Genomic DNA, 1,148,749 nt, shown 5'->3' with positions numbered 1-1,148,749 from the left:
CAAATAATCTCTCTCACTAGGTCTCATCCCAAACCTACCATTGCCATGGTGACATCACTTCTGGGAAGAATGGCTGGGGCTCTTTCTCAGTCTCCTTTTCCCTGATGTCTGGAGGAGCTAGGTCCTGACAGTGCCATGCTTTTTAACCAGTACCTGTTGGGACAAAGCCATAGCTTCTCCATCTAAATATCTGGAGGCTGCTGGTGCACAGCCAGCCCTAGAATGTCTCTCATCAGCCCACAGTCCACTGCTGATGTCTCCTTGTATTTCCTTCTAGTCTTTTTTTCCTCTTGCGTACTTGCATTTTATAGCATCCAGATCATACTCTGTATATGTTTTGCATTCTGCCTTTTTTAGTTCACATGACATCATATTATTGGAAATTTGTCAAAGACTTGATTTTTGATAGGCCACTGATATTCTATCACGTATCATTCACTGGTTGTCCCACAAATATTTGCGTGCATACACCGTGTCAGGTGTTGTGTGACTTGTACAAGCAGCTGAGTGTAGAACAAATGTGTGAGTCAATGAACGCCCGGCAAGGAGCATTTTCTATACTGCTCAGAGGTGCTAGTTGCCGACTTCCAGGTTCACAGCTCTACCGGGTAAATGAACTTGCCTACGTGAGAAGAAGGAGCACCCATGTGTTTTAGGTGGCTGATGGTATGACCATGTTTTAAATGCCCCCACTTTGGAATGTTACCTGGCAGAAGCAAAGCAGAGTCTTTGGGCCAGTACTTGTCAGAGGCATCCTCTTCATGAGCTGCTTCTTTGCTTTTTTTTTTTTCCCACTTATTTTTTCAACAGGTAATATGTTCACATGGTTTTAAAACTCCAGACAAAAAAATTAATATACACAATGAAAAGGCTGCTTCCCATCTCTTCCTGCTCTGCCAGGAACCCACCTCTGGTAACTGCTTTTTATTATTTTTGTGTGTATTATTCTAGAGTTTCTTTATGCAAATACAAGTAACATGCTTAGTTTTCTTTCCCAACCCAAAAAGGTAGCCTACAATTTATATGCTTTTGCACCTTACTTTTTGCTCTTAAAAAGTATTTCTCAGACCTATTTCCATATAAAGATTTAAAAAAAATTATTCCTATAGCCCTATTACTCCTACATAGCAGTCGACTGTGTGATTAACCATGTCTCCATTAGTGGACATTTAAGTTTGCTATTCAGTTTGTCATCTTAAACAAGGCTGCATTGACCAACCTCGGGCATATTTTATTTTACACACGTAATTGCTGGGTAAGGGGTAAATGCATTTCTAACTTTTGAAATACGTGGCTTAATTACTTTCCATGGGGGTTGTGCCCATATACATTCCTACCAGCAACCTTCGTGACCCCACCTTGGGGTCAAGGATGATTGCTTATGGAGTCAACAAGCTGAGCATCTGTTCTATACCAGATCCTATGCTAAAGTACTGCCTTGCAAAGAAGAAGATGCTATTGGAACCTGTGTTTGAGTGGAAAGAGAAACCTACTGGACAACCAAGTCAACATGTGACAAAGCACTGTAACATGGCACGGGAAGTGCTGCGTAAATGTGGACCAAGGGCTAATTTATTCCACAAGGAAATCTTCAAGGAGGCAACAATTAAGCTGGGCCCTAAGAGACAAGCAAGTTGCCAAGGGGGAGAGAGATGTTTGAGATGGAGAGGAGCATGTCTGGAAGACGACTCCAAGAACCATGGAGAGAGGGCAAGGATGCAACAGGAGGCACTGACACGGAGGGGGGGCAAGCCAATACCAGAGAGAGATTTTGCTGATGACTCTTCATCCTGAGAGACTCGAATAGTCTTTATGGCTTTGTTTGTGGCAGCTACGGGGTAACATCTTCTCCCCCCACTCTATTCCTCTGGACTCCAACGTACTACGATCCATTTCACACCTGGGGCATCATTTGATGCCTAAACTCAGACCTCACAATAGCTCCCATGTAGGCCAGTTATGATGCAAGAAGAGTGTGTGACTGTCCCTTGGGTCCCCCTAAACTGTCTCCAGGTGCTGATGCCTCCCATCCTAGCCTATTGCCAGAGTATGATCAGAGAAGGGGAGAGTGGCTGTCAGAAGATTGGAAAACAGAGGACTAGAGAGTCAAGGGCCCAAGAAAAGACGACTACAGGGGGGAAGTCAAGTAAGAATGGAAGGCCAGTCAGAATGTTCAGTATAAGTGACTCCTTTCAGGATAAAGGCTCCCTGTGCTGCCGAGGGCATCTATGTCCCCCTTCACCGTTGGGGTGAGTGTAGCCTGCGCTTCTGGCCCATTCCTTCCCACCCAGGTCAGAACACGGCTAAGGGGAAGAGCCCAGCCTGTGGCTGCAGAAACACTGGTCACAGGGACCCAATCCTGACTAATGCAGAGTCACCCTTTGTGAGATTTCTTGCTCCAAAAGGGAAAAAGAGAAAGACCCTTCTTGAGTTCTGATACACCTGCCTCTCTGCCTTCTAGGATATGGACCAAATTCTACAAATCAGACCCTCGCATTGCCCTTGGGAAATACTCCCCCTTGGAAAAAGAGATCCTTGTAAGTGTCCTGAATTTATACACAGGGAGGCCCCCCCTGGAGGTCAGGCTAGGGGAACCAAGAGGTTCAACCCCCCCCACCCCACCCCCGCCCCCACAATAGAGATGTAAGTTTCCAAACAGTTGGCTTGAGTTGGTTTGAGTCAGCTGGTGGCGTCCACACTTGCATAACGAAACACTACCTTATTTTGAAGTCCCAAGTAGGACTGTAAATACAAGTGATAAAAAGTGATGGAAGCTGCTTTTTCTTGAGCCCTTATGTGGCACTAGTTGCTTTTATATACGAAGTCTTATGGAGGCCTCACCTTGGCTCTTTCAGGTCAGTAAAATTCTTTTAAATTCGTAGTAGATAACATGGAGAGTCAGGATTTGAACCCAGGCTCATCTGACCTCAAAGATCTGCCCTCTTAGAGTTCTCCTGTGTCACTGCAGTGCCTCCACTGCTGCTGTGGTGCGAGTTCGATCCTTGGCCCGGGAACTTCCTCACGCCCTGGACAAGGCCAAAAAAAGATCGGCCCTCTTTCTCACTACACAGGGGCTCGGGCGCACTCAGCAAAGGAGGGTGAAGGTGCCACTCTTTCCTTCTTCCTGTGGGTGCCCCCTGCTCCCGTCCCACTGAGATTTTACCAGTCTCCTTCCTCTTGTCAGCGTCTAGGTGGCGTTCACACCATAGCAGCCAGAAGGTTTCTGACTTACAAGCAAGAGGAAGAACGGAAAATGGTCAAGGAACTGCAGCTGCTGTCTTCAGACTACAAACGGGCGGTGGAATATAAAAAACAACATTCCCTTCCCTGTGGGCCCCTAGAAAAAATTTGGACGGCAAAGGTGGTCGTGCCCCCGGAGGAGTTCCAAATGCCACAACGAGAGAGGCTGAACATCAGCAGGCACGTGGAACGGATGCACTTTGCCCGGGCCCTGGGGAATAAGCAGCATTTACCTGCCATCAAAAGGCTTCAGAGCTCTTTGCTCCTGTCTGGAGGGGGCCTGGCCCCCACAGCCACAGACAAGGCGGGGGAGGGTAAGGATGGCGAGGGTGTGGATCACTGCAATGATGCCCATCCAGGGGAGAGAGAGGAAGCGGCGAGCAAAGCCACCAAGAGACAGGAGATAAAGATGGATGTAACGTTCAAGTCAGAAGAACCCAAAAGATGTATCATGTACCATCCAAATGCTCTAAAACCATTCTTTCCCACAAAGAAAGTAGAAAGGTCCATCACTGGCTTAACAAACAGAAGTCTTTGGAACCTGGCCGAATTCCCCGGAGATCTCATGCTGATGAGTCAGAATTTTATATCACGAGGAGTCCACGCCAGTGATGTGCCAAAGGCCAACCGCCTGGAAGGAGACAGCGCCTGGAAAGAGGACACGCGGAGAGCTGCTTCCCATCTGTATTAAAGTTTTATTTATTCCCCATGGTAACCACGTGTCCTGGTCCTCGTTACTCCTGCAGCTCTGCCCTGCATGGCTTCCTTCCTTGTCGCCTTACAGGACCCGATCTCCAGAGCATCCTCAAGGTAAGACGTAGCTGCTGAGGTTGCCTGGTTTTAGGCAAGACACGGCTCTCAGGTTCTCACCTCCTGCCCCTCAACAGCCTGGCTTCCCAGGACTCAGGCTCCTCCTTTTCACCTGCTCCCATGCGGCCTGTGCTGCTTACCTACTTCTGTGAAGCAAATCACCTCCAAACCTAGGGACTGACACCAACAATCCTTGGTTTAGTTGATAAGCAGTTTCGGCTGGTCTCATCTGGGTTTCTCATGGGACTGCGGTCAAGTGTGCGTCGTTTAGCTGGCCCTCCTTTCGGGAGTTGACAGCTATTAGCTGGGTCAGTGGGAGGGTTGGGTCCCATGTTTCCTTCCTCCAGCAGCTCCAGCAGGCCAGCCCAGGCTTGGTCACAGGGCCACGGCAGGAGCCGAGAGAGTACGTGAATGTTTGCAAGACTCAGAACTAGCACACCAATTGCTTGGCCACAGTCTGTTGGCTGTCGCAAGACACATGGTGGGTGCAGATGCCAGGGTGGGTGCATGGGCTTCTTCTCTTGATGGGAGGAGGTGCAAAGTCTTTCTGCAAAGGCACATGAACTCAGGGAGGCAGGGACGGTCAGGACCGTGACGGCAGTCAGTCTAGCACAGAGTCCCTGCAGCTGGAGCTGGGAGCAGCCCGTAGCCCAGATGGGGGGTGGAGGTAGGGACACAGCTCAGGAAGGAGACTGCCCAGGCCTAAAGGCTAGGAGTCTGCTCCATGCTCCCCGCTTCTTGCCTGGGCCTGCAGCTTCTGCCGTGGAAGGCAGGGCCAGCCAATTCCCGGCCTCATCTACGCTGCCTTCCTCTTCCATGCAGCCCAGCGACTTACACCCTCCTCATGCAGTCAAGTGCAGGCCAAGGGCACGCCAGGCTGTAGCGGGCACAATTCCTTTGGGAATGTCATGGCCGTTATTGCTATTCCCATGAAAGCCTTGCCTTCATCCCTGGGGGCCTGAGAGCTGGATGGCTTTGGATAAGGTATTTACTCTCCCAAGTCTCGGTCCATTCATCTGCAAAATGCTAATTTAATAGTAACTGGCCCTCTGGGTTCTGGAGGATAATCCATAGTCCAGGGCTCAGGGCCCCCGCCCAGGGAGGCTTTCCACCATGTTACCCGCCACTGGCACAGCTTCTGATACTCATTTCATTTACCCAACCAGATGACATTTCCTTCCTCAGGAAGTAGAAATCAACAGAATGCTCTAGAATCTCTCCACTAAGCTTAACCAGGACATTGGCAGTCCGGCTCCAGTTACCCTTTCCGGGTCTTTAGGGGGTATTGGTCTTTGAGGCACAGGGGAAGTCTCCCCACACTGGGGTGTCAGCAAGTTCAAGCTTTGCCCGAAAGCAGGCTTCAAGCGCAGAATCCAAAACATCCCCATCACTTTATGGGGTGTCTCTGGAAGGACCCTCATCTGCAGTCAACTCCTCTGCTGAGATTCCCGGGTCCAGCCTTCAACACAGAGAACATGGGACATTAAGGAGTTCAGGACCCATCACCCCCAAATATGCCACCTTTGCATAGTGATGATTTGAACTGAAGACGCTTGAGGAACAGCAGGTGCAGGAAGGGCTCTGATGGACCCACTGCTCCCTACAAGCTGCCCACGGACTTGCCCAGGAGAACGGCCCTCCCTGTACCAGGGGGAGAGGCAGGTCCTCAGCCCAGGAGCCTGGGATGGAGGCTGACAGGGAATTGAGATCACACACTGATGGCCCGAACCTGCCCTTCCCCTGGGCACGCCCACGGCTCCTGTCACCACCCATGCTGGACTGTCCCCTAGCCCAAAACTTTTGTGTCATCCTTTCTTCACAAATGTATAATTTCTTTGTCTAAAAAGCATAAAGATTTCTACTGTGGTCTCTTTTCCAGGTCTTCATTATTTACGAAGGCCCTCATGTACATGTAAAAAAAAAAAATTAAGAAAGTGTGTGCATTCTTTTCCTGCCAATCTGTCTTATTAGTTCTTATGCCCTTACAGAGAATAGTCCTAAGAGGGTAGAGGAGAATTTCTCCTTCCCTACATCGCAAGAGCATCTAACAAAACATTTCAGGCTTAAGAGAAACACTCACCTTGGCGGCGGTGGCACTTCAGCTTTGAAAATGAATGCTTTTTGCATTTGCATAAGATTGAAAACTTTCAAAGAACTTTCATGTTCTGTCATTCTTCACAACAACCCTGTTGGGTGCTTTAGTCAACAGCAGAGATTCAGAGAGGTTGAGTAACTTGGGCAATATCACACAGCACTTTCCACTTTCTGGAGCAAGTGGGGAGTCTGAGGAGTATCTGTGGGGAGGAGATCAGATTTCAGGGGCTGTTTCTATATAACGCCCAGCCTCAATCTTGAGTCTGCTGCCAGGTCCTGCTCAAATATGCACTAAAGCTCCTTTTAAGAGAAAACCTACATCTTTTCTCAGTCCCTCGGAGATGTGAATCTTACCATGTATTTGATATGCAAATATTGTAAGAAATAAATAAAACACTGCCCATAATCATAAGACTGAGGAAAATGTTTTTTAAAAAGAGGCTTCAAACAAAGAAAACCAAACTGCTATAAAAGCTCCTTTGCCTAAATTCTAGTTCATACCCTCTATAAGATTACTTGTCAAGGGCAGATACAAATCTTAAAATCTTCTCCGCAAATAATGGTAAAAAAGCTTTAGTCACCTGATCAGGTAAGCGTACCTTATTCCACCTGCTGGAAATTCAATATAGAGTTAATTATTCTATTATATACTAGTAAGTTTTTTTGCTATTGTAAGTGACAAATGGTGAACGTTTTCAGAAGAAAACTTTAAGGTCTCTGTTTGCATTTATTTGCATGTTAATAAATAGACATGGATTTATGCTGTATATACATCTAGATGGTATTGCCAAAATGAATTTGTAAAAAAAATTCTATTTCATGGGCTTGAAAAAGAGTAAGCACTCATATAAATTAAGACTAGTCAAACTTATATAATCTTTATTATATATTTATGAGTATAAAATTATAAAATCAACCTAAGAACAAAATATAAAATAAAATTAATTTCTTAATGCATGTTACACACAGAAGAAGAGAAAGAGAAAAAAAGCCATATGTTTACCTTTTTAGGTGCTTCGTTGCTACGATAGTTGATGCTTGCCTAACATATATGTTACAAAGTTTGTCAGCAAGAAAAATAACTTAGGATGATGGCTATCTTTACCTAAGTTCTCATGAAATTTTGTGAGTAGTTTAAATGTAATTAAGAGCCAGTGAACTAAATAAATGTGAGATAAAAGTTTATAAATGATCTTTCAACAGTGATTATGTTATATAAAATGTGTCATTTAAAATAGCTTTCAAGGAGATCCCACAATGGCTCAGCAGAAACGAATCTGATTAGCATCCATGAGGACACAGGTTCGATTCCTGGCCTCGCTCAGTGGGTTAAGGACCCAGCGTTGCCATGAGCTGTGATGAAGGCCGGCAGCTGCAGCTCCGATTCGACCCCTAGACTGGGAACGTCCATATGCTGCGGGGGGCAGTCCTAAAAAGCAAAATAAATAAATAAAACTAAATAGCTTTCAACATCTTTTTGGTAACGATTTGAAATCTTACAGTTATTTTAAGTTAAATGGTGAAACTTCTTTGGCTATCTAGATAATTCCCAAATATGATAAAGTATGCAAACCTTAATTACTGAACATTAAATTTTCCTACTTTGGGCTTCCCATTGCAGAGGAATGAATGATGTTTGGGTTTCTCAGTGAGCATTTTAGGAGAAACGTACACTTCTAGAAATTATGACATAGTATATTCATAAATTTGCCCATTTGTAGAATGCCGGTGTGACAGACTCATAATAGTTTACCTCCTAGTTTTTATTAAAAATTAAGGTTTCTAAGAGTTAAGAAGTCTAATTACTATACGTTGTTTAAACTACCTGAAATTTGGATTTCCCATCGTGGCTCAGTGGTTGACGAATCCGACTAGGAACCCTGATGTTGCAGGTTTGATCCCTGGCCCTGCTCAGTGGGTTAAGGATCTGGCGTTGCCATGAGCTATGGTGTAGGTCGCAGACTCGGCTCGGATCCTAAGCTGCTGTGGCTGTGGTGTCGGCCAAGGGCTACAGCTCCGATTAGACCCCTAGCCTGGGAATCTCCATATGCCGTGGGAGCAGCACTAGAAAAGGCAAAAAAAAAAAAAAAAAAAAAAAAAAAGGCAAACAAAACAAAACAAACCAAAAAACTACCTGAAATAATAAGGGAGGCAACTCTGTGTTAAGGGAAAGTAGGATTGTTTTTGGTAAGAAAAGGTGTAAGATATGGAGATGCATTTTTGTTGAGGGGGAAAAAAAAGTAATTTCTTTTCCTGAAGTAAAATAACCGTTTTTCTAGAAGGAGAAAGAGGAGAATAAAGGACAAACTGAATGGATATACATGATGGAGAGCGAGCGGTGTCAGGCAGAGAGACTGACTTGATGGTGAAGCCGGCCTAAATTAAATGAATTTATTATAAAGCTTTTAAAATTGATCTTTAAGTTCAAAAGTACTCTGATGCAAAACTAGAACTGTCTTGTCTCTATTAAAAGGACAAAGTTTCTTTCGACAATTGTTCTCTTGATAAGAGATTATGAAAGATATTGTTTACCTTTTGGGTAAGCTACCTAGAAAGCAAGAATTTTTGTGTCTTATCTAACTAATTTTTGTGTGTCATGTTGCTTTATGGAGTCTTTGATGCCTTGAGAAAACCGAGTCTTCTCTATTAAAAGAGCTAACATCTTTATGACTATGTTTTTGCTTTTGCCTTTGAAATTTTTTTCACTTTAGTTAAATAGGTAAATGAGTATTATCTCACAGTGTCCTATAACCCCATTTAAAAATTTTTTTTTTTATTTTTTATTTTTTTTGTCTTTTTGCCATTTCTAGGGCCGCTCCCGTGGCACAGGGAGGATCCCAGGCTAGGGGTCGAATCAGAGCTGTAGCTACCGGCCTACACCAGAGCCACAGCAAAGTGGGATCTGAGCCACATCTGCAACCTACACCACAGCTCACGTCAACGCCAGATCCTTAACCCACTGAACAGGGCCAGCGATCGAACCCGCAACCTCATGGTTCTTAGTCAGATTCGTTAACCACTGCACCATGACGGGAATTCTCCCATTTGGTATTTTTGACAAACTTTCCCCCAAATCAAGTTTGAAGTGGTGTTTTTGATTTTGAACTTTTGGCTTTTCCAGGGGACCCTGGAAAACCCCAAAGAATTTGTTCTCTCGCCTTAGAAAAGAGGGAGAGGACATTAATTAGGCTTATTTTATATTTTAAATTACATGGGAAGCTTTGGCAGATAAGAAACGATGTTTAACCTTTTAATGTTATATTTACATGGATATATATATAAATTTCTAGAAATTGGTGACATTCCTAGAGATCTGATCTGTGCTGGTATAAAGTTGTCAGTCATAATTCTAGTTATTTCTTAAAATGTTGTATGTTATAAAAATAGCCAAACTTTCTTGTTAACTGCATGATAATGAACTCTCAGCATATCCTTAGCCATGGCCATTTTTAAGTCTTTTGTCATTTATAGGCAATTATTGCTTTACTCTGATGATTATGCAAAATTGCGTCATTTTCAAAGATTCATGGAAAGGACTGACAAGTACAGGTTTCGATGACTTTAAGATCACATCACTGAGCTGCATACGCATGTCCAGAACTCCAAGGGAAAAGTGGATTCATAAAGTTGCTAACAAGAGATCAGCACGAATGAATTACCTGAAACTGAATAAACTGATAAGGATGGTTATGGGTTTTGCCTTAAAATATTGCTGGTTCTTTAATGGTTTGTTTTCCAGATTTAAGGAGATAATTTTTCTCTATTCTCTTAAGTTATTCATGACCTTCTGAAATTGGGTAAAATGTACCTTTGTGAAACAATTCCTTTTTTCCCCTACTTGATACCTTCAGATTTGGAAACCCCTAGTGAGGTTCTTATCATCATGGCTCTTATAATTGTTTCCATAAATTCAGCAAGTGTCAGATCTCCTTAGAACAGAGCGCAATTTGAAACATTGATGAATTACCAAGGTTTCGCTTGGACTGTCATATTAGAGAATATGCATACAGTCAGATATGACCAGACAGGCGTCTAAGGGACTGAGGCTGATTTTATGGAGCCAATAAATCCCTTTGGAAAAAATGGCTTGGTAGTTTTCTTACAGAGTTCGCAGTAAGGAAGGTCACATCTGGGCAGGCCCAGGAACCTCTGGATATCTTGTGAACCTTGAGAAAAGAGAAACTAACCCAGATCTGTGTCACACGTGCTGTTGTGTGGGCCTCTCAGAATGTTCTTCAGCATTCCAGGAGACATTCAAACTGCAAATCAGGAAAACCCGTCAGAGTGTCACCGCCTGTACACACGCCATCTGAAAATACGTTGAGCCCAACATCGAGCACGCTTCTTGATTGACAGTCGTCTGAGTTCATAGTTTGTTCTAACCATGAACTTTTGTTTTTCTTTTGTTTCCATGGAAACGGCCAGGCCCGAGAGGCTGGTTCAAGGGGTTATGAGACAACTTGCTAACTCAGTCTCTGGATTGTGAATCTCTTGGGAGAAGTTTCAGATGGGGAATGCTGGGGTTCCGGACATGCCACCCCCAAATACAGCACCTGGTGTATTAAATATCTTAAGCTCAAGGAGTCTGGGAAAATGGAAGAAAACAGGAAGCTCATTCAAAATGCTCCCAGCTGACCCTTCTTCCCTAAAACTGGATGTAAAACTCCCATGTAAACGGTACTAGGAGGGAGGAGGACATTCCTATCACCAGAGATGGATTTGGGGTGGAGAAATCTATGCAAACTTTGTTAAACTAAGCTTTGACTTCAAAAGCAAACTTATGGTTATCAAAGGGGAAAGGTTGGGGGATAAATTAGGAGTTTGGGAGTAAAGTATACACACTACTGCATATAAAACAGATAATCAACAAAGCCCTCCCGTACAGCACAGGGAACTCTACTCGATACTCTGTAATAACCATTATGGGGAAAGAATCTGAAAAAGAATGGATATGTGTATATGTCTAACTGACTCACTTTGTTGTACACCTGCAACTAACACAATATTGTAAATCAACTATATTCTAATATAAAATAAAAATTAAATTATGATCACCCTTATCTTCCCAACTATATTCTAATATAAAATAAAAATTAAACTACGATCACCCTTACAAGCCTGAGTTCAAACCTCTTTGTCTTGTCAATGCTTCACAAATCTACTATTTCTTCGTCTAAATTGTATAAAAGCTTCCTATTTTAGTAATTCCCTTAGTCTTTATTCTCTTATGAAGGCTCCCAGGTAGAAATTCAATAAAATGTATATGCTTTTGTCCTATTCATTTGTCTTAGTTTAATTTTTAGATCTATTCATGGATTCTAAGAAGGTTAAAGGAAATTTTTCTTCCCCTATAATATGCATGTTTGCTACCTTAGTGTTTCATCAAAATCTCCAAAAGCTGGCAAAGATGTCAGAAAATACAACCTGATAAATACAGAGAATACTCAGAGGGAAATATGTAAAACCTAATGGGAATGCTTGGAAACTTGCTTGGAAGTTTGGCTTGGAAACACTCATCCTAAAGGTTTACATAAAATGATACTTCCTGACTTAACCTTTAACTCCTGACTGGTTTTTGAAAAATCACTGGATTACGTAACCTTAAACTTTTTCAACTGGATTTCAAAACTCGCTGTGTATACTGTTAGAACAATGGCTTCCATACTGCTACCTTAAGCTACAATTTCACAGGCACATTGAATAAAAGAGACTCAGTATCAGTTTGAATAACTGTTGCTCATCTTTGGTACAAACTCAGAATTCTTCATATGAAACAAACCCAGCAAGTTCAAAAGTCTTGATCTCCAGAGAAAATATCCAAATTCCTGTATAGATTAAACAGTGCTCTGGTTTCACCTGTCCTGTTCTTTTGTATTCTGTGGTAATTGTCACCTGAAAGATTAAGCCCAAAAGATTTAAAATCCACAAAAGTATCCTGATGCATCTGTGAATGCTCACTCCACTCCCATTAGGTTCATTACTCGCCATTTGCGAAGTGCTCTCACCAGTGAAGTGTCTAGCTTTTAGCTTCTAAGCCATACATTTCCCTGAGGTCCTTTCCATCACAGCTCTTGACAACTCAACTCATCCCCCATATCAGGGGTTATTTTTTAGCAATTTTGAAATAGAGGATATATGACATTTTCTCTTGCTTAGAGGGGAAAATGTGCCATTTAAACCTGAAATACTATTGCTTTTAAAGAGACATATGGAACTCTTGGTTTCAAAATCACGGCGGCATTCAAGAGCTTGAAATATAAGGGGGTGGGGCGGGTGTTCGTTAATTCTGTTTCCATCCTAATGAGTACCAGGTTTATAAGCATCAAACGATAACTTGAGGACCTTAGAAACTAGTCCTCCAATAGCTGAAGAAGAAGTAAATCTCGGACGCGTTCTCCGCTTACTCCTCCATCCCTGCGGGGTGTGGAGGAGGAAAACATTCCCCCTTCTCCTTTCTAGGTTCTGTGCCTGCTCTAAGAATTAAGTTGACTTATGACAGGGCAACCCCTGGGGGGGGGGGGACACAAGTATAATTATGTATGCACTTACGGAGCCCCGTGAAGACGTGAGCTCTAAAAGTGGCCCGATGATTGGGATTTCTATATATACTACCCGGAACGAAGGAAAAGGATAGGAATTTGGAGCTTGCAGGTGAAGAGAAGGCTATTCAAAGGAAAGCGAGAAGAAGAAATGTTTGGGAAACAAGTTTACTTCCTGCCCTTCCGGGCAGAGAAATCAGCTGAAAAAAAAAAGAAAAAAGTGTTAGCTGTACAGACTCTTTCTAATGTATGTTTCCTTGGTGAGTGTAGATTTCCCTCATAGCGGGTACTTCTACTCTGTTCGGAGCTTCTCCTGCATCTGCAGTTTCTCAGAAATTATCAGCTCAAAATAATCCTTATGCCAAAGGGGCATATATGGGGGTGGCATATTCTGCTACTGTCAGCTGGAGACTGGCACTTGGCATCTGCCTCTGCAAGGATTGACTCCTGCAGCTGCTGACCTTCACTGCCCCCTGAAAGGAGCTCAGAGTGGAGACCAGGAGTGAGGTGCTCTGTACTCTGGGAAAACTGGTGAAACAGGTCTTCGGAAAGTTAGTATTTTCAGGAGATTTTTTTGAGCCCAATTCTTGCATCCCGCATAGCTAGAAAGACACTAAAATCCTTCATGGTGACATCTGCTCCTCGTGACTAGCAGTGTTCTTCAGGAGGCTAGTGGCAACCTTCTGCAAACTGCTTGACTGCACAACCTTCCCCTTCACCAAAATCACATACATACGGACTCTCTCCCTACCCCCACCTCTTTGGAGACGTTTCTCGAGCTCTCAGAAAGGCCACCTCCTGGGCCATAGTCCTCATTTTGCCCCAAGTAAAATTTAACTACAATCTCACATTGTGCTTTTTTTCCCCCTGTCAACAATAGCATTTCTGATTTTGAATTATTCTTGCATAATCAGGAGAAATCCTATATTTTCATGAATATTTTTAAACTGCTAAATGGAATTTCCTAAAATTCTGTTGTATTCTGTTTTATTGTATGTTTGTGTCTTGAGTTCATAAATTAATTTCCTGCCTGTACTGTCCTTATCCATCATCATATCAGATTATAGTTACATCAGATTTTTCTAAACTTGTTAAATGAGCTGGTAGACTTTTCACCTTTTCTAAGATATTATAAATAAGATAAGGGTTATTGAAGAGTTTAGGCTTTTTTAATTAACTAACTGAAAGAAGGGCCTTTTGGGGTAGAAAACTTTTGATTATTTACCCCATTTTAAAATTATTATTTGTTTGTTAATATTTTTATTTCTTCCCAGACCAACTATAATAATGTATATTTTCTTAAATACAATCTATTTTTTCCAATGTTTTACATTCTGTAATAACAGTTGTTTATAAAAATATCATCTGTAATTCTTGTTCATAATATAGGGTCCCCATGCTTCACACCACTTTTTGTTTCTAATCAGTCTTGCTAGAATTTTTTTCTTTTTTTTTTGTCTTTTGTCTTTTTAGGGCCGCACCTGCGGCATATGGAGGTTCCCAGGCTAGGGGTCAAATGCTGCTGGCCTACACCACAGCCATGGCAATGCCAGATCCGAGCCATGTCTGCGACCTACACCACAGCTCATGGCAATGCTGAATCCTTAACTGACGGAGGGAGACCAGGGGTCAAACCTGCAACTTCATCGTTCCTAGTCGGATTGGTTTCTGCTGCGCCATGACGGGAACTCCAATTTTTTTTTTTTTTTTTTTTAACCAGCTCAAAAAATAAAACAGATTTGGTTTTGTTGCTGTCCCCAGTTCTATTTCCTTAGACTTACTTAACTAAAAGATTAATGCAACTCACTTTTCACTTTTATGTTTTAAATAATGTACTTTAAGTTTTTATATTTACCTTTAAGTTCCAGGCTAACAAAGTTTATATGAACTACTGTCATCATCATTATAAGCTAAATATTTAATAATTTATATTACCATTTCCTTCCCTCTCAAGCAGTAGTTTGGAGTTCATTTTTAAGTTTATAAATAATTTAATGCTTTTTATTTATTCTTTACTATTTAATGGCATTGCAGTTGTAAACATGGTCTATATGCCATTTGTTTTTAGAAATTGATGGATTTTTAAAATATTCTATGACATGATTAATTTTTGTGAATATTCAATGTGTCCTTGAAAGGATAGTTTATGACTGCCAGGGTGCAAGTCCGACATTCATCTTTTAGATCAAAAGTTGAAAGATTTACGGTCACACTTTGGGGTAAAATCACCCACCACGTTCATTTCTTCTACTACTGTCAGGTTTTGATTTGCGGTTGTGTTAAGTATTCAATTTGTGATTGTTGTACGTTCTTGGTGGGCTTTTATTTTACTATTTTTACTAATGATTCTGTTCTTATTGCTGACTGGTGCTCCCGTTAAATACCACACACCACCGCTCACGCCGACCAGAAAGGGAGGAAGCCTCTAAGAGGCCTTGGCCGAACCCTCCACGGGGCCCCACGTGCTCAGATGCCTCCAGTGGGATCCCCTCCTGGGAGAAGCGTCTGGGTCCTGGGAGGGTTGCTTTGGAAAGTGACCTGGGTGAGGAGACGCCTTGGCAGTGCCCTCAGGCCCTGATGCACAGGCCCTGGTGAAGCTCAGTGGACAGGGCTGGGGCTGGGCCTGCTCTGGGCCCTGCCAGGGGCAAGCGCCCAGCGGGTCTGGGCAGGGGGCGGGGCCTCGGCGAGGGGCGGGGCCTCGGCGAGGGGCGGGGCTGCAGCACAGAGACCTGGCCCCTCATTACTCTGCCTGAGCCCAGGCCCCGCGCCTCTCCTGCCCTCGCTACCACCCCGAAGTCTGCCGCCTCTCAGCCTGGGGGCAGGAGTGGGGGGGTCTCTGGCCTGAGGTGACCTCCAAGTGACCGTCCCCTTTCCCTGAGCTCTGCACTTCCTCGGGGACCAAGAGCCTGTCCTGTCCGTGGTCTGGACCCAAGATCAGCGTGTGCGCCAACCGGACAGGAACGTCTGTGCCACAGACTCTCCAGAGGCCACAGCCCCAGACCGAAGGAGGGAGGCGCGGGGGCCTCCACGGCCCTGGGCAAGCGGGGGGCCCGACGGCCACTGCTCAGAGCACGGGGGAGGCCGGGCCCGCTGCCGGCTGAGCTGGGTCTTTGTCCTGAGCTGGAGGAGAGGACAGACGGACAGGTGGAGACAGTTGCCCAGCAGCCTCCACCTGCAGGCCCTGGGGGCTTCCTGGGCGAGGAGGCTGTGAGGGGCCAGACCCTGGACCCACACCAACCTGCCTCCCCCGTGACGGCCTCGGTCCACGGGGCGCGGGGGCCAAGTTGGGCACATGGCTTTCCTGCTGCCTGTCCTCTCTGGAGGTGATGAGGGTGGCCTGTGGGCCCTGGGGTGGCCCCAAGCTGGGGGTGTGGCTGAGACCCTGAGATGTTGGGAGCTTCCCTGGGAAACAGGACAGACACCTCCCTACAGAGACGTGCAGTGACTCTGGACTGTCCCCTCCCCCACAGGGCCTCCTGTGAGGTGGGGGAAGGGAGCAGGCTCGGTGGAGGGTCAGGAAGTGCAGGAAGCAGGGGCCTTTCAATGGGCTGGATAATATCTCCTGGCATCATCTGAGGAGCTGGGTTGGCCCAGTCACCTTCACTTTCCGGTTGGGGGCGGTAGTGAGGGCTCCACCAGCAGGAGAAATGGGAATGGGATGGTATCTCCTGGGGACCGGTCCCTGGAGGCTGAGAGTCACAGGACCCAGTTCTAACAGGATGTCCGTCTTGGGAAGAGATTCCTGGAAGGGAGGCTAGTGCTGCTCTGCCTTCTTGGGGAAGTGGGGGGGGGGCTCTAGCTCACAGAGGGGAGAAGGCATTTGGGGGTTGTCTGCCCATTTCAGGAGGACAGGCTGGAAATTGCAAACGGGCTGCATCGGTAAAGCCATAGCCACTGAGCCCGCCCTGGGGCCAGGCTTTGTGGGAATGGAGATCAGGCAGAGGAGGCTCAAGCCTGCCCTGGACTTGTTCTCAGCTTGTCACTGGGTCTGTGATGTGCCCAACTCCTTCCTGTAACACGAGGAAGCAGAGCGACCTCATCCTTGGAGGTAAAGGCTGCTGAAGCTGGGTAGGTTTGGCTTGAGGGGGCAAAGTTTGTCTTTATCCCTAATCTTAGGGTTTTATGTAATCAGGGCTGTGACTTCCGTTGACAGAAGACACCGCGGCAGGAGAAAAGCATGCACACCTCTTTAATGCAAGTTTTACATGACATGGGAGACTTCATAAAAAAGGAAAACCCCCAAAACCTGCTTGCTTTCAGATGAGGTTCAACAAAGAGAGGCAGTTGTGCAAAAGTGAGCACACTCTGGGGAGGAGAAGTGAAAATTACTTTAGCAGGGTTTGTGTACAAAATTCTCTGGGTCTCCACTCCTGGTCCCGATGGTAAGAATGTTGCATCATACCAGCACGGAAGAGACAGGTTTCAATGTCATTTTCATCTCCTGCTTTTAAGAACAAGAAAGAAGGTCAGACTGTCATTCTTGAATGTATGGTTTTCAATCTCCTTTAATTCCAAATAATCAATATGCCAGAGCTGCATATTTTGAGGTGGCATGTTCTAAACTCCCTCGGACAAAAGCTGAAAACAAGTTCAAGACTAAAAGGGCTTGGTTGTTCTAGAATTTAAGTAGTTTTCAAGCCTTAGAACCACTGGGAGCTTTTGATTGTCCTGGTGAAGGTGGTGGCTTTTCAGCCACTTCAATAAACCCCACTTTGATGTCATGTGAAAAGGTTGCAGTGAACTCCCCCTGGGAGACTCCCCCTGGCATTGCACACACAGTCATTTGGAGAACACAGGGAAAAAGCAAACACTTGTATTGGTTCTAACAGAGGAGCAGTGTCTTCAAGGTCCAGAAACGTTGATGAAACACAGATGACTGGTGGGATGAAGCTTTGGAACCAAGTGGGAGCTGGGAGCCTCCGCATCTCCCACTAATAGGATGGGCTGGAGGGCCAGCAGCCGGCCAACCCCTGGGAACTGAAGTGCATGGACTCAGCCATTGACCACCAGCCAGGGAGGCTGATGAAAATCTTGTGCTGGACCTGGGGCCACCGCTGTGGGAGGCGGAAGACACAAACAGCCCAGGGGCTCCAGAGACTCTGATTAGATCGAGGCTAGATCTGCCCTTTCTCCAGTGTCTCTGCAGGAGGGTCATTTGGTTCCTGGCTCTGGGGACGGGGAATCAGCCACGTGGAGGTGAGGGTAAAACAATAGAGACACAGAGAGGAGAAGTGTGGGGGTGGAGGATGGGGACGGGGCTGGGGGAGGGGAGAAAGAGAGATACAGAAAGTCATAAAAACATCCCACTCCAAATGGACCTGTGGAACCAAATTACAAGACAGGGAAGTAACAAAATGCTAGGCACTTTGGCCATCAAAGTCAACAGTTGGCACAGAAATTCACTCTAGCTTTCGTTTGGGGAATTTTTTTTTTTTTTTAACGGCCACACCCATGACTTATGGAAGTTCCCAGGTCAGGGACTGAGTCTGAGCTACAGCTGCAGACCTGAGCCACAGCTGCAGCAACACTGGATCCTTTAAATTACTGTGCTGGACTGGACAACCCATGCCTCCGCAGTGACTGGAGCGGCTGCAGTTGAAGTCTTTTTTTTTTTTTTTTTTGTCTTCTGTTGTTAGGACTGCACCTGCAGCATATGGAAGTTCCCAGGCTAGGGGTCCAATTGGAGCTGAAGCCGCCGGCCTACACCACAGCCACAGCAATGACAGATACGAGCCACGTCTGTGACATACACCACAGCTCACAGCAATGCTGGATCCTTAACCCAGTGAGCAAGGCAGGTGTCCTCTTGGATGCTAGTCAGGTTTGTTAACCGCTGAGCAATGATGGAAACTCCTGAAGTTGGAGTCTTAACCCAAAGTGCCACAGCAGGAACTCTGGGGAATTTTTTTTTTAATCAAGGTTAATTTTGCTTAACATAAAATGAACACTTTAAAGTGCTTTTCAGGGGGACTCGTGCACCCACCACCTCCATCCGGTACATTTTCATCAACCCTAAATGAAGCCCTGTGCTGTGCCATCAATTGTCGGGGAATATGCCCCTGACCCAGTTATTTTTCCATGACCTGCGTGGAACCGGCCACAACTGAAAGAAAAAAGAGAGGAGACTTGAGTCCTGTGCTCAGAAGCCCAAGCGCCAAATAGGCTTTGAGGCTGTTCTTTTATCGAGACTCTTCCAAGCGTTCCGTGTCCTGTAGCCCCGCACCCAGTTATGGGGTAAACAGATATGATCAAACAGAAATAGCTACAGCTTATATGCTGCAGGGCTTGTAACAGTCACCAGGCCCTCATATGCAAGACGTTCTGATCAAAGGTCTTTTTTGTAAACCAGCAAAGCAAGGTCAGTTTCCTGTTTTCCCCCAGTACAATCAATCTCTGCAAGAGCCTTGATGGCATTCCGCCAAGCCCCAAGTCCATTCTTCATCTATAGGCGGCGTTCCGCCAGAGTTCATATGATTCTAAACCTACGCTATTTTTCTACATCCTTTCCCACATGTCACCCTTTTTTTTTTGTTTGTTTGTTTTGGAGGTATTCTCTTCTTTTTTGTGGCTGCAAATGACAAGATGAAAAATAGGATCTTGACTATCTGGCAGGGGATTAATGCGAGCCTTCTGCAGAGACAAAGGAATAGAAAAAAACAGTAATACACATCCTCCAATCAATATCCAGGATTTTAAGGGGAGTGTTTGTAGAGAGCCAAAGGGGTTGGATGATATCCAATCCATTCAGGATCGACCCCAATCTTTTTTGGCCTGATGTTGGGCCTTTAACTGTCGTTTATGGAGAAGAACATCTAAGGATTCTAGTCTGCAGATAAACTGGGGTGGAAACTGCCCCTAAGATGGGCTTGGATCCCATGAAAGACTATGGTTATATCCAAGAGCCGTCATACAGACATGAGAGAAACGGGGATCACCCTGCAGTTTCATCTGATGTATAGTGGCTTGTCCCTGGTCAAGGAACTCCACAGCATTTTCGAATGCATCCAAGCGACTTCATGCTTGTCTGTCAATGTTACTTTGAGTGAAAAGTTCCTTGGTCGTATTAGCCATGAATTGGTCTGAACGGTGCATGGTAGTGACTGAGTGATGCAATCTAATTCCTGTGGAGATTGCTGAGGCCGTAAGAGTCACAGCAGCCCAAATACCTAAAATTAGTGCTCCTATAAAACCCCGTTTGTTTGTTTTTATCCAACCATTTATAATTTGTCAGTTAAGTCCAATGCCAGAGGGAGGTACGTTAGGTTCAGAGCTATTTACGGGTAACCATGAGTAAGGTCTCTGGCAGAGGGCAAGCAAGCAAGACTCAGAAGAAGGTTCTTATACCCAATACAGGCAAAAAATGTCCCCCTAGAAACTGTGACTTTATACTTACCTGTGGTATAGCTGGAGGACAGAATAGGAGAAGTGGTTTCACAAAAGACATAAGGAGAAGGCGTCCACACCATGGTGGTTGACGTTATATTATTAACCAGTTGCATCTGATCAAGGGAACCCGCGGGAAATAAGTAAGGGGTTCCAATTCAAACCCCATCTCCACAATTTTTCATGCCAAACAACTGGGTGTTATTAGTCACATAAGTTATTATAGGACCGGATAGACCATTGTCTCTCTAAGGAATTGTTTCATTTTTAGCTTGAAGGAAGGGTATCTGAGAGTGGCTTACATAGCCATCTGAGTGTCCGTGAGGCCCTCGGGCTATAAACACATGATGTCTATTTCAATGGTTAAATTGTCAATCCCTTGTACAGGCGCCCAATGTATTTTATTCCATTGGTTCAAGAAGCTGTTTTTTGAGGCACAAAGTGGGTGTTCATGAGGGGACATGGGGATATTTTCTTTATTAAAGATATGAAAAGCCGTGACCCTGATAAAGGTGACGTTAGCTCGTTGTCTTTTTTTCCTTGAAGTGGAGATACATTAATACAGTGGAAGCACATTAATACACCAATTATTATTTGTAGGGGAAGTTTGATTTGTTAAACATGTCGGTGGGTCGTGAGATTCCCATTCTAAAAGAGAGGATCTATCACTAACTGCCATCCAATGTTCACTATCTTTGACATAAGGTGGGTCGGGATTTCGTCCTCCCATGAGGTGGGAGGCATTGTTACTGAATGGGACGTCCAGAGCATTCCAAGTAATAGGGTCAAATATAGGAGAATTAGTTACGAACGCTCAATAGGTATATTGGGCATCAACTGTTAAGGGAAGAAGCACCCACCGTAATGTTTTTAGTTCCTCTGTGTTAAAGTTAATGATGTATTTTCCCAAGTTAATGGGCAACGGCAGCTCTCCAGCCTCAAACCTGCCTGTTGAGTTAGGCACTTAATGCTTCCGCAGGTGATATCAGGGCCAGGCGGGTGGTGGGCACTGTGCCTTGTTTACCCGTAGATGGATCGGCAAGCGATGGTGCCAGGTGCATGTCAGCCGTCTGCGTCGTCATCTCCTCCGGGCGGACTGGAGGCCCTGGTGGTTTCTCCCAATCCATGGGAAGGTTTTACCGCTTTGGCCGGACCCCACTGAGGATCTGTAGGAGCAAGAGCACAGGCGTACCCTCTGCCCCAAGTAAGGAGGCTCACAGGCCCTTCCCAAGGGCCGCCTTCTGGATTTTTATATAGTACTTTTGGATTAATCTTAAAAGAATTACTAGAGGCAAGTCTACTAGCCAGGGATGAATAATGATCATCCAAATTTTAAAAATTATAGGTATAGAGAGCTATATTGACTTGTACTTCTGGGGGTGGAATAGCCCACCATATCTGACTCCCCCCCCCCACCTTTTTTTGGTCTTTTTGCTATTTCTTTGGGCCGCTCCCATGGCATATGGAGGTTCCCAGGCTAGGGGTTGAATTGGAGCTGTAGCTTCCAGCCTATGCCAGAGCCACAGCAATGCGGGATCCGAGCCGCATCTGCAACCTACACCACAGCTCACAGCAACGCCGGATCGTTAACCCACTGAGCAAGGGCAGGGACTGAACTCGCAACCTCATGGTTCCTAGTCAGATTCGTTAACCACTGCGCCACGACGGGAACTCCCCATTTTTGTTTTTTAATGAGGGTTTTGAGTGTAAGATGGGCATATTTAATAGTAGCTTGACCAGTAGGATTGTATGGGAGTCCGGTTTTATGCTGAATTCCCTAAGTGTGGCAGATTTTTTTAATGTATGACTGGTATAAGCCGGACCATTATCTGTTTTTATTTCTTGAGGCTCACCCCAGGTTGCAAAGGCGCCCAGTAAATGTTGTATAGCAGCTTTGGAGGTTTCTTTAGAATGTACAGAAGCAAAGATAACCTTAGAATAGGTATCAATGGAGACATGTAAGAATCACTTGTTACCAAACTCTGGAACATGAGTTGTATCTGTTTGCCAGAGGGCATTAGGTTGTAATCCCCTAGGATTGGTGCCAGGGCTGTGAGAAACAGGAGCCTGAAACTGACAGTCAGGACATGCCCCGACAACTTGTTTAGCTAGTTGTGATGAAATAGTAAACCTTGTTGAAGAGATCTCCAGTTTTCATGGAAAAAGGAAGGTGACTATCCAGCCTCCCTTGCAAGGAAACAAGAGACGGGGGAGGGGGGGGGCTCAGTCCTTTCGTTTCCTTCATAGAACCATCCCGGCAGGGAGGTATGTGAGTGAATCTGAGTCAGATACAGAGGCTGGGTCTGGGTATTAACTAAAGCATAAACAGTAGAAAGAAGGAAGGCAAATCTCTTATCACTAGGTAACTTTAGTATTGCTGTAGGAATTTGGTGAGTAAGGTTTGCTGTATACTGAGAACCGCTAATAATATTAAGTGGCTCAGGAAACATTTGCAAAGCCTTAATAATGGCCATTCCAAGTGCTGTGTAGAGCCCACATCCTGCCCTCTGATGGAATGACATTCATTGTTAAAATACCAGGTGTAGCCATACATACATTTTTTTCCGGATGCATCAATGAAGACATATTGGCCCTTTTCGATTGGGGTTTTCTGTAGGACTGGCAGATGAATCATCTCAATCTCACTCTGTAGTTTTAACATAGGGTCTTTTGGGCAAATGATCAGAAACTTGCCCTATATAGTCAGCTAAGGCTGTTTGTATTTCCAGAGACTGTTGTAACTTTCCTTCAAACGTCTTCTGACGTACCTGTAAATAAATGATTTCAAAATCTTCCCCGTCTCACTCTAAAAGTCTTTTTTGCCCTTTTAAAATAAGTTCTGAAATATTGGTAATCATGGGCGTAAGCGTACAGCTTTTTGTCAAAGGCAAAAACAACCATTCCATTTTTAGGATTCGAGCAGGCATAATTGGTGCCATTAAAGCTATGGGCAAAATCAAAGGTTGAAAGGGCATCTGTGCAAACCTCCCGTCACATGAGCATTCTTGCAACTTCTGATTAATTTTGTGGTAATTCCAATAGTGATTTATCATCTAACCTTCTGGGAGCATTGAGGTCGTTTTCATTTCCCTTTAAGAGGGTAGTTAGGTGTTGAATTTGATTATTGGTAATACGTAGCACTGGACGCACCCAACTGATGGTACCTAGTAAACATTGTGCATCATTTAAAGTTTTTACTTCAGCCTTTATTTGAAGTATCTGTGGTTTAATAGTTTGAGCCAACATTGTTTGTCCCAAATATTTCCGGGGGAGGGGGATGCTTTTTGGACCTTCTCGGGGGCAACACGGAAGCCATAGTCATGAAGTCTGGTGGGTAAGACAGTCATTACACGGTCCAATTCTTTAGAATCAGGATGCGCAAACAGAATATCATCCCTATAATGACAGATTTGAGTGGAAGGAAAAGAATCTCTAATGGGCTTTACAGCCTGGTGTACAAAAGGCTGACAGATGGTGGGGCTGTTTAACTTCCTTGTGGCTGTACTTTCCAGCGATATCGAACCTCAGGCTGTGCTAAGTTTACAGCAGGGATAGTCAAAGCAAAATTTCCTTTATCTGATTTTGCTAGTGGGATAGTGAAGAAAGAGTCTTTGAGGTCTATAATTAGGACATTTCGATCTGACGGGATCATAGAAGGGAAAGGGTTCCTGTCTGGGCAGGTCCCATAGGCTCAGTCACGGTGTTAATTGCTCATGTCATATTCTCCATTTTCCTGATCTCTTAGGTATACAGAAGACAGAATTCCAAGGGCTGTTACTGGGCTCGATATGTCCTGCTTCCAATTGTCCCCAGACCACCTTCTTTAGCTGTTTAAGTTTTTCCCCTTTTAATGGCCACTGTTCCACCCGTACGTACTGGTTTTAATGTTTTCCATCTAAGAGCCGAGCGGGTGTTGGTGGGGGGGGGGGCGGGATTGGAACAGTGGCAACGTCAAGAGCGAGCCCCGGGGTAAATTACCCACTTCAGTGATAATGACGTTTCAATGTGGGAACATCAGCTCTAGCATCACTGTGGGGACCGACGATGGGAAAGGGGGCGCGGGGTGTGTAGGAAATCCCTGCACCCCCCTCCCAATGTGGCTGTGAACCTGAAACTGCCCCAAAAATACCCTTTAAAAAAGAGAGTAAGGAGACTGCTTTCTTCAAAAACAAGTCTTTAATCCATTCATCCATTGGTTCTTTGATTCAATTGGTAATTATTGTTGCCGAAAACCCGGACTTAGTAATCAAAAATTTCATCTCAAAGACGATAGTTCCAGCCAGTTTAACAAGGAAATATCACTGCCTTCAATAGCCTTTAACTTATTCAAGATATCTCAGAGGAAGTGGAAAGGCTATCCAACTCTTTTCACAAACTGAGAATCATCTGGAGTAAGCATAATCTCCTACAGGTCATGGGCAGGAACAGTACAGGAAAGAAAACTTTGGGCAATCTAACTTATGAACATGGATGCAGGCATAAGATAAAACAGAATAGAGCACAATTTTAGAAACTAAATTTAGTAGTGTTAAAAATATTCCTAAGGAGTTCCTGTTGCGGCTTAGCAGGTTAAGAACTTGACATAGTCTCTGGGAGGATGTGGGTTCGATCCCTGGCCTTGCTCAGAGGGTAAGGGATCTGGCGTTGCCCTGTGCTGTGGTGTAGGTCACAGATGCGGCTTAGATCCTGCATTGCTGTGGCTGTGGCGTAAGCCGGCAGCTACAGCTCCAATTCCACCCCTGGCCTGGGAGCTTCCAGATGCCGCAGGTGAGGCTGAAAAAAAAAAAAAATTCCTAAAAAGTAAGAATTCATCCCTAGAGCATAAAAATAATTTAAAAAGTCCAATTAGGAGTAACTTGCAACATTAAAAGAATAAAATTAAAGTTTATAACATGTTAACAGATTCGAAACAAATTTAACATGTTAGGTAAAACTCTCAGACACCAGTCCTTGACAGGGGCAAGCTTTATACCATAAAGTGCAACTAGGAAAACCATCCAGCAAAGCATCTTCTTACCTATCAGACTTCAGAAGGACTCCATGAAAGTTAAGAAGAGCAAGACTGTCACCTTGAGTCATTTTTGCTTGTATTCTGCATATAAAGAAGAGCTGGAATTGCTCTGCTCAGCTTAGGGGGCTTGACGAGAACATAGACTGTTCTTTTTTAGGACTCTCTAAGGAACCTTAGAGACGCTTTCTGTCCTGGGATTCCTGGCCCTGGAAGGGGGGATGTTTGTGCTGCAGTCACTCAAACCCCCACAAACACCTTAAACCAGGAGCACAGGGAGGACTCCTGGGGCGGGAAGGGGGGCTTCGGGGTGGCATCGCCCTGGGGCTCTGCACTGGCAGCCCCGCCTGCTTCTGGCTCCGCCTCCCTGGGGGGCTTCCCATCAGGTGGGGGACCTGGGGGCACACCCCTCCCCCTCCCCTGCAGCCACACCTCCCCTGTCCCTTCCCAGCCCATGGGGGGACACGCCCATTCCTGCAGTGTCACCCACCAGGACAGGAGCCTCTGGGGGCAACCACCCCTCCACCACCACGGAGGCCCCTTCCCAGAGCTGGGTCTGGGCTCAGCGTCTCCAAGTCCCAGGGGACACGCAGGGGGAGGAGCGCCTGGGAAAATGGCGGGTCTCTGGCAACGAGGAGGGTCCTGGCTGGGGGGCAGCTCCCAACATGCCCAGCAGACCCTGTGCCCCTTCCCTGAGCCCCAAGCCCGGGCTGGAGGCAGAGGATGCTGTCCATGGGCCGATCTAGACAGAGGGCGGCTAGCAGGTTGTGATGGGGTGGAGGGCGCTGGGGGGCCTGGGAGCCAGGACAGGGCCCCCCCAGCTGTCACGGAGAAGGAGAGGAGAGCCCTGCAGGGGGCACCACAGGGTAGGGGCTCAGGAGGGGACCAGGCTGGTTTGGGGCCCTCAGAAACCAGCTGGGACACTTGGGGACAAAGATCTGAGGGACACAACTGCTCTAAAGCTGCTGTTAACCCAGACATTTCCTCAGGAGGGTGTGGTGACTTCAGGACCCTCAGACGTTGGTTCCCGAGTGGCCCCTGGAAAAGGGACTGTCCTTTCTGTTTGTCCCCAGGCAGCCCCCCCCACCTGGACGCTGCTGGGGGGACAGCAGGCCCGACACACTGGAGCTGAAGGCAGGCTCCTTGGGGGGGGGGTGAGATGAGGAGCTGCCTCCCCCGTGGTCCCCGCCTCTGCTCCATCCGGGCATTTACGTCCACGGGGAGCTCCCGTGTCCTTTCCCCAGACCAGGGCAGGGGGTGTTCTGAGGGCAGGGACTGTGAGGGACATCTGGGAAGATCAGGAAAGGGAGTCTGGATGGAGGAGAACGGGGTGGCATTATTGATTTTATTGTAGCAATAATCAGGGGGCTCAAGGGCCGAAGTGGAATTGACCTTGAGAAGGAGGACACGTCCCAAGCGGCCTCCCCTGCGGTCATCAGGCAGGAGGCCTGAGGGAGCAGGTGGCTGAGGGCGGCCTCCCTGGTTCTGCAGGAGGTGCGAGGCTGATCTACCCTGGGGACCTGAGGGCCCCTGTAAGAGAGAAGTGGGAGGGAGAGGACAGGAAGTCCTCCCCTGTCCCTTAGAGAAAGGTGAGTGATGGACGTGTAATAGAAAATTGGATTCCCAGGAGTCCTAGCAGTTAAGGATTTGGTATTGTCACTGCTATGGCTTGGGATCGATCCCTGGCCCAGGAACTTGTGCATGCTACAGGCACAGCCAAAAAAAAAAGTAATAGAGAGCTGGCCAAAAATATGGCTAAATCAGTATTTCACAAAAAAGCAGCAGTTGAACTAGATGCATAAGAAAGGAGATGAAGTCCACTGGCAACAGGAGAAATACGTATTTTAAAAATATATATTATTTTGAAGCTTTCTATTCAGCAAGGCATTTGGAAAGACTGGTAAAATTCAGAGTCGTTTAATGTCGCACAATGGGCTCTCTCGCCTCCTGGCTGGCGTGTAGGTGGTGACGGTCCTTGGAGGCCGTTGGTGGCCGTGGCTTTTCATGGATGAATGTCTTCCATCCTAGAGACAGACCGTGATTTATTTATCCCTTCAGCAGAGGATGGACCTTTGGGTGCTTCTCCTCTCTTTCCTTTTGGAGTAATTCTGCTCTGAATATTCACGGAAATTTCCCGTGTGGACCTAAGTCTTCATTTCCTTGGGGAAACACCTGGTGGAAAGCTGGGCCACATGGAAAATCCTGAGAAAGGGGCTGAGAACCGGCTCAACTGTCTTGCACTGGCAGGTCTGCTGGGTTCTTGTAACTGGGGAGCTCTCAGGGACAGAGCCATGTGGTCTCAGTATAATTAGGGAAGAAGTGGCGACACCTGCACACGTGTCATCCTTGTGGACACGCCCACACACAGGGGTGTGCACTGCAGCTGCCCCGCCAGTGCCGACGCACACCTGGAGCAGACTGGGGGCTCTTTGTGTGGCTTTGCCCTGAGGGACATGGGACAGCTCTTAGAGAGACCGGGCAGCTGGGAGCTCAGACCTCGTCCTGATTCAGCCACTGTTACCCTGTGACGCTGGGCAAGTGCCTTGGTGTCTGTGGGTCTTCTTAGTTCCTGTCCTGTCCAAGGTGTTGTGAGGCTCATGTGGGTTCATGGAGCTGAAAGTGCAGTAGCTTAACCCCAGGCAGGGCGGCTCCCCAACAGGAGGTCCTGGTGCTTGTGGCCAATCTGTTACCCTTCATCCAGGATGACAGAAAGGGGACAAGAAGAGAAGAAAGCAGGCGTCGTATCCCAGTCTAGGTGGGGAAAGACCCAGTGAGAAAGGCCAGGGTGCTGAGCATGCACCCCTCCCTCTGAGCAAGCCAAGGCCCCCAGCACCTCAGCCCCTGCAGCCCTGCTGGCCTGGGCCCCAGGGGGAGGGAGGAGATCAGGTTGCAGCGGCTGGGCTATATAGCCCCAGCCTCCAGGGCCAGGCTCACTGCTGAGGCTGGGGCCAGGCTGCTGAGATGAAGCTGGGCAGCGCCATCCCCTGGGCCTTGCTGCTCAGTACAGGTGAGGCGGGCCCCGCCCTTGCTCCTGGCCCCTCTCTGCTTCCTCTGCAGCTCAGGGGGTCTGTGCAGGGTGCTTGGTGCAGACCCAGAAGCTCTGGGGGTGACAGTCTGCAAGGCACGCCCCTCCAACAAGACACCTGCCTCACGCTGAGTGGGGAGGAGGGGGCCAACGGCCTGGCCATGACCCTGGGTTTGGAAACCCTTTCTGGGCCCCCTGTCCTTGGGTTCCCCTGGGCTCCCTGCCCTCCCTGCCCCCTCCCTCCTGCCTTAGCACAAGTCCCAGGATGCCCTGGGGGGCAGCCAGGGCTCAGCCCCGACCTGGATGAGGAGGTGAAGCAGAGGGGCTTGGGCTTTGGGGTGTTCTCAGCGGGGTGACTGTGTGGGTGCTGGAGGGGGGACCCTGGCTTGACCTGAGGGCAGAGGGCATCCGAGGGGGAAGCGGGGCCCTGGAGAAGCCCCCTGCAGGTGGAGGTGCTCTGCCTCTGCCCTAGGATGAGACTTGGCAGCAAGACATGCTGAGGAATGAAGAGTGGGAAGCAGCAGCTCCCAGCAGGGGCTGAGGCTGTGCTGACAGGGACAGTCCCTCCCCTGCAGGGGACTGGACGCTGGGACTGCCCGGACCCCCCAGGGAGACCCGCTCTGATTGTGGATGCTGGGAGGGGCACGGGCGCCCATTCTTCAGGGAAGCGTCTGTCTGCGGCTCCCTGCTGCTCTCTGTGCAGTTCTGTCCCCCTCATCCTCTGCCCCCTTTTCTGCTCAGGCGCCTCTTCTCATCTGTCCTCACTCTCCTCCCTCCTCCCCCTCCCCTGCTCACCTTTGCCCTTTGCACTCAGCTCAGGGGCTGCCCCCTCCCCAGGCTCTCCTCCTCCTCCTTGTTCGCCCCCCTCCCCAGGCACAGGACTGTGGGTGATGACAGGAGCCATGGGGGCCAAGGGGAAGGGCAGGTGTGAGCTCAGGTCCCTGTCGGCCTCCATTCCAGGCTCCTGGGCTGAGGACCTGCCTCTCTTCCATGTTCAGGTGGAGCTGTTCTGGGTTTTGGGCAGCTTTTATGGAGAATCAGGTCCATCAGGGCCCTTCCCGCATCTGCTGTTTCTCAAGTGCCTTCAGTTCAAGTCATCGGTTTGCCAGAGTGTTATATTCGGGGTGACACGTCCCAAACTCACGCAAGGGGCTGCATGCTTTCTATGTTTTGAAGCCTGGACCTGAGAATCTCACTGGGGAGATGTGGGCCCATCGAGAGATACCCTGTGAAGTGATGGGATGTTTCTGTTCTGCAATTGAGACCTGCTGTAAGGCCAACCTTGATTTACGTTTTTGAGAGCAGACGTGGTAGACACCCCAATGTGGGGAGGTTTCCTTGGTGCTCCCTGATGCAATGCACCTTACGTTCCAGGAGGGGCAGCTGGAGATGGACTGTCAGTGTCCTGGTTAATGTTTATGCTCTTTTGTTTTAAATGGCATATGGAAGCATATGGAAGTTCCCAGGCTAGGGGTTGAATTGGACGTGCAGCTGCCAGCCTATGCCACAGCCACAGCCACGCCAGATCTGTGCCCACTTGTCACCTCAGAAGCACAAGCCACCGTGCAGGGAGCCCTCACAAGCTGTGTGATTGCCATCACGACACTTGATCCTTGCACCCAACCTGGGTCCATGACAAAGCGAAATTCCCACGCATTCAGAGGCCTCGTGGAGTTGAAAATTTTATTCAGAGTTTTTATTGTAATCAGTTGAAAATTTTATTTGGAGTTTTTATTGTAATCTCAAATTCATCATTGGTCTCAAAGAATAGGCAAGAAATGTTCAGGTTCTTTAAGGGCGACCAATCGTCTTGGTTTATGGGAGAAAAGACCATGGGTGCTGAGACCAGGAAATTCCCCGGGCTTATGGGACAAGTCCGTCCCCCTCCTGAGAGCTGACTTTTCTGACTGTGGCTCCAGAGAGGGCAGGTTACGGTTCCACTGAGTGGGGCTGGACTAGCAAGGAGACCACAGCTGAAGGAGTGCGATTTGGAGGCTGAGCCCCAGACCCTCTGCCCGCCCTTCGCCTGTGAGACCAGGACGGTCCCCGGGATGAGGACAGTGACGCCTCTCCCCTTGCTCAGACCATGCCGGGCGCGCGGGTCCGGTTCCCCGTTTCCGTCTCTAACTGCCCGCTGTCGTGATGTTTTTCTGTTTTGGTGTCTTTCAGCCACACTGGTTTCAACTGCACAGAATAAAGGTAAATGCAGAAAATATGATGTCCCCACGTCCCCTCCTCACACAGAGATGTGCTCGGAGCTGGAACACACACGGCTGCTCCACAAGGGAATCCAATGTACCAGGAACCCGTTTGGCCAAAAGACCGTGGTTTTCCCCACCTAACGGTCTGCTTTGGACTAACCATCCCTAAGCCCACCTCCCCAGGCCTCTGAAGACCCCGACCTGCCCCCCTCCCGAGCCAGCAGCAGCTCAGAGGGAAAGGAGAAGGAGCCTGGTCTCCGCAGTGCAGGCGTCACAGGGGAGGGGGCCCCCCAAGTGGCTGGACTCAGGAGGCCGAGGGGCGGCACCAAGTTCAGGGTCAGAAATGGGACTTTGAGGGAGAGGACAGGGGTCATGGTGAGGGGTCGGGGCAGAGGGCGGGGGCGTCTCCTGTCGGGGCAGGAGGAGGCAGAGTGGGGGTGCATCTGGGGTCCCAGGTCCAGGCCTGGCTGAGCCCCTCAGCGCCTGAGCTCCGCAGGGGCCCCAGGCCTGGGGCAGTGCCCTCTGTCTCCTCACTCCCAGATGTGAGCTGGGGCATCGCTGAGCAGGCGCTGCAGCCCCTCTGTGCAGGTCCCCACAGCGAGTGGGGCTCAGGCTCTGAGAGGTCAGGCTCCTTTGGGGCCAGAGACCCGCTTCCTGCTCTTTCTCAAGCTGCAGATGGACGGGCCCTTCAGGGGGCCGGGCTGAGGGCTCTGTCTCCATGGGCTCACCTCCCGTTGGAGACACTGTTGATGACAATGAATGGTTTGCTGCAGACGTGTTTAATTTCTTTTTACAGATGTCAGAGCAAACGTAGTCATGGGTATGAGGCCATTCGAAATTGTAAAAGGCTAAAACAAAACCAATCTTTTTGGGTCATCAAACTTGGATGATGGCCGTTGGTTGTAATAAGGGGACTGGGGCAGGGCCCAGGGATGGCACAGCCCCTGGTGGCCTGGTGCTGCTTCTGGGCCCCTGGGATCCTTTCTTGTGTTGTAGGTTCTGATGACTGCGGGGGCTTCCTCAAAAACTATTCCGGCTGGATCTCCTACTATAAGGCGCTGACGACGAACTGTGTCTGGACCATCGAGATGAAACCCGGGCACAAAATTATACTGCAAATCCTTCCTCTCAAGTGAGTGCTCAGGGTGTGAGTCTCCTTGGCTGATGTTGTCGTTTTACGGGAAGGGGTCGCCCTTGGCCTCCTCCGGTTCACCCTGAACCATCCCGCACTCTCATCCACACACATCCTGACTCCCTTCCTCTCCCCCTGGACACCCTTCAATGGCTCTGCCCTGGATAAAGTTTGCTCTCCTTACATGGACCTCCCAGCCCTCAGGACACCCCTGGATCCCCCTCCCTTCTCACCTCTTCCCCTCCCCCACCCTCTCTGAGCTGAGCCATCGCACCCTGAGCTGGGGACCCAGCACCCTGTGGGGCAGCTCTGAGCCTTTGCTCCCACGGTCCCCTCGGCCCAGAATCATCCCCCACCTCTTCCGGACTCACCTGCCTGCTGCTTAGAGGCCTCATGTCCTGTTTCATGATTTTACTCAAGGACATACCTGATACCCCTTTTCTGACTCCGTCCACAGGAGGACAGATCTGTCTCTGATGTGTCCCCATCCCTGACCCCATGCCAAACCTGGGGTGGAATTCACAGCATCATATCACTCCTGCCCATGTCTGAGTTTGTGTCTATGAGAAAGGGAGACTTAACTTTGGGGGTAAAGGAATATTTTTTAAACTATTGTGTATGAATGAGTGAAAGAATAGATGAACAACCGAAAGAATAAATGAATGATTAAAAGAGCAAATGAAATGATACGGCCACCGAAGGCCTTTCCAATGTAGCAATAGCTCCAGCATGTCTGCAGCAGGTTAGTCTTCACAGATTTTAACGCGGGAGCCACATTTCCATCAATGGCAGACCGAGTGACACACAGCTCACAGCAGTGGCTCTGATGAGCGATCTTATCTTGTGACTGAGACCCTTCCCCTCCAGGCCTTCCACAGGGCAGGACCCCCACCAGGCTCAGGGGCTGCTCGGCAGCATGAGGACAACTAGAGATGCTGCCTCACAGCAGGGCTGAGACCGTCTCCCCAGACCACATCAGGGGGAGGGGGTCAGGCATTTCCTGCATCACCATTTCTAGAAGGGGCAGAGCGATGGGTTATTCTGAAAACGTCCCCTTATTGTCCAGTGGACTTTTGCAAAGACTGATTTTGGATCTGACCATCCTTGGCTCCAAGGAAGGAATCAGTCTGTCCCAGAGCAAAGTGGCATAAAGTCTGCCAAGTGTGTGTCCTGGTGAGACGTCCCTGCCATGTCCTGCTTTAGCCCAGAGAGGCCCGGGCCCCTCCTGTGTGGGGGACACGCTGGTGGCTAAGTGAGGATGACAGGCTGGGGTCAGGTCTGAGGGGCAGGAGACAGAGACGGGAGGCCTGGGCAGGAGGGTGACAATCCACGTGCACTTGGCCCAAGCACGTGGAGGTGGACGCCCCTCTCGCCTCTGCTGGTCCTGGAGGCCAAGCTGGGGGGCTGGGCCCCATGTATCGGGATGCAGGAGGGGAACCAGCAGTGGTGTCACATGTCATGTCTGAGGCCCCACCTGACACAGTGGCTGTTGCCCAAGGAAACGCTCCATGGGGTGGGCTGTGTCGTGACACTCAAGTGGCCTGAGGGACAGTGACTCCTGATCCCAGCGTCCTGCGTGGGCTTCCCTGAGCCATAAGTGGGGCTGCCCAGGGGATGTGGGAGTCCCCTGCAGCCCAGGTGGAGGCAAGTCCTCAGGGGGAGGTGGGAGGGTCCTGGGCGACTGTCCCCTCTTCCGAAGGCTGACTCTCCTTCTCTGGAGGCACCAGGCCTGGAAGGTCTGCTGAGCAGAGGGGTGTGACTGTGTCGAGTCCCAGGAGGGGGCGGCTGCCTGCAGGAGGGACCAGGATCCCAAACGCTGATGCTGCCTTTCCCTCTGCCCACCAGCCTCACCTGCGGGAAGGAGTATCTAGAAGTCCGAGACCAACGGGCAGGACCTGATAACTTTTTGAAGGTTTGTGGAGGCACAACTTTTGTCTATCAGTCTTCTTCCAACGTTGCGACTGTTAAGTACTCCAGAGACTCCCACCACCCAGCCTCCTCCTTCAATGTCTATTTCTACGGCATCCCACAAGGTAGGGCGTGACGGGGAGGGTGGGCCTGCTGGTTCGAGGCTGTGTGGGGGTCGGGCTGGTGGCTTTTACATGCATGTTGAAATAAGACTGATTCAAAGGCTTCCTTGACCACAGCTGGGCGAGGGAGAGTCAGCGTGACCAGTGAGTCTCTGCAGAAACACTGCCCAGTCCCAGCCCAGCATTGCTACCTCCACAGTGTTTTAAGTTGGAAAGACTTGAAATAAAAAAACTCTTACAATAACATGTATATAAAAAATATTTCCCAAATTTTACTTTGCATCTCCCTAATGTGGCATCGTCATCTCAAATATAAAATTGCCCTTTCTTGATCATATTAGAGACTCGGAGGCCTTTGTGGTGTATTTATTTGAAATGTGTAGTACATATAGCATACACCATACTTTGTGGTGTATTTATTTGAAATGTGTAATACATATAACAAAGTGTATATATTTAACAGATATGTATGGCATAGCAGACCACGTATGACGTATACTATAGGAAATGTAGGTTATGTCTGCTCTATATGTGTCCTAGGATGATCCAGACACAGTCCCTCAAAATTGGTTTCCCTTCTCATCAATGACTAGCAGAACTTTCCCCCCAATAATTGGAAGAAAATGCTTGTTGAATTGAATTCCCTAAGCTCTAGTTAAGCTGCTCTCCTTGCCACAGGAGCCAAAGCTTAGACTCGTGTCTGAGGGTGGACAAGCATTACAGAGGAAAGCCATCTTTCCTGAAGACTCTTCTGGAATCAGCAGGCCACGAGGACCAGCGTTTCCTGGTCACTTGTCTGATCGCAGCTGCCCATCCTGTCCTGTCTCCTCCATCTTTCCAGCTAGGCTTTTCCCTGCAAAGGGAAATTTCTCACTCCTGAGCTTTTAGATAACTTGCCAGTCTTGTGGTTGGGTCATTCTATTTATTGCTATAATCGTTTTGAATAAAGTCTCTTTACCTGAGTGTGGCTTTGTTTTGTTCAGTTCGAAAGTCCTCCTTTCATAGGCCGGAGCCTTCGGCAACACAGGGCATGGTTGCAACCCCTTTATAAGCCGAGATCTTTATAATCAGAGGGCTTCTTATTGTCTGAGGGCTGTCTTGGGATAGGACTGCTGCCCAGTGACTATTTCACTCACCTGCACAAGAACAACTTCTACAGAAACAGAAATGAGATGTCGACCAGGCTTTTGCAAAAGTTTGTGGGCAGGTGTTTGATGATAAAGAATATCGGGGCGTTCCCATTGTGGTGCAGTGGAAAGGAACCCAACTAGTATCCATGAAGATGTGGGTTTGATCCCTGGCCTCACTCAGTGGATCAAGGATCTAGTGTTGCTGTGGCTGTGGTGTAGGCTGGCAGCTGGAGCTCCAATTAGACCCTTAGCCTCGGAACTTCCGTATGCCACAGGCGTAGCCCTAAAAAAAAAAAAAAAAAAAAAAAAGGAAAGAATATTAGGTGAGGATGCATTCAATTTCTTCCGATTCCTACCAGCCACTTATAAATTACGCTACATCAGAATTTCTTACAAAGTTCTGAAAAGAGAGAAATATAAAACCCATGTTATTTTTGGGATCATCAGCCTCTGCTGATACTGCATTTTCTCAGACCAGAAATTAGGAGGATGAAAAACCATAGTGGCCCCTGAATGGCACAGCCCTTTAGGCCTGGAACTGCCTGCATGTCCTTGTCTTCTGTTCAGCGAGGAGGGGAACACGGGGGTCTCGTCACAGACTTTGGGGCAGGGCCATCACCTCCCTTGGGGACGGCACTCCCTGTGTCTGGACCTTCCAGATAAGGACAGCTCTGAATGTCACGCTGGGATCTTTTTTCCTCCAGGGCATTCTAGGGAGGTGGAGTTTCTTGGCTTATGCTGTAGATTCTAGAAAAGATCCCATTTTGGTTTCCTCCAGTTCACTCTGCACCACAACCAATTCCATTTTCTTTGTTTTTTTTCTTTTTACAGCCATGCCTACAGCAACAGAAGCTCCCAGGCTAAGGGTCTGATTGGAGCTGCAACTGCCAGCCTACGCCGCAGCCACAGCAATGCCAGATCTGAGCCGCATCTGTAACCTACAACACAGCTCACAGCAACGCTGGATCTAACTCACTGAGCGAGGCCAGGGATTGAACCTGCATCCTCATGGATACTAGTCAGGTTCTTAACACGCTGAGCCACAATGGGAACTCCCTCCAATTCCATTTTCACTTCCCTTTGAAAGCCCCTCAATGGATCCCACCTTCAGGATACAGTTTACCCACCTGGCATCGTTTTATAAAATCTCTCCCCCACCCCCTCCAGCCTTCCCTCCCTTCTAACCTCTTCTCCCCTCTGCCCCCTCTCAGTGCTGAGCCACCACACACTGAGTTTGGGACACAGCAGACTGCTGGGCAGGTTCGTGCCTTTGCTCACCCTGTCCCCTCTGCCAGGAAGTCATCCTTCCAACATTTCCAGACTCAGCTGCCCAGGGCTTGGGGTCCCCATCAGGGCATCAGGTTGAGCTGAAGGGCCAACTCCACCTCCCCATTCTCCCGACTCTCGGTGGACCAGCCTCTGTCCTTCCGCCTCTTCACTTGCCTCATGTAAATCTCTATGTGGTTTTTTTGTTTTGTTTTGTTTTGTTTTGTTTTTTGTCTTTTTTTGCTATTTCTTGGGCCGCTCCCGCGGCATATGGAGGTTCCCAGGCTAGGGGTTGAATCGGAGCTGCAGCCACCAGCCTACGCCAGAGCCACAGCAATGCTGGATCGTTAACCCACTGAGCAAGGGCAGGGACCGAACCCGCAACCTCATGGTTCCTAGTCAGATTCGTTAACCACTGCGCCACGACGGGAACTCCTCTATGTGGTTTAAGTACAGTATCATCTGCTTGTTTATTCCGTGGGCGCCATGGTGGGACTCTAAGCTTTAGGATCCTAATTATTATTATTATTATTATTATTATTTGCTTTTTAGGGCTGCACCCATGGCATATGGAGGTCCCAGACAGCCGCGAGCCTACACCACAGCCACAGCAATGCCAGATCCGAGCCATGTCTGCAACCTACACCACAGCTCACGGCAACAGAGGATCCTTAACCCACTGAGCGAGGCCAGGGATTGAACCTGCGTCCTCATGGATGCTGGTCAGATTCATTTCTGCTGAGCCATGACAGGAACTCCCAGGCACCCTTTCTTATCTGCGTCTGTACAGCTGTCCATTTGGCAGTCTAGTGCTGGGCTCTGTCTGCACCAGCTCAAAATATAAAGAGACATTATTCACTCAGATACGTTCTCTCCTGGTAACTTTTTTCTGGGCTGCACCCTCAGCATGTGGAGGTTCCTAGACCAGGGATCGAACCTGTGCTGCAGTTGTGTCCTGAGCCACAAGCTCACAAGGGCAGCAATGCCAGATCTTTAACTTGCTGCACCACATGGGAACTTCCTCTCCTGGTAACTCTGACTGACTACACCCCCTTTGGATCTGTGGGGTGACCAAAAGTCACAGAGAGCCTTGAGCCCAGCTTTGGCCGTATCTCTTTCTTGATACTTTTTAGTTTCTTTCTTTCAATTGGAGACACTAAACAATCTTCTTTCGTTTAAATCAACATTTGGATTCTTCTCCAACCTTAAGATGCAGGCAGTCAGCCAAGACGAAATTCATGCATCTCTGGGCTTTTCAAGATCTACCTTGTCCATTCTCCTAAATTCTACTCTGGTTTAGACCCCCAGATAACCCTGGGAATATTCACTAGGTATGACTTTTGGTGTTTGAATATGATGAAAAGTTAACTCAAACATCCTAGGTACAGAGAATTTGTTGGCTCATATAACTGCGAAGTCCAAGAGTGATCAGGCTTCAGGCACAGTTAGATTCAGGTGCCCTAAGATTGTCCTCAGACTCTGACTGTCTCTACTTGTCCTGCCTCTGCTTCCTTAAGGGTTTTGCCTTCACTCTTAGGCAGGTCCCGTCCCCAGGCTCAGAAAGACAGCATCCTTCGGCCCCAGACCACTCCCCTACCCCCTTAGACAGTGCAGGTGAAGCAGGCAGCTTTTCCTGGAATTGTGGCAGAAAAGCCGGGGAGGATTCTGATTGGCCTTGCTGAGAACATGTGCCCCTCCCACAGAAGTAACCACTGTGTCTGGGGCCTGATTGGCTAGTGCTGATGTCACGCCCACACTCCTGGTCCAGGGAAGACACAGGGGCTGGAGGTGGAACATTGTCCTTGCTCTGGCCATTTCTGAATGCAAGCGGCAAGTTTAACTCTTGTCAATTCAGGAGAAGGCATTTTGTATGTACTGCAGGGCTGACATGACCATTGTTAAGAGTAGGTCCATAAACAAGGAAATCCTCCTTCTGCCTTCCAGAGCTTTCTTCCTCCACTTTCAACTTAGGGTCATCAAACATTGAGACTTTTTTCCTCCTCCAGCATCCATTTCAAAGGCAAATTTGGGGGGGACGGTACCCGCAAGAGATGCGGCATTGGTAAAGTGGTAACTCAGAAATTGACCAGGAAGAATGCATATCATGACTTAAAAATTACCTGGGAAACAATGATCATTTTGAAAATGTTCACGTATCCTTTGTCTCCATCTTCCCCTCGGTGTTCTGGAGATCCTCGAAGAAATAGACTCTTGAAGTCTATTCTTTTAAGAGTCACTCATCTCATGTACATATAACAAAGGGCAGATGGTTAGTTGTTTAGTTAAAACAAAAGTCCTCTCCGGAGCAGGGGAGATATGAAGGCGGAGGGTGTGGAAGCTCCCTGTTGGCTGTGGGTGGGCGCGGGGGGGATGGGGGCAGCCTGGGTGTGCTGGGTGTGCGGGTGGCGGGGGTGCTGGGTATGTGTATGCCTCCGTGGCATAGACAGCCAGGCCAGGGGATAACAAACCCATGCCTATGGTTCTGGTGGAAAAATGTGATCATAGTTGATGGGTGCCATCGATCTAGAAAGAAAATTAAGTGACTTTAGGATATTACGAGATGCAGTTTTAATTCCATGCTTATGAGTTTGATGGAAAAATTAATTCCTTTTTCTTAACCACAGGACATCTCGAATCCTTACCTCTTCCCATTTACCCTGTGACTGGCCAAATGAGCTGGAGAACAGAGCTGTTCCCAACGCACTTGGCAGATATTTTTGCTTTGCCATAAAGATCATTTTGGGGCCCACTCTCAGTGTGAAAAGTCCTTTAACAGACAAACATTTGTAGGAGTTGTTCTTTGCTGTGTTAGTAACACTATGCTCCATGGAGTGACTTAGAGTTATTTTCATCTGCTGTGACGAGAAGAGAAACCCTTTTCCCCCACAGGCTCTCTGACCTGGGAATGACATCAGGCAACAGCAGGAGACCAGAGGGGCCCTCCAGCCAGAGCTGAGGAGCAGCCATGGTCCTGGGGACTCAGCTGGTCACCGAAACAAATCCCCGAGTCCTCAGAGGGGAACCACGCCCCAGCAGGAGTCTGCCTGTCTCCTAATTCTAGAACCCGAGAGGGTGGAAGTCCAGAGAGGAATCGGGCTCAGCGGTTCTGCACCCACTCACCTGGGATAGTAGAACTGATGTGTGCAGCTGCAAGAAAGAAGAAACAGGATCAGCCTCAGTGCCCGGGATGTGTGGCCACAAACAGGACGGGTTCCTGGGAGAGATGCTGAGGGCCCGTCCCCTCCGTGGCCTGAGCAGGGCATCCTGGGAGTGGTCCAGGGGAGCTGAAGAGCAAACGTCAACCCCAGAGAGTAGTTTCCAGACAAGAAAGTTTGGGGGATTGAGTTGGTAAATCCTTGATGTCATCACACCCTGTCTATTTCCAGGGGCCCCTGAGGAGGGTGCTGGAGTGACCCACGAAATTCAGGGACACCAACGGCTGTGGGTGCTGCCGGGTTTCAGGGAAGCTCAGGGTGCCAAGAGTCAGAAGGAGGGGCCCTTTCCTGGAGAAAACCATGCACGGCAATGGAGGCCCAATGTCCTGGAGCCAAGCTGAGCAGATGACACCAGGTCTTCCGTGGGCACAGTTACAGGAGGGCAGCCACTGCGGACACAGATCCACAGGGCTTGTGCCCTGAACACCTCCCCTCATCCAGGAAATCTGTCCTTCACTGTGATAGAACCAGGCGTTTCCTGGGTGGATGCGGCACAGCCCCAGCCCAGCCTCCTGCACACTCCACCGGCTTCCCGCGGATCCCACTGTGGTCGCACACGGTGCAGGACCTCCACTGCCCCGGCCTCTGGTTTCTTCCATTCACAAACCCAGGACTCCGGGCACTCTGCTGCTGGTGGCCGGTTCCAGGCCTAAAGGAGCTGAGCCCTTCAGGGGCCACCACGGTTTGGGATCCTCCTGTTTCCTGGTCTGATACAATGCAACAGCACGAGAGGCTGATGCTCCCAGAAATAATGTGAGCTGTATGTTTTATTCTTTTCAGAACTTTTGAAGAAATTCCGATGTGGTATAATTTAGAGTTGGCTGGTGGGAATCAGAAGAAAAATTGAACACATCCTCACCTAATATTCTTTATCATCAACCACACGGCCATAAACTTTAAGCAAAAAGCTGAGCCAATACCCATTTCTGTGTTTGTGGAGGTTTGTCTCATGCAAGAGAGGGAAAAAGTAAATCGGCAGCACTCCTGTCTCAAGACAGGCCTCCGACAATGAGAATCCCTCTGATGATAAGACCTTCAGGATATAGAGGGACTTCAACCACTCTCTGTGATGCTTGAGGCGCCAACGCAGGAAATGAGGATTTTCAAACTAAGACAAATCCAGCTTCAGCTAAAGAGACTTTATTCCAAAAGATGACAGCAATAAGTAAATGATCCGAGCATAAGATTGGCACGTATTTAAAGCTCAGAAGAAGAAATGTTCCCTAGCAGGGAAGACAGGAAAGGCTGGGAAATCTGGAGTGGGAGGGACCAGACGAGCAGCTGCGATTAGGTAGGTGGCCAGGAGATGGCGCTCCTCGTGGTCACGGATTCTGGAGGGGTCTTGGTGGAAGATCACGCTCATCAGCAATGCTGGTCCACGTTTAGGCAGGAGGCAAAGGTCACTAACCTGTGAGAGAGAGAGCAGTTTAAGTAGAGTTTGGTTAAGTCAGTGTAACAAGCAATTTCTTCCATTTGACAAGTGGGGGAAGATTCCAGGTAATCATTAATGAAAGAAAAAACAATTTGGGGGATTGTTGCTGGTTTTCTCTAGGTTACATGTATGTACATATATACATATATAATTGTAGGCATAAATATTTACTAGCAAATATAAACATCCTATAGTATACTCTAGACATACATTCTACAATATTTCTTTACACCTACATATTTGCTACAATCTAATATGTAAGATACACACACACACACACACAAACACACACACATTTTGTATACTATTTGCACTACATATGTTAAATAAATACACGGGAAAATGCCAAAGGGATTTGAATAAGACCAAGAAAGGGAGTTCCCGTTGTGGCGCAGTGGTTAACGAATCCGACTAGGAACCATGAGGTCGCGGGTTCGGTTCCTGCCCTTGCTCAGTGGGTTAACGATCCAGCGTTGCCGTGAGCTGTGGTGTAGGTCGCAGATGCGGCTCGGATCCCGCGTTGCTGTGGCTCTGGCGTAGGCCAGTGGCTACAGCTCCGATTCAACCCCTAGTCTGGGAACCTCCATATGCCGCGGAAGCGGCCCAAGAGATAGCAACAACAACAACAACAAAAAGACAAAAAAATAAAAAAAATAAAAAATGAATAAGACCAAGAAGGGAAATATTATATTTGAGGAAATTGCCAGATTATCAAAGTGAAAAATAAAATTTGTAAAAGAATTTTCATGGCAAGTCTTCCCAACCCCAAATCTGGGAGGCAGAAATGCTGGGATAGAACGGGTGTCTGTCTCAGAAGAAGCTTGCTGGTCACACTGACTCGTGCTCACTCAGGGATAGTCAAGTAGCACTTTGATTCAACATTGTTTTAACCTCCTGTAAACACTCACACGTCCAACTTGCCACAAAGCCATGCGGGGCCAGGGAAGAGCATCTCATCAGGGTCCTGTCCCCTCCAACCTACCTTGTGAGTCACGAAGGAAAATGATCTCATAGGGAGAGGCTGGGTGGCCAGAATCTCTCTTGTACTTGACCGTCATGCCTGAAGAACCGCGATTGAGGATACTTAAACCTTCACAAAATTTCCCCAAACTCTTAGATCCTGGGGCTCCCTCTAGGATTTCCACGTACTCCTTCCCACAGGTGAGGCTGGTGGGAGAGGGAAAGGCAGCATCAGCATTTGGGATCCTGGTCCCTCCTGCAGGCAGCCGCCCCCTCCTGGGACTTGACACAGTCACACCCCTCTGCTCAGCAGACCTTCCAGGCCTGGTGCCTCCAGAGAAGGAGAGTCAGCCTTTGGAAGAGGGGACAGTCGCCCAGGACCCTCCCGCCTCCCCCTGAGGACTTGCCTCCACCTGGGCTTGCAGGGGACACCCACATCCCCTGGGCAGCCCCACTTATGGCTCAGGGAAGCCCACGCAGGACGCTGGGATCGGGAGTCACTGTCCCTCAGGCCACTTGAGTGTCACAACACAGCCCACCCCATGGAGCATTTCCTTGGGCAGCAGCCACTGTGTCAGGTGAGGCCCACACATGACAAGGGACATTCACTGCTTATTCCTCCCTGCATCCTGGGCACATGGGGCCCAGCCCCCCAGCTTGGCCTCCAGGACCAGCAGAGGCGAGAGGGGCGTCCACCTCCACGTCCTTGGGCCAAGTGCACGTGGATTGTCACCCTCCTGCTCAGGCCTCCTGTCTCTGTCTCCTGCCCCTCAGACCTGACCCCAGCCTGTCATCCTCACTTAGCCACCAGCGTGTCCCCCACACAGGAGGGGCCCGGGCCTCTCTGGGCTAAAGCAGGACACGGCAGGGACGTCTCACCAGGACACACACTTGGCAGACTTTATGCCACTTTGCTCTGGGACAGACTGATTCCTTCCTTGGAGCCAAGGATGGTCAGATCCAAAATCAGTCTTTGCAAAAGTCCGCTGGACAATAAGAGGAAGTTTTCAGAATAAACCGTCCCTCTGCCCCTTCTAGAAATGGTGATGCAGGAAATGCCTGACCCCCTCCCCCTGATGTGGTCTGGGGAGACGGTCTCAGCCCTGCTGTGAGGCAGCATCTCTAGTTGTCCTCATGCTGCCGAGCAGCCCCTGAGCCTGGTGGGGGTCCTGCCCTGTGGAAGGTCTGGAGGGGAAGGGTCTCAGTCACAAGATAAGATCGCTCATCAGAGTGAGCTATGAGCTGTGTGTCACTCGGTCTGCCATTGATGGAAATGTGGCTCCAGTGTTAACATCAATGAAGAATAACCTGCTCTAGAAATCCTCTAAATTGTTGGTACATTTGCAAAGGATTTAATTGGTCTTATCATTTCATTCATTCTTTCTACCATTTATTCATTCTTTCATTTATTCGTTCAGGTATTAGCTAAAAAATTAGTCCCAATTTCTTGTAGGTACAAACTCAGACATGGGCCAGAGTGATATTTTGCTATAAATTCCACCCACAGTTTGGCATGGGGTCAGGGATGGGGGATAAATCAGAGAAAGAGCTCTCCTCCTGTGGACAGAGTCAGAAAAGGGGTGTTGGGTGTGATGGAAAAATTCATTCTCCATCAAAATCATGAAACACAAAATGAGGCCCTGAGCAGCAAGCAGGTGAGTCTGGAAGAGGTGGGGGATGATTTCAGGTCGAGGGGAGCAAAGCCTCAGAGCTGCGCCACAGGGTGCTGGGTCCCCAGCTCAGGGTGTGATGGCTCAGCTCAGAGAGGGTGGGGAAGGGGAAGAGGTGAGAAGGGAGGGGGGGTCCAGGGGTGTCATGAGGGGCTGGGAAGGCCCATGTAAGGAGAGCAAACTTTATCCAGCAGGCAGGGGCCCCTGAAGGGTGTTCAGGGGGAGTGGAAGGGAGTCAGGATATATGTGGATGTGGGTGCTGGGTGAACTGGAGGAGGCCAGGAGGGGCACTTCCCCATAAAACTACAACATCGGCAAAGAAAACTCACATCCTGAGGACTCACTTGAGAGTGGGTATCGACACAAGAAGTTTATATTTCGGGTCCACCTGGAGAGTCCAGACACATTCAGTTTTGGGCCCCTTATAGGTGAAGATTGTCCCATAGTCATCTGTGAGGCGGCCACCACAGGCATGATAGTCTGCAACAGAAGAAAAGATTTCAGCCTCCAGGAGCAACAGAGGCCTCGGGGGGCTCTGCCATCTATGGCCCCACAAAACTGTCAATGGCCCTACCTTCCCGACCCCACAATTACCACCCAACATCCACCATCTACGTCTGATGACCCACAAAAATGTGGTTTTTATGTTTTATTCTTTTAAGAATTTTAAAGGAATCTTCATTACTACAATTTGTTCTGACATCATCTGGAAATAGAAGAATGTAACACCTCATCAGAAAATATTTTTTACCAAGAGATGATCAAAATAGCAGATGCCTCAGTGATATTTAGGATCAAACAAGTTCATGTTTTTGCCTAGATTGGAAATCATGAGGTAAATCAATCAAGTTATTAAAAAGTCTCCCAAATGATGAGGCAGCATTTCCCACTGGACCAGCCTCCCCTGCCGCAGTCACTCCCTCTCCCTTGAGACTCTCATTTCTGACACTGAACATGCTGCTGCCCCAGCCCTCTGGGCTCTAGCCATTTGGAAGGGACTCCCTCCCCCTGTGACACCTGCTCTGTGGAGAGGTGGCCCTTCTCCCTGCCTAGTGAGGCTGTGCAGGCAGAAGGGCAGGGCAGGCTCCCTGGGCTGTGGAGGAGGGAAGGGGGCTGTGGAGGAGGGGGTCCGGGAGGAACATGGTGAAGGTCATGAGAACTCAGAGGAGAGGGGACTCTAGGGATGCTTAAGACTGAAGCATAGGGTCAAGTTCAGAAATGCCAAATTCTTTTGACCAAAAGAGTAAAATGATACATGCTTTTCCAGGAGAGGCATTTGAACTTCAACCCCCAAAGCACATCTCCTTGTGAGAAGGGGGAAATGGTGAATAATTTTGTCTGCACTTACCCAAGCCCCATCCTGTTGAAATCAGTGTGGCTGAAAAGACATCAACACAGAAAAGAGAAATGAAAAGATGAAGTTCCTGGTAGGTCAGGGCTTTAGTACAGACGATGCCCACACTAGGAAGAGGGGATGGGTTTCAAGGGTTGGTGCTGAGCACAGGGAGCAGAGAACACAGCCGTCCTCACCCTGGGAAAAACCTGGTCACACAGGGAGGGCAGAAGAAAGGTCTGGGCTCGTCCTTCAGAGACAGCACTTGTTCAGCTGCTTTTTCATCCTTTCTCCACTTCCACTTAGTCTCACATTCCCACTCTGGAGCCCGGTCAGAAGTCAGCTCTGAGGAGGATGACCCGCTCATCCCCGTTTTCCCAAGAATTTCCTAGTCTGAGCATCCTAAGATCCTCTCCTGAGAAACCTCTCAGCCCTGGCCTGACCAAGACGTTTCATTACCCTAATTAATGTGCACTTTTCTTGTCAATTATTTTTTAGGTCCACGATCAACTTGCTGTTAGACTGAATGAACTGAATAAAGCTTTCAACTGAGGAGAAAGGAATCATCTCATTTATGGAGTTTCACTGTATCAGGGACCTGAGCTCTGTGCTGTTTCAGGGGCCCTGGTGGCAATCACATTGCCTCGTGCCCTTGATGTGTCCTGTGGCTTATCCACATGATGTGGTGAGTGGACACAGCACTGCTCAGGATTCGGATGGCGCTGGGTCTCCGTTCCCTGGGCATGAGAGCTGGGTGGTTTTAGACAGATATTTACTCTCCTAAGCCTTAGTCCATTCACCTGCAAGATGGGAATTTAGCAGTAACTGGTTCCTTGGTTTCCAGATGATAATCCACCTCTCTGTGCCTCCGAGCCCAGCCCGTCCGCTCCAGCTGCCATGTCAACCTTCTCTGACGTTCCTCTCCTTTCACAACTAGATACTTAATTCCTCCGTAAAAACAAATCCACAAATGCTCTGGAAACTCTTTGACTGTAAGTGACAGCCAGGACCCTAAGAATCCACCTCCAGCTGCCCTTCCTGGACCCTGAGGTGGTACTGGATCCTAGTGGGGAGTGGGCACCAAGGAAACCTCCCCAAGCTGGGGTGTCCATCACGTCTGCTGTGGGCAACACACGTCAAGATTTGCCTTAATGCAGGACTCAAGCAGAGACTCCTCAATCTCCCCATCACTTCAAGTGATGTCTCTGGAAGGACCCACTTTTTTCTTTTTTTTCTTTTTAGGGCCATACCCACAGCACATGGAGGTTCCCAGGCTAGGGGTTGAATCGGAGCTATAGCTGCAGGCCTACACCACAGACACAGCAACACCAGATTCGAGCCGCATCTGTGACCTACATACACTGCAGCTCATGGCAATGCCGGATCCTGGGATCAGAGCCAGGGATCAAACCCACAACCTCATAGATCCTAGTCGGGTTCATTAACCACTGAGCCATGAAGGGAACTCCGCAGGAGATTTATATTTCTGAGGACTCTCCCAGTCGTGTCTCTCCTCACACCAGCCCCAGGGAGCTAATGAGAGCTAGAATGAGCTAGAACAGAGGGGCAGAGAGTCGGGGGACTGTGTCAGGTCACAGCACTTACTCTTTCCGGGGGGCAGTAAGCCAGTCTCTCCTATGTTTCAGTCAGCTGCCTTTTTGTTTGCTGACTTCATCAGAAAGAAAGAGGATTTTTTTCATACCTCCAACCAAGGTCTCAGGGTGGCCATGGTCTGTGGTTTGGTGGCTGCACGGTTGTAGTGACTGGACCAAAGCCTTCAAATGCTATCTGGGAGGGACAGGTGACCGCCCTCCCCGCTGAATCATAACCTTATCCAAGGGATGGCAGGCAGAAATGGATAATGGTTTTGAAAGAATCCTGGCAGGAGTGGTGAGGAGACCAAAGGTCAATAACAGAGAGAACAGAGGAGTGAGGACAGGATAAAACGAGGGGCTGGAGGAAGAAGGGGAGAGGATGAGGGGGGACAGAACTGCACAGAGAGCAGCAGGGAGCCGCAGACAGATGCTTCCCTGAAGAATGGGCACCCGCGCCCCTCCCAGCATCCACAATCAGAGCGGGTCTCCCTGGGGGGGGGTCCGGGCAGTCCCAGCGCCCAGCCCCCTGCAGGGGAGGGGCTGTCCCTGTCAGCACAGCCTCAGCCCCTGCTGGGAGCTGCTGCTTCCTGCTCTTCATTCCTCAGCATGTCTTGCTGCCAAGTCTCATCCTAGGGCAGAGGCAGAGCACCTCCAGCTGCCAGGGGCTTCTCCAGGGCCCCACTTCCCCCTCGGATGCCCTCTGCCCTCAGGTCAAGCCAGGGTCCCCCCTCCAGCACCCACACAGTCACCCCACTGAGAACACTCCAAAGCCCAAGCCCCTCTGCTTCACCTCCTCATCCAGGTCGGGGCTGAGCCCTGGCTGCCCCCCAGGGCATCCTGGGACTTGTGCTAAGGCAGGAGGGAGGGGGCAGGGACGGCAGGGAGCCCAGGGGAACCCAAGGACACAGGGGCCCAGAAAGGGTTTCCAAACCCAGGGTCATGGCCAGGCCGTTGGCCCCCTCCTCCCCACTCAGCATGAGGCAGGTGTCTTGTTGGAGGGGCGTGCCTTGCAGACTGTCACCCCCAGAGCTTCTGGGTCTGCACCAAGCACCTTGCACAGACCCCCTGAGCTGCAGAGGAAGCAGAGAGGGGCCAGGAGCAAGGGCGGGGCCCGCCTCACCTGTACTGAACAGCAAGGCCCAGGGGATGGCGCTGCCCAGCTTCATCTCAGCAGCCTGGCCCCAGCCTCAGCAGTGAGCCTGGCCCTGGAGGCTGGGGCTATATAGCCCAGCCGCTGCAACCTGATCTCCTCCCTCCCCCTGGGGCCCAGGCCAGCAGGGCTGCAGGGGCTGAGGTGCTGGGGGCCTTGGCTTGCTCAGAGGGAGGGGTGCCTGCTCAGCACCCTGGCCTTTCTCAGACCCTCTCTGGGTCTTTCCCCACCTAGACTGGGATACGACGCCTGCTTTCTTCTCTTCTTGTCCCCTTTCTGTCATCCTGGATGAAGGGTAACAGATTGGCCACAAGCACCAGGACCTCCTGTTGGGGAGCCGCCCTGCCTGGGGTTAAGTTACTGCACTTTCACCTCCGTGAACCTGCATGAGTCTCACCCCACCCTGGACAGGACAGGAACTGAGACCCACAGAGACCAAGGCACTTGCCCAGAGTCACAGGGTGACAGTGGTAGAACCAGGACAGGGTCTGAGCTCCTGACTGCCCGGTCTCAGAGCTGTCCCATGTCCCTCAGGGCAAAGTCACACGAAGAGCCCCTAGTCTGCTCCAGGTGTGGGTCAGCACCCGTGGGGCAGCTGCAGTGCACACCACCTGTGTGTGGGCGTGTCCACAAGGACGTTAGGTGTGCAGGTGTTTCTATATGTTGTATATTTAAGATACCAAGACCACATGGCTCAGTCCAGTGAGAGCATCCCAGTTTTGACAACCCAGCAGACCTGCAAGTGCAAGACAGTTTAGCAGGTTCTCCGCACATTTCACATGATTTTCCACATGGCTCAGCTTTCACTCCATATTTATTTACCCAAGGAAATGAAAATGTATGACCACATAGAAAATTTTCCGTGACTATTCATAGCAGCATTATTCATAAGAGAAAAAGAACAGGAAAGACTCAAATGTCCAGCCACTGATGAAGGGGTAACTAACACCTGGTCTGTCTATAGAACGGAAGTCATCCTGCCATAAAAAGCCATGGCCACCCAACTGCCTTCAAGGACTGTCACCACCAGCACACCAACCAGGAGAGCCCATTCTGCTGACATTAAACAACTCTGAAGTTTTCCAAATCTTCCAAAACTCCTTCTGAGCCCAATGTGCTAAAAGTAGTATGTGTCTGGCTTATTTGCAGCATCCAAGAATTCTTGTAATGACGAATTTCTGTCACTAACCAGCTTCTCCAAGGCTAACCCTTTTCCAGGCTTCCAACAGTATGAATGAGCCCTGTCCGTTTGGGACTCTAGATGCATGAAAGCTTCAAGGATGTCCTTCTTTATGTCTGGCTTCTTTCCTTCAATATGAAGTTTCTGAGATTCGTTAATGCTGTTTTTGTGTAGCACATGGGTTTTCACTGTTGGATAGTATTCTTTGTTTTTGCTTTTTAGGCCTGCAATTGCAGCATATGGAGGTTCCCAGGCTAGGTGTCAAATCAGAGCTACGGCTGCCTGCCTACATCACAGCCGCAGCAATGAAGGATCTGAGTTGAGTCTGCGACCTACACCACAGCTCACAGCAACGCCGGATCCTTAACCCACTGAGCAAGGCCCAGGACTGAACCCTCATCCTCATGGTTCCTAGTCGGATTTGTTTCCTCTGCGCCACAGCAGGAACTCCTGATTAGTACTCCTGTAGGTCGATGTACAACAATTTCTTTCCCACCATTTTTCTCTGGGTAGAAATTTAGGTAGTTCCAGGATTCTGCTCAGCGGTGCTGCTCTAAGAATTCTCCTACTTTTCTTTGAGGGATCAGATAAAAACATTTATACTTCTAGTGAGAAGTAGAATTCCTTTTATCGGTTTTCCAAACTGATTATACCCATTTGCATGCCCAGCATTGACATATAATAATCGGCATTTAAATTTTATATTTTAATATTGAATTATATGCTTAAATCTCTACTTTCATATAATCCACTTATTTTTAGTATGGTCACATACATATTTTGACTTATTTCTACACTTTTATAAGGTTTTTCTTGCATCTTCTCATTAAATTTTTTTTGTCCTCTTCGTGCTTCCTCTTTACTTGATACAGTGTTCTGATTTGCCATATTTTGCTCTAATGATTTGGAGATAATTGTACATTTTTAGTGATTACTTTAGTAATTTAAAAAATACTACTAAAATTAGTTTTTACCTAATAAAATGTACATTTATTTTACACTTAAAGGATCAAACACACAAGAGTCAAAATCCACAGAATTTAACAGCTGTTCCTTGAATAACCCCCATCTTGCTACAATGAATAGATTTTTAAAATAGATCGTTTAACCCAACAGAAGTGTTCTTTGGGCAGTCAATGTTTAATTAAAATGTTTTCTCAATTTTTATGCTCACCATTCTTATATTTTCTTTGTCTTTCCCTCTTAGTTTTTCCTCCTCCTGAACTGTTTCTCAGTGTTTTAGTGAAGCTGGTGGGTGGTAGCACATTTTGTCTTTGGTTATCTTACTTAGGTTGGATTTGCAGTTCTAGTGTTCTGGTTACTTTTTCTTGTCCTTTGAAGATATTGTTTCATTGTGTTCTGACTCCTGTTATCACTCCTGAGAAGCTGTTTGTTTAGCTACCATTTCCTTGAATATAATATGTACTTTTCATCTGCCCTTTTTAAAGATATGCTGCGGTACATGTATTAGGACCTTTGGTTTTATTTACCCTACACTGTCCTGTTGTGGTCTCTGCATGTGGGTGGAAAAAAAAAAAATTCCGGATTCAAAGCAAAGTGTAGAAAAGGCAAGTTTATTGAGGCAAGAGACACTTAACACAGTGGGCCGACTTCCTGACATCAGGGAGAGCCAACCCTAGGCTCATGGTCATGTCTGTTTTTATAGCCCAAAGGTAAAGGAGTGCCAGGAGTGGTCTTGCCATACACCTGTTGACCTGCTGATTGGTTGGAAGGATGGGGGCTTCTGATACGCTTGCTGGCTGGGGAAGGATGGGGTCCTGGGATACACTTGGTTCGTTGGGGGCGTATGTTGCCCCAGTAGGGCAGGGTAAGGAGTGGGCCGCATACCTTTCCTAGTAGGGGGCAGGAAGGAGTAGGCCAAGTTGCTGGGGTGGGGAGGTCCTTAGGGACATTGTAACAATTACAGTGAGACAGGTGGAATGATAAGTGTCTGGTAATTCTTATCTTGGCTGGAGGCTTTTTGAGTTTTATCTCCTTAGAGAAGCCTTGAAGTCCCACATTTCCTCCTTAGGGCATCTTGATTGTGAGGATTCATAATTTCCATTTGTTCTAGAAAATCTTGCCAAAACTCGTCAAATATTTCTTGCCTGCATTTCATCCCCTTCGTCTTTGTGTGTGTCTATAATTTTGATGTCTTTATAGAATTTTGATCTAGCCTACGTCTCTTTCATTAAAAAAATTTCTTTATATTTGACTGTAACACTATAATAACCCCCCAAATTTCCCATAAATCATTAATTTGATCTTGGATTGTGTAGCTGAGAGTGTATCCCATGAATTTCAGTTTTACTTCAATTATTATACTTTTCATTTCCAACCTTTCTAAATGATAAATTTTTTCATATTCACCTGCTCTATTTCTGACGTGTCGCAATTAATTTTTTTCTCTTAAAATAAAAGTGACAGCTCATTTGTCCTTCTTACCCATCCTTTCCTTCTCTTTTCCTGCTGGTGGGCAGGAGTCAGATACAGAGGGTAAGGGGTGACAGGAAGGGGTCCCACAGAGGCCCCTCAGCATTGCATCCGTCAGTGCCTGGGGACACAGAGTGCTGAAGGAGAACGGAGCAGTGAGGCCTGGAGGCAGCACACCTGCTGGCTCAAGTTCATGGGACAATGAGGTGGGACTGTGATGGCAGCTGAAGGAGCTGGCATTGTCAGGAGACTGTTGCATTGAGCAAATTAGTAACTTGAGTAAGCAAATATGTTGCTATTTGGGAACCTAAGATATTTTTAAAAATGAATGGGGAAATGACAGAAAGAACTAAAATATTTGAATTAAAATTGAAATTAACATGTTATCATAGTGATATGTGTGCACACATATGTATGTATGTATGTATGTGAAGATACAAATATACATATGTGTATTTCCCAGCTCCGCCCACTGAGAGGACTTAGAAGCAATGATCCCAGTAGCAATGAGCACACCAAGCCCCACAATTTGATTTCTGAAAAGCACACCCTACTTCAAGGAACCAAGACTCCTTGGAGAGACGGCTCATCCCAAGGGCTGTGGCAGGGGGAGTATAAGATGACCTTGGACATCTTCTTGCACCAGAAAAGAAGGAAATACACAAAGAGGGATGGGAACGTGTTAAAAGGACTCAGGAACCACCTGGAAGGAGCCCTCATGGTCAAATATGATACAAACTGACTATCAGAATATGTAATGATAATAATGGAGCACAGCTATTGACTAGAATAGCTATCAATAACTTCCTAGTAATATTAAATAGGAAATTAATACAAACAAGTAAGATAGCAGAAAGATGACACTCGCCCTTAGAGGAAAAGTCCACCAAATAACTGTGGAAGAAATCAATCAAATAAAAAAGTCACCATTTCATAACCATCTTAGTTGTCTAGGATTTCAGACAACCTGTTGTCTGAATTCAGGTAGGAGTTGTCAGTAGGAGCCAGAGTTAGTGAAAGAGAGGCAAATAGAAAAAGCATCATAACAAAATCTCAAAATATCTTCCCACAAAATGCTATTCAACTACAAAGGGAAAGATGCCCCCCCAACCCCCCGCCAGAGACACAGACTCTGTCAACGTGAGCAGGCAATGAAGGTTAAGGTCACCATGGGTGGGCTGGTTTGACATCAGGTGCCCCTGGTGTGAGGCACAGAAGGAGCAGAGCGTCGGTCCTGTGATCACCTGGCTAAGAAACAGCAGACCAACCTGGACGGAGAGACATTCTAGAGACGTCAGGTCCCACCCTGCTGAAAACTACCAAGGACATGGCAGGCAGAGAAAGACTAGGGAAGCTTTCAGGTTGCAAGATACTTAAGTAAGATACATGAGAGCTAAATGCTCTGTGTGTTTCTGAGTGGCTCTTTTGGACCAAAAATGCAAGGGACCTTCAGGGGACTATTGGTAACATCCTAGTGGACTCTGTGGCCTGGACAGGAGGGTCTTAGGAGAGCTGATTTCTGAATTGGCGACGATGCAGAAAGATATCATTGTTCCGCCTTATTCAGGAGACATGGGTCACCTTGTCTCCAGCTCCCTCTCAAATGGTCCAGAAAATTACTCATGACAAGAGGAATAAGCAGAGACAGAGACGGTGGTGGAGCAAATGCAGTGAGTTGTTAATTAGGAGGATCTCTTTAGGGCGACAGTTCTTTGTGTGATTCTCACAACTTCTTGTGGGTTTGAAAGTATTTCACAATAAATTATTTTTTAGAAAATAACAAATTATGCCTTCAATGATTCCATGAGTCGCCTTCAAGATACTTCTTACAGTCTTTTCAGGAATGTTCTTCAAAATTAACCTGGAGTGACAAGGTGAATGCATAGAGATGGAAGCCGAGTGGGGGCCGCAAGGCAAGAGAGGACCGTTGATGGGCCCAGGGCTTCATTTAGGGCTGATGAAAATGCCCTGGAAGCAGATGGAGGTGAAGGATGCACAGTGTTGTGATTATACAAAATTCCACTGAAATGCATTTTAAAATGGTTCATTTTACGTTGTGTAAATTTCACCTCCTTAAAAAAATTTCCCCTGAAAAAATAACCCGGAGTGCATCTCTGCACCAATTGTTGATTCTGAGGGCCACAGTGCCTAGCATTTTGCTACCTCTGTGTTGTAACTGGGTTTCACAGATCCATTTGGAGTGGGATGTTTTTGCCTCTCTGTGTCTGTCTCCTCTCCCCTAGTCCTATCCCCCCTCCCCTAGGCCTGTCCTCATCCTCCGCCCTCAGGCTCTCATCTCTTGGTCTTAATGGTTTTACAGCTACCTCCACGTGGCTGATTCCCAGGCTCAGAGCCAGGAACCAAATGACCCTCCTGCAGAGACACTGGAGAAAGGGCAGATCTAGCCTCCATCTAATCAGAGACTCTGGAGCCCCTGGGCTGTGTGTGTCTTCCGCCTCCCACAGCGGTGGCCCCAGGTCCAGCACAAGATTTTCATCAGCCTCCCCTGGCTGGTGGTCATTGGTTGGGTCCATGCACTTCAGGCCCGGTCTGCTTAGCCAGCGTGTCCTGTCAGTGGGGAGACAGGAAGGCTCCCAACTCACACTTGACCCCTGAGCTTTAACACACTGGCATCTCTGGGTCATTGTTTCTGGAAATACTGCTTTCCTGTTTGAACCTATGTGAGCTTTTTGCTTTTCTCTTGTGTTATCCACATGCTTATGTGTTGAATGCTAGGAGGATTCTCCCAGAAGGAGCTCACTGCAGCCTCTTCACCCAAACTCAAAGGAGTGTTTCTCAAACTGGCTGAAAAGCCACCACCTTTCTCAGGCCAACCAAGAGCTCCTGAGCAGTTCTGAGGTTTGAAAGTTATTTATATTCTAAAACAATAAGACTTTTTCTTTCTTTTTGGTCTTTTTAGGGCTGCACCAGCCCCAGTCTAGGGTTCAGATTGAAGCAGCTGCCGGCCTACACCACAGCCACAGCAACACAAGACCTGAGCCGCATCTTCAACCTACACTGTAGCTCACGGCAGCACCAGATCATTAACTCACTGAGCAAGGCCAGGGATTGAACTTGCGTCCTTATGGATGCTAGTCAGGTTCATTACTGCTGAGCCACAATGGGAACTCCACCTAAGCCATTTTTAAATCTTGAATCTGTTGCACTCATTCAGAACATATCACCTCAGTATGATGCTCAGTCCTATTGACTATTTTGAATTAAAGGAGATTGAGAAAGAGTCAACCCGAGAATAACACCCTGACCTTCCTTTTTTTCTTAAAAGCAAGGAGCGAAAATGCCTTTGAAACCGTCTTCTCTATGCCAGCAGGAAAGAACATTCTTATTGTCAGGACCGAGTGGAGGCCCAGAGAAATCTGTTCACAGAGATCTTGATAAAATAATTCTCTTCTCCTCCCCACAGAGTGTACTCCCTGTTCCACTAATGCCTTTCTTTGTTGAACCTCATCTGCCATTAAGTAGGTTTTTTGGCTTTTCATTCCTTATAAAGTCCCCCACATGGAAGAGTGAGCATGAGTGGAGCAACCCAGCTCCTCAAATGGTGCTAGAAGATATTACCAACTCCACCCGAATACACACACACACACACACACACACACACACACACACACCCTCAGGAAGGCCCATATGCTTCTGGAGCCCTGGGTTTTGATCCAGTCCTGAGTGAATCCTCAGTTCTTCTCATCCATCTGTTCTTTGCCCCTAGAGACCAAATTCAGAAAAATGACCAAGACACACACCTGAGCCGAGGGTGGTCTCCAAAGTCCTGTGTCTGGGGGATGAAGGCAGGCAGGACCCACCTTGGATGCTGCTCTTTGGCCTGGTTTCCCGCCTCCATCTCCATCCTGTCTGCTGCATCTGGTGGTTGTCATGGGAACCTCCACACCAGCTCCCCTCCACCCCTGCTGCTCCACCTCTAGGGTGACCAGCCCTCCCTGTTTGCTGGGGACAGAGGGGCTCTCAGGGAACTAGACAGGAGCACTAAACCGAGAAGGTCCCAGGAATGATGAGCGGTCCCCCCTTGAACAAGGGCGGTCTAAATGGGGATCCAGTGGTCAAAGCAGAGGGGACAGAGGGTTTATTGGTCAGCTGGCCAACCCTATGCAGCAGGGTCAGCCACGTCCCCCGGCGACCTAGCAAGAGATGCTGTCACAAAGGTTTGAAAGGCCGCAGCTTCCTGCACTTCCTGACCCTCCACTGAGCCTGCTCCCCTCCCCCAGCCCCAGGGGAGGGGGCTGTCCAGAGTCACTGAGCAGTCTCTGTAGGGAGGCGTCTGTTCTGTTTCCCAAGGGAGCTCCTGCAACTTCACTGTCTCAGCCATACCCCCAGCTTGAGGCCACCCCAGGGCCCCCAGGCCACCCTCAGCCCTCCTGTAACCAAGCAGGAGGACCCTGTGAGGCCTTCCTACAGTGGACGCCTGCTCATGTCCCGCACCTGCCTGTTTATCTGTAGAAAATCTCCTGTCAAATAACCCATTTAATCAGAGAAGTGAAAAAAAATAGAGAAAAAAGAAAGCAGTAAAAATTATACAGCCATTCAGGTGTTCCCACTGTGGCGCAGTGGAAACGAATCTAATATCTATGAGGATGTGGGTTTGATCCCTGGCATCACTCAGTGGGTTAAGGATCCAGCGTTGCCATGAGCTGTGGTGTGGGTTGCAGACTCAGCTCGGATCCTGCATTGTTGTGGCTGTGGGGTATGCTGGCAGCTGTAGCTTTGATGCGACCCCTAGCCTGAGAACTTCCACTTGCCATGGGTGCAGTCCTAAAAAGCAAAAAGCAAAACAAAACAAAAAAAACCAAAAAAAAAAAAAAAAAAAAACCCAAAGCAATTCAGCCTTTCAACAAAGTCAAGGACCTTTAGTTAGCTCTTCTTCAGACTATAGGTAATATTCTCAGCTGTGTTGGTGCTGTTTGGCAGGTGCTGAAACCCCACTGGCGGAAGAAGGCAACTGGGTGCTGCCCACAGGCACGTAGACCCCAGACCGTTGGAACCAGAAGGTTGATAACGCTGACTCCCAGTGACCTCAGAGCCCACCCGTCAGAAGAATGTCCCTGAGCTGAGCCCTCCCTGCTCCTCAAACTCTGTGAGACTCCTCACCACCTGCTCCAAAGGCGGGGGCACAGTCCTTGAGACACTAGGCCGCCTGTCCGTCTGTTCCCCTCTTTGTCTGGCAATTAAAGCTATTTTTTCTGTTTCCTCCAACTCTGTCTCCACGTTTCTCTTTGGCATCGTGTCTCAGAGGCGGCTGAGATTTTGGCAGCTCTCCTTCAGCCACCCCTTCCAGAGAGGACCGGCAGCAGGAAGGCCATGTGCCCAACTTGGCCCCCGCGCCCCGTGGACCGAGGCCGTCACAGGGGAGGCAGGTTGGTGTGGGTCCAGGGTCTGGCCCCTCACAGCCTCCTCGCCCAGGAAGCCCCCAGGGCCTGCAGGTAGAGGCTGCTGGGCAACTGTCTCCGCCTGTCCGTCTGTCCTCTCCTCCAGCTCGGGGCAAAGACCCAGCTCAGCCGGCAGCCGGGCCCGGCCTCCCCTGTGCTCTGAGCAGCGGCTGCCGAGCCCCCCGCTTGCCCAGGGCCGTGGAGGCCCCCGCGCCTCCCTCCTTCGGTCTGGGGCTGGGGCCTCTGGAGAGTCTGTGGCACAGATGTTCCTGTCCGGTTGGCGCACACGCTGATCTTGGGTCCAGACCACGGACAGGACAGGCTCTTGGTCCCCGAGGAAGTGCAGAGCTCAGGGAAAGGGGACGGTCACTTGGAGGTCACCTCAGGCCAGAAACCCCCCCACTCCTGCCCCCAGGCTGAGAGGCGGCAGACTTCGGGGTGGTAGCGAGGGCAGGAGAGGCACGGGGCCTGGGCTCAGGCAGAGTAATGAGGAGCCAGGTCTCTGTGCCACAGCCCCGCCCCCTGCCCTGACCCTGCCCGGCGCTGCCCCTCTCAGGGCCCAGGGCAGACCCAGCCCCAGCCCTGCCCACTGGGTTTCACCAGGGCCTGCGCTTGAGGGCCTAAGGGTGCTGCCAAGGCATCTCCTCACCCAGGTCACTTTCCAAAACAGCCCTCCCGGGACCCAGATGCTTTTCCCAGGAGGGGATCCCACTGAGGCATCTGAGCACGTGGAGCCCCCTGGAGGGTTCGGCCAAGGCCTTTTAGAGGCTTCCTCCCTTTCTGGTCGGCGTGAGCGGCGGTGTGTGGTATTTAACAGTGGCTCTGAGGAGGAGCTGGGGGAGCCCTGGTCTGTAGCATGAAATGCACGGTGGAAATACTCCCACTTTGGCCGGTTTTATGGTCTCGGTGTGACATCACTGAACTGGAGCTGGGAAGAGATATCCTGTTGCCCAGCAGTGTGTAGAGTTTATACCGGCAGCTATAACAAAGGTAAGTCACACGGGACAAATATGATAGCAACATGATGCTGAAATATTAGGCAGTGATGAGATCAAATATTGTCTTCGTTCAAAATGAAATGGACTTGAATGTAAACTTGTGCAATTAAATTTCTGAAAAAGGCTGTGTATAACAGTAGGCTTGTAAAATTTCTGAAAATGTGTCCGATCACCGCGGTGGGCTCCCTGAGCTGCGCTCTTCCCTCCAGCTGGCACACACATAGGCCGCCTCTCCACGTGCACACAGACTGATACCTCGTGTTCCAGCCAAAATCAAATGAGGAGAGACTCTGATGTCGAACTCATGGCCTCTAGTCCAAATGACCACAAGCGAGGCTGTCCCTGATTAGCCAGCCAGCTTGAAAGCTCCCTGGTGCCATGAAACCTTTCCAGCAGTCAGCCCCCATCTTGGGCAGAACCTTGCCAGGCCACACTAGGTCTGAGGGGCAGGACCCAAAGGGCTACTGGGTGTCACCTCAGGCAGGAGTGGTGTTAGGTTTGCCAAGGGAGGACCACCCAAAGCCAAGCTGGTGAAGCAAGAGCGATTTATGAAGGCATCAGACGGGGACGGGCTGAGCTCAAGATGGCACCAGCCCAACTGTGAGAGATGCCAGGCTTACAAAGGACCGGCGGTTGGAGTTTATGGCTGGAACTTGTGGCAGGAACCATGAAGGAGGGGGAGGGGAGGGTCAGGGGAGGGGTAGGGGGTCGAGTCCCATGACAGAGGGCAGTGAATCCTGGCAGGTGGTTAATCTCTGCAGGCAGATGTTTTCCAGAGGCCATTGTTTCTTTCCTTTTTTTTTTTTTTTTTGGTCTTTTTGCCTTTTCTAGGGCCGCTCCCGCGGCATATGGATGTTCCCGGGCTAGGGGTTGAATCGGAGCTGCAGCCACCGGCCTACGCCAGAGCCACAGCAACGCAGGATCCGAGCTGTGTCTGCAACCTATACCACAGCTCACGGCAAGGCCGGATCCTTAACCCACTGAGCAAGGCCGGGGACCGAACCCGCAACCTCATGGTTCCTAGTCAGATTCGCTAACCACTGCGCCATGACGGGAACTCCTAGGCCATTGTTTCTTGATGCTCAGCTTGAGCCTCCACATTCCGGGAAAGGGTATAGATTTTGTGCCGGGTTGTACCCGCATCCGCAGCAGGTCTCCAAGCTGAACGGCCACATGCGGGGGTGGGGGGGGTCTGTCTCCATCCTCCTGGGAACCTATCAGGTGGTGTCCAGGGTGAAAAGACAGCTACCGCCCTGCTGTTGTCTGAGGTCGGAATACGGTTCTGTCTCCTTAAAGCCAGGGAGGGAGAGCAATGACAGGCTTCGGCAGAACATCTCCACTGCAGGGAAAAACGCATAGAGCAGCTTCTGAAAACAGACAGTGACAGGCACCCACGGGGAGCAGAGCCACGTGATCCTCAACAGGAAAGCGGCGGGAAGTCAGAGCCACAGCACCTGTGACGCCGGCACGTGGAGGGTTTGGGCGGCAGGAGTGGGCGTGAGGGAGACGATGGTGCCTTGGGAGGGGCTGGGAGGCAGGATCTGTCACCAGGAGCGGACAGGACACACCTCAAGGCAGGTTCCCAGACCCTGCCTCTCTGTCTCCGGGCCGCTGGACAGAGGTCTAAGGGTGTCAGCCTTTCTGCTAAGCGGATGAGCCGAGGGGTGGTGAGCTCTGAGCAAGTGGTCAAGGTGGAGGGAGGTGGGGGTGCAGCAGGGGTCCCACGAGGCCCAGCAGGCTGGAGATGTCACCTCCATTCCTCCTCTAACAGCTGGGCATCGGCACGGGTCCCACACCCTGCACAGCTGCACACAGGGCGTCAGATGCAGGAAGGCGGGTAAACTCTGAGTGAGGCCAGGTCTCCCTGGGGTCACAAAGCCTTGGGACCAGGACAGAGGATGAGCAGACCTGGCACTGGGGGCAGCAGGCTGGCCCCCACCATGGCTCTGATGTTCCCTAACCAGATCTTGCCTGTGTTCTGTGCTGTCTCTTCTCTCTGACTTCCGTTTCCATCGCTGTCGGGGTTGCGGGAGGGGATCCCCGAGTCCCCAGCCATCAGGGCTGGCATTCCCAGGCACGACGGACATGCCCTGATGCTCAGAGCCACTCCGCAGTGTCTTCTCCCTGGCCCGGTGCTACCACAGGCACAGGTCAAGGCAGTGCAGTTAGTCAAAAGGAGGGTCCTGGGGGAGTGTCATTGTTTTATTTTAGGGCTGCACCCAAGGCATATGGAGGTTCCCAGGCTAGGGGTCAAATCGGAGCTGTAGCTGCCGGCCTACACCACAGCCACAGCAACACGGGATCTGAGCCGCATCTGCAACCTACACATCTCAGGGCAATGCTGGATCCTTAACCCGCTGAGCAAGGCCAGGGATTGAACCTGCATCCTCATGGATGCCAGGCAGATCTGTTAACCACTGAGCCACGATGGGAACTCCTAGGGAATGTCATTTTAAGATAGTCCTTTGGAATTTCAATAGAGTAGCTATTCCAAAAGGAAAGTGTATATTTGCAGATACCTTGGAGCAGGAGACACTGTTTTTTCCTTCCTCCCGGGGACTCCAGAGCTGGGAGCCTCTGCGCACCATGCGCCCTTCCCTGCATCACATCTTAGAGATCAGAGGCTGGCCGCTGGCAGCACAGCTGCGCCTCCCCAGTGCGAAGGCTGCTACGGCCAAGACCATGACCAGGAAGACGCCAGCAGAGATGGTGGCACTGTGGTAGCTCCCCTGGGTGCTGGCCTCCTCCACAAGGTCAACCGCTGGCTGGTCTGGGAAGGAGAGGAAGGTCAGGATCAGAATGAGCCCAGCAGAGGAGGAAAGGGGGGTCCCCAGGCAGGTGACAGCACCCAGAGCTGGCTGTCTGGGGGGAGGGGAAGAAGGAAGGGCGAGGGAGGGCCTTTCAGGAAACTGAGGCCAGACTCCACGGGGCAGCTGATGTCAGGGTCTTGTTGGCCAGCAGGGCTGGGAAGCATTGTGGGCAGAAGGGCAGAGCTGGGCATGGAGAGGTCAGGGGGTCAGATGTGGCTGCAGGCTCCTGATGACAGGAGGGAGCGAGTTGGGGCCCTGACCCCATTTGGGAAAAGGCCACCAGAGTCCCAGCAAGAAGGACACAGGCCTTAAGCTCCTGCAGTGGTGCTGGGAAGAGGGGGGGGAGGAGGGTTCCCACAGGCTCTTTGCCCGTCCCCCACCCCGCCTGCCTGCTCTCTGCAGCTCCAGCCCCCATGGGGCACCATGCAGGTGACTGGTCTCTGCCCTGGTCCCTCCCACTGGACTGGACGCTGCTAGGGGGCAGCAATCGGGTTCTGTTTGGTTGTTTCCTGGCACAAGGCAGGCTTCGGTAGGTACATGGACTAAGCGTTGGGAAGAGCTGAGATTCCGCTGGACACAGGGACTCTTCCAGGAAATGTGACCCGCGGGTCACTTGCCATCCCCCCTTTTCTCTTCCAGAGCTTTCTTCCTTCCCTAGCAACTGAGATTTTTGTCAAACACTGAGAATTTTTTCAGCAGCAAAGGTGAGAGAGACAACGCCCAGAGGCTCAGTCAGTTGTAAATTGGTAACTCAAAACCATGATTCCTAGTGAACTTACCCATTTATCATATTGCCCATCTTCCTCTGAAGCCCTGGCGTTATCCCAAGAAATCAGAGTCTTGAAGTTTATTTTTTTTAAGAATCATGTATGCCTTTCACATGTAAGAAGGGGAAGATGATCTTATTTAGAACAAAAGCCCCTACCGGGCAGGAAAGGATGAGACTGAGGGTGTGTGGGCTCCGTGGAGGCTTGGGTGGGACAGGAGTGAGATGTGGTGGGGCAGCCTGGGGGGGGTTGTGCGGGCAGGTTGAGGGGGGCTCTGCATTTGTAGGCATCTGCTGCACAAACACCCAGGCCTGGGAATAAGAAACCCCTGCCCTGTGTTTCAGGTGGAAAAATGTGACACATACCCTCTGTGGTTGGAGTTGGTCAGTGGCACCAATGTATTAAAAAAGAAGCATTTTTAGGATATTACATGATCATTTTAAAATTCCAAGGTCATCAGTTTGATGTTGAAAGTAAATCCTTTTCCTCACTGCAGGACTTCTCAGAGCCTTGACCATTCCTACTTACACTATAACTGGCTAAACGGGCTAGTTCTCAACATGTTTGTCACCAGATATTGCCTCTGTGCCATAAAGATCATTTTGGGGATTGTTCTCAATGTGAAAGATTCTTTAATAAACAAACCTTTGTAGAAGTGTTACCTGATTGTCTTTCTAATACGGTCGCAGTTCTCCATGGAACAACTGAAATAGTTATTTTTATCCAAAATGACCAGAGGAACAAATCTTTTTCTTCTGCATTCTCTCTGAAGGACAGTGACAGCAGGAGGTGGCAGGAGACCAAAGGGTAGATTGAGTTAACTTTTCGTCCATTCAAATACAAAGGTCTTTAAAAAAAATTATTAATTAATTAATTTATTACAAAGTCTTATCTAGTGAACATGCCTAGAGTTATCTGTGGTTTCTTGCTCCAGAGCAGGTTTAGGGGATGGACACAGTAGATTCTGAAAAGCCCAGACATGTATGAATATCATTCATGCTGACTGCCTGAATTAACAAAACTTAAGTTTCGAGGAGAATCCAAATGGTGATTTATTTTATTTTATTTATTTATTTTTTTGTCTTTTTAGGGCCACACTCACAGCACATGGCGGTTCCCAGGCTAGGGGTCAAACTGGAGCTACAGCGGCCAGCCTACACCACAGCCACAGTAACGCAAGATCCGAGCCTCATCTCTGACCTACACCACAGCTCACGGCAGTGCCAGATCCTTAACCGACTGAGTGAGGCCAGGGATCAAACCCGCGTCCTCATGGATGCTGGTCAGATTCGTTTCTCTTAAGCCAAGACTGGAACTCCCCAAATGGAGATTTAGGTAAAAGAAGGTTTTTAGTCTCTTCAGTTGAAGGAAAGGAACCAAAAGATGTTATGAAGAAGATAAAGCCAAAGCTGGGATTGAAGACTGTGGATTTTGGCCAACCCTACAGATTCAAAGGGGTGTGAATCAAAGTTACCAGGAAAGGCTCAACCTGAGTGAAATCTCTTTCTTTACATTCAAGCTGGTATCGCCAGCTCCACCACTAGATTGCTGAATGGACAGTCGTATGGACTCAACTTAGGAAGCATACCTCAAGAACAGAAATGTAGATCGATGGAACAGAATACGAAGCCCAGAAATGAACCCATGCACCTATGTCAGTCTACAACAAAGGAAGCAAGAATATATGATGGAGAAAAGACAGTCTCTTCAATAAGAGGTGCCTGGAAAACTGGACAGCTAGCTACTTGCAAAAGAATGAAATTAGAACATTCCTTAACACCATTCAAAAAATAAACTCAAAATGGATTAAAAATCTGAATAGATGTAAGATCAGATACTATAAAACTCCTAGAGGAAAACACAAGTAGAACCCTCTTTGATATAAATCACGGCAATATCTTTTTGGATCCACCTCCTGGAGTAATGAAAAAAATAAATGGAACTCAATTAAATTTAAAATCTTTTGCACAGCAAAGGAAACCATAAATAAAATGAAAAGAAAACTCACAGAATGGGAGAAAATGTTTGCAAGTGAAGCAACCAGCAAGGGATTAATCTCTAAAATATACAAAGAGCTCATGCAGCTCAATATTAAAAAAAAAAAAAAAGACAACCCCATCAAAAAAGGGGCAGAAGATTAGATAGACATGTCTCCAAAGAAGACATGTAGATGGCCAAAAAGTGCATGAAAAGGTGCTCAACTTTGCTAATTATTAGAGAAATGTAAATCAAAACTAGAATGAGATACCACCTCATACCAGTCAGAATGGCCATCATCAAAAGCTCTATAAACAATAAATACTTGAGAGGGTGTGGAGAACAGGAACCCTCCTACACTGTTGGTGGGAATATAAATTGGTACAACCACTATGGAGAATAGCACGGAGGCACCTTAAAAAACTAAAAATAGAACTACCATATGATCAAGCAGACCCACTCCTGGGCATATATCTGGAGAAAACCTTGAAAAGGTACATGCACCCCAATATTCATTGTAGCACTATTCACAATCATCAAGACATGGAAGCAACCTAAGTGTCCATCAACAGAGGAAAGGATAAAGAAGATGTGATACATATACAATGGAATATTACTCAGCCATAAAAAGAATAAAGTAATGCTATTTGCAGCAACATGGATGGACTTAGAGATGATCATACTAAGTGAAATAAGTCAGACAGAGAAAGACAAATAGCACATGATATTAGTTATGTGGAATCTAAAAAAGCGATAGAAATGAACTTACTTACACAACAGAAAGAGATTCACAGACTTCAAAAAACAAACTTGTGGTTACCAAAGAGGAAAGGTGGGGAGAGGGATAAGTCAAGAGTTTGGATTAACATATACCGACTACTATAAAAAATAGTCAAAAAAGACTTGCTGCATAGCACAGGGAACTCTAATTAATATTCTATGATACCGTATATCAGAAAAGAATCTGAAAAAGGATGGATATATGTACAACTGAATCACGTGCTTCACACTTGAAAATACCACGACATTGTAAATCAACTCTACTCCAATATAAAATAAAAATTAGGAGTTCCTGTAGTGGCACAGTGGAAATGAATCAGACTAGGAACCATGAGGTTGTAGGTTCAATACCTGGCCTCGCTCAGTGGGTTAAGGATCTGGCATTGCTGTGGCTGTGGTGTAGGCTGGCAGCTACAGCTCTGATTCGACCCCTAGCCTGGGAACCTCCATATGCCGTGAGTGCAGCCCTAAGACAAAAGACCAAAAAAAAAAAATTAAATTAAAATGTTAAATTTTAATTTAAACGAAGACTGAGTAAATTACAATATATGTTTTTAAAAGGGTGGGGGAATGCTTGGGGCAGCTCTAGGAAGTCAGCGTTTCGGTCCCTTGTTCCCCTGCAGAAAGCCAATGCCAAGGATATACTGTCCAAGGCCCTGTGAGATTTAATTGATGTCTGGATAAGAAGCCCCTACAGGGCGTGGACATTGCCCACAGGAGAATAAGCCATGTGTCCAGAAAGGACTGCAGAAAAAGTGCATGGACAGGTTCTCTTACGGGGGAAAGGGCAGGAGAGAAGGGACATTCTGAGAAAGGATGCTGGAGACTCACCTGGCCAGACTGTGGGCTGGGGTGGGGCATCTGTGAGAAGGAGAAGGAAGCTTAGACCCAAAGCACAGATGTGTCCAAGTAGAATCAAAGCTGAAGCAACTCTGAAAATTGACCCTGGGCTGATGTTTTTCACGGACCCTCTGAGGGGTCTTAGCAGATGCATTGTGATCCCCCAACCCATGACATAACAGGGGACTCCCTGCAGGTCTCATGACTATGACCTGCGTCAGTGTGGCTGAGGGCTTTCCTTTCGTATGAGTGAAAGCCACAGCCTTTCCTGGGACAGGTCGGAGGCCATCGCCCTGGAGGTGTGAAGATTCTGGGGTGTGCATGGCTGCCTGAAATCTCCCTCTGGGACTGTGCTCCAGGCAGCCATGCCCTTGCAGGCTCACCAGCCTTCCATTTATCACCTACCTGCCATTCCTCCATCCTTTCCCTGCTCCCTCCTGCTGATCAAGGTACTTCCTGGTGAACTGTTTACCATGAATTGTTTTCTCTAGGTAGATGCCAGGGGGGACCCATGCAACACACCCATTGAGGCTGGTGCTGTATTTACCATGACATCCCTGAAAAGTGCTGCCCATGAGAAGGAGGACCCAGGAAAAACTGGTGAATGGTTGAGATGGATGAATGTTCCTGCAGAAAAGAAAATTTTCTATTGTTCTGTCCTCAGAATCAAGTCCCTCCTGATATGAGCATGTAGCTGCCACTCCTTGGCTTCTGCCTAGTGCTGCCCTGGCAGGTGGGCGGAGGCTCCAGCAGCCAAGCTCGTCCTCCAAGACCAGGGCCAGAGGCACACGTGGTGTCCATTCCGTCGAGGGTGAGACAAGGAGCCGGTAGCCTTCTCCTCGTCCTAGGGAGGTCCCTCCACTTCTCTCTCTGGCCCTCAGGGCCCCTCTGCTCTTAACCCCCGATTTCCCTCCTTCATCCTCGCTTGGCCACAGCCGTTTCCTGCTCATAGGAGGCAGGATAGAGGCTCTATGGGACACAGTGAGAAATGGGGATGCATCCAGCAGGAACCCACACACCAGGACCTGCTGTACTAGGTTTACTATCAGCCAGCCTGAGCCTCCTCAGAGGCAAGGACAGCAAGAGCCGGGAAGCTTTAATTACGGCAAAAGGCCACTGCAGGGACATTTTCAGAGCAGTCCATCCTCTGAACCCTTAAGAAATTATATAACCTATGGGAAATGCCTGGCTGCTTCTACCTCAGGCTCCTCTGCTTGTTTCCCAGTCTTGATTCTTGACCACACTGTTTTTTCAAGTGTATAGAAGCGAAGCTGAGTAGAGAGTCTAAACCCTGTTTTTGTGGCAGCCATGAGCGAGGTCACACCATCCTAGGGCACAGCTGAGTTACTTTGTATAGATTTCCCCCTCCAAGAAGGTCTGGAGGAACAGGAGACCCTAATTCTAGAAATTATACCATCCACTTTTGTGGGCTTTGTTTGAGTTAGCCTAGAAGGGAAGGAAATGGGACTCCCTGGTGAACATGGCTGATGACTGGGGAGAAATGCAATATCTTTTAGGAACATTGGAAATACATCTGTGGTCCTGATGCTCATTCACTCACTCATTCCTTTAAGAATGACAAGCTGGACCCTAAAGTTAGAGCCCCACAAGCGTATTCCCCTCTCAATTAATAAACACATGATACCACAAAGCAAAACCACCTAGAGATTTACGTGAGGTACGTGATGGGGCAAGTGGAGGCACCTGTGTACCTGGCAGGTGTCAGGAGGATATAAAGGAAGAGGTAGCCCTCAATCTGAACCATGTTATGCTAACACGAGAGTCCTCACTGTGGCCAGGGGAGTCTGGAAGGGTAGGTTCCTGGCAGAAGGGACACTGTGGACAAAGGCTTGGAGCTGCCCGGTGGCCTTCTGTGTCCAAAACCCAGTGCGTGATGGCTCAGCACTGAGAGGGAGTGGAGCCGGGAGGGAAGAAGGGAGGAAAGGCTAGAGAGGGAGCGGTTTTATAAAATGTCACTAAGTGGGTAAACTGTATCCTGAAGGCCAGTCCATTGATGGGCTTTCAAAAGGAAGGGCAGATGGAGTCTGACTTTGTTGAGATGCCTGAGCTGGTGGTAGAGGGTGAAGAGGAGGAGACCAAGATGGAATCTTTCCTAGAATCTACATCTTCAGGAAAAAAAAAACAACCCACCTGCAGAGAACTCACTTGAGGAAAGGTGATCCCAGCGTGACTTTCTGCCTTGGCCTCATCAGGATGGTCCAGACATTGGAACTGTTGCTCCTGAGGGAGGTGATGCCCCCCTGCCCCAAGTCTCTGAAGAGACCCCCAGACCCCCGTCTCTCCAAAGAGAACACAATGACGGGAGGCAGGTCAGGGTCTCCTCGGTCTTGTGGGGGTGTGTCATTCAGGCGAACACAATGCTTTTCATCCTCCCAACCCCCCCTGTCTCTAATAAAATGCAACCCCATCAAAAAGTCTGCAAACAATAAATGCTGGAGAGGGTGCAGAGAAAAGGGAACCCCATTACACTCTTGGTGGGAATGTAAACTGGTGCAACCACAGTGAAAATCAGTATGGCGATTCCTCAGAAGACTAAAAATAGAATTACCATTTGATCCAGCAATCCCACTCCTAGGGATTTATCCAGAGAAAACCATGACTTGAAAAGATACATGCACTCCAGTGTTCATTGCAGCACTGTATACAATAGCCAAGGCATGGAACAATCTAAATGTCCATCAACAGAGGAGTGGATAAAGAAGATGTGGTACATATACACAATGGAATATTACTCAGCCATTAACAGGAACGAAATAATGGCATTTGCAGTAACAGGGATGGATCTAGAAATTAACATGCTAAGTGAAGTTAGTCAGACAGTGAGACACCAACGTCATACGCTGTCACTTACATGTATAATCGAAAAAAAGGACACGACGAACTTTGCAGAACAGACGTTGACTCACGGACTTTGAAAAACTTATAGGTTGGGGGGATGGGCTGCGGGTTTGGGAGGAAATGCTATGAAATTGGGTTGTGATGATCATTGTGCAACTATAAATGAGATAAAATTCACTGCGTTAAAAAAACGCAACCCGGAGAAACTGATGATTCCACAAATAACATGGGCTTTGTGTTTTACTCTTTTCAGAACCTCTAATGTGACCATAATGTGATATAATTTGTAATTGGCTCATGGGAATCAGAGGAAACTGAACACATCTCAGCAGATATGCTTTATCGTCCACCACACGGCCAGAAGCTTTAGCGGAAAGATGGGCCAACATCTCTGGTGTGTGTGTGTGTGTGTGTGTGTGTGTGTGTGTGTGTGTGTGTGTGTGTGTAGAGGTTTTCCTTGGGCAGGTGAGGGAAAGAGTAAATAGGCAGCATCTCTGCCCCAAGAGGGGCCTCAAATAAGTGAGACGCCCTCTGACTCTGGAGACCTTCGGAGGGGTTTCAACCACTCTCACTGATGCCTGAGCCTCCAACACTGTGAAATGAGGATTTTCAAAGTAAGCAAGTAAGTAAATAAATAAAACAACAAAAAACACAGGCTCAGATAAAGAGGCTTTATTCAAAATGATTACAGCAATATGAAATGATCTGGCAAGAATCAGAAGCTCAGGAAGAAGAAAATTTCCTTTGCATAGAAGAGACAGGATGCTGCAGGAAAAGCAGGATGGGAGAGCAGGTGTGATCAGACAGGTGACCTGGAGATGTCTCTCCTCGTGGTCAGTTGATTCCAGAAGAGTCTTTAAGGAAGGTTGTTTTCACTTGCTTGTCCACTCTTAGGCAGGAGGCTAATATTCGGATCCTGTGGTGAGGAGAGCAGCTTAACTAGAGTTAAGTCCCTTTAACAAGCATTTTCTTCCACTTTATAAGTGGGGAAAGGTTCAGCTAACATTAATAATATAAAAGAAATAATTTTGAGGGACTGTGTCTGCTTTGGCCCAGGTAATATACAGAGACACACAAACACACAAATACATATGCATGTATACACATGTATGTAGATTTGTGTGCATAAATATCTATATAACAAACTTCACATACACTTCCTATATATATATATATATGGTATATATACACATTCTGCTACATCTGTATATATCTGCTGTATATCCACATAGCTACAAAATATATACATTTTGTATACTAGACTCTGTGTTTTGCAACACTAAATAATTACATAAAGAATGTCTAAGATTTTATAATAAGATCAAAAAAAGGAAATTTTATATTTGGCAGGAATAGGGGACATAAGATGGAAAAGAAAAATTGTAAAAGTATTTTCCTAGCGTGTCTTCCCCACTCCAAGATCTGGGAAGCAGAGATGCTGGGGTAGAACTGGTGTCTGTTTCTGCCGAGGCTCACGGGTCACATGGACGTCCCCACCCAGGGACGATCAACCTTATTTCACATCATATAGGCAGCCGCACACCCAGCTCCCACACAGCCATGCAGGGACAGGGGAGGGGGCCACAAAAGGGGCCCTCCAATTCTACCTACCTGGTGAACTACCATAGAAATATATTAGAAATGGAGACGAGGAGTTGCCAGAAATTCTGTTGTACTTGATAGTCATCGTATTGGCCGTAGACAAAAAGACAATCGCTGCACCTGCACACAGCTTTCCATAGCTAGGGCCCGACAGCAAGCCATCAAAGACTTCCACGTACTCCTTCCCGCAGGCGAGGCTGGTGGGCAGAGGGAAAGGCAGCATCAGCGTTTGGGTTCCTGGTCCCTCCTGCAGGCAGCTGCCCCCTCCTGGGACTCGACACAGTCACACCCCTCTGCTCAGCAGACCTTCCAGGCCTGGTGCCTCCAGAGAAGGAGAGTCAGCCTTTGGAAGAGGGGACAGTCGCCCAGGACCCTCCCGCCTCCCCCTGAGGACTTGCCTCCACCTGGGCTTGCAGGGGACTCCCACATCCCCTGGGCAGCCCCACTTATGGCTCAGGGAAGCCCACGCAGGACACTGGGATCGAGAGTCACTGTCCCTCAGGCCACTTGAGTGTCACAACACAGCCCACCCCGTGGAGCGTTTCCTTGGGAAACAGCCACTGTGTCAGGTGGGGCCTCAGACATGACATGTGACACCACTGCTGGTTCCCCCCTGCATCCTGGGTACATGGGGACCAGCCCCCCAGCTTGGCCTCCAGGACCAGCAGAGGCGAGAGGGGCGTCCACCTCCACGTCCTTGGGCCAAGTGCACGTGGATTGTCACCCTCCTGCTCAGGCCTCCCGTCTCTCTCTCCTGCCCCTCAGACCTGACCCCAGCCTGTCATCCTCACTTAGCCACCAGCGTGTCCCCCACACAGGAGGGGCCTGGGCCTCTCTGGGCTAAAGCAGGACACGGCAGGGATGTCTCACCAGGTCACACTCTTGGCAGACTTTGTGCCACTTTGCTCTGGGACAGACTGATTCCTTCCTTGGAGCCAAGGATGGTCAGATCCAAAATCAGTCTTTGCAAAAGTCAAGGCACCAAAAAAAGAGGGGCAAATTTTCAGAATAACCCATCGCTTTGCCCCTTCTAGAAATGGTGATGCAGGAAATGCCTGACCCCCTCCCCCTGATGTGGTCTGGGGAGACGGTGTCAGCCCTGCTGTGAGGCAGCATCTCTAGTTGTCCTCATGCTGCCGAGCAGCCCCTGAGCCTGGTGGGGGTCCTGCCCTGTGGAAGGTCTGGAGGGGAAGGGTCTCAGTCACAAGATAAGATCACTCATCAGAGCCACTGCTGTGAGCTGTGTGTCACTCGGTCTGCCATTGATGGAAATGCGGCTCCCGCGTTAAAATCTGTGAAGACTAATCTGCTATAGAAATGCTGGAGGAGTTCCTGTCATGGCTCAGTGGTCAACGAATCCGACTAGGAACCATGAGGTTGCAGGTTTGATCCCTGGCCTTGCTCAGTGGGTTAAGGATCTGGCGATGCCGTGAGCTGTGGTGTGGGTTGCAGACACAGCTTGGATCTGGTGTTGCTGTGGCTGTGGCTACAGCTCCAATTCGACCCCTAGCCTGGGAACCTCCATATGCTGTGGGAGTGGCCCTAGAAAAGGCAAAAAGACAAAAAAAAAAAAAAAAAAGGAAGGAAGGAAGGAAGGAAGAAAGAAAGAAAGAAAGAAATGCTGGAACTATTGCTATCATGGAAAGTCCTTCTGTGGCCGTATCATTTCATTCACTCTTTTTTTCAATCCCTGGCCTGGGAACTCCCGTGTGTGCACGTGGAGCCAAAAAAATTAATATATACATACATACGTTAATTAATTATGGCAATATGGTATTGCCATATGGACTTTGCGATCTGGATTCACATGTATGTATGTGTACATATGTATCATTCACTCTTTCAACCACTTACTGTTCTTTCTGTCATTCATTCACTCATTAGTTAGAAAAATCGACCCCATTCTGGGAGAGTCAGAGACATGGGCAGGAGAGTATGCTGTGAATTCCACCCAGAGTTTGGCATGGGGTCATGAATGGGGACAAATCAGAGAGATCTGTCCTGTGGACAGAGTCAGAAACGGGGTATCAAGGAATTCCCACTGTGGCTCAGGGGTGACAAACCCCACTAGTATCCATGAGGACACAGGTTCGATCCCTGGCCTCGCTCAGTGTGTTAAGGAACAGGGGTTGCTGTGAGCTGTGGTGTAGGTCACAGATGCGGCTCAGACCCCATGGTGCTGTCACCTGGGAACTTCCACATGCTGCAAGTATGGCCTCAAAAAAGACCAACCAAAACATTAGAAGAAATGGGGTATCAGGTGTGATGGAAATATTTATCCTTGAGTGAAATCCTGAAATAGGAAATGAGGCCCTGAGCAGCTGGCAGGTGAGTCTGGAAGAGGTGGGGGATGATTCCAGGCCGAGGGGACCGTGGGAGCAAAGGCTCGGAGCTGCCCCACAGGGTGCTGGATCCTCAGCTCAGTGTGATGGCTCAGCTCAGGGGGTGGGTACAGAAGGAAAGGGTGATCCAGCGGTTTCATGAAAGGACGTGAAGGTCCATTTAAGAGGCGGGGGGCCATTGAAAGTTAGCAGGAGTCAGGATGTGTTTGGAGGTGTGTACTGGAAGCTTCAGAGGTGAACTGGAGATGGTGAAAAGGGACCCCTTCCCACAAAACTACAACCTCAGCCAAGAGAACTCACGTCCTGAGCACTCACTTGAGATACGGTATTGCCATTCGGACTTTCTGATCAGGTTTCATCAGGATGGTCCAGGTGCACAGATTCTTCTGCCTGTCAGTGTTGGAGATGCTTCCCGATGTGTCCTTGATGACGCGCCCACATTCATCAGGGCCTAAGACAGCAGAAGGCGTCAGGTGCGAGAAGCAGCACCAGGCGCATGAGAGACGGAGCTATCCGTGGGCCCTGCACCGTGAGTAATCTTGCTAAGTTCCCTATTTGCTCCATCACAACCCAGCAGCCATGGTCCAGGCGTGAGGAAGCACCAAAAGGCGGTTTGTATGATTTACTCTTTCAGAGATTTTAAAGGGACTCATACTCATCACTACAATTTATTTGCACAAGTGAAAAAAAGTAACACCTCTTCACCAAATCAATATCTATCATCAACAGTGTCTCCAATGGGAGGTGAGCCCATGGAGACAGAGCCCTCAGCCTGGCCCCCTGCAGGGCATCCTCCTGCAGCCTGAGAAAGAGCAGGAAGCGAGTCTCCTGCCTCAAAGGACCCTGACCTCTCAGAGCCGGAGCCCCACTCACTGTGGGGACCTGCACGGAGGGGCTGCAGCGCCTGCTCAGCGATGCCCCAGCTCACATCTGGGAGTGAGGAGACAGAGGGCACTGCCCCAGGCCTGGGGTCCCTGTGGAGCTCAGGCGCTGAGGGGCTCAGCCAGGCCTGGACCTGGGACCCCAGGTGCACCCCCACTCTGCCTCCTCCTGCCCCGACAGGAGACGCCCCCGCCCTCTGCCCCGACCCCTCACCATGACCCCTGTCCTCTCCCTCGAGGTCCCATTTCTGACCCTGAATGTGGTGCCGCCCCTCGGCCTCCTGAGTCCAGCCACTTGGGGGGCTCCCTCCCCCGTGACGCCTGCGCTGTGGAGACCAGGCTCCTTCTCCTTTCCCTCTGAGCTGCTGCTGGCTCGGGAGGGGGGCAGGTCGGGGTCTTCAGAGGCCTGGGGAGGTGGGCTTAGGGATGGTTAAGACCGAAGCAGACTGCTAGGTGGGGAAAACCACGGTCTTTTGGCCAAACGGGTTCCTGGTACATTGGATTCCCTTGTGGAGCAGCCGTGTGTGTTCCAGCTCCGAGCACATCTCTGTGTGAGGAGGGGACGTGGGGACGTAGCATTGTCAGCACTTACCATTGATCCGTGCAGTTGAAACCAGTGTGGCTGAAAGACACCAAAACAGAAAAACACCATGACAGCGGGCAGTTACAGACAAGTCAGATCAGAGAATGCAAAATGCACACCGCTGTGCAGAGGAGCTGAGCGCCAGGGATGGGGCTGAGCAGGAGGAGCCGTCACTGTCCTCATCCCGGGGACCGGCCTGGTCTCACAGGGGAAGGGTGGGCAGGGGGTCTTCCAAGACTCGCTCGTTCAGCTTGACGTCCTTGTTTCTCCAGTTCTTCCCAGTTTAAGGCTACCTTCCCTCTTGGAGCCAGAGTTGGAAAAGTCAGTGTTCTGGAAGGGACTGACTCATCCGCTTAGTCTAGGAACTTCTGGTCCCAGCACCAAAGGACCCTTTTCCCTAGAAACCTCAGACCTGGTCAAACCGTGAGTGTGGGTCAACACACTATGACCCAAATATTTCTTGTACATTCTCTAATAAGACCAGTGATGAATCTGAAGTTGGAGAAAACACATTGAAAAAAATTTTGAACTGATAAGAAATGAACCATCCTAATTTACAGAAGTTTTACTCTCTCAGGGACCTGGGTTAGGCGCTAAGGTCCAGGACTGTGAGCTCAATCACGCAGCCTCTAAGGGCTGACCTGCCCTGTGGCTTGTGTCCATGACATGACAAATGGGCACAGCCGAGCTCCGAGGCAGGTGGCCCTGGGACCTGTGGGCATGAGAGCTGGATGGCTCTACGTGAGTTTCCTCTTCCACAGCTTCAATCCCTTTATGTATAAAAGGGAAATAACACCACTAGCGAGAACAGTAGCAGCAAATGTTTCTTCGGGTTCTGGAGGATAATCCACACACCCAGGGCTCAGTGCCCAGCCCCGGGAGGCTCTCCACCACATTTGCCCGCCACTGGCAACTTTTCTTTTTTTTAGGCCTGCACCCATGGCATATGGGATTTACTGGGCTAGGGGATGAGTTGGAGCTGCAGCTGCCAGCCTATGCCACAGCCACAGTGACTTGAACCCACAACCTCATGGATGCTAGTCTGGTTCCTAACCTGCTGTGACACAACGGGAACTCCCACTGTCAATTTTTAAGATATTCTGTTTATTTCACAAACTAGATGATATTTCTTTCCTCAGTAAATAGAAATCCACAAATGCTCTGGAAACTATTTGACCACAAATGTCAACCACGACACTGGGAAACCATCTCCAGCTGCCCTTCCTGGACCCTGAGGTGGTGTCAGATTGGGGGGGTTGGGGGTGCCCACAAAAGAAACCACCCACACTGTCATATCCTCCATGTCCTCCAGCAGATCTAAATCAAGGTTCACCTGAAAGCGGGCTTCAAGTTCAAACCCTAAAACCTCGCCATTGCTTCAAGTGACATTTCTGGACCAGTGCCTCATCTGCAATGAACTCCTCGTGTCTAAATTTTAGGTCCAGGCCAGAAACACAGAGAACATGTTTCCCTTGAGAAGTTCAGGACATGTCCCCCCAAAATGTAGCACCTTTGCATAGTGATGATTTGAACTGAAGGTGCTTGAGGAATAGCAGGTGCAGGAAGGACTCTGATGGACCCACTGCTCCCTACAAGCTGCCCACAGACTTGCCCAGGAGAACGGCCCACCCTGTACCAGGGGGAGAGGCAGGTCCTCAGCCCACGAGCCTGGAATGGAGGCCGACAGGGACCTGAGCTCACACACTGACAGCCCGAACCTGCCCTTCCCCTCGGCCGCCCACGACTCCTGTCACCACCCACAGTCCTCTGCCTGAGGGGGGAGGACAGGGACAGGGAGGAGGAGGAGAGCCTGGGGAGGGGGCAGCCCCTGAGCTGAGTGCAAAGGGCAAAGGTGAGCGGGGGAGGGGGAGGAGGGAGGAGAGTGAGGACAGATGAGAAGAGGCGCCTGAGCAGAAAAGGGGGCAGAGGATGAGGGGGACAACTGCACAGAGAGCAGCAGGGAGCCGCAGACAGACGCTTCCCTGAAGAATGGGCACCCGTGCCCCTCCCAGCATCCACAATCAGAGCGGGTCTCCCTGGGGGGGTCCAGGCGGTCCCAGCGCCCAGCCCCCTGCAGGGGAGGGACTGTCCCTGTCAGCACAGCCTCAGCCCCTGCTGGGAGCTGCTGCTTCCCACTCCTCATTCCTCAGCATGTCTTGCTGCCAAGTCTCATCCTTGGGCAGAGGCAGAGCATGTCCACCTGTGGGGGGCTTCTCCAGGGCCCCGCTTCCCCCTCGGATGCCCCTGGCCCTCAGGTCAAGCCAGGGACCCCCTCCAGCACCCACACAGTCACCCCGCTGAGAACACCCCAAAGCCCAAGCCCCTCTGCTTCACTTCCTCATCCAGGTCTGGGCTGAGCCCTGGCTGCCCCCCAGGGCATCTTGGGACTTGTGCTAAGGCAGGAGGGAGGGGGCAGGGAGGGCAGGGAGCCCAGGGGAACCCAAGGACAGGGGGCCCAGAAAGGGTTTCCAAACCCAGGGTCATGGCCAGGCCGTTGGCCCCCTCCTCCCCACTCAGCATGAGGCAGGTGTCTTGTTGGAAGGGTGTGCCTTGCAGACTGTCACCCCCAGAGCTTCTGGGTCTGCACCAAGCACCCTGCACAGACCCCCTGAGCTGCAGAGGAAGCAGAGAGGGGCCAGGAGCAAGGGCGGGGCCCGCCTCACCTGTACTGAGCAGCAAGGCCCAGGGGATGGCGCTGCCCAGCTTCATCTCAGCAGCCTGGCCCTAGCCTCAGCAGTGAGCCTGGCCCTGGAGGCTGGGGCTATATAGCCCAGCCGCTGCAACCTGATCTCCTCCCTCCCCCTGGGGCCCAGGCCAGCAGGGCTGCAGGGGCTGAGGTGCTGGGGGCCTTGGCTTGCTCAGAGGGAGGGGTGCCTGCTCGTCACCCTGGCCTTTCTAGGACCTTCTCTTTTTTTTTTTCTCTCTCTTTTTTTTCCAGCTGCACCTGCGGCTCATGGAAGTTCCCAGGCTAGGGGTTTAATCAGAGCTACAGCTGCCAGCCTACGGCACAGCCATGGCAACACCGGATCTGAGCCACATCAATAACCTACCCCACAGCTTGTTGCAACACCAGATCCTTAACTCACTGAGCGAGGCCAGGGATCGAACCCTCATCCTTACAGACACTATGTTGGGTTCTTAACCCTCCCGAGCCGTGATATGAATTCCAGTTTCTTCTTTTCCTTTCTGCATTCCCTGGTCCTTGATGAAGGGTGACAGAATAATCACCGATGACGTGGAACTCCTGATGGGGAGCCCTCCTGCCTGGGGTTAGGCTACTTTCATCTCCATGAACGTGTATGAGTCTCACAACCCCTTCCAGGAAAGTGGAACGGAGAGCGGGAGACCAAGGAATGTGCCCAGAGTCACAGGGTGACAGTGTAGGAAGCAGGACGAGGTCTGAGCTCCTGGCTGCCTGGTGTCTCTGAGATCCATCCTGTGTCACTCAGGACAAAGTCACATAAAGAGCCCCCAGTCTGCTCCATGCGTGGGTCAGCAGTGGCAGGGCAGTGGCAGCGCACACCCCTGTGTGTGGGTGTGTCCACAAGGATGCCAGGTGTGTACTTGTCTCTATATATTGTATATTCTGATTCCAAGACCATGGGATTCAGTCCAAGGGCAGTGTCCTTGTTATAATAACTCAGCAGAAGGCCCCGTAGAAGACATATGTGCATTTTCTCAACTGGTTCCAAAGAGTATCCATATGGCTCAGATTTCTAGTAGGTGTTTACCCAGGTAAATAAAAATGTACATCCACACGGGAAGTTGTGCATAAATATTCACAGCAGCAGTACTCATAAGATCCAAACACTTTAAAAACACACATTTCCAACCACTGATGAATGGATAATTAAAACAAAGTCTGTCCATGCAATGGAAATCATTCGGCCATAAAAAGAAATGGCAGCCCAACTACCTACCAGGAACTGCCTACCAAGCAGAGGCCCCAAAACATATTCATACCCATTTTCCTGAAATTAAGGAATTCTATATTTTACTGAATTTACAAATTTCCTTACTGATAAATATGTAAGCTCTAATACCTAACTTTTAAAATGTGTATTTTCCCAGTTGCCAGGGGTCTTGCCTCTTTTTGTTTTTAGTCCAGATGAAGCTCTTTTTGAAATTCATGTTCGAGCATATTTTGGTTGATTTTCTATTACACTTACGTCACTCACCTTTCTCTAAGGCACAGGGGAGGACTTTCTGTCCTCTCCCTCCCACTTCTCTCTTACAGGGGCCCTCAGGTCCCCAGGGTAGAGCAGCCTCTCACCTCCTGCAGAACCAGGGAGGCCGCCCTCAGCCACCTGCTCCCTCAGGCCTCCTGCCTGATGACCGCAGGGGAGGCCGCTTGGGAGGTGTCCTCCTTCTCAAGGTCAATTCCACTTCGGCCCTTGAGCCCCCTGATTATTGCTACAATAAAATCAATAATGCCACCCCATTCTCCTCCATCCAGACTCCCTTTCCTGACCTTCCCAGATGCCCCTCACACTCCCTGCCCTCAGAACACCCCCTGCCCTGGTCTGGGGAGAGGACACGGGAGCTCCCCGTGGACGTAAATGCCCGGATGGAGCAGAGGCGGGGACCACGGGGGGAGGCAGCTCCTCATCTCACCCCCCCAGCCCAAGGAGCCTGCCTTCAGCTCCAGTGTGTCAGGGCCGCTGTCCCCCCAGCAGCGTCCAGGTGGGGAAGCGGGGGCTGCCTGGGGAGAAACCGAAAGGACAGTCCCTTTTCCAGGGGCCACTCGGGAATCAACGTCTGAGGGTCCTGAAGTCACCACACCCTCCTGAGGAAATGTCTGGGTTAACAGCAGCTTTAGAGCAGTTGTGTCCCTCAGATCTTTGTCCCCAAGTGTCCCAGCTGGTTTCTGAGGGCCCCAAACCAGCCTGGTCCCTTCCAGAGCCCCTCCTCTGTGGCGCCCCCTGCAGGGCTCTCCTCTCCTTCTCCGTGACAGCTGGGGGGGGCCCCGTCCTGGCCCCCAGGCCCCCCAGCGCCCTCCACCCCATCACAACCTGCCAGCTGCCCTCTGTCTAGACCGCCCGTGGACAGCATCCTCTGCCTCCAGCCCGGGCTTGGGGCTCAGGGAAGAGGCGCAGGGTCTGTGGGGCAGTTGGGAGCTGCCCCCCAGCCAGGACCCTCCTCGTTGCCAGAGACCCGCCATTTTCCCAGGCGCTCCTCCCCCTGCGTGTCCCCTGGGCCTTGGAGACGCTGAGCCCAGACCCAGCTCTGGGAAGGGGCCTCCGTGGTGGTGGAGGGGTGGTTGCCGCAGGAGGCTCCTGTCCTGGTGGGTGACACTGTAGGAATGGGCGTGTCCCCCCCATGGGCTGGGAAGGGACAGGGGAGGTGTGGCTGCAGGGGAGGGGGAGTGCTGTGCCCCCAGGTCCCCCACCTGATGGGAAGCCCCCCAGGGAGGCGGATCCAGAAGCAGGCGGGGCTGCCAGTGCAGAGTCCCTGGGCGATGCCACCCCGAAACCCCCCTTCCCGCCCCAGGAGTCCTCCCTGTGCTCCTGGTTTAAGGTGTTTGTGGGGGTTTGAGTGACTGCAGCACAAACATCCCCCCTTCCAGGGCCAGGAATCCCAGGACAGAAAGTGCTTCTAAGTTGCTAAAGAACAAGAAGAGTCTATTTTGTGTTCCAGCTCCACAAGCTGAGGGGACCTGCTACAGCTTTGCTTTTCTGTGGAGAAAGGGCTAAATGGCCAAAGCCTCCAATACCAGTGTTTACGACTGGTGATAGCCATTCGGTCCTGCTCTTGACATCAACGGATCGCTTCTGAAATCTCAACAGGAAAGATGTTTTGCTGGAGTATTTTTAATAGTTGAGTTTATGACATTAAACTTGTTTCCTCCCATGACCAGTGTCAAAGAGTTTGTTTACATCATCAACAGCAATTCAGTCGGGTTCAATCGAATCTTTTTTGTATCCTTTGAGATGTTAATATGAATTTCAGTGCTTATTCTATCAATCTGAGAAATTGCTTTAATAGATTTTCTGATTTTTGATTTATCTTTTCATCCTTAGTATAAATTCTTACTTTTTAAGAATATTTTTATACTACCAAATTCTGTTACAAAGTTCTGTCCTATTCTATTTTTTTTTTAATTTTTTCTTTTTAGGGCATAATGCATTTCCCAGGGCTAGGGGTCAAATCAGAGTTGCACCTGCCAGCCTACATCACAGCCACAGCAGTACTGGATCTGAGCCTCATCTGTGACCTACACTGTAGCTTGTGGCAACTCTCGATCCTTAACCCACTGAGCAAGGCCAGGGATCAAACCCACATCCTCATGGATATTAATCAAGTTCTTAACGCACCGAGCCACATTGGGAACTTCCTACTCTATCTGATCTTATTGTACATCTATATTCATAAACTAGATTGCCAAACATTTCTTTCCTGTACTGTTCTTGCCCAGTACTCATATCAGATTTTACTTATAGCAGATTATTCTAAATTTGTAAAATGAGTTGGGTGGCCTTTTTCCTTCTACTAAGATATTTTGAATAAGATAACAATGATTGAAGGCAGTGGTATTTCCTTGTAAAATTGTCTGGAACTATGGTCTTTTGGACCAGAAAACTTTTTTTTTTTTTTTCATTCTCTGGATCCGTGTCAGGGCATCTGTCAGCCTATTTTAATTTTAAGATCACTGTATTACCTTTTTTTCCTCTCCAGTTTTATCATAATAAAATTGGCATGCAGGACTGTTTTTATTTAAGGGGTACAGCAGAATGATTTTCCCTACATACATCATGAAATGACTCTCACAATAAGTTTGGTGAATACCCCTCAACTCATATAGATAACTAAATTAAAGACATAGGAACAATTTTTTTAAACTTATATTTATTTTAAAACTGGGAGTTTGAACCTTTGGACTTCCTTCATCCAATTCACCCTCCCCACACCCACTGCCTTTGGTAAACTTTAATCTGATTTATTTTTCAATGCGTTTGTTTGCGAGGCATAGCTAATGTATGATAAATGTAAGTTTCAGGTGTACAGCATAGCGATTCACAATTTTAAAGGGTGTATTTCATATGGAGTTATTATAAAATGTTGAGTATAGCCCCACGTTGTACTATATATCCTTGTAGCTTATGTATTTATGCATAACAGTTTCCACCCCCTAATCCATTACCCTTATCATGCTCTTTCCCCCTTTTCTCACCTCACTGGTAACCACTATTTTATTCTCTATCTCTGAGTCTGTTTCTTTCTTATTATGTACATTGGTTACTTTTATTCTTTTTTTTTTTTTTTTTTTTTTTGTCTTTTGTTGTTGTTGTTATTGTTGTTGTTGTTGCTATTTCTCGGGCCACTCCCGCGGCATTATTGTTGTTGCTATTTCTTGGGCCGCTCCCGCGGCATATGGAGGTTCCCAGGCTAGGGGTTGAATCGGAGCTGTAGCCACCGGCCTACGCCAGAGCCACAGCAACGCGGGATCCGAGCCGCGTCTGCAACCTACACCACAGCTCACGGCAACGCCGGATCGTTAACCCACTGAGCAAGGGCAGGGACCGAACCCGCAACCTCATGGTTCCTAGTCGGATTCGTTAACCACTGCGCCACGACGGGAACTCCGGTTACTTTTATTCTTGATTCTGCATTTAGAGATATCATAAACTATCTGTCTTTTTCTGTCTGACTTATTTCACTTAGCAGAATAATCTACAAGTCCATTTGTGTTGCTGCAAGTGACAAAAGTTCATTCTTTTTTATGACTGAGTAGTATTCCATTCATAGCTTCTTTAGCTACTCACCCGTTGAGGGACACTTAGTTTGCTTCCATATCTTGGCAATTATAAATAATGCTTCAATGAACATTGTACTGAATGTATCTTTGCCTTTAGTTTTTTGTAGGTTTAGGCAGAGTGATATACATACCCAGGAGTGGAATTGTTGAATTATTTAGTAGTTCTCTTTTTAGTTTCTTGAGAAATAGTTATACTGTTCCCCATAATGGCTGCCCCAATTTACATTCCCACCAACTGTATACGAGGATTTCCTTTTTTCTATATTCTTGTCAGCATTTGTTATTTGTTGTCTTTTTGCTGATAGTCATTCTGACAGGTGTGATGTGACATCTCTTGGGGGTTTTATTTGCATTTCTCCAATGATTAATGATGTTGAGCATCTTTTCCTTTGCCTGGTGGCAATCTGTGTGTCTTTGAAAAAATATCTATTCAGGTCTTCTGCCCACTTTTAAATCAGGTGGTTTGTTTTTTGATACGGAGTTGAATAAGTTGTTTATATATTTTAATTTTTCATTATTTTTGTCTTTTTAGGGCCACATCCATGGCTTATGGAAGCTCCCAGGCTATGGATCGAATCAGAGCTATAGCTGCTGGCCTAGCTTCTGCATGCTATAGGTGCAGCCAAAAAACAAACAAACAAAAACCCCAAATTAATATACAGAAATATGTTGCACTCATATACACTAACAACAAACTATCAGGGAAATTAAGAAAACAATCCTATTCACAATCATATTGAAAAGAATAAAATACCTAAGAATAAACCTCAAGTGGTAAAAGTCCTGTACTCAGAAAACGATGAGGCACTAATGAAAGAAACTGAAGACAACACAAATAGGTGGAAAAATATACCATGTTCATGGATTGGAAGCTCCTGAGCCAGGGATCAAACCCACAACACAGCAGCAACCCAAGTCATAGCAGTGACAATGCCAGATCCTTCACCAGCTGAGCCACCAGGGAACTCCTGTACATTAATTTTGTACCCTGAAACTTTACTAAATTCATTGATGAGTTCTAGTGTTACTTGGATGGAGTCTTTAGATTTTCTATGCACACTATGATGTCATCTAGAAAGAATGACAGTTTTACTTTTTCCCTTCCAATTTCGTTTCCTTTTTTTTTTTTTTTTTTTTTTTTTTTTTTTTTGTCTTTTTGCCATTTCTTAGGCTGCTCCCGTGGCATATGGAGTTTCCCAGGCTAGGGGTTGAATTGGAGCTGTAGCTGCTGGCCTACACCAGAGCCACAGCAATGCGGGATCCGAGTTGAGTCTGTAATCCACACTACAGCTCATGGCAATGCCAGATCCTTAACCCACTGAGCAAGGTCAGGGATCGAACCCGCAACCTCATGGTTCCTAGTCAGATTTGTTAACCACTGTGTCATAATGGGAACTCCAATTTGGTTTCCTTTTATGTATGTTTCTTGTCTGATTGGTGTGGCTAGGAATTCTAATACTACATTGAATAAAAGTGGTGACAGTGGGCATCCTTGCCTTGTTTCTGATCTTAGAGGAAACACTTTCTGCTTTCCACCCTTGAGTATGATGGGCTTCTCACATATGACCTTTATTATGTTGGGGTATGTTCCCTTTATACCCACTTTGTTGAGATTTATATTTCTTTATAAAACAGGAATTATGGTTATTAATTCCATTTTTTAGGCAAACAATAAATACTTGTTGGATCAAAGAATTAATGAATAGATAAAACATTTTTAAAGAAGTCTGTCTCATTACCCTTGTTTTAATGAGACTTTAAAAGAATATTTTCAGCTGCACAGTAAACTTGAGAGAGAGGTGCAAAGATTTTTCACATGCCCCATGCCTCACAAATGAACAGCCCCCTGTATTATCATCATCACTCACCAGAATGGAAAAAGTGTTACAATTGCTGAATCAAAATTGAAACATCATAATCATCTGAAGTCCATAGTTTAAAAAGGGTTCATTCTTGATATTGAACAACTAAGGGTTTGGACAAAAGTATAATGATATATACCCATCATTATAATATTATATTTTACAGAATATTTTCATGGGACGAAAAATCCTCCATGCTCCACATACTCATCACTACCCCTCCACTGATGAACACTACTGATTGTTTTAGCAACTACTCTTATTTTTTTTTTTTTTTTTTAGGGCTGAACCCACAGCATATGGAAGCTCCCAGGCTAGGGGTTGAATTAGAGCTACAGCTGCCAACCTACAACACAGACACAGCAACACAGGATCTGAGCTGTCTGTTCCTTATACCATAGCTCACAGCAACGCCAGATCCTTAACCTACTGAGCGAGGCCAGGGATGGAACCCTCATCCTCATGGATCCTAGTTGGGTTTGTTAACAGCTGTCTTAATGTCTTCAGTTTTAGTTTTTTCAGAATATCGAATACTTGAATCCATAGATGTGCTTTCAAAGGGAAGTGAAAATGGAATTTGGATTGTGTTTAGGTGCTTGTGCTGGATGGCAGAGGATGAAGTAGAAGAGATCAAGATAGACTCTTTCCTAGAATCTACACCGTAAGCAAAGAAAACCCACCTCCTGAGAACTCGTTTGAGAAAACAAAATCCCATTATGACTCTCTGAGTTGTTCTCATCAGGATAGTTCAGACACTTGTAATGTTGTTCTACAGGGAGTTGGTGGCCCTGCCCAAAAGTTTGCGAAGAGACCCTCAAACCTTCAGATCTCCAAAGGAAATAAGAGGGCATACAGTTGAGGGTATCTTCAGCTTTGGGGGTTGTGCTATTCAGAAGGATGCTATGTACGAATGTCATGTACTGCATGAGTCTGATGACCCCACAAATAATGTGGGCTTTACTTTTATTCTTTTCATAACTTTTAAGGAGACCCCAGTGTAGTAAAATCTACTGTTGGCTAGTGGGAATCAGAGGAAATTTAACACATCATCACCTAATGTCTTTTATCATCCGCCACATGGCCAGAAAGTTTAGCAGAAAGCCAGGATAGCATCCCCTTTCTGTGTGGGTAGAAGTTTTTCTTGTGAAGGCGAGAAAAATAGGCAAGCCTCAAACAAATGAGAATCCCTCTTATTTTAAAGACCTTCAGAATGGGTTCCAACCACTCTTACTGATGCCTGAGGATCCAACTTGTCCAATTTAAACTAAAAAAACAAAAACAAAAACACAACCAACAAACAAACTCAGGCTCAGGTAAAGAGCCTTTATTCAAAATGTTTATAGCAGTTAGCAGAATGATCAAACCACGAGACTGGCAACATCAAAAGCTCACGAGTAAGAAATTTACTCTTGCAGGGAAGAGACAGAAGACTGGAGAGGTTGGGGTGGGAGTATTGACGGAGTGACCAGACAGATGACCAGGAGATGTCTCTTCTCATGGTCAGTTGATTCTGGAAGTCTTCAAAGAAGATTGTTCTCATTTGCAATGATTGTCCACCCCTAGGTGTGAGGCAAAGATCACTAATCTGTCAGATGGAGAGCAATTTAAGTAGATTTTGGTTAAGTCAATTTAACAAGCATTTTCTTTGAATTAATAAGTTGGGGGAGAATTCAGCTATCACTAGATATAAAAGACACAATTTTGAGGCACTGTGTCTGGTTTTCCCTGGGTTATATATTTAGAGTGTATATCGCATAATACATTAATATATTAATATTATGTAGTATATTATAATATATAAATTATAATTAATATTAATATTTGTATAATGAACATAATGTACATTTCATATAGTATGCCACATAGGTACCTTCTCCCATAACCATGTATCTTTTTTACTTATCAACATCTGCAATATATATACATATCTGCTAAATATACATTTAGTATAGCATACTATGTGCATTGCACATTTTAAATATATACACTAAAATATCAAAGGTTTTGCTATAAGATCAAGAAAGGGAAATATTATATTGGGGGAAATCTGAGACACTATCAATGGAAAAATAAAATTTGTTAAAGAATTCTCATATCTGGTCTTCCCAATCCCAAGATCGGGGAGACAGAGATGCTGCGATAGAACTGGTGTCTGTTTCTGCAGAGGCTCACTGATCGCACGGACGTCCCCACCCAGGGATGGCCAATCTTATCTAAATTTTTTTTTTTTTTTTTTTTTGTCTTTTGTCTCTCTCTTTTTTGTTGTTGTTGTTGTTGTTGTTGCTATTTCTTGGGCCGCTCCCGCGGCATATGGAGGTTCCCAGGCTAGGGGCTGAATCGGAGCTGTAGCCACCGACCTACACCAGAGCCACAGCAACGCGGGATCCGAGCTGCGTCTGCAACCTACACCACAGCTCACGGCAACGCCAGATCGTTAACCCACTGAGCAAGGGCAGGGTCCGAACCCGCAACCTCATGGTTCCTAGTCGGATTCGTTAACCACTGCGCCACGACGGAACTCCGCCAATCTTATCTAACATCATGTAGGCAGCCTCACACCCAGCTCCCACACAGCCATGCACCAACTGGAGAAGGTGCATGAGCAGGCATCCTGCCCCCGACACATACCTTATGAATCCCCATAGTAATATATGTCAAAAGAAGATGCCGAGTGGCCAGCCGTTCTGCTGTACTTGATGCTCAAGGCATTGGAAGAAGATTGATAGGTGAGGCCTATACCTGAACAGAGCTTCCCATAATTACCAGCACCTGGCAGTCCATCTTGGACTTCCACGTACTCCTTCCCGCAGGCGAGGCTGGTGGGCAGAGGGAAAGGCAGCATCAGCGTTTGGGATCCTGGTCCCTCCGGCAGGCAGCCGCCCCCTCCTGGGACTCGACACAGTCACACCCCTCTGCTCAGCAGACCTTCCAGGCCTGGTGCCTCCAGAGAAGGAGAGTCAGCCTTCGGAAGAGGGGACAGTCGCCCAGGACCCTCCCGCCTCCCCCTGAGGACTTGCCTCCACCTGGGCTGCAGGGGACTCCCACATCCCCTGGGCAGCCCCACTTATGGCTCAGGGAAGCCCACGCAGGACGCTGGGATCAGGAGTCACTGTCCCTCAGGCCACTTGAGTGTCACGACACAGCCCACCCTGTGGACTGTTTCCTTGGGTAACAGCCACTGTGTCAGGAGGGGCCTCAGACATGGCATGTGACACCACTGCTGGCTCCCCTCCTGCATCCCGATACATGGGGCCCAGCCCCCCAGCTTGGCCTCCAGGACCAGCAGAGGCGAGAGGGGCGTCCACCTCCACGTCCTTGGGCCAAGTGCACGTGGATTGTCACCCTCCTGCTCAGGCTTCCCGTCTCTGTCTCCTGCCCCTCAGACCTGACCCCAGCCTGTCATCCTCACTTAGCCACCAGCGTGTCCCCCACACAGGAGGGGCCTGGGCCTTTCTGGGCTAAAACAGGACACGGCAGGGACGTCTCACCAGGACACACACTTGGCTGACTTTATGCCACTTTGCTCTGGGACAGACTGATTCCTTCCTTGGAGCCAAGGATGGTCAGATCCAAAATCAGTCTTTGCAAAAGTCCACTGGACAATAAGGGGAAGTTTTCAGAATAACCCATCGCTCTGCCCCTTCTAGAAATGGTGATGCAGGAAATGCCTGACCCCCTCCCCCTGATGTGGTCTGGGGAGACGGTCTCAGCCCTGCTGTGAGGCAGCATCTCTAGTTGTCCTCATGCTGCCGAGCAGCCCCAGAGCCTGGTGGGGGTCCTCACCCTATGTCTGGAGGGGCAGGGGTCCTGAGTTACAAGGTAACCTGACCCAGCTCAGCCACCACTGTCACCTATGTCACTTGGTCTGAAATTGATGGAAATGAAGCTTCCATGTCAAAATCTATGAAAACAAACCTAGTATAGAAACTGTGACTTATTGCTGCATTGGTAATTCCTCTAAGACCTTTATATTTCATTCACTCTTTCAACTGTTTATTTATTCTTCATTCATTAGTTTTTTTTTTAAGTCGCCCATTCCAGGAAAGGCAGACCAAGACTTGGCAGGAATAATATAATGCTGTGAATTCCACCCCAAGTTTGGCATGGGGTCAGGGATGGGGACACATCAGAGACAGATCTGTCCTCCTGTGGACGGAGTCAGAAAAGGGGTATCGGGTATGTCCTTGAGTAAAATCATGAAACAGGACATGAGGCCTCTAAGCAGCAGGCAGGTGAGTCCGGAAGAGGTGGGGGATGATTCCAGGCCGAGGGGACCGTGGGAGTAAAGGCTCGGAGCTGCCCCACAGGGTGCTGGGTCCCCAGCTCAGGGTGCGATGGCTCAGCTCAGAGAGGGTGGGGGAGGGGAAGAGGTGAGAAGGGAGGGGGATCCAGGGGTGTCCTGAGGGCTGGGAGGTCCATGTAAGGAGAGCAAACTTTATCCAGGGCAGAGCCATTGAAGGGTGTCCAGGGGAGAGGAAGGGAGTCAGGATGTGTGTGGATGAGTGGGCGGGATGGTTCAGGGTGAACCGGAGGAGGCCAAGGGCGACCCCTTCCCTTAAAATGACAGCATCAGCCAAGGAGACTCACACCCTGAGCACTCACTTGAGATACGGTATTGCCACAAAAACTCTGCTGCCCGGTTTTGCCAGGATGGTCCAGATGCAATCAGTTTTCGGCCCTTCATAAGTGGAGATCCTTCCAGAGAGGTCTCTGAGGACACCCCCACATTTATGAGGCCCTGCAACAGGAGAGAGGATTCAGGTGCCCAGAAGCAGCACCCGGCCCCTGGGGAGGCTGCGCCATCCCTGAGCCCTGCAGCCCTGTGGATTGTCCTTTCTCCACATCCCCCAGTCACAACCCAGCATCCATCCTCCAAGTCTAATGATGCACAACAACACGGTTTTAACGTTTTACTCTTTTCAGAATCTTAGAGGGGGGCGTTCTGTTCATGGCTCAGAGGTTAAAAAACCTGACTAGGATCCATGAGGATGTGGGTTCGATCCCTGGCCTCAGGGGGTTAAGGATCCAGTGTTGCCATGAGCTATGGTGCAGGCTGCAGACGTGGCTTGGATCCCTCATTGCCGTGGCTGTGGTGTAGGCTGACAGCTGTAGCTCCGATTTGACCCCTAGCCTGGGACCCTCCATATGCCGCAGGTGCGGCCCTAAAAAAAAAAATTGTAGAGAAAAATACCCATTAGTACTATTTCTTTTGACCACTGAAAATAGAAGAATTTATTGCTTCTTCAGCAAACCATTCATTGTCATTGACAGTGTCTCCAACGGGAGGTGAGCCCATGGAGACAGAGCCCTCAGCCTGGCCCCCTGCAGGGCATCCTCCTGCAGCCTGAGAAAGAGCAGGAAGTGGGTCTCCAGCCCCAAAGGACCCTAACCCCTCAGAGCCTGAGCCCCACTCGCTGTGGGGACCTGCACGGAGGGGCTGCAGCGCCTGCTCAGCGATGCCCCAGCTCACATCTGGGAGTGAGGAGACAGAGGGCACTGCCCCAGGCCTGGGGCCCCTGCGGAGCTCAGGCGCTGAGGGGCTCAGCCAGGCCTGGACCTGGGACCCCAGATGCACCCCCACTCTGCCTCCTCCTGCCCCGACAGGAGACGCCCCCGCCCTCTGCCCTGACCCCTCACCATGACCCCTGTCCTCTCCCTCGAGGTCCCATTTCTGACCCTGAACTTGATGCCGCCCCTCGGCCTCCTGAGTCCAGCCACTTGGGGGGCTCCCTCCCCCGTGACGCCTGCGCTGCGGAGACCAGGCTCCTTCTCCTTTCCCTCTGAGCTGCTGCTGGCTCGGGAGGGGGGCAGGTCGGGGTCTTCAGAGGCCTGGGGAGGTGGGCTTAGGGATAGTTAAGACCGAAGCAGACTGTTAGGTGGGGAAAACCACGGTCTTTTGGCCAAACGGGTTCCCGGTACATTGGATTCCCTTGTGGAGCAGCCGTGTGTGTTCCAGCTCCGAGCACATCTCTGTGTGAGGAGGGGACGTGGGGACATCATATTTTCTGCATTTACCTTTATTCTGTGCAGTTGAAACCAGTGTAGCTGAAAGACACCAAAACAGAAAAACATCACGACAGCGGGCAGTTAGAGACGGAAACTGCACACCCCGGGGAACAGGACCCGCGCGCCCGGCATGGTCTGAGCAAGGGGAGAGGCGTCACTGTCCTCATCCCGAGGACCGTCCTGGTCTCACAGGCGAAGGGCGGGCAGCGGGTCTGGGGCTCAGCCTCCAAATCGCACTCCTTCAGCTGTGGTCTCCTTGCTAGTCCAGCCCCACTCAACCATAACCTGCCCTCTCTGGAGCCACAGTCAGAAAAGTCAGCTCTCAGGAGGGGGACGGACTTGTCCCATAAGCCCGGGAAATTTCCTGGTCTCACACCCTTGGTGTTTTCTCCCATAAACCAAGACGATTGGTCGCCCTTAAAGAACCTGAACATTTCTTGCCTATTCTTTGAGACCAATGATGAATTTGAGATTACAATAAAAACTCCAAATAAAATTTTCAACTGATTACAATAAAAACTCTGAATAAAATTTTCAACTCCACGAGGCCTCTGAATGCGTGGGAATTTCGCTTTGTCATGGACCCAAGTTGGGTGCAAGGATCAAGTGTCGTGACGGCAATCACACAGCTTGTGAGGGCTCCCTGCACGGTGGCTTGTGCTTCTGAGGTGACAAGTGGGCACAGATCTGGCGTGGCTGTGGCTGTGGCGTAGGCTGGCAGCTGCAGGTCCAATTCGACCCCTAGCCTGGGAACTTCCATATGTTTCCATATGCCATTTAAAACAAAAGAGCATAAACATTAACCAGGACACTGACAGTCCATCTCCAGCTGCCCCTCCTGGAACGTAAGGTGCATTGCATCAGGGAGCACCAAGGAAACCTCCCCACATTGGGGTGTCTACCACGTCTGCTCTCAAAAACGTAAATCAAGGTTGGCCTTACAGCAGGTCTCAATTGCAGAACAGAAACATCCCATCACTTCACAGGGTGTCTCTCGATGGGCCCACATCTCCCCAGTGAGATTCTCAGGTCCAGGCTTCAAAACATAGAAAGCATGCAGCCCCTTGTGTGAGTTTGGGACGTGTGACCCCGAATATAACACTCTGGCAAACTGATGACTTGAACTGAAGGCACTTGAGAAACAGCAGATGCGGGAAGGGCCCTGATGGACCTGATTCTCCATAAAAGCTGCCCAAAACCCAGAACAGCTCCACCTGAACATGGAAGAGAGGCAGGTCCTCAGCCCAGGAGCCTGGGTCCTGAGCTCACACCTGCCCTTCCCCTTGGCCCCCATGACTCCTGTCATCACCCACAGTCCTGTGCCTGGGGAGGGGGGCGAACAAGGAGGAGGAGGAGAGCCTGGGGAGGGGGCAGCCCCTGAGCTGAGTGCAAAGGGCAAAGGTGAGAGGTGGAGGGGGAGGAGGGAGGAGAGTGAGGACAGATGAGAAGAGGCACCTGAGCAGAAAAGGGGGCAGAGGATGAGGGGGGACAGAACTGCACAGAGAGCAGCAGGGAGCCGCAGACAGACGCTTCCCTGAAGAATGGGCGCCCGTGCCCCTCCCAGCATCCACCATCAGAGCGGGTCTCCCTGGGGGGGTCTGGGCAGTCCCAGCGCCCAGCCCCCTGCAGGGGAGGGGCTGTCCCTGTCAGCACAGCCTCAGCCCCTGCTGGGAGCTGCTGCTTCCTGCTCTTCATTCCTCAGCATGTCTTGCTGCCAAGTCTCATCCTAGGGCAGAGGCAGAGCACCTCCACCTGCGGGGGGCTTCTCCAGGGCCCCACTTCCCCCTCGGATGCCCCCTGCCCTCAGGTCAAGCCAGGGTCCCCCCTCCAGCACCCACACAGTCACCCTGCTGAGACACCCCAAAGCCCAAGCCCCTCTGCTTCACCTCCTCATCCAGGTCGGGGCTGAGCCCTGGCTGCCCCCCAGGGCATCCTGGGACTTGTGCTAAGGCAGGAGGGAGGGGGCAGGGAGGGCAGGGAACCCAGGGAGGGCAGGGAGGGCAAGGACAGGGGGCCCAGAAAGGGTTTCCAAACCCAGGGTCATGGCCAGGCTCTTGGCCCCCTCCTCCCCGCCCAGCATGAGGCAGGTGTCTTGTTGGAGGGGCGTGCCTTGCAGACTGTCACCCCCAGAGCTTCTGGGTCTGCACCAAGCACCCTGCACAGACCCCCTGAGCTGCAGAGGAAGCAGAGAGGGGCCAGGAGCAAGGGCGGGGCCCGCCTCACCTGTACTGAGCAGCAAGGCCCAGGGGATGGCGCTGCCCAGCTTCATCTCAGCAGCCTGGCCCCAGCCTCAGCAGTGAGCCTGGCCCTGGAGGCTGGGGCTATATAGCCCAGCCGCTGCAACCTGATCTCCTCCCTCCCCCTGGGGCCCAGGCCAGCAGGGCTGCAGGGGCTGAGGCGCTGGGGGCCTTGGCTTGCTCAGAGGGAGGGGTGCCTGCTCAGCACCCTGGCCTTTCTCACTGGGTCCTTCCCCATCTAGACTGGGACACAAGGCCTGCTTTCTTCTCTTCTTGTCCCCTTTCTGTCATCCTGGATGAAGGGTAACAGATTGGCCACAAGCACCAGGACCTCCTGTTGGGGAGCTGCCCTGCCTGGGGTTAAGCTACTGCACTTTCACCTCCGTGAACCTGCATGAGTCTCACACCACCCTGGACAGGACAGGAACTAAGAAGGCCCATAGAGACCAAGGCACTTGCCCAGCATCACAGGGTAACAGTGGCTGAATCAGGACGAGGTCTGAGCTCCCAGCTGCCCGGTCTCTCTAATAGCTGTCCCATGTCCCTCAGGGCAAAGCCACACAAAGAACCCCCAGTCTGCTCCAGGTGTGGGTCGGCACTGGCGGGGCAGCTGCAGTGCACACCCCTGTGTGTGGGCGTGTCCACAAGGATGACACGTGTGCAGGTGTCGCCACTTCTTCCCTATTTATACTGAGACCACATGGCTCTGTCCCTGAGAGCTCCCCAGTTACAAGAACCCAGCAGACCTGCCAGTGCAAGACAGTTGAGCCGGTTCTCAGCACCTTTCTCAGGATTTTCCATGTGGCCCGGCTTTCCACCAGGTGTTTCCCCAAGGAAATGAAGACTTAGGTCCACACGGGAAATTCCCGTGAATATTCAGAGCAGAATTACTCCAGAAGGAAAGAGAGGAGAAGCACCCAAAGGTCCATCCACCGCTGAAGGGATAAATAAATCACGGTCTGCCTCTAGGATGGAAGACATTCATCCATGAAAAGCCACGGCCACCAACGGCCTCCAAGGACCGTCACCACCTACACGCCACCACCTACACGAGAGAGCCCATTGTGCGACATTAAACGACTCTGAATTTTACCAGTCTTTCCAAATGCCTTGCTGAGTAGAAAGCTTCAAAATAATATATATATATTTTAAATACGTATTTCTCCTGTTGCCAGTGGACCTCATCTCCTTTCTTATGCATCTAGTTCAACTGCTGCTTTTTTGTGAAATACTGATTTAGCCATATTTTTGGCCAGCTCTCTATTACTTTTTTTTTTGGCTGTGCCTGTAGCATGCACAAGTTCCTGGGCCAGGGCTCAAGCCCAAGCCATAGCAGTGACAATACCAAATCCTTAACTGCTAGGACACCCGAGAAGCCAATTTTCTATTACACGTCCATCACTCACCTTTCTCTAAGGGACAGGGGAGGACTTCCTGTCCTCTCCCTCCCACTTCTCTCTTACAGGGGCCCTCAGGTCCCCTGCGTGGAGCCCCGTCCCACCTCCTGCAGAACCAGGGAGGCCGCCCTCAGCCACCTGCTCCCTCAGGCCTCCTGCCTGATGACCGCAGGGGAGGCCGCTTGGGACATGTCCTCCTTCTCAAGGTCAATTCCACTTCGGCCCTTGAGCCCCCTGATTATTGCTACAATAAAATCAATAATGCCACCCTGTTCTCCTCCATCCAGACTCCCTTTCCTGACCTTCCCAGATGCCCCTCACAGTCCCTGCCCTCAGAACACCCCCTGCCCTGGTCTGGGGAGAGGACACGGGAGCTCCCCGTGGACGTAAATGCCCGGATGGAGCAGAGGCGGGGACCACAGGGGGAGGCAGCTCCTCCTCTCACCCCCCAGCCCAAGGAGCCTGCCTTCAGCTCTAGCGTGTCAGGCCCGCTGTCCCCCCAGAAGCGTCCAGGTGGGGAGGGGGGCTGCCTGGGGACAAACAGAAAGGACAGTCCCTTTTCTAGGGGCCACTCGGGAACCAACGTCTGAGGGTCCTGAAGTCACCACACCCTCCTGAGGAAGTGTCTGGGTTAACAGCAGCTTTAGAGCATTTGTGTCCCTCAGATCTTTGTCCCCAAGTGTCCCAGCTGGTTTCTGAGGGCCCCAAACCAGCCTGGTCCCCTCCCGAGCCCTTCCCCTGTGGCACCCCCTGCAGGGCTCTCCTCGCCTTCTCCTGACAGCTGGGGAGGCTCAATCCTGGCTCCCAGGCCCCCAAGCGCCCTCCACCCCATCACAACCTGCCAGCCGCCCTCTGTCTAGACCAGCCCCTGCCTCCATCCCAGGGTTGGGGCTCAGGGAAGGGGTACAGGGTCTGCTGGGCATGTTGGGAGCTGCCCCCCAGCCAGGACCCTCCTCGTTGCCAGAGACCCGCCATTTTCCCAGGCGCTCCTCCCCCTGCGTGTCCCCTGGGCCTTGGAGATGCTGAGCCCAGACCCAGCTCTGGGAAGGGGCCTCCGTGGTGGTGGAGGGGTGGTTGCTGCAGGAGGCTCCTGTCCTGGTGGGTGACACTGCAGGAATGGGCGTGTCCCCCCATGGGCTGGTAAGGGACAGGGGAGGTGTGGCTGCAAGGGAGGGGGAGGGCTGTGCCCCCAGGTCCCCCACCTGATGGGACGCCCCCCCAGGGAGGCGGAGCCAGAGGCAGGCGGGGCTGCCAGTGCAGAGCCCCTGGGCAATGCCACCCCGAAGCCCCCCTTCCCGCCCCAGGAGTCCTCCCTGTGCTCCTGGTTTAAGGTGTTTGTGGGGGTTTGAGTGACTGCAGCACAAACATCCCCCCTTCCAGGGCCAGGAATCCCAGGACAGAAAGGGTCTCTAAGGTTCCTCCGGGAGTCTTATTAGAACAAAAACGGTCTTCTCTTCAAGCTCCCAAGATGGAGCATCCGTGCCAGCTCTGCTTTTCTTGCGGAGGAAAGGCGACAATGTCCAAAGTCTCCAATCCAACATATACTGAATATATTGACAGCCATTCTGCTTAATGGAATTTAAAATTTAACTTAAAATGCCTTCTGAAGTCTCCATTCTAAATGAGATGTTTGGCTGGGTGTTCTTCGAAGTTGTGCTTTATGAAATGAAACTTGTTTCCTTCAGGGTCTAGGGTCCAGGAGATTTTTTTTTTTTTTTGCATCATTAATGCCTTTTGCATTTTGTTGGATTTGTTTGTGCATCCACTGAGGTGTTATGAATTTCAGGGTTCATTCTCTTAATGTGAAAAATTACTTTTAATAGATTTTCTGATTTTGAATCACCTTGGCAATCTTAGGATAATCCCTAAGATTTTTATAGGATATTTTTATACTACTAAATTCACTTTCCTAAAGTTCTACTCTCTTCTATTGTACTGGATCTTATTTTGCATCTCTATTCATAAATGAGGTTGCCTAAGCTTTCTTTCCTGTACTGTCCTTGCCCATTATGCATATCAGATTATACTCACATCAGATTATTCTACATTTACAAAATGAGTTGGGTGGCCTTTTTCCTCCCACCAAGATATTTTGAATCAGATTATGATAATCACAGGCAGTGCTATTTCCTTGTAAGCCTGTCTGGCACCATGGCTTTGGAGCAGAAAACTTTTTTACTCTCGATACGTTTGGGGACACCTGTTATCATATTTTACTATAAGATCACTGTATTCCCTTTTCTCCTCCAGTTCTACTGAGATATGATTGGCACACAGGACTGTATAAATTGAAGGGGTACCGCCTAATGATTTTCCTTACATACGTCATGAAATGCCTATCACCATAAGTTTAATAAACATCAATAAGTAAAGAGATAGGAAATTTTTTTCTTCCTTGTGAAGAGCGTTCTTGGGATTTATCCCCTCAACAGCTTTCCTGTGTAACCTACAGTAGTGTTAATTACACTTATCGTGTTGTACTCTAGATCATATTTACTTTAAAACTGGGAGTTTGTGTATTTGGACTCCCTTTACCCAATTCCCCCTCCCCACATCCTCTGCCTCTGGTGACTATTAATCTGATTTCTTTTTCTTTTCTTTTTTTCCCCCTTTTTAGGGCCACACCTGAGACATATCGAAGTTCCCAGGCTAGGGGTTGAATCGGAGCTATAGCTGCCGGCCTACACCACAGCCACAGCAACACAGGATCTGAGCTGCGTCTCCGACCTACACTGCAGCTCATGGCAACACTGGATCGCTGACCCACTGAGCAAGGCCAGGGATCCAACCCTCGTCCTCATGGATACCAGTCAGGTTCATTTCCGCTCTGCCACAGTGGGAGCTCTGTGATTTCTTTCTCAATGCGTTTGTTTGTGTTCAAAGTATAATTGACTTACAGCACTAGGTTAGTTCCTGGTACACATGACAGTGATTCAATATTTCTACACATTTGAAAATGATCACCAAGTGAGCCTAGTTGCATCCACACCATAGAAAGATGTTGCTTAGTTATTGACTAAGTCTGTACACTCTGAATTTCATCCCCTGACTCATTTATGTAGTGACTGCAAGTTTGTATCTCTTAATCTCCCTGGCTTATTTCTCCCCGCCCCCCCGCCGCCTGCCTCTCTTCTGGCAACCACCTGTTGTTCTCTGTACCTGTCTGTAGCCCTGGGTCTGTTTTTTTATGTTGTTCATTTGTCTTATTTTTAGATTACACATGTAAGCAAAATCAAACACTGTTTGTCTTCTCTGTCTGCCTTATTTCCCTTAGCATAATACCCTCTAGGTGCATCCGTGTTGTTGAAATTGACAAGATTTCATTCTTTTTTTAAGATTGGGGTGTAGTTGATATTCAATACTATATAAGTTTCAGGGGTGCAGCGTCGTGATTCAGAAACTTCAAGGTTGTATTTCCTTTGGAGTTATTAGGAAATGTTGCGTGTACCCCCCCGTGTGGTACTATATATTCTTGTAGCTTATTTATTTATGCATAGTAGTTTGTGCCTCTTAATCCATCACCACTATCGTGCCCCTCCCCCTTCTCTCTCCTCACTGGTAACCACTTCTTTGTTCTCTATTATCTGTGAGTCTGGTTCTTTCTTGTGATGTACACGAGTTGGTTTTATTTTGTAGATTCCACCTATAAGTCATATCATCCAGTATTTGTCGTCTTCAGACTTATTTCACTTAGCAGAATACCCTACAAGTCTATCCATATTGCTGTAAATGACAAAAGTTCATTCTTTACATGGTTGAGTAGTATTCCACTGTGCATGTATACCTACATACATCTATGTATATATAAACATATATATCACATCTTGGATTTTATTTGTTTATCTGTTGAGGGACACTTAGTTTGCTTCCATATCTCGGCAGTTGTAAAGAAGGTTGCTGTGAACATTGGACTGCATGTTTCTTTTCCTTTAGTTTTTGTGGGTTTGGGGGATATAATTGTTGGATTATCTGGTAGTTCTCTTTGGTTTTTGAGACTTGTTCTTACCATTTCCCATAATGGCTGCATCAGTCTATATTCCCACCAACTATGTACGAGGGTTTCCTTTTCCCTACCTTCTCGCCACTGGTTTTGAAATTTTTGAGTCTGTTTCTGTTTTGGGACTAAGTTCTTTTGTATAATTTTCATTAGATTCCATGCACTAGTGATATCAAAAGACAAAAGTTCATTCTTTTTAATGGCCAAATAATATTCCATTGTATATATGTACCACATCTTCTTTATCCATACATCTGTCAATGGACTTGTCTTGACCTCCATGTCTTGGCTATTGTAAATAGTGTGGCAATGAACACTGAGGTGTATGTATCTTTTAAAATTATGGTTTTCTCTGGATAGAATGCTCAGGAGTGGGATTGCTTGATCATATGCCAGTTCTATATTTAGTTTAAAATTTTTTTATTAAAGTATAACGTATTTACAACATTGTGCCAATTTCTTCTGTACAGCAGAGACTCGGTTATGCATATGTATGCATATGTATATTTTGTGCATGTATGTGAAATCAATCTAGCCGGAAGAGTAGCTTGCTTTATTAATTCTTCTCATTTCCCAGAATAAGTACAGCAATTGAATATCAGTTAAGGGCTACTCATAAATCTGATTGAATTTTATTTTCTGAATAGAAATTAAAATAAATTAGGTATAGTTGATCTACAGTGTTGAGTTCATTTCTGTTGCACAGTATAGTGACCCAGTACATATATATAAACATACACACACACACACTCACACACACACACACACATATTCTGTTTCTCGTATTATCTTCCAGCATGGTCTATCCCAAGAGACTGGAAAGAGTTCCCTGTGCTGTACAGTAGGACCTCATTGCTTATCCACTCTAATTGTAATAGTTTGCATCTACTAAACCCATTTCCTGCATCAGTTGGCTGAGGGCTTCTCGGAGGTATGAAAGCCACCTCCCCTCCTGGGACAGCTCAGACGTCCTCATACCAATGTGGCCCAGGACCAGAGGCCAGTCATGCTCAGCAGATGGTCTGTGAAAGCCTCACCATCTCCCTGGAGATGTGAGGACTCTGGCGTGTACATGGCTGCCTGGAGTGTCTCCTGGGACTGTGCTTCAGGCAGCCGTGCCCTCGCAGGCTCACCAGCCTCCTGTTTATCACCTACCGCCATCCCTCCATCTTTCCCTGCTCCCTACTGATCAAGGTGCTTCCTGGTGAACTGTTTACCATGAATTGTTTTCTCTAGGTAGATGCCAGGGGGGACCCGCATAACTCGCCCATCGAGACTAGAGGAGCTGTATTTGCCAACCACATCCCTAAAAGGAGCTGCCCACATGACGGAAAATTCAGGTAAAATTGAGGAGTGGGAAAGATGAATGGATCTTTCTGCAGGAAAAACAAACAAACAAAAAACATACCCTTTGTTTTGTCCTCAGAAACAAGATGCTTCTTCTTTTTCCACCCCCCCCCCACCCTGGAAAATGAACTTGTTTTTATTAATGAATGACATTCTGAATCTTTTTGCTTTAGGTACATATAAAAAATGAAATGAAAGACCATATATTTTTAGGTGATCCATATGGCTTTAATGAAAATATTCTAGACTTACATCTGTAAGATAGTTAACATCTACCCAGAAATGAATTGAACCCATAATATTAAAGAATTAAAGTACCGCCTGTGGAGTACATGGTTTCATCTGAATTAATTTAAATTACTGAAATGTATTTGAGGGCAAAGATACAATGACTTGTTTTCTCACTGGTGAATAAAACAAGAAAAAAACTCTGGAGTTCCGGTTGTGGCTCAGCGGGTTAAGAACCAGACTAGTATCCATGAGAATGTGGGTTCAATCTGTGCTCTTGCTCAATGGGTTAGGATCTGGCATTGCCAGTGGCAGCGTAGGTCACAGATGTGGCTTGTATCTGCTGATGCCGTGGCTATGGTGTAGGCCGGCAGCTGCAGCTCTGATTCTACCCCTAGCCTGGGAACTTCCATATGCGGCTGGTATGCCGAAAGAAAGAAAGAAAGAAAGAAAGAAAGAAAGAAAGAAAGAAAGAAAGAAAGAAAGAAAGAAAGAAAGAAAGAAAGAAAGAAAGAAAGAAAGGAAGGAAGCAAGGAAGGAAGGAAAGGAAGGCAGGCAGGCAGGAAGGAAGGAAGGAAGGAAGGAAGCAAGGAAGGAAGGAAAGAAAGAAAGAAAGAAAGAAAGAAAGAAAGAAAGAAAGAAAGAAAGAAAGAAAGGAAAGAAAGAAAGAAAAGAAAGAAAGAAAAATTCTGCTTAGAGATTTACTGCAGAGATTTCCTGGGAAATAGACCATCCATGGTGGTAAGCATTATTATTTATATAATTTGTTCAGGACAACCAGTTATGATAGAGTGTCCAGTTTCCCTTGGTGAATTGTCTATTTTATTTTCTTTTTAAAAATTATATATATAGGAGTTCCCGTTGTGGCGCAGTGGTTAACGAATCCAACTAGGAACCATGAGGTTGAGGGTTCGGTCCCTGCCCTTTCCCAGTGGGTTAACGATCCGGCCGTGGGCTGTGGGGTAGGTTGCAGATGCGGCTCAGATCCCGCGTTGCTGTGGCTCTGGCGTAGGCCAGCGGCTACAGCTCCGATTAGACCCCTAGCCTGGGAACCTCCATATGCCGCGGAAGCGGCCCAAAGAAATAGCAAAAAGACCAAAAAAAAAAATTATATATATATATATTTCTTTATTAAAGTGTAGTTGATTTACAATGTTTTGCCAATTTCTGCTGTACAGCAAAGTGACCCAGTCATCCATAGTATACATTCCTTTTCTCAGATCATCCCCCATCATGTTCCATCCTAAGAGACTGGACCTACTTCCCTTTGCTGTTCTATCCTAAGAGCTACCCGTGAGAATGTAGCTGCTGCTCCTTGGTTTCTGCTGCTCCTCCCCTGGCAGATGGGTGGGAAGACAGGTACATGGCTCCAGCAGCCAAGCTCGTCCTCCAAGACCAGGGCCAGAGGCACACGTGGTGTCCGTCTCCGTCGAGGGTGAGACAAGGAGCTGGTAGCCTTCTCCTCGTCCTGGGGAGGTCCCTCCACTTCTCTCTCTGGCCCTCAGAGCCCCTCTGCTCTTAACCCCTGATCTCCCTCCTTCATCCGCACTTGGCCACAAGCTGTTTCCTGCTAATGGGAGTGAGCCAGCCATTGAGGATACATCCAACAGGAACACACTTATGGTGACTTTTCTGTACAAGTTTTGCTGTTGATCCCACCTGAGCCTTCTCAGAGGCAAGGATGGGAAGACCCAAGCATCTTTGGAAAGGGAAAGGGCCAATGCAGAGAAATTTGCAGAAGAGTCCGTCCACCTGAACTCTCCGGAAATCACGTAACACACAGGAAGTGCCCAGCGCCTTCAACCTCAGCCTCTTCTTCTGTGTTTCACAATCTTGATTCTTGCCCTTACTGTCTTTTTTAAGTTTACACTGGCAAAGTCTGCACTGAGAGTCTAAATCCTGTTTTTGCGGCTGCCTTCTGTAAGGTGGGGGTACATCCGAGTCACTTAGTGTAGGTCCTGACCCCATGGTACTTCTGGAGGGACAGGGCCCCTGGGCACACAGATGGCATCATCATTCTCAGCATTTGCTATGGGCTGTGTTTGGCTAAACCTGCAGTTGACGGAAATGTGACTCCCGTGTTAACATCTGCCAAGACTGGGAGAGCCGTCCAGGACCTTGCCGGAGCACTGAAAAATGCATCTGTATCCCTGCATCCATTCACTTATTCATTCATTAAAGAAGTACAACTTGGAGTTCCTGCTGTGGCTCAGTAGGTTAAGAACCCAACTAGTATATGTGAAGATGTGGGTTCAGTCCCTGGCCTCGCTCAGTGGGTTAAGGATCCAGCGTTGTCGTGAGCTGTGGTGTAGGCCAGTAGCTATAGCTCCGATTCGACCCCTAGCCTGGGAACTTCCATGTGCTGCAAATGTGGCCGTAAAAAACAGAAAAAAAAAAAAAAGAAGAATTACAACTAGGATCCCAAAGCTTAGAGTATCATCAAGCAGATGATAGATGATACTGTACTTAACCCACCTAGAGATTTACACGAGGCAAGTGAAGAGGCGGAAGGACAGAGGCTGGTCCACCGAGAGTCGGGAGGATGGGGAGGTGGAGTCGGCCCTTCAGCTCAACCTGATGCCCTGATGGGGACCCCAAGCCCTGGGCAGCTGAGTCTGGAAGTGTTGGAAGGATGACTTCCTGGCAGAGGGGACAGGGTGAGCAAAGGCACGAACCTGCCCAGCAGTCTGCTGTGTCCCAAACTCAGTGTGTGGTGGCTCAGCACTGAGAGGGGGCAGAGGGGAGAAGAGGTTAGAAGGGGAGGGGGGAGGCTGGGTTTGGGGGGGAGATTTTATAAAATGATGCCAAGTGGGTAAATTGTATCCTGAAGGTGGGATCCATTGAGGGGCTTTCAACAGGAAGGGCAGATGGAGTCCGACAGTGTTGCGATGCCTGGGCTGGTGGTGGAGGGTGAACTGGAGACCAAGAAGGAATCTTTCCTAGAGTCTGCAACCATATTAGCAAAGAAAACCCACCTCCAGAGAACTCACTTGAGGAAAAGAAATCCCACTGTGACTTCCTGCTTTGGCCTCTTTGGGGTGGTCCAGACACAGGTCGTGTTGTTCCCAGCCCAGGATTTTGTGAAGAGGCCACTACAGTACCAGACTCTCCAAACTTTAAAAAAGAACATGGAGACAGCTGAGGTCAATTCCAGTCCTGTGGGGGCTGTGCCATTCGTGAAGCCGGTGTCATTTTGATCCTTTTACCTCTCAATCTGATGATATGCAACAGTGAAAACCTGAGTCTGATGACTCCACAAACACTGTGGGCTTAATGTTTTGCTCTTTTTTTTTTTTTTTTTTTTTTTAGGGCTGCCCCTGCATCACATCGAAACTCCCAGACTAGGGTTGAATTAGAGCTTCTGCTGCTGGCCACAGCCACAGCAACATAGGATCTGAGCTGCATCTGTGACCTACACCACTGCTCATGGTAACACTGGATCCTCAACCCACTGAGCAGGGCCAGGGATTAAATTGCATCTTCTTGGATACTAGTTGGTTTTGTTACCGCTGAGGAATGACAGGAACTCCTATGTTTTACCCTTTCCAGAACTTTTTAAGATACACTGATGTAGTATAATTTATGGTTGGATGATGGGAATCAGAAGAAATAGAACATATCTCAACAAATTTTTTTTTTTTTTTTTTTTTTTTTTTTTTGCGCTTTAAGGCTTCACCTGCAGCATACGGAGGTTCCCAGGCTAGGAGTCTACTTGGAGCTACAGCTGTCAGCCTACACCACAGCTACAGCAACGCTGGATCCTTAACCCACTGAGTCAGGCCAGGGATCAAACCCTCAACCTCATGGTTCCTAGTTGGATTCGTTTCTGCTGTGCCACATGGGAACTCCTCAACAAATACTCTTTAGCACCAACCACGTTGCCGGAAAGTTTAGCATGAAACCAGGTCAACGTCTCCTTTCTGTGTCTGTAGAGGGATTTTTTGGGCAGGTGAGAGAAATAGTAAATAGACAGCCCTCCTGTGTCAACATAGACCCCAGACAATGAGACTCCCTCTGATTGTAAAAACCTTCAGAAGGGGTTTCACCTGCTCGCTGTGATGCCTGAGGCTCCAGCACAGTGGCATGAGAATTTTCCAATGAAAGATAAAGAAATCCAGACTCAGCAAAAGACACTTTATTCAAAATGATTATAGCCATAAGTAGAATGATCCAACCAGAAGATTGGCAAGGATCTAAAGCTCAGATGTAAAATGTAGCCCTTTGCAGGGAAGAGATGGGAAGCTGGGAAGGATGGAGGAGACAGACAGGGACGAGAGGATGTGATCAGACAGGTGACTGGATGTCTGTCCTTGTGGCCAGCTGATTCTGGAAGAGTCTTCAAGGGATGTTTTTCTCTGTAGCAATGATTGTCTGCCGTTCAAAGTAAGGAAAAGGTAAGGGGCCTGTGGGGAGGAGAGAAGCTTAACTGGAGTTTTGTTCGGCCAATTAAATAAGCATTTTCTTCCAATTGATAAATGAGGGATAAGTTCAGCTACTCATTGGTGAGAGAAAGAAACAATTTTAAGGGCCTGTGTCTGGTTTGCCCTAATATATATAGAGAGAGATATATAGATATGTAGCTATATGTATAAATATTTATATACTGAACATTTATATACATTTCATGTAGTAAAGTACATATCTATTCTATTATACCTACCTGATACATATATGTACATTCTGCATAGCATGCTATGTATAATACCCATTTAAATAAATACCCTACATATATATACACAATGCAATACTACTCAGCCATAAAAAAGAATGACATAATGCCATTTGCAGCAACATGGATGGAGCTAGAGAATCTCATCCTGAGTGAAATGAGCCAGAAAGGCAAAGACAAATACCATATGATATCACTTATAACTGGAATCTAATATCCAGCACAAATGAACATCTCCTCAGAAAAGAAAATCATGGACTTGGAGATGAGACTTGTGGCTGCCTGATGGGAGGGAGAGGGAGTGGGAGGGATCGGGAGCTTGGGCTTATCAGACACAACCTAGAATAGATTTACAAGGAGATCCTGCTGAATAGCATTGAGAACTATGTCTAGATACTCATGTTGCAACAGAAGAAAGGCTGGGGGGAAAATGTAATTGTAATGTATACATGTAAGGATAACCTGACCCCCTTGCTGTACAGGGGGAAAATAAAAAATAAATAAATAAATAAATACCCTACAAAAAATGAAGGGATCATAATAAAATGGAGAGAAAGATTTTGCATTTTGAGAGTGTATGCCAAACAAGCGACCTTCTCAAAGAATTTTTAATATATGTCTCCCCAGCCACAAGATCGGGAGATGCAGAGAGGATGAGATAAAACAGCTGTATGTATTTGGAGAGACAGGGTCATCCTGAAATCTCTCATTCCTCCCAACCCAGGGACCCTCACCCTTATTTCAGGGTCAGGGGCACAGCCTCATGCCCATCCCCCACACAGCCAGGCAGGAACAGGGGAGGGCCCACGATCTGGTCCCGATGCCCGGCCACTTACCTTCTGGATCAGCATAGTAATATATGTGGAAGGGAGAGGCACGCTGGCCTGATGTCCTGAGGTACTTGATGGTGGCGATGTTGGAAGAAGATCGAAACACAAGACTTATGCCTCCGCAAATCTTCCCAATGATCTCAGATCCTGGGGGTCCATCGAGGAGTTCCACGTACTCCTTCCCGCAGCTGAGGCTGGTGGGAGAGGGAAAGGCAGCATCAGCATTTGGGATCCTGGTCCCTCCTGCAGGCAGCCGCCCCCTCCTGGGACTCGACACAGTCACACCCCTCTGCTCAGCAGACCTTCCAGGCCTGGTGCCTCCAGAGAAGGAGAGTCAGCCTTCGGAAGAGGGGACAGTCGCCCAGGACCCTCCCGCCTCCCCCTGAGGACTTGCCTCCACCTGGGCTTGCAGGGGACTCCCACATCCCCTGGGCAGCCCCACTTATGGCTCAGGGAAGCCCACGCAGGACGCTGGGATCGGGAGTCACTGTCCCTCAGGCCACTTGAGTGTCACAACACAGCCCACCCCATGGAGCGTTTCCTTGGGTAACAGCCACTGTGTCAGGTGAGGCCCACACATGACAAGGGACATTCTCTGCTTATTCCTCCCTGCATCCTGGGCACATGGGGCCCAGCCCCCCAGCTTGGCCTCCAGGACCAGCAGAGGCGAGAGGGGCGTCCACCTCCACGTCCTTGGGCCAAGTGCACGTGGATTGTCACCCTCCTGCTCAGGCCTCCCGTCTCTGTCTCCTGCCCCTCAGCCCTGACCCCAGCCTGTCATCCTCACTTAGCCACCAGCGTGTCCCCCACACAGGAGGGGCCCGGGCCTCTCTGGGCTAAAGCAGGACACGGCAGGGACGTCTCACCAGGACACACACTTGGCAGACTTTATGCCACTTTGCTCTGGGACAGACTGATTCCTTCCTTGGAGCCAAGGACAGACAGATCCAAAATCAGTCTTTGCAAAAGTCCACTGGACAATAAGAGGAAGTTTTCAGAATAAACCGTCCCTCTGCCCCTTCTAGAAATGGTGACCTCATGGGTGTGGTCTGGGGAGACGGTCTCAGCCCTGCTGTGAGGCAGCATCTCTAGTTGTCCTCATGCTGCCGAGCAGCCCCTGAGCCTGGTGGGGGTCCTGCCGTGTGGAAGGGCTGGACGGGCAGGACCCTCAGTCACAGATAAGATCGCCCGACTCCGCTGCCACCGTGGCCAGTGTCAGTCACGCTGCGGTGAGTAGAAATGCACCTCCCAAGTTAAAATCTATGCAGACCAACCTGCTGTAGAGACGTTGTAACTATGGCTGCTCTGGCAAGACCTTCTGTGGCCGTATCATTTCATTCACTCTTTGAACCCGTTATCCACGCTTTCATTTATTCCTTCACTTAACAGTTAAGAAAACAGACCCACTTTCTCTTAGGTACAAACTCAGACATGGGCAGGAGTGATATGATGCTGTGAATTCCACCCCAGGTTTGGCATGGGGTCAGGGATGGGGACACATCAGAGACAGATCTGTCCTCCTGTGCACGGAGTCAGAAAAGGGGTATCGGGTGTGATGGAAAGTTCAGTCCTCAGGTGCAGTCATGAAACAGGAAATGAGGCCTCTAAGCAGCAGGCAGGTGAGTCCGGAAGAGGTGGGGGATGATTCCAGGCCGAGGGTGCGATGACTCAGCTCAGAGAGGGTGGGGGAGGGGAAGAGGTGAGAAGGGAGCGGGGGGATCCAGGGGTGTCATGAGGGCTGGGAAGTCCATGTAAGGAGAGCAAACTTTATCCAGCGGGCAGAGCCATTGAAGGGTGTCCAGGGGGAGAGGAAGGGAGTCAGGATGTGTGTGGATGAGTGTGAGCCACCCCTTCCCGTAAAACAACAACATCAGCCAAGGAGACTCACACCCTGAGCACTCACTTGAGAGGCGGTATTGCCAGAACAACATGGAAGTGTGGTTTCACCTTGATCGTCCAGACACAGTCCTTTTGGGGCCCATCAGAGTTGAAAATCTTCCCAGGAGGGTCTCTGAGGACCCCGCCACAGGAACGAGACCCTGCAAGAGAAGAGAGGATGCTTGGAGCCCAGAAAGAGCGCAGGCCCTGGGGGCTGTGCCATCCCCTGCACCCTCATTGACTGTTATAACTTCCTAGTTCCTGAAACCACAGGTGAACATCCAGGATCAAAGCCTGATAACTCATAAAAAGATGTGTTTTTTGTTTGTTTCAGTATTTTAAAAAAAATTAACAGCCCCATACCCATCATGACCATTTATTCTGACCACTGTGACAGGAAATTCAACACGTCTTCAGGAAACCATTCATTGACTCAACAATGTCCTGGATCAGAGGTGAGCCTATGGAGACAGAGCCCTCAGCCCGGCCCCCTGCAGGGCATCCTCCTGCAGCCTGAGAAAGAGCAGGAAGCGGGTCTCCAGCCCCAAAGGACCCTGACCTCTCAGAGCCTGAGCCCCACTCGCTGTGGGGACCTGCACGGAGGGGCTGCAGCGCCTGCTCAGCGATGCCCCAGCTCACATCTGGGAGTGAGGAGACAGAGGGCACTGCCCCAGGCCTGGGGCCCCTGCGGAGCTCAGGCGCTGAGGGGCTCAGCCAGGTCTGGACCTGGGACCCCAGATGCACCCCCACTCTGCCTCCTCCTGCCCCAACAGGAGACGCCCCCGCCCTCTGCCCTGACCCCTCACCATGACCCCTGTCCTCTCCCTCGAGGTCCCATTTCTGACCCTGAATGTGGTGCCGCCCCTCGGCCTCCTGAGTCCAGCCACTTGGGGGGCTCCCTCCCCCGTGACGCCTGCGCTGTGGAGACCAGGCTCCTTCTCCTTTCCCTCTGAGCTGCTGCTGGCTCGGGAGGGGGGCAGGTCGGGGTCTTCAGAGGCCTGGGGAAGTGGGCTTAGGGATGGTTAAGACCGAAGCAGACTGTTAGGTGGGGAAAACCACGGTCTTTTGGCCAAATGGGTTCCTGGTACATTGGATTCCCTTGTGGAGCAGCCGTGTGTGTTCCAGCTCCGAGCACATCTCTGTGTGAGGAGGGGACGTGGGGACGTAACGTTGTCAGCACTTACTTCTGTTCCATGCACCTGAAACCAGTGTGGCTGAAAGACACCAAAACAGAAAAACACCATGACAACAGGCAGTTACCGACGGGTCAGATCAGAGAATGCAAAATGCACACCGCTGTGCAAGGACCCGAGCGCCAGGGATGGGGCTGAGCAGGAGGAGCCGTCACTGTCCTCATCCCGGGGACCGGCCTGGTCTCACAGGGGAAGGGCGGGCAGGGGGTCTGGGCCTCGGCTGGCAGAGACCCGCTCATTCAGCTGTGGTCTCCTCATCTCACGTTTCCTTCAATGGAACCTCGATGGATGTTCCTTCTCTGGAGCCACAGTCAGAAAAGTCAGCTCAGGAGGGTGACCGACTTGTCCCATGAGCCCGGGAATTTCCTGGTCTCAGCACCCGTGGTCTCCTCTCCCAAAATCCCAGACGGCTGGTTGCCCTCAAAGAACCTATTTCTTGTGTATTCTTTGAGACCAACGAAGAATTGAGGTTGGCGTAAACACCTTGAATTTGCAGCTGAGGAGGCATGGAACCATCTGAGTGTGTGGAAGGGTCACTGTATCATGGACGTGCGTTAGGTGCTTGGATCAAGGTCATGACTGCCTCACATGGCCTACGAGGGCTCCCTGCACTGTGGCCTGTGTTGACAGGTGGGCAGAGATGCCCCTGGGTCACAACCCTGCGGGCATGAGAGCTGGATGGCTTTGGAAAATTTATTTACTTTCCCTAAGCCTCAGTCCATTCATCTGTAAAATGGGAATTTAGTAGTAACTGGCTCCTTGGGTTCCAGGTAAGAATCCACACGTACACGGCTCAGTGCCCAGCCTGGTGGGGACTCTCCACTCAGTTACTGGCCATTGTGAAATTTTAAGACATTCATTTTATGTCATAAACTGGGTGACATTTCTTTCTTTTTAGGGCCACACCCATGGCCTATGGAGGTTCCCAGGTTAGGGGTCGAAGCAGAGTTACAGCTGCTGACCTACACCGTAGCCACAGAAATGCAGGATCTGAGCTGTGTCTATGACCTACACCACGGCTCACGGCAACGCCGGATCCTTAACCCACTGAGCAAGGCCAGGGATTGAACTCAAGTCCTCATGGATACTAGTCAGATTCATTACCTGTGAGCCACGCCGGGAACTCCCTGGATGATATTTCTTTCCTCAGTAAATTAGGAATCAACAAATGCCCTGAAAACAATTCTATATCTTTCAACCACAGCAGTGGGAGCCCATCTCCAGCTGTCCCTCCTGGGCCCTGAGGCTGCACTGGTCCTTTGGGAACGAAAAAATACATCTCCTCGTAACCGCGGTGTCCATTAAATCTGCTTGCAAATTATGAATCAAGGTTTTACGGTAAGCAGGCCTCTAGGGCAGAATCCAAAACTTCCCTGTCACTTTAGAAGGCATCTCTGGATGGACCCTCATCTACAGTGAACTCCTCTGCCGAGACCCCTAGGACCAGGCTTCAAAACAGAGAAAACAGGGCTGCTTGAATGGGTACAGGGCACCACACTCCAAATATGCCACCTTTGCGTACTGATGATTTGAACTGAAGACGCTTGAGGAACAGCAGGCGCAGGAAGAGCTCTGATGGACCCACTGCTCCCTACAAGCTACCCACAGACTTGCCCAGGAGATCAGCCCTCCCTGTACCAGGGGGAGAGGCAGGTCCTCAGCCCAGGAGCCTGGGATGGAGGCCGACAGGGACCTGAGCTCACACCTGCCCTTCCCCTTGGCCCTCATGGCTCCTGTCACCACCCACAGTCCTCTGCCTGAGAGGAGAGGACAGGGACAGGGAGGAGGAGGACAGCCTGGGAAGGAGGCAGCCCCTGAGCTGAGTGCAAAGGGCAAAGGTGAGCGGGGCGGGGTGGGGGGGAGTGAGGACAGATGAGAAGAGGCGCCTGAGCAGAAAAGGGGGCAGAGGATGAGGGGGGACAGAACTGCACAGAGAGCAGCAGGGAGCCGCAGACAGACGCTTCCCTGAAGAATGGGCACCCGTGCCCCTCCCAGCATCCACAATCAGAGCGGGTCTCCCTGGGGGGGTCCGGGCAGTCCCAGTGCCCAGCCCCCTGCAGGGGAGGGACTGTCCCTGTCAGCACAGCCTCAGCCCCTGCTGGGAGCTGCTGCTTCCTGCTCTTCATTCCTCAGCATGTCTTGCTGCCAAGTCTCATCCTAGGGCAGAGGCAGAGCACCTCCAGCTGCCAGGGGCTTCTCCAGGGCCCCACTTCCCCCTCGGATGCCCTCTGCCCTCAGGTCAAGCCAGGGTCCCCCCTCCAGCACCCACACAGTCACCCCACTGAGAACACCCCAAAGCCCAAGCCCCTCTGCTTCACCTCCTCATCCAGGTCGGGGCTGAGCCCTGGCTGCCCCCCAGGGCATCCTGGGACTTGTGCTAAGGCAGGAGGGAGGGGGCAGGGAGGAAAGGGAGGCAAGGACAGGGGGCCTAGAAAGGGTTTCCAAACCCAGGGTCATGGCCAGGCTGTTGGCCCCCTCCTCCCCACTCAGCATGAGGCAGGCGTCTTGTTGGAGGGGCGTGCCTTGCAGACTGTCACCCCCAGAGCTTCTGGGTCTGCACCAAGCACCTTGCACAGACCCCCTGAGCTGCAGAGGAAGCAGAGAGGGGCCAGGAGCAAGGGCGGGGCCCGCCTCACCTGTACTGAGCAGCAAGGCCCAGAGGATGGCGCTGCCCAGCTTCATCTCAGCAGCCTGGCCCCAGCCTCAGCAGTGAGCCTGGCCCTGGAGGCTGGGGCTATATAGCCCAGCCGCTGCAACCTGATCTCCTCCCTCCCCCTGGGGCCCAGGCCAGCAGGGCTGCAGGGGCTGAGGCGCTGGGGGCCTTGGCTTGCTCAGAGGGAGGGGTGCCTGCTCAGCACCCTGGCCTTTCTCAGACCCTCTCTGGGTCCTTCCCCACCTAGACTGGGATATGACGCCTGCTTTCTTCTCTTCTTGTCCCCTTTTTGTCATCCCGGATTAAGGGTGACAAGCTGATCACCGATGATAGGTGTTTGGGGAGCCACCCTGCCTGGGGTTAAGCTACTGCACTTTCAGCTCCATGAACCCACATGAGCCTCACAACACCTTGGACAGGACAGGAACTAAGAAGACCCACAGAGACCAAGGCACTTGCCCAGCGTCACAGGGTGACCGTAGCTGAATCAGGACGAGGTCTGAGCTCCCAGGCTGCCTGGTCTCTCTAAGAGCTGTCCCATGTCCCTCAGGGCAAAGCCACACAAAGAGCCCCCAGTCTGCTCCAGGTGTGGGTCGGCACTGGCGGGGCAGCTGCAGTGCACACCCCTGTGTGTGGGTGTGTCCACAAGGGCGACACGTGTGCACGGCCGAATTTCTCTGTATTTATGATGCCGAGACCACAGGGCTGAGTCTACTGAGAATCACAGTCATGGGAACCCAGCAGATGCCCCTGTGGACGACAACCTGTCAGGGTCTCAACAGCTCATACAAGGGTCTCCAGGGGGCCCAGGGTTTCACTGGATATTTACTCGAGGAAATGAAAATATATGTCCACGCATAAAACAGTTCATGACTATTTACAGCTGCATTAGTCATAAGAGACGGAGCCTGGAAACAACCCAAATGTCCATCCGCTGAAGAAGGAAGTCATCAAGCCAGGAGAAGCAGGGGCCCCCCGACTGGCTTCTAAGGAGCATCACCACCTACACACCAGCCAGGAGACTTGCCAGTCCACTTGCCTGAAATCTAAACAACTCTGGATTTTGCCAACTCTTTCCGGATTTCTTGCTGATCAAAAATTCTATACATAGCAACAAGTTTTACTTGGAGAAGAGACTTGTGGCTGCCTGATGGGAGGGGGAGGGAGTGGGAGGGATCGGGAGCTTGGGCTTATCAGACACAACTTAGAATAGATTTACAAGGAGATCCTGCTGAATAGCATTGAGAACTTTGTCTAGATACTCATGTTGCAACAGAACAAAGGGTGGGGGAAAAATTGTAATTGCAATGTATACATGTAAGGATAACCTGACCCCCTTGCTGTACAGTGGGAAAATAAAAAAAAATTAAAAAAAATAAAATAAAATTTTGTATTTCTCCAATTGGTAGGAGACTTGGCCTCTTTTTCTGTTTCTAGTTCAAGGGCAGGTCTTTTGTGAAATACCTGTTCATCCATATCTCTGGGCCAATTTTTCGCTCATCTGTCTCTTAGGGACAGGGGAGGACTTCCTGTCCTCTCCCTCCTACTTCTCTCTTACAGGGGCCCTCAGGTCCCCAGCGTGGAGCCCTGTCCCACTTCCTGCAGAACCAGGGAGGCTGCCCTCAGCCACCTGCTCCCTCAGGCCTCCTGCCTGATGAATGAAGGAGGAAGCAAATTAGGAAGTTTCTCCCTCTCAAAATAACAGAGCTAATCTGCTTCCGTGCTTGAGTGCCCTGGTTGTTTCTACTATAAATGCAATAATTCCTCCCAGATTCTTCGCTCCAGACTCTCTTTCCTGGTCTCCCCAGATGCCCCTCACAGTCTCTGCCCTCAGAATACCCCCTGCCCTGGTCTGGGGAGAGGACACAGGAGCTCCCCGTGGACATAAATGCCCGGATGGAGCAGAGGCGGGGACCACGGCGGGGGGAGGCAGCTCCTCATCTCACCCCCCAGCCCAAGGAGCCTGCCTTCAGCTCCAGCGTGTCAGGCCCGCTGTCCCCCCAGCAGCGTCCAGGTGGGGAAGCGGGGGCTGCCTGGGGACAAACAGAAAGGACAGTCCCTTTTCCAGGGGCCACTCGGGAACCAACGTCTGAGGGTCCTGAAGTCACCACACCCTCCTGAGGAAGTGTCTGGGTTAAGAGCAGCTTTAGAGCATTTGTGTCCCTCAGATCTTTGTCCCCAAGTGTCCCAGCTGGTTTCTGAGGGCCCAGAACCAGCCTGGTCCCCTCCCGAGCCCTTCCCCTGTGGCGCCCCCTGCAGGGCTCTCCTCGCCTTCTCCTGACAGCTGGGGAGGCTCCGTCCTGGCTCTCAGGCCCCCCAGCGCCCTCCACCCCGTCACAACCTGCCAGCTGCCCTCTGTCTAGACCGGCCGGGCTTGGGGCTCAGGGAAGAGGCGCAGGGTCCACTGAGCATATGGTAGTGCTGTATTTATTTTTTAAAGGAATTCCTATATTCCTTCCCACAGTGGCTGTGCCAACTTTCATTCCTACCCGCAGTATAGGAGGGTTCCTTTTTCTCTACTCCCTCCAGCATTTATTATTTGCAAGCTTTTTAATACGGCCATTTTATCTAAAGTGAGGGGATATAGCTCACTGTAGTTTTAATATATATTCCTCTAATAATTTGTGATATGGAGCATCCATTCACGTGCCTGTTGGCCATCCGTATGTCTGCTTTAGAGAAATGTCTATTGAGGTCTTCTGCCCATTTTTTGATGGGGTTGTTTTTTCCTTGATATTAAGCTATCTAGCTCCTCACACTGTCTTGATTACTGTGTCCTCATAGTAAATTTTGAACTCAGGTTGTGTTGGGCTTCCAATTTTGTCCTCTTGCAATATTTTCTGGTCTCTTTGGAGTCATTTGTCTCCACATAAAAAGTTTTCCAAAAAGATGAGAAAAAAAAAAAAAAAAGGAGTTCCTGCTGTGGCTTGGCAGGTCAAGCAGCTGACATAGTTCTGTGACGTAGAGTCTTTGCAGATGTGGGTTTAATCCGTGACCTTGCTCAGTGGCTAAGGATCCAGCATTGCTTCAAGCTGTGGCATAGGTTGCAGATGCTGCTCAGATCCTGTGTTCCTGCGGCTGAGTGTGGGCCGGCAGCTGCAGCTCTGATTCAAACCCTGACCCGGGAACTTCCATATGCCAAAGGTATAACCCTAAAAAGAAAAGAAAAAAAAAAGTTTTCAATCAGCTTTTCCATACCCACAAAATAACTTCTGGGATTCTGAATGGAATTGCATAAAATTTAGGGATCGATTTGGGAAGAATGAAGTCTTGACAACTTGGGGTCTTATTGTCCATGAACATGGAGTATCTCCCTTCACTCAGCTGTCTTTAACTTCACTCAACAGACCTTTGTAGTTTTTCTCATTGTGTCACATTTTTGTTTGATTAAAACCTAAACATTTCATTTGGTGCTAATGTAAATTATATATTTTTTTTCAAATTTGGCTTGTTCATTATTAATCTATGGGCAAGCAATTGACTCATATATTAACCTTTTTATTCAGCAGCCTTGCTATAGCCATTATTACTTTCAGGAGTTTTTTCCTTTTGAACAATTCTTTCATGTTCTCTAAGAGATGATCATGTCATCTGTGAACAGAGTTTATTTCTTCCTCACCAATCGGAATACTTTTATTTTTCTTCCCTTGTTGCATATCAGAAGCAAAGCTTTCCAGGATGATGTTGCGAAGGAGTGGTGGGAAGGAAGATACTTGGCCTGAACCTGACATTCATGGGACAGATTTGTGTTTCTCATCAATAAGTATGATGTCAGCTATGGGGTTTTTACACATACTTTTCATCAGCTTGAGGAGGTTTCTCTCCACTCCTTTTTTACTCTTGAGTATTTTTAAGGAATGAGTGTGGAATTTGTTTTTCAAGCATGTATTTTTTTTTTTTTTCACCTTTCTGGAGTGGTGGATTACAATCATTGACTTTTGAATATCCTATCAGGCTTGCGTCCCCATAATAAATCCCACATGACTGTGTGTATAATCGTCTTTAACACATGGTTGGATTCAATGTACTTTTAGTGAAGGATTCTTGTCTATACTAGTTTGAAATTATTTCAAAATAAATTATGTTTTGGATATCAGTAGTTAGGTCTTCAATGATACCATCGATCACCTTCAGGATTCCTATTACCGTCTTTGCTGGAGTACTCTTAAAAATTAATCTGGAGTGACTAGGTGACCCTTAGAGGCAGAAACAGATTGGTGGTTGCAAGAGTCTCGGGGTGGAAGGGAAAGACAGGACCATTGATGGGCCCAGGGCTTCATTTAGGGCTCATGGAAATGCACTGGAACCAGATCGAGGGGTGGGCACACAGCATCTGCCCACCAAATTCCCCCGAAGTACACTTTAAAGTGTTCCTTTTATGTTAGGTAATTTCACTTCCTTTTAAAAAGATTCCACCAACAAACTAATCCAGAGTGAACTGCTGCTCCAGGCGTGGATTTTGATGGCCAACATGCCTAGCATTTTGTTAATTTCTTGGGTTGTAACTGGGTTTCACAGGTCCATTTGGAGTGGGATGTTTCTGACCCCCTGTGTCTCTCTGTCTCCCCTCCCGCAGCCCCGTCCCCATCCTCCACCCCCACACTGTCCTTTCCTGGTGTTATTGATTTTACAGTCCCCTCCACGTGCCTGTTTCCTGGGCCGAAAGCCCAGACCCAACTGAACCTCCTGCAGAGATAATGAAGAAAGGGCAGATCTAATTGGAGATATAGTCAGAGATCCCGGAGCCCTGGACTGTGTCTATCTTCCGCCTCCCACAGTGGTGGCCCCAGATCCAGCACAAAATTTTCACCAGCCTCCCTTGGCTGGTGGCCATTGGGTGGGTCCATGTGCTTCAGTCCCCTGGGGTTTGCTGGCTGCTGGCTCTTCCAACACATCCTATCAGGAGAGACACAGGGCTCCCCACCCCCACTCGACCCCAGAGCGTCACCCCACTGGCCATTTGTGTGTCATCAGTTTTTCCAGATCTTGGAAACAGTGCTCTTCTATTTAAAACCATGTGAACTTTTGCTTCTTTCCTATGTTATCCGCATAGGTATGGGTTGAATTTCAGGGAGGTTTTTACCCAAAGTCAAAGGAATGTTTCTCAAAGTGGCTGGAAAGGCACCTCCTTAAAACTCACAGTCGAGAACAGTAAGGACTTGAAATCACTGCCCGGCACCAGGTCAACCAAAGGGGCTCTTGATTCAGTTGTTTCAAAACCAAGTAGATTTCAAACAACTGAATCAATTTAAAATCAGTTTGAACCTATTTTCATGTTTACCCTGAAGGAATTCAGATCATGCCACCCCAAAGTACGTTTTGCATATTGACTATTTTGATTTAAAAACATTTGAAAAAAGGCAAATCCAAAAAAACCCCAGCAATACACACACACACACACACACACACACACACACACACACACACCACTCTCTCTCTCTGACCTTTCCTTTTCTTAAAAGCAGGAGATAAGCTGCCACTGAAATGCATCCTCGCTGAACCAGGAGAAAATAACATTCTTATCATCAGGACATAAAGTTGAGTTCAGAGAAGTCTATGCAAAGAGATCTTGATGAAATAATTCGAATTATCTTCTATCCCCCACATCATATGATTACTTTTCCACAATTGCCTCTCTTTGTTGAACCGCACGTAAAGGAAAGAGGTTTCCCATTTTTTTGTGGGGGGCGGGGTGGCTCATTTCTTATGAAGTCTCCCACATCATGTAAAATTTCCATTAAAGAAGTCTGTAAGCATTCCTCCTATTGAGGTGTCTTCTGTCAACGGAAGTCACAGCCCTGATTACATAAAACCCTAAGATTAGGGATAAAGACAAACTTTGCCCCCCTCAAGCCAAACCTACTCGGCTTCAGCAGCCTTTACCTCCAAGGATGAGGTCGCTCTGCTTCCTCGTGTTACAGGAAGGAGTCGGGCACATCACAGACCCAGTGACAAGCTGAGAACAAGTCCAGGGACCAGGCTTGAGCCTCCTCTGCCTGATCTCCATTCCCACAAAGCCTGGCCCCAGGGCGGGCTCAGTGGCTATGGCTTTACTGATGCAGCCCGTTTGCAATTTCCAGCCTGTCCTCCTGAAATGGGCAGACAACCCCCAAATGCCTTCTCCCCTCTGTGAGCTAGAGCCCCCCCCCCTTCCCCAAGAAGGCAGAGCAGCACTAGCCTCCTTTCCAGGAATCTCTTCCCAAAATGGACATCCTGTTAGAACTGGGTCCTGTGACTCCCAGGCTCCAGGGGCAGGTCCCATTCCCATTTCTCCTGCTGGTGGAGCCCTCAGTACTGGGAAGTGAAGGTGACTAGGCCAACCCAGCTCCTCAGATGCTGCCAGGAGACATTATCCAGCCCACCCAGGGACACCCCCCAACCCCACGCACACACAAACACCCCACAGGAACCCTGGGTTTTGATCCAGTCCTGAGTGAATCCTCAGTTCTTCTCATCCATCTGTTCTTTGCCCCTAGAGACCAAATTCAGAAAAATGACCAAGACACACACCTGAGCCGAGGGTGGTCTCCAAAGTCCTGTGTCTGGGGGATGAAGGCAGGCAGGACCCACCTTGGATGCTGCTCTTTGGCCTGGTTTCCCGCCTCCATCTCCATCCTGTCTGCTGCATCTGGTGGTTGTCATGGGAACCTCCACACCAGCTCCCCTCGACCCCTGCTGCCCCACCTCTAGGGTGACCAGCCCTCCCTGTTTGCTGGGGACAGAGGGGCTCTCAGGACATGGGACAGCTTCACTAAACCAAGAAGGTCTCAGGATGTTCTAACCCAAGAAAGAACATGATGGAAGATGGCATGAAAAAAAAATATGCCTATAATACATATGTACATCTATAGCTGAGTTGCTTTGCTGTACAGCGGAAATTGAAGGAACATTGTAAATAAAAATGCTACACTGTAATAAAAAATAGAATAAAAGAATATGGTGGTGCCAGTGGCGGTGTGAACTGTGAGTTGGCCGAGTTCCAGGAATTATTCAAGGTGATAAGGACAATTGATGACAGACGGTACGTGAATTAAACACCACAGTTCCAACCGCTTCCTTTGCGGGGAAACGTGATGCCAGCCAAACCCGTAAACAGCTTTATGAGTCTCTGATGGAGGCTCATGCCAGTAGGGACAGAGTCATGAAAACCTGTAGAGCTCAGACCTCAGGAGTTCCCGTCGTGGCTCAGTGGTTAATGAATCCAATTATGAACCATGAGGTTGCAGGTTCGATCCCTGGCCTCGCTCAATTGGGTTAAGAATCCAGCGTTGCCGTGAGCTGTGGTGTAGGTTGCAGACACGGCCCGGATCCCTCGTTGCTGTGGCTCTGGCATAGGCCGGTGGCTACGGCTCTGATTTGACCCCTAGCCTGGAAACATCCATATGCCACGGAGCAGCCCGAGAAAATGGCAAAAAGACCAAAAAAAAAAAAAAAAATGACTTTGAGAAGAGAGAGAGAAGGTGGATGCTTTTACATGATTAAAGCAACTTAGAAAAGAACAGACCAACTTGAAATGGAAGCAGTCAGAACTGAGTGTTGAGGAAGTGGCAGATGACGTGAGCTGGAAGGTATTTAACGAAAGCTGCCAAATTCACTTCAGCCGCCAAAGAACAAAAACAAAGAGTTTTTTTAAGAAAAGGACTGGTCATCTCATGAGCATGACAGACATCAGCATGGTGGGCTTCCTGGAAGATTTCTGAGCCAAAAGTCCAGGACCTTTTATTGATTTCAGCCCCACTTAGCCAAGATCTCCAAGGATAAATAATTCTGATAATTATGGAGAAATCTGCTGCTATTTTATACGGATTCTGTACAAAAAAAAAAAAATGTTTTGTAACTATTCAAATAGTTTTCCGGAGGAAAAAAAAATAGGAAAAAAGAAGGTCCCAGGAAAATAAAGATGAGCGGTCCCCCCCTTGAACAAGGGCGGTCTAAATGGGGATCCAGTGGTCAAAGCAGAGGGGACAGAGGGTTTATTGGTCAGCTGGCCAACCCCATGCAGCAGGGTCAGCCACGTCCCCTGGCGACCTAGCAGGAGATGCTGTCACAAAGGTTTGAAAGGCCGCAGCTTCCTGCACTTCCTGACCCTCCGCTGAGCCTGCTCCCCTCCCCCAGCCCCAGGGGAGGGGGCTGTCCAGAGTCACTGAGCAGTCTCTGTAGGGAGGTGTCTGTTCTGTTTCCCAGGGGAGCTCCTGCAACTTCACTGTCTCAGCCACACTCCCAGCTTGAGGCCACCCCAGGGCCCCCAGGCCACCCTCAGCCACCTCTTCCATAGAGGACAGTTAGCAGGAAGGCCATGCAGCCAACTAGGCCCCCGCACTCTGTGGACAGAGGCCGTCATGGGCTCACAGGGGAGGCAGGTTGGTGTGGCTCGGGGGTCTGGCCCCTTATAGCCTCCTCGCCCAGGAAGCCCCAACGGGCTGCGCGTGGAGGCTGCTGGGCAACTGTCTCTGCCCGTCTGTCCTCGGCTCCCTTTACCGTCTCCTCAAGCTCAGGGGAAAGACCAAGCTCAGCCCAGTGGTGGCATTCAGCCTCCCCTGTCCTCGGAGCAACAGCTGCCGAGCACCCCGCTTGCCCAGGACCGTGGAGGCCCCTGTGTCTGACTTCTCTCTCATCTCTGGCAAATTCACTGCCTCCTAGGAAACCACCCCATCCCTCCATTTCTTCTGAGCTTCTGGGGTCCCTAGTAATTCCAATTCTCCCTGGAGACCAAGAGCAAACCAGAATTTTGGTGGCCCTGTCCAGTGCACCCGAGATCTAGGCCCTAGGAGTCAGCTCTCTTCCCTGACACCCCGAAGTTCTGGATGAGCTGACAAAAACTGAAAGATACACAGGATCATGGAGAAATGCACGCAATCATCTGTTTCGTCTTATTTTACTGTATTTTATTTTGTTTTATTTGTGTTTTTACAGCCACACTCATGGCATATGGAAATTCCCAGCCTAGAGGTCTAATCGGAGCTGCAGCTGCCCGCAGTCCCAGCAACGCCAGATCTGAGCCGCGTCTGCAACCTGCACCACAGCTCACGCCAACGCCGGATCCTTAACCCACTGGGTGAGGACAGGGATCGAACCTGCATCCTCACAGAGACTTCATCATGTTCTTAACCCGCTGAAACTGCAATGGGAACACCAATTTCTTTTTTTTTTCTTTTTTTTTTTTTTTTTTTTGTCTTTTGTCTTTTGTTGTTGTTGTTGTTGTTGCTATTTCTTGGGCCGCTCCCGCGGCATATGGAGGTTCCCAGGCTAGGGGTTGAATCGGAGCTGTAGCCACCAGCCTACGCCAGAGCCACAGCAACGCGGGATCCGAGCCGCGTCTGCAACCTACACCACAGCTCACGGCAACGCCGGATCGTTAACCCACTGAGCAAGGGCAGGGACCGAACCCGCAACCTCATGGTTCCTAGTCGGATTCATTAACCACTGCGCCACGACGGGAACTCCGGAACACCAATTTCTGATGCGGTTAGCATTCAGGTCTTTCTCTAGTCTTCCCCTTGCATTTCCTGCTTTGGGCAGAACCAAAACATGCCGCTAACCAAGGAGGACACCTTACCTATTCGGCAGAAGATTTTGGAAGCTACAGGACACCCCGCCCTGGCCCCCCAGGCTTTCTTCTTCCTTGAGAGCGTTCACCCTATCTGTCTGCCTAATTTGAAGAGATCCCGGGCTCAGGTGACACACTGGAAACAGTGACCAAGCCCACACGTGCTTTCAAAAAAGTTCTTTATTCAGCTGGTCCTGTAATAAGCAAAGACTAAGATATACACGACAGGCCCCGGAAGCCCATAAAAGATCAGAAAGTAAGTTCTAACCAGAAAAGTGCTGCTGCCTCTAGTGTGGCTCATGGCTGCAGGCAGGATTTCAGGTTCTGGTACCTGCTGGCCTGGCGTTTTGTCCCAGCACCAAGGCGGTGTTTCTGGGAAAACCTACTCCCGTCCTTCTCACCCACCCCCACCATGCACCTGGGCCAGAGGAAGCGAGTGGGGTGCTCTGGGTGCCCAGCTCTGGACCCTGGTTTCTTCCTTCCTCCGGGGGCTCCGGAGCTCGGGGACCTCTGAGCACCGTGCGCCCTTCCCTGCATCATGTCTTAGAGATCAGAGGCTGGCCGTCGGCAGCACGGCCGCGCCTCCCCAGGGTGAAGGCTGCCACGGCCAAGACCACGACGAGAAAGATCCCAGCAGAGATAGCAGCACCGTCGTAGCTCCCCTGGGCGCTGGCCTTCTCCTCCAGGTCAACCGCCGGCTGGTCTGGGAAGGAAAGGAAAGTCAGAATCAGAATGAGCCCGCTGAGTTCCTGCTGCGGCTCAGTGGTAATGAACCCAGCTAGGATCCATGAGGATGTGGGCTCCCTCCCTGGCCTTCCTCAGTGGGTTAAGGATCTGGCGTTGCCATGAGCTGTGGTGTAGGTCACAGATGCAACTCCGTTCTGGTGTTGCTGTGGCTGTGGTGTAGGCCAGCAGCTGCAGGTCAGATTTGACCCCTAGCCTGGGAACTGCTATACACTGCAGGTGCAGCCCTTAAGAAAAAAAAAAAAAAAAAAAAAAAAGAATGAGCCCAGCAGGGGAGGAAGGGGGGTCCCCAGGCAGGCAACAGCACCCAGAGCTGGCTGTCTGGGGGGAGGGGAAGAAGGAAGGGCGAGGGAGGGCCTTTCAGGAAACTGAGGCCAGACCCCACGGGGCAGCTGATGTCAGGGTCTTGTTGGCCAGCGGGGCTGGGAAGCATTGTGGGCAAGAGGGCAGAGCTGGGCTTGGGGAGGTCAGGGGGTCAGATGTGGCTGCAGGCTCCTGATGACAGGAGGGAGCGAGTTGGGGCCCTGAGCCCATTTGGGAAAAGGCCACCAGAGTCCCAGCAAGAAGGACACAGGCCTTAAGCTCCTGCAGTGGTGCTGGGAAGAGGGAGGAGAGGAGGGTTCCCACAGGCCCTTTGCCCGTCCCCCACCCCGCCTGCCTGCTCTCTGCAGCTCCAGCCCCCATGGGGGACCATGCAGGTGACTGGTGTCTGCCCTGGTCCCTCCCACTGGACTGGACGCTGCTACGGGGCAGGGATTTTGATCCATTTAGTCTCCCGGCACAAAAGAGGCCTTCAAAAGATGCGTGGAATGTTGAATACATGATAGGAGCGTCTAGAAGCAGCCAGATGTGGGGAGGGCCTGAATATGGGCCCCGAAGAAGCTCTTTTGTGGGCAGAGAGTCCTGTGACTGCATGCAGGAGGGTTTGTGACAACGACTGTGGCCCCATGCCTGCCCTGTCACCAAGCCACCACATTGGTTGACCTGGCCCGGCGTGGGTCAGAAACCGTGGGGAGCCCTCTGCAACTGCTCCTCCACACCCACGTCAGAACAGCCAGGCAGGAAATCTGCTCTCCATTCCAGACGAGGGACGTGAAATGGCTTTTCCAATGTCAACCCCTGGAAACAGCCAGAATAAGCCAGGCTGCCTGGATCCACCCAGACCCTGATTGCCCTCCCCCAGGGCTATAGCTGGCCCTCATCACGCGTATTAATCTGACAATTAATGTTAATATTGGTGACAATAGGGGAGTTCCCGTCGTGGCGCAGTGGTTAACGAATCCGACTAGGAACCATGAGGTTGCGGGTTCGGTCCCTGCCCTTGCTCAGTGGGTTAACGATCCGGCGTTGCCGTGAGCTGTGGTGTAGGTTGCAGACGCGGCTCGGATCCCGCGTTGCTGTGGCTCTGGCGTAGGCTGGTGGCTACAGCTCCGATTCAACTCCTAGCCTGGGAACCTCCATATGCCGCGGGAGCGGCCCAAGAAATAGCAACAACAACAACAACAAAAGACAAAAGACAAAAAAAAAAAAAAAAAAAATTGGTGACAATAATGACAGTAACAAAAATCATTGTTCTCTGTAGCCTGTGACTTGTGCCAGGTAGGGACCAAAGCAGTGTCACTAACCGTATTTTATGTCACCCTCTCAACATTCCTAAGAGGTAAGTACTAGCATGTTATTTACAGATGAGCTGTGTGAGGTTGGTATCTTCAGAACGTGGGGGATAAAAGTGTCAGGAGCATCTGTCCCAGGTTGGAACTGTCTTTTTCTTTTCTTTTCTTTTCTTTTCTTTTCTTTTTTTTTTTTTCCGTCTTCTTAGGGCTGAACCCCTGGCATATGGAGGTTCCCAGGCTCTGGGTCACATCGAGGCTACAGCTGCCAGCCTACACCACAGCTCACGGCAACACCGGTCCTTAACCTACAGAGCAGGGCCAGGGATCGAACCTGCATCCTCATGGATACAAGTTGGGTTTGCTACGGCTGAGCCACGAGGGGAACTCCAGGTTGGAACTATCTTGATCAAAGCCCCTGCGGGCCTCCCCTATAGACCAGACATCCTTGGGAGAAGCTGGGAACCTGGTCTAGTTCAACTCTGAATCTCACAGCACAGCACAGGGTGTCTGGCTTGCAGTAGGTACCCAACTGGAGGGGAGACCAGACACCCCTCTACAGAAGCATCCCAAGTTCCCATGGTTCCCATGCTGGGCCTGGGCAAGCGGTGGTGGGGGGTGGCGGTCACCTACCCAGGCTCCTCTTCTCAGCGTGCAGGGTCTGCAGCTGGATGGGTCCCAGGACAACATCCACCTTCTCCTGGTAGGAGCCCACGTCCCTCTTGGACCTCACCACGCAGCCTCTGCGGCAGCGGGAGGAGGAGTCGAACGCCCTGCACACGACCATCTTACACTGCAGGTACACGGAGGGGAAGCGGCTCAGGAAGTGGAAGGAACTGAACTTGAAGCGGACGATGCGGGGCGACGGCTGAGAGTAGGACTGGTAGGTTTCGTCCTTCACACACCTGGAAGGCGAGAAGAGTGGCCATCAGTGAGGCTCACTGGCACCACGTGTTTGCACCCCGGAGGTGCTGGCCTGGACCCCGCAGCCCCACCTTGGGACCCCCCTGCTGCCTCTCGCCTGCCTACCTTCGGAGTGTGGAATTTAACCCCCAAGCCCCAACTGCCAGCTGAGCCCTCACCCTGTCGGTGTCACTTCTATGTGAGCCAACTGTGACCGAGCTGCCAAGGTCAAATTATAAAAGCAAAGACGTGGTGTAGACACCAATGGACAGAGATGAAAGACAGGAGCTAGAGTTGCTTGTGCTGATGTCCTAGGACCCCTGTACCAGCTCGGAAGAGGCAACCCCCCTTCACCAGAGTCCGCTCAGGTCACCAAGGAGGACTATGGTGGGGCAGCCCATCCTGGGCGCCCCCGGCCTCACCTCTGCATCTTGAACTTGGTTGGAACCAGGGACAATATTCAGGGCAACATTCCCTGTAGACCACCTGCTGGGCAGGCTCTTTGCCTGGGGCCCCATCTACTCATTCAGTCCTCCCAGCAGGCTGTGAGATGGGCTTCGCTATGCTCATCTGATGGCTGAAGAAAGTGGCTCTGAGCGGTGCCATCGCTGGCACAGAGTGATGCAGCTGGTATGCAGCAGAGCTGGCATCTCAATGTTAATCTGTTTCAAGGTCAATGTTTTCCCCACTACATGCATGACTTTAATATTAAGGCTTGCCTGGACTTCAGTCACCTGGTCTAACTTCACTCCACAGCCACCCTGAGCCACCTTCACTCTCCCGACACCCAGAGATGATACCCTGACCGGTCAAGCCTGAGCCCCTGGGAGCACGAGCCGCCCTCCTTGAGCTCTGGGCGGGTCGTGCGTGAGTTATCAGGTAAAGATTGACGTACACTCCGTGAGGACCCTCCTTACCCGCTCCGGATGAGGTCGTAAGTCAAAGTTGTAAAGTCATTGGGATATGGCGATGCCACACAGGTGTCCACAAATAAGGCCAGGGAGGCGTTGGCATGGAGGAGCTCAGCCTGAAGGTACAGATTCTGGTTCAGGTCCACGTAGTATGGGCTGCTCCTCACGGGATATAAGAACGAAGAGGACGTAAAAAAGGAAATGTTGACGTCGAAGTTGCCATACTGCACGTTCTGGACCTCGAGGGTGTCGTTAGCAATGTACACGGTGTTAACCCAGGTGTTCTGGAGCATTCTGCAGCTGACGTACATGTTGAGGTCCTTCTTCCTCTTGATGATGCCACTTGAGACAGCCGCTCTGAGGGAGTTGGAATAGGTGATGGTGTCATTGTCCACCTGGGAGAGGCAGGCAGGAGAACAGCGTCAGGCACACGTCACCTGCTAAGGGGACCTCCTGGCTGTTTCCGGCTAGAATGAGAGAGGAGTCATGCCCCGAGATTTCAAAACCCTCCCAGAACCACCCAGAGAGGGCACATGCCTGTCGACATGGCTGCCCTTGCCTGGGAGGCACGTGTTTCACTAGTAACATCCCTCCTTTCACACATGCCCTTCCCTCTGCCACAGGATGCCCCGTGATGGGGACCACGGTGAGAGCCAAGGGTTGGCACCTCCAGGGAGCCGCTGCTCATGGAAAGATGGGTGTGTTGGGTGACCCCTACACCTGCTAAAGGACTAAGCTGAGTTTGAACTCTATGGCTCAGGGTCCTCCTGGCTTGTTCTGTTTCATTCTCACTGTTGCCAGTGAGGCAGTTATGTGAGAGGGGCTGATGGGATCAGCTTTCACTGGGCTCTCTGCATGGCTCAGTGTCTATCTGAAGCTGCCAGAGTGAAAAATGACAGAGATCCAGGGTTATAGCTGCTGTAGGTCTCTGTCTTCCGGGGCAAGAACTCCCCCAGAGGCTCATATGGACACCTAGGGGAGATATACCCATGTGGGGGCACTTCCCATCATGCTTTGCTTCTCTGCTCCCCAAACTACAGGACACTTTCCCACTGTGTCTTTCGCCAAGCAGCAAACTCAGAAGAATGTGGGTCTCTCATGCCATTGAATGTGCCCACCGTCTTGTAAGAGTGACCCTTCCAAGGAGTCTTGGCACCTGGTGGTCTGTGAGCATGTCAAGGAGGATGCTCACAGGATGGGTTAGGGTCAGGCAAGGATGTCTAAGCATCTCTCTTTTCCCAGGGCCTGGTGCGGTGTTAACGACCGCTCAGTAGCATCAATAAAGATCCATGGAAAGAAGAAAGTGTCCAGGGACAGGATCCCAACAAAAGCAGTGTCATGATGAAGGATGGGGCCAGGGACAGCCAGCCCAAATGGCCAAAAAAACACAGGTGAGCAACTGTCCCATGGTCATATGATCATCTGGCCTCAGGTGAGGGGAGCCCAGGAGCAGCATCACCAGGTGGAGACTAGGGGGACCTCTTTCCCTCCCAGATGCTCTGATGGTCACAAAGCAAACTTCTCTCCAGGTAGGAGTTCCCACCAGCCCCGGGGGACTTTGTAAACACAAGTCCCAAAATAACGCCACAGTGGCCCAAATAGACATCTTAAAACGTCAGAGAGCCTTGCCCTATTTTACAAAAAAGAATAGAAAGTTTGTCATTTAGCCATGTAAATGCTGTCAGGAGCAAAAGTTATTCCTGGCCATTTGGGAGATTAGACACATTCCCTTTTGAAGCTGGTGCTCGTAAAATATAAATCTGATTATTCTTTAGGACAAAATGCGTTGGAGGGGCTTTCATTTCAGGTCTTCAGTTGCAGAACTCATCTCTGAGTTTGCCCCTTCCAGAAAGGGGCAAAGGACTTGAAGAGGAAAGTTATCAAGTACGTTAACGTGGTTTTGTCGCCCCAGGACCCTTGCCTCTTCTCTGAGGGCTGTTTCCCTTTTCTCCTGTTAGAGGGAGACCCTGGCCTGCAGGGGGCGCCAGAGCCACACTTTGAATTTGGGTCTGGAGAAGGCCCTAGAACAGGCTCTAGGTCTTCCATCTCTTTATGGGAATATACACTGATGCCTTTATAGTTTCTTTCTTTTCTTTTCTTTCTTTCTCCCTTTCTTTCTTTCTTCCTTTCTTTCTTCCTTTCTCTCTTTCTTCCTTTCTTTCTTTTTGGGCTGCACCACCTATGGCACATGGAAGTTCCCAGGCTAGGGGTCACATCAGAGTTGCAGCTGCCTGCCTACACCACAGCCACAGCAATGCCAGATCCAAGCCGTGTCTGTGACCTACACCGCAGCTCATAACAACACGGGATCCTTTAACCCACTGAGCAAGGCCAGGATCGAACCCACATCCTCATGGATACTAGCTGGGTTCGTTATAGCTGAGCCACAACAGGAACTCCTATAATTTCTAAAAAGAAAAAAAATGGAGGACTTTATATTTGAGTGCCAGTGGTTATCGAAATAAACCATATAAATGTTATCATCTTGTTCCTCCTTCAAGACGAGCTGAGGTGGCTTCTGTTTAACTCTGTGCATTTACATGAAAGTTTTTTGAATCCACACTTGACTGCAGTTGCCAGGGCCAAGGTGGATTCTGAATGCCTTTCAAACAATGGACACGGAATGCAGGCTTATTTCTTGATCATGAGAAGCAGTTCTGATTTTAAATTAAAATTCATTATGGGAGGTCTGCTCTGTGCGGAAGGCACTCAGGGTGGAATGGCAGTAGGGTAGACACGTCAACTGCTGTCCCCGAGGGACTTGGACTCTCCACCTCCACCTTGCGTCCTTCTCCTGTGATGGGGAGATCTCTCGTCTATTCAGCCACAAGGGCCAACGTTGGTCAGACACCTGCTAAACGGGCTGCCTGGAGGATTTGCAGAAAGCTCCGGCCTTTGAATCTGGGCTCTGCTGTTCCTGATCACGTGGCCCTGGGCAAGTGGCATAAACCCTGTAAGCCTCCATTTCCCCGTGAGGAAATGGGAACAAGTCTTATGGGCTTCTTAGTTCAGTGCCTGGTACACATATTAGCCATTAATAATCTGATTACAAAGGCTTAGGCGCCACACCAGGGCACTGGGAGTTGCAAAGATGAATGGAACACTGGTCGACCCCGGAGGCATGGTTTGGTGGGAAGACAGTCATTTACATAAGCAGAGAAGCAAGAATAAGCACGTGCTGCCCACCACCAGCCAAGTTAGACGATCAGGGTTGGCTGGTGGCTTTGGAGCCACTAGTGCAGATGAAGCAACATGAATGGGACAGATCAGATGTTAGAGTCTCCAGGCTGCACATTTAGAACCAGAATGGGTGGTCACTTTTGATAGCCTGACAAACTCGTGACAAACCAGAATCCCACACGACTGATTTATAGGGCAAAATACCAAAGCCAGTTCCACTAGATTGTTTGCATGGCGCAACCTTCTCCTCGTGTAAGCCTCCCTGGCCCATTCAGCCCATCTCAGAAAGAGATCTGGTGTCTGAAGTGACTCTGGTGACCCCAATGCCAACTGCAGACCCTCAGGCCCAGGCACCCACCCACGGCTGACAAGCCATCTGGTTAGTGTCCTCATCCTCTCCCACTGTTTTTTGTGACTTGACAGAGAGTGAATAGCATCCTTGAGGGCCCAGCTTGGCACACGGCAAATGCTCAGGATGTTTTTAATGAGTGACGAACCCTTTGATTGTGTCCGTCTCACACTTCGTACATGTTTGAGCATCTTGTGCCATATATTCACCGCGGTCCTAAACCTAATAAAAGTATTTGCATTGTGGAGTTCCCGTTGTGGCTCCGTGGGTAAAGGACCCGACATAGTGTCTTTGAGGATGTGGGGTTGATCCTTGACTTTGCTCTCTGGGTTAAGGATACAGCAGCTGCAGCTTGGATTCAACCCCTAGCAGGAGAATTTCCATATGCTACAAGTGTGGCAGTAAAAAGAAAAAAAAAAAGTGTTTGCACTGTGTATTTCCACAGACAAAAATCTTAAAGTGATGACTTTAGAGTCATCAGAAATTCAGAACCTAGAGTGGAGAGTTTAAAATAAATCTACAATTCTTCGAGTAATAAAAAAAAAAAAAAACCAGTAAAAGAAATCTACATAAAAGCAAATGCAACCACTGTGAGTGAACCATTCCGTGGGGTTTGATGGAAATCAGGGAGATGTGGCCATAAGAAACTCACCATGGCCATTAACCCAAACCGCTCTATTTTCTGCCCCTTGGTAGGCAACACCCCCTTGCCCGGTCCGCTGGGTCTCAGATGTCTCCATTCCCAGAAACGGAATCACAGGTTAGGTAACCTCGCGGGTCTGGCTTTCACTCAGCCTAACCCTTTCTGAGAGTCTCAGAGTCTGGCATCGGCCCTGCCACTTCCTGGCGAAGTGGCCTTGGGCAACGTGCCTGACCCCGCGAAGCCCAGGGTCCCTCTTTTTCAAGTGGGCTGATGCTGACGGAGACCCGTACCATCTTAGCGGGGATCTGAGGAGTCTGATACAGACGGATCTCAGGGTCTGCCACTTGTTTTTGTGGCCACGCCCACGGCATATGGAAGTTTCCAGGCTAGGGGGTGAATCAGCGCTACAGCTGCCAGCCTACGCTGCAGCCAACGCAACACCAGATCCAGGCTGCATCTGCAACCGACACCTCAGCTTGCAGCCACACCAGATCCTTGGCCCACCAAGTGAGGCCCAGGAGGGAACCCGTGTCCTCACAACAGAGACAACGTAGGGAAACACAACAGGAAGTCCTCAGTGTTGGATGCTTGTAGGGTGACAAGATCAAGGCAGTTCCCAGGACACAGGGCTTTTCCATGCTAAAATCTGCAAAGTCCCAGGCCAGCCAAGACAGTCGGTCACCCTAGGTGGTAGCTGCAGAGGCTGATTTCCTGCAGAGGCTAATAAAGCTTAAGGTTCAGGGGCCCCTGTGCACAGGTTCTTTGAAGGCTTAGAAATGCATTGGCTCAGCCCTGTGTTTCTATAAGATTTCTGAAAGTAAGATATGTTTGCATTCTTTCCATGAATGAGGCACCGCTTCTCTCACTCAGCCCAACCCCAACCTGCATAAGCTCCAGGCCCTTTGAAACCCTGAGCTGCCCTGGGAGCTGCTATTGTTCCTGCCGACACGATGGCAGCCTGCCAGCCACCCTCTCTGCCCGGCGATGCTAGGAAAACTCCCTGCTGACCTTTCTTCCTTCTCTTTGCGTGTGGCTGCAGCTACGTCATGGCACCAAGGAACAGATTTATGACCTCACCCTGAATGCGTTCTGGTTATGCCCTAGTCATGTCTTCTGGGTCCCCAGAATCCAAAGCACAGCACTCATCACAGTAAGAAAGCTGGCTTCAGGGGAGCTGGGGGGCGGGGGAGGGAGTCCAGGCTTACCCGCTGGATGGTGCCACAGCTGGAGTAGGGAATCGTGAATGTCACCTGGGTAGACGTAATCTGGGGCTGACACTGGTAGCTCCACTCCCAGCCGGGAATGACAAGGTCCCTGGCGGAGTAGCCCAGGGATTGGAGGTAGCTCGTGCTGACGCTGGCTTGCATGTGATTCTGCAGGCAATGCAGCCCTGGGGGCCGGGGGAGACAGTGCAGTCAGTCTGGGTCCCCTGAACCCACATAAAGGCACAGAGATCCAGGTGGACGGTCTGCCTCCAGACACAGCCAATGCCACTCCTGGTGCCCTGTGGCTCAAGGCAGTCTCATGAGAGTCCTTCGAGGGCACAGGGACTTAGGGTTCCTCTGATGGAGAAACGGAGGCAGGATGCGAAATGCACTAGGTGCCTGGCCAATTACACTTGGGTTGAAATGTGGGATCTTGTGAAATCTACCTCCTTAGCTCTGGAGGCCCTTCAGCCCCAGGGCAGGTCCGAGCCTAAAATCCTGACTGCAAAGGACAGCTAGCCCAACACCTTGCCCTGCCCCGGCCCAGCTGTAAATCAGTCCATCTAACAGCTCAGCTGGAAGTGGCTGAGACCAGCTTGGTTCATCATCAGGGAGCAACAGAAAGTGCTAGGTCTCAGGACAGAGTCACAGCATCCTACACTCTGGGACGGTCACCAGGCCTCAGGTGGTCCCCTCTGCCCTTGGCACTGACATCTCACTCTCTGCTGAAAGCATCCTGCCCCATCTACTTCATCTCTGCTGTCCACAGAAAGGCCAATATGCCACCCATCGGCCACTTCTGGGCAGCTAGAGTCCCAAGATCCACTTCCTCTTGACCCCTTCCTGCACCAGCTCAAGCCTGGGTGACCTGACAAGGTGGCTCTCGTTTCTCATCTCGCAGCCACAGGATGGCTGCACAGAAGGCTCTGAGAAGCACCCCAGCGCTGATGACTTACGGGTGCTCCCAGAGGAAGGACTGGAGTAGTAGTTAGCCCGGAACCCTGCCCTCGTGACACTGACGTCGCTGATGAAGCGAATGGACATGAAGTTGGACGAGGAGGTGAAGGAGCCACTTGCCCCATTGCAGACCCGGGCAAGCAGCGGGGAGCTGCGGTAGGGGCCGTCAAACACCTCAATGTAATCGAAGTTACAGCCGCTTTCAAGCCTGCAGAAATGGAGCACAGTTTGGCGTTACTTTTAACCAGAATTTGGTGCCGGGGGTCAGAATCACGGTGAGAGGGGGGGTCCCACCTCTAAGCCAGAAACACCAACAAATTTAATCACTGAAAATAATAGATTTTCCTTTTTTTTACTGAAGTATAGATGCTATATAATATTATACATTCCAGGGGTACAATATGGTGAGTCACAATTTGTACAGGCTATATTCCATTTGCAGTTATTCTGGAATATTGGCTATACTCCCTGTGCTGTACAATTTAACCTTTTAGCTTATTTTGTACATAATAGTTCGCACCTCGTAATCCTCTGTCCTGTCCCCACTCCTCCCTTCCCTCTCCCCACTGGTAACCACTAGTTTGTTAGGTTTTTTTTAGGGTCACACCCATGGCATATGGAGGTTCCCTGGCTGGGGGTTGAATTGGAGTTATAGCCGCCAGCCTACACCACAGCTCACAGCAACACCAGATCCTTAACTCACTGAGCAAGGCCAAGGATCGAACCTGCATCCTTGGGGTTACGAGTCAGATTCGTTTCCACTGAGCCACGACGGCAACTCCTGTTAGATTTTCTTTTTTTTTTTTTTTTTTTTTTTATTATTTTCCCACTGTACAGCAAGGGGGTCAGGTTATCCTTACATTTATACATTACAATTACATTTTTCCCCCCACCCTTTGTTCTGTTGCAACATGAGTATCTAGACAAAGTTCTCAATGCTATTCAGCAGGATCTCCTTGTAAATCTATTCTAAGTTGTGTCTGATAAGCCCAAGCTCCCGATCCCTCCCACTCCCTCCCCCTCCCATCAGGCAGCCCCAAGTCTCTTCTCCAAGTCCATGATTTTCTTTTCTGAGGAGATGTTCATTTGTGCTGGATAGATTTTCTCAAATTGGGCAGAGGTTTATCTTCCCATGACCTCGGTACATGGGTCTGAGTCCTGCTTCTTGGGGTCACACATTTGACACCTGCTGCCCCTCCCCTGACAGCCTTCTGTATCATGTAAGACTCAGACTTTTTCTTTGATTAAAAAGACCCCAGTTTTCCATAGAATTTTTTAAAATCCATGAACGCATAGTGATAGGAATAAATAATTGAATAAATAAATACTGGGCAAGTTGGAGAACTCCTCTGACGCTTAGGTTTCTTATTTACGTGGGTGAAACCCCCCAACCCATGGATACTGAGGAGAGTTGTCGTGAGGCTCAAAGGGTATAACACATGGGAAATGCTTCATAAAATGTCACAAATGGTGGTGGTTGATTAAGATGCCGGCTCAGAACCAATCATGGTCAACCTTCCTCCATAAAAATTCCTGAGCTTTAAACACCGTCTCCCCCCAAATCCAAAGTGAACTGTAACAATGAAGAGATCAAAGGCAAATATCACATGATGTCACTTACATGTGGAATCTAATAAAGAAAGATATAAGAAGACCTTATTTACAAAACAGAAAGCGACTCGAAGATTTTGAACCCAAATTTAGGGTTCCCAAAGGGGAAATGTCAGGAATGTCAGGGGCAGGGACAAATGAGCAGGCTGGGATTACAGAGACGCACTACTATATGTAAATAGATAACCAGCAAGGACCTTCTGTACAGCACAGGGAACTCGACTCAACACTGCGATAACCTACATGGGAAAAGAATCTGAAAAGGGATGGATACATGTGTAGGTATAACTGATTCGCTTTGTTGTATACTTGACACTAACACAATGCTGTAAGTCAACTATACTCCAATAAACTTTTTTTAAAAAATGTAAAGCATTAAAAATTAAAAAACAGGAGTTCCCACTGTGGTACAGTTGGTTACGAATCCAACTGCAGGAAGTTCCTGTTGTGACTCAGTAGAAATGACCCCGACTAGCATCCATGAGGATGCAGGTTCAATCCCTGGGCTCACTCAGTGGGTTAAGCTTTTGGGGTTGGCTGTGAGCTGTGGTGTAGGTTGCAGGTTTGGCTCAGATCTGGTGCTGCTGTGGCTGCGGCATATGCTGGTAGCTGCAGCTCCAATTCGACCCCTAGCCTGGGAACTTCCATATGCCGCACCTGCAGGCAACAAACAAACAAACAAACAAACAAACAAAAAACAACACCCCACTTCAACTGCAGCAGCTCGGGTCGCTGTGGATGTGTGGGTTCAATTCCTGGCCAGACATAGTGGGTTAAAGGATCCGGCGTTGCCACAGCTGCAGCTTGGATTCAATCCATGGCCCCAGGAACCATATGCCCCGGGTGAGCCAGAAATAAATAAATAATATTGTATCTTTTGCAAAAACCCAAGTGAATTTCCAAGGCAGAGACTCCCAAAGCCCCTGCAACTGAAAATCAAGAGGGAAAACTCTTTTGTTCAGTGACAGAGCTCTTAGAGAAGAAGTTATGGGGCCCTTTCCCCAGGATGCTAGGAAATACTGGTGCCTCGGCGTGGTCACCCACCTCCTTGCAGGTTTGCTAATGTCTCCTCTGCTTAAAACCACGATTCCCATCTCCAATGGTGAGAAACAGACAAAACCACTGCAAGAGTGATTTCTCCTCCTCGGCCTGACCCCCCAGAACTCATCCAAAGAAGAGGGAGCAGAGAGAAAGGGGTTCAGAAAAACAGGCGTGGCTGTTAACAGGATTCTTTGTGTTACTATTACTCCTAACAATAACCTCTCCTATCGGATAACGTTTTCATGCATTTTCATGTATTTCTGTCTTGTGACCTCCTCAGGAACCAGCGAGGGGAGGAAAGCAGGGATGTTGTCCTCCTCTGTTGAGGCTCGGGAGAGCTAAGAGGCTGCTCGTGGTCATGCAGCAAATTAGCGATGAAGCTGCATCTTTAAACCAGGGCTCTGGTGCTGGTCCCACGTCCATGACCGCCTCTGTGCTCGGTCAAAAATTGAACCCAGAAGAAAAAACATCGAGGGGGCAAACAAGCTGTCCCGAGGTGTTAGGTACCCTTTTTCCGCTTCCAAGTGTCCGGAGTCCCCCACACACTTACTGGACGTCTCTGAAGACCACGGTCACCCGATAGTTGTTCTGAACTTCGATGTCCCACACGCAGTTGGCGTTGTTCGGGTAGTTCCCAGGGTAGAAGGGGCTGTTAAAGCCCCCCGCCGCCTGGGACAGGAAGCCTCCACAGGAATAATTTGCTGTTGGGACAAAGTGGGAATGCTGAGGGGCCGTGGCGCCCGCTGCACAGTCATCTGGGGGAGACCTTTTTAACAATCCCCAAGACAGAAACCCAGCAGCAAGTGCCTAGCCCAGGACTGTCCCCTGAGGGTCAGCGGGGAGCCCCTCCAGGGAGGCTGTGCTCAGGGGCGTCCTCTCAGCATCCTCATCATCCCTCCCCGGTGTCGCGGTCACAGAGGAGAAGGGACTGGGGGTGGTCAGGGAGCTCAGAACTTACTGGCGGGAGGGGTGGTGGTGAAAGCAGGAACTGTGGACAAAGAGAAAAGATAAATGGTCAGTTTTCTGGCATCTTTGGCACAACCGTCGAGGGCTTGCTGGCTCGGTGTTGGAAAGGTGTCAGCCCGGGGTCCACAGCGCCGTGCTGCCCACAAGCCTTGCCCTCGGGGAGCTCACAGCCGAGAGGAGAGGACGGAAAGGAACGACTCCCAGCGTGGCAGGATGGGCTGTGATGGAGCAAAGCCCAGGAAGTGGCGGGAGCCTGGAGCTTTGGCGCCTGACCCAGACTGAGCAGGGATAGGAAAGCAATCACGGATGTGAGGCCAACAGGCAGGAAGGGGTCCCAGGCGGAGGGGACAGCATGTGCAGAGGGACCTAGGTGTGAGGGTATCTGGCACATGTGGGGAACCTCGGCGTGGATGGAGTAGGGAGAGGCGAGATGGCGGGAACCAGACAGACCACAGCAGGGGGTCACGGACAGGCCGAGAGGGTGTCCTGAGCGGTGAGGGTCTATGCCCGAAGGGCCTGAGCTATCAGTCCCCATGAGACTGGGACAGGTTGGCATTTCCCAAAGATGCGCCTAGTTGCACTGGGGAGAGGGGATGGGAGTGCAGGCTGCCGGAAGCTGCTGCTGCAGGAAGCCAGGTTGGGGCGGGGGAGGGCGAGGGGCAATCTGGCGGGGGGGGGGGGGGGGGGGCGGGGGGATGCGCAGCAGAGGTTCAGAGGCTGGCAGTCAGGAGCTTTGGGGGTCCTGCCCCGAGCTCAGCTGTGAAGCAGGCTCCTTCCAGCCCATGCGGACCAGGGTCTAGTGTCCCTGGGGAGGGGCAGGATCTATGCAGGGGATGACCTCGCCTAGGGACTGACCAGAGATCTGAATCTTAGGCTTGTCAGGATACTAACAAAGAGGAGCCTAGAGAGAGGCCCAGCCTCAGAGGATGCCACGGGCCAGGAAAGGCAGGAGGGGCAAACTCTTGGGAGAGTGAGTGATGTGGCTGCAGCCCAAGGGCCAGCAGCAGAGAGGGGCAGCCGAGTGGTGAGACAGAAACCACAACCATGGGCAATTACAAGGTGTCGTTTGGTAGGTTCCTAAAAAGGGACAGAAGGGACACATCGGTCACCAGAGCGTGGCTGGAAATCAGCGAGTGCATCCTTGGTCCCCTGAGTTCCGGCTATGAAGGCCTGTGATCCCGGGATGAGGCCTAAGGGCCACCCCCGATCCCTGCCCCGTCGTTACTTGGGGGTCATTAGCGTCACAGCTAAGGTTGTAACCCCATCATTTCCTCAACCCTTCCTACGTGCCCAGGGTGTGCAAGCATTATCCGTTTAATTCTCCAACCACCATTGGAAGCAGGTTCTATGGTGATGATCTCTTGATAAACAAGGAAACTGAAGCTTAGAGAGATTAACTCATTGATGAAAGTCATAAGCAAATGGGAGAGTGAAACCAGGCTGACCTCAGAACCACCAGAGATAAAATGGGCCCTGCATGGTCTCCTGGAGTGGACAGGACGAGGGGACAAGACTGACAGGCTGCCTGCCTCCCCTTCCCCCCCGCCCCCACCCCCCACCTCCCCACCCCCCGCCACCGGACCTGAGCCACGAATACCATCCGCTGCTGGCCTCCAGCTTCCACCAGCAGCAGGGCAGAGGTGAAAGGGCCTTCCATGAGTGATATCATGCGATACCTGAGCAAATGACTCCAGCATCTTCACTGTGGCCACAGTTATGGGAGAACCAGCCTCGGTTCCGGCACTGCCAGAGAGTGGATTCCGTCCCCGAGCACGCCACGTCATCCAAGGTGATGGGGCCAGAGCCGGGGCCGAAATAAGCGTTTCCTGGGGCCGACACTGCATTTCCACACCCCAGCTGTCTGCAGACCACTTGGGCATCCTGGATGTCCCAGCCATCATCACAAACAGTTCCCCATCGGCCACCTTGGTAAATTTCCACACGCCCAGCACATGAGGGGTAGGAGGAGTTCGAGTTGACCAATCTCAAGCTGGCGTCTGAAAGACACATGCCACTGAAGGTGATGGCCCTGTCCCCAAAAAACCCCAAAGGCTGACTAACCCACGGGCCCTTCCTTATCCCCAGAGTCACCAAATGGCACTGATTATGGTACAAACAGCCACATGAATGGCTTAGAAGGGGCTCCAGACCCCCTCATCCTGAGATGGGGAGATGAGTTACCAGGTACCCCAGGACATCGGTGGCAAACCCAAGGCCGGGGGGTGTCCCCCCCCCACAACTTGCTGCCTTGGATTATGGTCCACTGCGAGATAAGGGGAAGGGGTAACGCATCCCCAAAGCCCTTCTTTGATTTCACGGGGACCACGATGCATGCAGAAGAGAGCGCTGCATAAATACACTGAGCCTCAAAGGTCAGGTCTGGTTTTCACTCACCTCTTCTTAAAATTTTTTTTTTCTTTTTACAGCCACACCTGTGGCATACAGAAGTTCCCTGGCTAGGAGCTGAGTTGGAGCTGTGGCTTCCAGCCTACACCACAATCACAGCAATGCCAGATCTGAGCTGCACCTGTGAATTACTCTGCAGCTTGCAGCAACGCCAGATCCCTAACCCACCAAATGAGGACAGGAATCAAACCTATATCCTCTCAGACACTGTGTCAGGTTCTTAACTTGCTTAACCACAATGGGAGCTCCCTAAAAATTTATTTTATTGAATATAATTGATTTACTATGTTGTATTAATTTCTGCTGTATAGCTGAGTGATTCAAGTATACTTATAGACATTATTTTTCCTATTCTTTTCCATTAAGGTTTATCACAGGATATTGAATATAGTTCCCTGTGCTACAGTAGGACTTGTTTATCCAAGCCAATACATAATAGTTTGCATCTGCTAATCCCAATCTCCCAATTTGTCCCTCTCCCATCTCACCTCCCCCTTAGCAACCGCAAGTCTGTTCTCTCTGTCTTGCACTCACCTCTTGGAAAAGAGTTATACCAAGCAGAAAAGCCAGGTTTTTGGACACTGCCATCACTCCGAAATCGAACTGTCATTCGGTTGTAAGAAGATGTGAATATCTGGCTGGTGTGATTACAAATTTTCCCCAGCGAAGTATTGCTACCCGGTGATTCATCAAAGATTTCAATGTAATCATAAATGCAATTAATGTGCACCTCCAACCTGTATGAGAAAACAGATTCATGTCCACATCAGAATTTCTGCTGCTCAGGTATTTTATAGATATTTTGGACTTTATGAGTGATGCTATTGAATCTAAGTTTTTTTTTCTTGCTCTTCCTCAATCAGATCAAAGAACTTCTCAATATTGCCTGAGCTCCCTGGTAGAGATCAGAGCAACCTAAAATGTAGTCCATGGCCCATGAGAGTGAAAAGCCTGCCAGCCCAGGACACAACCTAAACCCCAGGTGTGCTGTGGAGGCTGCATCCAGGTCTCCTGGTGTCCTGGGTGTTACTTACTGTAGATTGTTGAAGCCCAGGTTTATGCGATAGCCGGAGTTCACCTCTATTTCCCAGACACAGTTGGCATTGTTGGGGTACAATCCAGGGTAGGATGGACTGGAAAATGTCCCACTGGCACTGGTCAAGAAGCCACCACAAGGTGAAGAGGGACCTAGAGAGGAGAGATGAGGGCCATCTCCATTGTGGCCGGGTCTTCAGATATGCTGAGACCAGCACTTGTCTTCTGGGTGAGAGTCCTTGGATTTTATCCTCTGTGCTTTCAAGAGGAGTCAGCTTTTCTTTGCACAAGTGCCCTCGCTTAGATCTGGTCCCACCTTAGAGACCTTGGTCTCAGTTTCCATGCCTGCATTGAGCCTAGAAGAGCTATTCTCTGGCAAGAGGGGATTCGCTTCAGGAGTTCCCATTGTGGCTCAGCAGGTTAAGAGCCCGACTAGTATCCTTGAGGATGTGGGTTAGATCCCTGGCCTCACTCAGTGGGTTAAGGATCCGGTGTTGCTGTGACCTGTGGTGTAGGTCATTCCCACGGGCAGTGTATGAGTGTTCTGATTTCTCCATGTCCTCGTCAACACTTATTATTACCTGATTTTTGATTCTAGCCAAGCTACTGGGTGTGAAGTGGTATCTCTTTGTGGTTTTGGTTTGCATTTCCCAAATGACGATGGCTAATGATGGTGGGCATATGTTTATGGGCTTTTGGCCCATTCGTTGACTATCTTCTGTGGAGAAATATCTACTCAGAGCCTTTAGTCATTTTTAGCTGGGTTCTGTGACTGTTTATTATTGGGTTCTGTGACTGTTTATTATTGTGACTGTTTATTATTGACTTTGTATGTTCTAGGAGCTCCTGCTACAGTGAAGTGGGTAAAGATTCCACCTGTGGCAGCTCAGGTACCTGCAGAGGTGCAGGTTCAATCCACAGCCTGGCACAGTGAGTTAAAAGATCCAGCATTGCCACAGGCATAGGTCCCAGCTGTGGCTTGGATTCAATCCCTAGCCTGGGAGATTCCATATGCTGCGGATGCGGACATTAAAAAAAAAAAAAAAAAGGTCTTCATACGTTCGACGCAAGTCTCTTGTGAGATGTGTAATTTGCAATTTTTTTTCTCTCCTTCTGAGAAAAAGCAGTGTTTTATAACGATAATTCGGCCTGTCAAATATGCCCACTTGGAAGTTTTATTTCTGTAGTAGGAAATGATAAAAGATAAGGCCAAAGCTTTAGAGACAAGAATATGCACTACAGATTTCTAAAAATATAATAGACATGTATAAAATAAAAATATTATTGATGGAATTATCTAAGTATATAAAATGTAATTAGAAAAATGAGAACAAGTGAGACAGAAGACCAACGACGCAATATTCGGCCAAGTATGCAAACAAAATAAAATGTTCTTTGATATTTAAGCAAAGAGAGAAGAATTTGGTTAAGGGCCAAAAAAAAAAAATTTGTGGAACTTTATAAAAAGAGGGAATTGGGAATACTGTAACTTTTCTGAGCCACACAGAGATTCATAAAGGATATTCTTTTTGGAGTTCCCGTTGTGACGTAGCAGAAATGAATCCAACTAGGAACCATGAGGTTGCTGGTTCAATACCTGGACTTGATCAGTGGGTTAAGGATCCAGCATTGCTGTGAGCTGCAGTGTAGGTCGAAGATGCGGCTCGGATCTGATGGTGCTGTGGCTGTGGTGTAGGCAGGCAGCTATAGCTCCGATCGGACCCCCAGCCTAGGAACCTCCATGTGCTGCAGGTGCAGCCCTAAAAAGTGGGGGAAAAAGGATATTCTTTTCAGCTCTAATACATCATCAGACATTGTGAACAACAACAACAAAAAAATTAATGGCAGGAAAAAATATCTCAGAAGGCATTATTTCTTTTATCCTACAAATAGTAATTATTTGCCTAGATCATGGTATATCCATACAGTCGAAAACTATGCAGCCATTAAACTTGGCGGTGTAGAAATAATTTCAGTGCCATAAAATGCTAACTTTAAGGCCATCCACAAAAGTATTTATTGTCTATGCCAGTGAAAAAGGATGTTATAAAATAAGGTGTAAAACACACTGGACTTTGTGTGCCTGTATGTGGAAATGGAATATACATCAGAATGCTAACATTAGTTATATATTCATCCATCCACTCATTGCCCACTTCTTTCTCCAAACATTTATGGAGTACCAGACACAACGCTAGATAATTAAGGATGCAATGACGAAAATGGAAGACGTGATTTCTGCTCTTGGAAAATGAAGAGTTTGGAAAAAAAAAAAAAAAAAAAAAAAAAAAAAAAAAAAAAAAAGTGTGACCCTTGGCAAACATACTTCTGGTTGTGTAATTGACCAGCTGAAAACATTTCAGCCGCCACCCCTGCCCTTAGGATAAAGCCAGGAGTTTTAACCTGCCCACAAAGCTCTGAATGATCTGGCCCTCCCTCGCCCAGCTCCCTGACAATCCCTTCTGCTGCCACCTGCCACTCATTCAAAAAGTCAGCTTCCTTCCCACCTCGATCTTGAAGGCATTCCTTCCGGCTGGCAGGCATTTCACCAAATGAACAAACCTGCTTCTCCTGTAAGCCTCAGCAAAAGCGTCTCTTCCAAAGGACTTCTCTTAATCCCTTGAGCAAGTAAAGTCTCTGCTAAAGTGCCCCCTTTGCACAGTGAACTTTCCCTGGGAAGCACCTGCCACAACTGTGATGACAGCAGCAATACAGGCTTAAATACTTAATACCTGCGTGAGTAGATTATATCGCCTTTTCATCATTCTGTAATTTACAACCATTCTTGATGGTGATATAACCATCTGTACAGCAAAGATGCTAAAATACTCCATCCAAAATACGAGGTTGTGTTTCTTAAGTACATTCTATGCACCCCCGCTATAGTAAATTTAGTCTAGTAAATCTATTTCTGCCTTAAAACTATTGAGAAAGTATGCAAAGTTTATTTATAAAAATATTCGTCCTCACAGGGTCCTTTATTTAAAATGATAGTAAGAGAAGACGTGATGACAAGGAAAAGTAGCCATAACTTCTTTTCTTTTTGTTTTTTTCTCCTGCTCGGGTCACACCCGCGGCATAAGGAAGATCCCAGGCTAGGGGTCAAGTCGGAGCTACAGCTGCCAGCCTACACCACAGCCCCAGCAACGCCAGAGCCGAGCCGTGTCTGTGACCTACACCACGGCTCAGGGCAACACCGGCTCCTTAACCCACCAAGCAAGGCTAGGGATCGAACCCGTGTCCTCATGGATACTAGTCGCATTTGTGACCACTGAGCCTCGATGTGAAGTCCAGCCATAACTTTTCTTAAGAACAGTGGAACCATAGCCATATCATGAGATAAAGAATTATGGGTAAGAGCATATGATGATTTGTGAAATCATCCATTTCTTCTTTGTCCCCCTTCTTCCTCTCAAAGCTTTGGAGATACTCTAAAAAGTAAAAGCCACAAAATCTATGCTTTTAGGAATCTCTCCTCTCATTTACATATAAAAAGGGCAGGTGATCTTCCTAGTTAAAACGAAAGTCATCTCCGGAGCAGGGGAGATATGAAGGCGGAGGGTGTGGAAGCTCCATGTCAGCTGTGGGTTGCAGGCCAGGGGGGGATAGGGAGGGGCAGCCTGGGCAGGTCGTGTGTGCAGGTGGGGGGTGGGGGTGGGGGCTGGGCATGTGTAGGCATCTGTGGCAGACAGCCAGGCCAGGGGATAATTCAGGTGGAAAAATGGGTACTTACTTGCTGCGGTTGTAGTTGTTGGGTGCCACCAAGCTAGAAAGAAAAGAAAGTGATTTTAGGATACTGTTGGGTAAAACATTTTTAATTCTATGACCATCACGTGGATGGAGAAAGCAAATCCTTTGCCTTACTGCAGGACTTCTCAGAGCCTTGACCATCCTAATTTACACAGTGACTGGTCAAACGGGCGGGGAGGACATAGTACTTCCCAATGTAGTGCACACCGGATATTTGTGTTGTGGGGGCAGCTCCATGCGTAGGTCTCATGCCCTGACCAGACCTTGTCGTCCAGGACAATCGGCCCTGAGCCCTGACCAAACTGGGCACTTCCTGGAGCCGATTCGGCCCGGCCACAGCCCAGCTGCCTGCAGACCCCGCTGGCGTCACTGGTGTCCCAGCTGTCGTCACACAGGTGCCCCACGAGCCTTAGTACAGCACTTCCACATGGCCCTGACACCTGTCGCCTCCATTCACCAGCCTCAGGGCCAAACCCGATTCACTTCCTTGAAAGAGACAGGAAATTGCCTTCTGCTGTGTCTCCTGAAGGACGAGGGCCTGAGGGCTGCGTGAGAGTCAGAACTCGCCCAGGAAAGACTCTGAGTTCTAGGTAATGTTCCCCATCGAGGGCACTTGACGGAAGGAAGCCGGTTCATCATCACTATCTCCAAGGAGTTGCCATGTGGGGGGGGGGGGCTGATCCGTGCAGGTTCTCTGACTGCTGCCCCACCACAGCCCCAAACGAAGAGCCCAACCCAGCCTTGGGAGGTAAGAGGGGACGGGGCAGCCCCCAGCCTGCCTCCACAGTGACCGCTTGATGGACTTGAGCCCCTACAGCAGGGCACCACCAGAGACAGCCTCCCGGCCCCCGCCAAGGAGCCCCCTTCGGCTGCCCGCCCCTCCCCCAGCCCCTGCCTCATCAGGCCTGACGTTGTTCTGAAGGCTCCCGTTCCCCTGAGCACGCCCTCGTGCCACTGTCAAGCCCTAGCTTAGCCCGAATCGAAAACAAACCCCGGACCCGCTGAATGTCAGCAGAGCACGTGGCGATGCCTGGGGAGAAGGTGCCTGGTGCCAGCAGGCTGCTCAGAGTCCTTCTAGGACTTGTCCCCTGAAGGACAGGGACAGACTCCTTCTCCTGCTGGGACATCGACTTGGGGATGGCCCCCGCTCCATGGCAGCAAACAAGCTGAGCGGGAAGCCCAAACACATAAGCACGTAGAGATAAGAGACGTGCAGAGGGGGACAGAAAGCCTTGCAAGCTCTGGATCCAGCTCTGCCTGAAGACAGGCCCACCACTCAACATCCTGGCTCTGGAAGACAGTGCATCCCCCTCTGGCTTAAGAGAGTTTCAGGGGGATCCTGCCACTTGCCAACACAGCCATCCTGACAAACGCAGTCTCTAACGGGTAGGTGATGCTTAGCCGTGTGCTGATGCATCTGCTTGTTCTGCTCGGAGGAGGGAACTTGCCACAGTGAATGAGGTGGGGAACACAGCAGCCTGACCCCAGACTTAGAAAGTGCACCCAGGCCTGTTGATTAAATTTGAACACTGTCGGTTTGGCAGGGTCCCAGTGATACTTACTTTGGGAAGGAGTCGTTGTGTACCACCAATCTGGAGGGGAAACAAAGCAACGTTAGAAAGAAAGTGGGTAGGGATTTCCAGTCATGGCTCAGCGGAAATGAATCTGACTAGCATCCACTAGTACATGGGTTCGATCCCTGGCCTTGCTCCGTGGGTTAGGAATCCAGCCTTGCTGTGAGCTGTGGTGTAGGTCACAGACTCGGCTCGGATCTGATGTTGCTGTGGCTGTTGCTCAGGTCAGTGACTACAGCTCCGATTTGACCCCTAGCCTGGGGATTTCCATATGCCAAGCATGCGGCCCTAAAAGGACAAAAAAAAAAAAAAAAAAAAAAAAAGAAAGAAAGAAAAGAAAAAGAAAAAAAGGTTAGAATCAAGATTGGTCTAGCGACTGTCATTAGGATCATGGCTAATGGGTTTGAGAAGCTTCTCTACATGGGGGAGAAAGAGACCATTTCTGAGACCTTTTAGTGAGCCCAAATCAAGCCATCAAATGCCCACCACGTGGCCTTGAAGCAGTACAATCCACAAACAACAACAGTCCCCATGCTCTAGCGGCAGAGGGTTTTTTTGGTAAAATCATCCCTTAGACTCTGCCTGAGGAATATGACATGAAAAATCTCTGTTCGATCCTCACGCGTTCCTCTTGGTCCAGGCAATATGTTCAGGCAGAAATTACCCCAGGACACAGCTCCCCACCAGCCAGCCCTTTGAGGGAACAATGCCCTCAAGTCACTGGCCCAGACAGAGGATCCACCTGTTACGGTTCATCCACAGTCTCTAGAGTGACCAGGGTGGGTTCTGAGAGGTGGAAAGCTCAACAGGCCCCTCTGGGAGCTCCTGGTTGGGCTGTGGAGGTGAGTGGGGACAGAGGGGACACCCAAGAGTCAAAGGCACCTGGACTCACCTGGAATGACCGTGGACGAGCGCTGGGCATCTGTGAGAGACAGAAGGCGGATCAGACACATCGCACAGAAGGGGCACAACCGGGCCAAAGGGGACGACGCTGAGCAGGTAAGATGCTCAGTCCGTGCTTGTCCCCTGCCCTGGAGCGGGGACCTCTGCCACCCACAGGCCTCCAAAGAGGCTCCTGGGAGGGGTCCAGGCAGAGCAGCATCCCTTATTTCCATGTCATGGTGATTAGCTCTGCATCTAAATGAACAAGGTGACACTGAAACCAAGCCACAGATTTTATGGGTCCACTGGCAGCAAGAGAGAGGAGCCCAGCTCCAGCCCAAAATCCCACGTGGGAGCTGTCAGGCCCAACCAGAGCTTATGACAAGATGTGTGTGACAAGCCCCTGTGCACAGCAGACCTGGTGACCAGACAGGGCATCTCAGGGCTCTGGAGGGGCTACGGTCCAGGACTCGGGATCCAACACCTGGGCCACCTGCGGTCCTGGCCCACGTGCCTCTGGTCAGAGACCTCCTTACAGAGCTTTCCTCTTTATCTCAGCCTGGCCTTGTCACAGGGGGGAATAAAGCCTTGATTGTCGCTTCCACTTTGGATCGTTCTAATTCACCATCTCCCCCCCACCACCCAGTAGCTGAACACAAGCTAATGCTGAATCTGAAAAAATTTTAAGAAGGAGAAAGTTAGGAAGTGCTTTGAGAGAAATCAGATTGTAAGAAGGAAACCAGGCCCCCAGAGAAGAACCCCCGCCCCCAGACTTGATACTAACCTGAGCAGATGACACCAGCGTCTTCATGATGCCCACAGTTGTGCGTGTTCCAGCCACTGTGGGGGCAGCTCCACAAGTAGGTCTCATGCCCTGAGCATCGCAGGTCATCCAGGAGAATCGGCCCTGAGCCCTGACCAAACCGGGCACTTCCTGGGGCCGATACGGCCCAGCCACAGCCCAGCTGCCTGCAGACCACGTTGGCATCGTTGGTGTCCCAGCTGTCATCACACACGGTGCCCCAGGAGCCTTGGTACAGGACCTCCACTCGGCCCTGACACCTGTCACCTCCATTCACCAGCCTCAGGGCCAAATCCCATTCGGTCCCTAGGGGGCAGCACAAGAACACAGCCTCATGTCTCCTGAGGTCACAGGCCTCAGGCAGGCTCAGACTTAGGGGACTCCCTGTTGGCCACATTTCCCTGGGCAGGGAGTCATCCTTTTCAAGATTTATTTATTTATTTGTTGGGTTTCCAGGGCCACACCCACAGCATAGGGAGGTTCCCAGGTTAGGGCTTGAATTGGAGCTACAGCTGCTGACCTACACCACAGCCACAGCAATGCAGGATCTGAGCCGCACCTGTGACCTACACCACAGCTCACGGCAACGCCAGATCCTTAACCCACTGAGCAAGGCCAGGGATTGAACCCACATCCTCATGGATACTAGGCAGGTCTGTTCCCACTGAGCCATGACACGATCTCCCAGGAATTCACCTTTGTACATGCCCAGGAGTTCATTTTCCCCACAGGGAAAAGAAGAGAGATTCCTCTTCGGCCCAAGTTAGGCTGCTCAAATGAGATGCAGACACAGCCCGTCACCCCAAAAGGAGGTGAGCAGGAGGCAACCCCGGCCTCCCCAGGACACATCCAGGCTGGGGCGCCATAGCTGCAGGTGAAGGCCAAGCCCAACCCCTGTTTGGCAGCTTGGGAACTCCTGGTGGCTCTCGCTGGGTTTCGGCTGAGTCCCTGGAGATGACGGGACGGGGCAGACAGGACAGTTCAGGTATTTCCACCCCCTCCCCAGGACAGCCGTCCACTGCCTGAGTGACCCAGGAGCTCCCGGCAGGATTGAGAGGACTCCAGGGAGCTCCCGCAGTGGCACAGTGGAAACAGATCCAACTAGTATGCACGAGGATGTGGGTTGATCCCTGGTCTCGCTCAGAGGGTTATGGATCCTGCATTGCTGTGAGCTGCAGTGTAGGTCGAAGTTGCGGCTTAGCTCTGATGGTGCTGTGTAGGCAGGCAGCTATAGCTCCAATTGGACGCCCAGCCTAGGAACCTCCATGTGCTGCAGGTGCAGCCCTAAAAAGTGGGGGAAAAAAGGATATTCTTTTCAGCTCTAATACATCATCAGACATTGTGAACAACAGCAAAAAAAATTAATGACAAGAAAAAATATCATCAGAAGGAATTATTTCTTTTATCCTACAAATAGTAATTACTTGCCTAGATCATGGTATATCCATACAGTCGAAAACTATGCAGCCATTAAACTTGGCGGTGTAGAAATAATTTCAGTGCCATAAAATGCTAACTTTAAGGCCATCCACAAAAGTATTTATTGTCTATGCCAGTGAAAAAGGATGTTATTAAATAAGGTGTAAAACATACTGGGTGGGGGAAAAACTGTAATTGTAATGCATACATGTAAGGATAAACTGACCCCCTTGCTGTACAGTGGGAAAATAAAAAAAAAAAAAAAATACTGGACTTTGTGTGCCTGTATGTGGAAATGGAATATACATCAGAATGCTAACATTAGTTATATATTCATCCATCCATTCATTGCCCACTTCTTTCTCCAAACATTTATGGAGTACCAGACACAACGCTAGATAATTAAGGATGCAATGACGAAAATGGAAGACGTGATTTCTGCTCTTGGAAAATGAAGAGTTTGGCAAAAAAAAAAAAAAAAAAAAAAAAGTGTGACCCTTGGCAAACATACTTCTGGTTGTGTAATTGCCCAGCTGAAAACATTTCAACCGCCACCCCTGCCCTTAGGATAAAGCCAGGAGTTTTAACCTGCCCACAAAGCTCTGAATGATCTGGCCCTCCCTCGCCCAGCTCCCTGACAATCCCTTCTGCTGCCACCTGCCACTCATTCAAAAAGTCAGCTTCCTTCCCACCTCGATCTTGAAGGCATTCCTTCCGGCTGGCAGGCATTTCACCAAATGAACAAACCTGCTTCTCCTGTAAGCCTCAGCAAAAGCGTCTCTTCCAAAGGACTTCTCTTAATCCCTTGAGCAAGTAAAGTCTCTGCTAAAGTGCCCCCTTTGCACAGCGAACTTTCCCTGGGAAGCACCTGCCACAACTGTGATGACAGCAGCAATACAGGTTTAAATACTTAATACCTGCGTGAGTAGATTATATCGCCTTTTCATCATTCTGTAATTTACAACCATTCTTGATGGCGATATAACCATCCGTACAGCAAAGATGGTAAAATACTCCATCCAAAATAAGAGGTTGTGTTTCTTAAGTACTTTCTATGCACCCCCGCTATAGTAAATTTAGTCTAGTAAATCTATTTCTGCCTTAAAACTATTGAGAAAGTATGCAAAGTTTATTTATAAAAATATTCGTCCTCATAGGGTCCTTTATTTAAAATGATAGTAAGAGAAGACGTGATGACAAGGAAAAGTAGCCATAACTTCTTTTCTTTTTGTTTTTTTCTCCTGCTCGGGTCACACCCGCGGCACATGGAAGTTCCCAGGCTAGGGGTCAAGTCGGAGCTACAGCTGCCAACCTACACCACAGCCCCAGCAACGCCAGAGCCGAGCCGTGTCTGTGACCTACACCACGGCTCAGGGCAACACCGGCTCCTTAACCCACCAAGCAAGGCTAGGGATCGAACCCGTGTCCTCATGGATACTAGTCGCATTTGTGACCACTGAGCCTCGATGTGAAGTCCAGCCATAACTTTTCTTAAGAACAGTGGAACCATAGCCATATCATGAGATAAAGAATTATGGGTAAGAGCATATGATGATTTGTGAAATCATCCATTTCTTCTTTGTCCCCCTTCTTCCTCTCAAAGCTTTGGAGATACTCTAAAAAGTAAAAGCCACAAAATCTATGCTTTTAGGAATCTCTCCTCTCATTTACATATAAAAAGGGCAGGTGATCTTCCTAGTTAAAACGAAAGTCATCTCCGGAGCAGGGGAGATATGAAGGCGGAGGGTGTGGAAGCTCCATGTCAGCTGTGGGTTGCAGGCCAGGGGGGGATAGGGAGGGGCAGCCTGGGCAGGTCGTGTGTGCAGGTGGGGGGTGGGGGTGGGGGCTGGGCATGTGTAGGCATCTGTGGCAGACAGCCAGGCCAGGGGATAATTCAGGTGGAAAAATGGGTACTTACTTGCTGCGGTTGTAGTTGTTGGGTGCCACCAAGCTAGAAAGAAAAGAAAGTGATTTTAGGATACTGTTGGGTAAAACATTTTTAATTCTATGACCATCACGTGGATGGAGAAAGCAAATCCTTTGCCTTACTGCAGGACTTCTCAGAGCCTTGACCATCCTAATTTACACAGTGACTGGTCAAACGGGCGGGGAGGACATAGTACTTCCCAATGTAGTGCACACCGGATATTTGTACTGTGCCATAAAGTTCCCTTTGGACTTGCTCTCCACGTGATGGATTCTTTTACAGACAAATATCAGCATGAGGGCTAACTGGCCATGCTTCCGGCATAGTCACCATTCTCTGCGGGATGACTTGGACTGTTCCTTTCATCAGAAATGATCCCAGGATAAACCTTGTCCCCCACAGGCTCTCTGACCTGGGAATGACATCAGGCAACAGCAGGAGACCAGAGGGGCCCTCCAGCCAGAGCTGAGGAGCAGCCATGGTCCTGGGGACTCAGCTGGTCACCGAAACAAATCCCCGAGTCCTCAGAGGGGAACCACGCCCCAGCAGGAGTCTGCCTGTCTCCTAATTCTAGAACCCGAGAGGGTGGAAGTCCAGAGAGGAATCGGGCTCAGCGGTTCTGCACCCACTCACCTGGGATAGTAGATCTGATGTGTGCAGCTGCAAGAAAGAGGAAACAGGATCAGCCTCAGTGCCCAGGATGTGTGGCCACAAACGGGACGGGTTCCTGAGAGAGATGCTGAGGGCCCGTCCCCTCCGTGGCCTGAGCAGGGCATCCTGGGAGTGGTCCAGGGGAGCTGAAGAGCAAACGTCAACCCCAGAGAGTAGTTTCCAGACAAGAAAGTTTGGGGGATCGAGTTGATAAATCCTTAGTGTCCATTACACCTTGTCTATTTCAACGGGCCACCAGGGACACCAACTGCTGTGGGTGCTGCTCTCAGGGAAACAGCCCATCTTTCAGGGAAGCTCAGGGTGCCAAGAGCCAGAAAGAGGGGCCCTTTCCTGGAGAAAAACATGTGCTAAAGCAGAGTCACAATTTCTTGGAAGCCAACCTGAGCATGTCACACCAGCATCCTCGTGATGCCCACAGTTGTGCAAGTTCCAGCCATTGTGGGGGCAGCTCCACGCATAGGTCTCATTCCCTGACCAGGCCTCGTGGTCCAGGACAATCAGCCCTGAGCCCTGACCAAACTGGGCACCTCCTGGAGCCGATATGGCCCGGCCACAGCCCAGCTGCCTGCAGACCCCACTGGTGTCCCAGCTGTCGTCACACACGTGCCCCACGAGCCTTAGTACAGCACTTCTACATGGCCCTGACACCTGTCGCCTCCATTCACCAGGGCCAAACCCGATACACTTCCTTGAAAGATACAGGAAATTGCCTTCTGCTGTGTCTCCTGAAGGAAGAGGGCCTGAGGGCTGCGTGAGAGTCAGAACTCGCCCAGGAAAGACTCTGAGTTCTAGGTAATGTTCCCCATCGAGGGCACTTGACGGAATGAAGCCGGTTCATCATCACTATCTCCAAGGAGTTGCCATGTGGGGGGAGGCTGATCCGTGCAGGTTCTCTGACTGCTGCCCCACCACAGCCCCAAATGAAGAGCCCAACCCAGCCTTGGGAGGTAAGAGGGGACGGGGCAGCCCCCAGCCTTCCTCCACAGTGACCGCTTGATGGACTTGAGCCCCTACAGCAGGGCACCACCAGAGACAGCCTCCCGGCCCCCGCCAAGGAGCCCCCTTCGGCTGCCCGCCCCTCCCCCAGCCCCTGCCTCATCAGGCCTGACGTTGTTCTGAAGGCTCCCGTTCCCCTGAGCACGCCCTCGTGCCACTGTCAAGCCCTAGCTTAGCCCGAATCGAAAACAAACCCCGGACCCGCTGAATGTCAGCAGAGCACGTGGCGATGCCTGGGGAGAAGGTGCCTGGTGCCAGCAGGCTGCTCAGAGTCCTTCTAGGACTTGTCCCCTGAAGGACAGGGACAGACTCCTTCTCCTGCTGGGACATCGACTTGGGGATGGCCCCCGCTCCATGGCAGCAAACAAGCTGAGCGGGAAGCCCAAACACATAAGCACGTAGAGATAAGAGACGTGCAGAGGGGGACAGAAAGCCTTGCAAGCTCTGGATCCAGCTCTGCCTGAAGACAGGCCCACCACTCAACATCCTGGCTCTGGAAGACAGTGCATCCCCCTCTGGCTTAAGAGAGTTTCAGGGGGATCCTGCCACTTGCCAACACAGCCATCCTGACAAACGCAGTCTCTAACGGGTAGGTGATGCTTAGCCGTGTGCTGATGCATCTGCTTGTTCTGCTCGGAGGAGGGAACTTGCCACAGTGAATGAGGTGGGGAACACAGCAGCCTGACCCCAGACTTAGAAAGTGCACCCAGGCCTGTTGATTAAATTTGAACACTGTCGGTTTGGCAGGGTCCCAGTGATACTTACTTTGGGAAGGAGTCGTTGTGTACCACCAATCTGGAGGGGAAACAAAGCAACGTTAGAAAGAAAGTGGGTAGGGATTTCCAGTCATGGCTCAGCGGAAATGAATCTGACTAGCATCCACTAGTACATGGGTTCGATCCCTGGCCTTGCTCCGTGGGTTAGGAATCCAGCCTTGCTGTGAGCTGTGGTGTAGGTCACAGACTCGGCTCGGATCTGATGTTGCTGTGGCTGTTGCTCAGGTCAGTGACTACAGCTCCGATTTGACCCCTAGCCTGGGGATTTCCATATGCCAAGCATGCGGCCCTAAAAGGACAAAAAAAAAAAAAAAAAAAAAAAAGAAAGAAAGAAAAGAAAAAGAAAAAAAGGTTAGAATCAAGATTGGTCTAGCGACTGTCATTAGGATCATGGCTAATGGGTTTGAGAAGCTTCTCTACATGGGGGAGAAAGAGACCATTTCTGAGACCTTTTAGTGAGCCCAAATCAAGCCATCAAATGCCCACCACGTGGCCTTGAAGCAGTACAATCCACAAACAACAACAGTCCCCATGCTCTAGCGGCAGAGGGTTTTTTTGGTAAAATCATCCCTTAGACTCTGCCTGAGGAATATGACATGAAAAATCTCTGTTCGATCCTCACGCGTTCCTCTTGGTCCAGGCAATATGTTCAGGCAGAAATTACCCCAGGACACAGCTCCCCACCAGCCAGCCCTTTGAGGGAACAATGCCCTCAAGTCACTGGCCCAGACAGAGGATCCACCTGTTACGGTTCATCCACAGTCTCTAGAGTGACCAGGGTGGGTTCTGAGAGGTGGAAAGCTCAACAGGCCCCTCTGGGAGCTCCTGGTTGGGCTGTGGAGGTGAGTGGGGACAGAGGGGACACCCAAGAGTCAAAGGCACCTGGACTCACCTGGAATGACCGTGGACGAGCGCTGGGCATCTGTGAGAGACAGAAGGCGGATCAGACACATCGCACAGAAGGGGCACAACCGGGCCAAAGGGGACGACGCTGAGCAGGTAAGATGCTCAGTCCGTGCTTGTCCCCTGCCCTGGAGCGGGGACCTCTGCCACCCACAGGCCTCCAAAGAGGCTCCTGGGAGGGGTCCAGGCAGAGCAGCATCCCTTATTTCCATGTCATGGTGATTAGCTCTGCATCTAAATGAACAAGGTGACACTGAAACCAAGCCACAGATTTTATGGGTCCACTGGCAGCAAGAGAGAGGAGCCCAGCTCCAGCCCAAAATCCCACGTGGGAGCTGTCAGGCCCAACCAGAGCTTATGACAAGATGTGTGTGACAAGCCCCTGTGCACAGCAGACCTGGTGACCAGACAGGGCATCTCAGGGCTCTGGAGGGGCTACGGTCCAGGACTCGGGATCCAACACCTGGGCCACCTGCGGTCCTGGCCCACGTGCCTCTGGTCAGAGACCTCCTTACAGAGCTTTCCTCTTTATCTCAGCCTGGCCTTGTCACAGGGGGGAATAAAGCCTTGATTGTCGCTTCCACTTTGGATCGTTCTAATTCACCATCTCCCCCCCACCACCCAGTAGCTGAACACAAGCTAATGCTGAATCTGAAAAAATTTTAAGAAGGAGAAAGTTAGGAAGTGCTTTGAGAGAAATCAGATTGTAAGAAGGAAACCAGGCCCCCAGAGAAGAACCCCCGCCCCCAGACTTGATACTAACCTGAGCAGATGACACCAGCGTCTTCATGATGCCCACAGTTGTGCGTGTTCCAGCCACTGTGGGGGCAGCTCCACAAGTAGGTCTCATGCCCTGAGCATCGCAGGTCATCCAGGAGAATCGGCCCTGAGCCCTGACCAAACCGGGCACTTCCTGGGGCCGATACGGCCCAGCCACAGCCCAGCTGCCTGCAGACCACGTTGGCATCGTTGGTGTCCCAGCTGTCATCACACACGGTGCCCCAGGAGCCTTGGTACAGGACCTCCACTCGGCCCTGACACCTGTCACCTCCATTCACCAGCCTCAGGGCCAAATCCCATTCGGTCCCTAGGGGGCAGCACAAGAACACAGCCTCATGTCTCCTGAGGTCACAGGCCTCAGGCAGGCTCAGACTTAGGGGACTCCCTGTTGGCCACATTTCCCTGGGCAGGGAGTCATCCTTTTCAAGATTTATTTATTTATTTGTTGGGTTTCCAGGGCCACACCCACAGCATAGGGAGGTTCCCAGGTTAGGGCTTGAATTGGAGCTACAGCTGCTGACCTACACCACAGCCACAGCAATGCAGGATCTGAGCCGCACCTGTGACCTACACCACAGCTCACGGCAACGCCAGATCCTTAACCCACTGAGCAAGGCCAGGGATTGAACCCACATCCTCATGGATACTAGGCAGGTCTGTTCCCACTGAGCCATGACACGATCTCCCAGGAATTCACCTTTGTACATGCCCAGGAGTTCATTTTCCCCACAGGGAAAAGAAGAGAGATTCCTCTTCGGCCCAAGTTAGGCTGCTCAAATGAGATGCAGACACAGCCCGTCACCCCAAAAGGAGGTGAGCAGGAGGCAACCCCGGCCTCCCCAGGACACATCCAGGCTGGGGCGCCATAGCTGCAGGTGAAGGCCAAGCCCAACCCCTGTTTGGCAGCTTGGGAACTCCTGGTGGCTCTCGCTGGGTTTCGGCTGAGTCCCTGGAGATGACGGGACGGGGCAGACAGGACAGTTCAGGTATTTCCACCCCCTCCCCAGGACAGCCGTCCACTGCCTGAGTGACCCAGGAGCTCCCGGCAGGATTGAGAGGACTCCAGGGAGCTCCCGCAGTGGCACAGTGGAAACAGATCCAACTAGTATGCACGAGGATGTGGGTTGATCCCTGGTCTCGCTCAGAGGGTTATGGATCCTGCATTGCTGTGAGCTGCAGTGTAGGTCGAAGTTGCGGCTTAGCTCTGATGGTGCTGTGTAGGCAGGCAGCTATAGCTCCAATTGGACGCCCAGCCTAGGAACCTCCATGTGCTGCAGGTGCAGCCCTAAAAAGTGGGGGAAAAAAGGATATTCTTTTCAGCTCTAATACATCATCAGACATTGTGAACAACAGCAAAAAAAATTAATGACAAGAAAAAATATCATCAGAAGGAATTATTTCTTTTATCCTACAAATAGTAATTACTTGCCTAGATCATGGTATATCCATACAGTCGAAAACTATGCAGCCATTAAACTTGGCGGTGTAGAAATAATTTCAGTGCCATAAAATGCTAACTTTAAGGCCATCCACAAAAGTATTTATTGTCTATGCCAGTGAAAAAGGATGTTATTAAATAAGGTGTAAAACATACTGGGTGGGGGAAAAACTGTAATTGTAATGCATACATGTAAGGATAAACTGACCCCCTTGCTGTACAGTGGGAAAATAAAAAAAAAAAAAAAATACTGGACTTTGTGTGCCTGTATGTGGAAATGGAATATACATCAGAATGCTAACATTAGTTATATATTCATCCATCCATTCATTGCCCACTTCTTTCTCCAAACATTTATGGAGTACCAGACACAACGCTAGATAATTAAGGATGCAATGACGAAAATGGAAGACGTGATTTCTGCTCTTGGAAAATGAAGAGTTTGGCAAAAAAAAAAAAAAAAAAAAAAAAGTGTGACCCTTGGCAAACATACTTCTGGTTGTGTAATTGCCCAGCTGAAAACATTTCAACCGCCACCCCTGCCCTTAGGATAAAGCCAGGAGTTTTAACCTGCCCACAAAGCTCTGAATGATCTGGCCCTCCCTCGCCCAGCTCCCTGACAATCCCTTCTGCTGCCACCTGCCACTCATTCAAAAAGTCAGCTTCCTTCCCACCTCGATCTTGAAGGCATTCCTTCCGGCTGGCAGGCATTTCACCAAATGAACAAACCTGCTTCTCCTGTAAGCCTCAGCAAAAGCGTCTCTTCCAAAGGACTTCTCTTAATCCCTTGAGCAAGTAAAGTCTCTGCTAAAGTGCCCCCTTTGCACAGCGAACTTTCCCTGGGAAGCACCTGCCACAACTGTGATGACAGCAGCAATACAGGTTTAAATACTTAATACCTGCGTGAGTAGATTATATCGCCTTTTCATCATTCTGTAATTTACAACCATTCTTGATGGCGATATAACCATCCGTACAGCAAAGATGGTAAAATACTCCATCCAAAATAAGAGGTTGTGTTTCTTAAGTACTTTCTATGCACCCCCGCTATAGTAAATTTAGTCTAGTAAATCTATTTCTGCCTTAAAACTATTGAGAAAGTATGCAAAGTTTATTTATAAAAATATTCGTCCTCATAGGGTCCTTTATTTAAAATGATAGTAAGAGAAGACGTGATGACAAGGAAAAGTAGCCATAACTTCTTTTCTTTTTGTTTTTTTCTCCTGCTCGGGTCACACCCGCGGCACATGGAAGTTCCCAGGCTAGGGGTCAAGTCGGAGCTACAGCTGCCAACCTACACCACAGCCCCAGCAACGCCAGAGCCGAGCCGTGTCTGTGACCTACACCACGGCTCAGGGCAACACCGGCTCCTTAACCCACCAAGCAAGGCTAGGGATCGAACCCGTGTCCTCATGGATACTAGTCGCATTTGTGACCACTGAGCCTCGATGTGAAGTCCAGCCATAACTTTTCTTAAGAACAGTGGAACCATAGCCATATCATGAGATAAAGAATTATGGGTAAGAGCATATGATGATTTGTGAAATCATCCATTTCTTCTTTGTCCCCCTTCTTCCTCTCAAAGCTTTGGAGATACTCTAAAAAGTAAAAGCCACAAAATCTATGCTTTTAGGAATCTCTCCTCTCATTTACATATAAAAAGGGCAGGTGATCTTCCTAGTTAAAACGAAAGTCATCTCCGGAGCAGGGGAGATATGAAGGCGGAGGGTGTGGAAGCTCCATGTCAGCTGTGGGTTGCAGGCCAGGGGGGGATAGGGAGGGGCAGCCTGGGCAGGTCGTGTGTGCAGGTGGGGGGTGGGGGTGGGGGCTGGGCATGTGTAGGCATCTGTGGCAGACAGCCAGGCCAGGGGATAATTCAGGTGGAAAAATGGGTACTTACTTGCTGCGGTTGTAGTTGTTGGGTGCCACCAAGCTAGAAAGAAAAGAAAGTGATTTTAGGATACTGTTGGGTAAAACATTTTTAATTCTATGACCATCACGTGGATGGAGAAAGCAAATCCTTTGCCTTACTGCAGGACTTCTCAGAGCCTTGACCATCCTAATTTACACAGTGACTGGTCAAACGGGCGGGGAGGACATAGTACTTCCCAATGTAGTGCACACCGGATATTTGTACTGTGCCATAAAGTTCCCTTTGGACTTGCTCTCCACGTGATGGATTCTTTTACAGACAAATATCAGCATGAGGGCTAACTGGCCATGCTTCCGGCATAGTCACCATTCTCTGCGGGATGACTTGGACTGTTCCTTTCATCAGAAATGATCCCAGGATAAACCTTGTCCCCCACAGGCTCTCTGACCTGGGAATGACATCAGGCAACAGCAGGAGACCAGAGGGGCCCTCCAGCCAGAGCTGAGGAGCAGCCATGGTCCTGGGGACTCAGCTGGTCACCGAAACAAATCCCCGAGTCCTCAGAGGGGAACCACGCCCCAGCAGGAGTCTGCCTGTCTCCTAATTCTAGAACCCGAGAGGGTGGAAGTCCAGAGAGGAATCGGGCTCAGCGGTTCTGCACCCACTCACCTGGGATAGTAGATCTGATGTGTGCAGCTGCAAGAAAGAGGAAACAGGATCAGCCTCAGTGCCCAGGATGTGTGGCCACAAACGGGACGGGTTCCTGAGAGAGATGCTGAGGGCCCGTCCCCTCCGTGGCCTGAGCAGGGCATCCTGGGAGTGGTCCAGGGGAGCTGAAGAGCAAACGTCAACCCCAGAGAGTAGTTTCCAGACAAGAAAGTTTGGGGGATCGAGTTGATAAATCCTTAGTGTCCATTACACCTTGTCTATTTCAACGGGCCACCAGGGACACCAACTGCTGTGGGTGCTGCTCTCAGGGAAACAGCCCATCTTTCAGGGAAGCTCAGGGTGCCAAGAGCCAGAAAGAGGGGCCCTTTCCTGGAGAAAAACATGTGCTAAAGCAGAGTCACAATTTCTTGGAAGCCAACCTGAGCATGTCACACCAGCATCCTCGTGATGCCCACAGTTGTGCAAGTTCCAGCCATTGTGGGGGCAGCTCCACGCATAGGTCTCATTCCCTGACCAGGCCTCGTGGTCCAGGACAATCAGCCCTGAGCCCTGACCAAACTGGGCACCTCCTGGAGCCGATATGGCCCGGCCACAGCCCAGCTGCCTGCAGACCCCACTGGTGTCCCAGCTGTCGTCACACACGTGCCCCACGAGCCTTAGTACAGCACTTCTACATGGCCCTGACACCTGTCGCCTCCATTCACCAGGGCCAAACCCGATACACTTCCTTGAAAGATACAGGAAATTGCCTTCTGCTGTGTCTCCTGAAGGAAGAGGGCCTGAGGGCTGCGTGAGAGTCAGAACTCGCCCAGGAAAGACTCTGAGTTCTAGGTAATGTTCCCCATCGAGGGCACTTGACGGAATGAAGCCGGTTCATCATCACTATCTCCAAGGAGTTGCCATGTGGGGGGAGGCTGATCCGTGCAGGTTCTCTGACTGCTGCCCCACCACAGCCCCAAATGAAGAGCCCAACCCAGCCTTGGGAGGTAAGAGGGGACGGGGCAGCCCCCAGCCTTCCTCCACAGTGACCGCTTGATGGACTTGAGCCCCTACAGCAGGGCACCACCAGAGACAGCCTCCCGGCCCCCGCCAAGGAGCCCCCTTCGGCTGCCCGCCCCTCCCCCAGCCCCTGCCTCATCAGGCCTGACGTTGTTCTGAAGGCTCCCGTTCCCCTGAGCACGCCCTCGTGCCACTGTCAAGCCCTAGCTTAGCCCGAATCGAAAACAAACCCCGGACCCGCTGAATGTCAGCAGAGCACGTGGCGATGCCTGGGGAGAAGGTGCCTGGTGCCAGCAGGCTGCTCAGAGTCCTTCTAGGACTTGTCCCCTGAAGGACAGGGACAGACTCCTTCTCCTGCTGGGACATCGACTTGGGGATGGCCCCCGCTCCATGGCAGCAAACAAGCTGAGCGGGAAGCCCAAACACATAAGCACGTAGAGATAAGAGACGTGCAGAGGGGGACAGAAAGCCTTGCAAGCTCTGGATCCAGCTCTGCCTGAAGACAGGCCCACCACTCAACATCCTGGCTCTGGAAGACAGTGCATCCCCCTCTGGCTTAAGAGAGTTTCAGGGGGATCCTGCCACTTGCCAACACAGCCATCCTGACAAACGCAGTCTCTAATGGGTAGGTGATGCTTAGCCGTGTGCTGATGCATCTGCTTGTTCTGCTCGGAGGAGGGAACTTGCCACAGTGAATGAGGTGGGGAACACAGCAGCCTGACCCCAGACTTAGAAAGTGCACCCAGGCCTGTTGATTAAATTTGAACACTGTCGGTTTGGCAGGGTCCCAGTGATACTTACTTTGGGAACGAGTCGTTGTGTACCACCAATCTGGAGGGGAAACAAAGCAGCATTAGAAAGAAGGTGGGCAGAATCCAGGTTGGTCTAGTGACCTGTAATTGGTACCACAGCCTGGAGGGGTATTGACTTAGGCCTGACAACGTCCCCATGTCAGGAAGCAAGCTGGGTGTGAAGCCCACAGACATAAGAAACTGGAGGTGAGACGTGCAGGAGGACAAAAGGTATTGGAATTTCTAGATCCAACTGGACCTGAAGACCAACCTACCAATCAATCTCTTCTATGTAAGCCTTTGCATCCTCCCAGCCTGCCCAAATTAAGACAATATGAGCTGGGATCCCACCACCGGCAAACAAAGGCATTCTGAGCATTACATCCCCATAACGTATGGGTGACGGTAGCCATAATTCCTGCAAGTGGAGGAAATATGCCACATTGAATGGAGGTGGTGAACACAGAGGCTTCCACCGAGACTTAGAAATTATATTCACGGAGTTCCCATTGTGGTGCAGTAGAAACAAATCCCACTTGTAACCCTGAGGTTGCAGGTTCGATCCCTGGCCCGGCTCAGCGGGTTAAGGATCTGGCGTTGCCGTGAGCTATGGCGTAGGTCACAGACGTGACTTGGATCCCGCATTGCTGTGGCTGTTGTGTAGGCCCGCAGCTATAGCTCTGATTAGACCCCTAGCCTGGGGACCTCCACATGCTGCGGGTGCAGCCCTAAGAAAGAAAAGACCAAAAAAAGAAATACAGAAAGACAGAAAGATGAACGGAAGGAAGGGAGAAGGTGGGGAGGGAGTTCCCATTATGGTGCTGCAGAAACAAATCTGACTAGTATCCATGAGGACACAGGTTCAATCCCTGGCCCCACTCAGTGGGTGAGGGATCCAGCGTTGCCATGAGTTATGGTGTAGGTCACAGACTTGGCTTGGATCCTGTGCTTCTGTGGCTGTGGTGTAGGCTGGCAGCTGCAACTCTGATGGGACCACCAGCCTGGGAACTTTCATGCCATGGGTGTGGCCAAAAGAGAAAGACAGAAAGAAGGAAGGAAGGGAGGGAGGAAGGAGGTGGGTAGAATCCAGGTTGGTCTAGTGACCTGGAGCTGAGATCAAGGACAGTGGGGTCTGAGATGCTTCCCGGCCTGGGGGAGAAAGAGGCCTTTTCTGAGAGCTTGCTGTGAGCTCAATCCTGCCCTCAAATGTGCACACATGGCACTGAGGGGGTACCGTCCCCAGAGCAATCCCCGTGCCCTCCTGACGGAGTGCTCCCGGTAAAAGCATCCCGTAGACTCTGCCTGCGGAACATGACATGGAAGAGCTGTAGTCTCCCCTCACACAGAATTCTGGTTCCAGACAATATTTTCAAGCGCGATGACCCCAAGACAAAGCACTTTGTCACCAAGCCCTCTGAGGGAACAATGTGTGTCCACACTGTCCTTAAATCACAGAGCCTGACAGAGGATCCAGGGGTTATGGCTCATCTGGAGCCGTCTACATGCTCCAGAGTGACCACGGCGGGTACTGAGAGGGAAGCTCCACACGCCCCTCCTGGAGCTCCTGGTTGGGGCTGTGGAGGTGAGTGGGGACAGAGGGGACACCCAAGAGTCAAAGGCACCTGGACTCACCTGGAATGACCGTGGACGAGCGCTGGGCACCTGTGAGAGACAGAAGGCAGATCAGACACATCGCACAGAAGGGGCACAAATGGGCCAAAGGGGACGACGCTGAGCAGGTGAGATGCTCAGTCCGTGCTTGTCCCCTGCCCTGGAGGGGGGACCTCTGCCACCCACAGGCCTCCATAGAGGCTCCTGGGAGGGGTCCAGGTGGATTTCCAACCAGTACTTCCAGTGTCAGCTGATGAGCTCTGTGTCTAGACGACAGCGTTGATGCCCAGCCAGTGCAGCCACAGCTTTTATGGGTTCACAGAGGCAGTAAGACTGCAGAGCCCACCTTCAGACCTAAATCTCATGTGTGAGCTGATGAACAAAGCTGTGCCTGACAAGCCCCACAGGGGCCACTGCCCTGCGCACAGCAGACCTGGTGACCAGACAGGGCATCTCAGGGCTCTGGAGGGGCTACGGTCCAGGACTCGGGATCCAACACCTGGGCCACCTGCGGTCCTGGCCCACGTGCCTCTGGTCAGAGACCTCCTTACAGAGCTTTCCTCTTTATCTCAGCCTGGCCCTGTCTGTCACAGGGGGGAATAAAGCCTTGATTGTCGCTTTTAGAGGTGACCTCTGTTCTCATTCACCACCATCATGCTGGCAGCTTGACAAAAGCTCCTATTAACTTAGGAAAATTGGTGATTTTAAGGAAAGGAGACACGTAGAAAAATTTGAAGAGGATCACAATATAAGAAGGAAACCAGGCCCCCAGAGAGGAACCCCCGCCCCCAGACTTCATACTAACCTGAGCAGATGACACCAGCGTCCTCCTGGTGTCCACAGTTGTGTGTTTTCCAGCCACTGTGGGGGCAGCTCCACAAGTAGGTCTCATGCCCTGAGCAGCGCAGGTCATCCAGGAGAATCGGCCCTAAGCCCTGACCAAACCGGGCACTTCCTGGGGCCGATACGGCCCAGCCACAGCCCAGCTGCCTGCAGACCACGTTGGCATCGTTGGTGTCCCAGCTGTCATCACACACGGTGCCCCAGGAGCCTTGGTACAGGATTTCCACTCGGCCCTGACACCTGTCACCTCCATTCACCAGCCTCAGGGCCAAATCCCATTCGGTCCCTAGGGGGCAGCACAAGAACGCAGCCTCATGTCTCCTGAGGTCACAGGCCTCAGGCAGGCTCAGACTTAGGGGACTCCCTGTTGACCATAGTGTCTAGGCAGGGATTCACCTTTGAACATGGCCATGAGTTAATCTGTATCACCGAGAAAGGGAAGAGGTTTTTCCTCCCCAAGCCCAGGCTGTCAGAAGCTCAGCTGTTCTCGCTGTACCTCCCAGCTCTCCTATAGGAAGTGCTGGGGGGTTCACAGGACCCCCAGTACCCACAGGCTAAAGGGTCGTGTTTCCTCTGCAGCAGATACACATCAAAGTGACCTGATGTGGCCCCGGAAGGGGAACATGGAGTCCCCTGTCCCAACAGGTTTGCACCTGCCCCCCCAGGTTCCGCAGGCAGAGACCCGGGCCCCTGGCCCTACCAGAGCCAACGTACACTGGTGAGGACCACACGGGCAGGCTCTAAGCTTGGACAATAGGACCCTCTTGGAGACAGAACACCAAGCTCCACCTTGGAGCACCCCTTGCCCATTGGCGCCTCCCCAACTTGAGTCAAGGCCCGTGGAAGAGATACATGTTCAGGCCTGAAGCTTGGTTCAGAGCCCCACCCTGGAGAGCTGAGCGCCCCCCTCTCTTACACCTGCTGCACCCCTTGTGGATCAGAGACGATCCTCTGGGTACAGCAGGGTCATGAGCCCACAGGGACCCCTCATAACAAACGTTACCTTCTGCTGCGATTGTGGTTAAGGGTTCCTCCGTGTGAAACGAAGAAGCTGCAGAGTGGGGAGAAGAAGAGGTCACTGGACATGGGTCCTCCTTAGGGAAGGGGTGACCCCCTGCCTCTTGGCTCTGAAACAGGAGATGGAGATCTGGAAGCCCTGCCCCAGTCCCAAGGCTGTCTTCCTTGTGAGGCAGAGTCCATCTCTCTGCCACTCTGCCAGCCCTCAAGTCAATGTTGGAGGCCACCAGGGATGTTCTTGGTTCCTGCCAGCATCCTCCCGCCTCTTCTGCTTCCACCGTCTCCATCCAAAAAAAAATCACCCCATTGATGAACAACCCAAATCTCTTCACAAGGTTAAACTCCAAATGCCGACTGCCTATTGGCTCAAAGGAATGACCAATATCTCCCATCACTGAGACATTCCTGAAGGGTGGCCCCAACTAGGAGGAAAGGAAGGCTCCAAGCTGCTTGGCCAAATACTGAAATAAACCGGCTCCAAAGTGAGTGCCTGGACCGACACGCTCTCTTGGGGAACGTGTTCTCCTGTGGTGGTTGGAATATCATGGCTCCATCCTGGGCTCAGTGACGTGTATGCATACAGTGGTCCACATCGTAAATGCCAGATGTTGCTCTAAAGATGGGCAGATTGACTCCCTTTGGGGGTATCCTTCGAGGTTTGCTTGTGGATTAAAGGACCCCTTGGTGCTAGAACACCCACCAGCCCTCTGCGAACAACAGAGAAATGTCGGGATTTGCTAGGTTGGGTTGGGGAGAAGTCCTCTTCTGCACTGAAAGCGTAAACATCCTTCGTTTGGCATTTAATCCCCCATAAAGAGGATATGTTGGATACTCCTCAGTTTGATTTTGGTATAGATTTAAGTTTTAAAGGCTGGAAGTCCCCGATCCTTCCCTGCATTTAAAGCGCAGAGGAGGTACCACTTAGGAAGTTATGTGATCACCCTGGGCTGAGGACGGTCGTGATGCTGCTTGAGGGGTGGTGTGCCCGGGGTGACTGCATCAGCAAGCTCTGGAGGGCTGAGACTGAAACTCCCCCCGCCGCAAACTTTAGGACTTCAGCCAAGTGGCTTACCCTCTCTGAACCTCCATTTCTCTCTGTGTGAGAAAGGAGAGTAATACCCACCCCAACATCAAAGAAGATACACCTTAGAGGAGAGACAGCAGGTAAACTGCCAAGTGTTACGTATATGTGATACTGAGGAGCACAGGAGCCCCTGTCCTCAGAGTGACACAGGTGACAGTGCCAGTGATGGTGGCACGACCTGAGCCCCCAACTCCAGCATTCTCCCTGTGGCCACATTCATGGTCCTATCACCCGCTGTGGGAGCAGCTTGACAGAGGGCTCCTGTCCCAAGCAGCACACGGTGCCCAGGAGAATGTTCCCTGAGCCCTGATGGAAGGGACCCCCACCCAGGAGCAACACTGAATGGCCACAGCTGAGCTCCAGACAAATGACATCTGCATCCCAGGTGTCCCGGGTGCCATCACACTTGGTGCCCCAGCAGCCATGGAACAGGTGCTCTACCGGCCCTGACACCCGTCACCTCCATTCACCGGCCTCAGGACCACCTTGCATTGACACCGTGGAAAGCCCCCCATCCCTCTTTCTGCTCACCCCCCACCCCCGGCTCTCATTACCCAGCACGCCCTGCCCGCCTGTCCCCTCTGACCCCTGTCCCCTCTCCTCGAGCAATGTTTCTCCTCCCTTGGGACTTTACACATCACAGCTCCCCCAGGCACCGTCTTAGCTCTCCTCTCTTGCCCACCTGAAGGACCTCATGTAATCTGAGAGCTTTCCAGGAAGAGGACCCCCAAAACCCCTCTCTGATCCTGGACAGCCCCAATCCCAGACCGACATGTTCAGGGCCTCCTGGGTTCCCATCGTCATCCCACACTCAACACCGGCTCTTTCTTCCGTTGGAATCAAGCGTCATCACGGTCCACCGCGCTGTGTAGGAGATGGGGGGGGGCAGTTGACTCTTCGTGCTCCCCGCCTCTTACGTCCAATATCACCCAAGTGGTCTTTTCTTTTTACTGCGCTGCAGTTTTGCCAGGTGAGACCTTCCTTCTCCTGAACCTGGCCGGGGTCCCCCACTCAGCTCCCTCCTCCTCCTTTCTCGAATCCAGCCGCACCCGCTGATGAAAGCAGTGTGCATGGAGTGCTTATGCCAAGCCAGTTCCTGTGCTGAGATGCTTCGTCTGTCTCCCCGAGATCGTCTCAAGTTTTTTTGGGTTTTTGTTGTTGTTGTTGTTGTTTATTTGTTTGTTTGTTTTAGAGCTGCACCTGCAGTATATGGATGCTCCCAGGCTAGGGGTTGAATCTGAGCTACAGCTGCCAGCCTACACCACAGCCACAGCAACACAGGATCTGAGCCGTGTCTGCAACCTACACCAGAGCTCACGGCAATGCTGGATCTTTCACCCTCCGAGCAAGGCCTGGGATTGAATCTGTGTCCTCATGGATACTAGTCAGATTCGTTTCCACTGAGCCACGGCGGGAACTCCCTGACTCAAGTCTTATCTTCATAGAGTACAGGTATGTTCAGTCACTTTCCTGTTCAAAATGCCTCAGTGTCTTCTCCATTCCCACCAGTTCAAGATGGGCTTGTCCAAGAATGGGCCTCAACCTACCTTTTGAGCCCCCTGTGAGGGGCTTCGAGAGCCTTGATTCCCACCATGAAGCTGACCATGACCAGAGAGTCAGTGGCACCAGGCTCCTGCCTGGCATGATCCTGCTACATCACCCACACAGATAACACAAGGAAAACAGGCAGCAGGTTCTGAGGGATCCAGCCCAGCCTGCTGACCGCCCAGCATCCTGACAGCAGGAGCCTCGTCAGTGGTTAGTCTGAGATCATGAGAATGTTTGGTCAAGGAGTGACCAGAGAGTTGGAATGCGATGGGAGAGAAGGGCACAGGTGGCGTCTATGGTTGTTGTCAGGAGCGGGCTCAGGGAGCGGGAGGGAAGACCAGTCCGACCGTCTGGGGGGTGTTTCCAAGGTGCATTCTGGGCTTCCTTAGCCCTTCCTGCTGCCTCCCGTCCCTCCTGTAAGCGGTCCCTGCCAAAGAGATCTCAGGCTCCCAGCCTCAGTCTGCCCCCTACTGGGGGTCAGTCACCAAAAATCTGCTCCTCAAGTGCCTCCCAGGCCACTTCTGGACTCCCAGGGCACACTCTGAAAGGACAACACAGCCAAGACCCAATGGGGGGGTCGGCTGTCCTAAGTGAGCACGCAAAGGGTGCATACTCTCACCGCAGAGAAGGAAAGATAAGACTTTTAGTAAAAATTGTCAACAGAGGCAAAGGCATCTGTTCCGGGTTCAAATCTCTGCCCGGCCACGTACCCCCCATGTGACCCCAGACATAGAACTTGGCGATTGGCCTATCTGCGCCGAAGTTTCCCATCTGCACAAGGGGCGTAATAATGCAACTTACCTCAAAGTGTTGTTGGGAAGATTTCACAATAACAGCACTACTTACCATGTGCATTAGTCGAGCACTTATTATGGGCCACTAGCATTTTAAATGCTTTTTAAATTTATTAACTCATTTCATATGTGAAAATAATCTTGCCCAGGGTACAAAGCAAGGGCTTGGAAGATGTTAACTATCTTTCATATAACTGGCATTAATGGTGAGAAGAGGCACTGATTTTTTTTTTTTCATCTTTCTCTCCTGACACCGAGTTGAAGCTGATCTCATCCAATGAAGGACCAAGAGGCAGAGAGAAGAAGGAAGAAGAATGACAGAGGGGATTGGCTGAGTGCGTGTCGGGGACATGCTCAGGTCTCTGCACCCCTCGACCCCTCCCTCTCCATCCCTGCGTTAAAGGACAAGTGCTTGGTCTGTGGCCAAGACGGCACTCAGCCTCCAGCAGCCAACAGCAGCTACCCAGCCAGTGAGCAAAACCACGGGAAGACAGGAAAAAAAAAAACCCTATCTTATCATTGTCTGTAGTCTGTGGAATCCACTGGTCTAGAAAGAAACCAAATTCATTTTAGGCAATTCCATTCTTGGTAAATGATGGGCAGTCACAGAAACTGGCTTGAGGTTCACCTTGCAATCCTGCCAGGGGGCGCTGTGGTTCCATCTTGGGTTTATATGTTCTTGCTGAAAGTGGGGTTTTGCTCTAGAAGTTTAACGCAAGTAGGTTGGAAGTAATTTTAGATATAATAAAATTGCATGTCTCTTTACTAGGCTCCTAATGCTAGTTATAATTGCAGGATGTAATCTAAACTGGTTGTTAAACTGGTCGTCAAGAAATCTGGGCGGTGGATGAATCCACCCCCCAGTCTGAAATTTGAGGAAAGTCAGCACTGGGAATGGCCACTGGGGGGCCCCCTAAATAAGGAAATACTTTGGTGTCAGCGCTCCTGTTCCCTACGATGTGTATCCTGAGAAATTTCCACTGTACCTTGAAGAAAACTGAAATTTAGAGAACCTGGAATTTTATCATCAGTGAGGCCTTACTCCATGCCCTCCTCGCTTCAGGTCAACCCTCAGCGTACCCTCATAGTCCTTTAAACTCAATTTTGGTTTTTTTGTGGGGTTTTTTGGTGGGTTTTTTTTGTCTTTAGAGCCATACCCAAGACATACGGAAATTTCCAGGCGAAGGATCCAATCAGAGCTGTGGCTGCTGGCCTGCACCACAACCACAGCAACGCCAGATCCAAGTTGCATCTGTGACCTATGATGCCACAGCTCATGGCAACACTGGATCCTTAACCCACTGAGCAGGGCCAGGGATCAAACCTGAGCCCTCATAAATACTGAATACTAGTTGGATTTGCTACTGCTGAGACACAATGGGAATTCCTCAATTTTAGTTTTTGAGTTACTTTTTTGAGAAGATCAACTGTATTTGTGAGGATGGATGTTTCACGACATATGTTTCTAGAGGTCTTCCAAAGCACAAAAAGAATATTTATTCATTTTAAAAATAGAATAATTGTAGCCAGTTAGCTTGGTTAGAGAGTAGTCTACTACTAATAAAAAAAAATAGAATAAAACTTCTTCTATCTTATAGGCACTTTATGGATTCATTGGATCCTTTTATAAATCTAAGATGTATTATGGACTCTTCAGTGATCTAATTTTTCCCATATCTTCAAATGTTTTGGTATTTCCTCATTCAAAGGATTAGTTCACCACTGCTCATCAATTATTAACAATTATTTGTAACAGATATATAATTTAAAAAATGGAAGAATGGCAGAATTGCCTAAAAGGAAGATGAAATAGTGAAATAAATTTTCTCTCCCACTTACAGACCAGGACACTGAGGCACAAACATCAGAACAGTAGCCCAGGCGTTCCCGTCGTGGCTCGGTGGAAACAAATCTGACTACCATCCATGAGGATGTATGTTCGATCCTTGGCCTCCATCACTGGGTTAAAGGATCTGGTGTTGCTGTGAGCTGTGGTGTAGGTTGCAGACACAGCTTGGATCTGGCGTTGCTGTGGCTCTGGTGTAGGCCAGCAGCTACAGCTCCGAATTGACTCCTAGCCTGGGAACCTCCGTCTGCTGTGGGTGCAGCCCTTAAAAGCCAAAAACAAGCAAAAAGGTACCCCAAGGACACACAGATTCCATCTTCTGTCCATGTTTTTTTTCTCACCTTTTTTGGGGGGTGGGGGCATACCTGTGGCATACAGAAGTTCCCAAGCCAGAGATCGAACCGTGCCACAGCAGTGACTCAGACACAGCCTTGACAACACCGGATCCCTAACCTGCCGAGCCGCCAGGGAACTCCACTGTCCATGCTTTTGGCTGTCATCCAGTGCTGCCTTTTGTCACAGCCACTGCCTGCCATCAACTCACTTTGTGTGGTTCTTGCAAGGACAGCGGTCTGTGCTAACCCACTTTCCATAAACCAACCCAAACTGAGTTTTCAATGGGAAGTGACCCAGGAGACATGACCACTGTTTTTCCGTTGATTTTGCAGCACGATGCTAGCCTAAGCAACTTTTGATAAGAAGATCATTGTGGCTTTCCTCTGTCACAAGCATCCAGCTTATTTCACCCTCTCAGGTACAGTCTTTTCTGCCATGCAGACTGCATTCGTCTCAGTGGGGTTTAAAGATTTTTGTAGATGGGAGCCTTGTCTGAGCCCTCTTCATGGGGTCTCACTGTTCCTAAGCAAATGGCCAGCCTAAAGGTATGGTACAGAGGGACAGGGTGCCACCAAGCGGAGATGGTGTCAGATGGCTCATTTCTTGTTTGTTTTGTTTTTCGGGAGGGGTGGCTCCGTGCCTGCAGCAGACAGAAGTTCTGGGGACATGGGTTCCGTCCGTCATGGCTCAGCGGTAGCAAACCCGACTAGTTGGATCCTGGCCTTCCTCAGTGGGTTCAAGGATCTGGGGTTGCCATGTGCTGTGGTGTGGGTCGCAGACATGGCTCTAATCCTGTGTTGCTGTGGCTGTGGTGGAGGCCGGCAGCTGCAGCTCCGATTCAACCCCTAGCCTGGGAATTTCCATATGATGCAGGTGCGGCCCTAAAAAAAGGACAAAAAAAAAAAAAAAAAAAAAAAACCAAAAAACCACAGAAGTTCCCAGGCCAGGAATCAAGCCCTGGTCACAGCAGCAACCTGAGCTGCTGCAGTGACAATGCTGGATCCTTACTGTGCCACAAGGGAGCTCCAAGACTGCTCATTTTTAATGCGTCGGTTTAAGACGTGACCAAGGATGAGCATCCCAGAGATTTTCCCGTGGATACAGCTCTGCCTGCACCACCCCCAAGCCGATTTAGACAAGGACTTCGAAGGCAAATAAGAACCGAGTCTGACTGCAGCGGCCGCCCTCTCTGCTCTTTCCCTGCTTGTCCCAAAAGACAGACCGTGTTCTATCGCCAAAGGCAGGGGACATTTCCAAACTTTGTTGATCAGAAGGTTTTTTTCTCTAGAACTTCAGAAAGTGTGGGGAATGGGACCCAGGGGCCCTGTGCTGGCTAGATGCCGTGTTAGGATGGCTGACCTGGGGGGCGTGGGTAGCTGCAGTCAGTGGAAGTCTGTACCACCCCCCTCAAGGTCCTGACAACTGCAACTGTGGAAAACAGAAAAACTCTTCCTTCTGCTTCTGGCTGGCTGGTTCCTACCCCAGCCCTGGCCTCCATTCACCTGTGACTTTCTCAGGGCTCCTCTCACTGATGGCTTGGTCACATCTCCGCTGCCACAGACCTCTTATACGGCTGTAATTGTAACTGTGTGCTCAGCTGATTAATGCCTTTCTCGCCATTAATCCCTAAGTTCCTGAAGGCAGGAATCATATTCCCCTGAAGCAACAGAAAGCCCCCACTGGAGCTTCTCCTATTTAGGAGGATCCTAGTAGGACTGCTTCTTGCCAAATGAGGTGGCACAGATATCGAGGCCATTTTGAAAGATGTTTGAAGGTTCAATGCTAGTAACACACCTATGGAAAAGTCTCTGCATCAACAACTCTGACTTAGGATGTAGCCAACAACCATTTGGGAAAATACCAAAAATCTAAATTTACTTGGCATCAAGCAAAATATAGACATTAAGAAAAATAAGTTTAAAAAAAAGGTAGCACTTAAAATATACACACATAGCTTCTGTCCTTGCTTTGGAATTTCTTGGCAAAGTCATCTTTCCATAATTACACTGCAAACATGAAAACTTGAGTCCTGGACCCGGCAGCATGGTTGCTCAAGGTGTGGTCTGTAGACTATCTTTATTTTAAGTTATATAAAAATGTAGATTCCTGGAATTCCCACTGAGGCACAGCAAGTTAAGAACCCAGCATTGTCTCTGAGATGGCATGGGTTCCATATGTAGCCTGGCACAGTAGGTTAAGGATCTGGCATTGCCACAGCTGTGGTGTAGGTTGCAGCTGCAGCTCAGATTTGATCCCTGGCCTGAGAACTTCCATATGCCATGGGTTCAGCCGAAAAAGAAATAAAAAAGCAGATTCTTGAGCCCCAACCCAGACCCTCTAAATCCAAGCCGGGAGCAGGGAGGTTAATTCCAAAGACCTGACTTCAATCAAATACGCTAGTTGATTCTGATGTGCCCTGAAGTTTGAAGCAAAGGCAAAATACTACTTTAGAAGAACCTAACTGTAGTACCACATGGTCTACTTCATGCTGTGGCTGAAAGAAGATTCTGTTGCCTTGTATTTCCATTAAGGACACAAACCATATTCGTATGCAGCCCTCATACCATTCATTAAAGTCCAGTGAGGCAGGGCTTGTTTGTAAGATATAAATGTCTGCATAGAATGAAAAATAAATTTTAAACCAAACACAGGATATTGTTTTCAAATCACTTACCATGTGTTCCAGGAAGATCCGATTCAGAAACTGTAAAGGAGTAAAAGAAAAATCAGCACATATGTTTCATACACAGGGGCCCTAATTAAGAGAGCCACCTCTGAGCCATTGTTTTTCTTAGAGTTGACTCTGAAGTCAAGACATAATAACTGCAGGTAGATCTACATCAACAAGTCTGGAATCTGCTTTTGAAATGTCATGCAAATTAATACAGATTTCTTGAGGCTCTAGTGTGTGCAATGAGAGACCTAGGCTCGCTTCCAAGACAGCCATATTCATTAAAAAAGAATGAAATAAGGTGCAGCAATGTGGGTGGACCTGAGATTATCATACCCAGTGAAGTAAGTCAGACAGAGAAAGACAAATATCCTGTGATATCACGTATGTGTGGAATCTAAAATATGACACAAATGATCTTATCTGCAAGAGAAACAGACTCGCAGACAAAGAGAAGAGACTTGTGGTTGAGGGCAGGGGTGGGGCGTAGAGGGATGGATTTGGGCTTTGAGATTAGCCGATGCAAACTATCATATCCACAGTGGATAACCAACACGGTGCTACAATACAGCACAGGCAACTATACTCAATATCCTGTGACAAACCTTAATGGAAAAAACAGGAAAGATAGTGTATATACCTGTGTGTAACTGAATCACTTTGCTGGACAGCAGAAATTAACACCACATTGTAAATAAAGTATGCTTCAATAAAATACGTTTTAAAAATAAATACAATGGCTACATCCCTGCATCCCGAGGTCTACCCTGTGACTTCTCTTCTCCTCCCTCACACACAGCCGAGGGGGCTGAGTTTTAAAGCTTCATCGTAACAGATGACTTTGAACATTTTCTAACCCGGGGGCCTTGGGTCATATTCAAGAGGTTTGCACGTGTCATCTCACAATCCTCACACAATCCCGTGGGGAAGCTGAGGCTGGGGAAGGGGACCCACATCAATGGACCAGAAGGTGATGGGGGCGGGATTTGTGCCCAGACTCTTGGGCTTGATCACTTCACTAGTCTGCCTCCCAGAATATATATTTTCAGTACTTGTATTCTTTGGCCCAAATCATGGTCTGTGCTTTTGCTCAGGCAGGTGCACTCCTGCACACGCAGAATGCCAATTATCGAGGAATTAGTGCACGGAAGCTGTTATCATTTAAAGCACTGGCTGAGTCAGGGACAGTCCTTGTTCCCCCAAGACTTGTTAACAATTCTAGAAAAGAAGAGAAACGTGATTTTGTCCAGCGAGACTCAGCTAGATGCTGCTGTCCCCAGTCTCCCCCGCTGCCCTGTTGTCTATAATCCCTGCTGGACACCCAGCGGGGCAGCCTCAGAGGCAGAGGTCTTAGGAAAGAGGGGTGGCTGGACAGAGACTTGCACGTGCCTGCCTCTTGGTCAGGACAGAAACTCGCGAGGAAAGGGCTAAGAGTCCCAGTGGACCCCATCGGAGGAGGTCTTTCCCGTCCTACATCTAAAAGCCAGCAGGAATCTCTGCAGCAGTCCCTCCCGAGTCCCTGAGGGTGGCCTTGAGTCCCACCATCACCCCACGGCAGAGTTTATCAGAGTTACCAGAGTTGATTGTCTGCGTCTCCCAGAAAGCAGTTTCTGTGATTTGTGTTCGGTCTTCAGTGGTCGATTCTGTTTGCGTTGTTGAAGATACTAAGAAAAATAGCCCAATGAGCGCTCTTCTGAAAACGTTAAAATCTGAACACCCCACCGCCAACCCCCACCGGTTCATTCAAGCAGAGGAAGGGGCTGCTTTGGAGGGTAGCTGGACCCGCCACTCATTAATTGATTCACTGGGAATACAGCCGGGTCTGACCACAAGGGGCACTGCGCCAAAATTCAGGGAGAAAGATGGGACCCTGCGTAGAGGGGGAGGCTCAGGGCTCTGGAGCCCGCAGGCTACTGAGGTGTGGTTGACCAGATACTTAAAGTGCACCTCCTGGTGATTCGAGATGCATACGCAATGTGGAAAGACCCTCTCCCATCTAGTTAATTCACGCATCCCTCACCTCATCTATTTATCTTTCCTTAATGTCTGTATTTTGCTTAACGTCAAGTACAGTAAGGTTTTTAAGGTTTTCCCAAATGGTTGTTGGCTACATCCTAAGTCTGACTTGTTGACGTAAAGACGTTCCCATAAGTGTCCCCAAAGGGACTGTGTCCATGGTATTTAAAAAGAGCAGCTAGATTTAGCCAGGCTGGGGAGGGGTGGGTGAGAATAAGATTGCCTTCCAGGTAGAGGGAACAGCATGAGCACAGTCACCATGACAAGAGGTGGCCTTACTGCAGTGCCCTGTGAAGGGGGCAGAACAGGTAGCTCTGTACTATGAGCTATCCTGCCGCAAGGGATCCTGCAAAACGAGCAGAACTAAAACCACGAGGTGGAAAAGAGCAGGGAGCATGTGGGAACCGAAACCCAGGTGGGTGTTGTCAGGCAGGTGTGAAGATGTCAAGATGCTGGGAAGGACAGGCGGGGCAGTGGGGTCCGGGGTGCCAGGGCTGCGGCAGCACTTGGACTCAGGCCCGGGCACCGCCTTGCACTTTCTCCCTGTTCCGTAAAATTCCACACCTGCCCTGGACTGAGTTACGTAACTGCCCAGTAGGGAGTTTGCGCAATAAAGACAGGTGGCAGCGAAGAGAGCTGGCGAGGGAGTAGTGAGACCTCTGTGTGGTCTATGTCAATGAGAACAGAAGTGCCTCCCCCGGCCAAATGTCACCCAATTAAAGACATCTCACCGTGACTAAAAGTCCCATTAGATTTCCTCCTTTTTAAGGCATTAATCATTGCCAACCCCCCGATAAACCGTGGAAAGGGATGTACGAGCATTAACAATTTACGAGGAATTAGTTTGTTAGCAGTTACTCCTTTCTTATTTTGCAAAACATTAGCCTTAAAGAACTGGAACCAAGGAAATGAAATTAAAAAATTCTTTTGCTGGTGGAGTTCCCATCATGGCTCAGTGGTTAATGAACCCAGCTAGTATCCATGAGGAGGCAGGTTTGATCCCTGGCCTTGATCAGTGGGTTAAGGATCCCAAGTTGCTGTGAGCTGTGGTATAAGTCCCAGACGAGGCTCAGAGCTGGTGTTGCTGTGGCTGTGGTATAGGCTGGCACCTCAGCTCCGATTTGACCCCGAGCCTGGAAACTTCCATATTCCCCGGGTATGGACCTAAAAAAAAAAAATCTTTTGGTGGGAACCCTCTCTTCTTTTATTGAGAATGTAAATTGGTGCAGCCACTATGGAAAACAGTATGAAGAAGGTTCCTCAAAAAATTAAAAATAAAGTTGCCGTATGATCCTGCAATCCCACTCCTGAGCATATATTTGGACAAAACTATAATTTGAAAAGATACATGCATCCCTATGTTCCTAGCAGCACTATTCACCATCACCAGGACATGGAAACAACCTAAATGCCCATGGACAGATGAATGGATAAAGAAGATGTGGTACCTACATACAGTGGAATATTACTCAGCCATAAAAAGAATGAGATAATGCCATTTGTAGCAACATGGATGGACCTAGAGATTATCACACTAAGTGAAGTAAGTCAAAAAGAGAAAGACAAATCCCATATGATATCACTTATATGTGAAATCTAAAATATGACACAAATGAGCTTACCTATGGACCAGAAACAGACCAGAGACATAGAGAACAAACTTGTGGTTGCCAAGCTGCTTGGGGCGGGGGTGGTAAGGATAACTTATATATACATAAAAATGGGTAAACAACAAAGTCCTACTGTACAGCATAGGGAACTATGCTAATGTCCTATAATAAGCCATAATGGAAAAGTATCTGAAAAAAGAATATATATTAATCTACTTTCAGAGCTGCCCCTGTGAAGACTTGGGGCTCTGGAAGTTATTCGAAAATTAGGATACTTTTTCCCTGTCTTCTGAAACTAATGCATGTAGCAAAACGTGACACTAGGAAAAAAGTTGGGGGTGGGGAGGTCACGGATGTGGAAAGAAGAAGGAAGAAATAAATGAAGGATGAGAAAGAGAGAGGGAGAAAGGGAAGGAGGAAGAGAGATGGAAACACAGGTAAATAGAAGAGACAGAGAAAAGTAGAGAGAACCAGATAGGGAGATAATAGACTGGCCAATCATCCTGTTTGCCTAGCATCTCAGTATAATGACAGGGAGATTCAATGGTCTCATTGATTTGCCCAGGGCTCTTTCTTGTACCTTTTATCACTTGACACTCTAAGAACACAAAGAAATACTTAAGTAACTAAGCTTCAAGTCATTTCTCTAAAGCAGTGACAGACACAAACTTGGAATCGTAATAATCTTATCTGTGCTCAGCTGCTTGATTGGATTTTACTGGGCAAATATTATCAAGCCCAGACACGCCTGCAGAAAAGAAGGCCCATTCTGAGCATTTGCAGGGCAATCGTGTCTGCCAATTTTCATGCTGAACCAATGGTGACAGAGTTTTAGGGCCTCTTAATAAAACACAACTTTAATTTTAAGAAATTTCCTAAGACCCATCAATAATGTCCTTACTTGAGCGACTCCCTGAAAACCTTGACAGAATGACAGACTCTTTCTAGCTACAACCACTGCATTTCTCAGCCAGAAACCAAACAAAACCTACTTCCCACTTAGGATTATCAGTAAAGACCTTCCTCCCCCTTGAAACAAAACTCCCCTTGGGACAGAAAAAAATCTAGCGCCAAGAAACAAATAGATACAATTTGCCATGTTTCGGACTTGCAACCATGAAATGAACAAATGTAAAAATTAGGTATCATACCTGTGGTTAGAACTTGACTCAATAAAAGACATATTTCAAGGATGACTGCGGAGGTCCCCATTTTGCTGGGTTCTCAATTTGAATGAAATGCCTTGACATTTATAGGTTCTCAGCTAAAAGGGGGCGTGTCTTCCCCCGGTAGTGGATTTCTATTGCTGCCATAAATCAATATAAAGGAAGTGAAGGACTTTTCTAACAATCAGTGGCTAATCTGTGGGAACAACTTAGGTGTGTTCAATTGATTGTCATATGAACGGACTGGCTATTCCCCAGCTGCAAAAGCACTGACATTAGCCATGCAATTTCCAACTTCCTTCTAGGTGAACCTGGAAGACTCTGAGGCGCTCCCTGAATATAGGCTGCATTTGAACCTTGGAGAATGTGGATGGATTTGTGGGACATCTGCTCCAAGGTTCAGGGCCGAGCAGGATGTGGGCTGCTGAGCAAATACAGGGCAGGATGCCAAGGGGGATAGCATGTCTTCAGGATAATTTGTCCTGGCAGGAGCCCCTGGCCTTGGAGACTCAAGGAGGGCATTGGTGCAGACATTGCTGGAGAGGAAAGACATGCGGTGTATCCATGATGGACCAGCCTGGCACCAGCTCTGGCCCCCTTCTTGTGGCTCTCACAATAATTCTCAGCCCAGGAGCTGAGAAATGTGTCACCACAATCTGGACCACCTCCCATCATGTCAGGATTTGATTTCTTTTTTTCTTTTCTTTCTTTCCTTTTTTTTTTTTTTTTTAGGGCCATATCTGTGGCATGTGGAAGTTCCCAGGTTAGAGGTCTAATTGGAGTTATAGTGTGGTATAAGCTGCTGGCCTATACCACAGCAATGGCAATGCCAGATCCAAGCTGTGTCTGAGACCTACAGCACAGTGCACGGCAATGCTGGATCCTTAACCCACTGAGCAAGGCTGTGGATTGAATCCTAGTCCTCATGGATACTAGTCAGGTTCATTACTGCTGAGCCACAACGGGAACTCCCCTGGATTTCTTTTTTAATCCTATCATTTTTCCTGTCATCCCCCAAGTTCCTCTTCTCCCCTTGATGAGAATAGGCACATTTCTGTGGGATAGCTGCATTGTTTATCATTTTCCTAATGTCAACCCAATAGCTGATGAGTATCAAGTGACAAGAGAACCAGGGTACACCTCTGCTAGGGAGTGCCTAAGGCCAGCCAGCACATTGGACTCCTCTTAAGCGGGTCGTGCTTGTTTGGATCCTGAAGTGCTGGGCTGAGAATGACTGTGAAGTGCTGACTTTGGGATCATCCAAAAAAAAAAAAAAAAAGAGTGCTGTGCTCGATTAGTAATGCCTGCCCTGAGCACAGCAAAGGAAAACAGAGGTAGGAGTACAAACTATTCATGAGGGAGGAGGGGTAAAAACATCCCTTCCCCCTGCAGCCTAAGCACACCACCTGGTCTTAGAGATAGACCTGCATGGTGACACATGGGGTGAGTATTAATTACCACAAGGGGTGAGTATTAATACAAGGTGCTGTGGGAAAATACAGGGGAAAAAACAAAACAAAACTGCAAATCAGCTGGCAGAGGCAGTTTCTCGAGGAGGTATGACTTGAAATATAAGCAGGAATCTTTCAGCAACCAAGCGTGGGAAGACCAGCTGAGGAGCAGAGGTGACCTCCCCGGGACTGTGTGAGGATGTGGGGGGTGCGGGGGATCCTGCCAGGGGAGTGGAGAGGGAGCCCCAAGCACAGCTCAGCTCAGACCAGAGAGCACAGCACGCTTCCTCGTTTTTGTCATTGTGGTGCTTCCATCCTTTCCCCCCTGCGGTTGGCAGTAAAGATCCTAACACAACAAGGGCCTGTGAGCTCTTTGTCCAGATGATGTACCAGGAAGAGGGAAGCAGAGGGAATCGACCTGGCTTTTCAAAGCCAGCTGGAGAGGCGTCCCAGGTGATGGGAGGTGTCAGCGGAGCAGAAAGGAGGTGGGGCTCCTGGACATGCAGGAGGAACACAAAGGGACTGCAGGCCACCTGCCACCACCATGTGGGCCCTTCATCACCAGGACCAGTCCGCCACCCCCCAAACCCTGTCCCCAGGCCCTTTGTGTCCTATGACCCTTCATCCAACCCCGTCCAGAGTGCTCTCTATCTTAGGTACAGAGGAGGGTTCTGGAGTCCCTCTGTGGCTCAGTGGGTTAAGGACCTGGCATTGTCACTGCTGCTACTTGGGTTGCTGCTGTGCTGCTGTCCTGGAAACTTCTACATGTTGTGAGCACAGCCCCCAAAAAAATGAGCGTTTCTGGGAGACCCACCCTTCCAGCAGCATCTGCTCCCTCTCACAGGCCCCACCCTTCCCCTGCCCACTGGCTAGAAGCATCTGCGTCAACAGCATGTCTGGCTGGAGGACCAGACAGAGCTCCATGTCCTAAGAAACACTGCCATGAAGAACAATGGGAAGAGGAGGTCCTGTCGTGGCACAGCGGCAACGAATCCGACTAGGAATCATGAGGTTGTGGGTTCAATGCAGCTTGGATCCTGCGTTGCTATGGCTGTGGCGTAGGCTGGTGGCTACAGCTCCAATTCGACCCCTAGCTTGGGAATCTCCATATGTCATGGATGCAGCCCTTAAAAAAAAAAAGCAAAAAAAAAAAAAAAAGAACAGGAAGAAAGAAAATGTCATAAAACTCTGAGACCCAGTCCCCAGACCCCATTTCTCAAAGACCTTCCCCAGGTGATTATGATCCTGATGACCACCTGTTCCTGCAAACCTCAGAAGGGGGAGCCATGCACTTGACCTCAGCCTGGGAGTCATGGCCTTCACAAGGAAGAAAGTTCTACAGGGGTCACACATGGCTTTTTTTTTTGGCCGCACCTGCAGCATGTGGAAGATCCTGGGCTAGGGATCAGGGATCGAACCCTTACCACAGCAGCAACCCAAGCCACTGCAGTGACAATGCCAGGTCCTTAACCCACTGGGCTGCAAGGGAACTCCATATATGGCTTTTTTTTTTTTTTTTTTTTTTTTTAAGAAGCAGAACCTTTTCCTAAATTGTAATTCACAAGGAAGCGCCAGATCTTAACAGGTCGGTAGAACCATTCTGACTGTGTCGGGGAAGTCCCTGCCAGCTCAGCCCCTGTCTCCTCCTTTCTGTCCTCGCCACCAGCCCCTGTCCCCCTAGAGGGCAGCCTGTGACAGAGTTGGGAATTTTCTGATGGAGACCAGCCCCTCCCTTTGGAGGACCAGGAACTGGAGCCACAGCAAGGCTTCTCGGGTTGCCAGGGGCTCTGCTCTGATGCTGAGCTGGGGCCCCAGTTGGACACCCCTGAGCAGGCACCTGCCCTCAAGGTGGATTATCTAAGCCCTTTTGTTGCCAGAGGTTGGCTCTACACCCTGCCTGCCACCCCGGCCCCTCCCACCTCTGTGAGGTCTCTGATCTCTGAGCCCAGGAGCCCTGTGACCTGGGACAGACCTGGTTGGAAAGTGCGGGGAGATGTGGCCTCTCAGGCATCGCTCTCTGCATCCAAGCCCTGGGAAGTCTGTGTAACCATGGCTTCCCTTCAGGTGTCAGGTTGACCCCTAAAATCTAATTGTACCGTGTACCGTCTCTGAGTAGCCTGACATAATTGTGAGCCATTGTTACCACTGTAACAACCCTTTGGGCCCTATGTATGTGATACAATGTTGCAGTGTCACTCAGCTTTGTCCTTCCCACAAGGTTTCAAGGGACCCTGCCCCACTCCAGCTCCACCGTGTTTGAGGGCGGGCTGAGCCTGGTCCTTTCCCGCTGCTCCTCTGCAATTGCAGAGCCGCCAGCAGAACAGGTGCTCAGCAGAACAGGTGCTCAGCTGGCACTGGCTGTTGAAGGTGGGCATCAAGAGCACCCCCTCCCCCGCTCCCCATGGTCACTAATAGGCTTGAGCTGGTGACACGGAGGTCCAGAGAGAGGAAGTGATACACAGATCCTGCCCATGTCCGGGGAAGGAGAAGCTGCCTCCCATCAGAAGGATGGAGATTTATAAAAACCAGTGGGAAACAGAAATGAAGAATTGTTGATGCTAGTGATCATTAAACTGTGACGAAATGAGAAAAAAAAAAAAAAAGATGGAGAGCAAGAGGGCCGATAAAGCTCCCTGCTCCTCAGGGTGCAGCCCAAGTGCAGAATCTTCCAGCAACGACCACAGCCCTCTGATGATCCTTGACAACAATCAGCTCATCACCTTCTTTTTTTTTTTATATTTATTTATTTTTTATTTTCCCACTGTACAGCAAGGGGATCAAGTTATCCTTACAGGTATACATTACAATTACATTTTTCCCCACCCTTTGTTCTGTTGCAACAGGAGTATCTAGACATAGTTCTCAATGCTACTCAGCAGGATCTCGTTGTAAATCTATTCTAAGTTGTGTCTGATAAGCCCAAGCTCCCAATCCCTCCCACTCCCTCCCCCTCCCACCAGGTAGCTACAAGTCTTTTCTCCAAGTCCATGATTTTCTTTTCTGAGGAGATGTTCATTTGTGCTGGATATTAGATTCCAGTTATAAGTGATACCATATGGTATTTGTCTTTGTCTTTCTAGCTCATTTCACTCAGGATGAGAGTCTCTAGTTCCATCCATGTTGCTGCAAATGGCGTTATGTCATCCTTTTTTATGGCTGAGTAGTATTCCATTGTGTATATATACCACCTCTTCCGAATCCAATTCTCTGTCGATGGACATTTGGGTTGTTTCCATGTCCTGGCTATTGTGAATAGTGCTGCAATGAACATGTGGGTGCATGTGTCTCTTTTAAGTAGAGTTTTGTCCCGATATATGCCCAAGAGTGGGATTGTGGGGTCATATGGAAGTTCTATGTATCGATTTCTAAGGTATCTACAAACTATTCTCCATAGTGGCTGTACCAGTTTACATTCCCACCAGCAGTGCAGGAGGGTTCCCTTTTCTCCACAGCCCCTCCAGCACTTGTTATTTGTGGATTTATTAATGATGGCCATTCTGACTGGTGTGAGGTGGTATCTCATGGTAGTTCTGATTTGCATTTCTCTTATAATCAACGATGTTGAGCATTTTTTCATGTGTTTGCTGGCCATCTGTATATCTTCCTTGGAGAAATGTCTATTCAGGTCTTTTGCCCATTTTTCCATTGATTGATTGGCTTTTTTGCTGTTGGGTTGTATAAGTTGTTTATATAGTCTAGAGATTAAGCCCTTGTCGGTTGCATCATTTGAAACTATTTTCTCCCATTCTGAAAGTTGTCTTTTTGTTTTCTTTTTGGTTTCAGCTCATCACCTTCTTATCTTCCTCCAAATCTCGCTCACCGTGGTTTATGAGGCCCCACTTGACCAGCACCTGTTGTCTCTCTCCCCAGCGCCCCCTGGCCATCTTCCAACCCCAGGGCCTTTGTACTTGCTGGTTCCTCTGTCTGGAACACTTTTCTTGCAGAAATCTGTGAATCCACCCTCTCTTCTCCTTCAGATCTTTCCTGATGTATTATTTCCCTGGGGCAGACTCTCCTGACCACACCTCCCCAGGACCCCAGCCCCTCCCTGGCTTTACCCCCTAAGCAGCCCTTCTCACAGCACCTGGCCTCCTTATAGTTTACTCTTTTACTCTTGCACCTGCCTGCCCACTAAAACACAAGCTCCGTGAAACAGGGATTTGTGTCTGTTTTGTTTACTGCCCTAGCCCCAGAATCTAGAACAATACTTCACACAGAGTAGATGCTCCAGAAATATTTGCGGCATGAGTTGACTAAATGAGGGTAAGCAGATCTGAAAGAGGAGGGCCAGAACTCATTACACAGATTGTCCAAGTGAGGTCGGCATTAACTGAACCCCAATGACTTGCTAAGGATTAAGTTATCCACTCATCTCTTCAGTCAGCAAATACGGACTGAGTACCTGCAATATTCTAGGCCTTGCTCTTAGGTAATAAGGCTGAAGTCCAAAACCAGATAAGCGTGACCCCTGCCCTCATGGGCTTTATAATTAGTGCAAGGCAGACAATGGGCAAGAGGTAACCACTTACGAGAAGCATTTCAGATCCAGATAAGAATTATGAAGGAAATGAAGGTGATAAAATAGCAAATCTCTGTGGTGGGGAGGGCTATTTGGAGAAGGTGGTCAGAATCTTACACTAGCTCAATAACTCCTTTGGCGATTCCTTATCTGAGGCTCAGAGAAGTTAGGTTAACTTACCGAAAGTCACACAGCTAGGAAGCAGCAGAGCTAGAACTTGAACTGAATTCTAATTCCAAATCCTGGTATTTTCCCACCAGACCCCAAAATCTTCCTCTTTCTCCCAAACAACTGTTCTCATCCAAATGGCGGACTGTGACGTGCCCTCCACAAAGGATGCCTGGCTGTGCCGAAACAGCAAAGGATTGTAGGCTCTGAGGTCATCAGAATAAGCACCAAATTTTTGGACCTATGCCCTGTGAAAGACGCTAAAGGGAGAGTATTTTCAAAGTCATCACTAGGGAGTTCCCGCTGTGACTTAGTGGGTTAAGAACCCAATATCTTGTTCATGAGGATGCATGTTCAATCCCTGGCCTCGTTCCGTGGGTGAAGGATCTGTCATTGCCGCAAGCTGCAGTGTAGGTCACAGAGGCAGCTCTGATCCAGTGTGGCTATGGTGTGGGCCAGCAGCTGCAGCTCCAATTCAACCCCTAGCTCGGGAACTTCCACATGCCATGGGTGCGGCCATTAAAAAAAAAAAGATGGAGTTCCCATCGTGGCGCAGTGGTTAATGAATCCGACAAGGAACCACGAGGTTGCGGGTTCGACCCCTGGCCTCGCTTCGTGGGTTAAGGATCTGGCGTTGCCATGAGCTGTGGTGTAGGTCACAGACACAGCTCAGAAGATGCGTTGCTGTGAGCTGTGGTGTGGGCCGGTGACTACAGCTCCTATTTGACCCCTAGCCTGGGAACCTCCATTTGCCGTGGGTGCAGCCCTAGAAAAGACAAAAAAAAAAAAAAAAAAAAAGTGAACACTAGGTCTAGACCAGCACATTTGGAAGTGGTAGAGACAGCTTGCAGTGCCCAGTTGGCTCACAGCAGAGGGGAAATCACAGACCAGAGCTGTGCCCATCTCCCCAGAGTTCTTTACTCCTTAACGCTTTCCTGTTAAGGCGCCTAAGCTGAGTGAAGCCCAGCGCTGCCTCTCCAAGGCGATTACTGCCGCTGAACAGGGGACCCTGGAGAGTGGAGGTCCAATGACAAAGTGAAGGAAGCCCAGGGCAGAGGGGACAGTGGGGATGGCTGTTTCAGGCAGAGCCTCCCATGGGACGGCAGCATCATGGAGCGTTCGCCTTTTCAAGTTCAATTCGCCCCAGTGCGATCAGATTCTTGGAAGTCCAGTTGACACCAATTGTGCTCGCCAGACACTCACTGGCGAGCCAGGAGACCAATTCATTCCTTTACAATAGGAGTATACTTTGACTAAAGAATGATTCTGCTTGAAAGATCAAATTATACACTGATAGTTTGCTTGGGGAACAAAGAATGAGAACAGGGAAACTGAACAGTGTCCAAAAGAAACTCATATCAAGATAATGGAGCCTGTCATTACCCCTTCTTGGGAGGCATCTGCATAAAGAACTGTTTGGGGTTCCCCTAAATGCTTGACTTCTTGACTCCCTCCCAAATTCCAGACGTGGGCCCTGATAAGAAAGAGCCACAGGAGCCTCGGATAGACCACCTCCTGCCAGAGCACGGGTGAACTTGGGCCACAGCCAGGTTGGTTCATTTCATAGTTCTTCACGTTCAATTCAGTTGCCTCAGACGGGTGGCATTTGACAGTCTTTGTTAAATTAAGGGACCAGAGCTCAATTACTCTAGGAGATGTCTCATGGTCCAAAGAGGCTGATGGGGCGTTCCTGTTGTGGCACAGCGGAAACGAATGGGTCCTAGTATCCATGAGGATGTGGGTTCAATCCCTGGCCTCACTCAAGCATCTCTGTGAGCTGGGATGTAGGTCACAAACTCAACTCAGTTCCTGTGTTGAGATTCAATGTTGCCGTGAGCTGTGGTGTAGGTCACAGATGCGGCTCGGATCCTGTGTTGCTGTGGCTGTGGTGTAAGCCGATGGCTATAGCTCCGATTCACCCCCTAGCCTGGGAACCTCCTAAAAAGAAAACACACACACACACACACACACACACACACACACAGATCCTGTCTCTCCTGCCAAAAGCCACCAGGAGCGATCCAGGGTGTTCCATGGAAGACGGAGCCCTCTGAGCAGGGATCAGGTATCCCGTTGCCCCAGGATAGTCTTGCCTGCTTCTTACTTCCTATCCTAGGGCTGTGGCTGCAGGAACATCCTACACTTACCCCGTGTCCTGGTGCAGATGAGATGGTGTGGTCACCCCACCATCACCACCACCCACCCCCACACACACACACAGCAGGCCCCTCCAGCCTGGCTGGCCTTCCTGCCTGTCTCAGCCGCACCACGATGCCTTTCCCCTTGGAGTCTGGAACTCTCTGCCCACCGCCTTCTCTCCTCTTCAGTAAGGAGTCTGGGCCTGTTGAGTCTGTGAAACACTGAAGCAGAAGAGGCATCACAGCAGGCAGGTGACACTGTGAGAAATGATCCCCATTCAAACCCAGGCCGACCATCCCCAGGGCTGTGGATCTTCCCACGGCTCTGCGGCCCAGGACTGGAGAAAACACGAGGGGAGCCCAGCTCTTAGCAAAGCCGGCAGGGCCCCCCTCCGGCCTCTGGGAAGCCATCAGGCCCAAGGCACCTCCCTCGGTCTTGGAGATGTCACCTCCACCCAGCCTCTCATTCTGATTCTCAGTGGCTTTGAACAGCAATCAAAGTGGACCAAGCAGAGGGGCCCATCTCCCAAAAGCAAAACTTTAATTAAAAAAGGAGGGTCTAGGAGTTCCCATCATGGTTCAGTGGAAACCAACCTGACTAGCATCCATGAGGACACAGGTTTGATCCCTGGCCTTGCTCAGTGGATTAAGGACCTGGCATTGCCATGAGCAGATGCGGCTCCGATCCCGAGTTGCTGTGACTGTGGTATAGGCCTGAAGCTATAGCTCCAATTCCACCCTTAGCCTGGGAACCCCCATATGCCGTGGGTGTGGCCCTAAAAAGACAAAATAAATAAATAAATAAATATTACAAAGGTGGGTCTGGTTGTTCCCGTTGTGGTTTAGCGGGATAAGAAACTGTCTAGTATTCATGAGGTTGCAGGTTCAATCCCTGGGCTCGCTCAGTGGGTTAAGGATCTGGCCTTGCTGTGAGCTGTGGTGTAGGTTGCAGACCCAGCTTGGATCCTGCATGGCTGTGGCTGTGGTGTTGGCCTGAGGCTGTAGTTCTGATTCCACCCCTAGCCTGGAAAATTCCATATGCAGCAGGTGTGGCCCTAAATAAAAAATTAATTAATTAATTTAAAAAAAACAAAAACGGGGGTCATCTGTGGCCCCACATGCTGTGGTCCCAAAGTGAGCTCAGGCAGCAGGTGTGGCCCCTCGGCTCCAGAGAGCTGGTTCACATCGGCTTTGAGGCAGTGGTTCAGATCTACTGCTTTGTTCATCAACAACCACTAAAGTCAGTCTTTGTGGGGGCCTTGACAGGTGGTGTTGAAAATCACAGCATGTACTATAACTCAGAGGAAATTGGAACAAAAAAAGAGTCTTAAATGGGTACAGAGCACTGACAGGCACTAACCATCTAGCCAAACCAAAGAAAACAGAGATGCATAAAGAGCAGCTGGGCCATAATGGAGTGCTTACGCATGGCCAGCAAAGAAGGAGACGTGATCGGTGGCCCCCCCCAAAGCTATCACGGATGCTCAGACTAGTTCCTTGAGTAAGAAGGGCTTTGTTCATAGTTCCTTCTTCCTTGTTACAGAACAAGACCCAGAGAACCAGTGCACGTGTGTGTGTGTGCGTGTGTGTGTCCTGCACACACACATTGGCTTTATCCTCCTGGAGATGGCTGACCCAACATTTGGGTGGATTTCATTGAATGAACACGCTTTTTCTGTAGCCTTTGATCAAGCTGAGAATTTAGCCCCTGGGAATCCAGTAGGGAGGTGCGCTCAGGCCAAGAGTGCCAGGTTGGCTCTTCTCCAAGGTTGGGGCGGTAGAGCTGCGTGCCCTCTGCCACCTCTGGGGTCACTGCCAAGGCACTGGTGGCTTGGACTCCACAGAGGGGGTCCCTGGGAAGCAAGCCAGGGCTTAACCCTTTCTTCCCGCCGAAGGTTCCAGGGCACGGGGAGGGCTTTGCCCCTTTCTCACTCAGCTGGAGAGACTTATTCGGAATTCTCTCCCTTTCTCCATGGCTGCCTCATACAATCTCAGAAAACTGGATTAATCCCTCTTGCCTCCTTCCATGAAGCCTTTTCTTTCCACACCCATGACATGGGCCCCTCTCACTCTCAGTCTTCCACTAGCTCACACACCACGTTGGCCTGGACCCTAATTATTCCGTGCGCCACTGTCTTGAGTGCTCCTTGTGAAATCAGGGACCACAGCTTCCACTCCACCAGCGCGGCACACCCAGCAAGCTCCCCAATAGCAGCTGAGGGTGAATTGCTCTCACGCTCTCAGCACTCTATTCTTGACCACAAAGCCTCATGTGTATTCTTCAGGTGAGCCTGAGCCCACTCCACAGATGAAGAACACTGAGGCTCACAGAGGTGAAGCACTTCTCCCACAATCATGGTTAATAAGTGAGCAGAGTCAGGAGAGCTCAGGACACAAACCCATGACTAGCTGACTCAGATCTTTTAAGCCCCCCAGGAAACTCACTGCTCTTGGCTGAGACTCCCTGGTGGCATGTGATGATCCTCTCATAGATGGTACAATCTCATAGACTGCCATGCTGCAAAACAAACTGATGCAATTTTTGAAACCACATACAGTGCCACAGCAAAGAAAGAAACGTCTAATAAGACCATGAGAAAAATAACTAATGGCAGTCTAGGAAAACAGAGCCCGGGTAAAATTTCAACACAAAATTGAGAAATACCATAAAGCCCTCCGCTAGAGGACTTCAGATGCTAGAGATCAACTGGAATTGTGGCTCTAAGCTTCCCAGCAGCCAAAGCAAAGAAGGAAACAAGATCAGTGTAAGATTTGGCCCATCTATTGTTCTTAGAGGCACTACTTTTCTTGTTCTCAAGGCCTGAAAAAAAAGTCTCCCAAAAGGCCTCATGGACTGAGTACGTGGGTGAAGGACAGCAGCTTTCATGTCATACGCCCCCATCCCTGGGGTGCTATGAGTGATGAAGCAGAGGGTGAGGGTCTTGGCTCTGCTCCAGCAGAATAGCTCCCCTTTTCTGAGTAACTCTCAGAATGCTGTGGTGGCCTACAGAGCCCAGAGATAAGCAGATCCTACATTTCAATTCATGGCCAGCAGAAATTCTGACTTAACTTTATTAAAATCTTCCATCTTGTGTTTTCCTAGCACCCAGAACTCCCAGGAGACTTTCACTTTTCCATGCAATCAGCCATACAAGCATCTCATATAAGAAGTCCCACATCTGGATCCCCAGCCCTTTCTCCTCTTCCTCTTCCTCACTGCTAGAGGCTCTGGGTCGGGTTTTCAAGCCTCGCCTGGGCTTTAAAAAACCTCTAAGGAGGTAGTTTTTCTTCTAACATTGTTCTCTTCTCAAGAGTTCTTCTGTAGTGGGATCGACTGGGAGTTTGGAGTTAGTGGATACAAACTCTTGCATTTGGAGTGGAAAAGCAATGAGATCCTGCTGTACAGCACAGGGAACTATATATCTAGTCACTTGTGATGGAACATGATGGAGGATAATGTGAGAAACAGACTGAGTCATTTTTCTGTACCACAGAAATTGACAGAACATTGTAAATGGACTGTAATAGAAAAAATTCAAACCCTAAAAAAAAGAATTCTGCAGACTTTGCTATACACTTGAAGTTAACAGAGTATCATAAGTCAACTATACTCCAATAAAGTTTTTAAAATCCACTGATAGAGGAATGGATAAAGATGTGGTACATATACATAATGGAATAGTACTCAGTCATGAAAAGGAATGAAATAATGGCATTGGCAGCATCATGGATGTACCTAGAAATTATTGTGCTAAGTGAAGTTAATCAGTCAGTGAGACACAAATGTCATATGCTATCACCAAAATGTGATATCTAAAGAAAGGATAGGGTGAACTTATTTGCAAAACAGAAACAGACACAGACTTTGAAAAACTTGAGGTTTCCAAAAGAGACAGGTTGTGGGGGAGGGATGGGTGGGGTTTGGGATGGAATGTTTTAAAATTAGGTTGTGATGATGGTTGTACAACTATAAATATAACATTCATTGAAAAATTAAAATTTAAAAAAATTTTAAATAAAAAAATAAAAATAATTATGCTGTAGAGCTCTTTTCTCTTCTCAGGGAAAAATGTGACAACATATACAGGGAAAGAAAGGGTGTGTCCTCCACATAAAACACAAAATGTTCTTGGCTACAGTAGGACATAGATCTCCTATATCTTGCCCTTGGATTTAATAACTGTGTTAAGATGGGAAGAAGGAAGAAACTCATAAATTTTCTCAGCCGAGAAAATTTCCAGTGTCCGAAATGTTGAAAATAAAACCAAAAACTCATGTGTTTGATTGATTAACAACATTATTTGGTTGGAGAGGATTTTTTTTTCCTTTTTTTAATGGGACAGCTCATTTTCTCAAAATTTTTTCTTTCACTTTTTAAAGTTTGATTGAGGTAGAGTTGACTTCCAATGTTGGGATGTTTTCTGCTGTGCAGCAAAGTGACTCCATTATACACATATACACACATCCATTCTTTTTTTTTTTCTTCTTTTTGGGGCCTCCCCTGAGGCATATGGAGGTACCCAGGTTAGGGGTCGAATCTGAGCTGCAGCTGCCAGCCTGTGCCACAGCCACAGCAATACGAGATCCAATCTGCTTCTGTGCTCTACGTCACAGCCTGAGGCAATGCGGGATCCTTAACCCACTGAGCAAGGGCAGGGATCAAACCCTCATTCTCATGGATACCAGTCGGGTTCTCAACCTGCTGGGCCACAACAGGAATTCCGCACACGTCCATTCTTTTTCATAGTCTTTTCCCATATGGGTTATTACAGAATATTGAGTAGAGTTCCCTGTGTTTTCTAAGATTTCTAAGATTTTCTAAGATTTCTTCCCGATACAAAAAAGAAAATTTAAAGTCATCTACTCAACACACACAAAAGTTCTGTATCTTCCCCAAGTCACCTGACCCTCTCCCTAGTCAAAGGTCTCCCCCCCTTCATCCGCTACCTCCTTACCTGTTTCTAATGGAACTTAGAACCTTACAGTAACTTGATAACCATGGCCTCTCCAGTAGCAGATTGAAAAGAAAGCTTCCAGATGAGATAAGAGAGCCAGATTTTTTTTTTTTTTTTTTTTTTTTGAAATTGGCTTCCTGGTTGAATCAGAAATCACCTTGCTTCCATTGCCCTGTGGCCCAAAGGTGAGAAGGGCCCTCCCTGGGGTTGGAGAGACAATATAACTGTGTTCTCCAAGCCCTCCTGGAAGCTGTCCTCATTGAGCTGTAGAAACTTACACAGAGCAAGGACATATTAAAAGTCCTTTTGGTTTTTCAGCAGAGCGACATGCAGTGGCTGGCTGATGAGGTTGCTCTAGACCGATTCCAAAATCAGAGGTCGCCAAGCTGTGCTGGGCATTGGTTTAAAATACAGATGCCTGGGAATTCCTGCCATGGTGCGACAGAATTGGCAGCATCTCTGGAGTGCCGGAATGCAGGTTCAATTCCCGGCCCCGTGCAGTGGATTAAGGATCTGGTGTTCTTGCAGCTGTGACTCAGCTCTGATCCCTTGCCTGGGAATTCTATATGCTGAGGGGCAGCCAAAAAAGAAAAAAAAATGCAGATGCCTGGGTCCCCCACCCCTGAGATTCTGATAGGCTAAGTTTGGTGTTGGATCTGGAGATCTTTCTGCTTAGATCTTCCAGGTATTTTGTTTCTTTCATTTGGTTTTGGTTTTGTGCCTGAGCCACAGCAGTGACAATGCCAGGTCCTTAACACACTGAGCCATCAGGGAGCTCCTTTCCAGGTAGCATTGATGAACAACCGGGAACTGAGAGAGGCTGGTTCTGAGCATGGCTGCCTGGCTGGCAACATGGAAGGAAACTCACATTGTGGCAGCAGCAGAAAGATTCATTAGGGAAAAGCAGAAAGTGGTATGGAGTACCAGGCAGTGGTTTCAAACAGCTTAGAGGAGTTCCCGTCATGGTGCAGAGGAAACGAATCCAACTAGGAACCATGAGGTTGCGGGTTCGATCCCTGGCCTCGCTCAGTGGGTTAAGGATCCAGAGTTACCTTGAGTTGTGGTGTAGGTCACAGATGTGGCTTGGATCCCACGTTGCTGTGGCTGTGGTGTAGGCCGGCAGCTGTAGCTCCATTTAGATCCTTAGCCTGGGAACCTCTATATGTTGTGGCTGCGGCCGTAGAAAGCAAAAAAAACAAAAAAACCAAACCAAACAAACAACTAACAGAAGACTCTGCATTTAATTCAGTAGAAGATGGGGAGACTTGGTAGGGTTATTTTTTTTAATTAAACTTTATTTATTAGAGTATAGTTGAGAATAGTGATGAGAGATGTATTTTTTATTTTTTATTATTTTTTATTATTTTTTTATCTTTTTAGAGCTGAACCCAAAGCATATGGAGGTTCCCAGGCTAGGGATTGAATCAGAGCTGCAGCTGCCGGCCTACACCACAGCCACAGCAACACGGGATCTGAGCCGTGTCTGCAATCTACACCACAGCTCATGGCAACACCAAATCCTTGAACCCACTGAGGAAGGCCAGGGATCCAACCCACATCTTCGTGGATACCAGTTGGGTTCATTACCACTGAGCCACAACGGGAACTCCCAGAAGTACCATTTTTAGATGTTACAAAATAATAAAATGAATGGCTTCCTATCATAACACAGACTCCCATGTATTCCCAAAGGCTTTATGAGTCTCAAAATAGCCGCAGGAAGGATCCTTATTATACTTTCTTTATAAAATAGAACTGTTCTGGAAACTTTATGAGCAACGTTTTGTGAACAGAACCCACTGTATGAAAACTGAGGAAAATGGCATTAAAGGAATCCATAAGATCCCACTTGCACATTGAAAAATCTTTGGCTAGTCATTGGTGGAGGGGGCGTAAATCAGGTTTCCGTAGCATCGAGATGCTCAAAGTTTTCGTTTACTTTTTTTTTTTTTTTTTTTTTTGTCTTTTTGTCTTTTTAGGGCCGTACCAGCAGCACATGGACGTTTCCAGGCTGGGGTCAAATCAGAGCTGTAGCCACCGGCCTATAGCACAGCAATGTGGGATCCGAGCTGTGTCTGTGACCTACCCCACAGCTCACGGCAACACCTGACCCTTAACCACTGAGTGAGGCCAGGGATCGAACCCATATCCTCATGGGTGTTAGTCAGGTTCATTAACCACTGAGCCACAATGGGAACTCCCTGTTTACTTTTTTGCTTTGTTGTTGTTGTCTTTTCAGGGCCATACCTGCAGTATATGGAAGGCCCCAGGCTAGGGGTCAAAACAGAGCTGCTGGCCTCTGCCACAGCCACAGCCACACCAAATCAGAGTCGTGTCACTGACCTACACCATAGCTCACAGCAATGCCGGATCTTTAACCCACTGAGTGAGACCAGGGATCAAACCTGCAACTTCATGGATACTAGTCAGATTTACAACCCACTGAGTCACAATGGGAACTCCTAGTTTACTTTTTCAGATTAGTCGAACTGTTCTTTCTGTTTGGGCTGAGAAATAAAACTTTTTGTTATTAGTAAATGAGAGTTGCAACATTTATTTCAGGTTCTCTCTTGTTTTTCTGTTTTTCCTTTTTGCCATACCTATGGCATCTGGAAGTTCCTGGGCCAGGGATCAAACCTGTGCCACAGCAGCAACCAGATCCACAGCAGTGAAAGCACAGGAGCCTTAACCCCCTAGGCCATCGGAAGTCCCAGAAATGGAAATTAAAGAGGCAGATCAGTTGCCCTTATAACAGGGGAACAGAGGAGCCCTGTCTTAAACCCACCGCACAGCACGGCTCCCTTCAAAAGTTATCAAGACCCCTTTCCTCCTCTGCTTGGAAACTGTCCACCTGCAGTTACAGGTCGCTTTAAGTCACAGAGCCCAGAGCTGGCAAGGACCACAGTGACCAGCCACATCCAATCCTCCTCCCATTTCACAGATGAGGAAACAGAGCTTCAGGGGGGTCCAACCACACCCCCAAATTCAAAGAAGTGGGTCCAGCCCCTCCTGCCTCCCCCTGGTCACCCTACCTCTGAGAAGCCCTGTCCCCCCCCAAAGGGGCTGCTGCAGGCCCAGCCAAGCAGCTTGTCCTCCAGAGCTCTCAGCTGGGGAACAATTGTGACAGGAAGGACAGGGCGCACAAGGCCACCGCGGGGAAAGGGGGCATGTCAGGCAGCTTCCAAGCAGGGCAGGTGCCATCCCCAGGTGAGTGTGTTCCAGAAGGACCAAGCCAACCCTATCGGCAAGAATCCACGGGCCCCCCACCGCACCCGGAAGTCCCAGGACAAGGGGCAGGTTATCTGAAGGCTCTTTGTGTGGCAGGGACTGGGCGAAGGTTGCACAGAAATGGGGGGCAGCTTCCTGCTTCTGTTGCCAGCTCAGATTGCCCAACACCCCTCTGTCACCTCCGCTCCTACACCCTGCACTGTCAGCGCCTGCAGCCCGTCCTGCCAGCTTATAGGGCCTCAGTCTTCTTGAGTTTCTTCCTGTTCACTCTCCTTTTTTTTTTTTTTTTGCTTTTTATGGCCATACCTGCAGCATATGGAGGTTCCCAGGCTAGGGGTCAAATCAGAGCTGTAGCCGCCGGCCTACACCACAGCCACAGCAAGGTCAGATCCGAGCCACATCTGCGACCTACACCACAGCTCACAGCAACAACAGATCCTTAACCCACTGAGCGAGGCCAGGGATTGAACGCGCATCCTCAGAGAGACAGTATTGGGTTCTTAACCCGCTGAGCCACAACGGGAAGGCCTCCCTTTCTTTTCGACTTGCTTTTCCGGGGCTAAAGCAGCCAGTCTCCCATCCTCCTCTATGTTTGCTTCCTTGAGGCCCTTCATCCTCACTCTCTCACCAGCTCACTCCACTCAGAATTCAAGCTGGATCCTGCCAAAGAGCCAGGCCTGGGGCCGCCCCCACCCCACCGGTCTCTGCCCGTCTCTGTCCTGATTGCTTTGCTGTTGGCCTGTGCCTGGAACAGGAATCCCTCCCCGAGTGTCTCCTTCATGGCCTTCCTACACCAGCCCCACTGGGTTTGTCTTTGCCTTGGGCTGTGTCCACAGTGATGCACCCACCCATCTAGCGCCCCAGGCTTCGGGTGAGGCCTCTGATAAGGCATCTGGCCAGGGCTTGCTGGCTGCGCCTTGTTCATCCCAAACACATATTTGTAATATCTGGGGACCTTTGGACAAGAAGGAACTTACTAAGAAACCAACTTCTCCACTCCACAATCTTCAGGTTAGAACACCTCTTTGAACCACCCCCAGATGGTGAAACAGTTTGAAAGACAATCAAAAAATGGGGCGCCACGATGCCTAGCCACCCTACTTCAGGACAAATAAAGCACAAAAGTCATGAGAATAAGAGTTGTTAAACACTGCCCAAAATAAGGAAGTGTCCCTTTGTCCCAGCACGACTAGGGCACAGTTGCCTCCGTCTTCCTCCAAGACCTACAGAAACAGGAATGGGCTGGAATGGCCTGTGTTCAGGCTTCTCTGCCTCTTTACCCTTGGCCCGAATCAGCACATGTGGACAGGTGGGCAGGCACAAAGAACAGAAAAGATATTCTAGAGGAAGCCAGCTATTAAATTAAACCTGTCATTCAGAAATTTTGTTCTTTTTTAAATTTTATTATAGTTGATCTACAATTGAATTTTTTCAATACTCCTTTTGAGTATTATAAATAATGACTTTTCTCACGTCCATATGTTATATGAATTTACCGCCTACCATCTGGAATATTTCATGGTTCCTTTCCGTGTTCTAAGGGGACCACTTCTGTGGACTTCAAAACATAACTGTTTTGTCATTTCATCTTTTCTGATTTCATAAACTTTTCTCCAGTCTCATTCTGGCTTCTTCTTTCTCTTCCAAAGCTTCTTCCTTTGTCTCTCTTCTGATGGTGGCATAACGGTGGGCGAGAGCATTGTCACGTCCTGGCACATCCAGTCCCACTCTTCCTTGAAAGGCACTGATTACAATCCCAAAAGTCCTTTTTCAGGTCTTCACAGAAAATAAGAAACAATTGGTACCTTAAGCATAAAGGAGATTTTCCTCCCTAAATGCAATGCATTCCACGAAGTCCCCGCGTCCGTTCTTGCTCGTACAGCCTCCCAGAGTTTCTTGCACTATCTTCTGTCCCCTTTCCCGAGGAGCCAGAACCATTCCACCATTTGCCTTTTGAGGAGTTCTGCTGTTTTCTTCATTCTCTTCCAATGTGGTGTATAAGAATTGAGCCGTCACAGTGTCTGTAACAAGAAAGGATGAGCCCTCATTTTTCTGTTCCAATTCAAAAAAATCAGGGAAGGACTCTGATTGGCCTAATTTAGGTCTGATGCTCACCCCTGAGCCAATCAGCAAAGGCAAGTGGCTGAGGTCTCTAAGGACATGGCAACGCCCACTCGGCTGGACGAAGCAGTTTCCAGAAGCAAAAGGAAAAAATTAAAAGAATTGAAGAGGCAGTTCCCATTACGGCTCAGCAGGTTGAGAAACCGACAAGTCTCCATGAGAATGCAGATTCAATCCCTGGCCTTGCTCAGTGGGTTAAGGATCTGGCTTTGCTGTGAGCTGTGGTGTATGTAAATCGCAAACTCGGCTTGGATCCTGCATTGCTGTGGCTGTGGTGTAGGCCAACAGCTGCAGCTCCAATTCAACCCCTAGCCTGGGAACTTCCATACGCCACAGGTGTGGTTTAAAAAAAAAAAAAAAAAAAAAAGAAGAAGAACTGAAGAAAAAATACTCAAAACAATAGACACCCACAATAAAGTATCTGTAAATCTGCATGTAGGTGTGGGAGCCGTGATAAGGCCACTGCCTGAAGATCTGTTTACACTTAATAAGTTCGTAGAACTGAAGTTATCAAAATGCCAAAAGCTATTATACTAAGATGGTAAATGGTAGGTACTGAATACCTTTTTCTTTTTTTTAAGGGCCACACCTGAGACGTATGGAGTTTCCCAGGCTAGGGGTCAAATCAGAGCTATACCTGCTGGCCTACGCCAGAGCCACGGCAATGCAGCATCCGAGCTGCATCTGTGACCTACACCACAGCTCACGGCAACGCCGGATCCTCAACCCACTGAGCAAGGCCAAGGATCAAATCTGCAACCTCATGGTTCCTAGTCGGATTCGTTTCCGCTGTGCCACGACGGGAACTCTGATACTGAGTCTTTATATTTCTCCAGAAAAAGTTAGAATGAAGTATAAAGTTTGGAAATTTAAGGAAAAGAGTTAAAAATTTTAAATGCAGAATGCATAGCTTCCACATCAGCAAACGAGAAGGGGAATATGAACAAACTTCAGTCTGATTGAAGGCGGGATGGGAAAAAATTCAAACAAAAAGGATGCTAAGCACAAAATACTTTTTTTAATGTTTAAAATAAGTTCAAACATACAAAAAATCACCATAAATGTAAATGGATTATGCCTACTTTTTGAAAGAAACCAACTATGCCAACTCTTCATTTGTAATTTTTTTTAATGGCCACACCAGCAGCATCTGGAAGTTCCCAGGCCAGGGACTGAATCCAAGCCACAGCTGTGACCCGCACCACAGTTATGGCAAAACTGCATCCTTTAACCCACGGTGCCCAGCTGGGAGTCAAACCCGCACCTCTGTAAGGATCTGAGCCACTACAATCAGATTCTTAACCTACTAGGCCACAGAGGGAACTCCATATTTATTTTTTTTAAGTCAAGCTATAGCCTATCTGTAAAAGTCATGCCTAAAACAAAGTGACGTAGAAATATAGGGAAAAAATATACTGCATAAGCACTAAACAACAGCTTACATAGTGATATTAATTTGCAGTAAAATGTGATAAAACTTATAGCAAAATCATTAATATAGATAAAGAAGTATGTTACATGGTAATAAAAAAGTTCCATCAAAATCTGATTGCATCTACCAAAATAATCAAAGCATAATAAGCCAAAACGAACACTCTTGTAAGTAGAAAATAAAAAACCACAATCGCAGTGGGAGATCTTAGGTTTTTCTCAAACACTTGCAGATCAAGCATGTATAACATTATGAGAATACGGAAGAGGAGTCCCTTCGTGGCATAGAGGTTAAGGATTCAACATTGTCACTGCTGTGGCTCAGATTCAATCCCCGGCCCAGGAACTTCCACATGCCGTGGCCACAGCCAGAAAAAAAAGAATATAGAAGAATTGTAAATAAAAAGAAGCTATCGGAATTCCCATTGTGGCTCAGCAGGTTAAGAACCCAACTAGTATCCATGAGGATGCAGGTTTAATCCCCATCCTTGCTCAGTAGGCTAAGGATCTGGTGTTGGAGCAAATTGCATTGTCAGATCTGGTGTTGCTGTGGTTCTGGGGTAGGCCAGTGGCTACACCTTCCATTCGACTCCTAAACTGGGAACTTCCTTATGCCACAAGTACAGGCCTAAAAAGACAAAAAATAAAATAAGATAAAATAAATTTTTAAAAAGGAAACTAGTAGTCACAAAACCCTGATTAAAATCCAATCGCTAACACAATTTTAGGTAAATCATAAAAGGCGAAAGTTTTCATGATGTTATTCTCAGTGTCCTTTCTCTTATCAGCCCGAAAATAATCTGAGGAAATAGCATGATTGAAAAATGATGACTCTTGAAAAACGATTATTTAATCATTAACCTAATACAAGACATTTATAAAACTTGCCAAAGGGTGACCATTGCCTAAAAACAAGAACAAAGCAATTTTGACTTTTTATCCTTCCATGGGTTTGGGAAAATCGTGTCAAGCTAAGAGGTATCTCCATGGCCTCTGCCTATTGGCCAGTGGCCTGGTCACCATTCAGGAACACTGTCCAGGACAGTTTGGCAGGAACTTGAAGAATAAAAGACCAGCAAGAACACTGAAGATTACAACAGAATGTCCACGCTGCCTGTGATAGCCTCCACGGTTCATGTGATGTCCCTAGGCTGGTCTTTACCAGTTATCTCTGTTTGATCCAGAACATTCGTTGCCGTGACCGTATCCTCTTATATACACACATCCACATCTCTCCCTGACTCAACAGTACACCAAGCCTCTTAACTTTTCTGGGAGAGAGCTACCTCACATCAAAGGCCCTGCTTAGCTCAAAGAGCATAGGATCAATACCACCATAAAAAATTAGATCTTTTACTATAACAAAAATACACATTAAGTGTTTATCCCACACTGATCCAAGAGTTTAGAACACGTTGAGTTTCCACAGCAAAAATATTTGAGAACCACAGTTCTAGAGTCTTATTATCCTTATAGCCTAAATGGTTTCTTTTATAACATTTTGCTTTCAGGGAGTTCCCATGGTGGCTCAGTGGAAACAAACACAGCTGGGATCCATGAGGATACAGGTTCAATCCCTTGCCCTGCTCAGTGGGTTAAGGCTACCGTGTTGCTGAGAGGTGTGGTGTAGGTCACAGACACAGCTCAGATCTGGTGTCGCTGTGACTGTGATTTAGACCTGCTGCTGCAGCTCCGATTCAACCCCTAGCCTGGAAATTTCCATATGCCACACTTGCAACCCTTTAAAAATAAAATAAATACATAAATAAACAAACGTAACATTTTGCTTTCATTTAAGTCAGTTCCTGGAAGGGAAAAAAATGAATAATTAACCTGCACGGTGCATTCAATGAGAATTTATAGATTGCCGGCTCCACATCAGCTCCTGGGACAGGTGTTGTGATTCAAAATAAGAATGGAGGAGTTCCCGTTGTGGCGCAGTGGTTAACGAATCTGACTAGGAACCATGAGGTTGCAGGTTCGATCCCTGGCCTTGCCCAGTGGGTTAAGGATCCGGCATTGCTGTGAGCTGTGGTGTGGGTCGCGGACCCGGCTTGGATCTGGGGTTGCTGTGGCTGTGGCGTAGGCCGGCAACTACAGCTCGGATTAGACCCCCTAGCCTGGGAACCTCCGTATGCCGTGGGAACGGCCCTGCAAAAGGCAAAAAGACAAAAAAAAAAAAAAAAGAGAGAGAGAGAGAGAATGGAGTTCCCTTGTGGCCTAGTGGGCTAAGTATCTGGCCTTGTCACTGCTATGGTGTGGGTTTGATCCCTGGCCTGGAAACTTCTGCATGCCATGGGTTTGGTGCAAAAAAAAAAAAAAAAAAAAAAAAAGAAGAAGAATACAAGGTCCCTGCTTTTAAAGAGCTTCTGATGCAATGAGGAGAACTATAAAACAGTAACAATACAGTGTGATAAGGTAACCAAGAAGGTTCTAGGGCCCCAAGGAGAGGCTTCTGGCTGGAGGGATTGGCACAGAGCAAGAGCATTAGTCACAAAGGTGGTGTTTGAGCCAAGCCAGCAAGAAAAGCAGGCAGTAGGGAGGCAGAGGAAGGGAGGGCGGGTGGGGAGGGCTTTCTAGACAAGAGGATTAGCATGTGCAAGGCCACCGAGGGAAGAGAAGCACAGGCACCCTGGGAGACTCGCCAAGGGCACATGGGATAGAGGAGGTGTGGGTGAGAGATGGGCCTTCAGAAGGAAGCAGAAGCCTGATGGGGGCAGCCTGTGTGCACACCTGACAGGAGACAATGCATACTGGGCTCTAGAAGGAGGCTTGGCCTCATCTCTACAACAATTTCTCATGGTTCTGGAAGCCTGTAATAACCACTTCTTGGCTTTACCTTCTTTGGGCTTGAATCAATTCTTCAGCCTGTTGACCTGTTTCCTGCTGCCATCAGACAGGTCTAGAAGCTTCCAATGCCCCTTGTCTATAGGACCAACTTCCAAGTTTGATATTCAAGGCCCTCCATTGCCTCCACCCAATCTACCTGCCTCTGCACACTCTTTCCTCTCCCGGCCAACTCGTGCTCTGGCACCAGGCCTTCCTTTTCGTCTCCTCTTTTCATTTGCTTACAGCAGCCTGCTCTCCTGCTCCCTTCCCCATCCTCTGAGACCCATCTCAAGCTTTGGTGGAGCCTGAGAAAAAAATCAGCCTGCTAACAGGCATTGCCTGTATGACATCTGCCATTGTCAAATTTCTTATGAGTTTACTTCGCATCTCTTGAGCTAAACGGTAAACTCCTGGAGGCCAGGAATGTGCTCATAAAGACATATTCTCTGTTTCAAAACGTGGACCTGAATTTCCCGTTGTGGCTCAACAGACTAAGAACCCAGCATAGTATCTGCGAAGATGTGGGCTCAGTCCCTGGCCTTGCTCAGTGGGTTAAGGATCCGGCATTGCTGCGAGCTGCAGCACAGTTTTGTAAATGCAGCTTGGCTCCCACATTGTTGTGGCTGTGGTGCAGGCCTACAGCTGCAGCTCCGATTCCACCCCTAGCCCGGAAACATCCACATGCAGCAGGTGTGACCCTAAAAAATAAAAAAATTAAAACACACAAATAAACAAATAAAACCAGAAAGTGGATGGGGTTAACATGGGTCAGAACTCGAATTGTGCTCTATTTTTGTTAAAAGGGAGATTCACATTTAGGGAATATTAAAAATCCAGCACCTAACGGAGACGACAGAGTTCAGGGGAGGGACAAGGACGCGTGTTCTCACTGTGAGATTCAGACTGTTTCCTAGAAGTTCCTGCACAGCCAAGATTATCACTTGGCCACCAGTCTTGTTGGCAAATGCTGATATCCATAAAGGTTTGGATGGCTAAACAGCGAGATATGGCAAATATTTACCACTGAAAGTGGTCATTTATGAGGGGGATTTCCCCTTTTACCATATAGACTTTGGCATTGTTGGAATTTAACACACAAACACAAAATGTAATCATAATAATAAACAGCTATTTAAAGTGGGGTTTTTGGAGTTTCCGTCGTGGCTCAGTGGTTAATGAATCCGACTATGAATCATGAGGTTGCGGGTTCAATCCCTGGCCTTGCTCAGTGGGTAATGGATCCAGTGTTGCCGTGAGCTGTGGTGTAGGTCGAAGACATGGCTCGGATAATGCGTTTCTGTGGCTGTGGCGTAGGCTGGCAGCTACAGGTCCCATTAGACCCCTAGCCTGGGAACCTCCATATGCCTTGGGAGCAGCTCCAGAAAAGGCAAAAAGACAATAAAGTAAAATAAAATAAAATAAAAATAAAGTGGGTTTTTTGTTTGTTTGTTTGTTTGTTTTTAGTGCAAAGTGACTAGGAAGCTTATAAAAAACAATATCCTAGTTGGATGTTGTTTTCTTGGCCAAGAAATCAACAATGAATTAATCATGGCCTTAACAAATAGTAGGAAAGCCAGCCATAAAAAAAGAATGAAATAATTCCATTTGCAGCAACATGGATGCAACTAGAGATTCTCATATTAAGTGAAGTAAGTCAGAAAGAGAAAGACAAATACCATAATGATATCACTTATATATGGAATCTAAAATATGGCGCAAATGAACCCATCTAAAGAACAGAAGCAGGAGTTGTTTCCTCAGCAGTTAGCGATCCCAACTAGGATCCATGAGGATGCGGATTCGATCTCTGGCCTTGCTCGGTGGGTTAAGGACCCAGTGTTTCCATGAGCTGTGGTGTAGGTCTCAGACCCAGCTTGGATCTGGCATTGCTGTGGCTGTGGCTGTGGCTGTGGCTCCGGCCGGCAGCTGTAGCTCCAATTCCACCCCTAGCCTGAGACCTTCCATATGCTGCGGGTGAGGCCCTAAAAATCAACAAAACAAACAAAAGACAGAAATAGACTCACAGACATAGAGAACAGACTTGTGGTTGCCAAGGGGGAGGTGGGAGGGAGCAGGATGGACTGGGAGTTTAGGGTTAGTAGATGCAAGCTGTTGCATTTCGAATGGCTCAGCAATGAAGTCCTACTGTGTAGCACAGGGAACAATATCCAATCGCTTGTGATGGATATGATGGAAAATATTACGAAAAAATTTATATATATGGCTCGGTCACTTTGCTGTACAGCAGAAATTGGAACAACATTGCAAATCAACGATACTTAATTTTTTTTAAAAAAATGAAATAAACCCCAAATGCTAGAAAAGCAAAGTTGATCCTTATAACCCTGAAGGAAGCATTTCTTTTAGCATTAACGGTGTCAGACCTGTTGGAATTTATAAGGACTTTGAGGAAGATGTGCTGGATGACTCGATGCTCTATATAAACCTATAGTTTTTCTCTCAATGCATTTTTCTACTGCAAAGAGAATGTTCAAAACTAGTCTGTGGACCATAGGTCCTGCAAACCGACCTAAGCACTTGTACTGATAGGTGGCAGAGTTTCTGCCCAGAACAGCAGTTTGAGAATCAGGAATCATGATGTACTCCACAAAGGTTTATTCCGTCTACTGTGTGCCAGGCATGGCACAGGGAGCAAAGAACACAGGGGCTCTGCCTTCCAGAGGCTTCCAGCCCAGAGGAAGAACACAAAGGAGCAAAGGTGTAGACAAACAGGGGAAAGCATTCTCCCCTTTATTCATTTCTATTTTATCTGAGTCTATTATGAGCAGAGGCTCAACATGCAGGAAGCAGAGCGGTGAGTTCCTGCTCTGCAGTCAAGGTCACTCACTCTGCACCCAACCTGCCCTGGAAGACTAGACAGCGGTGACGGTGGTAAGCTCTACTAGGCTCCATGCACTGTGCCTGGGATCTTGGCGGCATTATCTCAGTTATCCTCCCATAGCTTATGAGACAAGTACCGATGTTATCTCACACCCACTTTACAGATGAGGACACTGAGGCTTGGGAAAGTTAAGTAAGTAGCTTGTTATCACAAATCATAAATGACAGTGCTTGGATTCAATCCCAGGTCTACCTGCTTAACTACTACCTCATATTTGCTCTTCCTATCAGCAGAAGCACTTGCTAGCTCCTTGGGAACCAAAGAGCCCTATGATTACAGAGAGCCTCTAGCTGTTCTCTCTGTTAAAATCAAGTCCAAAGCCTGGTACCAGAAGGGCCCAAAGGTGCCTCCAGCAAAATCTAATTTTTTACAAAAGGGAGTGGTTCCCTTGCGGCACAGCAGGGTAGGGACCCAGCACTGTCACTGTGGCAGCTTGGGTTACTGCTGTAGCACGGGTTCAATCTCTGGGCCAGGTACTTCCACATGTCACAGGCACAGCCCAGGAAAAAAAAAAAAAAGAACCAGACAGGTTTCTAAGACCTCATAATACTCAGAGCTCTGACGCTGGTGCATTCATATTTCAAAGAGCCATTGTGCATCCTAATTACAGGTAAACAGGTGGACATAATAGTCTCTGTTGACTCTTCTCAGGTCTAGTCGTTTAGTTATGGCCTCTGCTCAAGGGCGGAAAATTTCCCCACCCCCTTGTCATGATCCAAAGCTTATAATTCAACTCAATTGAACCCTAATCTAATGTAGCACCTACTACTTACAAGTCAATAGGGCCGCCCAGGCACATGTGGGCGGGTGCCTGGGAAGGTGGTCACGAAGGGGAATAAGACATTTCCTATGTCACCCTGCCCTATTGCAAGCAGGGTGTGTTGCCACTGCCCCATAATCCCCGTATTATTAATTTCCTTTGAGCCCATGATTCCTGGCAAGACAGAAGGATGGAGGGAGCCATTTGATGTAATCAATAGCGTCCTAAACATGAGGCACAAAGCCTAGTTCTCAGTGGTTTATGGAATCAGATTGAAGAACGATGACAAGATAAAGAGCACCGCTGTCACCCCCCACTTAACAAGGACCAACATGGGGTGGGCATGTCATACGCAGGGTCTCAGATCACCACAGCTATTCTAGGAGGAAAGTTCTACTGGCCCCTTTCGGAGCTGAAATAAAGTGGAGAAAATTGCCCAGTGGCACAACAGTTGTACTACATGGCTGATCAAGAGCTTCACCTCAATTCTGTTTGCCTCCAGAACCCTTCACAACTCCTCTTGTAAACCTTTGGCTGTAATGGAAATAGACTCTGGTTTATCTGTTTCATGTACTTGGTCTTCCAAGAAGCATATTCCAAAAGGTAATTTTTAAAATTTATTATTATAATTATTAGTTTTCCTTTTTTTTTCAGGGCCACACCCTTGGCATATGGAGGTTCCCAGGCTAGGGGTCAAATAGGAGCTGCACCTCCAGGCCAAAGCCACAGCCACAGCAGCGTGGAAACCGAGCTGTGTCTGTGATCTACACTACAGCTCCCAGCAATGCCAGATCTTTAAGCCACTGAGCGAGGCCAAGGAACCTGCATCCTCAAGGATATGAGTCAGGTTCTTTGCCACTGAGCCACAACGGGAACTCCAAAAAAAGGGAATTTTGAATGCACAATGTAATTCTAGATTTGAGCACTATGCAACATGGATCTGTGATCTAAGAAGAGTTAAGGGCTGTGCGAAATCAAATTCATATTTTATGGCAAGACAAGAAAAAATTAAACATAAAAATTCTTCTCTGCCCTTTGGCTTCCTCTCTTCCTCTGTTGCCAAAACTTGGCCTCTGTCTGCTGGTGCCAAATACAAACACAGAGACAGGGTTTTGGGTGAGGGAGAAAAAGACAGCTTTATTTGCCAGGCAAAGGAGGCCACAGCAGGCTAATGCCTTAAAGACTGTGTCCCTCTTTGGGAGAGATTAGGAGGTGGTTTTATAGTTCAGGGAGTAGAAAATAGGGCCTCAGATAAGGATCAGGGTAGAGGCAAGCTTGCATTGTTTCTCGAAGCTGGTGTTTAGTGGCCCTCCTTTTTTAGAGACTGGTTCTAGTGGTCCTCCTTTTTTCCAGATGAAGAATCAACTTCATCAAGTTTTCCATTTATTGGAGGTTTTAGTTCTGCAGAGAGGCTCAAAGATATTGTTACGTATATTCCTGGAGGAGGAACCAGGATCCTGCCCTAAGTCTGCGCTACGGTCTCTTGACGGCTCCTCCCTGGTCTCTGCATCCCCTCCCTTCCCTGTTGAGCAACTGCCCTTTAGAGCATGGAAGGCCATGGAGGCTGAAACTCCTTCCCTAAAAACAAGAAATGGGGGACACAGAAAGGCTCGTGCCCAGGAGCCCCACCCGGCCCTGCTTGCTTTCGCCTCCACTGTGCGTTGTGTACCTGCATTATGCACCACCCAGACCTCCTCATCAGCGGGAATACCTGCTCAACTGTAAGGAGCCGCATTCTCCCAGCACCAGCAAGACAGCTCCTTAGGAGATAACAGTCCTTCTTTTTTTTTTTTTGTCTTTTGTCTTTTTGTTGTTGTTGTTGTTGCTATTTCTTGGGCCGCTCCCGCGGCATATGGAGGTTCCCAGGCTAGGGGTCCAATCGGAGCTGTAGCCACCGGCCTACGCCAGAGCCACAGCAACACGGGATCCGAGCCGGGTCTGCAACCTACACCACAGCTCACGGCAACGCTGGATCGTTAACCCTCTGAGCAAGGGCAGGGACCGAACCCGCAACCTCATGGTTCCTAGTCGGATTCGTTAACCACTGCGCCACAACGGGAACTCCAAGTCCTTCTTGATCTTGTAAGGGGTACCTGGCCCACCAGATGATGCTTAGATCCGGATTATGTAAATTGTCAATATGTGATTGGATGTACAGCTCTCTGTATCAAAAACTTACATAACTGGGCCTTGACGTCTAACTGGTGAAACAGTTCTCAGAGTTTTCTAAGAGGCTATTCCCAGGTTATAATCTTCAAATTTGGCTCGAATACAATTTTCCTTTTCTTTCTTACATCGACTGGTTAATTTTGCATCGACAGCTCCATGCTGAGCTGCCTTTTCAACAGCCTTTTAAAGAAGTCTACCATTCAGTTTCCCATTCACTATATCATAAGCAATGCACATCTGGTACCCTAAGCCCAGAGCTAGTGCTCAAGACGCTCAGGAGCCGCCTAAAATTAGCTAATCAAACTGATTTCCTTTGCATGAAAATAAGCACAAGATAGCATATCAGCCTCCCAACGTCCAGTGTAGGGACATTATCCAGTGTGTTCATCTTTATTTTATTTTGGCCGCACCCACGGCCTGAGGAAGCTCCCAGGCCAGGCATTGAACCTGCGCCGCAGTTGCAACCTGCACCACAGGTGATCTTTAACCTGCTGCACCACAAGGGAACTTCCCAGTGGGTTCACCTTTATACCACCAGTAATCATTTACTGTGTGTCGTCACAGTATAATTATGCCAGAAATGCGCAGTGCAAAAATTACCTGCCAGAAAGACGAGTTTTCATTGCTCCGGTAAATACCAAATTGCTGATATTTAGGTTATCAATTAGATTGTGGGGAAGCACCATATGTCCCAAGAATGACTTTATTATTCTGAATCACTTTGATTCCCCAAAGTTTTCCAGGCAAAGTCCAGCATCCTCTGTCTTTTAAACATCAGGCTCCTAAGAGGATACTTGCTATCAGGCCCTGAAGTAGTATATCGACGACATAATGAGTTAACAGAGTACTAAGTGTTCTTTTAGGGAATCTGACGTATGCTAGATATACCATAAAACACTTAGCTGTGTTACTCCTAATAATTATTAATAGAGGGCAATTAAGAGGTATCTTTTATTCAGACTGTTCTGTACTCTAGAGAAATCGAAGAAGAAAATCAATCATAAGAATTAATTAGTCCAGCCCAGGTGTACTAAAGCCCCAAGCTTCCTGTTAATAATGTTCCTAAAACTGCTAAGGTTGTTAATATTTTGAAAAGTGTTTTTGTCTAATAGACAGAAAACTCAAACTTCCTCAAAACTTACGTAACATCGGAATCAAGGAGTCGTGGCGGGGGGGAGGGATCTTAATATTTGCTCAGGTAATTCTGATACAGTGATCTTAGAGATTGCACCTTAAAGGGATGCAGACGAACATCTGGATACGGGCCCATCCCCTCCCCTGGCAGGATGCCCATTAGCCTGCCCATCATCAATGCCCTGGGGCTGACCCACCCCCAGGGTGAGGAACAGCGATGCTAATAGTTCGGTTCTGGTGCTTTGCTATTTTTTTCAGAGGCAAAGGCTAAGGTCTAAGGATAGAGGCCAGTTTAACTTCCGGGAAAGTGGCTAATTTGTTTAACTAGTAAGGCAAAGGTGGCGATAAGTGATTATAAATCACTGAGGCAGTTTCCCAAGCCTCTTCTCTTTCCAGAAACTCCCAGCCCCTTGGCCTCTAGCCTTGGCCTAACCCCTCCCTCCAGGCTCTCACCAATCCTCCTCTCCCTCCATCTCCTGGGCTCCAAGGCCTCCTCTCCCACCTTCTTGTCCTGTGGAGTTAAGGTGAAAGAAATGTTTTTCTTTGCCGTTCCTTTAAAAACCACAGATGCCTATTTTAATTTCATTTAAAAACGTGGACTCAGTTTATTTGCATTTTCTTCTGTACATTGTTTTCTTTGTATGATGGGGACCCTCAGTCACTAGCTCATTGCTGATCACCACCCCTCCCCCATTTTTTTTTTTTTTTTTTCTTTTTAGGGCCGAACATGCAGCATATGGAAGTTTCCAGGCTAGGGGTGGAATCAGAGCTGCAGCTGCCAGCCTACACCATAGACACAGCAATGCGGGATTCGGGCCTCATCTGTAACCTACACCACACCTCATGGCAATGCCAGATCCTTAAGCCACTGAGCAGTGCCAGGGATCGGACACCCATTCTCATGAATCCTAGTCAGGTTGCTAACCGCTGAGCCGCAAGGAAAACTCCTGCTGCTCACCTCTTTTGTGCCAGGTTTTGAACCAGGACCTCTAAAAATACAAAGATAGACAAAAAAAAAAAAAAAAAAAAAGAGTTCCCGTTGTGGCACAGTGGTTAATGAATCTGACTAGGAACCATGAGGTTGCAGGTTCGATCCCTGGCCTTGCTCAGTGGGTTAAGGATCTGGCATTGCCATGAGCTGTGGTGTAGGTTGAAGGCTCGGCTCAGATCCTGAGCTGCTGTGGCTCTGGCATAGCGGGGTGGCTACAGCTCCAATCAGACCCCTAGCATGGGAACCTCCATATACTGTGGGTGCAGCCCTAGAAAAGATGCAAAGATGAAAAATAAATAAATAAAAATACAAAGATTTTAGATGTGGTTTTCCTGAGGGCAGGGATGTATTTTACCCAGGACTGCATCACTTTCCACGGAAATAGAGCAAGTGCTCAAAACACAGATACTGAATTAAGCTGGTTCAGGCTTTAGAAACTTACACCCTGGCTAGGGCGGTGGATAGAAGTGCTGGGGGAAAAAATCATGATACAGACTGGAATTCATTTTCCATTGCTTGATAACAAATCACCACAAACTGGGAAGTTTAAAACAACACACGTTTATTTTCTCATGGTTCTGGAGGGCAGAAGTACAAAATGGGTCTTATGGGCTAAAATCAAGGTTCTAGCTGGGCTGCATTCCTCTTAGAGGCTCTAGGGGAGAACCCACTTCCGACTTTTTTTGGCAGTGGGTGGTGAAGGAGAGAAGAGTGGCTTTATTGCTTTGCCAGGCAAAGGGGGACATAGCGGGCTCACGCCTCCGCAAACTGGCCTCCATTTCTGCCTTTTCTAATGTCTAGACACCCCATATTCCTTGGTTCACGGTCTCCTCCTCTGTCCTCAAAGAGCATCCCTCCACCTCTGCTTCTGTAGTCACATCTGCTTTCTCCCCTTCTGGGCCTCCTGCCCCCCTCTTATAACGACACTTGTGATGACCCTGGGCCCACTCAGGTAGCCTGCAATAATCTCCGAAGTTCGAGATCTTTTATTTAATCACAACTGCAAAGTCCCTTCCGCCACATAAGGAGATAAATTCACAGGGGATTAGGACGTGGTCCTGCGGGGCGGGGGCAGAGGGTTTTATCCAATCTACCTCGGACATGCACAGACCTAGGCATCCAACAAAGACGGTTAGGGGTGGGGGCCCTGCCCAATAGGGGTTGGCTTTTTATTAGAAAAGGCTTCACACAATGGAGGATATAGCCAATGTTTTATGAGAACTATAAATGGAGTATAACCTTTAAAAATCATGAATCACTATATTGTACTCCTGTACCTTATATAATATTGTACAGCAACTATACTTCAATTCTGAAAAAGGAAAAAACCCAACTTTCTAGGCAAGCAAGGAAGGGTAGGTCCAGGTGGTGGTAAGAGCATGAGTTTTGGAGTCAAGCAAACCCGAAGCCTCAGCTTCCTCCTGCGCAGGTCAGTGTGACATCTAGTCCCCTGGATTATGGGAGGATTAAATGAGATAACACATGTAAAGTGCCTGGCAACGTGGTGAGTGTGCCAGGTCACTAATATGTAGGACCAGGAAGGAGGATTTGGGAAACACTGGAGTTGATGTCCACCTTAACTGCTCACTACAGACTATCTCCCTCAAGGCCCAAAGGACGCAGCAAAAGAGAAATTGTCAGTGAAAAATGTAGCATCCTAAGAGTGACCAAGAAAACATCAGTGCCACTCTCCTTCCCAGCGTTTATAAGTTCAACATCGGATCGCCTGCCAAATCATTCGGCTACTTCTGTCCAGAATAAAAAGAAGTGGTCAAACCAGAGGAGATGCCCTTGGCTCCAATCAGGAAACTGTTTCCATAGCAACCCAGCACCACTGCTGGAGCTGGCAGTGGCCATCTTGGGCTGTGGCTGAGATGCTAGCACCCATTACCAGGAAAATGCACCCTCCTTGGGTTTCTTTCAGATACTGTGAGACAGATAAGTCCGATGGGGACAATGGGTGATGATTCCAGTGATGTGTGGCTGAGTGGTTTCTCCTTTACACTGACCCCTTCTGACCATCTATCAGTTTGCTTCTGCATGATCTAGCCTATTCACAGATCTTGTCAAGGCCTGATGAAGAGTAGCCTTTCAGGCGTTCCCATTGTGGCTCAGTGGTAACACACCCGACTAGGATGCATGAGGATGCAGGTTCGATCCCTGGCCTCGTTCAGTAGGTTAAGGATCCAGTGTTGCTGCAAGCTGTGGCATAGGTCACAGATGCAGCTCGGATCCCTCACTGCTGCAGCTATGGCGTAGGTCTCAGCTATAGCTCCAATTTGACCCCTAGCCCGGGGACTTCCATGTGCTACAGGTGCAGCCCTAAAAAGACCAAATAAAAAGGGGGGGTGAGGGAAACTGGAAATCAGAGGCAACACCTTGTGAAAAGCTGAGAAAACTCAAGCCAGGTGCATCCTCAAGCCTTCAGCTCTTTAGAGTCATCCAGACCTCTGAGGCTTAAATATAAAAGGCCAGCATCCCATGCCACCTACTGAGGGCATTAACGCAGTCCCCATGGTTTCTGTAACTCACACTGGAAACCACCACTGGTTTCCTCTTCCTGTACCCACTGAGATCAGTGGCTGGTCTCACCATGGTTTTACCATCTCAGTTTTTTGCTCCTCTCCGCCAAGCATTGACCTAAAGTTTCTTCAACAAATCTTGACCCATGTTTGGGAACAATGGAAGGCGTTTACAGAAGAAGGAGAACTTCTAGTATAAAGACCTCTCTCGGCTCCCCCACTGACAGGAATGGAGTAGGGCAGTTACACAGGTTGCTGTGCCAGTCCCAATAAAGGACCATAAATAGAGAGGGAAACCTAGGGGACTTTGGGAGATCACTGTAAGTAAAATAATTGCTCAAGAAAGCCATCAGAACAAGGCAGGCTTGCTTGACCAGTGAAGGTGCAGAGATACGCCTCTGGTCATTGGGTGGGAGATGGGGGGAGGGGCCTGCATTCAGGTTCAGACCAAGGGCGGGAGTTTAAGGACCACCCTTCTGCTGACTTGATTAAGCACCATGACAATCCTAGTTTGACCTTATAGGGTCGAACACTCTCTTACTGGGTACCAAGGAGGAGCTACAACTCCAAGAAGGAGGAAGAGGCAGTCTTCTCCTATCCCCACTCCCGTTGGATTATAAAACTGTAGCCCCCCTAATCCTTGGGACAGAGCTTCCTTGCCCACCAACTTGTATCTCTCACAAGTGCTTTATCTTAACAAATCTATTTCTTTTTTTTTTTAAGGTAGGATTTATATTTATTTATTTAGTCTTTTTAGGGCTGCACCCATGGCCTATGGAGGTTCCCAGGCTAGGGGTTGAATCAGAGCTATAGCCTCCAGCCTACACAAGAGCCATGGCAATATGGGATCCAAGCGGTATCTGTGACTTACACCACATCTCATGGCAACACTGGATCCTTAGCCTATTGAGTGAGACCAGGATTGAACCCACATCCTCATGGATCCTAGTTAGATTTGTTTCCATGGAGCCATGACAGGAATTCCAATAAATCTATTTCTTGCCTATCACTCTGTCTCTCACTGAATTCCTTCTGGGTGGAGGCAGGAAGAACATGAACCTCAGTGAGTCCAGACAACGGGTGAGTGATTCTAGCTTAAAAACTGTGGGTTCAAGTCCCAGTCTGGGTTCTGGCTGGGTTCAAGTCCTAGGTGCTGTCAGTTTCACCACCATCAGGAATTTCCCACTGGCTCCTGTCATGATCTAAACCTTTTCACCCCTCCACTCTCCATTTTTCTAGGCTTGTTAACCTCTCTTTTAGGGCTGCCCAGAAAAAAATCCAAATCCCTCACATTCTCTTCGCTAAAGCTGTTCAGCCACGTCCTCCTGCCTTCTGCTCTAGATCAGGAGTTTCGCTGGAGCCAGAGCCTTCCAAAGTCTCCCCCAAACATAGAACCATCTGCTGTGAAGTGCGAGAGGCCATTTCCCAGGGCTGCACGGTAGGTGCAGGCAGCTCTAGATTCAAACAGCAGTGTCTCCTCTTCTGGCCAGAGCTGTAGAACCGCATTCACTGAGTGGCCTTAAAGAGCATGTGCCCACACCAGTGAGCCAGCACGATGCTGCCTTCAATGTGAAGGGTGCTCCTGGAAGAAGAGGATTGTGTGTCTCACAGACCCTGGAGTCAAAAAAACCCTGCCATCAACTCCTCTTACTAGCTGAGCATCTGGGACAAGCCAGTTAGTGAGGAAAACTTCACTTTGCTCACCTCTAAAAACGGGCCGATAACACTCAAGCTGCAGAGTGTTATAAGGACCAAATATGAGGAGTTCCCTTGTGGCCTAGTGGTTAAGGATCCGTGTTGTTACTGCTGGGGTGAGAGTTCAATCCCTGGCCTGGGAATTTTTGTCACTGAGGGTGCAGCCAAAAAGTTTTAAAAGGACTGAATACGAGAGACAACACCCCTTTTTCTTTTTTTTTAAATTGAAGTAGAGTTGATGTATAAAGTTACAAGCGCACGATATAGTGAGTCACAATTTTTAAAGTTTATACTCCATTTATAATTGCTATAAAATATTGGCTCTATTCCCATAACACAGGAATATATACAGCCAATATATCTCTGCACCTTATTTAATTTACATACAGTCGTTTGTTCCTCCTAACCTCCTACCCCTGGACTGCTCCTCCCTGCCCCTCCCTACTGGTAACATTTGTTCTCTAGATCTGTGAGGTTTTTGTTATAGTCAGCAGTTTGTTTGTTTTTTAAGATTCCACATGTAAGTGATATCTTTCAGTATTTGTCTAACTTACTTCAGTTAGCATAGTGCCCTCCAAGTTGATTCACGTTGCTGCAAATGGCAACATTTCTTTCCTTTTTATGGCTGAGTAGTATTCCATCTTCCTTCTCCATTTATCTGTTGATAGACCCTTAGGTTGTTTCCATATATTGGTGATTGTAAATAATGTTGCTGTGAACATTGATGTGCATATATCTCTTTGAATGAAGATTTTCATTTTGGGGGAATAAATACCCAGGAGTGGAATGGTTGGATCATACAGCAGTTCCATTTTCAGTATTTGGAGAAACCTCCACAATGTCTGCACCAATTTACATCTTCATCACCAGTGTGTGAGAGTTCCCCTTTGTCCACATCCTAGCCAGCACTGAGAGGAAACACACTTCTATCTTCAGCAAACAAAGCCATTTATTTTGTGTGTGTGTATCTTTTTAAGGCCACCCCCGAGGCATGTGGTTTCCAGGCTAGGGGTCCAATGGGAGTAGTAGCCACCGGCCTAAGCCAAAGCCACGGCAATGCAGGATCCAAGCCATGTCTTTGACCTACACCACAGCTCACGGCAATGCCAGATCCTTAACCCACTGAGAGAGGCCAGGGATTGAACCCAAGTCCTCATGGATACTAGTCAGGTTCGTTAACGGCTGAGCCATGACAGGAACTCCAAACAAAGCCATTCTTGTCATTAGCATCACTACTTGGCAAAAACTCTTTAATCCATTTTTATTTGCTTACAGCCACATCTGCAGCACACAGACGTTCCTAGGCTAGAGGATGAACTGGAGCTGCAGCTGCTGGCCCACACCACAGCCACAGCAACACCAGATCCGAGCCATTCCAAGACCTACGCCATGGCTTGCAGCAAGCCAGATCCTTAACCCTCTGAGCAAGTCCAGGGATGGAACCCACATCTTCATGGATACTAGTTGGGTTCTTAATCTGCTGAGCCACAACGGGAACTCCTTTAATGCATTTTTTAAAATTTCATCTTCTCAAAACTCTACAAGAGAGGTGGACATAAGATTCATTAGCTCCACTAACGTGCACACGTGCGTGCACACACACACGAGCACACACACACACACACAGAATTAAAGGTTCCCCTGGCCAAGCTGCCCTAGCTAATAAATGGCTGAGCTTGGACCAGAACCAAGGTGCCCCACGTCCTCCCCAGCAGAGCAGCTCCTTGGCATGGCTTAGAATCCAAAGCCTCCAAGCTGACACACTGGGTGGCCAGAGGTGGGATGGGAGGGGAGTGGACTTCCTTCTTAGGTTAACTCGATTTTTTCCAGCAACTGGGTGTGGCTGATATGGACACTGACCCAGACCTCAGCACATTCCTGGGAGCCTTGGGCTGCACAGTTCTGGCCGCATCAACGGCAAGAACAGTTACAAGCACACAGGTGCTTCCCATTGAGGGGCCGCTTTTCTTCTCTCTGGACCAGATGAAGTGGTGGAACAGGGTCCCTAACAAAGTCCAGATTGAGCCTTTTCACGGGGAGTTTCCCCTTTGCTCCTATGTTTTACCGGTTCCAGTGTTGTGCCCCACTGCCTTCCAAGGCAAGCCTAGGAGTAAACACACAGTATGACAGTGCACATTCAAGGGCTCCGGGATAGAGGCCACGGGGAGAGGGGACAAGGGAGCAGAGGTGGCTTGGCCCGCGGGGCCCATGGCCGGTTCTGGCAGTAGAGTGGGCTTGGCTCCCTGTTTGCTTGAATCAAGTCTGGTGGTTGCAAGAAACAGAAAGTAAGTGGGAGGAGCTCACGCACAGAGGGGGTTTCATTACGCAGCCAGGCTGTCGCGAGGTCTCCAAGTCCAGGCTACAGAGGCTCCCAGGAGGGGATGAGAAACAGGGCTCAGCTGCACGGAACCCCCTTCTCCCCTCATCTCTGCTCGGTCCGAGCGCTCCCACTCGCCTTTTGCTTCATTCCATCTTTCCTCTCACTCCTTGGATTCTCTCGGCTTCACAAGGAAAACTGGCTGCCGGCAACTCTCTCATTTGCATCTGTTCCTGTAAAGAGACCCACAACTTTAACCTAGAATCTTTTTTTTTTTTTTTTCCCTGTCTTTTTAGAGCCACACTTGTGACATATGGAGGTTTCCAGGCTAGGGGTCTAAACAGATCTGTAGCCGCCGGCCTACACCACAGTCACAGCGACACGGGACCCAAGCCGCATCTTCGACCTACACCACAGCTCACGGCGAGGCGGGAACCTTAACCCACTGAGTGAGACCAGGGATCGAACCTGTGTCCTCATGGATACTAGTCAGGTTTGTTTCCTCTGAGCTACGATGGGAACTCCCAGAATCTCTTAATTCCAACCTAAAAGCAAATAAATTGGAAACCGTGCTCGACACTGCGTTTATACAGCAATTTATCTAAGGCTGAAGCCACTACATCAAAAAGTGGCTGTCCACAGCAAAGGACAGCAGAGGGCTGGGGACGGGGGTGGGGGTGTGGAAACCATCACCACGTCTCAGAGCTCCCAGGGCCCTGGTCCCCTCCCTGTGCCGGGAGGCAGGAAATGGCTTTAGAAATTAAACAGTGGAGGCCCAGTGCACCGTTTATGCAAACTGGGTGAAGAGATGGTTCCAAAAAAGTTGTGAATGGGGAGAGGGCACCGAGCAGAAAAACCAAGAGATGTTCAGTGCACAGCTGTTTGTGTTTAAGGCAAAAAGCCTCCACAGAGGGTAGCCCATACTCGTTTCTGCCACACGCTGTAGCCCCAAACATTTCAGCAGGAACTCAGCCCAACCAGGAATCTATCATCAAAGATGCGAAACAGGAACACGTTCAGAGAATGACCTGGATGGTCAGGGGAAGGGCGAATGCATGCTAGTAAGGCTGCCTTTCTTTCTTAGACTGTGGATGCTTAGCCTAGAGAATGAAAGACAGGAATAAGGATGAGCATAGCTGCCCTTAATTGTGCAGTGGCGGGGCAGGGGGGGGTGTTCCAGGGTGCCCTAGCAGGTTTAGGATCTGACACTGGCACTACTGTGTCTCTGGATACTGCCGTGGCGCAGGTTCGGTCCTTGGAGCAGAAACTTCCACATGCCATGGGTGCAGCCAAAAAGAAAAAAAAAAAGTGCAGCATTCGGGGGTTCACCCAGGGGTTGGATGGCTTGTACGACCCTTGCCGGCAAAACTGGGGCAAAAAAGTAGAATTTGCCAGGACACAGATTTCTGGTCCAATATAAGATTGAGCTGCCTTTGGGGACAGGAAGGAAGGGACAACCTGTGGTGGTAACTCGTGAAGGAAGTTAGGTTAGATTCCCTCCAGTCTTGGAGGGGAGCCCCCCAGCGCTGACCCCGTTCATGGGGCCACTAGCTCTCCTTTCATTAGGCCACTTGGAAAGGCTGCTGTCGCTGAACGTTGGATACCAGACACAGTGTGTCCTGCAACAGGACTCACCCTGGGGGCTGGAAGACCACTCCCTGTAGGTCTTAAGGAGACTGTGGCCAGGGGCCAGGGGAGACGTCTGTACATGGGCCCCTCACATGGGCTCCACAGGTAGGCGAAAAGTATAATGATCCCCACTTTACAGATCTAGACACCGAACCTCATCACTATAAAGATCCATCAGTCAGGAAATAGAACAATTAATCACAGCCTTATTCATATGATGGAGTACTATGATGGAGATATGGGAAAGATATCTGTATCCCAACAGGATACATCTCAAAAAAACAAAGTTGTATAAAAACAAAGTTACAAGAAAATACCCACCATAATATTGTTTATAAAATTCTTAAAGTCCATAAAACAATACATATTGCCCCTAGATATGTATGCAATATATAAGTGTATGAAAAAGTGACACACCACATTAATAACAGCAGTCGCCTGTGAGGTGAAGGAACAGGAAGAATGGGATTGGTGAAGGTGAAGTTCAGATATATGTGTAGGGCATTTCCTTTTTATGTGTAAAGAAGGAAATATAGGGAGTTCCGGCTGTGGCTCAGTGGGAACAAACCCGCCTGGTGTTCCTGAGGATGCCAGTCTGGTCCCTGGCCTCGCTCAGTGGGTTAAGGATCCTGCACTGCTGTGAGCTGTAGTGTAGGCTGCAGATGCGACTTGGATCTGGCTTGGCTGTGGCTGTGGCTGTGGCCAGCAGCTGCAGCTCTGATTCAACTCCTAGGCTGGGAACTTCCACCTGCTGCAGGCACAGCCCCCCATCCCACCCCCCAAAAAAGCAAATGTAGCAAAGTGGGAGCAACTGTTAAATCTGGTTTGATGGAAGACAGGTGTTTGCTGTAGCGCAAGACAGAGACAGGAGCCAAGTGAGGCCCCAAGAGACTAAATAGTGTCCAACCTCACCTGGGACGCTGGCTGAAATGCCCTTTCTGGGCAGCGGGTGGATTCTGACCTAGTTTGGCTCAGCTCCTGCCTCTGTCTCTCGCTGGATTGGAGCCGTCATGCTTGATGGCCCCCAGTCCCCCGTCTCCATCCTGTTCCTGGTCTGGACCCCCAGCAGCCTCAACCTTTAATAACAGGGAAGGCTCAAGAGGTCCCAAGGGTGACTCACTTGCTCAGTGTCCCTGCAAAGAGTGAGTGACTCACAGCAGAGCCTGAGAAAACAGGAGCGACGGGAGAGGCCTGGAGGCCTGGGGGTGTGGGAACCCAGGAGGGCAGAAAAGCTGTAAGTAAACATTCTTGGCCTGAAAATGTGCCACCCTAGAGGGAACCATTTATCATCTTGGTTCCCAGCATCTCATGCCAGGGGGAAGTGGGCCCCGCATGAAGTGGAAACAGATCGATCTTCCAGGCAGGGCCTGTTGGCCCGCAGGTTCCCAGGCGGGTCTGTGGGGTCAGGAATCCCTGGTGGAGCAGTCCTCAGGCCGGGGGTGTCCCTCTGAATAAGGACACCCCAGTTTACTCCAGATCACAGCCCAGGGCCACGGGGCACGCGAAGTCCTGCCCATCTTCCAAACCAGGAGAGATGCCGGCCAAGTAAAGAGAACCATGAACAGAGACGATAAATACGGCAGGAGAGGAAACCAGCTACTCCAAGATCAGAGAGGTGCTCCCGGTGGTGCTCCTGGCCCTTAGTTCTTCAACAGTCCCCAGCTTCAAAGTGCAGGAAACCAGAGGCCGCAGGAGGCTTCCTGTTGGCCGGGCAGGACACTGCCGATGGCTGAGCGTGTGGCAGACCTTTCTCTACAGCTGATCATTTTTCTCATCATTCCTCATTTCCTACTCCTCACCCCGCTGGAGAGGCCGTGCATACAGTCCTGGAGGGCATAAGGTTTGGGGGCTTGTGTTCTGGTGGAAGAAGCAGACCATCAAGAAGCAAACAAGTAAATGAGATTGGGGCGTGTGTGTGTGTGTGTGTGTGTGTGTGTGTGTGTGTGTGCACGTGCATACGCACGCACGCACGCATGTGTACCCAGGAAAGAAGGGAACTGCTGTGGCAGTAGCACAGAAGGGAACTGGGAGAGGCAGGGGGCACAGGGATGCCCCCCTCTGGTTGGCACCGCTGCGCATGTCATGGCTGGTAGAAGCCACCTGCAGGCTGGCAGGCTGGTCCTCTCCGTCGCTTCCCCCAGGCACCCCTTCTCCTCCCCAGCCAGGGCTCTGACACCTTCCTGGACTTTCCTGAGGTCAGTTCACCCCCTAGTGGACACCCCTACTCCATCATCCCAACCGCTACTCTTTTTCTTTCTTTTTCTTTCTTTCTTTCTTTCTTTTTTTTTGCTTTTTAGGGCTGCAACCATAGGATATGGAAATTCCCAGGCTAGGGGTCTAATTGGAGCTACAGCTGCCGGTCTACACCACAGTCACAGCCACAGCCACGCAATGTGGGATCTGAACTGAGTCTGCGAACTACACCACAGCTCACAGCAATGCCAGATCCTTAACCCATTGATGGAGGCCAGGGATCGAACCTGCATCCTCATGGATACTAGTCAGATTTGTTTCTGCTGAGCCATGACAGAACACCCAGCCGCTATTTTGAATGAAATTGCTCCTCCTCTCCCAGCCCAGTAATGAATCTCCTGAGTATTTTGGAGCTCGGATGTGATGTGCCTGCTTCTTGGGTAGGGAGAAGGAGGTTATAAAACAAACCAGTAGGAGGAGGGGGGCCCTGTGTGAGCAGGGACCAGGTGGTCCCAGACCTAGCAGCCTAAGAGGGGACGTGGCGGGGGTATTCACGGAGGGGAGAGAGCACGTCAGCCAGGCAGGGGCCCTGGAGCAGGTGGACAATGCAAGAGGCCAAGAGGGACAGCCCAAGAGCCCAGGAGCGGGGTGGCAGTGGCTTTGTGGGGTAGAGTCCACTTCGGCCACCGACAGCTTTCTGAATGCTGCGTGGGCACTGAGGGACTTTGGCAGAAGGATAGGTCACTGCCAGAGGAGAAGGGTCTGCACCCAGAGTGTAGAAACACACACAGAGGCACCCCACCTGGAGCACCTCAGAGGCCCCCCCACCCCCGACCCCCTCTCCAGCCCAAGGCACAGCACCCCCCAGGCTTCATTCATCACGAGCAGGTTTTCTTCCATCAGAACCTTGTTTCTGCCAGGGAAAGGGCTGGCTGCGAAGCGCTGGCAGGACAGGGTGCAAGGAACGGGGCTCGGAGCTCCGTGGGGTCGGTTTGGTCCAGCAGTCAGGCTCCCAACAGTTGAGATAGGGGCTTTCGTTTTTATTTCAGGGTGAGCTCTGCAGGTTGGGGCTGTCACTTTTATTTCAGGGTGAGCTCTGCGGGCTTGAACCTGCTGGCGAATCTTCCTCTGGAGGCTCTCAAAAGCACCTCCTCTCCCTTGTGCCCAGAACATCTGTTTGGATCTGCAATCTGGGCCCGAGGAAGCAGCACGGGCCCACTGCTGGAGGCCACGGTGGGTGAGCAGAATCTGAAGTCATTTTCTGGGTCAGGCAGGTGCTTCCTTTGGCTCTAGGGCTTGACTGTTCAGATGTTTGTTTTAAAATTTTAATTAATAGACTTTTTTTTTTCCTGTTTTTGGCCACACCCGTACCCTCAGCATATGTAAGTTCCTGAGCCAAGGGATCGAATCTGAGCCACATCTGCCACCGACGCCATCGGCAGCAATGCCAGATCTTAACCCACTGCACCACAGCAGGAACTCCTTACTAAACTATTTTTGAGAGCAATTTAAGGTTCACAGCAAAATTGAGCAGAAAATAGAATTCCCATAGAGACTCGCCCCAACCCCAGCCCACGGCCTCCCACACTCTCAACACCGCACACCGTGGGTCATTTGTTACAACTGGCGAATCTACATCAACGCACCGTTACCCACCCAGAGCTCACCATTCGCCTTAGGGTTCACTCTGTTGTTCATTCTGTGGCTTTGGACAAATCCAGGTTGTCCATCATCACAGTATCATACAGAATAGTTTTGTTTGTTTGTTTGTTTGTTTGTTTGTTGTCTTTTTAGGGCCACACCTGCAACATATGGAAGTTCCCAGGCTAGAGGTTCAATTGGACCTGTAGCTGCCAGCCTACACCACAGCCACAGCAACTCGGGATCTGAACTGGGTCTGCAACCTACACCATAGCTCACAGCAACACCGGATCCTTAACCCACTGAGTGAGGCCAGAGATCGAACCCACATCCTCATGGATACTAGTTGGGTTCGTTAACCACTGAGCCACAGTGGGAACGCTTCATGCAGAATTGTTTCATTGCCATAAAAATCCTCTGTGCTTCAGCCACTGATTTTTTTTTACTATCTCCATTGTTTCGCCTTTCCCAAAAAGTCATATATTTGGAATCATACAGGAGGTGGCCTTTACAAATTGACTTCTTTCACTTAATAATAAACTTTTAAAGTTCCTTCAAGTCTTTTCATTTTTTTTTCTTTTTTGGCCACACCACAGCACAGGGAATTCCCGGGCCAGAGATCAGATCCGAGCCACAACTGTGACTTAAGCCGCAGCTACAGCAATGCTGGATTCTAAACCCACTGTGTCAGGCTGGGGATAGAACCTGCATCCTAGTGCTCCCAAGATGCCACTGATCCCATTGTGCCATAGAGGGAACTCCCTTTTCATGGTTTGATAGCTCATTTCTTTTGACCACTGGGTAATATTGCACTGCATGGATGTGTCACAGCTTATCCGTTCAACAACCAAAGACCAGCTTGGTTGCCTCCAAGTCTTAGCAAAATTATGAATAAAACTGCTGAAACCTCCATGTGCAGGTTTTTGGGTGGACACCGTTTTTGTTTCCAGATGCTTTTATTTTTACTTTTTGAGGCCTTTCAGCTTGAAGTAGTTTTTGTGGATGAGAAAACCGTGCTGACAAATGTTTACCCCTGGATGTAGGCTCCCCTAAATCCAGGATGGGGCATGGGCTTGGGACTCCAGGCCACTAAGCCACCCAGGTCGAGGCCACTAATGCCATCAGAAGGATATGCTGGGGCCTCTGGGGTGAGAACTAGTGCACGGATTCTGGAGGCAAAGAACCAGTTTCCCGCCCTCTCCTCCGACCGTCGTGTGTCATTGGACAAGGAACGCTGCCCCCATGAGCTTCAATTTCCTCCTCTAAAAAGAGGGTCAGCAAGGTTGACCAAGGTGCCATCAAATTCCCTTAGCACAGTTCGGGCCCAGAACAGGTGCTGGATGAAGGGTCTGAGGAATGGTGCATGACCAACCATCAAAGGACAACTGATCTGACAAGCCCCCGACTCAGCTGCCCGATCTTAACAGAACATTCTCTCCACCCCCCATCCACTTCGATCTACTCGGCTTAATACAGGAGTGCGGCTCAGGCTCTTTCAGAGCCACTCCACTTTTCCCAATTTCAGTCATCTTAGGTCAGTGCAGTTCATTTACGAGGGAAAGGACAAGAATGAGAAGCCAGAAAACAGCTAAAAATGTTGAGGATTCTTTTCCTTTTCGTGCCTGCAGCATATGGAGATTCCCAGACTAGGGATCGAATCGGAGTTGTAGCTGCCGGCCTCACTGCAGCCACAGCAACACCAGATCTGAGCTGATTCTGCAACCTACACCTCAGCTCACGGCAAGGCGGGATCCTCAACCCGCTGAGCGAGGCCAGGGATTGAACCAGCCTCCTCATGCATACTAGTCTGGTTCTTAACCCACTGAGCCACAACGGGAACTCCAAAAAATGTTGAGGAGTCTTGATTGTCGGGATTTCTGGTGAAGTTTGTGGTCGACGTAGTGACGTCTTGCTCTTCCTTCCTGGAGGTGTCTAGGACGTGGTCTTGGGCTCCGCATCGGTGCAGGGCCTTTGATGATGAAGCACCGTGCTTACTTATCCTGGGTGTCGTTTCTGACTTTATGTTCCAGCTCTAATGACCCATCAGAAGCCAGCACAACGGAAAAACACTAAGCCGATGAGCAGGTAGGAGTTAATGCCTGGAAATCTGTAAATAAATATGAGGCAGGTGGCAAAGCCTCCTTGCCTGCCCACTTGTATCTCTCACAAGTGTCCTATCTTAATAAATCTATTTCTTGCCTAAAAAATAAAATAAAAAATAAAAAAATACATGTGAGGCAGGCATGCTTCAGGCTCTCTCTTACTGCCCACAGCATTTACTGCCCTTTCTGCCGGGTCGGTGGGGGGGTTGCGGGGGAGGGAGGCGATGCCCATGAATCCATGTGAACTTTTCCAGTTTTGCAAAGTCATTCTCACAAAACAACCACTAAGCTCCTTACTGCTTCAGAGATGGGCCAAGTGAAAGTTATACCACACTGGAAACGTGGGTCTTCCCAGGTTACACATGTCCCTGGGCAGCCTCAGCCGAGGGGGATGACAGCCTAGCGGGAGGAGAGAGGGCTTGAAGCCAGACACCTAGGTTCCAACGCATCAGCTTTGCCTTCCTTCTTGCTGGGTGACGCCAGCCGGTTACTTAACTGCTCTGGGCCTCCCTGTCCTCATCAGTAAAGTGGGGGATGCTCCAGGGGTGGTGGACAGGAGAAGATGAGGAGAAAGAGGGTCCGGCAATTCATGTACCAACGTTCAACTGACCCAGTGAAGCACACTGAACAGAAAACTATTTCCGTAAAGAGTCTGAGCCACATTTCATTTGAATTTTTTTTAACAATTACACATGTGTTCGTGTTAATTTCATTTGCTGTCTGCTGATTCTTGGCAGGCACCTCACTGAGGCAATCACCTTTTAAAGGTCTAAATAAAACATCTGCCTAATGGCAGGAAAGCCTCCGTTTTCTGTATGCTCCACCCTCATTCTGATGGAAGCACCCAGAGGACCAGGGCCTCTGGGCGGGAGCTGGCAGGGACGGCTGATCAGCCCAGTTGGGCCCCAGAAGCAGAGCACAGATGGAGTGCAAAACCAGGCCCAGGGACCCGCCAAGGCCATGGTGCTTCTTTTTTTTTTTTTTTTTTTTTTTTTTTTTTTTGCTTTTTAGAGCTGCACTCGTGGCATGTGGAGGTTCCCAGACTCGGGGTCTCATCAGAGCTACAGCTGCCAGCCTTCGCCAGAGCCACAGCAACGCAGGATCCGAACAGCCTCTGCGACCTACACACAGCTCACGGCAACGCTGGATCCTTGACCCACTGTGCGAGGCTGGGGATCGAACCCGCAACCTCATGGTTCCTAGTTGGATTCACTTCTGCTGCACCACGATGGGAACTCCGGCCATGGTACTTCTGATGTGTGCTTTCAACACATGGGCATTATTCGATTCTAGAAGTGGCCCTGTGCTTGGCAGCAGATTGCTTCCGGTGAGCTGTAGCTGAGGGCATCCTGAGATGGGGGAGAGGGGAACATTCTCAGAAGTGCAACCAACAACACTTGTTTCAAAACAGGGATGGCTCTCTAAGCCAGCATCCTGAGGGTTCTCTCAGATCCAGGTGGCACACAGTCGCATCTCAGGAGCCAATTCTGGTGACAGTTCTTTGGAACGGCATGGGGTCCCTGCAGGAGAGTGGGGCAGTGGCATGTGGCTGGAAGATGGCCCGGGGAGAGAGCTGCAGGAGGCACCAGGCAGGCAGGCAGTGGGTAGAGGAGGCTATGACCCAGAGGAGCGGGGCAGCACGGCTGAGAGGGCAGCGGTGACAGCAGGCACCCGCTGCAGCCCGCCTGTCAGTGACAGCCTCAGAATGGCTGGGAGTGGAGGCCCAGACCTCAGTTCTTTCTCTTTTGGCCGCACCTGAGGCAGGTGGAATTTCCCAGGCTGGGGATTGAACCCTCGCCACAGCAGTAATCAGAGCCACAGCAGTGACCAGGCTGGACCCTTAACCCATGGAGCCACCAAGGAGCTCCCAGTTCTCTGTCAAAACACCTTTGCACTGAGTCTTACATTGTGCTGGGCCCGGAGCTCCAGGCAGTCCTTGCTGATTGATCAGTGTTGGCAGGACCCAGTAGCAATCTATTTGGCATCCTGGCACAAAGCTACTCTGGTGCTGTTATGCCCCAAACATGTCATGACCTCACCCATAACCACCTTCAGAGAAGGCAGCTTTCACAGGAACCTGGAAGCTGAACTGGCCCATTTGCCCAGACACAGGCTCCCATCCGTACAACCTCGGGGCCCTGGCTCCAACTTCAGTGTCGTTTACCTAAATGGGTCCAGCCCTCTTGGCGGCCAATCGGAGCACTCCATCCAAGTCTCAGGCCTGACTAAAGCGTTAACCAGGTGGAGACAAGCCAGGAGTCAGTTCTCATAAACACACACTGCCAGGAGTTCCTGGCGTGGCGCAGCGGAAAAAAATCCAACTAGTATCCATGAGGACGCAGGTTCAATTCCTGGCTTCTCTTGGTGGGTTAAGGATCTGGTGTTGCCGTGTGCTGTGGTGCAGACGCAGCTCGGATCCCATGTGGCTGTGGCTGTGGCATAGGCCAGCAGCTGTACTTCCTACTCGACCCCTAGCCTGGGAACTTCCACAGGCCACATGGGTGCAGCCCTTAAAAAAAAAAAAATTAACCCCCCCCAAAAAAAAACACTGCCCTTCACCATGCCCATTTGCATTCTTTGCATTCTTGCAAATTTGCAACTGGAGAAATAAAGCCAGAAAAGAGCAGAATATTGTAGAGAGCTGCCAGCACGACACCTACTGAGCTGCGCCCAGAAGGCAGAGCAAAGGGTCCCCTCCATTCCGTGCTCAGAGCCTCTCCTGGCCAGAGCATCGCTTGAGACATCTCAGGGCCTCGGCATGGTCAGGAGATGCAAGCGTGCTGGCGAAACACAGCCCCAGGACTGGCAGTGTCCCTCAGAGTTTCACAAAAGCTGGAAGCAGCAGACTGGAGCCAAGGGAGCCGAGACTGTAAGACTGGGTGAGCAGAGAGGGCTTTGCGGGAAGCAGAGAAGAGGCGCAGCCACTGATCCACCAGCTGGAGGGGCTGTGGAGGGATCCGAAAAGGCCAGGAGAAGCCACAAACTGACCAGGGGGTTAAGTCCGCAGGCCCCCAGGATCACCTTCTCGCAGTGGAGATGAACCCAGGTGAGACAGAGATGGAGGGACCAGCAGCCTTGGTCCTAAGAAGGTACAGAGGAGTCGATGGCACTGTACCAAAGCCCTGGCCTCAGAAGCCTGGGCTTAAATCCTAGCTCACTTATTAGCTCTGTTACTTGAGCAAGATGCCTAATCTCTGAGTGGCCACTTCTTCAACCTGTCAAAGGGGTAAACGTTGTGGCCACCCCAGGGCTTATCGGAGAACTGAACTGCCAGCTAATAAAAGTAAGAAGCTCAGCACACAGCAAACACCCAGCAGATGTCAGCTACTGCGTCACTGAGGACCAGAAGAGTGGCGGGCTAATGACAACCAAAACAGTAACAGCTGTATTAACTTAGTGGCACATGCCATCGGGATTAACCTTCCAACCCAGTGCAAGGGGACATTATTATCATTCTGCAATATACACAAGAGGAAACTGAGGCTCAAAAATAGTTAACATATATGTTGCTAGTATTTATTGAGTGCTCACCATATGCCATGTATTAGCTCATTTAATCCCCACAACAGTCATGAGAAGTAGGTACTGTTATCTCCATATTAGAGATGGGAAAGAGGCACAGAGTGGTTAAGTAACTATTTAAAGGTCACACAGGAGTTCCCATTGTGGCTCAGCAGTAACAAATGCAACTAGCATCCATGAGGATATAGGTTCGATCCCTGGCCTCATTCAGGGGGTTAAGGATCTGGCATTGCCATAAGCTGTGGTATAGGTTGCAGACGTGGCTCAGATCCTGCCTTGCTGTGGGCAGAGGTGAAAAAGCAAATAATAGAATAATAATAACAATAATAATAAAGTTCGCACAGCCAGTAAGACGCAGACAATAGTGAACCCAGGTCCACCTAGCCCTCAAATCCATGCTCTTTTTTTTCTTTTCTTTTTTTTTTTTTTTTTTTTTTTTTTTTTTTTGTGTGTGTGTGTGTGTGTGTGTGTGTTTTTAGGGCTGCACCCACAGCATATGGAGGTTCCCAGACTAGGGGTCAAATAGGAGCTGTAGCCACCAGCCTACGCCACAGCCACAGCAATGTGGGATCTGCGACCTACACCACAGCTCATGGCAACGCCAGAACCTTAACCCACTGAACGAGGCCAGGGATTGAACCTGCATCCTCATGGATGCTGGTAGGTTTGTTAACCACTGAGCCACGACGGGAACTCCAAGCCACGCACTTTCAAGTCAGCTCAGCTTCCCAGGGTTTCTTCATCTGTTTGCTTTTTACTTTTTAGGGCCATACCTGCAGCATATGGAAGTTCCCAGGCTAGGGGTCCCATTAGAGCTACAGCTGCCAGCCTATACCACAGCCGTAGCAATGCCAGATCCGAGCTGTCTGTGACCTACACCACAGCTCATGGCAACACTGGATCCTTAACCCACTGAGTGAGGCCAAGGATCGAACCCTCGTCCTCATGTATGACTAGTTTTGTTTGCTACCACTGAGCCACAACAGGAACTGCAGCCTCCCAGGTTTTAAGGCTCATTCCCGTTGCAAAGACCTCTGTCATGGCTCAAAGCAGGAAGAAGAAACATCTGTCCTGAGAGGTCCTGTGAAAGCTTAAAGGATGCATGGGGGTGCTGGGTAAGCAGCCCCCCTTCCCCCCAGCCCCCAGCACCCCAGCCCCAGGACACAGGGTCCCACAGGTTAGTGCAGCTATATCCACACACATTGTACCAAACTGTCCTCTCCGCAGCCCTGTGTGTCACCACATATGCAGGGAAAACTTCGACCCCACCCAGCCCCGGGGGGGTGTTGCTGAGTGTTTATAGAGAACTCAGGCCTGTCTGTCACCAGGCTGACTCCTTCCAGAGGAACCACCTGTGATCTCCTGAGCAGAGGACAGGTGGTGGCAAGATGGGCTGGGGCCAGGCTGGCTCTGCCCTCAGTGCCACCCAGCACATCCTCCCCGCTGGGACAGCGCCTCAGCCCCGGGGACCACCAAAGGGGCAGGCCCCTGGGTGAAACATCTCAGGACGAAGCCTTGAAGCCGAGGGCCACTCTGAGTCACCACCTTTAAAGAGGAGAGAGGGGACGCAAAACCCAGGCCAGGAGGGAAAGAATTGCTGTCTCCTTCCTGACTCTACAAGGTCATTGAAGCCGAGAGCAAAGAAAGGGACATGCCAGCTTCAACAGAACCCGAGCTGCCCAGCTGCCGAGGGTACTGAGAACTGGCTACTGGCGAGGGCTTGGCCTTGCTGCTCCTCCGTCTCCCTTAGGCCTTTGGCTCTCCCCAGCCTCCCCAGTTTCAGGCTGACCTTTGAGATCTAGCGGTGGAGGAAGGATGAATGAAGCTCTTGGTCTGCAGAACTGACTCTATATCCTGTCCAGGGCCCCCCTTTTGACTGCTGACACTGAGAAAGCCCTCAGCCTCCTCCGCGCTGTGCGCTCCCCCACAAACCCTGGACCTGTGCAAACTCCAAGTTAAAAGTGCTGCAAACATCTTCTTGGGTCCAGCTTCCCAAACTCCTAGATATCAGGGAGCTAGAGAGGCCCACAGCTATTTAAGATTCTAACCCTTCAAGGACACATCCAGGGGAGCCCTGCTTCAACTCCCCCAAGGCTTAAGGTCTAGTTCTAATTCAGACCCCAAGACAACCAGAATCGGCTTCGGCCTGTACTTGAAGACTTAGGACTGTTTGGGGCTCACGTCCTAGTCTCCTGAACCATCTTTCTCAACCAAAACTCTGAGGTCCCGCTCTGCACTCACCCCTGCACACTTAGCCCAGTGCCTTGCCTGGCCCAGAGCCAAGGTCCAGAAAATCTTTGCTGATTGCATGATACGTGGGGGTCTCTTTAGTTTGAAAAGCTCCAGTTTCCAGTGCAAGTGTGCTCAAGGCCTGTTTCATGAAGCTGGGGGCGGACCAGCACAGTGCTCCCAGGCCTGTCGAATCCCCGGGAGGACTCTGAAAGAACAGGTGGGATCCAAGCTCCACCCGCGTGGACCATATGGTTTAATGAGGAGCCCACCGACACGACAATCAATTCCAAGATACTGCAACCGGTTGTTCCCAGGAAAGAAGGACACCAGAGAGAAAAGTATGAAGAAGTATTTTAATAGCTCAAACTCCAAGTCATGGTGCTCCCCAGTCCTGAAGAGGTTCCTAAAAGAGGCAACCTTGGCCATCTTGGGAGCCAGCGTTCCGCCCTCCCTTGGGTCTCGGCATCGCCCTCCTCTGGGTGCGGACTCGAAGGAAAGCATAAGCACGCCTGGTACCATTCTGGCTCCCACGGGACCTTCCTCTTATCTATGCTTTACAGCAACAGCCTTAGCTGGACTAGGATGATGACTCAGTTAAAGGAGGAGACAGATGTCGACTGTCCGAGCCGGAACAGTCCAAGCTGGCGGGAGAAAGCACACTGCATACATAGGATACAGAAGGGCGGGCTCTGCCTGCGCATCTACAACCTTACACTCGCTTTGCCTGCGGACTATCGAGAAGGAGTCGATCGGCCAGAGGGTTTGTGCTGAACAAGCAACAAGGCGGTCCAAAGTCTTGCGCTTCCGGAGCCACCAGCCCAGAGGCATCACGCATCGTCCCCTGGAGAGTCTCTGAGAGAAACATGAAGTCCAGCTCATGCCTCTGCCTACGGGTCGATTTCTTCGGGAATCACGGTGACCATGACGTCTTCATTGCCCCTGCGGACCACCATGTTCAGGGTGCTTTCCTTCTTAATGACGTCGCTGACGTCGTTGGCGGAGACCACCGACTGGCCGTTGATGCTGATGATGACATCATTTTCCTTGAGCCCACCGCTGCAACACAAAGGGAAAGGCAGTTGTCAGGGTCCCAGGCCTCCCGCGCTAACTGCCCTGAAAAGTGATCAACGTCCCATTGACAGAGGCACAGTTTAGAACCTAAGAGCCCAGAGCAAACAGGGTGGGGTGGTGGTTATCTTACGTGAGAATGGCTTGAACCACCAATGGGTTGCCTTATTTCCCTTTGAGGTGTTTTGGGGGGTTTTTATGGGGAGGGGCTGCACCCACAGCATATAGAGGTTCCCAGGCAAGGGGGAGAATCGGCGGGGTAGTGGTTGGACTACGCCACAGCCACAGCCACAGCCACGCCAGATCCAAGCTGCATCTGCAACCTACACCACAGCTCACGGCAATGCCGGATCCTCAACCCACTGAGCAAGGCCAGGGATCGAACCTGCATCCTCATGGATACTAGTGAGATTCGTTTCCACTGCGCCACGATGGGAACTCCTTCCTTTTGAGGTTTTTAGGCCAAACCATCAATCAAGTCTACTGCAGAAAAGCCTAGCAGCACTTGTATAATCTTATCACAGACTGACCCTGAAGGGCATGAGAATGTAACATCCACCATCTACCATGACCTTGGCCAAACTGCTTGTGAGGAGTGTCACAACTCAGAGAGCAGCTCCTACAAGGATGGCTGATGGGTCTACCGTTGAGACCCTTGCTTTGAGACATTTTGCTGTAACTTTAGCTCTTCTGTGTGACACTGTCCAATAAGCTGTTATTGTCTTGAATGGTTTACCCCGGGGGCTGGCAAACCTGTTCTATAAATGGCCAGATAGGAAATATTTTAGGCTTTTGCAGGCCAGGTGGTCTCGGTCACAACAACCCAACTCTGCCACTGCAGTTCAGAAGTCACCATGGACAACATGTCATCTACTGGGCATGGCCTTGGTCCAGTAAAATTTCATTTATGTAACACTGAAACTTGAATTTCATATCGTTTTCACATGTTCTAAGACACTGTTCTTTTTAAAACTTTTTCAATCGTTTAGAAATGCAAAATCGATCCTTAGCCCAAAAGTAGACAGCAGGGTAGATTTGGCCCCCAGGAAACAGTTTGCTGGCCCTTCTCTGGTCTAGCACTTCTCTCTGGATATTTGTTGATAAAGGTAACAAACCCTAATTGTTAATTGTACTACTTTTTTCTTCCTTCCTTTCTGTCTGTCTGTCTTCCTTCCTTCCTTCCACTTCCCCATGGCATTTGGAGTTCCCAGGTCAGGGATCAAGCTGGAGCTGTGACCTACACCACAGCTTCAGCAACACTGGATCCATAACCCACGGCACCAGACCAGGGATTGAACCCATGTCCCTGCCACTGCAGAGACACCACTGATCCCATTGTGCCACAGCAGGAACTCCTGGGCTGCTTCTTTTATTTTACTTTGATGTTCCCTAGGTTATTTTTCTAGAGATGTGGACAAGTACGGCCTGAGCAATAACAACATAATTAGATACAGCTTCAGGATGAGATGTATCCAGCAGCCCAGAATGGGACCGTTGCCCAAGGTCTCAGGGACAATGCTCCTTAAACCCTCTTTCCCCAAGCAGACCTGTCCTAGAGACTCACAAGTCTAATATTGCTCTGTCCATCTGATACCCCTCCGGAAGAGGACTTTTGAAGACAGGAACCACCCTTTTGCTGATGAGTCCTGAGCTGAACCAGGTGGGAAGATCTGATTGGCAGGACTGGCTAAGGATGTCTGACCATTTTGTCAAGGGGCCCTCACCATCACCTGAGCTGATGTGAAAACAACAGCCCCTGCCTCCCCACCCTGCTACCTCCAGGAAACACAAGGATATTAGGAAATAATTTTAACTCACGCTTCTGCAGGGGTATCAGGAATTACTTCAATGATATACGCTCCTGAAATCACATCTGGGAAGTCTCGGTGGCGATCCTTCAGCTCTTTGGCTTTGCTGCTCGGGAGAAAGAGCACCCGTGTTAACACTGCTGCTGAGACGGGGCACCCAGCTCGTTTCTCCTCCTGCCCCTGATTCTAACACCAAACTCCTCCAGGGGTTTCGATCCTTCTTGGAATTGCCTGCTCACTAGAGTGATGTATAAGAGCAAGGGAAGTGTTTTATCCTTATTATTATTTAATTGGTAGTGGCTCCCACTTAAGGGATCAGGACAATACAGCAATGGGTCTCTTTGGGAGGCCCAGCTCTGTCACTTTTTTTTTTTTTTTTGGTCTTTTTGCTATTTCTTTGGGCCACTCCCGCGGCATATGGAGGTTCCCAGGGCTAGGGGTCGAATTGGAGCTGTAGCCGCCGGCCTACCCCAGAGCCACAGCAACACAGGATCCAAGCCACGTCTGCGACCTACACCACAGCTCACGGCAATGCCGGATCCTTAACCCGCTGAGCAAGGCCAGGGATCGAACCCGCAACCTCATGGTTCCTAGTTGGATTCATTAACCACTGAACCACGATGGGAACTCCTGTCACTTTTTTTTTAATGACCGTACCCAGAGCATATGGAAGTTCCTGGGCCAGGGAGTCTGCCGTTTTTTAACTGTATGACCTTAGGCAGTTGCTAAACTTCTCTGTGCCTTAGTTTTCTCACCTGTGAAACCAGGGATAATGACACGGGATGGTTGTCCTGAGGATCAAGATGAGGTCATCTAGGTAGAGCACCTGACCCAGTGCTCAGCACTGAGCAAGCAGGTGATAAGTAGCAGGTAGCATCACTGTGGGCAGTGGCCACGGCCACCACCCTTCATCCAAGTGCTGACATGTATTAAATCACTCAGTGCTCCCTCCGCACCAACATGCCTGCACTGTTATCCTCATCCTGGCCAGGAGGGAACTGAGGCCCTTGGGGGTCATGTCACCTCAAGGTCACAAGCCAGGAGGTAGCAGAGCTGGGATGAAAACCCAGGAAGCTGGACCCCAGGGCCTATCTCCCTTCACCACGCCTCCACCTCTCAGAGGTTCAAGCGAGACTACTTATTAGAGACATGCAAAGCAAAACTGCAATTGCAGCAACATAGATTGCAATCTCATAACTGTCAGAATGGGCATCATTAATAAGTCTACAAATAAGAAATGCTGGAGAGGGTGTAGAGAAAAGGGAACCCTCCTACACTGTTGGTGAGAATTAAATTGGTACAACCACTACGGAAAGCAATGTGGAGGTACCTCAGAAAACTAAATACGGAACTACCATATGATCCAGCAGTCCCACTGCTGGGCATATATCCAGACAAAACTTTCATTCAAAAAGATACATGCACCCCGATGTTCACTGAAGCACTATTCACAAGAGGCAGACATGGAAACAACCTAAATGTTCATTGACAGATGAATGGATTAAGGTGTCGTACATATACACAACGGAATACTACTCAGCCATAAAAAAGAACAAAATAAAACCATTTGCAGCAACATGGATACAACTAGAGATTCTCATACTAAGTGAAGTAAGTCAGAAAAAGACAAATACCATGTGATATCACTTATATCTGGAATATAATATATGGCACAAATAAATCTATCTACAGAAAAGAAACAAACTCATGGACTTGGAGAACAGACTTGTGGTTGCCAAGGGGACAGGGAGGAAGTAGGAGGTACTGGAAGTTTGGGGTTAGTAGATGCAAACTATTGCATTTGGAATGGGTGGGCAATGAGATCCTGCTCTATAGCACAGGGAGCAATAGCCAATCACTTGTGATGGAATGTGATGGAAGATAATGTGAGAAAAAAGAATGTATATATATGTATAACTGGGTCCTTTTACTGTAAGCAGAAATTCACAGAACATTGTAAATTGGAAAAAAAAAAAAAAAAAAACACATTTCAGTTTTGGCAAACCAGCTAAGAAAGGCACCACTATTCATTAATATGTGTCTACACTAGAGTCATCTGTTCACCATTAATTGATAGCTAATTACCCAGGATAATCAATATGTTAATTAATATGTTAACATGTGTATTAATATGTTAATATCTACATTAACATGTTGATATCTGTATTAATATGTTGATATCTGCATTAATATGTTAATATCTGTATTAATATGTTAATATCTGTATTAATATTTTCTGCTCTTTGCCCACTTTACCCACAGCAGTTTCAACCAGGCCCTTAGGTACCCAGACGCCTACAATTATACCAGATTTTTTTCATCGAGGTTAAAAACACCAGTAAGTTATGAGCCTGGCAGCCACATACCACGACTTCCAGCAGCTCGGGAAAACAAGCCCATCAGTCATGCTGGCCTGGCTGGCATGCCAGGAGCCCCAGCCCACAGGCGGCAGAGCTAAGGCAAGGCAGCGCTCTGGGTGGGGGAAGGTGCGTGGGGCCCTCCTGGAATGCGGGTTTCAACAGAGCAAGTGGTGAAAAGAAGACAGGAGGGAGAGAGCAACACCCCTGCTCCTGGACCTGTCTTCAAAGAAGAGCAGAACCTTCCAGAAGGAAGAACCTGCTCAGAGCCCCCAAACAAACATGAAGGATAAAACAAGAGGCCAAGGCTAACAGGCCCTCCCCTCCTTCCTAGCGCTACCTAACTTTAAGCAGAAACCGAGCTGTCTTGAGCCAGAGTAAGGCTTCCCTTTCAGAGGTGCCTGTAGATCAGGGGGTTTTGGTAGTTTGTTTGTTTCTTTTTATTCTATTTTTTAAGCTTTATTGAAGCACAGTTGATTTACAAGGTTGTGACAATTTCTGCTGTACAACAGTGATTCAGTTATACATATAAACACATCCATCTTCTTTCAGATTCTTTGCCCACATAGATTACCACAGAATGCTGGGTAGAGTTCTCTGTGCTATTCAGGTGTTATCTTATTTATTTATTTACTTGCTTTTTAGGGATTAGTAGATGCAAACTATTGCATTTGGAATAAGGCGGTTCCCAGGCTAGGGGGCCAATTGGAGCTACAGCTGCCGGCCTACACCACAGCCACAGCAACGCAGGATCCTTAACCCACTGAGTTGGGCCAGGGATCGAACCCGCGTCCTCGTGGATGCTAGTCGGGTTTGTCGCCCACTGAGCCGCAACGGGAACTCCTCATCAGGTTTGTTTTAGACTTAAGGACCCAGACATACACGGATGTCCTGTACGCACCTGGACGTGAGTGACATCATTCGGATGCCAATATACTTCTTCTTGGTGATGGCTTTGCCTGGTGTGACAACAGAAGGATAACAGAAGGTCAGCCCCGTTGGTGGCTGTGTCGGGGACACCAGGAGCCATGGGTTCAATCCCCTAGTTTTAGCGTAAACTCAGGGCCAGAGGAGGATGTACTCTGGTTGTGGTTCAAAACTTGACTGGGGCCCCCATCTGCCCCCTCCCTCCTCCAGCTAGAAGCTAAACATCCCACCTGCAAGGGACCCTGTTGAGCCTTAAACCCCCAGCCTGACCTTGAGGTGATGGGTCAATAAACATTTGTGGAATGAATGAGCTTGCTGAATCTCAGTTTTTTCATCAGTAAAATGGGATATAATTCCCAGATACTCAGGCAAAGGAATTAAATGAGAGAATGAAAAAATGGAGTGAAATGCTGTACAGAAGTCACCTAGGATCGTGCCTGGTACGTATGAGATGTTCACGATCAGAGGCCAAGAAAGACTCAGACATCCACACCCTCGTAGCAGGGGCTGAACCGCATGCATTCCTCAACATGCAGGGCTGTGTTTTCCCTGCCCCGCGTCCCCAAGGGGCAGCCAAGCCCCAAGCCTAAATCTCCCAACAGCTCCCTGGGTCTTGCTTTACCCTTGGCTTGTCGGTCGTGGGATTCCGTTAGGAACTTTTTAATCTTGTCGGATGGAATTGCAAAGGAGATTCCAGCTGTCACTTTCAGAGTATTAATGCCTATCACTTCACCGTCCTGAAAAGCAAGATGGAGACAGCTTACTGAATCCGTGAAGCTTCCCCAAAAGAGAATGGAGAATGTGCATGGGAATGAAGCCTTGGAGCTTCTTCAGAGAATGAGTGGGGTCGGGGGGGAAGCTGGAGAGAGGGGGTTCCTGGGTCACAGAGAGAGAGGCCTCACCTGCGAAGCAAAGCCGAGCTCAGCAGAAAGAATGGACACCCTCTCCAGACTCGGATCTCAGCACAGCATCAGATAGACAGTGTGTGTGCATGTGTGTGTGTGTGTGTGTGTGTGTGTGCGCGCACCTGTGCGTATGGCCAAGCCAATGGCATATGGAAATTCCCAGGCCAGGGATTGGACCCGCACCACTGCAGTGACCCAGGCCACTGCAGTGACAATGCCAGATCCTTAACCTGCTGTGCCACAAGGGGACTCCCAGGTAGTTTTTGGTTTTGTCATTTTTTTCTTTTTACAGCTGCACCTGTGGCACATGGAGGGTCCCAGGCCAGGGGTCCGATCAGAGCTGCAGCTGTCGGCCTATATCACAGCCATGGCAACACAGGATCCAAGCCATGAGCTGTGTCTGCAACCCACACTGCAGCTTGCGGCAACACCGGATCCTTAACCCACCGAGTGAGGTCAGGGATCGAACCCACATCCTCATGGACACTATGTCAGGTTCTAAAGCCACTGAGCCATGACGGGAATGCCCCAGACAGTTTTAAAATGCACCTTTGCTCTTGGACAGGGAATATGTTTCCAAAAACCCCAAAGTCCTTGAGGTGCTTGTCCACACCCTTCTGCTTCTCCTGTTTCCAAGGATCTTAGGATTCCTCTGCTGATGCTGGGAGGAAAACGACCTGAGCACTTGGACTCGCTTGTCACCAGGGAAAAAAAGTCTCATCTCCGAGCAGCCTCAGGGCCACTGCAGGGGGCTAAGTGGGGGCAGAGGGCCCACGACGGCATCTCATTTCCTCTGCTGGTCACAGATGAGCTTTATATCACAGGGGAAGCCTGTCTACAGGGCGTGCTTGATTCAAGATAGATTCACAGTTTGAGAAGAGGCCACACCATAGGAAATAATCCCAGGCCCGCCTCATGCCACCCAACCATTACTCTGCACACTATTTTTTTTTTCTGCCTTTTTTTTTTTTTTAGGGCCGCACCTGCAGCATATGGAAGTTCCCAGGCTAGGGGTTGAATTGGAGCTGCAGCTGCCGGTCTATAGTATATCGACAGCAATGAGGGATCCAAGTCTCATTCTCGACCTATACCACAGCTCACAGCAACGCCAAATCCCTGACCCATTAAGCAAGGCCATGGATCGAACCCGCATCTTCATGGATACTAGTCAGATTCATTTTCTCTGCGCCACAATGGGAGCTCCCTCTTCTGCATACTATGTTAAAGGACTGTTGCATTTGGGGTTAGAAGGGAAAACTGCCAGGAGAGAATAAGTCACTCCTTGCACACTTCCCACAGCACCAAGAATTCAGCTCTGACTCCGAGGGATCCTGGGCTTTGCTAAACACGGCCCCCATTTCATCATCTGTAAATGACAGGGTAGCTGACCCTGGCCTGCCCCTGGCTCTCACAGTCTGATTTTGAGGAGGAAATTTTTTTTTTTTTAAAGTTTACAGAATACTGAGCATGTAATTCAGGATCTTTCTCTTTATTTTTATTTCGGGGGTGGGGGGGACGCAGCTGCAGCACAGAATCCAAGCTGCATCTGCAAGCTACGCTGTAGCTTGAATCAACACGGGATCCTTACCTCACTGAGCAAGGCCAGGGATCATACCCATATCCTCGTGGATCCTAGTTGGGTTTGTTACCACTGAGCCACAACGGGAACTCCCTGACCGTCTGATTCGAAGGCTTCCCTTTTTATGCTCACGTATTCAAATATAAACTTAGCTGTCATCTCTGAGAGGGGTAACTCCTCGCCCCAGCCAGGTCTTAGGGGAGGGCCTGTGGCCAAGACAAAGACTGTGGATGAGCCAAGCCAGCTCCTTGGGCGGCCTGGGGACAGGCCAGAACTGCTGACACCTTCGAAATAAAGACCTGCTCCTTTCGCTGCTCCTGGACTGGACCTGAATTCCAATGCATTTACTCCCAACTCTCAAACACAGACATGTCGGCTGGCGTGACATTTCCAACCCAAGCTCCAGCCTGCCTTACTCTTTCCAGAAAAGATAAGAAGGGTGATTTGCAACGTACAGCACAGTCACAGATTTCACTTTAAAAGGATTCGATAAGGTGCTTTGGCAAGTTCCTGTCTGAAAAGAAACCAAAAGGGCAGGGGGGAGAAAAAGCATGTATATAGAGATTTAAAAGGTCTTACCAGGTTTACTAATGGGCCTCCGGAATTTCCATACTGAAATTAAGCAGAAATTATAAGGTTATGCGTTTATGTCATTACATGGTCCAATCTACTTCCTTGCCTGGCGGGTTCCTGAGTGCAAGTTCTTTCCTGAGATTTGTTCCTGTCAACCTAATATTTTGCTGCACAAAAAGGACCCTAACAATGTTCAGATTTTTTTTTTTTTTTGGTCTTTTTAGGGCTGCACCCACGGCATATAGAGGTTCCCAGGCTAGGGGTCAAATTGGAGCTGCAGCCGGTGCCCTAAGCCAGAGCCACAGCAATACTGGACCCTTTACCCACTGAGCGAGGCCAGGGATTGAACCTGCGTCCTCATGGATACTAGTCAGATTCACCTCCACTGAGCCATGATGGGAACTCCAATATTCAGAAATTTTTAGATGTGCCCTTAATGGGATCGCTCCCTAACTTTGCTCTGAAGCCCAGAGGCCAGCTCTGAACCCCCTAAAACAACCACCACATCTTCTTTCTCTTGGCAACAGGCTGGCTGCCCATCTGCGCCAGGATCACAGCATTTTAAATCCACAACATACCCCCAACCTCTGTGACCCCAACTTTGCTGCTGGGGCTGGAAACCCACATCGTGTGTGCTGTTTCCATGACTTCACACCAGATCACGAGAGAAAGTTTGGGAATAAAACCGAGCAGAGCCAGCAAGTGCACAAAACACGCTGTGCTGCTTCTTTATGACACAGATGTGGGGGGAAATGCTTTCTCGAGACGTCAATCCTATGGGGACACAGCTGAAGTGGAAAAATGTGACTTGAAAAAGATTCCATGGATGAGACTGTGTGGGATAAACCCTGACCTCATTAGACACTGAATGGCAGGGGCGGGGGGCTGCTGCACAGACTGCTCCCCAAGGCCGTGCAGATGCCTCTGGGGGCTAGAGACCCTGTGCCAGGGTGAGCGACCCTCTGGCCACAAGCTGCACAAACGGCTCCAGCAAGGGGCAGCTGAGCATTGAGGGGGAGGATAGAGAACGCCTCCAGGCTGCAGACTTGGGCAAATCTCAAGGGGCTGTCACAGGAGTCCCTGGAGATGGCCGGCAGGCTGAAGACCGGCCCTCTGCATCGTCTGCTTTACAAGTTCAGAGGGAACCCCCTGGAAGCCACCTCCCTGACCCCGGGATGCTGACCCAACCCCTGGTTCCTCAGTCCAGCCTGGCTTTCCAAAATCTCCCCCCGACCCCCTCGGACCCCAGCAGGGGCAGCAGACGGGCTCACGTTGATGATGGCGTCTGTCTGGATATAGTCCATGTCCGAGTTCCGCAGCCCCAGCTCTTTGCCGCCGCGCTGGGTGGTGCTGACGATGCCGGTGGTGACTGTGTTTTGAAGGGAAAACGGGCTTCCGATGGCGACCACGAACTCCCCCGGCCGCAGCTCGGAGGAGCGGCCAAGCAGTAGCACGGGCAGCTTTCCCTGGAAACACAAGGTTGGCGTTGCCACGTTTGGGGAAGTCAGCAGAAGGGATCGACGCAGAGATGGCGAGGATGCCAAGCAGCGGGGGCCACTCATGTTCACCAGGTCGTGCAGGAAACCGAGTCAGGCCGAGCATCCCTTCCCGGCCAAGGAGGGACGTCCCTCCCGCCCGAGATAACCCAGGCGGCGTAAGCCGTTGCGGGTCAAGGGAGCACGGAAGCCGCCGGCCAGGGAGGATGTGGGAAGGAAAGCGGAGGCCAACTCGGGGTCTCAGCACATCTCGAAGCTCTCAGCCCTGAATTACTCTAAAGCCTTGAGACCAGGAGACCCAGGGGGACAGATTTAGAGGGGGGGGCAAGCCTGACGGCAGTGGTCTCAAAAAGACAAGCTGCAGGCAAGGATCCCGAGCTCACACCCCCCTGGGTGGAGGGGAAAGAGGGGCTTCGCCCCCACCAGGGTCAGCAGTCCCCCCCACCCCCCTGGCCCAGCCCAGGAGAATCGGGAGCTTTGCAGGTTTGAAGCTGCCCTGACTCAGTTCTGTGCATCTCTGCTACGCCCGTGCAGTCCTAGGGGAGGGGCGTGGATGGGGTTCAGGGCCACAAGGCATCCAGGACCCCGAGATGCCAAGACCCAAGAGGTGGGCTCTCTCCTTGCCTGGAAAGGTCTTCCATCAACCACCTCTGCCCCCGGGGCCAGAGCCAGCTGGTTCACCCAGCAAGGCCTGACTCAGCCCAGGGCCCTGGGAAGGCTGGGCAGAGTCAGGAGCCCCAGACCACTCTTCAAACCAAGACTGGACAAATTAAAGCCAGCTCGCGTCACCAGGGCTGAGGAGAGCTGGGCTTCCGTACGGGAAGGCTCTCGGCTCGCCTCCCTCCCTTCCTCCCCGGAGCCAAGCCTGCCTCCACGTTCCTTTCGCCTTTGTTTCCTGAGTCAAAACGAGCAGCTGCTTCAGACAGTGTGGACCAGCCTGGAAGGCCAAGACCTAGCCCAGGTTTCGTGCTAATTGCAGTGGCAGAGGACTCGTGTTTGCCCACCTCGAAAAAGAAGGAAAGGGGAAAGGGGCCGGGGGTTACTTGAGCATCTCCTGCGCCAGGGATGGAGCAGACACCAGCTGATGAGATGGAGGGATCACTGTGCCCACTTAACAGATGAAGAAACTGAGGTTCAAGCAACGGGGTGACCTGCCGCCACCAGGGATTTAAACCGGCAACCTCGAACCCAGACTCTCCACCACTACAAGGTACCGAGCCACAAAGTCCCCCTCTGACCCCAAATCAGAAAGACACCAATCAGGTACTTGCTGGGTGAGAAAACTCATGGAAGAAGAAGGGATCTGAAGAAAGCCTCAAAGACATAAAACTTGAAGGGGTCGCGATGGGAGGAGTGCCCCTTGGGTCATGATACTGAGAGGCCTAGGCAAGCTCCACGGTCAAGAGCACAGACCTGGGGCCAGGCGACCTGATTAGATCTGGTCTGAGCTCAGCCTCTCTAGTCCTCAGTGTTCGCATTTGAAAGACAGGCATAACGTAGCACACTTATCTCATTGGTTTGTAGTGAAACTGAAACGACTTAAGATCTAAACTGCTCTTTTCGAGTTCCCGTCATGGCACTGCAGAAATGAATCTGACTGGGAACCATGAGGTTGCAGGTTCGATCCCTGGCCTCACTCAGAGGGTTAAGGATCCAGCATTGCCGTGAGCTGTGGTGTAGGTCACAGACGTGGCTAGGATCTGGCGTGGCTGTGGCTGTGGTGTAGTCCAGCAGCTACAGCTCTGATTAGACCCCCAGCCTGGGAACCTCCATGTGCTACAGGTGCAGCCCTAAAAAAAAAAGACAAAAAGTTAAACTGCTCTTTGGTGCCTGGCTCGGTTGAGCATCACACGAGTGGGAGCTGTAGGCATCCGACGTGTCAGTTAGTGTTATTAATCCTGGGGTCTGTGCAGACTCAGCGGGGGAAACCCCACCAACTGAACTCCCACCAAGTAGTCGTGTCACCCAGCCCTCCTCCCAGGAGAAGGCTGGTGGCGCGGGTCTGCCGTGACAGTGACCCTTTGCCCTTGGGGATGCCAGAGGCTGGAGGGCATGGTACAGCTCTGGGGGTGGGGGGCAGGCCTGTAGTCCCCACTCCCGGAGCTCATCCAGAAGCACGCCAGTGAGCTCAGCATGGCCTGTTTACCCTGGGCCGGTGCCAGCCGCCCCTGCCAGGAATGACTTCATCCAACAGCCACAGCGGGTGGGTGGGCAGGAGTCAGGGCTGGTGACGTGTGCAGGGCCACCCCGGGGGAGGCCTGTCAGGGACACTGCCATTCGTTCAGGGCCCAGGAACGGCTTTCAGGGCTGGGCTGGAGGGCTGAGCAAGGAGAAAGAGCGGTGAAGGCTCTTGGGCTGGGTCTGCCACGCTGCCCAAGATTACAGCTGCTTCTCACCAACTTCAAGGCAGAGGTCAAGTTCAAACACAGAAAGGTGGGCCCAGCCCACCTCAGCTCAGCCCCGAGCTGGACACCACATCAGAAGGTTATGTGGCAGGACGCAGCGTGGGGGTCTTAATTAGCACTGACTCATCCTGCCACCCGCCCCAACCCGGGTCTCAGGGTTTTAGAAGGCAGAGGGGCCTAAAAATGGCACTCCCTGAGCGCTTCTCTCTTCCAAGCCTGAGCTCAGGAACCGAGGCAACCGCTCTTGGTCAAACATCTCACAGATTCTGAGGATGGTCCTAAAACGGCAGTAAGCCCCCTTACCTACCAAGGGGGATTCTTAGAAGATGAAGCTTGAATTGCTGTGAAAGGAATGACCTTCGACCTCCCAGGTAACAAAGCACTTTCATGACCACCCAGACCGTTGGGGCACATTTCCGCCCATTTTACAGATGTAGAAACTGAGACTCAGAGGGGCAGTGACTCCTCATGGCTCCTGAGCAGCCTGGCTTAACAAGAGGAGAGGCTTTTCACCTCTCTGACCGGCGCTCCTTGGGTTAACCTCAAATTGTCATTGTAAGCAGGAATCTTTGCAAGGGAAGGGACCTGGGGCAGAGAGATGTGGGCCAGGCCAGATTTATGGGCCTTCATGGGGTCAATATGCCTTTGGCCCCTGCTCCCCACAGGTGCCGGGCAGCCCCACCGGCTTCAAGGTCTCCTGTCTGTTCCAGATACAATCGGGGCTCATTCTCAGCCTCCCTCCTCACCTTGGGCCGGTCTGCTCGGCGCAGCTTTACCTCTGCTGGCCAAATTCCTACTCGGTAATTGAGCATTTTATTCCATAGCTGTCTAGACACACGCTCCATGGGGGGACCTGGGGGAGATGAAATGCAGATACGGCTGGAAGCGCCAAGGCACGCCTCAGCCTTGACCTGCGGATGGGAACACCGGGGCCGCCGGTTCCTGGTTTAACCCCATGCTGCTGTCCGCAGGCTGGTTTCCGAGTCACCCACATCAAAGCCAGCTCCTGGCTCCTGGCTGCAGACGCTCTGTCTGAGCCTCCCTCTGAAGCAGCCCCAGCCACAGGCCATCCTGCAGAGGCCAGCCCCTCTCCTAACAGCCACTTGTCACATCTCACCATCTCACCGGAGCCTCCCAGCCCGCCTAGCACTACAAGCGCAGACATCCACCCCTCCGCTCGGCAGATGGGGGGGTGGTGAGGCGGGGAAAGGGGAGAAGAGGGGTGGCAGCTCCCTTTCCTGGCATCGATTCCCAACCCCTGGGGGAGGGGAGAGGTAAATGCAATTCAGGGACCTGCAAACAGCGAGGGGAGAGCACTTCTGGCAAAAACTCCACCCAGAGGCTGTGGGTCAGAGCTGAGAAGGCGCCTCAGGTCCCACCAGGAGAGCCTGTATGGAGCCCGCCTTGGCCCTGCGGTTCTGTGGCCCGTGGTGGGCCTCCATCGGAATCCACCAAAGCTTAGGAGCAAACTGTCCCTTTGACACTGGTGATGTGCTTCCAGGACAAGGGGCATCCAAAGTGAGTCCATCACGCTGCTCGGTCTCAAAGTCACGCTCTTGCTCAAGAGACGGAAGGGTCCAGGAGACCAGAGGGAAGTCTAGGCTGAAACACACACCAGCCGCCGTCTGAAAGGGACACATCTGTGCTAGATGCTGGTCTCACAGCACAGCCGACAAGAGGGACTGGAAAGGAACACACAGGAGTTCCCGTCGTGGCGCAGCAGAAACGAATCGGACTAGGAACCATGAGGTTGCAGGTTCGATCCCTGACCTCGCTCAGTGGGTTAACGATCCAGCGTTGCTGTGGGTTGTGGTGTAGGTCAAAGACGCGGCTCGGATCTGGAGTTGCTGTGGCTGTGGTGTAGGCAGGCAGCTGTAGCTCTGATGAGACCCCTATCCTGGGAACCTCCATATGCCGTGGGTGTGGCCCTAAAAAGCAAAAAAAAAAAAAAAAAAGAAAAGAAAGAAAGAAAGAAAAGAAAAGAAAAAAAGAAAAAGAAAAAGAAAAAGAAAAGGAAAGGAAAGGAATACACAGAGCCTGACCCCCGGTCACTGGCCGTGCCACCCAGGTTGACGGAGGGTGTCGGAAGACCTGCGTGTAGACTCCAGACAGGCCGTGTCCATGTTAAATCACTAACTACCGGCCGTAGGCAGGATCCTAATTGTGCGGTAGACGTACTTCTGAAACCTGGAAGAGGCTGGTGCCCAGCGTGATCAAAGAAGGCTCTTCACATTCGTTTAGATTACACCAACCAACCAACCAGCGGCAGGCCTGGCAGCACAACTCCCATGAAACACTGTCTACAGGAAAAGAACTTTCTCAACAAGCATTCACTGCAGGCCTGGCACAGGAAACACAAAAGATCAATGAAAGCACCCGTGCCCTCTAGGCTTACTGCTGACGGGCAGGGCTGCACAGAGCCAGCTGGACACACAGCAGTTAAAAGAGATAAAACCCCTCTCCCTCCCAAAAAGCAGCTCAGCTTCAAATCTTCCATAAGGGTTACATATAGAGCAACACTAAAAATTATTTGGAATGGAGTTCCCGTCGTGGCTCAGCGGAAACAAATCTGACTAGTATTCATGAGGAAGCAGGTTCCATCCCTGGCCTCACTCAGTGAGTTAAGGATCCAGCATTGCCATGAGCTGTGGTGTAGGTCACAGATGCGGCTCGGATCCTGTGTTGCTGTGGCTGTGGCTGTGGCCGGCAGCTGTAGCTCTGATTCGACCCCTGGCCTGGGAACCTCCAAATCTTCAAATATGCCATGGGAGCGGCCCTAAAAAGACCGAAAAAACAAACAAAAAAAAAAAACAAAAAAGATTTGGATGTACCAATTATGGCTTTTTTTTTTTTTTTTTCCAGCTTCAGGTCACAGAAAACCCAACGCAAAATGGAGTAAACCTGCACCTGTCTACGGGCGGGGTGGGGGCAGGGCTGATCACTTTAAGGACAGACAGTGTCAAGAAGAGGCTCCTTCCTGCCTTCCATCTGATCAGCAGCAGCCTGTTCTCACGGTCACAAAGGGGCCACCTCCATTCCAGGCATGACAGAAAGATGTGACAATGTGGAACCAACAGGATCTTTCTCCCTCGTGTGTCTCTTCCAGAAGGGCCCAGCACATTCTTCCTCCTGGGTCCTCGGCCACCATCTGGTCATAAGGTTACCCTCACCCCCCCTCTGGCGAGGGGATGGCGGCCTCAGCCCTCAGGAGGTGCCTGGGTTAGGAATGGGGTGGGGGCAGGAGCGGACCTAAGACAACCTCAGGGCTGTGCCAGACGGGAGGAGGTGGAGGGCTGCATGGGCCACCGTCAGAGGCCACCGAAGCTTAGGGGAAATGGCTCTTTGTACAGTGGCGATCCTGACAGGTGTCTGCAGAGGGCTACACACGCCTATTCCTTCCTGCAGGCTTTGGGGCGGGGCCGGGGGGGCAGGGATGGGGTCAAGAGGAGGCGTCGGTGGGACTTCAAGGCCTCTCCAATGAGATCAACGGGAACAGCCTCTGGACGTGATAAAAATGACCAGACTGTCATGGCCCCTTCCGTCCCACCGAGACTGCTGCAGAGTTCTCAGGCCTTCTGAGCACCCTGGCCTCCTCCTTCCTGCCTCTCACTAGGAAGGCCCATGGCCTGCTCCTCACCCCACCCCTAGGGGGGCAATATACACCCCAACCAACCAGCCAGTGTATCCTGGGCTTTAAGAACAGACGTGCCTGCGTGCTCGGGCTGGCCTGCCCTGGCTATTAGAAGGTCATCTGGCTGCACCAGCAGCATCATTCTCTCTCTCTTTTTTTTAACAGCATCTCTCTCTCTCTCTTGTAAAGTTGTATTGCAGCACAGTTAACTTACAAGGGTGTTGTCATTTCTGCTGCACAACAAAGTGACCCAGTTATACGTATACACACGTCCATTCTCTCAGATTCTTTTCCCACATAGATGGTCAGAGAATACTGGGTAGAGGTCTCGGTGCTGTAACAGCAGGTCCCCTTGTCCAGTCGTTCCACACACCTCCGTGTACACATGCCAACCCCAAACCACCAGTCCGTCCCTCCCTCCCCCTCCCCACCTGTCCCCTTTGGTAACCATAAATTTTTCAAAGTCTGTGAGTCCGTTTCTGCTCTGCAAATAAGTTCATTTGAATCCACTTTTTTTGAGATCCCACATATAGGTGCTATCACAGGATGTTTGTCTTTCATTGTCTAACTTCACTAAGTATGAGAGTTTCTAGGTCCATCCATGTTCCTGCAAATACCATTATTTCATTCTCTTTTTTTAGCTGAGTAACATTCCACTGTAAATATGTGCCATATCTCCTTTATCCATTCCTCTGCGGCATTTAGGATGCTTCCACATCTTGGCTATTGTAAATAGTGCTGCAATGAACATTGGGGTGCATGTATCTTTTTAAATTATGGTTTTTGCTGGATAGATGCCCAGGGGTGGGATTGCTGGATCACACGGAAGTTCTAGTTTCAGTTTTTTGAGGAAGCTCCATACTGTTTTCTGTAATGGTTGCACCAATGTACATTCCCACCAACAGTGTAAGAAGGTTCCCTTTTCTCCACACCCTCTCCAGCATTTATCATTTGTAAACTTTTGTTTGTGTCGTTGTTTGTTTTTAGGGCTGCACCCACGGCATATGGAAGTTCCCAGGCCAGGGGTCGAATCAGAGCTACAGCTGCCAGCCTATACCACAGCCACAGCAATGTGGGATCCAAGCTGCATCTGTGACCTACACCATAGCTCATGGCAGTGCCAGACCTGAGCCATGTCTGTGACCTATGCTACAGCTCACAGCAACACCGGATCCTTAACCCACTCAGAGGGTCCAGGAATTGAACCCAAGTAGTTGGGTTCATTACCACTGGGCCACAACAGGAACTCCTATTTGTAGACTTTTTGATGATGGCCATTCTGGCTGGTGTTAGCAAAATCTCTTATCTCAATAAACTCTTCTTTCTCTTCACCTCACTATGCTGGAAATTCTTTTTCTAACCTGAGCCCACGGACCACAACAATGTCTTCTTCAAGGAAAGCAACAGTCAAAATTTCCACAGCAGGCAGCACAAGATACAAGTGGTCTGAGCAAAGCCCCGCCAGTGTAGACAAACCCCCTTATTCACGTGCCCTGTATGTCCTGTGCTCTATCACAAGTGCACCGTCAGTCCCTAGCCACTCCTCAGGCAGACGGGACAGGTGCCATGCCCGTTCTGCTCATGCAGGGACTGATGGTCCCAAAGCTGGTGACAATGGGGCCAGGACCCCAGACGTTCTCACCAGGTAACTCTGCCCACCATCCAGGTGCCCAGGGGGCACGGCCAGCCATTGGAAGAGAGCTGCTCTGTGCCAGCTTCCCACATGGCAGGAGACGGGAGCAGAGCTGACCTCCAACAGGGCCACGGGGGAGTGGATGGGAAATCGGGAGAGGCCAGCTAGAGGAGGCCAAGTTCACGGTGCTCTGGGTGAGGGCCTGGCCCAGGTGCTTCTCCCAGTGGCAGCCTGAATTACCCTCAGACCAGCCCAGGCTGGGGGCATCGGAAGCAGACTGTGAGGCAGTCCCTGCTCCAGGGGCTCTCTGTGGGGTTGGGGCTCCCCCTGAAGGGTCATTGCAACGGCCAATTCCCCGGGAAGAAAAGGCCTGTGCTCAGTAAGGCCTCAGATGGATGCCTTGCTTCTGGCTTATTCTCTGGTGTCAACAAAGAGTGCTACAGAAGTAACAACATAGACAACACACACACACACACACACACACACACACACACACACACTGCTACCTCGGCCCCCATGACGTGGGGGTGCCCAGTCCCAGAGAGCATGACATCTGTATTAACTCACTCTGTCCTTGGGCCACTGGACAGACTTCTCTGGGTCTCAGTTTCACCACTTCTAAAATAAGGGTGTTGAGTGAGTTCCCGGCGTGGCTCAGCAGTTAATGAACCCAACTAGCATCCATGAGGACGTGGGTTCGAACCCTGGCCTCAATCAGTGGGTTAAGGATCCAGCATTGCCGGGAGCTGCAGTGTAGAACACAGATGAGGCTCAGATCTGGTGTTGCTGTGGCTGGGGTGTAGGCCGACAGCTACAGCTCCAATTAAACCCTTAGCCTGGGAACCTCCATATGCCGTGGGTGTGGCCCTAAAAAGACAGGAAAAAAAAAAAAAAAAGGAGTTGACCATGATGGAAGATAATATATGAAAGGAAAGGTACATATATATATGACCGGGTTGCTTTGCTGTAGAGCAGAAACGGACACAACAACGTAAATCAACGACACTTCAGTAAACAAAAAAAATTTTGAAAGTTAAGCAATGTCGGAAAAAAAAAAAAAAAGGAAAAAAGAAAGAAAGAAAATAAGGAAGCGGAAGTCAAGCCCGGTGATGTCCAAGGCCATCCAGCTCCGACACTTAGGGATCTTTCCAGAAGACCTGGTAGATTTTCAAAAAGTCTATAACCAGAAAATGATTAAGTTGGCAAGATGAAAACAGGCACCAGAGCCCTTAATAAATCTCTTTTCGTACGACTCCCCTACGAGGTCAGATGATCCCGGCAAACTCTCACAGCCGAGAGAGGAAAGGGGATTCCTGGAATTCTCCAGACGCTGGCTCAGCCAGCAATCATCCAGTGAGGACCTAAAAACAAGGAGCTATCAAGCTTTCAGCTCCGGCCACCCTGGGTTTTGCCTAAAAGCCCTTGAGGGCTCCTCTCATTGCAACCTCATTCCCTGAAGCTTGGAGAGAAGGGCAATAAAATGAACCAATAAAATGAAAAGAAAAACTGGCAACTTTTTTTTAACCTCATGACGCAAGTCAACTACTTCTTTCCCTCCCTTGCAAAGTATAAAGTGCTCCTGTTACCCAAATATTTGTGTTGCTGAATCTGCAGAAGCCGCTGTATCCGCCAGCTGCCCAGCACCCGCGTTTTCAAGGGGCTGGGGCTTGCAGGCTGGGCCTGGGTGTCGGGTGAAGTTTGCTTCAAAGGCGAACGCTACAGCAACTGGCTGAGACTCAGCTAAGTGATTCACTGTGTCTTCTGGAAACAGTTATGCTAACCTTTCATTTTCTTTAAAAAATATGCAATTGGGGAAACACTACGTCCCCCATACACAGCAAGAAGCAATGCCATTGAACTTGCCCACTGCCTGGGGAACAACAAACTAGACCGCAGAGGGGTTCGGGGAGGACTTGAGCATCGAGCACTTGCCTGGGAGACAGGGATCCAGCCCCAGGAAGGAGGGAAGCGAGTCCAGGAGGGGCTGAGGGAGGAAAGGTGGGCAGATTGGTGGACCCAGAGGAACCTGGCATCAACCACACCATCTGCAGGGCCCAGGACCAAATGGTAGACTCCTCCTTCAGAAAGGGCATAAAAAGTGCCATTAGGAATTCCTGCTGTGGTGCATCAGGTTAGGAGTCCAACTACAGGAGTTCCTGTGGTGGCTCAGCGGTTAACAAACCCACCTAGTATCCATGAGGATGCAGGTTTGATCCCTGGCCTTGCTCAGTGGGTTAAGGATCCGGCGTTGCCGTGAGCTGTGGTGTGGGTTGCAGATGCAGCTCAGATCTGGTGTTGCTGTGGCTGTAGTGTAGGCCGGCAGCTTTAGCTCCGAATCGACCCCTAGCCTGGGAACCTCCATATGCCACAGGTGTGGCCCTGACTACAGAGGCTGACTACAGCAGCTCGGGTCTCTGCAGAGGTTCAGGTTCAATTCCCAGTCGGGCACAGTGGGTTAAAGGAGCCAGCGTTGCTGCATCTGCAGCATAGGTCACGACTGTGGCTTGAATTCAATCCCTGGCCCAGGACTTTCCATATGTGGCAGGTGCAGCCATAAAATAAAAAATAAATTTTAAAGAAAGTGCCCTTAAAATACTAAAATGTAAAGTGTTTCCTTTTCTTTCATGTTCTCTCTCTCGATGTGCCCCCAGGTTTCTTTCTTTTTTTTTTTTTTTTTTTTTGTCTTTTTGTCTTTTGTTGTTGTTGTTGTCGTTGTTGCTATCTCTTGGGCCGCTTCCGCGGCATATGGAGGTTCCCAGGCTAGGGGTCGAATCGGAGCTGTAGCCACCGGCCTACACCAGAGCCACAGCAACGCAGGATCCAAGCCACGTCTGCAACCTACACCACAGCTCACGGCAACGCCGGATCGTTAACCCACTGAGCAAGGGCAGGGACCGAACCTGCGACCTCATGGTTCCTAGTCGGATTCGTTAACCACTGTGCCACGACGGGAACTCCTGCCCCCAGGTTTCTATTTGCTGCTGAGTGATGTGCTCCCTGGGATGAGGAGATGTGTCCTCGGGGGAGCACGGGCCCAGGGGCCTCAGACGCGGTGCTCTGCTCACCAGCCTCTGGATAGTCCCCTGCTGACCCGGGGCAGGGAGATCGAGCCCAGCACCTCCCCATCCCCAGGGTCCACTGCCCCAACCCACAGGCGACGGACAACCCCCAAGAGCAGGGCAACAGCCTCCAGCAGCAGAATGCACTAGGTGCCTGGACGGGAAGGAAAGCCTCGGCCCCACCTCTGCACAGGCGGGGTTAGCCACCATTCTCTGCCCGGGATGCTATGGGGCGCGTGCACCTGACTCTGACTCTCTGCGCGTCTGCACTTTCAGGCAGAAGGAAGGCGGCCATGATCATGTGGAGCCCGGGGTCCCAGGGGTCAGGAAGGAAGGAAGCCAAGACCCTATCCTGGGAAGGCAGCAGGAGGAGAACCCTGTGGGCCCGAGAGGCCAAGCCCCGGCACACACTCCACCGTCTCACCAAACCCACAAAACACAAATTCAAAGATAAAATTGAAACCGAGACCTCAGGAGTTCCCATCGTGGCTCAGAGGAAACGAATCCAACGAGCACCCATGAGGACACAGGTTGGATCCCTGGCCTCCCTCAGTGGGTTAAGGATCCGGCATTGCCATGAGCTGTGGTGTGGGTTGCAGATATGGCTTGGATTTGGCGTTGCTGTGGTTGTAGTGTAGGCTGGTGGCTACACCTCCAATTCGCCCCCTAGCCTGGGGAATCTCCATGGGTGGTGAGTGTGGCCCTAAAAAGACAAAAATAAATAATAAACAAATAATAAAATAAAATAAAATGGACACCTCAGAGCACTAACCCCTCAAGCATGGAGCCTGTGAGTGCACAGGTCATGTGCCCATAAAGCAGCCACGCCAGAAAAAGAGGTGACAGACCAAGAATGAGACGCTTGGGATTCAGATTAGAGGTGGGGGAGGTTTTCAGTGATGACAAGGTCAAGGGTACATCAAGGGATGGGGGTGGGCAATGAGCAGGTGAGCCCAGAGGCCGCGCTGGGAAGGACCTGCTACATGACACGGAGGCAGTACGTGTGGGAAGAACGGGGGTGGTCAAGTCACCACCATCCGTGTCCCCAAAGTGACATATTATAGCTGCCCTCCAGCAGGGGAGGAGGGGAACGGGGGGGAACGAGGGGGAGGGTGGCTGGGGTGGGGGCGGGGAGGTTCAGATGGGAGAAATAAGAGAAGTGGGGGAGACGGAAGGAAAGAGGAAAAGAACAGGGGATGGCCACGCAAAAACAAAAGAGGGAAAGAACGAACGAAACCGCCCTCCTCCTCCTCCCCTCACTGTTTATGAACCATCGCCACAATATTTAGTCTCCCGAAAGCTGCATCAAGAAGCTCTGGCATTTCAAATAGTCAAAAACAGCAAGAGTAAGTCTTGCGGTGTAAACGACAAAACGTCAACAGTTCTACAGGGGAGCCCCATGGCCAGGGACTATATATATTCTGGGGCATCGAGAGAAGGAAACGGATCGTCTCATCCGTCTCATCGGGCGTAGGGAACGCATCCCCATCCGTCAGCCCCTCCACTTTTAATCCCTCCCCTCTTCTCTGGTGACGTCAAGTTGGCCACTGCTGCCACAACACGGGTTGGCCACCCAATATTATGAAAATCAATGGATGTGAAAGTGAACACATGAATAAACAAACCAGATCTTAAAAGATGCATCAGGATTTAAAAATTGGGTTTAGTCCAATATTTGGGGTGAGCCAAGGCCAGGCATTTACGTCTGGATAACTGATGCTGGATGCAGCCTGGTTTTTAGGCGTCTATCACGTTGCAGGCTCCGGGCTCAGGTGGACAAAGGCGCAACCCTTGCCCACCTTCCCTGCTGGGAGCAGGCGTGGTCTCAACTCTGGTTGGTTCCGTGCACAACACACAGCAGCCACTTGCTAGCTGCCGAACTGAATTAAAGACACAGTGGCTCCTTATCTGCTACTATTTAGAGCTTGTATGGTCCTATATGCAGGGAAATTGACCAGGATATAACACTCTTGTAAAAAAATTTTTTTAATTCTTTTTTTTTTTCCTTTTTACAGCCACACCTGCAGCATATGGAAGTTCCCAGGCTAGGGGTCGAATCCGAGCTGCAGCAACAGGGCACAGCCACAGCCACAGCAAAGTGGGATCTGAGCCACATTTATGACCTACACCGTAGCTTATGGTAATGCCAGATCATTAACCCACTGAGCAAGGCCAGGGATCAAGCCTGCATCCCCACGGACACTATGTAGTGTTCTTAACCTGCTAAGTCACAACAGGAACTCCTATTTTTTTTAATCCTTAAAGACATATAAACTCCTCTACATGAGGCTCATTACAATAAGTTAACTTGTATATTCATGACATAAAATGGTGGCATAGAAAATATTCTAACCACAGGGCCAAGGGTTTCTAGGAGCTGCCTGGTAGCCAAAGCAGAGAGGGACATACCATGAAACATATGTTCTTATTAGCAGATTCTGGTGCCTTACTTAACAAAAGGGACTTCTTGATTAGCACATTTATCAGACTATGAGTCCTCAGTTCATCAGAATGTCTTATTTCTGCCCTGCCATAGAAAGCAGTCTAGATGGTTCTAGGAAGCCACTCTGGGAAATAGCCTCCACTCTGCCATGACCGAGAGGTCACCAGCTCATTACAAACCCCTTGCACTTCTAGACTCTCAGGAGACTGACCTCATAAAAAGTTGGAGCTTTCCAGAGTTAGACCAGGAATCCCAAAGAACAATAAGAGACGCAGACAACAGGCAGAGGAACTATCCAGAAGCATCAGCTCGTGTTCTGGAGGGGGCTCTCCTAAACTCACTGGGAAATACGTCTGCACGTGGTCCAAAGGCAAGGTCTCAGGCAAGGCAGAGAAGGAAAACTAAGCAGCTCTCGTGGCCCCCACTCTCCCCCTTGGCTGGCTCTATCTATCCTTCATGTCTCAGCTTGGATGTTACCTCCTCGTTAAGCCTCTCTGTCTTCACTACCTTCAGACAACTTCACAGCCCCGGGGCCTTCCACCGCGTCCTCCCTCTGTTTCTTCTTTGTACCTATTACCCCAGTCTAGCTTACCTGTCCCTGCACCACATGTGAGCTCCGCGGCTTTTGCCCATTGCTGGCACATCCTCAGAACCTAACACAGTGCTTGGCCCAAGAGATGCTCAATAAATATGTATAGACTCTATGAGTGAATAAAGAATAACTGAAAGAATGGACCAACTAGACCTTAAGAGATCATTAGGACTTTTAAAATTGGATAATAATGTGCAAAACATCTTTGGACTCACAAAATTCTTCTCTATTGATATAACTGAGAAATGGGTCAGAACTAAGGCCTCTCTCTGTTTAATCAGGCAAGACCGAAGCATCTTCTCCAGCAAAGAAACACAGTCTCCCCAAGAATAAGAGCAAATGAGATCAGCTGCTCTGTCCTTTTCCCCTGAGGTCGCCCGAGTCTTTTTTTTTTTTTTTTTTTTTGTCTTTTGTCTTTTTCGGGCCACACCTACAGCATCTGGAGGTTCCCAGGCTAGGGGTCTAATTGGAGCTACAGCTGCCAGCCTATACCACAGCCACAGCAACGCAGGATCCGAGCCACAACTGCGACCTACATCACAGCTCATAGCAACACCGGATCCTTAACCCACTGAGTGAGGCCAGGGAGCCAACCCGCAACCTCATGGTTCCTAGTTGGATTCGTTTCTGCTGTGCCACAACGGGAACTCCCTCACGCGAGTCTTAAAAGCACATTTTGTTCCAAGCACACTGGGCTCCTCTAGAACAACGTGCTAATCATCTTCCGCTGGAGCTGGCAAAGCTCTTTCTCTGAAAGGCCACAAAGTAAGTGCTTTCAGTTTCACAGGCCACGGGGTCTCCAATCCAGCTACTCAACTCTGCTGCTGTGGAGCAAAAGCAGCCACAGACTCCACAAAAGCAAATGGGCACGCTGTGTTTCAATAAAACTTTATTTACACAAACAGCTGGAGGGCCGGATTTGGACTGTAGGCCACAGCTGGCCAACCCCTGGGTCCCTAGACCCTGCTCCACACTCACTGAACTGGCACACGGCATCCACGCCTGCCCTCCCCACTCAGCAAAAGGGACAGGAGACATTCACCTACAAATTCAGTCCCAACAACCTGGGAGTCACTTGGTCAGAACCAAAAATCAGAGTCTTAGTCCAATCCCCTGAAGAGAGAACGCCAACAATGGGGGGGGGGGGGGAAAAAGCATTACCATATTAAGAGAAAAACATAGCCAAAGAATTTCCTTAACAATCAACTAAGTTCTTGAAATGGATCCAGAGAACACACAAGGGCTCGGTTTTGATAGTTTGGGGAACTGAAATATTTTCACATTCCACAAGAAGCTGCACTCTGAACAATAAGCAGCCACGTCCCTGTTAGCCTCTGGACCAAGGCCAGTCCAGAGCAAAAAGCTGCTTCCACTTCAGCGTCTGGCTTGACCTCACCTCATGAAATATGGATTCACCTCCCCCTAAAAATGGTAAAAATCCATACGGTAACAGGAGCCTTGTAGCCCCAATAAGGTCTGTGGCCTCTTCAGCCAATGCCACGCGGGCCTTTGAGCTCAGGGAGAGAGAGAGAGGAGAGACCACAAAACAACCAGGACAGAGGCAGTGGGGAAAAGAATTCAAAATGGAAAAACACAGAAACACAATACGAGGGTAACTATGGTACTGGAAGCCACATTCCAGGCTCCCGCCAACGTTACCAGGATGAGGGACGGGCCGCAGAAGATGCAGAGCTGGTCCAGCACGGGCTCGGCCTTATCTGATTCACTCTGGGACAAGCTCGGGCGGCTGAGTCAGCGCCTTCTGACAATCAGGTTGTCTGAGGAGAACTGGCTGCAGGCACGGGGGGCATGAGTCATGCTTGGTACATGCCACCCCTCCCTCGCCACCATCCCCAGGCCGCCTGGACCCTCCTTGCTCAGAGAAGTCGGGGCAGGCCAGGTTCCGAGGGGCCGGCCTGCAGAGACCAGGGCCGCCTCGACAGCTCCTGGGGCTCGTGCATGGAGGGCCCCTCGCCCCCAGAGGGACCCCAGTTCTGAACTTGATGACAGGTGGCGTCAGCTTTTCTGGCCTCTGCAGCCAGCTCAGCGGTGAGAGGACCCTCTGCCAACGAAGCACCCCCAGGCCCAGGGGTCTCACACTTCAGCCACTTCAAACAGGGCCATAGGTGGCATCTGGCTCAGAGCTGCCCAGGGCCGGATGCAGGCCTGGAGGTGAGGCTGAAAAACCACCTCGCCAGCCTCCCCGAGGCTGCTTCCAAATATTCCCCTAGTTGCTGGCGTCAGGGAAACGCACCCACAGGTAACTGCACCACCTCCCAGGGCTTTGAGCTCCCAATGAGCACAGAGCTACAGGCCCCGGCAAAGCCACCCACACTTCAGGCAACCCCTGGGATCCAACAAGCATTGGCCTCAGAGTCTGGGGAGCCGGGAGTGCTGCTCTGTCACCAGCCTGCCACGTGGTCACCTCCTTGTCTGGAAGGTGGGGCTCAGCTCGCAGCAGGAGCCCCAGGGCCCTCCTGCTCCCCCAGCCCACAGGCCTTGCCTCCTTCTGAGCAGAGGGCTCTGCGTGCACACTCAGGGCACTGTCGCTGGGCACCTACTACATGACAAGTGAGCAAGACAGGTGTGCCCCTCACACGGCAGCAGCAGGGGGAAACTTAAACCCAGAAGTCAATATGACAACTGTAAGCTATGATGAGGATGGGAGGAAGGGAACATGAAAGGAATGCGATCACCTCTGGGGCTCTGTGTCCCTGGAATGACGGGGGTGGACTGGGACAAGGGGCAAGAAGGGCTGTCTGGGGCAGAATTTATCCAGAGGCCGGGAAGATCCTCTACGGAGGCGCTGGAAGGGGACACCCGCCTCCGGCCCCGGGAGGCAAGGCAAGGCCCCAGGAGAAGAGCCCCCCTTTGTAGGAGCTGGCAGCAGACAGCAGGGCAAGCAGCGTGGGGGAGGGATGGGGGATCAAAGAGAATGGGAGAGCGGGGTGCCCATCAGGCTGGGTGGGCCTTCAAGGCCCTAGTAAGGAGTTTAGGCTCTCTCTGTAAGAACAGGGGGAAACAGGGTTTATACAGGGCACACAGGACACGATCCAAACATTGCAATCATCAAACACAAGACATATGCCTTCCTCCCGCCTGTTTCCCGAGCAACACAGCTGGACGAACAGCTGGGACAAAAGTAACTGTCCTTTCCCATCTTCCGCAATACATCCCCCGTCTTGCACTCTGGCCGAAAGAAACAAATATTCTCAAATATTCACTCTCTTTCCTCTCTCCCTCTCTCTCCCCCATCCTCCCTGAACGACTCAGCAAAAAAAAAAAAAAAAAAAAAAAGCAGCATAGACAAAATGCTGCCTTTGGATAAAATGTTGAAATGTTCTACCAACACGGCCCGCGTCATGTTAAGCACATTTGGAAACGGTTTTTATCTGAGGCTGAACTAGTTTGCCCTCAAAGCTGCTTTCTATTAAACTGTTTGTCTGCACGCTGTCCTTCCTTCCTGCAGCTGGCATTCCCCCCCGGGTGATCACTGGCCCCGGCCGAGGCCCGAGGCAAGGCGAGCTGCACATCCGAGGGCAGAAGCACAGAAAGCGATGCCCAGCCCGGCTGCGGTTAGAGGCGATGGGCGTGCGCGGGGCCAGCCTGTGCTCCAGCTTGGTGGGGGCAGCAGACCAGGAAGGGACGGCCGCTCCTCCTTCCAGAGGTTCTCCCAGCTCCAGACTCCGCAGGGAACGTAAGCGCACATGTGTCTGCTCAGCAGTGAGAAGAAAAGCGTTCTTTGGTTACAAGCCCAGAAACGTCTCTGGCACCTTCAAGCCGAGGGAGGTGGACTGAAAATGGGCGGGGGTGGGGGGCTTGAAGGATGGAAGGGAAAGGAGACGGATCCGGCTCAGAAGAGGAGGAACGCAGACAGCGCTGGGGTCTCGGCGGCCGGGGTGGCAGGGCTTCCGCCATGTAGTTTTTCTGCAGGTGGCATCCAGCGGCAGCTCCAAGCGGAGGATGTGCTTGGTCTGGTGGGTGCCGTGTCCCCCTCCTGACCCAGGGGGTGGGGTGCTAGGACCGAGCTCCCCCTCAGACTGTCCAACGGGGGAGAAATGGACCCAGAAGGCCATGCTGGCCGCTGCTCCCAGGAAGAAAGGGGAGGGGTGGGGGACAAGCGGGCAGTGACAACAGACATCCGTGGCCATTTCCATTCATGAAAAGGAGCAGGAATAGCCCGCTCAGGAAGGAGGTTAGCTGTTGGTAAGAGAGGACCTTTCAAGAGAAATCTTGGGGCTGGGGGCGGAAATGGGCCCAGACAGAGGCCACTAACTTAACCACTGAGGCTGTGTATGTGGGGACAGTCACACCAGTGTCACGGGGTCATCAGGAAGTGTTCCTGGGGAGTGGGGGCGCTGGGCCACGACCTCACATGACACGTGCCATTTGGACCGATTTCCCTCCTCCAGCCCAACCGTGTTCGGTTCTGTTCTGCTTCCACTGAGATTTCTTTCCTGTTCTGTTTCTTGTTCCTGAGGTGACAGTGCCAGGCCAGCCCGCCCCCTCCCCCCAGTTATAACATCGTGTGCTGGACAAATCTGTATTCATCGAGGGTGAAATTTCAGGCTTCTTCCAAAACTGAGCCTCATTCCAAGCCAGTCTCCGCCCCCTGTGCCTAAATACTCAATCATCAAACTAAGGGAACAACATGGAAAGAGCTGGAAGCGATGGTTTCCCTCTCCGCCCTTCCAACTCCTATCAGCAAAAAAAAGCAGTTTAGTCAGTGGAAACCAGTCTCTTGTGTGGGTGTCTGCAATTTAATATCCTTTCATTTCCGATTCCATTTTGAAAAGCCACATTAGTTCAACTTTAAATTTTCAAGCTCCCTTTTCTTGGGCTAGAAACGCATCTCAAATAGCAAGTTGCTGGCAGAAGGGCGAGCCTCCCGGGAACAGCGAGAGCCGGGTCAGGAACACCCTGCAAGGCTGGGCCTGTTGAAAGGGTTCTCGTCCTGCCTGGACATGCCAGGGGACAGGAGATACACTCTCCACCTTGGCTTAAAATCGGAAAAGAATATCTCCCGGGCAGGGCAGTCACACGGGAGGCACCCACCTGTGCCAAATAATGAAATTACTCCCTGGGAGCAGTGTCCGGCCGAGCACCCTGCCTGCAGAGAGCCCCCTGGGCTGGCCGGCTGCCGAGGGCTCTGAGGAGCTGACAAGTCCCGAGGGTGGCCACAGGATGTGCTATTCTGGCCGGCCTCCTTCCGGTGAGACTAACCACATCCTAGACACCTTCCGAGCAGCCTAAACCGGGGTGCGCCAGCCTCCCCGGGGGCTATTTAAAGTCAAGTCATCCCCTTACACCAAAAGGCCAGGCTGCAACCCTCCCAAAATGCCCACGGGCTTGGGGAGCCTGGCTGGCTTGGGAGGCTGTCACTGCCCCATGGCATCGCTGTGTGACCTCAGACAGGTTACTTAAGCTCTCTGGAGCCCCGTTTATTCCTATGCAAAATAGGCGTGCTACAGCTATCTCGCAGATTAGAGGACAATTATGAATGAAGGCAAAGCCTGGTCCAGCTTTGGAGCTTATCAATACAAGTTATTATGCTCATATTGTGGCTGATAAACACATTTGGAAAGATTAGCTGCTACAGAAATTCCACAGTAGCCTAACAGAAATAATATGCAATTGTAACATCGGTAAAGGCCAATTACCTACACTGGGCACAGAGTCTGTTTCTGTCCCGATAAACAACACAGACAAAGACAGCCTACGTCCTACGATGCGGGTCTGGCTTCACAGCCTGCATCCAAGTCAAACGTACAGAGAGCTGGTTAAGAAGACCCCTCCTGGCTCCCAGCCCATGCTTTTTTCCTGGGCCAGCCGCAAAGTTCCAACCTAACCTGATTCCTCCTTCAGATGACAAGGTCATGGAGAAACCAGAAAGCACAATCCCACTGGGCACCTCCCGCAGAGTCAACCAAACCTCTGCAACCCATGTACCAGCAGCTGGGGACTCTTGATGGCCTCAGAAAAATCAGATTTAATTTCAGATGTTAATATGAATATGCTAAACATATTAACAGAGCAAAAGCGACCGCCGGGAGAATATTGCAGCAGGAAGCACACCGTTTCCCAAACTGAGCTTTTTAAGTCTCAGTTTCGGGGAGAGGGAGGATTTCCTTGGACACTCAATCATTGTAGTTTGGGGAACACAGCCCCTTTGTGGGAGAGTCATATGCACGTTAGCATATCAAAAGCTCTGAGAAGTTCTACGAGGGAGAAACCCATTAGCTTTGGGTTTTGTTTTGCTTTGTTTGATGGTCCAGGCACATGGAAGTGCCAGGGCCAGGGATTGAACCTGAGCTGCAGCTGCAGCAACACTTGATCATGGAATCTACTGCACCCGGCTGGGGATCAAACCCTCGCCTCCACTGTGACCCGAGCCACGACAGCCAGATTCTTAACCCACTGCGTCCTGGCGGGAACTCCCCATTAACTTTGTTTTATGCCAAGGTTTCCAAAACTTTTTCAAGTGTGGAGTATTGTTTTAAAACACATCTCTTTTTTTTGTTTTGTTTTGTTTTGTTTTTCTTTTTGTTCTACCCAGTTACATGAAGGGTTTCTTGCTCTTTCGGGAGCTTTAAGGTCTGAACGCTGGCTTAAGGCCAGTGTTCAGTAGATGTTCTGTGCAAATGGTTCTACATGTAGATGGATTTTTTTTTTTTGTCTTTTTGCCTTTTCTAGGGCCACTTCCGCAGCATATGGAGGTTCCCAGGCTAGGGGTCGAATCAGAGCTGCAGCTGCCGGCCTAAGCTATAGCCACAGCAACTCAGGATCTGAGCCAAGTCTGCAACCTACACCACAGCTCACGGCAACACCGGATCCTCAACCCACTGAGCGAGGCCAGGGATCAAACCCACAACCTCATGGTTCCTAGTCGGATGTGTTAACCACTGAGCCGTGACGGGAACTCCTAGATGGATTTTTTGTTTTGATGTGTTTGTGGGAGAAGGTGAGCCAACGTCTCACTCTTCTGCCATCTTGATCCCACCTCCCAAAATACATCTAGTAACTCTGCAAAAACCCAATATGGGAGACGTGGTTTGTTTTCAGAGCAGCTATTTCCATGCTAATTGTGGCTAACTTCAAAATCCAGTAAATTCTCTTTACATGGTGAGTGCACAAATGAACAAAACTCTGTAGCAACAATTGCCTCGAGGACAGGAATGAAAGCAAAACTGCTTTCCTACTAAATTCTTGATCAACCCATTGCTTTCTTTTATGAAAATTTAAAACACTATTAGGCACAAATGAAACCACCTACAGAAAAGAAACAAACTCGCAGACGTGGAGAACAGGCTTGTGGTGGCCAAGGGGGATGTGGAGGGAGTGGGTGGACTGGGAGTCTGGGGTTAACAGACGCAAACTATGGCATCTGGAGTGGATGAGCAATGAGGTCCTGCTGTAGAGCACAGAGAACTAAATCTAGTCACCTGTGATGGAACATGATGGAGGATAATGTGAGAAAAAGAATGTACACACACACACACGTACACACGACTGGGTGAACTGCTGTACAACAGAAATTGACAGAGCATTATAAATCAACTGTGATAGAAAAAATAAAAATCTTAAAAATAAATAAGTAAAAGACGACGGTCCAAACTCTGATCTCAGAGCCTGCTTGTTAAAGAAGCTTCCATGCGCTCCCTCCCCTCCCCCAGCCCAGGCCACCCTCAGCCTCTCCCAAATGCTCGCCTTTGGTCCAGACTTGACTGGTTCGGTCCCACTTTACAATCTCAGGAAATCGGGGAGTTCCAGTGCCTTCGGACCTCTCCTGGTTTGGCCACATGTTAGCCAAGGCACCTGAGAACTTGGCTCCGCAGGTGGGAACACCCTTACCTGATGGTCAATTTTGATAAGCGCGATGTCTGCCTTCTCATCCACATCTTTGATTTTGGCTTCATAGGTGGCGCCGTTCTTCAGCTCGACTTTGACCCGGTGCTTGTTGGTCACCACGTGGGCATTTGTCACAATCAGTCCATCTTCGGACACGATAAACCCAGACCCACTGGCCACCGGTACTTCCCTCTTAGAAAAAGGAAGCCTAGAACCAAAAGGAGTAGCCCGTTAACACCGTAACATCAGTACTTTGACACTTTGATGGACTAGTTCTGTAACAGTAACATACCTCTAGCAATTGTTACTTTTACATTTGGGGTTTATTTAAGTTAAAAAAAAAAAAAAATGGGACAGCAGTTCCTATCATGGCTCAGTGGTAACAAATCCGACTAGTATCCATGAGGACGCAGGTTCAATCCCTGGCCTTGCTCAGTGGGTTAAGGATCCAGCATGAGCTGTGGTGTAGGTTGCAGGAGCAGCTCAGATCTGGCTTTGTTGTGGATGTGGTGTAGGCCAGCAGCTGCAGCTCTGATTCGACCCCTAGCCTGGATACCTCCATATGCCATGGGTGTGGCCCTAAAAAGACACACACACACACACACAAAGGGACACTAGGCTGACTTTTATATGCATCCAAAAATTCCACTTGGAAAATACTTCTAAGGAATCTCTTCAGAACCAGAGGTTCTTCAAAAATCTAGAAGGGTCAAGAGTATAGATTTAAATAGAGTCAAACAGGAGAACATCCCAGGGGAGAAAGGTTTATCTTCCTATTGAACTATATTCCGTGACACTTTCAAGTGTGGACAACAGCTCTGACGTTTTGCTAATGGCAGTGTTTTGGTGGGAGTTTCCGAGGCTGTTGAAAAAAGCAAGGCCCTCTTTACTTGCGAAACAGTTCGATGTGAACCACAGCAGGAGCGATTTTCTCCACCACGTCGGCAATAAAGTTGTATTTGTGGCGCAAACTGTTGGGATCTTCTTGCCCTGAGAACAGAAACAAAGACAAGATGCTTAACGATGCTGGGCTCTGCGCTGTGCTCATTTGGAGCAAAGGTCTGGGTCAGAGGAGCCAAGAAACCTGAAGGGGATGGTGAGGACAAGACCCCAGACCTAGGCTGAGTTGCAAAGCTCCTTCCAGCTTTTGAGGAAATAGCTCTTCAGGTAAGACAGCAAAATCCACCCAAGGGGACCACTGTGCTTGGCTTCCTTGCTCTCGATAGTTTCACGGGAAGAGATGTTGAGCCAGAGATACCAGCAAATACCCAGGCATCCTACCAGGGATTCTGAACAGTTGGTCCCCCAAGGGTCACCTGGCCATGACAGCATCCGCTGCCTGTGTCCCTCCCTCCCCAGCTCCTGCAGCACCAAGGCTGCCCTTCTTGGCACACAGCCACCATGGTGGGCAGGAGGCTGAGGCTGTTTTTGACGAGATGCCCATCAGATGTTTTAGATCTCAAAGGCTATTATGAAAAAGCATTAAGGCAAAGGCGCCGAGCCTGTCATTCCCACTGTCTGTCCCCTCGGCAGTTTTCCAGCACACCTTAGCCATGCACTCCATCCCCCAGCCCCAGGGACATCCCGGGTCAAAAGGCATAAGAGATGCCTTGATACTGCTGGGAAAAAAAAAAAAAAAAAAAAACAGAAAAATCCAATGATCAATTCTCTCTATAAATATGCACTCTCATTAGGGACCCCCTAAAGGGCAAGCATTTGCAAAGCTGCTTTCAGACAAAGCCATCACAGCTTGCTCCCAGCCAGGCGAAAAGGTAGCTGCCACCAGCCCCATGCACACACTGGTGACAGCTGACTCAGAAATGAGCTCCTGGAGACTTGGGGTCCAGGAGCCCCCAGCTGGCCCGCAGGTGGCAAAGGCAGCCTGTGTCTCCTCCTCTGACCTCAGACCCCTGCCTCCTGCTGACAGCCCTGAACTGCAGAGGGGCTCAGGCCATGTGCAGCCAGGAACCCCCACTGCCCTCCCTTCTCCTTCTCTCTGCCCAGGCCCCTCGGTCCAGCTCAGGGATGCACATGGCAGCTCTGTCAGCCCCGCAGCCACTGGGGCCAAGCAGAAACTCACAGGCAGCCTTCAGAAACCTTCAGAGCCATCTGACAGTGCAATCTTAGACCTCATGCATCCCAAAGCGTTAAATTGGGGCTGGTATTGTGTGTCTTTTTTTTCTATGAGATTTTGGTAGTGATTCACTTTTAGCATATTTTATGGAAGTGTTGACCCAGGATGGCTTGGAAATGAAAGGAAGAGAAACCTGATCCTTCACCACGGACGAAGGTCTGACAAGCAGGGGTCTACCTGCTCACAGCTCACGAGGCAGGATGCACAGGAGCCTGAAGTTTCAAAGGAAACCAGCGGCCTGCAACGCTGGCCCCTCACCAACCAGAGGGCCTGTGCACCCTGCCCCCAGCACACACACACCTGCCACACCTGCGCCCACACCCTCACACATACACTCACACACACTCTCACACTCATGAGCATGCACACACATCCACACACTCACAGGTACACATACACAAACACATCCATACACACACACAGACTCTGACTCTCGAAGAACCACACATACACACACACACAATCTACACTCACATACACACGTGCATACACACTTCTCTGTGCGAGGGGCACGGCCATTCCCCAGGCTCTGGGCTGTGAAAACTGTGACATCCTCAAGTCCCCTGCAGCTCTCAGAGCTGCACACCAGTGGCACCCCAGCATGGGCACAGATGGGGCCATGTGTTTGTCCCCACCAGGGACCTTGGCTCTCCAGCTCAGCACCCCTGGGCACAGGGACCGTCCGGGGACCAGCCTGTCACAAGCTTTCCTTCTTGGAAGTGAGAGACTGTCAAGGAACAAAGGCCCCCTCTCTGTCCCAGCTACCAGGCTCTGAGCTGCTTTATATTTCAGGGTTGGGATCTGCTCTCTTTGGCACAGCTTGATTCTTCTAAGGCGCAGAAAAAGATCTGCAACTACTAGGCAACATGAACTAATTCCACAAACAGAAATTTTTACAGTTTCTGCTTTCAGAACCCTTTCCTACTGTACCACAAGAAAACCCTTCCTTACGGCACCCTTCCAGGAGAGAAGGAAAATCAGATGCTGTTCCCTTGTTGTGTTTAGGGAAACTGAGGCTCACAGAGTATAAACGACTTCCCCGTAGACAATAAACCTTCTTCACAGAGCACATAAATAACAGAAAAACCTGGGAGTTCCCGCTGTGGCTCAGCAAGTTCCAAACACGACGAGTATCCATGAGGACGTGGGTTCGATCTCTGGCCTTGCTCAGTGGGTTAAGGATATGGCGTTGCCGTGAGCTATGGTGTAGGCCACAGACATGGCCCAGATCCTGCGTTGCTGTGGCTGTGGTGTAGGCCGGCAGCTGCAGCTCCGATTTGACCCCTAGCCTGGGAACCTCCATAGGCCACAGGTGCAGCCTTGAAAAAAAAAAAAAAAGAAAAAAACCTGAGCAAATCCACTTTTCCAATTGAGCAGTGCCCCATGCATATCTGTTGTTCTCCCAGGATTCCAGGTAGTTGTGGGTATTTGACTAGTGTGTCTCCCTGCGTTCGCCAGCAGGAGATATAAATACGAGATGGAAGCGCTCCCTCCCAGCACAGAACCTGGCAAACATCTCCCAGAGACGCTGTAAACAAATACATGTGGGCCTCCTCAGGCCAGCTCCCTGGGAAAGGCCAAAAAGAGACTGAACTCCTCCACGGCCAGCCACCCCCAGGCAAGTGTGGAGTCTCTGAGGCCCTCCCAAGAAGGATGATAACTAGAGTGTGGTCACTCAAAAATCATTCAGTCGCTTCATCTTTCTACTTCCCACCCGGGCGTGGGAGAATCTGCCCATGGGGGTGAAGATGCGCACGGGTTTCTTCCAGCTAAAGTGAGAAGCACCTGCTTTCTCACCCACACGGGAGAAAGTGGTTCCAGGGTCTGTCCACCTGGGACAGCAACGTGGGAGAGCAGGGACGACACTGGCCTGGTCACTAGCAGGTCTCGGTCCCACCCAGAGCCTCCTGGGTGGCCTCCATTTCCCCGTCTGTAAAATGGGGCCAGCCACCTCTCGAAGGAGCTGGGAGGTCTATTCCGGCTCCAATGTTCTCAGACATAAACGCTGTCTCTCCCTCTCACTCCAACATGCTGAGCAAGATGGAAGACCTTGTGGAATGTGGGATTTGGGCACAGAAATCTCCTAATTCTGCAGATGAGTAAACCAAATGGAGGAGCCGTGGGAGCACAGACCTTATGGACAAGCCCAGCGGACAAGCCTTAATTGTGCAGCGGAGAAGAAAAAGCATCAGCATCACTGGTGGATCAGTGTCAGTGGGAGAATCCAATAGAGCGGAAACGACTGAACTGAAAGAACATCGACGAACAGTTCCAAGATGGGAAAAAGGTCAAGCCAAAGAAGCATCTGTCTTCTCCAAGCATGATTTCAGAATGAGACTAAAAGTGTCCCTAAGAGTAGCTTGGCTCAGCGCTAGGGTCCTGCTCCTGCTAAAAGTCTGCCATCAAACCAGGGGAGGCTGCTCCCCCAGGGGGAGAATTCCAGAGACAGACCCTGGCTGGCTCTGGCACAACGCACTCTCTGAATGATACAGGCAGATGATGGAAGGATAGGGCATCCAGGCTGCTCAGCACAGGGAGAAGGGGTAAGAGCACAGGCTCTGGTCTCAGAAGGATCAGAGTGTGACACTCGGCATGGGACTTACTTGCCGTGTGACCTTAGGTATGTCACCTAACTCCTCCAAGTCTTAACCCCTTGTCCATAAAACATGAGGATGATAACACCTACTTCCATGCAGGTTTGATGCAGATTTTATGAGCTACTGTATATGATGAAGTGCTTGGCCAAGCCATGGCATGCATACCTTTTAAAAACTCTTTTTTTAAAAAGGAAGTGGTGGAGGTGCTGCTCCGTAGGCAGCTCTGGACAGATGTGAGCACCACAGACCTTGGAGACACAGCAGAAGAGCAAAGGAAGACATGGAAGCATCTAGAGAACCACTCTCCCCATATTGGCAAATTTGTGTACATCGTGGAGGCTCCCCCTGACAGGGCCATTGTGGCCACCAGTGCAGAGGCAGAGATCAAGGGGAAGCTGTGTGGCAAGCCGGTTTTTCTGGCCTTGACATGTACCTCTGTTCCCAGCTTACAAGAGCACCCTACAGCCAGTACAGAGGGAGACGGGGAGCTGGGTCAGCAGGATATTTTCGCCTGAACCAAAGCCCAGCTGCACTCTCAAATTCCCAACCTGCACCAGAAAAAGATAAATATAACTCCCTCTACAAAGTGAGGGCCTTGCTTAGTTAGGCCAGAATGGATGTGGCAGAGCTGAATGAGGATGGGAAGTCTTAAGCAGGGTCAAGGCCAGGCCCTTCTAGCTGCTCCACGATTGGACAGGAAGCTAGAATTGGCTGGTATTCAGTAATGACCTGCTATTTACAGAAAGCTGGCAATTCAGAATTTGAAAAGTGAAAGTAAGGTATTTTCTACATTCCTGATGAATGAAAGAAGAGAAAAGACAAAAATGACCAATCGTACGTAATCAAAGACGGAGCATCACTACAGATCCTACAGACACTAAAAGTATGATAAGGAAATTTTATGAACAAATTTATTCACATAAATTCTATAATTTAGACAAAATGCATAGAGTTCTTTCAAAGACATAATTTATCAAAGCTCATACAAGAAGATACTGATAACCTGAATAATCCCATATCTATTAAATTGTATTTCTAACTAAAAACCTTTCCACAAAGAAAATGTAAAGCCCATATGGTTTCACTGATGAATTCTACCAAACATTTAGGAAGGAAACAATACTAACACTTCATAAACTTTCTCCAAAAATAGAAGATGGGAAATACTGCTTAACTTTTTTTTTTCCCCTGTCTTTTTAGGGCTATACCCATGGCATATGGAGGTACCCAGGCTAGGGGTAAAATTAGAGTCATAGCCTCCAGCCTACGCCATAGCCACAGCAATGCCAGATCCAAGCCACATCTATAACCCATGCCATGGCTTGCGGCAATGCCAGATCCTTTTAACTGAGAAGGGCCAGGGATCGAACCCCCCTCCTCATGGACACTAGTCGGGTCTTTAACCCACTGAGCCACAGTGGGAACTCCTGCCTAACTTATTTTATGACTTTGATATATTATTATCCTAATATAAAAGCCAGAAAAAGACACTATAAGAAAATTATAGTCTAACATCCAGCATGAATATAGACTAAATATCTTAAGATTTTTTTCAGCAAATAAAATTTAGCAATATAGTAAAAAGAATTATGACCAGGTGGGGTTTATCTCAGGAAAGGATAAATAAGGTGGGTGTAACATCTGAAAACACCGTGTGAATGAACCAAAAAAGAAAACCTAAATAATCATTATACAACTACAGATGTGATAAATTCACTGAGTAATAGAAATAATAATAATAAATCATCTCAATAGATGCAAACAGATTTGACATGTTATTCAAATTCCATACCTCCATTCATGATAAAAACAAAAACAAAAACAAAAACACTCAGCAAACTAGAAATAGAAGAGAATGTCCTCAACTGGATAAAAGGAATCAACAAAAAACCTAAAACCAACATTATGCTTAATGGTAAAAGATTAAATGTTTTCCCTCTAAAAACGGGCACAAGGCAAGGACATCTCTTCTTACCACTTTTGTTCCATATTTTATTGAAATCCTAGGCAGGATGATTGAGCTAGAAGAAGAAATTTAAAGGCATAGAGATTGGAAAGGAGAACTAAAACTGTCTTTATCTGTAGATGACATAAGGATCCACAAAGAAAACCAATCTATAAAAATACTACCTAAACTAGGTGCGTTTATCAACATCATAGGCTAACAGGTCAATAGGCACAATCACATGTCTTCCTACATATTAGCAGTAAACAATTAGAAACTGAAATTTTTAAAAACCTAAGTTAGAACACTATCAAAAATATCAACTACTTAGGAAAATAGTTAACAAAATGCAGATAAGACATACACTGAAAGCTACGAAACACTGCTAAAATAAATTAAATCTGAGTAAATGGGGAAAGTCATCCTACATGTGGGTCAGAAGTCTCCCTATTACTAAGCTGCTAATCTTCCCCAAATTAACCTACAAATTCAACACACTCCGATGAAAATCCCAGCAGTTTTTGCAGAAATTGCTAAGCTATCTCTAAAACCTATGTGGAAAGCAAAGAACACAGGCTATCAAAATAATTCTCAGGAAGAGAAAACTGAATGACATACTACGTGATTTTACTTTAAACAAAAAGTCTGAATAACTGGGATTAGTAGAATGAGTCACAACATTTTACAAAGACAGACCTTTCCACTTACCTAATAAATATTTATCATTACTGATTTTTAACATAACAAATGACCCCTGAAGAGTAGCCGACATCTCCTATAATTTTATGAGGTTTTAAACTGCCAGATTCTTATCCAAAGATAGTAAATGATTCATCTTTCCTCTTTATAAACTACTACTCATGCACAAAGCTCCACAAATGTCTCCCCCTTGGAACCCATCATCCCTAGAGTTTTACAGAAAACGCTTCTTAACTACTTTCAACAACTTCCTTAGAGGAGGAAAGAGACACACGCGGTGCGGATGTTTCAATGATTATTATCAAAATCAGAACAGCAGACACTTCCATTATTAAGTGTTCACTGAAGAGAGCCAGGCACAGAGTACTTCACACACCATATCACATTAAAGAAAATCTGCTGCAGTAAAAATTTAAATCAGCGGGAGACTATGAATCAAAGAATAAGCATTTATCTGATTTCCTCCAAAAGATTTTGCACGAACTTGCACATGTGCTTTAAAGACATCAAAATGTGTGTTTCTTTCGTCTTTAAGGCAAACGTGTCAGATAAAGATGAGACATGAGGCAGGAAGAAGAAAAAAATCTTTCCCCTCCTAAAGTCAAGGTTCTCAAGGGCTGTCCCAGCCGCCCCAGAGCATCTGAGCAAACTCACAAGATATTTCAAGTTTTCTGGAGAAACACAGAGATAGTTGATCTCTATCGGACGCCTTGAGAACCAGCTCCAGGGGGTTCGAAGCTTCAAAATCAGATGGCACTACATTCTTTCAGTGATTCCAAGTGCTTGTGAATGTGGGTTTCTGATGGTTGCTATGATTAAAAGCAAGTACCCACTATTCACAGTAGCCAAGACATGGAAACAGCCTACATGTCCATGGATAGATGAATGGATTAAGAAGACGTGGTACATATATACAATGGAACACTATTCAGCCATGAAAAAGAACAAAATAATGCCATTGACAGCAATGTGGATGCAAAGAGAGATTCTCTACTACATCAAGTAAGTCAGAAAGAGAAAGACAAATACCATATGATATCGCTTATATGTGGAATCAAAAATATGGCAGAAATGAACCTATCTGAAGAAAAGAAACAGACTCACAGATATAGAGAACAGACCTGTGGTTGCCAAGCAGGAGGGGGAGAATGTGGGATGGACTGGGAGTTGGGGATGGTAGATGCAAACTATTACATTTGCAATGGATAAGCAAGGAGGTCCTGCTTACAGCACAGGGAACTAGATCTAGGCTTTTGGGATAGACCATGATGGAAGCTAATATAAGAAAGGGAATGTGTATATATGTTTGACTGGGTCACTTTGCTGTATTACAGAAATTGGCACAGCGCTGTAAATCAACTATACTTTAATTTTTTTTAAAAAAAGCAAGTACCATACAAAACTCAATGTTGAACTGGAGATGGGGTGGCAGTGTCCAATCTGATCCCAAGATCTAAGAGGCTATATGGCTCCCAACAGGCGCACAAAGCCCAGTTGTAAGGAACTACAGTTATTGAATAATAAAGTTAAAAATATCAATTTTTTTGTCAACTGACTACTATGTCACAAAGATACAAATACTTATTATGTGGTTGGGCCCCAACTACTTCATAAATGAAATTGTCACCTCCTTCTTTTGGCCGAGGGGATGCCATGAACAATTACCGAGATACCAAGGGTTCCACAAACCAGGAAAGTTTGGGAACCTCAGCCAGATCCCTCCTGGGTTCTCTCCAGGGGATAATCCTGAGTCCCAGTACAGCTGCAATAATTCGAAGCAGAAATGGATTTGACAAGGCTTCGGCCTAGAGCCCACATTCGCCCTGCAAGGGCCCTAGCAAAGCATTCGGTTGTCAAATGCTTTGGGGGAATTTACAGAAATAAACCATTTAAACTGCAGGTGGTCGAGGCCATTGTCTCCTTCCCTCTGTCTCAGGTCTCTGTCCTGTCAAAGTGCGGTGGGCACGTGGGGACAGTAAAACTGGGGGATCACGTTCTTTGGGTTTATAATTACGTACTTTCATGTGCTTCGAAGTCACTCCTGTGTCTGGTTATCTATGCTGGTGCAGAAATGGTTTCCAAGGACTCTGTTATTGCCACGCTGCTAGCTCCCCTGCTGTAGGCCAGAGGTTGTACAGAGGAGGGTGACCTAGCCTGGAAGCATGTGGGTAGCGGAGAAAAATGCCAGAGGAAAGACTCAATAATAACCCTAGTGGTAGCACTACTGCTACTAACAACAACAACGATGGTAAATAATTCTGTTCCCTCCAGAAGAAACATTATACTTTATGTCACGTAAAAAGGTCATCAAAGCATCTCTAGCCAAAAAATATGGAGAGAGGATTTTATTTATTCATTTATTCTGCTTTTTAGGGCTGCATCCACAGCATATAGAAGTTCCAGGGCCAGGTGTCAAATTGCAGCTGCAGCTGCCAGCCACAGCCACAGCCACAGCAAAGCTCCATCTGCAACCTACTTATGTCGCAGCTCACAGCAACGCTGGATCTTCAACCCACTGACCGAAGCCAGGGATCAAACCCGCATCTGCACAGACGCTCTGTCAGGTTCTTAACCTGCTGAACCACAACCGGAACTCCAAGAGAGTATTTTAAAGGTGAAGGGGGATCTGGTAGTAACTGACAACATCCACCATTTTTCTGGGTTTTGTGAAGGTTGTAGGACTTGCTCACTTTTAAAATTTTTAAGTTGTGGCAGTTTGTTCTTTCAATCTAAATAAGGAATCCTTTCCCTGCCTAGTGCTGCATTCTTTATTCTGAATTATTTTTCTTAAAGAAGGGGCCCCAGGGAGTTCCCGTCGTGGCTCAGTGGTTAACGAATCCGACTAGGAACTATGAGGTTGCGGGTTCGATCCCTGGCCTTGCTCAGTGGGTTAACGATCCGGCGTTACCGTGAGCTGTGGTGCAGGTCGCAGACGTGGCTCCAATCCCGAGTTGCTGTGGCTCTGGCGTAGGCTGGTGGCTACAGCTCAAATTCGACCCCTAGCCTGGGAACCTCCATATGCCGCAGCAGAGGCCCAAGAAATGGCAAAAAGACAAAAAAAAAAAAAAAAAAAGAAGAAGAAGAAGAAGGGGCCCCAAATTGTGCAAAGGTTCAGATCCCATAAAAACCGGACCCGCAAGGGAAGAGGTGGGAGTGCCAGTTCCTGCCCAGAGAGCAGGCATGGGTCCCCCCTCTCGGCTCCCTGACCCTCTAGAGCACGTGGCTGGCTCGCAGTGTAAAGGGCCAGCAGGACACAGGAGCCACACCTGTAGGACACGCGGCCTCTGCTGGCCAGGACTCTCAGCCTCTGACAAGTCCCCGTGGCCAGCGTGGGATGCATCCACTTCAGAAGGACCAAGGGTGCCCTCCGGGGTGGCCCCTGCTCCACACTAGTCTGCAGCTGCCTGGCTCCAGTCAACGCAGAATTGGATCCTGATGCTCTGCCCCTCGCCCCCGACCCCCGTCCTTTCTCCATGCTGCAATGCCCACCTCCTCCCGCCCCGGCAGGGCAACTCGGGTTCACAGACCCAGAGTGTCTGGGAGAGACAGGAAGGCCAAGTTCAACTCCAACCCCAGCACATGCCTTGCAGGGTCAACGGGGCTGGGACACTCTGAGTGAGACACTCCCAAAAAACAGTCAACCTCACGCCTGTCTTGAGGCCACGCTCTCGGCCCTGCACCCAGCCTCGCAGGTGCATCTGAGCATCCCCAAGAGGCCTCTCCCATGCTGCTGAAACTTCGAAGAAGGCCACTTCTGCATTCTCATTCAGAATTCTAAATCAACAGGTCTGGGCTGTTGTCTTCCCTGATAGTGGCCACTTAGGGTGCATGAACTAACTTCCCAAGGGACCCCCATGCCCATCCCTGTCTCTTGGCTCAGCCACTCCCTCCATTATGTGGCCTTGGGTCCCCAACGCCATTGCCCAAGACGCCTAAGGCTCACTCTCCCCTCTCAGAAACCTCTCACCGGGCCTCCAAAATTACCACGCTCCTCCCCACCTTCTTGCATTCATACCCATTTTCCTTCCTGCCTGGAGTACTCGTTCCTACAGCCTAGAGCTAGTCAAATCCCACCCAAGCTCAATTTTTGCAATGAACTAGTAACACCAACAAGAATAATAGTAGACATTTATTAAGCACCTATTCTGTATCAAGCACAACGCTAGGCACCAAGTACACATTACTCTCTACTTATTCCCTCAAGCCTGCAGGGTGGATCTTACCCCCAGGCCACAGAGAGACAGAGAAACAAAGGATCAGAGAAACAAAGAATCAGAGAAATCAAGAGCGTTGCTCAAAGCCTCAGAGCTGGCGAGTGGCAGGGGCTGGAGGCCGACCCCATCTGTCTGGCTCTGCAGCTGGAGCTCTTTGCTCTGCATCCTTGGCTTTGCTTCCAGGTCCAGCCCTTTCACCCAGCCTCCAGGCCCCTGTGGCCCCCCGCAGTTGTGGGAACACCCTCCCCACTTCCAGGCCTGAGAGCTCAGAGCCAGGGTTCAGGATTAATAACCCAACCTTCGCTTCCAGCAAGAACAATGGCGCTTTCCAAATCCTCAATCGAGTTGATAAGTCGAGCTAATTTGGAAAACAGAACCCAGTGTATTCGAGGGAAAAGAAATGAATCCTCCTTTATTCAACGGGAACAGCATGTTCCCGAAATTCAAATCAGTTGCAGGAGCAGATTGATCCCATCACTGGCATTTTAATGCACTGTCCTAATTCAGGGCCCGCTAGATAATGAGCAGAGCCCAGTGCAAAATAAAAAAGGGGTGGTCCCTTGTCCCCAAATTATTAAGACTAACAAGACGGTCACAGCAGAGCCTTAAACCAGGTGCGGGGTCCTCACCCATGAAGCTGGCCCTGCCTGCATTTCAAGTTCATCTGATTTAAAATCCAGAGTGCACACGAAGCCCTGAGAGGCATCACACTTGCTCAGGATCAGATGGAGACGCTTTTAAAGTCCCTCCCGGCTCCACAGAGAAAGGGAAGAATTCACTTCTGATTTTTTTACCTAATTTCTTCAACTTATTTTTCTTTTTTTAAGGTCACACGTGCAGCATATGGAAGGTCCCAGGCTAGCGGTCAAATCGGAGCTGCAGCTGCCAGCCTTCACCACAGCCACAGCAATGCCAGATGCTTAATCCACTGAGCAAGGCCAGGGATCAAACCCGCGTCCTCATGGATACTAGTCAGGTTCGCAACCCACTGAGCTACAACGGGAGATTCGATTTCTTCAACTTTATTTTTGTTTTTTTTTTTTAATTTATATATATATATTTTTTTAATTTTTTTGTCTTTTGTCTTTTTAGGGCTGTACCTATAGCACATGGAGGTTCCCAGCCTAGGGGTCTAATCGGAGCTACAGATGCTGGCCTATGCCACAGCCGCAGCAATGCCAGATTCGAGCCACATTTGCAACCTACACCACAGCTCGCAGCAACGCCAGATCCTTAACCCACCGAGTGAGGCCAGGGATCGAATCCAAAACCTCATGGTTCCTAGTCAGATTCATTTCCACTGCACCATGATGGGAATTCCAATTTCTTCAACTTTAAATGCCAGCAAAGACATCATACTTAAAAAAATACTAATCATACTGTAGCCCAGTCCTGACACTTACTTACCAGGAGGCAGGGGAAAGGACATAATGTGAAGAAAACGAATTCAGCCAAAATGATGGCTGGAATGGTCCAGGGTCTGCTAGCCAAGGGACTGTGCCAGGTCGGATGGGCAGCCGCCCCCCTGCATGGCCTGCCCTCCTACACTTGCCCCAGTCCCCGGACTCTTCTAGTCCAGCCCTTCTCTTCCCTCTGTTGTGCGGACCTGGGCATAGGTGACAAAAGAAATAAAATTCTAGGAGGTCCCATCATGGCTCAGCAGTAACACACCTGACTAGTATCCATGAGGATGTGGGTTCAATCCCTGGCCTCGCTCAGTGGGTTAAGGATCTGGCACTGCTGTGAGCTATGGTGTAGACTGCAGAAGCGGCTCGTAACTTGACCTGTTGTGGCTGTGGTGTAGGCTGGCAGCTACAGCTCCGATTTGACTCCTAGCCAGGGAACTTCCATTTGCCATGGGTAGGGCCCTAAAAAGCGAAAAAGAAAAAGAAAGAAAGTTAGTTCTTTAGAAGATAAGGGCACAAAGACACTGGACAGAGGCTGGAAAGGAAAGCCAGTGGAAAACAGGTGCCTGTTTCCATCCGAAGGACCGGGGAAAGTAATTACCCCCAGAAGCCAGCTTGCACCCACCACTGCTCTAAAACTCAAAATCCTGCCCCCAAACCTTGGGAAATTTCTCTGGGCCACCAGCAGACACAGCCAGCTAGTCTCCCGCAGGCTCAGAAACTGTAAATAAAGGCGCAAACACAGGAGGCTCGCAGGTGGGTGTCATGAAAATTTAAAATAGCCTTGGGAACAGCCACAACACCCCAGGCAGGTGCTCCCACATGAGGTCCAGCCTCTGGCATCCCATCCTCCAAGTATCAGCCTAGATTCCGGCCTAGAATCCAGGGACGCCTCAGAACGCACTGCCGCGGGGGTGTACCTGGAGGCTGTCTTCCTCATCTTTAGATGGCCCCAGGGTCATACCTGAAGTTTTGTTTTTTTTTTTTTTTTTTTTTTTTTGGTCCCTAGTATGGCTAGATTAAGAGTAACTACAGGAGTTCTTGTTGTGGCTCAGCAGGTTAAGAACCCAACTAGTATCCATGAGGACACAGGTTCCATCCCTGGCCTCCCTCAGTGGGTTAAGGATCCGATGTTGCTGTGAGCTGTTCTGTAGGTCGCAGATGCTGCTCAGATGCCATGTTGCTATGACTGTGGTGTAGGCCGGCAGCTACAGCTCCCATTCGACCCCTAGCCTGGGAACCTTCATATGTTGCGAGTGCAACCCTAAAAAAAAAAAAAAGGAAATAGAGTAACTACAAGGAGGCAACTTGCTTGGTAAATACATCCGGGCCCAAAGCCAAAGGAGCGCCCTGTCCCAGGAGGAAATCATTACACTCCAGGCGCATCATCTACACGGGCCCAGGGACCTGCTCTCACCCGTTCTGTTCTGCTCAGCGCCTTCGCAAAAAGGCCAAGTGAAGCCTGGCAAGCCTGGGGGGCACCACACTGCCCTGAGCCAAAGATCCCCACATGTCTGATGGGGTGGGAAGGTAAAAACAGGGAGACAAAACAGAGCAGAGAGAATGAGGAGGCTGCAGGCCAAGGCCAGCTGATGTGAGCACTGGCAACAGCCAGCTACTGGCACCTCGGAAAGAGAGAAGCTGGAAGCCTGAGCTTTATACTGAATGTGCCGCGCTGCTCCCACACCCGGACTTTTTTTGTTTTGTTTTGTTTCTTGGTTTCCTTTTTCTTTCTTTTTTTTTGGGGGGGGGGCCACGCCTTCAGCATATGGAAACTCCCAGGCTAGGAGTCAAATCAGAGCTGCAGCTGCCAGCCTACATCACAGCCACAGCAACACCAGATCTGAGCGGCATCTGCAACCTACACCACAGCTCACGGCAAGGCCACATCCTTAGGATCCAACCTGCATCCTCATGGATACGAGTTGGGTTCATTACCAGGGAACAACGACAGGAACTCCACGCCTCGGGACTTTTGACGGCAGGATTGGAATGTGGCCTCTACAACTCTGGCCAAGCTCGGGCACCGGAGGCCCAAGCCCGACACCTGACCCAGGTGTGCAGGTGCGTGGAGACAGGACCAGGAGGCAGGGGGTTAACTAACCTGACACCACCCTGGCCGGGAGCGGGGCTGGTACCCATCCAGGGAGGGCACACGGGGGATGCTTTTTCACTAAGAAAAGCCTTCTTTGTGGGGCTGCATGATGAATTCAAGAATCACCTTGCGAGGCGCAGGAGGAGAAGGCCAGACCAGCCGAGGGAGAAAGCAGCAAGCAGGCTGCAGGTACAGGAGCCAGGACAGCAGAGAAGCACAGAAGGCTTCCTCCTCTTCCACTGAACTCTGACTACTCTCTCCCTGAGGATCAGGAGAGAAATCAATTTAAATGGGTTCCTAATGGGTAATGACACATAAAGGGCAAAAGGGATGGGGCCTCCTTTTTTTTTTTGCAGGAACAGTTGCCTGGGGGAGGAAAAAAAAAAAAAAAGCGGCATAACCCAGTGAATGAAGCAAAGATGTCCTGCAAGACTCATTTTCTCCATGTTTTCAGTTGAGTGACGGCATCCTGTCTGTCCCACCCCATTAAATGCCAAGGAACTTGTCGGCTGCGGCTCCAGCCCAGAGTCTGGCCCAGGGCTGGTCTGGAGCGTGGAGGCAGCAGAAACAGAAGCAAGACCTTGCACATTCCAGGAAACCAGACCCCCATTCTAATCAGTGCTGCGGCTGCAAATTCCAGGGCCGAGGGGCCCGCGCAACCAGACTTCTCTGAACCCTGCAGAGAAAACGCACGGGAAGGAGAGAGGGGCATCACTGTGGCTTCTCACTGACTGGGGTCAAAGAGCCACCTGCGAGGCCTGAACATCATCCGGGCCACCACCTGCGAACCTAAGAGAGAACCAAATGGAAAAGACACAGCTCTGGAATCAAGCCTCCCGCACCCAAAGGCCCTCAGCCCTGTTCTTGTTCAAAGAAACGGAATTCATAGAGAGCAGTTGTTACTTTAAAAACAAACAAACAAACAAACAAAAAAGATTCATCATTGCTTGATGGACCACTACGCTCTCCGTCTTTTGCAGAGAAACAAAGAAAGAAAGTTCAGGAAAGTTACGTGTGACCCATTTCTTTGCTCCTAGTGAATAAAGGAGGAAGAAGGGGTGGAGCCTGGCCTCAATTTCCAGCCCACACTGGCACTTGCAAGCGCGGGCAGCCCCTGGCTTTCCGGCACAGTCTCCCAGACGGCCCGGAGTGGGAAAAGTGCGCCCGTCGCCAGACCTCAGACGGCAAGCCCATCCCCCACGTCCGTGTGCCCTGAGCCAGGCCCCGCTGGCAGAGGCTGGGCCAAGGCTGCTGGAAAAGACTCGGGCAGGTGAAGTAAAGGGAGAGAAAGGCGTCTGAGCCAGTCTCTCTGGATGACAAGCAGCTTCCAGGGGGCGCCGGGCCAGCTGGCTATCAGTCATCAGCACCCCCGCAGCTTCAACTTTACTGGTAAAAGTTGCCTTTTCCAGAAAAATGTGTCTCTGTTTAAAGGTGCCTGTCATGGATCATCCCTTTTCAGGCTCACTGGCCAAAAAAAAAGTCCTCGCTTGCACACCCATGGTGACTGCTTGCGTTTACTGGGCACTACTGCCTGTGTCTCTTCTGACCCATTTTATGTATGAGCAACGAAAAAAAAAAAAAAAAAGTTTCCAATCAATGCCGCCACGGTGTCTTTTTTCAGAAGTCTCCTGAACGCCCAACATGATGTGTCTATTATTATCTTTGGGGAAACAGCTGACTGCTCGGCTCACAAACGCACGGCTAACTTTCCTCTTGATAAGCATCTGGCTCCGGTCTTGACCGCCCAGATTTCTCAGCTGGGTTCTCTTCCTGCTCCAGCTCCTCCGGGCTGTTGCATCTGCAGTGGCCGGGGCCGCTCGGGCTCCCGAATCCACCAGCTGCACGCAGCGGGCTGGGAGATGACGGTTCTCTCTGTTAAGGAGCTGGGGACACATGCCGCTGTCCTCAGCCGCCCTCCGCAGCCTTTGGTGGAGGACAGCGGGCCCGGGGGCTTGGGGTAGGAAGGAAGCGGGAGGGATGGATGGTGAGCCGAGACCCTCCGTCCAGGGAGGCGATGCAACCCCGGTCCGTGTTGGACGGGCACTTTCCTCGAGGTGTGAGAAGGAGAATAAGGGGAATTTGCAAAACGGAGACCAAAGTCAGAAAGAATCTTTGGCTCAAGTGAGAAGTGAAAAGTGGGCCTTAAGACCCAAGACAAACCACTTCCCCTCCTTGGGCCTCAGTTACTTCATCAGCAAGACGAGGGGGTAGGCGCGACCACTTCCGGCATCCTTTCCAGCTGCCCCCAAAGAAATGCATATGATCTAATAAATCTGAAAAGTGCATTTCCTGATCTCTGGCATTCAGTATGTAATTCCCATCCATATAGAATATTCCTATTTTCAATGCTGGCTTCCTGAGCCCTGAGCTCCAGTTTCTTCTGAGAGAACAAGTCAGGGCCACCTCAGCCATCTAGACTTTCAGAGTGACTTTCACGGGGGGCATTGGCTTCCCCATCAGGAAGGGAAGGTAAAAGTCTGGCCTTCCTAGGTTCATACAACAGAAGGTGATTCGGTCATAAAACAGAATGCAGCACAGACTCACGCTGCAACGTGGATGAACCTTGAAAACGCTGTGCTCCGTGAAAGAAGCTGAGTCTCAAAGGACCGCAAATGTATGATTCCATTTATATGAAATGTCCAGAATAGGGAAAGCCATACAGACAGAGAGCAGATGAGCGGTTGCCCAGGGCAGAAGGGAAGTGATGGGGTGACTGCTAATGGGTACGGGGCTTCTTTTGGGAGTGATAAGATTATTCCAGAGTTACACAGTGGTGACAGCTGCACTACTCTGTAAATATATAAAAACTCTGTCCTGTATGCTTTAAAAGGGTAGATTCTATGGTACGTGAATTGTTTCCAATAGCACTGCATAAAAAAAGTCACTGTTTCTTTTTGCTTCTTGAATGCAGCTACCAGAAAACTGTACTTTATACGTGTGGCTCATGTTATAGTTCCGGCCATGCGTAACCAAACATTTGAATAAACATACTGTTCGCTTTTCCAAACAAACACAGTCTGGCCTCCTCCCGCATCCTGGACGGAGCTGGCATCTGGAAGGCTGGGCAGCCAAGGACTCAGATTCTCTGCCACAGCCTGGCTGGTGACCTTGGGCTGGCACAATGCCCCCCAGTTGGTCCCAGCCCCTCACTGAAAACACAAGTATTGGACCAGAGGACCTGACAACCCACCCAATACCCTTTTTTTTGTAATTTTTTTTCTGCCTTTTTTTTTTTTTTTTTTTTTTTTTTTAGGGCTGCATGTGCAGCATATGGAATTTCCCAGGTTGGGGTCGAATCAGAGCTACCGCTGCCGGCCACAGCCACAGCCACAGCCACACAAGGTCCTTAACCCACTGAGCAAGGCCAGGGATCGAACCCGCATTCTCATGGATACTAGTCAGGTTCGTTACCACTGAGCTATGACAGGAACCCCCAAAACCAAAATTTAAAAGTCCCCATTTTGCCACAAATGTTGGTCATCTCCTCCAAGCAGTCAACCCGGGAATAAAAGTCACTTAAAGACAGACCAGGTAATTTACGGACTGAGCAGAGTGATCAGTTTGGTACCATGCTATTCCATTTATCCTGAAGGATTTCTTTGGAGAGGATTTCATCTTGGTTGCCCCAGCTTCCAGTGACTCCGGGGGTGAATAATTCTATAGTTGATGACAATGAATTTCCAGAGTTCAACCCCCTGGAAAATCATTTGGCAACATATACCAAGGACCATAAAAGCCCTTATCTTTCCATTATTACACTTCTCAGTATCTCTCCCCAAAAATCACCCTAGATAGAGAATAACCAAGAACACAGAAATGTCTGTTTCCACACTGACTGCAGGAGCAATCGTGGCCCAAAGGGACACAAGGAGGGGACGCGTTAACCCCATGGTGATAATGTCAGGACAGAAACGATGAAGCTGCTGAAATGAGGGTGGGAGCCTGGATCTTTTTTCTTCTTTTATTTTCGATGCGATTAAAGCATATTGATGCCTTTCAAAAACCAGGATCGTGCGATCGCATCAAATGTATGAATGCAGTGCCCAGGATTTCTAAACAGTGCGGGGAAAGTAAAAAGAGCCTTTATGCTAAGAGAGGAAAATCTTAGAATATTCATCCCAAAGAAAATCAACCCACAGCTTAGAAGACATTGAAGGATCTCAGCCCTGATTGAACTGGCGAGTCCACCGGGATATTTACACTGATTTTTTTTTTCCCTTTTAGCAAAAGCACTGTAATTATGGTTCAAGGGCATTAATATCTGCTCAGTGTCCTGAGAGGAGAAGTCAGTCATTATATGGATAGCTTTTTGATCATCTTCCAACCCAAGGAGATTATTTTTGGCGGGGATGAGGGAAGTTTTCTTTAGCATCATTTTGTAATGGGCGACTAAATGAAAGCACCCGCTGTTCCTCTGCCTCACGGGACAGTCACGTGCGTGGACCCCTGCCTCTCCCCACGACCTCCCGTTCCAGTGGGAAGGTGCCACCAAGGAGGGAAGGGCTCGAGGGCTCTACTTTGGGCCTCGGGATGGAGTCCACACTGGCCCACTACCCTCCTGCCCTGATGAACTAAGTGGCTTGTGAGAGTCGTGTTCCCTTTGGGTGCCTCTCTGGAAAATGAACAGTTGGGCTACGGGACTTGCGAGACCCTTCCACACTCAGATGGCATGCTCTGAGATTCTGTCCACAAGCCAATTGGTGGCTTTGGCCAGTCGACAGGTCTCAGCAGGGAAGGAGGGGTCCTGGTCCATGAGATCCCCGAAAACATGAAAATGGGGCACTGATGTGGTTAGAGACGGGTTACGGAAGGTGAAGCCACGGAGAGCTTTCCCAGAGGATGGAGGACTACGTGTGCTCCAAGGGCAGAGCCTGGGACGAGAGGTCACAGAACCCCCGCAGACAAAGAGGGCAGTGCACTGGGTCCTTTCTAGACGGTCTCAAGTTCTTGCCCTTCCTCCCATACCTTCCATAATAGAAATCTGCTGTTATCGGATTCCTCCTCCTGGGTTTTTTCCAATGAGGGCTGCGCCATACTGGGTGACATTTTCAGAGCCAAAAATGCCAAATTGGTGGAGAAAGATCAAACTAGGATCTCAGAAACCTCAACTCAAGCCATTTCTTGATCAGCTGTTCAAGAGAAACTCCGCCTGAAACCTCGAATGCCGACCACAGGCTCCCTGGTAAGGAGCATGAGGTCTCTGTGATGCAGGCACAAGAGGTGACAGTGTGGTCTGCATAATGGTTGCGGGGCCGGTGTTTTGAACCAAGGCGTTCTGCCCTTGGAGATGATGGGAGTGAACTCCGCCTTTAGCTTCCCTGGAACAGAAGGTCACCTTGCCCAAGAGCTACCACGTCTCAGTGGGACAAGGGAACAGGTCCAGAGGAGACCCACGTCTTTTTTTTTTTTTTTTTTTTTTTGGTCTTTTTGCCTTTATTTGAGCCTCTCCTGCGGCATATGGAGGTTCCCAGGCTAGGGGTTTTATTGGAGAGCTGCAGCTGCCGGCCACAGTCACAGCCACACCAGATCCGAGCCACGTCTGCAACCCACACCACAGCTCATGGCAACGCCAGATCCTTAACCCACTGAGCAAGGCCAGGGATCGAACCTGCAACCTCATGGTTCCTAGTCAGATTCGTTCACCACTGCGCCATGACGGGAACTCCAGGAGACCCATGTCTTGACACCCAGGAAGCATATTACGTTCTCCATCCTTCTGCCTCCACTGTTCGGTGCTGGTTCTACCGGAAGTCCTGAAAGAGTCGGCAACTGCCAAGTTGAGGTCCAAATTCCTTGCCACTCTCAGTTGACAAACTACCTTCACACTCATTATCTCCTCTGACCTCACAGTTTGCTTCTGAGATCTCCGGGGCAGCAGCATTATCCCCTTGCTGCAGATGCAGAAACTGAGGCTGAATGGAGTTAGTAACTAAAAAGTCCAAGGGTGGCTAGAACCCAGGTTCTCTAACTCTAGGAGGCCATAAAGGGGACGGCCATTCAGGGTTCTAGAAGAGACTCCAGGGACCTCACAACCACCTTTCAGGAACTTACAGACCAAGCAGACAGAAAATCAGTAAGAGCTGAACCGAACAGCAATATCAATCCACTAGACCTAATGGAGGTTTATAAACCACTCCATCCAACAACAGCAGAAGACTCTGCTGATCTCATGGAACATTCACCAAGAGAGAGGCCTCATTCTTGACCAGAAAATACATCCTAACAAATTTAAAAGAGCAAAAATCCTACAAAGCATGTTCTTAGACCACCCTGAAACTAAGCTAGAAATCAATTACAGAAGGCGAGCTGGAAACCAGGCAAGTGTCTGGAGATTAAACAACATGCTTCTAAGTAACACTTGAGTCAAAGAAATCTCAAGAGTCGACTGGGAGTGAGGCAGACTTGGGTTCAAATCCTGACCTGCCCTCCTTCTGCTGGGAGGCCTGGAAAATTACCATTCAATTTCCGGGAGCCTCATCTCTTCGTTGGCTAGAGGATGGGATAACAGCCCCACCTGCCTGGGTGGTGATGAGGGGAGCACAAAGTGAGCCCAACACACAACGAACACAGGACCCAACTCCCAGGAACACCCAGGGGTGGTAGCTTTCAGGTCATTGTTCTACCCAGTGCTGTCTGCCACCACCTGGCTGTCCTGGGGAATACTGTCCCCTGCCCCCACCCCCACCCCCAGGCTATCTCACTCTCTGCCAAGGGAAAGCAGATGTGACTCCTGCCTAGCTGGGCCTTCCCTCCTCTGTGTCCAGTTGGCAGCTGTCTGCCTGGGCAACCCTAACTGGCAGAAGGCTCTGTCCATCCATCCCCACCAAGTGGTGACTGCCACTCGGAATACTGGCACCAAACGGAGGGCTCTCCTAGTCATGGGGTGTGAGATGACTCAACGGCTGGAGGAGCCAGTAAAATCTCGCCCGAGACGATGGGAAAGGGACTCTACGGCAATTTCGCCAAAGTCTGAGAAGAGAAAAAAAAAAAAAAAAAAAAAACAGCTCATCAGGCAGACAGGCTTACCGTCTTCTTCTGGAGATACGATTGCACAACTAGTGAAAAAGATGTTTCCTGAGGTTTGAAAATATTGCACAAGGCTCTGACTCATTAAGACGGGGCTTATTCAAATTTGAAAGTTATCGAAAATTCCAGCCGCAACCATATGTCCTCTAAAACCATCATGTGGCCCAAAGAGATGTGATTATCTCCCGGTGAGGGGCCAGCTGCTGTCACATGACACTGTGGGGGCGTGTTCTTAGGGAGTGCCCTGACTTGACAATTTGTCCTAGGAATCTAAAATAATAGGGTATCTGCAGACTCCCAGACTTTTTTTTCCCCTTAATTCCTTGGAAGGAACTCCCCAAAGCATGGGAACCCAACTAAGCGTCGTTCAGGAAGGTCTGGGGACTTCTAGTGTCCTCTGAGTGTCACAAACTCTAGGAAGGGTTACTAAGATGACATGTGTAAAACCCCAGGTGTTCCAGACACGGCTCTTCATCCAAGAGAAGTCAGACGTTTCCTGGATGACACAGACAACGACGGGAGGTTTCAGAGGGTGACAGGCAAGGGGGCGAGGAGTCCCTCTGCCCCGAGAACCTTTTCTAACATACGTATTGGCCGACCCCGAGTCAGCCCCCAGGACACAAGGGGCTGCATCAGCCCCCTTCTCTGTGGCGCCTTCTTTAACTCAGCCACCCACCTTGTCCCCACCGTCACAGCACGTCCCCACCGGGCTGACTCCTTCTTAGATGTCTTGATGCTGCTGCTGCTGATGCCGATAGAGGACATGGATCCAATGCTAGCAATGCACCCAGCACCCTTCTAAGCTCTAAATTCATATAATTCGGTCCTTCCATCGTTCAGCAATCCCGTGATGTACGTATGTACGCACCATATGATTTAACGGATGAGAAAACTGAGATTCAGAGAGTTTAAGGCACACACGAGAAGTCAAACAGTTAGAAAGTGGTGATCAAACTCCTTGAGCAGGTGTGACCTGACCTCCTTCAAACTCCTTGAGATCATGGGCTATCCAGCTTCATTCCCCTCCCACTCCCTCTATCTAGGCTTCCGAGCACATAGTAGGTGACCAATAAATGCTGCGAATGAACTTAGAACTCGTGTCGCGAATTCCCAAAGCTGAATTCTATGCCCTCCCGGCAGCGACAGACAAGCCGGTTCAATGGGACCCTTTCGGGAAAGCATTCGGAAGGGTTACCCTTCTCAGGTTCTCTGTGATGTTAACTTTCTTTCTTTTCTTTTAATGGCAGAGAAGATGGGGAAGGAAGGACACACAGCTCAGGAGAGATCTCACCTCGCTCAGGAGGACACATGCGCCCTCGGAGCCCCTGTGAGGGCCACCAGGCTCAATGAAGCCCATCTCTAGGGCCTGGGCGTGTCCCCTGAGTGGTCATCTGGGGACTCCAGCAGGTGGCCCAAAACTGCAGTTCAGGGTAATCAGGTCTGAGATGGGCCACCGGCATTCAATGCCAGCCTTGCCTTAAACCATCAGAGAGTTAGGAAAAAAATAACTCTTAGAGGAAGTTCCTGTTGCGGCACAAAGGAACCGAATCCAACCAGTATTCATGAGGATGCAGATCCCTGACCTTGCTCAGTGGGTTAAGAATCCGGCATTGCCATGAGCTGTGGTGTAGATCACAGACTCAGCTTGGATCTCACATGGCTGTGGCTGTGGCTGTGGCCGGCAGCTGTAGCTCCGATTCGACCCCTAGCCTGGGAACTTCCACATGCTGCGGGTGCAGCCCTAAAAAGCGAAAAAAGAAAAAGAAAAGAAAAAAGTCTTAGAGAAGCCAGTCCAGACTGTAAGACAAGGATGAGGCGACCACAATTCTTCAGAGACTACTTGTCTTACAGGCATCACAGACGGTTCCAGCCAGGGGAGCCCTCGGGGATCACCCTCCCTGCTGAGGCTCCGAGAGGTCGGGGGCCGGTCACCTGGTCCGGTGACAGCCTAGCAAGAGTCAGAGCCAGTCCCAGCCTGCCGGTCCCTCCACTCCAGCGAACCTTCCAAGGAAGCTTCACCCACTGCCAAGCTTGATTTCTTCGTCAAATTAAGCCTGACCAGGGCTATTTATTCCCTTGAAATATAAGCTCATGGAAAGTCTGATTTCTCAATCCAAGGCACAGATCTGTGTCCAGGATCACACAGCTCCAAGTGGACTCAGAATCCAGCCCCGAGGTGCCGAGGCTGCCGGCCGTCTGACCACAGTTAGCTCATGGGTCCTCCATCATCACTTCCTGAATGTGGTTATTTTAAGCGCTAATGCAACCTATTTACGGCTCCTCAGGATGGAATGAAGTTATCCAAACGCTTGGCCTCTATACGCTTGGCTCTCTAGTTTTATGAAACCTTACTATTTCAACTCTTGAGCAAAACCAACAGAGAATAAAAGAAAATAACCAACCAGAGAGGGCAAAGCCTTATCCACTGCTGAAAAGACAGCTAAGCTGGTGCTGGTTCCGGACCAGGAAGGCAGGGCCGGACTCCTCCTCCAGAAGCCCTGCCTTGTCGGGCCTGGGGTGAGATCAGGACAGGGAGTTGCTGGACTTGGGGACCTCTGGGCTTGGGGCTGCGTTTTGAGGGGGGCTTTCCTGGAGTGTGTATTAGGAGGAGAAACGGACCAGGCTTCTGACGCCTGGGGCGTCTTTTTCAGGCCCCTTTCCTGGCTTCTGTCCACTTGTTCGCAAGGCTGTGCAGTGCTATACATCCTGGCCGGTCTTCTGCACTGTCTGGGAATCCAGAGAGACTTCCCCTCCCCAAGAGCAGTTTGGGGCCTGGGGCTCTGGTTTGGAGGCATCTTAATCACAGCCCCTTCTGCTTTTCTTCTGCTTTTCATCAGGAAGGGCTGCCCTGATGAAAACTGGGGGCCACCACGGCTTCCGACCCCCAGGCCTGGGGAGTGAGAGCTGTGGCGTGCCCTAGGTTTCATCTCAAGGCCATGGCCATCTGGAGCACTGTTTATTCCAGCTCTTAACTTCGGCTTAGCTGGGGTTGGCTTATAATCTCGGTTTCTCTGTCAACGGCACTGCATGGTGATTGCAAATGGGATGTGGACCAGATGCTCGGGTTCAAGTCCTGGGCAAGGTATCGCTCTGTGACTCTGTCCCCCAGCTGTAACCCCAGGAGGATTACAGCACATCCCTCCTAGGACAGCGAGGACAAGCGAACAGGTTAGCACACGCCTGGCTCAGAACAAGCACCAAAGATACATTAGCCCTTATTACCAATTATTCTTTGCGATTCCTTTCTTTTTTGTAATCTCCTGACCAGAATCTTTTTTGCTTTAAACTAATTGAAACCACGCCTGGTCAAAGATGACAGCTCTCTGTTCCCTGGTACAATTTTATACTTGCCTATCCAAACCCTGATGCAGCACTGATTTCTGAAATGGATGCTTTGACTTCATTTCCAGAACCAAGATTAGAGACCCTCTCTGAAGTTTCTATAAAAGAGCTTCTATAGATAAAAGTGCTTTCTTTTGAACGGTGACCCTTCCGCCATCCAAAGAGCCACGGTGACCTGCAGGCGCGGCTCACCCGCGCGTCCTACCTCCCTCCCCATCGATCTCCAATCCACACAAACCCTCCTGGGGATCTCAAGCATCGTGAAGCCGCTCCTGTCTCGGAAGCCCCTTCCCCACATCCTCGTACTGCTCGCCCCAACTCCAGGCCTCTGGTCCAGCAGCACATCCTCCAGAAGGCCTCCTGTGGCCACTTCAGCTAAAACAGGGCTCGCGCCAAGCCTCTTAGCCAGAGCTGCAGCCAGGTCACTGGGTTTAGCAATGACATCGGTGACCTGCTCGTGGGCAGGGCTTCCCCTAAACGAAGGCTGGGCTCCCAGGCTCCCCGTCCTCAGAGGTACCCCCAGAAAGACAAGGGTGGAGGGTTGATGGGGGAGAGGACTGCAAAAGCAAAGCCTTCCGCTGAGGACAGGCCACGTGGCCATGACTGTCCAGAGCCTCTTGTTTTTTCATTCATTTGTCTATTCATTCATCACTCCCCCCACACCTGCCTCCTATGTGCCAGGTGCACGTGCACGCACACACATACACAACACACACACACACACACACACACACACAGTGCCAGACACACCGCAGAGGTGAGTCCTTTTGCACAAAGAGGAACAGAGGAGAACAGCTTTGCACCCTCTCCGTCTCTCCCTCCTTTCCAGGCTGCCAAGCTCATCCTTCTGTGGCCACACCCCCCCATCCCCAGCCTCCCGGCTCTCCCAGGAGCCTGCTGCGGGCCTGAGGGCCCCTGGGAGAGGACCTGCTTCCCTCCAGTATTAATGACTCTGCCAACTCTGAAGCTTGCTAAGTGACTCCACCTCACTGGCAGTAAATTAGGTACTTGAAGCGTGCCAGTTACTCTGGACCCCGCAGCGAGACCACAAACACTAAGCGCTGGCTTGTTTTTGACAAAAACATGCATGTGCTTTTCTAAAATCATCCCCTCACACCCAGACTATTGCATTAGCCCGAACTCCGCGCCCTGGTGTGTTCTGTTAGGTGCATCCTACTCGGGCTTTTTTTTTTTTTTTTTTTTTTGAATTGCCCTGGTTCAAGAGCATCTGAGTACACAGCAGCCCGGCCCATCCTCTTTGGCCCTGGGACTCTGTGCCACTAGTCTAGGTCACTTCTGATGCCTTCCCCAAATGTCCCCAGCCACACCGATCTATTCACCACCTCCCAGACAAGACTTCGATCCGCCTGCCTCCTACTCGACCTCGGGCGCACTTGGGGCCCTCCAGAAACTTCCTTCACCCTGCCTGACCTCTCTTTCCCAGCTCAGGGTTAAGCACCGGGCTGCTTCTGAGTAAGGTTGTCTGGGTTCAAATTCTAGCTACATGGCCCTGGGTAAGAAATTTAACCCCAGTCCCCCCACCTATAAATCAGGAATGGCAGCAAAGGCTCCCTCCTCTTCGAAGGCCAAGTGTGGTCACAAGAGTGACATGCCTGGCACAAGGACTCAATTCATGTGTGTTGTCAGGCCCACCCCTTGGACTCCACAGGTTCAATTCTGCCTGGAATAATTCTCCTCCACGTGCTAACCAGGCTGTTTCCTGAGGGCCAAGGCTGGCTCCCTGCTCCCGTGTTGGTCGGATCCGCAGTTTCTGTTTGACCTACACTGCTCTGGCACCTTCCTCTCTGTGTTGGCCAAAGTGCGCCAGGCCCCAGGGCTGGACCATATTCCTACAAAGAAAACCAAGACCGGCCCCTCTCACTGGGCTCCCCCCTCCCTTTCCATGCACTGTCAGTAGTGAGGAGGCAGCCAGTGGCTGCGGCCAAGTGCACTGCCAAGCAGGGCTGGCCCGTCCCTATACCGCTGGATTGGCCGCAGCTGAACTCCGTATTGTTTTTCCACATGGTCTCTGGGACTGAAGACGAGAAGCATCCCTCTGGAAGCTCCCGCCGTTGGCTCCACCCTTCGCCCCAACACCACTACCTCCCCTGCCAGGACCAGACTTGTTGATACAGAAAAGATGTTTAAGGAGAGAGAGGGGGACACTTCCTCATCCCTAACATGCCCCCCCCCCGCATTCCTTCCTCGGCATTTTCCGTCATCTGCTTATTCAAAAGGAGCCACTTTCATTTTTGTACGGCTGGCTCCAATCATGGGAAGCAAGGCAGGCAGTGCTGCTGCTGCAACGCCTGCTGTACTAAACCCGTGTCCGGCCAGGGGGTCTCCTGGGGAAACAGGGGTGCCGGACAAGCAACAACGCCCCTTTCAAATAAAAAGTTAAAAGTTTCCACGACAGTATCCATAATAAAAATGAATGCATGGTTAATTTTAAAGGGCGAGCGGAACGCGGGCAGAAGCCAAAAAGGAAGGGAAAGAAGCCACAGAACCTAGTCCTTGTGGCCCCAAACTTTTCAACTTTATATCCACATTCCTGCCTTGTTTGTCCCCGAACCCTGACGCGGTGTGCCTTCCCGCGGGGATCCAGCAGCGGGCCTTTCCTGGAGCGATACCCCATCACCCTGGCTCCTGGCTTCCGGACACAGCGCGTCCGGGACCCGCTGCGCGAGGAACTGACCCAGGCTGGGCGCAAAGCTCGGTTCCGAGGGATCCCGCGCAATTCTGTCACCCCGAGGGCCGGTGCCCGCCTCCCCCAGCCAGTGGGTGCCCGGAAGAGCCCGCAACACTTCGCCGCCCCCGGCCTGGCCCTTCCGTTCCGCCGGAGCGGGTCGGGACCCGGCGAGACTGGGGAGCTCCCCAGAGCGCAGATACCTTGGCCGCAGGCGCCGCGCTGCAAGACGATGACCGGCGGCTGGTGCAGCCTCTCGGAACGGCGGCTGGCAGCGCGCAGCTGGCACAGGTTGGCGTAGGTGTTGGCGTCGCTGCCGCACACCGGCTCGTTGCTGGCGCACACGCAGAGGCCGGCCTGCGCGCGCCGCCGCACCGTGGCCGAGGCGGGCACCCCGAAGGGCACCACGCACTGCAGCCCCTCGCCGCACGGGCCCTCCTGCAGGCCGCACTCGGCCCCCTCGGGCGCGCCACACACCTCGCAGCAGCCGCACGCGTCGCGGACGCGGCCGCCCTCGCAGTGTCCCGGCGGCGGGGCGCAGCGCGCCGGCTCGCACCGCTCCGGACACCCGGCGGCGCCAGGCGCCGAGCGGCCCGCCCGGGGCGGCAGCGCCGAGCCGGGCGCCGCGAGCAGCAGCAGCAGCAGCAGCGGGAGGAACGAGGCGCGCGGGGGCTGCATGGCGGCTCGTACGGCGGCGGCGGCGGCGGCGGCGGGCTGGGCGAGGGCCGGAGAGCAGTGCCGGGGAGAGCGCGGGAGGGACTCCGGGCGAGCGGGTGCGAGTGCGCGCGGCCGCGCGGCCCAGCCCATTGGCCTCGCAGCGGTGACGAGCCGCCTTGGGGACGGGCACGGCGCCCGGGAGGGGGGCCGGCCGGATGGCGGGAGGGCGGGCGGGCGGCTGGACCGGGGACCGCCCGCGGCGGGGGCTGGGCAGGCGCGCCCGGGCACGGCGGGGCTCGTGGGCGCGGGCGGGGCGGCGTGCGGATGGGTCCGCCCGCTCGCGGGGCTCGGTTTCCCGGTCTCCGCTTCCCACGGATCCGCCTGTCTCGGCTTCCCTCACCGCGGCTGGCGACCTTAAAACCAAAAAGAGGCTCCGCACCGGAGAACCTGCTGGGGCCCCGCGCCCGAGCGCCAGGGAAAGTTCCTGCAAATTGCCAAGTTGGGGACCCGCCCCCGCCGCGGGAGGGGCCGTCGCCCAGACCCCCCCCCGGGCGGCGGTGGCACCGCTGGCCCTGGTCACGCGCTCCAGAGGAGGAGGATGGGTACCTCTCTGGAACTGACCCCCGTGCTGGGCACGCGCGACCATGACCGTGGACCCTGTGTGCAAAGAAGGCGGGGCCCGCGGGGCTGGCAGAGAGCCAGCGCTGACCCACGGTTAAGTGAAAAAAGCAAAGAGCAGAAGTAATTAGAATATAGCCATGGGAATCAAATTCTTTTAAAAAGTTGTTATGGGTGAGATGTGTGCTTGTACATGCACAGAACAGCTCCGGAAGGAGACGGGAGAAGCTTCTAACACCAGGGATTGGATAGGGAAGGGGGAGTTTGGGGTGGGAAAGGGGGCGTTGTACTGTTTGAATTTTTCACCGCGGGCATGATTATCTCAAAACATTGTTAAGTAGAAGAGCTCGCCATTGATCTCCCACTCGAGAGTCTTGGGTGCATCATTTTAGACAGACGCCAGTCTAGGTGCCGCCAGGAGGAGCGGGAGCGACCCTGGAGGTGGGTCCCTGAGCCCTGGCCGTGCCAGGCCGGTGGGCGGCGGCCACTGAACCAACGCGTAGCAGATGGGCAAAGCTTGAGCCTGAGGACCTGGCAGGAGGCAGGCTCACACAGTCCTGGGCCCGGATGGGGCAGAAACTCCCAAAAGTCTTTTGGGCTGGCCGCTGGGCTGAGATGACCATCCTGGGGAGGGGAGGGGACCCTGGAGGTCGATCGACTTTTGACTATTCTTCTGCATGTGGGTTGTTCCCTTGTGCACGCAGTACTTTTCCAACGAAAACAATTTAAAAGTAATATCCAAATAGGTATAATCCCCACCCACCCCAAGTCACCTCCTAAATGTGAGGCATGTCAGTGTCTTAAGTACCAGAGGGGTCCCTAGGACCGAAGGCCTGGAAGCAGGAGGCGCAGCATCCTGGGGCCTGAAGAAGACCCATCCTCCACCCAACAGCCAAGTGGCCAGACTGCAGGGTGAACTCACTGTTTCAAAACAAAAAATTGGGAGTTCCCATCGTAGCGCAGTGGTTAACAAATCCGACTAGGAACCATGAGGTTGCGGATTCAATCCCTGGCCTTGCTCAGTGGGTTAAGGATCTGGCGTTGCCGTGAGCTGTGGTGTAGGTTGCAGATGTGGCTCGGATCCCACATTGCTGTGGCTCTGGCATAGGCCGGTGGTTACAGCTCGGATTCGACCCCTAGCCTGGGAACCTCCATATGCCGCGGGAGTGGCTCAAGAAAAGGCAAAAAAAAAAAAAAAAAAAAAAAAAAAATGGAGTTGCCGCTGTGGCTCAGTGGGTTAAGAACCCAACTAGTATTCAGGAGGATGTGGGTTCAATCCCTGGCCTCACTCAGTAGGTTAAGATCTGGCGCTGCCACAAGCTGTGGCGCAGGTCACAGATGTAACTCAGATCTGGTGTTGCTGTGGCTGTGGTATGGGCCAGCAGCTGCAGCTCCAGTTTGTCCCCTAGCCGGGGAACTTCCATATGCCACAGGTTTGGCCCTAAAAAGACAAACATTCGGAAGGACACGATAAATGAGGTGAAATGTGGCATCGTGGGCCCTTCATTGAGCTTCCCTTTGTCTTAACGCCTCCATAGCTGGAAATAGTGTTTTCAATCTGAAAGGTTTACTCTTTCTCTCTTTTATTTCTCTCCCCTCTGATGCCATTTATAAAGACAGTTTCTTTTATTTTTTATTTATTTATTTTTTGTCTTTTTGCCATTTTCTTGGGCCACTCCCACAGCATATGGAAGTTCCCAGGCTAGGGGTCGAATCAGAGCTGCAGCCGCTGGCCTATACCACAGCTCACGGCAATACCAGATCCTTAACCCACTGAGCAAGGCCAGGGATCGAACCCACAACCTCATGGTTCCTAGTCGGATTCGTTAACCACTGAGCCACGACGGGAACTCCTAAAGACAGTTTCTTAAAAGATGCGTTTTTTTTGACTACCTCTTGAAAAAATACCTCATGAAAAGTCATTTCTTTCTCACTACAGATTCATAGAGAGACTATTTCCAGAGAAAAGGGGGCAGCTCTGAAGCCACCCAGGTGAGTTCCCGGCCATCCTCTCTGAAGCCCACATTTACAGCATGCAAGCTTTTAATTTTGAACAAAGTCAGGTCTATTCATGAATAATGAACAATGAAGCACCATGGCTGCCAGAGCCTGGGTTAGGAAACGAGGCTTCTGAAGTGGAGCAGAGCAGCCAGGTCTGCGCTTCCCAGAAGGAGAAAGCTCTCCTGCCTGGGGCCACCCAGGTGCATGAAGGACCCAGGATGGTTGGGGTCTCCTGCTGCCTTTCCTGATCCACAGGACCAGAAACTAAGGAGCTGGAGGAATATCATGAACTTGGAGAACAGATGTGTGGTTGCCAGGGGGGAGGGGGAGGGGAGGGAGGGGGAGGGACTGGGAATCTGGGGTTAATAGATGCAGACTGTTGCCTTCGGGCTGGGTAAGCAATGAGACCCTGCTGTATAGCACTGGGAACTGTATGTAGTCACTTGTGATGGAGCCTGATGATGTGAGAAAAAAGAACATATATATGTATGTGTGACTGGGTCACCTTGCTGTAGAGTAGAAAATTGACAGAACACTGTAAACCAGCTATAATGGAGAAAAATAAAAATCATTAAAAAAAAGGAAAAATTTCAGTGGCTGCCATGTGTTGACACTCTGCTGGCCACTGGAGATGTGGTGCTAAGTAACGGAACTCCCAGGAGCTCAACGTTTAGAATTTTCTGCAGGGATGGAAAGGTTGTGTACTTTTTTTTTTTTTTTTTTCCCTTGCTTTTTAAGGCTGCATCCATGGCATGTGGAGGTTCCCAGGCTAGGGGTTGAATCCAAGCTACAGCTGCCAGCCCACACCACAGCCACACGGGATCCAAGCCGTGTCTGTGACCTACAACCACAGCTCATGGCGATGCGGATCCCCAACCCACTAAGCGGGGCCAGGGATCGAACCTGCAACCTCATGGTCCCTAGTTGGATTCTTTTCCGCTGTGCCACAATGGGAACTCCCAGGTTGCGTGTTTGTGCTGCCCAAGGCAGTAGCCACCAACTGCATGTGGCTGCTGAGCATTTGCAAGGTGGCAAGTGCAAGGGAGAAACTGGATTTCATTTTTCTTTCATTCCTCTAAGTGTAAGTAGCCACACGATTGGCCCTTTAAAGGTGTGGGACATAAGTGCCTTATGCTGGAGAGAGGGGAGATCAGAAACAGCAGGGAGATTGAAGGGAATTCCATGAGGGGGAAATTGGGGCGTTAAGAAGGTGCTGACTGAGCTCCATCTTGGGGGCCGGGGAAGATTTCACCAGGCCGGCAGGAGGGGGAAGCACATTGGGGGGGGCAATAGTACGGAGCCCCCTAGTTGGGGAAATCCCACTGTGGCCACAGAGAGGAAAGGGGTCCCCACGGGCAGGAGGGCAGCTGGAGGGGAGGCCAGGTTGTGAAGGGTTTCAACTGTCCTCCCGAAGAATTTGGACTTAACTGATGCCAAGAGGTTCCTAGGCTTTTAAAGACATGTGCTTTGGCAGAACTGCCTGGTTGCAGTAGGGATGGAAGATTGAAAAAAGCAGATTCGGTAACAGACATATTTATCTATTTCTGTTTTTTTTTTTTTTTTTCTTTTGGGGCCATACCCACTGCATAGGGAAATTCCTGGGCCAGGGATAGAATCCGAACTGCCACTGCAACCTATGCCACAGCTGTGGCAACAGCAGATCCTTAACTCACTGTGCCACAGAGGGAACTCCCCAGACCCATTTATTTATTTATTTCATCTTTTTAAAGCCGCACCTGCAGCATATGGAATTTCCCAGGCTAGGGGTCCCATCAGAGCTGCAGCTGCCAGAGCCGCAGCCAGAGCAACACGAGAGCCAAGCCACGTCTGCGACCTATGCTATAGCTCACAGCAACACTGGATCCTTAACCCACTGACCAAGGCCAGGGATCAAACCCATGTCCTCATGGATACTGGTCGGTTTTGTTACCACTTAGCCACAATGGAAACTCCCCAGACATGTTTAAATGTATATACATTCTTAGATTTTCGGTGAAGGAGCACTTTGAATTACATTAAAGACACAGCATGGCCCAATAGGATAGACAGAGATTCCATTAGCTTTGTGACGCCTAATTCATTTCGGCCCTGATCCCTTCAATGCAAACCCCTCCTTCAAAAACAGAGCACATGGTAAAGATGTTTCACATATTTTTGAGAACTTCCGAAGTGCTTCAAGAATAACGGCATTTCAGAGTTCCCATGGTGGCGCAGCAGAAATGAATCCGACTAGGAACCATGAGGTTGCGGGTTCGATCCCTGGCCTTGCTCAGTGGGTCAAGGATCTGGCGTTACCGTGAGCTGTGGTATAGGTTCCAGACACGGCTTGGATCTGGTGTTGCTGTGGCTGTGGTGTAGGCTGGCAGCTGTAGCTTGGATTCAACCCCTAGTCTGGGAACCTCTATATGCCGTGAGTGCAGCCCTAAAAAGCAAAAAAAAATAAAATAAAATAAAATAAAATAAAATAAAATAAAAAGGAATATTGCTGATTCTAATATCAAATCATAAAACATTCATGTTTATTAAATAAAGAAGGACCCCTTAAAAAACAATCCCAGGCCTGGCTGCTCTTCTGTGGAGAAACTTCAGGATCTACAGATCTTTCATTCGTTTAGACTCACCTGTCTCCTAAATTTGTTGCAGAAAACCAACAGCCCATGTTTTGCACTCATTGGCTCTTTGCAATATATTTGCTTTAGAAAATTAACAGTGCTTGGCGCATGACCAATTTTTTCCACTCTCAATGACCAAATATCGGTCAGATTCAAGTTCAAATACATCCACAGGCAGCCACCAGAGGGTAATTAATGAGTGACAGCTTGTCAATTTTCTGTAATTCAGGAACAGCATGAAAAGCTGGACAAGGTCACAGAGAGAACATGCTGCCTTTTAGGCACGATTGTTTTTGTTTGACTTTTATTTATTTATGTATTTATTTATTTATTTTGGAGGGGAGGAAGGGAACAAGCATTTCTCAAGCACCAGCCAATTCCCAATAGTTTAAATATCCAAGCCTGACAACAACCCTGTAATGTAGGTGTTTATGAGCATAACCTTGTTTTTTAAATAAGGAAACTGAGGTTCCGAAAAATCCAGCAAATCATCCTGCTCGTATGTGTTGGAGGCAAGCTGCGGTACCCAGGTCATCTGTCCCCTCCCTGCTGTGGGTGATTAACTCTTCCTGGCCCTGTTGGAAAAAGCTTCGCAGAGGAAGTGATATTTCAAAGAAGACACGAGAAGTATGTCTCAAGGCACAGAGCTATGACAAGTTTGTTGAAAGAGCAGTGAGGAGCCCATTTTGTTTAGGCGGGGAAGAAAGAAGGAGAGGAAGGGAGATTGGGGCGAGCCTGTGAAAGTTCCCAGGCCCTGCTGAAGAGTTTGGATGGATCAACACAAAATAGCACCACATCATAGAAAACAAATCAGAACGCACGCCCTGTTGGTGGGGGGCTGATGATATCATCTTTAGGTAGAGAAGGCAGCATCCTGCTGCCCCCTTAACTTAGTCACAAAGTATACCCTGGAAAATATAATTCAGAAATCAGTCGGAAAAAAACACTTATTGGAAAAAAAAAAAAAAAAAACCTGCCTTCGGGAAAAGGTATTTTTGTTTTTCTAAGAAAAGTTTTTTTAACATTTAAGAGCTTTTCAAAAGTGTAGTTTTTAAACTGTGGGGCGGGGGGGAGTCGGAGGAAGCGCTTGCCACATGAGAAGTTTCCCAGGCCAGAGATGGAACTCAAGCCACAACAGTGACTACACCAGATCCTTAACTGATGGCCACCAGGGAACTCAAAATATTTTTATTGATATATTTATTTGGACCTCAGATGCAGAGGATGGAGTAAATCATACTTTTAATACTTTCCCATTCAAGGCCCCCTCTTGTTTTATGTATCCATTGATTCTCTTTTATTCACAGATCCATCTCTCTACCTCCATCCCACTGTCATTCTTTTTTTCCTCTCTTGATTTTGTTTTTCTCTTTTGGCCACCTCATGGCATAAGGGATCGGATCTGAGCCGCAGTTGCTACCAAAGCCACAGTTGCAGCAACACCAGATCCTTAACCCACTGTTTCAGCCAGGGATTGAACCTGCGTCCCAGCACTCCCAAGACACCATCAATCCCGCTGCGCCATCACAGGAACTTCTCTCTCTCTTTTTAAGGCCACTTCGGTGGCATATGGAAGTTCCCAGGCTAAGGGTCTAATTAGAGCGGCAGTTGCCAGCCTATGCCACAGCCACAGATCCAAGCCACGTCTGTGCAACTACACCGCAGCTCACAGCAACACCAGACTGAGCGAGGCCAAGGATTGAACCCATGTCCTTATGGACACTAGGTCAGGTTCTTAACCTGCTGAGCCTTAATGGGAACACTCCACTGTCATTCTGATGGTTCAGTTTGTATCTGTTTGTTTGCATGCATTGCTGCAGATGGGTGTTGTCTTGTATGCATGCGTTTTTACTGAGGTGTTATTGACATTAGTTTTGGGTGTGCAACACAATGATTCTGTATTTGTCTATATTACGAATTGATCACCACGGTCAGCCCCATTAACACCTGTCTATCATCATGGATGGTTACAACATTTTTTTCTTGTGACAAACTTTTAAGACCTTTTAAGGAGTTCCCGTTGCAGCTCAGCCATAACAAATCCAACCAGTATCCATGAGGATGCAGGTTCGATCCCTGGCCTCACCCAGTGGGTCAGGGATCTGGCATTGCCATGAGCTGTGGTGTAGGTTGCAGATGAGGCTTGGATCCAGTGTTGCTGTGGCTGTGGTGTAGGCCGCCAGCTGCAGCTCTGATTCGACCCCTCACTTGGGAACCTCTGTAATAACTCTAGCCACCACGCTGTAGGTTATAGCCCCAGAACTTATATATCTTATAGCTGGAAGATTGTACATGTTGACTCTTTTCACCCATACATGACCCCCCTTCACCTATACGTGGACAAGGTCACATGTAGAACATGCTGTCTTTTGGGCAAGATTGTTCAACTTTGACTCAAGGACATTATGAGCCAGGGTTTTGAAGATGCTTGTAAAAAGACTTTTAAACAGGGAGGGGGGCTTCGACCTTTGAGTTATCTCACCATCTAGTTATGTAGGCACCAAAGTACCCACAAAGTGCCAAAGTTCTAGAAGCACTAAAAAACATTTCCTGGGAGTTCGCTTCGTGGCTCAGTGGAAGCAAATCTGATGAGCACCCATGAGGACACAGGTTCGATCCCTGGTCTCACTCAGTGGGTTAAGGATCCAGCATTGCCATGAGCTGTGGTGTAGGTCACAGATGTAGCTCGGATCTGGCATTGCTGAGGCTGTGGTGCAGGCCGGCAGCTACAGCTCCCGATGTGACCCCTAGCCTGGGAACCTCCATTTGCCCCGGTGTGGTCCTAAAAAGAAAAAAGAAAAAAAATTCCTAAGTTTATCTATCAATGGTATCTCTAAGGTGATGGGAAGTCAAAGTTTAAACCAACTTGACCCAAAAGGGCCAGCTTCTTTCCTACAAATTGTTTCCTTACATATACTGCCGAGTGGTTCTTTTTTAAATTGATTTTTGGGGGTTTTTTAATCCTTAAACTCTGACCCATGTGCTCTGTGAAGCTGTGAGAACATAAAAGAAATATGCAGCTTTCCACACGTCTGCTCTAAAAACCTGAACCAGAAGTCACTGAGGTCTCTGCCTGCATCAGTCTAAACCCAAACACCTCCAGCAGCTCTAGGAGCCGCCCCGATGGCCTTCTAGGAGTCTCACTCAGTCCACCTCCCACGTGGTCCATCTGCCTGTTTCCTTTATCTGGCACATAGTATGTGCATGAGAAATATTTGTCGGCGTTCTTGATTAACCTGCTGTAGAGAATGTGTGCTTTGAATTACTCAAACCTAAGAAGGACTGGTCTTGCCTGGATCTCCCTGTGGCCACCGCTTCTAGCCCAGGGGGTCTCAGATCTCTGTGTGCATGAGAAGCACCTAGAGGGCTGGTGAAAACTCAGATGGTTGGCATGCCCACTGTGGTACTGTGGGTTAAGGATCTGACCGCAGTGTCTTGACTCACTGCAGAGGTGCAGATTCAATCCCCCAGACCTGCGCAGTGGGTTAAAGGATCCACTGTTGCTGCAGCTGTGGGGTAGGTTGCAGCTGTGGCTCAGATTCTGCCCCTGGCCCGGGAACTCCCTTAAGCTGGGGGTGTGGCCATAAAATTGGGCGGGGGGGTGAGTCAAACGGCCCGGCTCCACCCCGTGAGTGGCTGCTGTGCTAGATCTTAAACACCATAGGGAAGAGCAGCGCACAGACCACTGCTCCCATTTATGGAGGAACTTGAGCTTCCTCTAGGGGTGGGGTTTTAATCAGGAATGGGATGTTATCAGAATTGTGTGTTAGAAAGATCCCTAGGACCGGGGTGGAAGCTGCTCTGAGGGAGGGCGGCGCAGAAGGAGGAGGTTCTGGTGGGACAGAAGAGAACTGGTTATTAGAGGTGGGCTAGGGTTTTAGCAGCTGAAATCACAACGACGTGCAACAAAGAAACAGTTTGCACCTTGCCTGTGACCAGCTTCTCTCCTCGCCATCCAAACGGCAAGCACAGACTCTCCAAGGAGGAAAGGAAAGGCACACATCCGAAGAGGCAGAGCAGACTCACTGTCCCGGGCCCTCAGGAGCCCTGCCTCTCCCCTCGTGCACCTGCCACCAAAACTCAGCCTCCTTGCGCCCAGCCCTGAATAGAAACGCCGAGACAGAGTTTCGAGTGAAGCAGAAAAGAGTAGCTTGATTGCTTTGCCAGGCAAAGGGGGCCACAGCAGACTAGTGCCCTCAACACTGTGTGTCCCCCCAGAGAGGGGTAGTGAGGAGTCCTAGTGTTCAAGGAGCAGGGCGTGGTCAGCTCGTGGTCATTCTTCTGATTGGCTTGTGGTGAGGTCATCAGGAGCCAGCATCAGCGACCTTCTGGCTCCAACCCATCTGGGGTCTCTGGGATGGAGGGCAGCATACAGTTCATTTCTTCCACGTGGAAGGGGTTTCAGTATCTGCAAAACAGCTCAAAGGACCTGGCTCAGAATGTTATCTATAGTCCTTGGGGAGGAACTAAAAGTCCTTGACTTTATTGAATGGCTAAACGATTATTTTGTCTTGCTTGACTGCTCCCTTTTCTTTCTGCATTGTCTCACTTCTCAAATTGTTTATTCCCTTTCTTTTTCTTTCTTTCTTTTTTGGCGCCTCGTGGCGTATGGAGGTTCCCGGGCCAGGGATCAGATCCCAGCCCCAGCGGTGACCTGCAGCTGTGGGTCGCAGGATCCTTTAACCCACTGTGCTGACTTGGGGATCGAACCTGCATCCTCATGCTCCAGCGACGCTACAGATCCTGTTGCATCACAGCGGAAACTCCCATGAGTTTAGTCTTTGTCTGCAGGTTTTCGACAGACAAAAGGCAGGCGGAGGACATGGGTAGGGGTCTGTTCGGGATCTCCTCCTTAGCTACAGCCAGTCCTGGATAAAGAATGTGCTGCGGGTGTGATGCGACGACAAAGCTGCTGCCCCTCTGGTTCATCTCAGGAGAGGCATCTTTTTCCAAGTCACGTGAAGTTGCCCCAGAGAATGGGGCATCCTGAAAATTCTGCCCTAAATCGCTAGTGACCTCGGGAAGAGCATTCTCCTTCCTGGCTGGAGGGGTCCTCCTCAGTGAAAGGAGGTGGCAGAGGTCCCTGGAGCTTTTTTAAAATGCTGGTACCCAGGGATTTGGCAAACCTTGAATATTCAGTAACCCATAGTATTGAGTCAGTACTGATTTTCAGATTTGGATCATTTTACTATGGCTGCATGAGAGAAAGTTACTTTTGGTTTTGTTTGGTTTGGCTTTAAGAAAATACACACTGGAGTTCCCATTGTGGCTCAGCAATAGCGAACCCAACTATTATCCATGAGGATGCAGGTTCCATCCCTGGCCTCGCCCAGCGGGTTAAAGATCTGGCGTCGCCGTGAGCTGTGGTGTAGGCCGTCGACGAGGCTCGGATCCTGCATTGCTGTGGCTGTGGTGTAGGCTGGCAGCTGTAGCTCCAATTTGACCCCTAGCCTGGGAATTTTGGATGCCGTGAGTGAGGCCCTAGAAAGACAAAGAAAAAAGAAAATATTTATAGGTAAATATTTATAGGTATAGAAAGTATTTATAGGTAAAGCTTTCATGTCTGCAATTTATTCTTAAATGTTTCAGAGATGGAGCATGATAAGCATGTGTGGTGAACACTTGGGAGAACTGGGCTAAGGGCAAATGAGTGTTTTGTACTATTTTTGCAACTTTTCTCTAACCTAAAATTATTTCAAAGTAAAAAAATTTTCCAGAAAAAAAAAGTCACCAATAAGCACCTGAAAACATTCTTAAGAGTTCCTGCTGTGGCATAGTGGGTTTAAGAATCCAGCTGCAGTGGCTGGGGTTGAAGCTGCGGCTCAGATTCCATCTCTGGCCCAAGCATTTCTGCATGTCGGGGGCGCGGCTATTTAAAAAAAAAAAGAAAAGATCCTCAACGTTGTTAGCCATCAACAAATCCACACGAGAGACACCACTTCACCTTCCCTAAGCCAGGTGACAACAGATGGCCAGGCTGTGGAGAAACGGGAAGCCTCCCACACAGCTGGTGGGAATGGAAAATGGAGCGACCGCTTTGAAAAGCCAATAACTGTGCTAGGTGTACACCCAAGAGAAGCCAGAGCCTATAACCGCACAGAAACTTGTACACACACCATTCATAGCAGCATGACTCATAACAGCCAAAAAGTGCAATAGCCCCAGTATCCAAATGATGGGCCAGAGTCGTGAAATAGAACATCATTCAGCCACAACAGAGGCTGAAATACTGACACCTGCTGCAGCAGTTAGAGCATGGTCCTTGTGAAACTTCAGAAGATCTGTCTTGGGATTTTCTGATGATGACTTGCCCCAAGGGGAGGCAGCCTCTCACGAAAGACTATCTATTATATCTCTCCATTCATGAGAGCGGTCTAGAACAGGAAACTCTATAGAGACAGCAAGTAGATTCGTTGGAGCTTAGGGCCTTGGTGGGATGAGGGGCTAGAGAGGTCATAGCTCAGGTGTACAGGGTTTCTTTTTGAAAATATTTAGGAATTGACTGTGCGGATGCTTGCATACATATCTGTGAAGATGCCCCAAACCACTGAATGATGGTGAATTGTGTGGTATTCGAATTTATCTCAATAAAACTCTTTTCAAAAAACCCTCTAGGGGATGTGACCGGATGCAACCGAGCATCCCCCAGGGCTAGTGTTCAGGGCCCCAGAGACTTCAGGGAGCAGCTGGGCTGAGACCCACAGGCCATCCCTCTGTACTGACGTTATGGGAACACACGTCTAAACCGCCCGGCGACTCTCTAACCAGGGCAGTGTCCTTAGAGACCCCACATTCGGAATTCCATTTGTCTCATTCACCGCCCTTACTTCACCAGCCAAACTGTGTTCCGATGGGCCACCCCATGCCACCCCAAGTCCCCATCTCCTGCAGGCTGGGAGCTGCCTGGAAGGGGCCGCCAGCCAGCGCCAGCCACACAGCAGACAGTGGCCTCGTGCCGGCTGAGTGAGACAGACGCTTGCTCGCAGCAGAAGCCAGGCATTGCGTTGATGTCATACATTTTCGTCTTGATTTTCATTTACTTTTTTTCCCCTTAAAAACTTGGTTCCATTTTTTGATGTGACCTCCAGCTGTCACTCCGGAGAGGGCAATGGCGTAACACCAGCAGCGCATTATCCGAGATGAGTCACCGCCAAGGTACTTTTCCACTGGGCCCGCAGCCACAGCCCTTCTCTCCATCCTTCCTTAGCCTCGCCTCGCACTGCGGGGACCGGCGCCTCTCTCTCCCGCTGGACTCCGCGTTGCGCAGACCGTCTCTTGGTTCAAACCTCGCCCAGTGCCTACTACCCAGTAATTAAACTCCCTACTCCTGTGAAAAAAAAAAGAATAACCCCCCACTTTTATTTTTTTATTTATTTATTTTTTGAATGATTTTATTTTTTACAGGGCGAACCCCCACTGTGAGAAGTCAGACTTGAAAGCTGAGTCTCCTGCGGTTTATACCAGCCTTCTTGCCCCCAAGACTGGCAGCTTGATAGGAGGGGAGGGAGAAATAAAAAAGAACCCTCAGCTTCAGGAAGACGGAGCCCAACCACTGCGATCATTCAGAGGGATTTCAGGAAATCCTCGCTAACAGCCCAGTTTCCCCGGTTTGTGATTCAAGAGGAAACAGAAGAACAACCCTGGGGGTTCTTATACACTGAAGGCGAAGGGCAGGATACAAAACTGCGCCTGCTGGTTGCTCCTGATTGTTTGAGAAAATGACTGTCAGACCCGAACCTGGATGGAACAAAGCCAGAGCGTTAATGGGGGTTCGTTCTGGGTGGAGGGGTGACGGTGATGGATGATAGTTTCTGTTGCTTTTTACCTTCTGCGCTAACCATTAATACTAGGGGAGAGAGGTAATTCAAAATGAAGGAAGGAAATGTCTAGAAAGCCACGGCCCCTTTGTGGGGCTGGGGGTGGGGGCAACCTCCCTGGGCAAGCTCTCCTTGAAGTAGAGGCCCGCTCTCTGAGTACCCACTCCCACCCCTGGCCGTGCTCCTACCTGGGGTCACTCACTGTCCCTCAGGCACTTTAAATCCACCTTGTCCCACCTCCAAGCTCAGCGTCTGCTCCACGAATGACTGGTCCCCCACCCCCACCCCCCACTCACTGGGCCTACGGTAGAGTGTGTACAGAGTGCCTAGCCCGGGAGTTCCCGTCGTGGCTCAGTGGTTAAGGAACCCAACTAGCATCCATGAGGACTTGGGTTCGATCCTTGGCCTCGATCAGCAGGTTAAGGATCCGGCGTTGCTGTGGCTGCAGTGTAGGCCAGTGGCCACATCTCCGATTCAACCCCTAGCCTGGGAACCTCCATGTGCCTTGGGTGTGGCCCTAAAAAAGATTAAAAAAAAAAAAAAAGTGCTTAGCCCAGAATGAGTATAAAAAGAGTAGATTCTTCCAAATCTATATTTTCTGACACTTTTTATTTTATTTTATTTTATTTTGGGCATATGGAAGTTCCCAGGCTAGAGGTCGAATCAGACCTGCAGCTGCCTGCCTATGCTACCACCACGGCAACTCCACATCCGAGCCACGTCTGTGACCTACACACCTCATGGCAACGCCAGATCCTTTACCCACTGAGCAGGGCCAGGGATCAGACCCACAGCCTAAGGATCCTAGTCAGTTTCTTAACCTGCTGAGCTACAATAGGAACTCCTATTTTCTGACATTTTTAAATGAAGATGGGAGATCCCCCCATGGCTCAGTGGTAACGAACCCAACTAGGATCCATGAGGATGCGGGTTCCATCCCTGGCCTCCTTCAGTGGGTTGGGGATCCAGTGTTGCTGTGAGCTGTAGTGTAGTTTGCACATGTGGCTTGGGTCCTGTGTTGCTACGGCTGTGGTGTAGGCCAGCAGCTGTAGCTCTGATTTGACCCCTCGCCTGGGAACTTGATCACCACATGCCACAAGTATGGTCCTAAAAATCAAAAAATAAAATAAAAAGTAGAGGAACTCCCATTGCGCCACAGTGGAAATGAATCCGACTAATATTCATGAGGATGTGGGTTCGATCCCTGGCCTTGCTCAATGGGTCAGGGATCTGACGTTGCTGTGACCTGCTGTGTAGGTCACAGATGTGGCTCAGATCCTGCGTTGCTATGGCTGTAGTGTAGGCCAGCAGCTGTAGCTCTAGTTTGACCCTTAGACTGGGAACTTCCATATGCTGCAAGTTTCCTAAAAAAGCAAAAAATAAATAAACAATTTAAATAAATAAATAAACAATTTAAATAAATAAATAATAAAATGAAGATGCTTTTCTACGTTTTTAATCCACCAGGATTAAATCCATCTATCCATTTAAATAAAAAAAAACTTGAAGTCTTTCGATAAGATCTTTTGATATCTGGACATGGCTTATCCACTCCCTTTCTGTTTCACTGTTCTCATCCCTAAGGGCCAGCAGCCTGTGTCCCAGCACAAGGAAAGAGCCTTGCAAACTCTAGAGAGGTGGCAACTCCCAGGCTACCTTTGAAGATGGTGTTTAGGCATCACAACCTGATTTGACAGTCATCAGGACAGCTGGGTATTGGCCTATGGACGAAAATATAGACCAATGGAACAGCAAGGAGCCCAGATTAGACACAGACAGTCACCTGGTTTCACAAAGGCATAACTGCAATTAGAGTCTTTTCAGTAAATGGTGTTGAATCAACTGGCTGTTCATATGGGGGGAAAAAATGAACCTAGATCCCATAAAGACATCAAATATAATTAATTCAAAGTGGATCATAGACTTAAATGTGAAAATACAACTCAAAAATAAAGACAAGAGAGTTCCTGTCGTGGTGCAGTGGAAACGAATCCGACTAGAAATCATGAGGTTTCGGGTTCTATCCCTGGCCTCCCTCAGTGGGTTAAGGATCCGGCATTGCCGTGAGCTGTGGTGTAGGTCACAGACGTGGCTCAGATCTGGCGTTGCTGTGGCTGTGGCGAAGGCTGGCAGCTACAGCTCTGATTCGACTCCTAGCCTGGAAACTTCCATATGCTGTGGGTGCAGCCCTAGAAAAAACAAGGAAAAAAAAAAAAAAAAAGGAAGACAAGGTATTAAAAAAAATTCAGTCCAAAGATTTCATAAAAGAAAATATACAAATGGCCTTGATGTTGGGAAAAAACATATTGAAATAACAATGAGACATACCCACAAGAATGGCTAGTCTTTAAAAGACTAAGAACCCCAAGGCAGGCAGAATTCTAAGTTGACCTCCAAGCTTTCCACCCAAGCCTCAAATAATCCTCTCCCCTGGATTGTGGGCCAGGACATGGATGTGGTGGATGACACTTACATTATATGCTAAAGTTACATTATATGCGAAAATGGAGGGATTTTGCAGGTGTGATTAAGGCCACTAATCAGTGTAACCTTGAGCTAGTCAAAAGGAGAGTATCCCCAGGTGGCCTGACCCAATCAGGTGAGGGGCACAGGACTGCCCTGAGCTGAGAGCTTTTCCTGCTGGCTTTGAAGAATCACCTGCCGTGAGTTCTGCTGCTGCATGCAAATGAATTGTCAACAACAATGTGAGTTCAGAAAGGACCCCAAGCTCTCACGACCTCCCCACCCCCACCTCTACCCCCACCTCTTCCCCCACCTTCTATCTACAAATCATCTGTGCCCGTGGTGGAGCAGAAACTAGAATATCAGTTTTCCCTGAGAACAGACACCTTGTCTGTCCATCTGTTTGTTTCCCAGCGCTTTGCCCAGAGATGGGCCCTTTGCAAGAACTCAGCACATTTTAAATGAACTTCCTGAGACAACGCTCCTTGAAGCTAGAATCCAAATAACCCCCAAAGCCAAGAGGTTTGGAGACACCCCATGCTCTTATTACCCCTTTCTACTCATGGAAGTGTTGCTGTATGTGTCTCTTTCAAGTGGAACGTAGGATCTATGAATGGCAATGTTCTCATCTCAACTGAAAAAAAAAATCCTCTGTTACCAGAGGTATTTTGCCATTTTGCTGGTACTTCTACAGGACAGACTGCACAGTTCAAGTTTTCACTGCCCTCCCTGTAGAAGGATTATGTTAGGTGGAATGAGGTACACTTGCTGACATTTGATCATTTCTGACATAATAAAATGGCAATCACCTAAGTCCCCACCCCTTTGAGATCAGGCTGGATCATGCTGTTTTCTCTGGCCAGTTAAACATGAGCTTTAGTAGCAAGTGTCGCTTCTGGGCAAAGTTTTAGGAGTGGTTGCTTGGTTGGCAAGCATATATTTTCCCTCTGACTACCATCTTCCTGATAGAGGCTGCTTGATCAGCTCGGGTCCCAGGGTAAAAATGCAGGAACAGAGCTATAGTCAACCCACGAAGGACACGCAGCGTAGCTGATCAATAAACCTGATGGTTATAAACCTGCGGAGATTTTTGTTGCTGCCCGCTAACCTGGCACATTCTATCAGAGCTGTCCTCCTTTAGTCAGTCTTGTAATAGAGGTGACTTCCGTGTGTCTGCCTCACTGACGTCTTATGCCCCAGAGTCCAAGAAATGGTCTCGTTCATAGGAAGCCCTGGAAAAATACTGATGGGATTTAATTAAGCAGAGTATTTCTTCTGCTGGAAATACGAAACTGGCTGAGCACCACCAAAGACCTATTGCAGCATTTATTCATGCCAGTTCTCCATTTAAGCCTAAGGATAAGAATCAATTATGAGTCAAGCTGAATTATGTCAGCAAAAACTCCTTTAACGCTGGAATGGAGTTGTTTCCAGAATCGGCATGAAATCCAGTTTTCAGCACGTGTGCCAGCTTCTCTTCTTGAGGGTCTCCTGTGGCTCTAAACAGAAGGAGGAGACACCTCCCTCCTCCAGCCTTGACACCAAACCCAAGGCAGGAGGCAGCTGGAGTCGTCAGGACTGGATCACGTAGGACCTTCAGAGACCAAATGGCTGTTGTCCTAAGAACAACGGGAAACTGTCAAAGGTTTTTACTCAGGAGACAGCCGATCTGATATTGTAAATGTTGTGAGAATAGACTGTCTCTCTACAGTCTTTTTTTTTTTTTTTTTTTTTTCTTTTTAGGGCCGCACCCACAGCATATGGAAGTTCCCAGTCCAGGGGTCGAATCAGGGCTACAGCTGCCAGCCTACACCACAGCCACAGCAATGGCAATGCAGTGTCCTAGCCGCGTCTGCAAGCTACACCACAGCTCATGGCAACACTGGATCCTTAACCCACTGAGCGTGGCCAGGGATCGAACCTGCGTCCTCATGGGCACTAGTCAGATTCGTTTCTGCTGAGCCACAGTGGGAACGCCTCTATAGTCTTGCAGAGAGACAAGAGTAGAAACAGGGAACAGGGCTGGAAGAAAAATGTTCTCAGACATCACAAATTACCAATATTGACAAAAGAAAAAAATCTTCAACTGGTTTCTACAGGGAAAACAAAGAAATATTTGTTGAAACGAACAAACAAAAATCACCTCTGGAAAAATTCTTAAGGCCAGATGGTTTCATGGTTGAATTCTTTGAAATTTTAAACAAACAGATAATTTCATGTTTTTAAACTGATGTAGAATGTGGGAAAAAAAATGAAAACCTTCCCAGGTCATTTCACAAAGCAAGCACGTGCCAATATTAAAACCTGTGAAAGGTAGCATCTCTTCTCCACCTGCAAAAAATATATAATTTAGGGGCACAGGTATGGAACTACTAAATGTAAGCAAACCAATTTTGTACTGCATTAAAGAATTTGAAAAAGAGTGAAAGACTTGTATAGCATTGAGAATCTAGTCACTTTTGATGGAGCACGATGGAGGACAATATGAGAAAAAGAACGTATATATGCATGTGTGATTGGGTCACTTTGCTGTACAGTAGAAAATTGACAGAACACTGCAAAGCAGCTATAATGGAAAAAATAAAAAATCATTTAAAAAAAAATTGTGGAGTTCCTATTGTGGCTCAGAGGTACAAACCTAACTAGTATCCATGAGGATACAGGTTCGATCCCCAGACTTGCTCAGTGGGTCAGGGATCTGGTGTTGCCATGAGCTGTGGTGTAGGTCGCAGATGCAGCTCAAATCCCACATTGCTGTGGCTGTGGTGTGGGCCAGCAGCTACAGCTCTGATTCGACCCCTAGCCTGGGAACTTCCATGTGCCTTGGGTACAGCCCTAAAAAGACAAAAAAAAAAAAAAAAAAAGGAAAAAAAAAAAAGGAGAAGAATTGTACTAATACAATTTATCACATTATCTCAATAAATCCCCACATCCCCAAAAGAACTTAGTACAATTTCATATCCATTTCTGAGAGGAAATCATTTTTTCAATCTTTTCTTTTTGGTGTGTGTGTCTTTTTAGCACCGCACCTGCGGCATACGGAGGTTCCCAGGCTAGAGGTCTAATTGGAGCTGTAGCTGCCGGCCTGCACTACAGCCACAGCAACTCAGGATCTGAGCCGCATCTACAACCTACACCACAGCTTAGGGCAAAGCCAGATCCTTAACCCACTGAGTGAGGCCCAGGATCGAACCTGCCTCCTCACAGATCTAGTTAGGTCTGCAACCTGCTGAGCCACAATGGGAATTATTCCAATTTTTAAAAAGTAGGATAGTTTGAAATTCCAAAATAAAGACTTGGGAGTACAGAAATTGACTATGATATTAAAATGTGTCATTAACCACAGTTACATGGCATGATGCTGGCATAGGAATACCGTAGTCACCGTGTAGGAAGTTGAGAAATGGACTCCAGTGTAAGTGATCACTGCCTGAGTGCTATAACCTGAATGTCTACGGCCCCCCAAAAATCACGTCTGGAAACCTAACCCACAAGGTGATGGGGGTAGGAGGTGCCTTTGTGAGCTGATAAGGACTTGAGGGTTCCACGCTCACCCCAGAGAGCTCCCCTGCCCCCGTCCCATGTTAGGACAGAGCAAGAAGACAGCCATCTGTGAACCAGGAAGCGAGTTCTCACTAGACACGGAAACAGCTTCATCTTGGACCCCCTTCCCAGCCTCAGAACGCTGAGGAATAAATCTCTGGTGTTTATAAGCCACCCAGTGTCCTGTGCTAAGACACTGGCCAATGTCTTATTGCCAACCAGTGGGAAGACATAGATTTGTCAATGCTAAGAGCACAGAGAAAATGGGAGGAATTCCTGTGCTGGGGTATTGAAGACATTGGTCCAGTCGTACTCCGTGTCCCTCGTAGCACCTCCCTGTGACAGACCCTTCTGAATATTCAATGCCAAGGAAGTTCTCTGGCTCCAAACATGTGCCATGCTTCCTTCCGTCAGATGACAGAGACTGAGAGAACTCAACGTTGCTTTCTTCCATCGCCAGGAGGCTGTGTTAAATGTGTTTACGTGTAGTAAGCAAATTTCCTAGATTCCCGAAAACATTCTGTCTCTGTAGAAGATATCAAATAAAGAAGACGTTTTATTCCCATCGGAGTGTTAGCGCTCAAACAGGGGGATATCCACAGCCTTTCTCAGCGGGGTTCCTGCGCACGGATGGTGACATGGGGGATTATTTTCTCAGCTCCCTAAGGAGAAGCCCAGGAGAGAATTCTTCGTGTGCACTGGGTGCTTTAAGACAGTGGATCTCAAACTTTATGGCACCAGAATCACCTAGGACTCAGATGGTCCCATCCCCTGACATTCTGGCTTAGTAGCCCTGGGGAGGGGCCTAATAACTTGCACATCTAACAGGTTCTCAGATAATGTTGATGCTTCCAGCCACAGGACCAACGTTGACAGCCATGAGGTGGTTATGAGCGCCCTGAAATTCAATGTAAGATTGAACAAGAAGAGTTCGAAAGGGGCCCTGAGCCTCCCAGAGCTGTGGCTGCTATGAAACCCTAGCTTTCTCGTGGTGCTGGGACAGAGTAGCCGTCACTACCAGGCTCTGTTGAAATTTTATTCCCATCTTATTTCCTTCTCTTTGGGACCAAACTAATCAACAAACAGCTAGACTGGGACAAGTTTCCACTTTCTAATCTATTTCAAATTTTGAAGCCATTGGCTCTTTTTTTTTTTTTTTTTTGCGTTTGGGGGCTACACCCGCGGCATATGGAGGTTCCCAGGCTAGGGGTCCAGTCGAAACTGCAGCCACCAGCCTACACCATAGCCATAGCAATGCAGGATCTGAGCTGCACCTGCTACCTATACCACAGTTCACAGCAACACTGGATCCTTAACCCACTGAGCAAGGCCAGGGATCAAACCTGTGTCCTCATGAACACCAGTCAGATTCATTTCTGCTGAGCCACGATGGGAACTCCCTGAAGCCACCGGCTTTAAAAAAAAAAAAAAAAAAAAAAAAAAAGACTGCAGCAGTAAGAGAAAAAGCTATTGAGTTAGCCCAGAGTTTAAGAACAAAAGCTTCAATTGAATTTCAGTTCCAATTAACTGAATTGAATGTTGGCACAGGAAGGGAGAGGCAGTTGGGTATTTTGGGGCCATCGTGATTTGCGTTGTGGGGAAGATGAGAAAGCCCAACATCTCAAGGAGAAAGTTGCATCTTAGTGAGACTTGAAGGATGAGTGGAATCAAACAGCACAGGGGATCAGGAAAGTGGCATTCAGGCAGAACACCAAGAAGGACAGGGAGGTGACAAAATCTGGGGACAAAGAATGGTTCATGGGAACAGGAGAGCAGGACACACAAGCAGCGCTGTGTGAGAAGATGGACACGGAAGGGCCTGCACAGAAGCTAAGGAGTTTGAACGCTGAGGGAGAGTGTTCTCAGATGGGGGGAACCCAGACTCGTTCTCCCAGGATCACTGGCTCTTTATGAGAAGTTGTACATGCCACACCTGAATTTTAATTTTTAGAGGACCCACACCCTCAATTTAGATGGCCTCTAGATACCTAAATGCCCCCACTTTATTCTGGGGTCCATGTCTGTCACCACCTTGGTGCCAAGGAAAAATCAGATGATATCACAACTAGCTGTGTAAACAAAGTGAGTTCTCACATGTGGAGGTAAAGGCAAAGTGAGCTCTTACCATGTATATTTTGCTCAGCTCATGCGAGTACATGTGAAAACTAAGAATGTATAATTTCCTAGGAATGTAATCTATTAAAACTGATGCTGGAAACGATAGAAAACCCAAGTGCATCAATTTCCGTAGAGGAAACGAGGCCGTTGTCAGAGGCACTCCCACCAAAGGAGTCCAAAGGTACACACAGATCAAACATAGATATAAATGCACACATCCTGACCAAATGGTATTTATTCCAGAAATGTAATGATAGTTAAATATTAGAAAATGGATTAATTTTTTTTGGTCTTTTTAGGGCCACCCCCACGGCATATGGAGGTTCCCAGGCTAGGAGTTGAATCGGAGCTGTAGCCACCAGCCTACACCACAGCCACTGCAACACCTGATCTGAGCTGCGTCTGTGACCTACACCAGAGCTCACAGCAACGCCGGATCCTTAACCCACTGAGGCAGGCCAGGGATCAAACCTGTGTCTTCATGGATAGTAGTCGGATTCATTTCCACTGAGCCACGATGGGAACTCTGGAAATGGATTAATATTATTCACAAGTTAATTAATCTTAGGAGGGAAACAAGATTATTTTTATAGATATTGAAGATATTTGATAAAATTCAACTACCATTCTTCATTTTTTAAAAAAACTCAGTAAAACATGAATAGTTGAATACTTTTTGGGGGGGGCTGGGACCAAGGCATATGGAAGTTCTGGGGCGAGGGACTGAAACCAAACCATGGCAGTCGGATCCTTAAGCCACTGGCCACCAGGGAACTCCTGGAAACTTCTTCACTTGGTAGCGTATTCCCATCTCAGCCCCAAAGCCCGTACCATGCCCTTCAATGGGAACCACTAGAAGCCTTTTCGCCAAAGTCAGGAGCACAGCGAAAACGACTGTAACCTAACACTCTGAAGCACAGCCACAAAGCTCAGGTGGGCTCAGTGCTGCGGGGACATTCTCTGCTTCCCCAGCCCATTCCTTCTTTGTAATCCGAGACATGTCCTTCTCTCTCCTCAAACGTCTACACCGCCTTCCCATCTAGCTCACCCTTGAGGATTCTGGTCCTCACTTGCTGAGACTGAGGACTCAGGCTCCCAGCGACTCTTCCCTCCACGTGCCCCCACTAACCTGGGAGTGCACCCACTTTCAAGCCCTCCTACCATCGATGCCCTGGTGTAAAGCCACGTCCTCTACCTGTGCTAGATCCCACCTCCATCTCCTCAAGGACCTGCTTCCAACAATTCTCCCCATCTCGCCCCATTATCAATCCTCCTTTTGCTATTGGGTCATCCCATCAACAAAATGCCACTACAGGAGTTCCCACAATGGCTCAGCAGGTTGAGAACCTGACACAGTGCCTGTGAGGACGCAGGTTCAATCCCTGGCCTTGCTCAGTGGGTTAAGGATCTGCTGTTGCTGTGAGCTGCAGCGTAGGTCACAGATGCAACTTGGATCCCGTGTTGCTGTGGCTGTGGTGTGGACAGCAGCTACAGCTCCAGTTCAACCCCTGGTCAGGGAACCTTTCACATGTCGAAGGAGAAGCCATAAGAAGAAAAAACAACAACAACCACTATTTCTTCTATCTTAAAAAAACAACAAAAATCTCGACTTCGCTTTTGCTATCAGCATCCATCCCATTTCTCTGCTCCTGTCACAGCAAGACTCCTCAGGATAGTTCTGTTTGGTCAACTCCACCAAAACCACCCCTACTGATTACCGGTGGCCTCGGCATTGCCAAGCCCAAGGGTCACTTCTCAGCCTGCCTCTCACTGGACCTGTGAAGGTCATTTGACACGTGCTCCCCTCCTCCTTGACTCACTTTCCTCCCTTGGCTTCCAAGACACGCAGTCAATATCCCATTGATTTGTAGCCACACCCTCTCATTCCCACGGCTCTTAACGTTGGAATTCTCCTGCCGCTCCCTGGCCCTCTTTTGTTCACCTCTCTGAACCAGGCTCGTGGCTTTAAATCATACTCAGTATGTTGAAAATGCCCCAATTTTTATCTCCAATAAAGATTTCTCTCCATTCCAAGTGTATATAACCAACTGCCTTCCTGACATTTCTACGGGTATCTAACAGTCATCTCAAACCATCACATGCAATCCTGCAATCACATCTCCCCTCAAACTGTTCTATGCGCAACCTTTGTCACCTCCGTTCACGGGCTCTCTGTTCTTCAGGTTGTCCAGGCCAAAAGACTAACCAGTATCTTTTTGTTGTTTCTCTTTTCTTTTTTAGCCACATTCATGGCTCTCAGAAGTCCCCAGGCCAGGGATTGAACCTGGGCCACAGCAGCGAGCCAAGTTGCGCTGGCGACTGAGCCAGAGCCTCAACCCACTGAGCCACGAAAGAACTCCCTAAGCCATTATCTTTCAAGGGCCACTTCCTTTCATTCACCACGTCTAGTCCATTGGGAAATCTGCCACTTTCAAAATGCGGTCGGACAAAAGGAGAGTGAGAAGAAAGAATAACAGACGTGATACCGTGGACCAAGACAAGGAGGATGGCGGCATATGCGAAGGTCACAAAGGAACAGGTGTCACTCGGACCAAAGGCCTCTACTCGGAAACAAGAAGGTTCCACGGGGAATAGATTACGTTTACCTTGTGAAAGTACGAAGGCCAGGCCGCAATGAACTCTGATGTGGTGAAGTTCCTCAGTCCTGGAACGCTCCCCACATTCTCCCAGCCAGGCACGCTCTCCTCCATCTCCCGCCCTGACTCCCACCCATGCTGCAGAAAACCAGTGTGAGCGGTAAAGGTACCAGAGTTTGGAAGGGAGAAAGAGGCAATGAACCTTCAAGAGAACATTTTAAATTTTATGCACCGATTTGGATGCTTCGAATTCCAGATCGACATTTCCAAATGTACCGCCATGGCGCAGAGTTTTCACCTATAAATGCCCTTTTCTCTCCTGGGATCTCCCCAAGTCTCCTCCATCACAGTGCTTTTCCTATTACCCAGCATTCAGGGACCATCCCAGCTTCTGAACGCCTCGTTTTCCATGACTGATTTTTACCACATAGCACACTTTATATTTCCTCCGGCAAATTCCCTGTGGGCGGCTTCATTGTCTGAGGTCTCCTATGCCCTGCATATTGTACACTGAAGACACCAGTTTGACCCAAGACTCCATCAGAAGGTCAAACGTTTCTTCTCATGGAAAAACACCCCCCTCTTAACCCTACACTCAGTGACTGAACCAGTTTCTACAACTCCCTCCGGTTCAAGGATTTGGCATCCTAAGGCTGTTTTATTTTACAATCCTTACTCTGGTAACCTTATTAATTCATGTATCAGGGTTTAAAATTTCTATGATTAGGATATTTACCTACTATTGATTCTCAAATGTTAAATTTAAATGTGTATATAAAGAAATCTGTCATTTAAAACATGGTGGCTCTGAAAACTATTTAAAAATCTGTTGAATGAAAATTCAACCCATTTAATAATCTGCAGATAGTATCATATAAATGAAGAGTAGTTTTCAAGACTGTTACTGGGGGAGCAATAATACCATAACAGTGAAGAGCCCAGACCTTGTAATAAAATACTGGATTTTTAAACCCAATGTGATGTTAAGCCAGTGACTTTTATTTCTAAACCTATAAAATGGGAGGCAAATGTGATTATAAAAGAGCCACAATGAGAGATCCTTGTCCTTTTTTTTTTTTTTCTGTCTTTTTGCTATTTCTTTGGGCCGCTCCCACGGCAGATGGAGGTTCCCAGGCTAGGGGTCGAATCAGAGCTGTAGCCACCGGCCTACACCAGAACCACAGCAACACGGGATCCGAGCCGTGTCTGCAACCTACACCACAGCTCATGGCAACGCTGGATCGTTAACCCACTGAGCAAGGGCAGGGATCGAACCTGCGACCTCATGGTTCCTAGTCGGATTCGTTAACCACTGTGCCACGACGGGAATTCCAAGAGATCCTTGTGATGATGGAGTTGTTGTTTCTTGACTATAATCAGTGTCAATATCCTGGTTACATTATTTTACTGTAGTTTTTCAATGTTATCATTGGGTAAAACTGAGCAAAGCTTATATGAGAGCCCTGTATTATTTCTTACATTATTTGTAAGAAGTAATGATTTCTACAATTATCTCCCAACTAAGTTTAAAGAAGTCATTCACAAGTGTAGATTTAAATTTCATGTTAATTTTCAAACTATCCTAGGCAATGATGTATGTTCTCTAATTTTCTGAGTGAAACAATGACACTCCTCATTACTTTCAATTTAGCAACCATGTAACCAGAAGGTGGCGCTATTACCACATGAATAAACCACAGCAAGGCACTACTCACCGCTGGGTCACGTCCTAAAAACAGACCACCAGGATTCTATCAATAAAAACTGTACATGCTAACCCCAAATCAGCAATATTTTCAATGCATGTCTTATGTGAAATTTGAAAAAATACTCTTTTTGCAAGTCATTAAAAAATAACTACCTACACATAATCAATTCTGGGTCTGCTTAACTGAGAAGTTAATGGAAAATGCAGACTCATCTACCTCTCTCTTCATGTCCTATGTGGACTGTCAAACCCTTTCAATGATAAGGAAGATTCTTACCAAATCTGGTACTGAGCTATTATGTCACTCCATTTTTATACAAATATTTCCCACTATACCAAAGTCTTAGAACTTCTGATAAAGACACAACCACCACTTGAACGGAGAAAAGGATCTCTTTTTGTATGTGTGAAAACAACAAAGTTTAGAACTTTCTCATTTTGGCTTTTTAAAAAATAAAAACATTTAAAATACTTCTCAGGGCAAGAAAATTAAGTTGCACCAGTTAATAAAAATTACCAAGACCAATATTCTTTATCCAGTTCCATTATTGATGGATGCTAGACACACAGCAGATGTGGACTTGTTACTAATATGTGGTTTGCAAGAAGCAGCCCCTAACACCTGGCGGTGCGTTTTTCTGAGCGCACATCAACAGCCATCTGGGGATGAGCCTGTCCTCTGCACTCATCCTTATCTGCCGGTGTCACACCAAGCTGACCACTAACCAAGCACGGCAAAAGCAGCACAGAGAATTCAAACTATGCTCAGAAGCCAGCCTAATTTTGCTTTTCAGAAGATGCTCCTGAATTAAGCAAAATAAGCTTTTTTCCCAAAAAGACTCATTTTTCCTTGTGCAATTACATATCAAGCTACAGCCTTTCAAAGGTTACCAAATAATTAGTCTGTCCTTAAATATGTAAATTCAATTAACCACCTTTTATACTAGTTCTATTTACTTGTAGCCACAAGAGCTGAGCCAGATCAAATGAAAAATAAGTTACAATTAATTCTGAGCAGTTTATTCTCAAGTCATTATTACAGTTTTTAACAGTTGGACACACATAAAGATATCAGACGTAAACACTGGGAAGTACACACACATATTCCCATTCTGAAAGGAGACATGTTATATATACAGGAGGAAAAACGCAGCAAATATTAAGGTCTTCAAAGTAATTTCTGACAATCCAGATGCGACATATTTACAAGAAAAGTATAAGTTTTAAAATAATTAAATAATTTTCATAGAATTATAAAAGTATTGAGATAAATATTAGGAGACCCTGACAATCGCAAGAACATTTTCCTACGCTACTAAATACAAGGGTAGTTCTATAAAAAGTTCCAAAATAGAGCTAATATTTTGCCACTATGAAATATATCAAATACCAATACCAAAATATTAAAACGAACATGCAACATGGAAGCTGTACCAACAAAAACAGCATTAGGTTCCCAAATACTGCCAACTGTCCACGGTGTGTTCATGAAAAAGAAGCTAAGAGTTTGCTGAAAGTGTGATAACTACTTCAAACCTTTCATTCTATCATTCTATTTTCAAATGCAGCTGCAAAAAAGAAACGATCTACGTATAAGTTTTTAAAATATTAGCTTATGAACGAAAATGTTGAGTGGTGCATTCTTTATGCACCCGGATTTTTAAACTGATGTTATAATTCTGGTGTAAGAGATAGTAACCTCGGGACCCCACCACCCTAGTAAGAAATCTCTTTTCCAAAGAAGTCATCTTAGAAAATGAAGAGCAGAAATGGTGACATGTACGAATTCAAAACAAGACAGTACTTGCAATATGGCAAAACAGCATACAAATAGCAGCATGTGAAATTCAAGACTATTTTCTTAAAGCAAATGTTTAAGACTGAACCGTTAAAAACAGTACTTGGTCAAACTGGTCTGTTACTCAACACCCGAAACTAATGATTTTTTTCGAGAGGCGCTCACATCTGTGACAGCCCATGATTAAAGGTCTACTCAGATCTGTGTGCTAAAACAGATATATTGCACAGACAGGAGAATGACAACATTCTGGTCTAAAACAAAATGGTTTCTTATTTAATATGTTAAACTATGCTACTGAAAATTAATTTCATCCCAACTGTTTAAAACCAATCACATGCAGGCCTTCTGAGCACATTCATCTCAAAACATTCCTCGACAAGATGGAAAACACAGGCACTTGAATATAGGGTATTAGTGACAAAAAGCAAAGGCTATGATCACAGGACTAAGGGCTGCATGTCTTTACATATAAACTTGAGGTCGTTCGCTGATCCACGTACAGAAATAAGACCTATTTACAAAACTTTGACAAGCAAATCAGATCTTCCAGAAATTTCATACCAAATAATTTTCACTGAATAAAGCGATGACGTCTGCCAGGTCTTGATTAAGCTTTTACAAACCAATGTCTGAGACACGACTGTTTGATTTCTCATTTCCCCCCTTCCTCCACCCCAGTACAACCCACAACCCTAACAGTCCAATAACATCCCCTATGCAAAACCTACCACTCACCTGGGATCCACAGCATCAAAAATGGTGACCATTTCAAAACTGTCCACACCGCAGTATAAATTTTACAGCACCCAGACGCGTCATGAGTTTTAGGTATATTTGCCTGGCAATATTTCATTCAATAATATTAACCAGCACGAATGTGTAAAGATTGAACATTTAATAGGAAATCACAGTAGCATTTTTAAAACAACCAAAATAATTAATAAGCCTTGTTAATGGTTTAAACTGTGGAACACTGAAGTTGTCAAATTCACTAGGAAAAGAGGTTGCACACACGTTTTTACCACCCCAGTGAGAACAAAGCTGCTGACAGCTGATGCTGAGACACTTAAGGTTTCTTTCTTTCTTTCAAGAAGTTACATTTCGTTTGGCTACGTCCTAGATTCTTGGTTTACCAGCTTAGAAAGAGTGCGTCTACGAGGCTATATGCATGGAAACCCTCTCCCCTTTGTCATCTTTGGCTAGAAGCCTCGTGCAAGGACACTGAGGGCTAAACGGGGGGTCAGGCTTCGGGTGCCTCCCTCACACGTCACTGACTGGAAGGCTAGCGTCATCCAAGTCCACGGGGTCACAGTCTGGTTCCTGAGGGCCGTCTTTACGCTGAGGTTTTAGCAGAGCTTGTTCAGTCACTTTGGGAGCTGGTTCTCTTGGAGAGACAGTCTGGACCTTGAAGTTCCCTGGCTTGACCTTGGCAAGAGATTCGTAAAATCCTCGCTTCTCCACGGTAAAGCTTGAGACCAAAGAGTTGCTGCGAGCGGCTGTGGAATGTGAGGCGGCTGCGTAGGCCGGGCGGCCAGCGCGTTTGGGTTCGGAAGGACAGCCGGAAGGCTCCTGCAAAGAGGAGGGCAGGTCAGACACGGCTGGGCACTGGGGACAAGGTCAGTCACTCAGTGTGAGACTTTATCCTCTGAAAAACAAACAGAACAAAACACACACACACACACACACACACACACACACACAGAGCAGAAGCATGAGCCATGCAGCAGACGTGTGCAAGTTCTAGCCCAAAGCAATGCATTTTTAGGAGTGAGTTTAGAGCAATGACAGCCAACAACCATTTCCGCTAAGAAACCAGCTCTGTCACCAACGCCAAATGTGTCAGCTCTGACACTCTGAAGACACAGTCAGCCTCAACAGGAAAGCCGTGTTCCAATTGCAACTCAACTGTTTTAACTGCGGGCCTACCAGCTTCGCCATTTTATTTCAGTCTATTCTCACTAACACTAGGAATTATTCCACATATTCTAGAAAGACTAAAAAATGAAAATGCAGAATATAAAAATTAAAGGTCCTTCTTTCTTTAATGAGCAGAACGCAACATTTTTCAAACCTATTGTTTTGCCTGGCAGCCTCACAAATTTAGCTTTTGCTTCCCTGAATTTTACTGCCACAAATAACAGCAGTCTTTTCACTTCGTACTGAATTATTTGTTTTTGCGTATGGCATACGTTCATATGGCTTGAGATTTTAAAGGTAGCAAAGGGTACATATTTAAGCATTTATTAAAGCTGTGGTAAAATTACTGCGAATTTTAACTTCAATATGCTTCTAATGAAATCAAATCTGAAGATAATCTTAAACACGACCCTTCCAAATGCATTGCCATATAGTTCCTAGTATACCGTGTGCATTTGTGACATTAGTAGCTTTGAGAAAAAAAAAAAAGTGCTACAATCACCGAAACACCACAGATTCCCATTAGCTAGCCAAGTTTCACCTGAGGTGTGAGACGCCGTGCATGCAGTCTATCCAATGCATACGCAGGCATGAGTCTGCACACAGTGTTACCATAAAGGTGCACTTCGAGTGGTATAGTACAAAAAATCACAAAGTACATAAACTACAGAAATTGAAACTCCCGTGGCCATCAATAATTTAGTTTCCGAAGATAGATACGACCTTCTCATTTGGTAAAGTTCTACTTTCTTCATTATTGATCTTTTTTAAAGCTGCATATCCAACCTGATGACGGCAGTGAGAGGGTGTGCGTTAGTGCTGACAAAGTCAGTTACGGTCACTGCAGAAGGCAGTCTGGTTAACTCAACTTTCTAGAATCAGTGGTCAGTAGTGAGTAAGTCCGGGCCCTCTAGTAAGAAGGCACGTCTGCGTGAGAGCCCACATACGTGCTGCATTCCCCAGCTCTTGGCGTATACCTCTGTATACAAGGGTTCGACAGCCTTCTGGCCTGCCGCATCTGGAACACAGTGCAAAGCTAGGATTAGAGTCAACCTATACTGGGGAGGGGGAGGAAAAGAAAGTTCTGCTGATAGTTACAGGTGGACAGTCCAACTTGCCCCCACCACAAAGCACGAAACACAAACGCCCTTCTCCAACTTTTCCTCTTCCCGACAGACATTGTTTTTGCAGAGAGTCTCATACTTGACTGCTGAAAAGGGCACATAACACACAGGCAGTTACCAAATGAACCCCTACGAAAATACTGTAAGAGAGTCCCAAAACGATGTAGGAAAAACCACTTGAAAAATGAGAAAAAATGGATTTGTATTTACTGATCTATAGCTATTTCTAACAAGAAACTATTAAAAGACAATATTACTGCAACACTGGAAAATACCTAAAGTGCAGAATGTCTAGCATTGACCATGAGTCCAGATAATAAAGGCTTTCATGCTACATATTAAACTACCTACTGCAGATGCATGGGCTGTGCTTCAAGGCACCGAAAAGTTTTTCATTTCTTGGTAGAATTTGTATTTTCAGATCAGAGATCAGTGACCAAAGTATTCTAAAGCCAGATCTTACTTATTCCTATGACATAACTTTACATGATAAACTTAAAAAGTAAAAATATTCTTCTTACTATCTGAGAATGTTCAGCTGTTTTAATTTTATTATTATACTACCACAAAGACAATTAAGAGAGTAAAAAGCAGCTTCTTAAATTAACCTAGTAAAAAAAATGAGAATGAAAACATGAAGTGGAAAACACCAGCTGAGAATACTAGATTATATTCAAGGTTCGAGCTGCTCAACTCTTTTACGGAACTATGAAGGAAAGCCTAAATTGAAATTATAGGAAGTAAAAAGGAAATTGAGACCGTGACAAAGCTGTGTAATGCTACAACTAAAGGTAACCTTTCGTGATCAGGCCAAATACCCTCCTAAAAATTGGTAAAATTATACCAAATCTGGACCTACTGACAAGTAAGAACTCCTAAAACAAAACAAGGAGATGTTCATTCTTTAGTTGCCCTGCTTGTGCATTTAAGACAATACAATGCACAGGAAGTTACGTATACAGAACACTACAGGAAGCATTAAATTAGAAACGCATTATTTTTTTTTGCAAGTCCAATTGGTATGAAAGTCAACATGCAGATAAATCTCAAAACAGAAAGAAACCAAAAGGATTAGGGGGAGAGGAAGAAAAATAACTTGACAGGATCAGGGGTCCCAAGGGAGTATCACCCCAGAGAGGAGGGAACATACAGAGGAAGCGGATCTGCCGGGCCCCCGCTGTGCTACGATGGCGCCAGAGACGGCTTTAATCCAGCTGTGCATCTCTTCCGGGCTATCGGCCTGAGGGAAGGAAGGAGCCATTCAGTCAGGTGTTCCGCAAAATTGGCTCCTGTCTATAAAACCTGTGTATTCATTTTGGTAATTAATAATGTCAACAATAAAATCATTCCAATGCAACGACTGCCCCAAAATTTTAGAAACCACTTTTTTTAAACCAGGTTTTGCTGGGTAAGTTATTACATAGAGATGTAAGCCAGGCATTTAGTGTTTTAAGATGAGACACATTGAAAAGTCTCAATATGAATAATTCTAGAGAGAAAACAAGGAGGGGAAGAAGTCAGAGCAAGATCTTCTCATTTTGCTCTCCTCCTGCTATACTGTCTGAATTTTCAAGAAGAATCTCTCTGTAATTGTGCAGTTCTAAAACCATTTTCACATCATCATTTTTCTAAAAACCATTTCTAAGAGTACCCTACCCCTAAAAGAGGTACTGGTAGTCACTTTCCAAAGCCTCATCTTCCTTGATAGGACCAGGGCTCCCATGTACATTAAAAACCTCTCTCTGACTTTCATCCGATGAAGGCCCGCAGAGGGGTGGAGAGGTACTGCTCTTCGCTTCTAGATTCTAGAATCTAGAAGTTTAAAAAAGTTAAAGATACAAGTAACACTTCTGAGTTAACGACAGTAACGAGAAATTCTTAAAAGGAAAAACTCAAAGGAGGCAAAGGTAGGGTATACTTTCAGTGATTCACCGCAAACAGGAGCACCGGTCTAGAAATCAATTTGGCAAAATAAGGTTCATGCTCAGATAGTTATTCTCACTCTAGAAACATCATAAAGTAGGAAAATCAGGCAAATTTGTGCACAAAGTGTTCACCACCACATTACTTTATCACAGTAAATGTATAAAAACTGTATCACTGAGTGATCAGTAAGAGTGCAGCAGAGAACAGCTTAATTGTGAAACATTCATGCATGAGAATATGATTCTAAAAGGTGTTCAGAGAATTTTTAATGTCATGGGAAAAAAATGACTATGGTAAACGAAAAGGATATATATACCACAATACTTCATATGCTCCTGCCTGTCATAAACAGACATGTCCTCACGAAGGAAAAAAACGGCTGCCTGAATGTGGAGTTTGTTTAATAAAATACAACATTTGTCTTCCTATTTTTCTGTATTTTCTAAATTTTCTGCAATAAGCATATGTAAGAACTTTCATAAAACAAATGTTCTTTTAAATAATTTATCTAAACAAATCAATCTGGTAAGTAAAAAATGTATTTTAAACTTAAATACAGGATACCTACCTATCATTCCTGAAATTATAAGATCTACTGCATACTTTTTTTTTTTAATACTGAATTATTTATTTTTATTTAATTTTTCTGGCTGTAGCATACGGAATTCCTGGGCCAGGGGTCCAATCTGCCACAGCAGCTACCAGAGCTGCTGCACTGATAATGCTGGATCCTTAACCCACCGCACCACCGCACCACAAAGTAACTCCTACTGGGTACTTTTATTATGGACATTTGGGCCTCCCTTTTTGTAAAATTACCAAACAGTGATATAATTTAAATTCCCTTCCTCCCAATAACAATTATTCAACAAATTTCCAGCAAAGAATATCCTTATTTGCTGAACATATATATGACCTGCCAATTATCTTTATATGATTTTTATTAATTACATTTGTATTATTTGTCATATTTTTTGCTTATTTTTATGAGCAACACATTTATTTGTGTTCATTTTACCTCTAAAATGACTAATTTCTTGTTAGGAGGATCTATAATCGCCAAAGTAGTATCTTACCTGCACATAGAAAGTTCGAGACGATGTTACAATTTCAAAGAGGTTGTCCCTCATCATTATGTCACTGTTGACAAAAAAATTTTCCAGTTGTATTTAAACAGCAGTTGTTTGACAGTTTTTCTTTCACTTGTTTGCCCAGTATCAAATATGCATCAATAAGAAAAAAATGAGGAGTTCCCATCGTGGCTCAGTGGTTAATGAATCTGCCTAGGAACCATGAGGTTGCGGGTTCAATCCCTGGCCTTGCTCAGTGGGTTAAGGATCCGCCGTGAGCTGTGATGTAGGCTGCAGATGCGGCTCGGATCCCGCGCTGCTGTGGCTGTGGTGTAGGCTGGTGGCTACAGCTCCAATTCGACCCCTAGCCTGGGAACCTCCATATGCTGCAGGAGCAGCCCAAGAAATGGCAAAAAGACAAAAAAAAAAAAAAAAAAAAAAAGAGTATAATATTGACTTAATTGAAAAATACCAAGTTATCATTTTTCTATTTATTTTTCATTACATTTTACCTATTTTATAGTTATATGTATTTTTAGAAAGGCTCATAAAAACTTTAAAATCCAAAGTTCCCAACTGTGAAGCAATAAGTTTGCTCAAGGAAACAATAGAGTTAACATGTTTTCTCATAAAGCTCTATTCTGCAACAGTCTTGAAATACTAAACAGAAGCTGTTCATTAAATTTTGTCCTTTATATTAATAAGCTTAAGAACTGTTTCTAAATTTTTCGTTTTCAAACCAAAAAAAACCCCCAATACTTTAATCTGAAGGTTTTGAGTGTTTTAGCATAGCCCCCACAAAAAGTTAAAAATAACACTAGCAATAATACAGAAAAATGTAAAAAAAACTGGTGTGCCTGTGAGGACACCAATTAAACTAAGGCACTCCTGTGTATTAATACATTGTGCCGGGCACCCAGTCAGAGGTGGCACTTACCTTTGCTTACATTCTTGGACTTTATGAACCTCTTTAAGCGGTATTACGCGGAGAGGTTCCTTTTCCTGTCAAAAAAGGCAAAAAAACAGATTCATGACATATATCCTTAAAAATTATTTTTAAGCATTAGTTGTCTTATTTGGAAATCTCTGAGAAAATCATGCTTCTTTCCTGAAACACATCTAAGACTTAAGTCTACCTTCTTGAACGATCTGGCATTAGAGGAGCTCAAATACCGTGACCTTTTTACACAACGTGATCTGAAGCAAGGAGATGGGCATATAACCCATATTCACATTACTTACGTCCTAAATGACAGGGTAGCTTATTAAACGGCATTAACCACTGGACTGGACTTTTTCCTCAGTGAACCCCAATGCACTCAGGAAGCGGAGCGCTTCCTCTTTTAGATGCTCTATTAATGTGGACGGTACCAGAGCAGTGAATACCCAGCTTGAGTTAAATTTGTCATTTTAAGAATGTAACTTTTGTATAAATACATTATTTTAACAAGTACAATTTATGAAACACTTACTAAGTGCCAGGACATCTGCTAGGTTTTAAATATGCTATCTCACTTTTCACAACCCTAGAATACGTGCACTATTATTCACCTGAGGAAACTGAGGATTAGACTTATTTAGGTAAGCACCTTACCTAAGACTACGGACCAGATATAAGATTCAAATATAAGACATAACTAGTTCCTAATAGCATAATATTTGTCCTAAACATTTTATGAAACACTGCATACTGTATTTCACTGAATAAGACACCATGAGTTTCAGACATACTATCACTTTATATGTAGCACTAAGAAAACAATTAAACCATGGCTGAACACTTTCAAAGATCACAAATCTTTTTTTAAAGTTTTACAAAATAGCTCATTTTAAGATAACTGCAGACCAGAGAAGACTTAGAAAAAGTGTACAAAGAATTTCTGTATACCTTGCACCCTGTTTCCCAAGATACTACTATTTTGCATTTGCTAGATTACTGTTTATGTAATATGGCAATATGGTGTCTATATGTGTATTTTTTCCTGTAGTGTTTGAAGGCGAGTTACAGATATGATACTACTAAATACTTCAGTGTATATTCTTAAAACAAGTGTGTTCTCTTATATAACCACACTGTAATTATGAAACCCAGAAACCCCACATCTGACGCAATACTGTTATCTAGTCTAGAGACCACGTTCGGGTATCATTAACTGCCCACGAGGGTCCTGCACAGCAGAAGAAAAACTGTACTTTCTGATCCAAGGTTCAATCTGGGATCATAATTCATCTTCTGTCTCCATGTAGTCACCTCTACCGTGGAACAGTTCTTCAGTCTTCCTTCCTCTTTTATGACCTTTAGGGTTTTAAACAGTCCAGGCCAGTAATTGTGTAGAATGCCCTTAATCTGGGCTTATCTGATGATAATCGTGTTTAGATTCGGGTTATAGTTTGGCAGGAAACCACAGATGTGACGTTCTTCCCAGCCCATCACCCACAGGGGCACTGACAGTGGTTCGTCCTATCACTCGTGTATTAACTCTCATTTCGTGCTTCAGGCCATGTTTGCCGGTAACCATAAAATTACTTCTCCCCTTTATCATTATTAGGTATCTTGTGGGGACACACCGGGAGCTTGCGTAATACCCAGTTTCTCATAATCATCCTGCCCACAAGTTTTACCAAACATTGAGGATTCTTGCCTGAAACCATCATTACTACAGTGGCTGACAGATGGTGCTTTTTCTAACCCCATCAATTCATCTACCTACAGGAGCTGGGACTTCAAGGAAATGTTTTCCCTCTCCATTTAATTACTCATGACTCATTTTGCTCTATGGGTTATAATCCCTTACTATCATTTATTTTCTTGCTCAAACTGTCTGGGTTTGGGGCACAGGGAGCCCCTTCAAGCTGACTTCTGCATGCTTTTGGCATGTCCCCGTCATATTCTGAGCCACTTCCTTATTTTCTGTCATAACTACATGTTCTAGATGGGCTCAGCCTGTACCTTTCCTGGCCCGACTCTGAAATCAGCCATTTCTCCAAGGGGCCCTGGTTCCTTTTGTCAGAGAACAGCATTTACAGTTGCTTTTGGGAGAGATTTGCCCATCTCTCCACTCAACTTTCTCATGACAGACGGCAAGTATTACTTCTGCTAAGTTTTAATTTGAGCTTCCCTAATTATGAATGACGTTGCTTATCTTTTCATATTTTTAGGACCACTTTAATTTCTTCGAATTGAATTATCTATTCATGTCTTTTGCTCATTCTTTTTTTCTTTTTCGTCTTTTTAGGGCTGTACCCGAGGCCTCTGGAGGTGTCCAGGCTAGGGGTCAAATCAGAGCCATAGCTGCCAGCCTACACCAGAGCCACAGCAACACGGGATCCAAGTCACGTCTGCGACCTACACCACAGCTCACGGCAACACCGGATCCTTAACCCACTGAGCGAGGCGAGGGATCAAACCTGTGTTTGATCAGATTCATTTCTGCTAAGCCACAAAGGGAACTCCTGCTCATCTTCTTTTACCAGATCTTTTCCCACTGATTTCCTCTTTTTAACTCTAAACCAACCACAAACTTAGGAAATAAGAACTCATTTTCCTGGGCCATTTTAGAGTGAGCTGCTAACCTGGTCTGTACTGCTAACCTGAATATTTTAATGTGTATTTCCTACAAAGACATCTATCTTCTTCTTATACTATCACAGTAAAATCACCAACATCAGGAAAGTGCCCCTCCCCCATGTCTTTTATTAAAGCAAAAGAATTTGGTCCAGAATCACAAACTGCATTTACTTGTCATATCTCTTTGCTGTCCTTCAGTTATTCTTTCCATGGCTTCGTATTCGTGACTCTACTGAAGATTACAGGGCAGTTATTTCATAGAATGTCCCTCATCTGGGTGTGCCCCGTTCCTTCTCATAATCAGATTCAGGTTATGCATCTTTGGCAAGAACCTCAGAGTGATGCTGCCTTCTTCTCAAAGTGTCCTAACAGGTGGTAAATGATTTTAATCATCTCATCACTAAAGAAGGTCACGTTAATCATTGGATACACCGACTAAAGTGGTACCTGCCAGGCATCTTTACTGAAACGTTACTCTTTCCGTCTTTGTTCATATGTATTTTGTAGATAGGTACTCTGAAGTTATATAATCTCTCATTCGTCATTATATATATTCATTCACTCATTCACATGAATATGGGCTCATGGATTCCTCTTTTACTCAATGGGCAACAACGTGTTACCCTCCTCACTTATTCTAAGGCTCAAGGGGAGCATTTTCAGGTTGGATTTTGAGTCCTTCTAACGTGTCCTCATCATTCTGTGAGCACCTCCTTGCTTTCTGACACAAGACATTCCAGGCTCATTTTAGATTTATTTTTCCTGTCCCCACTTGGGGATCTTTCCTTGGAAAAAGGTAGTTTTCTTCAGTACACAGCGCCAGGGGGTACAGTATATGCATGTAGATGTATGTAAACACAGGAGTACATTTACATTTGTACGTATTTCTACATCCCCTGTACATTTTAAAAGTTCACACTTACACATCCAATTCTAATCTAATACAGAACTTTTCTTCTTTTCCGTATTTGTTACTTCATCTTGTTACTGAGAAGCTCAGCTTCTATTACCCATAACAGAGTTCCTTATTTTATCAGTAAGCACATATGTAATCATTATCCTATCTCGGCTAGCACCCCACCTCCCCCCAGTGTGGATACCTCCTCTCCCTGCTCCATGCTGGGCCCCCCGACCCAAGAGGACTCTCTGTTCTGCTGGGCTCTGACTGCCCACACCGGCTGCTGGCGCCTCCTGCCCCTGCCCACTACCATGGTCACCACCTGCACTGATCTGCCTCACCTAAACAACTTGGCTCTGAATTGTCTGGAACGGATGGGAGGGAAAGAGAATGAGAAAAGATCCTCTCAATTTTGAAGGTTCTTTATATATTAGGGATATTAATGTTTTATCTGTGATGTATATTGCAAATAGTTTCTCCAGTTTTTCAGCTGTTGTGCTTCAATCTTTTACACCTACTGGAAAAAAAAACTTTGAAATTCTTATCTTTTAGAGAAACACACAAAAATATTCATGGAAGAAACGATATTCCTAGGATCTGCTTCAAAAGAGGAATGGGGAAGTAGGTGGTGGTACAGAAGAAACAAAACTAGCCATGTGCTGGTAATTATGAGATCTGGTGATGGCTACGCAGGGGTTCAGATCACCATGCTGTCTGCTTGCTTTATGTTCAAACTATCCCATCCTCAAAAGGATCTGAAAAAGAGCCCTTTTATTCTTTAAACATCAATGTTTAACATATACTATCCTTGAATATGTGTAAAAATATGTAAACTTAAGGTTTTAAAAAACTTCACATTCAGATCCCAATTCACATCTGACTAGGAGTTGCTGCCAAGGTCAGTGCTTTCTACTCCACACCACTCTCTGGGCCAAAGAGAGTACTGGTGATGTAGCATTTCTTAAGAATGTTCCATTGTGGAGTTCCTGTTGTGGTTCAGTGGTTAACGAATCCGATTAAGAACCATGAGGTTGTGGGTTCGATTCCTGACCTTGCTCAGTGGATTAAGGATCCGGCATTGCTGTGAGCTGTGGTGTAGGTCGCAGACAAGGCTCAGATCCTGCGTTGCAGTGGCTCTGGCGTAGGCCGGCGGCTATAGCTCCATTTAGACCCCTAGCCTGGGAACCTCCGCTGCGGGAGCAGCTCTAAAAAAGGCAAAAAGACAAAAAAAAAAAAAAAAAAAAAGAATGTTGCATTGTGTGCCTGAGATTTTCTTCCAAGCTGCCAGCACCTTTCCTGCAGGTTTGGACACTGGTGTCTTCTGGGTCTTACCCAAAGGGGCTGTGCATGTGCAAGTAATGACAGCTAAGCACAGCTGCCACCTGACTGCCTCACCTGCAGCAACTCTAAGACACGGTGAAGTTTCCAAATTGTTAAAATGCAGGGCGGGGGGGGGGGTGCATCTCAGTAATTGATAAAGATCAATAATTCTAAATATATTTAAAGTGTTCAGCTTTATCTGCGTTTGCACTTAACATACTCTGAAATACACATAATATAATTTCCAAAGTTCAAGTATTCTTTTATCTCAAATTTTATAGCATCATGTCTACATGCAAATTTTTATGATAATTTCTATCTCATTAAAATTACTGTGGGTGACATGGGTACATGTCTATTTCTCTGGCAAAACTTCTGAAGGCCAGAACGTGGCTGGCTGGCTTCTTTATTCGCAGTTCCCAGTGCACCAGGGCCATGGAGAGCTCAGTGACTGTCTGGTGCATGGATGACTCTTCTCAAGAGTACTGGCATTAATTGAAAGCAATGAATCAACCTACCAACCAAGCACAAGTGTAGCCTCTAAGATGCCAAGGCTGGGACTTTTTGAACCAAGTAATTAACCACTTCCAGTTGAGGGTCTTAGAATTTGAAGTCTAAGAAAAGGTCCCGTGCTGAAATGACTATTCTTGCTAAGCTATGCCATGTTTTTAGTCATTCAAAACATTTACTAATTATTTTCTAAGAACCAGGCGCTGTGTTCATATAAGGGAACAAAAGAGAACCTTTGCTCTCAAGAAGCTCATGTAGTTAACTGGTAAAGACAAGTACCCAAAACACACAATGACAAAACCCAGTGGGAAGTATTACGATAGCCGTAGGCATAGAGCACCACATGGATAAAGAGAAGGGATTAAACCTAGAGTCCAAAAGCTTTTCCAGAACAGACACCAGAGATGAATCTTAAAATACTGCCTTTCTAGTCTCAAGTGCTCTGTTGTCCAACAGAGTAGCCACTAGTTATGAGTAACTATTTGAATTCAAATTATCAAATGTTAAATTTCAAAATTAAATACCATCGGGTTCCTCAGTCACACCAGCCAAATTTCCAGGGCTCGACGGCCACGTGTTACCAGCGGGTACAGAACATGTCCACCAGTGCAGAACGTCTGGCTGGACAGTGCTGTTCTGATACCTTCACTCAACTAAAGTATACGGTTCCCCCCTCAAATGCCCCATAAAAACAAAGAAAAGACAGGACAGACAGACATGAAGAACTGCATTCAACTTATTCAACAATCTACTGCAGAACTCAGGTCACGTGACAAGAGTATTTTAAATGAGGGTGTGACTCAAACACGTGAAAGAGGGAACTTGGATCTTTGATTCCACCTTCAGACAGGACAAAACCTCCTAAATGAAGAAACTTGAAAGTCTCACAAATAGGAAAAGAAAACGCTGGGAGGGCAGGAAAGAGAAGGCAGAAATACAGAGGGTCAAAGGCTGACTTTCACGAACTGAATTCTTTCTACCATCCTCTCCAGCGCCCCTTCGGAGGAAATGCGAAGACTGAGGAGTCCTCATATTTTTAATTCTTCCAGGCCAGAATGCCTCTGAAGAGAAGAGCGTTTTATTTAAGATGTTCTTCACAAAAATAACATTAACCAAAGCATCACAACAAAATCAACTGAATTGTATGTACCTCTCAAAACTGGAATTTAATCATTTAAAAAACAGAAAACAGGACAAGAAATTATATAATCACCATAGTGTAATATTTATAAAACATTTTTGGAGTTCCCATTGTGGCTCAGTGGGTTAAGAAACTGACTAGTATCAGTTAGGACGCAGGCTCAATCCTGGCCTCGCTCAGTGGATTAAGGATCAGGCATTGCCACAAGCTGTGGCATAGGCTGCGGATGTGGCTCAGATCTGGCGTTGCTGTGGCTGTGGTGCAGGCTGGCAGCTGTAGCCCTGATTTGACCCCTAGCCCAGGAACTATCAGGGTATGGCCCTAAAAAGATAAAATAATAAATAAAAAAAAATTTTTTTTAATTTTTAAGCAACATTTATGACACAGCAACATACCAGTTCAGATTTGAAGTAGCCTATTGTGTTTTCATCCAATTGAAAATATCTTCTCTTCCAGTTTTTCATCTATTAGAGATGAACACAGACATAAGACTTCTGTTTCTAAAAGTGTCAAATGTTAATAACCACTCAGTTATTCTAATATGAACCCACAATCAGAAACGTCAAGCACTGGAAAACGTCATTACCCTCCCTCAGTGAGGAGACAGAGGACACTTCGTCTCTCTGGCTACTCAGGCCTTGAACTCCCAATTCAACTTTGGTGGTGGCTGGCTTTCAGAAAGTTCTTGTTTTATGATTTTATAACATGGTCTTATATTTTCTGATGCTCTAAACGTTAACAATAAAATAAAATAAAAACACTTCCCCCTCATCTCTATCCCCCTGCTTACAAAGTAAATGCTATCAAGGGTTCAAGAGCTGAGTTCCTGCTGTGGCTCAGGATCAGCAGCATCTCTGTGGTGCCAGGATGAAGTTCTGGCACAGTGGGTGAAAGAATCCGGTGTGGCCACAGCTGTGGTGTAGGTAGCAACTGCAGCTCAGATCTATCTGATCCCTGGCCCAGGAACTCCATATGCTGTGGGGTGGACAAAAAAAAAAAGTGGGAGATGTGGAGGGGGGGGCTAGTTCAAGAGCAAGGACAGGAAATATTAAACCACATCAAGCTTCTTTGTCTGTAAAATGCATGAATCCTTCTACAGGTACTTTATAATACTACCAAGTAGTAAGAAACGTCTCCTTAAAAGCCTTAATTAACACACAGCCTAATGAGAATACTGACTTTACCCACAGACATGCTAGAATGAAAAACCTTCAGCCCTCAAGCTCACCTCCCTTAGCCTAAAGAGGGTCAGACAATTTGGGCTGAAAGAACTCTCCTTTGGCTGACCTAGGCTAATAAGAGTTGCCAGAAGTGACGTGAAGTCAACTAGAACTGCCAGGAGACATTTAAGTATTTCTTCACTCACAGAAATTTTTTTAAATTTTATTTTCAAATTTGAAGCTTATTTTCTCATCCAAGTCTATGGATTTAGGAGTTCCTGTCATGGCTCAGCAGTAATGAACCCAACTAGGATTCATGAGGACGCAGGTTCAATCCCTGGCCTCGCTCAGTGGGTTAAGGATGTGGCGTTGCCGTGAGTTGTGGTGTAGGTCGAAGACATGGCTTGGATCCTGCAGTTGCTGTGGCTGTGATGTAGGCTGGCAGGTGTAGCTATGATTCGACCCCTAGCCTGGGGACTTCCATGTGCCACAAGAGTGGCCACAAAAGAAAAAAAAAAAAATTATAGATTTAGTTCCGATTTTAGAAAGGTACTTTGGAAACTTAAAAATCCTGGGAAATGTACCTGCTCTTCTCACAATTCCCAACCATGGATCTGGCCGTGTGAGGCCATCTGGGCCAACAGCTCTTAGCAAGGACCAGGTGCTGTTCTATGAGCTCTCTTACATCTTTCAAAAAACCCCTGGATGGTAGGTTTTATAATGTGATTTTCCTTAAAAAGAAACCAAGAGCCTGAGAGTTAGGCAGCCCCAGGTCTCAGCCCTTTCAACTGGGGTCAGCCCAGCACCACATAAGTCAGTGATCCTCCTACACCCTGCTCCCCAGGCCCCGGCTTTCCTGCCATCTCCGCACCAGAGCTCCCCTTCCCTGAGCCACTCCCAAGTGGGGAGAAAGCAAGAGAAATACTTTCTGAAATAAACTTAAATGGTCAGAAAGACCCATTTAAAAGGTTAGCGGTAATAAGCACAGCCCAAGAAAATAACAGCAGTGAGTTCTGAACATAGAATAAACAAACCCCTAGTCTATCTCCTGACCAGAGACTGGTCAGCAGGCTGGTCCTTCACTCAACAATTTGTTTGCGAATATGTACTCATTTTTCATTGTTTTGCATATTTTATGCAGCTACTCACCACTGCTCCTTGTTTTACACAATATCCAGCTTTGATAACTGCACTATCCGGGGGCGGTTTCGGAGGAAAGTAAGGAAGATGGCTTTGGGACCGTTTCAGATTATTTCTGTCAATACTTTCACCACATTCATTTACGTCTTCTTTCTAAAATGAAGGAAAGAAATTCAACTCTTGCTTGTTTAGCTTTAAAGCATACGTGTAGTTCATATTGTTATCCTGGTAGAAAATTTTAAAATCTTAGTTCACTTAGAAACACAGATTTTGAAATAAAGAGTTTTCTAATTAATTTGAGATACTTAATCATAACTTTTAATATCATCAATTAAACCACAGATGTCTATTTCTCTTTTTCTGCAAAAGTCCCGCCACCTGTACTTTTATGATTTTTATTTTTCCATTAGAGTTGATTTACCGTGTTGCCAACTTTTACTGTACAAAGTGACCCAGATTACCCTCCATCACGTTCCATCACAAGTGACTAGCTATAGTTCCCTGTGCTATTCAGCGGGATCTCATGGCTTATTATTATTATTATTATTTTTTTTTTTTTGGTGGGGGGTGATAGATGGGGGGGCTTAACTTTTTAGCTTGAAGTAATTTAAAAGATTCCTAGCTAACTGCAAAGAAAAAAACATAAAAACCAAAAACAGGAGTTCCCATCATGGCACAGTGGACACAAATTCAACTACAAAACATGAGGTTGCAGGTTTGATCCCTGGCCTTGCTCAGTGGGTTAAGGACCCAGCATTGCCATGAGCTGTGGTGTAGGCCGAAGATGCGGCTCGGATCCCATGTTACTGTGGCTGTGGTGCAGCCTGGCAACTGTAGCCCCAACTGGACCCCTAGGCTGGGAACCTCCATGTGCCGCAGATGCGGCCCTAAAAAACAAACAAAACAACAACAACAACAACAAAACAATGTGCAGGAAGTCCTATGTACCCTTCAACCAGTTTTCCCCAACAGGGAAACTATAATACACATTATCAAAATGGACACTGATACATTTCAAAAACCATATTCGCATTTTAGCAGTTTTACGTGCATTCACTTGTCTCTGCGTATGTATTGTTCTATGCATTTTATCACCAGCGTTGTGTAACACCACCTCAACCAAGTACAGAAGTGTGTACCGTAAGGCTCCCCTGAGCTATATCCATAGACAGAGTCTCCATCCCCAATTCCTTGGCAGGCACTAATTTCTTCTCCATCTTTTATTGTTTTGACATTTAAAGGATTGAATATAAATAGAATCATAAATTGGGCTTTTTTTTTTACTCCGCATTATTCGCTGGGGATTCATCCAAGTTGGTCCTTGTACCAATAGCTGGACCCTTCTCATTGGGAGTAGTCTTCAAGGTTTGGATGCATCACTGCCTATTTAACCACTTACCCATTAAAAGGCTCTTCAGCTGTTGCCAGTTTTCGGCCATCAGGAATAAAGCTGCTGTGAACATTCATGTACAGGTTTTCATGTGAACATAGCAGTCTTCATTTCTCTAGGATAAACGCCTAGGAGTGTAAATGCTAGCTAGGTTGTGTACTGACTGCAAGTTTACTTTTATAAAAAAACTACCAAACTCTTTTCAGAGTGGCTGTACTACTTTGCATTCCCATCAGCAGTATATGAGTGCTTCAACGTCTCGTCTTCGTCAGCATTTGTGTTATCATTATTTTTAGCTGAGTCACTCTGATAGGTACTCTGTGGTCTTCATCTGCATTTCTCTACTACCTAATGATAGTGGATATCCTTTCTAGCACTTATGTGCTTTTATCTTTCGGTGAAATCTCTGTTCATGAATTTTGCCCATTCTCTCTCTCTTTTTTCGTCTCTTGCTTTTTAGGGCTGCACTCGTGGCATACGGAAGTTCCCAGGCTAGGAGCTGAATGGGAGCTACAGCTGCGGGCTCATGCCACTGCCACAGCAATGCAGGATCCAAGCTGCGTCTTCGACCTACACCACAGCTCACAGCAATGCCAGATCCTTAACCCGCTGAGTGAGGGGAGGGATCGAACCCACATCCTCATGGATCCTAGCCGGGTTTGTTAACCTCTGGGCCTCGAAGGGAACTCCAATTTTGCCCATTTTCTAATTGGACTGTTTGGTATTTAACTGTTGATTTCTGATAGTTCTTTATATATTCTAGATATAAGTGCTTTACTGAATATGTAGTTTGCAAATATTTTCTCCCAGTGTGGAGTTTTTCTTTTCATCCTCTTCACAGGGTCTTTCACAGAGCAAACATTTTTAATTTTGACAAGGTTCAATTTATCAACATTTCCTTTTACAGACTATGCTTTTGGTGTCAAGTCTAAAAATTATTTGCCTAGTCCCAGATCCTGAAGACTCTCATTTGCTCTTTCCTGTAAGTTTTTCAGTTTTAATTTTTTTTGACAGTTAAGTCCAATGCTTTTGAAAAACTAACTATACTAGGTTTTCATGTTTCCAAAGCATTAGCTTGTTGTTTATTTATAACATACAACACATGTTGTTCTACAAATCAACCAAAAGTATGTTTTTAAGAAATTTAACAGAAAAACTTTAACAGAAAAACTAAGTACTCAAGTCATATCACAAGGAATTTTCAATCTGTCCTACATTTAAACAGGTCAATGCACAAATTATGTACTTAACTTTGTAATCTTAGCACTTAATGATAACCCAACAGTGAATGAATAAATTAATTATGCAAATGAGATCTGTCATTTTCTTGATAATATACTATATAAATGCTTTTATAATGAATGAATACACTTTAAATAAACTATATTGTAAAATGATAAAGGAATACAATTCTTTGAGGTCTTTTTAATATGGCACTTGCTAATGATCCATAGGACCTACTGAATAATCTACACAAAAATTAAAATGCAAATCTTAATTCTATACCAAATTAAAACAGCCACTGATACAAACTACTACAATATCTTAATACTGCAATAGACAAATTGTCTTACCTCTTCTATCAACACAAGACATAATATAGGTGAAGCAGCTTGGTCTTGCTATAATATATCTTAACCAGAAGTCTTACAAATGAAAATCATTTACTTTTTTAAAAAAGTAAACTAAACACACACACGCGCTCACATAAAATCCTAGTTTATTTTTTTACCAACTTTAGTGAAAAACGTAACTTCCCACTAGAACAGGTAATTTTTGCCCTTTCATACATATATCCTCTGACTAGCATAAAGAAAGTACTCAATAATTAACAAGTCTTTTAAGTCTAAAAAGGCACATAATAAAAAATGTTTACTGGAAATACTAATTAATTACCTTAAAATTCTTAGTTTCTCAACTGCTGGTATTTAATTTGCATTATAAACACATTCACTCCATAGCAACACAAGAAATTTAATAAGCTCATACAGAAGTTTTAATGTCATCAAAAAATTTAAGGTAAACATATTTTCCATGATACCCAAAATAAGAATTAAGTTAGCACATCAGTACTTTTGGGACAGAACTGAATGGAAATTTCAGTCTTCTGTTTAGTTCATCTAGGCCAGGTTGTAAAAAAAAACAGGTTTAAAGAGTTATGCATCGTAATCCCCGTTGTGACGCAGTGGAAACAAATCCGACTAGGAACCATGAGGTTGCGGGTTTGATCCCTGGCCTCCACTCAGTGGGTTAAGGATCCAGTGTTGCCATGAGCTGTGATGTAGGTCACAGATGTAGCTCGGATCCTGCACTGGCCGTGGTGCGGGCTGGCAGCTGTAGCTCCGATTAGACCCCTAGTCTGGGAACCTCCACATGCCACAAATGTGGCCTTAAAAAGCAAAAAAAAAAAAAAAAAGAATTATGCATCTTTTGTTCTAGTATTTGGTCTTTGACCCTGGTTCCTGACTCGGAGCTCCTAAGCCCCTTGGAATTTCCTGGGTGATAGCAGTGTCCTTTGATCTAATGAGATGCCTCTTGGTGAGCTCCTGGATGGGGACTAGTTACCAGAAAGACCAAGCCATGATTAAAGATTTGGGATTTTTTTCAGCCCCATCCCCTACTCTCCAGAGAGAGGAGAGGGGCTGGAAATAGTTAATGACCAATCATGTCTATGTGATGAAGCCTCCATAGAAATCCCCCATTATCTGGTTCTCAGAGAGCTTCTGGGCAGTTGAACTCATGGAGGTTCTGGGAGAGCACCAGCCAGAGAAGGCACAAGAGCTCCACAGCCCTTCCCAGACACCCTGCCCTACATACCTCTTCCAGCTGGATGTTCATCTGTATCCTTTATCAGATCCTTTTACAATAAACAGGTATACAATAACTAAATTGTTTTTTGAGTTCTCTGAGCTGCTTTAGCAAATTAACTGGGCCCAAGAAGGGGCTACAAGAACCTCCAATTTATAGCCCATCAGTCAGAGGCACAGGTAACAACCTGGACTTCCTGGGACGGGCTTCTGAAGGGGGTGGAGGTGTTACAGGCTTCAAGCCCCCTTCCAGCCCCCTTCAAGGAGATGAAACCCCAGAGCCTCTGGCCATGTCTCATTGTAATGCCCCTTCCCCCACCTTGACCAGCCTGGGTTGCTCACTCTCTGCTAGAGAAGGAGTGTTGCCCATTCCTCACCCGGCCACCAGATAACCTGCTGCCCATGCAAATAAGGTCTCCCACCCAAGACCAATCAGAAGGTCAAACTGGGTCCCCACTCAGGTCCACTGTGGGGTATAGACTCCTATAGAGTGAGCCGGGCCCTCTTTGCAACGAGCACATACGCGAGTCCTCCCTGTCCCTCTCTGAAAATGTGCTTCCACTTTTACAAATGTGTAAAACGTCAGCCGCTGTTCCCCTGCTTTGCTACTGAGGAAACGGATGCAGCAGAGGGGCGGTCTCGTGGGACCTAGATGGATGGTGTCAGAGAAACTGTCAGACACCCCACTGGTGTCGCCGGATCTCTTGGGTGGGGAAAAGAACCACTCGTGTCAGGAGTGGCCTCGTGTCAGGAGTGTTGTGAGCGCGGCAGTGTGCGAGTAAAGGAGAAGCCCAGGAGGAGGAGTGGGATTTTCCTACTTGCGCTGTTTGTAAAAGAAAGAGGAAGGGAAAAGAACTCCGTGCAAGAACAGAAAGTTTGTAATTTAGGTAAATTCATGGCAAAACTACTACACAGTCATTAAAAATGATGGGAAATAATTTTTGATGACTTGGAAAATGTTTGAGACGTAAAGGAAAAAAGCTGTTTACAAAGTATCCTCACTTCTAGGGGCAAAAGTACACAGAAAAAAGGCTCAGAAGGAAACATGAAAGTGTTAAACATTGTTTATCTATGTTTTCCAAATTTTTTACAATAAAAACATACTTTTGAAATAAGAAATACATATTTTTTTAAATTAATTGAGTACGGTATTCATTCAGTAAAGATGTACTGTCTTACTCTTGATAACAATACAAAAATCAATACGCGGTGTTGGTTAAACTGTCACCCACCAGACTGAATGTATTACCTGAGTTGGGGTGATGATGGGCACACCACCAACAATGTCAGTTCTGTAAGACACTTGCTTCTTCCCACATTCGCCCTGGCGACTTGGGTTGTCAGAATGAGGCTGTGAGTCTGACTGCTTTGGTACCTAAAATAATAAGTCAGTGAATCATTTTACAACAAGCATTACATAGGAGACCCTCTTTTATCACAGAATTTCCAACTGATCATCAATTTATATATAATTGGCACATATAAAAATTATTTTTAGTGCATATATATACACATTTTAAGTTCTTGTACTAATTTTTTCTTTTACAGTATGACTTTATGAGACTGCCACCATTCACTGAGTGCTTACTTGGGCAGGAACTATTTCAGATATTTTCCCATTTAATCCTCCTATAAACCCTATGCACAGGAGTAGTAGTTTCGCCACTAACGCAGTAAGAACACAGGCTCGGTGGGGAACCCAGGTTTAGATCCTGGCTGTGCCACGTTCTAGCTAAGTTTCTGGAATTCTCTTCCACACTCAACCACTATACTACACCCTAGATTGTCAGAGCACCTGACACTGTATTACAGTTCGGTGCTGTTATCATTCTCTCTCCTCCATTCCTGCCCATGATTTTACAGCATCCCTGAGGACAGGGGATCCTGTCTCTTTAGATCCCTTTACATGCTTCCCTCTCAGCTTTCTCCCCAGGCCTTAGGCCAACCCTCCACCCTCTCAGCCATATTTATACTACCAGCATAAATACCAGTCGTGGGCAGAAACAGAGAGAGAGTGAGAAATAGGAAAGACACAGATGAGCAATGAATCCTAGAGGGGAAAGACTCCCGAAACCTTCTAAGAGTTTTTCCTGAGAGACTGCACATTTTGGAGTGTTTTTTAAAGGCAATATGATAATGCACAGCGTGTGACCTGACAAGATTCACATAAATACGTAAGAGTGAAAGGGCTACAAAGGACACTGGACTCAGAAACAATTTGCTAAGAGAGCCCCCAGTGTTTTCTAATGAACAGCATTATGTATTTCAATTATTTTGACAGAGAAAATGTGGCCAAGTTATCCTTATGAAGAGAAAACAGCATTAAAAGAATGGGAAATGACAGAAAATTATCCAGTCAACTGTATTAACTAAAATGTGCTGCTAAAAGGTGACCCATATGAAAAGTGGCTCTTCCTTCTTTCAAGTTGAGAGTTTAGTCATACATCAGAATTCCCTAAAAACTACCATTAATATCACCCTTAAAATATACTGAAATTTATATTCCTTTATTTTTCTTCTAGATATGACAGCATATTAAAAATCCTTGCCTATGCTGTAAAACCTACTGCTTTTCATTTGTCCTTATAAAAAAATGCTAAATATAGCATAATTCCAATGTCAGAGCTCATTAACTTAGAATTGCATTTTACAATAATAATTATCTAAATTGTACTTACCGTATTCCCAAAGAACAAGAAAAATATTAGCAAGATACCCATGAATACAGCAACTCCTTTAAAAACTCTGAGTGAAAAGTTAGTCTAAAATCTGTCCTTAAACATATTTTCGGGACCAAAAAACCCAATCAATCAGGCAACTGTTTAATGAGGATCAGAAAAGTGACCTCACTAGACAGAGGGCAAATGTCAAAGGCATCGCACATGCTTGGTTTCAATGGCTACTGCCTTCTTTCCCTCTCCTCTGCTTGCCAGTCCTTTTTTATTGTGACTGCCTTTGTTATGAGAGATTTGAATGTATTTTTAGCAGGCATTTACCTGCACATGATCCTAACAGTAGGAACCCTTTTTTTTTTTTTTTTTTTTTTTTTGGCTGCACCCACAGCACGTGGAAGTTCCCTGGCCAGTGATCGAACCCGACGAGCCACAGCAATGACCTGAGCTGCCGCAGGGACAGCACTGCATCCTTAACCCACTGAACCACAAGGGAAAGCCAGGAAATTCTAACAGTAGAAAAAGAAAAGATAAAAATGACTAGAGAAGAGATGAACAAAAGCAGAATACCGACAGGGCTTGATGACTGAAAGCTACAATGTTCAAACACAAACTCCCGGGTGTTACAACCTTTCTGAGGCTCTGCCTGCAGGGTGAAACACAGAGGGCAGGGCCTCAGACTTCGGGGCACAGATCCCATCTTAGCTTATTCTATCTACTTGCACTCAGCTGCCAATTAAAAAATAAAAATAAAAAGTGGAATTTTGGCCACAATTTCAAAACACTAATTTTCAGATTAAAATCTAATACTGATTTGTAAATTAAAATCTACAGTGGGAAAAGATACTATTTTAAAAAATAGTAGGTTTCTGTTTAGGAAGAAGTCACACACAACATGAATATTCCTTAATAATCAATAGAGGACCAGATGCTATACTTACAGTTATTAATATAAGTGAATAATTGGTTGAAAGTGTACTTTAAATTTTGATTTTCCAAACTCTAGTCATCAACATTCCTTTCAGGGTAGGATTTTCTCCACTACTGCCCTTTCTTTTTTAATACGGGGGACTTTTTTTTCCAATGGCAGTTACCAATACACATTCACACAGACTTCATAAAAATAAGGAAAGCCACAGACTAGGGTGTCAGATGAGGTCCATTAAGATGGCAAGGTACTATAATTAGTAAGTAGATAAATAATCACCATTCCCTTACCCACTACCCTATAATCACCTCTATTCTGAAACCATTTACTCCCCAAACCTAATTTTGGATTTCCAAAAATTTTAAGTTTATATATTACATTGTATTTAGCAGACTACAAAATTACATAGTTCACCAAAATGTCATCTGGAGTGACTGACTTCACAGAAAGGTAAATTTGAAGATCTCAAAGAAATCTACATGGAAATCACCAGCAATTTCCAGAGGAAAATTTACTTAAATGAATCTTAATTAATATTTAATACACTTAAATGTGTAAAGTGCATAAGAAATGAAAACTGCTAAGATTTTTTTTTTTTTAAAGAATAAAGAATAAAATTAAAATGTATGGCGTTCCAGCACAGAGAAAACGAATCTGACCAGGATCCATGAGGATGCAGGTTTGATCCCTGGCCTGGATTAGTGGGTTAAGGATCTGGCATTGCTGTGAGCTGCGGTGGAGGTCACAGATGAGGCTTGGATCTGGTGTTGCTGTGGCTGTGGCCAGCAACTGTAGCTCCAATTAGACCCCTAGCCTGGGAACCTCCCTATGTCGGGAGTGTGCCCCTAAAAAAAAAAAAAAAAAAAAAAAAAAAAAAAAAAATTTAAATTAAATTAAAATGTATCTTATTAAAGCATAGGAAATTCTTTCCTTGCTATCCTGAGTTAATGTGTATCTACATAAAGTTGATTTTAATAAGTGCTATCAATTCTGTATTTGTTTTAATATAGTTATAATCACTCTGTTGACAAGCTAAGGATTTCTATAGCTTATGTGTTTATATTTCCTAAATGTAAACTATAAAAAATGAATACCATTGGATTTATCTTATACTATAAAAATTTCAACATGTAAAGGCTGCAAGACCACAAAAGCTATTTAAAAGCCCATGTACTCTGAGTCATTACCCAAACCCTAATTGGTTTCTCTTGCTTTCCAATAAATTTACAAGTGCCATTTGTATAACATGGTTTCATATCATTAATAAACTAGATAAAGCAATTCAAGAACAACCAAAATGGTAAAAAAACGCCTGAGACCATTCATTACTTTTTCTCTTAAAGTACTAAGAAACCAGTGCTGTTTATTTTTACAAATTGTAAAAAAAAAAAAAAAAAGAATTCATTAAGTCACCACATATTGTCTTTCTAAAGAAATTTTCCAAGTAGGGAATATTTATTAAGCATTAAAAACAATCAGTTAAACCTTTCAAGAATACGTACTTCTGAATCAGTTTAAAAAAATCTCTTTCCTGAAACTGCACAAACCTAAAATAACTTCTGCTTCATGTACAGATCAGATGCAGTGCGTGGGTGTTTTCTGTCATGTGGTAACAAGCTGTTCTGGTGCAAGACAAGAAAATCAACTCTGAGAACAGCTTGACTTATATTAACTCTTTATTGTGTTGTGATATAAAGATGGAATAATTCATTTTAAATGGAAATGAACATATGCTGACTCTTGAGGCATATGTTTTTAAAGACTAAGCTGTGTAAGGTCAGTGAATAGCCTCATTTCAGTAAGAGCACAAACCTCATGCAGGACCTCCTTCCCGATGCTCCCAGGCGGGTCGGCTGCCTTTTCCCCGCTGGGTGTAAAGAGGAGACAGGAAGGAACGGTCGTCAGGGACAGTTCCTGTCTCCCTGCTCGTGGAAGCTCTCTGAGAAGTCTGCTTTCTGCTTTAGGGGAGGAAGGAGGGAGGCTCTGTTCTTCAGGAAGCAGTGAGGCGCTGGGCTCCAGAGTCAAGCAGACGGCTCGCAGCTCCCCAGCTCCCCAACCATCAAACCCATCATCAACGTCACTCAATCCTAAACCTCACTTTTCCCAGACACTTTGGGTAACGCCTTCAGTGCAAGGCCCTGGCACACTGTAAAGAATCAATACATCTTAATGTTCATCAGAACACCGAGAAGCCCAGGCTGGAAGCGGGAGGCTGCAGCCCTGAAAAGGAAGGAGCACAGGCACAGCGAGCCCAGGGACCTGGAGGGACAAGAGCAGGGCCAAGAAGTCTCGAGCTGAGACGAACGCCCCGAGGACCAGGTGGGCAGGACCCTCTGGCTGCCACAGCTCTTCAGATCAGTCCCTTCGCCTGGGCGTCACTTCTGAGCCCTTCGGCCCCCTTGTCCTGCTCCTGTCATTAACTCCTACCCTATGTGACACCGGTCCCAGCCCCAGTATGGAGGACAGAAAGGATACCTGTCCTATTCCCTGGGTAGGGGCGGGGCAGGAAGCCTCTTAATCGGCCCTGGCAGGGAACGAGGAGCAGGGGAGAGAACTCTACATGGATTTTCCCCTAAAAACAGTCCTGTAAAATCTACAGTCATATACACCCTTAGTAGGTACACACTGGGTTAAAAAAAGCATTGATCCACTGACTCTATGGGCCAAGAATGATACTATGTACCAGAAAATAGAGTCACATTACAATCCGCCTTTTTTACAAAGTTTAAGTTTTGGACAAACTGTTGGAAAGCTGAAGACATTCAGTAGGTTTTCAAAATGTAAAGATCACCTCCAGACATTACGTATTTTCACACAATAAATACAAATACTTACTGTAATTTTTATAGCTTTGTTCAACACATTGACCCATTCTACTAGGTCCTGCTGATCATTGGCTTGTAGGAAGTACTTCCTCATCCCTGCATTCATAACTGTTGAGAGAAAAAACAAACTACAACACATGAAATTTTACACCTGTTACCTCTAAATCTACGTCTACAGCAGCTGAAAATCCTTGCTAGGTTCAGTATCATGACTTTTGAATCTGACAAAAGGTTAGACCATCTATCCTACTGCTTTTATCACTCAATAACATAGGTAAAACTCTGATTTATTATTGTTATTATTATTATTATTTTTAGGGCTGCACCTGCAGCATATGGCGGTTCCCAGATAGGGGTCTAATCGGAGCTACAGCAGCCAGCTACAGCAGCCAGCCTACACCACAGCCACAGCAAAGCTGGATCCGAGGCATGTTTGTGACCTATACCACAGCTCGCGACAACACCAGATCCCCAACCCACTGATGGAGGCCAGAGGTCGAACCCACAACTTCATGGTGCCTAGTCGGATTCATTTCCACTGTGCCAAGATGGGAACTCCTAAAACTCTTATTTTTAAAGGTCATGTTTTTCATTAAATGTGGAAATACCACAATATATTTAGCCAATGCCCTAATGAACATTCAGGCTGTAATTCTTGAAGTTACTGTAAAATATCCCAATGAAACATCATGAACATACTTGGGCTAGCATTTGCACAGGATAAATTTTTGAACATATGCTTGCTGGGTCAAAGAAGATGCACACTTAATATTTTTATAGATATTAGCAAACTGTCTTCCTCAAAGGCTGAATCCATTTACATAATTACCAATAGCGTACACAAAAGCCTACTGTGTCTAACATTCCTCACCAGTACCTTTTGTTCTCAGCCCCAAGGCTCTGTGACACTGGGGCTGGGAGTCTGCAGACAATATTCCCTAGACCCCCCTTGCCAGCTTGGGCCGTGCTCTGCCCGTGGGAGGTACTGCCAGGGGGTGAGGGAGGTGGGGGCAGGGGACGCCTGCTCTGGCTGGTCTCCCTCTGCAGCAGCAACACACAGCCAGCACGGCTGCAGGCCCTTGGGCTGCTCTGACACCAGCCCTGCAGGCCCCTCAGAACCAACCGCCAGCTCCACGGTGGCCCCGCCTCCAAAGTCCTGGCTTCTGGTAATACCATCTCTGGCCTTTCCTTTGGCCAGCCCTGGGCGTGGTAGCTGCTTCACGCAGTTTCTGATTTCTGGGTTACTGTGCCATTCCCTTTGCGCTCCTTCAGCCTTTTGACGTTTGGGTAACCAGCTCCCTGTAACAAATTCGCCGGGTCTGAGATGCCAAGTGTGGTGTGTCTTCCTGACCAGACCCTGACTGACGCAGCACTGACAACCTAACCGGTGAAAAATTCTACCTGGTTTACATCTGAATTTCTCTGATAACTGAGACAAATTAGTTAACCGTGCTTCTTGGCCATCTGCATTTATGAGGTCTGTTTATTTTCTTTACCCATATTTCTCCTGAGTGTTCATTTATTTTTTACTGATTTATAAAAGTTTTTATTTTAATCCTTTCTGATCCCCTTCAGGTACTGTTCCCGGTCTGCCATTTGTCTTTTCATTTAGTTCATGATGTCTTTGATCAAACAGAAATAATTCTATCAGTCTTTTTCTTTTATTTTTATGACTCTTTCACATCATATTTACAAAGTCTCCCCAATTCAAGATTATAAAAATACAATTTTTATTTTTCCAGCCCTTACGCATTTTCTTCTATGTTTATAATCTTAATACATTTGGAGCTGTTCTATGCCATCTGATTTATATATACCCCTTTAGAGACTACCTATCTCTATAAAAGAAAGCACACTTAAATACATAGGTGTTGACAAACTACCATAGTCAATTTTTTAATTAAAGCTTATTAATTAAATATCACACGGTTTATTTTTTTAAAACAAACATTATTCTAGGAGCTAAGGCATCTGAACAGCTATAGTGCAGCAATCTTTGAAATCTACAACTTCCAAGAATTTCCATCAAAATTTTAAAATAATAGTCTAACACTCAGTTGGATGTGACTAAGAGAAGGGGGAAATGAAAACCCTCAAGGGAAAAAAGGGTTATTTCTCAAACATACAAGATTCTGAAATTGAGACTGAGACCAAGACACGAAAACAGAGCTTCCTTGAATTGATATGAGAGTCCTACCCTTGCGAATTGCTATAAAACAACTAGTCTGGAGCTAAAGAAATTTAACACACTCCAAGTCCATTCTTTTATACCTTATTGGAGACTCAAAAAATATAAAATATCATAAATACAAATTAAGATAAATCAGTAACTCACTAGGCTATTACATGTCAATATATAGCTTTCATTTTTAATTTCTAACGATCAGTAAGGCATCCTTTCATAATCTTTTTCCAGGTTGAAACTAAGCTCTCCTCATAATGGCTCTTTCTCCTGTATGCTGTTCTGGGTACCTGCCTAGAACATCTGAAGAGTTTAAAAAATCTAAGCACTTACTAACACAAAACACATGCTATACAGTAAGTACTCAATCCACATATTTTTGAATAAATAACATTTATATAAGAATCTCTTTTAAGGCTACTCAGAAGGATCTCCTTGTAAATCTATTCTAAGTTGTGTCTGATAATCCCAAGCTCCCGATCCCTCCCACTCCCTGAAAATAAAATAAAAAAAATAAAAAATAAAAAATAAAGGATCTCTTTTAAGGGAAAGAAGAGAGGCAAATATACCTCTAAAGGGACTCTGCACACTGTGCAGACTGGATAAACACAGCACAAGCTGCAAGGATTGTTTCATGGCAGGAAGAAGCACAGTGATATGACAGGGGTGGGCATCAGAGCCTGGACTGAGCCAGACCTGACTAGCTCCTGCATACCTGTAAACCGTATTTAATCTCCGAGTCCCATTTTCCTCAACCACGAGAGGGAATGTCACTCATTCCTTCCCTGAGGGCGAGGGCGATAGTGTAAAGAAACTAGCACAGAGCATGGTCAGACGAGATAGTCTGTTCACCATCTTTATCGTCTCACTATCATCGCCTGGAGATTTCCCAGGGTGGAAGCGCGGTGGAACGTGTAAAACGCATGACTGGAAGCGGATATTAGCCATGTTGGGGGAACGTGGACAGGGAAAGGAAGAAAACAAACTTTGAACAGTAATCACTGTATAAAACCTGTATGTTTCCATGCTTTTAAAGCAAGGGTTTCATTGTATATGATGAATGCAGAGCAGAGGCTTGTGTGCTTAAGGAACCTTTTCACTTGAACACCTTCTTATTTCATTTCAAATCTTTACTATCAAAGTGAATTATCACAACTGGATAAAACGTGAAGCATAAACAACAGCTTGACTCCAAACAAAAATCATTTCACAACCTAGGATCAAGTGGTTATGGTTCAAATATAGCTATGTATCAAAACAGTTATGAGACATTTTATCGTATTTCTTTGCCAAGTTTCTCCCGTTTTTATTCCCTCCATTCTTTTCCCTGTCAATTTTCTTATTTCTCTCCTATTATCTTTGTTCTATTTCTAGCTTTCTTTGACTTTTTCTTCTGAGTTTTGCATTGTCCATGTTCCTTTTCCTATTTGATAGGTCTTCTCCTCACAGGTCATGTAATCCTTGGCTGTGCATTCATATTTAAAACAAGATACTAAAATGACTGGAAGCTCCCTTAAACATACATAGGTTTCTGACTGGTGGACTTCCCTGCACAGCAAGCTCCTCTGGTAGAAATGCCCAGGTGTCAGTGCCCAGGGCTCTCTGTCCTGGGGTGCTCAGGTTCTTGCCCCACCTCCACCTGGCTGCCGATGCTCTGGGGCTGGACATGGGCAAGGGCTGCATTCAGGGTACAGCCGTTTATTTAATTCTCCCATTTTCTGTTCCGGGCCTCATCTCCACCCTTCTCTGGAACAGTGTCCCCAGGCACAAAGCCTCGCTGATTCTATTTCTGGAGATGCTACACATGCCATTCCTTGCTGGGATGGGGGGAGGGCGGCTGCCTGTCTGGGCCGGATGAGGTCGGAACTAGAGATTGTTTCTACATGGACGTTCACACAAAGTCCCTGTTTTCTGTTACTTCCCCAGCCAGACAGGATCCAGCACCTAGTCTCTCCAGAGGTGGAGTGGGGGCAGGACACAGAAAGGGGTGGCTCTGTCCTGGCCTCTTCTCCTCTGCTAAGTCAGTTACTCTTCCTCCATCCGCTTTCCATCCTTACACACTGTGGATTACAGACAGCTGCTCATTTCAGCAAAGATGGCTTGAGTGTTTCTTGTAGGTGTAGGCTGCAGATGTGGCTCCTGTCCCCTGTTTGGGGACAGTGTGAGAGGAAATCGGAAAGACCTTATATTGCCATTCTGAACGGAAGCTGGAGCTCCCTTTTAGAAGCCAGTGCCTCTCTCTGAAGGCAGGTTATGAACCTTTACTCTCTCTAGTAGCAGAGGACTCAGAAACTACCAGCAGACCAATAAACAACTCATCTTACTCTTTGATTTCAACTAAAATCATTCATTCTAAACATCCCATAACCGAATGTCAAATCTTAAGCTGTGTATTATTAGACCTCCAAACTGTACATTTCAGATTTTACATTGAAGACTTGGCAAGAGTATGTGTACGGTACATGCTAAAATACAAAGTTCTCTGTCACTTGACCTGCCCCCAGCTGTTTTTCACTCACTACTTCTGAGGCATTTTCCTATTTAGCAACCAAAAAATAAACATGTGGAATAAATACATGATACTAAATACATTTCTATTAGTCTCTCAGTGGTGATAAAGTCATTACAGAGGATTCTCTGAATAGCTATTTCATCCTGCTCACATCCTACTTTCTTACTGGATATAAATGATTGCCATCAGGGGCTACCCCGAACATAGCGCCTACAGAAGACACTCACCCTTTTCAAGCAAAAGAAAACAAAGAAATGTAACATCAATTCTACCTCAAGAAGCATTTTTTTTACTTTAGTGCAAAACAATCCCTTTTGATGTCAGCTGGAAATTCCTAATTTTTGTCTCTTTCATCACTAATGTCCATTAACAAACTCTCTGAGAGTAGATCAATTCTCCCAGCTTCAACTACACCCTCTATTTTAACAGTTTCTAAATTTCTCCATTCTTTGTCTTTTTTTTTTTTTTTTTTTTTTAGAGCTGCACCCAGAGCATGTGGAGGTTCTCAGGATAGGGGTCTAATTGGAGCTGCAACTGCCAGCCTGTGCCACAGCCATAGCAACACCAGATCTGAGCCACATCTGCAACCTACACCACTGCTCGAGGCAACGCTGAATCCTTAACCCACTGAGCGAGGCCAGGGATCAAACCCACAACCTCATGGTTCCTAGCCAGATTTGTTTTCCACTAAGCCACAAAGGGAGCTCCTTCTTTTGTGATTCCTGAAGAGACTGCACACCCCTTTATCTACTACCCAAGATACATGAGATGATAATTACCTGGTATTGCATCTGTGAGACAACCAGCCTGGGAGATTCTTAAGGACAGGAACTGCCTCTTATCACTCTCACAGCCCCAGTGCCAAGCGCGGAGCACCTATACTAGACATTCCTTACATGCTTCTGAACGGGTTAGCAAATACCTTCAACCACCCCTGCCCTCAAACTGTAAACTTCTCATTACCCACAAGCTGCCAACTCAATTCCTTCCATTACTTCTTCAGTATCAAGTAATATCAGGTAGAAAGCGTGATACTGATCTCACTGGATACGATCACTCTAAATGCCCAGATGACGACACACAGGCAGAGAGGGAGGAGGCTGCAACTGGGATGGGACACGGAAACGAGGCTTCGGCGAGGGGGGAGCAGTTTCATTTCTTCCCTAGATGGTAGTTTCAAGGGAATTTGCCTTAGAATAATTCATTAACCCACAGGATTATGTTGTATGGTTTTCTGTGACTGTGTTCTCTTATAATACAATGTAATTTTATTAGTCTAACGTGAAATAACGAATATATAAAAAAATATGGCTACTCACCAAAACAGAACTCAGCCTTTGGCCTTAGCTTAGTTGCATCGCTAACCTAACAAGAAAGAGAGATGAATCACTCATTTCTTCATATGCGACCACAACCAACCGTAAACTCTGTGAACTTCCACATGTGTGACATCCCCATAATCATACACGTTTAACACACAGATCTAAAATTAAACTTTAAGGCGACTGAAAAAGAACCGTAAATTAAATTCAAGATACGGGTCCCCAACTGCATGATGTTTAAAACAAATGATACTTTCATGTTTTCTTTGAACAAAATTGTTTCTTCGTCAAAGGAAGTGTAAAGAAACTGAACATAAACCATTAGGCTTTATGTCACACATATAAATATTTTTGGTTTAGCATAATTTTCAAAATATCCTCAATGAATACTCCACAGAAACTAAGAATTCTTCTCAAATTGCATTTCTAAATTTGCTGTGAACTGCAAAGGGAAATGGTGACAGGAGAAAACTGTATATTTCATAAAGTCCGAAAACCCAGAAGGCATTAACCTGCAGTGAGGAAATCAAAATGGCACTGGATCCCCACTTGTACAGTAAACTACCCTGCGATTATGGGCCCCCCCCCCCTTTCCTAAATGCAGCATGCGGATGGTTCCGTTTAGAAGGTGAAGCAACTAGTTGCACCAGGTTGCTGCTGGCCCTTTACACAAAGCAGCTCACTGGGAAGCCCATTCATGGCTATTACCAGTCCACTGCCCAGTGGTAGAACTTAAAATTGCGGCATCTGTTTTGTACCTTCAGAAGGAATTCTAAGTCTGGGATTCCTGACTGATCTCATCTACAAATTCAGAGCTCTGAGTCACAATGAAATGTGTTCCAGGAATAAATTCTGGGGAAAAAAAAGTGGCACGTCTGAAGTGGAGCACAAGCTGTACAATTCAAACTTCAGTAAGCGATGGGACAGCGATGAAATGTACTGGAACCACATCGAGGTTATATTTTTCAAAGGAAGCAATGGAAGAAGGGAAAGCAGCTGCCAGTCAGTGTGCCTGCTTTACTGAGTCAACACCTTAATTTTAAAAAAGCCTCCCATTTTTCAAAAGACCAGGCAACAAGCAATTGAAAAGATTCAGGCACATGGGCAATTTCTACCTCAACTGCATCTCACTTCATCAAGAGTCAAAAGTCCTTGGCAGCATTATTTATGTTACAGCTACACATATACTGCAGGCAATGACATAAACGAGGAGGGTCTAACATTGGAATTCTACGCTTCCTAATAAGAATCTCTAAATTTAAGCTGCCAGCTACCCTGAAGTACTATTAAATGTCTTAAATTGACAGAACAATGGAGGGACACTTGAACAATATTTGTTCTTTGCAAATTTACATAATACGGCTTTAACATAAAATGGTTCCCTTTCAATACATAACTTTTTTATGGTCAAAAAATTGTTTTTTTTTTTTTTTTGGTCAATGAGAGTGAATAGCTCTATTGTGATACTGATAACAAAGCTTTTTATTTATCAAAATATCTATCTGGTACACACAGGCACACTTACACAAACGGGCCTTCTCTTGAAGATCTTTGCTAACAAATCCCAACGTATGCGTACACATATCACTTAATCATACTGCGTTGCTACTTTTCATATTTCATCTTAAGTCATCATCAAGCTTATTACTTTTTGGTAAAACACACCAAAAAAAACCCCATAAAGCTAGTTCCTCAGCATCTCTCTCAGTTCCCAAAACACTAATAAAAAGAAAAAGAAAAAAAAAAAAAGCCACCTAATACCAAAAATCTAAATTTCTGAAAAGAAAAATAGTACTACAAAAATTCCAAAAAAATTAACAAACTGGAAAACAAATTAGTACAGACAAAATATGGAAAAATCATTCCTTCATCGTGAAGATGTTTATTTTCCTCAAAGTAAAACATAAAGAAGCAAAAAGTCAAACTAATGAGATTAAAAATTAGTTTAAATAAATACATACAGACTTAGAAAAATCTTCTCCAGATTTCCCAAAGACAGACCTGTCATCCGATATCTCCCCTTCTGACAGTCATATACCTCACTGTAAAAGTTAACGCTAAATTTTGCAATTTGCCACATCTCGTAAGTTAACTCCATATTCTTCCTGATTTTAACAAAAAACTTCCTAAACATAGTAATCAGGTACTATTTTCAGCATGATATGAACCAGAACATCGTCTTAAATGACAAAGAGAGGAGACTACTCCTTTTATTTACACTCTCATTCAAAGGGATTTTAATGCATGCAAGCATGTAAGACAACACAGAAAGACTACCTTTGAAATGTAGGTAAGTTTAATGGCTCCAACGCGTGATGATCCAGAAGGCAGGTTCTGTAAACAAATGATTAACATATAACAAACATCCAACATTACAAATTTATCTCATATAATAACAACCTATACACTCTACATAAAGTTAAGAAATTAAATTTTTTGTTGTTGTTGTTTTTTCTGCCTTTTCTAGGGCTGCACCTGCGGCATATGGAGATTCCCAGGCTACAGGTCGAATCGGAGCTGCAGCTGCCAGCCTGCACCACAGCCACAACAACTCGGGAGAGCCGCGTCTGCAACCTACACCACAGCAACGCCGGACCCTTAACCCACTGAGCAAGGCCAGGGATCAAACCTGCAATCTCATGGTTCCTAGTCGGATTCATTAACCACTGAGCCATGACAGGTACTCCAAGAAATTAAATTTTTTAATGTTACATATTACAAGTAAACTTTTTGGTTCACATATTTACTATGTCTGAAATCAAGCTGACAACATGAGTAAAAAAAACTGAACTCTAGGAGGTCCCGTCCTGGTGCTGTGGAAACGAATCTGACTAGGAACCATGAGGTTGAGGGTTCCATCCCTGGCTTCGCTCAGTGAGTTAAGGATCCGGAGTTGCCATGAGCTGTGGTGTAGGTAGCAGACCCAGCTCAGAACTGGCATTGCTGTGGCTGTGGTGTAGGCCGGCAGCTGTAGCTCTGATTCGACCCCTAGTCTGGGAACCTCCATATGCTGCAGGTACGGCCCTAAAAAGCAAAACAACAAAAACTGAACTCTATGCTGTTTCACCATGATGCACTCTATAACCAAAAGAATATTTTGTTATCATTGTATCTAAACTGTTCTTTTCCACGAGCCTAATAAACCATAAACAAGATCATATTTTGCTTTGAAAAGGAATGGGAAAAAATATTTAGAGACATTAAGCAAATACAATTTTAAGAAATTTCAAAAGTACACATTACTTTGTTTTATTAAAATTTTTAATCAAATATATCTTTAAAAAGATTAGCTCCCCCCTATTTAAATTACTTTAGTATTTATTATGCCATTACTAATCTACATTGATACCATTTTTTTAAAAAGATTAATACTTTTAAAATCATATGCAAGAAACGTATACATTGGCATGCTCCTAAAAAATATTTTTACTCTTCCTTAAACAAGTTTGGGATGTGATTAGTGTCTTAAAAGAGCTAAGGGTAAAGAATTAAGAAGAGGGAGAATCATTTCTGGTTGAAGCTATTAGTAGGAAAGACTCTGCGAAAGAATGAAAGGCATTTAAGCTGGGCTTTAAGATTATGAAACACTAAGAGCAGAAGAGAGAACATTTCTGGCAGAGAAAACAGATGAGCCACAGCAAGCAGAGAAGGATGTCCAGATGCTCTGTACTGAAACAGGAAAGCGGCTGTTGGGCTACAACATAGGCACAAATGGGGCTGAAGCAGGTAACAGTGGTTTGGGAACGTGCACTAAGAACCTAATTATAGAGGATCTGAATAAGAAATAAAGTAGCAAGGAATTTACACTGTTAAGAATTGGAAACCAGAGTTCCTGTCGTGGCTCAGCGGTTAACTAATCTGACAAGGAACCATGAGGTTGCAGGTTCAATCCCTGGCCTTGTTCAGTGGGTTACAGATCTGGCGTGGCTGTGGCTGTGGTGTAGGCCTGCAGCTGCAGCTCTGATTAGACCCATAGCCTGTGAACCTCCATATGCCTCAGGTGCAGCCCTCAAAAAGACAAAAAAAAAAAAAAAAAAAAAAAAAACCAGAAAGAAAAAAAATAAGAATTAGAAACCATTAATGAAGGCTTGTAAGTAGTTCCGTAATCAAAAATGTGTTTTAATTAATGTCTTGTAATATAATAAACTGGATGGGCTATAAAGGGAGAAGACGGGAGGTGGAAAAACCAGAAAAAAGAATCTGGAAAAAAGTAATAAACATAGATCAGAAGATTTCAAAAGTAAAAGGAAAAAAATCCTGATTTTGAAAGTTTCCTCTGCTATAGATTAAGAATCAACCATTTAACTTATTTTACAATAATGCACATTAAACAAAACTCCATGGGCTTGTTCTCATGAACCATTAGGAGAAATCCTTCTCAAACCTCCTATAAGCTTAATGGAAACAGTTAATTATACAGAAGCCTAGACATTTAAAAGACTTGGAGTTCCCGTCGTGGCTCAGTGGTTAACAAATCCGACTAGGAACCATGAGGTTGCGGGCTCGATCCCTGGCCTCGCTCAGTGGGTTAAGGATCTGGCGTTGCCGTGAGCTGTGGTGTAGGTTGCAGATGCGGCTCGGATCTGGTGTTGCTGTGGCTCTGGCATAGGCCGGTGGCTACAGCTCCAATTCAACCCCTAGCCTAGGAACCTCTATAGGCCACGGGAGCGGGCCAAGAAATGGCAAAAAGACAAAAAAAAAAACCTGCATTATGTGCTGTTTTAAACTATACACTATGTACAAGCTTCCAAATAAAATATGTATATAAAACTATAAATTTTTAATGTATAATTTTAAATGGTTGTGTTATTATACAAAATGTTTAAAAGTTTTTTTCCCTTTAACCTTGGGTAAGGAAATGAAATGTTCACATATCCTCAGGATCCCCTAACCACTACCAAAGAGATTTTTTTTCCCAAACACTGCTACCCTTCCATTCAAAATCATTATTTTTAAGTCCTCCATAAGTCTATTACTTTAACCAGGTGAACACAGCTCTGATCTCTGTGTGAGAAAGAGAAATGAGCAACTATGTCATGACTGCATGGCATAAAGGGTCACAGATTAAATACTGGCAAAGTATAAGGAAATGTAAGTAGCTAGGAGATTAAAGATGTTCAAAATACCTAGTTTCTACAGTCTGGGATGAAACTGCTCCCAAGTCCAACCAGACAAAAAACGTGGGTTTCAAAATCTGTTACTTGACAATGAACAAGAAATAATAAACCAATATGACATTTAAGATATAAAGGGAAATAACCTTTTGTTCTCATGAGTTCCTGTACTCACTCTACCAGGATACTTTTTTCAAGTTTCTCCAAATTCATTTCCTAATAAAGCTACTTGATTATTTAATTATTCATCATTACACTGTCAACAACACACAGAAAGGCCCAAACTGATCCCTAGTAACACAGTGGAATGGATTCTTAAACCACCAGTTAGTGGTAAAGAAAGGAGTGAGCAGAGGAAGTATGGTTCCCTAAGGACAGATCAGCCAAACGAATTCTCTTCCATTATCAGGGTGATTATGAGCAGTTAAAGTGGTACAGCACGCAACAGAAGCAACTGGACTGAATCATACGAAACAGTCCTTTTTTAGCGTATTAAAATGGGGGGATGTTGGTAATTGCATGTGGTTCAACCACAGTAATCTTTAGCAAGACATTTTACTCAAGTTTTCATGATGAGGTATGGCTTGATTAATACATTTAAAGTGACACAAAGCTGGTCACTGATGGCTAATACACTGGATGGCAGAATCTATAAGAGTTACCAGTTGGAATTAAGAACTAAAATTAAGAAGCCAATAAAAAAATGGATTTAAAATTCTATACTGGAGTTCCCGTCGTGGCGCAGTGGTTAACGACTCTGACTAGGAACCATGAGCTTGAGGGTTCGGTCCCTGCCCTTGCTCAGTGGGTTAACAATCTGGCGTTGCCGTGAGCTGCGGTGTAGGTTGCAGACGCGGCTCGGATCCTGCATTGCTGTGGCTCTGGCGTAGGCCGGTGACTACAGCTCAAATTCGACCCCTAGCCTGAGAACCTCCATATGCCGCAGGAGCGGCCCAAGAAATGGCAAAAAGACAAAAAAAATAAATAAAATAAAATTCTATACCACATAAAGAAAAAAAATTAATGTGCTAATTATACCACAGAAATCTGGCTTTCAAAGAGTTCATGTGAAAAAGACCTAGCTGAGTACAAACTTTAACACATAACCTCTCTGCTACAGCCAAAGTGAAAAAAAAAAAGAAACATTTCCTGGGAGTTCCCGTCCTGGCTCAGCGGAAACGAATCTAACTAGCATCCATGAGGACACAGGTTCGATCCCCTGCCTTGCTCAGTGGGTTAAGGATCTGGCATTGCTGTGGTGTAGGTTGCAGATGCGGCTCAGATCCTACACTGCTGTGGCTGTGATGTAGGCTGCTGGCTACAGTTTCGACTGGACCCCTAGCCTGGGAACCTCCATATGCCTTGAGTGCAGCCCTGAAAGACAAAAAAACGAAAAAGAAGAAGAAGAAAGTCTCATACAAAATCAGCACTCAACTAATACCCTGAATTAAAATAAAAATTCTCCAAAATTTGCAAGGCTGCAAGTGGATAAAGGACTAAACTTTCAGAGAATTGGAGGGCAAAAGTAGATCAATGAGATGATACAAGGAACTAGGTTTTCACTCACAGAACAAAAAACAAAACTGTCTCAAATATAATAAACACTTTTGGGTACCGTGTAGTTCAAACAACAGTGAAGAACAGAGACAGATGCACTTCTTGCGTTAAGGAAGAGGTTGAATTAATACTACGGTCCCTTACAACTTAAATTCTATATAAACAAATAAAAATACATTAGCACATATGTACTTTGTCTAATCTAAAATCAGTATAGGGGAATGAATACTGGACTCATTGTAGGGGACCTGGTTCCTGCTCTGTGGAGCAGAACGGAACCTCCTCCCAGTTCCTGCTCTTCCTGAACTTTCTGCTCCCCTCCGCACAAGTTGTCCTCTAGACCCGGTCAGCTCACAAGCTTGCCACGGACTCAGCTCTTGCTTTGCACACGCATCCTTGCAACATACACCTCAATCTAAATCAAGAGTTTCACGGGTAGAGAAAGTTTAAAACTACTCAAGAGATGACCTCTAATCCAAGGCCTCTCACAGATCTTAAAACTGGGATTCTAATTTTTAATTTTAGACATTTACCCCCAATAATTTGCAAGGCAACAATGAAACCAAATTCATGCATGGGTGACATTCAAGTCTGACCTTACAAGGTGAAAGGACTACACAGGTGCAAGAGGGTCAACTCATTTAAGTAGTCTATTTACCAAAAGCTAATAGTCTCTTTCCTAGAAACAGCATCTTAAATCTCAATGATTTAAAATTTTTCTACCAGAGACAGAGATGTCTCTCCCAAGGAAGGGAAAAATATAAATTCATGCATACATTTTTGTCAAATAAACCTAGTTTCATCTTCTGAAATTCAAATAAGACAGTACGAGTTGAGGGTACAGAGCAAGGAGAACACAGCTAAGAGAAATAAATCTAAACATATACTGTTTAAATAGACAAATCCCAACACCTGTAAAGTATATCAAATACTTTAATAATTAAAATTCTTATGCACTTTTAAAGAGGTAACTCTTTGGATTTTACAAACCTGTGGATTATCCATGTACCATACAAAGCTATCTTCTCTGGTATCCAGTATGAAATACCTCCGAAGAAATTTCCCACTGTTTTCATTTTCTTCAATGTCTAGAAAACCACAAATGCGATTCTGACGATCCACATAAGGCATTTCTGAGCTTGAACATTACACTGTAAAATAAAAACATTAACAGTAAGTACTTCTCCGTGGACTTCAAGCATAAAATGTGCTATGGTATGGTTTATTCAACAAAGGGCCTACTTTCCAACATTAGGTGGGGGCTGGGTGATGGGAATACGTAAAAGCATGGGCAAAAATCGCTTGAAATTAAGCTTATTATGAGTGGTTACTAAATGCAACTGCAGGCCTTGATGGGGACAGAGGAGAGCTATTCATCTCAGCTGGATAATTTACTTACTTTTTTCACTGTGAGTAGGCGATATCACCCCCATTTCATAGATAAGAAATTTAATGCTGAGAAAGGGAAGTGACTTTCCAAGATCTGTGAACTAGTAGGTAATGACTCAAAACATGAACCGAGACACTTGGACTCTAGAGCTTGTATCTTAAACTTTACAGCTTCCTGTCTCTCTAAAACCCTTTGAATTATGAAAACCAAAATGAATAAAAATAAAGTGAACATCATGAAAAGAGAGAGAAGCAGGTATTATGTGCCTCTTAATGGAAGCCACAAACATCACCAATGAAGTGCATATAACAAAACAACAACAACAAAAAGTTTCATCTCAATCTGATCAAGTCTCTGGATTTTCCTAAGTCCAACTTCCAATTCACTGGAAAGAACACAGAGGAACATATTACACTGGACTACAGATATTCAATCAGCAAAAGTAGACTGCAAAACAGCAGTTTCTTCAGCAAATAAATTACTACAGAGAAAAAAAGGAGAGAGAAGTTGCAGATTAAATGATACTTCAGAGACATAACACGTTCTGATACTTAAAGACTGAAATTTTTGCTGTATTGATTAAAGTTAAAAACCATGACGGGTAAAAACAGTGTTTCCATCCATTTTTCTCTAAAAACCATAGATATGTGGCAAATCCACAGACTGTTCCTTTTCTGGTACCTCTATAGCCAGCACCAACATCTTTTGGCAGGTTGAGTTTATTTATGTAACTGACTCTTCTTTTTTTTTTTGCCTTACTTGTAGCATGTGGAAGTTCTCCCGGGCCATGGATTGAACCCAAGCCACAGCAGTGACAACACCAAATCCTTAACCACTAGGCCACCAGGGAACTCCTAGTTCTTCATTTAACTCATAGTGAAAATTCAAAGAGAATACACCCTGATATTTATCTAAATCGCCATTCTGTATTCAGCTAGAAAAATAATGAAACACATTAAAAAGTTTTAAACAAAACTATGCATTTTGGGGTTATTACAAATCTGGCACATGGAGATAATTTTTTTTTTTTATTTTTAGGGCTGCACCTGCAGCATATGAAAGTTCCCAGGCTAGGAGTCGATGAGAGCTGCAGCTGCCAGCCTACACGACAGCCACAGCAACACCAGATACCAGCCACAGCATCTGCAGCCTACGCCACAGCTGGCAACAATGCCAGATCCTTAACCCACTGAGCAAGGGCAGGGACTAAACTCATACCCTTGTGGATACTAGTCAGGTTCTTAATCTGCTAAGCCACAACAGGAACTCTCCCCTCTTTTTCTGTTTTTTTTGGAGACAATTTTTTAATGAACTTATGACCCAAAGTTTTTTAAAAGTTCTAAAGTATTATCAAAACTTGAAAAAAGAATATATTATACTAATGCACACTATAGGTAAAAACTATCAACTTGTGTGGTTCTGCCACGACAAAAGGCATAACCAAAGGAATAGAACTGAGAGCCCAGAAACAAATTATGTATCTATAGCTAACAGATTTTTTTTTTTTTTTTTCTATTTTAGGCATAGGGAGGTTCCCAGGCTAGGGGTCGAATTGGAGCTGTAGCCGCCAGCCTACGCCACAGCCACACAGGATCCGCATCTGCAGCCTACACCACAGCAATGCCGGCCAGATTGCTGGCCCACTGAGCGCAGCCAGGGATGGAACCCGCATCCTCATGGATTCTATTTGGGTTTGTTAACTGCTGAGTCACAAAGGGAACTTCCATCTATGGCTAACTGATTTGCATCAAGGGGAGAGAAAAGCCTCTTTAGCAAATGGTGCTGGGACAGCTGGATCTCTACATGTTAAAGAGCTGGACCCCATCTTATACCATATACCAAAAAAAAAAAAAAAAACTCAAAATGAATTAATCAAAATATAAGAGCTAAAATTATAAAACTTTAAGAAATCAAAGAGGAAACTCTTCATGATCTTGGATTTGGCAATGAATTCTTAGATATGACATCAAAAGGACAAACAACAAAAGAAAAAAAAAATAAGCCAACCCGGACTTCATAAAAATTAAAAACTCTTTTGCATCAAAGGACATCAAGAAAATGAAATCACAACTTACAGAGTGGGAGTAAATATTTGCAGATCAGGGTCTACTATCCAGAAGATACAAATATGACTCTTTCAACTCAACAACAAAAAAAAAGAACCCAATTAAAAAGTGGACAAAGGACTTAAAAAGACATTTCTCTTAAGATAAATAAATAGCCAAACACAACACAAAAAGATGCACAGCATTATTTCTCATTAGAAAAATGTAAACCAAAATCACAATGAGCTACTACTTCACAACCACTAGGATGGATATAACTGAGAGGAAAATAAGCAGTATTGGCAAGGATGTGGAGAAATGGGGAGCCCTCCTACATTTCTCGTGGGAATGTAAAATGGTACAAGAGCTGTGTACAAGTCTGGTAATTCTTCAAAAGTTAAAACACAGAATTACCATATGACTCAGTATTTCCACTCCTAAGTATATACTCAAAAGAACTAAAAACAGGTACGCAAACACTACATGAATGTTCACAGCAGCATTATTCAAGGTAGCCAAAAAGTGTAAACAACCCGTATGTCCATCAACAGGTCAAAATATATACACACAATGGAATATTTTCCAGACATAGAAAAGAATGAAGCACTGATACAATATATCAAAATTCCAGAATATTTTAAAAAAATTGAAAAGGTGATTCTATTATACATATAGAAATGCAAATGACTTTGAAAAGCTAAATCTATTTCCCAAAAAACAGACTTAACATTACCTGATTTCAAGATTACAATAGAGCCACGGAAATAAAGATGGTATAGGACTGTGAAAAGATAGATCAATGGAACACAACAGCATCCAGAAACAGATACATACACATCCTGTCAACTGATTTTCAGCAAAGATGTCAAGGCAACTCGAAATGCAGTCTTTCAAAACATGGTGCTGGAACAATTAGCTATCCATGTGGGAAAAAATTAACTTGAAATGAATCGGAAACTTAATGTACAATTAAGCTTCTTAAAATATATACATACACATGCACAAATGAATGAAGGTCTTCATGACCCTGGGAGCAGACAGAGATTTCCTAGATAAGACACAAAGAACCTAAACCATAGAATGATTGATATAATGGACTTAATCAAAATTTAAAACTGCTCTTAAGAAGAAAATCCCCCCCAAAAAAACAAAAATATCAAATGCTGGCAAGGATTTGAAACAAATCAATACCCTATCATTGCTGTGGGGGAATGCAAAATGGCACAGCACTTGGGAAGACAGTTTGGCAGTTCCTTAGAAAGTTAAACATGCCCTTAACGACATGACCCAGCAATCCCACTCTTAAGTATTAATCCAAGTGAACTGAAAACTAAGTTTACACAAAACCTACATGTAAATGTTTAAAGCAACATTAGTCATAACCGGAAAAAAAGTGGAAACAACCCAAATGTCTTTTAACTGGTAAAGAAAGAAACTGTAGTACACCCAAGGTGATGGAATACTGCTTAGCAAGATAAAGAAACAAAGTATTGGAGGGTTCCCCCCCACCCCATCATGGCTCAGAGGTTAAGAAATCCGACTAGGAACTATGAGGTTTCGGGTTCGATCTCTGGCCTTGCTCAGTGGGTTAAGGATCCGGTATGGCTGTGGCTGTTGCGTAGTCTGGTAGCTACAGCTCCAATTCGACCCCTAGCCTGAGAACCTCCATATGCTGCGGGAGCAGCCCTAGAAAAGGCAAAAAGACAAAAAAAAAAAAAAAAAAAAAAAAAGAAAGAAAGAAACAAAGAAACAAACTATTGATACACACAATATGGGAAATGTCAAATATGTTTTGCAAAGTTAAGAAGCCAAACCAAAAGGCTATAGGGACAGAGAACACATTAGATCAGTGAGTGCAGTGACTTCAAAGGGTTACAGATCAGTGAGAGGAGGCGACTTCAAAGGGTAATTCACAGAGTAATGGAACTACTCCATATCTTGATTCTGGTAGGATACACACCTATGCACTTATCAAAAATAGGCTGACACACCACAGAGTGAAGTGTACCAATTACAAATTAAAAAACAAACTACAGCGACAGAAAACAGATCAGAGTTGCTAGGGCTTGTGATAGGCCTAACAATGATAGAATAGGAGAGAAATTTTTTTGGCAACATAGCTGTTGCATATCTTGATTATGGTAGAGCTTATATAATTGCATGCATCCATCAAAACTCAGAGACTCAAGCGTTCCCGTTGTGGCTCAGCAGTTAATGAACCCAACTAGCATCCATGAGGACACAGGCCTGGCCTTGCTCAGTGGGTTAACAATCCAGCATTGCTGTGAGCTGCAGTGTAGGTCACAGACACGGCTCGGATCCTGAGTTGCTGTGGCTGTGGTGTAGGCCGGCAGCTATAGCTCCAACTAGACAGCTGTAGCTCCCAGCCTGGGAACCTCCATAGGCGGTGGGTACGGCCCCTAAAAGACAAAACAAAAAACAAAAAAACTTCCAGGGGAGTTCCCGTCGTGGCGCAGTGGTTAACGAATCCGACTAGGAACCATGAGGTCGAGGGTTCGGTCCCTGCCCTTGCTCAGTGGGTTAACGATCCGGCGTTGCCGTGAGCTGTGGTGTAGGTTGCAGACGCGGCTCGGATCCCGAGTTGCTGTGGCTCTGGCGTAGGCCGGTGGCTACAGCTCCGATTGGACCCCTAGCCTGGGAACCTCCATATGCCACGGGAGCGGCCCAAGAAATAGCAACAATAACAACAACAACAACAACAACAAAAAGACAAAAGACAAAAAAAAAAAAAAAAAAAAAAAAACTTCCAGAATCATATGCTAAAAGGGTAAAATTTACTGTAGGTTAATTTATACCTCAATAATGCTGATTAAAAAAAAAAAGAAGATGCCACATACACTCAACAGAATGGCTAAAATTAAAAACAAGCTGACAACACCAAATGTTGTCAAAGATGTGGTACATCCAGAATTTATGTATTGTTGATGGGAACGTACAATCACTATGGGAAAAGTTTTGGCAATAAAATCAAACATACACTTACCCTATGAACCAGTCATTCCACTCCTAAATATTTACTCAACAGAACCGAAATGCAAAGAAGACTTTACAAATATTTACTGCACCTTATTCATAATAGTCTCAAACTAGAAATAACTCAAATGGCATCAAAAGGTAAACAGATAAATAAAATGTATATTTATACTACAGAATAGCATTCTACAATATAAAAGAACTACTACTACATGCAACAACATGGTCAAAATTCATCATATTGTAAACTCTTTTAAGTTTACTGCATATAATTTAAACCCCCAAAAGATTTAAAATTCCAGCAGCAATAAAAAAATCCAATGTTGGAATTCCCGTTGTGCCTCAGTGGTAATGAGCCCAACTAGCATCCATGAGGATGCAGGTTCAACCCCTGTCCTCACTCAGGGGGTTAAGGATCTGGTGATTCCACGAGGTGTGGTGTAGGTCACAGACGTGGCTCGGATCCTGAGTTGCTGTAGCGTAGCCCAGCAGCTGCAGCTCCAATTTGACCCCTAGCCGGGGAACTTCCGTATGCTGCATGTATGACCCTAAAAAGCAAAAAAAAAAAAAAAAAATCTATTGCTAAATTTGACTACAAATAATCAGGCTAAGTAGGTGGTCAAATCAGGGCTGAGGCTGCCAGCCACAGCCACAGCCAGAGCAACATGGGATCCGAGCCACCTCTTGGACCTACATCACAACTCACAGCAACGCCAGATCCCTAACCCACTGAGGGAGGCCTGGGATCCAACCTGCATCCTCATGGATACTAGTCAGGTCTGTAACCTGCTAAGCTGCAATGGGAACTCCCTTGACTACAAATAACTTAAAAAAAGATTCTGAATGGCAAATCCTGATCAGCAAGTCAAAACCAGTAGAAAATGCTTGCAGCTTCTCCCCAACATTTAAAGAGTCTGCAAAAAATGCCAAGGGAAATATATTAAAGTTCAAAAGAAAAATGGACCAAACACATGAACAGACATATTACAGAAAAAGACACAAAAATGACCCTTAAACAGATGAAGAGATGCTCAACTTCACTCATAATAAGAAAATCCCATACAGAGATAGTACTGCTCCCAAAACCACAAAAAAAAAGGCTTTCAAACAAGACTTCATGTGCCTCCTTGTGGAAGAATTTACACCATCTACAAAACATTTATTTAAATTAAAAAAAAAAGTGTGAAAATACCTGAATCTGACCAAGCTTCTAGATCCAATTACCGATTTACAGAGAAGACAGAGGAAGAACATGTTAAACTACATCACAGAGACTCAAAGGGCAAAATCCAAACTATAAATTTCTCACGGAGTTCCCGTCATGGCTCAGTGGTTAACCAATCTGACTAGGAACCATGAGGTTGCGGTTCGATCCCTGGCCTTGCTCAGTGGATTAAGGATCCGGTGTTGCCGTGAGCTGTGGTGTGAGTGGCAGACTCGGCTTGGATCCCGTATGGCTGTGGCTCTGGCGTAGGCCGAGTGGCTACAGCTCCGATTCGACCCCTGGCCTGGGAACCTCCATATGCTGTGGGAGTGGCTCAAGAAAACACAAAAAGACAAAAAAAAAAAAAAAAAAAATTCTCAGGACAAACAATATGGTTTCTTAAAAAATAAATTCCAAAGGAGTAGAGGGAAAGGAACCGGAGGAAGAACCTATAAATTAAAAGACTTGAAAAGACACAATCACAACATGTGGACCTTATTTAAGTCTAGTTAACAACAACTCTGATTTATCTCAGGAGTCTGGAAATCTGAATACTGCCTCATGACAGATACATATTTTGAGTGTGGAGATGCTACTGTGGTTATGTTACCAAGAAAATAAATCCTCATCATTTAGAGACACTTAACTGATACAGAGATAAAATGTTATCTGCAATAATCAAGAAGGAGGGGATGGCCTGGGGTGACAGTTGTTGGGACTAAATATGGGTACTGTACTTATACAATACTACCTACTTTTGTGGATGTTTCTATGTCTTCAAAATAGAAAAGTTCCCCCAAAAAAACCCTGTACTACAGAGAGATACCACTTCTCACCTACAGAGTTGGCAAAAAAAACCAGAGGTTTGACAGTATACTATTTCGGTCAGGCTGTCATAGGGACTTCATATATTACTGGTGGGAATGAAGAATGTTATAACCCTCTTGAGGCACCACCTAACAAAACGACATATGCATTTATCCTATGACCCAGCAATTCTACTATATATTGTAATTCTGAAACTATTTTATGTATATGATAGTACTTTAGGTGCATGATAGGACATTGTGAATCTACTGATGCTGTGATTATATTTAAACTAAAAGCAACAAAATGATTTTAGTTATTAAAACCCAGATTTTCACAGTAAGAGAAAAGATGCACAAATACAAAAGGAAACATTTTATACAATGCATGCAAATTAAAGACAGTATGAATCGGAGTTCCTGTTGTGGCTCAGAGAATTACAAACTCATCTAATATCCATGAGGACGCGGGTTTGATCCCTGGCCTTGCTCAGTGGGTTAAGGATCTGGCAGCTGAAGCTCTGATTTGACCCCTAGCCTGGGAACTTCCATATGTGGCCAGTGCAGCCCTAAAAAGACCAAATAACAAAATAAAATAAAATAAAGAACCATTGTTTTAAGGCAATTAATAAAAGCAAAAGCAAAGCTCTTAGACATACAGGCTTCTCCTCCATACCCTCAGCCTGTCCCAATCTCCCTGGTGCTTACTCATCTGGGCACTGGACTCCTACTACACTAGACAAGCTCCCCCACAAGGTGTTTTAACTCAAATGCCGTTTTCTCTGTGAAGTCTTCTTGACACCCTATCTAAAACTGCAAATGCTCCAAACTGTCCTGCCACTTCCCATCTTCATCCCCTGCTTCATTCTTCTCCTTAGCATTTATTGCTAATAAACAATATCATTCACTCATTTATTTCTTGACTCTTTCCCCACACTGGAATATAGGCTCCATGAGAGCAGGGATTTTTTTTTTTTTCTATTTACTACCGCTTCTCCAATGCCTAAAACAGTAGCTGGAACTATTTGTTGAATGAAATATTAAGAAATCCATAATCATTGCATCAAATATTAATGCTTAAGTCTCCAAACAGAAGGTTGCCTTTTCCTCATCTGATGAGAAATCATTTAGCAGATTTAACTGACCGGTTTGTTTAGAGGCTGGAAGGAAAAGAGTCCAATATTATATTTCTGTTTGGATTTATATTTTTAATAAAGCTATTATGAGATAAGGACAGAAAACTATATTATTAAAACCTCCACAAAATCCATCCTTCAGCTGTTCCTGTGCTCTAAGTGATCATTAGATCATACAAAAATTCATAAATTAACATACACAGTTAACACTTCATCAGTCAGGAACTATGAAATAAGTCAAAAAAATAGCAAAAATCAGGAAGAAACAGAAAATAAAAAATTAAATTCTGCACAGTGAGACCTCATGAGACCCAAAGGACATGAGTATCTTCTGTTGATTAGATGCTGACTAGTTGACTGGTCTTGTCCCAAAATTGGACACACACAAAGGTGAGGATATACAGACATCAATGAGCAAACACCCGTGGAGTCTAGCACCAACCCCGCTGCCTGCCACCACACACATGCACCCCTCAGGGCTCTAGCACCCTCACCAATGCCTCGCTGTCATTCCACTCTATGCAAGCAGCTGACAGAAGAGGGTAGAACTGAGAAGTGTTCGGGGAGGACCCAGGGAGAAGGGGATAGTCACCCAAGCAGGGGGTGGGGGGCACAGCCAAGACACTCACCAAGATCAGACCAGGAGGTCTGAGAACTGGAGATCTCATTCTCCAGTTCAGTGTCTGTTTATGAAGCAGGAGTGACTGACATTGCGCCTGTTTGAGCAGGGGGACAAAGAGCATTGATGAGAAATGGCAAGGCACAGAAAGGGGGCAGACTTAAGCAGCATGCATGCCACCATCTGGCACCAAAAGGAAGTTTCCAGTGGGTTACGTGGAAATTACAGACAGTAAGTGGACTTGAGCTATACTGCTGTTATCAAAAAATCTGGCTGCAGAGAGAAACCTGCCTCACCCCCAAATACTCAAAGGGACCAATGGGGAGACGACAGGACAGGAACAAGGTGGGAGTGTAGGCTGGCAAAGGTTAACCCACAGCCAATTTCACACCCAGACTGTGCAATGGGGCGTCTCCCTGCAAGATCTCACCGTGAATTCCAGTTTGAAAGCCTACCAGTAGACAGAACAGCTGGCCATTATTAGTCAAGAGAGGGCTTTAATAACACCAGGTAAGAAATACTTTTCTTCTAGAGTCCCTGTCATGGTGCAGTGGAAAAGAATCCCACTAGGAACCATGAGGTTTCGGGTTCACCGGATCTCCGGCCTGGCTCAGTGGGATAAGGATCTGGCATTGCCATGAGCTGTGGTATAGGCCAGATCCTACATTGCTGTGGCTGGGGTGTAAGCCAACAGCTGTAGCTCCAATTCGACCCCTAGCCTGGGAACCTCCACATGCCACAGGTGTGGCCCCCAAAAAAAGAAATACTTTTCCTCTGACTACTCTCTGTCCAAACAGATCCCCAAAGAGGGAAGCGATCGAGGCGTCCAGGGAGCATATCACAATCCCTCCCTACTCCAAGTATTTCGGGGAATAAGTGGCCAGATACTGGGGTAAAGGAGGAAAGGAGCTTTAGCAGAAGATTAAAGGTTTAAACTTAAATTGAATTATGTTTTTTAGGGCCATACCCTCGGCATATGAAAGTTTTCAGGCTAGAAGTCAACAGGAGCTGTAGCCACCGGCCTACATACACCACTGCCACAGCAACACCAGATCTGGCAGTTCACAGCAACGCCGGATCCTTAACCCATTGAGTGAGGCCAGGGATCGAACCCAACCGAATCCTCATGGATACTAATTGGGTTTGTTACTGCTGAGCCACAGGAGAACTCCTTAAATAGATTATACTGGAGCTTTTAATAGCTGTAAATGATAGGAAAGCTACCATTTGCCCATGAAGTCATGAGGTAACAGGGAGAGGGAAGATCCTACAAAGCACAGTTGAAAGCAGTCAGTGCTGAAAAATATAACGTCTTCTGTTTGTCCTCACCAAACTCAGACTGCTCACTAACTTGACGACATAAGGAACAGCATTATCGCCGTACTGAACCTGACATGCAAATTCCCGGGGGGATTTACTGTACCCAGTGAGAAGCTACATAAGAAGTCCTTTGAGATTGCTTCCAATTTTAAGTGCCTGTGACTCTCCTTTCTTCAAGAAGTTGTTAAATTGAATCCAGATTTCAATGGTTAAACTATTAAAGGCTAGGCTGCCTAAAGGAGTAAAACCACAACTTTTTGAAGAATGAAACTATTGGATTGTTAAGTCTGATAATGGTTCCACGTAGGGAAAAATATTTGATTTCAATGTTTTTAAGACTCTAAAAAGTGTTTTAAAAAATCCTAAATGACCTTTTCTTTTACATTCAATAGAAACTACAGTTCAAAGAATGCTTATGATATATCCTCAAAATACAATCTTCCTAATTCAAAGCAATTCAACTAATCAAAGGTTTATCAAAATAAACAGGAAACACATGTTTGCTTAAATATCTTCTAGGAATTACAAACTCACATGTTCTTCATCACACAGCAGCTACTGGGGAAAAATATTACTGAGTTCAAAAGGTTTAATGTTATTCATTAAGCATAACAAAATCCTACTGCCGTAACAAATGCCAACAGGAATTTTCATTTTTAAATTAGAAAAAAAAAAAACATACTTTTATGTTTCTAAAAATGAGTAAGCATTATAGACAAACATCTAAAGGTACCGAAAATTTCTGCCCTAGGAACTCCTTCCTGATACCAGTTCAATAAATTCCAGAATGCCTGGAACTTAAAAATGGTCAAAAGAATTAAAACTAGATTTTAATATTTATCTCCTACTAAAGCTATTATATTGTATCATTGCATATTGAAATAAGAGGAGAATCTGGAGTTCCCACCATGGCACAGGGGTTAAAGATGCAACGCTGTCTTTGAAGTGGCACAGTTCAATCCCTGGCCCTGCAGAGTGGGTTAAGGATCTGGTGTTGCTGCAGGTGTGGCACAGGGCATCTGTGGCATAGGTTACAGCTGTGGCTTGGAGCCCTGGCCCAGGAACTTACAAATGCCATGGATGCAGCCAAAAAAAAAAAAAAAGAGAGAGAGAGAGAGGAGAATCATCTTGAAATTTAAAATCAAAATTATATTTTTTTAGTCTTTTTGCCTTTTCTAGGGCCACTCTCACGGCATATGGAGGTTCCCAGGCTAGGGGTCCAGTTGGAGCTGCAGCTGCCGGCCTACGCCGGAGCCACAGCTGCCTACGCGAGAGCCACAGCAACTGAAGATCTGAGCCGTGTCTGCAACCTACACCACAGCAACGCCAGATCCTTAACCCACTGACCAAGGTCAGAGACCGAACCTCCAACCTCACGGTTTCTAGTCGGGTTCGTTAACCACTGAGCCACGACAGGAACTCCAAATCAAATTTTAATATTATCAAAAGTAAAATGCTCAGGAGTTCCTATCATGGCTCAGCAGAAATGAATCTGACTAGTATCCATGAGGATGCAAGTTCAATCCCTGGCCTCAATTAGTGGGTCCGGGATCTGGTGTTGCCATGAGTTGTGGTGTAGGTCACAGACTCGGCTATATTCTGGCGTTGCCGTGGCTGTGGTGTAGACCAGCAGCTGTAGCTCTGATTGGACTCCTAGCCTGGGAACTTCCAAACGTCTCGGTTAGGCCCTAAAAAGCAAAAACAAACAAACAAACAAAAAGTAAAATGCCCAAGTATGTGAACAAGGAATATTTGTACACTACCTCAGCTCACAACTGAGACAGTTGCTGCTGAAGAATTTGAGATTTTCTGTCTAGTAAAGGCAGAGTGTAACTACTGTCACATCTGAATAATTACTACATTTTATTCAGAAAACTATTTATCTTCTTCACTCTTAAATGACAGTTGTTCAAACAAGAACAAGAATGATTATTTAACATCAAGCAGTCTTTCAATGTCAAAGCCTGACTTAAATTATGCTAATAAATTACTTCGTGGGTTTCATCCAGAAGTAACTATGCGTTTTGCACTAGGGCGTCAAGAACTTTCAGTCTTGTCTTTTTTTTTTTTTTTTTTTTTTTTAAGCTGCATTAAACATTTTTAGAGAAAAAGCCCTATAAAAAAATAAAATGTTTCCATCTTTCCCAAGTATTTTCCTAGGAGTCTTCAATATCATCATATCCCATATATTAACAACCAACATGGAATACTGCCCACAGTGACTTTTTAAAGAAAGTAATTCAATGCTATTCTTAATGTCCTTAAACAATTCTAAAAAGGTCCTTCCGGCTTATGAATTCATGGCAATTTCCTAACAATTGTATACTTATCCTGTTTTACTGTCTCTCCTAGTCTATGACAAACTCAAATTTACACACCACCTCTTTCCTTTTGTGCTACATTGCTAAAACCCAGAGGAAAAAAGAAAAGATACAAATCTGCTACTTCCCCCTCCTTCCCCAAAGCAACAATAAAAACACTAGTTAACAAGATAAAGTGAAGTAGGAAGCAGTTTCAATACATATAAATCACATCTTCTCAACGTCACAAAAGTAATCTCCTGCTTACTTCAAAGGACAAATTAACAGCCATATCCTCTGATCCAGGGATATGCTTCAAGAGAATCCTATCAATGGGTACAGTTGGGTTTATAGCACCATAAAATAAACCAACTACTAACTCAAATTCTGCTAAGCTTAAATAGTCTTGTTTAAATATATAAGTATCATAAAATGTGCTCTCCCCTGGGAAAAAATGACTCGAGGTAAGGAATATTTAAATGAACGCTATTTAGGGAAATATTTTTTTGCCCAACATGAAAATTTCGGTTACGAGAATAAGCAGTTTAGTCAGCATGAATCTTACTATTTTTTAATAATAGCCCAAGTTCTTTCGTGAAGAAAAATATACTTTTACAGAATGATTTTTTTCAAGTTTTTCTCTGAATCATAAAAAGCTTACCCAAATTTTGCTGCAACGTGTTTCAATGGCATTAACCAGAGAAAGTATGTGAGCTGAGTGCTTGAAGGAAAATAGAGCAGATTGATCAGTAGTTGGAAGATAAAAGACAATGGTAAAAACCGCATAGTGCACTATTGGTTCCAGTCATTAAGCACACAGGAAGTAAGATTTTCTAGTTAGAAAACTAATTCACAAAGGGCGATGACTTCGTCAAAGCAAAGAAAATCTTATCAAAACAGACAACCATCAATCGTAAAATAAGAAAACAAGTACTAGGATCGGAAGGTGAAACAGGAGAGGAAAATGGCACAAATTGCCTGGCTGTATCTTCTATAACCTGCACTAGCACCTGCCCCCAAACAGTGATGGAGTTTCACTATTTAGGTGCCCAGCCGAGGGCAACTGCTCTGCTTCGGGGCACAGCACAACTACAATTCTACCAAAAGCAGTAAACACTACTTTCATTATGACCACACTTTCCCCTCCGATGGTCTATCCAGGAGGGTCAATAGAAAGCATCTGAAATAAACCACAAACCACTCAAGACTGTCCCAAAGCGGTGCGACTGGCAGCTGGCCTCTAAGCTTAAACACCTGGGTTCCGGTTGCCTCCCCGGTGCTACCTGAGTGACCCTGGATAAGTCACTTCCAGCTGTCGCACTGGTCATCTGCATAATTAAGGTGCGAGGGGAAAGCACTAACACTGCAGGATGCTAAGGCGCAGGGCGGAGTCGACTTGACTCGGTGAGTCCTAAAATGAAAGCGCATGAAAATAATAAAAAACGATGCCCAAGGCAGCTGAGCCCCGGTGGGCACAGCCCTGAAGTCGAGCCACTCCGACAGGCGTCGCCTGCCGGGAATCCCCGGACAGCTGGCCGGCGCGGGCGTCCAGGGGGAGGGCGCGACCGCACTTTTTAGCAGAACCACCGGCTAGCTCCCCGGCGACGGCGACCGCCGCCGGGCTCCCCACCCTCCTCGGCCGGACGCCGCCGAGGGCCGAGGTCAGGACAACAATAAAGGAAGGAGCCGCGAGAAGACGACGCCGCCGGGAGCAGGCGCGCGCAGGTGAGCCGGCCCCGCGGCCTCGCCCAGGTGCAGCCGCAAGGGCGGACCCGTGAGCAGAGGAGCCGCGGGGGCCGGGACTCCGCGCCGCCCGCCGCCCGCCGCCCGCCGCCCGCCGCCCCGCACTCACCAGTGCCCGCCAGCCCCTCGAGCCTCCCAGCTCGCTTCAGCGGGCGCCGCGCTCTCGGAGCCCGGCCCGGCTCACCCCGCCCCGGCGCCGCGGAGGTCCTCACGCACAACTTCCCAGCGGCCCTGGACCTGCAGCACCCGCGCCGCCGCGGCCCGGGGTCCCACAGGCAGTGAGAAGCCGGGAGCGGCGCCCACGACGGCCCGCCTGCGCACTGCGCACGCGTGCCCGCGCCGCCTCAGCCCCCAGACGGCGGCCGAGATTCCGGAGCAGGCACTCCCAGCCCGCGGAGACTACAAGTCCCGACACGCCCCGCGCAGGTCCTGGAGGCGTGGTGGGCCGGGTTCCGGGCGTCTTTCCTGGTTCCAAGGGAGGAGACCCCGGACGCCTCGGGGAGGACCGCGCACGGGGCTCTGGGCCCTTGCGCTGCGGTGCATCCTGGGATTCGTAGTTTTTCAGGACGACCAGGCTTGGCTCGAGGGTGGAATTCAGGATTGTCTTATGTCACCGCCTAGAACTTCCAGGCACAGGGATCTTTAAAAATAAGTTTCATTCTTTTGCAGATAATTAGTTTGCAAGCTGTCCCATAATCAGTCCAGGAGGTATAAATTCACAGGCTATTGTGCGACCTGGGGAAAAAAAGCTTTACAACTCTTCACCCCAATTTTTTGCTCCTAACAATTTCTTTCTCTCTAGAACTGTAGATCCACTTCCTATTTAATAGGACAGGAGGCTTAGAGAAACTTAAAGGGTGGTTTAGTAGAAATTCGATTAGTCCAAAGGCTGGAACGTAAATATGTGTTGTCATAAATATTTATTCGTAAATATTTCAAGTGTTTGTTGAGCGCCTACCATGTCAAGTCCAGACTTGGTATACACTTGAGAACAAGTGTCATGGAGCCTGCAGTCTGTAGGAGGAGCTAGTCCTTAAAAAGCAAGATAAAATACATTGAGAGTTCCCCTTGTGGCTCAGCAGTAATGAACCCAACTAGTATCCATGAAAATGCCAGTTCCCTCTGTGGCCCCGCTCGGTGGGTTAAGTATCTGGCGTTACAGTGAGCTGCGGTGTAGGTCCGATTTGGAATTGATGTGGCTGTGGCTCCAATTCCAATCCTGGGAACTTCCATGTGCCTCAAGTGCAGCCTGGGTCAGAGGGTGTTTGGGGTGGAGGAAGAAAAGAAAAACAAAAAAGGATAAAGATAAATACATATGTTAATGGTTAATGCCTTGGAGAAACAAAACAAGTTAAAGAGACAGTGTAAGGAGGGGCTCATTAAAAAGGATAGTCAAGAGTTCCTTGTGGCTCAGTGGTTAAGGAATCCAACTAGGAACCAGGAGGTTTCGGATTCCATACCTGGCCTCCGTATGCTGCGGGTGCAGCCCTGGAAGAGACAAAGTCCAAAAAAAAAAAAAAAAAAAAGAAGAAGAAGAAGAATGGTCAGGGAAAGCTCTCAGGGGAAATGAATTTTGAGCTGAATCCTAAAAAAAAAAAACAGAATTATTCAGACATGCAAAGAGCTGGGAAAGGATTATATGCCACGCCTGTCATGGTGCATGGCACACACCAGGTTCTCAATAAATATTTGTTTCATTTGAGTCCTTCTTCCTTTCCTTCCCCCACACAGCCTTAGATCACATCCTTCCCCCTTCGAAATCTTTATCAACACCCTTCAGAACATCCTTCCTATGTGAAGATGTGCAGGAGACAAACCAATGTCCAGCCATGGACAAGCTGTATATGTACAGCTGCTAGGACAGAAAACACGAGGCAAATGCTGCCCAGGCTGGTGACATGGCTGAAACTGAGACGACTTAACCCCATCTTTATTTGTGAACTGGGTTAAAAGTTCTCATCACCAGAGTTCCCGTTGTGGTTCAATGGTTAACGAATCCGACTAGGAACCCTGGCCTTGCTCAGTGGATTAAGGATCCGGCGTTGCCGTGAGCTGTGGAGTAGGTCACAGACGGAGCTCAGATCCAGCGTTGCTGTGGCATAGGCCGGCAGCTACAGCTCCGATTAGACCCCTAGCCTGGGAACCTCCATATGCCGGGGGTATGGCCCTAGAAAAAGGCAAAAAGACAAAAAAAAAAAAAAAAAGTCTCATCACCAAGGCTGACCTCCTGACTCACTTCTGTTTATGAGGCAGAAAATCGGATTTAGAGTTTGCCATTTTGAGATCCTAAAGGAAACTTAGATATTATCTCATTCCAAACAGAAGCAAAGTGAAAAACAGCCCTAGACCTATCTGTGGGCACTGACCTGTGACATTAGGCAGAGGGGGCATGTTGCCTTTCTGATGCCCAGTGACCTCACCTGCTCCCCTTACAGAATATTCTCAGGATCTGATAAGTTGATGGCGAGGAAAAAGCTCTCCAGACTGCAGAGAATGCTTCCCCTCCACACCCCCACCCCCGGCTCTTTCAGCTGCTCTTCAACATTTCAACATTTCCAAGGAGATTGTTTTCTTATCTTTTGAAAAACCTTAGCAGTGTGGCCGTGCTGACACCTGTCTTCCCGAGGCCTCATTTCCTCATTTTTACAATGGTTGAAAGGATTTGGCCCATCATAGTTTATAAACTGGCCAGAGCTGTTTCCTTTTGCTCACACAGTGGGTTTTATTTTTAACCGAATGTGTGGCTAACATTTAAAAATAGGAGATTTCAGGAGTTCTCTTGTGATGCAGTGTTGTCACTGCAGAGGCTCTGGTCGCTGCTGTGGTGTAGGTTCGATTCCTGGCCTGGGAACTTCCATGTGTCACAGACAAAGCCAAAAAAAAAAAAAAGAAAAAAAATTTTAAATAGGGAGATTCGAGGAGTTCTGTTGTAGCTCATCTATAACGAACCCGACTAGTATCTATGAGGACGTGGGTTCGATCCCTGGCCTTGCTCAGTGGGTTAAGTATCCGGCATTGCTGCAAGCTGCGACATATGTTGCAGACATGGCTCAGATCCTGAGTTGCTGCAGTTCCTATTCAACCCCTAGCTTGGGAACTTCCATATGCCTTGGGTGTGGCCCTGAAAATAAAATAAATTAATTTTTAAAAAGGGAGATTTTAAATAAAAATCCAGATGTCACCTGCTTAATCTCTCTAGGCATTTGAACTTGTCTTCCCTGGCTAGAGAGTCTAGAAGGGTCTCCAGCTCCAGAATCCTAGAAAATTCTAGATGAGATATTTGGGACATATGTAACTTAAAAATATATATATATATTCCTTGTTTATCTGAAATTCAAATTCAAACTTAATGTCTTGCATTTGATCTGAAAACCCACATGCAGCGATCAGACCACTGATGCAGAGACTCTCACTCCCTCCAGAGAGAGGGAGACTTTCTCCTGAGAGTTATTACCACGTGACAGGATTGACTGAGTGGTTTTAAATTATTCCTTTGCTCTTTTTTCCTAACAAGCCCCAAACGTTGTTTGACATCTGGAGTCACATTTATAGACAACGAGGAAAGCCAGAGTAATGGCTCAATTTGCCCAAAGACACACAGCAAGCGCTACTTCAAGGTTGCAGTATAACCAGAACCTGTTAGCACCCTGCTGTGTAGAAGGCTCAGGATCAGCCAATAAACACGATGACAGAAAACAAAACAAAAACCACAACCTAAAACAAAACAAAACAAACAAAACCCCCCAAATCACTTCGCTTTTCCTCCAGCCTTTTTTTTTTTTTTTTTTTGGATGGAGAGATTTATTATATAACAGTGCTTTCAGTGTTATTAAAAAAAAAAGTATGTGGAATATTCCCTTGTTGAAATTGCAGTCTGGGAGCAAACCAAGAACATTCAGGACCCACAGACGGTGCTGAGGAATGCTGGAATATTCCATGGATACTTGTCATCTGAAGAAAAGGGAGAGGAGGAGTCTGAATTCAAGAATCTGCATGTTACCTTTAAAGCATCTTTGTCGTCATCATCTTCCTGCCTTGTATGTGTAATGCACTTGGATGTTTTTAGCAAAAATATTTATGGATGGGGTTCCCGAGGTAGGTCAGTGGTAACAAACCCAACTAGTATTCAGGAGGATGTGGGTTCGATCCCTGGCCTTGCTCAGTGGGTTAAGGATCCAGCATTGCCTTGAGCAGTGGTTTAGGTCACAGACCAGACGCAGCTTGGATCCCGAGTTGCCATGGCTATGACATAGACTGGCAGGTGCAGCTCCAATTTGACCCCTAGCCTGGGAACCTCCATGTGCCGTGGGTGCGGCCCTAAAAAAACAAAACAACAACAGAGATATTTATTGAGCCCCTTGTATATGCTTCCATGCTGTGCCCTGGATCCTCCAGACAGGCACTAGCCCCTTTGAAAACACAAAATAGAGCCATGAAGAGAAATCCGGAGACTGATCCCAAGTCACACAGAAAGGGACTGAGCACTTGTCCCGTTCCAACGTTTGACTTTACTTCCCCTCACAGGCACTTCCTAGCTCCTTCCCTGCTTTATCTTTTTCTGCTTTTTTTTTTTTTTTTTCTCTCCTTAGCAAGGATCACACTCCCACGCTATATGTTTTACTTATTTATCTTGTTTATTCTCTTCATGTCACACTAAAATGCAACATCCACACCGACAGGGATTTTATCTGTTTTGTCCCTCACTGTATCCTCAGAACAGAAGCGTTTGTTGAAAACAGAAACAGACTCACAGACTTTGAAAGCAAACCTATGGTTACCAAACAGGAAGGGTGGGGGTGGGGGGGGGGAGGGACAAGGGGTTTGGGAATGGCAAAGGCACATTTTGGGTTTGTCTGTTTGTTTTTGTCTTTTGTCTTTTTAGGGCCACATCCTCGGCATATGAAAGTTCCCAGGTTAGGGGTCAAATCAGACCTCTAGCTGCCAGCCTACAGCACAGCCACAGCAACACCAGATCCTTAACCCACTGAGCGAGGCCAGGGATCGAACTCGTATCCTCATGAATCCTAGTCGGGTTCGTTAACCACTGAGCCACGAAGGGAGCTCCAACATTTTGTATATGAAATGGACGATAAGCGGGGAGCACAGGGAGATCTATTCAGTGTTCTCTGAAAACCTATATGGGAATAGATATGTGTATATTATGACTCAATCATTTGCTGTATAGCAGAAATTAACACAACCTTATAAATCAACTATACTTCAATAAAATTACATTTTTTAAAAGAGAAATATTTGTTGAATGATGAATGCCCCCAGCCCCCTTTATGGACAGAGTCAGAATCAGAAGTCAATGGAAGGAGCAATTCCAGAAGTAAACTCCGGTTTTTACTAGAAATCAGAGAGAACAAGAATCAAACAAACACTCTCTGAACCCAGCTTTGTTCCTTTCTTATCCCCTCTAGAAACTGGGTAGCAGAGAGGTAAACACAGCTCTTCCTTAGTTTTCAGTGTAGAAATGGAACCCGTACCCAAAGGGAGTCGGTGGGGTTGCTTTTGTGGCTGGGGATTAGAAGACTGGCCCTCCTGGCTTCCCAAGTACCTGGCCTCAGCCAAGCCAAGAGAAGGGCGATTCTCAGTCATCACACGGGAGGGGCAGGATTAGGTGACTGGCCCAGAGTACAGAGCTGGTGACTGAGTCTCCTCCTGGAGCTAATTCTTGGATCCCAGGGCTGGAACACAATCCTCCTTCAGCAGGAAGCCCAAGGGACTGTCCCTATGTCATGCTTACAGAGGAGCAAGAACAGGATTTCCAAACAGGTCAGTGACCAACCCCAATTCCAGGCCTACAGAGGAAACATACTGAGGGTCAGAGGGGATGATTTTGCCACCAAGATTTTTAGAGAGCAGGACCAGGTCTTTCCTGCCTTGGGCCAGTCAAGCAGCAAAGAAGGGAACCTGGCACTGGATACAGCCTGATGCCACAGAAGACCTAAAGGTCCCCAACAACCCTGTGATCTCTGTGGTCCGGTGAGGTTCCAGCCCCAGTTAGGTCATCTATTAATTAACCCGACCACATGTGACAGGACTGGGATTCTGGCAAGCCCCGCAATTGTGGGGGACACCATGCCTGCTAGTATCCAAATGTGAAAACTCTTGCCCCCTTGTGGCATGAAAACATGAAAAGGAAGATTTTCCTGAAGCCAAGGTGCTTGTCCTGGTCCAGAGCTGGGTAGCTAATTGCCACACTAAAGCAGCGGACATTCTAGAAGGTGAAGGGCTCTTTCCAGATAAAGCTGGAGGAGGATCTGGGATACAAGTCTGTGGGCTGTGGATCCCTGCAGCTCAGACCCCTGCACCTCCCAGGGGTGACTCTAATGCTTGCCAAGCCCTTCAAGTCAAAGGCCACTGGTTTCTTTTCTTTTTTTTTTTTTTTTTTTGCTTTTTTAGGGCTGCAGCTGCAGCATATGGAGGTTCCCAGGCTAGGGGTCTAATCAGAGCTACAGCTGCTGGCCTACACCACAGCCACAGCAACAAGGGATCCGAGCCCCATCTGCGACCTACACCTCAGCTCACGGCAACATCAGATCCTTAACCCACTGAGCAAGGCCAGGGATCGAACCCACATCCCCACGGATCCTCGTCAGGTTCGTTAACCACTGAGCCACAAAGGGAACTCTAGGCCACTGGTTTCTGTTATCCATCTTGCCATTTGTCACAAGTTTGTTTATGTTCAACAAGAACCAGTGCCTCAAGTGTCAGGAAGGCTGGCTGTGTGCCATGCTGAGACCCCCCAGGGAAAGGAAGCAGAAGGCATGGCTCCACCAGTTGACCCTCTGGACTCCAGGAAAGGCAAACAAAAAGCATGGTCTCTGGAGTCCATCTGAGCTGACTAACAATGACCTTGGGCTTCTTACCTTATTTCTCTGAACCTCAACATTTCTTCATCTATAAATTGGCCTTGATATTAATTCCACAGCCTCATCAGAAGTCTTCAATGGACTAATGCATGTATATGCCTGGAATATATTAAAGGCTCCATCAGTATTATCTTGTTTGGCCTAATTCCTCAACCCACCTGAGCAGGTTCACACATTCATTGCCTCTCATCTGGGCAATGGGTAGATTCTAGAAATATCTCACCCGCTGCAGACCTCACACACATCCTGGTGATAGATGTACCCATTGTGGGGGTTTCTGTCGTGGCTCAGCAGTAATCTGACTAGTATCCATGAGGACAGGGGTTCGATCCCTAGCCTCACTCAGTGGGTTAAGGATCCGGCGTTGCCCAAGAGCTGTGGTATAGGTTGCAGACACAGCTCGGACCTGGTGTTGCTGTGGCTGTGGTGTAGGCCGGTGGCTGTAGTTCCAATTAGACCCCTAGCCTGGGAATCTTCATATGCCACAAGTGCAGCCCTAAAAAAAGAAAAAAAAAAAAAAAAGTCTTGAACCTCAGAGGGCAGGGCCCTGTGGACATGGGGTTGAAATAAGAAGGGCCTGATTTAGAAGCACCCAGGATGCCAGTCTTGGGGGACGTGGTGGCTAATTTTATGTTCCCACCTGACTGGGTTAAGGGAGCCCAGATAGCCAGTAAAATATTATTTCTGGATGTGTCTCTGAGGGTGTCTTTGGAAGAGTTCAATGTTTGAATCCATAGATTAAGTAAAGGTCTCCCTGCCCCATGCGGCTGGCCACCACCCAATCTGATCGAGGCCAAAATAAACGAAAAGGTGGGCGGGGGGGGTGGAGCCAGTTCACTGTCTCTATGTGGAGACGTCCAGCTTCTCCTGCCCTCCAATACTGACCCCTGATTCTCAGGCCTCAGGACTCAGACTGAATTACACCAGTGGCTTTCCTGGTCCTCCAGGTTGTAGAGCACAGATAATGGGACTTCTCAGCCTCCATAACTACATAAGACATTTCCTGTAATAAAACACCTCCCTTACCTATTCCTATCTAGCTACGTACCCATCTTTCCATCTATCTATCTATCTACCCATCTGTCTCTCTTCTATGTGTCTGTTTCTCTGGAGATCTCTAACTAACACAGTGGGATTTGCATTTGCCTTCCCAAGTGCACCCCCCTCCCCCCCACCCCACTCCCTTCTGCTGGCCACACACACACACACACACACACACACACACAAATACATAAATAAATTGACCCGGGTAGATTAGAGCAGTATTGCAATGGCTTTTTCACCGATTTCTTTTTCTTTTCTTTCTTTCTTTTTTTTAATCTCAGGGCTGCACTTGCAGCATATGGAAGTTCCCAGGCTAGGGGTCCAATTGGAGCTGTAGCTATAGCCTACATCACAGCCACGCCTGATCCCAGCCGTGTCCGCGACCTACACCACATCTCACGGCAACACAGGATCCATAACCCACTGAGCGGGGCCAGGGATCAAACCTGGGTCCTCATGGATACCAGTCAGGTTCATTACCGCTGAACCACCAAGGGAACTCCTTCTTCACTGTTTTCAATCATCTCCACTCCTTCAAAAACATCTCACTTTCACCCAAAAGCTGGAAGGTACACCCCCAACCTCCCCCCCCCACCCCTCCCCCATTGAAAGACTTAATAGCAGGGCAGCTCTAAAAATAACTTGCCTTCCTCGACCCCCTGGCATGTAAATACATCTTTGTTCCAGGCTGGCATTTAATAACTGTACTTTATGGTGAAACAAAAGCTGTAATCAGAGCCCAACAATGGAAGCTGCAGTCAGCCCTGAACAATACTCAGAATTCCCATGGTGAACCCCCCATCCGCAGCTGTGAGAACCAGAAGTCTCAAGCATGAATTCCATTCACAATTATTCGCCTGGTCCACTGTGGCTTCACATCACGGCCTTCCTGCCTCATCAGTGGGGCTTTCGAGAAGCTGAAAAGGGTTTCCAAGCCTGGGCCCTTGCCGAGAGCAGCCCGTGCAGGTGTGCACACGGGGACTGGCTCTGAGAAGTCTTATTAGAGTCACGTGGTGACAGGGCCAGACTGCCCTGAGGCTGGGCGCTTCAGCAGCCATCTCTGCACCAGCAATTCACGCAAGATTTCCTTCAGACAAAAGAGAGCTTTGCACTGATTTTCTTCTCAAGCCCTGCAGCCTGTGCATTCCAGGATAAGCCCAGCAGCTGCTTCTGCTGCCGGGTTCAAGTCCTAGAACCTCAGAGAGAGAGTCTTTAAGAGGGACTGCTCGGTGGGGCTCAGCCTTGCAGCATGTTAGCATCACTGGGACTGCTTTTAAAAAAAATTTCAGGAGCTCCCATTGTGACTCAGTGGGTTAATAACCTGACTAGCATCCATGAGGATGCAGGTTTGATCCCTGGCCTCACTCAGATGGTTAAGGATCCGGCGTTGCCATGAGCTGTGGTGTAGGTCACAGATGAGGCTCAGATCTCACATTGCTGGGCCTGTGATGTAGGCCGTCAGCTACAGCTCCAATTTGACTCCTAGCCTGGGAACTTCCAAATGCTGCGGGTGCAACCCTAAAAAGAATAAATAAATAAATAAAAATTGTTTTAAAAAGTTCTTAGGACAAGACCCCACTCCAGACAAATCAAATCGGAATCTCTGGATGAGGAATTGACATTGGTATTCTTTCTTTCTTTCTTTCTTTCTTTCTTTCTTTCTTTCTTTCTTTCTTTCTTTCTTTCTTTCTTTCTTTCTTTCCTTCTCTCTCTCTCTCTCTCTCTCTCTCTCTCTCTCTCTCTCTTTCTTTTTTGTCTTTTTAGGGCTGCACCCAGGCTAGGGGTCAAATCAGAGCTGCGGCTGTTGGCCTACACCACAGCCACAGCAACACCAGATCTGAGCCGCATCTGCAACCTACACCACAGCAATATCAGATCCTTAACCCCCTGAGTGAGGCCAGGGATCGAACCCGCATCCTCGTGAATACTAGTTGGATTCCTTACCACTGAGCCACAACAAGAACTCCTCTTTTGTTCTGTTTTGAAGTATAACTTAGGTATAGTGTTATGGGCTGAATGTGTCCCCCCAAAATTATACATTGGTGACTCCACCCCCAGTGTGACTCTATCTGGAGACAGGGCTTTTACACAGGAAACTAAGGTTAAATGAGGTCATAAGGACAGGGCCCTGGTCCAATAGCATCAGTGTCCATATCAAAAAAAAAAAAAAAAAGACACCAGAGAGCTCACCTCCCCAATATATGCAAAGATTCCACGCCAAGATGGCCACCTGCACCTCAGGTAAGAGCCTCCGCCAGGAACAGAATCAGCCAGGACCTTGATCGTGGACTTCCAGCCTCCAGAACGGTGAGAAATAAACTTCTGTTTCAGCCACCCAGTCCATGGCATTTTGTTATAGCAGCCCAAGCTGATTAAGACACATAAAGTCTACAACCCTTTAAGTACAAAGGCCCATAAACTGTATAACCATCACCCAGATCAAGATACATTTCTAGTATCCCAAAAGCCTTCCTATGCCAGCCAGAGGTAACCACTGTTCAATTTCTATCACCATAGATTCGTGTGGCCTGTTCTTGAACCTCGTGTAATTGTAATGACACCCTCTGTGGGGTACGCTTGGGGGTCGACCTTCTTTTACTCGATCTTGTGTTTGTGAGATGAATTGATGTCATCGTGTGTTGCAACAGTTTGAATGTTACATTTTATGAATACAGCACCGCCTACCTACTCTGCTATAGATGGACATCTTGGTTGTTCCTCCTCTTTCTTTTTCCATGTTGCTTCCTCTGTTCAGAATGGCGTTTCCCTCCAGCCCCATCCCACCCTCTGATCTGTCACAAATAAAACCTGTCTAGGCAGAGAGGCAAGAACGGAGACCCCAGGCAAATCTCACTGTCTCTAAGAATCTTCTACTGGGAGTTCCTGTTGTGCCTCACTTGGTTCAGAACCCAACTAGCAGCCATGAGGATGTGAGTTTGACCCCTGGCTTTACTCAGCGGGTTGAGGATCCCGCACTGCCACAAGCTGCAGTGGAGGTCCCAGACGTGGCTCAGATGCCATGTTGCTGTGGCTGTGGTGTAGACAGGCAGCTGCAGCTAAGATTCGACCTCTAGCCCAGGAATTTCCATATGCCGTGGATGTGGCTCTAAAAAGACAAGGAGGAAAAAAAAAAAACACCTTTCTGACCTTTCAGGGAGAAATAGCCTACTGCTCCCCAGTTTGAAATTATAGTGGCGTCTCTGCCAAGGGACTGTGATCTCCTCAAGGGCAGGGACCATGTCTTAATCATCTCTACAGGAGTTCCTGTCGTGGCTCAGTGGTTAACAAACCCAACTAGTATCCATGAGGATGCAGGTTCGATCCCTGGCCTCGCTCAGTGGGTTAAGGATCCAGTGTTGCCGTGAGCCTAGGTGTAGGTCGCAGATTTGGCTTGCATCCTGAGTTGCTGTGGCTGTGGTGTAGGCCAGCAGCTACGGCTCCAATTAGACCCTTAGCTTGGGAACCTCCATATGCTGTGGGTATGGCCCTAAAAAGACACATACGCACAAAAATCATCTCTGCAGCCTCAGCCCCTACCACAGTGCCTGCCCTGGAGATAGGAGAGGCCAAGAAATAATGGCTGGTTTCTAGCAGGCAGGCCCCCTGCCAGGGGCAGATCTGGCTTTGGGAAGGAAGGCCAGCAGAAACTATGAAGTTTCCGGGCCCAGAAAGGACACCTTACAGGAAGTCCAGTGGGATAGACTGGACATGTGAGCTGTGGGGGGCTCACCCCAGGGACCAGCCCCAGGTATCACTCCCAGGCCCCAGGCTTAGCTCTGGCTGCTGAGCCCCTTGTAGGACCTGTGGAGAAGGCTTCAGGAGCCTGGAAGAATGGGCCCTTCTGCAGGGTATCAGTGGGCCCAGCCAGGGGGCTGCTGAGTCCTGGCACGGCCCAGGACTCTGTTTTAGGTCCTGCCACATGGCCCTGATCCCTCAGCCTTGCCACCCCCTTCCAGTGAGGGCATCTGGAGTTACCTAGGAAGCTGGGTTAGAGGGGCTGGGTTAGTGGGATTCACTGGATTTCCTGCTACGGGATTCCTTTTTCTGATTTCTCCCTCATCCTTCACTTATGTCATTTAAATAAGGCCATCGACAAAGTTCTCAATCCAGTGTGGCAACCCAACAGCGCAACCTAGAAAGCTCAGTCTCGGAGTTCCCGTTGTGGCTCAGCGGGTTAAGAACCTGACATAGTATCTGTCAGGATGCAAATTCGATCACTGGCATCGCTCAGTAGGTTAAGAATCCGGTGTTGCCGCAAATTGTGGTATAGGTCGCAGATGCAGCTCAGATCCAGTGTTGCTATGGCTGTGGTGTAGGCCAGCGGCTACAGTTCAGATTCAGCCCCTAGGCTGGGAACCTCCATATGTTGCAGGTGTGGCCGTAAAAAGAAAAAGGGTGAGAGAAAGAAAGGAAAGAAAGGAAGGCAGGAAGGAGGGAGGAGGGAGGGAGGACAGAAAGAAGGAAGGAAGGAAAGAAAGACCAGTCTCCGAATTAACAGCCAGCCATCAATGCATGCTTTTAGTCATTGAAAGATAATCAACGTTGTTTAGAAAATCTGTTTCCACAAAGGCCTCAACAATCACATCTCTGGGATGTAAGCTTTTTGACCTACAATGCTGTCGTAAAGGGATGCTCTTGGTGTCAGACAGACCTGGGTTCAAATCTACCACTTGCGGGCAGTGCAACTAAACCATTCAATTGTGTGTTCTGCGCTTCGGTTTCCTCATCAGCCAAACCATCCCTCTGCTGCACAGTGGCTGTGAGGACAGGCTTAGTGCACAGCAGGTGCTCATGATGGTACCCACCTGGCTAGGGAAAAAGGCCCAAGCCCTCCCCTCCCCAGCCCCATTCCTGGGTTTATCATCTTTATCTCCTAACAACAAACAGGCTTTGCTCTGGAAGCTCTCCTGGTTATCCTGAAATGCCCTCCCCCATTTCATTCTGCTGCCCACATGCCAGACTGTTTGTTTTGGATGCAGGAGGCCTGCCAGGGAGCATCGGGCCTGCCCATGCGGTTCCTTGAAACAAAAGTTGCCTTCTGAGTCATGGCTGCCGGAAGCCGGCACGTCCAACCACCTACACAGGCCTGCCAGAGGTAGGATGCCCTGTAGGCAGCACTGCTGGGGGGTGGGGTGGGTGCTCAGGCAGAGTGACAGGGACAGGGGTGGGGGGAGGTCTGGAGCCAAGGACATGGTATAGGCTTTATCTTGGGGGATACAGAGAAAGCATTGGAAGCCGGAAGCTTTTACATGAGAAAAGGACAAACTCAGGTGTGCAGGTGAGAAAAGTCCTCTGAACTCTTTGGTGAGTCTTTGTGGAAGGGAAGGCCCCACATCTATTCCAGCATCTTCTCCCTCCTTTGCCCAGGGCAGGTCTTCTGCTCAAGCCAACCCCCTACACAGACACGGCACCTCTGCTCCACTGGAGCACTCTCCACCTGGCACGGCTTTGTCCTTGGAGGCCTGGCTTGGTTCTTTCTCCTCCAGAAATCCTTCCCTGCCCCCAGCACCTGTCCATAGCCCCCTTCCCAGAACCCAGGGTTCTTTCCCACACACCCAGTGACCAGAGCCACTCAGCACTTGCTGCCCGGCATGGCTGGTTCCTGAAGCACATGATGCGTGGAAAGAACAAAACCCCCGCAGTCAGAAAAATCCAAGTGTGAGTTCAGTTTCTGTCCTTAGCAACTTGTCATCTTCAGCCTCTCGTTCAACCTCTCTGAGCCACACTGTGCTCACTTGCGCAATAGGACGACACGACGCCTCTCCCAGGACCCGGGTGAGTATCGAGAGACTGTGAAAGTGCTCGGCAAACAGTGACGTTAAACAAAAAGTAGAAAAGGCACGGGCTGTGGAGTCAGGGAGACCCGGGGAGGAACCCTGGCTCCGTCTCGCACTGGTTGACTGTCTCTAGGCAGGTTATGCAGCGGCTCTGGGCTTGCCTTCCTCGTCTGCAGGTGGGGAGCTTAGGGCTTGCCTCCGGGATTAGGGCGAAGATTAAACGTGTTAAGTGGCCGGCACCCTGCCTGGCACATGGCAGACTGACAATGGGTGTTAGTGCCTTGTCCTCCTCACTGCCGAACAACAGTGCTTTGAACACAGTGCCTATGCGTCTGTGGATTGCGGCTGGTTTAGTGACTGACCCACCAAATAAAGGGATGGATGGATGGATGAGTGGACTAGCAGACAAATGTCTAACTGAATAAATGAACAAATCAATGAGCGGATGATCAGAGAGCTCACTAAGATTAAGGAGCAAACGCATGCCTGAATGAATGAACAAGTGGACTGAGTACAGGGCTAAGCGAGTGACTGGGAGGGACACGGCAGTAAATGACGGTTCTCCTTTGGCCCAGAGGCCCACGCTTCCCCCCCCCACCTCCGCCCCCCGCCTTTGTTACCTTGAAGCCTCTCTCTGAGTGGCAGATGCATGCCCCTGCCAGGTAACCAGGGTAACCAGGTTCCTGAAGAAAGCAGCATTTGGCTCCTTGGAAATCCCATCTAAGCCCTATCCTGGTGACAAGGACAAATGCTCTGGGGCTACACCGACTAGAGAAAGTGCCCTCTCTGAGCAGCCAGCGGGCAAGCTCAAGCCAGGTGCTCTCCCAGCTCAGGCCAGGGCTTTGTCCTGGGGGGGTCACAACCTCCTGCTAAGGATGTAGGGGAATCACGTGTTTCCCTAGAGAAGATGCAGCTGGCACAAGCAAGCTAGGGAAGTGGCTTAGAATCCCGAGAAGCGGGATCTGGAGGGAGGTGGGGCCTGGCCCCCGTCCTGCCGATTGTGAGCTTGTGGGTCCAGAGACGGCTCTGTCTGTCACAGCATCACCCTTGGGGCAAAGAACAAAGAGCCATCTGCAAAGGCACCCTGCCTGAGGAGCCCTTCACAGGGCCAGCCTCTTATCACCACACTCTCTGGGCAGCCAGGCAGTGCTTGCCTCTCTGTCAACCCCATTGTAGATAAAGAGCCCCAGAGAGAATAAAAGAATTGCCCAGGGCACAAGAGTTAAGCAGCCGAGAATGAAAACACCCCAAATCTCTCGACACCTTCACCCTTCCCTGCAGACTCTTAGTATAAAGCTGAGACCCACTTTCAGTTAAATTAAGGGTCTCACTAACATCTTGCAAAAATCGGTCAGGTCTGCTAGCTGGCGGGTTACTTAATTGCCTCCTTCTCCTCTTTTTGCATGTCTGTCCCCTTTCGCCTTTTACCACTTCTTTAAGGCAATGAGAAAACGGGCTTTGACATCTCCTCTTCTGTTAACAGACACACAGACCAGGGAGGCAAATGCAAATTACCATGTGGGCCAGACCCTGTTTTAGGTCCAGTTTTAGACTCTGATTTTGTTTGCCTGTTTTTAATTTAATTTAATATTTTATTTTATTTTATTTTTTGTCTTTTTAGAGCCACACCAGCAGCATATGGTAGTTCCCAGGTTAGGGGTCGAACCAGAACTGTAGCTGCTGGTCTACACCACCGCCGCAGCAACATGGGATCCAAGCCACATCTTTGGCTTACACCGCAGCTCATGGCAATGCTGGACCCTTTAAGCCACTGAGCGAGGCCAAGGATTGAACCCTCGAACCCACATCCTCATGATTACTAGTCGGGTTTGTTACTACTGAGCCAGGATGGGAACTCCTAGCCCCTATCTTGCATGTTGTCTTATTCGGAACTTGCAACAGTCCCTTTAGGTATTTCTCCCATTTTACAGATAAGGAACCGGAGCTCGCACATGCAGGCAGTGAAGAGCTGGGACTTGAGGCCTTGTATTTCCTGCTACACCAACCATGTCTATTTTAACGGACATAAAAGAGTGCTGAGCTTACTGGAAACACACACACACGTCCCAGTTTATGTTCATATAATAATCCTGCATGCAAAAATTCCCCAATGGGAAAATCAAAACAGCTCATCAAAACCAAGAATGAGGATCGGGAGCTTGGGCTTATCAGACACAACTTAGAATAGATTTACAAGGAGATCCTGCTGAGTAGCATTGAGAACTTTGTCTAGATACTCATGTTGCAACAGAACAAAGGGTGGGGGAAAAAAATGTAATTGTAATGCATACATGTAAGGATAACTTGATCCCCTTGCTGTACAGTGAGAAAATAAAATAAATAAATAAATACGTTATCCTTCCCATAAAGCTAGACCATAAATTGAAAAAAAAAAAAAAGCCCAAGAATGATGCCAGTGAACTGCAAGTATTTATCTAATTTACTTGCATGAAACGGGACCTCCTAGGAAGTATTAAGTGTTGGTGATAGCACTGTTTAGCACATTGGGGCTTGAAAAATATGATGGTATTACTATTGCTATTATTAGAATATTTAATATCTTTTTTTGTTTTGTTTTGCTTTTTAGAGCCACACCTGCAGCATATGGAAGTTCCCAGGCTAAGGGTCGAATTGGAGCTACAGCAGCCAGCCTATGCCATAGCTATAGCAACGCTGGATCCAAGCTACATCTGTGACCTACACCATAGCTCATGGCAAAGCTGGATCCTTAGCCCACTGAGCAAGGCCAGGGATCCAACCTGCAACCTCATGGTTATGGGTCAGATTTGTTTCCACTGCGCCACGACGAGAACTCTTGGAATATTTAATATCCACCTGTCCATAGAAACAGCAGGATCTCTATGGTCTGTTTTCTATTTGGAGTTAAAATGAGATTTCCAGCTTAGATGAGAATTTTAAATTAACGGAGCTAAGAGGCCTTCTCAAGGGCACGGTGCAGAGCAGTGAGGGGAGTGAGGAGGTTAATTGCCCAGGCCTCTGATCTACCATCTATGCTGCTGTCCCCAGCTCCTCAGAGAGGCTGTCACCCCAAGGAAGGAGGCAAATATCCTTCCCGGGGCTAAAGCCCTGAACCTCAAATCCAGCCAGTAATCCAAGTATGTGCCACCACCACTCCTAAGGCCGAATTTTTCCTTTTTCCCCTCCTGTTCCAAGCATCCATCAGGGCCCTATAACTTTTAAATTAAAAATAACTCACATAGGAATTCCCGTCCTGGTGCAGAGGAAACAAATCCAACTAGGAACCATGAGGTTTTAGGTTGGATCCCTAGCCTTGCTCAGTGGGTTAAGGATCCAGTGTTGCCGTGAGCTGTGGTGTAGGTTGCAGATGCGGCTTGGATCTGGTGTGGCTGTGGCTGTGGCTGGCAGCTGTAGCTCTGATTAGACACCTAGCCTGGGAACCTCCGTGTGCCGCGAGTGTGGCCCTAAAAAGCAAAAAACAAAACAAAACAAAACCAAAAAAAAAACAAAAAAACCTCACATAAGAGTTCCTGTTGTGGCTCAATGGGTTAAGAACCCAACGCAGTGTCCGTGAGGATGCAGATTTGATCCCTGGCCTCACTCAGTTGGTTGAGGATTCAGTGTTGCCACAGCTGTAGGATAGTTTGCAGATGAGACTCCAATTCAACCCCTAACCTGGAAACTCCCTTAGGCCACAAGTGTGGCCTTAAAAAGAAAGAAAAAACAAAAAAACTTACAAAATACATAGAATATAGAGAAGAAAGTGAAAATCACCCTCAAATGCCTCCTTTCAGTCAAAGTCACTCAAAAATTTGGTGAACATCCTTTTAGATCCCTCTCTATGTAAATACTTCCCCTGTAGACAAAGCAAAGTGCTTTTACAAATTATATTTACTCTATTTCCTTCTTTTTTTTTTGTTTCTTAGGGGGCCACCCGTGCCCTATGGAGGTTCCTGGGCTAGGGGTCGAATCTGAGCTGCAGCTGATGGCCTACACCACAGCCATGGCAACACCAGATCTGAGCCACATCTGCCACCTACACCACAGCTGGTGGCAACGCTGGATCCTTAACTCACTGAGCCAGGCCAGGGATTGGACCTGTATCCTCAAGGATACTAGTTGGGGTCATTACTGCTGAGCCACAATGGGAAGTCCTAGATTCTTTTTTAAAAGACTTTTTATTTCGAAATAATTATGGATTCATAAGAAGTTGCAAAGATAATACAAGGAGGCCCCCTGTACCCTTCACCCAGTTTTCCCCACTGGGTACATCTCACACAATTAATATCAAACCCAGGAAACTGACATTGGTACAATATGTGTGTGTACCTTTATGATGTTTTGTTGTACTGGCAGATTCCTATACTTACCCCCAAAATCAAGATACAGGAGTGCTCCCTCACTGCAGCAGTAGCCCAGGGCCACACCTTTGTAATAAAATCTACTCCCCCATCCCGACATCCTCAGCCCCTGACAACCACTAATTTGTTCTCCATCTCTATAATTTTGACATTTTGAAAATGATGCATAAATGGAAGCGTACGGCTATAGACTGAATGTTCAGGTCCCCCTCCCCCAAATCTACATGGTAGAATCCTAACCCCTGGCGTTCCCGTTGTGGCGCAGCAGTAGCGAATGTAAGAGCCATGAGGTTGCAGGTTCGATCCCTGGCCTTGCTTAGTGGGTTGAGGATCTTGCGTTGCCGTGAGCTGTGGTGTAGGTCGCAGACGTGGTGGCTCAGATCCTGTGTTGCTGTGGCTCTGGTGTAGGCCTGCAGCTACAGCTCTGATTAGACCCCTAGCCTGGGAACTTCCATATGCCGGGGGTGCAGGCTTAAAAAGCAAAAAAAAAAAAAAAAAAATCCTGACGCCCAATGTGATGCAATTTGGAGGGTGGGCCTTTGGGAGTGATTAGGTCAGGAGGACAGAGCCCTCATGGATGAGATTAGTGCCCTCATAAAGAGGCCTGAGAGCACCCCCTTGTTTTTCTACCACGTGAGGATGCAACAGGATTTCGGCCGCTGGGAGGAAGGCCATCCCTGACCATGGTGGCACCCCCATCTTGGATTTCCAGCCTCCAAAACGGTGACAAATATGTTTTTGTTGTTTATAAGTTACTCAGTCTCTGGCATTTTGCTCTAGCAGCCCGAATGGGTTAAGGCACATACAGTAGGTGACCTTTTGAGATTGACCTTGAGGTCCATTTAAGTGGCTGTGTGTCGATTGTTCACTCCTTTTGGTTACTGAGCAGCCTTCCACGGCATGGACACACCACGGTGGGTTTGATCATTCACCGAGTGAAGGACTTTTTGGCTGTTTCCACCTGGAGCTATTATGGTTAAAAAATCTTGTATGGATTTTTGTGAGGATAGAATCTTCATTTATCTGTGTTAAATGCCCCGGAATGAAATCAGTGTGTCATACGGTAATTATATGTTTAGTTTTGGTTTAAAAAAAAAAAAAAGCTGCAAAACCCTTTTCCAGATTTTGCACTTGCACCAGTAATGTATGTGACCCAGTTCCTCCATAGCATAACCAGTGTTGGGTATCCTCATTAAAAAAAAAAAATTGGGGAGTTCCCATTGTGGCGCAGTGGTTAACAAATCCGACTAGGAACCATGAGGTTGTGGGTTCGATCCCTGGCCTTACTCAGTGGGTTAAGGATCTGGCATTGCCGTGAGCTGTGGTGTAGGTCAAAAACGTGGCTTGGATCCCATGTTGCTGTGGCTCTGGTGTAGGCCGGCGGCTATGGCTCTGATTAGACCCCTAGCCTGGGAACCTCCTTATGCTGCAGGAGCAGCCCAAGAAATGGCAAAAAGACAAAAAAAAAAAAAAAAAAAAAAAAAAAAAGGCAATTCTAAGTGTGTAATGATATCCAAGATTCCTTATGAAACTGAACAGGGCTCTGTGGAGCTCCTGGGCACAAGCCTTTCTGTGTCTCCCATTTCTTGTTTTTTGGAAATAAGCTTCAGCCTCCATGGCCTTCCCTGAGCTCCAAAGAGCAGGTTCCAACCCACTGCTCATCAGGGAAGGGAGGGGTTGCAGAGACCAAGAGACAATAGTGCAGCCTGGGGGCAGGGTCCTGGGCCCTCCTCTAGAAATACTCATAACACTATCTGTGAGTCCTTCTGCAGAACTAAAACCCCCACAGATGACAATAAGAGAGGAGGACCACCAGAACCAGTCCTGGGGCCCTAAACACCAACCAACCTTGAAGAAGAATGAAAGCTTGCACCGGCCCTGATCTGTGGCCCTGTTTTCTACTCCCCAGCTATAAAACCACTTCCTAATCTTCCCCAGGGCACACAGTCTTTAGGGCATTAGCCTGCTGTGGCTCCTTGGCCTGGCAAAGCAACAGAGCTATTTTTCCTCCTTCGCCCCAAACTCTGTCTCTGTGTTTCTATTTGGCACCAGTGGACAGAGGTCGAGTTTTGGCACCATTCACTTTGTCATTTCTTTGGGCTTGGAGAACGTCTTGAGTCATTCTTCTAGAATATGTCTACAAGCAACACATCTTAATCTCCCTTCATCTGAGAATGTCTTGATTTCCCTTTCAACCTGAAGGATATTTTCCCTGGATACGGAATTCCAAGTTGGTGGATTTTAGCTTTCCACACTTGAAAAAAGTGCTGTGCCACTTCCTTCTGGCTTCCATGGTTTTTGATGGAAAAATCTGCACTAATTCAAATGCCTTTTTTTTTTCTTTCTTTTATTTGCCCCCCTAAGTGATGCATCATTTCTCTCTGGCTGCTTTAAAATGTTTCACTTTTGGGAGTTCCCACTGTGGCACAGAGGAAACGAATCCGACTAGTAACCATGAGGTTGGGGGTTTGATTCCTGGTCTCAGGGTTGAGGATCTGGCATTGCTGTGAGCTGCAGTGTAGGTCGCAGATGCAGCTCAGATCCTGGATTGCTGTGACTGTGGTGGAGGCCAGCAGCTGCAGCTCTGATTCAACCCCTAGCCTGGGAACCTCCATATGCTGCAACTGTGGCCCTAAAAAGCAAAATAAATGAATAAATACCCATGCCACAGCTGCGACCCAAGCCACAGCAGTGACAATGCCAGATCCTTAGCCCTCTGTGCCACCTTGGAACTCCTAGTCTAATTTTTAAAATGTGAGATATTATGCACAAAGAACTTTCAGATAAGTAATTCTCTGTACCTTTAGGGACCTGAGTTAATCATAGTTATTTTAAATTCTCATTTTGTTATGACATTCAGTGTTTATCAGCATTCTCTAGTGATAAATAACAGGAGGAAGTTTATTCCTGCCTCTAACCCAAAGTCCTTTTGTTTTTGGTGTTTTTAGGGCTGTGTCTACAGTATATGGAGGTTCCCAGGCTAGGGGTTGAATTGGAGCTACAGCCACTGGCCTACACCGCAGCCACAGCAATGCCAGATCCGAGCTGTGTCTGCAACCTACATCACAGCTCACAGCAACCCTGGATCCTTAACCTACTCAGTGAGGCCAGGGATTGAACCCACATCCTCATGAATACAGTTGTGTTCATTACCACTGAGCCACGATAAGAAATCCCAAAAGAACAGATGTCTAATGGTGGGATCCTAGGCAGATGGACAGGCCTGTGGTCAGATAATTAGGCCAAGGGCTTTTTTCTGAGGTTTTATCACACGGTCACTACAAACTCTGTCCAGACATAATTCTCCCTCAAGGTCAGCACTTTCCATTTTTCTTTGGACAATTACGTGCTCTATTGGCTTTTCATTCAGCAAGAGAGGGCAAAAAGACCCTTTAATTTACCAGGAATGCTTTTTAAATGCATCCGCCAACTCAAGCCTATCAGAAAGATAATGGTTTTCCACTCTCAAAATGATGAAGTAAATTTCAGTCAAGATGAACTTAAACGTTATTCGTGGGCCGTAGATTTTTTAAAAATTAATTTCATCAATCACGAGTCAGCCATTACCTTCCACGGCTCCAGACTGTTCTTACAATCTGAGAGGGTATCTCCTGTCTTGTTCAAAGCCAGCTTCAAAGGCAGTTTTCAGTGGAGTGGCAAAAGGAGGACCTTTTGCTCCAGGAGGGCCATGGCCAAGAGCCCTGGAGTCCAACAGTCCCCTGCTAGTCCTGGTTCTGCTGATGCTTGGCTGTGTGACTTAGAGACTGTTTCTTAACCTCTTTGTGCCTCCTTCCCTTATTTGTAAAGAGAAGTTAAAGAGGTGGAGTTCCTGTCATGGCTCAGATGTAACAAACCCAACTAGTATCCATGAAGACTTGGGTTCGATCCCTGGCCTCCCTCAGTGGGTTAAGGATCCGGCATTGCTGTGAGTTGTGGTGTAGGCCAGCAGCTTCACCTCCAATTCAACCCCTAGCCTGGGAACTTCCATAAGCCGTAGGTGCAGCCACCCCCCAAAAAAGAAAAAGTAAGAAAGAAAGAGAAAGAAAGAAGGAAAGAGAAAGAAAGAAAGAAAAGGAAAAAGAAAGAAAGAAAGAAAGAAAGAAAGAAAGAAAGAAAGAAAGAAAGAAAGAAAGAAAGAAAGAAAAAAAGAAAGAAAGAAAGAAAGAAAGAAAGGAAGAAAGAAAGGAAGAAAGAAAGAAAGGAAGAAAGAAAGAAAAAGAAAGAAAAAGGGAGAAAGAAAGAAAATTTTCTGGAAGCTTGCAGGGTTATTTAAAGATTAAATGAAATGACGTATGTGGGTCAGTTTTCAAGGGATCTGTCACATAGTAAACTCAATGAATCTTAGTTATTGTTATTATTCTGATACAAAGGCAACATCATTTTTATTTTGCTGTTACTAGGTCCCATGGTATCTCCCTCCATCCTTTATCCCTTCAGGTTCAGCTACTCCCTCCCCCATGTCCCAGCTGTGGTTGGGTTGCCACAAGGGCAGGAGAACCAGGAAATGCTCCCAGTTGCAGGCAGTAGGCAGGGCAGCTGGAAGATGGGCTTTGGGCCCTGCCTGTGGGCTGAGCAGATGTCCAGCATGTCCTGGTCCACGTGCTTGGAGCTCAGTGGCAGGTGCTCCCTCAATCCCACAGGCACCCAGTGAAGTTCAGGGCCCTCAGCTCAGAGCTTCCGGAGGAGAATCCTCCAATTCCAAGCTTTTCAAACCACTCAGTACATCAATTCCCAGCAAAGACCAAAGGTGATATGCTGGAATCCATGAAAAATACACAATCAATGTGGCCACCTTCCCAGAACACTGATGACTCTTGAAAGCTGGGGGGACAAACATGATAGTTATTAAAACAAAGGTGCAAAGACGATAGCCTGGAGGGCAGAATGGTTGTAACTTTTTTTTTTTTTTTTTTTTTTTGTCTTTCTTTTTTGTTGTTGTTGTTGTTGCTATTTCTTGGGCCGCTCCCGCGGCATATGGAGGTTCCCAGGCTAGGGGTTGAATCGGAGCTGTAGCCACTGGCCTACGCCAGAGCCACAGCAACGAGGGATCCGAGCCGCGTCTGCAACCTACACCACAGCTCACGGCAACGCCAGATCGTTAACCCACTGAGCAAGGGCAGGGATCGAACCCGCAACCTCATGGTTCCTAGTCGGATTCGTTAACCACTGCGCCACGCCATTCACGACAACTCCAGAATGGTTGTAACTTTTGAAGATATAACCTGGAGAATTTTAACAACACTGCACATAGAGGACAGGTTCAGATCATGCCGCGGCCATGGCCTCTTGCCTATACCCAGGTGAGGTCCAGAGGCAGGGCTCTCCTCCATGCCAGCAGGCCAATTCCAGGTCAAGGAGGGACCAGATGGCTTTGGATGGGCTGGACCTCATCACAGCCAGCTAAAGCCATCCTGCCTCTGGAGCAAATCTCGCTAAAGCACATCCAAGCCTTGGTGGGCAGGGTGGTTCTAGAGATAGGAGAACATGAAGAGCCAGGTAACAGCATGATCTTCCTACAGCGCATGCCCACAGCATCCCCTTGGCCATCAGGGCCTCTACTTTCCCTGCTGAGCAGTAGCTGGGGTCATGGGTACAGTGCTGATTCTGAAAAGTAGAAGCTCAGTTCTGAGTTCAAGATCGGCTACACCCCAGCCATGGAATAATTCCCTTCACCTAGGCCCTGGATTTTCTTACAAGTGACACGGACATGGCTATAGCAACCTCCTGGGTGTGACTGTGAGATCAAACAAGATGCTCATACATTCTTAGTCATTTACGGATCTGGGTCTCTACCTAGTGAGGCGCATGCATGGAAAAGAGGACGAAGAGCTCCCATCGTGGCTCAGCAGAAACGAACCTGACTAGCATCCATGGGGATGCAGGTTTGATTCCTGGCCTTGTTCAATGGGTTAAGGATCTGGCATTGAGCTGTGGTGTAGGTCACAGATGAGGCTCAGATGTGGTGTTGCTGTGGCTGTAGCATAGGCCAGTGGCTACAGCTCCAATTCGACCCCTAGTCTTCCATATGTCACAGGTGCAGTCCTAAAAAGACAAAAGAAAGAAAGAAAAGAAGAGGACGAGGTTAAGGTGAGTGGCCACTAAACCACCCCCCATCCTCTCCTGCAGAGGAGGTTTGTCCATTCCTCACTCCCTGGAGCCCTAACCAGCCACCCGACTGTCCCCTGGCAGTGGGCACACGCAGTGTCTGGAAACAGGCACTGAACCTCCTGTGCAGTCTAGAGTCAATCATTCTGGCAGTCCCAACACTGGACTCCTTATGGTGGAAAAGGCGACGGGTAGGACGGTCCAGAGTCATGGTGTCTGGAGGTCACTGTAGCAAAAAAACTCATAGAAGGAGCCCCAGAAAGTGTCCAGTCTGTCCTTGATCTCAGGTGCCACATGTTCCAAGGGATGTGCAGGTGTCAGATATCCCAGGGATTCTCCAATGTATGCAATTCCCCTGACCTCTGACCTGGGCACAGGTAGCCACTCCCTGGCTGGGAGACCCACCCCCACCCCTGGCCCCCTCCTCTTTGCCCCTTGTCTGGTCCTGTGTCTCTCTGGCTCTATCTCTCCCTCTCTCTCCCAGGTCCTGCCTCCAGAGATGGTCACCCCCTGCTCTACTGGATTCTGGGCTGCAGGGCCTGGGTGGGGGGCTGGGGACCCTCCCAAAGAGCTGCACTCAGGGTAGGATGCTTAACTTTCAGACCCCAGCCCCCCACACCCCACCCCCGTGAAGCTTTGGCAAACAGATCTCCTAGGCTTCATTATGGAAAAGGAGTCGTGTCTCCTTCTTGGCCTCAGGTCATGTAACAATAAGGCTCCACTTCTCTTGACTTGCAGCTACATTTCAATGTGTATTCTTATTCAACACTTATTTAGCGAGTACCAGGCATTCTTCCAGGTACCAGGGACCCAGTTCTAGCTCTAACATCACTGTTTCCTCCTTCCTTCTTTTCTTCTTTTTAGGGCTGCACAGGCAGCATGTGGAAGTTCCCAGGCAAGGGGTCCAATCAGAGCCACAGCAACGCCGGATCCTCAACCCACTGAGCAAGGCCAGGGGTCAAACTCACGACCTCATGGATACTAGTCCTGTCTGTTAACCACTGAGCCACGATGGGAGCTCCCTTTCCTTTTTTCCTTTCTTTTTTCTTTTTCTTTCTGTCTTTTTTTTTTTTTTTTTTTTTTTTAAGGCCAAACCTGCGGCATATGGAAGTTTCCAAACCAGGGGTCAAATTGGAGCTGTAGTTGCCAGCCTAGGACACAGCCACAGCAACACCAGATCCAAGCTGCATCTAAGACCTATGCAGCTCACTGCATCGCTGGATCCTTAACCCTCTGAGCGGGGCCAGGGATCAAACCCATGTCCTCATGCATACTAGTCCGGTTTGTTACTGCTGAGCCACCATGGGAACTCCCCACATTTATTAATCACCTTCAGTGGCATATGTACAGAAACTGGGAGTCAGCATTTAGAAATGAGTGTGGCATTTTGAAGTTGTTGGACATAGAGACACGTGGCATTGAGGTTGTATTTTGTCTTTGTTTTTCCAGGCATTCATTGTTCCCCGTGTTTTCTAGAAGTGTCAATCTGATGTGGACTGGGGAAGAAATAGAACTGGTTCCCACTGCAGGCAAGCATGGCCCCTGAAGCTCTCCGGGAGGCTCTCCGGGAAGGTTTGAGATTTTGGGGGCTGGTTTCCACTTCCAGAAGGCCATGACCTTTCATAAACAAAGGGGTTCTCCCGCTCACTCCCCTCTCCCAGCCCTCTCTACAAGTTTTGAAATTCTAGAATCACTCAGGACATCTTGTTCCAAGAAAGGGGTTCAGAGGCAAACTCACAGTGATGCTAAGACCCTTTGGGGAGATCTTCCTGAATACGGAGTGGCCAGGAGGGACGTTCCAGAGTCTTTGCCATTGACCAGAGGAGCCAGGCTTGAGAAGGGAGACCAGGCCAGGCGGTGGTGAGGACGGAAGATGCCATCTGAGACAATGTTTCCGAACAAGGCGGAGGAGGAGGAGGAGGCGGGAAGAGAAGGATCCCGAAGGAGACATGCTTGCCTCTCCCACGCCAGTCCTTCCAGCCCCCTCAGGGAGGAGTCAACCCCCTGTAACGCGGCAGGAGAACCAGGTCAACTCTTCCCAACCTTCCCACTGACCCCAGCTCAGGCCTTCCTGATGGAAAATCCTTCATGGACTTCCTGTGCCTTTTCCACGTGGCTGGAGATTTTCAGCCCAGTGAGCAGCGGATTTCCATGTGCAGCATTGGTGCAGCAGGAAAAAGTTGTGAGAGAGGGATGGGGCAGAGTGGGCCTGGAGGGCTTCAGGAAGACTGCCCTGAGCTGCCACCTGATAAGCAGAGGCCAGCTGTGTGAGGATCCGGGGAGGAATGTTCCAGGCAGAGGACAGAGAGTGCCAGGGCTCAGAGCGGGAAGGGACTCAATGTCCAAGCAGTAGGAAGAAGCGTAGTGAGGTGGGGCGGGCGGGGAGCAGGTGAGGGCATGACTGGAAGTTCATCAGGCTGGCAAAGGTGGGTCCCACAGGATGGCGACGCTCAAGGCTAGGAGTTTAGATCGCAGTCATCATGTTCAATGAGGGATGCCGGAAAAAATATAGGACGCCTAGTTAAATTTGAATTTCAGATAAGTTTTTGGTTTTTTGCTTTTTAGGGCCACACCCGTGGCATATGGAGGCTCCCAGGCTAGGGGTCCAATCAGAGCTGCAGCTGCCGGCCTATGCCACAGCCACAGCAACGTAGGATCCAAGCCGAGTCTGTGACCTACACCACAGCTCATGGCAATTCCGGATCCTTAACCCACTGAGTGAGGCCAGGGATTGAACCTGAAACCTCATGGTTCCTAGTCGGATTCCTTTCTGCTGTGCCACAATGGGAACTCCTATTTTTTTTTTTTTGTCTTTTTAGGGTTGCCCCTGTGGCATACGAAGTTCCAGGGCTATGGGTCGAATCAGAGCTGCAGATGCCGGCCCATGCCATAGCCACAGCAACTCTGGATCAGAGCCATATCTGTGACCTACACTGAAGCTCACAGCAATGCCAGATCCTTAACCCACTGAGCGAGGCCAGGGATCGAACCCACGTCTTCATGCATACTAGTCAGGTTCATAACCTGCTGAGCCACAACAGGAACTCCCTCAGATAAGTTTTATACTCACTCATGTGTTATCTGGAATCCGAATTTCACTGGAGCCCTGTATTTTTATTTGTCAAATGTATTTCTAATCCTCCTGGAAAGGCAGTGGAGGGTTTTAAAGCAATGGAATGACAAGCTGCTCCAGTTTACAGCCTGTTTGGGTTGTGTGGCCTCCCGTGTGGGTGCTGGGGTGTAATGGGGCAGGAGAGTGGGAATTGCAGATCAGGAGGGAGAAGAGGCTGCTTGACCAGGCTGGTAGCCGAGGAACACGGCCAGGTGGGAGAGTGGACGCTCACAAGGAAGAGGCCCGAAATCCACCCTCTCTGGGTTTGTTGACTGAGCAGTTGAGCACAAGGGATCCCAACCCTTGGTCAAGCCCTTGGGTCACAGGGCACCCTTTCCATCGGCTGCAGCGCTGCTGAGTTAACAGAACCCTCCAAGACACCTGGAGCGTGAGAAACCTGGTGACATCCAGCATCTCCTTGGGCCACTGTGGTTGACGATTCTCCAGGTGGACTCAGAATGCCTATGGCCAAGAGGAGGAGGCGTTCCAGTGCAAAACCATGTTACGAAATAAAAGGTGTGGTCGCACACGGGCAGGGAGTGGAGGCGTGGCCATGAACCAGGTCAGCGGATCTTCCGGGGACAGGTGTCCCAAAGAGAGCCTTTGGTGGGTGACAGGCTGGGCAGTGGCCTGAGGGTCCCAAGGCCTCATCAGCAGGCGGGCACCATCATACATAGTCCAAATGCCAGTAGATGTGCTCACTGCAGTATTTCTTTGGGAGAGAGTCAGGGGAACTTTATGTTTTTGGCACAAACCTCTTAATGATGCCTGCAGCCTGCAAGGCCCCAACAGGTACGTTTCTCCACTGTCACCTGGACAGCAGCCCAGGCTGAGGTTGAGGTCAGCCAGTGGTCTTGAGAGGCAGACTTGGCGGTGCCAGAGCATGCCAGGCAGTGTCTCCTGGGCTGCAGCCGTGCCATGTTGCATAAAGAAATGGGGCAAACGCGCCCTACTCCGCCTTGCCTTGTCACTGGGCCCCAAGCAGCCCAGCTTGTCCCCATGAGGCTGTCAGAGTCCCTTGGAGCAGTCTCTGCAGCTTTCTCCAGAGCCTCTCCCCACCAATCCGGGCCTCAAATCTGGTGACAGGCAGGGTCAGGCAGCAGACGTGCTTGCGCCACACAACCGCTCACAGCCCTCCGCGGAGGCACTGTCCCCTCCCGCAAAGAAGCTCATGGAAATAGACACCTGAAGGCTGCCATCCTGCCAGCGTATCAGACACACGCACCACCTCTGGCCTCACCTGCTCCGGGGTCATTACAGCAAATCCTTCCTTCGCGGGGGACTTCACACTGATACGTCATCTTGTACCCGCTTCCTATAGCTGCCATGACAAATCAACACAATCTTAGTGGCCTAAAACAACACATGTTTATCCTCTGAGGGTTCTGGTGGCCAGTGTCTCTGGGGTAAAGTCAAGGTGTCGGCAGGCTGGGTCCTGCTGAGGGCACGAGGGAAGAACCCGTCCCTTAGCTCTGCCTGGCTTCTAGAGTCTGCTGGCTCTGCCTGGCCCGGGGCCCCCTCGCTCTAGTCTCTGCCTCCATAGTCTCTTCACCTTCTGCTCTAAGATCTGCTGCCTCCCTCTCACTTTTTTTTTTTGGCCAAGTAACATGGATGTTCTGGGGCCAGGGATCGACCCTGCGCCACAGCAGGGATAACACTGGATCCTTAACCCACAGAGCCACAGGGAAATCCCTGCTGCCTCCCTCTTCTAGCTTATACCCTCTGGATAAGGTATATGTCAGGCCCACCTGGTTAATCCAGAATACCCTTCCTAGTTCAAAATCTTTAATCATAGCCGCAAAGTCCCTTTTGCCATAGGATGTGACATCAGACCCTGGGGATTAGAACATGATTCTTTTTATTTTATTTTATTTGTTTTGTCTTTTTAGGGCTGCACCCATGGCATATGGAGGTTTCCAGGCTAAGCGACCAATCAGCTGTAGCCATCGGCCTACACCACAGCCACAGCAACACCAGATCCGAGCCATGTCTGCCACCTACACCACAGCTCACAGCAATGCCAGATCCTTTAGCCTATTGAGTGAAGCCAGGGATCGAACCTGTGTCCTCATGGATGCTAGTCAGATTCATTTTCGCTGAGCCATGATGGGAATTCCAGAACATGGATATCTTTGGGGCTGTTATTCTGCCTGCCTCACACTCGCATTCGTCATCTTATCTTGTCTCCTCAGTGACTCTGGGGGCATAAAAAAACTAAGGCTCAGGAAGTTTGGGCAATTTGCTCAAAGTCACACAGCTAGAAAGTTGTAAGGAGGGGGAAGTAGAATCCAGGTCTGTGGGATTCTAGCCGAACTTAATGGATGATAGAGTCTCGTAAGAGGAGAACTAGGCACCTGCAATGTTACAAAGGTCTTGGGTTTTTCCGTCTATGATTTCTGCTCTTCCATGTGCCCAGGCAGGCTTTTATGCTACATCTTTTCTTCCAAAGGTTGAAAGGCGCGTATCTGTCCGAGCACAGGGTGAGCACCTGCAGCTTGTCCCAGTTCAGGGAGTGACCCACATTCAAAGGTCAAGCTCAGCCAGCCACCTCTGGGTCTCCAGCCTTCCTGACTGTTCCAGGGTTGATCGCATGCATGCTCGCATGTGGTTTGGTAAATGATTTTCTCAATTAACCCATAAGTTAGTAAGCTTCCTGTTCCTTAAGGGGATGGCCCAGACTCTAGGGACCTTCAGCCTCGAGAAGGAGCCAGGAGAAGAGGAAAGAAGGGGGGCTCATCTCTTGGGTACCAAACCAGAGGAAGAAAGACTCTGGAACAATACTATTTTGTTTTGGGTGAGGCACTAAAAATTGAACATTTAGTGGCTGTTGGAGGAGGGACAGCAAGCCTTAGTCACTCCCTGGGTATCTCAGGGTACATACAAACGCAGTGGCACCTGCCTTCCATGAAAGTGGAAGGCCACAGTGAGACACTGGGTGACTCATGCAGAGCTTGAAGGGGAAGCCAAGCAGTTGGCTGTGCTGCTCAGCGATGCGGAGATAAAGAGAAGCCAGTCACTGTGTTCAGGCCTCACTGAGCCCCCACCGGTGCTCTGGGGGGACACAGGACAGCCCTCTTGCTGTCTTCTCCCTCCTCATCCCCCGCACCCACGGAGCCTAGGTTCCTGCTGGTTTCTCATGATGCTGCGCCCGAATGGTCCCTCTCCTGAAGGGAGTCCAGGAGCAAACCAGGCCCCTTTGTCTGGATGAGAAATGGGTCAGAGGAGGGTGTCACCGGCTGGCCAAGAAACCAGGAAATCCTGTTCAGTGAGATAAAGGGTGAAGCTACCCTTGTTTAACGTCACATCAGCTCTGAGAATGGACCAGCCTGCCTCTCAAATGTGGCTGGCGGGAAGTGACAGGGGCACAGAGAAGCAGGCAGGCTCATCACTGCTGGTGGGAAGAAAAGTTGTCACGAATGCAGAGTATGCAGTATTCTATCGAATTTCAGCTGCCGGATCTCTAAGATCATGCTGATGTTTTGCGCTATAAACAATGTTGCAAGGAACACCTCTGCAACTAAATCATTGTCTCTTTTCTGGATTTTGTTTTCATCAGTAGAAATGCTTAAAGGGAATTTGGTTTTTGTTTGTTTGTTTTTAGGGCCCCACCTGCAGCCTATGGACGTTCCAGGCTAGGGGTCGAATCGAAGCTACAGCTGCCGGCCTACACCACAGCCACAGCAACACCAGAATCTGAGCTGTGTCTGCGACCTACACCACAGCTCATGGCAACGGTGGATCCTTAACCCACTGAGCGAGGCCAGGGATCAAACCTGCGTCCTTGCCTCGCGGATGCTAGTCAAGTTCATTTCCGCTGGGCAGATTTGTTTAATCTAAAGGGTATGTATTTCAGTATTATTGCTGCGTAATAAGCCACCCCCAAACTTAGTGGCTTAAAACAACAATTAATTATGTCTCATGATTCTGAGGGTTGCATGGAGAGTCCTTCTCAGCGGGATCCCGTCTGAGGCTATGCGAATGGCTGTGTTCCCCTGGAGGGGCGTCTGGGCTGGAAGGTTCCAGGTGGCCTCACTCACATGTCTGGCTGAAGCCTTGATTCTCCCCCATGTGGCCTCTCAGCCTCTAGCAGGGCTACCCATGGTGTGGTCCTTGGGCTCCCAGAGGACAAGGGTGGAGGCCGGAAGCAGCTTTGGTCCAGACTCTTGAACTCACGTGATGTAACTTCTGCCACATTCTACTGGCCAAAGCAAAGCTGTGAGTCAATCCACATTTAAGAGGATGATGAAGAAATAGATTCCATCTTTTTTTTTTTTTTTTTTTTTTTTGCTTTTTACGGCCTCATCTGCAGCATATGAAAGTTCCCAGACTGGGGGTCTAATCAGAGCTACAGCTGCCAGCCTATGCCAGAGCCATGGCAATGCCAGATCCAAACCGCATCTGTGACTTATGCTGCAGCTCATGGCAATGCCGGAGCCTTAACCCACTGAGCAAGGCCCGCATCCCCATGGATACTAATCGGGTTCCTTACAGCTGAGCCACAACGGGAACTCCAAAATTTACATTTTTAAACAATCATTCTGAAAGATATGTGGCAAAAAGGAGCAGAAGGTTGGGCAGAGTGGGAACAAGGCTTAACCCTGAAGAGGTTTTGTGGGGACCTGGGGAATGAGGAAGGGGCTTGGGCAGGAGAGACAGCCATGGAGATGGTGCCAGACAGACAGACTGGGAGAGATGGAGCTCAGCCCCCACTCTGCCCAATGGGAATGACCATCCCTTAACTGCCTACATGAATGTTGGCTGAGCTGCCAGGTCCACGGGGGACCTGCCAGGGGATGACTGTGGGTGTCAGGGGACAGAACGCGCCTGTGCTATCACATATTTGTGCATTCTTCCAGAAGTGGTTGCCCCAGTTTGTTTAAAAATAAATATTCCCAAAGGACGTTGGCTAGTGGCCATATATACATGGGTACTGCCTTTCTGAGGACAATTTGGAACATTTTAGAAAAGGACTTAGGATGTAAACTACTATGGTAGATCATTATAATAACAGCCCCACTGAATCCCACCTCCCTGTGTCTGTGCCCCTTGGCCTTGCTCTTCCACCTATCAAGAGAGGAGGTCTAGGAGTTCCCGCTGTGGCACAGTAGGTTAAGAAACCCACTGTAGCAGTTCGAATCACTGTGGCCTAAAAAGACCAAAAATAAATAAATAAAGATGCTAATCAAAACATAAATTTCATTTGCAAATCCTTCCGAGGTCTGAGCCATCATGGCTCCAGCTACTTATGCTCCCCTGGCTGTGGCCACCTGGCCTTCCTTGACTTCTAAAGACACCAGCTCCCCTGCATGTGTCCTCATCTGGGCTGAATCTTCTCCTGAACCCCCAACTTTTCCTTTTTTCAGAAAGAGGTCTACTGAGATACAATTCGTGTCTCAAACAATGCATCCATTCAAGTGTCCAGTTCAATGGTTTTTAGTATATAGTTTTGTAACCATCACCATTAGTCAATTGAGAACATTTTCATCACCTCAAACGGAAACCCTGTACCCTTCTTCTGTCCCCTGAATCTCTCCCCAGAGACCAACTGGTTTCTTTCACTTAGCATCATGTTTTCGGAGTTCCCTTCATGGCTCAGCAGTTAACGAACCCAACTAGGATCCATGAGGATGCGGGTTCAATCCCTGGCCTCACTCAGTGGGTTAAGGATCCAATGTTGCTGTGAGCTGTGGTGTAGGTTGAAGACGCGGCTCGGATCCCACGTTGCTGTGGCTCTGGCATAAGCTGGAGGATGCAGCTCCAATTTGACCCAGGAACCTCCATATACCTTGAGTGTGGCTGTAAAAAGCAAAAAAACCCACAAATATACACACACACACAAAGGCATCATGTTTTCAGGGTTCATCCACATTATAGCATGCATTGTATGTACAGCGAAATAATATTCCACCATAAGAATTTACCACATTTGTTAATCCATTCACCAGCTGATAGACATTTGGGTCTTTTTTGGCTACTGTGAATAATGAACATCTGTGCACAAGTTTTTTTTGTTTTTTTTTTGTTTGTTTGTTTGTTTTTTTGCTTTTTTTAGGGCCACACCTGCAGCATACGGAGGTTCCCAGACCAGGGGTCTAATGGGAGCTACGGCTGCCAGCCTGTGCCACAGCCACAGCAATGCAGGATCCGAGCCACGTCTGTGACCTATACCACAGCTCACGGCAATGATGGATCCTTAACCCACCGAGCAAGGCCAGGGATTGAACCCTTAACCTCATGGTTCCTAATAGGATTTGCTTCTGCTGCGCCACGACAGGAACTCCTGTGCACACATTTCTGTGTGAATATATGTTTTTATTTCTCTCAGGTATGTACTTGGTAGAATTGTTGGATCATACAGCAACTCTGTGTCTAATCATCTGAGAAACAGCCAGACTGTTTTCACAGGTGGCTGCCCTGTTTCACATTGTCACCGGCGACATATGAGAGTTCTGATTCCTCTACCCAAATCCATTTCAACTCACTCATACTTCAGGTCTCAGCCTAGGAGTTACTTCCATGTGAAGGGCCCTCCCTGGGCCCTTCCACCCCATCCTGGGGGCTAGGTCAACTTCTTTGCTTTAGGCTTTCAGAGAACTGGACTTCCTTTCTCCAGGTGCTCAGGTACTGGTTGATGCAATGATTCCATCAACACTCACCTCTCCCCAAACCGAAGGCTTCATGAGGGCACAGACTGTGTTGTTCACCTTGAAACCCTAACCCAAGGCTGGCCCGTGGCAATAGCCCGAGAGAAAGCTGCAGAATGAACGAATGAGTCAGGGCTGAAGCACAAAGGGCACATGACTCATTCAAAGTCACCAAGTGGAGCGACAGGAGCCCTTTGACCTATTCCACTCTGACCAGTATGGTAGCCACCAGCCCTACGTGGCCACTGAACACGTGAAATGTGTCAGTGCAGGCAGAAGGACTGGGGTAATATCAGTATTATCTCAACACAGAGCAGTGTTCTGCTTAGATGTCAATCTTCACCCCCACCAGCCAGATCTGCCAGACCAATGTGGCCGTGGGACAGACGAAGCGAGCTGGGAAGAGCTTTGAAATCGCCTGCGACGAAATCAAGGTCACTGACTGGCGGAGCGACGTGGAAAAAGAACTTGGTGAAGTTGGATGCATCCTACGTCATCCTTCTGTGTGCAAACGGGGCTGGGCTTTCCCCACCCCGTTCCGAGGGCCAATGCTTCCCCCAGCAGCTCGGCAGGCCCCGAGGCATCCCCTTCTCACTCTAGGCTTATTTATTTTTTATTTTATTGTTTTGCTTTTTAGGGCCATACCCATGGCATATGGAGGTTCCCAGGCTAAGGGTCTAATCAGAGCTACAGCTGCCAGCCTACACCACAGCCACAGAATGCCAGATCTGAGTCTCGTCTGTGACCTACACCACAGGTCATGGCAATGTGGGATCCTTAACCCACTGAACGAGGCCAGGGATCGAACCCGCAACCTCATGGTTCCTAGTCGGACTTGTCTCTGCTGCGCCACAATGGGAACTCCCCCTTCTCACCCTAGGCTTAAAAGAGCAAAAGTGTCCTCTCTCTTCAGATGCTCTAGTCTCTAGGATGCAACACCCTCTAAATTAGAAGAGAGCGGGGGAAAAAGCACATCTCGCTCTTTCTAATTCATTCTCATCCTGATGAGCTTATGGGAAAATAAGTTTACTTCTTCCCCAGGTCCTTCTCCTGGTCAAGGGCACAACTTTTCCCTTCATTTCTTCTCCTGAGACTCAGTGGTGGCAGCTGGAAAGGTCTACCAAGAGCACCTAGCTTGACTTTTTCACTTGGCATAAAGGGAAGCGGGTCCAGAGGAGAAGAAGGGCTTGCCCAAGATCACAGAGTATCCACCTTTTTTTTTTTTTTTTTAAGAAATATTTATTTATTTATTTACTAGGGCCGCACGCATGGTATTTGAAAGTTCCCAGACTAGGGGTCAAATTGGAGCTGCAGCTGCTGGCCTACACCCCAGCCATAGCAACACCAGATCCAATCCAAGTCTGCGACCTACACCACAGCTCACGGCAATGCCAGATCCTTAACCCACTGAGTGGGGCCAGGGATCGAATCCGAGCCCTCATGGATACTAGTAGAATTAGTTACCACTGAGCCACGATGGGAAATGCAAGATGAGCTTTTTTTTTTTTAGGTTGCAAATTTCTGCCACTGAAATTCTGGGTCCCAGGATGAGAATATGAGAAAAAGAATGTGCGTATATATGTATACACATAAAACTGGATCACTTTGCTGTACAGCAGAAATTGACGGAAATCAACTATAATTTAAAAAACTTTTTAAAATTGTGTCCCACTTTTGAGACAGCCCTCGCCCCCTGGTGGACAGGGGCAGACTATGCATTACAGTGAATGGTCCAGTCATAAGAAGGAGTCTCATTTAAGGTTTCTATTTCATATTATAGGAAATTTGATTTTAAAAATAAAACCAGCCAGTGTGGTTTTTTGTAGCTCCATAATCGGAGCTGTAGCTGCTGGCCTACGCCACAGCCACAGCAAGGCCAGATCCTTAACCTACTGAGCAAGGCAAGGGATTGAACCTGCGTCCTCATGGAGAACTAGTCGGATTCTTTTCCACTGAGCCACGACAGGAACTCGTGAGGTTTGCTGTTTTGGTTATATTTGTTTTCATCCAGGAAGGAAGACGGGGGGGAGGTGTGTGGGGGGGGGTACAGTGGGGAACTCTGCTGTGGGGAATGACATTTTCGGATTGGAGTCATTTCTGGATGTGATCCCACATCTCCTGCATCAGAACCTCCAGAAAGTATAGGATTAAAGTGCAAGTTCCTGGGTGTTTCCTTGGCTGCAGAATCAGCCTTCACAGACGGGGGGCCAAGGATCCTTCTGTAGCAACAACGAGGCGATTCTGGTGCAGATTCAATCTAAGAACTGGGGACCTGAAGATAAGCCTGCTTACAGCTGGGATTTTTGGTGCTTTTTAGGGCTGCACCCACGGCATATGGAGGTTCCCAGGCTAGGGGTCCAATGGGAGCTACAGCGGCCGGCCTACACCAGAGCCACACCAATGCCAGATCCGAGCCACATTTGCGACCTACACCACAGCTCACGGTAATGTCAGATCCTTAACCCACTGAGCAAGGACAGGGATCGAACCTGCGTCCTCCTGGATGCTAGGCAGATTCGTTAACCGCTGCACCACAATGGGAACTCCTGCTTACAGCTGTTTTACCTTCACCTGTGAACTGTTCTCAGAAATTCTCCACCTGCAAAAGCACTGCCCAGACACCAAGGCCCATTTACTTGCCACCTCCCCCGTGAGACCACCCTTACCAAGTCCCAACAGCCCCATGGGAATCCCACGTGATAGCACCCCACCCAGCATGGCCCAGATGCTCCGCACAGGTGTGTCCATAGGCGTTTTTTTGTTTTTGTTTTTGTTTTTAATTTTTGAAAGCATAGTTGAGGAGTTCCCGTCATGGCGCAGCGGAAACGCATCTGACTAGGAACCATGAGGTTGCGGGTTCAATCCCTGGCCTCGTTCATTGGGTTAAGGATCCGGTGTTGCCGTGAGCTGTGGTATAGGTCACAGACACAGCTCAGATCTGGCGTTGCTGTGGCTGGAGTAGGCCAGCAGCTGTACCTCCGATTAGACCCCTAGCCGGGGAACTTCCATATGCCGCGTGCAGCCCTAAAAAGACAAAAGACAAATAAATAAATAAATAAAAGTATAGTTGATTTACAATGTTCTTTCAATTCCTGCTGCACAGCAAAGTGACCCAGTCATACATACATATTTTTTTTTCTCACATTATCTTCCATCATGGTCAATCACAAGTGATTAAAGAGTTCCCTGTGCTGTACAGAAGGAGCTCACTGCTTATCTGGTAAATGTGAGAGTTTGCATCTACTAAACCCAAACTCCCATCCATCCCAATCCTCTCCCCCCGCCCAACCACCGCCCTTGTAGTAGATATTCAATGAATGCTTGAATTAAGCACCTTAAAACCTTTCACCTCTTCTCGGTAGGCTGTGGAGAGAAACAGCAACAGGGAGCGCTGCGGCCAGGCCTGAGGTGGCCCCTGGCTCTGCCACTCTGAGTGAGGAATCTTGGATGCATACATGCTTTATCTCTGAGGCTCAGCTGCCCAATTTACTGATGTGGCAAATGCACCTGCCTCATGGGGTGGGGATTCAGTGAGCGGATGGGCATCAAGGATAAGCATCTTCTAACCAGAACTGTCACTCCAGCTCGCTGGGCCTGATTCCCCCTACAGAGCGAGGAGGCAAAAGTGACATCAAAGGGTCCCTGTTGCTGATGCCCAAGTCTGTCTGCCTCCTGTGCTTCTAGTCGCTGGCCCTGGAGGCAGGGGATGCAGCCCAGCCCTTCAGGCCCTTACCCCACCTTTTGGGGGGTTACCTTTCTCCTACATCCCTGGCTTCTGGACCCTCACAGTACTGCTGGTCACCTTACAGAGGCGTTTTTGGGATTGCTCTTCTACAAGTTTCTCCAGAGCCTGACATTGCACATTCCAAATAGCTGAGCTGGCCACGTTTTACCTAGAAAGGGGGCGATCATTCATGTTTCAGCAATGCTTCCAAACAGCCTCTTCTCCCTTGGAGGTCTGCAGACTTGCTTTTCAGAAGTCTAGTTCTTATCTCGCCTGTCCTCCCCTAGGACTGGGGTAAAATGCCACAGGGCTGCTCTTGCTCCAGAGCCAGTACTGTCAAGCCCCACCCCGAATCTCCCTGGGGGCTGGCTCACCAAGGGAGGAGCCCACAGCCCCGAGAGGGAGAGGGAGGCGGAGGCGGAGGGGCTGGCTTCTGCCCTTTTCATAAACAGGGAGGCCTTGTCACGGAGGGAAGCAACAACTGACTGTTCCAAATTAGCACGATTAGTTTGGAGGCGAGGCAAATTCAGCATCACCTCCTTCTCCCAATGCTGTGCTCCTCTGTTAGAGAAACCATCCCATGCAACTCTTAAGAGAGAGAAAAAAATCAGGTGTGGCGTTCCCACTGTGGCTCAGCGGTAAAGAAGCCAGCGAGTACTCAGGAGGACTCGGGTTCGATCCCTGGCCTCGATCAGTGGGTTAAAGATCCGGTGTCGCTGTGAGCTGTGGTGTAGGTCGCAGACACAGGGGTCAAATCGGAGCTACAGCTTCTGGCCTGCACCACAGCCACAGCCATGCCAGATCCAAGCCACACCTGCAACCTACACCACAGCTCATGGCAATGCCGGATCCTTAACCCACTGAGTGAGGCCAGGGATCGAACCCACATCCTCATGGTTCCTAGTTGGATTCATTTCTGTTGCGTCACAATGGGAGTTCCCCTTTAGCACTGATTGTGATGTTTTAAGATAGTCCACTAAAATATTATGTATCTGAATTAAAGGGTATTTTGACACGAGGAGAGTGTCTCGCTTGCCTCCCCCAGCCCCACCCTTGCAGGAGTGGGAAGAATCACTGAGACTTGCTTTGCCAACAATGTACTCCCTCAGGTCACAGCTACCAGATCCTCAAAACCCTTTATATCAGTGTCTGGAGAGCACAAACTACTCCAGGGATTTTTTTTTTTTTTTTTTTTTTTGTCTTTTTGCTATTTCTTTGGGCCACTCCCGTGGCATATGGAGGTTCCCAGGCTAGGGGTTGAATCGGAGCTGTAGCCCCCAGCCTAAGCCAGAGCCACAGCAATGCGGGATCCGAGCCGCGTCTGCAACCTACACCACAGCTCACGGCAACGCCGGATCGTTAACCCACTGAGCAAGGGCAGGGACCGAACCCGCAACCTCATGGTTCCTAGTCGGATTCGTTAACCACTGCACCACGACGGGAACTTCTACTTCAGGGATTTTAAACAGAATAAATACAATACAGGGCACTGATCATGAAACCCAGCAGGACCCTGCATGGCTTCTGGGCACAAGCTTTTCTGTGTCTCCCATTTCTTGTTTTTTGGAAATAAGCTTCAGCCTCCAAGGCCTTCCCTGAGCTCCAAAGAGCAGGTTCCAACCCACTGCTCATCAGGGAAGGGAGGGGTTGCAGAGACCAAGAGACAATAGTGCAGCCTGGGGGCAGGGTCCTGGGCCCTCCTCTAGAAATACACATAACACTATCTGTGAGTCCTTCTGCAGAACTAAAACCCCCACAGATGACAATAAGAGAGGAGGACCACCAGAACCAGTCCTGGGGCCCTAAACACCAACCAACCTTGAAGAAGAATGAAAGCTTGCACCGGCCCTGATCTGTGGCCCTGTTTTCTACTCCCAGCTATAAAACCACTTCCTAATCTCCCCCAGGGCACACAGTCTTTAGGGCATTAGCCTGCTGTGGCTCCTTTGCCTGGCAAAGCAACAGAGCTATTTTTCCTCCTTCGCCCCAAACTCTGTCTCTGTGTTTCTATTTGGCACCAGTGGACAGAGGTCGAGTTTCGGTAACAATCACACAGATGAAGGAAGATCTGAGAAGGCAGAAGAGAATGAGCAACCTGGAGATCAGCAACCAAGGAAGTCTCCACCCTCCTGGAGCTGGAGGGACACACAGACTAAGCAGTGTCACCAGAAGCAGAAGCAGGGTCGTTTGATGGGCCTGGAACCACGGCTGGAGGCGGCCTGGTAGGGGCTGGGATGACAGAGCGGAGCTGGAGCCATGAAGGAGACACAGGCACTATTGGAAAGTGTCCTCCGCAGGTGAGAGGGTGAGGAGCCCCCGGGTCCTCCAAGCTCCAGTCACCACTAACTGTTGGTTGGACCTGGCCAGATGCAGGACAGGGGCGAGGACAGACCCAGCTCCCAGGTCCTTTGCCCAATTCTTCCACCGCCTCCCCTTGCCACCTTCCCACCAGCCTCTCTCCCTGCCAGGTCACTCCACCCAGTGTCTGGGTCCTCTGATGGGAAGGAGACTCCCTTGGCCCATCTAGTCATTAGACTAAATTCACCCACCTGTTGTCTACACAGCATTAGCGATGCTCCATCATTTTCCAAAGACATTGGGTTACATGCTGGGGCAGACACACCCTAAGGTGACCCCTTGTAAAATCCTCTCCCCTGGAGTGTGGGTGGAACATGTGACTTACTGCTAGCCCCTGGAGAACGTGGTCAAGGTGATGGGATGTCACTCCCAAGATTACATCAATCAAGGCTCTGTCTTAGAACTACCGTGAGAGAGACTCTCCCATTGGACTTGAAGGTCAAAAAGCTGTGCTCTGACATGTTTATAGAGAGCTCTGCAAGGCAGGGAACTGCAGGGGCCTCTAGGACCTGAGGAGCCTTCTCCCAACAGCCAGTAATCAGGCAGGCCCTCAGTCATACAACTGCAAGGAAATGAGACGTGGGTTCTCCCCACTCATGTCCTCAGATGAGAACACAGCCCAGTCACCAATAGACTGTAGACTTGACCCTGAGCAGGGGACCCAGCAAAGCTGTCTGGACTCCTGATCCATGACATCTGTGAAATAATATACATGTGTTGTTTTAAGCCACTAAATGTGTGGTAGTTTGTTACACTGCAGTAGAAAACTGAGACACACACACACACAAACCCTAAAAAAAACAAAAATGGGGAGTTCATGGCTCAGTGGTAACGAACCTGACTACTATCCCCAAGAAAGTGGGTTTGATCCCTGGCTTGGCTCAATGGGTTAACAATCCGGTGTTGTCATGGGCTGTGATGTAAGTCACAGATGTGGCTCAGATCTGGCATTGCTGTGGCTATGGTGTAGACTGGCAACCACAGCTCTGATTCAACCCCTAGCCTGGGAACTTCCATATGCTGCAGGTTCAGCCCTAAGAAGGAAGAAAAGAAAAGAAAAGAAAACTGATCTACAAAGTGGGAATAAGACTCTCTTACCCTTCTTTTTCCAAACAATAGAGTTCCATTTAAAAAGGTGGAACAGGAGTTCCCATTGTGGCTCATGGGGTTAAGAATCTGACTGGTATCCATGAGGATGCAAGGTTCAATGCCTGGCCTTGCTCAGTGGGTTAAGGATTCAGCTTTGCCATGATCTGTTGTAGACCGAAGATGGGGCTCAGATCTGGCATTGCTGCACCTGTGGTGTAGGCCAGCAGCTATAGCTCCGATTTGACCCCTAGCCTGGGAACCTCCATATGCTGTGGGAGTGGCCATAAAAAGACAAAAAAATAAATAGATAAAACAAAACAAAATAATAAAAAACAGAAAGGTGGGGCAGTAAATAAGAGAAGTCCCCTTCACAGTTTGGTTTATAATTGCTTTGCTTCCCTTCCTACCTCTTGTTCTCGCTCAGCCAAAACTACCAGGGACCACGGCCAGGTGTGCTGTTCAGTGCAGGAGGCAGAAAAGGGGAGCCTCGCTGCTCTCAGCTGGAGTTTGGTGTTAACTGCTGGTGGTCCCCTGGGGTGCTCCCGAGAGTGCAATAAGTAAGGGCTGGACTCAGGGTGCTTGGGGGTCAACAATGGCAAATTGACTCTGACACCTTCCACCCTCACATGATTCAAATGTGAATGTTATGCTCTGAATGTGTCTCTGCAGAATTCACATGCTGAATCCTAACCCCCAAAGGTACCATCACCAGGAAGTGGAGGCTTTGGGGGCGATTCGGTCACAAGAGCAGGGCACTCACAAATGGGATTAGTGCTCTTACGAAAACAAGCTCCAGAAAGCTTCCTGGCCTCTTCCACCTTCTGAGGACACAGGGAGAAGACGGCTGTCCGTGAACTGGAAAGCAGGCTCTCACCAGACACCACAGAATCCTGAGCTGGGACTTCCAGCCCCCAGAACTGAAATAAATTTCTTCTCTACATAGAAGCCCCCCGGCCTGTGGTGTTTTGTTAGAGCATCCGACACAGGCTGCGACAGTGGGCAGACGTTCCAACGACATCACCACGAACTCAGAGCTGAATACTTGAGCGGTCCCTTTAAGGTCATTTTATTTCCTTTTATGTGAACCAGTTGAAGAAAGAAAATCCCATAGATGCCTCTGAAAACAGTTAAGCTAATGAGAAGACGAATGTAAAACTTGCATAGATGGGGATGCCCACAGTTTGGATTTTCAAGGCCTAAAAGACAAAACAAAACAGAGCACATGGCACATTTAGGATAAACACCATTTCCTTCCACACCTGGAAAGCGGAAGGCCTAACGGTTGTGTACAGTTCTGGTTCTCACCTCTGGCTGCACATTAAGAACCATCTAGGGAAGGTTTTTTTGATTTGGGGGTTTTATGGGGTTTTTTTTTTTTTTTTGTCTTTTCTTTTTTAGGATCGTATCTGCAGCACATGGAGGTTCCCAGGCTAGGGCTTGAATCAGAGCTATAGCTTCCAGCCTACACCACAGCCATAGCAACCCCAGATCTGAGCCACATCTATGACCTAGACCACAGCTCACGGCAACAGTGGATCCCTAACCCACTGAGCGAGGCCAGGGATTGAACCCGTCTCCTCATGGTTACTAGTCAGATTTGTTTTCTCTGAGCCACGATGGAAACTCCAGGAACCATTTAGGGAAGGTTTTTTAAAATAAACTTGAAAAAAAAAAAAAAAGTGTAACTTAAATACAATAGAGCGCGCAGATCTTACAGCTTGAAGAATTTTCACAAATAGGCCTCCTTCATGACCAGCCACTCTGATCTTGACAGAGCATACTTCATGTACATGTGAAATCTCCTTCCTGGCCCCTCCGGGTCACAATCCCAGCTTCTGCCCACCCCCACCTCCACAAGGGAACTGCTGTTCTCATTTCGTAGAGATTAACTCGAGAAGCTGTAAAAATACTGACACCTTGGTCCCACCACAGTCTGTCTGACCTCATCTGGGTGGTGCTCTGGCCTGGGGACTTTGCAAAGGGCCAGGTGATTCTGGTGTGTCGTTTTGAAAACCACGCATGGGTTTAAGGTCAGGTCGCATTCCCTGCAGGGCAGCAAGGGCTCAACCTCACAGCCCAAAGAGCTCCTCCCAGCACTACAGACAGGCTCCCTGGCAATTTCTGGATCGCAGCTGTTAGGGGCCAGGCCAGGCACTGAATCTGCCAGGATGCTAGGGTGGTTCATGGAGGCAGATGACCTCAGTTCTCCTTGATGAGCCAGGGGCAGGTGGGCTGGGCCACGGATTTTGGCTGAAGTGACAAGTGATATCCAGGCAACAGTGGAAGTGGTGACAGCAAATACCCTTCACCAGACATCCCTCCTCCCCAAGAAAGTACCCTTCGATATTTATCTTTTTTTTTTTTTTTCTCTCTCCACCCTGCAGCATATGGAAGTTCCCTGGCCAGGGATCAGATGTGAGCCGAAGTTGCAACCTAAGCAGCAGCTGTGGCAACACCAGATCCTTAACCCACTGTTCTGGGCCAGGGAACCTGCATCCCAGCACTCCCAAGCCGCCACCAATCCTGTTGCGCCATAGTGGGAACTCCCCCTTTCATGTTTATAAGATGGATCTGGTGTGACCCAAATCAGGTGTGCCCAGATTTCATTCTAGGAGGTTTCTCTTTACCATTATTTGGAGCTGTGATCATCCTTAAGAAACTGAGCAAACTTCCCCTGGAAAATCCCTGGAGATGTAAAGCCAGTGATGCCCAAAAAAGTGCAGAGGAGAGAAGAAGTGAAAAAGAAATCAAAGAGAAAAGACAAAGCACTCACATGGCTTTTGCAGGATGGCTTGGCCAACCCAAATTTTTGTGTGATCTGGTTCGTCCTGAACTCCTGCCACTTGCTGTCCACCAGGGTCTGGGCTCTGATCTCGTACGTCACCAAGCGCTCTGCCCTCAGGCTGATGGGGCTGTGCTCACAGACCGAGGCGGGGAATTCCAGGTCGGTGTGCCTTATTCTCTGCAAGGAGGGTGACCCACCTTAGGTGGAACCAAGACCGAGGTGACCCGGAGTTAGCGCGAGCTGGTTCCTGCCATATCCATCATCCTCGCTGATGTGTGCAGAGAGCAAGCACTTCCTCATGGCCCCATTTCCTGAGCCTAGCTGCTGCTGAGCCAGTTGGCATTTGAACCCTCACCATGAACAAGCCACTGGCCCACTGACTGGAGTTTGGCCAGCCCGGGTAAACACCACGGAGTCAAGCTGTATTGAATTGGAAGGGCTTCACATCACTTTGCCAGAATTTAAAAACCAACATAGTATTCACATGAGCATTTTGACTACTGTTGTTCCAAAATTCACCTCTTGCATCCAGTAAAATCCATTATGTAGGGAAATGCCTGAGTCACTGAAGACCAAGAATTGGCCCAAGGAAGAGCCATGATTTGCTCTAGGACACATAATGAAGCAGTGGCCAAGCTGGGATAAAAACCCACGTTTCTCATTCATGCATGAATTCACTTATCCATTCGTGATAGAAACATACCGCCCCTATGTTCCTGGCTCTGTGATTGGCAGTGGTAATAAAAAGATTAATAAGATACAGTGTATCAAGGAACTTAAAGTTCAGGAGACTTATAATCGAATCCTATTTTGGAACATAGGGGTCCACCATCAGAGACGTCACTGTCATCATCACCATCATCATCTGGGCCCTGTTCCAAGCTCTTTGCACAATTTAGCACATTTAATACTCGCAACAACCGGCAGGGGTGGGGGGTACGTCCTCTTACCTTCTCTGTCTTAAAGGTCAGAAAAGTGGACATAGGGAGGTTCCTGGGCTCCCCAAGATCATATGGCTCACTCGGCAGTTTGATTCACACTCCACTCTACTCTTCTGCCTCTCCTAAAAGTCCAGCAGGGAGCATGGAGCTGAAGCCAGCCACACTCCTAACTCCTCCAGAGTCCTGTCTGCAGTTCTGTTTTGCCACCCTAAACAACACCATTCCCACTCCCTTTATAGGCATACCTGTTACCTCCACCAAGGAACAGCCATCTGGACAGCATCACCAGACATGTACAAAGTGAAGATGAACTGAGAGCCAAGTGTGGTTTCAGAAGATTAGCATTTAACCCTGGCTTTACCAGTAAAGGCCATATGAACATGAAGACACCCAACTTTGAGATCCTCATCTCTCTATATATATATTTTGGCTGCACCCATGGCATGCAGAAGTTCCCAAGCCAGGGATCGAACTCAAGCCACAGCAGTGACCCAAGGTGCTGCAGTGACAATGCCAGATCCTTAACCCACTGCACCACAAGGGAACTCCAAGATCCACATCTATTGAATGGGTTAACTACAGCAACATCAAAACATTGGTGCAAATAGCATATGCCATCCTGTCCATGAGCGTGATTAGTCCCAGGCTTACAACACATTCCAAATTAATGGGTAATTCGTGTTTAATGAACTATTATTAATTCATATGAATTGACTCTGAATCTCCAAGGCTGTTTCAGAGACATACCTTTCCTGTGCTCTGTCCTTCTTACCTGCATGTGGAAACTATACGAGGTCGTATCGTGTTTGATTCCCTTTATCTCAAAGAAGAATCCATATATGGCAATCGTCTTTGAGTGTGTTGTATACTCCTAAATTGGGAAAGATAGGAACCAAAGTGATGGGGAAAAAAATCCTCAGGATTCACAGGCAAGAGGACAAAGCCTAAACAATTCTAGTTCCAACCACTAAAGTGACTAATTTGTGATTTAAAACACAGGAGCAATTTCAGCCTAGGAGGCAAAAGAAATGACAGATTGTAGTGACTTCACAAATCCTTACAGATTTAGCACTTGGTGGCAATACTATTTGCCCCTTCTTGGGGAGAAGAATGAGTTAGGCATGTTCTTAGATGACTCTGAATCTGCAGACCTTTGAAACAAAGCTTTTCGCTCCAATCCGATGTGACTAGGAGACCCTCCATGCTCACAGTATTGCAGAGTGTCCCGGTGACTGCAGTGTGCAGTCCATCAACTTGGGCAGGTCTCTGAACCCAGCCCCTCTAGGCCTGACCCAAAGGGGAGTCTCCGAAGATAGATTCAGGGCCCCAAACCCTTAAAACACAAGTTCTTTTGAGATCACTACCAGGATGGCTTTAGTTGGAAGAGAGCAGCAATTTCTTGGAGGATGGTTCCTATTAAAAGAGCCAAGACCCAGCGCAGTTGCCAGCCCCTCAGGCTCTCCTGGCGACTGAGCACCCCGACGACTTAAGCCTGAGCTCCCTGACCCACTGCTGCTTTGATTCGGGGCTGCATCAGAATAGCTGCTTAGATGGTCGCCCTCACAGCCTTAAACATGGACTCGAAGTGGAATCTCTTCGTGAGTAGTTGGCAGCCCTCTCTATTTGTGGGAAAGAGGATGACCAATTCAATCCAGCTTGCTCCAGCCTTGGCTGGTTTTAGAGCAGAAAATCCTGCATCTGCAAGGAAACGCCTCTCACCTTGGAAAATTGGGACAGTTGGTTATTCTTGTGGCAAATCTCGGACATGCATGGAAAGTTACTGAATGACCTCTCCCTGTGAATTTTACTTCCAAGGGGGTTGCCAGGGTGCCCCAGAGACTCCTACAATGTCCTCTTCTGCCATGGCCTTCCTACCAGAGGTAAGAAGTGACCGTGGCCATTGTACAAAGGTCCTTAACCAAGCACAGGATGGGGCGGTTCCTCCCCTTGCTCAGGCCCAGTGGTCAGTACCTGGTTAAAGAGCAGCCCGAACCTCACCGCCTGGGTGGTAAAATCTCTCACGTGGGCCATGTCGCCCCCACTCTCCAGCTGAAAGGAAAACACACACCACTTACCAGCAACCCCCTCTGTGCCCTAAAGTGTTCTGTCTCTGGAGCTACACTCATCCATGAATCCAGCCCACAGTATTTACTGAAAACCTACCAGCCGGGTACCATGCTCAATGCTTTCAGAGGAAGCAAAGATGAGGACGAGAAAAATGCCCCAGTGTCTCACTGGGGAAATAAAGTGTGTACATCAGTAGCCTGATCAGGAGGCAGAGGATGATCAGGGCTAGAAAGTCCAGAGAAATTACGGCCCCACATGGCTGGCTCCACGTTAGGGCTGCAGCCCAGAGGAGCTGATTTCAGGAGGATGATGTTGGCAGCAGGGGGTAAAAGGAAGGAGGCAGGCAAGGCCAGAAGGACATGAAGAGGGAGATGGGGGGTTTCCTGAGGGGTCCAGCCCCAGCCCCGGGACAGCCCCCCTCCACCCCCCATCTCCCCACCCAGCCTCGCCCCTGCTCTGTCAGAGCACGCTTCTGAGTCAGGTCCCTGAGAAACCCAGTTCCACGGAGTGGTTATCTACTGCGCAGGGCGCACTGAGCCCTGTGGTCTGCACATTACAATAGGTATTTGTTGAGCCAAATTGAATTTTAACTAGTGACTCATAAATCTTCAGAACTCAAACACTGCTCCACTTCATTTCTGAATGACTGGAAACACATAAGAAGCACAAGAGTTTGCATAGACAACTCACAAAGGGAGAAATGCCACATGGAAAAATATTCACATTTACTGGTAATAAAAATGCGTGATGAAAGTTGAGATGCTGCTGTTCACTTCGCAATTAGCACCAAGGGACCTGAAGGAAACTGCTCTATGATGCTGAGCTGGCACAAAGTAAGACACCTTACTCGTTTGTCGCTGAGGGAAGAGTAATTTGGGCCCGATTGTCCTAATAGGTATCAAGAATAAAAGCACACAGTCCTTTGGGGGCCAGTATTTTCACTTTCAAGAGTCTCCTATAAGAAAATAATTCTAAGAAGAATAAAGTAAACCATTACATGCAAAGGCATTCACCACACAGTCTATTTATAACAATTGACAGTTAGAAACACTATGACTTTTCTACAGTAAAGGAAAAGCCAAGGAGCATTGATTGCAGCATATCCTCTTGGTGGAAGACTCTGCTGCCATTAAAAATGGTGATAAGACACTATTCATAAAACAGATAACCCACAAGGATCTACTGTAGAGCACAGAGAACTATACACAGCGTTTTGTAATAACCTATAATGGAAAAAAATCTGAAAAAGAATATATATACACGTACAGGTGCTGTACACTTGAAACCAACACAACTTTGTAAATCAACTATACTTCAATTTTCTAAAATGGTTAAGAAGCACATTTCATTAAGTGTAGTTTTTAAAAAAGACTGGAAGGCCAGAGAATGCAATAAGATGTTAGCACTGGAAGTTTCTGGATCATGGGTCTGAGGCTATGTGTTTTCTTTCAATTTCTCTGCATTTTGAATTTTTTTTTCTTTTTTTTCTTTTTCTTTTTTCTTTTTAGGGCTGCACGTGTGGCAGATGGAAGTTCCCAGGGGTCAGATCAGAGCTGCAGCTGCCGGCCTATACCACAGTTCACGGCAATGCTGGATCCTTTAACTCGCTGATCGAGGCCAGGATTGAACCTGCATCCTCATGGATATTAGTGGGTTCATTATCGCTGAGCCACGAGGGGAACTCCTGCATTTTGAAAATTTTCAATAATAGGTACATGACGTTTGTGTCTGTGAGGAGACTCTAGTGGGAGGGCTGTGGGAGTGGCTAAGGCTGTGGGTGTGGCCAATGGTCCCCCACTCTCCAGGTCAGCAGGGCAGGTGCTCTGAACACCTGGGCTCAAGGTGGGGCCTCCTTGTCCCCTCCCCATGGGGCACACTGCACTTCTGCTGCGCAGGATCCAGATACTCAAAGGCCCAGAGGTTTCAAATGCAAAACACATCTCCAGAAAGAGCAAAGTCAGAAAGGCCATAAATCTCCGTAACTATTTCCTTGCTGAGCTGGCAACTCACCGCGTGGTAATGGCTGGCTGTAACCCGGACCAGCCAGGATTCAGGGAAGAAGTTAATGTGCCTTAGCTCCTCCAGATGCTTGCCTGGAAGCACAAAGGGAACATTCTTACAGATTTATTCATAACAGAGCCTCATTTACAGAGGGGAAAAGGAGGAAGTCAGGAGCTAAGGACTGGAGGGCCGCCCCAGCCCCCAGAAGCAGACCATGGGGGGAACCTAAGTGGGGACATCCCAGACCACTTTCCCCCATAACCCCACCCCCTGCCCCCGCCACAATCCTGCCCAAGGAGGGAGGGTTGAGATCTGACACTCAGGGTCTTTGGTCAACACTATCTGGGCCCCATCAACCGTCTGTGGGTTTTCCAGCCACTCATTCTACCTGGAGAACTGGAAACCGGTGTTGAAAAGTTCTCAAATGTCCTTTCAGATGCAAAGATCTCACTGGGCTGCCCTTACCAGAGCCTCAAGAGTTCCCTCCCTTTCCAAGGCCTGCCATGGGCCCGGAGTGTGCGGCTGAGAAGATGCTCAAGCAGGAGCACAGACCCACAGTTTTCTCCCAAACTGCCCAGCGAGGGACCTAGAGAGGATGCCTGAGGGGCGAGGCCCATGCCGAGGGCAGGGACACAGCGTCGGGCACGGGGTTCTCTGTGTGCACCTGCACGGCCTGTTGGCCCCTTCCGTCCTCATCATGTCGCACAGAAGCTCTGATTACCCCCATTTTACAGATGAGGACCCTGAGACCGGGCAGTTAAGTGACCTCCCCAGAGTCACACATCTTGGAAGTGGCAAAGCCAGATCTCGAGTGATTCCTTTGGAAATATCTAGTGGGGCTTCCCTGGGAGTGGCTTGTCGGGGTGAGGTCCCCAAGAGCCTCCCTGGACTGGCACCCACGGGCCGGGGCTCACCTTTGATGATGCCGTGCAGACGCAGGCAAAGGAAGAGCGGCGTCAAGGTCTGTCCTACGTCCTGTTCCAGAAAGGAGCACGTCTTGGGGAAGCTTAGCAGAGGTGTGACGAGAAAAAAAAAGGCCTTCAGAAAACTCCTTTCTGGAATTGGTCAGGGCTCGTGAGTCATGTCAAGAGACTAGCAGTTCCCCCAGCCAGGGGGAGACGGAACCGGGTTCCCTCTGGATGGGTGATGAGTACGGAAGCAGAGGGCGGTGCCCCCGAGGCTGTGACACAAAGGGTTATATTCCCCTCGCCACCTACCACACAGTAGGTGCCTGATAAATACCATGGGGCAGCTCCTGTTGTGGCTCAGCGAGTTAAGAGCCAGAGACAGTATCTGAGAGGATGGGGTTCAATCTCTGGCTCCGATCAGTGGGTTGAGGATCCAGCGTTGCCACAGATTGCAGCAAGGTTGCAGATGCGGCTGGGATCCAGTGTTGCCGTGGCTGTGGTGTAGGCCTGCAGCTGCAGCTCTGATTCGACCTTTAGCCTGGGAACCTCCATATGCCACAGGTGTGAAAAAGACAATGGGAACGCATGGGACTGATCAGAGGGTTTCCAGATACATTTTCTCAAGGGGCGAACAGGACAAGTATCACCGACTCCATTTTATTTTATTTATTTACTTATTTTTATCTTCTTGCCTTTTCTAGGGCCGCTCCCACAGTATATGGAGATCCCTAGGCTAGGGGTCTAATTGGAACCATAGCCACCAGCCTACACCAGAGCCACAGCAAAGCCAGATCCGAGCCGCATCTGCAACCAACACCACAGCTCACAGCAACACCAGATCCTCAACCCACTGAGCAAGGCCAGGGATCGAACCCACAACCTCATGGTTCCTAGTCAGATTCGTTAACCACTGCGCCACGACGGGAACTCCCGACTCCATTTTATAGATGAAAAACCAATGCCTCAGCCAGGACTGGAACTCTTGGCTTCTGATTCCTCCTCCACACACGCTGCCCTTTGAATATGCGGCTAGTGTAGCCGCGTCCTAAGCACTTCTAGGGAGAGTTAAAAGGAAAGTCGGATGAGTGGTTAACTGGTTTTAGCGGCTTGTGCCAGGGTCAGATGTGTGACAGTGCTAATATGAAACTCCAGTTAATTTCCACACAGGGCCGAGGTCAGGGCTGGGTTAAGATCAGATTCCCCTTGAGAAGACACGTACCCACAGACACACATCCACCACTCCTGTTTTGAAACCACTGGCTTCATAAAAGGGTCACTTTGGACAAATGGGGACCACGGGGGATGATTTTTCCAAATCCCCTTGGAAATGCAAAGTCATTCCCTTAAGGCAGATCCTGTCTGGGACCAGCCAAGGGCACTCTGAGAATATTTTTCCATGAATCAAGACTGATGTCCCCAACACACCCTGTCCCAGCCACACTGCCCGCGCCACTGGCCCCGTGTCCGGCCTCTGCTGGGGGTCCTGCCAACCTGCCTGGGGGCCTCATGCTTTCAAAGATCTGGGAATTCCTGGGACTCTCAACTGCTCCTAATGTCTTCTTTCCACAAGAGAAGTTTGGGGGTGCCAAGGTGCTGTGAGGGGGGGGAAGGGGTGAGAAGACAGAGGAGTTAAATCAAATTCAATGATTATTAGAATCCACTGGGGGCGTTCTCGTTGTGGCTCAGTGGTTAGTGAACCCAACTAGTATCCATGAGGATGAGGGTTTGACCCCCGGCCTTGCTCAGTGGGTTAAGAATCCCACGTTGCCATGAGCTGTGGTGTGGGTCGCAGATGTGGCTCAGATCTGGCGTGGCTGTGGCGTAGGCCAGCAGCTGCAGCTCCAATTTGACCCCTAGCCTGGGAACTTCCATATGCTACAGGTGCAGCCCTAAAAAAACACCAAAAGCAAGCAAGCAAGCAAGCAAGAAAAGAAAGAAAGAAAGAAAGAGACAGAGAGAGAGAGAGAGGAAAGGAAAGAAAGAAAGAAAGAAAGAAAGAAAGAAAGAAAGAAAGAAAGAAAGAAAGAAAGAAAGAAAGAAAGAAAGAAAGAAAGAAAGAAAGAAAAGAATCCACTGGGGGCCTGTCTCTGGGAGTGGATGGACCAGGCATAACTAGAGGAAGGCTGATAGGTCCAGGAGTGCTCGGCTACCGATCCTGGAACCAGCCCTCCATTGCCCCGGCAGGCAGAGCTGGGCTAGTGTGGGTTGTGCCAGTGCCCTGAGAATAAATGTATATGTTAGCTGGACAAATACACCCCCTTGCCCCCTTTCCCTGAACTCAGCACTGCCCACTTCCCTGCCTCTCTCTCCCCACTGAAGGAGGTGCAAGTGAGATGGCATCATGGCGGGAGCAGGTGTTCAGGAGGGAAGAGGGGCGGGGCTGGGCCAGTGCCCCCAGCTGAGCCCAGGGCTTTGGTGACTGAGCCCACACTCTCAGCACAGGCTCCCACAGCCCCAAGCAGCCCCTGCGAAGTGAACACTTGCTGGAGGTGCAGGTTAATACAGGTTCAGCCCAGAAAGGAAGGACCTGCCAGAGGATGTCCCCTCTGGCTCAGAAACCCCCAGGCACCAACTCACACCTTTAAGGAAAGGATGCTGGGAGAGCAGAAAGGACCCAAGGCCACTGACTCTCCCTGTGAGAGGCCCCCAGACCTGACCATCAGGTGGGACCTCTCCAGACAGACCTCCTTGTCCCCCAGAAAGGATTCTGAAAGAGATTTGTGGGGGTTTTGCTTTTTGTTTTTTGGGGTTTGTTTTTTGGGTTTTGTTTTTTTGTGGTTTTTTTTTTTTTTGTTTGGTTTGGTTTTTTTGGCTAAGCCTCTGGCATCAGAGGTTCTGGGTCCAGGGACTGAACTCAAGCCACAGCAGTGACAACACCAGGTCTTTAACCCACTGAGCCACCAGGGGACTCCTGGAAGAGCTTTGTTGAGACAGGTGACTGGACTTTCTGGTTCCTTTGGTCACAAATGGCACTGATGGTGACTGACTTGGACAGGGAACCAGTCAGCTCATCTACTGTCCAACCACGCTTTGGGTCCCTGAGCTTGGGCCCTGGAGTCAGGCAGACCAGGTTCCAGTCCTGGGCCAGCCGGCCATCAGCCATGTGACCAAGCCTGTCCAAGTTTCCCTCTCCTTCTCTGTCGGGGGGGTCAACAGCCACATGTGTTTCCCTGTGTAGTTGGGAGAAGGAAACTGGTGACAGTGCTTATGAGGGGCTGGGCACAGCTGCTGGTTCCCAGGGGTGCTCTGTGCCTCATGGTTACCGCCATGGTCCCCTTGTCTCCCTGAAAGCCACCTGGAGTCTCCAGTCCAATGCATCATCATGTCCTTTTTTTTTTTTTTTTTTTTTTTTTTTTTTTTTTTTTGTCTTTTTGCCTTTTTAGACAGCATATGGAAATTCCCAGGCCAGGGGTTGAATTGGAGCTGTAGCCGCTGGCCTACGCCACAGCCACAGCAACACCAGATCTGAGCTGTGTCTGCGACCTACACCACAGCTCATGGCAACACTGGATCCTTAACCCACTGAGCAAGGCCAGGGATCGAACCTGCGTCCTCATGGATGCTAGTGGGGTTCGTTAACCGCTGAGCCATAACAGGAACTCCTACGACCATGTTCTTGGTGGCCTTATTTATCCTTGCCACCCTTTAAGTCGCCCAAGCCATGGGCCACCTCAAAGGAAGCAAACAGTGGGGACCCACCCCTTGAACCAACTGGTGTCCCCTGTCCCTAGAGCCGGCTGGGGGTGGGTCTCCACAGAGCCAACACTCTGCCCAGGCCTCCTGAGAACAGCTCAGCAGCCTAGTGCACTACCACCTAACCCGACTCAACCCCGCCATCTGGGGGGCGGCATCTGTGCCTCTCTGGGCCCAGGATGCTCGCCCTCACCTGAGGTCAGACAAACCGGAGGAAGTTGGCTGCTACGTCGGGGAGCTCTTTGCATGGCTTTCGATGGAATCAGAGGCTGGCATGGGTCCCCCTGGCACTGAGCTCCATCTGTGCAAAGATCTCTTTGGGTTTAGCACTGACTTTTCTGGCACAATCTTCCAGCCATGGGTTCTGCCTCCTAAAGTTCATCAAGAAACCCCTGGGACATGACCCCCTCGGGGAGGTTCTTGATACTGAAAGATGCACCCACACTGGCTCTAGGTGCTGCTCTCAAAGCCTTGGGGACAAATCCCTCAGGAGCGCTGAAAGGCAGTGCCCAGGACAAAGCTTCCATCTGACCGGCACAGACTGTAATTTTAGAGCTGCCGTTGGCCATGACCTTCTCCCTGCCCCCATCCTGTCATCTGTTGGAGTCATTTACCCTTTTAGACTCAGCACCCCAGGAGCCCAGCACTTCAGAGTTTAGCCTTAAAATGCACACTCTACAATTCTGGCATCTGCTATGACGTGGATGATGCTTTCAAGACATCATGCTGAGTGAAATAAGCCAGATGCCAAAGGAAAAATACTGTAGGATCCCACTTAGGCGAGGTTCCTAGAACAGCCAAATTCACAGAGAGGGAGGTAGAGTGGCAGCTGTGGGGGGGAGCGAGGAAAGGGGATTTAGTCTTTAATTGGTATGAGTTTCAGTGTGAGAAGATGAGCAATTTCTGGAGCTGGATGGTGGTGATGAGTGTACAACAACGTGAATAGGCTTAATGCCACTGAGCTGTGCACATAAAAATGGTGAGACGGCCAGCTTTATATGTGTTCTACCACAATAAGAAAGAATGAGGGTTAAAAATTACTTGGTGTCTATGAAAAATATTCGAGATAATATTTCACAGGTGGGGGTCCCGGCGTGGTTCCGCAGTTATGAACCCAATTGGTATCCTTGAGGATGTGGATTCGATCCCTGGCCTTGCTTAGTGGGTTAAGGATCCAGCATCGCTGTGAGCTGTGGTGTAGGTCACAGATGCAGCTTGGATCTGGTGTTTTGTGGCTGTGGCGTGGGCCGGCAGCTACAGCTCCAATTTGACCCCTAGCCTGGGAACCTCCATGTGCCCCAGGAGCTGCCCTAAAAAGACAGAATATATATATATTCTGAAGTTCGGAAAAAAATTACACACCCGGGTGCAAGCGCATATGGTGAGAAGGGAACACGGCCTTTTTCAAAACCCAACTCAGTGTGGAAGACCTGGATGCTTCTCAAACCCAAGAAGCAGGAAATGGTTCTCATGGCTCCTGACATCAAAGTGAGGCAAGGAAACAATTCTGAATGTCGCCGCCACCACCATCCCCTACCAACTGTCACCGCCATTCAGGATCTCCCGCCAAGTGCTGTGCTGGACCTTTGGTTTGAGTCAGAATGAACCTACATCAGCCCCAATGAGGGGGTGTTGTTAGCCTCCACGCAGGAAGGTCAGGTGTTCGCCCAAAGTCTTGCAGCCGCTTAACGGCAGGGGTGGGACTCAGACTCAGGGCTGCACCTTCTAACACACACCTCATTTACTGAAAGTCTTGTTTGTCTCAGCTTCCTAGGCTGTAAACTTTGTGAACTTGGGGATTTGTCTTACAGGGCCTGGCTCTCAAATGGCTTGCAACATGTTACGTGAATTAACTGGATGAATGAACTGTCCCTGACAACTCACCAGCCTTAATCCTACCATCCCACCCTTCCACTCCCCCAGAATGTGCCTTCTAGGAATGCAGCTCCAGCTCAAGTGCAGGCACGCACACATTGCATGCACAGACCAGGCTATTCTAAGCCAGTTTTCCTGTGCTCACAGGGTCCTGTCTGTTGTTGCCACACTTATTTGTCAAGCCAAGTCCTACTGGTCATTTGTTGAGACCCAGGGCGATATCATCTTGACTCTGGAGAAGAAAAGGACCCTGACCTTTGCCCAAAGGCAGAACTGGAACTCGAAAATCTGTCTAATGCTGACTTAACTGCCTTTTGCACATCCTGCATCCAGATACGGCACATTCCTTGTGCTCCTCTAAAGTCTCCACTCTCAGTGTTGCAGAAGACATTTCAAGGCACCCCATTTGGCTAAGAAAGCCAGGCAGCCACATACCGGAAGTGCAAAGGTAGCAAGGAGTAGGCATCAATCACAATTAGGGACCTTGAAAAGAAGTGAGAGTCAGCTTCTTGGAAGCCAAGCTAAAGGGACAGGAGCAGTGCTGGTGAGAACCAGAGAAGAAATGAAAAAAGCAAGAAACACAAAAGTCAGGTCATGAGAAATGCATCCTGGCCTGAAATGCATCACCCTCCCTGCACAGCGCTTGGTGGAGAGATGCTAAGAGAAAATAATTTGATTGCCCTCATGTCCATGACTCACGGAATATTTCAAAGTGAATGTTCTGGTAAAGAGATCAGAGTCATCACGCCAGGGGTGCCCAGTTTCATGATGACTCTGTGGTGCTATCTGCAAATGCCATCTATTAATCACAAGCGACTCAGAGCCTCTGCCCGCCCTGGCATCCAGCATCACAGGGCATTTCCTTCAAAACACCCACAGGCTGTGGTGCAGGGGTCCAGGGCATGGCTGGGTGGCTTTCCTTAGGGGCTCTTGTCGCACGGTAGGTGGGAAGGTAGTGCTGGCTTTGTCAGGCCACCGTGCACCCCCACAGCCAGCACATGCTCAGGTTCTCTGGAATCTGTCCACTGAGCAGGTGAGATCCTGGGAGGCTTCCTGGAGGAGTGCCTCTGCCAGCTCCATAAAGGCTGGGTCAGATTTGGACGGGGCACAGGAGGGAGGAGACGCCGCCGCCACAGCAGTCAGGGAAATCTAATAGCTGGGATCGTGTGGAAATTGGCTTTACTGACTGCTTTGAATGACCTCCTTCTGGTGAGGTTGCTGGAATCATCCTTGCAGTGTCTGAGAGGGACCCATTTAGCAATTAATAAATCTGCTCAGGACCAGGATTACAGGTCCATCAATGACTTGCCCTTAACCCTGAGATATCAAAGTAAAAGCATGAGTCAGAAGATTTAGGAGCCCCAGGTCCAGCCAGCTCTACCACCACTTTGCAAAACGAGCCAGAGTAAAGCCCCTCACCCTCCCTGGCCACCCAACCCTGGACGGATTTTTATAGACACTCTATTGAATGAAAGGATCTAGACATTAAAAAGTCTACTCTAGGAGTTCTCGTTGTGGCTCGGCAGTCACGAACCCGACTTGTATCCGTGCAGATGCAGGTTCGATCCCTGGTCTCGGTCATTGGGTTAAGGATCCGGCATTGCCGTGAGCTATGATGCAGGTCGCAGATGCGGCTCAGATCTGATGTTGCTGTAGCTGTGATGTAGGCTGGCAGGTGCAGATCCGATTCAGCCTCTAGCCTGGGAACTTCCGTATGTCACGGGTGTGGGCCTAAAAAAAAAGTTTCTATTTACATAAAATTCAAAAGCATCCAAGACATCTCCATGGTGAAAGTGGCCAGGATACTGCTCACCTTGACATGGGACAGGTTCTGACCGAGGTAAGGCACGGTGGGGGGGCCAGTCAAGTTCTGTTTCTTGGTCTGGGTGGGTGCTGGCTACACAAGCCTGTGCTCTTTGTGACAATTCATTGAGCTGTTCACTTAAGGTCTGTGCACTTTGCTGTATGTATTTTTTGTTCTGATGAAACATGTACCTAAAAAAAAGTGGAAACTGTGCCTGTCTCTGACTCCTCTCCAAATGACGAGTTTTCAGACCTCTCAGACTGCTAACTGGAATGAAACGATAACTTTTCCTCCATGGACAAATGAAGGCAATGGTTTTGCTCACATTTTTTGTTTGTTTGTTTTTCCTACAAGGAAATGTTAAATTTAATTCTGGAGAGCCTGTTTGTTTTTCTAAATTAACCACTGCCAGGAAAACGGGCTGCGGGTGCCTAAGTGTGTGTGTGCGTGTGCATGTGTACACACATACGTATTCACTTCTTATACCGATTTAGACAGCAATGAAAATAAGCTTGAAGATGGGTTTTTGTTTGTTTGTTTTGTCTTTTTTTAGGGCTGCACTTGTGGCATATGGACCTTTTTCCAGGCTAGGGGTCGAATCAGAGCTGCAGCTGCCAGCCTTTACCGCAGCCACAGCAACGTAGGAGCAGAGCCACATCTGCAACCTACATCACAGCTTGAGGCAACACTGGATCGAATTCTCATCCTCATGGATACTAATTGGATTCTTAACCCCTGAGCCACAGGAACTCCCAGATGTTCTTAAACATTGGTTGAGGCAGAGAAATTGCCTCTTTAACTTTCCATTGGTATCCCTGGCATAGAGGACCAGTTCAATAACTATTTGTTGAATGAATTAAAAAAAAAAAATGAATAAAAGAACACAGAATAGAGAGCTCCCCCTGTGGTGCAGTGGATTAACTGCAGCGGCTCCAGTCTCAGAAGAGTTTTGGGTTCGATGCCCAGGCCTGTGCAGTGGGTTAAAGGATCTTGCTCCAGCTCTGGCTCGGATTCAGTTCCTGGTCCAGGAACTTCCATATGCTGGGGGAATGGCCATAAAAATGTAAAAAAATAGAATGGTAGAAAAGGCTTGGATATGTGTCTTTATTTGCAGGTATAGTGGTGGTGAAGGAGTTAACTATTCAAGTGCCTTCACTCCGAGTTTGTCCTGCGGATGCTGATAAGACAGGTGGGAAAAGGAGCATCTGGTCTATTTCACTCAATTACTGCTCCAAACCCTCCCTTTTCGGGGGGAGGGGACTCCCTCTGCATGTGGAAGTTCCTGGGCCAGGGATGGAAACTATGCCACAGCTGCAACCCGAGCCACAGCAGTAGCAATGCTGGATTCTTAACCCACTGCGCCACCAGGGGACTCCTAAGCCCTTATTTGTGGCACACTGGGCTAGCCAAGGTCACACCCAGAGTGGCAGCTCAGCCTCATTCCCGGTAAGTCTAATATTTAGGGCTCTCGTCCCCCTGCTGCCACATTACAAAAGCACAGTCCTATTTTGGAGGTGCCCATGTTGCGATGGTCCACTCTGCCATGTTGCGATGGTCCACTCTGACCTCCGTCCCCCAACCTGGGAGATACGTTAGAAGTCACTCTGTCATTGAAGTCACTTCATCAATAGATACAACTTTTAAGAGTTGGAGCAAATAGCCAACTTCCTTGCTTCCCAGCGACTGCCTGTCTGCCCACTTTTTAATGCTCCTGGCACGCCGCTGTCGACAGCCATGGAAACTTCCTTGATTAGCTCTTCCTTCTGTCCTCACTGAACTGTGAAGCTCAGCTCCCGTGGTGACTCAATTCTGGCCCAGGCTGACCATGACTTCCACCGCTGGAGCAGGGGTGCCTTCTTGCCGCCCAGGCTCCCACACCAGCCGCTCAGAGGCTCAGCCCTGGGGATCCTCAGGGAGAAATGGCCAACACAGAGCACGGGCACCACTGCTGCCCACTCCCACATCCAGGATAGACAGCCCCAGCCTATGGAGGCATTAAGCCTTAGAACGCTTCCTAGTCTAGTCCACCCAACAGGCTTGTTCTCTGAATTTGGCACCCCCAAAGTAAGACCCACTGCTCTGGGGGGAACCAAGTTCTGTAAGAATGTGTGATGTAATCTCATCATTCAATAAGCTATTACACGCTCAGCACAGTGCCTTCATTGAATAAGCCACTATATGCTAAGCTGGGGGTGCAATAATCGATTGCAGAGCCTTCCTTTTTTCTTTTTGCTATTTTAGGGCCACCCTCACAGCATATGGAAGTTCCCAGGCTAGGAGTTGAATCAGAGCTGTAGCTGCCAGCCTACATCACAGCCACAGCAATGTGGGATCCGAGCCACGTCTGTGACCTATACCACAGCTCACGGCAACACTGGATCCTTAACCCACTGAGCAAGGCCAGGGATGGAACCCGCATCCTCATGGATCCTAGCTGGGTTTGTTAACCACTGAGCCATGAAGGGAACTCCTGCAGACCCTTTCTGGAAGCCGCTCATGATGTACAGAACCCAGGCGCCCTCCAAGGTGTTCATAAGGAACTGGTTGGTGAGGCTCCACCTCGGATGGATTGAGAAGAGGACGGCTGGGGTGGGGGGAGCAGAAGCAACTACTGCTAATCCCTCAGCGAAGGAGTCTGGGGACTCAGGGGGCAGGAATTTGACAGGTGGAGGCTGTTGACTGGGAAGCATCTTACAGGTATCACCATTCTTGGGCAGGAGAATGGGCTGGGATGGGAGAAGGAGCAACCACCATCCTAAAAATGGGCCATGGTCCTCAAAGTTGGGGGTGGACCTGGGTGACCAAGGTCGGGGGAGAGCATCTGAAGTCCAGACTGCCTCCTATCTTCTCCCAAGGGGACACCAAGCTTGCTGAGGGAGGGACAGGAGGGGAGGGGACTAGGGAGGCTGGCCGGACTCACTCCAGCACTGCAGGCAGAGAACATGGCTGGGGTGGCGGCGGGCGGGGGGTGTGTGTGTGTGGAAATAACACCCCAGTTTTCAGGTTGGAACAGCAAGACAAGTTAGAGATACACAAACGGTTTCCAACAAGGAAAACCATGCAGGCTCAGGGGGCTTGGGGAAAGGCACGTGGGCAAGGCTGAGGTTTGGGGTCAAAATGGAATTAATGCAGACTCGGAAGGAAAGGAGACCCACCCATGGGTGGGAAGAGCCTTTGAGGCCCCAGCCCAGGAAGGCCCAGGAAACCCCAGTTTCAGGGGAAGGGGTCACACGCCTTACTTCTCTCACCCCCACTTGCTTCTCGCACATTAAAAACACAGATCAAATGAATCACTCACATTCTCGCTCATTTCCTATCTCCCTGTTCTAGACGTTTCCAGTATGAGGGCTAACCTGGTGCTAAATAGCGACGTTTCCTGGTGTGCATGACTCACGGGAAAAAGTGTCTCTTGGGCTATTAAAAGAGTAGGGGAGGGTGGATTTACGACATTTGGGTTCAAAGCAAATTATATAGAAACTAAGCAAGAACATATCATTCGGGCGCTGAGTACTGCTTTCCCCAAATAACGAGACAGGAAAAATGGGCTCTTGAGTTGACAGGGTGCACAGATGTTCCAGAAAAGGATTAAATGCTTCAGAACAATGCAAATAAAACTTGGCTTAAGCAGGCCCATCTGCGGATGAATATGTGGAAGATGTGTTTATCCGCTAAACTCACTTGTACAAAAGAAATGGAGTCTCTCAACTTCCTCGAACACGCCTTATCCGGCTGAGGTGGCGAAGAGGACGTAAACCTGAAAACGGAGGTAACACTTCCGGTCTAGGACAGGTCCTCGAGGACCACGTGGCACTGCTGGACTACAGAGCCACCGCACTGGCAGCCAGCTTGAATGATGTGAGTGCATTTACAAAGCTTTAATTGAGGCTAATGAAACACACTACGGAGCCTACAAACTACTGCTTTCACTCTCACCCCAACCCCGGCCCCCTGCCTGGTGCTGCCAGAGCTGACACAGCTGATGGGGTTGAACAGATAAAAACACTGCTGATGGGGCTGAACAGACAGAAAACACAGGCAGAGGAGGACCCAGGGAGGGGAAGAAGATGCACTACAAGGCGGATTTAGACCTCAGAGGACAGCATGGCAGTGCCTTAAAAAACTAAATATAGAGCTACCATATGATCCTGCAATCCCACTCTTGAGCACACATCCAGAGAAAACAATAATTCGAAAAGATACATGCACCCCAAGGTTCACTGCAGCACTGTTTACAATAGCCAAGACACGAAAGCAACCTAAATGTCCATTGACAGAGGAAAGAATAAAGAAGGTGTGGTGCATACATACAATGGAATATTACACAGCCATTAAAAAGGATGAAATAATGCCATTTACAGCAACATGGATGGACCGAGAAATTATCATACTAAGGGAAATAAGTCAGACAGAGAAAAACAAGTATCATGTGAGATCACTAATATGTGGAATCCAATAAAAAATGATACAAAAGAACTTACAAAACAGGAAAGACTCCAAGACTTTGAAACTGAACTTATGATTACCAAAGGGGAAATATGCATGGGCCAGGGACAAACTAGGGGTTTGGGATTAACGTACACACACTACTGCATATAAAATAGGTAAGTACCAAGGACCTACTGTATAGCACAGGGAAATCTACTCAATATTTTATAATAACCTCTACAGGAAAAGAATCTGAAAAGGAATGGCTATGTGTATATGTATAACTGATTCACTTTGTTGTACCCGTTAAACTAACACAATATTGTAAGGCAACTATACTTCAATAAAATGTTTTTTTTTTTTTAGGGCCCCACTCACGGCATATGGAGGTTCCCAGGCAAGGGGCTGAATCAAAGCTACAGCTGCAGCTGCCAGCCTATAGCGAGGCCAGATCTGAGCTATATCTGCGACCTACACCACAGCTCACGGCAACACCGGATCCCTGGCCAACTAAGCAAGGTCAGGGATCGAACCACGTCCTCATGGATCCTAGTCATATTCGTTTCCACTGAGCCAAGACGGGAATTCCTCCAATAAAATTTTTAAAAAATTAAAATTAAAAAAAAGAATTAATTAGATAACAACAACACTGAACCTAGAGGCACCCACCTTGAGAACTTTCTAAACACCCTGCCCCAGGAACCACTACTGAGCCAGCGGCAGCAGGCGCAAGAGAGACATTCTATCTGTGGTTCTAGGAATGGGCAGCAAAGCATCGTGGGATTCAGCAGGTCTGGATTCAAGTCCCACTCCATCCATTATCACTTGCATGGTCTCTGACAAGCTAGTTCGTCTCTACCTCAGTTTTCCCATCTGAAAATGGGAATAATAAAACCAGCCCCCAAGTACTATGCAGATTAAATGAGGTTACAAAGAGAAAGTACCTGTCAGAATTACTGCATTTGGTATACCAAACATAAGTAAATGGTGCCCATTATTATACTGTAATTGTTAATTTTCACTTAAATTTGAGATATACACCTTTTAGAACTTATAAATTTAGAGGGTATAAAAGACTGGATTAATGCCATGAAACCTTTGTACAGTTAAATGCTTTTTGTCAAAAAAAATTCAGAATGTTATATGCTACCAAGTGAAATATAAATAAGAATGATCCAGAATGATTTAGGTACATTTTAAGTATGATTTTTTTTTTTTTTTTTTTTTTGGTTTTTAGGGCCGTACTCACAGCATATGGAGGTTCCCAGGCTAGGAGTCAAATCAGAGCTACAGCTGCCGGCCTACACCACAGCCACAGCAATGCCAGATCCGAGCCACATCTGTGACCTACACCACACACAGCTCACGGCAACACTGGATCCCTGACCCACTGAGCGAGGCCAGGGATTGAACCTGAGTCCGCATGGATACTAGCCAGATTTATTTCTGCTGCACCACAACGGGAACTCCTAAATATGAATTTTTTTTTTTTTTTTTGTCTTTTTGCCTTTTTTTGAGCCACTCCCGTGGCATATGGAGATTCCCAGGCTAGGGGTCGAATTGGAGCTGTAGCCGCCGGCCTACCCCAGAGCCACAGTAACATGGGATCCGAGCCATGTCTGCAACTGACACCACAGCTCACAGCAACACCGGATCCTTAACCCACTGAGCAAGGCCAGGGACCGAACCCAAAACCTCATGGTTCCTAGTCGGATTCGTTAACCACTGAGCCACGACAGGAACTCCCTAAGTATGAAATTTTTAAGGTCAGTACAGTATGGTCATTTTCCTGAATAAAAAGAGTATCTTTTGCATCATGTCTTTCACCAGAACCAGAAGCTCATGACTATCTCACCTATCGATTCACGTTTTCAGATTTTTTTTTTTTTTTTTTTTGTCTTTTCTAGGGCCGTACCTGTGGCATATGGAGGTTCCCAGGCTAGGGGTTCAACTGGAGCCATTGCCACTGGCCTACGCCAGAACCACAGCAATGCCAGATCCGAGCCACATCTGCATTGCCACCTACACCACAGCTCACGGCAACGCTGGATCCTTAACCCACTGAGCAAGGCCAGGGACTGAACCTGCAACCTCATGGTTCCTAGTCGGATTCGTTAACCACTGAGCCACGACGGGAACTCCGTTTTCAGATAATCTGGGGGTTCAAAGTTATCCATAATCTTAGGCCCCATGAAGAAAACTGCATTCTAGGCACTCTGAATAATGTCATGAAAAATAATATCACTGATGCTTTCCCCATGATACAAGCCAAAATACAGTGTATGTACAATTTATCAATCAACACTAAGTTACATTACCTGCTGAAAAATGCCACCATGGTTTCATACGCCGGAATGGTCTGTGTTTTGTTGTTCATTTGCAAGTAGACCCACAAAAGTAGTGTTTTCAGAAGGTGAAACTCACTAAAAGTAAACAACCTGGCCAAAATGAAAGATTGAGAAGAAATTTTAGGAAGAGACCAAAAACAAACAAACAAACAAACAAACAAACAAAAAAAAACAAAAAAAAACCCACACAGTGTAGAAGAAAATGAACAGTTAAAAGTGAGTTTAGGAAGGAGGCCACACCCCCTGGAGCTGGTAGGTAGCGTCACACAGAGACACCAAGTGCCCTGCTCAAGGTCCCACAGCTGTAAATGGCAGGGCTGGGACTTGACCCTCAGCAGCCCGTCACCCCTAGAGCTTTGCTTCCCCGGCCTGCTGTGCTGCCCTAAAACAACAGCCATCATCTGATGAGTTCCTACTGTGAGACAAGCTGTTTCCATACATTCTTTTTTTATTACTATTATTTTTTAGGGCCGCATCTGCAGCATATGGAGGTTCCTAGGCTAGGGGTCCAAATGGAGCTGAAGCCGCTGGCTAACACCACAGCCACAGCTACGTCAGATCCGATCTGCATCTGCAACCTACACCACAGCTCATAGCAACACTGGATGCTTAACCCACTGAGTGAGACCAGGGATCGAACCTGCAACCTCATGGATGCTAGTCAGATTCACTTCTGCTGAGCCATGATGGGAACTCCTTCCATATGTTCTTTTACTTAATTCCACATAGAAACCCCGTGGGATATATTTCTTACTTTTATAGATGTGGAAATTGAGACCGATCCTATGTTTAAAACTTTAATATCTATTCATCTTGGGTTTCTTGCATTCATTTTCATTGTAAAATATTGCACTAAAATTTACTTTATCTTCCTTTTTTTCTTTTTAGGGCTGTACCTGCGGCATACGGAAGTTCCCAGGTGAGGAGTCAAATCAGAGTTGCAGCTGCCTGCCTATGCCACAGCCATAGCAACACCAGATCAAAGCCATGCCTGCAACCTACAACACAGCTCCCAGCAACACTGGATCCTTAACCCAGTGAGCAAGGCCAGGGATCGAACCCGCATCCTCATGGATATTAGTTGGGTTCATTACCACTGAACCACAATGGGAACTCCAACAGGAGCTCCAAAATATACTTTACCTTGATGACTGCGGTTTGGGGTGGCCCCTTAACTTCCGCACCTGAGGTCAGTGCCTTATTGGTCACATTCCATTCCCGGCCCTGACTGAGGGCTGAAACGTGAATAACTTATCCAAAGTCACACAATTCCAAGGTCAAACCTGGGCAGGGGTCAGTTCTGCCCCAAACTGGCTGTAGAAGCTCCTGCAGCCAGCTTACCAGCCAGGCAGCCTCAACTCCCTCATCTGTAAAATAGTGATTAGAGCAGTGAGGATACAGGCGAAGGCTCTGTGAGCTGACACGCCCTATGAGCTTCCTACTGCTCGTAATGCAGTAACAAATCCATACACCGAGTGGCTTAAAACAACACAACGTTTTTATTTTAGAATTCCAGGAGTCTTAAGGACAAAATGGATCTCACCCGGCTAAGATCAAGGTGTGGGCAGGGCGGTGCTCCTTCCTGAGGCCCTAGGGAGAACTGTTCCTTTGCCTTTTCCGCTTCTAGAGGCCACTGACTTCCCTTGGCTTGTGGCCTCTTCCTTCATCTTTTTTTTTTTTTTTTTTTTTTTTTTAGGGCTGCACCTGCAGCATATGCAAGTTACTAGGCTAGAGGTCAAATCGGAGCTACAGCCACTGGCCTACACTACAGCCACATCAGTGGGGAATCAAGCAGAGTCTGTGACCTACACCACAGCTCACGGCAACGCTGGATCCTTAACCCACTGAGCAAGGCCAGGAATTGAACCCACACCTCACCGACACTACAAGAGGTTCTTAACCTGCTGAGCCACAGTGGGAACTCTCTCTTCCTTCTTCTTCAAGCCAGCAGCACTGCATCCTCAAACCTCCCTCTGGTGCTGACTTTCTTCCTCTCTCTTCCACCTCGAAGGATCCTTCGACTACTCTGGGCTCACCGGATAATTCAGGATAACCTTCTCATCTCAGGGTCATTCCGTGAGCAACCGCTGGTCCATCTGAAAACTTAATTCCCCTTTGCCATGCAACCTAACGTCCTCACAGGTCCCGGGGGTTGGGATGTGGATAAGGAGGCACCATTACTGAGCTGACCACACAGGTGGCTCAGCCCGGTGCCCAGACACAGTAAAGGGCTGAGGGGAGGGCAGCTCTGACTCCTCAGTGGAAGGGCCGGGTCCTGGCCCCAGAGCCTGCACTGTGCCTGCAGCAGCAGGAGGCCTCTCAAGAACCAAGGGCTGAGGAGGGAGGTCAGCTCCGGAAAGGACGTCTCCCAAACTGCTCCTCTCACAGCCCCCGGCAGCTTGTTATCTAAGGAGTCTTGAGCCCATTGGTGTTTTCTGTCTCTGACCATGGAGATGCAATTGGCATCAAACTAGATCATAGCCACGTCACCCACCACTTTCGTGGTCCTGGTGGGCGGAAGCCAAGCTAAATAGCGACTCTAAAGGGCAATGGGAGTGTCAGCCACCTCTCTCGCTATTTCGGGGCAGTCTCACTCCTCTTGTTTGTTTGTAGGCACCTACAGATGCATGGGCTTTGGCTCTGGCCAGACAGGACCAGATGTGTCACAGTCTGGGCCATGATGGTGAGGCCAGAGGGGAGATGTCACTCAGTAGGATGTCCCCACCGAGAACTCTGCTGGGCTGGGGAGCCACGTGACTTCTGATGCAGAACCCCCTCTTGAGGTCCCCAAGCCTAGAAGGTGCTTTGGGATCCTACTAAAGAGGGGCTAGCATGGAGCTCCTGCTGTGGCTCAGCAGGTTGAAGGATCCAGCTAGGATCCGGGAGGAGGTAGGTTCAATCCGAGGCCTCACTCAGTGGGTTAAGGATCCAGCATTGCCGCAAGCTGCAGCACAGGTCACATAGGTGCCTTGGATCCAGTGTTGCTGTGGCTGTGGTGTAGGCCAGCAGCTGCAGCTCTAATTCGACCCCCTAGTCTGGAAATCTTCCAGGAGTGGCCCCCAAAAGGAAAAAAGTGGGGGGCGGGAGTAGCAGCAACACGATGGAGGAGCAACTGGGTGCTCCGTGAATAAAGACCCGGTTTTACCTTTATGATGAAGGGTAACTGCTGAAATAAAGCCCTCTGTCTTTAGGCCAAGTGTCTGTACCCTAAAGTGTTAGTTCCTTCAACAAATAACCATGCTGGGCAGTTCCCATCGTGGCTTAGTGGAAACAAATCTGACTAGCATCCACGAGGACACAGATTCAATCCCTGGCTTCGCTCAGTGGGTTAAGGATCGGGCATTGCCGTGAGCTGTGGTATAGGTCGCAGATGCAGCTCAGATCCAGTGTTGCTGTGGCTGTGGTATAGGCTGGTAGCTGTAGTTCCGATTTGACCCCTAGCCTGGGAACCTCCGTATGCCTTGGGCGTGGCCCTAAAAAGCAAAAAAAAAAAAAAGAAAAGAAAAGAAAAAAAGAAATAGCCTCTAAGGACATTTGAACATATTTTCATTTACCTAAGAGCTCTGATGACTTTAATTAAGATGCAACTCACAGAGATCACAAACTTTTTTTTTTTGTCTTTTCTAGGGCTGCTTCCCATGGCACATGGAGGTTCCCAGGCTAGGGGTCTAATCGGAGCTGTAGACACTGGCCTATACCACAGCCACAGCAACGCGGGATCCGAGCTGAGTCTGTGACATATATCACAGCTCACGGCAACGCCAGATCCTTAACCCACTGAGCAAGGCCAGGGGTCGAACCCGCAACCTTATGGTTCCTAGTCAGATTCGTTAACCACTTCGCCATGACGGGAACTCCAGAGGTCACAAACTTCCCTCTCACATCAGGGAACATCTGGGCTGTTCTACATGTGTCAACTCCGGCTGGCTAGTAGCCACTGGGATGTAACTGGTATAAAAACTGCCTCTAACCAGACATTGTCCTCTTTTTTTTTTTTTTTTGAGAAAAGTATATATAATAATAAAGGTCTCCTTTTGAATATAGAGCAAAGAGAAAACCATGCCCAAGGGAACAAGAAAATAAGAACAAAGATGCCCATTGCAGCCCTGACTGTCATAGCAAAACTGAAGCAAAGCAAAACGAAAGGCCACTGGGAAGGGAATGAAAGTACTGCTGTCTATTCATGCAATGGAGCCCTGCACAATAATCAAAATTACAAATGCTAATTAGGTACATAAATGCCAACATGGAGAGCGCACAGCACGTGACATTAGTCAGTCATGTAAGTTTCAGGACCTCACGATCACCCCATCTCACAGTCGGAACATTTACTTGAAATTGAAACCTCTGCAAAACTGCAAAAGCATATCGTGCATCATTTACGGACATACGTCTATGTAGTAAGAATGTAATATAGTCTCATGATTGGATTCATACAAATCCACGTCAGTAGCCTGGCTGACTTTAGGGAGGGAGGGAGGCTGGGAGCAGGGAAGGAGAAGAGAGCTGGAGGGGCGGACACACAGGTGACGTCTGCTTTATTGGTAATGTTTTATTTAACTTATGACAGAAGGACACCATCTGTTCATTGGAGAGGCGGGTCCAACTGTGTTTAGGATTATCCTCCCACCTTTGTAATTTTTTTTACAATAATAAAAAAAAATATGACCATTAGGAGTTCCCATCGTGGTGTAGCAGAAATGAATCTGACAAGGATCCATGAGGACGCAGGTTCAATCCCTGGCCTTGCGCTCAGTGGGTTGAGGCTGCAGCATTGCTGTGAGCTGTGGTCTAGGTCCCAGACGAGGTTCAGATCCCATGTTGCTGTGGCTGGGGTGTAGGCCAGCAGCTGTAGCTCTGATTTGACCCCTAGCCTGGGAACCTCCATATGCCGCAGGTGCGGCCCTAAGAAGACAAGAAAAAAAAAAAAAAGAAAAAGAAAAAAAAAAGGACCATCAATGTCCTTATTGATCTTGACATCAATAAGGACGAAGAAGGCCTGGAGCAGGGCACACCAGTGGGCTGGGGGTGACCACAGGCGTTTCAGCTCTCATGCTGCATGGGGGGAGCAATCCTTTCGTGCCCTGTAATCTCCATTCCGTGGGTGACACCACTAGCAGCACCTCTCTGGGTGGCTGTCGGAGAGAGACCTGAAAACCCACTCGCTGTGTCCTGTTAAAAGTGCTTCAGAGAGCTGGCAGGCACTGTGGTTATGAGTCAGAGAAGCACTCACTGCAGGAACTACCCCATTCAGAGAGATGCCCAATGGGAAAGCTGGGGGACAGGTGTGCCACAGGGGACATGGTGGCTTTTCTTTGGGCATTCCTGAGCTCTCAAGACTCCTTGGCTCACAGCTAGGAAATCGGGGCAGGGGACACCTGCCCCCTGGTGGCAGGCAGTCTTCTGTGCAGAAAGAACTAGAGAGTCCTCTGATGCTTCCACCCTCCTAAGTTGACAAGGAGCTTGGCTTCCAGAAAAAGAGAACTCGGACTGAAGCTTTCATTATATTAGAGTGAGTAAAACAGGGCCGCAGAGTGGTGACCTCTAAGAAGGAAATTAACGGAAAACCAGAGGCCCAGGAGGTCAGGAAAACTGTATTTTACCGCAGATTGTTTACAAGATGGAAAGAAAAGCCAAAGGAAGATGAGGTCAAAGGGAGCTCGGCGGGAGAAGGTGAATGGCCTTGAAGTTGAAGCTTCGGCTGAGATGGATGTTGTTCCAGCAAGGCTTAGTGATCCAAACACCACAACCACTAGCCAGGGATGGGCCACCGTCTACACTAAGTGAGGCCCAGGGACTCTCCATCCCTGACCTTGGGTTGACCTTTCCACAGAGCGGCTCAGGGGCCCTGTGACTTCCCGGGACAACCCAGTTGTCACTGAATTCTGGTTGCTGGGAAACTTGGCTTCTGTTACGTTTGAGAAGATGGTGCAGCAATAAGCTTGAACCTTGGCACCTGGAACCCAGCCCTGCCTTTTACTGTCCCTCTTATCTTAGGGACAATAATTGTGCCTACCGCACAGAGTTGTGGGGATTGAAAGAGACACTGCACCCAGCACAGCCCGCACCCCGAGGTGCTTGGCAGAAGTCAACTCGCCCTGAGGGGCATTTTTTTTTTTCTTCATTTTTGGTGGCCCTGAGGCATATGGAGCTCCCGGGCCAGGGATCAGATCCAAGCCACACTTGTGATCCACGCCACAGCTGCAGCAAAGCCAGGTCCCTAACCCAGTGTGCCAGGTTGGGCATTGAACCCATGTCCCAGTGCTCCCAAGATGCGGCCAATCCCATTGTGCCACAGCGGGAGCTCCCCAAGGTCCATTCTTAAGCAGGTGTGGTCTGTGGTGCCAGGCCCACCAGCCAGCCAGTGTGCCGTGATGAGAAGCCCCAGCCTGGTAAATTCTAGCACTCTCCCGGGGCACCAGGTGTGGCCCAAGGCGCCTCCTCCTGCGCCCTCTGTTTCCCACCTCCCTCTGGCTTTCAAACAGGTGGCCCCTGGACGTCCACTAGGCGAGAAGACAAGACATGAGCACAAAGTCCGAGAGCGTGGGCCTGGTCCCTCCAGGGCACATGAGCTGATGGCAAGCCCAAGGCTTCCCTCCTCCTCCAGGACGGCCCTGGACTGGGCAGACAGCTCCCCGGGAGGGGCCGGAGTGGCAGGACCCAGTTTCCGCATCAGTCATGTCTCCCCAACCTGTGAGTCTAGACGCTTCCCACGTCATGCTCTTGGCCTCTTTTCCTGCCCAGCCAGCGTTTTCTAGGGCCTATTCCATCACTAACGGTCTGGCTGTGTTCAGACGTCTTTTCCCTTTCTTGGGTAAATGCTACCAGGGCGAGACAGCTCAGTCTTTCCAAGGGAGGGACAGTGTTATGAAAAGTCTGAGTGATGCCGTGTTTATCTTTTCTTCAAGGGTTGCATCACCCTTGCTCTGTAGAGGGCGGGGGGGGGGGGGCGCACACATACACGTGGGAGAGCCATGGGGAGCAGGGCAGGGCAAAACGACCCCAGGAGCCCACCCAGGACCTGGAGCTGCTCTCGACATCTCAGAGAGTACAGAACCCAGAATGCTGTGCTACTAGCCTCATTTCTCCGTAAGTCTGAGGGCACGCTTCTGAGTAAATTCAAACCAATGGGAGGACAAATCTTTCCAGGTCCAATTTCTTTTTTTTTTTTTTTAACCCCTTTTTACAGCCGCACCAGCAGCATATGAAAGTTCCTGGGTTAGGGGTCAAATCAGAGCTGCAGCTGCAGCTCTACACCACAGCCGAGATCCGAGCTACAACACCAGATCCGAGCCACATCTGTGACCTATGCTGCAGCTGGGGCAACACTGGATCCTTAACCTACTGAGCGAGGCCAGGGATCGAACGCACATCCTCATGGATACTGGACAGGCTCGTAACCCACTGGGCCACAACGGGGACTCCCCAGGTCTAATTTCTGAAAGCAGAATGCTTTCCACCACACGTGCATGAGGAAATGTTTATTTTCTAATATACCGTTACAATTTTTAGTAAAATTTTGTCTTCGTTTTTAAAATTCACCCCAAGGGAATATCATCGTAGTAAGTTGGCAGTGGGCATAAAAACCCTTTTCAAGAATCCTCCAAAGACATGATAATTAAATGCAACGTGTCATCCTAAACTGGAGGCTGCATTAGAGGAAAAAAGCTGCTTTAAAGCAGTGTTGAGTCAATGACGTTAAGATAGTCTTACATCAGTGTTAAATTTCCTGAAGTTGTTAACTGCATTTTGATTATATTAGAAAAAAATTCCTCCTGGAGTTCCCATCGTGGCTCAGTGGTTGACGAATCTGACTAGGAACCATGAGGTTGCGGGTTCGATCCCTGGCCTCACTTGGTGGGTTGGGGATCTGGTGTTGCCGTGGGCTGTGGCTGTGGCGTAGGCTGGCGGCTACAGCTCCGGTTAGACCCCTGGCCTGGGAGCCTCCATGTGCCGCGGGAGTGGCCCTGGAAAAGGCAAAAAGAAAAAAAGAAAGAAAAATTCCTCCTGTGTCATTTGGAAATAAACATTGAAGCGTTTAGAAGGGAACATGATGCACACAACTGCCCTTCAAAGGGTTAAAAAACCATGTGTTAATTACACACACAAATGCAAATGATAAAGCAACCAGGGCAGAGACTGGACAAAGCAGGGTAAAGGGTATTGAGATAGGGTTATCTGATTTGTTTGAAATTATTCTCAAATAAAATACTTTTGAAAAATCCTGGTAAAAGTCAAGTCCTTCCGACTTAGTAAATTTCCTTGTAGGAAGCTGGGAAAATAAGAAGATAAATGTACATTGAAGGATGTCACCAAGGTGCTCTTTATAGCCGTGAAACACTGGAAATACCCTAAAAGGCCAGGCCCTGATGGGAGGCTAAGAAAGGTCCCACAGTCGCTGTGCAGATAAGACGGAGGAGCCAGGAGTTCCCTAGGGGCCTAGTGAGTTAAAGACCGGCGTTGTCACTGCTGTGACTTGGTCACTGCTATGGTGCAGGTTCTATCCCTGGCCTGCAAACTTCGGTGGGAACAGCACCCCCCCCACCCCCGCCCCCACCCCCAGAAGCCAGATCAGCAAAGGCAAATCAGAGAGCAGAGTCGGATCAGCAGAGCCCTGGTTCTCGAGATGTGACTGGAAGGGGGTCCAGAGCAGACCAAGGCCTTGAGTGAGACATCCCTGCGCCGATGCCAGCTGGTGCCCAAGCAGAGGCCCCCAGAGACTTCGGGAAGTAGAATCGAGCACAGGTTGGGGGAGGTCAAGGTGGTGTCTGGAAGGAAGGCCAGGAGCCCTGGGGGCGGGCAGGTTTAAAGGGCTGGAGCACCAAGAGTTGGGTTTTAGCTTTGACTGTCAGAACAGCTGGGTGTCCGTGCCTAGAGCTGCTCGGAAGAGGACCAGGGCTGGAGATAGAAAATTTACAGGGAGGGTTTTTCCTTTTTCTGCTTTTCCCTGGTGTCCAAATTTTGCACAATGAATGTGTATTAATGTTGACAGATTTTTTTTTTTCTTTTTTAATGGGCTGCATTTGTGGCATATGGAGATTCCCAGGCTAGGGGTCGAATCGGAGCTACAGCTGCCGGCCCACACCACAGCCACCGCAGCATGGGATCTGAGCCATGTCTGTGACCTACACCACAGCTCAACGACAGATCCTTAACCCACTGAGGGAGGCCAGGGATCGAACCTGCAACCTCATGGTTCCTAGTTGGATTCGTTTCGGCTGCGCCACAAAAGGGAACTCCCCAATGTTGACAGAATTTTTTAAAAATTACTTAGGCAAGTAATTCATCACCAGGTGGGTCATGAGACAGCGGGCACCCAGAGGGTCCCTCCCCCGATGAACAGCGCCCCTCCCCCTATCCGAGCACAGTGCCCACGTTGCCGCCCCTCCTGTGGCGGGGCAGTCCAGACGGGGGAGTTTGGGATGCAGGAGGCTGCACACCGGGCGTGTCCAGGAGAGGTGTGGGTGCGGCCCTGCCAGAACACCTCCCACCACCCACCAGCCCTGCCCCGCCCCAGAAACACCCTGGGAGCCAGCTCTGACCTGGGGGACCTCAGCACTTTGTGGAGCAGCTCCTGTGGGACTTTCCGGAGGTGGATCTGTGTCCCCATCAAAGGGACCAAGTTCATCTCCATCCACTTCTCGCAGCCGGTGGTGAGCAGCTCTTCCTTGTACTGAGAAGGCACGGAAAGCCCATTGAGAAAGGAATCCCTGGACTCCTAGCGCCCTCTGCTGGGCTGCGACGGTGCTACAAGCGTGCTCTTGGGTGTGCAGAGCTGCCGCCCAGCTCAAAACCTCTTCGTTAAAACACGCAAACTGCAGCTGACAATGTTTGTTTTCCGAGTGTTTGCCAAGCTCAAGGCACTGCTCTAGGCTAGTTCAAATCCATCCTAGTCTATGAGATCAGTTCTTTTATTTTTTTCTTTTTAGGGCGGCACCTGCAGTTGCCAAGCTAGGGGCGGACATCAGAGCCACAGCTGCAGGCCTATGCCACAGCCACAGAAACATAGGATCGGACCTGCATCTGCAAATCACACCGCAGTTTGTGGCAAGGCCGGGTCTTTTACCTACTGGGCAAGGCCAGGGATCAAACCTGCATCCTCAGGGGTACTAGCTGGGCTCTTAACCCGCTGAGCCACAACAGGAACACCTCAGTTCGTTATTATTCCCATTTTACTGATGGAAAAACTGAGGCTCCAAGATTCCTGCTCTTGCCTGTGGCCACACAACTAGTTAAGTGGTCTGATCACAGGGCTTGCACACCGAAATCTCTAGACTGAGCTCTGTGACTGATCACAGAAGCTCCCCACTTTGAGGCTCAATTCTCTCCTCTGATAAGGAGAAAGTTCAATTGCTTCATGTATTGCCAACACTGACACACCGACGGGGCCAATGTGGGACAAATTTCACTCAACTCCACCAAGAATGTCCTGGAAGGTTGTCTGCTGTTTTGGGGAGAAAGCTTGCATATCCCCTCCTCCCCAAGTTAAAGCTTTTATACTTTATTTTGGATGTTAACATATTCTTTTTTTTTTTTTTTTGGTTGCCCTGAGGCACATGGAGTTCCTGGACCAGGGATCAGATCCAAGCCGCAGTTGTGACCTGTGATCTCACAGCTGCAGCAATGCCTGATCCCTAACCCACCGTGACAGGCTAGGGATGGAAACCTGCATCCCGGGGCTCCAGAGACACCACCAAGCCTATCGTGCCACAGCGGGAACTCCTTATTCTCTTTAAAAATAAAATGATTTCTGAAAAATTGTTCATTTGGCAAAATAACACGTGGGCACACTTAGGTTGGTGCCACCCAACAGGTTTGGGGGAGTGGGGCCTGGTACGTGAAATCCCAGAATCCGGAGGCTCTTGGGTGGGGGGGTGCCTCAGAGGCTACCTGCTTTGTCTGGGCTGTTCTCACCCTGCAGCCGGCCAGGTAGAAGTTCTTGATGGTGCCTGGAGTGAGCTCACTCGTCATCATGGCCACACACCTGCAGAGAGAGAACCGCTGTTTCTGGAGGCCGCCAGGCTGCTTTCAGAGAAGCGGGCAGCCCGGGGTTGGGGTGGGGGGTTCATTCAATTCCCTTCGACAGAAGGGAAAGGAAGAGACCTTTGTTTTAGGGATGTGGAGCTGTGGCTGGAGGACAAGACCAGCAAGACCTGTTGCAAACAGCCCCGGGTGGAGGGCATCCCCAGATTAAATGCTTCAGAAGGAAACAAAGCAGCCTTGACACCAGGGAGAAGTGTTACAGTTCGGAGATTATGCACCCCAAGGAGCCCTACGGGGTTTTAATTTTAGAGTGGATCAGGAGTTCCCGTTGTGGCTCAGTTGGGTTTTGAACCCCACTGACATCCATGAGGATGCATGTTCGATCCCTGGCCTCGCTCAGCAGATTGAGGATCTGGCATTGACATGAGCTTTGGTGTAGGTCACAGATGCAGCTTACATCCCACGCTGCTGTGGCTGGCTGCTGCAGTTCCGATTGGACCCCTAGCCTAGGAACTCCCATACGCCACAGGTGTGGCCCTAAAAAGAAAAAAAAAAAAAAGGAGTGGATTCAAAGAGCAAATTTCAGGAGTTTCTGTTGTGGCTCAGCAGGATAAGAACCCGACATAGTGTCTACAAGGATACAGGTTTGATCCCTCTCCCTCGCTCAGTGGGTTAAGGATCCAGCGTTGGCACAAGCTTTGGCATAGGTTGAAGATGTGGTTCAGGTCCACTGTTGCTGTGACTGTGTCGTAGGTCTCAGCTGCAGCTCCGATTCAATCCCCTGGCCTGGGAACGTCTATATGCTGCAGGCGTGGCAGTCAAAAGAAAAAACAAAACAAAAAAACAAAGAGCAAATTTCTGATGAAAATCTCAGTCCCTTTCATGACTAGGCCCTGTTGACTTAGTTTGCTTATTCATCAAGGATCTGTTCACTGAGCTATGTGCCAGGCTCCCTGCGAGGCCCTTGAGATACAAAGGACAAAGCTGATGGACCCGTGGGGCCAATGCACATTAAGTAAGCATGTAGAAAGCTAACCACATTATTGCAGCTGCACTGAAGTTTAAAAATTAAAGAACATGTTGCCATAGGAATGCAAAAAAGGGGGAACCTAGCCTAGTGGGGGAAGGACCAGAAAAGTGACATTTGAAAACCTGAAGGAGGAGGCTTGGCCAGGCCAGGAGCTGGGAGACCAGCATTGCCAGAGAGGGAAACAGCCTGTGCAAAGGCCCTGAGGCAGAAACAGGTGCCGAACTTTGAACATCAAGGAGCTCCCCGCTGCACTGCGGGTAGGGGGAGTAAGTCTCAAGAGATGAGCCGGGCTAGACAGAGCATGTGGTGGGGTGGATAGGCCGTGTGGATGGTGGGGTCATGGAGTTTCAGTGACATACCTGTCACAGCTGCTATGTCTCTCTTCAGCATAATTTTCTGAAGGCATATTAACTTCATCAAACAGGGCACCAGAGAATAGCTACTGGGCTCTCATACGAAGCCCTTGAACTCAACTGTGATCCTAAATTCAGTAGAGATACATGTTGCCCTTGGACAAAGGCTTAAAGGATATCCAGGAAGTCTTGCACATGTTCTAAAATGTATTCTTCAATCAGCAGAGAGTTGGGGAGCTCATTACCACCAAGAATCACACCCCTGAAAAATAGCTTTAACTAAGTTGCACATCAGTGTGAAGACTTGGCCAGTATCAAGAAAGAACATAATTTTATCTTACATTGTATTTACACTACGGATATAGTTGAGGACATTGGTCATAGCAGCACTCAGTGTCATCTGATGAAGATAAGCAGGATTTTATTACTAAGAGTAGCTGTGCTTTTCCAAAGCCATCTTTTAAAAACTCCATGTTACTGATCAGGTTTCCCTTTTCATATGAGCTGCTAGGGAGCTCCAAACCAAAAGTATGGTCCCCTTAGGGAGTGTAGACTATGTTATGCAATTCCAGCCTCTCTATCCTTGTTTTCCTTTTTCTTTTTTTTAAATAATTTTGTGTCCTGTTATTTTATGTAATCTTTCAAGCCACCAAAAACTGTTACTGGAACAAGCTAAGAAATAATGAATGGAAAACATCATGTCATGATCGAGGCACGTTACCCCCTTAGATCCTACGACTGTCCCTTCACCACGGTGAGACTGATCACTATAAGGAGTTGTCCTGAGTATTGGAAAAATCTGTGCTGGGGAAAGACGAGACTCTGCTGTCATTGCTCAGGCAGGTTGGCAGGTGAGATTGCGAGTCCCATCAATTCTACATCCTCACCGTCTCCTAGACGACCTGCCCCCGCCCCCACCCCCACCCCCTTGTCTCTCACCTGAGCCTCTGCAGGTCTCCCTGCCCCCATCAGTCTCCCGCATCCCCAGTGCCTCCTTCACGGTGCATCCTGAAGGTCTCATTCAAAAACAGAGAGGCCCTGGGCACTCTCCCCTCCCAAAGTTCAGGCTCTCTGCTGACAGAACCAGATGGGACCTGCTCACATGGCCCTTGAGGTCGGCATGACCTGGGCTCACCCTAACCCCCCCCACTCGCCCTTCTTTCATCTTTCCACACCCCTCCCCCACTCCAGCCACATTGGGTTTTGGGGGGCCAAGCATGTTCCAGTTGCTATGCTCTCTTCTGCCCCAAGTCCCCTTTCCTCCCACCCTTGGACAACTGGAATCCTTCCAGGCTCAGCACAAGTGCCACCTCCTCTTGGAAGTCTCCCGGATTGCTTCTCCTCACATGCCCCCTTTGATTTGATCTCCTGACCTTTTTCTGCCTGGTACGTCTGCCTCCTCCCACCACTGTCCCCCCACCCCTGGCACAAATGCACACCCTCAGCGCCTGCTCTGTGCTGGCCTCTGTGGCTCGTTCTGGAAATGTACGCATGTAAATCTCCTTTGCTCCTGACCTGGCTGTGAGCCGGGCTCACAGATCAGCAAGGCGGAAACCAAGGGAGAAAGGGGCTGTGTGGGAGGCTCAGGTGGCACTGCTCACCAGGCACAGTGTCCTTTAGCTGCTGGCTTTTGCTGTAGAGATGCGTGGGCAGAATGAGCTGGGTCGGGGAAGCTGGGATGCAGAAATCAGGGCCCACCCCCCTGGGCTCAAGGAGAGTGGGGGCAGGGTTCCACCTCCGGAAAATCTAATTGGCACCAGGCAGTTGCCCACAGATGGAGTTCAGCCCTGCATGGAGGTGAGGAAATGCCCTTCCAGCATCCATGAGCCTGGAGGGACCCAAGACATTCATAGGGAGGTCGTGGGTGGGTGTGTGTGTGTGTCTGTGTGTGCGTGCAGGCAACAACCATGATCGCAGTGTGTGTGTGTCTGTGTCTGTGTGTGTCTGTGTGTGCGTGCAGGCAACAATCACAGCCGTGCCAAAGCAGACACTGTGTTGTGTGATTCTAACAAAGCCACATGCCCTTGCTTCATCCCCTAAAGACGGTGGCCTCAGGTCTGCATGAGTCAGACTCAGGCAACTGGGTGACGTTGCCCTGACTGGGAGCTCAGCGGAGATGACCTTTGGGATCTCGTCCAGCACCTTGATTTGTGATGCCAACAGAGTGACCTGGGGCATTTCTGTTTACACACACACACACACACTCTAAGGCTTGCGCGGCCACACCCCTGCCAACCACCCCATCAGCCTCTCAAAGGCAGGTGAGACCCAGCCCAGCTGTGTCACAGGCCCATCTGGCTCAGACCTAGGATTCCAGCCCCACCGTAATTATCTGTAGAATCTGGGGCCCAGCCCATCAGCCCCAGGCCAGCGCAGGATTGCTCAGCAGCAGAATGATGGGTTTGACTCAGTAGCCAAGGCCCTTCCGCCTGGGCATTTCAAACAAGGTACGGAGGAGGAAGCTATTTGTGGCCCCACCCGAGATAAGCCAGGGCTGGGGTTCTGGAAGGAAGACCCGGCTTGGTGTCTCAGCCTTGGGGAGGGCAGCCCAGGCTCACAGACAGAAGGTGGCTGAAGGCCCCGCTCCAAGAGGGAAGGTGGCCTTCCAGCTTTGGGGTCAGAGATACCTGCCTGCACAACCCAGGAAACAGCCACTCAGAAATGCATGCACACAGGAGCTGTGACTTAGTAGCAGTGATGTGTCACAGGGCTGAAGGCAGGTGATACACACAACGGAAGGGGAGGGGGGAATCCCAGGGAAACCCAGACTCCCCCCGACCACCGCCTTCAGGGTCAAGGCCAGAATTCCTTAGTTCTCCCCAAGACTTTACATGACCTGTGACCACTGGCTTCCCATCTCCCACAGCTCCCGACCCCACGGCCTGGCCAGGCCCACATGCTGGAGTGTCTTTTCTTTTTTTTTTTTTTTTTTTTTTTTTTTTGTTGTTGTTGTTGTTGTTGCTATTTCTTGGGCCGCTCCCGCGGCATATGGAGGTTCCCAGGCTAGGGGTTGAATCGGAGCTGTAGCCACCGGCCTACGCCAGAGCCACAGCAATGCGGGATCCGAGCCGCGTCTGCAACCTACACCACAGCTCACGGCAACGCCGGATCGTTAACCCACTGAGCATAGGGCAGGGATCGAACCCGCAACCTCATGGTTCCTAGTCGGATTCGTTAACCACTGCGCCACGACGGGAACTCCTGGAGTGCCTTTTCATGCTGGAGTGTTGGGCAGGAAGCTTTAGAGGACAGGGACCCTGCCCATCTGGTCCCTTCTGTCTCCCTGGTGTCCTGGAGAAGCCCATGAAGTCATTCTCGAAGGAACAGACACATGAATGAAGGTGTGACTGACTCCAAGCCAACTCCATCTGACCCAGTGCCACTGAAGGGAGGGGGTGCGGGATGGGTCAGGACCATGAACGAGCAGGTGACATCACTGCCCCCCCTGAGCAAAGAGGAATAGGAAGTGCTAGGGGTGCAGGTTCCGGGGCCCCTCGGTCCCCTTAAGACCTGGCTGCTCTATCCGGAAGTTGTGTGGCCTTGGGCAGGTTACCTACCTCTCAAGCCTCCTTTTCCTCATCTGTGACTGTAATATCCTGCCTCCTAGGGCCACAGGGAGAATAAAATGAGGGTCCTGCAAAGAGCTGAGGTCAGTGTCTCTCCATGGCAGACACTCCATTTCAAAGCCTTCATGCCCATACCCCCTTACCCAGTCCTGGAGGAGGCAGGACAAATGTAATGAGACACATTTCACAGCTCAGACCACTGAGGGATATGGAGACAAAGGAGCAGCTGGCAGCAGGGCTGAGCACCGGCCCCATGGCTACATCCTGGGTTCCCTTTGGCTCTGCAGAAAAAGTCTAATGAAAACTGGGAGCCTCCGAGAATTTCAGCTGCATTTCCCCTGCGGCATGGCTGCAGGCAGAAACGCTGAGGTGTCTGGCACTCCCTCCCATTTCAGCATCCACAGAGCCTCCATGGCCCCAGGTAACCCCTGTCAGGATAAGGAAGTCGCCACATTTGATGCCAATCCGCTGTCAATGTCTCCTAGTTTGCCCTGCATGGGTCCCCCAGAGACCCCACCCTCCCCAGGCTGCGGCGAGGTCTGAATGCCCAAGAGGAAGGCTGTCCCCAAAGCCAGTGGTCAGACTGATGGGCAGACTTTGACTTTGTATTTTTCTCCCTTCTGAAAGATCTACAATGACCATGTGTAACATGCATAAAAAAATTAAAATGTTGTTTACAAGAGAAAACAAGTCTTGGTCTGAAGTGAGTGGGTGCTGACCACGCTGTGGCAAGTCAGCTGGTGTTTGAACCGCCAGTTTATGCGCAGGCGCACTACACCAGAAAGACCTTTTTTTTTTTTTTTCCCTTAAATCCAAAAATGAACCCAGGTGAAATTGTCAAGCAAGCACAATTTGAGCACTATTGGGAAGTCACTCTGCACACCCGCGAAATTCCTCCCAGGCATAGAAATCCCCGCACGTGCATTTTATATCTATGAGTCAAGAGCTAGCGGTTAAAATGAGCGTGTTGCTGGAGAGACGGCCCAGTTGGTGAGCTTACAACGCACTAGTGTTCATTACGGTCTCAGTTATTATTATATTACCGCAGACTCGAAGCGGTCCCTGGAGCAAAGAAACCCCCAGCCGCCTAGCCAAAGTAAGAGGGATGTTCCATGACATGGACCCTGTCCGGGGCGGACCTCGCCACGGTTCCTTACCTTTGAAACAGGCTGCGGAACTGGAGAATGTGGGCGGCAGCCAGCACGCCCAGGACCTCCTCCATGCTGATCTTCACCTCGGGGATGTAGAGGTTCTTCAGGGCGGTGGCGAAGGCTGTGGAGAGAGCATCCGAGAGCGAGTCATCAGCCGGGGGTTCTACAGCCCCGCATCCCCCACGCGCAGGCGCCCTGCCTGCTGGGTGAGGGTGCCCGAGCGGAGGTGGGGCTGGGGCAGGGAGGCAGTAGACAAAACGCCCCGCTCTGACCTGGGCGCAGACGCTGCCCTAGCTCCCAGCCCCCTCAAAGGAGCTGAGGATGAAGCTAAAGAAAACGAAGCTCCTGTGAAGGAATCTTCCCGCGAGCCGGTCCAGGGCTTCTGTCCTAACCTGGGGTCCTTGGCCTGTGCAGGGAGGTGGCTGCCCCCAGATGCGCACAGTGCTGTGTGCACGGGGATGCGTTTCATTTTCTCCGGAGATGACATACTTCCAGCAGATTTTCCTCAGAATCTGGGGTCTTGCAAAAGGTTAAGGACTCCCGGGAAGAGCTAGGATAATGTGATGGTCTCTGGCTAGAGACAGATGGACGCAGCTCATTCCAAGTTCTACCTGATTCCAAACAACGCCATAGTGCGCGTCCTATGCGCTCTGAGGACCCCAGGGTTTAAAGTGGATAATTTCCTGACGGCACCTAACGGCACACTAGATTAACACCAAACTCACTTTCTAGGTGGCCAGGATGGGATGGAGAGCCGAGCCCAAGGGCGCCCCCTGGGGGAGGCCACCGCTGCTGGCAGCCAACCGGGGCGGGGCCGCGGCCGGAAGGGGCGGGTCAGCGCATGACCTGAGAGTTTCCCTGAAGTGTGTGGCCTCTTCCACTTCTGCATCCCTCTTGTGTCTTTCCAAGGACTAGCATGTCTCTTTAGCAGAATTCCCAGCTTCCTTCCTCTCTTCTCTCGCTGCCCCGCTATTTTTGGTGTTGTTGTTGTTGTTGTTGTTGTTGTTTTTGCCTTTTCTAGGGCCGCTCCCGCGGCATATGGAGGTTCCCAGGCTAGGGGTCTAATTAGAGCTGTAGCCACCGGCCTACGCCAGAGCCACAGCAACCTGGGATCCGAGCCACGTCTGCGACCTACACCACAGCTCACGGCAATGCCGGATCGTTCACCCACTGGGCAAGGGCAGGGATCGAACCTGCAACCTCATGGTTCCTAGTCGGATTTGTTAACCACTGCACCACGACAGGAACTCCTGCCCGGCTATTTTTAACAAGGAGGCAGTGAACACTGTGTACCTCTAGTTTGTGGTGTTTTGCGGGTTTGTTTCTATTCGAATCAGGAAGGGCCATTTGTTCAAAGACACACTCAGAAATACAAGGACAGGTAAGTGTAGTTACCAGCTTTGGTGACCAGAGCGTCATAGATCTTCAAGGAAATGCTTATCTTCTTCACGGGGTGTTGTTCTTTGACCTTCCCACGCAGTTGAGCTAGTGAAGGAAATGGGACAAGGAGGCACAGATGTGACAGCCACAGTGACAGGTGCAAGAGACAGTGTGAGGCTCCATGACCACTGGCACAACCTCGATCTTGGCATGTATCGTGCTATAATTTGTTTATTTTTGTTTGCTTGTTTGTTTTGCAGATGCAGTTTTGAAATGATTATTTTAAATAATGGTTGAAAGACTCAAAAGAAGTTGCAAAAATCGTACGGAGAGTTCCCGTGTGCCCTTCTGCCGGCCTCCCTGAACGATCTGAACACAGCCACCGTGGCTGTCCAAGCTGGGACGCCGATGCCCACACTGCGTTTTAACTATTGATTACCGGCCCCTCCCCCACCGCCTCCGTCCCCTCTTTGGAGGGCTGGGGGTGGGCCTCTATCTCTGCACCCTGAGCCCCTAGCTCAGACCTGGCACCGGGTAGGAGCACAGCCCCGTCTGCTGAAGGATGAGAGGAACTCAGGCGACCTCCCAGTGCCTCCTCAGACTTTGCCCCAGAGATCTCCCAGCAGAGGACCCCTGCCACCAAGGCTTCTAGGAGGAAGGGAATCACCGGCAGCCTCCCCATCCACGCAGTTAGTCTGAAATGTCTTGCAACATGCAGGTCTCCACGCCCTTGGCACAAAGCCAGAGCTCCTCCGGTGGCCCCGAGATCCTCCCACTGGCCTTCAGGTCAGCAGACCCTAAACCTACCTCCTCGTGGTTTGTTCCCCAGGAGATTTGTGGGGCTCCCTCCCTTCCCCATCAGCGACCCGTCTGATCCTCTATTATATAAGTAGCTCCCCACCCAAACGTTCCCCCAAACTGGCTTTATTTTGCCTCCTGGACTAACCAACCTGCTGTTAACACTGGTTACCATCCACTGGGCAGGCACCTCGGGTGGTGAACCTGCCACTCCGGCCCCCGACCCCGGCACAGTCTTGCACACCCCGATGTGCAGTAAGTACTGGCTGAATATGGATGGGATGAATGGGCTCCAGGGCCAGAATCCCAAGCCTAGTGAACTCAAGGTGCCAGGTAATGAAAAGTGACATGAGTCAGGAACCCGGAAGTATAGCACCTTCTGCAGTTACAGAGAAGGCGGGAAAAGGAGACTGAAGATCCGTGTTCCTCAGGCAAGCAGGGCCGTGGAGCCCCCCCTTGCCACGCACACGGCCCCCCACTCTGTTCAGGCTTTCATTCCGACCATTTATGGAGACCCTACTAAGCGCCAGGCTCCGTTCCTGCTTCTGGAGCATTTTTCTGTCCTAGGTCTCTGCCTAGCCTCCCACTGCCGGCTCCATTCTGTCACTCCCCCATCGCCCCAGGGGACAGTAAACAAGAGGACGCACATGAGCGGCTGACACAGCAGGCATTCCGGCAGCACAGTTGGGATCACTGTGTGTCACGCTAGCTATTTCTCATGCTTCGTCATCATCTCGGGTGGGCGCGTCCCCACCCCACCCCCAGCATTAAGTTCCTAGCCCAAGGCCTGGCTCAAGTTAAGGGCTGACCACTCACTGAAGGAAGAAAGGAATATTACCAGCTAGGCCATTGCCAGCGGAAGGTAGCTTTTATAAGTAAAACTTCACAATCTGATAGGAAGGTGATAATTTGAGCATATGTTTCTGAGGTTCCCCTCAAAGCCAAGTGCTTTGTTTTTGGTAAAAGAGGGCCAATTCCTCCCTGGTTTTTCTCAAGGAGAATAACTGTGTGCTGCTCAGGACAGCCGAGCCTGGACTCGGAGGAATGAACTTGAGCCTCTGGGACAGCCTCGTGTGGCCAGCACAGGGTGCCTCAAGCTGGGCTGCATCTCGCCAGAGCCCACCACCCCAGGAAACGTTCTCTGCTGCCAACTCCGGGACGGCAGCGCTGATGTTCTCAAGAACACAGAAGAAGGAACGGGAAACCATCATTGAGGGCATGTGAAGGGCTGTGACTGTACCCACTGAAAATCTTTTCTTTTGTCTTTTTAGGGCCGCACCCTCGGCATATGGAGTCCCTGAATCGGAGCTGTAACCACCGGCCTACGCCACAGCCAGAGCAACTCGGGTTCCAAGTCACATTTGTGACCTACACTACAGCTCAGGGCAACGCTGGATCCTTAACCCACTGAGTGAGGCCAGGGATCGAACCTGCAACCTCATGGTTTCTAGTTGGATTCGTTTCAGCTGCGCCATGACAGGAACTGTGCCCACTGAAAATCTTGGAGTCCTGGGGCCTGATGCAGTTGGTGGTGCTTGCAGGGAGACCGTGGGAAGTTGTGACAGTCCGGGCTCTGAGGTTTCATCTCTGCACCTGCCCTGATGTCCCCCAATCAGGCCCCACTGCCAGCAGTTATCTTAGTAGGGCCAAATCTTTTTTTTTTTTTTTTGTCTTTTTGCCTTTTCTAGGGCTGCTTTCTGCAGCATATGGAGATTCCCCGGCTAGGGGTCGAATCGGAGTTGTTGCTGCCAGCCACAGCCACAGCCACAGCAACGCCAGATCTGAGCCTCGTCTGCGACCTACACCACAGCTCATGGCAACGCCAGATCCCCAACCCACTGAGCAAGGCCGGGGATGGAACCCGCCACCTCATGGTTCCTAGTCGGTCTCGTTAACCACTGCGCCACAACGGGAACTCCATAGGGCCAAATCTTTTAAGGGAGACCATCCAGTCTAGACGTGTTAGTGACATTAACGATAACTCCACTTTTCCCTTCCAGATTCTCTTGATTTTCAATATACCCACTGGACCTCCATGGCCTCCCCTTGGTTCCCTAGGGAGAGTTCTGACCTGAGCACAGGGAACATGGGAGAAAGAGCTTGGTCCCACCCGTGGGGAGCCTGGGACAAACGCTCAGAAAGAGCCAAGAGGATCATGAGTAAGTGCGAAGCTCGTTAAGATCCCACGGGGTGGCTGCAACCTGCTCCCAGCTCCCAGCTCGGCCGGGAAGGGCTGAGTCAGAGGCTCTGTGGCGGGAAGATTCCGGCAGGCAGCCAGGCCCTCCCTCAGGCTCAGGGCAGGGCAGTGACTGGGGGCTCCGGCAGCCTCCCTGGCTCTGGAATATCAGGGCTGTGTGGCCACATCCTGGAAATGCAATCCCATCCTGATTGGCAGGCTGGCTGCTCTGGAGGCCTTGAATTTTCCACGGCACCTGCTTATGAGCTGTCAGGTCAGGGAAGGAGGGAAGAAAATCTATTACCCGGGAAAATGTTGGCAAGGCCTCAGGACAGGAGCTTATGGGACCGATAAGGAGGGGACTGCGGATTATTAGGATTTAAAAAGGAGAAAAAGAGAGAAGTGACCTCAATCCCTTGGGGTATGAGGCAGGGTTAGGAAGAAAAAAAGGAAAGGAAAAGAAAAAATAAAATTGATGTATGCTTGGGAATTTCCAACCAGCATACTTAGGGCCAAACAAGCCACAGATGTGAGAACTATGCCTTCTTTCTAGAAAGCCCATCGGAAGATTCAAAACAACCGGCTTTCTCATCTCAGAGAAATAAGGAGACACAGGGAACTGTATCCAGTTTCTTGGCTAGACCATGATGGAAGATAATATAAGCAAGGAATGGGGCCATATTTGTACATATATAGGAATCTGGGTGTGTATATATACATTCGTACATTCATAAATATTATATATATAAACATATATAAAAATAAATTGATATATGCTATGTATGACCGGGTCACTTTGCTGTACAGCAGAAATGGGCATTACACTGTAAATCAACTATAATTTTTTTAAAAAAAGTAAGGGCATTCCCATCATGGCGCAGAGGAAACAAATCCAACTAGGAACCATGAGGTTGCGGGTTCCATCCCTGGCCCTGCTCAGTGGGTGAAGGATCCGGCGTGGCCGTGAGCTGTGGTGTAGGTCGCAGATGCGGCTCGGATCTGATGTTGCAGTGGCTCTGGTGTAGGCCGGCGGCTACAGTTCTGATTTGATCCCTAGCGCGGGAACCTACATATGCCACAGGTGCGGCCCTTGAAAGACAAAGGACAAAAATAAATAAATAAATACAATTTAAAAAATAAAAATTTTTTTAAAAAGTGAGGAGAGCCTGCTTCATAGCTGCTGGATAACACCTGGCCACTATGAGAATTTACTGAGTGCTCACTATGCGCCAGGCTTTCTTCCTAAACTTCATGCCTATCACCTCCTCTGCAGCAAAACACAGTAAGACCCATTATCCCCATCTTACAGCCGAGGAGACTGCAGTTAAATCCTGTGTTGAGGTCACACCGTGTGGCTTGCCCTTCACTGCCAGACTGTCCTTGGACCCCAAACATAACCAAACGCCGAGCTGCGGTATTTGTAACCAGAGGGCCCCTGAGGCTCCCACTCTGGGTGAGAACGTACCTTGCAGAAGCCTCTTCAGCTCCTGCTCGGGGTCGAGGTTACCCCGGGCCAGGGCCATCAGGTAAAGTTTGGTCAAGGTCTCAGACTGAAAAAGCTGGGGCTGATGGAGTTCCCATTTGAAGCCAAGGCACTCGAGAATCACATCTGAGGAGAGGAAGCCACGCTGAGCAAAGGATTTCCCGACACCCCGACCTGGGATGCTTCCACCCGCTCTCCTGCATCCTCTCTGTCAGGTCCCGTTATTGGGCAGACGTGTGGGCAGGCGACTTAGGCCTTTCAGGAACGATGTGACAAAGGTGACAGTGTCAGCTCCGGGGAGCTTACTGGCTCCCAGGGGGATACAATGGGCAGGCTTGCGAGATGACTTAGAAAAGATAAATATCCACAAGAGCTGCCAACCAGCAGAGGCACATAGCAGCCCTCCATCCCGCTTGGGGACTGACAAGGCATCGTGGGGAAGGGGTGCTGGTTGGGACACCCTTGGGGGGGCCTCCTCTGGCCTCCCCTACTCATGTGCCTCCGTCTCAGCACGGCCCATAGTTGGGGCCAGATAATTCTCTCTGTGTAGCGGTGTGGGGTCCTGTCACTGTAGGATGTTCAGCGGCATCCCTGGCCTCTGCCCCCCTGCCCCGACGCCAGTGGCACGGGCCCCACCCCAGAGTCATGGGAAAAATGCCTCCAGACATTGCCCAACGTCCCATGAGGAGCACAACTGTACTGGGCTGTTAGTGCCTAATTAGTACCCACTTGGAAGGCATCAGCATCCTACAGAAAGGCCAGGAAGCAGAGGGCCTCTGATCCCCAGGGAGGAGAGTTCTGTCAGCATCCCTGTCCTCAGGGAATGGGGGTCATCAGAAAGCCCAGCTCATAGGCATCAAGTGGGATTCCCACACAAAGAAGGCTCTTTGCAAACTGTAAAGGGCTTTATGGGGGGCGGGGGGCATCTCACCCAGGGATGGCACAGCTGATTTAAAAAAGCAAAGACGAAGACAACTTGGGGAGTTCCTGCTGCGGTGCAGTGACTGCAGCCGCTGGGGTAGCTGGTCAGGCATCTGTTCGATCCCTGCCCGGTGCAGAGGGTTAAAGATCAGGCATTGCCACAGCTGTGGCTCGGATTCAGTCTCTGGCCCGGGAACTTGCATATGCCAATGGTATGGCCATTAACAAAATAAAAAAAGGAGTTCCCATTGTGGCGCAGTGGAAACGAATCCGACTAGGAACCATGAGGTTTCGGATTGGATCCCTGGCCTCGCTCAGTGGGTTAAGGATCCGGCAGTGCTGTGAGCTGTGGTGTAGGTTGCAGACTCGGCTCAGATCCCGCGTTGCTGTGTCTCTGGCGTAGGCCAGAGGCTGCAGCTCTGATTAGACCCCTAGCCTGGGAACCTCCATAGGCCGTGGGAGCGGCCCTAAAAAGACAAAAGACAAAAAAAAAAAAAAAATCAAAAACAAAAACAACAACAACAAAACAAACAAACAAAAAAACCCACAATGACTTGGCCAGGAAGGCAGACGGAGGATCCAAGAATGCCGGGCAGCTGAGACACAAGGGGCTGTGGGTGAGGGCTCTGCAGGCCGGCCTCCCGCGTTAGCACGGGGCTGAGGGGAAGGGAATCAAGCTCAGGGTGATCCCCCAAACCCCCAAATCCCAGTGCCAGACAGGACCTTGAGGTTCACTCGCCCCATCCGTGTGTTTCTTGGCTTTGCCTGCGGTCCTGACTGTGTGCCCTCGGGAGCCAGTTTTCTCCTGTTGCTACTATTGTTACTCCCCAATTTTATGCTCTCGTTTGGCGCTGGGGGTTCAGAACCTGAGTTTTCATCTCAAATCTTGGGTCACCTCAGTTGACAATCGTGCTGGGCCAGATTAGAAGGAATTTTGCCCCGTAAAGGTGATTTGAGGCAGGAGCAGAACTGCGGCCACCGTTTGCCCTCCCTTCCCCCACATCGGCATTCAGGATGGCAGTGCAGGGCAGACATCACAACCAATCCCAGAACCCTTGCTCCTGCACCTGCAGGCATCCTCATTCTAATTCTCCCCTCCCCTCCACCCCACCATCAACCAGAGTCAACAGGAGAGAAAAAAATCGATTAGCCTCCCCTGGGGAAGGAGGCTGGCTCTGACCTCAGGCAGCCACACTGTGGGGTGGAGTTTATCTATAAAGGCTCCATCAAGGAGTTCCTGTCGTGGCTCACCAGGGTAAGAACCATTTAGCATCCATGAGGATGCAGGTTTGATCCCTGGCCTCACTCTGTAGGTTAAGGATCTGGCATTCCCGTGAGCTGTGGTGTAGGTCACAGGTGTGGCTCAGATCTGGCATTGCTGTGGCTGTGGTGTAGGCTGACAGCTAAAGCTCTGATTCCACCCTTAGCCTGGGAACGTCCATATTTCACATGTGTGGCCCTAAAGAGAAAAAAAAAAAAAAAAAAAAAAAAAAAAAAGCTCCATCAAGGAGCTGACCTGTCCAGGCTACTCATGGGGCTCAGTGAGCCTTTCCCAGCGGGACTGAGCGGGTCTGATCCTTGATCCCACTGCAGATAAGCATTCTTGGAGAAAAGCAGATATGGACATTCGAGTCACGACTGAGTAGAGCCTAGAGGGACGCAGAACAGCTGCCTCAGGCTCGATGGGCTTCGCTTAGTCTTCTAATCCAAAGCCTATTTATTTACATTGTCAGGTTTGTATACATCGTGGCTATTAGCTTATGAAAATGTGTTTGCCGAGCCTGGTCTCATTCACTGTGCCTTTGAGAGAGATAGGCACCAATGACACAGGCAGTGGGCAGGAACAGAAACTTGCAGACTAGTGACCGGGCCATTGACTTCCCTCCACAAGGACCATAAGACACCCCTGAAGTCAACAATATTCTGACTGAACCCCCCCCCGGTGACAACAACTTACCTGCCTCCCCACTTTGGATGGTTTCACTCTTCAAATTCTTTGGGAAATTTTTCTGAAATTGTGAAATGCATAACCTCAAGAAAAAACACAAACAACAAATCCAGGCATTAATACGGACCTTCTTCTGTAACAGCAACTTGTATTAGTGCAGTGTAAGCCTTGCTAAAGCATCCATGAATCAATCTTATCCTATTCCTCCCTTGGGAACACTTTCCTTAGGTCTCCATGTGTCTGCCAATTTGACAAACTGTAAGGTCTGTCTGATGACCAGCTCAAAATGTTAACTCCTGTTTCCAGCTTTTTGGGTAGATCTTAGCAAGGGGGTATTTGGGGCTGCATCTGGCTGCCTGAATGACACCTCTTTGGGTGCGTGTCTAAATCAACATCTAGCGTATAATAGGTACTCAATAAACACCTGCTGGAGAAAGAGAGGGCTCTGGGTATGTCTGGAAGTCAACTCAGCAATGCTTCTGTTTAAGGTCATGCCTGCCCCAGTCTCAAGGGGTCCATAAACTAAACTCAGAATCAACCCTGAACCGAACCTGATCCTCTGCCAAGAAATGGCACCACCAGCCTCCAGGTGCCCAGGCCAGCATCCTGAATGCTGTCACATCAGATCCCTTGCTCAGGTCTGATGAGATGTCTTTTGGATCCATCCCTCTCTGCTTATGTGAATCCTTGACCTCATGGCTATGACCTCTGTCCAAACCACCATTCTCTCTGCCATCACTGCCGGTCTCCCAGCCTCCAGCGAGGGCCCCTTGGATGCATATCCCTCACTGCAGCCTGTGGAACCATCAGAAATGCAAGTCTGGTCCTTCCTCTCTCCTGCGGAACGTCCTCCGGGGTCTCCCCAGGACTCCTGGGCAGAAAGAGCAGCCTCCTCTCGTGGTTAACGAGCCCCGGCTTATCTCTGCAGGCTCATCCCTTCTCGACAGCCTGAACCCTCCTGGACACACAGCTCCCTTAGTCCAAAGTGCTCTCCTCCTCACCTTTTCACTCGATCAGCTCCTCCTCCTTCCAGAAAGCTTCGTTGTGTTTCCCTCCCTGCTGCCCACCCTGGGCTTACCCCATTAACGCTCCTTCCACAGGGTCTTCTGGTGGCCGTTTACTCAAGCACCCTCTGCACTAGGCTCTGCATCCCACAAGGAGACATGTTTAGGTACCACTGCAACCCCCAAGTGCAGCCTTTGTGCGTGTGCCCCATCAACATCAATGGTTCAATGATGACAAAGATACGATGCTTTCCCATAAACACTGCACTCATCCTGATGAGCAAGGAAGTGAAACCAAGTTGGAGTCACATTTGCACAACTTGAAGATGGTCATCCCAAGAAAGCCAACCAGCCAAGGGACACTTGACCACATCCAGCCAGTGTCACCTTTGCCATATGCTATTTTCCAGTGATGCCGGAAGGCTTTAGGGGCCAGCATGTGTGCAGGAGGGCTTGGGCGGGGGAGCGTGTGTCCAGAATAATATTGACCACAGGCTCTTCTTTCCAAGCACAGATGGTGGCTACAAGTGACTCAGCCTTGGGAAGCCAGTGGGAGCTGGAGTTGTTTACCCAACAGGAACAGTGGACCTGACCCAAGCCAGACCAGTCCCCCTGATGACTTGGGTCACACATCTGGGAAGAGCTGCCCAAGGTCAGGAGTTCAGACTGTGATCTCAAAATGGAGCAACAGACTTTGGAAACTATGGGGCAATGGTCAAAAACTCAACGACCCTCCCAAACATCTCTGTCATCGGTGAGGGCAGGAGATGCCAGGCAACCACACCGCCTTTTCCTGGTGTCTTGGCTGCTTGCCAAGACATACCATTTCTCATGCAGGCTCTGCCGCTCCCAAAAGCTGAGGTTTGTTTTAGGACCAGTGGAGAAGTTCATGGAACACAGGGCACCTGTGGGTTGTGCTCTTCGGTCTTTGGGACTAAATGGCCCGGGGCGGAGTGGGGATGGCAGGAACCCACCGTTAGTCTGGGGTTCACTCCCATGATGGAGAAACAGCACGAGAAAGGGGGAAATGCCCTGTTTCTCATGGACAGGTGGGCTTCCTGCCGGGGACCATCCAAAGGGCTTTTGACTCGATACCTTCGACATGCAAAACTCCAATCTCATTTACTGGGAAGGTCCTGCAGACCTTGGGCTCCAGGCCGGGTCTCAGTGCTTTCCTCTGTACGAGGGAAATGAGAGCCACGTGGCAGCCACCGGGGGAAATAAAACACATGCCTGGGACACCTGGGCCTGAGCAAACCAGTTAACGTTGGCTCTGCATCAGGGATCCTGGGCCTCTGGTCCCAGCTGTCCCAGAACCGCCCTCTGATAAAGATTTAGGGGGCCCTTCTTTACACCCTTACCTTTTAGCATGACCTCCTCCCACCCTCACGGTGGACTTGGCATTGAAGTTAGAATGGGGGGAAACATGGGGCGGGGTCACCCTTTCCCAGTGCCCAAGCCCCCTACAGTCTCAGTGGGAGTGGTTCTTCCTGAGCCTCACCCCCCATCCCATCCTGGATCTCAGGGTTCAGATCTTAGCTGTGTCCACACAAGCCAAAGGCCCCCAGGGACACTGCGTGACACGTGCTAATTGGGTGTTTACATGCCAGGCACTGTTCTAAGCTCCCAACAGGAATGACGTCATATAATTCTCAAGGCAACCCTGCTAGACAGCACCCCCAATTTGCAGAGAAGGAGACACAGGCACGAAAAGATTAGGTTGTTTGGGAGGAGGGTAGCATTTCCTTATCTCTCAGGGCCCTTCTCCCCACATTCCACACCCTCGTCTCAGTGGAAGGAAGCGTGACAGGGACCAGGAACCTGAGGCTTCTGGGTAGCATCTCTGAGTTATGGAGCCAAAAGCTCACTGCGTCATGGAAACCCAAAGACACAACCAGAAATACTGGCCAGCTGGGCAGAACCCAGGGCATAGACCTTTGAGAGGCACAATTACACATCTGCAATAAATGGGAAGCTGGGAGCTAGTTTAACTCCACCACCAGTGACCCTTAAGGAACTGGCAAAATAGAGTGGTCCAGCTCTTGTCAAAGCCAACAGCGCCCCCAAGTGGGAGAAATAAGAATAACAGCATCAACAGCAAGAGTGGGCTTGCTGGTCCTGGCTGCACAGAGAGCTGTGGGGAGCTCTGGGCACAGGTGTATGTACATGTCGCAGGTACAATTCCAGCCCCCACCCCCCATCAACCTTGTTATCTGAAAGTTTCTTGATGTCTGAAAGTTTCTTGATGTCTGAAAGTACAGAAGATTTACCAGAAGTCCTTTGTTACCCAAATTAAATAAAACCTTGGAGCTCCAGTTGTGACACAGTGGAAACTAATCTGACTAGTTTCCATGAGCATACGGGTTCAATCCCTGGCCTCGCTCAGTGGGCCCGGGGATCCGTTGTTGCCGTGAGCTATGGTGTAGGTCTCAGATGTGGCTCAGATCCCACGCTGCTGTGGCTGTGGCGTAGGCTGACAGCTGTAGCTCCAATTCCGCCCCCTAGCCTGGAAACTTCCGTATGCCATGGGTGCAGCCCTAAAAAGCAAAAATAAATAAATAAATAAATAAGCTATTAAAAAAAATGAAACAAAGCCTTTATCATGCTTTCTAAGTTCATGTTTCTCACAATCCCATGAAATGAATCTCAAGGGTGAAAATAAAGGAAATAAAAATTTGCACTTATTAAAGAAAATTGGTTTCTCCCATACTGTGGTAGACTGAACCCATGGCCCCAATTATATACACACATTCGCACACACACACACACACACACACACACACACACACAGATCCACGGCCACACCTTTTGCTATAGGATTCCAAAGCATCTCCTGACAAAAAGACGAGCTGTGTATTTCCTGCCCCCTGACTTTGAGTTTGGCATGTGACTTGCCTTGGCTGATGGGATGTTAGCAGACATGATGTGGGTGAAGGTTTGAAAAGCACATGTGCAACTGGATTTGCCCTCTTGCCCTCGGCTGTCACCACGAGAACATGCCCAGGCTGGTCCAGGGTCTCAGGAGGGGGACGCAAGGCTTGGGGAGCAGATGAACTGCCCAGATGACCCAAGCCTGAGTCGACTGACCACTGGTACAGGAGTGATCAACCTGCCCTCAGCCTGCCTCCTGACCCTCAGCTTCCCAGCATCACCAAGAAGAGAGGCAGATTTGTAAAGCTGCTCATGGAAAGAGTGCCCACACCTGTCCCTGCATCTGCTGCGTTGGAGGCAAGGTGATCTGGAGAAGATGCTAAGAGGCTGAGTTGGGTATTGAGTCGTTGGCTGGCAGAGTGCGTGGTTGACACTCTGCAAAATGAAACTACCAGGATCCATAACTAAAACTGCTGATGAGGGAGTTCCCATCGTGGCACAGCAGAAACGAATCCAACTGGGAACCATGAGGTTGCAGGTTCCATCCCTGGCCTTGCTCAGTGGGCTAAGGATCTGATGTTGCCATGAGCGGTGGTGTAGGTTGCAAACACAGTTCAGATCCCACATTGCTGTGGCTGTGGTGTAGGCTCGCAGCTGCAGCTCCAGTTCAACCCCTAGCCTGGGAACCTCCAAATGTCGCGAGTGCAGTCCTAAAAAAAATAAAAAATAAAAGATAAAAACAAACAAACAAACAAAAAACCTGCTGATCAGGCTATAAAGATAATAGCTCCATTTATTGAGTATCTACTATTTGCCAGCAACAGCACTAATCATTTAATCTGATTTAATCTTTGGAGTGACCCTTCAAGGGAGGTGCTATTTTTACCATGTCACATGAAACGGAGGCTCAGAGAGATTAAGCCAGTGGCTTAAGTTCACAGAGCGAGTGATTGGAGGAGAGGCCTGTCAGACAGAGTGCTTTGCATAGTCCTAAAGCCCAGCACAACAGCCATCAGCCCCAGGCCACCACCCCAGCTTAGTTCAGCAACTACACCAACCAAGTCCTGAAGTCTCTACCTGCTGCCCAGCCACCCTCCTCAGGTTTCTGGATCAATTTGCCTATATTCCCAGGCCCAGCTCCAGTGCCTGCTGCCCAGCCTAGCCCCGGTGCTAAGGAACGCAATGAACATTGGCAAGAACTCTAAGTCTTCAGGACTCTAACCAAACAAAATCTAAAATAAATTCAAAATTGCTTAAGGCTCTGAGTAGCCAATGTCAAAAATAACCCTCGGGGGCGGGGGGGAGATTGAAAGAGTTCCCCTTGTGGCACAGCGGAAACAAATCCGACTCGTGTCCTTGAGGACACAGGTTCAATTCCCAGCCTAGATCGGTGGGTTAAGGATCTGGCATTGCTGTGAGCTGTGGTGTAGGTTGCAGCATTGGCTCGGATCCCGTGTGGCTGTGGCTGTGGCGTAGGCTGGCAGCTATAGCTCTGATTGGACCCCTAGCCTGGGAACTTCTATATGCATCGGGTGTAGCCCTAAAAAGCAAAAAGAAAAGAAAGAAAGAAAGAAAAAGAATAAAAAAAACCCACGGTGCTCAAATTTTTTCTAAGCTGGGGTCGTCAGGGAATTTAGAGCCCAAATCTGGCTGGGTTTGGGTTTATTCACATGTGTAATATTGCTGTCTGTGGGGTAGGAGGCAGTGGAGCAGAAAGAAGATGTGGCTACTCGTTCAGCAAATGTAGAGCCAAGAGCTTTTCTGTGCCTGGTGCTGCTCAGGGCACAGCCCTTGCTCAGGAAGATGGACCTGAGTGCTCACAGGCAGGTGCTGCTGCCAGCCCAGGGAAGCCGTGACATCCAGGCAGGTCCAAAGGGCCGGATGTGAAGTGCTCCTTCTGCAGTGGGGTCCGGCTCTGCATCCCCAGGAGAGGCAAGAAAGAACTCGTAACCTGGAGAAGTGATGCTCTAAGCCAGCCATACTTTGAGGGTGAGTGGGTCCCCCCTTCTCCCCTCGCTGGGTAGACACGCGCATTTGCGGGAGGGGGTTTAAACCTTGAGGTGCACCATCTCACTGTGTCAACAAATCAGTTGATAAATTTAGAATTCTATTAGGGCCCCAAATTCCCAATACAAAGGGAAAAATCCAGAAAAAAACATTCTCAATCCCTCTGGACATTTATCACCTCCCAAAGACTTCTCAGAGGAAGTTGTCACCCTGACCCTGACCCTGTCTGTCCCAAAGGGGTAGTCCTCAAAAGGCATCCCTCCTTGCAAATGCCTGGGACAACCCGTCTGCCCAATCAGAGTGGCCCGACCTCGGGGCCCTTCCCGGCAGAGCAGCTCACCCGGATGGGCGTCCTGACCGGGGGCCTTGATTGCCCTACCTGTCTGGATGCTTCAGAACTTCATCAAAGTCTGTGTTGACAGCCTTGCACATCTGGGAACGCGCCAGCAAGTCCCCCGAGAAAGGCTCTTGGGGGAAACGCCACCGGTTGGTTGAGCCAACAATCTGGCGTTCCAGCCGAGGTTTGTGCTGCTTGGGAAGCCAAGAAAGAGAGAGCATCTTTTTAAAATGGCTCTTAAATACCAGGTTTGCCAAATTGTACAGCAGAAGGGAAATCAGGAGAAATTTTAAAAGGCTGGTTAATTTTGAAATATGGCCAGTATGTCTCTAGAGCATCTTCTCAAGGCAAATACCTATATTCAGGAGATGGAAGAGATGGAGGGCTTCAAGCCACAAAACAGTGTGGACTTCCGCATCTAGGAAGGGGCACTGGAGGGGAAAGATCAGGGAGAAAGACTGTTTCTCTGCAGGCAGCTCTAAAGAACCCACAAGCAGATGCCGAGTTGAGCTTCGGGAAACTGAAAAGTGGCCTTCCCATCATGGCCCAGCGGTAACGGATCTGACTGGGATCCATGCGGGTGCACGCTGGATCCCTGGCCTTGCTCAGCGGGTGAAAGATCCGGCATTGCTGTGAGCTGTGGTGTAGGTCGCAAATGAGGCTCCGATCCTATGTTGCTGTGGCTGTGGTGTAGGCTGGCGGCTGCAGCTCTGATTTGACCCCTAGCCTGGGAACTTCCATATACCGCAGGTGTGGCCCTAAAAAGCCAAAAGAAGAAGAGGAAGAAGAAGGAGGCGGTGGAGAGGAAGAGGAAGAGGAAGGAGGAGGAAGAGGAAGAAGAAGAAGAGGAAGAGGAATTTGAAACGTGCTTATCCCAACATGTGATTCAGAAAGCTATCAAACTGAGGTCATTTGGGACAGCGACTGCCTCTTTTTCAACTATGGTAAAATACGCAAAACATAAAACTCACCCTTTTATCCATTTTATCGTGTACAATTAGTGGCACTTAGTACATTTACGACCTTGCATGGCCGTTGTAACCCTCTGTCTCAGAACATTTTCATCACCCCAAAAGGAAACCCTGTACCCATGAAACCATCGCTTCCAATTTCCCTGCCGCCTCTTTCTGGAAACCACTTATCTGTGTTTTGTCTCTATGGAGTTGCCTATTCTGGATGTTTTATGTAAATTGACTTAGGCAATAGAGGGCTTTCATGTCTGGTTTCTTTCATTTTGCATAATGTTTTTAAGATTCATCCATGTTGTAGCACGTGTCGGAATTTCATTCTTTCCATGGCTGAAAAGAATATATAGATAGACGAGACCACATTTTCTTTATCCATCCATCAGCTGATAAATACTTGGGTGGCTACAATTTTTTGGCTGCTGTGAATAGTGACGCTATGAACATTCTTGTCAAGTTTCCATCTAAATACCTGTTTTAAATTATTTAGGTATAAACCTAGGCCAGGAAGCACTGGTTTACTGGGCAGGGACTTTTCCTTAGACATTTTCTTGAGATCCTGGGCTTCAGCACTTTCCTTAAGGAAACATCCAGTATGGATGTAAACCTCAGATGTGGGTGGTTCAAGGAAACCTGGCCAAGAAAAGTGCACCGTGAGAGACCCATAGGAATGGGGTTGACAGATCCTGAGCCACGCTAGTCACTGGCAGGGTGGCTGGGAGACCAGGGGCCACGTGGTGGAGTTTCTGTGTTCAAATCTTGTTTTCACCACGAACCAGTTGTGTGACCTTGGGTAGAGCATTCAACCTTTTGAGCCTATTGGTCCTTAAATGTAAGATGGAAATAACTGCAGTGATGGTGAAAATGAGGATGAAGATAGGGATGAAGATGAGGATGAGGATGAGGATAAAATGATAAAGTTCGGGAACCATCACTTAGTATAGTCTCTGGAATATAGTGGGTGATTGAAAGCCATGGACTCCGAATCTAGGTACTGCCCTGCCAAAGTGTGATGCAAGAACGAGGGGCCCTGACAGCAGGGCTTCAGGACACTCCTGCCAGCAGAGTCAGCCAGTGAAGCTGGAGGTTCTCAGGGGCGTAGGACCCATCCCCCTGGGGAAACCCATCAGTACAACAGTCACCGGGTGCTTCTGCCCCTCCCCCTTGCCTGCCCTCCTGTGATTCTGACTTACTGGATTCAGCATTTTCATGAAGGACGGTGGAGATTACACAAGGGGGAAGAAGCACCTGGAAATTGAAGGAGGTACATTTTAAAACTTCAAAATATTTCCAAAGGGTCTCGTCAAAAGATTATGGAAGAATTTGGCCCAAAGAATCTATCCTTTGCCACAAAAGTAATAATGAGTAAGTGTGGATTTCAAATCAGGTGAAAACCTAATGTTTAAAAGCACATTAGGAGTTCCCGTGGTGGCACAGTGGTTAACGAATCCGACTAGGAACCATGAGGTTGCGGGTTCGGTCCCTGCCCTTGCTCAGTGGATTAACGATCCGGCGTTGCCGTGAGCTGTGGTGTAGGTTGCAGACGCGGCTCGGATCCCGCGTTGCTGTGGCTCTGGCGTAGGCCGGTGGCTACAGCTCCGACTCAGCCCCTAGCCTGGGAACCTCCATATGCCGCAGGAGCGGCCCAAGAAATAGCAACAACAACAACAACAAAAAAAAAAAAAGACAAAAGACAAAAAAAGAAAAAAAAAAAAAAAAAAAAAAGCACATTAGTAGAAAGACATTCTCTGCCATTGTGCTGGGAAAAATGGCTCAAATAAAGAAAAACTCATGATTCTCAAATGAAGCAATAACCCACAATTCTCTAGTTCTCCACGAATTTACCAAGGTGATAGGAACCAAAAGAGCCAATAGACAGCCTGATCATATATTTTGTCATTCCAATCAGGAAACTAAAAGGTGTGACATTAATAATTAGGCCTGGGAGCTCCCTTGTGATGCAGTGGGTTAAGGATCTGGCATTGTCACGGCAGCAGTCCAGGTTGCTGCTGTGGCAAAGGTTCAATCCCTGGCCCGGGAACTTCCACATGCTATGGGTATGGCCAAAAAAAGAATTAGGCCTAGAGAGCAGGTGTCAGTCAGGGCTGTCCTGGAGCACAGGGCACTTATGTCACCTTAGCTTTGAGGCCATGAAAGGGGACAGGACTTTCCAGGTGTCTCTGATTATATTTAGGGCAGCTTGGTTGCAAGCCTCAGAAAGTAACTTAATGGAATGTCAGAAAATGATGGAGTTTGAGGGAGGTGGGGTTTACTGGAAGGATGGTGAGGAAAGGAGGGCACTTTCGGAATCAAAGGGAAAACTGGAGAACTCTCTTCGGGGAAGGCCAGGAAGCAGCTCAGGGACTCAGGTGCAAACACCAGTGTCACCTCGTGCCTGCCCAGGCCGAAGCAGGACCACTTCGCACCAGCTTGAGAGACAGAGGATGGGGTTTGCTCTGTGGTACCCAAGCTCCTGCTTGATGCCCAGGAGCCTTGCTAGCTGACTTGACATCCAGGGCTAGCTCAATGGCCTGGACGTGTTATTTTTTCTTTTTTTCAATCATACCAGGGAAAATGTCCCTTGAAGCGTTTCCAGGGTCTGTTCTTGGGTCACTCTGAGTGGTGGGAGCTATGTGTGATGGTGACCTCAGCTCCCAGGTCCTTCTTGTTTCCCAGCCCAGACCCCCTGAAGCCCCTCTGTGCCAACTGATTGGATGGAACCAGGTCCAGGCAGTGCCTGTCACTAGGGGGTGCCCTCTGTATCTCTCATGGATGCGATTACCAGCTGTACTTGAGTCAGAAGCTCCGCTGCCCACCTCAGGTGAGCTTATGGGGGGAGCTGGAGGAACAGAGGCGCCCTCATTACATGGGTCTTTGACTTACAGGAGAGTTGGGGGCTCCTCGCCTTCAGAGGCTGAATCCTCAGAGCGCTCGTGACATGGGGGGCTCGCTTGTTTCTGTGGCCAGGTCCTCCTCTGTGGTTTCCTCAGGGCTTTGTGGTCACCATGGCAACATCAGGGAAGGTTCTGAGCACTTCCTGTTCTGGGCTCAGTCTGAGCATAGGCTGGGGGCTTGGGGAGGGATGGGGTCTGACAGAGACCACCTGGGGTGCCGTGCACCTCCTCTGGGCCTCCCTCCTCAGGGGAACAGTGCTGTTCCTGTTTCCATGAAGCCCTGTGCTTCCTTACAGCATCTGGGGTAACTGGGCCTCAGAGAGAATCAACCCTCAAATCCTCCAGCCTCATCTGTAAAATCAGATGGGACTAGAAGTTTCTTCAGTCCCTCCCAGCCTTGGCCTTCTGGGGTGCTCCTTTTCCAGAAATGTTTAGACAAACATCCACATAAAATCTGGAGTGTCTGATGTTATAGAAAACTATGCCTGATGACCTGTTTTGCTGGCAGCTGATTTTTAAGCTACTGTCTCTGGGAACTAAGAATTGTCTAAGTTGGGGACAGAGCCAAGAGCCTTCATTCTGGGGACCAAGGTGGAATCTGGCAGTGTCCTCAGTGATGTGGTCTGCACAGCCTGTGAAAGAGGGAGGTGGGACACCTCTCTCACGCCCATGGAACCCTGCCCATCGAAGCCCTGGACCTCCACCCCAGGGCTCTCACGGAATCTCAGCCACAGGACTAGGGGCCTGGAGTCAGTGCTGCTCATTAAGACCTGAGGGCCTTCACACGCAGCCTCTCTTCTTTTCTTCTTTTTAGGGCTGCACCTGTAGCATATGGAGGCTCCCAGGCTAGGCGTCGAATCGGAGCTACAGCCGCCAGCCTACACCACAGCCACAGCAATGCCAGATCCAAGCTGCGTCTGCGACCTACACCACAGCTCAAGGCAATGTCAGATCCTTAACCCACTGAGCGAGGCCAGGGATGGAACCTATGTCCTCATGGATACTAGTTGGACCCGTTTCTGCTGCGCCACAACGGGAACTCCCCACAGCCTCTCCTGAGTCACGTAAACTATGAAGTAAAATAGGAAAGTAGCTACGCTGCCTACTGGTAATTGTGTGCTGGAAGCTATAAAACACTCCATGCATGGGAGGCAGCCCCGATGTACCTTCTTCCTTCCCCTCAGACCTAGGATTCCACTCTCCTGACACCCACATTGTGCTTGGCAGAGTGGTTGCTTACTGTGGGGGTCCTATGAAGCCTCGCATATCCCCGTGTCCCCTCAGAGCCCAGCACCAAACTCAGCCCTGGGGACGAGCTCAACAAACATCTTGACCCGAATCATTGGATGTACCAGTCCCTACCCACCACTCGGCCTTTGCACTCGAATGAGCACTGCATGGGTGTGTTTGTGTGTTTCTGTTTCTGTGTAGTCACGGTCCCATCTCAGCAGAAGTCTGTGCGCAAATGGGCAGATTTGCTCCCTCTTTGTTGCTCCCTCCCACCCAGCTGTGCCTGAAACGTAAAGCCTCGTGTAATATCTCAGTTAAAAAGTTTGAGTCATGTTGTCCTGGGCCCTGTGGCCATCCCACCCGCTCCATTATGGGCCACCTCTGGGGATGCGCTCAGGTCCCACATGGGCACAGAAAGCAATCCCTTGGGCGCCCTCTAGTGTCCATTCTAGGAAAGCATCCCAGAATGGCACACTCACCTCTGTCCATAAGCAGGATCCCTGGCCCCAACTGGGTCCATCTCTTCCCTGAGGGTCTGAGCTCAGGGATCCAGGGCCTTCAGCCTACCCCAAATCCCTCTATACAAACATCCCCCCGCCCCGTAAAGCCTGGGAGCTTAACTATTAGCCAAAGTCAAAGACAAACAGAAATAAACGGAAATAACCTCCAGCATGCTTCCCTAAAGCCCTTTCCTGGTCTATTGAGCTGAGATTGCACTAACCCAGCCCCATGGGCCCATACAAGTCAGAAACCCCAAGAACCTTGAGCAGCTCAGATGCCAACCCTCACTGAGCACAGCTCTCAGAACCACCTTGTACCACATCTCCTGAGACACAGTTGCAGGACTCTAGCGATGGTGACGCAGACGCAGGATTTCTGTGTGATGTCCATCTTCTTCTTGAACATTCCAGGGCTGAGTACCCATTTCAGCCACGCGACCTGGTCCCTCCCTGCGCTGGAGGACGTGGGAAAGAGCACCTGATTTTGACCCTGGTTCCAGCACTAACTAGCTGGACATGAGCTCCGCTTCCCTCCATGCAAAGTGTAGACTCAGAGGCCCTGGGGCCTGGCAGTTCGGAACATCTAGATCTCAGAGCCTGAGTGTTGGCTCTAAAGTCTCTGGTTCCAAAAGAACCAGGGCTCTGACACTGTGTGTGTGCGCAGGGGGAGGCCCTGCAGGTATCAGGGGTGTCTGGCTCCCAAGGTGTGGGGGGGCTGTCTGTGCACCCCGGGCCAGGCCACTGATGGGGGCCAGGGCACTGCCTCTAGACCAAGCTCCCAAGAGAGGTGGGGGCTTCACTACGGAGAAGCAAGGGGGTGGTCTCAGCAATGAGAAAGGACAGCTGGATCGGGTCAGACCCTGGCCACCGACCTGCTGTGGTTTATTCCCAACATACATGAAAACTAATTTCATAACTATTTTTTAAAAGTCATTTGTGAGCTGCCCTTAAAAATCATCTTTTGTGCCCAAGCACCTCGCTTTTGGTGCTTTAAACTCTGTCCTGGCTGCTCTCTCATCTTTTGATATGACCGCATTCCATCTCTTCTTACCCATCACTCTGCCTCTCCCTGAACTTCTGTGCTGAGACACAAAGAACCTGAACTTCAGTAAGTCCTGAGACCAAGGGTGCACTTTTAATTAAAAAACAATGGTTCAAATCTCCCCCATCAAATACATACATACACACACATACACACGCACTACCCTTGTGAGGCTCACAGTATCTGGGGTCGTGGGTCAGTGAGCGGCAGGAACACACAGGCAAGGCAACCTGTTGACCCCGGAGAGACTGTCCCTCCGCCGCTGGACAATTACTAGAGATGGTAAAGGATGTGCCTACAAGAGGGCCCTTCATATGGAAAACAGCCCATCCAGAGCCCAGACCCCAACTATCTCTCACTTTCAGGGCCACTGGCCCTCTGCCCTAACCACCCCAGGCCAGGGACCAGAAAGCCCCTCTGCCCAGAGTCTGCTGAAACTGTTAGGGAACAATTGACTGAAACGGCCCACCTTGGTCAGGCATAGACACTTGCATGAGTTGTCTCACAGCAGGAGGCCCTGATCGGGTGCTGCCCCGAAGACCAACCCGGAGGATTTGGGAGGGGCCAACAGGAGGGAGGAGACGACCAGCCTCCCAGGATCCTTCCTGGCTGAGAGGTGCAAGCGCCACCAAGAAGGACCCTGGGCCGAGGGACAGGCTGAGCAAGACGACTGGCCAGAGACAACCTGGAAATTCACCCCATCCCCATAAAACCTGAGGCTTGAGCCACCTGGCAGAGCAGTTCTCCTGGGTTCCCTCACCTGCTACTCTCTGCCCAGGCACCCCTTCCCAATAAGGTCTTTGGCTTTGTCAGCCTGTGTGTCTCCCTGGACAATTCATTTCCCAGTGTGAGAAAAGAGCCCATTCCCCGGCCCAGGACAGGTCCCCCTTCCTGCGACAACATGATTCAAAACAGTCCATCCTAAGCCTGTTCATCCTGCCTCAGCAGTTCCTTCCCCTGGAAACCACAGTAAAGGCACATGCATGCACTTTCCCCTTTCTCCTTCTGCCCCATGATTAGCCCTGGTGCTGCCCATGTGCCCTGCTCCCCTCTCCTTGGTGTTGAATATACGGAGTTTTGTAACCAAAGGCAGGCAGGAGGAACGAAAGATGAGTTAATACAAGAAAACGAGGTCTCTCGTTAAGAAACGGAGCGCTTTTCAATGTATAGGAAGATGCAAGGTCTGGGCTCACTGAAATCTTTCCTCGGATGTGCAGCCCAGGTGTCTGGGCCAGTATCCTGTGTTTTCCACGCTGAGTTTTCTCTGGGTGCACTGTCAGGGAGGGGCTGCAAATCCGATGGCTGCTAGATGGCAGGTATTCTTTATTTCCTTCCTGAGTTCCCACAGGGCTCCCCAGCTTAGAGGTGGCTGCAGTCACTGAGGACCGTGACAGCCTTTGTTTGCTGATACGGTCAGCAATATTTTATTTCTCATTGAGATCTGTGAGGAACAAACGATGGTTTCAGGGACACTCATCTCCTGATTGTTGTGGTCTCTGCGCGCGGGTGGAAAAAGAATTTTCCAGATTTAAAGCAAGGTGTAGAAAAGACAAGTTCCTTGAGGCAAGAGGCACTGTTAACACAGTGGGCGGACTTCCTGATCATTAGGGAGAGCCGACTCTGGGTGTGTGGTCATGTCTGTTTTTATAGCCCAGAGACAAAGGAGTGCGAGGCGTGGTCTTGCCAAACACCTGTTGACCTGCTGATTGGTTGGAGAAGGATGGGGTCTTTGGATAGACTTGCTGATTGGTTGGAGAAGGATGGGGTTTTTGGATAGACTTGCTGGTTGGATGGGGGTGTACGTTGCCCCTAGAGGGTGGGGTAAGGAGGGGGCCACATACCTTTTCTAGTCGGGGGCAGGAAGGAGTAGGCCCGGTGGATCAAGAAGAGGTGGGATGAAAAGGGTCTGGCAATTCTTATCTCGGCCGGAGGCTTTTTGAGTTTTATCTCCTTGGAGAAGCCTTGAAGTCCCATGCTGATCAGTTGGCCTCACCCTACCTGAATGATAATAAGACCTACATTTAAAAATACTGACCCTGGGAGTTCCCACGGTGGCCCACTGGGTTAAGAACCTGACATAGTCTCTGTGAAGATGAGGGTTTGATCCCTGGCCTTGCTCAGTGGGTTAAGTATCTGGTGTTGCCACAAGCTGTGGCATAGGCCTGAAGCTGCAGCTCTGATTTGATCCCTAGCCTGGGAATTTCCATATACCACAGGTGAGGCCCTATAAAGGAAAAAATAAAAAACAACAAAAAAAAACTGACCCAATCCTGGGACTTCAGGGAGGGTTCATTGACACCTGAGGAGTAGAACTTAGCTAAGGGACATGATGATGGGGCAGGGGTGTGTCCCAGCTAGAGGGAACAGCATTGCTAGGCTGGAGTGGAGAACACCCAGGCAGTCTGATTGCAAGACAGGGTGTGAAAGGGGCCAGGAAGCCAGAAGGGGAGTGAGGACCCAGGGACCAAATCTCCCACGGCTTGTGGGGGCAAGCAATCTGGGGTTTGTCTAGTCTTATCCCTTTTGATCTCCCAGTTGCTTTCCCAGCTCCTAATAAACCCTCCAAGACAGATTCTTTTGCAAATTCGTCAGATTCTGTCATTGCTGTTCCAGCTCAGAGAACCTAGAAGCCTGGCCGGATGCCACCAGTCTGGGGAGGTGCCGAGGGTCTACTGACCACAGCAGGAAACACGAAGGCCAGGAAGAGCAAAGCCACTCACCTCTGCCTAACGATGTACAAGGGGCAGCCCCACTACTGTTCCCATCCACTGGACAAAGATCAGTGTTTTCAGAGTCTGGAAAAACAATAGTGGAGCCAGCTCAGACTCAAGGCACAGCAACCATTCAGTTGAATTAAAGAACAGACGTGGGGTTGTTCCGGCTGTGGCTCAGCAGCTTACGAACTGAACCCAACTAGGATCCATGAGGATGCGGGTTCTATCCTTGGTCATACTCACTGGGTTAAGGATCCGACATTGCTGTGAGCTGTGGTGTAGCTTGCAGATGTGGCTTGGATCCTGTGTTGCCCTGGCTGTGGCGCAGGCCAGCATTTGCAGCTCTGATTCGATTTCTAGTCTGGGAAATTCCATATGCTGCAGGTGCGGCTCTAAAAAAAAAAAAAAAGAAAGAAAGAAAGAAAGAAAGAAAGAAAGAAAGAAAGAAAGAAAAGAAAAGAGGAATGGACATGGGTAGCCTGCAGGCGCCAGAGCGCATTCTCTGTCCTGGACCTTCGCTCCCACCACCCTCTGCTCTGCCCGCCTCCAGAAGGAGGAAAGGACCCTGCAATCACTTAAGACCCGGGATTCAATCTCCTGGAGAAGTGACTCAGCCAAGTCTATGCGGTTTTCACCTCTTTGAGCCTCTATTTCTTCCTTATAAAATTGAAATAAAAATAGCTCCCATTCCCCAGACTATTTCAAGTATCAAATGACCTAGAACGTGCGGACCCGAGGGGAACACCCCGCCCGCATGGGTGTGCGCGCGTAAAAGCCCTTCCTCCTGCCCATGCACCCTGCGCATGCGCACGCCCCCCCCACATCGGAACACCGCCCGCCTTGTTCAATTTTTCAGGTAGGATGTCCTGGAAAGCACGGAGAGTTTACTAAGGGCCTGGCATCCCACCAGGGCCAAGGACTACGTGATGGAGCCCGTCAGCCCTCCCTCTGGGCCTATCACCTCCAACAGGGAGCAAAGCCCTGCTTCCCTGAGCCCTTCCCCAGATGCACCTGTCCCACGAAGAGCATCAGTCACTTCTCTCTCCCAGAATCAGGAACCCGTTTTTCAGAGTTTGTAGTTGGCAGCGGGTGTGGCAGCGCGAGAGAAAGAGCTGGTCGTCTTCACGGAGCAAGTTGGGGCTGCTTTAAGAGTCCACGAAGAACCTTCCCTTCTGGTCCCTGACTGCTGAAGAGCGAGGCTAGTCCCGGCTTGACCAGCGGCGTTTCTGTCTGGCTACAGCGTTAACGTGGAGGAGAAGTATTGAAGAACTCACTGTAAGGTAAGAATGTTTAAAAACTCGTAGCATTTTGGAGATGGGATTAGGATGGCGGAACAGGACTGGAGTTCAACTTCCCTCCTAAAAACAACAAAATTCACAACTAAAGGCTGAGCACTCTTCACCCAAATGGACCGGAAACCTTCAAAAAGATACCCTACTCCAGAAGACAAAGAGGAGGCCACATCAAGAGGTAGGAGGGGGCGATTGCGCGATATAAACAACCCCATACCTCCCGGTGGGACGCCCCACAGACTGGAAATGAACTGGTTCACAGACTCACAGGAGTGAGAGTTCTGAGCCCCACATCAAACCCTCACGTGCGGGGATCTGGCACTGGGAGAGAGAGCCCCGGAGCATCTGGCATTGAAGGCCAGTGGGGCTTCTGCGCAGGAGCTCCACGGGACTGGGGGAGACGGAGACCCCATTCTTAAAAGGCGCACATGGACTGTCACGTGCACTGGGTCCCAGGGCAGAGCGAGGTCTCCATAGGAATCTGGGTCAAACCTGACTGCAGTTCTTGGAGGACGTCCTGGGAAAACAGGGCTGAATGTGGCTTGTGAGGGAGGGACATTGAAGGCAAAGCTCTTGGGAATATTCAGCAGCTGCCTTTCTCTGGAGGGGACCATTTTGGGAAAATCTGGCTCCACCCATCAGTCAGCCTGAGAAGCCCCAGGGCAAACAACAATCCAGGTGGGATCACACCCTCGCCCCTCAGTAAACAGGCTCCCTAAAGACCCCTCAGGCACACAGCGGGGCCTCATCCAGAGATTAAGCCCCACCCACCAAAGGAATTAGATTCAGCTCCACCTACCAGTGGGCAGGCATCAGCCCCTCCCATCGGGAAGCCTATAGCAAGCCCCCCATACCGACTTCAGCCACAAGGGGGGCAGACACCAGAAGTAAGAGAGGCTACAACCCTATTATCTGTAAAAAGGTCACCACACCAAAAACCTATAAAAATGAAAAGACAGAGAACGATAACTCAGATGAGGGAGAAAGGAAAAACCCCAGAAAATCAGCTAAGCGATGAGGAGATTCTCAGCCTCCAGGAAAAAGACTTTAGACTGTTGATGCTGAAGATGATGCAAGACACTGGAAATAAGCTGGAGGCAACAATGGATGACTTACACGAAACACTGAGCAAAGAGATACAAGATATCAAACTTAAACAAGAAGAGATGCAGAATCAGGAACCCGGATTGGGGGGTGTCCACGGGGAAGCCTCGTGGCATGGTTTTGGGCCCCCACAGATCTCACACCTGAGGGGCGGAGCTCCCGGAAACGTGCCCGCCCCCTCACCGGTAACCCTGCCCTCTTTTCTCTCTCTCCCTGCAGACCCCCGCCTCACAAGGTAATCTTTCTATCTCACTAAAGCCACCTGTAACTCGAGAGCCCCAAAGAAAGGCTGAACAAAAAGGAAAACTGATGCTAGAAGCTCAAGACGTCGGCTGAGTGGGCAAACGGAAGTTCTGAGAGAGGCTGAGATCTCGAAGTTATGATGCCAGGAAGTCAGGTGCTGTTTCTCGTGCTCTGCCCACTAAGCAAAGCCCAGCAGTTTAAATACTAGTCCTCAGTAGCCACCGCCTGGCTGGATATTTGCAAGCATGTATACAGTGAGTGTAGGAGGAAAGCGGCTGATCTCAGCCCACCGGGGACCCGGAGGCCGGGCATTCCACACTGTGGCCCCGTCAGCAGGTATCGTGAGGTGGTCAAGCGGGCCGGTGGGCCTGAGGCCCAGCTTGGAGCCAGTGCTTTCCACACTAGGCTGGCTGACAGGCGGAGAGGGAGAGTAACCCAGGGGACAGATCCTCCACCCCAAAGGGATATACTGAGGGTGTGTGTGTGTGTGTGTTGTGGGTGTGGTGGGTGTGTATACAGGGGAGGAAGGTTTAGTTTGCTATAATCTCAGTGGAAGGCTATTAGTAATGGGCTTTCCAGACTTTAAAAATGTGTATAATCTTTGAGGAGAAAGACAGCGTGACGCCGGGGAGCTGCCTGGTATTCCCACTGGGCCTTGCTGTTGAATAGTTTCCCAGAACCTCAGACCAGCCGCCCTGTGCTGGACCAAGAAACAAACAAGACCACTCGGTAATCATGTCCGAACATGGACAGAACCAGAACATTATCTGAACTACAAAAAGAACCCAGTATACTTCTATCCTGGCCGTTTTTATGAGCAACTACTTCTTTACCAGTTGTGGCTTTATCTCAGCCAGTCTTCTTTCCTTCCAGTAAGGTTTATTGAGATGCCCAGCCCAAGATTTGTCTCTTCCCTGACAGAAACCAATACCCAGCAAAGTCCTGCTTCCTTAAGCCTCTTCCCCACATTCTCCTGACCCAAGTTCAAATCCTATGCCTTGTACTTGCAGGCCTCCCAAGACCTGTTTACTGCGATGGTCCACAGCGCACCCTGGTGGGCATCCTTCCTCACTGCAACTAGCTATAAACATTTAACCGCGGTATGTTCCTGGTGGCTTTTGGCTGGAGTAGTGAAAACACTCACCTAAGATCATCTACTTGAGAATTTTTTTTTTTTTTGTCTTTTTGACCTTTTAGGGCCATACCTGCGGCATATGGGGGTTCCCAGGCTAGGGGTCCAATCGGAGCTGTTGCCTCCAGCCTACACCAGAGCCACAACAACGCCAGATCCGAGCCACATCTGTGATCTACACCACAGCCCTCGGCAACGCCAGATCCTTTAAACCACTGAGCGAGGCCAGGGATCGAACCCGAAACCTCATGGTTCCTAGTCGGATTCGTTTCCACTGCTCCGTGACAGGAACTCCCTCCCACTTTAGGAATTTAGCCTAAGGAAAGACTCACGTTCATAAGCAGGTGCTTAAGGGAACTCACTGCAGCATGTTTACATAAAGATAGCAAGATACTGGACACAGTATAAATATCCATCAGTGGGCACTTGGTTAAAAACCTTTGGTTCTGTGGAAGACATGCAGCCATTCAAAAGGCTGACAACTATATTTATTGATATGAGTTACCATAACACGATAGCCACATTATAGTATTAGGTGAAAAAAAGGTTCACAAAACACTGGGTAAGGGCACTGCAGATGGCTGTGTCAGTGTAGCGCCACATACCTGCAAATAATCTGCTTTAATAAAAAGTATTTCATACACTGAGGGAAAAAAAGCATGGAAAAATAAACATAAAGCCATTATAGGTAGCTTTTTTTTTTTTTTGATTTGGGGATAGTGAGAGTTTTTTCTTACCTGCATTCTGCATTTTTAGCAATGGAAATGTTTTACTTAAGTTTTTTTTTTTTTTTTTTTTGCTTTTGAGGGCTACACCTGAGGCATATGGAAGTTCCCAGGCTAGGGCTTGAATCAGAGCTGCAGCTGGTGGCCTACACCACAGCTCACAGAAGCACCGGATCCTTAACCCACTGAATGAGGCCAGGGATGGAACCCGAGTCCTCATGGATACTAGTCTGGTTCATTACCACTGAGCCACAATGGGAGCTCCACTTAAGTAAAGCTTTTGAGAAATAGGAGGGGGATTATTCTGAGAAGGGGGCCAAGGTCAGAATCTGGGGTGGGCTTGGAGGGGCTGTGGTCCAGACAAGGGAGCGTGTGGGTGAGAGGGGGTGCAGCTGAGCCCTTGGAAGGGTAACCAGGAGGCTGGACCAAGAGGAGGTTGCAGGGCGGTGGGAGGGGACAGAGCCCCACCCTGGTTAGGGTCCCTGTCCCGTGTCCCATGAGGGTGGCAGTGGAAGTAGAGGCTGGGGTTTTCTCCCAGAAAGGCAGGCTGCATCCTTCTCTCCTTGGGCTGCCTGGAGCCGCTGAGCTCCATCCACCTCTTATGTTAAAGAGACCCTCCCACCCCTCCTGTTCTCCCCCAGTTGAGGCTGCCCAGGGCCTGCCTTGCTGGGGGTGGGCGTGGTTCTGTGGGAGGGGACAGCTCACAGCCACCGTGCCTGGGCAGGAAGAGGGGCATTCGAGCTGAAGGCCATCAGGGGCTTGGGTCTGCTTTCAAGCTGGTGTCCCCCACCACACATGTCCCCCACAAAAGATACATCCACATCCCAACTGCCACTCCCTGTGGATGTGACCTTATTCAGTAATAGGGTATTTGGAGTTCCTGCTGTGGCTCAGTGGGTTAAGGATCCAGCATTATCTCTGGTGGCTCAGGTCGCCGCAGAGGCTCTTGTTCGATCCCCGGCCTGGCGCCGTGGGTTAGGGATCTGGTGTTGCCGCAGCTGTGGCATAGGTCACAGCTGTGGCTCAGATTCGGTCCCTGGCCAAGGACTGCTGGTCATGGCCAGGTGCTGGGAGAGGCATGGAACAGGTTCTGAGAGCCTCCAGAGGCAGCACCCCCAACCCCCAACTTTCCATCAGGACTTCTGGCCTCCAGCACTGTGAGACGATGAGTATCTGTTGTTTAAGCTGCTAAGTTTGTGGTGATTTGTTACAGCCAATCTGGGAAACACCTCCCCAGCCACTCACTGCCCCATATACCCACCCTTCCACCTGGGTTCTCCGGGAAAGTCAGGAGCAATGAAGGAATCTAATTGCAGCCATGTCCCTAGTTTAATCTCCAAAGTGGCCCAATTACCTGTCACCCACTGTGAATTGCCCACCTGTTCCTAGTCCTTTGGAGAGGGAAGGGCAACATTTCAGGGTTGACCTGCACAGCCCAAAGGAATGAACAGGAAGAGTGACACCCTGCTCCTTTGAGCCAATAAAGGGCAATCGATTTTGCCCCTTTTAGCCAAAGAGAACTGGTAAAAACAAAAGCTAAGCCGATTCAATACGCTCACTTAATTATTTAAGGAGTGAGTCAATAAATTTCTCAATTGCTCCATCTTACACACACAGCCACGATAACCAAGGAAATGTTATTTAAATCTGTGGACTGAAAAGGGAGCCCGGACAGAGAAGAGGGCAAGGCCAAATCTGATAGAATTTAACAAAGGCAAGAAAAGACTCAACCCTTCCCAGAAAATAAATCAGAGCCACGCTTATTGCCAAGATCCAAAGAAAAAAATTTATTTACAATAGAGAATTTTATTTGAAACATGCATTTTCTTTTCTTTTTTTTTTTAAACAAATCAGCAAATGCGGATCAAGTTTACACTCCTTAAGGCAAGAGTTCCTTTGCAAGCTGTACATGATCATAGTAAATCCAAAAGCGCTCACCCTGGAAACTCATGTACAAAGGGCAAGGCCAAGGTCAGCGATTTGTCTTTTATTAGCGAATCAGACAATCTCCCTGATACAGGAACTCTGAGGTCAACTTGCTATGAATTATACTAGGAAAATGCAAACCAATAGCAAGAAATTCTGATCGTCTCCTTAGTACTGCATACAATCAAATCAACTTTATTTAGAAAGGAAATACAGTAGTGCATACGAAAAAGTGAAAACAGAATCTGCCCACGTCACCGGAGGGGACAGCAGTGTGCCGACGGTCATATTGCACGCAACGGTCAAGTCCAAACATTTGGTTCAAAGTTAGCTTTTCCCCATTTTGGCAATCAGTTCATCGCAAATCTTGGTGAGTTCTTCTATCTCTTTATTCTGCAAGTGAAGACAAAAAAAAAGAGGCTGCTAAAACCTCCTGCTTGTTTGAAATCAAGCCAATCGGAATGGTCATTGGACTTTTTAGGAGCACGGGGTCCTCTGAGTGGCTTGGTTATTGAAAACAGTGAGAAAAATGACCTGGGGCCACACAATCTGTACATCCTAGCTCCAGCTGTGTGACCTTAGGCACGTTACACAACCTCTCTGAGCCCTGACTTCCTTCTCCCTTGGGTGTGGATGCTAACATCCCTCTCCCTGAGAATTAGATGAGTTAAGAAATGTAAAGGTCCCCAGCACAGTGACCAGCATCCGGTAAAGGCTTAACGGATACGGCTTCTCTTCCATTTATCTGCCTCCAAGGACATGCGCACAAAAGGATGGGCTGGGCTTTTTTGAGAAATGCCACCAGAGGGGTTAGGCCTTCCCCCTTGGATGGGTTCCCTAGCATCATTCAGAGGATGCCAAGTGGGGGTGCTGTGGAGACAAGGGCTGTGGAGAGAGGCGGGGCAGGTGCAAGGCGTTTTCAGGTGCCCCTCAGGCTACACCTTGCAGGTCCTGTGAAGCTCCGTCAAGAGGAACCAACCCTGTGCTCATCTCATCCCGAAGCAGGGATCTGCCCACACTCTCCAGTCTCCAGGAAGAGGGCTCCAATGGGGTGACGCCTCCACGTGGACAGCGGTGGCATTGCATGGGGATAGCTGCAAGGCCTGGTGCTGATGTGCTCAACAGCCCGTTCTGAAGGGCCCTCCCCAAGGGGCTAGATCTTTCCAATATCCCAGGAACATCCTGCAGCCAGCTTTTCCTTGAGGTCCCCATGGCAGTCAAGTCTCGATCACAAGCCTGTTCCCTGAGGCTGTATTGAGGCCCTTCCCGGAAACCTTGGAGCCTCCTGAGCCGCAATCCAGCCTAGGGCCATGTGGCCTGTGTTTCCAGGCTGGGCTCCAGGTGATACTCGTCCCTGGGCCTGTGCTTGGGAGGCATCCGGCCTCCTGAGCGGAAGAGAGGTTCGGTCCTGGCTGTGGCCCTGCTGCCAGCCCCGCTGGGAGGGCCCCGCCTGGCACATCTCCTCGGCCGATCTCCTGTCTAGGGTTTACAGCTCTTGGAGGCACTGAAATGCCTGCTGGAAAATGGGGCTCTGCCGGGACCAGCCACTACTGCTGAAATTACTACGACTGCCCCGCTGGGGTGACTCTTCATCTTACTGGAGTGCATTCCACGTACCCATCACCAGGCAGACCCAGCCCAAGCCCTGTGGTCTCACTCACTTCTTGGCCACAGACCCTTAACCGAGGCCATTATTATTATTATTATTATTATTTGCTTTTTAGGGCTGCACCCACGGCATATGGATGTTCCCAGGCTAAAGGTGGAATCGGAGGTGCAGCTGCTGGCCTGCACCACAGCCACAGCAACACCCGGCTCCTTAAACCACTGAGCGGGGCCAGGGATCGAACCCACATCCTCATGGATGCTGATCAGATTTGTTTCCGCTGTGCCATGACAGGAACTCCCGGGAGCCGTTACGGACTGGACCCCCTTACTCTTCGGTGAGAGAACTGAGGTTAAACATTGCGCGTAAGGTCACACGGCTGGTTAGGCGTGACACATCTGGAATGCAAATTCAGATCTGCCTCTGGCTCCCGTACAGTTGAGACTCAACGTGCAGGGACTGTGACTGAAAGGCACTCGCAGACCCACTAGCTATGGATTCTTGGAGGTTCTCCAAGCTCCATCCTGACAGCATCAGGACACCACCTGGAAACCGCCCCATCGCGGGGCTCAGCTCCCTGGGCGAAAGGCCCAGCTCACTTCACCGAGTGATGCCCGCCTTCACCTAACCGCTACCCTGGGGCAGTCCTGCTTCTCAGTCTCCTGAAAACAGATACCATCCCCTTCACGTGGCTTAAAGCTCTTTACGGGAGACTCGGGTGATCGCCGCAGGAGAGGGGCTGTCCCCAGGGCCGCTGGGCTCTCTGACAGCCACGCTGGGAATCCTAAGGCTCAGTAAATCAACCAGAGTGAGGCTGTACATCTGCAAACACACCCAGGGAGGGGCCTGCCTGGCACACGCTGCCTGGTCCCCATTCATGCAGCATCAGAGCCCCGGACTCCTGGGGCTTCTCGTGTGGACACCAAGGGAGACAGTGTGGAGAGTGGACCACGGGCTCCAAGGGACATGAAGAAACCCAGGGACAAGCCGAGGGACCTTGGAAGGCTCCCCACCACCCACAGAAATAAGGACACCTGGGGGCCTTCTGACCCTGGCACTGCCCACATTCTGCACCAGCTGCCCAGGGAGTTGGGGGCGTTGCCGGATGGGTGGGTACCATCCACTCGCCAGGAAGCTCGCTGGATGCAGGGGTTAGAGTATATGCCTGGCACACTGTAGGTGCTGAGTAAATATTTGACAAATGAAGAAACGTCAAAAAGAAATGAAAGACGGCAAAAACACCCCCCCATCCCACCCCAGCAGGCAGCAATTCCAGGAAAGGCAGAAACGAGGCCAGCCTCAGAGGGAGAATGAGGCCACGCCCAAGAAGCATGAACTTGACAGGGAGTGTGCTGATGTGCAGGTTGTCCCAGAGCTGCCGTGGGCGCAGGGAAGCCCAGCCTCTGAGCATGTGGCCAGCACCGCCCCCCCATCCCCGTACCTCGCACACTTGGATGCAGCCGCCTGGGCCTCTTACCTTCTGCTCCAGCGTTCTTTCCAGAGCATCCACTCGCAGCTGCTCCTTCCGCAGACTGGCCTGGTAGGCAGCTTGCTCCTGCTGGGCCTTGCCTCGGACCTGGGCGATCTCGGCGTTGGCCCTGCAGGCCGGGGGGAGGGGGAGGGGGTTCAGAAATGATCACCCTTTGCCTGTAGGTGCCTCCCGCCTTCCTCCTCCCAACTCGGCAGGGCGAACCAAGCCTCCGGCTCCAGCTGCCTGAAACAGGGGCCGGAGCACAGGAGCCATGGGAACGGCCATCCCTGTGATACTGAGGTGCTCTGGGCGGGAACCCTGGAAATTATAACACACATCCCTGACTTATCAAAACGTGCATGCAGAGTGCATGCTGACTTTGAACGATTGCAAAATGCACTTGGACTCATCCACCCCGCCCAAGCCAATGCTGGGGCTGCCAAGCAGCCCTTGGGGGCAGACCCTGCGTGGCAGTACCTGTCCAGCTTCTCCTCTGCATGCACCTTCAGGGCCTGGTACCTCTGCTCCTCCTTCTTCACCCGGGACAGGTACTCCTGTGCACATTTCTTCAGCACCTCTTCATTCTGACACGACAAAGGCCAGGGGTCAAGGCCACAGAAGAAATGCCAAGGAGCGCTGGGAACCCCACGAACTCGCAGATGCAGATGTAACCGCGGACGGCTGAGTCCAAGCCCCCAGGGGTTGGGGGTTGCCCCAGCTGGGGGGCACAGCCTTCCATCCAGAACCCCCCACATCTCTGCCGACCCGCTCCCACCCCCCGCCCTGCCCCAGGCGCATCCCTCCTGCTCCGGCCCCGAACACCAACACACCTTTCGGAAACCCTCCAGGACCTCCTTCATCTTCTCGTATCTCCTGAAGAGATCGGCCAGAGACTTCTCCACTGAGTTCAGGTCGGCCAGGGCTTGTTCCTTCTCCAGGACCAGCTGCTGGACCGTCTGGTGGGAGACTGACTTCTCCCTCTGTTCATCCTCTGGCAGGAGACACAAGGAACAAAGGGATGGGGCCCAGGGGATCCCGACCTGGTCTATGGGGCCAGCTGAGGCCTCAGATGCAACTTGGCCTGACCAGGGGGCCATCCCAGACCTTGGCTTGTTGTCAGGATGGACACTTCCCCGGAGCCCACCCAGCCTCTGCCTCTAAAGGAACAAAATCCACAGCCTAAGCATCCCAGACCTGAGCCCGGGCATCATCAGATGTCAGAAATTAACCAGTCTTCTTTAACCTTGACGCCACCCCTTAAACATCTATCTTGGAGACCCTGGTGTTTCTTCTTGGTTGGTGCCACACACAGACTGATCCATAGGTGAAAATCCATCACTACGGAATTTTGTGTTGGGCAAGACTGAAAGATGCTGTAGATTGAGCTGTGAGGGGCTGGCCTTCCTAGTGTTATCAAGCTAAAGAAAACAGTCACTGAAAAAGAAGGAAGTTTCACCATCCTTAAAATATCCCATGAGCCCAAAGGCCACATAACTGTCGCCCTGAAATTCTGCTCCACACAAAAAACGAACCCTTCCTTTGATGGGGCAGGTGTCTTAACTCCTAAGAAAATGGAGCTATTTCTGTCAAAGTGACTTTCTCAGTGAGGCACGAAAGAATTAAATTCTGGTCCAGTTTGGACTGACTGATCCAGGTGAAGGGACCGCTCTGTCCCCAAGCCCCCCCCTCTAGGCCATCACAAGCTAATATGAGCCTTTCAAAGCCCCCCACATTGATGGGCAAGGCTTTCACGGACCACTCTGCAGAAAAGCCCCTCGCCTCTCTCTGTTCTGCACATTAAGCCATCGTTGGTCTGGGTAGGCAAGGAGCCACTTGTTCAGATCTTTCTGGTACTTTGCTGACAGCAGAGAGGGAGAACGCCCCCCCACCCCCGCTTGGAGCTCCTGTCCTTCCTTGACTCCAGGTCACCTGGGCAGGCGGGAGGATGGGTGGCACAGCCTTGAGGAGAGCAGCGGCCGGTGTGCCCTGGGCTTGCCCGAGTCGGGCGCTGGGCTGACAGTTCTCTCCTTTCAGTGCTCCTAAGCCAGTGCCTGGCAGCCAGGCTGAGCTTCCAGAAGTCCAAACCGCGTCACCACACCCCAGCGGCCTCCCCCGGCCCGGCAATAAAGTCCAAACTCCTGCCCCACACACTCTGCTCTCTGCCCCCCCAGGCCTCAGGGCTCAGCACTGCGGTGCCTTCCTCAGCGAGGCCTTTCCTGCACCCAGGGGTGGGGTGCAGGGAATCGCCTCCTCTCTGCTCCCTCCCCGCAGTGGCCACTCCTTATTGTTATATGAGGGGTGTGTGTGTGTGTGTGTGTGTGTGTGTGTGTGCACGCGCGCGCACGTGTGCACAGAGAAGGCACGCTCCATGGGGGTGAGGCCCCGAGTCTTTGTCCACTGCCGTGTGTCCCAGGCCCAGGACAGTGTCTGGTTCACAGGACACCTCCACACTGGGGACGCAGCAGAGCCAGAACCAGACCCGAACCCAAGCCATGCTCACAACCGCATCTCCACCTGGGCCTCTTAGTAACAGACCTGGAAGGACACGGCTCCCTTAAACGTGGGGGGCTGTGGCTTTGGGTTCTTTTTCCTTCCACGGGCACCTTTCTGGGTCCTGACATCAGGGACACTCTTGTGTATGGGAAGGAGGCAAGCGTGCCTAACAGGGGCCACATCCTGCTTTCGGCTCCAGCCCTGACATAAACTTGCTCGAGAAGTCTGCATGCGAGGTCCCAGGGCTTCATTTCCAAAATGAGGGGCTTCTCACACGTCCGTGCACATCCTGATCAGCTGGGGGTGAGTTCAAACAGACGGCTGCACCCACCAGTGGGGTCTGCTCCCCTCGGTCTGGGGTGGGGCCGAGGATCTGAGTCTGTGACAAGTTCCCCAGTGATGCCGAGGCGGCTGGCTCAGGGACCCCATTTGGAGAACCACAGGCCTGGAAGATGCCTGAGGTCCCCCAAGCCTGCCTCTCAGAGCTCCTGCCACCAGGGTAGAGGTGAAGCCCCAGGCGCCAGAGTCTGACAGCCCAGCATCCAGTCCTGGCTGGTACTCCCCAGCTCTCTGGCCCTGGGCAGAGTCTTTAAGCTCTGGCCTCCACACTTGAAACAGGGGAATCTCAGTATTTATCTGATGACTTTCTTTTTTCTTTGTTGGCCGCCCCAAGGCACATAGAGTTCCCCAGCCAGGGATCAGATCTGAGCTGCAGGTGTGAGCTAAGCTGCCACTGTGGCAACGCCAGATCCTTAACCCACCATGCCAGGCTGGGGATCGAACCTGCGTCCCAGCGCTCCCAAGGGGCTGCCAATCCCGTTGTGCCACAGCAGGAACTCCACATCTCACGACATTTGGAGGGAGGTTAAATATAAAGCCCTCGACACAGTGAGAACTTGGTATCGGTGACCCGTCATCCACAGCATCACTGCCTCCCACGAACCAGTACAAGGTCAAGTCACAGGGACCCGTGACGGGGGAGCTTTTCAACACAGGGTGAGAACAGAGCCGCCAGCTCTCTGCTCGTTACCTCTCGACTCCTAAACAGAAAGGGTGTTTCAAAGTTCCACCGGGGACCAAACGCCTCTTTTTATTCTTTGCATTTGAGCTGCTTCCTTAGTTCTCAGCAAAGTGAACAATGCACACTCTGGGCTGGTTTCAGGCCACGTATACATTTCACTTTGGCTTTTGGCGAAGGAGCCATTTATCAAACGGAGTCCATCTGATTTCCTGGATCTGAGACGAAGGCTGCCTCAAGGCTTTCCTTCCCGCCCCCTCCCCCGCCATAACCCTTGTAAAAATTGAATTTCCCAGTTCCCAGGAGGCTAAGGAGGAGAGACTGCTTCACACACACCTTTTTATACATTTCAAATGCTATTAAGTTCTTGGAGTCAGGAAATCAGCTCAAAACCCAGGATGCTCTAGACACAACAATAAAACAATGGCCCTCGAGACTTTCTGGCTTTTTCAGGCAAAACACTATTAAACCATGTGGGGAATGCAGCCAATACACAAAAGCCAAAGTAACCAAAATAGAAACACAAACAAATAGGGGTGCAATGGGCGGGTGTCAAATTAGGTGAAAAAGCATTTACTTACCAGGCTTGCCTGTTTGTTTTGCAAGCAAAGGGCAAGAAGCAACAGAAAATGGAAGCAAAACAGAGAATCAGGGCAGTTGTTAGAAAAGCAGAAAAAAAATCAGTCGCAACAACCTGGAATGCAGAAAGCACAGAAATCCCTTTTTGTTCCGAACTCTGAATAGTCAGTATCTGAACTTAATGAAACATAGTCTCTTTAGGAATGTGACATGAATGGACAATGATGGCAGGACAGATGTCACGCTGGCGTGGAGCAGGGGCGAAGGTTAAACGGAAGCCCGGGAGCCAGACGGGAGCCAGGAAGGGCGAGTGCAGGGGATGGAAATTGGTTTTGACTTCAAAATGCTAGTCCTTTCCCTCTGGGCCCTGAACTGCCAAGCTCTCTGGGCCCGTGTTGTCCCCCCTTCCACGAGGGATGCTGGGTAGGTGAGTGGGAAAGAAGAAAGATCCAGAATCCAGATGAGACATATGGGTGTTGTTTCCTGCCCAGAAAGGTGGGCCCCACCCCGGGCAATGGCGAGTTCCAGCCGTGCCACAGCCTCAGACCCTCCTCTGCAAGGGAGGACCCTGACATTGACAGTGGCCCTACCTGGCGACCTGCCACAGTGACTGACTGATGACACCCACCAACGCGTCACCCCTCGGATGAGAACAGCTCTGGGGACGGAGGGTGAAGAAGACAGTGAGGGCGGACGGGGAGGGCAGAACGAGGGGCGGACACACAGAGTGGCATTGCTGGGGTGACAGTGCTGCTTCCAGCCGGGGGTGCTGGGGGGCCCCAGGAGTGACCTGGAGAGCACTCAAACACCCCGCACAGGAAGCTGCCCAACGGGGGCGGCTGCACAGCTCCTGAAGAGAAGGACCCTCGGGCCAAACACACCAGGTCTGGGGGTGGCGTGGGGTGGGGGCAGGGAATGGAGAGGTGAGTGTGGCCTTGATTCCTGGAGTCAGGGATCCACGCCCTCCTCAGCTGTTGTACAGACTGTCACCCGCAAATATGCAGCAAAGAAGGCGGCAGGGTCGAATACTCTTCTGTTAGCCCAAGGACAGGCCACTTATGTCACTAGAGTGCTGAGGAGTTCCCGCTGTGGCGCAGCGGTAATGAACCTGACTAGTATCCATGAGGACGCGAGTTTGATCCCTGGCCTCACTCAGTGGATTACGGATCCGGCGTTGCCGTGAGCTGTGGTGTAGGCTGGCAGCTATAGCTCTGATTCGACCCCCAGCCAGGGAACCTCCATGTGCTGCAGAAGCAGCCCTAAGATTAAAAAAAAAAAAAAAAAAATTGTTGGCTAAGCAAAAATATCTGGTGGCTCTGAGCAGCCTTCTGACAGGGCTCATGTCCTTTCAACAATGGCCTAAACATCGTCACCAAGAGGCAAAACAGAACTGTTTGACTCCGAGGTCCAACAGGATGTTTCCAGATGAGCCGTGTACATCTGAAGGATGACTTCACGTCCCAAGACTCCAGGAGGCTGAAAGGTTGCGCTCAGCTTGCCAGACACTCCATGTTGGAAGATACAAATCCTGCCTTCTTTTTTTTTTAGGGCCACACCTGAGGCATATGGAGGTTCCCAGGCTGGGGGGTCTAATCAGAACTGTAGCCGCTGGCCTACACCACAGCCACAGCAACGCAGGATCCAAGCTGTGTCTGCGACCTACACCACAGCTCGCGGCCACGCTGGATCCTTAACCCACTGAGCAGGGCCAGGGATCAAACCTGCAACCTCATGGTTCCTAGTCGGATTCGTTTCTGCTGCGCCACGACGGGAACTCCCCCCAAATCCTGCCTCTGACCACCTTTCTCAGCAGTTTTAGTTCCAAGAGTTTTGTTTTCTCTCTCATCCATATGTACTCGATTCTCACACCAATTTCACGAAGAGGTTTCCTGTGATAAAATGCACACATGAGGCTGATCCTCAGAAACAGCCCAATGGGCTTCCCCCTGAGCTCTGGGAGAAATGACTTTTATCATAATAAACCACAATGAAAGCTTCTGTGAATGGAAAGCACTCAATGCTTGGCTTCTGCACTGTTCCCAAGGCTGCCATCCTCTTTATCGTGGGGCAAAAGCTGCAGGTGCGGTGTGACTCATAACCAAACGTCTAAGATGATGAGGGGTCCCCTGCTAAAACAGCAGCAAGTTTGGACCCAGCAATTGTGGTTTGCAGGGAGCATATGCACTTTGCAATTAAAAAAAATAAAAATAAAAATAATAAACTGGGACCTAAGCAAAGAGATAAACGAAAACTCCACACCTCAGCCCTAGAGTCATAGCATCATTTTTGAATAGTGACCATTAGTGAACAGACTTGGGCTTAGAACTTCTGCAAGGTCTTTTCTCATTATTAAAAAGAAAAGAAAAGGAGTTCCCGTCGTGGCGCAGTGGTTAACGAATCCGACTAGGAACCATGAGGTTGCAGGTTCGGTCCCTGCCCCTGCTCAGTGGGTTAACGATCCGGCGTTGCCGTGAGCTGTGGTGTAGGCTGCAGACGTGGCTCGGATCCCGCGTTGCTGTGGCTGTGGCATAGGCCGGTGGCTACAGCTCCGATTGGACCCCTAGCCTGGGAACCTCCATATGCCTTGGGAACGGCCCAAGAAATGGCAAAAAGACAAAAAAAAAAAAAAAAAGACCCAGGTGTTTATGACTTGAAACTTGAGACCTTCTTTTACTGCAGCCAAAGCGATGGTCAGTACTGGCTGCCAGAGATGCGCTGTTAAGACGCATTCCGAGGCGGGGTCCAAGCTTGGGGAGAACGCGTGGTGCTGTGATCAGTTAAGAGGGGCGGGCGGCTGGACTGCCACGTGCTCTGCTATCTGTGCCCTTATACGCTTATTTGAAGGCTGAGTGGTATATTTTTTTTGCTTGCCTCTAAACTAAATCAGGGTTTAGAGATTTGATTTTAGAGATCCAATTCTCTCCCAGGAGCAAAAAAGCCCCCAAACATCCTGGGAACCAACTCAAATCTCCTCGCCAGGGGGTGGGCCACCCTGGCTGGAGTGAACAGTGGCCCTGGGGACGGCCTCGGCCCCCTACAGGCAGGAATAATTCAGGTGAAGGGACACACGAGCAGGTGTTTGCAGGAGGTCCCCAGCCGCACGGCCCTGGGCCAGAGCCAGATTCGGGGATGTCCTGGTCCTTCCCTACAGGGTTGCATCCTCCAGGAGGGGCCTGAGAGGAACACACTCCGAGTCTCTACCTTCCAAGCCCACCCCGTGGTGTAGAAGCGACACCCACCTATCATTTGGGCGATGGTCTTCTCATACTCGGCCACTATTTTCCTGTAAGAGAAGGGAAAATGAGTTGGAACGATGGTAACAGAATGGCTTTTATTTTATTTTATTTTTTATTTATTTATTTTACTTCTTTGCTTTTTAGGGCCACACCTGCAGCATAGAAGTTCCAGGTTAGGGGTCAAATCTGAGCTGCAGCTGCTGGCCTACGCCACAGCCACAGCAACACCCTATCCAAGCCGTGTCTGCAACCTACACCACAGCTCACAGCAATGCCGGATCCTTAGAACCCACTGAGCCAGGCCAGGGGTCGAACCCACATCCTCATGGATACTAGTCGGGCTCATTACCACTGAGCCACAACAGGAACTCCAACACAATGGTTTTTAACTTCACATGCGAGGCCCCCAGTGCAGGACGTGAACAGACTGACCATAGTCCAGGAGGACAAGCCTGTGTCACAGGTGGCTCCCACCTCGAGGGCTCACTCCCCTCCAACCTCAGCCCAGCCACCTGGGCCTGATCTTTCTTATCAAACTTACCTCTTTTCCGGGCCATCTCGTGAACACAGTGGGTCAATAAGATCACATGATTTCCTGTCTGCTCTACGCTTTCTCGCCTCTATGACCTTGACTTCTCCCCTCTATTTTCACCAAATAGAAAATGTGTCCAATTCAAGGGCTACCTCCTCCAGGAAGCCTAGCCTGATTTCTCTTTAGAACTCCATAAGATCTTATCTGAATCTTCTTCCAAAACAAACATCAATCCATTCCATAGCTGGGTGGCAGCTTTCGGAAGGACTGGGAGACCGGGGGCCTGAAGCTGCCCAGCTGTGCTGTGTTTTCATCTCATTCTCACAATGACCCTAAGAAGTGGTGTCCTGGTGTGTTACACAAGGTCATTCAGGAACCTTCCCAGAATCCCAGGGCTACAACGTGGCAGAGCAGGACTCAAACCAAGGCATCAACTCTGGAGCCTTTGGCCATAATCCTTAGGCTCCACCTCCTCCAGGCCCTGTGATGCACCCCATCTTACAGAGGAGGAGAAGCCAGGTGCAGAGTTAAGTAAGAGGCTCAGAAGCAGCCGGGAAGCAAAGCCTGATTTCTACCTGGTCTGGCTCCAGAGGCCAGCAGGCCTGACGTTTAGGCCACCAGACACTAGTGCCACCGTGCCAGCTGGTGACACCTGAAACCCTACCATAGCAGGCAGCACTCGCCGGAGCCCCCCCAGCCAAAAGCACAGCGTTCGGCACACAACAGGTATGTACCATGTGGTACCTGTCATACTTCCATGACGATATGCAGCAAATTAGAATAAATCATTCAAGGGAAATTTGGGAGACACCCGAAATGTTTATCCACTGAGTGAAATTAATTATGTTAGACCCTTCCAAGGACTGTTGAACAGTAAGGTCGAGATGTATAAAAATCTGTCCAAGTTACGCAAAGTTAAAAAGAGTGTTGGATAATGTACATTTCCACATTCCCATTTTGAAGAAATGGAAAATTCTTGGAAAAATTACCAGAAATGTACCTCTCAGTCAGCTGAGAGGTGTGGAACCAGAGGCTGAATAGGAGATTTGTCTTCCTTAGTGTTTGTTTTTTTGGGGGGCCACACTCAAGGCACATGGAGGTTCCCAGGCTAGGGGTCGTATTGGAGCTGTAGCTGCCGGCCTCCACCACAGCCACAGCAATGAAGGATCTGAGTTGAGTCTGCGACCTACACCTCAGCTCACAGCAACATCAGATCCTTAACTCACTGGGCAGGGCCAGGGGTCAAACCTGCATCCTCATGGATACTAGTTGGGTTCGTTAACCACTGAGCCACAAACGGGAACTCCTTGTTTTTCTTTGTATACACACACACACACACACACACACACACGCTGGGTTCGTTAACCACTGAGCCACAAACGGGAACTCCGTGTTTTTCTTTGTACATATACACGTTTATTTGATTACATTAACTCATGCACATGTTCTGGTTTTTTTGATGTTTGTTTTTCTTGCCACATCTGCAGCATGCAGAAGTTCCTGGGCCAGAGACTGAACCTGAACCACAGCAGTGACATCAGATCCTTAACCCACTGAGCCACCAGGGAACTCCCAATTTTTAGAAATTGTTGGTGTTTTATATATATGTAATTTTTTTTCCTTTTTAAGGCTGCACCTTTGGCACATGGAAGTTCCCAAGCTAGGCGTCAAATTGGAGCTGCAGCTGCCAGCCTACACTACAGCCACAGCAACGCCAGATCCGAGCCATAGCTTGCGGAAACACGAGATCCTTAACCCACCGAAGCCAGGGATCAAACCCACATCTTCACGGATACTATGTTGGGTTCTTAACCTTCTGAGCCACAGGGGAACTCCACACATGGTATTTTGATAGTAGTAATACACCAGGAATACTTTTGTGACAATATGAGCCTTGTGAAATAAAGGAAAGCTTTCATATAGGACACTGTCCATGAGCCACAGCAGCTCCAGTGATCATGAAACCACAGGTAGGCATCCCCCAGGTACCAGGAAACCCGAGCATCCCAACTCACCTCATTTCCATCACTTCCCGTCTGCTTTCTTCATATTTATCTTTCCACTCTGAGACCTCTCTCTCCTTGGTTATGATCTAGTATCAGGGAGAAGAAAAGGAAGGCGTTGGCCCCAGAGGAGGGAATTCAGATCTGAGCAATTCACGGGCCAAGACAAGGAGACACTGAATAAAAATGGAATTAAAACTTGCTATGTTTATAAATAACTGTACTGAGAGCATGTCCCCAAGCATGAGACAGAAAGAAGCCAAAGATCAGGCTTGCACAATGCCCACGGAGAGCCACTAAAAGGCGTGTGCTTTTTTTGCTGTAAATCAGACCAGGTCAATCAAAGATTGTCAAACAATAGTGTCCAAGATCACAAGCCTGTTGGCACCCCCAGCCCCCCAACCGGCCACAGAGGAAACATCTATGTCCAAAGTTGCTGGCTTTGTGGGCTGTGGGTACATATATTATTTATTTATTTATTTATTGCCATTTTGGGCAGGGGGGTGCTGCACTTGCGACATATGGAGATTCCCAGGCTAGGGGCCAAACCAGAGCTGTAGCTGCTAGCCTATGCCACAGCCACAGCCACGCGGGCTCCTTAACCCACTGAGAGAGGCAGGGATCGTACCCACATCTTCATGGATACGAGTCAGGTTCTTAACCTGCAGAGCCACAATGGGAACTCCCTGTGGGTACATGTATTTATTTACAACCAGAGCTTTTCCCGGGGCACCCAGGCTGATCTTGCCTTCGCCAAGCCACACATCGGCCGCAGTACCTCTGCCCTGGCGATCTGGAGTGCAGAGTCCAGATCCGGCGTCTGGAACAGAAGGCCCGCAGGTTTCTCCACCTCGGCCGACCCGATGCGGGAGTACAAGGCTGTTTTGGAGATGGAGACATCTGTTGGGTGAGTAGCTTCTCTCTGTGGAATGGTGTTTCAGTTTTAAAAAGTTAACATCCAGCCTGTGACAGAGTGCACTGCATCCATCCTCTCATGAATGGGTCAGTTGTATGGTTTTGAAACAGAGAACGTCAAAAAGTATGAGAAAACGCTGAGACTAACGAATGGGGGACATGCTGGATGCGCTCTAGGGACACCTGTCATTTGGCACCTGCAGAGGCGGACAAAAGGGCTAATGGCTGCCTCCCCCTCCGCCCCCCACGCCCAGTCCCTGGAGTCAAGCATGTCTGGTGCCCGTTTATCACTGCCGTGTATCAGACACAGAGGCATTTAGGCACAGCCCAGAAGAACCAAGGTCATCCTCCAGCAGGCTCCGCTTTCAAAATAAAAGCCCAAGGGTGAACGGTATTGAATTCTACTCTAAGTTTGGCTGGTTTTGAATAACCACAGATCTGATCATTTTTTAAAGACTGTCCACATTTCAATTCAGGGGGCATTTGTTTAGCTCCATTCGAAAGGATATGATTCACGCAAAGCTTGAGCCAACGGTAGCTGTCAACCAACACCACCTTCAACGAGCTAGTTTCTGGATGCTGAAAGCTAAGAGTTAGGCTGGAGAGACAGTGTCAAAGGAAAAACTGAAGCCTACATCACTGACAATGATCCACGTTTGCTGATAAGACCCTAGACAAGCGGTGTGATTCCCCGCCCCCCACGACGGATGCTGGACAGTCACCAGCCTCCTGGGAGGGAGGCCAGGTCTGTGCTTACTGACACAAATGCTTGGCAATTTCCAACACACTCAAAATGCAGTGTTAGGAGCGTCGGCAACCGGCACAGCGGGGTTGTCAATCTAGTTCTACTGCAAAAGAAACGCCAAACCAATCACACCCTCCGTCCTATTCATTAACCTCCTGGCCCATCGTGGGTGCCAAGGCCACCCTCCACCCTGCTTACGAGGGTCTCATTCGATGTGAAGTACCGGGGGTCTAACAGGTGGAGGGCAGCTGATTCTTCCCTGTGAAATGTATGAGAAACAGAGCCATGAACACAACCCTGAGGTACAGAAGAGAGAGAGAGATTTGCAAAAAGAACAGTGAGGACTTATCTTGTAAATGGAAGCAGATGAGGTTCAAGGACCAACAGCAACTGGGAAGGGGGTGCATTTGAAGGTGCTTGAGCAGTATTTCTCTCTTCATTCAGGGAACAGCACTTACCCTGCTACAGCCTCACAGAAGGAGCTTGGGAGAGCTTAGGTGCAAGTTTAATGGATAGGACTGGAGGTGACCTTGTTAGATCAGTTAGCGGTGCACATGCACAATGAACTAAGTGGTTTATGGTGTCTGGGAACAAGCATCTGCTGGGTGTGTTTCGCTGCCCCTGCCTGGCCTTGATGTTGGGACCAGAATGGCTGCTGCTGCTCCAAAGGGAGCGCGGCGCCAGTTCAACCAGAGAGGCCCCGGGGACATGCCCAGCTGTCCAATGGGATGATGTGATCGTTCAGCCTTGGGTTGTAAAGAGGCCTCTGTTATAGGATGTTTGAGCAGAACACAAGTTAAAGCCCTCAGGAGCAGACAGGCTGACTTTCCAGGAGAAAGCTGCCACCAGATCAGCGTGCTGAGCCTTCCCCATGCAGGGGTTAATCTCTGCTGTCTGAAATGTTCTCAAGTTTCTACTTGTCAAACAGGAACCTTCTGAGAAAGTAAATGGAACATGACACCAAGACTCAGTATTTACATTTATGGAGAAAGTTCAAAACACAAACTTGAAGAGGAGCTGTACAAAACCTGTTTCTCTAGCTTAAACAATGTGTTCTTTGAAAAAAAAAAAAAATCAGAATAAAATTTCAAAATGGAAAGAACCTTAGACACCATCTAACTCATGCTGATCCCTCTGATGACGAAAGAACTGAGGATCTAGGATTTGGCCAAAAGGTTCTCCAGAGAGAGATTTAAATTCTGACTCAAAATAAATCAGCTCTCTGCAGTTCTGGCTGTGGCACAGCAGGAAAAGGATCCGGTGTTGTCTCTGCAGTGGCTTGGGTTCGATTCCCCAGCCTGGCACAGTGAGTTAAGGATCTGGCAGTGCCACAGCTGCAGCTGTGGCTGGGATTCGATCCCTGGCTTAGGATCTTCCATATGCCAGAGGTGCGGCCAAAAAAATAATCCAGCTCTCTGATGTATAAGAGAAAATGAACTAAAATTACCTTTATCGGCGTTCCTATCGTGGCTCAGCGGTTAACAAACCCGACTAGCGTCCATGAGGACACAGGTTCGATCCCTGGCCTTGCTCCGTGGGTTAAGAGATCTTCTAGCATTGCCGTGAGCTGTGGTGTAGGTCGCAGATGCGGCTCAGATCCCTCATTGCTGTGACTGTGGCGTCGGCCAGCAGCTACAGCTCTGAATGGACCCCTAGCCTGGGAAGCTCCACGTGCCGTGCTGTGGATGCAGCCCTAAAAGACGAAAAGACAAAAAAATTAAAAATAAAGCTACCTTTATCATACTGGGCAGAAAGCATGATCAATGAAGGAATTAATGATCTTCAAGCTGCCTAAAGTCCTTTGTAAAACAAGGAAGGAGTTGAAAAACAAAACAAAACACAACAATGACCTAAGTAAATGCAAGCGGTTCCTACCAGCTACAGAGATTCACTAGCCTGGAGTTTCCAATAAAGAAGCCTGATGACTTCAGAAGCCATTTCAATTACTCCCCACATATCGGACATGTTAAGTTGTTTTCTCTTACAACCAAGAATTGCTTTAAACGGAAATTAATAGGGTTGTCTCTTGCTGATATTTTAAGATCAGGCTGAGATCGAAGCTTTATTTCTCTCACATCATCTCCCACTTGCTACTTTAGAGGAGCCCCAAAGCCACGAGAATCACAGATTAAAATGTGAAATGACCATGACTCAGACAGGACAGGCCTCTGGAACCAGCTTCTACCCCTTCAATCCACTCCTTCAAATCTTGGCTCCTTTGAGGATCCCTAGGCCATTGTCACCCCGGTCAGACTTGCAGACCTCATAACCTGGAGTCCTTCTGGCCCTGCAGCCAAGGGCTGGTGGTCCTGTCATCACCCAGTCTCACAGTCCTCTTGCGGCCAAGCCCCTGTTGCCAGACCTCAGCGGAAGCTGCCATGTCTGGTACCAAGGCAGGATCACGGTCCTTGGAAAGCCGGGCCAAGGTCATGGAGCACGGACACTTGCTGGTGTGCCTGGTGGGGATGTCGGTGCCACATGGGGCCAGGCCAGACAGAGAGTAGGTTCATCCCCGTGCCGCCTCCAGGCAGGTCTCAAGTTCAGGACGGCAGACCAGAGGGACTATTCCACTCCCACAAGGGGGCGCCACCAGCAACAACCGGCCACTCCTTCCCACTGGGTCAAGGCAGAGCCTCAGCCCTCAACACAAGCTACAGGGGATGACCACACCTCAAAGCCGGCACATCAGCTGAAAGCCAGGTGCCTGCCCTCTGTCACTGCTCTTCAGAGGGTTCCTGTGGGATCCAGTCATCATGTGGTGGAGTGTCTTGGGTAGGTGGCTTCTGGAAGCAGCCCAAGAGAGGAACCTCTGATGTCAGGCTGCTCATTCACTAGACAGGTTGCCCCAAACCTGACTCCTTCTCCCACTGATGCCGAGACAAGGCCGGCATCTGCCTTTCTGGGCCAAGCCTCTTGGAGGAATCAGACACTGAGGCTTAATACTCTTTCTTTCCCCGTGGAGCCTGTTTTCCAGGACTCCCCCTGCTTGCCTTTTGTATTATCCTTGTTCCAAAGTTAGGCAGACACATCCATCATTCTTTATGTAAGATCCTCTTGCCCAGAAAGGCCAGTGGCTTTAGGGACCACAACCAGTACGTGTTATACACACACATGGAATCGATCCCTGGGCCCTGCAGCCCCTGGAAAGCCCTAGAGATGGGACGCTTAGGTTCTATCCATCCCGGTTTAGTGGTGAGTTCAGGGCAGCTGCACCGCACAGCCAGTGGCCTGGACAGACCCTCCCCCCAGGAGGACGCAAGTGAGCTCAGATCTACCAGAAGCGCGTGGAAGGAAAGCGATAAGGAGTCTGACCCTCCAGTCCCTGTGGGGCTGCCCTCATTTCTAATCTTTTGTTTCTGAACAAATGCCTTGAATGTAGACAAGGCACAATTGTAGTGGTTTAAAAAAAAAAAATTTGGCCACACCCACGGCACGTGGAAATTCCCGGGCCAGGGATTGAACCCAGGCCACAGCAGTGACAAAGCTGGATCCTTAACCTGCTGCACCATAAGGGAACTCCAAAATTTTAGTAGGGCTTTTTTTTTTTTTTTTTGCTTTTTAGGGCCCACAACCATGGCATATGGAAGTTTCCAGGCTGGGGGTGGAATTGAAGCTATAGCTGCTGGCCTATGCCAAGTCACAGCAACGCCAGATCCAAGATGTGTCTGTGACCTACACCACAGCTCACAGCAACGCCAGATCTGTAACCCACTGATCAAGGCCAGGGACTAAACCTTCGTCCTCATGGATACTAGTCGGGCTGGTTACTGCTGAAGCACAATGGGAACTCCCGCTAACGTTTTCTGATGAATGAGACAGAGGAAACCGCACTGCAGTCCCTGGAAAGCTGGCTCCACAGTCTCAAGGGAAATACTGGAGCTGCTCGAAGGAGGGACCAGGAATCACCCCCACTCCATTTCGTATGCTTGTCACCCCCTCAGTACAAGGGTTTTTTTTTTCCATTCTGAGTGATTTCATCTTGTGTTAGCAACAGTTTAAGATCACGCTGCCAGAAAAGACTGGGCCAGTCACCTGCAGCTGAAATACACGGGCAGAGAAAGAGCGAACCGGATATACGGCTGCTGTTTGCTTTCTATGCATCAGCAGTTTCCAGGGCGCTAAGGGGCAACGAAGTCTCCCACGGAAACCTAACTGGGTTTGGGTAAGTGGACCGCCCAGGGCTCGGGGGCTACACTTTCCACGGGCCAAGGTCACGAGATAACACACTTCTTAACAAAAGCAGTGCAAGTTCCTACAGTAGAGAAAAATGTTTCTCATCTTCCAAGATACTTCTATCTCTATAGCATATTTCTTCTGACACGTCCTTCTGGAATAATACAGAGAAAGCGGGGCTGTCTCTCCAAACCATACTCAGAAGATTCATGCGACAGGATTTTCTAAATCAAAGTCAGGACACACAGTCTCAGAACAGGCTGTAACTGACTGGATGTCAACTGCTGGACGTGGCTGGGGAGGGAGGTAGGGGGCCAGACAGTCCTGAATGTTTATCATCAATGGGAACGACTTAGAACAGGCTCGAGTCTGCCTCAGACTTCTGGAGAAGAATAAAGCTTATTGATAGGGGCCAAACACGAAGCCATCCATTCCGTGTTTAAGCCACAGCCGAAGGATAGCAAAAAATACATACCTAATGGGGACAGATTCCTCACTGCTTAATACTTTCTAAAAGCCTCATTTTCACAGAAATTAAACCCAAGTTTCTGGGCTGGCCACAAGAATAAGGACATCAGAGACCTGGTTGACATGCTTGTCCTTGCCCAGTGTTCCCAGTCTGAACGTCCATGGTGACTCCCTTTTCTCACTGAGAAGTGTCTTGGAAGGGGGTCCCCCTTTGGCTCCAGAGAAACCAAACTGGGGTGAGGGGGGACCTCAAGGCCAAAGCTGGTACCAGGGACCAGGGATGGGGGGAAGCATTGGCCCCTCCACCAAGTGAGCTGTTGCTTGAGATGGACGAGCAACAGGGGGCTCCCACTTGGCGATTCAGGCAGGCCTTGGGCTGGTTCTGAGGCTCCGTTTTCCCCATCTGTAAAATGGGACGGAGGAGAGATCCCAGGAGCATCTATCGCATCAGCCCCCAGCAGCTTCTGCTGATGCACGCTTCTGTGTGCGCTGCGGCACCCCCCATGCCACCTCTAGTCTCACAGCAACCTGTGAACTTGCTGCATCAGCCTCCTGCCCCAGATGGAGAAACTGGGGCTCAGAGAGGCTCCCCAACTCGTTCAACCCCACAGAGCACCATGGGGCCCAGTCTCAGTCTGACGGCCCAGGTTTGCTGGGCTGCCAACTGGGGGTGGGGCATCGGGGAGGGAAGGGGGGGCTCCTCCAAGGCCACGCCCACCACCAGCCCTGGGGCTGGTCTGAACATCCCTGGATTGTGTGCCGTTTTGCTCATCATCAGGCACTCATTCCAATTGTTAAGAAAAATTAGCCTAAACCTGGAGGCCAGGCAAAACAACCTCCCCAGGTCCTGTCAACATCGCACTCAGAGAAGGGGTGGCAGACTGTGGAGTGTGGGCCAAATGGCCTGTTGCCCTTTTCTGTAAAAAGGGTTTTATTGGAACCCGCCACACCCACTCATCCACGGGGGTCCACCGGTGCCTTGCCAGAGCTGTGGTGCCGGAGCTGAGCAGTTGTTACAGCGAACAGACAGATGCCCGCGAAGTCAGAAATATTTACTCTCTCCCCTTCCAGAAAAAGAGGGCTTTTCTGCAATCCTTTTGATCCTGGCCTGAGGGTCATCAGACACCTGAGCTTCCTAAGGGGGGGGAATAGGCCTTGTTTTCACCTCCTCACTATTGATTAGGGTCCCGTCCCGATACATTTAGATAGGAAATTAAAGAAAACAGAAAAGCTGCCAATTATTCTTAATCAGTAGAAAAGCAAATGATGTCTGTAGGAAGAAAAAAGAACCTCAAAGGTTATGACTGAGCTGTCCTGTTTCACTAGTACTCAGCCAGTTTTATATCAAACCTGCAGTTTTACAGAGTTCCCGTCGTGGCTCAGTGGTTAACGAATCCGATCAGGAACCATGAGGTTGCAGGTTCGATCCCTGGCCTTGCTCAGTGGGTTGAGGATCTAGCGTTGCCATGAGCTGTGGTGTAGGTTGCAGACGAGGCTCGGTTTCCGCGTTGCTGGGGCTGTGGTGTAGGCCGGTGGCTACAACTCTGATTCGACCCCTAGCCTGGGAACCTCCATATGCCTCGGGAGCGGCCGAAGAAATGGCAAAAAGACAAAACAAAAGAAAAAACTTGCAGTTTTTAGTTGAGCTTCCTTACCCACCCACCAGACACCGGTTTCTATTCTTTTCCTCCATTTGATCTGCTTTGCTGTCCTGCTGGTTCCTTCACTATTGTCTGACACCTAAGACATGTGTTCGGGGTGTATTTATGCACGATTGACGCTTTTAGCTTTTTGGAAAATCATCCTTTGTCAAACACCTGCCTGGCCTTGGTTAGCAAAGAAGCTTCTGGGCCACACGACATTCTCAAGAGGCGGCACACACAGCAGCAGCAGCAGCAGCAGCAAACCGGTACCTTGGTGTCCTGGCAGCTACGGGAAGCCAGGGCGATCTGCCTGGCCAGCTTCAGGGCTTCTATCCGCATGATGGCAAACTCTAACTCCTCCTGCCGGAGGGGTGGGGAATGAGGGAACGGCGGGGACACGCACCGAGACAGGACGGAGATGTTTCCCACACCCAGAAACGAATGGGCCATGTGAATGCATCATGACAAGTACTTGGGAAAACACACACGCCGGCTTTCTTTCACAACGAACACCTCAGCAGATCATGAAATAAGTGTTTAATTTCCTTTTTTTTTTTTTTTTTTTAAATTCACCCTTCGGAATGTCTGCCAGGAAGTCCTATGCCATCAGACATGAAACGAGTTTTAGAAGGGAGTCACAATGTGTAATGCCCTGTTTCCTTTGGATGCTCTCCTTGGGTCTCGTTCATGTGGAAGGTGGCCAACGATTTGCATCTCTCAAAAGACTGTCAGCAATCTCTCCAGGCTGGCTCTGAACCCAGTCGAGAGGCTTTCAAATTAAGCTGTCACATGGAAAGCACCGAGTCTAGAGAATTGTTTTGGTTCCAGATGTATGCAAGACCTGAGTCCAGATGTTACCTCCATGGGAGTCTGAGGTAGCTCCGTATATATAAATAGCTTGGCCCGATGGTGAGCTAATACCCTTGATTCCATGAATAAATCACAAAAACTGCTTTGGGGGGCCATCGCAACTTCTGAAAAATGACTGGGCCCAATCTCCAAACCGAAATACTAACGGTTTGTTCCATACATAACGACACAATTTATATCGTTTTGGCGGCCTGGGTCAAGAACACCACATCAATCAGCCCTTGAGGGGAAGCTATTCCATCTGGAACATTCCCGGCACTGCTTCAATAAATCCTGTCTCCTCGCATTTTGGAGGTCGGAGGTTCATTCTCTACTGAGGTTTGGACAAACTCCCAAAGGTCACACATGGGCTACAAACCTGAAGTTTCTGAGCAAATACTGGGGGGTTCTTTTCTGCTAAGTCGGGTTCCAGATAGTCAAGCGCACCACAGAGAGAGGCCGGATGAGCCAGCCTGCTGAGGAGGGCATCAGCAGAGGCAAAGGAGCCCTCGGGAGCTGTCTGAAGACCAGCAGAAGAGGACACAGAGGAAAGATAGAGGAGAGCAGAGTGACATTGGTTCCAAGCAAGGACCACACATCCAGGGGCTGGACATTCCCGCCTTAAGGCTACAGACAGTAGCGGTTAGGTGCCAACGCGTCCCTTATCATCTGGTCTGACTCCCACGTGCTGCCCATGCGCATCTGGAGACTGGCAGGCCCGCCCCCCCTCCCCCAAAGCACAGCCTGGGGTGCCCTCCCCACCCCCAGCCCCCTCACTCAGGAACCGGCTGCTGGGAGGAAAGTAAGCCTTCGCTTATTTACTTGAAAATCTCAGCGGGTGGGAGACAAGCCAGGTGACGGGGTCTCCAAACAGAACTCATCAAGGAAATACCTTCCAGGGTCAACAACGAAACCAAGGCTTGGGGAAAGGTCACTTTCTCAATAAGGGAAAGATGATCTCAAGCAAACAAAAAGGTGTCTCCTGATAGATCAGAAAGCCTTCAAAATCAGAAGCCAACTTTGCAGAAGGTGAATCAAGCACGAGTCCTGCACAGTATGGACTTGAGAGACGGTCTGAGTCCTGTCTGGTCTCTCTTTCTGCTCGCTAAGATTTTTCCAGTGTCCAACTGCCAGACGGGCAGTAGGGGCTCAACAAATATTTGATGCATGAGATAGGTGAATGTTTACTAGTCTGGAACAACAAAGCGACAGGCTAAATCAACGGCCTCCAGCCCTCTTGGGGATTGCCAGGAGGGAGGGGGGAAAAAAAAGTAAAAATAAAATTCAGCTAGAAAGAGGGCCTGTTTTAGATGCATGGGGGTTGGGGGTGAGGCCTTCGGCTCAGGTGTATTTGCTCCGCAAGCTCCACAGCGGTCGGGGTGGTGGGGGGGGAGAAGTCTAAGTTCTGGTCTATAAACAGGAGGAACTGCCTGTCACCAAGGCCCAGGAGAACCAACTGCCCCTCAAAAGGATGGCCCCTACTTTACCAAACTCTGCCCTTTGCCACAGAGAACGGAGAAGCCAGGCGCAGCTTAAAGCAACAGTTCAGCCCTTAGGGGCTAGAAGTGGAAAATGGATAATCCCGAAGGCACAGAAAGCCTGCCGGTGAGGACTGCAAAACCGCATTGGTGAGGACAGATTTTTTTCTCATCGTTATGGGGGGGTCTCCTAGGCTGGCTTCTATGGCCGGGACAGGGTGGGGTCCCACCCGGGTGCCCGGTGAGTGTTGCTCTGTAGGCCTGGCCTTCGGGGTGAGGGGACCCGGCTGGCCTGGGGCTCACCCGCAGTGATCTCGGGGCCCCTCCGACCCCACTTACAATTTCAATCACTTCTGACGCGGTGCCCAAGGCCATGGCCTCCAGCTCTTTCTGGGAGGATTTCTCTGGCACCTGCAAGTGTGGCTCCTGGTTGGGGGCCAGCCCTCGTGTGACGGGATGCTGGATCTTAGCCCCGGCGTTCACAAGAGCTTCCGTCTCCTCGAAACTTGAGCTGAGGAAGCAAAGAGCATCGTTAAAGTGTGTGTTGGAAATCCCACTGAAATGAGCCAATGTGCCGCTGCTAACATCCCAAGGGATCCTGGACTTCCAGGGTTATTATACTCCCCGAGGGAAACGGGCAGGTCCTGGGTGGAGGGAGGACCAGCCCCCGCCGCCGCCGAAGGCCTGCTGACAAGGGATGGCCAGAAGGGCAGATGCCATTGGCTGAGGGCACGAGCTCTGGTGCTGAGCAGACTGCCAGTCCCTTGGCTGCGCACCCTAGGTAAGAGGTGGTACTGTAACTCCAGGAAGATCAAGGGAGATGCCGCCTGCACATAAAGCACTTGATACACTGCCTGTCTCAAGGCGCCATTATTGCTGCTGAAATATCGTCACCTCACTCCCAGTCTCCTGGGAAGATTCTGGAGCAAGTGTGGAAAGACAGAGCAAGAGCTTTCCCTCCTGCTCAGTGAAAAAGGCAGGTAGGAGGGACAAGAAGGTTCCCATCTTAGCGGGACACCCCACCCTCATCCAGCTCAGAACAGCTCCCAACAGGACCCTGATGGATGCTTATATTCACATCTGGTTTTCTGTTCTGCTTTGGTTTTTTTATGGCCACACATGCAGCATATGGAAGTTCCCAGGCTAGGGGTGGAATTGGAGCTGCAGCTACTGGCCTACGCCACAGCCAAAGCAACCTGGGTTCTGAGCCACATCTGCGACCTATGCCGCAGCTTACAGCGAAATCAGATCCATAACCCACTGAGCAAGGCCATGGATTGATGGCTCCCACATCCTCACAGACACTATGTCGGGTTCTTAACCTGCTGAGCCACAGTGGGAACGCCCTTCACATCTGTATTAATAAAAAATGTTTATCAGGCACTTCATTTGTGCCAGGCCCCCCAGTGACAAGAGCCTTCCTTACAGCATCTCAATTTAATCCTCCCAATGGCTTTTTAGACAGGTATGTTTATCCCCATGGCAACCAGGGGGATGCCTGAAGACTGCGAGCCTCGATTCATCTTCCTAAAATCCCTGCAGCATTGACGTGACGATGACTCACTTAATACGTGAGTTTACTGCAGCCCAGTTGGGTCGAGTAACCTGCACCAGGTCAAACCATCCGTAAGGTCCAGAAGTGGGATCCAGGTCCTGAATGCCATGCGGGCTACCTCCCATGGGACATATCACCAAATCAAGTGGTGTGTGTGATGGGAGGTGAAAGGAGGGGCTCACACCTGCAGCTCTAAAGGATTTCACCTTAGTCCAAAGGGCAGCCAGGGACAAACCCACCACGTCTGCGTCCGTTCCACCGAGAGAGATGGACATGCGAGCCGCCCGAGTGTGTGCAAAGGACCTGGGGTCAGGGGAGCAGTGCAGGTGCTGCAAGGCCTGGGGAACCTCCGCCTGGGGAAGCCGTACCCTGAACACGGCGTCGGGGACTCCGACATCCGGACGGGGGGAGACTTGACCGGGCTCTCCTCAGAAGTATCGAACATAAGGTACAAGGCCTGCTTCTTCGGGGCCGCATCATCCTGCTGCAGGGATCAAAGTCACACGTCAGCTGGGCCACAGTGGCCCCAACATGTTACAGAGATGAAAACCAGAGCACTCTTCCATGGGGACCGAAAACTCATGATAACTTCACTTTTCTCCAGCCACCGGAAGAGAAGAAAAAGCAGTGCTGGCCGCGGGGTGGGGGGAGAGGAAGGAGAGAGAACGTGTGGCCATGTGCAGCTAGGAACGCTTGGGGGGAGAAGGACCGTGATGCTGAGTGTGCTACCCACTGCTCAGCCCCTCGGCATTCGCTGGCCATCTTCTCGGGATGGGCACCTACACTGGCCATGGAGAAGAACCAGAGGGGTACGGAAGACCCCCTTGCCTATGGTTGAATGGGGAGGCGAGCATGAGGGCCCAGTGTGCTGACCTACAGCACACCGTGGTGTAGAAGCGGCAACCCCACGTCCATGAGCCATGAGAGAAAGATGGCTAAGAGTAACGCATCGGGGCTGCTGAGTGTCACACAAGCCCTCCTGGGCATCTCCATGCCTCTGAAGGCATCGCTGGACAGCAGCACAGAGCAAGAGGTCACACTCAGAACCAGATGCCCCGGCAGCAGCACCTATTAAGCCAGGGAAACAGATGCCCATCAAAAGAGAGATGGGGGCAAGGCTTATTGCCTAAACGGACATTCTTCAGTTCTATAAAGCAATTAATCTGAAGAAAACAGATAACAGTATACCTTAAAAACAAACAAACCCCTCCCTCCACTTTTTTAAAAGAAATCTCTCACTAGTTCTTTCTCATTCTAGGGAAGTAATTCAGCAGAAAGTCTAACTGCATCTTATCATTTTATCCCTGGAAATGGCATCTCAAGTGGACTGACACAAACCTCAAACCCCACCTCCCACCCCCCTAAGCCGCAGTTCACCAAACTGACCCCCCCAAAAGAAAAGAAAAGAAAAGAAAACAGGGCGGGGAAAGCAAATCCCCTGCTGCCTGGAGGCATAAGAACTTACAGGTAAGGAAGAACCAATTTTCTCCATATATTCGATTTCATAGGAGTTTCTGTAATCCAACTCTGCAAACAAACAAACAAACAAACAAAAAGATGGCTTAGTGCCTGAGAATAAAATGGAAAGATTTGGGCTGGGCATGGTGGGGCCCAGAATAAGCTTGACGCTTTTGAGACTGTCCACTGACTGAGATTTCTGATACAGTCCGAAGGGGAGGCTCAACCCAGCTATTTCCGGACAACTGGTAAACCTCTTACTGCAAAGGGGCTCCTGCCATTTGGGAGTCTGAAACAGTTCCAAGGAATTCAACGTCCTGACCAGGCCCAGATCTGAGGGGAAAGATCTGAGCATTCTGCACTTAGTTTTCAAATCAGATAGAGTGTGTCCACTTTGTTGGTTTTCTCTGTGACGCTCTGGCAATAATGTGAATCTTCCCACGTCCTGATGATATTTGGGAGCTGGGTCCACAGCTGCCCATCCAGCGGTCAGCAGCAAGGGAAGAAGGACAGTGTTGCTAAGAGCTGTGCAGGTCACCTGGCACAGCTCCCAAACTGCTGCCAGTGCCAACGGGGCTGGTCCAAATAAAAATTTCAGAAGCAAAGACTCTTGGCAGTTCCCATCGTGGCTTAGCGGTTAATGAATCTGACTAGCATCCATGAGGATGAAGGTTCAATCCCTGCCCTCACTCAGTGGGTTAAGGATCCCGTGTTGCCATGAGCTGTGGTGTAGGCTGGCGGCTACAGCTCTGATTGGACCCCTAGCCTGGGAACCTCCATATGCCGTGGGTGTAGCCCTAGAGAGACAAAAAAGACAAAAAAAAAAAAAAAAACCCAAAAAAAAGGCAGCAAAGACTATTAAAGTCTAGCAATTTAGTTGGAGAAATGCCCTATTTCAAATTGCCTGGAGACTTTAGGCCGCCAAGAAAACGCCAGGCACGCTCACTGAAGACTAGATACGCCACTCACTGCCTGCCTCAGGCTCCGCAGACGGTTCCCATGGAAACCGAGCTCTGCCACTGCACTGCACCCTGTGCAGTGAATGGATTCTGAGCACCTAGTGTGCCTTAGACTGTGCTCAGCGGATACAGTGGTGAACCAGGTAGAAGGGGACTCTATCCTCGCAGAAGCCCCGATTCGCAGCTATTAGATGGCACCTTTCCACTTAAAAATAAGGAGTTCCTGTCGTGGCTCAGCAGTTAACAAACCCAACTAGGATCCATGAGGAAGGACATGGGTTCCATTCCTGGCCTTCCTCAGTGGGTTATGGATCTGGCATTGCCGTGACCTGTGGTGTAGGCCCGCAGCTACAGCTCCCATTCAACCTCTCGCCTGAGAACCTCCCTATGCTGCAGGTGTGGCCCTAAAAAGACAAAAATAAATACATACACAAATAAATAAACCAAGAGGTGACACATGACCCATGCAGAAAACAGCTCTTGACGGGTGTCATTGGCAATCCCCGAAGCCTGATGCCTTCATTTTTTTCTTTTGGTAAAAAATAAATATAGGCATTCCCATTGTGGCTCAGCAGGTTAAGGATCCAGCGTTGTCTCTGTGAGGGTATGGGTTCAATCCCTGGCCTTGCTCAGTGGGTTAAGGATCTGGCCTTGCCACAAGCTGTGGCTTAGGCCTCAGGTGCAGCTCTGATGCGACCCCCTGGCCTGGGAACATCCAAATGCCCCAGGCATGGCCATAAAAAAAAGTAAAAGAATAAAAAATAAAAGAAATATAAATAGTAATTCTATGGTTTAAAACCCCTCATCCCGGGAGTTCCCGTCATGGCGCAGTGGTTAACGAATCCAACTAGGAACCATGAGGTTGCGGGTTCGATCCCTGCCCTTGCTCAGTGGGTTAAGGATCCAGCGTTGCCATGAGCTGTGGTGTAGGTGGCAGACGCGGCTTGGATCCCTCGTTCCTGTGGCCCTGGCATAGGCTGGTGGTTACAGCTCCGATTCGACCCCTAGCCTGGGAACCTCCCATATGCCGCGGGAGCGGCCCAAGAAATGGCAAAAAGACAAAAAAAAAAAAAAAAAAACCCTCATCCCTTCATATTCATCATCATATTCAAGAGAAGGAATCACTTTTAAAAATGATCCTCTAACATGAGCTTTAAAAGGAGACATTTCCCTGAAGAATTTCTCAAAACCTGCAAGCGTGTGTGGCGGCGGATGAATAAACTCCAGCTCTTAAACTGTGGACAGCTTTTCAAGAGTCTCTGCATCTCGGAGATGAAGCAAATGCATCTTTCTGGCAGGCATGACCTGCTCATGGGAATGGGGCTGGTTTTGTGGATTAATTGCCAGAAAGACCTCATGCGTCCTGAAGGCCCTGATTTGTCCGTCACTTGGGAAGAATGGAGACTAAGCCGAACCACATGCTGGCAGGAGCTCAGTGTGTGTAACCCTGTGAGCTTGTCCCCGGGGGTCTGCCTCAACTGAAGACGCAGAAGCAATTGTTTATTAAGACTGACTACCTTTCAAAGCAGGAGACAGCAAAGGACAAAGTGATTTCTAGAGAATTTTCCAGGTGTAGGACCCCAGGACTAGTATTTTCTTGTTCTACTAAAGACTGTCTTAAGTTGAGAAGATAACAAGAAATCAGCTGCTTCCTCCTCCAAAGTCTCACTACTATTGCCAAGACATGATTTAACCCTCAATTATTAAACAGAAAGCCCCTGGGACGCCCTACAATAGCACAGAGCACCCAGGAGAAAGTGAAGAAGCCAGGGGCCACCAGGGATGGTTGATTTTTCCGGGATGTGTGGCCCCAGGTCAGCGCCAGCTCTAGTTCCAGCTCACCTCGGCGAGGGGCGCTTCTGGGAATCAGAGCTCGTTTCCTGGCAGCAGATCTGGGTGAGTTTCAGGTCCGTGAGCTCACGTGTCTGCCTTCTTGCCTCCCTGCCAAGAAGGTCTCAGATATTCTGCGAAAACACCTGACTGAACTTGGTTCCCCAAATCTCACTCATCTGCCTTAAATTCTGGGCCTCGGAGGATGGGCTGGGAGCGCGAGCCTGGCCCAACTTTAATCCCATTTTTGCACCACGCCACAGGCAGCTGGCAGGCCAGGAAGGGTAATGCCAGTTCCACCAAGTGGCACGACATCTTCACCACTGAGAGAAGAGGCTGCTCGCCAAAGCATGTGTGATGCTCTGAGCTGAAGAGGCCTGAAGTTATTTCTAACGCGTCCCGTCATTCTGAGGGCTGCTCTTGGTAATTATTTCCTACCAGGGCAATGCGCTGGGCGAGGGCTGGACTGCTCTTCCCATCTGACTCTGGCTGCTGGAGCTTTGCTGGGGGACTGGAAGGAGGCCTGGTCAGAAGGATGCAACTGAGGCCAGATCATCATGCCCAGGACCAGGGAAGCCAGCTCCCTGACCTCTCCAGGCCCATCGCCACTTACCCATCAAATGGAAACCCGAGTGCATACCCCTTGCAGGATAAAATGGATTGATGTAGTTTAGATCAAAGACAACTGGTTAGGCAAAGGGGAGGGCCTGTGACCAGGTCTATTACTACCCGTTGCTAATGTTTCTGCAACTTTTAACGTAAGTGATGACAGCCTTTTGGAAGGGGATAGAGACATGACTCCAACTGCCCTGAGTGGCTCCTCTGTGTGTCTGGAGTGTGACAGCAATGGTGCCGTCACGGATGAACCGGTCAGGCTCCTGGGAAAGACACCTTTGCCTCAGGCGGGCAGATGTGGCTGTGTGTAAGGGAAAAGGGGGAAGTAGGTGACCAGCCAAGGGCCATCCGGACCTGTGAATCGAAAACACTACTCATGGGGTCTCTCAGACCAGAACTCAGACTCTTCTCCCAGTGGTTGCTAAACTTTTTTTTTTTTTAGGGCCACACTTGTGGCTATAAATAAGTTTCGGAGCAAGGGGTCGAATTGGAGCTACAGCTGCCAGCCTATGCCACAGCCACAGCAATGCCAGATCCGAGCCACATCTGCGACTTACACCACAGCTCACGGCAACGCCGGATCCTGAACCCACGGAGCGAGGCCAGGGATCGAACCCGTATCTCATGGATACTAGTCGGGTTCTTAATCCACTGAGCCACAACGGGAACTCCATTCCTAAACTATTCATCCCTGAGGACCACCTGGACTGTTTTCTCTCACGGCATCATGTTTCGAAAGATTCCTCTACAGCATGGCATCTGCAAGTGTTCACAGAAAAATGTTCATAACTGCCCATCTGTGATTTTAATCAGTGAGAGATTATCCATCACCATGGCAAGCTGATGTTATCACAGCCCCCAAAGATGCAATTTTAATTAGCTGGGCATCTATCTAAACTGGGTCCAGGAGTTCCCTTGTGGCACAGGGGGTTAAGGATCCAGTATTGTCACTGCAGCAGCTCGGGTCAATGCGATGGAGCGGGTTCAATGCCTGGCCTGGGAAATTCCACATGCCGCAGGTGTGGCCAAGAATAAAAAGTAAAAAAATAAAATAAAATAAACTAGGCCCATTCAGGTTTTTTGAAACCTTAAAGACAACCTGAATCTCTTATGGACCCAGGTAAGGAAGCATCCATCAGTTCCACACCCTCATTCTACACGAGAGGAAAGGAAGCCTGTTTGACACATCAAGAGCGTGGCGGGAAAGCAGAGGCCCGTTCCAGTCAGGCAGACCGGGTCCTACAGGGTTAGTCCCTCGACACTCAGCAAATCTTAGCAGCTCAAAGCCTCTGCTCTCTTGCTCATGTATGGGGAAGGGCAGAAATCCACTATCTAGAGCTGGGAGGATGAAATGAGGTCACGTATATAAAAGATGCGGCACGGCTGCTCCAGCCACCGCAGCCCCTCCTCATTAGCGTGACTTGGAGAATTCCTACTGCAGCGAATACGTGCTCACATGGCAATTATTTGGCCATGTCGTTGCCCCATGATCTGTGACTTCAGGGTCAGAACATTTCAGTCACAGCGGCAGCCCTGGCCGGGTTCTTTCGGGGGAGCACATCTGCATCCCCACCAGATGTGTGTCTGGTGTGGCTGGAAATGACCTCATTAACAGGAAAGACGAGCTGAGAGCAGGGCTCCGCATCCAGTTTCTTTCCACATCTGGTTGCTGGAGGGAGCCAGGTATGTTACCGAGGTGAATGCAAGGCCACTGCTCTCGAAACTGCAGTTGTTTTCTGAGTCGCACAGACAATGGATTTCTCAGCGCCTGCCAGCTGTTAACTACAGTTGGGATTCCCGAATCTTCACTTCTTTTCTAAGGAGGCAGGGTTAATAGAATTTTGGTCTACACCAACAGATTTACCTGTTTGTAGACTTTTTGCAGAAAACAAACCATTCTCAAATATGTCACTGAGCTAGTGAGTGCTCTGTTTTAGTTCAAAATTAAAGTGGAAGAATAGACGTTACCACTGAATTAGGCACCTATTTAGCTTAAAAGGTATTATTAGCATCTTTCTATTGTCTATGAAAATAGTGCATGGACTTACTCGGTTCCTGATGGTACCACCACGTACATACACCCCAAACATCCACCTTTTGATCCCTCTCTACAGTGGCAAGCCCACGTTGGTATCTAGGCATTTCCATGACATTTAAAGGCTTCTTATCAAGCCTCAAGAGATGGGAACCAGCGGGAAACCACGGGAGCCATCAAAATGGCCAGGTCCCTGCTTGTCCTCAAGCGTTTCCTGGTTGTTTCCGGGATGTCAACACACCCCACCCTCCTCCCCTACACAAGCAGTGACTGTTGCAAAGATCAAACTGGGCCCTTTCCCTAGCCTTCTGTTTTCTTTTCCTCACAAACGTCTTTAGCCCCTACCGTGTTCATGGTGCTGTGGAGAAAACGAAGGGTGCTTAGGGGACATTGTTGTTGGGGTTTTTTTTTTTTTTTTGCTTTTTTTGAGCCATATGGGATTTCCCAGGCTAGGGGCTGAATCGGAGCGACTGGCCTATGTTACAGCCACAGCAATGCCAGATCCGAGCCACATCTGAGACCTGCACTGCAGCTCACAGCAACACCGGATCCTTAACCCACTAAGTGAGGCCGGGGATTGAACCCGCATCCTCACGGATACTAGTTGGGTTTGTAACCCACTGAGCCACAACGGGAACTCCATCAGGTGGCATTCTTGGCTTCAAAAAACACACAGTCTAGTAGGGAAGCAGGAGATGCCTGCACATCATCATTGCTGCGTCAAGCAACCTCGCAGCGGGTCCAGACCAGGCCCTGATGTCAGGCAGCACAGGGGACACGTCCAGGGGCAGGCCGGGTGGGGGGAGGGGCAGGACAAGCCTGAGAGACGGGGAAGCAGGGGCCATTCCCGCCCGCAGAAGCCACTGCAGAGGAGCTGCAGAGGAGTCACCCAGGAAAGGGACTCCATCCGGTGGGGTTCATGGCCGTGGCAGGTGTGCACAGAGGAATGGGGGGACTGAAAAAAAGCTGAGGCCAGGTCCCCTGGAACGAGGCTGGAGTGAGAACATCACTGTTAAACTTCCAAACACCCAGCCTGAGGGCCAACCAGGCAGCTAACTAAAGGCTCCATTTATGCAAAAAACACATTGCTCAGAAGTCCAAGCACACATAATCTGGACTGTCTTTTCATCATCAAACTACAGAAAGGCAGTGTACTAACATAAACATCCAGAATCCCCCCCAAAACGTGAATGGTTATGGGCAGAAAAGCAAGCCACCGAGAAGCCTGATGACAGAAGAGCCTTCAGAGGAAGTAATCCGAGTTATCATTTAAAAATTTCCTCGGTGACACCCCTGCTCCGCCTACATGGGGGCAGGAGGCTGTTTGCTGGAGATCATGGCTCCTTATTAGCAACAGAGACGTGGAGAGGAGGTTTCCGTGTACAACTGTTAGCAGACTGATTTCGAGTCAGTTTTGAAACTTGATGGAAACCAAGATCTTGGGCAGGGAAACTTGGAACCCTCAGGACAGCCCTGGGTGCTGGGAGGATGGCCGAGCACAGGCTCAGCAGCCCCACGTGGTGGTGGGTGGAGAAAAGGCCCCTCAGGGTTAGGAAGGCAAGGGACCACGGCACCTGGAAATGGCTTAACCCCTCCTGGGCAAGGCTCTAGCTGCTAACTTAAGATACAGGAATTTTTCGGGCAAAAGGATCAGGCAGAAAGCTCAGTGGGTAGCCTGGCGGCGGCTGGCGGGGGAAGCAGTGAGGTGTCGGGGGTTGGGGACTCTGGTCTAGGGCTGGAGCAGACGGTGTGGTCACTTTGTGGAAACTACCCTGGGGGTGATGAAGAGTAGGAGCTCCAGACCAGCCCCCACCCCCACCAGCAGGCTGACCTACCCTGAGCATTTGACCCAAAACCCCCACGGGACAGAAGCCATACAGCCAAGAAGGTGCAAAGCTGGGATGCGCTCAGGATGGAGAATTAGAGGGCGCTGGGCTGGCTCTTAGCAGGCACCTTGGGGTCACAGCACAGCTGGGTTCAAGCCTCAGGTTGTTTTAGAACACAGCCCGAGCTCAAGGTGCACGGGGAGACGGCAGCCGAGGGCACGGTTACCTGGCAGAGAAGTTTCTTTCCTGGGCTTTGGCTCCCTAGGGGCAGAGGTCTCCAAGGCAGGGTGGGGGTCCGGCTGGGCACCGAGCTGCTTACCCTCCGTGGGTGAATTGAATTTGGTCTCGCTGACGAAGGTGGACAGGTCCGAGGGCTGTGGGAAGTCCTGTTTGTCGGCCTCCAGATCCACTGTCATGCACGCCCACTTCTGGCTGGTCACCGCCAGCTTCTCCTCGTCGGTTGCATGGACCACAGCGGAGATCACGGGCGGTGTTTCCGGCGTGGCCGCTGGGGTGGGGTCCTACCAGGAGAAGGCAAGCAGTGTCTTCCCTCACCCAGTCTCTCTGCCCACCCACAGTCTGGGCCCCACAAACCAGGACAGGTTCCTCCCTGTCAAACTCTTCTGCTCAAAACAGTCCCGAGGAGGAGTTCCCTGGTGGCTCAGAGGGTTAAGGATCAGGTGTTGTCACTGCGGTGGAGGGCCTTTGATTTCTGGCCCAGGAACTTCTGCATGCGTGGGTGCAGCTCACCCCCCGCCCCAAAGAAAAGTCTCAAGAACGCAAATTCATTCCTCTATGAGTTTTCTTCTTTTATTTTTTTTTTTTTTTGTCTTTTTGCTATTTCTTGGGCCGCTCCCGCAGCATATGGAGGTTCCCAGGGTAGGGGTCGAATCAGAGCTGTAGCCACCGGCCTTCACCAGAGCCACAGCAACGCGGGATCCGAGCCGCATCTGCAACCTATGCCACAGCTCACGGCAACGCCAGATCCTTAACCCACTGAGCAAGGCCAGGGATAGAACCTACAACCTCATGGTTCCTAGTCGGATTTGTTAACCACTGCGCCATGAAGGGACCTCCATGAATTATTTTTTCTGATTGCCTATGTCAGGGGATGATGACCATGGGTTTACAAAATAATAATCAGGATTTTGTGCCTTGGTTATCTGAGTGAATGACATTCTCTCTCATTCACTTTGTAAAAAATAAGGAAACTTTTACAATGGGCACTTTTATCTTGGCAACTATAGTGTTGTGCCCACACAGTGCTCCAGGGCCTGCACGTAAATATCATCTGTCACTCGACCATCTGCATGCCTGTCAGGGGAGGTAGAGAAAGGGCCGTGCAGCTGAGCAGAACAGGAGCCCAGAAATGTGACAGCAGAGGTGGCACTGGACCCAAGACCACTCTCTACAGCCCCGCCCCGACCAGGGTGGGCTGGTTGGGGCTGGACGGGCGCAGATGCGGGACTTGGGAGGTTTCCTTGTTTTATGCCCTTGAACAGCCTGGCACACTCACGTGAAGATGCCCTTCCTTGGTCTGTAAACAGGGTAGAAGAAATGGCATTTATTTGCTGGAAGAACTAGTAAGCGGGAGACAGGGACGCCTATGAAGAAAAGAGCCCAGGCCTGCATGTCTTTAGAGGATGGAGTCCCTTTACCCCCCCATCCTGATGTGGGTCACTCGATCCAATGCCCTTGACACTGGGCATTGGATCTCAATAGCCCTCCCCACTCGATATTCACGTAAGTTCTCAGCAGGTTCACTGGCCAGAATGGACCCTTCGAATTCAATTCAGTTCAGGTCCCATAGAATCCAACTAACACTTTTTCTGAATATCTGCCAACTCCTGGGACATACTCCAATGGACCCCAAGGGGAGGGACCAAAACAAGGTCTTGAAAACACCGAGGGACCCTCGACATAGGAGGCAAGGAGGGTGTTAGGAACATGGCCGTGATAAGCAAACAAGAAAGCGCTGTTGACTAGTGAGGAATAAAACACATCAGCCTAAACTCCCCAGGTGCCACAAAATCATTAATACCAAAGGGAACATTATACCTGAGAAGGTGGATCAGAGAGAGGAGACCGTTTTGGCGACTTTTTCACCCTAAATGTGTCACTGGAAACAAAATGGAAAATGTAAACACAACAGACAGAGGTACAGAACATTCCAGAACATTCCTGAGCCGCCTGAGGCCCAGAGGGTCTGATTGGGAAGCGTCAGGCCCAGACCACCCTCCAGTCTACACCACTCCAACATCACCTGAAAGACGTCCATACTGACAACTCGTTCTGGCTTTTTGACAGGTTATTATTGTTGCCCCCCAGGAAAAGACTCATCAAGCTGGAAATCTTTGAGGAGATCATTTTGGAGAGCTGACCCAGAAAGTGAAGCTAAATTTACCCTGATGTTCTTATTTTTAAAAAGTAGATTCTGGTGAGCAGATTAACAGACCCGGTTTCATCCAGGAAGGTCTGAACCAGCGAAGGTGGAGGAGGGGATCTGAGTTCAGGACACCAATTAACAGGATCCGATTTATGGAAGACCAAGCCGACAGAGCCCTCAAATGAATGAGGGCGCCGTGCAGAAATAAGGGAAGTTCTGGGTCTCCTGGGAGACCTGGCAGGTGCCCTTCAACTCTCAGAAACTCTGAGCTTCTCGGATTCCCACACCTCTGAACTTCGGGGTGGGATTCTGTCTCAAGGATGGGCGAGGTGAGGTCATTTGTATTTTAAATTATTTAAAAAAATAATAAATTTATCATCTTAAACACTTTTAAGTGCACAGCTCAGTAGAAGAAAAGGACATTCACATTATTGTGCAACCAAATCTCCAGGACACTCTTTTGGAGATAAGATGATTTTTTTTAAAAAAAAAGCCTTTTCCTAACCACTTCTAACAACTCTGGTCTCCCTGCATTTCTTCTTTCTCCTTCATAGAAATAATTGGGGAGGCGGGGGTGGTGGGGGGAGGGGAGGACAGGACACAGGCAAAGGAACCATCAGCTCAGACTTCCGAAGGGGTTGGAAGGAAGGGATTGTTGGGCACAGACTGGGTGGTCAGGGGTCCTTTCCACAAGCAGAGTGGAGGCTTCTTCACCTGCAGGGCAGCCCCTGCCCCCGGCTCTCAGGCCCCTCTGTGGTACTGTTCTGCCTGCAGTAAAGCCAGGGCTGGGGATGGGTCCCCTCACCTGAGATACCCCCCACCCCACCCCCACCCCGCTCTAAATGCCAACTGGTTGGACAGAGCAATTTGGCACCAAGTTCCTCCTTGTGCTCTCTTGGATGAAACGCTCCAACAATGGAATTCAGTCATGAGAGAAATACTATAAATGGTTATTGACAGCATTCACGGCATTTGCCATACGAACAATACAAACATAGCTTGAAGCATATATTTATTCATGCATATATATACCACATGGGATTTTATAGTCACTCAATAGCTCTAAAATACAAGAGAAATCCCTTGGAAATCCCATCTCAGAAGAGAGCCTGAGATGCTCCATTCTACCCCCGGGGCCGCTGGACGCCTGGGACCAGGGCAGCTTCCCCTGGGAGGATGGTGGGGGGGAAGGTGCCTGTGCTCCGCCCTGGGGAGCAGCCCAGAGGATCCCTCCCGGCCGGGGAGGCAGAGCGGTAGAGACACAGAGGTGGCCCACTCTGCTGCTTGTTTCCAGGGACAAGGTGACCCACGGGTGGCATGCTGATACCCAGCCCGGTCCCGCTGACCCCGGGGCAGCCTGGCGATGGCTCTCACAAGCCGTGCGCTCCACTCCCAGCTGACCCTGCATTTCAGGGAGCTCCTGGCAGGTCTCAGTTGGATACTGCCTAAACGTTTCTGCTTCACGTGTAGCAAGAACAAGCAAGAGCAGGTGCTGCCTGTGGCTGGTTGGATGGTTATTTTAACATGAAGCAGCAATACTTTGAAAGCCAATCGCCCACTCACCCCATTTAAAAGGAAAGAATGGAATGAGAGGGTTTTTTTTTTTAAATGTATGGGTTTCAGATGAAGACATCAATATGCAAGGCGGGGAGAGGGGTGGGTTCCATCCCCAACAAGCAGGCAGATGTTAGATAATCACATTTTCACAGCCAAGCAGTTCCCCTTATGCTCATCTCTATGAAACAGACCAATAACCTCTGCTCCTGGGAAGCCCATGCCCCATCATTGCCAGGCCTGCCACAGAAATATGGAAGCAGCAGCCATGGAAAGAAAATGAAAAGAGGTGGGAAGCAAAAACAAAGGCAGGAAAAAGCACGGTGGGCATAAAAGACAGATCCATTAAATTTACTTACAACAGAGAACATACAGACATCACATCTTCAACCATCCTAAGACAAGAAGACAAAGAAAAAGAGAGACAGACAGAAGGAACTGACAAAAAAGATACATCTGCAGACAACTGGTTATTAATGGGTTAGGATACAGCAGCCATCCACGCGAGGTTCTGCTTGTGCGTGTGGGCACCGTCCCAACTTTTTGGAGAGGGGCTGTTCCAGAAAGCCTTCCTCTCTTGGTTCCAATTATCCCATAAAGTGTTGGTGCCCAAAAAGCTTTGTCACCCCAGTGTAGGACTCCAAGCCACCCGCTCTAGAAGTAAGACCTAGAGATGGGCTAGCTTCCCTGAGCTCGGTTACCTATGGAAAGAGAAAAGAACAGGACCAAGCCATCTGTGGGCAAGGGGGAGGTGGGGGCTCCAAGTTGGCTCTCATTCCAAATAGGAGAGAAAAGGCTTTGTGGTTTGTGCATTTCAGACTTCTCTTGTTTGAGGCTTTAAATAAAGTTTCCAATACAGGTTCTCTGGAATCTTTTTTTTCTTTTTTTTTTTTTTTTTTTTTTGGTCTTTTGTCTTTTGAGGGCCGCACCCGCAGCGCGGCATATGGAGGTTCCCAGGTTAGGGATCAAATCGGAGCTGCAGCTGCTGGCCTACGCCACAGCCACAGCAATGCCAGACCCGAGCCATGTCTGCGACCTACACGACACCTCACAGCAATGCTGGGTCCTTAACCCACTGAGCAAGGCCAGGGATTGAACTTGCAACCTCGTGATTCCTAGTCGGATTCGTTTCCACTGCTCCACAACGGGAACTCCGGTTCTCTGGAATCTTTAGGAAGGGCCTGTTTGGACAGCCAGTCTAAGAAAAACCCACATTTTTGGCCAGCACTGCCTCCCACCCACCCCAGACGGGGCCAGTGTGCTCCAAGGCCAAAGCCTGCTTAGAGACCCTTTTCTCAGGAAGCCTCGGGTTCTCCTCACATGTTCAAGGCTCGGGGTGGCCCAGAATGAGAGGTAACTAAGTCACCCTATCTTGATTGGTGCCAAGCCGACTGGGAGGGGCCGACAGCCATGGTGTCTGCCCTGCTACGCTGCCTGGTCTCCTTGGCCTTGTCAAATTATTGACAATACTTCACATGAAAGCGAGGAGAAAGGCTTCAAGCAACAAACCACACTACGCTTGGACCAAAGTCCCGAGGACGGACCTGCGGCATCCAAGTGGAGGCTAGGATGAATTCCAGAGGCATGGACACCTAATGTTAATTGCAAGCTACTTGGCAAGTGTTTGGATAACAGACCCAATAATTCATGGCCTCCTGGGGATTCTGGGTACTGCTTCTCCCTTTCAAGTTCCACTGATCTTTTCTGGACCTACAGGGATCGTGGACTTTCGTCTATGAAGATGACAAGACAGAGAAGGGGAGACAAATAGGGGTGTTTAGTGGGGAGCAGAGAGGGGCTCAGGCCAGACCTCTCTTGCAGGTTTCTCGAGCCTGCTGTGTTTGCCTCCTGGGCTAATGCCTCATGAATGGGCAAAAACAAATGCTATAAATTGTAACAATATTTTAAAGGGACGCTCTCCTAGGTTCCAGGTCCTTTCGAAAAGCAATTTACACGTTAAACAGAAGAAACTAAGTCACCAACAGGGAGGCGGAGCAGGCCCCCACTGGGCGGTTCCCCTTCCACGGGTGTCCCACACACGCCTGAAGTTATACGTCAGGTCTTCAGCTGTGCGGAAAGCTTTAGACCACTGACCAATGAAAGCAAAAAGTCGACAACTCTAGATCCCAAGGGCTGCATGGACGGGAGATGCCACCACTATGGGCGCAGAGAGGACGGACCACAGGTATCCTCGGCAAACATGGGGGGACTGCGGCAGACGGGGGAGGGGATGGGGCAGCCCAGGTTCACCCAGGCACCTGAGCATCGATCGCGGCCAACGGACAGCCCCGCCTCCGATCTTACCACCTGCACCCCTGAACTTACGTCTTGAGGGGCGTCTTCTTCTTCTTGGCGGGCTTGTTCAGCCCATCCCCATCCGCTCCACTGGCTTCGACAGCACTGGCTGGGATCTCAAAGGAGGCTGGGGATTTAGAAGGTGAGCTGGGGGTCTTAGAGCAGGCCTGAAAGGGGTCAATGGAGTCATCACAGGCATCAGGGTCAAAGCTGTAAGAGTGCTGGGCAAGTTTGGGAGACTCCTGCATTTTGGAGGTGGAAGAAAAGGGGTTAAAATTGGGGTCATCCCACTTGTCAATATCAAAGGTGTAGGTACCTTTCGCAAGAGGGATGTCACTGGGGTCGGCAGGGGATCTGGTAGGCGAGGCAGGAGTGTTGTCAAGTTTTTCCGGCGTTTTTTTCATCTTTGGCCTCCTTAGGGGCATTTTGGCAACTGGCTTTTTGCCTATCTTTTTGGTGGGAGGGGGGTTTTCCTGCTGGGGGTCCCAACTACTCTTGTCCTCAGAATAGTCAAACTCCAGCCTCACCGAGAGGCCTTTGGCTGGGGGGTCCTCCTGCTCCCCACTCTCTGATGGGGTCACCTCCGCTGCCTCGGGGGCCGTGGCCGGAGGCAAGGTTTTCCTTCCGACGGGGGGTGAGTTCTGCACTCTGCCACCCCCAGAAGCTGGGGGGATGGCCCCTTCTGCTCCCTCAGAGTCCAGAGGGCAGGCAGCCTTGGGGACAGCAGCAGATTCCAGGCGTGTCTCCTCTGATGAGGCTGGTGCAGCACCTTCCGCCTTGGCTGCCTCCGTTTTTGTCTCAGATGTTCGAGTCTCCTCGCTGGCAATGTGAGTCTCTTCGGCTGGCTCTGGCTGTGTTTCTTTCACGGGGGGCGTTTCGGGGGGTTTCTTCGTGGTCTGTTTCTTTTTTAAGGAAGGTGGCCTCGGTTTCTTAGTTCGCTTAAGGGTGCTAGAAGCACTGCTCGAACCCGTGCTATACGCCTCTGGGGCCGGGGCCGCGGCCTCGGGGTTGCCGGGGCAAGAAGCACCATCAAAGTCACTGGCCTGCAGGCTGAGAGACCGGGACAAGGTGGACTTCGAGGGGGGGACGGAGTCCGTGGACTTCCTCCGAGAGGTGGCTTTGCAGTCCTGATGCTTCGGGTCTGAGGAGCGAGGCTCCAGGGCCTGAAAGTCGTCCACCAGCTCGATGTTGTCGAAGTCCAGGTTGTAGGTCCCGCTGCTGGCTATCGGCTTGTCCTCATCGAAGACGGCGGAGAAGGAGTGGGACGGGGGACGAAAAGGGCTCCCTTGCACGGAGCTGCCGGGGGGGCCATCGGGGACGGGGACCGTCTCAGCACCGCACCCTGGGGAAACGGAGACAAGGCCGTCACTGAAGGGCATGGGACATTTCTGAGTCTCTCCTCTCCTTTCAGACCATCACCTCCTATTAACAGAGCCCCAGGCCACCGCCTCACCCCCACCCTGGGGGCATGCTGCTGGGGACAAACCCTGCTCTCACCGGCTGGCCCGCACAGGCTGACCCTCAGCGCCCCCATCTGGCAAACGGGAGCAATAAGGGCTGTTTAAGAAGGTGCTCAATGGAGTTCCCATCATGGCGCAGTGGTTAACAAATCCGACTAGGAACCTCGAGGTTGTGGGTTCGATCCCTGGCCTCCCTCAGTGGGTTAAGGATCCGGCATTGCCGTGACCTGTGATTTAGGTCATAAATGTGGCTTGGACCCTACGTTGCTGTGGCTGTGGTGTAGGCTGGCAGCTGCAGCTCCGATTCAACCCCTAGCCTGGGAACCTCCATATGCCACAGGAGCAGCCCTAGAAATGGAAAAAAGCAAAAAATAAATAAATAAATAAATAAATAAAAGGAGCTCAAATCCTCCTGTCACACGTTTACCAAGTGCCTGATCAAGACCATGCACCACCCTGGGCTCTGGGGATTGTACGATGAACAAAATAGAAATCCCTGTGGGTTAATCCACAAGGATTCGGGTTAGATCCCTAGTCTCACTCAGTAGGTTAAGGATCCCGCGTTGCCACAAGCTGTGGTATAGGTCACAGATAGGGCTCAGATTCAGTGTTGCTGTGGCTGTGGTGTAGGTCAGCAGCTGCAGCTCTGATGTGACCCCAGCCCAGAAACTTCCATATGCCTCAGGTGCAGCCTTAAAAAGCAAAAAGCAAAAACAAAAACAATGAACAAAAAGACAAAGCCTTGCCCTCCTAAAAGTTACATTCTTCAGGAAGAAGACAGTCAAGAAACAATAAACAAATAAAATGGACAGACTGTCAGATGGCAGTAAGTGCTATGGAGAAAATAAAGCCAGAGGAGGAGTGTTGCAATTTTGAGATAAGGTAGTTGGGCAAAGGCATTTACGCCAAGGCGTGAACCAGGAGGATGTCTGAGGGGAAGCATCCTCGGCAAAAGGAACAGCAAGTGCAAAGGCCCTGGGGCAGACACATGCCTGATGTGTCGCACAACTACCAGAGGCCAGCGGGGCGAAAGTAGGGGAGAGGAGCAGGAAGAAAGGAAGACAGAGAAATAACGCGAGGGAGCCTTCGATAAAAACTAGCGGCTACCACCACCCAGCCTACTCTTGATGATTCAGGGCCTTGATGTGGAGGCCGCCAGGGAACTGCAACAAGACTGGGCTGGCCCGTCCGCCACCTGCCCCACCTCCAGGCATCCCCTATAATCTCTGCCTCCAACCCAACTGCATGCTCCTCCTCTTCTTAAGCTTCCCCCTCATCCATTCACTCTCCATTTTTAGCAGCTTCCTCTCAACTTCTCCTTCCTTCAGCCACTGCCAGCCAAGGAGGCCGCTCCTTATTGTAAACTATGATGCGGATGCCAGTCCAGAGATGCACCATCATCTCACGACCCCACTGCTCCACAGGGGTGCAGGGGGGCGGCCAGCCTGGCCTTGGCCTGGCTACTCTGGGCTCAGCCTGCACCAGGTGGCGCCCTGCAGGCATTTCTGGCTTCACAGTTGTCCTGGGCAGTCAAGGTGCCAAGAAACGATTGGCCAGAAGACTAAGTAAGACAAAGGGGGTGGGGTGGGGGTGGTAGGGAATGGTGCAGAGTGGTCTGCAGAAGAAGGAACAAAAGAGCTGGCACGTCTATGACTTGGGAAGGTGTTCCCAAAGCGTGTGTCACGGACAGGAGTTATGGTACCCACCCCACCCCCGCCGGTGGAGTTGCCAGACAAAATATGGGATGTCCAGTTAGATTTGAATTTCAGATAAATGAATACATTTTTTCATATGAATGTGTCCCATGTCCCAATCATTCATTGTTTATCTGAGATTCTAATTTAACTGGGTGCCCTGTTTTTTTTTTTGTTTTTTTTTTTTTCTTTTTAGGGCTGCACCTGTGGCATATGAAAGTTCCCAGGCTAAGGGGGAATCAGAGCTGGAGCTGATAGCCTACACCAGAACCACAGCCAACACCAAATCTGAGCCACATCTGTGACCTACACTGCAGCTCACTGCCATGCTGGATCCTTAACGCACAGAGCGAGGCCAGGGATCACACCCGCATCCTCATGGATACTAGTTGGGTTCTTGACCCACTGAGCCACAACAGGAACTCCCAGTGCCCTGTATTTTTGTTTGCTAAAGCTGGAAGCCCCAATCACCTCATTCCAACAAACAGACAAGGTTTGGGAAATGCCCACTTAGTGGCTACCACCACCCAGCCTACTCTTGACGATTCAGAGTCTTGACGTGGATGGAGGCTGCCAGGGAACTGCAACAGGACTGGGCCGTCTTCCTGTCGATTTTCTCACCACTGCACACCCCGAGGTGGTGGGTACTTGGCCGAGGACCCCACAAGACGAAGTGCTGCCCAGGAGACGACAACAGAAGGAAACTTCCAGCCTCCCAGGTCCAGGAACTGGTCTGATGGATTTTGTTTTCCCCAGACTTGTCACACTTTCTCTTGCAGGCTGAATAAATGCCTCTGGAATGGAGATCACCTTCTGGGAACATTTCTATTTGCCCGCCATGGTTTCAAACCTTCCCTTCTCTTCTGCATCCAAAGCCACTACAGGCCCTGATTGGAGCAGGTGTCCCAAAAGACAGAGCACTGGCTTGAAGGTTCTTCACCCTTCCCACCAAAGGATCTCTCCATGTCTCCTGCTTTATCCCCATCTCAAAAGAAGGGGTCCCTTCTCTTCTTTCTAGAATCAGCTTCCTCCTTACTTCCTGTAGGGACCGGCACCCACAGGCATCTCATCGTCCCATCACCAGCTGCCTCCTCTCCCTACCCTGGACACAAAGTACAGAGGGCTCAGAAGGACCAGGGGACGCAGAGGACCAGGAGACCAGAGTGCCTTGCAGGGGACAGAAGGAGCCTCAGCCCATCCCATCATTTGCAAAGCAAGGCCCACAACTGCCAACCTGCTTTCTCTCAGGCTACTGCGCAGGCCCCAGCAGCCTGAGAAAGGAAGCCTTCTGAGGCCCCTCAGATGTCAGGAGTTCTCCCCAAATCGTGCCACGGTTAGCAGATTCTCAGCTTAACCAGCTGCTCGCTCTTGTCCCCAGAAGAAAAGCTCTCTGCTTCCTGTGGCTCTCCTCTTTAGCACTGACATACCCTCATTAAATCATCCTGGACCAGGAAACCTCATCTTTCGGCAGGTATTCCTAGCATCAGCACTGCGGCCACCTCATGCTGGTTGGTTCTTTGCAGTGGGGTTGGGGGACGCATCCTGTTCACTGTAGGGTGTTCAGCAGGATCCTTGGCGTCTGCCAGCCAGGTGCCATTAGCACCCCCTCCCCCCGTTGTGACAACCAAAAATGGGTCTAAAAGTTGCCAAATGCTCCCCAAGGGGGCACAACCATCCCAGGTTGAGAACCACTGTCTTACTGTCTGGTGACAAGAGCAGGGCTGGGAGGGCCCTTCAATGCTCATCAGAGGCACCCTGAAACCAAGAAATGGGTCCCTGCCACATGCAGGCCTTGATTTCCCAAAGCAAGTGTGGCCCGACAGGATTCCTAGTTCCCCATTGCATTTCTAAATGCCCACATGCCCATCTGCACGCAGGCAATACTCATTCATTCCACAAACACGGGGGCTTCCCGTATGTCAGCCACTGGGGGGCCCCGCTGTGGACACAGCGGTAAGGAAGGACGTGACCCCCGCTGGATCCACCCGGGTGAACATCTCCTCTGCCTCGTGCACCCCAACCGTGTAGACCCAGGCAACGTCTGCTCTGGAGACCAACGCCTCGTCCTGGCTTCAGCTTCTCGGTCAATCTGAGGACAAAATCAGCATCCTTGGTTCGTGATATGCGAAGGCTCATTTGGTGGCTCCTCGCTGGATCTGGCAGCTCAGGCCACCAGAACAAAGTCCACAGACTGAAGGGCTTAAACAACCGCTGCTTCCTTCCGCCCTGCTGTAGAGGCTGACGTCCAAGGTCAGGGTGTCCACAGACTGGGATTCTCCTTGACCCGCCCACGGCCGTCCTCCCGCTGGGCCCTCACGTCGCCTCCCCTCCCCGTGTGAGCTCATTCCTGAGGTGTCCTCTTCTTCCAGGGACACCAGCTCTAACGAGTCACTGCCCTGCCACCTCATTTAACCTGAGTCACTTGCTTAAAGGTCCCGTCCTCCAGTGCAGTCCCCCTGAGGCAAGGGCAGGGCTTCAACACAGGAACGTGAAGAACAGAACGCAGCTCTTAACTTCGGGGCCAAGCCATGAAAATCTCCAAGCTAAGGATAAAAAGAACTGTGTATGGAAACAAGGGGAAGTTCCAAGGAAAGGGAGCAAGCCATTAGGGGCAACTGATGTCACTCAACTGTCCCACCGCCATCTTCAAAGGCCACATCACTTAGCCTTGCTGACTGTTTATCGCTGGAGCACTCAGCACTAGCTGGGTGGTGCTTCTCTCCCCCGGGCCTCCACCCCGATCAGCTCACCCTGGGCAGGGATCCACGGGCCCGGAGGCCTAATGGTGCCAAGACAAGGCACCCCCGCCCTCAGACTCTCAGCATCATGCAAGACACTCGGGGTGAATGGTCTTGTACACGGGGAGCCTAGCTCTACATGTCCCGCTCATCCAAATAACAGTCGACTGCCATGAGTAAGAATCTTCTGGAAAAGGCCTCCATTCCACAGAGGCTAATGAGCTATAAATGGAGCATTCCTCAGGCGTCATGTGGCCCTTTGCCAGCAGCTGTGGGCAGCCCAGGGCAAGTTCACAAACGCAACGTTTTCCAAACGTGCCTCTCCTCAGACACACCTGAGACACTCACTGAAACTCGACTCCCGGCTCCTCCCTGGGGAAGCAGGTCAGCAGGACCGGGATGGGGGGCATCGGGATCAAGGAAGCCCTGTTTACAGCGGGGGAACCCACACAGGTGGCTCCGTGAGCAGGGAAGTCAGGACCTGGCTGGTTCATTTCAGTGGCTTCCCGTTTGTCCTTTTTTTAGGGCCGCGCCTGCGGCATATGGAGGTTCCCAGGCTAGGGGTCAAACAGGAACTGCAGTTGCCAGCCTACACCACAGCCACAGCCATGCAGGATCTGAGCCATGTCTGCAACCTGTACCACAGCTCATGGCAACGTCGGATCCCGGACCCACTGAGCGAAGCCAGGGATCGAACCCGTGTCCTCATGGGTACTAGTCGAATTCGTTTCCACTGAGCCACAAAGGGAACTCCCTTCACTGGCTTCCTATCAGGACGCAGTCTAGTTCCTAAAACTTCCAGGGTCCATGTTCTCATATGCGGCCACAGGTACGGTTTGGAGGATAAGCGTGGATGACCTAGACTGGTCTCTGCGGTCAGCTCTGATTGCTTATGGACACGCAGAGGTATCAGGGCCCGTGGAAGTGACAGGTGCATGCAGTCCCTGTGTGCCCCTCCCTGCTGTGGTCACTAAACCTAGAGAGGCAGGCACCCCATGGAAAGCTGGCATTTCTCCCAGGCCCAGAGGGCTTTCAGACTCTCCCGAGGACCCCCTACCCCGACCCCGGGGAGCGGGGAGGATCTGTGCCCACTGCTTCCTGGATGTCTGCTCTGATCCTCTTCCTCCGGTTTCCAAAGGCTGCGGAGGCACAGCCCTGCTGGAGGCATGGTGGGTCAAGACAATTACTGAGCAGGTGACTCTGGAGACGGAGAAATTCTCTAGGAAAGCCAGGCTGTATCCACCCAAGCTGGACGCTGAGGACAGTCAAGACCTTCCAGGGAGGTCCTTAAGGAGCAAACATGGGTCCAGAGGCTCAGGGCCTTGCCAGGTTCTCGGTGCCCACCCAAGGTGCTCAGGGCCACCCCTGGCAGGTTATTCAACTCCTCAGATCCTCAGCTGTAAATCGGATGTGAGGATGCCATGGGAGGAGCATGTAAGCACCCAGCCCGAGGCACAGCAGTGTCAGGAAGTTGCAAGAGTGGGCCCCAACTCTTGCACATGCCCCTGTGCCCCCATCTCTGTGCCTCTGCCCCCGGCTGGACAAGGCTCTCTCCTGGCCGGGCTCTCAGATGCCTGGCCCATTCGGGAGGCTTCCTGCTATCTGCAGGGGGGCAGCCCTGCACAGTGACCTCAGAGGAGCTGAAAGCAGGTGACATCGTGTAGGGAGACAGGGTCCTAGGAGGTTCTGCGGAGAAGAGAAGCCCTTGGGTACAGTGAGCTTCTTTCTGGGTCAGCCTGCGGCCAGTGGTCCACACACGGCCATCTGGAGCACAACCAGAGCCTCTGCAAGGCCGCGCTTCCCCTGGGGCAGGGACGACAGGTCCAGGGCAAGCAGGGTGCAGGCAGCTCCGGGTTCTCCAAGGCCCCCCCACAGGCCTTTCCCGTGCTGGGCATCTTTCCGGAAAGAACGTGCAAACACGCTTCCCCATGGGGCACCACGTCCAGAGGGAGGGAGACTGTGGGAAGCCACCCAGCCCTGTCCCCATAGACAGGCTCTCTGTGCTGACAACCCCGTGGTGACTCTTCTGCTTAGAACCACTGGCTCACCTCAAATGCAGAGAATAACCTGGTCTCCAAATGGAAGGGAGTCAAGAGGGGGGGAGTTCTGATCCCAGAGCCCCTCGGTTGCTTGGAGACCAAGGGCAAGGTCAGAAGCCCTGCCCCTCCCTGGGAAGCAGGTGACGACATGCCCCGTGCAGGTGGCTGTGAGCACTGGCCTCCTTCCCTCACTTGAGTCAGAGATGAAACCCACAAAAAACCCAGCACAGGCCTGGCACACAGCAGACGCTAAACAGAGCTACTATTTAATTATGTGACATTTAATTATGTCTGTCGGTGGCCAGTTTTGAGTTCTAATAATGCAGCCATTGTACAGCAGCCAAGCATCCTGATCACAGGCCCGTAAAAACCAGAGAGGGAACGATCTCAGACGACTCACAGGTCACCGTTTTCATATTACAGGTAAGAAAACAGGCCCACGGAGTTCCTGTTGTGGCGCAGCAGAAACGAACCCGACTAGTATCCATGAGGATGTGGGTTCGATCCCTGGCCTCGCTCAGTGGGTTGGGGATCCTGTGTTACCATGTGCTGTGGTGTAGGTCGCAGACAAGGCTCAGATCCTGCATGGCTGTGGCTGTGGCATAGGCCGACAGCTGTAGCTCCAATTGGATCCCAGCCTGGGAACCTCCATATGCCGCAAGTGCGGTCCTGAAAAGCAAAAAAAAAAAAAAAAAAAAAAGAAAGAAAGAAAACTGGGCCCAGATGAGGGGTGGACGTAAGGCGACCAGAGCACAACCATGCTGACGGGACCCAACGTGAGGTGGTTGATTATCTTGCAAAACATAAGCTTCCAGGATGAAAACACGCGTCTCTATTCACAGCCGAAGATCTCGTCTATTACCTCCTGTGGTTCTTTCGGCGCATGCAGCAACATGCCAGGCGCTTTGCAGAGGAAAACCAAACCATGGCTGTTCCTCCCCTTCTCTCCGGAGGCTCCCAGAAGGATGCTTCCCCCAGCGCCTCGGCAGCAAGCACAGCCGCCTCCTCCATCTGGGCCATGGCCATGCTGCCCACAGAGGGGAAGGAACACGCCGACGTTTCCAGAGATTGCGGCAAATCGAATGGATCTTTGTCCAGCGCCGGCTGCGAGGGGGCTTCCGGCAGATGCAATCGCAACCGTTAAGTGTCCTGATTATATAATCCGCATCCACTGAGCTTCACTGTAGTTTTCCAAGGAGGAGAAGAATAAAGTCAGACTCCAACGGGTGTAATCAAAAGTTTCTGGGGCCAGGACTCGTGGCAATTCACGGCTCCAACCCATTCCGGTGGGGTTCTCTCTTAATCTTCCATGATGTTATTCTGTCAGAATCAGCCGTCTAAGCAAGAGGCGGGGGTTGTGTGTGTGTTCGTGCGTGTGCATGTGCGTTAAGAATAGAGATTGCTCTTTCGCTTTGTTGAAAAAGAAGTCGGGCAGAAGGAACAAAACAGGCGGAAGAGAAAGAGCAGAGGTGGTGCACCATCCCCAGAAGGCATCAGGGTGTGTGAGTGGAGATGGCTGAGGACACAAGGACGCAAGGACCATTCTCCCAACACTTTGTGGTGTTTGGGGATGGACCAGACACGGTCACATGCCTTCACTGTTCTTCTGAAGTCTTTTCTAAAGTATCCCACACTTGTATAGGTGTGAACTTATTATACCCACTGAACAGGATCATTTATTCTTTTTTTTTTTTTTTTTTTTTGGTCTTTTTATCTTTTCTAGGGCCGCACCTGCGGCATATGGAGATTCCCAGGCTAGGGGTTGAATCAGAGCTGCAGCTGCCGGCCTACACCGCAGCCACAGCAACACGGGATCCGAGTCGCGTCTGCGACCTACACCACAGCTCACGGCAATGCCAGATCCCCAACCCACTGAGCGAGGCCAGGGATCAAACCCACAACCTCATGGTTCCTAGTCAGATTCGTTAACCACTGAGCCACGATGGGAACTCCCATTTATTCTTAATTACATGTTTGACCTATAGATTAAAATGCATTTGTCATCCCGCCATTGCCCATTAAAGCCTCAGGTCCATTTTTTTACGATAGTATAGGAAATGAAAATTTTACATGCTTCATTATATGAAAGAAAGTAGGGGTGCAAAGGACTCTTTGAGGCATGCAAACGGCCCTTCCTGCTACTTGAAATCAAATAAATTCCAGTCATTTCCCTCTCAGAGCTCAGCACCTGGACTAGCTGTGCAGAATCAGGCACTACTAACTGCCAAGGTGGGAGAATGGGAAAGCTGCATTCAGGAATTCCCACTGCGGCTCAGCAGAAATGAACCCAACTAGTATCCATGAGGGCTTGGGTTCGATCTCTGGCTTCGATCAGTGGGTCAGGGATCTGGCACTGCCATGAGCTGTGGTGTAGGTGACAGACGCAGCTCAGATCTGACATTGCTGTGGCTGTGGCTACAGCTCTGATTCAACCCCTTGCCTGGGAACTTCCATGTGCTGAGGGTGCAGCCCTAAAAAGCAAAAAAAAAAAAAAAAAAAGAAGCTGCATTCATCAGACACCAACAAAGGTGTCTCTCCCTCTCCCCTAGCATCACGGAGCATATGTGCTTGGGAACCAAGCCCCAACAGTCAGCCTGAAGCCAGAGCAGGTAGAAAGAATTCTACTCAAGGTCAAAAATGTTTTTTATTTTACGGTTCAGCTGACCCATGGAGGCCAGGCTGCCGGCTGCTCCTTCTTCTCTTCCCAACCTGCAGCTCTCACCTGGGGGATCACCCACCTGTAAGCCCCAGACCCATCCTTGGCTCCTCCTCGGCTGGAAAGTGCAAACATGGGCACCGTCGGCCTTGAGAAAATGGGCCAGAAGGGGACTGGGTGAGACGTACCACCTGACCCCTTGCCTGGCCTGGGGGGCCCCTTCTGGGACCAGGGTTCCCTGGACAGCCTGTGGAGCCATGTTGGCACCATCTGGGCCCCTGACCCATTTGTGAGGCCATTTTTGGCAATTCCCATCTCCTTTCAGGCCCCAGGTTAAACTCTGCTGCTCGAGGTGGTGTAATTGGAGGACCCACACAGAGGGCACCAGCCAGGTGAGCGGGCTGGAGGCTGGGGCTTGAGATCTGTCCCACCCCAACCCCCCAGCTCCAGGAATCATCGCATCTGAAAGGTACACAAAGGTTTGTGTTTTAAGTCACTAAGGGAAAAAGGATGTGGAAAAGTGATGAGAAATCAGACAATGTGAAGTTAACAAGGTATTAACACGTCACCCCAGCATGGATTCAGCTGTCTGTCACTTTCCCTTCTCCCCCATTTACGAAGCATTACCCCCGAGCCCTGGTGGGCAATGTTCTTTAATAAAAATGCAGGTTCACACGGGCGATCCAGAACCACTGCTTTTCTGGTGGTAAAGGGCCTAATATTAGAATCCATGATTACACCAGAAAAGTCCAAGAGCCACTGCCCCACTCAAACCTGGTTCAGGGTGTCAGATGGAAGGCAGCCGGAGTTGAATGCATGGCCTCCCCAGAGGCTCCCACCTCACCCCACACCTAAACTTCTACAAAGCAAATGAATACTAATCCACCCTAAGTTTTCACCACATCATCAAAGCCCAGAGCCAAGAGGCCCCAGCAGCTGGAACGCCAGTGCCAGCCCCCGGGGGTGGAGGTGCCCTCCTCCAGCTGGGCCCCCAGAGGAGCCACCGTGAGTCTCCGTGGGGCTCAGCCAAAGGGCCGCTCCCAGGCCTCCCCCAGGGGCTCCTGACCCTCGGTTACCTGGTTCTTCCGGGGGAGGCTGTGCGCTGACCTCAGGTTCTGGAACAACTTCAGGGGGTGGCGGGGGTGGGGCAGGTGGCGCTTTGACGGGGGTGGTCGACTCCGGGGTCTCAAATGCTTCTTCAGAGTCAGAGCTCCTGACAGAGAGAGACGGCAGAAAAGCACAGGTTAGACAGGAGCCCGGGCTGCGTCTGCTCCGAGGGGCCAAGGCTGGGGGCCAGGGCACGGCCTAATGAGCCCTCTGGGGACCTGTGGAATCAGGCTCACCGCCCAATTAAACTGTTCGAAGCCAGCCGCCAGGGAAGTCATCTCTCAGTGTGATTCCCAGGAGTGAATCCCATTATCACCAGCTTTGTGCCCAAATGATAGATTCTTTGAACTCGGCTCTATTCGAAATACATTATTTCTGGCCCTTGTGGCAAATACAAACAGTGGAATCTTTTGATCAACTCTGGCATGCAGTATTTGGCATCAGTTCAGTCAGACTGATACGGACGTGTTTCTAGGGACACTTTTCGATGCTGGGGTTCCAACACCCACATAGGATCCCCCTCCATGAAACTAAATCTCATCTGGCCTCTCCCCTCCCCACCCCATCATTCTCTCCCACTGCCCTTCCTTGCCAGCTCAAGATAACTTATTATAGATTTATTCACTTTTTCATCATGTCATTTATCTTCCTCCACTATTGAGCTGCAAAGGCCAAGAGGACAGCTGTTTTGTTTTGCTGTGGTTTTTGTCTATCCCTGCATCCCGAGCCTACACCAGGGGGCAGGGAATAAACATCTGTTAAGTGGATGAAGGGCAAGTCAGCTGGAGGCTGTGTCAGACCAAAACGCAAAGCACAGCCAGCTGATCCCAACGGTGTGAAAATGGCCCTCGCTGGTCTGCAGCAGAGTCTGCTCTCAAGGAAGTTTCTCCACCCAGAGAAACCAGTAACAAGCAGTACTCACCCAGGAACAAGCAGAAGCCGCCCACCAAACTAAAGCTTTATCCTAGGCTCAGAAAAACCCATAGCAGACAGCCCTCCTCCATCACCCTGCTTCCACTGGGGACTCAGCTGCAAGCCAGAAAGGATGAGGTCCCTGAATCGCTGAGCCAGGCCTGCATCCCGAGGCTGGAGGGTAGGGTCCACAGTGCCCCCCGCCGCCCCGACCTCACTCTGAGGATGTCAGTGCCAAAGAAGCAGTAGCATCACCTGGACAGCTTCCCATCTCAGGATATTTTAAAGAGACCCAAATGCCATTTATTTATTCATAACAAGGAAGATAATTATCAAGAAGTGGGTGGACACTTGGGATGGCCGCTGGCATCAGCAACCTAGCGGGCTATTTGGCAGAAGATGTATAATTGGAAGGTGACGCATCAGGTGTGCAGGGAATGTGAAATGCTCAAAGCGCTGAGCCCCCACGAGGGTCAAAGGACCAGCATGCTCCGCAGAAGTCAGCCTCTTCTAAAGACCGTCTGGCAGCCAGCAGAGAGCACCAGGACCAACCCATCCCTCCGCAGTCAGCCATTCAGTGAGTTTCCCTTCAGAAAATTGACATCGATGTTTGTTCACAATGTGTTTGTCAGAGATGCACTTTATTATCGGAGTCAAAGATCCCCTGCCCCCATTCTTCCAAGGGTTCTGATCCCTCCAACCAGCCCAAACACCCTCCAGGAACAAAGAGATGAAAAGGGCAGCTTTTGATGAGACCCAGGGAGCCGAAGCCTGCATACTCTCAAGTTTCACAAGTAAAGACTTAATTCATGCAAACACAACAGGGGTCATACTGACTTTCACAAACACACATAAATATTAGAAGACTTTTAGCGTTCATCTAGGGGAAGAATTGCAGACCCGCGCCTGGACAACAACAGATCTAAGTGCCTGAAGTTTTTGCAGAGCCTGCTAACTGGTATGAAAAAAACAAGGGCGTTCTACCTCCCAGCATCAAAGAGGAACAAGAGTTTGAATCCACCCAGTGGGCCCTGGGTGTCCCCCTAGCCCCCAGCCCTGCAGGCATCAGGGCCATGAAGAGGAGATACACAACTTGCCTCTCTCCTAAGTTCCCTTGAAGGACCTGCAGGCTGGAGTCCCCACTGCCGGTCACCGCTGTCCACATCCACCGGGCCCATTCCACCGGGGGCCACGTCCACCAGGAGGCAAAAGCCATCTCCGCTGAAGAACTGCTTCTGTCACCTGAATTCCCACCCCTTTGTCCCCCGCCAGTCTCTCCAGGATCTGAATCTCTTTAAGATGTCACGAAAAAGTTAGCTGCACCACCCGCCATGGATGCCATGAGCTTCTCCAGCGTCCAGCAGAGACATGGAGGAAAAAACTCCAGGCTCTTCCGGCAGCTTCTGCATCCCCGGGGCCCCGGCAATGTGTATGTAGCTTCAGAGTACAAAGGGCCCCTGATCCTTCCCAAGAGCACAAGCAAGCCACAGGGAGGGCCGGACGCTGGTGGATTCAAGCTGCTGAATTCCAATGAGGTCTCCCCGGCTTGCAGCTGCCTAGCCTGCACACCTGCTCAGAAGCGACCACCATTCACCACGGCCCTGTGTGGGGAAGGCGAGGGTACACCAAGCCCCTCCGTGGTTCCCTGCCTAGTTGACTAGGAACTATTTCTGCATCAAAACACCAGAGGCTACCAGGGACCCCTACAATGGCATTCACTTCCGGCACTGCTGGCGTTGTTTTCATATTTTCACACCCTCCCCCAGGAGCCGAGAGCAAGTTAATTAGAGGAGGCGGATGGCAGCTTTTTTAATTAGCTCTTTTTTCCCCATTCAGTGTCTCAGGGGGCTCAAAACCTTCCCAAGAGCAGGGATTTCTGCAGTCCACCCACAAAGAGCCTGGACATAAAGAAAAAGCAACATTTCAGAGTCCCAGTGCACAAAAAGCAGTTCCCAGTGGTTGTTCGATTTTTTTTTTTTTCTCCTAAAAGAAATTAAAGAACCAGAAATTATTCTGGTAAGGTGCCACGTGCTTCTGAAATGAAAAAGCCACTAATTTAATTTGCCAAAAAGGTATATCAGAAAGAGAAATGTGCCTTTACAGACTGCTAAAACGTCTCTAAATTATAGGGAAATATACTTACCTAGCATATGCTAGGTTCTCCATATAAATAACTATGTAAATACAGGCAGATACAATAAGACATTTGCATTTCTACAGTGTAACGATATACCTCTTAATGGCCAGGCATGAAACATAATGATTTTATTTCCCAGCATGAAAAGCATTCTAATAGATTCATGTGCTGAACTTTTTGCTCAGTGTCAAGCACTGGACTAGGCCATTTGTTTATTTCTCTATAATCTACAAAAATATTCTGCTGCTGGAGAGCAGGCCCATTTTACAGATGACAGAGCTATGGCTTAGAGAGGCAAAGTACCTTGCCTCAGGCCACCTACGGAATAAGCTAGGGAAGGCAGGATTCAAATCTCCAACGACCTGCCTCTAAAACCTGCACTCCTCTTACTACAGCAGTGGCTTCCAAACCTTTTTAGCAGCAGAACCATTTTTCCAAATGAATCTTACATGAAATTCCTATGCTTAGAGAAAAGTAGTACTTGGCTTATTTTTTAAGCTCAACTTATAATATCATCCTATTATAAAGTCTATCATTAAGAACAATTAAGCTAAAAAAATTTTTAAAAAGAACAATTAAGCTATTTTATTTTTTTGCTTTTTAGGGCCGCACATGTAGCATATGGAAGTTCTCAGGCTAGAGGTCAAATCAGAGCTACAGCTGCCGGCCTACGCCACAGCCACAGCCACACAGGATCCGAGCCTCATCTGAGATCTACACCACAGCTCACGGCAATGCTGGATCCTTAACCCACTGAGTGAGGCCAGAGATCGAACCCACATTCTCAAGGATACTAAGTCGGGTTCGCAAACCGCTGAGCCCCAATGGCAACTCCAACACTTAAAGCTATTTTATGAACTTGAAAATGTGTCACTGGGGGCCGGGGATGCCTGTTGATTTCGCTCCTGGTTGCACCTTATTAGGAAAAGTCCTAATACATACTAAGAGTAATTACAAATGGCACCTGTTTTTAACAGTTTGTCCTATGATCGTGAGACATTCCTTAATAAGACAGGCAGGGCAGGAGAGCTACCTAACCGGGCAAAAGCAAATTAATCTCTCAGCACAGGACCATATGCTGATGGTGTACAGAGAGGAAAAGACGGCAACGTGCAACCACGTGCGGAGACGGACTGTGCTGGCTCCTGAAACCTGGCTCTGCCAAGCTCCTCTGTGTGCTGGTAAAGATTCAAACTATTTTTTCAAATACTTGCTCAGATTTTGGAGAATCTCTATAGAGCGCTAAAGCCCCACGGAGCACAGTCTGCAAACATCTCCTCCACACAAGGAGGAATCCAGTCCCTCCAGAGAGGATACACTGTGTCAAAACGGAGTTGTTTTATGAAAACTGCTCCCAAAATAAGACAGCCAGCCAGCAAAATGTAGAACCCCAACGCCAATAACCTCTATGCTGGGTTTGGTTTAAATAGGTTTGTGTTTTACTTCTATAAACCACACCAATGAAGTAGCATCAGGTCAGCACCCACATACAAATACATAATATAATGATAATAAATATAGCAAAGTTGGTATAATGCATAAACTATAGTAAAGTCACCGTAATTAATGTAATGTATACATACATACAACTGTACACAAATATGTGTGTGAATGTGTGTTTATCTATAAATGAAACATCGCAATCTTTTATCTTTTTTTTCTTTTTAGGGCCAAACCTGCGGCATATGGAAGTTCCCGGGCTAGTGGTCGAATCGGAGCTGCAGCTGCAACCGATGCCGCAGCCACAGCAACACCAGATCCGAGCCACATCTTCGACCCACAGGGAAGCTTGCCTCAATGCCAGATCCCCAACCCACTGAGTGAGGCCAGGGATCAAACCCACATCCTCAGGGATACTAGCTGGGTTCTTAACCTGCTGAGCCGCGACGGGAACTCCCATTGGAATCTTTTAATAAAGAAGAACTATACATGCAGTTTCCCGGCATATCATTCAATGGTTACATTTTGCTTCAGTTTGACTAGAGATATTTCAAAGGCTTGGGAGAACAAATTTCAGGACCCGAGACTCTTCCAACTTTGAAGCCGGAAGAAAATGTAAACACTATTTCCAACTTTTATAGCATCTTTTTAAACAGGTGAGGAACCCAAGGCCCGGAGAGCTGAAGTGCTTCTCCAGGCCACTGGCCCATTCGTGGCAGAGCCACATATGGGCGCTTCATAGAACCAGGCTTGCCTTCACGAAACATAACCTCCAAATAAGGGCGGTGTTTTGTTTTTTTTTTTTCCTACATACGATCCCCTTCCCAGCCTGGAAACCTAAAGTCATCTACACGTCAAGGTTATCTGATTATCAAGCCCACAGTTTGGGCTTAGCAGTGCTGAGGGAGGGGACACTCTCACACGCGGATCTATTTCTAGAGCAATTCCTCGGAATTCCGGTGTGCGGTTCCCCCCTGAGAAAATGATCTAGGGACAGAGGTTCTCACCACCACCCCCCAAGAGTGAAAGGACACAGCGCAGGCAGAGGGAAGGGGTTTCCCACGACACGAGCCCCGGCCCCTGCTCTCCTCGTGGAGGGACCACCTGAGCAGGAGGTGTAAGTGCCCTCTTCCCCGTCGCTGCCCTTGAAGACAAACCCAGCGAAAGGCAGAGCCCTGGCCTAAAGCCCCAGGTCAGGCAGGAGGACGTGCATCCTACACGCCAGATGACCAACTGCGCTCTCCAAGACCAAGGAAGACCTTCCAGAAATGAACTGAGCTCGCGGCAGATCAGATGGTCTCATTCATCTTGGCATCTCATGTAAAGAGTCTGATGGATTTGTGAGTGAGCAGATATTTTTGAAACTGCTGTGCACTAAATTCTATTCATCAGAATATTCCACTGTGACAGGCTTGTCAAGAAAAGCTGTCTCTGCCCCAACACGCCCGCGCGCGCATGTGCGCGCGCACGCACGCGTACACACACACACACACATTCTCGCCTGCCTAAAACAACTTGGCCAGACAGGTCATATTCTCGGGCTGATTGAAAAGGGTCTTTTCCTTTTTTTGCCCATCCTGGGTATAGAAAAAGGATTTGCTCAGCGACATCACTCCTCAAAATCTTGGTAAACAGGGAAGGTGATTTTGACACAAGCAAAGGCTGAGATGCCTCTTGGACTGTCAGGTGCCTGAGGAGCCTGGGGTCAGGGGCTGTCTTCTGTGGATACAAAGCCAGCTCGGGCAAGCCAGGCTGCGAGGATCTTCCAGCCTGACACTCAAGGGAACGTCGAGGCGAATGATGACTCACCTGTCCCAGGATTCCTGGTACCTAGCGTCTGTTGGGTTACAAGTCAGGTCTCATTTTCAGATTCAAGTTGCTTTCACTTGGTGGCTACACTGAAATGTCAGCGGAGCTCATAGGGGCACTGGCCATCAACACACTGGCTGCCTCTGAGGCAGGCTGCAGCCCAGTGAAAAAAGTACAATGGGAAATACGAAGAGTCCGCACAGATGGAGGTGTCCCGCACACCTGATGACAGCCAGCTGTACCCTGATTATAGTTGCAAGAAATAGGAACCGACTCGCTAACTCCAACAAGAATGGACTTTAGAGAAAGGCTATGGTGGCTAAGGAGCATCCAGTGGGCCACCTGGGGTCGTGTGCCCATCTTTTAGCTAGAAGAGGGTAGGGAAGCCTAGGAAACAAGCAGCCCATCCAGACCCCATGGGACGGGGAGTACAGAACGTCCTCCAAAGAAATCAGAAAATGGTTCGCAGTCCACAGGCACCTGTTACACTGTAACTATGTCACGCACTATAACTGGGTGGCTCCAGGCAAGCCACTTGACCTCCCCGGCCCTCGGATTGTTTGTCCACTAAGTAGACATGGTAACTATAAGGCTACTGCTTCCTCCTTATTACCGCAGCTCTGATTCTGCCCTTGGCTTCCAAGCATTAGACATTTGGGGAAATGTGATTTGTTAGCAAGTTCAGGCTTCTGTTTTATTTGGTCAAAGCGACCACGTTGGGCCTGAAAGACAATCTGGAGGCAACACACGGCATGGGACAGCTGTCCTGCTGGGTGGCGTTGGACACGCATACACCCAGGAGAATGGGGACACTCTCAGAGTCACACCGAGCTGGACTTCGTCCTTCCCTCGAGGTGCACACAACCCTCGTTCTCTAGGGATAGGGTGAAGGTTTGGTGTGTGCACATACGGGTGTGCATGCGTGTGCTCAATGAAACACCCCCCCCCCACGCAGTTTTGAAACAGACTTAACTGCAATGACATCAGGTGCTTATGAGCAAAAGAGAAGTGACTCACTGCAAGTAAAGAATCAAACAAAATGGGCTCTGGGTTCATGATTCCACAGATTGGTCACTGGCTTGGGTGACCCCTTCCTGGAGAAAGACCAGGCTGAATCAGGTCTCAGGAGAAATAAAGAAAGAAGGGACTCGATGGCCCTTTTATTCCCTTGCCTTCATGCACTGATAACTCCAAACTCTCACTTTTTTAGCCTAACTCCCTGCTTGAGTAACTTAAATTGGAATCTTTCAACTCAGATCCTTAAAAATTTAACTGCACATGAGATATTCATGGATGCTAGCAAAAAAAAAAGCATTTATAAAGACTAAGTCAGAATTCCCACAGTGGTGCAGTGGGTTAAGGATCTGGCATTGTCTCTGCAGCAGCAAGGGTTCGATCCCCAGCCTGGCACAGTGGGTTAAGGAGCGTTGCTGTGAGCTGTGGTGTAGGTCACAGCATTGCTTCAGCTGTGGATCAAAGCTGAGGCTCGGATTTGATTCCTGGCCTAGGGAACTTCCATATGCCATGGAAGGGGGGAACCAAAAAACAAAAACAAAAACAAACTCTAAGTTATTAAAGAAATTTAAAAAACAACAACCCCCCCAAAAAAAACAAGGGGAGCACAAAAAAACAAGGGGAGCACAAATCCGACTAGGAATCATAAGGTTGAAGATTCAATCCCTGGCCTTGCTCAGTGGGTTAAGGAGTGTTGCTGTGAGCTGTGGTGTAGGTCACAGACACGGCTTGGATCTGGTGTTGCTGTGGCTGTGGTGTAGGCTGGCAGCTGTAGCTCCAATCTGGACCCCTAGCCTGGGAACCTCCATATGCTGCGGGTGTGGCCCTAAAAAAAAAAAAAAAACCCTCAGAAAAGGATGAAAAAAATGCAAAAATGTACTAATGTTTGGTCAACCACTAGGGGTTTTTTTCTAGCACCTGGCAAGTAACAGACCCTCCTTCTGAACCACATGCTATTAGGGAGTGTGGGTGAGTTTGCAAGTACAGTCAGGGGAGCTCCAAGTGACAAGCTGAAAAAAGCAAATTAAGTACTATAGTATGAGCTTATTCAGAGAACAATAATTATATATAAACATAAACAAATACACATAAACACATACGTATATTTACATCCACATGTATGCCTCTGTAGAGACGGTCCAGGACACACGGAATGAAACACAGCTAGGATCTGATTAGCTGGATTATGTCCAGAGTGACACAGTATAGGGAAGGAGCCGGAGAGGAGTTTGGAAAAAGCAGAGTGGCGGCTAGAATGCAACCAACCCCCTCTGCACACACAGTCCAAGGCAGACACACTCACAGGGGGCCAGCCTCCTCCAGGCACCACCTGCAGGAGTCAGTGGGGCCACCACAGGTGCTCTCAGAGCCAGCGAGACGCATCCACCCTGCATCCAAGGGTCATACTCAATGAGCATTCTTATTTCAAGGTGGTTTTCCAGGCAGGTACCTGGGTACCAGGATGGGGGTGCCCCAACAGGGGGCTGTGAAGCCCAAGCTGCTCACCTTGGCTGACATTTTACAATTCGTACCTCAGAGTTTCCTCATCCAGCCTCTCATGTGACCCTCACAACAGGTAAGGCACACAGATTTCACTCCAGGACAACTGCGGCTTGAGCTGTCAGGCACCTGGGCAGCTGAGTCAGCTAGATCAGCTCTCCACTCTCAAGAAGCTTGTGTCGTCCTCCTGGGTCCCCAGGGTGAGAACCCAGGGCCAGGGGGCTCAGAGAATTGCTGAGGCTCAGGACCAAGACCAGAGCATGTGTCTCTGTCTCTCATCTATCCTCTGAGTCCCACCAGCTCCTGAATGTTGACAGCTGGGCTCCTCATTTGCATATCAGTCTCTAGTACTTTTGGATGCTGTCAATTTCCCCAGCATCCTTACCACCAGGGCAATACATCAAATTCAGTTTCTGCATCTGGAGTTTCTCTATCTGCATCCACGACCACCTGCCTGGAGAGCAGCCAGCCAGGCCAGCCTGGGTCTCCCGCCTCTGCCCTCCTCGTTCCCCCTCCCCTTTCTTCTGGCCGCCCCTTAACCCACTCCCTCCCAGCGGGAGTAAGTGCTCTGGCCATGGCATCCCCACCACAGCAGTGGGAGGTTCTTGGAGCCTACATGGAGTGACAAGGGGAGGCAATGGGCCCCCCCAGGCCAAGGGGGTCAGGAAAGTGGCCTCTGCCAGAGGTCAGGTCAGCCCCTGAAATCTTACCCTCACTGATTCACATCCTGGGCCAAGGGCAGTATCATCACGGGGGGCAGGGGGACGACTGAAGCACGGGTGCCTCAGAGCTGATTCTTTCAAAGAGGCCACCAGATTTCCACACAGTGGAGAGCAAGGGTGGCTCTGGCCTTGGAATCCTGGCTCCTAAGTTCTTTAGATCCAAAGTGTCCTCACTTAAGCATCTGTCTGTTCTGCGTGTCAGTCTCTATTTGCCACCCCCGCTGGTGTGCATGCGGGTGTGTGTGTGTGAGCACACATGCCCAAGTGCATCCCCTGTTTCTCTCTTTGCTTGTCCATCTCCCTGACCTCTCCCCTCTCTAGTCAAAATGAGAAAAGACACAATGGAGGCTGCCCTGCTAACTTGATTTCTGCACTTTCCATCAATAATTAAAGCTCATGCATTTTGACTTTATAGTTCCTCATTTATAATTTTAACCTTTAAAGTGGTCCTTGGGAGTTCCCACTGCAGCACAGTGGAAACTAATCCAACTAGGAACCATGAGGTTGCGGGTTCGATTCCTGGCCTTGCTTAGTGGGTTAAAGATCCAGTGTTGCCGTGAGCTGTGGTGTAGGTCGGCGGCTGCAGCTCCAATTGGACCCCTAGCCTAAGAACTTCCATGTGCTGCAGGTGCGGCCCTAAAAAGACAAAAAATTAAAAAATAAAGTGGTCCTTTAAGGTTTTGTGAATTATTATTAACAGCAATTGGAGAACAGACTTGAGGGCTCTTACAGCATCAGGCATTAACATCTCAATACCCATCTCTTATAATGTTTCACTCAATAAAAATATATTACTGAGTCATGCTGAGAAGTCACTGTTTTTTTTTTTTTTTGTCATTTCTTCACTTTTAATCATTAGTACTTGGCCACAAGAAGTCACTGTTCTTAACAAATACATGTACCTCTTACATGTTGATTTCAACCAGCTTGCTAAATCCTGAAAATCCCAGAAAGCATGGTGAGTTCCTTGTGAGAGCCAAGAGGCTTGGGTTATTAATCGAGCCCAGGAAACTGCAGTTTCTTGTTTGTAGAAAAAGACTTTAGTCTCCTTCCCTGAGTTCCAACGAGCAGACTCAAGCAGTTACTAATTAGGGAATGACGGAACGCAGAAACAAAGGAAAAACAGTCAAGAAACAATAGTTCAGTAATAAAACAGAGTCCAAGACCTTCTTCAAGGTATATCCAGAATAATCGGACACATCTTGGAGTTGTTCTGCAGCAAATAAGACCCTCACCCAGTGGAAGATGGCGACTTCACATTGACCACAAGCACGAAGACTCAGACTGGTTAGAACCAGGAGGTTGATAATTAAGATCCCCAAAACCTCATCCTGTTACCTCACTATCAACCAATCAAACAATGTCCACAAGGAGTTCCTGTTGTGGCTCAGTGGTGAATGAATCTGACCAGGAACCATGAGGACACAGGTTCGATCCCTGGCCTCACTCAGTGGGTTAAGGATCCGGCATTGTTGTGGTGTAGGTTGCAGACGCGGCTCGGATCCCGAGTTGCTGTGGCTGTGGTGTAGGCCGGCAGCTACAGCTCCGATTAGACCCCTTGCCTGGGAACCTCCATATGCTGCAGATGCAGCCCTAGAAAAGACAAAAAAAAAAAAAAAAAAAAAAAAAAAGAATGTCCACAAGCTGATCAGGCACTCTGCAGCCCTTCCCCTGCATACTGCCTTTAAAAACCCTTTCCCAAAAGCCATTGAGGAGTTCAGGTCTTTGGAGCAGAAGCTGACCACTCTCCATGCTTGGCACCCTGCAAATAAACGCCATACCTTCCTTCACCACAACCTAGTGCAAGCAGATTGGTTTTGCTGCAAAGCTGGTGAGCAAACTCAAGTTCAGTTCAGAAACAACACCCTCCTACTAAGAACTTGAACTGACTTAAGAGCAAGGCCTCTGGAGACCCTGAGGCTTTGATGCCTGAGAACGTGCTTCCAGGCTGGGTTTAGTTTTGCTGTATTTCACTTATCTGTACCACTAGGTCCCACAGCTTCTCCCTGCTAACTGGAAACCTCTTTCCCAACTCTGCTAAATGAACAACAATTTTTGGTCCACTGTGGGTTTCAATTAGCCTCAATTATGATGCTGCACAAAGAAATAAGAAATACAAACCTAGACTGGGTCTGGGGTGGCCAGAATACTTTCATTTTAAAAGTCTGACATTTAGAAAGTTTTAAAAACTTGTTTTCTACCATGGCCTGCAAACTGTGCTTCTGTAGGATAAAGGAGAACTTAAATCTTTTGTCCCTTTCTTTCCCATTTTTTTATATGATCAAAAGGAAAAGAACAGCTTGTAAACAGCATGCCAGTTGCAGAGAATAAGTATTGTTCAACGCCTTGAAAATGTGCTTTTCCCTTAAGGCACTGGCGGCTTCAGTGTATTATCACGCCCTTCTCTCATACATAATGCAGCGACGTCAACCCTGGCTCTGACCCATTTATTAAAAATCTGAACTGAGAAAATCTAAATGAAAGCACTCTTTGTGTATGTATAATATGAGAATTTATGAATCTGGCCGTTTTGTAAAGGAGCACAGCACAACACTCACCAAATATAAAAATGAGCATCAAGAGATCTGGTTCCAAAATACATGCTCAGCCACCTGTGGGGTGAGCAACTCAGGACAGTTTCTGTCTTTTCTCTTTTAGGGCCGCACCCGAAGCATATGGAGGTTCCGCTGCTGGCCTGCATCACAGCCACAGCAACGCTGGATCCTTAACCCACTGAGCAAGGCCAGGAATCGAACCCGCAACCTCATGGTTCCTAGTCAGATTCACTTCCACTGCGCCAAGATGGGAACTCCCTCAGGACAGTTTCTGTAACATCCCTAGGCCTCGGTTTCCTCCTCTGTGCAGAGTGGGGAGATGTGGGTAAGAGGGGTTGCTCTGAGAAGTGAGTTTATACCTGGAAAGTGCCATGCACAATGCCAGGCAGCTAGAAGGCATTTATTTTCTCCAGTCCTAAAGAGTGCTAAAAATTCTACAACCAGGATTATTGCATTCTTCACCTCAACATAATCAGAGAAACATTAAGCATTGTAACCTCCTCTTGAAAGAGCCCGTGTAGTCAGGGGACAGCTGTCCCACCGATTCCTGAGTTTAGAGAGCGATGAGAAGAGTGTGACCTACCACCGCCCCCGCCCCCAGACACTACTGCTAAAATGGCTGTGGGTGAGGAACTATAAAATTAAGCTATACACATCACTCAAATATTTACTGAATTAATTCGCAGCCACCCAGAGAAATTGCAAAAAGCCAAGTATAAGTGCCAACAGCATTTGTTCCAAGCTCTGGGATGCACTTGGAGTTTCTCTCTCTTGAGTTCTCTAGAAGGAAGGCTTCTCAAAGACAGACATGAAGGAGGAAGGAACCAGCCGAACACAGAGTTGGGGAAGGAAGGTTCCAGGCAGATGAGGAGCACTGAGTAAGAGGGAGCTTGCCAAGTACAAGGAATGGGCATAAAGCCCCCCGGGCAGAGCAGGGCTAGCAAGAGGAGGAAGTCTCCTTAAGTAGAAAGTCAGCGGAAGCTTCTACTTGGGACAAGGACTCACCCAGATTTATGTTTTTATTTTTTCAACTTAAATTTTTTTTTTTCTTTTTGGCCTCGTCTGCCAACAAGCAGAAGTTCCTGGGCCAGAGACTGAACCCACGCCATAGCTGTGACCTGAGCTGCAGCAGCGACAATGCAACATCCGTGACCTGCTGAGCCACAAGGGAATTCCTGGTCTATGTTTTTATTTCGGTTTGGTCTTTTCTTTTTCTTTTTTATGGTCTGACCTGTGATACAGGGAAGTTCCCAGATCAGGGGTCAAATAGGAACTGCAGCTGCAGGTTTACACCACAGCCATGGCAACACCAGATCCAGGTCGCATTTGTGACCTATGTCACAGCTTGCTGAAATGCCAGATCCTAACATACTGAGCAAGGCCATGGATCGAACCTACATCCTCACAGAGAAAATGTCAGGTCCTTAACCCACTGAGCCATAAGGGAACTCCAGGTTTATGTTTTTAAAAGGTGATTCTGGATGCTTGGAGAAGAGCAGCAGGGGCAGGAATTGGGGCGGGGGGCAGGGAGTGGAGATGATCAGATCACCAAGGAGATACTGGCATCTAGAAGAAAGAAGATGAGGCTCAGATTGGACAGGCATGGACTGAGGGGGTGAGAAGTGGCCAGATTTGAGGTACACAAGCAAGGTCAAGGAGTCCACAGCCAGGGGTGGGGCTGAGATTCCAAGAGCGCTTTCAGAAAGTTTGGGCTAAATATAAGCATTTATTTTTACATGTATGAGAATTGATACAAGGAAGAAAACAGTTTTTCTTGACTTCAAGAGACTCTGAATCATCTTTTACACTGCTTGCTTTAACAATAACAAAAACATCGGAGTCATTATCACTGGTTAAATATGACAAGGCTGCTAAGTAACCTCAGATTTCAATTATGCCTAACAAAGCTCCAACAAACGGATACAATTTCCCAAACAGGCAACTGTCTCAAGGTTAAAAGATCTGTGACAATACCCCAATTGGGCAAGTAAGTTAGAACGAAAAGGACAAATACCACATGATACCACTTATAGCGGAATCTAAAAAAACGATACAAATGAACATACATTCGAAACAGAAACAGACTCACAGACCTAGAGAACAGACTTGTGGTTGCCAAGGGTGCTGGAGGGTGGAGGGTGGAGGGTAGGGGGTGGGGGTGGAAGGATTGCAAATGTGGGATTAGCAGATGCAAACTAGTATATACAGGATGGATAAACAAGGTCCCAGCTGTGTAACCCAGGAACTATATTCCATATCCTGTGATAAACCAGAAGGGAAGAGAATCTGAAAAAGAACATATATGTATAACTGAGTCACTTCGCTATACAGCAGAAATGAACACAACACTATAAATCAACTACACTCACTAAAATGTTACAAAAAATAAATAAATAACCCAATTGGGTTAAAATAGACTCTCAGAGCTGAACTTCTGGTCAATAAACAACTCAATTTTGTAATAAAAGGAACAGAACACAGCACAAATCTGACCACAGTCACCTGGCTAATTTATTCATCCCGCCTTCAAGCCCAGAGACTTCTAAGTGTGCTCTGCCTCTTCTCTATTATTTTTAGGGCAAGATGTTAAAGGCCAGCTTCGTGCTTTGTTTCTCAAACTGCCTGCATCAAAGGCTCAAAGTTTTCCATTATTCCAAGGTTCCTGCTATTTAAAAGTCATGCTTCCGGTTTCAGCTGGAAGTCTTAAAATAAATTAAGTTAAATAACTAGGGACTTTGGGGTTAATAAATGCAAACTATTGGCTTTGGAAAGGATAAGCAATGGGATCCGGCTGTGTAGCACTGGGAACTATGTCTGATCACTTGTGATGGAGCATGATAATGTGAGAAAATAGAATGTGTACATGTATGTGTCTGGGTCACCATGCTGTACAGTAGAAAACTGACAGAACAGGAGTCCCCATCGTGGTGCAACGGAAATGAATCCGACTAGGAACCATGAGGTTGTGGGTTCCATCCCTGGCCTCACTCAGTGGATTAAGGATCCGGCGTTGCCATGAGCTGTGGTGTAGGTCGCAGACACAGCTTGGATCTGGCGTGACTGTGGCTGTGGCTGTAGCCAGCAGCAGTAGCTCTGATTGGACCCCTAGCCTGGGAGCCTCCACATGCTTCGGGTGTGGCCTTAAAAAGCAAAAAAAAAAAAAAAGAGAGAGAGAGAGAGAAAAGAAAAGAAAATTGACAGAACACTGTAAACCAGCTATAATGGAAAAAAATAAAAATCATTATAAAAAAATAATTAGGGACTTAACTCTTCTTTATCTGCTGCAAGACTACGGATGGATTGAGCATGAGAAATAAAGAAAGAATCAGGGATTTCATTCCCGTTTTGGCTGACAAAACTGGAGGAAGCATGAATGGAGAATCTGACACATTTTGTCCAAAACTAAGATGGGAAAGCCCTGACTCTTGACATTTCCACACCGCAGTGCTTCCTTCAAAAGCCAGCACCGGAGGGTCTCATTTGCTTGGCTCAGGTGATAATGATGCGCATGACCACTGAGAAAAGGGGCCAGCTCGACGTCAGACTCCTGGACGGAAACCCACCAACCGAATCCTCATTCCGCTGCCTCCAAATGCAAGTCCATAGGAATCTTTACAACAAAAACCTCAGGGACGGAAAAAGAGCATTTCCGCCAAAAACTGCAAAAAGACTCAGATATGGAAAAATAACGAGACACTTCCAAAGCACCATTTCAAGACAGAGGCCTCCTAACCTTCAATGTCCCCCTAAGATGCTATTTTCACCACAGGCCTTGGAAGCAATGCCTCAGCACGAGCAGGAAGGAGAAAGGGAGGGGGAGGATATGTGTCACTCAGAACAAGGGACGCCTCGGGTACAAACACTCGACCGTGGCCTTGTTTGTCCCAGGGATGCCCAGAAGCCAGCTCACCTGTCCCAGTCTCTGCGCCGTGGATTCTTCCAGGCCCCAGACCAGAGAAGATATATAGACTCGCTTCCTGTCACATGGCTACATGGTCAAAGCAGAACTTGGGGACCTCTCAAAGGCGCGGAACAGTGACCCATCATTTCTGTACCCCCACAAACACTGAGTTCAGTTGGGGTAGGCCGGGTGCGGCTGCTGCATCACCTTGGCTCCCTGCCCCTCATGTGTAGCCATCACTCTGCCACTCTGGTCCCCTCTATCTTACAACTGCTCCAATGTCATGGATTTTCATCCTCAGGTTCATTTCACCAAGAAAAGGTTACATCTGGGTATGGGGGAGACATTTCCCAGGGTCCCCGAGATTTGGGCAATCCATACCATCTCCAGGAAAGCCTGTGCCCCATCACCCCCAAACCTCTGAGCATTTTCACCACCAAGGTAGGCATTTAGGCCCTGACTTTTGGGAAGGGGGGGGGTCACATGTGGAGAGGCAGGAGAAAATCAGTATCCAGGAAATGAATAATATCATGTCAGTTGTATCACAGCATACATGATGAGCACAGAACGGGAAATATAATATGCCAACCCAGGAGAGTGGGCACAGAGAGCGGACCAGCAGGGCTCAGGAGCCCCCTTCGGAGCAGGCTGGTTCTGGGGTTTAGCACCTTCTTTTCCACTTCACAGGCACTAAGGGCTTTTCTTGTAATAAACAGTGTAGCTGGGCGCTTGCTACTAACGTATCCTCCTACACGACCTGTGGGAACGTCGGCGTTTTCTCCCATAGACTGCATAGAACTTCTGCTCTATTCAAACAAAAAGCCAGGAACACTTCGGGTATCGATTCTTCACATATGTTCTCTTTCTTTTTTTTGTCTTTTCGCCTTTTCTAGGGCCACACCCACGGCATATGGAGGTTCCCAAGCGAGGGGTCGAATCAGAGCTGTAGCCACCGGCCTACGCCAGAGCCACAGCAACGCCAGATCCGAGCTGCATCTGCAACTTACACCACAGCTCATGGCAACGCTGGATCCTTAACCCACTGAGTGAGCCCAGGGATCGAACCCGCAACCTCATGGTTCCTAGTCGGATTTGTTAACCACTGAGCCACGATGGGAACTCCTATGTTCTCTTTCTTATGTGCAGAATTCTTCTACAACAGAGCGGGATGGGGTGTTAACCCCATTTCATGGATATCATAACGGAGGCTCTGAAAGCCGATGATCCCGAGGGCAGACTGAGCCTGCAATGCCTCATGTGTGTGTATATATATATTCTTTTTCAGATTCTTCTCCATTGCAGGTTATTACAAGATATTGAATATAGTTCCCTGTGCCATACAGTAGGTTCTTGTTGGTTATCCATTTTATATTTAATACTGTGTACATGTTAACCCCAACTCTTTTTTTTTTTCATTTTATTGTTTTAGGTCCGCACCCGCAGCATATGGAGGTTCTCAGGCCAGGGGTCGAATGGAAGCTTCAGCTGCTGGCCTACACCACAGCCACAGCAACACAGGATCCCAACCAAGTCTGCGACCTACACCACACACAGCTCACGGCAATGCGGATCCTTAACCCACTGAGCGAGGCCAGGGATCAAACCTGTGTCCTCACGGTCAGATTCATTGCTACTGAGCCACGACAGGAAGGAACACCCTAAGCACAAACTCTTAATGTATCTCTCCCCCTCCCCCTTTTTCTTTAGGTCAGTTTGAAGGTTTGGCTTTTCTTTTCTTTTCTTTGTCTTTGTCTTTTTAGGGCTGCACCTACAGCACATGGAGGTTCCCAGGCCAGGGGTCAAATCAGAGCTGCAGGTACTGGCCTACACCATAGCCACAGCAACGCCAGATCTGAGGCACATCTGTGACCTATGCTGCACCTTGCAGCAATGCCAAATCCTTGACCCACTGAGGGAAGCCAGGAATCGAACCCAAATCCTCGCGGAGACAACATCGGGTTCTTAACCCACTGAGCCACAACAGGAACTTCTGAAGTTTTGCTTTTTCATCTGCCAGCAAAGTTGTCGAGCTGAGGCCACAGGCAAAGCCCTTTAAAGGAAGAGACACACTCTGAATACCAAAGGGTCCAGCTGGACCCTTGCACCCCCTCCCCTGCAGCGGCCTCTCGCACACCCTGGGGGCACTTCCGCCTTTTCCTTCTCCCCCGGGAGCAGGGTTCCTTGGAGACACCAATGCGGAGAGGGAAGAGCTCGCATCCCCAGCTGTGTGCCCTCCAGGGGAGCATCCTCAAGGCCAATCTTTCTCCCCTGGAGCATTAAAGGAAATGAACAGTCACAGGATCCTCTCCAAACAAACTTGGGCTGGGAAATTCCACGCAAGACCTACATGGGCGCAGATGTTTTCCCTAAAGTCAAGCCAGCCTCTCCTGCCTTCTTCCTGGAGGGAAAATACTTCCAGACAGTGCCTTTAAAGCAGAACAATGAACAATTAGCAAGTTCCACTGGGGCCCTGATGAACCGGCAAAGAAGAGTAACTCTCAGAAGCTGGAGGCCCCTTTGATCCAGACTGAGGTCCCAGAGACCCAGATCTGAGCCCCATTAAAATATTGTGCGGGGGGGGGGGGCACCTGCAGAAAGCACACAACTGCCTGGGTGGCATCCAGATTGGCAAATCTCAGGGCGATTTGCTCCCCCAGCAACAACACAGAGATGCTTAATAAATGCCAAGCTTCAACCAAGACGAATTTCAGCCACCCCCACTCCCCAAGACAGGAAACACCCGCTTCCCTTGGAAAGTGACTTCTAGAACATCCCTAAGATGATGAAAAGAATCAGAAGAAAAAAAAAAATGTTTTTTTAAAGGCCCTTTAGGGCAGAGACCTAAGCTAAGACTCAAGGAAGGGCCTGGACTAAGAAGGGCCTTGTCAGTCTTTTTTTTTTTTTTCTTTTTAGCTGCCCTGCGGCATATAGAGTTCTCAGGCCAGGGATCAATCCGAGCTGCAGGCTGCAGCAAAACCAGATCCTTCAACCCACTAGGCCGGGCCGGGAATCGAACCTTGTCCTGGTGCTGCCGAGACGCCGCCGATCCCGTTGCGCCACAGCAGGAGCTCCTTGTCAGTCATCTTCATCCCCAAATAGACTATCCACTACATTTCCTCACTGGGGAGAGAAAATGCCATGTAAGCTGTTTATGTCTCTGCCCTGGGAGGACACCTCTGACTGAAGCTTTACCAAATGACACAGTGTATCTAAATATATTTTTTAGCAAATTGAAAGTTAAAGGGAAAAGATTAAAATGACGACCTGACACAGTTTGAGTAATGACCAGCAGGACAGGTCTGGGTGCTATTTCACAACTGATGTGCTCCTGGGATTTCCAACGAACTTTCTGTTAAGAGAAAGCCCTCGGGAACATCCAAAATCCTGATGTTTGCAGCTCTAAAACTCTCAGACGCTGGAGCTCCACAAACACCTTGAAGGAAATGAAGCTGGGATGCTGACGGCAAACTGGGCCCAGCCATCAGCCCCCTAAGGCCATAGAGCTGCTAGGATCTGCCTCTTAGCAGGACTGGAGCAAACCTTGGGCAGAAGGGCTGCCCGCCCCCACCCCCGCCTCCACCCCACCATCGCCGGCCCAGAGCCAGTAGCTGCTGCTGCTTCCATTTAAGGAGAAAGCGGAGGAAACAGTGAAAGCTGCAAATGCAGAGGAAACAGCCCTTCTAAATAAGGAGGGCGGGCAGGTACAAAACCCGCAGGAAGTCCACCTCTTCAACAGGTAATTTACTGCACAGCCAGGAGATGCATTGTGCAGAAAGAAGGCCCACCTTCCGGGCCCCAGGAGCCAGGAGAGGGCTAAGAACGAGAGAACAAAGGTAATTTGCTGCTCACAGCACTGCCCCAGCCTCCCCCTAAGCCTCCGCACTGCCAGCCCACCGCCTTATCTACCCAGCAAGGAGCAGCTTCCTCGGCCAAGGAGATGCAGGTGGGGAGGAGAGACCAGCTAAGCGATGGAGAGGCAGCCTCGGGCGCACAGAAATTTAGGGGAAAAAAAAAAAAGATGTCTCAGAGGAGCAAACTCTCCAGGAGGGGAGGGAGGGGGCTGCTGTGCCTGAGAAGGGGAGGGGCTCCAACAGTTACCTGGGCAACCTGCAGCTTGCAATGCATTCTGGGACACGCGGAAGGAGCAGTTGGGCAGGGACCTGCTTCCTTTAACCCAGGGCACCCGCAGGATCCTGCGCTGCCACACGGTGGCGACAGGCAGGCCAAGCTCTGAACTGGCTGTGGGTCAAGTCCCACAGAACCTTAATGCCAGGGGTCCAGCCAAGCCTCTCCCTGCCCCTCCAAGTCCTCGACTGCCAGGCCTCTCAGTACAACTCGGTGTGGAGCAGATATGCCTAGGATTCTTTTTGCTAGTAATTCATCCATTCACGCATGCATTCATTCAATGAAGTATTTGCTGAGCACCTAGCATGTGCCAGGCCCTGTGCTAGGCATGGGGGACATGGGCATAAACAAGCAGAACGTCTTCTTACAGCTCACACTGCAATGAGAACAGTTAAAGAGACAAAGCAAATAACTATACACGTCGTATTGAGCTTTCTGAAGAATTCAAACAAAAGAATGATAATGCGGAGCTTGCCATGCACGGCTATTTTTATTTAAATTAAATACAATTAAAGATTCAGTTTCATGGAGTTCCTGTCGTGGCGCAGTGGTTAACGAATCCGACTAGGAACCATAAGATTGTGGGTTTGGTCCCTGGCCTTGCTCAGTGGGTTAACGATCCGGCGTTGCTGTGAGCTGTGGTGTAGGTTGCAGGTGCGGCTCGGATCCCGCGTTGCTGTGGCTCTGGCGTAGGCCGGTGGCTACAGCTCCGATTAGGCCCCTAGCCTGGGAACCTCCATATGCTGTGGGAGCGGCCCCAGAAATAGCAAAAAGAAAAAAAAAAGAGAGAGAGATTCAGTTTCTTGGTGTTCCTGCTGTGATGCAGTGGGTTAGGAATCCTACTGCAGCGGCTCAAGACTCCTACTGCAGCGGCTGGAGACACTGCGCAGGCACAGGTTCGATCCCTGGCCCAGCGCAGGGGGTTAAAAGGATCTGGCGTAGCCATAGCTGCAGCTCAGATTCAGTCCCTGGCCTGGGAACTTCCATATGCCAAGGGTCTGGCCATTTAAAAAAAGAAAAGAAAAAAAAGATTTTCAGTTTATCAAATGTACTACCCACATTTAGAGTGCTCAACAGCCAGGTGTGGCTAGTGGCTATCCTATGGGACAATGTGGATTATATGAACTTTCCATCATCAAGATTCTACTGGACAGCACTGGAGAGTAAAGGCAGGAAAACCTGCTGTGAATCGAAGCTGGAGAAGCAGCCGGCCATGCCAGCCTGGAGCAGAAGGCCTTCTGGGCAGCTTACAGCATGTGCCAAGGCTCTGAGGCACATGGGCACTGTCTGTTCAAAGAACACAAGTGACCAGTGTGCCCGTAGGCTCTGACAGGGCATTTGGATTTTAGACTAAAAGCAATGGAACGCAGACATTGGAAAGAACCATAATCTGAACTGTTTCAGGAAGAAGGGAGACGAAGGAAAAGGCGAAGGCAAAACCTGACTATCGGGTTTCTAGTCGGAGCAGCTGGGGGGTAGGGCGCCATGTGCTCACATGGGGAGCTGGGGTGGGGACTGGCTTCCTTTATATGTTTTTTGGGGGTTTGATTGTTTGTTTGTTTTTGAAATAAGCAAGGTCATCAGTTCCATTTTGGACACATTAAGCCTGGGTGCTCCATGAGAAACCCAAGAGGAAAAACAAAGTCAGCAGCTGGATATGTGGTTCTCAGATGAGAGGGATGAAGATAAATCGGAGCATTCTCCATACATAATAGTAATTAAATCCATGGTCAGGTGTCTTAGAGAAAAATAAACAAAGAAGGTGGCCAGGCCAAAGACTTGAGGACCCTTGCGTGGATAAATGGCCATGAGATTGTGAGGGGAGGGGACACGGGTCCAAGGCCTGTAGGATCAGGTGCCAGCAAAGTACAACTCACTCCCTGTTTTTGTAACTCGAATCTCACTGGGACACTGATAGGCTCAACCACTGTCTACCGCTGCTCTCACTCTCACAGCAACGTTGAGTTGTTGCAACAGAGACGGTACAGCCTACAAAGCCTAATGGGTTTACTATCTGACCCTTTGTAAAAAGTTTGCTGATCCCTTGATTCAAGCCACGCGGGGACCTCAGCCTCCTTACCTATAAAAATCCTGCCTCTTCATAGGAGCAGTGGATGTAATATTTCTATACTGGAAACCACCTGAGTCTACTCAGCGAGACTAAGAGGAAGAGCTTTTCACTCTCAGCTTCGACTCCGCAGCATCCTGCTCTGTTTCCACATTTGGTGAAGGCAAACGGCACCTACCCGCTCTCTAGACACAACTGCTTAAGTGAATCTGTAAATATAAACAGAGCCAGTGTCATCCAAGCCCCTGCTTGCGACGCAGAATGAATGTCTATGAGCAGCTCTGAGTCCGTTCCTACGGCCAACCAGTTTCCCCCAGACCCCGGTCCAACCTGACACACAAGCACGGTTTTCATGCAACAACTGCTTGCAATGCCTAAGTCCTCATCCTTAATCTGAGGGGAAAAGGACGGAATTGTTCAACATCCTTACCCCGGAACACTGCCCCAGCTCAGGCAACCCATCTGGCAGGAACAGCCAATCACATTTCAGGCTAAAATGGTTCCTAGGCAACCAAAAAACTATAGCCACAGACACAGGCTGCAGAAGGCGGAAAGAAACATGAAGATGGGGGCAGAGGGTCAATGGGGAGAGTGGCCCAGGACCCAGTGACCTGGATGTAATGCTACCCAGAGTCACTTAATCAATTCCCCAGTCCTAGCTGCTCACCCCACCATCAGCAGATGCCCTGTCCCAGGGCCCCAACAGAAAGGGGTACATAGGAGTTCCCATTGTGGCGCAGTGGTTAACGAATCCGACTAGGAACCATGAGGTTGCGGGTTCGATCCCTGCCCTTGCTCAGTGGGTTAAGGATCCGGCGTTGCCTTGAGCTGTGGTGTAGGTTGCAGTCGCGGCTCGGATCCCACGTTGCTGTGGCTGTGGTGTAGGTCAGCAGCTACAGCTCCGATTCAACCCCTAGCCTGGGAACCTCCATATGCCACAGGAGCGGCACTAGAAAAGGCAAAAAGCCAAAAAAAAAAAAAAAAAGAAAAAGAAAGAAAGGGGTAGCATGGCCCCTTGGACAATTGGCAGCTACCTGGAAGGCCCCAGAATGTTCCTGCCTTCAGCTACCTTAGAGAAAGCCAGCACATAAGCCCCAGAGAAAAGGGCCAGGCTTCTTCTGGACACGGGTACCTGGCCACAAGGCCCACGATGAAGATACTAAGAAATGATAACCCAGGAAAAGGCACCTGCTATAGGCTCAATGCTTGGTCCCCCTAAAATTTGTATGTTGATACTCTAACTCCCAATGTGACAGTTAAGAGGTGGGGATTTGGGGAAGTGATAAGGTCATGAGGGTGGAGCCTTTTAAGGGCTTTCGTGCCCTTGTAAAAAAAAGACACGTGCGAACTTGCTTTTCTCTCTTTCTTCCTCTCTCTCTTTCACCGCCTTGTGAGGACAAGGCGGCGTCTAAAAACCAGGAATTACTACACAGTGGATCTGCCCACACGCTGATCTTGGATGTCCCAATCGCCAGAAGGACCAGAAATAAATACCTGTCGTTTAAACCACCGCATCTGTGGCATTTTTGTAATCACAACCTGAACTAAGCATCTTCAGGACTCAGACAACTCCTGTTCTACAGACAACTTTGCAGCTTATTCAGTTTCAGGGGGAAGAAAAAAAAATGGCTCATCATGTTGTCCCGTGACAATATCCAAAGCGAAATGTGCTTCTAGGAACTGAGAAGCCCCCGTTCGGAATGTTGTCATTTAAGCTAAACGACTTAGCCAAGGGTCTCCTTAAGAAACAAGGCTTTGAAAGAGATCCTATGAGACCTAAAGAAAGATCCTGCCAGGAGCCCCAGTGGCCCTTTAGGGACTTCAGAGCCACTGACATGCTGGCAATTTGCAGGCACAGATCCTTCCTGCTTTTGCCGCTGTCTGATGCTTCTGCCTTCTCAGAGTCTTTACAGAGGTGGGACTTCACTTCTGTGAAATCCTAAGAGGCAGGTGGGACAAGATAAGAGTCACTGGACTCTCTCAGCAGCGTCCAGGTTGAAAGAGAGGGTCAGGAGCCACACGAGGATGGAAGGGACCCAAACTCCACTTTCCCATCTGTGATCGCAACTGCAAGAAGAGCTCCAACCCCCATCCCGGAACGAGCCAACCTAGTGCAGATGGCACCCAAGCCCTCTGGGGTCCTGGCCACCGTCTCAGTGGTAATTCTGATCCCACCTGCATCTCAAGTCCCAGCCCAAACTCATCAACTTCCCCCAAATGTGCTCCTAATCCTGTTTCCTCACCTTGGCAAGTGCCACATCCTTTTCTTGGTCATCTGAGCATAAACCCTCCACTTGTATGTGTCTTTAACCTTCCCTCCTTGTCCCATCAATCACCAGGGCCTGTTGCTTCATCCTTCTTGACTTCTCTCCATCCATCCTGGCCCTTCCATTTTGATCCTCAAGGGTCCACACCGGCTTGAGTTTCCCTATCTGCGATTCATTTTTTCAGAGCCCGGGCCATGTGCCGAGCCACAGGCGAAGCAGGTTGAACTTGCTCAGGGAGCCACCACTTTCACTCTCAGATGCTAATGGCCTCTGGCTGCCCCTCCGTGGCCAGGGTGTGGCAATTTTCAGGAAGCCGAGGGAGCCCCTGGGATGAGGGTCTCCCGGCCTCACAAAGGACAAAGTACTTAATGCTGCTTCTCTTAGCAGAAGCCAAGCCACCAGGGGCTGCGGCGGAAGGAGGACACAGACAGCGGGTCTAATCAATAGACTGAGACCACATTTACTCCCGCCCCTTTCCTGTGTGTGTTTCCCATCCGTCTGTGCTGAGAGGTAAGTGTTTTCTGTGGCAGAATTCTCCTCTCCCCGCCATCCCTCTTCTTTTTGGAAACAATGGTTTCTGTTGCCACCAGAACTTCTTTCCCAGACTAGAAAGCAGCAGCTAGAGAAGGGCCAGTGGTTTCTCATGGACAGGATGGAGAGCACCGCCTCTCTCAGCGCTTCCCCAACTTTTCAGCCTAAAAATCCCCTGGGCATCTTGACATCACTGGTTAAACTGGAGATTCTGACTTAGCCCAGCTGGAGCGAGGGCTAAGATTCTGCCTTTCTACCAAGCTAGGGGAAGCAGATGCTGCTGTCTGTGGGCCATCCTAGGAGTAGCAAGCGACTTAAACACCTGAACCCCCGTCCCCCGCCGCCCCACCTCCCAGTCGCATGTGCCATCCTGCACCTTCAGTCTGCTGCTATACCCCAAAGGGGAGACCAAGACCCTTGATCCTCCTCCTTCTCCCACGCACTCGTGTACAGAACAAAGCTACCAGCTGGGGCTGCAAAAGCTGCCCAAAGGCACCCCAAACCTGAATCCAGGACAGAAATCCTAAAGCCAAAAAAACTTCCCTGCGGAGACTTCCAAATCATTCCTGTCTTTCTCTGTCTTTAAGTCTCTCTCTTCCACTCGGGCCCTTCTTAACTTGATCTGTCACAGGGAACCACCAGCAAAAAAGAAAATGTTTGGTCCAGATACCCGTTGCCAGGGACCTTGCGGCAGGTGTGCACCCTGAGTCTGGCACCATCCCCGCAGCCCTGACAGCACCATCTTGCTGTGGGAGCTGCTTTCTTGCCAGGGACCACGTGCTCCGATGTCTGGCGTATTATTCATGTGCATGTGGTGTTAGGTGCATGGAAACACATACGACCATCAAAGACTTGAGCCTGTGCAGAAAAGGGGCTGCTCTCCTAATACATTTTTTAAAATCTCTAGATGGTAAATGAGCAAATCTGTAGTAGAAAAACAAACCCCAGTGATCAAGACAGCAGAGATGCGATTTTAGAGAATAATTGCCAGGAGGGGTACCAGCCCCAAACCTTTCCACTCCCTCCATTTTTCTAAACCACCAACGTTAGGGGATGGAGAGTGGGATTTCATGAAGGAAGAGAGAGACTCTCTTAAAGATCCCTCTCGGAGACATTTGAGAAGGAGCAGTTTACAGGGAGAGAAGACAGGCTGGTGCATATGGACCAGCTCAGCCCAGGCGATATTTGAGAAGAGGCTTCCATCACGAGGTGCCTGTCCAGCCTGGACTTTTCACACCACAATCCCCAGAGGGTAGACTGAGGGGGGACTTGCCCCAAGCAGGAGCTTCTCCCTAACAGGATCTCTCCCAGTGCATCCTTCAGCCAACAGAATCCTGGTCATTTATTACTCAACTGGGAAAAGGGGTGAGGAGAGGTGAACTCCATTCCCAAGGCTCAAGGAGAGTTATTTTCCCCAAATACGGTCCCATTATCTTTTCCAGGTCTCTCTGAAGCTTCTCCACAGGCCTGAGCCTCATAGCCAGTAAGTGCTTACCACTCTTTAACCGATGTCCAGTTTAGAGACTTTTTAAAATAGGTCGAAACTGTTCTTTTCGGCTTGGTCCCTCAGGGTAGTACGTATTTCCATACCCCTAACAATACCACACATGAACGAAAAAACAGGCCAGGCATAACGCAGGACTCGCGGCACTCAACCCCCCCCCAAAAAACAAAAACAAAACAAAAAACCCTCCAACATGATGCGCCTCCATTGTAACATGATGCTTTCTCGAGCTACAGGGAGAAGACAAATGATCGGTGCACACCTGCTCCTGAGCACGGTTCACTGCTAAGAGCCTGGAAAACCATGAGGCTCAGCCTAGCATTACATCACCATGCTGGGCCAGCGCCTCATTCAAACCCGGGCCCGGGGACGCGTGAGGAAGGCTCACACAGCAGCCCCTACTACCACACGCAGACCAATCCCGGGAATCTTTTCACCTACACATCAAGGGCTCGCAGGAGTCGACCGCTGTACCACCCCCACCTGCAAATCGCCACAAAACACTCTTCTCTGAAACACAATCTTCCCTTTGGGACAGGAGAGCAGGTAAGGCTGGGACGTGGAGGCCTACAAGCCTGACCTGCTGAATTATGGTTCAGCAGTCGAATCTATTCAACACACTCCATCCTCCAGACATGCCCCGGGTAGGTAGTGGAGACGACCACATAGAAATGGCAATTCTAATAAACATCCATCCAGGATAAAAGCCACCTCTGAGCACACTGGGGCTCTGTGGTTTAGCGCAATGAAGGGATTCCTGGATGGCTGCACCGTCTAGGGCTGCCTGGACCAATGGACCAATGACAGGACTGTTTGGCTGGCTTTACTAATAATAGCAAGCGGCCTCCGCCTCAACAGTATTCACCAGCCAGTGAGTGTGTGGATGCTTAGGCTAACCAGCGACGCTCCACTCCGTCTGCCTAGCCATGTGAGTGGCTGCCCCTAAACCGGTCTGTCTACATGAGCAGGGCACTGCCACACTCAAGGATTCTTCTCAAGAGGCCCTTGTGGATGCCCGGCTGTTCCCTTGCAGGAAATACCACTGTGCGGGGGGTGCAGAGTTAAGATGCCGACAGCACAAGGAGCCCCCCAGCATGCACTGGGCTCCTGAACAACCGACACATTTCAGAGGGTCATTGTGGTTCCCCGCCCCCGCAGCATCCTGGGGCTGCCGGACGCTCCAGCCTGAGGGGGCCCAACATGCTAGAAGGGGGAGCCACCAGGTGAAAGCATGCAAGGCTGCGGAGAACAGCGGGCCAGCCCCAGCTCCAGGCTGCACCGGCATCGGGAGAGGCCACACTAACAAAGCCCCGGCAGCCTCGCCTCCTCCCGGGTGGGGGTGGGGGGAGCTCCAGGGGCCAAGCGGACCACTTACATTGCCTCGGAAGCCTCCAGGCTCAGGTCGCTGGCTGGGACTGGCTGCAGAGACTGCGACCCTCCCATCGTCGCTGCGCCCTGGCGAGCAGGCTAGCCGCGAGCAGGGCCAGCGTCCTGGCACGATTCCTCCAGCGGGAGCCCGGGGCGGGCCGGCCGGCGGCCGGGGCTGCTGCACTGCAGATGGGAGCAGCTGCTGGCATCCGTGGCGGCGGCGGTGGCGGGGAGCAGCGGCTCGGGGCCCAAGCAGGAGTCCGGGGAGCGAGCGCCGCGGAAGTGTGCGCGCGAGGGTGGCCGGCGCGCGCTCAAGTGTGTGCGCGAGTGTGGACGGCGCGCGCGGCTCTGCCCCGGGCGCGCGAGTGTGAGCGTGAGCGCCGGTGTGGTCCGAAAGGATCTGCTCTTAAAGCCCCCGGCAGCCCGGCTCCGGTGTATGACACGGTGATGTCATCATCACCGTGCAGCCCCCGACGCCCGCATCTTCACAAAGCTTCCCTGCTGTCTCCGGAAACGGGGCCAGGAGGAGGGAGGGAGAAGACCCTCCCTCTCCACCCAAGTCGCCTCCCTCAGCCTCCCCCAACCTCGCCCCGACCGCCGGCATTGTGTGGCTTTGAAATGCAAATGCACTGCGGGCCGGGGAGCCCGGGCCCCTGGAGGGAGGGGCGTGGTGGTCTCGGCCCGGCCGACCGCAGCCGGAGTGGGGGGTATTCTCATTCCGGCTGGCTTCTCCCTCCAGGAGGAAGGAAATGGACTCTCCCGATGGCCGGGCCAGCAGGTAAACAGGCTGCAGCGGGAAAAGTGCAAGATGTGTGCAGTAGCCCCCGCTGCTTCCGCCTCCTTCAGGTGGGTGGCCAGGCCCTGGAACTCACTGAGGCCTGTACCAGGGAGATGCCAGGGCCTAGCTCCCCGCTTTCTTCTACCGGGGAGCCCAGGTAGGGCCTCCAAGGACACCTTGGCTCACACACCTTGGGGGTCGGGGGCCAGGGGCAAGCTGGGGAGAAAGAGGCACAGCTTGCTAGAGTCTGTGGCCCCAGCTTTGGCCACCAGAGGAGGACTCCGCAAAGGAGCCCCAAGCCAGGGCTCATCCTAAACCGTCAAAGGCCCAGCAAGCTGAGAGGCCCACATCAGACCCCTAAGGCCATGAAGGTGTCCTAGGAGAAGGCTGCCTCCATGACACACCATCAAACCGCCCATCTCTGTGATTCTAAACACAGGCTGGGCCTGCAGGAATGTCAGTACCCCCTACCACCACCACCTCTGTTCCCCTGCTGGGGCCGTGCCCAATGAGCCAGGTCCCCCCACATGGGCTCTGGCGGGCTCCAAGGCCCTTCAGACTTGCTTGAACTCCCAGGTCTGTTCATCAAAGGCTACTAGAGAAAGATCTCCTTTCCTTTTGCTTTAGGTGGTGTGGGGGGACCCCCTGGGAACTGACCATGCATCTGTGATCTGAGCTCCAAAGGCACTCACAGCTGAATTAAAGTGGAACCTCTGATGGGTACACTTAATATACTTTCCCAGCAATTCTTTACCCCATAGCCCAGTCAGCCTAAAATGCATCTAAATTGTGGCCAAAAGAAAAAATAACATGAAAACAAAACCACTCAAAACATTTTGAAGTGTCCTCCAACACACTGAGTGTTTTCTAAAACTGTGATTATGAATGTTTGGACGGGGGCTTCTGAAGTTGTGGCTCCCGCTGTCAGGATAGTTCTAGAGCTGCACGGTTCGATGACTTTCCCCTGCTCATATTTAAGATCCGTGTCAAACAAAGAGGCAGAAAATCACAATTGTTTCCCCGAGCTACGACATCATGGAATTGCCAGGCAACACTGAGGTTTATTTTCTCAAATGTATATGAAAAGAGCTAATGCTTGTGTCAGTCTCACAGGGGAGGTGACTGTCAGGGGGTGGCCTGGTGCGGCTCCCTCTAGAAAGCACCTCCCAGGAAACTGTCACTCACTGTCAGGTCTCGGTGTCATCTGATGACAGGGATACGGAGACTGGCTCATCTTGATATTCGTGGCATCCCGAGGGTTTGTTCTCCTATCAAAAAATAGACCTCTCAGGCCCCTTATGCAGCTTGAAGTCTAAGAACCTTACCACGTGGAGCTGAAAAAGTCATATAAGCGTGAACCTAAATTATATTTTACAGGAAAGGAACCCCTTCCCCGTGCGCTGAAGAACTGGGCACTAGGAAATTACATGAGAGAAACAAATGAGAAAAATCATTGGAACTCATCTGCTAACTTTTTTTTCACGACACAGACCCTTCCAAGTTGTCCTTACCCTTAAGTAGGGCTTTGCTACAATAACGAGAGAGCGCTTCGAAATGAGACGGGAGTTCAAATCCTGACTTCTCCCTTGTTTGCTGTGTGGCCTTGAGTCAGTTGCTTAACCACACTGAGCCTCTGCTTCCTTAGCTGACAAAAGAGAGCAGGGAATTGGGAAAATGAGATGATAGGTATGAATGCCTGGGACTGAAACTGTGATTGGTCCTGGAGCAGTGGTAACTCTCTTTCTTCCTTTGTAAGAAATATTTTCCCTTAAGTGTAGCACCAAAAAGAAAATGAGGAAGCATTACAGTGAAGTGCTTTTATTTAGAATCCAAACAATCCTAAAGTTATAACATAGTGACACTTCAGTTAGTAGGCTGACACCATCTAATTTTTTTTTTTTTTTTTTTTTTTGGCCACATCTGAGGCATATGGAAGTTCCCAGGTCAGGGACTGAACCCACACCACAGCAGCAATCTGAACCACTGCAGTGACAACGCCAGATTCTTAACCTGCTGTGCCACAAGGGACCTCCAGATACCATTTCACTGATGTTAAAAACATGACTGGGAGTTCCTGTTGTGGTGGCTGAGCAGGTTAAGGACCTGATGTTGTCTCCATGAGAACACAGGTTCCATCCCTGGCTTCACTCAGTGGGTTCAAGATCCAGCATTGCCATAAGCTGTGGCATAGGGCGCAGATGTGCCTTGGATCCAGTGCTGCCATGGCTGTGACGGAGGCCAGCAGCTACAGCTCCGATTCAACCCCTAGCCTGGGAACTTCCATGTGCTGCAGGTGCAGCCATAAAAAAAAAGGAAAAAAAAAGACCAAGAACCAGGGGAAACCCAAATGCAATCTGGACATCACTGAGGTCAACACAACTGAAAGCAGCGCGTTACTGGTTTGTAGAATGTGCTTCTGAAAGAACCTCTCACACACGCTTCTAAGACCTTTTGATGCTACTTTACACATAGTGGAAAACAAGCTTGGTTATCTGGCAATTCAGCCTCAGAAAAAAAGGAAAGCTTAAAAAAAAAAAATGGGCAGGGAGTGACTCGAGAGGAAAAGGGCTGTGCCACGGACTAAGTGTTTGTGTCCTCGCCAAAATTTCACATGTTGAAGGCCTAATACCCAATTTGATGGTATCTGGAGGTGGGGCCTTTGGGATGTAATTAGGCTTAGAGTAGGTCACAAGAGCCTGCTCATGATGGGATTAACGCCTTTATAAAAAGATAGGCACATAATCTCTCCCTCTCCCCCCCCACCCCCGCTCTTTTTTTTTTTTTTTTTTAATTTCTTATGGCCACATTTTTTTATGGCATATGGAAGTTCCCAGCCAGGGATTGAATCCGAGCTGCAGCTACTACCTGCACTGCAGCTGTGGCAATGCTGTATCCTTAACCCACTGTGCGGGGCCAGGGATCCAACCCACGCCTCCAAAGTGACCAGAGCCACAGCAGTCTGATTCTTAACCCGCTGCACCACAGCAGGAATTACTCCCCGCTCTTTGAGGACATAGCAAGAAGGCAGCTGTCTGCAAACCAGGAACAGGGCTCTCCCTAAGAACCCGACCATGCTGGCGGCTTGATCTCAGACTTCCAGCCTCCAGAACTATAAGAAAGAAATGTTTGTGTTTAAGCCACTTGGTCCAAGTTATCTTTGTTACAGCAGCCCCAGCTGACCAACCAAGACAGCCTGCTTAAGATACGCTGATAGGACCAAGACCAACTAACACAAAGGGAAAAGATTAAAAACAAAACACAAAACTATCCAAGTCAGACCAAGGAAATCTGAAACACCAGCAATCCAAGGCCATTTAACCCAGCTTAAAAGCTCCTCCATAGACCCAGGGTTCTGGGTGTCCACAAGAACTGCTGATGGCAGAGCCACCACCCCGCTATGCCCCACTCCTGCCTCTTTACTGCCTTCCCCTCCTCTCTCCCTCACCCCACCCCTCCCCAAATCATGCTGAAGAGGTTTGTATGGTAAGAAAGCACAGATTCCAGAGTTCCCGTCATAGCTCAGTGGTTAACATGAGGATGTGGGTTCGACCCCTGGCCTCGCTCTGTGGGTTAAGGATCCAGCGTTGCCATGAGCTGTGGTGTAGGTTGCAGACACCGCTCAGATCCCGCAGTTGCTGTGGCTATGGTGTAGGCCATCGGCTACGGCTCCAATGGGACCCTCTAGCCTGGGAACCTCCATATACCGCAGGTGCGGCCCTAAAAAGACAGAAAGACAAAAAAAAAAAAAAAACCCAGAAAGCACAGATTCCTTCTAAAATTATTAAAATGCAAACAGTTAGCATTGCAATCACACCTTCCCCCGAGTATTCAAACTTGGCACTGAGCACCCACTTGAGCCAGGCTTTTGGCTGCAGACAGGTCCCGTTGGTACCCGCTGCTTCGTCCCGGCCTTCCTTCCCAAAGGTGCTGCCTTCACCTGGCTGGCTGCTCTGTTTCTTGCCCAGCCCACACTCGACTCCAATGCTTCTAACCATGGCTCTCATGAGACCCTGAACTCAAACAGCCCCTCTGGCCAGCTTTGGACCAGAGCATGGCTATTCTAAGACACGAAAGGTAGGCTAGGGCACTTAGATGGGCTCCACCGCCAGCCTTCCTACTGAGGTCCCCAAGACATCCTAGAACCCTGGGTAAATCAAGGAAGGCACTATCATTTCTAGAACAATTAGCAATTCCATATATATTAATGCACTTCGCATGTGTCTGGCCTACAAATGTCGAATAAGATGAGTCTATTTTCAAGTTTCTTACTGACACATACTAGAAGGATCAGCAAACCCGCCAGATCCCTGTAATTGAGAGAGAAACTACATGGTATAGGCTCTTAAATCCCATTAGGGTCCAAGGGACTGGGCCATAGTCAGAAAGGGCAAGTCATTTGAGGCACCTCTGACACCCCAAGAAAAACAAACTTGAGCGGCTTTATCTTTCACTCCAGCCTCAGGAAGTCTCCAGTTGCCATAGCAGCAAAACTCTCTAAACAGGACCAATGGACCCCGTGCTGCTAATTAGCCCAAGCACACTCGCTAAAGGAAAGTAGGTCAGATCACAGAAAAATCCATCTAGAGAGCCTTAAGAATGTAAATACAGATGGAGAACGGGCCTGGGCAAGATCCTGTTTCTTCAAGTCCCTGGCCTCCACCCTCACGGAGGGACCGTGGGGAGGCCACACAGAAGCACGTGGACCTTCGCTTCAGGAAGCCCCCTCTTCAGATGGACTCCTGGCCCTGATGTGTTATTTTCACCCACTTGCAACTTGTTCCTTCAACTGAGGCTCCAAAAAGTCCAGCCCCACACCCCACAACTCCACCCGGCATGTGGCTAACTGCCCCTCCTAAGATTCTAAGAGCCAGGAGCTGTTAGATTTCAGACCCAAGTTCAACAACCACATGTAACAGGAGCCTGAAATTAGCCAAGCCTACCAGTGAGCAGGACCAGGTGGCAGGTCAAGAATGGCATCTTGGGGAGTTCCCGTCGTGGCGCAGTGGTTAACGAATCTAAGAACCATGAGGTTGCAGGTTCGATCCCTGGCCTTGCTCAGTGGGTTAAGGATCCGGCGTTGCCGTGAGCTGTGGTGTAGGTTGCAGACGTGACTCGGATCCCGCGTTGCTGTGGCTCTGGCGTAGGCCGGTGGCTACAGCTCCGATTGGACCCCTAGCCTGGGAACCTCCATATGCTGTGGGATCGGCCCAAGAAATGGCAAAAAGACAAAAAAAAAAAAAAAAGAATGGCATCTTGCTGGCACATTCTCCACCCAGGTTTTACAAATGGTGGGTCCATTTTCCTGGGCTTTTGGAGACACAGCTTTTCTGTCATGCGACCTCGCTCCAAAAGCTGTCAACCGCCTTCCAGGAAAAAATCCCAGTTCGCTATCCTGGCCCCGATCCTTGATCCTGACACTGGCTCCATCCTACATTTGAGTGGGACCGAGGTCTCTGCTATGACCTCACTGCCAAGGAGGTGCCCCTCCCAGCCTCTCCAGCTCTCCCAGTTCCTCCCATGCCTCAGGGCCCAGCTCCCCGGTCAGCTTCTGGGAGGGCTCAGCCTCGTCCAGCCCACGGACTCCTCCTCCTTGGCTCAACCCCTAGCAGATCGAAGCCTTGGTGCTCTCTCGCTTTATCAGAGCCTCACTCTGCCGGCGTGTCTGCTGTCCCCTGGCTCCGGCCCGCCGTGCCCCCATCCCCCGTCAGAGCTTCATAAACTCAGAGAACTTGGGAACAGGTCCCGGCAAAAGTCTTCAATCTTATGATGAAGAGAGAAAAGGGAGAAGATTGTCGGGGTCCTTCCTGTACAGGGCCACAGGGCTGGTTCATCTTCTACACACCCACTTTAGTATTATTATTATTATTTGTCTTTTTAGGGCCGCACCCGCGGCATATGGAGGTTCCCAGGCTGGGGGTCAATTCGGAGCTGGAGCCGCCGGCCCACACCACAGCCACAGCAACGCAGGATCTGAGCCACGTCTTTGACCTACTCCACAGCTCACGGCAATGCTGGATCCTTAACCCACTGAGCGAGGCCAGAGATCGAACCTGCGTCCTCATGGATGTTAGTCGGGTTTGTGAACCGCTGAGCCACGACAGGACCGCTTACACGCCCACGTTAAATCTCACATGCTCCCCCTGGGGAGTCTGCATGGCTCTTCCGGGCTGAAGAGCCAGCTCATGTAAAACGCCATCTGCTCTGAGGTTTGAGGTTTGCTTGTTCTCGCTTTGAAAGAGGCTGATCTACCACATCTTCCTCACCATTTACACCTGAGAATGTTCGCGTTCTTTTTGTCTTTCCTGGCGTGCCCGTGGCATGCTGAAGTTCCCAGGCCAGGGATCAGACTCACGCCACAGCAGTGACCACACCAGAACACCTACACCTGAGATCTTTCAAAGCTGCTTCCATGCAAGGACAACCCCAAAGGCTGGCTACTCTTCATGGGGGAAAAATCCTTTTAATTCTACTATGATAGAAGATGAAGGTTGAGAGTTTTACTGTGAGACCGAGGAAGGCACCCCAAAATGCGCTAAAAAAAGAAATCAGTGAAGAGAGATCAGACTCATTTTTATTTTATTTTATTTATTTATTTTTGCTTTTTAGGGCCACATTCGCAGCATATGGAGGTTCCCAGGCTAGGGGTCAAATCGGAGCTATGGCTGCCGGCCTGCACCACAGCTCACAGCAACGCCAGATCCTTAACCCACTGAGCAAGGCCAGGGATCGAACCCGCAACCTCATGGTTCCTAGTCGGATTTGCTTCCGCTGCGCCAGGATGGGAACTCCACTTTTGTTTTAAAATTAAGAATTCAGGATACATTTTTCCTGAATCTTTGATTCTTACAAAAGGAAGGACAGTCGGCTGTCCCTAAAACCCAGAGCCATGCAAAAGTCAGAACAGCATGGAGTTTAGAAGTCACACCACCTATGCACGAAGAAATCAGTAACACAAACACCACATCCAAAAAGACTAAACAAGATCCTTAAAATCCTTCATTTTTTTTACCAAATGAATTCAGCTCTTTTGAGATGGAAATGGTAGAAGACACTCTTGAGATAAGGTTTTTAGAAAATACATGTTACCTAATTTCAAAAAGGACTGAAGCATATAATTCAAGTGAGCAAAAGAATTTGGGGAGAATAGATGGATCAAAGCCAGAGAGGCCTGGAAGTACCACCTAAGCCTTGGCTGGAGGAAGTGCCAGTCTGGCTTTAAGTTTCCCAGCAGCCGAAGCAAAAAGGGAAACAATTCATGATCTCTTTCACATAAAACCCAGCAGATTAAAAAAAGAAAAAAAGACCCATTCCACAGAGAAGCAGCTTCTTTCTTTCCTGACATTTTCTTTTTTTTTTTTTTGTCTTTTTGCCATTTCTTGGGCCGCACCCACAGCATATGGAGGTTCCCAGGCTAGGGGTCGAATCGGAGTTGCAGCTGCCGGCCTACGCCAGAGCCACAGCAACGCGGGATCCGAGCCGCGTCTGCGACCTACACCACAGCTCACGGCAACGCCAGATCCTTAACCCACTGAGCGAGGCCAGGGATCGAACCCGCAACCTCATGGTTCCTAGTCGGATTCGTTAACCACTGCGCCACGACGGGAACTCCTTTTCCTGACATTTTCAATGTGCCCTTTCCTATGAATCCTCCACCAGGAGACAGTGTCTGGGATGGACAAAACCCTCCACAACATCCCTCCAGCCACACAACATTCGACTTCATATGGCGACTTCAGCAAGCATATCAGCAGCTACTGAGTTTCCCCGGCCATCAATAAAATCAGGAAACTGGAAGACACATTTTCAGTTGCCCCATCTGGCAGAAACGACCCCCCTCCACCTAGGTTCCCATGGTAACAAGCTTATATAAGGGGAAGCACAGGTCAGCCTTAGGAAGATGGAAATCAACAAAGCAGTCCCTCAAATATGCCTCCTGGCCTCACAAGTCCTGGCCAGTTGTGGCTCATTGATCCTGGGGAAATAGACACCACCACCAACTGCAAGGGACACTGCAAACCTAGCAGAAGCCACAGGGCACCATGAAGGGAATGAAACTGATCCGGATCCTTTGCTCGAAAGCCACCCAAAGACATGGCAATCCGTGAACAACTGAAGAAAAGAAACTCACAAAGGTGAGGAAGAAGGTGGCTTCGAAGAGAGGACACAAAGGTGGCTTCGAAGAGAGCCCTGCAGGAAAGTGTTGAAGCCCTCATGCGTTTATGCTAAAGTGACCTTGAGCTTGAGCTGCAAGAGTCAGGTGGGAAGTGAAGAATATGCAACCCGAAAATTTGGCAGAAAAATAAGGCCAGAGGTTTTTTGCATTCCAAGCAGTAAAATATGGCTATTGTTAAAGTCCACATTTTGTTAACTATAAATCATCTTCATAATTTTTTCATTTCTTTTTTCAAGATCTAGCCCCAGGAGTTCCCGTCGTGGCTCAGTGGTTAACAAACCCAATGAGTATCCATGAGGATGAGGGTTCGATCCCTGGCCTCGCTCAGTGGGTTAAGGATCTGGCATTGCTGTGAGCTGTGGTGTAGGTCACAGATTGCGGCTCGGATCCTGAGTTGCTGTGGCTGTGGCACAGGATGGCAGCTGTAGCTCCAATTCGACCCTACTAGCCTGGGAACCTCCATATGCCTTGGGTGCGGCCCTAAAAAGACAGAAAACAAAACAAAACAAAACAAAAGATCTAGCCCCAATTAAACATTTTCCCCACTATAATTTTCTTTTCTTTTTTTTTTTTTTTTTTTGTCTTTTTGCCATTTCTTGGGCCGCTCCCTCGGCATATGGACGTTCCCAGGCTAGGGGTCGAATCAGAGCTGTAGCCACCGGCCTACACCAGAGCCACAGCAACGCGGGATCCGAGCCGAGTCTGTGACCTACACCACAGCTCATGGCAACGCCGGATCCTTAACCCACTGAGCAAGGCCAGGGATCGAACCCGCAACCTCATGGTTCCTAGTCGGATTCATTAACCACTGCGCCACGACAGGAACTCCCCCACTATATTTTTTTTTCTTTTTGGCCACACCCATGGCATGCAGAAGAACCTGGGCCAGGGATCAAACCCACACCACAGAAGCCACCTGAGCTGCAACAGTGACAACGCTGGGTCCTTAACCTGCTGAGCCACCAGGGAACTCCTACCATTAATTTTTGATTCATTAAGTGGATTCATCTTAAGTGGCCTTTCTCAGGGAGCAATTTTTTTTTTTTAGATAATCTGGACCCCTTCTTGTAACTACTTTTGTCAACTAGGTTTAAGATCATAGGCAAAAATAAACGGGGTGATCCAAGGTAGACATTTGGCCAAATAAAACTCAAGCCTCGTACTTGCTTCGGCAGCACATATGCTAAAACTGGAACAATTTTTAGAGAAGATTAGCACGGCCCCTGTGCAAATTCATGAAGCGTTCCATATTTTTCTATAACGGAAAAAATAAAAATCATTTGAAAAAACAAAAACAAAAACTCCAGCTTCTAGAGTTCAAGCTTGTACTTAGAAATAGTTAAGTCTCCTTCAAACCCGGAAAGAGAGAATCAACTGACTCTGTTTGAAATAAAAAAAATAACCAGTAAAATCAATCTTTCTTCCCAGGGAACTATTTCCAAGAAGAACAGAAACTTCCACAAGCACTACAAAAATGTTTCAGTCCTTGTTAAAAGAGCTTAAATATTGTATTGAGTTGAACGTTGATGTGTTAATCCACTGAGTTCCTCTAGAGCTTAAGCTTATTGGTTTTAGAGGCTACTTTGTCTTTTTTTCCTTCTTTCTTTCTTTTTAGGGCCGCACGTGCAACACAGGGAAATTCTCAAGCTAGGCATAGAATCAGAGCTTCACCTGCAGGCCTACACCACAGCTCACAGCAATGCAGATCCTTAACCCACTAAGCGAGGTCAGGGATCAAACCCCCAACCTCATGAATGCTCATCAGATTTGTAACCTGCTGAGCCACAATGGGAACTCCTTAGAGGCAATTTTGTACCAGAAATAAGAGCCCTTTTAAAGAAAAGAGTCAGGTGTACAAAGACGGGATTTGCCAGCTGCCAAAATGGACAGCCAAGCTGGTTTCTGGAGCCAGCCCAGAGAAACAGGTGGAGAACGGCAGGTTCTGCCCATCTGGCCCAAGAGAAGGTTCTGCTCAGGGGCCGTTCAGCATGGAAAGGCTTCCGAGATGCAAATGCAAACAGGTGCATTCGGAAGCCCTAAACCTCGAAGTCCTTCCTGCCTTGTAAGCAGTGTAGGTCGGGTCCTTGTGACATCCTTTGTTCCAGAGCAGCAGCCAGTTCAGGAAGGCCGGTCTAGGGTGAATGACTTTCCATGCCTCACTGGCGGTGACACAGCCTGACACAGGGCTGCCCTACTTGTGAGCCGAACAGTGAAAACCAGGCGCTGAGGCCCAGAACTGCTGACTCAAGGCTCTGCGACAGACCAGAAATCCAGAACGGCTAGGCCAGAAATAGCATCCTCGAGCCTCTGCTGATAGCATAATGAGCGTAATTTCTGAGGTCAGAACGAGTGAGTGTGTGTGTGGGGGGGGGGACACGGATGTAGGCATGTCTGTGTGTGCACACGTGTGCTACCAAACGCTAAAAATATTTCCTTCTTTTCATAACCATCCCACAGGCCCTGCATGTGCCATTCCCTCGGTGGCCTGCCGAGCCCTCACTGGATGCAATGTGCTTTTAACTGTGCCTCAGGATAAGGGATTGCTTTTCCAAAATACTCAGATTTTTAGGAATCGGTTTGTCCATGGGAAGACAATCTTTCTGTGACAACAGACTGACCCGATTCCTGCCTCATCCCGCTGACCTGGAGAAATGATGCGAGAGATGTGGCCAGGTCTCCTGACAGCTTTCAGAGGCTGGTTGCTTGTAAAAGTTTGGAGCAGAGTCAGTGCAGAGTAGCATTTTTTTTTTTTTTTTTTTTTTTTTTTTTTGGCATCTCTTTAAGCCATTAACCCCAGGAGGCCTCACCATCTCTCTGCCTGGTCCTCCGTTCTCAACTCTGCCGGAGTTCCCATGCTGATTACGCTGTGTTTGTTTACAGAACAGTCATCTCTGTCTGCCTCCTTCCTCCCGGCACCCCTGGACATTAGGGGAGCCGACGGTGATGAAATGCCTCCTGTTTGTCGAGCACCACATGATATTCTTCATTAACTTCACTTATTCCTTACAGTTGCCGCCAAGAGGTGGATACTACCAGCCTCATTTTAAAGATGGGTAACCAACGACTCAGAGTGGTTAAGTAACTTATCCAAGGTCACACAGCTCATAAATGGCAGGGGCGTGTCTGATTTTATGCACTTTCCCCCTGCATCACGTCATATACAGGACGCGGCACAGAATCAACCCAAGATGTGCTGAGTGGGTGAAGGGATGGACACACGGACGAGTGGATGATGGATGAATGGATGGATGGACAGACACACAGATGGAGAACCACAAAGCAGAAGACACATGACTCGATCACTTAGACTCAGGACACTGATCACCTTCTGCTACTGACAGCATCGGGCCTGTGACTTCCTCTTTTGAGCCAAAGTATAACAGAAACTGACTCACCAACAAAGGCCACGGCAGCCAGAGGCTGGGGGCCCTGAGCCGAGCATGTTCTGGCAAGGAGCCCCTCCCCCCGCCCTACTGCCCCAAGGCCCTGTCTTTGTCCTGGCTCCTCCCTCAGTTTGGGGTCTATTTCTCCACCTGCTCCTGGAAACCCCCCTCTTTTGCACCTCCTGCTGGATCTGAGAGCTCCAAGGCCTACATTTGGTTGGGAAGAGGAATGGCCTCCTGAAATACAAAAGTCGCAAATTATAAGTGGCAGCCAACATAACACGGGGCCTAGGGCATCACTGGGCATGGAGGGGGATGGGCTCCCAGGCCTCACGCTGCCCTGACACCTTCCACACACCTGGAACTGAGCTGGGTACCTTCACTCAGGCCCTCACTGGCCCCTCAAAGCTCCGTGGCACCCCCTGCCCCTCACCCAACCCCACATCAGGACAGACTCCCTTCCACGCTGTGGAGAAGATCCAGGGGAGCCCTGCCTAGCTGTGTGCTCTCCTTCTATCTCCCCCCGAGAAAGAGGAAAAAGTCTGGGGGTTTCGTTTGTCTTTTTAGGGCTGCATCTGCAGCATATGGTGGTTCCCAGGCTAGGGGGAATTGGAGCTGCAGCTGCCAGCCTACACCACAGCCACAACGACAAGTAATCTGAGCCACGTCTGTGACCTACACCGCAGTTCACAGCAAGGCCAGATCCTTAACCCACTAAGTAAGGCCAGGGATCAAACCCACGTCCTCATGGATATTAGTCAGCGTCTTATCCCGCTAAGCCACAGTGGGAACTCCCAGAAAAAAGATTTTAAAGGCTGGGATCATGGGTCCCCTGCGCTCCACGCTCGTTCCACCCAGTCTGCCGGCCACGGCTACCGACGTGCCTTTGGAAAGAAGGGTAAGAGCTTCACTTGCTCTGCTCCCCGGGCTGAAGCCAGTCAGGTAGGGCTTCCAGACACGGCGGCCCGCAAACCCTGGGATGCTGAACATCCCCCAGACAGCTTCCAGCCATCCATGAGACTGACCGGGAGCCGGAGACCCAGGTCACATGGCCTCTGCTGTCCTGCCCGGACAGGACTGTGAGGCTTGGCAACCTAGCCACGCCCAGTCTGCCCTGCAAGAAGTGGGTCTGACAGGCGAGAGAATGAACCGTGGTTCACACAAAGGAGGAACGAGGCCGGATCAGACCCCAGTCTGCTCGGGGCACTGTTTTGTCTCCAGAGAGCATCAGAGTCAGCAACCCCAATATCTCTAAAACACAGAGGTTAACAAAATTAACCACTGAGCCGTGAGTGGGCAAATGAACTGGCTCTGGGCACAAGGATGGGCAGTATTTCCAAAGGGGTTCACGTCTCTGCCCTGTGGGGAAGAGGGTACCACCCTAGGTGCGGCCAGGGGGAAGGTCTCCCACTCCCTCTCCTGCCAGGAAAAGCTCTCAAGTCCAGGGGAAGTGCCGACAGAGAGACGGGAGCAACTGGGGGCTGCCCACGGCAGGCAGGGGCTGGGGACATCTCACCAGAAACCCCGGTGAGCCCAGGCCAACTGCTTCTCTCTGCCTCTCTCCCCCAGGCTACAGTCCAGGGCGGTGTCTGGGGCTGGGAGGTGGGAGTTGTTCTTGCTCCAACATGGACCCAGTCCCCTCTGTGCGAGAAGCTCAGCTGTATCCACCATCGCATTCCTTCCAGCTCATCCAGGTGGCCGTGGGCCAGGTTTCCAAGTGACCGATTCCTTAGGGACAGCCTCCCCCAGCAGGCAGAGTGGGACGTGAGCTCTGATGTTTGCTCAGGTTCACGTCCCCCTGGCCCATGTGTCAGCACATCAGGCTCTTTGCCACAAGCCCCCGAAGGTCCAAAACTCCGTGATCAGCTGTGGCTGCCTTGGCAAGAGTGCAGGCTTTCGACTTGCATTCCTGGAAATTCTTAACCTTCAGTCAGATTCCCTGCCTGACTTCAGCCTCTTAGCGCTCAATTCATCGCGGCAGAGCGCTCTCCAAACAGCTTCAGTGGGTCGGGGTGTCTGCTGAGCTCCAAGGCCACTCGGGGGCTGTGCTGATGGAGGAAGCTTTGCCATCTTGGGAGACAGTGTCGTCCCTCGCCCCCACCCCAGGACAAGCTTTCTGCTTCGGGCAGGGCTGGGAAGCAGAGAAATGAAGCGCTCGCTCTCCTCCCCATGGACCCTCTCAAAGTCACATCTGTTCTCCCCAAGGCTTGTGGCCTAATGATTACTGCTGGGCATGGGGGAGGGGGTGGGAGTGAGAAAACGCCTGGACAAAAGCCATTTGCACTGGAAACGTGGGATTGTGTCATCGTTTCCACAGCAGCCATCAGAAGCAGGAGGAGACAGCGAGCGGGAAGTCACCCAGCATGCTCGCAAGAACAGAACATCTGTCGATTCGGTAATAAGATGTGCCCCGGGCTTTCTGTGCTAAGACGTCAGGTCTCACTGCCCCGCTGCTCCCCTCCAAGCCCAAAGTGGGGGGAGACAAAGCCACAGCTGTCAAGGGCACTGCAGTGGCTTGTGCATGGTTTCACCGAGGGTGTGTCAGCTCCAACAAGGGCAGGCTGGCTGGAAATGGACACTGACGGAGGCCCTATCTCCAAATCATGAGACCAACAGGGGCTTCGGACTCTGGCCCAGACCTGGGGAATAGCAACGCCCATTTCAGCGAGATGAAATTTTCATCTGTGCATTTTTGAAACTTGCTTTGAAAATCTCCAAGGACCCACCAAAGGGAAAAAGACAAGATCTCTTTGGATCCTTGGATTCTGGCCACAGCCCCGTGGTAAAAAGCAGCCATGGAGAGAATGGGGTTGGCCACACCTTGAAGGCATAGCTGAAGAGGTACTTAGGGCGATGGGACCCCTTCTGTCCCTGGCCCTGTCCTGTTCTGCTGGGCCAGGACTGGCGCCTTAGGGCTTGGGGGCCCCAGCGGTCCCCAAATCACTCCTGCTCTGCCAAGCAGCTAGAGAGATCCTTTAAAAATGCAAATCTGCTCAGATCTCTCTCCTGCCTTGGGGCTTCTGGGCCCTCTTAAAATAAAGCCCTAGGAGCCAATGGGCCAACAGCCAAAGCTGGAATAATTTGAGTAACCAAATAAATAAAGCCGTATTGTTATTATAACCAAAGTATAAAATAGATATCCAGGAGTCCACATGGATTTTATATATCTTTATGGCATGACTGAATAAATTAATAAATGGGGCAGAAGAGACAAATCTCCCATGCAGAGGAATTCCAAAGCATTTATGTAGATATTCCCCCTAAAAGAGGGGGTACACGCCTCCTCCTCCTTGGAGGTGTGCCCATAGGGACTTCCTTCCAAGGAAGACAATATGGAAAAGGGGTAAAGAGAGGAACTTGACATTAGAGAAACCTGACAGACACGACCTCAGCAGAGTGGTCAAGGTCAACGCACAGTCATAAACCACGTTGATAGGAGGTGCCCTTGAGAAGATGTGATGAAAATGGTACTTCTTTCCCAAACCCATAACGCTGCTCTAATCAGGAGAAAAACATCAGACAAATCCCAGCTAAGGGGCATTCTACGAAACACCTGACCAGTGTTCCTCAGAACTGCCAAGGTCATTGAGAACAAGAAAGTCTGAGAAACGGTCAGAGCCAAGATGAGCCTAAGGAGACATGGAGACTAAATGCCATGTGGTATCTTGGATGGGGTCCTGGAATAGAAAAAGGACATTAGGGAAAAAATAAGGAAGTCAGAATAAACTATGGACTTTGGTTAATAATAATGTGCCAAGATATAGAGAACAGACTTATGGTTGCCAAGGGGGGTGGAGAGGGAAGGACTGGGAGTTTAGGGTTAGCTGATGCAAACTATTATACACAGAATAGAAAACAATAAGGTCTTACCGTACAGCACAGGGAACTATAGTCAATATCCTGCGATAAACCAAAATGGAAAAGAGTATTTTAAAAGAATGTGTATGTAGTGTACACACACACACACACACACACACACATACATATATACACATATATATGCATACACATTCCTCTTTAATACATGCATAACATAAGCTTTTTTTTTTTTGTCTTTTTGTCTTTCAGGGCCTCACCCACAGCATATGGAGGTTCCCAGGCTAGGGGTCCAGTTGGAACTGTAGCCGCCAGCCTACACCAGAACCACAGCAATGCAGGATCTGAGCCATGTCTGCGACCTACACCACAGCTCACGGCAACGCCGGATCCTTAACCCACTGAGCGAGGCCAGGGATCAAGTCCAAGTCTTTATGGATGCTATAGCCGGGTTCGCTAACCTGTGAGCCACAATGGGAACTCCTGTATATTTTTAATATGCATGCATAAATGAATCACTTTGCTATACAACACAAATTAACACAGCCCTGGAAATCAACTATAGTTCAATGAAAATAACACATCATGCCTGTCATGGCTCAGCGGAAACAAATCTGACTAGTATCCATGAGGATGCAGGTTCAATCCTTGGCTTTGCTCAGTGGGTTAAGGATCCCTCGTTGCTGTGGCTGTGGCTGTGGCCGGCGGCAACAGCTCCGATTGGACCCCTAGCCTGGGAACCTCCATATGCCGCGGGTGAGGCCCTAAAAAGACAAACAAAAACAAAAAATAAGGCATCAGTATTGAGTACTGGTTCATTAATTGTACCAAACAAACCATGCCATTGTTAAAATGTTAGCAACCACTTGCTTGGGTAAATGAGAACGCCCTATGCTATGGTCTCGATTTTTGGATAAATCTAAAACTGTCCTTAAAAGAAATCTAGTAATTGAAAAAAATTCTTCCAAGGGAAAAACATAATGCCCCCAACATGAACCAAGGTGTGCCAGCCCCTCTCCCTCCTCTTCAGGCTCGACCTCAACGGGGGACCTCTTCCGTCTGCTCCCTTCTCTTTGCTCAGGGTTTCTGCACACACTGTCCCTTCCCCTGCCCCTGTGTAGTCAAGCCCATTCAGCCTGCAGCTCTCAGCTTAGAAGTCACTTCCCCCGGAGAGGCCCTCCCCAGCCACCTGGACTGAGGAAGGTTCCAGGTTCCACGCACGCACCGCACCTGTCTTGCATCCCAGTCAAGACCGCTCACTCCAGGTCTGTCTTCTCCAATGGGCTGTAAAAGCCACAGAGGCGGTGCCTGTCTATGACACAGTGTCTGGTCCAGACAACCTCACGTTCATGCTGCTGAATGCTTAGAGGCGTAAATGAACAAGATTCAGAAGCAACCCAAGCAGAGTTGGCTCCACGGAACAAAGCCTGCATGCACTCTGTGTGAGAAGTTTTAAACTCAGAGCCCAGGTGACCTGGGCAGATGGGTAGCACACACATCTGCTGGTGCCAGGGTGCACCAGGGAAGCCCTCTGATCCCTAGATGTCGCATCAGAGAAAGGTCTAGATGGCAGGTTTTTTGTTTGCTTTTGTTTTGGGGTTGTGTGTGTGTGTGTGTGTGTGTGTGTGATTTCATCGTCTTCAGCCTTCGGATAAGCTTGGTTCTTTCTCTTTTTTTAACAAAAATTGAGATATAACTTACAGACAGTGTGATGTATCTTTTTCAGATACAGAGTTCCAAGAACTTTGACACATGCAGTTATGTGTCAAATTTCACCACAACCGTGAAGACACAGGGCATTTCCATCACCCCCCAGAAGATACTCCAGAGCCTTCTGTCATCGGTTCCAGATCCCAACTCTCAGCCCAGGCACCCACTGACATGGTTTCAATTCCTTACAGCTTTGCCTATTCCAGAATATCTGATAAGTGCACTCACGTAGCATGGAGCCTTTTGAGTCTGACCTTTCTCACTTAGCATAATGCACTTAAGATTTATCTATTTTGTTGCATGAATCCATAGTTTCTTCCTTTTTCTTGCTGAGCTAACAATCTCTAAAATGGATACATCACAATTTGCTTATTCACTCACACAGTTGATGGATATCTTGGGTTGTTTTAATTTTGGGGTGGGTATGAATAAAGCGGCCGTAAACATACAAGTTTTTAGGTAGATATGGATTTTCCTTTTTCATGGATAAACACCTGAAAGTGGCTTTTCTAGGTCATATGGTAGATGTATATTTACCTCTATAAGAAACTAAAGGGCAGAATACTTAAGAAGAGTCATTTTATTTCTTTCGTCAGCACGTTTTTATTAAGCACCTACTATGTCCAAGGCAAACCAAGGGCATCTCCCCAATACCCACAAATGAATGCTCTTGGCTCCCAACGGCTCCTATGATCTTGCCACCAGAAAGCAAAGCTCCCATCCATTTCCACCCCCAGCCCAAGGCCAGTAGTAATAAATAAGGCACAGCCCCAGAACCTCTAAGGGGGTGGAAGGTTCCAGATCTGCCCTGAGGGGCTGAGGGACTGCAGACAGAGCATCCCCCCCCCACACACACCCCACCAGGATTCAGGACCAACAAGGTGGCAGGTAGGTCTCTCAGGAGCTCATGGGCAGGAAAGAGCTTCCGCTCTGCGGAGCACTGTCCAGGTGAGAGGGACTCCAATCCAGCTCCACCCCCACCTCCTCACACCTGGACACAATGGGCTTCCTCTCCCCCAAGCCCTCTAGTGCTTCTGGAAACTGGTTTGGCAGGTGATCACTAATGCACTGGCCATCCCTACAGTCTCACCCTCTTCCTCGGCTGAGCTTTTGGTACCTGGATGCACGACCACCCCCCCCAATAACAAGACTCTCTGAGGCCACAGGCTTTCTGTTCTCAAAACACCCGCGGGTATTTAGCCCTCCAAGCAAAGACTGTTGGAGAACGCGCTTTGGAGAACTTCACAGCTAGGCAGAATAATTTCTAATCCGAACTAACTATTTGCACAGAAACAGGAGTTTTGAACCCTGGCTATAGTGGTCAGTTTTACGTGTCAGTTTGGCTCGGCCATTGTACTCAGAAATTTCATCAGTTTGGATGTTGCTGTGAAGGTATTTTTTTAGGTGAGAGTAACATTTAAGTCAGCAGACTTTGAGTAAAGCAGATCAGCCTCCATTATGTGGGTGGGCCTCGTCCAATCAGGTGAAGGCATTAAGTAAGAAAGACTGAGGTCCCCCAAGGAAGAGGGCTCTCTGCCAGCAGACAGCCTTTGGACTCGAGGTGCAACATCAGTTCTTCCCTGGGTCTCCCATCTGTTGGCCGGCCTTTGAAAATTTTGGATTTGCCAGTTTCCACATGTGCATGTGCCAACTGCTTAAAATAAATTTCTCTCTAAACGGGCAGACCTCGGAGGTATTAGAGGTTTGGTTCCAGACCACAACAATGATGCGAACTTAACAATGAGCTGAGTCACACAAATTTTTGGTTTCCCAATGCATGTATCGGTTATTTTTCCACGATACTTTAGTCTATTAAGTGTGCAATAGTATTGCCTAAAAACAGTACCTCTCAATTAAAAAATACTTTGTTGCTAAAAATGCTGGTCATTATCATCTGAGCCTTCTGTGAGTCATAATCTTTCCACAATAGTAACATCAAAGATCACTGATCACAGGTCACCATAACAAATAAAATAAGGAGAAAGTCTGAAATATCGCGAGCATTACCAAAACGTGACAGAGAGACACAAAGTGAGCGAATGCTGTTGGAAAGATGGCACCAACAGACTTGTTCAGGGTTGCCACAAACCTCCAATTTATAAAAGACGCAGTATCTGTGCAATAAAACGAGTCATGCCTGTCTATGTGCATATATGCTGTTGGTTCTGTTTGTCTGGAGAACACTGACTAATACACGAATAATACTCACAAGGCGTCCCCACTGTTACATGGAGAGTTTGCTAGCAAGGCTAAAGTTCAGAGCAACTAAGGCCAAACGATCAGACCCACAGCTTCACGGGTCCAAAATGCCACCGTCTTCTGGCCACCATCCTTAAACACAGCCCTCCGCCAGGGCCTAAGGAGCAGAAACCACCAGGCCCCTCCTCTCTGGGCAGCAGCTGTGGAGGGAAAGCTTCATACAGTACCTGCTTAAGTCCTTGGCCAGACCCTGGCAGGAGGGAGCGGAAGCATCTACTCCATCACCAGCTGGGGCGGGAGGCACGGATGCATGTTCTGAGGCCGGGGGGGTGGGAGCCACACGGGCAGCGGCTGGGGAGGTGCTGGGGACACAAAGGAAGAATTATTCCCAGTGGAACTGGGCTTGTTAATGGCACATTCATCAGGCCCCATTACCCTCCCCCAACCCAGCCACACACATGGAGGGGGCTATTTAAAGACCCAGCACACTGCTATCCCGGGCTCCCCACCAGGTTCCCCAGGCCTCTGCTGAGACCCTGTGGGGGCGCACCCTTCAAGGCAGCAGCCTCTGGGCCAGGCAATGAATTCCTCCCTCCTTAGGCTGCAGCAGAACCCAGGGTTTCTGTGACGGAGGCAGCTCGCATGCTCAGAACACTCTGAGTTATCTTGTTTAAGTTTTGTCTGGGGGAAGGGACTTTTATACAATTATTTCTAATTGTTTTTTAAGGGCAGTGAACTCTGTGAGTTGAAAATTATACTACAACTTTGCAAACTCTCCAGGATTTGCCTCTTAAGTTCTGAGGCTAACAAGACATGGAAACAACTTAAGGGACCATCAACAGATCAATGCATGAAGATGTGGTATGTATATACAATGGAATATTAAGGAGGCACGAAAAAGAATGAAAAATGCCATTTACAAGCAACACGGATGGACCTAGAGATTGTCATACTGATAAGTCAGACAAAGATGGACAAATGTCATATGATATCACTTATATGTGGAATCTAAAATATGACGCAAATGAACTTATCTATGAAACAGAAACAGACTCACTGGCTGCCAGTGGTGGGGGGTGGGGGGTGTGGAGTGATGGATTGGAGTTTGAGATTAGCAGACAAAACTTGTTATATATAGAATATGGATAAGCAACAAGATCCTACTGTGTAGCACAGGGAACTATATTCAACATCCTGTGATAAATCATAATGGAAAAGAATATGAAAAAGAGTGCACATATAGGTACAACTGAATCACTTTGCAGTTCCGCAGAAATTAACACAACATTGTAAATCAATTATACTTCAATAAGTTTTTTTCTTTTTTTGGCCGCACCCATGGCACATGGAAGTTCTTGGGCTGGGGATCAAATCCGAGCTGCAACTGCAACCTATGCCACAGCTGTGGCAATGCCAGATCCTTAACCCTCTGCACCACAACGGGAACTCCCTCAATAAAATAAATTTAAAAAGAAAAAAACAAACCTGAGGCTGAGAAAATCAAAATGAGGAGGCTGATGGGTATCAAGGAACCTGATCCAGGGATGTGCTGGGATCCCTTTTCCCTAGCAAAGTTTTTCTATAGCAGAGCGTGTCCCTGTTCAGTGGGCGAGTGCCCCCTGCTGGACAGCCTGGGAAACACGGGGAGCGCCAGATGCTCCCAGTGGGAGGGAAGGTGGGAAGGACAGCCACCAGCAAACACACCCGCAGAGCCAAAAGTCACCAGGCTTAGAGCTCAGAAGAGGTTCAAAGAGACTAGCGATGCTGTCCACGGACTTTCAGGATGGGTTAGCCCTCCCAGCCTCTCCAGCTGTCCACACTGCCATTGGTGGAGGGGTGACTCGGCACTAAGAACATGAAACCTGGCTGGAGGTGGATGCTGGGGTTAGAAGTTTCACAGCCTAGAGGTGGAGACCCATTCCTTCCCCATGGGAGTGAGCACCCCAGGATGCTTCCACACTGCAGGGGTGCAGGTGTCAGCAGTGCTCTGCTAATCTCCGTCTCCTGGCCTGGAGGGCAGCTGCCGTGGCCCCCACACCCAGTACAGAGAAGGAATCCTCAGTCTGGCCCCACATCCCCAATGCAGCTCTGGGCCAGTCATGCAGGGCCGGGCCTCGGCCTCACTTCACTCCCACCGCCCTCCCCGCACCAGGCCAGCAATTCCTTAGCTCCGGGTCCTGGCTTGGTCTTCATCAAGAGCAACAAAAACAGCAGAAGCTCACCCCTGCTGGGGCCTGGTCCTCCTGGGAGCTTTTCCTGGGTACCCGGTCCTGTGTTAAATGCTTTACACACATGACCTCAGGTAACCCCCAATCAAAGGCCATCGTCCTCACTCTACAGAGACCCAAGGCTCAGGGACATGAGGTCACTTGCCCAAGGTCACGGAGCAAGTAGGTGGTGCAGCCAAGATAGGAACCCAGGCTCTGAATCCTTAACCACATCCATGTGCACTCTCTCGGGGACTCCCTAGTACACACCTGGAGCCCCCACCGCCTCCTCATCAGGACCTCAAAGACCACTAGGGAGACTGACCTGTGAGCTCCCTGAGGGCAGGGGTATATCTGTCGGCTTCACCCCAGCATCCCAGTATCTAGTCAGGCCACCCACAGTGGGCACTCAAACAGGCAGAGGGGGAGCCAGGGTGCCCCAACTGGCTATGGCCAAACCGGGCGTCAGGAGTGAAAAACAGAGCTGAAACCTATATGACCTGCTCCCCCGGGGTCCCTGGAAACAAGAAGAAAAACAGCCCAAAGAGTAATGACCCCAGGTAAGCCCTGAGCAAGGCCGATCCGCTCGTGAACAGAAAGTACAATGAGTGTGTGGACAGAACTGGCAGGAGCGCAGAGTGGGTTCACACGACCCCTCAGTCGTTCAAATGGTTGTTTGTCACACCTTGGACAGTGGCTGAAATCATTCACTTTGTAAAGGAAAGACTCAAATGAATACTGCAAACTACTGGGGGCTTGTAAGCTCTTGAAGAAAACCATCTTCATACTCTTGAAACCTACGTGTGTTCATCTTCTTAAGCGGTGAACTTACAAACTCAAAGTATGAGTCCAACATGGCCTTTCCAAAGAAATTACACTGGCAGTACCTCTTCCTCTGCACACCCCCCGAAGATTGGATTTAATTGAATGCAAGCTTCAGAAAGGTGACAGTTTGTGATGCTATGCTTTTTTTTTTTTTTTTTTTTGGCTTTTTAGGGCCTCACTCGAGGCATGCGAAAGTTCCCAGGCTAGGAGTCGAATTGGAGCTACAGCTGCTGGCCTGCACCACAGCCACAGCAACGCCAGACTCGAGCTGCATCCACTACTGACACCGCCGCTTGCGGCAATGCTGGATCTTTAACCCACGGAGTGAGGCCAGGGATCAAACTGCATCCTCATGGATACGCGTCGGATTCTTAACCCACTGAGCCCCAACGGGAACTCCTGGTTCTGCGCTTAAGGGAACTCTAAGTGCAGAGAAAGGCCCTGTCTTTGAAAACCCTGGCAGAGGGGAAGATCTATGGCCTCAGAACAAGGCCAAGGCCAAGGCCAAGTCCACAGGATGAAGCACAGTGACAGTGACACTGTGATGACGAGGCCCTGAGGCAGGCCACCCCTGAGAAGGCCCTGGGGTCCCCCAGCTCTTCAGCTTGGCGTCCAGGGTGCCACCTCCCCCCACCCCTCACTCACTCGGCGCCCAGACCACCGAGGTCACACCCTCCCTGCGCAACGCTGGCCGGCTGCCATCTGCCAAAGGCACCAAACAAGTGACTCAACAGCTCTTTTAGGAATGCCCCTCCCTGCTGGCCCCCAGCCTGCTGTTGGCCCAAGCCCAGTGGCAGGAGGTCAGGCCCTAACAAGGAAAGGCTCAGTGACTCAGGACACACAGGCACCTCGGGACACCTCCTCTTCCCTCCTAACCCTCCTCCTCCCGCAAGTTTCTCCCCAGCACCAGCCAGCCAGGCCCTGGACCGGAAGTTGAGAGGGTCTCGGCCTCTGCTGGTTCTCTCACCCTGCACCCACCATGGCCCCTTGGTGCTGAGTCACCTCCCTTGTCCTTCCGGAACCTGGCCTCTTTGTCCTGCTGGTCCAGGCCCGCAGCCTCGCTGAGCAGGCCTCCCACACCTCCAGCCCCCACAGACACCAGGACGTCCCATGTCGAGTTCTGATCGGGTCCTTTCCTTCCACTTTCCACACCTGACACCTTAAGCGTGCAGGTGAAACTCCTGGGCCTCGCAGGTCGGGGCTCCTGCAGCCTGTCTCTGTCCCCTCCCAGGTCTGTCCTTCCGCCGTCCTCTGCTCCTGTGTACAAGCCAGTCTCCAGGTGCTCCTGGCACTTTCTCGCCTCTGTGTCTTTGCTCAAGCAGACCCCGCCCCTGAATCCCTGCCCGCCTCTCTCGACCCCCCTCCTAATCCACCCCATAGTCATCCTGCAGCGTCACCCAAACAAGGAAGCCCCCACCCCACCCCAGCAGGGATATCGATGCCCACCCTGCACTGCCAGGCTGGGCCGGGCCTGACTTCCGTGTGCCCTGCTGTTTCTGCTAACGTGTCCTCGTCTCCTAGAATCTCAGCCACTGTGGTCTCTCAGCCCCTCAGCACAGCACCTGGCGCATAACTAGTGCTCTGCACCCAGCAGCTCCTCCCCTCCCGCCTCTGGCCTCCCAGGCATGTAGGTCACCAACAGCAGGACAACTGTCCTATCTTCTTGGAAGAGTCCAACCATCTGAGGCAGGACCAGCATCTTAAGCTGCAGGCCGAATGGAATGCAAATGAAAGCAAAGTGAAAACTCAGGGTCCCGCATTCCAAAAGTATTAAGAATTTAAAGAAGGTGACAGCAGAGATCTGAGCCAAGCACAGGGCCTTTCTGAGCCCGGGGCCCTGGCGACTGCCCATGAAGCCAGCCCCGGTTCCGGACCAGAAGGGAAGCTTATACAGGGTCCCTTCAAGGCCCGCTGGGCTGCCCGAGGGCCACGCTGCTGGAGCAGAGAGGAGGAGCAGGTAACCAGGTGGCCCCCCTCTGCCGGCTCCTGTCCACTCAAGTCTCACATGAGCAGCAGGGACCCATCTTTAAGATGCCATCCTTGGGGAGCCGGGCCCTTCCCGAAGCCCAGTATCACTCTCAGCCCTCAGCAGCACCTCACGGGCAGATGCCAAGCTCAGCATAGAGGGCAAAGCACTGAGAGGGGTCCACGGCTACCTTCTCGGTTGCTTCTGCAAGTCACGTACCTTCACTTGCCCTTGATCTTCGCCTCCGTCAAATGGGCCGAGTAGAGCTGCGAAGGCCCTTCTAGAGATAAAAGTCCACCATCCATTTTCCCGTTTAAGGAATTAACCGATGTTTCCCAAGCCTTATTGGAATAACAAGGAAGCTGAATTCAAATTCATGCAGTGTTTATATTTTTGGAGGACGAAGGAAATGCTGATTTAATTTAAACCTGTTCTTTCCCCCCCCCCGCCCCCCAAAAGGGAAGAGCTGACAGAAATGGCAGCAGACAGAATGGCATATTGATCAGGCATTCTTTCCTGTGAGGCCCAGCTGGACAAGACCTCTGACTCCTTCTCAACACTGGCCCCTGGGGAACCATGACGAATGGGTCAGAGTTTCCCGGGCCTGATTCATTACCTCATCCAGGTCCTCACTAATAACTGGTCCCACTAACCACTTGGATGCGGGCTCCACCCGCACAGGCCCCAAGGGACACAGAGCACGCTGCCTCAGGGCTTGCGTTCAGCCCAACAGTCCTGCAAGCCCAGCTGTAGTGAGATGTCGTCACCAACGGCTGTCTTATGACCCCCCCTGTTCGGAGCTCTTGAGTCCTTCTTGGCAGCTCCCCCACTGAACTGATAGCAGATTTCATTTCGGAGATCAGCTGGAGCTGCCAAACTAAGCCCTCATCCAAGGACAAACACCAGAATGACCCTGGCTGTCACGGGAGGGTGATAACGGCCCCCCAGAAACAAGCTGAACATCTCACGTCCTGTCGGGCCAGATGGGCGACAGCATCTTATCTCCCGTGTCGCACCACCATCTGGAAGGTATTAGCACGAGCGCCTGCCTCACGGGCCCCTTGATTTTTTTCTTCTCGAATCCTCAAGTGAACATGATCCCGTAACAGGCAAGAGCTAAGGCTGAAGACTCAGCTCAGATTGAAAGAGGGATGCAAGCTACAGAAAGAAAAGCGCTTTGAAATTGCTGGTTTGGAGAGCCAAGCTCTGTCGATAAGAGCATCAGACGACGGGACCAGCAGAGGCGTGGGGTCTGATAAGACGGGTCTCAGAGATGGGACTGCCCTTCCCCAAGTCTCAGCAGCTGAGAAGCAACAAAGCCAGGATCAGAAGGTGCCCAGAGAGGCTTGCAAGGTGGCTGGAAACTCCAAGGCCGGTACATGGTGCAATCTCTAGGCTCCAGCAAGATCCTCCAGCCTGTGAACAGCAGCCCACGTGAAAGCGTAAACAGCCCCGACACGCCACTGACCTCCGGGTGTCCCGTCAGCAGCTGGCCCCTCGCAATTACCCTGAGCTGGCCTGTCGGATCCTCCCCGGCACATCCGTACCCTTTTCACCGGGTGAGTCTGTGCTCGGAGGAGAGAAATTACTTTTAGGCTTGGCCAAAGCAAAACTTAATCAGGAAAGAAAATAAGACCTCGAGGAAAAGTTGTAAATAGCATCCCAAAATTACGCAAGAGGCTTTGATCTGGACTAGAGCACCCGGGAGGTTAAGTCGCCGTCATTCCCAGTTCCTTGTGTCCCCTCCGCAGGTGGAAGGTTCTTTGTGCACCTTGACGGGCCCAGGTTGCAGAGGATGCAGAGATGGAGCTACAGAGCTCAAAAGGAAACTGATCTCAGACAGCCAAGATTTAACTACTGATGCCAAAAGTCAAAAATCTATCTACCCAGATAAAATAGCTCAAGAACCATGAAAAAACAAAGAAAAAATCCTGGGCTACTTTAAACCACATGGGCCCTAAAAAGCAAAAAAAAAAAAAATTTTTTTTTTTAAAAAGGGGGCGTTCCCATCATGGCACAGTGGAAACAAATCCGACTAGGAACCATGAGGTTGCAGGTTCGATCCCTGGCCTCGATCAGTGGGTTAACGATCCGGCGTTGCCGTGAGCTGTGGTGTAGGCCGGCGGCTACAGCTCTCTTTTGACCCCTAGCCTGGGAACTTCCATATGCCACAGGTGTGGCTCCAAAAAGACAAAAGACAAAAAAAAAAAAACACATGAAACTGTCAATACTGTGACAACTGCCAATGTGCTGAGTCACCTGCTTCAACCTAAGAGTAGCCAGCTGGACACTGGCAACCCAAAGGTTCTGAGCAAATACACAGGCACAGTCCAACGGACTCAGCCTGAAAGGTACTGGTTACGTAAATTCATTTCCTGATCATGTACCTTTTAAATTGTACAAAGGAATTCTGTTATTCAGTGAAGATTTTTAGGTGAATCCTTTTCTAAATTTAAAAAATAAGGAGTTCCCTGGTGGCTCAGCGGGTTAAGGATCCAGCATTGTCACTGCTGTGGCTTGGGCTGATGCCACAGTGCAGGTTCGATCCCTGGCCTGGGAACTTCTGCATGTCTTGGGCAAGGCCAAGAAATAATAATAATACTCCACTTTATCTCTTTTGCAGCTGCACCCACGGTCTATGGAAGTTCCTGGGCCAGAGATCAAATCCGAGCTGGAGCTGCAACCTACGCCACAGCTGCAGCAACACTGGATCCTTGACCCACTGAGTGCTTTGGGCCGGGATGCAACTGGTGCCTCCGCAGAGACAAGACGCTGCGCCACAGAAGGAGCTCCCTATCATTCAGTTTTCAACAAGGTGCTTGCTTAAATAAGGGTTCAGCTAACCTTTCCATAGTCGAACCCATCCATAGCTGAAAGACAGAAAAACCTTACTGTGCAAACAGATGAAACCCAAATAAAGCGCATGATTTGGAGCAAGAGGAAAAACAGAAGCTGTAAGTCACTATGAGTTCCCTGTGCTTTCACTTTGGAAAAGTCTGACACTGTTTTCTGAACTTGGTGACACCAGGGAGGCTACTACCATCCCCCCTCCTGGCCCCGTTGTCCGAGGGCAGAGATCAGACACTTCAGCCACCAGCTGCTGGGTCAGGTGTTTCCTACCCTGAGGAGCTGTTAACAGCCAGACGGGTGAGGGGAAAAGCATCTGGATCCTGTCTAACCCAGTGGTCCTCCAAGTGCGGACCCCAGACCAGCAGGAGCACCTGGGAACTTGTTGAGGACGCACCTCCTGAATCAGGCACTCTGGGGATGGAGCAGCAATCCGTGTCGTGACCGGGCTACTTTGAGGCATGTTAACATCTGGACCCCACGGACAGAGTCAGGTGAAGAGTTTCCCAGCTGTGTCCACAGGATTGCTTCAGGGCTAGAGGGGCCCCCTCTGCTTGGACTCTTGATTGTGGAAAAGCACAGGAGGCTCCCAGATGAAACCAGGGTGCCCTGTTTTGCTCTGTTCAACTAGTGGTAGTACAGCTGGACGGTTTCAATTGAGAAATAACTCTGCTGCTTTATTTTTAAAAAACAGAAAATATTGGAGTTACTGTTGTGGCTCAGCGGGTTAAGAACTGACTAATCTCCATGAGGATGCAGATTGGATTCCTGGCTTCGCTCTGTGGTTAAAGGATCCCTCATTGCTGCAAGCTGAGGCACAGGTGGCAGATGCAGCTCAGATCTGGCGTTGCTATGGCGTGGCACAGGCCAGCAGCTGTAGCTCCAATTCGACCCCTAGCCTGGGAACTTCCATATGCCACAGGTGTACCCCTAAAAGGAAGAAAAAAAAAGAAATGAAGAGCAAATATTGAACAGAAGGGAGTAGGACTGGCCACGGGCAAGCCAGTCATTTCTAGAATGTTCTACAGGGTCTGGACTTGGCTTTCTGCACCATCGGGGGATGCCAAAAGCCAACGGGAAGTCTAACCATTTACAGCGGCCTCAGGGGTTGTTCCCCAAGGAGGAGCAAGTGTGATGCACTGCGGTGGCTTTAACTGGATAGAAGGGGGAGCTTGGGAATCCCTTTCATCTTATTCGAGACCTGCTGCAGGGACTGCGCACGTGCCCTCGCTCTGCTCCTGCTCGGAGAGGAGAATTCTTGGGAAAGATGCAGCACCAAAGAATTACTGGTGATGGAAGGGAGGGAAGAGTCCTGCTCTGTTTCTTCTCTGATGACTTAAAGCAAATGCTCTAGCCCCACTTTTCTCTTTTTTTTTCTAACCTTTTCCCCCCACTTTTCTTGTTTTAATAAAAGTTTAACACATTTCTACTTTAAGTCAACATTTTCATTTAAGGTGCCCACCCCGCCTCTGTGGGGAGGCCAGCCCCCAGAGAGGACGTTGCCACCTCCCGCCTGCCCAGTTTGCATCCTTCCCTCATTTCATGCTTTCATCCATCTCCTTGCCCCTCCCTCTGCATCTCCTGTCCCTGCTCTGAACAGGAAGTGGATGGGGGGGGGGCTCAGGGGTCCTTGGGTGGTGCTATGGTCTGAATATTTGTGCCCCCCACCCCAGATTCCTAAGTGGAAACCCCAAAGCTCAATGTGATGGTGTTAGGAGGTGGGACCTTTGGCAGGTGATTAGGTCATGAGAGTGGAGCCCTCATGCATGGATCAGTGTCTTCATGAAAGAGACCCCCGAGAGATCCCCAGACCCTCCCCCCAGGTACAGGCGCAATGAGACATCTGCAACCAGGAAGAGAGCCCTCCTTCAACCACGCTGGTACCCTGATCATGGGCTTCCAGCCTCCAGAACCGTGAGCAATGATGTCTGCTGTTTATAAACCACCCAGGCTATGGTGTTTTGTTACAGCCGCAGGAACAGACTAAGACAGGGAGGCAAGGTCATTTCTGAGGTTTAAAAAACCACCACCACCACCTCTTAGTTACACCCACAGAGCAGCCAGACTAAGTCTAGTGGATTCTCTTTATTCACAGTAATTATGTCACATAAAGTCACCGCAGACACTAAATTAGCAAATACTAATTTGCTCCTTGGGGAAGTATGGGGTTAGGGTCTTTGACCACTGCTCACAATATTTTGGTCAACGGATCAATACATAACTTTGTTTTATGTGTATTTCTGTTTAAAAACACTTTCTTTAATACACAGTCGGCTAACTGAAAGGTGAATTCACTATAACTCACACCCAAATGAAGCTTATCTAACACAAGTATTTTCCACATCAGGCTCATCACAGCCTCCTTGCGCTTTGAAACACCGGATAGCACTGCAGCACCACGCTTGGGGATTATTTTAAACCATCCACAAAATGCACAAACTCACAAAAAGGTACTAAATGGACTGTTTACAGCACAAGGGCTGCAGCAAGAAGCCAGAGGTTGCCGTGCTCCACCCCAGCTGCGAGCATGCTCATTGGACGTCTCAAATTTTGAATTAGTTTTTGAATTTATTTTTATATTAGGTTTTTTTTTTTTTGGCCAGGCCCACAGCATTCGAAAGTTCCCAGGCAAGGGATCGAACCCCGCCACAGCAGCTACCAATAACTCTCACTGAGGAGGCAAACTCACAAACACGGCATCTTCAAGTGACATGGACTGACTGTATTTTGGAGAGAGCATGGGTGACCCAAACCCGACCAATCCCTGCTTCTACCAGAACTACCTCTTTTCCACCAACTTCCAGTCAAACAGGACAATACAACTCTGGACAAACATTCACACTGGCCAGGCACCCACATCGCTCAGTCGGCACAGAGGTCTGCCTGAGTCTTCTTCCACTGGGAAAGAAAGCCAGAGCACTGGCCGAGCTCTCAGTGAGGCAGGAGGTATGTGGGCTCCAGGAGAGACTCTTGCAAGTAGCCTCTTATTTGCACTTCCTGAGGAAGGAGGTAGGCAGGCTCCAGGATGAGTATTTATAACCAGCCACCTGTCTATGCTTCAAGATAGAAATGATGGCACAAGGCAAGTCACTGGCACTTGTCTCCTGTGAACTTGTTAAACAATTGTAAAGAAAGATCCAAAGCAGGGCTGAGCCCAGCTTGGAGAGAACCCAGAGGTCCCGTACAGCCTCAGGATCACGCGCAGAGAGACCCTTCTGGGTCAGAAAGGGAGGGGGCGCCCAGCCATAGTAAGTCTGGATCCCCTTCCCGCCAAGCTCTGCCTTGGACTCCATCTCGGCCAAAAGATGCGCACGCAGACTGGGGAGGGCCCTGGATCTGGTTGGGTGTGAAAGATAAAACAAGATAATTGGCCAAAGGAGGACAAAGACCCGGAGGAACTGTCCCATATAAGTCATTTAAATCAGCTCCCTGGCACACCCCTCCTTCAGGGGGACGCCCGCACCCTCACGTCTCCTTTGGGTGTAGATTACTGCTTTACTTCTGCCTTAGCCCAACAGACTAATACTCTGTATTTCTGGGCTCTCCCGCATGTTGTACTGTGTTTCTATTTATTTTATTATTACTATTTTTTTTGTCTTTTCTAGGGCTGCACCCACGGCATATGGAGGTTCCCAGGTTAGGGGTCGAATCAGAGCTGTAGCCGCTGGCCTGCACCACACCCACAGTAACGTGGGATCTGAGCCGCATCTTCGGCCTACACCACAGCTCATGGCCACGCCAGATCCTTAACCCACTGGGCAAGGCCAGGGATCAAATCTGCAACCTCATGGTTCCTAGTCGGATTCGCTAACCACTGAGCCACGACAGGAACGCCTGTACTGTACTTCTAATGATAAACTTTATACCTATTTTTAGTCTTTGCCTCCTTGAAACATTCTTGCTTTCAACAGGCGGCAAGAATCAAGACCATTCTAGAGTTTCCTTCATGGCTCAGCAGTTAACGATACCAGCTAGGATCCATGAGGACTTGGGTTTGATCCTTGGTCCCACTCAGTAGATTAAGGATCCAGTGTTGCCATGAGCTGTAGTGTAGGTTGCAGACAGGGCTCAGATCCTGAGTTGCTGTGGCCCTGGTATAAGCCACCAAGGTGCCCCTCCAATTCGACTCCTAGCCTTGGAACATCCATATGCCACGGATGAAGCCCTAAAAACCAAGAAAAAAAAAAAAAAAGAATAGCCTCTAGCTAGTCTTAGTGCTAGGATTCCTGGTTTTCATCCAGCTGCCCTGGTTCAATTCCTGAGCAGAGAATTGAGATCTCGCTTCAAGCCATCACTCACCGCTGTCTCTCTGCAGTCGTCAGCACTGATACAACCTGTACTTGGCCATGGTTCTGCCTCCTGTGATCGCTCTTGGTCATGGTCACAGGTGACACAACCTCTTTCCTCATGTCTTTCTCGGACTTGAGACGGCCAGGGATTTGGAGGGATCCCATGGCGTCGGGGGAAGAGGGAACCTGGCTCCCTATAGCCAATGGAGAAGTTCAGAACCAGGCCTGGTGGCCAGGCTGTACCTGCTTCAAACCCCAGCTCAGCCACTGACTAGTCCTTGAACATGTTAGTGTCTGAGCCAGTGTCTGCTCATCTATAAAGAGCAGTCCTAAGAGAACCACTGCCTCCTTGGGCTGCTGTGACGATTTACAGAGACGCTCTGCATGGTGCCTGGGGCTGAGGAAGTGCCTTCAGCAGGAGCCTGAAGAACAGACACCACTGGACAACCGTGGGGCCTGGGGCAAGCACTTAAGGTACACGGGCCCAGGGTGGGAGGGGACTTTAGAAGCACCAGTAACACCCCCAAGTGGACTCTAATTCTCCTGAGAGCCACCCGGCCAGTCCTCTGGTGTCTTCTGCTCCCACGGCCCTCCGAGTCCCCTGAGCACCGGGTGAGGATGGTCCCAGCCCCTCCAGGCTTCACGAAGGGAGCATAAGCCCCACTGGCTGCAGCTGGAGGCCCCCCCCCAGCCTTGCTAAAACTTCGGGGGTCAGGGGGTGCCCTGGGGGAAGGCTGCCCAATCCCCCCTGTCTCCACCAACCCGCCAAGCTTCTGCACACTCTTTGTGTGCCAAGGGTCTTGTTCCCCAGCTAGGATTCCTCTTTCAAGAAGTTAAATTCAGAGTTCCCATTGTGGCTCAGCTGCTTAAGAACCCCACCTTGTCTCCATAAGGATGCAGGTTTGATCCCTGGCCTCGCTCAGTGGGTTAAGGATCTGGCGTTGCCGTGAGCTGCGGTGTAGGTCAAAGACGTGGCTTACATCTGGCATTGCTGTGGCTGTGGCATAGGCCTGTGGCTACAGCTTCAATGGGACCCCTAGCCTGGGAACCTTCATATGCCGCAGGCGCAGCCCTAAAAAGAAAGAAAAAAAAAAAAAAAGACGTTACATACATAAGAACTATGGTTGACTCCCCCTGGAACAGAAACTCTGAATTCTATGGCAACGTTCAGTTGCCTTAACAGTATCTGTTTGTGGCCTGGAGTGTCCTGCTGTGTCAACAGGAGCCCCGTATTTCTCCTCCACCAGGCGAACCTCCTCCCAGTTCATGGGAGGCCTCTCGACACTGTCCCAGCAGGACAGAGGAACCAGGTAGGAACTGACCACCCTCCCACCCCCCCAAGAGAGGAGCCTGGGGGGTGGTCGGCACACACTGGCCCCCTAGCAGGCGGAGAAGGAGGCCCCTCTAATCCAGTTCAAGTTCACCAACATTCCCCAAGGGCCAGGCTGGGTGCTGTGGTTCAGAGGTTGCAAATGATCCAGTTTTTTCCCTCAAAGAAAGGGCCTTCGAGACAGATAATTTCTAGGATCTGTGAGGGGGGTGGCTGCAGGAGCTGAGAGGGAAGGTCTTGTCTCAGCCTGGGGAGGAGGGACCCTGGATTCACTCCTGTTCCCTGGCGCTACCCGGCAAAAGCAGCTGTTTTACTGATACAAATAGAATTTTAAAATGTACATATACAATATATGCTATAGAGAGAGAGACACATACAGACGTGTGTAGAGAGAGGAAGAGAGACTGTGTGTGTGTGTGTGTGTGTGTGTGTGTGTGTGTGCATGTGTTTGTGAAGCGGCATCTAAGCCGAGTCCTGAGGCTGGCTGGCTGCAATCAAGCCTGGTTTACATAAACTAAGTGTCAAGTCCGCAGGCAGAAGTCTGAGTCTGGGGTGAAGCACCGCGTACCCTGTACCCGGAGAGCAGCGATGAATGTGGGTGGGGGGCACACAGGGCAGGGTGAGGGCAGCCAGATGGAAGATGAGGCAGGAGAAGCCCCCCAGGTCCAACCACTGAGCAAAGGTGCAGGACCTGGCCCCATGCCCGTGTGCTGCTGGCTCGGCTCCCCCTTTTCTGTGCCCTCGACTGAAAGGCAGAGAAAACAAGCAGAAAACCCAGCTCGGGCCCTGGGCGGCCAGTGGCAGCAAGTCGCTCCCCTGAAAGGTATAAATAGCACACTATCGCTCCTGGAGGACTTCTATTTTAAATAAGAGCTCGAGGAAACAAAACTCTAAAATGGCCTTTGTTACAACCACTATGGAGAACAGTATGGAGATACCTTAGAAAACTATACATAGAACTACCATATAACCCAGCAATCCCACTCTTGGGCATATATCCAGACAAAATTTTCCTTGAAAAAGACACATGCACCTGCATGTTCACTGCAGCCCTATTCACAATAGCCAAGACATGGCAACAACCTAAACGTCCATCGACAGACGACTGGATTAGGAAGATGTGTTATATATACACAATGGAATACTACTCAGCCATAAAAAAGAACAAAATAATGCCATTTGCAGCAACATGGATGGAACTAGAGACTCTCATACTTAGTGAAGTCAGTCAGAAAGAAAAAGACAAACACCATATGATATCACATATCTGGAATATAATACACAGCACAAATGAACCTTTCCACAGAAAAGAAACTCATGGACTTGGAGAACAGATTTGTGGTTGCCAAGAGGGAGGGGGATGGAGTGGGATAGACTGGGAATTTGGGGTTCAGAGATGCAAACTATTGCCTTTGGAATGGGTAAGCAACGAGAGCCTGCTGCATAGCACTGGGAACTATGTCTAGTCACTTATGATGGAGCATTTGATAATGTGAGAAAAAAGAATGTATGTGTGACTGGGTCACCTCACTGTGCAGCAGACAACTGACAGAACACTGTAAATCAGCTATAATGGAAAAAATTAAAAATAAAAAAAATAAAATGGCCTTTGTTGGGCGGGGTGGGGGGAGGCTCTTTCTGGTGTCCCCTCAGCTCATTCCTAAGGCCCTAGGAAGGGGCCCCTCTGCAGGAGAGTGTGCGCACCTGTGTGGGGTGCAGCAGCCAGATGGGGAAACGGGGGGTGGGGATGGGAGGGGAGGGAGGCAGCCTCAGCGACGGGGCCCTGGGGTCCTGCCATCAGCCATGGCCATACCTCTGGGCTGTCAGAGCCGTGGAGACCAGGCCGCTGACATCACCCCCGGGGGAAGAGGCTGCTAAGGGTGGGATGTCCAGGTCTTCAAGCGCAGCTGGCTGGATGACACCATCCGCTACAGGTGAACTGCGGAGAGGAGAGGAAAAAGCAAGGCTCAGCAGTGTTCCCGGAGGTCCTGAACGTGTCTGCACAGCACATTGCATCTGGGCCCCGAGCAGGGCCTCGGTTTCCCCTTCCATCCAGGAAGAGACTGGTGCTACTGCAAGTGTGGCCCAGGGATGGCGCTGGCCCAGGAAGGATGGGGTACCAGCCCATGATGAGGCAGCACAGACACCTGGAGTGAAGGTTAAGAAACCTTTAGAACAACCTGGTAGAGTCATTGTGTCTGATGAATTTTTTTTTTTTTTTTTTTTTTTTTTTTTTGGTCTTTTGTCTTTTCAGGGCTGCACCTGCTACAGATGGAGGTTCCCAGGCTAGGGGTCCAATTGGAGCTACAGCTGCTGGCCTACACCAGAGCCACAGCAACGCGAGATCCAAGCCACGTCTGCAAACTGCACCACAGCTCACGGCAACGCCGGATCCTTAACCCACTGAGCAAGGCCAGGGATTGAACCTGCAACCTCATGGTTCCTAGTCGGAATCCTTAACCGCTGAGCTGGGACGGGAACTCCCATTGTTACCATTTCCTAGATAAGGAAACTAAGGCACAGAGAAGCTGAGGAACTCGGCCAAGGTTGCACAGCTGGTAAGGGGCAGAAGCAGGATACAAAGTCAAGTCAGATCCCAGGAGCCAGGCTCCTCAACCACCCTACCAGGCTCTGTCCCAAAGGCTGAAGAATGGGGTAAGGAGGGGCGGAGCGCCCGCTGTACAGGGCCCATGTATCTGCAAGCCCCAGACCAATGAGGAGTGTGCCAGGCTGGAAGAACGCAGAAGGATCCTGAGCTGGAGCGCAGATAAAGACGACCAGGAGTGGGCGAGGCAGACAGGAGCCAGATCACAAGGCCAGGTCCGGGGACTGGGACTCGCTCCTAAACTGAAGAATCAGCCCAAAGCTACTACCAAACGCTCAGCCAGAATGTGCTGCCCTTGGCAATGAGATGAGTAGGAGGCTGGGAGGCCCAGGGAGAATTTCCCAAAACTGTTCTAAATATGAGCGGACTGGCACATGCTCGTGCCCACACCTTCCTATTTATTCCCCAGAATCTTGGGAGCCTTCCATGGTTCCTGGCCACCCTCCCAAATCCCCCAGAACGTGACCCTGGAGCCCTGATGACAGCACCCAAGGAGTCAGACAGAAACGGGTGCAGGGTGAAGGGAAGCAGAGGGCGCGCCTGGAGGAGGAGGGCGGCAGGGCCTCTGGATGTCTTTGTTGGATCACAACTCGTAGAGTCCTAAACGCCAGGCCACTGCGACTTTCCAAAGTCATAAAACCTGAGCGGGAAAACACGGCCCGGGAGTCCTGGCAACACACATTGAAAACCATAAAAGACTTTGTTTCCTCTGACACAGCCATTCTACTTCCAAGAATTTATTCTAAGGAGATAATTAAGGGTGTGAGCAGAGATGCTGATCGCAGCTGTGACCACAACAGCAAAAACAAAAAAACAAAACCAAAAAAAACCCAGAAACAACAAAAAGGTCCGAGAGCAGGGACAGTTAAACCGTCAATCAAGTTAAAGCAGAGCCACAGAGCAGACTCCTGTGCAGCCAGTAAAAAAAATAAGGTAGGGAGTTCCCGTCGTGGCTCAGTGGTTAACGAATCTGACCAGGATCCATGAGGACGTGGGTTCAATCCCTGGCCTTGCTCAGTGGGTTGAGATCCAGCATTGCCATGAGCTGTGGTATAGGTCACCGATGAAGCTTGGATCCCAAGTTGCTACGGCTGTGGTGCAGGCTGGTGGCTGCAGCTCCGATTCAACCCCTAGCCTGGGAATCTCCATACGCCACAGGTGCGGCCCTATAAGGACAAAAGACTACATATATATATATATATATATATATATATATATATATATATATATGTATATATATATATATAGTAGGAGTAGATATACATACATATATGGCAGGAGTCTCTACTGTGTGGAGCAGTAGATTAAGAATCCAACTACAGCAGCTCGGGTCACCGCAGAGTTACATGTTCGATTCCCAGGCTGGGAACTTCCAATACAGGTGTGGCCATAAAAAAAATAAAGATAAAAAATAAGGTAGACCTGTGTGTAGCCAGTGGCAAACATATCCATTATTAACTGAAAATATGTTAGAAAAGTATTGGCAGCAGGATCCAGATTTTATGTGCATCAACAGATACAGACATGTATGTATGTGTGTACACGTGCACATGTGTATACACCCACACAGAAGGCGTACAGCAGAGTGAATGAACATCGAACCACGGGGAAGGAAATAAACCAAGGTATTGATGCTAACCCTCTTTCAGTAGTGAAGTTATGAGTGTTTGTTTCTTCTTCGTTGCATGTACCTGTTTTCTAGTTCTATGCTGAACACATACTGCTTTTTTAAGCAAAATAAATAGGAAAGGCTATTTAAGGAAACTTTTAAGTGTGACAAGCAGAACAAGGCTGTCTTTCCCCCTCTTCTACATCCATACATTCCCACAGGAGGACCCAGGCTTGTCAGCCTCCCCCTAGGACCGGAACTCAGCCACGGCCCCCTCCCCTCCATAGGCACTACTGGGGAAAATGAGGTCCCGGGAGAGAATTTTGCAGATACCTCTATGGGATGGACTTATTTTAACTCTTTGGGAAGGCATTATTTTTCAAAGAGTTTTGGATACTTCCCCGATTTTTTTTTTTTTTTGGGGGAACACATTATCCTGAGCATAATTAAACACTTTGTCAATGACACGTGATCAGCGTCTTGAGCGACCATGACCTAAGTGAGGCGGTATGCTCTGGCACTCAAAACACAATCGTGTGTGAAGTCAAGAGGGCTGCATTCCGGAGCAGCCCCACCTTGGGATCTCAGCCAGGTGACTCCTCTGAGCTTAACTTTTCCATCTCTTCAGGGAAGGCACCCGACTCGGCAAATTCACTGTGGCCCCTCACTCACAGGCTGTGAGCCAGCACTTCTGCCTCTACCTCCCCGACTCTTTTTCACGTTATGCCTCTTCCAGTTCTCTGCGTCTTTCACTCATTTACCTGCTTGGCTTTGGTGCAGCAGAGTTGATTTCCCATGTCGTGTTGGTTTCAGGGGCCAGTTCCTCGCTTCTGGTATATACTACACACCAGGAGTGTTAGAAGAGCCGTAAACCAAGAGTTAATCAGCTCAGAGAAAGGCTTGTAAACCTCCCACTCAACGTAATCTTAATTATTTAAAAATATGCAAATACGTGTATCTATACGTACGCATTATGTCAAGCCATACGCAATTTGCTAAGAGAAAGACTGTCAAGGGCACGCTGTGTATCAGCCCCGGGATCCTTCTCACTTCGCAGGGATCTGGTCAGGCTCCAGGTGCCTAAGGACAGAGGAGACCTGACTTCTGGGGACGTGGGGACACAGACCCAGGGTAGAGGCTATAAACGGCTTCCGACTTTTGCTCGTGGTGGTGCTGGGACAAGAGAGACTGAGATATTTTTCAGAGGGAAAAAAAAAAAATCTGCCAGAGCTTTTAAGCACCAGCTGCTGCCACCAGCTGCGGGGGCCAACCCACTATAAATTTAGTCACTAGGCCGGCAAAGGGCTGACTTCCCGCTGGAATGTCAGGGAGGGAGGCTTGTATCAACAAGTGCTTCTCCAGAGGGCTCTGAGTCACCTTCCTTCAGAGACTCGAGGCAGAGCGGGCTCTGCTTCAGAAAGGAAGACATGCACGTTCTGCCCTAAAAAGCTCACGCCTGCGGCACGACCTGCGCACAAGAAGAGCTCTGTGGCCAGGACGAAGCTCAACTACATGGGGTTCAAATTATTAAGAAGACGAATGGCAGCAGGAGGAATGGGAACAGAGGCGGGAGGAAACTTGGGGAGGTGAAGGATTATGGGTGTGGCCTTAAAGGCAGTGATGGTTTCCCAGGTATATACCTATCCCCAAACTCTCTGAAGTGTATACATTAAATACACACAGCTTTTTTTTTTTTTTTTTTTTGTCTTTTTGCCATTTCTTGGGCCGCTCCTGCGGCATATGGAGGTTCCCAGGCTAGGGGTCGAATCGGAGCTGTAGCCACCGGCCTACGCCAGAGCCACAGCAACGCGGGATCCGAGCCACGTCTGCAACCTACACCACAGCTCACGGCAACGCCGGATCGTTAACCCACTGAGCAAGGGGCAGGGACCGAACCCGCAACCTCATGGTTCCTAGTCGGATTCGTTAACCACTGCGCCACGACGGGAACTCCCGCACAGCTTTTTATATGGCAATCACACCTCAATAAAGTAGCTTTAAAAAGATGGGGATCGCACACCTCAGGGTTGACAAGCTAAACAACCGCGGGGCAAGGGGAAAGACTAACGCAGGGAAGACGTCAGAGGTGGTCGTAAGAGAACAAGGGATCGTGGAAAGGGGGGGCTTCTTTCAGGCTGGGGCGATCTGAGAACGGCCTCAGAGGGGACAGAAGCAAGCCAAGTGCTTCAACAGACAGATGTGTGCTAAGGGATTTTTTCCAGATTTAAAAAATGCTTCTCCCTCCCTCTCTCCCTGCGGGTTTGGTTGGAAAGCCAGTGAGGTGTCACTTCGGGCAAGGAAGGGGTACAGGAGAAGGGACAGGGGCTGCAGAGGCAGGGAGGAGGGACCAGTGTTTTAAAGAAATTGTCACCCACAGGGAGATAAGCCGAAAAATAACCATCTCAGAGTTCCCATCGTGGCTTGGCAGTAATGAACCAGACTAGTATCCATAAGGGCTCTGGTTCGATCCCTGGCCTCAGGCAGTGCATTGAGGATCCCACATTGCTGCTGTGGCTGTGGTGCAGGCCAGCAGCTGCAGCTCTGGTTCGACCCCTAGCCTGGGAACCTCTATATGCCATGGGAGCGGCCCCAAAAAGAAAAAAAGAAAAAAGAAAAAGAACTATCTCAAGGATAACAGGAGCAGGTTCACACAGAGTAAGACTTGCATATACAAAAGGGAATCAAGTTTGAAATAACTGTCAGGGCTCGGAAGTAATCGGAAGTTACAGATAAATACTAGATGGAGCTATAAAGGGGTGTGTGTGTGTGTGCACGTGCATGCACACACACTCATGCATATACACACAACTACTTCCCGCCTCTGTCTGCTAAAAGAAGTCATGTCAAAAGGACAGAAGAACCATCTCGAAGAGCTGCCACTGGCCCGATCTGGGACTACTTCAGCATAAAAAAAAAAATTACTGACACCAATAGATTAAAACCCATTGACTAAAGTAATAATCCAGGATCCACACAGAGAAAAAGATGCAGACGAATACATACATGGGAGGAGGGGAAATTTCCTCTTTACAGCACAATGTCAACTGCTAAATGGAGAAGAAGTGATGACAATAGAAAACCCGCCGTTTAAGAATCATCAGGCAGGAGTTCCCGTCATGGCTCAGCGGAAACGAATCCGACTAGGAACCATGAGGTTATGGGTTCAATCCCTGGCCTCGCTAAGTGGGTTAGGGATCCGGCATTGCTGTGAGCTGTGGTGTAGGTTGCAGACACAGCTTGGATCTGGCATTGCTGCGGCTGTGGCGTAGGCCAGCAGCTGTAGCTCCGATTAGACCCCTAGCCTGGGACTTTCCACATGCCACAGGTGTGGCCCTAAAGAGACAAAAGAAAGACAAAAAAAAAAAAAAAAAAAAGAACCATCGGGCAGGTTCTTATTCAGGCAGGAGCCACTGAAGGACACTGAGGCAGGTGCGTGGAGGTTGAAAGAAGAAAACGGCAGTGGTGTGGTCCTGGAGCACCTTCCCCCAGATACGGATAGATTTCAAATGGGGAAATGATGACAATGGGAGTTCCCGTTGTGGCTCAGTAGAAACGAATCTAACTAGTATCCATGAGGACGCAGGTTTGATCCCCGACCTTGCTGAGTGGGTTAAGGATCTGGTGTTGCTGTGAGCTGTGGTGGAGGTTGCAGTCTCGGCTCGGATGCTGCATTGCTGTGGCTGTGGTGCAGGCCAGCGGCTGCAGCTCCAATTCCACCCCTAGCCTGGGAACCTCCATATGCTGTGGGTGCGGCCCTAAAAAAAAAAAGGCAAAAATGATGACAATGGTGGAGACCCTGATGGGTACCAACCCGGCCAAGGTGTTGACCAGGATGACACCCCCGGTGGTGCCCCAGGGTGAGAACTGCTGGGAAGAGCATGGCATCACTTCCGTGGGATCCCTGCCCCAAATGACAGCCAGAGCCTGGTCATGAGGAGACTTCGGAGGGAGAGGGGTTGAGGGATTTTTTCAAAATGAAAGAGCTGTCCTCTGAAAGGTCATGAAACGCAGCTAGAGATGGAGGCGTTCTTTCAGATTGAAGGAGAGGCTGCAGGTAACTTAGCGTGTGATGCATCCTTGGGGGCTGGATCCTGGATCAGAGTGGGGAAGGGACCGCACTGGGATGAATCCACATGGGCTCTGAATCCTGGGTGATGTGGTGACAGATATCAATTTCCAACAGGGTGGCTGTATCGGTGGTGTGCCAGGAAGGTCCTTGTTTGGGGGAAATGAACACTAGAGTGTTTGATTTTGTTTGGATGGGGATGGCTTCGTGTCTACCATTTGCTCCCAAATGATTCCGAAAAAGAGGAAGTATAATGGGTCATGTCTCTCCATCCATGTGTAACACATACAGAGGGGGTGACAGAGCACACAGGTAAGATGACAACCACTCGGGAATTGGGGCAAAGGGAGTAGGGGAGTTCTGTGCACTTTTCTGTGAGTCATAAATTATTTCAGAAAGGAGCAAAGACTTTCTCCAGAAAAGGCCTGCAGGCAGAGAGCCTATTCCTGCACCTGCTGCTGGAGGGCAGCGTGTGGAGGTGACGGGAGCAGCACAGAGGGGACCACGGGCCGCACACCGAGGCCAGCGTGCAGAAGACCTTACAGGGCGGTCGAGAATCTGTTGTTTTACATCACAGGGAGCATTAGAGGTTTACGAGCCAGGGAGACGGCACTTAGGCGGAGTAGAGAGTAATTGGAGGGGAGGGTAAATGCAGGCCAGGGGCCGAAGCAACAGCCCTGGGTCAGTGGAGTTCCGGCAATTGCAGAGGAGTTGGAGCTGGCCGTTCCTGGAGCTTCACGGCATCCACCCAGTGCCAGGTGTGGGACATGGGCAACAATCCAAACAGATTTGGCTTTTGAGCATCTGATTGGTTGGAAAGTCATGTCACTAACTGCATGCTTCACACGTGACACCTTAGACTCCTGTACTATTATTTACTTTACACTTCACTTTTTTTTTTTTCTTTTTAGAGCTGCACCTGTGGCTTATAGAAGTTCCCAGGCTAGGGTTCAAATCAGAGCTGTTGCTGCCAACCTACACCACCGCCACAGCAATGTCAGATCTGAGCCATATCTGCGAACTACACCATAGCTCATGGCACATCGGATCCTTAACCCACTGAGCAGGGCCAGGGATTGAACCCACGTCCTCAAGGATGCTAGTTGGGTTTGTTTCTGCTGAGCCACAATGGGAAGTCCTGTGCCTCACTTTCAATGAAGTCAGTTGTTCAAATTAAATAAAGGTACGTCCTTCTAAGTAGTAACACCAGTGTGGGGCTGTAGTTTTGAAGTGCTATTTTCCCCTTTCTAACACAGAGTAATATATAACTCACAACAACCAGGCAGCCCCAAGCTCAAGCAGGGCCCAGCTGGGCATCATCCTTTGGGAAACGCTGGTGTAGGTCTCCCCAACACAGATAAAAGACAGCCCAGTGCTGCTCACAGGGGCTCACCCCTTTTTTGAAAAGCAAAGCAAAGCCTGTCATAAATGAGCAAGATGGAATCTTCTGAAGTCTCCATCTTCGGGAGCTGTCAGCTGGTTAGGAGCTGGGCACCACCCAGCTGGCAATGGTGAGAAGCCACAGCAGAGGCAGGGGAGCCTCAGCGGTCTGAGACAGAGCCTTCGTCCCCCGAGACAGAGCAGGTGACAGGAGGCCAGCATTTAAACACCCCTCCAGCAACGGAGAGCTGTGCCACCTTGTGGAAAGTCTCCTCGGAGCCCTGGCTTCCCCATCTGTCAGAGAGGGCAAGGGCGGACCCTGCCTGGAAAGGGAGAAACCAGTCAGGTAACAGTTTCTGTAGCAAAGAGCCTGGCACACGGAAGAGCTGCACAAATGACGGCATCAGTCATGACAAACACATCAGGGTGCGCTGTTCCCCTGAACACACTGAATTCGTGTTTTCAAGGCACAGAGCCCCTCCGCCCGCCGCCTCTGGCCAGGTGTGCGCCCTCAGGTCTCTGCTGCCCCTTCAGCCACCCCAGGCCCCAGATGCGCATCAGCTGGGGTCGTGGACCATGGGTGAGACCTGGCAACAAGCGAAGGGGATCGAGGTTTATGAGCACCTACTGTGTGCCGGGCACTGTGCATTCTCTCTGTCACTGTGAGCGATGTGACAGCCCATTTCACGGAGAGCAAACTGAGCCCTGGGCAGGGACCTCACTCTACCCGAGGCCATAGGGAGCTGAGCTCTGTCCAGCTCTTCAGCCTCCGTCTCAGGCCGCAGCTCTCTCAACATCCAGAAGGAAGAGAGTCGGGTGCAGAGCAGCTCAGTGGGAAAGGGTGTTAACAGCCCGCAGGGCAAGACCCTTCCCCTCCCTCCCCCCATCCTGGGTTGCAGGTCTGGACTGGCGGGTCTCTAGGGTCCCTTCCAGCCCCCTGATTTTCTGATCTGAAAGCCCTGAGGCTCTAGGGCTGCAGCCCCCGGGCTGGCTGGAAAAGGACAGTGTGGAGGAGGCTCTGGGCAGTGCCCACCTTGGCCCGGCTGGCCTGGTGCCTCGGCGAGGGGCCAGATTCTGGGTTAGGATGGCAGGGATGACCAGCTCCCAGGGAGAACTGGTGGTGGGGGCTCAGAGGGGGAACCTCCTTCTCCTACATGACTTAAGTGTTCCTTAAAATCGACCTGTCATTCCCCCACCTCTAGGGTTCAGGAGCTCAGGGACTGGGCTTTATGAAATGCTCAGAGAAAGAAGTTACGCAAGGAAGCCCCAGCAGGGAGACGGTAGTCACTGTTCTTTTCAAAAGACAAAGAAATAAGCCCATCCAGCTGCTGGGAGTCGCTGCATGGTCAGGTAAGTGATGACACAGCTGCCCCCTGATCAGAGAGCACGAAGCCAAGGGGTGTGCCTGCTGGGCAGGGCAGCACCTCGGGGTCAAGACTCCAGCCGAGGCTGCCTAATTCTCCCAAGAGCCATGCGTGGAACCCACAGGTGCCTCAAGGTCACCAGAACACTGGGCACAGAAATCAAACTGAGTCCTCCACTGGGTCGGCAAGCAGGACAGCCAGTGCAGCACAGAGAGCACGGCTCTGGGGGCGGCAGACGTGAGCCTGAATCCAGCCTGGCCATTCACTAGCCTTTTGTGGTCCTAGGCAAGTTCATGGACCTCTTGAGCCTCAGTTTCTGAACCTGTAAAATGGGGGTGCACTGTATAACTTGGAAAGGTTATTAAAAGAAATATGAGTAAAAGGTATATATAAAGCATAGTGTCACTCTCACAGGTCTTAACAAAGAGTAGGTGTGTGATAAATATTAGTTGAACGTATGGATGCGTGGAAAGCTGCAAGGACAGAAAGATGTTAACTGCTGCTGTCACCAGAGCTGTCTAGCTGCCTTTTTTTTTTTTTTTTTTTTTTTTTTTTGTCTTTTTGCTATTTCTTGGGCCGCTCCCGCGGCATATGGAGGTTCCCAGGCTAGGGGTCTAATCGGAGCTGTAGCCGCCAGCCTACGCCAGAGCCACAGCAACGGGGGATCCGAGCCGAGTCTGCAACCTACACCACAGCTCACGGCAACGCCGGATCGTTAACCCACTGAGCAAGGGCAGGGACCGAACCCGCAACCTCATGGTTCCTAGTCGGATTCGTTAACCACTGCGCCACGACGGGAACTCCCTAGCTGCCATTTAATTCAGGCCAGAGCCAGCTTCCTCTCTAACTTTTCCAAAGAGGAGGGAGCTCAGTTCATCATCAAGCTGAAGTCTGAAAAAAACGCCTTGAGCGTGGCATGTGGAAATTCCCAGGCCAGGGATCGAACCCATGCCACAACAGTGACCCAAGCACTGCAGTGACCACACTAGATCCTTAACCTGCTGCACCACAGGGGAACTCCAAAATTGTAGTGGTTTTTTTGGTTGTTGTTGTTGTTTTTGTTTTTTTAGGGCTGTACCTGAAGCATCTGGAAGTTTCCAGGCTAAGGGGTGAATCGGAGCTGCAGCTGCTGGCCTAACCCACAGCCACAGCAACTTGGGATCTGAGCCGCATCTGTAATCTACACCACATTTCATGACAATGCTGGATCCTTAACCCACTAAGTGAGGCCAGGGATCGAACCCAAGTCCTCATAGATACTAGTCGGGTTCCTTACTGCTGAGCTACAGCAAGAATTCTCCCAAATTTTAGTGTTTTTTTAAAAACCGCTTGGAATTGTCAATATCTTATGACGGTCACAGATTTTCCCTGATTCCAAAAGCACACACACAAGCAGCAAAATCACCTCCATAAGCTCTCGCTACCCATGGACCACAACGAGAGGTCTAGGTCTCATGCAAGGAGCAAAGGCCTGTACCCACTGTTCCAGAGAGGAGTCAAGGCAGACGGTCACGGACCCAAGAAGACACTGCAGGCAATGTGCCCTGTCCAGCCAGCTGTGAGGATGCCTGGGAGAAGAGGCAGGGTCTGGTCAGCCCCCGAGGAGAGAGACCCTAGCATGTGGCCGAGCTTAGACAACCTGGGAGCTGGAAGCAGGGAGCTGAGGAATGCAGGTTCCGGGGCCAGGGGTCAAAACATGCAAGAGAACGCTGGACCTTTTCCTGATTCCTGTGAAGCAGGCAGCAGGAGAGCGGGCGGCCAGGGGGCAGGCCAAGGGCTGGAGGGAGGCGGGTCCTGGCAATAAAAGAGGGACGGAAAAGCTGCTCCTGATGCAGACATGACCCAACTTCCAAACACCTCTTCCCATTGGGAATGTGCCCCCATCAGGCAAACGTCCTGATAGGAAACCAACCCCTGTCATGCCATCAGGAGCTTAAACCCAAGGATGCTAGTCCAGAGCCATACGTTTTCAATGTCACAGAGGGCCCACTGGACACAAGCAGGCAGTGAGGGGAACTAGAGGGACTGTACACAGCCAATCAGAGAACAACTGCTTTCTCTCCATTTTTTCCCCCCGAGATTTGCTCTCTGTAAGCAAAAATGACATGCATTTCCTATTCTTTTCTTTTGACTTGCTTTCTAGGGACAGCATAAATAAACAATTAAAAGGGAGGGTGGAGTTCCCGTCCGTGGCGCAGTGGAAATGAACCCAACTAGGAACCATGAGGTTGTGGGTTCGATCCCTGGCCTCGCTCAGTGGGGTAAGGATCCAGCGTTGCCGTGAGCTGTGGTGTAGGTCGCAGAAGCAGCTCGGATCTGGTGTTGCTGTGGCTGTGGTTTAGGCCGGCCTGGGAACCTCCACATGCTGCAGGTGTGGCCCTAAAAAGACAAAAGACAAAAAAAGGGGAGGGGGGTGACAAAATAAGGGAGGATGGACCAAAAGGAAGCCTAAATAACCAGCTTCCAAATAAAAGAGATCTGAGAGCTGTCTTGGGGCTCAGCAGGCTAAGGATCTGGTGTTATTACTGCTGTGGCTCTGGTTACAGCTGTGGTGCAGGTTTGATTCCTTGTCCAGGAACTTGCCGAAAGTAGGGCCAAAAAACCCAAAAAAAAACCCCACCGCCAATAAAAGAGTCTGCATTGACGAGCACACCTCGTTTCCAGTTTAAAAAAATAACAAAAATAAGCTTACACTTTAGCTATTTGACTATGATTTCTTGGTATTATTTTTTATATCTATCCTGATTAGCTGAACTTTTTGTATTTCTACTTAGTATTGAAATCAAGTTTGAAAATTAAAAAAAATAAATTTCCAATTTTCTTTTTTCAAAAAAAAAAAACAAAAAAAAAATAAGCAACAGGAGGTGTTAGGCATTCTACCTCCGATAATTAAATCCCTTTAATCATAACAAGGTGAGCAATACTAGCATGACTTTCCATTTGCACAGCACTTCACAGTTTGCCAAGGATTTCCATGCATATGATTTCACTCGCCCCCGTGGCTCTGTGAGCCAGGCGGGCAGGGGAGGTGTCCCCAGTGCTAATAAGGTGGCAATGGTGGCTCAGAGGCTGAGGGACTTGCTCAAGCTCACAGTGCTGGTAAGGGTGAGACAGGGATGCAAATACGGAATCTCTGCCTCGAAATTCAGAGCTTCCTCTACACTGCCTTCTCTGCAACCCAGGGGGAAAAAGCATCTTGGGAACTTTGCTGTCTTTTTCTTGGCAACCCTGAACACACTTTCTAAGTGACCCACTGAAACCTCACACCAGAGTGGACCAACTCGGACGAGAAGGGGGGTGGCAGCTGATACCCAGTGTATCCGAAATGAAACCTCCATCACACAGATCACTGTCCTGGAGTCCCTCGAGAATTTTGTCTGCCCCCACCCCCATTTTTAGAGGCACTTTCTCACAAACTGTTTCCCCAGAGCTTCCTTTTCATATCTTCATCTCTCCCCAATAATGTCATAATCCTTGGGCTGTTTGGTCATCTCGGTGAATTGCTGAGAAAACGATTACGGAGGTTATAAACAAAGGACTGTGACCTCAGTGGGGGAGGAGGAGGAGACCAAATCCAGCCACCCAGACAGATGTCACAGGGCATAGCGGGAGAGAACAGGGCACCCAGTCCTCCTTAGATTTGCTGCTCCCACGGGGACTAGTCAGCCACTCTACCACCAGCTTCCTAAACCATCTCCTGAGTGTGTAGAAGGTGCCAGAGCTTGCTAGACTCAAATCACAGTGAATTCAAGAACCATTTGCTTTTGGCTGCGGAATGGAGTCTCAGGAGAACACACACACACACACACACACACACACACACACACACACACACACACGCTCTTGACACCCACCTTCAGTCTCTTCCAGCCTCAGGCAAACCTGAAGCCTGAGGGAGCCCACAGACCCCACCTCTCATTTTCCCAATTAGAAATCACCTCTGGGAGTTCTCGTTGTGGCTCCGTGGTAACGAATCTGACTAGTATCCATGAGGTTGCAGGTTCAATCCCTGGCCTCGCTCAGTGGGTTAAGGATCCTGCCCTGCTGTGAGCTGTGGTGTTAGTCACAGAAGCAGCTCGGATCTCGAGTTGCTGTGGCTGTGGTGCAGACTGGCTGCTCCAACTCAACCCCTAGCCTGGAAACTTTCATACTGAAGGTACAGCCCTAAAAAAAGCAAAAAAAAAAAAAAAAGAATTGGTCTCTCCCAACTGCTCAAACCCCTTGCAGTGTCCTCTACAGAAGGTGCTACTGGCATCTGGGGTGAGGCAGTTCTTGGTTGTGCAGGACTGTCCCATCCATGCATAGAATCTCTGGCTCTTACCATAGTGACCCTATAGTCACCGGGACAACTAAAAAAATATGAAAAAGAAAAAAGTATATATGTATAACTGAGTTCTTTGCTGTACAGCAGAAATTAACACGACATTGTAAATCAACTATACTTCAATAAAATTTTTTTAAAAAACAAACACACTCGTGCATGTCCAGAAATCCCCTCCTGGGATACTCTCCTCACTGCAAAGTCTGCACAATGTGTGTAGGCTCAGGTCGTGTGCACTTGCGCGCACACACACACACACACACACACACTCCTTCCCGAAAGCAGGGGTGGTCTTATCTACTTCAGCCACCATTTACTCCCAGCCCTCCCCCCATCACTCTTGTGGAGGGGTACCACAAACCCCAGCAGAGCACTCTCTGTCTCCATAGAAATGACAAATGTAAATAACAAGGATACAAAATGAGATGAAACCCAAGCCACTGCCTGATTCAGCTGCCAGGCCAGGTGTCTGAGGTCCTGGGTTTGAGTTCCTCCTTTCCATGTGACCTCAGCCAAGACCCTGGACGTCTCTGAGTCTCCCTTTTCACATCCGTAAAATGAAACCTTGATCTTTTTCTTTTCAGCTGAAATATTCTAAGGGCCCAGGCTTAGGGAGATGAAAGGGATGGAGGTGAACGGAGGGGACCAGAGGCCAGCTCTGTCTAGCTCTCCCGAGGGGCCCACCGGCACCGTGGACCTCCATCAGCGGGAATGCCATGGTGCCAGGCCTACCTGAGACTGGGGAATTAACTTCTGAGGAGGGACCAGTGACAATGCAGGAGCCAAAGAGGAGGCTCTGGGTAGCTGAGAGCTGGCTGCGGTATCTCCGCAAGGAGGGCGGTCCCTGACCTATTTCCCGCTCCAACTCGCCTCAGAGGAGAATGCCCAAGCCCTGGGCACAGCCTGCAAGGAGCCCCATGGGAATTCACCCCCTTCCACACTCCTGCCCAGCACAACTGGCCCCATTCTCTGGGGGGGAGCTCCCAGCTCCACCTCAGAACAGGAAAGCCAACCGCTTCAGGAGGTCTCTCATGCCACAACTGCCAATAAAACTCTCCCTCTGAGTGCCATCACCTGTCCAAATGGGTCCCCTAAAAACACGAGCGAAGACTAACTTTGAAATACATAAGTGAATCTGGATGGATGAAAACCACGATGAAACTTAGCCTCAGGACAAGACCCCAGACACAGTCATTCCCAGTTATAACGAAGACAGCTTTTGAAATATGGCCTCAGTAGGGGATCCTAGAGAAACAGGAACAGAATTCTGTACCTGGTAACAGAGCTGCACCTTACTCTGCCCTTAAACAGGTAGGAAATTGCACTAGAACCCTTACTTCTCCATGAAATACGAGAGAAGGGGCTTGGGGCAGTCACGTGTGCATATGCATGGCACACTCACCCCCACACCAACCAGGCCCCCAGCTGCCCTTCCCGAGGGTCGGCTTCTATTTCCACCGCCCCAGCCCAACTCGGAGACGCATTTTCAGTTTCTATTTCCGTTGTACCTCAGCCCACTCCCACGTTTTCCTGTCCTGGCATTTGACAGAGGCAAAAGATAACAGCAATAATATCACGGTGACGACGATGCCATTTTAAGGAAAGACAAGCCCTGCGGAGGACCACAAAGGTTGCAAGCACACCATGCAACAGCTTGCGGCAGAAAGCGCTCGGGACCCGCGCATGAGTCACTACGTTTGAAGTCGCATTTCCAGGACATCCGTCCGAAGGCAGAGGAAGCCCCGGCCCCGAGGCCTCGGGAGCCAAGGACGCCAAGGGGAAGCAAAGGCGGGTCACGTGGCGCGCCCGAGCGCTGAAGTGCGCTCGCCCGGGTGACGTAACTATTTGAGAATTTAAAAGTCCCAAACTCGGAGAAAATCCAGCGCAGTTTTATGGCTAATGCACCCGCCGCAGTGGCCCACCAGGGGAGCGCCCGCGCTACCGGGTGGGACCACACCAGCTCGGAATGAGCCCAGCGGGGATGGCGCAGGGCTGGGTCCTGGGCGGCGACCCCAACCACGGATGGTGACACTGATCGCAGGCACAAACCTCGGCTGCGGGCGGGGACCTCCACCGTGGGCGGGATCTCAGCCACGGGCGTGCACCCGGACCTCTGGTGCGGATCCCAACCCGCCTCACCCGACGGAGCTTCCCCGGCAGAGAGACACACTTCTCTGCCAGCAGGGGACACAAATGTGTCTTCAGCACTTTCCTCCCCTCAACCAGTCCCTGCTGGGGAAAGAAGAAATGAGCTTCGGCTACTTCTAGCACGCCTTTGTCTGGCGGCCAAGGTCCTGGGGACGCGGGTCTCCGCCTCGACCCCGGGCACTCGCCCTCCCGCTTGCCCTTGGCCGCGGCGCACTTACCAGCCGGGGGCGATCGTGAATGGCCCGCACGGAGCCGCCTTCCTTCGGGGACGCAGCTGCCCAAGAGCCCCCGAGAGGCTGCGGTTTCCGAGCCCGGCGGCGGCGCGGCGCGCGGAGTCTCTCTCCACCGCCCGGCCCAGCCCGGGGACGCAAACTTTCCCGGGGCAACGGCGCGAGGCGGGCGCGGGGCGGCGCGGCTCCCCGGAGGGCTCGGGCCAAGTTGCTGCACAAAAGGCCAATGAGTGGGAGCGCGGCGGCGGCCGGGCCAGGCTCCTCCCCCAGCCCTGGGCGCTCCGGGCCGGCCAGCGCGCAGCCAGCTGCTCGCGCAGGGCGCCCGCCGCGCTCTCCTCCCGGGCCAGGAATGCGCGGGGCCGGCCGCGGCGCGCCCAGGCCACCGAGGGGCCCACGCGGCGGCGCGCCCACTCGCCCCGAGGCCGCAGCGCGCGCCGGGGACAGAGCGACCGACGGACGGAGCCGCGGCTCCCGAATGCACGGGCGACTTCCTCCAGGAGTCTCTGAGTCATGACAACTTGCTACACTTCGGAGTTTTTCCACGGCGCTTTCCACTACTCATGGCAGCGCAGGACGGGCACCGGCGTGTGAACTGGCCGAGAAGGCCAAGTACAGGCCGGGGGCCCCAACTCTGCCGTCCACGCCCGCTTCCTCCGCCTCTGCCCGAGGTGAAGGGGTGGGGTCGGAGGAGGTGAAGAGGGGATGCCGGCCCGCTGCCCTGCAGAGCCCCAGCAAGAACTGCGGATGCCCGGCTTGTTCCTGGAGCCGAATCCTGGCCTGCCTTCTTCACCTGCCTAATCCTAACGCTGCTTAACCACGGATCCTCAGAGCGCCCTGCACTCTGCAGCTGGCGAAACCTGTTGCCAAGCCTTCTCCTGGGCTGATGTACCCTCTAAAACGGACGGAAGCGAAACCCAAACCCCTTCCCGCGGCCATATTTCCAAAAAGCACATGGGTTTCTATTTGCGAGTTGTGGGTTTGGTCTTGTTTTTTCCCTTATTGCACCCCAAATCGACTCCTTCACTAACAGAGACCTCTCCCCCAGAGTGGCACTTACCTGCCCGCACCACTGAAACGAATCACTTCTCTGGAAATTTCTGTATCTAGGCCCCAAATGGAGAAGAGCCTGAGGCTCTATGTGGACGCCAGTCTTCCTATTTTAAGTTTAGTGTCAAGAAGGCATTGCTGTATTTTATATCCACTGGGACCAAAGGGCATGAGACTCACAAATGACTCAAGTCTTCCTTTCCTCCTCTTAAAGACACAGATGCCCGAGGCTTTATGGCCCCAAATGAGAATTCTCTGTAGAATAAAGAGACTTTTGTCGCCTTCCACTAAATTATTGTTTTTGTTTTTTTTCTTAATCACCATGCTTCTGGGAGTTACACTTCTGATGGAAATTTAAATAGATTCCTTCTTCACATGCTCATCCTGGACTCAATGGCATAGTATCAAAGCACCCATTTGACTAGTGTGACAAATAGGCTAATGTCGTCAAATGTACACCATCAGCTATTGCAGAAGTGAGAGCTGGAGTGCCTAGTCTTCTGTGTCCTGCTGCCCTCATTCCAGGTCATACCCACGTACAGTAAAAACATGCCCACTCCCTCCTTGCAAGGTTGAGCATGCCACTTAGGCAAAGAGCCAAGATGAATTTGGGATACCATTCCTCTCAAGTGCAACAGCCCCTCCCTAGTTGTCAGATGGATATCCTTCGTAATACGGGAAGGGACCACTATGCTTTGAAACCTATTGGTGTGGCTGGCAGAATGCTGCCCCCTCAAGGATGTCCACAAAGATGACTGAATATATTAATTGACAGGCCAAAGGGGAATTAAGGTTGCTAAGTATTTGACCATAAAATAGGGAGATTATTGCGGATTATCCTGGTAGGCCCAGTAGAATCACAAACGTCCTTAGACGTGGAAGAGGGAAGACGAGAGTAGGAGAAAAAGAAGTGACAAGGGAAGCAGAGTCAGAGAGATTTGAAGATGCTGTGTTGCTGGCTTTGAAGATGGAGGAAGGATACCATGAGCCGATAAATGCAGGCAGCCTCCATAAGCTGGAAAAGCAGGGAGACAGATTTTTTTTTTTTTTCTGGGGCTTCCAGAAAGGAACATAGCCCTGCTGATTTTAGCCCATTGAGCCCCATGTGAGATGTTTTATCTTCAGAACTGGGAGAAAATAAACTTGTATTGTCTTAAGTCATGAATTTTGTGGCCATTTATTACAGCAGCAACAGGAAACTAATACAGTACGTATCTGATTATTACTGTGATTTAATCTCCTCTTTGAAGAATTTTATGAAAGCATCCAGAGTCTAAGACCATTTGTTGCAGGAGAAGCACTCCGGCAAAAAAAGGCTTGACGCCAGGACCTCTCCGAGGTATCATCCAGCTCAGAGCAGTGCAATGATGTTTAGCAGCTAACCTGGACAAAGCTATGATCCAGTGTAGGACATACTCATTAGAAGGCGAAGTCCAGGGCTCTCAACATCATAGGAGCTTGATATTCAAATTGCATGGCGTGTGATAGGGATACATGCATACCAGAAAGTCTCAGCCAACTCACACAGCCGTGGTCCTAGCGTAGCCAGAAAGGTTGCCCTGACAGTAAACTTGAAAGCTGTAGTAAATGTACATTGCCTGTCTCCTCTGCTTCAGGTCAGGGCAACAACACAATACCCTCTTTATCTTCAGCTTCTGCATCCACTGAGTCAACAAACTGCAGATCAAAAATATTTGGGGAAAAAATTCCAGAAAGTTCCAAAAAGCAAAACTTAAATGTACTGTGTGCAGGCAACTATTTACATAATATTTACATTGTATTAGGTATGATAAATAATCTAGAGATGATTTAAAGTAAATGGGAGAATGTGTGTAGGTAATACTCGAATACTATGCCATTTTATATGACACTTGAGCATCCTTGGATTTTGGTATCCACAGGTGTCCTAGAATCAATCCCTCATGGATACTGAGAAGTGACTGCAATGGTACAGAAGAGGACAGACACCTGCTTATGCCCTTTGTCTTGAGTTACCTGCAATCTACAGAAAAAGACTGAATTACAGGCAGCAAAGATGTGCCTTAGTAATTGCATCCATGACTGAGTCTTTACATCCCAAGAATTTCTTCGTTCTCAGTACAAGGTCAAGTCCTCTACAGAAATGCAGTTAGTGTTTTCGGCCCAGTGCAACAGGTGTTAAATGATCTTCTCCAGAGTCCTAGGTTTCTAGAGTTCTCTTAAAGGCTAACTGGGAGGCACCTGCAGCTGGAGCTGTTTCTCTTAAATCTGTCCTATCTTTGGGTTCCACATAAGATTTTGTGCGCAGAAAAGGTTCATCTGGAGGGAAAGGGAAAAAAAGAAAACATGCATACACTGCTTTTTAGAAAAGAACTTGTGTTGTTGGAATCCTGGAATCCAACCTAAGACAGAGAAGGAGAGTGACACACCCAAGGTCAAAGTCCCCATAGTGACAGAGCAGGTATCAGGAAAGGAGATTTTTTTTAAAAAACTTAAGTATAATGAACTTTATTATATTAACCTGTTATCAAGTCATGGCCAATTCTGCTGTATTCACATGCTCACTTCCTCTCTGCTACCCAGATTATTTTAAAGCGAATCCCAGACATCATCATTGTATCAGGTAATATTTCTGTTTGAATCTCCAAAAGGCAAGGACAAAGAAGGGAAATTTTGGAGCTTGCATCTATATTCTCCTTGCCCCTCAGCCTGCCCTCAAGAGGACCAGCCCTGCTGACGAATCACCTGTAACCTGTGAATATTAACAGGCAACAGCCACAAACACCAGACTCATGGGTTTAAACTTAAAGCATGTAAGACTCCCTGAGATTCTGGTTCAGGAGGTTAGGAAGGGGCTCAGGAATGTGCAGTTTAACAAACATATTCTGGATAATTCTGATGGAGATGTTTTCCAAACCACATGGGGAGAAATTCTGAATCTGAACTTTTGTGTCAGGCGTGGATGGTTGCCTCCAAAACTGATGTTCCCTCTCCTGTTTACTTATTAATGTTCCAATAATTAGTTTAGGTATGGTCATGTGACACACCCTTAGCCAATGAAATAGAAAGTCAGCTGTGCTTCTGGAGACATGCTCCTTACTCCTTAGAGGAGGTAAAAGGCCACAGTTCTTGTGTCCTTCATTCAGCCTTTGTCTTCCTGCTCTGACATTGACATTTGAGGTCTGATGCTTGGAGCTGCTGCAGCCAGCTTGAAACAATGAACGTGAACATCAACCAACACTCTAAATTAGGGCGGAGAGGAAGATGAAAAGGCTAATGAATGACGCAGCCTTGGAAGTGCCCTGCCTCTGGACTTCCTGTGGGAGAGATGATGGACCTCGTATTGTTGTTTTCTTGTATTGGGTTGTCTGTTACTTGCAACCAAAAGCATCCTGAAAAGGCTGTCAACTATAAGGCTGAGAAGCACTCATTTGGTCCATACTAGACCTAAGGCTACAGAAAAGAATGAAAACCACAAAGCAAATCAAAGATCCTTTGCCAAGAGTGTCTTCAAAAAAACAAAAGGCAAATCAGTGCCTAGGAAATACCCCTGCCCTGTCCACCAAGCAATGCTTTGCTATGTGTTTGCAGCTTCCTTTAACACTCTGTTGTGGCAACAACATTTTGCTTTGGCTGAGAAATGATAAGCCACTTGAAAAGCAGGAAGCCAAGCTGGAAACCTGTGCCCATATTTGCCAGATACATAAATAACCACAAACTCATCTAATAGTCACTGGGCCTGGTTCCAAGTGCCCATGGGTGTGTAAAAGTGTGTAAGACAGGACCCAGCCTGGACAGACAGACTCATGCCAGAGAGGCAAGAAGCAGAAGTACGGACCAAGAACACCAGCAGACACCAGGTACAGTTGATGGCATTTAGAGCAGGAAGGCGCAAGATGTCTTTATATCAGGACACTGAAAGGAAACTCCAGTCTATCCAACTTTATCCATTCTAACTATGGATAGACTGGCTTCTGCCCCACAGGACCAAGGGCGCCTCCCTGGACCGCCAACGCCACGATTTCAGACCTGAAGAAACCTGGGAAACAAGGCCAGAGACGGGAAACGTGCCAGGCTGGCTGGTTAACTGATGGGGGGTATGTGATCCCGAAGGACGAAAGTCAAACTCTCCCATGTCAAAGGACACACCAGCTCCTGCTGGGGGTGGGCATCTAAATGGAAATTCATCTCACTTCTTGATGGGCACCCACGCGGGAGGCAGGCTATGCATGTTGACTTCAGAGAATCACAGGGCTTCTGCTGAGGGCACCCGCGTGTGGCCACACCAATTCTCCTGTATTCAAGTGCTTCATTCAGTCGTTCGAAACTACTTCTAGACTACCTGTTACCTTCCTGGCCCTGTGCAAAGTCAGAAGCTTCATGGTCCCCTGCCCACTTCTACACATGGTTCATGGACTGGCTGCCACATGACAGAAATGTAAAAGCAACATTGCCATCAACCCTGCAAGAGGTTTGGGATGATGCTTCCACATGAGGGAACCTTTAAAGTGAGTTTTATGAGCAAGGAGGTGTTACCATAGCAAGGTTTCTAACAGGAGGGTATTTTAAATAGTTAGACATTGAAAATGTTTAGGGAAACAGACATAATTAGCACACCAAACCCCTTAACTTCACAGATATAACCTAGAATGAAACAAAAGGACTATATTGAAATAAAAATGAAACAATATAAAGAAAAATAGTAGGTAGATATAAGCGATACACAGATGTGGTAAGAGCCTTGAAAGTGGTACATGGGTGACTTCCATCAGTGGAATGCTGAGCCAAAAAAAAGAAGGGAAATGGACTTGGAGATGAGAAGTAGAATGTTCTGGGTAGTGGGAATGAAACCTCTTCTTGAATATAACCAGTAACTGATTCTGATAGGAAGCATATGATTAAGTCATTCAACAAACATTTTGGGGGCACCTGTGATATGTTAGGTACTTCTAGGGGCTAGGAACTAGGAGAGAACAGAAGAGAGAAAATATTTGCCCTGGTGGAGAATATATGCTAGGTAAGTCCCAGCGGCCACCTTCATCAATTACTAAATGAGAGCCCAAGACAGTTAGGGCTGTGAGCTGTTTTAACCCTGTAATGCCGGAGTGCTGTCTCTCAAACCAGCCTGTCTCCCCAAGGGCAGAAGAGCAAGCCTTCCTCGTGCCTGCACCGCCCCCTCCCCCCGGCACCCCGCCCGACCTCCCTGTTCCCTGAGCCCCTTCTCCAGAGCGGCAGCATTGCAGGGCTTCACCCAACCATCAGAAACCCAAACCGAAAGGGCATTTTCACCTAAATGATTATCCTGTCATCCACCAGCTTCGAAGGGTGACAAAAATGCCAGCCACCAGACAGCGGGCACTCTGCCATCCCCACTTAATGATCAGGTCCCAAAAACCAAAACGCCAATTGGAAAACTTTTCCAAATAACCACTCTAACGTTAGCTAACGTCTGTGAGCTCTTGTCCTTAGCAGACAAAGGAGAAAGCAGACTTGGAGTGATGAGTCTCACCCAAGGTCACACCAAACAGAGCCAGGTTCAGGCACAGGTTGTGTGTCTGTGAATCCAAACTCCTGACCAGTCCACAGTGACAAAGGGCTAATTTCAGGTTCTTTTTATATACTGGGAACGTATCAGCAGAGGAACCCAGGGCCGGTGTCAGGCTCTGGCATGGGAGTCCAGCCCTCACACGAGTAACATAAGATACTCTTCAAGAGTTCCCATTGTGGGAGTTCCTGTTGTGGCACAGTGGAAGTGAATCCGACTAGTACTCAGGAGGATGTGGGTTCGATCCCTGGCCTTGCTCAGTGGGTTAAGGATCTGGCATTGCTGCAAACTACCACGTAGGTTACAGATGTGGCTATGGCTCCAATTTGACCCCTAGCCTAGGAATTTCCATATGCTGAAGGTACAGTCCTCAAAAGACCAAAAAAAAAAAAAAGAAGAAGAAGAAGAAGATTCACTTCAGTAGTGACTTCTGAGGAAGGTTTTCTTCTTTCTAGAAGGAATCACTGAGCTAAGTCCTCACATTCCATGAAGGGCCATCCAAGCAGGGAGGTACATTCCTGAACTGCAACCCAGAAAAATGTAGCTGGAAGGCCAGAGAGAGGTATCGGTAGGCAGGATTTCGGCCTTCAAAAAATTCAGCTATGGCCCCCGCCCAGGCGAAGATGAAATGTCAGCCTGAACCCAAAATATATACAGAAAATGCGTGGGGGCATTTTCTGCCTCCTCCAGAATTTCTCCTCCAGAATTTCTAGACGTGGCTTTGGAATTTTCCTTGAGTGCCCACAAAGCCCACTTCACACAAGGACCTCCATTGCTTGGATGTGTACTCAGCTGAGCCTGTATTTGAACTTGACCTAGTCCTGATTTTAAGTAAGTCACTGACTAAATACAAAGCAAACTCTGCCTGCTGTACCAAAAAAAAAAACAAAAAAAAAACCCCACAAACAAACAAAAAAAACACCTTCTTGGAGTTCCCTTGTAGTACAGCAGGTTAAGGATCTGGTATTACCATTGCAGTGGCTCAGGCCACTGCTGTAGCATGGGTTTGATCCCTAGCCCAGGAATTTCCACATGCTGTGAGCACAGCCAACCTCCCCTTAAACAGTCTTCCCTAAGAATCAGAGTCGGATGTCTGTGTCACATCAAGGCAGTGGTTGAAGAGAGCATCTGATAAAACAACCACCGTCTAACAGGTTTCCAGGAACCACACCTTGAGCAGCATGGCCTAGACCAGTGGCTCTCCAGGGGCACTTTGGCCCCCCATGGGATGTTTGCCAGTATCTGGGGGCACTTTGTTTTTTTGCTTTTTAGGACCACACATGTGGCATAGGGAGGTTCCCAGGCTAGGGGTTGAATCAGAGCTACAGCTGCTGGCCTACACCACAGCCACAGCAATACAGGATCCTGGCTGCGTCTGCCACCCACACCACAGCTCACAGCAATACTGGATCCTTAACCCACTGAGCAAGGCCAGGGATTGAACCTGGGTCCCCATGGATACTAGTAAGATTTGTTAACCACTGAGCCATGAGGGGATCTCCATCTGGGGGCATTTTTGATTGTCATGACTTGGGGGATGCTACTGGCATCCAGTGCGGCCAAAAAGCCTACTGCGTGCAGAACTGCCCTCCCCAACAATTCCCCAGCCAGAAATGTCGACCGTGTGGAGAACCAGAGACCCTGCTGAGCACAGCTAGCCTGGACCTTCATGTCGGAGGCCCTCGGTTTGAGTAAATGAATAGAAGAATGACTGTGTGATTTATAGCTGCAATGATCTTGCTGTCATGTTCCTGAACTAACCGGGCTAATAGATTTGTGTCTCTCTTTTGAGGGAAGCACCAAACAAATAGATACACCCTCTATCTGCTGGATAAAATAAAATCAATCTACAAATAGTTGTTGCGACCCTGCTATGTGCAGCCCATTGTGCTAAGGTCTAGGACCAGCACAGATCTTGACCTCGGAGGCCTCACCCGCAAACAAAGACAGATATGCTTTGGGCGCTTGCCTGGCCAGCCCCTTGCTAGCACTGTCACACAATCCTCCAGAGGTAGGTACTGACTTTATACCCATTTTACAGGTGAGGAAACTGAGCCCTCAAGTGATTAACTTGACTGAGGTCCTAACCTGAAAAAGGAATAAAACTTAAACCCAGGTTTGTCCAGCTGAAAATACCCAGGTTTGTCCAGCAAAGAACGAAATCCTATACAAACCATAATATATTTGCTTAGAATATATTAAGTCAGGTTACACAGAGCTCTCAGTTATTGGGCAGGGCTGGGGGGAGGGTGTTCCTGGGGAGTTGGAGGGTTGACCAGGTGTTACAGGCACCACACTTGCCTGAGCCCCTATGGACTCATGAACAGGAATGTGGCTCCCTAGGAGTTCCCTGGTGGTTCAGGGGTTAAGGATCTGGCATTGTCACTGCTGTGGCTGGGGTCACTGCTGTGATACAGGTTTGATTCCTGGCCCTGGTTATCCACATGCCACCAGTGAGGCAAAAAAAAAAAAAAAAAAGGATGTGGTTCCTAGAGAGAAAAGAAGTAGGGGGAGGAGTGAGGCAGGCAGCGAGGTCACCCAAGGACAAGGGTGTGTGAGTCTGGCCAGCATCTCTCAGCCACTCTGAAGTTTCTGCCTCTACTGCCTTTAAAGCCAGGCTTGCCCCCCACATTTACGCATTTCTCCAATTCTTATACCAAAGGAAAAGGGGTTCAGAAAAGAAGACATCAAATGCCCTTCATTAGACTTGTAGAGCCTGTGGTTGTTGGGGACAGCTGTAGTTCCCAAATGCAAAATGCAAAGGAAGTTTCTGAAAATCAAAAATGCCCTCCCCTACCCACCCCGCACCCCTGTGTGGGGCCATTTCTACAGAATCACTGCTCTCCACTGAAGATCAAATATGAATTAAAGACGAGGTATAAACAGCAACTCCACAGGGAGCCTGGTGGTTTCTAAGATAAACTTCCCATCTTGATGCAAAAACAAAACTAGACCCTGCAGTGATCAAGAGTGTCTCATGCCCCAAGGATTCGTGGCCCAACTGTTTGTAAAGAAACTTGAAACGGACTGTGGTATCCTCTGAGCGTTTCCTCCAGAAACAGCTCACACAAGACACACTGGCTAGAAGGAGATGAAACTCGCGTTTCGAGTTTTGGCACAACTCTCTCCTGAGTTGACTCTATTCAGAGACTTCCTTCCCCATCAGCAAGCACCCACTGCCCAAATCAGGGCGAATTAGAGAACCTGAGAGCGCTTGTCCAACCAGCTTCTCCTCGTGGTTTTCCCGCAATCCTACTGCAAATGCCATCGGCCACCTTCAAAGGGAAGCCAGGGTCAGCAGAACACAGAGGCGGCAGTTTGACTCATTTTGCAAAATAGCTGGAGCGAGCCCGCCTATGAAGCTTTCTTAAATACAACCCAAGGATGAGATTACTTTAAACCATGGCCCCCACCTCCAGAGTGGGGGCAGTGGTCAGTTCATCCCAGGGCCCCCGGGGAGGTGCTTGCTGTGTGCAGGAGAGGTAACGCCCATTGCAAAGAGGACTGGTCTTGAGGTCAGAAGCACATTATTCCCGATGAGTCAGACCACTGGCCCCCCTGACAAGCTGTGTGGCCTTCAGGAAGTCGCATACCCTCTCTAGGTCTCAAGCTTCTCATCTGTAAAATGAGGAGCTTCGAAATCCTTCTGGTTCCAATATTTCACCACTGCCCATGCCTGAGCCAAGGTGACACCCAGCTCAAAAGAGGAGCGTTCCTGCTACCAGGCCTCAGGAGCCAGGGACTGCCTGCCCCAGACACCCTTCACAGGTGGCCTCGAGAGGCAATCTGACCTAAACCGAGACCACGAGCCCCAGCCTGTCACTCTCCCTTCATCCAAACTCACTCTGGCCATGCACATTTAAATGCCAGCCACTTGGTCACCTGCAAGGGGGGAGTCTCCTTTTTCAACTATTGTTCGACAGCAGCTGGCAGTCAGGCAGGGCCAGACATCTTTCAGCCCTGCCCCTTCCTCCAGCAGCTCTGGGATGGGCTAGCAGCTCAAAACATCGTGCCAAGATTTGTCCCCTAAGACGCACTCAGAGCTTGCGTTCCTCACCCACACAGGCGCTCCCGCCCTCCCACAAATGTTAGGCTTCAGTCTCTGTGCAGCCACTCTTGGCAAGAGGTTAACCCCAAAGCCCTAGTCTCCCCAGAGAAGATAATTCATTCCCCGTGTGTGCCTAATGGCTTGACTTCACATCACGTATAATATTATGCCACGGGGGTGGGGGGGGGAGGCTGTTGGCCATGGAGTGGGAGGTAGCCTTAGAGGGTAGTGACACATTCCAAAGAATCCAGGACAGATGCAAATGAACTTGGCACATGTCAACTCCTTGTGTCAAAGCACAAGTGTATCCCAGTCACCTGCCTTAATAATAGCATTATTAGCATACAAACGATGCTAGAAGTCGTAATGGCAGTGATCAAAAAAATTACCCCTGCTGCTGAAGTGCTTACTGCAAGCCAGGCAGGCCCTCTGCTAAGCTTTTTCCATACATTATTTTTATATAATCTCCCTAAGCGCTCTGGGGTGGACCCTGGCTTTATACACATCATACAGGTGAGAAAACGGAGGCTTAGAGTAGCTGAAGAATTTGCTCAGGGTTGGAGAGTCTGATGGAGGAACCAGACAGTCGACCTGGCCATCTGCCTCTGGAGTCCCACCTGACCTGCTTTGCTGGGACAGGAAGCCTCCAGCTGATAGCAGGTTAGGTTGAATTATTCAGCAAGGGCTCATGGCGCGCCCTCTGCGCACCGCGGCGGGTACTGGGTGCTGGGTAACCCGCAGCCGTGTCTGCAAGTCTAACCTCCCCAAAGAAACACGATCGTGACTTATTCTTGGCCGGAGGCTGAGGCCGAGGCCCGTGCTCTGTAGAAATGAACACCACTGTGTCCGAGCCACCGTTTCTAGACGGAGGATCCAAGTTCGTGACACCCACCTCCCAATCCGCATCAGAGGACACCGAGGCCCAGGGAGGGGGACAGTCCCTTGGCCCAGGCACGCAATGAGGAGACAGGAGCTGGTGGACAACCTGAGCCCCCTAGAGGGTCCTGACCCCTGGGCTGGGAGTCCACAAACCGCAAGCATCACTCACCGGCAGTGTGTCTGCCCATCAACCTGCCCACCTACGCATTCAGCCCAACCCTCTAACCAAGGGCGGGGCCAGTGCCCAGTGTCCCAGCTCCTCCCTAACCAGGGAGACCTCGGCTTCCCTTCTTAGCACCCGACCCGGGTGCATGGTGGCTGGGAGACTGAGCCAGCCATGGGGATGGAGCTGCCTGCAGCCCCCTGCTCCCCGACGTGCAGGGACCTTATCTATGGCTCTGCAGTAGTCCCACTCCCTGCTCTGAAGAGCTGGCTTTGTGCAGGGCACTCTGTGTCTCACTTATAATCCTGTTTAACCTTCCTTTAAGTCCCAAGAGACATCATTGGCCTGTTTATCCATGAAGAAGCTGAGGCTTGGAGAGTTGCCTGGTCACCCAGCATGGCCCACGAGTCGGGAACAGATTCGAACTCCAGGACCTGAGATCAGATTTGAACTCCAGGATCTGATGCTCTCCTGCCTCCAGTCTGATGGCATCCTCAGCCTCACTTCTGGCCCCTCCTCCTCCTGCCCTCCACACTCACCTCTTGGGGGCCTGCCTCCCTCCACTCGGGGTGCTCCTGGCCTGAGAACTCGGCACTGCACACCGCTGTCCTCTCTCTGTGCTCCCTGCCCACTCCTGGGCACAGACGAACCCCTCCCTTCGATTTTTCTGCCCAAACACCCTCTGACTGCAGAAGGAAAAGGCATTAAAAGTCTGGGTAATCAGACTTGTTCGCGGGCCCTCCCTGGAAACAGAAACACTTGCGCAGTCTCCCTCTGAATCAGCAGGCTGCTAAAATATTTAACGCCGTACGACTTAGCAGGCCCTGCGAAGAAAAAGGAGGCTGAGATGCAGTTAGCTGAGGCCTGCTGACCCTGCACACCCCACAGCAAGCCTCCTTCTCACCCGGCCAGCTTCTCAGGACAAGGATGGTACAGAGATGGCAACTGGCATGCGGTTTCCTGCTGTGGACCCATGTCAACTCCCTCCCAGCCCGGTGGGCACTTTGCAGGTGTGGCCAAGGGGGAGGCGTGGGTACAGAGGGCTCTAGATTAAATGTTTGGAGTCAGTTGACTGGGTCACCCGGGCCTTTTTTTTTTGTTGTTGTTGTTGTTGTTGTTGTTGTCTTTTTTTTGCCATTTCTTGGGCCGCTCCTGCAGCATATGGAGGTTCCCAGGCTAGGGGTCGAATCAGAGCCATAGCCACCGGCCTACACCAGAGCCACAGCAACGCAGGATCCGAGCCGCGTCTGCAACCTACACCACAGCTCATGGCAACACCGGATCCTTAACCCACTGAGCAAGGCCAGGGATCGAACCCGCAACCTCATGGTTCCTAGTCGGATTCGTTAACCACTGCGCCACGACGGGAACTCCACCCAGGCCTTCTTAACCAGGTCTGGGTGTGACGTCACACTGGCTAAGCCAAGGCTGCCCGTTGGTCCAATGGTGAACCTCCTTGGTTCTGGTACTGGGGAGATGCCACGTCTCCTGGTGGTCAGGGTTGCCGGGCACTCGTGCCATGGATATGCCCCAGTCTCCACTCTGGCTCCTCAGCCACCTGGCTTTCCCACGGCAGGGCTCTGGGCGGGGAGGAGCAGGCAAGGACTGTCCTAGCACTGGCTGAGCTTCACCAAGCCCCTGAACCCTGCGAGGGCTTCATGCAGAGCCTCATGGAATCCATGCTGCTGATAGGGATGATTCAGCTGTCAGGTACACATGACGAGACTATGTCTTCAAGTTGGGCTGTCCTTTGCAGAGGCCACCACCCCATGTGGCTATTTCAACTTCAGGTTTCATTAATTGAAGTTAAATAAAAGCCACAATTCAGTTCCTCCATGACCCTGAAACCACATTGCCCTGAAACTGACCCTAAATTTTCAAGTGGCCTCATTTCAGGTATATAGTAGCTGCATGTGGCTAGTGGCTGCCGTACTGGATAATGGAAATACAGGACATTTCCATCATCCTAGAAAGTTCCAGATAGCATGTCTTAGAGGGTAACCTCCCCAAAATTCCTTCTGGCTGATAAGTTACTCATCAGGGATGCAGACCGTATCCCTGGACTCGAGGTCTGAAAAACTCTGCAGACGAGAGATTCTTGTCCCAGCCCTAACCTCATTAGCATTCTGACCTTGAACAAGCCACATCTCCTGGCCGAGCCTCTACTTCCTCCTCTGCAGAAGGGGCAGACAGCCTACTCAGGGTTGAGGTGGGGATGAAAGAAAGGGCTGGCTGTGGCAGTACCCGGGCCCAGGGGCAGGAAGACGTGAAAGGGGACTCCCGGTGAGTATTCTGTGTTGGGCACTCTAAACACAGTGGCTTATTTAACCCTCGGGATTTCGTGATTCCCTTTTACAGGTGGGTAAACAGGTTCGTCAAAGGTGATGCCCCTGAGGTCTCAGACCTAGAAATTGAGCTGGAACTTATCTGCAGACCTTGAGGCCCATGCTGGTTCCACACAACAGAACTCAATTCTACAGTCTTTTCTCAGAAGCCTAGAAACAGGCTGAGGGTGGTGGGCGTTCCTCCCTCCTCCCTGGGGCAGGTTCTTGGTTCAGCCCAGGCATGTGGGGAAGGGTGCCGTCGGGGGCCAGAGTCTGATTCTAGTTCTCCTGTCAGACAGCTTCCTCTCCCCTTCCCTGGTCTGAGTCCCAACAAGAATGCACCCAAGTTTCCTTCCAGATACCCGGCTAGAGTCTAAAATCCCCATTTCTCAAACATGGCTGCTAAAGAAACCTGCATTCTGGTCTAACACAGTGGCTTCGGCCAGTGGCAGTAATGAGCAGCTCTAGTAATGAGCTGGTCAGTTGGGACACATTCATTTGCAAAATCACCACCTTGCCCTGAAAGTGGCCAGGGATTCTTAAGTGGCTCTTCCCTTTTTAGGTCAAGGTGCAGCCTAACAGGGCGGAGCAGCTCAGAAACCCAGAAGAGCCAGAAGCCAGGACCCAGGCACCTGGAGGCAGGGAATCAGCCCCTTGCCTCCAAGGAGGCTGCCGCCTTTTATGCGGGTGCCTGATAATGCAGCTTTCCCAAGTGATGTGGCGTATTTCCAAAGGACAGATTCACCTCTAAAAAATTCATTTCAATTATGCACGACAAAAGCTTCAGTATATAAAGGCTACATTTTAAAAGGTCCTTTGACTTTTATAATATGATGGTTCACAATGATTGAAGCTGTTGGAAATAATATAAATCCATGTCATTTGTAGATTCTTTAGTTCGGAAGCACCTTTGAACCATGGAACAAGCTCCTATGAGCCGAGCAGAGTTAGTGGAGCTCCCGTGTGACAGACAGAAGCAGAGGCACAGAGAGATCAAATGGCTGGAAAGAGACTCTCATCCAGTCTCACACCTCCCCATTTCTCTGGGGTCTGTTACCATTTCACTTGGAGACTAGAGTCATTTTCCTTTTTTGCTGAATTCCCAGGACTTTTTTTTTTTTTTTTTTTTAACTTTTTTGGCTGCGCCACGGCATATGGAGTTCCCAGGCCAGGGATCAGATCTGAGCCACACTTGTGACTTAGCCGCAGCTGCGGCAACACCAAATCCCTTATCCCACTGTGCCAGGCCAGGGATTGAACCTGCGTCCTGGAGCTGCACAGAGATGCTGTCGATCCATTGCACCACAGAGACAACTGCTCCCAGGACGTTTTTGAATAAATATATTTAAAATGCCAATAGTGGTTCCCATTTGTATTTTACACTTACCAGGTATCAGGTATTCCACTACATACTTTGGAAACAATTTCCATTTTAATCCCAAGAGGGAAGTATTGTTTTTCCCATTTGATACATATGGAAACTGAGGATTGAGGAGCCAAGCAGCTTCCCCAAGGCATCACACGCCAGTGAGATGAAGCTTCTATCTCACTCCACTGGGGAGGAAAATTGCTCCAAAGGCAAGAACTGTCAGAGCTGTAGGTCTGTAATAGCCCAATACTTCTCAAAAAAGGAAGTTTAAAATAACCCAAGCAACGTAATATAAAATCAAACCCAGAAGGAGCGGGGTCGGGTGGGGAGTCTGTCATTCCAGTTTTATCTGCGAAGAGACCTAGGCTTGGTGGCTTTTTTTCTTTTCCTTAAATTATACTGCTGTGGCCCTCCTCAAAACCTTATTCTTAAACTCGAAAATATGGTGTCACAGCTGGTAATTTTAGAAGGAGGAGGAGAGAAAAGGGAGAAACAGACCGAGGGGGAGGAAGCTGGTCCAGCCAGGGCTTCCTGGGCAAGACGCCGGCTGCCCCCCGGCCACTCCCTCTCCACCCCTGGACCTCTCAAACCGCCCTTCACAGTTTAGCCTAGGTGTGTGCAGAGACCGAGGCATCTGGGAATAATTTAATTCCCTCAAACGCCCTAGTCATTGAAAATGATACCTTTCTAACCATTTCCCCGAATGGAAAAAAAAAAAGAGCCCCTTTAAATAAATATTCAGCAAAAACAAGCTTGGTGATGTCCCCCAGGAATCCAAAACCACCTATCTGACCATCAGCGGTGTGAAAGCAGAATGCCAGATTCTAGACGCTCCGTCCACTGAAGATAGGCATGTGTACACAGAGTCGAAATCAACTCAAGCATGTTCTGAAAAATGATCTAAAAATAAAGTGAGGCTTTCTGTGGGTCCTAGACTCTTCCACAGGGAGGGACTACGCGGTGCGTAGAACCCACAGCTGAGCCGTCTGTCAACACCACCTGTCTCCGCCCAGGTACCCTTCAGGTGGCGGTGAGCAAAGTCACAGAATAGACCCACAGCACATCCGCCAGCAGTGCCCATTGGACTCTAAACGGTGGGAAACAAAGCAGCAAAACTTGTCTGCCCCCTGCATCTACCTGTGTGTGAGGCTGGCTACCAAACCATCCTGTTGCCCAGACAGAAAAGAGACATCTCTTGGAAACTGCATCTCATCTAGTCAAGTCAGCGGAATCTCGAAACTCAATTGATGCGACAGATAACCTGTCACCCAGTCACCAAGAGAGTGGAACATTTGGTTTTGACTGGCTGTGCACTTCTCCTGGCAATTCAGAGCATTATTTTATTTTATTTTATTTTTAAATGAGAGTTGCAACGTTTATTTCAGGTTCTCTCTTGTTGTTTTTTTTTTTTTTTTTTTTTTTTTTTTGCCACACAGGCAGTATGTGGGAATTCCTGGGCCACGGATTGAACCTACGCCGCACAGCAGCAAGCAGAGCCACAGCGGTGAGAACACAGGAGCCTCAACCCACTAGGCAGGAGCCTCAATCCACTAGGCCATCAGAGAACTCCCCAGAGCATTATTTTTTATGTTGAAATGCAATAGGATACAGCACACAACACAGGATGCACATAAAGCTTGACAATAAAACATGATCTCAGAAATGTTTAACTTGAAGCAGTTCGCTGTGGGCTACACAGAGGGGGTAAGAAAGACTTCACTCCCCGCAGCCATGAAGACTTTTAGCAAAGAAGTCGGCGCGAGAAAACAGAGACGGCCAGGCTGGAACCTGGACATCAGGAGCACAGCCCGCCCAGGAAGACAAACAGTGGCCACTCAGTTCACTGCGGGAGAAAAGTCGACCCCACAGAACCGTAACGAGGACCCTAACCCCTGCCCGGGGCCAGAATGCGCTGGTGTGGCACTTATATCAGTTATCCATCCCTCACAACGACTCAGTGAGGTGAGCGCTGCTGTGACCTGCCCATTCTACAGATGGGTAAACTGAGGTTGTGTAAGTAAGCAGGAAGGGGCACAGCCTGTGTGAATCCAAACCTCATCACCACCCCAGCTCCTGGCAGCGTATCTCCTGCAGACAGCTACCGAAATGTACCTTCACATGCAACACCTGCTGTTCCCAGGACCCACACTGCTGACCTTGACCTTGGCCAGACTTCCTCTGAGGCCTGCCCAGGTCCACAGCACAGCTCCCTTGCAGTGAAAGGCCCACCGGAGCTATGGAGCCTCTCTTCGTTCAAGACAAAGAAGTGTTCCCAACGTTTGTGCTCAAGTAGGAACAAGGTTGCTGAGGTGAGATGACAGCCTTTGTGGTCCCTTGTGAAAGTTTGTCCTTCTGTATCATTCGATAGCTGTGAGAGCTCTGTGCGGGGATGGGGTGTCCCTGACGGTGGCCACTCATTATGTGGCACTATTGAGGGCTCAGCATGTGGCCGGTCCAGACTGAGGTGTGTGGTGGGTACAAAACACACCCCAGCCTTCAAAGACTTAGAATGAAAACAAGAATGTAGACTATTGAATGAATAATTGCTATTTTGATTGCACGTTGCTGTGATCATGTTTGTGACATATTGGGTAAAACCAGTTGTCTTGTTGAAAGGAATTTTACCCATTTCTGTTTAGTTTCGAATGGCTACTGAAAACTTAAGATTACATTTGTGGCTTGGGTCCCATTTCTATTGGACGGAGCGGCTCTATTCCTTCTGGAGAGCTTTGATTGTCTACTAGGCATGAAGTGGACTCTGTTGTGGTCTCTTGGCTCAGATGTTCCTGGCCCTGTATTTCCCCTCGAGGGAAGGGAGTCGGCGGTCACCCCACCTCAAGCTGGAGGGGAGGGTCCCCTCAGAAGTCTTTCTAGAAATTCTCAGCCAATGGGAGAGCGGCAGGGCTTTTCCCTAAGAACCCAAAGCACAGGGAAGGTCAGTGCTCTTCCGTCCTTATTTCTTTGGAGGATGGAAGCAAAGCAGGTTCCGGAGCCAAACGATCTGAACAGAAGGGAACCATAGGCCACAAGGGCAAGCCACGCAGGTAATTTTAAAATGTTGGCGGCCACATTAATAACAAGAAAAAAAATGGAGTTCCCTGGTGGCCTAGTGGTTAAGGATCCAGTGTTTGGGCAGAACGCCCACCGTAACGTGAACGTCCACTGCTCCATAACTGTGCTGAAGTCACACAACTTCAGCCACTAAGACTTATGTTTGCATAAAATTCGGATGGCAGCAGAGAAAAGGACTCAGTACTTAAACAGAAGAAAACTGGATGCCATTGCACTAACATAATAAGCAACAGTCATTGTTAGGTGGTGTGATTGTGGATTTTTCTCTTTTGCTTTATACTTTTCTATACCTCACACATTTTCTCATATTAATTTAGAAATATTCATTTTTTTTAGGGCCGCACCCGTGGCATATGGAAGTTCCCGGGCGAGGGGTTGCTTTGGAGCTGCTGCTGCCAGTCTACACCACAGCCACAGCAATGCCAGATCCGAGCCACATCTGAGACCTATGCCACAGCTCAAGGCAGTGCCAGACTCTTTAACCCACTGAGGGAGGCCAGGGATCGAATCCACATCCTAATGGATACGAGTCGGGTTCATGTCTGCTGAGCTGCAACGGGAACTCCAAGAAATTATAATTATAAAATTTAAAGTGATTAAAACAATGAGCCATGAAATATTTATTGAACTGTTCTATGCCCGATCCTGAGAACTTCTTGTTCTTCAAGAAGTGACCAAAACCCCCAGGGACTGAAGGAGGAGCTGATATAACATTTGTGGGGAAGGGGAGGATTTTCCTGGTTAGACATTTTTCCTACACGTTAGCTGGGAATGTCAAAAATACACGCAAGCGAGGGCTGCAGGGAATTCTGTGCTAAGTCAGCAGCAGAGACACGTGTCTAATGCAGATTAAACTTGCATCTGTTTCGGCAGCAGTGCTTGCATCTCTCCGGCCCCAAATTATGAGAGTTGCCCTCGTAGGGCAGGAAAGGCAGCTGAGCGTCGGTGGAAGTGCTCAGACTCGAAAAACAGGTGACGGTGCATTCTTTCAGCATGTGCGAAATATGAATCAAATCATTTACAGAATGCCTGCAGCTGTTTGGTAGGACACACTGGCCAGCCACAGGTACTAATTTAAAGTCCAACCCCGCCCGTTCATGAACGAACGCAGGTGCCTGCGTGCATACACACACATACGCATGGACAGCTTGGAACAGCCGGAGATCTAAGGATGCTGCAAAGCTTGTCCAGAATGTGCCTGTGGCCACAGTATCTCCACCACCTCCAAAGGATGAAGTTTCCCAGCAGCAGCTGTGGCACAACCATGGGTGGCATTTCACTTAGGAAACAACAGGCAGGTACACAGCAAGGGTCCAGGTCTGGGATTCACAGTTGCATCTGTCTTTGGGCCTCCCCTAATCTCGAGATCTCTGTGGAGTTTGACTGCTAGTGGTGATTAGACATTCCTGCTTGAGATTCAATCAAAGTTGAACTCATTTGCTTCAAGAGGTAGTGAACTAGATGAGGAGGGGTGGGGGGCATGGGGCGTGATGTCTAAGAGGCACAAGTTTTCCTTGGACGGATGACAATGTCCTAAAATTGACTGTACTGATGGTTACACAATACTAATTCTGTGAATATATTAAAAGCCACCGAACTGTACACTTTAAATGAGTGAATTACATGGTATGTGAATTACATCTTAATAGAAACTGTTAAGGAAAAGATAAGCTCAGAATTCTCTTGTGGTGCAGTGGGTTGAGGATCCGCCCTTGTCACTGCAGTGACTCAGGTCACTGCTGTGTCATGGGTTCAATCCCTGGCCCTAGGACATGGCCAAAAAAAAAAGAGATAAGCTTAAATATGAAAGCAACTCAATCCCTTTTACAACAAAGGAACTCAGCGTTATCTCAGGTACTGCTTCACCTGCATAAAGAATGGGGATGGCTATGTGCTTCTTTCTTTCTTTCTTTCTTTTTTTTTGGTTTTTTGCCGTTTCTTGGGCCGCTCCTGCGGCATATGGAGGTTCCCAGGCTAGGGGTTGAATCGGAGCTGTAGCTGCCAACCTACGCCACAGCCACAACAACTTGGGATCTGAGCTGCGTCTGCAACCTCACGGCATAGCTCATGGCAATGCCGGATCCTTAATCTCCTGAGCAAGGCCAGGGATTGAACCCACAACCTCATGGTTCCTAGTTGGATTCGTTAACCACTGAGCCACGACGGGACCTCCATGTGCTTCTTTCTTAGATAAAGACTTGTATTTAAGCAGTGCAGTCCTTTGCAAAACATCCCCTGCATCTCTGCCAAAGGAAAACATCATAGTTCCCCAAAGACTGACACCTTTTCACTGACCTTTCTGGTCCTCTCGCACTTGTGGCCTCATCTGAAATGATCTCGCCCATGATGTCTGGAGCATCCTTCTCAGGAACCGAAGGTAAGGTGGATGGGCCAGGCTCAGCACCCTTGCTGGGATGAAGTAAAGAAAGAGATAAATCTCAAGAAAAGCATTTCTCTCCATGTCCTATTGAAAAGCCCATGTCCCAATTTTACCTTTAAGTGGCTACTTCACAAAAGCTCTAGAAAAAAATTAGTTTCTGGCCGTGAATGGCTTCGAGATGGTTTGAGATCGCTTTTGGCCTCTCTCTATAAAGAAATCCAGATTCAAAAGCAGATGTCTCTGGACTCCAGAAAAATATCTGATTGACTATAACCTAGGACCTCCTGGTGCACTCCCAGCCTGTGAACATTTCATGCTTTTTGAACAGGGTCAGTTAGACGAGTTAAAGAATGCAAGGAAAGGAAGAAGCCCCGTTAACCGACCGCTCCCACACCTCCAGCCCACTTCTCACATTTCTCAGAATCACAGCACATCCAGAGACTGTAAGCAGGTAAATTTAAACCACTAGATATGGAAAATTTAGCTCCTTGAAAAAAAACACCCATCTCTTTGACTTTTTAAAATCGGGTGGGAATCCCTTTTGCCGCTGACCCCCCCATTCCCATGGGAATGTGTTTTTTTAGGTACCTCTCAGCCTCGAGAGCTTCTGCATTCAGGTTTTGCAGCTTCAGGTCCCGAGTTTCACCAGATTCTGCAGATGAGGAGTCACGTACCTTCTCGCCCCAGGCAGAAGCGGGGAGCTCAGGCCCGGGCTGCTCCTCGGCCTGCGGGTGCCCGGCTGGGCTGTCCCCACTCAGGGTGGCTGCAGCCTCCATCCTCAGAGCCCCTTCAGAGCCACCTGGGTCCCCACGGCTTCCTGGCAGCGCCGAGGCACAAGCCACACCGGAGGACCTTCTCGTAGTACCTGTTTCAGGCAGGTCGTCAGACACACGTGCCCCGGTCTCAGCTGTGCTCAAAGTGACGTCACCCTCTGCTTCCCCAGCAGCTCCCGCTACCAAGCCGGGCTCCAGGGGAGTGTCTGCCACTTCTCCAGCTACGGGCTCCGGGGTACTCCGGTTGTCCAGGGCATTTTGTGTTTCTGAGATGCCAGCAGCACTGCCATGCCTCCTCTCACCTCTAAGTGTGTCTGGGGCGCCGGGCTCACTGATGGCCTCGGCCACAGTCGGAACATCTCCGGAGGGAAAGGATGCTTCCAGGGCAGCCGTGGACAGTGGCATGTCGCCCAGAGTCCTCGGGTGAGAAAAGCCCCAGGCACCATCTTCTCTGGGCGGACCACTGCTGCTAGATGTTTCCTGTTTGTCAGAAGGAAATCTGTCATCTTGAAGTGAGTCCCCTTCTCCAGGGCCCTGGGGAGCCACCTGCAAGTCAGAGATGGGAATCTCCGGAGAAGTCACCTGTGAAGGCAGACCCAAAGCTGACTCCTGCTGGCTGCTTTCCTGCTCTGAGGGGGCCTGGCCTCCAAGCCACGGCCAGCCTTCCCCAGCCCCCTCTGGCTTGTCATTTTCCGTCAGCATCCATGGGGCCTTACTGGCTTCCTTCCCCACACAGGCACCTGGCAGGTTCTGCTCTGCGGCCGGGCCTGCCAGCCCTGGCAGCTTTTCTGGAGCTGGATCCTGGGGACCCAGACGGGAAACCTCAGCCTCTACAGCTGACTCTTGCTTCTTTGCCTTCGAGTCCACCCAGATCCCAGCCAGTGGGGTGGGGAGAGGAGCGACGGTCACTCCTTGAGTCCCATCTGGAAGCTTCTCTAGACTTGGCATGGGGAGATCCTTGCCCATCACACTCCTCCCAGCTCCTGCCTTTTCTCCCAGGTTGCTCTGGGGCCGCTCAGCAGTCAGGACTCCAAGCACAGACGTCTCAAAGATCTTGGTGATGTGCTCCCTGAAGTCAGTGAACCCCGCCATCATACGGGTCTGCTTGGAGCGTGCGTCTACACCAGCTGATGCCCCTTCCTTCCTGGGGTCCTTGGAAGGCTCCACCGCCCTCTCCCTGCTGCTCTCCATCTCTCTTGCTGCATCCCCTGCTGTGCTCTCCTCACTGGCAGGACATGCTGGGATCTCACTGGGTGGGGTGCTTACACCTGGAGCTCTTGAGTCTTTCTCCTCCCCTGTGGTCTGCTTCTCCTTGGCCAGAAGTGGCATCCTGTCCAGGCAGGGCACAGAGTCCACCGGTCCCTCAAAGTTCCCAGCTCTGGGGCCGCCGCTGCTGGGCTGAGCTGCAGAGGTTCCCACGTCTGCAGCTTCTGGTTGTGAGAGGGATGCAAGGGAGCCAGCAGACACTTCCACGGAGAGGGCCTTTTCCGAGACAAGTAGGGGCTCCTGTAGGGAGCAAGGGCTTTCACCAGGAGCTCCAGGGCCTTGAGACGAAACAGCTTTCACCCCGCTGTCTTCTGCCTCTTTCCCTGCAGCACCTGCGATGTGCAGGTAAGGGGTGTCAGGAGCAGCCTCTTCTGGTGGTGCAGACGGCAGGAGCCTCTTTGGTTCCGGGACAGCCTGGGCTGCAGAAGTATCCACCCGGCTCCTGGAAATCCCACCCAGCTCTCTGGCTGGCAGGAAGGCATCCTGGCAGCCTCCCGGGGGCTGCTCAACTTGGCAGGGTTCACCCAGGGCAGGGGTAGAAGCTTCCTCCCCAGCGGAAGGGTACGGCTCTGTCTGGAGGAAGCCCCCACTCCGAGCAGCTTCTTCTGGCTCCTCCAGAGCCCGCTGTGTCCCCAGGTCTCCTCCGTCAGCGCCCCCACCAGTCTCAGCAGACCCACCATCCACAGCTTGATCCTCAGCTGATGGGAAACTTCCAAGAAGCTTTTGGACTTCAGCTTCCGAGGCAGTGGGGTGCTCCATTGCCTTCTGTGGGGCCCACCCCGATGGCTGCCCGTCTTCCCAGGCTTCATCACATGCCTCTCTCTCTCGGGCATCCTGGGCGGGTGTGACTCTGGGGCTGGCAGGTGCTGGAGCTGGCAGGCAGTGAGATGCATCCAGGAGAGCAACTGAGTCAGGCCGACCCGGCCGGGCCTCCACTGTGTTCTCACTTGCCTTCTCTGTCTCAGCCAAGCCCTGGAGTGGGGGCCGAGCGTCAGCTGCTTCAGAAAGGCCTGCATCCCCGAGACATGCTTCTTCATGCTGGCTGCTGGCGTTCAGCCCGCCAGTCAGCTCCTGTTGGGACTTGTTGAGCCCCTGCCCAGCACAGCAACCTTCCTTTCTGCTCAAGCTACCTGCAAGAGAAGGGCTTTGTAAGGTGTCTGCCGCAGGAGGTGAGAGCCTGGAGGGCTGGCTACCACCGCATCCTCCCTCCTGCACATTCTCCCCTAGCACAGGTGACTCCGGTCTCGTGGGTGCTGACAACGCCAACTGCTCTGTCATAGAATTTTCTGGAATGGTGTCCCCGGAAGCTGAATTTGGAGCATCATTCAGGCTGCCTTTGGGGAGGTCACTTCCCAGTTCTGATTCAGAAGCCTGTTCCTTTCCTCCAGGCACAGGCGAGCTCACATCCTCCGGAGGTTCCACGCAGATGTGCGATTGGGGAGAATCTGTGTCAGCAGCACCTGGATGTGTCTCTTTCTCGTTTTCTCCGTGTTGGGACTTCTCCCCGAGCATATCAAGGATGGACGCTTCTGGGCGGGTTTGGGATGCCTGGAGCTGGTTCTCAGGGTAGAGTGAGGGCTTCTCAGACGCAGCCACTCGTATCCCGCTGTCCCCCAGGCAGGACAGGTTTCCCTGCTGATCTTGCTCCAGGCTGAGCGTCATAAGCCCACAGTCCACTGCCAAGTTCTCCTCCTCACGGGGGAGCGGCCCATCAGTGCAGACTTCCGGTCCAGCTGCCTCACACCCCAGCCCCCAGGGTTGGGGGGCTGTCAGCAAGCCCTGCCCATCACAGCTGCCAGGCCTCTGCGCTGACGGGTGGCTCCTCCTCTTTATTTCAGACATGCTCTCCACCTCCTGGGCTTTGGGGGTGACTGCTGTAGCAGGAGGTGACAGGACATCCGATTTCTCAGATTCTAAAGCAGGAAGAGAGTCCATTCTACCCAACCCCCCCACGTCCTGAAGGGTGGCAGGACATTGGGTCGGCAGTCCTGGCCCCTCCCAGCCAGCTCCCTCGGGAAGAATGGGTTCACCGGCTCCATCCTGCCCAGAGCCGGGGGCAGGATCCTGCTCGTGGAGCTGGTGCAGCGAGCCAGACAAAAGAACCTGTTGGGCTTCTCCCATCATCCCACAGGCCCCTGAACTCCAAGCTGCATCTTCTGATGGAGAGCGGGGCCCGTCCACAGGTTCAAGGAGCTCCTTTCTGAGTGGCTGTGCAGAGGCGGTGCTGGGAAGGCCGTTGCCCACCACATCGCCACTTAGCTGTGAAACCCCATCTTTCTCCACCTCTGGGTGAGGCTTAGAGCTGTAGGCTTCGGGTTGCTGTCCCTGAAGTGTCCCAGGATCTGCACTGGGTGACTCTGGGGCCGCTTCCTGTCCTGTAGGGTCAGGACCAGGTGGTCTGCCTTCCCTCTTGGCCACAGCTGGGCTTTCAGCCTTGGCCTCATCCTTGGGCCCCGGTGACCTTCTGGCACTTTCATCTGATGCACTGGGAGGGGTTGGGGCCAGAACCCCTTGTTGGACCTCCTGGCTTTGCTCCCTATTCCAGCCCTCCCCCCTCTCCTCCTGGGCCAAGAGGGCACGGACCTCTCTGGAGGAGCCCCTTTCTGTACCCTCTCCCTCTGATGCATGCTTCTCCTGTCCTGCCAGCCTTGCATCTGCCAGCCCTCCTGCTGGATCTGTAAGAGTGGGCATCTCGGCCCCAGAGACCATCTCTCTGGTCCACTGGCTGGGTTGCTCTGCAGCAGCAGAGGCTGGAGCAGCAGGCTGTGAAGTGAAGCTTGAAGCTGGACCTGTCTCCTGGGTCGCTGCACATGGGGAAGGCTCAGGACTCAAAAGCGAAGTCCCTTTGGGTAGGTCATCTGCTGCCCCAGTGACACCTTGACCGGGCTCGGCTCCTCCCCTCCTGGTCTGTGAGCAGCCCTGGGCATCACTGGCACCCTGAGTGTCCTCCCCAGAGCCCTCGGCCCCCGACCCCGGTGCAGGACTTGCTGAGTCCCAGGGCAGCTCCTTGGGGGTCGGATCTGCTTCCACTTGCTCCTGGGAAGCGGCCTGCACCTGGGCTTCCTGGGCAGCCTCTGAGCTGCTCTGAGCAGGGGGGTGGGCCCCAAGAGAGCCTGAGTTATCGGTGAAATCCTGAGCCGGCACCTCCGCTTGGCAGCTGGGGGCTGGACCTTCTGGGGCTGGGGTCTCGGGCTCCAGGAGGGACTCCCGCTGGCCAGCTGAGCCATCTCGGCCTGGCCAGGCTGCAGCAGTGGCCTTGGGGGCCACTTGTCCAGAAGCCACTCCTTGTCCAGACTCTGGGAGGGGAAAGCCACCTGCAGCCTCATTCCCCTGGGACTCGAAACCCCCAGGCCGTCCGGGCTCTCCACATGGCTGTCCCTTCATCGGCTCCCTAGGGTCAGCTGGAGAAACTCCTGGCAACTGGTCAATGGAGCTGGAGGAAAACCCTTTCTGCCCGTCTGCTTCCTTCACGTTGCTCTGTCTCTCGACGCTGGGGACAGCTGTGACCATACTGTGCTGAGGAGAGCTGTCCCCCTCAGGGACCAAGGCTGCAGGGACACCTGGAGAAGGTTTCCTCTGGGGGTGTTGAATGAGGGGCTGATCTTCAGGTGCCACTGCCAGGCTCTCCAAGCCACCTTCTGGGGGGCCCTCGGCAAGGGGCACAGATCCCCAGGGATGCTCCTGCTCCCAGGGCCCTGGCGGGCTGAGCCGTGGAGAACCTTCTGAGCCCCTGGCTTCCTGTGGGTGCTTCCTTGGCTCAGTCACCTCTGGAGACAGGATGCAAGGATCCGGGCGGGCAACACCCTCAGAAGCGGGGCAGGAACCTCCATGAATGACACTGCCAACAATGAAACATTGGTTTCATCAGTTCTCACGGATGTCAAGGACAGAGCCTGAAGCATCACCCCAACCCTCTCCCCACTAAAGGCCACCACGCACGGCATCCTTAGGCCGCTCATTCCTCTCTATGAAGAGACCCCCCACCCCTCCCCATCCATAACCAATTCACACACCCTCCCTCTCTGCACAGATCAGTGCAGAGACTCATAAACCTTCAGTTTGAGGCTTTCTGTGCCGGCCAGTCATGAATGGGGAAATACGGAAACGACTTCATAATTATCTAAAACATGGGAAACTCAGGACATTTTTAGTAAGTGTCAATCGTAATTGAGGATTTGGACAAGTTCTGTGTGGTTTACAAAGAGGTCTCAAACACTTCTGGGGAGCCTTAGATGTTCAGGAAAAAGGTAAAAATGGGCAAAATCAGGCTTTGAAAATAAAGCGCTCTTCTTGACAAAAATTTAACTTGATTCTTTACATTCATCAGGTAGTCCTATGAAGCATAATCCCCAAATCACTTCTATTCAGCTGTGGAATGTCTATGTATGGCCGATAGATATAAAACTCCCGGGAGCTAAGCCACGTTCATAACCATGACCATGAACTTGCTTTGCTGTACAATGTGAAAAACAAAAACAACAACAACACTATGATCTTGCGGGAAACTTGGAGGAACATGTTCAGAATCATGGACTTGGAGTTTCCGTCATGGCACAGTGGAAACGAATCCAACTAGGAACCATGAGGTTGCAGGTTCAATCCCTGGCCTCGCTCAGTGGGTTAAGGATCCTGCATTGCCGTGAGCTGTAGTATCGGTCACAGACCTGGCATGGATCCTGCGTTTCTGTGGCTCTAGCATAGGCCAGCAGCTGCAGCTCCGATTCGACCTCTAGCCTGGGAACCTCCATATACCATGGGAGTGGCCCTAGAAAAGGCAAAAAGACAAAAAAAAAAAAAAAAAAATCATGGACTTGCTATAGATAATCAGCTATCCAGTTATTGTAACATAGCTTATCACATGCCATTTTTGGACTGTGTTTCTGAATTCTATATAGTTTTAACTAAGTGCATTTTTAAAATTTAAAAATAATATATGGCCAACATGAAATGTTGTAAATGTAGAAAAAACATCTGCTACATACTCACCCCTTGAAGTATTCTCGTGAACTTCCTTTTTTTCCTACACAACTTTTTAGGGGGTGCAATTTTTGTCATTTTAGATAGCTGTGATTCTGTATACTTGTTGTGATCACATATCTTTTAATATCAAGAGAAATTGTTCAGAGAAAAATTAATGGAAGGATGGCTTTTCTATGGCCTTTACCATGTTCTTTAAAATTATCACAGGGAGGGAGTTCCCTTCTTCGCGCAGCGGAGATGAATCCGACTAGGAGCCATGAGGTTGCAGGTTCGATCCCTGGCCCAACTCAGTGGGTTAAGGATCCGGTGTTACTATGAGCTGTGGTGTAGGTTGCAGATGCGGCTTGGATCCCCCGTTGCTGTGGCTCTGACGTAGGCTGGCAGCTGTACCCCTGATTAGACCCCTAGCCTGGGAAACTCCATGTGTTGCAGGAGCAGCCCTAAAAAGAGAGAAAGACAAAATATATATATATGTATGTATGTATATATCACAGGGAGGAAGATTTCTGGAGCCTTCCTGGAATTGTTACGTACACACACCTTCACGCAGTCACAGACCCATTGTGTTCTGGATGTCAGCAGAGGAAAATTCTTTCGCACGTGTTCACTACCCAAGTTCTAGCTTTCTATGCAGGGCGGTGCATATATGCTCACTTATGAGAGTTGCACACAGTGGGAAGATGAAGGACGTGTCTGTGAAATTTAGATGTGTGTGCTATGGACGGGAGTGTGTCCCTCTAAAGCCTGTATATTGAAGTCCTCATCCGTAACAGGACTGCATTTGGACAGAGGGCCTTAAAGGAGATACGTAAACTTAATAAAGTGAGTCCATAAGAGTGGGATCCTGGAGTTCCCATTGTGGCTCAGAGGGTGAAGAACCTGACATAGTGTCCGTGAGGATGCGGGTTCAAATCCCTGGCCTCGCCCAGTGGGTTAAGGATCTGGCATTGCTGCAAGCTGCAGTGAAGGTCACAGAAGGGGCTGAGATCTGGCATTGCTGTGGCTGTGGTCTAGGCTGGCAGCGGCAGCTCGGATTTGACCCCTAGCCTGGGAACCTCCTTATGCTGCAGGCGTGGCCATAAAAAGAAAAAAAAAATGAGGTCTCCATCCAGGAGGACTGATGTCCTTATGAGAAGACGAAGAGAGTCCGGGAGTGGCTCATACAGACAAAAAGGCCATGAGTGGACACAGAGACAAGGCATTATCTGCAAGTCAAGAAGAAAGGTCTCACCAGAAACCAACCCTGCTGGCCCCCCGACCTTGGAATTCCAGCCTCTGCAACTGTGAAAAAAATACATTTCTGTTGTGGAAGCCACCCAGCCTGTGGGCTTCAGTTAAGACAGCTTGAAAAGTCTAATCCCATAAATATATTGGGTGTGTATTATACTTTCAACATTTTTTTTTTTTTTGTCTTTTTACCTTTTTTAGAGCCGCTCCCTCGGCATATGGAGGTTCCCAGGCTAGGGGTCGAATTGGAGCTGTAGCCACCGGCCTACTCCAGAGCCACAGCAACGTGGGATCCCAGCTGTGTCTGTGACCTACACCGCAGTTCACGGCAACACCAGATCCTTAACCCACTGAGCGAGGCCAGGGATCAAACCCGCAACCTCATGGTTCCTAGTTGGATTCATTAACCACTGCGCCACAACGGGAACTCCCTATCCTTTCAACATTTTTAAGGTTTCAACTTTTCCAAAATGAAAAGTTGGGGAGATAATGAGTGAAATTCACTGGCCATCAGGGCTTTGCCAGGACTATCTCGTTTAACCGTACTGACAGCCATGCGGGATGGGTACTGTCGCTACCATTGTGCAGAGGAGAACCCAGGACAGGGAGCTCCTGAACCTGACGGGCCGTGATCTTCTTATTCACGCTATGCTGCTTCCAAGAATGAGAAACTTCCAAGGAGTGAGACAATGTTTGTGTCCCCAAAATTCATCTGTTGAAAACTGACCCCCAAGGTGATGGTATTAGGAGATGGGGCCTTTGGGAGGTCATGAGGTCATGAGGGTGGGGCCCCCATGAAGAGATTAGTGCCCTTAGAAAAGTGATCCCAGCAAACTTTCTTGCCCCTTCTGCCACATGAGGACCTGGAGAGAAGATTATGACCTAGGAAGTGGATCCTCACGAGGCAGCGCATCTGCTGGCAACATCCTTAGGTCTCCAGACGCCAGACCACAAGAAATAAATGTCTGTTTTTTAATGTCAGCGGGTCCATGGCATTTTTCGAGCAACCCAAACAGAGGCAGAGAGAAAGAGGCTCTTTACCTGGCTCCATTCCAGCCTCCCGCCAAGCCCCTCACCTAGGAAATGTACATGACATCATATGACATCCTTAAAAGAGGTGTGTACACGTGTCTCTACACCAGTCGTCCTGATTTAACGCCTGTTCCTGCATGTGTGACACTGCAACTATTTCAGGTAGACCCGAGAGAGAGGGCTGGCTACGGTCTCAACCAGATTAGCACTTTAAGACCAAAAGCAGAGCTGCTAAGGGCAAAGAAGAGAAAGCTCGGAGGCTAAGTGGTGTGACTCCCCCCAGCCCTCAAGTGGTCCCGAGGAGAAACGTGCCCACAGCGAGCCCTGGTCCTGCGCTCACTGATGTGTGTGAAACCCCTCGGGGTGCAGGTAATGCCCCTTGGCTTGGCCTCTGCAGAGCAGGATTTCTGGACATCAATGGATTATTCTAGAACCAGCAACTCTGCACTCCCAAATGTGACATTTTCCTGTTAACAAGCACGTTACACTTCATTGTGTCCCATTCATTAACTCGGGGGTCAAACCGCTTTGTAGCTAATGAGATTTTAAGGTGTGTAATTCAGAGATGAAGCCTCCTATTTCTGCCTGCTTGTTCAAGAAGCACAGAACACAGCCCCCTCATTGCTGGTAGCATAACAAACAAAGCAGTTTCCTTGTCCCACCTCTGACAACAGCTGCCAGCTCAGGAGTGTGTGGCTTCCCCTTCAGGCTGCCTGAATTCATGACCATCTGGGGAAAAGAATATAAATTCATTCAACGTGGGCACCTTGAAAACTTTCGGGTCTTATCTTATCTGAGAGCAACTAGAAACAACTGTCCTAGAGTGTGAGGCACATAACTCTCTTCAAAATAAGGACCCAGGGAGCTTCCTGGTGGCCTAGTGGTTAAGGATCTGGCTTGGTCACTGCTGTACAACAGGTTCAATCCCTGGCCCCAGAACTTCCATGTGCCATGGGCACAGCCAAAAAAAAAAGCAAAATAAGGACCCAGGCTTGGTTTACTTTGCACAAACTGTGCACCAACAACCTCTGTGATTGCCCAGAAGAAGCATTTTTTTTTTCCTTTTAGGGCCACACCCATGGCACATAGAGGTTCCCAGGCTAGGGAGTAAATCAGAGCTGCAGCTGCCAGCCTATGCCACAGCCACCAGGATCTACCCCACAGTCTTGGAAATGCCAGATATTAAATCCACTGATCAAATCTGAGTCCTCATGGATGCTAGTCAGGTTCTTAGCCTGCTGAACCACAACAGGAACTCCAGGAGCAATTTTAAAACCAGATTTAACAACAAACCAGTGAATATAACAAAAAAGAATCAGACCCACAGATATGAAGAACTAGTGGTTACCAGCAGGGGGAGGGGTGGCAATATAAGGGCAGGGGATTAAGAGGCACAAAATATTAGGTAGAAAATACGCTTCAAAAATATATTTTACAACACATGGAAAAGAGCCTCTATTTTATAATAGCTGTCAGTGGAGTATAACTTTTAAAAATTGTGAATCACTGGAGTTCCCGTCGTGGAGCAGTGGTTAACAAATCCGACTAGGAACTATGAGGTTGTGGATTAGATCCCTGGCCTCGCTCAGTGGGTTAAGGATCTGTGTTGCTGTGAGCTGTGGTGTAGGTTGCAGTCGTGGCTTGGATCTCACGTTGCTGTGACTCTGGCGTAGGCCAGAGGCTACAGCTCTGGTTAGACCCCTAGCCTGGGAACCTCCATATGCTGCAGGAGCGGCCCTAGAAATGGCAAAAAGACAAATGAATAAATAATAAAATAAAAATTGTGAATCACTATATTATACACTTGTAACTTATATTGTACAGCCATTATATTTTGATAGAAAGAAATTAAAATAATTAAAAAAGAAAAACCAGACTCAAAGCCACTCACCAGGAGCAGATGTGCCCAAGGGCAGGAAAAATTCTAAGAACCTATCTGTGAGTTCTGGGCATTAATTGAAGCCTACATAATGTTCTTTTGTGCTTCAAGATTGAATCAAAATGTGTGGGATGGAGGTTCAGCTCAGAATCCAAAGGTGCACTTTTGTGGGCTGGGCTGGTCTCAATGGAAGGCTTTCAGCCTGAAGGGGGCACTGCCTTTGAGGTGCGGTGGGCAGGGTACAGGATTGCCGCCTCCTTGGTCCACAGCAGACGCCCCCAGCACAGCAAAGGGGTGCGGCGACCTGGGAGGAGGGGTGATTTGCTGCAGCAAAGGTCTGAGCAGGTGATGGAGATGCAGGAAAGGCCCTCCCCACCACCCTAGCTGGTTCCTAAACAGAGAGGTCTGAAGACACACACTCAAGAGGACTAGGGCTGCCTTTTTCTATCTTTCTTTATCTCTTTGCTTTTTAGGGCTGCACCTGCGGCATATGGAGGTTCCCAGTCTAGGAGTCGGATCGGAACTGCAGCTGCCAGCCTAGACCATAGCCACAACAATGCCAGATCTCAACTGCATCTGTGACCTACACCACAGCTCATGGCAATGCCGGATCCTTAACTCACTGAGTAAGGCCAGGGATCAAACCCACATCCTCATGGATACGAGCCACAACAGGAATTCCTAGGGATGCTTAAAAAGTGGAAGGAGGATGGTGCAGGGAAAACAAGCATGGCCCCTGCACTACCAGGTGTTAAGGGAACCAGCAAAACCACATAACAAAATCATCAAGATGGCGAGTTGCCCCATACTGAGCCTTCACTAAGGCCAAGCCTGTGCTAAGCGCTTCTCAGTTCCAATTGCGTTTAATTCACACAGTAGCCAGGCAGAGTGGATGCCCCCCACTGCATGTATGAAGAACTAGTCACAGAGAGGTTCAAGACAGACCTGAGTGGCAGAGCTCCTGGTGCAAAGCAAGCCCCAGTCCTGCCCAGCTCCAGGGCCTTGCCGCCTCCTGCTTCCCTGTACTTCCTGGTCTCGCCTCTCCTGGACCAGTGCAGCAGCCTCTTCTCCCACCTGCATGGTCCCTGCATTCTCTTCTCCAGGCTGCAGCCAGAGCAATGGCTTAGAAATGAAAGTCTGATTCTGTCAGCCTCATGGGAAGACCCTCTGGTGGCTTCAGTTTGCCATCAGCGGGGGCCCCAGCCTACCTTTCCTGCTTCTTCCGACACAAAGCTCCCCGCTCCTGTATTTCCCAAGCTCCTGAGCCCTTATGCTCTTCCCTGCAGATCTCAGCCCCAATCTTCACTTCTCAACAAAGCCTCCCTAGCCCGGCCTCTGGAATCAGACTTCCTTCCACAGGCCCACCTAGTGAGGACACCAGTCACAGGTGCCATTGACAAGGACAGACGACCAGTTCCCCCTCTAGAGTATAATGGAGACTGGCTCTTGCCTCTTTTCAATATCATATCCCCAGGGATTGGCATATAGCAAACACTGAATGTATGAATTATGAGCAGATAGAAGGATGGGTGGAAGGAAGGATGGATGGATGGTTGGATAAACTAATGAATGGGTGGATGGATAGACAGAAACATGGATGGATGGATGGATAGATGGACAAATACAACTGAACCCAAATCAAGGATTTTTTTTTTTTTTTACAGCTGTGCCTGTGGCGTATGCAAGCTCCTGGGCCAAGGGTTGAATTTGAGATGCAGCTGTGGCCCATGCCACAGCTTGTGGCAATGCTGAATCTTTAACCCAATGAACAAGGCCAGGGATCAAACCTCTACCCTTATAGAGAATGCCAGGTCCTTAACCAGCTAAGCCACAATGGGAACTCCTCAAGGATTCTAAATATGCAAAAATACTCTGAAATCATGTTGTTTGACTTAAGGATTAGGAAAGTTCTTTTATTCCATACATACTTTTATTCCACAGCATTCTAGTAATTAGTCCAAATCTTTCATTTTACAGATGAGGAAACTCAGATGCAGAAAAGGCAAAGTCCTTTTTTTTTTTTTTTTTTTTTACAGCTGCACCTGCAGCATATGAAGGTTCCTGGGCTGGGGGTCGAATTGGAGCTACAGCTAGGGCCTACACCACAGCCACAGCAACCAGATCCAAGCCACATCTGTGACCTATGCCACAGCTTGTGGCAATGCCGGATCCTTCCACTGAGCAAGGCCAGGGATCAAACCTGCATCCTCACAAAGACAATGCTGGGTCCTTAACCCACTGAGCCACAATGGGAACTCCCAAAGGACTTTTGTTTAAATGTTTCTGCCAAAGAAATGAGGTCAAGGCAGCAGTACTCAACCGCACGCCCCTTTGCACACTGGTGGGTCTGATGAGTTAGGGGTGCAGAGCAAGTGACTTGTTATTAATTAGAAAATGCAGACGTCTGCAAATGATTTGCAATTTTTGTACATTAGTCTAATTCAAAGATGAGAGAATGTCCCCACCTAACACCATCACGGCTACTCACTGCGTCCTGCTGCGCTTTCTGGAAAAGGAAAGTGAGGGGCAGAGGTAGACCCAGTGAGTTAGACTGAAGTCCCCCAGGACCACCTGTCCTCAAACACGGGGCAGGGATGAGGGGGCACAGGGGCCGAGGGTGCTCCTCCACTTCCGCATTCGTGCCTGAGCTCACCAATCTTCCGATACCTCTGAGCACGCAGAGAAGTCTGCGGCTTCTGCCCGCTTCTCCATCCCCTTTGAGCCACCCCCCAGGAAGTGAGGCTTCTCTGATGGGTGAGATGGGGAAGGATGGGGGAAGGCAGACTCCTGTCTCCCCGTCGCTGGGAGTTAAGGTGCTCAGGGTCCCTGGAAGGAGCTTACCCCACAGTGCAGCCCCTGCTCCTCGGCTGGTGGCTGCCTGTGGCAAGCTCGCTGGGGCCAGCCCTGCCCGCCCTTCAAGGCAGCCTGGACTTGCCCACCGCCTGGTACTGATGGGGCGCTGATTTGAGGACAGTATGAGGACGCCCCCGCCCTGGCTCGTCCTCCAGTCCAACCTTGCCAGTGATAAAGCTGGCTTCCTCCCTGTCTGGCTCTGGCATCTACTTCACAATTGATTCAGAATCTGGTGCCGAGGGACGTGATGAATGAGCTCCCCAAACCCCAGGAGCACTTTAGGATTGGGGTGGTGTTTTATCTCCTCCACCCTCATTTTAAGGACTTGTCAAAATCTAAACTGGCGTATGGGCCACGTGGGGCACATGACCTCTCTGGAAGAGAAGGAAGGCTGTGATCCCAACGAAAGAGGGAAACTAGACTCCAGAATGTATTCAGAACCAAAAATCAGAGTAAACCTGGGAATCTGGGGCCTGTGTCGATCACCACAGTGACACAGCTAAACATCTTATAACCACCTGACCCATTCTCTGTATTCCTGCCCTTGGCCTTGTCTTGTTCTCTCTGTGTATCTTCAGTCTCAAGATGCTCTAAAGCTGTAAATGATCATGCTTCTCAAAGGTATTCTACTCCATATAATAGGCTCAGTTCCCAGGTCGTCTTCTTCTTTTTTTGTTTTTCCATCCCAAGCTAGGAAGACTGCCCAAGAAGACAGGCTCCTCGAGAACTGGATAAGCAATTAGGCTCATAATGACAGCTCATTCTGAGTAAATTATTGATGACTAACAAGAGTTGCCTCGGATGAGCCCTCTGTTTTTCCATGTCTGTCAGGGGCTTTGAAATACTGAACCTTGCGTTTCTCATACTCTGATGATTAGGTGCGCAAGGACGAAGCTTCCCTGGTCTTTAGATAATGTGGAAAGCACTCAATAAAGAATGCATGGTTAGGAGTTCCCATTGTGGCACAGCAGTTAAGCAACCCAACTAGGATCCGTGAGGTTGCAGGTTTGGATCCCTGGCCCTGCTCGGTGGGTTAAGGATCCAGTGTTGCCATGAGCTGTGGTGTAGGTTGAAGACATGGCTGGGATTTGGTGGTGTTGTGGCTGTGGCGTGGGCTGGCGGCTACAGCTCTGATTCGACCCCTAGTCTGGAAACTTACACATGCTGCCAGTGCAGCCTTAAAAAGCCAAAAAAAAAAAAAAAAAAAAAAAAAAAAAAGCCTGGTTAAATAAGTCTTACTGCAAGAACTTTCAATGCCTTTGAGACACTGTTGCACACGGCGAGTCAACAAGAAGACATGTGTAGTGTTTCCCAATCTTGTTGTTCCTTGGAAACCTTCCCCTGCCCCTTTTTTCTGGTCGGACATTTAGTGGGACTGATGCGCCACAGGACACAGCGTGGAAGTGAAGTTTTTAAGTCAAAGGAAGAAGAGCTAAAAACAGAAGATGCTCTGCTCTAGAACAGAATCTGCTTGTAAACCAGGAACTCGTAAACAGCTCTTTTGTGCCTCGGAGCAAAAGCCAACTGAGCTTAGCACGTGCACAGGTCTCAGACCTTCCTCAGCAGTCCAGCACTCTTACCCCTCCACGGTGAGACTCCCTACCTCCCTCCGAAAAGGGAACCTCCTTACCTGCCGCTTCCTTCCCTGTTGGGACCCCCCCTTTCCCTCTTCCACAGTGAGACCCCCTCACTTGCCTCTATGGTGGGGACCCACGCACCTGCTTCTGTCGTAGGATCCCCTCCACCTCCCTCCACAGACGGACTCCCCTACCCAGCTCTCCTCTATCTCCCCAAAGCCCTGTGCACAAACTCTCGGTACCTACCACGGTTTCCTTGTTTATTCACCTATTTTTGCACAGAGTGTGACCTCCTGCCTGGAGGTTAAAGGGAACTCATCTCATTTATTTTTAGGTCAGAGTCTAGCACTGGTACCTACTCTGTTGAGTGAATGATGGGCTGAAGAAATAGTGAGGGAATGGTTTTTTAAACTGACTTAGGGTGACTCCTGCACTGTGGGGTGTATCGCCATGCCAGAGCCTTCAGAGAAGATATTTCCATCCCGAGTGACCCCTGCAGAGCCAAGCGCCCTCAGGTTAATCAGGAGATGACAGAGGCGGTGCTTCAACAACTACAACATGGTATTTCACAGAGAAAGGCACCGCCTCGGAGCTTTCTTTGTGATCCTAGCAGATGAGGTCCAGTTCATACCCAGAGCCCTAACTTGTCCAAACTCTGCACCTTACGGGGGCCCCAGGGAGCCCACTGACCTTGGCAGCCCCATTGGACTCAGCTTTGTGTTTTAAATCCAGTTTTACCTCTTTTGCAGCCCTCCTTCTGTGGTAGAAGAAAGAAAGACCTCCACGCTTGAATGATCCAAGCAATAGATGAAAGGAAAAGGCCAGAGGTTCTAAAGAGTTATTGGGAAGAAGGGTGTGTGTGCGTGGAGGTGGATAAGACACCAAAATAGCTTTAATATTCAGCCTGCTCTTTGCCACATGAACTTTTATATGACTTCAAGGTCAAGATGTTAGTCCACTCATGAGATTCCAACATCTAGCAAGGTGTGGGCAGGGCACAGGCCACTGAGTTCCAAAGAAAATTCAGAAACTGTCACCTACACAATTTTTTCAGCAACCCTCGTGGGGCCCAACTGAGTGGACCCCCGCCTCGGTGCTGGGTCTGCAGGGTGACATACAAGCCTGGCCGGTAGCTGGAATGAACTTTGTGTCTTCTCTTTCTGCTGTCTGTCATTGTACTTCAAATGTATGTAGATTTGTCACAAGAAAACAGAAATTCATTTAAATGCATTTCTGGCATAGTAATTACTTCTGATCATTTGGATGGTTTTTGTTTGTTTGTTTTTGGATTTTTTTTTTTTTTTTTGACCACGCTGAGATCATAGAAAAGTTCCCAGGCCAGGGATCAAACCTGAGCCACAGCAGTGACGCCAGATCCTTAACCACTAGGCCACCATGGAACTCCATCTGACTGTTTCTTAGTGATCAAATACCAAACATAAAACTACAACCCTATTAGAGGAGCTATTTATTTTTATTCACAATAAAGATCTTTAAAACTCTCATAAGCACAAATCAAGGAATTGGGTAGGATGTTTAACTGAGAATATGAAGATTTCCTTAATTTTGAGTTAAATCCCACCAGTTGCCCACGGAAAAATGCAAATGATAGCTTTGCCCATACACTAAGATTATGGGGGTGTTTTTATTTTATTTTGACACCACAAGGGTATGTTGAACAAGAAATAGTAGTAAACATTTTCATTATATTCCTACCTTTTCTTTTTTTTTTTTTTTTCTTTTTAGGACCACACATGCAGCATATGGAAATTCCCGGGCTAGGGGCTGAATCAGAGCTGTAGCTCAGGCCTGTGCCACAGCTACAGTAACATAGGATCTGAGCTGCATCTGCAACTTACGCCATATCTTACGGCAATGCTGGATCCTTAACCCACTGAGTGAGGCCAGGGATCAAACCTGCATCCTCACAGAGACTACATAGGGTCCTTAACCTACAGAGCCACAATGGGAACTCATTATATTTCTTGATAAGACTTTTCACATGTATTAAAGTAATTTTCCTCCCTTAGTCAATGAAGGACAAAACAGGGACCATAATAGAATTTTCATTTGATGACTGAAAAATATTTTAGCAAATTTGGGCCACCCTCTGAAAAAGGTGTCACTAACGTCACCTACGTAAGAATGAGCTCAAAAATGTGACTAAGGGTTTCTTGTTAGAGTAGGTCCCAATCATGAGCCACTGTGTTGAGATGTCTCTCTGTAATCCCACTGGCCTACATGGTTGGGAGGTGGGGTGGGGTGATGAGTCAACATTAGTGTGGGCCAAACTGGTTCAATGTCAAGGACACAAAGACCATCCTAGGCTCCTTCCCAGCGCTAACACAGCTGCAATGACGCATTTGGGAAGATTAACTGCTGTCGAAGCTGGTATTTGAGGCTGTAAAAAGACACAAGAGACAGCAAGTGTCTATGATACAAGCTGCTCTTGAAGGGAAAAGAGAAATAACACTTGCCCCTGACATCTTCTCTCTTATTTTTTTTTTCCAGAAGGGCCTCCCCACCTCTCCCAAAATAAATGCCAGGTGGTTTCTGTTACATTTCCATTTAAAACTAGAGAAAGAAACTTGATATAGTGACTTTTTGATGTTTTCAGAGAGCCAGAGTTGGAAAGTGTCATATAAAGAATTGTTAACTACAACACGGGGTTGGACAGATGGGGGACTGGCTTCTGCAGGAGACATGGGAAATGAAGGGCAGTGATCCCTGGAGATGGAAAGCAACAGAGTAAGCCCTGCTATTGCCCCAGCTTAAGGCTTGGAGGAGCCGGCACAGGGCAGGGAACCCAGCTGGACCTAGTCTCCTGGACTTAAGGAGATGGAGGCAGGTGTCAGAGGTAAATAAGGCAACTAGAGTTCCCAAGACAGAGTGACACTTTCACCAAGAAGTAAAAGTTGGACAAAGAGAGAACTCCAGATGTGTACAAAATACCAAATACCAACCAGCATGTATATGTATGGAAACCACATGAGACTAGGTGTAACCACCTGAAAGTTTGATAGAGAAGAATCTGTAAAGCTGACACAGGGCTGGGAAGAGTTCCCATTCTTACCACCCACAGTGGGAAACCTCATAATTCATGACACATCTGTGACAGTACTAAGAAGGGCTTTGCCTATAGTGAGGAAAATTAAGCCTAGACTAAACATTGCACTGGTCCCACCTAACAAAGCTTAAAAACAAACACCCAAAGGATTAAGCTATTCCAAATAATTATATCCAAAAGCAAAGTTCAAGAATATTAATAGCAATACAAAAATATCCAGAATCCAAAAGCATAAAGTCCACAGGGTCTGGCATGCCAAGAAGCAGGAAAACAGACCCAGACTGAAAAGAAAACAATGAATCAAAGCTAACCCAGAAATTGTGCAGACTACAGAATTAGTACACACAGACTTTTAAAGAAGAAATATAACCGTATTCCATATATTCAGGAGCCTAGAGGAAAGATTGAACATGTTAAGTACAGACATGGAAGACATAAAAAAGATCCAAACAAAACTTCTAGAGATGAAAACTACAATGCCTGAAATGAAAAACACACTGGGAGGGATTAATAACAGATCAGTCATTATAGAGAAAAGGATTAGTGAACTTGAAGATGTAGGAATAGAGATTCCCCAAAATGAAACACAAAGAGACAAAGACTGGGGCAGAAGTGGGGTGAGAACAGATCATGAGTAAGCTGTAAGACAGCTTTAAGTAATGAATGTCATGTAGTTGGAATCTCCAAAGGATGCAGAGAGATTAAAAAAAAAAACTACTTGAAGATATAATGGCTGCAAAATTCCAAATATGATGTAAACTGTAAACCCACAGATCTAAGACTCTAACTTCAAGCACAAGGAACAGGAAGAAACTTACCACAAGGCATATCATAACCAAATTGTGGAGTTCCCGTCGTGGTGCAGTGGTTAATGAATCCGACTAAGAACCATGAGGTTGCGGGTTCGATACCTGCCCTTGCTCAGTGGGTTAACGATCTGGCATTGCCGTGAGCTGTGGTGTAGGTTGCAGACGCGGCTCGGATCCCGAGTTGCTGTGGCTCTGGCATAGGCCGGTGGCTACAGCTCCGATTCGACCCCTAGCCTGGGAACCTCCATATGTCGCAGGAGCGGCCCAAGAGATAGCAAAAAGACAAAAAAAAAAAAAAAAAAAAAAAAAACCAAATTGTTGAAAACCAGTGAATAAGGTAAAAAATATTATAATCCACTGGTGTGGGAGAGATAGACAGAAGAACAAATTTAAGGATGATATCAGAATTTTGTTTGGAAACAATGTAAGATAGAATACAGTGGGGCAATATCCTTAAAGCAATACAAGAAAAAAGAAAGAAAAAACTGTCTCTCATATCCACGAGGATGTGGGTTTGATCCCTGGCCTTTCTCAGTGGGTTAAGGATCTGGTGTTGCCCTGAGCTCTGGTGTAGGCCAAGGGCTGCAGCTCCAATTCAACCTTTAGCCTGGGAACTTCCATATGCTGCAGGTGCAGCCCTACAAAGACAAACAAAACAAATCTGTCTACCTAGAACTCTTTGCCCAGTGAAAATATTCTTCTAAAACACAGATGAAAGGAGTTCTCTTGTGGCATGGCATTAAGGATCCAGCATTGTCCCTGAAGTAGCTTGGTTTGCTCCAGTGGCACAGGTTCAGTCCCTGGCCTTGGAACTGCCACATGCTGCAAGTGCAGCCCTCAAAATAAAAAAAAAAATAATAAATAAAACATAGATGGAAGAAAGATTTTTTTTTCAGAGATACAAAAGCTAAAATAATTCATCACCAGCATACCAGTAGTTCAAGAAACATAGAAGACAGCCCCTTAAACCAACAGAAAATAGTACAGATGGCCACTAGGACCTATACAAAAGAATGAAGAGCAACAGAAATGGTAAATATGCAGGCAAATGTAAAGCTGTTTTTCCCTATTATTTAAATCTCTGAAAAGATCGTTGGCTATGTAAAGCAAAAATAATATATATTGTGGGGTTTGGAATATGTGGTAGTAAAATGTATGTCAACAATAGCACAAAGGCCAAAAGAGGAGAAATGGAAGTATACTGCTGCCAGATTCTTCTAATATATGCATGAAATGGTACAATAGCACTTGATAGTTGATTGTGATATATTAAAGAAATATACTATAGGTTCTAAAGCAACCATCTAAAATAACACAAATACTTGTAACTAATAAGTCAAAAGGGAGGTAAAGTAGAATCATAAAAATAATAATTTTTCCCCAAAAAAGGACTAAAAAAAGGGGAAAGGAACAAAAAGGTAGAGAAAACAGAAGACTAGATTTAAACCAACCACATTAATGATCACATTAAATGTAAATGTTATAAACACCCCAGTTAAAAGGCAGAGATATTCAGAATGGATTAAAAAAGCAAAATCCAAATATATGCTGCCTACAAAAGAGGCACTTCAAACTTTGCTTAGTAAGCACAAATAGGTTCAAAGTAAGAGAACGAGGGGGAAAAAGAAATACTGTGAAAACACCAAGCAAGAGAAAGCTGTTGTGTCTATATTATATCAAAGTCAAATTTCACCTTTTTTTTTTTTTTTTTGGCAAAAGAAATACCATGAAAACACTAATTAAAGGAAAGCTGCTGTGTCTATATTACATCAAAGTCAATTTTTTACCCTTTTGGGGGGGGGGGATTTAGGGCTATACCTGTGGCTTAAGGAGGTTCCCAGGCTACGGCTGAACTAGAGCACAGCTGCCAGCCTATGCCACAGCCACAGCCACAACAATGCCAGATCATTAACCCACTGAGTGAGGCCAAGGATCAAACCTGAATCCTCATAGATACTAGCTAGTTTTCTTATCACTGACTGAGCCACAATGGGAACTCCTACTTTTTTTTTTTTTTTTTTTGCTACACCCACAGCATATGGAAGTTCCCCAGGCCAGGGATCAAACTCACACTAAAGCAGTGACTTGAGCCACAGCAGTGACAACACTGAAAACTTAACCTACTGAGCCACCAGGGAACTCTAGACAAAGTCAATTTTATTTTTATTTTTGATTTTTTTTTTTTCTTTTTGCCATTTCTAGGGCTGCTTCCACGGCAAATGGAGGTTCCCAGGCTAGGGGTCTAATTGGAGCTGCAGCCGCCAGCCTACACCACAGCCACAGCAATGTGGGATCCGAGGCATGTCTGCGACCTTCATCACAGCTCAGGGCAACGCCAGATCCTTAACCCACTGAGCAAAGCCAGGGATTGAACCTGCAACCTCATGGTTCCTAGTCGGATTCGTTAACCACTGAGCCACAATGGAAACTCTGACAAAGTCAATTTTGAAGCAAGAAATGTTACGGGGCATAAAGAAGATTATCATGATGATAAAGGGTTCAACTAATCAAGAGGACATAATCACTCTGACGGTTTATCTAATAACAGGGCTTCAAAATACAAAGGGAAAACCAATAAAAGCAGACATGGACAAATTCACAATTATAACCTAATGATTCCATACTGTTTCCTCGATAACTGATTCAACAAGTAGATAGAAAATCAGTACAGATAGAAAAGACTGGAACTCCTCTATCTATGGATTTGACCTGACATTTATTAAACACTATTTGATAGTGCTAGAATTACATTCTTTTCAAGCACAAATGAAGCATATATAAGACAGATCATATCCCACACATTAAAAAACAAACAAACAAACAAACTTGGGAGTTCCTGTTGTGGCTCAGTAGGTTAAGAAACTGAGATAGTGTCTCTGAGGATGTGGGTTCAATTCCTGGCCTTTCTCAGTGGATCTGGCATTGCTGCAAGGCGCAACATAGGTCACAGATGTGGCTTAGATCTGGTGTTATAGCTCTAAGCCTGGGAACTTCCATATGCTGTGGGTGCAGCCCTTAAAAAAAAAAAAAAAAGGAAAAACAACAAACAACCTCAAAGAAGTTCCCTTACGACATAGTGGGTTAAGGATCCAGTTTTGCTGCAGCTGTGGTGCAGACCTCATTTGGCTTGGGTTCAATCCCTGCCCAGGAACTTTCACATGCCACAGGCATAGTCAAAAACAAAGAAACTTCAATAAATGTCTCAATAAATTTATAGAGATTCAAAATATTCAACATATATCATCAGGCTACAATGGAATTAAATTAGAAATCAATAACAGAATGATAGCTGGAAGAGCCCCAACTATTTAGAAATTAAATAATATACTTCTAAACAGCCTATAAGTGAAAGAAGAAATTAAATGAATAATTAGAAAATATTTGAGGAGTTCCCTGGTGGCTCAGTTGGTTAAAGATACAGTGTTATCAACCTAGAATAGATTTACAAGGAGATCCCGCTGAATAGCATTGAGAACTATGTCTAGATACTCATGTTGCAACAGAAGAAATGGTGGGGGAAAAACTGTAATTGTAATGCATACATGTAAGGATAACCTGACCCCCTTGCTGTACAGTGGGAAAATAAAAAAAAAAAAAAAAAAAAAAAAAAAGATACAGTGTTATTACTGCCGTGGCCTGGGTTCCATCCCTGGCCTGGGAATTTTCATATGCCTTGGTCACTACCAAAAAAAAAAAAAAACAAAAAAACCCAAACAGTATTTAAACCAAACGAAAATGAAAACACAAATATCAAAACGTGTCACATGCAGTTAAAGCAGCATTTAGAGTGACTTTTATGCACCAAAACACCTACATTAAAAAAGGACTCAAATCAATGACTTCAACTTCTACTTTAAGATATAGAAACGTTGATCGAACACCACATGAATATACTTGACACCAATGAACTTTTCTTAGAATTGGTTAAGTTGGTAAATTGTATGCTATGCCTTTTTTCAAAACCACGATAAAAAAAAAAAATGATTTAGAGACGTTCCCTGGTGGTCTGGTGGTTAGAATTCCACACTTTCACCTCTGCAGCCCTGGGCTCCCTGGTCTGGGAACTGAGATCCCACATCAAGGCACTGCACATTGTAGCCAAAAAATAAAATTAAAAGAAAAATTTAGGGAGTTCCTGTCGTGGCGCAGTGGTTAACGAATCCGACTAGGAACCATGAGGTCGTGGGTTCGATCTCTGCCCTTGCTCAATGGGTTAAGGATCTGGCGTTGCCGTGAGCTGTGGTGTAGGTTGCAGATGTGGCTCAGATCCCTCGTTGCTGTGTCTCTGGCGTAGGCCGGGGGCTGCAGCTCCGATTCGACCCCTAGCCTGGGAACCTCCATATGCCGTGGGAGTGGCCCAAGAAATGGCAAAAAGACAAAAATAAATAAATAAATAAATAAAAATAAATAAATAAAATTAAAAGAAAAATTTAGGGAGTTCCTGTCGTGGCGCAGTGGTTAACGAATCCGACTAGGAACCATGAGGTCGTGGGTTCAATCCCTGCCCTTGCTCAGTGGGTTAAGTATCCGGCGTTGCCGTGAGCTGTGGTGTAGGTCGCAGACGCGGCTCGGATCCCGCATTGCTGTGGCTCTGGCGTAGGCCAGTGGCTACAGCTCCAATTAGACCCCTAGCCTGGGAACCTCCATATGCCGCAGGAACGGCCCAAGAAATAGCAAAAAAGACAAAAAAAAAAAAAGAAAAAAGAAAAATTTAAAAAGTCAGTAAGTAGCAGTGTATGAAAGAAACAGAATACCAAAGAATACATACTGTTCAATACAATATATATATAAACTTCGAGAACTGGCAAAACTGATTAATGGTTCTAAGAGTCAGAATAGTTCTTACTCTTGGGCAGAGGTCTTGACTGGAAAGGAACATGAGGGAATGTTCTGGAATGACAGAAATAATCTGGATCTAAACCTGGGTGTAAACTTTCATCAAGCTCTCAGATTTATACACTTACCATATGTATTTTATGTCAGTTTAAAAAGTCATAGAAAAAAAAGAAATTATGCTGGTGCTGTCACTGCTGTGGCTTAGGTCAGTGCTGCAGTGCAGGTTCGACCCCTGACCCAGGGATTTCCACATGCTATGGGCAAGGCCAAAAAAATTTTTTTATTAATTATTTAAATGTTATTACATATATATATATATATATATATATACACAAACACACACACACATATATATAGATATATATACACATTTATTTATTTATTTTAGGGCCACACCCAGGGCATATGGAAGTTCCCAGGCTAGGGGTCGAATTGGAGCTGCAGCTGCCAGCCTACACCACAGCCACAGCAACACCAGGTCCAAGCCACATCTGTGACCTACACCGCAGCTCTGGGCAATGCCAGATCCTTAATCCACTGAGCGGGGCCAGGGATCCAACCTGCATCCTCATGGATACTAGCTGGGTTCTTAACCTGCTGAGCCTCTTTAACTCCAAATATCATATATATTTATATTATAGTTATATCAATATGTTGTTTAAATGCTTTTATATTTAAATATTTATATATGAATATATATATTACGCACAGAGGTATCACAACCAATACAGAACTCGAAAGAAAAGTCTGAGGGAAACACACGCATATTTTGAGAAGAGTTGTTTGAGGTGGTGGGAAAATACTGGTGGTTTTTTTCCCCTCTACTTTCCACTTTTCTCTATTTTCCAAGGACTGCCTCAGGATGGAACACCACCCTGCACTTCTTAAAGGCCTGTTGAAACCAGATGAGCAGAAAGCCGACTCACACCTACGGAGCACACGACCTTCCGTTCCAGCCCGTGTCAGAAGGCAGGGCGCTCATTCCCTTCCCTCCCTCCCACTCTCCGCTCCGTGTTTGCTTCCTGCCAGAGATAAATAATGAGTCAGAGGCAGGACGGCTGCCCTGCCTGACACACCCTGCCTGGGCAGGAGCCGCCAGGAGATCCAGGACTGAGCAAAGCTTTGTTTGGAAGGAACAGGAGCTGCTGCTTAGGAAACGAGGGGCTGGGTCCCTAAGAGCTGGCCCTGGCCACTGCTCCTAAAACAGATCAGATTGTTCGGAGTTTTCTTTTTTTTCTCAGTCTGAGAACTGACCTACTTTATAGAGAAATGAAATTTTAAAGAGAGACTGGGGGTTGCTTTCCAGTAATGGAGAGCATGGCACGGACCTCTGGGCACCACTGAGAACTCAGCAACGTGGTGGTGGGGGCCTCACACCAAATTGGATTCTGGTCTCCACCAGGCCAGGTTCTGTCTGTGTGACCTGGGGCAGGTTCCTTAACCTCTCTGAGCCTCAGTTTCCTCATACAGCTCCTTAGGCTACCTGCATTGACCCACACAGAGCTGCTGCGGTATGTGTGTGGTACGTGTTTAGGCCCAGCACCCAGCGCACTTAGAAGATGACAGTGGGAGGTGAGATGGAGCCACAGCCACAGCACCACCCGATCTGAGCCTCATCTGCGACCTACACCACAGCCCATGGCAACGCCAGGTTCTTAACCCACTGAGCGAGGCCAGGGATCAAACCCGAATCCTCATGGATACTAGTCAGGTTCTTAACCCACTGAGCCACAAGGGGAACTCCCCAGTATATCATTTTTTTTCAAACCATTTGTCTTTTCTGCCCCAAGCTGCTGCTGCTACCCATACCCCATGGAATTTTTGTTCTGAGTTAAGACTGAGGTTTTGAAAGATCCAAGAGGTGGAGCTTTACAAATATGCTACAGCTGCTATTTTCTCTATTTAAAGAAGTTCTGAAATTTCCTATTTAAGAGGCTAGAAAGTCGAGTCCTCCCTACATTCTATCTCCTGTAAATCTACAGTAATGAGAGCTGTTCCTTCGGCCTGGAACCATTCTCTTTCTGCACAACCTTCTACATTTATTCACTTTCGAAGAAGCAGCTGCAAGGCCGCCTTCTCTGAAGGATGTTCCTTCTTGCTCCTCAGCAAGACTGGCCCCTCCCTCCTGCCCCTGGGCTCCCCAAGAGCCTGCCTTTAGCATTTAGCTTCTTCTAGAATTATTTGTTTACAGTTGGACCAACATGTCCTGTCCATCCTTGTACCGCTGGCCTCAAGCCCAGAGCTTGGCCTGTGGTGAGCTGTGGGTCTAGGTATATGAAATGAACTAAGACAACGCACCCCCCCCCCAAAAAAAAGAATGAGAGATGTTCAGGCATTTAAGGTGTTGATGCTAAGGATTTGGTACCAACGATTCCAAATGTGGGTGTTTTCTCCCTACACCAGCCAGAAATTCTCCAACACCAGTCGGGTGTCCTACAATGCAAATCAATTCTGTCATCATCCACCTGGAGACAGTGCCAGATCCCACAGGTAAAGGGCTCAGCCCCACAAGAATGCCTCTGCTTTCGCTGCCAAGTGCAAGTCCAGTTTGTTATCTGCGCTTCTGACCAACTGCTATAAATCAGGCTTCACTACGTTTAATTTCTCTGCTAGAGCGGCGCACAGAACTCAGAGGAATAGTGCACTTGCTAGATCACCAGTTTATCATAAAAGGATACGACCCAGGAACAGCCCGATGGGAAGAGATGCACAGGGCAAGATACGAGAAGAGGGAGAGAGGCATCCATGACCCCTCTGAGCTTACCACTCCCTTCAAATCCACGTGGACACCAGCCCAGAAGCTCTCTGAACCCTATCCTTTTGGGTTTTTATAGAGGCTTCATTAACCAGGCATGATGGATTAAAATCACTGGCCGTGGGGGATCAATTCAATCCAGGCTCTCTCCCCTCCCAGAGGTCAAGTTCCAACCCTCCGATCACAGGGTTGGTTCCCCTGGCAACAGCCCCCATTCTGTTAAGTGCTTTCCAAAAGTCGCTCCATTAGCATAACAAAAGATACTTTTTTTTCCTTTCATCACCTAGGAAATTCCTAGCGTTTTAGGAGCCAGGACTGGGACGAAGACCAAATGCATGTTTCTTATTATAAATCACATCATCACAGGTATACAGCAGGAAATGAGCTATTCCTCCAGCACAAAGGTTCTCTCTGGCTTTTCTCTCAAAGATGACAGGCCATCCTAAGTTCCCCCCGGCCTGAGCCAGCGTTATCTCCCCAGAGTCACCTGGTACCAGTGGGATTTCCTTCCTCCCGGACACTCAAACCCAGTGGAACTCAGCAAAGACACTTGATCAGGCCAGATTGTCACGGGTCAGCAAATGGTCCCATTTCCCCAAGTGCTCAAGCCCAAACTTCAGTAATCTTCCCTGATTCTTCTCTCCCTCCTTCTCAATCCCATCCAATCAGCTCTTAGAAGGCAGAAGAAAGAAAGAGACATTACAAAGAAAGGGAATACACACACACACACACACACACACACACACACACACACACACACACACGTGCGCATGTATGAATGACTTTGCTATATAGCAGAACATTGTAAATCAACTATACGCTAACAAAAAATTTAAAATAAAATAAAATTTGTGAGCAAAAGATCATAGATATTACAGTGGTTTGCGGCCCTCCCAAGACAACAATATATCAACATATACAATACATCTATGGTATTGGAGCGGGGGGGGGGGGGGAGCAGAAGGCAACTAGGAAGGAAACACCCACCCAGCTTCCTGTGGGAGGCAGGGAAGGGGAGGTCGTGAAACTGAGGTTGGGCGGCCCTGCCTGGGTCCACGGCGCCTTTCAGGTCCTCCCCGGTGACGCCTGCCTCCAGCCTTGCCCCCCCTCTTCCGCATCCAGCAGCCAGGGAGAAGTCCTGTGGGACACCTACCAGTACGTGGCACCTCCATCTGGATGTCTGCCCACGGCTTTCCAGGCTCTAGGCTGGCTGGCCGGCCCCCGTCCACCTCTCACTCCCTCATCAGGCTCCTTCTGTTTCTCTAACACTCGGAATTTATTCCTACCTCAGGTCCTTGGCACCGCCGGTCCCCCGCCCTGGGTCCTCCCATGCCTGCTCCTTTGTGTCATTCCGGACTTGGCTCAGGCATCACTCCCTCCTTGACCATCAAACCCAGTGGTTCTCAAACCTCGGGGCGCATCAGAATCACCTGGAGGGCTTGCTGTTTTCTTCTGGTTGTTTTTTGGCTCTTTAGGGCGGCACCTGCTGCAGCTGCCGGCCTACACCACAGCCACAGCAACGCCAGATCTGAGCCGTGTCTGCGACCCACACCACAGCTCATAGCAACGCCGGATCCTTAACCCACTGAGCAAGGCCAGGGAGCAAACCCAAAACCTCATGGTTCCTAGTTGGATTCGTTTCTGCTGCGCCACAACGGGAACTCCTGGAGGGCTAGTTAAACCCAGATCCTGGGAGCTCCCTTTGCGGCTCAGTGGTTGATGAACCTGACTAGGATCCATGAGGTTTCGGGTTCAATCCCCGGCCTTTCTCAGGGGGTTAAGGATCTGGCGTTGCCATGAGCTGTGGTGTAGGTCGCAGGTGCAGCTTGGCTCCTGCATTGCTGTGACTGTGGCGTAGGCCAGCAGCTATAGCTCCACCTCGACCCCTAGCCTGGGAACTTCCATCTGCCACGGGTGCGGCCCTAAAAAGCAAAAACAAACAAAACAACCCCACATATCCTGGGGAGGGCCCATGACTTAGCACTTCTGTCAAGTTCCCCTTGATGAGCCTGGTGACCTGGGAACCCCACTTTGAGAACCACCAATCTGATCCCAACCAGCCACGCTCTTCTCTGTGACCGTCTATCACAGCACCCACGTGGTGCCTTTCAGAGCCCTGATACTACTTGAAAGTGGCCGACTTCCTTTTGCTTCCATGTTGAATGTCTGACGTCCTCACTACAAACCATTTACTCACTGGAGCAGCAACCCCAGGGTTCCGAGGCTTGTTGGCTGTGTCCCCAGCGCCTAGGCAAGCAGCAGATTCCCAGTGGGTATTTAATGAAAGAAAAAGAGAGGAGAGAAAGGGAGGGGGCAGGAGTTTCCTGTATGCTAATTATCTCTGATTTCTGAGCCTTAATGAGAAACCTCACAGAAGAGCAAACACAACTTAGCTGGGGTTGCTTAGCTTGAGGACAGTTCCTGGGTTCCCAAACTGCTTCATAAGAATCACATGGCCTCCTTATTACAAACAGATTTTTGGGTCTCTCTCCAAAGCCACTGGCTCAGACTCTTCAAGGAAGGGGTTAGGAAGTGGGGTCTTTCGATTTGAGATAAGGTGGACCTGGCTGTCCACCACTATTTCACAAATGTCCCTGGCGGCGAGAATCACCCAGGGTGTTTCTTAAAAACACAGATTCCTCAGCTCCACATCTAGCCATTCTGATTCAAGAGGACTAGGATTCTGATTCAACAGGACCAGGATGGGCCTAGGGCTGTGTGTGTGTATATATAATAAACAGGTTCCGATCTAGGACATCTGGAAAACACTGCCATGTAGGATTTTCTTTGCAGTCTTTCATCCCAACCCAAATCTGTTTGTATGCTCTTACATCGAGTTTTAGAGTCCCTCTCTTTCTTTCTCTCTCTCTCTCACACACGCGTGCACACACACACACACACACACACACACACACGAGCAGCAGCGGAAGGAGTCCTGGAATGAGCCAGTCTGTCTGAGAATAACTTGCGTAAATACCCAAAACCACCACGAGGCTATCACAGGATTTGGGGACAGAATGCACCATCATCGCCTCATTAAACCGTCACCCCTCCCCATGCCAGGGGCCAGCAGGGCTCCCAGTAGCCTTTACGGTCCTTCCTTCATGTGCCTAAAATTGATCATAGTTTCCCAATAGCAGAACTCACTTTAGATGTCCCAGTTTCTATGGTTGGATTTTTCTTCAGGTTCTTTTTTTTTTTTTTTTTTTGCTTTTTAGGGCCACACCCTTGGCACATGGGAGTCCCCAGGCTAGGGGTCGAATCAGAGCTAGAGGTGCCCGTCTAAGCCACAGCAACAGCCGCAGCAAGAGCAGGATCCAAACCGCATCTGTGACCTACACCACAGCTCATGGCAACACCAGATCCCTGACCCACGGAGAGAGGCCAGGGATCGAACCCACAACCTCATGGGTTCTTGTCTGATTTGTTTCCACTGCGCCACAAAGGGAAACAAAACTTTAGGTTCTTGATCCAGAAACTTAGCATCTTCTGAGACCCCACCTCCTCTGCCTGAACTCGGACTGTCTCCAGGTTCTGTGGGCTTGAAACGGAGGAGGATCTGGGGGGCTTTCCTGGGTATGAGACCCTCCATTGTCCCCTGCTTCTTGTCTGACCTTCTCTGAGTTCCAAAGAGCCGCCTCAGACAGTTCATGATTAGGAAAATAGTCACAGACCTCCTAGATCCTCCTGAAGGGATACTGATAACAATATTCTGGTGGCGGAGTTCCCGCTGTGGCTCAGCAGGTTAAGAACCTGACAGAGTATCCATGAGGATGCCGGTTCCATTCCTGGCCCTGCTCAGGGGGTTAAAGATCTTGGCATTGCTGCAAGCTGTGGTGTAGGTCACAGATGTGGCTCAGATCTGGCATTGCTGTGGCTGTGCTATATAGGCCAGCAACTGCAGCTCCAGTTCGACCCCTAGCCTGGGAACTTCCATATGCCACAGGTACAGCCATAAAAAGAAAAAAACGAATCAAAACAAAACAAAAACACATTATTTGGGTTTGCCAAAGAGCACATGAGCTAATGGAAAGAGTTTTCAGTAGCCAAAATGGAACTATTAGAACAACAAAATAAATTATTTAAACAGCAAACAGGAGCTCCCATCATGGCTCAGCGGTAATAAACCTACTAGTATCTCTGAGGATGCAGTTTCAATCCCTGGCCTCGCTCAGTGGGTTAAGAATCCAGTGTTGCCATCAGCTGTGGTGTAGGTCTCAGATGTGGCTCGGGATCTGGTGTTGCATTGGCTGTGGTGTAGGCTGGTGGTTACAGATCTGATTTGACCCTTAGCCTGGGAACTTTCATGTGCCATGGGTGCAGCCCTAAAAAGACAAAATATATTAAAAAAAAAAACAAAACAACAACAAACCAACAATATCCTGGTGGGCATGGTGACTACATGCTGACCACAAGCATGTGGACCCAGACCGGCTAGAATCGGAAGGCTGATGACAGAGATTCCCCAGTATATCACCTTGTCACCTCACCCCCAACCAATCAGGAGAAGGTCCATGAGCTGACCAGGTGGCCTGCAGCCCTCTCACGCCCCCCAGTGCTGCCTTTAAAACCCTTCCCTGAAAGCCATCAGGGAGTTCAGGTCTTTTGAGCACTAGCTGCCCGTTCTCCTTGCTTGGGGCCCTGCCACAAACGCTGTCCTTTCCTTCACAGCAACTTGGGTCAGAAGCCGGGCAGGCAAGCGGACCCGAGTTCACTTTAGTAACAGGTCCTTCCTTGGGCGGGTTTCTCGGCCACCACTCTTCCATCCCAAGGGTGTCCCTTACTGCCCTTCCAGGCTCCCTGCTCCTGTGCATTAATCCGGGCCCTGAATTCCTTGGAACTCTTTCCTTGCGTGCATAAACCCCTGTTTACATACAAACATGCAAGCCACAATGCCGTTCCCCAGGTTCCTGTCATCTGCAGGATGAAATTTCAACCCCTCCCTTGACCTCCAAATGCTCCTCAATCTGGCCTGACTTCTCCAACCCCGTTTTTAGTGACCGTCCACTCCCGGGTTTGGGCTCACTTCCTGCTCTGCCGCAGAGGGGCATTCAGGAAATCTGCCCCTCCCTGGAACAGGCTCTACAACCCTCCCCCTGGGTTCAAGTCCCCCCAGCCCCTCCAGGAGACTCCCCTGTCCAGTCCAGCGCTAGGAGATGGCATCTTCTCCTGGACTCCAGCAGCATGGAGTCGTGGCACCCACACAGCTTTCTGGCAGTGCTTCTCAAGCCTAGTCCCTGGACCACCAACCTCAAAACTGGAAACTTGTTAGAAATGCTAATTCTCAGGCTTGGCCCTACATCTATGGAATCAGAATCTCCAGAGGATGGGCCCAGCAACCTGTGTTTTCACCAGCTTTGCAGGCGATTCTGATGGCTGCTCATGTTTGAGAGCCATGGGAGAGCAGATAAGACTCTAGGCCAGTTTTTGTTTGTTTATTTTTGCTTTTAGGGCTGCACCTGCAGCATATGGAAGTTCCCAGGGTAGGGGCCAAATCAGAGCTGCAGCTGCAGGCCTACACTACAGCCACAGCAATGCCAGATCCAAGCCATGTCTGTGACCTACACCACAGCTCACAATAACAGAGCCTTAACCCACTGAGCGAGGCCAGGGAATCGAACCTGTATCCTCCCAGATACTAGTCGGATTTGTTACTGCTGAGTCACAAAAGGAACTCCCAAGACTCTAGGCTGTTGAATTTTCATTCCTCCTTCTTCAGTGACAAAGGTGCCAGGAATCACTTAGGGTGACTGCCTGGGAAAGGTCAGTCATCTCTGAAATACCGAGTGACCCTCCTTGGGAAACTGAGAAAGTAGGAAGCTGAAGCCCAGGAAATGGCCACTATCCAACTTTTTTCCTTAATCTGCAAAAACAGTAATTTCCCTGGTGCAACCTGATGGCTTCATTATCTGGAAGAACCTTGTATGATAAGGCAAGTGCTGTTGGTACCCCAGGGGGCAAGGCTCCAGGAGACTAGAGGTGGAGCTGAAACCAGGCCTGCTCAGGTTTCCAGGGCAGCCTTGGCTCAAGGGTGGACACTGCTGAGCAGGAAGAGGTGTGACCTCGAGTTAGCTTCCTCCGAGAAGGGCAGGGATGGTCCTGCCTCAGGATCCCAGGTGCCTGCGCAGGGCGGGGCACCTGGAAGGCACCGCCGGGCTTCTGCGCGGCTTTGGCCAGTGCAGGGCGAAGTTACAACAGCGCCACCGTGTGGCAACTGGAAAGCCAGGCAGTTGAACCGACCGGACTCCCTATTGGATGAAGAATTTACCTCTTGGGGATGCAAAAGCCCGGTTCTGGTGCGTCCCAGGGAGGAAAAGCCTCCGTGGGGAAAAAAATGGACTTTCTACCACTGGGGCACAGGTGGCATAATGCTCCACGTCTCGGTTTCCTGCTCTGGAGAGGAGAGATCATACTTTGCAGAGGGACCATCTTTGGCAATGAATGCCTTTCTCCCTGTATTTTCCCCTTGCCTCCAGGTCCAGCAGGAGCCACTGCAGGCTTTTCTGTGTTTTCTCTCGAGAGTTTTTCCAGGTAGAAAACAGAAACAGTTTGCGGTCAAGGGCTCTTCTCGTCTTTTGTAAACATCTGTATCACATCCTTTGACGAGAAAAGGCTGGCTACCCGTTGAGGCAGAAGGAGAAGGCGAATGCATTTGAGGAGGAGAAGAGAGCCGGGAAAGGCCATAGGAAGTAGGGGACATCCAGACACCCCTCCTGCTTCCTGACCGGGACCTCAGGCTCATGGGGGAAATGAGTGGAGTGCTGAAGGGTATGACCTTGGGGTCCCCGCCTCCCCAAAGCTCCTCCTGTGCCAAGTGTAACGTGAAAGCTGCACAGCTGTGGGATCTGAGGGACGGTGCAGCCCGGACCAGTGAACACGGCAGTGGTGATGAAGTGGGGAGGGGACAGAGGATGGCCTCCATATGCCAGGTCAGGAGAGGGGTTCCCCGACATGCACATTCCCGCCAGCCTGGCAGAGTAAGGACTCAGAATTAGAAATGAATTGTTTTAAAGAAAATAAAATTGTATTTTCTACACATAGAGCCATAGTGTCTGGTGCCTGCTGGAGAACGAACGTCGAATGCTATGGTTTTCATTATGGAGGATGCCAGGGGTGGCGTGCCCCACAGAAAGCACACGGGGGAACCCATGCTCCCTCTCTCTCCCTATAAACATCTGGACCCGACCCCCCACCCCCACCCCGACCACCTCCTGCTCCTTTATGAGTTAGATCAGGGCCCTGCACTACAGTCATGGTCACATTTATGGAAGAACATCATTTGTGTTGTGTCGTGTTGTGTTGTGTTTACAGCCACATCCTTGTCATATGGGTTTCCAAGCCAGGTATTGAATCCCAGCCACAGCTGTGACCTACACTGCAGCTGAGGCAATGCTGCATCCTCTAACCCACTGCGCTGGGCAGGTATCGAACCCATGCCCCTCCACCAGCGACCCAAGCCGCTGTAGTCAGATTCCTAACCCACTGCACCTAAGAGAGGAACTCTGAGAAGTCTTTTGAATTGTGAACAGGAAGTTGCTTCTTTGAGCTTGCTCTTAGAAGGCACCTGTTATGCTCAATTTGCATGCCGATGAGAGACAATTCTTCAAGGGAAAGATAACGGACTAAAGCTGAGAAAAGACTTTTCAACTGCTGTTGCTCTTCAGTCCAGCTGTGACCCAGACCCCAAATAATCCCCAAGCCTCTCAGGAAACCCCAGAACCTCAGTTAAATGGGACTGAAAGAGTCACACCTTGGGTCTCAGTCAGCAGTGACTTCCCATGTGTAGGACTCCAGAAAAGATGAATCCATCCATTAGTTTCATTATCACCTGGAGCCAATTTAGACCATCATCCAGTCTAGTGAGAACCAAATATCAAACCCTTTGTCCTATTAACCCGATAAAGTTCACGAAGGTGAAACAGCCATGAGGCTCTGGGAGGCAAAGGAGGCCCGCCTTTGGCAGAGAACAGAGATCAAACGTGCCATTCAAGGCATAGTCTCTGCCTCACTCTGCAAAAAAGAAGACTGTCCCTTTCTGATCACCATTTTCTTAAAGAAATCCAGTTTTCGGAGCTCCTGTTGTGGCTCAGTGGAAACGAATCTGACTAGTAACCATGAGGTGCAGGTTCGATCCCTGGCCTCACTCAGTGGGTTAAGGATCTGGTGTTGCCCTGAGCTGTGATGTAGGTTGCAGATGCAGCCGGGTCATGTGTTGCTGTGGCTCTGGCGTAGGCCAGTGGATACTGCTTTGATTGGACCCCTAGCCTGGGAACCTCCATATGCCGCGGGTGCGGCCATAAAAAGACAAAAAAAAGAAATAAAAAGAAAAGAAAAGAAAAAGAAATCCAGTGTCCATGCCAAGATATTCAAAGCGCCTCATCTGGAACCCACATAACCAGAGCCACCCAGGAAGTAACACCAGCAGGTGTAGGAATTCCTGCCACCAGGGGCCGCTCTTCTGCACTCATGACCTCCCACAGCTCGATGCCAAAGCAAAAAACGCTGCTTAAACTCTTGAGGTGAAAAGTGATTGCAGTGCTGGCTTGGGTAGCGCACATACTAAAATTGGAATGATACAGAGAAGATGAGCATGGCCCCTGCGCAAGGATGACACGCAAATTCGTGAAGCAGTCCCTATTTTTGCATGTGGAGAAAGTCGTATACATGTATGTGTAACTGGGACACCGTGCTGTGCAGTGGAAAATTGACAGAACACTGTAAACCAGCTCTAATGGAAAAAAATACAAATCATTATGTATATATTAAAAAATAAATAAAAAGTTATCTCTCAAATATCAAAAAAAAAAAAAAGAAAGAAAGAAAGAAGAAGAAAAGTGATGGCAAAGCATTTGTGACCTAAAGTCAATGATGGGAGATTTGGGGGGCAGGGTGTCTACCACTCAATTTTGTGTTTTAGGTTCTTGAAGCTTTTTGTTCATCTGTTCCTTTAAGGCCTGTGACTACAGCCTCCCGGAAACTGGGTTCAATTTGTTCAGGAAGGTTTTTCTAAGCAGATCCGGGGCTGAACCCACAGACCATTACCTGCCTCCAGTGTCCCTGACCCGTGTCTGTTCCGCCCTCTGCTTGCGAATGACCCCTAAACTGTGGGTGCTGATCCCTATGTGGGAAGATTTGATTGCACTTTCCCAATAGCCCTGGTGGAGAAACTGGGACTTGACCGTGGGTCACAAAGAGGAGCCACTGACAGATGGGCCACACCTGCACTGGCCACGTCCCACGGCAGCACTGTGGCCTTGCTGGCTTCTGGAATTCATCCACAGGCTGCCTTGAGACTGAGTGATTTTTCTTTGAGTCCTCTGTGTCATCCTCTGGTGCCCTGCCCTCCGGGGAGGGTGACACAGAGGACTCAAAGTGGGTCTGAGTCAGAGCCAGACTCAGCCACAGACGAGCCACCTCTGCTAAGCCCCTGGCAACCTTGACCTTTTTTCACCATAAGGTCTGACAATGGGGATAAAGAAGCTGCAGAGGAGAGGAATGGAAGCCTATCATTACTAATGTCATCTCTGGGCAGAAAACACTAACTTGCCAACCCTGCAGGTCTAGGCAATCACGAAGAGGTCTAGGAACCACTGCTTGGTACCTCTCACCACCAAGGACCACATCCTAGGCTTTAGGGTACCATTTCCAAAGCAAATGGAGCAAAGCAAAGGCCGAGCAGGCAGTGAGCTGGCCACACCCTGGGCTGTGTCAGCCCTCTGGTCCTGGAGCTTACCTGGGTGAGCCTCCACGGTCAGTGCCTCTAGGCTTCTCCTCTGGCCTCCTTTCTATACTCTGACTGTCCCCAGATGGTTGCACGGGTCCTGGACTCCGAGCCGATGAGGTCCTCTGAGCCACAAGAAAGAGAAATTGGAAAGGAAATCAAACAGAAGTCTTTGAAAACACAGAGACTTTATCAAGGCACCACAGCTTGACAAGGACCAGGTTGTTGGTTTGCTTTGCCGTCCATCTGAGCACCGACGCCGTGCCCAGCGCTGAGCCAGACTCGGGATGAACAGTGGCCCCTGCTCCCACTCAAAGGAGGAGAAAGACAGTAAACCAGCGATTCCAGCTGAGCAGGGTGACTGTTTAGTAAGAGACTGAGCCAGAGGACACCTGTCCTACTTTGAGGGCCATCTGCTCCCTGGAGAAAGTAGGATATTGAATCTAAGATCTTAAAGTATCTTGTTTGTGGCACCACCTAGATGAAAACACACTTCCTCCCCCTGCCCCATGGGGGCAGTATTCAGCGGGAAACCTGAAAAAAAAACATGAAGAAAGGAAATGATGGGCCCTTGGAAGCAAGGCCATCCACTGACGTCCCAACCACACCGAGCATTGATCACCTTTTCTTTAACACCCACAATAAGCTTGTCGTCTGTTCAGACCAGTTTTTTAAACCAAGGCACAAACATTTAAAGCGCAGTCAAGGAGTTCCCTGGTGGCTCAGTGGGTTAAGGATCTGGCATTGTCCCTGCTGTGGCATGGGTTCAGTCCCTAGCTTGGGAACTTCCACATGCTGCTGGCACGGCCAAAAAGCAAACTAAAATAAAAATATAAAACACAGTGAAAACTTCAAAGCACAGGGTAGTAAGAGATGAGGTGTTTTTAGAACTCAATTTAAATGATGCTCATTTAAGTCTGATGCAAATATCAGAGATGAGGAAAGGGCTTTTAGGAACTTCTGGCAGTATTTCCCAAAGAAGTGGCCCTCGTAGTTGTCTGTCCAGCAGTGTCCCTGAACCCTGACTCCCTGAAAACACACACACACACACACACACATCTTCCTCTGGGGCCAGATCTGCCTTCTAAAGAATTCTTCTGCCCACACCCTCTGTCCCTGAGGTTCTCATGGAAATGCTAGTTACGGTGTGTGACACCCCCGCCTATCAGGCTGTGGACAAGGCTCAGGTCAAGATAGCTCCTTCCTTAAGACTCCCCCGAAGAGCCAGAGGGATGGAAACCTGGTGACTAGTTCTGAGGACTAAGAACGCAAGAGTCAGTGGCCGTGTGTTTCTAGCCACCGTGGAGGAAGGCAGCCTGCGGCAGGAGAGAACAAAGCCGGCAGGTGGCCCATCTGGTGTGTTTCCCTGAGCAGTTGGAGGCTTGTGTTCACCCAGTTGTGTCCAGAGGTAAAATATAAAAGATGCTTCAGGAGTTCCTGCTGTGGCCCAGCAGGCTGAGAGTCTGACATAGTGTCTGAGAGGATGTGGGTTTGATCCCTAGCCTCGCTCAGAGGGTTAAGGCATTGCTGCAAGCTGTGGCATAGGGGGCAGATGCAGCTTGGATCTGGCATTGCCATGGCTGTGGTTGTGGTGGAGGCTGGCAGCTGCCGCTCTGATTGGACCCCTAGCCTAGGAGCTTCCATATGCTTCAAGGCAACCGTTAACAAAAGCAAACAAGACAAAATAAAAAAACAGCTTCAAGGAATTCCCTCAGGGCCTAGCGGGTTAAGCATCCAGTGTTGTCACTGTGGTGGCTTGGATCACTGCTGTGGCGTGAGTTCAATCCCTGGCCCAGGAACTTCCGCATGACAAGGGCATGGCCAAAAAAAAAAATGTTTCAGCTCTCAGGGGCTCATACATTCCTGTGCTAACAACAATAGCACAAGGAGAAAATCTTCATTCACCTTTGCTGAGACAGAAGGGAGGGAAAATAACAGCACAACAATAGTAAGAGCTTCCATTTACTGAACATTGGCCAAGGGCCAGGCACCAGGCCAGCAGCTGTCCGTGGAATCTTCACCACAAGCTTAGGAGGAGGAGGCTGCCTGTGTCCCTGTTTTAGAGCAGCGGCTTTGGGAGGGTAAGGATTTGGCCGAGATCCGTCCACAGCGGCGTCTGGATGGACCCGATTCCCTCTGACCGCAAAGGCAGGGAAAGGCCTCCGTGCTGGACACCTTCAGTGGAGACAGACGGCTGGGCTGGCTCCTCAGCTGAGGGGGCCTTCGGACCCTAGGCTGGCCCAATGTCCCTGCTGGCTGAACCACGCCCTGGAATGAGATCCCCTGCCCTGTGCTGGGGCCTCAGTCTCCTGATCTGTGAATTCAGACCATCGTCCATAGGGCAGGGGCAAGACCGTACCAGCCTCAAATCACCGTCAATTCAATCGCCGAAGTGTTCCTGACTCATCTGAGGAAGGATATCTACACAGTGTTATTACTTTTGGATGCCCGATTTAAAATTATTGCTATGGGAGTTCCCTGGCAACCTAGCAGGTTAAGGACTTGGCATTGTCCCCACTGTGGCTTGGGGTCGATCCCAGGCCCAAGAACTTCTGCATGCTTCAGGCATGGCCAAAAAGAAATGAATTCATTAAAAATAAAGGGGGTGGAGTTCCCCTCGTGGCTCAGCAGAAACAAATCTGACTAGCATCCATGAGGACGCAGATTCAATCCCTGGCCTTGCTCAGTGGGTTAAGGATCCAGGATTGCTGTGAGCTGTGGTGTGGGTTGCAGACACGGCTTGGATCCCATGTTGCTGTGGCTGCGGTGTAGGCTGGTGGCTACAGCTCAGATTCGACCCCTAGCCTGGGAACTTCCATATGCCGTGGGTACAGCCCTAAAAAAAAAGGGACAAAAAATAAAATTAAATGTAAAAAATTAAAAAATAAAGGGGCTGTAAAATCTTATAATAAGAACAACTTTCTATTTAAATAAATAACCTTTTTCACTATGATAACTCCAGAATCACCATACAGAGTGAGTGACATTTTCACATCAGGGTCCTGCATTTTTAAAATCGTAGCCAATTCCTACGTGTCTAACTGCCAGGCAGGCGGCCTCAGCTCCAAACACCTCCCGTGGACCAGGCTTCCTTTCCATCACCACATTGTCTGCAAATAATTCAACAGATAGATCTCCCAGTTTTTATTCCCTGATCGAGGTTACTTTAAAGTAATTCTGGAAAGACACTGATGTGTCTAACAGCCCAGACAGAGGCAGATCTTTGCTGTAGCTAAATGGTGGGGGGGTCGTGGGAGACCACGTGCTAAATTTCCTCGGGCAAAGGAAATACAACAAGGGCTTAGATTTGTCTTTAGGGAGAAAATAGGGTAGGCTTCTCTTACTTTTGAGTCCTGCCTCTTCTCCTAACAGAAAGCTAATCTTCCAGAAGACTAGCCGTTCTCTACAGCAAAAACACACGAGGATGGAGTTAAAATAAAGGCCTCGGGAAACACACACTGCACTTTGCAAAGCTATGTCACATCCTCTGCTTCTCACAAAATCCCTGGGTGCTACGCAGGCAGGGAAAATAGTGTTTTCCATTTTGCAGATGAGAAACCGAGGGTTGGGTATTGGATTGCAGTCTTAAAGTCCAATACTCTTTGCAAAGTAATAATAACACCCAACGCCCACAGAGCACATATTCTGGTGTGTAGCAAACTTATTGCTCTAAGCATGTTCTATGTGCCAAGCCCAGGTAACCCTGCTTTTCAAGTCTGCTTTATAGCACTTCTCTTTCATGAAAGATCTGTACTAGTACCAGTTTTCCCTAACCACAAGAAATTCCAAGATGATTTTTGCTTTTATGAAAAAAAGACAAAAAGCAAAAACAGCATTCAACATTTGTTTTGCAGTGAAGCTCGCCTAGAGGCAGCGTGGACCCCCCAACAGCAGCAAGAGGGGGCTGGCCAAGATCCTGCCCCAGGAACCACACTCAACATCTCAGCATCAAGCCACCATAGCTTTGAACTGCATCTGTGAGCATCTGTGCTTTATTTTGATCTATTTTGTGCAATCTTTAGGAAGTGTCCTGGGGTATTGCTTCTTCCCTTTAAGGCATTTCAGCTTGCTAAAGATTTCCCAGGAATGCTTTCCTTTTGATAGCTAGTGGAGAGCAGGGGAATCTTTTTCTTTTCTTTTCTTTTTTTTTTTTTTTTTTTGGTCTTTTTGTCTTTTTAGGGCCAAACTCGCCACATATGGAGGTTCCCAGGCTAGGAATCCAATCAGAGTTGTAGCCGCTGGCCTACACCACAGCCACAGCAACTCGGGATCCAAGCCGAGTCTGAGACCTACACCACAGCTCAAGGCAATGCCAAGTCCTTAAGCCATTGAGCGAGGCCAGGGATCGAATCGGCATCCTCATGGATGCCATTCGGGTTCGCTAACCGCTGAGCCACGAGGGGAGCTCCTCTTTTGCTTTTCAATGCTTTACATATTTAAACTCATTCAATCCTTACGACAACCCTATTTTACCAGGATCACGTAGCCCAGAGGGGTTAAGCTACGTGCCCCAAATCACACAGCTTAGAAATGGTGACGCCAGAACTTGGACCCAGATCATTTGGCTCCAGAATCTGTGCCCTTGACCCCTACCTTGCGCTGCCTCACCAGGCAGTGGAAATAATTGCCTATGATTCCTGCCATCTTCCTGCCATGTTCCGAGGAACTAAAACAACTGGACACTTGGTACAGAAGCCCAGAGTCAATGCCCAGAATAGCCCCTGGCACCGAGAGGCATTCCACAGATATTTGTTGAATGTATGAAAAATAGATTATTTCTGTTTAGTCTGCAGCCACTTGTGCACATCAAGGGAAGCACTCTTGGTCCTTAGAGCTCTGGTTTCTGCCGCGCATCCTACAGGACCTTCGAGTATCCCTGTCCGGTATCCCTGTCCTAGCATCAGTTCGAAGCCCTGCTGCTTACAAACTCCAAGGGGTCTGTTGTGTCAACAGGCGTTACTACAAAACAGCATGCATTTCTAAAGTTACCCCTTATGCTGGCAAATAGCAGGCTAGGAAAAAAAAAAAATTTGGCAGTTCTCCATGTGACAAACTGACTTGTTCAGTTGCTTCTTCAAATCTTGCCTTTGCTGCCACGGCTTGAGTCAACAAACAGCCTTTGTTTGGCTCAGGAATACTCCAGAGCCCTGGGTCTATTTTAAAACAATCTTCAAACAGTCATGGCAACTTTCCCATCCTGAGAAAATATACTTTATCAAGAGCTAAAGTGTTTCACCATTAAAGAAGAAAAATCCCCCCGGCCTTACCTCTTCGGTATGCCCCATCGCTCTGGACCACTGCTTATTGGTCATGCCAGTCAAGAGGCTTAATTAACATGGTTAGATCAGGACCAGCGAGTCTTTGCCAAATCGCCCACTCTTGGAATGAGCTTCTTGGGAGCAGTGAGGACTGCAGGTGAATGCTGGGAAGTAGACCAAAGGTCATCCCCATGGCATTGGGAGTCGGGTTTCGGAAGCAACTGCCAGGCTGCCAAATATGGAGGAGGAGGAACACGTGTTCTGTGCTGGGGCCGCGGGCCACCCGTCTTCCCTGTCAAGGGGAAACAAATGCCTGGACCAGTTCTGCTGGATCATCCCAAACCTTTCGTTTCACTTGCTCCTCTAGCGGACACTTTGTCAGGCCAAGAAAAGGGAGGCCACAGGGTGGCATTTTAGGCTTCCCCGAATGGAACCCTTTCTCATGTGACACAGAGCAAAGGGTAGGAAAAATGAGCACGCTTGGGAGTCCGAGAGAGCTGGGTTTGAATCCCCACTCTTCCCTTAAAAGGTGGACCAGATAAGAACATTGGGTGTGCATTGGGCTTTTGGCGATTCTGCCTCCCCTCTAGGAAGGGCTGGCGGAGCCTAGGTTCAAGGTTGACACAGAAGATTTAAAAAGATACGATGTAAAATACTAATGTGGGGGGAAGACGGGGGAAGAGTAAAATTCTCTGTACTATCTTTGCAACTTTTCTGTAAGTTGGAAAATATTTCCAAATAAAGGGTTTAATGAGAATAAAAGAGTCATGGTTCCTCCCCTCATGGACCTTACAGTTTAGTGAATGAACGAGAGATAACAGTCAATAAATGATATTTCTCTCCCCTTCCTCAAAAGCATCTCCATCAAAAGTGATCAAAACCCTCAAAGGACCAAGGACCTCAAAGATGCCAGAGTTGACATGTTCTGACATCTTGAGTCCATGGGGAAAGGCAAACCTATGAGGCTTCAAAAACACTGCTGAATATTAATGTCTAATTATCACAACATTGTAAATCAACTCTACTTCAATAAAACTTCTAAAAAATGATTAAAAGATATTGGTCCTGTGTGTGTTTAACATTTTAGAAACAACATGATTTAAAGAGGGCTGGATGGGGTCAGAAAACCCAAATCATTTCACCTTTTGGAAACAAGTTCTTTGTCTATAAAATGGGGACCCCAGTCACTGGCCTGCCTGTCTCAGTGGGTGATGACAGCACTTTGTCAATAGGCCAAAAAAAATTTCAAAAAAAAAAAGGCCATCCAAGTGGAAGCAAGTCACTTACTCAAAGAGTTGGAGTTGTCAGGATGGCCTAAAATGTCCTGTGATTTTTTTTTTCTGCTTGATTGTACTTGAAATGCAGATAAAAACCTTATTTTCTGATCCTCCAGAACTCCCATGTCTAATTGTTTTCATGCTAAAGCAGCCTGAGGCTTGATGCGAAAAGAAGAGTGCAGGAAGCTAGGTATAGTGGTTCAAAGCTAAGGTTTAGTGTTTATTTAGCCATAAGCCTTCAGGCTCTGTCCCTCCAGTATCATATTTGGAAAAAAGGGATCATATTTACAAGGGTTTTTTTTTTTTTCCCTTTTTAATGGCCACACCCAAGGCATCTGGAAGTTCCCAGGCCAGGGACTGAATCTAAGCTTCAGCTACAGCAACGCTAGACCCTTAACTCACTACAGTGGGCTAGGAATTGAACCTGTGCCTCCGAAGCTACCCAAGCCACTGCAGTCAGATTCTTAACCCACTGCACCACAGTGGGAACTCCTACAAGGTTGCTTCTAAGGATAATTAAAATAATGCACATAGCACAAGGCTAGATCATAGCAGATGCTCATATATGCTTGTTGTTATGATTATATAAACAAAACCGATTCAGAACTCATTAACTAAGAGCCCCAGTGCCTATCTCAGCTTAGAGCTGAAACAGTTAATCAGATTCTTCAGAAAATGCATCTGGCCAAACCTGGAGCCATGCAGTTCACAAACTTGAATAATCACTCCAGTGAAAATTAGCACCAACCCTCTGGGTTGGGCGATCAGACATCACAATAAAGGAGCTTTCTCCACTGTTATTGGCATTGACTTCATGCTGCTTAATTGTCTTTGTTCAATTTCTTTCTCATTAAACCCAGTTAAACCATCCCAAGTGCCCATCTACTGCCCATAGGCTATTAGAAGATGCTGTTTCTGCCAGTGCTGGTCTAAGGCTGTTGTAATGTTGAGCTCCTGGGGTTCCTGGGGAAATAGGGAAGCTATCTCCAAGTTGAACTTGGGGCCCCCAACATTTAAACAACACACACCCATACTCTGGACCATTTATCTAGAAGCAAAATAATAACCACACAGTGCCTGAGCCACAGCTGCCCTGAGCCTGCAAAAACATGCCCGGGAATGGCTCACATAGCACAGATTCTCCCGTCCTCCTGGTCCTCTGTTCCTGGGATGTCAGAGAATTCCACACTCTGAAGCCACAGGGCTGAGGTCGCCTTCCGGAATGAACCTCCAGCCCAGCTGCCTCTTGGACCCTGAGCCAGGGCCAGAAAGACTTGTGCTGATGAGGTCTGAGTGGTGGCACCACTCACGATCCTCCTGATCCCGTTTCCTGCTCATCCTTCAGCTCCCTGGACAGCCTTCCTGAACATCCAGGGTCAGGTGTCTTTACACCTGTCTTCTCGACATGCCTCTAATTGAAAATCCTTCCACCCAGCCCCAACCCCCGCGACTTAAACTGCAGAAACACGCAGACAATGGAACTGCTTTAAAAGAGTTTTCTTATTCACAATCAGATATTTTTAAGTCGGGCCATTATAACAATAGGATTGAATGTCTTTCTTTCCCTCCCCACGCTGTCAGAGTCATAAATGGGTGTCATGACAACCCCACGGCTAAGGGGAAGTTCAGAGGCAATGCGGGCGGGGATGGGTGTTGCCCTTGTGCTCTGGAATCCACGTGCCCGGGGCTCAGGGGCCCTCTGGAGGGCTCCCCAGAACTGAACACTCAGGAAAGAACACTGAACGGCGGTCATGCCCGCTTTCAGGAGTTGGGACTGTGGGCTGCCAGGGCTCGTATTTCACCATAAACCCTTCCATACCAGTCCCAATGCATGAAACCCCAGAAGGACCGTTGGATGGAGGCTACTCTCATTACAAGGTCACCTCTACCTCTGTTCCAAGGAGGACACACAGGTAGGACCTTGACATTCCTGGAGATGGCTCAGGCTCCCCTTGGCTCAGTGTCCCCTGGACACTCTGCTGACCTTCTGCCCTCAAGCCGGCCACCCTCCACAACGTTGGTTCATATGTGTGGCTTTTCGTTTGGAATCAACACGTCTAATGCCTGCAGGAAAGGGGTCATCAAGAAGGAGGGGCCTGGGCCTGGCAGTGCGTCACTGCTATGCATTTTAGTGACTAAGGCTGCTCTGTGCTCCTCGAGAGCAGCCCACCTGCCAGGAGGTGCCATCGAGTCAGTTCCTGGAGGGAAGGAGTGGGAGCAACAAGTAGGACCCAGGATGCAGCAACAGGCATCCATGAGGGAGTGGGTCTGAGGTCAAAAGGCTCTAAGGAGCCTTCAGTATATAGATTGAGTTGGTCCAGTCTGCGTGCGTGAATTTCCCCATCAATGACTTCTCTTCTCTTGGGAACACAGAAAAGGCTACTAAATGTCAGAGTTCAGGAGTTCCCGTCGTGGCTCAGCAGTCAATGAACCCGACTGGTATCCATGAGGTTGTGGGTTTGATCCCTGGCCTCGCTCATTGGTTTGGGGATCTGGTGTGGCCGTGAGCTGTGGTGTGGGTTGCAGACACGGCTCGGATCCCGCATGGCTGTGTCTGCGGTATAGTCTGGCAGCTGCAGCTCTGATGGGATCCCCAGCCTGGGAACTTCCATATGGCACGGTGCAGCCCCCAAGAGACCAAAAACAAACAAGCAAATACAAAACCCCAGAGTTTCACCAGAGCTTGTGCTGATGAAAGAAGAAATAACTGACTTGTCAGCAGGCTTGAGATACAGGACTATTGCGATGTTACGAAACTTGGCTTCCTAAGATAAAATGGTCAATAATTAAGTCAACAAGTCAGTTGCTGCCAAAAAATTTCAAAAGCAAAAAGTCATTCAGCTAATTTGCCGGCTCCCTGCCAAGAGACTATAGAGCGATGTCCTCCCATGCCTTGAACCCCGGCTTCCCTTGGTGACTACAGGAAAGTCCAGTCTCCCCAGGTACCTGTTATCCCCCAACCTCTGTGCTCAGTACACCCCCTGCCTGGTCTGACCTCATCTGCACTCCCTACACACGTACCCCTTTCTCTGTGCCCTCATCAGCCACTAGACCAGAGCTCTCTCAACTCTCCCACCTCCACCGTCTCAATTCCCAGGTAGAGCTGCTTCTGTCCTCTCTCCCCCAGTCCCCAGCAGTGGAAGTGCTCCTCCCCTAAGCCCACTTCTCCTCCGATCCCACGCCCTCTCAAAGGCTCAAGGTCAGCCTTCCTTGAGCTGACCCTTCCGTCGGGCATCCTCCATGGAGCTCCGCCTCCCTCCCTCAAGCCCATGAGCAGGCAGGCATCTGGTATCTTCAGTCTTCAACCAACCCTCCCGTGCAACCCTCTCCACTCGCTACTGGCTGGGTATCCCGCCCCCTTTCTTAGAAAATCTTCTTGGATTATCTACACACCTCTCTCTACAGCCTTACCTCCAATTTCCCCATCAGGCTTCCCTCCTGCAAACTGCATCCCTGTCATTCCACTGAAACTGTGCTTCTCAAGGACCTGCGGGCTAATAGAAGGTTTTTCCTGGTCACCAAGGGCCGCCGTATTGCCAAGTCACTGGACAGGTGTCTACTACCTGTTTCCCAGAAGAATCTGATACCCTCTCCATTTCATGACACTCTCATGATTTCTGGGGTCTCTCATTTTCCTTTGTCTGCATCCAGCTCCAGTGCCGTTGACATGTTCCCTCCTCCCCCCCGCCTGGGTTTATGTCTAAATGTTGGAGCATCTCTCGGGAATGAGTCCTAGGTGGACCTTTCCAGCTCTCTCACCTCTCCCCAGGTGGTCTCTCATCCAGTCACATGGGTTTCAATACCTGTGCTGATAACAAATATACAGCTCAAGCCCCATCTCTCATGTATCTAAATGCCTACTAGGAGTTCCCCTTGTGGATCAGTAGGTTAAGAACCCAACTAGCATCCATGAAGATGTGGGTTCGATCCCTGGCCTCACTCAGGGGGTTAAGGATGTGGCGTTGCCACGAGCTGTGGTGGACGTCGCAGATGCGGCTCGGATCTGGTGTTGTTGTGGCTGGGGCGAAGGCCGGCAGCTGCAGCTCCGATTAGACCCCTAGCCTGGGAATTTCCATGTGTCGATGTTACAGCCTTAAAAAGAAAAGTAATAATAATAAATTAATGAAGCCTATTAGATCTCTTCACTGCAGCTCCCAATAAGCACTCAGATTTTATGACTAAACTGGAGCCTTGGATCCTCCCCCTCCCCCACAGCTGCCCTTCCTCCCTGTCTCAGGAAATGACATTCCCGGCTAGCAATGGCTCAGGCCCAGCACTCAGGACTCATCCTTGATTCTGCTCGTTTCCCTGCCCCCAAATTCGATTCATCATTAAGCCTTTTCTCTCTGCCTTCAAAACGTATCCCCAATCCAGGAGCCTTCCCAGCCACCTCATCCCCAGCCATAATCATCTATGCCTTTGACTTCTAAGAATCGCTCCTCTACTTCTGCTCTCGGCCCCCTAAAGACCATTCTCAGCATAGCAACCAGAACCCTCTTTTTAAAAATCTCTGTCTCAGCTAAAAACTCTGGAGCAGTGGCTCAGAGCAATCTGGGAAGTTGGCTTCTGGGCTATGGCCCTTACATTAGCTCATATAACAGTCTTCTATTCTTAGGATTGATTGGTTATTTTCTTTTTTTGTTTTGTTTTGTTTTGCTATTTCTTGGGCCGCTCCCGCGGCATGTGGAGGTTCCCAGGCTAGGGGTCTAATCAGAGCTGTAGCCGCCGGCCTACGCCAGAGCCCCAGCAACGCGGGATCCGAGCCGCGTCTGCAACTTACACCACAGCTCACGGCAACGCCGGATCGTTAACCCACTGAGCAAGGGCAGGGACCGAACCCGCAACCTCATGGTTCCTAGTGGGATTCGTTAACCACTGCGCCACGACGGGAACTCCAGTTATCAGTTATTTTCATCAACAGCACCAAGCAGACCTTCTGGCCACCACCCTGGGGGGGGAGCCGTTCTTAAGGCAAGGAACACGTGGTGTGGGTGACTCACACTCTGCCCCGGGAGGTGCCAGGATTTCACAGCAGGCCATGTGGTATTGCCTCGCCCTGACCACACCCATGAGCACACCTGGGCCATTGTCTCCAAGAAAAATCTCCGTGAAGGGGAGGCAAGGCTCCCAATTTGCCCACCTCCCTGGTCGATAGCAAATACTTCCGGCGGAGCTAAAACGAGGGGACTCAGCTGGCCACATTATGCGCAACGACACTCATGGCACGTGGGAATTTAATCTTCCTTAGGACAAATCAGTTTTGCCCACTGGTGGTGAAGGGGGGGGACACCACCCCATACTCAGCCTCCCACCAGGACAAAGGAAATCAAAGTAGAAATCTGTGTGTGTGTGTGTGTGTGTGTGTCTTTTTTAGGGCTGCACCTGCAGCACATGGAGGTTCCCAGGCTAGGGGTCAAATCAGAGCTGTGGTCACTGCCTACACCACAGTCACAGCACCACGGGATCCAAGCCATGTCTGCGGCCCACACCACAGCTCACGGCAACGCTGGATCCTTAACTCACTGAGCAAGGCCAGGGATCGAACCTGCGTCCTCATGGATAAGAGTCAGATTTGTTTCCGCTGAGCCACGATGGGAACTCTCGAAGTAGAAATGTTTGAGAGAGTAAGAACTGGCAGCTGCGTTACCTGGAGAATGTAAGACTTATTCAGCATCTCACAGCACGGCAAACGAGCAAGATCGTGGTCTGACACAGCAAAATGTTAGTTTAAAAAATCCAAACATGTATTGCAGATTTCTACTGATTTTCACTACGTACTTGAGGTGGATGGGAGGAGGCAAGGGGAAGAGGAGGAGGAGGGGAAAAACTAAAAATGCAAACACAGCACACCAAAAGTCTGCGCCCACTAGAAGTTAGGAAAGGGGCTGAAAGCAAGCCATGAAAAGCACATCTCTCAGTACCTGCAGAGGCTCAGGGTTTGGAGGCCACAGGATGACATTATTCAAGCCAGAGTTCTCTTGCTGAAAGCAAAGTGTCTTACTGTTAGGACGGGCCACCAAGACCGGTGTCCCCCACCCCCACCCCAAGTATCAGAGCAAAAGTCTTGGCTGGTGTCTAGTCCCAGCCTAACCTGTTGGGGGTGCTCCCACCTTGCCCACGGCTGCCCAGGGAAATTAGACCACAGGGGGAGAGGGACCTGCAGTACGAGGGTGTAGAAGGAGGCTGGGGCCAGACCCGGCAGGCCTGCCTCTCAGCCTTTGCGCTTGTGACCTGGCTCGTGCTTAACACATGGTCCTTAATCTGTGAACAGAGGTTCCTTCAGAACTGCATCTTTCCTTCCAAGATCCAAGGACCTCCGAGGGCGTCTTCACAGAGAAAAAGCCTCAGACGGGGTGCATGGATGGGATGGGGGAGCATGTGGAGGCAGAGAAACTAGTTTGGAGGTGTGGTTTGGGTTTTTTTTTTTTTTTCTTTTTAGGGCCGCACCTGCAGCATATGGAGGTTCCCAGGCTAGGGGTCAAATCAAAGCTGCAGCTGCCGGCCTACACCACAGCCACAACCAGAGCAATGCAGGATCTGAGCTGTGTCTGTGACCTACACCACAGCTCATGGCAATTCCCAATCCTTAACCCAATGAGCGAGGCCAGGGATCAAACCCACAACCATGTGGGTACTAGTCGGATTCGTTTTCTGCTGAGCCACGATGGGAACTCCAGTTTGGAGGTGTTTATAATGATCTAGGTGTGAGGTAATTTGTTGTGACAATGGGGATGGAGAGGAAAAAAAAGCTGTTAGGGAAAAAAAAAAAAACAAACCTTCATGGATATGTGCTACAGTTTTGTCTTTTGAGAAAGTGCCCTGAGCCATACTGATGGGACCATCAACCCCCCTGGGTGCACCTTTCCCCTGCAGGCACGGGACGAGACTCAGGCTGGCCAATCAGAGTGTCCCATATTCAGAGACAGAGTGATTGATCCCAGAGAGGGCACAGGACAGACCAGGGCCCGTCAGATTCCTTAGCGGGGATGATCAGGAGGCTGGACCATTAGTTGGAAGAACTATGGAAGTGTGGAACTACCTGTGGGGCGGGGGCATCTCCCTGAGACCAAGGAGGAAAGCGGAGCAAGGTCTGGAGAGGAAGAGTTCCCATGGTGGCTCATCGGGTTAAGAACCCAACATAGTGTCCGAGAGGATGCATGCGGCTTCGGTCCCGGGCCCCCCACTCAGTGGGTTAAGGGTCCAGCGTTGCCACAAGCTGCAGCATAGGTCACAGATGCAGCTCGGATCTGGCATTGCTGTGGCTGTGGTGTGGGCTGGCAGCTGCAGATCCCGTTCAACCCCTAGCCTGGGAACTTCCATATGCCTTGGGAGTGGCCATTCAGAAAAGAGAAGAAGAGGAAAAGAAAAGAAGAGAAGAGAAGGAAAGAGAAAAGAAAAGAAAAAGAAGGAAAGATTTGGAGAGGAGAGCTCTCCAGCGTCATCTTCTGAACCTCTGGACTCAGCGACTACTGCAGCTGGAGCCTCTCTGTGGACTTCTCAGTTCTGCAAGCCAAACGAGCCCCTTCTCTGCTTATCGACTATTGGAGCTGCTTTCACAATCAATACAAGTCCTGATGGAACAGAAATTCAGAAGGCTAAATGGCCAATCCATTAATCAAACAATCAGGTAATCACAGACAGATGGATGAAATATGGAGAATAGGAATGGGTGGAGTTAGGGGCGACCCCCAGATCTGTCTCAAATGAAAGAGCGGATCACGGTGCCCAGGAGTAGGGGTGCAGAAGGGGAGGTCAGGGAAGGCAGCTGAGCTCGGGTTTGAAGAACTCGGGGTGACGGTGGCTCATCCAGGCAGAGGTTCCAGGAGACAGTGGCAAGATGGGTCTGGAGCCTCAGCCCCAAGGGGGACCCTGAGTCCTGCAGCCAAACGTAATTGAGCTTCATTTCCATTTATTTCTCTATGGAAGGCAAACCTTGTTCTGTACCTCCGTCATGTCTGGCTGTGGCTGAAGACATGAAAAACTGTGGCACCGGGAAACCATCCCGTGTCTGCTCCAGGAGGGCAGGGACTGGCGAGGGAGGCTAGGGTTGGGGGCTGGCCGGAAATGAGAAGTGAGGGTATGGGTATAGTAGGGTGGGCATTTTTAAATCTCTGAGCATTTTCACCTTTCTAATCAGTAAAGATCTGAAATACTAAACTATTCCTTGCTTGCAAAGACACAGTGAGATGGATGCTCATATCCTGATGAGAAGCCTATAAAGTGGCATCACCTTTCCAGAAAAAATGTTGTATATCACCATAGTAAGAGATACAGCTATTGAGCAAGAGTGTTTCAAAAATACTTACCCTCCCCCCATTTGATGGGGGTGGGGTTCCATGGGCCAGTTCCATGTCTATGCGTCTATACTAAATAAACCAGTCTTCGATTTGGGTCAGTGTGGTTTAGTATAGGTAATGGCGAGAAAACATAACTACTTCAACTTTGTCTATATTCAGGTAGAAATTCTTCTCAGCATAGGGAAGATACCAAAAGCACTAGCTCTGAAAACAAAAACTGATATATCGTACCTCATAAAAACTTCTTTAAAAGACCTCGTTAAGAGGATGAAAAGAAAAGCGACCAAGGGGAGAAAATCTTTGCAAACCACAATCTGACCATATCTAAACTGTATAACAACTCTCAAGACTCAACAGCAAAGAAACAAAAATCCAATTAGAAAACAGGCGAAGGACTTGAACAGATATTTCACCAGAGAGAACATGCAGGTGGTGATAAGCACGTAAAAGAACTTCCGCATCATCCGTCATCAGCGGAATGTAAATTAAAACCCCAACGAGATATCACAACACACACACATCAGAATGGTGGCAACACCAGACAGGGACAATACCCAATGATGGCCAGAAGGCAGAGACACTGGATCACTCAGACACTGCTGCTGGGAATGCAAAACGGTGCAGGGATTCTAGCAAACGGTTTGGCGGTTCCTTATAAAACTACACATGCAACGAACCACATGACCCAGCAACGGCACTCTTGGGCTTTATGTCAGAGAAATGAAAACTTGTGTTCACACACAAAAAACCTGTTTACAAATGTCCATAATGGCTTTCTTTGTAATAGCCCCAAACTGGAATCAATCCAGATATCCTTCGCTAAATGAATGGTTCGGCGAACGGGAGCACATCTATGCCAGGGAACACTACTCAGCAATAGAAAGGAATGAACTATTGACCCACACAACCATCTGGATGAATCTCGAAGAAATCATGCTGAGTGAAAAAAGCCAATTCCAGAAGGTCACCTACCATATGATTCCATTGATAGACCATTGTAAAACATTCTCTATCTCCTCTCATTAGAGAGAGAGAACAAGTTGGAAACTGCCAGGGGTTAGGAATGGGGCATTGGAGGGAGGTGGCTGTGGCTAGAAGAGCTGCACGAGGAATGCCGTCCCTGGAAATGGTTTGTGACCTGACTGCTTCAACGTCAGTCTCTGGCTTGTGATTTTGTACTGGAGTTTTGCAAAATATTGCCCTCGGGGGAAATTAGGTAAAGGGCACAGGGGATCTCTCTGTGTTATTTTTTGCAACAACACATTACTCTACCATTATCTCAAAATAAAAAGTTTAATTTTAAAAATGTTAAGAGGGAGTTCCCTTTGTGGCTCAGTGGTTAACAAAACCGACTGGCATCCATGAGGATGTAAGTTCCATCCCTGGCCTCACTCTGTGGGTTAAGGATCCCTCTTTGCTGTGAGCTGTGGTGTAGGTCGCAGACAGGGCTCAGATCCTGCATTGCTGTGGCCATGGTTGGCAGCTGTAGCTCCTATTCGACCCCTAGCCTGAGAATTTCCATATGCCATGGGTGCAGCCTTAAAAAGCAAAAAAAAAAAAAACCCAAAAAACAAAAAAACAAAACAAAACAAAAAAAACCCCCAAAAAACCAAAAAACAAAACCGAAAAACCCAACAACAATAAAAGTTAAAAGTTTTAGGAAAAAATATGGGTTTCTGACATGTCCTGAAAATATGTCCTGAAGGTCTTATAACACTGGCCCCACATTCCTACTTGGCAACAGTTGAGAGTGGCTGCCTCCTTAGACAATAGGATAGGAACCTTCTGTTTGCCGCAGGCCCCACCTTTCCCTATTGTCTCTCACCCAATCATTTAACAGAATAACTGTTTCTTGTCTGCTCCTAAAGATTGAAGCTTGCTCCTAAAGATTGAAGCTTGCCACCCTTTCTTTTTTTTTTTTTTTTTTTTTTTTTTTGGATGATTCCTGTTCTCCTGTTTGAGGAAAGAAGATTGTGGGGGTGAAAAAGGCAGAGGAAAAACAAATTGCTTTAGGCTGGCTTTTAGGTCTAGTTTTCTCATGCAAAGAATGCAATACCATTAATCCAAAATTTCCACTGTGTGTCAGATTAACGGGAAAGGCCCTCTGATTTGGTTCACCAGGGCATTGAATTACAACTCTCAAACTTAAAATTAATATACAATTTGAGATGATCGTTCACAGCCAATCTGCTCAACACTGATAGATTTTAATCACTTTTTCAGGGACTGGGGGAGGAATGTGGATAAGGTTTGATTGTAACCACCTCTGAAGTATCCATGTAGAAACGTGGATGGGAGGAGGGGCACAGTCCAGGAAAAATGTGCCAAACTCTCATGTGTCAATTCCCAAAGTCTAGAATCAGAAGTAAGAGTAGGTGTTTTGTTTTGTTTTGCTTTTGGCTTAGACGACAAATATTTATTTCTCACAGTTCTGGAGGCTGGGAAGTCCAAGATCAAGGTGCCAGCAGGTCTGGTGTCTGATGAGAGCCAGCTTCCTGGTTTGCAGGCAGATGGCCGTCTTCCTGCCATACCCACTCTCATGGTGGATCCCAGAGATAGGAAGCAAGCTCTGTCCCCACCTCTCTGTCTACAGGCACTAATCCCGTTCATGAAGGTGGAATCTCTCAAACTGCCTGCCAGCACCATCGCATTGGGGGTTAATATTTCAACAAATGAATTGAGGATGGGAGGGAACACAAACATTCAGTCCATAGCACTTAGTTTTGATGTTGAAATCCACTCTTGATTTACAATGATGATTTCACTATTTGCTGCTTAATGTGCTAGCTTCTTGGGGGTAGTTATCAGGTCTACTAATTTAATGGACAGTTGTCTCTTGGGTCTATTATCAAACTGATTTTTTTAATTGGCTAATAGGATTTGCAACGTGATTTCATGCATCCTACAATAATCATAATAACCATAATAGCAGTGGTAATACATCTGAGTGTTTATTACACGCTCTGCATCATCATCTCATTTACTTTTTTTTTTTTTTTTTTTTTTTTTTTTTGCTTTTTAGGGCTGCACCTGCAGCATATGAAGGTTCCCAGGCTAGGGGTCAAATCAGAGCTGCAGCTCTCAGTCTATACCACAGCCATAGCAACCTGGGATAAGAGCCACGTCTGTGACCTACACCACAGCTCACAGCAATGCCGGATCCTTAACCTACTGAGCAAGGCCAGGGATCGAACCCACATTCTTATGGATACTAGTTGGGTTTGTTACCACTGAACTATGACGGGAACTCCATAATCATCTCATTTAATCTTCCCATAATCAGCATCACTAACCCATTCATCATATGACACCTCCAACGTAGAGACAAGTGGCAGAATGTGAGTCAAACCCAGGTCCTTCTGACTCCAGAGTCTCTGCTCTGCTCTAGTTAACACCAGCACCACGTGACTCAGGTGCCTTTTGATAACACTGACTGGTTTTTATATAGTTTATAAAATTAGAGTTAGACTTAATGTGAGAACTCTGAAAATGGAAAGAAAAACACCTCGATGGGTATTAACATGCTCGCGTGTACCCAGCGGACAATCTGAGTTTTCGCTTGCTCCTTCCTGGGCCGGGAGAAGATGCTGAAAAAAAAAGTCTAGTCTGTGTCTCCCAGGAGACCCTGTAAGTCAAGGAGAAGCCCCATGATACCCACCTGGTTGCCCGAGGTGCTGTTCTCGTTGCCCATGGCAGTTCAAGGTGCCCAGCGTCCCTCTGGCTCTGATCAGTGACAACTGGAAGACACAAAAGGGTATACACGTCTGTAAAACTGCAGAAGATCGGAGGCTTTTTCTGCCTGCTCATCTGCCCAAACTCAAAAGCCAGATGATGGAAAGTGTTTATCTCTGCAGTTGCTTCAGGGAAAATTGCGTTTGAAAGGTTTTCCTTTGCGATGTGCCACCCAGTACGGGCTGGTGTTTTTATCCCCACCCCAGGTTGGCAGACGTTTCTGAAAGACGCGTTTGTTACAGAGTCTCTGACTTAACGCCAATGTACACATAACGTGTATATACACACGGAGTGACAAAAGGGGTCTGATTGCCAAGGAGAGCTTGCGCGCTGCTGTCGGAGTGCTTTCTGTTTCTAATCGTGTTCGGTTTGGAAATCCAGCCTGTGGCTGGGTTCCCGCTGTTGGTGACAGCAGAGCTGGGCGTCCAACATTAGGAGGCATGAAATCCACGGCTCTTCAAGAACATATGGTTTTTATATATATATATTTTTTTACTCTAAACACTTGTTTCATCAACTCAGTTTCACTTCTGCACAAACTTCTAGGAAGGCAGCATGGTTTTCTTGCCAAGGAAAATGGGTAGCGGGGGCCAGACAAGGAATAAATAATCATGCAAAGCGGCGAGCTGCTGGGACCCCCTAGGGTCGTTTCATCGGTCCCGCTTAGTGATGCTGCTCATTAATCACCGTTATAACGAGGATGCCTCCCACACAGCCCACAGAGAAAGCCGGAAGTCTGCTGACCTCACCCCCAGAGTTCCATGAGACCCCATGAGATAAGCAGGATCGGGCTAGTCCCTTCACTTTTTCTAGATGGAGAAGCAAAGTTACAGAACGCTTTTAAAATGACAGGCGTTTAGAGCTGGAGCCTTGGAGAGGACCAGTCTCCTCCAGTGGGGAAAACGGAGGCTCCAGAGGAGGTCAGGGCCTTGGTAAAGCCCCCGTTTGGGGAGGCAAGCCTTCGAAACAAAAACCCAGTCTCCTGCTTTCTGATTCAAGTTTTCTTCCAGAGAAGGATGGCTGTCATCACAGTATTTACTCAGAAAACTTCAGTGATGGATTTACTTACAATAAAGTTTATCCGTTGATTTAGCCATTCAACCAACAGCGACAGAGTAGCTACTGTGTATAACAGTGTCAGGAAAATAAAATCTAGTATATAATTCAAATGCCCCTAAACTGAGAAAATTATGAGTGACATTCCTGCAGTGATCAATTCTCCCTCTTAACCCTTGAGTCAAAAGGTTGCCATTGTCAATCTTTTTTTTTTTGCCATTTGCTGTTTATAAAATTGGCCGAAAAAGGAATCACATGCTCACTTACAGAATGTAAACGTTTTCATTTATTTAAAATCAATCACTTCAGTTCATTTTCTCCTGCTCATTTGGCAATGACGTCTCCTTAGGACATAACGTTTGGTGTTGCGGGCACAGCGCCCTTCCCCATTCTCGTAACCTCCTTGCACCAGCCAGGCTGACCCACATCCCTTGGAATTACACACGACTCGACATAATATGAGTTTTTGAAACATTCATCAACTAAAATCCAATCCTTAAGGATCAGAACCTCTGAACCAGACTTTGAAACTAGCTTTTAAAACTACTTTCGGCTCAGTGTCAATTTCAAAACCCCCAGATAGGCGGTTTCAAAACCTCCAGGGGGAAGGCCCGGCTCTGCCTGGAACTCTCTCCCGGTGACCTCTAGAAAGGTCCCCCCTCGGGCTTCCCTAAAACCAGAAAGGAAGCACTGATCTGGAGGACCCTGCCAGCTACTTACAGTCGGGGGCTGTGATCGTGGAGGCCAAGACCCACGGAAAGTCAGCTTGTCGGCAATTGGACTTTCTCCTCCTCCATTCAGAAGCAGGCGAGGTCTACACCGAGGCACTGACCCACCTCAACCAGTTGGGCAAACAGCCCAGTCTCCACCCTTGACGCTGCGCTGACACAAACCAGCTGCGCCTCATACCTGGGCAGCGCCGAGCAGAGCCAGCCCAGCCGCTGCGATTACACAAACGTGCCATCAGCACTTCCCAGCCCATTGAGTCCGGGCCTTTCACATAGAGGATTTTCCCGTTATTACATTAGCCGGGCTCCTTTCAGTCAAGGCTTATCCAGACTAAAACTGGCCCCAGCATCTGATTGGCCGCACCTAGGGGAGCAGGATGGTCCTGCCCTGGGAGCCGGGGGGGCCCTGAGTCACTCGCTTGCTCTTAGGCTTTGGAGCTGGGGACAAATCTTTCTTTCTAGAAGGGAGTAGAATGCTCAAAGGGCGTCCTGTTTGCACCTGGGAAATTCCACTGTAAATAATGTGGAGACTCTGAAAACTTGTGGCAACATGATGACGCCAGCAGTCTGCTCCTATTTATGGTGAGCAGTGTGCAGAATGTACTTACCCAGGCGTGGCTTCAGTTGCAACAAGTGAAGTCGTAAAAAGCAGCAGGCTTGCCCGGGTCGGCAGGCAGACTTGCCGGTCCAGGGCGGACGAGGCCCTGCGGCCCCGGCTCAGACTGGAGAAGGGCAGCTGCCAAAGATCCTTCTGCCTGGCCGCCTCCTAGCGCCCCGGAGTCCTCCAAATATTGCCAATCAGCCACTCCTGCATGAATGCAGCCAGTTTCAATCAATTCTTCTTCTTCTTCTTTTTTTTTTTTTTTTTTTTTAGGACCATTTCTGCGGCATGTGGAGGTTCCTGGGCTGGGGTCAAATCAGAGCTGAAGCTGCCAGTCTACGCCACAGCCAGAGCAATGCCAGGTCCGAGCCGCTTCTGCAATTGACACCGCAGCTCACAGCAACTCCAAATCCTTAACCCACTGAGTGAGGCCAGGGACTGGAGCTGCGTCCTCATGGATACTAGTTGGGTTCATTACCGCTGAGCCACAATGGGAACTCTAATTTTTTTTTTTGATAGTGTCAGAAGCATTCATTCATTCATTCATTCTGCCGAAGCCCCTTCTCCCTGCCACTGGGTGTAGCTCCTCCAGGAAAAGAAGGCAGCATTTTATCAAAGGCTGGCCCGAGAGCAGGAGAGCTGGACTGGCAGGGGCATCTCAGTGCCCCACCTCTGGCTCAAACAGAGCAGAAGTATATATGTTTTAATAGATAGTGGATAAGCTCATTGTGCTCTGTCTCCACAATGGAATATTATTCAGCCATCAAAAGAAGTGAAATTCTGACACGTACTACAATTTGGATGAACATTGGAAATATTATGCTACGTGAAAGAAGCCAGACACCCAAGATCACATGTTGCATGATCCTATCAACATGAAATGTCCACAACTGGTAAATCCAGAGAGACAGATAGCAGCATTGCGAATGTATTAAATGACATTTAATTGCTCAGTTTAAAATGATTAATTTTGTGCTATGTGAATTTTGCCTCAATTTTTTTTTTATTTTTAATTGTTTTCGGCTGTGCCTGTGGCATGTGGAAGTTTCTGGGCCAGGGATCCATCCTGTCCTAGAGCAGCGACCAGAGCCACTGCAGTGAAATGCTAAATCCTTAACCCACTGCAAGGGAACTCCCTCACCTCAATTTTTAGAAGTGAGTTTGTTTCATATCTTGAGACTCTGCTTAAGACTATTGTTTGAAAAAATAAATCTACTAGTCGGGGGGGGTGGATCTTGCAAACTTATGCTTCTGCATTTATTAACACTAGGTGTCCATACAATTGAGGATTAGAGGGATAAGAAACAAGAACATTTGCATAGCCTTCCCCTCTCCCATCACAGAATCAAAAGAGAATTTTTCTAGGGAAGAGAATCATTTTAAGCAAAATATCTTGGATGAGCCAATTGGAAAAGAAGAAAAGTTGGAGAAAATTGCCCTCAACAGGTAGGCAAACACAGCAAAGCCCTGACAAAGAGAAGGAGAGAGGGGTTCCCTGGTGGCCTAGTGGTTAAGGATCTGGCATTGTTACCACTCTGGCACAGGTTCCTGGCCCAGGGACTTCCCCTTGGATGCAGCCAAAAAAAGAGAGAGAGAGAGAGAGAAGGAGAGAACTGGGGACTCGCTCTTGAGGATCAAGGAGAAAGGGGAGAGAAGAAGATGACCTTGCAAAATTGCAGAGTCTCATAAGGACTCTGAAGGTGAGGAATGTTCAGTATTCAATATTCAGGTGTGTACATTTCACCATGCCAATTCCCTCCATGAACCACGCTCTCAGTCAACTCTGCAGCCTCATCTGTTGCTGCCCCTAGCAGTCCCCGGACCACTGCCACCACAGCTGCTGGACCTTCCCATCACGGCTAACACCTGTCTCACCACCATGTCCTGGCCACCACGGGGCACCTGAGGCTGCCACTGCCACTGGGGAAGAAAGCAAATGGGTATACAGACTTTTCAGCTTCCATCCCAGGAGCTAGTGCTCTGTCTCTTCTAATGATAGATTGCTTGGGTGCAGGGGACACGCCCAGATGCTCAGCACCATGGAATCCAGAGGGCCCACATTCCTTAGCCATGATGCCTCTTTCTCAAGGCAGGGTTCTGATGGGACCCCAACATCCGTCTCCATGACTTACCACTGTCTACATGTGTTCGTGGCCGATGAGCTCCCCTCTCTTCGCGCTGTTTTCTTCCACGCTGGACATCAAGCAACCTACCAGGTCCCCTCTTCCCACCAGAGAAGGCTAAACTCGCATGACTGGGAGTGCCCCTAGCTGTCCCTGGGACATCCTCCCCACGGAGGCAGGACGGGGTGGTGATTGCGAACTAGACCCCGGGGACAGACCACTGCAGCGTGAACACCACCAACTCTATCGCCCACCCCATATATGAAATCTGGCAAATTGCTTAACTTCTCTGTGCTCCGTTTTGCCATCTCTAAAGTGGGAATTGTGACAATGTGTACCTCATGTGCCTGGGGTGAGTGATTTCCATAAAGCTCTTGGGTAGATTAAGCACTTGATAAATTGCTGGCTATTATATTATCACCTGCATGGTATCTCTTTGAAGCCCTCAACAGGCAAATCAGTGAAACAAAGCTTGTGTTGCCTGCTTTTTAGCCCTTCAGAAATATCATGAATTCAGATGCTACTAATTAGACTTCAGTGTATCAGCTGAACTGCTTGAGCACTAAAAGAAACAGATATTGACAAAGACTATTTATAACATAGGCTCAGTAAGAAGTGTGTGTTTCAAGAATTGGACCAAGCAATTTACATTGAAATCTTTGCTGGGCAAGTGACACCTCATTGCAGTCCTGTCCCCCTATATGGCCATTGCTGGTCGTCCAATGTTAATTTAGATAGAGTTACTCTATGTCCCCGGGTGAAGGAAACTGTATTTTTTTCAAAAATGATTCATGATATAGGCTTGCAATTAGTTCAAAGTGGCTTGCCACAAGCAAGACTGAATTCACAAAGATTTCTCCCACCCACTTGTTCTGTGTACAGAGTCTAAACAGCTCACTAAACCTCTACCTAGTTTCCTGTAAATTCAAATATAAAATTTCTTTTAAAATAATTGGAAGTTCCTGCTATGGCGCAGTGGGTTAAGTATCCAACTGCAGCAACTCAGGTCGCTGTAGGCTGCAGAGATGCGGGTTCCATGCCCAGCCTGGCGCAGCGGGTTAAATGATTGGCAGTGCTGCAGCTGCTATGTAGGTCATGGCTGCAGCTCAGATTCAGCGCTGGCCCAGGAACTTCTTTATGCCATGGGTGCAGCCATTAAAAAAAAAAAAAAAAAAAAAAAAAAAGATAGTTTTTTGGAAGAATTTTTATTTTTTAACATATGTGTTGATGTCACATCACCGTAGCTGCAAAAGACCAAGTGAAACCAGGACAGCCTTTGATTCAGTCATTTACTCACTCATCTATTCTGTAAATACTGAGCTCTCTCTATGTGCCAAGCACCGAGGGCCTTGTGTTCTCTGGCACTTATAGCAATTCGATGATATAGGTGTTTTCTTTTTTGGTGGATGAATAATTAAAGCCCAGAGAGGTCAAGTCGAAGCCCAGGAGAGATGGAGGAAGGATGGAGTCTGGCAGCCCCAACCCCTTGACTCACTGAACAATACGATGCTGCCGCCTTGGAGGATTTTTGTCAAAGTTCAAGGGTAACTGAGTGCCTCTATCGCTCATTCATTTACTTCTGCGGCAGAGCATGTAGTTTCTAGCAGTTGGAAGCTGCTCGGGGAGACCCCAGCTTATGGGATCCCCCATTGATCCAAGAGGAGAGTAGAGGTCCGGTTTGGGGCTGGGGACCACCACCATGGCAGGGGCAGCCTAGAAAGACGAGCAGCCAGAAGCATTGCTGAGAGAAGCCAAGGGCACAGGTAACTGGGGAGACGGGGTGGGGCTGGGGGCAAAGTCTGAAAGAGGAGGAGACGGAGCTGGGAGACCCAGCCAGGCAGCCAAACTCTGCGGAGCTGCATGTGGGTGGAGAACGGGGCTCAGAATCCAGGTTGTGGCATCTGGGCTGCTGTCCCATTTTACCTTCTGCGTGCAGGGTGGGAGGTACAAGGAGCTGGGGAGTCAAAGACAAGATCATGCCAGCCTGGTTTCATCCATGACAACACGACGCATGGGCTCTGGTTGGTTTTGTAATGAATCTCCTTCTGTCCTATGAACAGTCTGTTGGGCTGTGTTGCTACATCAGAGTATCTCACTGAGATTTCTATTCAGGGTTTTTAATTCTCTCTCTCTCTCTCTCTCTTTTTCTTTTTTGTCTTTTTAGGGCCACACCCGCATCGTATGGAGATTCCCAGACTAGGGGTCAAATTGGAGCCATAGCCAGGCCTACACCACAGCCACAGCAACGACAGATCCAAGCCACTTCTGCGACCTACACCACAGCTCACAGCAACCCTGGATCCTTGACCCCCTGAGCGGAGCCAGGGATCGAACCCACATCCTTATGGATACTATTGGCGTTCTTAACCTGCTAAGCCACAACAGGAACTCCAATTCTCTTTTTTAAAAACTCTTTTTTTGTTTATGAGGGAAGTGTATCTGTTTTAAAGGTTTAATACATTTTGAGTCTTCTTCGGCTTTGAGTGATTTCGGCTGTTTGTGCTGGAAGAAGTGGAGGTCGTCTTCTCCCACACAGATGAGGAAGCTGTGGCCGAGAGGGTGGGAATGAGGCACCCATGACCTCAGAGCAAGCAAGGGCTGGAACCAGCACTGGACTGGGCTCAGACAGGCTTGCCGCCAATAGGCAGGCTCCCCCTGACCAGGCCTCTGCAGGATCCAGAGTCCCCTCAAACCAGACCAGCAAGATCAGAGAGGACCTACCTTTCCTGTGTGGCATTGCCCTCCGGCCACAGTGGCCTCCAGCCACCCAGGTAGGGAGGCACCAGCGGGGCAGTTGTGTTGCTCACTGGGGCTGAGCTCAGGTTCGCCTGACCCTTTGGCTGCTTGACAAACCTGGTGACCTAGGCCAGCTGCTGTTCCCACAAATGGCCCCGACTCTCACCCCAGGCAGGCAGGAGGCCTCGGCTTCTCCCTCTGGCGGCTGGATTTAGTTGCTCTAACACCCTACCTTGTGCAGCTGAGCATGGAGCTACTTATAGCTCTGTTATCATGTTCCTGTTTTAATACAAACAAACAGCCGTAGCCTGGGAAAGGGATTTATGAAGAGGCATTGCCTGTTTCTGCTCTGGCAGGGGAGCTTCGTGAGCAGTGGACCTGGCTGCTCCATGGGGTTTGAGGGAAATGACAACTCCCCTTTCATATTTCCCCCTTAGCCTCTTTTCCTCTTCTCTCCCTGAGGCCACCTAGAAACTTTGATATGAATAGTCCAGTCCATGGAGTTCCCGTTGTGGTGCAGTGGAAACGAATCCGACTAGGAACCATGAGGTTGCGGGTTCGATCCCTGGCCTCACTCAGTGGGTTAAGGATCCGGCATGGCCATGAGCTGTGGTGTAGGTTGCAGACACAGCTTGGATCCCGTGTTGTTGTCGCTGTGGTGTAGGCCAGCAGCTACAGCTCCGATTTGACCCCGAGCCTGGGAACCTCCATATGCCATGTGTGTGGCCCTAAAAAAAAAAAGAAAAGAAGAAAAAAAAAAGTCCAGTCTTGCAAATGTAGATATTGCCTGCACTCATGCTGCAGCAATGAGACACAAAACTGCTAATAATAACCTGAGCTGGTTATTAGGTGCTGGCTTCTCAGCCCCAAACCTGCTATATTCAGATGCTGCGAGTCTCTGAAAACCCCATTTCTGCTTTGCCAACTGCTCCTGGTAAGGCTCTGCCAGGAGGAGGCAGAGGCCAGAGGAGGGAGGAGGAAGCAGCGCACAACCTCCCTGCTCCTCCCTGCCTGCTTCCTGCTTCCAGGAGCATCACTCCAGCTTCACCGACTCCCCTCGGCAGAGCAGTTCCCTCCCAGGGCATTGCTGGAGTCCACTTCGCTGTTTTCTCAACTCTTACAGAGCCAGCCTCGTGGACATCAGCCCCAGAGACATCCCTCCGTAGAGGGCTGAGGTTCCCTTGTGTAGGTTCCCTTCTCCAAGCTTCTAAATAATAATTCCTACTCTTCACTCCCTAAGCCCTATGTCTGATAACTGCTTCCTGCCATTGCTAGCTTCCATATACCTTGGTGCTTGCTTTTTGTTCTCTTGGTTCAGGACTCTAAGCATTGGAACCCAAGAAATATGTGTTCATACGAATGAGTAAAGCGAGTTCATGCCATTATCTTTTTTTTTCTTTTTTTCTTTTTAGGGCCACACCTGCAGCACATGGAAGGTCCCAGGCTACGGGGCGAATCAGAGCTGCAGCTGCAAGCCTACGCCACAGCCACAGCAACACCAGGTCCGAACCACATCTGTGAAGATGCCGCTGCTTGCCGCAACACCAGATCCTTAACCCACTGAGCAAGGCTGGGGATCGAACCTGAATCCTCATGGATACGAGTCAGGTTCTTAATCTGCTGAGCTACAGCAGGAACGCCCATCATCAGTTTTAACTTTCATAAGAAGTTATTTAAGATTCCCCACCGCCAACAGCGAACTCTCACCCCATCATGACCTGGACTTTCCATCTCTAGCATGAGCTATTAGGACGGGGAGGGACCAAAGCTCTAGCTTATCTCGAGGTTCCTCAACCTTGTCACATCACAGCGCAGGGAATATGATCACATTTAGACAGTCCCTGATGGGGACAAGTCTGCTGGAGGCTCATCCACTGCCCAGGCCCCACGTGGCCACACCAAGAGTTGAGGATATTGGAATCTTGGCACACCTGTAACCTGTCTGCACAGTAGTAGGGCACTGGCCTACAGTGGAGAAGCTGATGATGAACAGAAGGCCAGAGAGTTTAGGTAACTGGCCCCAATTTAAAGCGTCTCGGCTGTTAGCTTGAGGGTCTCAGTTCTCCTTTGTCCTCCAGCAGGCTAGCCTGGGCTTCGTCACAAGCCTGGCACAGAAATCCTCTTGGGAAGGAACCCCTTCATTTAGGGAAAGAACTTGATTTAATCTGCGTGGATGCAGGTACTGGCAGCAGGTGTAGTTCAGGAAAATGAGATGGGCCTGCTCCTCCCCCTGTGAAATGAGAGTACCTGACGTTTGATTCCTGAGGTGGAAGGGAAAAGAAGAGGTCAAAAGGTCAGACAAAGGAATTGGGGGCTGGAGGACATGAACCTGGGCTTTGGTGTGAAATTGAGAATAAGTTAAAGGGCTGGTGGAAATGCCCCTGACATGTGGTGACTAAGGACAGTTGAATAACAAGAATGCCTTGTGTCATCTTTTCTTTTTTTTTTTTGGCCATGTCCACAGTGGGCAGAAGTTCCCAGGCCAGGGATTGAACCTGCTCCACAGCAATAACCAGAGCCACAGCAATGATAACACTGGATCCTTAACCTGCTGTGCCAACAGGGAACTCTGAAGGTTGTTTTCTTTGCTTGTACTGCAAAGCCTTCCTCTTTTCCCCCAAGTCTTCATGCTACATTCATGACTGCTTTTGCAATACTTCGTTTGGCTTTGTTTGGTTTTTGGCAGGGATTAAGGAGTTGGAAATTGAAGAAGGGGCTGCACTTTATTCTATTTGGGTCAATACCATACAGAGCAGAGACCGCAAAAAGTAGGAGCTTGAACGTAGAGGCAACCAGAGTGTAAGCCACTGCGAATTCACAGATATGGGCGGGGTGGGGGGGGGTTGGAGATCCACTGGGCATGAACTTGAGCTCAAGTAAAAGGGCAGGGAAACCCCAGTTGACATCTGGTAAGCATATATTTATAAACTTAAATAAAACCCACAAAATAAAACTGGAGAGCACACATACTGTTTGTACTCCTTTGGAAACTCCATTTTTTTTCCATTTAGCAGGAATATATCAAAAACGTTCCTCCATGGCTACAGCATAGTACTTAATAGCTGCAGTGGATACTAAGTTGTTTCCAAGCTTGAGCTGTTTAAAAACACATCTCTCGTTTTTTATAAGTGGCCTCTGCCTGGGACGGCGGAGGAGTTGTAGAGTGACACGCGTGGGGGTCAGACTAGACCTGCCCTAGGTTAGATCAAACAACATATTGCACCAGAGAATTGTGAATGGGGGATGGACTTAGGATCAGACATGGGGGCAGAAGCATTCCCACTGCGGAACAGTGGCTTAACAATCTGACTGCAGTGGCTCGGGTTTGCACCTGCAGAGGTGTGGGTTTGATCCCTGGCCCGCTGCAGTGGGTCAAAGGAGCTGGCATTGCTGCAGCTGTGGCATACACTGCAGCTCTGGCTTGGATTCAGTCTCTAGCCTGGAAATTTCCATGCCTTAGGTGCGGTCATAAAAATTTTTTTAAATAAAAATAGCAAAAATAAATGGAGGAAGGGACTGTGCCAATACAAGCAGTCAGGGTGCAGAGCAGAGGAGCCTTGTATCAGGAGAGCTTTGCAAACCTGTGCTGCTTTTTAATGGAGAGACCTGGGGACTCCATTAGCAATTATATCCTAGCCCATGGAGACAAGACTTAAAAGGTCTAGTTCATGAGCTGGCATCTGGTTCTTTGGAGACAGAAGCCAAGTACATTTGGTGGTGATGACTGAACCTCTAAACCAGAATCTGGGGATAATTATGGGATCTCTGCTTGAATACCTCCAGTGATGGGAAACTCACTTCATCCCGTGGCATCTTATCTGGAGAAAGTTATACTAGATCTCTGGAAAGTTATTTCTATGGCTCCATAATCTAGATCCCACCCATGATTTCATGAGAACTGGACTAAGGGCTCTGGACAGTAGTGACTGCAAGTAGGCATAGGCTGGGCAATGGCCAATGGCCAGTGGTGAGGCCTGAGGACCAGTAGAGACAATCCAGCTGACTTTAGGGACCAGCATCTTAGCCTTTACTCAAGGGCCAACCTAAATTTGCCTTGTTCTGGCGCCACGTTAAGTCAGCATCCTCTCTGCATGACTGATAAGTGGTAGCCATCCTTAGCCAGCCCACAGCCGACCACAGCCACGTGAGGGATCACAGCCGAGACGAGCCACAACTGCCAGTCCACGGAAGCAGAAGCTAAATAAGTGGTTGTTGTTGTAAACCACCAAGTTTGGAGGTTGTTTGTTATATGGCAAAAATAAAGATAGGATTTCCCCTGGAGCGTCCTTTCAAGTTTCCCTCACACCAGCCTGGACCCAGCTCTGGCTGGCCTTCTTGAAGAGCCTGAAGGAGTCACAAAGGATGCCACATGAGGGATGTTGGGTGGGTGGATCAAATCCCTCTCCAGTGGTGAAATGACGACTTACAAGAATGGCCCCTCGACTGGTGGCCACCAGTATCATCTTGGTCTTTCCAGACGAAGCGTTGCCACCCTAGAGAGCCCACGACACAAACTATGCATGGGCCCTTAGCCCAGAGTGGAAACATGAAGATGCCTACTGATTTGCACTAAGGGGTCTCTTTTTTTCCTGCTAAAACAGATATGTGATAGAAGGTCCCCCTTGCCATTCGATATAGTCCTTATCTGCAGAGGGGATATTAGCAAAAAACTATTTCTTATGAAAACAAGCCTTTGAAACCCACAAAAATTCAGACATCAGTTTGAATCCACACGTTGCACTGTGCCGTCATTTTCGGAAATCAAATGCAACACCAACCTCATTGGAAACTGTGGGCTAAGTCGGGGCGGGGGGAGTAGAAGGCGGATGCAGTGAGAGGTGGGAAGGCTGGGTCAACGCAAACACCACAACAGAGATTGTGAGTGTAGACAGGATACGGGTGCCAACTACATCAGAGCCCAAGATACTAATACAGGTGAGTCGTGTGTTAGAACTAAGCTAAGAAACTAAAGCTCTTTGCCTTCTGTATGACTAGTAAGACTTGGCAAATGCAGCTGTCAGGCTTTAGAGAGCGTTTCAGCCAACATCAGGCAATTTTATCATGTAAAACAGAAAACAGCTTTTGAAAACCTCTGTTCCTCAGACCAGCTTATGGTAAATTTATCTTTAACAAAGTAAGGATAACAATAGTTATTTGATAACTGAAAAGTCCTTATAAATAAGCCTTTGTTAAGAATTATCCTTTTTAGCAAGAACAACATGAACATTTTAGTCACATCTTCCTGTGTTTAAGTTATAGCTTTGGGGGGAGCTGGAAACAATTGAGGCAGCCTAGCCACCTGTCTCCCAGTATTTCTCCCCAAATGATATAAAACAATGAGAAGGAGAAAGAAAGCATATGAGAAACTCCACTACTGTGTAAATGGATCGTCAATGGGACCTGCTGTACAGCACAGGGAACTCTATTGTATATTCTGTGATAACCCATGTGGGAGAAGAATCAGAAAAAGAATGGGTATGTGTATATATAAAACCGAATCACTTGGCCGACGGCAGAAATTTACACAACATTGTAAATTAACTATACGTCCACGTGACTTAGAGAAAACGTATGCAAAACCCAGGCCCTCAGGAGGAAGAAAGACAGAGAAGTTTGAGCACTCTTCAAAATAAAGGTAAATAAAAAGACAAAAGCCAGGCAGTCCTGGAGTACAATTTCTCGTGCTCCCACCCTCGCCCCACCGCAGAGCTTCGTGGAAAGCACAGACAGACCTGACCCTAGGGAGGAAAAACAATTCACTTTTTAAGGCAAGATAAGAAACATTTAAACATAAACTTTCCTCTGCCCCTTTGGGCCTTGTCCCTTCCCTCTGGGGTGCATCACTGATGGGCCTTACGCATTAACCAGAACACCCCGAGGGCAGAGATACCTGCTCAACCATAACAATCAATTTTTCTCCTTCTGGCACCAGCTACGTTACTCCTAAGAAAACAGCATTCCTTTCTCAAGCCTGTGAGGGGTCACGTGGCCCTACCACTGGCCTTGTACGTGCAGACCTCTTTGGTGAACTTTATGGATGATGCCGATGTGTGATTTCCCTTAAAGACAGCGATGGATGCCCAGTGGACAGGTCAGATGACCTGGGGAGATACTGGGTCGCACCTAATGGAAGCTCTTAGCTTAATGGCTTACTTAGGACCTTATTAAGGTTACTAGCTACGTTGCTTGTATTCTGCCTATTTTACGAATTATTTCTTGCCTTACCAAATGTGTTCCTTGCATTACCAAATGTGTGTGACTAGGCCTCTGATAAAATTAATGACAATCAGGTGACCTGAAATGATTGATGAAATATACAGTTGTATAAGAACAAAGATTGTGATGGCGTGACTCTAGACATGGGAAGGGCTGACAAGAGGGAACCACTTCCTAGACCATAACGGACTAGCAAGACAGGTGGCCCAGAGACTTTTAGCTCCTGATAACAAGGCCTAGTCTGGTAATAGCACATTCCTCAGCTGACCTGGGAATGAGCATTCCTAGCGCCATAGGACAAATTAGTCATGAACTGCTTCCCAAACCTTGGTCAAAATTAAGACCACAGCAAAGCAGCCTCAGACATAAATCTTCCCAATATTTTCTTAGGTCAGTCGTCCAAGAAATAGAAATAAAAGCAGAAAATAAACAAATGGAAGCAATCAAACTTACGAGCTTTTGTACAGCAAAGGAAACCATAATCAAAACCAAAAGACACCCTACAGAATGGGAGAAAATATTTGCAAATGATGGGACAGACAAGGGCTTAAGCTCCAAAATGTAGAAATAGCTCATACCATTCAACAACCAAAAAGCAAACAACCCAATTGAAACCTAAATAGAAATTTCTCCAAAGAAGACATGCAGATGGCCAATACGCACATGAAAAAAAAAAAAAGATGTTCGACATTGCTAATTATTAGAGAAATGCAAATCCAAACTACACTGAGGTACCACCTCACACCAGTCAGAATGGCTATTATTAAAACATCTACAAATAACAAATACTAGAGAGGGTGTGGAGAAAAGGGAACCCTCCTACACTGTTAGTGGGAATGTAAACTGGTGCAGCCACTATGGAAAACAGTATGGAGGTTCCTCAAAAAACTAAAAATAGAGTTGCCATATGATCCTGCAAAACCACTCCTGGGCATATACCCAGACAAAACTGTAATTCAAAAAAATATGTGCACCCCTAAGTTCACAGCAGAACTATTCACAATAGCCAAGACATGGAAACAACCTTAATGTCCAATGACAAATGACTGGATAAAGAAGATGTGGTACAGATATACAATGGAATACTCCTCAGCCATAAAAAAGAATGGCATAATGGCATTTACAGCAACATCGATGGACACAGAGATTGTCATGCAAAGTGATGTATGTCATAAAAAGAAAGACAAATATCATGTGCTATCACATACAGGTGGAATCCAAAAGGTGATACAAATGAAATTATTTATAAAACAGAAACAGACTCAGAGATAGAGAGAACAGATTTGTGATGCCAAGGGGAAGGGGGCTGGGGGAGGGATGGATTGGGGAGGTTCGGGATTAGCAGATGAAGTCATAGACACAAAGTGAATGAACAACAAGGTCCTGCTGCATAGCAGAGGGAACTATATCCCATATCCATGACAAACCATAAGAATGTGAAAATATTCACAAATACAGATTTGAATCACTTTGCTGTATGGGAGAAATTAACACAACACTGTAAATCAACTCTACGCCAATAAAATAAATTTTTAAAGAAGAAATTAAGACCAAAAGGGAAGGAGTAGTAACATAAAGAGCATAGCCTACCAACTGAGTCAGTGAGAATCAAGTTACCAGCCACTACAGTCACTGACCTGCAACACACCCTGAAAGGAATTCAGGGCAAAGAAGAGGATGAGGGCCTCTGTGCTCTGGGAAAAATGACAGAACAGGCCTGTGGATGGTTAGGTACTTTCAGGAGAAATTTGTCATGAACCTGGATTCCTGCATCTTCCCATTTGCTCTAAAACCATTAACTAAGATGCTTGCTTCTTGGGGCCAGCTGCAAACTTCAACTAAAATGTGTGCATGACTGTATGTAACCCCTTCTCCAAAACCACGTATACACTGGCTTCCCCCGTTACCTCTTTGGAACAATTCTCAGAGCTCTCAGAACAACCCTCAGAGCAAGACAACTCAGGATAGTTGCCTCCAAAGGATCTCCAAGTCCAAGGGTTGCTTCCCAAATCCAAGTTCAGCCCTTCTCTCCCATTCATGTTGGTGGGGTTCCTCGTATGTGTGTCTGTCCACTACCTGGCTTCCAGAACCTGGCCCGAGACCAGATCTGGCCATATGTATAAACATATCTTCTGAAGAATAACATGCTGAGCTCCCTGCTGCTAGGCTCTCACCCTCTGACAAGAAGCTCCAGTAATAATAATTGCCCACGGGCTTTGTTTCTTCTCTATCTAGCTGCTTCTCCAAGATTGGCATCTGTAGGGAATTCCCGCTGTGTCTCAGTGGTAATGAACCTGACTGGTATCCATGAAGACATGGGTTCAATCCCTGGCCTCACTCAGTGATTTAAGGATCCTAAGTTCCTGTGAGCTGTGGTGCAGGCTGCAGATGCAGCTCGGATCATGCATTGCTATGGCTGTGGGGTAGGCCTGCAGTTGTAGCTCCAATTCGGCCGCTAGCCTGGGGACGTCCATATACTGCAGGTGAGGCCTTAAAAAGGAAAAAAAAAAAAAAAAAGATTGGCTTCTGTAGTTGGGTCATTTCTCCCAAACCTGTTGACCCAGATAAATCAACTTGAGTCTCTCTATTTGTGCTGAACGAGGAGGAAGCATTTGCAAAAGCATTTTGGTCTTTGGACACTTGTAGGGCAGTAAAGCAGGCTGGTGTTGGGGGAGAGAGTAGAACACACAACTGTCAGAGAGCGAAGCATCCACCAGGAGATGCAAACAATAACCTCAGCAAATGTTCTTCAACAAACTGGACCACGTAAGAGGAAGACCTTGTGACTGACCGGATTTCAAGGGTTGTTGTCTCATCTGTTTGCTATGAAACATGAGAAGCAAAATCACTTTGTCAGATCCTAACTTGAACCTCAAGATGTTTCAGCAGAAACATGGTCAGAGGAATGGATTTTTTGAGTGACCAAAAGTGAATGCAGAGTCATAGTTTTTAAACTCATAGAGTCACCTAAAAAATTACGTCCCCTCAAAATGAGAAACTTGGCCCCACTTGGAATGATCACACTGGCCTCACTCACATCCGAACCATTCATAGTGCTTTCACATAAAAGGAGCAAAATCAGAAGGAAATCATCTTGGAGTTCCCGCTGTGGCACAGCAGGTTAAGAATCCGACTGCAGTGGCTTGGGTCGCTGAGGAGGCGTGGGTTCGATCCCCGGACTAGTGAAGTGGGTTAAAGGATTTGGCATGGCTGCAGCTGCAGTGTAGGTTGCAGCTGCAGCTTGGATTCAATCCTTGGTCTGGGGAAGGTCTATATGCCACAGGTATGGCCATAAAAAATAATAATAAAATAAAAACAACAACAGAAAACAAACAAGAAACAAAAAACAAGAAGGAAGGAAGGAAAGAAAGAGAGAAAAAGAAAGAAAAGAAAGAAAGAAAGAAAGAAAGAAAGAAAGAAAGAAAGAAAGAAAGAAAGAAAGAAAGAAAGAAAGAAAGAAAAAGAAAAAGAAAGAGAAAGTCATGTTTCATGGCCTAAGTATTGCAACTCAGGATTTGATTAAAAAAAAAAAAAATCAAAGGTGACAACTCTGAGGAAGGTTGGTCCTTGGTACAGTTTGGTCGTTTCCTTGGAGCCCCAGAATACTGAGCCAGAACTAATTTGAGTCCCTCTGGAGTTTTACACAGATGTAGGCAGCTTGGCTACAGAAAGTCAGCTCTTTCTGTTAGAACAGCATCAGCCTGTGTCACTGGGTTTAATCTCTTTATAATTCTTTGGCACCAATTCTGGCACAGGGCTCAGCCAAGGCTGTTCCCTCACTTGAGTGTGGAGCAGAATTTCCCCTTTTTAGGTCACAAACGCAGAGCGTTCCCTCATCCCAGGGACTCTCCGCTCCGTCAATTTTAAACACCTTCGTTAACATCTCCAAAACGCTGGCAAAGTGGCAGCTATCCTGAGTTGCTCCTGTTGCACGCGGGCACTTCTCAAGATTGAAACCCAGGCACAAACCTGTCTAGCAGGCTAGGATTAGAAAAACACACTGACAGCCTCCTCTTCTTACACAGCTGAATTAAGAACCCTAGACAAGGACTTCCCATTGTGGCTCAGTGGAAATGAACCTGACTAGTATCCGTGAGGATGCAGGTTCGACCCCTGAGCTCGCTCAATGGGTTAAGGATCTGGCATTGCCATGAGCTGGGGTGTAGGTCACAGACTCGGCTCAGACCTGGCATTGCCATGGCTGTGGCATAGGCCGGTGGCTGCAGCTCTGATTCAATCCCTAGCCTGGGACTTTCCATGTGCCACAGGTGTGGCCCTAAAAAGGAGAAGAAAAAAAAAAGAAGAAGAAGAACCCCAGACAAGCGTTGTGAGCTGTTCAGGGACCCCTCTAAGGGTGTGGACAGGCCCACACATTGTCCTCTTCTTATGTTAGTTTCCTGGTCAGTATCTGGTTCCTCCCTTCTTGCCTCACCACCAGGAGTCCTGGTCCCATGGTGATGGTATTTCCTGCGCTGAGATGGGCAAATCTCACCTGCACTTGGGACGGCCTTGAGAATCAAGGTATCGGCCCAGGCCGAGCATCACAGTGGCTTTGGTCTCCTGGCCAATACTCCCCAGGCTGGTCAGTTGCATTTGTCCTGGCCCTCTCCTGTCCCTCTTCGCCACCCACTGCTGTCCCTACCCCTAGCAGGCCCCGGCCCATTACTCCACACCCGTTCCTGCAGTTCGCAGCACTCATCACTGCAGGCCAGCTTTCACTTCTCCACTCCCATGAAATCCCGCATTCAAACCGGCAACTTTTGAGGCCAGTCCTTTGTCCTGAAAACTACTCTTCCGTTGTCTCTCCCCCCCCCCGACCCCTGACCCCGGCTGAGCATTCTTGGATCATCACACCAACCCACCTCCCAGATGCTTCTCATTGGACTAGGGCTCCATTCTGGCTTAAGCTAGACCAATCAGACCTTCTCTCTTGCTATTCTCTGGGGAGGGGGCCACAGGCCACAAGGCAATGACCAGTGGGGGCTTAGATCCATGTCAGAGAACCCCAGAGCCTGTGCCTGCTGACCTGAGGGCAGAGCAGGACCAGGAGCCCAACAGAGACAGGTCCAGGCTCAGATCAGAATGAGGCAGGTGGTAGCTGAGAAGTGGGGTGAAAAGAGGTGCTACATCCCAGAGATACAGGGGTCGAACTGGCACCACGGCAGTGACCACACTGGATCCTTAACCCACTAGGGAACTCCGCTCCCCGCCCCCCCCTTCCTTCTTTGAATGAGTTTCTGTTTCTTACAACCAAAGTTCCCTGATTGAAGCCGCACTCAAAAGTGGCCCGTGACCTTGCCCTCTGGCTTCTTCTGAGTCCTCATCCTTCTTCAGCATTTCCACAGCATCTGACACTGTCCCCCCCGCCCTCCTCCACAAATACTCCCCACTTAGCACCTTTTAAGGTGCTGCAGAATCTTGTCCTCTCTTTCCTTTTCCTGTGCTCCTTTTCCCCTCTTTGTAAAGCCATTTAATGAGATTCAGGATTTGGTCTTCCAGCCTGCTCATCTGCTAGGAAGATCCCATGGTTTCCCATAACGTCCTCTATTGGGTCCAGGCAGCAGGTTCCAAACCCAACACCAGCCTGACTTCTCTCTCCCAATCCAACTGCATTTTTTTTTTTTTTTTTTTTTTTTGCTTTTCAAGGCAGCAGCCCCAGCATATGGAGGTTCCCAGGCTAGGGGTCGAATGGCAGCTGCCAGCCTACACCCCAGCCATAGTAACACCAGATCTGAGCTGTGTCTGCAACCTACACCACAGCTCATGGCAACACGGAATCCTTAACCCACTAATTGAGGCCAGGGATCGAACCCACGTCGTCATGGTTCCTAGTCAGACTCGTTACCGCTGAGCCACGAAGGGAACTCCCTACTGCATTTTGACTCTGACGGATCTCTCCGCTGGATGATGCATAGTCATCCAACCTCTGGAAACACACATTTGATGTCTTTCTCCTTCAAGCCAACCACGCTCTTGACTTTCCCACTTCCACTGAGAGGACCGTGGTCTTTCAACCACATCCCCTGGGAATCTCTCGGGAACTCCGTGCCACGTGGTGACTGATGGTTCAGTCTCGGCCTCCCCAGTAGTCCAGGGGCTCCAGGAGGACCTGGATGATGTGACTGTGGTGAACAACTAGGCCCTCTGTCCCTCGATTATTCCCAGTGTCTGGCAGGTGGGATCACTGAAATGTTTGCTGAGTGACTTGAAGGAATGGTTGCTTCTTTTATTTTTCCCTCTGCTCTTGTCCCTCACCAAGCCCTCTGGATCTTTCCTTCTCTTTTCTCATCCCTTCCTCCCCGTTCCCTTGGCTCTGGGGCCAGGCCCTCATCTCTAGGCACTGAAGCTCCTGCGGAAGCATGCTGGGCACCCCAACGGCAATTAAAAACCTGCAGGTGGAATTCTGGGAAAATGGTGACAGCAGAGTTTTAAAATCTTCCCAAATCCCCTCATATAAACAAACAGACAGAGCGATTGGAGAGAAAAGCAATTTACAAGCAGACTGGGTAATGAGGTTTCTCTGAACCTCGGCCACCAAGACCCACCTGATTTTGGCATCTGTGTGGGGGGAGGCGGAGGAAAGCGACAGGCACTGTCAGCCCGACCTGAGAGCAGGAACCCCCGAGGAGCCCCCAGGCACTCGCTGCAAAGGACGGTGGCCAGCAGCTAAACCGGGAGTTGTGCCCCGTCTACGAGGTAGACAGGACACACTAGCTCGTACATTGTGTAAGTGGGAGAAAGAAGCTCAGTCTGTGCATTTCTGTTGCACGGAACCTGCTGTGAAATAGGACACACACACACACACACACTCACCCACACACACACTCACACTCCATGGTGTTTAACGCAACTATTAGGTTCTCTCCTGAGGCTCCGAATTGCGCCTTCCTTCACTGTGACCTGACAATTCGGTTATTACGGACACCCAGTCAAACACTCAGTTTTTGTCACGATCACAGGACAGCTCAGGTTGGCAGCGCCCATGTCAGAAACAAGTCTGAAAAGGGACTAGTGTGAGTCTAGAGAAACTCTGGGCAAACATGTCAAAATCAACACCCTCGCCAGCTTTAAAATAACTTGTTCCCAGAAAGTCTCGGTGCACTAGGCCCTTAGGGCCTCGGTCTAGATACTCGAAAATCTGATTTGCCTTGGGAAGAATCATCAGTGAAGTCAGAAGAAATTGAGTAACCTCCTAGCCCAACCCGTATTTTACAAAGAAAGAGACCAAGGTCTAGACGGACGGGGACTTATCCTACCCAAAGCAACAAGTAATTTATTGGAAAGGAAAAAATACAGTTCCTGTGGCTTAGGAGACAATCAGAGGAGGAGGAAAGGACAGACAGGCCTTCAATCTCCCTTTCTAAGGAAAGGGAAAGAAAGGCACCGATCCCTCTAACTGCAGTTGTCAAACCAGTTTAAAGTGCACGCTGCTCAAAAGAATAAAGCCATCTGTCCGAGACCGACTTACCCAGTAGAGAGGGGGGAAGGCCCGCTCCTTCTGGTTCACGACTTTCGCAGCACTGCCCTCCGCCCGAGGTCTGTCTTCCCCGGGATCACATGGAAATGTTCTATAAATGTGCCTTGGCTTAAGGTTGGGAACGCTGGCCTGGGAGGCAGCAGTGTGTAAGCAATCTGACCCAGGCCAGGCGGCAGCTTTCCAGAAGGCTCTGCAGCCCAGAGGGAGGACAAGGGGCAGAGAGCCTGCAGGTACCCGGATGGAGCCCACAGCCGTCTGCTTTTCTCACTCTAAGTTTATCTGGGATCTGAAGCCAGCCTTACCTGCCTCAGGCTGCAATTTAATTTACATGGGGCAGTTCTGTGTTTTGGCTACTTTTCAAAACAAAGCAGGCTTTAAAAAAAGAAGAAGCAGCTAGAGTTCCCTGGTGGTCTAGGGGGTTGAGGACCCGGCGCTGTCACTGCTGTGGCTTGGGTCACTGTTGTGACACAGGTTTGATCCCTGGCCCTAGGAACTTCTATATGTCCCAGGAGAGGCCAAAAAAGGAAAAAAAAAAATTAGAAGTGCTTTTGGTAAATGAGGACAGATTATCATCAGCTTCTCCCCACCCCATAAAATCAAGCTGTCCTCTTCAAAAATGTCAGCATGCTCCCTGGGGAAAGGAAAAAATGAGCACATACTGTTAAGCTAATTCTAAATGACAAAACTACCTAAAAATCCATTAGTATTTAATGAATTAAATGTGCAACCATACAGTGGAAAACTAAGCAACTCTTAGGGTGTGGAGATCTTTATGCACCAACCCTGAAAACTCTCCAAAATGCATCAAGTGAAAAAATGTAAAATGCGGAACCGTGTGTATCATATGCTAGCATTTGTGTAAAAAAGAAAAAAGAAGTGTACGAAGGTGTGTGTGAGCTATATTAGTATAGTATATAGATTCTATGTTCTGAAAAAATCATACTATGCTATCCTATGATATATAAATTAATGACTCTTTCTGGAAATTCACATAAGAAACTATTGACAAGAGTTCCCTCCGCGGCTCAGTGGTAATGAATCTGACTAATATCCATGAGGCCATGGGTTCAATCCCTGGCCTCGCTCAGCGGGTTAAGGATCCGGTGTTGCTATGAGCTGTGGTATAGGTCGAAGACTTAACTCAGATCTGGCGTTGCTGTGGCTGTGGTGTAGGCCAGCAGCTGTAGCTCCAATTAGACCCCTAGCCTGGGACCCTCCATATGCCATGGATGCAGCCATAAAAAGCAAACACACACACACACAAGCATAAAAGTAGAGGGCATAGTTTCAGAGGGGCCCAAATATGCAGTCGTAGTGGCCAAGTTCACCTTCGCGTTGTTTTAAATTTTCTCAGCACCACCTCTCATATTGTACAGGATGACTTTTTTCAAACGAATCTCCTGGCCTGTCATCCTGGGCCTTTGGCCTCCTTCACGGTCTCTTATCTCATCCAATTTCTGTTCCCAGTTTATTAATCCAGAAGCATTTTTTCAGTCTTCTTCACATCAGTACCAAGGGATCATGTTTGGGTGAGATTGCCTGGAGAGATAAAAAAGGTTACTTGGGAAAGGCTTTTTTTGTTTTTTTGTTTTTGTTTTTGTTTTTGTTTTTGTTTTGTCTTTTTGCCCTTTCTAGGGCTGCTCCTGTGGCTTATGGAGGTTCTCAGGCTAGGGGTCTAATCGGAGCTGTAGCTGCTGGCCTATGCCACAGCCACAGCAACTCGGGAACTGAGCCGCACCCTCGACCTACAGCAATGCTGGATCCTCAACCCACTGAGCAAGGCCAGGGATCGAACCTGCAACCTCATGGTTCATAGTCAGATTTGTTAACCACTGAGCCACGATGGGAACTCCAAAGGTTTTTGGTTACACAAAAATCACAGGCCAAAGTTCCAGCACTTGGGAACGGTGTGGTTCCCACAATCCTGAAGAAAAACCGCAGTCTCTTTACTAGCGGAAGTGGTGCCACCATGTGGCAATAGAGTTAGTGCAATTTCTATCATTTGTCCAGTCAGCTTTGACATGATTCTTGACCTAGTACGAATTAATTTTCAAAAGTAAAAAAAAAAAAAAAAAAAAAAAAAAATTAATTTGATGATATCAGAACTATTTCAAAATTTTCTTATCAAGTGAGGTTTTATAATATTTTTATTTCACATACCTATTTGCCCAATTCAAATTCATGTAAATGCAGACTTGCTGAAAATTACTAGCATATGGCAGAGAAGGCAAAGAAAGCAAAACATTTCCCAGGCACTGCTTAGAACTGCTGATTATTTAAAAGTTCTGAGAGGAAAATAAATTCAGAGTAATGCGTGTTATGACAGTAAACAGGTGGAGCTATGAAAATAAAAAAGATACTGTTTAAGGTTCATCATCTCCTTGCACAGTGAAAAAGAAACTCCTGTTAAGGAAGCAAACAGAGCACACAAATTTAACTCCGTTTCTTCAAGAGACTTCATTAAAGTGATAGCAAAGGAAATGTTTTTGTTTTCAGGTTTGGCAGGACAGTATTGAAGCAAACTGGACAGCGGGCACATCAGCTGATGATAAGCGACTGCTCCGTATTTGTGGATAATGGCAAGCAGGTGGAGTTCTGGCCAGGGAGGAGTCAGGGCTGAGGAGTCCCAGCCTGGGGTCAGAGGGGGCTGGGGACTTCGGCCCAGCAAGACCCACCTGCTCTGCAGACCCAGGAGAGGCTCTGAAGCACCAGGAACATTGGAGGAGAATTGGGGCTGAAAATAATAAAGGGGTGTAACTGGAGTCTATGCCTTCCCTCAGTCCCACCTTGATGCCTACCAACCACACAAAAGCAAAATCTGGGGTTCCCTGGTAGCCTGGTGGTGAAGGATCCGGCATTGTCACTACTTTGGCTCAGATCAATGCTGCGGTGTGGGTTTGATCCCTGGCTCAGGAATTTCCACATGCAGTGGGCATGGCCAGAAAAAAGAGAGAGAGAGAGAGAGAAACAAAAATCAAAAACAAGCCTCCTGATTCTGAAGGAAAAAGCAATGGAAGGTTGAAGGTAAGCTTAATAAAGTAGCTTTTAAAATAGAATTAAAGAAGGATGTAAAATACGAAAGCATATTAGGGGCTTAAAAAAATCAATTCATGAAGTCTTACATCTCATTAACAGAAAATCCAGACATGGAACCAAAAAGTGGAAGACAGAAATTATCAAAGAAGTAATACAAGGAGCTTCCTTGAGGCTCAGTGGATCAAAGATACAGCATTGTCACTGCTGCAGCTGAGGTCACTGCTGTGGTACCAGCTCAATCCCGGGCCGGGGAACTTGCCTATACCACAGGGGCAGCCAAAAAGAAAAAATAAGAAAGAAGAAGTAGTGAATATTGTACCAGGTGCCTGGTACAATAGCGAAAAATCTCTCTCGTAGTCCCGTGGGATGGCTGAGCTCATCTAGCCTGTCTTCATGTTGGGGGAGGATTCTTGTGTGGCTGCAGTCAGATGACAGCTAGAACCAGTCAGCAGGCTCAATGGGCTTGGGTGTTCAAAATGCTCACTCAGGAGTTCCCGCTGTAGCTCATTGGGTTAAGAACCCAATATAGTGTCTGTGAGGATGCAAGTTCAATCCCTGGACTCACTCAGGGTGTTGGGGATCTGGTGTTGCTGTCAGCTATGGTGTAGTTTGCAAATGTGGCTCAGATCTGGTGTTGCCATGGCCATGGTGGAGGCTGGCAGTTGCAGTTCCAATATGACATCTAGCCCGGGAACTTCCACATGCACAGGTGTGGCTCTAGAAAGAAAAAAAAGGGGAAAAAAATGCTCACTCCGGAGTTCCCGTCGTGGCGCAGTGGTTAACGAATCCGACTAGGAACCATGAGGTTGCAGGTTCGGTCCCTGCCCTTGCTCAGTGGGTTAACGATCCAGCGTTGCCGTGAGCTGTGGTGTAGGTTGCAGACGCGGCTCAGATCCCCCGTTGCTGTGGCTCTGGCGTAGGCCAGCGGCTACAGCTCCGATTGGACCCCTAGCCTGGGAACCTCCATATGCCGTGGGTGCAGCTCTAAAAAGACAAAAAACCAAAAAGAAAAAGAAACAAAAGAAAAGAAATACAGCAAAATAGGTCTGAGAATCAGAACCAAACTCATTTTCTAGCATTTTCTCCCTCGTGTACCACGCTCCAGCTGCATGTGCCTTCCTGAAGTTTCTTGAATATGCCAGACTCATTTTATCCTCCAGGGCTCTCCTTTGCCATTGCCTCTGGCTAGAGCTCGGCTGCCTCTAATCCGTGCCTGACTCATTGCTTCGCACAGTTCAGGGCTCTTCTCAACTTCACGTCCTCAGAGAAGGAGCCCCTGCCCATCCTATTGAAGAGCATTCCCGGTCAGCATTTAGTTAAATTCCTCATAGCAGTTCCCATCACCAAATCTTTTTGCTTGTTTCTGGTATTATCCATCTGCTCCATGAGAGTAGGGACTTTGTCTCATTCAGCATTGAATCTCCAGTGTCCAGAGCAGTACCTGGAATGTTTGTTGAGTGGATGTTGAATCAGAATCCATCTCAAAAGACAAACACCATGTGATATCACTTATATCTGGAATCTAATATATGGCACAAATGAACCTCGTGGACTTGGAGAACAGACTTGTGGTTGCCAAGGGGGAGGGGGAGGGAGTGGGATGGACTGGGAGTCTTGTGTTAATAGATGCAGACTATGGCACTTGGAGTGGATGAGCAATGACATCCTGCGTTACAGCACAGGGAACTATTTCTAGTCACTTGTGATGGAACAGGATGGAGGATAATGTGAGAAAAAGAATGTGTGTGTGTGTGTGAGAGAGAGAGAGAGACTGGGTCACTTGGCTATATAGTAGAAAATTGACAGAACACTGTGAATCAACTATAACAGAAAAAATAGAAATCATTAAAAAAAAAGAACTGAAAACTCAAAAAAAAAAATCCATCTCAAGCAGACAGTGGAGCAATGCCTCTAAGTTCCTGATTAAAAAAAAACAACAACAACCAAAAAAAAACTATGTTCATCTCAAAATTCTATGTCCAGCCAAATCGTCACTGATGATTAGACATTTTTCAGACTCATAAAATTTCCCCCCTGGGGGTTCCCTGGTGGTCTAATGGTTAGGATTTGGTACTTTCACTGCTGTGGCCCAGGTTTAATTCCTCGTCTGGGAACTGAGATCCCACATCAAGGTGCTGCACGCTGCGGTTAAAGAAAAAAAAATTTCGGAGTTCCCATCGTGGTGCAACAGAAACGAATCCGACTAGGAACCATGATGTTGCAGGTTCTATCCCTGGCCTTGCTCAGTGGGTTAAGGATCCCATGTTTCCATGACCTGTGGTATAGGTTGCAGACGTGGCTCGGATCTGGTGTGGCTGTGGCTATGGCGTAGGCCCGTGGCAACATCTCCGATTAGACCCCTATCCTGGGAACTTCCATATGCCATGAATGCAGCCCTAAAGAGACAAAAAAAAAAAAAAAAAAAGAAATCAAAGAAACATTTTTTTTACCCTCAGCAACTCTTCTAAGAAAATGCTTCCAAAAAACCAGAGCATAAACTAAGAAAAGTTTTAAACATGGAATCCAGAAAGCAATGGATTTAAGAGGAAAGCAGACAAGAGAAGCCCCATAGTGACAATGGTGCAAGACTGGAATTGCAGCTCATCCAGACTGAGGTGGGCAGATAGAGGGCCCTGGGATGGAAATCTCTAGAAAAAAAGGGAATTTCAGTAGAATAGTCGACTGAATAAAGAAGCTGGAAAAAGTTGCCTTAGATCAACTTTCCTAAGCTGAGGGTCCAACCAGTATTAAGTGTAAATTATCCACTCCTGTTACGCGGTCTCTTGATCACCTCCCATGTTTATTTTTTGTCCTTGCCTTTTTTCATTCTTATCCCATCAGGATGCTCCCTAATTAACACAAAACTAACAATAACAACAATGAAAATACTTAAACTAAAATATACGTATTCATTTCTGCTAAGAACTTTAGATAGGATAGTATTGACTGATTTGATTTTTTAAAATTTATTTTTTTATTTTTTTGTCTTTCGTTTTTTTAGGGCCGCACCCACGGCATATGGAAGTTCCCAGGCTAGGGGTCCAGTAGGAGCTATTGCTGCCGGCCTACACCACAGCCGCACCAACACCAGATCCGAGCCGCGTCTGCAGCCTACACCACAGCTCACAGCAACGCTGGATCCTTAACCCACTGAGCGAGGCCAGGGATCAAACCCAAAACCTCATGGTTCCTAGCCGGATTCGTTTCCACTGCGCCATGACGGGAACTCCAAACTGATTTGATTCTTATAACAACTCTCTGCTGCATGATTATTGTCCACATTTTAGAGGTAAAGGCTCTAAATCCTAAAGGACCGTTATGTGCACAAGTTAGTAAGAAAGGAGCTCGAGTCTATTTTACAATAAAGCATGTTTGACCATTATGCAGTCAGCCCCATCTGCTTCATTAGCCCAAAGGAGGCTACCTCTCAGATGCTGGATAGCTTTGCTCAGAAGGGAAAGTGTGCCAGTCTGCTATGGGCAGAAAAGCAAAGCAACTGAAGAACTATGTGGGTGTGGGTGTGGGTGTGGGTGTGGGTGTGTGAAACTTGCAGAACCAGAATATCAACCGAAATGCGTGTTTCCAGAGAGCTAGAATGCAATGAAAATCTCATCCTCTTTGCAATTTTTTTGCAATATTAATTTCAACCCCTAATTTCAATTTTTGGAGCTTTGCTAAAAGGCATTATTCTTTATATCTTAAAATACATTTAGTGTCATGTACAGTATGTGTGTTGTGAAGATGTTGGTTTGTAATAGGATGCTGTTTCCAAAAATAATATGTCAATAGACTAAAAAGAAGCTAATATAATCCATGTTTCTGATTTAGGTGAGATGAAAATAATGAGAATTTCTGTTTATGAGGAAATAAGTACATTTAGGTAAATGCTTGCATTCCTTTACAAAATTGAGAAGACCAAATTAATATATAAACCGGAGTTCCCATTGCGGCTCAGTGGAAACCAATCTGACTAGTATCCATGAGGACGAGGGTTCGATTCCTGGCCTCATCCAGTGGGTTAAGGATCCTGTGTTGCTGTGGCTATGGCATAGGCTGGCAGCTGAAGCTCTGATTTGACCCCTAGCCTTGGAACCTCCATATGCCATAGGGGCAGCCCTAAAAAGACAAAAATAAATAAACAATCATAATAATATATAAACCAAATAAGCTTTATGTGTCAAGGAAATTTGTTTTGTTTTGTTTTGCTTTGCCATTTCTTGGGCCACTCCCGCGGCACATGGAGGTTCTGCTGCAACTCTCCGTTCTGCTGAGGAGTTCCCTGGTGGCACAGTGGATTAAGGATCCAGTTGTTGCTGCAGCCGTGGCACAGGTTTGACCCCGGGCCCAGGAACTTCTGCATATTGTGGGCGTGGCTAAAAATAACTACATAACTAAATAATAAAATAATGTGTGCTTATTGTTCCACAGTGCAGACTGAAGACTACTATTTTAAAATTAAATTTCTCTTCCAAGATGATACTATTAACACATCACTGAAGCAGTACAAATTTAATAACTTCCCTATGTCTCTTCTGCCTATTCCCTTCCCGGGTAAGTACACCATCAGCCCTCAGATTAGAGGTTTTTGCACCCACAGATTCAATCAACCAGGGATAGAAAATATTTGAAAACAATTTTTTTGGTAAAGTTCCAAAAAGTCAAACTTGAATTTGCCATGTGCTGGCAACAACTTACATAGCATTTATGTTGTATTAAGTATCATGAGTCATTAGACATGACTTAAAGTCTACGGGATGAGCATAGCTTATCTGCAAATGCTGTGACATTTTATCCAGGGGATTTAAGCATACACAGATATTCGCATCCGTGGGGGCCCGGGGACACATTCCCCCTTCGGATACTGAGGGATAACTGTCTACACCTTTCTCTGGGTTCGTGCATCCCTGTTGCATATCTGAATGCAAGCAGCCCCTCTACTCTCTGGCCAAACTGCATCAAGTCCAACTTTCTGAATCCATCTGGGTGCATGTGTTAGGATTTTCTGTTTTTTGGTACCAGGAAAGCTAAACTGAATTGGATTTAGTCGGAAAGAAATGCATCGTTTGGATGGATTTATCTGCAATAACAAACCACCCGATGAAAAGTGGTGTCAAGATGTCCAGAGGAAGGGCAGTTGCAGTGCTGTTTCAGCAGCTTGGTTATGTCAACAAGGACTTCGGCTCCTGCTGCCTTGTGATGTTTGTTAATCTGGCTTCACATGGTCACAAGATGGTGCCACATTTTGAGTAACACATGTGGGCATGATACTTTTGGTTAAATAGGAACATGTCCCCTTGGTGTCTATTTTTATTGTAGAGAAGACTTTTTTTTTTTGTCTTTTTGCAATTTCTTGGGCCGCTCCTGAGGCATATGTAGGTCCCCAGGCTAGGAGTCAAATCGGAGCTGTAGTCGCCAGCCTATGCCAGAGCCACAGCAACGCGGGATCCGAGCCTCGTCTTCGACCTACACCACAGCTCCCGGCAACGCCGGATCCTTAACACACTGAGCAAGGCCAGGGATCGAACCCGCAACCTCATGATTCTTAGTTGGATTCGTTAACCACTGAGCCATGACGGGAACTCCTGGAGAAGACATTTCTGAGAAGACCTTCCATAGATTTCTTCTTAGACCCACTGGTCAAAATTGGGCCACATTCCATGCCACAGGTACCAGGGACATGGGGAGGAAAGTTGAATATCTGGCATTTTTTTGGCTTCTGCGGTGGGAAGTTGGCTGTGACAACAAAGAAGAAGAGATGGGGGTGGGGGGGACAAAGAGATGGGGGAACAGAGAAACAGAAAATATGTTTCCCAGCCTCCCTTGCAGTTAGGTTGGGCCATGTGACCAGACCTGACCAATAGACTATGAGCAGCAGTCCCATCTGCCATTTCTAGGTTAAGGCAATTAGGCCAATACTTCAAGACTTCTAATGTCACAAGAAAAAATGAAACAATTTTAGCTAAGCTGCTAGAGTGGGGTTTCTATTATTCTTAGTTGAATAGATCTGATACACCCTTCACCCACCAAGCTAATAGCCATCCATTTGTCCTCATCCCTACCTCAAGTTCATTCCAATCCTCCTTGGCCCTGCTCTGCCCAGAGACTGATGGGTGGACTCCATCACCCAGGTTCTCTCGCCCTCTGGCCCCATGTTGGCCTCAGCCAATGCGAGGCAAGCACAGGGAGACGATGCTGGGAGAAAGAGACCAGGGTATTTCAGCCCCCACTTCCTCTTTTCCCAGCATGACTATATCCCTCCAGGATCACAGCTTCCGTCTGGTGGACCCTTCATGGCCTCAGCCATCCTGGGGCTCTGGTAACACCGCTTCTTCCTCTGACCCTTCAGCCCCAGAAGTAGTAATGTCTTCCCACTGTTGCTCACCCTATCCTAGGTACCTGTATTAGTTTCTCATGGCTACTATAACCAATTACCACGAACCTGGTCTCCCCAGTTTGTCTATTTTTCCCTTTGCTACTTGTGATTTTGGTGTCATATCTAAGAAACTGTCACTCAGTCCAAGTTCACAGATTTACACCCATGTTTTCCTCAAAGAATAGCATGGTGCTTGCTCTAACATTTAGATCTGATCCAGTTTGTGTTAATTTGTGAGAGAGGGGTCCAGCTTCAGTTTTTTACATGTAGATAGCCAATTGTCCCACCATCATTTGTTACAAAGACTTCTTTCCTCATTGAATTGTTTTGGTATCTTTGTAGAAAATCTATTGACCATAGATGGATGTACTTATTTCTAGACTTTTAATTCTATTCCATTGACCTTCATGTCCCTGCTTATGACAGTATCACAGTCCTTTTCGTTCCTTTTTTTTGGGGGGGGGGTGTCTTTTTTTTTTTTTTAAGGGCTGCACCCACGGCATATGGAAGTTCCCAGGCTAGAGGTCAAATCAGAGCTGCAGCTGCCGGCCACAGCCACAGCCACAGCCATGCCAGATCTGAGCCACATCTGCATCCTACACCACAGCTCATGGCAATGCCAGATCCTTAACCCACTGCGCAAAGCCAGGGATTGATGGAACCCACATCTTCATGGTTACTAGTTGTGTTCATTATCTCTGAGCCACAACAGAACTTCTCACAAGTCTTAATTACCATAGCTTTGTAGTAAGGTTTGGAATCAAGTGTGAGTCCTTCCAACTTTGTCTTTTCTTTTTCAGGGTGATTTTGGCTATTCTGAGTCCCTTGCATTTCCACATGAATTTTAGCATCAGTTTCATATCTGTCTCTTGGTGAGATCCTAGATAGCAAAGGCAAGTTTCTGAGCCGAATTTGTGACCTGCTTGGTTTGTCGAGTGTCTGGCCCCTTAGTACACGTAAAAGCTTGCTGAATTCAGTGAAATGTTCCAGGGATTTCTGTCTGGAGTCTGGAATGAATTTCCATCTGGAAGAATGCTAAATATTTGTTTCGATTCCAATGCACTGAGCACAAGTAGCAACCACAAAATAATTAACAGTGGCTTAAACCACAGGATATTTATGGCTTACTGAGGAGTCTGGAGGTAGGCAGACTCCAAGTCATTCAGCATTTCAGCCACATCCATCTTTCCTCTCCAGCGTCCCCAATATTCTGGTCTTTTCTCATGCTTGTCATCTCATCAGCAGGAGATGGCTGCCAGCATGTCAGGCACCATTTCCTCATGCCAGCATCTCAAAGAAGAGTGAGGAAGGGGAAAAAGCCTTTCTTTTCTGGAGGCTCTGTGTGTTATCCAAATGGGAAGCTCCCTCCCAAGTCACTGTCCTGAACTGGATCCCGTTCCATCTCTAACCCAGTCACTGGGGAAGGGGGAGGAGATTACCATGATTCATTTAGGCCAATCATGCTTCTGCCAATGAGGCAGATGCCAGAGCACACCTTTCCTGAAACCCAGGTAAAGCAGGGATGAGGTGAGGTATCTGCCACTGGGCAGCAATAACTAGTGCCTGCCTCAAGCTGAGTACACCTGATTTACAAGTTGCTATTTTTGTAGACTTGTGTAGTAACTCGGCTTATAATACTGTTCCTTTGAGGAAATAAAATGTGTTCTCAGCATCAAAGAGAACTCTTGAGAAACGTTTCCAATACAATCTAAAATATATGGAATGAAATTCATACATTTATCTTTAAAATTATATTGAATATAATTCCACCCTTTTTAGACCATTCAGATGTATTTTAGAATTCTTTCGTTTGAGAACCAATTATGAGTATAAACTGTCAAAGTATAGTTTGTTTGTTTGTTTTTGTCTTTTTAGAGCTACACCAGAGGCATATGGAAGTTCTGAGGCTAGGGATCAAATCAGAGCTACAGCTGCTGACCTACACAACAGCTCACAGCAATGCCAGATCCTTTACCCAATGAGCGTGGCCAGGGATGGAACCCGCGTCCTCATGGATACTAGTTGGGTTCCTTACTGCTGAGCCACAATGGGGAACTCCAAAGTGTAGATATTTAGAAGAGATGGTTGACAGAGTTTTCTCTGAGGAAATCAAGGAATCTTGTTAATTTTTTTGTTTGTTCTTCTGTCCTCAAAAATAGTGGGGTTGCCATCTGCTCGTAAACCCCACTTGATCCCCCCAACATGGCTCTAGGAACTAAAGTGAGATGCAGAACCGCATCTCTGGTCTCCGAGCCCAGAGTCCGTCCTACTTAACTCCAGGAGCCTTGATCCACAAACATGGACGGTACCCATGACCGGGATATGTTCCAGGCATTTCTGTCTGGGGCTTGGAATGAATTTCTACCTGGAAGAATGCTAAGTATTTGTTCCACAGGCTTGGCTGTGCCCTGGGGAGCCAGAAACCCCAGGAAGATGAAGGCCTAGTGGGGTGAGCGCAGGACAACAGACAATTAAAAGCCTAAGCACCTTACAGAGCGGAGTAGTGGGATCTCAGTACCCCCAAAGGCAGGGGCGCAAAAAGTCAGGGGCGGGCCGGCGGCGCGCTAACCACTGCGCCCGCCACCTCGGGCCCGCCTCCCGCCGCCCGCCGCCCGCCGCCGGCCTCCCGCCACAGGCGTCGCTGTGCGCTGGCGCGGGCCCGGGAACCACGTTCCGCGGGGAGCAGGCGCTCGCGCCGAGCAGGGGTTTCAGTTTCTGGCGCGAACTTCCGCCGTCCCGAAGTTGCAGGGCAGCTCGGCGCGATGTCCGGAGACAGCAGCGGCCGCCGGTCCGAGGGCCGGGGCCGGGGCCGCGACCCGCACCGGGATCGCACCCGCTCCCGCTCGCGGTCCCCGCTGTCGCCTGTGTCCCGCCGCGGCGCCGCGCCCGAGCGCAGGGAGGCCCCGGAGCGCCCGAGCTTGGAGGAGACGGAGCCGTCGGATTCCGGGGATGAGCTGATGGACCCGGCGAGCTTGGAGGCCGAGACCGACCACGGCCTGTGCCGCCAGATCCGCCATCAGTACCGGGCGCTCATCAACTCGGTCCAACGTAAGGCGGGGCGCCGGGCGGTGCGGGGCGGGGGCCGGGCGCAGGCGCCGCGCGGCCCGGCTGGTCAACGGCGCCCGGGACGGAGACGGGATTGGCTCGCGGAGCGCTCCTAAGTCCATCGCGTGGAGAGCGCTGCACGACCTTGGCGGGGGCGCGCGGGTCCCCGAGGGGCGGGACGGCACCACGGGAGGCCGGGCGCGGTCGGGGGCTTGCCGGAGCCCAAACGGTCAGGGAGGGGCAGCAGAGGCGGGCACGCGAACGCCGGGCTTCTTTTCTTGCATCCGGAGATTCTCCGCGAGTGGTTGCCCGCCGGGCACCATCGACTGGGAACTGTCCGAAATGCAAATCCTCGGACCGCACCCCAGACCTACGGGATCTGAAACACTGGGTGGCCCAGGGGACCCTGTGCCTTGAAGAGTTTGCGATTCACTCTTAGCGCTCCTCAGAGGCGGCAGAAGGCGTGGAGCTCTTGGGTGAGGTTAGAGGGAACCGTCTAGGTCTCCTTTTAAAGTGCATTCTGCTTAAAGGGTACAGTCACCATTCTTTTTAGGTGCGGTTTTGGTTAAAAAGACGGAGCTGTTGGAAGTAATTCCCCGGGGAGCAGGGGGCGGGGGCGGGGGGGGGGGGCTTCTCATTCCGGTTGCAGGTGATCACTGTGTCAGCGACTTGTTAGTAAATGAGCACGTCTCCCAACGCCTGTGTTTTGTGTTGCTATTTTTCTGTTTTTAAAACAGAAAACCGGGAGGATATACTGAATGCCAGTGACAAGTTAACACAGGTCCTTGAAGAAGCCAACACTCTGTTTAATGGAGGTAATTCATTATTTTAAATAAGATAAAGATGTTTTAGGATAATTTTACATAGGAGCCAAATCATTGACATCAAACAACTCCATTTATAATAGCCTTTAGGAGATTTGGAACCGTTTTCATTGTAGAACTGCTACTGCTTTTATTATGCACTTACCATTCCCTAAGCATATACTAAAGGCTTTACATGAAATTGGGGGTGGGGCAGCAGTTTGTTCTAAGGAGGCAGGTGGTTCTGTTGCTTGTTCAAGTTTGAGAATTCTCCCGGAGTTCCCCTTGTGTCTCAGCGGAACCGAACCTGATTAGTATCCTTGAGGATGCAGTTAGATCCCTGGCCTCCATCAGTGGGTTAGATCCAGCATTGCCGTGAGCTGTCGGTGTAGGTCGCAGATGCACTCAGATTCAGCATTGCTGTGCCTGTGGTGTAGGCCGGCAGCTGTAGCTCTGATTTGACCCCAAGCCTGGGAACCTCCATCTGCCGCAGGTGCAGCCCTAAAAAGCAAAAAACAAACAAAAAAAAAGTTTGAGAACATCCCACGTATTATCTTTGTACTGTATTTACCTGCTGTATGACCAGGATGCACTGGTTGAATGAATGAACTGAGGAAAGAACGGAGCTGGCCTCTGCCATCCTGTTTCTTTCCCCATCCTCCTAACCTCCCCGCCTTCAGCTCCCTGTTCTTGGTCCACCAGTAACCCAGTGGGGGTGGCCATGCCTCCAAGTGGACCTGTTGGTCTCCAGTGGAAGTGGGGGTTGGTGAGAGAGAGAGAGAAGTCTCAGCCTTGAACTCTAGACAATTGTTGGGGAGGGGCTCTAAAAAAATCTTGGTTTGAATTAAAAGCAAGCTGCGGTGTTAGTGGTGAGAGCAGTTTTTTTGGTGACAGAGGACTGGTCAGGGGTACCGCTGGTGTGGGCACAGGGTCCCAGAGCCCTAGGAGGAGTCCTCAGAACACTATTCCCTCCAGGTCTTCCTCTAAAGTCTGTGGGAACAGAGGGGGAGAGGGAGACAAATGCAGGTGCGGAAGTCAGCAGAGCTTGGCGCTGCCCGGACACCACAGGTCCTCATGTTCTCTGAGGACCAGGACACTTGTTTCTAGTCACGCCCTAGTATGGTGAGCAGTTTATTTAAAAAAAAATTTTTTTTTTTTTTTGTCTTTTCTAGGGCCGCTCCCATGGCATATGGAGGTTCCCAGGCTAGGGGTCTAATCGGAGCTGTAGCCACTGTCCTACACCACAGCTCACAGCAACCCTGGATCCTTAACCCACTGAGAGAGGCCAGGGATCGAACCCACAACCTCATGGTTCCTAGTCGGATTCGTTAACCACTGAGCCACAACGGGAACTCCTGGTGGGTGGTTTAAATGTTGTGCCCCTTTAGCATTTTTCTGGGTATCTGCTGTTGAATTTGTGTCTCTCTTGCTCTGACCACAGCCTTCTCACTTGTTCTACCAGCTCACCAAATCTCAAACCTTCCCCCAGTGAGCCTTGCCCTTCCTCCCCGTGAAATCCCTGCTGCACCCTCTTTAGTGTTCTCTTCTACCTGAGCCTTGGCCCCTGGTCCAGAGCCTCAAGGTTCCTCTGGACCCCTTCGCCCCATTATTTTTCACCCATCTTAAAAAGTGTTGATCTGGAGTTCCGTCGTGGCTCAGTGGTTAGCAAACCCGACTAGCATCCATGAGGTTGCGGGTTCAATCCCTGGCCTCGCTCAGTGGGTTAAGGATCTGGTGTTGCCATGAGTTGTGGTGTAGGTCGCAGACACAGCTTGGATCTGGCATTGCTGTGGCTGTGGCGTAGGCCAGTGGCTACAGCTCTGATTCGACCCCTAGCCTGGGAACCTCCATATGCTGAGGGAGCGGCCCTAGAAAGACAAAAAAAAAAAAAAGAAAGAAAGAAAGGAAAGAAACACAGTACACCATGTAGGACAGCGGAGAGAAGTAGGCTGTGTATCTACAGCAGAAGCAAAGCAGTTAACACTCACCCAAAACAGGAGTGCGGTGTGGGCTCCTGAATGAGGAGCTTGTCAGAGAGGTGATTTAAATCCCTTATATAGGACAGTTCTTTGGGTCTGTTTTCCTTTGGCCAATAATCCTTTCATTTCCCACACCCAGCGGGACCTAGGGCCCTCCCTGATACGCGTGTGCATCTTTTGGCAGAGATGGATTGCAGAGCAAAGGGTTCTGGGATAGTATCAGGACTTATTATGGCCTGGCTCCCCGTCCCTTTCCAATCCCTAGGAGTCTTACTGCGCATGAGTAATTGGGGAGCTTTCCGTGACCCCAGGAGTCGTTGAAGTGGTCCTCTTATCTTTTTATGCCATAGCAGAGCTCAGCTCCTGCCATTGACTTTCTCCTTGACGTGTCAAAGAGAAGCACGGCCCAATGTACGCAGCCTAACAAGTCCCAGCTGTTCTCAGCCCAGGGGCCCATCCACCTCCTACCTCAGTACTATCTTCCATCCTGTTCCATCTTTATAGCTTAAGATCCTTGTCTGCTGTCAAACTTTAGACCGTCCATCCCCGAGGTCTCAGCGCTGCTGCCTGTAGAATGATCATTTGATGGTGTTGGTGCTGCCAGGGAGAGGCGTGCCTCTCCTGCTGCCTGACCAGCCCATTATTTGAGTTGAGGCTCCTTGACAACTTACCTATTGCTGGTCAGCAAACCACCACACCAGGCCCAGGGCCTTAGGCCCAGTAGGCATCCAGCTTGACTTTCATCATCAGCACAGACTCAAAGGAAAAAGCCACTGTTAAGAGATGATGGAGGTTTTGTTGGAGTTCCCTCGTGGCTCAGCAGGTTAAGGGTCCGGCATTGTCACTGCTGTGGCTCTGGTTACAGCTGTGGTGTGGGTTTGATCCCTGTCCCAGGAACATCCGCATGCTGTGGGTGCAGCCAAAAAAAAAAAAAAAAAAAAAAAGAGAGAGAAAGAGATGATGGAGGTTTTGTTAAACTGAGGTTATTAAGAGATTGTGGTTCAGTTCCCAGGAGTAGGAAAAGTACAGAGAAGGCTGGCTTTGAGGAAGACTGCTCAGTTTTGATTTCAGATTTTGGTGAGTTGGGCAGGGGAATCAGTTTTTAGACAGATGGGTATGTTTGAAATTTTTTTTTTTTTTGGTCCAGTGGGAAATGCGGAGGAAGTAGATGGAAATTTTGGGAAAATGCCTGTGGATACCGTGTATGCTGCAATGTGTGTATTTTCCTTCTTTTTTGAACAGTGTCCCGAGCAAGAGAAGCAGTCCTAGATGCCCATTTTCTTGTCCTGGCTTCAGATTTGGGCAAAGAGAAGGCCAAGCAGCTGCGTTCTGATCTGAACTCGTTTGATATGTTAAGATATGTTGAAACTCTAGTAAGTTCAAAGCTACAGAATCTTAATGAACAATGTTTCATTGTCACATACTGTATCTACTTGGCTTATATCCACATGCAAATGGTTTTCCCTTCCTTTTTCCTTTTTGGGGTCTCAGATTCCTCCAAAGAGATCTTACCAAATTAAACAGATGACAGTTGTATAAATGTCACTCTTACAACTCGCATCTTTGACGTAACTTCTAAGACCCATGTAATTTTTTGTGTCCCTCTTGAATTTTTAAACTTAATTAACAGTGAATATGAAAGTATTTCTGAATAAAAATAAACCTACCTGCCTGGAAAAAAACAAAAAACAGATGAGAGTCAAGCTGAGTGGTGGAATCTAGGGTGGGAGTTTAGAACAGCTTGAAAACCTCCTAGCCTTCTAAGACCCTGGATGCTAGGTTTATTTCAATTGGCCATTTTCCCCTCACTCAGCTGTCAGTTCATAAGTGTTCTAGCTCATTCTCAGTGACCCAGGACCTTTGTCCTGAGCTGGGCAAAAAGCCCACACAGCAGGTGACAGAGTTCATCTGGAGATTGGTTAAGGCTGGTAGAAGGGGGCATGTTTTGATTTGTCTTTGAGACTGTTCCAGAACCATACAAATATGATTGGGGTTCTGCTTTGGGTTTTTTGTTGGTGCTGCTGCTGTTTTATTCCCCTTTCTTTGCCTCTTACTATGTTTGAATGGTTATTACCTGAAATTTTGAAACTTCTCCTTGATGGATTTACTTTAAAAAAGGCTCAATGAGATGAACTTTCTATCTTACTCTCTTGTCTTTTGTTTTTCCTCTTGGTTCTACTTTGAGCCACCCTCTGTCCTAGCACTTCTGTTAGGACAATGAATTTCTGACAGTGTTTGTTCAATGGTGATTAAAATGATTTAGTACCATGAGCTCCGACCAGATCAATTCTTTTGTAAAGGTATGAGGCAGATGAGGTTTTTTGTTGTTTTTAAAACCTTAAATTTTTTCTTTCTTTTTTTTCTTTCTTTCTTTTTTTTTTTTTTTGGTCATTTGTCTTTTTAGGGCTGCACCCTCAGCACATGGAGGTTCCCAGGCTAGAGGTCCAATCGGAGCTGTTGCTGCTGGCCTATGTCAGAGCCACAGCAACGCCAGATCCGAGCCACGTCTGCAACCTACACCCCAGCTCATGGCAAGGCTGGATCCTTAACCCACTGAGCAAGGCCTGGGATCGAACCTGCAACCTCATGGTTCCTAGTCGGATTCGTTTCCACTACGCCATAATGGGAACTCCAAAACCTTAAATTTTTTAAAATGTAAATTTAACTTACTTAAACTTCAAACCTTAAAATTTTTCTAAACTTTTTAATTTTGAAGTAGAATGCATTTTGAAAAATGCACATGAAAGTACAGCTCTGTAAAGGTGACCATATATTGGGTGATATTTTTAAAAATTACTTTTGTTTCTCAGGGTGAGCTTGGTACTTTAAATGACATCTCAAAAATAAATCCCAGAAGTCTTAAAGCAGTCCATTTAAGACCTGAAATTAAGAGCTGTCTAGTCTCTGGGTGGGGAAGAGCTTTTCAAGTATAACACCAAATATAAGACCATAAATGCAGCCCTAAAAAGACAAAAAGAAAGGGAGAAAGAAAGAAAAAAGACCATAAAGAAAGGATGGGTAGATTTGACCAGACAAAAATTGAAACGTCATCTTCCAAGTGTGTGGTAGTGGGACACGATGTCAGGAGGACCGGGGGCTTGGGAGGGTGACCTTTCTTCTCTGTCCAGGTTCTAGCAGCCTCTCTTCAAACATTTAAATTGCCTGTAAAGCATTAAGCTCTCTGAGGGCTTCTGGATGACTGTTTATATACGATATTACCATGTTACCTTGATAACTTCTAGGCATTTTATAATGTAATAAGAGCATTCTTTCAAAAAAGCAAATTTAATAGCATACACTTGCTGTAAGAGAGCCTGAGATAAGAGAATTATTAGACTTCCGCCAGCTCTTCCCAGGAAGGCAGTTTTAAGGTGAACAATTCCCTCCCAGACGCGAGGCCACAGCTCTCTGGAAATGCTGGGGCACAAGCTGAATAGCAGTCTCCAGGAGGGTGGCTGAAAATGCACGTGGGACGCCAGCCAGATGTCCCTGTTCTGTCTTGGAACTGCTGATCTGGGTGTGATTGCATAGTTTCAGCTTTACTAATACTTTCAAAATGGACTGCTTGTGATCAGAAACTCCCCGCGGGAGCTTAGTTCTTATGTTGCACCCCTCACAGGGGCTAGACAGGGTTTTTCAGCCTCGGCAGCCCTCAGGACATCTTGGCCTGAGTGTGTCTTGGTCGCGGGGGGGGCTGTCCTGTACATTGTAGGATGTTGAGCAGCACGCTGGCTTCTACCCACTCGATGGCAGTCACACTGCCTCCCTCCATGCCCCCCCTCCAGTTGTGATAACTAGGCATTTTATAATGTAATAAGTGTTTCATAAGAGCAAATTTAATACCATACACTTGCTGTAAGAGAGCCTGAGATAAGAGAATTATTAGACTAATATTAGACTAATAAAGATGTCTCCAGACTTGGCTGTGGTAACCAAAATGTCCAAAGACCCCCGGGGGTCAAATCACCCTAGTTGAGAACCACTGATCTGGACCATCTCACTCTCTCACCAGAAGCTCTAAGTACGTACTAGAAGTGGTAATGAAGTGAGACATATTTTCTGCCAAAAAGAAGGCAGCTTTTGGAGTTCCCATCGTGGCACAGCGGAAACAAATCCGACTAGGAACCATGAGGTTGCAGGTTCGATCCCTGGCCTTGCTCAGCGGGTTAAGGATCCGGCGTTGCCGTGAGCCGTGGTGTAAGTCACAGGCGCAGTTTGGATCTGGCGTTGCTGTGGCTGTGGCGTAGGCCGGCAGCTGTAGCTCCGATTGGACCCCTAGCCTGGGAACCTCCATATGCCACAGATGCAGCCCTAAAAAGGCAAAAAAAAAAAAAAGGAAGGTAGCTTTGAAAAATCGGAATTTATCAGAAGAAATTTAGCCAACATGTTAGGATACGGAAAACGGACTTAGCCTCTGGCCTCTTGTTTAGCGATAGAGATGCTTGGATGTGGTAAATGACGGCTTGTGGCTTAACGGGTTTTTGTCTCCCTTCGTTTCTGTAGCTGACACATATGGGAGTAAATCCGCTAGAAGCTGAAGAACTCGTCCGTGATGAAGACAGTTCTGACTTTGAATTCATAGTCTATGACTCCTGGAAAATATCAGGCAAAACAGCAGAAAACACCTTTAATAAAACCCATACATTCCACTTTCTGTAAGATTATTCTAAAAATCTGATACCCCAGCTATGTGTAAACCTTAAATTGTTTTCTATTGTAGGGACAGAAAGTATTTGGTGTTGTAGGTGGTCGTGATGCCATTGTTTGGAGTCTAAACTTTGTGTTTATTTTTTTTATTTCTTGGCCGCAACTTTGGCACATGGAAGTTCCTGGGCCAGGGTTTGAACCCTCGCCGTAGCAGCAACCAGAGCAGCTGCGATGACAGCGCCAGATCACAACACCTGCTGTGCCACAAGAGAACTCCTCAGTTTTGATTTAGAGTTCCCTGCTTGGCTCAGTGGAAACAAACCCAACTAGTCTCCATGAGGACTCAGGTTTGATCCCTAGCCGCTCCCAGTGGGTGAAGGATCTGGCGTTGCCGTGAGCTGTGGTACAGGTTGCAGAGTTCAGTGCCCGAGCTTGCTGTGGCTGTGGTGTAGGCCAGGAGCTACAGCTGGATTTCGACCCCTAGCCTGGGAAATATTTAAAAGCCCATAAAATCTTGGTGTGGATGGGACCTCATCCTGCTTAAATTAAGGCTGTGGGCCGGCCCCTCCTTACCAGGGCCCTCTGCTGGCTCCTCTGCTTTCTAGTGTGAGGTCTGTGGGATAATGTCTGGCTTTGTTTTATCATCTTTAAAAGCCTTATTATGTAGGAGGATGAGACCTCCCACAAAAGATATCTTAAGATTCTACCAGTATATGTAAAGTGCTGTTTGTTGTAATGCCCTGTTGGATCATCTCTGACCTAAATTTGAAGACTGCTTGAGTCATTGGCACATAAACTGCCCAGTTCGTTTTTCGGATACAACTCTCATTTTTGAAAAGCTTTCCTTTTATACTCAATGGGAATTGGCTTCTGTCTTCATTCCCTAGCTCAGTCCTCTGGAGAAACTGAGACAGCTCTTATGGGTCCTTTTGTAAGGCAGCCTTCAGATGGAGAGAACTGCTCTAGAGTAAACCACCAAGTGCTTTCTCCCTTAAGTGGACAGCTCCAGGGCATCTGTCTATCCTGACTGCGCTTCTAGATTAGCGGTGTCTCAGAAGGCTTTGGAGATGCAGATGCAGTGGGGCTGTGGTGTGGGGCCAGGTATCTGTTTTTTTTCTTTTTTGCCTGCCCCACAGCACCTGGAATTCCCCAACCAGGGATTAGATCCAAGCCGAAGTAGCAACCTACGCTGCAGCCGCTGCAGCGCCAGATCCTTAACCCGCTGTGCCAGGCCAGGGATCAAACCTGTGTCCCAGCACTTCCAAGATGCCTCTGATCAGGTTGGGCCACAGTGGGAACTCCCAGGCATCTCTTTTTAACCAGACTTCCTTTAACTCCAGTGCCCAGAACCACTGAATATTATAGCAAAAAGATCAAACTTTTTTATTATAAGAAAAGTCCAAGAGTTCCCATCGTGGCTCAGTGGTTAACGAACCTGACCAGCATCCATGAGGACGCAGGTTCGATCCCTGGCCTCACTCAGTGGGATAAGGATCTGGTGTTGCTGTCAGCTGTGGTGTAGGTTGCAGACTCAGCTCAGATCCCGAGTTGCTGTGGCTGTAGCATAGGCCAGCAGCTACAGCTTTGATTCAACCCCTAGCCTGGGAACCTCCATATGCCTCCAGTGCAGCCCTAAAAAGATGAAAAAAGAAAAGTCCAAATCTTTTTTTTTTGCTGTTGAGTTCTAGGCTCTGTCAAAAGCCCTAGGCTCTTTTGTTACATGACTTAAACTTTATCTCCTCATCTAGCCCACGTTGCAGCCACCATGATTTTCTTGCTACTCTGCAGCCTTGCACCTGCTGCTCCTGTGGCCTACAGGGTCCTTTCCCCCATTTTTCCCATCTGGTAAGGTTTCCTCATCCCACAGTCCCCAGCCTGGAAGCCTCCAGTAACTTCTCTAGACAGAGGTATCAGTGTAGGATCAGATTTCCTAACCAGATCGCTGCCATGTCTGGGGGGAATAGCCCTTGAGTCACACTCCAGTACCCACCGTAGGAGCTACTGTGTTACAAAGAAGCGGATCTGTGTGCTGATGAGTACTGAGATAGATGTGTACTTATCTGTCCATCTATACTGCATACCTTGATCTCATGTGTAAGGACCACGATGCTCCCGGCCTTGGTTTCTACGTGATACATCTATCACTGTAGCTTAAATCTGCATTTTTTGGGGGGTGGAGGGAGTCCAAGAGGGAAAGGCCTCTGCTTGACCTGTGACCTCCTAAGACAGGTGTGTTCTAGAGTCCTAGCCTGTGGGTCTCTGCCATGACACCCCCAGACCAAACGCTTTTAACCCCAGTGGAGCAGCTGGTTCCCCTTCCCCACGTGTTCATCCTTGCCCTGATTTCTGAGGTTGCGAAACAGACAACAGGCCAGCCGGCAAGACCAGCTTCTCTGGCCGACCGTTCAGAGTGAAATATGAAGGCGCAGACAAGGCATCTGTGGTGGAGTCAGGCCCCGAGGAGTTCGAGAAACACTAAGGGAGCAGAAAGGGTGTCACAGGCCTGACAAGAGTCTTGGTCTGATGTCACTTGTATACCACCAGTGCCTGGTCCGAATTTGACTCTGCCATGGGAACTGCTTTCCGCTAGTGAAATGAGCTCATTTTCCAAACAAACAGAAAAAGACATGAAAGCGTATTTTTCATTAGGTTGGGTTCAATCCAAGGAGAGGGCCCTGTGCCAAAGCCACGAATCGATCGCCCAAAGAAAGCTCGTATGATAGAAGAGAAGCAGGCAATGCCTGCCGAGGTTGGTTGGTTTTGTTTTGTTTTTCGAATGTTGCTTTTTAAAACACCTAAAGTTAAAATAGCCGTTAATATCATGTACATGCAATGTGGCCATCTTTTCGAAGCTTTAGGGGCTGGAGTCAGGTTCTGTCACCCACAAGTAATCATGTAATATCTGAATCGCGTTTGATTTACTTCAGCCTTTAAACACGTTATTGGATTGACCGCTTGTCTTCCTTTTCACTCATTTCTTTTGTTTGGATTAGTTCGCCTAAGCCAGGGTTTCTTGTATCAGCACTAACTTTTGGGGCTGGGTCAGTCTTGGTTGTGAGAGGCTGTCCTGTGTATTGTAGGCTGTTTGTTCAGCAGCAGCCTTGGCCTCTTCCCACTCGATGCTAGTAGCATCCTCGCAGCCCCTCGAGTGTGACAACCACATGTTGGCAGATGTTCCCTGGAGGCAGAAATCACTGCAGGTAGAAAACCATGGTTCTCAGCTGTCCCTTTTGTATTTGGGTATTTTATGTTCAGCCTGGGAAATGGTGGATGGTCATGTCACTCCCCTATTAGGAAATTAACATGAAAATGTTACAGAAAACTAGAAAAAAATATTTTAACTGTAAGCTTTAAGACGGGGATAAAAACTGCCAGCAATCCCCCGTAAAGAATATTTAGAGGAGTTTGGCCATGGAAGAGAGCAGAAACGGTTTAGGCAAGTAGGTCAGTCTGCTTGATAACGACTTTATATTTTCAGTTAAAAAGAATGGAACAATCTCATCAAGAAGCAACAGAAAAAGAAGTAGAAAGGATCTTGGGATTGTTGCAAACATACTTTCAGGAAGATCGTAAGTATGATACCAAGCTCAAAGCGGAGCAGTTTGTATTCATCAGTTAGGCCTGAGTTGCTTTCAGCGAGAAGTTATTTTTATTTGCAAGGCATTGTCAGTTATATGTGAGGTTGGAATCATTTTGATTCTTTCTGGGCATCTGTCTTTGAGTGAGGCTTCTCGTCTTTAGAAATCCCATGTGAGAATGCTGGGGAAATCAATTCTCATTTTCATTTTGAAAAGATGGGGTGTCTTTTTTCTGTTACAAAATAATATGGGCCATAGAAGTGAGAAAGTAAAAAGTCCAGTAACCTATTTCACCCGTATTTAACCTATTAAAACTCCCTAGGGGTTGCCACTTATAAAATGTGTCTATTTCTATGCTTGGGTCAGCCCTATAAACATGCAACTAAGTAGCTGGGACTGTTGTTGCTGTTGTTTTGCTTTTTTCAAAGCTAATCGTAATATGCACATTCTTCTGCAAAATGACATCTCCCTGTAGATATTTTCTCGTATCCACTTCCCGTGTATCCTCTTCGGGGATTCCCACTGGGTGGCTGTATCATAAATACATTTAATAGCTTCTGTATCAGGGAGCAAGTTCTTTAGAGTAGTTTACTCTTGTGTAAACTGCTGGCGTGAAAAGTACTGGCCCACCGTCTTGTGCTGTGGGCTTGTATTTCTGTCGGACAGCGTTTTAAAGGCAGGTCGCCAGGTGAGTGGGTGTACAGATTTTTAACAGCTGCCCCAGCCCACAACAGGATGGATGCGCATTTCAGGAGGGTGGGTTTTCTGGATGAGCACAGTAACTTTGCCTGCATTGAAGACGTCTCTCCTCATTTGTCTGTAGCCGATACGCCCATGTCCTTCTTTGACTTTGTGGTTGATCCACATTCCTTCCCCCGCACAGTGGAAAACATCTTTCATGTCTCTTTTATCATCAGGGTAAGATTTAAGATTCTGTCTCTAGTTGCTTTTATATGCTTTTAAAGGCTAGATATTAACAGCGATAGATGGGAGCTGGCCAAGGAATCTGTACTAACCCATATGTGTTTTAGACCCAGTGTCGCAAAAGATTGCTAAGTCCCGAGCAGAAGCGGCTAGCTAAGAAAATCGTGTGCTCGCTTTTCCATTGTTAGAAATTTTTTAGAGAAAGAATTAGCAAAATCTGAACGTGGAATTTCATAGATTAGGTAACTGTATGGTATAAATGTTAAATTTCTCAAATTTGAGAGTTGTCATGTTAGGTAAGAGAGTATCTTTGTTTTCAAGAAATACACATGGAAGCATTAGGGAACAGGGACAGGTTGTCTTTCACTCATGAAAATTAATAATATATATAAAGAGAGCGATAACGAGAGTTCCCGTTGTGGCTCGGGGGTTAAGAACCTGACTAGTCCCTGTGAGGATGTGGGTTTGATCCCTGGCCTTGCTCAGTGGGTAAAGCATCCATCGTTGCCGCAAGCTGCAGCACTGATCACAGATGCGGCTGAGATCTGGTGCTGCCATGGCTGTGGTGTAGGTTGGCAGCCGCAGCTCTGATGTGACCCCCTAGGCTGGGAACTTCCATATGCTGCAGCTGTGGCCATAAAAAGAAGAAAGCGAGAGAGATCAATACATAAATGTTGCAAAACTGGATTAATTGGTGACACTGGGCACCAATTTATGGGAGGACTTTACAGTAGTCTTGTAATGCATTTAAGTTTGAAATAATTTCAAAATAGATCGTTTGGGTGGGGGGGGAAACCTTACTCAGAAATGTACTTTGAGAATCTGCCCTAGGCAGTCTTCAATCATTTCAGCTTGCATTCCTGCACTTGTAAGATGAATTCGATTTTAACCTTAGGCAGAAATCTTCTATTGACCAAAGTATTTTTCCAGAAATGGTGACAAAGACACAGTTCGCCAATGGTAAATGATAGAAATACATAATAAAATGTGGTGTATTCAAAAAGTATGAATCAGTTAAGGAGGCAAGACTATTACAGTTTTAAGAGATCTGGACAAAGGTTGTGTCTGGGTTAAAGAGCTGATTAAGGAGTTCCCGCTGTGGCATAACGGGATCAGCGACATCTCTTCAGTGCCAGGACACAGGTTCGATCCCCAGCTTGGCACAGCGGGTTAAAGGATCTGGCGTTGCTGCAGCTGTGATGTAGGTCACAACTGCGGCTTGGATTTGATCCCTGGCCCAGGAATGCCCTATGCCACAGGCCGGCTAAAAACCGATTAAAACACAGGAGATACCCCGTGTAGAGAAAATCTTAGCAAAAGCTTGTCCATATAATCTTCTCATTATTGTTATGGTAGTACATTTGATTGTCTGAGATTTAGAATTTTCAAGGTGAATAATTTTTTTTCATCCAGTGGTTATAGGTTTTGAATCCAAATGTTAGTCTTGTTTGTCTTCTAGGATGGCTTTGCAAGAATACGGCTTGACCAAGATCGACTACCAGTAATAGGTAAATGATACCATTTTCCGAAAATCAGCGTTACAGAAAATGTATTTGTTACTGGAGTTTGTGAAATGTATTTTATTAAATGTAAATGAGTTGTTATTTTAGGCAACAAACTTTTACCATGTTTTGTCTTGTTCAACTAACTGAAAATACCGAAAACTTGGTCATAGTTTAAAACCAGCGAATTCATCTGTATCACTGATTCAACGTCTACTGCTGGGAAGAGTAATAAGAAATTATATAATTGCCCTTAAATTTTAACTTAGAAAGTTTGTGATTGCAGTTATTTTTGCAGCTTCCATCTTTCTATTTTATCTGATACCAGCTCCTCCCTCTCTCCCTGAGAGAATCTTGAATTCGTATCTGGGTGATTTCACACTCTCCATTAGATTTTCTTTCTGAGATCTCCTGTAGAGAACGAAGTACTTTCATTGCACTTCTCTGTTCCTTTAAAAGTGCTTCATTTCAGGAGTTCCCGTTGTGGAACAGTGGAAACAAATCCGACTAGGAACCATGAGGTTGTGGGTTCGATCCCTGGCCTCGCTCAGTGGGTTAAGGATCCAGCGTTGCCGTGAGCCGTGGTGTAGGTCACAGACGGGGCTCGGATCCCGAGTTGCTGTGGCTGTGGTGTAGGCCAGCAGCTACAGTTCCGATTAGACCCCTACCTAGCCTGGGAACCTCCATATGCTGCAGGTGCGGCCCTAAAAGGACAAAAAAAAAAAAATTCTTCATTTCATATTGGACTTACTAGGTCTTAGCTCTGTGGTTGGTTCATAGATGGGCAGAATTTTCAACTGATTGGAATAGCACACTTTTATTTTAAATAGAAGCAAATGGGATTACTTGCTGTTGTAATAATACTGCAAGCCAACACATGAAATCTGAATAAATACGTAATAGTCTATGTATCTTCTCAATACGGACTTCATTCCTGTTACTCATTGGTTTCTGTTCAGATTACCTCTTCTGATCTGATAACCTTTGAAAACCTTGTCTTTCAAACAGAGCCTGTTAATATTAACGAAAGTGATGGAATTGACCAAAACACTCAAATTCGGAATCAAGCAGTCATAGCTTTGAGTTACCGCGAGTGGGAGGTAAGATGCTGCACGTTACCCCGGACAGTTCATCCCCAGGGTGTCCTTTGCTGCAAACCCCGTGCCCGAACGTTCTTTGTTCTCTGCCAGGAGATTGTGAAGACCTTTGAGATCTCGGAGGCTGTGATTACTTCAGGGCAAAGCCGATAGAGGCTGAGTGCTTGGCGTCAGCTGAAGGTAACATCTCCTGTGAGTCAGCTGCACTTAGCTCCTGAAGTTTATTTTTCACATCCTGGTGAAATTTGGATTTTGCTTCCCTCTTCTGCCCCATTTGTAGTCCAGTGTGTAACTGGCGAAGAGGGCAGGACAGGACCTGGTGGTTGCAAGCTCCCTTCTTCGATTGATTACTTTGGTGTTCCCAAGACTTGTAGTTGAGAGAGACAGAACAAGAGAGTGTTCTTGGCGTGGCTTTTCCCCCAACAGACTGAGAAATTAGGCAAATGGAACATTGGCTCTTCCCATCCGTTCTGTTCACCATCCCAGGAGGTTCACCTGTTTTATAGGTACAGAGTGGAAAGGGAGGGTTAAGGCAGAATTACCTTCCCTTTGTTCTCTGGACTTGCCTCTGACTCAGCCTAGTTGTTCCAAGTTGTGATTCCTTGTTGTTTTGTTGTTTGTGAATAAGTGCATTTTTGCTGATTTAAAACAAACAAACAAAAAAAGACAGAATTACCTTGGAATGATGTTGGTAAGGGGGCATTTCTGAGAGTTGAGTTATGCTTATGAAATAAGTCTTCATTTTTTATGAAGACGGACACTGCTGGAAAGGAATCTTAGCGGTGCTCTGGCAGTCTGTACTGCACACAGCTCTGGATGGGACCCAGGAGGCTGGATTCTGTTGGCTCTGCCCCTTTAAAATGTTGGGCAAGTCACTTAATTTCACTTGGCTTCATTTTCCTAATCCAGAAATCTATCTGTAAAAAGGAGGGGGGGAGGATTTTGAATTAGATAATTGCTGAGTTTTTTTTTTTCCTAGCTCAGATTTTATGATTTTCAGAGTTAGAATTAGCTTTTTAGTACTTAATATAAACTCTTACTATGTACAAGTAATTAAACTTCTTTGGTTTCGGGAATGGAAGGAAAGAGGAGAATTGACATAAGATGTATAATGTGGGTTTACTTGGCCGCCCCCCCCCATTCTTCTCTGCAGAGGGGGTTGTTGTTAGATGTATCTTAAATGAACTTTCTCTCTTTTTTTTTTTTGTCCTTTTAGGCCCGAACCCAAGGCATATGGAAATTCCTAGGCTAGGGGTCGGGGTCGAATCAGAGCTGCAGCTGCCAGCCTATAACACAGCCACAGCAACACAGGATTTGAGCTGTGTCTGTGACCTCCACCACAGCTTACGGCAACTTGGCCAGATCCTTAACCCACTGAGAGAGGCCAGGGATCGAACCTGCGTCCTCATGGATACTAGTCGGGATTGTTATGTAGCTGAGCCACAATGGGAACTCCTTAAATGAACTTTTGATTTATCATTTATAAACTGTTAACCGCTCTCCCCCTCCCCCTTTTTTTAGGACTCAAGTGGATACTGAAATCCAAAAAGGAAAGCAGCATGTATTGTATATATTGTATGATTAAACATTTTTAAAGACTGTTTTTAAGTAAAATGTAGCTTTTGATAGTTGATGAATTTGTCATGCTTGTTTTTGATTAAAGGAAATTCACTGCCATATTCACAAATAATTGTAGTTTTTCTTTACTTTTCTGATGTTGGGAAAGTTTGTCCTTTCTCCAGTCCTGTCCCACTGAAAGTTTTAGTTCAGTGGTCCACGGCCTAAACATCCTCGTGGTGCATTTCACGTCTTTTTAGCTCTAAAAGTTAACTTTTCAAGTCAACAAATGTTAGGTTGCACCATATGAATTTTTTTTTTTTTAAGTAGAATGCAGTCAAATATCAGCAATTTTATTTTATTTAATTATGTATTTTTGGCCACCCCATAGCATATGGAGTTCGTGGGCCAGAGATCAGATCTGAGCGGCAGTGACCAGATCTTTAACCCACTGTGCCGGCTGGGGATGGAACCTGCGTCCCAACGTCCCCACGACACCGCCAATGCTGTTGCACCACAGCAGGAACTCCTCAGCAATTTTAGATGCTTCAGTCTATGAGTTACACACAAGAAACTATTCAGTGCTCTTTCAAGCCAGCCTGGACCCCTTTTCCCAGCAACGCCAACTCCGGATCCATCTCCCTGGACTGCTGAGTCCTCTCCCTGTACCTGAGAGTGGCTTGTTGCCCCAGAGTTCACCTGCACAAGGGGGCGGAGTGATGCTGCCCCTCAGGTGCTAGGCTGGCAGGTCTGTCCTTGACCTTCTCAGTCCTGGTTGGTTCCCCTTCCCATCCCCCACCCTGCTACGTCCATCCATTCCCGCGCCTTCCTTCTCTCGGGTATCTGGATCCCGGCCCTGTCATCCCTTCTCCGTATCCAGCACTTTCCCTTCAACCATGCTCATCTCTCATCTTAAAAAAATTACCGTGACCCTTCTCAAGTCACTGTCCCATCTCCTTTTCAAGGAGGCATCACTTGCTGTCTCCCGGTCAGTCTTCAAACCACACTGCGTGGCGCCTCCCTTCCCGCCATCCCACCCAGGCTCCCTTACGCTGAATGTTCTGGGAGCCCTTTCCAAATGGTAAAGCCAATGGATGAGTGCTGCGCACGCAACGCTGGAAAATTTACTTTTCGAAAACTAAGCTCCTTTTGTCTGAAGCCTTCCCTGGTGCCCCTTCTGCCACCTTAAGCTCCTGATTTCTGTTACATCTGCATCCTGAACATTCCCCCAAGTTTATTCAACTAACTCCTCTGAAAAGCTAGAGATGCTCATAACCATGGCTTATTGCACAGCATGTGGGCTGTTTTCTTTTTGGGGGGGGGTTCTTTTTCTTTTTAGGGCCACATCTGTGGCATATAGAGGTTCTCAGGCTAGGGGGTGAATCAGAGCTATAGCTGCTGGTCTACACCACAGCCACAGCAACTCGGGATCTGAGCCCCATCTGCGACCTACACCTCAGCTCACAGCAACGCCGAATCCTTAACCCACTGAGCGAGGCCAGGGATTGAACCCGCAACCTCATGGATACTAGTTGGATTTGTTTCCACTACGCCACAACGGGAACTCTTGTTTTAAACATGCATAAAAGAGCCCCAGTTTGTTTTCCCTCTAATCCCTGTGTGGATACTTTTACTACTTTATTTTCTCAGAAGAAACCTAGGATTTCTTTTCTCTTTTACCCCCACAGCCTCAACCTTAATCGGGCATGAATTCCCATCTGGACCCTAGATGCTGTCCATCTTGCCAGGTTTGCAGCCACAGACACTCACCTGGCGCCCCCCACTTCCTGTCTGTCCTTCAGATCTCCTCCACGGCTTTCAAACCACTTGTCAGTTTCTCAGGGAGGTCCCCACTGCCTTCGAACTTTGAAACTCTGCTCTTCCGTGATGTTCAAAACCTCGTGGGCTCAGCCTTTTGTCTACGTCCCCAGGCTCACTTTCTCCTCTCTGAAATCTCGCCATCTCTCATTTTGGTTAAACAGCCTTATTGAGATACCTTTTACATACCATACTATTCACCCATTTAAAGTGCATAATTCTTGTTTTTCACTTTGTTGCCAGGGTTGTGGAACCATCACCACCATCTAATTTTTAGAACGTTTTCGTCCCCCAACCTGTAGCCAGGAGCAGCCACTTACTGCCCCCCGCCCCCCACCCCCTCAGCCCTAACCAACCACTAACCTGTCTTTCCAGTCATCCATCTTCATAAAGTTCCTTCTCTGGACATTTCACATAAATGGAGTCACACACCATGTGGCCCTGACTTTTAAATTTTTTAAGCATGTGTCTTTAGTGCTGCTTTTCTCATTCATCTGCTTTCACACTCTCTTCATTAAGAAGCTTAGACTGGTTACCTTTTGCAAACCAAGGTGGCAAAACTGTTACTTTGCATTTAGTACCTTTCTGTAATTACTTGAGGTTTTGAACCCTGTACCTTTTCATTATTTAAAAAAGAATTATCAGGAGTTCCCGTCGTGGTGCAGTGGAAACCAATCCGACAGGGAACCATGAGGTTGTGTGTCCAATCCCTGGCCTCGCTCAGTGGGTTAAGGATCTGGTGTTGCTGTGACTATTGTGTTGGCCAGCAGCTACAGCTCCGATTAGACCCCTAGTTGGGAACCTCCATATGCCGCAGGTACAGCCCTCAAAAAAGACAACAAAATAATAAAAAAATAAATAAAAATTATCAGTAGAAGTTATTTGGATGGGGAGACTATGGGCCACTTTTACTTCTTAAAACCTCTGAATGGGGGGGGGACCACAAATATTTTCTCTCTTAAAAGTCAAACTCCGAGTTCCCATGTGGCTCAGTGGGTTAAGTCTGGCATTGTCACTGCCGTGGCTTCGGTCATTGCTGTGGCGTGGGTTCGTTCCATTCCTGGCCCGGGAACTGTGGGGGTGGCCAAGAAAAAAAAAAAGTCAGACTAATGTAACGTCCCCAAAGCTTCTTTTTCTCTAGGACTTTGTGTTTTAACAGCCCCTGTGTTTACCCCAGTTAGTCTGTGCTCCTTGCACTGCTTGTTGGCACACCTTTACGGTGGAAGTCCCCCACTGGGACTGGAACTAAAAGAAGGCTGTGCCTCATTTCTGTGCTGCTGCTGGCTGGCAGGAGGCAGGCGTCAGTGTTGAGTTTCTCCTGCTGCTCTGCCTCGGGCCCCACGTTCCCCATATATTGCCACCCTGCTCTCTGGTCCATATTCTCAGTAGCGTTTGTTAACCTACAGAATGAGACATAGGCTTTGTTTTCTTTTATTATTCTCTTCCCCAAATAGACGGTAAACCCCTTGAGGGGCTACGTCCTAAAGTCCTGGATCCCAGGCAGGGCTTAGGGCTTAGGCCAAGCTACATGATATCCCATTACATTTTAGGTGCCCTGGAGAATACACGACAATGTGTTATCTGCATAGTAATTCTAACAGCCTCTTATACTCTGTCGGTAGCGAAGGAGCCAGGGCTCTTTGTCTAGATCAACTCGAGCTGTGGAATTGCAGTTTTCTTTCTTCTTTTGCTTCTTAGGGCCACACCACAGCATATGGAAGTTCCTAGACTAGGGGTCCAATCAGAGCTGTAGCTGCCAGCCTACACCACAGCCACAGCAATGCCAGATCTGAGCCACATCTGCAACCTACACCACAGCTCACGGCAATGCCAGATCATTAACCCACTGAGCGAGGCCAGGGACCAAACCTGAGTCCTCATGGATACTAGTTAGGTTCATTACCACAGAGCCATGATGGGAACTCCTTTTTTTCTTTTTCTTTTTGGCTATGCTCTTAGCATGCAGAAGTTCCCAGACCAGGGATGGAGCCCAAGCCACAGGAGTGACCATGCTGAATCCTTAACTGCTAGGCCACCAAGGAACTTCAAGTTTCTTTGTTCATATGAAAATATTGGTTCTTGTGAGCAGTGTTCACATAAAAGAACCAATGAACAGTAGAGACAGACTTTTTAGAGGCTTGGAGAGATAGATTAAAAAAAATAGCTGCAGGTGTTTTTGAGAGAGTCAGTGTCTCTCCCCTTGAGTGTGGGCTGATCTTGGTGACTCGTTGATCAACAGACTGTGGCAGAAGTAATGGTATGGGACTCTCGAGGCTAGGTCACAAGAAGCCTTGTAGCATGACAGGCCTCTCGGAGCCCTGAGTCACCATGTATAAACCCAACTGCCACGTGGCCCTGAAACCACATGGAGAGGGGAGAGCGGGAAAGGGAGCAGCTAGGCTCAGCCTCCAACCATCCCTACCAAGCCATCGTGGACCCTAGGGACCAGCCCAGACATCACCCGAATGTCCCCAAGCAGTTCCAGTGGTACTGTGTGGGGCAGAAAATTTGCCCAGCTGATCCCCGCCTGGATCCCAGATACAGAATTGTGAGAGAAAATAAAATGGTGGTGGTTTTAATTCCCCAAGTTTTGGGTTAGTTAAACAGCGAAAACACTTGGGAGTGCTGCGCTTGTGGGTTTTTTCTTCCAACGTGATGCACTTCCAAACAGTATTAGGGAGGTAGGGTTTTAAGGCATCGACATCTAGGAAGGTAGCCTAGCCTAATGAGGAGCTACGATAATCTAGAAAATAATTTAAACGTTACCTTTTTCTAGTTGCCTTCTCAAAAAAGGTGGTACTCTTCGGGGTGGTTTTTCAACTTTATCCTCTTTTATTGACTTTTCCATCAGAACAGTCACTTCTTTAAGTGCTTCCTGGGAAGGCTGGACAATTGGATAGGCTGGGACCCATTCAAATTCTTTTACCTCCCCTTTCCCTGCCGGAGATTTCAGGAAATGGGGGGAGGCTGGGGTAGAGAGCTTCTGAGTCCTCCTTGACTGCTTCTTTGCTCCCTGAGTTCTCTCCCTCATCATTTGATCTCAATGTCCCTCTGTCTGTCTCTTTGCCCAGGCCACCCTGTGCGTTTTGGTCTCAGTGTGTGCGTTTTCTGGCTCTTTCCAGTGTGTTCATGCTTCCCCAGGGTTAGTACTTTGGGGGGAAGTATTTCACTTGGGATCTTCTGAGAGAGTGGTTGATACTTGTGGTCTTTGAGGCCCACTAGCTCGTTCTGCTCTGTGTACGTGTTTATCCGGTTCAGCTCCCTCTCAGGCACTAGATAGTACCGTTTTTTTCGCATCTTCTGCTTTTTCACTCTGTGGTCTCTTTTCCTCCATCTTAATTTCCCATTTTGGAATCATTTTGTATGCGCCTGCTGCTTCCAGCATCACGTCCTGGCAGTGTTGATGGTGGCATGCCTCTGCTTGGGCAACGCAGAGAGCAAAAGACACGGCCTTCAGTTTATGAAGTCTTTCCTTCTCCTGTTGAATCTTTTGGGCTAACAGTTTCCTCATGTCTGAAGCATGGACACCACCTAAACTCTTGTCAAAGGGAAGTATTAGAACTCTTTAAGTTGGCCGTCTTTTATTACAAATATAGTCCAAGGCACAGATCTCCAGCGGGTATCAGCTCTGCCTGGCACTCTGACACCGTGTCCGGGTAGGGTCTCAACGGTTTCCCGTCTTCTTCACAAGACCGCCAGCCCCTGCTTTTCCTCCTAGGTGAAGATTGTGCCTTAGATACTCACGAGAAAGCAGAAGCAGTCACAGAAACACCCCCCTGCACGACCCCAGACTCTGCCTTTCCGTCTTTACCCCGGAGACAGTGCCGCTTCGCCTGCCGAGCAAAAGCCGGTTCTTCCTCCTGCGCTTGTTGAGCTTCAAGACCCGCAAGTTACAGTGATCAGACTCCCTCTCCTGCTTCAAAATTTCCCGTCTGCCGGATCACTGCATTGGCATCAAAGTACGCTTCCGTATATATCATCTTGAAACAAAAAAGGAAAACTCTTCCTTTGCTGCACCTCCCTTTTGCACCCCCTTCACAGTGACCCCCCACTTTCTGATCTCACATTTCCCCCTCTGTCTTCTTCAGTTCGCCTTCCATCCCCTGCCACTTGTCTGAGGCTGCTCTCATCCAGGTCACCAGCGGTTTCATTTCTGTCCCTGTCACATTTCTCGGCAGCCCTCTACAGCGTGCTCCTTGAAAATGCTTTCATTTTTCCCGGCTTCCAAGATCTGTGACTATCTTGGACCCCCCCCATGCTACTTCAGCCCTGAGTGTCCCCAAGGGACTGGAGAGCCCCTAGTTCACTTCCTGCCTCCTGGCCACCTCCCCACCTGCTTTGCCAGTTATCTTGAAATGGAATGTAGGAAAACCGTTGCAGAGGAGGTGTCGGTTAGGTTAGAGCTCGGTCACATTCAGGCTGTCCTGGGACAAGAAGAGTCCCGATCATTCAACAATGGATGCCGGGGGGGTGGGGGATGAGTGAGACGAGGAGGTGGGGGCTGCCCGTGCGCCTCAACCTCAGGCCCAGAGACCGCCGCCTCCACTCGACTTTTCCTCCAAAGTGTTTCTGGCCGGTTCCCCTTCTCAATCCTGTCACTGCCAACTCCAAAATGCCCCACCCCCAGGGTAGCAGCCTGTACCTGGCTTCCCCGAATTTCTGCTCTCCCTCTGTCCCCAGCTCCACTGACACGTCGCACAGAAGCCAGAGTGATCTTTGCGTTACCTACATCCACGCACACCATCACTTTCCTGCGTACAAACCTGGGATAGTGTCCTACTGCTTTTAGGAGAAAACCCCAAATTCCAGCTGTGGCTTCAGTAATCTGACTCCTGACCACCTCTCCAAACAAGTTTCTCAGGCCGACTGCCTCTCCCTTTGCTGTAGCCACACTGACTTTTTTTTTTTTTTTTTTTTTTTTTTTTTGGTCTTTTTGCCTTTTCTAGGGCCACTCCCATGTTATATGGAAGTTCTCAGGCTAGGGGTTGAATCAGAGCTATAGCCGCCGGCCTACACCACAGCCACAGCAACACCAGATCCGAACTGCATCTGCAACCTGCACCACAGCTCATGGCAACTCCGGATCCTTAACCCACTGAGCAAGACCAGGGATCGAACCCAAAACCTCTTGGTTCCTAATCGGATTTGTTAACCACCGAGCCACTACGGGAATTCCCACACTGCCTTCTTCTGTTCCTCAAAAACCATATTCTCTTTCCCATGTGCGTATTTTCCTGTGTTCTTCCTTCATGTGCCTCCAAACACACAAGATAGCAGCTCTGACGTTGGCGCTTGTGTACAGTTTTTAGGCTTTTAAGAGTGGCTTCCTCAGGCCTTCCACGTACTCATTCAAATAACATCCCGTCCTCTCATGACACGTCTCACAGTCCATGGTAACCACTTGTTTCATGTCTGCGTCCATCACTAGACTAAGCCTTCTGAGAGCACGGGTGGTGTTTATTTTGTTCCGTGCTGTCCAGCCGGCACCACCGATGCTCAGAGAACCAACGCTCAGTGAACCAAACGCTGAACTAAACAGTATAAGCAAAGCAAGGCTCCCCTGAAATACGTAGGTCCTTTTACCTGGCTGATACTCTTTTTATGATTCTACTACTGGCTCTCAAGTTCAAGGTGAATATATTTCCTCACCTTAATCTTCTTTTCTATTGGGGACAGGGGACCAACTGCAATGCAGGGATCTTGACTATCTTTGGCCCAGGCTGACCTAGAAAAGCAAAGAGAGAAATTATGCTAGGATTTGGAGAAAGGTCTTAGGAAACGTGCTCTGGTGTGAATGCTAGTAGGGAGCTGGTTTGGGACTCACTTTTCATATGTAGCAAAGGACATATTTCTGTGTATCAATAGGCAGGTCTACAATACCTTTAACTTCTCTCTCTCCTGGAATCAAGGAAGGCGTGGCTCTGATAAAAGTGCAAAGAACCAGATTGTGTTTGAGGCTGAAACTATCAGCAGCACATGAATTTAACACGGGAGAGGGGAGCCTAGGCTCCTATTTCAAATCCCACAAATAACTGATGGTAGAACAAAGAACTTGGGAGTTCCCGTCGTGGCGCAGTGGTGAATGAATCCGACTAGGAACCATGAGGTTGCGGGTTTGATCCCTGGCCTTGTTCAGTGGGTTAAGGATCCGGCGTTGCCGTGAGCTGTGGTGTAGGTTGCAGACGCGGCTCGGATCCCGCGTTGCTGTGGCTCTGGTGTAGGCCAGTGGCTACAGCTCCAATTCTACTCCTAGCCTGGAAACCTCCATATGCCACAAGAGCAGCCCAAGAAATGGCAAAAAGATTAAAAAAAAAAAAAAAAAAAAGAATAAAGAACTTAACTTTGATGAGAAAATAATTTTCCAAAGTTGTTATGTCCATTTTAAATTCAGTTATATATAAAGTGATTAACAGTAAGTTTAATTTGTAAGTTATTTCCAATAATAGCCATCTATGTTTCCTATTATTATTATTTCTAATAATAGCCATCATTATTCCTATGAAAGGTTTAGATAGGATAATAATTTGACAGCAAGAAAGTTTTTTTGTTTTTTTTTTACTTTAACACAGAAAAACAACACAGAAGCTTGTCACTTAAGATAGAACACTGTCAGAGTTACCGCTGTGGTGGAATGGAATCAGCAGCGTCTCTGCAGTGCCAGGACGCAGGTTCAATCCCCAGCCCAGCATAGTGGGTTAAAAGATCCATGGAGCTTCCGTCGTGGCTCAGTGGAAACGAATCTGACTAGTATCCATGAGGATGCAGGTTTGATCCCGGGCCTCACTCAGTGGGTTAAGGATTCGGTGTTGCTGTGAGCTGTGGTGTAGGTCACAGACTCAGCTCAGATCTGGCGTTGCTGTGATTGTGGCCTAGGCCAGTAGCTATAGCTCTGACTGGACCCTTAGCCTGGGAACCTCCATATGCTGCAGGTGCATCCCTAAAATGACAAACAAACAAACAAAGATCTAGCATTGCTGCAGCTGTGGCACAGGTCAAAATGTGGTTCAGATCTGATCCCTGGCCTGGAAAGTCCATATGCCGCTGGACAGCCAAAAAAAAACCCCCAAAAACAAAGCACTGTCACATTTAGGCACATCCCCAAGACCTTTTCTTTCTTTCTTTTTTTTTTTTTTTTTTTTTTTTGTCTTTTTGCCATTTCTTGGGCCGCTCCCGTGGCACATGGAGGTTCCCAGGCTAGGGGTCTAATCGGAGCTATAACTGCTGGCCTACACCACAGCCACAGCAACGTGGGATCCGAGCCGCGTCTGCAACCTACACCACAGCTCACGGCAACACCGGATCCTTAATCCACTGAGCAAGGCCAGGGATCGAACCTGCAACCTCATGGCTCCTAGTCGGATTCGTTAACCACTGCACCATGACGGGAACTCCAAGACCTCTGATTTCTTAACACTATCAGTTAGCAAAGAGGTTCTGTGTTTAGCAACCTGGGTTGTAAATACTGTCTCTCTGACTTAGCAAAAGAGCAGGATTTTATAACATGGGTCTGGGAAATAGCAAAACTCTACTTGCTATTTAGGGAAAGCTAATTTCTTGAAGACTCATATTTCTGCTTTCATATTTGTCTTATCTAAGCAGTTCTTATATTTATTTCCATAGCAGCATTTACAGAGTTTGTCATCCTCTAGATATTGTACTAAGAACTCCAGTGGATTCTTTTACATAATCTCCCAAACAGCCATCTGAGGTCAGTTCTCATGGGCCATCTCATGGCAAAGTGAACTGAGGTCAAGAGATGTTCACTGACTCGGCAAAGATCCCACAGGTTGGTTTCAGAAGCAGGATAAGTGCCTGTGTGACTCCAGAGCACATAATTTCCTTTCCTGTGGCTAAACCCACCCAGATGAGTAAACATTCTCCTGCCTTCACACAAAATCTAAGGCCAGCAATACTTACTGTTCATCTGTGCTCAGATCCCACCATTCTGTCACCAAAGGAGGGTGTGAGGGTGGGGTCTATACTGCCAGCTGGTGCTTCCTCAGCCCCCCGCTGCACCCTCTTCCCAGAGCACCCCTGGCTACTTTTTTTTTTGCTTTTTTAGGGCCGCACTCATGGCATATGGAGGTTCCCAGGCTAGGGGTTGAATCGGAGCTACAGCTGCCAGCCTACGCTATAGCCACAAAAATGTGGGATCCGAGCCAGGTCTGTGAGCTACACCACAGCTCATGGCAACACCGGGTCCTTCATCCACTGAGCTGGGCCAGGGAGCGAACCCACAACCTTATGGTTCCTAGTTGGGTTCGTTAACCACTGAGCCATGATGGCAACTCCCACCCTGCCTAAGTTGTTATTATTATTTTGAATGATTTTTTTTTTTTGTCAGATCAATTAAGATTTTGAAAAATTAAAAAATCTGATTTTATCTCCATTTACTCCTCCTCTTTTTAGTTTATTCCTTTCTTTGCATAGCTCTGAGTTTCTGACCTCTTTCCTTCCTTCCTTTCTTTTTTGACTTTTTTAGGGCTACACCCTCTGCATATGGAGGTGCCTAGTTAGAGCTGCAGCTGCTGGCCTATGCCACAGCCACAGCAATGCAGCATCCAAGCCGCATCTGTGACCTACACCACAGCTCACGGCAATGCTGGATCCTTAACCCACTGAGCGAGGCCGGGGATCAAACCTGAGTTCTCACGGACACTAGTCAGGTTCGATACGGCTGAGCCACAATGGAACCTCCCTGACCTATTTTCTTTCACTATGAAGAATTTCTTTAACATTTCTGGCATATCAGGTCTATTAGTGACCAATTCCCTCCATTTTTGTCTGAGAAAGTCTTTTACTTTTGAAGGGTAATTTTGCTGGACACAGAATTCTAGGTTGGCTTTTTCTTTCTTTCAATACTTTATTTATTTATTTATTTTTAAATTTTTATTTATTTTTTGTTGTTGTTGTTGCTATTTCTTGGCCCGCTCCCGCGGCATATGGAGGTTCCCAGGCTAGGGGTCGAATCGGAGCTGTAGCCACCAGCCTACGCCAGAGCCACAGCAACGTGGGATCCGAGCCACATCTGCAACCTACACCACAGCTCACGGCAACGCCGGATCGTTAACCCACTGAGCAAGGGCAGGAACCGAACCCGCAACCTTATGGTTCCTAGTTGGATTCGTTAACCACTGCGCCACGACGGGAACTCCCTCTTTCAATACTTTAAATATTTCACTTCCCTTTCTTTTTGCTTGCATGGTTTCTAAGGTACGATGGGTGTAAGTCTTATCCTTGCTCCTCTATAGCTAAGGGCTTTCTCCCTCCCTCTCGCTGGCTTTTTTTCAAGATTTTTTTCTTTGGTTTTCTGCAGTTTGGATATGATATGCCTAACATGCTAACTTTCTGGCATTTATTCTGCTTGCTTAAAAAAAGTTTGGTTTTCTTGTCATACCAGCTACGTTTTAGGTGCTCGGTAGGCGCATGTGGCTAGTGGTGAACAAGGCAGAGAGCACAAGCCTAGACAGTGGCGGGAAGGGGTCCAGGCGGAGGCTTCTTAGTGGTGAGTAGCCACAGTGGGAAGCATCTTCTAGGACTCTACTGCCACCAGCACCCGAGACCTCTGGTGCTCCCCCGCCTCCCTGCCTTTGCTCAAAGCACTTCTCCTTCCCCCGGCTTAGCTCGGTAGCCACTCACTTTCTTCAGAAGGAAAGAGGAACACATTTCACCTCAAGAAACATGGCCTATGGCCATGCAGATTCCTTCGCACGAGTGCCTAGTACTGAGTCTCACTCTTCAGCTTTGCAGACTTAGTTTCACATTCAGTTACATACACTATGTTAATGAGACCAGACACGCTAGTCTGCCAGCATTTTATTCTGCCAAGTAGGCAAATTTAAAAAAAGACAACTGTTTATTGCTGGCAATTTCATTTTCACTTCTAAGAGTGCCTTCTTCCAACGCTCCCCTCCAAAAGGGGGAAGCTAAATGAAGCTTTGGGAGTTCCTGTTGTGGCCCAGCTGAAATGAATCTGACTAGTATCCACGAGGACGCAGGTTTGATCCCTAGTGGGTTAAGGATCCAGCATTGCTGTGAGCTGTGATGTAGGTTGCAGGTGCGGCTCAGACCTGGTGTTGCTGTGGCTGTGGTGGAGGCCGGCGGCTACAGCTCCAATTCAACCCCTAGCCTGGGAACCTCCATATGCTAAGGGTGCGGCCCTAAAAAGACAAAAAAAAAAGCTTTGCATTTTTTTTTTTTTTAATTTGGGCCTGGAAGATGAATACTTTGTCTCTAATCCTCAGTGAAATAATCTAGCAACCATTGCCTTATGTACATCTAAACCTAGTATGCTGATCTCTCCTCTTCAATTAATTTTATCAACTCCCCCCCCATTTGAATTTTACTAGTTGTATGATCTTGGGCAAGTCATATGGCCTCTCTGGTCTTTGTTTCCTATGTTGTGAAGTTGCTGTAGGGTTAAATGAGTTAAAACACACGCCTATGACTTTGGACATTCTCATTGTTCAAGGTGGTATATCCTGAAGTGTTCTGGCTGAGGACTAGGGCTTGGGATAAGGGTGGGGCTTCAATAGGACGGAAGTGAAATGGGACAAGACTAGAAGAAAAGACTGAAAGGACTCCCGACCTCCTACTATGCCCTGAGCATGGCAGTCTGCTCTGTTTCATCAGTCCTTATTTCCATTCAAAATGAGAGTCTGTCCAGGAAAGGATTAGAAATAGTCAAATCTGCCATAATGAACAAAATGGATGAGATCTGTCTTAAGAACATGGATACTGTGATCTAAAAAGAAACCTTTAAATTAAATCTATGGAGTGGGAGGGGCTGACTAAGCCTAGAGTGACTCTGAAAACCTCCTTCATGCTACAGAGCCTTAGGTTCCGTCCCGTTGTGGGAGGCACAAGTGATGCTTTAGCAATACAACAGGTCACTCCACTACCAAGAAACCACTTAACTAGGCACATATACAGCATAGTGGACTCTGCAGTCAAGAATGTTGAAACTGACATCCAAAGTTTACCTGATTCTCCAAATTTCATGATTTTACCTTTTAAAACATTGTAAGAAGATAAATAACTTTATTATTGACTTGGAAAAATAAAAGGACAGACAGACTTAAATTATCTGTTCATGCAGAGTTAAAAATTAAGGAACATTACCTTGGTGGAAATACTCATTTTTATATTTTGCTCCAGACTAATGCTCTTTAAGAAATCCCCTTTAAAATAGTGGTTGCGAATTGGAGCCATTTGGGCTGAACTCAGCTTATATAAGTGTTGTGTTTGGCCTGTACAGTTAAAATTTCTTTTAAAGTTAACACTTAGAAATTGTACAAAAAACAAAGCAAAACCACAACAAAAAACACAACAACAAACCTTTATTTCCAGGTCCTTTAAGTTATAGGATATGGTGGCACTGGGCTTATAGGGCACAAAGCAGCGACTGGCTCTGACCGTGGTTTCCTTTAAAAGTAGTGTTCAGTTCACCTACTCTGCCATTCACAGAATGCCTGCGTGTGTACTTGAACCGATGGGACATTTAAGCCAGTGCTTGCTGGTCGGGAAGAAGCTAGAACTGGCTACAGACATCATGGTCAGGGACGGTCTGAGATGTTAATTTTTAAACTTAGATTTGCAGGATCTAGAGATAGAGTGATCACACCCTCTGTGCCTCCGTTCCCTTATCTGCAAAATGGGGATGACAACCGCGCGGTCGTAGGAAGGACTGGTGATGGAGTAACGCAGAGAGCTGCCTCGATCTCGGGGCCCAAGGGCACGGCTACGATCCACGCTAATCCTGCGAGGCCCGCGGACCCCCACACGGACGGGCCAGAGGTACAGGGGCGCACCGCGCGGGGCCTCGCCCTCCACTCCTCCCCGCCGCGGGCCCCCGCGCTCCGCCGGGGTCGCCCCGGGGGCGCCGAGAGGCGTGGCCGGCCCGCGCGGACCTGGCGGCGGCCATGGCCTCGGTGGTGGAGTACAAGGGACTCAAGGCCGGCTACCACTGCGGCTACTGCGACTCCGAGGAGGGCAAGGCGTCCTGCGGTGAGTGGTCCCGTCCACCCGGCTGGCGCGGCCGCCTCGCATCCAAACCCTCGCATCGCCCGCTGCGGGCCAGGCCCTCCCGGGGCAGCACGCAGGCCCTGCTCCCCAACCCCCGCTTCCCTTTCTCACTCGTTTCTTCCCGCACCCGTTGCCCCTGACGCTCCGTCTCTCGGTCTTACCCTCACCGAAGATGGCGGTCCGTTTCGGGAAGGAGCGGAAATAGCAGAACGCTGCCCTCGATCAAGATGGCGCGGGCGGCGTCAGCGCCGAGGGGCTCCCGGCGAGGCCCGGCCTGCGGGCGCCCGGGCGGCGCGATGCATTGTGGGGTGGCGGCGGCGGCGACGTCGGGCTGGGCAGCGTTTGGAGGGTCGGGGCCATGGCTTCCTGGGCCCGGCTTTCGCCGAGCATCGTGGAATATTTCGAGGGCGAGGACTTCTACCGCTGCGGCTATTGCAAGAACGAGACAGGCAGCCGCTCCAATGGTGAGCGGGCCGGGCTGGTGGGCGGGGAAGGGCGCCGCGGCCTCGGGGGTTCGGCGGCGGTCTGGCGCCCCGCCGACCGGGTGGAGGGACGCGCCCCGACCGGAGCCCCCGCCCGGCCCCTCACCGGCTTCTGTCTCGTGGGGCGAGAGCGGAGCGCGGCTCCCGCAGCAGTGCCGTGGCAGTTATAATTAAAAACAGAGAAGCTTCTACAGACTTAATCACACAGGTTTGCTCGGACGTGCCAGATAACGATTGTCTCGCAGGAGCCAAGAGTGGAAACAGGTGTCCAGCGCAGTAGGAGGCGGTTAAGTGCACGGTGGCAGGCCTGCCGCGGACCGCTGTAGCGTGGTCGCTTACTGGGGCTGATGCTGCTGTGTGGTGTCCCCGAGAGGAAATGCAGGAGGCGGGGTGCAGGACAGTGAGTGTCGGGTGGTGCTATTTGTGTAGAAGACGGTGTGTGTGGAAAACACATGCGTGGGTATCCATGGGTAAAATGTTTCTGGAATAATATACAAGAAACAGGTGACACTGGTCGCTGCAGCCAAGGGGCCCTGTTTGTGCTGATGTGTTTTGAAAATTTTACCCGGTGCTTATGTCTTATCCCCACCCACCTCGATGACGACGACAAAGCCAGCCTTCCAACCCTCTCTCCTCCCCATCAGGGTTCAGAATGCTTTCGGAAGATTGTTTGTAAATAGAACATCATGTTTATTTCCTGCTGTCATGCTTTTTAAATTTTTATCTATTATTATTATAGTTGATTTACAGTGTTTCAACAAGTTCTGTTGTACAACAGAGTGACCCAATCACACACATTTCCCTGTGCTGGGCAGTAGGATCCCATTGCCCATCCACTCTAGGTATAACTGTTTGCATCCCCAGAAACCCCCAGAATGTTCATCCCTCCCTCTCCCTCTCCTTCCCCCCCCCCCCCAGCCTGGAACCCCAAGTCCGCTCTTCCTGGCCATGCTCTGTTTCTATTTTTTGATTTTTTGTTATTTTTTACATAGGATCATCTGTTCCACATTTTAGATTCCACAAATAAGTGATATGATATGGTATTTGTCTTTTTCTTTCTGGCTTCAGTGTTGCTGCAAATGGCATTATTTTGTCTTTTTTATGGCTAGGTAATGTTTCGTTGTGTATATGTACCACATCTTCTTAATCCATTCATGGACATTTAGGTTGTTTCCACGTCTTGGCTATTGTGACTAGTGCTGCAACGAACATAGGGGTGCATGTATCTTTTTCAGTAAAAGTTTTGTCTGGATATATGCCCAGAAGTGGGATTGCTGGATCATATGGTAGCACTACATATAGTTTTCTAAGGTGCCTCTGTAGTGTTTTCTACGGTGATTGTACCAATTTACATTCCCACCAACAGTGCAGGAGGGGTCCCTTTCTCCACACCCTCTCCAGCATTTATTATTTGTTGTCTCCTTAGTGATGGTCATTCTGACGGGTGTGAGGTGGTACCTCATTGTAGTTTTGCATTTCTCCGATAATTAGACACTCTTAGTTTAAGGAAGAATTTAGCTTTGTGGTTAATGGGTTATCCATGAAGAAGTAAATTTGAGTACTTTCCTTATTAGAAAAAAGTTATGCCCTACCGTAGGGGAATGATTTGGGCTATTACGATGTGTCCATTTACTCATATGATTAAAAGCGTTTATGAGATGCTTCTTGTGGGTGAGAGGGCGTGGAGAGTAGTATAATGCAGTTGTTAAAAGTGACAGTTATGAAGATGAGTTAACTGAAAAAACGTTTACAGTGTTGGGTTAAACTGAGAAAATAAGCAGGATGCAGATTATATATGTGACAGGATTTCTGCTCTGGGAGGGAAAAAAAAATCCAGGAGAAGCATCCCAAATGGTGACAGTGATTGCCTGAGGGTGTTAGAGATTTCTCTCTTTCCCCTGTGTGAGGAAATTGAGCCCCTTAGAGTAACTCTTGGTGTAAATGAGCCCCCACCAGGCTTGCAGTGACCATGCTTTTCTCACAATACCCTGCTCTGGCCAGCCTGTTTCCACCTTTACATACTTCCGTTGTGGTTCACTCTCTACAAGAGTAAAATTCATTTTTTCTTTTCATATTAATTCAGTGTTCTCTTATAGTCTTCCTTTTTTTCCATGGTTGCATGATTATCTCATCATGTTGATAATATCCTAGTCCCTGTAATCACTTTTCTGTTCCTAGGCATTTGGATTACTTTCAGTTTTTATACTTTACAAGGAATGTTGCTGTATGTATAGTTTTGTGTTGTTTTCAATTTATAAGACTATGCTGTAAACGTAAAAATCAGAATTTATGGGCATTCCCACCATGGCTCAATGGTAATGAACCTGACTAGTATCCATGAGGACACAGGTTCAATCCCTGGCCTCGCTCAGTGGGTTAAGGATCTGGCTTTGCCGTGAGCTATGGTGTAGGTCGAAGACTCGGCTCGGTCCCATGTTGCTGGGGCTGTGGTGTAGGCCGGCAGCTATAGCTCTGATTCAACCCTCTCGCCTGGGAACCTCCATACGCCTCAGGTGTGGCGCTAAAAGACCAAAGAAGAAAAAAATCGGAATTTATGTTCATAAGAAAACATTTGCTTTCTAATTGCTGTGAAGAGACCAGTGTATTAAATTATTGGTGGGTATTATGGTTTAAAGGTTGATTTGATTGCACTGAGGACCTAAATTTATGATGTCATAGAGACTAATCCAGAGTTGAATATGATGACTTTGTGTGCTTGATTTTTAAAATTAAGGTAAATATGTTATGTGTTTCACTTGTGTAGTGAGTCGCATTAACAAGTATGTACAGACTTTTCATTTCTCTAATGTGAACTAGATTTTTTTTTTTTTTTTGCTTCAGTACTCACATTTTAAAAATAATGCTTCGAATTTAAATAAGTAAAAGGGTCCGCTTGCTGTCATTAAATGGCACTTATTTTTCAGGCATGTGGGCCCACTCCATGACCGTTCAGGATTATCAGGATCTTATAGACCGAGGATGGCGCAGGTAAAGGTCCTTAATACGAAGATGCTTCTGATCTCGCTCATGCTCTGCCTATAATTGAAAGATATGATTTGCCTTTAAAAGGTTTTTGTGTGGTTGGAAAGAGGTTTAAGAAGATTTTTATCGTATTTTGGTGTGTAGAGATTTTGTCCTTCTCTTCAGTATGTTTATTAGGACAATTTCGAAGTCACAGATAATGCGTTGTAATGAACCTCGTAGATGCTGTCATCAAGATGCTAGTCTTGTTTCATCCGTTTTTTTTTCTTCCTTCAGTGGACTGAATGTCCGTGTGTCCCCCGCCCCACAAGGTTGTGTGTGAAATCCTAACTCCCAGTTTATGGTATTTGGAGGTGAGGCCTTTGGAGGTGATGAGGGATTACCAAATGGGAAGGATGGGATTATGAGTGGGATTGTGCAGGACACCGCAGAGAGCTCCCTTTGCCTCTTCTGCCACTGAGGATACATACAAAGGCTGGACCAGGACGCTTGTTCTCACCAGACACCACATCTGTAGGCACCTTGATCTTGGACTTCCCAGCCTCTGCAACCATGAGGAATACATTTCTGTTATTTATAAGCCATTTCTCTATGGCAGTTTGTTTTAGCAGCCCTGGTGAAATAAGATACTCTCTCCTCTCCCCCCACAAAATTATTTAAAACACGTTTTTAGGTATCATTTTATTATACCTGTAGGTGTTTCTAATAGAGGTTTTTTTTTTTCCTTCTTAACATATCCACCATACCATTAACTACAGTTTTCAGATTTCACAATAGTTTTTTTTTGTGTGTGTGTGTGTGTCTTTTGTCCCTTTTAGGGCCACACCCGCAGCATATGGAGGTTCCCAGGCTAGGGGTGTAATCGGAGCTATAGCCACTGGCCTACACTAGAGCCACAGCAGTGCCAAATCCGAGCCTCATCTGCGACCCACACCACAGCTCACAGCAACGCTGGATCCTTAACCCACTGATTGAGGCCAGGGATTGAACCTGCAGCTCATGGTTCCTAGTTGGATTCGTTTCCACTGCACCACAATGGGAACTCCAGATTTAGCGATAGTTTTGTCGTCTGTTACCTAGTTTTGATGAGATTTTCTGCTTAAGACTTTTTTTTTTTTTTTTTTTTTTTTTTTTTTTTTAGTTTATTCATTTGAATCAGGATTCCCTTAAGGTCCACACATTGCCTTTGATGACTGAGATTTTTTTTGGTAGCTATTTTTATATAGATGATTTTAGAATAACTTTTAGGTGTTACGTAAACATGAGCATGTGCCAGTGCCCCCCAGAAGACATGGCATTGAGCACAGCAAATGAAACTTCACAGCTTTCCTTAAACTTAATAATGAGGCCCAAAGTGTAGATAAATACAGGTCAGATGTTGAAGGACTTTGTGTGCCACGATAAGGAAGTTTTGTTTTTTAATGGTACATGAACGCTTTTGAAGGCTTTTTTGTCGGAGAGAAAGTGATGGAATTTGTGGTTTGGAAATGATCGCTCAGATAGCAGGGAGGTATCTGAGGGGGTGATTCTGAAGGCAGGAGGGCTAGTTCCAGGATTATTGCAGTGTCCAGATGTGAGATGGTGAGGATTGCTGTCATTGTCAGTAGCAGTGCCTCGATTAGGAGGGAGACTCCGGGGGGGGGGGGCGGGGACACACAGACTCCTGAGACATACTGCCTTTTTTTTTTTTCCTTTCTTTTTATGGCCGCACCTGCGGCATATGGACGTTCCCAGGCAAGGGAACTAGGGGTCACATCGGAGCTGCAGCTGCCAGCCTACACCATAGCCACAGCAACTCGGGATCTGAGCTGCATCTGTGACATAGGCTGCAGCTTGTGGCATAGACAGATCCTTAACCCCCTGAGTGAGGCCAAGGATTGAACCTGCATCCTCATGGATGCTAGTCAGGTTCTTAACCTGCTGAGCCACAGCGGGAACTCCCTTCTGAGACATTTTAGAAGTAGAATGCTTGCAGGCAGAAAGTGGAGATTTGTTAGAGGGAAGAATCCAGAGGACTCCCAGGTGTGTGGCTCTGAACTGAAGTGTGTGTTTGCTAGGGCTGCCATAGTAGAGTACCACAGATCAGGCAGCTTAAGCAAGAGACATTTATTTTCTCATGATTCTGGATGGTGGAAGTCCAAAACTAGGGTGTCCACAGCTTTGGCTTCACCTGTCTCTCCTTGGCTTGCACCTGGCAGCCTTCTTGCTGGGTCCTCACATGGCCCTTTTTCTTGGCGTCGTGTGCATCCAGTGTTTAGTGTCTCTTTTTGTGTCCCATTTCCTTTTCTTATAAGGACACCAGTCAGATTGGATTAGGGTGCATCCAGATCTGGACAAGATTCAGCCTATAGTGTCATGGCTCTGCATTAACTGAGATGCAGAAACTAAGGAAAGGATCAGGCTGGTTTGGGGGTACATTGTGTTGGTGCAAAAGGAACCCCCAAGTGCGGATGTCCTGGGCAGCAGCACACATCAGTCCCGCAGCATCCCGGGCAGTTTTCTGCGGTCGCCCTTGCGGTGCAGAACTGAGGGTGGGTGACAGGTCGAAGCAGGGAAGGGATTGCGGATGCCGATGAGAGGGTAATTGAGGTGCTTATGTGTGAGCACATCCATGGAGCATGTGTGTAAAGCCTTTGCAAAGAAAAAGCCACTCTGGTCCCTGCTATACCCGTGCTGCAAGATTATTTCGCCCTTGAAGAGTAACTGAATGCATTTTTTACACTATTGGTTAGATTTTTACCCTAATTAATTTTGTACTCTTGTACTAATCTGCTTTGCTACATATGAGAAATGTGTATAAAATTACAAAACTATTTTATAATTTTAGAAGCGGGAAATACGTATACAAGCCTGTCATGAATCAAACATGTTGTCCTCAGTACACAATAAGGTAAGAATTTTGATGAGTAGAATATGCTATATTTTATCAATCAGAAGATTGTGTATAAGTTTTTAGTAGAAGCTTGCCTTTTTTAAATGTTTATTTCCGTTCTAGGTAGATACTCGTTATAGAGAAAAGCAAACAAGTTTTTTCCTACATACTGGTGCTATATTCATGTGCTGATCGGTAGCTTTTAATAATACCATTATTAAAATATGAAAAAATATAAATATGTGGATATGATATGAAATATAAATGATATGAACGATATACTGTTTAGCAATCTAGTCAGTAATACATGACATACTTGAAGAATATTGGTAAATCATCCTGCATTTATTCAGAGTCTAGTTTTCTTCATTGGAGAACTAAAGTCTATTTTCCTACAAAGTGTTTACTTGATTTTTTCATAATCTTTTGTGTTTCCTCTGTCCCCCTCTTACTCCGCCCTAACATAGAAGGATTTTCCTCTTCTCTCTCATGTCCTCCTCTTCCCTCCCTCTTTTCTTTCTGGTGGAAGGTCCGTTAACACTGCGAAGTTGCAGTGTGTACGTGTGCTCTGGATAAAAAGGAAACACAGCTGTCCACCATGCTTGGCTGGTCTGCCCACCTGTCTCCCTTCATGCTCTTGGCTTGTTGTTAAAATGTGATGGCAGTTGCAGACCCTCTCTGCAACAGCACAAAACAGCAAGAGAGGGAGTGTGTAGACAAAAATACGTAGCATTTTACGTTTGAATTTTAGGATGATCACTGATTTTCAGGTACCACTGAATCCTGGTTAGGAGTCCTTTCTGGTCAAAGGACTGGTATAGTAAAGAGAAACCATGCTTGTCTGGTTTACTGACAGCATCTCCTTTAGTAAAAAGTGACAGAGTAGCTCTTTCAGTTTTTGGGGTTATGACGTGGTGGCATCTTCAATGACCGAAGTCTTTTTTCCTTCAGAGAGCAGTTTGTATTGGATTATGGCTGGGATTCCGTTCAAATAAGTCTGAAGTCACTTGGCCTGAACCTTGAGAATCTTGATTCAGAAAAGACCAGTTTCAGTGGGTTAAAGAAAAAGATAAAAGCATCTATAATTTATTGGGTGCCTGTCTCATACAGAGTACTGTTCTAGGTGTATGGCTTTTATGAAAAGGGATTCAATTAACTTTGCAAACAAAGTTATTATAAAATGTTTTTTTTTGGGGGGGCGCTTTATCATTTTGCATGGAAATAAACATTTCCCGACTTGTTATTCTTTATACAACTTCATTGTATACATTTATCTTTTGGAGTCATTTTTGCATATTTAATCTTTTGGTGATTGTACTTTATTTACTGAAGTAGTTACAGTGAGGCCTTAGGTGAAGGCAGGGGGGTCCAGCCTACAACTTAGTTTCTTATTGGGCAGACGCCAGGGCCTGCTGGTATTCAGTGGACATGAGGATGAACTTCCCTGGTTATGAATATTTTTTAATTTAATTGTTATCTGTATTTTATATGCTGATAATTGAAAGAATCAAGTATTTAAGTATTTTCATAGAGTGTATTTTGTGAAACAGTACTCTGAATCCCATCCCATTTTTTGCTTCCCAGTGCAGTCTCTTCAGTCACTTTCAAATCTTTTTTTTTTTTTTTTGGCCTTGCCCTCAGCCTGTGGAAGTTCCCAGGCTGGGAATCAAACCCTCGCCATAGCCATAACCAGGGCCACAGCAGTGACAACACTGATCCTTAACCCCCTGAGCCATGAGGAAACTCCATCACTTTCAAATCTTTTAACTGATTCTTTTGCCATCTTTCTACCTTTAAGTAACATATTTATTATAATACTTGATTTTTAAAAAAAATTGGTTTTCTCCATTGTTTCTGGGCTTCTTTCTTTGAAAAATAAGGATTTAATTTTATTTCACGCCTATTCCCTCTTCATGTTCAAGCTCCTATTTGTCCTCATCCCCGACTTCCCAACTCAGAAATAGCTCATTTGGGGTAGATGTGGTCACCTCATATGGCTTCACAGCTCAGATACATAGTAGCCCATGATTACTTTTTCTTTCCTGCACAAGTTTTAACGTTCCCTAGAGTTGATCATTGTCATTTTGTTTGCGTAATAATAGTTTATCTAGAAATACTCCCCAGTGGTGAAAATTTCCTTTTGCTATGTTTAGATGCTTCAGGTATTCTGTCATTTTTATTTCCTTGGTGAAAATCTCTTGTAGAGGCTTTGTGGCTTGCTCTGATCTGAACAGGCTTCCTCTCTACCTGACGCATGCCTGTCATTCTGGGAAACTCTTTTTTTTTTTTTTTTTGTCTTTTTGCCTTTTCTTGGGCTGCTCCCATGGCATATGGAGGTTCCCAGGCTAGGGGTCCAATCAGAGCTGTAGCCGCCGGCCTACACCAGAGCCACAGCAACACGGGATCCGAGCCGCGTCTGCGACCTACACCACAGCTCACGGCAACACCAGATCCTTAACCCACTGAGCAAGGGCAGGGATCGAACTTGCAACTTAGTTGGATTCATTAACCACTGTGCCACGACGGGAACTCCTGGGATCTCTTTTTTACTGTCATCTTGAGGATTCTCTTTGGGCCTCGAGTTGAATCTTGTCTCCTCTATCCTCATTCTTGTTTTATTCCTTCACTTTAGTGAAGCACATCTTTTAACAACTTCCTGAGAAAAAGTGCATAAGGTAAATTTTTTGAGACCTAATGCATCTGAAATGTTTTTATTCAGTACTCAAACTAGAGTTTGACTGGGTATGGAAGTATAGATTGAAAATAATTTTCCTTTAGAATTTTAAAATCTTTGTTCCTTGGTTGTCTTATTGCTGTTGAGAAGTCCAGTGGCACTCTTGTTTCTCTGTCCAAAATGTGTTCTTTCTCTTTGGAGGTTTTGCCTTCAGTGTTCTGATGTTTCATAACATGTCTGGCGGTGTGTCTGTCTTCATTCATTAATTGGAACCTGAGGGCCCTTCTTGTCTGGGCTCCTCTCATCTGTCCTTCAGGGGAGTTTTCTTGTGTTAAGACCCTCTTGTTGACAGTTTCTTCCTTCTCGTCTTCTCTTATGTCTTTATTCAGACATTGGGCCTTTTGGACCTGTACTCTTAATTTTTTTTCTTTTCAGTTTTCCATGTCTTTTAGGAGATTTCCTCAGCTTTATTTTCAAGGTTTTTTTTTTTTTGTCTTCTTACTTAGTTTTTTATTTCTTCTATTATATTTTTACTTCTAAGAGGGATTTTTGTTCTCGGACTCCTCATTTTTTTTTAGATTCCCTTCTTCCTGTATTCTCTCTATCCTCCATTTTTTGGGCACCTATCTTTGTATTAGAGGCCTTCCTCCAGTGATTCTGGCTTTCCAGTGTCCTGTTGGAAATTTTATGTACCCTATGGGTCTTGTTGACTGTGACCCGGCTTTAAGTAGGGTGATATGGCCGGGCTGTGACCCGGCTTTAAGCAGGGTGGTCTGGCTAGGTTGTTCTTTGGGAGAATCCCTGATGTCGGTGTTTTTAGCTCTGAACACGTTCTGGAGAGAAAGCGTCTGCTGATGTCCTGGGGCTGGGTTGGGGAAGTGGGTCGGAGGACTCAACCTTCAGCGCATAGATTTTCATTTAAGCCTGCTGTTGCCAGTACAGCGCCATTGCTTTCAGCTGTGCCTGCATCCTTCCTCTAAGAGGCTTTATTTTTACTCTTTCCCAAAAGTTTGCCATTTTCTGCTAGATTGTATAGAAAGTCCTCTGTACAGATGAGGGGGGAGAATATCAGATACCAAATTGCTTCCAAAATGGACTTTCAAGGAAGCTTCCTAGTTTTAGATCCACTTTCACTCATATCTCCTGAGTTATCAGCGATTACCAGTCCCTAGACTTCTCTGGGTTTTGCAGGGAAACTTGGATATGTTATTGGCTTTTCCCACTGTTGGCTTAGGATTCAGCTTTCTTTGGTTTGCTAAGTCACTTAGCACTTGTACATCTGCTTTCTAGATGCCAACATTTCTCTCATTCTTTTTTCCTAGTATTCTTTCTTTCTCTCTCCCTCCCTCTCTTCCTTTCTTTTCCTTTCCTCCTTTCTTTTCTTCTTCCTTTCTTTCTTTCTCTTCCCTTCACTGTAGTTTTAATGAGATTTGAGGTGGGATTAGAGGCTACACTAAGTCCTGTCTTTACCTGGAAATCCTAGGCATGAGCTTTGCCTCATCATACTACTGTCCAGAACTGATTTTATTTCTTCACAATTTGAGTTCACTTTTAAAATATTTACTTTGCTTTTTCCTAGGTGCCGACCTTTACAGTTTCAGCCATCAAAGTCTCACAAGAAGGTTTTGAAAAAAATGTTGAAATTTCTGGCTAAAGGGGAAATTTCAAAAGGAAATTGTGAGGGTAAGATGAGATGGAAGTCTCACAACTGTTTAAATTGATGTTTCTTTCCAAGGTTCTCACTTTCAGGCGTTCCTTAGGCAGGGCAAAGGGGTCCCACGAAGTCAGGTACTGCTGCTACTCTGATGGGGATGACTGCTCTTAGCACTGCTGTCGCTGTTACCTCTGGCCCCCAAGTCAAGGACCTGGAGATAACATGCCAGGGAAAGTCTAGCTTGGGAAGAAGGGCAGACCATTTTAAAGATGTGATTTCCTGGGGTTTATTGAAATTTTAGTTTTCACAATTCTTTGAGAACTTTTGATTTTATTTGCTCCTGATAATAGCTAATAGTATGATCCTGTTAGATCTTAATAAATCTTAATAGTATAAGTAGAAAGTGATGTTATCTCTGGAGAAATGGAAGCTTGTTTGCAACTTATGCAAGATTGCATAATCACTTATGCTGAGTTGAGGTCAGATTTTCCATGTTTGAGTCAGGTCTTGTGAATTAAAAGATAATCAATGACACAGAATTAACTTGGGGTGCAGATAGTTGTGTTTTTTTTTGTTTTTGTTTTTTTCCAGTTTTTTAGTGTTTTTACTTGTCTTTTTTTTTTTTTTTTAAGTTTTCCTCTAGGCACTGCCTAATACATGACCATAAGCATTAGGAATGCCTTCCATTCTTAGCGCTCCTTCTCACGTCTGCCATAGGAAATGGCTAACCCTGGGAGCCTCCCACCCAGTCCTAGCTTGTTAATTAATTCCCCAGGTATGTCTTGAATGCCCTATAAGGTTACAGCCCCTCTTTTAAGCACTGATGTTACAGTGGCTGGCAAAACAGGTGAGTTCTTTGCGCTCCTGCACTGTCCTTAACAGACCAGAATTCAGGACAGCTTGGAGCAGACCTGGCAGAGCTGTGGCAACAAAGAAGCTGGAAGGCTCTGGGCCATGCTGGAAACATTAGAATTTCTGGTGTAGCTCTGTTCAGTATTGTTGGTATATAACCTTAAAGGTTAAACAAATTTTCTTGGTTAGTCATATATAATATTTTTGAGCAGCCAGGAATCATGTTCTGAGTTTCAAAAATTAACATCCAGATAAGTTTTGAGAATGCTGTCCATTTGTAAGTTGAGAATTGCCTGTCTTTTTTTTTGTAGCATTTGCATTTGCTTTTTGATTTGACTTGGAGGCTTCTGAATTATTTATGTCTGCAACTTAATTCATGGGAGTGATGTACTCATTAGGGTAAAAAAACCAATCAGCTGTAACGAAGAGACACCAAAATGCAATGAATGAAAAATGATAGAAGCCTGTTTCTGTCCTCATGTAACAGCCTAGTGTGGGGGGTTCCAGATTGGCCTACAGTCCTGCTCCCCAGCCTCAGCCATTTTGGGGCTCTCTTTGGCATGTGGTTTTTACTCATCCAGTGAGTGGGGAGCAGCAAGGGTGGAAGTTCAGGGTCACAGATTTCCTTTACAACAAACCAGGCAAAATTGGCCTTGTCATTTTGGAGGAGCTTGGATATGACTTGCAAAGGGCTAGGCGGGCTTTCCATTGCTGGGGCACCACAGTCTTACCTACAGCTCTGACTTTGGAAGACGGGGTGGCTTTGGTGGTCACTCAGGAGTCCCTGCCAGGTTGGGTTTTTAAAGGGACATTTTTTCCCCTGTGTGTCTTAATTGTGCCACGTGCCTGGCTGATGGACTTTGATTTCTTTTGTTTGTAGATGAGCCCATGGAGCCTACTGCGGAGGATGCTGTTGCTGGTGACTTTGCGTTAATAAATAAATTGGATATACAGTGTGACCTTACAGTGCTCAGTGATGACCTCAGAGAGAGCTTAGAGAGTGAAGAGAAGCAGAAAGGAAAGAGCTCAAAGAGGGAAGACGCCAATGAATTGATTCAGTCTCAAGATATTGAAGAGAAGTTGGGCTCTGGGGAGCCGTCACGTTCAGTTAAAGTGCATACAGTTCCAAAGCCAGGTAGTGAATGTTTGTTGTCAGGCCGTGTTAAAGCCGCATCCAGTGACTTTCTTGTGGTGCTGGAGACGTTGCAATCCTGGGCCAGCTCATGAGCTAAAGTTCAGTTACTCATGAAATCTGTAAAGTTTACACAACTTACTATTACCTGGATTTAGACGAACAAATTATCTTGTGTAAAACGTCTGAAACAGCCACATTGTCCCCAAACATAGACATTTCACAAGAGTTCCATTTTTTGTTTGTTTGTTTGTTTTGTTTTAAAAGGGTCACACTTGTGGCATATGGAGGTTCCCAGGCTAGGGGTTGAATCAGAGCTGCATCTGTGGCCTACATCACAGCTCACGGCAACGTGGGATCCTTAACCCACTGAGTGAGGCCAGGGATTGAACCTGTGTCCTCATGAATACTAGTCAGATTCGTTTCCGCTGAGCCGCGATGGGAACTCCAGGAGTTCCATTTCTTTTACTACCCTTAATGCCCTAGAGGTTTGAGAATCAAATTTTTGTCCATGAAAAGTTATGGTGCTAAACTTTCTATTTTCACTGTTAAGTGAGACAGAGTAAGTTTTAGATACTATGTCCGAAATATAGACATTGTAAAATTCAATTTATCATTATATTTCGTTCTGTAATCAAAATTAATTGTAGTTTAAAAATTTCTAGATTTAGTTATATAATGTCACTTTTAGTAAGGTAAGGCTTCTTTCTATATCATCACTTATAAAAGAATTACGCTTAGAAAAAGTATCCAGGAGTTCCCATCGTGGCACAGTGGTTGATGACTCCGACTAGGAACCGTGAGGCTGTGGGTCTGATCCCTGCCCTTGCTCAGTGGGTTAAGGATCTGGCGTTGCCGTGAGCTGTGGTGTGGGTTGCAGACGCGGCTCGGATCCCGCGTTGCTGTGAGTCCGGCGTAGGCCCATGGCTACAGCTCCAATTAGACTCCTAGCCTGGGAACTTCCACATGCCGCGGGAGCGGCCCAAGAAAAGGCAAAAAGACAAAAAAAGAAAATGTATCCAAGTAGTAAATCCATTTATTTATATGTGTATGTGTGTGTATGACTCTTTAGAAATTATTTAATTAAATGTCAGTTTGCATGATTATGCTTTAATTCTTGAATTTGTTCTTAGGTTTATTTATACAAAATAATCCAAGGGGAGTTCCCTTCGTGGCGCAGTGGTTAACGAATCCGACTAGGAACCGTGAGGTTGCGGGTTCGGTCCCTGCCCTTGCTCAGTGGGTTAATGATCCGGCATTGCCGTGAGCTGTGGTGTAGGTTGCAGACGCGGCTTGGATCCCGCGTTGCTGTGGCTCTGGCCTAGGCTGGCAGCTACAGCTCCGATTGGACGCCTAGCCTGGGAACCTCCATATGCCGCGGGAGTGGCCCAAGAAAAGGCAAAAAGACAAAAAATAAATAAATAAATAAATAAATAAATAAAATAATCCAAGGGAGAGGGAGAGACTTTTAATACTATTTTAGTTTTTTTGTTTGAATTGTAAGTTACATATGTTAAGGCACAGAAAATTTTGTTTGCATTTTTATTTATTTTTTATTTATTTATTTATTTATTTTATTTTTTATTTTATTTATTTATTTATATTTATTTATTTATTTTTATTATTATTTTTTATTTTATTTATTTATTTTTTTATTTTTCCCCTTTTTATGGCCGCAGCTATGGCATATGGGCTAGGGGTCGGGCTAGGGATCAAATTGGAGCTGCAGCCGCTGGCCCACACCGCAGTCACAGTAGTGGCAGATCTGAACTGTGTCTGAGACCTACCCCACAGCTTGCTGGTTCCTTAACCCACTGAGTGAGGCCAGGGAGCGAACCTGTATCCTCATGGAGACTGTGTTGGGTTCTCTCCCTCTGAGCCACAGTGAGAACTCCTGAATAGTATTTTTTAATGTAAGGATTTCATGGAAATTATTTTTTATTTTTTATTTTTTTGTCTTTTGTCTTTTTGGGGCCACATCCGTGGCACATGGAGGTTCCCAGGCTAGGGGTCCAGTCGAAACTACAGCTGCTGGCCTACGCCAGAGCCACAGCAATGCAGGATCCGAGCTGCATCTGTGACCTACACCACAGCTCATGGCAACACCGGATCCTCAACCCACTGAGCAAGGCCAAGGATCAAACCTGCAACCTCATGGTTCCTAGTCAGATTCGTTCCCGCTGCGCCACGACGGGAACTCCCAGGATTTTATGGAATTTAAATTGATGTTGCCCTGGGATTTCATCTTAATTAGTAAGAATAGTCCAGTGAAATATCTTGGATGATTTAGATAATTTCTTTCAACTCACTCTCTGGAATTGGAGTCTGTTCACTATTTTTATTTTTTATCGTAAAAATTACTTTTAGTTTATAAAAATTGGAAATCCTTCATTTCAGAGAATTTCAAATATAGACCTACATAGCCTGAATATTTTAACGAGTTTCCATGTACCCAACCATCATTTGAAACATTATTATTATTATTATTATTTTTGGCCATGTCCATGGCGTGTGGAAGTTCCCCAGGCATGGATTGAACCCATACCACAGCAGTGACAAGGCTGGATCCTTAACATACTGCACCATGAGAGCACTCCTGAAACAATTATTGGCTCATTATGGCCATTCTTTTTTTTCCTTCCTGTTTTATTGAGATATAGTTGAACTACAGAACTGTGTAAGTTTATGTTATACAGCATAATGCTTTGATTTATATCATGAAATGATTATTGCAGTAAGTTTAGTGAACATCATCTCAGGTACAAAATTAAAGAACTAGAAAAAATTTTTTCCTGTGAAGAGCACTCAGGACTTACTCTCTTTTAAAAATTTAATCTTTAAAAATTTTTATATAGTGATTTTTATTTTTTTCGCTATAGCTGGTTTATAGTGTTCTGTCAATTTTCTGCCATACAGCATGGTGACCCAGTTACACATAGGTGTATAGATTCTTTTTTAGGACTTACTCTCTTAATAAGTTTCCTGCGTAACATACAGTAGTGTTCATTTCTCATGTTGTACATTACACCCCAGGTATGTGCTTGTAACTGGAAATTTGTACCTTTTGACTTACCTTCATCCAGTCCCCTCCTTGACCGCAAATCTGATCTCTTTCCTGTGAGCTTATTTGTTGTTTTTAAAGTGATGTCTACTCTTGTTTCATCTGTATCCAATTTCCCCTTCCAGTATTGTACTGAAGCAACTTGTAGACATTATATCCTCCTTTACTTCAGACTACATTTCTGAATGCTAAATACTTTAAAAAGCATATTAATGTTACTGATATACATGGTTCAATTTCCAGTTTTTAAACATTTGTTTGCAATATTTATTTGTGGACCAGATAACATCCACATGTTTCAATTGGTTGATGTATTTTATTTTTATTTTTTTATTTGAAAAATTTTTTTCTTTTATAGCTGCACTGGCAACATATGGAAGTTCCTGAGCTAGGGGTTGAATTGGCGCTGCGCTGCCAGCCTATGCCACAGCCATAGCAACTCCAGATCCAAGATGCACCTGCAGTCTGCGTCACAGCTTGCGGCAACGCAGGATTCTCCACCCACTGGCCAAGGCTGGAGAGTGAACCTGTATCCTCGCAGATACTATTTGGGTTCTCAACCCACTGAGCCACAATGGGAAATCAGGTTGGTGTATTTTAAAAATCTCTTTAGGAGTTTCTGTTGCAGAGTGGCGGAAATGAATCCGACTAGGAACCGTGAGTATGTGGGTTCAATCCCTGGCCTCACTCACGGGGTTAAGGATCTGGCATTGGCCGTGAGCTGTGGTGTAGGTCACAGACACTGCTCGGATAAGCTATGACTGTGGCCAGCAGCTGTAGCTCGGATTGGACCCCTAGCCTGGGGATCTCCATGTGCCTCGAATGCGGCCCTAAAGAGAAAAAAAAACAAACAAACTCTTGGATTTATAGGTTCCTATTCCATCACTCTCACTTCAAAAAAAAAAAAAGAAAACAAACCCCGAAAACTTTACTCCCACTTTTTTATTTGCAGTTTATTTGTTGAAGATACTGGGTTGTTAGTCCCACTCTCTGTATTTGACCCATTACATCTGCAGTGCACTTTAACATGCCTGCCTATAGATTGATCATTGATCTAGAACCTTTTTTTAAAAAAAAAATTATTTATTTATTTATTTATTTTGTATATTTTGTCTTTTTAGTGCCTGTGGCATATGGAAGTTCCTGGGGTAGGGGTTGAATTAGCTCTGTAGGCTGTAGATGCTGGTCTGTGCCATAGCCACAGGCACACCAGATCTGAGCTGCATCTGTGACCTACAGCACAGCTCACGGCAACACTGGATCCTTAACTCACCGAGCGAGGCCAGGGATCAAACCTATGTCCTCATGGATACTAGTCAGATCCATTTCTGCTAAGCCATGATGAGAACTCCTAATCCAGAACCGTGATCAGATTCAAGATTGAATTGATTTTTTTGTTTTTGGAGGGAGGTATGTCTTAATCAGATTCAAATTCAAATTATTGATTGGAGGCTTGGTAAGGATTTGAGGATTATTTCATGAGTGGTGGGCTGTTGTTTCAGGAGACGCATAATGTCTAGGTGCCTCTCTTGTTAGTGCCAGTAGCCATGGATGGTCTATGTGTAAGTCCATTGATCTGTTTGATATTCCAATTCTGTCATTTTTTGTTTTATTGATTGGAGTACTTCTGTAAAGAATATTTTCCCTTCATCTCTTTGTTTCCCTTAAGGTAAGTTCTTAACTTTTGCTTTTTTTATTTTTATTTTTATTTTTTGGCTTTTCAGAGCCGTACCTGTGGCATATGGAAGTTCCCTGGCTAGGGGTTGAATTGGAGCTACAGCTGCTGGCCTACGCCCCAGCCACAGCAACCTGGGATCCGAGCAGCTCATGGCAGCATCAGATTCTTAACCCATTGAGCAAGGCCAGGGATCAAACCACTGTCCTCATGGATGCTAGTCGGATTTGATACCTCGGAGCCACAGGGAGAATCCCATTAATTTTTACATTTTATCTTCTGTTCTTCAAGGTAACTTCCACCAGTGACCGGTTAATTTGTGTGTGTGTGTGGTATCATTGTGAACTTACATATCTAAACACATTTGCCGTGTTGCAATTCTTTACTCCTATGGGAGCTTCTCTAAATGGGCTTCTGAGTCTTGGATAGAGTTGTAGTCATGATAGCTTCCTTGCTCTCTGTTACGACATGATGCTCCCAGGTCAGCTTGTTCCTTTCAGTGGAAACGGTATTTGGAGATGACAGACTGGACCCTGACACTACTGGCTGGGTCATTGTTTTGTAGTTCTTTTCAGTGAATAGATTTAATGGTTCATGTGTTCATATTGACATTTTCAGTTCAAATTCAGTACTACAGTGTTTTTATCTTGTTTGTTTTACATTTGTGTCTTGTGTCTTCTACACTGAGAAACCTAGTTCTCAAGGACATTGGGCATGGTGGTAGTAGACTGTCACAGGTACCCATTTTGCTTTATCCCACATTACAGAATTACAATATGACAGCTACATGTAAAAGAATGAAATTAGGAGTTCCTGTCATGGCTCAGTGGAAACGAATCTAACTAATATCCATGAAGACACGGATTTGATCCCTGGCGTTGCTTAGTGGGTTAAGTATCCAGTGTTGCCATGAGCTGTGGTGTAGGTAGCACACACAGCTTGGGTCATGTGTTGCTGTGGCTGTGGTGTAGGCTGGCAGCTATAGTTCCAATTCGACCCCTAGCCTGGGAACCTCCATATCCCACAGGTGTGGCCCTGAAAAAAAAAAAAAAAAAAGAAATTAGAACATTCTCTAACACCGTACAAAATTCACTCAAATTGGACAAAAGACCTAAATGTAAAACCAGATCCTATAAGACTCCTGGAGGGAAACGTAGTCTGAACGCTCAGATGGAGAGAGACACAAATATGTTGAACTGAGCAGGGATAGTTTTTTCATTAAAAAACCTTCCCGAGGGGAGTTCCCATTGTGACTCAGTGGGTTTGAGGACCTGATGTTGTCTTGTGAGGATGCAGGTTCCTTCCCTGCCTTGCTGTGTGGGTTAAGTAGCCAAGATGCAGCTCGGATCCAGTGTTGCTGTGGCTGGGGTGTAGGCCTCAGCTGCAGCTCCAATTCACCCCCTAGCCTGGGAATGCAATTGCAACTGTAAAAAAACAACAACGCAAACCTGACAGGGTATGTTCTGGGACCAGTACTCATTGACACCTGCTTCCTAAGCATTTCTGTCACTAGTGGTTTCCGAGAAATGTCCCTCAGAGATGAGCTGGAGACAGCAGTGTCCTGAAGCAGAAGGTATTTGGTTATGTTTTTCTTACAAAGGCAGAGAAGTGGATGAATGTTGAAAAAATTTTGCCAGCCATAAGAGCTGCCTGAGGAGTTTCTGTAACTACTGTCTCTGGCAATTCCTGCTTCAATGGTAGAATTTAAAGATCACCCTAAAACAAAAAAAGAAGGGAGTTCCCATCATAGCGCAGCGGAAACGAATCCGACTAGGAACCATGAGGTTTCGGGTTCGATCCCTGGCCTCGCTCAGTGGGTTAAGGATCCAGTGTTGCCATGAGCTGTGGTGTAGGTCAGACGCGGCTCAGATCCCAAGTTGCTGTGGCTCTGGCGTAGGCTGGCAGCTACAGCTCCGATTAGACCCCTATCCTGGGAAGCTCCATATGCCGCGGGTGCGGCCCTAAAAAGACAAAAGACAAAAGGCAAAAAAATAAAAATAAAAAATAAGGATCACCTTAGAGCTTTGCACCGTGATCCTCTGAAATAGCTGCGGATGGCAAACCTCATAGTTAGGACTCTTTGGATTTATTTTGTAGAAACTTTGAGGCTTTTAAAAAATATTTCTAGAGCCAAATGTGGTAGGTCTAATATTTTAAAATTCTTTTTTTAGGCAAAGGGGCAGATTTGAGTAAGCCTCCATGTCGAAAAGCCAAAGAAATCCGGAAAGAAAGGAAAAGGTTAAAACTCATGCAGCAGAACCGAGCTGGTGAACTTGAGGGACTCCAGGCTCAGTGTGAACCACTGTCTTCATCCCCACCAAAGGCTAAATCCAACCAGCCCAAGTCACTTGAAGATTTAATTTTTGAATCTTTACCAGAGAATGCATCACACAAGTTAGAGGTAATTTGGAGGGTGTTTGTGGTTGATACTTTGTTTCTTTTCTCTTGAGATGATACAGTTGATATTTTGCTATATCTATATATTATAACAGAGAATTAAATTTAATTCCCTTTGGAGTGAATTATGGATGGAGTGGCATTTATATTTTCTAAGTTAATTGCTACTTGAGAAAAACTTGATTTTTTTGAGAGTGAAAAAATAGGCAATTGGAGACTGAAGTTGTGAAAATTCCAGTTTTCGTGTGTTATGTGAGGCATTCTGGCTTTTTGTGTCCCTTGACTGAAATTTAGTAGCTAGAGTAGAACAGAAAAATACTACTTAAAATTGCTTTCCTTTTTTTTTTTTTTTTTTTTTTTGTCTTTTCTAGGGCCGCACCCGTGGCATATGGAGGTGCCCAGGGTCTAATTGGAGCTGTAGCCGCTGGCCTACACCACAGCTCACAGCAACGCTGGGTCCTTAACCCACTGAGCGACGCCAGGGATCGAACCCAAAACCTCATGGTTCCTCATGGATTTGTTAACCGCTGAGCCATGGTGGGAATTCCTAAAATTTCATTTTTGGCAGTGTTGATTTAGATAGTGAAAGAGAATAGATCACAGTAGACAAATCAGTGTTTCATCCATTCTAATATTTTGATCTTGATCAAGGCAGCAAATGGTATTACGTAGGCAAGCCAGCAGTTAAGAATTAAACAATCCTAAATGTACTGCTATGATCTGCTCATTAATTCCCCCAAACCAATTTAGGCATAGCATGAATATTTTTTAGAGTATTCTTCCTATTTTTCCCAAATTAACTTATGTTCCAGGTTAAGTCCATATATATATATATACACACACACACATATATACACACACACACTTTTTTTTTTTTTTTTTTTTAAGGGCCACACCTGAGGCAAATGGAAGTTCCTGGGCTGGGGTCAGATTGGAGCTGCAGCTGCTGGCCTTTGCCACAGCCGCAGCAGTGCCAGATCCTAGCTGCACCATAGCTCATGGCAACACGGGATCCTTAACCCGATGAGTGAGGCCAGGGATTAAAATCACATCCTCATGGATACTGATTCGTTTCCACTGAGCCATAATGGGAACCCCTAGATTTTTTAACTCTAGTTTGGTATTTATAAATTTTTTCCTTAAAATGTTAGCCACAATAATTTTATTATATTCTTGTACTTGATGAATAAACTGGTCAGCCTTTGAATCTATAGCTTAATATCATCTAAGGACATCGCCTCTCACTAAAGACCTGGTATTAAAAATTTACTTTGGTGTACTTTAAACCTTAGGACAATATATATTATCAGAAGTTTTAGTGATTTTGAATGTTATAATTTCTTGGCTACTGATTTTGGTAATGACTTTCTCCTTCTCAAATTGTAAAGAGAAATGTACACACTACTTAAAATGTTATATGTAGAGTCTTTTATCTTTTGATCAAGTAGTGATGTATTCAGGGTACCAGGCTGACCTAATACATCAGTTCTCCAGCAGGCAACTTAGGCTTTTTTAAGGGAATGATACCCAGGGTGCATAGATCTTTGTTGTCCACTGGGTGTCACCCTTTCTTTACAGGAGAACTTGTGGCACAGACGAGACGTTTCCAATTAAACCTGTTACACTGCATTTGATTTTCTATTTCACTACACTGTTTTGCTAACATTTTAACTGATGTGTGACTAATTAACATTAAAATGTTAGCCATTACTATGTTCAGTTATTCCTTTTAATGCATCCTCATTTTATATATGAGGAAATTAAGGCACAGGGAGGTTAATTTATTTGCTGGACTAAAATGGTGACATTAAGATTTGAGTAAAGGAAATCTGCAGATCTTCCTGTTAAAGTATGCTGTGAAATAGAACTACTGTTTGAGGGTTGTCTCTTTCACTTATAAAAAAGAAAGTTGTAAATTTAAGGTTAATAATACATGAAAGAGTGCTCCCAAAATATAACCACATTTTAAGTCTTTCGGATTGTTTTACTGAAGGTGGGTTACCTACAACTGATACTAAAGAGCATTTGTTGATGTCCGTGTCTTGAGTGCCACAGGTGTTCTGCCGCTTTACAGTAGGGGCAGTTGAATGTGATGCAGTCAGAGAGCTTAGTCTTTCGATTTAGCCAGGATCCTCTGTCTTCTTAATGTGTCTGTAATTTGGAGAAATAACTCCAAAATGTTCTTTATTTACTAACTGGTTGATTGTTTTTTTTTAACACAATTTTAACCTTTAATTTTCTTTCATAGAAAAAAATTCCTTTTTTCCCCTCGTTAGCTACATTGCTAATAAAACACCTGATGTTAAGAAAATTAATTTTTTTTCATTTTTTTAAAGTTTTATTGAACTTCAGTTAATTTACAGTATTGTGGTAACTGGTTGATTTTTAATGTTAAAATATTATTGTCTGTTTATGCTTTTAATATTTGTGTTGGAACTTTTGGTTCTCTTGGGTGGGAGAAACTTAATCCATATTCCATGGAATAAATAAATAAATTAATGAACGCTGTTTTTTAACTCCTTCTGAAGGTGAGGGTGGTGAGATCATCTCCACAAAGTTCTCAGTTCAAAGCCACATTTCAGGAGTCTTACCAGGTCTATAAACGTTACCAGATGGTTATTCACAAGGATCCACCTGATAAGCCAACCGTGAGCCAGGTCAGCAGGCCAAGTGTAATTTTCTGTGCAAACAGAACTTTCCCCTCTATTTGATATCATCATATAAGTTCTTGGTTTATTTTTGGTACATTTTATTTATATTCAGTTTGCAGTACATCTGCAAAGAGATAAGACTGGAATAATGGGCATTCTGAAAGTGCAAATTTTACCTAGTGTGGGTTAAGTGCCTTTAGTGTATAATTTTAAAGTGGGAAGTAACACATAAAATGAAATATCTCTATTTAAAGCCACTGTGTTAAGATGCATTTATTTAAAAAATTAGTAATTTACAGACCTCTAAGTTAAAATATTTCCAAGAAAAAATTTAACCCATTTTTATGGTAGGCTTTCTTTGTACAACACAGTTAATATACTTTATCTCCATTTAAAAGTCATGTGTAGAAAGCATCTATAATAGCTAAATTACTCTTTATTGATGTACCACCCACACAGAGTGTTTAATTGAAATCTCAGGGAGTTCCCGTTGTGGCGCAGTGGAGATGGATCCGACTAGTATCCATGAGGATGCGGGTTCGATCCCTGGCCTCGCTCTGTGGGTTAAGAATCTGGTGTTGCCGCGGCCTGTGTTATACATCACAGATGTAGCTTGGATGTGGTGTTGCTGTGACTGTGGCGTAGGCTGGCAGCTGCAGCTCTGATTCATCCCCTAGCCTGGGAACTTCCATGTGCCTTAGGTACAGCCCTAAAAAGCAAAAAAAAAAAAAAAAAAAAGAGAGAGAGAGAGAAATCCCCATATGCTTATAATTTTACAAATTAAATTGCCCGAGAAAATCTGGACAGGGAGGAAGTTTAAAGCCCTAATGTAAGTAGAGGTGACACAGGTAGTAGCCATTATCATGAGCAGCAGTATTGACTGATGTATGCTGAGAACCACAATAGGTAGGTAGAAAACCAGAATAAAAGAAAAATTGTCCTGGCCCTTATGAGTTTCAGTTTTTTGTAAGTATCGGTATAAAGTTCATGCTTCAGGCTCTAGGCCAGTCAGCCTGTTCCAAGGTTTGTTCATTTTATAAACAATTCCTGTGCTGAGCTTTGGAAGTGGATTTGCAGAGATGTACTCTAGCCTCACCTTCAGAAGCATGTCATCAGGTAGAGATGTTACAATAGCATTTGCTTGTATTTTCCTTGCTCTGAAGGTGAGGTTAGTACCTGTCTCCTTTGAGGACCCAGAGTTCAAGTCGTCCTTCAGCCAGTCTTTTTCTTTGTATGTCAAGTATCAAATGGCCATACACCAGGATCCGCCTGATGAATGTGGGAAGACTGAGGTACCTTTCATTAAACGTTTTTTCCTATGTTGATGAGGTTGTCTATGAAAAAGCGTAACATATGATATTATGCCATTTTCTTCTGTTAGTCATACCTGATGATCCTTTCCGTGTGTATTATCCAGCTTCTGTGAAAACCAGGCACACATGTGACCATTTTAAGTCTCTCCAAAGGAAGGATGTGTGGGGAGTTTTTTTGTGCTTTTTTTGAGGGTCGCACCTGCAGCATGTGGAGGTTCCCAGGCTTGGGGTCCAATCAGAGCTATAGCTGCTGGCCTACACCACAACCACAGCCACACAGGATCCTTAACCCTCTGAGCAAGGCCAGGGATTGAACCTGCGTCCTCATGGATACTAGTCAGATTTGTTAACCACTGAGCCACGATGGGAACTCCCAAGGATATGTTCTTACTCAGTGTTCTCACCAGGAACCCAAGTGTAGTGTGTTTCTGTCATGCATCAGGCTCAGTCAGCAGATGTTACAGAACGCTCCTTGTGTGCCAGACAGAACACACAGCGACAGCACACAGGGAGAGCTCTGCCTTCACAGAATTGATCAAATGGGAGAGACGGACCCAGTAAACATACATATCTTAACAAGAAGCAAGCAGGGAAGAAAATTAATATTTTGAGGTTATATTGAGCATCATGTAACAGGCATTTATTGAGGGCCTGTATTTTCCAGCTGGAGATATGTAGATGAATAAGAGATTGCATACTTTTCACAGTGGGACAGTGATATGTTGGAAGAAAGAGGCCAGCAGCTTCAGGAGAGTTCAAGTTTTGATTTTTTGTTTGTTTTTTTTAATGATGCAGAATGTGTTAGCTTAAAGGAGATGGTTAATAAGGCCAGAGTTAATGCTGCATGTTCCCTGAGAGAGGGCTGATTTCTGGGTGTGCAAAAGCCTTATAGTGTAGTCTGCGGGCCAGTAGCATCAGTGCCACCTGGAATGCAGAATCTCAGGCCTCCCCTCAGACCTGCTGAATCAGAACCTACGTTTTGCACTAGGGCTCCAGGTGGTTCATACGTACATTCCAGTTTGAGAAGAGCTCCCATAAGTTCCCCTTGGAGACATGAAGCTGTGGGCGGTAGCATTTACAGAGAAGAGCGTTCGCCAGGTGCAAGAAGCTCCCTTGGGTAGTCTCAGAAGGTCTAGTTCCTTTCTGGGCGGCACCCTTGTCTACTAGCCGCAGATCCTGGCTTTATGCCTGCCTGCTTACCAGTATGGATAGTTGGGCCAGAACACCTTTCCTGGGTAAAGACTGAATTTCCAGGAACTCTCTCCCACCCCAAGCCCCCTTTAGGCCCCAGGCCTCTATGCAGTCGATCCCTGCATACTTAGTTCAGTGCAGAAGTTCATGGTCTTAACTGGGGAGACAGATGGGTAGACGATTCTAGTGCTATTGGAGTAGCTATTAGATTAGTAGGGAAAGCTGCCTTAGTGTGGGACTGGCGGTTAGGGAGGTTTTTCTGAAGGAAGGGACATCTGAGCCAGGTCTGAAAAAGTGAGTGTATATCAGGCCAAGGAGGGAGAAGCACCTCAGCAACAGGACTGTATATAGGACGTGTAAAGCACCGCCTGCGGAATAGTCTTGCTAAAGACATTGAACCTGAGTCTACAGGCTTCTAGGTGTAGTAAGTAATCAACTCACCAAAAATATGTGGGGTAGAGAACATCTTAAAGTGAAACCTGGGCATTTCTGTAAAACAAAGGCTCTCATTTCTTTAAATATCTAATACATAAGCACTGTTTTTAAAGAGAGGGAAACCTGTTCTAATTAAAAGTTATAAATTCAAAAAATGTAGTTAATTACAGTACCACAGTCCCATCTAACAAAACTAACAATAATTATGTAATCTAGTGCCTGTACGTTTTTGGTTTTCTTTTGTTGTCTCAAAAATGTCTTTTTATAGTTGGTTTGTTTGAATCAGAATCCATCTTAGGTCTGTATATCACATTTGGCTAATAGTCTCTTAAACATCTTTTAATCTAGAACAAATTTTCCTCTTGCTTTTTGTAGCACTTTATAAAAAGAAACTGGGTAATATACCTAGGAATTAACTTCGCTTCCTTCTCTCGATTCTTTTTGAAAATGTAAGCAAACATAGAGGTGGTATCAGTGGGTGTGGTTGTGTGTGATCTTTCTGTACATAGTATATGTGTGTGTATATGTGTCTCTTCTGTGCATATTTCTGTTGTATACTATGCACTTACACGTATCCTTGCACACGCGCACACTCCCCACCCTTTCTTATACAGAGGTGTGGTGTACCAGACTTGTTGATATCTTGGTAGTCACTTCATAACAATATATGGAGAGATCTTCGTTTTCTAGCTACACGGTACTCTTTTTACAGAAGCACCGTAAGTTTTTCAGGACTTCTCTTGTGCTCAGCCGGCTAAGCATCTGGCATTGTCGCTGCAGCGGCTTGGGTGTGATCCCTGGCCCAGGAACTTCCACATGCTGCGGGCATGGCCAGGAAAAAAAAAAGAAAAACCATAATTTTTTCAGTCATGTCTTTATTACTGGTCATTTGGCTATTTCTAGTTTTTTATTCTTTCATAAAGTTGCAGGGAGTACCATTGTGCATGGAATCTTTTGTATTTTTTGTTAGATTTTTTTTTGGTTATAGGTTTCCTGATTACTAGGTCAAAGGTGAATTCCAGAGTGGTTGCTGTCCATAGAGGTTGTACCCTTTTGTAGCCAGCCTGGTCTTCCATGGCCTTGGTCGTGGAATATTTTGTAGGAATTTTGGGTTTTGGCCGTATATATGGGAATGAAATTTCTGTGTGGTTTTAATTTTCACTCATTCTGTTATGTAAATAAAGTAGACTTTTTTATGTTTAAAAGCATTTCAGTTTTGCATTTGAAATTTGAAATAGGACATACTTTGCTTGTTTTTCTAGGAGTCTTGGTTATTTCTTTTCACTGCTTTGATAAATTGTTTTACTTCATTCATAATATTTTATTTACCTGAAATCTAACTAAATTCATATGGAGTCTTCAGAGACATTTGAAATGATTTGTTTTTCACGTGGACCAGTCTGTCATCTCTGTGAACGTAGTTTTTAAGAAATAACATGAGATGTAACATTTTGAAAGTCAAGATTCTGTGCTGTTTTTTTCTCTTTTTTTGTTTTTTTGCCTTTTCCTGAGCCGCTCCCACGGTGTATGGAGGTTCCCAGGCTAGGGGTCCAATCGGAGCTGTAGTCACCGGCTTACACCACAGCCACAGCAACATGGGATCTGAGCCGTGTCTGCAACCTACACCACAGCTCATGGCAATGCCAGATTCTTAACCCATTGAGCAAGGCCAGAGATTGAACCTGCAATCTCATGGTTCCTAGTTGGATTCGTTAACCACTGCGCCATGACGGGAACTCCATGTTGTTTACCTTTTGAGGAACTTCCAGAGTGTTTTTCAGAGTGCTACTATATCTATTAAAATTTCCACCATAAGTATACAAGGGTTCCACTTTCTCTACATGCTCGCCAATACTTGTTTCTTTCCTTTAAAAAAACATTTTTTAAATTGGGTTCTTTGCCTTTTTATTATTGAATTGTAATAGTTCTTTATATATAGTCTAGATACAAGTCCCTTATCACAGGGGTTCCCATCGTGGCTCAGCAGTAACGAACCCGACCAGTATCCATGAGGATGTAGGTTTGATCCCTGGCCTTGCTCAGTGGGTTAAGGATCCACTGTTGCCGGTGGAGGTGGAGGTCACAGGTGCTGCTCAGATTTGGCGTTGCTGTGGCTGTGGTGTAGGCTGGCAGCTGTAGCTCCAGTTTGGCCCCTAGCCCGAGAACTTCCATATGCCGTGGGTACAGCCTTAAAAGGACAGCAGCAACAAAAGTCTTCTATCACATATATGATTAAAAATATTTTCTGTCATTCTGTGGGTTATCTTTATCTGCACTAGGATTTTTAATTTTAAAATCCATTCGTCTGATGCATAGCCAGTCTATCTTCTTTCCTCTTTTGTGGTATCTCTATACCCGTCTTTTATCTTCAGTCTGTTTGTCTTTGAGTTGCAAGTGTGTCTTTTTTAGATGCCGTATATTTGGGTCTTGCTTTGTTTTTAAGTTCAGTGGGGGAACAGTCTCTTCCTCTTAGTTGAAATGTTTATTCCATCCATATGTGATGTTGTTGTTGATAGAGTTGGATTTATGTCTTCATTTCACTATTTTTATGTCTCATGTCTTTATTCTTTTACTTCTTTACTGCTTTCTTTTTGCATTAAGTGAATATTTTTTACTGTAACATTTCAATTCCTTCAGTGATTTTTTTCAGTGTATATTTTTGAGTTATTTTCTTAGTAGCTGCTCTAGAGTTTATCATGTACATCTTGACTCGCAGGAGCAGCTTCGTGTTTATACTAACTTGATTCCAGTGAGATAAACATTATCTTATTGAGCTTTGGTCCCTCTTTCCCCTTTTTTGTGCCATTTATAACATACGTATGTTATCAACTCAGTATATGTTGTTATAAATTTTTACCTCATATGATTTTGTCTTTCATAAAGCTGAGAAGAGGAACATGTATTTAATTTGTTAACATTAAAACCTTATTTACAGTTTCTGGTTCTCTTCACTTGTTCCCGTGGATTTGAATTACCACCTAATGTAATTTGCCTGCCGTAGTTCAGCTTTGTTCCTGTCCGCCTTCTTTATGATGTTATTTATGATGTTATTGTCAAGTGTTCTTTTTCTGTAGTCCCAACGATACAATTATGTACATACTGTTTTATACAGTTGCTTTGAAAGTCAGTTAAGAAAGGAGAATACATATTTATATTTGAGAAGCTTCTGATGTCAGTCCCTGGGGCCTTGGACTTGGCCGTTGCCGGCCTTGGGCGTTGCCTGGGCTGACAGTGGTCTTGGTAGTGTTCTCTGTTTCTTCCTCTGATCTCTCTATTAAGACGTTTGTTGGTTTCATATCTGTCTCTCAGCCTCCACTAATTGGTGACTGGTTACTGTAGTGTTTTCGCAGTGCCCCCGGGCATACATTGCTCCATAGTCTGATTTATTAAATGTAGATCCCTCTGTAGCGGCAGTTTTTGGGGCTGGACTTGGAGGTTTGTTCTGACCCCAAGAGGGCTCTTCTTCACTGTTTCTTTTCCTGTTTCTTTCTGGTAAACCGGCTGGCCTGCAGCGTAGCTCATTTGCCCTCCCGGAACTACTAGCCTCCTCTTCATTGCTTCCACCAAAACCTCCACTGTTTTCAAGAGCTCCCTTAGGCTAGAGCTTCCCCAGGCTCTGTTCAAGATGTAGTCGTTTCCCTCAGGGATTGCTCCCAATCCATCTCACTCCTTCCCTCTCTCCCCAGGCAACCACAAGTCTATTCTCCAAGTCCATGATTTTCTTTTCCGTGGAAAGCTTAATTTGTGCTGTGTCTTAGATTCCAGGTATAAGTGATGTTATATGCTGTTTGTCTTCTGACTTACTTCACTCAATATGAGAGTCTCTAGTTCCATCCATGTTGTTGCAAATGGCAGTATTTTGTTCTTTTTTATGGCTGAGTAGTATTCCATTGTGTATATATACCACATCTTCATTCATCTGTCAGTGGCCGTTTAGGTTGTTTCCATGTCTTGGCTGTTGTGAGTAGTGCTGCAATGAACATATGGGTGCATGTGCTTTTTCAAGGAAAGTTTTGTCCAGATAGATTCCCAAGAGTGGGATTGCTGGGTCATATGGCAGTTCTATATTTAGTTTTCTTAGGTACCTCCATACTGTTTTCCATAGTGGTTGTACCAGTTTACATTCCCACCAACAGTGCAGAAGGGTTCCCTTTTCTCCACACCCTCTCCAGGATTTGTTATTTGTGGACTTATTAATGATGGCCATTCTGACTGGTATGAGGTGGTACCTCATAGTAATTTTGATTTGCATTTCTCTAATAATTAGTGATGTTGAGAATTTTTTCATGTGCTTGTTGGCCATCTGTATATCTTTGGAGAAATGTTTGTTCAGGTCTTTTGCCCATTTTTCCATTTGGTTGTTCCCTTTTTTGCTGTTGAGTTGTATAAGTTGTTTCTATATTTTAGATATTAAACCCTTGTCATTTGCATCATTGGAAATTATTATCTCCCATTCTTTACGTTGTCTTTTTGGTTTTTTTAAGGTTTCCTTTGCTGTCATCCTAGAAATTCTTTTCTTGTTTGTTTCTTTTAGGGCTTCCCCCCGGCATATGGAGGTTCCCAGGCTAGGGGTCGAATCAGAGCCACAGCATTGTGGGATCCAAGCTGCATCTGCGACCTGCACCACAGCTCACGGCACTGCCAGATCCTTAACCTACTGAGCGAGGCCAGGGATCGATCGAACCCACGGATACTAGTCAGATTCGTTTCTGCTGAGCCATGACGGGAACTCCCATCCTAGAAATTCTTATTTCACTTGGGAGACCCTTGCTGGCAGGTAGGGCGTCGGGACTGTCTGTGGGGCTGGACATGCTCTTTTGCTCCTCAGTCTCAGAGTGCAGCCTTTTACACCGAAGCAATCCCGTTCTTGTTAGAGAATATGCAAAGTCATTTTGCCTCGAACCTGGCTAGTTTTCTACCTGAGTAACTGGCCTGTCTTCCCGGGTTCAGCAGCAGAGAGAGAAACCAGAAAAGTTCTCCTTTGAAAAGTTTAGGTTGTCTCCTGACCCGCTTTACAGGCTTCATGCAGCAGCTCGCTGTGCTGTGGGTTTTTTCAGTTAAATGGGCCAAACGAATTTAATCATGTTTGAGAAAATGGGTTCTCTTGTAAAACATTTGAAGTAAATAACAGTCAGCATCCTAACTCGGGAACTTCAAGCAATCATATCGGTGCATAAATTTCATTTTTATTCTGTTGGTAACCGTAAAATAATCTTTTAAACACTCCCAAATGTAAGTTATTTTTTGAGAGATATGATGAGAAAGTAAATAAATATAGATTACTTTGATATCCAAAATAACTAGTTGGTTCTTTTTAGTAACATCTTCAGAAAAGAAGTACGTAATTTCAGATGGTGAGATTGTATAGGACTTCATATTCTGTGTATTTGTTTCCATTACTATTTTCAATCATTTAGGTAGATACCAGATTTTCAGAAAATAATACAGTCTAAATAAAATAAAGCAGAAGTAATTTGTGATGTGTGTCTTGTATAATGTAGTATAAGGCCAGCATTTAAGAATCTTTGTTTTTCAAAATAGCGGTCATTCCATATGCTATAAACATGGGATTTTTCGCTGAATTTTTCTTGGGGTTATATTTTAGAAAATACCATTATGTGATAATGTTTATAAGTGCCAGTTGACCTCAACTCTCGTAAATTTTCTGAAGAACAGGCTATAGTCCTCTCCAGTGGTCTCATCACACTTCTGAGGAACTGACTAAATTGTTTTCCAAATTTTTTTTTCTTTTTTTTTTTTTTTTTGTCTTTTTGCCATTTCTTGGGCCACTCTCGCGGCATATGGAGGTTCCCAGGCTAGGGGTCTAAACGGAGCTGTAGCTGCCAGCCTACGCCAGAGCCACAGCAACGCAGGATCCGAGCCGCATCTGCGACCTACACCACAGCTCACAGCAACGCTGGAACCTTGACCCACTGAGCAAGGGCAGGGATCGAACCCGAAACCTCATGGTTCCTAGTCGGATTCGTTAACCACTGCACCACGACGGGAACTCCCTGTTTCCAAATTTTATTATGGACTTTCATGCATAAAAGAGACTTGAGAGACTCTTCTAGGGATCACTTATGCCCATTACTTGGGTTCAGCAGTAGTTAGTGTTCTGTGTTTGCTCTGTCTTTCGTTTGTGTTGAATCAGTTCAACTTAGATTATGCATTAGGACATTTTACTGCTAAATTCTCTAGCATTCATCTCTGAAAAATAAGATGTTTCTTCAAAACACAGTATCATTGTCACACTTAAGAAAATTAATGATTCATAATTATCATCTAATATCTAGTCCCATTTAAACAATTAGCATCCAGTCTAGGTTTGTAGACTCTATTTTGTTACGTTATATTAAAATTTTTTTATTAAAGTATAGTTGGTTTACCATGTTGTGTTAATTTCTGCTGTACAGCGTAGTAGCCCAGTCATATATATGTTACATTCTTTCTCGTGTTACCTCCCATCACGTTCTGTCCCAAGAGATTGGTTCTGGTTCCCTGTGCTGTACAGTAGGACTTCATTGCTTATCCAGTCTAAATGTAAGAGTTTGTATCTACGAACCCCAGACTCCCAGTCCATTCCATTCTCTCCCCCTTATTTTATGTTTTAAAAATTCTAGAACAGGGTCTATCTTTCAGAAATTTTTGTGATATTCTTTTTCTCAACTTTTTACTTTGAAACTGTTGAAATTTATGAATAGAAAAGTTAAAAGGACTTTTTAAAGTTTTAACACCCACATGCTTTTCACCAAGATTCACTCTTTCTTAAATATTGTGATAATTGCTTTATTTTTATTTTATTTTATTATTATTTTTGTCTTTTTGCCTTTTCTAGGGCCACTCCCGTGGCATATGGAGGTTCCCAGGCTAGAGGTCTAATCGGAGCCGTAGCCGCAGGCTTACACCAGAGCCACAGCAACTCGGCATCCAAGCTACATCTGCCACCTACACCACAGTTCACGACAACGCCAGATCCTTAACCCACTGAGAAAAGCCAGGGATCGAACCCGCAACCTCATGGTTCCTAGTCAGGTTCGTTAATCACTGTGCTATGACAGGAACTCCTGCTTTATCTTTTTTTCTTTCTTTTTTACCTGAGCCATTTGAAAGTAAGTTGTGGATATTGTTCACAATTCACCTGTAAATATTAAGCACATATCTCCTACAAACAAGTATATTCTCATAATATTTATCATTCTTAAAAAATTAAATTCTGTAATATTCAGGTTGAGATGTTCCCAATTATACCCAAAATACCTAGATTTTTTTTTTTTTTTTAACATAGGATCCAGTCACGGTTCATGAATAGTGTTTATGCTATGTTTAATCTGTATTATTGTGTGTTGTAGATTGTTCACCTAAGTCTTCTTAAATTTTTTTCTTTATGACTGACATTTCAAAGAGTATAGGCCAGCTGTTTTTAGAATGTCCTTTATTCAGCATTGAAGTGTTTCCTAGTGATCAGATTCAGCCTAAATCTGTGTGGATGTAGGTGATATGTACTTTCTAAAAAAACCATTTTATTGAAGTATAATGTTGATACAGAAAAATATACCCTAAGTGTTCAGATAGATGAATTTTCATTGAACTCACTACGAACTGGCTCTCAAATCAAGAAATGGACGACCACCAGCCCCTCAGAGCCCCGCTCATCCTTTCCAGTCATTAGCAGCACTGTCTTGACTTGTCAGACTGCAGATGAATTTTGCCTGTTTTGTACTTTATGTACTTTTTTTTTTTTTTTTTTGCTTTTTAGGGCTGTACCCTCGGCATATGGAGGTTCCCAGGCTAGGGGATCAAATCAGAGCTGTAGCTGCCGGCCTATACCACGGCCACAGCGTGCAGGATCCAAAGTGTGTCTGCCTCCTACATCACAGCTCACGGCAGTGCTGGATCCCCCATCCCACCGAGCGAGGCCAGGAACCGGACCTGCATCCTCGTGGATCCTAGTCGGGTTCATTAACCGCTGAGCCACGAAGGGAACTCCATCCTTTATGTAAATTGAATACTATATGTGCTTGTGTTTTCTTTTGCTCAACATTATAGTAAGTGCAATTCATCCTTATATTACTGTGTTTTATAGATTATTCAGTCTCACAGCTGTGGACTGTTGTACTTAGGAACATATCGTAATTTATCCATTTCTGCTGTTAATGGGAAGGTGAGTGGTTCCTGGTTTGAGGTCGCTGTGAAGAGTGCTGCATATGTATATCCTTTTACCTGTCTTTAGGGAAACACGTGGGCACATTTCTGTTGGGTGTGTACACCTAGGATAGAATTTCTGTGTCCTTAGGTGTGCAGATGCTCAACTTTTAGGTATGCCAGGTTTCTCTAGGAGTTATGCTAGTTTTTGGGCCCTGCTTTACCATATCAGGCAGCACGTCATGTCAGATTGTCCCTTATTTGTGATGCTAGGGTCGTCTCACTTGGTTGGATGGCAGCCATTCAGGTCTTTTTATTGTTAGTGACATTTTCACCTTTGTAATTAGATCTTTCCATTGTAAAGGCATGTTATACCCTTACTGTTTAAAAAGTAAGCTTCGGGGTGGTATTTTTGAGAATGTCCAGTCATTAAGGCATCCTTTGATGTTCTTTGCCTGAATCAGTTATGGGGAGGAAGGAGCTCTGCAAAATGGTAATTAATTAATTAATTATCTTTTTTGGTGATTTCTTGATCCGCTCCCGTGGCACATGGAGGTTCCCAGGCTAGGGGTCTAATCAGAGCTGTAGCCACCTGCCTACGCCAGAGCCACAGCAACGCGGGATCCGATCCGTGTCTGTAACCTACACCACAGCTCACAGCAACGCCGGATCCTTAACCCACTGAGCAGGCCAGGGATCAAAACCGCAACCTCATGGTTCCTAAGTCGGATTCGTTAACCACTGAGCCACGTTAACCACTGAGCCACGACGGGAACTCCAAAAAATGGTAATTTATTTAATTGTATTTTTTTCTTCTACATTTTTTATCTGAACTTGCTTATCTTCTGTAAAAAAGCTTTAGCTTCATTTATCCCTCACCTACCCACCATCTTTTTTCCTTTCAATATCACTGTGGGCTTATGGATTTAAAAAATTTTTGAAGCATTATAAACCATTGCCGTCTTTTGCTTTTTATGCCTAAATTGTCCCAAATTTCACAAGTAGGATTCCCCTCAAGTGAGTCTTTAAGTATTTATTCCCTTTTTATCTGGTACAATAAGAGGAGGTTCCAGACTAAGGTGTTTTTCCTCTTCCAGATTTGGAGTCAGTCTCTCCAATGAATCCTAGTTCCTTTTAGTGGAGAATGGTGTTTTTCTGCCTAAATTAGGATGCTGGTTATGCTCTTACTACTGTGGCACGTGACTGGCTTTTGAAAATCTGGGCCACTTATCTTAGATGACGTCCTGTATTCTCTCTTTGTCTGAAAGTTTCCTCCTGGTCTAATTTAATTTACTCCTTGGTTGCCCACGTTTCCTATAGACTGAAAACTAAGTCTAAACCTTGATTCAGGTTAAACTGTTCTGGGAAGTATACTTCATAGGTGATTTTGAGCCTATCATACTTGTCAGCAGATGGACTGTCCCAGTATTGGTGCTGATTTTGAACACTGTGTTAAGGAGGTAACCTCTAGATCGCTTCAGTATAAGGATAAGATTTCCCCTGTGATTAGCCAGTGATCTCTAGGAGAGATTTCCACATGGGTGAATGCCCTTTTCTTCAACAGCCTTTCGTCTTATTGTTTTAGTATCTGTTGGTGATCTTTGGATCAGATATTTCACAGCGGTTGTGGAACAATGATTTGTTTAGCTTTTCTTTTTCTTTTTAAAATACATATATTAGTAGATGGTCTTTGTTAAAAAAGGCAGTGGGAGGTTTTCCTAATCACTGAGGATGAAATAAGAAGGCAAGGTAAATGCTGAATTCTTCTCCTTAATTACACATTTTAGAGAAAGGAGTTGGTGGCAAGTTAATATCCCTCTGTCTTTTTTTTTCTTTTAAACATCACGGCGAAACTCCTGGATGTTTGTCTCTCTGTTAGCACGTTATAATCACAGTCATTATTCTTTTTGATGCTCAAATTGTCCCAGATTTGGTCAGTGCAGAATCCTTCCAGATAGCCCCTCTATCCTTTTGCTAGGCACCTTTTAGTCTCGGGAGTCTTGCTTTCTGGAAAGATAACCACAGTTTCATCATATTAATGTCCCAGCCCAATGTTGCCAACTGTTTTTCCAAGAAGCCTTGATAGCTTTTAATGGGGATTGAATTTAGAGACCAAGAAGGGCTGGGTAGTATGAGCTTGTCAGGTGGCTGTTTCCCAAGTCAAGGTTAACATTGTTAGGTTTGCTTAACTTTTCTGATTTTATGTGTTTCTCTCTTTGTTTCTTGATCACATTAGCCTATATATATATATACACACACATAAAAGAGAGCCAACATTACAACATCAATAACAGTACTTATAGCAACCGACGAGTGAAGTTTATGACCCTTTTGTGCTTCTTTTTTGTCCCTAAAACATATCCTACTCAGATATTTCATCAGAATGCTGTGTTCATGGGGTTCTCTTGTGGCACAGCGGGTTAAGGATCTGCTGTTGTCACTGCAGTGGTTTGGGTTCAATCCTTGGCTACAGATGTGGGCAAACTAGAAAAAAAAAAAGAATACTGTGTTTAGAAGTTACATGGAATTATTCTTTTTCTCTTATGTGACTTAAGTTCATTTACTTCAGTTTGTTTTCCATTTTGGAGTTTGCTTCTTAGTTAATTTTAGTTTTTAATAGGTAGTGATTTACATGGTTCCCGAGTCAAAACTGCATAAAAAGAGATAGACTCAGCGAAGTCCCCTTTCTGTAGCTTCTCTACCCTGTCCTCTGCCCTCTGGTGATAACCATTTTGATTAGTGTCTGGTTTATCCTTCTAGGGTTTTGTTTGTTTTTGCAAAAATAAACAAATACATATAAATAAACTTATTTTCCCTCCTTTCTTTCTTCAAGAAAAGCATTCTGTGTACCCTCCTTGGCACCTTTCTATTTTCTCTAAAAACATCCTCAGGGATTACTCTCACATCAAAGAGATCCCCTCATTCTTTTTTTTTTTTTTTTTTAACCATATGTTTTTTCTTGAGCGGACATGCTGCGGTTTATTCAAGCAAAAACTCCTGTTAATGGACATTTGGCTTGTTTTTAATCTTTTGCTGTTATAGGTAGTATAATTCTGTCATTTTGCATTTTGCTTTTATGCCTGATTTCAGATAGTCCATCAAAGGACAAAGCTCATGTAATTTTGCTAATTCTTGCCAAATTTCCCCCATAGCTGTATCCTCTTGTCTTCCAACCTGAGAGTGCCTTTCTCCACAGCATTCCCAAAGAGTGTGGTATTAAGCTTTTATTGTTTTGACAATGGAGGAGAAACCGTATCTTTGATGAATTTCTAAAGTATTGAAGAGATGTTAGAAAGAAATATTTTAGATAACTTCTATGATCGTAGGCTGAAATATGTATGGAGAATTTTGTTTTCTGTTTCTACTTTATACAGTTTATGAAACAGAGAAGAGACTGATGCTGATGATAACAGAAAAAGAGGCGTGAGTAAGCAAAGGCGCTCCAAGGGCTGATGACGGTTACAGCACTGTGTCATTATCCCTAATAACTAGGCGTATTGTTAACTGTAAACTCTGAGGTCTAAAAATGATCTTTCCAACAAAGTCTTTAGTAAGTCATAACCTTTTTCTCAGAATGCGAATCTGCCTTGTTAGACTTAGTCACTGAATCTAGGTTACTGCCTTAATAGAATAGTTCAGCAGCAGGATGGAGTCGTGGCTCAGTGGTTAACAAATCCCACTAGGAACCATGAGGTTGCGGGTTGGATCCCTGTCCTTGCTCAGTAGGTTAAGGATCCGGTGTTGCCATGAGCTGTGACATATAGGTCGCAGACGTGGCTCAGATCTGGCGTTGCTGTGGCTGTGGTGTAGGCTGGTGGCTCTGATTAGACCCCTAGCCTGGGAACCTCCATATGCTGCGGGAGCGGCTCAAGAAAAGGCAAAAAGACAAAAAAAAAAAAAAAAAAAATTTAAGCAGCAGGAAATTAGACTTCATCTGACTGGTTATGAGAAGTTGTTTTGCACTAGAGAGGTAGCTTACACAATGCTCTTTTCCTCCTCGTTGTAGCATAAATGTGTGATGTGATTTGCTGTGTGTATGTGTGTGTGTATCATATCATAGTTGCATTAGTAGAGAATTAAGGGAAATTTGATTTAAATTTTAGAGGAATATATATTCTAATCTCTCCTTTTATTGTAAGGTCGAAACTTTTACCTGAAATATCGTTAGGGGGTAGAAAGCAAACCTGACTTGAATGATTTGCTTGTACGTCACTATGTGGCAGTATATTGGGACCTATCCAGGGTCACGCAGGGAGGACCCTGTGATAGCACCGTCGTTGTTTTTGTTTTGGCCGCATGTGTGGCAGATGGAAGTTCCTGGACCAGGGAGTGAACCTGCACCACAGCAGTGACCTGAGCCACAGCAGCAACACCGCCAGGTCCTTAGCCCACTGAGCCACCAGGGAGCTCCAGCACCATTGTCATTTCCCCTTCTTCATTGCCTCCCACCCCTTGGGCTGAGGTGGGGGGCCGGGCTCTTGTTGTCCTTGGATTGTGACTCTTCTGACCTCATGCTTCTACTGTGTTGACAAGAACCCTTCTTGAACTGTTTGTTTCGTGGCTTTGTTATCTGCAGTGCGCACCTGCCTGCTTTTAGTGAGTCCCTCTTAAAGTCTATACCACAAAGGATTTCCTCTTATGAGCATGCCGTTCTTTCTCTCTGATTAAACAGAGGAGGTGCTTCATGATGCCCCTTCTGCTATGTCACACATTCACAAGTTAGTGACACAACAATAATGGGAGGTGAAAATAGTTTATCACCTGCTCAATGTCTTTGTCAGCACTAGAGCCACTTTTCTGGCATAGATCACAGAGCCTGTCATCTTTCCTTCTGTACAGATTGTTTAAAACACAGCACTGGCTGAGTCCATGTGTGAAGGCAGTGAATGCTGTTCTAGGCCACAAATGTGCAATTGAATAACACCCGACAGTTGCTCTCTGTCTGTTTGCAGGTGATCATGACACTGATGATGCTACTTTCCATTTTTAAAAAGCAGTCTTTCAAAGGCTTTTTAAAAAGAAAAAGATAACTTCATTTTTCAAAGTAGTTTTAGGATAAAAGCCTTTTTTGGAAAGAAGTTCACATTATTTGAAAGACGTATCATTAGGATTAATAAATCTGAATTCTTTATTTTTACCTTAATTTTATAAACACTTTAAAATTGAAAACTTCATGCACTCATAGGGTAGAGATAGTGGCACAGTGAACCCCATAGGCCATTGCTCAGCTTCAACACTGTCAGCCATTGGCCTTATTTTCCCCTTTGCCATTTTCATTTGTGGTCCCTGAGAGTATGCTCTGTTGCCTCTACGTCCTTTTTTTTTTTTTTTTTTTCTGATTCCATCAGGTGATCCTCAATTTAAAAATGGCAGTGATTGAGGTCATTTCAGGCTCCTGTGTGGGTGTTTTCTAAATTGGTTCAGAGAACTTCCTCTGAGAGACTCAAATGTCAGGAGACTTCTGCTTCTGAGGGAATACTTATTTGGGGAAAGTTATCTCACATTCAGGCATGAGTGATTGGACTGTCAGTGTGGTAAAGAAAAGGTTGCCATAGCTTCCTTCTGACTGACCCCTTGGAGAAATGAGGCAGTGGGATACTGGGCTGTTGTCTCACTCCAGCCACCAGGTGGTGCTCGAGATCTGGAACAGGGTTGCTCTTTTATCCAGGCTCAGCCCTACCCAGTGTGGGACGTGAAAGCTGTGTGTTGACAGCCTATGAAGTGTGGATAATGCTTTTCTTCTGCTGTTTGTAAGAGTTCATTTGCATTGAGGCATTGACTATGATCAGTACCAGTGATTCTTTGCTTGTTAAAGATTTAAGTATTTTCTGGAACTTGACCTCAAGAAACTTTCAGCTTCATTTTTTCCTTCTTAATAGTTTCACTCTGGAGTTCCTGTTGTGGCTCAGTGGTTAACGAATCCGACTGGGAACCATGAGGTTGCGGGTTCAATCCCTGGCCTTGCTCAGTGGGTTAAGAAGCCGGCGTTGCCGTGAGCTGTGGTGTAGGTTGGAGACGTGGCTCGGATCCTGTGTTGCTGTGGCTCTGACCTAGGCCGGTGGCTACAGCTCCGATTCGACTCCTAGCCTGGGAACCTCCATATGCCACGGGAGCGGCCCAAGAAATGGCAAAAAGACAAAACAAAACAAAACAAAAAAGTTTCACTCTATGTAGAAGTAAATAATAACAGCTTATATTTAGAAAATAATTCACTGTATCATACTGATATTTTCCTTCAGTTTTGCTGAATGAAACCAGTCATGTCTAGGAGAGGCATGTACTGTTTTATAAATACTTAATTGTCATAATTAACAGAATTTGAATGATGGCAAGGTATGAGCATTTTGAAATATTTCTTATATGTTTTTAAGGCCAGGGCTAACTTTCTTGAGTAGAGTTCTTAGGCAGTATTTGTACAGTTCAATCAAAAAAGCCACTTTTTATGAGCAGCCCCTAGGTCACAGTATTTTTTGTATTGTAGTCTGTCTTAAAGTCTGTTGCACAACATTTGTTACTGATAGTGGCTAAGTCACCAAAGGTTTAAAATCATTTACTTGAATAAATTAGTGCAGAGGCCATGATTTTCTCCCCATCATCATGTTTTTTCTGAGGGAGATGTAAGGGGCGGAGTTAAACTAGCACTGGGAACATTTTCCCTTAAAGTTTTTTTGGTCCATAATTTCCAAAACTTGTCTCAGATCATAAAATCGTAGCATCATACAGCATTAGAGATGGAAGAACCTGAGTCGTTGTATAGATTCACCTCTCTTAGTTAATATTCCAGCATGGGTTAGTGGCGGAGCAATGTCTCCAAATTTAAGTGTTTTTTACACACAGCCATAGTGTTGCTAAAAAGTGAAAGTGGGCCTAAATAATGAACATAGGGTAGCTGACATTAATTATTGAAATGTTCAACATAGGAACATTTCCCAGATAATGGAAACATTTTCATTGCTGAGATTTTATGGACTCTTATCATTTAAAATGACAGTCTTTTCCAAATGTGTCGTGTTCTCTGCCGTCTCACACAGAACACCCAGCAGGACGTGTCTCAGTAACGGTTCTCATGTTCTCCCAGGAGCGTTTTGCTCTTTGCAGTATTTCTGTATGTCACTTGCCCTCGGACGACTGCTTTTTTCTCTAAAGTTACTTTCTTTCCATCTTTCTCCCCCTTCTCTTTTGGTATCAATTTCTGCTGTGTTTTGGCATTCTTGACCTTTCTAATTTGTGCTTTCTTAATGTGTTTGTTCAGATACGTTTTGATCACATAGTGTGTGTCCAGGAATGTCCAAGAGGCATTTGGTACAGTGAGCAGATGAGCGAGTAAGTCAGATGAAGACCCCTTGCTGTGGTGGGGCTCGCATTCTGGGGTGGGAGGGAGTGGTCAGAGGTGGTCATTAAAAAGTAAGCATACTATCCTAGGAAGAGTAGAGCAGGTACAAGGGAAGAGAGGATGTATTAGTTACTGGCTTGGGAACTCCATCACCAAGTTGATTGTTGGTAAAGTCATGGTCAAGGGGAAAATGGGGAAGGGACCTGGAGGGATTCTTCAGCAGATGGGGACATTAGCATTAGGACATACCTTTTTGATTCCTCATTTTCATCTTTATTGCTTTCTTCTGGGGTTTGAATGTCTGAAATTCTGAGGTAGTTTGATAATTGACCTCTAGTTAAGGTATGACTTAATATAACAACCATTGTAGTTAACTTGAACATATTTATACTGTCTTCTGGAAGCTGAAGGAGGAGACAGTGAAACAGGATGCTCAGTGTCAGGTGGAATGTGTGGCACAAAGTGGACGTTGATTCTTGATTAACCACCTGTAGGAGGACAGATGCACCCCGCGATAAGTGGTCTGGGTTGAATGGTGTGAAGGTGACAGCAGAACCATCACACAGCGCTTGTGTGTTTATAATTCCAGATATTTTGGATAAGATTATTGACAACAGTGAGACCGAGTAGCATCACAGGTGACAGTGTGAACTCTGATTAGACCCTCTTGCCTTAACGTCTCATCTTCCCTACTTATTACCCATGCTGCTTTGGGCGAGTTCCTGATTCCTCTGCTTTCTGCTCTTCAGCTTCCTCATTTGTAAACATGGGAGGAAGAGCAGGTGGGGTTTGTTGTGAGCCTTAAATCAAGGTAACGGTGCTTGGCTACATAATCATTGACTGGACTTGAGTAGCCAGGATGCAGGTGGTGATGAGCCATTAGAAAGCCAGGGACACTGAGGTCAAGGGCAGACAAGTGATACTTCTGGTCCAGCCAGCCGGCGTTTGCAAATTAAATTATGTTTTTCCATTTTAATTCTTACATTTGATTGAATTAAATGATCTCGGAGTTCTTGTTGTGGCTCAGCAGGTTAAGAACCTGACTAGTATCCATGAAGATGTGGGTTTGATCTCTAGCTTCATTTAGTAGGTTAAGAATCCGGTATTGCCGCAAGCTGCGGCCTAGGTCGGGGGTGCAGCTAGGATCTGCTGTGGCTGTGGCTGTGGCTGGCAGCTGCAGCTCCAGTTCAGCCCCCAGCTCCAGGAACTTCCATATGCTGTGCGTGCAGCCCTAAAAAGAAAAATAAAAACAAAACGAAACAAAAGTAAAAGATCTCATGTTTTAGGAGTTCCTGCTGTGGCACAATGGGATTGGTGGCATCTTGGGAGCACTGGGATGTGGGTTTGAATCCCGGCCCAGCACAGTGGGTTAAGGATTTGCAGTGTAGGTCGCAACTGCGGCTCAGATCTGATCCCTGGTCTGGGAACTCCATATGCTGAGAGGAGGCCAAAAAAGAAAAAAAAAAAAAAAAGATCTTGTTTTAAATTTTAATGTTAAATTAGAATTTGTTCTTTCAAAGGAAAAAAGTAATAATACTCAAAACCACTCAGTTTTGGAGTTCCTGTTGTGGTGCAGCATAAAGGAATCCGACTGGTACTCATGAGGATGCAGGTTTGATCCCTGGCCTCGCTCACTAGGTCTGGCATCTGGTGTTGCCATGAGCTGTGGTGTAGGTTGCAGACGCGGCTCGGATCCCGATGAGATCCCTAGCCTGCGAGCCTCCATGTGCTATGGATGTGGCCCTAAAAAGCAAAAACAAACATTCAGTTTGGTTCATCATCATGAATTTTAGTCTTTATAATCCTTTTATACCACATAAAACCTATAAAAGGTATCATTCGGTAAAGAGTTATATGTGTGTTTCCTAACTGCTTTATACGGAACTGGAAACCGAGGAACTGTGGGTACTACTGTGCCTTTACTCTGATGATGGAGTTTCTTGCATATTCTGCATGTAGATTCCTTTTTCTGTGGTTTTTTTTTTTTGTTTTGTTTTTTTTGTTTTTTTTAGGGCCACACAGGGCATGTGGAGGTTCCCAGGCTAGTGGTCGAATCGGAGCTGTAGCCACCGGCCTGCACCACAGCCCCATCAATGCAGGATCTAAGCTGCATCTGCGACCTACACCACAGCTCATGGCCATGCCGGATCCTTAACCCACTGAGCAAGGCCAGGGATTGAACCCGTGTCCTCATTGGTACTAGTCTGGTTTGTTTCCTCTGAGCCACCACGGACACTCCAGATCTGCCGCTGTGGTAAGTTATCTGTGTTATGTTGGACTCTGCCACAACCTGTGGTGTACTTTTGCCCACATACCCACTCACAGACATACTCTGGCAGAGTCCGGAAGTGCAGTGCAGAGTGTCAGGCGTGGAGGAGATGCTCAGTGAACGTCCATGGAAGGAATGGGCGGCTCTGTTGACTGTTTCTAAGATTCAGCTGCACAGAAGACTCACTTTTGCCAAGTGGAAAATTGCAAGATAGAAAATAGTGTTCCTGAAACTTGTGACGTGAAACCAAAGGAAAGTTCAGATGACGTCAGAGCTCTTGACGCTTGTCCTGCAGTGAAAGCAGAAGCTGAGAGGGCGCGTGGGGGAATGTACCTCCGAGTTAAGCACATGTTAGAGAGGGCACAGCTCCTGTGGCAGGAGCAGTCTTGTTGTGAGTACCGTTGCCATTTGTCCCTAGGTTTTGTAGTTTAGGTCTGCTTTTTCCATTACATCTGAGGAGCCTCAAGTTTTATGACCTCCTGGTAATGACTTGACAAGTGAACAATGCTGCCTATTGAGGACTAGGCTAAACAAGGAAAGTTTGTGTTTTTTCTCTGGCAGTTCATCTGATATGCCACATAATTTTAGCAAACTGTTTGCATGATTAAAGAGCAGTTGATTTTCTTCTAGTCAGTAGTTAATTGTAGAGTAACATATATACATTATATATGTGATTTTTTTTATCCAGAATATGTAAATATTTTAAAAAAGTGGCTGTTTTTATGTAGGTCTGTAAATATTGTCTGTGAAATAACATACATAATTAGTTTTTCTGTGACAGTCATTCTAGAAATAGTTCAGGAATTCCCGTTGTAATGCAGTGGAAATGAATCTGATTAGTATCCATGAGGACGTGGGTTTGATCCCTGGCCTTGCTCAATGGGTTAAGGATCCAGGGTGTTGCTGTGGTGTAGGTTGCAGATGTGGCTCAGTTCCCGGGTTGCTGTGCCTGTGGTGTAGGCCAGCAGCTCTAGCTCTGATTCAACCCCTAGCCTGGGACCTTCCATATGCTACAGGTGCGGCCCTAAAAAATATATAGTAATAGTTCAGTGTTTTACACTTAGAGTGGCTCTCATTATTTCTTTCTCTCGGGCTGTGGAGGAGTGTGGGTCTTCCATTCAACTAATCATATATCATATAAACATTTAATTCCTAGCATGTTCCAATCGCTGTTAGGTCTTGGGGTGCATAGATGAATCAAACATGATCTTCGGCACATTTTAGCTAACAGAGTTTTATTTTTTCTTTTTTTGGCTGCCCCTTGCCATGTGGAGTTCCTGGGCCAGGGGTCAGATCCCAGCTGCAGTTGTGACCTATGGCACAGCTTTGGCAGTGCCGGATCCTTAACGTACAGTCCTGGGCTGGGCATCGAACCTGCGTCCTGGCGCAGCAGAGATGCTGCTGATCCCGTTGTGCCACACCAGGAATTCCACTAAAAAATATCTTAAAGAACTTCTTTTTATAAATTTGCATTGATGTTTAAAATGTTAAAATACAAAAAATATTAAAAAATTGATGGAAATATATGTACCTAACATAATGTAGAGATATTTGATTTCGCTTGGAATCAGTTGGTCTGATAAGTATGCATACTTATGCTACTATACCTATAACCATTATTAATATGCTTGTTAATACAATCAAGTATTTTTATAATGCTTAAATTGATGATAATATATTAAATTTCTTAGTACTTTTAATCAGAGAACTTTTAAAATGGTAGCTTCCTGCTAATTTTTATTCCTAGGTTTTGTGGAATTTTCTCCTTATCCCTAATTCATGTCATTCAGATTTTTGGAAGACACCCAGTTTTTCAAGGTCAATTTGATTTCTTTTACCAACTTAATGCCATTTAAATGATGCCAAGTTTTGTCCTCAATATCTTCTGAGTAGTTGCTCCTCAAAAATTATACTGGCCATTTCCCTGCAGGACCTTAAAGGGGTATGTGGAGGACAGCCGTGCTCCTAAGATCTAATGAGAAGGACACAGGCTGTTTCTTCACTGATACCGGCTCCTGGTTACTGGTGACTGCTTCTCTCTGTTTGTGGCCTCTCACCTTGACCAAATGATGCAATTCTGCAAAGTAGCCAGGAGCCATGAAGACACAGGGAAAAAGAAAGTAATATGAATATTCGTTTATGAGTTGATTAATCCAGTTCACAAGTGAATCGGTGCATCTAGGCATTTAAGCAGCAAATATTTATTGAGTCCCTGCAATGTTCTAGACATCATTTTAGACTCGGGGATGTCGCATAGTGAACATGACAGAGAAGTTCTTACCCTCAGGGAGGTTATATGCTGGGGAGGAGGGTAAATAAAACAAGTACGTACGCAGTAGTGTTGGGATAACGTGTGCTACCCGGAAAAACGAAGAGGTGAGGAACAGAGAGTGGTGACACTAGTAATTATATGAGGGCGTCGGGAAGAGGCTCTGGGGAGGGGGCTCCCGGGCAGACGCCTGGGTGGAGAGCACGCACCTGTGCCCATCTTTGGGAGGTACATTTCAGGCATGACCTTTTCACGGAACAGAGGTGCACTGGCGAGGCTGGAAAACAAGGCGTGGGGCATCTCCTTTCACCTATGTCGTTTGTGATTTTTGTTTTAATCTCCCCTTTTTTGCCATTCGTTGGCTGAATTTGTCATTATCATAAAAAATTTGTTTCGTTGTAGACTTTTTCGTTACTTTGTTTTCTTGTTACCCGAACACCTATCTAGCACCATATTTTAGTGTTTATAACACTGAGGCTTGCTACCTCTGGGCTTTATTGCCTTCTTGGTGAGTTCTGACTAATGGTGGTGTTTAGTCCTTGGTATAATGAAGGAAATCATGGGTTGGAAAAAGCTTTTAGGTTCTAACCCTAGTTCTGCTGCTGACTATGAAATAATGTAATATTTCTGGGCCTCACCTTCTCTAGAAGTAAACTAAAGGAGTTGGACTAGATAACTGCCAGGGTTCCTCTTAACTGTGAAAGTCTATGGTTTCAGTCATTTTTAGGAAAAATCCCCAGGAGAAACTCAATAGTATTTTTTCTTTTTGTTTCCTTTTTAAAATTAATTTTTAAGTTTATATATAGTAAAGTGCACAAATCTTAGATGTATATCTTATTGAATTTTTATATATGTATGTGCTCTTTTTAAATTTTTTGGAACTACAAAAAACTGTTTTCCATCTGTAGTTGGTTTAATCTGTGGATGCAGAATCTGGGGGCCCACTGTGTGTGTATATTCTAAATATCTTTTGCCAATCTGGAAATGCCTCTACTCAATACCTAGAAAAATATTATTTTTAGAAGAATGCAATTTAAAATTTTTTTCTACTTTGTTGCATTTTTGAACATTCAGCTTACAGGTTGAGAAGGCAGTAGACTTAAACATTCTCTAATCACATAAAGTTTTGGTCCCAGTATTGACTTAAAAAAAAAAACAAAACTCTAAAGTACTTTTTCTCCTAAACACACTTCTAACATTATTTCCATATTTATTATAAGGTATTTTAATATTCCGTGCTAGTTCTGATTTATTTAGTGTTGTAAACAAGCCGGTCTTTAGGTCATAGGGTAGTGCGGCAGAATGATTCTCCCATTAGAAAAGCAGACGCTTCTGTTGTCAGCACACGATGTCACCAGCCCAGCAGCCCAGCGCTTGAGTCTTCAGTGAGTCTTCCTTTTAGGACCAAGAACTCCTTACCTTTGCATTTTGATGTCAGCTCTGTTTATGGTGATTTTGTTTGTTGCTGATCCTGTTGAACAGCAGCAGTATTCCTTTAGATTCCATTCTCTTTGCGTAAAGCTCTTCAGGGTTAGGACATTCTTACCTGGATTTGTAGATTCGTGTTGCAAACTTAACCTTTTAATTTTAGAAACAAACACCAAAGTTGGAGGTGGTAAATAATTAATTTTTAATTAGCTCGGATGTATCCTATTTTTGTTAATAGACATAGAGCCACTGTTTATAAAATAGACAGTTATTACAGTGAGCACATGAGGTAGGTGTTAGTGAGTGGCTTAATTAGAGCCCAAATCCCTCTTGCTTTTAGAAACTGAGGAGCGAGTTGCAAGTAGTAAAAGACTATGTATGCACTGAAGCGGCTCGCTAATTGGGACGTGTGTTAGCAAACTGCGGACTCAACACTTTAGAGCAAAGCATTTATGGCGCTCTCTGTGTATTAGCGTTATGGGCTTTTGTGATCCTGGGCAGATGTTAATCTTTCAGGAGGCATTTGTACAGTTCCTCCCGTGGTGTGTGCCTGAGCATTAGCCCCTTCTCCGCTCCGAAGTGCGAAATCATGCCAGGATCCCCTCGAGGGGTATTGTTGGGTAGGAACCGTAACTCTTAAAGGGGGAAAAGAGCCATTGATTCATTGTTAGTTAACACTAGATTTTTCTAACAGCCATGTTGAGTATTATCAGTGAGCGTTTCTATTAAGTGTAGGCTGGGGGAAATGATTCAGAGCTGGTGGGGACCCGTGTTTCCTGGAATGAGATTTATGGAATATTGGTTCTGTGGAGTGTTAGTAAATGTTACGTGACATTAAAAACCATCCAGCAAACAAGCAGATCTCTTTGGTCAGGTAACTTGGGAAAGCACTAGATTAAATGAAGGTGAAGGTTTTTTGGTTTTTCCGCCTATATTGGGTTATAGTTGATGTACAGCATAGTTTACCTTTCAAGTGAACAGTGTTTTGATTTGATAGCCTAGATTGCAGTATAATCGTCACTGCAGAGTCCGCCAGCACGTCCACCTCATCACGTGATTGTCATTTCTCCTTCGTGGTGAGAACATTCAAGATCTACTCTCTCAACTTTCAAGCACGTGGTATTGTACTGTTCTCTAGAGTCACGGTGTTATGCTTTAGCTCCCCAGAGCTTATTCATTTTCTAGGGTTTTTTTATTTGACTGCAGGATTTCTTTGTAATTTGTCAGTATACCTTGTCCTTCTCTAAGATGGAGAAGGGGAGCTAAGACAGCAGCAGTTTGCAGCATTTCTCAAACTTAGTTGGCCATGGAATCGTTTTTCAGAGAATGTCTCGGGAACTTGGCATGCCACAGGATACCATTGGTAAAGGTGGTTAGGCCGAAATTGTTTTATTTTATTTTATTTTTTAATTTTTTTTTCCCCGCTGTACAGCATGGGGACCAAGTTACACTTACATGTATACATTTTTTTTTCCACCCTTTGTTCTGTTGCGATATAAGTATCTAGACATAGTTCTCAATTTGAAATTATTTTGTAGATAGAAAACTAAGGCCTACATAATTTAAGTATTCAGGTAGCTAGAGCTAATGAGATTCCAGGCTACTCTTAGATCACTGCTCTTTTCATCAGCAAAAAAGGAGATTTAATGGCTCAGGAGATACAGGTTTAAATACGTTAGAATGTAAATAAGGTTTTCATTGTCATCTTTTAAGATTTATTGAAGCTTAACGTTCTGTCCAAGGTTCTAGGTCTAACCAAAGGAGGTAGTACAGGCAGTCAGTTTTCAGCAGCATTGCCAATGAATGGAATAAGGAATAGCTGTAAAAATTAATTTAAGGAATTATCTGAGTCTGCTCTTTTTACTCCCTGCTAAAATTAGGATAAACTGGGGTCTTAGTTCTCAAACCTTCATTTTGACTTCCTCTTAAGTACAGATGTAATTTTCATTCTGTTGCTGACTTTCTAAGTGGGGTGGGAATAGAGTGTAACTAAACATAATTTAGATTTTTTTTTTGGTCTTTTTAGGGCTGTACCCAAGGCATATGGAAGTTCCCAGGCTAGGAGTCAAATCAGAGCTGCAGCTGCCAGCCTATGCCACATCCTCGGGAACGAGGGATCTGAGCTGTGTCCATGACCTACACCACAGCTCACAGCAACTCCAGATCCTTAACCCACTGAGTGGTATCAGGGATTGAACCTGCATCCTCATGGATACTAGTTGGGTTTGTTACATCTGAGACACAGCACAAACTCCATAATTTAGATTTTTGGGTTTTTTTGTTTTGTTTTTTTGCTTTTTAGGGCCACACTCACGACGTATTGGAAAGTTCCCAGACTAGAGGTTGAATTGGAGCTGTAGCCACTGGCCTACGCCACAGCCAAAGCAATGCGACCTTGATTGAACCTGCATCCTCATGGATACTAGTCAGATTTGTTTCCACTGAGCTACGATGAGAACTGCCAAAATTTAGATTCTTAATTGAAGCTTCCAAATTCCTGATAGAAAAACTTAACATTTTACATTAAGGTCTGATTTAGATTGATCATTATAAAATTTTAAATAAGTACTTTATTAGATTATAGCCTAAAATTGTCGGACTTGTCCCCTAATGATTTGTAAGAAAGTACTGTGAACTAGGGTGAAAGGCTAAGGAAGCAGGACCGGCAGAAGCTTTCGTTACTACAAGGAAATTCGGCATAATCTCTATGAGCAGTTATAAGACTCAGAATTCTTTTGGCAGATACATACACCTCACTGATGTTCCTTGGTTTAGAAAAAAAATTGTGGCTTGTCTTATAAAAATCACTGTTCAGTGTTCCTTTTTCTTTAAAAGAAGGGAGTTTAACGTGCATGGTTCCTTATTAAACAGAAAAGGCATTTTATGAACATTAGCTTAAATTACTTAGGTGTTGAATGTTTTACATTGCAAAGATAAATAGTTGATTATAGTTTTACTGGGATATTTTTGCAAAATTAGTGGTGTGTATTCTCTCCTTTTTGTTAAACCCCCACCCCCAACAACTGGCATGCTTAATAACCAGCCATGGAAAAAGAAAGCATTTACTCATTGTAACTGACAGGAGGTTTAACTACAATTTTGTGTGCTTGAAAATTGTTTAGAAATTGGTAAGCGTTAAGTGTTTCTCTGAAAGGAATGAGAAGGTGTTATGAGATGGGCTACCAGTGACACACAGAGTAATGCTACGGGGTGGGGTGAGTAGAAGCAAGGTTAGTAAGTGACTGTGTACCAGCAGCGCTGGTCTCTGTATCCTTCTGCTCTTTTTGTTTGTTTTGTTTTTTTGTTTTTTGTTTTTTGGTCTTTTTTAGGGCCACACCCATGGCGTGGCATATGGAGGTTCCCAGGCTAGGGGTCTTATCTAAGCTATAGCTGCTGGCCTACACCGCAGCCACAGCAATGCCAGATCCAAACTGCGTCTGTGACCTGCATCACAGCTCACGGCAACACCAGATCCTTAACCCGCTGAACAAGGCCGGGGATTGAGGCCCGCAACTTTGTTTCCTAGTCGGATTCGTTTCCGCTGCGCCACAACGGGAATGCCTCTCTTTTTGTTTTTATTTTTTCCAGCTTTATTGATATTTAACTGACATACACAACTGTGTAAGTGTAAGGTGTACAGCATAAGATTTAATTGAGTTCCCGTCAAAGCTCAGTGGTTAACGAATCCAACTAGGAACCATGAGGTTGTGGGTTTGATCCCTGGCCTCGCTCAGTGGGTTGAAGATCCGACATTGCTGTGGCTCTGGCGTAGGCTGGCAGCTGCAGCTCCGATTGGACCCCTAGCCTGGGAACCTCCATATGCTGAGGGAGTGGCCCAAGAAATCGCAAAAAAAGACCAAAAAAAAAAAAAAAAAAAACCCAACGATTTAATTGACTTACATTATGAAATGATGATGTTGGTAAGTTTAGTGAACACCCTTCATCTCAAAGTTACAAAACTAAAGAAATGAAAAACTTTTTTTCCTTGCGTTGGGAACTCTGAGGGTTCACTCTTTCCGCTTTCACATGTAACATAGAGCAGTGGTAATTGTGTTTATCATGGTGTTCACTACAGCCAGTGCTCCTTTGTCTCATAACTGGAAGCGTATACTTTTTGACCGCCTTCATCCAATTCCCCCCTCCCCACCCCTGCCTCTGGGAACCACTCATCTGGTCTCTTTTTCTGTGAGTTTGTTGTTTTTGAAGTATAATTGACCTGTGACACTGTGTTAGTTCCTATTATGCAATACGTGATTTGATATTTCTGTGCATTTCAAAATGATCACCGTGATAATTCTAGTAATGATCGGTCATCATACAAAGATATTACATGATTATTGACTATGTGCCCCTCACTGTACATTTCATACCTGTGACTCATTCACTTTGCAGCCGGAAGTTGGTACCTCTTGACTCTCCCTCACTTCTTTCCTCCTTTCATCCCCTCCTCTCTGGCTACTACTTGTTTGTTCTCTGTATCTTTAATGCTTTCTGTTTATGTTTGTTCATTTGTTTTTTAAATTCCACATATAAATGAAATCATACAGTATTTTTCCTTCTCTGAGTTATTTCACTTAGCATGATACCTTCTAGGTCCATCCATTTGTTGCAACTGGCAGGATTTCATTTTTTACAGCTGAGTAATACTCCATGTGTGTATGTGTGTGTGTGTGTGTGTGTGTGTGTGTGTGTACTACATCTTCTTTATCCATTCAGCTATTAACAGGCACTTAGGTTGCTTCCACATCTTGGCTATTGTAAAGAATGCTGTAATGAACATATGGGTGCATGTATCATTTTGAGTTAGTGTTTTTGCTTTCTTCAGATAAATATCCAGAAGCAGAATTGCTGGATCATATGGTACTTCTGTTTTTTGAGGTATCTCCACACTGTTTTCCGTAGTGGCTACACCACTGTACATTCCCAGCAATGGTGCTCATGGGTTGCCTTTTCTCCTCATCCTTGCCAGCACTTGTTATTTGTTGTCTTTTTTGATAACAGCCATTCTAACAGGTGTGAGATGATATCTCGTTGTGGTTTTGACTTGTGTTTTCCTGATGATTAGTGATATTGAGCATCTTTTCATGTGCCTCTTGTCCACCTGTATGTCTTTGGAAAAATGTCACTTAAGGTCCCCTGCCCATTTCTTATCTGGGGTGTTTGTGGTTTGATTTGAGTTGTATGAGTTCTTTGTATATTTTGGATATTAACCCTGTATCAGATGTATTGTTTTCAGATATCTTCTCCCATTCTGTAGGTGGCCTTTTCATTTTGTTGATGGTTTCTTTCTCTGTGCAAAAGCTTCTTAGCTTGATGTAGTTCCATTTGTTTATTTTTGCTTTTATTTCCCTTGCCCGAAGTGACATATCCAAAAAAATACTAAGACAGGTGTTGAAGAATGTGCTGCCTGTGTTTTCTTCTAGAAGTTTTGCGGATTCAGATCTTACATTTGTCTTTTTTTTTTTTTTTTTTTTTTTTTGTCTTTTTGCCATTTCTTGGGCCACTCCCTCGGCATGTGGAGGTTCCCAGGCTAGGGGTCTAATCGGAGCCGTAGCCACCGGCTTACACCAGAGCCACAGCAATGCAGGATCTGAGCCGAGTCTGTGACCTACACCACAGCTCACGGCAATGCTGGATCCTTAACCCACTGAGCAAGGCCAGGGGTTGAACCCACAACCTCATGGTTCCTAGTTGGATTCGTTAACCACTGAGCCACAACAGGAACTCCCTTTACATTTGTCTTTAATTCATTTAAAATTTATTTTTGTACATTATGTGAGAGAGTAGTCCAGTTTGATTCTTTTACATGTAGCTGTTGGTTTTTCCAAACACCAGTTATTGAAGAGGCTTTTTCCTATTGTATATTGTTGCCTCCTTTGTTATAGCTTTATCTTTCATTTTTACCATTTTAATTACAGTGTATCTTTGGTCTTTGGGTAAATCTTGTTTGGACTGTCTGTGCTTACTGGACTTAAATGTCTGATTCTGTTTCCAGGTTAGGAAAGTTTTCAGCTATTATGTCTTGAAATATGTCCTCTGCTCCTTTCTCTCTTTCTTCTCCTTCTGGGATCCCTATAATGAGAATGTTAGTACATGCGATGCTGTTACAGAGGTCTCTTAAACTGTCTTCATTTATTTATTTTTTTTTTTTCTGTTCAGCTTCAGTGATGTCCACTCTTTGATCTTCCAGCTCGTTGATCTCTTCCTCTGCATCATCTAATCTGCCGTTGATTCCTTACAGTGTATTATTTTAGTAATTGTATTCTCCATCTTTATTTGGTTCTTTTTGTATTTTATGTTTTCTCTTTGTTATAAACGTCTAATTTCTCACTCTGTCCATCCTTGTCCTGATTCTTTGAGCATCTTTATATCCTTATGATCATTACGTTGAACATTTTTTTTTTTTTAATCGGCCACACCTGCAGCATATGGACGTTCCTTAGGCCGGGATTGACTCCAGGCCTCAGCTGTGACCTGTGCCACAGCTGTGGCAATGCCAGATCCTTTAACCCACTGTGCCGGGACGGGGATTGAACTCATGCCTCAGCAGCTGCAGTGGGATTCTTAACTAACTGTGCCAGAGCAAGAACTCCTACCTTGAACTCTTTTATCAGATAGATTGTTTATTTCCAGTTCATTTACTTCCTCTTCTGGGGTTTTATCTTGTTCCTTTATTTGAAACATAGTTTTGCCTAATTTGCTGTTTTTATTTCTTTGTATTTGGTAGGTTAGTTACATTTTCCTCTTCTTCCAGGTAGAGCAAGGCAGACACCTTTACAAGTGGAGATTGTTATTAATAAAAATGTTTCTCACAGAGGGGCAACTCCTACTTGGTTTTCAGAGGTTTTCCCCATTTCTGCTGTTTCGTAGAAAATAACCAGCTTAAAATAATATGCCAAAGAGACACATTTTGGGGTGGTAAATTCTGCTCCCCTACATTATGGCAGGCGTTATTTGAGACGTTTTAGGAATTCCTGTTGTGGCGCAGCAGAAACGAATCTGACTGGGAACCATGAGGTTGCAGGTTCGATCCCTGGCCTCGCTCAGTGGGTTAAGGATCTGGCATTGCCGTGAGCTGTGGTGTAGGTCACAGATGTGGCTCGGATCCGGCGTTGCTGTGACTGTGGTGTAGGCTGGCAGCTACAGCTCTGACTGGACCCCTAGCCTAGGAATCTCCATATGCCACAGGCGTGGCCCTAAGAAGATAAAAGACGGAAAAAAAAAGTTTTAGATTCACAGCAAATCTGAGCTGTTTTTGATACTGATCTGACATGGTGATATTTGTTCTATCAACTTCAGTGTGTATACCAAATGTATTTTGCAGTTATGTTTGCTTTTTTATGATCTTTTTCAAAGTATTACCATTTTACTGAATATAAGATGTGTCATTTCATTATGAAGGAATTTACTAAGTAGTTAACAGAAAGGAGATGCAGAGGGTTTTTCTGGTGCACCGATTGAGATGAAGCCGTTTTTCAACCTTTTTCATGTCCTATGAGTAGGATAATGAATGTGTGCCTTGTGATTTGTTATTCCGTTTATACTGCTTTGTGGATTGAGAACTTTATGTATTTCATGTTTTGGCAGCTTCACACAAGAAAATAATTTTTAGGTCTGTCTTGAAAAAGCTGTGACAGGAATGTTACATATATACATGACAAAGATGTGCCTAAGTTCTTGGAGCTTCAAGAAAATAGTAGTTTTCTTGGAGAGTATTTTTATGCTACCCTATTGTTAGTTAAAGTGACTTCTGATGAAAAATTAATCTGGTGGATCCAAGAAAGAAGGGGAAAATTTTGTTTGAGCTAAATTGAGGATTATAACCTGGAGACAGCCTCTCAGCTCCAAGAACTGTTCTGCCCTTAGAAGTCAAAGTACAGTCATATAAGTTTTTTAGCATAAGGGGCTGATCCTTTAAATGACGTATTATCGACAGTTAACACAGTCTGGATCTGCAAGTACAAAGTGATGGGTTGTGTGATTCCTTACAAGTTCAAGAAGGAATGTTATCTCCTAAGGATCTGTCTTGTTGGTGTCGGGAGAATGCTGCTCTTTATGGTTGAGCAGGTATTTCTGCCCACGGGGGAGGTTTGGTGGATGGAAGCGTAATGCAGATACACAGTGGGCGGTGCAGGGAGAGAGGAGGCCAAAGGGCAGCGAAGAATTTTTGTTTAAATTGTTCATGTCTTGGCATAAAATATGAATTTTTTTCACTCTTCTGCCGTAATTGATCCATTAATTACAACTGAACCAAAAGTACTTCTAAATTCTAATAAAGTTTGTATAATAAATATATACATACTAGAGAAAAGCATAGAAACCCTACAATGGCAAATTTCTTATTTTAAAATAAAAATCCACCATACTTCATTTTTTTCCACTATTAAATCTGGGTAGTCTTTTAGCTATCACGTTTTACTCTTGGGAGGAGGGGTATTGGAAGGGTATTGTAAAAAGAATCTAAGACCACAGAGGCTGCGCCTTCAGTTTCAATAGAATTATATGTTTCCTATCAGCATTATGAAAATTTAATATTTTGGTATATCTTGCACTTTCAGAAAGTCCTCTTCACAGTTAACATAATTGAATTGCATCATTTAAATTAAGAAAAAAATTTATAGTGTCTATATTTTAGTATACTCTATCATCTAAAGCCTAGATGATACTTACTAGTTTAATTACATGGCTTTGGGGTTCACTAGTGTTATTTTAGGAATATATTATCTTTGGGTTTGGGAGGAGGGTGTGTCTGATATATTTTTTAAACTTTGTTATAGAAAACCTTAGACATTCACAAAGTAGAATCATATAATGAATCTTCATATATTCATCTCCTGTCTTCCCTAGTTTAATATAAAGGCTCTTCTTGTTTTATCTGCACACTTCCCACTATTACTTTCCTCTCAAACCCCCAGTGAATTTGAAGGAAATCCCAGACATCATGTAATTTCCCTGAGAAATACTTCAGTGTGTATCTCTAAAAGAGAGTCAGATTATTTGTATTCCCAGTGAGTACTAACTAGCTTTGCTGTGGAGAGGAAGTTCAAGAGTGCTTGGAAACAGGCCTCCCATTGCATTTTATTGTAGTTAATTTATATTCAGAAAGACCTAGAGTTTATATTACATGGGTATTTTTTTATTACATAAGTCTCAAAGGGTTTGAAATGTTGACTTTGTAAATAACATCTAAGAAAACATTATGCATTTTGCCATCCTGAATATGTATGAAGTTACGTGACAGTCCTCAGTTCAGAGCTCATCTGCGATTTGCTTTGTCGTTTTTTTTTTTTTTATGGCTCTTCCCCACTCCAAAATTTCCTTATTTAAATGCTGAGAAACAGTTGGCATGTAACAATTTCAGATGAAATTTATAAGACTTTTTTTTAATGGGTGTACCTGTGGCATATGGACGTTCCCAGGCTAGAGGTCTAATCAGACCTGCGACGCCTAAGCCATAGCCCCAGCAACACCAGATCTGAGCCGCATCCATGACCTACACCGCCCATAGCTGGATCCTTAACCCACTGAGCAAGGCCAGGGATTGAACCTGCATCCTTTTGGAGCCATCAAATCCTTAACCCACTGAGTCACAATGGGAACTCCTATAAGCCTCTGTTTGTGTCAAAGAAAGAGAGAACATATACACATATGGGGCTGAACAAAACAGGAAAGACAGAACAGGGTAAAACATCACACCACACTGTGGAGAAACAGCTTCCACTTTCATTCCCTTTTACTCACCAGACCTCCTCTCTTGGTCATGACTTTTTCATTCCTCCCTTTGCCTGTTTTCCCCTTTGGTTTATATCTTTCTCTTCTTTGGGCATTTATTTAACTGTGCCTGTGGCATTTATAATCAGGGAGATTGCTGATTCCTCCCTTAGAAGGTATTTATTATATAAGGTTTGTGAGAGAAAACTTTCAAACATAAAATATTTTAGGACTGATTTGTTGTGCTTTTGTCTTTATACAGATTTTTATAAATGTTTATTTAAACTAATTCAAATAATTGGGTAGCTACTATGGGCTACATTGAACTCTATAAATGAATGATACAGTGTATGAATCATGTAGACATTTAGGTTCACTTTTTATGTTTTTTTTTTTTAATTTTGTAATAACTTTTCATTTTTCTGTGTTCTCCTTTGCTGCTCATTTATTGGATGAAACTGATCTCTATTCACATGTGACCCTGCAGTTTACAAGATTTCTGTGCAGCTCACCTTTGGAGGTAAGACTACTCACCGATCTTAATTTTAGAATTGCTAATTGAATTTCACCATCAGTATCTTTTGTGAGGCATTTATTTGAGAATTTAAGAGTGATCCTTTTGTCACGATGTATTCTTTAATTCCAATAATGAGACAAAATGCAGACTTTTCTTTTGTAAGAATTCCCATAAATTATACAGCTATTCACCTTCATAACAGGTCATTGCCTCTTTTTAAGTGTGTTTTCTCTCTAATAGGCAAGGTGAAATCAGTCCATCTTAAAGAGCCTTATTGTATCTCCTTACCCCCCTGACTGTTTGCCTTCGGCCTTGTCCTCTGTAACTGCCCTGGTGTAGAGGAGAGATGGGGAGGTCTGGGCAGAGGCTGTCAGCAAGGAGGTTTCAGCTGGATTGAGAGCGCCTTTTATGAGCCGTGCATTGATTAGGGAAGAGCAGAGGACTTGCCTTGTACTGAGCTTCATGATAGTGCAGATGCTATCCTAGGTGCCCGGTTCACCTTCTCATCTCAGCCTCATAATGGTTCTGCAATTTAGAACTGAAAAATCCCCCAGTGATAAAATTGGAGGTAAAGAAAACCATTTGATCATCAGAGAATCAGATACGGATGTGAACTGTGGTTGGTTGCTGAGGAGTTACTTGGAGAAGATGGGAGAGGCTTTGGGAGAGGAGTAGGAAAGAGGAAGCAGCCCGGTGTGTGGAGAGACATTGAGAGACATTGGACTTCATACCAAACCTGGGGTTAAGATCCTGTCTTCACTTTGTAGCCATGTGACTTGGGCAGTCGTGAGTTCCCTAAGGCTCAGCGTTCTTATCTTTAAAATGCAGATAATAATTCTTACTCTCAAATGAGGCCTTGAACATGGGCCAGCTTATAAAGTGCTAGTCAGGTCTTCCTCGTATTTCGTGTTCTCCTCTTCAGCCCCACACGGTGAGACTCTGTCCCTGTCCTTCCCTTTGATTCTATCGCTCTTTTTGCTCTGTGTCCCCACCCCCATTCCGACACTCTTCAAATCACATCCTGCTTCAGGTCGAGCCGAGAGGCGGTGGCCTCTGCCAGGCCTCTCTGACTGCTCCACGTGGAGGCCGTCTCGTTCCCTTTGCTGTTTCCATGTTGCCTTCTGTGATTATTGAAGCGGCCGTTGCAAGTGGCCCAACCTGGCACGTTGATACCTCCTGGTGGCCAGTTTGAATGATTGCCAGGGAAACTGACCAGATCAGAGGGGGTAGCACCATCCAGGTTTGGTTACATTTTCTAAATATCCAGGATCAAAGGGGAAGCAAAGTTACATAGTGGAAAGATTCTGGGCTTTGAAGTAAGAGATACTCAGGTGGCTCTTGAGCAAGTCGTTTTATCTTTGAGTTAATCTAAAAACGGGGATAAGAAGTTCCTGTTGTGGCTCAGTGAGAACAAACTCAACTAGTATCCATGAGGACAAAGGATCAATCCCTGGCCTCTCTCAGTGGGTTAAGGATCCAGCATTGCCTGAGCTGTGGCATAGGTTGCAGACGTGGCTTGGATCTGGCGTTGCTGTGGCTGTGGTGTAGGGCAGCAGCTGTAGCTCCAATTCGACCCCTAGGCCTGGGAACTTCCATATGCTGCGGATGCGGCCCTAAAAGGACAGAAAAAAATAAAAGTGGAGGTAATAATACTTATTACAGGATTCTTAAAGTGAAATGAGATAATGTGTGGTAAGCGCTGAGCACAAAGCCTGTCATGTAGAATTTTAAAGTTTAGTGTAAAAACAATAAAAATTAAAACTATTCCATAAGAAACTTGAAGACAATATGAATGCTGTAGTCTGTCTTTAGTTGATGAAGCACTTTCTAAGCATAGAAAAATAGGAAGTATCACAGAAGGAAGGGTGGAAAACTTAGATTTGATTCTGTAAAAAAATCTGTGATTTGGTTCATGAAAACATAGTTAAAAGGCAATTTGAGGGAAGTGTAATAAAAAGATTACTATATGTAACACAATGATCTCTTAGAATCAGTTCTTAAATGTACTGTTTTCTTTTGCATAATATTTGGTTGGATTTTATCAGCTAATTGATCAGTTGAGATACAAATTGTAATAAATATCTTTTTTGTTGTTGTTGTTGTTGTTGTTGTTGCTATTTCTTGGGCCGCTCCCACGGCATATGGAGGTTCCCAGGCTAGGGGTCGAATCGGAGCTGTAGCCATCGGCCTACGCCAGAGGCACAGCAACTCGGGATCCGAGCCGCGTCTGCAACCTACACCACAGCTCACGGCAACGCCGGATCGTTAACCCACTGAGCAAGGGCAGGGACCGAACCCGCAACCTCATGGTTCCTAGTCGGATTCGTTAACCACTGCGCCACGACGGGAACTCCATAAATATCTTTTAAAATATAAGTAATCGAAGAAATGCAATTTCAAACAGCAGGTATTTACAGTTTTTTTTAACTGTCAAGATATCTTTTTTATTTTTAAGTGAGTGTTTGGGAAGATATGCTGAGATGGGATGTTTTAAACTCCATCCTTTAAAGATCTTATAGAAATTCAGATCTGTGGTTGAGTAATTCTAGGCTAGGAATCATTGCCAGAGAAATAAAGATGGGGAGAAAACTTCCATAAATATGTTTGTTAAGTATTATTTATAATGGCAAAAATAATATTTAATAACCTAAATATTCAACAGTACAGAAAGGTCATATAAATCATCCAGCCTTATTTATAAGCTGGACTCTCATTTAAACAAGAGCTTAGAGGAGTAACCAGGAATAGGGGTTTTGAGCAGAACACCCTATAGCCATTAAAATGGTGTCATGCATATATGTTAATTAGTATATCTTGATGAATAATAGTGTAAAATACTTTTGCCTATAGTAAGATATAAAAATTTTGGATACAAAATTATGCATGCAGCTCTCAATTTGTTTATTTATTTTTTATGACCACACCTGTGGCATATGGAAGTTCCCAGGATCCAATCTGAGCCACAGCTGCAGCTTATGTCACACCTGTGGCAACACCAGATTCTTAACCTACTGCACCAGGCCAGGGATTGAGCCTGTGCCACCACGGAAACAATGCTGGATCCTTAACCCACTGCACCCCACGGTGGGAATTCCAGCTCTCAATTTAAAAACCATTTAAACATACATGGTGTTCCCGTCGTGGGTCAGTGGTTAATGAATCTGACTAGGAACCATGAGGTTGCGGGTTCAATCCCTGGCCTTGCTCAGTGGGTTAAAGGATCCAGCGTTGCCGTGAGCTGTGGTGTGGGTCGCAGACATGGCTCGGATCCAGTGTCGCTGTGGCTCTGGCATAGGCTGGCAGCTATATCTCTGATTAGACCCCTAGCCTGGGAACCTCCATATGCCGCGGATGCGGCCCTAGAAAAGACAGAAAGACGAAAAAAATAAAATAAAAAAATAAAAACCATTTAAGCATACAGAAATTAATTAGGAAGGAGATAAACAAAATGTTAACATTAACTACAAAATGTTAAAAATTGTTTTACCTCTCTTGTGCCTTCATGAAGGAACCACATGGGAACAAAGAGCTGCTTAGGTATGTTTTTCATAATGGCCCTTGTAGTCAGTGTTTGACTGAGATGTACATCGGGGAAATCTCCCATGACTGTAGAAATGTCTAGTCCTGGAAAGAAAGGGGCCGCCAGGAGCTTAGACAAAGGGAAAACACTGATAATGCTCAAGCCTGGACTCTCATTTACATCAGAGCTTAGAGAATTAACCAGGAATAGGGATTTTGAGCAGAAGGCAGCTGGGCTGGATTTGCTTACCTGCCCAGTGAGTAAATGAGGAGGCTGGAGCTTGCTGTCTGCTTCTCTGGGCAGAGTAGCAGCATGAAGATACTGCCAGACAATGACAGAGATGCTTTTAAATAGACCTCGCTTCTCTCAAATGTAAGCTCAATGAGAGGGGACTGCTTTTCTTGCTCCTTGTGTTTCCTTTTATAGTTGGGTACCACATGGGAAGCACTGAATAAGTATTTGTCAAATGAACGAATAAGTCAGCTAGGCAGAGCTAAGGCTGGGCAAGCTTTTTTCCCCTGTGATTTGGCTGGACTCAGGTAAAAACCCACAGGTCTAATATTCATGTTTCAGTGTGGTTAACAGTCTCTCTTCCCTACTTAAGGTCAGGACCTTTGTCTTTTTTCATCTTTGGATGCTCTCAGGTATAAATAGGGCTTAGAGTGGTACCAACCATATACCTAGAGTTGTACCGAACAAGTATTTTTTTAAAATTATATCTTATCTTTCAGATTAAATATTGGGAATCTTTGTTAGGGCTTTAATCTTTGGTGAAAAGTAGAAGGGAAAGTATCAAGATCAAAGTTTAGATGGTTTCTGTCATTTTCTGTCTGATCTGCTTTCTCTGTTTAAGGATCTGGAGTTGTATTTTACCTGGGCTAAATTGCTCTTTTTTCTTACTGAGTTTATGGACGTGGAGGAGGCAAAAGAATCAAAATTAAAGGTGACCAGTGTGCTTTTCTTTCCTTGACATGTTTGGGAAAGACCGTGAAGGGCATTCTGTTGATATTTTTCTAGCCCAGGATTTCACAGGGTCACATGGTGGCATAGTTAGTGGCCACTGGCCCCAGATCACCAGCAACATGGAGTTCAGGATTCTGTTCCTCTGCTGACTCAGAGGACCTGGGAGCCAAGGCTAAGCCAAGGGAGGAGAACGTTGAGGGTCTCTAAATGTTTAATTTTGCCATTAAGCTTATGTGTTGGTTGGAGAAGGAAAATTGCAAACATGGTAAATAACCCAAATACCTTACCTAAGTTGGAAAAACAGAAAACTGTTTCAGGTAGAGACAGTAAAATACATGAGATTTGCAGTTGAAAATGAAAGAGACTTGAAATTTCATTCTGCCCTCCTAAACTACTGTGAATGAACCATGTCCCTTTGTTGTAAGTCCTAAACGGTTAACTGCCACATGAATCGAACGAAATTGTCAGGTTATAGTAATTACATCAGTAATTTGATCTGCTGTCATTTGAATGGAGCCATGTGTGGAGAGTTGGTTACTTCCCTCTGTGGGGCTGACCCTTTTGCATTCCTGGGAGATGAAGACTAATAGAGCTCATTAAGCTTTATGGGGAAAGAGCTTTTATCACCTCGTCAAGTCAGGCAACATATTTCCATTCTAGTCCTAATTTCGCGTGGCTCTGTAGCTGCTGATGTGCATGTGCCTGCGAGGTTTCCATGAGATCGCTCCCTCACAGACATTTTTATTGACGTTTCTAAGTCGGAATTACATTTTGCGTGGCACCACCTACACATGTCTTCAATTAGATGTAGGTAAATAAAAGGGATTATGTATCAGAGGCTCAAAGATTCTTGAAATTCTCAAAGTCAGATGTTGCCGGCCATCCAGGAGGGTGCAGTCTCCTCCTCATCTTGGAGGTAGAGAACCACAGGAGAGGCATTTGTCAGAGAAGTTAAGCCGTGTGGGAATGTGGGTCGCTTAGGATTCTCTTCAAGGATGTCCTGTTCCTTCATTCCAGATCAATTAAAATCTTCATTAGCACTTACCATGATAATTTCTCAAGAAATTAGCACCTATAGAACATGGGTGTGCATTGCTTAACTCTGCTTCCATTATTTTGATTTTCACAGAATGTCTATGAGGTAGTTATTGCCAGTGTCCTTATGAAGAAAGTTGAGCCTACAGAGGTGGTTGAGTTCCGTATCATAGCTGCTAGTATGTGACAGCAGTATGCTGTGCGAGTCTCTTACATGAACCGATGCCATTTGAAGGAAGATGGTGATAAATTTGAGGTGTGCCAACCTTGGCACAGTTAATTTGGGGTTGGAGAGATCTTTTTTTGTGGGCGCTGTCTTATGCATCATGTGATGCTTAGCAACATCTCTGACCTCTACCCAAGAGATGCCAGTCGCACCCTTTCCCCTGAGTTGAAACAAAAGGTCTCCAGATTTTGCCAGCTATCCCTAGAGGGTAAAACAGCTCCCTGTTAAAAACTACTGCCCTCAAGCAGCCTTAACAATAATCCAGTAGGGATGAGAGTAGCAACGATAACACATTTTCAACCTCATAGAAGGTGGGAAAAAGGAAAGGTGGACCAAGAACAAATGAGACAAATAGAAACAAATAGTAAAATTGTCCACTTAAGCCTGACCAAATTGATTATTATATTACATATAAGTGTATATGTAAACCAAAAATCTGCAGTATGGAAATATTTTACATCTATGCTGTCAAAAACATGCGTGTAGCTAGTGGTCATATATAGCCACTGAGCTCTTTATGAACTGAGTTTAAATTTTTAAAAATTTTAGTTGACTTATGCAATCACATGTGGCCAGTGGCTGTCCTATTGGGCAGCACAGGTCTAAACACTCCAGTTAAAAGTCAGAGATTGTCAGACTAGGTAAAAGGAAAAAAGGAAATTCACCTTAAACATGAAGACAAGAATAGGTTAAAAGTAGACCACCAGAGTAAACATAAGAAGGGTGAGTGGCCGTCTACATAGCTAACAAAATGGGCTCTTACCAGAAGGGAAGGTGGACATTTCATAATGAGAAAATGGTTCGTTCATCACATGAAGACAGTCGTCCAAAATGTGATGCACTTAATAACAGAGCCTCAAAACACATGAAGCAAAAACTGCTGGAGCTGAAAGGAGAAACAGTCAAATCCACCGCTGTAGTTGGAGACTTCAGGACAACTCTCAGCAATTGATAGAACAATTAGAATATTACGAGGAGTATAGCAGAAACTATCACACAGTTCTACTTAGTTGACGTCTATTGAATGCCATACCCAGCAGTGACAAAATACATATTTCTTCAGGTACACAGGTGCATTCTCTTAGAGCATATGCTATACCATTATACAAATCTCAGCAATTTAAAGATTGACGTAATCTCTGATCAAAGTGGAATTAAGTTAGAATCAATAGCAAAAAGAACTGTTGGGGGGGTAAAATGATTAGATGGGTATTTAAGAAAAATGAATCCATAAAAGAAGAAATGCCATATAAACATTGCTCTAGGTGCCCAAAGGTGTTGGATAAATTTCGGGCTCTAATGTTGATAAACTTCTTATTTTATTTTATTTTATTTTGCTTTTTTTAGCGCTGTACCTGTGGCATACGGAGGTTCCCAGGCTACTGGTCCAGTCAGAGCTGTAGCTGCTGGCATACACCACAGCCACAGCAACACCAGATCCGAGCCATAGCTGTGACCTACACCATGGCTCGTGGCAACGCCAGATCCTTAACCCACTGAGCAAGGCCCAGGATTGAACCTGCATCCTCATAGACAACTAGCCAGATTCGTTTCCTCTGAGCCACTACCGGAACTCTAATAAACTTCTTAAGTCATAATAGAGTAATAATAAATAGCATGTCTATGATTTAGAAATATTGTCTTTATTATATGCTGTATAACTTATATTGTATTATGTTATGCTATATTATGTTGATATTGTATGATTAAGATGTGTTTTTTTTTTTTTTTTTTTTTTTTAAGGCTGTACTCATGGCATGTGGAAGATCCCAGGCTAGGGGTCAAATCAGAGCTGTAGCTGCTGGCCTACACCACAGCCACAGCAATGCCAGATCCAAGCCGCATCTGCGGCCTACATCATAGCTCATGGCTGCGCTGGATCCCTAACCCACTGATTGAGGCCAGGAATCGAACCTCATCCTCATGGATACTAGTCGGGTTCGATACTGCTGAGCCACAATGGGAACTTCTGTATATAACAATTATTATGAACCAAAAAAAAAAGAGAACTGTTACAGTTCAGCCATCAGAAGACAAACAACTTGGTTAAAAAAGGGATAAAAGACTTGATTATGCATTTTATTGTGAAGGCACAAAATGGCTGATAAACAAATGAAAAGTGGTCACGATCCATTAGAGAAATGCAAATTAAAAATGGCTGTAATCACAAGAGAGTACCATGTGTTGATGTGGAGAAATTGGAACCCTCATGCGTGGCAGGTGGGAATGTCATAGGGTGTAGCCACATTTCAGCAGTTCCTCAGAATGTTAAACACAGGGTTACTGTGTGACGCAGCAGTTTCTCTCACACGAATGTACCTAAGCTAAATGAAAATACCTACAAACAAAGACATGTGTTTGAATGTTCATGGTAGCATTATTCATAATGGCCAAAGGCTGATGAGTAAAGTAAAATACGGTATTTCTATACAATTTAATACTTTTCAGCAACAAAATGAACAGTTCACAATACACACAATACCCGGACGAACCTTTAGTTATTTGAGACGAAAGAAGTCAGACACAAGAGTTCACCTATTGTGTGTTTCCTTTGTATAAATTATCCAAAAAAGGGGAACTGATAGAGTCAGAAAGCAGATCAGTAGTTACCAGGGACATAAGAGGTACTACTGGGGGACTGACTGCAGATGGGTCTTTGAGAATTTGGGGACGTGATGGGAAAGTTCTGAAACTGGATTGTGGTGATGGTTCCACAGTTCTATAAATTTGCCAAAAAGCACAGCATTCTGTACTTAAAATTGGTGAATTTTACCATATGTTTAAAGAGCCAGGGCCAGGGCAGACAGAGGTAACTAAAGGGGAAGCCCAATCTTTTCAGAGAGTGATTGTCAGTCCACTGTTAACTGAATACTCAGCAGTGCAAAGCTGGGCAGTGGCTTGGTCCACTGGGCAAACGTGGGATGAGTGAAGTTTGCTGTTTTTCTAGTTATGTGGGCTGGGAAACAGTTGCGCCGTTTTCCTGGTGAGCCCCGTGCTGGAGACCAGAGGTTGAATAGGTGAGGCGCTGGTGGCCAGAGGCACCAGGTAGAATTCTGGAGCCAGATCCCTCAGGTCACTGGGATTGTCTTTTGACTGCGCTCCCTTTTTGTCGCATCAGAGGGCTGAGCGGTTCTGGTTGGGATTGGGCTGCTGACAAAGAACTCGTTGATCTGAAGACCTCATTCCTTGCCCTCAGTTCACTTCAGTGAGACTTGAACATCTTTTATGGAGTCAGGCTAGTATTCCCCAGGCTCGCAGTGGCACCCAGCAGATGCTGGTTGAGTTGACAAATGAACTTATTTCTAATTAATTTCTGGCTATCGCATGATAGTTGAGCCAGTGTAAGCGGAACCGTATGTTTCATAGTGAAATTATATCAGTTTTTCCTGGAAACTGTTCTCATGCGAGAAAAATAATTAGAATTGATTCAGATAATAAAAGAAAGCACACTGGAATAGAAAACCAAACACTAAGTAGAAAAATGCCGTAAATTTCCATGTTGAAGATTTTTCTGCATGGGACTTGGATTAGTTTAGGCATCTAAGTGCATCCAAGATATCTTTTTGCCAGGTCAGTCTTCCTTTAGCAAGTGGTGGTATTCATCTTTATTCCAGGATCTTTCAGCTGTGTTAAAAATTACGGTCATCTGTGCCTTGACAGTTTGCATTGCCCATTAGATGTGCATGAATGCTTCAGAGGATGTTTGAATGGCCAGTTCTGGCATGGATTAGTTTCCACGGGGATCAGTCTGGTCTGGTGTTGGCAGTCATTGAGTTCTAAATCAGAATATCAGTTTGGATTGTCGCCGTGGGACGTTTTTTCCCCTTTATAAGATAGATTAGAAAACCAAGAGTCTCACATTGAACTGACATTAAGTAAGGGCTCGCATTAGGATAGTCACTCTAGATTCTAGGGTGTTTGTTGTAGTGCTCAATAAATACAGTCTGATCTATAGAATTGAGTTTGGTATTCTGTTCTTTTTGCATGCTTAGTGTCTCACTAAAAGTCTTTTTCATGGATGATTAGGATTGAAAATAAAAAGAAAAATATAAGTAAAATACAAGGATGTCAAAGTAAATGACAGACTAATAATAGTTTTAATTGTTCTTAATTTTTTTCTATTCTACAGTAAAAATATGGAAATAAATTCCTTATTTCTATCATGTTTTATTAAAAACATTTACTGTAAATCTTTCCTCAGCTACTTATGCTTAAAGTTCAAATTTTTGTCATTATAGTGCTCCCAGTTTTAAGTTGTAAGTGTGAGGGTAAACTTTTTTGATTCCTTTGAAGCATTTTCATTCCTAAGAATTCTGTTGTTGAGAAAAACATTTCTTTTCTTTTTTCTATTTATTTTATTGAGGAGTTCTCATTTCAGTGGCCTGGATCACTGCTGTGGCACAGGTTCAATCCCTGGCCTGGGAGCTACCACAAGATGTGGGGCCTGGCCCAAATAATTATTTTATTGACTTGTAGTTGATTTACAGTGTTGTGTTAATTTTTGCTGTGCAGCAATGTGATTCAGTTTTATATATATACATATATATATAATATAAATATACACACACATTCCTTTTCTTTTTTTCTTTTTTTTGGTCTTTTTGTCACTTAGGGCTGCTGTGGCATATGGAGGTTCCCAGGTTAGGGGTCCAATTGAAGCTGTAGTTGTTGGCCTATGCCACAGCCACAGTAACGTCAGATCCGAGCTGCATCTGTGACCTACACCACAGCTCATGGCAACACAGGATCCTTAACCCACTGAGCGAGGCCAGGGATCGAACCCACAACCTCATGGTTCCTAGTCGGATTTATTAACCACTGTGCCACGACGGGAACTCCATACACATACTCATTTTCATATTCTTTTCCACTGTGATTTATCCCAGAATATCGAATATAGTTCCCTGTGCTATACAGTAGGACCTTATTGTTTATCTGTCCTATGTTTAATAGTTTGCATCTGCTAGTCCCAAACTCCCAATCATCCCTCCCCAACAAGTCTGTGAGTCTGTTTCTGTTTCATAGATAAGTTTGTGTCATACTTTAGACTCCATGTGTAAGTGATACCGTATGGTATTTGTCGTTCTCTTTCTGACCTCCTTCACTTGGTATGGTAATCTCTGTGTCCATCCATGTTGCTGCAGATGGCATTATTTCATTCTTTTTTAGGTCTGCATAATATTCCATTGTGTGTATATATATATATATATATACCCACCACATCTTCTTTATCCATTCATCTTGTTGATGGACATTTAGGTTGTTTCCATGTTTTGGCTATTGTGAATAGGGCTGCTGAGAACATAGGATGGGGTGCATGTATCTTTTTGAACTATAGTTTTGTCTGGATATATACCAAAGAGTAGGATTGTAGGATCATATGGCAACTCTTTTTAGCTTTTTTGAGGAACCTCTATAGTCTTTTCCATAGTGGCTGCACCAGTTTACATTCCCACCAACAGTGTAGGAGGGCTCCTTTTTTTCCACACCCTTTCCAGCATTTGTTATTTCCAGATTTTCTAGTGATGGCCTTTCTGACTGTAGTGAGGTGGTTCCTCACTGTAGTTTTGAGTTTCATTTCTCTGATAATTAGCAGTGTTGAGCATTTTTTCATGTGCCTGTTGACCATCTCTGTATGTCTTCTTTGGGGAAATGTCTATTTAGATCTTCTGCCCATTTTTTAGTTGTTGTCATTGTCATTGAGTTGTATGAGCTGTTTCTGTCTTTTGGAAATTAAGCCCTTGTCAGTCGTACCATTTGCAAATAGAGAAATACATTTATTTGCCCTTCCTTCCTCCCTCTCTTCTTTCCTCCCTCCCTCCTTCTTTCTTTCTTTCTTTTTTTTTTTACAGCCACACCTGCAGCATATGGAAGTTCCCAGGGCCACAGGTCCAATTGGAGCTGCAGCTGCTGGCCTTTGCCACAGCCACAGCAACACTAAATCTGAGCTGCAACTGTGGTCTACACCACAGCTCGTGGCGATGCCAGATTCTTAACCCACTGAGTGAGGCCAGGGATCAAACCCACATCCTCAGGAACACTGTGTTGGGTTCTTAACCTGCTGAGCCACGATGAGAACTCCAAGAAATACATTTCGTGATTTGTACTTTGGTTTAGTAAATTGCTGAAGTATCTCAATTCATTATGCTGAACAGGACATGTTGAGGTATTCTGATTGTGTTTCAGCGTGGTGCCCACAGAAGGAACCTCCACGGAGACAAACACTGAGCTAAGAGTTGGGATTTCCAGGTCCTTCCTGGCATTCTCCTAAACTGGCCTCATGACTTTCGGCAAGTCCTTTAGTCACCTGACGGTCGCTTTTTCCTTTATAAAGTAAGAGTATCTCAGATGAAGATGTCCCTCAAAACCGAGTGAAGTTAGCCAACATTTTAACATATTTTATAGCTTCTTTTCAGACTTAGGTGTTTTTAAACCAGGCAAATAAACTTCCCCAACCTACAACTTGCTATTTTTATAGCCCTTCAAGTTTTGTCTTTCGCTATTGTTTTACGATCCGAAGTAAGACGACATTTTACTTGGAGCAGTTCTACTTACTTTTTTTTTTTTTTTTTAAATAAAAACAAGCCTCATCCTATTACCTTGCATACACAAATGCATGTTTCTAACAAAGTGATAACTTTTCGTTTTATAGAGAGAACTTAGGAGATGGGAAATTGAGAGCTACCTGATATATGTATGCATTTTAGCAGACTGAGAAAGTGCATAAATTCAAACATTACAGCATTACACTATCTTTTATACCTCGTCAAAGTGGCAAAGATCAGCATGTTTATTGACATGACCCAAAGATGTAGCCATTCTGTAGCATATGTAAATATGAAGGGGAAAGTTTATAAAATTATGTTCATTGTTAGTGTTTATTCTTCTTCCGAAACTACTGAAGGATCCCCAAATATTCATTAAATGTGTTGATTTACATCCACATTTAAAAATTTTAAGTGTCTTAGGAATTATGTTTAAGACAACAGAAAACATAAAAATATTGTCTGCTCAATATTGACAATCATTAGGGAAGTATAAATCAAAACCACAAAGACATACCACCTTTGCAACCCGTTAGGATGGCCTCTATCATAAAACAGAAAACAATAAATACTGGCATGGATGTGGAGAAATTGGAACTCTTGTGCATTGCTGGTGGATGTGTAAAATGGTACAGCCTCTGTAGAAAACAGTATGGCGGTTCCTCAAAGAATTAAAACCAAAATTATCATATGATCCTGCGATTTCCCTTCTGGGTATACGCACGACAGAATTGAAAGTAGGGGCTCAAACAGGTAATGTACCCCAGTGTTCATAGAAGCATTATTCACACTAGCCAAAAATTAAAAACAGCCAAATGTCTATGGTCAGATGAATGAATAAATAAAATGTGACAAATACATACAGTTGCATATTATTCAGCCCTAAAAGGGAGGAAACTCTGACAGATGCCACAACACGGGTGACCTTTGAGTACACGAGGCCAGTCACAGAAGGGCAAGTACTGTATGGTTCCGCTCAGCTGAGATACCTGGAGTAGTCAAATTCGTAGAGACGGAAGGTAGAGCAGCGGTTGTTAGGGAGCGAAGGAAGGAAGTGATGGCGAGATTCAGTGTGTGGTAATGAAAATGTTCAGGGCATGGACAGCGGTGACAGACAGCACCGTAAATACTCAATACCCCTGAATTGTACACTCACAGATGTTGCAAATGTAAGTTTTCTGTTACGTGTATATGGCCACAATGTAGCAAATATGTTAAACTCTTAGAATTATAATTCAGTTCCATTGAACAGATTTTCATTTTCAAAATGTTAATAAGCATTGCATAGGAATAGCGTTAACTTTTTGGATTAGTAAATCAGTGAGTAGTTTTGGAAGTTTAACTATTCATTACCTCCCCCAAGCCCTCATACATTCTTTTTAAAAACCCACTCATATACTTAATACTAATAAATCTGAGAAAGAACATCATTTTTTTCTTTCTTAAAATTATTAAACCATTTTGATTTATCTTAAAAATATTTCTGAGCTAGCAGTTTCTGTAAGGAGTTTATTTATATCCTGTGAAGTTGGAGGATATTTGATTAATGTAAATGCTTACTTATTTCCGTAAATCAGTTTTACAGAGCTCCTCTAAATAAGAGATGTAACAGTGTGATTTTTTTTAAAAAATACTCTCTTGGTGTAGGAAAATATTTCACATACAACAAGCTGTGAAGACTTTACTGAATTTCGATTCACAAACTTGTAGAGAGCCTTTAGCTTCAGGCTACAGGTCGGAAGTAAACACAGAAACTCATCAAGGACTCAAAGAGCAGGTCTCCTTAATTGATGGAGCTCACAAATAAACAAACAAACAAACAAACAAACAAAAAACCCGAAACCAAACCCAAACCAGCTTCTCTGTCTTCTCTCAGCCAGCATCCATCCAGTAAGGACCGTCATCCGTCCAGTAAGGACCTTGAACCAGATTCAGCGACTCCTTCCAGTTCTGGGGATAACTTACCCATAGGACATAAACAGGAGCACAAACCTAGCAAAGAGGTAGAAAAAGACTTAGAGAAACAGCAGTTAGAGCTCTGTTACTACACAGGAATCTCTTTGAGAGTTAAGAAAAGACACACAAGATGAGACACGCTAGGCTTAACATACTTGGAGGGCACTTAACACATACTTCGGTCCATCATGTGAGTTAGTTCCCTCGCGCTTCTCAGTGGATGACCCCCGAAACTGTTAAACTCTAATTTTCAAAAAGTTAGAATCCATACCTTCACACAAATAGAGCATGAGCACATGTCAAATTTTATTTGACTCATTAATTAATATAAGAACCAGTAAGACATTAGAACTGGTGCAGTGCACATTTGTTTAACACACACACACACACACATACACACATACATATCTGCAAGCAGTATATTAGAAGGTTGAGATGAAATTGCGAAGTTAGATAAATACAACTGGTTATTATTGTCTTACAAGGGCATCAAACTGTAACCTTTTGGGTATTTGTTCCACTGAACAAAAGTCTACCCCAACTAAATTGAAAAACAACCCAGTCAGTAGAAAATCAAGCCCAGAACTATACTCAAAGAATAGCCAAACAAAGTAATTTTTTTGGCTTTTATCAAACTTCACCTATTAACCACATATTTATTGCTTACTAGTACTTCTTCAACCTTAGATTTTAAAACACTTTTTTGATTATACATTTAATGTTATTAAAAATAGATTGTTTATTAAAAAATACAGAAAATTAGAATAAGAAATTGCTCAAAAACTCTTGACAACAGTATCAGATATTTTTCCATCTTTATAAGTTTGTGCGTGCATGTTACACACATTTTTCATATACTTGAGATCATACATTCCATTTTATATTGTTATATTTTTATTTATTTATTTAGTTTTTGTCTTCTGCTTTTTAGGGCTGCATTCGCGGCATATGGAGGTTCCCAGTTTAGTGGTCCAGTTGGAGCTGCAGCTGCTGGCCTGCACTACAGCCGCAGCAATGTGGGATCTGAGCCACGTCTGCGACCTGCACCATAGCTCACAGCAATGCTGGATCCTTGACCCACTGAGCAAGGCCAGGAATTGAACCTGCAACCTCATGGTTCCTAGTCAGATTCGTTTCCTCTGCGCCACGACGGGAACTCCTATTGTTGTATTTTTACTTGGAGAAATGTTTTAATGTTAGAAACTGTTTACTCAAGATTTTAACAACATAAACTATTTCTGTAACTCATGAAGTTAAAAAACACTATTTTTAACTCATGAAGAACGATTATGTAGTAATTAGAAACTTTTTACTCAAGATTTTAATAATTACTGCATAATCGTTCTTCATGAGTTACTATATTTAATTTTATCTTACAATTTTATTTTCATTTGATTCTTTCTCCCCAGTTTGGAAGTGAATAGAAGTTGTGTTGCCGTGAATGTCATTGTCTCATTTAATATGAGCTGACTGGAATTTTCAGGTTAGGTGCTACTGAGTATTTTTTATTGCGATTACCAGCAGAAACTGAGGTGGACAGTGTAAAGAGTTTGTGCCTCTCCGATGACTGAGTAATCTTCACCAACTTAGGGATTCCAAAGAAACTGAGGCCTTCGGCTGCTTACCTAATAAAGTCTTATCTTGCAACCTGAGAGAGTTATGGAAATAGGAAGAACAAATGAATTTTTGCTAATCTGCAGGCTGTAGAAATTATGTCATTTATATTACTTAATAAAATTAAGTTTTATGTATTTCCTTTGTGCGCAGAGGAGATGTTGCTTAAAATAGAATAACAAATATTGTTACTTTGGCGTGTACTTTTCCCCCCTTTTTAAGGATCATTTAAACTTAGTTGTCCTTGGATTGAAATATAGGTGATGATTGAAAATGATCACATTACAATAAGCTGGTGTAGACTAAAATTTTCAGTGTAGTCCTGTTACAGAGTCAACATTATGTAATTTATAAATACATGTAACTAAGATAATTGAACGTTTTGAAGGTTATGATCAGTAAGTTTGGCTTGTATGATATAAAATGGGCTGTAAAATACTGATATCTCATGTGGTATTAGTCAGAGTCCTTGCAAAGAGAAAAGTAACCTCAAAATGCAAAATAGTCCTTGCTGGTGAATATTAGTAGCTAAACCCATCAGGTGATCTTTCCAACTTGTTCAAGGCTGTAATTGTCTTTCCAGGAGGGGAGATTTTGCCAGGGGAGCAAGGACTCATTGAATGGCAGATGCTGTTCCAGTGGAGTGTTCTTTGGTGGGAACTACTTGTCCCACCAGCACATACTTTCTCAGAATTTGCCCCTAAAGTATCTTAATTTCACATACTTTGGACATTAACTGGAAACAAAGTTGGAGTCTTTTCCCAGGTGGACTGTCATTATCTCTACCACACAGTATAGCCGTGAACCAGGAAGTGCCTTAGTTTTGGTGGACAGCTTTAGTGTACTAATTGCCTGCCAGAAAATTAAGAATTGGTTGCATCCAGTTTTAAAATCACTTCTACAAAACTGTGTGATATATTAACCGTCATTCTTACTCTTTGCATTTTCCAAATTGACTCTTTTTTAAATTTGTTAATTATACTATTTTGAATTTTTAAATTTAGTTTTTGGGTCTTTTTGGTTTTTTTTTTAATCATGTAAATGTTGACGCCATAGTGGTTTAGCACACCTTTGGGTTTCTGTTTTTAAAATGCATTTGAAGTTTATTGCAGTGTTTCATAAAACTCTTAACAGAAAGCAAAACAGTTGCAGGAAGAAGTTATTTTCAAACGATGGAGACTTCTAATCAGGTTCTTTAAATGAGTACCTTTAGTGACTTCTGTAAAGTGTTTTTTTAAAAAAATCAAAACACCCGTTGTCAAATAGTAGATTTTTGTGTGAACAGATGAGATTTAGGAGAGCTCCTTTTGGATGCTTTGGCAGGGAGAACCCAGGTCCTGCTCTCTAAAGAAAGCCTCAAGACTTTCACTGTTCCATTCCTCGAACTCCCCTAAGTCCCCCAGTGCCGTCCCTGGGGCCTGGAGTGTGACTCCCCCTTTGCCTACCCCTTGGAATCTTAGCAGTGTCTGTTTTAAGCATGACTGAGGCATGTGGAGGCAGGTGGGTCAGGAGACAAGGGCACTTTATCAGAGTAAATATACACACATTTTGGGAGCCATTTAGCTGGAAGCCTAAATTGGCCCATTAATATTGATGTCATTTCTACAGAGTACCTTTGGTATTGTACCGCCCAGCTCATTAATCACAGAAGCCACGCCATCCGTCCCCAGCATTTAAGACATGTTTTTTTGAATAGCTAGTGGTGAGCTTTATTGTTGTATTTTCCCTGTTATCAGCTAAATTCTTGAGATTGAGGAACTGGTGATAAATAACTTTGCTTATTAATTCTTTCACTTGTACAAGCTGTGGGCATGAGAAAGAAAAACTATTAAGTATTGCTAATAACATTACTGACTTCTTTGTGAGGAAATTAAAGAGAGCTGCAATGAACTTTGCTATTAAAGAGGTACTGATATAATTTCATAGACGTAATCTTATAGATTGTGTCGTTCAGATCCCTTAAAACGAAAACCGACTCAAATTTGTTCACAGTCTGCACGGTGCTTTTATTTGTATGTTGTCATTTATTTCTCACATCTGCCTTTGAGAGTGCAAAGTAGTATGATTCCTGTTTTAAAAATGCAGAAATGGATACTTTTTTTTCCCCCTGTCTTTTGACCTTTTAGGGCCACACTCGTGGCATATGGGGGTTCCGAGGCTAGGGGTCTAATTGGAGCTACAACTGCCAGCCTATGCCAGAGCCACAGCAGTGCCACATCCGAGCTGCGTCTGCAACCTACACCATAGCTCACGGCAATGCTGGATGCTTTAACCCACTAAGGGAGGGTAGGGATCGAACCCGCAACCTCATGGTTCCTAGGCATTTATGCTGTGCCACGCTGGGAACTCCAGAAATGGATACTTTTAAAATAAGTTAACTTATTGTCTTGCTATGGTAAAATAGCTAGAAAGTGTACAGTGTGTGGAGTTAGGACTCAAATCCATATTTCTTGATTCCAAATCCTGGACTTCAGTCACTATAACCTGCTCCCTTTCTGCTTGCAGTTTACAATGCATAGACTCCTTCTTCCCGCTATATTTAAAAAAGACGCTTACATGAGTGGCTCTCTAAAGTGTGGTCCTGCAACCCCCCTGGTAGTTCCTGAGGCCATTTCAGGGGATCCTCAAGAGTTAAATTAGTTTATCAGCCTTTTTCACTCATTCTCTTATGAGTATATGGGAATGTTTTCCAAAGGCTACATGATGGCATCACATTAAATGCAGAAGCAGATATGAGAATACTGCTGTCCTCTGTAAGCCATACAAAGTTTTGCAAAAATGTAAAACAGTGCCATTCTCCTCACTAAATATCACTAAATTATCATTGAGGCAGCACCACCTGTTCATTTTCCCTTCCCAAATAGTGTGTGTATTTTCCTGCATAATCTAATTACCTCATCTTCTGTGTTTCTAAGTGACAACTGAAGAGTATTCACTGTTAAAAGGCCCTAACTAAGCGTTAAAGATATGCAACAATCCCAGGTAGTGAAGTAGGATCTCAAAACAGTAAATAGAGAATAGACAGTGACCTGGGAGGCCTCTCTAATACTGGGAGACTTAGTTCCTTGGAGAATTAATTGAAGGGACAGAAAGATAGAACTTTTTCTGACCTAGTGGAGGTGATGGTGATGAATCAGTGTTAGCTGTTTAAATTTATTTATTTATTTATTTATTTTTGTCTTTCTTTTTTTTTTTTTTTTTGGTCTTTTTGCCTTTTCTAGGGCCACTCCCGCGGCATATGGAGGTTCCCAGGCTAGGGGTCTAGTCCGAGCTGTAGCCGCCGGCCTACGCCAGACCCACAGCAACGCGGGATCCGAGCCGCGTCTGCGACCTACATCACAGCTCACGGCAACGCCGGGTCCTTAACCCACTGAGCAAGGGCAGGGACCGAACCCGCAACCTCATGGTTCCTAGTCGGATTCGTTAACCACTGCGCCACGACGGGAACTCCAGCTGTTTAAATCTCAATTTGCAGTAAAGATAGTTTCTACTCTTGAACACCTTTCTAATCAACAGGTATCCATACGGCATGATGAAGTGAAGTTCAGTGAGTCTGTATGAAAGGATGTTGTCAAATGATGACAGATCTGTTCCACAGGTTGTGCTGATTTCTTTTTTTTCTTTAAAATTTTTTTATTATAGTTGATTTACAATGTTCTGTCAATTTCTGCTGTACAGCAAAATGATTCAGTTAGAAATATACATATATACATTCTTTTTCTCATAATATCTTCCATCATGTTCCATCAGAAGTGACTGGATAGGAGTTCCCGTCATGGCTCAGTGGTTAACGAAACTGACTAGGAACCATGAGGTTGCAGGTTCGATCCCTGGCCTCGCTCAGTGGGTTAAGGATCTGGCGTTGCCATGAGCTGTGGTGTAGGTCGCAGACACGGCTCGGATCCCGTGTTGCTGTGGCTGTGGCGTAGGCCGGCAGCTACAGCTTTGATTCAACCCCTAGCCCAGGAACTTCCATATCCCTCAGAGCAGCCTTAGAAAAGGGCACCCCCCCAAAAAAAGTGATTGGATATAGTGCCCTGTGCTGATTGGATATAGTGCCCTGTGTGCTGATTTCTGATTTTATAGATTTAGTTATTATTCTTTCTGTTTTTATCTCCTTACCTCTCCTTCAAATGCTGAGTTGTTTCCATGTTTTAAAAGTATTGTGTTTGAGGGAAAGAAAACTCTATTATGGCAGTTTTATGTCAGGTGGAAGGATGGAACTTAGCCGAGGTGTTTGTGATAGACAGACATTAGTCATGTTAGTTCTCTCAGTCATTGTATGGTTTTAGATACGTGGTAGGCACTGACTTGTTTCAGGATTTCCCAGCCAGAAGTGAGTGGTCTGGGAACTCTGGCTGTTCCAGCTGCAAAGAGGGTTGAGGGAGTCAGTATTTCAGCTTCACTTCCAATCCAGTTTCCACCTCTGCTGAGTCCTTACTGAAAAACTTGAGAGTATTGATTGGCTTACCAAATTGAGACTAGGAGAGCATTGTTAACCAGTGCTGATGTCCCAGGTGTAGTTTTAGGAAAATAGCTTCTTATCTCCCTGTACTTGGAGCTTCTTCCACTTCTGAAATCTTTTTTTTTTTTTTTTTTTTTTAAGTTAGGTCAGTGAGGACCCCAAAAAGGAGAAAAGAAAAGCATTCATTTTTTTTAACTGTCAGAAAACATGATGGAAAGAAAAGGAGTACAGCAAAGCAAGTATTAAGAAAAAAAAATTTAAACCATGCATTTAAAACACTTTGTTTTTCATGCTGCTGTATTTACTGACTTGGCTATACAAAGGATATTTGATAAGTGAGTTTATTTAAATGTGTATAAAAGTAGCTGATTTTCTTATTTAGCATTGACTTAGGGGCTAGGAGGTCAATCTCTGTGTCATTTAATAACTTCGTAGTTTTATGATCCTTTTATTGCTTAGCTGACTTCTGGATTTCCTGTTTCCTCGGGCGATGTGATGGTGGTCAGAGTAGATAGTTATATGGCGTATTTTTTCTTAAGTAATTAAAAAGCAGCCAATTATCTCTATAAAGTGCTCTGCAGATGGGGCAGACCCCACCTTTCACACGAATTGAAAGATGGGAAGAATGCATGTGCTTAGGACAGACTGGTCAGGACTGGCCTCAGAAGGAACCGGTGGAGTAACTGGAAGCAGGTTATTAAATGGGAGGTCCAGGGAAAGAGAGAAACGGTGAACGCTGGAAACTGAAAAGGAAACTGCCGTTTGAAAAAAATATTTAAGCTGGTACAGCAAGTAAGACTGATTTGTATTTAGGGTTAACAGAACATATTGGTTATTTATTTATTGAGAATATGCTATTGAGTCTGTCCACACTTACTATGTCCTTAGTAAATGCATTTTTAAGTGAATGAATAAATGAATACACTCATTCAAGTTAGTGGGTCCTAGAATGACACGCTAAACTGAAATCGCCGAAGAATTTACACATTACACAATTCGCTTTGACTTGGGGGTTTTCTGACATTTGACAGGCTCCCCACTTTACATATCATGAGCTGACAGTTTTTCTCTGTCTCTGTCACTGCATTGGTTGCTCTCCTGCATGATTATTTTTATTTTTATTTATTTATTTAGTTATTTTTGTCTTTTTGCTGTTTCTTTGGGCCGCTCCTGCAGCATATGGAGGTTCCCAGGCTAGGGGTTGAATCGGAGCTGTAGCCCCCGGCCTACGCCAGAGCCACAGCAACGTGGGATCCGAGCCCAGCCGAGCCGCGTCTGCAACCTACACCACAGCTCACAGCAACGCCAGATCGTTAACCCACTGAGCAAGGGCAGGGACTGAACCCGCAAGCTCATGGTTCCTAGTCGGATTCGTTAACCACTGCGCCATGACGGGAACTCCATGATTATTTTTAAAGACAGGGAGTTTCATTCCTGTGAGCCTCAAGGTTTACATTTAAACGATGGTTTCATAAAATTCAGTCATGTGCAGGGATTTGTTTATTTTTATGACGTAGTTGGAGCAATCTCATTTCTGAGACAGGTGATTATGCTTCAGATCTATTAGCAGTTTAGCATATTGGCATTAATTCAGGTGTTGTAGTTATACCAGCTTGATATCCTCTCTGTTTTCCTTTTGGAAAGCACTTCTCTTTGTTTACCTGTTCTACCTGATGTACAGGCTTGTCAGTTTTTCTTTCATGGATTGTGCTTTTTTGTGTTTTATCTTAAAACTCATTGCCAAACCCAAGGTGGCAAGGTCACCGGGGTTTTTTCCTATGTGATTATCTAGAAGTTTCACGGTTTTGCATTTTACATGGTCTATGACCCATTTAGAGCTAATTTTTTTTTTTGAAAGATGTAAGGTCTATGTCTAGAAATTTGCTTTTTTTTTTTTTTTTTTTTTGATGTCCAGTTGTTACAGCACCATTTGTTGTATAGACTGTCCTTTCTTGAACTGTCTTTTGTTCTTTGTCAAAGGCTAGTTACTTATATTTATGTGGATCTGTTTCTGGGTTCTATATTCTGTCCAGTTGTTTTATTTGTTCTTTCACCAGTGCCACTTTCTTGATTGTTGTAGCTTTAAAGTAAGTCTTGATGTCAGATTGTATCAGTCTTCCACCTTTGTTCAGTATTGTGTTGGTATTCTGGCTCTCTTGCCTTTCTATGTAAACTTAAGAATTAATTTGCCAGTATCCACAAAATAATTCACTGGGATTTTAATTGAGATGGCATTAAATCTGGAGACTGACTTGAGAAGAATGGACATCTTAATTAAAATGGAGTATTTTCCAATCATTTTACATCTTTTTTGATTCCTTTTGTTAGAGTTTTGTAGTTTTTCGCATATGGACTCTGAGTATGTTTGTTTGCTTTATACCTAGGTGTAAATTTTTTGGTGATTTTGTAAATGGTATTATGATGGTTTTTTTTTGTTTTTAGGGCCGCACCTGTGGCATGTGGAGGTTCCCAGACTTGGCGTGGAATCAGAGCTACAGCTGCCGGCCTACACCACAGCCATAGCAAAGCTATATACAAGTTGCGTCCGCAACTTACACCACAGCTCACAGCAATGCCGGATCCTTAACCCAGTGAAAAAGGCCAGGGATCAAACCTGTGTCCTCATGGATGCTAGTCAAATTTGTAACTGCTGAGCTGCAATGGGAACTCCTCTGGTACTGTGTTTTTAATTTCAAATTCCGGTCATTGCTGGTATAAAGAGGAGCAGTTGACTTGTATATTAACCTTGTATCTTGTAACCTTCTTGTAATTGCTTATTAGTGTCAGTTTTTGTTGTTGATTCTTTGAGGTTTTCTACATAGTATGTTATGCATAACTTTGTGAACAAAGACAGTTTTATTTTTTTCCTTCCCAATCTGTATATATGCTTTTTATTTCCTTTTCTTGTTATTACACTAATTAGGATTTCCAGTGTGATATTGAACAGGAGTTATAAGAGAGGATATCATTGCCTTCTTCCCAGTCTTAGGGGAAAAGATCCAGTTTCTTACCATTAAATATGTCAAGAGCTCCTGTCATGGCTCAGTAGAAATAAATCTGACTAGAATCCGTGAGGACACAGGTTCAATCCCTGACCTCGCTCAGTGGGTTAAGGATCCAGCTTTGCCGTGAGCTGTGGTATAGGTCGCAGACATGGCTCGGATCCCATGTTGCTGTGGCTGCAATTTGACCCCTAGCCTGGGAACCTCCATATGCCTCAGATGTGGCCCTAAAAAGACGAAAAAATAAATTTAAAAAATTAAGTTAAAAAAATATGTCCACTGTAGTTTTTTTTTTTTTGATTTCTTTATAAAATTTCGATAAAGTTTCCTTCTCTTCCTAGTTTGTTGAGAGCTTTTAGTCACGAATGGGTGTTGGATTTTGTAAAATGTGTTTTCTCTATCAGTGTATATGATTGTATGGTTTTTCTTTTAGCCTGCTTTTCATAGTTGGATTACATTAATTGCTTTTCTTTTTAAAATTATTTTTCTAATGTCGAACCAGCCTTGTATACCTAGGATTAATCCTACTTTGTCATGGTGTATGACTCTTTTTATACGTTGTTGGATCTGTTTGCTAATATTTGGGTGAGGACTTTTGCATTTATGGTCATGAGATAGTGTCCTGTAGATTTCCTATCTTAAAATGTTTTTTTCTGGTTTTAGTATTAGCAAACCTGCTTTTTTCACTTTTCTTCTTTCCTTTTTAACTTTTTTCTACATACATTCTCTGTGACTTTAAGTGTGTGAATAGGATACACAAGTTTTGTTGTATTTGTTCACTTAAATCGTTTGTCTCTAATATCCATTCAGTCTCCAGTAAAGCATTTTTTATGATGCTTCATAATTTTCATCATGTGGTTTTCATTTAACAAGTTACACTTGGAGTTCCCGTCGTGGCGCAGTGGTTAACGAATCCGACTAGGAACCATGAGGTCGCGGGTTCGGTCCCTGCCCTTGCTCAGTGGGTTAACGATCCGGCGTTGCCGTGAGCTGTGGTGTAGGTTGCAGACGCGGCTCGGATCCCGCGTTGCTGTGGCTCTGGCGTAGGCTGGTGGCTACAGCTCCGATTCAACCCCTAGTCTGGGAACCTCCATATGCCGCTTGAGCGGCCCAAGAAATAGCAACAACAACAACAACAAAAAAAAGACAAAAAAAAAAAAAAAAAAAAAAAAAAAAAAAACAAGTTACACTTAAAATGTTGAATTTTTAAAAATGAGAAATATCATTCAACTAACTATTTACAGAGAATAGTTATCCTCTGAAGTCTCTGAAGTTCTTCTGTGGGACTATAGGTACATTAAAATAATAAAGAAAAATAACTTATTTTCCTTTGACTAATAGGGAGAAATGTCATAGCTTTTTGTACTTACACAGAAATGCTTACCTAGAAAAAATCATTGGCACATATGCCTTATGAGTGCGTGGGTGTCACATGTCGGGCCTGGCCGGCGATGTGGGGACAGCTCTGTTTGCATCCAGCCTTTTCCTTTGTGTTTCCCATCTTTCTCACATTCTCCATTTCTTTCCTAGTTTTTATGTGGAACAGAAGAATATAGCTTCAATAGTTATTTACTTACCCTGTAAAATTTGTATTTCTGACTGCAGATTTTAAAATAAGTAGAAAAAAATCTTAAGTTGATTTTCCTGTTGTTCTTTTATTTGGTCAGTATGTCTACACCTAAAAAGTTTTGCAGGGTTTGACTGTTCCGAAGGAGGAAATTTTAGGACTTACTAACTTGAGTAAAATAAAAGAAGAAAAGGTTAATTACTAAAAATGTTACTATAAAGGGAAAAATGACAAACTGTTCATGTTTACATGTCTGCTTTTTCATAGGCAGAGACGTCTCCTAACGGCCCAGATTGCGGTTATGGCTCCTTTCACCAGCAGTACTGGCTTGACGGAAAGATCATTGCTGTGGGCGTGATTGACATCCTTCCACACTGTGTATCGTCTGTGTATTTGTACTACGATCCTGATTATTCGTTTCTGTCTTTGGGAGTCTACTCTGCACTCCGGTGAGATTGCTTTGGACAATTATAGTGGGTCATATAGAACTTCAAATAATTCTCCATTGGATTGTATTTTATTGTTTAATAGTAGAAATCCCATTTGCTAGGACATAATAATTTGTTGCTGTAAGTAGTCTCTTACGTACTGGTATTTAGAAATACCACTTTTAGCACTGAGACCACAATGTCTGAAGATAATTAATTCCCTAGCTTTTTGAGGCTTTCGCCTAGTGTGTGGTATGAGAAATCATATCTGTGGGCTGATTTTGTTGCTTACGCACTTATTTAAGCTCCCCTGTAGAACTACTCAATGTTTGGGGTTTGTTTTTTTTTAAGCTGTGCCCACGGCCTGTGGAAAAACCCCAGGCCAGGGATTGAACCTGCACCACAGCAGCGACCCAAGCCACTTCAGTGACAACACCAGATCCTTAACCTGGGGCGCCACAAGAAAACGCCTACCTAATGTTTTTTAAATGTTGTATTAATTACATATTTTTCCTGTCATTATTATTAAATACATTTTATGATTAATTGCTGGTTACAAATCTGATGTAAATGAAATAAAGCCGCGTGAGTCTATTGGAAGAAATACACAGTTATGTAAAGTGTATAGAGTGGGACTGGGGAGTCCCTGACTGTCCACTTGACTGTGACCCTCATGAAAGCTGATTTTCTTTTAATATGTACAACATAGCACAAGTATTTTTAGGTGTATTATCCTAGTAGTAAAAAGATTGGGATCTTGCTCAAGGAAAATATTGGGGTTTTTTTGGGTTTGGTTTTTTTTTAATCTTTTTAGGACTGCGTCTGTGGCATATGGAAATTCCCAGAATAGGGGTAAAATTGGAGCTGCAGCTGCTGGCCTATGCCATAGCTACTGCAACGTAGGGATCCAGGCCGCATCTGCAACCTATACTGCAGCTTAAAGCAACACCAGATCTTTAACCCACTGAGGGAGGCCAGGGATCGAACCTGCACCCTCATGGATGTGAGGTTGGGTTCTTTACCACTGAGCCATAGTGGGAACTCCTAGTCTGCAGATTTTAAAAATGCTTGAATAGGGTGGGGACCGTGAGGATGGAATTGATTTACTTTTTTTTTTTAGCAAGGTGAATTTTAGAACTATAATTAATTTGTTTAACTGATGTTTATTTGAGTACAGTCTGTGTGTCCTTGCCCTCTTCATAGATGTGAATGAGATAGACAGGATTTCCAGTCATGTCAAAGCAGATAGTAAATTAAAAAACTGACAACATGGTTTTGAGACCCCATTGCAGTGTGACGAAGCATAAAATTATAGTAGTAGACACGAGGCCCTTTTTTTATCGACTGGTCAGGAAAGACCTCTCTGAGAAGCCAAGAAAGAAGAAAGGGGCATTCTATGTAAAAATCTGAGGATTAAAAGTCCAGGTCAAATACAGCAAGTCCAGGTATCCTGGCGTGGTTGAAATGAAGAGAAGGGAGGTCTGATGGGCTAGGATGTGATGTAGGCTCTGGACAGTGTTGTGCAAGGAGGGCAGGGAGGCAGGTGGTCAGGGCAGGTGGAGCAGGGCTCATAGGTAATGGGAAGGATTTTATCTCAGTGTGATACCAACCCAGAGGGAGGGCGAAGGGTTTGGAGGGGTTACCTGATCTGATTAATGTTGTAAAAGACTCTAAGCTGTTCTGTGGGATTGTGAGGGGCAAGAGCGGAACCTGGAAATCTAGTTGGGAGGATGTTGGAGTCATCAGAGGAGCCGTAGTAGTGGCTTGGACCAAAACACCTGAGGTGGATGTGGTGAGAAATGGTTAGAATCAGAGTATATTTTGGAGATAAAGCCAACTTGACTTGTTGATGGGTTGGGCATGGGGGTGAGAGGGAAAAAGCAGTTAAACATGGTACATAGATTTGGGGCCTGAACAGCTTAGGGGCGACGTGGTGATGCAGTGAACTGAGATGAGAGGAGCCAAGTGAGGGAGTGCCCTTAGGTGGGGCATTCTCACCAGAGCCGGGTGGTCCTCCATTGTTATGTCACTGATTCTTCCCTTTGACCCTCGAGAGTGGATTAGTTCTAGGATTAAAGGAATCGCTTCTATTTTAGCCTAATAATGTTTAGTCTGCTTGGATTTAGAAATACTTTTGTTATAAAGACGAATTTTTAGGTAACAACCCTTTAATGATTTAAATTTGAACTTGCAAAATGCACAGACTATTCCCTTAAAGAATAAGTCTCTCTTTGGATTTCAGGCAACCATTGCTACTAAAAACAAAGAAAAAGAAATTAAAACCTTCCAGAAACAAACATAAAAACAAACAACTTTTCTCATAGTTTAGAAAGGCACTAACATTTTGCTTAAACCTTCCTAAACGCAGCAATCATTCAGTTGGGCAAGTGGGATGGAATTTTGTGCCCACATTTGTCCAGATACAAATTAAAACCAAGTCGAGCATAGGCATTGCTCACAGCTTCTTTGTTCAATTAATCCTCACCTTTGCCAACTAAGAGAGAACAAGCAGTGAGGTAGTTTTTTCCCCCTCCAGTTTTAGAGAAAATAAATAATAAAGTAGCATTTAGACATAGGAAACGGTAATATGTCACATACAGTTGAAAGTGTTTGCGTTTAAACAGTCGTAATAATATTCTTCTTGAAATTTGTTGACTTTTGAGTTTTCTAAGATTTGTTTTACTGTTTTTAACCCCATCAATTCAGGTGATCATGAATAACAAGGACCTGTTTTAAATAGATTTTTGCACTTCTATGCTGTATGAATTTTAGATACACTGCTGTGCCCAGTGCAGTGTAAAACCTGCATGTGGTTGCGTTTGCTCAAAACAACATAGTTCCTTTGGTGTCTCTTTAGTAAAAATCAACTTAGAGTATTTTTAAAACTGCTTTTCTTTTAACACTTCTTTTTTGGTAGCTTAATGTCAGATGGTATCAAATATTTCGCCAAATTAAATAGTACTTTGGGTATTGGAACTAGATTTAACTATACCTTCACCTTTGTTCTCCTTTTGGCAGAGAAATTGCTTTTACTCGGCACCTTCATGAGAAGACGTCTCAACTCAGCTATTATTATATGGGTTTCTACATTCATTCGTGTCCTAAGATGAAATACAAGGTAAAGTTGGTTTTTACACGCGTGCACTGTGGATTCGAATGACGAAAATTGTGCTTTCATAGTTTTTCATCACATTAGTTTAACATGCTTGTTTATTTTTGGTGTAAATCATGAATTATTATTCTTTAATCATGAATCATTGTTTAAAGGGTCTTAAATTTTTCATAGACTCTAGCTTGTTCATTGCTTAAAACAGTACCTGAGAAATAGGCACTTAGTACTTGTTTAGTGTAGGTTAGTCCATGGAATTGAACTGAATATGTAGAAAGCCCGGCTGTCCTAGAACTTCAGGAGGGCCCCACGAGTGGGATGGCACAGCCTCTGCCTTCTCTGGCGCGTCCTGACCTCCCCGCCCCCTGGTCCTTCTCCATCCATTCAGTTGTAGCTTTCTTTCCTTTGGGCACAGTCACAATCCAGAAAAATGAGCTCGGTGTAACAGTGAGATATTTGCAGTTAATAAATACAATATAGGCTAGTGTTTGTAAGGTTTTCATTATGGGAAGATGTGTCTTTAATATTTTTGTCTCAGGGCACAATGACCTAAGGAAATCTCTTTGCAGCCCCAGAAATGAAGCTTTTTGTAGTGAGAACCACAGTCTTACTTTGCAATTCATTGTGTTATTGTCAGATTTGAGTATATTTCAGAATTTCTCTTTTTTAAAAAAGGTCTTACTCTTTATGACTCTCTTTATTTTTATTTTACTGTACTTTTTATTATTGAAGTATAATGATATCCCAGCATGGTGATGTTTCCGTACCTTAGAAAATGGTCACCAGTAAGTCTACTTACTATGTGTCCCCATACAGAGTTATGATATTATTGACTGTTTTCCCCACGCTGCCTACTTCGTCCCCATGACTCGCTTGTTTTATAACTTCCTTTAAGAAGGAAGTTGACCCTCTTAGTCTCCCTCACCTATTGCACTCATCGCCCCCACTCCCCTCCCCTCTGACAACCACCAGTTTGTTCTCCACACTTATGAGTCTGTTTCTTTCTTTTTTTGTCTTTTTAGGGCTGCACTCGTGGCATGTGGAGGTTCCCAGGCTAGGGGTTGAATTGGAGCTGTAGCCACCGGCCTACACCACAGCCACAGCCATGTGGGATCCAAGTTGCGTCTGCGACGCACACCGAAGCTCACGGCAACGCCAGATCCTTAACCCACTGAGCAAGGCCAGGGATCGAACCCACAACCTCATGATTCCTAGTCAGATCTGTTTCTGTTGCACCACGATGGAACTCTCGTTTCTTTCTTGTGTGTGTTTGTTCATTTGCTTTGTTTTTTAGATTCCACTTATAAATTAAATCATATAGTATTTGTCTTACTGTGTCTGACTTACTTCACTTATCATAATATCCTCTAGGTCAATCCACATTGTGACAAATGGCAATTTTCAGTTCTTTTTCATGGCTAAGTAATAGTGTGTGTGTGTGTGTGTGTGTGTGTGTGTGTATACACAGCAATCTTTCTCCATTCATCTGTTGAGGGGCACTTAGTTTATTGTAAATAACCTAATTTTGATTATTATTATTGATTATTATTGACGGGCACTTTGGCTATTGTAAATGATGCTACAGTGAACATAGGGGTGCATGTATCTTTTTGAATGAGTGTTTTTCTTTAGAAGGATACTCAGAAGTGGAATTGCTGGCCTGTCTGATGGTTCTGTTTTTAGTTTTTTGGGGAACCTCCGTACTGTTTTCCATAGAGGCTGCACCAATTTACCTTCCCACCAGTGGTGCACGCAGGGTTCCCTTTTCTCCACGTCCTTGCCAACACTTGTTACGTGTTGTCTTTTTGATACTGGTCATTCTGACAGGTGTGAGGTGATAACGCGTCTTGGTTTTGATTTGCATTTCCTTTAGGATTAGTGACCTTGAGCATCTGTTCATGTGCCTGTTGCCCATCTGTATGTCGTCTTTGGGAAAACATCTATTCAGGTCCTCTGCCCACTTTTAAATTGGGTTGTTTGGTTTTTTGATGTTAAGTTTTATGACCCTGTTTAATGAAACTCTTTTGATGTTTTCTAAGTATTAGTAGCCCACTGTAAAAGCTCTGGAAAGTATAGAGCAGTGTAAAGGAGCAGACTCCATCCTGCCCGCCGTAACAGCAGTAACCACATACCTCTGCTCTGGTTAGAGCAGGGCTGCAAGCTCTGGAAATGTGAACATGTTTAATCCTGAACCTTCCTCTTAAAACTTCTAGGTGAAAGCTGAGGGTACTTTACTTAAAACCAGGTCAGTACAGTGGTCTAGTAGGAGAAGGAGGGGCTTGCCGCAAAAGGTATGGAAGAGGAAAGGATTTCACTACATGAGAAGAGAGGCACCCCCCTCCCCCCAAGAGTAGGTATGATGGGGAAGCACATTTCCTGGAGGAGGGCGTGTGAGTAAGAATTTATGGCGACTAACAAGGGGGAGGACAGTCACTGTCTGATCAGCCATCTCCCTTGTAGCCGTAGCCATGTTATCTGCTGTTAACAGTGTAAATCGAATAAATATTATATATAAAGTGTATTAATGATGTTTCAAGGAATAACCTAGAAGCAAAGTAAGTTCATAAATGGGTGATTTTAATTTGTGGTTCCTGTGTAGTGCTGTTCACATGGTAAGAGATCCAAATGTTAGGTTGTTAGAAACAGTCCTTAGTAATGTTGCCTGGCGGTTCCCAGCGTTTTAATATTCTCTGCAAACACAGGCATTCCTCAGAGATATTGGGGGTTCAGTTCCAGACCACCACAGTAAAGCAAATAGTGCAGTAAAGCAAGCCATATCAATTTTTTGATTTCCCAGTACACATGAAAGTTTTATTTACACTACAGTGTAGTCTTAAAATGTGCAGTAGTGTTACATCTAAAAAAACAATGTGTATACCTTAATTAAGAAATACTTTAGGAGTTCCTGTCGTGGCGCAGCAGAAACAAATCCAACTAGGAACCATGAGGTTTCAGGCTTGATCCTTGGCCTCACTCAGTGGGTTAAGGATCCGGCATTGCCGTGAGCTGTGGTGTGTCAGTCACAGACACGGCTTGGGTCTGATGTTGCTGTGGCTGTGGCATAGGCCGGCAGCTGTAGCTCCGACTGGACCCCTAGCCTGGGAACCTCCATACGCTGCTGGTGCGGCCCTAAAAAGCAAGGGGGAAAAAAAAACTTTACTGCTAAAAAATGTGGTGACCATCATCTGAGGTTTCATCAAGTTGTAGTCTTTTCACTGGCGGAAGTTTTGAAAAGCAGAATGTGTCACAGAGGCATGAAGTGAGCAAATGCTGTTGGAAAAATGGTGCTGATAGACTTGCTTTTGACTCAGGGTTGCCACAAACCTTCAAATTACCAAAAAACAGTATCTGCAAAAATCAGTAAAGCAAAGTGCTAGAAAACAACGTATGCCTATGCTACTAAACATGATATTTCTTACCTTTTAAGCAATTTTTAAGATAATCATAGTAATGAGTAAACAGTATGAAGAATATTGCAAGTATTTTAAGGATAACTTATGGTTTCAAGAATCTCATTGTCTCATTTCCAAATCCCCAAAATTAATATCACCTGGGAATTTGGAAACCCTATTAAAACCTATAAAGCTAGGTTACAGCCCAGAGTTGAAAAGGCAGGTGGGTGGGGGGCACTCAGTTTAACCATTCAAACCAAACTTAAAATTTTCTCAAGGTATTATATTGTATTCACATTGTAACTTCTTGGGAAAGACAGTTCTGAACATTTGCACTCTAGTGACCTTGTGAGATAAAAATGGTAAAATATGTGAATATTAAATTAATTTTGAAAAGCCAGCATTTTCCTGAAAGGGCTGAACACTTTGGGGTCCTCAAAGTAATGTTTTTCATTTTTGTATTTTTAATGTAAGAGTTAAACTATTTTCATTGCATCATAATTGAAGAGAAGTCATTTTCGATAACTGAAGAATAAAGATATTTTTATTTCAGTTAAGGATATTTTATTATATTTTGAGCAAATGAGAACCTTTGTTTATGAGGGAATAACACAACTGCTTTTTGTTTTTTAAAATTTTTTATTTTTTATTTTTTTGGTTTTTAGGGCCATGCCTGCGGCATACGGAAGTTCCCAGGCTAGGGGTCAAATCAGAGCCGCATTTGCCAGCCTGTGCCACAGCCATAGCAACACCAGATCCTTAACCCACTGAGCGAGGCTGCGAGGCCAGGGATCCGAACCCACATCCTTATGGTTACTAGTCGGGTTTGTTACTGCTGAGCCAAACGGGAACTCCACAACTGCTTTTAAATGTGGGAATTTTCAACTAGAAAATGTGCTGTTTGAAATCGTTAAGACGGATGTTGGTTGAAGCATGAATACTTCTCACTGCAGGTTGAAGGTCTTGAACTAGAAGACAAAAACTCACAGAAAATGAATTGCCCACTATTAAAAATATTTCTCATTTTCAAGATTGAATGAGGGTAAATTTAGCATATAACTACAATAATAGTTAAAATTATATCTTCTTTCTTAGCATTAGTAGCGTAACTTTCAAGCATTAGTAGTGACATATTTTTGCCACCTTATAAAATGTACGTGGAAAAATCTGCAGAAGTGTTTTTATTTGATATTAATGAAAAAAGGAATATATATTAAAATAAGAATATTTTAAATAACTAAGAACAAGCCATCTCTGAGGTACCTGGTACGCAGTAGAGATGGGGAATACAGTTGTAAGCGGTATGGATGTGGGCTCAGCCCAAAGGGAGGTTACATCCACAGGGCACATAGATCATTGTCATTCAGCATAAAGTGGCACCAAGTGACCGTGCCTGAAACTAGAATAATATTTCATTTGGATTTTCTGGACATATTAAATTACAATCTTTACCATGTAATGTATTTATGACATAGAGCAAGTTAAAGTATGTGACAGGTTTGAAATATACAAAAGAGCTGGTCTTACCTGCTCTCTTTTGTTGAGTAGTGAGCTATCATGAGGGCATGTTGAAATGACAAGTCCATCTCTATGTAAGAAGGACCATTGTTTGGTAGGTGATTCCTGGATCTTTCCATCATCAGTTCCTCTTACCCCATGCCCTGTTTGTGTGTGCTGCTTTATCCATCAGAGGTGCGTTCTGTTTCCCTCACCCTGGATTAGATTAGACTGGCCTTGGGACTTGCACCGACTAATAGGACACCACAGAAGAAGCTGTCCGGGACTTCAGGCCAGGCCTTAAGAGGGCAGACCTTTTCCTTCCTTTGTCTTTGAAGCCAGTCATGTCAGAGGTCCAGCTCCTCTGCTGGAGGGAGAGGCCACGCGGGAGGCTTCAAGCCGTCTTGAATGTTTCACCCCCAGCCAAGCAACTAGCTAAACGGAGCTGCATGGTTGAGCCTAAGAGAGACGGCAGAAGAACCACCCAGCTGAGATGGAGCCAACTCACAGCATCCGGAGAATCATTCGTTATCGCTGAGCCTCTGAGTTTTGGGGTGGTTTGTTACTCAGCAGCAAATGACTGAAACACGTGGTGTAGGATGGAAATCATTCCGTATTGAGCTGTGCAGACTCATGTCCTGAATTGAGCTGAACTGATCTGAGACGTTTCTGACAACTCAGTGTGAAAGAGTTTTGGCAGAATTACTTAATTTCCGTATGTGGTTTATGAGAATTCGTCTTTATAAGGCATTGCATTTAATACCCTGACTGAGGCCTACAGGGCATTTGTTAACGTGATAACACGTCTCGGTTTTGCTTGTCTTGCTCCCGGCGAGTACTGCAGGGTGGCCGTCGCCACGTGGTCTTCTCCATAGTAACGTGCATGGCATGCGTTGCAGTGGCGTCTCCTCTCAGAGTACTCGTGGTTTGCTGGAGTATAGCCATTATATTCTTACGCATGATGTTCCCTGAATTGCATTTTTACTGAATTATTTTGGTTTCCCTATTCTGTGTGTGTCTTGAATACGGACTGATTTACATAAACAGCACTTCGATATGTTTTGTCTGTGGCCGTGGTCTCAGGTTAAGGCGCAGGGTCGTCACAGAGGAATTTAATTAGAGCGAGAAAGTAGACTCATTATTGAAAGGAAATGGTTCTGATGTGTTGTCATTGCTCTAAGTGTTGTCATACTTGTGGCCATTGTAATGGGACTTGCTTGGTACTGTTTGGCGTAAATCAGGACTGATTTGGGTACTGGAACTGGGTGGAATGAGTGGAAAACATATTTCCAGCTTAGGAGAGCTTCTCCTTGGAGGCGCATCCTGCCGAGGTGGGAGTGGATGGTGTGGTTTTCCGGCGACCCTCCTCAGCCATGTGTGTCCTTGTGGTCTGCTCCTGTCACAGGTCCAAGGTGGTGCTGCCCTTTAGCCGTCATAGGCCGTCAGCGGTGACTAGACTCAGGAAAAAAGTCATATCCTCTCCTGTGTCTCTTTTTAAAAAAGTATTACTTTTCAAGTTCCCCTCATGGCTCAGTGGTTAATGAACCCAAGTAGCATCCATGAGGACGAGGGTTCGATCCCTGGCCTCGCTCAGTGAGTTAAGGATCCGGCATTGCCGTGAGCTGTGGTGTAGGTCAGACACGGCTTGGATCTGGCGTTGCTGTGGCTGTGGTGTAGCCCGGCAGCAACAGCTCCAATTGGACCCCTAGCCGGGAAACCTCCATATGCTGTGGGTGCAGCCCTAAAAAATAACAAAATAAAAAGCATTATTTTCAACTCTGATAAAATATACATAACAAAATTTATCTTAACCATTTGTAAGTGCACAGTTGAGAAGTGTTACGTATATTCACATTGCTGTGCAGGCATCACCACCATCCGCCTCCAGAACTCTTTTCATCTTACAAAACCGAGACTCTGGGGAGGTCCTGTTGGGGCACAGTGGAAATGAACCCACCTGTGTCCATGAGGACGTGGATTCAATCCCTGGCCTCGCTCAGTGGGTCGGGGATCCAACATTGCCTTGAGCTATGGTGTAGGTCACAGACATGGCTTGGACCCCGAGTTGCTGTGGCCATGGTGTAGCTGTAGCTCCAATGCGAGCCCTAGCCTGGGAACTTCCATATGCCACAAGTACAGCCATGAAAAGGAAAAACAAAAAAACAGAACTGAAACTCTGATCCCATCAAGCCGTAGCTCCCCATTCCCTTCTCCCCCAGCCCCTGAAGACCACCCTTCTGCTTTCCGTCTCTGAGTTCCACTGATCTGGGGACCTCATTTAAGTGGAATCATACAGCGTCTGTCTTTTTGTGACTGGCCTGTTCCCCTTGGCATAGCACAATGTCCTCAGGGTTCCTCCATGTCATGGCAGGTGTCAGAATTCCATGCCTTTTTAAGGCTGAATAGTATACTCCCACTGTATGTGTGAGTCGTATTTGTTTGTGCATCCATCCGTGACGGACACTTGGGTTGCTTCCACCTTTGGGTTATTGTGAATAATGCTTCTGTGCACATGGGTGCACAAATATCTGTTCAAGACCCTGCTTTCAATACTTTTGTGTCCATACCCAGAAGTAGAATTACTAGATCATGTGGTAATATTTGTGTAATTTTTTGAGGGCTCGCCATCCTGTTTTTCATAACGGCTGTACCATTACATTTCTGTTGGCAGTACACACTGGAGCTAATTCCTTCACATTTTTACCAACTCTTACTTTCTGCCTTTTTTTTTTTTTTTTTCTTTTTAGGGCCACGCCTATGGCACAAGGAGGTTCCCAGGCTAGGGTTCGAATCGGAGCTATAGCTGCCGGCCTCCCCCACAGCCACAGCCACGCCAGATCCAAGCCATGTCTGTGACCGACACCACAGCTCACAGCGGTGCCAGATCCTTAACGCACTGAGCACGGCCAGGGATCAGACCTGCCTCTTCGTGGTTGCGAGTCTGATTTCATTCATCTCTGAGCCACAGCAGGAACTCCTGTTTGTTTGTTTGTTTTGACAGTAGCTGTCCCAACATGTGGGAGGTGATGACTGTCTTTTTTGAAGATGGAGAAAAACCTTACCAAGAAGTCTGCTAGCTTAGGTCACCGTTTCATTTTTCAGAGTTGTACTTCTTTTCTGTGCCTGAGCCGGTCACTAGTGGGAGGAATGGAATTAACTTAAGGCGGTTGGGGATGGGAGGAGTCACTTCCTAGAACACACGGTGCAAGTTTGTGTTACTAATTCTGCTTAAAAACCAGTGTTTTTTAAAACTGAGCTGTTGGATTATATTTATTTATATTATATATAATTTATGTACATATTATATAGTTTGTACATATAATTATTACATGTACTTTAAAAATTGATATATGGGTTTAAATAATTGTCTTTTTTGTGGATTTTTTAAACTTACAGTTGATTTACAGTGTTGTGCCAGTTTCTGCTGTATAGCAAAGTGTCTCAGTCATATATAGATACATTTTTAAAAGTACTATTTTCCATTGTGGTCTATCCCAGGAGATTGGATACAGTTCCCTGTGCGTGCAGTGGGACCTCATTGCGTTTTCATTCTGAATGTAATAGTTTGCATCTCCCAATCCCAAGCTCTCTGTTCATCCCACTTCCCCTTGGCAATCACAAGTTTGTTCTCCAAGTCTGTGAATCTAGTTTCTATTTTGTAGTTAGGTTCATTTGTGCCCAGGTATTAGATTCCACATATAAATGATATCATGTGATATTTGTCTTTCTCTTTCTGACTTCATGTAGTATGATAATTTCTAGTTACATCCATGTTGCTGTGAATGGCACCTTTTCACTCTTTTTTAATGGCTTTTCATTCTTTATAATGTTCCATGGATGTTTAGATTGCTTCCATGTCCTAGCTATTGTGAATAGTGCCGCTGTGAACCCAGGGGTGCATGTGTCTTTTCACATTATAGTTTTGTCTGGATGTGTGTCCAGGAGTGGGACTACTGGATCATGTGATAGTCCTAGATTTAGTTTTCTGAGGCACCTCCATACTGTCTTCCCTAATAGTTATACCAGTTTACATGCCCACCAACAGTGCAGGAGGGTTCCCTTTGCTCCACACCCTCTCCAGCGTTTGTAATTTGTAGACTTATTAATGATGGCCATTCTGACAGGTGTGAGGTGGTACCTCATTGTAGTTTTGATTTGCATTTCTCTAATAATTAGCGGTGTTGAGCATCTTTTCATGTGCCTACTGTATGGCTTCTTTGGAGACATAAACACATTTAGTTTTCCAAAACTAAATCTGTATGGCTTCTTTGGAGACATAAACACATTTAGTTTTCCAAAAAAAAAATGAATAGCCCTGTGCTTTCAAATGTTTAATATTTGCACATAAAGCTTAGTTTATATTCTCTATTTTGACACCTTCTCATACATTTCCAAACTATTCCTTTTCCTTTGAAAGTGAAAATTGGAGTATATGGAAGTAGGGTTAGGAATCATTTTTAAGTCTCTTCTCCATATTGTCCCTCAGTCTGCTGCTGTAAGGCCATTCTGTGATCTGAAGGAGGTGTTTTGACTGAGTTCTTTCTCCAGACTTGTAAGCAGGCCAAAGTAAACAGTGATTCTGGCAGCCTGCTTTGGTATCATGGCATGGCCAGACATCAGATAGTTGAAACCTCAAAAAGGTTCGGAAGTGTCGGAAGAGAAACAAAAGGCTAATTCATCTGTGATTAATCGTTCTTAAACTCAATGCCTCAGCTCCGTTGTGGTTAAATAGCACCTCTGGAATTGTGCATCGGTTTGCCTAAAAGAAGGTAGTCGGCATTTTACTGTTAAAAAAGCACCTACCAAAAAACCCCCTAGAGTTGACAGAGCAGCATCTGCAAAATCCTGTGCTACTGAGATCCCCAGGCTTTTCAAAGCTTCCCGACTAGACAAATTAGTACTTTTTTTTTTTTTTTTTTAACTACAATCTTGCAATCCAGGGCGATACATTTGGGTACATGTGGTAGTGGCTTTGCTACTGCTGGTTTGAAAGAAATACAAATGATCTCATCACCTACCCACAGCACAGAACACCGGAGTTTTTGACTCAGCATCTATTTTTCTTGATGTTAAATGAAACGTCCCATGAATTAGATGTGGTCAGTAGAAAAACTACCACGTGATAATTGTAGTAAGAGGATTTTTTATGCCTCCTACAGGCAGTGGGAGGAAAGAGAATAACATGCTCATCACGTATTCTGGTTTTTCAGCCTTCACGTGTGGAATTTTGTCATCAGAGCCAGAAGCATGTTTTAAGGGTCATGTGTTCCAAGCGTCTCAATCACTGAGAAAATTGAAGCTCAACTTGGTTACCTTGCCCAGAGTTTGCATTAACTCACGTTTTAATTTTAGCAACATGAAGAAGCCTTTGAAGACCCAAAAGTCATATAAATGGCATTGTTTATCAGACTTATGATGAAGTGTGTATAACTTTTTATCTTAGAGAAACCCGAAGCGCGCGCATATAGATGGAAAGTAAACGTTAACTGGGGAATAAGAACATGTTTAATCACGTGCCTTTTCGCCCATCCTTCTCCTCATCTCTGTTTCCACAATGAAAGGGAAGCTTGATACACAACGTACTTCCTAACCTTTGAAAAACAGCGGTCATCTTTGGACTTTTGAAAAACACTCGCGTCCCAGTTCCGTCCTGACCTACTGAGGAAGAAAGCCTGCTGTCCTGCTTCTCGCAGCCCCATCTCTGATTGCCGGGCACTGTGTTAGGTACCCTTGACCTTCCCTTCCTCCACGCCTGAGCCAGCTCTCACCTCTGAAAGGTATTGCCCTCATCCGGGCGGGTGCAGGTCATAGCCCCCTTTCCAGGCCGAGTGCCTGTCCCTGCTCCTCTGTGTCCCCCTCCCACCCAGCCCCTCCCTGTGGAGGCTGGGGCTGCCCTCCCCGGTTGCGGTTGCGTGAACCCCGGTCATTTCTGAGCACTCCATCTGGGGCTCTCCTCTGCCACCTGCTGTTCGGAGTGTGCTCAGCAGTCCGCGTGTGTGGAAGGCCTCCTGTGTCTGAAACGTCCCGCCGGGGGCCACGGCCAGAGGAGGGTGATCCGATGTGGTTCCTCCTCGTCAGTTCCTTGGGCAAGTCGTGTCTTACCTGTCACTGTCCCCAGGGCCCAGCCGACTCGTTGGCAGCTAGAAGGTTCTCAGTGGGCTTACTGGCAGGTGTGACGTGGGGGGGCAGACACCCAGCTGGGTGGCTGCGCCTGGGACGGGAGGGAACGCGAGTGAGAGCTGCGTGGGGAGCTGGGAGCTGGCTTAGGGAAGATGGACGAGTCCCACCTCAGCAGTACAGTTGATGTTGTCCGTGAATTGTCTCGCTGGCGTCTCCGTAGTTTTATTTTCTTAAGTAAACTTGTCATTGAAGTGTGTGTCCACAAAAGAAGTGTGCTGTTCTTAAGTGAACAACTGGACACATTTTCACAATCTTCATGCCCGTTCTTCGACTTTACATAGATGGAATCACTGAGTGTGTTTTATTTGGGGACTGGCTGGTTCACTCCGCACCGTGTGTGTGTGTGTGTGTGTGTGTGTGTGTGTGTGAGATTCACCCACGTGCTGGTGTGTAGCAATGGCTGGTTCATTCGCGTTGCCTTTATGCCCTTTCTCCTGTTAATGGACTGATCTAAGAGCAGCTATGAACATTTTTTTATGTCTTTTGGTGAACATAGGTGTGCATTTCTGATGGGTATAGACCTAGATGTGGAATCACAGGATTGTAGGTGGTGGGAAGAGTCAGGTTTAGTTTGGTTCACACTGCCCAGCGTTTTTTTTTAAGTGATTATACTAATTTACACTCCCATGAGCAGCACAATTCGGTAATCTGTCTGAAATCAGTTTTTGTATAGAGATCAAGACAATTTTTTTGAGGTCCTTGGTGGCCTAGCGGTTAAGGATTTGGCATTATCGCTGTTGTGGCTTGGGTTCAAACCCTGGCCTAGAACTAATGTGTGCTATGGGCGTGGCCGAAAAAAAGGGAAAAAAAAAAAAGACTGAATTTTTTTCCCAGATGTAGAATTACTTTTAGTTTCTTTAGGGCACCACCCTGCACATACCAGTTTAATGAATATGGCAAATCATTTCTGTCATTATATTTGTATTACGGAAAAACATCCCAGCTTCCCATCTTTCAGACTTAGCACTGATTCCATTAAATGAACAAATTCCTCATTCAACTTTAGTATGATAGTGGCCACTCTCTTCTACAGAGAATGCTCAATTTAAGTACTGAATGAGTTCCTGTCATGGCGCAGCAGAAACAAATCTGACTAGGAACCATGAAGTTGCAGGTTCGATTCCTGGCCTTGCTCAGTGGGTTAAGGATCCGGCTTTGCCATGAGCTGTGGTGTAGGTCACAGAAGCGGCTTGGATCTGGCGTTGCTTTGCTGGGGCTGTGGTGTAGGCCAGCAGCTATAGCTCTGATTGGACCCCTAGCCTGGGAACCTCCATATGCCACAGGAGCAGCCCCCCCCCCCAAAAAAAAAGTACTGAGTGACATGCAAATAAATCACTTGTGCTTGTATGTTTCTTCCAAATAACTTTAAAAATAAAAGCTACAGAGAACCTCTTTCATTTAAACAGGATGATGTGTTTTAGGGATATTTAGTTAAGAGAGTGATTAGGACACAATGAAGAGCTCTTTGTGCATTAATAATTGCAATGTCAAAGATTGATTGTTTGCCATTCACACCCCATTGTGTCATTTGCCTTTATCATTGTTTATGGTATATATACTTATATAATCAAACAGAAGTTTTAAATTTTTATATAGCTCAGTTTATTAATTCTTTTCCTCCATGTCTTCTGGCTTCTGTCTCATGCTTTAAAAAGACCTTCTCCTATCCACATAGTAAAATGGTTAAATCCTCCCTTTATTCCTTTTCACCTCACAAGACTCATCTCTGAAACCCTGTGCCTCTGCTACATGCAAGGATGTGTTTCTACTGCAACTTCTGTGTTGATATCTGACATCTACTGCACAGTATTAAAATTGCTCATCTTCTCGTCTCTCTGTCTCTTTAGACTCTAAGCTGCTTAAAAGATGCAATTTGAGCTCATTTATTACTTATTGCAGCAGCAATCCCTGGTTTATAGTAGGTGCTCAATAAATCTTTGAATGGCTGGGTGAAGATAGAATAATGAAGAGTGTGATTATTGGCGAGAGGGAAAGTGCATATCTACCAAATAAAGTGGCAGCATTTGGCATTTCTATAGGATAGATCTTTTTAAATAATTTTGGCCATTTTAATCAGATATAAATTCATTAAAAGTGTTTACTTGTGGAGTAATGAGAAAGTTGTTAGGTTTGAATTGTCAGATGAACACTGAAGATACTCTCGCATTTGCTTTTTTCTTCACATTGAAAAGGCATTGCAAATAATTTAGAACATTTGTAATTCTGAAATAATGGTCCTGTTTATAGGTGGTTTATATTTGAACTAAAGTTTTGTTTTATTTTATTTTATTTATTTATTTTTATATTTTATTTTATTTATTTTACTTTACTTTACTTTTTGTCTTTCTAGGGCTGCACCCATGGCATATGGAGGTTCCCAGGCTAGGGGTCCAATCAGAGCTGTAGCTGCCAGCCTACACCAGAGCCACAGCAACTCAGGATCCGAGCTGCATCTGCAACCTGCACCACAGCTCACAGCAATGCTGGATCCTTAACCCACTGAGTGAGGCCATGGATCGAACCCACGTCCTCATGGATGGTAGTCGGGTTCGTTAACCGCTCAGCCATGACGGGAACTCCTAAAGTTTTATTTTTAAGTAGTCTGATTTAGAAGTGTATCTAATTGAATAAAGGTAGTTGTATATAAAATCTTTGAAATAACAATTTAGTATAAATAATTTTTATAGGGAGTATGACTATAAATTTTGATAACTGCATAACGTAAATGTATAATCTAAATACTGTTTTAACTAACTTCGTCTCATTGTCTTACCTGTTGGCTGTGGTGGGGTAATGGAGGCGCTTCTTACTTGGAGTTCCTGTTCCCACTTACGTAAAATACTGGTTCTCTATCGGGGGCATCCCATTTCTGGGAACCCCTTGATTATCTCGACTGAGGTGGTGGGGAAGAGGTGTGTATACCACTGGCGTCTAGTCAGGATGGGCGGGGGATTCTGCTAAACAGTCTACAATACACAGTCCCCAGCAACAGAGAATTCACTGGCCTAAAATGTCGGTGGTGCAGATGTTTGAGAACCCCTGTTTAAAGGGTTACCTATTGCCATCGAAGTCTGTTGGGCTTTACAGTTGCTGAGCTACCCCATTACTGTGGGTAATTTGACTACTGCTATCAAAAAGGAACTGCCAGAAAGATTAATTTTGGGTTCGCCATAACAATCTTGAAATAAACCATCCTGTATGACACACCAGAGAGAAGTTTCTCGCGTCTAATTCATGACCCTTTGCAGCCATAAACTTACTGATGACCCCAGGACTGTCTTAAATTTTCTTTGGGGGCTCATGTGTGGCCTTCATGTCAGCTTACAGGTAATTTAATGTTTCTGTACAACAAGATGTATCTAGCAAATCTTGAGGTCTTTTGGAAGAAGCAGCAGAAACAACAAATAAGGCTAACATTTCCATGGTGTAATGCTTTGTTTTTCTAGTTCTGATGTGCGTGATAGGGTCTGTCTTTAATATTTGTAAGTTATTCTGTTTTCCTTGCTTTGTAGAAAGAGAAACTTGGCAGCTTTATAATAAGCAAGTGAATTGAATTACTCTTTCCCTAGCAGCTAAATTCAGTTCTTTTTTTTTTTTTTTAGTACAAAGGACGCAGTGTTGGCACATACATTTTAGGATGGGAAGTTATGCTCCTTTTCAACTTTACTGGCACAGGGATGTTTGCACATCCCTTGCTCATGTGCTTCAAGGTAGCATGGTTGGAATTAAGCTGTTTTAGAACAGCATGTGTGCATATAACTACTGATTTTCTTGTCTGGTATTCTTTCTACCTTGGTGTTGATTTGAGAATGAGGCCAGTTCTCACTGCCCCCCCCCACCCCCCGCCGCCCCAACTCCCATCACAGATCAGATCTTTCTTCCTTGACATTTATACATGTTCTCTGGGTTCTTATATCTTCATTCTATAAAAATAAGGCAACTGTGAGATTTTTATACTTGACACTTTCTTTCAAAAGCCTTATTGCTAAGTTTGTGGCATCAGCTAAAGGGGAGCCACTTGAAGAGCATGATTATCTTGGATATACAGCAGCCAGTTGTCAGCGACAACACTGAGAAGCAGAGGAGGCCTGGGCATCCACTGCTGGAGGACTTTCTCAGTCGTCACCTCACTCCCTTCCATCCTGTGTCCAGCCTCAGCCATGGAATCGCCCAAGGATGACTTGCATTGCGTGAGAAGCATTTTGCTGGGAGGTCTGAGACCTCCCATACGCTTCTCTTAGATCCCGTTTCTTCACTTGGTCCTCAGGGGCTCCATTCTCTTCCTGATTCCTCACAGTCTGCTTTGGACATACTTTTGCCCCCGCTTTTTCTGTCGTGTTTGTCCTCTCCAGAGAAATCCATTGCACTCAGGTGTCTGCCTTGCCCATACTTCTATTCTGAGGCAAATCGCTATTCCTGTGGCCTCTGCCAGCGGAAACGCAGCCTTTGAGTTTAGGTCACCATGCTTCGCTCCCTGTGACCTTCCTATCTTGATTGCTAGTAATCCAACTAGACCTGGGGGCCTGACCCAAAGATGGTTGATTTCGGGTAGATTACTGTCATGTAAGGCTCAACATTAAAACTTTGCCCACTGGACAGTGGATAACCCAACCATTCAGAGATCCTCTCTTTTAAGGACGCTTAGGTTAAGACTAGAGGGAGGACCAGTAGCTGGGGGGGCGGGTGGTCATGGAGAGCCACGCAGAGAACAGGCACAGAAGCTCAGATTTAGATTAAGGCTTCATAAACACAGGTCCATAAAGTTTGAATTGTCGGCAAACTTTGGTCCACACACACATTTATCTTGAAAATAGAGTGCATGGATCTGGTTTTCAAAGGGGTCTGTGAATCGAAAGCTAGCAAGATGAGCGAGCGCAGAAATGGTAGGGGAGCAGAAGCAGAAGCAGCAGATGGCCGATGGAAATACAGCTTGGGGTCTCCTGCTGCTGAGGAGACGTGGATAACCTCTGGTTAGAAGTACCTGCCAGTTCTTGAATTATGACCTGTTATCCATGAGGCCTTTTTCCTCCTCTCTCTGGAGAACCCGGAATTCTCTGGAGCCTGACCCTACATGGCTAATATTTCTGCCCTTGTTTTCTCATGCTCCTCCCTAAAACGTTCTGCTCGCCCGCACCATTCGTGCTAGACACTGAGTGGATCATCTGAGTGAATGTCTCTGTTTCTTTAACCTAAAGAGCCAAACTAATAAACTTGTTTCCCAGCAGAGTGGATGTGTTAGAGCAGCAGCTCTGCCAGCTCCCTGGGTGCCCAGTATGATGGTCAGTAGCTACATAGGCCTGCCCACATAAATGAGCCACCTGCTCGCCCAGGGCCGAGATGGTGGATAAGGAGATAAAGAGCTGGTAAAATATTCTGTATAGATAGGACTTGATAAAATCCCTTATATATATTTTAATTTTTATTCTTTCCAGTCAGTGAAACATTTCATCTTCTGTTTCCAAGGTGTTGTTGGGATTGTGATGGAGGGTCCAGAAGAGTGGTTGATTAACCCTGTTTCTGTCTAGACTTGCTTAGTATATATAGTGAGATAAATGCTATGTAAAAAAACAAGCCAAAGCATTGACTTCAAAATTAATGTGAGCAGGTGGTAGAGAATATTATATTATCCGAAGTTTTAACATACCGAAACAGATTCCTTGAGGTTGAGAATTTTCTTCCCTGAGAATTTTGAGAAACAAAATGATGACAAAACAAAACTTTTATTGTCATGAAAGAGATGTATGACCTTCATCCCTTAGAGACAGAAAGACAGTCATCTCAGCTCTTTTAGCCTAAATCTGTGAAAACTGAGACCCTGATAGTGGTAATGAGTTTGTAGTTTTTCCCAGGAAATTGTTGTTGCTTTTGTAACTTGGAACTACCCAAGTTTAACTTAAATTTAATTTTTCCAGAGTTTTGCTGCTTCGTGTTCCATGTTTGGGTATAGGCAAAATTTTGAACTTGTTTTTCAAACCAAATTATGATTAAGAATTGAAGAAAAGGGAAGGGATATTGTCAGAGAATAGCAAACAGATAATGTATATTTTTTTTTCAGTAATTCCCAGAGAAAGTTTTTATTCTTTTCATTAATACTTTTTTTTTTTTCCCCACCTTTTAGGGCCTCACCTGAGTTTATGGAAGTTCCTGGGCTAGGGTTCTAATTGGAGCTGTAGCTACCGGCCTACGCCACAGCCATGCAGGATCCAAGTCACTTCTGTGACCTACACCACAGCTCTAAGAAACGCTGGATCCCTAACCCACTGAGCAAGACCAGGGATCAAACCTGTGTCCTCATGGATACTAGTCGGGTTCATTACTGCTGAGCCATGATGGGAACTCCCTCATTAATACTTTTCTGAAGGGACCAAATAATAAGTTGAAACAATGAAAATCCAGAATATATAACTTGTTTAAACCAGCTACATTTCTTTGAATGTCAAGGTGGGAAAAGTTTTTAAATGCTGCACAGCCACCATGATGGGCCAGGAGACTTAGGAAAATAAGGGCTCCTCTTTGAAATTTTTAGATCCGTTTCTCTCCTGTTTGTTATCATTTATTGATTTTCTTTTAGTCTTTAATCCTCTTCCTCTCAGTTTTAGGTGGATTGGGAAAATTGCGGAGTGCCCCGGGAGTGCTCGTATGTCACTGGCATTATCATGGAGTCGTTTAGACGATAGCTGCATATTTCATTAAGAATTTGGAGTAAGGCTCGTAAGGGGGACATTTCTCTTCAAGGTCGCATATTCCAGTGCAGCACCATGTAGTTGCACTGCTCCTGGCTCACAAGGACGACATCAGAGAATGATAAAGATACTTTTATGTTTTTGGATACAGCAAACTAGAGCAAAGACTAGAAAGTTGTGTCGTATTTTTATTGCTTTAATTCGGGTTAAATCTAATAAACTCATTCCCAGAGGCTTTGCTAAACGTTTTGTTGAAGTCAGCTTTGTGGGATTGGTGCGTGAACCTCAGATGAGAGTCTGGCAGGCAGTTTTACTTGGTCCCTGAGCATGGGAAGTGCTAGTTTTGTTAATCCAGCTCTGCTTTGGAAACCTTGCCATTTCCAGACATGGCCTGAGGCCCTCAATTAGTAATCTAAGTGAGATAATAAAACCCACGGGTACAGTTCTGTGTTATTGTATTGCAGTTAATGGTCTAATGGTAGGCTTTCTTTTTATTTATTTAACTCTTTGTTTGAAAATATTTTCAAGCTTCCAGAAAAGTTGCAAGCATAAGAATGATGCGTGCATATCTCCTTTACACAGATTCACCTGCTTCCCCCCAGATGTATGCACATAGATATGTGAATGTGTGTTTATACACACTTAAACACAGTTATTTTTTTAGCTCTGTGAAAGTTAAGTTGGTTACACTCTGTGATTCTTTTTTTTTTTTTTTTTTTGGTCTTTTGTCTTTTTGTTGTTGTTGTTGTTATTGTTGCTATTTCTTGGGCCGCTCCCGCGGCATATGGAGGTTCCCAGGCTAGGGGTCGAATCGGAGCTGTAGCCACCGGCCTACGCCAGAGCCACAGCAACGCGGGATCCGAGCCGCGTCTGCAACCTACACCACAGCTCACGGCAACGCCGGATCCTTAACCCACGGAGCAAGGGCAGGGACCGAACCCGCAACCTCATGGTTCCTAGTCGTATTCGTTAACCACTGCGCCACGACGGGAACTCCACTCTGTGATTCTTTACTTCAAAATACTTTACTATATGCCGAGTACATTTTAGAAATAAATGTTTTGTAATCATTAGCTCAGGTAACTCACACAACAGTCCTAGACACAGGTGTTGTTTTGTCCACCGTTTTGTGAATGAGGAGCCTGTAACTCACGTTCAACTAGTGAAGGTCAGAAGACGCACATTCAGGTGGACTGAGGCTAAAACCTACGCCCTGCTGTGCTGTGTCGCTTCCCTTGCAGGACACTTGAATGTGAAGATGTTCATGTGGGTTTTAAGAGCACGCTGAGTTCTCAGCCCGTGCAAGTCCACCCTTCATCTGTTCTAAGACAGGCATTGTTTTCTCTTACTCACATTTGCAAACCTGGATGTGTATCTCACAGTGAATGGATGCAGATATGGTTGACCTTATGCACATGTGCGTACAAACTTTGTTGTTAGTTTTGGTGGCATGCTTCTTGACACTGTGTCAGAGGTAGCCTGTGTGTGTTTTCCATTTTCTACTTGAACTGGAAAGTGATATTCTGGATTACAGGCTCCAAGGGGTGGAAGAGCTCTTGCATTTTATTTAATATTGTGGGCTTGCTTGAAGATCAGACATGCTAAATTTTCACAACTAAAATGTGTAAATATTACTACAGAGACATCTAAAATCTGCTTAGCTGTTTAGATTTGCATCACCTCTGGGGGTGTCAGAATTATTGGTTGGTTGGGTGGAGTAAGTTGTACAGTCGCAGAATTACGACCTTCCTTGACATGACTGTTTCTTTCCTTCTGTTTGCCCTTCCTCTGTTCTTTTCTGGTTTTAATTTAAAAATAATAGCTCTTGTGGAAGAGGGAATAAATAAGGGTAATATTAAAAGTTTGCCTACATTTCTCAAACTCAGGGCTAATCACTGCTGACGTTTTGCTGTATTTCCTTGGGCTTTTGTAAATATACACGAGTTTGTTTTTGTTTTTGTTTTACTCACAGTTGTTATTAGCTGATATACGCAGTATTCTTTTCTGTCTTTTCCCACTTGTTTCACGAATATTTTCCTCTTTTCCTTAAAGCTTTCATATCCCTTTGGTTTAAAATGGCTGCGAATGTTATAATAATGTACCAAAATTTGTTGAACACATCTTTTTGTGTGTTTCTTTCTGACACACTGTCACAGAATGCATTCTTTTGCACATGCACGCTGAATGTAAGGAATCCATCCGTATTGTGTGTCTGTTCATTTGGGACATTTTTTCCCAAAGAGAACAAAGAAACATCATGTACTACCAGAAGCAACTTAAAATTAGACTAGTAAACATACCCAGGAGTATAACAAAGGCTACTTCCTGTTTAGGAAAAATCAGCCAGTTGATTTTCCGTTTTAAGTTTTCTGTTTCTCTTAAAATATTACATTAAACTTAACTGGTCTACCTTTAGTTCTTATAAACTGATGAAATGTAAGTTTACTTCTTTGTTCTTACAGTTTTTCGGATTTATTTAGGTGCCGATACATCTTATCCTACCTTTTAGGAGTCACTATTGTTGATCTCTTGGGCTATTTCAATTTCAAGTCGAAGTGCTAAAAGGTTACTTTTGTTCTTTTCCAGTCTTAGTTTGCAAGTTCTCAAGAGGATTATAAGGAAAATTGAATAACTCCATGATGTCAGCCCCCTTTGTAATAAGGGAAATAAAAGTTCTCTTTTTAAGTTTATTTCTCTTAAGAGGACATTTTGACAATACAAAAATAAATGATAGTCTTTTGCTGTTTTTGTTTTTTGTTATTTTTCCTTCTTTAGCTTTATTTTCTGGGGCCATCTACAGTAGAACCGTGTCTCTTCCCCCACTTGATTCCACTTTTTTCTTACAGCGTCTAAGTAGGGTCACCTGCCCTTCCTGCAGATGCACCTTTTCAACTTTCTCCCTCAGTCCGGTACCTGAGACCACTGTCTGGGATGCTGGTGTGGTGGAGCAGTGTTGTTTCCTGGGGTAACAGCCAGGGCTCTGGTTTTGCCCTGCCCAGGGCCTTGAATCTGGTCTTATACATTCATTTTATCTGTTGATGCCCTTCCGTTGAATTCGCCCAGTACCCACGGTGGTCTGAATGCTTGCGGCTGGTAGATTACACTTTAATATTCAGACATGTCTGTTTTTATCAGTGTTTTATGCCCATTTTACTACTTACTGTAGTGATACAGTTTAAATATTAAGTAAACCAATGAAAGATGTTTTAAAAAGTAGTTATTTGCATTAAACTTAATTTGAATGCTTTGGATAGACTCAAAGATGAGTCATAAAAAAATGCTGATGAAAACTCTCTTTCAAAAGAGACAGAGAAATCAAGGCATTCCCAGAAGGTAAAAACTGAGGGAGTTTTTTACCACTAGATCTGCCTTTTAGGAGATGTTCAAGGGATTCTGCAGGGGGAAATGTTAAGACACTAGACAGTAACTTAAAGTCGTATAAAGAAATGAAGACCTCAGTAAAGGAGGAGATGGATTAAAACAACTGCTGTCGAATTAGTTGTGGATGAGACAAATAAAAGGATTTAGAATTTAAAAAGAAAATCCATAACAATCTGGAAAGATTTTATACTTTCTGAAGAATCTTAAGTTCTTACTGCAGTTTGAAGAACCAGTAACTGAAAGTCATGGTGACGCATCCTCAAAGAAAAGGCTTGATCCTAAACCTACATTCATCAAAAGAATGCATGTGCAGTTATATATTTTAACATAAAAGTGTTAAAAGGTATTTATGTTTATATGAATTTTCCCCTCCCACACACTGCAATGGATGTTTTCAGGTAACCCGTTACTCCTAGTTCTATTCACTTTAAGATACTTTTTGCTATAAATCATTCTATTATATTTATAGATATTTGCTTTATTTATATAAATATGTCTTTGCTTGAAGATACTCAAGCAAATTGTGATTGAATAGGTCTGACAAGTAAATATTGCCATATAGTTTATAGGCCTTCAATCGTGGCCTATTAGTAGGATTTGAGAGTCACTGAACATGGTGGCATTGTGCTCTTACGCTTCCATAGTTGCCACATGTGTTAAGTCAAAGCCATATGAATTTGCCTCACTCTTCCAGTCCTCCTAAATCCAAGAATCTTGTTCTTAAACTATATTGGCGTGTCTGTTACTTGAGTCCTACTGTTTCTGTCTACTTGCTTGGGCTGATTTAGTTTTCTGGAACCTTCTCTAAGTGACTTGCTCAGGTTGATGTTGTAGTTTCTTTCTTACCTCTGGCCAGCTCTAGTCTGGACTTTTTGTTACGAATCAAACCCTGGTTCTGACAATAGCTTTAGAAAATTTCTGTTTTTAAGTGAAATCAGTCAGACAATGAGACACCAACATCAAGTGCTATCACTGACATGTGGAATCTGAAAAAAGGACACAATGAACTTTGCAGAATAGATACTGACTCACAGACTTTGAAAAATTTATGGTTTCCAAAGGAGACAGTTTGAGGGGTGGGGGGATGCGCTGGGGGTGTGGGATAGAAATCCTATCAAATTGGATTGTGATGATCATTGTACAACTGTAAATGTAATACATTCATTGAGTAATAAATTTAAAAAATAAGAAAAAAGAAAATTTCTGTTTTTACATGTTTAATTTTGGAAACATGACAATGTTTTTTTTCTTACATTCTAAAATTCACAAAAATAGGGTTTTTTTTAAAGAAATCTTCTTATTGAGGCATACTATACACATTAAAAAAGGCACAAAAGTGTAGAGCCTCCTTAAAAAATCACAAGATAAACACATCCATGGGTCCTCATTGTCTACTAGAAATTGAAATTTCTCTCTGTGGCAGTCATTCTGTATAGGACCAAATTGTAAATCTTTTAAGTTTATAAGCCATGTGGTCTGTCATTGAAGTGAAAGCAGTCATAGAAGCTATGTAAACAAATGAGCATGGCTGGGCTCTAGTAAAACTTTGGTTATGGACATTGAATTTGAATGTCATATAATTTTCACGTGTCATAAGCTATTACTCTTGTGTTGATTTATTTTTTAACCATTAAAACAAGGAAAACCCATTCCTAGGTTGTGGGCCATATGGAAACAAGCAGCAGACAGATCTGGCCCGTGGCCATGGCTTGCTGACCCTACGCTGGTATGCTGCCAACCTACCTCAGCTCACTCCTCTGCTAGTCCAGCCTCTACATGTCCAGCATATAATAGCCATTATTCTAGTATCAGAACACTTTGCTCTATGAAGTTCAATGATAAAATTGCCCTGATGTCTCCAGAATACACATTACCAGCTTGGGATACAAATTTTAAAGTGGATTTTACCAACATAAATTTTAACTTACACTATATGAGGTGATAAACCATGAGCTATTTCATGTGGGTTGTAGACTTAACATAATGGTGGTTGTTTGTTTGGTTACCTTTCTTTTTCTTTTTTCTCTTTCTCTTCTTTTTTTTTTTTTTTTTGTAGAGCCGCACCCACGGCATATGGAGGTTCCCAGGCTAGGGGTCCAATTGGAGCTATAGCTGCCGGCCTACACCACAGCCACAGCAATGTCAGATCCGAGCCGCGTCTGCGACCTACACCACAGCTCACGGCAAGGCCGAATAGTCAGATTTGTTTCCACTGTGCACGATGGGAACTCCTGTTTTTCCTTTCTTTTTTATTTAACTTTACAGATACTTAACAGTCTAAAAATCATCCTAAGTTGGTAGGATTATCTAGTATAATTTATCAGTCGTGACCTAATTCTGTTGTGAGGCTTTATAGTATTTTAAAAACCATTATTATCACCCACAGTAGTGGTATCTTAGAAAAAGCAGCACGTATTTAATTCGGCATTAATAGGACTACTGGTAGATGAGGCTCTTTGAGAACCTGCAGTAAGTTACTCTGCTGGTGCTGACGAGTGAGAAGTAGGCCCTGCCTGCAAAGCCCTTGGACAGGACAAGTATTTACAGAACTAGCCTGCCGGATCGAATACGGTAAGTTCTAAAAAAAAAAAAGGAACAGAATACTGAATACTGTGCTGTACAGACATGCATGGTTGAGAGAAGTATGTATTTTATTGGATCTGATTTTTTTTTCCCCAAGTGTTGAAAATTCCCAACCTACAGGAAAAGTGAGAGAAGAGTATAGTGAATAACCCACATACCTTCGCCTAGAGTCACTAGTTATCAACATTTTGCCACTTCCGTTTTATTTCTTTGTATGAATGTGTGTATAATTTTATGTGTGTGTGTGTGTGTTTCTTTTGCCCCAGTTGAAGGTAGCTTTCAGAGATCCTGACCTTCTCATTTAGGGCCATTCACCTTAAGTCTCTCAGCATGAATCTCCCTCAGAACAAGGATATTCGCATACTTACCACTTTTAAGACATTTAATATTCTTGGAGTTCCCCTCACGCCACAGAGGAAACGAATCCAACTACGAACCATGAGGTTGCGGGTTTGGTCCCTGGTCTTCCTTGCTCAGTGGGTTAAGCATCCAGCGTTGCTGTGAGCTGTGGTGTGGGTTGCAGACGTGACTCGGTCTGGTGTGGCTGTGGCTGTGGCTGTGGCCGGCAGGTGTAGCTCCGATCAGACCCTAGCCTGGAACCTCCATGTGCCACACAGGTGAGGCCCTCAAGAGCAAAAAAAAAAAAAAAAATTTAATAAATAATACAATGAAATATATAGTCAATGTTTAAATTTCCCCGTTGTCTCAATAATGTATTTTATTGTTTTCTCCCAATCTGAGAGCTTATCATAGGTTATATATTTCATTTGGTTTTATGGGTTTTTAAAGTATCATTTAATCTAGAATTATAACTTTTTTTTTTTTTTTTTTTTTTGCCTTTCACAGCGTTGATATTTTTGAAGAGTTTAAAAATGACTTGAATTTGTCTGATTATTTCTTCATAATTTTATTCAGGTAGAACATTTTTGGTCAGAAAACTACCCAGGTGGAGTTCCTGTCATGGCACAGTGGTTAACGAATCTGACTAGGAACCATGAGGTTGTGGGTTCGATCCCTGTCCTTGCTCAGTGGGTTGAGGATCTGGCGTTGCCATGAGCTGTGGTGTAGGTTGCAGACGAGGCTCGGATCCCAAGTTGCTGTGGCTCTGGCGTAGGCTGGCGGCTGTGGCTCCGACTTGACCCCTAGCCTGGGAACCTCCATATGCTGCAGGAGCGGCCCAAGAAATGGCAAAAAGACCAAAAAAAAAAAAAAAAAAAGAAAGAAAAGAAAGGAAAACTACCCAGGTGATGCTGTGCCTCTCTCAGGATATCACATCTGGAGTCCCTTGAAGTCAGTTTGTCCCATTATAGCGATGGTTCAGGTGGAATGTACCAGATTTCTCCACTGTACAGCTGTTTTTTCCCTTTGCAATTAATAAGTAACCTGGGGCGGGGGTCATACTTGGAGACTGAATAGTTAGTTGTTTCCCCCCATCTTTTATCCAGAGGTAGAATCTTTTCCTTTTTTTTTTTTTTTTTTTTCTTTTTTTGTTAGAATTTTTTCACAATTTCTTTTGAACATTAGGACCTTAAAAACATATTTCATAATTCCAGTTGTTTGGAGACATTTAAAATTTAAATATTTATATATTCCTTTAATGAAATGCTGTTAAAAGTTGGACTGTAAATATATTTCCTAATGGCCTTTAAACATTAGTTAACCATTTCACCAGGAGAAAACAGAATTAAGATCAAGATCCCAAAGATGACAAAGCTGAAGTCAATTCTTTGTTTAGGATGTTTCTTGTGGTGCAGTGGGCTAGGGATCCGGTATTGCCACAGCTGTGGCACAGGTCGCAGCTGCAGTGTGAGTGTGATCCCCGGCCCAGGTGCAACCAAAAAAAATCTTGGTTTTTATGCCTTATTATATGTACAGACTTTCTAAGCCTCAGTGTCTTTATCTATAAAATGGGGGTGATCAATATGCCTTATCATACTAAAATTGTTTATTTAATGAAATATAGGAATATTCTCTACTAAAAATGGGTGACTTTAAGTTTTAGAAAGAAAAAAATCAAATAATTGTTTAGTTTTATTCAAATTCGACCTGAAAATATAATTAATTTTCTTTTTTTTTATTTTTTGCTCCCAATTTGATTTATTACAGTTTTTAGATCCTTTAGTTCAGGCTAGATATTTGCTAAAAGTGCTTTGGAAAGTGTGCATTTAATTCTGTCTTATGTGATTCTTGCAGTCATCTTGTAAGTGCTTCATGCTGTTGTTACAAGACGACTCAGATTCTCATAGATGATGCTGTTCCCTGAGACTAAAGTTAGGTAACTGGATGAAAACTAATTTATTTAGTGATAGATTTCCAGATCCATTGCTTAATAACACACAATGAAGTTTGAGAATAGTTAAAATTATTTAGTTAGGAGTTCCTGTCATGGCGTAGTGGTTAACGAATCCGACTAGGAACCATGAGGTCGCTGGTTCGGTCCCTGCCCTTGCTCAGTGGGTTAAGGATCCGGCGTTGCCGTGAGCTGTGGTGTAGGTTGCAGACGTGGCTCGGATCCCGCGTTGCTGTGGCTCTGGCGTAGGCCGGTGGCTACAGCTCCGATTGGACCCCTAACCTGGGAACCTCCATATGCCGCGGGAGCGGCCCAAGAAATAGCAACAACAACGAAAGACCAAAAAATAAATAAATAAATAAATAAAATTATTTAGTTAACAATCTACGTGAAGATAAAATGTAGTTAGTGAGCATGGAGCTGTCATAAACTGCTGTGGTTATGGCGGGGACTCTCTGAAGCCAACTTAAATTGACTCTCGCGGAAGGATGAACAATTTAAGCATCAGAAAGGATAACTGCAGGGGACTAAAACGCATCTTTAGACCTATGAGCTCAGCGTGACACTGAAGAGTCATTGTTAGAGTTGGTGCTGCATACCCCACAGAATCTGTCGCTTGGATGCCACATCACCAGAAGCCTACAGGCAGCCTGTAGATGGACAGCCTCCAGACGTACTCAGTCCTCCACCCTGTTAGGGTCACAACCATACAGATTCTGTAGTTTCAGGCTCTGCATAATAGTAATTTCCCAAAATTATACTTTCCCACAACTGGAAGTGGTAGATTTCAGCTTCAATTTTGTTTACACTCTTTCCAGAGAGTTCTAATGTGGTAAACTGAGAAGATAATTATGCTATTTTGACTTCTCCAAACTGTTATTTGGATGGAAAGGTGATGATTGGTGCTTTAAAATTTTAGGATAATTTTTTTTTTTTTTTTTTTTTTTGGTCTCTTTGCCATTTCTTGGGCCTCTCCCTTGGCATATGGAGGTTCCCAGGCTAGGGGTCCAATCGGGCTGTAGCTGCCGACCTACGCCACAGCCACAGCAACACGGGATCCAAGCCACATCTGCAACCTACACCACAGCTCACGGCAACGCTGGATCCTTAACCCACTGAGCAAGGCCAGGGATCGAACCCGCAACCTCATGGTTCCATCGCGCCACTACGGGAACTCCAGGATAATGTATTTTTTGTGTAGGTCAAAGGTGATATCATTATAGAAGAATTTTATAGCCATTAAAAACTTCCTTTCGTATATTTAAAAATTTCAAGTACATATGTTTAAAAATTAAGTTCTAGGAGTTCCTGTCGTGGCGCGGTGGTTAACGAATCCGACTAGGAACCATGAGGTTGCGGGTTCGGTCCCTGCCCTTGCTCAGTGGGTTAAGGATCCGGCGTTGCCGTGAGCTGTGGTGTAGGTTGCAGACGTGGCTCGGATCCCGCGTTGCTGTGGCTCTGGCGTAGGCCGGTGGCTACAGCTCCGATTCAACCCCTAGCCTGGGAACCTCCATATGCCGCGGGAGTGGCCCAAGAAATAGCAACAACAACAACGACAAAAGACAAAAAAAAAAAAAAAAATTAAGTTCTACATAACACTTTAAAGCCATGTATAACAATATTACAAATCCTTGTATCCTAAAGATGTTTTTGTGTTTGGTGAATATGTGGTTTATAATGGGTCAAAAAATGGATAAAATTGTGACATTTACAGGGGCATTAATGTTACGATGCTCCTAAGGGTCTGGGTGACTCTAAGTGGTGTTCGCACAACACGCACGGTTAGTTGAGTTTGGACCGATGTGGTATTTTCGGGTGGGTATGTTAGAAGGGATGAAGTGAGGGCTCTCAAGTTGCCACCTAAGGCTATTTGGTGTTGGTCACAAAGTCAGTTCTCAGTAATTTTTCTAAAACTCTGGGAGTGGACTTAATTTGCTCACCCCGTGAAGAACTGTGTTTAAAGTGATTGTGTTTTTTAGAATTACATGACTGATGATTTAGAAAGGAGGGAAAGAAGGCATCTTTAGCTTACTGATGTGTGGGCATTGCCGAAAGCAGACTCCCAGGGCCTTTTCTTGCAAAGACACGCACAGTACTGATGACATCCAGGGGGGTAGGATGTAAATTCTACCAGGACTCCCACTGCTCCACAGTTGAGGGGGAAAAGGTTATCCTTAACTTGAAGCATTTAAGTCATTTGTGATGAATTTTCCATCAGGCAGAAAAAAGGGAATGATTACCAAAGATCACACCCCTAGGATAAATACGAGGTTATAGCTAACTTCTTATTTCCCTCAGGGGTATAATTCAGCAGACTTTTACGATTAAGGGTTTTAGGCATTGAAAAATGTTTACTGAAAAGAAAAGCTCCAGTTAGAGACATGATCAATCAGCGACAACTTACTGACTTTATTAAAGCTGTGTATTTTGTCATGAACTATTTTTTAGCATTTGTTTGACTCAGGGCATATCAACTTTAAAAAGAATGGTTAAAAAAAGGTAGTAATATGTTTCTAAAAGGTCCAGATCCGAAATAATTTTAATTAGGCAAATTTTCGTCAAGAAGTACATAGGACATCACTGACATACTTAAGGTATTCATACTTGTGTCTGGTTTTAGCTTGGGGATTTTAACAGAAAAAGAATTAAGAGTTTGAGCTTCTAATCTTGGCTTTACCAGTAATTGGCCTTAAGTTGCTAAAACTACCCCCCTTCTTAAGAAAGATACGATAATGAAACTGGGTACTAACCAGGGAGGTCTAAGCCCCTTCTAGGGTTTTTGTTTTTTGTTTTTTAAGGGCTGCACCCACAGCATATGGCTAGGGGTTGAATCAGAACTGCAGCTGCCGGCCTACCCCATAGCCACAGCAACCCCAGATCTGAGCTGAGTCTGTGACCTACACTGAAGTCTATGGCAATGCTGGATCCTTAATCCACTGAGCAGGGCCAGGGATTGAACCTGCATCCTCTTGGATACTAGTCAGTTTCGTTACCACCAAGCTACAATGGGAATTCCCCCTTCTAGTTTTAAAATGATCTTATTCTCTATATTTAAGGAATATAATTTGACACAGTTTCATTTAATTCAATAAATACTCAGTAAGTATTTTTTGAGAACTCAGTCCTTGAAGGAGTTCCACTGAGGGACAAGAAATGCGAGGAAATGATGTACTTGCAGATTTTAGGGAGCTCCAAATTGGGATTATGGAGGACGGGGTGGTGGTACAGAAGTATGAGAAGCACAGCATGTAAAGAGACAACTTCAAAGTATTGTATTAAGTTCTAGGATCTATGGATGGCTGTAGAAACCCAGAGGTCACCCCAAAGAGCCAACCCTGAGCCTCCTCATCTAAATTAGTTTTCCCTGGAGTTCCCGTCGTGGCGCAGTGGTTAACGAATCTGACTAGGAACCATGAGGTTGCGGGTTCGATCCCTGCCCTTGCACAGTGGGTTAACGATCCAGCGTGGCCGTGAGCTGTGGTGTAGGTCGCAGATGTGGTTCGGATCCTGTGTTGCTGTGGCTCTGGCGTAGGCTGGTAGCTACAGCTCTGATTAGACCCCTAGCCTGGGAACCTACATATGCGGCGGGAGCAGCCCAAGAAGCAGCAAAAAGACAAAATGAATAAATAATAAATTAGGTTTCCCTGTTGTACTCATGTGCTTTTTCAACATAGAGTTTGCCCTACCTTGTAACATTGTTTCCGAATGATTGTTTCCATAAGGTTGTCCCCACTTCTAGACTAAAAGGTCCCTGAGAACTGAAACCGGTGGTGTTATTGTTCCCCATGGCATCTCCGGGACCTCAGCATGCAACCTGGCATGGGAAACGTTTAATAATTACTCGTTGGCTGCAGGACTGAGAGGTCACTGGGTGATGTGGTCAGGCAGAGTCCCAGGAAAGCTTGGTAAGGGGAGAGTAGGCAGCGTGTAGGTTCGGTTTAAGTGTACATGCTATAGGCATTTAGGCCATACGGGCAGTCACCCCAGCAGAAGAGCCTGTGCCTAGACGTGCGTGCCCTGGGTGAGTGCAGGGGTGAACCAGTCGCCTGGCAGCAGATCTGTGCCTTACGCTCAAGATGCTTGGTCTCTTTAAGACAGGGAGCTTTAACAGGAAGTGTGTGAATCCATACGCACAATGTGCGTTGTTGCTGTTATTCTGCAAACATATGTTAGGTTCTTTTGTGATTAGTAAAATTCAAACAATTTTAAAAGCATTATTTAACTTGTAGTGGGTTTTTATCTTATATAATTTCTCATCAACTCTAAAATTATACCATCTTATATAAAGGTTTATGAAATCTTTTTTTTTTTTTTTTTCCATTTTAATGGCTATACCTGTGGCACATGGAAGTTCCCAGGCTAGGGGTTGAATTGGAGGTACAGCTGCCAGCCTACGCCACAGCCACAGCAACCCCAGATCTGAGCCGCTTCTGCGACCTGCACCACAGCTCACGGCAACACCAGAACCTCAACCCACTGAATGAAGCCAGGGATTGAACTTGCATCCACATGGATCCTAGTCGGGTTTGTTACTGCTGAGGCACGATGGAAACTCCAAATCTCTTTTTTTGTTTTAAAAAGAGTCATCCTACTCTTCTTTAGATTTGGAGAGCCAGAAGAGTTTTAAATAGAGAATTTACACAATCATTTCTTCCTGGTGTCAGTAGGAGGGTGGATTAAGGGGAGAGATTGGAATCAGCTCTTTTCAGCGTTGCCCAGGTAAGGATGACCTCACCTAGGATAGCAGCAGAACCAGTGATTCTAAGTGCTGTTTTCCAAGCAGTAGCCTGAAAAAGCAAACACTGGGGTTGCTTCTTCTTACCAATATGGTGAAGGCCAAATGTAATATACACATAGATACATATACATGAATATTCACAGGAATATTTAACCTTTAACAGATTGTTGAAGAAGCTTTGAGTTTTACTTTTTCCTTTTTTTCTTACATTTTTGTCTTTGTCTTCATCTTTCATTCTATTTCTTTTTTATTTTTTTTCCTTCATCCTTTTCAACTTATGACCCTTCAGTTCAAAATTAAATTTGGGCTGTAAGTTGACTCCTTGAATCTTTTCTTCACAAGCTTTCTTTGTATTTTCTAGAAGAAAAAAAAGATTAGCCCAGGGTTTCCAAAATAAAAGCAAAGATTGTGATTAAAACTGAATTAGAATCTTTTTTCTCTATTATTTGCTAATAGTAAAATAAATAGCCCAGTCTTAAGGAAGATTTAAAGTTAAGTCCTGGAGCCTTTGCGAACCCTTGGATTTTAATTAAAGAAACACAGAATACCATCACTTTCTGTTTGTCAGTGGACAAAAATATGTATTTTTAAATTTTCAAAGCTTAGCCTAGCAGCACATGGAGTCCATCTGTTGGCTTTCAGAATTTGGGGAACACAAATGGATTCAGATGTTTAGGCCCTTTGTCCTCACTGGGCTCAGCTCGCCTGCCAACTGAGCATGGCACAATCCAAACACAGTTTCTGAAAACAGAGCAGCTAGAGTTACTTCTCAAGCACTCTCTTGGGGACTGATAAAGTCAACCTCTGTTTATGTAATGAAATCAGGGAGCAAGGGGGTCTGCTGTAGTGCTTTGTGGATGGGATTCCACTGGTGTTGTCTTTCAGGGCGAAGACTGCATTTAATAAGCCCTGTTCTTACTCACTTTCTCTGGAGCTGCAGCCCACTCTAATGGATTATTTTGAACTATTTTTGTTTACGTAGTGTTAGAGCCTCTCTTTAAGCAGTTGGTTTTAGTAAAATCAATAGGTGTATTGTAGAAAAATGGAATACTGATAAAGGCTTAAATGTCTAGTTAATCTTTTGTTTCGGTTCAGTGCTCCTAGTGTTCAGTGTGTGTGTGTGTGTGTGTGTGTGTGCGCGCGCGCATTTAAATAATATTGTCTTCTGGTGTTCTTAGGTTTTAATTTAACTTGAACTTTCAAAACAAACTCTGCTGGTTTATGCTCGAGTACTCACAAAATCCTTCGTATTTTTCAAAATATTTATAAGTATTCTTGAGAGTGAAATCTCATAAAGATCTTTGCTTCAGGACCAGAGTTCAAAGGAAAGTCCGTTTGGTTTTAATTTGAAAACTGTAAAAACAAAATACCCTCAGAATGGCAGGGTGTGAATTGGTAACTTCAATTTTATTGCAATCGGCCAAGCCCATCCCCCAGATGTTTCCAATTAAAAGCCAAGAATGCTAACTTGGGTGAATGTCGTATGAAAGCATTTCTTTATTATTCGGATTTTTTTTCCTAAGAAAAATAGCAGTCCCAGATCCTTTAACTTTAATTAAAGAAATAACTTCTCATCTGCATGGTTTTTAAACTTATACCAAGACAAATGTAATATTTAAAGAGAATTTTTGTATGCCATGTAGTCCTAAATGCATAGAGGTTCACATATGTCTTTATAGAGCAAAAAAAAAGAGAAAGATTTTTAAAAGATGTTTAAAGCTCTTCAGAAATTAAAGTATTTCTGGATTAACTATAATCAAAGAGTAGACCTGTTAACACTTTGAATTTGTTTTAAAAATGGTGTTTAGTAATTTCATTGCTTTCTTCAGGATTATTACAGGGAATTTCCATTATAATGTTAATAATGAATTCTTCTTTTATTTTTGACCGATCGTGCATTCAGTTGTAAGAAGTATTTCGTTAGAATCTAGGATGATAGGATGAGATAAAAGGAACCAGAATGTAATTTTAAAACCATGTGTTTCATAATATTTCTCCAGATAATACCAGGTTACAGTGGGATCCATTCACGAACTTGAAAGTTGCTTTGAACATGTAATTCTGTATTAAAAAGAAAGATACCTACTGGTAATAAATTTGAATTTATGGAAATTGGCATTTGTTCAGAGAGAAGATGGAGTTGCTCTTCATAACTAACCCATTGTTAACATTTTGAATGTAAAGCAAAAAATACGTAAATACGTTTATTTTGGAAGCTCCCCGAAACCATTGACACAGGACCACATTCTGTCTGTAGAGCGGCAACAGTTGTTTTTCATTGCACTTCTCATTTGGTGAAGTTTTGATAGACATGCACTTGGGGACTCAGACGGGTGACATGGTCAGCGTAGGGCTTGGCTACCTACATTTGCTCTTGCTAAGTGCCTGATTTTTTTTTTTCTACCCAAACATGGGGCTACTCGGATTCTAGGACACACTGCAGAGGGAACCTCTTTTGACTGAGGGATCTCCAGAGAAAGCTGTTTGTTGTACCTTTGTGTCCCACCACCAGCAGCCCGTTCGCAGTCCTTGTGGCTCTTCTCAGAGCTCTGACCCATGCGGAGCTGCTGTTGAGCTTCTTGGTGCTTCCATAGCACCTGGGGCCCCCCGCCCTACATTTGCCACTGGCTCCGAAAGTCCTCGAGGCACAGCTGCCTCCTTTCCCCAGCGCACAGCGAGCGCCTCCCCCGGCTCGTGCATCGCATCGTCCTCGGTGCCAAACAGGTCCTCTGCGTGTTGTGATTGAACTGTTGGGATTTTTAAGATCTTTTGAAAATACTTTAAACGAATTATGCATATTAAATATTTAGCTATAGAAGGAGAATGGGAATCAAGAGTCTAGTTCTGAGTTCATCTCTAACGTTTTTTGACATGTTTTATCTGTGCAGTGAAAATAATGTCTATCTGCATTCCCTTTTTAAAAATACATTTAATTGGCGTATAGTTGACTTACAAAGTTGTGTTGTGTTAGTTTCAGGTGAGCAGCAGAGTACATACGCGTATGTCCATTCCTTTTCAGCTCCTCTTCCCACATGGATTGTTGCACAGTATTGAGGTTACCCTGTGCGTTGCAGTAGGTCCTTGTTAACCTATCTATTTTATATATAGTAGTGTGCCTGCCTGTATCGGTCCCAGCCCCCGGATTTATCCTCCCCATTACCTCTTTGAGACATTTTAAGGTTTAACTCGGATGATAGGCAAAGTCATTGTGAGAGCTGTGTTCTTAGCAAACCCAGGAGGAACTCCTTGTCGTTATTATGTTCCTTACCAACCAAAGTGACAGTGCTTGACTTGGAGCAGGTGAGGAAGCCTTTTCTCAAGTCAGGTTCCTCCTCCTCTTCATAAAATGAAGCTTGATACGAAAAGCCGTGCTTTTCTTTAACGGAAAGTACATGCCCCTGAAATAAGGAAAGAAACATTTTCAGCTTTGAGGAGGAAAAAAACGAAACTGACTTGAACCAGTAGTTTCTAACTTTCTCAAGTGTGAGAACCCCTTTTTAATTTCAGTAATTCTTACAGACCCTGTCACAATACTGTTCATGGACTTTTAGTATTTTCCCAAAGGTGGAGAACTAGTCCCATACAGCGAAAAGGTGGTGGAGGTGCCTCATAAATAGAGATTCAGCACATTTTGGCTGGTTCACGTGTGCCGTGTTCATGTGCAGAACACGAGGGCATTGAAGTAGCGTCCGCTGTGTTCAGAGGAGGAGGGAGAAGCTGGATGGGCCGAGCGTAGGGGATTCATTGTTCATCCATCCGGCTGTTCCTAGGAGCGGGTTTGGGGGTGCTTCAGTGAACAAATCAGACTGAAATCCCTGACCCAGCCTCGGGCTAGGAGTTTCCCGTCGCTGTAATAAAGAAGTGAGTCAGCCAGAACGTTAGAAGTCCTGTGCAAGACAGACAGCAGAGGCGCTAAGTGGGCTTCACTGAGAAGGTGACAGTTGAGCCACACCTTAAAGCAGATGACAGAGTTAGCCATGGGAATATCTGCAGAACCAGAAGAGAGAACGGTCAGTGGGAGCCCCGAGGTGGAAGCAGGCCTGATGTGTTCCAGGACCAGCATGGAAGCCTGTGCAGCCAGGGCGGACTGACGGAGGAGGAGGAAGGTGGTAAAAGACAGCGCCAGCCTTGTCGCTTCGGGCTTCTCGGCTGTGTCCGGCTTTGACTTCGGCTCTGCCTCAAATAGGGAAGATGGGAATGCAAAGAAACACCCCATTTTAAAGTGCATTGTCAGGAGATTTAGTGGTTGCCAGGGGCTCGGAGGGAGAGGGAAGGGGGAGTGACTGCCGGTTGGTACGGGGTTTCTTTTGAGGATGATGGAATGTTACGGAGCTAGATGGTGGTAGTAATTGTGCAGCCTTACAGATACTCTAAAAGTTACTCTTGAGGATTTCCCTTGTGGTGCAGAAGGTTAAGGATCCCGCATGGTCACTGCAGCAACTTGGGTTGCTGCTATGCTATGAGTTTGATTCCTGGCCCAGGTACTTCCACATGCCATGCACGGTGTGGTGGAAAAAAAGAAAAATAAACTTTATTGTATGTGAATTACGTATCAATAAAATGTTGCAAAAAAATTGGCAGTTAAGGTTTGCTAGAACCGTTTTTCTTTTGGCTCCTCTTCCATCTAGTTAATGTAGACTTTGTCTTTGAAAATTCAGACTTGTAGCTGAGAGAACGTCTCCCCATGTCATTGGCTCAGTTTTCATTAGACATATAGGATGTTAATCTATTTTAAAATATCTTTACTGAAATTGTCAATGATTGTGAAATCAAAAATTTTCCAGATACTCATCCCCCCCCCTCATTTTTTGTCTTTCAGGGCCACACCTGTGGCATATGGAGATTCCCAGGCTAGGGGTCTAATCAGAGCTGCAGGCGCTGGCCTATGCCACAGCCACAGCAACGCCAGATCTGCACCGCATCTGCAACCTACACCACAGGTCATGGCAGTACCGGATCCTTAACCCACTGAGCGAGGCCCAGGGATCAAACCTGCATCCTCATGGATACTAGTCAGATTCGTTTCTGCTGCGCCATGACAGGAACTCCACTCATCCCTTGTATATGCTCTTTAGCTACCCTTGCTCACTGTTATTCAGTAAGGTATGATGGTGAGATGTTTTTAAATGTCTGGCTATCAAATGAACATATTTTTTAGGCCAAAACGCTTATATTTTGCTAAACTGAAATATTCTACATGTAATTTATTTCGTGATGCTTTTATGGGGTAGAAAATTGGATCAGTATGATAAAATGTTCTTGAAATTATGGTCCAGAGCATGGAAGTGAAAAGAATGCCTGTTCATTCCATTGACCAGAAACCAAAATTGTTATGATCTCTTCCAGAAGAAGCAGTTATTTTTAATAGAAATGGAGCAGGAAATGTATTTAACTAGCTTTCTTCTCCCCAGTGTTTTAGATTTAACTTTGGCATGTCCTCAAATTTTAATTGTGACAGCCTAGTAAAGTTGATTGAAATAGTATAACAGCATTTTAATTTTTTCTCCCCCCCCCCATGGGTGAGGTGTAGTATAATTTGTTTTACAAATAGTCCAAGTGGTTTTCTTTAAAGAAAAAAAATCATTGAATTCTACAGTTATGCTCTGAGTAGAATGTTCACTCTTCTGTGGCAGCTCACAGTATAGGGGCACTTAGTTTGTTAGTGTTTTCTTTTTGTTTCTGTTTTGCGTCCCAGTTTTAAAACGGTTCCAACTTGTAAAGAGCCACAGAAGCTATAACAGTTGGTAAAGTTATAGATCATAGAGTTTACTGAATTGCTTCTCTTCGAGGGCTTTGAATTGGGTGGTTACCCCTCACTGGAGGAGTTTAATGATAAACTTCCCTCCTCTGTTTAGGCTTTTTAGAAGACAGCTTTTACCTTTTCCAGGTATCTTGTCTTAAACTACATTATCCTCTCCTGTAGCTTCCCCTCTTGAAATGGGTGCCCTTGCCTGGTCAGAGTTCACTGTGGGGCTGTCCCTGTTGAGTGGTTTGGGTTTTTATTTTTTTGTTTTTTTTTTTTTAGGTGGTGGGAGGGATCTTTTACCATGTAGATCAAATTGAAGGAATATTCTAAACCATTACAAGATAAGCCCTGTCAGACCAATTACATTTGCAGAATTTTGAGTACTTTAGAAATCTGTGGTAACTCAGGTTTCTCCTTATTTACGAAAAGCCAGCACCCTAGGAAAGAATTAATCTGCTTTTACCTCATTGTTCCAATACGAATGAATGTACCTAGAGGTTGATTAAATATTTTTCCTTCTGACCAACAGGAAGTATGTCCAAATCCTTAAGTAATTACATTCTTAATACAGACCTTTCTCATTTTCATACATGAGCTGGAAAGGCCAGGCTCCTTTCTGGCCCCTCATTTTTCATTTGTGTGATGCGACTTTGAATTGAACTGCAGGCAGTTTGGCCACTTAAAACTCTCTGTCAGCTAAGTTTAGAAAGTATTAAACTTCAAAGTGGTGTATTTCATAAAACTCTTCACATTCTTTGATGGCTTGAGACAGTATTTGAAGCACTGAAATATGCCCATACTTAGAAAACTAATGTTTTAGCCTAATCTAAAACTTTGATTTCGGATAGTCAGAAGTTAAAATATGTACATTATGGTTTTTCAGTAAGATAACCTGAGTATTTGAGTTAAAAATAAAATACCTGATACATTGTTACAGGCACGTGTTGCCTTAAAAGAACCGTGTGTGCATTTAGGACATTGGACAGTTGTACTTGATCCCATTTAATATATTCTGTGTGTCCTTCATCTTTCTCCAGGTCGACTACTCCCAGTAGGTTGTAAATTATCTAGAGGCATGCATCTGTTTCATCTTTTTGTTTCCAGAAATTAGTGCCTGTCACATAGTGAGATTCATTTAATGTTCATTGACTGAGGTTTTTTTTTTTTATTGACTGCGTCATTGTTAAATCCAGGTACTGGGTTCAGGTGGCAGTTGATGAATCTGCGTGGACTAGGTCTGTTTTAATCTTGATGATTCGTAGCTGATGGCTGATTCTCCCTCCCCCCAAATATTTGATCTGTACATCTTAGCCAGTCAGCATTTAGTTCTACCTTAAATTAGGAAATGATGTCATTTGTATGTTTTGGATTTTATTTTGGTTTTTCATGTTTGTTTTTTTAACTTAAGATATATTTTCTTATTACTAGACATTTCTTGGGCTTTTCTTCTTTGATGTTCTGCCATCAGTAGACAATATCCACCATTCCATGTGTATTACTGTTTCCTTAATCATATTGGTAATCGTTTTGTACTAATTACAGACTCATGGAATAATTAAATAAGAAGAACCAGAAATTTCTGCACATGAAGAACAATAAGGGGGAAGGGTTTAGATCTAACAGATATAATATTAAAATGTAATATAAAGCTTTAATAGTTTAAGCTCTGTGGTACTGGTACATGAGTAGACAGACAGATAGAATAAATAGAAAATCCAGAAGGAGAGCTCAGTATATTTGGAAATTTGGTAAGTTATCAAAGAGACATTTTAAATCAGTGGGGAAAATGATGATTGTTTTTTAAAATGATGTTGAGGCCACTTGGTAACCATCTGAAAGAAATTAGATTGGACCCTTTTTCTACCTTACACCAGATGAAATTCCAGATGGAGCATAAATGTATATGTAAAATCATGAAAGTACTAGAAAAAAACATGAAAATGTTTTCATAATCTTTGAGTGATAGTGAACTTTTTATTTTTATTTTTTATTTTTGTCTTTCTTTTTCTAATGCCGCACCCACGGCATATGGAGGTTCCCAGGCCAGGGGTCCAATCAGAGCTGTAGCCGCCGGCCTACACCACAGCCACAGCAATCCAGATCCGAGCCGCATCTGCGACCCACACCACAGCTCATGGCAACGTCAGATCCTAACCCACTGAGTGAGGCCAGGGATTGAACCCGCCAACCCCATGGTTCCTAGTCAGATTCGTTAACCACTGAGCCACGACAGGAACTCCGATAGTGAACTTTTTATAGTTCCAAATCCACATGCCATTTTAAAAAATGATAAATTCACCAGATTTTCACAGGGCAAAAGAGCACGACACGCAGTTGAAAAACAAACTAGGAAAACACATCCTATTTTACAAACTAAGGGTTAATTTCCTTAAAATAAAAGAGTTTCTCAGTTAATAAGACCATAAACCTAACAGCAGAATGGGCCAACTTTATAGAAAAGGAAATACAAATTCTACTAAACATTCAGAAAGATACATAATGAAAATTAAAACCACAATGAAATACCATTTCTCAGATTGGCAAAGATGGAACATTTTAGTACTATACTGTCAGCAAGGATGTGGGGAAATTAGCATTTGCATATATAACATGGCTGTGGAAATACAAAACAGCACAGTTTCTATGGAAAACAGTTTTGTGCTATAAAATTAAAACCCTTATACTCAACAATTCCAATTCAAGGAATTTATTTTAGACATACTCACAAGTGATGTATATACAAGAGTGTTTCCTTTTTTTTTCCATCTTTTTAGGGCCACGCCCACAGCATGTTGAGGTTCCCAGGCTAGGGGTCTGATGGGAGCTACAGCTGCCGGCCTATGCCTCAGCCACAGCAACACCAGATCTGAGCCGCTTCTGCGACCTACACCACAGCTCACAGCAACGCCGGATTTGCAATAGGTTTACTAGGTTATCATATAAAATACATTTTTTGCTATGGGTTGTAGTAAAAAAAATTGAAAAACACTTTAAATTTTAACCTCTATTGAATTTTGGATTTTAAAATTTAGAGAAGAGACTTTTGAAATTTTTTTTGATATTTTTATTATTGATATTATTTTATTTTGATGTTTCTGAATATTTTCACTAAGTGATTTCGTATAATATGTACTATTTGTACTATCTGTTTATTGTCTGCCAAATTACCCTTAGGTGAATAAATTTTTTCTTTAGTATCTGTTGTGTAGTCTTTGTTTTCTGTTTGGGGTTCATGATTGGGTTATAAATATATGAATTATTTTTTTTTTCTGAAATAGAGTGAAGAAAATTTAGACGATTATTATCACAAACATTTCCCTGAAATTCCTATAATTTAAAAAAATTTCTCTTCAATTACATTTATCATCCTAGATTGCTCATGGAAGAATGTTGACAAGATAGTACTTTTTAATATATTAGAATGGAATGAATATTGATCAGCTAAGTCCACATATTTAAAAAATAGTGACTAAGGATAGGGAAATTCCATTTGGAAAGTAAGTTTACTTCGTATGTAAATTATAATGTTCTCATATACAAAAAGAAATTTCACTTTGTTATTAACTAGCATTTAAGAGAAAACTTGCTTTCGAAGCTAGGTACTCTTAGCAATCACCTCAGCAAGAATCATATGTTAAATATTTCTTCCAAAAGAAAGTAGAAACTCAAATCTTCCACATCAGTTCAGGCATCCCAAATGGTGCTACATGACTTTTAGAGAGCCTTTTAATCAAATGTGCATTCTTGAGATGGGAAAGCAATTACTGATAGGGTCAACTAGTATTTACAGTAAAGCTGTTTCTGGTTGCCTTCATTTAAATTTGTGATTAAAACCTTTCCTGGAATTCTGGAGCCTTGTAGCCAGGAAGTTACTGTGTTGTAATGGCTGTGGCTTTTTTCTTCACTTCTCTTTAGGGTCAGTATAGGCCGTCTGATTTGCTGTGTCCTGAGACCTATGTTTGGGTACCCATTGAGCAGTGTCTGCCTTCACTTGAGAACTCCAAGTACTGCCGTTTCAACCAGGATTCAGAAGCAGGTATGTTTGGAGCAGAGGTTGGCTTTGTTTTAGAGTCCGCATATGTGGCTGTGGCCCTTAACAGGATCCAGGTGGCTTTTTATATAGTGTAGAATGTGCATGTGTGTGTTTCTAAGATAGAGGAAGATCCCACATGTGCATGCACACACAACACTCACACACACAGTTTTGCAAAAGCTCATGTGCTTGTGCTTCTTACTGACCCAGCCTCTTCCATTTGGATAGTTTTTACATGCTTTGGGGGCTGACCCTGGTATACTGTTGTTACTTTTACAACTATCGCAGTTCATAAAAATTATTCACTAGATTATCTAGCCAATGTAGAGAAGATAGAAATACTGACCAGTTGGGCTAAATAAAGTTGTGGAAAGGTTTCACAGGGTCGACAGGCTGTATGGGTTTTTGGTGATACTTCCTTGCCTTCTTGCGTCTCTGGTGCTGCTGCTTTTCCGTCCTTTCTTCCATCTCCTGCCCGGAATAGTCCCAGCCATGCTCTGTTATTATTCCCCTTTGGACACTGTGCACTGGTAGCGGGTACAGACACTATAAAAGCACAGCCCTGAGTCAGACCTCCTGCATTTAGACCCCTGCTCCATCATGAGCTGGTAAACAGGGTGTCTGCCCTGAGGCAGTTTAATAATCTCTCTGGCCTCAGATTCCAGGCTTTCAAAATTGAGATAATAGTAAGACCGCTCATATTGAGCTCTAATGAGGATTAGAGTAAAACAAACACGTTGAGAGTAGCTGGTGGTTGTTGGACAAGTCAGGACACTGCATCCCATGGATGTCAGATGTTTCGTCAGCATTTGCCTTTATTGCTCTGATCCCTCTCTTCGAAAAAGCACGCAGCTCTGTTCACCCGCATCACCTGAGCCCCACTCTCAGTCACAGCCATTCTCCCCCACAGCCCACCCCACCTTCACTGCGCGTCTCTGTGGCTTTGCTCATGAGGCGCAAGTTGTGCTGCTCTCCGGGCTCTGTGATGCGTTGCATTAGTTGCACTGCCTGTTGTCTTTCGGATCTGAAGTTCCTGGATGTGCAGTGTGTACTTGCTTGGCCTTTGTGTCCTCACAGCCCGGCATCTCCTCTGGCGGGCTGTGAGGACACAAAGGCCAAGCAAGTACACACTGCACATCCAGGACCTAAGAAGTATGGCAGGCATACTTCTTGGGAATGCAGTGTTTTCCTGGTGGCCACCTGCAGTCTCGTCTCAGTTTATGGGGAAAAGGGAAAAGAGAAATGGGAAGGTCAGGAGAAGGAAATAAATGTAAAAATCAAATAGGAAGACGAAGGGGGCAAGGGAAGAAACGCAGTCATTTCTTCTAAGATGTGCTTCCCCGCCCCCCTCCCACACAAATCAGTTTTTTTTGCTCATAAAAGGAAATTGGTTCATGTGCCCATTAGATATGTTATAAAGCTGTTAGGAAATCAGGAGTGGGCACTTCTTACACATGATGATACTTAAGAATCTGATGAAGTGCGGCCGTAGAGACCCAGCTGACTCATATGCCAGGCACCCGGGGTTAGCTCTAGATTTTCTAGGTAGAACAACCAGAGCTTTCTCGTTCCTGCACCTTAAGTTATTAATCATACTTTCATTCTAAGTTCTGTTTCATTGATCAAAGCGATTTTTTTGCTTAAAAATAATTATTGGATGTGTCAGTTTTGGAGTCGGGCTCAAAGTAAAAGGCAGTTTAGTCCTTTAGAGGAAAGCACACATAGTTGACTCTTGAACAGCCGGAGGGTTAGGGGTGCCAACCCTCTGCCCAGCTGAAAATTCACATATAGCTTAGAGTTGGCCCTTTGTATCCACATCCTTGGATTCAGCCATCCTTGGATTATGTGGTACTTTAGTACTGAAAAAAATCAGTGAGTGGACATAGTTCAAACCCGTGTTGTTCAAGGTCAACTGTACTTATCCACTCCATCCCCTCAAAACTTTTTCCCTTCATCTTTTCTCAAGGCCAGGTCAGAGCCAGTGTGAAAACCACTGAACATCGTGTTGTATTGCTTCATGTTCATACATAAAAATTAATCTTTATTAGTTCCTTCTAACTGAATAATGATCTTCAATTGATTTCTGACTCCCAAACTTAAAACACAATTTCACCTTTATTTTTTCCTTCTTGATCTGTTTTAAAGGCTGCTTCTCTTCTTAGGTAATACTTGAGGATTTAAGCACTCACAGACTCTCCCTGTTTTATAAAGTTAAAAAGGTGGCTGAATGATTTCTGTGTACTGAATGGACATTCAAGTAAAGATTCATTGATGTTAATGTATTTTGAATTCATTTCCCAAAGTAAAAGCACTAATGAGCATTTCGTGGCAAAGAAAATGCAGGTTTTGTCAAGTATGTACTACCCCACTGGTGAGTGAGGAATATATAGTGTGTTCTTGTCCTGTAATCTGTTAAGTTCCATTTCTTATGGCAATAGCTTTAGCTCTTAATAGTCATTGTTTAGAGTTCATTTACAAAAGTCAGGGGAGTTAATTTCTTTGATAATAGTGCTTCGAAGAAAATGAAGATCCTTTTCCATATGCTAAATCTTTGGAACTTTCAAGAGAACACCATACAGTTTTATCAGTATTGAATATCACAGTCCAGAGACTATTTGAAATCAGACTTGTATCCTGTGGTTTTAGGAAATTAAAATGCAGTTACATGCTGGAATGTATTGAGCATGCTGTGAAACATGGTCATTTGAGATTTAAATGGCAATCTGTGAGAAACAGTTCTCTTCTCCGGGGCCAGTTTTACTTTTTCATGACCCAAACTCTGACTCCGGAAATACACCGCTTAATATGGGCAATATTGTGAGTCGGCATGGTGCTCTTTGCACTAAATCTTGTTTCCCCTTTCAGCTGTTGTGTGGTTAAATTACTCTGCAGAAGGCACAGCTGATCACCATAGGTGTCTGTAAAGCAGACTTTGGCTACAAGGTGCATCCGTGGCCACTTGCAAGAAAAATTACATTTTCCCCCATCCTGAATTTCTGGGAACGTCTGGAAATCCTATTCTTTCTTACTCTTAAACTCCCTCTCTCCTCCAACCCTGCACATTTGGAGATATGAGTTCAATAGTTAAATTTGCTCAGCTAAGGAGTCGGCATAACAATAAAAACCTCTTGTATTAACTGCTTTGCGGTACCATGGGCGGAGGGGCTGGCAAACTAGAGCAACTTGGAAAATTTTAAAGAAATCCTTTTGTTCATAAATAGGTCTTTTGTCTTTCACTTGAGGACCTCTGCTATTATAAATAACAGATTTCAAAAGTTTCTCAAATGATTTTTAGTAAGTGTGGTAGATTGCTTTTTAAATTGATAGCTGGATATGTATTGATTGCAAAAACTCTGCATCACAGTTAAATCTTACTTTTTTGGTTTAAATTACTTAAAAAAATATATTTATTGGAGGAGTTCCCATTGTGGTTCAGCAGGTTAAGGACCCAAAGTTGTCTCTGTGAGGATATGGATTCTATCCCTGGCCTCACTTAGTGGGTTAAGGATACGGCATTGCCATAAACTGTGGCATAGGTCATGGATGCAGCTCAGATCCAGTGTTGCCGAGGCTGTGGCGGAGGCCTCAGCTGTAACTCCCATTCGACCCCTAGCCTGGAAATTACCATATGCTGCAGGTGCAGCCATAAAAAGGAAAAAAAAAATTAATTGAAGCACTACTAGAAAATTTATTCAAATGTATAAAACCACTACTAAGAAGAAAATTAAAATGACCTATAGTCTTGGAGTTCCCATCGTGGCTTAGCAGTAATGAACCTGACTGGTATCCATGAGGACATGGGTTTGATCCCTGGTCTCGCTCAGCGGGTTAAGAATCCAGCGTTTCCTTGAGCTGTGGTGTAGATCGCAGATGCGGCTCAGATCTGGCATTGCTGTGGCGTAGGCTGGCAGCTGCAGCTCTAATTTAGCCCCTAGCCTGGGAACTTCCATATGCTGCTGGTGTGGTCCTAAAAAGCCAAAAAATAAATAAATACATAAATATATAAATAAATAAAAGACCTATAATCTTGTAATACAGCAGTAATAATCCTTGTTTATTTTTTTATGATCTCCTGATCTTTTTTTCTGTGCGTATATCTGTGTGTATTTTTTAAAAAAACAGGAATCATGCTTCACACTTTCGTTATTGTTTACTTAATACATAGTGTTACTTCTTACTTTTAGTAAAAACTACTTGACCACTTAATTTCGTCCATTTAGCAAACAAATGCCGCTACCCAGGTGACCGTTTCTAATACAGATACTTCACAAACATCATTGGAGGAGTAAACCAGATGTTTTGGAGTTGGTTTTAGAACATGATAAACTATGGTTTGATTTGATTCTTTAACGGCTCCACCCATGGCATATGGAAATTCCTGAGCCAAGGATTGAGTCCAGGCCAAAGCTGTGACCTGTGCTGCAGCTGCAGCAACACAGGATCCTTTGCAGCCTACTGCGCTGGCCCGGGGATCCATTCCATGAGCTGCCGCAGTTGAATTCTTAACCCATATGCCACAGCATGAACTCTGACTCCGAATATTGCACAGTAATATACTATTTTTGTTGGTAGGAAAATCCTTTTTGTTCTTGATTTACAAAAAGTTAAAACTTTCTTGAGCATATTCTGTTTCCCAAGTGCCGTCCTGTTTTCCCCTGCGTTACTTCAGTTTATACTCAGAGCGTAATTGAATTCTTCATTACTGACTCCCCCAGGTATTATTTATTGCAAAAATAATAGCTAATAACATTTTAATCAGAGATATAAAATGCTTTTTTTTTTTTTTTGTCTTTTTGCCATTTCTTGGGCCGCTCCCACGGCATACGGAGGTTCCCAGGCTAGAGGTCTAGTCAGAGCTGTAGCTGCCAGCCTACGCCAGAGCCACAGCAACGTGAGATCCGAGCCGCGTCTGCAACCTACACCACAGCTCACGGCAACGCCGGATCATTAACCCACTGAGCAAGGACAGGGACCGAACCCGCAACCTCATGGTTCCTAGTCGGATTCGTTAACCACTGCGCCACGACGGGAACTCCATAAAATGCTTTTAAGTCAAGTATTGCTCTGTAATATTTTTGTAAGTACTTTTAGTATTTCTTGCAGGTGAGCTAATTAGAATAAAATTTATTTCTATTTCTACTTATAATTACAGAAATATACACTTTACCAAAGATCAGTCTCGATTTTACTCTCTTTTCCGTACATACTTGGAAGTGTTTACAAGAAGTTTCCTAATTTATCTATAAGTAAGTCGTAAATTATTAGCAAGGATATTGCATGTAAATTCACTATAAAAATAACAACCCCTCATTTTGGCTTAGTGCCTTTATGCATTTACCCAAGTTAGAGAATTTCTAGGACACCTAAAATCTTCCCAGCACTTGCTCAAAATCTAAACTAACACAAGAGGCTTTTTCCTAATTTGATCCCATCCCCTGAAACTCTGAGCCTCCAAACGGTGTCGTTTTATGTTGTTTCATTTGTCTCTTTTCTTCTGTCTTTACTCATCTTTCTACTTGGCTTGCCTGGTTCCCTGGCCTTGTTTCTCTACTCCTGCAGTTTCTGCCGTATAGACCCACAGAAGTAGCAAGTTTCTGTCACAGGTACCTCACTGTAACTGTGCCTGTGTGTGTGAAATAACCAGGTTCAGAAAGAGCCTTGTCCTGTATTGGCTTGCTTGGTTTCCGCAAGCCCGGTATCACATCCCGATGCTGTGTTTATTGTCCCTCTCAAGAGGACTTACCTCGGCCATAATGGCGTCATAATCCCAATGAGAAAGCAAATTTACCAAAACTGCTTAGGGCCCCTAAAAATGTGCTGCAGTGTAACATACCGTTAAGTGGACAATGGCTTTCTGAATTATTTGAGGTGTGGAATTAAATTTTTTTTTAGTAACTTCTGAGGGCAATTTTTTTTTCAAATTTAGATTTGAAGGTGGCCTACACATTTGAAGTTGCAAAGAGACTAATGTTGTGTTGAATACTCAGTGAATGCAAAGTCTTTATTGCCCGTAAAGATGGTGCTGTTGCATATGGCCGGATGGAGACAGAATTAACTGTAGCCAACTATGTGTCGTAAAGAAAGCAGGCATCAAACCAAGAAAGTTTCTTTGGAAGTTTGCTCTTATAATTTGGTGAATCTGGAGAATGTGCTTTGATATGGAAAATGGAGAAAGTAACAGTCTCCCCGTTTTTCAGTTTACCCCCTGTTCACTTGAAATAGCACCCTACTCTGTTATTCCATTTTCCGACGTAACCTCCTTTTCAGAGGCATCTTTTTTAATCTAAGTGTTAGTGTAGTGCTAATGTAACTCTTGGTTTAAAAATTAGAAACTAGATTTCCCTAGTTTGTGTGGTCCTTTAGTGAGGACACTGAGGAGTGGAAGAACAAGACTTTCTTACAGTATTTATGCGTAAGAGTGAAGTATCATGACATTCTAATGTTTGCATTTTCTATTAATAAACGTGAAGCTCAGACTTACTAAAGTAATCTCATTTTTTAAGAGTGTTTTTGTTGTTTTGTTTTGTTTTGTTTCCTTTTTAGGGCCACACCTGTGGCATATGGAGGTTCTCAGGCTATGGGTTGAATCAGACCCGCAGTTGCCGGCCTCCGCCAGAGCTCATGGCAATGCTGGATCTTTAACCCACTGAGCGAGGCCAGGGATCAAACCCACAACCTCATGGATACCAGTCGGATTCACTTCCACTGTGCCACGACAGGAACTCCATTAAGAGTGTTTTTAAAAGGCCAGTTTGGCAGAGAAATTTTTAAAATACTATTTTACAAGTTTTTACCAGCCATTCTTAGCTCAAGATAAAGCATGTATGTATGAGCAGCTAAGTCAGTGACTAAAAATTGTTAGAGCCTTGGCCAGAGGCAGACTGAAATTCCTCTGCAAGGGGTTGAAAAGCAGAGTTAAAATTTTGATTTAGCTATTAAAGAAGTATTTCTCTGATCGCTTTCTTTTTGTTTGTGGAATAGCTACAATTTTAAAAATAATTCTTTTTACAATCACCCAGTTTTTAATATAATTAATCCTATAATAAGTAATAAAAATTATTCCAGTATCATTCAAATAGGCTCAAAAAAATCATGATGCTTCAGAACATGTCTATAAGTGCTTGTTCTCCCTGGTGCGGCATCTGACTCTGCTACTTTGTTATATCATGAAGGGATTGTCCAAAATGTCAGCCGAAGAATAAAAATACAACCTATACCTGCTGTTTAAGTGCTGGCTGAACTGTGATATTCTGATGACTGTGAGACATCATCAATTTTAAGTCCTTTATTTTATGTACCAGTAAGAAAGAAAAAAATGTCGCCGCCAATCAGGCTGTGACTCTATCCGATGTAAAGTGCACTTGGGTTTCGGCAATGTCAGGATACATGAGGTGTGAATCTTGACACAGAGGAAGTGCGGTTCGGTCTGTGCACTACAATAGCCAGCAGAGCTGTGGCGTGTCTAGGAGAATTGTTTTTGTTAAGGAGCTTTGTGGCTTCTTAATTCTAGGCATGAAATATATTAGTGATGGAGTGTGCACTTATAATGAGAGTTGGAAGATATTGATTTCAAGTGCTTTTATGTAAAAGTAAGATTACTCCCATTGATTGGTGATAATAGAATTCCTTTAATACTCTGGTCTAGGGACTTTAGACATTTAGAGAAGATGTACCTATTTTATAAGGATATTTTATCGTAATGAAAGTGAAAACTTTGTACTACTCCAAATCATTGAAATTCTGTAAACATTGTTGATCTCCATGCATTCTGGTTTTAAACACATTTCTAAAAAAATTGAACTTTGCCTGATGTTGAAGGCGGCAATAAAAATAGAGAATTTAAAAACTTTGCTTAGCCAGTAAATTTAATTGATGGAATGCTTAAAGATTAAATAAATGAAGGGGCAAAAGATACTATCTCAGGGTATTATCAAGCTTACCATCAGCCCTAAAATAATCTGCAACTGATTGAACATTTTCCTGCCTTGTGAGTTATCAGTAGGTATTCTTGCTTTAATAGGAAAAATTCTTAAAGATTTCTAGATGGTATATTTTGGAACCTGCATCATTTGCTATTAAATATAGTTCCTACTGGCTGTTGGAGAAACTGACTCACACGTACACAACAATCTGAAGTTTTCCCAAGTCATTCACACCCAACCTCAGTGTAAGAATAGAGTCTCTGCATTGGACGACAAGGTATTTTTAAACTGTTAGATTTTCTTTGGTGGATGTTAATATTCAGTCTCTGCAGAAAATTCAGCAAGCTGTAACATGAAGGTACGAGAAGATCTGTTTATTTTATGAGTGTTCTTTCATGTGTTGCTGGCAAAATGTTTTTAATGTAAACATGGAAACTGGGGTAGAATTCCCGTTATTGTAAGAAATGTATTTTCCTAATTGCCGTTCATTTGAAATCAGACATCATTTAGGGGAGTTGACGTGTTCATGCCTCTGTAAAGTATCCACTGATAATAAAGTGACATGTGCCTGAAAATGGGAAGGACAGTGTTGACAAGAGGGAAAGAATTAAGTTACTTGCTTTGCAGACCCCTATCAAAATGAGAAAACAACAGTAAAAATCTGAGCACTTCTAATCCTGAAGAGACTGTCTTAGCCTGGTTTCTTTCCAGGCTTGCATTTAGATGAAGCATAGGTTTGCATCTGGATGATTTGTTTGGGAAATTGTCTGGGGGAACAGGAGTAGGGACCAGGGGAGAGTGAATCAGGAAAGGAGGGAAAGAACAGAGAGATGTGTTCTTAGGTGAGCTGCCCCTTAAGGACTGGAGTTCCCTCCTTTCTAGAGACCTTCTGGTATGTTTCTCAGAATTGGCCACGCGAGGGACCAAAGGAAGAAGTTCGTGTCCGCTGGCCTCCATCCTCCACTGGCCGATGGTTGTCTCTCTGGGGGTTAGTGCCTCTGCACTTTCAGCCTGGACCTCCGCAGATGCAGAGCAGGCTTCTTCAGGCACAGCAGACTGCTGCCTTGAGAGGCAGGAAGCAAGAGACAGAGAGCTTGCCAGCCTGTCCTTTGCAGAACTGTGCACCGTAGTCACAGAGTGAGTGGGAGGTAAGGCCCACGGTTTTGAGAAGCAATCCCAAGAGATGTCTCATAGGAAGGATACAGAATGAGGTGGCATGTCTCTGATGTCAGTTGACCATGTCACTTGCATTAGGGCAGATAGAATAAGGACCACAAACATGAGAAAGTACACTCTTTAAAAAAGAAGAAAGAAAAAGGTAACAAGCTGAAATAGTGAGAGGAGCCAATCTAAGAATTAGAAACATAAATTTGAAGAATTCACTGAGGTTATTAAGCCAGGTGTTATGCTTTATGATGAGGCATAAATTACTCATCCCAGCCCTCAGGGAATTAAGCAAAGGACACTCTGGCTATTGTAGTAAAAATATAGCATGTTGGGGGGAATAGAAGATGCAGTTAATCCACCTAAGAGCGTCCTCAGCCCGGATTTGGGGGCGGGGAGGGAACACTTCCTGGATGAAGGAATCAAAGTTAGAATTTTTAAAGGGGACAGAATTTGAGAGCTATAGGCAGAGAAAACATATTCAGAAGGTCTGGGGAGCAGTGAACATAGCTAGTTTGGAGTGGAAATAGGCTAGGAAGAGGGGAGATGCAGCTGGCTAGTAAAGGACTTTGTAAATCAAGTGAATTCAGGTTTTTCTCCTGGAAGCCCTGGAAGGCCCTGGAAGGGTTTTCAGCACTGGAGTGACATCAGCAGATTGTCATTTCTGCTTCTCATGTGGACAACGGATGGGACCTAGGACTGGAGGGAGGGTTCTGCATGCAGTTCTCTGAGCTGAATGAAGTTGAGGGTGGCCTGGACCAGGATGGCAGCAGTTGGGAGCAGAGGGAGCGCACGGGTAATAAAGATATTCAGGAGGTGGGATCCCCAGGACTAGCTGGTTAATTGGGTATTGAGAGGGGGAGAGTTGTCAAGAGAGCTTTATCGACTCTGATAGGAGCTGAGTTAGTGCTGGTTCATTTCTGAAACAAAGAATGTGAAAAAGGAACAGATTTTCAGAGGAGGAAAAGAAAAGAGTTGTGCTTCAGACCTGTTGAATTAAAGGTGTTTGGAGAGCCTCCATCTTCCTCATCGTGGTGATTAGAAGATTAAAATTTCAGTTTTCATTTTAGGTGAAGCCAAGCAGTTTCAGATAGTGAACTCTCCACTCCAGGCCAGTCTTAGAAACGCCCTTTACACTGTGACATAGCACACGTTTCCGCGAATGCCTTCTCACAAACAAAATATGCTCAACAATCCTCGCTTGTACGATGCACTCTAGTGTTTTTGAATGTTGTAGTTTTATTATTTTTAATGGAATGCGCTTCATGGTGCACTACGCTGATTTCATAGCCATAGGTACCACCTACAACTTGAAAAACAACATTGGGGGAGAACTAAGAGATGAGTGGCCTGGACTCTCACTGCAGCTCTGCCACGGCTTCTGCTTTGGTAGCGGTGGCAGTGATTCATCTTCACAGTTTCTCCATTGCTCTCTCCTCTAAATCGGTATTCATCGGGCAAACAGCTGCTTAGACACCGAAGGGCGTTGGGATGGAGAGGACATATTAGAATATTCCTGTCACTGGAAGGACCTGTAGACATTACTAACGAGACATCTCACAGTTGTAGTGAGCCAGAGTCCTCTGCTGAGTGGCGGATGTTATCTGTATATAGTGGGTCCAGCCAGCCCGTGGCCCTAAAAGCTGAAGTTGGACCGAGGAGGGTGCAAGACAACCAAGTTACTGTCCCAGAGGCCATATTTGAATGACCAGTTACTATCCAAGACAGCTTTCAGTGGAGAGTTTCCGGGACACATATTTTAAGGCCGTATGATGAAATTCAAGTGCTTGAAATAATGGGCTCACTCATTAAAAACCTGAGGGAAGTTTTGGCTGTAGACGAGGCCTATGTAGGGAAGAAAAAAAGTAGTACAAGTTTAAAGGCATTTTTATTGAATTGTAGCTGTACCTTTCTGGACTTTCCTTTTCTGTTGCTACCAGGCCTCTCTTCTCTCTTAATTCTAGTGATACCAATAAGATGTCAGTTTTGCTCATGGTTTTCATTTTGTGTTTTATTCTTATGCGTATGCACATATATGGGCTGTGGGTAAGAAATGTCACCTATCAATTGATGGGGTGACAGATTGGTTCTTTTTCTCCTCTCCTCTGTTATAGTAGATATTTTACTGAAGTCTAATTTTATTGATCAAGTATTCCAAAGATTATGTCCCTAACTAGATATTTAACAGGAAACTGTCCAAAACTAAACAAAATTATATTCTGTATCACACAATAAAATCATTGTTTATCATGTGTGTTTGAGCAAACTATATAGTCATGTTTTATTTTTACTTTTTTTATTTTTTAACTCAGTAACTTTTATTACATTTATAGTTGTGCAGTGATCATCACAACCCAATTTTACATCATTTCCCTCCTAAACCCCCTGCCCACCCCCGACCCCCCAACCTGTCTCCTTTGGAAACCATAAGTTTTTCAGTCTGTGAGTCAGTGTCTGTTACGCAAAGAAGTTCACTGTGTCCTTTTTTTAGATTCCACATGTAAGCAATAGCATATGACGTTGGTGTCTCACTGTCTGACTAACCTCACTTAGCCTGACAATGTCTAGGTCCATCCATGTTGCTGCAAATGCCATTATTTCTTTCCTTTTAATGGCTGAATAGTATTCTGTTGTGTATGTATACCACATCTTCTTTATCCACTCCTCTGTCAAAGGGCATTTGGGTTGTTTCCATGTCTTGGCTATTGTATAGAGTGCTGCAGTGAACATTGGAATGTGTCTGTCATCTCGAGTCATGGTTTTCTCTGGATAGATGCCCAGGAGTGGGAATGCTGGATCAAATGATAATTCTATTTTTAGTTTTTTGAGGAATCTCCATACCGTTTTCCACAGTGGTTGCGCCAATTTACATTCCCACCAAGAGTGTAATAGGGTTCCCTTTTCTCCACACTCTCTCCAGCATTTATTGTTGGTAGACTTTTTGATGATGGCCGTTCTGCCTGGCATATGCCTTATTTTTAAAGTAACTTCACTTTTGTTGTTTGCAGTGTAACTGTCTTTGTCTACCCAGTGTTTGGATTCCCCAGATGTGTCTGCCTTTTGAGAAAGATAAGACCCTAAAGGCTTGTCTCCTTGGACAAACTCTGGACTGAAGTACTATGCCTGTTGGTTTTATTATGCAGTCAGAGATACTTTTTAAAAAATATTTCACTCTAAATAAACACTATTTGATTACACTAGGAAAATCTAAATAAAGACAGTTGTGTTTTCTTTTAATTCTTTGTTTAGCTCTCTCAGTGTCAAGTTGCCTAGATAATTTCTTTGCAGAGAACAGCCAAGTTGTTTAATGCAGTAGTCTGAGCCTTGGTGTCAGGAACTCTGAGTTCTAATTTCACATTTAGATCTAAGTTAAGTTCTCTTCTTAAAGAAGAAAATCTCTCTTACTCACCTTTCCATAGAGTAGGGTGTGAAGTGTGACAATTTCTTATGAAAGAATGTAATGAAAGTGCTCCAGAGGGCTTGGTAATAACACTTGTGATTAAACTTTCTCATCCGCAGTTTTCTCACCTGCTAACTGTATGCCTTATCAATCCAAAGCAAATTTTGCCCTTATGGGAGCTTTGATCTTCATTTTAAAGGAATGCCAGGTAATTCCTCCAAACTATGAATAAAACCAGAGGAAAATGTTCCAGGTTAATAAAGTTAGAGGGTATGGGGAGCAGGAGGGAATTAGATACTGTGATATACTGACTAGATGTAAATAGGTGTGTTTGAACTGGTTTATTACTAAATTTGCATTATCTTTGTCCTTTAAAATAATGGATAACGTTTTCAGGAAAGTCTCATGGAGTCTAGTGATTACACATTGAACTGTATTTTAATATCTCTTTTAAAAAACACCCTATTGTTGAATCCATTTTGTGACTCTTGATAAAACAAAGGTTCTTTTGCAATGCAGTTAATCAGTCAGTATTTTACATTCTCGTTGTAAAAATTGAGATTTTTGAACATGTTTTCTTAAAGCACTTAAACTGCATTCAGGAAGACAAGAAAAAGCAGAAGGGGCCATTTAGTTCACGTGCACTTTTTGAATGTGCCACTCTTGCTAGAGTTTGCTTTGGGAGGTAGTCCTGGCTTTAAACTACAACCTGCAGCCATTTCTTTCATAACTATTTACCTGTATTAGTGATCGAAGACCTATAAAGTAAGTACTTGGGATACAGGACAAGTTCTTAAAAGATTTATTTTAAACCTGAAAAACCTGGAATTTAGAAAGTCTCAAGTTCCAGGGCTTGTGAATGTGTAGCTGAGCAGCATGAAGACAGGTCTTGGCTTCTGTGTCAGAATCTGTCAGAGCTGAAGCGGGGTGCACAGGAGAGAGTTCCAGGAATGGCCTGAAACAGGCAGTCTTCTGCTGCTCTTGTGGTCCAGAGGTTTCATATGTTGATGGTAGAATTTTGCCCTGACTTGATTGCTGGTTAGCTTGCGTATTTAATGATAAGAAAGGGGTTTTAATGTTCTTTATTATAGTACCCCTACATCTTTTCATTGCTAGAACATTTTGCTTCAAAGTAGACATTTTCAGTTAAATGTAATGAAATGAAAATTAAGAGCATTAGGTCATTTGGGGAGATTTGAGTCACAGGTAGCAAATAGATTCCATGCTAATATAAGCACACGTGAACTAATGAAAGCACCACAGAAGCCCTGGAAGGACATGGAGCTGGACTGGTAGTACCAAAAAGGGATAGGAGAGTCTAATAAAGACTAAAACACACACACACGAAACCGTGCATAGCTGTAAGAGTCTGAAAGAAAACATTCTTCCTTTGAGCAAGAGGATAATACCCTGGAAGATAAGTGGTAAAGCTTATTATTCAGTTTCATGCTTTTTGTCTATCACCTTGGAGAGGGGAGTTTGCTTGGTACAAGTGGGTTGCATGTGCCACTGTAGTATCCGGAGAATAACAGTGCAATTCAGACACTCTGGTGATTATGCTCATTGAATTGGGGACTGGTAACCAGCAAGGCTTCTGAGCGTCAGCAAAGCAACTTGTAGCTTGTGGCTGTCTCAAAAGTATCTGTAAATTCTGCACAGGCAGTGGACTTTGGCTTGATTCACTGTCGGGTTTGGACACAAATTCCTCTCTTCAAACAAATCATCAGTTAAGCTTTGCCAGTTACTGAAAGATCTGGAGTACGGGTATTTTCTACATAGTGTCTTTGTTTCTGGGATTCTCGGCCTCTCTGGAGAAGCAGACATGGACATGGTCCAGGATGTGAGGCGGAGACGGAGCCTTTCCTTCCAAATAAGCCCAGGGCATTTTTGACAGGTTGTTTGCATTAGCATCATTTCCTTACATTTTATTGTGGTCAATTAATGGGAATTTTATGAAGATTTCGGATGCCATTCTTGTTGTAAAAAGGGATCAACACAGAGCACAATTTAAAGCTATTGTGTGTGACCAGGTTAATTTTAACATCTATAACAAATACAAAAATGAAGGAAAATAATCCAAGAATGATTTAATTTGAGAATTCAGACACTGAGTAATAAAAACATGTGGTGCTAATTAACAAGAGGGTTGATAAAAGTCGGGTAGCTGCTCTGAAGATCGGTCTCCGTTGCTTGTCTCCGGAGAGTGTGACACGGCGCTGCGTGTCTCCAGTGTCCAGGGATGCAGCGTTTGGGCGCCCGTTGGGTTCCCACCCTTAAGGAGTTTACTGTCGGGTTGGGAAGGCCATCCACATATAAAATGATAGAGTAGCTATAATATTATTCCTGTAAATAAAAGCGACAAATGCTGCTTTTGAATGAAAAAGCACCATTTTTGATGGATGTGTTAAGTGGCTTACTTGTGATAATCATTACATGATATATATGTATATCAAAATCTCGGTTTTAACCTTAGGTCCAGTTGGCCCTTGGACGTCGTGGGTTTGAACTGGGCATGTCCACTTAGATGCGGGTGCTTTTCGGAAGTAAATACTTCGGTACAGCACTATCCAGGGTTGGCTGAATCTGAGGATGGGAAGCCTCGGATACAGACGAGGGACAACTCCAAATTATATTTGGATTTTTGACTGTTGCAGAGGGTTAGTTAACCTAACCTGTGCTTTCTTCAAGGGCAACTGCATATATTATTTCTGTTTTTATTTGTCAAATATACCTTAATAAAACTGGAGGGAAAAGCACCATTCTTAGGCGGTTATAATTAAGGAGAAGCTAAATTGACATTAAAATGTCTTACAGGAACAAATTGCTGAAATTTTTAACTATGTTTTCCCAAGCAAAGTTAAAAGAAGAATAAAATGCATTTTCCTTCTTGTTTTCAAGCCTTGAGCTTACTGCTCTTTCCATTTTATTCTCTAAATTGTAAGACTAGATAGAAGTGAGTGGAAATGTAAAAATCTTTGCATTTTTTACAAAGCACATAAGAGTTACATTTTCTCTAATTTGTTGTATAAAGGATTTTGGAAACTTTTACTGTCACTATTAACTCTGTGCATTGGCCGTGGCACTCCTTCTGTTGTTTGGGATTAAATATAAAACATTAAGTATGTTTCATGTCTTGAGTACGAAAACCTTTAGAATCCAGGATAAGCCAGATTATGGCTGGTGAATCTGGGGCCAGAAGGGGAGCTCCCTGTAACCTTTCTTCCTAGGTGAGCTTACCTGTTTGTTTCAAACATAGTTGATAACTTAATCCTTCAGATCAGCATTACTTTGGCGTTCAGAGAATCACTACAATCGGGAGAGATGGCAGTGTGTAACTTGCCTTCACCTCTCAACCTTTTGGGATGATTTTTGAAATATCTAATTTGATATTTTGTTTTTGTCTTGTGGCTTTTTTTTCCTGACCGCCTTGGTTTCATTTGCTTGCGTTAAATATTCCTTTAATTAGAATTTTTTCATAAGGTTAAACTAGGTTAGGTGCTGTTCTTATGGATACCCAGGTTTGCTTTAAAGGTTTGGGTGTTTGGAGTTCCCGTTGTGGTGCAGTGGGAACGAATATGATGGTATCCACGAGGATAAGGGTGCGATCCCGGGCCTCGCTCAGTCGGTTAAGGATCTGCATTGCCACTGCAGCTGATCGACCCCTAGCCTGGGAACTTCCATATGCTGCATGTGCGGCCCTAAAAAAGGGAAAAAAAAAGGTTTGGGTGTTTTTCTAAGAAATTTTAGACATTCATTCATTCGTTCATTGAAAAGATAGTCTGAAACAGTGAATGTGGAAAGTCTCCTTTTGAGGTTGCTCTTAATTTGCAGTGAATAAATGAAATTTAAGAAATTATTTTTCAGTTAAGGAAGTATCTTATAGTTCCCTCCCACTTATCTTGAATAATACATTATTAAAAATAAAGAACGAGTTATTAAATCATATAGACATTAAAATTTGGCTCTGTTGATCAAAGCATTTGGTTTATAGCACTGTTTGAATTTTAAACCGAAAAGAAGTAATTGGTCTTTAGGTTTGAAAGCAGACAGATAGTCTTGACATGATACATAATGAAACCTGAAATATTTTAAGTTTATACATAAGGTACTACAGTTTTGCTTTTGCTTATAAAAGTCAGTAAAATCCTGAAATACTACCTTTGCCTTCTAATCCGAGAGATTATTAGAGACTTTTATGCTAAAATGTCTAAACTGTGAAGACATGGCCCAAGAACATCCTAGATATCTTACTACGTTTCCTGTGTGAGCTCTCCCCCTCTCTTCTCCTCCCTCCTTCCCTTTCTTTTTCCTCTCAGGTATAGCGATGTGTTGTCTCTTTCTCTCTTTTTAATTTTTTTCTATTTTTACTTGTTTTAATGATTTTTTATTTTTCCCATTAGAGCTGGTTTACAGTGTTCTGTCAGTTTTCTACTGTACATCAAGGTGACCCAGTGACACATACATGCTACATTCTTTTTTCTCACGTTACCATGCTCCATCCTGCTCCATTGCCAGTGACTGGATACAGTTCCCAGTGCTGCACAGCATCTCTTTCTTAATGTGTCAAATAGTCACAGTCCGTTCCTTCTTACTGCTTCCTGACGTGGTTAATGGACCACAGTTTATTTAACCATTCACCTGCTGGAGGACATCAGGGTTGTTTCCAAGTTAAGACTATCACCAAAAAAAAAAAAAAAAAAAAAAAAATTGCTATGAACGTGTTATACAGGTTTTTGTCTAGACTTCTGTTTTTGTTTCTCTGGGATAAATGCCTAGGAGTATAATTGCAAAAGTTGTATGTTTTTTAGGAAGCTGCCCAAGTATTTTCCATTTAATTGTTGCCAGCTAAATGCCAAACATTTCCAAAGTGGCTGTATGTAGAGTTTTGTATTACCAGTAACAAAGTATCAAAGATGCAATTTCTTCTACTAACATTGGGGTTTGTTACTGTTTTTAAATTTAGCTGTTCTAATAGGTAGCTAGTGGTATCTCACTATGGTTGTATTTTGTGTTTCTCAAGGATGTTGAAAACCTTTTCTGGAGCTTGTTTATCACCTGAACATTCCCTTCTGTGAAATGTATTCTCATGTCTTTTGTGCGTTTTCTAAATGGATAGTTTGCTTTTGTATTCTTGAGTTATTTTTTAAATGATTTTTATTTTTCCCATTATAGTTGCTTTAAAGTGTTGTGTCAGTTTCTGCTGTACAACAATGACACAGGCACACATACACATTTTTTTCTCACATCATGCTCCATCCTGTTCCATCGCAAGTGACTAGATACAGTTCCCTGTGCTATACATACAGCAGGATCCCATTGCTTATCCACTCCAGAAGTAATAGTTTGCATCTATTTACCCCAAACTCCCAGTCCATCCTACTCCCTCCCTCTCCCCCTTGGCAACCGCAAGTCTGTTTTCCAAGTCCTTGAGTTTACTTTCTGTTATCGCTGAGTAATGAAAGTCCTTTCTCTAACTCTAAACAAATCCTTATCAGCTTGTCTTTTCATCCCTTTAACAGGGTCTTTCACAGAGCAGAAGTTTTAATTTTGATGTAGTCCAATTACGATTTTTTCTTTTATGTGCCTTGCTAACAGTGTTTTGTCTAAGAACTCCTCACTAAGCACTAGGTCTCAAATAACTTTTAAAAGTTCCATACTTTTGGAGTTCCCGTCGTGGCGCAATGGTTAACGAATCTTGGGAACCGTGAGCTTGCGGGTTCAATCCCTGGCCTTGCTCAGTGGGTTGAGGATCCAGTGTTGCCGTGAGCTGTGGTGTAGGTCACAGACACGGCTCAGATCCTGTGTTGCTGTGGCTGTGGTATAAGCCGGCGGCTACAGCTCCAATTAGACCCCAAGCCTGGGAACCTCCATATGCTGCAGGAGCGGCCCTAAAAAGACAAAAAGACCAAAAAAAAAAAAAAGAAAAACTTCCATGCTTTTACATGTAACATTTAAATTTATGATCCATTTAAACCAACTATAGTTGGTTTACAGGGTTGTAACAATTTCTGCTCTACAGTTCACTCTAAGTCTTTTAATTCTGGTATGGGATGTGAAGTAAAGGTCAAGGTTTAATTTTTAGCCTTTGGGTGTATAATTGTTCCAACACCTCCGAAAAGATTCTTCTTTTGTTCAGTTGTTGGGGTTTTTTGGTTTGGTTTGGTTTTGTGTCACAAATTGGTTGGCCTGTTTCTAGACTCTCTGTTCTATTCTGTAGATCCGTATGTCTGCCCTGTGCCGACACTATAGCCTTGATTAGTGTGGCTGTATAACAGGCCTTACAAATTGGGTAGAATTATACTTCGCCACCTCTTTTCTTTTTCAGAACTGTTTTAGCTCTTCTGGTTCCTTTGTGTTTCCATAGAAATTTTAGAATAATCTTGTCTATATCTATAAAAGTACTGGCAGGATTTTGAGAGGAATTTTATTAAATCTAAATATCAATTTGAGGAGAATCGATCGCTTCATGTAAGTCTTTCTTACTATAGTTGGTTTACAGGGTTGTAACAATTTCTGCTCTACAGTTCACTCTAAGTCTTTTAATCCATAAAATGGATTATCCACTTACTTAGATCATCTTTGATTTTTTAATTAGCATAAAATGGCTTTTTTTAAACTTCGATTTTTTTCATCAGTGTTTCATAGTTTTCAGCACACAAGTCCTGTACATGTTCTTTTTAGACTTACAAATAAGTATTTTTTAAGCCATCATACATGGTGTTATGTTTTTTATTTCACTTTCCATGTTTATTGTTAGTATACTGAAATACACTTCATCTTTTAAAATTATTTATATCGTGACAAAATATACGTAACATAAAATTTACCGTTTTAACCATTTTTAAGAATATAGTTTAATGTCATTAAATACATTCACATTGTTGCGCAGCCATCGCCCCATTTATCTCTGTAATCTTTTTCATCATCCCATTTTGAAATTCTGTACCCATTAAACATTAACTCCCCGTTCTTCCTTCCCCCAGCTCCTGGCAACTATGATTCTAATTTCAGTCTCTCTGAATTTGACTACTTTTACTACCTCATATGGGTGGTATCATACAGTATTCGACCTTTTGTGACTGGTTTATTTCACTTAGCATAATGTCTCAAGTTTAGTCCATGTTGCAGCACGTGTCCGAATTTCATTCCTTTTTAAGACTGAGTAGTATTCTACTGTGTGTGAACTACATTTTGTTTATCCATTCATCTGTCAATAGATATTTGGGTTGCTTCCACCTTTTGGCCGTTGTGGACCATGCTGCTGTGAACATGAGTGTACAAATACCTGTTTAAATCCCTGATTTCAGTTTTTTTGTGTCTATACCCAAAAGTAGCATCGCGGGGTATGTGGTGATTCTAATTTGAATTTTTTGAGGCGTCATTTTCCATAATGACTGCATCATTTTACATTATCACCAGCAGTGTATAAGGTTCCATTTTCTCCCTGAACTTTCTAACACTTGTAAGTTGTTCATTTGTTTATTTACCTAGCCGTCTTCGTGGGTACGAGGTAGTATCTCATGATGGTTTCCATCTGCACTGCTTTAATGACTAGTGATGTGGAACATCTTCCCATGTGCTCATTGGCCGTTTGTATATCTTCTTTGGAGAAATGTTTATTCAAGTCTTTTGCCTATTTTTAAATCGAGTTATTTGGGCTTTTGTTGTTGAGTTTTAAGAGTTATCTGTATATTCCAAATATTAATGCCAAAAGGGCCCAACCAACGAGGGAAAAAGACAGCTCAGGGAGCTCACCACCGTGTCCGTCCTTGGGTCTCAGACCTACTTGGGTCCTGCTGGGTTGTCGCCTACTCTCACCTTTCAGCGTCATCTTGTGTTTGTTTTATATATGATGTCCAGGGTTTTCTGTCGTAAGTAGGGAAGAGTAGGTCTGTTTAATCTTCCTGCAAGTGGATGCCCTCCTGTCTTGTCTTTTGTTAATTAAAAAAAAAAAAAAGTCCAAAGGAGTATTTTTGTTACTAGTTAGGCATGTTTAAACTGTCACTTTTATCTTGGTTGTGCATTTCTGACTGTATCTTGAAAAATATTAAACATGCTGCAGAGAGTCAATATGTGGTAAATGGATGAGTGAGAAAATCTCTTGATTCAACACCTGGTAAAAACTGAACCTAATATAATCTGATCCAGGTTTTTATAAAGGGCTTATTTGTATCACTCTACTGTTGCTTACTATATTAACTTTCAGCAAGACTGTGGCAACCAGTGTAAAAACCCAGAGAAGAAAATGAAGTTTTAAAGGAGTAAATTTGTGACAGTAAAAAAGCACAGTTATGAGAGATGATACCACCGTGACGGTCCCTTAGCCCTCGGGTTTTAATGCCCTTAAATGGACTTTAAGAGATCATCAGTTTCTCTCTTTCTCTCGTCCATAGTCAGTATATTGGCTGCTTTGTCTCCACAGATTCACTTTATCAAATAACAAATTAAATGGAAGTCTGTTATCTTCCGATACAAAAATAGTTGACCAAAATATTATTGTACTAAGATATTAAATGACAACTTAGAATGTGTTCTGTGTTCTTATTTGCACTATTCTTATGCACACCTGAGTGTCACCCTCTCCATTGTGAAGCTTTCATGGAAGCAGAAATAAAAATGGCCATAAGAATGTGACTGTATGTGGGATTTTGTTTGTTTTTTTAAAGTCATTCTCTGTCCTGATCACTATTTTTAAAGCCAGGTGGCAGGAAATTGTTAATGTACCTTTAGAGTCATACGCTGGTATTTTTTAAGAGGTCCTAAATGTCTGACTACACGATGAGAGCTAATTCTGCATTATTAGCTGTGGGTCCTATTCCAGATACTCTTGATCCCACAGTGTATCCTGAGCACCAGAATTTGTTACAGCTTTCCAAGTGATTCTGATGTGCAACCAGGGTTGAGAGCTACTGCACTGGAATTTAACTTACTGTATTTAATATGTGTTTTCTTTGAGAGTCTGCAATTCTCCTTTCCTTTTTTTTTATTAATAGACTTTTTTTAATAGTAGTTTTAGGTCTACAGAAAAATTGAGCATAAAGTACAGAATTCCTGTATGCTCTCCAACCCCCATTCCCAATAGCCCCTGTTAACGTCTTACATTAGTAGAATTACATTGTTACATTTGATATACCAATATTGATCCATTATTATCAACGAAAGTGCACAGTTTACATTAGGTTTTAGTATTTGTGGTGTACCTTCTATAGATTTTGACAAATGTGTAATGACATAGCTTCCATTACATTATTATACAAAATAGTTTCATTTCCTAAAAAACCGCTTGTGCTCTCCTTTTCATCCCCCATAATCCCTTGGTAACTACTGATCTCTTTATAGTTTTGCCTTTTCCAGAATGTCGTCTAGTAATGGAATCATATGTAACATGTAATCTTGTCAGATTAGCTCCTTTCACTTGGAAATACGCATTTAAGTTTCCTCCATGTCTTTTCATAGCTTGAAATTCATTTCTTTTCATCACTGAATGATAATCCATTGTGTGAATGTACCACAATTTGTTTATCTGTTCCCCCATGGAAGAACATCTTAGCACATATTTGCTTCCACCTTTTGGCAATTAATGAATAAAGTTGCTATGAACATTCATTTGCTGGATTTTGTGTCCACGTAAATTTTCAGCTCCTGTGAGAAAATACCAAGAAGCACAGTTGCTGGATTAAAAGGTATACATATGTTCATTCATTCTTTTATAATGGTTGCCTACTATCTGTATTATTGATAGTGACTTCCATCAATGGACATATAAGTTTTAAATTTTTTGGTCTTAGAAATAATGCTGCATCATAGTTCATACATCCTTTTGCACACGTACTATTATTTCTGTAGAACGGAGTTCTAGAAGTAGGATTGCCCTGAAGAAGAGAGTGCACGTTTGCCCTCTGAAAGGCAGGTTGTATCCTTCAGCGTCCTACCTTCAGCCTCACATGGTATTATCAAGTCTCCTGAGGCCCAGAGGAAAGATTTAGGCTGGACCTGAAGATTTGGAGGTCAGGCTTAAAAATGGTAATTGAGGGAGTTCCCATTGTGGCTCAGTGGGTTAAGGAACCGAGGTTGACTCCATGAGGATGTGAGTTCGATCCCTGGCCTTGCCTGGTAGGTTAAGGATCCAACCTTGCCACAGGCTATGGTGTAAGTTGCAGATGGAGCTCAGATCTGGTGTTGCTGTAGCTGTGGCGTAGGCCTCAGCTGCAGCCCCAATTCAGCCCCTAGCCTGGGAACTTGGGTGTGCCTGAGCACGACCGTAGAAAGGAGGAGAAAAGGTGATTGAATCCACAGACATGGATGAAGTTTCTTTGGGAGAAAACGTAAAGCCAGAAGAGAGGACAACTTAGAACAGAACCCTTCGCAGCTCCCGGCTTTCAATTCTTTACCTGAAGAATTGCCCTCTTGGTAGGAAGATAACCAGGGTGAATGGGGTCAGGAAAGCAGAAGGCAGGTGGACTTCAAGGAGGAGGACCTGGTCCTCCGAGGTTATCCTTTGCTGAGGGCGATGAAGATTGCATTGTGGGTTTGTGTTCCAGGTCCGGGAGACCTCTGACTTTAGTGAACAGAGGGAAGGTGGTGGGGCCGCTGAAGCAGCCTCTGCAGTGAGTGGGAGAGGAGGAAATGAGCATGAATATAAGTAACTATTCAAAGGAGAGAGAAGCAGAGAAGGGTAACCAGAACAGGTGGGGGTCACGGAGAGTTTTGTTTGTGCCAGGTGGCAGGGTCTTCAGCTTCTGTGAAAGTTAGTAGAGAGGAACTAGTAGAAAAATGCCAGAAAGTTCTGAAAAGCAAAACATGAAATTGCCACTTAAAAGCAATTATTTATATAGCATTTACACTGTATTGCATATTACAAGTAAATCTAGAGATGATTTAAAGTATACAGGAGGATTGGGTGAGTTATGTGCAAATACTACAACATTTTACATAAGGAACTGGAGCGACCGCAGATTTTGGTATCCGCCGGGCTCCGGGCACCAATCCCCCACTGACGCTGAGGGACAGCTCAGGATGCAGACTCAGCTGAGGCCACGGATGGGGAGGAGGACAGGTTTCTGGGTTGAGACATTTGGCAGAGAAACGTGAATTTCTGTTTGCTCCTATGGTAAGTATTGTCATTTCAAATTTGATTTTACGCCCCAGGAAGTTCTCAGACAGTCTTGCTGCTTGAAGCTACTTTTAGAAGTCTTCTGCTTATTAATTCCCTTGGAAGGAATCAAAATCAACCAATGCCAAACTCACTCTTTGGAAATTAGTATTGTAGCTAGCATTCATTGTAATTGGGAATGTGGCTTTGTGACCCAAGGAGGTTATTACCTCGGTGGTAATAGCTTTCATGAGCTATCAAATAGGGTGGAATTTAAAGGTATTGATTTAGAAAAAACTAACTTGTCAAACCAACGGGACATTATAGATCCTAGATTAACTGATTCAATGTATTTGATAACTAAAAAAAATTATTAGCTCTTCATGTATTGACTTACGGTAAATGTAGTATTGCCTTTTGCTTTGCCTTTTCTTCAGCATTCTACTGAAGATTTTCGTTCTAGTCTTGATAGAAGATGAGATACTGTGCAGCTGGTAAGGATCTCAGTCACAAAAGGTCACATGTTGTCTGGTTCCACAGAGACAGAAAGTAGATTGGTATTGCTTAGGACTAAGGAAGCTGGGGGACGCGGGGAGTGACTGCTAATGGGTATGGGGTTTCTTTCTGCGATGCTCAGAATGCTCTAAAATTGATTATTGCGGTGGCTGCACACCTCTGTGACGACACTAAAAACCAGTGATTTGTACACTTCAAATGGGTGACTTGTATGAGAATTGTCTCCATAAAGCTGCTATTAAATGGTATTTTACAAATGAGCTAAGTTTAGATTTGTTTTCTTAGTTTTCATTTTTAGCAAAAAATATTCTGAGTGAAATGACTAGCAGCAAAGAACATGAAGATGTGTAATTCTCCCTGACAGCTTTCCCAAATCGATTTTTGAGCCTCCCATTAGATGGGCTTGAAGACTTCACTTCCCAAGCTCAGTTCGTTTGTCATAACTGCTCTGTATTCCCTTGCCTTGCCCTTGGCTCTCCTGTACTAGAAAGCTCCCTTTCATAGTTTCCCTCTGCTTTCCGCACACCCTCCCACATAGGGACTAAAGCATTTGTTAATACCTCTTGTCACTTTAAAATATTCTAAATCATATTTGACTCTGAACTTCCCAAAGTGGTTTGGTTTCACAGTTGAGTTCTTTCATGTATTTTTTTGCTCAGAATTTCAAATTCCATTACATCACAGTTTTTCCCAACGATATTTAGCATCATTAATGTTGCGTCTGCCATTTATACAGCCATCTTTGTGAGAAACTATAAAGCATGTGACTTGTTTTTATGTTTATGTTTTCATGTTTTATGTTCATGTAATGCTGTAACAATAAATAATGAAGTTAAGAAAATAGACTGTTTCATCAGTTTCTGGAAAGCCTAGAAGTTATAAAGTCTCTTTAAGAATAGCAGATGAGTTAAAGCCCCATGAAAAGGAGAAGTAAAGCTTTGATCTCTAGATTCTTTCCCTTTGAAAGCACCTGTGATGCACAGTTCATCTCCTGAGAATAAAAAGTTGGGGGGAAAGCAAGCAGTTGTTGCCCACCAGAGTTTTTTCCTTGAAGATTAAAACATCGCAGAGTTGACAGCATATTTGTATCACTAGTGATCAAATGCTCATCTCAGAAAAGGTTTGCAGAATTGCCTTTGGTTTTTATTTTATGAGATTAAATTGTGATGCATTAGAGAAAGGGACGATGGAAGATGTTTCTGTTGGCCCACTTTTTTAAGACATCTCAAAATGAGCTGGCATTTTCACATGGGTGAGATGGCAAATGGCCTTTGATCGCAGAATGGCTTCTTTTTCTAGTATCTTCAAGGTCTCCTCCAGAAGAGGCCTGTTGTGCTGTCTGGGTTTAGCAATGTAAATTTTTGTCTATAAACACTAATGACATTTATCAGGCAAGTAATACAAGGTGATTGCAAGAGCGTTTTGTGAGGATTGGGGATTTTTTTTTTTTTTTACTTTAGTAAATCATAATAACTAATTTTCATTGTTTTAAGTATCTGGTAGGATTTTTCTTGTTTAGGTTTTAAATTGATTTTAATACTAATTGTATAGGATATGCTAAGAATCAGAATCTACCTTTATTGCAGATGTACCTAATGATTATAGAACTGAAGTCTGTTATGCCCAGAAAACACAATTGCATTTTACCTATAATGATAATCAGTGGTTTCTGAAATTAATACAAAACCCATTAAAAAGATGATTGATCTGGATTTCCCATTGTGGCTTAGTGGGTTAAGAATCTGACTAGTATCCATGAGGATGCAGGTTTGATCCCTGGCCTCACTCACTGGGTTAAGGACCTGGTGTTGGTGCGACTGCAGTGTAGGGCACAGACACAGCTCATGTGGCTGTGACGTAGGCTGGCGGCTGCAGGTCTGATTTGACCCGTAGCCTGGGAACTTCCATATGCTGCAGGTGCGGCCCTAAAAAAAAGGGTGATTGTGATCAATGTGATTTTCTGGCGTTAATTTAAGGTGTGGTTAGAATGTGATCCAGAAAGGCTGTATTTAAATACGTACATGCACCTTATGAAATTGGTAAATAGGTGACTCGGAGGGAGGTTTGGTGAAGCAAGGGGGAGGGAGAGTGATGGGAGAAAAGACTACGGTGGGGGCTGATGTCGTTCTCTCTGTGTGTCTGTATTATCTGAATTTTTGCAATAAGCATTACTTTCATGATTTAAAAAGATATAAAAAATTGCGCATTCATTAATTTCATTGCTAATTCCTGGAAAATTTGTTAAGTTAAAGTTATTGAAATATCAGGTTTAAAAAATTTCATAGTCTATCTTTTCTTTCTCTCTTACTGTGTCTTGTTGATCTGTGTTTTCTTTTCCTAAAGTACTGATGGTTTTAGATTAATATTTTGGCAGCTTTGGGTAGGCAGAATTCTAAGTTTACGTTCCAAATTTGAGTTGCAATTTAAGGTTTTTTAGGTGGGGAAAAATACACTCCAGTGCTCTTTTTTATATATGTGATGTTTCGGTCCCTTTTTTTACAGTCTAAGTGTGATAATGGGAAAAAATAAAGAATTTGGGGCAATTAAAATTAATTGTATTTCAATGAATTTATAAAAAGTTCCAATTAAGTCTCAGTATTTCTGGTGAATTGGTGCTAGAATTGGGAACACAGTATTTGGAATATTAAACAAGAGCAGTAACAGCAACCACATGAGCTTCCAAAGTATTTGAGCACTAAGACCAAAAACATATTTGCATCTCCAGTGACTTGGACATACTAACATTGAAGAGAATGAGGAAAGGATTTGGTTTTATTTATTCATTTATTTATTTATTTATTTTTGTCTTTTTGTCTTTTCTAGGGCCGTGCCTGCGGCACATGGAGGTTCCCAGGCTAGGGGTCCAATCAGAGCTGTAGCCTACGCCGCAGCCACAGCAACACAGGATCTGAGCCGCGTCTGCGACCTATGCTACAGCTCATGGCAATGCCAGACCCTTAACCCGCTGAGCAAGGCCAGGGATTGAACCCGCAACTTCGTGGTTCCTAGTTGGATTTGTTAACTACTGAGCCACGAGGGGAACTCCAGGAAAGGATTTTAAAATTCATTATTACCACTTTTTAGTAATTACATATGATGTTAAAAAGTCAATAACTGGTTACCATCTATTTTTTTTAGTATATTAAGCTTTTAACTACTTAACCCAGAGCAAAAGCCTCAAAAGTATTTGCAGTAGAAAAGAACTATCGAACTTGATTGATTTCTATGCTATAAAGTTCTTTAAAAATGCTATAAATTAATTTAGAGGTTTTGTGAAACTTAGATATGTATGTTAAACCAGAGATTCAGCAGCATTACAGGTGGTTGAACCTTGTATATTGTAGTGTTTCCCCAAAATTTGATAGGCGTATAATTTTAAAGCTTTTCCTGTATTTTAGCAAGAAATGAAATACATATTTTGACAAATGAAACAATACCAAATTTCCTACTCTCTAGGAGGAGTGCACTTTAAAATAGTTGATGTAAATTATACATAATGGTGGGTTTTTCATAATCTGTTTTCATTTTTATATGTCATACTAGAAAAGAATAAAAATTAGAGGGTGGCATTTCATTCTAGATATAAAATAAGATGATGACATATTAAATCTTACGCCTTTTTAGAGTGTTCCATTCACTCAAATTTTCAAGTATGTCTGTCCTGAAATATTTTAGGATAAAGGTATAGGCTGTTAAACATTATTCTATTTAGTTAAACATAGATATACCTAAAAATTCCAGTATTAAAAAGTCAAGGTTGTAGACTTAGATTTTGTGCAGTTTTGACAGCGTGCTTCTCTCCTTTGCTGTTCTCACTGATCTTTACTGGTTTTTTATTTGTGTTAGTCTAAGCGTACTTGAACCTTTTACAGCTGAGTGATGGAGATTTCTGTGTTGCAGTCCACGTGCTTTGTAATGTCTGAAATTGGCTGGTTCCTCCCTTTTCCTGTGCTTGTCCTTCACCCTGGGAAGGATATGGTCAACCTAATCAAGGTTAAACATTTGTTTTAAAATATGTGACTTTTTGCTTAGGATAAAGTAATTTGTAAGAGACAACCTATATTTTGAAGTTGGTATTGTCCAACCTGGTACACCAAAGCCGTGTCAGGTATTTAGGGCAGAGGACATTTAAGCAGGGTATCCACTGGTGATAACAGCCGTGGTGGTGCTGAGGACCAAGTGAGGCACAGAGAAGCGACCCAGAGAGTATCCACAGCAGAAAACCACTGCCATCCTGAGCTGAAGAGAAAAGGCCTCGGGCCCAGGATGGGCAACCAGTGGGAGCTGGAACCTCGACAACTTCTAGAGCAGCTGGAGCTGCTGCGAAAAGGCAGGAGCCCAGGAGGAGAGAGGAGAGGTTTCGGGAGAAAGGCCCTGGCTTCTGCCTCCTTCAGCTCTAGCCCCAGCTCTAGCCTCCTGCCACAGAAGGCCCAGGCACGGCCCCAGCTGCACTGAGGAGATCCTTTCTGGCAGTTCTTGTCATTCTCACTGCCGCATCCTCAGAATACGTCCGGGATAAAGCAGCAGTCTGAACCATGCTGGCACGCAGTCCTGTGCACGTGAGGCTGGCCTCCGTGCTGTGCCCTTTCTCCTTGGCCCCCATGCCTGCCCAGGCTACAGTCTCAGCGGGAGAACGTGGTCTGCTCTGACAGGGTAACAGTACATGCTTAGCTTTCATCCCCTGGTAAACTCGCTCCCTCATCAGGATGATCAAATCAGCTCACCTATGAGACAAGCCTGTCAGGTGGGATTACTCGTTCTTGTAGATATTAGAACAGTGTTACTGCTCTCTCCTGAAACTGATTGTGGATGATTTATCCTAATTAATTTGTGATTATCTAGTAGAAAAAAACAACATGAGTTAAAGAATAAATGTTTAGTACTTGTTGCTCCCATAACAAAATAAAAAAGAATGTAATCCAACTTAAGTATCCAGAGCATAGATGAAGCATTGTATAGGTGGGCATCCAATAAAATATTTAATTTATAGTGACTCTTTTGTGAAAAGTTGATTACTGACCTTAAGAAAGAGAGGTTTATAGCCAAAAGACCCTGAGAAATCTCCTAAAACAATCCTTTATTTATTTATTTGTTTATTTATTTATTTATGGGGCTGCACCCGCAGCTTGGGAAGTTCCCAGGCTAGAGATCAAATTAGAGCTGTAGCTGCCAACCTGCACCGCAGCCACAGCAGCACTGGATCCCAGCTGTGTCTGTGACCTACACGCCGGCCTGCACCACAGCCATGGCAACACCAGATCCTTGACCCACTGCTTGGGGCCAAGGATCAGACTATTATTATGGACACTAGTTGGGTTCATAACTGCTGAGCCACAACAGGAACTCCAATCCTTTTGATTTTTATAAAAAGGAATTAGCATTTCCACTTATTATTTTCGGAAGATCCAAATTTAGCAAAGAAATAAATGCCCAAGAGGATGGGATTAAGATGGCGGAATAGAAGGACTGGAGCTCAACTTCTTTCCTAAAAACAACAAAATTCACAACTAAAGGCTGAGCACTCTTCACCCAAATGGACCAGAAACCTTCAAAAAGATATCCTACTCCAGAAGACAAAGAGGAGGCCACATCAAGAGGTAGGAGGGGTGATTTCGCGATATAAACAACCCCATACCTCCCAGGTGGGAAGCCCCACAGACTGGAAACTAACTGGTTCACAGACACTCAACCTACAACAGTGAGAGTTCTGAGCCCCACATCAAACCCTCATGTGCGGGGATCTGGCACTGGGAGAAAGAGCCCCTGGAGCATCTGGCATTGAAGGCCAGTGGGGCTTGTGTGCAGGAGCTCCACGGGACTAGGGGAAACAGAGACCCCAATCTTAAAAGGTGCACACGGACTTTCACATGCAATGGGTCCCAGGGCAGAGTGAGGTCTCCATAGGAATCTAGGTCAAACCTGACTGCAGTCCTTGGAGGACATCCTGGGAAAACAGGGCTGAATGTGGCTTGTTATGAGGGAGGGACATTGCAGGCAAAGCTCTTGGGAATATTCAGCAGCTGCCCTTCTCTGGAGGTGGCCATTTTGGGAAAATCTGGCCCCACCCGTCAGTCAGCTGCTGAGAAGCCCAAGAGCAAACAACAATCCAGGTGGGATCACAGCTACCTGAAGACCTCTCAGGCACACAGATGCCGCTAATCCCATCCAGAGACTAAGCCCCACCCACCAGAGGGATTAGAATCAGCTCCACCTACCAGTGGGCAGGCATCAGCCCCTCCCATCAGGAAGCCTACACCAAGCCCCCATACCGACTTCAGCCACAAGGGGGCAGACATCAGAAGTAAGAGAGGCTACAGCTCTACTATCTATAAAAAGGTCACCACACCAAAAACCTATAAAAATGAAAAGACAGAGAACTGTAACTCAGATGAGGGAGAAAGGAAAAACCCCAGAAAATCAGCTAAGCCATGAGATTCTTAGCCTCCAGGAAAAAGACTTTACACTGTTGATGCTGAAGATGATGCAAGACATTGGAAATAAACTGGAGGCAAAGATGAATAACTTACAGGAAACACTGAGCAAAGAGATACAAGATATAAAACTTAAACAAGAAGAGATGCAAAATACAATAACTGAAATAAAAAAATTCACTAGAAGCAGCTAACAGAATACAGGAAGCAGAAGAACGAATAAGCGAGGTGGAGGATAGATTACTGAAAAGTACGGATGCAGAACAGAAAAGAGAAAAAAGATTGAAAACAAATGAAGAGCGTCAGAACTCTGGGACAACGTTAAACATGCCAACATCCGTATTATAGGGGTGGCAGAAGGAGAAGAGCGAAGGGACAGAAAAAATATTCCAAGGGACAATAGCTGAAAACTTCCCTAACATGGGAAAGGAACCACTCACTCAAATCCAGGAAGTGCGAGTACCATATGAAATAAACCCAAGGAGGAATACACCTAGACACATATTAATCAAACTGACCAAAATTAAAGACAGAAAATCTTGAAAGCAGCTAGGGAAAAGAAGCAAATAACATACAAGGGAACCCCAGTAAGGTTATCAGGAGACTTTTCAGCAGAAACTCTGCAGGCCAGAAGGGAGTGGCATGATGTACTTAACGTGGTAAAAGGAAAAAACCTCCAACCAAGATTACTTTACCCAGCAAGGCTCTCATTAAGATTTGAAGGAGAAATCAAAACCTTCACAGATAAGCAAAAGCTGAGAGAATTCAGCAGCACTAAACCAGCCTTACAACAAATACTAAAGGACCTTCTCTAGGCAGAAAAGAAAAGACTAACAGGAAACAAAAATTCCGCAAATGACAGGCTCACCAGTAAAGGTATATATACAGTAAAGATACGAAATCATCCATGCACAATTATACCATCAAAATCAGAAATCATGAGAAGAGGTGGGTACAAATGCGGGACACTGGAGATGAACTTACAGTTAAGAGAACAACAACTTAAAACAATCTCATATAAATATAGACTCTTAAAAACTTCAGAATACTTGCAAACCAAAAATCTACGATTGATACACAAAGAAAAATCAGCTCAAATATAACACTAAAGATAGTCATCAAACCAGAAGAGGAGAGAAAAAGAGAAGAAGAAAATAAAAAAAGAGCAAATCCAAAACAAAAACAAATCCAAAGCAATTAATAAAATGGCAATAAGAACATACATGTCAATAATTACCTTAAATGTTAATGGACTAAACGCCCCAGCCAAAAGACATAGACTGCCTGAATGAATACAAAAACAAGACCCATATATATGCTGTCTTCAAGAGACCCACTTCACTTCTAGGGACACATACAAATTGAAAGTGAGAGGATGGAAGAAAATATTTCATGCAAACGGGGATCAAAAGAAAGCTGGAGGAGTTCCCGTCGCGCAGTGGTTAATGAATCCGACTAGGAACCATGAGGTTGCGGGTTCGGTCCCTGCCCTTGCTCAGTGGGTTAACGATCCGGCGTTGCCATGAGCTGTGGTGTAGGTTGCAGATGCGGCTCGGATCCCACGTTGCTGTGGCTCTGGCGTAGGCTGGTGGCTACAGCTCCGATTCAATCCCTAGCCTGGGAACCTCCATATGCCGCGGGAGCGGCCCAAGAAATAGCAACAACAACCAACAACAACAAAAAGACAAAAAAGACAAAAAAAGAAAAAAAAGAAAAAAGAAAAGAAAGCTGGAGCAGCAATACTCATATCAGACAAAATAGACTTTAAAATGAATATTTTAAGGGACAAGGAAGGTCATTACATAACGATCAAAGGATCAATCCAAGAAGAAGATATAGCAATTTTAAATTTCTACGCACCCAACATAATAAGTTCACCACAATATATAAGGCAACTGATAATAACAACCTTAAAAGGACAAATCAGCAATAACACAGTCATAGTGGGGGACTTTAACACCCCACTTACAGCAATGGACAGATCAACCAGACAGAAAATCAGTAAGGAAACAACAGGCCCTGAATGATGCATTAAAGCAGATGGACTTAATAGATATATATAGGACATTCCATCCAAAAGCAACAGAATACACATTCTTCTCAAGTGCACATGGAACATTCTTTAAGATTGATCACATCCTGGGCTACAAATCCAACCTCAATAACTTTAAGAAAATTGAAATCATATCAAGCATCTTTTCCGACCACAACACTATATGCCTGGAAATCAACAACAGGAAAAAATCTGCAAAAAACACAAGTGGAGACTAAACAATATGCTACTAAACAACCACTGGATCACTGAAGAAATCAAAGAGGAAATTAAAAAATACCTAGCAGCAAATGACAACGTATATACGACACTCCAAAACCCATGGGATGCAGCAAAAGCCGTTCAAAGAGGAAAGTTTATAGCAATACAAGCCCACCACAGGAAACAAGAAAGAGCTCAAATAAACAAGCTAACTATACATCTAAAGCAGCTCGAGAGAGAGGAACAGGCAAGACCTAAAGTTAGTAGAAGGAAAGAAATCATAGATCAGAGCAGAAATCAATGGAATAGAAACAAAGAAAACCATAGAAAAGATCAATGAAACGAAAAGCTGGTTCTTTGAAAAGAAAACAAAATTGATAAACCCTTAGCAAGACTTATCAAGCAAAAAAGAGAGAGGACTCAAATCAATAAAATTAGAAACGAATAAGGAGAAGTAGCAACGGACATCACAGGAAAACAAAGGATCATAAGAGACTACTATATGCGACTACACGCCAATAAAATGGAAAACCTAGAAGAAATGGACAAATTCTTAGAAAAGTACAATCTTCGAAGACCGCAACAAGATGAAATAGAAAAGATGAATGGACCAATCACAAGAACTGAAATTGAAACTGTGACTAAAAAACTTCCAACAAACAGAAGTCCAGGACCAGAAGGCTTCACAGGCAAATTCTGTCAAACATTTAGAGAAGAGCTAACACCTTTCCTTCTGAAACTGTTTCAAAAAATTGCAGAGGAAGGGATACTCCCAAACTCATTCTATGAGGCCACCATCACCCTGATACCAAAACCAGACAAAGATACCACAAAAAAGAAAACTATCGGCCAGTTTTGCTGATGAACATCGATGCAAAAATCCTCAACAAAATACTAGCAAACAGCATCCAACAATACATGAAAAGGATTGTACATCATGATCAAGTGGGATTTATCCCAGGGATGCAGCTGTCCTTCAGTATCCACAAATCCATCAGTGTGATATACCACATTAACAAACTGAAGAACAAAAACCATATGATCCTCTCAATAGATACAGAAAAAGCCTTTGACAAAATCCAACACCCATTTCTGATAAAAACTCTTCAGAAAGTGGGCATAACAGGAACCTACCTCAACATGATAAAGGCCATATATGACAAACCCACAGCGAACATCATTCTCAATGGTGAAAACCTGAAAGAATTCCCACTCAGATCAAGAACAAGACAAGGATGTCTGCTCTCGCCACTATTCTTTTGTGTGTGTGTGCATTTTTGCTATTTCTTTGGGCTGCTCCCGTGGCACATGGAGGTTCCCAGGCTAGGGGTCGAATTGGAGCTGTAGCCACTGGCCTATGCCAGAGCCACAGCAACGCGGGATCCGAGCCACGTCTGCAACCTATACCACAGCTCACAGCAACACCAGATCGTTAACCCACTGAGCAAGGGCAGGGATCGAACCCACAACCTCATGTTTCCTAGTCGGATTTGTTAACCACTGCGCCACAACGGGAACTCCTTTTTTGTTGTTTTTTTTTTGTTTGTTTTTTTTGTCGCTACTGTTCTTCACCATAGTTTTGGGGAGTTCCGGCCATGGTGCAGTGGTTAATGAATCCGACTAGGAACAATGAGTTTGCAAGTTTGATCCCTGGCCTCGCTCAGTGGGTTAAGGATCCGGCATTGCAGTGAGCTGTGGTGTAGGTTGCAGACGCGGCTCGGAAACCGCGTTGCTGTGGCTCTGGCGTAGGCCAGCAGCTACAGCTCCAATTAGACCCCTCACCTGGGAACCTCCATATGCCACGGGAGCTGCCCTAGAAAAGGAAAAAAGACAAAAAAAAAAAAAATCATAGTTTTGGAAGTCCTAGTCACGGCAATCAGAGAAGTAAATGAAATAAAAGGAATCCAGATTGGAAAGGAAGAAGTAAAACTATCCCTTTTTGCAGATGACATGATACTATACTTAGAGAATCCTAAAGACTCTACCAGAAAACTGTTAGAGCTCATCCATGAATTTGGCAAAGTTGCAGGATACAAAATTAATACACAGAAATCAATGGCATTTCTACACACTAACGATGAAAGATCAGAGAAATTAGGGAAGCAATCTCATTTACCATCACATCCAAAAGAATAAAATACCTAGGAGTAAACCTACCTAAAGAGACAAAAGACCTGTACTCTGAAAACTATAAGACACCGACGAAAGAAATCAATGATGACACAAATAGATGGAAAGATATACCATGCTCTTGGATTGGAAGAGTTAATATTATCAAAATGACTATACTACCTAAGGCAATCTACAGATTCAGTGCAATCCCTATCAAATTACCAAGGACATTTTTCACAGAACTTGAACAAAATATTTTAAAGTTTGTTTGGAAGCACAAAAGACCCAGATAGCCAAAGATATACTGAAAAAGAAAAATGGAGCTGGAGGAATCAGGCTCCCGGACATCAGACTATACTACAAAGCAACAGTCATCAAAACCGTATGGTACTGGCACAAAGACAGAAATATAGATCAGTGGAACAGGATAGAAAGCCCAGAATTCAACCCATGCACCTACAGCCAAGTAATCTATAACAGCGAAGGCAAGGATATACAATGGAGAAAGGACAGCTTGTTCAAATAAGTGGTGCTGGGAAAACTGGACAGCCACATGGAAAAGAATGAAATTAGAACACTCCCTAACACCATACACAAAACTCAACTCCAAATGGATTAAAGACCTAGATATAAGACCAGACACTATAAAACTCTTAGAGGAAAACATAGGCCAAACACTCTCTGACATAAACAACAGCAATATCTTCTCAGATCCACCTCTTAGAGTAAGGACAATAAAAACGAAAATAAACAAATGGGTTTCTGCACAGCAAAGGAAACCCTAAACAACACAAAAAGACAACCCACAGAGCAGTGGATCCAGAAGATGTGGTACATATACACAATGGAATATTACTCAGCCATTAAAAAGAACGAAATACCAGCATTTTTTGCAACATGGGTAGACCTAGAAATTATCATGCTAAATGAAGTCAGCCATACAATGAGACACCAACATCAAATGCTTTCACTGACATGTGGAATCTGAAAAAAAGTCAGACTGAACTTCTTTGCAGAACAAATGCTGACTCACAGACAGTGAAAAACTTATGGTCTCTGGAGGAGATAGGGGGGTGAGGGGATGTGCTTGGGTTATGGGATGGAAATCTTGTGAAATTGGATTGTTATGATCATTATACAACTACAGATGTGATAAATTCATTTTGAGTAATAAAAAAAGACATAGTCTAGCACATAAAAAATCTCAAAAAAAAAAGAAATGCCCAAATCAACCTGAAAAACAACCGTTTTTTAGTTAGAAAAGCCTTCCAGAAAATGATGACTGTGTCTATTTGTGTGTGTATATATCCCACAATATGGAAGTCTCTGGTCATAGGAAGATAGGTTTGTTCATTCAGCAAATATTCATGGAGCACCTACAATGTGTCAGGCATTGGACAGGTACTGGGGAAATATTAGTAGTAGTTTTTAATTTTTATTCCCATAGCACTTTGTAGTGGAGAGGAAAACAGTCGATAAATAAATGTATATGTCAGATGGGGTAAGTGCTGGGAATACAGGGGAACAAGGAAAGGCAGAACCGTTTTATGTGGGACCAGGGAGAGCCCTCTGAGGAGCTGGCATTTACGGTGCTCTGGGGAAGAGCGCGAGCCCTGTGGCTCTCTGGGGCAGGGCTGGTCCAGGCAGAGGAAGCAGGTAGAGAGAAGCACTCTTCACAGGTGGACGTATGTTTGTCAGATTTTTCCCTAGGCATATGTTAGGCTTTTAATAAAAAGAACAGTTGTTTATACTCCCATCTACTTTTTTTTCACGTAACTATCTTTAGCTGTATAACATTTCATTATGTGGATATACCTTAACGTATTTAACCAGTTCTCCACTGATGGACATTTATGTTGTCTAGTTTTCCAGTATTACAGATAATACTACTATAAATATCCTTATACATACATTTAAACACTGGTGTGTGTTTTTCTAGAACAGTTGTTCTCAAATCACCTCTTATGCTGAAGAAAATACTGATGCTCAGGTTCCATTCAGACCAGCTTTTAAATTGGGATCTCTGGGGGTAGGATCCAGGCTTTTGTGTTTTTTTGGAAACCCTTTGAATGATTGTAATATTTAGTCTGCTTGTAGAATGATTTTAATAAGTGACCTTACTGAGTCAGTGATTAAAAAAGAAACACATTTGAGTGGATGCTATAACACTGTTTTCTGTATTAGTTAGGGTTAGGAATGCTGCCAATAAGAGAAACCTAATAAACTGATTTGTCTTCAACAAGATAGTTTATTTGTTTTGTATAAAAGTCTAGACAGAAGCAGTCCAGGGCTGGCATGGCCGTTTGCTCCACACAGTCCTCAAGTACCCATGGATCTTGTAGCTTTTGATTTTGCTGAACCAAAAGAAATCTCTTAACCTAAGCCCGAGAGAGAGGCTACAGCTCCTATCATGACGTTCACGCTCCAGCAGAATGAAGGAGGAGCTAAAAAATGCAAAAGGCAAAGGGTCTGGGCCAGCTGTCCTCCAGAACACATCTGCTTGTATTGTGTTGGCCAAAACTTGGCCCAAGACCACACCTGGCTGCAAGGAAGGCTGGGAAACGGCGTGTCCTGCTAAAAACCAGGAGTTCTTCGGTGCAGAAGAAGAGGAGAGGCGATAGCGGCAGTCTCCACAAAAGCTGTAAGCACCTGCCCTCCTGCCCACACAACCCAAGCGCCCGTTGTCCAGGCCTGGCCAGCGCAGGGCCGCCCAGAGTGCTGAGTCAGCAGAAAACGGCCTTGCAGAGAGGAAAACTGCACTCAATATGCTGGCTCGGGGAGAGGCAAGATAAATGTTAATCAGACTCAGGAAAGGTGCCGGAGAGCCACGAACTTTATTGTGTGTGCGAAAGCGATGAGGCCGTGAAAGGCGGTTTTTAAATTGTATGCGGTTCTTTGTGTCTCCCTGCTGTCCCAGCTCTCTGAGTGGAAGGAACCTCTCCTTCAGCAAGGCCTTGTCTGTCGAGTCACATACTCAGGTTGGTCTTCATGCTGCAGGCCCTCGTTCGAACATGTTGCTCAGAGAGGACTCCTTAATACATGCTTTTTCTATTTCACATTGAACATTCTTAAATGAGGAAATGAAAACTGGTTTGCTCTGTGACTGCTTTTAATCCGTGTTTCTGGTTATTGCAGTGGACGAAGGTCGCAGCAAGGAACCTGACCGCCTGCAGGTGCTTTACAAGAAAGCCATCATGCCTTACGGCGTTTACAAGAAACAGCAGAAAGACCCACGCGACGAGGCCGCCGTGCTGCAGTACGCGGCCCTGGTGGGGCAGGCTTGCTCCGAGCGGATGCTGCTCTTCAGAAACTGAGCGGGCGCCCCTGCCCCTGCCGCGGGCTGCTGCTGGGGGCTGCGGCGCAGGTCCATCGCTCTGGGTCAGTGCCGTTCCCATCCACAGATTAGACTTTTTTATTTTGACGGCTCTCTGGTTTTTCTAAAATATTTTGTGGCAATGTATTTGTGAGAATCTCATGGTTCATATAAAGATTTTTAACATAGGTTGCGACCTAGACTCCAATTAAGGTTTGTCATTTTGCAGTTTGGCTTTATGAGCAAGAGATGGTAACCTTCTCCTGATAACATTTTGGAAAGTGAAATGAATGAATAGGTCTTAAGTAATTTAAGTCGCAGTTGTGCTTTTCTGTTCTGTTAGAGAAATTAAAACAGACTGTTTCCTCTGATCCACTTACAACATTCGCGTCTGCTGAAAGCGAAGTGTGGGGAGAAGGCGGGATTGTGTTTCATCGCTTAGAAAATGTCTCCTCAAGGGAACACAGCGGGCTGTTACTCAGTGTTCAGTGTGACATCACTGCCCGATGTTACACTCTGCAGTTTAGTAGACAACTTCAAAGAAAGGATATTGTGTTAACATTGGATGTGTCTTTACCCAGGACAGCCCTATTCTTGGTCTGCTCTCTTGAATGGACCATTTTTCCTATAGTAATTACTGCTTGTGCTCCATTTTACTCTCCCAAGTCTCTCAGTTTGGCCCATAAAATATGTGATGACCCTAATTATATGTTATATTGTACAAACTGGGGTACTTTGTTTCTCAAAATCTAAGAAATGGTTTTTTGGTTTTTGGTTTTGTCTTTTTTTTTTTTTTTTTGAACCCATCAAAGGTAAATGTACGCTAACTTTTATTTCCTTAAAACTCAGGACACAAGTCTTTGGTTATCGATTAAAAATTAGTTAATATCTGCCTACCTTTCTAGCTGTGCCGCACGTCGCACTTAATGAAGCAGGAAGCATTTTGACCTCTGACCAGGGCAGGAGGCACACAGCATCCACTCGTGTGCTGCACTTTGGTTTGGAAGAGTCGGAGAGGAGACGAGCGTCGGCACCGGAGCCGAGGCCGGCCCTCTTTCCCTGTCCCTTCCCTCGTTCAGCAGGTGTCCCTCGTCCCACACCTTTAAGGAGGCAGGCACTGTGCCACGAGGGACGGGAAGGAGCAGGCATGTCTGCTGCAGCTGCGCTGGAGACGGCGAGGGCGGGGAAGGCTCACTCTCTTGTGCTCTTGCTCGGCTGCTCCCCTTCTGCCGCCACCTGCTTGGCTCCCGAGTCCTTTTCATGTCCCCCTTGGCCCATTTTTCCATTTTCTATTGATCTTTTTAAAAAACTATATTATAAAACTTAATGGCTTGACTCCCACTACTGATTTTAAACTTTTCTCCTAAATGCACTGAATTTAGATATGCAGTTGGAAGTGTTAGAAAATAATTCAAGGTAGTTAGAATAAAAGGATCATAAAACAGTGACTTTAAAAAACAAATGTCTAGAAGGTCCACGTCCAGAGTTCTTCACTCGGAGCGAATGTGCGTCTGTCGCAGCTGCCATGAGCAGGTACTCAGGGGACTGGGGATAGAGGCGGATGGCGTGGACTTTGCGTGCTTCCGGAGCTTCGTCCTTCAGAACAGTCTCTCCCAAGAGCAGTTGACAGACTCTTTTAGAACTGCCTTCAGAATCTATACAACATCTTTTTAAAAATTTCCCTCTAAAGTAATAATTTTTATGATTTATGAAATGATGCTATAAGCAACTAAAACATTTTTAAAAGAATAAATAAAAAATAATAACCTGAGGAGTTCCCTTCGTGGCTCAGTGGTTAACAAGCCTGACTAGGATCCATGAGGATGCAGGTTCGATCCCTGGCCTCACTCAGTGGGTTAAGGATCCAGCATTGCTGTGCGCTGTGGTGTAGGTCGCAGACATGGCTCAGATCCCAAGTTACTGTAGCTATGGTGTAGGCCAGCAGCTACAGCTCCGATTTGACCCCTAGCCTGGGAACCTCCATATGCGGTGGTGTAGCCCTAAAATAGCAAAAAAAGAAAGAATGACCTGAAATCCATTGAAAGAAACTTCGGTACGGGACATTTCAGACGTGCTGTGAGGAATTGCAGTGTTATTAAAGTTAAGCAGCGCAGGGTCCATACTTGGTCCCCTGGGCACTCGGACACCCAGGTTGATCTCCTCAGGCATGTTACACCTGCTGTCATCGTAGTAATTAACTTATAGAACGGGATTAATTAAGACCACAACTGGTGTTTATCAAATGAAGAGAAAACTCGAATCTTATTTCTTACCACAGCTCTGGTTTCTTCTTGCCGAATCAGTTTAGGGTTCCTTCAGAGGCAAGTGATAAACTCCCCCATCTATTGTGGGAACCGTGCTGGTGCCCCTGGGAGTGGCCTCCTGGGTTGACTCCAGTAATGCTCCAGAGAAGAGGGGGCATGAAGCTGCTTCTGCTCAGTTGTTGTATTAACGTGTGGTCTTTGGAGAGTAAAGTGTCTTCAAAAGACATTCTTTTGAGCGCTCGCTAAGTGAATGTTGATAGTGGGCTAGGAAAGGACAGTCAAGGAACATGACTTGGCTTGGTCAGTGGATAAGCAGTCCAGCTGAGAAATCTGATGTTATGTTTGTGGCTCTCATTTAAAGAAGGACACATGAGAACCTTTCAAAGGGGGCTTCTGTCTTTTCAAAGCTGTAAGCTTTGAATTTGCTGTCTTAGTGTTGTAGAGTCCCTTTCTAATTTTAGATAAATTTACACCTCCCTCCCTGTCTTGGGAGCAAAAATGTAATAGAGATTCCCCAGGCTGCCATCTGCATTTAAATTATTTCAGTTCTATGAGATTTTTTTGTTATTTTAAAAAAATGTAATCTGAGCACTTTTTTATATTCTAAAAGATAGAGGCTGTTATCAGATGAATATATTATTCATTTGATTAAAGTTATTTAGATAAGAAATTACTCTTGTTTATGTTTTCTTTCAAACAGCTTATCCTAATTTTTATCCATTGTGCAAGATATCAGTTGTATATGTTTTCTAAACACATGGGAATGTATTATGTAAATGAACCTTTCCAGATTTCTGGACAGTTATATAGTTTGATTTTTATAGGCTTTTATTCAGTATGAATAAAGATGAGAGATGAAGACAGGTACTTAAAACGTATCTTCTGTTGCTAACTTTAAAGAAGGAAATGAAATGGAAACAGTTGGGAAATGTTTGATTAGAACTCACTCAAATGTGTATTACTTTCCAAAAGAAAACCAGTGACTGCAAGACAAAACAAATTTGATTGCATGTGATATTTTCTGCTCTTGTATGTGCTTCTTGAACAGTCCATTTGATAAAGCTTGAATGGAAAAAAATAAAACTTTCTATCTGCAGTGGCTCTTGCTGGTCATTACTTAAAAGGCATATGTATTTTCATCTTTTGAGTTCTTGGGTACATTTTACCTATAGGGAATATGCAGAATAAAGGTAGAACATTAGCTATATGAATTATGGTTTTTAATTTTCAGTAATTGGAATTTCACATCACATAGTTACCTGACAAAGTGTGACGGATTTCTTTTTCAGGAAAAAATTAATCTCACCTTAAGCACAGAGCCTGGGTTTTCACAAGATACAGATTTAAGTAGCAAACTCAAATTTAAATTTCTTTTAAAAAGTTTAGTTTTCAGAAAATTTTTCATAAAGTGTATCATTCGCAATAGTCCAGTGTATTTATAGGGTGCATTTTAAAGTGTTTTGTCTTTCATAGTATAAGGAGATCCTGATAAGTTTATGGCAAAGTGAATCCTGTTTCCCAGGTGATTTAAATGTTAGTTGTGATCCCCACTGGTGTTTTTTCTAGAATGCAAATAGCTTTATTGTTTTTCTTATTTGAAATGGACAGTGTTTACCAGGTAACACTTAGGCAATGTAGAAAATTGTACCAAAACCAAAAAAAATCACTTACAATCCCATCACTGACCACCACTCATTCGCATTTTGGCGTCTGTCCTTTCAAACTTTTATTCTACCTGCATGTATGTATGTTTTGTTTTATTTTGAAATAAAAATGAAATTATGCCGTGTATATCGCTTCATAATTTTCCCTCTAATATGAACATCTTAATTTACTGTGAAAATGAAAACAGGAGGAATAACCACTTAAATGGCTGCACGAGGTTCCATTGTGTCTGTGATCTTTTGAGAAAGGAGGTTTAAGACTTACCCCTCCCGATGGATGGCAGGAGATGAAATGGACCGTGTTGATCATTTTTATCAGTTCTGTGAACCATTGGCAACATCGAGCTTATTCCTTATTTCCTAATTCCCTTTGCCTGTCACTGGACAATAGGAGTTTTCTCCTTACTTGAAGGTTCAGAAAATGTATAGCTTCTAGGGAGTTCCTGCCATGGCTTAGCAGTGAATGAATCTGACTAGCATCCATGAGGACGCAGGTTCCATCCCTGGCCTTGTTTAGTGGGTTAAGGATCCAACGTTGCTGTGAGCAGTGGTACAGGTCCCAGTTGCAGCTCGGATCCCATGTTGCTGTGGCTGTGGCATAGGCCAGCAGCTGCAGCTCCAATTTGACCCCTAGCCTGGGTACCTCCATATGCTGCAGGCGTGGCCCTAAAAAGACAAAAAAAAAAATAAAAGAAAGAAATATATAGCTTTTAAAACTTAGTGTCCCTCCTCTCATTGTCCCTCAACTAAATGTTTTTGGGGAGACCTACCGTATATTTTTACAGTCCGCACATTTCCAGAATTTCCACTTACAAAATGTTTTATTTAAAAATGTAAAGTTACTTAAAACCAATGAAGATTCTAATTCACTGATTTTTTTTTGTAGCCCGAGGTCTTTAAAATGGGTATCTGGAGGAGTTCCCATTGTGACTCAGTGGGTTATGAATCTGACTGGTATCCATGAGGATGCAGCTTCAATCCCTGGCCTCATTCAGTGGGTTAGGGATCTGGCGTTGCCATGGTCATGGCGTAGGCTGGCAGCTGTAACTCCAGTTCAACTCCTAACCTGGGAACTTCCATATGCCAAAGGTGTGGCCCAAAAAAGCAAAAAAAATAAAAAAATTAAAAATTTAAAACATGGATACCAGGAAAGTGAAAAAATGTACCACCATAATTAATTTAGCTAAGTTTTTTAGTTTAAAAAAAAAGATTGACTAAGATTTACTTAAGTAAAATGACATTTTTCACAGCCAATTAGTTGTCACAGTTGGTATCTTTAATCCAGTCCTATCCAGAAAATATTTTCCTATTAACTGTTTCAATTATACCAAATAGTAAAGTTGCTGAATGTTTTGCATGCCAAACTTTTATTCTTTTAGATCTTCAAAATTTTGAAGATTTTTATTTTGGTTTTTTTTTTTGGCCACACCTGTGGCATACGGAAGTTTCTGGGCCAGGGACAAAACCTTCGCCACAGCAGCCACCCACACCACTCCAGTGATAATACTGGATCCTTAACCCACTGCACCAGAGGGGAACTCCAGCTTGCAGATTTTTGTAGCTTGATTTCCTTATCACATCTCTTCACCTGCAATATGAAGAAGCAATTCCAAATAGAAGTGCTATAAAAAACAAAAACTTAGCATAGCAAATCTTAACGTTATGTGACGGGTGATTTTCAATAGTTAATTACCTGTTAGTATGGCAGTCACAAGTATTTCATCCACCTTGGAGCGGGGAGAGACTTTCTTTACTTGTCTGGCATGCATAAAGCAGACTGTTAGCAGAGTTCCTGTAGGGCTCAGTGGGTTAAGGATTGCAGCATTACTGCTGCAGGGGCCTGGGTCACTACTGTGACGTGGATTCGATCCCTGGCCTGGGAATTTCCACATGCCACAGGCACCCTCCACCTCTGTGCCCCCCCCACTCCACAAAAAAGCAGACTGTTAGAGACTAGCACAAATGCCTTTATTTCTTTCATTATGACTTTATTGAAGTCAGTATGCAAAAAGTGTTTTTAAGCATTTATTACTTGTATGTTGCAAGCTGGAGCCATTATACCAGAAAGATAGAAACGTTGTACTCCAACTTGTATCCTTCAGCTCTGATTTTGGATTACACTTTCCCCTGAACCTTAATTTCTCATGCTTTTCTCTGTCTGTACCAGGGTCTTAAAATCATTTAACATAGGCCTTTTAAAAAAAAAAAAATTAGCATTAAATGAGAACTCATGAATACTTCATGAAGTCCAATTCATCACTTTGTTAATTCAGTATTCAGTGAGTCTGAATAGCATCTCTTAACTAATGGAGCTTTTTGATCATGCAATAAGAGAAACGGCATTTTAGGTTTGTGGATTCAGAGCTTAAGGCTCTTAGCTCGGTTGTATGTGGACAGTTCTATGCATTTTCCCAGCTCATTTTAAAATACTGAGAGATAGCCAGACTCTGATTTGGAAGCTAACCATGACCGGTGTTATTTTATTGACCGTTAAAGGAAAGGTTATATGTATAGTATGTATGTGTATATACATATATACACAATGACAGAGAACTGTGTGCTTAATTAAAACTTGCCGGTAATAGTGTGATTTATTCTCAGTTTTCATTCGAAGAATCAGTTTCATTCAAAGAATCAATTTGTGGCTCAGCGGTTAATGAAGCTGACTAGCATCTACGAGGACACAGGTTCAATCCCTGGCCTTGCTCAGCGGGTTAAGTAAGGATCCAGCATTGCCATGAGCTGTGGTGTGGGTCGCCGACATGGCTCGGATCTGGCGTTGCTGTGGCTGTGGCAGGCCAGCAGCTACAGCTGCTATTCCACCCCTGCCTAGCCTGAGAACCTCCATATGCCATAGGTGCAGCCCTTAAAAAAAAAACCAAAAAATTTTTGTAATTAAAAATAAAAAAATTAAAAAAACCCCAAGAATCAACATGGATATATACAACTGTTATAGAAGCCATACAAACTGATAAAGTTGCTTTGTCCAATAACATAGACTCTAGCTCCATGTGTATGTTGAATTAATTAAAATGAAAAATTAAAATTTTGTTTCTCAGACTCACTAGTCACATTTCAAATGCCCAGTAGCCTCGTGTGGCCCAACTATCATATTAGTTTGCTGGGGCTGCCATAACAGGTTACCACAACCTGGGTGGCTTTAAACAACAAGAATTAATTTTTCTCATGACTCTGGAGGCGAGAAGTCCCAACCAAGGTTTAGGCAGAGCCACGCTCCCTGTGATGGATCCAGGGAGAATCTCTCCATGCTCCTTCCAGCAGTCCTTGGTGTTCCTTGGCTGGCAGCTGCATCCCGGTTTCTGCCTTCATGTTCACATGGCTATCTTCCCTCTGTGCATGTTTCTGTGTCTCATCTTCTCATCTTTAAGAGCCCAGTCATGTTGGATTTAGGGCTCATCCTAATCCAGTATGACCCCATCTTGCTACATCTGCAAAAAGCCTACTTCCAGATAAGGTCACATTCATAGGCACTCGGAGTTAAGCCTCGAATGTATCTTCTGTGAGGGGAACACAAGTCAACCCACAGGAGCTGCTCTGTTGGACAGTGTGGATACAGGCACTTCCTCATTATAGCAACGTCTATTGAACAGTGCTGCAATAAAATGCTTTTTTAGAATATGTCATGATTGGATAATTTTTTAAAGTTCTATGACAAAACACCGTGGAACAATTACAGCAAAACATTCGGGGCAACTTATTTTGATGCTTTTTGGTTTCTCTTCATTTCCATTGTGTATTCTAGTTCCATTATTGATTCAAGTGCATCTCTGCATATGTATGAATTTATGGTATCTTATTACCCTGGGGCTATGTCAGTTCCCTAAGATAACTGCCATCTCATTGTGATTTACAGTTACACTATGTACAGAGATAGGTCTCTTTAGAGAACAATTGAATAGAAAATGAATTTAGAAATGTAGAGAATTACTGCTATTATTTCCATTTTTATATTACATCTCTCTAGATCTAGTTCATCTTGATCAAATAGCAAAAAAACTTATAAATCAATTAAAATCTGAACCTATAGTAAGAAAAAGGCTTAAATGCATCTCCCAAAAGGAGCTTACTAAAAAATAGGCACTGACTGACTTTGCAAAAGAAATGTGGGTAAAATAACTGTATAGCACAGGGAACTATATCCCATCTCCTGGGATAGACCATAATGGAAAATAATATTTTGTAAAAAAAAGAACATATACGTATGTCTGACTGAGTCACTTTGCTGTACAGTAGAAATTGGCACAACATTGTAAATCAACCATAATTTTGTAAAAAGTGAGAAAAATCCTCATCACAACATCTCTGTTACACTGTTTAATCTATAGCTGGTAGTCACCTCACATAAATAAATGGTCTCGGAAGACAGATAATATAGATTTACAGCTAGGGGTCTAGTTGGAGCTATAGCTGCCAGCCTGCCCCACGGCCATAGCAACACGGGATCTGAGCCACATCTGCGACCTACACCACAGCTCATGGCAATGCTGGATCCTTACTTAACCCACTGAGCCAGGCCAGGGATCGAACCCGCATCCTCAGGAATCCTAGTTGGGTTCATTAAAGCACTAAGTTACGAAGGAAAACTCTACAGATCTGATTTTTAAAGATTTTTAAAAATTCCTTTATTATTGTATATTTTTAAGGGTAATTTTGATTGCTGGTTTTTTCCTAATTTGGCACTACTTCTAGCCAAAGCTGCTTATCAGTGTTCTTAATATGGCGATCTTAAGGCATTTCACTGGAAGTATGTTATTTAGCTATGGAGAAATTAGTTTGGACTCACTTCACCAAAACTCCTTGCAGCCCCGTGTGAGAAGAGCTGGCATTGGTGGGAGAACCAAAGAAGCCTCTGAGGTGGTCGGTGGCCACTGGGAGCTCTGTGTGTGTCTGCAGAAATGAAAGATTACTGTCTCTCGTCTCTCTGGTTTTCTGCCTATTCTTGAGAGCCACCTCGTGATTTACGTAATACTAGGCCATATGCTGTTTTACGAAGAAGGCCAGAAGAACACCAGTGCAGGGCCAAGTGTGTGTCATTGTGTCTACAACAGCTGGTGGTTTATGCTTGAGGTCATTAATATTTCTGATAATGTCACCAAAGAGTCTGTTGGGAACGTTTGGAAATTAAGGAACCAGGTCCAGGAAAAAAAACTCAGGAGAACAGTTTGAGCTTATAATGAGCGCTTTAGTCATTTCTGTTACCATTTATTGTCTTCGTTAAGATATGAAACTGTTGTATGTCAGCATTATCGGTGAGCGATGATGCATCATGGACCTCACTGATCTGCAGCTTGCTTATCTAGCCACTTCACCGTCTGGAACATAAATGGAGTATGAAAAAGTAAGGTAAAGAAAGGAAAGAAACACACTTGCCTCTTGGCAGCTACAATGGGCTCGAATCCAGGCACTAAAGCTCGGGCCTTACTCATGGGAAAGCCTCTTGGGCTGTGTGGCATAAGGAGAGGTTTGGGTGCCACCGTAAAAGGATAAAGCAATCTGGAAATGACATGTTAATCTGGAAATGACATGTTAATGGTATTGGCCCTTTGTCTTGCTCTTTGTGCAACTGACATTCAACACCGTCCCATGAGCAAGTGAGCCAGGACTCAAGGAAGGAAGATGGATTAGGCCAGGGCAGGGGTAGGAGTGCTGATGTCAGGCCTAGAGCAGCCCTCTGACCGCATTCTACGAGCAACTGGATCCTTCGATCCTTCGATGAACCTTAGTAGGTTTCATCTCCACGTGTTTGTGTTCTTTGCAGTTTTTTTTTTTTTTTCTTGTTGATTTCTAGTCTTAGAGCACTGTGGTCGGAAACGATGCTTGATGTGCTTTCAATTTTTAAAATTTTGCTGGGGCTTGATTTGTGGCCCAGAATGTGATCTATCCTAGAGGATGTTCCATGTGCACTTGAGAAGAATGTATATTCTGCTCCTTTGGGATGGAATGTTCTATAAATGTCTATTAAGTCCATCTGGTCTAGTGCATCATTCAAGGCCTGTGTTTCCTTAGTAAGTTAAAAAAAGTGTGAGGAACCTGGACTCTATAGGCAAGCCAGTTCAAGTCCCCGGATCACTCACTAATCGTGTGACCTGGGGCAAAGGCTGGAAGTTCAGCAGAGCTCAGCTTCCTCATCAGGGGGGTGCACTGGGGTCTGTGGGGGGGGGACTTTGCTTGTGGCCTCGCCGTCCCGCCGCACTTCAGCCCATGGCACCTGGCCCAAAGCAGATAACACCAAAAAGAAAGGTCATAGGAATAAAGTTTTAACACAATCGTGAATAAAGACAAAGTAAACCCTACTAACCCAGAGAAGCTCAGCAGCCCCTGAGCAGACACAGTTTCCAGGCCAGGCATAGTTAACTTTGCTAACGGCAATGCTGAAGTGTCAAGAAATATGGTTAAAAGACATTCATTATCCTCTAATATAGGAACGTGTATAATCCATTTGAAGTATTTCCATTCAAAACTGAAATATTTTGAATGGAATATTTTCATTTAAAGTAATGAAAACATTCTATTACCAGATAAATGACAGTTATCTGCAAAATTCACAATGTTGGAACAGATCCTCAAGGCCATGGAATTACAGGCATTCTAAATGCCTGCTCAAAGGATGCTCTAAGGTTAGAGGGGTAAAAACTTTCCAGTGGCCGCCTTTCTCTAATAGGATGTGGATAAACAGTTATTCACAGGAACCCACGGAGAAAGCCTCCCTCCAGTGGTGCTGCTCTTCAGGATTTCCTGGGCCTAATGGAAGAATCAAATGGGTTTTGAGGCCTGGTACAATTATGCGCATTTTTGTTTGTTTTGTTTGAGACAAAACTAAACAACAGGATATCTGGAAAGCCGGCAGCACTTCAGGCGCTCGCTGATTGCTCTGCACAGCGGGCTGCCACATCCACTTACAATTTAACTGATAATGACCGAACTGTTTTCTTCTTGCCCCCAATCACTCCTGCGTCTCTTCCTCCTTCTCCTGCATTCTTCTTCTGCATGGAGGCAAACTGGGGAGGAGGCATTGCATCTTCAATGTGGCTTTTCGCAGAGTCCCAGGTGAGCTGAAGAGCGAGGTCCCATAGGTCGGGACTCCCAAGCACATTTCTTAGAATGGGCAAGTGGTGACACTGTGTGGGACCCTGGAACGGTGCCTGAAGGGGTGGGTGGGGGGATAAAGTGAGATGAGACTCGGAAGTAGATTTGTTAGCTTTGGCTCCCCCGCCTCCCCAGATATTTATAGATCAATGGTACAATTTTCTCCAGCCTAATTAAAAGTGAATTCTGCTGTGTGCAGGACTCTGCGCCCAGCCCCTGGGCCAGCACGATTTGACACAGAGGCCAGCGGAGCTGTTTCCTGGGCTTTGTCAGAAAAGCTCTGCTCGCAGGTCACGTTCTAGCCATTGCTCGAGAACCCCAGGGAAGCAGAGTTAGCCTCTCGGCGCCGAATCTGCTGGCAGCTGGGGTGATGCACAGAGAACCTGCTCACACTTAGCCAAGGACAAGGCTGCACCACCCCGACTCGCCAACCTCAGGCCAAAAGTGCCCTGTGCCTGGGCAGGTCTGAAATGTCTAAAGACCTGAAACGTCCTGTCCTTGTTTAGAGCGGTGTTTGCACAGGTGACACTGAGAGCAACGTGGAGAAGTTGGTCCCTTTTCCTCTTTCTGCCTTTCAGTTAAGTTTTCCAAAAGCCACCAGGGGGCAGAAAGAAACTTCCTTGCCTTTTTTTTTTTTTTTTTTTTTTTTTTCCCCTTTCTGACTAAATACACATGGAAAAGTGAACTTTTTCTTTTGGTCCATGAGGGCCAATGTTTTAGATATAAATTATGTTTCCCCTATCTTTGTTTTTTTCAGATTTGGGTTGTTTTTGAATTGTTCCTTCTGCAACTAGGGCGATTGTGAGGAGCCAAATTGCATGTACGCAGCATTTTCTGTCGGGTAATGACTCAGTTAGACGTAAACCCCTCACCAAAGCCTGACACGGGATCCCAGTCTCTCCTGTGTTATCCTCCCCGTTTCCAGCCTCAGCACCTCTTCCCAGGATTATTGCAAAAGCCTTCCAGCCAGTCTCCACCCGGCCTCCTCCAGCCAGTTTAACTGCCCAAAACACCACCACGCATCTGATCTTGATCCGGCCCTACTCTGCCCACATCAGACAGATCCTCATTTGCTGCTGCCCCACCTGCCAGCCCCAACCTATTTCTCAGCATTTTCCCCTCCTCTCCCTTCCATAAACTCCAGTCCCAGCTCTTTCTTTCCTGCGTCTCTTTTTTTTTTTTTTTTGTCTTTTGTCTTTTCAGATCCGCACCTGCGATGTATGGGGGTTCCCAGGCTAGGGGTCTAATAAGAGCTGTTGCTGCCAACCTACACTGCAGCCACAGTAATGCCAGATCCGAGCTGTGTCTTTGAGCTACACCACCGCTCACAGCAACGCCAGATCCTTAACCCACTGAGCAAGGATCGAACCCGCAACCTCATGGTTCCTAGTCGGGTTCGTTTTTGCTGCGCCACGACGGGAACTCCTCTTTCCTGTGTCTTGAGCACTGGGTCGGTTCACTCATCAGTCGTGGCCGGTCCCTTCCAGCAGCACACAAGCAGATCGTCAAGGCCCTGGTCTGGTGCCGCCTCCTCCACGGTGTATGGATCCATCCTCCTTGGGAAATTCTGTCTTAAGGCCCAAGAAAACCAACACAGCTGGGGCCATAGGAATGATGCACTTGGCTCTCGGTAGAGACAGCCAAAGCCTGGACCCCTTTGAGAAACCTCCCTGGAGAACACGTGCTGGTGTCGTGGGGATGCTGAGACCCAGCCTCCAGGACCCCGGGGTCTACTCCTGAGTTCGTTTCACAGCAGGGGGTGGACATGTGTGGGACGCGCCTCCAAGAAGCAAGTCCAAGGAGCACCATGTTCCAGGCTCTTGACACATATGGACAGTGAGAGAAAGGAGCTCACGAAGGACCCCAGGGACAGTGGGGGATCCACACACCTCCGCAGGGAAGGCCACGTGGGGGACATTTAGTTGTTCATAGAATGTTTGCCTTGTGTCATGAATTCACATATCCATCTGGGTGTGCAGGCCTGTTTTTGCTTTAGCGCTTGCGCACCAAAAAAACATAGAATGCATAATAGGAGTTGAAAATTCTTAATGGAGATCAGCGTCGTCCCTGTGTAATCTGGTCTTTTCCTCTTTAATTCATTTTGCACATGGGAAGACATTCTTGCAATGGACACAAAGGCATTTTCACACAAGCCGAACGCTCTTCACCCTGTGAGCAAGCCTTGCACCTAATTGAGATCCTGAAAGGACAAAAACCTTGCAAACCAAGCTCTGCAAGTGCTGCAAAGAGCTCTCACCACCATCCAAGTGGCATCTGTGAAGACCCCGGCCCCTCCACTTCAGGGCCTCCCAGTAGGGCCATGGATTCCTCCAGAAGGCTCATTCGGACGGGGCTGCCGAGGTGCAGCTGAACATTCATTGTGAAGGCTTCATTGCTCTTCGCTTTACTGGGCCTTAAATTCATGAACTCTTCCTGCATTTTATGAGGTGCTGCTTTTCCTTGAAGCTTATAAGGCCCTTAAGGACAGGCCCAGCCCTGTGAGATGTGTTACTTGCTCATCTGGACCATGAGCTGCTTTCAGAGACCCATGCACAGTGCCATTTGCAGAGAAGTCCCGCGCCTCCCGGGAACAGAAAGTGCCTGTTCTACCTGGCTGGCCAGGAGGGGTGCTTCTGGGGCAAACAGCCCTAAGGCTAACCTTACATGTCGCGTGGGGCTGCAGGCCAGCCTCTCTCCTGAAGGCCCTGGTTGCTTGCTTGCTCGCTCCTGCTTGCTCTTGGAAAGCCCCATGGAAGACCCGCGTCACACATGTCATTCATCACTTCCTGATGACTCTGTCTGTCTGACCGTCTCCTTGCTGGGTCTGTGCCCAGTGTTGTGCTTGCCATGGAGGGCGCGGGACAGAGAGGTTCCCTCTGGGAATTACAGTCTGGCAGAGAGACAGACATCTTACAGGTAAACAAATAGGCAAGAAGGCTGGATCGTGCCATCATACAAAAGCCCACTTTTTCAAAAAACTTCTTTTTAGGGCCGTACCTGCGGCAGATGGGGGTTCCCAGGCTAGGGGTCAAATCAGAGCCATAGCTGCCAGCCTACACCACAGCCACAGCAACACAGGATCCAAGCTGCCTCTGCGACCTACACCACAGCTTATGGCAATGCCAGATCCTTACCCGCTGAGTGAGGCCAGAGATTGAACCCATGTCCTCATAGTTACTAGTCAGGTTCACGACCCGCTGAGCCACAACAGGAACTCCTCGAAAGGCCACTTTAAATAGGGTGGCTAGGGAAGGCTTTTTTGAAGCAGTGACAGTAAGTGGGTGTAGACAAAAAACTGTCACACACCACCTTCCTCTTCAAGGATCCGGTCACCAGCCGATGCGGTTGCTGGCCTTCCACTCACCCTGAAAGGTGCTCAGGGCAGAGGTCAGGAATGAGGCCCTCTGCGCTCTGGGCAAAACTGGCAGAACAGGCTTCTGAGGGTAAAAGGTATTTTTCAGGAGAAGATTTTATGAGCTCAATTTCTTACAGTTCCTCACATCTAGAAAAGCGCTAAAATCAGCAGACATCTTTCTACCAAGATGTGTGCCTGACTCTATGTACCCGGTTCACCAAACTCACACATATGCTGGCCTCTCCCACCTCCTTGGAGCAGTTCCTGAGAGCCATCTGAGGGGCTGTTCCCGGGCTAGAGTCCTCAGTGAGCCCCAAATAAAAGCTACCCCGAACTCTCACCTTGTGCCCTTTTTTTGAGTTGACCGTATGTTGAGCGAATGGCATCGTGCCCGCAGCAGGTACACCTGCAGTTAATGGTGATGCAGAGGGAGGGCGGTTGTGTTCTCTGCTCTCCAGGGGTTCAGTCTTGGAAGGGGGATTCACACCCAGGAGGTGGAGAGTGAGCTGCTTTAAGAGCACAGATGCAGTTCAACAGAAGAGAACCAAAGGCGATCCAAGCAGTTTGTCGAGAGAGTTGATCTTTGCCCTTTGATCCTTAGGCAAGGAGGCTCAGTGCGGTCTTGGCAGAAGGCATGGCTCCAGACCCCTTGTGGAGGCAGAAATACAGGGTGCCCTGGGAGCAGCACGCAGTTGAATTCTGCTGAAATACAGAGAACTTGAAGGAAAGGGCACAAAGCTGGACAGGGTGACAGGGCAATTGTGCGGTCGTGCACAAGTGCGGTCCTCTCTGGCAGCCCCAGGAGTCACTTTCTGTGGAGGTGAGAGCAGCCGTGGCTGGATGGACGGATGGCCTGTGAGGAGTCTCCCCACCCTGAGGTGAGGGGGCCGCGTCCTCATCTCCCAGGATGGAAATGGGGCACGCCTGCCCAAAACCTGCCAGCTGGCATTCTTCCTTACCATCAGCTAACCAGGCTCGTTGTTTTCACCAGGAGGCCTCGTTTGGAAGATTCGAGAATCCTCAGCATCTCCCCTAGGACGCACCCACTGTGAGGGGGCAGCCCGGCACAAAGACAGAGACCCCCAAATAAGAACAAGCCCTGGAAGACATAACTGGGAGATGGCGTGGCCAAGAAATGGGATTTGCCAGAGAGAAAAAGACAAAAATGAGAAAGGACTAGGGGAGATTTGAAACTCTACACCTGGCGTTAATGATCCCGGTGCTGTCAGCTGAGGTCACTCGATAGGTTTTTGTGGGGTGGTTTTGAGAATATATATGGATGCCCATTTTAGGGCATTTTTTTCTTCCTCTAGAAGTATGGAAACATGATAATCAAGGTGACGGGTTCCTGTCTCAAAAGATAAAGAAAAAGCAAATATTTATTTTATTTAAACTGTCGCTTTGGGTCTTTTCCTCCCCTTTTTAAGAGCAAAACTGGAAAATCCCCGCCTACGCCTTTCTTATGTGTAAAGTGACTTTTGTCTCCTGCCTGGGCCTTCACTGGCCCTGAACCCGTCAGGATGGGGCCCTTCCTGCTCCGCCTCCCCCGCTCTCCCCCGGAAGGACTCGGTAGCTCTAGGACACCAGACAGATGCTCGCCCTCTCTCCACTTGCCCCTTTTATTTTTTTCCTTTTTAAGGCCACACCTGCGGCATATGGAGGTTCCCAAGCTAGGGATCAAATCAGAGCTGCAGCTGCCAGCCTGCGCCGTAGCCACAGCAACACCACATCTGAGCTGCATCTGCGACCTACACCACAGCTCATGGCAATGCTGGCTCTTTAACCTACTGAGAGAGGCTAGGGATTGAACCTGCATCTTCATGGATATCACTCGGGCTCATTACCGCTGAGCCACAAAGGGCGCTCCCTCCACTCGCCCCTTTTTCATGCTCCCATTAAATACCGAATCCATAGGAATGTCTTAGGAGGATGCGTCATCTGGGAAATCACTGACACCAGGTCTCCCGGACCCGGTTATGACCAGAAACCTTGTTATGTGTTGCTCTGACTCCTAAATCTGGTACTAGCATCCCATTTCCTCAGGGAGATGTGGGGCCGCGCATTCCAGACCCCCACACAGCTCCCACAGACTTTAATAAGAGACAGGCGACTGAAACCACATGCCATGCTTGGAAAACGCCTGGGCTGACCCACACACCATCTCCGGGGAAAAGGGATCTTTTACTACTTCTCAAGTCGGTCAGGGACAATGAAAAACAAATGTGTCCGCATTGCATGCAAGCCCATGTCCACATCTTAACCCAGGCACGCACACACGCACGCATGTGCACCATTTGCAAATACTCATTATGTGCGATGGGTCGAGAGAAGTTTCTGCAGCTGAAATGGTGTAAACTCTTAATGGGTCTGTAGCAGGCAGGATGCTGAGGACTGGAATCATTTTTTCCTCTCTGCTGTGGCGGAAAAACACTGACTTTATCATCAAAGTGTGTTCTGTGGGAGAACAGCTGCTCCCATATGCACTTGACAAAATATTGTCGGCAGCTACGCTAGCGTGTATTTCCAGCTCTGCAAATACTCTTCACGTGTTCTTGCATCTCACCTGCAGGACTTGTGTTGCTCTGCTGCAGGGCTTTGCGTGTCCTCGGAGGTCAGGAGGTTTGACCTGCCAGCAGCAGCAGGGGACCCGCTTTACTTTTCGAAGAAGTGCTCTGATCTGCAGCCCCCCGTGACAAACAGATTTCACCTTGCACAATGAAGAGCTGAGAGTCCTGTGCTGGCTATGGCCGGGGAGGGAACACCTGCTCATTACACCAGCCTATTATTGGATGTGCTTTGCTGGGTCATTTCCGCCAAAATTAGGGAATGTTTTTGGTCAAGTAGTTGGCAGTACACCGTACGTAGGAGAGCTTCATAAATATTCCTTTATTCCAACAACAGCTCCCAATTTCTGTTTGACCCTTCCAGCAGTGTCATACACGCTCATAGGGTCAACTGTCATCCTCTCCTCCACCTCCCACCCCCCATTCCACTTGCTCTCACCTCCATCCTTGAGGTCCTTTGCTGCCACCTTGTCCTCCTCCACCAGCTCCTGCTCCTTCACTCCCGAAGGAATGGCACCAGTTCACCCCATGAATGGCACCAGTTCACCCCATGAATGGCACCAGTTCACCCCATGAATGGCATCAGTTCCCCCACCACCCACCTTCCAGGCTTTGTGACTTATCACCAACCTTTCATCGACTTCTCTCTCTTTTGCACCCAACATAGAATCACTAGAAAAGTGATTCCAACTCCAGTGCAGTTCTAGTGTCTTTATCTTTCTGTTCCCTTGAGATTGGGGAATAGCTCAACTTGTCCAATAGGCTCCTTACTAGGCTGGCTAATTTTAGTTTCTCTAACCCAGCTAATGTCTTTTTTTTTTTTTTAATCTTTTTAGGGCTATACCCTGTGGCATACGGAGGTTCCCAGACTAGGGGTTGAATCAGAACTGTAGCTGCCAGCCTATGCCACAGCCACAACAATGCAGCATCTGAACCTTGTGTGCGACCTACACACAGCTCATGGCAACACCGGATCCTTAATCCACTGAGCGAGCGAGGCCAGGGATCGAGCCCATGTCCTCATGGATGCTAGTCAGATTCGTTAACCGCTGAGCCACGACGGGAACTCTGTAACCCAGCCAATGTCTTGCTAAGTAATAGGCAAAGGGCATTTCTTCCTAAAATAAGACAATGCCTTCTATGCCTTTTCATTGACTCCTGATATTTCGCTGGCTGAGTCAGCCTTTTATTGTACAATTAAACACTAGACTTAATTTTTTAACCACACACCCATAGATGGCTACTATTAAAAACCTAGAAAATAACAAGTGTTGGCGAGGTTGTGGAGAAACTGGAACCCTTGTGCACTGTTGGAGGAAGTGTAAACTGGAGCAGCTGTGGAAGACAGTTAGGTGCTTCCTCAAAAATTTTAAAATAGAATTACCGTATAACCCAGCAATTCCACTCCTGGGTAGATATTCAAAAGAATTGACAGCAGCATCTCAAAGAGATATTTGTTCACCCATGTTTAAGGCATTATTCACAACAGAGTGAGGGCAATTGTTCATCACAGATGAATGGATGAAATAAAGGTGAATACCCATAATAGAATATTATACAGCCTTAAAGATGAGGGAAGGAAATTCTGACACATGCCACAGTGTGAATGGACCTGGAGGACATTATGTTGACTGAATCGAGCCAGTCACCAAAAGACAAATATTGTTTGATTCTGTGTATACATCCAGAGTAGGCACATTCCTGAAAGCAGAGTATAACGGTGGTGGGCAAGAGCTGGGGGGTGGGGAAAATGGGGAATAGTTGTTCTGTGGGTACAGAGCTCCAGGTTTACGAGATGAAAAAGTTCTAATCATTGGTTGTACAACAGTGTGAATATGCATAACACTTCTGAACTGTGTCCTTAAAATTGGTTGGAAGTTCCCTTGCAGAGAAGCAGGTTAAGGATCTGGCACTGTCACTGCAGCGGATCAAGTTGCTGCGGCTGTGGCGAGGGTTTGATCCCTGGCCTGAGGACTTTTAAATGCCACAGGCGCAGGAAAAAAAAAAAATTAGTTAAGACGCTAAATTTTGTATTATGTGTATATTACCACAAAAATTGTTTTAAATTTAAATTTACATTATGATATAGCAGCCTGTTTGTCTTTTGTACTGTTTCATGAAGATGAATTTCAGCATATTAAAGAAGAAGTTAACTTTGAAAACTATATGGCATTTGTAGAGTAACGACGTGTAAATTCTGGGAGTTCCTGTTGTGGCTCAGTGGGTTAAGAACCTGACTAGTATCCATGAGGATACGAGTTCAATGCCTGGCCTTGCTCAGTGGGTTAAGGACCTGGCATTGCCATGAGCTGTGGTGTAGGTCGCAGATGTGGCTAGGATCTGGTGTTGCTGTGGCTGTGATGTAGGCCAGCAGCTGCAGCTCCGATTTGACCCCTAGCCTGGGAACTTCCATATGCTGCAGGTGTGGCCCTAAAAAGCAAAAAAAAAAAAAAAGTAAATTCTAAGGGCAGAAAATCCACCTCTCTTCTAAGAAAAATGAGTTTGATTTGTGCTATGTCTATAATATTTACTTATTATAAACACATATATTGAAATATATAGTATATATGATATTCCTTATAATATATACTTATTTATTATTATAAGATTTTAGACAGAGCTTTCCAGTTGAAATTTACTCTCCTATTGCCATGACCCAGGGTTCCACTTTGCCCAGCATTTTCAGCAAGTGTAGATAGAAAAGAACCTAGACTCTCAATAGAATAAAGTGCAGGAGTACATTCTGGTGCTGGAGGACAGAAGGACGTGAGAGAGGGTCACAGGTCTGGACCATGCCCCTGACCAGTTATCCAGAGATTTTCCGTTCCCATTTCAAAGGGAGAGAAAGAATAATATGAGCCAGTGTCCAGACCATTTTAATAAGTACAAAGTTCCCCAGAAGGCTCACCATTCCAGACCTTATGTCTCCTGCCAAATCCTGTAAAAATAAAGATTAAACCGTACGGAATATTTATTTTATTCTGATTGCTGTTATTTTGTTTTGGTAATAGAAGTCCCCGGGCATCTGGCCTAAGAGAGTGCTGATGGCTCTAGGTTTTGATACTCTCCCATCCCGCCCCTTAAAAGGAATCACTTCTCACAATCCATAGATCCCTCATACCCAGCACACAAACATCTATGTAATGTTATACCCTGATCTTAGAAACATTGTGTGTGTGTGGCTGTGCCTATGGCATGCAGAAGTTCTGGATCCAGGGACTGAACCTGTACCACAGCAGTGACAATGCTGGATCCTGAGCTCTCCGGGAGGGAGGGATGGTCTGGGGGTTGGGGTTGGCATATGCCCTGCGGTATATGGAACGAATAGCCAGTAGGGACCTGTTGTGTAGCACAGGGAACTCTACCTGATATTCTGTGGTCATCTACATGGGAAAAGAATCTGAAAAAGAATGGAGGTGTGTGTGTGTATATATATATGACTGAGTCACTATGCTGTACAGCAGAAATTATCACAACATTGTAAATCAACTACACTTTTTTTTTTTTTTGTCTTTTTGCCTTTTCTAGGGCCATTCCCGCGGCATATGGAGGTTCCCAGGCTAGGGGTCCAATCGGAGCTGTAGCCGCCGGCCTACACCACAGCCACAGCAACGCCAGATCTGAGCCACGTCTGCGATCTACACCACAGCTCAGGGCAATGCCGGATCCTTAACCCACTGAGCAAGGCCAGGGATCAAACCCGCAACCTCATGGTTCCTAGTCGGATTCGTTTCCATTGCACCACAACGGGAACTCCAATCGACTGCACTTTAATAATTTTCTTTTTTAACGTAGGGAGGATGATCTAAGTGGGCCCTTTCTCAGTGGGGTTAACACAGACACGCTACTGTATATAAAAGAGAAAATCAACAAGGCCCTACTGTATAGCTCAGAGAACTCTAGTCAATATTCCGTAATAACCTACATGAGAAAAGAATCTGAAAAAGAACGGATATATGTATGTATAACCGAATCACGTTGCTGTACACCTGAAACTAACACAATATTGTAAATCCACTATACTCCAATATAAAATAAAAATTAAATTCAATTGAAAAAATATATGAAAAATAAAAGGCATCACTTTTTCCTTGGCAGAATAACCCTCTCCTTTCCTGGAATCACGTTCCACGTCACACGGGGGAATGAGACACTGCCAGGCTGCCATGCTAAAGTGCAGAGTTCTAGTACCAGCAGGACCTGGGTCTCAGAATCCTCATCATTTCTCAAGATGATGTATTTTTAAAGAATTTTGAACTTGGAGATGCAGCTGTGTAGCAACGGGATTGGTGGCATCTTGGGAGCACTGGGATGCAGGTTCGATCCCTGGCCCTCCCTGCATTGTGGGTTAAGGATCTGGCATTGCCACAGTTGTGGCATAGGTCACAAGCACGGCTCTGGATCTGATCCTTGGCCCAGGAAGTCCATGTGCTGTGGGCCAGCCAAAAAAAAAAGAATTTCAAGCTTGTAGAAAATTTGCAAGAACAGTACAAATAAGCCCTGCAAACCTTCTACCCAGGTTCATCAATAGCTAATACTTTGCCTTTCTCCCCGTGTTTGTCTCATATACTCACAGTACCATGGTCACAGTCAGGAAATTCAGCACAGGCACAATAGAATTATCCATAGCATATCTAATCTCACTAATCTTCCTAATAATATCGTCTACAGTTTTGTTTCCAGTCTAAGGCTGCTTATTGAGTATATTTAGGCAGTAAAGACTCATTTTTGACCACCAGTTAAGCAAGTCAGCCCTTCCCTTTATTTCCCCCTTTTCATTAGAAAAAGAAGCCAATGATTACAAAGCATTGGAGAAGGACACAATTAATTTGTTGTTTCCAGCCTAGATGAGTCAGTTGTAATTTACCCTTTAAAATAAGGTGAATTTCATATATGATTTTACATTATCAAGACATAGTACCTTCTGATGATTGAAAATAGCCTAAGCTAAATGAGAATGTTCATTCGATTCTATGTTGCCAGCATTCTGAATAGTACAACTGCATAGACAGCCTCCACCAAGAAGACTCTGCAGAACGGGGCCGGCGGGGGAGGCAGTTATGATGCAAATCCTTTGTTTTTATTTTGTTTTTATTTATTTATTTATTTTTTGTCTTTTTGCCATTTCTTGGGCCGCTCCCACGGCACATGGAGGTTCCCAGGTGAGGCGTCCAATCGGAGCTACAGCTGCTGGCCTACCCCAGAGCCATAGCAATGCCAAATCGAGCCACCTCTGTGACCTACACCACAGTTCATGGCAGCACCGGATCCTTAACCCACTGAGCAAGGCCAGGGATTGAACCCACAACCTCATGGTTCCTAGTCAGATTCATTAACCACTGAGCCATGACGGGAACTCCGATGCAAATCCTTTAGTGATGGGACAGTGTCTTTTCTCTGGGCTAAAATTACTGCTGCATAACTGCTCTCCATTGGGTTAACCAAACAACTCACAAGATACTGAACAGTAATAAGAGGGAAGTGAGGAAACAGTCAGAAGGAACGTTCATGGACTAGGGGTGGGAGAAGACCTCTGACGATGCCATGAGGGTCATCATCCCTTGCCTACACTCCAAACTGAGGCTGGATTAAACCTCTTGGAAAGTATTGCCTGTGCTCTTACTCTATGAAACACAGACTAATTTCTCTAGGAGTGAAGACTCTCAAAGGGGGAAATGTTGAGTTTTCAGAGTTTGATGGAAGGAGGGAGGTGGACTTCAATCATTGTTCTAGTTCCCTTCTTTTCCCCACAGCCCCGTCCCAGAACTGTGTGTGTGCACGGGTCTCAGTGTAGGTACCGAGGTCCTTCTCATGGTCTCTTTGGTCAGGATGTCCTTCTTTAGGTCAAAGAGGCTTTCATGTAAGATGGAACGGCAATAGTCCATCACGTTGTAGGAATGCCGACCTTCATAACATTGTGACTAGAAGTTTCTAAGTTATTAATTTCCTAAGATTATTGAAGGGTGTCAGTGGGGTCATTCAGGGTGCATGGTATCAGATCAGAAAGTAGAGACTAGCGCCCTTGGAAACTGAAGGTTATTCTGTTTCGTTTTGTTGTTGTTGTTTTTTTTTAAAGAGCTTTCTATTATAAAAGATTTCAAACAAAAATTAGGGAGGATAATACAGTGAACCTCCATGTATTTCTTGCACAGCCTCAACAACAATCATCTCAGAGTGTTGCATCTACTCCCCCTTATCCCAAGTCCCTGCCCCTGTCCTGAATTATTTTGATTAAATCTCTGGCGTCATACTTCTTCAATAACGATTGCAGTATGTACGTTTAAAAGGCACAAGCTCTTAAAATGACCAACCAGGGATCACTCACATTCCTCATCACATCTCCCTTTTTGCAGTCACTATCTCTCCATTGTTCACGTTGCCTCATTTATCTTATAAATTGTTTTACAAATTGTTTATCAAATTAGGATCCACATTAGACCCCTCCATGGCAATCAGTTGATATGTCTCTTAAGTTTATTTTAATCTGTAAGTCCCCTTTGCACATCTTTTTCCCTTGGAAGTGATTTATTGAAGAAACCTGGTCATTTGTCCTGCAGGGTTTCCCAAAGTCCAGATTTTGCTGATTACATCCCCACAGTATCATTTAACATGTTCCTCTTTCCCCTGTACTTCTAGTAAATTACCAGTTCTATCGCAAGGCTTAATTAAATTCAAATTTGTTTGTTTGTTTTGCTTTTTAGGGCTCACCCATGGCCTACAGAAGTTCCCAGGCTAGGGTTTGAATCAGAGCCACAACTGCCGGCCTATACCACAGCCACAGCAATGTGGGATCCGAGGCGTGTCTGCAACCTATATCACAGTTCATGGCAACGCCTGCTCCTTAACCCACTGCGTGAGGCCAGGGATTGAGCCCATGCCCTCATGGATACTCGGATTCGTTTCTGCTGCACCACAACGGGAATTCCAAATTCAAGTTTTTTTTAAAATAAGACTCTTTCACAGGTGATGGTGTATTCTCCTAATAAGAGTCAAAAAATGTCCGGTTGTTTCTCTTTTTGATAGTAGCGCCATTTGTGATCATCACATAGATCTATTATTTAATTAGAATTTGAAAATGGTGATATTTTGGTTTTATAATTACATATTCATTGTTATTTATAGATTACCTTACCCTCCCCAACTATTTGACCCCAAATAGAAAAGCTATTCATATAGAAAAGCTATGCTGAGAGCTTCATTCTTGCTCTTTATTTAGCAACTTTGAAAATAAAAGTTGGGGTGTTCCTGTTGTGGCTCAGTGGAAGTGAGCCCAACTAGTATCCATGAGGATGCAGGTTCTATACCTGTCCTTGCTCAGTGGGTTAAGGATGCAGAGTTGCTGCAAGCTGTGGTGTGGGTCACAGATAAGGCTTGGATCTGGTGTTGCTATGGTTGTGGTATAGGCCTGCAGCTGCAGCTCTGATTCAACCCCTAGCCTGGGAACTTTCATATGCTGCAGGTGCAGCCCTGAAAAAAAAAAAAAAAAAGAAAAAGAAAAAAAGAAAAAAAAAGAAAGAGAAGAAAATAAGGAGCTGGTTTCCTAGAATATTCCAAAGGTAGCCAATGAGTTTCTTTTAGAAATTTGTATGAACCTATGGGTTTAAACAGAGTTGGTGGGATTTAATCCATTGTAGTTTTTCTTCTTCAATGATGGATCAATTGTCTTAACTTCAGGCAATGGGAGCCTTTCAAGTTTGTTGTTGTGGACTTTTGATAGGATCCCAGGAATCTTTGAGAGTTTCTTTGGTTTTTGGTATGACAAATTGCTCCAAACTCATCTTGCAAATTTCTGCCCATTCTTGGAACCAGCCACTTCTCTAAGGAATCTTAGAGCTTTTTTAGAGGGAAATGGTATTTAGACACCACTAACAAGGTACTAAGAGCATTTATTGCTAATGGGATAGAGATAACTTGAGGCTTTTCCAAGGGACAAACGTAAGAAAAAAATTTTAATAAACTATGAGTTCTTATTGATATTTCCAAGTCATATGTAGGACCGTAGGGACTATCCTTAAGCACATTCTTATGTCTACCTTGTCTTATCTCCTTTCTCTCTGTTGCAAAATCCATTTCTCAATGATATGAACGTCATTACTCGTTGAATTTATCCTGCAACACACACAGTAGTTTCAGAATAATACTGCTAGCACTATCACCAACATTACTCTTTCTGAAATGAACTTGTGGCTTTAAACATATTTGAACATATTTGATGAGTTTGAATCCTTGGCAATTATTATCCTTATTGAGGCTCCAAGAGCACCATCTTTGGCTAGTGGGAGGTTAGCAAGTACTTCTTGATAGCAAATCATTCTTTCACTCATTAATTCCTTTGCTCATTGATTTAACTGATAGTTTTGTGTGCCTCTTATAGGATAGACATAGAACTAGACAATGTAAAGAGTATAAAATTAAATAAGATTTGGTTCCTGTCCACTAAAGCTTGCAATCTACCATGAGAAGTAACATATAGACATTGCAACTAGAAGGTGATATCATAAAAGAAATAGAAATAAAGATGTGTTGTTGTGACTTGGAGGTAAAGCTGGTTTGATATGTTGCATAATGATCAGGTATCCAGACCTCTTTTTTGCTCTGCCGTCCCCAGCAGGAGATTCCCTCCTGTCCAAAGATGGCTGCTCCATCTCCTGCCTCAATGCTCAGATCCAATCAGCAAGAAATGTGGAGAGAGCAGGGGAAGGCAAGCTCCTGCATTTTAAGGTCAGCACCTGGATATCCCTTCCACTCACTTCCCAATAGCAAGAACTTAGTCACAAGGCCACACCCAGCTGCAAGGGAGGCTGGGAAATGTAGTCTTTAACTGGGTGACCATGTGTCTCTTCACTCTGCTATATGCAGGCTCTGTAGGCTATCAATTCTCTGAGTTTGATGTGTATACACATCACCTGGGGATCTTGTTAAAGTGAAGATTCTGATTCAGTAGGCATGGGTTAGTGGGAGAGGGTGTTGGAATTCTGAGTTTCCCGCAATCCCACAATTGGAGGGATGCTGTTGGTTCTCTGACCACATAAGCTGGAAGGGGGCTGATGACCGCACTGGCAGGGCTATCTGCCCTCAGGATGGCTCCGTCTTGCAGGACACTGTGGTCTTCATTAATCTGTCACTATTACTCCTGTGGCTCTTTGGGTAAATACCTTTGAAGGATATTGAGTATTTGTATTAAATATCCAGATAATGGACCAGTGTACAAAGTAATTGGAAGGCTCTTTGCCCAGAGTCATTTCTATATTAGCTTTTGTTTAGAATTTGGAGTTTTCCCTTAGGATTAGCAAGTTTCAGTTACAGTATTATTAGCATAATAATGTTTAAAATGAGTTATTTTCCAAGTAGAAAACAAACCACAGTAGCATCCAGATTTCTTGGCACTATAAATATTTAGGTGTGTGGCCCTCATCCAACTTTCTTCAAACACTTTATGCCAGTATAAATAGCATTTTTATTTCCTAGAGACATCTAAGCACTCCAAGGCCCGTAAATATGTTATATATTACATTTTGTTCATAAAAATAAAAAGAACATCCCCAGAAGTGTTCTTTGCCTCCTTGGGTGAGCCACCTCTGCCCGGCCTCTCACTGCACCCTCCACCTCCCTAGAGCATCCCTGAACTGTCAGCTCCAGGATGGCAGCCCTGTGTCACTCTTGTTCACCCCTGTGTCCCATAGCCTAGAACATTCCCAGTCCCCGGGGCTAGATTTTGAAGTTTGGATTTCTCAGTTTGTTTTGTCCCCAGCAACTGGCCTTTTCTGCTTGACCTGGCAGTGCCTGGCGCAGGGGCTTTGATCTGCCTCTAGCGAGGCACCACCGGGGCTTATCAGAATAGCCCAGGCTTGTTAGGAAGATTTTACAAGAGGGAAGGGGAGCGGAAGCACTTTGTGAATCACAGAGTGAGGTACAAACTCAGTAGAGCATTACTCTGTGTAATAATGATACATTATTATAATTTTTGCACACTTATGTGTGCCAGGAAGTCAATGCTGTGCCTAAATCCCTCCTTTAGTGATGCTCTCCATTTCACAAGCGGAGAGACCGAGCTTCCGCGATGGGGCCGAGTCCCTCAGCCAGGTGGGCGGGCCTAGGACTCCCACCAGGGTCTCCCGAGCCTGTGCCAAGAGGTGAGAACGTGTTTGGGGCTGTGTTCAGACCTGAGTCTGGATTTTTTTTCCTCGCAATTATATTTCATTTCCTTTCATATTCCAGCGCCTTCACCTACCGGGACTGCCTCCTGGCACCTTTTTCATTCATGGCCTTTCTCATCCTTCCTGATACGTGCCGCACAGGTGTGGGCCGTGTCTAAGCTTTGTGTCTTGGCACTGTATTTGCAGGGCATCTAAACCTGGGTCTGAACGTTCGGTTCTCCTGCGGGGGAGAGAGGAGAGCAGGAGCACAGTGTGAAGGAAGGCAGGGAGAGAAGCACAGACTGACAGACGCCTCCTGCCCGGCCGTCCCGGCCCTGCAGTCTGTCTGGACCCGTATCTCAGCCTGTGCTGCATGTGTCAGTCCAGATAATGTTTATTTCCCCCTCCTCCCTCCAACTTTGAAAATCTCTTACCCTACAGTGTGTAAAATAGGAATGCTGTGCGCTCTAGAGAGAAGCACAAAAAAATGGAAAGGAAATTTACCTTACCGCCTCTGGACTTCTCAATGAGCACTTTTAAAGATGCTTAATGAAGCATGGGGCTTCTTTAGAGCAGACTCACATTCAGGCTGCAAGCTTTGGTTTTTTTTTTTTTCTCCCCCCATCTCGGCTCTTTCTCCCCCACCCCTAGCTCCAAACAGCTCCCATCTACCACCCCTGAACCAGGCGGCAAATGTTCCATGGCTCCCTCCCCCAAATCAGCGCTTGGGGAGGTGGGGGTGGGGGAGAAAGCGGATTTGGGGAGTGACCTGAGCGGTCAGCTTCGGTGAAATGTGCACAATAAACTTCTATCTGGACTGAGTTCTTCTGTGAAGTGGCGATCACTTCCCAGACAGACAAGCCCTGGAGGACCCGCCGTTCTGCATCTTTTAATCACCGTTGCTATGGAGAAAGCCACTATTTCATTAGAGAAAGCGCCTTAACGCAATTAACACATAGTTCAGTTGTTCCCCATCCCTTTGGGCTCCGGGGTGGAGGGGGTTCTGGGGTATTGCTTTCCCCAGGGGCCCCCAGGAAACCACAGGCCAAACAGCACAGGGAGCGCTCCCAGGAAGTAAACGCTGGGCAGCTCCGGACTGGCTTATAGATGAAGGGATGTCAAAAGGAAGACCGGGCTTAAAATTCACAAAAAACCTCAGGATGAGGGTTGACTCAGTGTTTCAGAGCAAAACAAAACAAAATAAAGACAAAGTTTCTGCTGGCTACTTTCTGAGTTTGGAATTATACTGGAAAGCTCCACACATCCTCTGGTGAAAGTGAGTTTTCTACCGTTTCTTGTTTCATTTAGGTTTGGTCCCTCAGCCCTGGGACAAGTCAGTAGCCGGGCTGAGCGTGCGAGACATGACCACTGCCCCCGAGCCTGACCCTCTGCCTGGCTGCCGTCTGAAACTCCCTTTCATGAGCCCCTTTGCAAACAGGGAAGATAATATTTTCTGCTTAACCGGGCCATCATAAGAAACTCCCCAGGGTCCCTGCCTGGCTAGAAAAAGGAAATGCTAATAAAAATGATGAGTTTTGATGGCTCTGAAATGAGCGCTTGGGAAAGAGGTTTCTAAAGTTACTAAATTCTGGGCATTTCCCAAGAGCGGGGCTGTAGTTTCGGGGTCCTGTCCTCGTAGAGTAAAAGACTCAAGTGACAACTTAGCTCTCAATTAACAGCATTAAAAAAAAAATAAAAAAAGAAGAGGATACACTCGGAAATCATTCTGGAAAGTGAAGGGCAGTAGAAACGCTGGCCAAGGAAATACAGAAGAGGCATATATCTCTGGTTCGTAGCCGGCTTGCATCATCCCTAATTAGCTAATGTATTTCTTTCCGCGTACCCTTGGAGGAATTCTCAAGCGTGTCCCCTGCCGCTCCTGGAGACCGCGGAAAAAGCAAATGACACTGAATTTTCCCTTCTTAATTAAAATGTTAAACAGGGTTAAGATGCCAAGTTTCATCAGGGATATTTGTTCCCCTGGTGAACCCTTAAGTCCTGCTGGGGTTCAGTTCAATGGGAGTGATTTGAGTCAACACATGTTATTAAGTTTCCAAATGTAATCAGCCCAGATATTTTAATGGAAACTTTCTCCTTTCTGTTAATAAGCATGTGGTTTGGTTATAAAAGCCCTTGGGTTGGGTGCCCTGCGTTGCCCTTCCGCAACCACATCGCCATAGCAACAGGCAGCTGGTCTCTGCAAAGCCAGGCGGGCACTGCGAGGAGGCGCCAGAGGAGCCCTGCCCCCGCGGCCGTGTTTGGCCAGGCATAAGCATCTTCAATGGGGTTAGAATGTTTAAGGGGCTAAAGGCTGTGGGAAAACTTTTGTCTGCCATATTTATCTCTTCTGCTGTTGCCTCTTAACATTTCCCCTCGGGGTTCAATGGGGTTAAAAGTAAGAGCAAACGTTTTGATGGGTTTATTTGGAATTATGAATTCATGGGTCTGCATAATCGCATATCAGCATCAAGCTGCTTTTGACTCTGTCTGCCCTGGGGCCAGAGGTGGGTGGAGGGAGAAGGCAGTGGGGATTGAGACCTGGGAATAGCTTCAGCGTGGAGAATTCATTACATGGGGGGAGGGGAGACACTTTTCTCCCCCTGGGGATGGACTCTTTGTATCTTGGAGACAGGTTTCAGGCTCACAGCCCTGCTCCTGGGGTAAGGATGATGCAGAGAACAGAACTTTTTGTTTGGACCAGTTGGCTATTATGGGGGAAAGAAAGAACTGGGAGGCAGGTGTTTCTGTCTCCAGATCCTCAAACTCTCCTTACGCTGGCTAAGAGGCTGTGTTCAGGACTGTGGACAGTGTCCCCTTTTTAGGGGCTACAATGCATACCCCCCCCAATCCATATGCTTCAGCCCTAACGCCCAGCATCTCAGCCCAGGACTGCTTTGGAGACAGGGTCTTTAAAGAGGTGACTAGGTTAAAATGAGGTCTTTACGGCGGGCCCTAGTCCAAGCTGACTGGTGTCATTATAAGAGGAAATTTGGGTACCAAAGAGGCACCAGCCGTGTACAGCCTGAAAGTGGAAAAAGACCGTGTAGGGACATGGCCAACTGCAAGCCGAGGAGAAGGACCTCAAAGAAACCAAAGCTGCCAGCACTTTCTCTTGGACTTCCAGCCTTCGGAACCATGAGAAAATAAATTTCTATTGCATAAGACAGCCATGCCGTGGCATTCTGTTATAAGAGCCCCAGCAAAGCATACCTACCCCCAAACTATTTTCCGGTTGTACTAGAGATGTTGAAAGCCGCCCACTAGAAGAAGTAGGTATGAAGACCCGGCAAAGATACCCTAGGCCACAGGCCAAAATCTCTCTCTCCCGTTCTCTCTCTGGGGTGAGAGAAAAAAAAGTCACCATTATAAACCAAAGACCCTGCCATGAAAGCATTGGTATGTGCCTCGGGCAACTCCCTTCCAAGTGGCCCACCTCCTTCCACTGTGGCCATATCTCTCTTCAGTGTTATGTGCTCTTGGCAAGTTTAATGGATGTTGACTTGTTTGCATTATTTTGTAAAACTACTGAATGTGATCAAAATGATATACTCATTCTTATCATGTCTCCTGGGAACCCCAGTGGCTGAGGGCTCAGGGCCTTCCCCACATGGATCCTTTGCTCCCTTCTACACAGCCAGTCCTGCCTGCCCAAGCGAGCAAGGAGATCCTAGCTCCATCGGCCCTAGAGGATGGGTGAAGTTTAGAGGGAAGAGGGAAGGCATGCCCCAGCTGTGGGCAGACCCGATGTGCCAAACTTGGACTCGAAAACAGACACATTAAAGGATGATGATCTTTCCCTTTCTCTCTCTCTTTCTTTCTCTTTCTCTCTCTCTCTCTCTCTCTCTCTGTGCCCATGGCATGTGGGAGTTCCAGGCCAGGGATCATCGAGCCCACACCATAGCAGTGACAATGCCAGATCCTTAACCTGCTAAGCTACCAGGGAACTCTGATGATTTACATTTCTACAAAGTACACTTTGCAAATGTATATGGGAAGGAGGAGTTCCCGTCCTGGCTCAGTGCTAACGAAACTGACTAGTATCCATGAGGACATGGGTTTGATCCCTGGCCTCGCTCGGTGGGTTAAGCATCCGGCATTGCCGTGAGCTGTGGTGTAGGTTGCAGATGAGGCTCGGATCCTGTGTTGCTGTGGCTGTGGTGTAGGCTGGCAGCTGCAACGCTGATTTGATCCCTAGCCTGGGAACTTCCATATGCCTCGGTCGCTGAAAAAATTAAAAAGTATATGTGAAGGATACGTGAAATAGCAGACTCTTCTGGAGGGTTTAGAATTAGATTCAAAGTAGAAAAATCTGATTTGTAAGGAATTTCTTTCAGAACACTTGCATGGTAGGATAACACATTAATTAGCAACCAAGATTGCTTTTTTAAGCTGCTCTTGGTCAGGAATGGGAGCAGCCAGACTAGAAGGCAAGTGCAATTTAACAGATGAATGTATACACACATGAACATATATATACACATTTACACATTCTTCGATAGGTGAACATATATACATACACACACATATATACATGTGTGATTACACACTCACACACACACAATTCCTTACAGTTGATGCTTTTCTCGAAGAACTGTTTATCGAGTGCCAGCTCTGCTATTGTGTGAGTTGCTTAGAATGCAAAGGCTCTGCTCTTAAGAAATTCACGATCTACTATTCCGTTCACGAGTGAGATGTGGAAATAAATAATTATAACACAGGTGATCCGAACATGGCAGAAGGTCATGAACCACATGGGCTTGTTTGCCAGCCACATATTCCCAGGGCTGCAGTTTGCTGTACCCCCCACACCCACTGTGACATCTGGCCTCAATGTGTCAGGGTGACCTGCCCCTTCTGCCCCTGGCTTTAAGGAGAAAGGAAAGAGAATTCTGTGCCAAGACGTGGTCCTGTATATACTTACCCTGTCCATTAGAAGTGATAAACATGTGCAAAATTAATGAAATATATTGCAAATTGGTCTTTGGATGGTAATGTAGGCTTTTCTTACCTGAAACTGGTCTCCAAGGAGAACCTAAAAATCCAAAAGGAAACAGTTCGATTTTTTACAACCCAAAGCTTTCGCTGGCCTCCTGCTTTAGGAGTTTGGGATCGCAGTGTTTGCAAAGCTCCGTGGGGAGTGTCTACCGTCGTCTTTCCACCAACCCCTCAGCCACCTTCCTTCAGATTCCCAGTCCCTTCCCTTCCCTTGTGGATGTTGTAGGACCCTACGTGCCTTTATTCACCTTACCCTGCACAGTGGCAGGCATGCCACTGCCTCGATCAAAGCGTCTTCCCTTGCAGGGGTGTTAAGTGTCTCTTACCTACCATCCATTGGCTAGAGAGTGGGCACATATGCGGCTTATGGAACAAAGTCCTGACCTCAAAAACAGGCACTTCGGAAGCTCCCTGGTGGAGGCCTGCCTGGTCTCAAGGGCTCTGGTCCAGCTCTGTGGCTTGCTGGCATCCAGTGTTCCAGCTTCTCTGTACCTCCCACCCCAGACCTTTCCTCTCACCTTCCATTCACCAGTGTGTTCTTCGCATCTGGGACAGTTTATGATAAATGAAGAAGAAAGTCAGGAACATATTCATAGAAAAGAAAAATACTTGTGTGATAAGCAATAAACAAACAGAAGCTCCTGTTCAGAAAAAAATTCTCGAGGAGGTGTTCCCGTCGTGGTGCGGTGGAAACAAATTCGGCTAGGAACCCTGTGTTTGCAGGTTCGATCCCTGGCCTCCTCAGTGGGTTAAGGATCTGGCGTTGCTGTGGCTGTGGTGTAGGCCGGTGGCTACGGCTCCGATTAGACCCCTAGCCTGGGAAGCTCCTTATGCCACAGGTGTGGCCCTAAAAAAAAAATTATTCAGGAAAAGACACTGAAATATTCAGAGTGGCAATTTCTGGGTAATGTGAGCATGCAAGTATTTTTCTCTTCTTTCTACTTTCTGAATTTCCTGAAATTTTTTTTAAGGCAGGGGAGGGCCCTAGACTAGGGGTAGAAGTTCCTAGACTAGGGGTCAAATTGGAGCTGCAGTAGCCAGCCTAAACCACAGCCACAAACAACGCCAGATCCGAGCCCCATCTGCGACCTACACTGCAACTTGCAGTGACACCTGATCCCCAACTCACTGAGCAGGGCCAGGAACTGAACCTGCATCCTCATGGATACTAGTTGGGTTCTTAACCCTCTGAGCCACAACAGGAACTCCTGTTTCCTGAATTTTTAATGTCAAATATGTTTTGCTCTAACAAATGAAAAGAAGGGGTTCCAAAAGAAAACCTACATATCCTTTAAGACCTAATATGGGGAGTTCCCATCGTAGAGCAGTGGCAAAGAATCCGACACGGAACCATGAGTTTGCCGGTTCGATCCCTGGCCTCACTTAGTGGGTTAAAGGATCTGGCATTGCCGTGAGCTATGGGGTAGGCCAGTGGCTACAGCTCTCATGAGAGCCCTAGCCCGGGAACCCCCACATGCCTCAGGTGCGGCCCTAAAAAGACAAAAGACAAAAAAAAGAAAAGAAAAAAAAAAAAGACCTAACTTTGGATGGTAGAAAATTCTGCTTGAGTTCAGACCCTGCTTCTACCACCTAGTAGTGTGTGAGCCTCAGTATATGCAACTGTAAAATGGGATAATTTCTTTTGCATAAAATGTGGGGATAATATAACCTGCTTAGCATGTTGCTGGGTAGTGGGAGTTAATACATTTCGTTCCCTTCCCTGTCTCACCCTCCGCGAAGTCGAAAGCCCTATGGGGAAAGGCTGGGTTCCCTTTGCATGGCCATCATGGCTCTTCTGCCACCATGAATATTTGTATGTATTGTAACTCCTCAACCAGATGGAGAAATCGAGACTCTGACCTTTGTATCTCCTGCGTCTCTCTTCCCGTAACAGGTACTTAATGAATATGATGAATAGTGTTTGAATAGAAGTAAGAAATCAATGTCTGTATCGAAATGAGGAATCCACCAGAAGAGTCCAGAGAATCCAAGATACAATGAAAAACAGGCACAACCAGTGCTAGAAAACCAAATGAGAAAGAGTAGTCATTTTAAACTCACTAAAGTCATAACTATCAGAAAATTCAGAATTATGGCTCCCTCTCCCCCTATAACCTTTTCACATCACACATATGTAATAGAGACCATAAAAGTTAACACGACGCTCGGTAGTGCACGTTACAAACAGATTGCATGATGTGGTTGGGTTACTGCGGCAATGGGAATCATAACTTTGAATTTCCTAACTTTTATGCATTTGTAACAGCATCAGCCATCACTGTGCGTTAGCTGCCTACTTTACTCTCTGAACTCAAACTCTCTTTATACCTGGAATAAAGGAGAAAGATATCCAAGTAAATGGGGTATTTTTCCTTTAACGGAGCCTTTGCTTGAGTTTACCCACCAGTATTTCTTCTCCGTCAAAATAAATGCTTTCAGGCAAAGGGCTGCATCACCGTGGCCTTGGTGGTTGAGCCACATAGCTTGCAGTCGGAAGCGCTGGGATGGAGTAGAATTGGGACGTCACAACACGTAATCATGCTGAGTGCTCGTTCCACCCCTGTCCTCCACGCTTTCAGAGACTTCGAAATGTTGCCTCAAGAAGAAGCCACAGAGGAGATCCAGGACGTGAAATCTTGGGCTGGGAAGTGAACTGGTTTTCCACGGTCACAAGACGCTTCCAAGTCCCTCACCTTGGATCTCAGAAGACCCTCAGCCCTGTGCCCAGGTGAGCAGCCTCTGTTCTTTAAAAGATGGGCAGGGGATGAGCAAGGCCCGTCTTTCTGGGGGCCTGACCATCGACCAATGATTCCAAGAGCCTTTGTCGTTGTCTTAACTTTTCACTCTCGCTCCAGATTCTTTATTGTGAAGGTCTTCTCCCAAGGTGGAGGATGGATAAGCCCTCTATCTTTTCTCAAAAAATTTAAAATATTATAATTGATTTACAGTGTTCTGTCAATTTCTGGTGTACAACAAAGTGACCCAGTCATACATATGTAGATGTTGTTTTTCTCATATTATCTTCTATCATGTTCTATCACAAGTGATTCCATATAGTTCCCTGTGCTGTAGAATAGGACCCAAGCCCTCTGTCTTTTCAAGAGACGTCATAAGCCTGCAGGGTGTTGCTAAGATTTGCTTCCTACGAAGGTCTTTGGTCTAAATCAACCCAGCAGACCTTAAGCCTTTCTTCCTGGGTCTTGTTTTCTTTCTTTTTTTTTGCTGTGCCTGTGGCATGTGGAAGTTTCCAGGCCAGGGATCGAACCTGACCCATAGCAGTGATCCAAGCCACTGCAGTGACAATGCTGGATTCTTAACCCCCTGCACCACAGGGGAACCTCTAGGTGTTGTTTTCCTACCCTTCCATCAGCCTTGTCGCTTTCTCTCAGAGGCTCCAAAGATGCTGCTCTCTGGGACATAAACGCTGTCTCCAGATAAGTGTACGTGCCCTTCAGGACTGACCTCTGAAATGATGTTGATCCAAGGTAGACCTTGAAATAGCTCCCAGGAAAGTTTTTTCTTTTCTTTTCTTTTTTTAAAGTATTTGTCCAAATTGGTATCAAGAAAACAAAAACAGCATCACACACACACACACACACACACACACACACCCCTACTCGAGGGTGGTAGAGAGATTGTGTATGCACAGGGAGCTATTTATGTGCTGGTTTCTTCCGAGGACAGTCCACTCATGCTAAATGGTCATGGTACTGGAAATGTCTTAAGCCCCTTCGTTTTATTTTTTATTTCGTTTACTTTGGTGGATGTCTTTCGGTAATTCCTGTCAGGGCTGCATTTTGGAAAATTGCAAACACCTCTTTGGCAATACTTAAGAGGGAAAATCTAGGCAAACACTGGGGTGAGGGCCAAGCAGCCTGTCCCTGTAAATGAGACAGTGGGGTCAGGATGGGGTTTTTGGGGGGGCGGGGAAGAGGGTGGGGGAAGGATAAAATTGTTTGCTAAAATAAAAAGCTCTCAATGTTTGTATGAACTTTCAAAAATACAGAAATTCTTTCAGTAATCTCAAAACAAAGGGAAACCCCGATAGTTTTATACATTTTGCAGGTACATTCAGATATGTGGTTGTTTTACAAGGGATGGGTGAGACTGGGAGAGAAAGTAATGGGTTTCAATCCTACCAGTAAAATGACCTGACACATCAATCTTCTTTCATTCTCAGGTGAGAGCATCAGCAATGAGTGAACATTTTCCATAGGGTATATACAAACTAGGTGAAAGTTTTAAATTTTTCTAAGACATTTGGTGAACCTCAGTATTTCTCATTCAACTCATCAGGGGTCTTTAAAGCACAAACACTCAATCTACTGAAAATGCCTAAACTTCTTGGCAAAGATGGCTGGGTTCTGGTTGGGAACATAGTGATTATTCTTAATAGGCTCTGCTTTATTCACCTCTTTTGAAAGGACCATGGAAACCTTTGAGTTAAGAGGGCTTAAGCTTTTGTACCCAGGTGTCAAATAATTGGACTCTTCTTGCCTGTTCATTTAAGTATCTTCAATGCTACTTTCTGTTAAGACCACAAAAATTTCTGAAGGAGAATTACCATAGTGTACTCAGGATAAAGGACTACAGTGCTGTCTTGTGGGTTTACCATTTACGTATTGTTTACAGAGTTTGACATCTTGAAATAAAGACATGTGAAGAGAGAAAAGAGTCAGAAAGAGAGATAACCAGGCACATAGGGGAAAAGGGGTCACGGTAGTTGGAGATGGCTCCATCAGGAATACTAGAAAAGTGGAACAAGATTAGATTTGGCTGTGAGTGACAGAAAACACAAAGTAATGTAGCCTTGCATGAGAAAGGAGTTTATTTATCTTTCCTATTAAGATCCAAGGATAGGCAGTTTAGGCTGAGATGGTGGCTCCAAGATCATTTTGGCTTCTTCTATTATGCCTCTCTGTCAACCTTAGCTTGTACCTCATGGTCCAAACTGGCTGCTCAAGCTCCAGCCATCACATTCGCCTACCAATCGGCAGGAAGAAGGGGAAAGCAACATGCTACTTCCTCTTACATTCTATTCCAAAAGTTAGCTATATCTGTTTGTAAGGGAATCAGGGGGATATAGTTGCTGTTTTGAGTAACCGTGTGCCTAGGTAAAAATCACAAGTCCTATTTTTAAAAAGAAGGAGAAGGGGTAGTCTGGACTCCTATTCTTATGACGAGAGACGTACTTCTCTGAAACTGATCTGTAAATTTATATCTGACTAGGGTATGTTTAATTAACATTTGAGGTTGAGCACAATATTAGTAATTTACCCATTTCACTTATTCAAAGGAATGACTTTGAGGATTGGACACATACCTTTAAAGTGGCTGACCTCTGTGCTCCCCCCACCCCCACCCCGCTCCTCTTTGGCAGATCTGCCCCAAGAGGATGCTATGCTGAGGACTAGAAACCCCAAGGCATCTATCCTCCACAACTCCCCTTAGCCCCTTGCTGGCAGTGTGTCCTTGGCCAATCCCTCCTTGCTGTTTGAACCTCAGTTTCTTCTTGACTAGAAAGTTCACAGTAATGCCAACGTCAAAGGTGAAATTTCAAGCACACCCGAGGACTGTGGTGGATGGGACTGTTCTCTGCCCTGAGCCCCCATGTCACCCTCAAGCTAATGCCTGCAGAGCAGATAATAGCAGCAAACGTTGGCATCTCTGTGGGGGGGCTCTATGGGAAGCCCTCTGTGAAATCCACACGGTGGTCCATATGGGCCAGAAAAGGAGCCTGCAGATGAGAAAGGTGAAGGAACATGCTAGAGACACCCAGCTCAGCAGTGGCAGCCAGGACCTCAGCCTAGTTCTCGTGGTTTCTGGAGCCCAAGAGTTGAAGTCTTCTGCTGGGCTGAAAATAACAAACTCCGGTTAAAAGTCTCTTCTCAGGTTTTTCAAACCTGTAAAAATTTACAAAACTTTCACTAAATTTTCAGCAAAACTTGGCGGCAATAAAGAAGAGAGTCTGACGTTCTTCCACAGCCCAGGGCAATACCTGTTGATGGCTCAGATGGTGTGTTTATGAACTTGACATCAGGGACTAGACAAGGCTAATTACTGCTTCCTTTGGTTGGGTGCGGTAAGCTGCTAATTGACGATACGGAGCCATTTTTTAAAGAGAACCTGTGTCTGGTGCAGACGCTTTTTTTCAGCTCCACTGGCAATTTGCTCCTGCCTTCATAGGGAATGCAGGTTTTCCTTATGACCCTCAGGAATCCACCTGAAGGGGCCAGGTACCAGGCATCCGTGAGGATGCCCATGTCCAGAGCTAGCTCTCCTGTGCTCTGCCCCCTGCGGCAGGCGCTGGAGCCCATTCACTCCCCGCCAAGGTGCTGGTCCTCTGACTCAGACCTATCAAGGCATCTGCCTTCCCTCTCCCTCTCTCTCTCTCTCTCTTTTTTTTTTTGGCTTTTTAGGGCCACACCTGGGGCCCAGGAAAGGGGTTGAATAGGAGCTGTAGCCGCTGGGCTACATCATAGCCACAGCAACGCCAGATCCAAGTCGAGTCTGTGACCTACACCACAGCTCACGGCAATGCTGGATCCTCAACCCACTGAGCAAGGCCAGGGATCAAACCTGCATCCTCATGGACCCCAGTTAGATTCATGTCCACTTCGCCACGACGGGAACTCCCTGCCTTCTCTTTGATCACTGGTCTCTTGCTGTGACCCACAGCCCCAGAGGAAGACATTTCTCCCACACCCCTTCTGCGTCCAGGCCCGTCATTCCTACCAATCGCAGAGATCGGGCTGCAGCTAGAGAATGTGGGCCCTGGGGCAGTGGCTGGCGGAGGGTGGGGGAAGATGAAAGGCACCCAAGTTGGCAAGAATGAGCCCACGAAGCAGAAGCTGCTGGTTTGTGCCAGGCCAGATGGTTGTTTGTTTGGCATCTGTTCAAAGGTGCTCAGCCCCAAAGGATGGGGGGTGGTGGGGGAGGGGTGGTCCTAGGAAGGGCCGTCTGAGCGCGTGCCTTTAGCTGAGTTTTCTGCCCAAATGCAGAAACATAAGTCAATGAAAAGACTTTTTCTTTGCTTTCTGGGGAGGGGACCCACGGCTTTTTTAGATACACCTTGGAAACAGAGTCATCTGGGCTCCGAGGACACTTTGGTGTCCCTTCATTCTGGTCACCTCCTATTCTTCGACCCTCCATTTCTGAGAATTGGGGTGATGTTCTCACCTAACACCGCACCCAGATCTGCCGGATGCCTGATACCTGTGCAGCTCTGAACTGAGGGTGGAGTGGTCCATAGCAGGCCGTGCCCATAGCGGGAGCTGGGCAGTTTTCATCCGGGCGGACCTCTGTCTCAAACTCTGTGATTTTCTCTGCATGGGATTCTAGATATGGCCCCTCCACCCAGACACCAGCCTCTGGCAAAAGGCAACCGTGTCCTAACAGTGGGGCTGAATTTCTGCTGGAATCGTGTGACTTCAGAAGATGAACTGTTTGTTCCACGGCTTTTGCTAAGAGGACGGTCCCCATTCTAGGAGTCCCATGATAGCGTCCTCTCCAGCCCAGGTTCTAGTCCTACATGAACAAGACCCACAGAGATGGATGACCATACCCAATGCTATTAAGACCAGCCGAGGCCCCACTCAGTCTCCGAGGCAGGGGCAGGATTGCTTCTGGCTCTCTGCAGGGTACCCTGCCCCCCCCACCGCCCAGCCTTGCCCATCACTAGCCAAGTGCCCTGGGGCACGTCAGTGATGCTCTCCTCTACGCTGTGTCTCGTCGGTACGAGCAATAGTTCTCATCTAATAGGGTTGCCCAGAGGATTTGATGAATTGATGCATATAGACGGCTGGGTGCGGTGCATGGCTCAGGAACGTGGGTTATGACGACTCTGAGTACCCGGGAAATCAAGCTCTGGTAGATTAGCTAGAGATAGGTTTAACCTAGAACACGTTTCCTTAGGAATTAAGGGCACAGGCTTGAGTGAATCAGGACTTGAATCCCTACTAAGGTCAAAGAGGATGGTACCTGGGAGGGAAAGGAGCACAATAGTAGGGCCGGTGGGGGCAACAGAGCAGGAGCAGCACCCTGGGCTTTGGGGCTTAATGGAGTGAAACTTGTATGACTTCTCTCATTCATTCATTCATTCGCCTACATAGTCATTCGTATAACAAACATCTATCGAGTGCATACTGGGGGCCAGGCACTGAGCTGAGTCTTGGGATCCCTTGGTGAACATGGAGCTTATGTCCCAAGGGAAATGTTGCTAGAGAAGAGGCGGCAGGTCATGGAAAGAAACCAGCTATGGGAACAAGCTCATTTCAAATCACGATTGGTTATCCTTTGCTGTGTTGCAAACACCCAAAGCAAAAGCGGCTTAAAACCATCGTTTGTTTGCTCAGGACTCTGCCACTTGGGCAGGGGCTTGTGGGGGCAGCTCCTCTTCACCCTGGGTGCCATCAGCTGGCTCACTCCCTTGGCTGGCCAGCTGCTGCTGGCTGTTGGCTTGTAGCTCAGCTGGGGCTGCTAGCCAGGGCTTAGCTCTCCTCCACGTGGCCTCTTCTCAGGCTTTGGTTGAGCTTCCCACAGAATGGTGGCTGGGGATGGTGAGGGAACATTCCAAGGTGAGTGGCCAGAGGGATGGGAAACCACCAAAGGGTCCAGGCAGGGGTGGGATGCAATCCGATTGGGCAATTGCAAAACCTCTCTGTACCTCCGGATTTTTGTTAGTTAGTTTTTTTTTTTTTTTTTTTTTTCATTCACAAAATGGGAGGCCTGCCTGAATGGCGTCTCAGGTCTCTTCCAGCTAATTTTCCCCCAAAGAAAACCAGCTCTTCGGCAGCTGCTGTGTCTGGCTTTGAATCTTCCCTGCTGCACTGTCTCACCTGTGGAGCAATGCAAAGCAGAAGGAAACTTCTTGGATGCTTCCTGAGAAAAAAGACACAACCTCATTAATGAAGGAGTCCTTGGTACATTCTCCAGGCTGTTCTATAAGCCTCATCATCAAGCCCATACTCCGTGCAATGGATGTGAAAGACAGATGCTTAAGCAAAGGCTCTTTTGAGCAAGAAGAAGGAATATCAGTCATCAAAGAATTTCAGAAGGCATGGTTTCTCTAGTCCAGACAAGATGAGCAAATAAACCAAATTCCAGCCAGCTAGTGTTACCTGATGCTCCTTGGTCTGGGGGTGGGGGTGGGGGGAGCCATGGGATAGAAGTTTTCTTTGGAACTTAATTAGAGCAAGATGGTTGATATGCCCCTTAAGGAGGGAGCCGAACACTTAAAATTATACCAAAGATATGTTTTTCTCGGTAAGGAGAGCTGAGAACCTATCAAAAAGTGTGATAAGTAAGCTACATGTGTCGTTTCAAACTAGTTCAAACCAGCTAGGCTGCTCCCTGCTCTGAGCTGCTGGCTATTAGCTGTCATTCAGCCTGGATGTGAGACAGGCGGGGGGATAAGAGAGCCATCATCTAGTTAGGACCTGCAGGAACAGGCAAGCAGAGTGCCTATCAGCAGTGCACATCTCCGAGGCAGGCTTAGGCTCCAGCCCGAAGCACCATGTTAGATGGGCTTTTTCTTTTCAATGACATTTGTGGGGGAAGGGTTCACATGTAATCCTCTCCCAGGATAGAGTTATTTCAATTGGCCCTGATCCTTCCGATAAATGAGACCGGGTTTCATTTTTTTTCCCCTTGCTACCGAGATATCTAATTTTATAAAAGCCTTCAACAATGCAATAATTTATTGTAGCAACAGGATGGCTACGTGTAAGGACTTGCCTACTTTCTATTAATTTTCTAAAGGAATCTCTTTCCCTCCCCCCTGAGAAGCGGTGCATGCCTTTCTCTGTGGGTTTCATTAAGATTGTTTGAAGTCGTGATGGCAAGATCATTATGATGATTTTGAAAGATAGTGGGTTTCAAAGAGTTGTACTTAAGAGACTTAAAAAGCTTCATCATCTTAATTCCTGTCCTCGGCTACTTTTTCAGAGCTGTGATCTGGATGCGCCGTAATTGGTATCATTTTCTTTACAATCTCACCCCAACTGTTGTTCTCATTACTCCTACTCCTCTTCCGAAATGATCCATGTAATACAAAATTAAAAAAAAAAAGTCAGAGCCTAGATCTTCCAAGGAATTCAAAACCAAGGTAAAATGCTCACACACACATGCACACACACACACACACACACACACACACACACACGGCGTTATTGTACACATCCTTTCCAGGGGGAAACTGAGGCAGAAGATCTCTATGAGAAGGAGTCTGGCTTAGAGAACCATTTCTTCTTTCTGTCATGCCACAGCCGTGCCAGGGCCAGGGCCGGTGTGGTCAGGAGCTGGACGTCGGTACAGGCGTTAGTGAAAACATTTGGAAATGTCCCCACCTTCGAAGGAAGGGGACTGAGGGGACTGAGGGGAAAAGAGGTCCATTCTGAGCCTTCGGGGCGGGACCGGGGCTTTGGGCTAAGTTGGAGGGCAGGGAAGGTAGGTTGGGCCTGGGCCGTTTGGGAAACAAAGAAGTAATTCTCACAAGTTTCTAAACTTGACCTTGATGTACCAGAAAGGGTTCTATTTGCATTGTAATCATTTCAGTCTGTGGTGGAAACATCCAACGCCTGTGTTTCGCAGAGACTCTAAGTCAGAACCCAAAGATGTCAATTAATTTGTTCAGACTCATACAGAGAGACCTTAGGATAGTCTTAGTTGTGGCTTAACCAGCTGGGTTTTTCTGCCTGTCCCAGGGGGTGTTCAGGAAGAGAAGGGAGTTGGTGGAATTCCCGTGGTGGCGCAGTGGTTAACGAATCCGACTAGGAACCATGAGGTTGTGGGTTTGATCCCTGGCCTTGCTCAGTGGGTTAAGGAGCCGACGTTGCCATGAGCCATGGTGTGGGTTGCAGACGCAGCTTGAATCCTGCATGGCTGTGGCGGTGTGTAGGCCGGTGGCTACAGCTCCGATTGGACGCCTAGCCTGGGAACCTCCATATGCTGTGGGAGTGGCCCAAGAAATGGCAAAAAAGACAAAAAAAAAAAAAAAAAAAAAAAAAAAGGAGGGAGTTGGTGTGCAAAGCAGGAACTAGGGGCCTCTTCTGCCTGTTGGGCTCCACATTAATAATATCCATTTAGTATATTAGGAATGCTTTGGTGGCTGAGCCAAGTTTCAAACCCATACAGGGTATGTTATTTTATTGGTTGCTATGGAACTAGGGCTTTTGATAATACAGTAGATCTGGCTCCTTCAGCCGAATGCATCTTATTGATCTCTTAAAAAGCTGGTGTTGGGTGGGAGGAGATGGCAGTGTGGTGGGCACAACGCAAGAGATCAGTCTTTTGCAGCAAAACCGGTTTCAATAAAGGACCAATGAATCGAAGATACTACAGGGAAATTCCTTTTTGCCGCTCAGGAAATTTCCTTTGTGCTGCTCAGGAAATCTTTTAAAAATTGAAAGTGGGAAGTTCCTGTTATGACTCAGTGGTTAACGAGACCGACTGGGAACCACGAGGTTGCGGGTTCAATCCCTGGCCTTGCTCTGTGGGTTAAGGATCCGGCCTTGCCATGAGCTGTAGTGTAGGTTGAAGACATGGCTCAGATCTGGCATTGCTGTGGCTCTGGCGTAGGCTGGCAGCTACTGCTCCAATTAGACCCCTCTCCTGGGAACCTCCATGTGCTGTGGGTGAGGCCTTAGAAAAGGCAAAAACATGAAAAAAAAAAAAGAAAGAAAGAAAGAAGGAGGATGCTGCAGGGGAAGTAGCTAAGGAAGAATGTCCCTCCAGTGCTCAGGCTTCCTTAAAGATGTCTTGCGCCCTTTCTGAGATGCTCCTCGCAGCCTGATGAGCAGCTTTCCCACCCAAACTTCTCTCAGAGTGATGGTTTCCTTTGGATGAGCCCCGTGGCCATGCTCTGCAGTGGGCTACGTGCTAGAGCTGCTTTCCTAACTGTCTTTTTGCAATCTCCTCTTAGAGGCTGTCGCTCCTTAATCTAACCCTGCGTTCCATGCAATGGTCTGGGATTGGCCTCCACAAAGTGGGCGGCCATATGCTTTTCCTTGGAAGTTTCCTTCAGGCTCCCCTTATTTAAGATGATAGGATCTGGAAAGAATTTTTTTGAATAAGAGAAAGAAGTAAAAAAAAAAAAAACAAAAAAAACCCCACCGTGTTGAGCAGTTCTATTTTTGCCTTTAAAAACATATACTCTCAGACACACACAGTGGACGGTTCTGGAAACATATGAGCTCAAGTCATAGCCAAGGTCTCTGCTGGTAGGAGCCCTTCCTCCCCAAAAGGGACCGCTTGTTAATAGCCGTATTCATGGGAGTTAAAATTAAATTTCTCTGTGTTGATGCAAAGCCAGCTTTCCCCTCAGGGCTATTTATTTTAAAAATCCAAAATAGTAAGGGGGCTGCAGCATATGCCCTAACGTAAGTGAACTGGAGCGCTCCGAGCAAAGGCTTCTTTGTGCTGGCCTCTGCGATGTAGCGCCCTCCAGGCGGGCCCTGGCAGCCTGTTGGCTTCCCCTTCAACACGTGGCAAGCTCAGGCAGTTTGCAGACTCGTCGGCAAGGGCAGTTGTTCAAGATTTTCATACCTAGAGGTAAAGGCTGTAATAAACAGTGCAGCCCGATTCGCTACCACCGGATGGAGGGGCGCGGGGGAGGGAGTGGTCGTGGCAGAACTGGGTCCTGCGGGCGGGACCACTTTTCCTGCAGGGTCCAAGGCTGACAATGGATGCTGTGCAGAAAAAACAAAACAACAAAACAAACAAAACAACTGCATTAATTAAACACACTTTAAAAACGAAAAGCAAATATTAAAAAGCAAAAAAGGAGGAGGCCATTTCTCATCATGCCGACTAATAAAGCCAGGAAGTGGCACATATCTTGAAAAGGCAAAGGTTTAAAATCTCGATTTTTTTTTTTTTTAAATCTTAATGTTTAAGAAGAAGAAAAAGCAGAAGCAGAAGGCATGGCTCCTCCCAGCTCCCTTGGTTAGAGTAAAGGAGCAAGTGAGACTCTCTAAAATGCCTTTGAAAGATCCCAAAGCGCTTTTAGTTATGGAATAAATAGCTAAGCCCTGGTGTGAAGCAAGGTGGGTCTAGAATGGACCCGCCTCTGTGAGTGCAGCCAGTGCCTCCCCCCGCCATGTGCTGACAGGCTGCCGCTCACCTTGATTCTCACTTGATTTCTCTGCTTGAGCTTTTGATTTTACCCAGAAGAAACCTAGACAGATAAGGAGACGCCTTGCTTCTCCCCCTCCTCGGAAGCAAATCATGTTTACTCCTCCCTTTGCAAGTATTCTTTGGGAAATGTAACAGACGAGGTTTGGGCTGTGAGGCAAAGGGAGAAGGAGGGATTAATGAGCAAATGTAAAATGACTTTCTTCTCTGCCTGGGAAGCCAGTTTCATTTTTTTCCTTGAAGGATGAGCATTAACGAAATGCTCCCTACCTGTCGATGTATATTACCAAGTTGCCTTAGAGTACGGATTTCCCTATTGTCTCCCTAGACTCCTTAAGAGATGCACCACGAGGAGGCACTGTGTCAGTACAGACTGTCTCCAGCCTGGGTAAAGACGTGAACAAAAAGAAAAGACCCTCCTGGGCTGACAGCCTCTCCAGAACCCATGTTTACTGTCCCTTCTGTCCCGGATCCTCGAGCTGGGAAGGAAAGAAGAAGCACTCGTGGTGGCAGTGATTCCCCACTCTTTGCGCCTCGTTTGGGGTCCACGTGTTATCCGTGCATTGTATAGGGAGCGACCTCCGCTTCTTTGGGCAAATTGAACCAAGTTGGAGCTGTAAAAGCAGGACCATAAATCAGCTCCATTACAATGGCAAAGTTCTTGAAAGCACCTAAAAGCCCCGCGTGCATTCCTTCTGGTTAATGAGCAACAAGGTAAGAGCTTGATGGAGGCCAAGTTAGAACCAGAAGATGGATATGCAAAAATCGGTCATCCAGAAAAGTCTAAGCCACCCAAAGAAGCACAACCAACTTCAAAGGCCTCCTGTGCTTTCTCCCATATGATGCTTTGCTGGCTGAATAATCTGTATAAAAAAAGCAGCTGGGTCTTCCATGGAACCAGCTGTTAGAACATATTTTGTACATATTCTATCAAAGGGAAATTTCTCTTAAAACTTGTCTTTAAATGTTGCCCTTGAGCTGTTGTGCGGATTCCCCATGAGGCCATGGAAAGCTGGTGATGGCCTCTTCTTCTCAAAGTGGGGAGGCCCCAAGGTGCTCTTACTGACTCATTTTCTGTGACTCCCATGTGTGTGCGTAACAACTTCTTCCTTCTTTAGCTGTTCGAATGGGATGAGACTCCACAGATTTTTGTAGCAGGTGGAAATTAAAACAGATTCTTGCTAATGGACTGAAATTCTGTAGGAGTTCTCTTTCTGTATGAGATGATATGCCCCAAGCCTCTAAAATGGAAGGAAAAGGGAAAATCAAATTAAAAAGCAAGTGCCCAACCCATTTGATCTTTGTGTGTATGTGTAATTCTAGTTTGTCTTTTTTTATGTGTTCCTTTTTTTTTTTTTTTTGCTTTTTAGGGCCACACCCTCAGCTTATGGAGGTTCCCAGGCTAGGGGTCTAATCAGAGCTACAGCTGCTGGCCTATGCCACAGCCACAGCCACGTCAGATCCGAGCCACGTCTGTGACCTATACCACAGCTCATGGCAACGCTGGATCCTTAACCCACTGAACGAGGCCGGGGATCAAACCTGCAACCTCTTGGTTCCTGGTCAGATTCATTTCCTCTGTACCACAATGGGAACTCCCAGTTTGTCTTTTTTTTATTAGGTTTTTGTGGGCTTATATATAAATCATGTAATTTAAAATCTTTTCACTCTTCTTTTTAGAATGAATTCTTCTGCACTCATTAACGTCTGGGCACAATACACACCACAAGATCACTACCCCCCATTCAGTGCCATCAATAACCAAAGGGTGAACAATAACCAAAGGTCCATATAGGTTTTCTGAGCTTTTCGGAAAAACAAAAACCCCTCCCCCAAACGTATTATTATGTTTGAGAAACAGCATTTACCTAAAGTGGTATTGATTTAATGACAGCAAGAAAATGTGTTCAGTAGTTTTGCCTTTTAAAATACCACACTCTCATCTCATCTTCCTGTTTGCTAAAGGCACATACTCTTCCTCGGCTCCCCACCGAAAGAGCCCTGTGCAGTTCTGTGCTGCATGGGACACGCCCAGCCTGTCCCTTAGTGTCATCCGTTGTGAACCATGGTGTTTCTTTTTGTGCCACACCCTGACCAGCACGTAATGATGATTTGGGCCAGTGATGCTGCTTCGGCCACTATAGGCTATTCTCTGAGCTACCCACGCTCCCGCGGGGTTCAGGGTCTGCTCCTCCTCTCTCAACCCTCATGTAAAAGCATCCTCAAAACCCCCTGCAAAGGGAGAGGGAGGGAATGGGATGGATGGGAGTCTGGGGTTAGCAGATGCACACTGTTACATTAGAATGGATAAGCAATGGGAGTTCCTGTCATGGCTCAGCGGAAACGAATCTGACTGGCATCCGTGAGGACGAAGATTTGATCCCTGGCCTTGCTCAGTGGGTTAAGGACCTGGCATTGCCATGAGCTGTGGTGTAGGTCACAGACAAGGCTCAGATCTGGAATTGCTGTGGCTGTGGTGTGGGCCGGCGGCTGCAGCACCAGCTCAACCCCTAGCCTGGGAGCCTCCATGTGCCACAGATGTGGCCCTAAAAAGCAAAAAAAAAAAAAAAAAAAAAAAAAAGGAATAAGCAATGAAACCTAATGCATAGCACAGGGAACTATATTCAGTCTTTTGTGATAAAACATGTTGGAAGGTAATAGAAAAAGAAAAAGTACCACAGAAATTGGCACAGATTTTTAAGTCAACTATACTTTAATAAAATAAAATTAAAATAAAAAAAAATAATAACCCTGCAAAGAATCCAGTATGGGTCACACAGACATTCAGGAAAGGCTAGTTCCCCTAACTGAGGATACTTCACCTGGGGTCCCTGGGCCCTAGGCAGCCCATGAATGGGGCTGAGAGTTGCAGATCACCCCATAAGATTATATGCACCGTTTTATAAGGGCACAGATTCTTTGGGCGGGGGAATGTGCGTGTGCTCAGAGGTCTCCACGGATTCTCAGGGGAGTCTGAGTCCCGCCAGAGGTTCACCGCCGTCACTCTAACTGATTTCCTGCCTCCAGTTTTGTTCTCTTTCTAGTCCATCCTGTACATGACAGCAGTGCAATCTCTCTAGAAGCTGCTTTTCATGTCTTGTACCACTGCCACGGCTCCCCTCACCTGCAGGGCGAGGTACCCTCCCGCCCTGGCAGCCCGCCCGCATGCCATCTCGCTCCCACCCCCACCACCTAGTGCCCCAGGCTGTTGTATTCATTATTTCCCCAACATGCTGGGCCCATTGGCATCCTCACAGGCTTTTTCTCTTCCCCTTCCCCACGTTCTGATCCTGGAACGCCTTTCAAGTCAAACTCTTCCATTAAGACTTTCTTCCGTCAACCAACAGCCTCACTCCTGTCACACGCTTGTATCATCAATACACACTTTAATCTTAATCCCTCTCACAGTTTTACTTATTTCGTATAATTATCCTCTCATGTGTATGTTTTACTATCCAAACTGGGTCGTGAATGCTTCAAGACAAATGTTTATTCTGCGTTCCCATGGTGGCTCCGTGGGTTAAGAACCCAACTAGTATCCATGAGGATGTGGGTTTGATCCCTGGCCTTGCTCAGTGGGTTAAAGATCTGGTGTGGCCACAAGCTGCCGTGTAGGTCGCCGAAGCAGCTTAGCTCTAGTATTGCTGTGGCTGTGGTGTAGGCCGGCAGCTGCAGCTCGGATTCGACCCCTAGCCTGGGAACTTCCATATACCACAGGTACAGCCCTAAAAAGAAAAAGAAAAAAAAAAAAAAGACAAAGCTTCATTCATTCAGCAGACATTTATTGTGTGTCTTCTGTGGAAGGGACACTGAGCCTGGTGCGAGGTTTGGGCTCCTCGACCAGTTCTACACGCAGAGATCCTACTCAGCAAACACTGAACCAATGAAAGAATGAAGGAATTTGGGTCAAACCAAGCCATTTCAGGAGTGCTTGAGATCCTCTGAAAAGAATGCACAGCCAGAGTTTCTCTTGGTTTCTGGAGCCAAAGCAGAACATTCAGGCTGGTGGTTCTTAAAATGTAACCTCCTGGAAGGGCTCAGGAAGCCCCGAGCAACAGTTTCTTGCTGCATCCAGGGAGACTGTTTTCTGCTGACTCCGCACCTCCCGTGGCAGGTTTCTGGCTCTGCTGGCTCCCGTTGGCTTTTCCTCTCCTGAGGATGGCTGAGTGAGAGCGGGATCAAAGTCCAACCTTTCACAAGAGCCTGCGACTTAGAGTGGGGAAAGGAAAAGAGAACACAAGTCCAGTTTGCCCTCCAGATCTTTCTAGCATTCTCGCCACTTGCTGCCTGCGGCTAAACTAGCATCTCTGACAGTGTTCCTTCCCCAAGAAGCCCGCTGCCGCCAGGAACAGGGCATGGGGTGCGGGGAGCAGCTTCTGTGCATGTGGTGGGTCGAGTTGGAACACCTTGAGGTCAGCACAGGAACTGGGGCCCTGGCGCACATGGCTTTTTGAGATGCTTTGAAAGTTCCGAGTGTTTGTCTTGGCGGCTCTGGGGGCGGCTGGGCATCTGCCATGAGATCTGGCCAGGATGTTAGTTTGGTTTCCTCGGTCCTGCATCTTGGTTTGGGATGGATTCTGCTGCTCTGCTCCCTTCGAAGAGGGAACACAACCCTTGAGACTCACGGGTGGTGGCGAGTGAGTTCTGTGAGCCACAGCTGGGAGGTTTGGGGGCTGGTTCCCATCGCCTGGGTCTCTGCTCTCTTTGGTACAAGCCCGAGTTCTGGCTCTGCTCAGAAGGCCCCCAAACCTGCTGTGATTCCTTTCCACCTCCTGCTCTCTCCTGCCAGGAAAAATAAGGGAGTGAAACGGCTTTGATGCTGGACCTCTCTCAAGGCAAGAGGGAGTGTGCCGGGGAGAGGGTGTGTAGATGCATGGCAGCCTATCTTTGACACCTGGGGCCTTATTTCCCTTGAATTTTTTGCAGAAGTCCCTGCAGAGGTCCTGCGCAACCACCATCAACATGGTATGTTAAAAATACACTGCATCACTGGTGGGTTGGGACCACTGACTGCCTGTCACCTTTTCCTCATTAGACAATGGATCGATGTGACTGCACACTTGGCTGCCTTTTTATGTTACTGCGGTAAAATACATACACTCTAAAATTTCCATCTTAACCATTTTAGGCTGAACAATCCAGCCGCATTCAGTGCCACCCGCCACTATCTACTTCCAGAACATTTTTATCACCCCTAAGAGAAACCTGGTACCCCTTAAACAGTCACCCCCACAGCCCCCACCCCCTGGCAACCGCTAATCAGCCTTCTGTCTCCATGGGCTCCCCTGTTCTGGATGTTTTGCATAAATGGAATCAGACACCACGTGCCCTTTTGCGTGTGGCTTCTTTGAAGTTTGGCATTCCAAGTCACATCCACATTATGGCTGTGTCAGAATTTCGTTCCCTTCTGTGGCTGGATAATCACCCTATGTCTGGGTGTTGAAGTTATCTTCTCCCTCTTGAACTTCCGTTCCCACCTCCCATCTTCACTCCAGTTCAAGAACTTCTGAAGTCTGGACTCATCTGAACCTGAGCCCCTCCACTCCCTCCCCTCCAGGCTGGCTGGCAAGCCCCACAACCAGAGCTGAGAACCACCTGCACCAGACCACCCCCCCGAGGCTGCGTGAAAATTGCAGCTTCCCAGCCCTGCGAAGGCTCACCTTCCAGGAACGAAGCCAGGGAAGCTGCATTTGTAACCAGCTCCCTGGTCTCCCTGTTGGGCACACATGCCCAACAGAGCTGTGACTCAGGGCTGGCCCCTCCCGCTCCTCTCAAAGCCCAGTCCTCGGTCTCCTTGGCACCTCCTGTGGCTGGGCTTCCTCTCCGTCTACACCCACGGGAAGCCCAGCTCAGATGCCACGCCTCCCGTGATGTGGGAAGCCTTCCTCAACACTTGGCCTGGAAGCATCTCTCCTGGACCCTGAGCTCCTTGAAAGCTGGGTCCAGGCTTCTCTTCTTATTCCTTGGGTAATATCTGTCCCCAGATTAAGAACAGTCATGGAACCCTGACTAGGTTATTCTAATCAGGCCCTATCCTAGGTGCTTCTAATCACTCACCTAACTTGTTTGTCTTTTGTCTTCTTAGGGCTGCACCCCTGGCATATGGAAGTTCCCAGGCTAGGGGTCGAATCGGAGCTGTAGCCGCTGGCCTACACCATAGCCACAGCAATGCGGGATCCCAACCGCATCTGTGACCAACACCACAGCTCATGGCAACGCCGGATCTTTAACCCACTGAACAAAACCAGGGATGGAACCTGCATCCTCTTGGATACTAGTCGGGTTCGTTTCCACTGAGTCACAATGGGAACTCCCAGTTACCTAATTTAATCTTCATGGCACAGGTGAAGGCAGGGTGATTATCCCCAGACACCCGGAAGAAGCACCGTTTCCAGGAAATGGCAGAGGGTTTCTGCTCGGTGACAGACAGGGGTCAGCCCCTCAGCCTCAATCCGCGGGTGATGCTCCAGCGAATGAACTTTGTGGAAAAGGCTGTCCATACTCACTGGGAGTGAAAAAGTGTCTGATGGTGCCGGTAGGATAATATATATATATTTTTTGGTCTTTTTTGCCTTTTCTAGGGCCCCACCCGTGGCATATGGAGGTTCCCAGGCTAGGGGTGTAGTTGGAGCCACAGCAATGCCAGATCTGAGCCGCATCTGTGACCTATGCTATAGCTCACGGCCACACTGGATCCTTAACCCACTGAGCGAGGCCAGGGATCGAACCTGCAACCTCATCGTTCCTAGTCGGATTCGCTAGCCACTGAGCCATGACGGGAACTCCAGGGTAATAATTTTTAAACAAGTATCATTAACGTCTAAGGAAAAGATGTGTTTACGCAGCCCAGCCTGGCAGAGAAGCCCCTCTCTCCCCTACCTCCTGCTCCCTACGCTTGAGCCTGGGTGATCCTCTGTGCCTAAGGCTCACAGGAGACATACATCTTCACTCCTACCTCGCCTTATTCACTTCTCTCAATCAGCCTGCGCTCAGTGTGCAAAGTTGTACCATTTACTCTGATAAAGGCGCAAGTTAATTCATGTGATTGAGTGCCAGCAGCATGGCCCACATGCACATGGCTCATGTGCCCAGGGGCCTAGGACAGGCCTTAGACTGTGCCAAGGCAGTACAGCTTAGGAGGAAAGCTGCGGGGATGGAGTTCCCGTCGTGGTGAGGTTTCAGGTAGTGGGTTGGGGATCCGGCGTTGCTGTGAGCGGTAGTGTGGGTTGCAGGTGCAGCTTGGATCTGGTGTTGCTGTGGCTCTGGTGTAGGCCAGCAGCAACGTTCTGATTGGAGCCCTAGCCTGGGAACCTCCCTGTGCCTCGGGTGGAAACTGCAAGGAGTTGCCGTTGTGGCTCAGGGGTAATGAACCCGACTAGTATCCATGAGGACTCAGGTTCGATCCCTGGCCTCACTCAGTGGGTTAAGGATCCAGCATTGCTGTGAGCTGTGGTGTAGGTCACAGATGCAGCTTGGATACTGCATTGCTGTGGCTGTGGCATAGGCCAGCAGCTGCAGCTCCAATTCAACCCCTAGCCTGGGGACCTCCATAAGCCGCGGGCTTGGGGGCTCTAAAAAAAAAAAAAAAAGGAAAATTGCAGCTTTCCTTACCACTCCCAGGTATATCCTCCAAAGAACTGGAAACAGGGACTCAGATGCTTGCATATCTGTGTTCGTAACAGCAGCACTATTTACAACAGCTAAAAAGCGGAAACAACCCAAGCGTCCATAGAAGAATGAATGGATAAGCAAAAGGTCGTGTATCCAAAGAATGGAATATTATTTGGCTTTAAAAGAAATTATTGACACCTGCTACAATGTGGATGAATCTTGAAAACATTATGCGGGGAGAAATAATAAGCCAGACACAAAAGGAAAAATATTGTATGATTTCATGAATATGAAAAATCGAGAGGAGGCAAATTCCCAAAGGGAAAACAGACAAAAGTTTTCCAGGGCCTGGGCGCGGGGAAGAATGCACGGTTATTATTCAGTGGGTTCAGAGTTTCTGTTTGAGGTGATGAAAAAATTTTGGAAATAGTGGTGATGTTTGCACAGCCTCGTGAATGTAATTAATGCCGCCGAATGTACATTTAAAAATGGTTAAAATGCAGAGTTCCCACTGTGGCGCAGCAGAAACGAATCTGCATGACATGAGGTTGCAGGTTCGACCCCTGGCCGCGCTCAGTGGGTTAAGGATCTGGGGTTGCCGTGAGCTATGGTGTAGGTTGCAGACCCGGCTGCAATCTGATGTTGCTGTGGCTGTGGTGTAGGCCAGTGGCTGCAGTGTAGGCCGGCAGCTGTAGCTCCGATCAGACCCCTAGCGTGGGAACCTCCACATATGCCACGGGCGTGGCTCTGAAAAGCAGAAAAAAAAAAAAAGGTTAAAATGGTAAACTTTATGTTACTTATCTTTTCCCTGTCCCCCTGCCCCCCAAACCTTAGCTTTTCTTTCCAACCACTTATAATAAGTAAAGAACCATGGATTTGCCAGAATCTGTTACAGGATCCTTGGGTCTTAGGTCTTTGAAGAGGGGCCATTAGAAGCTCCCTGGTGTTGAGAACCTAATCTGTTTAACCTCCTCTGTCCTTGCCCTCGCTGCTGTGGCCTGGGGAGTAAAGGGTTCTAGCTGTCTCTGAACGGCCCCAGGGTGAGTGCAGCCCAGCCCAGCCCAGGGGCAGCCCGACCCCCAGCAGACCTTCCCCCAGGGCACCTCCCCTCCTGGGGGCAGAGCTGGGGCCGATTGTCCTGGCTTCCTCATTCCCTCGTTAGAAATTCCCCCAGTGACATTCAGCCTGCGTCCTTTTCAGACCTGGGCAATTCCTAATGATGACAGGAAGAAGTGTTGAAGAAATATCCAGATTCAGTCCACCCCTGGGGACACGCCTGGCATGGCTGGGTCAGGGAGCGGGACTTGGGGAAAACCATTCCCAGCCAAAAAGGCCGGGGCTATAGGGTTAACGGCTGTTCTCAAATACAACCGCTGTTCAGAGCATGTGCTTAATAATCTTCCATCAACTGCAGTTTATTTGCATGTCAAATTGATTTTACATGCAGAAAGCGTCCCCCATATAAATTAAATGCTCTATCAAAGACCTCCATGTGTTCCCCAAAGCCTCATCACTCACTCCAGGTTCTTTGGAAAACTCTTAGCTCTGGCTTGGGTTTCCTAGAAAGCCATTTACAGATAGTTCATTTTCTTTTAATTTTTATTATTGATTTATCAAGGACATACGTAGCTTTATTATGTGCCAGGTGTGTTCCAAGCTCTTTACAAGCATCACTTCGCTGGTTCCTCTTAATAATCCTATGAGGTGGCTTCTGTTACTCACCCTCCCCCCCTTGTACAGATGGGAAAATCGAGGTACAGGCCACTCTAACGGTGATGCAGACTGCAAGGACATTTCCTAAGGGGCCAGGTAAGGGAGCAAACAACCCTCTCTTTATGAGGTTCAGCACCCCATTTCCTCTTGTTAATTATGTTGTATCAGGCCCAGGACAGTCCACCAAAGCACAAGGCAAGAACAGACCCGCTTACCGGGCTCTGTCTTTAATTTCCCCTCATCTCCCTGGCTTCCAGGGGAGACGGAGGGGCCAGTGTCTCCAGCAGCCTACGGGGGCTTTTGTCAGCAATAGAATTAAGCAGCTAGGAGGTGAGAGTTTGAACCACCCGGGTGTGGGTACCCCAGTTGAGTGTGACATTATTTTTCAGAGCGGTGCCGAAATTCCTGGTGCGAGAGTCTCTGAGAGCCATGGCAAGAGGTGACTCCCCTGCCATTGTTTGGATCTGAATCAGGGCTGCGGATTGTCCCAAGCTGGTTTCCTGGTGTGGATGTCATGCTTTAGTGATACAAGATGTTATCGCGGGGGAGGTGGGGTGAAGGGCACACGGGCTGCTCTGCGCTATTTCTGTAACTTCCTATGTATCTATAATTATTTCAAAATGAAAAGGTTTTAAAAAGATGCCATTGTTTAAGAAACCAGGGACGTGCTGCTCCTTCTCCAGCCGCTCTGTTTCTCCGAGCTGTGAGCTCAGGGCCTGCTGACCTCGGCGATGGACCCGTGGTGGGTCTCAGGGTCCCCTCTTTCAGAGGCTGACGCCCCTCTGGGCATCTGTCCCCCTTTGCCCTAGACCAGGATTCTCCTTTCTGTGAGGGAGCTCGGACCTTGTAAACGGCTTCCTCGGGTGCCCCAGGAACCCCTGCACCTTCCCGTCAAAGCCAGGCATGCTCAGCCCCAGACTCCCCCACCCCACGCAGCCCCGCTGCCCCTCCCAACCCCAGGCTCTTGTGATTCTGCTTCTCTTGCTGGGCACGTTTGCTAGGCTCTTTCTTTCTCTCTCTCTCTCTTTATTTATTTATTTTATTTTATTTTATTTTATTTTTTTGTCTTTTTGCTATTTCTTTGGCTGCTCCTGTGGCATATGGAGGTTCCCAGGCTAGGGGTCTAATCGGAGCTGTAGCTGCCAGCCTACACCAGAGCCACAGCAACGTGGGATCCGAGCCGCGTCTATGATCTACACCACAGCTCATGGCAACGCCGGATCGTCAACCCACTGAGCAAGGGCAGGGACCGAACCCGCGACCTCATGGTTCCCAGTCGGATTCGTTAACCACTGCGCCACGACGGGAACACTCTCTCTCTCTCTCTCTCTCTCTCTCTCTCTCTCTCTCTCTCTCTCTCTCTCTCTCTCTCTCTCTCTCTCTCTCTTAAGCTTTGTTGAAGTGTAGTTGATTCACGAGGTTGTGATCACTGCTGCCGCACGCACAGCGAAGCAATTCCGTTATACACACATCCATCCCCGTTCAGTTTCCTTCCCCACTCAGATTATGTTCGCTGCTTCATGCATTTCCCTCAACCCCCAGGGAGGAGTTGGGGCAAGTGTGGGTGTCCCAGGAAGAGGGAACCCTGGGAGCAAAGGCATGGTGGGGGGACCCTGGGGGGCAGTGTAAACACAGACCATCGACAGAGCAGCATAGGCAATTCTTTTCTGGGGGACGCCGAGGTTGGGCCATTCTGCACAAGGGGGGATGGTAGTGAGCTTTTCAGAGACCCGGAGTCACCAACCTCGTGGTAAAAATGGAAACAAAACTCTCCAGCAGCAGTAAAACCACGCCGTCGTTCGTGCCCCAAACACAAGGGGCTGTGATCTTCCGCGGGATCTGAGAAGCCTGTGCAGGTCCTTCTGTTTCTGTGGCCAGGCTGCAGCTGCAGGGGATGCAGGTACAACCCCTGCCTTGCCAACTAACTACCCAGGACTCGGGACCTCATTTCTCTCGCTCCCCAGAGCCTGGCGTTTGAGTTGGGCCTCTTCCAGGGACAGTGAAACGCGATGGCCCATTATGACACCCACGGCGAAACCCCACCCCCCCGTAGCACAGAACTTCCATGTGGACCAGATCGGGCTGGAATACCTTGGTGTTCAGAGGCGATTGGTCACAGGCCTTTCTGGATTAGGCCCCTCTGGATCAAGAAGATGAGCCTAGGAATTCCCAAGTGGTGGGAGGCACCGTGTCACCTCCTGAGGTGTCTCTTCTCTCTGGCTCACTCAGATTTGGCTTCAGAGTGTGGGGTCCTGCTGTAGCTTCGGGAGGCAGGCTTGACACCCCAAGTTCCTGTGGCTTCCTCAGCCAGGATGACTTTCTCCCTAAAGGAACTCGGGGACCCCCCCCCCCCACAGGGGCCCCCTTCTCCACGGGAGCCTGATTCCCTGTCTGTCTTCTCTCTGTCCTTTGATCAGCAGCTCCTGCCCGTTCTCCTTTGTGTGGTCCCTTCCCCACAGACCGGGAGGGGGGCAGCTTTGCACAGGCCTCATTTCTGAATTTCAGCCTCTCTTTGCAGCCGGCTGGTTCTCACAGGCGTGGCTGCCTTAGGGACTAAGGTGGGGACTTGACGTCCCCTGAGAGGCTCCTGTCTTAGACCATAAAGCTTCCTGAGTGTGGGGACAGCAGGATGGCCCGAGAGGAGGGTGCCCATCAGGGCCTGGGGCTGGGACTTCCCTCAGCTGTCACCACAGGCCTTGTTCTGAGTCCCGCTGGTCACATCCCCACTGGAACCAGGAGCCCTTGATGTGACAGGGGCACCTGCTGCTCCGAGAACCTGAATCTGAACCGGAGGAAAAGCAGGGCCTTTATGCAGCCAGCCCAGCTCCACTTAGGAAACAGCAGGAGAGAGAAGCAAGATGCCACATGCATTTTTTTTTTTAATTAAAAAAATTGGGGGGGGGGAGTTTTTCACTGTTCTTGAAGTTTTACGGAGTATAGTTAGTTTATAAGATTGTGATCATGTCTGCTGCACAACAAAGCGACCCGTACCACGCTGCGTTTTATGTTGGGGTGAGCAGCGACAACACGGGCAAAGGAGCAGTCTCCTTGCCAAGACTCACCTGGCGTTCCTCTCCGTCGTAGCCGCCCTGGTTTAGGAAGAGCAGCTAACACCTCCCCAGCACCGAGAACCAGTACTGTTCTGCATGCTTGTTCACAGTAGCTCAGTTAGTCCTCACAGCAGCCCCCTGTCACACATGTGAAAACTGAGGCACAGGGAGGTTTAAAACTGAGATTTAAGCACTGGGGGATTTGAACCTATGCTTCCTGGCTCCAAGGTCCCCGTTCATAACTACAGTACAGCCATTAATCATAAAATAATACTTGTTTGCTAAGCCCTTGCCGAGAGCCAGGCAGTGCTCTTTAAATCACAGCACTCTGTTTAATACCCTTCTGGAATGGTGTTTTTATGCCCATTTTATGGGTACAGAAGCTGAGGCTCGGAGAGGTTGGCCTGTAGCAGCAGCAGCTCGGGACGCAAGCTCAGGTCTCTGTGCTTCCATTTCTGCTCTTTATTTGGGGTGTTCCAGGTGGAAGGGAGGCTGTGAAATGGGACCTGGGGAGGGCAGGGCTGGTGGGCCCTCCATGGTGCCCAGCAGCACTGTGCCAGCTGCTCTCAGCACACTTCCCTGTCCTGGGGCTCAGTCCCCACCTGTCAACGTGGCCTCCAGGCAGCTGCCTTCTGCTTTTCTGATTCTTGCTCAGTATCTTCCCTGATCCTGACTTGCGCAGTATCTTTGTCTTTTTAGGGCTGCACCTGCGGCACATGGAGGTTCCCAGGCCAGGGATCAAATCAGAGCTGCAGCTGCCGGCCTGCACCACAGCCATAGCAACGCCAGATCCAAGCTGCATCTGTGACCTACATCACAGCTCATGGCAATGCCGGATCCTTAACCCACTGATCGAGGTGGGATTGAACCCACCTCCTCATGGATGCTGGTCGGATTCTTAACCACTGAGCCACAACGGGAACTCCCTGACTTGCCCAGTATCTAAGCCAACAAGCCCAGACCTGAATACCACGCCCGTGTCCCACCCTGGACCCACCCTTTAGTCCCAGGCAACCAGCATCTTCTGCTCCATCTCATTCTCTTAGTCAAGACTTGAGAGCTTGAGGTCATCTTTGACTCTTTTTTGTCCACTTGCTCTCAACTCCAATAGTTTCCAACTCAGAGAGAAGTAGGTCCCTTGGAAGGACCCACCCTGGTGATGGGCTAGTGGGGAAAACCCTGGAGTGGCCAAATGAGATCCTGGGTCCCTGGCTCTTTTCTCCCAAACCCACGATGTCATCTGACAAACACCCAGCCTCATGCACCGGGGTAAACTCTCCTCTGCGATGTAAGTCTCTCTCCCCAGCCTTTATGGGCTTCAAGGGTTCAACCTGGTCACGGACTGATGTTCAAATCCCCCTAAAAACCCTAGGTTGATGCCCCACCCCCCGTGTATTTGGAGATGGGGCCTTGGGGAGGCACTTAGGTAGAGATGATTAGGTAATTAAGTTTTCTTCTCACAAGAAAGGGGACACCAGTGCTCTCATTCTCATTGCCAGGGTAGAACACAGAAGGCGGCCTGTCAAAGCCAGAGGTCGAATCTGCAGGCACCTGAGTCTTGGACTTCCAGCTCCCAGAACTGGGAGAAATAGACACCTGGTGTTTGAGGAAATACCAGTCTGGTATTTTGTTACAGCAGCCGGAGAGGACTAAGATGCACCCCCCCAGGGCCTCTGTGGAGGGGAGTGATCTTAGGGCTGAGTTAGGGATCAGCAGCAGGACCCTGGTCTGTCCCTTGCTTTCCGTGCTCCTAAGGCCTTGCCTTTTTTTTTTTCTCTTTTTGAGGATCTATCACGTGCCAGACAGTATGCCAAGCCTGTTAAATGCTTTGTTTCCTTTAATGCATATAATATCCCATCAGACCAGTACTGTGGTTCCTGCTTTACAGGTAAATAAACCAAGGCACAGAGAGGTCAAGTAAGTAGTCTGGGGACACACAGCAAAAGTTCAGGATTTGAACCCAGGCTGTAACTTTCATGCTCAACAGCCTCCCACATGGGGAGGTAAATGCACCTTGGGCTGGTGAGCATGAGTAAGCTTGGCGCTAGAATACGGGCAATTTAAGGAACCCAGCCAGGAGGAACATCCTGACTTCCCATGGTTAAGGCCACCTTTGCCAGTGGTGGTCTTCAAGGAACAGATTCATTCTGCTCGGTGACTACAAAGCCGTTAAGGATGGTGAGAAGCCCCTTTGTTCCAGGCTCAGATTTACCTCCACTCGCTTAGACCTGTTTTTGCAGGAGCAACCTGGGAGCGAAGCTGTTCTATTAAAGTCAAAGAAACACCCGGCAAGGGGGGGTTCATTTCCCCTTCAACCCCTGCACCCTCGTGTCCTCCCAAAGCAGCATATGAGTTCTGAGCAGCTCCAAGCAGTGGGTGGGAAAGGAAGCCTCTCTGCCTGCTCCAGGAAGAAGCCAGACTCACAGCAGTTTGGGACTAGGGGAGCCTGTGCTCCTGCCTCTGCCCTTGACCACATCCTGGAGGACTTTCCAACCCCACCCGAGTTGCACGATGACTCAAGGCTACACTCAGCCTGGCTGGGGGCACGTCCCCGAACCAGGAGCTGTTTTTGCCATGGGCTCCTAGGAACCTGGGGACAGGTGGCCTCCTGGGTGTGCCCGTAGCTCGGATCCGTCTGTTTCTGTCCTCTCCTCTTTCTCAGATGTGTGTCCTCTCTCTCCAGCTCACCTCAGGCTGGGATCTGCCACGGGGAGATTGCCAGAAATTTTCCTCTCACTCTCCTGACACACCCACCTCTCTGACCCATCCCTGAGCCATGATGCAGAAACAGCATCAGGAGTCTGTCCCCCACGGGTGCGGAAGGGTGTCCCATTCCTGCCCCCCGGCTGAGTTCTGGGTCCATTTGAATTTCCCACAATTGCTGTCATAAAATACTGTAGAGGGCTCAGCACTGAGAAAGCTGGCAGAGGCAGGCGGTCAGTCTGTAGGCCACTGATCTGAGGCCGGTAAAGCCTCCCTCTACACTCAAAGTCTACAAAAGTGTGTGTGTGTGTGTGTGTGTGTGTGTGTGGAGAGAGAGAGAGAATGGGGAAGGGTGAAGGGTAATAAACTCCATAGAGAGACTGACTCTTCCTGTGGAATATTCCCTCTCTTTCTCCCAGATATGCGCCTACAGGACTTTTTCAGAGAACGAGGCCAGGCTGTTCCCTCTCAGGAGGCACAGGGATAATAGCTAAGACACTGAGCAACTTGTCAGGCTCAGGCATGTGGCAGACTGTGGTTCTTTGGCAAACAGTGGAATCAGGAGTTCCCTGGTGGCCTCGTGGTTAAGGATTTGGCCTTGTCACTGCTGTGGCTCGGGTTCGATCCCTGGCCTAGAAAGTTCTGCATGCTGCGGGTGTGGCCAACAGCAAAAACAAAAATAAACCAGTGGAAGCAGAGTTCAGGTTGAGCTGCCCTGGAAATGCCAAGGTCGCCGTCTCTCGTACTGGTGGGTCGGGTCGCAGAAGGATAGGGCTTCCGGTTGGTCCTGACCATCTGTCTTGCTACACTGTGCGGGAACCATGTAGAGACCTTCACCAGGTCCCTTCCCTGACCCTTTCCGTCCCACCTCCGTGCCTTTGTTCATGCTGTTCCCTCCCCCAGATGTCTTTCCTCCTGTCTCTGCCGTTCCTTCGTTCTCCGTACCTCAGGTCCCAGCCACAGGCCACCTCCTCCAGGCTGGCTTCCACATGGCTCAGGGAATGAGCAGATGTAAACGGGAAGTGGACAGGGGACAAATCAGACACCACAGACCTGGGGACCCATGGTGGCCATGGAGCACTGTCCCCTGTTTTGTAGGGAGACAGCGAGCCCAGCTCAACATAGACAATCCTGGGGTCCCTTGAAGCTGGGGAAGCCTTGTGGCCCTGCTCTGACCAGTAACACGGAGACACAAGCCTGAGAGGGGCTTTGGGGCAAACTGTTTAAATGCAAACAGAATTACGGTGATTGAAACCCCAGGGGTCAATGTCACATCCTACGGATGAACGGAGAAGAGCTGGAGGAGCCTGGGCCTCTGAGGGCTCTGCGAGGCAGCCCAGCCCACCTAGGATGTGTTTCCTGGGACAGATCCTGGTTTTATGAGGCCTGGGCTTTTACAGTATAGGAGGTCTTCTCTGAGAAAAAAAAGACAAAAGACAACATAATGTGGCTGGAGGAGTTCCCATCATGGCTCAGTGGTTAATGAATCTGACTGGGAACCATGAGGTTGCAGGTTCAATCCCTGGCCTTGCTCAGTGGGTTAAGGATCCGGTGTTGCCGTGAGCTGTGGTGTAGGTTGCAGACGTGGCTCGGATCCCACGATGCTGTGGCTGTGGTGTAGGCTGGCTACAGTTCCGATTAGACCCCTAGCCTGGGAACCTCCATATGCCGCAGGTGCGGCCCTAATGGGACAAAAAGACAAAAAAAATAATAATAATGTGGCTGGAACTTGGGAGGGGTCTGGAAGTTTGTTCCTCGGCAGGACTCCTGTCCCTGCTCTTCTTTATCACAGAGAAGTGGGCTCTTAATTGTTCAGCCAGCGCTCAAAGGTCCGATCTCAGAGCTCAACAAGATTCTGAACCATCGCCCCCGTGTGCTGTGAGGAATGTCCGCCATGGACCGCTGCCTGTCAGTTTAGAACCAGGTCCTAAACCTGGCCGCCGGTGAGCCGCACCTGAGAAGCATTTACAACCTGTTGTGGGTTGGGTTGTGTCCCCCTAAAATTTGTGTGTCGAAAGCCTAGCCCCCAGGACCTCAGAATGGGACCTATTTGGAGATGGGGTCTTTAGAAAGGTCATCAAGTTAAAATGACGTCATGAGGCTGAGTCCAAGTTCAGCACGACTGGTGTCCTTATCAGAGGGGGAAATGGGGACAAAGAGGCTGACATAGAGGGCAGATCACATGATGAGGCACAGAGAGAAGACGGCTGTCAATAAGCCAAGGGGAGAGGCCTCAGGCAAAACCAACCCTGCCAGCACCCTGACCTTGGACTTCCAGCCTCTAGAATTGTGAGAAAACGAATTTCTGGTGTTTGAGCCCCCCAGTTTGTGGCACTTTGTTACCACAGCCCTGACAGACTAATACAGCCCTGAGACCCAGGCCCCACCCCTGGAGTCTGACTGAACAATCTAGGGTGAGCTCAGATCTGGGAATGTTTTAAAACCCCTGATGGGAGTTCCCTGGTGGTCTAGGGGTTAGGATTTGGTGCCTTCACCACTGTGATCTGCATTCAGTTACTGGTCTGGGAACCAAGATCCCACATTAAGCCGCTGCACACCACAGCCACGAAAAAAAAAAAAATAGAAATAAATAAACTTCTGGAGGTGATCTAATGGGCAACAGAGGATTTAAGAAAGATTCAGAGGGTCGATTAAGTTCAGATGGGCTTTGACGAATGAATTGGAGTTCAGCAGACAAAGAAGCAGGGAAGGTGTTCAGATGGGTGAGGCAGCCCAAGTGTGATGGCATTACAGTGCAAGGCTGGGATCCAGGGCAGACGTGGAAGACCAGAGGGGAGATTTTCCTGGGCTGCAGGTTGTAGCAGGGTCTCTAGACCAGACCTGCTGCCATCAGAGCAGCTCCTAGAAAGGCAGCGCTCACTTTCTGCCTGGAGTCCAAACTGTCGGGTATGTGCTATCTCCACTCCAGTGTAGCAGTGAACTCTAACAGGTCGGGTCCTGAGTTGGTGACCGTGCCATTCATAAGCTGGCCACCTAAGGAAGTGACGCCAGTGAAGAGTCGTGAGCCAGTATCAACCGTCTTTCCTTGAAAGAACCCAGTGGACTTTCTCTTGCCTTCCTCTTGCTGAATGCCCTTCCCCCTCTTGGCCTGAGGGCAAACTCCTACAGCAGCCTCAACACCCAGGTCCTGTCACCTCCTCTGGACAGCCTACCTGTCTTCCCTCGGAGACTGCTGCCATCACATCACCCGTTCTGGCACTTTCCATGCTGCATTGCCGTGGTTTGTCTCTATGTGCCCCCCTTCAGCAGTTTATGAGTGCCTTGAGAATAAGAGCTCCTCTCTCTCATTCGTTCAAAAATGTTTACCGAGCAAGTATTGCCTTCCAGACGCTGTATCCTGTGGCAATGAGCATAATTGATGCTCTTAGATACTGACTGAATTGATGGAGCAGGAAAAAAAGTCATTTGAGGGAACTGAAACTAAAGGAACAATTTTGCATCCTGTCGGTTTGCAAACGTGTGTTGACTTGGTTGGCCAGGAGCTGTTTGTACTCTGTGAAGTCACTTAACCGCTGAAAACTCTCCAAGCTATTTTCCCTTTTATAAAGTAAGAATCAGAATCAGCTACATATGCACATCTCTTCAAGGAAAGATCACTAAATTCACTATATCCTATCTGCTTGTATTTTATTTTTTTATTTTTAAGTTTTATTGAAGTATAGTTGATTTATAAGGTTGTGATAATTTCTGCTGCACAGCAAAGTGATTCGGCCATACATACACACATAGCCACTCTCTTTCAGATTCTTTTCCCATGAAGATTTTCGCAAAATGTTAGGTAGAGTTCTTTGCATTTATTTTACTTATTTTTTGATCTGCACCTGCGGAATGTGGAGGTTCCCAGGTCAGGGATGGAACCTGCTCCACAGTGACCCAAGCTGCTGAAGTGACAACGGTGAATCCTTAACCCCCTGTGCCACAAGAGGACTCCTCTGTCTGCATTTAAATTCCTTCCCTGGGGCAAGTGGGACAGGAACCTGGCACTTGATTGATCATTCATCGGGTCGTGTTTGGGGCCCTGGGACAGCCTGGCTGGCTGCTCCTGCCTCTGGGTTTCTTGCGCTGGTTGAACGTGGGCACGTGGAATTGCAGATTGCCTGCTCCCCCCGCGTAGCTCAGCCTTCCAACCTTCCCCACTGATGCCTTTACTCTTTTCCGCAGCTTAGCAAGTTCAAGTTCCACCTCTCCCCTGCGGCCCTGATATATCGACTCCAGCCCCCAATGTCTTAAAGGGCTACAGGAGAAGAAAGAAAAGCCAGAGGCCTGGCTGGCGGAGCCCGGGAGAGGCAGGCAGTCTTAGCATCCTCAGCAAGGGCTCCATCCTTTGGGCCGTGTCCTATTATCGACCCCCTGGGACTTAATTCCCTGAGGTGGTTTCTTCTCAGGCCTGGAGACTCAGGGAAGCAGATGACACTTAGCTTGGCAGAGGGGCTAGCTTCGGAGGGAGGGGCCCAGCTTCCTTCTGAAAGAAAACCAGGTGTTCCCAGGGGAACTGCCATTCAAGGAATGATAAATGCCTCCTTGGCAGGAAGCCTGTTGCAAAGGGGAGTGGTTGCTTTAGCAAAAGATTCACAGTTAATAGATGTTTCTTTGAACCTGCTCCTAGGTTACACAGCAACAAGCTTTCATTAAAGATCACTTGGACCCTGATAGGTGGCCTTTGCTCACTCAGGGACACTGAGGCAGCCCCAGAAGGCCCCTGTCCATCTGCAGTGGCCTTTCCTTACCCCGAGGTGTGCAGAGACAGCAGCATTTAGAGACCCATGAGATGCAATTCTAAATATTTCCACGACTGCGAGCAGAGAGGTGCCTTCAGGTGTGTCATGCCTTGGCTGCTGTAAAAGTTATGCACAGAAGACTCTAATGGGCTGCTCTGTGGCAGGATGAGCTGTTGTGACATGTATGGAATCAAGGACCCGCAACGTTGAGGGAAAGAGTCGGGGAGAGGGTGGGGTGAGCGGGCCCAGGCCTGCCGCCCATGGGGCCCACCTGGGCAGCCTGGGGAAGTGGAAACGCAGGGGCTCCGGCCAGGCCGGATGCAGCAGGTGGGGACCACAGCCTGGAGGGCAGGGGGGCCATTGTAAAGCCTGCCCATTAGAACCGTCTGGACCCTTGGCTGACCACTGCAGACCAAGGGCTGCTTCCTGGAGGGAGAAAAGGGAGAACTGGGTCAACTCGAGGGGAAGCTCTTACCTTCCCTGCTCCTTCGAGCGACATGGTGGGAGCAGACTGTTAGCAGTTTTGGAAACCCTGGTCGTTTGGTCCATTCAGCAGATGCTGGCTGTGGGCCTGTCTTGAACCGGGCCGGGGCAGGGTCACCCCTGGGAGTGAGCGCCTGGTTGGAGAGCCAGGCCGGCTAGCGGGCAAGCAGAGCCCGTTGGCGCCCCTGTCTTCGCCCTCCCCTCCTCTTCCTGCCAGATCTGTCACAGATCGGTCAGCTTCTAAGTCACGGTTTGAGCATGACTCCCTACCTGGAGCCTGTCCTGGGCTCCCCATTCCTGAGTCCTGGGTTTCAAGGACCCTCAGAAGCTGGTTCCACAGCCTTTCTAACTTTTATCCTCACCTCCTCCTGGGGCTCCAGATGGCCCAGAAGTTCTCTGCCCTCCCAGCTGCCCGCCCCGCCTTGGCCAGAGCATCTTCCCTGCCAGGAAACTTGCCCACCCCCTCCTCCCACCTCCACTTTCGAGTCCCAAGGCAAGGCCACCTCTCATCCCTCTTTGCCCCAACTCCCAAACGCAGCCGCCACCCTCCCCCCCACCTCCTGCATGCCCCCTGTCTCCCAATCGACAGATTATCCCGGGCTGCTTTTCACAGTCGTATTTCAGATGCTATTGAATATCGAGCCCCCAAAGGGAAGTGGCCATAGAGTCAGCCCCTGGTTCTCCATCCGACCGCCCGTTGGAACCCCCGGAGCTTTAAAAGAACACTGATGCCTGGAGTTCCAGGCCCAGGGATGCTGATAAGAATTGGTCTGGTCGCAGCCAAGAGGGGGGAGTTTTAAGAACTGAACAGGTGGTGGAGTTCCTGTTGTGGTGCAGTGGTTAACGAATCCAACTAGGAACCATGAGGTTGCAGGTTCGGTCCCTGCCCTTGCTCAGTGGGTTAAGGATCCGGCGTTGCCGTGAGCTGTGGTGTAGGTTGCAGACGCAGCTCGGATCCCGAGTTGCTGTGGCTCTGGCCTAGGCCGGTGGCTACAGCTCCGATTCGACCCCTAGCCTGGGAACCTCCATATGCCGTGGGAGTGGCCCAAAGAAATAGCAAAAAGACAAACCAAAAAACAAACAAAAAAACCCCAAAAACTGAACAGGTGGTTCTAAATGCAGCGATGTTCTGAGAACGTCTCTTTAACCTAGTGATATCCTGCACCCCATGTGCTTATTGAATTGAACGGCATCTTCAGAACTTGCGGATGAAGTGAAAACGCTCTAGACTAGCACTGCCCAATGACAATCTAGCCACATATGCAATGTCCAATTTTTAGTCACTATGTGCAAGAAAGTAAAAAGAAACAGTGAAATTAATGCTGATATCTTTTATTTCATCCATGTGTGCAAATAGTAGCATGTCAATATCTAATCCATGCAGAAGTTATTAATAGGTCTCGTGGATTCTTTTTTAAACATATACCAGCTCTTCAAACTCTGGTGTGGCATTTACACTTACAGCGCAGCTCCATTTGGAGGAGTCACATTTCCAGGGCTCAACAGCCACATGCAGCTAGTGGCTGCCGTATTGAATGGGGGGTAGCTATAGACCAGAGACCAATCGAATCATGATGTTTCTGTGCGGAGCTGGCCTGGAGCACAGGCGCGCTGTCCTGGCAGAAGCAAAGGTGGCTTATGCAGCTGCTGTGAGAGAGTGCCAACCCGCTTAGCCCCAAACCCCCACTTCCCTCCCTTTCTAGTTAAATCACAGCATCTTCTTATCTTGCCCCTCTCTCGGCTCTCCCCCTGCCCACCGCCCCTACCCCACCTGGGTCCCACATCCAAAACAAACTTCCTTCCATCCTCAGCCTTCTGGGGGCCAGCTTTCCAGCACCCAGCTGTGGACCTGCTGGGTTTCCTGTCCTGGTTGCTCTCTGGAGAGCTGGCTGCCAGTCCCTGCGGGGAGGGAGCCGTGGGAGGGTCGGGCCGCCTGGCCTGGGAGACCAGGGACAGGGCGGGAAGGGCTGGAGTGTGTTTTTCTCTCTCGCTCGCTCTCTCTTTCTTGTGCTTTCTCTTGCTCGCTCTCCCATCAAACGCCAAGCCACCGGCCACCCCCTCTGGAGCCCTCAAGAAGTCTCAGAAGCCGAGTAGTTCTCCAGGTGAGAGTCACCTGGCTATGTGCCAGCCTCCCAGGGGCAGCCCATGGTGGGGACATTTTGCTGCCAAAATGTGCAGAGCCAGCAAGAATAGGACATTATTAGGCCTTCCCGCTTCGTCCCAGTTACCAAGCACATGACTCGGCCCTTTGATGTCTCAGTGGGGGCTCTGGCCCAGCTCTCCGTGACGGCTAATATGGTATTTCTGCAAATGCTTTCCCACTGGCACGTACTATCATTGTGCTCTCACTGATTATCTTTTACTTCCAAAGGCAATTAATCTTCTTTGCCATCTTTCTCTTCCCCCTTGCATGTGGCCAGTTCCCAGCCTTTGTTGCTGTTTCGAATCTGTGAATCGTTTGGAAGCATGTGGTAAATTGGCTTTTATGCTCTAAGTTTTTGCTGAAAGCGGAGAAGGCAGGGAAGGCTAATGAGAAATACATTTTTTTAAGTGCTATAATTCTTAGGCATGTAGCAAGAGGTTTCACATGAAAACTTGGAGAGATTAGCTGTAGATGACCCAATTTCACGGCATTGTAAAGGGCTTCGACACGACTGGTTCCGCAGCTCAATCATCAAAGATTCATTGAGCGGCAACTCTGCGCAGGGCACGTGACAGGTTCCTGGGAGGTGCTGGAGGGACAGACACCACAGCCTGTGATGAGCGGAGGACGTAAGGCATGGGGCACGGGTGGACAGAGAGAATACAGGTGTTAAGATCATATGTGTTCTGTGGAAGTTTCAAAAAGCAACCCAACAGACCTAAATGCGACTGTGGGTGTTCAGAAGAGGGAGGGTGATCAGGAAAGTTCCCGGAGGGGCAGGTGCTTCGGCTGAGCAGAAAGGGTGGGCTTGGGAGGGCATCCGGTAATTCTGCAGGAGGTTCTGCACTGGTCCAGGGGTGGGGGGAGGGGTGCCAGGCTTTTTGATGCTTGCAGCTTGAAGGCGTCTCCATCTCATGGCGAAAAGTGGTGATTCTAGGAGTCAAAACCATTAGGTTTTCTTTCCAGCTCGCTGCTGACTTTAGCCAGGACCTTAAGACCCCTTGATCTGCTGTTCAGGAAAGCCCAGAGATTGACTGTTCATCCATCATCCACCGACCCAAACATCCATTCATCTATGGATCCATCTGCACATTCATCCATCCATCTGCACGTCCATCTGTCCATAAACACATCCATCCATCCACTCATGGTCCATCTTGCCTTCCACCTGCCCACTCACCCACCCATCCACCAGGGCAGTCACCCACCTCTCTGTAAACAATGCAGCATCCAGCCACCTAGTCATCCAGCCGGCCAGCCACCCAACCATTTCTCCATCCCTCCAGTAAATCAGCTGGGTACTTTTTCATTCATCCAGCCCTTGTTTTCCAAGGACCTGCTCTGTGACAGTCACCATAGTACGTGCTGAGAAATTAAGAGTTAAAAAGCAGGTTTCTTGCCATCAAGACAAGTCAAAGATGGAAATGATCCATATACGAGGATTTATATTCAAATGGCAAAGTTGTTGCATAAGACCGCAGTAAGTAACGATGGCCAGCTTAGAGGGAAAAAGCTCTGAGCCAGTGCTAAGGGCGTGGGCTCATCTTTGACCTCACGAGACTACAAGGATCCGTGAATCTTTGCCATTAGACTCAACCGTCTTGGACACAGAGACCGTATTTCCACTACCACCCCCAGACCTAGGCAAGAGGGGTGCCTGTTCTGGGGCCCCCAGTTCAGGGCCCTGCTGACCCTCCTTCGGCCGTGCCTGTCTCCACAGAGTGAAGAGTTTGCGGGGCCAAGGGGCCATGCTTCCCTGGAACCCATGCCTCCTCCCCCTCCTTGAGGTCACAGGTCACAGAGAGCCAGGCCCCGATGGACCTCTTCCCCGTATGGACCCTCCTGAGAGGCTCCTGTCCCTGATGTGTGCATCCCTGAGCCGAAGCCACGGTCCAAGGGTAGCATTTATGGAGTGTGGATGGAGCTCGGACGAGCAGGCTGGGCTGACCGCTTGTGTGCATGCAAGGCTCCTAATACACGGGACCGAGTGGGGATGGGGCGAGAAGGCGGCAGGCTACAGGCCAGGGACAGAAGTCTGCTCTTCCTAAGCCGTCGGTTCCAGCACCGAGCCCCAGGGCATCCAAGAATTCTGTATTGGAACACGGCCCTCCTGGTGGTTATGAAGGCAAATTTTTCAAAGAAGGTGGAACGAACACATTTTAATTAACAATTTTTATGAGCATCACCTTTAAATATTTAGGAGGTCCCTGGTGGCTCCTAAGGACTTGGCATTTGTGACTGCGGTGGCTCGGGTTTGATCCCTGGCCTGGGAACTTCCGTATGCATCAGACGCAGCCATGAAAGAAAACCATTTAAATCTATGGTACGTGGGTCCCCTTTAGTGTTCTCACCTATAGGTCCTACAATCATTAGGGAGGTTCAATCCTAAGTTCCTGGGCACACATGACAACTCCATGTAAGACATGATTCTGGGAGTTCCCGTCGTGGCTCAGTGGTTAACGAATCTGCCTAGGAACCATGAGGTTGCAGGTTCGATCCCTGCTCAGTGGGTTAAGGATCTGGCGTTGCTGTGAGCTGTGGTGTAGGTCGCAGACGCGGCTCAGATCCCGAGTTGCTGTGGCTCTGGTGTAGGCCGGTGGCTACAGCTCCAATGAGACCCCTAGCCTGGGAACCTCCATATGCCGCAGAAGGGGCTCTAGAAAAGGCAAAAAAAAAAAAAAAAAAAGACATGATTCTGGACCGGATTCTGAACTCGAGGCAAAAGTGATAGCAGACAGAACTGGAGCAACTGGAATATGGACTGTAGATTAGACGAAGGTATTATGTCAGTGAGAAACTCCCGAGTTTGAGAACCGTGCTGGGCTGGCCTAAGAGATTATCTGTTCTTCGAAAATCTAAGTGGAAGAATGAGCGGCTGGTGCCTGCAGCCTTTCTCAGATGCTTCGGAGGAAACAGAAAGACGGAATAACACAAATGTGGCAAAATGTTAAAAAGTGATGAATGTGGGTGAAAAAGTCTATGGAGGTCTTCCCTCTTTTCAACTGTAAGCTTGAAATTATTTCAAAATTCAGAGTTTAACAACAAAAGGACACAATGCCTTGGGCAGAGTAGGGATTTAGTTAGTGTTTGCTGGGGTGACATTTTGGGGCCAAAGAAACGAGTTCTGTGACTTTTTAGAGGGTGTGGCTAAGCAAATCCCCCCTCCCTTTGCTGAGCTTGGCTCTGTGGGGCTTCTGAAGAACAAGATGCTGCATGTGTGGGTGGCCATGGCTTCGGTGAGTTGGACTGCCTCTGCCTGACACAGCAAGGCCTGCACTAGTGCAGCCTTCAGAGCAAGGGCATCTGAGGAGGGGAGTTTTAATGCTACTTATTATTACTATTATTATTAATTTGGCCACACCTGCAGCATGCAGAAGTTCCTGGGCCAGGGATGGAACCTGAGCCACAGCAGTGACAACAATGGATTCTTAACCACTAGGCCACCAGGGAACTCCCAGTGTTACCCATTCTTGAAAGGAGTCACTTCTCATTTGCACTGGACCAGCAGGTGTAGCATTTTGTACCCCAAAACCACTTTTCCCTTGAAAATGGATTTTCCCCTGGAGAGCCAGTGATCAGTCCACGTGCTCCCCGCCAGACAGCGTGATCTGGAAGTGGCACAAAGATGCTGCTGTTCTCAGGAAAGGGAGCAGGAGGCTCCAGCTCTCCGCCTGCGCGGACTGCGCGGGGGCCCAGCGGATGTGGGTTTTCCCTCCCCCCGCGGAGCCCCAGCGCTCCCTTCCTGCTATCACTTCCACTGGTGTTGTTGCTGACCGGTGGCCAGACCCCCCGGGCCAAGTGTTGATTCCGATAGGCCCCTGGGTCACGCTGTCAGTGTTGGCCCGGGCACCGTGCGCCCTGGCCGCCCTGACAGCTGGAGGAGATGCTCGGAGTGCTGCTTCCACACTTGGCTCTCCCCTCGGAAACTCTAGGCTGCTCAGTCCCCTGAGCAGGCTGCCTGCCCGCCGGGCCTCCCAGCACGGCACCTTACTCCCTGGGGAGCCCTTCTGGTTGGGAGCCTACCCTTCACCTTGGCTTTCCCAGGGGCCGTGCTGGCCGTGGGCGTCATTACACGCCCCTCATCCAGCCCTGAACGTCCAGTCTGAAGGCAGGAACCACCCAAAGAGTAGATGAGACCTGCTCCTGGAGGTCCTCCCCCCAAACTGGCCACCCCCAGCCTGTGAAAAGCCGGGGCCAGGATATCCAAACAGATCCCTAGAGCGTTGGACAGGATTCTGCTTATAAAAACGAAGGACATTTTCCAGCCTACACGAAACCCTTCCAGAAACGGACCTCTACCAAGACAGCATCCCTCACCGCTCTGCCTCAGCGCCTCCTCGGGTCCCACAGGCACAGCATCCCCCACATGGCAGGCACCCGAGAAATAGATGTCAAGAACGTACATCCCTGCCAGCTGGCATGGATGCTTTCTAGCCCACAAACCCTGATGCTGCTCCTTCAAAATCCAGGTTCATACTGTACAGCACAGAGAACTATATTCATGTCCTGTGATGCCCCATAGTGGAAAGGCATTAAAAAAGAATATACATATATGTATAACTGAGTCACTTTGCTGCACAGCGGAAATTAACACAGCATTGTAAATCATACTTCAATAAAAAAAAAATCCAGGGAGTTCCCTGGTGGCTCAGTCGGTGAAGGGCCTGACACTGCTGCTGTAGTGCGGGTTTAAGCCCTGATCAGGAATTTCCACATTCCATGGGCAGAACCAAAAAAGAAATACAGGTCCAGCCTTCCTCCCATAGGAAGATATCTTGAAGTTCTTTCCCCAGGAACTGCTCCCTGTTCTGACATCTAGAAGCAGGGGTCTGAAGCCCTGGTCGGCCATGCAACACATACTTCTTATTCATTATTTTCATCGAACGCATAGTTGGCTCATAATTACCAGAGCAACAAAGTGAAAAATTTGCCGAGTTCCTGCCCTCAGAGAAGTCCCCACAGCACGGTTAGAGTGATGGTTACTTTATTACATTAGCTTGGTTGGGACACAATGCTCAGATATGCGGTCCAACATTATTCTAGATGTTTCTATAAGAGTGGGTTTTGTGTGTGTGTGTGTGTGTGTGTCTGAGGTGAACAGGACAACCACTACACTATGGAAACTTGAGAGTGGGTTTTTTGGAGGCAACTGACATTTAAATTGGTGGACTTTGTGTAAAGCAGGTTACTCTCCACAATGTGGGTGGGTCTTACCTAATCAGTTGAAGACCTGAATAGCCCAAAGACTGACCTCCCCAGGGTAAGAGGGGAGTCTGCCAGCAGATGGCCTTCAGATCTGAACTGCAATCTTGGCTCATCCTGGGTGTCCAGCCCAGAGGCCCTCTGTGCAGATTTTAGACTTGCCAGTTTCCATAGTTGTGTGAAGCCAATTCCTTAAAATAAATATCTCAATCTCTCTCTCTACACACACACACACACACACACACACACACACTTTATTGTTCTCAGGAGAAGCCTAACTAATACCACGATGGAGCCGGGTCAATCAACAGAAATGGTACAGTAGGGGCAGTGCAAAGTGCCTTCAGAGCAGAGGACTCTCTAGCCCAGCTCGGGGGCGGGGGCAGGGGCAGTTTCACAGAGGAGTGACCCCAAGCCAAACCCAGAAGGAGACCTTGCCACCTCGCCGAGGTACGAGCTGCTTCGAGGAGGAGAGTTTCTTTGCCCTGCGTGGAGCCCCGTAACGGTGGATGCTCTAGACAGACAAGCGAGGCAGCCAGCCCGCCTGTGGTCCTCAGCGGAATCTACCAAGAGAGGCTTCTCCTTACTGTGCAGGGGAGTCAGAAATGCCTTTGCAGGCCCTCGTGGCTTCCTCACCCGGCAGCCTCAGCCGGAGGTCGGGGAACGTCAGGGAGACCATTCATCCTTTCCTCCCCGTCCCAGCCCCAAGTCAGGGTCCCTCCCAAAGGTCTGCTTCGCTTCCCTCTGACCTGAATCGGGCCTGAGCGCATGGGCTCAAGTGACATCGTGAAGTCAAGATCTGCTGGTTCTCGTAACTTCGATCCTCTGAGCTGACCTGGTGTTGGTCTTTTCCAGGCTATGAATCTTTGCCTTTCCTTCAGTTCTGTTAGCAACGCCATCCTTCCAGACAATCCCTTAAATCAGGTGGAGCTGCAATTTCTCTTTCTGTGGCTTGCAGCCAAGGAATCTCCCCAACTTTGTGGAAAAGGACAAGGGTGTGTGAGGATGGGCTGATACACGGAGAGCGGAACTTCCCGTGTATTGAGTATCCCTCCAGGCCAGGAAGGGCGGCTCGCCTTGTGTCCCGAAGATCCAATATGCATGTTCCCCCAACACATGCACATTTTAACGTGAAAAACCCAGCGTCATCCTCTCCCAGCTGGCAGTCACGGAGTCAGCTGAAGGTGCGAGAACATCAGCGCTTGCAGGGTCAGCGGCTGAGACAAAAAGCCCAGAGAGAATGAGGAGCAGGCTTCTAAGAAAAGCTTCGTTCAGAGTTTCCTTCCTGGCTCAGCCGTCAACGAACCCGGCTATGATCCATGAGGATTTGGGTTCGATCCCTGGCCTTGCTCAGTGGGTTAAGGATCCGGCGTTGCTGTGAGCTGAGGTGTAGGTTGCAGACGCGGATTGGATCCCGCATTGCTGTGGCTCTGGTGTAGGCCGGTGGCTACAGCTCCAATGAGACCCCTAGCCTGGGAACCTCCATATGCCGCGGGAGTGGCCCTAGAAAAGACAAAAAGACCAAAAAAAAAAAAAAAAAAAAACTTGAGAAGAAATGGACTCTGAATGAGAAGGTTTAGGAATTTTTTGGCCAATTCAGTTCTCTTAAATTTGTCATTTCAGGAGTTCTTATTGTGGCTCAGTGGTAACGAACCCAACTGGTATCCATGAGGAAGGGGGTTCAATCCCTGTCCCTGCTCAGTGGGTTAAGGATCCAGCATTGCTGTGAGCTGTGGTGTGGTCACAGATGTGGCTTGGATCTGGAGTTGCTGTGGCTGGCAGCTGCAGTTCTGATTCAACCTCTAGCCTGGGAAGGTCCATATGCTGTGGGTACAGCCCTAAATTTAATAATAAATTTCTCATTTCATCAAGAACACAATAGTGATTTAAAAAATTCTTTGTCCAGGAGTTTCTGCTGTGGCACAGTGGGTTAAGGACCTTTGCTGCAGCTCAGGTTGCTGCTGAGATGGGGTTTCTAAACCTGGCCTGGGAGCTTCCAGGTGCGGCCAAGAAAAAGATAAAATAATTCTCTGTCCAAATGTCTAAAAGAGTTCTTTTAATAAGTATAAAATAAATATTCTAAGCCAGAGATTGGCAGCATTTTTCTGTAAAGGGCCAGATAGTAAATATTTTAAGCTTTGTGGGCTAGACAGTCTGTCACAAGCACTCTGCTGTTGCAGCACCAAAGCCACCTCAGACAACATGGAAATGAATGGGCAAACTGTGTTCCTATTATGTATCAATATCCTAAAATATTGATTTAGGGCACCGAAATTTGAATTTCAAAAAAGTTTTGAGTGTCGTGAAATATTATTGTTTTATCGGGACCATTTCCAAATACAAAAGCCAGTCTTAGCTCATGGGCCACACTAACAGAAGGCAGGTGGAGCGTTTGCTAACCCCTGCCCCGAGCGATGAGAAAGCACTGCTTCCTGGTCCTACTGACAGTGTTTCCTCCTTCGTTCACTGATGGTTCAATAATGGTGTCAGTGATATGAACTTTGCAGCAATCCTATGAAGTGGGTGACATTTCCAGATGGTGACAGCAAGACATAGAGAGGTTTTGGTGGTTCAAGAGCAAGCAGTTAGTAGATTAGGAGGTGGCAGAGTTGAGGTTCAGCCCTAGGTTTGGTTAACTAAAAAAAATGAAGCCTCGGGAGTTCCCGTCGTGGCACAGTGGTTAACGAATCCGCAGGAGCGGCCCTAATGAGACAAAAAGACAAAATAATAATAATAATAATGTGGCTGGAACTTGGGAGGGGTCTGGAAGTTTGTTCCTCGTCTTTGCTTTGGGAGATCCCGTCGTGGCACAGTGGAAACGAATCCGACTAGGAACCATGAGGTTGTGGGTTCAATCCCTGGCCTTGCTCAGTGGGTTAAGGATCCGGCGTTGCTGTGAGCTGTGATGTAGGTTGCAGACGTGGATTGGATCCCGCATTGCTGTGGCTCTGGTGTAGGCCGGTGGCCACAGCTCCAATTAGACCCCTAGCCTGGGAACCTCCATATGCCACGGGAGTGGCCCTAGAAAAGGCAAAAAGACAAAAAAAAAAAAAAAAAATGAAGCCTTTTTAAAGATTGCAAGTCTGATCTTATAACTGACATGATGTCTGCAGGTAAAACCTGGAGTGGACCTAGTGCCTCTAGCTGCCTCTTGTTCGAATCTACCTCATCCAGGAACATGGGTCCAGATTTTGGGTGACCAGCCAGGTACTTCATTTTCTAACTGGGAGATGATGGCGTGGGTGCCAGGACTGACATCTGTTTCTGAGGATGGGCTCACTGTCCCGTCCACCTCTTGCTATTAAGAAATGCATCTTGGGGAGTTCCCACTGTGGTTCAGCAGAAACGAATTTGACTAGCATCCATGAGGACGCAGGTTCAACCCCCAGCCTCCATCAGTGGGTTAAGGACCTGGTGTTGCTGTTAGCTGTGGTGTAGGTCGCAGACGTGACTCGGATCCTCCGTTGCTGTGGCTGTGGCAGTCACTGGCAGCTACAGCTCCGGGTCGACCCCTAGCCTGGGAACTTCCATATACCGCAGATGCAGCCCTGAAAGGGGGCGGGGGGGAAGCACTTTTATGCGAGAGAAAAATGCAAATAAAAACAATAGAATGAAGACTGGTTTGAGCGTTCCCATTGTGGCTCATGGTAATGAACATGACCAGCATCCATGAAGACACAGGTTGGATTCCTGGCCCTGCTCGGTGGGTTTAGGATCTGGCCTTGCTGTGAGCCGAGGTATAGGTCGCAGATGTACCTCAGATCCTGTGTTGTTGTGGCTGTGGTGTAGGCTGGCAGCTGTGGCTCTGATTGGACTCCTGGCCTGGGAAATTCCATGTGTCTGGGTGTGGACCTAAAAAGAAAAAAGAAAAAAAAAAAAAGACTAGTTTGTAACATGTGTAATTGGCCTCAGATACCTCTGCTCTGATTTGACTCCTGGCCTGGGAACTTCCATGTGCCTGGGTGCGGACCTAAAAAGCAAAAATAAAAAAAGACTAATTTGTAACATGTGTAATTGGCCTCAGATTCCTCCCTGATCTGTTTCCAAATCGCTGTTTCTATAATGTGGGCAGGGAATCACTGCCTCACTTAGGTTCTCCGGGAGGCCTCGAGGAGCAGAGGTGTGGACCAAGCGAGTCCTGTGGTCGATGGAACAGGGGCTGGCATGGCCCGGTGGCCCCAGAGCCACAGAAGGAATTAGCAAGGGTTCTGCTTCATTTTTCCAGGCACCATGCAGTGGACAGGCCTCCTGGACCAGCTGTCAAATGAATTCTGCAAATGGGCTTCCAAGATCAATAGTCTGCAAACATCTATCCGGCCTGCAAACTCTGCCTTGGGCTCCTTCACTTTCATCAATGCCTCTCTCTCCTGGGCATGACTGAGGGTCGGGAAGGTAATAAACATGACCAAGTCAAGAAGTGGCTTAGTGCCTTAGCTGGGATTCAAATTCGATTCTGTCTTCCTGGGAAGCCCATGCTGATTTCACTTTACAAAAGTGGAGTGTTTCAAAGCCAATCAGAACTATGGTATTAAGTCAGAAATATGGCCTCTCTCAGGTCCCCAGGATCATCTCTCATTAGAATCGCCCTGTCCCTCGGTCAAAGACAAATTCATATCACCAGGTGAGTGCATCCAGTTTATCACAATTGTGGAGCTGACATGATGTTTTCCCATCTTTAATTCTTGGAAGCTGTTTGATCTCCATGCCGGATGTGTATGTGCAAAGCTGGCTCAGAGCTTGGTGGACACTTAAGATGGAAGACAGTTTTTATCATATAAACAGAATGCATTTTGTGTGTTTGTTTGTTTTTGGCCAAACCCATGGTATGCGGAAGTTCCTGGGCCAGGGATCGAACCTGAGCCACAGCAGTAACCCAAGCCACAGCAGTGACAATGCTGAGTCCTTAACTGTTAGGCCACCAGGGAACTCCAAACAGAATTTTTTAAATTTACAGGTTCTTTTGAAGGTATTCCACTCTTTAGAGTTGTATTTCATCCTGAAAATAGTAGTGGGTTGTTGAGAGCAGCTGCACATTTCTAATCTGCCAGACAATTGGAAAGACTGGAAATCTCCTTGGGGAGAAGGCAAAGCATGTTGTAACATTGATGGGAAACTGACTCTTGTTGATTACATACTGCTGCATGGAACTGACTGCCAGGATGATGTGCTGTGGTTGAGGAGAGGAAATGAAACCAACAGCTCTAGGGACATGGAGCACCATCTATTCTGCTCCTCACCTCGAGGCAGCCATAGACATGCGAGCATGGCTTTAGAAGGAAACTCTGCTATGTTGGTCTTGCCAATGGGACCTGAACACTAGTCAAAGAATTCCAACCACGTTTGTGTTGGTTTGGCATCTGCCTGGGCTACTAGAGGACCTCAATGGTAAAGGGCTCTGGAATATCCTTAAAAGAACTCCAGAAATTCACAGATACTTTCAAATGTCACATGTCCTAATAATTCAATTAGTTGTTCTTAACTAACTGCTCAAGTTATTAAATTTCCAGCAAATATTTCAAAACCAATGGCTCCAGCTGTTGGCAGACCCAAGGATACTCATAGATTACATGTGGCTCAACATCTGAGATACATCAAGACCAGCCCTGGACCACCTTTTGAGATCACAGCACTCAGCTGAGCATCGTGGGGGGCATGAGGACAGAGGAGCCCCCCTCCCCCCACCCAAGGGCAGATACCACTTGGAGAGAGGATGGAAGACACGGCCGGCAAAGCAGGCGGGCCCTGCCGAGTAGCCAACGAGGGGACCAAGGTGGTGCAGGGTTTCAGAGGAAGGAGGGGTGGTTGGGATCTGGGCCTTCATGTGGGAGCTGAAGGACGGGGAGACTCAGACAAGAGTGGAGGGGATGCAGTGAGCGCTTTCGAGGGGCACGGCAAGCTGGCAGATTTGGCTGGGCAGAGTGCTTGCCTTAAGAGCAGGGCAGGACGGGGATGGACATGTGGGTTGGGCTCAGGTGGTGGGGGATGTAAAGCCTGGTGACAGGATTTGGATCTTTACTCTGGGTGCAGTCAGGAGCAGGGCTCCAGGGGCGCAGCGTGCCCCGATGCGCTCCTCTCCCTGCCTTCTCTGTCTTGGTATTGCCGTGCACCCGGTTGTGAAGACCCCAAACCAGGAAGTAGCCTGATTTCCTCTCTTTCAGCCCTCCTCCCCCTGCTCACTCTCCTACGGTCTACCCCAAATCCCATCATCTCTGGCTCCCAGGCTGGTCCAAGGCTCCATTGTTTCTTGGCTGCCTGAATACAATGGCTTCTTCACCGGCCCTGCTCTCCATCTCCCCAGCTCCTTTCCCAGCTGGCAGAGCCCTGTGGGACTGGCCCAACCAACCCTCCTTCTCTGTCTCTATCCCCACCCTGACCTCCTCCAGCCACACAGCAACATGCCCCCCTCAGGCCTACCTCAGGGCCTTTGCACTTACCATGGCCTCTGCCCAGATCATTCTTCTCTCAGCTCCTTGTACTGCTCATGTTTTCATTCGGGTCTCTGTTCACATATCCCGCCCTTCAGGAGCCCTTCCTGACCCCACCACCCAAAGAGAACCTCTTCCCCCGCCAGCTGTTTTCTCCATAGTAGTGATCAGCATGTGGAATTATTATTTATCGATTTGTGAGTGAGAGGCTCACTCTCTCTCACTCCCCTGAGTGTAGCTCGTGGGAGCTTCATTTGGTCTTGTTCATTGTCAAAGACCCACATTCTAGAGGTGGGCTGACCACAGGGAATTCAGGGACTCCTCGGTCCATCCGGTAATCTTCTCAGAACATGGTTTTAAATGCATAAAAGAAAACAGGTAAGATAACAGAAAACACCAAGAATACCGAAATATAATTGAAATGGCTATCGCAATATTAAAAATGAATAGTGTAATAATGTATATGCTTCTACATTCATGTATTAAATAATGAAATTCAATGAGTGTGATAATGACGGTAATAATGACACCTTAAAGTATCGATAGCATTTGCTACATCTACACATGCTGTAAATTACTACAAATGCTATTTTACAACAACTGCAATGATTACATTCTGATATGAAACTATCCGAGCTTTCTATTGGTGACAAAAGTCTACTACTGTGATTGGGAGCCTACGTTCATCATGAATGGAAATGCTGACTATCACCTCTAGGTTGGTAAAATTAAAATTTCATTTTTTCCCCTTGAAGTTCACAGACCCCCTCTATTCACGGACCCCAGGTGAAGACACGCTGTACTAGGTGCTAAATAATAATTTGTTGGAGAAACAAGTGGGTGAGTGGATAAAGGTTTTGGAGCAGAAGCATGATGCCTACCTGCAGTGCCCATCAGAAAAGATTTATATTGCTTTGGCGAGCCAGACTCTGTGCTAGGTACTGAACATAACAAGGTGGAAAAGACACAGCCCTACCCCTGAAGTTTCCAATCGAGTTGTAGGAAATAGTTGTGCCTAAGCAGAAAATTTCAATCCAAATTTCTGAAAAAACACAAATTTTGCATGGCAGATCCAACAGCTGTACCAAGGTACTGAACCCACACAGATGCTGCAGAGCGAGCAATCCTTAAGCTGAATAATAGAGAGTAAGTTACACTTGTTCAGACAAAGGAGGAGTTGGAAGTGTGTTCTAGACCCAGAGAACAGCACAAGTGAAGCTCAGAGTTTTGGGGGGAGCAGAATGGAGAGCGAAATGCTGTGTGGGAGGTAGGAGTGATTCTTGTCTTCTTTCTGCAAATATTTATTGAGTACCTGCTAAGTGCCAGCCCTGATCCAGGGATTGGGAATTCTGTGCTCCTTGAGACCAATTCTGTTTCCGATGAGGTTGCATTGGATTAAAAAAAAAAAAAAAAAAGATAACAAACAAATCAGTACGTACTATGGTGTCTAACCATGAGTTCTGAGAAAAATAGAACTGGAGGTGATGGGAGGCACTTGTGATGCCAAGAGATGTTGTTTTGATTGAATTGTGTCCCCCCCAAACGTGTATGCTGAAGCCCTTACCCTGTGCCTCACTGTGTTTAAAGGTGGGGGTCTTTCAACAGGTAATTACGGTTAAACGAGACCGTAAGGGTGGGGCCCTAATCCAACAGGGCTGTGCACCTATAAGAAGAGGAAGGGACACCCAGGATGAGCTCAGAGGACACAGAGAGAAGGTGGCATCTGCAGCCAAGGAGAGACCAAATCGGCCAACGCCTTAACCTTGGACTTTAGCCTCCAGAGCTGGGAGCGTCTATTCAAACCTGGGTCTGTGGGACTTGCCTGGGCAGCCCCCGTCTGACCGATGCGCATGCGCTTTGTTAGAAAGACCCGGTTGGCAGCTGGTGGAGGGAGATACCGGAGTGGTTGAGCGAGAGAGGCAGGACGTGGTCCAGAGGTGGTGGTGGCACCGTCCAGAGCGGAGATGCAGGTTCAGCCAGGCCCCCAGCGGGGGACGTGGAGATGAGGAGGTACGCGGTGCCAGGGATGGGAAATGAGCAGATGTGGACGGGAGGCGGGCGGGCAGCCACGTTTCCCAGGTGGTGACCGTGTGCATGAGAACCTGGGCCTGCCCTGGTCACTGAGCCACCGAGACTGCGCAGCCCTAGGATTTCTTCCATCGCCACGTTTCTGTGCAGACGAGGAAGTGGGGGGAAGGGAGGCCATTGTCCTGAGACTTGCCCTCTCTGGCCAGGGGGGCTCTTGGGGGCCCCATTGTTCCCACACAAAGCGGCAGTGATAAGTTGATTGTTTGCAGCTTCTGGTGCCAGTGGGAGAGGCCTCCTCCTTGCCTTGTGCCCGCAGCCTGGGGTACCGCATGATATGAGGCCTCGGTGGCTCCCAGCGCCGCGGAGGAGGGGCTTGTACCTGCATCACACAAGAGGCATTGATGGGTTGTGGGGCGGGCAGGGAAGGCCGAGGGCCAAGCCGGACAGCACTGGGCTGGCACAGGCTGCCCCCGGGTCTGTGGGCGGCATATCAGCGTCTCTGTGCTTGGGTCCCATCGTCCTTCGGTTCTTCCTGCTTCCGCACCCCCCCCCCCCGCTCCGCCCCCGTTTTTCCCTCGGCTTCCATTCCACTCCTACTGTTTGCAACCTTGCGACCCGTCCAGCTGGCGTCTATCGCTCCTCCTCCCCTTCCCCCCAAAGTCCTGACCTCCCTCCTCTCTGACTCGTGCTCCCAGCCTAGCTCCCTACACCCCTTGTCCTCAGATTAGTCCCTGCTTCCCCTCCCCACCCGTCATCAAAGTGTACCTGCCCTGTGTCCCAGCGCCCTCAAAACACTGCTGAGTAGATGGATGGCTTGATGTTTGGCCCTCGGACTTGTTTACTGAGTTAGTTATCTGGTTGATCTGAGCTCATTTGGCCACCAGAGTCAGTGACTTCATGTTTTCTCCCTCTCAAGTCCTGGTGGCATTATCAGGGCTCTTCCTTGCCTGATCCCGCAGCTGCAGGTCTGGAGGAAGATGCCCCCCTCTGCGATTTTCTCTCTGCCCCACCCCTCACCAGCCTGAGCGTCCTGGCTTTCCTAGGGACCCAGCAGGAGTTCTGCCTCCTTGAGCCCAGTTTGGCCAAGGATGGACATTATACTGTAGCCTAGACCCCTTGTTCTGGGCTCCCCCTATTCTGCACACCTTGTGTGCATCTGCTTCTTACTTATCTGCTTCTGCTCTCCTGACTATTAAGAGTCTGATGAACTAGCTCACACCAAGGCTACTGGCTTCTCGTTTCTCTGAACGTGTGCATTTTAAGTGACACAGGCCGAGGGGACATTGCTGGTCTCAAGCGTGGCATGTCAGTGAGGTGTGCCACAGGTGGAGTGGGTGGTTCCGAATAAACACCCTGTGCTGCCCCCAGGAGGGCTCAGTCTTCTTTAATTAGCATAGAGGGCTTTCTCCTGAGTGTTTGCCAGCGAGGTGCAGAGGGATGAGGCCACGTGCCCGCACCTGTGTCTCAGCTGCTCTTGCCTGGGATCAGAAGGTAACTTCCACGAGTGAAGGGTGGTCAGTCCATGTGTTCTGTTTCGCAGCACCTATGAGAGTGTGCAGCCCAGAACTGGCACCCCCAAGTGCTTTGTGAATGAATGAAAGCATCAGAGTCCCACAGACTGGCGAGACTGTTTGTCCCAAGAGGTTGGACCAAATGGCTTCATGGGGCCCCCTCCATGCTGGGATCACTTTGTGTGGGTGTTCTTCTATATTCTTTGAAGGGGCTGCTGCTAGTCCTTGGCTTGACAGCAAACCTGCTGTTGTAATCACACGGGGTGTTTGGGTGGCTTTCACAGTTCCTGATTCATGTGATTTACGATCTGGGAAGGAGATGAAGCAGCTCTATTACCCCAGTTCTGTAGAGGGGGAAACTGAGGCTTGGGAACAGGAACTGTCTTCCCAAGTTCACAACTGGAAGCCGCGCCCTTTCCTCCACCCTTCCTGCCTTGGCCATGCGCCTTAGTCTGCGCCTAAGGCCATGACTTACAAAGGACCCATCTTGAGAGGCTCTTACAAGCCAAAGCCAGGAACACCTTTCCACCAGGAAAGGCCCACACCCCCTTTGATTTCAGTGTGTGGCCTCTGGGGCTTTTTTTTTTTTAATTGATGAAATTCACATAACATGAAAATACCCTTTTTAAAATGTACATTTCAGGAGTTCCCATCATGGCTCAGTGGAAATGAATCTGATTAGCATCCATGAGGACGCAGGTTCGATCCCTGGCCTCACTCAGTGGGTTAAGGATCCAGCGTTGCTGCGTGACCTGTGGTGTAGGTCACAGATGAGGCTTGGGTCCCACGTTGCTGTGGCTGTGACATAGGCCGGTGGCTATAGCTCTGATTCGACCCCTAGCCTGGGAACCTCCACATAAAAAAATAAAAATAAAAGGTACCTTTCAGTGGCATTCAGTACTTTCACAGTGGTGTGCCATGTCACACCTGTATAAGTTCCAAAATATTTTCATCTTCCCTGAAAACCGCACCCTGTGAGCAGTCCTTCCCCCTCCCCCTCCCCCAGCTCCAGGCAGCCGAAATTCTGCTTTCATTCTCTGGATTTACCCGTTCTGGGCATTTCATTATAAGCAGGGTCGTATAATCCGTGATCTCTTATGATGGCTTCTTTCACGTAATGTAGCATTTCCAGCGGTGACCCTGGTGGCAGGTGTCAGTACGGTATTCCTGTTTGTGATTGTGTAATACTCCTTTGTAGAGATTGTCACATTTTGATTTTCCAATCTGGTGGCATTTTTAATTTTTTTTGTCTTTTTTTTTTTAAGGCCACACCCTCAGCATACGGAGGTTCCAGCCTAGGGGTCTAATTGGAGCTGTAGCTGCTGACCTATGCCACAGCCATAGCAATGCCAGATCCTTAACCAGCTGAGTGAGGCCAGGGATCGAACTTGCATCCTCATGGATGCCAGTCAGGTTTGTTTCCACTGAGTCACAACAGGAATGCCTGGTGGCATTTTTAAAAGGTTGTATGAGGAAGTTTCACCTTTATGGGACATCACATTCTGTGTAGAGGCCTTCGGAGCAGATGCTCTGAAAGGTGGCTCTTGGCCTTGACCTGGTTAAAGTTCAGTCCCATCTGAAGGAGTCCCTTGCACGGTCACTTCCCTCGGGGACACTGAGAAGTCCCTGAGAAGGCATACGGGAGGTCAGGAGTGGGTGAAGGTCCCACGTTACCACGTGCCTGATGAACACAAAGCAACCTGGACCTGAGAGGCCAGTGCGGGGACAGCCGTGGGGGTGGAGCCGGGAGGCAGCTCTCCTCCCAGCCCGGCTGCAAATTCACCACCAGCCTGGGAGAGACCTTTCCTCGCTGGGCTTTGCTCCTGTCTCCGAGCAGAGGAAGCGAGGTCTGGGCCCTGGGCCGCTCCTGTCTGTCACACCTGAGGCTCTGATTTATTCAGCCTCAGTTCCATGGTTAGTGTCCAGCTTTGGGACCCAGGTTGGTTTTGCCTCCGCCTGCCACGTGGGGCTCTTCAGTGCTCCTCAGAACCTTCCTCGGGTTCTAATCACCGGACTCCAGCCCCAGCCATTCTCGGGGCCAGATCCCTACCATGGCTTCAAGAATCAGAGTTCCTGGGGCAATTGAGTTACCTTTGCATAAAGTTTCGGGCTCATGGCAGGTTTTCAGTTAACTGTAGCTGCGAATACTGTAATAATAATAATTGCAGTAGTTCTTCATAGTAGAGTTTAGAGGATTGGAAAAAGCAGGACAAAAATGTGACTGGCTTGTCTTGTCTGCTGGGTGAATGTCCCTGTCCCCCCGTGTGGGTTTGAGAGGAGAACCATGCACCTGTCTTGTATGGAGTTAAGCATCACCACCCCTGGCTACTTGGCCATGAACCACTGCGTTTGCCAGCCCCAGACACAGGAGGAGCTGGGCTCTGCTCCCCAGTTTAGGGTCCCTATTTAACAAGATTCAAACCAGAGACAGTGCTTCCTCTGCAGCCCCCTGCCCCCAACACACATCCTGTTCTCAAGTGGCTTTGAGGCTGGAGCCAACTTCTCAGATGACATCACACCAGGAGCTGATTGCATCTTTGGCTGCTTTGGCTAAAACCCAACAAGCGTTGTAAACTAGTGTTTCTTGAAATTCAGTGTGCTTGCAAACCGACTTCATCAAGATGTGGAGGCTGATTCAGCAAATCTGGGTGGAGCCTGGGACTCCACAATTCCTCCAAGCTCCCAGGTGAGGTGGGGCTGCTGGTCCTCGGACCACCCCAGGCCTGGCGAGGCCTAGTGCTTAATCCCCTGCCTGGACTGTGCGTGTGATGGCAGGGCCTTCACAGGAGCATCTAGAAATTTCCTAACAGGGTTTTTCCACCACTCCTTTGGGACAAAAGCCATGTTCCTTGATGACATTGGGAGAGGGATTCTGGACAGTGGAGGCCAGCCTGGCTGACAAGAAGAGGCGCTGTGGCCTTGCTGGGTTGATGGCCAGTGACCTGGGGCAGAAAGTGCCCTTGTGGTCTCTTCAGCCTGCTGGTCTGAGCCCGGGGCTGCCTCTCTCGCCCAGAGGCACAGCCAGGCTGCTGGGGGACACCCAGCCCCTTGGCATGGAGACAAGCGCAGAGCTCGGGGTAGGGGGTATACGGGGGAGTGGGCATTTGGGTCTCCCTTACCTTGACTTGGTCTCTGCTCTCAGTTGTATGTCAACTGTTAGTGTGACTTCAGGTATCACGTTACTGTCACGTGGGTGGGGATGGGGACTACCATACTGTCCTGGGGCTGCCAGGGCCAGATCCTGTACCAACTGGTCCCCCAGCTGGTGGTCCAGTGTCTACCGGAGGGTGGACATGTTGCTGAGACTAGGAGTGCATGGAGGCATCTAGAATATTCTAAAGACAGAAGAGAACATGCACCCCAATCCTGAGAGGAGGTGGGATGGGGTGCCGTTGCTCCGCTCCCTGTCACCCCACCTTTGTGCCACGGGCAGCCACCAGGCCATGGACCTCGATGTTTTTCTCGTAATTTATGGAGCAATAGTTTCCTCTAGGATATGGGCTGGAGAGCCAGAAATCATGTATTTTGTTCTTTTCCTTTCTTTCAAGGGGGATAGGAATGTTCTTGGAAAAGGAATCAAATGTGTTTCCATTTGAGTGTCCTAAATTTCAGACACACCTTTGGGTGAGATGCGACTGGACCACAACTGGAAATTTTAAAGTGTGAGTGTGGGCGGGGTGGGGCTCGTGGGCAGTGATGGAAAGAACCACTTTGCAGCATCTTTTCTTGCCTCCTTGCCCCCGCCCTGACATTTATTTGTAAACTATTCTGGATTTTGCTATTTGCATATATATCTCGGTGGTATTATTTGATGTGTTCCTCGGGCCCTTATATCTTCTTTGAACTGGGAGTGAGAGCTTAGGTGGGACTCCATTCAGGTGTAAAGTTCTGGAGGAATTCTTCCATGGCTCCCACCTGCTCCTCTCTGTTACACAGGCTGTCTGGTTGGTGATTCCGTGTTTCAGGATGTGACAATTGTTGGGTGGGTCAGGTGACGTCACCCCGGTCACTTCGTGACACAGCTCCTGTCCACCTTTCGTCTGTCTTAGCAGCCATCAACAAGCACTGACAAGATCCTTTATATCACAGGGGACAGAAGACACTGCTTTCCGTGTCTTTCTAATCTGTATTCATTAGCTCAGCTGCTTCTCTGAAGAGTTTTTCTGCACAAATCACATGCTCTCCCGGGCAGTTTACTGAAGAGTTTGTCCTCTGGATCTGTGCTGCTCAAACTTTCATGTTTGCGCAGCCACCTGAGGGTCTCGTTAAAATGCAAGCTCTGACTCAGTGGGTCTGGGGGAGGGCCAGGACGTCTGCTTTTTTTAGTAAGTTCCCAGGTGATGCAGATGCTGCTGATCTGCAGAACACACTTTTGAGGAGCAAGGCTGATTGATCCCGTTTTGCCTCTGACGGGTCTTCTCTCTACAAGAGTACTGGCTTATCTTTACGCGGGCAGGCTATTCTAATGCCAAAAGGTACTTTGACTTCCACCCTTATCAGGGCCCCGTTAGTGGGTTTTAGGCTTATCTCTCCCTTCAGACTCACCTTCTGCTTTAACCGGAGCTGCAGAGTGTGTGATTCAGATGATAACATATAAGAATTTTCTGAGAAGAGTTGACCCATCACGTATATACTACTAAAGGTGCAATTTTTACTGGTGTGTGTGACTCTCATTTCGGTGAAGGTCACTTTTTCTTTTTTCTTTATATTTTAAAATTTTTTAAATGTTAATTTTTTTCTTTCTTTGTATTTTTTTATTTTTCACCTTTGGTCTTTTTAGGGCCGCACCTGCGGTCTATGGAGGGTCCCAGGCTAGGGGTCAAATCACAGCTGCAGCTGCCAGCCTACACCACAGCCACAGCAACACCGGGTCCTTAACCCACTGAGCAAGGCCAGGGGTCGAACCTGTGTCCTCATAGATGCCAGTCAGATTTGTTTCCACTGATCCACGACAGGAACTCCATATTTCTTTATTTTTTAAAAAATTTTTTATTATAGTTGATTTACCAAAGTCATGGGTTTTTGTAAGGGCAAATGGCCTTGGCAGTGTTCCATCAGGAGAACCATCATCTTGTGGTGCTAAATTTGTAGACAGCTAAGGATTCGGCCTGCCCTGTATCCTGGCCCCCTTCTAGCAAAAACTTGGTGTTGCTTTGGAGAACCGTCTCCCCGGGTTCTCTTCTCTTGCTTGGTCCAGCGGTGGGCCAAGCAGACACTCTCTCCATGACTTGAAGTCTTGGTTAGAGTGACACTGGACTGAAGGTGCTTGGTGCTGATTTATTTCAACGGCAATGCCAAGAAGGGTCTATGCTCTGTGTCCTCCCTCTCAGGTGCCTGGAGCTGCTGTGGTCCTCTTTTCTGGGTCTGATACTCGGTCTTTCTTAGAATACGTAGGGTACCCCATAATTCCACGTGAAGTCTTTTTCTACCAGAGTTGTTCTCTGTTGCTCACAACCAAGAAACCCTACCTGGTAGAGGCTCCATCATAGGGTCTCAAAGTGATGGGACTTAGCTGCTTGTGCTTTGGCAGGAAAGCTGACAAGGGGCTGCTTTCATTAATTGACTTAGTAAGACTAGCTGCACTGATCACCTGTCAATATTGGTATCTTGTCAAAGGACCTGAAAACAAGAGTGAAGACGATGAGTTGGGGCAACGGGAAAACCCCTTGGAAGGCGGTTTCTTCCTCTTGGCTTTTCCAGTGAATTTGATTTTATGGGAAGTACAGTTTTTCCCAGTGGTCAGAGGGGCGTGTGGTTTTGCAGGCTAATCTCACGTTTATGAGACAGAGGGAAAGGAGCAAATAGCATCAAGGATTGGGTCCTATCATAGGGTCCTTGCTCTTCTGCCTCCCATCAACACCTGGAGTTGCAGCCACATCTCAGGAACATTCCACTGTCTTTGATCTCAGCAAAGTCTCTAATCATTAGAAAGCTTTTGTTCAGTATACAATATTTTGCTTAAGAGAGTTGGGAGGGATTTCTAGCTGAAGGATGTAGAAAGAGGTCCATCTTTCCCAGTTCCTAATGAAATAAACAAATTAGTAAACAAACAAAAACTTAAAAAGCAAAACAGCAGCAAATAAAAACACATAGTAGCCAAACAAGGAATTACCTTTGTGTCTAGAAAAGTCATGACCTTGTAAAGAACCAGGAAAAAAAAAAAATGGAGTTCCCATCGAGGCTCATGGGAAATGAATCTGACTAGCATCGATGAGGACGAAGGTTCAATCCCTGGCTTCGCTCAGGGGCTTGAGGATCTGGCAATGCTGTGAGCTGTGGTTAGGTTGCAGATGAGGCTCAGATCCCACATTGCTGTGGCTGTGGTGTAGGCCAGTGGCTACAGTTTCCATATGACCCCTAGCCTGGGAACCTCCATATGCCACAGGTATGGCCCTAAAAAAAAAAAAAAAAAAAAAAACCAGAAAATGCAGAAAATGCTGATGTAGTGCAGCTCCTGAGTCCCAAACTCTCTTTCCAAGAAAAGAAAGAGGCTGGGTAAAATTCAGCATTTTAACAACACTCTTCAATTTAGAGAAACATGGACCCTCTAGCAGAGAAGGCAAGAGCAGATAGCTCTATGGAGTTCCCCTTGTGGCTCATTGGGTTAAGGACTCGATGTTGTCTCTGTGAGGATACAGGTTTGATTCCTGGCTTTGCTTAGTGAGTTAAGGATCCAGCATTGCTCTGGCTGTTACATAGGCTGGCAGCTGAAGCTCTGATTCAACCCCTAGCTCAGGAACCTAGATATGCTGCAGGTGCAGCCATAAAAGAAAAAAGAAAAAAAAAAAGAGTAGGTGGCTCTGTGAAAAGATCCCTTGAGTTTGGAAGGCCCTAAATGTCACCTTGAAACCTTGGGGGAGAGAAGGAGTTGCCAAGGATTGCAACTGCAGGAAGCCAACAACCACAGAAGTGTGATGCAGCCTTGGCTTTATGACTTGTGCCATCCGAGAAGAGGGAGCAGAGCCCGGGCTTCCAAGAGAAGGCTCTGGGCTATGATCCCTAGTCCCTGCCCGGCCCCTTCCCTATCTTTGTGTCCCCAGACTATAGAAGAGTGGAGAGCTTCTTAAAATCCACCACTCCACTGTAGCCTCTAAGACCACAAGCCCCAGATGATGTGAAAAGGGGGTCAAGGAAAATTCCCCTGCTATTCGGAGTAAACAGATGCACACAGAATGGCACTCATTACACTTGAACTAGATGAGACATGATGTGGCCATCATGCAGGCATTATGGCAAACAACAACAACAAATGAAAGGGAACAGAGCTAGCAAAAAAAAAGAAAAAAAAAAGTTGAAGGGCCTGTCTTGGATGAAAACATATTCTAGGATCTACCCATGAACATTCTGCATCATTAGAAGAAATTTTTACCCCCTTTTTAAAAAGTTTCATTGAAGTTGAGTTGATTTACAAGGTTGTGATAATTTCTGTACAGCAAAGTGACCTAGTTATACATAAAGGCACATCCATCCTCTTTCAGATTCTTTTCCCACATAGAAGATCACAAAATATTGGGTAGAGTTCTCTGTGCTGTACAGCAGGTCCCCCATTGGCCAGTCATTCCATATACCTCTGTGTGCACATGCCGATCCCACACCTCCTGTCCACCCCTCCCCACCTATCCCTTTTGGTAACCACAAGTTTTTCAAGATCTGTGAGTCTGTTTGTGTCCTGCGTAATGAGAAGAACAGAATAAGATTATGAATTCAGTAAAGACCTTGAAAGTGAGATGATATAAAATAATAGAATGAGATTGTAAAATATTTCATGGAATTCCCTTGTGGCACAGCAGGTTAAGGACTTGGTACTACCACTGCAGTGGCTTGGGTTGGTCCCTGGCCTAGGAACTTCCATGTGCCATGGGTGCAGCAGAAAAGAAAAAATTCAGAGCAAAGGAAACATACTAAGTTTAAAAAACAATTTTGATGACTCAACACTTTCGAAATAAGGAATAATAAGGGCATCACTGAAAAATCAGATTATTGACAAGGAAGAATTACTGAAATTTTCCATGATAAATACACACATGGAAAAAGGCTAAGGTTAAAATAGGATGGAGGAGGTATAGCAATAAAGGACAAAGATGATCCAATATAATGATAATTGATGTCTCTGAATTAGGGACCCAACAAGTGACATAAGGGAACAATACTCAGATAAAGCATCAGAAATAAAGTATAAACCTTTAGATCAAAAGGGCACAGAAAAAAAATGATGTGTAAATACTGACATTAAGCTGTATCCTGGTTAAGATATTGAACTTGGAGGATAAACAAAGGCTTCTCAGACTTTGAGGCAATAGCAGCCTACAAGGGGAAAAAAGCCAGGTGTCCCTGACTCATTAAGAGAAGACAATGGAGCCATGTCTAGAGGGTTCTGAAGGAAAGGAAGCAAAATCCAAAATGTGAAACCAAGGTGAGTTGTCATTTAAGCAAAAGAGCAGCAGATGGACCCTGGAGCAGCAAAGAGTTCAGGACCGCTAGTACCTGGGTGCTCTTCGGGGGCAAGCCCACAAACCAAAATGATGGATTATAGTGAAGAACTTGGAAATATTATACACTTAATACAAAATAGGAGGTGGCAAGAAATGAGTTCAGGTTGCCGCTGTTATTTTAAGACTTAAAAATTAGGGAGTTCTTGTTGTGGCACAGTGGAAACAAATCCAACTAGGAACCATAAGATTGTGGGTTCGATCCCTGGCTTTGCTCAGTAGGTGAAGGATCCAGCATTGCTTTTTAGCAGATGCGGCTCAGATCCCGCGTTGCTGTGGCTGTGGTGCAGGCCAGCGGCTGTATCTCTGATTAGTCCCCTAGCCTGGGAACCTGCATTTGCCGAGGGTGCGGCCCTGAAAATAAATAAATAAAAATAAAAATAGGAACAAAAAAATTCAGAAAAAAAGCTTTATGACTCTCATCACGTCATGACTTTTAGTCACCATTTTTTAAACTGTGGAGAAATCCATGAGAACTAATATTTCTTTTGGGAATTCAGTGAACTGAAAACATTTATTCAGGTTCCTGGAGCATTTTTACCTTTCATGAAATTAAATTCTTTTATTTTAAAATGGCAATTTTTTTTGTTTTACTTTTTTTTAGGGCTGCACCCGAGGCATATGGACAGGGGTCATACGGGAGCTGTAGCCCCTGGCCTACACCACAGCCACAGCAATGCCAGATCTGAGCCATGTCTGCGACCTACACCACAGCTCATGGTAACGCTGGATCCTTAACCCACTGAGCAAGGCCAGGGATTGAACCTGCAACCTCATGGATGCTAGTCGGATTCTTTTTCCGCTGAGCCACGACGGGAACTTAAAATGGCAATTTGATATGATACAATTCAGCTTATTCATTCAGCAAATATTTATTTAGAGCCTTCTGTGTGCCAGACACTATTCTGGGAACTGAGGAGACTGAAGAAAGAAAAAAGTTACATATAACATTTATATTTTAATATTTGTATTAACATATAATGATATAATTATATAACATGTAACACTTATATAGCTGGATTTAAAAAATGCTATGAAGTTATTTTTACTTTTCTTTCTGTGTATCCTTAGAGAAATTCTGAATGATGTTCAAATATTAATGCTGTGACTTCTGGGTAGTGGAGTTTGAGGTATGTCTTTGACCCGTTCATATGATTAAACCCCCTTTACCAAACACACGTGTGACACTTTTTAATTCAAAATAGGTATGTTTTTAAAAAACTCGAATGCTTTAATTAATTGGAAATGGGGGAATTATTCCCTTTAATGTATAAGTTTTGCAGTTCTTTCATTACGAATGATGCTGAATGTTTTGCCATATCCTTGTTAACTGGGAATGTATTAATCTTTGTTGAAATGTCTGTTCTGTGATTTTCCATTTTGCATGTACTCGTATGTGCCCTTTCTAGCTTTGCTGTCTTCAATCTATTTCTTCTTTGCTGCAAATATTTTTCTCAGTCTTGTTTGTGTATGTTTTTATTATTAAAATAATATTTTTTCTTTATGAAAATACATGATTATTGCAGAAAAATCAGATAATATAAATAAATAGAGAAAAAGAAAAATATCAGGCACTTCCACCTGTTCAAAACAAATCCCATTAACACCTTGGCGTACACGTTCCCAGGTGATTTTCTGGATAGATACCAGTTGGGATTTTGGTTTGTTTGTTTTTGCAAAAATGTCACAATACCACTCTGTTTTGCAATATACTTTTCCTCACCTAATTTACTGTGAACATCTTTTCACGGCATCACATTTTTCCCTAAAGTTTCATGATTAGGTACTGTTTTATGACCTGGATCTTTATTTTTAGTTAATTCATTCTTGGCCGTTTAGATGGTTTCCTGTCTTTCATTATTATAATCCATAAGGCAGTGAATGTAGTTTATAAATAAATTTTTGTGCACACCCATGTTTCTTTCCATGTAAAGTTGCTGGAACAAAAGCTAAAGATATTTTTAAAAGATGTTTGACATATATCAAAAACTGCCATCTAGGAAGACTGATCAAATTTCAGTTGCACCAGAGGTATTTGACCGGTTTTGTTTCCCACAGCTTGCTGAAGAGGCATCCTGTTGGTTTTTTAGACCTTCTGGTAGGTGAAAAACGGTGTCTGGACGTTGCTTTTATGTTTTCACGTTCTTTGATTGCTGGGGAGGTTGATTTTTTTTTTTTTTTACTATGTATCAGACAATTCTATTTCTTCTATAAGAAATGCATCTTCATGTTTTCTGGCATTTTAAAAAAAATTGGGCGTCTGTCTCGTCTCACCTTGGAATAGTTGCTCACGTCGAAAAGATACTAACCCGTGGGAGTTCGGATTGTGGCTGAGTGGATTAAGAACCCGACATGGTTTTCATGAGCATGCAGGTTCGACCTCTGGCCTTGCTCAGTGAGTGGGTTAAGGATCCGTCATTGCGGCAAGCTGTGGCATAGGTGAAGCTGCAGTTTGGATCCTGTGTTAAGTGTGGCTATGATGTAGGCCTGCAGCTGCAGCTCTGGTTCAGTCCCTAGCCTGGGAACTTCCACATGCTGCAGGGGCAGCCCTAAAAAGAAAAAAAAAAAAAAAAGATATTAACCCTCCATTATATGTTTTATAAATCTCTTTCCTGTTTTGGTATTTAATCTTGATTATGATCTTCTCTGTATAGAAGTTTGTTTTTTTTTTCCTACCACCACATTTGTCAAAATTCTCCTTAAAAACATTAGGGAATCAAGTTCCCTGGTGGCCTAGTGGTTGAATATCTGGCGTTGTCACTGCTGTGGCTCAGAACACTGCTGTGGTGTGGGTTTTATCCCTGGCTCAGGAACTTTGGCATTCTGCGTGCATGGCCAAAAAAACAAAACAAAACAAAAACAAAAACAAAACAAAAACAAAACTAAAAACAGTGTGTGTGTATGTATATGTGTATATATATATATATATAGTATAATATAGAGAAGTTTCTGTTTAATCGCAATGGAGATGGAAAAGCTAAAAGCCCTTGACCTTGCAGATTTGACCCTCCAGCCCTGATCCTTCTGTCAAGGTTTCAGGTCATCTGCTTCCACTGCAGTTTGCCTTCATCTCTCCCAGTGTCAGGTTGTTGATGACCTGCCATGATCCATTTCTCTTCTCTGGGCACCTGCAGCTCACCAGGCCCTGTGAAGGGAGAGATCAGAGATGACCTGTCCTTGGGGGAATAGGGCTCGATGCCAGGCTGGCGGTGCTGCCAGCAGGCATCCACACGAGCCCTGCATTGGCAGCCCTTTCCTGCCTGGATGCCTGTGGAGGGCATCCAGGCGGGAGGTGTCAACTCGGGCCGCTGGGAGATGTGGCTCTGGATCTGAACTCCATCCCTGGGACACCCTAGGTTGGGCAAGGTGACCCTCTGATCCGACAACCTGGGGAGTCAGCTGAGAGCCCTGGACCAAGGGAATGAGCTGGGGCCCCGCAGTGACAGTGCCGTGTGAGGAGGCCTGGTCACAAGGCACAAAGCAGCGTCCTACATCCAGAAGGGGGGGGCGGTCAGAGTACAGTGGCTGCCAGCAAAGGGCTCTGACACCTTGAACACCTGCAGACTTGGAACGGTCCTCTGTTACCCATCCTCAGGCTTGAGATCATCTCCCCCTTCTCTGAGTTCCCAAAGCGCTTGACCTGTGTGCTCTTCAGGACACTTGGCTTTGTGTTAGGGTTAAAAGGGTGCGGGTATTATGGCTCCTCCCGGACGGCAGCCCCTCTGCAGGCCAATCTCATCTTCAGATCCCATCGAGCCATCGAACCAGTGCCTGGCTGGTTCCAGCGTTCCTGCTGAGTGAATGCCTTCCAGGTGGCAGCTGTGGCGGCAGCGTCTCCTTCGTATCGTCACTGCAGTGATGGTGATGGTGTTGCATTCATTCCCCCCCCCCCCCCAGATCTGGCCTCATCGATCGTGTTGTTCATCCAATTTGGAAGTTACAGGCAGCTAGAGATCACCGAAGAATTAGGATTTTCCCAGCCATCCATTTTTTTGTCCCAAAGATGAAGTTTGTGGTCAATAAGGATTCTTGGCTACAAAATACGAAAAGGCGATCCAGAATTATATTTATTTGTAGGCTTTCCTGAGGCGCAAATGCCAGGCAGGAGCTTACAGCCATACTTCCTTATCAGTTTCCATAGGAGCGGCCAGGACTGTCAATCAAAAGTGATGCAATAGTTAAATGAAAATGGAAAGCCTGTGTTCTGCTTGAGTGGAGGCCCCGGGGACAGTTTATGATGTCACAGAGGGAAGGTTACTCGGAAACCACGGGGGCCGAGCCAAGACCCTGGGAACACGAGCCCTGCATTTAGAGGTTTGCTGTCTCCACTCCCGGGACCAGCAGTTATGAAAAGGAATGAGTGGAACCATCTGGAAGACACAACAGAAGACAGTCCTGCCTCTGCCCCTGCCCTGGGGTCTCTGTTTCTAGCTTTTGAAAGGCAGTTGTTGAGACTGAACCTGAATGATGTATCTTCCTGCACATAAGCCCTCGCCGGCACTGACCTAGGAGCCCAGGCTGTCGGACCGAGGTCACAACCCAACTCAAACAATCCGCGTGCTCTGTGGTGTCCCAGGCGGGAGGGGGGGAGAAGAGAGACAGACCCCCACCCCCAGGCAGGCCCCTCTGGTCTCGTCCCACCCCCCCCACCCCCCACCCTGTCCACGGTCCCGCCAACAGAGGCGGCCCGAAGGGAAGCCCACATGTGAGAGTTCCCGCTGAGGGCAGGGAAGAAAGCCGGGAGAAGGCAGGGTTTGCTGGGACCTGGTGCCGTCAGCCCAGGATCCCCCTTGGCCACCAGAAAGGAACAGAGAAGTATTTGTTATTCTTTAAAATGTGTCTTTTAAGCATCTGGCAAGTCACCGTACGTAAAAGTAATGCATGTTCCAGGGAAAGGAGGGCTGGAGGGAATAAAGCCGACTATTCACTGTCTGGCCCGGCGTGTTTGACTTGAACCACAGTCAGAAGGACGAGTGGGCACTTGACATTTCTTCTCAAGCTGGGTGTCTGATGCATTGCCAGACCTGGATGGGCAGCGGGAGAGGCCTCCTCTGTGTGCCCCCCCCCCCCACAACACGGTAACTTCCCCTGAGCCACCCCGCGTGGAACCCTTTGTGGGGAAAAGACGCAGGGGGGCCACACTTCACTTCTTTGTTCCCACACCAAACTGGGAGTCACGCGGACTCCCACTTTCCCGTTTGAGTCACGCCTCTTGGTAGCTGTTTCCGTGGACAGGCCGCTGGGCTTCTCTGTGCCTCAGTTTAAGGATCGGTGGAGAGCTGATGGCAGATTTGCCCGGGCGAGACTGTTGGGGGCGAGGGAGGAGCTGGGAGGACGGGAGGGAGTGACACACACATCCTACCGTGTAGAACAAACGAATAACAAGAAGCTGCTGTGCCGCCGAGGAAGACCGACTCAATAGTTTGTAATAACTTATATGGGAAACAAGGCTGGATATATTTACAACTCATTCACTTGGCTGTACACCTGCAACTAATACGACATTAAAAGTCGGTTAGACTCCAATAAAGTTAAAACAAACAAATAAAAAAACCTTCTTTAGATCAGGGATGGGCACACTATGGTCCTGGCCCACAGGTCAAGTCTAGCTTTTGTGTAGCTGGTGAGGTAAGAGAGGTTTTTACTTTTTTTTTTTTTTTTTTTTCCTGCATCGCCTGCGTATGGAAGTTCCTGGGCTAGCAATGGAATCGCAATCACAGCTGTGGCAACATCAGACCCTTTAACCCACTGTGCCAGGCCGGGGATCAAACGGGCGCCTCTGCAGAGACAGTGCGCACCACAGGGGGAACGCCTACATTTTTCAATAATTGAAAATGTGAAGTATCATATTTTGTGATGTGCACAAATTGTATGAAATTCACATTATGCCCAGTGAAACAAGCCAGACATAAAAGAATAAACGTGTGATTCCACTGACATGAAGTACTCAGGGTCATGGACAGACAGTGAGTAGCAGGCTGGTTGCGGAGGAAAGGGGAGTGGTGGGTTATTGTTTAATTGGCATGGAGTTTCTTTCGGGGAGGAGGGGAAAGTTCTGGAGCTGGATGGTGGGTGTTGCCTACACGACAGCGTGGATGTGCTTCATGCCACTGAGCTGCACCCTTAAAAACAGAAAAAAACGGTCAGTTTATGTTGGGTGTATTTTACCACAATAAAATGATGACATGAAATGCAAATTTCAGGGTCCGCAAATCTAAATTTTGCTGGACCGCCACCATTCCCATTCTCTTCTGCATCATTTCAGGCTCACTTCTGGATCAACTACAGGGTTGACAAGGGGCAGCAGAGATCGTATGGCCCATGAAGCCTGAATTCTTTCTTTTTTTTTTTTTCTTTGCCTTTTCTAGGGCCACTCCCGTGGCATATGGAGGTTCCCAGGCTAAGGGTCTAATCGGAGCTGTAGCCACCGGCTTACGCCACAGCCACAGCAACTCAGGATTTGAGCTGCATCTTCAAGCTACACCACAGCTGACGGCAACGCCGACTCCTTAACCCACTGAGCAAGGCCAGGGATTGAACCCGCAACCCCATGGTTCCTAGTCAGATTTGTTAACCACTGGGCCATGACGGGAACTCTGAGCCTGAATTATTTCCATTTGGCCTTTTGCAGAAAACAGTCGCTGAATTCTGTTTAGAGACATAAAACCTAGGGCTTTTCTCAAGGGGGGCACAACTTTATATCAGAAGAGCACCTTCAGCAAAGGAAACCATGGTCACAACCAAGAGACAACCCACAGAATGGGAGACCTCGGGTGCAAGGGAAGCAACGGACAAGGGATTCATCTCCAAAATATGCAAACATCCAAAGAAGATATACAGATGGCCAACAAACACATGAAAAAATGCTCGACATCGCTGATTATAAGAGAAATGCAAATCAAAACTACCATGAGATACCCCCTCACACCAGTCAGAATGGCCATCATTAATAAATCCACAAATAACAAGTGCTGGAGGGGCTGTGGAGAAAAGGGAACCCTCCTGCACTGCTGGTGGGAATGTAAACTGGTACAGCCACTATGGAGAACAGTTTGGAGATACCTTAGAAATCTATACATAGAACTTCCATATGACCCTGCAATCCCACTCTTGGGCATCTATCCGGACAAAGCTCTACTTAAAAGAGACACTTGCACCCGCATGTTCATTGCAGCACTATTCACAATAGCCAGGACATGGAAACAATCCAAATGTCCATCGACAGAGGATTGGATTCGGAAGATGTGGTGGTATATATACACAATGGAATACTACTCAGCCATAAAAAAGGATGACATAATGCCATTTGTAGCAACATGGATGGAACTAGAGAATCTCATCCTGAGTGAAATGAGCCAGAAAGACAAATACCATATGATATCACTTATAACTGGAATCTAATATCCAGCACAAATGAACATCTCCTCAGAAAAGAAAATCATGGACTTGGAGAAGAGACTTGTGGCTGCCTGATGGGAGGGGGAGGGAGTGGGAGGGATCGGGAGCTTGGGCTTATCAGACACAGCTTAGAATAGATTTACAAGGAGATCCCGCTGAATAGCATTGAGAACTATGTCTAGATACTCATGTTGCAACAGAAGAAAGGGTGGGGGAAAAACTGTAATTGCAATGTATACATATAAGGATAACCTGACCCCCTTGCTGTACAGTGGGAAAATTTAAAAAAAAATAAATAAAATAATAGCTATTTAAAAAAAATAATAAAGACAATTAGAAAAGTACTAGAAAAAAAAAAAACAAAATATGCAAACAGCACATGCAGTTCCATATCGAAAATACTAACAACCCAATCAAAAAATGGGCAGAAGGGCTAAATAGGCATTTCTCCAAAGACAGACGGATGGCCAAAAACCACATGAAAAGCTGCTCGACATCACTAATTATTGGAGACATGCAAATCAAACCACAAGGAGGTATCACCTCACACAGGTTAGAATGGCCATCATCAAAAAGTCTGCAAACCATAATTGCTGGGGAGGGTGTGGAGAAAAGGGAACCCTCCTGCGCTGTTGGTGGGAAAGTCAGTGATGCAACCATTATTGAAAACAGGATGGACGTAACTCAGGAAACTAAAACTAGAGCAACCCCATGATCCAGCAATCCCACTCCTGAGGATATATCTGGAGAAAACCATAATTTGAAAAGACACACACACTCCAGTGTTCATGGCAGCACTGTTTATAGTAGTCAAGACATAGAAGCACTCTAACTGTCCATTGACAGAGGAATGGATAAAGGTTGGCACATATGTACAATGGAATATTATTCAGTCATAAAAAAACAAAATAATACTGTTTGCCACAACATGGATCGATCCAAGATTATCGTATTAGGTAAGTCAGAGAAAGACAAGTATCATATGATATCACTTATATGTGGAATCTAACAAAAATAATACAAATGAACTTATTTACAAAACAGAAATAGACTCAGATTTTGAAAACAAATTTATAGTTACCCAAGGTGAAATGGTTGGGGAGGAACAAATTTGGGAGTTTGGGTTTAAGAGATGCACACAACTCTGTATGAAATAGATAACCAATAACGACCTACTGTATAGCACAGGGAACTCTATTCGATACTCTGTAATACCCTATGTGAGAAAAGAATCTGAAAAAGAATGAATATATGTGTCTGTCTAATTGAATCACTTTGCTATACATCTGAAACTAACACAACATCGTAAATCAGCTATGCGCCAGTGAAATTTAAAAAAAAAAAAACACAACAGATTGACAACCTGTATCCCTCTATATTCAGGCATCTCTGAATTCAAGGTGTCATTTGTAGAGTCATAATGCTGAGACAGAGATAGTGACATTGGGAGTCTGGCTCTGCCACAAATGGTCTGGGGGTTTGGGTGGCTTTGGGCGAGTCCTTTCCTTCCCCAGCCACAGCCTGCTCAGAGGTGTGAGGGTGCGTGTGGGCCCCAGACTCAGAGTTCCTGGGTTTGTATTGATCCAGTTAGGGCCACATCATAGCTGTGGAATACTGGACCAGTGACCGCACCACTGTGTCCCTCAGTGTCCCCGTCTGTAAATGGGGATGCTAATAACCTATCAGAAGATTTAGAGAGTAGCTCTGTGTAACTGGGAATAATGAGTAAGTTCTGAAGGTAGGTGATGATTGCTCATCCGTGTGAACGAACTTGACCCCAGTGAACTATATACCCTTGAAATGTTTCATATGACACATTTTATGTTATGTACATTTTGCTACAAAAAAAGGCCCACAAACCACCGGATGTACCTGCAACACGTAGCTTGCACCTGGTGTGCAGCAAGCACTCAGTCCATGCAAGCTATCTATGTGGTGAAGTGTTGAAACCAGATGATGGTGAAAAATTATGGTAGCGCTTGTGATCTGATTGAGCGTGTGCACTTTGGGTCTCAAATTTATTTCCCACACACGAATCCCCAAAAGCAGAATCTTCTGGCTTGGAGATCCTCACAGACAAGCAGGGGAAATCGGGTAGATGTTGGGCTTTCCTTCCCCTGGAAGGAAGCCAAGGACCCAGGGAATGTGCTGGAATTCTTCCTACCCGATGGTACCCAGGTGGCCAAAATGTGGCTCCCCTCCTCCCATAGTCCCACCCAGCGCTTCCTCCCTAAGACTCAGGAAACAGCCAGCCTGAGATGACCTTGCCTAACGATCTTAGTATGTGGAGCCAAGGCGAGGTCCTTGCTGGATTTCTTTTGGTACCACGAGCAAAGAGTTTCCTTTAGGGATGATTAAGAACGTTACTGCTGCGTAATTAATTGTCTTAAAACCAGCTCTTCCAATGCAGTTGACCTACTATTTTTTTGTAAGCTCTTCTAGTGCCTTGGTTGTGTTTCCAAAATAATTGGAAAGCTAAGTTAATATAGAGTGATGGGTTCATTGCCTTAAGAGGCTTGCCTCATCTCATGGAAACAGGCCCCAAACCCTGTCATTTCTAACAGAGTTAGAACCAGCAGGGAGGCCACTGAATTATGCAAGACTTCTCTTCAAGGTAAGCTTTATCTCTGGCTTTTAAAACACCATGAAGACGTGTTTGTGGAGAAAGGCAGCTGAAGCCCAGCCCTGACGTATCATCACCCCGAGAGCTCTTGTGCCTGGAAACTGACCCCCATGGAAGGTTCGTGCTGACACGAGCAGGTCAGGATTGGAGCGGGCTTGCTGGAAATCCCAACGTAGGCTGCCCAGCGGCAGCTCAGATTTCAGCCTCAGGTCTGCCACAGTCTGTGACCATCCATTGGGCCATAACTTAATTCAGTAAATCAACATTCCGCCAAAGGAGACGTTTTCAGCTGGGGTGGGGAGGGGCGCGGGGGCTTCTGCCCAGCCTTTTCTTGGCAGCCTGGCTTGGAAGCGGTGTGTGCCTTCACCCTCGTCCGATCCTTAAAGACAGGATGGAGAGCTGGGAAACTTTAGCCTGTTTAAAAGAAACTCATCCATATGGGGCCCCCTGACAAGACCCGGGGTGTGCTGGAGGTGGAAAAATGCCATGATCGCACTTTGTGTGGGAAGTGGGGAGGGGGCGTGGAGGGGGACCGGATAATTTTTTAGCAGGAAAAGGCATGTGTCGGGCCTGGAGTTGAAAGCGACTCTGTAAACACAGTTTTACAAGCAGCATACTCAATGGACTCCTTGGGGCGGCCGGGGGAGCTTCGTCGTGAAAGATTCTCTTCTGCAGGATGTGTCTTATCTTTTGTAACAGTGACGTTTTTGACTGTTCACAGTTGCCCGGGGAAGGGTACAGGCATTGAGAGAACTGGGAGAAATTGGGGGGACTAAGTGGCTGAAAGGCATGTGATGTGTGCCATCAGGCAGCGTTTGGTGCCGCAGATGCAGTGGTGGGCTGTAAATGTTTAACCAAGGAAACTCCTGATGTATACCATTTGCCGATTTCCGTGGTGCACATACTCCCACCATGGCCAAGTTCACGCCATCCACACAAACACCCTGGACTTGGTCTTGGCAACAAGTTGGCTCCTGTGAGCTAGGACGAGCCAGCTCCATCACATGCACGCGGTACAGGATGATTCTCCAGGACTTACGCGAGAAATGGAAATGTGCACGGGGAGCAGAGGGCTGGAGGAGGAAACCTATTGGGTGTAAACTAGGCTCCGTTATTTAGGAGGAAACGTCACCCATCACTTTGTATTGGAGGTAGGACGTTTTGGCAGGGATGTGTGGGGCCTCCTGGAGAATTTTCATGCTTTAATACCTGGGTTCCCATTGGATCGTCAGAAATGTGATGACGACGAAGCAGCGTTATCTTTAGAAACAGACACATGAACAGGTGGACACATGCAGGTGACACATAGGGAGCAAGGTGGAGGGAGTGAATCATGACCAGGTGTCTGCATTGCGCACCAGTAACCAGGATGGATTGCTGAGCTCTGAAAGGCACAAAAGAAGATGGGAGAACATGGAGTTCCCGTTGTGGCGCAGTGGAAACGAATCTGAGTAGGAGCCATGAGGTTTGGGGTTCGATCCCTGGCCTCGCTCAGTGGGTTAAGAATCTGGCGTTGCCGTGAGCTGTGGTGTAGGTCGCAGATGCAGCTCGGATCTGGCGTTGCTGTGGCTGTGGTGTAGGCCGGCAGCCTCAGCTCCGATTAGACCCCTAGCCTGGGAACCTCCATATGCCGTGGGTGAGGCCCTAAAAAAGACAAAGAAAAAAGATGGGAGAACTGAAAGTAAGTGGCTCGTATCACACCTGACATCAGCATGCTAACCACCACTCATGCGGTTACAGACTAGGCAGTAATGGCTTACACTGCCTGGAAGAGAGTCTGGGAGATGCTGCAGTCCCACACCTGCAACGAACTGCTGTGTGGCCTCGGGCAAGTTTCATAACTTCTCTGGGGTTCGCTGGCATCCTTTGCAAACTGGAACCTTACAGAACTGCTGTCAGCACCTCACAGTGCCTCTCAGCAGCGCTTCTGCTGTTGAAGGCAGGGAACTTAGCACCTGCGGTGTGACCCTGAGCCTCGGGTCTGCTATTCGGCAGTGTTACTTCTGGCCACTCTTAACCTCCTCAGGGCTCACCAGCTCACTAGCTCCATGAGTCATATAAGTGGCTTGGATCTGATGATCTCCTAAAGCAGATAGGAACAGCCAGTGTGACCAGATGCTCTTGCTCCCCTGAACAGTCCTGGTTGACACCTGCTGTTCTGGAGTAATTATTACAGCTCCCTATTTCCTATCAAAAGTGTCCCTGTTTGAGCAATAGTGTATATGGTCAATTTTTTTTTTCTTTTTGCCATTTCTAGGGCTGCTCCTGCGGCATGTGGAGGTTCCCAGGCTAGGGGTCTAATCGGAGCTGTAGCTGCCGGCCTACACCACAGCCACAGCAATGCGGGATCTGAGCCGCGCCTGCAGCCTACACCACAGCTCACGGCAACGCCAGATCCTTAACCCACTGAGCGAGGCCAGGAATCAAACCGGCAACCCCATGGTTCCTAGTCAGATTCGTTAACCACTGAGCCACAATGGGAACTCCAATTTTTTTTTTTTTTAAGGGCCACTCTTGTGACTTGTAGAAGTTTCTGGGCTGGGGGTCAAATCAGAGCTTCAGCTGCCAGCCTATGCCACAGCCATCACAATGCCAGATCCAAGCCACCTCTGCGATAGATACTGCAACTTGTGGCAGTGCTGGATCCTTAACCCACTAAGTGAGGCCAAAGATTGAACCCGCATCCTCATGGACACTAGTCGGGTTCTCAGTCTGCTGAGCCACAGCGGGAACTCCTCTATGGTCACCTTCTAAGGGCTGACATTTCTCAAGTACTTCCTGCTTGCCAGGTGATATTGGTGCTTTATAAATGTGATTTCATTTAATCATTTTACCTTCATGTCATCACTTAAGCTGATGAAGACACAAGTGCAGAGAACTTAAGGTCACACCAGCAATGCTCAGACAGAACTGGGGCCCAGACCAAGAGCCTAGATCTGTGGGAAGCCAGCGTCTGAGGCCCTCGTAGCCGGCGTGCTCCACTGCCTCTGCGTTGTTCAGTCTCTCAGCAGATGTTTGTAGAGTGCCTGTAATTCTTTGCTAGTCCCGTGGTTCGGCAGAGGGTTCTGGAAACAAGTTCAAAACACCCTCCCTGTGAAGTTGGTTATTGCTAGGAAGGAAGAGGCTCATTAAGGAGGTCTGTGTCCACAGCTGACGCTGGAGGCTTTTGTGCATGAGTGATGCATACAACGCCCACCCAGGCCTCAAGGAGCCTCAAGGAATTGTTTTTTTTTTTTTTTTTTTTTTTTTTTTTTTTTTGGCTTTTGTCCTTTTAGGGCCGCACCTGCGGCGTATGGAGGTTCCCAGGCTAGGGGTCTAATCGGAGCTATTGCTGCCAGGCTACGCCAGAGCCACAGCAACGCAGGATCCGAGCCGCCTCTGCGACCTACACCACAGCTCATGGCAACGCCAGATCCTTAACCCACCGAGGGAGGCCAGGGATCGAACCGGCAACCTCATGGTTCCTAGTCAGATTCGATTCTGCTGCGCCACGATGGGAAGTCTTGTCAAGGAATCTTGAAGTAACCAAGCTTTGCCCTTTCTTATTTTTTTCCGTTATAGCTGGTTTACAGTGTTCTGTCAGTTTTCTGCTGTGCAGCAGGGTGACCCCGTCACACAGACACATATACATTGTCTTTCTCACATTATCCTCCATCGTGCTGCATCTCGGGTGACTGGGTATAGTTCCCTTTTCAGCTTGATGCTTTCGGGAGGCTGACCCAAAGTGAAACGTTAGCTTAAGGAAGGCACCGCTGCCGTAGGTATGTTTCAGCAGGGCACATTTCAGCTTGATAAATGTTCTTTATCACACCCAGATGTGGCTCAGATTCCCAGAGGTGCCCAACCCCGATGCCAAAGAAAATCAGGGAGACCTACCAGGGGCTTAAAGAGACAGCACAGCTTTTCAGGTACAGCAGGGGGCTCGGCACGGGGTTACAGGGACGTCGAGACAAAGGGAAAAAAGAAGGAATCCTGTAGGATCCGTTGGAGGGTGAAGGTGAGGGGCGGGGCGGTGTCAGCTCTGCACTCACGCACAGTCATTTAAGGAGAGCCCCCCACCGCCGTGTGTCAGGCACTGCTCTAGACACGGACCTTGTGTGACGCTTATACAGGGCTTCTCTGTGACTCCCGACCGCCTTCTTTCTCTCTGTAGCCACAGCAGGTTTGTTTGTGCTGCACCAAATCCCAGAGAACTACACGCCCTGCTGACTCTCAACTACCTACCGACAAAGTTTTGGTCTGTTTCAAGGCTGGGTGAACAATTCCAGGCTCCTAGATCTGGCTGGTTGTTATGTGAACAACATCTGTTTCTCCTGATGGGAAAGCGGGGTGGGTGATGCTGGCCTGGGCACAGATGGGCACCTGGGCCAGGAGGTTGGATGCTTGTGGGCTGTGTAGCCGAGGCTGAGTGCCGTTGAGTTCAAAGTCGTGCTTTCCACAGCACCCTGGGGGCCCGCGACTGAGTACAGCTCTCAGGGTCTTGGAGTTTCAGGAGTGGAAAGAGGCAGCTCCAAGGAGGGTAAACTGGCTGGTGCAGAGGTGAATCTTGTGGTTTCAGTCCACACAGACAAATCCACCTTCCATGGCTCGGCTGTCCATCCACGCCACACACCTGGCTGGAACAGAGGAGTTTTTAAAGGCAAAGGCAAATTAGGTCTTGTTGTGGCTCGTTAGGTTAAGAACCAACTAGTATCCATGAGGTTGCAGGTTTGATCCCTGGCCTCTCTCAGTGGGTTAAGGATTTGGCATTGCCACAAGCTGCAGCGTAGGTCATAGATGTGGCTCGGATCCAGGTTTGCAACTGCAGCTCCGATGTGACCCCTAGCCCAGGAACCTTCATATGCCACCGGTGCAGCTATAAAAAGAAAAAAAAAAGGTAAATTAATTTGCCTAAGTTTCCTGATTGTCCTGGCACCTGGTGGAGCCCCTCTGAGCTCCCCCCCCAACACAGGGGGTTGTTAGAGTGGCTGCCAATTATGAGCCACTTGGCTGGGGTTGCAGAGAGTCTTCCGTGTTGTGTGGCCCCTGGACCGACAGCACCAGCATCATCTGGAAGCCAGTCAGACATGCAGCATCTCAGGCTCCAGCCCAGAGCAGCTGAGTCAGACTGCATTTTCATAAATTTTGCATGTGCACACCCACGTTTTAGAGGCTCTGCTGGGTGATGGGAGACCCACTCAGATGGAGGCAGCCCGCCTGGAAGGTTGGGGCCCAGAGTCCGACAAGGATGAGGTCCTTCTGGTACTCCTGACTTGCACTGGTTTATTTTATTTCCCCCATTGCTCCAATTTGTAATTGTGTTGGTTTATTTACTTCCTTACTGTCTCGTCTCCTCCAAAATGTCCATGTTATGGGGACAGCAAAGATATTGTCTTATTCAGTGCGGGATCTTTAGCGCCCGTGGCCAGAGTCCCACACAGGCAGGTGCGCAAAAATTATTAGCACATTGGCTGGTTGGTTGGATGGATGAAAGAAAGAAAGAAAGAATGTGGAGAGAGGGGACTAAGGGAAGAGGCCGTGGATTGGCTGACATTCCCTGAAGCAGGTCTTGTCGGCTGCACTCGCCTGTAAAATATTTGTCACTCTTTGTCACAGAGCTCCATTAGTAGAAACGTGTGACGCTCAGGGGTTGACTGTAAGGGGTGTAGCCTTGTCAGAAAGATCCTTTAGTTCCCGAGCGCTGTGCTTGTCACATTTGTTTCAGCTGTAAATGAAGTCTGATGCGGAAATCCAGCCTAGGTGACACGTGTAGCTAGGTGTTCATTGCCTGGGATTCCAGGTCAGGGGACCCTGGCATACTTAGACAGCGTTCCCCACACGGTGCGGAGTGGGGTGGGTATTCTCCTTGGCCACTCTTGGGGGCTGGCCTGGGTACCCCCTCACCTTGAGCCTGCTTGTTTTGACCTCGCTTTTTTTAGAACACAGACAGAGCTCTCCAGTTCCTCCCCTTTCGTGATGGGCATCGATCGGCTGACACCAGTGCCCCTCTACAGACAGGGCGCCGAGTGATGCAGGCAGGGAGCCTTCCCTGGCTACACCGGGTGAGCATTTTGTCCTACTAGGCAGGTAACCGCAGAAGGGTCCCTGGGACAGCAGTGTGGCTGGGGGACCAGCGCCTGCTCCCCAGGAGAAACAGCGCCTGCTCCCCTACCTGCAGCTGCTTGTTGCTGTCGAAGATGCTTAGTGAGAGAACATGGTCAACCAGTCCTTACCCACCTAATTTGCAGATGTGAAAACTACAGCCAGAGAAGGGCAATGACCTGTCTTTGGCCCCTAGTGGCTGAGCTCGGACAGCTCTTCCTCTGCCTCCCCAGGCTGGCCCTGTCTTTTAGCAAAAGAAGAATGTAGGAGTTCCCGTCCTGGTGCAGCAGAAATGAATCCGACTAGGAATCATGAGGTTGCAGGTTTGATCCCTGGCTTTGCTCAGTGGGTTAGGGATCTGGCGTTGCTGTGAGCTGTGGTGTAGGTTGCAGATGCGGCTCTGATCTTGAGTTGCTGTGGCTGTGGTGTAGGCCGGCAGTTGTAGCTCCAAATAGACCCCTAGCCTGGGAACCTCCATATGTTGTGGGTGTGGCCCTCAAAAGACAAAAAAAAAAAAAACAAAAAAACAAGAAGAATGCAAAGCACTGGTGAGTGCTATAGACTGAAGGTTTGTGTCCCCCCAACCCCCATCCCAAGTTCATGTGCTGAAACTTAGTCCTTAGATGATAGGAGGAGGTGGAGCCTTTGGGGGGTGGTTAGGTCAGGGGGGTGGAGCCCCTGTGAATGAGATTAGTGCCCTTGTTAAAGAGACCACAGGGAGCTCCCTCGCTTCTTCCCCCACGTGAAGACACAGCAGAAAGACCATCTGTCAGTCAGGAAGAGAGGCCTCCCCAGACACCGAGTCTGCTGGTACCTTGACCTTGGAATCCAGCCCCCACAGTCGTGGGAAATAAGTGTTTGTCATGTAAGCCACCCGGCCAGCATTTTGGTTACAGCAAGCCAGGCAGAATAAAGCAGGGGCTCACTGGCGTAATGGGCTGTGGGGGTGGGTCCTGGGGAAGTGGCTTGTTTCCCTCTGCCTCGAGTGTCCACTCACTGCTGTGAAACTCAGCCGAACCTTTGTACCGTATTTCGTGGCTCCATCTTTCATCACGTGTGGGGATGTGATTGTGTCGCTCTAAAGGCAGCAGCGGAGAGCGTTAGTTCTGGAATTGCTTGTTCATAACGTGTTACTGTTTCAGATAGGTCTTTGGTTTATAGCCGAGGGATCGCAATCGCTGTGACCTTGTAATGATACCCAGGACGGATAACACGACTCGCTTCTGCAGCGAGGAGCCGTCCTCCCGGGCCCTGGGCCTTTCTTTCCCGTGGCCCGCTTCCCACTCGTACTGATTAGGGATCACCCACATTCCCGCCTGACCGAGGGCTCTGAGGGGGCCTCTTGGTCCCGTTGGCTGCTGTCCCTGGCTCTGGCACCCCGGGTGCTGGGTCAATGTTGATTGAATGACTGAGCACACGTGTCTACAAGTCCGTGGAACTTGTCTGGAGCTTCTTGGTTATTTATTGCCTGTTGGTCCACAATGAGGCCTTTTTATCAGATGCTCCCCCTCCCTCCCAGATGGGCCTTGACGTGGAGACCATCTTTTTTTTATCTCATTTCATTTGATTTGAAATTTGCTTTGGGAATGTCTTGCCAAAGAAAGCAGAGGGGTCTGTTGAGGAGTTCCTGTGGTGGCCCAGTGGGTTAAGAAGTCGACATGGTATCTGTGAGGATGCCAGTTCCATCCCTGGCCTCGCTCAGTGGGTGAGGGATCCCACATTGCCAGAAGCGGCTCAGTTGCAGATGCAGCTCGGATCTGGCGTTGCTGTGGCTGTGGTGTGGGCTGGCAGTGGCACTCTGATTTGACCCCGAGTCTGGGCACTTCCATTTGCTGAAGGTGTGGCCCTAAAAAGAAAACAAAAAAGAAGGCTCTGTTGAGATGGCTGATTGGCTGTACCCTTCGTCACAGGGTGGAGGTACCTAGTGGTGGCTGTCTCACCCCGCCAGGCCGCAGACACATGCTGTGGAATTGCCTTGGGATGGGAAACCGCTTTCTGGAATGAAGTGCGGTTTTCACATTACTCGTTTGGGAAGCTGTTTCGGACACCCACACCTATCCCCCTGCTTCTCTAGGGGAGCGATTGGACCGGCCTTCTGGGTATGCAGGGGGTCCTCTGGGGCAGCTCAGATCCCTGCTGGGCTGGAGGTCTACTCTCTGAGTCTGTGTATGTGACGATAACAGGAAGGGGAGAGATGACCTAAAACACCAAAGCAGGCGTCTGTCTCTCTCTTTCCTGCATGTTCTCTACGTCGATTGAAATTGACTAGGGGGAAATGAAACCCTAGGCTGACACTCCACTCTCTTTAGATCACAGCACTGTCACATAGAAAACAGGTGCTGGAAAATGTGTTGGGAGCTTGGGATGAAAAAGTGGGGAGAGAAGGGTATTTCCTAGTCTCTCCCACCAGAAGATCCAAAGCAGGTCTTCAGGTCTTCCGTCCACGAAGGCCTCCTGTTTGCATCAGGAATGTTCTAATTCAAAAGGAGAAAGGAAAAAGACGGCTAGGCCAGGACAAGGGGCTTCATAGCCAAGCCGTGCCCCCCACCATCACCCCCCCCCCACCTCGGCCATCACTCACCCATCGAGGGAAAGCTGGAGATGGACAGTCCTGTTGCCACGACGTCGTGCCTCCAGCTGTTCACCTCCCCGCCAGTTCCACGTTTCCATCCAGGACACCCGTGTGACCGATCCTTCTCCCCAGGCTGCGGTGAGTCTGAAGCCGGCCAACTTTTATGCCAGCATCTGTCTTTTGCACCTTAACAACACGGCCAAAGTGGAGGGTCATCCTTTATCCCCGTGGGTGGGTTAAAGATGGCTGTGAATTCTTTGCCACTTCTCTCCTCAAGAGGTGAAGCCCCTCTCTACTCCCCTTGACTTGCTTGGACCAGTAGGACCTGGTGGAGGTGATGTTATGGAGATGACATCTGAGTCTTCGCACGTGTGCAGCTCCTGCTTCCAGGGCTCCTGCTGGGAACGCAGTGCTAGCCTGTGAGATGCTCGTGCCTGTGGGTGGCCACGCAGGTGGAGAACTGAAACGCTTCTGCCCATCTGAGCCCCCCGCTGATGACCAGTGCAGATGGCTGGCCACAGGGCTAAATGAGAGGGGTCCTTCCAGCCTAGTTAAACTCCCAGATGAGCGCAGCCCCTAGTGACACTACCATAGAGCAGACAAACCCCCAGCTGAGCCCAGTCTGCCCACACAACAGCCATACCTACCGGGATGGGCTCTTATGCAACAGTGGGTAGCTGAGCAACCGGACGGTGGGCTTGCTAACAAGATTTCTGAAGGCTGAGATGCATTTCCCCCTCTTCCTATAAAATGCAGTGTTTAGCCAGGATGTAAATTTCCAATGAAAAATGCCTCGGGTTGGTGAATTCTCTAATGTCAGAGGCAGGAGGTGGGGGTGGGGGGGCATGTAGACTTTGTCATCCACGCTTCACGCCATAGCAACACTCCTGGTCCGTGTCACCTGGCAATCCCTGTCATCCCTTTGGCATGCAGAAGCCTTTCTTTCCTTTGGCCACTTTCTCAAGCTATTTTTTGCAACATGGATCACATGGTATTATTGACATACCTTCCCTGCCCCCAGCTCCAACCAGCCAGCAGCATCTAGATGCTTCTTTAAATCAAAGCTTGGCTCCTGTGGCCACAAAGTGCCAAAGCTCGTCTTTATTTGCCTTTGGAGCGCGAGAAGACCCGGCAGAGGTGGGGTACCCAGAACCTCGGTGCTGCTCCCTGCTGTCTCACGTCTGGGGGCCCATTTTAGCAACACTCAGGATATCTCAGCCAATTCTAGGGGTGCCGCCTCAGAGCTAAATGGACTAAAAGTTAATCCACTTTTATGGCAAGCCAGCCTGCATTGTCGGGGCAGGAAGGGAGGCCTGGAGGGAAGAATGGAAACCTCTGGGAAGGGTGCAGCAGGCTGGGAATCTCGCCTTCCTGCCTGTGCCCAGGGGAGCCTTGCTGGGATCCCTGTGATATGGCCGTGCTGCTGGCAAACAAACAAACAAAAAAAGCACAACGTATGTGTTACAAGTTCAGTTTCATTTGGGGCAAAACAAGGACTAGAGCCTGGGAGACAGCCTCTCAGTTGGCTCTGAAGAGCTGCTCCAGAGTTTGGGGCGAGGTCAGTGTGTATGTGATTTCAGCGAAGGGGTACATGCAGGCGAGCACACCTTATGGCAGAAGGTTCCTGCCAGTCACGAGCAGATGTCTCCGGTCAGAATTTGAGTGCCTTCCTAGGTATGACGAGATGCAAGAACGTGGGCTCATAAAATCTCCTCCTGAAAAATATCTCGTTATGGGAAGGCCTGTTCTGCCAGTTTTGCCTAGAGCTCAGAGGCCTCACTCCTGATCTCTGCCCTGAGCGCCCTTCAGGGTGAGTTGAAGGTGAGCGACTGCAGTGGCTGGTGACTGGATCCTTGTAGAGGAAGGTGGCAAACAGCAATTTCTAGTTGGCACTGCCAACCCAAAATTCGACCTCTGCTATTGTCTTCGGTCGGGTTCCCGTGAAACAGATTCTACAGCACAGGAAGCTTGTCGGGCGTGTCCGTGGGACCCACACTGTGGAGAAGCAGAGGAGGCAGGACTTGGCCAACATGGAGCAAGGGCTTAGCCAACCCCCCGGGCACCTCTGGAGCTGGGGCGGCCCTTCGGAGCTGGCTCTCGCTGGTTGAGGGAGGGCCCAGACTTGGGTGCCCCCACCTCACTCCACCAATGTGGTGACCAACCGTCATGGGGCTGAGGAGGGCTCCTGGCCTGTGGGCCTTTCAGTCCCCGAATGAGTGGGTTGCCCTTCTGATGACCAGTCACTGCACGTGGGCTGTCCAGGGAGGTGACATGACCTTGGGAAAGGGAGGGTTTCTCTGCAGCTGAGGCCAGTTCCCCTTGGGGCCTGGCTGAGAGCCGTGGCTGCCGCCACGCACAGAGGCTGAGGCCATGAGCCGCCTCTTCCCGAGGGCCACCTGGTGCCCCCCCGGTGCCCGCCACAGCCTTGTGTTTCCTTGAGGTGCTCCTGGCTGCGGACAGGAGGCAGCTGGGGTGAAAGTTGCTGGAGCAGGCCCACTCGTGCTGGGAGCTGCGGCCTGGTGGCCTCTGCTGCGCGGGTGTGCAGCGGAGGCGGTGTTAGGGTCTAAGGTGGGTGCTACAGGTGAACATTCAGGTAAGAGGAGCCTTGGAGAGCCCTGAAGGGTGTGTTCCTGGCGGTACCCCCCCACCAGCTTGTCCTCAGGGCTAGAGCTGGTCTCTGCTTCCTTGGACCTCAGAGGTAGGAATCGGCTTGCATTTTGGAGCCATGTGGTCGGCTGGAGAAGGACGGGGGCTCGCTTCCGGATGGAGGGCGCTGACGCGGTGGCAGGTGCACAGCATCACGATGAAGGGCCCCGGGGGGCCCTGCCTCTCCGTCAGGCCCGTTGCCTGAAATGGTGGGGAGTGTGGCCTGAGCCCTTTCACCTGTCTCCCACTGCCCTCTTTCTCCTGCTCTCTCTCTTTTCTGCCCCTCTCCCTCCTCCCCTTTCCTAACACAAAACCCTGGACGCAGAGTTCCCGCTGTGGCTCCGTGGGTTTAACGCCCCAGCTTGTCTCTGTGGGGGCGGGTTTAATCCCCAGCTGTGGCACAGCTCGTCGCTCTAGGTCACAGTTCCTGCTTGGATTTGATCCCTGGCCCAGGAACTTCCATATGCTGTGGGTGTGGCCAAAAAAGAAAAAAAAATTCCTTGAAATAATTAAATTAAAACAAAACCACCCCTGGATTCCAGTTAATGTGTGGACAGGACGCGACTCCGAGGGACGGCAGGAAGACTCTGCATCAGGAGATCAGACCCAGGCCCTGGGTCTCTCTCTGCCACCTACAGGGCAAGACCTTGGCCAAATCCCCCAAGACGTCTCTGGGTTTCTGTCCCCTGAAACCCGGGCTGCGTGTCCTCGGGACTGTGTGCCCCTTGCAGACACCTGCTGCCTTGCTCACCATCGCGCGGTGGCCACCAGGAGCAGGACCGGGTCCCAGGTGGCTCTTCAGTGACCTGAGGCACCAGAGAGTGAATGAGTGAGTGAACCAAGGGCCAGCTTGGAGGCTTCTGGGGGCCGCTGTGGGAACATGCTTTATGAACCGGCTCCCTAAGAAGACACGTCCTTTTTTTTTTCTTTCTTTTTTCTGGTCTTTTTAGGGCCGCACCCTTGGCATATGGAGGTTCCCAGGTTAGGGGTAGAATCGGAGCTGTAGCCGCCGGCCTACACCAGAGCCACAGCAACGCCAGATCTGAGCCATGACTGCGACCTACACCACAGCTCACGGCAACGCGGGATCCTTAACCTATTGAGCAAGGCCAGGGATCGAACCTGTGTCCTCACGGATGCTAGTCAGGTTTGATACAGCTGAGCCACAACAGAAACTCCCTAAATGTCTTGCCCTTGTGACAGCTCTGATCGAGGCGATGAAATCTCGAGGTACCCTGAGGTGGAGAAGGGGTGAAGCTCAGAGCCGAATCTCCTCCCTCCTCCTTCTCCTGTCTGCGCCACCCACGAGGGGATGCAGCAGGGGATGCAGCAGGGGAGGCAGGCAGATGCCTGTCTAAGGTGCCTCAGCGTCCCAGTAAGAGGGGTCCCCACGTTAAAGATTTGGCTGGCTTCTCAGCTGGCTTACCTGACCTCCCCTGGCTTACCTGACAGCCCCCCGCCCCCCGCCGGCGCGAGGCTGGCGGTCCCCACCTGGCTGGTGCGGTGGGCCTGCGTGGACGGCCCCGGATGTCCTAGAAGGTTCTGCTGCTTGCACTCTCCCTCCCCCACATCCTAACAGGGAGTGTTTCCTTTTCCACACGGACCCAACAGGAGGGCCCCATAAACTGGGTTCATTAACCAGCTGAAAGGCGGGTAGCTGGGGACCCAGGGCCTTGACGCTAGGAAGATTCAAACATCACCATGTCTGTTTATTTCTTTTCAAGTTTCTGAGCGAATGTATACTTCTGCATGTTTAGAGATTGGCAGCCCTGGAAAATGAAGTTTATTTATCCACCAGATCCACATCATATAAACAGCTGCAAACGCCCCCCCCCCCGCCCCCGTGTGCCCCCCGCGGCTGCAGCGCTCCTCTCTGACCTGCAGGCCTGCGTGCGCTGCAGCTGAAAGGCAGCTGCATTTCTTGCCTGTTCTGCCCTGGGCTGGGCCAGCTGATGATGCCCGCGGGAGGTGGAGGCCTGAATCCTGGGACTCAGGTGGGGCCAGGACCCGTTCTCCACTGCAAGTAGTGGGGGTGGGGTGGAAGAATTGGGGTCCGGCTGCCTTCTGTCACTTCCAGATCTTCATTTGTTTCTTCCTTCAACCCGTCGTGCCCTTTGCCAGGCCCTGTGCTGGAGCCTGGCGATGCAAAGGCGAGCCCTGCGCCCCAAAGGTGAGAGCTCCGAGGGGCTGTGTCTTGGAGGGCTTGGTGACTTCTCCCTGGGGGAGCTTTCAGCCCCAGGCCAGCCCGCCTGTCTCTTCCCTTCCTCCGGCAACGACAGCTGTCCCTCCTCCTCCCAGCTCTGCTCCCATCTGTGCCGGGGGAAGCGGGCTTAAGGACGGTTCCGGAAACGAGGAGAGGTCAGGACGCTCAAGTGTTTGGAAGGCATCCCCGAGAGAGACCGCCGAGGCCGCCGCTCTCCGCGAGCTCTCTTGCGGCGGGGACTGCTCTGTGTTTGCACGTGTTCTAATTTATTACACGTGGAGGTACAAAAAAAAAAACCCCAAAGATGGAGTGGGATTCCTGGACTGCTGAAGGCGTCTATCAAACCTTTTCCTCCTTTGTATTTAAAGTCAGGCCAGCGTAATAGTAATAGAGGCTCAAGGGTGGTAATTAGCCAGTTCCTTGTGCCTTGTCTGTAGGCCAGACCCCCAAAGAATTATGGCCCCAGGAAGGCTAACCTGGCCAGGGGGATTGGGTGTTAGTGTTTTTCTTTCTGGAAAGAGCAGTTCACATTCATAAGATGGATTATCATCAAACCAGGAAAGGCAGAGGGTACAATTTCTGGCCTGAAAATTACTCTTCTTCTGAGCCTTTCCACCACGGAGTCAGCACTTGCTTTATCTTCATTTCTCCCCTGAGTTTTCCACCCGTGTTTCCTAATAGGAAGGCCTTTTCCCAAGCCGGCGGAGCAGTGGGGTTTCCGGGTGGCACAGCCTCTCCACTCTCCCCCTCTAATTGGCCTAACCCGCCAATGGGCACAGCCACCGAGGGGCGGCCTTCCAGCACAGGTGGGCTTGGAAGAGCGGCCAAGATGTGGATTTGCACAGCCCAGGAAAAGAGAGAGGGCATCGGAGGCAGAGGGGCAGCCTGAGGAAAGGGCTCGAGGCGGGGGGGAGGCTGAGTGCAAGATGAGAAAGGGACCATCAGGACGGCAGGACAGAGGAGGCACCATTTCTAGGCTCCTGCTCCCCCCCCCCCCGCCCCCCACTAGCTGGCCCAGGCCATGGTCACAGTCACCAGGAGTGTCTGAGGCGGACTGGTGCATGCCAGCTGCGACTGTTCATTAAGCACCTGTGCCGAGGGCCCTTCTGGCACGACCTTGTTTTGGGGGATGAACTCTGTCCCTTCTGCCCCCCCACCCAATAGGTATTGAAGTCTTAGCCCCAGTATCGCAAATGTGACCTGATTTTGAAATAAGAATCTCTGCCAATGGAATCGGGTTAAGATGAGGTGGTGACGGGAGACCCTCATTCAGTGCGATCTTCATCCAGTCATTCCTTATAAAGAGGGGAATTTGGACACAGACATACGGGGGAAGACCCTGTGATGACAGAGGCAGGCACTGGGGCGAGGCAGCTGCGATCTACTAGGGACTGCCAGCCCCCACTAGCACCAGGGCACGAGAGAGGACTCTCTTCCGAGGTTTCAGAGGGAGCGTGGCTGGCCCACACCTTGATTTAGGGCTTCTAGACCCCAGAACTGTGAGATGGTAAATTCCTGTTGTTTGAAGCCACCTCGTCTGTGGTGCTTTGTTTCAGCAGCCTTAGGAAACAGAGGCACCTTGTTTTACCCCAAAACATCACTATTCCCAGCAGTGGTGACCAGAATAAGGCCTCCTCTGGTCCCTCCGCCCTGCCCTGCCCCATAGACATCCATTCCCTAGTCCCCAGAGGCTGGTAAAAGGACTTTGCAGGTGGAATTGAGGTTATGAACATTGAAATAAGGAGAGTCCATGGTGGACCCAATCTCATCACGCGAAGCCTTAAAAGCAGAGAACTTTCTCTGCCTTGAGCAGAAGAGCTGCAGGAGAGGGAGGCGTCAGAGGGATTCCGAGCATGAGACACACTTGCTGTGTTGTTGCTGGCTTGGACAGTGGAAGAAGGGAGTGGAGAGAGGCTTCTGGCAAGTGGTCAGCCAGGAAACAGGACCCGCAGCCCCAAGGAACCATGTTCTGCCAACAACCTGAATGAACCTGGAAGCACATTCTTCCCCGGAGTCTCCAGAAAGGAACGCAGCTCTGCTAACACCTTGAGTTTCATGGAGCCCTCCCAGACTTCTGAACAACAGAACGGGATGTAACTAAATGTGAGTGGTGTCAAGCCGCTCAGTTTACAGTAATTTGTTACAGCAGCAGGAGGGAACTAGCACGCCATAACATGTCGTGGGAACCGACACCGACAGAGCTTGACACGCAAGTTCCATGGAGAAGCTGGCAGGGGAAGCCAGGTTTGACAGAAACCAACATCCACGACTGACCTGAAGCTGAAGGCATTTGTGACAAAGGCGGATGACAGTAAAGCAAGCCCTGATACTGAGAATGTCACTTGACAAGACTTGACAGATGGGATGAGAGGGGTGGGCAGTGGGATCCAGGATCCCCTGGGCTGGTATGCGGTGTGGTACCCAGAGCAGATGGCTGACACTGGTGGGGTCCTGAGAAATCCCTGGGAATTGAGCAGGCTTGAGCAGAAGATGGGCTTTGAGAAACGAAGCCAGGTAGAGCAGCAGGGGCTGGGACTGCTCGGCAACCAGAAAAAAAGTATGGGGGGACACATTTGTAGCGGGGAGGTCTGCCTGCCTCCGTCTTGGACCAAAGTTCTGTTTTGCTCATCAGTTAGCTCCCCAGAGGATGGAAGAGATCAGCCGAGGAAGCATAGTGGCTGAGAAGGCTGTCATCCCAGGCTTTATGGCCAATCCCCTGGGGCAAGAACTGCCCAGGGCACTGACCCCAGCCACACCTTTTTTATAGACACTTGACGGAACACCTTATCTTCTCCTACAGCGTAGTCAACACCGCAGTTACTACGTTATTCAAGAGGAAGCACTGTTTCCTAATAGAATATTATCTTTATCACCAAATATTCAAATAGCGCTGTCAGTACATATATTAATTAGGTCCAGGGTGGAAGGAAAAGGCAGTTAGTTCCCAGTGGTCTCTGGAAAGAATGCCCAACTCTCTTGGACTTGCCCCAATTGGTCACTTTGTGGGAGTGCCTTCTTTCCCGTGTCGGGCTGCCATGTAAAACATAGAACAATTCAGTTCAATCTGAATGTCAGATAAATAATGAATATTCTTTGTAACGGGAGTATTTCCATGCAGCATTTGTTCACACGATACTGAGGAATACTTATGCTTAAAAAAAGGTTTTGTTGGAGTTCCCGTCGTGGCTCAGTGGTTAATGAATCCGACTAGGAACCATGAGGTTGCAGGTTCGATCCCTGGCCTTGCTCAGTGGGTTAAGGATCTGGCGTTGCCGTGGGCTATGGTTTAGGTTGTAGAAGCGGCTCAGATCCCTTACTGCCGTGGCTCTGGTGTAGGCCAGTGGCTACAGCTCCGATTAGACCCCTAGCCTGGGAATCCCCATATGCCATGGGAATGGCCCTAGAAAAAGCAGAAAGACCAAAAAAAAAAAAAAAACTTTTGTTGTTTATCTGAAATCCTAATTTAACTGAGTGTCCTGTATTTTTAGTACATAGTGAAATTTGGCACCCCTTTCCCAGTGGTATTCTGAAGTAGTGTCTTATCTGACTTGGAGGAGGCTAACAAATGTCTCGATTCCTGTTTTGAAGCACATGGGATTTTTACAAAGAAATAAATGGGTCCTTTCCTTGTCTCCAGAGGTTGGGACAAAATAATGCCTCAGTTGGGTAAAACGAAGAACCTACAGGTTGTCCCGATGAGCCAACACTGGAATGAATTTCCATGTGATACTGAGAAGACTTTAGAAGAAAGAGAGCAAATACTTTGCCCTAGACAGCTGGAACTGCCCCTCGAATCAAGACATGGTTACAGCCGGAGCTCCCACTTTGGCACAGAGGGTTGAGTATTTGATGTTGTTTCTGTAGCAGCTTAGGTTACTGCTCAGGTGCGGGTTCAATCCCTGGCCTGGCGCAGTGGGTTAAGGATCTGGCGTTGCTGCAGCTGTGGAATAGGCCGCAGCTGTGGCCTGGATTTAATACCTGACCTGGGAACTTCCATATGCTCCTGGGTGTGGCCAAAAAAAAAAAAAAAAAGGCATGGTTACATCCAATATTTCCCACCTATCAATAAGGACACCGAGGCACAGAAAAGCCAAGTGACTTATCCATGGTTAATACGGCAAAGAGAAGTCGTAGGAAATAAGGCCAGGGTTAGGATGAGGCTGCAAAGAGGGCGGTCTGAATGCCTCTAGCCTGGAAATAATACCAGCTAACATAATCTTGATCACTTGACAGGGACCAAGCACTTTACCTGAAGCCTCCCACTCAGTCTGCACAAAAACTCTTTTAAGCAGGTATTCATGTTACTTCACTTTACAGAAGAGGATGTGGTCAGAAGGAGCAGATGTGAGGTCCATGGCAGGCAGAGCTGGACCCCAGGTCCCGCCCGTGTTCTCAGCCACTGTAGGACAGCAGAGGATGCAGCTTACAGCCCTACAGGTCAACGGAAAGAGGAGCCAGTCTCAAAACTGAGACAGCTGTCATAATCTGAACGGGAAGGCCAGCTGCCTTGGAGGATCAGAAGAATCGGCTCTTTGGTCCACATTTCCATTCATCAGCTGAAGCTGCTGCCCAACCAAGACCTTACTCGGCCCCCACCACCTGCGTAGGGAATCCCAGCAGCCTAAGGGAAAAGCACTTGCTCTGAAACCAGGCTCTGTTCATCACGACTGTGATTTTGGACAAGGTCTCAATGTGTTAACTGCCCAATTTGTAAACGGGGGGTGAGAGTGGTACCCACCTCAGAGAGTCCTTGTAGCTGAAATGTGACGACACATGAGGCCATGATCACAGTGGCTTGGAACAGAGTAAGCACCCCGTAAGTGTCAGCCCCCAAGCACCCACTCTGTGCTAAGAGAGCCGCGGTCATGATTCTTGCGCATAGGGAGCCACCAAAGCTCTAAGTGATGAAGGAGCAGGGGCGTGGACCCCACCTCTGGGTAGAGCAGCTGGCAGAGACTGGAGGCGGAAGCTGTCCCAGAATTCTAAGGGATTAGGGAGCCAGGTCAGCTGCAGTGGACTCGGAAAAACCAAACCAAAGGGGAGAGGGGTGCGTGGCTTTCAAAAGACAGCCCAGATCTGGGCACGGACTGGCCTTGGTGGGAGACGAGCTGGAAATCCCTGGAGGATGGCAGTCCAGGTGGACACTGGGGCCGGAAGCCCAGACTGGGCCCAGGACCGGAAGTCGAAGCTGGTGTAAGGATGAGGGTGAGGGTAGTTCTCAGGTTTGATCCAGGTGGAGAGATGATGCCACAAACTGGGAATGTGGGGGCAAGGCCATGCCGTGAACAGAGAGGAAGCCAGAGATAAAACACACAAGGCCAGGCTCGGATGGAGATCACGGCCACCCCCCAGCCACCGGCCAACCCCCCACCCCCACGGCCCCCGCAGGATCCTGGGGCCCCAGCCTTTGGGGCAAAAGACATTTCATTCCAGCTGTGCTTCGACAAGCACCAGGATTCCTGCCGCAGACACGCCGGCATTAATCGCTCATCACCTGGACAGCCTGCTCCGTGTCGGGCCACCCGCCCATTCATCCCGCTGGGTTGTTCCCGCGCCGCGGGCCCCGCCCCGTCCACCCGCCCACCCGTCCACCCTGTACGCGCAGGGGACGCCCGCGGCCACACGGGGGCGCCAGCGCCCGCCGCGCTCCTCCGCGTTCCGGAGAACAAAGGGAGCTTTGGGGACTTCACCTCCCTCACCTGGAGACACCTGCTCCTGGGAGCCGCGGGCTGAGCGCCATGCCGGCATCCGGCTCCCGCGAAGGAGTTAATTTTTGTTCAGAGCTGCTCTTAGAAATCTGTTAAAGAAATCCCTACCCCCCTTGATGGCCTTTCTCTCCAGCCTGGGGACAAAATACAGGAGCTCTGGGACTCTAAAAGGGTTACTGGGTTTGTGGTTTTACGACGAGTCCTGCTCTGTATTCGCCGTCTCCTTCCCCGAGTTTACCAGGATCCTGGCCACATCATTTTTCTCCCCTTCGCTTTATTAAAATGAACTTCTTTTGACGTTTGGACGAAGTCAACACACCCTCGGGGACATGGTGTAACAAACCAAACGCAGAAATCCAGAGAAAAGGGGGAGGAAGGCGCCATGGAAATCGAGTCTTGCAAGGAAAGGAAACTTCCCCTGCACCCCTAGGTCAGCCTTGCCCTAAAATGGCTTTGATTCTCGAACTTCTAAATAGACTTCATGCACTAGGGGTAGAACCCTATGTGAATGTTCCCACACGGCTTAATTAGGAACCCCTAAAGAGCCTGAGTTACAGTTACCATCTATCAACAAGTGTCTATTGAGGGCCTGTAGGCACAAAGGCAGCTCATGAGCCGCCCACGACTAGCCAGGCAGCATGCCAGCCCTGGACTGCAAGATGGGAGAGGCAGGCTGGGCTTTTCTGGGCGTTATAATCTAGTGGTACCCAATTAATCCCTCTACCCCCAAAGCGTTGTCCACAGTCATTTTGGACTGGGCTTTCTCCCAGGGTGTTGCCGTCTTCGTTCAGCCAGCCTTAGTCCCCCAGGGTTCATGGCTCTGAGCACAGGGCTGCGAGGGCCTGAGGATCTGAGGGAGCTGCAGTCCTCCTAGAGAGGAATGGAAGGCCTACAGAAACTCCCAGCGAGACCGGGGACTGCTTCAGGGGGCCCCAGAATCAGAAGGTGATGCTGCAGGCACCTCATCCCTGTGATTCAGCCAAGAGTAATATTGTATGTCCTGCAGAGTCTGTCCTGGGACTCTGCCGTGCTCCTCCCATTCTGGAGAGCAGAATTCCCATCTCTAAACCCTGCTGGTAGCGTAAGACATGGAGGGTGCGTGGGGGTTGGGGGGAGAAAGGCAGGAGCGGTTCCTGGGGACTCCCTTGGCTGAGGAGATCTTTTTGGAGGAGGAAGGGGAAGGGAAGGGAACTCTCTAGCGATGTCCGTCTCATACGGTGTTGTGCCAGAGTGACAATTTCCTCTAATATCTCCACTCTGGTGGCCCTAGTTTCACGTGGCTACTGAGTACTTTTTTTTTTTTTTTCTTTTTAAGGCCACACCTGCAGCATATGGAAGTTCCCCTGCTAGGGGTCAAATCAGAGCTACAGCTGCAGGCCTATGCCACAGCCGTAGCAATGCCAGATCCAAGCCACATCGTCAGCCTACACCTCAGCTTGCGGCAACGCTGAATCCTTAACCCACTGAGTGAAACCAGGGATCAAACCTGCATCCTCGTGGACACTGGATTTGTTACTGCTGAGCCACAGTGGGAACTCCACTCCTGAGTACCTGAAATGGGTTGGTTCTACCAAAGAGCAGACCTTTAAGTGTTAATTTAATTTTAATGAATTTAACTCAGAATAGTTACATTGGCTAGCAGCTGCCATATTGGACGGCCCCGGGCAGTGACAGTGGGCATGGGGGAGGAGGCGGCAGAAGGTGGCCATAGGACGTCATGGTTCATCTCTTCCCAGTTCGCCCTGCAGCAGTTAAAATCACCTGCATGTAGTGCTCCAGTCCACTGGGAGGTGGTGTTGTTGTGGGGGTGGCGGTCACGTGCAGGGTGGGATGGGGGGAGGGCAGGGACTCTTGCAGCCAAGCAATGACAAGCCATACATTGCTCTTAAGCAGCAGTGGGCTGAGGTTAGAGGACTTTTCTGGCAGATACTGTTACTCATAGACAAGGCTCCTAGACGATGGTTTCAGATACTTCCAAGTGGATGCTGACTTCCTGTAACCAGTTTGCCCTTCCATGCTGGGAAAATGACAACTTCTCTGTTTCTCTGGAGGCAGGGAATGTTCAGAGTTGGGAGGGGCTGGAGATCATGGACAAATTTCTCTTTCCAGCTACTTGAGAGGGAGACTGCAATGATTCAAAAGTAGGTGATGCCAAAGGTGGTGGGGTGGGGGTGGGGTCATGTTCAGTAACGCTGTCCGCCACAACGTTGGGATGAAAAGCCAGGTCTTCGGTGCCCTGGTCTTGGGCTCTTTCTACTGCAGGTTGCCTGTCAAACCCTCTGACCTTGGGTGTTGTAGACATCACCTCTGGCTGGTTTGGCCAACCAGTGAATTGACTCATCAGATTTCCTTCATGTGTTCAGATTGGCAGGTGCCAGGTAGGAACCTGCAGCATGAGGGGTGGTACTAGGGGACAGTGTTGAGGCCAGCGTACATTTCCCCAGTTATTCCCCCTCCTGCTATCTTTTACGGCGATTTTTGCCTTTCTTGAACCAGAATGCGACCAAGGTGTCCAGATTTCTCCTCCATTGTGTTTTAAGTAACAGACCCGCTAACTGGTTACCAGGTTGCGCATAGCAAACGCGCAGTGGATCTGTAAGCCTTAGTCTTTCAAATGCAAGCCTTGGCAGTTCTTCAGACTCTTCCATTTCCATTTGGTTTTATCATATCACTTTTATAAAATGGTGAGAGTCCCTTTATGAGCCACACATGTCGGCCCTTCCATCTGACCGTATTTTGAAGACTCTGCAAGTTCAGCTGTAGGTGTGTGAAAGAGATGACAGCCTCGTGCCCCTGAACCTGAAGGTTCTTGGAAATATTAACAGCAAGGATAACCCTCCCACGGATCCTTCCTGGAGCACCAGAAGAAGAAAAAATGGGCTGAACGCATGGTGCATGGGTGATTTCTCTGGAAATAGTGACATTTTGTGTGGCAGTGAATTCTGCTGAAAACATCTCCGTTTTATACCCAGTTGAAATGCCTACAAAGAGCTGAATCACCTGGTATAGATAGGTGAAAGTGGCTGACTTGCTCTGGTGGCCACCGGTGTGAACCCCAGCCTGACTGAGAGACCAGATTTCGGGGTTTCCTCGCCATTAACTAGTGTGGTGGCCTTGAGCCTGTCATTTCCCCTTTCTGCGCCCTGAATTCCTCTGCTGCCGAAATTCAGGAGTCAACGTAATGGTTTCATACACTCTTCCCCACCGTTGGCCCAGTCTCCCTAGGAAGACCTCTCCATGTCACTCAGGCCTCTTGGAAATCCAGCAAGCCATCAGAGCAGGACATAGTGGCCGTTTTTATCAGACGCGCCTCATGTTTTCAAAGAAGCTCTTTCTTGGGGGGCTGAGCTGTTCACCAATGTTAAAAGGGTCTTCTGCCCGGCCCCGCCCCCTCCACCTCCCTCGTCGCCCCAGAGTCTGCTTCGGTGAACAGTGGGTACCTAGGAGCCTTGTAATGCCTTCCAACAGGGTGGCTGTTTGCTGCCTTGCCTGCCACAAGTCATCTCAGGCGGGTTTGGGGGTAGGTGTAGCTGGGCCCTTGGGCTGGGGCAGGGGGGGATGGGGAACCCAGCAGCGTTGGCTCTGAACTCCGTTAAAACCAGGTTCTTAATAATGTCCACGGGGTGCTAGTGGGTTCTTAGCTCTTCAGTGAATTACTTTAATTCTTCCAGTAGTCCTACGAGGGGGGAATAATAATAACAGCTCATAATAATCATAGAGAACAAGTTCCATTTCCCCTGGGCCCAAGAGTCTCTCTAGAACCGCGGGGAGTATCTGCATAAAAAGGTCTGACTGCTTGTCACACCTTAACTCACTGAATGCTCTGCGTGACCCTGTTGCTGCAAGAGAGGTACTTTGGCTTTCCTAATTTTACAGCAGAGAAAAATGGGAGACTTGGATATGTTAAGTGTTTGTCCAGGGAAATCTTGGCTTTGAGATTTAGGCCTCGTTCTAAGTTTAGAATCATTGACGATGGTCAGTGCTTTTGCTTCCGTTAAAATGTCGTTGGCTCCCTGAGGATGGGCCACCGAGCCCTCCCGACCCAGCCTCGGCTTAACTGCCCTTACCCTAGACCTTGGACTACTGGGGATTTCTCCGTTCAATGCTTCTTTTATGGTACAGACTTTATTGAGATGTAGGTGAGAGAATGAAATTCGTAGTTTTTCTGGGCGCCCAGAACCACATTAATAGGGCTCATTAGCATTAAATGTCCGTAGCCTTTTTTATTCCTCTAACTTTTCTATCGAGCGAAGGAACAGCCACCCATTAAAGAACAAATTATTAAAAGAGAAATTCCAGTTCTTTCAAGGAGAGAGGCCAGGGTTGCCCCCACCCCCCCTTCTCTTCCTGGAACCAAAGGGCTGCAGTGTATCCCCCGACATTTATGGGGCGTCGGAGTTCTGGTGTCCCCATTTTCCTTCCTTCCACTGATGCATCATTACTAGAGTGACAAAGAAGAGAAGGGCGTCTTGAGGGCTTTTGAAAAAAAAAATGGGTGACTACTCAAGACATTTTGTAAAGAGGGGAGAATGACGAGGAAAAGGGACCTCAGTGGGGGGTGGAGGGACTGTGACTGTGGCCTTGTCTGGAGGTTCTTTCAGCCGAAACCTGGTGCTGGCGTTCGTGGTTCAGTTCAAACTGTCACCTTTAGTTCTTGCTGGCTTTTCTGCCCTCGGCCCTGAACCTCAACAGATTGGGGCTTATTTACCTATTCACACTCGGCCGTGGAAGCTCATTAATAGGCTTATTAGCCATACCATTCACAGGAGGCCATTGACAAAAGGGGTTCCAGCCACTTGAAGAGGGAAGAGAAAAAAACTGTAAAGAGATTATTTTCTCATTCAGAAGCCTCGCTGGTGTGAAAGCTCTCCTAGACCCTCTGAGGTCACTTGAAGCCTAAATATGATGACAAGATGGGTTTTTTTTTTTTTAAATTCCAAACGTGCTTTTGCTTTTCTCAAAACCAAAGAGTTTGCTGCTGTGGGCTTGTGGGCTTCGCTCACTTAAAAACAGCCACTCTTAAAGGAAGAAGGGGCTTTTGATAGATTGATGTCTTTTCATCCCTATAAAGAATAAATTCTCCAGACTGCGTCTGGACACTGAAGTAGGTGTTCTTATTTGTCATTTTCAGTGGAAGGCTTCCTTTTTATTTGGTGTACATAGAGCCATTAATGAATGGGGGACAGGGAGGACAGCTTCCTGCACCAGTAATTTATGTGAGAATGTGTTAACAGCATTTTCAATGGCTGATGGATTCCTTGCAGGATGGGAAAGGAATCTGTCTAGAGACACTTGTTTCCCATTGGCGGGGAATATAAAGATGTAAGTGCCAGCCTCCAGGGCAGGCAGACACTCAGCCAAGTCGCTTTTCGTGCCCCCCCTCCCCGCCCCCCTGTCTGAGAAGCTGCAGAAGTATTGATGTGGTCAGAGCAACTCGGGTGTAGCGGATGGCTGAGGGTCACCTGGCTGAGATGTCCGTGAATTCAAAGGTCTTGGGACTGATCCAGGTTAGAAGACTTGATCAAAAAAACAGCCCTCTCCCAAGCATAGGGACTGATCATTTTGCTTGAGAGTCAGACTATTCCTTTTGCTGTCAAATCGCCAAATATAAATTCAGAGCCATTCGCCTGAAGCATTTCAATGGGTTTGTTACTACTGGCTTTTAGGTTATTTTACACAAGAGTTTTCTGAGATGTATGGCGAAGAAAAATGATTTTCTAATGATGTGGCACCTTGAAAAAATATTTCCGTAGATGTTGCGAAGTGTGCAGTGCCAATGACCCATGAGCAACTGCATTTCTAAATGCAGGAAAAGTCGATTTCCCAGGTCACTTTGGTACTACTGCTCCATCCATCTTCAGGACTCAAAAGGACTTCTGGGTTTAATGACCTTTTCTAAGGAAAAATAATTAAGGTTTGTATCTATATTGTCTCGGACTTAAGGTACCACTGCCTAGCAGCTGGTTGAGTGAGGAAGGAGAGAAAGTATATTAAAGAATAAATTATCCCATTGACACAGCCTAGTGGGAAAGGTAAAAGGAAAATAAGAACTTTAACCAGTTACAGCTTGGCATTTAGTTGAAGACTTTTAAGACTCCGAGAGAGGGAATTGATTTGCTCAAGGTCATACAGCTATTTATAGCAGACACGCGTCTTTTAGAATCTTCTGAATTTCTTTTTATTGATCCGAATATATATTACCAAACACCTTTCACCCCTCCCCCACCCCAGTTTTGTAGTTTCCCCCTAGATTCAAAGTTAGGTTCTGCTTCCGCCAGTAACCCGTTGTTTAACCCCGGACAAACAGCCTCTCTCATCTTCGTTTCCTTCCCAGAAACTGGGACTATTGCTTTGCAGTGTGGCGGTGCCGATTGAAAAGAATCTCTTCCGTGCACCCTATTCATAGGAGGGCCTCCATAAACATTCGTTTATTTTCTCATCTATTGTTTTAAGGGCAGAGAAGTGCAACGTCCAGCGAGCATTCCCAAGTGGCTGCATCGCCTCCCAAAGTTTCGGTTGCATTACCCCCCTCCCGCAGCGCCCCCCCCCATACTTCGTAGACGCATTTTAAAGCCTCTTTGGGGGGTAGGGCAGGCATTCAGTCATTCGTTTTGACTTGAAATAAAACAACGTAACGCAACCACCCGACAAACCGTCGGTCAGGCTAACTCCCAAGGGCAAGAAGGAGGCGGGGGCGCGGGACCGGCCTGATTCACAGAGGATGCTGCTGCCTCGCTCCGACCCGGTCCCGGCCGGTGTCTCGGGGCCGCTCGCCGGCGTCGGGAGCCGCGCGCAGTCCGGGCGGCGGCGGGGCGCGCGGCGCTGATTGGCAGAGCGGGCGCCGCCGTCCAGGAAACGGCTCGGGTTTCAGCGGGGGCGTGACCCGCCGGGAGGGGGCGGCGGCGCGGGCTGCGGCGGCAGCCGAGAGCGCCGCGGAGAGCCGAGCGGGCGGGCGGCGGGTGCGGAGCGGGCGAGCGCGGCCGCCACAAAGCTCGGGCGCCGCGGGGTCTGCGGGTAGCGTAGCTGGCCCGGCGCGGCGACTCCTTTCCGGGCTGGCGGGGGCCGGGCCGCGAGCCCCGGGCGCCCCGAGGCCGCGGCTTCCCTGCGCTCTGCGAACGTTCGCAAGTTGCGAGTAAAGTTTGGTGGAGGAAACGCCAAGCCTGAGAGTCCTTTCTTCCTCTCGCTCCCCAAATCCGAGCGCAGTCGGCGGGCGTCATGCCCGCGCGCCTCCGCAGCTTGGGGTGCGCGTGAAGCCTCGGCGCCTGGGCGCTGGCCAGGACTCAAGGACCACTTTTTGGGGGGAAGCTCGTCGTTTGCGCCATCCTGACCCACGCCGGGCGCGGGGACAGAACTGATCGCCGAGGAGCGTTGCCATTCAAGGTAATCGCCGTGTGGGGTGCCTCGGGGAGCCTCGCGAGGCGGGAAAGTGGGCTCTGTGGGAGCCCGGGAGGCGAGTGAACCGTCCCCCGAGCGGAGGGCTGGCACTGTGGAGCCTGCTCCCTGTCCTTCCTCTTTGGCTGCCTAGGTGATGGGGGAGCCGGGTGCGTGCTGACGACTGGCGTTAGGGAAATTCTGCCTCTACCACCCCCATCTAGATGCTGACATCTGCCTTTGGCGCTGACACTCCCCCTGTCAAACTCCGGCTGGCGCGCTCTCGCTGCCCCGGTGGTGCTTTCCTCTGGCCCCAGAGCTGGCAGGCGAGCAGCGGGGCTGCCTCGCTGGTGGCACAGCCCCGCAGGTCCAGCGCTCGTAGGAGCATCTTCGGGGTGCCTCGTTCCGCGGCCGGAGGAGCGCCAGCCCCGTCCCATCCGGGCCCCGGGCAGGGGCCCTTTTCCCGGAGGGAGCCGCTGGGGTGGGGCGGGCGACACCTCCGTAGGGTAGGCAGTGCTCGGTGGTGGCACAACTGGGGAGAGGGCTGCTCTGGTGCCCGGCGCCCCTCGCCCGTAGTCGCCGTCGGCGCTAGGGGGAGCGCGGCGCGCCTGGGGCTAGGGGGCGAACTGGACCGACTTTTTCTAGTTCTCTGCCTGCTCTGCCGGCAGCAGCTCTGAGATGTCGAAAGCGCAGGCGAGTTCTAACTTGCGCGCTCATTCTTTCAGCGACCGGGCCGCGCCGGGGAAACAGCCGAGGGCCCGGCCTGGCGCGGGCTCGGACCCTCGCGGCCACGGGGCCAGGCGCCGGGGTCCGGCCAGGGGGCTAGGAGCCTCCGCCGCTCCCCTCGCCGCCGACTCGCTACCAGACTCCTCTCCGGACCTTCCTTCCTTTCGCCCGATTCAATAAAACCTACCCTTAAAGGCAAACCTGCTTTTCACTCATTATGTGTTTGGTGTGAAACGCTATCAACATTTAAAACCCCATTGTCCCCTCGGTCCCAAATCCCCGTAAATCTTCCTCTGGCCTCGACTCATTTTCATCTGAAAAGCCTGTTTAGTTTGAATAGAAAAGCAATCAGGCGCCCCTCTCCCTCTCCCTGGAATGTCAATTAAAATGCAGATTTCTCTGAGCTCTTTAGCGCCCCGAGAAGGGGGAGAAAGCCGCGATCTGCCGGGCTAACAAATGAAAGAGCGGCTACGGGGAAACCAGGTTGTTGGTGCTGAGTTCTGCCCAAGCTGCTGCAAGTTCTCATTGGCTTGCCGGCCTTAACAGCGAGGGGGAAGGCGGTCCCGGGTCAGCCTGTGTTTTGTATTCTTGGCGATTTCAGTATGGTGAGAACTCCCCCAGCTCTGCCGCATTTGACCCCTTGAGAGCTCCCTTCCCAGTTCAGCCCTGGGGAGAAAGGGCGCCTAGGGCAGCTTTGAGCCAGGAGGTGGATCTCCCCCCTTGGGGGACCTGAGTGCCTCCCCCTTGCCTGGCACTCTTGGCTGATGTGAAATCTACCGGGAACAAAGCTGGGGAGTGCTGGGCTGGCAGGCAGACCTCCACTTAGGGGTAGATGCTCAGTTAAGGCAGGCGCTGTATTGGCTTGCCTTCTTGGAGCCTGTTGTTGGGGGGTAGAGGTGGGGAATGTTCTAGTGAACTGAGGAGCCCAGCATAGACCTGGCACAGAGACCACTTCCCAGCCAAGCTCTCTCACTTGTCGCTTTGCCCGTCTTTGGGGGCAGGCTTGTACCGAGGTGAAAATGGAACAGGGGAATGGGTGGCCGTGAAGAGCCATCCATCACTGAGAAGGTGACAGCTCCTCCCTCGCCCAGGCGGGAAGAGAGTTCCCTTTCAAGGGGAAAAAATAAACATGCTCGGGCTTTCACTGAGGCTCAGACTCCAGGAAGGATTAGGGTATTGAAGGCAGGAAGCTGGGATTGTGGCCGCCAGCGGCATGCTGGGCCTGTGTTCCCAACACTGAGCCTGGGGACCTAATTATCCTGCCTAGGAGGTCCCTCTATACTTCGTCCACTCTGATGAGGAGTTGTACAGACCTGCCGTCCTGGGCCCCCACTTCCCAGAGACTTGGGGAGTTGGGGGCGGCCTTGGGGCCTGGACCTGGAAATGGTGACAAATCAAGTTTCTGGTGTGAGCTGATGGGATGAATGAATGGCTTGGGACTTAGCTGAGGTCACTCACTGTCCCCCTCTCCCCTGCCTAGGGCAAAGGACGCCCCTCTGGGCTGGGACAGGTGGATGAGGAGGCTGGCCAAGCAGCCTGGGGCCCAGGCTCCTGCTAGGATTTAAGGTTGTTCCTGGAATTGTGGGAGAGGCAGAAAATTCCCATGCATTCTGGAAATGCTTAGTAAATCAATGAGAATGTGTGCTTTACTCCCACACACATGTAGAAATAGATACGGAATTATCTTTCGAGGCTCTTAACTTTAAGAGGAAAGGAAAAGTCAGCCCCCCAAAATCCTTCAATCTGAAAACATGAAGTGGGCACTCAGGCTTTTTCTGCTTTTGCTGCTTTCTTTGAAGCAGAGAGTTTTTTTTTTTTAATTATTATTATTCTTCCTCTGGAAATAGTGCGGCATCCTCTTTCTCCTTACCCTTTTTAATCCTTACTCAAGGCTACAAGTTTTTTTCTGATGTAGCTTTGGGGAGGCTCAAGAAGTATTGAAATCCTGTGTCATAATTTGAAACATCAGGTTGGCATGCAAAAAGCATGGGGTTTAGAGATTTTTATATTAAAGGTCTCACCCCCACACCCCCAGTCCTCTAAAACGACTTGTGATTGTTTGAATCCAGTTCTTTAAAGTTTACGCATTTCGGTTCTGTGCTCAGTAATTGATACTGATTTAAAGTTACTTGGAATATCTTAGGCTTGGAAAGTTCTCTTTGCCTTTGATCAAATGGGTGAACAGAATAGAAAGTTGAGCACCCCCTCCTAACTTCTACTCTGACATCTTAGCCAATAGGTTAGCCTATTGAGCGTTGTTGGCCCAATCACATACCTTGGCAGTAATTTACATATCGTCGTCATCATCATCATTAGTAAATGCCTGCGTTCTTCCTTAGGGTTTGCAACTGCTGCGTTTCTTAACCCTCTGACTAATTTGAAGACATTCACGAGGCCTGGGCTGCCATTAGTCACAGTGGAAGGGAATTCAGGCTTCGAATCTTTGGGGATCAGCTGCTTTGAATGTATTGCAGTTCCGTTCATCCTTTGTAAGTGGCTGCTTGGCGAAAGATTGAAATACATTTCTGCGCTTGAAAATGAGTCTTGACAAGTGTAAACTGATGGGAATTTTTGGTCGCCTTCCTGGGGTTCTTTTTATTTTGCTGGTCCCCTTTCTTCCTGAGGACTCTGGTGAGGGTGGAGCACACCGCTCGGCTCCAGCCCCCAGAAGCAGACGCCTCTGAAGCCCAGCTGGCCTCAGAGAAGTTAGCGAGACTGGGTGTGCCAGCCCGAGCACTCTTAACTTGCTTTTGTACTTGCCCTTGAAACTAAGGTCATGGTGCTTCTGCTTTTTGAGGGCTGTGGAGGTGACAGTGGACGGGGGAGGAGAGTACTCTTTGCTCACCTGAAGTGGCCACACGTATCTGTGTCCCGGAGCTACTTTTTTTTTTTTAATCTGTTTCTTAAACACAGGCTTTTTAAACAGTCAGCCCAACACGTTTCTGTGGGCCAGTCTGATGGAAACCCCTTGGGAGTGAGGTGCGGATGGAAGGCATTTGCAGATGATGAAAAAACCGTTTAACCCACTTGGGTTGAAATGAATTGGCATTGGGGGAGCCTCACTGACTCGCGAATCTCTTTCCTCCAGAGGCTGCAGCAGCAGCAGAAGCGGCAGCAGGGCCAGCAGCGGCTGCCGCAGCACCTTGGTTCCTGAGCCCACGGCCGGCCGAAGGCATTGCTGCTGGCTGTCCATGCTCGTAGAGGAAGTGTGCAGATGGGATTAACGTCCACATGGAGATATGGAAGAGGACGGGGGATTGGCAGCGTAACCATGGTCAGCTGGGGCCGCTTCATCTGCCTGGTTGTGGTCACCATGGCAACCTTGTCTCTGGCCCGGCCCTCCTTCAATTTAGTTGAGGATACCACGGTGGAGCCGGAAGGTAGGTTAAGTCACTTTCAGGGTACCAAGTTTGTTTGGGGATTTGTCTGGGGGCTCTGACTTTTCGGGTCAAGGCCTGGTTGAGGATCAGCCCACCCTTTTATTGCAAACGAGCAAAGGAAAGTCAGAGAAATTGGGGAGAAGGCTCCTTGCTGTAGCGCTGCAGGCAGAGTGGTGTAGTTTGGTGGTTTCTTGGCATGTGCGTTTTTCTCTGTGCTGGGTGAGGGGGCATCGGCAGCTGATCCAGCGCCCAGGGGAGCTGCGGAAGGGGAGCGTGTAGATAAATGCTGTCTAGCGCTTCCTGCAGGAGCACGCTTACTGCAGAGTCTCGCTTACAATGTAAAGAATGGCTATTTTCTGACAAAAGGGAGAGTGCCAACATCTGAAATGCTGACATTTTATTTTCATTGTCTAAGAAGCAAAAGCGGCTTCTGAAGTTCCGCACGGGGATGCTTGACACGTTACATTCTTTTTAGCCCTTGTAATTCATAATACTTCAGCCGGCCGTCACACAGCGGCAGATTCTATTTTAGGTCAGTTTGAAATGTACCTGGGCCTTTCCCGAATCTATGAGGACTTCCAGATGTAACAGGGCGTGCATTGGCGTTTGGGCTTTGGAGATGGAATTTTCAAGGCCTACGAAACAGGGCCGCATTATCCCGCCGGGCAGATTTGGAACGTCTTTCCCAGGTCCTTCCGAGACGACGGTAGCCAGGCCTTGACTGGGGGAGCCCTGAAATCTGTCATCAGTAGGGAATATTGGTGGCTGAGTTATTTTTCGAGTGGTAATCCGAGAATAAAACGGCAGATCCCAGCACTCATCGCCACTTAATGAACCTGTTTGCCGCAAGCCCACCTGGTGCCGGCTGAGCTGTGGGGCCCTCGGCCGGCCTGAGCGGGCTGGGGTCAGCCCAGCTGTTCTGGAAAGGCACCCTGCGCTGAAGAGGACTGAGAGCCCGTCCAGGACCAGACGGGAAGCAGGGCTGTGTCCAAGATGAGAGGATGCAGGGGGTGGAGGTGGGGGGGTGGGGTCCCACTGAGTCACCAAAGGATGAGGGCAACACTTTTTCTAAAAGGGTCCAGCAGTCGTAGGAGGAGGCAGGGGCCCTTTTTCCTACACGGAGCTACAGAGGCTTTGGAATGAGCAGGTGTGGTGACATGGCAGTGGCCTCAGGGCTCCGGGAAGGGCGTCTGGTGGGACTCCAGCTGTGACAGTGCTGATCTGTCTCCTTGTGGCCTCAGCACGAATGTACTGTGGTGTGGCAGCTTTCAAGGGCTTCATGTGAGGGAAAAGGGTCCCCGCTTCTGAAAGTCTTGCCTGTACTTTTTCAATTTTGCTAATAATTAACATGGATGTTTCGCTAATTGCTGGTGTTCCCCCGAGAGCGGAGGGTCAGCACACACCGCGCTCCGAGGCAGCTGAGCTGGGATTTCCTACCGCGTGAGCCCAGGAATGGGCCAGGTTGGGAATAAAATGTCATCTTTCATTTAGACTTTCGGGGCAGCATTATTGGGAGTTTATTTCAACATCAAGTGTAAAATGGTCCTGGAGGACTTCTTTTTATTGTATTTCATTATTGAAGAGCGTTTAAAATGTGCATGTATATATTCAGGAAGAAAGAGATGAGGTGGGGGTTGGGTTGGGGGGGGACAGTGGACAGGGATGAAGTCCCCTCGGTGGTTCTTTGTGTAACAATGTGTGTCCTGCAACATGAGTATTGTTGGAGGTCAGTCTTCTCCACCTGGTATCTGTGGGTGCACTTGGGGGTGGAGGGGAGGTCTCTGGGTTCCCCGAAATGGTAGGTCATATTTTGTGCATGTCTTTCTGTGCATGTTTCTGAGTTCATAGCTCCTATGAGATTTGCGTCCAGATTTGTAAGAGGTTAAAAGAAAAATAAAGGCTCCGTGGAAGGCGCAAAACTCCGCAAAGAAGGGGATTTGGCAAAGCGTACAACCCCCTGGTTCTCAGTTTCCCTTTCTGTCATCTGCGGGTTGGATGAGACACTCTAATCCAATACGTTAAAAGAATATTAATATCCTCTGCAATCTTCTGAGAGGCGGCTGGGAGAGGTAGATGTGCCTGGACATAAGGAGCAGTTGGCATGGGGCCTGGCATGTGATAAACACCTGGGGCGTGTTATCATTGTTCTCAGTGAGCTGGGCACATGCAGCTTCCCAGTCCCACAGGCTGGCAGTCCTGTGGCTCCGTTGCCACAATGTCAGGAAACATCCAGGCTTTCGGAGACAGTTGAGAAGAAAGTTGCTGTCCGATGGAGGAGGCCCTTCGTGTTCCCAGGCGGCTGTATTTGCTTTCTGCAGGCTCTACCCTTCCGCCGCCTCTTACTCCAACCCTGGCAGCCCATTTAAGCCCCAAGACGAGTCCTTCCGTGGCTGGCGTTCTGCTTTGGTGTCAGAGGTTATGAGGAAGGTCATCTAATTGTCGATGAGAAAGAGGAGTTTTTCGTAACTGGAAGCAGGCTGGGCAGGTCAGCTCCAGTTTTAGGCTGTGTCCTGGCGAATTGGAGAGAGACAGACCGATGAGAGACCGAGTCCCCCAAGCACTGGTGTCTGTCAGTCCCTGCCGGTCCTCCTTGGTGGGTGTCACGATTGCTGTGGTTAAAATTATTTCAACCTTGCCCTTCTATTCTGTGGCAGTCTGGGAAGACTTTTTGGTTTGCTAATTTGGAAGCTCCGTTTAGATAATGTGTATTGGGCTGAACCAGAGGAAAATGTGCCCAGAGAAAAATGTGATTGAGTTCCCGCAAGGAGCCTGCGCTCTCCCACTAGAGGGTCCTCTTCCAATTGTCTCGGCTTTTGTACAGTATCATCGTATCATCATCTCACACATCACATCATCTGTCATATGTCATTTGTCTTCTGGACACGTCCTGATAGAGTAGCAGTACGTTTGGGTCGACTCAGCTGACTTAAGAAGAAAATAATCGCTAGGAGATTTTCGTCGTTACTACTCCAAAGTACAAATGACTGTTTTCAAGGGGTCATTCATTTTTGTAGGGGGCCAGCTGTGAAGGGTGTAAACTCAGTTGTTGACTCAAGGGGGCCAGGCCTCAATGCCAAGGACTGTTCTGTTGATTAAGATGCTAATTATTTAAAGTATTGTCAAACCTGATTACCCTGTGGAGGAGGCACCTCTTACTTTCACGTTCTTTCTGACATTGTCACCTACTCTGGTTAATTAAGTCATTGTTGACATCCGTGACATCTTTGTTTATGCCAGCCTGGTAGGAGCTAAAGGAAAAACCGCGTTTCCAACCCAAAACCCATAATTGCTTTCCCACCCTCCACAAGTGTGATTCTGAAAAAAGCAACAACCTGGGAAGAAAGTAGTTTGCTTTTTTTTTTTTCAATGCCAAATTTTTGGCATCCTCCTAAGGGGTGATGCTGTCCTTGGCCAATGTGAGTTGGTCCAAAGTTCAAGAGCAGAGTGATTGAGGAGGGGGTCCACGTGGAGACCTCCCTAAGTCAGATTTTTGCAGTATGGTTTAAGTCCTTTGTTAGAAGTATTGTAAATGCCGTAATATCAGCCATACGCATTTAATTGCAAGTTGAAAGAAAAGAAAAAAAAGAATATATCCGCATACCAAGAGTGAATGATTTAAAATAATCTTCTGTTTTGTATTAATCTGCATCTTTGTCCCTCAATGCGAGTGTTAATATGTAAGAGTTGACTGTAACTTGATAGTTACCTTAGGAACAAGGACTTATTCTTGGTAAATTAAACCAAATGCAGGCTTATGCAGTTAAATACACAATAAAGAAGTATACATTCTTTATTAGTATATAAAGTATTTCACAATTCATAGACAAAGAGCTGTGTTTAATATTACTTCTAGAGCAAAAATTTGGCAAGCTGCAAGAATTGGTATTTGTATACTTTCTATACTGGCTCTCGTTCTCATCTGAATTTGAGGAGTGAGTGTGTGTGTGTGTGTGTGTGTGTGTTTTGCCTTTTTGTTTTAGCCAGTTAAAACACTGAATACCTACTGGGGGACTAGTCGCCCCACCCCCACCCCCACCCCCAGGCCACAACTGAAGACTTGTTCCTATCAAGTTTTTCTCACTCATTTTTGGGTGAGAATTCAAATAGCTCGAACAACCCAATATGAGATGTTTCCAGTATCAGACTTAATGAATAATTACATGGTTGTGAAATAACTGGGGTGGTGTTTAAACAGGAAGAGTTTTGTTTCATGTTTGCATTTTCAAGAAAATGTGTCCAGGTAGCCCTTTGGCTTGCAGTCTCTTATCTGGATGTTTGCTTATCCAGGGTCATTGTTAAAAGGCTATTTCCCCCCCCCCCCCACTCCCCATTTCATCAGAGTCTGGCGTAATTTTAACATTTCCAGTAAGGATGCTGTCTACTTTTAGTCTTGAAAGGAAAACGTGGGAAATTGAGCTCTGGGTGGCAGCATCTCAGGCTCAGTAGGAAACGGCTTGTGTGCTACTTTCCACTCTGCTGGTTTGATGTTTAGCAGGGCGGCTGGTCTTGGTTGGCAGTTCAGAAGTGATCATTTGAAAGTTTTTCAGGCCATCCCACAGATGCTTCTGATCTGCTGGGGTTTGATGTGGCTGTGCTGAAATGCCCATGGCCTTTGTTATTGTTTTGTTTTCCTGGAGGGATGACTTGAGCCTTAGGTTTTGCATTCTTTTTATGCTTTTGCTGTATCCAAGTAAGATTTAGAGATGGCTCTGCTTTTCCAGCTTTCCTGGCATTGAAACGCCAGATGTGGTTAACTGTGCCGCACCCTCACCCCACGTCCTTCTCTCCAACTCTCCTTCTTAGCGTTTCTTTTGACTGACAGAGACAGTGTCGAAGGCCATGTATGGCTGAATCATGAACCAAATGCACGAGGCTGAATGGTTGGCCTTACACGCAAGAGGTGGGCTTCTGATCATTGGTCCAAGATGGACAAACCCTGAAGAATTCCCCTTTGACATCGTGTTAGGGGCTCTTGACCTTGAAGTGTTTTTAAAGCTGTGTGTAGCTTGTGTCCCCATTTTGGGGACAGTGTTTATCTTCCTGGGAAGCCTTAAGGCTCTCTGGCAGCCTGAGAGTCTCCACAAACTGGCCACTTCCTCCTGCGTGCCCAGGTAGACCTGGAGTGACCCAGCCAGGTTCAGCTGGGGCGCCCTTGGATCAGGCAATGTGAGGAGGTGGGAAGGTAGTGTGGCCGAGCTCGGAGAAGAAGTCTGGTTCAGCAGGCTGCTGGCCTCTTCATGGTGATGGCCCCACATGTCTTAAAGAGGTCACCTTCTGAAATTACCAAAGGTCACGCTCTCCCCAAGTTTTTTTCCCCCTTTCTCTGATTGATGGGAAGTTCACAATGGTAGCTGCATCAGTGGTAGGTGGTGGTTGCGAGCGTTCACTGGCCTCTGCTTGTCTCACTTCAAGCATTTACCATTTATATATTTGTGCAAAAGGATCTTTGATTATTGGGCCGGATCCCGGTTGTCCTTGAAGAGTGCAAATCAAGGAAAATAGGCAAGCTTTGGATTTCCAGTTATTTAGGTTTTAGGAAACTTGTGCCCTGATGGAGTGTTAAGATGTTGGGTGTGAGCTGTTGTCAGTTATTCCACTTTGGAATACCGTAAGTCATTACGCCCCATTCTGGACTTGGGCCATTTCATGGGAATATTAAAAATTTCAGCTCTTTTTTGGACTGTACTGAGTCAGGGAACCAAGATGTGACCTACACTTGTTTAACCCTTTGTTCAGTGAAAACACGGTAAATTTAAATTCTACGTCATGTCTGAATGGAATGCATGTATATAGAATGTCATTAGTGGCGAACGTGTTTTATGAGGAGGTCAAAAACAGCGCTTATAAGGAAAATGCCGAAAGATACAGCATTGAGGACAAGGGGCATACGGACTTCATGATTTATATATAGCCCTTTCCTTGAAAGATAGAACCCAACTCTGAGCTCTGACGTTAATGTAAAATTAATACAGTAAGCTCTGTATCAAATTGTCATGACCATTTTCTAACACTAGAACTCCAAGTTGCGATATGTGACTTTTTTTCCTAAAAGGCCAGTTTACCGTTAAGTTTTTCCATACATGACCAGTGTCATGTTTTAAAAATATCAAGACATTGAAAAGGCCGTGTGTGCGCATGTGCGTGCGTGCGTGTGTGTGTGTGTGTGTGTGTAGGGGAACAGGGAGGAGGTGGGGAGGTGCTGTAAAATGCATATAAGGATCTTTGCAGTAGTGAGTTTAGGGTTTAAACTCTTTGAAAACCCTCAAACTTCAGATAGTTAGTGGACACTGGGATTGCCCCAAAGAGTGTGACAGCCTTCAGGGCACCTCCTTGTGGTCCCACTGAGCCTCCTGGACCTCCACCGAGACAGACTGCCTGCCTTTTTAGCTGACCCAGATGGGGCGCACAATTCATTGCAGATCCTGAATGTTTTAAACGTCTCAAATCGGAAATTACTCAAATCTTTAAAAGGCCAGGAATCCTCTCTATAGTGAGCCTCACTTCTGTATCTGACATCTTTTCCCCCCAGAAAGGAATAAAATCATTGTGAGTGGTCTGTGATGTACTTTCTGGGGACAGAAACTCACAGAAGGGACTTGGCCTTGGGAGCCTGGCAAGTCTAGTTTACATCTCCCCACTATCTGCTGGTGCTGTGACCTTGGATAAGTTAGATAACCTCTCCGAGCCTCTCGCTCTTTATCCAAACTTGAGTCTGATAACGTCTGTCTTGCAAGGGGACCGTGCTGATTAAATGCAAGTGTATGCGAAGCCCTTCCTGTAGTTCCTGCGGACAGCAGGACAGCAGGTGCTCAGTGAGTGCTCCTCGGTAAGTTTCCTCCTCGCCCCGCCCCACCTCCTTGTCTGGTGAAAACTGAGATAGGATGTGAAATCAGTATTTCAGGGATGTTTACCTACCATGCACAACAAACGACAGGTCTTCTGACGAGAGGCATTTACATTAATTAAAATAGAGAGGAAGCTCTAGGCCCTGGTTTTGTTATCTTGGGTGTTTTACAAGTCTGGATTTCAGAAAGGTGATCCGCTTACTGCTTACCCTCCAAGTGGTTCAGGGTGAATATTTATTTTTCCCCCTCTGGGAAAAAGTCAGTGGCCGCCAGGTGGTAACGGCGGGGCATGTGCCTTCTGAAGATCAGTATATTTCGGCGAGGAGTTCTGTGTGGGATGGGCGCAGGGGGAGGTGAGATGTGGCGGGTTCTGCTTTTGTCCTGGCCCCCGAGGGGAGCTCCCCGTGTCTTGTGATCATCCCTGCCAGGCTGGTCTGGGGTGTCTCCTTCTGGGCAGCCTGCTGGACCTTCCTAGGTGCACAGGTGGCTGGGCTTGCAGTCTGCCTGGAAGGGAGCTCGAGGAAATTGCCATGGTGCCCACGGTACTAGAGGAGAGAAGCTGAGCCGTCCTTTTCACGTTATGCCCTCTTGGGATTATGATAGAGCAGGTGGGGTGGAGGTGGGGGCAAGGGGGGCCGGGATGGATGCGGTCGTGGTCAGTCTTCGAGCCCATTCCTTGAGAGGAGGAGGATGCAGGTGATGATAACAGTAATTCTTATTATCATCCATGAAGCACCTCCATGTGCCCCCATGGGCTAGGTACCTTAGCGTCTTATTTCTAATTTTTTCTGCCAGCCTTAGTGAGATGATGGACAGTACGGTTTAAGGTGTACAGCACACTGATCTGAGTTACATATACTGTGAAATGATTACCATAAGCTTAGCTAACAGCCATCATGTCGTAGAGACACTAAAAAGGAAAAGAAAAAGGGGTATTTTTTTTTTCCCTTGTGAGCCTTATGCTCTTTTTTAAAAAATTTAATTTTATTGGCGTATAGAGTTGGCTTACAGGGTTGTATTCGTTTCAGGAGTACAGCAAAGTGAGCAAGTGCCTGTACATACGTGTTCTTTTTCCCATGTGGGTCACCAGAAACTGCTTTTAACAAAGAATCGCTGATTTACAATGTTGTGCCAGTTTCTGCTGTACAGCAAAGGTACCCAGGCGCGTGCACACACACCCACACACACATATATTCTTTTTCTCATATTATCTTCCAACATGGTCTATCCCAAGAGGCTGGATACAGTTCCCTGAGCTGTAAGTAGGGTCTCATTGCTTATCCATTCTAAATACGGATGTAGTCTCTTCACAACTTTCTTGTATACCAACCATGTGGCAGTGTTAACTCTAATTGTTGCATTGTCCATTATATCCCCAGGACTTCTTTCTCTTTTTAAAAATGTATTTCTCTTCTTATTCTCATTTTTAAGTTTTATTAAAGTATCGTTGGTTTACAATGTTGTGATAATTTCTGCTGTCCAGCAAAGTGATTCTGTTCTACATAGAGACATATCCATTCTTTTTCAGATGCTTTTCCCAGGCAGATTGTCACAGAACACTGGGCCAACTTCCCTGTGCTCTACAGCGGGTCCCGGTGGGCCAGTCTCATAACCGGAAGTCTGTACCTTTTGAACCTCCTTCCTTCAAATCCTCCTCCCTCCACCATCTCTCATCTTAATCATGCAGCTGACCCCACCTCTTCGTATTCCTAGTTTCTGGAGGAGAGTCTTGAGTGAGACTCTTGGCGGTGAAACAGTTCCTCCAAGATGCCATAGTTAGTGAGCGTGGGCCCAGGCCTTGGAGTAAATTTACTGGGGCAAAGATTCCCCACTGACTCCCCTTTCCTGGGCAGGAGAGTCTTCTGTGGGGTGTGTTAGGGGCTCCCTCCTTCTTGAATCTGTCGTTTGTCTCTTAAACACTTAAGGACTCTGCTGGTCAATTCTATTTCTTCCCCAGATCCACATCTAGTCCCCTAAAGCTGTCTGAAGGAAAATCACAGGCAGTAAAACCATTCCAATAATTACCACTTTGTGATCCTTCTGGAACAGTCTCTGGTGGTGTGCCGATTATTGGTAAGGAGCTAAGCCTCTCTGAGTCCCAGTCAGTGACCCAGGCTGAGTCACGTGGCAGGAGCCAAGCTGGGAGGGGCTGGCCAGCAGGCAGCAGCACCAGGCCCTCCTTGGTCCAGTGTTTCTGGTGGTCTGCCCTGGGGCCCACTCCGTGTTTAGTTTTGGTCGTCAGTTTGGTATTGTGTCAAGCTTTTCTGCAGCACTTCTGATTTGAGATTGGGTCAGGGCCCACGCTATACAGCCTGGTAGAGCTGGGGCACCTGCAGCCTGTGGTCATGCAAGTGACAAATGCTCGGTTTTCTAATGTCAGAGGCTAGGAAAGAAAAAAAAAGAAAAAAAGGAAAAAAATTCCAAGAACGAAAGGGCAGAAGCAGGAACACCTACACTTCCTCTAGTCTTGGCCAGAAAGGGTGTCCCGAGGGGAAAAAGAGGCTGGGGAGCAGAGGCCATTTTACAAGCAAACAAAGTTGAGTTTGGTGGGGTTTTTCTTCTTCCTTTTTTTTTTTTTTGCTTTTGAGGGCCACACCCGTGGCATATGGAGGTTCCCAGGCTAGGAGTCATCGGAGCTGTAGCAGCCGGCCTACGCCACAGCCACAGCAACAGGGATCCAAGCCACGTCTTTGACCTACACCACAGCTCATGGCAATGCTGGATCCTTAACCCACTGAGTGAGATCAGGGATCGAACCCTCATCCTCATGGATCCTAGTTGGGTTCGTTAACCGCTGAGCCATGAAGGGAGCACTGAATTTGGTGGCTTTTTGAAAAAGTGAACTCTTGAGTGGTTCCAGCTAGATGTGGAGGTGAAGCAAGGCGAGTTCCATCAGCTGAACTCGGCGCCGGTCACCTGCTCGGTCACCTGCTCCGTGGATGCGGAAGACCCAGGGGCCTTCCGAAGGGGGCTTGAGTCGGGGTGGAAGGAGACGTGGCAACGTTCCCTCTTAACCTGGCAGCCCTGGTGCAGCCGCAGCTCCCAGAGCCGAGGTCGTTGCTCTGGGACACCTCTCAGCTTGCACCAGAATGGCTGTGGCTTCTTTGCGTTTGTTCCCTCCAATAAGTTGTTTGAGACCCTGCTGTGTCCTTCTTTGTGCCAGGCTCCGGGGGATAGAATGGCAGCAAAGAAGTCTCAAGTCCAGTTGAGTGGGGGGTGAGGGAGGGGTTGGCATTTGTCAAATAATGACCCAAGGGTGGGGAGGGCACTTCTAATCCCAGCTGGAGCATGGTGTGTCCCAGGGATTCTGGGAACCCAGAGGAGGCCGGTGTGCTGGAGAGGAGGCAGGAGAAGTGGGCTGGGCCAGGCTGGGCTGCAGGCAGCCTTCGTGCCATGGTAAGGATTTTCCTGGGTCCTTCACCTGTGCAGCTTCCCGGGGCTGGTCCAGAAGGATGCAGGCACCACCTCGATGTGTCAGCAAACCCACCACGTCGGCCCTAGTCAGTCCCAGTCAGATGTGCCCCCCTGGGTTGCTCTGTGCCCAGTTGGGACATCCTCCTGGCCTCTCCGCTCTCGCCCTTAAACCTGGCAAGTGGGGAGATCGCAGGTGGCCCTTAGACCTTTGAGAGGGTCGTTTCCTCCTGGTCCTCCCCTGTCTGGATTCTTGCCCGCCAGGCCAAGGTGGAGGCAGGGAGGTGGCCCAGGGAGCCAGGTGGCCCCAGGCTGGCTAGTGAACATGACTCTGCTCCCCTCTTGGGGGCCTGGCGTGGGGACTCGAGAATCAAATAAGACTCCCCACGCTCCGGGGAGAGGGGTGCACCGTCTTGGTCCAAGAAAGTTCCTGTTCACGTCTTGGAACCGCAAGATGCTCCCCCCCCCCCCGCCCCGCCCCCCAGCACTTCCGAGATCCCGAGCTCCCTTGTCAGAGGGGCTTTTTTGGGCGGTAGGGACTCTGCAAAGTTTGTTTGTTTTCAGGAAGCTTTTACCTCTGCGCGACTCTGCGGCTTAGGTTGGGGAGAAAGGTTAACCGCGGTGGCGCCTGTCGTGGTCTGGAATTTCCTGAACGAACGCGGTTTCATTCCGCCAGCAGAGGATCCCTCGGGGAGCATTTTTCTTTTCTCTCCAGGTCACCGGAGAAGAGCGATCCCTGCGGCTCTGCACTGACTGCCTTGCTGGGTCCTGCAGGGCCCAACTAGCGGGGGAGGTGCCCCCGCCCCGCCTTTCCAAAGACCTCTCCACGGGGTCATTCTGATCCAGCTGCTCGCCCAGGACCCCTCGGGCTACGAATCTGTGCCTTCGCCTGAACGCAATTTCAGCAGCACAGGCCGGGCCTGAACTTGCTGAGACAGGGCTGCCAGATCAAACCCATTCAAATGAGGAGGCCCATCTGTTTCCCAGTATCCAGCTGCTGTCCCTTCGTTTGCAAATGGACGGGATGCTGCTGCGGGGGTGGGGGTGGGGGACCAGTCTGGGGATACCTTTGCTGGCTCTGAAAGGGGTGTTGCCCCTGGGGTCCTGCTGAGAGAAGAAAGGCCGAGCCCTTTAAGTAAACTTGCTGAACAATACCCCAAAAGGTCCCCAGTTGAAAAAGCTGGAGGCTGCCTTGCCCTCCAGGAGTAACTCCCCTTCCCCTTTTCTCCCTTCTTTTGTCCCTGGGGCCCCTTTTAAAGTATTCTATTCCGAAAATACTCACCCTGGGAGGGGCTGGGGAAAAAAGGCACCTAGGATTTGGACATTGCTCTGACCTTTAAGAGACTTAGGGGGCAGGTGTATCCTCTCGAGTTGGCCCAGTTTATTGATTGTTTGTGTCTGAAACAGGGACATGTGAGCGGGTCCCGGCAGCAGCTTCTGGGAGCCACAGGTAACACTTAGTGTGGAAAGGCCGCCGCCCCTGAAAACCTGCTTCTGGAATGTCGTCAGACCGCTGGCTTTGGGGCACGTCTCTGGAACACAGGCCGATTACCCCACTCGCTGCAGCCCAAGTCCTCAAGCTTGTGGCCTCCGGGTCTGGCGTTCAGGGTTTTTTCAGCAGCTGCGGGGTGGGTGTGTGGTGACCCATCCCTGAGCCCAGCCGGCATCCCCTTTTCCAGGGAATTCTGTTGGGGTTGCTCTGCTCCCCACCCCCCAACAAACAGCAGGTATCTCACATTTGCTGGGTGGGTGAATAGTAAATGGTATTTTAATAAGCCGCAGGCCTCTCTTCCCTTAGGAAAGTAATCAAACAGGTGTTGCACATGGCTGTTGATAATGATGACTGTTACAAGAGCCTTGGATGTTTGGCTCTACTTGGGAACATTCCAGAAATCCCCACTTTGGGAGCTTACAGATAGATGATGTGTCAGGTTTGTTCATTTGAAAGAAAACCCTGGGTTGCGTTTTTTCGTTTTTTTTTAGGGCTGCACCCACGGCATATGGAAGTTCCCAGGCTAGGGGTCAAATCCAAGCTGCAGCTGTTGGCCTATGCCACAGCCACAGAGGATCCAAGCCGCGTCTGCAACCTACACCACAGCTCACGGCATCGCCGGATCCTTAACCCACTTAGCAAGGCCAGGGATCAAACCTGCGTCCTTATGGATGCTAGTCAGATTCATTAACCGCTGTGCCATGATGGGAACTCCAAGAAAACCCTGTTTTAAAATCAAATGAATATAAGTTGAGGTTCTCACGTGATTGGAAACATAATCTGCTGACGAGTTAGTATCAGGCGACAACGCACACCCAGGAGCCCAGCCCGCCCTGGCCAGTGCTGCAAGGTCATCAGGCAGGGGACCCCTGCCTGGGTAGGGGCTTTTCTCAGATGTACCCCCGCCCCCCTTTATAGAGGTCTTCCCAGGCAATCCCTGGTTTTGTTCCTATGCTGACCTTGACATAGCCCAGAAGTAGCCTGTTCTACAGACCAGGACTCTGAGGCTCAGGGATGAGAAGGGCCACCCACCTCAACAGGGTTCATCACGGCCAGTCTCAAACTTGTCTTTAGGTATTGGAGCTGAACTGCTCACAAGGCAGCCCTTGGACCAGTAGCAGCAGCATTACCTGGGAACTTGTGGGAAGGCCGGAATCTCAGACCCCCATGTCAGGCCTCCTGACCCAGGAACTTTGGAAATGCCTCCCCCCACCCCCTGCTCCCGGAAAGCTGTGTTTTAACAAACTGTCTGGGTGGTCTTGATGCAGAGTAAAGGCTGAGGAGCACAGGGCACCCCGACCCCCAGGAAGCTCTCAGTTGGAGTGGGTGGGTGCCTGGGGGGAGGCAGACTGTATTTGGCTGTGAATCCACTAGGTGGATAAACAAAGACCTGAGGAAGTGGAGATGGGAGCCATGCAGTCTGTCCTCATGGGAATCAGAGGAGTTTTCACAGAGGAGACATTTGAGCTGGGCTTTGAAGGCTGAATAGGAGCTTACCATGCAGAATGTTGGGACAGGGGATGCGTGTAGAGGGAACCGTGCCCATGTGACTAGACAAGCCTCGGGTGTGAGGGAGAGGGTGGAGAGAGGTGTGGGGCCAGGAGCAGCGGAGGTCTTAGTGTGGGTGATGCTCTTTGAGTTGTACCCTTTCAGCATCTGGAGTGGTCTGTGACTTTTGTTTAAAAGTAGAGCTAAGATTTGCTTTTCAGAAGCTCACTCTAGTGGCTCAAATTGGGTACAGGGAGTGGCCCACGAGTGGTGGGTTGGGGGCGTGGCAGAGGCCTTTGAGAGATGGCAGAGGCCTGGGAGGTGGGCCTGTGGGAGTGAAATCCATCCTTGTTTTCTTTCTAGCGCTTTTACAGAGACAGAGTGAATGGGGCCGGGGGGTGGGGGGGCTGTGAGATGAGGTGAGAGCAACAAGGGGGCTTGAGGGCAGATGTGGAGCTTGGGTTGATGCCCCTTGGTGACTCTGCTCAGCGACAGGCCAGTGCAGGAGGACGAGGTTGGAGGGCATCCACCTGTTTTGGACAGGACCTCTGTAGACAGCCAGGTAATGTGTTCCCTCGGGCAGGTGGAAGTATGAACTTGCAAGCAGGGACTTGATGGCCTTGCCCGGGAGGGGGTGGGAGAAGCTGCAGAGATGGAGGAGATCAGAATGTAGGGAAAAGGACCAGAAGAGCCAGGGGTGGAATTCGGAGCATCCATAGGTCCGGGGGCTGGGGGGTGGGGGGGGGGGAGGAGCTTCCAGAGAGCAGGAAGATTTCCATGCACGTTTCTGTTCTTGAGAACCCTTGTGCTCGCATGTACACACACACACACACACACACACGGGCGTGCACGCTGGCTGAATGCTGCTCTAAATAAACCCCCAAAGTGTGTTAGGGAGTCTCTCATTTGTAAGGCCCCCGTCCTCCCATCGGTGAGAAGACCTGGTTGGGAGGAATGATGATTTTAGCCGCAGGTCTGACTGACAGCTGGTGCCTTTTGAGTTCTCACTAAGTGCTGGGTCTTGTTTCTTGGTGCTTTCCGTGCACCGTCTCTGATGGCCATGTTTCCTGTCTTGCAGGGAAAGACAGGTGAAGGGTTTAGAAAGCTGAGGGCCCTGTCCCAGGTCACACAGTCTCTAAGTGGCAGAGCTGGGACTCAGGCCTGTTCTAAGTCTGGTCTTTTAACAGCTCCCGCCGGCCCCTGCCTTTTCTGAAGACGCACCGGGGAGGGGACGGAAGCGAGACTTCAGGCCGAGGTACCAGGAGGGGCTCGGGGAACAGCTACGGGAATTGGAGGAGCATCTGGTTGGAAAGGTGGCCTCCTCCTTTGCACAGCGAGAGGGCTGCTTGGGGCCAAGGACCGCCACCAGAACTCAGGGGGCTGGAAATGTTTCGGGGACCAGGGATTATATTTTCAGCATCGGGGATGATGTGTGTTCTTTTCACAGACGCCGCTTCTGCATGGCTACCCTTGACCTTAAAGATTGTGCTGATAAAGCTCAGGCAGATCGCCGTCGTCCTTCGTTCCCTGACCTCCTCGTGAGGCCCCCCTCCCCGCTCCCCTCCCCCCACTTTCCCTTCTTGCTCATGGTGGTACAGGGAGTACAGAAGCTTCCCGTGGAGAAAAAGAGATTTCCTCGTGCTCTGGGTCCGTCAGCAGGGCCAGCTTTTTGATGATGTGTTTTTTCCCTGGAATAGTGTGCCCTAGGAAGCCCAGAAGATTTTGAGACGTGCCAACCTCCTCTGCCATGTCTGGCAAACGTGTTTCCAGAAGGCGAGAGTCATGGGGCCTGGCTGACCAGGTGGCCAAGCACCTCTGACCTGGGGTGGGGGGACCACTTTGACATAACCCATAGTGCAGGTGTCTGCTTCCTGGGGACCAGAGGATGTAACGGCTTATTTCTCTGGGAAATGGTTTTTGAGCAAAGGGCTCGATTTTGAAGTGCTTGCCCAAGCAAAGCTGCCCATACCTAGGGATTTTATGCAGATAGTTCTGTTTGATACCTGCATCCTGGTGGCCCAGTGGGAATTTTGCTCTCCTGAAGGTAAGAATTTGATGCATGTTTTGTGATCAAGAGGAAACCTCTTTTATGCCTCTCATTCTCTCCTTTGGAGAACATTATGATTAGAGCCTAAAACACTGGATCAAAAGGAGATGGGATGCTGACAAAATAGGGGGTGAATGTTTCGTCTTTTGGGGTCCAACTCTTGGGCCATAATAGCGACTCACTCTTACCTGGGTGCTCTCCGAGACACTCATTGACGTCTCCATTTTTATTTTCTCATGGGCAGCAGCATCATTCCTTTTCACTAACTCCGAGAGCTGTTTGCCATGTTTCTCCAAGACAGACCTAAATTGTGGGAGGGGTTGTGCCTAAAGCTATCCTTTTGAATGACGACCACTTTGGAAACATGAGCCATTCTCCCGTCTGATCACGAGGACTCTGAGCCAGTCTAGAGTTTGCTGGAACAGTCAAGCCACAGTGGCGGAGGTAGCTCTTAGTGGTTGTTCTGGCCCTGGTGATATTGACAAGGAGAGCTTCCAGTCCTGTCCTGAGTCTCCAGGACTCCCCTGCAGTGGGTTGGAAGAGAGCAAACGGCAGCCTGGCAGCCTGTTTACTCATCTGTGCTCCACTGCTCGGACTTCTCTTGGGCCCCCATTTTTCTGTTGGCAGTGTTTCTTGAGGTGGAGAGCTTTCATCTTTATATTGTGCAGTTTTTCGTCTCCGCCCCCCACGAAAGAACAAGTAGTACCCAGGCCTTATAAGGCCTCTGTTTGATGTCCGGATTTTGTCTTCTGCAAGCCCGGTCTTGTAAAGGGGAAGCTTCCCGGCTGTCTGAGCTGAAACAGCCAAACAGCCAGCTCGGCCGCTGCTGTCTGGATGTCTGCAGAGCCCCCGTGCTGGGGCACATGAAGCGGGGGTCACTTCTGATTGTGGGGACCGCTGTACCTTTAGACCTTTCTGCTGCTACGTTTTGAGGCCACCTCGGAGGAAACTGTGCCTTAGAAAAGTGGGGACCTGGTGCTTCCGAAGCCCCTGAGCTGTAAGACACCATGGATTCCTGAAAAGTAGTGCCAGGTGTCTGTCTGTCCCGACTCCCTCCGTGCCAGGTGGTGCAAAGTCCTCCGGCAGGGCTGTGTACAGGAGGGCTTCTGTGTCCTCTTCCTGTGGGCAGAAAATGGTGTGTTGACCATTAAAACTTCTTACTGGACCTGTGGTGTGGCCACTGCAAGCCACCGTGAAGGCCAGGAGGGCGAGGAGGGGACTCCTGGAACAGCCTCTTACCTGCTGTGTGCCCCACGGCCTGTGGCATCGCAGTGACATTTGCAGCAGCGTCCTGTGTGTTTCTTCTGTCAAGACAGGGGCAGCCCCACAGCCGGGATATTTATTCTTGGGCAAGGTGGCTGGATTATCTGGGGCACCAGGAAACCAAGGCTGCCCCCGATGCTGGTGGTAGTGCTGTTCCCATGGGAGCCCCGTTCGCCCACACCCTTCGCAGGCCAGGCCTCCGCTGGCTCTGCAGACACCTGCCTGTGTTTGGTCCCCTCCCTCCCTTCCTTCCGTCCGTCTCTGGAAGAGGGGTCTGTTTAGGGATTTCTTTCTGGCTTTTTCCCTCTTCCTGGAGGAATGCCTTGAGGGCTTCCATGCCCCTGACTTCCTGAGACGAAGACACCTCGGGGGATGTGCCCCGACTTCCTGAACCGAAGACACCTCGGGGGATGTGCTCCGGGGTGACCCCCCCCGCCCTGCATCCTTGAAGCTGGGGTTCCCGCTTCTTCACTGTGGACATTGGAACCTCTGAAGAGACACGGGGGCCCGAGGAAGCCCCAGGAAAGGCTGAGTCTGTGACCTGTGACAGAGTTCGTTGTCCCCTTGGCACCCACCCTCTCTTTCTTCCTTAATAGTTTAAATCTGTCATCCGTTCTCCACGAAACGGTTGGACAGGGCAGGATGCGGGTTTCCATCTGTTCTCTGTTTGCATTTGGGCGCCATTTCAAAAACCACACGGGAAAAATTTACAGGCAAACATTATAAAAAGTGACAGTCTGAAGTGCTGCGATGGCTGGTTTGGCAACACCCAGTGTTACCTGAAATAGCTCCCTGTTCCAAACGCCCTCTTGCCGCTTCCAGGGTCCTGACAGCCTCCCGATGATGCCGGGGAGGGTTCAGCCAGTCGTGTGCAGTGAGTCACAGAAGCCCCGGCCTTGGCTGACTTTGACAAGAACCCCTCTTCCCCTGCCCCCCCCCGCCCCAAGTCTCTCTTTACCTCCAGCAAGGATTGGTTTCCCCGTGTTGATTTCCCGGGGAGGTAAAGCTGGTGACATCAGCATGATGTCACACGGAGAGGTTGTGGCCTCTACCCTGCTACCAGGTGCCCAGTTGCCTTTTCTTCCCAGGTGGAGGCCCCTCCATTCTAAATTCCAGTAGCTTCTGAGCAATCTGGCCCTGGAGTTTCTTAGGAGCAGGAAGGAGCTGAGCCCCTGGCAGGAATCACACACCTGGTGTATGCAGGGGTGCCTGTCACCCGACTGCCACTTAACACCATTCACTTTTTGATGAGCTAGAGAGGTACTCCTCTCTCGTTTTTTTTTTTTTTTTTAGTATCCAGTGAGCCCACTTATTGGCAGGAAGCCATATGATAAGATGCCGCCAGCACTTCTCAGGTGGTGGAATGAAAACTCGTGGGCAGAAAGTTCAAATTGATGCAACTGAAGATCTGCATGGCCCTGCCCGTCATGCGGCCTCAGCAAGTAGAAACAAGTGCCTTTTCGTCCTCCCAGAAGGGAAACCCAGCGCCTTGTTTGTGTAACGCAGGTACAGGGACAAAGAGTGTCCAGCACTGGTGTGCGTGCTCCAGCCCTCTGCTTCTTTGTGGATTGTGCTGTCTGTTAGGAAAGATGTGAGGACACCTGTTCTGTCTGTGGAGGCCCCTGAAAGAGCCCTCGGTGGGTAGTGAAGCGGCTTCTGGAACTTTCTCCCACTGTGTTTTCGAGAACGGACGCAGGAGGTGTTGGGCTGTGTGCTCGGTGTGGCTTTCTCCCCTCCTCTGTGGAAGGAGGCTTAGACCTGTGCCCAAGCACCAGAAAAAATAAACGTGGAGATGTCCCCTTGCTGTAAAATGGATCGTTGCGATCTCCCAGCGAGGGCTTTGCCCCGTGTCCGCTGTCACGTTTTAGGGAGGAGGCCGTGCAGCGTGGTGGCGTCTTGGAAGGTGATCATGGCAGGGTTAGAGGGGCTGGGAGGGTGTCACTGATGTGAGAGGGAGCTGGCCTGTTGTCCCCACGGAGCGAGGTGAGGTCGGTACCCGGGGGGAGCTGGATGCGGGGCACCCAGGAGCATGAGGCAGAGCATCATCTGCTGGATGGCAGCGCAGAAAAGAAACCAAGCCCCAGTGGCCACATGGGAGGGGCAGGGACGGAGCTGCCTCCAGTGAGCCCGTGGTTTGGGTCCCAGGCTAGTAAGTGTCCATGTTCTTGGCATCTTAGCCTGGGATGTCAGGAACCCGGCAGCTGGGCCCCAGGAGCCGCTGCGTGGCCTGGATGGGGATGGGTGCAGCACCCCCCAAAAAACGTCTGCCTCACTTGCCCTCCTTGCCTCTCTCCCCAGCCTCTCCCCACTCCCCCATCCATTCCCTCATTCCCCCAAGATGCACTTGATGTCCCCCTAGCTGATGCAGGGGGTTCCCCAAAGACACCGCAGACCCCCAGATGAACCTGTTGTGAAATGACCGTCTGGGGGAGGGAGGAGCACACGCGCCCTGAATTTCCCACGGCAGGAGTTACTGGCTTCAGACCTTGAAGGTGGATGGCTTGGTTTTATGGATGAGCATCGGTATCTTACTGATGTATTTAGGGGAGTGATTTTCCTCTCCTGGAAGCTCATCATCTAATGGGAATCCTGGGGGGCAGTTGCGACCTGATGTTCTGGAAATAAAACCCACTCTGAGTACCTCAGGTCACCTTGCCAGTCCTTCTGAGCTGGGAGCCCATCATCAGTAACATCGTTTTGTATCCATGGTGATGCAAATCCAGACAGCTCTGATTAGTCCCCGAAAAGAGGTCGTGTCTTCAGCCTTGAAGAATGACAGCAATCGTGACCATCATGGACCAACCAGTCATAGTTGGAAGATTAGGTTCATGTTGAGTGGCTTGTTGGGTCCTCGATATAATGTCCTCTGTTTGGGGCATTCTTGCTCCTCAGTAGATGGGGATGCTGAGGCCGAGAGGTTAAGCGGGGGAGGAGTGGGCTTGGAATTCAGGGCTTCATCCTCTTCTTCTGCAGGTAGCACCCACTGCACCTGTCTGATTCTGAACAGGATGTGGTCCTTACTGTGCGGTGTCACCTTCTTCTACAGTGGCAGGTGACGGTATCTTTATGGTGATGTTGAACCAGCATCTCAGATACCCCTGCTTTCAGCAAGACTTTCTGGTTTACCTATTTCAGATGAAGGAAAAGATTCTCAGTGAAAATACCTCTCTTTAAAAATGGGTCACTTTCTTGTACAGCAGAAATGATCACAGCCTTGTAAATGAACTGTACTTCAATAAAACCGAAAGAAAAAAGGGGAAATCATAATTCCACCTTTGTCTGGAGAGAGATTTTTCTGCATCATAATTGCCAGTGCCTTGTTTAAAAAATTTTTTTTTAATTTTATTTTTAACAGTCATAGAGCTTTTTTCCACGGCCTCTGTGAAATTGGGACTTGGCTTCCCTTTATCTGAGGGCCAGGACAAAAGCATGTTGGCTGCGCGGGTCCTGGGCTCTCCTTTAAGGGAGGGAAGTCTTGTTGCTTCTGTCCAGCTGCTTGCCTGCTCAGTCAGCTCTTCATGACCAGTTCTGGCTCAGAGGAACGCAAATTCTGCCGCGTTTGGTGGCTTGATGACCGTACAGTGTGGTCGTAATAAATATGGATGGTTTTACCATCCAGGTTAAGCCAAGTGTAAGTTCTTACAGGGCAGGTGCTGTTTCAGTAATCAGTTGGTCGAGACCCAGGACCTAAGTGACATCTGATTCTCACATTGAGCAGCTGTAAGAGGGGTCGGGCCGGGCGGCCTTTGGGGCCGGCAGTTCCTCCGTTGTATGGATCTGACTCTAGGATGAGGGAGGTGGGAGACAGTCTGAGATTTGGGACCAAACTGATTTCTTGGTTCTTCCCACTGCCTCTCTTACCTGCATTTCTCCCCTCTTCCCCTTTTCTGCTCAGGAGCCAGGGGTCCACATATTTCTGTCACCGACTGCAGGTGTTATGACTTCAAACAGCCTTGGGAGGTCTCCTCTGAGGACCTTCGTCTGAGTTCCCAGGGACATCTTTTACTCTTGGCCCTTCCCTTCTCTCCAGATAAGGCTTCTCTGACCAGCCGATGCAGCAGGGGTTGGCAGACTTGCTGTAAAGGGCAAAGCTGTAGATTTTTTAGGCTCTGCCGGCCATCAGGTGTCTGTTTCAACCCCTCAGCTCTGCCCTCATCACACCATAGTGGCCCCAGATGGTGCAGAGGTGAACGAGCGCGGCTGTGCGCCTGTGAAGCTCTGTTGACAAAAACAGGCGATGGCTGGGCCAGGCCTGGGGTAGTTTGCTGGCTTCCCTCTGCCCTAGAGCCTGGAATCTCCAAGTGGGCTGCAGACCTGCTGTGTTCTTCTTCCTGACACTTGGGGCCACCCCACATACTTTATAGCTTTGTAGATTTTACACACACACACACACTTTTCCTTTTTTTGGCTGCACCCATGGAATATGGAATTAACCAGACCAGGGGTGGAATCTGGGCTACAGCTATGGCAATACCAGGTTCTTAACCCACTGTACCACAGCGGGAACTCCTAGATGTTATATTTTTTTTGTCTGTCATCCCACTGTAATTAGTATCCTACAAATGCAGGGCTGTTTTTGTTTCCTGTTGCTTCCCGAGCATCTAGAATAAAATGCGGCCCGTAGTAGGTATTCAATTAATAATTGTCGAGTGAGAAAAACGCACTTTTGACATGTAGGCGGCTTGTCAGCCAGGGCTTTCTCCACGTGTTGTGGGACCTGTTTTCTGTGTTAAATTTGACTTCTGTTTTCTCGCCTTTGGTGTGGTTCCCTCTTTGTGTTCCTGTCCTGTTCAACGTCTGGGCCCTTGTATGGAAGCCCTGGCGGCCGGGGAGCCCTGGGCGTCTTGGTGGTGGTGGCGGCGGGGAGGATTTCTAGAACCAGATGTACGCAGCCCTTGTTGGTCCTTCCACATTGGGACTGAAACGCGAAGTAACTTTATTTCAATCTTATGTGGCTTATTTGTCCAGACCACACTCAAAAGGACAGAACGGCTGCCTTGTGATGCTGCCCGGATTTGACGCCGTCTCAGAGCTGGGAAGCTTTGTGTTTGCCGGGCCTGGGACTCCCGGTACCATTCATAGTTCTCACTGTGAGGCATGAAAGCCGATTGATTCACGACCCTCGTGGGTCCCCGCCAATGGCTCTGGCTGTTCTCCTCAAAGACACATGGTTCCTTTTCACTCTGTTCGCAGAGGCTGGGTGCCGCTGGGCCCCGTCATGCCCGGATGTTGGGGACCGTGATCCTGTTCAAAGAGGTCACCTTGTGTGTGTCTGCCTGGGGCAGGGGAAGGGGAGGGGCCGCAAGGAGCGGGGAGACCACGGCCAAGGGTGGGGCTCTGCCGGGGAGGCCAGAACCTGGTGGTTTGGTGGGTTTGGTGGGGCTGGTGGGCAGGAGGGTCCTGCCACTCTCAGCAGCTTCTGTTTAGGATCCATTTCAGTGCCCATGGGGACCGCCTCCTGACTCCTTGGGGCATTTTTCTCCCTTTGGTTTGATGTTAAGGCTTCCAGGCTTTTGTCATTTTTAAGAAAACCTGTGTGTTCACCCAGCTCAGAACTAAGTCTCCAGATCAGCAACTTTCTTTCTTTCTTTTTTTTTTTTGGGCACATCCACAACATATGGAATTGCCCAGGCCAGGGATGGAACCTGTGCCATAGCAGCGACCTGAGCCACAGCAGTGGCAAAGCTGGATCCTTAACCCCTTGAGTCACTGGGGAACTCCCAGATCAGCAACTTTCTGATCCGAACCTGAGAGTAGAGGCATTTCTTTTGAAGAAGCATGGTTTTGTGACAACAGGCAGAGTCCAGCATAAATGTGTGAGTGGGTGGGTGTGTGCATGTGCGCATATAGCCATGCAGTCGTGGTCAGTGAAACCATTTGTAAAACACACATTCTTACAAACGGCCACAGTGATAGACTTGCAAGGGTTTCACAGTGCAAGCAGGCTTTGGATTGGCAATCGACGTCAAAGGTTTCTCGTCCAGCATCCTTCCAAGCTAGGTTTTGGGTTTGCGTTTGATGCTCCACAGTTTGCGGAAAATCAGGGGGGCAGCTTTGGCTCCGGCTGGATGCAGAAGCTCCTCTGCTCTTTGGTGAGGGCAGCTTCCTGGGGTGCGGGGGAGAGGCGGATGCCCCCTGGACCGTTTGCAAACCATAACCATGAACTGCCTCTCCTGGGAGTCGAGGGGCTGCCACTGACCTTTATTGGACATTCTCTCCTTTTCCTCTTTCCCATCTGTCTCCATCTTCTCTCTCCCACCTTTCTGCAGAGCCACCAACCAAATACCAAATCTCCCAACCAGAAGTTTACGTGGCTGCGCCCCGGGAGTCGCTAGAGTTGCGCTGCCTGTTGCGAGATGCCGCCGTGATCAGTTGGACTAAGGATGGGGTACACTTGGGGCCCAACAATAGGACAGTGCTTATTGGGGAGTACTTGCAGATAAAAGGTGCCACGCCTAGGGACTCCGGCCTCTATGCTTGTACCGCTGCTAGGAGTGTAGACAGTGAGACTGTCTACTTCATGGTCAATGTCACAGGTGAGTTGGCCTGCCAGCCCTTTGCTCTCTCTTCCCTGTAGCCACAGAGTGTTCCCGGACAAGTGGGATCATGGTGGGATCTGCTGATTGGATGCCAGGCACAGAGCTTCACAGTTAGTCCTTGATGGGTGTTTGAAGTTCTTCAGCGGGACCTGGTACAGCAGAGAGGCTGGTCGCTAAAAAAATGACAGGATTCGCATGTGCAAAGTGACAGGTTTCTTTTCAGATGGCACACTTTATAGAAGTAAAAACACTTCCCTTTTTTTTTTTTTTAACCTGCCTACCACCGGCATCCTTGGCATTTAGAACATAGGATTGAAATGTGGATGCTGAAGATTTCTGATGCCTTTTATTAAAATTTGAGTTTCTCTCCTTGACTCTTCTTCCACGCGGGGAGGGGGCACTGCACAGGCCCCTTCTTGCAGCCGCGTTTCAAGTTCTGCTTTCAGAGTATTATGATCGATTATCTTCTGTTATGATCAGAAGGCCACACAGGGGTGGAGTTTTTCTAGGGACCAGTTCCTTTCTTGAAGGAGACCCCAAGTGCTGAAAGGTCGTGTTGGAAAGAATGTTTGGATATGACACCATCAGTCAGTTTGTGGGGGACTTGAATACCATTGGAAGCTTAAAATCCAGTTTCAGCATCTCCAATTTTATAGCATGTTTAAATAACTTGAAAGCAGAAAACACTGAGAATCATAATATAGACCAACTGTCATCATGGAGAGAAAACTTAAGCCCTTAAAACCGTCTTAACTAAACACGGCGTCAGACGCTCTGCCTGGGCTCCTGGGTTGTTGCTTTCCCTGTGTCCAAAGACTGAGTTGTAGATAGATGATCGCATCCCTTTGCTTTGCACCGAGACAACCATGGCTGTGTTCTTTTGAATGCAGATGCCATCTCGTCCGGAGATGACGAGGACGACACCGATGGCTCAGAGGATTTTGTCAGTGAGAACAGTAACAGCAAGAGTAAGTAATCGCTGCCTCCAGAGGTCCCCGCGTGAGGAGAGCTTGGTGGGAAGTCCTGACTCTAAGCTGTCTTCCTGTCGCCTCTCTGGGATGCTGTTACCTGCAGCCCTCCCCTTTCTCCGCCGTGTCTGTGCCCTTGACTTGCAAATCTGAGAATAAACCAATGTTTCTGTACACCCTTCTCTGCTGTTTGTCCTTTCTTATTGTGTCAGTAGTCACTTTCTTTTGAAATCGGTTAGGACTTTTCCTCCCTGCTTCCTCCCCCGCGCCCCATCCACCTTGCTCTCTCACTCTTTGGAGATGTACAGCCAGCAGAGCCGCATAACAGCCTGGTCTTCATAACCGCTGGCGATGCGCGATGCTTGGCTTGACCCAGTGCTTCTCCCCTGAGGGTGACTCTTTTCCTTTCCCTTCCTCGGGGGCTCACTGGGCCGTGTTTGGTTATTTCAGCTCGCGGTGGGGTGGGGGGTTGGTTCTAGTGGCATCTAGTATGAAGAGGCCAGGGACGCTGCTGATACTCACCTTTACAACGTACGGGACGATAGCATAACAAAGAATAATTTGGTCTCAAATGTCCACAGTGCTGAGGTTGAGAAACCACAGCCTTGTAAAGCGTGATTGCATGCAGAGCCGAAATAAGGGAAGCGCGCCTTACCTTGCAAAGAGCAAAAGTGTGTTTAAAGGCAGTTAACACTGTGCATTGTCTCTGAGCCTTTACTTGGTGAGTGAGAATTTGGCCTCTTAGAGCTGGGCAGCCTGGGTTCGAAACCTGTTCGACCACTTCTGAGTTGTGCAAACTTGGGCAAATAATTTAACTTTTGTGCCTCAGTTTCTTCAGCTGTAAAATGGGAGTAATAACAATATCTTTAAGGGTTGTTATGAGGATTGGTGCGTTTATATTTGTATGGTGCTCAGAAAAGTATTTGTGAGTGTTTGTTCAATAAAGAATATCAAGGAGTTCCCTTGTGGCCCAGCGGGTTAAGGGACTGGCATTTTTGATGCAGTGGCTCAGGTTTGATCCTTGGCCTGAGCTTCCCTATGCTGCAGGTGCAGACAAAAACAAAAACAAAAAAAACACAACTCACTGTAACATGACTTGTATTTTCCAGTAACATGGCTAGAATACTATCATGCACAGTGATTTTAGGGTGGTCACTGGCATTCTTTGCATAGATGTTATACATTTTCTCAAAAGAATATTAGTTTAATAAATTTAAACATGGTGTAAATAGTAAGACAATTAGGCTATTATAGTGGACCCAGGGTTTTTTAAAGGAAGAAGAGAAAATCAATGTTGCTTAGGTGGGGAATTGGATTTGTCTGAGTTTCCCAGTAGCTTAGGCAAAAAGGGAAATATTTTGGCTTATAGAGATTTACTCTTTGGCAAGAGAAAGCTTGTGGTCTGGACCACTAGCATCAGCATTACCTAGAAATGTATTAGAAATGAGAATTCTCGGGGTCCACCCCAGACCCCCTGAATTAGAGAAACTCTGAGAGTGATTCTGATGCAAACTAAGTATAAGATTCACTGGCTTAGGAGTTTCCACTACAGGTCTGCCTTCCCCAGGAGTTTACTGTCAGAGATCTTGTTGGTAAAGCAGTGGGTAGTAGGGTGGGTGAAAGCGTCTTCCTCTGAGATTTGTGTCAACCTTCTAACGAGGTCGTCGTTATTGTTATTTGGTAATAAAACACTGGCATATCTAGAGGATGTCACTCACTTCTTATTCATTCTTTAGCTCTGGCAGGAGAGGCAGCGACCCTGCCGGTGATGAAAAGGGTCTGTTTTGGGCCGAATCTGTGCCAGCTGCTGCTTCAGCCCGTGCCCCCAACAACCAGATAGGTGGAGAGAGGAGTTGTGTTTTATTGATGGGAAATTCGTGATTCGATGAGCAAAAAGGAAAGCTGTAATCCACTCCCGGGGCGGTCGCATGTCTAATCACAGCGCCCCTCTGCCAATACCCAGGGTGATGATGGGGTTGGGGGAGAATGCTCGCACAGCTGTTGCCAGCTCTAAAGTGATACCCACGTGGGGAGCCATTGCCATTGACTGGACCATCAGATTCAGCTTGATTCTGTTGGCCTGCCTGGGAACTGTGTTGTCCTGGCGATCAGTCTCCCGCCTAGTAGCCTGTTACCAGGAATATGCAGGAAGTAATAAAATGTAACAGCAAGGTATAGGTTACATAACAAGTAGGCTGCATGAACTGAATCTCTCTGATCTCTCTCTCTGATGACTCTCTTTTCATCCTCAACCCCAGTCCTGACCCCCCAGTGCCCTGGTTAGGGCCAGGTAGTAGGGTGTTCCATTTAACGAAAGCCAGGTATTGAGTGAATCGTGATACCTTTCTCTTGCAACAGGTTCCTTTGTAATTAGCTCTCGAATGACACCAACTCTGCCCCGAAATGGGTGCTCTGCAGTGATTAAGGGCTGGTGTTAGCTGTACCAGGGAGATGCTGCTGTTGGGAACTGCCTCTGTTTGGTGCCTGTGAAACATTAGATGCGATTTAAAGTGATAGCAGTTCTTAGCTGGCTACTTGGCCTCTGCCATCTGTTCGTGTGATTAGGCTGGTCTGATTCACAGGTGCAGCCTGGGGCAGCTGAGATTAAGCAGCTGTGGCCTCTGTGGACAGAGGAATGCCATGGCCAGGGTAATTGGCAAGGCGGGGAAGGGGATGTTGCCATTAAAACAATTTTTTGCCACCTCAAGTGTCAAATGCCTGACCTGATTAATAGGGAAAATTGTAGAAGCACCGAATTCTTTGCATTTTCAACCACCTGGAAACCACTCATGTGTCCAGATTGATTCCTTTGGTGCCTTCTGATTGTCTGAAAATGCCACTGGGGTGTGTTTGAAAGTTCCCCTTCGGTGAAGTTAACTAATGATGCTTCAGTGACCCTTTGCTGACAGTGATATTTCTGAGCTTCTCTGAGAAGGGGTTTTTTCTCTTTTGGGGTTGGTCAGTGTTGGTTTTACCATCTTCTGACTCATTGTTTATCTGATTTTGGTGGTCAGCTCGAAGAAGGTGAGCGTATCTGCCTGGTAGAGTTCTTCTTAGACTCTGTACAGAGTATAGAGTAAAAAGGTATGGTAGCCGGATAGAGTGGCAAAAAATGAGATCAAAAATGAAGGCAGGGTTGTTGCATTTTGGCTGTGAAGCTGGTATCCATGAACCTCAAGGTCTGACTTGATTTTTAGAAGAATGTTCTGCAGTGTTCAGGTTGAGCGTAACTCTTCCCTCATCCTATGAGACCCAGCTCAAAAGTGGGATCCATTGTCGAGGATTTCGTGGTTCACAGACAGAGTGGCTGTGAGTGTTCAAGCATTCTATTGTTTGTAAAGCTTTATCGAAGGGTAGTTGATATACACGGTTGTGATACTTTGTTGCTGTACAACAGAGTGCTTCAATTATACATATACACACATCCATTCTTTCTCAGATTCTTTTCCCACATAGATGATCACAGACTATTGGGTAGAGTTCCCTGTGCTCGACAGCAGGTCCCCACTGGCTCATCACTCCATAAACCTCCATGTGCCTATGCCAGTCCCAGCCCCCAGTCCATCCCTACCCCCGTCTGTCCCCTTTGGGGACCATAGGTTTGTTTTCAAAGTCTGTGAGTCTGTTTCTCTTCTGCAAGTAAGTTCGTCTGTATCCTTTTTTTCTGTGGAGTAGTGCTTCTCAGACCTGCCTTTCCTGGTGGTTGGCTTCCAGAGAGCAAGGACTAGCTTCCAGGTTGAATATTTGGTGGAATGAACGTCTTCATACGTATCTTTAATGGATCCCATGAAAACAGGGAACAGTATTCAGGTTTGGTCTGCACATTAAAAGGATAAGCCCATGTTTCTCAAAGATCATCCCTGGGAACCTTAGTTCAGAATAATTCTCTGCCAAAAATGAGTTGTATTTTGAAATGAATTTGGAAGATACCTCACACTGTGACCCTTTCTTGGAGACTTTGCAGTGTCCATCAGCCTAAGACAAGCTCTGAGAAGTTCTGCAGTAAAACATCTGTTTCTTTTTGTCCTTTCCCAGGGTTTTCCAAACGTATTGACCATAAGACCCTTTTTAAAATACAGCATCTATTGATATCCTGTTGCACGTGCTTTGAAAATCCCTGCAATGGGCTGATTTGATTGATCTGACACCCCTGCTCCTTTTAAGTCAAGTTCTTCCATCACAGATGTGAAGGGCATTCTCCGGTCATAGTTTAGCAGCTGACTAGCTGATGACCTCACACCTGACCAGTGCTAGACGTTTCCCTGAGCAGAACAATCTTGTGATGTCATTATAAGCCTGGCTGCCAGGAAATAATGCTGCTACATATGCCCTTTGGTGAAAGAGACTTTCTCTGGACAGAAAGTGGTGATTTCAAATGCTAGTTTTTGAAATGCATCCAGGTTGAGGATTTTGAAAGGTTCAAGCCTTATGCTTTAGCCTAGGAAAGCATCACTTAACTAGTCCTTGCCTTCCCTAGGAACTAGGTATCTGAATGGGTTGTCTGGCAGCAAATAAGGAGACATGTCTGTCCATTTTTTTTTTTTTCCGAGGTACTTTCTTTTTATTATGTCCAGCTTGTGTTTAAGTGCTTACTGTTTCTGAAGAGCTTGAGACTTAGTTCTTGGGAAGATCGTGATGGATAGGAAGTTCATTCAGGTTGGCTGCTTAACTGGCAGGATTTGAGAGAAAGACATCTGTGTCAAGATTCTTGATCTTGGAGTGCTTCTTTCTATTGAATGAAGGTACATTTCTGTTTTGGTTTTATTCCTGTTGAGACCTGCAGCTGCCCATATTCCATGTCAAGGAGAAAGGCAGTTTTTGTACCTAGGGAAAATGAAGGTCCTTGGCCTGAGATTCTGAATCTTCACTGATGGACCTGCTGTTAGTTCACAGTCACCTTTGCTCTCACTGGGATATTGCTTGGTAGAGACTGTATCTAAGTTGGTAAATGCTGGTTTCTTAGTTGTCTTGAAGTTTCTGGGAATTGAAGAAAACAAATGGGGAAAAAACATGCACAAGCTCTTAAAATGTTTTGAAATGTCTTTGTAATGAAAACCCCATCACAACGTGGTTTGGGCTTTTTATCACAAAGGGTAGTGGTGGTGTTCCATCCAGTTGGCAGGGTTGAATATCCTTTCTTTCTCAGCCTCTGCTCTGGTCAAACAGAGTCACCAACCACTGGGGAGTTCTCTTTTGAAGGCAGATCCTGGGAACTCGCACCAGCAACTGGTCTCCCAGTGGACACAGGCGTTTCACATGTGGGTCACTTGCTTGGTTTGTTTTGGTGTATTTCTTATCAAGTGCCTCACCGGTCAGCAAGTTGTTTCACTGAGATTTCTCAATACAGTGCCCCCCTTCCTGCCCCCCACAATCACACCTCTGCTCACATCTCCATATTTTGTTAGATTTTTCTCTTTCTCTCTGCAGAACTGAAAACAGATGAACTGCAGTCTACCTCAGGGATTGGGTAGAGCTGAGATATCAGGGGTCATAGCATTGAAATGTCCTGATTAGTGATATTTTTAAAGGCCCTAATTATAGACTTAAGACAGAGGCCTTAGTGGGGCTTTGGGGAGTTTGTGAGACTTAATCTAAGAGCTGAAACAGGCTGTGGCTTTTTAAAAAAATTTTTTGCATCAATAAAAATACAGTTGGCAGTCATCAGCAGCCACAGCTCACATAAATCTTGAACTTTTGACTTAATTACCATGGGAGAGTTCAAAGAGCAGCCTGGGGTGGTTGAAAGAGCACTGCTCAGGGAGCTGGAGACTCAGGTCTAGTCTCAATCCAGCCTCTGGCCGCGTGACCTTGATCAAATCACTTAACCTTTCTGGATGACATTGATCACACCAACCATTAGGCCAGATGGTCACTGAGGTCTCTTTGGGTACAGTGGTAATATGACTCCATGTTTTTCCTTTAAACCACCAGGCTGTATTCTCTCTTTTTGGTTTGAGAGAGAGGGGAAAAAAAAAAAATACCATAAACCTTAGCTGTCAGTGTCAAAATATGTAAGGGTCTTCATGGGAGCAGGCTCAGCAGCCTGTGTTTTCTCCATAGGTTTAACTTGCAGGGTCACCATAAATCTTCTGATCCTACCATTTGTTGACAGAATCAATACCTGCGTAGGACATAGATACCTGGAAAGAATGTTGGGACTGGGAGGGGCCTTATCAGAACATTCAGTTCAACTCCCTCATTTTATAGCTTAGGCTTTTAATAGTTGTCCACCCGTCCGTCTGTCTGTCCATCCAGCCATCCATCCATCCATCCATCCATCATCCATCCAGTAAACACTTGAGTGTAAACACGTGCTCCGTCGTCTGAAAAGGACTCAAGTTGTACCCTCCAGGTGACCCACTCTTGTTAATCGGCAGACAAGGAGAGGAATGCATTTTAGCACAGAAATGCCCTCGTGATGGAGGCACACAGAAATAACCAAGAGGTGGCCCAGAGAAGGAGTGATGAAGCTTTACTGTGGGATGAAGGGGCTTAAAAAAGACTGTGTTGAGGGATCTTGGAGGGAAGTTTCTGTGGGGTTATAAATCTACTTAACCAGCCACGTCTTGAGAGACTTCTTCTGTATTAAATTAAAATTCTGCTTTCGTGGCATTATTACTGACAGGCAATAACTGTTTCAGTGTAGAAAATGATAATGAGTAGGTATGCTAAACCTTGATGATGGTATGATTGCACTTATTTATTTTGGCTGGGTTTTACTCTTCCTTTAACGTGCTCATTATTAGTGTTTAATGCCGAAGAGAACGTCATTCTTTCGCTAGATGCTGCATCAGAAGATTGGAAAGTGTCAGAGCAGAAGGGGCTGTACCTGTCATCTAGGTCAACTTATTCACTCCTGCTGGAAGTATAGTTCCTTTTTGATGCCATTGGGGATTTATACCACGATTCCTTTTCTAGTAATTGTATCCCAAAGATGACACCAGGGAAGAGATACAAAGTAGATGCTTGTACACAGTGTCTTTCAAACAACAGGGTATGGCCTTGGCCGTCCGCCTTGAGCGCCTCCTACGTGCTAGAGTCACCTCGGCTTCTGTAGCTCATTAATTTGTTGAGTGAGTTCCAAATGGAAATTGTTAAGGCTGTTCACAGCCATGGCATGAAAGAGGCCTCCTTAGGTAGAGGAGCTTTTCGGGAGCCTGGTCCCTGTTTCTCTCCAGGTGCGTTGTCATTCCGGGTGGGGAGAGGAACTGGCATTTCCACATGTCCAGTCTGCAAACAGAGCAGGAAATATTGGCGATAGGAAGAGTTTATAGAAGACCATTCATGGTAGAAACACAGGGGGGCTATTCCTCTCATGTAATTATTTTTTGAGACCTTCCAGGGCCTTGAGGTTTTATATCGACTGGTTGATTTCAGAAAGAGCCGCCATAAAATAAGACCGTCTCCCGTCCAGCGTGATGCTCTTAAAAAAGTGTGTGAGTTTGAAGCTCATCCTGCTTGTGTGATGTTACTGCTCATCCAGAGTGGGCTTGGACAGAGGGTTGGGGGTGACACTGCCACACCAGGAACCCCGAAAATGCGGCCCGACAGCCCTTTCTGTCAAGATTTCCCGTTATTCGGGGGCAGCCAGTGGTGTGAATTCAGGTTTCGAGGGACCGTTGTGGAGGGGATTGGCTTCTACTTTGTTGACTGGATTTCTAGGCGTCCCTCCCACCCGCCATCTCTCAGACTTTCGATGAGAAGCATGGCTGGGTGTCTGTTTTGCACAAGCGGGTTTTATAGGTACAGTTTTGATGGTTGAAATTTCACCCCAGGGAAGTGGCTACCTGCCAGAAATTCCAGCACAATTCTTTTACCCCTGTCCTTAAATCATTACTTAGGCGCCAAAAAAAAAAAAAAAAAAGTTGCTGGTTGCCAGCATGCTGTGGCCACAGGCCACGACAGTGCAGGCCCATGGGGTCCAGGGTGTTCCTCCTGGTGTGTGTTGCAGCCTCACCAACAGCTTAGCCCAGCGAGGGAGGGACAGCGCATTGTTCCCTGGTCCTAAAGCTCAGTCCTGCTTTTCAACACGGGACGTAGAAGTCACGCCTGACGGTGCGTAAGCACATATGGGCTGATTTCTTTTATGTCAAAAAGAAAAGACATTCCGTTGGATCAGCGCGGCGGTAATCAATGCTACCTGAAAGAGTGACTGCATTAATATTTAGCTAATTCATATGAATAGGCTATTGTGTTTACTTACACATGTGACATGAATGCAGACACCTGACAGCATGAGGTAGGCTTTTCATTTAGGTCCGATTCGTAAAAGTCTTTGTGTAGCGACAAAGCTCGTTATTTATTTTGTGCTCTTATTGCTTTCTTTTTTCATGGCTGGGGATGGCTTTTTCTCGGTGGAAGCTTTTAAAAAGAAAGATGATTGAAACTGTTTCAGGATATGGCAGCCCCTGGGAGACTGGTGATAAATAGGGATGGCGGACTCCCTGGGGAACCCTCAAAAGAGTAGGTGTGTTTGAGACCCCAAGTTAAGTGGCTCCCAAGTTGCCACCGGTTTCCGAGGAAAGAATGCAGCCCTCTTGCTTTTCCCTTGGCTCCCCGCTCGCCCTCCCTCTGGCTTCTTCTCTCTCTTCCACGTGGCTGACACGTTTTGCCTCACTTTGCTCTGTCTTGGCATCCTGTCCACGCCACCTATATCCATCACCTTGACACTTAGATGAACAGAAGGATAAAGAAGACACGGTATATCCTTGTTAAGAAATCCCAGCTCCACCTTTTCTAGCAGGTTTCAGGAGCAAGGGTGAGGCAGAGAGGTAGGTCTTTGGGATGCGGTTTTTCTCCTTCCTGGTTCTGTCGAGACAGCCTGCCTGGCTGTTCTGCAAAGGACATCGTCACCTCCCCCCAGGAGTGAGCCGAGCCATCCAAAGAGCAAAGGAGGAAACATCTAAGTTCGCATCAGGGACAAAGTGCCTTCCTCTGCCCATTTTGCCTCTGGTTTGGGGAGGGTGTTGCTGTATGCTCTGTCTACCGCTCATCAGAAATAAGCAGTGAAAGATCTATGTGCTAGAATTTTCAGTGTTCTAGAATGTGCTAGGATGTTGAAAATCCTGTTGATGGAGGTTTAGTGGGGGAGTACAGGGGTTTTGGTTACCTGTATTGGCTAAGATGGAAACCCAACACGTGCAACGTTAAATCGCTGTGTGAGCTTTCAGTGGAAATCCTGGGCAGTAATAACACAGGTGGCGAGCCTTCAGCCGAGGCTGTGTCTGCTGGACTCCAGTCTGCACAGCAGAGAGGTTAAAGGGATGGATTCCAGGGCCTTGGAGAAGCTGGTTCTTACCTGCCATGGAGCATGTTGGGGGCGGGGAGACAGTGGTCTCTGGAATCAAACTGCCCGGCTTGCCCCTCTGGTTGCCCCTCTTGGCTTAAGTGGCTTCGGGCAGATTCTTTCTCCGTGACTCAGTTTCCTTGCCCGAAAATGGAGATTATAACAGAGACTTTCTCATGGAATCCTTGTCAGGATTAATGTGTTAACATGCGAGAGCTTTTAGGGTTTTGTGTCTGCCTGGAAGCACTCAGTCAGTGTGGTCACGGGCCCTTAGCAGCAGCCTTGAAGACTTTGTGGCAGTATTCCTGATCGATGCTGTGGTCTTTATTTAGGAAAAAATGTACTCCTTTGGCAATTTAAAACAGATATCCTCTTCTTTGGAAAAAAAAAAACAACAAAAAACACTAGTATCCCTATTTTTGAGGACCCCTTAAGAGGGTGCAACGTTAACGTTTCATTGGTGGCCTCCTATTAAGTTATCTGTTTAGACGTGATGGCAGAATGACGGCGTTTACAACCTCTGCCAGAGAGAAAATGCCCTCTTTTTTTTTTTTTTTTTTTTTCATTTTAAAAATGAAAAAATATTTTTGTCATATGGTTTGTTGGCTTGTCACATAAAGTGCTGGGAAATTAATGATGCTTCCTGAGTTATTTTATCCTATTGGGAGGATAAATCATACGATTGATTCCCCTTTAAAGTGCCAGTGGATAAGCCCAGCACCCGTTGTTTATGCGTGTATATGATCATTTCAGAGCCGTGGCGATCTCCACGGCTGTATGTTGGGGGGGATTCAGCTGTTGTTATTGTATGTGTTGTCACCTTGGGTCTAAAGTAGCATTTTGACCATGATGCATGAATTTATATGCTGGCACTAAGCACAAGGGAGAGAAGGTGCCTGAAACACTTTTTTCCCTGTTAATAGATGTAAACTATCAAGCGGTCCATCTCCAGGGACCTTCTGGGAGGCCAGCTGGATCAGACTTCAGAACATGTTTCCCTAATGTAAATATTATCCAAAGATTTGGAAAACACCAGGTCGTTCACATACACAAGGAAATGATCTTACCTGTTGGGAGTTTCATGAGGCGGACGGGGCTGTCCATCTAGCTACATTGTAAAATGTCGTTTTCCAAAACAGGAGCCCCGTACTGGACCAACACAGAAAAGATGGAAAAACGGCTGCACGCTGTCCCTGCCGCCAACACTGTCAAGTTCCGCTGTCCAGCTGGGGGTAGTCCAACACCAACGATGAGGTGGCTGAAAAACGGGAAGGAATTTAAGCAGGAACATCGCATTGGAGGCTATAAGGTAGAGTGACGCTTTCAACATCTTCTGTTTCTTTCATTTTTATTTCTTCATTTTTTTAAGGGATCAGAAGTTAGCAGAAACGAGAAGGAATTTTTTTTTTAAAAAAAATCAGTAATGATCGTTATTGATTGTTTCCATGTTTGGTATTTTACAAATGCTGCTCTGGACTTGCACGTGATTTTCAGGGACCGTCTCCACTTGCATTGTTCTCTGTGTGAAGAGGGTTTAACAACAGCAGGGTCGAAAGTTGAGAGTCTGTTTTCTATATGTTTTATAGTCTGTAAAACTAAAACTGGAGCAGCGTTGGAGACGTGTACGTACAGTTGCCAGATGAGTAGGATTGTATGACTAGCGGATGGACTTGGATGAGAGGCCGGGCTATGAGACAATCCTTACTAAGAGAGAACGCCACCGAGATGACAGAGCCATCTCCCGGTCCTCTGTCCTCGAGCTTTCCGAAGAGGCCATGCCATCACGTGGTGAAAGGCAGTTTCATCCCTCACTGGGGGATGAGGTGGACATGGCCTTTCTTCAGCCACGTCAGTGTCTGTGGCAGGCATCATCTAGGCCCACAGCCACACCTCATCAGGGCTCCTTGTCCAGCAGGAAGGTGGCCAAAAATCTGGCTGTCAAGACACTGACAAGGGTGATACTGGAAGAGCGGGTGGTCCTGCGGATGAGCAGGAAGAGGTGGGGTTGGCTGCTTAGGTGAGTCCGGCAGAGGAGATCAGGAAGGGATTCTGGGCTGAGTTGCAAGGAAGGTTGTCTCTCACAAGAGTGATTATCTGGCTTCTTCAATCATTTAGTGCGGAAAGGGAGAACTTTAGGAACTTAGTGTAAGAGGAAGACCCAAGGAACCTTACTGTGACATTCTCTGATGCATCTGGAACATGAATGGGTGTCTTAGTTACCCGCTGCTGTGGAACACACGACCCCCAGACCTGGGAGCTTTCAACAACACCGTTTCTCCTCTCCCACTTTCCCCGGGTCAGGCATCCAGGTGTGGCTTAGCTGGCCTTCTGTCTCAAGGCCTCTCGCAGGCCTGTAGTGGAGGTTTCAGGGAAGGCTGGGGTCTCATCTGAAGGATCAAGGGGGAGGGGTCGGCTTCTAGACTCACTTAGGTGGTCGTGGTCAGGATTCACTTCCTCGCAGGTTGTTGGACGAGGGGCCTCAGTTCCTGCCTGGCTGTTGGCTGGAGGCCACCCTTGGTTCCTTGCCCTGTGGACCTCTCCATAGACTGGCTTGGAGCATGGCAGCTGGCTTCCTGGGGGGAGCAGGCAGAACAGAGAGAATGTGAGGGAGACACAAGTCATGGGCTTCGTCACGTGATCATGGAAGTGCCATTCTATCACCTTTGCTGTTTTCTGCTGTTAAAGCAGGTCACCAAGGGGTCGAGTATCGGGAGACGTGGGGATCTCTGGGAGCATTGGAGAAGCCTGCTCAGTGAGTCCGCAGGTCCTTAAGAACCATGTAGGAGCGAATTTCTTGGTGGCAGCAGTGTGATAGCTTGGAGGACGTTCCTGGGTGCACCTGTGCCTGTGTTAACACAGCAGCATCACCTTAGATGTCCCGGAGTCCTAACCCCATCATGGCTCTGGTCATTATCAGTGTGGGCTCCTCTCTACACAGAGTGCCCTGGAGCCCTTTGCTGAAATGCCATACGCCATAACGCATCTCGAAAGGCTTAGTGTTTTCGTCTGCAAGGACTTTTTTTTTTTGTCTTTTTGCTATTTCTTGGGCCGCTCCCACGGCATATGAAGGTTCCCAGGCTAGGGGTCCAATCGGAGCTGTAGCCACCGGCCCACGCCAGAGCCACAGCAACGCGGGATCCGAGCCACGTCTGCGAACTACACCACAGCTCACGGCAACGCCGGATCGTTAACCCGCTGAGCGAGGGCAGGGACTGAACCCGCAACCTCATGGTTCCTAGTCGGATTCGTTAACCACTGCGCCACGACAGGAACTCCTCGTCTGCAAGGACTTTTGACTTTTGTTCTAACATTGAAAAGTTACTTTCTAGCAGCCACAACCCAGAAGATAATTGGGAAGGCCCACGGGTCCATATCCAAGAGCATGTGTGGGTGGTTTATGTGTGAAACAGATGCGAGGCACATCTGCTGGAAGGTGGGCGCCTTTGAAGCTCTGGAGTAGAAATACTTGAGTTGTCTCCACAACTCCTGCTCATTGGTCGAAGCGGTTAGCAGGAGGATGCTTTGTCTCTTTGCTCAGTCCTCAGCCTGGTACCGTGAGATGGGAGGTTGGCTTTTTTTCCAAAGAATGAATAGACAAAGATGTCATCAGGCGATGCTCATGGTAAAGGGAGAGTGAAACCACTAAAACGAGGCCCCTGGGACTCTTCTCACCACCAAAGTTCTCCGCAAACATAATTGATGCGGTTCCAATGATTTATTTACATACAACTTAAGGATGAGGCTGGTGGTCAAACTCCCGGTGGTTAAAACTCGTTTCCGTCCTGAAGACAGCCCTGGAAATGAGCACAAAGGCTCGATGAGTCTTCTGAAACTCCTAGTCTCAAAATACACAGGACCAACCTCATTATCATGAGGAAGCAGCTTTTTGCAAATCTGAGTGAGTGATTAAAACTGCGCTGGAAGACGAAGGGTGCCTAATGAGGCAATGCCGCTTGATTTTTAGCAGGTGCAGTTCAGTTTTGATTATTGGTGACAACAGGATAATGAAGAGCAGCAATGTTCTAAAAGCAAGGCGAGGAACCTTCAGCGGGATACCTTTCGCCTCTTTCCAGGGAGGCACAGATGGCCAGAGTATTTTTGTTGTTTGATGTTGGAGTCATTGCTGGAGTGAAAGAGGAATGGAATTTTAGTGTGTGGGGACGAAAATCTAAAATCTATTCTGCTTTTAAATGCAAAGGGCAGAGGGGAGAGCACCACAGCTTTGGAATGTGGGGTGCTGGCTGGCTGGGATGAAGTCGCAGCTTCATGCCCAGCTGGGCTTTGTCTCTGCAGAAAGAGGTTGGGACAGTGGGCATGAGTGGCCTGGGGGGGAGGTCGCCCCATCAATGCAAAAGTAGTCGACCTGGGTGCCTGAGGGGTTTTCACAATGGTTGTGGCATCGATTGTTCATTTTGGGAATACTGGATACTTCTAGGGAATTCCATCCCGCCCCACCAGCCTCTGGGACTTAAAGGGAAAGACAGATCTCATCTCCTGGAAAACAGAGCTACCTGAAGCCCAAGCCTTGCTGATAATGTTTTAGACCCATCCCAGGTCCCCAGGTCGTGAAGTCACTAAAGGTCACGGAGACTGATCTCCACCTGCTGGCTTCCCATGCCGGGCTGTGCAGGAAACACGGTCACAGTGCGGGTTTTCCCTCTCATGCTTTCTGCCTGTTACCTACATCCTAATACACTTTTTCTTCTTCTTCTCATTATTTTTATTTTTGGTCTTTTTTGGGCCATACCTGCAGCATATGGAGGTTCCCAGGCTAGGAGTTGAATTGGAGCTGCGGCTGCTGCCCTGTGCCACAGCCACAGCAGTGCCAGATCCGAGCCACATCTGCGGCCTACACCACAGCTCACAGCAATGCCGGATCCTTAACCCACCTTCAAGGCCAGGAAATGAACCTGCATCCTCATGGTTACTAGTCGGATTTGTTTCCACTGAGCCATGAAGGGAACGCCCACGCTTTTTCTGTGTAATGGCTGGAAGTTCCCTAGCCAGGGATTGAATCCGAGCCGCAGCTGCAGCCACAGCCGCACCTGTGACAACAGAGGATCCTTAACTCACTGCGCTGGGCCGGCGATTAAACCCACACCTCCACAGCGGCCTGAGCTGCTGCAGTCAGGTTCTTAACCCACTGTGCCACAGTGGGAACTCCACCTACATACACTTCTCAAGAACTGCACCTCTGCACATTTGACCTGAGGGAACCGTATTATACAGTTTGTAATTTCCATCCCTCAGCATTTTCCCCAAAGCAGAGAGACCTCAGTGCTCACTTGGAGGATCCAGCTGATATCTAAATGACCCCTCTCCTCCATCCCATCCATTAGCTCCTTTATTTAATGAAGAAGCCAAAGCATTAAGTTTCCCAAGACGTATTTTTCCAGAAAGCAAGACCTGAAATTTTCCGCAAACAAAATTGTGTTATTCCTGTTATTTTTTTTTTTTTTTCTTCTCCTTCGTAAATCTCATCTCATAAACCACGGCCATGCTCTGGTGGCCCAGCTGTCTGTTTAGCTCCTTCTACCTGTTTTTGGCCCTGATCTGCTGCCTTACGCACATGTGGCCATTGAAGGGAGAAGGAACACAAGAAACCAAAACAAAGTCGAAGAGAATTATGAAACAGGGTAGAAAGCTCATTTTAATTAAAATGGCCCACAGAGCTCTTTGGTATTCTGTGTTTCAGTCTTATTTATCAAAGAACCCATGCTGAGCCATTCTTGGGTGATTAAGAGTCAAATTATTGTTTTTCTTTGTATGGGGGCAAAGGCTCTTTGGATGTTATTAATTTATTTAAAATGACAAAGCATGACTTGATGCAAAGCTATGTCTCCCTAATTGTGCTGATGCCCGGGCTTTTGACATCAGCCTTGACGGTGGGCAAGTTGGTTGGGCTCCAGGCTTCACAGCGCTTATCCTTAAGATGAGAAGACGGAGTAGAAAATCTTCAGTGTCTGGTCCTTTCCAGCACTAAAACCTGTGGCTTAGTAGCATAACCGTTAACACAGCATCAGACATTTTTCGTCTTAAACAACAGCACAGGTTGTTTTAAATAAAGACGTTGCCTGTAACGCTAGATGGTCTGTAGGGCTGTGATTGGTTATTGCAATTGAATGTAGAAAGGCAAGAGGATGACTGAGAGAATTAATAGACCACCCCCGTTTGCAGCTCATTCCTAGGCATAGAGAAGGGTATTCTTCAAAACCATCTTTCAAGCCACTTACTAGCTGCATAAGACCCAAGGGAGATCATGGGATGAAGCTCTCCTTCACCATGGCCATGGAATTGGCACAAGAGCCCACAGCATCCAAGAGGTTTGAATTCCCAAGGAGCTCCTTCAGAGAGAAGCATCATAGAGTGTGGACTCTTAGTCCCCAGGTTTATTCCAGGTGCAAGAAAAGACAACCAAAAAAAATTATTTTCTTCAAATCACAACTAAATGGGTTGTTTTGACGGGCAGGTTAGATTTACATTTTCTAGGTTAGTAAATGTTACGCTTAACCCCAATTATAGTTATTTGGAAGGATCAATATTAATGTACTTTTTAACCTATTTATACTTTGTTGAGCTTCTTTGCAACCAAGATACTCTGCTTTAATCTCCTCCGATCAGGCAGTCTGTGATGAGTTGCTGATGTATGTTGGTATCTCCTGGCATGTACTGTGTGCTCACCTGTGTGTTGACTCTTCTGGGTGCCTCCTGTGTACCTGGCGCTCTGTCCCCTGCACAGCCCAGAAAGGTGAGCACTGTTCTTTTGCCCCCTTCATGGATGGGGCTTGTCACATGGCTTCGAGGTGGTGGAGCTGCCGTTTGGATGGACCCAGGCAATTTTTACCTCGAAGTTCATGCTCTTCTAAACTGCTTTTTTCAAATGTGGTTCCATGTTTTGTAAAACAAAACAAAATAAAGCAGTGTTATGATAAATGGAAAATACGGAGACAGTAATGGCTTCCCAAGAGCATATAAATACCAGTTGATGGAAAGTATATTGCAAGGTGTCCTCTTCGTCCAGCTTCTGTGACCTGTGTGAGATTTGGGGGTGTGTGTAAAAGTATGACATGAAATTTGTTATTTATTTCCAAAACTTTTTCATCATCCCAAAGAGAAACTCTGTATCCATTAAGCACTAATTACCATTCTTTCTCTTCCCTAGGCCCTCGTAACCTCTCATCTACTCTCTTATCTCTGAATTTGCCTGCTGAGGTATCTCGTATAGATGGAATCATTGGGAATTTGTGCCTTTGTATCTGGTTTATTTCACTTAATATGTTCAGGGTTCCTCCATGTTGTATCATGAATCAGAACTGCATTCCTTTTTATGGCCAGATAATATTCCATTATATGGATGTATACCACCTTTTGTTGAGCCATGCGTCTGTCTGGTGATGGACCTTTTGGCGACGGTGTTTATGATGCCACTAGGAACGCTGGTGTACTAGTATCTGTTTAAGTCCTCGCTTTCAATTCCTTTGGGTGTCTGCTGAGTTTTTTAAGGAAGGCCATGAGATTTTTTTAGAGTTAAGTTCAAAAAGCAGTGGATGCCCACTGGCCATCTGTCCGCAGAGGACTTTTCTGGGGACTATTAGGGAACAGACATCTAAGAAAACAGCCTTGGATTTTAGTATTCACTTCCCAACTCCTCTGGAGAGATCTGTTACTTACTGAAAAGAGAAGATTTTCTGCCACTGGTCCTGGAAGATCAGAGCTTGCCCAGCACTGTTCTCCAAACCTCTCCTCAAAAGCAAACTTCTTGGTGTGTAAGAATGAAACAGGTGTTTGCCTCCACATCTGCGTGGCGATAGGCATCTGTATGTGCCACAGCCCTTGGCACATCTAAGCACAGTTCGTGTATACACTTCCCAGAGGGCTGGTTTGGAGTACCCCGGAAACCAGCTGGACATGGGGGGCTGGTGTGGGATAGTAAGATTTTATGCATCCTAATGACAACTGGTCTGTGTTGAATTGAGTTCACGGGGCACCTTAGGGAGGCCAGCTTTAAAAGGCATTGCTGTCCTTCTCCACAATTTGAGCCCTGAAACTGGTGGAAGGAAGTCTTGGGGGTATTTACTATCTAATGGACAGAGCATTCCTCGATTTGGCACAAAGCAAAACTTTCCATCCAGCTTCTGGATGTTTATTCTGCTTGTCATTGAACACCTGGGTATTTAGAAATGTCCAGAGTTTTTTTGCAACGTGAAAAACAAACATCCAGGTGACAGCTGGGCCTTTGACCTTTGACCTTTCACCTAGGTGTTTTGGTGTCATACAGACTCAATAGACATTCCCAGTTGTTCCCTGAAGGCTGGGGGCTTAATGTGCAACTTGAAGGCTTTAGGTGACTGAGGAATTCCAAAAAAACCTGTCTGGGCCACCTTTTGTCTTTGTGATGACAGGGTGTGGAATGTTTGCGGATCCAGTTTTTGGATTACACGTAAAAGAGTTGAGGCCATTAGCTTCAGTCTGCTTGCTTTTGGTATTGAAATGTTATTTTTAAAAGCCTTTGGTGAACATAGTTTTGAAACCCCACGCTCTCTCGTTTTGTTCCTTGGCAGATGAAAAATGCTGATGAATTCCACAAAGATTTGGCCATGGGCAGGAATGAAAGGAAAGAATTGTGTGTGTGTTTGTTGGTGCAAGATTCCTCTTCTCCCTGGCTTTCATGGTTGATCTGCCAGAGAGTTACATGTACAGTGGTTCTGCCTCAGAGCTACTGCTACCCCAGGGAGGCACAGAGCTGTTTTGTTTCACTTTTTTTGTTGTGTGTATGCATGAGATTTCTGCTGAAGTTTGAAAAGTGAAAATGAGAAAAGTGTAAACATTTTGAATCCTACCACTTACGTAAAGTTTATTGCTAACATTTTCTTTCTGATTTTACCTGTGTATATACAAGTCATGCTTCCAGATTCAGGCCTATATGCACCTAGATGGGTGTGTGTGTGTGTGTAGTTTTACAAAATGGAATCCTGAAGATACATATTTGTATTCAGGCTGCTTGTTTTCATTTATCAATAACTGTTAGTGGTATTTTACCAGGACTGAACATAAGAATGCCTCATTCTTTTTAATGACTGCATGCTATTCTTCTGGAATAAACTGTTCATTATGAACGAGTCTCCTCTTGACGGAGTCCAGTTTTTTTCCGTTACAAGCTGTGCTTGAAACCACAAATTTATTATGTGCCTGGAAGTAATCCTCTTTTCTGTGTCGGCTGGGTTTCTAGAAGTGGAATTAACCGGGTCAAAAAAAAAAAAAAAAAAAGTGTGTGTTGCTAATTTTAATAGGTACTAGCCAGTTATTTGACAGAAAGATGTTTCTTGACTTGTGTGCCTGTTATCAATTTGCGTCTCACCATCCTTACCAAGTGCTCTGTGACATTGATCTTTCTACTTTTTGTTAATCAGCTGGTGAATAACAGTGTCTCATCATTGTTTTAATTTGCATTTCCCTGCTCTTTAATGAGGTTAAGCATCTTTTCATATGTTTATTGGGTATTTACATTCCCTCTTCTGTGAAAGCGAAGATGGTTTGTGTGCATCTGACCTAACCAGCAGAAACACAGGAGCATGAAAAAGCTGAGGAATCGAGAAAAAGACACTGAGGATGGCATCTTACATGTTTGTAGTCTCTTTAGGTTTACCCTGAGTCTTGATATGGAAACAGTGCGTTTAAAAAAGCACTGAAATCTGGAGTTCCCATCGTGGCTCAGCAGTTAACGAATCTGACGGGTTACCGTGATGGAACCAAGAGTCCATCCCTGGCCTTGCTCGGTGGTTGGAGATTCGACGTTGTGTGAGCTGCGGTGTAGGTCACAGACGTGGCTCGGATCCCACCACGTTGCTGTGGTTGTGGTGCAGGCTGGCAGCTACAGTTCTGATTCACCCCCAGCCTGGGAACCTCTATATTTCCATGCCGCAAGTGTGGCCCTAAAAAGACAAAAAAAAAAAAAAAAGGCACAGAAGTCTGTGCCTCTATCCCCCATCTTTGTGGAGGTACTGTTTGTAGTCTTTTAGTTTGTCATGAAGCAGTCACCCAGCAGTGCTAGCGTGTCCCTTCCAAAAGTGTCAGAGTCTCTCTGTTGGCGGCTTCCAAGGGCATCCATTTGGAAAATGCCATAGCGTGTAAGATCTGGGGTTGGTGGTATGTCAAGGAATCCAATACTAGAGCCATGGTGTCAGAAAATAAATATTAACCACACCATGTGGGGCACTATTGATTGAGGACCAAGGTCTCTGTTGAGTAAATGTGTTTCTCATCGTGAAAGCATTTTATAGCCGTTCACTCATTAACGTTATCCTGGTGCATCTCTAGGAAGTAAATTTCCAGGGAGTGTGTGCCCTTCTCGAGGGAGCTCACGTGGAATGCCATAGTCCCAGCGAAAGACTGGAGCTGACCACATGCCCTAGGGTTAAAAAAGGCAGCCGAGCTGCACATGCCAAGATCGACTGTCTGGGGCAGAGGCAGACGATGCCCTCTCTGAAGAGTTCAGGTTCAGCTGCGTTTGGAGTACGCGTTCTGCCAAATCTTGGATCCAGGCACAAGAAAGACGTTGACAGTTTGGATGGGATCCAGAGACAGGCACTAGCCGTGATTAAGGGCTTATGGGCATGACATTTGAGCGGGGGCTCAAAGAACTGAATATTTACAGCGGGGCTAAATGCTGGATTACGTGGCTTGGTGACGTCAGGGCCTGAGTTACCCTCCACGTGACGGGTTCCTCAGAGGCCTGGAGAGTCCCATTCCTGATATTCCTGAGGGCCTGGGGAGAGGGAGGGGGCCCCACCATGGGGCCATCTGTCCTGAGTTAAATCAAGGAGCTGGTTCCTGCCTTTTCCAAGCTGCAGGCTCGCCCTCGGGGGGGGGGGGGTGGTGTCAGGATTTAGGTAGAAAAGTCTCCATGCACTGGAACTTTTAGCATTTACATCTTCTCCTTCTGAACACCCCTTCGGCATATTCTGCCAAGAAGGCATGCATCCCTCCTAAGAGAAGACGTGGCTGTTTGTTTTGGGTTCTCCTAAAAGTCTTTTGCCCAGCCAAGAGCTCAGAGCAAGCCTTCTCCAGGATAGGGAATAGAGTTTCTCTGTTGTAGGTCTGATGCCTTCAAGTTCATTTACTGCCAGACATTTCTTCTGTGATAGTGAGACCAACGCCGGTTCCATGATGTTTTAGACTCTGAAACAATGTCCGTGGTTGTACTGGGGGAGTCAGTTTCAGGCAGCAGCTGTGAGGCTGAGGGACCATGTGCCCAGAACTCCGTCTTAATTCAGTGCTTGTCCTCTGTTCAGAAGAAGAGTCCAGCCTTCACGCCTGTGATCCTTCGTGAGACTGTTAGTGATGAACGGCGAGCTTGTTTTTGGCCTCGGCCTCAGTAACTCCACTCTGTCGTGTTGGCTTGTGCTGCACTGAATGTCTGACATGAAGAGAGTGGTACTGGAGCCTGTTCTTCTCGTCTCCTACCTCTGTTGGCTCTGCTTTTCAAAGTGGACAGCTGCCGTGCCCTGCTGTTGTTAGAATGGAGCGCTCACAAGCTGATTTTCTTAGACTCTAATTTAGTTCCTTGAATCACTCATGTGTTCGCAGAGGCTCTGCTGGCATTATCAGGTTTTATGTGATTAAGGCAGAAAACACTTGCAGTGCTCTGGGCATCATTCAGAAGGTCAGCTGGGATTCCTGAAAGCGTAGTTGAGAGGAGTGGGCCCTGGCCTTTTATTCTTCCTTTGCATTTTTTTTCCAGCAGGCCTTGTCCACAATACCTTTTAAGAATGATAGGGACTTGGAGAGAAGCATTAATGCCAGGACCCTGAAAGATGAAATCTGCATTTTGGTCTGAATCAGGAAACACCAGGCTTCCTTGCAAACCCGAGTCTATTGAAATGTTTTAAAATCAAGGTGGGAACATCAGAATCTGGTGTTTGCATGTTGGCAGAACCAGAGGAAGAATCCCAATAACTTCTTTGCACATGTCCTGCTTATCTTCGCAAGGTCTCAAGGAGTTAGTAAACAGATGGATACGTGGCCTAAGTTTGCAAAGGATTCATTGCTCCCACATTTGGGATTCTGAGTGTATCTCTTAGGAACATGTGGCATCTATTCAGCCACCATTAGAGATGGGAGGGGCCGGCCTGCGTTCCCAGCTGAAACTTCTTGAGACGTCCTGACAGCATCGGAGGGCCCAGGGGAAGGAACCCTGAGGCCTTCAAACCACGGGGTTTCGGGGACAGTAAAAGCACCCCCCTTGTGGGCTCTGTGGGAGATGGAAGTTTAAATTAGCTGAGAGGAGAAGCAGTGCCCAGGAAAAGTGGCTGGTTTCCAGGGCATGTTCACTGGGTTTGCTCTACGTGGTTCCTTGGGGCGGTAGGGCCTGAGGGCCCCAGTGGATGAGCCGTCTGGTAGCTCACCTGCCCAAGGGCACTGATCCTGTGTTAGGTCCTCCGGCCGCTTGGAAGCTCCTGGAGGAAACCTCACACCCAGCGTGGGGACAGACCCGTTCCCCGCACTCTTCCGTATCGGAGTGTGTCACCGTCGCCCTGCCAGGGTGATAGTTAACTGTTTTCCTTTGTCACCATTCTGCGCACTTACTATGAGACAACTGAGACTTCAGGGGGTTCTCCTCTAACTCCTTTGTCTCTCCCAACGTCTTTTCAAGCAAGAAAGCAAGGCAGCTGGTATGCTCTACTAAGATTGTTCAATAACCACCTTTTCAGGTACGAAACCAGCACTGGAGCCTCATTATGGAAAGCGTGGTTCCATCCGACAAAGGAAATTATACCTGCGTGGTGGAGAACGATTACGGGTCCATCAATCACACATACCACCTCGACGTCGTTGGTGAGTTTGCCTCTCCCCGTGTGGCCGTCTGGTGCCAGCCTGCGGCAGCTCGACTCGCTGGAACCTGTGGCAGCGAGTCTCGTTTCTCCCCATACGTTGGGGAGAGTTGATGTGTTTTCATTCTTTCTAAGTCCTAGCCACTGTCTGGGAAGGATTCTTCTGCACTTGACCGTGTTCTGTTTCTTGATTGGCCAGGTTTTGTGCTTTTGGTGTGAAGATCCCCTCGGTTCCCAGGCCTCACCTTGTGTCACGTGGACATGCTGTAAGGGGTGCCGATGTCTGGAAAGTGGGGGTTACTCTGCACATGGTCGTGTCCCAGGGAACGGGTGTGGTTCGGCTGTAGGAGAACATTTTAGAAAGAAGGGCAACCGTGTAACGCTGGCTGAAGAGTAAAGGAAAAGGGGCTGTAATGACGGAGCTCTGAGCTGCCTGGAGGGAGCTGACTATCCAGAGGCCTTGCAGGGCCATCGAAAGAAAGTCATCAGATCCTACAAGTTCAGCGGCTGTTCCTAGAGGCTCTTTCTTCTGTAAAAAGGGATCTGTTTGGGAGTTCCCGTTGTGGCTCAGGGGAAACAAATCCGCTCATATCGGTGAGGATGCGGGTTTGATCCCTGGCCTCACTCAGTGGGTGAAGGATCTGGTGTTGCTGTGAGCTGTGGTGTAGGTCGCAGATGCAGCTCGGATCTGCTGTGGCTGTGGCTGTGGCTGTGGGGGTGGCTCTGTTCGGCAGCTGTAGCTCCACTTCAGCCCTTAGCCTGGGAACTTCCGTATGCCATGGGTGAGGCTCTAAAAAAAGCAAACAAACAAATAAAAAAAACCCCAAATGGAAAGGAACTGTTTCTATGGGTTTATGAGTACTTTTTTATCAAAGTGCTTGGCTACATAGGCTCCTTTAGTGCATATCTTAAGACCACATAGTGTATCGTTCTCGAACTCAAATTTCTTCCCATGTCTGATCTAGCATGAGTTTTGTTATAATGATGGAGATAGGGTGTTTCTCTATCTTGTTGGAAGACCGATAAACTTACACCTACGGCATGTCTTATCATTTTGGGATGGTGGGCTGAGATCTTTTTTTTTTGTTTTTTGTTTTTTTTTTGGTAAGCACCATCATTTCTCTTTGTCATCTACCCTGGCGCTCAGGGTGGCCACCTGTCCTTGTGTCCCCGCTGTGGAATCTAATCAGTTTGTGTATTTCCACACGCAGGGTGCTGACTCCTGCCAAGGTCTCAACTTAAAAGCTCACCTTGATTCATTTTGCCCTAATGTGGCCCTTTGTGCCCCCACAGACTCAGCCCCTGTGCATCTATAAACAAAGGCGTCCCTCCATCGTTTCTTCTCTGTGTGTCCCTCATATTATTTCACACGTGGGCATTTCTTCTCCTTCAATAAAATATAAACTCTTTGAAGAGAGAGACCCCATAGATATTCGAATTGCCCCAAGAGTCAATCAGAAACTTTGCAAAAGCTTAATTAACCACATGACATAGATTGGTTCCATTGGTAAGGGAAGTTTTCAGTTAACTGAAAATTAAATAGAAAACCATCTTCGTTTTCTATCAAATAAATTAAATCCAAAAGAAACTCTGTTTTAGAAAGCATGATATCATCTTTATTTCCTTCATATGTAAGTATTCAGTGAAAAAAATAACATTTTGTTTATTTGGAAGCCTTTATGTGAAATTTGAAAGTTTTTTGTTTTTGGTTTTTTTTTTTTTTTTTGGTCTTTTTGTCTTTTTTAGGGGCCCCGCAGTACATGGAGGTTCCCAGGCTAGGGGTCCAATCAGAGCTGTAGCCGCTGGTCTGCACCACAGCCAGAGCAACGCCAGATCCAAGCCGCGTCTGCGACCTACACCACAGCTCATGGCAATGCCGGATCCCCGACCCCCTGAGTGAGACCAGGGATCGAACCCACAACCTCATGGTTCCTAGTCGGATTCATTTCTGCTGCGCCATAATGGGAACTCCTGAAAGGTTTTGTGTAATGTAGATTCTGTAGATATGTATAAAAGCCTGAACTTCAGAGCCCTCCTTTCTCACAGAGGTATTTGTGGAACCCTTCTTAGTGGACATCATAACGTACAGATATTTTATAAAACAAACCCAAAGAGAAGTAACACTCAGATAGGAGAAGAAGATGGTTAGCGTTGGTTTTGGCCTCCATGGTAAGTCTGTTGACCAAAGAGCACACAACCTGGATTTCACTCAGGGCCTCGCGTGTCCTGCCTTTGACATGAAAGTGTTTCTATTTAAGGAAAGCAAGATTCAGGGCTAGAAGTTCTAAATAGCTAAATCAGTAATTTATCGTGGGAATAAAGTAATTGGGCTCGAGCCGTCTTCGGGGATCCAGAGGTCTCCCCATCGCTCGTTAAGATTGCTTGGGGTCATTCCAGGAATCAGGAGTCATAGCTCGGCCACTTGAGCCCTGGGCTCTTGCTTAGAGCAGGTTTTGGGTTGAGTTGTTATGTAAAACATTCAAAACCCCCTCTCCCCCCCGCCGCTCCCCTTGAGCTTTCTGGCAGCTCATCTCTGTGAAGCCCTGAAATCTCTCTTAGAGTGGAGGGTTGGATTTGAATCGGGCTGCTGAATAATGGAATTGTGCCGTCTAATGTTAATCCCCTGGCAATCGGTCTTGTTGAAAAGAGCGTGTGATTCAGTGGTGTAATGTAGGGGGGGCGGACAGCGTATGGAGTAACGCAGAGAAAGGCCTGATTATGTCACAAATTTGGGAGATCGCCCAGCTCAACGCGGGCCAATAATGACACAATGCTGGTTGGGAATATCCATTAAAGCGCACCCCCAATCATTTTCCAAGCCCTGAACCTTCTTTATAAATAGAAGCCAAAAGTCAGTGCAGGAGAAGACGTTTTCAGGAAAGCTGAAGGTGTGAAATACTCTCGTCTTTGCCCAAAACCCTAGGACTGGCTTTGAGACGCAGTAATAAAAGAAGAATCGAGTCAGCTGAAGCCTCTCAGGGCAGATGCACAGGGCTGGCAGCCAGTCCTTCTGTGCATCTCGGCAAGTGGACACGAAAGGGGTTCAGGCTTGACCAGGGCACTTCTGGTGGCCCTCGCTGCCTCTCAGCTACATCTCTGTTCCGCAGAGCATCAGAGACTCTTTCCCAGAGCAAGTCATGTCCTGTTGTAGGTTGCTTTCTCCGAGGTTTTATTTTTGTTGCTATGATACAGAGGCTTGTAGCTCAGATATTACGACGCGTCAAACTGGGGGAGATCTTTTTATTGAAATTCTTCCTTGGAAAGGCATCCCCGTAAGCACGTTCATGTAAAAGCCGTGTAATTTAAGTGACATTCTTGTGCTGTGGAATTAAGCAGCAAGCCATTGTTGGGTGCGAGGGAAATGCTTTCGTTTACTGGGAGCCCTTTGAGGGGCTGGCTTGATCCTCATTAAAATTGACACCATTCCTCTTCAGCCCTTTGCTTGCAAGGGAAAATCAGTGTGAAGCTTTGCATCTCAGTAACTGTGATGATAATCACAGGGGCTCCCCCTGAAAAGAGCTGGCGCCAGGAGGTGGCAAGGGTTTTGCCAGAGTTCATCAGTGAATGAGGCAGAAGCTCTGCATTCTGCCTCGGGCCCTGCCATCAAGAAGCTGCGACCCTGGAGAGATCATTTAACTTTGGGTTTTACTCTCCGTGTGTCTCAAAGTGAAGGCACGGAGTCCCAGGAGTGCTCCATAAGGGCAGCCTGGTGCTGTGAGCGTTGCGGGCCCGACTGCCCGTGCCCTGGGGACCCAGCACGCTGGGACAAGTGACTTAGCTTCTCTGAGCCTCTCTTAGCTCATGTGAAGGACGATGCTTATATCCCATCCCTGTGAGGGTTGCAGCACTTTCCTAGGGGCTGCACGAACAAATCCTTCCAGGCTGAACGGCTGAAAACAAGAGGAATGTATTTTGTCCGTTCTGGAAGCCAGAAGTCTGAAGTCAGGGTGTCTGCGGGGTTGGTTCCTTCTGCAGACTCTGAGGGCAAGTCTGTTCATGCCTCTGTCCCAGCTTCTGGTGGCTGTTGACGGTCCTTGTCTTGTGGACACGTCCTCTCCATCTCTGGCTCTGTCTCCCATGGCTGTCCTCTCTGTGTCGTCTCAAATCGCCCTCTGGCTTTCATCATAAGGACACCTGTCATTGGGTTTAGGGCCCACCTTAAACCTAATCCTGAACCTCATCACTAAGATCTTATTTCCAAATAGGGTCACGTTTGCAGGTCTCGGGGGATCGGATGTGGACTTAACCTTTTCTGGGACCACAGTTCAACCCACTGCAGTGTCTGGGAGGACTCGGGTGGGTTAACAGGTGAAAACACCCAATCGGTCGGTGCCTCGGTGGCCAGTAACAAATGCTGCTTTGTTTCTTTCCAAATCTGGAAACTCCTTTGAGAGCTAGAAGACATCTTACATAGCTTTTATTGACTTAATCAGAAGTTTCATTGAACAAACTGGATGCTCTTCTTGGGACCAATAGAACGGACCGCCAGCTGGCATTCACTTGTCCTGCCGAGCTTTCCACCTTTGGTTCAATGCTGTCGTCAGGCCTGTCCCGGGACTGACATAGTTGCTTGAACTTGGGGAAGAGGGTTGGAGAGTTTGGGAGCTTCAAGTTCATCGGGTTGGTCTCGTCCATCTCTACTTCTCACCCCATTTTTTACAGTTGGGGAAATTCCGGTTCTGGGCGGGGTGAGTGATTTGCTGAGGACTTGAAGGAACTCCTGAGCTGGGTCTTCTCGAACCCTCGATTAATGCTGCATGCATCCCACGTGAATGTCTCTGTTTCAGGATTACCGTGGTGGAGACCAGCAGTGACTGCTATCGCCAAACTCTGGAAAGGTGAACCCTGGGTTTAGCTTTTGTTGCCCAGAAAAACTCCCAAAACTAAGAGAGAGAGAGAGAAGTATGCAGAACTGACTCTGTGAGAATAATTGGCTTTGAATTATGAGCTTTTTCTCCTTTTGATGTCCAGTTCTGCATTCCCGGAGCCCGTCAGGTAACTTGAGGGGATCACACAGGCCTCCTGGCCAGCCCCGACCTGCTTGGCGGCAGAGCAGGATGGCGCTGTCCACTGCTCCTTGACAGCAATCTGCTGCAGCTCGGGTCCAGACATGCTGGGACTCAGCCTGAAAGCATGAAGGAATCCATCCTGGTGCTGACGCTCCCCGAGGTGTGTCCTGGGGAGGGATGAAGTCTGTGTCTTCCAGGCATGGACGGATAAGCCTGATGGTGGGGCTGACACCTGGCGGTGTGCGTCTGATAGCCTGTCCCCAGGGGGAGAAGTTGTGTCCCTTGTTTATTGCTTGGCGCAGCCCCGTCCTGGGAAGCCAAAGGATCCAGCATGGTCCCTGAGCCACAGGAAGGGGACTGAGGCAACTCAGGGACCCTGAAGCCACACTCGTGCAGTGTGAATTTTGTGCTCCTTTTTCTTGGAGGGGTTTGGAACAAAGTAGCGTTTCGGTAAATGAAGACACGGTGCTCTAGTTCAGTAATTACCTGGTTGGTTTATCGCAGAGGCTGTCAGAATTAGGCTCACTCCCACTCACTTGCTCTTTATGGAAGGCCCTGCTCTGTTCTAGTTTCTGTCACCTTGTGGCTCCTCGATGCAGCTTTTGTTCTTCTGTGTGATGAGGGTGGCTGTGGTGTAGGTAGCCCGAAACCACACCACACCGTGTATCTGGAGATGTGAACACATTGGACACGTGATTCTCACCTTCCAACTTGTGGCGCTCGTGTGTCTCCCTGGCACTCACCAGGCCACGGCTCCACAAAGCCCCTGGGGGTTCTGGATTGGAAGCGTCTTGACCCAGAAGCTTCCTGGCCAGACCTGCTTTGATTTTCTAATGAATTCTTTTCCATTTCTTGCTCTAAGTGTTAAGACTTGGTGTTCATCCTGATACTGCGTCTGCGTGTCAGCTTGACATGAGGTCGCGACGTGAGGTCTCGCTGGAGGGAGGCAGAGACCCCCATTGTTGAGAATGGATGGAGGTGCCATGGCAGGTGTTGGGGCACAGCGGTGCCTTCCGAAGTGGGCTTGCTCAGTTGACATGGAATCATGGAGCTGCAGCAGGAATTGAGTAGGAAGCAAAGTTGTGCTGCCGAGTTTGTGGTGCCAGCAGCGGAGTCTTCTTCTTAACCCTTTCTACCACAGCAACCCTCAAGGGCTCCTCTCCTTGCCTGGTAGCGCCTCTGGAGGTTCTGGTGGGAATTACATGGGCGAGTGGTTCATACTCTGCATCCCTCTCTAGCTCTGTGGCCTTGGAAAGCATGGAACTGCTAAGCCTCCGTTCTCTCTTCTGGAAAATGGGGGTGATGGCATGCCTTCCCTGCAGCACCGCTGAGAGGATGCAGTAGGAGGTGGGGCTTTTTTTAAAAAATCTTTTTGCCATTTCTTGGGCCGCTCCCGCGGCATATGGGAGGTTCCCAGGCTAGGGGTCAAATTGGAGCTGTAGCTGCCGGCCTACACCACAGCCACAGCAACATGGGATCCGAGCCGCGTCTGCGACCTACACCACAGCTCACGGCAACGCCGGATCCTTAACCCACTGAGCAAGGGCAGGGATTGAACCCGCAACCTTATGGTTCCTAGTTGGATTCGTTAACCACTGCACCACGATGGGAACTCCCGGAGGTGGGGCTTTTAACTAATGGTACCCACGTGATCACTCGTCCCGTCATTAGGGGGTCCCACACCTCCTTTCATAGCTCGAGGCTGAGACAGGCACACTCAGCCCAGCCCTGATTAAAGGAGTGGCTGGTCCTCTCCTTTCCTTTAGGACAGAGATTTCAAAACTTCCTTTGGTAGCTACTGTTTAACGAGCTTTTTGGTTGCTCCAGAGTGGCTTTTCATACCTATTTCACAACAGGGTTTCCAGGGGGCAAAAGCTGGTCGGTAGGTAGGTGGCTACACCAGCCCCGAATGTACTGACCGGCAGCGAAGTGCCTTCCTACAGGCCAGATGTCAGCCCAGAGTTATTCCTTCCAGGCGCTGAGAGCAGGCGGTGTCTGTGGGTGCCAGCTCCTAGGGTTGGAGCAGGCACACGCTGGCCTGGATGGAGTGTGTTACGACTTTGCCATCTCGGCAGATGTGCCATGTTCTCTGCAAGCCATCCGTTGCCCTCTCTGCCCAATAGTTGAGGAAAGAAACCTTATTGATTGCTTTAGATTCTAGCAGGGGGACTGGCTGAGGTGGCTGGCAGAAGGGCTAATATTTGATCTCTTGTCCAGTCTCTGGCATGGAGTCTGTGATGTGGGCAAAGAGGATGCAGAGGTGTCACAGGCAAGTTAATGACTTACAGCATTTTGGAAGAGGAGTGTACCTTCTCTGTAGCTGGAAATAATGCAGGCGGTGGCAGAGGGCAGAGGAAAAGCAGCTGCTATCAGAGGGTGGGTGAGGAGGCTGGGACGAAGATATAAATTCATCAGTGGCAGTCAGTGTCCAGTAGTGAACTGGAACTTAGCCAGATTTTGAGCAGTGTGAGCTGAATTGAAATAATAGAAAAAACAGTTTGAGTCACTTATATTTTGGGGGCGGGGGGGAGGTTATGGTTCTTAACACACTATTGCAAATTCTTTTTTTTTTTTTTTGGCTTTTTAGGGCCACACCTGCAGCATCTGCAGGTTCCCAGGCTAGGGGTCCAATCGGAGCTACAGCTTCTGGCCTACACCACAGCCATAGCAATGCAAGATCCAAGCTGCAACTGTGACCTACACCACAGCTCAAAGCAATACCAGATCCTTAACCCACTGAGTGAGGCCAGGGATCAAACCCACAACCTCATGGTTCCTCGTCAGATTTGTTTCTGCTGCGCCATGATGAGAACCCCCACACTGCAAATTCTAATTCAGGGCATCTTCCGAGTTCCTCTCTAAACTTTCACAGTTTCAGTTAACGGTCACCTTTATTAATAAAAGGCCCCAGTTGGGACATATTATGCTGATTCGCATCAAGATGATTGTAGAGGAGTTCCCAGTGTGGCGCAGCAGAAAGAAACCTGACTAGGATCCATGAGGATGCAGGTTCGATCCCTGGCCTTGCTCAGTGGGTTAAGGATCCCTACATCTGTGGTGTAGGTCGCAGACACAGCTTGGATCTGGCATTGCAGTGGCTGTGGTAAAGGCTGGAAGCTACAGCTCTGATTCGATCCCTAGCCTGGAAACCTCCATATGCTGCAAGTGCAGCCCTAAGAAGACCAAAAAAAAAAAAAAAAAAAAGATGAGCGTAGAAGTGCCAACATATTGCTCCGCTTTCAGTGGTACCTCCGGCAGAGCTCTGTTGTGGGCTCCCGTCCCTTGGAACCCTCCACAGTGGCGTTCAGGTCTCACGTTTGGTTTATCTGCAGAGTCAGGAGAAGGCAGGGCAGAAACAACCTACTGAACTAGGGATGCGCTCCCGGCTTCAGGTTTGAGTTGGAAAGGCAGCCTCGAGGCTCCTCACTGAGGTCAGATGCAGGTGGGACAGAGAGGCTGAGAGAGGGTGTTAGTGCTTCCGTGGGGAAGGTTTTCTGTTTCTCCTTCTGAGCAGAGAGATGAGGAGGTGAGCACATCCTTGCCTTGGTTTGGAGGGAGAAGGGGCAGCAGAGCTTTCTACAGGGATAATATCTGTTGATGACCGTGTAGTGACGAATCCTCGCTCTCCGGGGTATCACGTGCTTGGCCTAGAGGGTGTTTGGCACGATCAGTTGAATGAAACGCATGCTTTGGCCACTTAGGGTTCTCAGGTCACAGTACGAAAGACCCCAAACTGCTGCAGCGAGAAGATGATAAGTAGGGATGGAGCTTTCTGGAGCTTGATAGAATTTCTCCTTTTTCTTTCTTCCTCCCAGAGCCTCCCCCTTGGAGAAGTCCCTCAAGGTCTGTAGGAATTCTCTCCCTCCCTAATAATGTGCAAATCACAGGCCAGGTGGCCCCCTCATTCCCTCATATTCCCTACCTATCAGGATGAAGGCATTTTTCTGTTTGTTTGTTTGTTTGCTTTATAAGGCTGCATCTGTAGCATATGGAAGTTCCCAGGCTAGGGGTTGAATCAGAGCTGCAGCTACCAGCCTACATGACAGCCACAGCAACACCGTGTCCGAGCTGCATGTGCAACCTATACCACAGCTCACAGCAATGCTGGATCCTTAACCCACTGAGCGAGGCCAGGGAGCGAACCCGCAACCTCATGGATACTAGGTCAGGTTAGTTACCACTGAGCCATGGGGGGAACTCCAAGGTGTCCTTTTTGAAGATAAGTGTTGGGCATTATTCTGGAAGGATCTTTTGGCAGTCGTGCTTTGTTTGGGGAAGGAGTTCCTCATTTTGTCGGGTTCTGTATATGCTCTGAACCGAGATGGGAAGAGGGTGGATGTGGTCCTTTCCATTTTACATTTTGGTGAAAAGAAACAAAACCATTTTGCGTGTGAACCATCACTGAGTGGCCAGTGGACCCTGGGAGAGTTGCAGGCTGGCCTGAGGCCTTCCGTCTGCCTGGGATGGTGAGAAGAGACGTCAAGTTTGGATTGGAACCTCTTATGATTGGGGTGACTCTTTTGAAGCCTCTCTTTAGGGGCTGCTTATAGCAAGGAATTATCTAGAAGCACTTTTTTTCCCCTGGGTCTGAGTTTGCCTCTGAGAAAACAAATGAGGTTTTATTATTCAACTTCTCATGTGGTTCTCACCAAAGGGAGGCAGTTTTTGTTTGCTCAGATGGGCTGAAAGCCTTTGCGTCTGCTCGAACCGCCCCAGGAGCAGAGTGAGGCGTCTGAGAGATTAGCAGGGTGGGCTTTTCTGAACTTCCTCTAGAAGTAAAGGTTTTGTAATGATGGAAGCTGATGCACCTGTCAGCGTTACTATCGTGGACATCTTTCCACCGTCTGTGCATGTTGGGTCCATTCTTTCTTTTTTTAATTTTTTAAATTTTTAAAATTAAAAAAATTTTTTTTATTTTCCCACTGTACAGCAAGGGGATCAAGTTATCCTTACATGTATACATTACAATTACATTTTTTTCCCCACCCTTTGTTCTGTTGGGTCCATTCTTTCTAATGGCCAGTATGCTGTCTGTCGTGGACAGAGTTTAATGTATTTAACCATCTCCCTTTTGCTGGGTATTTACTTTATGTTCATCTTGTTTTTTTGGCCTCACCTGTGGCACGTGAAGTTCCTGGGCCAGGGATGGAACCCAAGATGCTCTGGTGACCGGATCCTTAATCGACAGTACCGCAAGGGAACTCCTGTATCTTTAGTTTTCCGGAGAGACTCCATTGATAAGCATAGCCCTCACCTATTTCTTGGTCATCGGGGGTGAATATTTCTCTAGGACCTATTTCTAAATGGGGTTCATTGGATCTTTTTTGATAGACATCAACATTTTCCTCTTACACAGCCTCATCTGAGTGCTGCTGTCTTCGGGACCTTCCCCGTGGTTTGGTTTTTAGCTTCTTCGTAGATCATTTGAGAGAAGATATTCTAATTCAGAGTTCCGCCTGTGTGACCACAGGGTATGTTTCATTCCTGGCCTTAAAAAAAAAGTTTCCAGCATCCTCTCCCCATGAAGGAAGCCTGGCTCTGCAGACCCCGCTAATAATCTTACATTCCTGAAAGATGCTGTACCCGCTGCGGCGAGTGGCAGGGTGCTGAGGCTCTGGGAGGGGGCTCCCCAGCATGACGGCTCTCAGCTGTGTTTACCCAAGCTCCTCGGGACCGAGCCTGGGGAGATTGACCTCTGTGTCTTGCATCAGCGTGAAAACCAAACACAATGCAGGGAGGGACCTTATGCAGAGTCTTTGTGTCAGGAGAGGGAAAAGCGGGACAAGATAAACATGCGGCACTAATTGAGAAGGCAGCTTTTTCCCGACCCCAGGACTCTGTCTTACTCTGGGATAGTGTCCCCTTGGCCATGTCTCTCTTTTTTTCCCCCCACTTGTCGTAAAATACGCGTAACAGAAAATGCACCGTTTTAACCATTTTTGATTGTTTGTTTCCGTGGCATGAAGGACATTCTCACTGTTGTGCAATTCTCACTGCTCTCCACCCCAGAACGTTTCTTCATCCAGAAGCCCTGTTTCCTTTTAACCAAAGCAAAGGCATTTTTGAACCTAAAATTGGCATAACTCTGTGGCCGCCGAAGAGTCTCCAGTTCCAGTTTAACTTTTCGAAGGCACAGAGATCAGGGTATCATGAACATTTGGGGTATAAATGACACACAGCCCCGCTCCTGTAATTTGCCCAAGAAGACCTAAATTGACACCCAGCTGGTAGAAGCCACTCAACTCCCAGCCAAATAATACCATCTATGACATTAATTAGGGAAGGCACGGCGTCTCCGCCTGCTCTGGGCTTCGCAGGCCGCCCAGAGTCAGCCAGCTCTTCACTCTGCGTCTCCACCTCATCGAGCAAGCACAAAGGAATGAGTGGTGTTTTGCTTCTAGCATTTCACATGGGGCAACCTCCATAAGTCCCTGTGGAACTTCATTGCTGGAGGGGAGGCACTTTGGCTTTTCCCAAACCGGCTTAGTCCTCGACTTTGCTCTCTCTGAAGACATGTATGTCTTAGGGGAAGTTGGACCCCCAGCCCAAATCTACAAGACTTTCCAGAGTCAGGAGGAAACTGAGGCCAAGCGTAGGATAGAGAAAAAGAGCAGCAAACTAGTTACCTTCTACTGAAATACATTTTTTTTTTTTAAGTAATTCTAGGAGTTCCTGTTGTGGTTCGGTGGGTTGAGAACCCAACTATTATCCATGAAGATGCAGGTTCAATCCCTGGCCTCACTTAGTGGGTTAAGGATCCGGCATTGCCACAAGATGCGACGTAGGTTGGGATGTGGCTTGGATCTGGCATTGCTGTGGCTGTGGCGTAGGCCAGCAGTTGCAGCTCCGATTCAACCCCTAGGCTGGGAACTTCCATAGGCCACAGGTGAGGCCCTAAAAAGACCAAAAAAAAAAAAAAAAAGTAATTCTGAGTACCCAGCATCCCCAGTCTGTTCTAGAAGATGACAAGCAAAATACTGGCCACAGATCCTTTGACTCTTTGAGAATGTGATACTCCCTCTCATCCTTTACCTGTCCCTTGTCCTCTAGATCACTTTTGGTTCTGACCTCCTTTTGTGCCAATCTCTAGAGGCTGGAGAAAGCGCCAGGAAAAGAAAACTCAGGACCCAGCTAGGTATACAGCCTGTCTGGTTTGAGGGCATCAGGCAGAGTCTTGACAAGGCAATGAACTCATTCTACTAATTGCAATTAGCATGAGGTCTTTAGCAGGTTCTTGGGCTCCTCAAACATCAGAGGGCTTTGATCAACTCCCCTAATAACCATGCCTCATGCTAACTGGTTCAGTGTGGGTTTTTTTTTTTTTTTTTTAATGCAACAAAAGCTGCCACCGCCTACTCTTTAGAAGAAAGCCAGGCTGGGCTTTAGAAACAAGAATTCTCAGTTGTTTTCACTTGCCCTCCAACTCTCAGAATGTTCTTGCCCTATGAATAGCCCCTTGGAGTTGCTAAGAAACTGCTGTTTTGGAGGAAGAGTAATTAAATTTTGATGTTAATTTAAAGACGGGGCAGGCAGGGTTCTTCGTGTTCCTTAAATCACTGGTGCCCAAGAGCAGGAGCCTTGCTCTTTCCAGATCAGTCCTGGGCACACGATGTGATTGGAGTCTCTTGGTGGTTTCTTGCCAGAGGGCCTGGCTTTGAAATGATTCTTTGCGGCAAGTGCGGCTGAACTTTGGGGAGAGATGCTCAGAAGGCCAGTGTATGCTGGGAAACCAGCAGCTCCGGGCTTGATTAATTTATAGGTGTAATTTAAGAACCTGGTTCTCCTTTGGATCCCCAGGATGTGTTTTTACTGAGCCCTTAGATGGGAAGGAGGCCTCTCTGCCCAGTAGATGTTTTTTTACGGCCTTTGCTATGTCAGTGCAAAAGTTGTAGATCTCTTATGAGCAAACATATTATCGTGTCCAGAGAAGGACTGGCATGTTATAAAGTTTCAAATGGTCAATTAACAAAGATTTATTCTTTGTCGCTTGGGTATTTTCTCTCTCTCTGTTTCTTTCTCTCTCAATAATTACCCCTTGGAATGAAGCCGGGCTGTTTTCCTTCTGCCATCCTGGTCGTGGCTCCCAGCTTCAGGGCCGGATTGGAGAGAGGCTATCTTGAAATTTAGACTCCAAAAAAAAAAAAAAATTTAGACTCTTAGCAGCTGGGCCTTCTGCTTCGATGCAGTGGACTCCTTTGGAGCACTTGACAAAAGGGAGTGGGAGAGAGACCGCGGGGGAGAGGCTGTCTCTTTGAAAGCACTTCCGTCTGTGTTTACTACACTTTTATTTGGTGGAACTTCATTCCAGCCGTGCAGCCAACTGTCCCATCGGCAGCAGCCGCACCCTTTGGCCTGCCTTCCATCCTGGCTTAATTCGGAGCTCGCCCCAGTGACCTGTTGTAAAGGCTCTTATCCTCTCTCAGCTCCACCAGAGGTTTGTACATCTGCAACCCGCGGGACTCAGAATATGTCTTTTTAAACACTGCAGTGGAAGCACAGAGGTGAGGTGCCTGTCAGCTCTTCTGTTTTCCGAGTGTGTATTTCCCTCCCCCTGTAAAGCGAAGAATCTGTTCTTTGTAACGTGGGAGAGTTCAACGCGCCGAGAACCTTGCCTAAAAACGAGATCCTTCCTGGTGGAGAAGTGGGACTTTGGTTCTGACAGAAGACCAAGGGCTGGGCCAGCTCTGGGGTTTAGTGTCTCTTTGGGCGACTCATTCTTTTTCTATCCGTTTGCTGCCAGAAGAAGATGCAGACCCAAGGGCTTTGGGGTGCCCCGGGCCGAGGAGAACACGGTGGCCGTTGGAGGGCCTGGGTGCCCACCGTCACTGCCTTGCCCCTCAACTTGCTTCCCAGATGCCCGCTGGGCCAGGCCGTGGGGGCAATGGCCCGCCTCCCTAGAGGCCGCCTGGCCCGCCCTCCCAGCTGCCATCTGCATCCTGCTTTCACCCCGGTTTTGCAGAGGTTAGAACAGGAGACCCAGTGCTGTCATCCCCTCGCTGCTGGTCCTTGCTCTTAGGGTCCGATGGACACCAAGGGAAGGGTGACAGCAGAAGGATCTGAGAAGGGGGGTCGGGGGGCGCCGCGCTCCGCAGAGGCTGCCATCCCGGGACCTTTTCCAAGCCGTTTCAAGCCTCCTCCGACTTGTTTCAGGGCAGAGAATAAGGTTGCAAAGGAAATCAAAGCCTGATGTGGAGAAACGAAACATGAGGCCTACTGACTTTTTAAAAACATTTTAAAGAACATTCTCTAAGGTTTCATTTTATACTGAAGGCAGCTGTAATAAGTTTTGGAAGACGGTGTAAGGTTTCGATTACACAGCGATCCCACTCGCAGTTTTTGTACCCAAAGTGAGAAAGGGCTGGGGGTACCGGGGGGGGGGGGGAGGGCTAAGGGGTTATTTTGTATTAGGTGAGAAAATTTGAAAGGATGAATTCAGGACTGAAAGTGGTAACACTTGGCCCACTGTAATTTGCAAACGCAATAGCATTAAACCATGGCAGAGGTGGTTGGGTTTTTTGGGGGGGTAGGGTGGGGTGGGGGGAAATAGTTGGGGTAGCAATGGAATAACTTGCACATTGACCACCAGTCAAACAAGACTGCAGCTCCGCGCGCGCCCTGCCAGTGCTGCCGAGTGACGAAGGTCTCTGCTGAAGGCTGGCGCGGGCCGGGGCTGGCACGCTGTGTGAAAGCACTCATTGTTCGCAGGCATCATTACTTGGAATTACATGCACAGTGTTTGCTTGTGAAACGATTTATGAGAAACAAGCATGTGTAAGAAAGGGGACTTGGTTTGAAATTCAGCTGATCTGGCTTATGACATTTAAGATTCCAGAGTGCCTTTGTTTCTAAGAATAAATATTTAAGTGCACCGTAAATATTTATCTTTGAACACGCACACACACCCACGCAAAACTGGCACACGGAGCCAGAGTGCGAACTGATACCTACCGTTCGCTTTTCTGAGGGGAGGAGTAAACTCCCTCCATATGTGATAGGTACGAAGAAGCGTTATTTTGTGAGAGTGGCCGGCAGTGTCCAGCCTGGAGGACCATGTCCCTCGGGCTGTTAAGTCTCTTGGGAGGAGGCCTGGAGGAGAGAGTGTGTGCGGGCTTAACTCGGTTCTTCTCACGTGGATGGGGCGAGCCGGGGTCGAATCAGAGCTCCGTCCCTGCCAGCTGCTAGCAGGTCCCTGTGGCATCCAGCTGGCCACCAGACCAGACCTGGAGGCTCACAGTGGCCCATCGCTGGGATGGGGTGCCAGCCACGGAGTGAGTGTTTCTAGTGATGCTTGAAAGGATCCCAGCCGTGAGATGTCCTGCCCACCCAAACTAGGAACCTTGACTTCTGGGCTCTTCGCCTTAGCCTATGTGGGTGATAGTGGGCCAGTGAACGACTTCTTTGGGGCTCTGAAATCCTTAATCTTTTTACTGTGAAAATGTAGGTGTCTGTGAAGTGATGGGAGATTCTGGAATGAAATGTGCTGGGAGTAACTGCTAACACTGTTTCTTCCTTTCTTGCTTTCTTTCCTTTAAAAAAAATTTTTTTTTTTAAAGACCAGCAACAGGCTTATGCAGTGAAATCAATTTGCACATGGTCTGGCTCTTGTCCAACAAATTCTACTAAATGACATTTTAATCTGAAAGTCCAAATATAGAAAGGCTGAGATATCGATCACTCTAATTTGCTGTTTCCAGCCCAGGGCTCAGGGATGCTCAGGTGCAGTGTGGGGACATCCTTGTGTGCTGGGATGTCCCCTGGTGATGTTTTAGGTTGGAGGTTGAAGGCAGTGGTACCCACAGTGTGGGGAGGGAGGGAGGTCGGCTGGTACATACAGGTATGTGGGGTTGGGGTGATATCTGGGGACAGGTGATGGGTGTCTGACTGTTCACTAGGCTGTCGTGTAGGAAGATTCTAGTCCATTGGTGATCACAGAGCCTTTGTGAACAAGATCACACAGCAGGCTGGTCTGGTACTTGCTTCTTAAGGAACCTGGCAGGTAGTTGCTTCTGACCCTGGATGCGGTTGCCTCCACGAGGTTTCTGCTGAGACCGCTCCTGGAGAGTTTCCCTGGAGAGAGAGGCGGACGAGTGCGAGTACAGGTGGGAAGGGCTGGCTGGCTCACCCTCTGTGGGGCCTCCTTTAAGACGGTCTGGGGGAGTTCCCGTCGTGGCGCAGTGGTTAACAAATCCGACTAGGGACCATGAGGTTGTGGGTTCGGTCCCTGCCCTTGCTCAGTGGGTTAACGATCCGGCGTTGCCGTGAGCTGTGGTGTAGGTTGCAGACGCGGCTCGGATCCACTGTTGCTGTGTCTCTGGTGTAGGCTGGTGACTACAGCTCCAATTCAATCGCTAGCTTGGGAACCTCCATATGCCATGGGAGCGGCCCAAAGAAATAGCAAAAAAAAAGACCAAAAAAAAAAAAAAAAAGACGGTCTGGGACGGTGCCAGGATTGGGGGGCCCCATGTCGCTTTCTGTTCCTTTCGGTGCTCTCTCTGGGCCAGCTGAGGACTGCCTGCCTGTGCCCCTGGTGTTGGGCACACAGCCACTGCTTATCGAGGACACGGATGGGAGTGTGGGGCAGGACGTGCACGAATGGAGTCAGTTCCACCGCAGGAGATGAGACCACTTGTTCGTACCTTTGGGCTTCGGCTTTTCATTTCTTTTCTTTTCCCTTTTGTTCTTTTTGGCCGCATCCACGGCATGCGGACGTTCCCGGGTCAGGGATCGAACCTGCACCACAGCAGCGACCTGCGCCACAGCAGTGACAAGGCCGGATCCTTAGCCTGCTGCGTCATCAGGGAATTCCCTATTTTCTTTTTATAACAAGGGATTAGAGGGCTTGTCGGGGCATCTTAGAAATGTATCAGGAGACACTGCATTCGGGTGCCATTTTGGAATTCAGGGTGACCTTGAAATTAGTCTTGTCACTTCCCTGGGATGTCAACCTATGATCAAGGTGAGTTTCTGGTATCGTCCCCAGTGGAAACTGGGAGGAGGCCTTCTTTCCCCCGCCATTGGTCTTTTTGATTGTCACCATAAAACCTTATCCCTTGTTCACTAGGTGGCCGTGGCCATGGACCACAAATGACTTGAGATGGAATAAGGTCTTAGTTTTCTAAATAAGTATTCCTTTTGCAAGGGTCACGCTCCCGCCGTCTGCTTTGAAGTCGTCGTTGTTATGCGTTGGGCCGTGGTGTTATTTCAAAGGAGTCAGCCAGCAGACTCGAGGCCTTTTTGGCTTGAGTTCCCGGGCAGCTTTCTGGACCACACCACTCATTTGTTCTGTTCGTCTCTGCCCCCCTCCCATCCCCGCTCCCCCTCTCCTCCCCTCTTCTCCACCAGAGCGATCGCCGCACCGGCCCATCCTCCAAGCCGGACTGCCGGCCAACGCCTCCACCGTGGTTGGGGGCGACGTGGAGTTTGTCTGCAAGGTGTACAGTGATGCCCAGCCCCACATCCAGTGGATCAAACACGTGGAAAAGAACGGCAGCAAATACGGGCCCGACGGGCTGCCTTACCTCAAGGTTCTGAAGGTGAGTATGGCCCGAACCCAAAGGTACCCACAACCGGGCGGGTGTGTGTGTGTGTGTATGTGTGTGTGTGTGTGGGTCTCCTCGATGGGTTCGGCCCCAGGTTCTTTGAATTTGATCGAAGATGACTCTCCTATGTGGTCAGCACAGGGTGCATTCGGGAATTAGCAGATCGTAGGCTCACGAATAAGATCTCAGAAGGGAGCTGTGCGGGGAGTGGGGAGGGCTGCTGAAGTTGCGGTCAGAAGAGCTGCGTATTTATGACCCTGAGATCTTAGATGAGACGGTTAGGCTTAGCTGCGCATCTTTAAAGTGGAGATCAGGATACTGTCTGCCCCACAGGGCATGGCGCAGAGTCAGTGGGATGGAAGAGCTGGAAAGAGCTTTGTAAACTCCAGGCCTTGTACCCATGTGCATTGTTACACTGACCTTGTTTTCTCCTAATAGGACTTTAGGATCCAATTTTAGTAGCCACCTTTTAGAAACAATTTAGATTTTCCTTTTGCAAGAAATCCTGGAGTTCCCATCGTGGTGCGATGGAAACGAGTCCGACTAGGAACCATGAGGTCATGGGTTCCATCCCTGGCCTTGCTCAGTGGGTTAAGGATCTGGTGTTGCTGTGGCTGTGGTGTAGGCCGGCAGCTATAGCTCCACTTGGACCCCCTAGGCTGGGAACCTCCATGTGCTGTGGGTGTGGCCCTAAAAAAAAAAAAAAACAAAATCCCTTAGCCTTTGCAATTGATTCACACATGGTTTAGATGATAAACTTTAGACGATATTCCTACCCAGGGCAGTGTTGCACAGGGACTCATTCTTTCCCCTTGTAGTTCTCACTTGGTTCCTTGCAAGACCCTGTGTTGAGAGCACCAGCATCTTTAATTTTTAGATCTCACTCTTCAGGATGGTGGTAGCAAAAGCGGCAGCTAAGTGTGTACGAATCCTTTTCAGTTCGCTGCCTGCCGTGTCTCCCACATTGAGCTGCTCCTAGAGAATGTCCTTAAAAAGAACAGTCTTCCAGTAGAACCACAGGTAGCCCAGCCCAGCTCAGAACTCTCAGCCAATGAGGTGTTCTCTCCAGCTGTGAATACCACGAATCCAAAAAGCTGGAAAAAGATGACCAGCCTGGGGAACTGCGGATCCATTTTGCACGGGGATTGATCCCAGCCGCCCACCCGTCTCCACTGGGTCACTTCTGCTCTCCACCGGTTGACTTATTTTGTTCTTTCTAAACCCACAGCCCTTGTCTGCTGCTGTTGAGATGAGATGGAGGTTGTGTTTTTTTGTTTGGTTTTCGTTTTTTTTTTGTGGTGTGTTGGTGGTGGGACCCTAGGTGCTGCGACATCCTTGCTGGCTGGCCGTCATATTGTTCTCCTGTGTCTGTTCTAGCACTCAGGGATAAATAGTTCCAATGCAGAAGTGCTGGCTCTGTTCAATGTGACTGAGGCGGATGCTGGGGAGTATATTTGTAAGGTCTCCAATTATATAGGGCAGGCCAACCAGTCTGCCTGGCTCACTGTCCTGCCAAAACAGCAAGGTAACAACGTTTTTGTTTTTTGTTGTTGTTGTTTTTTTTTTTTTTCCTTTTTCTTTTTTTCTTTTTTCTTTTTTTTCTTTTTTTAAAGAAGGCTGGATGATAGCAGCTGAAAAGACTTGGTGCTTTGGGAGACTGAAGGCGGCTTATAGGATAACTCTGTGGTCTTGGTATATTCATCATAATCTTTCTTTGGTGCTGCAGCTGGTATGATGCCAGCAGCCATGGAAAAATGCCCACAATGTTCAAAGTGCTTGCTCTCATTTCTTGTAAAGATTATCCTCCCCACCTCCCGCCACCCAGTTTTTAAGTTGTTCCTTCTGGTTTCTCTTGTTTGGGCTGCACAACTCCTGTCACCCCTGCACATCAGCACCCTTGTAGACACACACACTGGCAGGCCGATCGGATCTGTGACATTTGCTCTAGCAGCAGAAATCATACCTCCTCTGCCCTAGGTGTTCCGAGAAATATCGGCACCATGTCACTCCTTCAACAGAGCCTCATTTTCTTGGTTGCCTAACTGATACCTATGAGATACTGTCCTTGACCTTGTTATCCCAAATTCGAGGATGCACCGTCTCGCCGAGTCAATGTGCTGCTGGCTGCCATTGAAGACAGCAGGTTGGCCTTTTCAATTTGTCATGACTCACATTCAAAGGTTGATATTAAAAAACAACAAGAAGAAACAAGTCCCATTTCATTGCTCCCAAGATAAGACTTCAGCCATTCGCTTTCAATGCAATGTATAGCAAGCTGGTTATGCAGGAGCGAAAATATCCAGAGCCTGGTAACCAGCACAGATTCCCCCCCTGGCGGTTCCCGCAGGCCAGGAAGGATGTGCCCAGTGTCCACGTGGGCTTGTGTGCAGGGTGCTGGCTCACAAATGACAGTTGAGATGGAACCATCCTTTTTTCGAGGAGGGAGTCTGCAGCCAACAGGACCAGAACCCAACTTGGACTTCGGGGTGTCCTACTTTTGGAAAATCACCCCCTCAATCAGAAGCAAAGCAAAGGCTGAGAGAACGGATCTCTGTGGGTTGATTTTTCCATGCCTCTGATTGCATGCATGTATGTCTAGGTGGTGATGCTGGCGTGGTGACGGGCCTGTGGAGGTGAGCCGCTCCGTGTCGCTCAGTGTCTCTCGGTTGCGGGCTTTGTGGACGGGCTGCGATCGGAATCTCCCGGTGGCCGGTACCCACCGGAGCCCCCGGTGCGACGCCTTGTGGTTCCATGGCCCCCTCCACAATCATTCCTGTGTCGTCTAGCCTTTTCTCTTGCTTTCCTTGTTTTCTAGGCCGCCGGTGTTAATACCACGGACAAAGAAATTGAGGTTCTCTATATTCGGAATGTAACTTTTGAGGATGCTGGGGAATATACGTGCTTGGCGGGTAATTCTATTGGGATATCCTTTCACTCTGCATGGTTGACAGTTCTGCCAGGTACATACTGCTCTTTCTCTCCGTGGTTTTTTCCCCTCCTCTTGGTTGATTGCTATAAACTGAACACAGCTTCTGTTCTCAGAAATGGCCCCTTTCCCCCTTGCATAAAGATTTTAAAAAAATGTTTAAAATTGTCCCCCAGGGATCAGAAAGGTGCCTCAGAAATTCACTTACGATGAGATTCCACCCTTGCATTTACGATCAAGTGAAATGGCACCCGAAGGGAGTGAATGAATGAGCCGTTGAGTTAATGTGTCAATTCACCCATCCCCGTTTCAAGAAGAAGTTGAAATTACTTTGTAAAATTCAAAGTAATTTTTCTCATTTCAAAATGCCATTTTGCCGAAGTCTCATATGTCCTTGTATCACTTTTGTTCCATTTTCTATTTTTAATGAGACGTGAATAGATGGGTGTATCTTGAGGTGCCTGGGGAGAAGCCCTCTGCGTGTAAGGTGTACAGAAGCAGTGTGTTACCTACCTTGGGAGTTGGTGGCTTGCTGCATGTTGTAATGAAACGGACTCTCAGTTGGCTTTTCCTGCAAAGCATGCTCCTGCCATCTTGGGCTGGATGTTATTTCTACCCTACGGAGAGATCAACATCAGTGAAGCTCTAAATATTGCTGCTGTCTGAATCTTTAACTGACATCTCTGTCCTCGTCAAGCTTTCTTGATAATTCCTATCTGCTTTAACGCTTCTGTCTCTCTGCCGTTTCCTCTGTGCGACTGCATAGACTGTGGTGTGCCAGCTCATCATGTTCCGCTCCGGTTATTAATTCCTTATTTTTAGAGCACGGTGCCTACCTGCATGCTTATGTTATATTTAGTAAAAACCACATTGATTGTTTCATTTTGTGCTGTGCTGCTGAGAGGGTTGACTGTCTTGCAAATATTTTTCTGATTCAAATGTATAAGCTTTGAAGTAATGCCTTGGCATTTATTTTTCCTTTTGTTGTGAATCCGCTCTGTGAATATTTGCTTTGAAACAATGAGATGCCTCTCGTGTTAAGCTTGCTTTTACTTGCAGTCCTGCATTCTCCAAGTGCCCGATTGGCACTGCTTAACCAGGTTGCCTGACAGTACAAGCACATTAACTAAGAATGCAGTGGGAGAAAAGTACTGTTTGGAAATACACTGCTTGTAGATTGACCATTGAGGACTAAGGCGGGAGCAGACCTTGGTAGAAGCTGGTGTAAGAATGTGCTAATAGCTTAAGCATTTGTATGTATCCTTACATGCAACCGCATCTTTATTTTTTTCTTTAAAAGTTGCCGTGACGTATCCGTCAGACCAGATACACAGACATTTAAATGGTTTTTGATTAAGGAATGTTACAAACTTTTTATCGTAAGAACGTAATGATTATTATAAACAACTCAGTCTTTATATTTATATTAAATGCATTTGTTTGGTAGAATAATATACACGGGACTATATGGAGAAATTGGAAACTTTTTCGGACGAAACTGCTATATGAATATTTAGTTCATTTCCTGTGGAACTGTGGTCATCTGGGTAGATGACCTTATCACACCCTCCTCTTAGCGAAAGAAGGCGGAGGCCCTCTTCCTTTAGAACAAAAGTGGGCATCGTTCCTACTTAAGGCTTGTTAAATGGTTTGCCTCAGAGACAGTCAAGGTGGAAGACAGTCCTTTTGTCGTGGGCGTGGTTGGCTGTCTTCCTCTGCCCAGATGTCTAACGGAATGTGACCCCATAACCTGCCCCTTGTACTTTGGGGGCAGCCAGTCCATCATGGTCACAGCAGGCCCACCGAGGCTAGAGATAGTGCCGCCCTCCTGGGCCCTGGTGGTAAAGCGAGGCGCCCTTGGTTGGCGACCTTCATTTGGAAGAGGTGCAGGGCAGGCCCACGGCTCCTGCGGCACCGAGCTCTCAGGAAGGCCGTCGTGCCTTGGGAATGGTCGTCTGATTCCTTGCCTTGTGCCAGGATCACCCGTGGCGTGTCCTAACGCTGTGGCCTGCTTATCTGTCCCTCTCCTGTGCTCCGCACTCCAGCTCCCGTGAGAGAAAAGGAGATCACAGCTTCCCCAGACTACCTGGAGATAGCCATTTACTGCATAGGGGTCTTCCTGATCGCCTGCATGGTGGTGACGGTCATTCTGTGCCGGATGAAGACCACCACCAAGAAGCCGGACTTCAGCAGCCAGCCGGCAGTGCACAAGCTGACCAAGCGCATCCCCCTGCGGAGACAGGTAACAGAAAGTAGATAAAGAGTTTGAAGACCTGTACCCCTCCCCGACGCCCAGCCAGCTCTTGGGTCTCCTCCATGCCATCTACCCCTGGGAGCATCCCTGTGCGAGCGGTGCCCACGGGCCTCTTAGTGGCCGTCTGACCAGCGTCTGGAGCTTGGAGGGTCAAGTCCTGGAGCACCGCTGGGGTCAGCTGAGTCTAGTTCCAAGGTTGAGAAAGCACAGTGGTGAGACTCCAAGCTCATCCAAGGCTGTGCCCTTGTGTGTTTGATGGGACTCAAGGGCAGTGGTCTCTTTGGAGCACAGACCCCCTTTGTCGCCTGTGATCTAATGCTGTTTTTGAGACAGGCTTTATGCTGCTAGTTGGAAAGGGAGGAATTCTAGCTCGCTTGGTCTTATTTTTTTAAATCAAGGCCAGAACCCTGTGTCTGCAGGTGACTGAACTACTGGCCTGTGATGTCTGTCTTCACTGAATTTTGGCTCTACCTCTCTGATTCTTAACAATAGAATTGTTCAGACTTCCCATTGCAGCTCAGCAGTAATGAACCCGACTAGTATCCATGAGGATGTGGGTTCAATCCCTGGCCTCGCTCAGTGGGTTAAGGATCCAGTGTTGCTGTGAGCTGTGGTGTAGGTCGAAGATGTGGCTCGGATCCTGCATGGCTGTGGCTGTGGCTGTGGGCTGGCAGCTGTAGCTCTGATTTGACACCTAGCCTGGGAACTTCCATATGCCGTGGGTGTAGCCTTAAACATACAAAAAAAAAAAAAAAAAAAAAAAAAAAAAAGAATCGTATGCCTAGAGTATGTTATTGTTAGCTGTTTGCACTAACATGGTGACTATGGATTTGGTAGCAGAATGGCTTTTATATTGAAGGGCAATATAAAAGTGTGTTAATCTCACACTTGGTCTTAGGTGGTTACTTGTTGCTCGTATGTGCCTTTGGAGGGTTTTCTTTTGCTTTGGGCAAACGGGGCAAGAGGGCACCTACATCCTCGCCTTAAATCAAAGCCCCACAAAGCTGATGAAGCAGGAGGTGCTCTGACTCTTGTGCTCATGAAGGGCAGAAGATGTGAATGCCGTGTTTACGAAAGTATTTGAAACTTGGGTTCGACAAAGGTATGTTTTTTGAAACAGCAAGAAAAACGGCTAGCTCGCTGGCTTTAACTCCGTGTATTTTAGGCACAGTTACAGGGCCCTTGTTAACCCTGCAGATTCCTTAGTCGTAGCCCCAGAGATTCTGGCTGGGGAGGTTTGAATAGGACCAGGAATCTGCATTTGAAGCAAGTCCTTGGGTGATTTCTGAGATGCATGCTGAGAAACTCTGGGTTAACCCTAGCCCTCCCCTCCTGGGACTTGAGGTGGTCATGGCAGTTTCTGGCCAAGGCATTAGGAAGGATTAGGAGCCAGCTGGTCAGCCGTGGTTTGGGCAGAGATCCGGCTGTTCTCAGCTCAGCTCTGAACTCCGGGCCGAAGGGCTTCGTGCTGACCTCTTTGAAGCCATGTTTCTAGCAGGTCTTTCATCCTGAAGGCTGAGGGTAGCGTTTGGAGCACGTGTCAAGTGCAGACGAACGCCCAGATTGTGTTAAGAGGGAGGCAAGAGAGGTGCCCCCTGGGGACAGAGAAGTGACTCTGGGAGAGTCCAGTCTAAGGTGCCTCTTAGAAGACAGGCCCTCGGTGACTTCAGGGGATGTGGCCACCCCCCACCCCCCAACCCCTTACCAGTTTCTTCTGGGCCATTCCTACCCCCCGCCACCCCTTTGAGTTCCTGGCCTTAGGCAGTTGAAAGAAGGAGTGGCAATTCCATCTCTCTCTCTCTCTCTATATATATATATTTTTTTTTCTAATAAGGAAAAATGCTACCTTTTGGAGGAAGCCTATCATTTGGTATAGCTAGACCATTGTCCTGTAATTATTTCATCATCATTTTTCCTGCCAGTGTTACAGTGCTCTTCTTTTTCTTTATTATCAAAGAAGCAGATGCCCTTAAAATCCCCCTGACTCGGCCCCTGGTCCTTGTGTTTTTGTTTCTCTCTGGGGCTGCCTGGCCCTTCTTCATTTCCCTTCTCCACCTGGTCCTGGAGGGAATGAAGGGAACGTTAGATGCTTCCTTTTTTATCCCTCCTTCCTTCCTTCCTTTCTAATTTTCTGAGCACCTTGTCTAACCCAGGTTCCGCATAAAACATAACCTGTCACCTGCACCAAAAACTCCAAGGTTATTTGGGGGGCCTTCATTTGAGATGCAATTACCTCGTGTTGCAGCAGGATCAAGTCTTAGCAGAGGAAAATGGGCATATACCAGTCCCCTGGAAAAACAAGTTTCTGGGAATTTTTTTGGAGGGGTGTTGACACATCCCAGCTGCTCTTGTGGGATGTGCTGATTCTTCACAAAAAGCTCGATGTCCATGAGCACGGCCCCTTTGGTGGAGGAGATGCTTATCAGGTAACTGGTAAGAGAGGCTTATTGGACTGTAGCTGGAATGAAAAGCCCCAGAAAGGCAGGCGGGTAGGTTGATGACAGAGAGCATACCACAGGGATGCCAAACATGCCTTTACCTGGCGACAGGTGAGTCTGTAATCAGATGTCTTGAGGATGGGTTGTTCCCAGGCATTTACCAGGCCACCTGTCATGGTGCGTTTGCCCTGCCATCACACAGATAGGGCTCAGTGTCCGCGACGGAGTTTTACCTTCCTGGCCCTCCTTGGATGTACATAGACTGCATCTCACTCAGTTGATCATTGCTCCCTTTTTAGAACAAGAGAAGGGGTAAAAAAACTTTTTATCCTATTGCAAATTTTTCCTTATTAACATTTACTAGTCTGTGTTGGACTTACCAGTATAAGATGGACATTTCAGTTTATTGGCTTTTGAGATAAAAACTACTTCTTCTCTGGTACCCAAGAAGAAATTCCCTGTGATCATGTCCCAGGAACCACGCAGTTTGGTTCCTTTTATGCCTTTTGATGCTTGAGAAAGAGAAACACCATTTTGGTGTGGGGCGGGGAGGAGGGTGGCACGGGGCTTCTCCTGGTTTCCCTTGATGGAGGTCCCCCCACGTTCTGAGCCGGGGCTCAGACAAGGGAACCAGCAAGAGCCAGCCCAGAGAGGGGCGTCTGCATGAGCCCTTCAGCTCTTGTCTGCATCTCCGGGCTGCTGGTGGCCATTGTGAAGCCGTCTTCACACAGCCATGAATTCTAGCGAGGGCTGCACTTTCCATGATTTCTTTATATTGGGATGTAAAGGGAATTGAGGATGTTTGTTCGGGAGGCCTGCGGTGTGGCCGGGTTTCGTTCAATCCATTTTTCAGTGAGTACATCAGATTCTTTCTCTGGAGCCAGATGCTTCCATAGCGCATCCGGGATGGAGATTCAGTTGTCCCCATAAACAGATGAACCCAGCTGCTGGGTGGGGACCCGTGCATGCCTGTGCTCTTCCACCTGCATCACCAGCTTCTGAGAAGGGGCCGCAAGGGTATTTTGTCTTTCAGGCTTTAGCCTCACCCTCTTGGCTGCTGATACAGGTAGATGGAACACCAGAGAAAAATCAAGGGCAGTCAAGGTCCTGTTTTATGACAGGACCTTGGGGGCAAATGGCACATTCCCAGGAACATCACACACCGGGCGAAGCGGGCACGTGTGATTCAGGAGCCTGTTCTGGGGGCCGCGTGTTAGTGGTTGTTAAACACACTGAATTCTGTGAAGGACACTCGCACTTCTGGAAGCTCACGCACTACCTGTCGGCTAAACAGCATGATCTCGGAACATTCCCCGTATTTTGCTCAATCAAGTGGTCTAATGAAACCTTGCCATTTCCAGAAAGTGTTGGTGTAATTAGATAGTCATGGATGACTTAACTGCCCTTAATCTGCCCTTTCCTGTGGGTGCCTGGCCCTCCCCGCCCCCATTTGGCTGTTCTTCTCTCCTCTCAGCTTTCAGAAGACACAGCAGTTGGGCTAAGAGTTGACCTAGCTTTTAACTGATGAGATCTTCTGTGATGACTCGCCAGTCCTGGTCTGATAGGTTTACTTGGGGCGGGGGGGGGTTGGGGAGGTGGAAATTTGCCAAGGGAGAGACGTGTCAGATTTAATTCCCACCTAATTACCTAAAATTTGTCAATGGAAGGGAACCCCCCCCCCCCCCCCGCACTGCCCCAAACCCCTTGAACCTTTATTTCAGCCTCTTGGTTTGAGGTGGTGAAGGGCTTTCGTTTGCTATCAGGGAGTGATGGGCAGAGCTTATAGTGAAGTGTGTTAACTCCAGGGCCTTATGCTCTGCTCTGGGAATGAAGGTCGGTGGACTGAACGTCAGAGAGTTTCTCTGGCTGGTTGTGGTCCATTTGTGAGTCCCCAGAATAAGCTCCTGTCTCCTCCACTCTGGCGTCTATGCCTTTGCCCGCTGTGTGCTCTGTGGGAACCCCTCTCGTTGCTGAATCTAAGCTAGCATTAAACGGTAATACCATTTCTTGGTGGTCCATTAAAAAGAAAGGGGATAAAAAAAAATCCACTTCCTTGCTTAATCTCCTTTATGTACTGTGAAAATAGACAAAAAGCACATTTAGTTAAGGGCTTGATTTATGGCACGAGGAATTTATGGTAAAGAGATCCTGGAAAGTGAGGAAGCTGAATTGAGGCGGTGAAAAAAACACGCCACGGAAGTGCCTGCCACGAGTGGGGATCAAGAGACAGCTGAGCAGGGCGTTAGTGTTCATGTGGCTCATGACTAAGTGGTCTCACTATCAATGGAATATTTTAACATTAGCTGAAAAGGAAATGAGACTGGCAGAAATGCCTGATTGGGAAGATCGCGGTTTTGTGCCCTAAAAAGAAGTGAGCATCTAAGAGGTGCTTCCAAGGTAGGGTTCAGTGGTGGACGGTGGAGTCCTTGGGGAGCCTGGTCCGAAGGAGAGAAGCTCTAGAGCCTCGGTGTTCCATGGAGGGAGCGCCTGCAAGGGGTCGAGCAGCCCTGGAAACACGTTAGCGCTTGGAGCCAAAGGAGCAGAGAGAAAGGCGGGCGTATTTCACAGTCCCACGGGCGGATTTTAAAAGTGTAGTAAAAACGCGTGGAGGGAAAATGAAGATAGACCTTTGCAGACAGAGTGATTGTGAATTCTGTAGTTTCTCATACTTGGAGCATTTTCTTTTCTTTTTTTTTTTTTTTTTTTTGTCTTTTGTCTTTTTGTTGTTGTTGCTGTTGTTGTTGTTGTTGCTATTTCTTGGGCCGCTCCCGCGGCATATGGAGGTTCCCAGGCTAGGGGTCGAATCGGAGCTGTAGCCACCAGCCTACGCCAGAGCCACAGCAACGCGGGATCCGAGCCGCGTCTGCAACCTACACCACAGCTCACGGCAACGCCAGATCGTTAACCCACTGAGCAAGGGCAGGGACCGAACCCGCAACCTCATGGTTCCTAGTCGGATTCGCTAACCACTGCGCCACAACGGGAACTCCCTGGAGCATTTTCTTACCTTTTCTCTCTCTCTCTTTTCTCCCCAAACTATTTTCCAGATCTGTACCTTGACGCTAAACCCCGATACTTAATCTGAACAAAACTTCCATAACTTGAATCGTAATGACAGCAGCAACGGTTGTTAAGGTTTTCCATTTTCAAAGCTTTCACAATGAACCCTTGATGGAGACATTCCGGGTGGGGAGAAGATGTGTATAGCTGTGAACCTCCCCCGCAGGCTCATGGGCAAAGATTTCTTTGGGGTCATAGGTTAGCTGCAGAGCAGTGAACTTCTGGCTGGATGTTGTGTTTCTCTTTCTTAAGCGGCTTCGAAGCCCTGCTTGTTCCGATGGCGTTCTCACCCTCCAGTTGCCCCCCTGTCCTGGGACGTCCCCTGACTCCTGGATCCTTAACTTGTGGGGTTTGCTCTTTTGCTCACTGGAGTCCTAGCCCATCCTGGCTGTGGGCAGAGGGTCTCATCTTTCAAACCATGAAGGCAGATCCTGCCCTTAACCCCAGAGGGGTCTGACCACTCTCACCCCCACCCCCCATCACACACCTTGTGACAGTATCTTACCCACAGACCAACCCTCAGGTCCAAGTCTTCAGGGGCCCCCCGAGGGAAGTGCCATCATAAGCTCCCGTGGATCTGAGCAACAAATGACTCTAAAAAGATGTGAAGAAAAATCACTGTGGTGTTGGTAGCAAATGTTAACCGAGCTCTTAGCATGTGCCAGGCTCAGCACGCAATGCCTTATGGGTGTGACCTCATTGTCCTCCCACAGAAATTCTGTGAGGGGCAACTGTTCTGGTCTCCTTTTAACAGACAAGGAAACTCGAGTTTCGGAAGCTCAAGTGGCTTTCCGAAGCTCTCAAGGCTGGCCAGTATTGAAACAGAGACCGCACAGCCCCGCAACAGTGGGCGCATTTGATCAAGATGCCACCACCCGGGAGTTTCTGTTGTGGTTCAGTGGAAACGAACCCGACTAGTATCCATGAGGATGTGGATTCAATCCCTGGCCTCACTCCGTGGGTTAAGGATCCGGTGTTGCTGTGAGCTGCAGCGTAGGTTGCAGAGCAGCTCGATCCTGTGTTGCTGTAGCTGTGGTATAGACCGGCAGCTGCAGCTCTGATTTGACCCTTAGCCTGGGAACTTCCATATGCCATGGGTACAGCCCTAAAAAGAAAAAAAAAAAAAAAAGATGCCATCACTTGACTCAGGGTCCCTGGCAAAAACAGATGGCAGAGGAAGGGCACCTAGGAGGGCTGGCTGCTTGGCTCAGGGCAGTCACTGGGTACCCCATGGAAGGATGCAGATACAGGATGAAAGCCTGTAGCACAGGGAAGAGGCGAGAGCAATGACCTCTCTTAACTCATTTTAGAGTCAGGGTATGTCAAGCCGATGCCCCCTTTTCCACCCCCCTGGATATGCCTCAGTTCAGATCCTTTTTATTCTAAAGAATGTTTTTATCATTAAAGGAAGTAATTTGTTTTTCTGGAACATAAAAGGGATACATGTACATGGTACTCGAAGTCAGATGGTTTAGAAAGTTCTGAAATAAGACATAGTCTGCCCCATCCTTCAACTTCTCATCTCTCTCCCCAAAGGTGACCACTGCTAAAGCTCTTCTTCTAGAGCCTTCCCAAGACTTGTTTTCAGTGCCTGTGTTACCATGCTTATAACGAATATGTTCATACAGACTGTGTAATAAAATTTAAGCATCATTCCCTTTGCCAAAAGACTGCTCAGAAGGCTCAGAAATGTCCTCATGTGCACTCTAGAAGATCATAGAAACGCCTCCTGGAGTTCCCATCATGGCACAGTGGAAACGAATCCAGCTGGGAACCATGAAGTTGCGAGTTCGATCCCTGCCCTCACTCAGTGGGTTGAGGATCTGGTGTTGCCGTGAGCCATGGTGTAGGTCGCAGGTGTGCCTTGGATCTGACATTGCTGTGGCTGTGGTGTAGGTCGGCGGCTACAGCTCTGTTTCAACCCCTAGTCTGGGAACCTCCATGTGCCACAGGTGCGGCCCTAAAAAGACAAGAGACAAAACCAACAAAACAAACCAAAAACTCTGCCTCCTCCTTGACGTCAATGCTAAAACCACCTTCCTGTTCCTAAGATGATTTTTCCCTCTCAGTCCATCCTTGGACATCTTCTCAGGTGTCCTAGCTGCATGAAGGACAGTCCGGATTTAAGGAGGCGAGAATAAAGATTTTCTAAATAGGACATTCCCGGGAAGGGACCGCCCCATGGGTCCCCATAGGAATGGCCCAGGCTCCCCCTTGGAAGTTGATCCCCGCTCACTGTGGTCATCTGCACTCGGTCCTCGTCACCTTGATTTAGAAAGTGTTTGTGAGCACGGCAGGGGAGAAGGGCTGACGCGGGCACTCACGCAGGGGACAGGACCGTGCTGGATGGGTCACGTTGACCCGCTGTTCCAGCTCTCCTGGGCCAGAGTCCTGTGCACAGTTTAGAGTAAGAGGGCAGTCAGGCAGCCCGTGATGGCATTTTTCTGTATAAAAACCAGCACAAGGAGGATGCTCTATGTAAGAAATAACCATTTTATCAAAAGCAGACTAACATGGGTGAGAGTAGATGAGAAAACTCAGTGAGGGCCCACAGGCTGCCGAGGGGGAGGAGCTTCCCACCAGATTATGAATAAAGAGCTCTTTTCTCTCCCTTGACTCTTCATCCCCTGTGTCCAAAGCACTGGTTTCTGAAACCGAAGGCGGCAAGAGGCAGTTGATTTTCTCCGAATGGCCTGGGCATCGACCTGTTCCCAGAAGAACCCGGGAGAAGCAGACTGGTCCCCATGCCCAGGTCTCTGGTTACAAAGGCGCCTGGAGCTGCTGGACTGCTTTTCTTAAATCCTAGAGCTGGTTCCTTGAGAGATTCTGCATCACGTTGCAAAAGCCGGAGCTGACTGGAAGAGCTGATTTTCCGTGTTTTTATGGCATTTCACAAGCACAGCACTGACTCACCATGTGAGCTGGTCTGTAGGGAGGAGATTGAACTGGGACTCCAGGACAGGCACCGGCAAAAAGGCAATCATGAAGCCTGAGGGGTCTGTCTGTCTGTCCTCAAGTGACTGACCTGAGGCATGGGGACAGAGGGAAGACGTGTTTTTTATCAGGCGCTGTCTGGAAATGTTGTTAGGAATTCTGGTCTTAGGGACATATAATGTGCATGAGGTCGAGTAGGCACTGCACAGCTGGGAGGTCAGAGGCGTTGAAATCCAGTGGTTCTGGTCCCAAATCCTGACTTTGACCAGCGCCCACCTTCCTTCCTCTGGGAGAGCTGACCGTCTGGCTGGGCTCTGGCCGGCCGCCAGCCCGCTCACGTCGAGCCAGGAGTACATCTCTGTCTTTGCATTTTGTATCCAGGTTTCTGCCGAGTCCAGCTCCTCCATGAACTCCAACACCCCACTGGTGAGGATTACAACTCGCCTCTCCTCCACAGCAGACACCCCCATGCTGGCGGGGGTCTCCGAGTACGAGCTGCCGGAAGATCCAAAGTGGGAGTTTCCCAGAGATAAGTGAGTACCCCTCTGGGACACATCCCCGAGCGGGGACCTAGGTACAGGTGGGGGCAGTGGATCGACACTTTGCTTTCATGACCCTTAACCGCCAAGGTCTTGTCCTGATGTCACCAGGAGTGGGTACGATTGCATGCCTAAATCACCAACTCCAGGGAAAATAACTGATTCCCTCTTGTTTCATAGTTCTTTTGAAACAGAGCTCCTCAGCCATGGCTGGTCCCCAAACAAAGTGGTACCTTGTTAGCATTTAAAAAAAAAAAACGTGTTGGGTAATTCCGACCCAGTCAAATGGAATAAAAGTGGGATCGTGCCATTTATAAAACAGACATTCCAGGGAGTTCCCGTCGTGGCGCAGTGGTTAACAAATCCGATTAGGAACCATGAGGTTGCGGGTTCGGTCCCTGCCCTTGCTCAGTGGGTTAACGATCCGGCGTTGCTGTGAGCTGTGGTGTAGGTTGCAGACGCGGCTCGGATCCCGCGTGGCTGTGGCTCTGGCGTAGGCCGGTGGCTACAGCTCCGATTCAACCCCTAGCCTGGGAACCTCCATATGCCGCGGGAGCGGCCCAAGAAATAGCAACAACAACAACAACAACAAAAAAGACAAAAAAAAAAAAAAAAAAACCAGACATTCCACTTTTGAGTTCCTTGAACATGACTGTTCTGTAGTTCAATTCTTTGGAGAAATTGGGTTTAGAACATAAACTGCCTTAAGAATTTTCACCCAGGAGTTCCTGCCATGGCTCAGTGGTTAATGAACCTGACTTGTATCCTTGAGGCCGCAGGTTCGATCCCCAGCCTTGCTCAGTGGGTTAAGGATCCATAGTTGCCGTGAACTGTGACCCCTAGCCTGGGAAGCTCCATATGCTGCAGGTGTGGCCCTAAACAAACAAACAAACAAACAAAAAGAGAATTTTACCCAGTGTGCTTTTTTTTTTTTTGTCTTTTTGCTATTTCTTGGGCCGCTCCCGCGGCATATGGAGTTTCCCAGGCTAGGGGTCTAATCGGAGCTGTAGCTGCCAGCCTACGCCAGAGCCACAGCAACGTGGGATCCGAGCCGCGTCTGCAACCTACACCACAGCTCACGGCAACACCGGATCGTTAACCCACTGAGCAAGGGCAGGGATCGAACCCTCAACCTCATGGTTCCTAGTCAGATTCGTTAACCACTGCGCCACGACGGGAACTCCCAGTGTGCTATTTTTAATAGTTATGAATATAACACTGGGTTGAGAATCCTTGAATAGGTAAGACCTGACATGGAATTTCTCGTGGTCCATGATATTTTCCTTCTTGGATGCTGTAGACGTGTTCCAAGCAGATGTTCAGCCAAAGTGTAGCCACCTGAGCTCTGGTGAAGGCATTGTTAGGAGCAGGGTATTTCTTGGTCTGGCTTCAAGTTCATGTGCTCTAGGCTCTGTTGAGCTGGATGTGAATCCTGGCTCTGTCAGCCAGTGGCTGGGCAGCCTGGTGTGTGTTACCCGATTCTCTTTGAACTTCATTTCTCTAAGGTGAGGGTCATGGTGTAGACCTCCCAGGACTGAGCACTATTCTTGGCTGCGAGTGTCCGTTCCGTTTCCCCTCATGTCTGGGTAACCTGAGAGGTCTGGACTGGTGGCGGAGCTGGGCCCGGAGTCCCTGGACAGATCTCGGGCTACCAGCCCTTTGTCTTCCAGCCGGGAACCAACCCCCGGATCCACCTTCTGAAAAGAATGTGGTGAAGCTCGTTTCCGGGGTCCTTCTTGTAGATTCCAAGCAGCTCAGGAGTAATGGAAGGGAGAAATCACTGACGGTTTATCTGCATCCGGGCAACTGAATAACATGCTTTTGACCGGCTTATATACAGCTACCCTGTTTGTCTTGACATTTGTGCTATCTCCCTGAGATTATGTCGGAGAAGTGTCTGATTACTGGAGAAGGAACTTGTACACAAATTTGGAGATACCAAGATAAGCTTTCACAGAGGTTGGATGTGAAGAGCCCTCTTTGGAAGGCAGGGTAGCTTGCACGGCACTTGTCAGTTTGGCTTACACAACGCCAACCAGCTCAGTGAAGTAACAGCTCACCCAGAGATATTCAGTACTATGCCCCGCAAGTTGGAACCAAATTATGGTACCAGGGTCATTCCGTTCAGAGTGTTAATGGCAGTGATTTCCAGCTTATTCGTGTACTATTCATGCATTCAGGACTTGGTTGCTGAACAGGTACCAGTAAGACAGAGAACACAAAGGATGGTTTCTTTACCCCGTAGAATGTGGGAAAGGGGGTGTTTCTCATGTGCCCTCCCAGCTCCCTGGTTTGGTTAAACAAGTAGGTGGGTCCATGTGCACAGTTCCCTGGGTATAGGACCGCGCTGGGGAGCTGTGATCATATTTTAAGAAACGGCAGCTCTCGGGTTCAGTCCGTAGTCTCTGCCACCTGTGACACCACCGGCAACAGTGGGAGTCTGTCTGTTAGCTCCCACCCGGGGTACCCTGAGTGCGGAAAATCTGAGTGCTAAGCATTTCAAAACAGTGTTTAGCACAACCGTAGGTGGAGCAGATTTCCAATGAATGAAGGCTATTTAGAAGCAGTTTATTAGATCGGAGGCAGACGTTATACAAAGAAGGGATTGTTATGCTTGTAGTACCAGGGCAATAGGACATAAATTAGCCATTTTTCCAATGCAAATGTTTATTTTCTGCCAAGATATTAAATTTAATTTTAGCTCAGGATAGCAAGGCAATGACCTCAGCAGAGCACACGCTGGCCTTGGTCTTTGCTTAATTTTTGCAAGCCATTGCGTACTTAAAAATACTACTTACTAGCAGCAGCTCAATGCTTTGCCGTGTTATGCTTCAATGAAAAAAACCATGTTCATAAGTTTTCCAAAGTCTCTTCCATTCTGCTGGTTTCTGGAATGCCCAGGGAGACTCTATGGCCGGTAGTAGGATGTGCATAGGGCTACCGAGCTTACACATTTAGTTTGTTGTGTTCACTTTGGATTTTCTTCATTCTTCATTTTGGGTCGTCTTAAGGATTTCTTAACTATTATGTTAAAAAAAAAAAGTCCTCCCAATTTCTAGAAGTCTCTTTTTCCTGAAGTGAAACATTCGAGATTTCCTCGAAATGTGTTTAAGATTCGTATCTTGTAACTTGGCCCGAAATGTGACCATAAAACCCATTGGTGTTTGAATAATAGTGATGTTTAAAGACCTCACTTCACAGGGACAGAAAAGAAGCACGGCTTTCACGGGTGTTTTTGAGATGTTCTAAATTACGAGCATTGGACGGGCTCAAGATCAAAAGCTTCTCATCGTTAGCACTTGGGAAGGAAGGCTGACCACCTCACTCGCAAGGATCTCTTCCATAAAGAAAATAAATCGAGAGTACAAATGTGAAATTCAATAGCCGTTCCAGCAGTAATTGACATTCTTGAAAACGTCACTAAGAAAATACTCGAGCGTGTGTGTACCCCAAGTCTCATTAGTTCCATATGATAAACGCTCTGTGCTTTTGCAAGCCGCTGAAAGATTTTTATATTTCGTTCTGGAATTTCCCTCGCTACACCCCTTCGCCAGATGCTGTGTGCTAATCCTCTCTTTGCACATGTAGGCTGACGCTGGGCAAACCCCTGGGAGAAGGTTGCTTTGGGCAAGTGGTCATGGCTGAAGCGGTGGGAATCGACAAAGAGAAGCCCAAGGAAGCAGTCACTGTGGCCGTGAAGATGTTGAAAGGTGAGCAGGGAGGGGGTGGGGTGGGGGGCCGCCTTATCAAGAATGTTCCTTTTGTGGCATGTGAACTCTGTCATGGCAGGGGGTCAGAGAGCACATAGTTGACCTAGGGGTGGAGGAGGTTTCGGTGTAAATCAGCATCCTGGACAGACTATTTATCTTGAGCTGTGTACACTTATAAAAAAGAAAAGCCAGTTTTGTTAGAAAGGAGCAGTCTCCCGGATTCTGTTATTCTTCCACTCCTTGGAGGTGCCCATGCTTCTTTATGCCCCTTTTCTCCGTAGCTGCTTAGAAAGTACCAACTTGGGTAGAACTGATGAATTTAGGTGAGCGTTGGTCCATTGGCTCCAAGACCCGAACCTTAACTTACGAACAAAGGAAAGTTGGCATTTGGGGCGGGAGCAGGGACTCTCAGAGAGAGGCGAACACACTTTCTTCTTCGAAAGAGGAGTGCCCCTGAACCGAAGGGGTCCCGAGGAAGCTAAGAGGGAATTGACTAGATTGGGGCTGGGCAGAATCTTCTGGATTTGTGTGAGCAGCTACCCAGAGGTGTGAAACATCCAGTGGCGTGCGTGGAAGTCTGAGCAGGTCTGCATTAACCTTCCAGCCCTGCTTCGTGCCCACATCCAAGGAGCTTAAAGAACTTTTAACCATTAACTTCATCCTCCCGCAGTATTCTTTTATGAGAGGAGTTATAGGAAACGGTTACGTTATAAATCCTATCCTGGGCATCTCACAGAGGACATCCCAAGCGGCGTGTTTCCCATGTGTCCCAGCGGAGAGTCTGTTCTCGGGATATGGGGGGGCCTGATGCTTTGTGGATGCCCAGGGGGCAAGGCTTTTCCTTCCTTGTGTGGGTTCTCCTGGGAAAGTCATTATGTCTTTCCCTGAGGGGAGGGAGCAGGGCGGAAATAGTCAAAAAGATGTTGGGGGAGTTCCCACTGTGGCACAGCGGGTTAAGAACCTGACTAGTATCCATGAGGATGCAGGTTCGATTAGTATCCATGAAGATGCTGGTTCGATCCCTGGCCTTGCTCAGTGGGTTCAGGATCTGGTGTTGCCTTGAGCTGCAGGGCAGGTCTCAGATGCAGCTCAGATCCAGCATTGCTGTGGCTGTGGTGCAGGCTGGTAGCTGTAGCTACGACTTCACCCCTAGCAGGGAACCTCCATTTTCCATTTCCCTAGCCGGGGAACCTCCATTTTCCTAAAAAAGAAAAAAAAATTTTTTGAAAAAAGGTGTTGGGATGGAGTTCCCATTGTGGCTTGGTGGTTAACAAATCTGACTAGGAACCATGAGGTTGCAGGTTCAATCCCTGGCCTCGCTCAGTGGGTTAAGGATCTGGCATTGCCATGAGCTGTGGTGTAGGTTGCAGATGCGGCTCGGATCCCACGTGGCTGTGGCTGTGGCGTAGGCCCGCAGCAACAGCTCCGATTCGACCCCTAGCCTGGGAACCTCCATATGCTGCGGCAGCGGCACAAGAAATAGCAAAAAGACAAAAAAAAAAAAAAAAAAAAAAAAAAAGGTGTTGGGCATTTAAAATTTTTTTAGCTATAGATCTGAATGGCTCCCAAGGAGAACTAGAGTGTTTTGAGCTGCTGCTCACCTTGGGATTTGATGCCCAGGCGGACCAAGCTCTCCCACCCTGAATATCCCACATCCACCAACAGAGGTGGCCTGCTGCCTGCATCCTGCATGGCCTGAGCCTGCCCCTGTGCCCTCGTCTTTCTGCATGGCAGGCACATTGGGCTGTGTGCCCCCACCAGCTGCCTTCGGCAGCCCCAGCTGTGTACCAGGGCTGAGTATGAGGAAGGTCCAGACTCCTGGTCTCTTTGGGCAGAGCCTCTGATTTGGTTTCCAGAGCCCAGGGGACAGGGAGGCCTGGGAGTCCTCATAGCTGCTTTACACCAAGGCTGGCCTTCCCTTAGGATGGAGAAGGACATTAGCCAAAGCCCTTATGACGCGGCTGTCTTTACAGCCGTGGGTGGCTCAGGGCCTGGAGTAGACCCTGGCATGTGATTGCTGTGGAGCCCCTCCCTCCGAGGGGTAGGCACTGGGGTGTAAAATCCACATGGACGTGTGTAGAAATTAGTCCTCTGTGTGCGTCCACATGGATTTTACATTCCAGGCAATTGTGTGCGGCTCTTCCTTTTGTGAAGCTGAAGAGCTTTTTGAAACATGCTTCTACCCGTGCCCTAATCTCATTTTTGTAGTGAGCCTAGGTCTTCCCATATTGAATTAGCCTGACGTGGAGCAACGGAGAAGTCTTGCCACTTTTTAGAAGCTAAGAAGGGCGCCTGCATATGCAGGACCCAAGCCATTCTTGCTTGAGATTATGGAGCAGAGGTTTTCAAAAGTTTAATTTGTTGGGATGGGACTCACAGCCCCTTTGGAAGCCCGTAGAAGGCATGGAGCTCCCCCTCCCCCAAGATGCCTGTACATACTCGCACCTTTGCCCACAGTCACAGCCATCCGGGGATGCTCTGTGGGCTGGGAGGCTCAGGTTAGCAGCACATGGTCCAGAGAACGTCTGTAGGGGTGTGAAATGCCCAGTCCTCCGCCCCGCTGGAGGTCTCCACAGCTGCTTTCAGGCCCCGTGGAGTTTGATGTCATTTGCAGAAGCACCTTAGATCTGCCAGAGGATGAAATTACTTCACGAGAGAGAGAAACACCCCCACATTTGTGAGGTTTGCTGGGAAAGAATTGGCCTTTGCATCCAAGCCCTATGTACTTGTTCTGACTTTTGACCCTATTGACCCCAAATTAGCTCTTTGACACGGAGCAGGGCAGTTAATTCCCTGTCTGGCCCTTTGCTGCTTCACCAAAAAGATGAGGGAGGTAACTTGGAAAGTCTCTTTTGGTTCTAAAATTCGATTTCATGCTGGTTCAGCTAAGTTTTCATCAGCTAACAGTGGCAACTGATGGGTTAGAGGAAACTGACCTGTAATTTACCTGATGTTTGTAGATGATGCCACAGAGAAAGACCTTTCTGATCTGGTGTCAGAGATGGAGATGATGAAGATGATTGGCAAACACAAAAATATCATAAATCTCCTCGGAGCCTGTACTCAGGATGGTGAGTAGAAGGAAAAAAATGCTTCCATCTGCATGAGCTGTGATTCAGTGTCAGCATCATTTAAGAAAAGGGTAGACTTTTAGATCTTGCTCCTAGGGCCCCTCCAGTGCCTGTTTAAAGCTCTCTTTAAAGCCCCACACACCCCCGCCCCAGGAAAGCATTCCTGGCCATGAGCACGAAGATGACTTTGGGGCCACCATGCCTGGCAGGAGGGAAGGTGGGTGTTGGGTGATTCTGGATGGGAAGGCCTGTAGGGTCCTGCTGTTTTAGGGTATAACCCGGAGGGTGTTTGGGGAGGGCCATCTCTGTATGTTTGTGATTTGTACGTGCCAAGAGAGATTTCTGAAAATAAGATCCCACGTGTTGGGAGTTCCCGTTGTGGCTCACGTGGTAGCAAACCTGACTTAGTAATCATGAGGATGCGGGTTCAATCCCTGGCCTCGATCAGTGGGTTAAAGATCTGGTGTTGCCCCGAACCGTGGTGCAGGTCACAGACATGGCTCAGATCTGGCGTGGCTGTGGCTGTGGCATAGGCTGGCAGCAGTAGTTCCCATTCGACCCCTAGCCTGCAAACCTCCATGGGCTGAGGGTGTGGTCCTAAAAAAAAAAAAGGCAAAATAAATGCATAAAAAAGATCCCACATTTTGGTTGACAAGTCCTTCCCTTCAAATGGGGGTTAAGGAAGCCGTGTCTGAACCAGCCACCATGTAGGCATGGGTGGCTGAGCTCCCAAGGAGACTGAAAGAAGGGAGACTGATAGAAAGCCCGCATTATCTTCCTCAGGGGAGAGGGGCCCTTGGCTTCTGTCATGGATGATGTGTGGCCCTTTGCGAATCAGTGTGATGATAATTAACAAACTTGAAAATGCCAGTCTTGGCCTTGGCACTTTCTCTGCGTGGACTAAACCAGGCTATGGGACGTTTGTTCCGTAAAGGGTGATTATAGATATTTTTGGCTTTGTGGGTCTTAGGGTGTTTGTGGCAACTACCCACCTCTGCAGCTGCAGTGAGGAGGCGGCTACAGACAACGTGGATGTGAACAGGCCTCGTTGTGTGCCAGTAACATTTACACGCAGAAACAGGCAGCAGGCAGGGCTGGGCCTGCAGGCTGTGAGCCCACCCTAGTCTATGCCGCGGGAAGTTCTTGCACATGTGTATATGGAGACATGCAGAGCAGTGTTCATTGAACACTGTTGGCAGGGGCCCAAACCTGGAAGCAGCCTGTACGGAAATGGATGAATACAGTAGGATGCATTTCTTGGATAGAACCTGTGTAACTGTTAAATGATTTAGATGTATTTTTGTCAGCCTGACTGGCTTCCAAAAGGATAATATATAGGGGCAAATGTTGCAGAGCTGTATCTCTGTTATTTGTTGAGGCAATTAAAATAATACATTGTTTATTGATACATAGGTCTGTGGAAAATAGTTATACCAGAAGGAGCAAGTTTATGGTAGCCATTACTTTGCAAGAGGGTGCAGAGAGAGTGGGCATGCCAGGGAAGGGACACTCATGGTATCTCTCTTTCCTTTCCTTCCTTCCTTTCTTCTTTGTTTTTTCCTTTTATTGGCTGCCCCACTGCTGCATATGGAGTGCCCAAGCCAGGCCTCAGATCCGAGCTGCAGTTGCAGCCTACACCACAGCTGCAGCAACGGGATCCTTGGCCAGGCCAGGGAAGGAACCTGCGTCCCAGCCCTCCGGAGATGCCTCCAATCCCGTTGCGCCACAGCGGGAACTCCATCTCTCTTCTTTCTTAAAGGCTGCGGAGACTCTCTTTGGGGGAGATTCGAATGCAGGTGTTTTATTTGTGTGTGTGTGTGTGTGTGTGTGCGCTCTTCTGTATGCTTAAGTCTAAAATCATCATGATAGGAGTTCCCGTCGTGGTGCAGTGGTTAACGAATCCGACTAGGAACCATGAGGTTGCGGGTTCGGTCCCTGCCCTTGCTCAGTGGGTTAACGATCCGGCGTTGCCGTGAGCTGTGGTGTAGGTCGCAGACGCGGCTCGGATTTGGCGTTGCTGTGGCTCTGGCGTAGGCTGGCAGCTACAGCTCCGATTAGACCCCTAGCCTGGGAACCTCCATATGCCACGGGAGCGGCCCAAGAAATGGCAAAAAGACAAAAAAAAAAAAAAAAAAAAAATCATCATGATAACCAAGCCCTGGGTTGTCCTCGCGGGGCTGTCCCGGGGGCGAGGCCGGCACATCTGGGGTCCGCTGTCTCTCCAGCTTCTCTTCTCCATCATCAGGGCCGCTCTACGTCATAGTCGAGTACGCCTCGAAAGGCAACCTCCGAGAGTACCTGCGCGCCCGGCGGCCTCCGGGGATGGAGTACTCGTACGACGTCAACCGCGTGCCCGAGGAGCAGATGACCTTCAAGGACTTGGTGTCCTGCACCTACCAGCTGGCCCGGGGCATGGAGTACTTGGCCTCCCAAAAAGTGAGTCCTTGCCCTCTCCGAGGTTGGGTGAATTCCAGCTCAAAAACGTCTTTGAGGAAAACAAGCAAGTTGGACGTGCTTGTTGGCTCAATCCAGCCCTTGCCTGTCTCGTACGACCTGGAAAATATTTATTGCATTATTCACCCTGGGGTTTAATGAACTCTTTGAAAGCCAGGGCAGCCTCGTAAACCTGTAGTGACACTGCAGAGATGAGCAGAAAAGTTGTCTCTTGGCGGAGGCAGGGCCAGGTGGCACCGTCCTGGGAGTCAGCTCTCCAGGTGGACAGCAGGTGGGCTGCAGGGGTGAGGGTGGGGGGCACTGCCTTTAATTCTGATGACTTTTTGGGGTTTATGTGTTTTGTGGTTATTGAATCTTTGAACGTGTACTTCAGGTGTTGTATTTCTGGTGTCGCGTTTGAGACGGCGGTTAACATTCTAAGAATCAAGATGGAGCGAAGGGATAGTTGAGTGACATCCTGTGCTGAGTTGTTCTCTGGATTTATTTTGACTCCTTAGCGGGGTGACCCTCTTCGGTTAGAAGTTGGGCAGGTCCCCTGAGGTGAATCGCCTGCATTCCGAGCATGCCACATGCACTGGAACTCGAAACATCTCGGCTATTCTGAAAGTGGTCAGACAGGTGCCCAGATGTCCCCCGGGGCATTTTGGACGAAGCAAGGCACCCTTCCTTAGCCCGCGATGTGGGGGTAGGTGCAGAACTGCCTCCTCGGGCGGAGGTGGGTCAGTTCCTCTTTGTGGTGGAGCTTAATGCAGCATCAGGAATTCCTCGGGTACCCAAAGACATAAGAGCCTCTGGCAGGGGTGGACCCTCTGCCACCCTGTGGCTTTGGCTGGCTCATGGCCACAAGTGAACGAGGAAGCCGTGGAAGGATTTGGGGAAAGGGTAGCTGCATCTCAGCCTCAACTGTGGCCGCATGGGGACGTGGCCAGAGTTACCACATGTTCTGCTTTTTGCATTTTTTTTAAAAATTTTATTTTCAAGAGTCCAGAATTGAAGACCTTTTGGATTTTTTTTTCCTGAAGAATCTCCCAATGCAGATTTTAGGAAACCAGAACCGTGTTGAGGTCTGCCGTTGTGTACACATGCGTGTGCACAGTGGAATTTGCCAACCAACAAGTTTTGGCACGAGGAAATCATGAGATCCAGAATGTGGGACATTTGACAAGATATCGCTTCAAAATGTCAGTGTCACGAGAGACAGCAAATGCTGGGAAGACGGTCCCAGATGAAAGGAGGCTTAGGAGATGTGACAATATACCTGTGACTCCTGGGTGGGAGGTGTGTGTGGGGGGCAGCTTTTATAAAGGACATTTGTGAATAATCGAAACACGAATGTAGACTGTTGATGAGATAATGTCCCCGTGTCAGTGTTGAATTTGGGGTGGCGATAGAGGGCTTGTGTTACGGTGGGAGGTATATGCTAGTGAGATCTGCAGCTCACTTTTAAATGGTTCAGCCGTGGTGTGTGTGTGTCTGTGTGAGAACGAAGAGGCTGGGTCTCGACGGAAAGAGTAAGTAAGCCGAAGAAGTGAATGTGACAAAATGGATATTCGTTGTTTTATTTCACCTTTTCTGCAGCCTGGAACTATTGTTAAGTAAAATCCTGGGAGGGCAGCCTGTCTGCAGGTTGCCTGTCCTGACCCTCTGGCCCTGGTCACTCTGTGGCCTGGTCATTTTATTAATCCTTCAGCGAATATTCCTGAGTGTTTCTGATTCAGATGCCTAGTGGCCTAGGTCAGGCTCCAAATGAGGTGCCCAGAAGGGGCAGAGTCCTTGGCCTCTTGGAGCAGGAGCTGCGGAGACAGCAGGTGAAATCAACAGTGAGCGTGGACATACACATAAGCCGTGGAGGAAGCCTCAGGAGGCTGGGGAGGGAGGGTGGCAGGTGAGTGCTGCAGCAGAGGGACAAGCTGGGTGGACCATCTAGGGAGGCAGGCCTGCTCAAGCCAGGCCCAACAGTCCCAGGCAAGGACTCTGCACCGCAGGCTCTATCTTGGCTCTGGGGACGCCACCGAGGGGCGGTTGATTTGGGTCAGGTTTGTGCTATAACATTGGCCCTTGTGCTGCTTGCCTGGTGCATTGGAAGCTCTGAGTCCTGTGGAAGGTGCTGGTGGTTTGGGCCAGGGGTTATTGGCTCTGATAGACAATAGAGATATGCATTGGTTGAGTTCCCTGGTGGCTCAGTGGGTTAAGGATCTGGTGTGGTCACTGCTGTGGCTCTGGTTACTACACCGAGTGACCGACCACATTGCTGTGGGCATGGACGAAACACACACACACACAAAAAAAAAAAAAAAAAAAAAAAAAGGAGAGAGAGTGAGAGAGAAGCAGATTGGTGTTGGTATATTGGGCGGTTAATGGATGGAGAGACCTGGGAGGGAAAGATGCAGGGAGGAAGGCTGACTCCTGGATTTGCAGCTTGAGAAACTGCGTGGAGGTGCAGGATGAGGAGGATGGGGAAGGGGAGGGGGTTGGGGTAGATTCTGGTGGAAAATCCAAGGTGCACTTTGACGATGAGGGTCTTTCAAGGTCAGGTGTCGACCAGAGGGCTGGACTGGACACCAGAGCCAGCAAAGGGAGTGTAGTTTCGTTTCAAGCATGGCAGTGGACGAGTTCATCACGGCGGGAGTGTAGGTGGGAGATGAAACCTGGAGAAAACCCTCAAATCCAGAGCATGGCTAAAGCGCAGGGAAAGACAGAGGAGACAGGGTCAGAGAGGAAGGCGCAGACCCGGGACGCGGTTCACAGGGGCTGCAGGAGGAGCCTCAGGACGGCGAGCGGTCAGCTGCAGGTCCACCTGCTCAGAAGGAGGAGAAAGAAGGTGCGAGAGAAGAGTCCGGCTTCTGGAGCAGAGGGGGTCCCCCCGCCTCCCCCGGGCCCTGACGACCAGATCCTGCCCCCTGTGGAGCCGCTTGGTGTGATGGAGCGGTAACTAAGACTCAGATGCACTTTGTGAAATGGGGCAAATGGATACATTTTAGAATGAATGGCAGGCTGCACATACCCTCATTGCGCGTATCGTGGCGGTAGCAATGGTCCTTATGACGAATCCCGGCCACTTTCTGGGAGCTGAAGGTCCTCCAGGGCAAGTGTTTTTGCATTTTTACATACGGTTTCATCCATCCCCTCAGACCCACTCAGAAACATCTATGGTTAAATCCCCATTTTCTGAAGGCGTCTGGGGCCGTTAGCTAGCGCCAGGAAAGCTTTGAGTGCTGGTGTGTGTCACCGTCCTCATTTCTGAGATGGAGAAGTGTCAGCCCTGAGAGTGAAGTGGCTGGTCCCAGAGCTGGCCTTTTGGCTCTCTGCCCACACATCCCACAGGACAGCCCCTCTGCTCTCAGGCAAGCCCTGCCTCTCAGGATTGAGAAGAGGACCCCAGAGATGCCCTGGGTGGAGGCCTTGTTCACTAGCCCCGGATGGGGTAGTCCTGCTTCCCAAGGCTTTGCAGTCGTGTTCGCAAGGTCCTTTGCTGAAGGCCACCTGCAGGTTAGGACCTAGAACAGGTGTGAAGCAGGTTTGAGATGAAGGTCCTGAGAATGGTCCCCCACGTGGAAGCTGCTTCCAGATATGGGGGCGTATTCCTGATGGTGGAGAATGAAGAGGCAAGGGAAGGGTCGGATCCTGGCCCCCCAGCACCCATCCCCTCCCGGAGACGGTGATGAGCGTGTTAGAGCAACTGCCGAGGGAGGCGTCTGGCTCCTGGCTGGTGGAGCGTGATGAGGAATTCAGCTCACTGGACATTTACGGGGTCAGGCTCTGTGCTGGAAGTGTAGACATGCATGTGCAGTCCTGTCCTTGACCTGGGACGCTGGGGGTGACCACGATGCACACAGTAATGTGTTCAGTGACGTGGTATCTGAGCCTTCTACAAATTAGGAAAGCCTTGCTATTTTTAGTTCCAAGTACACTAATTTTTCTTTTTTACACAATCCCAAAGCCAGTTAAACCTCCAGGGTGTTCACCTTGTGCAGGTGCTTTTGTTTTTAGCAAGCCCTGGCTTCCCCACCTGTAAAATGGGTGTCATAATACCTAGCTCTGAAGTCACCGTGGGAATTTAATGCCGACGGCTGTGCGGAGGCAGCCAACACAGCTTCATGGTCAGAAAGGTGTTAGTCTTCCTTCCCTTAATGAGCCATTGACCTTCACTTATTTAAAAAATCGACTTCCAAACAGTCCGAGAGCTCTGCTTGTGTGCGATGGCCAGCTCTTTGCACTGGAGAACAACTCACATTTCTGCAGATGATGGGAATTTGGCTTGATTTTGATTATTTTCTTTTTCTTGCGCATGGGTGCCAAGTCTTTTCTTGTTTAGCCCAGAGGGTGGGCTTTGGTGTTTCCTAGCACCCTGGGATGTGGGAGGTTGGTGCCGAGTTCTGGCTCTCACGGGGGACGTGGAGGTCGCCGTCGTGGTGACTCCGAGTTGCGTCCTGATGTGTGGTCGGAGCCCTGTACACAGGGAGTCGGATTCTTCTGGCCACATGGCTGCCAAATGCATAGAGTGTCAGCAGGGAGCACTGCCCTGGGAGAGTTTGGCCCAGGGCTTGGAAGGTCAATAGGAAAAGGCCTCCAAAGTCCGGACTGCAGCTGGATCCCCCGGCGGCTGTTGGGAGCGATCATATTTCCTGCTTCCATCCTGGCCGGGCACAGGCATGCCTGAGAGGCTCTCCTGCTTTCCCTTCAATGATCTTAGCCCGTCCAGTGGGCCGCAGAAGCGCATAAAAACAAGGACTCGTTGGAAATTCTTCCTAATGTATCCTTCAGAGAGGGTTTGGTGTGCTCCTTTTTTTCACTGGGCCATTTCATGGTATCCTCTACCATCAGCCCATTGCACCCATGTCAGATGGACTGATACGACTCTCTGTCATATAATAGTTAGTTAACCTTTGCTAAGGACCTGTGTGAAAGTGTTGATAGGTTTGTTTGTTTGTTTGTTTTTCTTTTGGGTCGTGCCTGCGACATACAGGGGTTCCCAGGCCAGGAATTAAACCTGAGTCCCTGCAGTGACAATGCCAGAACTCCAAAGGACATTGGTTCACTTCTTTATGCCTTATCATTCCCACAAATCGGGGGTGATGATTTAGGACCCTAATGATCACTTAGCATGATGGAAGCTTGGTCTATTAACGTACAACTTTGAAAACACTTTTAACAGTTTGCAGAAACATATCTTTTGGAGAAAGGAAAAATAGAAGTTTGAATGCCTAGAGCTTTCTGAGACCACAGAGTTAATAGCAGGACTAAATCAGCCGCCCTGTAGTGAGCACCTCAGCATCTAGCCCCCATGTGTGGGGCAGACATTGGCTGGGCTCCTCTGTGGGGTCAGGTGTGGGGTGAGAACTGGACAGAGGATGTGGATAGGCAGGTGCTGGCCATGATGTAAGCCAGGAAAGAACATGATCAGTTCCCTTAGAAAGATAATTTGAGGGAAGCCCAGATGATGCAATAGGTCTGAGTTTGGAAGCAGGAAGCCTTATTGGGCAGATCGTGTGGCTCTCTGTGGGGATGGGGGCGGGGTAGACAGTGATGAGCCCCTGGACCAAGGGGTTAGCAGGTGACAAATTGGAGAGGCATTTGGGAGTTGAAATCAACAGAATCTGGGAGGAGTATGTAAAGAATTCTGGTGTATGTACCACAGGTGTTTACATGAGAAAGACCAAGAAGAGAGAAGAATTAGGGCAGTTGAGACCTTGAACGTGAGGTGCCAAAGGGCTCTCGATGTAAAACATCGCAGAGCCTGTTAAAATGAGAATCTGGATCCCAGGCGAGAGGTCAGGATGGAGATAAGAATTCCCAAATCTTCTGCATGTTTCTAAGGATGGAGGCCATAGGGATATATGGAAATATACAAACTTTAATGGGACAGGTCCTCCACTTTGAGGGACAGAGGGAGAGAGGAGCTAGCCAAGGACTCTGGGGGAGAGAGGGAGCGAGCGAGCCAAGGGAAGGGATGGGATGAAAGAACTCAGTGGGGGGACAGTTTCGAAAATGAGCAGGAAGTCAACAGCGTCCGGAACCACAGAGAGAGAAAAACAGACGTTAGAGAGGGTCCTTTGGGCCTGCCAAGGGGTTCTTCATAAACTTGAGGAGGAACAGGGATGGAAACAGGTTAGAACGTTTGGAAAGTGACCAGGAGGGGAGGATGATGTGATAACTGGCGTTTAGCCAGCTCTTCCAAACCTTTGGCTGTAAAGGGCAGGAGAGCCAGCGTGGAGATCAAAGATTTCTAACACAGATCTGTGCAAAGGACAGCCAGTCAACTGCAGATGAAAGAGAATGTGGATTCTTATCCACCTTTGCTCTTTGACATGACTGGGGCCTTTGGTTTTTGGCTTTGAATTAGAAGAGAAATAACCAAGCCGAAGCTGTATTTACTCTCTGGGTTATAAGACGTATGTTTCTTTTTATCCCTGAAGCATTTTGAAAGGAGTTCTTTCTCGATTTCAGTGTATCCATCGAGATTTAGCCGCCAGAAATGTTTTGGTAACAGAAAACAATGTGATGAAAATAGCCGACTTCGGACTGGCCAGAGATATCAACAATATAGACTATTACAAAAAGACCACCAATGTAAGTCTGTGGCAGTGGTAGGGCGGGATGGGATTAAGAGGTGGCATGGAATGTTCCAGATGGAATATGGTGCTCCGAGCTTTTGCCTTTCTCTTTACAGCCTTCTCAGTAAGCGAATTTAGGCTGCTGTTAAGATACTTCTAGTAAATGGGAAGCAGTCTTATTGTAGACAGAATAATCCACAGTGCCTGGGGGCATCAAAAAGCTCCTTCCCTGTCCAGAATTTTCCTAGCAAAGATTGGAGCTTGGGAGTTTCTGGATTAATTTCACCTAGATGTTGGTCAGGGTGTGTCTGTGTGCTAGGGAGACAGATGACAATGAGAAGCCAAGGAAATGGCATCTTATTAATGTGCCCAGATCTGGGCATCCCCCACGCCCCATGCGCATCTTATTACTGTGCCCAGATCTGGGCATCCCCCACGCCCCGTGTGCATCTTATTAATGTGCCCAGATCTGGGCATCCCCCACGCCCCGTGTGCATCTTATTACTGTGCCCAGATCTGGGCATTCCCCCACGCCCCGCGTGCATCTTATTACTGTGCCCAGATCTGGGCATTCCCCCACGCCCCATGAGCATCTTATTACTGTGCCCAGATCTGGGCATCCCCCACGCCCTGTGTAGTCCCAGCTGTAGCTTGTTTCTGTGCTAATGACTGTCCAGCAAACACCATTAGAGTGCCAGCTCTTAAAATACACAGGGCACAGCCCAGTTGAACCTGCTAAAGTAAACTGGTTTTAATATATCGGTTTTTACATTTCTCCCACACCTGCAGGGCCGGCTTCCGGTCAAGTGGATGGCTCCAGAGGCCCTTTTTGATCGCGTGTACACCCACCAGAGTGATGTGTAAGCAATGCCTGTCTCTGTTTTCTCCCCTGGGTTGGGTTGCAAAAATCTCATACATCTTGGCCCATCTTCATTCTTTGGGGCCTGCTGCATGTCCCGCACGCATAGATGGTGCAGGAGCCGGCCTTCGAAGGAGGGGCAGATTTTATGGTAGGCTGGTAACCAATGCTCTGTTACTAATCTGCCCAGCTTCAAAGCGCACACGAGGTAGAACCGCTAACCTGCTCCTGCCAGAGCGGAAGTCCCCCGCCTTGAGCTTATTCATGGACGTGCAAGCACAAAGCTGCTGTCTAATTTGCCAGGCTGTTGGCATGTCCTCCGTGCCCTTAAATGTCTCGCACTTGAAAGTGGTTTGTTGTGTTTCCCCTTCCTGTGTCTGTCCTTTCAGGCTGAAAGGTCCACTCAGATGACCTCGACAGGGTCTGCTCCCTGTTTTTCCTTTAAGAAAATTCTAATCTTAGCATCCTTGATAATGTTATAGAAATGGAGGGAAAACCATACAGTATTTCTAGGATGAGACACGTAAAAACACTACCAAGGCCAGGCTCCAGCTGGTGTTTCAGAATTTTAGCTTTGGAAATGGGGTTGAAAGATGTTCCCGTTGTGAGGAACTGGGTGAAAGGTACAGGTGGTCTCACTGTTCTGTTTTTGCAAGTTCCTGTGTATCTGTAATTATTCCAAAATTAAAAAAAAAAAATCACTCGAGGAGTTCCCTTGTGGCTCAGTGAGTTAAGAATCCAGCATTGTCACTGCAGTGGCTCAGGTCACTGCTGTGGCACAGGTTCGATCCCTGGCCCAGGAACCTCCACATGCTGCAGGTGAGGCAAAACAAAACAAAACACACACACATTTGAGCTACTCTGATTTGTGTGGGTGGGAGGGTCTCTGGGGCAGGCCTTGATCCCAGGCTGTGTATAGCAGCTGGGGGTCTTCAGTGATCCGAGAAGGGGAAGCCGTGTGCCTCCCAGTTTTGCAGTGAGCAGATGGCCTGGATTGTGCTGCTGCTCTAGCTCCACACAAAACTGAAGGCAGTTTCACATCTGAAACTCACCCTAATAGAATCATGGAGGGCGTGTTTCCAGTGACCCAGGCAAATGCGGGATTCTCAGCTTGATCAGCCCGGGAGCTGTCTCTTGAACAAGGCTCAGAATCCAGCTCTGGGCCTCTGCGAGGTCTGGTGTAAACTGTGCCCTGTGGGGTGTTTTCCGCTTCTGTTGTTTGACAGTCATCCCGGGCACAGGATGCCACGTCCTAATCCCAGCTCGGCGCTAACTTCCTTTATGACTTGAGTAAGTTGAGAACATTTGTGCCATCAGATGAACCACTGGCCACCTTGGGCAGCTGTTACCTCGCAGGATCAGTACACTGGCCTCATTCTGTTCACTGCCCATACCCCGTACCGCCCTGGGGTCAGGTACAGAGGCTGAGGGAAGAACTGGACAGGAGCATAAAGAGCTTTGCAGTTGAAATTCATGCTGCTCACGCTGCATTAAGACAAAGAGTTTTAGGAGTTCCCGTCGTGGCACAGTGGTTAACGAATCTGACTAGGAACCGTGAGGTTGCGGGTTCGGTCCCTGGCCTTGCTCAGTGGGTTAAGGATCTGGTGTTGCCATGCGCTGTGGTGTAGGTGGCACACGCGGCTCGGATTTGGCGTTGCTGTGGCTCTGGCGTAGGCTGGCGGCTACGGCTCCAATTCGACCTTTAGCTTGGGAGCCTCCATATGCTGAAGGATCGACCCAAGAAATGGCAAAAAGACAACAACAACAACAACAAAGACAAAGAGTTTTAGCTGAGAGTGATGGAAGGAGGGAAAAAAAATCTCTAGCAATGGCCCTCGGCCCCCACCCCCGCCCCAGCAAAAAAAGAACAGGGATGGTTTTTACCATCAGTTACCTGTTGATGGAAAATTCCATTGGAACATCCTTCAGCAACATCATTTGGGGATGCTCTTTGGGGGGCAGGAAGAAGCCTGCTGCATGAACTGCAGGAGGGCCCCCGGTCATTTGTCTTTGAATGCAAGATGCCAGCGGGCGTTTATTTTCTTAACTGGGCGTGTAAGGTTTCTGTGTTCAGATGGCTTAGTAATACTGTCTTCTCCCTCCGTTGCAGCTGGTCCTTCGGGGTGTTAATGTGGGAGATCTTCACGTTAGGGGGCTCGCCCTACCCAGGGATTCCCGTGGAGGAACTTTTTAAGCTGCTCAAAGAAGGACACAGGATGGATAAGCCAGCAAACTGCACCAACGAACTGTAAGAGCCATCACCTCTCTCGACGCCCCAGGGGACACGCCACACCAGTAACTCTTCTCCTGGCTGGTTTGGTTTTCTAAGCATGTCCTAAAAGAAGAATGGCGCTGGCTTTCTGGGCTCAGCCCCAGAACTGAGCTAGCTAGCTCCACTGACGGCCCTGACTGTCCGAAAGAGAGAGCATCCTTGTGCGGTGTATGGAGGGAGCTTGAAAGCACGGGCTGTGGCTGCCTGGCTGACGGCTCCTGACTTGGCTCCGCGAGCCCAGTGGTCCTCCCAGGCCACTGTGCTGCCCCTTGCTGTTGTCAGAGCAAGGTCCACCGGGCCTTTTCTCATCCACAAGCTCGAAAGCCATGGGGTCGTGCCCTTCCTCAGGGGTGGTGCCCGCCCCTGCCCCAGCACATGGGGAATGGGTGCTTCTTGCAGCTTCTTTGTGACCACAGAAAACAAACAGACCCACAGACACAGAGAACAGACTTGTGGTTGCCAAGGGGGGCAGGGGGAAGGGGTGGGGTGGATGGGGAGTTTGGAATTGGTAGATGCAGGCCGTAACATTTAAAATGGATAAGTGGAGTTCCCATCGTGGCGCAGCAGAAATGAATCCGACTAGGAACCATGAGGTTGCGGGTTCGATCCCTGGCCTTGCTCGGTGGGTTAGGGATCCAGCATTGCCGCGAGCTGTGGTATAGTTTGCAGATGCAGCTCGGATCCTGCATTGCTGTGGCTCTGGTATAGGCCGGAGGCTACAGCTCTGATTAGACCCCTAGCCTGGGAACCTCCATGTGCTGTGGGGAAGCATCTCTAGAAAAGGCAAAAAAGACAAAGGAAAAAAAAAAAAAAGAATGGATAAGCAATGAGGTCCTACTGTACAGCGCAGGGAACTATATCCATTCTCCTAATGGGAAATAATATAAGAAAGGAATATATGTATGTGACTGGATCAATCACTTTGCTGTATTGCAGAAATTGGCACAACACTGTAAATGAACTATACATGAATGTTAAAAAAAATGTTTAAAAAATTGCTATAATAGGAGTTCCTGTTGTGGCTCAGTGGGTTAAGAACCTGACTAGTATTCATAAGGAAGCAGGTTTGATCCCTGGCCTCGCTCAATGGGCTAAACATCCAGTGTTGCCACAAGCTGTGGTGTAGGTCACAGACGCAGGTCGGATTCCTAGGGGCCGTGGCTGTGGCATAGGCTGACAGTTGCAGCTCCGATTCGAACTCTAGCCTGGGGAGCTCCATATGCCATGGGTGCAGCCCTAAAAAAAAGAAAAAAATGTGCTCTGATCGATAAACATTGACCACGTTCCTCAGCGTGTACGTTACCCATGTTTTAGTGCAGAGAATTAAATCTTTGTCCAGGGGCCATCCTTCGAGTGCCCCATCCGACTGGAAAGCCATGAGCCAGTTTCTAGCAAAACCTACTCCTTGCTTTCCGTGGAATTACATTATCTTGTTGTCATGCGTCTCGTGCAGTAAAATCACTGCTTTGAAAGGAAATCTCTCCTCCCAACCCCCAGAATCAACTGAGACGAGGGATTGTCCCAGAGACCTTGGACTCTTTCATGGGGATCTTATATCAGTAATCCCGTGAGTGCTTTTTGGTACCATGGACGTCTGATGAATGGCCACATTTTATAGTATATTATATAAAAACATTTATTGTGCTCCTTGTCATTCCTCGTGCTCTTTCTACTCGAGAGGGTCTGTCGAAACCCATAATCAAGATAAGGCCTGGGAACCGAGACCTATCCAAGAGTTAATCAGGAAGTTAGGGTGCAGCCCAGCGGGGGCAGATTAATTCATAAGAACCTTGCCGTAAAGTTGTGGTTTTCAGACTTCTTTTTTTTTTTTTTCAACTGAGGAACCTTTGTCCAGAGTGTCAGGAAGACTGTGGTAGAGCTGCTTTGGTCCAGGCAGGGGGCGTGTTGGGAGGAAAGGCTGGATTCCCGCCTGCCCCTATGTGGGTCTCCCTACAGTGTCCAAAAGGGCTGTGGAAATGTGACCCCTGAATGATCACTGCCATAGGGATACCAGAATCAGCCTTGAAAACACGTACAGGTGTCTTTTCTGATGGCCTCAAATGTTTTGGATAAACTGGTGTTTTTATAAATCATAGTGCCATTTAGAAAATCCAAGCAGTGCATCTTTGGGCAAAAATGAATCACCACTTGCCACTGTAGTTGCCAGGGGGGACGTCCTGATACGTTTTCCTCATTTAGGACATCTCTCCAGATTGCTTCTGAAAATCGCCTGGTGGCCGCGCGCCTGGCCCTTGGGACATTAACTCAGCACGACATCCATCTCTTCCAGGTATATGATGATGAGAGACTGTTGGCATGCGGTGCCCTCACAGAGACCCACCTTCAAGCAGTTGGTAGAAGACTTGGATCGAATTCTCACACTCACGACCAATGAGGTAAGAACGTCCTTCTGGAAGCCCAGGGTCCACGCCTGGGAGGCCAGTGCAGCTTTTTCAGGGCAGCCTCCCCCGTTGGCGTCTGGGCTGTGGTTGATCATTTTTTGCACGGGGTGAAACTGCGTTGCTCTGCAATCCTGACTTTGCTCAGAACTGCCTCTGGAGAGTTCCGACTCACAGAACCAGAGGTGGAGCACCCCACCCACCCCACCTGAGGCTGCCCCTCACTGTGCTTATGGGTGCTGGGTCTGGGGTGTGTGGGGGTGGGGAGGGTGGGGCGGGGAGAGCAATGTCCGCCTGGAGCCTTTGGGTGGGAAGGAGCTGGGCTTTTGTGCTGGTTGGATCCTGTGTCCTGGTTGTTACTGTGAGGGCTGCTGACTGTCCGTTACCAGGGAGCTGGATGGGATGCACTGAGGTTGTGCTATTTCGGCTTCTCTATAACTCGTGACACAGACCCACGCGACTCTGCTTGACCCTGCCTGGCCTGTCCCCACCCCCATGTCTGGAAACATATACACAGTTTCCTTTAATAAGTAACTTCTGTAGCATTTTTAAGAGAAAACGTGTACCTTTGTTAAAATACTTATTTTCGGAGTTCCTGCCATGGTGCAGTGGGTTAAGAATCTGGCTGCAGCGGCTCAGGTCGCTACAAGGTGTGGGTTCAATCCCTGGCCTGGTGCAGTGGGTTAAAGGATTTGGCCCTGCCAGGAACTTCCATATGCTGTGGTGCAGCCATAAAAAAAATATTTTCTATAAAATATTTATAACCTATACCGACCGCCCCCAAACCCTTTTCTGTCACTTACTCTTTGAACTCAGCCACGTCAGCGTGGCTGGTTCAACATGTAGAGAAAGTGATTGCTGAGGCTGAGGTTGTGGAAAGGAGGTGATCTGAGCAGAAAAACAAAGCAAACAAACCCACAATAGAGAGAAGCTGTTAGTGAATGAATTCGGAATATTTAACGAGGTATACAGAATAGTATTCCTCCAAAACCGGGGGAAAAAAAAAAAACCCCACAATTGTCTTAACAGCAAAAAAGGTTCAACTTGTCTAAATATTTTAGAAGGAAAAGGTATATTTCATTTATTTTAAAATAATATATTTCATAATTTTAGATTTTTAAAAAAACAATAATCAAATGTTGTGATTCGAAGCCTTAAGCCAGCAATCCATTATCTGTGTGTCGGACCGGCTGATAAAGGGAGAGATTGCATTTAAATGAATACAGCTGACCTTCAGAAGTTGAAAGGAGCAGTTCAAGGGGAAAAAAAAACTTTCTTCTCCTGCCAAAATTGTTGTTTCTAGTATAAGTTCCTTTAACCCTAGACTCAGAATCCACTGATATCCCTAGTTTTTTTTTTTCTTTTTTTTTTTTTTTTTCCTGATCAGATCTGAGCATGTATGGCTTCAGTTAGAAATGAGGAAAGCACCAAAGTTCCTGTTAATGACCCCCAGTCGGTGCTTATGCTATTTATTTATATATTTACATCTCAGATGGGCCCGTTCACACTGCAGTTCACATCTAGCATCCTACAATGAAAAGAGCAGAAGGCCGCATTGTCTAACGGATATAAAAATCGAAGTTTCTTTCCTCCTGAAAATCATTACCATATGCTCGAGAAAAATGGTTCCATTTAGGACAAAATTTCATTTTTATCATTGTAAGCAAAAACGTTCCCTTTTGATGTGGTGGGCGTGTTTGTTTCCAGTGGTGCGGTTCATGCTGATGTTGTTGGAAGTGACACCCCATTCTGGGATGGGGACCCTTTTTCTTGCCAAACCTGCTGATGAATGATAGTGGTGGTTTGGTGAGGTTTTTTTGCCTTGGTCTTTTTAAAGTGTATGGTCGCCAACATTCTGTGGGCTCTCTTCTGATATCACTGAGGCTGGCTGTGCTCTGGGCTGCACTTTTTCCACCCCTCCCCTCCCCCTCCCCCTCCCCAGCAAAACCGCACATCATAGATAATGTACTTGTGGCGTCTGGAGTGTGAGCAGAAGCACCCCAACCTGCTAGCCCAGTTGAGGCAGTAAGACCTAGAAGTTCCCCAGTTTAGAAATCTCTCTGTAGTTTCAGAGCAGGGACCTGCAAACCTTTTCTGTCAAGGGCCAGACCGTCAATATTGGCATCTTTAGGGACCTCTTGGTGGGGCTCTGTAGCAGCAACTCAACTGCCGCTGCAGGAAAGCAGCCACAGACAATGTGTAAATGGAGGGGTCTGTGGTCACATTTCAGTCTTATATGAGTTTTGTGTCATCTGATTTTAATGCCAGGAGATGGTGTTCTTCCTTTGATTTTTTTCATTCCCCAACCATTTCAAATGGGTAAAAACCAGGTGTTCCCATTGTGGTTCAGCAGGTTACAAATCTGACTAGTATCATCTGTGAGGATATGGGTTCGATCCTTGGCCTCGCCCCATGGGTTAAGGATTCGGCATTGCTGTGAGTTGTGGTGTAGGTCTCTGATTCAGCTTGGATCCCGCATTGCTGTGGCTATGGTGTAGGCCGGCAGCTATAGTTCCAATTCAGCCTCTGGCTTGGGAACTTCCATACGCTGCACCTGCGGCTCTGAAAAGCAAAAAAAATAGTTTAAAACCAGGAGCGGGCAGGGACTCTTACCCTGTCATAAGTCAGAAGAAATGTTATCCTGGAACCACTAGGTAGACGCTCCAACAGCAACACCAAAGGATGTTTCAGGGTGCAAAAGGGCCCTTTTTGAATTTCAAACCCTGGCAATTTTGAAACATAACCTGGATTTTCCTAAACTTCTCTTGAACGAGTCCATGATTATACATACACGGGTCTATCCAAGCCTTTTTTGAACCTGTTTACATTTTCAACTCGGAGAGCTTCTGAGAGTAATGCATTACATCTGTGAAATTACCCGCCGAATGAAGACATATTCCCCCTTAAATTGTCCCAGAAGCTACCATAGTAAAACGTAATTCGTAAAATAAATATTCATGGTCTCGGCTGCGGAAAGGGGTCCTGGGCACCCACCGCATCTTAGGTTTTTTCCGTTCAGATTTGTTGGGCAGCGCCAGCCAGCGGGGCCTTGGGTCTGTGCCCGACGAGGCGGTCGCTCCGCCTGGTGGCCGCGTTCCCTCCTTGCCCCTCGGTTCTCCGGGAGGGTGGGTTGTAGAGGAGGCATCCCCGGTGGCCGAGAGGAAGTGGGGCTGGGCTCTGAAGGAGCCTGCGTGGAGCCAGGACGGGGCAGGCGCTCCACCTGCTGGGGGTGCCCCGCCCGCTTCCAGCCCCCGCGTCTACCTTGATGCCCGTTTTATTTGTGCCCGTTGTATTTCTGTGCGTGGGAAATAAAAGTCTTCTCTTCCCTTCTTTCAGGACTACTTGGACCTCAGTCAGCCTCTCGAACCGTATTCGCCCTGTTATCCTGATCCGAGATGAAATAAAAGTCTTCTCTCCCTTCTTTCAGGACTACTTGGACCTCAGTCAGCCTCTCGAACAGTATTCACCTAGTTACCCTGACACCAGGAGTTCTTGCTCTTCGGGAGATGATTCTGTTTTCTCTCCGGACCCCATGCCTTATGAACCCTGCCTTCCTCCGTACCCACAGAGAAACGGCAGTGTTAACACATGAACGGGCTTGTCCCCCTGTCCCCAGACAGGGCCGCGCCGGGAGCCTAGGTGTACTGAGCAGGGGAGGCCATGCCTCCCGCAGCCTGTATATATGGATCAGAGGAGTAAATAATTGGAAACGTGATCGGCACACGTGTAAAGAATTTAACCTGTTGGCAACTTGTCATCTTCACCAGGGGAAGAAGAATGTTTCTGGGGCAGTGGACGGCCACGGGCCCCTCCGTGCCGTGCCCGTGACCCACTGTGCTGGCTGTGGACCAGCCGGACTCAAGGCCGACATAGGTTCGGCCTTCCTTGTGAATTTTGTAATAATTGGAGAAAATATATGTCAGCACACACTTACAGAGCACAATTGCAGTATATAGGTGCTGGATGTATGTAAATATATTCAAATTATGTATAAATATATATTATATATTTACAAGGAATTATTTTTTGTATTGATTTTAAATGGATGTCCCAATGCACCTAGAAAATTGGTCTTTTTTTTTTTTTTTAATAGCTATTTGCTAAATGCTGTTCTTACACAGAATTTCTTAATTTTCACCGAGCAGAGGTGGAAAAATACTTTTGCTTTCAGGGAAAATGGTATAACATTAATTTATTAATGAATTGGTAATATACAAAACAATTAATCGTTTATAGGTTTTTTTTTGGTAATTTAAATGGCATTTCTATGCAGGCAGCACATCGGACTAGTTAATCTATTGCTTAGACTTAACTAGTTATCAGATCCTTTGAAAAGAGAAATATTTACAGAATATGACTAATTTGGGGAAAATGAAGTTTTGGTTTACTCGTGTTTCAACTCTGCTGTCAGAGGATTGTTCTTGACACACCTAAAGGCTCGTAGTGAAAGAACCCACCAATGAGGTGTTTTGTTTTGGTGTGCAGCGCTGTCCTTGGGCCCGTAGCGATTTAACTGGACTTCTCAAGATAAATGGTACCAGCAGTCTCTTAAAAAGATGCCTTAATCCATTCCTCGAGCAGGGACCTCCGTGGAGATGCTAGCCCAGTGTACTGCTTTTCGGCAGCTGGCCTTCTGCCTCCGACTTGCACGTTAATCAGATTAGCCTGTATTTCTTCAGCGAATCTTCCTAATAGCTTCCAGATTCATTGGCGACAGAGGAAGCCTTTTCAAATCTTCACGTCCCATCGTAGAAATTTGAAACACCGAGTTGTCGTGCTGATGGTTTTAAGCATCCTTCCATCTTTTTAAGGGATTGCTTCCGCCTCCTTCCTGCAGGACCTCCCCCAAAGATCCCGCCCAGTGCCAACGTCACACAAAACACTGCCACGTCGTTCGTTCCATATGAAAGAGTGTTTTGCTTCCGAAACACCTACTCCCTCTGCTCTAGCCATGCAACATGAATGCAGATCACACTGATTTTACGTGTTACGAAATGGGAGAACGTATTTAATAAAACCTGTTAATTTTTATACTGACAATAAAAATGTTTCTACAGATATTAATGTTAACAAGACAAAATAAATGTCACGCAGCTTATTTTTTTAACACTCGTGTCTTACCAAATGGTTTCCTGTGCTCGGAGGGGCTGACTCAGTGTAGTGTGGTGTCCCTGCACAGAAGGAAGGCTGAGCTGGGGGAGGTCTCGTTGGCTGCATAAAGGGTGACTGGCCAGAGGGCTTGGCCGGGAGCAGGACCTGGGTCAGGTGGACCCAGTGGGAAATCAGAAGAGGCTGGCTCAAGCCCTGGCTGAGTTGCTTCCTGGAACCCCAGGAGGGAGGTGTGTGTCCCTTTCTGGG

General features: G+C 47.7%; 14 protein-coding genes, 6 long non-coding RNA genes, 1 other non-coding gene and 3 pseudogenes across 207 annotated transcripts; 11 read left to right on the top strand and 13 right to left on the bottom strand.

Moving 5' to 3' along the window:
• The first annotated feature begins 1,999 nt into the window (after positions 1-1,999).
• Positions 2,000-3,955, top strand: C14H10orf120 (chromosome 14 C10orf120 homolog). 2 transcript variants are annotated; one of them, NM_001105297.1, is given in 4 exon segments: positions 2,023-2,249; positions 2,462-2,537; positions 3,185-3,416; positions 3,801-3,931. In NM_001105297.1, coding segments are annotated over 4 exon segments (639 nt in total). In that variant the 5' UTR covers positions 2,023-2,049.
• Positions 3,956-28,006: 24,051 nt separating this feature from the next.
• Positions 28,007-34,420, top strand: SPMI (seminal plasma sperm motility inhibitor/spermadhesin AQN-3-like protein). The gene is made up of 5 exons (NM_001031776.1): positions 28,007-28,081; positions 30,269-30,298; positions 31,297-31,432; positions 33,278-33,465; positions 34,141-34,420. Exons 1-5 carry the CDS (start codon positions 28,036-28,038, stop codon positions 34,152-34,154), a joined length of 414 nt encoding a protein of 137 aa, NP_001026946.1. The 5' UTR covers positions 28,007-28,035; the 3' UTR covers positions 34,155-34,420.
• A 5,779-nt stretch (positions 34,421-40,199) lies between these two features.
• Positions 40,200-47,234, bottom strand: PSP-I (porcine seminal protein I). Its single transcript, NM_213837.1, has 5 exons — positions 47,184-47,234; positions 44,484-44,513; positions 43,480-43,615; positions 41,488-41,672; positions 40,200-40,481 (listed from the first exon to the last, which is right to left on the bottom strand). The coding sequence occupies exons 1-5, from the start codon at positions 47,227-47,229 to the stop codon at positions 40,477-40,479; spliced, it is 402 nt and encodes a 133-aa protein (NP_999002.1). The 5' UTR covers positions 47,230-47,234; the 3' UTR covers positions 40,200-40,476.
• A 20,680-nt stretch (positions 47,235-67,914) lies between these two features.
• On the bottom strand, positions 67,915-75,378 carry PSP-II (porcine seminal protein II). Its single transcript, NM_213836.1, is given in 5 exon segments — positions 67,915-68,172; positions 68,868-69,055; positions 71,516-71,651; positions 72,674-72,703; positions 75,328-75,378. Coding segments are annotated over 5 exon segments (414 nt in total). The 5' UTR covers positions 75,374-75,378; the 3' UTR covers positions 67,915-68,158.
• An 8,207-nt stretch (positions 75,379-83,585) lies between these two features.
• AQN-1 (protein) lies at positions 83,586-90,588 on the bottom strand. 7 transcript variants are annotated; one of them, XM_005655814.3, is made up of 5 exons: positions 90,512-90,586; positions 88,298-88,327; positions 86,885-87,020; positions 84,911-85,098; positions 83,586-83,841 (listed from the first exon to the last, which is right to left on the bottom strand). In XM_005655814.3, the coding sequence occupies exons 1-4, from the start codon at positions 90,555-90,557 to the stop codon at positions 84,912-84,914; spliced, it is 399 nt and encodes a 132-aa protein (XP_005655871.1). In that variant the 5' UTR covers positions 90,558-90,586; the 3' UTR covers positions 83,586-83,841; position 84,911. The 7 variants fall into 7 exon arrangements, with proteins under 7 accessions (XP_005655871.1, XP_084849232.1, XP_084849230.1 ...); XM_084993106.1 differs by having other exon boundaries at positions 83,586-83,867; positions 85,046-85,098; XM_084993104.1 differs by having other exon boundaries at positions 85,046-85,098.
• Positions 90,589-101,614: 11,026 nt separating this feature from the next.
• Positions 101,615-108,775, bottom strand: AWN (sperm associated AWN protein). The gene is made up of 5 exons (NM_213829.2): positions 108,701-108,775; positions 106,056-106,085; positions 104,897-105,032; positions 103,000-103,187; positions 101,615-101,897 (listed from the first exon to the last, which is right to left on the bottom strand). The coding sequence occupies exons 1-5, from the start codon at positions 108,744-108,746 to the stop codon at positions 101,833-101,835; spliced, it is 465 nt and encodes a 154-aa protein (NP_998994.2). The 5' UTR covers positions 108,747-108,775; the 3' UTR covers positions 101,615-101,832.
• Positions 108,776-114,921: 6,146 nt separating this feature from the next.
• Positions 114,922-116,417, top strand: LOC146397115 (protein MIX23 pseudogene; annotated as a pseudogene).
• A 2,009-nt stretch (positions 116,418-118,426) lies between these two features.
• Positions 118,427-172,678, bottom strand: DMBT1 (deleted in malignant brain tumors 1). Of its 4 annotated transcripts, XM_084995791.1 has the most exons (28): positions 172,604-172,678; positions 169,401-169,490; positions 167,830-167,859; positions 159,534-159,581; positions 158,493-158,816; positions 157,709-157,738; positions 156,087-156,116; positions 154,287-154,313; positions 153,645-153,677; positions 150,290-150,613; positions 149,516-149,545; positions 148,613-148,642; positions 146,813-146,839; positions 146,171-146,203; positions 142,816-143,139; positions 142,042-142,071; positions 141,138-141,167; positions 139,559-139,591; positions 135,825-135,978; positions 135,325-135,527; positions 134,061-134,381; positions 132,377-132,406; positions 131,969-132,119; positions 128,766-128,974; positions 127,810-127,994; positions 122,439-122,827; positions 121,252-121,523; positions 118,427-118,967 (listed from the first exon to the last, which is right to left on the bottom strand). In XM_084995791.1, exons 1-28 carry the CDS (start codon positions 172,662-172,664, stop codon positions 118,801-118,803), a joined length of 3,615 nt encoding a protein of 1,204 aa, XP_084851917.1. In that variant the 5' UTR covers positions 172,665-172,678; the 3' UTR covers positions 118,427-118,800. The 4 variants fall into 4 exon arrangements, with proteins under 4 accessions (XP_084851917.1, XP_084851918.1, XP_084851919.1 ...); XM_084995792.1 differs by lacking the exon at positions 146,813-146,839; XM_084995793.1 differs by lacking the exons at positions 154,287-154,313; positions 156,087-156,116.
• A 50,928-nt stretch (positions 172,679-223,606) lies between these two features.
• HTRA1 (HtrA serine peptidase 1) lies at positions 223,607-284,885 on the bottom strand. The gene is made up of 9 exons (XM_003133208.5): positions 283,939-284,885; positions 256,482-256,581; positions 255,595-255,799; positions 233,756-233,950; positions 232,491-232,523; positions 230,050-230,164; positions 229,402-229,459; positions 226,154-226,249; positions 223,607-224,323 (listed from the first exon to the last, which is right to left on the bottom strand). The coding sequence occupies exons 1-9, from the start codon at positions 284,540-284,542 to the stop codon at positions 224,155-224,157; spliced, it is 1,575 nt and encodes a 524-aa protein (XP_003133256.4). The 5' UTR covers positions 284,543-284,885; the 3' UTR covers positions 223,607-224,154.
• A 25,985-nt stretch (positions 284,886-310,870) lies between these two features.
• Positions 310,871-380,858, bottom strand: PLEKHA1 (pleckstrin homology domain containing A1). 34 transcript variants are annotated; one of them, XR_014827085.1, is made up of 15 exons: positions 365,930-366,239; positions 365,229-365,288; positions 360,958-361,044; positions 351,744-351,904; positions 346,360-346,416; positions 344,080-344,125; positions 338,077-338,174; positions 332,891-333,016; positions 327,454-327,597; positions 325,540-325,608; positions 318,645-318,709; positions 317,714-317,777; positions 315,862-315,951; positions 314,129-314,605; positions 310,871-313,239 (listed from the first exon to the last, which is right to left on the bottom strand). XR_014827085.1 is itself a non-coding variant. In XM_084995772.1 (14 exons), the coding sequence occupies exons 3-14, from the start codon at positions 351,882-351,884 to the stop codon at positions 313,035-313,037; spliced, it is 1,146 nt and encodes a 381-aa protein (XP_084851898.1). In that variant the 5' UTR covers positions 351,885-351,904; positions 360,958-361,044; positions 365,229-366,284; the 3' UTR covers positions 310,871-313,034. The 34 variants fall into 34 exon arrangements, 24 of the variants coding, with proteins under 24 accessions (XP_084851898.1, XP_084851901.1, XP_084851902.1 ...); XR_014827091.1 differs by lacking the exon at positions 317,714-317,777 and having other exon boundaries at positions 314,565-314,605; positions 365,851-366,200; XM_084995772.1 differs by having other exon boundaries at positions 314,565-314,605; positions 365,229-366,284.
• A 27,573-nt stretch (positions 380,859-408,431) lies between these two features.
• Positions 408,432-466,211, bottom strand: BTBD16 (BTB domain containing 16). Of its 11 annotated transcripts, none has more exons than XR_014827081.1 (16): positions 466,085-466,211; positions 464,395-464,449; positions 462,279-462,430; positions 456,027-456,100; positions 453,131-453,274; positions 448,707-448,796; positions 447,318-447,432; positions 441,143-441,212; positions 439,771-439,901; positions 430,199-430,318; positions 416,090-416,230; positions 415,185-415,267; positions 413,079-413,156; positions 411,880-411,978; positions 410,155-410,343; positions 408,432-408,577 (listed from the first exon to the last, which is right to left on the bottom strand). XR_014827081.1 is itself a non-coding variant. In XM_084995756.1 (16 exons), the coding sequence occupies exons 2-16, from the start codon at positions 464,410-464,412 to the stop codon at positions 408,509-408,511; spliced, it is 1,524 nt and encodes a 507-aa protein (XP_084851882.1). In that variant the 5' UTR covers positions 464,413-464,449; positions 466,085-466,211; the 3' UTR covers positions 408,432-408,508. The 11 variants fall into 11 exon arrangements, 8 of the variants coding, with proteins under 8 accessions (XP_084851882.1, XP_084851883.1, XP_084851887.1 ...); XR_014827082.1 differs by having other exon boundaries at positions 462,279-462,427; positions 466,085-466,199; XM_084995756.1 differs by having other exon boundaries at positions 416,090-416,181.
• Positions 466,212-477,840: 11,629 nt separating this feature from the next.
• Positions 477,841-705,669, bottom strand: TACC2 (transforming acidic coiled-coil containing protein 2). Of its 50 annotated transcripts, none has more exons than XM_084992596.1 (24): positions 705,592-705,669; positions 684,590-684,668; positions 678,556-678,615; positions 666,112-666,224; positions 629,913-635,201; positions 629,240-629,353; positions 592,609-592,734; positions 577,559-577,693; positions 529,389-529,525; positions 517,756-519,067; positions 513,549-513,609; positions 511,717-512,011; positions 504,233-504,294; positions 503,136-503,251; positions 501,552-501,723; positions 500,114-500,254; positions 499,156-499,245; positions 491,720-491,863; positions 490,954-491,030; positions 488,410-488,453; positions 481,911-482,071; positions 481,558-481,664; positions 481,087-481,207; positions 477,841-478,396 (listed from the first exon to the last, which is right to left on the bottom strand). In XM_084992596.1, exons 2-24 carry the CDS (start codon positions 684,620-684,622, stop codon positions 478,331-478,333), a joined length of 8,976 nt encoding a protein of 2,991 aa, XP_084848722.1. In that variant the 5' UTR covers positions 684,623-684,668; positions 705,592-705,669; the 3' UTR covers positions 477,841-478,330.
• LOC146397114 (uncharacterized) lies at positions 519,394-524,239 on the top strand. The gene is made up of 2 exons (XR_014827079.1): positions 519,394-519,763; positions 521,269-524,239. It is a non-coding gene; the product is annotated as an uncharacterized LOC146397114 (long non-coding RNA).
• LOC146397113 (U6 spliceosomal RNA) lies at positions 567,383-567,478 on the top strand (annotated as a pseudogene).
• LOC146397112 (U6 spliceosomal RNA) lies at positions 664,914-665,020 on the top strand. Its single transcript, XR_014828545.1, has one exon. It is a non-coding gene; the product is annotated as a U6 spliceosomal RNA (small nuclear RNA).
• Positions 705,670-717,729: 12,060 nt separating the features above from the next.
• NSMCE4A (NSE4 homolog A, SMC5-SMC6 complex component) lies at positions 717,730-734,271 on the top strand. Of its 5 annotated transcripts, none has more exons than XM_001925705.8 (11): positions 717,730-718,057; positions 718,792-718,869; positions 722,079-722,209; positions 725,340-725,491; positions 728,133-728,232; positions 728,962-729,052; positions 729,885-729,979; positions 731,445-731,493; positions 732,496-732,587; positions 732,678-732,764; positions 734,106-734,271. In XM_001925705.8, the coding sequence occupies exons 1-10, from the start codon at positions 717,772-717,774 to the stop codon at positions 732,735-732,737; spliced, it is 1,134 nt and encodes a 377-aa protein (XP_001925740.1). In that variant the 5' UTR covers positions 717,730-717,771; the 3' UTR covers positions 732,738-732,764; positions 734,106-734,271. The 5 variants fall into 5 exon arrangements, 4 of the variants coding, with proteins under 4 accessions (XP_001925740.1, XP_005671567.1, XP_084851850.1 ...); XM_005671510.4 differs by having other exon boundaries at positions 732,678-732,776; XM_084995725.1 differs by lacking the exon at positions 717,730-718,057 and adding an exon at positions 718,145-718,530.
• Positions 728,928-748,373, bottom strand: LOC146397111 (uncharacterized). The gene is made up of 3 exons (XR_014827049.1): positions 748,145-748,373; positions 741,609-741,684; positions 728,928-733,079 (listed from the first exon to the last, which is right to left on the bottom strand). It is a non-coding gene; the product is annotated as an uncharacterized LOC146397111 (long non-coding RNA).
• LOC100513313 (putative uncharacterized protein ZNRD1-AS1) lies at positions 738,715-739,724 on the bottom strand (annotated as a pseudogene).
• ATE1 (arginyltransferase 1) lies at positions 747,852-991,971 on the top strand. Of its 41 annotated transcripts, XR_014827014.1 has the most exons (15): positions 748,284-748,447; positions 751,390-751,453; positions 754,275-754,337; positions 758,573-758,676; positions 760,380-760,634; positions 767,539-767,768; positions 770,293-770,421; positions 771,579-771,707; positions 804,997-805,029; positions 830,187-830,368; positions 833,366-833,465; positions 873,862-873,982; positions 946,848-946,996; positions 988,157-988,250; positions 989,269-991,971. XR_014827014.1 is itself a non-coding variant. In XM_021073565.2 (13 exons), exons 1-13 carry the CDS (start codon positions 747,881-747,883, stop codon positions 912,182-912,184), a joined length of 1,674 nt encoding a protein of 557 aa, XP_020929224.2. In that variant the 5' UTR covers positions 747,852-747,880; the 3' UTR covers positions 912,185-915,543. The 41 variants fall into 41 exon arrangements, 24 of the variants coding, with proteins under 24 accessions (XP_020929224.2, XP_020929227.2, XP_020929226.2 ...); XR_014827025.1 differs by lacking the exon at positions 771,579-771,707; XM_021073565.2 differs by lacking the exons at positions 748,284-748,447; positions 946,848-946,996; positions 988,157-988,250; positions 989,269-991,971 and adding exons at positions 747,852-747,965; positions 912,006-915,543.
• On the bottom strand, positions 766,751-771,350 carry LOC146397110 (uncharacterized). Its single transcript, XR_014827072.1, has 2 exons — positions 768,773-771,350; positions 766,751-768,216 (listed from the first exon to the last, which is right to left on the bottom strand). It is a non-coding gene; the product is annotated as an uncharacterized LOC146397110 (long non-coding RNA).
• On the top strand, positions 900,928-907,600 carry LOC146397109 (uncharacterized). The gene is made up of 3 exons (XR_014827075.1): positions 900,928-903,257; positions 903,317-905,928; positions 906,242-907,600. It is a non-coding gene; the product is annotated as an uncharacterized LOC146397109 (long non-coding RNA).
• Positions 991,972-1,039,650: 47,679 nt separating the features above from the next.
• Positions 1,039,651-1,148,498, top strand: FGFR2 (fibroblast growth factor receptor 2). Of its 41 annotated transcripts, none has more exons than XR_014825682.1 (19): positions 1,039,662-1,040,107; positions 1,043,164-1,043,313; positions 1,043,913-1,044,204; positions 1,067,020-1,067,286; positions 1,068,180-1,068,257; positions 1,078,683-1,078,852; positions 1,090,254-1,090,377; positions 1,107,725-1,107,915; positions 1,110,737-1,110,881; positions 1,112,893-1,113,099; positions 1,121,915-1,122,066; positions 1,125,661-1,125,782; positions 1,128,743-1,128,853; positions 1,131,099-1,131,289; positions 1,137,755-1,137,877; positions 1,138,651-1,138,721; positions 1,140,831-1,140,968; positions 1,143,283-1,143,388; positions 1,146,819-1,148,498. XR_014825682.1 is itself a non-coding variant. In XM_084993073.1 (19 exons), the coding sequence occupies exons 3-19, from the start codon at positions 1,044,039-1,044,041 to the stop codon at positions 1,146,981-1,146,983; spliced, it is 2,517 nt and encodes an 838-aa protein (XP_084849199.1). In that variant the 5' UTR covers positions 1,039,662-1,040,107; positions 1,043,164-1,043,313; positions 1,043,913-1,044,038; the 3' UTR covers positions 1,146,984-1,148,498.
• Positions 1,047,357-1,053,467, bottom strand: LOC146397108 (uncharacterized). Its single transcript, XR_014827050.1, has 2 exons — positions 1,050,642-1,053,467; positions 1,047,357-1,050,560 (listed from the first exon to the last, which is right to left on the bottom strand). It is a non-coding gene; the product is annotated as an uncharacterized LOC146397108 (long non-coding RNA).
• LOC146397107 (uncharacterized) lies at positions 1,092,084-1,096,762 on the top strand. Its single transcript, XR_014827080.1, has 2 exons — positions 1,092,084-1,092,168; positions 1,092,207-1,096,762. It is a non-coding gene; the product is annotated as an uncharacterized LOC146397107 (long non-coding RNA).
• Positions 1,148,499-1,148,749: the final 251 nt, after the last annotated feature.

Source organism: Sus scrofa, chromosome 14 (assembly GCF_054392235.1).
Source record: "Sus scrofa isolate SSC_HxYL_T2T_F1_AM1 chromosome 14, Sscrofa_HxYL_maternal_Yorkshire_Landrace_v2.0, whole genome shotgun sequence".
Classification (NCBI taxonomy): domain Eukaryota; kingdom Metazoa; phylum Chordata; class Mammalia; order Artiodactyla; family Suidae; genus Sus; species Sus scrofa.
This window is presented reverse-complemented; position numbering and strand designations above follow the sequence as displayed.

Coding starts and splice junctions, on each gene's coding strand:
- AWN (NM_213829.2), bottom strand. CDS start 108,746: ATGAAGCTGGGCAGCGCCATCCTCTGGGCCTTGCTGCTCAGTACAG. Junction 106,086..108,700: donor GGCCTTGCTGCTCAGTACAG/GTGAGGCGGGCC, acceptor GGTGTCTTTCAG/CCACACTGGTTTCAGGTGCA. Junction 101,898..102,999: donor TTACTATGCTGATCCAGAAG/GTAAGTGGCCGG, acceptor TCCTCCCCACAG/GCCCCTTACCTTTTCCTTAC.
- TACC2 (XM_084992596.1), bottom strand. CDS start 684,622: ATGGGCAACGAGAACAGCACCTCGGGCAACCAG. Junction 592,735..629,239: donor AGTGCGAGAGGACCAGAAAG/GTCAGTGAAAAG, acceptor TCCTCTCCGCAG/TTCACCTGTAGCGGATGGTG. Junction 504,295..511,716: donor GAAAGAAACTTCTCTGCCAG/GTAACCGTGCCC, acceptor GTTTGTTTGCAG/AGTTGGATTACAGAAACTCC.
- AQN-1 (NM_001025210.1), bottom strand. CDS start 90,557: ATGAAGCTGGGCAGCGCCATCCCCTGGGCCTTGCTGCTCAGTACAG. Junction 87,021..88,297: donor TTCAACTGCACAGAATAAAG/GTAAATGCAGAA, acceptor CTCCTGTTGCAG/GGCCTCATAAATGTGGGGGT. Junction 85,099..86,884: donor GTGGCAATACCGTATCTCAA/GTGAGTGCTCAG, acceptor TCTGCCCACCAG/CCTCGCCTGCGGGAAGGAGT.
- BTBD16 (XM_084995756.1), bottom strand. Junction 456,101..462,278: donor GTTCTGAAGCATCCAGACAG/GTAGGGCAATCA, acceptor TTTTTTCTTGAG/GTTATGCATTTCACAATTTC. Junction 408,578..410,154: donor AGCCATCCTGCAAAAGCCAT/GTGAGTGCTTTG, acceptor TTTGTCTTTTAG/GCCTTGAAAATCCAAACTGT.
- C14H10orf120 (XM_084992534.1), top strand. CDS start 2,020: ATGCCTCCCATCCTAGCCTATTGCCAGAGTATGATCAGAGAAGGGGAG. Junction 2,250..2,461: donor TGTCCCCCTTCACCGTTGGG/GTGAGTGTAGCC, acceptor TCTGCCTTCTAG/GATATGGACCAAATTCTACA. Junction 2,538..3,184: donor CCTTGGAAAAAGAGATCCTT/GTAAGTGTCCTG, acceptor TCCTCTTGTCAG/CGTCTAGGTGGCGTTCACAC.
- NSMCE4A (XM_001925705.8), top strand. CDS start 717,772: ATGTCCGGAGACAGCAGCGGCCGCCGGTCCGAGGGCCGGGGCCGGGGC. Junction 729,980..731,444: donor ATGTCTCTTTTATCATCAGG/GTAAGATTTAAG, acceptor TTTGTCTTCTAG/GATGGCTTTGCAAGAATACG. Junction 732,588..732,677: donor TGAGTTACCGCGAGTGGGAG/GTAAGATGCTGC, acceptor GTTCTCTGCCAG/GAGATTGTGAAGACCTTTGA.
- ATE1 (XM_013983810.3), top strand. CDS start 748,342: ATGGCTTCCTGGGCCCGGCTTTCGCCGAGCATCGTGGAATATTTCGAG. Junction 767,769..770,292: donor ATGCATCACACAAGTTAGAG/GTAATTTGGAGG, acceptor CTCCTTCTGAAG/GTGAGGGTGGTGAGATCATC. Junction 833,466..912,005: donor GTCCTAAGATGAAATACAAG/GTAAAGTTGGTT, acceptor TGGTTATTGCAG/TGGACGAAGGTCGCAGCAAG.
- PLEKHA1 (XM_084995767.1), bottom strand. CDS start 351,884: ATGCCTTATGTGGATCGTCAGAATCGCATTTGTGGTTTTCTAGACATT. Junction 346,417..351,743: donor GGTACATGGATAATCCACAG/GTTTGTAAAATC, acceptor ATTTGTTTACAG/AACCTGCCTTCTGGATCATC. Junction 338,175..344,079: donor AAAGGCTGAGTTCTGTTTTG/GTGAGTAGCCAT, acceptor TTCTCTCAACAG/TTATGAATGCAGGGATGAGG.
- HTRA1 (XM_003133208.5), bottom strand. CDS start 284,542: ATGGGCTGGGCCGCGCGGCCGCGCGCACTCGCACCCGCTCGCCCGGAG. Junction 256,582..283,938: donor GCGCGGCGCCTGCGGCCAAG/GTATCTGCGCTC, acceptor TTCTGTTCTCAG/GGCAAGAAGATCCCAACAGT. Junction 232,524..233,755: donor AGACAGACGCCATCATCAAC/GTGAGCCCGTCT, acceptor GCTTAATTTCAG/TATGGAAATTCCGGAGGCCC.
- FGFR2 (XM_084993067.1), top strand. CDS start 1,044,039: ATGGGATTAACGTCCACATGGAGATATGGAAGAGGACGGGGGATTGGC. Junction 1,090,378..1,107,724: donor ATACCACCTCGACGTCGTTG/GTGAGTTTGCCT, acceptor CTTCTCCACCAG/AGCGATCGCCGCACCGGCCC. Junction 1,131,290..1,137,754: donor AGTACTTGGCCTCCCAAAAA/GTGAGTCCTTGC, acceptor TCTCGATTTCAG/TGTATCCATCGAGATTTAGC.
- SPMI (NM_001031776.1), top strand. CDS start 28,036: ATGAAGCTGGGCAGCGCCATCCCCTGGGCCTTGCTGCTCAGTACAG. Junction 30,299..31,296: donor TTCAACTGCACAGAATAAAG/GTAAATGCAGAA, acceptor CTTGTGTTGTAG/GTTCTGATGACTGCGGGGGC. Junction 31,433..33,277: donor CTGCAAATCCTTCCTCTCAA/GTGAGTGCTCAG, acceptor TCTGCCCACCAG/CCTCACCTGCGGGAAGGAGT.
- PSP-I (NM_213837.1), bottom strand. CDS start 47,229: ATGAAGCTGGGCAGCGCCATCCCCTGGGCCTTGCTGTTCAGTACAG. Junction 44,514..47,183: donor GGCCTTGCTGTTCAGTACAG/GTGAGGCGGGCC, acceptor ATGTCTTTTCAG/CCACACTGATTTCAACAGGA. Junction 43,616..44,483: donor TTCAACAGGATGGGGCTTGG/GTAAGTGCAGAC, acceptor CTTCTGTTGCAG/ACTATCATGCCTGTGGTGGC.
- DMBT1 (XM_084995791.1), bottom strand. CDS start 172,664: ATGGGGACCTCCGCAGTCATCCTTGAAATATGTCTTTTATTGAGTCAA. Junction 134,382..135,324: donor GTATAACTCTTTTCCAAGAG/GTGAGTGCAAGA, acceptor TGTGTCTTTCAG/ACGCCAGCTTGAGATTGGTC. Junction 128,975..131,968: donor GTGGTCTTCAGAGACGTCCA/GTAAGTGTGTGG, acceptor CCATTTCTGCAG/GCTTGAAAGCGGCTGTAACT.